The sequence below is a fragment of the Struthio camelus genome, chromosome 17 (genome assembly GCF_040807025.1).
Source record: "Struthio camelus isolate bStrCam1 chromosome 17, bStrCam1.hap1, whole genome shotgun sequence".
NCBI classification, from domain to species: domain Eukaryota; kingdom Metazoa; phylum Chordata; class Aves; order Struthioniformes; family Struthionidae; genus Struthio; species Struthio camelus.
The window spans coordinates 16,069,116-17,094,444 of NC_090958.1; the positions used below are offsets into that span (position 1 = coordinate 16,069,116).

Consider the following 1,025,329-nt stretch of genomic DNA (forward strand, 5'->3'; position numbering starts at 1 on the left):
GAGCGCGAGGCTGAAACAGAGAAATTGCAATTTCGGAAAGTGGCTTTTCGGTACCCTAGGGCTTGCCTAAAGACTTTCCGAGAGTTGGGGGCTGCTGCTCTCTCAGAGCCTGGTTGAGGCTTCCTGGGGCGCTCCCGGAGCCTTTCCAGCGCTTGCGCGGAGGGGAGGGGTGCTCGTCCGACCGCCCACAGGTTTTCTAGGGCAGCAGCCCCCCCGGGCCGCGGTGGTGCTGGAGCTTGCCCCGCACCACCCGGCGAGGGGGGCGTCTGGCCCCTCACGGGGACCCTCCTGCTTCCCTTGGTGGGGAGGGAGTTGAAGGGGTCTGGGGAGGGCTGGGGCTGCCCTGAGAGGGGTGGGGGGTGTTACAGTGGGGTCGGGAGCTGCCTTAGGGTGTGCAAGGGGGGCCAGGGGGTGCGATGTGTTAAAGAGGGGGGCTGGGGCTGCCCGGGGGGGGGATGGGGTGATAAAGCAGGGTCTGGGGAGGCCTAGGAGGGCCGTGGGGTGTCCAAGGGGGGTCTGGGGCTGCCTGGGGGGGGGGGGGGGCACACAGCACATGTGGAGTTACAGTGGGGTCCGGGGCTGCTTGGGGTGGGGGGGACACGTGTGACATACAGTGTTACAGCGGGGTCCGGGGCTGCCCAGGGGGACACACGTGACACGTGGGGTTACAGCAGGGTCCGGGGCTGCCCGGGGTGGGGAGACACGCGTGAAACGCAGCGTTACAGCGGGGTCCGGGGCTGCCCGGGGTGGGGGGACACGCGTGACACGTGGGGTTACAGCAGGGTCCGGGGCTGCCGGGGGCGGCGGTTCCCTGCTGCGCCGCTGCGCGGCCGCCGGGGGGCGCTGTGGTGCCGCGGACGCGCCGGGCCCCGCGCGGGGGGCGCCGGAGGCTCGGGCCTGCTCGGGCCGGCAGCCCGCGGCGCGGCCCCGCTACCCGCGGCGGCCCGGGCCCCCCGCCTGCAGGCCCGGGGAGGAGGCCGTCGGGCAGGCTGAGCCCGCTGCGGCCTCCCCGGGGCCGGCGCGTAGCCGGGCATCGTCCGGGCGCGCGGATGTGGCACGCCGGAGCGACCCGGCCGCCCCTGCGCCCCCGTAGCGGGAGCACGAAACCCCTCCTGGGCGGCCACGGGGGGTGAAGGCGAGGCAGGCGGGCCCCACCGGCCCCGGCCCGTCGGCGACGGACCCACGGGCACGAATTCCCCGGGGAACGGCACGGCGCGCCAGGACGCGCTGCCTGCCGCGGTCCGGGGGGATCCGCAGCGTCCCCCCCGCGGCGTCGCGGCTCTGCCCCGGCCGCTGCGCCTGCTCTCGAGGAGGCGAAACAGCCTCCCCGGGGCGGCCACGAGCCCTTGGGCAACCCAGTCGGGAAAGCCATCTGCGTGCGAGCAAGATGCTCGCGCGCGTATAACCCGCTCATTAATCTCTCCCTGCGAGGGAGAGCCCGCTTCCCAGGGTGGCATGGGGAAACCGAGGCAGGGCCCGCACGCCACCGAGTCGCCGCGGCGCCTGTGGCACGCCAGCGAGATCCCCCCTCAACCAGAGAAACCTCACCGGGCCGTTAAGCCGCTTTCACCCCTCGGCGGCCCCGGCCGCTGTCAGGCTGGATCGCTGGGCCTGGCTCGCGGGGCGCGCGGCTGCGGCTGGTCGGTTAGTCACCGGCTCAGAGCCCTCTGGTTATATGTCTCCTGTGCTTCAGGCACCCTGTTAGCTGCCTGGGAAGTTTCCAATTCGTTTTAAAATGCTTCTCATAACCCCCAAGTCCTTTCCTGGCCCCTGACTCATCCTCCCTTGCCAAGTCCCTCTCCCTTTCTGCGCACGTTGTGTTCCCTGGCGACGGCACTGCCGCGGGCCTGGCCCAGCCGGTGCCTCGTGCTCGCGGGTTGGCGCAGCCACCTCCTCTGCTCTGAGCCAGGTCGCAGTCGTTTACCTTCTCCCAAGGGTTTTAATCGGCCTAAACGAGCTCGGTAATTACCCCAGCAGTCGTGTTGGTCTGCGGAGAGCCTGCTGGGTGAAACAGGTTGCGCGTCCACCTTCCGTGGCGAGCACGTGCGCCATGCTGGAGGTAGGACAGGGCTGCCCCCCACGTCCAGAGAGGGCTCGTGTCTGGGTTTGGACCCCCTCGTCCAAGCAACCTAGCAGGGAGAGACCTGGGGGTCCACCGCAGACTGCCCTGCGCTACAAGGGGGGGGAGCGGATAGTCCCACGTGGCCCTGGGCACGCGGCTGAGCGTTGTTGTCCTTTCCGGCGTGTCCCCGGGCACCAGCCCAGGGGCACCCGGGAAAGGGGCGGCTTCCCCTGCCTGCAGCCCAGGGGCTGATGTAGTACCGTCCAGCCTGGGCTGCCGCGGGAGGGGAACGGGTGCTCTCTAGCTGAAAGGCCCCCGTCACCCAGAGCGTCCCCAACTCACCCCTGTGCAAGGCGAAGCGAAGCAGGTTCCCCACAAAGAGCTCGGTGTCACCTTTACTCCCTTCTGCTGTGTGACGGAGCCTCTGCCAGCTCCTCGGAGGGATGGATCAGCAGTAACCCGGCCCAGCCCGTTTGCACCGATGGCAGAGCACATGTAGAAACGCAGCCCATGAGCTGTCTGTTCCCGTTCCCCAGCCCTGTCCCACCTGCCAGCTCCTTGGGGCACCTCTGGCCCAGCCATCTTCCCCAGGATGGGGCAGCAGGGCATGGTGAGGGGTCAACCCTCCTCAGACCCTCCTGCACTGTGATTCATATCTGCTTAATGCCTCCAGCTGTGCTCCTGCACACCCCCGAGTGCCACCAGGTGCTACCGGTGAGCAGGGTTAAACCCCAGCAGCTGTGCCAGGCTTGGCTCTGAGCTTGTGGTGTGAGTCCCAGCCTTGACATGGGCATGAGTCCTCTGTTGTTCCTCCTGCAGTGTGTGGCTGCTGTGCTTCCCCACGTCCAGGTTTCTTCCTGAGTGCATGCAGGCTGTGGATCCTGGTCCCCATGTGCAGGGAGCCCATGAGCCTACAAGAGTGGCCAAATCTGCCAGCAATGCAGGATGGTGAGTGAGGAAGAAAGCCCTGGGGCTACTGTCTTGGAAGGGAACCACTGTGTTTTGGCTTTCTGGAGACTTTTTTGCTTGTGTTGAAAGGGGAGATGGAAACCTGCTGCAGGCTTGCCCTGGTCCCCTGAGGCTGCGTGGATGTGGCACGTTCTGTCTTCCCGTGGTTGTCCCTTGTGAAGCATGACTTTAATTTTGTGCCCTCTGCTGATCAGTCCTCATCTTTGAGGTGGCCTGTTGGCCTGCTGCTGCTCTCAGTTATGTGCATGAGGTGTTGCATGGCCTCTGCACCAGGTTGCTTCTGCTTTTTTCCCTGCCAGGAAAGGACAGCTGGGTGCTGGGGCTGCTGGCAGGTCTTGCACTGCTCTCCCCTAAAGGGCCTGTCTGTGTGCACGCAGCATATTTCCGATCTGCTCCAAACTGGCTACCTGGTTCAAGGAGGTGCATCTGTGCAAACTCAACGGGGAGGTCGGTGCCAGATTCTAGCTGAGATTTGGCCCTGTTGGGCCTGAATCCCGGCTGCAGGAGAGGCTGGTGCGTGCCTAGGAGGTGGCAGCCCCGTGGTGTCACTGGCAGGCGGCATGTGCGTTTGTTGGCCCGTTTCTTGGGGCAGAGCTGCAGCACCCGGCTGGCCCAGCGCAGCCTGGCTGCCGGCTCAGCACCCCCGGAGCTGACCTGGGGATGCTGAATTGAGGGGCTGCGCCCTGGGGCCGTTCCCCTGGATCAGGCTCCTTGGAAAGCTCCAGGTATGTCTTCAGGCCAGAAGTACATCTGGCTCTCACCTGGATGCCGCTCCCGCATCACGTTGTGGTGCGGGGACTCGGGTCCCAGGTAGGTGCATGCACCTTAAAATATCCCTCCCTCTTGCTGCATGTAAGCAGGAGGTGCAACCCGTCCCTGCTTCGTAGGGTGGGTGGGATCTCTCCTGCTCAGGCCAAGGGACTTGACCTCTTTCTCAGTGCGGCACCGAGCGCAAGGCGTTTCTCCTCCCGCTGCCGCAGTGCTGGCGCGCGCGGTGCCGGCAGCCCTAGCCCTCAGCTGCCCTCTCTGTTTTGCCAGCGCAGCGGTCTGCGCAGCCGTCTGCCGGCTTGGCAGAGCACCAGCCTGCCCAAAAGGCACCTGGTATTGCACAGATCTCTTTTTTTTTTTGGCCTCCGTCCCCTTGCAGCCTGCAGGAGAAGCTGGTCGTGGGTGTCGAGACCCGCACCCAGTGCGTCACTGTCGCAGGAGGCGCGTAAGGGCTGCTGGGCTCTAACGAAGAAATCTCTTCTTCTAGGTGTGCGTTAGATGTCAAGAGTTAAACTTCATGGTGTTGGATGTCTTGTTTAAGACTGTATACTGGTAGTGAGTTTGTCGGGCCTCATCCTGCCGTGCAGTGGGATTGGGTTTGCTGCTGCTCTGTCTGAGATGCTGCATCCCTGCTGCTGCAGGCCTGGGGCTCCCGAGTTCCCGGGCCGTTGAACCCGCCACGGGAAGGCACTGCTGAACCCTGGCCTTGCGGGTAGCCTCGGGGTGAGCCAGCATGGCTTGGGGTCCCCGTTTCCCCTTCCCCTCTCGGTGCATCCTCATGCAGAGCCCAGGGAGCACAGCCGTGCGTGGCGGGTGGGCAGCCAGCGCTCCCTGCGCTCGGGGGCTCCCTGGGAGCGCTCGTTTTCTGGAGCAGGAGAAACAATTCCTAAAAAGGAGCAGTTGGATGGAAAATTGATACCAAATGGCCATATCAGTCCCTGGAGAAATAAGGTTTGATCTCTTAGCCCATGGTTCCTAGGGGTTAGGACGCAGGCCCGCAATGCTATTTTAGAGGGATTTAAAAAAAAAAAAAGTTTTATTATTTTTCCCCTTTCATAAGTTCATGATTTTCCCAGACCTGAATTGGTTTCAGATTTGATGCTGGTGGCAGAGGCCGCTGCTGCGGATGCACACAGAGCTTCCCGGGGTGTCAGGCCATGTGGCACTGACCTGCTTTTCTGGGCTTGATGTCACTGCTTGTGGCTGCGTTAAAGAAACCGCCCTCCGTGAGCCAGCTGCTTTCTCCCTTTCCCATCTGCGCTGGCCCCCGGACCAGTCCTTGTGAGAAGGTGCCACGGGCTCCGGGGTTGTAAAGAGGAGGTTTCGCCCTGTGCCCGCAGACCTCGGGGACACGGGTCCCGGCGTCCCTCCTGCCGTGCTGAGCGCAGGGCATCGTGCGTGCTGGTGCGGGCGAGCAGCGCTTTGTGCCTCAGCTTCCAGGAAAGGAATTTCCAGCAGCTGCAGATGCTTTCCCCAAAGAGCAAATTTCAAGGAATTACCCTCTCCCCGCTTGCTGGAGACTTCCTCTGCTTTTCTAAGTCAGTGTTTGGCATGGAGCCACGTCCACAGAAACCAGAACGGAGCAGATCCATGGGAATGCTGCGGGCTGGAGGTCGCCGCTGGCCGGCATCACAGTGCACAGCTCTTATCCGGAGGAGCACTAAGTGCCCCAAATTAAGGTGCTGAGCTGCTCCCTCCTAGCTCTCTCCTTGTGAACACCACATTTGCAGCATGCCAAGCGCTGTGAGGAGCAGCAAAGCCACCTTCAGTGCTAACAAAAACAAACGGCAATTAGGATTTTTTTTTTTTTTTTTGGAACGCTGGTCTGGTGCATAGCAGATCCCAGTGCTGCTAACTCAGTCCCCAGCTTCCCTCCTTGCACGCTGGAGCTGCTCCAGGTCCGGCTGTGCTGACGTCCTGGAGCTGCCCCGGTGGTGCAGGGGGTCCCCGGGGGATCGGCCCGGCTCTGGCCGGGCTCCGAGGAGGTGACCTCTCTCCCTCGGTGCCGGAGGCAGGGATCACGTTGCAGCGCTCCCGGTTTAGGCGGTGCTCGGGGCCCTGGCGGGTGCACCCGCTGAGACATACCTCTTGGATTTTCTTTGGCTCATAAATATTCCCCTGCTCTCTCTGGTGCCCCTAGCAAATAAATTATCTGAAGCTACATTTCCCCATTTCAAAGCTTTGTGAAAGAAACCAGAGGGTTTAGCAGCCTTGGCTGGCTGGAGTTGTTCACATACCATCCACCCATTTGCATTTGATCTGCTTCATCCTGTGTTAAGTAATCCTTGAAAGCCGCAGTTGGTTGTAGGCCCTCTGCATGCCTGTAAATCATCGGGGCATGTCACATGCTGTAAACGCAAGGGCATGCCAGCACCTCTCACCCCTTAATCTGATCTGAAACGTCCCCCCGCTCCAGAGAGAAACCATCCCTGTTGAATCAGAAACGCAGCTCCCAGGGCTGGGAGCGGGGCGGGCGGCCGGGTGGGAAAACGCTCGGCCCGGGAGCCGCGTTTCAGCGCGAGACTCGAGCTCGGGGTGGTATCTCGAGAGGCAGCTTCCCGACGGACGACTCAGGCGGGCTGCCCCGGCGCGGTGCTCCTGGCTCCCGCGCACCCCTTCCCCTCGCCCGGGCTGCGGTCCCGTCCGCCACTATGCGCTGGGTTTTTACGTGTGAGCTTGCGCGAGGCCGCAGTCGGACCGCAAGCTTGCTCCCCTCTGGTTACGAATCAAAGATTGTCCTTCCCCGGTCGGTATTGCTCAGCTGTGGCCTGACTTTAATTACGGAATAAGAGCCGCCAGAGCGGGCACTACGTGCACTTAATTGGCTTCCCAGGAAAAGGGCTGGTTGCGGCAGTGAAGGTTTAATGCCTCGGTGATCAATTCGCTCGGTGCCTCGCGTGCGTTAGCTCCGCCTGATGCAAGCCGCTTGCCGGGGGCTGAATTTGGCCCCCGGGATGGCGTTTGCCCCCGAGCTATGGCCTGCCATGGGACGTTTCTCCCCAGCTAATCGGGGCTTGGGTAGCGCAAAGCTCTCCTGACTGCCTGGGGATGGATTTGAGCCGCTGAGGACAAATTCCAAGCGGGAACGCTGATGCAAAGCAGATGGGACGTTTCTGGAGGTCGGAGCGAGGGAAAGGATGCTCCGCCAGGCATCCTGTGATGAAAACACGGTTATTGCTCCAGCGGCTGTCAAAAGCCTGAACTAACGAGGCGAGGTGCCCGAGGAGTGTGCAGGGATCTCATTTACCTGGTAATTAATGGAAATAGTGAAGCAAATCACCGCGTGCTCCCTTTGGAGAGTTTCAGACTGCTCTTGGGAAACTAGGCGTTTCTACATATTGAAGAATATGCCTATGAAAGGGAGCGGTAAGTGGTGCTGAGGAGCTGAAACAGGGCTGGTGCTGCAGGAGCCCCGGGTTATCCATTACCCCTTAAAAGATGCAGAAGGGGAATGAAGATGTTACAGCGATCCCAGTCATGCCCCTGCAATCCCACCTGGCTGCACATGTCCCCAGCCGACTTTTCGGGTCCAGCCTTCCTGCCATGCTACGCGGGCACCTTCGCCCCCGTGCTCAGCCTCGTCTGTTAGAGAGGCATTAACAGAGCCTCAGCTGGCTACAAGACGGGCACTTTTGCTTTCTGCTTTAGAAAAAGTGCATCCCCGCAGCAAAGCGCTGTGCCATATTTTCTTGCAAGTTAATTAAGTTGGCTCAGTTTAAATATTAAAAATGCCATTCTCTGATATTTTTCCCCTTCCAAAGAAGCGGTCCTGGAGCTCTGATACCCTGCTCTGCAGTGCTCTTGCTGAAGGCAGCACTCCGATTCAGGAATTTAAGGATGAGATACTGCTTTGGTTCCCCGTTTTACTGTTTATTCACCATATGCAAAACGGTTTTGCAAAACAAAATCTTGCACATAATTAATGTCAATCAGACCAGCTCGCAGCCGAAGAGCAGCTCCTAGGAGCGCAGGCTGAGCCGCGCTGGCTCGGGTGCATGCCGTGCGGCTGCGGGTCCCTTCTCCGACTCCTCCGCGTGCTTCTAGGCAGTAACCCCTAAATACCAAAGGTGAGTGCTTAACTCGCCTCTTCACTCACGTCCTGACTGCCGGTAGTTAGTGACCGGCTTAACCTCTGAAGCATAAGGTTTATTATCCCTTCCAAAAACTTTATCCGAATATTAACTATATTCGGAGGTATAATAATGCCAAACACCTTCTGAATCTTGCTTAAACCACGTTTCACAATATGCAAACGACCTTTCTGTCTTTTCAAAAAGCACCCTGCTTCTGCAAAATGTTTTAAACCCATTGCAACTGGATACAAATCTGTAGCCCTTCAGCTTGTGGTGCAGCCAGCGCACCTCCCTGCCCTGTGAGCTGGGCAGCCTGCGCCGGCCGAGGATCCTGCCCCCCCCTTTACCGGCCCTTTGCACGCTGAAGTTTAGCAGGTCAATAAATTGCTGTAGCAAAATCTCTCCCAGATACCCTGACAGGATAAACTGCAGAAACTCTGTCTGAGCAATTGGTGGGCTCCCTCCCTCTCTCTCTCCCCCTCCCTCCCTTTGCTATCGCTCGCATTATAATTAAGAGATAATGTCAATAGAATAAAACATTGTCTCAGGATAATGGTCTCCTGCTGCTACAGAAGTGTCAAGGCAAAGTCAAATCATTTATCAAAAACGAACGCTGAGGCAACGCTGGGATGTTTGTTTTCACAGCAAGAGGCATTAATCCTGGGACAACAATATTCCTAGGCTTTTATTTCTCCTGCGCCCCGTGATTGATGCCAATGCATCACTTTGGGAGCCGAGGGTACGGCTGAGCGATGGGCTCTCATCGCGGCATTATTGACCGCGTGAATTTTGACTCGCTGAAATACCGCGCAGTAAATTGAGGAGCAGTGGATCATGAGTGTGCGTGTTTGTTGCTGCTGTTTTTACAGCTAAATAGTGCTCGGTGCCCGCTGGCCCCTGGCTAGCTGGAGTCCGTTTCGGCACCAGCCCACGAAAGGCGCAGACGGGGGAGCGCGCACGGCCGCCGCCGGCAGCCCGAGGCCGCTGCGCCCTGGGGCCACGGCACCTCCTGGCCTGGCTTGCGAGCGGCTTTTTGGCTGTTGGTTTTAGGCATTTTTTTGAAGCTGAGTATAAAAAGCTCCAGGGCGGTGGCGGCTGCGTGTCGGCGCAGCCCCGGGACGCCGCGAGCGGGGACCGTGCCGGCACACCCGCGGCGACTGCGCGGCCTCAGCCCCCTCCCTGGGGCCGTGAGGGGCTGGCGGGTGGGAAAACCCATGCTTTCGTGTGAAGCGACACCCGCCGCAGTTACTGCTGCCTGCGGGGCTGGGGAGACGGTGCGGCCCCCTCCGATCATCCTCAGTTTGCATTAGGAGGAGTTACAATTAAAGACGTGTAAGCGGCAGTTAGGCTTGGAACGGCGTCCCGGCAGGGGGGTACGAAAAGTCCTTCCAGAAAGGCTTTTCCCCCTGGGTTTGTCCGTGGAGAGAATTACGCGTCTAGCAAGCGTTTGGGCGGCAGAGGAACACGAGTGCTTTGTGCCGTCTCCACCTGCCAAGTCTGTTTTTCCGAAGCGGCCGCTGCTACCTCGAGCCCAGAAGCTCAAGAGCTGTTGGCGCGAGCCCGTCCCCGTTCTCGGAAGCCCCCGGCCCACCGACGGCCCAGCGCGACGTGCTCTCCGCAGCCCCCCACGGTGTGCACGAGAGGCAGGAGGCGCGTGGGGTGGGGGCAAGGGGGGTCCGCAGGGGATCCCGCTCCCCTCTCTCGCGTGAGCCATGTGCCCTGGGCGCCCGCCGGGGGGGAGCCGAGCCCTCTCCTCTGCCCGCTCCGTTAGCCCTCCGTGCGTGGGTCGGAGCACGACGGCTGGGCTACGCGGCAGGACGGGCGTCCTTGGCGTTTGAACAGCTGACCCCGTGCTCGTTAGCACAAACTAATCGAGGCCCGCCAAGGTACGGCGGGGTCAGGTGGCGGCTGCCTCGCCGCCCACAGGGTCAGTTGTCGCGCGCGTGCGGAAACGCCCTTGCAAATGGCTTCCCCGTGCTCTTTAACGCCCGGCAGAATGAAACGCGCGTTCGTCGGGATTTGGGGAGTTTGTAGTGGTTTCCGTAAAGCCCCTTTGGCAGCTTGTCCTTCGGCTGAGGGCTGGGGACTGCCTGGCTGCAGCGCTTCATGGCGAGGACAAACCCCCCTCGCAGCTGGGGCGGCCGGGGGCTCTTCCCCGCCTCGGCGGCGGCGGCGCAAAACGCTGCGGATGCAGGAAGCGGCGGCTGCCTGTCGGGACCGGCCGCGTGCCTGCGGCCGGGGCGGAGGAGCCGTTTCGGGAGGAGACGGCGAGGCACGAAGCCACGCGAAGGGGCCTCGGAAAGGCGCCGCGGGCAGCGGCTCGGAGGGCGGCGAGGCCGGGCCGGCCCGCGGTGCCTGGCGGAGCGGGGACGCGCCGGGGCGGGCGGGAGAAGGGAGAGGCGCCGCAGCCCGTCGCGTCGGCGGCTCCGGCCTCGCCAGCTCTCGGGCGCCGCGCGGAGCCGGGCCGCTTCCGCCGGCCGGCGACGGGGACGAATCACAAAAAACCCTATTCTTAAACGTAGACGTCCGAATCCGTGGCTTTGGCGCTTTTGCAAGAGGATAAGAGGAGGCAGAGAAGCTGGTTCTCCAGCTGGGACTGACGCGGGGCGCTGAACGAGGCGCCGGTGACGGTCCTCGGGCTTTCGTGCAGCGCGGGGCCGGTGGGAGGGAGGGCAGGGCCGCTAACGCGGGGCCAGGCCGGGCAGCTCCAGCCCCCCGGCCCCGGGAGGGGGAGCGCTCGGCCCTGGGCTCAAGGCCGAGACTGGAGCCCGCGAGGCTCGGTGGCCCCGCGCCTGGGCGGCGAGACGCTGCCGTTACCTTACGGCAGTCAAAGCGGAGGGGAGGGGGAAAAAAAAGGTGGAAAACGTAATATGAGAAACGGCCCCGAGCCAGGCCTCTGTTGTCACTGTGAAACAGCAAGCCCCGATTCAAACGCCCCGGCGGTGACTGACCTGGGCCGCACAAAGCCGTTCACAGTGTCTCGTTTCTCCTCGCTGTTTTAACTGCTACGAGTGCAGAGACGGTTCCTTAAATGTTAACGGCGCAGGAGTTTGGAAACTTTCCCAGAGTTGCTAAGGGAGCCGTGCGGGAATACGTCTGACTCGCTCTTGCGCTTCGGTTTCCCGCTGAAGGTGCGCCACGCCGCTCCTGCCTGCTGCTCGCCAATTAAAGCGCTGAAAGAATATCGCTCTTTAAGGTTGATCGTGCTCGAATTCACCTCCCCCCCTCCATGGGCAAAGTCCAGCTTTGTTTAGGTGCCCCAAAATGATGCTGCGGGGCGGTTTCCCCGGAGGGCTGCGCTCCGGGGCGGACGTGCCGGCGTCGGCCAGCTGCGGCGCGCGGCTCCCGATGGGACCTGCCGCGCTGCAGGCAGTTTGCAAAGGGTGTTTGGAGAAAAAGGAGGGGGAAAAAAAAATTATGGGGAGAGAAGCGCTTGGGGAATGGCCCAAATGAACAGCGATGACAGCAGGAGACGCAGGGCTGTAAATTGAGACAAACTGCCCTAGAGAGCCGCAGCCCTTTTTGCAAGCGTGACGGTTCTGCAGAGCGGGTTTTTCGTGAGGGTTTGGCCGGCGGCGCTGCCTCCCTGTCCCGGAGAGCAACGCGAAGGACCAGCACTACCGCTGTGCAGCAGGCACCAGAGCATCAACCCCTCTGGCGCTGCCGGCCGTCGCTCCGGGCAGGGCTGGCTGCTGTTGGGGCGTTTGGCTGCGCCGGGTGGACAATGTCCATGTGTTCGTTGGAGGTTGCCTGCGCTGCCGTTTGGGAAGGCGCGAGCCCCCGAGGTGAGGCGTTTGGACACCCTCCAGGCGCGGCGTGCGGCTGGGAGGCCTGGGGTCTCACCAGAGCTGGGCTCTGGGGTCTCTGCATGAAAATAACCCCCAAATCAAGCTGCAAAGTGCCTGCGCAGCAAGTGGTGGTGGTGCTACGGCAGCTGCTTCTGCCTCGGGTCTCCTCTCTCTGGGCTTTCTCTCCCGCTTTTCACGTGCGGGCGGGATGAAGAAAGGAAATCACGGAGAGGCCATAATTCAGCAAAGCGTTTTGGTGCGTGCGTCAGGTTCCCCTGACTTGAGCGTGATAGGAAGGTTGCAATGATTTTAATGGGAGCTGAAAAGTGAAAAGCAGGTGCCTTGCTGCACAGGGAAAAGGATAAACGCTGCTTTGCTTAGTGAGGCTACGGTCTGATCTGTGGAGGTGCTCAACCGTTGCCCTACTTGTCCTCTCTTCGGCCCGTGCTGGTGAGGAGCGCCCAGCGAGCCAGCCGCGTGAGCCCTCGGGCTCCTGCCTCCGCGCACCGGCCGGCTGTGAGACCTCGCGTGGGCTCAAATCCCGGTCGGGTCGCTGCTGCGTCTCGTGCTGCGCCTGGCACCCGTCGCTCGGGGGCACGCGGGGGTTTTTGCGCTCCGTCCCGGTGACGGCCGATCAGCTGGGCTCTCCTTCAAGAATTTGGCACGGGAAGCGCGCGCCCCAAGCTGGAGTACGTGCTACTTTACGTTTCTGTCTGCTGGAGTTAAATTTTCCCGTACCCGAGAGAGTCTGTATTTCTGAAGCATCCTTTTCCAGAGGTGCCGAGCTAATTTGCGTGTGCTGTAGGACAGAGTTTAATCGAAGCCGAACGCGGGGCAGCTAGAGTCTTGGATACGTGTTGACTTTAAAGGTCACCAGGAGGGCCTCGGGCGGCAGGGGACCGCGAGAAGCGGTCCTGCCCCAGCGCTCGTGCAGCCGCCTGCGGCTCGGAGGCGAATTCGTGTTCGCTGCCGGCTGCATCCAGGCCTGGCCCGAGCCAACGGTAAGGAGCTCCGAGGTGCCTCCGGGCTTTGGACCAGGCCCCCTCACCTCCAAACTGCAGGGAGGAGTTGGTGGATGACCATGAAACTCCACGCCACGACGGCTTCCTCGTCCCTGATGGGGCCGGTCCCCGGAGCTCGGCGGGCTCGGAGGATCCCGGCAGTTTTCGGAGCAGTGCTGCGGTTAGCGTGCTGTTGGACTCTTCTCCGAGAAATTGCATCGCGTAAATCTGGCTAACAGCAGTCCTGCATATCGGCAAGGATGTACCTAATAAAATTAATGTACAGGAGCGAGCTGAGAACGCTTTGGGTTTTTCTTACCTGAGAAAGAGTCTGAATTTATTGGCTGTTGCTGGTTTCTCCTGGCTGGGCTGATGTTAAAACGCCGACTGCAAGCTCGGCTCAGGGTGTGTTCGGGGAAGGTAACGACCCGTTTTGGCGAGGCTCCTGTAGGTCGCGATTTCAGCGCTGGAGATGTATCGATGAGGCTCCTGGTGCTCGCCCGGCTTTTGGCCTCGGCGCAGGTCTCCGGAGCGAGAGAGGGCTCCTGGGCCTGGCGCTGCTCAGTTGTGGCACTCCGGGCTTGCAGCAGTGGGTATGCAAGCGTCACATCCAGCGTGTTGGCGAGGGGAATGAAAATCCAGCCGGGAAACGGGCACGGCTGGCGAAGCCCGCGGAGGAAACGCTCCTGCGGTTTGGGAGGCGTGCGGTTGCCGCGGGCTTTGCTAGTGAAAACACGGGCTTTTGAAAGGAGTAACAAGCATTGAACTGACATGTCCTCCTCCATCGCTTTTGACTATAAACTTGGATCCGACTCCTTCCCCTGTCTCGTTAAGAACAAGTGCTTGGCCCAAGTTGCACGGTAAATTTTGACGTTTTAAAATTGATGCCTTTTTCTGCTCATAACTTAAGCTGTCCAGTTTATCAGAGACATATGGAAAGTTTATTACGTTCTTATTGCAGATCCAGCCAAGTGAGCTGACTAATGAATGTGGATTTATTTATTTATTTTTTTAGCTAGGACTTGGCATAAAAAAACCCCTTCTAAAGGGATAGCTTTGGTCTGAGAAATAAATCACAAGAAGTCCCATCCCCTCCTCGTACTAAGCGTTCAGCTTGGCAAATCTGCAGTGCCCAATTCGGGGATGGGAGGTGAGACACGGGGAAACTGAGGTCTGCTGGAGTGTGCTTGTCATAGCTACGGTCTAGGTGCCAGGTGTGGACTTACTGCATTGTCCCAGGACAACCTCAGTGGTGTCCTCCAGTGCCCAGACGCTCTAAGACCACCACTGTTGGGGATCCGCAGGGTCTGGAGCAGCTCCCGAAAGCCAGGGCTGCTGGCGGCTGCAGCCGTGTTCCCTTGCTGCCATGGGAGATCCCCCGGAGTGCCGTGGTATGGGTGGCTCGGCTCCCCGTGCTGTCCTGCCCAGTCCAGATCACACAAATTCATAGGAAACCATCCTCCTGCAGCTGAAAACAGCTCAGGTTTTAATTCTGCCCCTTGCCGGGCAATAGGGACAAGCCCGTCCTGCAGGGCGAGCTGCAGCGTGCTTTTTGTGGGTCATGGACGCCGGCTGGATGTGAGTGTGCAAATCTGCACGCGGATTTCTGCAGGCCAGGGAGACTTTAAACTCTTTTCAGGCTGCTCCGGGAGCTCAGCCTGGTGCCAGGTATGAGCAAGTGGAAACAGCTTCATGCTGGCCGGGCTCCAAAACACGCTGCCTGGGGCACGCTGGCGTTTGCAGCGGACACAGAGCTTGGAGCAGCCTCCTCAGACCTGCGGGGAGCTCCTCGCTTGTCTGGCCGGCGCGTTGTGCATGTGCAGCAGCATCTTTCCATCTCGGGGCACTTATCTGTGAAAGTTTCCAAGCGCATTTGCAATTTTCACAAAGTATTTGCAGACTGCCGTGAAGCAAGGGCAACTTCTGACCGGTGAGTAAGGACACCCAAGAGGTGACTCTCATTTTGTTGGTTCTCATGTTGTTGTTGACCTCCTAGTTCTGTTCCAAAATGGCTTCAATTTGATTGGCAAGGACTGAGACCCTCTGAGAGTCAGACTGCTAGAGAGAGAGAGCAAAAATACCACTTTTCTTCTCTTGCATGGGCATCCCGATGAAAAAGTCGACCTGCTGGTCTTTGTCTTTTCTAGTTTGATCTTGGATCTTTTCAAGCCAGGAACGAGAAACTGGCACTTCCATGGCTCATTTGGCACTTTTAGGTTGAAGATTACCTGTTTCTGTTCTGCTGCTGCCTTTTTGCACCCTGAGGCTGCGCTGAATGAGGTGCCTGGTCCTTTCTTTCTGTGTGTCCTTAGGCTGTGTCTGGCTCTTCCGACTGTGCGTCCCCCAGCCCTTTCAGCCCAAGGTGTTGGAAGATGATTTACTGCTGCAAACTCACGTGTTCAGAAAGTTGATGCCACTGTTTTACACTTCTCGGCACAAATGGTTTCTTGTTCTTAAACATATTGCTTAAGCTTTCAGTGTTCAGACAGGCTCACGCGTTCCTTTGCAAGCTGGCTCTGCCGCTGTTCCCTTGGAGATGGGCACTTTGATGTGAAAACTCTTGGCTCTCCGTTTCTGCAAGTGCGACAGCCCAACCTCATCTCACTGACCTAGTGCATGCCTCTCTTCTCATACTGCGTCAGCAATAAGCTCCTTGTGCGTGCCGGTCTGTGCTGTGATCTTGTCCAGACTTTGCCCGGGAGCTGTCTTGCTCCTCTGCGGCTCGCAGTAGATGCTGTCGGAAATCTCCCCTCCCTTCGTCTGCGTTAACCTCCCCGTTTGATTGTGTGCATCTGCCCTTAACCTTTGGGAGATCTGGACCAGCCGCATCCTTCGAGAGCGACGGCAGCCTGCCCCGTTGCTGCTGCGGCAGGTCCATCCCCTGTCCCCTCCCAGTGGCTACCGGCCGCCTGCCACGTCCCCAGGCGGGAGCCACGTCTGTGGGGACATCGCTCGTTTGTATTGCTTAGGCCCATGCAAAGCAGCCTGAGCCTCTCCCATAGTCACCCACTGATAGCCCAATGTGGGGGCTCTGATTTTTGGGAACGATGCTTTTCCCCCTGTTTTATTGCTCCTTTCCCTTCTGTTGCTGTTTGCTCTCCTTGCTTAGCTGGAGGAGGCAGCCGAGAGCGCAGGTGCTGCGCTGGGCGAGCCTCCGCTGCTTTTCCAGGGCTCGGTGCCCAGAAGGTCCTGCCCTGCCAGCGATCTCCTCGTCATCCGAGGCCAGAGACCGCCCTGGGTCCATCTGCTTTGGGCAGGAGTCTTGTTTTTTTTGTCTCTGTGTGAGCTATGCGTTCCAGACTGGGGGTCATTTGGCTCATGAATTCAGCTGGTTCTAGCTGAAATTATTGTTGGTTTTGTACTACCTAAAATATCTGCCTGTATCTTTTCTCTGGTATTCTACTTGCAATTTATACTGCCCATTGGGATTATGACAGCAGCACTGTAGAATGCAGATTTTTGGCTTTGCTGGTTACAGTTTCACCGTCTTTCCTTGCAAAATGCTGAGGTCTGTAGGCCACCTCCCATGCTTGTCCCACTTTACAGCTGGCATTTAGTGGCCTGGTGCGTGTGTTTGCGTGTGTCTTCATCGGGTGGCCATCTCCACCCTCCCTCCTGCCCCCTTTACATCTCACACACACTGTTGTATTTCTACCATCTATAGGCAAAACCTTTCTCTGACTCACTGCTTGCTTGGTGCTTTTCCCCTCCTTGCGGTCTGCTAACTTTGGCATAATTTCTCTTGCTGTAATCGTTGCAGGGGGTACCACATGCAAAGCACTTCTCAGTAAGAGGTTTTTTTCTACAGTACACCAGGGACAAGCATCTGCTATTTTTATTTTTTTCCTCTTCTGCTCTACACTTCTGTTATTTCTGCACTCTGCTTTTGCTTGACATAAGAAGTACATCTCCCTATGGAGTTTGGCAGATCCTTTTGTCTACGCTCTGCTTCCTCCCTGTGTTTCTTTGTAGACCACGTTGACCGGCTTTGAACGCATTTGGAGGTCTTGGCAGGGCGAGAGCTTGCCTGCAAGGGGCAGGGAGCGCACAGTGAGCTGAGCAGGAATTTTACACCAAGTTACCTCTGTAGCCCTTTCTCCCTGTGGCCACATGCTCAGTGTTCACCGTGCGTGGGGTTGCTGGACTGTTCCTTATCCTTGTTCTTCATCTACAACAGATTAGTGCAGCTCTTAAAATTGGATCATCACAGCATCAGCCATCTGGTGCATTTTAACAATATAAAGGCCTATTGTTTGCTCTGCAGTCCTTGTTTTGGCAAGGTGCTTCCTCTCATGGCTTTTGAAGCACTCTTCAGATTGTGCAAGGGGCCTTCTGCTTTGCTGGCAAATGCAGGTGCGTTTGGAGCAGCCTTCGCCCCCGACAGCGGCACTGCTCTGACTTTGCTTTCCCATTCCGCCCAGTCTAATTGTCATCTGAAGCTTCCCCCAGCGATCCTACGCTGAGATGTGCCCCCATCTTTTGGCAGGAACCTGGGGATATCCCTCTGGCTGTCTCTTTGGGAGAAATATTTTAAGCTTTGGGATCTCGTACCCTTGGTGTCACGCTGAGCACAGACGCTGCAATCCTTCGGCTTTGTCTGCTGAATCCCCTCCTTTACCATCAAACCCTTCCTGAAAGTCAGGGTCTCGGTCAAAATGCAGCCCCCAAAGCGTGCCTTTTTTGGGAAGCTATCCCAAAAGGGAAGCAAGGGGTTAAGGGCAGAGCACTGCTGCCAGCTCAGGACACTGGTACGTGACAAATGCGGCTTTTGCATTTCACTCTGCAAATGAGCCCAGAGTCCTCCTGATTTAGGAGAGAGCTGTCTTCTGAACCAAAGTGACTCAGACGAATTTATTCTGTGAACCGGGAGGCTCTGTCTCGCAGGCTGCGGCAGCCGCTCGCAGGTTTAATTTGTAAATGCTGACACATGGCATTTCCTCACTGTCGCGTTGTGAAGGGCAGCACTTGCAATCTGTCACTGTCAGGACTGTCCCCGTCTCGTGCTTGTCTCTGAAATGTCTTTTGATTGGCGCTGTAAAAGTTATTGGCACATAATTTATCATTTGATATTATCAGAAGGGTTGTTTCTGCAAATATCCCCCAAATTATTCTCCAGATGATATTAGGAAGTTCTTCCCTTCACCTGTGAATATCTCTTTTTGGCTTCTGTTTGCTGCTCTGCCTGCTTCAATGCAGTCGCTACTGCGCCAAGGAGAAAAACCGCCCTTGATGCGTTGTCTCCTTCACTGAAACACCTTAATTAACAGCCACTCAAGGCTTCCTAAATGCGACACCTACCTATATATGCACGCTTTTGCAAAAGGAGAAGTTGCATTAGGGACTTCAGGACTGTGCCTTACCCTTCCTGTCTCTGGTCAGGCAGATGGGGGCAACGTTTCCCCCAGATACCAGACCCAGACATTATTCCTCTCTGGAGGAGGATTTCCCAGCCGAATCCAGTGCCCATGGATGCTCCCTGCTCTGAGGTGTTTGCTCTCTGCTGCCCAAGTGGCTCCAGTTCCTAGCGAGGCAGGAGCTCCTGAGGCTGGCAGGCAGCTCTGTCTCCCGTGGCCGGGTGTCCTGGGGCAGGCGTGTGTTTGCTCCCTGGGCTAGTCCCTCTGGTTGCGCTTGCTTTGGTCAGGAGCTGATTTCTTTAGTTCCTTCCTGTCTCATCAACTGAAGTCGTGCAATCAGCTAAAGCCCAGGGCGGCACCCTGACTCATACAGTGCAGTTTTTCTTGGAAGCTAGCTCACGGTTTTATAGTTCTGCTTTATTAGAGACATTAAACTGATTTTTGTTTTTAAATGAGCCAGTCTTCAAAGGATGCAATTCCACAGACTGGGCAAAATGATCTCCAAGACATGTTTATATCTCATGGAAAACTGTGGAAACCCCCCTTCAATTTAGAGCCTGTTACACAACTAGATAACTTCTGTTATTTTAATTGAAACTTATGATTTCTGGAGAAGAGCTACAGTAAAACACCATCTCTGGTGTCTTTGTCATCTACTCCCTTGGTTGGACATCCTAATCCTCCCTGACATAGCATTAGTTGCCATGGAAGTTACTGTGATATTTCAAATGTTGGATTACAGCTCTAGGGTCATGAATATCCAGATGGAGCAAATGAATTTATGGAAGACGAAGGACCCACTGTTGGAGAGTCATCTCAGAAAAGCAAATGCAAAATGGCTGGGAAAGGGATGGCTTCCCTGTGAGGGCTGGGCAGATGTTCCATCTCCATGCTATGCTGGGCACTTTTTCATCTCTCCATGCCTTGGTCTTCCAGGTTTCACCGTGTCCTTTCTCCAGCAGTTTCTTCTGGCTCTTTAGGTGTTGACGTCCCTGGAGTAGGGATTTGTGTGTTCGTTAGGACCTTGCACAATGAGCTCTGCTCTTAGCCCAAGGTTCTGGGAATGGGTGAACTGAGAGGGTGAAGAGGGGCTCTTAAACTGGAGATCCCAGGAGAGCTGGGCTGGACACCTCGCTGGGATAAAATCCATACCAGCCTGGTTCTTTGCTTGTTCATTCACTGAATTGGAGATATATTTTTTTGTTTTTTGGTTGAAATTTTCTGCCCAAGCCCTGTTCACGGTCTCAGGGAACTGGATGCTCGGCTCCACTGACCCTCCCAAATCTTGGCCTGTTTGGGAGAAGAGTTTCTATTGCAGCCACCTCTCCCTGTCGTCCACTTGTTGAATGCCCTAGGAAGACGTGTCTGCTCTGCTTTCTGCCTACTCCAGCAGAAAGCAGTAGGGTGATTGCTTGCACTCCAAAATGCAAGTGATTGTGAATAAGTGACTGATTCCCATCAGTAAGAGTTTAAGACTTTTTGTTGTTGTTTTCTTTTGGGGGGTTTTGGGTTTTTTTTTTGTTTTTTTTTGTTTTTTTTTTGATTGCAGAGGGATTGTGCTATCAAGAACCATGGCTCAAGTGATCACTTTCACTCTCTCTGCAGAATACCAAACCGGCATGAGCCTGGATAGGCGTCTGGGTGCTGCCTCAGCAGCAGGGGCCCCAGGTGGCTCCCTGGGGACCTGCACTTTACTGTATTTGGTGACCTCTTGGTTCTTCCTGTCTGCTAAGGAGGCAGAGCCCTGAGGTTCTCATTTGGGTACTTCCCCCTAAAAGTTCCCATTGGCAGTGCTTTGGCACAGGCGAGCTGCTCCCAGACGTGCAGGCCCCTCTGGGACCTCTCTGGCCCCCTGCCTTTAGGAAGCAGGTTGTGAACACGGGCAAAATCCCTGCCTGTGAGAAACTAGCAAAGCGTTGAGATTTCGGATTGCCGCGAGGGGGCAGCTGGATGGGTTGTCCGAATGATTGCATCCTTTGATTTATGAAAGCGAACCTCGTGGCGTTGGGCAACGTCCCGAGATGCGACTTGGTCTCTCCTCCATGGCTGCGTTTCGCTGCTCTTCCCTGAACCTGCAGGCTCAGGGAGCCGAGTCCTTTATCAGCTCCGGTACACCAGGAAATTTTGTAAGTGTCTGAGAAGACCCTGAGGCTATATAAAAGTTCAACTTGTGATTCATTTCCTTCCTATTCAGGGATAGGCTAATTTGAGCGTATGTGCTGAACATTAATTACCTTCCTTGCCATGGTTTCCTACTCAGGCATCCTCTCCCAGATGACTTTCTGCTAGCTCAGGTCCAAGGCCATAAAAGCTCCCCTATTAGGAAAGGAAATATTTTACATCAAGTTTATACTGTATGCCTGAGGTCATCAGAAGTACAGATCGAGTGGCAGAAATACACACTGTTCTCGCTCTTTCCAGCATGAAAAATGAATCAATAACTCATTGATTTAAATTAAAATGTCTTCCTTGCAAAATGCCTCTGAGCACTAGTATTTGCAGCCCTGTGTTTTGCGGCAGTGATCAGAAACCTGCTGCCCCCGTAGCGTATGCACGCGTTAACCGTTTAGGCCTGTCAGCAGGCGAGGATCCATCTCCGCTAACGGCAGGCAACCGCTGACTCCCCGAAACCGCCCGCTCCTCGCGGCTCCCGTGGAGGAACCCGGCAAGGTGGACTGCTGAAAACTGCCTCTCTTGGCACATAAATTATGTATCGAACGCCCCGCGGTCAATATATCCGACTTCTTCGTGAAGTAGCTAAGAATAAACGTGGGAATTTAGGCAGCGCTATTGGGTGGCGAGGGAGGCGAAGGTAACCGTGCGGAGCCAGCTCCGGGGGAGGCCGCGGTGGCGAATGGCCCAAGCTGGGTTTGGAGACGCGGGGTGTCGGGTACGCCACCTCCTTCGGGCTCTGCGGCCTTTCGCCACTTCTCCACTTTGCTTTTTTTTCCCCGCAGAAGAGGAATCGAGAGCTGGTCTCCCTTCGGCGGCCAGAAATCCTTTGTTCTGCCTCTTCCTTGACTTGCTGGTGGTCCGTAGACACCGTCTGTCCAAAAAGCAGGCGTGCGGGCGCTCCTGCTCCTCTCCGTAGCACGAGCTGTCTTCAGACAGAGCTTTGCTTACTTGGCACCCAGCAGGTAGCAACCTTATGCAAGGGGGATAAAGTGGATTGCTTTTCTTTGTAAAAAGGCCATAGCGAGGTCCCACAGTGTCCCTAGTCCACCCGGGCTGTCCGTTCCTCCGCCCAGGAGCAGCTCCAGCCTGGCTGTCTGCTGCTGGACGGTGCAAGGAGCTTGGATCCGGCCAGCTGAGCCTGCCCGGGGTCATTACCTCAAACCACTGGACTTGGAGGAAAAAGGAGATTGGGCGCTTGTGCTGTCTCAGGTATCCTGTGATAATATTGACTTATGTTTAGAAAAAAAAAATCTGAGTATTTCTCTACACTTAAATCTATTATTGTGAGCTAATTAAAAAGTATCTGTATTAGCAAACACGTTTATGGTCATTAGCAAACAGTCAACTAACTAATTTTAAAGATTTATGATGCTGACACCAGGTAAATTATAGTCTTTGGAGAGTTTTCTTGCAAATGATCTGAAAGTAAGGTTTGTTCTAGCCTCAGGGAAACATAAAGGGAATGCATTTAATGACCATGAATTGTATGCGTTGATAGTCTCAATAAGATATTTAATGTGTACTTGCAATTTTAGTGGTTGGAAAAGTACGATAGCCTTAATAGCAGTGTGCTGGTTGAGTGTCCTTTCTAAATGTTGGTTGATTTGCTTAGGGATCTTCTATGTCCAAGTGGCTTATTGGGCCCCAGAGGAGGATTTCCCCATCTTACCGGGTCAAAAGATTCAGTTAGGGAAAAGCAGTGATGTATCAAAACTAAGTGTGTGACTGTTGTTTTCCAGATTTGGTTATAAAAGCCTGCTAGTCTCCAACTGTGACATGTATTATGGTCGCGGTTTCACAGTTAGAATAATGTTTAGTTTGGCAATGAAAGCTTTAAATGTGCTTATAGAGGAAAAGACACTTGCTATGCTCATTATAAATTGCTTTCAAGCATTACAGTCTTTTCTACGATGAACAAACCTTTCCACCTGTGCTGAAAAATCACTAATATTGCCCCAGCCCAGCTGCTGCTTCTGGGGCTTGCTTTGCACGCACGCGGGGCGGCTTTTGCATTGCGGTATATGCAGCTCACGGTGGAGTTACGGTCCCGGGTCCTAAAATACAAGCTGCAGGAGCTTCGTTTTTGTGAACGGGGTGAGGTGGGAGCCCGGCGGGGCGATTGCCGGAGCAGCATCTCCAGGCCCTCCGCAGGCTCCTCCGGCTGCCGGTGGGCTGCTCCCCGCAGGCGCCATCCCCGCTCCTGCAGATAAACCCTTCCCTCGAACGCGAGCTGCTTTAACAAACCCTGCGCTCGGCATCCCTCTCGGAGAGACTCGGTCAAGGCTCAGCGGCTAAATCACAGCTTGGGGGAAAAATGCAAAATCCCTTTCGTACCTGTTGCCTGTGGGTGCTGGGGCAGGGAATCACAAAGCTTGTGCTACCTGGGGACAAATCGCTGGAGGGTGAAGCCCGGATTAGGGCTGGTGTTGCGGGCGCTGGGAAGGAGGCATCAGATGGGCAGCAGGAGGGAGGCTGCATCTCTTCCGGGCCTTTTCCTGTCTCTGGGATCCTACGAGGAGCTGCTGTGCCTTGGGGGGGGGGCCTGGCTGAGACGCGATCTGGGGCTCTTGGGCGAATTGTGAGTTACACATGAGCTATTCAATCCCCGATTTTGATTTCTCTAGAAAAGGCATGCATGAATAAGAGCAGCAAGGTTAATCATGAACAACTCTGGACCCAAAGAAGCTGTAGATGGTCCTAAATGACTGCAGAAAGCAATTTTCTGCACTGAGCAGTGGGACCCTGGCAGTGGTTAGTGCCCGAACGGAAATGCATCACTTACTTCATGCTATTTAAATATAAGATACTTGAGTGAGCGCACAAAATTTAGTTTGCTGTATATTCCTTCCCTCCTTTAAAGGAGCCATTATTAACACATGCAAGAGCTAGAGGTGCATACGCGGCGGGGGGGGGGATCTCTCGCCTGCTGCTAGACCTATGCAGAATATAAATGACCGCCTTTCTCCTTGGTAGCAACAGCTCTATCTGAGGGTTATCTTCCCTGCATGTTAACTGTTAATTATAGGATACATTTATATCATTAAGGTTTATCTGCAGTCCTTTCCTTCCCCCTGTTAAATTACTAATGCGTCTTGCACAGATTAATTTGTTCGACTTCCTCGCTTTTCCCCGCTGGTCCCCGGCGCGGCAGCCTGCTCCTCGCCTGTCGGAGCAGCGCCCGGGGCTTATTGCCGGCGTTAGGGGCCGAACGATGCCACCGTGAACAGAGAGCTCCCGCCGACGCTGCCTGGGCCTGGCGTGCTCGTTGCTTGCAAGAGGCATCTCCTTGCAAGTATGTCTTACAGGTAATGAACGTGGTCATGGGTGTTTCTGGGCCGTCGGGGGCTGCAGATCGCTGCGGGGGCCGCAGCTCTCATGGAAGGAGTTTGACCCCAGTGGGGTGTTCAGATATCGCAGACCCCAAAATCGCTCTTCTGGCCCCCAGGATCCTCCGAGCCCGGCGTCTCCATCCCTTCACCTCGTGTCCCGGCACTGCTGCAGCCCCCGCTGGCTTTCTCCATGCCAAAGCAAGGAAGGGCTGGTGCAGCGATGCTCTGGATATGGAAAACTTGCTGCAGCGTGGGGTGCAGGGCGAGAGGCTGCTTTTGGGCTGGGATCCAGCCCTGCGTGGGTCCACAGCGGCTCGGGAGGTGGAAAAGCTGTTGCTGAGCGACGCTGTCTCCCCCGGAGCCGGCGCGCAGCCCCTCGGCGCGCTCCCGGCTGGAGCATTGCGCTCCAGCGGCGTTCCCTCGGGGCCACTTAACCGGGCTGCCAGGCATTAATTTCTATTAAACATAAGCTGATGAGGAGCCTCAAATTGGCTTAAGCCGCACAGATTTAATGGAGTGGCTCAGGCAGGTTCGCGTGCGGCTGTTGGTGGTGAACTGTTGTTGCAAACCCCCTTTGAGGTGGCTGGTGGGTGTTCAGGTGTGCAAGCCCCGGCTCCGGTCGCTCCCGCCGCGGGACCACTCCGGCACGAGGAGGTGCTTTACGGGGCGGCGAACGTGCCTGTCGCCAGCAGGTTGTCAAATAACCCAGCCGGTCCCTGGGAAGACGCCTTGGGGGCTGCGCGGTTGAGCCCGATGTCTGCAGGGCTCCTCTCTCCCCCCCGGCTGCAATTAAACTCTCGTCAATCCGAAGCCCTTGGGGCACTGGTGAAGAGAGGGGCTGAGGGTGCCCAGGCAGCCCGGCACCTCGGGGCAGCTTCTGAGCGCTTTGCAGTTGAGCTACCCGTTAACTGGCAAAAGCCCTGGCGCAGCCTAATCCCCCCCTCCTGCAGCAAAGGAGGGAGCCGGCTCGTCCGCGCCGGCCGGGTCCCCCTCCGCCTGCGCCAGCTTCCTTTTGGTTAAAATCGACTACGATTTCCTTGCCACCACCGCCACCATCGCGTAAGCTTGTTTTTTCTGGCAGAAAGGAATACATATGCAGGTATATATATTTGAGGCCACAAAGTGCCAGCCCAATGTTATGGGGGTGCCAGTAAAACTCTAAAATTAGCTTTTCCGTTTTAACCCTCTCCCACCTGCAATAGCGAAGTCGCACTCGGCCGGTGAAGCCGGACACACGGTGCTGCCGGACACCCGGGCGGACCTGCCGCAGCGCCTCTCCCCGGCACCCTTCCCATCCGCACCGAGGTTTTCTGCGGCCATCAATGGCCTTTTGATGCCTGCGTGTTTTGAGGCACCCGATATTGGACGTATCGCAACAGGCCTCTGTTTCCCAGGGCTCCAGATGCTGGCGTGGGCTTTGGGTGCGCAGTGCGGCCGCAGCAGCAGATTCGTTACCTTCCTTTATATTTATACGGTGCCCGTTTATCCTGAACGGCAAACAAGGTTTTCCTGCATTTAGATAACTCGTCTGTGTCTCTCTGTCTCCTTCTCCTTTGCTTTCCATGAATGCTAACAGTGGATTTTTTCCGTGCTTCAGAACCTGTTTGAATAAAAAACATTAAAGGGAGCAGGTTATTTAAGAGCTGGGAGAACGGGTGGGAGAGAAGGCAGAAGGCCAGATCTGCATTTTTTGGCCATTAAGCTGCATATCATGCTTAATATAGCAGGTGATATCTTAAACCTCCCCATTAGCTCAGGGCAAGAGCCAAAAAACGGAGATACTGGTTCTCGTCAAGCCTGACTGCCTCTTGCTACGTAACTGCCTTTAAACGCGGTCTTGGAAATAGCGGGGCAGAGCTCTGCGGGTGTTTGCAGGGGCAATTACCCAAAGGGGCAGTTGCTTTTGCTTAAAAGAAATGTTTCTGTGAGAAACGCCGGTTGCAAGGCAGATGCCTCTTCTCTTTTCCTCCCTTTTTCTCTCCTCCGATGCCCGATACCCGGCCCTGCGTCCAGGGGAGGCGGCGGGCGCAGCCGGGCTCCTCCCGGATGCTGCAGGTGAAAGTCCGCTTGGGATACCTGCGGGTTTTTGAGCCCGTTTTGGGTGCGTTTGGGAGAGCGGGGAGATTTGGGAGAGCCTGGCTATCCCTGCTGGAAGGGGGCTCTGCCAGGACCGGACAGCTGCAGCGAAACTTTGCGGCATGGCCGGAGCGAAGGAACGGCGGGCGGCAGCAGTCCAACCTCCCCTCCCGACTGCAGCGGCCGCTGAAATCCTGGGGCTGCGTAGCCTCGGCCCCCGTTTGCGTTTTTCGCTATTGAAGCAGTTGTAAAAACTTCAGCACAAAAATGTTTGTATGCGTTAATAAAGTGAGTGGCGCTCTTGACGTGGCAGGCAGCCCGTTCTGCCCCGGCCCGCTCCTTCGGGGACGCGCTGACCTCGCCAGGGCCATCTGCCAGGCTCCGTTTCTTCTCCATCCCTTGAGCTGTTACAGTATGGAAAGTTCCTTCCTATAGCCAGCTTATAGCTCCTTTAAAGGCTTTGGCGTTTGGGGGCTGTCGAGCGCTCCACGGATCGGCATTTCAACACGTTTCCGACGACCGTGCTTCCAAGTGCAATTGCACCTTGGTGCCAAGGTTTTCTTAAAATATTCCCGTTTGGCACAAGCGCACGGTACGGTTTCAGAAATGTAAATGTTCCAGAGATGATGTAGACCTGACAGAAGGCCGCGAGAAGAAACCGAGCGCTCGAACCTCTACCGTTTCCATCCAAGCGGTCCTTGGTGCTTTTCCAGGCCTCGCTAATTGGAGGGAGGTGATGTTTCCTTAACGATCCCGCAGGTCTGAGCTTGGTTCCTGGCTTCTCCTCCTCGACCTTCAGCTAATCGCTTAAGCCTTCATTTGGGGAAAGCGCTTGGCCAGAGGGGTCCTCTTAAATCTAGTGCCCCAGCTCGTCTTCCTCCCCCTCCCCATTTGATAAACGGCAGGAGGGCGAGTGTGGAGGGCTCACGGTTTGCTCTGCTTCTTACCGGCCGTTTGCTGCATTCGTTGTCTAAAATCTGCAAGTTCTTTTCCCCGTCGTTCACCTGATGGAGAGTAACAAGCTTTTCCCTTCCTCGCAGCAAGTCTTTCACACCGGGGGCTGTACCTTCTGCCGTTTGCTGTAGTGGAATAGGGGCCTGGACTTTGTACCAGTCCTTTTCTAGAACTATGTATTTTATTCTTTTTTTTTAATTTTAAATTTCAAATGTTTTAAGCCAGGGAGTTAGTCTGGAGGGGGAAAAAACGCAAGGGGAAGTAAAACTCATTTGAGGGAGAGCGCTCTGTCATGGGAAAAGGCACACCATTTTCAGATACCCTGTGGCTGTTTTTCTCAAGTCTCCTTTTTTGGTAAAAAGCCTGTCATAACCTTTTGCAACTCCAACGTGTCGTTTTAAGAGGCCGGGAGCGCCGGGGCCTGGGCGTTTCGCCCCGGGCGCAGGTGGGACCCGAGCAGCCGGGGTGTCCGTGCGGCTGTTTGTGGCCGGGGGCTGGTGCTGCTTTCGGGGAGCTGGAGAGTTTTGGGGGTGCAATCCCGCGGTCTTCCGGGGCCACCGAGCACCGCGCTTGGGCTCCCCGTCACTGCTGGCACCCCGAGCCTGCCGCCGGGACCGGGGCGGCATCGGGGTTATTTTACACTCCCGCCCGGTGGGGAATATCAAGGCAAACTTTTTTTCTAGGAATTCAAAGCTGAAATGCCCTGAAAGAGCCAATTTGCCCTGATTAAAGCCAGGCGGCTGAGCGCCAGGCTGGGGCGGCCGCTGTGCCGCGCTGCGCGAGGGGGCCGGGGCCGGCAGCACGGCGCTTGGATGCTCCGTGTTGTCGCTCGTTTTGCTGTTGAGTGGTGCTGACCGCTGCTTGCGGCGTGCTCTGCAGCTTGTGTTTTTTGTACGCGGCTGCCAGCCCCGTCCTCGAAGCGGGCTTCGAAGGGCTGACGTACGCAGTGCTGAGCGCTCCAGCCGCTCTCGCCTGCCTCCATGTGACGGAGATCCCGGGGCTCGTCGGATGCTGCGGTTGGGAGTTTGGCCGGAGCAGCAGGAAAAAAAAAAAAAAAAAAGTTTGGGTGATTTAGGAGATGTTCAACAGGGCAGCTGAATGAGGAGCTGGGGGAAGTGAGAGTTAAAACTAGGGAAAGGTGGTGGCTGGACCCACCTCGGTGCTGATGCACAGAGGAGGAAAAGCCCCCGGGAGACGGACAGGAATTTCCTCCGTGTAAGCGGGAGCAGGAACCGGCCCTCTGCTTCTTAAATCATTTTATTGTGCAAGTGACCCAAAATTCAGCATCCCACCAGCTGCGGCGCGGGGAGGGACGGAGAGAGGCTTTTTGTACGGACGCATCGCGAGAGGCGATCTGTGCTCCGAGGTTACCGCTGGGGTAGGAAATTTCGGGAGGGATCCCAGTCTCCCAGATCCTGCCTGGGAATCCAGTGGTGCCAGTGTCCCGCTGCTGCAAAACGGAGCTCTGAACCGTGCCGTGCCCTGGGAACGTGCCCGGGACAAGGATGCTGGCGGCAGAGGAAAGCGGAGGCGGCCGCCCCGGGCGCTCCCCGTGCCCCGCACGCGCCCCTCTCTAACGCCTTTCCAGGTGTTTTCCAGCTGTGCGCCCTCTTCTTCCTTTCCCAAGAACACCCTGTGCCTCCCCTTTAAATCGTCATTCATTGTTTCCTATGGGCACGAATTTTATCTTTGGTTTTGCCCTTCAAGAAGACGTAATTGCTCCTGCGCTTAGCTCGGGAACCTCCTGGCCGCCAGCGCTCGCCGCTCCGGCCGAGCCGCCGCGCTCCACGTCGCTGCTGCGAGAGGCGATTTTTTGTTTTGTTTTTTGTTTTAATTTCCGGAGATTTCGGCGGCTGAGTGAGGGACGCGGGGGGCTGCCCCGGCGCATGGCTGGGACCGTCTCGTTTGCCAGCTGAAGCGAGCGGTTGGGTCGGTCCGCTGGGCAGCTTGAGAAGCGGTGGTCTCGCCCTCTGATGAGCCTGCTCATCCCCTTCTGGTTTCGAATCGCCTTAATTCCCCAGCAGCCAAGTCCCCGTATATTAGCTTAACGTGTTGCTCGTGTAGTATCTTTACTGATTAAATTAAAGGATGGTTTCTGCTGAAATTGAGATTTGATTATGCGTGTTAATCCGGTTTTTCCCCGCCAAAGGAGATGTTACAAGGAGCAGGGGAGCGTCCTTCGGTGTTGCTGCGCGAACCTGAGCAGGCAGCAGGAAAGTCTGACGAATAAAGGCAAAAAGGGAAATATTGCACGTCTTGCGTCGCGAGGGAAAAAGCAGGCATCCTCCCCCGAGAGGATGCATCCCCCTTCATACGTGTCTCAACTCTCCAACTTAACAAGATTTTGCTCGTTTAGCTCTTAAAAAAGAAAAGAAAAGAAATCTTGTTGGAAATATTTCTGCTCATGTGCTGATTTAGAAGGAAGCTCTGCTCTGGCTGCCTGGGGAAGAAACGCCAAGGCAGAGGGGGGTCGTGGCGGTGGGGACGCGGTGGCCCTGCAGCCTCCTGCCTGGCCTCGCCGGCTCCAAGCCACGGCAGCGAGCTGCTGCCGGGAGGCGCTGCCCGGGTGAGGACCGGCGTGGTCCGTGAGCGGCCCTGCCTGTGCCTCGTCCCCCCGTCGGGGCAGAGTCACAGCGAGGTGGGGGAAGCCCTTGCCAACCCCAAGAGGGTTTCTTTTCCTTGTTTCTTTTTTTTTTTTCCCCCTCTCCTCCCTAGTTTTCGGGATGGTTTTGCTCCCTGGCAGAGACTCCTGGTGGAAAAAGTAGTTTAATGCTGACATAGCGCAGCACTTTCTTAAAAGGAAATGTTTTGCACTTCAAAGACTCTACTGAAGGGATGGATTTAGAAACAAAAGACGATTTTATCTGACTGTAAATGCCGTCACCTATTTGTGGTGGGTAACCAGACTTGGGCCTCAGTTCTCACCAGGGCAGTTGTTTCTGTCTCAGGTCAGGAATGAGATAACTAGCTCGGGGGAAAGGGAAAAACAAAAAAAAACCCCAAAGCCAATATTTAGGTTGGCCTAAAAAGTTGAAACCTCTCTCTCCGCAGAGGCTGCTGACTCCCTAGGAAGCTGCTGCCCTCGGCGAGGTTGTTTTTAGAGGAAGGTGCTGATCCTGCAGGCGCAGGACGGGGCCGCGCGCCCCCGTCACCCTGTCCCGCGGCCGCCCCGCTCCTGGTCCCGCTACCCCCGTTTATCCCACTGCTGAAAGCAGGGTTTTGCCCAAATCACAGTGCTTTCCTGAGAGCTTGAGACGAGGAGCCCTGGCTTTTGCCTGCCTATGGGAAAGAAATATTATTGTTGAGCAGGAGGGGGAAAAAATCACACAAAGCCCCTCCTGGCTGCCTGTGCTGGCGGAGCTGCTTCCGAGCCGTGCCGGGGCGCCGGGAGCCGGAGGGGCGATGGCGCGGAGGGGTGAAACGGCAGCAGCGGCCGCGGGACGCTGGTGACCGAGCTCTGCCCCGAGGATCTAGGCGCTTCACCTCCCGGCGCGGGGCGGGTGATGGCTCCCGTGGCGGGGGCGCGAATTAGAGGAGGGGAAAATACCCGTTCCCAGCCTGTCTGATGGACCCCAGAACGTGCAGCCTGGGCTCAAGACGCCGGCGCCCGAACCCGCGTCCCCCCGGCGTGCCGCAACGCCGCGCGTTTAGACTTGGGAGCCTGGAGAGGCGAAGTAAGAGCCCTTTTACAGCGAATGGGAAAAGTTAAACATCTTGGTCGGCTTTACAAGCCGTCGTTAAATATTTGCTGCTGGGCTCTGACGGGTTTCCGTTCCGCCTCCCTCGCGCTGGCGGCTCTGTCCGGAGCCGAGCCCGCGCGCCGGCTCCCCCGGCTTGGCGCAGCCGCCCCGTGGAGCAGCAGCTCAGCTTTATTGATTATGGCAAAGGCGGTAAAGTTTGAATTCACCCGAGGAAGCTATCGCAGCTATAAGGGTCTGCGGCAGATTATTAATCGTTTTTGGTTCAGGCCGCGCGGCAGCTGAGCGAGCCGTCCTTGAGGCGCGTCGGGGCGCGCAGAGCTTCGCCGGCTATCGCTGCAGGAGCGCGCAAACCTCCCCTGGTTTTAAATCCCTGTTTTGTTTAAGCCAGGCAAGAGCCCAGCGCTAGACCCGCGCTCCCCTTCCCTGACGGCTCCGGCGTTGTTCCCGCGGTAGCATCGGCACCTGCGACAAAGCGAGGTGATTTCTTGCATTAGCGCAAGGCTGGAGCCCGCCCGGAGGAGGCCTGGCGGCGGGGCCGGGGGCCGGGCCGCCCCTCGAGGCCGGCGTTGGCGCCGCGGGGCCGAGCGGGCTCCGGCTTGGCCGCCGCCGCTCCTCGGCCAGCGAGGCTGCGCGAAGCCCTGGGAGCCTTGCCCCATACGATGCTTTACCTTAACGGCCTCCTTGGCTTTTACCGGAGAAATATCTGTTCTTCTCGCCGGCCTTAACTTATTTATCCATGTAGCCCGGTGGGGAGGGAAAATGCTGTTACCTTTCCCTACAGATGGAAAAGCGCAGTGTTGAGGGGCTGTTTTAGATGTCAAAAAATGTAATTTAGATCCGGCTCTGCAGCTCCTCTTCCATCTCCTTTGTTTAGTGACCTGGAACTCAGTGTTTTATTATTAGCAGCAAATTTTATACGCGCACACACACACGCACACGCGTGCATACCTAGTTCAGCGCGCGGCGGGTCTGGAGCAGCCCCCGGGCGAGAGGAGCGGGCGGGCGTCCCGCGGGCCATCCCGGGGCGCTGCAGGGACCCCGGGTCCCCGCGCGCCCTCCCCGGCCGCCGAACGCTGGCAGCGCTCGCAGCAGGGGAGGAAACTGCAGATTTACTCGAGTGTTTCACCTTGAGACGTCTTTACTTCCCTGGCGAAAGCGCCCTCGCGGGAGGCAGGTCGTGCCACCCCGGGGGCGGCCGGCGGGAGGTCTCTTCCTAGCGGGCAGCCTGAACCGGGGGGCTGAACGTCCTCCGAAACGCAGGAAAACACCATCTCGGCAAAATCCCTTTTCCTCCTTCCAAGTTGTGTTGGTTTTGATTAAAATCCTCATCAAAAGTTTCCTCTCTTTTTTTTTTTTTTAGTGCCTGAAAGGAAGCTTTTGTTCTCCTTCTGGGGCTTTTTACTTTTAAAAACTTCAGCTGAAAACATTTAATTAAAAACATCATTTTTTTTTTCCCTTCCTGTTTTGCGTATCCCAGCGGCGCTTGCAGACGCGTCAGGCCCGCCGGGCGTAGCTGGGTGTGCGACGCGGGAGTAACGCCCGGGCGCGCATCCGCGAGCGGGACGGAGCCGGGAGGCGGGCGGCAAGGGAGGGAGGGCTGCGGCGGCCGCAACCGCTTTGCAGCACGTGCCTCCGGCCTCTTCCCGCTCCGGTCCGGCGCTGGGGGGAAGGCGGGGAGCGTGGTCGAGCCCGGCACGCACGCTGCGCACGGTGACGGATGCGGGAGGGCGTTTTTGGTCAAATTTGCATTTAGAGGAAAAAGTAAGTCGTAAAGGGATCACCTCGGCCAACGGATGCGTGGCCGTGACTGAGCAGAAAAGGGCATTTAATTTCAGTCAAAGGTCTCCTCCTAGAAGACGCAGCAGGAGCGCTCTCCTGCTGCCAGGCGCCTTTGCCGCGCAGCGGTCCCGGGAGCCAGCGGGGCTTTGTCTCGCTCCAGCAGCACGCGCGGCCGTCGAGGGGGAGCTCCCGCCGGCGCCGTGCCTGAATGCTTACACGTACGTTCGGGTAGCTACAAACGGCAAGGCAGAGGCGAGATGTTCCCCGCCCTGCTGAGCGCGGAGTTTTTTATTTTCGCTCCATCGTGTCAGCTATAAATGGCTATTAGACTCCCTCCCGCAAGAGTCAACGTGCAAAATGCTTCGGCTTATACCCGATTACAGAGCGGCATCAGGGCAAGAGTTAATGCTGTGTTCGCGTATATAAGGCAAATACGTTTTTCTAGGGAGATTGTCCTCAATACGTATTTGCCTTTATGGATGCAGGGGCAGCAGCCACTGCAAGACACTGCTGATTTTCAGTCTGTGTTACATTACCCTGCAGGATAGGCATAATTGCAGTGCTGGGTAGGCTGTCACGCGGGTATTGTGGCTCTTGATTGAGGAACAATAAGCAATTTGAAAACCTGCCTGTCCTGGTAGCCCCTGGACATCGAAGACAACCAAGAGCAAACGCATCTAGGAAAAGCGCCTTGTTTCTGATGAAAGATAGCATGATTTCCTCTCGATGCTGCTGTAGGTCCGGGCAGCTCCTGCTGCTGTAACGCCTGGAGGAAGGGTTTTGCGAGACCGTGGTTCAGCAGCGCGTAGGGTGAGACCAAGCGAGATTGCGGCTCGCAGAGAAGTTGCAACCACGTGGCACGATATCCAGCTGCCCGCGCGCTCGGCCTGGGCCTGCGGCGCTCTCTTGCGCTCTCTCCTTTGATTTTCCCTATCTTAATTTTCCAAGAAAACCTTTCTTAGGCAAGCGCCGTTCCATGGACCAACGGAGCTGAGCTGGAGGTTTCCGAAAAGAGTTGCTTAACTTGTCTTTTAATTTTTACGGGATGTGGAAAATTAATGCATTGTGTCATTTTAAAAGCCCATCTGGGCTGTAACAGGCATGGGAAGAGCAGGAGCAACCGTGGAGGAATTGCCAGCTCCTACAAATTGCCGTTGGTCTGTGGTGACGGATTTGGTTTTGTTTCCTTAAACGTAGATCTCTCTTAAATTGACTTGCTTTACTGTGGCTTATGTTTTAGTTGTCTGGTTTCTTTGTCCTTTTACACCTTTTAGTGTAGAAAGGGACCAGTTATACAGCCCAGATGGGAGGAAAGCCAGGCTGAAAAACCAGGATAATTTCCCCTTTCCCTTTTGTAACGTTTGTGAAAATGATAGTACGAGCTCACGCTTTGTAAGCAAGCATCTCCGATCTGAAGGATACCAGCCCTTTTGCTGTGCATCGCTGGGATCATATTTTCATTCGTGCTGTACAGCCTCTTCCTTCCATTAGCCCCAACGTTTTTAGATATAGTTTTCACATAAATTTTGCTGTGTGGGCTTCCAAAGGGAAAAACACTTTCCGCTTTCCCTAGCGTCTGCTGTCTGCACATCTCAGGGGGCATTAGGAGTAATAGCCGGGCCTCCAGGTGTTGCTGCTAGGCGGAGGAGAGCTGCGCAGATGGACGCGCTCCCGCTAAAACGTCACCGCCAGAACGTGGCTTCTGGCAGGGCGACGGCTTGCGATCGGCGGCGACAAGCGGGAAGAGCCGGCGCGCGAGTCTGCAGTAGCTGCAGCAGCCGGGGGCGGTGGAAGCGCCTGCCTGCTCTTGAATTTGGGCAGGAGACGCGCCGAACGCCGTCGCGTTGGGCACCGACAGCTTAACTTTTCCTGGCGTTTCGTACGAAACGAGGACTCGCCATCGGGTACGTTCTCTGCCGCAGCAGTTCTCGAGCATTTTTAAAAAAAAAAAAAAAAGCAAAAACCTGCAAACAACCCCCGAACAGTCTGTTCGAGATGGAAAACTCACAACTTACTTAATATGACCTTTCTGGGTGTGGGGAGGGGGAAGAGGGATTGTGTTTTTCATAAATAGAAATCTCGTACAACCGCCGGAGGTGCAGAATGGAAGCGTCTCCTGGAGCAGCCAAAGGGGAAACGTCCTTCGCAGCCAGCGCTGGAGCCGAAGCCCGCGTCCTCCTTGGCTGCGTCTGCGACGGCGGCGGGGCTCGCGCCCAACGCGCCTTGCCCGGGATGTGCTTGTGGGTGGTGGCGCTCCAGGACGGGCATATCCCGTGCGAGACCCTCTTTTCCCGCGCGTGAAATTGGGCGAGTTCTGGCTGGCTTGGGGTTGATGCTTTCAGTGATGGACGTCTGCTTCAGGCTGCGTTTGTGGAGAGCTTGAGCCAAACCGGTCCGGGGGTTTCCGAGATAAAGGCTAGGGGAAAAACGCACGCTCAGAAACCCTGGCGACCTTCTCCGAGTGCCCCAATGCTCTTTTCTTGGCTGGCCTTGAGACCAGCAGCACGGCTTCAGGTGACCCCACGAAAAAGAGAGCAAGGCTGGAGCGAGAGCAAGGTTTCTTGCTCGCGGGCAGCTGGCCTGAGATGAGAGGTGGAGATTAGCGCTTGCAGCCAGGGCGGTCGCCGGGTTCAAGCTGTGACCTGCGGTTAGGAAGCGAGAGAGGAGAGCCGCGGGAAACCTGGGCCGAGGAGCGGCGGCCTCTTCTGCGCTTTCTGCCGCTGAGAAAAGGGAAGAAAGGCAAAAAAAAAGAGAGCATGGAAACACGCAGAAACGTCATCTATTTTCTGCAGTTTAATGAGAACGTATTTTCTTTCCCTGCCGGTTTCCCGCTTTCAGCTCAGCGGTGAAGCGCTCCTCCCTGCTAAGCCAGGTTGCACGCTGCAGCCTTTCTTCAAGCCTACGGAAAGCGGGTTTTCCCGCTCTGTGCGCCGACCTGACTGCCCCAGCCCAGGCACGAAAAGCTTGGGGATTTACCCCGAGCGCGCGCGCGCCTGGGCCTCGCAGCCCAGCCTGGCATGTTTACTGCTCTCCCGGAGGCTCCGGCCGCGTCGTGGCAAGGAGGAAGGGAGCGGGATGGGCTTTCCCGGGTGTCGCCGTGCTGCCGAAGGGGTTTCAAGGCAGCCGCGCGTCGCGTAGCCTCCCGGGACCAGAAGCGCCCCGGGGGGTGCCCGAGCGGCCCTGGCGGCTGCTGAGGAGCGAGGCTGGCCGCCTGCGCCGGCGTGCCCCTTCTCCGCCCGGCTGCGTGCGTGTCCGCGAGCGCGTGAGGTGCTTCCCATTTCGGAAACCTATCGGGCAATTAATTTCAGGGCCATTGTGCTGCCGGGGCAGCCTCTGATTTATGGCCCGGGGAACAGCTTCTGGTTCAAAGTGCACATCCGTTGTGTTAATGCGCCGTGATCTTTACCCCCGCGAGGAAACGGCAGAGAATGAGGAGATTATCGCCACCAGACCGGGCTCCTGGTATTACCATGATAAAGCCTGCACAAATTAGGCGCAGGTTGCGCATACAGAGCAGCTTCCCCTGGCCGCTGTAAAGAGCCGGCCGGTGTCTTCCCCCCGGACGGCGGCTGCGGTTCCTGCACCCAGCTGCCGCTTGCAGCCTTTTCCCTGCCTTTTTTTTTCCCCTCCCTTCCCCTTTGGTCTATTAATTGTGCTGATAAAAAGCACTTTAGGAAATGATTGCAATGGGGCAGGCGGGCTGTCGGGCTGGGACCTGCAGCCGGCGGCGGCGGGGGGGGGAAGCTTTCCCACCACGGCCCGGGCTGAGATTGCTGAAATTCCTTCCTCGCCGGGGCTTTGCTCAAGGGCAACCTGGGATGGGCGAGTTAACGGTGCTTGGAGGAGCACGAGGCTGGGAGGGAGCAGGCAGGCAGGTCGTGCCTCTGCCGCCGGGAGCGAGGAGCCCTCTGCTCTCGGGGCGTCCCGGGCTACGGCGCGTGACGGGTTGCAGCCTGGGAAGGACGAACGAGCGAAGCCCTGAATCATGTAAATATTCAGAAGTCTCATCTTCCCCCTCCCGCCCTTCCCTTTCAAAATAGTTTCTGCCTTTTTTTTTTTTACTTTAAACTTTGTATTGAATAGAAAATGCTGCATAGAAGCTTTATGGAAATGATTATTCAAAGTTTTCTACTAAGAAACAAACTCATGAAAGCCAAAAAAAAAAAAAAAGAAACAAAATTGCTAGCATTTTTCAACCTAAACATGAGGTTTTGAGACTAGCCGTTGCCTTGCTGAGAACTGGATTCAGCTGAGATAAGCCGCGGTGCCGGGGTTTCCAGGAAGCGGGTTTCGGCCCGAGATGACTGTGGCTCGGCTCTTCTGAAACAGAGTATTGACTGATTTCAGCCCACCGAATCTTCTGAGGTTTTGGCTTTTCATCTCACGTTAGGACGCGTTTGCTTTTTGAAAACACAAGCCTAAATTCCTGTTCCGCGCCGTTTTCTCAGTAAGCCCGACTGTTACCGCGTCCTGCCAAAAATGACTTGAGCAAGTCGCGAAATTGCTGCCGGGAGCCGAACGTCTCACCCTCTCGGCCGAGCCAGGTGGCCCGAGAGAAAATAAGCCCTGCTGGGAGCGTTCACCTTGGCCGAGGGGGCCTGGCGGCGCTGCCCGGCCCCCGGCTCCTCGTCCCGGGTCGAAGGCGATCGCTTTGGGCGCTAACCACCAAGCGGCCTCTGCTCCAGCTCCGGCGCCGTCGAGGCTCTGGCTCTGTCCCCGCTGCTCCGTGGACGCTCTCTCTGCCCGCGGGCAGGGGATCGGGGCCAGCAAAGGCGGCTTTGCCCCGCGCGCCCGACCGCTGCGACGCAGGCGGCTCCTTAGCGCGTCGGGAGGCCGTTCTGCCCGCGCCACCCAAACCTCAAGGCGCTTCTTCGTTCCTGCCCTCAACGGGAGGATCATCCCCCCGCTTTCATGCCTCCTCCCAATGCAGCTTCGTTGGGCCGGAGAATCTCCCGCGGCCGCCTTGTCCAAAGCACGGGGAAGTTGGCAGGCTCAGATCTCGGGTCACTTCAGCAGGATTTGGGTCGAAACCTGAACGTTCAGTGCCTTGAACACGAGGGCTCTGCGCTCTGCTGGGGTTTCTAGGTGTTATTGTAATACTAGTAATTAATACAGCGGTGTGTATAATCCTGCGCATGGAGAGCTGAAGCGTTCCCCAAAGCTTCTTTGCATCATAAAACTCCTAATCAAATACCGAATAGATCCCTGCCCTCTCCACAGCTTTAATCCTGCTTCTCTTCCAGAACTAAATGGCTTTAAATTCCTCAGCCTCTGGTGTATTCAGCTGCAGAGGCAAAAGCTTTGCCATTTTAAAATCCTCCCCTAGTGCCCGACCCAAATCTCTGCAAACACAGACTCAGTAATCCTCCCTAATTTCTCAAAGGTGCTCATGAATGCAAATTTTAGCGTGCTGGACTCCTAGATCAGAATTACAATTGATTGACTATAAAATGATAATTATACACTGAGAGCTCTGCATTGTGTAAACACCTTAAATTGATTCTCCTGCCCTGCCAATTGCAAAATTCTTTCCATCGCGTGGTGGCTCTATCTGAGATCGAAACGATTATGCCTTTTAAAAACTTTTCTACCATGTATGGGTTTTCTTGTTTAAATCCGCCAGCCAAGTGAGCCTTGCCCTCTGCGCAGGGTGGAAATTGGAGCTGCAGAAACTCTCCTGGAAAACAGCAAGTGGAAGCGGGAGTTTCTCAGAGGTATGGATGTGGGTTAAGCGCTCAGCCCGGACTTTCCGGGGCCCGTGTGTATATATGCATAAATATAAATATATAGGGATGTATGTATGCCTATCTACTCTTCGTTTAGGCAAACCGTACCCTGGCAGGGGGCTCGAGGGCTGATCTCGCGCTGGATCGCCGGAGCTGCCGGGGAGCGGGGCAGCGGCTCGGGTGCGTCTCCCGGCGCTCGGTGCAATAGCGATTTCCCCTGCAGAAACACGCTCTTCGCTTTAGACGTTTTTAGGAAAGGCTCGTTTTACGTCAGCATTCAGGCGATAAAAAAAGAATCCCACAACTGTAGCGGTGAAGGGGAAAGGTCGCCCTTTGATTTCTAGACACATCTGTATTTTCAGTCTGCTGCTTTGAATAGAAAAAATATTCACGCAGCGTGTCTTGGTACTTTAATGTTAGTTCACGTTTCACATATTCCAGGGAGGGCCTTTTCTGTGAAAGGCATAAAAAGGCGTCCCCAGACGGCCAAACCATCTGGAAAACCCAGAAACCTGGGCTTGAGCTGACTCTAAAACAAACTTCCATTTTAATCCTCCCAAGTGCCACGGTGTGATCTGAAACGGGGGGGGGAAGCATGACCGTCGCTGGCCGCTCAGCTCACCCGCCGCTCCTCCGCGCTGCCTCTGGGCGGGGGCAAGGACAGGGTTTTTTCCCCCCCCTTCTCTGCTAATAGGACGCTAATGTGGCATTCAGGAGACCACGCAGCCAAATCAATATTGCAGCAGCATCATTTATTAACACGCTTGTGAGCGATGTCGTTTAATTGATGGCTGGCCGTGGGCACGGGTGCCGGCGCGGGGGGGACCGGGGAGAGCGCCCGGGCGCCGCGGCAGACCGGGAGCCGCCGAGTTAACGCACCAAACGGCCTTCGCGACCCTGCGGCCGCGCTAATAAAAGCCCTTTCAGCCCGCCGGGCCGCCCCGTCTCAGGAGCCGGGGATGGGGAGCGGCGGCGCGGAGGGGCAACTAGCTCAACGTGGCGGGAGTCCCCCCCGCGCTAAAAGGGCTTATTTCTTTATTGCTTTGATTTTTTTGCAGGGTCTTACGGGAGAAGGACACCGCTGCGTCCAGCCGCTTCCCGCGTGACGGAGGAAGAGCGGTGGCTGCGAGCGAGAAACGAAGAGTCAGAGGGAAAGGAAATTAAAACAAGCAGAGATATAGGTAATTAAGTTTGGCTTATCTAAAATCCCCCGGTAGCTTCTGCCTGCTGCCAGGCTGGGCTGCGTCTTCTCGTTTGACTCCAGGCGCTGCGGCTCTCCGCCTCTCCCTCCCGCCGGGTTTGAATCCTTTCTTGCTGTGAAGTTGTCCCCGCTTTTAGCGGTCCCTTTTTGTCGGCCCTCGCTGTCCCCGCGAGGTCACCTCGAAATCCCCGCTCTCCCTTTTCTCCTGGTGAGAATAACCCCACGTCCCCCGCCTTTGAGCAGCGGTGAAGCCGTAGGCAGCCGCCGGCCCCCGGGAGCCCCCAGCCCGAGCTGCTCGTGTCGGGCCGTGAGCCCAAAGCCCGGGGTCGGGGCAGGTCCCGGGGCTCGGGAAGGCCACCGGTTGCGTCCTGGGCAAGTCTGGGAGGTGGGATGGGTGTTGATGGGAGAAAGGATGGTTTTTTCCCCGAAGGATGGTGTTTGCGTTTGGCAAGGAGGTGGTTGGCTTAGCTGACGTAGGTCTTGGTGAAGTTAAGCAAACGCGACAGGGCAGAGCTCGGCGTGCCGCTGTGCCCAGCTCGAGCTCGTCCTCCTTTTTGTCTTTCCCGCATAAAGGACTTGGTCTGGACTAGGAGCGCTGGTATGCTGCTTACTGGCAATGACTGCCTGCTGCAGAGTGCGCGCGTGGGACGGGAGCGGGCTGGAGGGCTGTACTTTACTATTTACTGCCTCTCCGAGCGTGCGAGCGCAACGTTGCGGCACGTGGCTGGCTCTGATACACGGCCCTGGCAGGAGCAGATTGCTCCGATTTAGCGGTTTGGCCAGCTGCAGGAGGATCCCAACCTCCACGTTATTTTTAACAACCCCCTGGTTGCCCACCAGGACGGAGCAGCCTCCGTCCCGCCCGCTGCTTCTCCGCGACTGACGCAGGAGCTCTTTCAGCCCATGGGCCCAGGGGCCTCCAGGCGGGCAGCCCTCGGCGCGGGCCGCTGGCCTGGCAAGGGGGTGGTAGGAGCTCGTCCGAAGAGGAAAGAGGAGAAAAGGGGGCCCTTAAGGAAGATGAGAACGTCGCCCACCCAGGACAGCTCGGACGGGTGGATTCTGGTTGGTCTGCCGCAGATCTGCTCTCGCCTCTCCGAAAGCGGCCGGCGCCGCGCGGGGGCCTCCCCGCGGCAGGGCCGGAGCTGGCCGAGAGGGCAGGCAGCGAGGAGACGTGGGCGGCCGTGACAGCGCCTCGGGCAGCACCCGCGTGGAGTAGACCCGGAGCTGCTCCCTGCGGGCTGAGGAGAGCGGGGTCGCCGCTCCGTCGCAGCGGGTCCGTCCCCGGCCGCTCTGCGAGCCGGCCCGGCCGCCGCGGCGCTGCGCCGACTCCTGCCGGGGCAGCGGGACGGTGTCTGCGCTTGGCGTCTGCTCGGCGAACCGGCGTGTTCTCGGAAAAGCGTTATCTCCGCGGTCAAAACGAGCTGATTTATGTACGTGTTCCTTTCATTGTTACAGCGAGCTTTAATATGCGGCTGGCCTGGCTTTCCCTTCACCTCCTTAAAATGACTCATATTTATGTGCATCTGGTGTCCTTATTTCAGACTAATGATTCATAGCTATGGTACCGCGCGGGGCGGGGGGAGAAGCGAGAAGGGCAGGCTGCGGCGGAGACCTGCCGGCGCGAGGAGGCTGGCGGGCTGAGTCAGGCGCTCCCGCGGCCCGCGCCGCCAGGCACCCGCTCGGCCGGGCACCTTCGCCTCGCGGGTTTGCTCTTTCCCCACCCGCTTATTAACCGTTGCAACACCTGCAAACATAGCTAGCGCAGCCTCGAAGGGCGTTTTCATCGCCCCGGCTGCAATATCTCGGCTCTCAGTCCCTAAGCGCGATTAGTCGCCCGAGCCCGCTCCCGGTGAAGCCGACGGCAGAGCTCCCGTTGCCCTCCGGGAAAAACCCCCTTTTGACCCCGTTTAGCGGTTTGAGCATCGGAGCGTCTTCCTGGGACGCCGTTTCGATGCCGTGGTTGTGTCGCTGCTGCCCAGGGGCCGTGGAGGGGCAGATGCCCGCCGTGACTCGTGCGCGCGCCGGCAGGGTGTGCAAAGGTTTCGGGGGGGATTATTGGCGCCGTACGCTCCCCCCCCCGGGCTCAGTCGCCGCGGTGAGCGCTTAGGGAGCTGGGCTGCTCCTGGGGAGCAGAAGTTGAGCGCGGGGGTAATTGCCTACTAAATCGCTCGGCCCGAAGAGTCGCAGAAAGGCAGCGCGCTGCCCGTGGGGTCTGCCCGGCGTGCGGAGCCGGCTCCTGCTCCGCGGGCTCCGCGGGCAGCTGTGCAGCGGGCGGGCAGCACCAACGCAGGGAGCTCTGCGCCCAGGACGCCCCCTTCGCCCGTGCTGGGGTCTGCCAGCAGAGGGAAGGGGACCCCACGCCCCGAGAAGGAGCGAGAGCCTCTAGCCGGCAGCTGTTTGGGTACGAAACGGTTTGGTGCGATAAGGAGCGGGCGGACCTGTCCTGCGACTGCCCCCCGAGCTGTGTGGCGTGCCCGGCCCGCATCTCGGCGAGGCTGGGGTCCTGCCGCCTTAGGGACGGCGCTTGTTTCGCACGGGGAGGGTGCAGCTGTGGTTGGGTTTCATCCTGCTCCTCTGAGTCTGACGCTGGATGCCGTTCACACGCAGGGCTGAGGGTTTGGGTCTGTCTCTCCCGAGCGTCTGGCGCGAGGGGATTTGCCGAAGGAGCCGCTGCGGGGCCGGAGCGGGAGCGGGAAAGCAGAGGAGGCTCCATCTGGTTCTGCGCCCCGGCCTCGGCGAGGGAGGGAGAGACCGATGTTAAGCCGGCGGAGAGCGGGTGGAACAACTGCAGAAACAAGATTCCCAAATACTCGTAATAAAATTACTTCCATGAGCAGATAATTCACATATTGCAGGAGTCAAATGCAAGGAGCTAAATGAAACCATGGCGTAAGCCCTTTGGGCTCGGTGTAGTTGCGGTAGGGATGAATTTGGCCCAGAGATTTGTGTTCAGCTGCATTGAGTTACCAGACCATCTGGCTCAGCGCGCCGTAATCCACGGCTTCTCTAAGCCCATATGGGGAAGCAATATTTTTTTCACTGTGTATGTTCTGTTTCACAGAATGTATGGCCCATACGTTAAAAATATTTGAGAACTGCCTCCTTTATTAGCAGATAATACAGAGCAACGGCACCGGAGATTTCTTCGGAGGCAGCCAAAGGAGATTTATCTCCGGGTGCTTTAGGCAGCTTTAAAACCTGATCCCGGGAAGAGCAGCACGGTCGCAAAGGGGGCGATTGGCTTCTGGCCCCCTGCCGAAGCCGGGCAGCGAGGGCTGGCGCTGCGGAGCGGAGGGGCTGGCGCCGCGCGGACCCCCCCGTGCGCCGCGTCCCCCAATGCTAACGCGCATACGATAACGACATCGCTCTCCTTTCCCTCTCTTCTCTGCCTTTGCACTGGTCTGGGGGGGCTAAATCCCGGCCCGTTTGCAACCCGCCTGCTCCCGGGAAGGGTTAGGCAGGGAGGTAGCCCGAGGTCCGGGCGGCTGCGGCACGGCGCGGGGCACCTCCAAAGGCAGGACCCGGCGTAGCCCAGCCCTGAGCCGGGGAGCCGCGCGCGGGGAGCTGCCCTTTCGCCTTGCAGCGCGCGCGGGTTCGCTGCGCTCCTGCGAGACTGCTGCGACAGCCCCGCATCCGCCGGCCCCGAAAGCCGCGGGAGCGTGCAGCCGGGTAGGAAAAGCGACGGCTGCGAGGCGAAGCCTGCTGAGATCGGGACGCCTCCTTTTCTCCATAGCCTGCAGGGGACAGGGGCGACGTCTTCAAGGAGCGGAGGCGCGGGGAGCCAGGGCTGCAGAGCCCGTTCGGACGCGGTGCCAACTTGCTCCCCTTCCCACGGGGCCGGCGCTCCCCTCCGAATTGGCGTTTTCAGCCGTCCGGCGCCCAGCCGGGGTGCTGCCTGGGCCGCGCCGCCTGCCCCAGCGCGCACGGGGCCGGCCGCGGCCGTTTTGCAGTGGGTGTCGCAGAGGATCATTCTCGGAAATGCAATAGTTCCCGACAGGGCTCCAGTAAAGACCAAGCATTTAAAAATATGTTCATGGTGTAATTTTATATCCAAAATACATGGTGGTGCACTATACAGCTTAAGTGAATGATTTCATATTACTTTGAATATATGGACAGCTTAGCTTATGAAACGTATAACTCATCCGGTGTAGGGAAAACCAATACGTCTTCCATATGGGCAACAAATCAGAGAGTATTATCCTAAGGGAAAAAAACGGCCGTGCTGTATTGAGTATTTTGACTTGGAGTAGACGCAAGTTTTCATTCCTGCTTCATGACTAAATGTCCTAAGCTGAGCAGTCACATAAAATGAGCTCACTCTTTCTCCGCGCGGCGATGCAGGCTTGCCGTAAGCTCCTCGCTCTGCAGAAGAGCTGGACCAGCCCAGCGGGCTGGGGAGGGGAGGGACGGCACGGGCCAGAAACCACGTTGGCGTGCCACCTACACCCCCCTTTAAGTCGGTCCAAGGGAAAAACGGCTCTTGGTGACTCATGGCTGGTCTCCACCGGCTGCGGCGTGGCGCGGGGCTGCAAAACCCCGCGGGCTGCACGAACCACGGCGGTCCGTGGTTTTTCATCCTTGTGCCGTGACCAAACAGCCGCCTTCTCCCGGCGGAGGACGAGGCTGAAACGACTTCGGAGGCCGCGGGTCGCGCTCGGCGCAGGAGCGGAGCCGGCTGCCGGCGGGGAGCCCGTGCATCTCGCCGGCCGGGTCAAGCTCCCGCCGGCCAGCCGGGCCCGCGGCCGGAGCTGCGAGGCCCGAGGGGCAGCGAGGGCAGCCGGGGCCGGGAGCGCGCACGTCTCCGTCGCGCCTCCCCGCTGACCTTCTCCGGTTTCGGCGTCTCGCGGAACCAGCCTTTCTCCTCCTGGTACCGGCTTGCAAATATGTCAAGCTCGGGAGATGATCTTGTTATGGGAAGATTATGCTAATGAAATGTTTCCTGAGATCAAACTCATTTTGTGTTCAAAAGCATTAAAATAAATGGCTTCTAATTGAATCTTATAAATGGTCCCCTCCTGATAATGAACTGCTATTAATTATAATTGGAGGAAGGCAGAACGTAAACACAGCGGCGGCAGCGGCGGCGGCGCGGGGGGGAGAGGCGACGGCACGCAGCGCCACGCGGAGCCCGGTCGTCCCTTCGCCCTTCCCGTGCTCCCGGGGCCGGGCCGCAGCCGGGGGGCTCGCCGGGACCCCGGGCACGTCTCCGCCACCAGGGCCCAGCTGCCTCGAGAGCCAAAGCCGTCGTGCGCCGATGGCGGTCCGCCGCGGCGGCTCCAGCGGGCGGGAAGGTTCGCTTTCCTCTAGCGTTTAAAAATCTCGCTCCTGTATTACTGCTATTATTTTTATTATCTTGTTTTTTTTTTTTTCCAAAGGCCCAGATCCCTTTCAAGCGCAGCGTTTTCTTTCCAGCAAGGGTGACCTCATCTGCTTCAAAGCCGAAAACGGGCATCTGAGCTCAACCAGAGAAAATTTACAGGAATTCATCTGTCAGCAGGGACGTTTCCATTTAATAAGTGCTCAGCTTGAAATCACATTAGCTCCTCAATTATTTATCAGCTGAAAGTGTACAACTTCTCTGCGCGGGTCTAAAAAAAGAAGCAAATGGCTTTTGTTTTTCCCTTCACCCGAGCCCGTCAGTCGAAACTCAACCTGGTCCGATTCTCACGGTTTGCAAGCGACAAAAGCCCCGCGGCGCCCAGACCCCCGGGCTCAGGCGCCTGGGAGGGGACCTGGCCTGGTGCAGCAGGGACGAGGCTGCTGCCGCTGCCGCGATAGCTGCGAGGTGGAAAACCCCCAACAACCCGACGGCAGCGGAGAGCTGGGGCGGCCCAGCTCCGCTTCCCACCTCCGCTGCCGGCGGGTGAGATCCCCCCCGGCACCTTTCTCCTGCCGCTTCCTTCTTTTTCTTCCTTCGACTTCTCTATTTAAAGCGATGCTCCCTCCGGCATGCCTGTTATCATGTGGCAGTCCAGCGCAGAGATTGTAGGTGGGAGAAGCGATCCAGGTTGGAATTTGGTTGCCTGCCAGGCTCATGCGTGAGCACATTGCGCTGGAGTCACTGCTGGCTGCAGCCGGGGAGGCCTTCGCTTTTATGTCTCATCTGCTTGAAGGGATTAACAGGGAACAATTAAATAGGCAGCAATGCAGCAATCAATAAAAGTGCACTGTTAACGATGGGAAAAGTACCACCGGAACGATATAAAACTCTACTGACTTGTGCACAGCGCTCCGTCTTCGCGCCGCGTTGGCGAGCTGGTTGGTTGGCAGAAACCATTAAAGCAGGGAAGGCTGCGCCGGAGGAGCTGCGGCTCCCCGCGGCGCGCGCTGCGCCGCTGCCTTTAGCCGCTGCGAGATCAATGAGACTGACTCACGTTTCCAGGCCAGAGCTCGGCGGCTATTAGATCACGCTAATGCTATATTTAAAAACGTGCTCATCCGTGCAGTCGGGGCAGGGGGAGCGAGGCCGGCTCCCGGGAAGGCGGATGGCGAGGATCCCTGTCCCACGGCGGCGGCAGCCCCTGCTTCTTTTCTCGGCTCCGGGAGGTTGCGGCACCAGCGCCTTTGTCCGTCTGTCCCTTTGGTCTGGGGTAAAGCCTTGCTTTATGGGGGAAGAGGGAAAGCCGCAGAAGCGACGCACGCCTTTGTCTGCAGCGCTCCGTGGCGATTCCCCCTGCTGTTTTACGGCTGGGAAAGGCAGCGCTAATGTGTTAATTAGATTTAACACCCTAGCTAGGAAAGTGGCAAATTAGCCAAACTTCCACGCTTAACCCTGCGACCGGGTTCAATTTCTGAGCGCCTGCCCCGGACGGAGCGGCGGAGGCAGGAGCCGCGCGCGAGCCGCCCCGAGGGCTGCTGCCAAGCGTCCTGCTCTGAGTTAAGCCCATCGCTTTACTCTTGATGCCTCCTAGTGCAAATCCGCGCAGGGGATGCGAGGCCAAGGGAAGCTCTGAGAGCGACCGGCCGAGCGCGGCGAGCAAGGAGGAAGGCACGTCTGAGCCCCCGCTGCCCGGGTGGCACCCGGCAAGAGACATATGTTTTAAGTAGCGACATAAAATCCTGCCGTGCCCTGAATCCGCCGCTCGCTTCAGCGCGATGTGGCGGGGACGGTAATTGTATGTTGAGTGCTCTCCGGTTGATTAAGAACATATCTATCGAAGTTTATCTACTGTAATATGTACGAGTCTCTTATTAGGTAATTGCTAAACCTCGACCACCTGCTTAACAGATCATATATGCATAAAACCCATCGCATAGCTGTTAAACCACATGGGTTTTAATTCTTCGAATCTGACCGTGAAACCCACTCGAAACTGAATTCATTCTGCGAGGCTTCAAGCGAGGCGCAGCCTTGCCGTCCCGCTGCCGCCCCGCTCCCTGCTGCGTCCTGCAGCCCGGACTCCCGATTCCTTTGCCACGGCCCTCGTTGCGGGAGCCGCGTCCCGCCGTCGCCGGGGACCCGGCACCGGTTTCCCTGAAGCTTCTCCTTCTGCTTCGGCTTTCCCTTTCCACGGCAGCGCGTTGTCCCGGGATGCAGAGGGACGGTGGCCTCGTGCCCCGCGGCCCAGGGACAGCGGGGGGAAGCGTTTCGAGGAGTCGAGAGGACTCCGCGGACAACCTGTAAAACCACACGCTGGCGTTTGCTGGTTTCTATACGAACAGCAACGAAACGCGCTGAAGACGTCATCTGGGTGTTTCGCTGCTTTCGGGGAGGGCAGAGCCCGGCCTGGGGCGCCGCCGGCGCGTGGGTCCCCGGTGGGTGACCCCGCTCCGACCCAGCGCCACGGCGGATCGCGCTCGTTCCCGGTTTGCCCTTTGTTTTCTTCTCTCTTTATTTAAATGCCCCGTGGGGGGAATCGCTGAGCGTCCTTCATTTCACTCTGCCGAACTGGTGTTGACACGCTTATTTATTAAATGAGTAAGGGTAAGGCCCTTGGAGACGCTGTTCGAACAAGGGAGAAGTCTCGCTGCTGGGATAAAAAGGGATAAATGCACGTCGGTCACAGGGAGACGTTTGACTGGAAACCCGTTTATTTCCCTCCTAGTTTTGTGAAAAACGCCGCCGACACGATTATCCACGCGACTAAGGGACAAACTGTGCCGGGAAGGCACAAAGCCTCCGTCGTTTCATCCATCTGCATCCGGTCTTGGTCTTGCTGTGCTTTGGGGGATTTCAGTGCAAGACGCTGAGCAGCTGGGCGACGGTTATTATGGGCCGCCGGAGGTGCGTGGGCTGTCGCTCTCCTTCGCTGGGCGGCGCAGGTGGGTTTGGGGCCGGAAGACGCTAGAGCTTAGGTTTGGTGTCTGAGAGCAGCTGTGGCTTTGCAGGCTGGAGGGAGACGGCCCTCCGCAGCGCTCAGCGGGGAGAAGGGGAAATGCAAAGTGATAGATCTTGCTTATTAGACCAAAAGGTGCTCCGTGCCCCAGCTAGCAGCTTGCGAGGCGGGTGGCTCGCCGGCCGGCCGGCCGGGAGGGAGGCCAGCGCGCCGCGTTGCAAGAGCTCCTCGCTGAGAAAGCGCAGTGCTGCGTCCTCTTTTCCACCGGACCAGGCAGGGTCCGGCGTGTCCTTGCAAGCGCAGGGAGAGGTGAATTTGCTTGGGCGTTCGCGCGGACGCGGAGCGCAGAAAGGAAATCTGAGGTGGGGAGAGGCCGGACCGATCCCCGTCTGCCCTCTTACCAGCCCGAACCCGGCAATGCCGCGGTTCCATCCCCGGAGCCTCTGGGCACCGCCGCCGGGCCCGCTCGCGAAGGGACTTGCTACCCGGCTTTGCTGCCCGCGCAGCCCGTGCTCAACCACGGTTTTGAATGCTTTATCAAGGGTTTTGGCTCTAAAGTCAGCATAAATCACCAAGTTGGCAGTCTCCCTCTTTCTGTCTCTCTGGTTCTTTTCTCTTCAGGATAAAACAATATGGAAAGGAAGCCTAAAAGCCAAGGGGAGGGTGAGAAGAAACAAGATCCTTTATCTAATGCATGCCTGAGCCGCTCAAAAGTTTCCTACGTCAGCATTTATGTTGCCTGGCTTTGGGTTTTTGCAAAGCTCTTGAGTCCCGAAAATGCGGTCTGACATCAAGCTGGCAATGTGCAGGCCCAAATTCTTCCCCTTGGCTTCTCTTCCAACCTTCCTGCGGACTTCAGGAGCCTTTGCGTGAGACCCACGAACGGTTTCGTGCGCACACCGACGCGGCGGAAGCAATCCGGAAGAAGAGATTAGCCTGGCTCCCGGGGGACGCGCCGCATTGCCATCTCTGGCTTTGCGCCCCGGCGTCGCCCTCCCTGGCTTTCGGCGGCGGGGGGATGAACCCCACGCAGGAGCAGCCCCTGCGGCTGGCTCTCCCCCACATCAGCTCACTGAATTAATTGCAACGTGGGCAAAAGCAGCCAGCTTGAGGCTTCTTGTGCTGCCTCGGAGGCGCCCATCGTGCTCCGACCCTACGTAGCTTCTCGACCCTTTGCAGAAGGAGCGCTAGAGGCTGCTCCGGGCAGTTCCTGCATGACCTATATATTTTGCAGCAGGCGGTTCTGTTTGTTCCTAAGCGCTGTGAAAGAAGGTTGATACGTTACATGCAAATGATTGCAAACGCAGTGTGACTTTGCACTCTGTGCAGGCTTGCACTGTGAATATGCAGAATATGGATGATTTCTGTATACAAAGTCGTGGCTGGTCCGCCCAGTGATTTACAGCACGGAGCTTATAAACTTCTTGCTAACTAGCAAGAAAAGAGAAAAATGCATTGCTATTAATAGGAAAGGAATAATATCTCTTTATCTATGCCTAAAACCATGCTGAAAGTCATAAGTGTATGCTACATTTCAGCTAAAGTAATATAGACCACTCAAAAAAGCAATATCCCTAAGCTCTGCGCTAGTTCTCGTGTTGATTTTGACATTTTTAATATCGCATCCAGACAACAGAGTCTGTCAAACGCCATGTGAAGCATTCGTTTAACTAAGCCAATTTAAAGCGTGTAACAATTATAAAGAGATGGGCGCAGATGAGTCAATTTGTCTCGAGTGTTTTCTGGCTGAACTTAATAACATTGGAGATGTGAGAGAAATTGGAAAAAAATTCACCCTCTGCGTTCAATTCTTTTGAGAAGTCGAAATACCTAATTCACTCTGGCAAATGATAAATGTTCCTCCCCTGTTCTAATTACATCTTGCCTTAGTCACAGCAGTGTCTAGTAAATCTCCTTTTGAGACTATATACATCACATACCGTACTTGCTTAAAAAAAGGGAAGAAAGGAAAAGTTCTTGATTAGATTTTTTTAAGAGTAATTCATTCCACCCATGCAGGATTTGGAATTGACTTTTCTTGCTGCTAACATGTAACACCTGTATTTCAGCCTCTTTGTATCTCTGCAAGTGAAAAATACGGGCTCCTTGGGGGGTTTGTATCTGCAAAGATAATGAATTTAATGAAGTTCTGTTGCCGCACACCTCTAACGTGCCGTCCCCTTCCTCTCTGTTACTCTTTAGTATGTCACATCCTGATGGTGCCTTCTCCATGCTGAATTTTTTCCTTTCTGCTCTACTTTGATTACTCCAAGTGGGAGTGAAGATATGGCCTGTGGAAGACTTGGGGGGAGCCCCCGTGGAGAGCCAGGGGCTTTAACAGCACAAACGGACGAGAGGGCATGTGCATGTATGTATTTTTAGCAGAGATGATTTAACCATTGGGACAAACGAGAAATGGGGTTTCATTTCCAGGTCTGGAAGACGTGATTTACTTGTAAGCAATGTCTGGGGCTCAGCACAGATGCAATGGGGTGAAACTCTTGAGTGGTACAAAAATTCAAGTGAGACGATCCCTGCTCAAACCCCCTCAGCTGCCAGGAAGCCGTCGGCCAACGGCCCCCACAAAACCTGAGCCGCAAAGCCCTGTCCGTGTGCAACCTCAGAGCCTGGTTCACCCGGGAATCTTAAGCCATTTGCAGATTTGGCTAAGAAAAAAAATCTCCCCTCTGCATTTTAAACAGATGTGCTTTTGGCTAAAATGCCCTTTAGGAAGGCAAAGGCAGTTGTCTTCCTAACCTCTTATCAGAAAATGGATGGTCTCCATTTTACTGGGATTACAGAATGTATCAGCTAACGAGCTATTTTAAAAACATCTGAGTGGTTTCATTGCTCCCAGTCTGTGGGAGGTGGGTTTGCCGAGACAGCGGCAGCTCTGTGCAGCGAGGAGCTCCACGAAAACCAGCCTTCCTCATCCCTTCCGCTTTAACAGACGGTCCGTCCTTTTTCTGCCTGAAACGTGAATCCCGGGTGCTTGTGCACGGGTGGCTGGAGCAGCCCTTGCCCTGCTGGTGTCCCCGGTGTCCCCGGGACGGTGGCCCTCGCTCCCCGCCACGAGGACCGCCGCGGAGGAGAGCCGTGGGGGAGCTTCCGGAGGAATCGTTTGCTCATGGCTGCTTCGTCCCTGTGGTTCTCATCCTTCAAATAGCAATAAAATAGGAAACAGGACTAAAAATAGATCTTTTTTTTGTTCCACAGAGAGGTCATCTTGGGGCTGGTTGGTGGCTTTGACACCGGGCTGGCGGCGTGGGATTCCCTCTCCCGCGCCACGCTCGGGCTCCCGCGGCTCCTCCAGCAGTTTCGGCTGAGGACTTGCTCTGCCCACCCACCGTCTGGCCCAGCCGGCGGGCGACACGCTGAGGGATTTCGGCAGGGGAGCGTGGCCGTGGGTGGACCGTCCCCGTCCCCGTCCAGCACTTCCGAAGCCTGCGGCGCTGTGGTTCCCGATGCGTTTTTTTGGTCTGACCTTTTTGCTGACTGCGGCCGCGAATATGAGCAACATCTCATCTCGGGCTCTGCGAAGGTGTCGTCTCGAGGCAGGCAAACTAGCGGAAAGCTGCCTTGGACGAGCTTAGGGCTGAGTGTGACAGTGTGCCGTAGGAGGTATCTCAGGCTGGTGCCCAGAAGGCCCTGGAGGGCTGGAGCCGGCGGGGAGGGAGGGAGAGGTGAAACCCGCTGGCCGGGCTGCAGGGCAGGTCGGCCGCGCTGTCGAAAGCAGGGCTTTCTGGCCCAAAGAGCAGCTCCGGCGCCCTGCGCGCGCCCTGCTCGCTCCAGGCTCGGGGCAGCGTGGGGCTTCCGCTCGCCCCACGCCGGGGCGCGTCTGCCGGGGTGCAAGCGCTGAACGGGCTCCTTTGTTTTCCTGGCAGCTCAGCGTCTTGCGATAACGCCTCCACGGAGACGCGGATGCAATTCGGCCAAAGGCCACCGCCAGCCCCGCGGCCCTCTCCCGTGGCCTTCTCATTAGGCAGCTCGGGCCTCCGGGGCAGGATGCGCTGCACTCCACGCTGTAGCTTCTTGGCTCTGTAGCTTGCCACCGGCGTGCGTCACTCCTGCTAAATATATATATGGCCTTGCTAAATATATATGGCCTCAGGAGTTATGTAATGAGAGGGCAGCTGCATGGGAGCTCTTACTGCGCGGCCCCGCCAGCTGCGGGCGAATTCGGGGTTATTGCGTTAGCCATCAGCCCCCGAGCCGCGGTGCCTGTCTTCTTCCAGTTCTTTTCCACCGCTAGAAATAGCTGGCGTTCCTCCAAGAGGGAGAAGGAAAGGCCCCTCGCTGCTGCAGCGGCGGCTCAGCGCAGCCACGAGGCGCGCGCGGACCCCGCGTGCCGTAGCCGCGTGGAAGGGTCCCGCGCCGCCCCGGCCCCGCTTCCGACACCGGCCACCTGCCCCTTGCAGCCTGAGACAGAAAAGAGGTTTAAAAATCTGCTTGGGGGGTCTGGTTTCTTAGAAACCTACTGCAAGCTTGTATCAAATAATTAGCTTTTGTATTGCACTTCCTAGGCAGCAATAAATAAATAAAGAGAGAGATAAAAATGAGCATTACATGTAAGCTGTGCTTTGGGCAATAGGCTCTTCTCGCCCCTGCTGAGGCCCCTTCCATGGGCCCCGGGGGCTTTGCAGGTGGCCCGTGATCGCGGGGTGCCCGGCAGCATGGATGGGAGCTGTCAGCTCCTTTGACACTGCTGGGGTTTCCATCCTGGGGTTGAAAGTCGGGGTTCGCCATCCCTGCAGAAGGGATGCATGGCGTGATGGGGCGAACGGGGCGATGCGAGCTGCCCATGCATCCCCTCTGTGTCACCGCCGGACACTATCGGGTTGGTTTTGGTGCCCAAACCTCGGCCCTTTGCCTTGTTCAAGGGTAGGAGGCAGGGCCAGTCTCTTGGCAGCTGAGAAATCGGTGCACGGGGAAATCCCAGACCGTGGGAGCAGCTTTGCTCGGATGCGAGGGAGAGAGGTGCCCTTGGGTCTGGTTGGGGTGCAGAGACCTGGGGGGGTTTCACCTCCTGCCGTGCAACCCCTTAGCGCCAGGCTCAGTGGGAGCTCGTATCCCCGCTGCTCGGCCGGCCAGCGATGCTCCGCGAGATCGCTGCCCTCGCGATTGCCGTTTTTCTCTTGCACCGTCCCATCTCTGCTTGGCCCAGCGCAATCCTGCATCCGTGTGACAGACAGAGAGTGTAAATGTGCCGTAGCTGCAGTTGCTGTTTGGACTGTTTATCTTGTTTGGTCTAATTATGCCAAGTCAGTCATTATAATTTTATGCTCTTTGGATTTCCATTCTTGCCCGGGGCACCGTAATTAGTGTATGGTGTGTAGCTGAACGACTCTCAGCGCAGTCGATGCAAACTTTTTAACTGTAAATCAGTGCAGTGGCCTTACAGTGTGGGGACTGATATGATAGCTGCTCTTCTAGAGCAATAAGCACTTATCTCTCGATTTATGAGGCTGAGCATTCAGCCTCGCTCATGATTTTTCTCCATGCTAACGACACAAAGATGCTGCTAAAGAATTGCAATAACCCGAGACCCTCCTCCAGTCCCACCAACCCTTTTTCCTGGGTGTTTTCTGCTCCCCGGAGGCTCAGCCGTGGTGTTACTCTCCGGGGCTCCCCAGCCTTTCCCCCCGCCGCATGGGCGCTCAGTTTGCCCTGCTGCGAAGTGATCCTGCTCAGCTGCTCTCTTGTGTGTCGCACACAATATCCCCTGTCTTCGCAGGGAAATGTGATTCACCACCTCCTTGGAAGCCTGCCCAGCTCTCTCTGAGTAGCAGGCAATTTGGATAATGATAATCTCTCCTTTAGCTCTAGCTATTAGTCGTTTTAAGCATCTTTTCTTTCTTGATATTGCTGTTGATGGTGGCAGGGGATGTCAGTGTTAAAATGGGGAGAGCGGCTCTTTGTAGCGTGGAGCCAGGTTTGAAAGTGCTGAAGTCTGGCTTTTGAAGGACAGTGGCACCTCCAGCCTTATTGTGGTGTTTACTGATGTTTAAGGAAACGCAGCATTAAATACACTGAGCTGAAAGCTACAGAAAGCTGTATCTTCAGCTCTTCCCCTCGGGCCACCTTCTCACCGAGGGGCAGGGACGTAGTCAAAGACGACTGGACTCTTCTCTGGCCTCTGCAGTTGTCCTCCCGGTTTCTTATTTATTGCTCGTTATGCTCGTGATGAGCTCAGAGCCCATCGAGACGCCGACTGGCTAGACTGCAATTGTCTTTATTTGACAGATTGCTTGGGTCAAATCGGAAGCTCCCGGGAGAGTTTCACAATCTCTTTTCCACTGGAAAATTTCATTAATTTCATTAATTCATTACAAAATAGTTAACAGAATCAGAGTCTCTGGTTTTAACCAAAGGAAATTCTCATGATAAATGTCAGGACTTTCCTTAAGTACACATCCAGGAGAAGGTTAAAGAGCAGTGAGAAACAGCCAAAACCCATTGCCTACAGCGCTGAGCGTTTCCAACTCATTCCTGGCTGATGTTCGGTTCCCACAAGGAGGTTTTTCCATCGCAGGCTGGAGTTTTTCAGCTACAGAGCCCTACATGGGCTCATGTATGTGAAATCACATTCTTCCTGGGTCGCACTCAGGTGTTTATGTGCTCAGACAGGACCCCCCCCGGTGCCAGGAGCTGTATTCACAGGGGCATAAAATGATCTTTGCATCCAAAGCCCTTCCACTCCCTCCTCTGCAGCCAGGGCAGTCATGGCCCCGAGACCCCCTTTCCGGAGAGCACCGAGTGAGCACTGTGCTGGCAAAAGAAAGTTTCAGTGCCTTTTGTGTTGGTATGTTTGCCTACTCTTGCATGGGATGCCCACTGTAGGTGTTCTCAGGTCTTCAGTTGACTGTAACCCTTATAAAGTCAAGCTGGGCCAGGGTTGTCTCCCAGGCCGTGGAGATGCCCGAGTATCGTGGTAATGAGGTTTATCAAGAGCAGTTTTTGGTTTAGTCTTGTTGAATGTGAGTTGCCACCTGTGTCAGCACTCTGCGGGGAGCTGGGGTGGCCGTAATCGCCTTGGGGCACGTGGGAGAAACAGGCCTTCATGGGTATCCTCCTTCTTGTGGGTCAAGAGGGCAGGGACCTCTCCAAGGGTTGGTCTTGCCAAATTTATGGCATAACTTCAGAGCTGATAACGTCCTGAAAATGTAGGCTATGTTTTCATGCTAGGCATTTTAGAGGATGCGCATCCTCGGCAGAGTCCTGATTCAGCAAAACTCCTCTTCAGCACACGCTGTTATTTCCAAAGAAGTCTGAAGGACTTGAACGCATGCCTCGATGTCTGTCTGACCGGGGGCTGCAGAGGGGTATCTCAAATGGGCCCTGAGCCTCAAGCCACGCGGGTGAATCCTCCCTGCCCCAGCGGCAGATGCACCCTAAGGGCAGTGCAGGATCTGCTCCGCAGAGGTCTCTCCTGGAAACTGATGATTAATTTAAAATGAGCCCTTTAATAATATCCCGTCAGCATCTCGGCTGTCTCTGCTAACGCATGCAGAGTGCAACTTTTCATCTTGACTGCAGATCCTTTCTTCTGATAGGCAGCAATTTTAAGAGCACTTCTTATTTTCTAGGTGAAACATTTTCACCTTGAAGGAAGGAGTAACGAATCAGCAGGGGCTGCCTTGCACGTCCGGAGCAGGCTCCCTGCCAGGCTCGTGGAGGCAAGGTGACAGGGCCACGGGGAGGCCCCCACCTGAAGCCACGCTGCAGCAGTCTCATGGAGGTGACATCACCACCGTCCCCCTGAGCTGCACCTTTCCCATCTCTTTTGCAACTCTGTCCATCATGTCCTGTTTGGGTGAGGAAACATCTCAGGGGCTTCCTGCAGTGGAGGACAGCAGGAGACTTGGTAGCAGGCGATCAGCCCCATCGTTTGCCTGGGGATGTGGTCCAGGTTACCTTCAATCTGTGCTTGACCTTGTCGTCCCCAACCGGGCAACCTGAGGCTCAGCTTCAACCTGCTGTGATTGCCCTGACCCCGCTGCTGCTGCAAACCCCACGGCCCCGCGTACCCCCGGGGCTGGCCCGCACCGGGGTTCCCCAGGTTAGGCCGGGGCGTGAGTTTCAACCGCAGTAGCTGCTCCTGCTGAACTCGCTGTGTGGCCACTCCGAGCTGGCACTCAGGAAGTCCAAGCGCGAATGAGCCGCGAGCGGCGATCCTGGAGGAAAGCCCTGCCCAGAGCTGTTTTCTAAAGGCGCCCGAGGAAGCCCTGCTAGCAGGCACCTAGGAGCCGCGCGTGCAGCGCGTCGGTTGGCAGCTTCCCAAAGCGGGCGGCTGGAAGCTCCCTCTTGTTGGGACTTTACGAGCCGCTTTGGGAAGCAGAGCGGGGAGATGGCCCGGGAGGAGCCGCCTGGGTTGTTCGAGCACCTCTCCTCCAGCAAGGAGGAAAGGGAAAGCGCAGGTGGACTGGAAACGTCGTGGCCCTCCTGCCAGCTCAGCTGGTCGCAGCGAGATGCACGCCCCGAGCGCTCAGCAGGGTTAAGCCAGGCCTGCCAGAGGGTGCGAAACAAAGTGCCATCACCTCGTCTTGGCTGAGAGCGCGCTTGCGGCTCAGAGCAGCCCGGCTGCGACCGGGCTGTTTGCAGAGCTGCCTGAACGGGGCTCTCAGTTTGAAGCCTTTAGCAGAGGAATAAAATGCTGGGAAGTGTTTTCTCACCATGCATGTGAAGAGCAGCCATGAGATTTTGTGCCTGGTCAATTAAATTTTCATGACTTTTTTTCAAGGCTGTCTTAAAATCATAGGGTTACCATAAACAAGGCAAGGGCTGCAGGGGAGAGAGAGCGATTTTACCTTGCTGCCAAGTCTGAAGTTCAGGGTTTTCTGCTTCATCTGCCAGGGCAGATGGACCTCCTCCCCCGAGGCAGGGCAAGAGATGGGCACCAGGGCTGGGTTTAACCTTTCTCGATGGCACGGAGCATTGCAAGGAGAAGGTCTCTGGATCGTAGCGTCTGGAGCCCCTGTGAGCATGGCTTGGTATCGCTCAGTCCCATGGCACGACACATCGATAAGGCCAATTTCTGTCTGAAACACCTCTGTAGTTTTGCGTGGCCGGAGCATTTTCCTCCTCTCCGTATTTAGCTGAGTTTAACGCCGTTCTGAGCTTTGCCGTGGTGCTATCCTTCACTCCAGCGATGGCTGCGTTTCAGGAAACTAATGAAGTGATGATTTTTCATAATTGGCCTCTCAAATCTACTGATCGCTCTTAAGGATCTAAGGTGAAAAAATGTTGTCATCCATTATTACTAGTAAGGCAGAGAAAACGGTTTGCTCCGTGGCCGGCGCAGGCACAGGGAGCGGTCTCGGTGCATTAGCAGAGTTGGGTTTTTTGAGCTTTCTCATAGATACTGTCATGATATTTACTGTCATTTGGTGCTTACTTAGGGGAGCGTGGAAGGCGTAGGCTCTCTTCAGTTGGAAGATGCACAGTCAGATTTGTTCTTGGAGATGCTTCGATCGTCAGCACCACTTCCCTTCATGCCCTCTGTGAACTGGAGGAATCGCGGGCTCGATGGGGAAGGCAGGTTTTCGTGGCCCCGAAGTAGTGGGTAATACCTTGCCTGGAGAAGGCGATAAGCAAGGAGCTGGTCTGTGGTCCAGATCTGCGCTCAGTAAAGAGGAGACAGAGGGGAGAATAGTGTATTTTTTCACAGAACAAGCTTTTACTAATGATTTTGCTGGAAATGTTGTATTTTCTCTGCTCTCCTCCAGCTTTCCCCAGTTCCTTTTTTTTGTGCCTGTTAACAAGGAGTAGGAATCAGGAGGTCCTCAGGGAGCAGGGGAAAACTTTCAAAAAATGGTCAGAATTTTCCCAGCCTAAATAATATCACCTTTAGTAGAAAAAAAAAAAAGAAAGAAAATTCCCAAAGCAGCAAAACAATGTTCCCATGAAATGTTCATTCTGGAGAAAGACCCTTTCTCCCTCCGTAACACTCAGCCGCATCGCAGGGGATGCAGGTCCGAGGGCACGTACACTGCTGCAGCTTCGCGGCTTGCTTCCTCCGGAAGGATGGTGGGATCTCACTGGCCTCCCCGGTGGCCTGTCCCCCGCGGTTTGCTGTGCTCAGACCTGCCGAGGAGGTCGTGTCTCCAGGGTGGCAGAGGACCTCGGCCCTACCCTTCGCCCTGCTGCCGGCATCCCGTCTCCCCATGCTCGGCGTCGCCCATCGCTCAGGTGTGTGCTCACCACCCACCTAGGGGCTAGGAAAGGATGGCGAGAGTGCAAAGCCCATTGCCACCGAATTTTCCATCGCGATTCTTGTCCCAGTTCCTGCAGGTGCTGAGCACTGAGCAGGTCTGCGTGCAGCCTGCACACGAGAGCTTGGGGCACGGGCTCGCCGGCATCCCCCGTAGCTGCAGAGCCGGGTACGTCGCTGCACATAGGGGAGCGTCGTCAGCCCCCGATAAACCCAGCCGAAGCCCCGGGAAGGGTGGGAATCCAGCACGTTGTGCCGTCGGACTGGGGTCGGCCAGTCGGACAGGACGCTTGTCCACGCGTGACGCGGAGGTAGGGATGTTAGGGCACGAACACGCCGAGAAATGCCAGAGGGACGGATCACACCTGAAAATATATCAAAGGAAAACGTCCCCGGGAAGTGATGAGCTGTCTGTATTTACGGTCCTCTTCCCAAGGCATCCAGAGAGGAGTCCTGCCGGCCGACATGGGGGTGACACGGGCTGCACGATCCTGACAAGCTCCCAACGGCTCGTACGAACCGTCGCTTCAAGCTGATTAAATCCGACAGGGAAAGGGTGCTTTTGGCACTTTTCCCTCCCCGGCGTAAAACAGCTGCTGAGCCTCGCCGGGGTACGCCGGGCCTGGCCGCGGGGCCTGATTTTGGATCGGGCACCCGGGTGCTATTGCAGTGGGAATAATTTGCAGGTCGGAGCCGTAGCTGAAGTGCTGGTGCCAGCCGTGCGAGACCCTCTTTGCCTCGCAGCGCGGGGACGGGCGAATGGCCGGCAAGCAGGGCAAAGGGGGAATCTGCTGCTTTTAAGACTTTGCATCTTCTTTTCTGGCTCATTTTTGGGCACCAGCGTCTTCGGGGAAGGAGGGCTTTCGGGAGCGTTGCGCTCCGGTCGCGATCTCAGTAAAAACACCGTTCGTTCCGCTGCCGCGATATGTCCCAGCCGGCTGAGAAAAGAAATCCAAGCACAAACTCTTGGGCTGCCTTGCTTTCTTCACTGATATTTCGTTTGCAGTTAAGTGCCCTTTCTGGAAAGCTGGTTTAGGGAAGAATCCGGCGCTTGCGCGGGAGCGGAGAAGTCCTGACGGCGGCTGACGTGGAGCAGCGTGGCTATTAGGAACAGAGCCTGTCTGGGGGCGACGGGGGGGGGGTGCTTGTAAAATCAAACCTGCGACTGGAGCGCTTGTGCCGCGGGTGGTGCTTTGTGAGACGGCGACGGCATTTCCGAGATAAAAGTTAGGAGGGCGGTTTTGGTGGCCGGGCACGGGCAGGGGCGGCGGGGAGGCAGGATTCAGCTCGAGCCGGCAAGGCGGATCCCAGCTTTGCACGTGGGGCCGAAAGTCGAGCGTGCCGCCGGCGAGCGCCTCGGGCGACGGGCTCAGAACGAAAGCCCCGCTCCAGCGCGGAGGTGGCTGTTGGAGCAGGGGGCACCAAACGGGGCCGGGTAAGCTGCTTGGGCGTCCGAGCTGACGCATCAGCCCTGCAGGGCTGCGCGCCCGCGGGCGTCCCTCCGCCGTCGCGGGCCAGGGCTCTGCCGGCAGCCCGGAGGCGCTCCGTGCGGGCAGCAAACGCCGGCAGAGCAACGGGGCTCGCGGGAGCCCTGGCGGCAGCGAAAAACGCCCGGAGCGAAACTCTTCCGCAGGCAGACTTGCAGGGCTCAGTCTTTGAGCTCTGGTGCCGCTCGTGCAACGTCCCAGCTTTGGACCTGTCAGGCTGCCAGCGGCCCCGGCCGCCTCCTGGACGGGCTCCCCCGTGCAAACCAGCACCGCTGAGCTCACGGGGGCAAAACGCAGCCGGCCGGACGCTCCGCATTGCCGTCGTGCCAGCGGTGCCGGCAGCGTTTCGGCTCAGCCCGAGAGGGACCCGTGTCAGAGGAAGGCAGCGGCGGCGGCGCACAAATGCGTCTCATGCCAGGCCGTGACCGGGCCGGGCTTTGCTATCGCCGCTCGGTGCCCGGTTTAGCCTGCCGCCAGCTGGGAGCCCAGCAGGACGGTTGCCAGTTGCGCTCGGTGGCGTTAAGCCGGGGAGGCGTCTCCGTCCCGGAGCTGCCTGGGAAGGACGCGGCCCCGGGGGGAGCTCCGCAGCCCTGCGAGGCGGCGGGCGATGGGCGGGAGGAGGCGGCAGGCGCGCGTCCCCTTGCCGTCTCGTTCCCCGGCTCCGGGACCGCGCTGTGCCAGGAGGCGGGTGAGGTGCCGCCGCTTCCAGCTCCTGCCAAATCTCAGCAGGCGTTACCATGCGCATCGCCTCCTGGGGCGGCTGCACCCCCCGCTCCGTGCCGCGAGGCGGGCATCTCCACGGCCGTGCCAGCCGGGAGAGGCGAGCGGGTGGGAAGCAGCCCCGCGAGGGTCCCCGAGCGCTGTCCCGGCCTGCGCTTCTCCTGCTCCGCCGCCGGCCAGGTGGGCGAAGAGAGGCGACGCCAGGCGGCTGCTGTGCATCTCCAGCCTGCGGCAGCGGGTTCCTGCTCCCTTTCTCGCAGCCAGCAGACCGGCACGGGCGTGCGAGCAGCCCCTGCTGCGCTCTGTCGCTTTGGGGATGCCTAATGGTCGTCTGGAGCCACGACGGTACTTTTATCCCACCGGACTGGGTTGCACAATTCAGGGCACCAGGGAGAAACCTTTGCACCCAGCACAGGTCCTTGTCAGAAATTGGATACGGGATCGGACTGAGTTTCCAATATAGCTCTTCCTTTCACTGCACTCCTAATTCCCAATCACTATCTCGTTTTGCAGCAAGAAATATCCCAGCCGTGCTGCCTGCGAGCGGGGAAGATGCTTGGCCCTTTCGGTGTGAGCTGGGGCCAGTGCATGTTGGCGTAGCATCGCCTTTTCCCTCCGCGACTGCACAGAGGCAGAGCAGCCAGGGGCTTTTGCATGGATGTGTGGAGCGCTGAAGTCCAAGCTCCAGCTAGCGTGGGATTGAGTGCTGCTTGGCATCGTCAGGGTGCAAAGTTTCCGGCCCGATGCAGCCAGAATTGGCTGCGTTACGAGAATTTCTGCCACCAATTCCACATTATAGTTTCTCAGGCAGTCTCCATTTTCCTAAAGGAAATATCAACAGATCCATCAAGGTTTCTAGACCTTACCAGCTCCGTATAGAAGTTTCTAAATAACAGGTGGAGAAAACTGGTTGTTCTTCCAGAGGATCTTCCATTTATGAGCTGGGGAGGAGGGTCTGATCGCAACGCAGAGTGAGTGCTACAACTTCAAAATTAAATGCAGTTGCCATAGAAATATTAATTGGGGAAAAAAAATCTGAAGATGACACTTGAGCAGAAGATGGAGCATTACGGAGAGGTGGGGACAGTGATGAAAATAGAACAGTTAAAAGGAAAATTCTTCAAAGGAAGCATCATGGAGGTGAATATTTAATGCACATCAGCAGGTCGCCACATCAGCGATGGTTTTAATTTTGTAGGGCGAAGGATGAGAAATGTGCACTGGAGGACTGAGCATCTTCCTCTCTGGTGAAGGTCACTGGGAGGTGGACAACGTGTCTCAGGATGAATCCCCCAATGCCGCCAGGTTTCTGCTCTTCCTCCAGCGGGCCAGGAGCCGGAGCTGGCTGTGGGATGGGCACCCTCCGCCGCCGCCGGCTGGCCTCGGACCCGCACCTTGCACTCGCTCGCTGGTTTGAAACCAGCTCGCAGCCCGAAAGTCAGACAAGCTACGTGACGCGCGTCCTCCTCGCAGTCTGGATTTTCCACCTCCGGGCAGAGGCTGGAAGGAGGTTCCCAGCGTAAGGCTGCGTCCAGGCCTCCTCCTCGTGGGATTGTTTGCATGGAGCTCAAGGAAAACACCGATCCTCGCCAGAAAATGCAGGGAAACCGGCTGTTTCAGGTCCCTCCGGCCCCCAAACCGTTGCTTGGCCCAGGTGCTTTGGGAACAAGGCTGAAACACCCGTAAACTGAGAGGCTGCCGCCGCGCCTGTATCTCCGATGATCTCTCTGCTTAAAAGGAGGGAGGAATACAATGAAGTCTTACTTTTCCCATGCACCACCTCCCACTGTGTTATACACTGAAGTTAATTGCAAATGAGGAGATGGAAACAGCTTATTTTGACTTCCCTTAAACACTGCTTCATTGATTCCCCCCCCTTTTTTTTTTTTCTGCCTTGAGAGGCAGGCCTGTATCTATCAGAAAATAGCAATTATTTCTGTAATTCCCTAGAATTAGTGGAATTAGTTGAATGGGTAAAATCTGAAACGAAATGCTGATTAGAAATATACTGGAGTTGGAAGCAGCAGGCGCTTTGCGGTGGAGCGGCAGGCGCTCCCCTCCATCCCCGGGGTGCGCTCGCTGTTGCTCGTACGCTCTTCTCTTCCAGCCTGGACTGTCTCCTTCAGCGCTCTTCACCGCAGCTTCAAAGGACCCTCTTTGCACGCTGCAGTCTGAAATCTCTGACATTACTAAGCCTTGATGGCAGCTGCCTAGCACTTGGTTGCGGTTTCTCAATTGGCCCCGTGGCCGCATCCGGCACTTCCCGCGCTCCCTGCGCGGTTCCCGGGCAGTTCCCGGGCCCGCGAGACATCTGCGCTGGCTAATGCTCCCGACGTCTGGCCCTCACCCAGCGCGCTTGCAATCAAAATGACAGGTCGGGAATCAGATAGCATCTTGGCAAAGTAGCTCTTAGAAACCCCTGCTTTCCTGCGGGAAAACCTGCCCAAGGACCGAGGGTCTGCCGCGCTCTTTGCATGCTCCTAGACTCTCTGCTGCTCACGTTTCAGCCGCCGGCGCAAGCAGACGCAGGGTTGAGACGTCCCCGCTGTCCGCCTTTGCCCTCGGCGGGCTGGGCCGGAAGGTGTGCAGGGTGCCCGGTTATGGTGAGACTCGTGCATATCATAAATGCAGATATTCCTCTCGTCCTCTCCTTGAGCAACTGCAGGTGTTTGCGTTCGTCTCACAGTCTCCTACCGGTGAAAGCTGCAAGTCGCCCTAACTTCCTTTTGCTCTTGCAAAGCAAGGAGGGAGCTGCGTCCCTCGGGGAGGCTGGTCCTTCTCGGCGTCAGGTGTGACCCGGAGCTTGGCGCCTCGCCCCAGGGCTGTCTGGGTGCGGATCCCAGCCTGAGCGGTGGCTGGGCGGCCGCGGGGGCGAGCGCGGCTCCTCGCCGGCGCCGGAGGGCACGGCGCAAACGGCACCTGCCCAAAGCGCCTCTGGGCGAGCTGTTTCCCGACAGGCTTCCTCGCCTTGTCCGGCTAGCTGCTCCGGCTACGTCCTCGCGTCCCCACGGGGCGATGTCTCTTTGGTTTTTCCCTCCTTTGATCTGCTCGGCTGCGGGTTTGCAACCCTCCCGACGCCGCCGGCGTGCGCCGAGCGCGGCGTTTGCAGCCCTCGCCCCCGGGGTCGGCGGGGCGCTTTCGTCCGGTGAGTTCCCTCGGAAGCCCTCGCCTTCGGTTTGCGTTTGGTGTTTTTAGCAGGCAGTTTCCTTGCTTCTAAGAAAGATGTTGTCTTAACTCCCTCTCGGAAAGCCGGCCGGCGGGAAGGCTTTGATTGCGCTGTCTCGCTCGGGAAGGACACCGGGCTCCTGCCCCGGGAGGAGGTCCCGGAGACCCTCCTTGCGCGGAGCGGCGCCGGAGCCCGAGGCCGGGCCAGCTGTGGCGGGAGGGTGGCGATGGCTGCCTCTGCCTGGCCGGGGGAAGAAAATTAAAAAGAAGTTAGAAGAAAATCGCCGGTGCTGCCAGGGTAGCCCCGAGCTGCGGCCGCGGCTGCTCCCCGTCCGTCCCCAGGCGTCCCCCGGGACGGCGCGTGCGCTGCCCCGGTTTGCAGCCTCGGTGGAGGTTATGGGGACACGGCTAAATGAGGACACGGCTAAAGACTGGCCCATCCTCCCGCTTGTAAAATGAGAGGAGAAAGAAAAAAAAAAAATCAGCTGCTTTTCTTAAATTAACCTAGGGCGAAGTGGTCCATCTCGGGCACCTTCTGCAACGCGCAGGGCACAATCCGGTTCTTCAGACGCTTGTTTCTGCCGAAGATTTGGGGCTCATGGTACTTCATTAAAAAAATAAAAATGATCCGGTGGTATTTTTAATAAGCTGCTGGTTTAACTCAATCATGAGAGCATAATTAACTTGCTGAGATGAAACAAGAGATAAACCTTTGAATTTTTTTTTTCTTGAAGGATGCTGCTGATAGATTTTGAACTTTGTATTCAATTACTTAAAAGAGAAAAGAATTAACAGGTTTCTGATGAGAAAAGCATGCTACCTCCTTCATAAAGAGAGATTTATTAAGGATAGTGAATGAGTGTACCTCAGGGCTCAATCATCTACTGTTTTTTTTCAAGGGGTGATTCAATTACTTTAAGATGTGTTGCCTAAAAGAACAAACTGGGCTCTGTTGCTTGGCAAATTAATCAAGTTCCTTTAGTGGTTTCTCTTGGTTAATAGTTTCATTTAGGCTGCCTTCTGTTTCGTGGTTTCATCCCTATCAAGAAGACTCTCAAATGAGAGAGAGTTTAAAAAAAAAAAGTGCTATTCATTTTCTGGCCTTAGTGCAGCGTAAAAGGCAGCGCGTGGAACTGCTACAGGAAAAGTTTTTCAAAAATCAGCTTGCTTTGAGGTGTTTGGGAAAGCAGCAACTGGCTGGAAGATATTAAAAAAAAAACTGTTAAGGCTAATATTTTCACCGTGCAAAAAGGCCGTTTGGATTTGTTGTCGTCTGTGAAGGTCTGCGGATTTTGTTCGTAATTACTTTGAATCGTGTACTCTGGATAGCGCAAATGGAGCCTGAAAATGTCACAAATTCTTAACACATTTTCCGCTTGAATATTCATAGCTCTGCTATTTAATACAGACGGATAAAATGCACCAGCGGAAAAGAAGCTTGCAAAACGGGTCTGTGTGTACCTTCGTAATTACAGCTTTTGGGGGAAGTTCTGCTCTTGGGCTACCCTTTTTCTTCCGTTCCTGACTAACCGGTGGAGGCGGCGAGGAGGGAATGGATACGATGCGCCTTCGGCCGCCGGTCAGCGCGGTCGTGACAGCAGATCTGCTTCCGTGTTCAGCAAATAGCATCCGAGGGGGTTAATGAATTAATTCGCTAAAGCGCGGAGGCAGTTGCAGCAGAGCTGCATGGAGAAGACCCCCTCCCATCGGGCGGCTCTGCTAGCGGCCGGGCTGTCTCAGCGGCGGCGCGGGAATGCTGCGGACGGACCTTTCCGCTGGGACGGACCTCGTCCCTGCCCCGCGGATGGGTGTAGCATGGGCAGAGCACGGTTTTGGCCCAGGTTGGGCATTTCCGGTCAAAGGGACTCGGTTCCCTGGCCGCAGGCAGGGGCAGAGCCCGCTGCAGCCCAACCCGCCGGTTTATGGGCCACCCTGAGTCATATCAAGGATCCTGGGAAAAAATTACGATCCCCATCACATCACACTGAATACATGCAGAACGCCCTTTGTTCTAAGGCGGTAACGAATAATAAATTGCTTTATGTTCTGGAATAAGGGAACGGGGACTCGAAGGTTAAGCTCCCTCGCCCGAGGGGGTCTCTGCGCGGCCGCCGAGCCCATCGCCGGGCCGTGTCTCCTGCACCTCCAGGATGACACCACCAAACGCCCTTGCGGGGCAGAGCATTTTACAGGTTGCCCCAGGCCATAGGGAAGTTGTTTGCTTCAGGGAAAATGTGCCTAATTTATGTATGGTTCAAAGGGGGATGTTTTTAAGGGGGCACGAGGGCCGGGCATCAGCCTTCCCCCGACGCTCAGCCCGGGGCTTCAAAGGCTCCTGATGGTTACGGTCCATTCGACTGAAGCTCCCCGCACGCTGTTCGCTGCTGGTTTTCTCGGTGGAAACCTAAATACTTCCACCGCCTTTGCGAAGCCGGGGAGCCCCAGGCTGGCTATCGCCGAAGTGAAAAACCGCGCCAGAGGCTGCTTCGCTCCCCGGAGAGATCCCCCCGCAGCCCTCCCGCGGGCCGGCACCTTAATGACAACGCGATTACAAGCGCCCGGCAGCCGGGCGGTCAGCCCGGGCGCGCGCGGGTGCGGGAAGGGGCCGCCGGCCCCCCGGGAGCCTGCTCCCTCCCTGCGCTGCCGGGGCCGCGCCGCCGGCGGATGCTCGTGTCACGGCTTATTACTTTGCGTTTGGGCCGGGTTCAATCAGCGATAAAGTTGAAGGGAGGGATTGTAGCTATTCCCAGAACAAGGGGTCATCTGTTTTCTTTCAGGGAATTTGGCTCTCGCTGCATCGGTTTGGAGGAACAGTGAGGCCCTTTTATCTGCCATGCGGCGGGGGAGGAAGGGCTTGCGGGACAGGGCGGGGGGGGGACGGCTGGGTTTTTTTCTTTCCCTTGTGCGATAACTCGTTTTAGACGGTCGCGTAAAACCGAAAATCTGCTTTCTAGCTTGGGAAAGCGCCCGCGAGGTGCAGCGGCGTCCGGGTACGATACGGAGCTGGTGGTTGGGACGCTTGCACCCCGGACCTCAGAAATAAGCAGGTGCAAGCCCCGCCGGCGTCGGAAATCCGGCCGTTTGCCCAGGATTATATAGACGGCCAAATTTTCCCTTTTGCCCTTTATTTTCTGTAAAGAATTTGCGAGAGCTCCTTGGCAGGCCCGGGCCAGGCGGCAGCGCGCCCCTGCCCGCCGCCGCGCACACTGCAGGTCTTGGCCTCCGCCTCCCTAACACAATTTTTTGGAGGAAAATTGGGGAACCGGCACGCCAGGGATGGGGGATATTTTTAAAGCAGCGGAGCAGCTGGCGGGCTCCGCCGAGCGATTACGCTCCAGACTCTCCGATCATCCGCAGCACCGTCGCTGGCAGAAGAGGCAGAGGGGCGTCAGCCCACCGAGACAGCCCGTTTTTTTTTCTTTCTTTATGAAAAAAGAGCCTCTAATCTTGTCCTCAGGACTCTCAGCATCTGCTTTCCCTTGCTCCCATCCTGTGTACGCAGGGCGACGCGGCGGCTCTGAACCGGCGTGGCGTTTGGCCAGGGCAACTTTTATCACGTCGGCAGAACCGCGGCTTTTCGTGCTCTTCGTCTGGGACGTCCTCAAACAATTCCCAGTTTTGTTAACGCCTTCCCGCTTAAAATTCATGCTCTCGGCCAGCAGCTACTTTTGCGCTGAGGAAAGTTGGGCAGTGGAAACGTAACCAGCTTGTGCTCACGGGTGCCGAAGCAACTGCTGCTGTTTAGGGCAGTAATGACCCCTCGATGGCTCTCGGACTGAGGGCGAGAGGAGCAACCACAAGCAGGGGGCCACTTTTTCCAAGAAGGTTTTTGTCAGCCTTTTTGAGCAACTTTACCGAAGTGTTGTGACTCGCGACCTGAGATGTCCAGCAAATATTTCCCAGATTCTTCCCTACGTACCAGAACCGGACAGGAACGAGGTGCCCGGTCTTCCAGGAGGGATACCGGCCCACCAGCAGATCCCACCAGAGCCCGCCGTGGGGCTCGGCGTCCGCTGTTTGCTCCCCTGCCCTCCCGGTGGGGCTCGCGGGCTGCATGTCCCCCGCGTTGCTCCTGCAGATACGGCTCCCGCTGCCGGTGGTGCCGGGTGCCGGGCTCTCGCCCCCGAGGACGGCGCGGTGCGCGCAGGAAGCCTTGGGCATGAGTTTCCAATGATCTCCTTAGTTTGGTGGCTCCCTCTTCGCTGGCAGGAGTTTTTCTTTATTAGCACCTATCATGGGCGATTTTGCCCTAGATCTGCCACGGGCAAGGCCGCGGCAAAGCTCTGCCAGAGATGCCGAGGACTCTGGACTCGCGGGTGAGACGGGTTCAGTCCTGGTGGCAGGTCACACCTGGAAATCCTGACCCGCCGCCACTCGCTGGCCCCGGTGCACTGCTCCTTCCTGTGGCTGGAGGCTTTCTTTGCTCTTAGTGCCTTGACGTCCTCCTCCACGGCAGGGACCCAGCGAATCCTGCCCCGCGGTATCCTTCACCGCTGGGCTCCGGTTTTGCTCCTTCCAGTTTTCTACAAGAGCCCGTTGCTTTCCCCCCTCCCCGAGCGAGGGAAGCAGTGATGTTGCTTTCCTTATCGCTGTCCTTCACCCCGAGCGGAGGACTACTGAATCGGGGACGGCACTGCCCCAAGGCGCAGCTCCATCCGGTCCCTGTCCTTAACCCCGTCGTGCGCCGCCGGCTGCTCCTGGCCTCGGGCGTTTCGGCGGCGGCGGCGGCCGCCGGGCGGCTGCGGTGACGGCAGCGTAGGGTGGTGGGCCGCAGCCCTGGGGCCCGGTTACTCCGCGGCCGTAAGAGCGGTGGGTCTGGCGGCGCAGAGCCGTGGCGGGCAGGTGAGGGGGTGCGCGGGAGCCACGGCGCCCCGCTGAAGGGCGAGGTGGAAGCACAGAGCCGTTTGCCAGGGCGGGTTTATCGCTGGAGAAACGCGGGGCTCCTCCGTGCAAAAGTAGGACGTTCGGGCAGCAGCTCGGGACATAATGGGAGATCGGTTTAATTATTGCACAGAAACGCTCAGATTGGGCAGATGTCTAACGCAGGTTTAATATAATTAAGACAACTCGTGTCTGTAAGCATGTCTGGGACTGAGCTGTGGGTTTGCTCCCAGCTGTCGCCGGGGGCTTCGAGCGCGAGCCAGACGTGCCCCGAGCTGGGCCGCGCGCCCGACCCGTCCAGGCACCCCCGTGCCCTTTCGTTTGGGTCGTAACGCCGAGGAAAACGTCTCTCCCCTGTTCCCAGCGACTTTTTCCCACGGGTGCTTTGCAGCCGTCGCCAGCCCGGCGCGGGGGGCTGCCGGGGTTCGTGCCTCGGGGCAGCCGGCGCTGGGGAGCCCCTCGCGCGGTCGGGGAGCAGCACGCGACCCGGGCTGCGGTTCGGCTGCTCCTTTTTCGCTTTGACTCGGAAAGCCCGCGCAGCGCGGAGGCGCGCGCGAGTGACACGCATCGCTGCAGGGTAATTAGAGCGGGCGCGCGCGCGCAGGCGGCCGCAGCGCTGCTGATTTCTGCATTAGCATGATAATGAATGTTCTCACTAGAAGCTTGTAATTATGTTTCCTCTTTTCCCCCCCTCCCCCTGAAAGTATAATTAATTATGAACAGAGCCAGAGTTTGACGCTAACGCCGTTTTTTTTTTTTTTTTTTAAATCCCTTTTGGTTCTGTTTCTGCCCTATTAAAAATTTATGAAGGAACCAGAGGTAAAGTCATTTTCCCAGGCAGTCGCTCCTATAAATTCGACGGGAATAATATCCAAAATAATAATAAGAGAAGAAAGCAGAGGGGCACTTTGCAGGAGGTTTTCCTGCCCTCTTCCTTAGGTGGCGTGTTGGCCAGCAGAAAGGGCAACCCCTCGCCAAGGACCGTTCCCGCGGCGGAGCTGCTTTCGGGGGGTTGCTCCAGCCCGGGCAGGCAGAGGCTTTGCGTTGCCCCACCGCTGCCTGCTGCAGCGGTAGCCCGTGCGGTGGTAGCCCGTGCGGTGGTACCCTGTGCGGTGGTGGCCGCCACGTAGCGCCGCGGTGGCACAGGGGGCTTCAGGGCCCCGCGTGCTCCCCAGCCGGCGGCGTAGCTGCGCGACAGCAGCCGGGATCCCGTGCCGCCGATGCTGGACTGTCCTCGACCGCTTTGGTCCGCTGTAGTTTTCCCGCGGGCGATTTGGACATCTCGGAGCAGAAGGTGGCAAGTTTGGTTCTCGCTGGCGCTTGTAGCCGCGTTACTTCCCGAGGGGCACAAATGCCGCGGCCTCGACGAGCCGCCGCGCGGACGAGTTTTGTGGCGCGACCCTGGCGGCCGGGGGCTGGCGAGGCTGCGGGGCCACGATGAGAGCGGCGTGATGAAATGCTCCGGGAGAAGGAAAAAAACCCCAGGCCTCATTTGTTTTAAAAGGAGAGAAAGAGAACAAGAATTTGCAGTACCTTGGGAAAGTTGTTTTATAAGCCGGAAAATCAAAAACTTTGCTGAAGGTGCTTTTCTTTTTCAACCAGCTCAAAAAGAAGAAGAGATCCTCTTCTGGCTGCTAACGCGTTAGCGTCCGCGGGAGCGCTGACGCCGCCGTGCCTCGGGCTGCACGGCCGCGGGACAAACCTCGGGGTTTTGTCCCGAAGCCGGTGTCACGGCGCGACCGCTCACGCCCGAGGCAGAGCGCTTCCTCCCACGTGTCCTGCACGCACCGGCCTTTCCTTAGGAAACCTTCGTTTCGTTGCACCCTCCTGTGGGGACAGAAGGTGGGAAAACGGGTGAAATGGGCCTGGCTGACCTGGCGGGACTGCCACCGTTTTGGTGGCGATTGCGACACGTGGCGCCGGGGGCTGAGGACGAACCGTGCGCGGGAGGCGCATCCTTTCGGCAGCCCCAGGAGCGCCCTGCCCGTGTCACGAGCTTCGCCCCCGGCGAGCTACGGCGGTTTTGTTTCCTCCTCCTCCTCTGCTGGTTGCCGCTCACACCAGCAGCCTTCCCTTTCCGTCGGTGTGAACTGCTTTTTCTTCTGAAATTGCATTTATTCTAACGAATGTCTCATGCAAACGCAGTTGCAGGTTTGCTAGAGGGAGATGCTGTTTGCAGGCAGGCTCGCACAAAGGCAGATTTATTCTCCTTCCTTTCATTCATTTGAAGCTAAAGTAATAGCTCTAACTACATCTGCCTTATAAGAAGTGCGTTACGGAGAAGAACAAGCCTGCGGTCTGCATGCCTTCCCCTCTCTGTCAGCTCCATCGGGCGCTTTCTCTCTCTCTCTCTCCCCCTTGCTCTTTTTTTGCAATAACCAAATCAGAGCCTTGTCAGTTGAAAGTTTATGCGCCCTATTTATAGCCTTCCGCCGTCTCTGAGCTTTTATGTTCCAGCATAAGTAGCTCTTTACCCTCTGCTCGTACGGAGCCGAGCGGGCGTCCGAGCAGAGCGCGCCCCTCCGTCACAGCTCCTCTGTCCCTCCCCGGGCTGCCCAGAGCCTCGGCGGCGGCTCCAGCGGCGTTCGGGCGGGCGGCCGCGCCGGGGCCGAGCTTGCCCGGCTGCGGTGGGAGAGCCTCCCCCCCCCCCCCCAAGCCCCCGACCCCCGTTTCCGAGGTGGAAGCCCGAGCGCAGCTGCAGCCTGGCAGCTACGCGGCCTCTTGCCGGTGACCACCAGCCCCGGCGCCTTCGCGGGGCCAACGTTCGACGCGCCGGTTTGCCGTCCGCGCCGTGACTTCCACCGGTAGGAAGTGTACGAGCGCTCCTCCGGAGAGCTTCAGCGGCTAATTCAGCAGTTCGCGTATTGAAGCTGGTCCTTAAGGCTCGTCTTTAAGAGGTCCTCCTAGGCGGGCGAGCCGGGCCTCGTGGGCGCCTTGTTCCCAGAGCGCGCGCGGTGGCCCCTGCGGTGGGGCTGTCTTCTCCACGAGCGGGTGTAGCTACTTTCTGAACGTGTCCGTCCCGGCCCCTAGACGTAGTTAGGGGACGAGGACGGGGTCTGGCGGAGGTGCCGGCCAGGACAGCCTCCCGCCCTCGGCCCCGGCGGGGCAGAGCAGCGGGCTGCGCAGCGGGGCCGGGCGAGAGGCAGCGGGCTCTCGCGCCGTTAGACGCGGGCGAGGCGGCTCAGCGTTTCCGACGCTGCGTCTCGCTCGCTGGAGAATCGGCCCTTCCGGTAAACGCAGCTGAGGAGCCCTCGTCGGGGCAGCGCGGCGCTGAGCGCGGGGCCAGAGCCAGAGCAAAGCACCGCGTCTCCGGGAGGCAGGGCGAGTAGCGTTTGCACGAACGCGCTGTCCCGAACTCTTCGTTTCCTCCGGCCCGGCCGGGGACGGCGCTGGCGGGGCGAAGCGGGGCGGCCTCCGCCTCTGCAGCCGGCCGGGGCCTCTGCGCCGCTTCGCTGCTGCCGCTGAGGTCTGCGGAGACAACCAGACGCAGACCGGGGGCGGCCGGGCACGGCCGGTGGCTCCTCCTCCTCCTCCTCCGCAGCGATTGCTGCTCCGGGGTCCCGTCAGGTCCCCGAAGGCCACCGTGGGAAACGGAGCGGGGGGACGGAGGCTGCGCCGCCGGGTCGGCCTCGACCCGCACCACCCTCCCTGGCCACGAAACCAGGTTTCGGGGGCTTCAAACCGAGCGCTGGGAGAGCGGTGCCGGCGGCCCCGGCGCGGACGGCCCGCGGGCCATCGTCCCGAAACGCCGCCGCGAGGCCGCTGAGGTCCGAGGCCCTTGTCGCCGGCCTGGGTGCAGCGCGGCCGGGCCGGCTCGGCGGAGGAAGAGGCAGCCGTGTTATTGCTAAGCGCGCCGCAGGTTTCTGCCGTGCCGAAGGAAGAAAGCCGGCGGCGGAGAGAGCAGCGGGAAGCTCGACCCGGCGGCTGCAAGCGGCCCGGCGACCAGTTTCGGACTCGGGCGTTTGGGGCGGCTGCGGGAAGCCCTCCGCGTTTTCTACTGTTTCACTCGTAGCCGGAAATATGATGAAAGCAGAAGTGAACGTGTTTTTTAGTTTCTCATTACAGTAAGCATCATCAATTATTCGCCCGTGAGACTCAACCACATTTCCGACTCGGAGGGAGCTGCGGAGGCTCCGCCGCGGGGGCCCGGCCGCGCGCCGGCCGGGATGGCCCGGAGGTGCCCAGCCGTCTCCGGCCGCCCCAGGTCCCCCCGCCGCCCCCCTCCCTCCCAGCAGCGCGGCCCCCCCGGCCTCCCCCGGGAGCCCTCCCGCTTTGCTGCCCTTTGGGCCCGTTACGGGAGCTATGACCTGTCCTTGTTTTCCGTCCTGAGGCTGCCAGGCAGCAGGGACTGGGAGGGAGGGTAGGCGAAATCTCCCCCCCCCCCCCTTTTTTTTTTTAATGAATCTTTTAAGTTTGGTGCCTGGACAAAAGTGTCAGACACATAAATGGATTAACAGCCACGGTTTATTAGCACGCCTTAATTCACTTCGCAGGGCTAAAGGAGAAGTTATTAGCAGATGTATGGCCAGCAATAAGCTAATTATAACCCTGTCAGATCGGAGATTTGAAGAGGTGGGTAGTTTCGCATGCGAGATAACTTTAATTGCGTGCTAAAGCTTATGAATTAATATTGATTTAATAAAGCTGTGGCAATTCGCTTCGGAGGCAAAGACCAGTGACGAATCCTGGGAGCCGCCCCAGCAGCGCGATGTCGGGGGGTCCGAGCGCCCCGCGCGCGGGACCGGGGGTGCCGGCCACGGCTGGCCGTCGGCACCCGGCTCCAGCCTCGCCGTCCCGATCCTGCCGCCCTGGCGGTGCCTAAAGCCGTGAAACGCCTCGCGCGTCTCGTGCATGCCCGAACGCCTCCGATCCTGCGGCCTGGGCAAGACCGGAGCCGGCGGCGGCCGAGCAGCCAGCGGGGTTGCTGAGCTTGGGAGCCGGGTTTCAAAGCCAGGGCGGCTCCCGTTTCGCATCTCGCTTCGTTTCCGGGAGGAATTTAGGTGAACCCAATTTCTTGCCTTTTTGCTGGGGAGCGGGGAAGTTTAACGTAGAAGCATTGCAAGGCGAGGCTGACTCCCGCGGGGATCCCGAAGCTAGGTGCAACGGTCCCCCCCCGCCCGCAAAAGCACCTTGTGAGCGCGTCAGCCTGCCAGCGGTGCAAAACCCTCGCGCTTCGGCACACAAACGCGAAGCTTTTTTGCTGCGTAACAGTGATTAGAGGGTCTGGGGAGCGCGAGGCTTTCGAGCCAAGCGCGGGCTGTGGCGCCGGGGGGGTGTGCGCTGCGGCAGCCGAGAGCGGTCGGGGCTGCGCGGCGCCCGGCGCGGCGGCGCGCTCCCGGGGAGGCCCCGCGCGGCGGGTGCTGGGGCCGCAGCGCCGCGCGGCCCGCGCGGTTCCCACGCGCACCCACCGCGGCGCTCCTGCTGCGGGGGGGGGGAAGGCGAGGGGGAGCGGCGCTTCTGCTGAACCGTCTTAACCGTCGCTCTCCCCTTCCGCTCTTTGCAGCTATTTCTCCGTCTGCTGCCCGTAAGAGACATCTTTATTTGGCACTGAAAAGGAAGCGCGCTGCGGCCCGGGGAGAGACGTTGGGGTTTTTTTGTTTCTTGTTTCTTTTCTGTCTCGCTGGGCAAGAAACTTTGCAGTCGTAGCGCAACGTCACACGCGCGCGCGCTAGCTCGGCCCCAAACGACAGGGGTTTCGCCGCCGAACGGCCCGGCGGGGACCCCGGCTTCCCCGCGGGAGCTCTCGGCGGCGATGCGCGCCCGGGCGGGTGATGCGCTGCGGGTGTCGCTGAGACGTGGCCGTCCTGGGAGGGGGCGGGCGGCGCAAGCGCTCGTGCTCCAAGGGCTCGGCGCCCAGGCCCGGCGGGGACGGCTGACGGTCCCGGGAAGGGCAGGAGAAAAGTTAGGGAAAGGGGAAGGCAGAGCGGGGTCTCCGGTGCGGGGGGTCGTTCCGGCAAGCGCTGCCGCGGTCGCACGCACCGCGGGCCGCTCGGCCCCGGGGAGCAGGGCCGCCTCGGGGGCCGTGGCTGCCGCGACGCCCAGCCGGCGCCGGAGGAGGAGGTCGCCGCGGCGGGACGGGACGGGGCAGGAAGGCGGAGGAGATCTTCGTTTCAACTGTTTTTCAGTGCCGGCGCCGTTTGCCCTAGGTGCAATCCAGCCCGGCAACGAGCCCTTTGTACCGCTCAAGTCCCACCGCGTTGCTCCCGTACCCGCGCACGCAGGAGCAAGTCGCAGCAGCTCCCGGCGGCGTTTGCCGGGTTTTTTTGGCGCTAAGCCGCCCGGCGTCGCTCGGGGCGGCGGTGCCAACCTCGGGCTGCCGGCACGGCGCGCCCCGGGGCCCCTCGGCGCTGCCGGCGGGCGCTTTTGCCGCGGCGGGCGCCCGCCGCGGGCGCTGTGCGTGCCGCGGGAAGTCAGCCCCGTTATCGTGAAAGCAGTGCCACTACGAAAAGCACGCTTTTATAAGCGAGTGGCCGCCTGGAGTGCAGGACCCCGGGCTACATGTCCACGCGTGGCCGGGCAGGACGTTCAGCGCCGCTGCAAGGCGCGCTCCACCCCAAGGGTTTTATTTAAATCCGTTTGATTTTCCCGTTGATCGAAGGTCACGGGAGCCTGAAACGCTGGCTCCTCGCTGCTGGAAAATTGATGTCTTGAGGCTTTTTGCCCCGGTCCGGGACTCGCCTTGCGTTCGTCAAGCGACGCTGGGCCCCGCGCGGACCGTGCGGCCGGCGGGGTCGGCGGAGCGACGACTTTGTCGGCGGAGCCGTCGCCCCGTTTCCCCCTTTTTGGGCCGCAGTCTCCGCGCGCCGGTTTGCGGCTGGCCGGGCAGACGTGGCCAGCGGCGGGCGACGGGCGTGACGGCGGCTGCGGGGCGCTCGGGAAGCCGCCCGCAAAGGGCGCGAGCGAATAGGGAAAAACCGGCCAAATGAACGAAGCGGCGACCTCCTGGGACGCCAGTGTAGTTGATGACACCAGTATGACCAGTGCTGCCAACATAGCCGGTGGCACTGGCTGGTGACACCAGTATAGCCAGTGACAGCAATAGAGTGGGTGGCACCAGTGGAGCAGGTGACACCAGTGTGGTTGATAGCACCAGTAGAGCCAGTGACACCAACATAGGTGTCACTAGCTGGTAACACCAACGTAACCAGTGACATGAATATAGCCGGTGGCACCAGTGTGGCTGGTGATACCAGGAGGGCCAGTGACATGAATGTAGCTGATGGCACCAGTACAGCTGCTAATGGCAATAAAACTGGTGGCACTAGTGCGGCTGGTGACACCAAAATAGATGGTGGCAGTAATGTAGCTGATGGCACCAACACAGCCAGCAACACCAGTAGAGCTGGTGACACCGGTATAGATGGTGGCACTAGCTAGTGACTCCAGTACAGGCAGTGGCACCAGTACAGATGGTGGCATTAACACTGACACCAGTATAGGCAGCAGCACCAGTACAGATGGTGGCACTAACGGTGCCACCAGTACAAGCAGTGGCACCAGTATTGTTGGTGGCACTAGCTGGTGACTCCAGTACAGTCAGTGGCACCAGTATAGATGGTGGCACTAGCTGGTGACTCCAGTACAGTCAGTGGCACCAGTATAGATGGTGGCACCAGCTGGTGACTCCAGTACAGTCAGTGGCACCAGTATAGATGGTGGCACCAGCTGGTGACTCCAGTACAGTCAGTGGCACCAGTATAGATGGTGGCACTAGCTGGTGACTCCAGTACAGTCAGTGGCACCAGTATAGATGGTGGCACTAGCTGGTGACTCCAGTACAGGCAGTGGCACCAGTATAGATGGTGGCACTAATGGTGATCCCAGTACAGGCAGTGGCACCAGTATAGATGGTGGCACTAGCTGGTGACTCCAGTACAGGCAGTGGCACCAGTATAGATGGTGGCACTAATGGTGATCCCAGTACAGGCAGTGGCACCAGTACAGGTGGTGGCACAAACACTGACACCAGTATAGGCAGCAGCAGCAGTATAGATGGTGGCACTAGCTGGTGCCACTAGTATAGACAGTGGCACCAGTATAGATGGCAGTGACGCCAGTACAGGCAGCAGCACCAGTATAGATGGTGGCACTAACAGTGCCGCCAGTATAGGTGGTGACACCAGTATAGATGGTGGCACTAACGGTGACACCAGTATAGGCGGTGACACCAGTATAGATGGTGGCACTAACGGTGACACCAGTATAGGCGGTGACACCAGTATAGATGGCACCAGCACAGGTAGCAGCACCAGCCCTGCCGAGCGCTGGGCCCCGAGACCACCGCGGACGCCCGGCCCGGAGCCGGCGGCCGGACGCCGGGTGCTCGGCGCTGCGCACGGGGGTGCGGGCGCGGCCCCTTTAAGGCGGCGGGCGGCCCCGCCCCGCCCCGCCCGGCTCGGCCCCGCCCCGCTGGCGCGCGGCGCCGCGCCCCGCCCCGCCCGGCCGGCCGGGGCGGCTGTGGGGCGGCCTGAGGGACCGCCGCCGCCCGCCGCGCCGCGCCGAGGCAGGGCAGGGCAGGGCAGGGCAGGGCGCTGCTGGCCGGGGCTGCGGCGCAGGGGCGGCCCGGCCCGGCCCGGCGCACGGCGGCGCGGTGCGGTGCGGCCGTTTCCGGGGGCGGTTGCCCCGCGGCTCTGGATTTATAAACACGGCGGCGAGGGAGGGGGCGCGCTGCCCGCCGAGCCCCCCCCCCCCCCTTCCCCGGAGCGGCCCCCGGGCCCGGCCGCGCCGCGAGAGGACGGGAGCGGAGCTGGGAAGCGGCGGCGATGGGGGAAGGCGGCCGGCGCCGCCGTTAGGTAAGGAAGGGGGGCTGCGCCGGGGCGGGGGGGGGCAGGACCCGGGGGGGGCGGGCACCGGCCACCCCTGCTCTGCGTCTCGGAGCGCCCCCAGCTCCCCTGCTCTGCACCCCATAGCGCTCCCGCCCCCCCCTCCATGCCCCCCTGCACCCCATAGCGCCCCCGGCCCCCCCCCGCTCCATACTCCTCCCTCCATGCCCCCCTGCACCCCATAGCGCCCCCGGCCCCCCCCCCGCTCCATACTCCTCCCTCCATGCCCCCCTGCACCCCATAGCGCCCCCGGCCCCCCCCACAGCTCCCCTGCTCTGCACCCCATAGCGCTCCCGCCCCCCCCTCCATGCCCCCCTGCACCCCATAGCGCCCCCGGCCCCCCCCCCGCTCCATGCCCCCCTGCACCCCATAGCGCCCCCGGCCCCCCCCCCCACTCCATGCCCCCCTGCACCCCATAGCGCCCCCGGCCCCCCCCGCTCCATGCCCCCCTGCACCCCATAGCGCCCCCGCTCCCTATAGCGCCCCCAGATCCCTTGCTCCATGTCCCCGGCCCCCCCCTTGCTCCCTATAGTGCCCCGGCTCCCCCCCCCCCCCCGCTCCATGCCTCTCCCCCCGCTCCCTATAGCGCTCCCCCCCGCTCCATGCCCCCCTGAGCCTCATAGCGCCCCCGCCCCCCCCCGCTCCATGCCCCCCGGCGCCCTATAGCGCCCCCGCCCCCCCCCGCTCCCTATAGCGCCCCCAGATCCCTTGCTCCATGTCCCCGGCCCCCCCCCTGCTCCCTATAGTGCCCCGGCTCCCCCCCCCCCCCGCTCCATGCCTCTCCCCCCGCTCCCTATAGCGCCCCCCCCCCGCTCCATGCCCCCCTGAGCCTCATAGCGCCCCTGGCTCCCCCCCCCCCCCGCTGCATGCCTCCCCCCCAGCTCCCTATAGCTTCCATGCCCCCCATAGCGCCGCCGGCCCCCCTCCCCGCGCTCTGTGCCCCATATACCCACCCGCCGGCGCTCCTTGCCCCCCATAACCCCCCCCGCCCCCCATAGCCCCCGCAGTGGGGCGAGGGCGGGGGGCGGCTCGGCCCCCGCAGTGCAACTTGTCCGCGCCGCGTCGCGGAGGTGCGTGCGCGGAGCGGCGGCGCCCTGGGCCCTCCACCTATGCGTCGTGTCTGGGTCTGTGCTGGGGGTCGGGGGGGGCGCTGCCCCCGGGGTGAGGATGCGGCGCAGGGCGCTGCTCGCCGCGCTTGCAGGCGGCCCGGGCGGGGGGCTGCGGCTGCCCCTTGCCGGGCAGGTATGCCTGCGAGCCAGCCGCTGTTACGTAAACATGAAAATGTGTGCCGGGAGCTGCTGAGCACGGAGGAAACTTTTCTTTTTTTTTTTTTTTGCTGTATTTTTCTTTTTTTTCCCCTCCCCTGAAGGGAAAGTACTCCCTGTAATTCCTTCCCCCAAATGGCTGTGAGTGATCTGCCTGGCGGGGAGCAGCAGTTGGGAGCGTGGGGGGGAGCAGTGGCTTTTGAGGGCTCTTAAGGGGGTCCGTGCGGTTTGCAGACCGGCAGGGCCCCCTCTGTCTGCGGAGTTGGGGGGATGGAGGGTGCATCTCTTTGCAAGGGCTGGTGGCACCGCTCAATGCGTTGCATTTTTGTTTTTTCCCCCTGTTCGATTCTGCTTTATTTTGCTGCTTATGCCCGACATGCATGTTTGAAGCCGGTGATTTCATGCTTATGTGAGAGCCCAGAGAAATGAATCTGTATCAAAGATGCCGTTCATCACCAAACGGGAAATCTAGCCCTAGCAAAGTCTTGCCCTGATGCCCTGAAAATGTGCAATAGGTATGTAAGGGAGAGGGCTGAGGTCCTAGCTGCAGCCGGCGGCTCCTGTACAGGGGGAGATAAGAACTACTGAGCTTACTTATCTGGAGATGCGGCGTTTAGTGGTCGATTTGTAAATATTTATGGTGGGTAAACAGGGCTAGTCTGCTGGTGTCTGCAGGCAACAAGTGCATGCTTCTCTCCCCAGCTGCAGTCTCTGGAGTGATTGCTTTTTCTGTTGATTCGTACTAATTTCCTGTTCCTTCTTCTCCCGTTGCCCTTTCTCCTGCACCCGTGCCCTGACGATGCACAAAGCGCAGGCTGCAGCGGCTGCGGGCAGCTGCCTGCCCTGTGGGCTCCTGCCAGAGCCACTGAAGCAGCAAAACTGGGCTCGGCCCTGGCCCTCCTGGGGCCTGCGCTGCCTGGGGCCAGGGGCTGCGTTGACCCGTCCTTCTCTGCGCCGCTTTGAACTGGGCGGACGTCCCTGCATGCGCGCCGTGCTGCTGGCGGCGCTGGAGGCTGGGGCTGCTCCCTGACCTCTCTGCTCTGGGTCAGCTCAAGAATTTGCCCCGGAGGACAGTGCTGCTGGAGGTGATCTGTGCAATGATTTTTTTTTTTTTTCTTCCTAACACCGCCCTTCTGCTTCATGTGCATTTATGATTTGAACTCTTTCTGTAACCTCTCCCTCGGTATCCTCCAAATGCCTGAAAAGTCCGAGGTTTTGCTGAATCCTGTAGTTTTAATCTGACTCTGGTGGATGCAATGTTGTTCCGCGTGTATCCTTGGCTGCGTGGGGTGAGTTTTGCGTTTAGCGTAGGGTTTGTATCAGCTAGGATAAGTCATTCGCATGTTTCAGTTTGCTGTGGGTTTTAGAGATAAGGGTTTGATAAAAGACTAATTCATAAAGGGAAGGAATGTGAGTTGAGACCACTGGATTAGTGTTTTTATTTCTAAGAAATTGGTGGCAAAACTCCTAGCTTTAGTGAAGTCATGCTTAATTCTCTGAATTTTATTGCTAACCCGTTTGTAGTTTTGGGACTTAGCTCAGCCTCCTGTGTGGCTGCTCGGCTCCACGGGGCACTGAAGCCATGCCTTCCACAGGGATTGTGGTAAACAATGTTTGCAGAGAGTTTTGAGACTGAGTCCCAAGATGCTGTATGGGAGGGAAGTTCTGCATGCAACAGTATTTTATAACTTTCAATTGAGTAAGTTTCAGTATGAGAGAGACTCTTGCAAGATGCGTTTAGCTTATTGAAAGCAAATGCACTCAAACCCTAGTTTGTTATTGCCAAAAGGGAAAAAGTAGAAGCTATTTTTGGTGTGAGTGGAGATGGGGCTGGCACATGTCTGGGGTAGGCAAACACTGATACTTTGTTCTTCTGGCTTTATGTGGGTGGTGGTTTCTGCTATTTCAGGGTGTGTTTCTGCCAAGCTGTAAAGCCTACCTGGTTCTGAAACCCCTCTGGAGTTCGGGGCCTGCTTCTCTGTGGAGCTCCTTAGGAGGCCCATGCAGGACCGCCTCCTGCACCGGGCTGCGTGGGTGCTGCAGAAGTGGGAGGATGCCTCTCGCTTCACACCTTTGAGTGCCAGGGAGGTGACTGGCATTTTTTTCCTGATGGGATCTGGACTGAAACCATAAACTTATTTCACACAAGCCACCAAGCAGCTGCTACTTGGCAATACCTTTCATTTGCTAATGGCTGTGGTTGGATTTGAACCAAGTTGCCTAGAATGGAGGTTGTACCAGTCCCTGGAGCCATCCTGTGCTAAATCCAAAGAGGTTTTTCGTTCAGGTCTTGTTTGTGGCTTGTAATTTGAAGATCCAGTCTGTTGAAGGCAGTTTCCTTGTGGTTGGTGAGGGAGGCATGCATGCAGTTGTGCTGACTGCTGCACGCTGGTAGAGCTACTCGTCTCATCTGCAGAGCAGCTCTCTGGGCTGTACTGGCTGGAACTGGGTCCTCAAAGATGTCTTCATGTGACATCTTGTAAAACATATGCCTCCTTGATGCCTTCTGGTGTTCCTCTTGCTGCTGGTTGTGGTTGTTAGTGACCAGGAAACCTCCCTCGACTGAAATGCAGATCTGTTTGCAGTTAGCTCGTTGTGAGAGAAGCCTGTGCAAAGTCAACCCTAACTTACCTATCTGAGATATTTAGTCATCTTCACAGCTCTTTGGGAATGAAGATAATTGTGGTCTCCCTAGCTCTTAGATGAGTTAAGGGTAGGAGAAAAGGTAAATTTTCAGAAGTAGATTTTGAGCGGCTGATTTGAGCAATTGTGAAGGGGTCTGGGTTTGAGAGGGCCTGTGCTTGGGTGCAGTACTCCCCCTACCTCACCTGATGTCTCATTCTGACCAAGTCAGTAAACACATCTGAAAATTAAGGCCAGAGAGGTTACGTCAAGTTCAATGTGTCAGAGTGAGTCTGCTGAAGAGCTGGTGAAGACGCTCTCTTTCCCCATGGGTGCTCTGTGCGCTCGGTGCAAGGCCTTGCTGCTCTCAACGGTAACGTACCGACTGCCTGCTGGGCTTGCGCCTGTGAGCAATGATCCCTGCGAACGCGGGCGGTGGGCTGTATGCAGGACTACCGGAGGATGGAAACCCAGGGCAGCGTGTGCTTGCAGGGACTGTTATCTTTGCATAGCTGCGTTTGTGTGGATTGTAACTCACTTCAGTCTTAACAGAGAGATTTCAGTGGAGAGCGGGGTCGGCTCTAATGGAACTAGAAATGATGCACAGCAGCACCCAGTCGCCTTGGTGATTAGCGTCTGAGGCTTTTGCAGCCACTTAAGGATTTGGGTGTCACGAGGTCGTGGATTCTCATCTAGGATGCTGCGACACAGGCTCCTGCATGGCTTTGGAGGGCCTTTGTTATGTATCGAAGTATCAAATACAGTGGTGGAGAATTACCATTTGTGGATGGGCTTGTGCTGGCACATTGGCGTCAAGGTCTCTGACTTACCCTGTAATGCTTGAGGCTTGGATTTTTGGGTGGTAGTAGGAAATGAAAATGCATATCAGTTAACGAACATGCCTGCAGCCGAAATGCCTCCTAAAAAAAGGAAGATTGAAAAGGGGAGCTAGAGCTCCAGAAAGAAGGGCACAGAAATGCCAAGAGCTTGCTGTAAGAGCCTGGTCCAAGTGAGGAAGAGATCTGGTAGGAGGGGGGAGGAGGGCAGGACAGAGTCAGAGGAAATGAGTGATTTGGCAGTGGTGGGAAGTGAACCCTGACCCACACATGAGGCAGTGGCAGGGCTGCACTGAGAATTGAGAAATCTGGGCTGCATCTCTAGTCCTGCTGTCCCCCCCACTTGTCACTTCCCTTCTCAGGGCCTCTAGCTCTCCCTTCCTACTATACAACTTGCCTATGTGAGCTTAAAAACTCTGGGGCGTGGGCTATCTCATACTGAAGATAGCAAGAGTGCCTGGGAAGGGGGTATTTCTGGTGAGCAGTCAGTGCAGATGCAGTGCCGCCACCTCTGCCGTCTAAGAATTGAGAAGCTTGGAGGGAGACGTCCTATTTGCCCCTCCACAACCACGTCAGGAGATGCTGATTGCTGCAGTCCTGCTTCTGATGGTGCAGGCTTGGTTGGAATCAGCTGACGTTTGGCCACCAGTTTGAATCTACCCAGGGTCGGTTCTTCCAGCTGTGCTGCAGTGGGAGCAAGCCCGGAGGCCTGGAGATGTCCAGAAAGGAGCCCTGCCTGCAGGCGAGGGATGACTGATGCTGGTGCTGGAGGAAGAGCAGTAAAGACGGAGCTGGAAGGGCAAGCACTGGCCGTGATTGCTGCTAAAGTGCTAGGACTTGGGAGCTGGGGCGCGAGGGGACGAGGAGAGGGGAAATGAAGGAAAGTAATCACCGTGGTTATGTGCCTGCTGGGTGGCACAGAGAATGCTGATAATGGTTAGTGCTCTCAAGCGCTTTATAGCGCCAGAGCACTGAACAAACATTAACGAATGTAAAGGATAGCAGTTTTGTCTAGTTACAGAGAAGGGAAGTTAACTCCAAATTAACTTTATGATCCGTGAAACTGAAGGTTATTTAAAAAAATAATAACATAAGTGGAAATGCTGAAGTTTTCCAGAGTGGCTGAGTACACTGCTTGTTGTTTAATGCCTTCCATTTTTTCACTCCCAGTCTGCTTTTTGGCTTGGGAACAAATTACAAGCAATATCAGCTTACGCTTGGATTTGAACCCACATTACTCTTAGTCAGCTGAAATATTTCCCCTTATCACCGCTCCCATAATGTTTATTTTAGAAGGGATAGCATCACTGCTTTTCTGCTAGCTGTAGGGAAGCAGCCAGTCTTTGAAGCAGCCCAGCACCTTGGAAAGAAATGATCTCAAAGCTGCTTCCATTTTTAAATAAGATACAGCTTCATTTTCCATAGAGAGTTTTATGCACGGCTGTATCCCAGAACAGTTCACAGCATTAAAAACCTAGGAGGCAGCAGATGCATGAATTGCTGACAGATTTAAAACTGTATGACAAACATAAAGCATTCAGTCATGAGCCAAGGCTGGAGGAAGGTTGGGAGGGAGGTAGCGACAGAAAGGTGGAGGTTATTTTAGGCAGGAGAAACTGTGCGGAAGAAGGCAAACTCCAGGAGGGCTGAGGACAGCATGGTAGGGGCTGGAAAGCGTGGGGAAAAATCAAGGTGTATGTGGCCTCTGACAGGTTGTTGGCGAGGGACGTTTACGCTGCCAGCAGTGAATTACTGTTTTGTGGTTGTGCTGCTGAAGGGGATGTTAGTGAGGGGAACAGTTTTGGCAATAACAGGAGCTGAGGTGCTGGGTGAGGGCTTTTCCTTAAAGGGAAAATAGGCAGGTTTAGAGGTGTCTGGAGCAGCGGGAGAGAGACTGAGCCCTGGAGATGAGAGCAGTGCTGTTGTGGGTCAGACAGCTCCCTGGAGGTATGAGACAGCAGAAGAGTGTGGCTGGTTGTGGGGGCAGAGCTGGAAGCTGGCTCAGCCTAGGCAAGGCGGGAGTAGGTCAGGGAAGCAGAGCTGTCGATTGATGCCCAAAGGGCTCCTTATGTGTGGCTGAAGCAGAAGTAACGCTGGCTACAGTTATGGAGCAGTGGTCGTGACCCTCACGTGCTGGATAGGTGGCCCTGCTGGAGGGACTGCAGCTGGCTGAGACCCGGGAGTCCAGCTGCGAGCTGGACGCCCGTCCTTGCCTTTCTGCGAGACAGGGCAGTGATGGCCGCATCCCTGGGCGGTGCGGCTTGGCCGGCGAGTTCAGCAGGGACCGGCTCGGTCTGTGAAGCCAGGACCTTCCCTTCCCCTCGAGGGGCGGGATGTGGTGAGGAGTGTGTTCCCGTCACAGGGCAGGGAGTCCTCTGTATCCGGAGCTGGTGGCAGGAGGAGGAGGAAAGGGGCTGACTCCAGCCACAGCTGCAGCAGTGAGGTTGCCCTAGGAGGAGATGTTGTGGGGCCAAAACGGTTTCTCCCTCCGGGAAGCCCTGCAAGGGTGAGTGCCGGTGCGTGGGGAGGCAGGGCGTTACGGGTATTGTCTCCGATAGCTGCAGGCCCATCTGCAGCGCTCCAAGTGCATAGGGCGAGGGAGGGAGAGCCGGCAGGATTTCCTCTCTGTGGTGCTGGCTCCTGAGTTAATAACTAACCAAGCAGCCTCTAGGTTTATCCTTTCATTGTGGAAGAGAATTATTTACATAATACCACTCAGCGTAATCTTTATTTAGCATTGTTTCTCTGGCGTAACACTGGACAGAGTGGTGGTGCCCAGAAATGCAGTTTCAGTCCAAATATGTGTGAGTTTAACTCTTATCATCTGAGTGACTGGTCTGTGCCTGCTTCACCCTGTCTGTACGGTGAGCTGGCTGTAAGCTGATGAAGTACTCCAGAGGCTCGTCTATCTGCTGTGTAATTTTGGGACCTTTACGTCTCCTAAACCCCGTTTTCTGCAAGCTCTGGGCTGGTGCACTGTGCTATAATCTGAATGCTTTTCACTAGCATCCTAAGCAGCATGGCTAAAGTTTGTCATGTGTGTGTTCAGGCAGAAGAGTGGTTTGTCTTGTGGTCGTCTTTGTGCCTTCTTTCATATAAAGATGTAGCAATATTAAAGAAATGTGTCTGCCTGTGGGTGGCAGATGAGAAGGTTTGGGAAGGTCCCTGGTGCAGGTCATCCCGTCGTCCCTGAGAAGGCCCTTTCTCCCAGAGGGGCAGGTTTCATCCTCCTTGGGGAGCATGTCAGCGTGTTAGGAATTTCCTAATTGAAAACTAGGAAGGCTTAGGTGATCTTGTAAGGAGCTGGGACCTGGTCCTCGCAGCACACTAAGGTGGAGAACTAAACCCTTGGATTTCAGTGGGATGCTGTGAGACTGAACAGGCATGTAGGATGGCACTCAAAGCCAAGCTTTCCAAAAATTTGCATGCGTCTCTAGCTGTGCAGCGCTGGCTGGAGAGTCTTTCCTCTATGCCGCTGGATGTGTAGGCTTCCAACAAGCTGTGGCAAACAGTGGAAAGTTGGCTTTCTTCTGAAAATACTTTAAAACCCTATAAAATGACTCCAACGGCTACGTTTTTATAGGACCAGGTCTCAGCTCTGTCGTACTCGCTCCCTTCTTAAATAGCTCAGTCTTTGGCCTCTGTAAGCTTCCAGCACGCTTACTTTGCAGCCCCCCTCCCTGGCCTGCAGCAGCCCCGCTTAGTACGGGGGTTATCGGCGGCAGCGTCTGGCTCAGGCAGCAGAAGCGCTTTGCAGCTCCGGGGTAAGTGTTTACTGCCGAGCTTGTGTGATCTCCCTGGCCTGATGTTGCAAGGAGCTGGTTTTGCTGAGACTGGGAGTCCACAATGATTTATGCTGGTTATGGGTTATCCAGTACGAGCGCAGTCCAGACCGACTGTTGGCATGTGACTGCCTTTCTTGTCAAACTTTGCCAGAGAGTGCGCTGCAGAGCCTGCCTCGGTTTGTCGCTGATACGGACGTTACCTGATCAAGCCTAAAACTTGCTGGAGCAAAGCTAACTTGTTAACACGCTCCTTGAACCAATTAAAACTAACTGGCAGAGTGAGTTTATATTGGAGCACTGCTGTGAGACTGCAGCGTTGCTGATCTTCTGCTAAAAGCCCTAAAGCATCTACTGGCTCGTCAAGCCCTTGCTGTTACTGCCGCGCATTTTATGGTATCATCTGGTATGTGAATGCTGGGTGCTGTCTGGTATCGGATCTGTGCTCTTGGGAAGTTTCTTTAGTCGTTTGCTTGGGGATAGTTTTCCTATATCGGAACCCTAAATAACAGTGTCTCCTCTTCTCTAGCATAAGAATGTCTCCTCTTTGGTTAAGGGAATGGCTTTTTTTTTGGTTGGAAAGATTTCTCAGTCGAGTGCAGCCTGTGTGTGTGTTTTCTTTCCCCCCCCCCAGGTACCATGTCACGTAATTCCATTCATAAACTTTTCAAGCTCCATCTTGAAAGCAGTTATGGTACGTGTGGGTTTGTATTTTATTTTTTTGTTTTTACCTTTGCCGCAGAGTTTCAAGCTCGTGCCAAAGTCTCGGCTTTGTTTCTAGGTCACCCGTCTGCCCTCTCGTTTCCCCCTCATGCAGAAGCTGGCCAGCTTGTTTTGATTTGGTGACATGTGAAGTGCTGTCCACAGACACAAACAGGCAGGCCAGGGAAATTCATGTTTCCTGAAGCCTTGTTGCTGTTGTGTGTGTGAAGCATAATTCCCAAACGTTAGACCAGAGGTGACTCAAAAATCATCAGAGAAATCAAACTGCAGCAAAGCCTGTGCTGGAGGAATCTGTGTATCCTGTGTTTTGGGAAAACTCCTTCAATTTGCAGTGGAAAAAGTCTTCAGTATTCTTATTTAAGCCTTCTGGTCTTTAATAAATGTCACTTAACATTTTGGAAAGCGCTGATGAGACAACCGTGAGAGCTTGGGAGGTTGGTTGCTGCTGCTGTGTGCAGGTCCTGGGGACGGTAGCGCTACCTTTCTTCATTCTCTCTGCCTCGTTGGTTGGGATCCTGGGCACTGTCACGACATGAGGTCCCGACGTGACGCGGGCGCCTGGGCACAGCTCGCCTGGCTGCGGGCTTGCGGCCAGAGCTGGGGAGCGCGACTCGCAGAGGGCGAAAAGCTTCGCAGATCCCTGGTTAGTGCTGGAGGGGATATAAGGAGCTGCAAAGCCCCCCGGGGACAACATCCATCACTGCAGTCCGTGTTGGTCGCTCGCTCTGAGCGAATACAAGTGGCTGTTTTATTTTGTGCTGCGAGGCAATGGAGGGTTGTATGCAACTCTGGTGTTGGGACCGTGGAGCAGTCGGCCTGCCATCAGGTAGATGCGTAGAGACACACTGTATTTATTTTTGGAGCAAATGATCCTGCTGATGGTGTTTATAGGAGGTGCCAGCCAGCCCTTTTTCTTCTTCCTATTTATTTTTTTCATTTGTAGGTTTTAGTTTTGACTTTGCTTTGCTTTCTTGACAAGGAAGTTGCTGAAATTCTTGTGTGTGTTTTTTTTGAATTTTGTTTTCCCCTTTTTGCATCTACGTGGCTTAAGATGCTGTATTTAGAGATGCGCATAAAGAGCTTTTGTGGTTTTGGTCTAAAACCAGCCAGTTGCCAGCAGTGTTCCTGAGGGCTGTGTGGTGAGGGACTGAGAAACGCTGCAGGATTTTACCTTCGTTCCACGATGCTGGAGAAAACCCAGAGAGAGAGGCAAGCGCGTACCTTAAGGCTTATGTTTTTATTGACTCTCGCGCTGTGGAAAGCTAAGGTTTAAGTTTTCCTCCGCTGAGACTGGTGTTTATGAGATCTAAACTGCTTCCGTGACTGTCGCTAAAATCTACCAGCAGCAGGTGAAAGCTGAGAAATGGGGAGTTTGGTTTGGCCAGAGCTGGTGAAATCCCGCTGCAGAGGCAGACACAAGCATGCAAGCTCCCTGGTTGCCCCTGAAGTATTCCCCCACCAGTGACGGTGTGAGTTTTGTTACCAGTTTCAATGGGGTAACGATTTTTAAGTTCCATCTCTGACTTTTTTGCGTTTTTACAATTCATTCCTTTAAATATCTGTGGATTTCTTCTCTGGAGGAGGTTTTACTCCCCACGCAGTGTATCGCTGTCCTGCATAATATAGTATTTATTGTGTTTGTCTTTTTCTGGTCGCTTTTTGTATGTGGAAGCACCTTGAGCCTTGGAAGATGGGTGCAGTCATACCCCTGGCCGCAGGCACGGGGTTGTTCCAGGAAGAGCATGTCGGTGCGTGACTCTAGCCTTGAGTGAACAGATTACCTCTTGAGGCGTTAGGCATGTTTGGCTAATGCAGACACTCCCCTTCGTTTTGATCAGGGAGTCTACAAACACTTTTTTTTTTTTTTAAACAGAGGCTGATCCCTAGGGTAAAAAAGGCTGTAGCCAGGCATAAATGAGTGTTCACACTTGCCTTTATGAACTTCTTGAGTATTTTGCTAATTTGCTCTTTATCAGGTAACTAAGGCTAAAAATTCTAGTGCAAAGGATGTGCCCAGGAACGTTGCTGATCTGGGGCCTGATCCTTCCTTTGCTCAGAGTTTTGCATAAGCTCAATAAAGATGCTTGTGCTGTCTTGCCCTAGAAGACCAGATTCAGGCCTGTTACACAAAGGCTGCAGTTTTGCCTCTCAGCCAGCAAAAGAAATGTCTAAATACAGCAGCTTCACCTTGCAGTCGTGCCAAGTCAATTTGGTGTGTATGTTGAGACGTCAGAACAATTAGTTATGGAGACAAACGGGTCTTCTCTGTATTCTCTGCTTTCGTCACACAGGCAGCTCGGAGCGTCGTGATAAGCATAAGAGTGAAATCTGTATTAAGCAACCAATTAAGGCATCTATGGGGGATGGGGGGGGAGGAAAGAAATCAGTGGCATAACATTAGCCCCCTAAGAAAGGTGGAGCTGAATTGTATCTATTAATGGATTTGAGGCTGTCTGTCAAACAAGGGTGGCTTCTTTTGCCTTTTTGACAGCGTTGAGTTGACTTTTTAGGCTCTGTTTCTGGGTTATGGAGGGGGCTTTGGTTGTAGTGCTGACTAAGGGAGTTCTCAACCCTGCTGCTCCTCACCGTGGTTCTGCCACAGTGCCTCCTGCCACAGACCTGCCTTTTCATCGGCTGGTTGAGTGAATGGCTTCACCACGTGGTCAATAGGGTTGGCAGCCCACCGAAGGTAGTACCGGTACAGAAATGAGTAGGGGGAACCAAGGGGCAGAAAGTCCCACATCAGGGGATAGTGGCTGTAACTTGGACAAGTTCCTTGAACTTCAGACCTCTGTCTTCTGAAGGAGTAAAACCACAAACCTGAATTTCTCCTCTTTCAAACTTCTAGTGTGGCAACTCGTGTGGGATCTTCACTGTGTTCCCACAGTAGCAGCGATTTCAGTCCCGCTCAGGCAGTGCTGTTAGAAGCGATGTCCTCTCCTGGTGCTAGGAAGGTCTATGACATTTGCTCCTTTTCCAGGGACTTGCCTGGGGCTGGAAATCTACTGCCTGGTTCAGAAACATTGCTAGGAGCGCTTCTCCCTGGCAGACTTGGGCTCTTCATATCACCCTCTTTGTGCCTGTTACTGCTTCATGTTAACTGCTAGTAGCTTAAGCTTGTTCCTTTAATCTTGCTTGTGCTCTCTGAGAGACCCAAGTAGTTTGTGTCTGTGCCTTTAGCCCTGTGTACGCAGGAATGAGCTGATGAACGAGAAAGTCGGTCAAATGCAATTGTTTTTGTGTTATGGTAGCTTCTGCAAGCAGCAGTAATGGCCCAGTTAGGCACTTTATGAACAGAAAATGGGGGGAGAAAATGAGAGAGTTTAAAACTGTTCTTCTGCGGGAGCTGTGAGTTGCAAATTGCTGTTTCTCTCCCACTTCTTTTTAAATCTGTTGCTCATCTCTTCTAGGAGATGTGGAAACACTTGTGCTCTGGTACATGGATGATATACATGTATTACAGAGTAGAAATGGAGAGAAATAACATTGATCGTAAATGGGCAAAGTGTAGCTAATGGCACTTGAAATATTTGTTTATTTGGGGAAATGTAGTAACTTGCCCTAGTCTTTTTCCCAAGCATGGGAACAGATGAGCAAGACTGCTGTATTTGATGTGGTGTTTGAGGAGGCAGCTTTCTGCCGATACGTTGACAGACAGGTTTTGCATTTTTAAAAGAAAACAGAGCATTTTACCATGCATGCTCAGATTATTTCCCCCTGCATAAAAAGGGAGGGGGGGGGGGGGATGATCTCATGTGCATCCCGTTTATTTCCATGTGTAAATGCATCTTTATGTGCTGTTAACCTGTTTGCTCTCTGGTGCTATTTTTAGCAGTCTTATGATCCACAGCCAAGGAGTTCTTCCAGTAAGTGTTTGTAACTAGCAAAACCTAGAGCGGGAGGGGTGTTTGCACAGCACCCGATGTGCTCCTGTGTTGCTGGGTCCTCCTCCCAGCCGTGCTGGCCTACCCGTTGTGAGCTCCTGCCTTGGGCAGGTCGGTTTTTACACAGCAGCCCCCATCCCCAGTCCCAAACAGGGAAAGCGCTGTAGAGTATTACTGCTCGGTTACTGTGACCGTGGTAACCGACTTGGTTACGTCAAACTTGATGAATTAGCCTAATTAAGCGCCGTTTCCAGACTAAGTGTCTTCCCTTAGATTTCAGAGCAGAACTTAGGTTGTCTGATCCATCACCAGCCTTCATAGCTGCTGCTGATTTGTTTCTATAGCAGGTTTATTTCCTATGCCAGTATGAGCTGGGGAGGATGGAAACTGGACTGACATCTTGGACGCTTCTCTTACTTTGAACTCTTTACTGTTCCCAACTTGTTTTATGATCCCTGAGATCCCCAGGAATTGGGGGGAGGAAGATCCAAAACTCCAGGAAAAAAACTTGCTTTGATATCCTCCTCAGGCTTGGTGAGGTGAAAGCAGATTTAAGGATGGTTTTTGCTTCTCTTCTGTTTCTGTACTGCATTGCAGGATCTGTGCCACCCCGATTCTTGCCATTAAAATCCGGTCTAATCTGTAGGCTTGAAACAAAACAGCACATCCTGGAGATGTCTGTGCATGTCTTTGGGCTTCTTTATCTTAAAGCACTAGTTAAGGGCATTCCTACTTCAGAATTTTTCTCCTGGCTTTAATTACTATGTCAGTGATTGGAGCTTCACACTGCAGCAGGGACTTAAGGAGTTCAGCCTCAATTAAAAACCATACCGTGCCAGGCAGACAGTGGCAGGCAGTGCTGCTATTCTCAAGTGTCTTCAGCAGTCCATCTGAATACCATGTGATCAATTCAGTTGAGAAATCTGAGTAGGAAGAAAGCAGTTTCTGGGATGAACCTTATGAGTGCTTCTCAAAATAGCTGAAAGCGAGGTTTTGCTCTCCACAGCCATTCTTAGTCATAGGGGTTGGTCAGAATTTTAGGTAGGTTACTAAATATTGCTAGTCTCTGATCCTCAGAAATCCTGAGTTACCTTTTTTTTTTTCCCCCTAAATGCGGTCTCTGACATGTTTGAACTTAAAGTACTTGTATTTTCATGTCCCTTTAGCTATAATCATAAGGACTGGGAACTTCCTTCCTTGCAGTTCCAAGTTTTTATTCTCATTTCAGCGAAGCTGGAATCATCACACAGTTGATGACCCCTCCGTTGCTTGTGTTTGACCCTTTGAAACCTCTTGGGCTGCCTGGCAAACAAACACGCTGTGTGTGAGGAGCGCGTGAGAGCAGCCTGAGCCATTATGTTGGTCAGTCATTGACTAGGACTCTTGTTTTTCTTCCTTTGAAGATCTGCTTAATCATTGGTGCTGCAACCCCCAACTGCGCTGGACACCTGGAAGGGGAAGCTGGCCGCTCCCTTTGAGAGAGTGTCCTAGGTGATGTGTGAGAGATGAGCATGGGGGTTTTAGAGACTCCAGTGCTGTAACCAGGTTTTACTGGAGAAGATTGTCATTGATATCCCTGGGATTTGGCATCTATGGTAAATACACTAGCCAAACTCTGTTTAAATATGTGGGTTCATGTCAGTTCATTTGCCTTGGGGAAGGGTGAAAACGTCCCATGGCTGTGGTCCTGCCATGTCATTTCTATGTGCAGTATGAAATATCGATGCTGATGAGCAAGAGATGGTGTTTGCTGAGAGCACATCTCTATAAATATAGAGGCAGTTGGATGGAAATGACTGCTTCAGACCTTGCTGATATCAGGCTTGAGAGATATGGATAAAAATTGCATGGCTAAAACTGGTCCTGTCATGCTGCTGGAGACAGGACCCATGCTGATGGGTTCAGTGTGGATGACTGAAAAGTGTGTGAAACAGCTCTGACACCTCATAGTTCTGAGTTGGTTTCCACCCCTAATACCTCTGGATGAAGCTGAATGTTCAGGAGATGTTTCTCTGCATCAATTTTGCAGTCAAATTTGCATGGAAGAAATGAGAGTTGCAGATTTTCTTCCTCCAGGAGCAGTAAGCATGTGTCAAATGCCTGTATTCTTTAAGCTTGTGGTTTGGTAAATGAGAGAAAATTGATCGTGAGCGCTAACAGGTGTTTGGGGAGAGGGATGGTCCCTGACTTTGTGGGCCTTAGTCAATGACCCTTCCTAGCCTTCATATGTTTACTGATGTGTTAGTGGAACTGAGTTTTTGAGCAAAAGTGTGCTTTGAACAGGCACCTTAAATTCACTCTCAGTTGCTCACCTAATGGGGATTTTAAGCTAGCTTTCAATGAGTGTCCCTGTCCCTGCTGCAAGTTTGGCTGGTCCACTCTCCCCTCCTGGACCTGGCCATCCATGTGATGGAGGTCTCGGCAGAGAGCAGCTTGCATTTGAGGCCTGCCATGTAATGAGTAGAAGCCACGAAAAACTTAGTTCGGAATGATGGTGATCTGGGGTAGCTTTAGAAAATCATTTTCTGCTGGTGGATATTTCCAAACTATTTCTCTGTGCTTCCCTTCATTCCCTCCCCCCCCCCCACCCCCCCCAAAACAAAAGAAGAGATGAAAGGATTCATTAGGAATTATTCACTCAGCTCTGCCGCCTGTCTGAGATCTGGCTGTCTACTTTCATCCCCTAGCTCAGGAAAGGTCAGAGGGCATCTCCCCGGGGAGGATTTGCTGTTGACTGAATTGCACTCTGTCATTATCCTCCTGGATAACGAATGCAGCGGCCTCATTGGCACTGCCTTCAGAAAAAGCACGGTCATCTGCATGTGGCCTTGAGGCAGGAGGCAAAAACTGAAGGAGAGCAGAGTGGAAAACCCCATCTTGTGGGAGAGATACAGGAGTGACACAGGCAGCCTGGCACAGCGATTAACTTGCTGCCTGGTGCTGAACAGGTCTGTAGCTGCTGCGGACCTTTGGTATCTTACTCTTCCTCAAGAGGTGGGGAGACATAGTAGTAGAGTCTAAAGGATGTGGGGTGGCTGATGGGGTGAAACTAGTTAATTTGCTCCCGTTTGTCTCAGTGGAAAATGTGGCACACTTGTGCCACGCTCTGAAATCTTTTAATGAGATATTTAAAGCAAAGGGTTTTCTGTCTTTGTTTTTAAATAGGCTTCCTAAAAGAAAAACCTGGAAATCCCTCTGAGCTAATTGGTATGTGATTTGAATTCAGTTGCTATCTTGGGTGAGCTTTTCTAGCAGCTCATTTGAAAACAACCTTTTTCACAGCATTGTGGATTGTAAGCCAATGCTAAAGGATCTTGAGGGTTGCTAGTGAGGAAGAGGGAGATGTGTTTTGTTTGATATGCTGTATCTTCTAGCCCAAGAGTCATAAAATACTTGGGCACATGAAAAAGACCTAATGGAGAGGTTCTCTCCTCTACTAGGAGAGGGATGAAAGTATTGCTAGTTGGAAACAAGTAAGAATTAGTTGTGGGTATGCGAGCCTGGTACTCTCACTGAGGAAAGTAGGTATGCCTGGAGAGAGTTTACTTTTTAAATACTGATTCCAGATGATATCCTCCACACGGCTGCCAGAAGATCAAGATGCCACAGTCTGAGAGCTTGAGGCTGCACCCTTTCATCGTATGGTTATGCATCACTGAACTGCCCAGAGGTGGCCAAACGTATCCCTGTGAAGTAAAGTTAACAAACGTGTTTGCCTAGTATGGAGCTTGAAACATTGGCCTTCATTGCCTTCAGGCTAAGTCGGTTCTCTGGAAGATGCTGTGATTAAAATTGCTGGCCCAGTTAGTTTGTGTCCTGATTACATGCTGTAGAGAGGAGGACAAGAGTTTTTGTCTCTGTTTATTTCTGTTGTCCATCTTGCAATGGCGAATTTATGAAATGGCCTTTTGTGTTACAATGCAGTGTGTGCGAGTGCATATTTAAGTGGTTAGCAAATATACCCCGTTGCTAAATTGGATCAGATCACTATCTAACAAACAGACGATGATGGTTCCCATCTGGACGTCCTGACAGTACAATACAGTACAAGAGAGGGTGGTCTTGGTGAGTTTTAAATCTTAGACCTGAAGCATGGTAATTGCTTGAAAGCACTGTGGTTCTGCCACCAGTATTAAATGATGTAAAATTATCCTGTGCTGTAATAAAACAAACAAAAATACAGCTGCCTGGAAAATACTTGTCGCTGTAACCGAGCACAAAGTGTGTGGGACTGGCAATGAATCAGTTTAATTGCTTCTCAGGGTCTGGTATTCCAGGTCCTTACTACTGCAAGAAACTCTTCTCAGAAGGATGGTCGTCTCTGGACTGTTGTCTGTCTGCAACGTGTGACCAAGGACTAGCTTGTAGCATTTATGAACTAGGAGAGAAGTAGATCTCTTTATTCAGGCAGGGCTGTATAATAAGCCTTTGGTATTCTATACTAGGCCCCAAATTTGCCTATGTTATAAATAAATATGTGGCTGCATGCTTGTGTGTGTTTCTTTTTTTAAGCAGAAGGCAACCCCTTAAGCTCTTTTTTGCAGGTCTGTTCAAGCTGGGGCATGGGGAATTCCTAAGAGGATTATCATGGTTTACTTGATACAGAACTTGAACTTGAGCAATGGCTTATCTTATCAGTGATAAAAGACATGGAAATGAAGTTTACGTAACTGAGGAGGCCTTGAACGTGGCTTTCTTTCCCTTTGGAATGACAGATCTCCCGAGCGCGTTCCCAGCTAACAATTGCAGTGTTTGTCTGACACATGCTGCTCTGGTGCTGCTGGCATTAATTTATTTCCAGTGCTCTGTTTGGAACTGTTCTCAGTGGTGCCGAAAATGGGAGAAAGGTAGGAGGGGGAGGGCTGCGGAGGCTTAGATGAGAGGTTGGATCCTGCTGCTTTACTGGAAAGCTTAGTGCCTGGGCTGGAGAGACCAGTGCAGATCACTGGTCGATCCCAAGCTTGTATGTTATGCTGAGCTTAGCAAGCCATGTAAACAGCAGCAAGGAACCATCCTATTTAGAGAACAGATATGCTGTACGAGTGCACTTTGAGCAGTGGAAGAGAGATCGGCTAAAAGTTCTAATCCTAAGTAAAAACTTGTGCCTGAGAACCAGAAGTAACCTGGAAATAGATGACCAGTCGGTATTCAGTGAATTGGAAAAAACAAGCCAGCGGGGAGGAGCAGAATAATTTCTTTGGTGGCAGCTAGTAAGTAAATGCAGACAGTGTCCGCTGCTGTACTTTAGCTCCGTTGCCTCTGATAGCTCTAACACACGGAGGAACAAAGTGTGTGCGTGTGCGCGCACGTACGCGAGCAGATGGGGAGGGAGGAGAAGGAACACCCTGACTTGCTGTTGGCCTGAGCCTTGCAGCCCGGAGCCGTGGCCGGACCCTGCGCTCCTTGGCCCCCCGGTACCGGATACGCCGGCTTGGCAGAGCCGCTGAGCGGCCGCGAGTGCGGCAGGGTCGTGGAGCGGGACAGACGGCTGCGCCGCAGCCGGGCGCGTGCCTCCCCGAGGGGCTGGCTCTCGCCGCCCCAGGGCACGTAATCCAGGGCGATCCTGTCCTGTGCTTCAGAGAGGGACATATGTGAGGCCCAGCAAGTGGATGTTCAACCAGGCGTTAGGAAGAAGAGGGGAGCTGGTGTAAATGAGCAGCAGTCCCCGCTCTCCTTGAGCTGGTGTGATGGGGACTCCTTTCGCTGCTGCCTGCGCATCGCTCCGAGGCGGTCGCTCCCTTCCGCTGTGCCAGGCAGCTTTGCATTTGCTTGCCCTGGTGTCGTACGCTGCGTTGCGCGGAAGAACTTTTATTTTTTAAGCTCTCGCTGTCGCAGATTGTGACAATGGCACAGGGGTCGAGGCAGTGCCATGCTTCCCACAGAAGGACTCGGCAGACAGTCGGAGCGTGGCAGCCTGACAGCACTTATTAGAGGTAACCTTCAGGAAATGCCACACACAACCCTCGTTGAGCTTTCTGGCTCCAGGCACAAACAGTATTTACACCGTGCTTCTTGCACTCCCCTTGAGGCTCTCGGCCTGCAGCTGCTTTTCGGTGCTCTGCCACCTGCCCCTGTGCATGGGGGGCTGGTAGCAGGCTGCTGGGCTCCTCTCGCAGCACCCTGCTGCGCTGGAGGGAGCTGCTGACCCCGGCTCTGCCCCTGTGCATGGCACAAAGGCCTCCTCTGGCCTCCTAAAAGAGGCTCTCGTGGCTGCATCCTTTCGGAGCCTTAGGTAAAGCCAGTGCTGTGTTCTCACACTTGGGTGTGCGGAGAACAAGAATCACTGAGGAGTGCAGCACATGCACAGCAGCTCTTTGAAATGTGAGGGAGTTGCACAGGGTCAGCTCTTCTGTCTAACTGAGTGAGTTGCTTGGGTATGTGCAGTTAAAAGCCAGAATCTAAGGCCTCAGGATATGAAAGTTTTACTCTTATTTTTCTTGAACGTATTTTTCTGTCCCACAGGGGAAGAAGGAAATGTGACAATTCCTTATTCTGATGGATGATGATGGTAGGCTGATTAAACAGTGGCACCTGAAGTACTTTATGGTGATAGAGCCTAGATTGCGAAGTTGGGGTTATTGCTATGCACGGCGCTAGGACATGATCCTTGCCCTGCAGAATTTGGCCCCAAGATAAGTCAGGTATTTGCTCTACTTCCGGGGAGGGGGATCAGGGTAAGCATGTGTGAAGGGTGGGATTAGATGATGTGCTCAGGTTTGGCCTATCTCTGCTGCCACCAAGACTGGTGTCTCGTGTCTTCTGTAGACCAAGAAGCAACTCTCTCAGTAGCAGCTGCCTGGAGGCTGGACACAGATTGACTCAGTCCTTTAAGCCACCCATTGCTATTGCTTATATCGTGCAGAAGTCAGTGTTTAGTTGATGGTGTGGTCCCTTCAGTGAAGGATCAGCTGTGATCCTTCACTAATGGAAGGCAGGCAGCTGCAGTATGAGAAGCAGAGCGCTCTCTGAACGCCTACCATCCTCCCACGAGCTCCCCGCTCCAGCCCTGCAGACATTTGCCAGTGCTCAGTCCTAGTGGGCTGATGCTCTGGGATGCTCCGAAACCCGTTTCGGTGTGTCCGTTTGCAGAGCGCAAAGCCTTCCCACGCTGCTACTTCATGAACGCTTATTGTGTTGGAGGGGAACCTATGGAGGGGCATTAAAATCCCACTTTATTATTGTTAGTTTCCAGTAATATTTATTTCATGAGGGGCTCTGTGTGACTCGTTGCTTGGACCCGCTCAGTGGGGAAGAGCGGGGCAGACTGCCTCAAGCTGAGGTCCCTTGGCCGCGTCAGCTCTGAATACCCTGCTCGTCTAGTGTGGATTTAATTTCCATGGTGCTGAAAGTGCTTCCCCAGTGCCCAGCTATCAATTGAAAAACAGTAGGGGGGTCAGAGGGGAGGTGATGGTGGTGGGGAATGACTTGTGGTCTCCATGGCAACCTACCAGACGATAAATGGATCAATGTGCTGTTCTGCACCATCTGAAACTCAAGCAGCGCTGGCTAAATCTGGGGGCTGCCTTTGCCTGCCAGATCCTGCTGTGGGGCCATTAGTGTGAGACAGCTCAGCATGAAAGCGTTCCTGCCAGTGCACCTCTGATAACGGGCACTTGCAGCGTTCAATACAGAGCACGCGGGATTTGGGCTTGGGTGCGTGCTGGAAAGCCACACTTGACTCTGGAGGGCCCTGCGGGGTCTTGGATGTCTTCAGGCACTGCGACACTGCTTGGGTTAGGTGCTGTTACAGGCAACCGTCCGGACCTCCAATTCCCAGAATTTGGGGAGGGTCAATAGAAAGGGCCGATTCCCTTCCACCACATCTCAAAATCCCCAGTTATGTCTGCGCAAGCACAGGAGGATTTGTGCTTCCCTTTCTGCGAGTTAAATTCTCGGGATCGTGGACAAGGCTTGTTGCAGGGTGAGGGTGAGGACCCCTGCCTTTGTTCTCACTTCTGCTTCTGGTGGCATGGGTAAGTAGACAGTCTGTCTTTTAAGCCATTGCTCTAGTGTTTTCACTGTGGCCAAACTTGATTAACAAAAGAAAGCATTGATCTTCTTTTACTAGCTTTCATAAAAATGTATATCAGTTCAAAATTCCCAATTCTCAACTTTTAAACAAGGGTCTTTCCAGTACTGAGGTCTTGCGCTCTGGAATAGCACCTGGTTCATGAATTCAACCAGAAACTCCTCTGTGTTCGCAGCCAGGGCCAGGTCCGTGTTACTAAAGCCTGCGGAAAGCGGTGGCAGTTGACTGCTGGCCGTTTCAGCCCAGCCAGGTGTGCTCAGCCGCGCTGCTTTGGTCTGTGCTTTACTCCCAGGTGTCCCCAGTGCTTTGAATCCTGCTCATCTACAGGGCTGCTTTCCTTCACTGTCAGAATTTGGTTGTGATACTGTGGATCTCTGTGGACCAGATCATGATCTGAGGCATTAATTGGCCCCTGTCACTCCTGCAGACAGATGCGTTAATGTATTTCTCTCGCAAGGGAAGGAAAACTGTTGCTTTCCATTTTACAAAGGGGCCTGGAGAGATGCGTTGCCAGCGGCTGCACCTGAGGCCTGCGACAAAGCTGGGAATATGTTACAAAGCTCTTAAGTGTCAGTCCTGTGCCCGGACTGTCATATTTGGGATGAATGTGGGTGTCTGTAGGGCTCTTCTCTCCTCGATTTCCAAATGCCGTTCAGGGTGGTCGAAGGGCCTTAGATTCCTTGATCAGGTCTGTTTGGGCAGGGACATGGGTGAGTTTTGTTTTTAACTTGTTGTGTTATGTTTGTAATTTTGTTAATACAGGCAAAGAGAGACCTGCCGCCTCTGGGGCAGAAAAATCCCTGAAGTATGCTATGAAATCATTTGTGTGTTGTGGTTCTATCTAGACGGCTCTGCCCATAACCCCTGGCATGCTCTGCAAAGCTGTTCGTGGGATGGTGGCCTGTAATTCATTCGGGCACCCATTTCAGGGCTCGGTAGTGCTGCTTATAATGGCGTGATTGTGGGCCAGACTGGCCAAATGATCTGCGCTTGTAATTCTGTGCGGTGTGTCGCTGAAAAGTCCACGAAACCTGCCGTCTCTGTTGCCTTGTGAAATTTTTTATGGGTCTCTGGACTCTGTGCTCCTAAAAATCAATAACTTGTCATGTTTTTTTCAGTAACAGCTTGGTTAAACTCTCCCTTTCTTTTGAGTTGCTGCTGTTGAAAGGCCTTGACTTGTACGCTTACCTTAGCCATGATTTTTTAATTATTATTTTTATTTTTTTTGCCTGAATTGAGCCAGGCTTTTGCACTGAGCTCTCTGTCACTGCTCCTCTTCGCCAGGATAGGTCTGGCTCAGGTTACTGCAGGAGAAACCTGGCCTGGGTGATGCCTTTTCCAGAGGCTGTTGCCTGTTTGTTTCAAGTCTCTGGGCTGGGGCTGTTACAGACCCCTGTTCTCAGGCAAACCGCAGAGCTTAGTGAGGTTGAAGCGTTTTGCATTTCTGTTCACGCATTGTGGTGCCAGCTAACAAGAGGTTAAAGGAGCTGCTGGGAGTGACTGGCAGTAGCATGAAGCCAGTTCCTGCCAGCAGAACTGTGACCCTGTAGCCCGGTAATTTGGATATGGATATGTTAATTTATTCCTGCAATTTCTAGCCTTGTCTCCGAAAGCTGAAGTGCTCCGGTGATCTTTGCTCCCTGTCAAACTCGAAAACGAAGCCTGAAGTGTACCAGGAACAGCTGTGCCCTCTGTGCTGGGTTATTATCCTTTCAGAATTTAATAACGTGACACCCCTCTTTACGGGATAGCTTGTCCTTCCCTCTAGGAACAGATCGATAGCAGACCTTGTATCTGCTATTTGGCTGTAATTGCTAGTGTCAGCTGATGTCTGGTGCTGTTTCTCCAAACAGCCCTCGGAAGTGTAGTAGGCTATGAGGAGCAAGGATTTCTTCTCCAGGCTTGTGCTGCACCGCATCTGCAAGCCTGAGACGAAGGGACTGTTTTGGAGAAGTCTCCTGGCTCCCTTCTCCTCCTGCTTGCGTTTTGTGATCCGTGGGCTGTACGTGAGGGAGGGGAAGGGAGAGAAGAAACAACCCTCCAAAGATGACGGCAGGTAACCTGCACATGAGCCCCAATGCCGTGTATAGATGACTCCAAGGAGGTTAAAGCTGACTGCTTAAGTGATGGTCTTGGCCTGCTAAGCATACTGATTTCCATGGCTTAGCTGGAGATCAAGGAAGGGCTTGTGTGGGGAGCAGCAAGAGGGCTCTCCACTGCAAGCAAGTCCTCTTGTTGCATCTTCAGAGTAACTGAATAGGGCAATTGCTGTACTTTCATGCATATAATCCCCACGATGCCTGAGGAGGAAGGAGGAAGTACTTCAAGGGCAGGTTGTATGCGCGCAGGTAGTAAAAGGGGGAGGAGGTTTACTCTAGGGCCACTTGCTCCCTGCCTGTTCCACCATCTTTCTTGCTCGAATTTTTTTTCCTCCCTGGTTGCAGGGACCTTTGCTGGGATAATTGGTTGGCTGCATAGCTGCTTTGGGAAGGAAAGCAGGTGAGAGCTGAAGGTAATCTGAGGACTAATTTTCAAGGGAGCATTACTGTTTAATGAGTGTGGGTTTGAGGTGAAGATTATGTGCATGAAAATACAGTACTTGGAAAATACGGGAATGTGGGAGCTGTAAAAAGTTTGCAGTATCTAGACCTAAAAAAATACTGTGTAAATAAATACTTCCTAGCAGTGAGGTTGGCTTGTGTAATTCTACAGGGAAGGAGAAATACAGTGATTGATGGCTGGCTCCCTCCTGCTTTATCCCTAGATGCAGAATGCCGTATAAATATGGTTGTCTCTCGGGATCATGCCCTCAAAGGAAGGTATAATATTAGCTTAGGGTATGTGTAGCTGGCTGGGATGGAATTCCAGGGGATGACATCCTTACCTCATTTAAGTCTGTGGCAAAACTGCCGTAGATGGAATCAAGGCCAGACGCTTGCTCTGAGTATTTGTTTAATCACCCGGTCTCCAGAGAATGCAGAACTGCAGGGAAATACAAGGCCTTTTCATTAAAAATACTTGATACCCGTTTTCCTAGCTGAAAGCTGCGTGCCATCCTGGGCATATTTTTGTTTATTTATAATACCTGCATTTGCAGCACTGCGCAAGTCATCTGGAGGATGGGATGAGTTCCTAAAACTCAAGGGGGAGGGAGAGTATTTGGAAACATAAAACCTGCCCTCTGCATCTGTGTGTACTTCCACAGGCCAGATCTGTGACCCACAGTTGGCCTATGCTATTTACTGCACTTCCCCCTCTCTCTTTTTTGTATTTTCATTATAATCTCTATTTTTGTACCTAATTAAACTGGGAGGTGGAGGGGAGAGCGGAACAAGGCAGATGGATATAATGGGGCTAAATCCTGCCCAGCTGTTTTCTCAGCAGCCATCTCCCTTGCAATCCCAAGGAAATAAATGCTCCTCTTGAGGGTCCTGATGGTTAATGATGATTTGAAGAGCGCACACAAACATCTCTGCAGATGCAGGCAGCCTGCGAGATTCCGGTTGTGCAGAGAGCCCTGGGACCCCGCTCCTCTTATTCAGTGTGATGATAAATCATTCATAGCCTTAGCAAATGCAATTCTCTTTCTCGCTCTGCACATAAACAGTCCGGGACCCTGAAGAAAGCCTGCATTTGTAGTCCTCTGAGAATGAGGCAAGGGCTGTGACAGCTGGGAGGATTTTAAATTAAAGATACAGGAAGGGCTCTGAGTGCATAGGTGTAAAAAACAATTCTGTACGTTTGCTTTTTGTTTTGTAGCTGGCCCGGAGTAATGAAGGGGGGGGAATAGAGAAGTGTTCCTCATGTCCTGACAAATCACAATTATTGCTGTGCTTAGCCATTCTTTGATAGGGATCTGGTTGCAAATATCGATCATGATGCCTTGCTTGCAGTCCTCTGCGGGAGACCTTTACAATTTGAGTGGTAAGGGGAGAGGAGAGTGACTGAGGTGAGGAAGTGGAGGGACTCTGCAGTCTTGATTTTAGTTGTGCAAAACACAGTTTCATGAAGGTCTCCTGTTGTTTGGTTTGTTACAGCCTGGAACTTGTGACAACTGGCTGGGTAGAGGATGAGCCTGGAGCCAGCTAATAGCTTTGAGAAGAAGCCTTGCCCAGCCCTGTCCCCACGCAGGGAAGAGCTATTTGTTTAATCACCCGCTCTCCAGAAAATGCAAAACTGCAGGGAAATGCAGCTGTATCCACCTGAGCTTACGTTCCAGAGCCAGTGTGGACATGGGTATGGGGGAGGAATGGATCCTATGTGGAGACCAAAACCCTAACGTGTGTTGCTTTGGACCTGCTTTGAACCCCTGCTCTCCAACGAAGCTGGGCAACTGGACCAGCGTGGAATTGGCCCCATCAACGTTAGCACTTTTTTTCCTTTCTGTGCTTGCAGTGTTTTAGCTGGTTGGTATTCTAGCTTTAATCCTCTGAAAACCCCAGATGGGAGGAATGCCCTTTGTGATTAAGAACTGCCAAGTCCAGCCAGCATGTGCAAGAGAGGAGAGTCATTGGGCTGGAATAATTTTTATCTCTTGCTGTTTCAAACAGAAGTCCAGCCCTCAGACTTTACTCCCTTCTGTGGCTGTGAACTAATTTGGGTTTCTGGTTATGAGTGTCATACAGTGAAGTACTACAGGGAAAGGGAAAAACACACATGCACCTACACATGCTCTAGAAATATGTCAGAGTCAAGCTTGCTGAGAAATTCAGGCCCAAGCATGACCTACTTTAAGACTGTTATAATCTGCAGGGGAATGCCCTCTGGATTAGAGCAGCTTGATCCTATCAATTTGTGCTCCGGGTTGGAGGAAGCAGTAACTGAGTTACTTATTTTCCCCTTTTACACATGAAGCGAGGGGATTTTTTTTTTGTGCTAGCAGTCAAACGTGCAACCAGAGGAGGTGTGTTTGGCAAGTACAACAACCTCGGCTCTACTTTTCCAACACTGGGCTGTCCATCTGTGCCGTGGAGCAGCAAAGCCTACCCTTCTTTGTGCCTGGTGGAGCTGGCCTGCAAAGGCTCGAGCTGCCCTGGGAGTTGGTCCTGGGCACTGGAAGATGCCTCGGCTGGTCTCTCCAGTACCCTTTAGATAAAAAGCAAATCCAGATAGCCAGATCTGAAATCTACTGCACTCTCCCAGAGATGCTTAAATAACATGTGAGAAATTCTCCAACTCAATCTCTCTTTTCCCCTCTCGTTACCAGCCATTGTTTATGTAGGAGCTAGAAGTCTATTTATTTTTCTCAACTAACAAATTACTTCCAGAGCTCAGTAAGGACGTACATGTCCCTAGCAAGAAGGAAATAAACAGGGAGGCTGTATTTAATTTCAGCATCTGCCAGGAAGGGGGAGCCTAGCGCTTGCCAGGGAAAGATTTTTGAAATAGAGGTGCACCACAGTTATTTTCAGAAAGTCTCCTGGAAAATTAAAGAAGCTGGGATGGAAATAAAGCTCACTGTGATGAAAACTCCTGGCCGAGGAGGGGTGATTAGCCTTTGATTACAGACGTAGCATTGCCTCGGGTCACTCCCGGGAGCTCACGCAGAGGCTTTTTTCACGTCTGCAGTACCTGGTGCAGCGAGAGGAGTGAGGAGCAAGGGGTGTTTGGTACACCGGTGTGAACTGTTCTGCCAGACTTCAGAGAGATGTTGGAAATGCCTCATCCGTCACTTTCAAAGGGAGAAATAAAATATTCGGATAGATTCTAAATGGAACTGCATCCATAGCACGGTGCCTATTCCACCGATGCCTTTGAGCTGTTCACTGATCTTTCTGATTGGGGTAATGCAGTGAAGAAGATACAGTATCCCCTTGAGGGGAGCAGCTTGTGAACATTACTGTTCAGTCAGCTTGAAAAGCTCTATTACAGACAGATTTAGACCAGTCTTTGTACACTGTGAGGCACAGCCTGACTTTCAGGAGTGGGCTTTGTCTGGGGGACAGGTGCACTTTGGGCTGAATTATATATACGCTTTATATATCTTGTGTATACCGTTTTCATTTGCCATCTCGGAGAGGCTCAGTGAAAGGGGCAGAGCAGATTGCGACAGGGCAGGTAAACCCTGGTGGTCCCAGGTGGTTTGTGGGTCCCAGCAGTGAGGAGTCTCTCTCCAGCAGGAACGCAGTCTTGCTTGCTCAGGCCCATCTGCTTTTGGCAGTTGTCCAAACGCTTAATGATCTGTCCTCAGCTAGGGCTGGGAAGGTGAGGGGGAAATAGATTTGCGAACAACCTCACTGATATTGATTTCTTTTTTTTTTTCTTTTTTCTCTCTTTTTCCTCCTTCCTTTCTCTGGCTTTTATATGTCCCAGCCAGGCTCCAGGCTTCTGTTTACTAGCCCAGCGTCTGTGGGTCGTGTCCATTGCTAGTAACATTGGAGCATGCTAATGGTGTGTCTGTGAGGTGTGCTGAAGGGGCAGCCCTGGCATGGCTGCGGGATTTGTTATGCGTGTGGTCAGACCCAGTTGATTATCACTGCACAAGTCCTTCGGATGCAGTTTTCAAGATGTAGAAATGCCGGCGATTGCACCTGGTGTTGGCCGCTTGTTTTGCTATCCCATGGATTTCCATGCCTTAGCATTTGAGTTTCAGTCCTCAGAGCCTGATCCTGCAGTGAGAGATACTGGGTAGTGCGCTTGGGCGGGGGGTAGTACCGGGAGGCCTTTTAATCTCCGTGTTATTGGGAACTTCTGAAGACGAGCAACGGAGGTTAGAGTCAGGAGGATAAGCCATCAGCCTTGTTGAATGTACCGTGAGAGTGCTTTCAAGGTTTTGTCTGCTTTTTCCGAGTTCTCTAATAGCTTGCACTGACCTAGAAGGGATGTCATATAGGAGTTCTTGGAACAGCGTGAATATGGAAAAGGGAGAGGATTTCCTGGAGGCATGGTACAGGTTGTTCTTGATGTCTCACAGCCACACTGGGGCGTTTGCAAATAAACCTTTCATCTCCGTTGTTGTGCACTTTATGTCAATCCCTTGAGGAATTTCAGCAGAATAGCTGGGATCGTACAACCTTCCAGCTCTTCAGTGCTTCCCTGTAGTGGACACGTCTCAGGGGTTCACTGAGTATCGTGCCCCCCAAATGTCCTTCCAACACCTTGGGCTCCTCCTGTTCTTGCTTTGCAGAAGCAGCACAGCTGAAAACAGCAGTACGTACAACAGAGTAAGTGCCTGCTGCTCACTCTGGCATGCTGTGGGGCAGGGTTACCTCAAGGAGCTTGAAGAAAACCAAGCTGTAAACCGCTTGCCTAGCAACATGAAGGAGATATCCTTAGAGATAACTAAGGAAGTGCACTGGAGGGGATGTTTCCTACCCTGGCTGTTGTAGGAGGGGCAGGACTGATCCCCATCATGCCTTGAAGTTGTCCCTCTCCTCAGCATTCAGCAGAAGTGAATACAGACGGTGGTGTTCCTTGGACACGGGCCCTCCTGTAAGGGCTTGAGCTGCTGTTTGGGGAGATCATGTTTCATAGTTGTAATTCTGGCTCAGCTCCGTTGGGGGTGGGATGGGAGAATGCCTCTGAGGCAGCTTCTCAGCTGCAACAGAAGAGCCTTGGTCACACCAGCAAAAAGAGCTTTTGGAGATGTCCTAGTGCTGGCAAGTTACCGTCCCAGAGCATGTTATCGTAGGCTTTGCAGTGCAGTCTGCCAAATCCGGCTTAGTGTGGTCGCAGCTGTTGGTTCAGCTGCCAAAAGAGAAGATGCAGAAAAGGGAGGGGAGGAAGGAAAAGTTCTGTTTGAAAAATGGCAGTGACAGCGGGAGAGCAGCTAGGGTGAGGCCTATTGATTACACGCCTATCTCGATTTCTTTTGTGCCTCTGTTCGAAGGCACAGTGTGTAGACAAAGAAACTCTATGCAGTGGTCTGAGGAGGATGGTGGTGAAACAGGGACTGGTGCAGCCTCTTGGAACTGAAGCAGCAAAGTCTGATCTGTTTGCTCTTGACCAAGCTTTACAAGAAATCCTCATTTCTTGGAGACAGCAGAACATCCCAGGTGAGACCAGCTTCCTGGAAGAGAGCTTTGCTTTCTGAGGTCTGAACTGTATAGTGAAGACAACTAGCATGTGAGTGTAATGAGTAGCTCTGAGATTTTGAGGATGTCTTTGTGCATCGCTGTGGGAATCCATAAAGGTCCTATTCATGCAGTTGGCATGAGAAAATTTAAAGGACTGTTTATGTAGGAAAGTAATCTTGCCCCCAGAAAACAAGACTGGCTCAGCAGCTGCACACAACTCAATTGTACTTCTACATGGTCTAGGATTTATCCCATGTCTAAAACGGTGCTTTTAAAGAGTCTCTCAAGCCCTGAAACGCTTCCCCCAAGCCACTTTGGCCACGTTCTTATTACCTGACTATGTGATCTTATCCTTCAGCTCTTTGCTTTCTAAATGCAGTACAGATTAGCTACATAGGAGTTGTGTTCCTTTCGGAGGTGGGCAGTGATGAACGGGAACCCTCTTGTGGATTGGGAAGCTGAGAAAGAGCATCAGGGTGGCTTACTTGCTTGGAAGCTGGGAGCCTTGTGTTCTCCTGATTTGTGTTGCCTTGCCTGATTATCCACGTCAGTGCGTTTGGATCCCAATATGCTCTTCCATACAGGTACAGTGACACCCTCCCTAATTCTGGCTGGGAGTTCTGTATACTCTTGTAATTGAACTGGAATTTGGGATCTGCAGGACTTGGCCCTTGCAGAACGCTTATCTTCTTAGAGTTGTGCAGAAGACGAGACTCTTGCAGCAGTCCTCTCCCCAGGTTGTTCTGTGGCTGTTTGCGTGTGAGAGAGCTGAGGGCTGCCTTGTCCTTGTTCCTAGAAAATGCCCCCTTTGCCCTTTTGGGAAGGAGTGAGAAGAAAGTGATGTGAACTAGAGAAAGGCTGGTGTCATAAGGGAGATTTGACAGTTGTTCTTGAACGGGCTCTCTGGCTGGAAAACCTGGGTGTCCCTGGTTGGAGGTCGTGCAGGAGAAGGACAGTTCTGGGTGTGCGTAGTCAGTGTGACCAATTGATGGAAGCAGATTGCCTTACACTCTGTGCACCTCATGCTAAAAATACCAGGGTGGCTTGGGGAGGGTATGACATGTGCTGGAAAGCCTGTGTGTGGGCAGCAAGGTATGGCAGCAGCCTGTTCCGTGGGCAGATGCTGGGGAAACATGGCACAGTCGGAGCGAGAACCCAGCGCTTGATGAGCCAGTCGTTCCAGCCTCTCAAGAGGTGCCTGCCCTGCCCCAGAAGGACTGCGCTTCCTCAGGGCGTTTGGGGTGCGTGAAGTGCTGTAGATGGTGTAGCTCCTTTCCCAGGTTCCCAGTGCAGTTTCTTACGAAGCTGGCTGTCCTCCGCTGTCACTGACCAAGTAACACGCTTGCTTTGTGTACGTGGAGTGGGAAAGCATGGCTGGGGTTGCAGTGAATGTGTGAAATGCCTATTTTCTTTGAAAAAGCCTAGGAATAGTGAAAACCTAATTAGCGTTCTCGTGAAGGCCCTTCATAGCGAGAATCCAAGATTTAAATTTGCAAGGAGGGAGTTCACCTTGTTGAAAACACCCTATTGCTGGGAAAGCGCAACCAAAGCACTTTATGCTCTGGTGGTAGAAAGAAGACACTATGTCAGGGGAGGTAGGAACTGCTCTTTGTCAGGTACTGGGACAAGGACATGGTTTCCTTCAGCATTGATTGGTGGCTGGAGTCAGTGTTCCTGTTAGTGTCTTGCGTTTCTCATAGTGAGCCATCCTCCGATGGTGCTGAGGTGGGAAGAGAAGCTGCCTCGGGATTTCTGCCTGGTGAGGAAAGGTGAGCTCTGAACATGCTGGGGTTACCCACCTGCAAGAGTACCAACTCTTGATCATCAGTGCAGAAGTTGAGTGGCAGGTTGCTTCATCTCCTTGGTTGCGTTTTGTTTGCTGTTTTGGAAGGCTTTCCTTGGAGATGATCCAATGATGAATTCCTTGTGTGAGGCAAGTGATTTCCAAAAACTTGTGACCCCTTTTTTTTTTTTTTCCCCCTCCCCTCTCTCCTTTTGTCTCTGGAAGGGAAATGTACGTGTGCTTATGTCAGCGGATAGAGATGCTTTTGGAGAAAACAAATTAATGTTTAAGACGTTGAACCTCCGGTGTACATCTAATCATTGTATTTCTGCATTTGCAGTATGTTCGGTGGATTTCATTTATCATGATGAAGTTTAGTTGAGCACAGCTCTCTTGCTGGTCTTCCAGTCCTCTGCCTGAGGCCCATATGCTCCCATTAATTTTCTGCTATTATCCACTCAGGTGTCCTGTGTGATCCAACATGCTTAATTTCATTCTATTGAGCACCAGCTCTTCCGATCTGAAGTTAGCAGTGTGATTTGCAAGCATCATAAGGAAATGAATCTTTCTTTTCTGAAGATAACTGCTTCCTGAATTTCTGTTCTATTTGTAATGCGCTAATAACCTCCAACCAGCAAATCCTGCTTAACTGGAGATCCTGTTTATGTCCCTTGGGTTTCTATTGAACTGGAGCGTTCCTTGTAATATATAGTTGTATCCAGAGCCTGCTGAGGACTGACTGTGCTTGGTGGTGCTCTCAGTGAAGGCTAGTCAGTGCGCTAGACACGTTACGACTGCATGAGGAACAGTGCGGTGTGTGGCTATAGCAAACAGTTGGAAGACATGGGTGTAAGAGGCCTTGGGAAAAAGGAAAATGACTACATTTAAATAGAATGACTACATAAATCCAGGGAATGTGGTGATGGGTGTGGTGTAAACCTCTCATGTAGAATAAAGATGACTATTATAAAGGTTAACTTTAAATGGGCCAGGTTTTGGAGCTGGCCTGCCTACAAAGCATGGCCAGGGGCAGAGCCTCTTGGCTGAGGTGGGCTGGCAGGACAGCTTTGAAAAGGCTATGCTGTGGCTTTGCAGCTGTTCGGTGCTTTTAACGTGCCGTTTCAAAGATGCAGTGCTTTGGGTCTCTGTCCCTGGTGAAGAGGCCTGGATCCCTCTCGCCTCTGAGCTGGAGCGCTCTGCAGCATCCCCGACGTCCACTCCGATCTTCAGCTGACAGCATGCAGGAGTGTCTGCATTTCTAATGCCTGGTGATGCATCACTTCCCTGATGCCTGTCAAGGAAGGTCACAGGCCAAGAAGCTGCATATGTGAGTGGCTGTGGAGGTGCCTCGCTGCCTCAGCAGCTTGGCCCACCAGGGGTGAGAAGGGCCACTCTCTGGGGTGGTGTTCCCCACCCCTTCTTCACCCCCAGCACTGGAATGAATTAGTTTTTTTGCCTTGACGCAGAGCCCGCGTTGTCTGTTTCAAGTCCTATCTTGGATATCTCACAGGACAAAGCTTTTCATCCAGCGTCGGGGATGAACCTGGGGCTTTGTTTCTTGGATGGAGGGAAGCTGGAAAGTGCAAAGGCAGCAGGAGCTGGATGCTGAAGGAGAGGGCTGTAGTGAGACCCCTTCCCTAGGTGATTAGATATGAGAGGGCTGCCACAGTCTGGCAGACCTGCTGAGAGAGTTTTGGGCTGAAGCCATTTCTCATAGCGTGGACCTCTGAGCTGGAAATGCCCAGCTATCAGGCCCTAGAGCTTGACAAAAACGTAGGGAACTTGTGGACTGAACAAATGTCTCTGGTGTCGGAGAGCTCTTGCAGAGGAGGGGAGTTTAGAAGCAAAAAAGAAACATGCACCGGCTACCGAAGAGGGCGAGGCAGAGGGAAAAATGCTGAAATGTGTCCATCTCCTACTCCGTTTCTTAGTTACTTCCAGGATTTAATGCTGATGCTCCAGAAGTGGACAAGACAGCATTTTGGTATATACTTGTTAAACCCCTCAGCCTGTGCAATGCGTTTAAAACCCAAACAATTTATGATACCTTCTGTCTGCACAGACATTTAATGGACTACTGAGACCTGGAGGTCTCTGCTTCCCTTGGGAGTCGGAAACTGCCTGCTAAGTGGTGAGCTGGGGCGTGCTTGTGTATGTTTGCATGTATGCTCGGAAGGGGAAGAGAAGTGTGGCTGAGCTCTTCCCTTTGGGTAAGACAGTCGTGTTGCTCAGGTTTGTGTATGAGTGGAGTCTATTGAGGTTGCTAACGTGGTCTACTTTCCTTTTGAATGCTTCCCTACCTAAGGATAGCTCTGTTTCCCAGAGCTAAGCATGAGTGGGCATGACAGGCCTTAAAGGAAGGCATGGTAGTAAGGTTTTCCTTTTGCCAGTACCTTCGTGGTCCTCAACTTCTTGCTGTGCCTTTGAAATGCTTCTGTGGATTCATCGACCATGGGGGGTTTGCAAGGCAGTAGGAGGAGGGGTGTGTAACAACGGACCTGAATATTTCATTAGCTAATGATGTTCTATAATTTAATTAAAAGTATCCTAGACTATGTAGGCAGCCGGAGGAATATGTCTTTGCTTCCCCTCAAGCCTACTACTGATAAGTGAATTAATCCATTTGCATTTGTTCTGTGAAGGCATGTTTCTATCAGGTTTTCAGGAAAGTCTGTTTCCTTTTAAATGGAATAAAGATAAGGCAAGACACTTGAGTCCTCTATGGGTAGAGAGTCTGTAATCCTCCATACGAGTGAAATTCCCTTTGAGGCTTTGTCTAACGTTTCAGTGGTACAGTATGTTGCTGACTACTCTTAGCCTGTTTTGCATAGTAATTATTTTGTCCCCTACAGTAATTTCTCTGTGGTGATAATGCAGTACTCTAAATACCAAACTTATGTGGTTATATATGAGTGAATGTAAAACAACTAGTCATGGTGAAAATGACTGAAATGATGAGACTTGTGTGGACAATATTATGCACGGAGTGCTAATAATATGCTATACTCTTCTTAGCATATAGTGCAAATAGCTCATGCTCTGAACATTTCATAGTCCAAGCCCTAGTAATGGTGGGTATGAACAGTGCATGTTACACTCGGAAAATCCTTTTCACAGGTGTTTTCCATTTAGTCCTTGCAGTGGCTAAGTTTTTGTTCGCTGTTTTTTTTTTACAGATGGAGAAATTGAGATCTGGAGATCTTAAGTGACATGTTCCAGGTCATGCAGGCAGATGGTATCAGAGCCAAGATTAGCCAGTGGGTGTTTCGTCGCTTCCCCTTTTGCGCTCCTGCCACTGAACATCCTTGCAGAGAGCGTAGATTAGACATCCTGAGACGCCCTAGCTCCATTTTTTTCCGTCAGACTGCGTGGCAGGGTGCACAAACGCCAATTTTGCCTTTCTCCTTCAAGGGCCAGAAAATGCTGCTTGCCACTAAAGATAGCACAGATCTAAAGGTGCGAGTTCACTTACAATGAAGAGAAGAGCCCCTTTATGGAAAAGGGCATGGTATATAATTGGACTGAGCTGTGTGTCAGCTGTTTCCTGCTTGTGTGGCATTTGATCTGCAGCAGAGATCAAGTCCTGATGACGTCGTCCATTGATGCTTTTGCTGCTGTTGTTTCTTAGGAAGTCTGTATTACTTATTCGTGTGGTTTTTAGAAGTTGTTGTCCCACAGACAACAAGAATATGTTTCCCACAGAATATGTTTGAGGGTCGTCATCTTTTAGGTTTTCTTTTTCCAAATGCTTTTGGTCTACTGGATGTCCTCTTTGCCTGTCCTCTTTTCAGAACCAAAAATTTCTGGCGTTCTTGTAGTTTGAAGAAAAAAGCTGAAAACCAACAAAAAGACTTCTGTTTTACATGCGTTTATTTCTTTGTGTGCAGGGTCTCTTACTGCTCAGTCCTAAATGGTTGAATTATTAGACTTGAAAAGCAACTGCTCTTTAGGAAGCATTCACATGTACTATAAACATGATGGATAACGAGGCAGAGCCTAATCTAATTGACACGGCTCTGTTGATGTTGTAATATGGGTTTGCGTGAAGTCTTATTTTAAGGTTATGGTTTTTATGATTTAGTGCTGGGGTAGCTGGTGACTGGTCTTGTGCAGTCACCTCCCTTCTGCTGCAGGGAGGAGTAGGGCCTAAGCCCACGTGTGGTTGTGTGAAGCTCTGTTTTCCCCGGGCCAGCAGATGCCTCAGAGAGGCTAAAGTTCCCCAGCCCAGGGATGTTTACACAGGTGCTTTTGTGGCTGTCTCACTGTTTGCGAAGAACTGCAGCCACCAATGAATGCAAGTGTTACCTATGGGGAGGCTTTAGGCACAGCTCACTGGGGTTGGCAGTGAACCAGTGCTAACCCACGGCTGCCCAGTGGCCACATCTCAGAGGTTGGTGTTTTTCTTTGGCAAGATGATCAGTAGTTAAGGCAGTGGTTTATACCTAGCTGCCTCGCTTCAGAGCCGGGCTTCGTGGCGCCCGTGACAGAGGTGAGGTGTGAAATGCCTGCAGGCGGTTTGCCTGTGGATGGGTAGTTCAGCGGTCACCCCCGCGCTGGGGGCGAGGTGTCTGCTTGCAGCATGTGGGGGCTGCTCGCTTGCCCTGGGGCGGTTTTGGCACTGGCTTTCGGGACGGCTAGTTGCCCAGAGGGGAGCTCAGGGGCTGAGGTGTTGTGGCATCCCTCCTGCTTGCTGGAGAGGGCCTGAAGGATTGGGCCTACCGATCTGCTTGAGGTGCTTCTCTAGCACCGGTGTTGTGATGTTTGGGTGCCTTGTGTTCAACCCCTGTTGTATTCATCTCCATACCAACTTCTAGACCCTTTTCTGGTAAGGAGCTGGGGCACAGAGAAGCTAATTGATTTGCATTCATGATATTTATGAGAATTATGGCTAAGCCCCCTGATCCCAGGCCTGGCTTTCCTGTCTGCTTCCTCCCCAGGGCCTCTGAGCCTCTTTCTAACCGTAAGGATGTGCAGAGCAAGCAGCTCGGTGACAGGTTGCTGGGCAGAAGCGGAGCTCTGGGCAGTGCTACCTGCAGCGTTTGCATCCCTGCTCCGAGTAGCGCTCTCCGCTCCTTCCAGCTCGCCCCCCCCGGTGAATAACTAACCAGTGCAGAACCGATGCTGGCTGGGAAGCCAAACTGGGGTTGAAAACTTTCCCATATGAAATCCTCTGGCAGTGCCAGCAGAGATGATGGCAACAAGAGACGGCTCTGCTGTGCCAAAGCACTCTTTCATCTCTTTTCAGCTCTTCCCATTAGGGGTCCTGGCTCGCAACATGTTAGATGCCTTATGCAGATGTCTTGGCTGGGAAAGAAGAAATGGCCCCTTTCCCCTCCCCAGCACAGCAGAGATAGAAGAAACCTATTGATTTGCTTGTAGTGAGAGTGAGCTGAGCCAGGCTCTGCAGTGGCTTATTGAATCTGGATTAGGGCTTTGTTACTCATTGAAATTAAAAAAAACAAAAAAAGAAAACCAAAAAAAAATGTTTAAAGTAGAGGGTTTGCCCGTGTTGGTAAGCAAACTGTTAGTTGGATGTCGTTTACCTGCTGCTTATTTCCCAAGCAAATGAGCGATGGGGACAGGCTGAGTGGTGAATAAAAGTCCTTTTTTTTCCTCATCCTTTTCAAGAAGGCTCTGTCCCGTCTCTGGAAGCAACGCAGCCCCTGGGAAGCTGCCAGACTGAGCTCTGGGGGCTACGGAGCCCTTTTCCTCTCTCCTACCGTTGCACTGGCTGGAGGCGGGAAGCCAGAGCTATCTCGTTGCAGTTGGGTGGCAGGACTGGAATGAGTCGGTGGCAGGAGTCCAGCTCTTAATGGGCAGGTGCCTCTCCTGCTGGTGGGAATCGTGGTGGGTTCGTTACTGTGAGGCAAAAGATGCCAAGGAGCAACTGCGGTATGAAGCTGAACTTCATTCCCGCCCTTCGTGTTGGTTGCTTGCCCCTTAGTGGCATGCAGGAAATCTGCCCTGCCATTTTTAGCTGCTCTATTTCACTTTTGCTGGAGGAGAAAGAGAGGAAGTGGTCTCTAGGGCTGCTAATCTGGGCTTTTTACTGAGCATTAAACTCAACCTTGAAGGCTTTTCCCTCTGGCAAGCAGGTATTTTTGAGAAAAATGAATGTAGGGAGCAGCACAGTTTGTTTACTTGGTGTTCTCCTGGAAAAGTCTTTAATCTCTGCTTTGCACTCCCATTGTTGTAGCTGTGAAAGTCTGCTGTGCGCCTCGGCACCGTGCTCCTGTCTCTGCCTGCCTCAGCCCAGACAGGTCGGTTAACGCGTGCTGAGTGATCACCGAGACGGGTGCCAGCACGGCAAACGGATGAAGAGCGTCCTGGATAGCATTCAGCGCAGGGAGATTGTCCAGAGGGCTGTAGCAGCCAGATCTGCAAATAGTGTAAATTGGCATTGAGATCCTGCTGTCTAAATGTGTTAAGTTTTAGCTTTAATTGTGTGGTGGGCATAAGTATCTGAGTGTCCCGAACCCCTCTGATCTTAAAGCTGGAAACCATGTGGTGTTCGTGGTGCAACTGCTCTGCTTTACTTCATGGGGCTGAGAGGCTGGCCAGAATTAGCGTCTTTGCTGCTCATCTAAATACTCCCCCGTAGACCATGTTGTTTTATTTTACTTGCAGGAACTAGTGTTGCCTTGTGTTACTGGAGCAAAGAACCAAGCAAACACAAATGGGTTGAAATGCTTTCTGTGTGGGGCTTGGGTGAATGGCTGGCATCTTCTCTTCTCCTCCCTTTGCTCCTGTGCGATGGAAGAAATGTTCCTTGAACTTGGGAGGGGAAAGGGTTTTTTCCCTGAATGTTTCGGTTACTTGAGAGCTGTAGAGGTCTTTAATCTTAAGGTGCAAATTGTCATTGCAGTGTTTTCCTGGGGGAAGCAGTTTGAGAGGAAATGGAGCTATAAATGAGACTTGCTGGGCTTCTAGCTGTGTGTTTTGAGCAAGTTGGTTGCGCTCTCCCTTTTTTGGCTAGAGGCCAGGCTTTCAAAGGCAGCTTGGCAGAGCTGTGCTGCGTGTTCAGGTACCCCTAACCCATGCCTGCTGATGTACTGATATGCAAGTGTGTGAACATAGTGTTGTGGCTGGTCATGTGCACATTTAACTCTGCTCGCAAGTGGTGTGCTTTTATGGATTTAAGTGCATGCTCGCATTATGCAGTTACCCACAGACTTAGAAAATCTAACCTTATAATTTTAGCAGCTGGCTCAGCTCTACTTCCGAGCAGACAGACTTGTTAAAATAAATAAATAAAAATATCAGCCCATGTTTCCTGTGCATGTCAATATTGGAATAATTTTAAATGGTGTATTTTCCCCTGGTCACTGACCTATAGTTTATTTCCATTATTGACTGCTGGGTTGCTGGCTCTTTGTATTCTGTGGTTAAGTGAACTGTAAGGCTGAAATCATTTGGCTGGGATGGTGTTGCTGGGCAGGAACTCGCATCTGGCTGACTCATATTGGGGTGAAAGTGTACCCTCTGGCAACCTGAATACTCATTTATCCTTTTTTTTTTTTTTTTTTTCCCCTCCCCATAATAAACGGGTTAAACAACATAGTGGAGTATTGATCCTGCTTTCATCTTGCTGCCCCGGGCTGTAGTAGTTACCTTTGTGCTGCATTCCTGCTGCTTACCCAGCGACAAGGTATGTGTTCATTCTCTTTTAGGACTCCCTCCCTCTCCTTGGTGTGCTCGTGTTGCTCTCCTGATTTGGAGAGGGGGGTTTACTGCTGGATGAGTTCCAGCCAACACATGTGCAACACCACCGGCGTGGGGCAGATCTTGGCAGTGTCCTTAGGTAAAAGCTTGCTCATGTGATTTGATGCTGGGAATGCCATAAGGTTGAGCTTTGTGATTTTTATCATGTTTCTGTTCCTTAAGCTCTATTTTAGGAACTGTTGGCCATAGATGGGGAAGCTGTTCCTAGAATAACTAGGCTCTGTTCTTCCAATGGCCGTAACAGATAAATCCAGGGCTTCTTGAAGACCATGCAAACCACCTTCTATCTTTATTAGTGTTTGAAAGAGTGCCATAGTTCTTGGTAGGTGTTCAGTGATTGCCTTCTCATGTTCTTCCTGATCTTCCTCGCTGCGATGGTGGACTGCTGCAGGCAGGGTGACTTGTGACTTATTAATCTAATTAAATCCACTCAAGGCTGGTATTGCTCTTCTGGGCAAGGCGCTTCCCAGAAAGAAAGGCAATGAGGTCCTGCCTGGCATTTCTGACTATTGCTGATGTCCAGATTGCCTGTGAGCAACTTGAATACAGGCTGATTCGAGATTGTGCAAACCGACCCTAGCTGCGCTGCCTGCTTTGTGTAAAAGCCCTGCAAACACGGGTGCAGAAAAACGATAAACCTGTGAAAGTGAGTCTGCTAAGCTGCCCTAACACCCAGTAAACCATCATCCCTTTATGTATCAACAGCCTAGGGCATATTATGTAGTGCTGAGGGTCTCTGGCTTCTGTAGAGCCTCCATGCTGAGCTGCACGTTGAATGGCTTATTTATTTACAGGGAAGGTGGATGGTTCACTTTTTTCTTTACCTTTAAGCTTTTGTACTTTCACTGAGCTTGTATGTCTTGCCTGTGACTGCCTTAGGCTCTTCTGTTTTTTTTGCTATGAAGTGACTTTAATACACAAATACTCGGTAATACTGTTTTCTATAATCCTTTTGTATTTCAGGCCTAATAAGGAGGTGATCTTTGGTAGGGTGACTGATTTGCTTCTCTTGCTAGTGGGCCATGGTGTGTTATAAAAGGCCTTTTGGTCTGTTGATGCTCAACTTCTCAACCAGATGCATCGATCATCTTCAAAACACAGGGAGAAGAATGGTTCTTTTTTTGGGTATTTGGCATCCAAATAAGCAGGTGTTCTGGCATGGGAGAAGAGGAATACTTGTCTCTCAGAGCACCTGTCTCTTGTCACGTGAGGATCTTGGAGGAGTTTCTGTCAAAGAGCTGGATTTAATCACTATATAATTTGTTTTTTCTGCCAGAGGATTGGTGGATAACCTAATTCCAATATTTATGGCAGGGTAGACTGGTGCAAAAGGTGAATGTTTCTGAAATGCTGCCCCAAAGTTGTCTTAGGTAGAATTAAACTCTGAAAGTAAATAATGCAGCCACTCTGCAAACCTTCGGTCTTATGAGGCAAACTGTGGGAACTCTGTCAGTCCCAGTGTTATGTGCTGCTCTCAAACAAGATCATGTCTGCTCTTACAGATGGACAGATTCTGGGTGTAATTCTTCAACCTCTCTGGTACCCGAGGTTGAAAAGTGTTGGAGACGGGATTTTCTGGTGCACAGCACTTCTGGCACCTTAGATGAAGAGCTGGCTTCCTTGTCATCATTTCGTAGGTAGGTCTCTGCAGAACTTGATGTCTTAGCTCCAGCCTGACCTCTTAATTTGGCCTTGCTGGCAGTGTGGTGTGGAGCATTTCAGAGAAGAGATGAAAAATCCTTCTAAAATCAGTCTTCTCTCACTTGAGCCCTGCCAGGTGTGCTTGCAGAAGACAAGCTGCAGAAGAAGCTGGTCCTTTGGAAGACCAGGATAACAAATCCTGTGTTTGCAACCACTAGTCAGTCTTAACTTTGTTTCTTGGCTTCCAGGCAGCGTTGATTCCAAGAATAAGGCGAATACTCTGGCCTTATCCAGGGACCTCACTGATGTCAATATGTGCCTGTCCGTTAACCTTACTGGACTTTTGGTCAGGTTTCTTTGAAGGCTAGGCATTAGAAGTAAAGAGCCAAAAGGCTGACTGGGGTCACTCCAGTCTTCGCCTTGGTGACTCGAGCAAAGACAAGGGCAGGCTGTATGAGCTGAGCCTGCCAGGGAGGTCAGCTAAGATGTGAATGAAGGCAAAGGGTTTTTGCATGGCCCTCTGTCTTGAGCTGCTTATGCCAAACATCTCGTATAGAGCTGCTGGTGGGCTCATTTGTTTATCTGCATGCCCCCAGTGCACTTTGAAAATCTCTGGGGTGCCTCAGAGGAATGAGGCACCTGAGTGTCTGTGCACAGGGTCAACACTGTAGCCGAGCACGCTTTGTTTTATTTTGTTCTTAAATAAAGGCAACTCCTGACCAGATGGAAACGTTAGCATTAGAGAGCTGTCTGCCTTTGTGTTTTAATGCTGTCTCCCTGAGCAGCTAGAGATGCATTATGAAGTCCTTTTTAAAAGGTCCTTGATAGTCAGTCTAGCTGGGGTGGCATTAGAGGGAACTTGTGTGCCTCTTTTTGGTGCTTTGTGTTGTGGAGTGCTGTGCACTTGGGGGGCCGTCTGTGAAATTCATTGCAGCTCTGGTGACATGGAAAAATCCAGATGAAAGCCTAGATTTGTTAGTTGTATATGAATAGCATTAGCTGTCCAGGAAATGTTCCATCTTGGTGTGAGAGCTCTGCTTAGCAAAGACAGAAATAACAAGCGCTGGTTTTTGCCTAGGAGTAATGTGAATTTGTTTTTTATTATAAGCCGCAGGAAAACAGTAACTCACCTAGTGTGGCCTTCTTGCAGGCCGCATGATCTTTATCACATGTCACCTACAATGCACTCTAGATATCTGCTCCTCAAATTCTCTTCTGACACCTGAAGTGTTTGGTTGGTACCCTACCAATTGTTGTCTTGCTCCTTTCCTCCCCTGTGCACGTGCTGCTTCCTCCAGGCATTTTTGGCACCACAGAGAAGGTAGAAGTAGCCTTTAAAACATAAGGGATTCCAGATGTGAACCTGCCTTGGACAGTAATGGTGATAGAGAAATGCGTAATCCACCCAGGTGTTTACATTATGGCATGGCCTCATGGTATGTGTGGATAAATACATCCCAGATTAAGTTGCTTATTTTTGTAGGTTGGCTTCCTCTCTTTCTAAACTGTGATTTGAAATCCACAACCTGGGGAGCATGCAACTGTATACCTGTTAGCTTCGTTCCCTGCTGTGGTGTCAACGTGATGGCTGGAGCTTCACATTCTTAAATGTCAGCGATTAAGTGTTAGAAGTTCCCCTCTTCCTGCTGGAGAAGGTTGGAAGAGGCCCCAGAGAGCTGTTTGCCCTAGGAAATGGAAATTGCTGGGATCCTCTATTTCTGTCGAGTCTACATGATGTCTTCACCTTGTGGCAGATAGAATAATGCTGGCGTTATCACTTCAGCCCTTTCGCTGACCAGAGAGCAAATCCTGGTCTCTCTTCTGAGGCAACGATTACCCCTGCTGCTGTGCTATACGAACACGGGCTAGCAGAGATGGCTTTGCTGGGAGGCTGGGTCTTGCTCCCTGCTGAAGGGAACTCTAGCACTGGCGTTTCCTCTAGCACTGTGCAAATCATTATGGGACTCTCTTGCACCAGAAACAGGCAAGTGGTTTGTGATTACACTTGGGGGAGGCTGCATACTAATGAAAATGAAAATTAGATATTTTTTTTTTCTTCTTCTTGGCATAAAGTTTAATTTTGAGCATCCTGAACACAAAAGCAGCGTGAGGTTGTGAGCTAGACGAAGTTTCATTTTTAGTAGAGCTAGCTGGAAAACTCATCACTTTTGCTGATTCTGGTTCTCCTTGAAGTCTTTGCAAGGGCTCTGGTTATTAGTGCTGTTGAACACACTGGCTTTGTGACAGAATTCGCAATGCATGTGGCAGTAATTTCAGTTCTCTCGTTTACCAGGTAGCATCAAAATAAAAGACACTACCTTTGGGTCTGTATCTTTTGCTAATAGAAGATCCAAATGCCCTAAGTGGGGACTAGTCTGTGCGTAAGGCTCCTTCTGTGAAGTTCTGATGCTTCAGACAGACCCTTGTGCATGGTTCTGGAGGTATTTGGAGCAAACTGTGTCAAACTCCTCTAAATTTTTAAAAATATATCTATATTTTGGGGTCTGGAGTTAATTTTGAGTCTGAAATATGGATGTCACAACCCTGTCTCCAAAACACTATGCTAAACAAGGATGTTTTTTCCAGTGTGTGCAAGTAGCTCGCAGGCATGACTGCGAGCAGCGCAGCCCTGCATTAGCAGGTTGCTGTGCTGTGGGTAGAAGAGCTCACCTTGGGGTGTTTCTGTGCTGCTGACCAGCTTTCTAGCCTCTCTCTCTTTAAAGTTTGCTTTGAAGAAGAAATGCTGGGTTGAAGGGAAGCCTTAAATAAAAAAAGATTATTATGTAACTTCAAGCCAGTGTCTATACCATTTCACACTTTTACTCCTGTCAATCATGCCTCTTTTTTTTATGTATATGAATTTACTGAGAGAGACCTTGCTGTCTAAGCCTGAGGTATCTTACCACCTACTGCAGGCTATTTTAGGGATCTGTTTGAGGTGCTGTTTCCTCCTCCTTAGCAGTGGTACTGCTTCCCTTCTGAACAGATAGGGAGTTTAGACCCCTAACTCCAGTCCTCCCCAGGAGATTGGGTAAATGCCTCCTTGTCTAAAGAGCAGGCGGAGCCGGCAGCCTGGAAGTAGTGCTGCTGTCGGAAGGAGTAGGAAGAAGGATGAGAGTAGTGGCTGGGGCGACTTCAGGGACCTGGCTTCTCCGTTCCTGGGCTTGACTCGGTGTGAAAGTTCCCCCCTCGGGCTGGTGACCCCTCTGGCCTCAGAAAGCGTCTGTTGCAAGAGCAGTTGCTTGTGTGAGACCTCACTCGCTTTGGGTGATGAGTGAAGTGCTTTGATATACGTCCCGCTCAGACTCCTCGCAGTATTATTTTTAGGTATTTCTCAGGTGGAGAAGAAAGTAACTGGCAACTGTGTGCGAGGCTGCTGCTTCAATTGGCACGCATAGTGCTAACAATGATAAGTCTGTGCATTTTTTCCTCATTGTTTGCTTGCTTCCTCCTTTCCAAGCTCCTCTGGACCTCCCTGCTTTCAGGTAGGAAAATAAAGGCATAAAACTCTAGACATGGTAAATGCCTCTATTCCAAGAGACATTTGAGGTGCCAAGGTCAGGAGAGCGTGTTGTGTTGTAGGGGCTACAGCCGTACTGAGCTGCTTCCCAAATGGACCTGCCAGTGCGTTTCCCACTCAGGTGGGGCCCAGCGCAGTTATCTGAAATAGTAGTAACATAAATTGAACGAGCAGACCGGTTAACTAAGTAATGAAGTTAGCAGGATGCCCAATTAAATTAAATTCAAAATTATGTATGGATGATGCCTTTCTAATAATTGTTGTAGGTTTGTCATTTAGGTGTAGCTCTACACTGCCCTCTTGGAAGAAGTTTCCCTGGTCTCAGATAAATGCGTGTTGGTAGCACAGAGGGACATGTTTTATGCTTTGGATGGGTTTGGTGGTTTTCTGACTCTCTTGTGAATGTTGCAGAGTTGCATTTTCTTGTTTTTATTCACATTTGGAGAGAGTTTGTCTGATTTCTCTCTCCACTTCTTAAATTCCCCCCCCCCCTTCCCCCAAAGGGTTTCTGCTGCGTTCCTGCCCTCCTAGCCAAGCCCTGGTGGCTGTAAAGAGGCAGGCAGTGCCTTTAACAGTGCCTGGGGGAAGAGTCAGGCCTTCGCTATGCTTTCTCCTTAGTCCCTTTGCAACACACATCTTGTCTTTCTATTTTCCCCTGGGTGCTGGGGAGTCACTCCTGCCGGTGTGGCAAGGCTTGCTTCATTCCTGGTTTTGTAAAGCACTTGGCGATCTTCTGGGAGAGGGCATGATAGACGTGCCCGTTACTGCGATTAGGCTCTGGGACGTGGCCTTGGACTGACAGCCGGTAACACTGGACGAGATGACTTAACCTGTCGCTTTATTTGAAAGTAATCTCTCGATTTCCATATTTCCAGACTTCTTTTAAGCAGCAGTGCTTTGAAGATGGTTGTCAGCTTCTCTCTTGAAATAAGCATTAAGCTGAGGTGGACAGACTATTTTGAAGTGAGGGAAAGCCATTGAAATTAAAGATACTTGAGAAGACACAGCCATCACAGCTGCCAAAGGAAATTCTCCTCTTGCCAGACAGCACATTAACAGCATTCCCTCTTGCTATCCTGGGCGCAGGCATGTGGTCAGGCACTTAGTGCATTTTGAAGATAGGTTGTCAAGGCCAGAGCTGTCTACGGCTTGCAATTATTGACCTTTGAGGTAATGCATCCTTAATAGAAGGATGCAAGTACATGAGAGGGAGAATTATCATAATGATCCCTTCACCCCTTTTGAAGAGGACAATTCTATTAAAGGACCAACTAAACTCCACCTAAACTGCTTCTGCCCCTCCAGGAAACGTGCACTGGCTTTTCCCAGGCCAGGAGCAGGGGCAGGGAGGAGAGGAGGGAGCCCAAACGACCCCAGAGCTCTCTTGCTGGTGTGGTAATTTGTTTTTGTTTTGTTTTTTTTTTTTTTTCTCAGCTCTGCTGTTCACTTGGCATTTGAGCTTGTGTATTAAGCCCCAGACAGGGCTTCAATGTGGTATTCAAGCTTTTCTGATACAGGGGCAAAGCTGTTGGGGGTCCCCATCTGGCAGCCTTCTTGGGGAGGGGAAGGCTGTTTGGAGTGAATCAGCATAGGCATTGCAGAGAGGCGTCTGCAGCTACAGTGAGGAATTAGGAAAGATCTGTGTCATGTTTGGGACAGTCTCCCTGGGGAAAGAAACCTCCAGGTGGCAGACATGAAGCTCTTGCACCCAGCTGGTTTTCTGCCAGCATGGCAAATGCTATATAATTGCCTTATGCTGCTTTATCAAAGATCCGTTTTTCCATTTCCTTTATCGAAGGTCCTTTGCAAACCTTTAGTCCTTGACTTGCCTCAGCACTTTCATGCCTCTGCCCCTGTGACTGAGTGGTGAGATTGGTGAGTCCTGTCACTCCATGTCTCCTAGAGTGGAAATTTGGATGGAGAAGGGTCCTGGTCAGAGCCCTTAGGAAGCCAGAGGAGTTTGGAAAACAACGAGGTCGTCGTAACTGATACTTGCATGGGTGCAGTGAGCTGAGCAGGCCTCTGAACATCTCATGCACAGTTGTTCTGAAGGGATGATGATCTTTGACAGCATGACCTGCTAATTATTAGAGCAATTGAAAGTGTTTGGTTTTTTGGTTTTTTTTTGTCCTCCCCTCTTCTTCCTGTTCCTCTTCCCTCCCCAAATCATTATCTAAGCTATTCAACCTGATGCAAACAGCTGAAAAACAGTGTTCTTCCAACACCTGTTAACTAGAAAGGAGACAGCAGGTGTCTGCAGCCTCTCAAGAGGGACTTGCTTGGATATGACCTGCTGTTTTTAACAACGAAAGTGGGAGTTGTAGAGTCAGAACAGAAGAGGTTCAGCCTCCTTTCTTTGAGGTTGTAGCATGCAGTATCCTAGGATGTAAATCTTAAGGCAACCTAAATGATTTCAGTAGTGATGAAGGGCTGTCCGCGTATCTGGTGCATCCCTGACTTAAATAGATTTGTGTCGCTGGTGAGCGTGTGCTACGGTTCTTTGACTTCTCTTCAAAACAGTTCTTCAGAACGTAAGAATGGGTCTGCAAGGAGAATCTTTTCATCCCAAGTGGCTGTTTAATGTTGGTACAGTGTCCCCAAGCATCAGAAAACAAAACCATGGGAGGGTGATATTAATTTGGTGCAGAAGTAGCTTCTGTGCTCATATCAAGCTGGGGACATCAGCTTCATTTCTCCCCCACTTCAAGATTTTCTTGTCGAGGACCACAGGAGGGATTTTCCAGAGTGCTCTGCTCTGTTAAATGAATACTTAAAAGTTGTATTGATGGTGATAATGTAGGCAGTGTAGGCTAAGACGGAGCACAAACTCTTATGAATTTCAGCTGTGGTGGAATCTTGGAAGGAAGCTGAGCAAATGGACACGGTGGAGTTTAAGTAGTGTGTCCTGAATTGCTTTCATTTGGTTCTTATTTTGTAAGCCATTGGCTGGGTTTTCTGTCCTTTCAGAAATCGGCAGCTTCTTATGAAATATGGAGCTGTTTAAAAACAGACAGCAGCTGCTCCATCCTTGCGTCAGCAAGGGCTCAGCAGAAGGAAGGGGAATGGTAGACGATTGTTTAGCTGTGATATTCTTCCCTTCATTGCTGTTGTCATATTGTGTTAACAGAAGGTCTGATCAAATATACACCAGGAAAGTAAGACTTAATGTTTCTTTGTTCTGGTGCAATTGTGCTGGAAGGGAAGGGGGAGAATGTTTGAATGAGACTTTTATTTATGTGATTCACATAGCTCGATGTTGCCTCTATCAGTAGATACGTTGTTTTGCTCTTATTTCTTAGGCTATTTGCTGTATTTTTTAACTGGGGAAAGTCTTTATTTGGTATTTGTAGAAAACCTCTGCTATGTCTGACAGAAACCTCAGTGGTGGTAAATATTTAGCAGGGAGAGCAAGCTCTGTTCACACTGACTTCCTAACTTGTTCTAAATTCTTTTTGAAAATCTCAGCCAGAGTATTTAAAAAATAAATTGAAAAATGAGGAACGTTGTTGCACAAGAACTGGAAAGAACCCAAATAGTTTGCTTACTGTTAAAATTGCGACATGACTGGAAACATTTGGTAAAGAAAAATTAATTGCCTGGTGTATTTGTGGTTTCCTGTTGAATCTCAATTTCTAGAGGAGGTTGAAAAACCCATGGATGTTTCCTCACATTACTAGATAGCATTATACCTTGTGAGTATGATGAAAGACCTTCAGCAAAGAGTAAGATACTGTGCCAGATATCCATGGCTTGATTTAAAGGGTCTCTTCCTCTTCTGAATATGACTGTTTTGTCCTTTTTAATGGGGTGGTTTGAGCAGAGAGAAACATGCAATGAAATCTGGCCGGCCCAATTTTACTTCGCTGAAAGGTGTCTGAATCTAGGTACTGTCTTTAGGTATATCCTACCTGTCCTTGAGTAAGACAGTGATAGGCATGGGGTTTATAAGTGTTATTGTGCTTAAACCATTCTGGTTGTGATCTACCAAAACTGAGGTTTTTTTCCAACCCAAAAGTCTCCTGAGGAAGGATATTCATGTGGCTGTTAGCCCCCAGATACGTCTTTTCATGAGCTTTAACGCCACCGGCAAGGTTAACTGGTAAGAGAGAAGAGAGGCAGGCAGTCATTCAGCAGACGAAGGGCTTGAATGTGGTTGAAAATCCATCTCACGTTGCTCTTGAATGACGATCCTGTCTGAGTTGCAAAGTTGGAGCTCATGAGGAGGGAATCAAAAATGAGAAATGCCAGCGTTGCTTGGAGTCTTCCTTCAGGTGCCCAGAGATCTGGGGGAGCCAATCTGGTATTATCTGGGAATTGGAGCTACCTGTTGGGAGCAGGGAACTTGTTAGGATGGAGGTACTTGCAGACCCTCACTATGGCCATTTATGCTTTGTCCTGTGCATTGCAGGACCCCAGTGGATAAATGCTGCCTCTTCTGGAAAGGCCAGAATCACAAAGCTGCTTCTGTGCAAAGTTGGGGCACCTGGCTGTGTACACGACTGTGTGCAGCAGGGGCTGTGAGGATGGGCAGGATAACGAATGCTGCGGTAGATTGCTGGAGAGCGTGGTACGTTCCCATGCCTGGAGGCTGGGGTGCGTCTTGAGAACGGCCAAGTGAAATCCTGGGCTTGAGTCATCTAGTCAGTGGTCAGATCAGACAGTCATAACTCTCCTTTGGCCCACGGTCCATGCGGCTGCATCTTCGTTTGTTGATCGTGCAGTAGACGTTTGCGTATGCAAACGCATAACTTGTGATATCATGTGGCTTAAGGTTGTGAAACCTTTGAGGCTTCCCTAGGTATTCCTGTGGGAAGGCTGGAGTTATCTGTCAAATAATTTCTGTGTGGAAATAGTTAATCTCAAACATTAGGGGTTGTTTTCCAAAGCAAAGGCAGGGAGGCCGTGGGGGGAGAGTGGTTAACCATGTGGACCGGAGACAGGCTAAAACTCATAAAGGAAGAATGCATGTAGGAGTTTATAGCTGCATATGGGTATATTGAAACTTTAATTTGAGACCATATACTAAGATCAAAATGAGCTGCTGTGCCGCTTCACCATTTTCAGGGAGCTGAAAGCAAGTTGTGGAGATGGATGTTGGCCCCACAATTGCAGGCAGTTGTTGATGTTTGCGAGCATCACCAGTTGCTTAAAATCTGCTCCTAGTGTAACTCGAGAACGGTAGAGCTTGAAAAATTTTTGTTAGCGTCACTTGAATGTCATCCAATCCTTTAGCTTTCTGAAAGTGTCCCCTGCGATTTACAACACGTTTGTTTGCTCTTGGGCCATTGGGAGTTAAATTTTCCTCTTGACTCAACTGTGGAAGCTGTCTTCATTTATCATTTCCCAGTTTAGCGCCTGTATTAAAATTATAACAAGGCTGGGGTTTATTTTTGTCTTGTGTACATTTGTCTCCTGTGTATCCTTGTATCTATTATTAGACTTGTTCTCCATTGCTAAATGGATTGGCCAAACTCTTGGGGACAAAATATTGAAGCATATGACTAGTCTGCAATATCCCTTAGCCATTCTGCCTTTGCAGTATTCATAGTGGCTGGGTTTACCCAGCGTTTGTCATAGCTTTCTTATTTTAAACACAGAGGATGCAGTGGGCAGAGCCAGTAGATATGAGATCTTAAATGGCATATCAGTTTGTAAGTGGAAGGAGGAGGTGGATATGGAGGGGAAACTCCAGTTGAGAATAAATAGAAAACAGTGGTGCATTTAGGATGCATCTGACTTGTATGCTTAGGGCGCAGCCCTGTTTTTTTTGTTTTTGGTTTTTTTGCTTTCTCTTGCTGGGATACTTCCATTTCAGACTGCAAGTAAGGGAATGCTGAATTGGAATCGTCCTCTAGACGAGGACTGGTGCAGTGGTTGGTAAGCTTATGGATTTACTGTTCCCTGAATCAAAACATAAATTGGAAACTTGCTAGGGATTTCAGCTGTGTTTCAAAATCCCTGTGGCCACCACTTCCGCTGGTCAGCGGCTGGACATGTGTCCTCAAATCTGTACCTAGCCTTTGGGCTTGTGCAAGAGTCATCTCTGTACTTCCTCAGATCTCACCCGCCTCCTGTTTCCACATCCAGCTTGAGCTAACTGGTTTTTTTGTTTTTTCTGAGGTTTGATGCATTTTGTAATTAGCTAATGAATATCTTAACTGTGTTCTTCCTTTGCAGGGTCTGTTAGATCAGGTTTGTTCATGTGGCCTCTTACATTTTCTGCAACTCTGTCCAAGTCTCAGAAGTATACTTAGGGTCCTGCACATGGTAATGGTATGCCTTTAAGAGGACTAGTTTTTGGGTGGTTTTTTTTTTTTTTAATAGCATAGGCAGTGTCTTTGGCAAGGATACAATCCAGAACTCGCTGAAACAAATGGGAGGACTCTTACTGGTATAGTACAGCTTTGGATCAGAGTCTTGATTTTGTTTTTCTTTCCTTCTAGTTTATTCCTCGAAAAGGAGAAATGAAATATATTCCCCTCCCCCCCCCCCCCCCCCCGAGTATTTTTTGCCTTTTCTTTTGAGCTGTCTCCTTACCAGGACTATTTTCTTCTTTCATGGCTATTTGCCATGGGCCAGTTTTGGGTGTGGGTAAATTTTGGTTCCGCTTTGCTGATGTGGGCTTGTTAAATACACTGGATATTTTTTGCTGCTGGGTTTCGTGATTTAGTTAAGAGGAAGCCTGTTTGGGAATGCCAGCATATGAATAGATTCCCGAATGACTCTTCTTTTTCCACCTCCTCCCTTCTTTTTGTTCTTTATCCAGCCTCCCTTAGTTCATACGTACGTGTTATGTGCTTCCTTGTTTTGCCTGTGTTTTCTGACGTCAGAACGTGTTCCTAAAGGCACAGCTTGGCCCATGCAAAGCCTTTTCTTGTCTGCAGGCTCTGCTGGTGTAGGTGCAGGTATGCCCAGGGGTAATTTTGCCTAGGACTGGGTGGATTTTAAAGAGTCTGGTGCAGGGAGCAAGGGGATGGTTTAGCAGGGACGACGCAGCTGTGGGTGCAATGGTGGTATCTTTGGGTGGGAGGATGGAGCTACGTGGTCTGTGTGTGTTCAGTGATCTGCTGTGGCCACAGAACTACTTGGCAGGTGGCAGGGAGAGCTGATCAAACAAATTTCCTTCTATTAATTGTCAGATTTTTGTTTCTGTGTTTTTTTAAAATTATTTTTATTTTATCAATTTTAAAGCATGCGTGCCCGAACAGTTTAATAAGGTATGGGAATGGCTTGATAACTTACTGGGCTTTTTTTTTTTTTTTTTTTTTTTTTTTTTTTACAAACTTCACTACCCTTTTCATGTTTTGCTTGCAGCAGAGCTGTTGTAAGTAACCAGGCAGGAATGCCCACGGCCATAACGCAGATAACATCTTATCACCCGAGTGGAGATGAAAGCAAGTGTGGTGTTCGCTGGTGTGTAGGCTGGCTGTTGGTTTGCTGGTGGGAGCTGGCTCCCTGTCCTGGTACACCTCCCAGGGCGAGCTCCTCTCTGGGACAGGAGGCACTCTTGGTCACAGCAGAGGTAGACTCCAGCTGCAGGCTTTCAGCTGTGTTCCCAGGTGCTGCCCAGCTTGAGTTGTGTGCTTTGGGAAGCTGCCTCTTGGTCCAGGCCACCTTCATGCATGCCTTTGTGTCACGGAGGAGGCATCAACTGCTTCAAGAACAACTGCAGCCCTGTCTCTGTGGGCTTTCTCCTTTGCCACCTGCCACCCCAAAATGTCTGTGGCTGTGGGACTGCTTACAGGAAGAATACTGGGAAAGTCGTTAATGTTATATGTGCTCTATGGAAAACCAGAGGTCTGTGAGCAGGTCTATGGCCTGCTAACACACGTTCTAGAGACCACTATCAGGCAATAGTTCGGGAGACTGGGATTGAAATCCTGCTCCCTGTGAAGCGAATTGAAGCTCCCGTTGATTTTTGCAAAGTTCTGGCATTGAGCCCAAACTCTTATCCAGGTCCGATCAGGAAAGTCATCATGTCCGGATCCCTTGGCATGGCTGAACGTGTGCTTGCCAGACTGCTCGCGCTACCTGAACTAATGGATCAGCCCCATTAGGAAAGCGGTAGTTAGCAGGGTTATAAATGACTGCATATGGCACTCTGTCCAGAGAGAGGAGGAGGAGGAGTACAAAGCCCTGCCTTGGAACAACAGAGGTTATAACAACAAGCTTCTGCCTTATGGTTCTACGGTGTTACCACACACTGTAGACCAGAATTGGCTTTCTAGTTTTTTTTTTTTTTTCTTGTGCTTACAGTGATTTTCTTGTTGTCAGATCCACCTTGTTTTTTATTTTGTCCTAAGCATGAATGGATCGTATTTGTGCTAGCTTCCACGGTTGCAGAGCCTGCTTCTTCCTGACACCCAGAATTTTAGGTGCCTTGGTCTTGCAGTTCGTCCGGAAGTTGTACGTGGTGGAGTCTGTTTTTGATTGGTTTTGAATTGTTAAGTGTTATGGATATTAAGGTAGAAGCTTCACTGATGGAGGAAGGAGGGGGGAGCATCCTGTAAGAGGTGCTGTTGGTTATTATTTTTTTAAATCCTTACATTTGGATTTTGAGAGGAAAAATCATTAAGTAAGGTCTTAAAGCTGAGTAAATAAGTCAGCATTGAATGTTTTAATGTCTTACAGATGCTGTGGCGTTGCAGGATTTTATTTTAAATTTAACAATGGGAGTTGGAGCGACTCCAGAGCTGTAAAGAATAGTCCCTTTAATTAAGGGTTTAAGCTGGAAGAACATATGTAGCATGATGCCATTTTAAAGTTTAAGCAGGGTTTTGCAGTTGTAACTTGTTATTCCCACATCTGTGTCTGGGGGTTGTCCTGGGGATGTTGCTTGACCTGGGAAGAAAGGTTGGTCTACATGAGAATAGCAAAGCTTCTCCAGAGTTACTAGCTCTGACCTCAGCTCTTTTTCTTTCCTGTGATTCCTGATGGCTGCTTTGAAGGCCCAACATCTTTGCAGGCGCACGCATGTGATGCGTTAGAGCCAGGAGGCAGCGTTTTCCCCAAATAGGTCTGGGAGTGGAGGGTATTTTGTAGCTGGATCCTCTTAGACATCATCTTGATAATAGCAAGTTTTGAAGGAGGCTGGGAAGCAAGGGATAGGAGACCAGGAGCAAATGCATCTGCTTAGGAAGATGTCCCTGAGACCCACTGAGACTTCACCAGAGTAGCGGAGGATGAAATTTAGCTACGCATCTGCGGTATTCAGCAAAGCAGGGCTAGACGTCATTCTTAAACAAGTCTCTAGATTTTGTTTCTCTGTAGTTTGCTGGCCTGTCACTTACTGGGGTGGAATCCAGAAAATTGGCTTTTTTTTTTTTTTTTAAATTATTCTCCTCTAGAAAAATGTAGGTGTGCCAGACATGTATCCCTGAGGTCTCATCTGACAGAGCAGCGTTAAGAGGTTTAATGGGAAAATCTTTTGCTTCTTAGCTTGTAGGACTAAGGTACGTCTGTGTCAGTTGTGGCTTTTCCCCTGCGTATGGCTTTGCCTGCTCTGCAGTAGCACAACATGCATTTAATTATCTGAGGCAACAACTGCTACTTCTGGCCAGTTTGGAGACTTTACTATAAGAACCAGCATCTGCCAGTGTTTGCCACATCCTGGTTTGTGCTAAGAGGTGGAAGACAATTGCTTGACTCTTTTCATGGGTAGTTGTTGTGAGGATTAAACTGATTCTCTGGCATAAGGAAATGCAGCGTTGTAGCAAAGACTCAAAGCCCTGAGCTTGTGAGGCACAGTAGTAAGGAACCTTCAGGGTTTGCATTTAGTGTTTCCTAGTACGTTTGTCCCCATAAAATAATTAATTGAACTGGAGCGCCGAGCAATATTATCACCTTTGCACATTAAAAAAAATCATAATCATGCTCTCCAGCTTAATGAGATTTAGAAAGGAATGTTCTTTTTTGTTTGCATTCTGGTTTTTGAGTGTTAAAGGCTCCCATGGGCCATGCGTTCAAGCCTTTTCTTGTGATCGTAGAGGCAGCAAGCTGCGTGCTTTTGAAAGGCTGGTGGTGGAGTCGCCATCGGCTGAGTGCAGAGCAAGGGCCTTCAGGTTTCCCTGAAGTTGTCAGACTCCCAACTGGATCGTGAATGCTGGCAATGTGTGCAGAGTTTACCAGCACTAACTCAGAAGTGAGCTAACTGTGTGTGGTTGTGTTTTTTTTTTTTTTTTTTTTTTTGTGGTGGCCTTGGCTCTGCTCTTCTAAATTTTCTTTTACGTTTCTATTGTTTCCTTTGCTTATTTGCGAACTGGCAGAATTTGGCATATTGCAGAGGATCTCCCAGCCCTTGAGGTGAATTTTACTCAGAGCTGCAGTGAGCCAGTACACAGCTGATTGCCTCACTGACCTCTTGCTTGGAGGAGTAAGTGGGGTTGGTGTGATGGACATGCCGTCCTTCAGGCGAAAGGGTTATGTCCTCTGTCAAAGCTTGGAAGTAGCGGAGACATTCTGGGCAGCGTAGTGTGCTTATAGAGGGCAAAACTAACTGCACGTGATCTTGGGAGCCACTGTTTTGGTAGGAATTTAATGCATTAGGCTCCTTAACTTCAGCAGTCTTTGCTATAGCATTGACTTGAATGATGTCTCGAATGTCTTTTCCTTCATCCCAGGCTTCCTCTGGTCCTCGGGCTCACTGGGGATGCATTAGTGCTTCTAACTTAATTTAATTGCAGAATGAGCCCAGGCTTTGCAGGAGCAGGACGTTTTGTGCTGTCGTATGGGCACAGGGTGTCTCAAATGCAGCTGGTTCTCCAAGACTTCCCTGCAACTCTCTGAACGAGCCCAGAAGGGACAGACGGGTTCTCCAGAGCTCACTGAGAAAGGACTTGTAAGGCGTCTTGCTTCCCTGCAGCTCTGGGAATCCAACACTGAGCCTCACAAGCGTTAGCACTGTTCTCATGTGACGGTAACGCCAGTGTTGCAAGCGCAAGTATTATTTTGCTGTCTTTTTTTTTCTCTTGAGCTAGGCTAACTTGAGAGGAGTACGTCATATGTAGCTTGCTGGAGCAAATGTAGCAGAGAAAACATACCTGCTGAGTAACAGACTGAAATAAAGCGGGAAAAACCCAAACGTCGCAGACGGTCTGTGGCAGTTGCTGCGGATGCTGTGCTGCAGCCCCTTCTGGCTGGGGTTGCGGTTCATGGTGGGAAGAAGTCAGCAAATCCATTAAAACGGAAACACTCCCGACGTGCAAAAACACAGTGCGATCCAGTGGAAGAGGAAGAGTCCCTTGAACCAGCACCGCTAGCCAACCCCAAAACGCGGGTACCGCTCTCGGTCGCTGCCACGGCATCCGCGCGCGCGGGGCCGTGTGCTAGCGTAGGAAAGAAACGGTTAAACGGGAGAGGTGGTCAGGTCGGGTTAGCCATAAGATAGCTAATATTTTAGAGGTTTTCAGAGCTCAGCTATAAAAAGGCCTAGCAGTATTTCAACTCAGCCATTGTCTGCTGGAAGCCGGCCAGCGTTGCCATGGCTGCAAGGAATTATTACTTGCTGCTGGAGCTGGAGGAAAAGCTCATACTTTTGGCTTCAAAACAGGAGGGGTGGACTTATGTAATCCACTGTGTTTATAGGCTGAGACTGGCAGGAGCATTGAGAAATAATTACAGGCTTTCCATTTCATTTCCAGCTTGGTTTTAAGACTGTGTGGCCTCCTTTATTTATTTATTTTGAAGTTGAGACAGTTGCTGCTGAAGATGCCGGAGCTTGCGTAGGTGATGCACGAGTGCTGCTAGGTAAGTGCCCCCGGGCTGGCCGGGCGGCTTTTGTTTCGGTTGCGTTTTGTCGGGAGAGCTAAACTAGGCCACAGCAGAAAAGAAGTTCCTTTGAAAAACTGGGACTTGGCCCCGCGACATAGAAACAGTGTTCAGTGTCGGAGGCTGCGAATGCACTTCTGCGGTTGCTCAGAAGTGGACAGCATTTGCTGAGGAAGATAAAATGCAAGGTTTTGTGGGTCTCCACCGCTTTCAGAGGCGATTTTATCCCTCCGAACCTTGTTGGCTTGGAGCATTTATTTTCTGAGAGGAGAGAAAGGGGGAGGGCAGCGGCAAAGAAAGGGGAGAAAAAGTTTTTGCTGAAGGTCCCGGTCTTGCACGTTGCTCTGTCGGCCGAAGACGGATTTGTCAGTGTGATCAAAGCAGTTCTGCTGAAGTCTTGCGCTCTTGAGAGGTGAATTGCAAAGTTAGCCTGTAATTAATGTGGGTTTGTTCATCCCTGAAACAGTCAGCAGATGATGCTGTAATTTGGGTTTGCCTGAAAAGCAGCACGCGCTGTATTTTGACTTGGGTCAGGGTGGTGGGAGTTTGCAGCTGCTGTTTTTGTGCTGGCTTTTGCATAAAGGGAGTTAGTGCTGGTAAACTTTGCTCGCAAAACTTGGAGATCAGACGGTTTTGCAAAAGGTCCCGGGAATGTAGTCTTTGGAAGGGATGTTGCTGGCGTGGTGGGAATTCCTTGCCCAAGAGGGATTACTGAATCGTGGTTGTGTTGTTGGAAACCCGTTGCTGAGTGAGAGGTCCGATATGCAGGATCTGGGGAGCTCTGGGCTGAGTCAGCATCGGTGCCATGAGACTTGGGGTGAACTGTTCCTCGTTCTGTTGTGTTGGTTTCTCCTTCAGTAAATGAGAATAACGTTATGACTCTGACTTTGACATTGGGTGTAAAACTCATAGGAGTGGACAAAACCTGTTTTTTTTTTTGGAGAGGATCCAAAGAAGAATGCTTTTTGATGTGCTGAAAACTTGCTGTAGCAGTTGGAAAGGTGTATGGAAGCTGTAGTGTGCTGTAACTTTAAAAAAGATGTATTTATTAATGTTGTTGTTCATTGCATGGTGACCCACAATGGGGTTGTGTTCTCAGTCCGTGCTCATCTGTTGCCTCTGACTTTGTCAGTGTGGTATGGTGTGTAAAGATTAAATATCCACGCTGCTGTAGTACAGTCCGCTTTATAGAGCGGAGCAGTCTGTTTACCGGCATATGCAATTCAACAGCTAATGCAGTATTTAGGTCCAGTTACAGTCTTATATTGACGTGTTTGGACCCTAACCAGGAATGCAGAGAAACTGTGGCACTGAGTCGCACGAGGGGTTGCCCAACGCACGCTATGGGGATGAAGTGCTTTTTCCCCACAGCGTTTCCTGCAGTTGCTGCATGCGTTCAGTAGTTAGAGCACGAATTTCAGAGTCGTGGAACGCTTCAAGTCAAGAAATGTCCCTTGAAATAACAGACTTGACTCACGTTATCAGAGATGCACATGGGTGGGTTATTCAGAATAATTCAATAATTTAATGATGCATAATACTGTTCTGACTCTTACCACAGATGCTGTTGGATTAAACTTGAGTTATATTTGTTACTACGAGGTTTTTTCTTCCTCTGGGATTTGTGCCAAGATGAACTGTATGTTCTGTTCTTAAGAGTAAGGAGTAATGTATGTGTGAATCTATAACATAAGTAATATGAGTATATAAAATGTGAGTATACAAAATTTGTGTGTCCCGTGTCTGCAGACTGCTGCACACGCATGCTCTGTGTGTGTTCAGAAATACAGTGCATTACATGTCTGGGCAAAATTAATAACGTGCTCTGCAGTTGCTGCTCACCACAGAGCCCGTGTCTGGTGGCCTGCTCCCAGGTATCTGCACGGAAGTCGCAGTCACCAGCTATGGCTTATATATGTAATTGCCATTTTGGAGTAATTACGAATTAGAGTTAGAAGTCCTTTCTGTGCTTTCAGGAGAAGTCTACCTTAACAAATATGAGAAAACAAGATAGTTGCGCTATAGCCAGGCATTTTCTGAATTGTCTGCAGACTGGTGATGTTCCCTGGGGCTAGCTGGTAGGGTGCCCGGAGGCGTTTTTGGTGCTGCGTTGAGCTCGACGTCTCGTAGAGGGGTGTGGGGATGTGCTAGAGCAGCCAAGGAGCGTGGTGGAGCTGTGGTCTGCGATTTCTGCAGGTCCTGCTTTATGGGGCCACAGGTAAGCGGGCAGTTTTGAAGCTGCGACGCTGTCAGCGGAGCTGCTGGAGTTGTACAAGCGAGGCGCTGGAAGGCAGGCCTGCTTCTTCTAATGCAATTTTTTTTTTTAAGCTAATAAAATACGCTTTCTCTCATAAATTATTTTTTTAAATGTGAAAAATGAGAAGGTGGCAAGTAGCCAATTCCCCCGCCTCCCTCTTCCCAGCTAGGATGAGGTCATTGCCTCTTAAAGTTTATACCACGCGTTGTGAGACATGGCGAGAGAAGCAAGAAGGCAACAAACGTCTCTCCCAAAGTGGCTGGGAGGAGTGAGTGGAAGTCGCTGAAATGTTAGGGAGCTGTAAGTGATGCCTAAGCAGGGCTTGCGATGGGGAAGGGGGCCCGGCTCGGCCGTCTGGGAAAGCTCTGCAGCGCACACGTCGGGGCGAGAGGGGAGAGCTCCCCTCGGTTGCCGACCCCGCTTGTGCTGTAAATCAGGAGCAGTCCCGCTCCGGGGCTGCGAGCGCGAGGCAGGAGCTGGGGCGGGTTAGACGCGGGGCCGGTGGGTGGTTAGGCCGTTTGGTCGGCTTCCAGGTGGAACAGCCATGCGTGTGAAGGGCTAGCCGTGTGCTTAGGTGAAATGTGAGCGGCGGCAATTTTGGCACTCCTCAGCTATGCTCGCTCTTGCATTGATTTACTTTTCCTTGGGAATTTCCTCAGTGCTGTTTTTGAAACAGGCTTCTTAATGGGCTTGTGAAAGTTCATGACCCAATGAAGGAGCTCTCCAAGACCTTTGTGTCCCTGGCTGAGTGGCTGTGCAGAGCAGTTGTGTGTGTGTGTGTGTGTGTGGTTTTTTTTTTTTTCCCCCTTAAAAGCCCTGCAGAACTGCTTGTGAATTCCTGAGCTATTGTTTTCTCCTTGTCTGTCTCTCCTCCTACCCCTCCCCTTCCACCCCCAGCGTTGCCCGATTTCTCTCTCCTCCGTGGTGGAAGTGATATGGAAAACAGGAGCGCCTGCCCTGTGCGGTGCTGGTGGGGCTTTTTGAGAAGTTGCAGCGCTGGAGCTTGGATTTTGAGGGCTGTTCCCATCTGCTCTCCTCCTTTCGCCTTCTGATCAGGTGCCTGGTTGTGGTGGGCCTGGTGCGTGTGCAGTTTCAAGGTGGGGGCACGACTGCATAGGTGCTGGTCTCTAACAGCTGTTTCATAGGTGCTGTAATAAGTGCTTAACTTCTGAAATTCTCTGTGAGCGTTCTTACTGCTCTGAGCCTTTGCCGTGCGTCTGATATTGGTCAGTTTGGGGTAGTGGCTTGTAAGCATGGGGCTGCTCTGCGCTGCAGGGTGCTTTGGTGGTCAGGAAGAGGCTACTTCTTGTATCTTGAACTTTGATCATCTCACCACCCCATTGTTGCTCTGGGGAAGTGCAGCAGGCTGAGTCAGTTCTGCATAATCCTGCTGTCCTTGTTGGCCCAAATGGATGTAAACAGTCAGCAAATTTATGCTCTTGTGTAGAAATCAAATCTTTGCTGCCTCAGAAAAAGAGGAATTGTGGGGTGATGAAAGGGGTGCAGATAGCTATGAGAAAGCGAGAGAGATGGATAGCCACTCTTTTTTTGAAATATCTTAGTAAAGCCCTTGGAACGCTATACTGGGTAGAAGAGTGGGTTTGCTGTGGCAGATTTGTTGCCCTGGTGTATGTGGACTGCAGGATGTTGTATGTAGCCATTCGCTCGCCTGTGCAACAGGCTGCACCAGCCGGACGTTTAGGAGGTGGGCAGCCACTCCTGTTGTGGGTTATGCAAAGTGAACCTAGTTTGAAGTTGGAAAAGGTTAACAAGTGGGAGGAGGGTGGTAGGAGGCGGTTGAGATGTCATCTGGTAACTTGGAGGTCTTTGAGCAGAGAGTAAACGCCTCAGTGGTGGATCAGCCGGCATCAGCAGCGCTTTGCAAGGAATGTAAAGTCCTGGAAGGAAGGGGTGAGACACACTTCCATTTGCTGATGCTGGGAAATAACTGTTTATTTTTTAAAAAAAGAAAAACAGTAGGTAGCTGCTCTAGATATAAATCAGTACACGCGGGCCCTAGGTGCGCCGGTGTGAGCAGCCTGCAAGCTTCCCGGGGCCGGCTTTGGTGCCACGCAGGAAGCGATGCCGCTCTGATCTTTCCCCGTGCCGAGGGCAGAAATGAAGGAGCGCGGCTGGGGGATTACGGGGGTCCAACGTGCTTCCGTCCCTTCAGGCACAAACGTAAAATTAAAACTGCTGTTACCTCACAGCTCGTCAGTTCTCTTGAAAGCGTTTCAGAACACCTTTAGTTGCAGCTGCTCAACCCCAACGACATCTTCTGCTCGCTTATGCTTTGTCTTAGAGAGGCTTAGCAGCCTCGTTGATTTTCCTGCCGGGCCGATACAATCGCGCGCTGCTAGCCTGTCTTGCCCTTGCCTCGTTCGCGGAAGGGAAGGAGCAGGGGAACCGGAGCTGATAATTCCAGTGAGCAGAACTGTTCCCCTGAGCCCTTTATAAAGAAATAAAAAGGCTCTCCTCCTCTCTGCTTCTCTTTGAGTACAAGCACTTTACCCTCTTGGATTCCCTGCAGGCTCCTCATACTGCTAAAATTGAAACATCAAGATGTCTGAGGCAGCAGGAATTACCATCAGTGTTTTGACACCTGGAGGTACAATTTCTATTAGCTTTTATATAAAAACAACACCAGTTTTGCCAACAGAGTTCTTGTTAAATAATGCATGAAGACCCCGCTCCTGACAATAGGTATTTTTCTTTCACTTTCTTGGACTCTTGGATAATGAATTAATTTTTGTGGCCACTGGAAAAAATATATATGCACTCGCACACAAATATATATGCGTACGCACACACGCTTGACTCCCGGGGACAGAGTCAATTATCCTGTTTGCTAATTAAGTGGGGACGGTGGGGAAAACAATTTAAGACTGGTCTTTTCAACGTGGCTTGGGGCTTTGTTTTGTCTTTTTGGAAGCAATAAAATGCAGTTCTGTTTTGATATTTGCTGGTAAATGAGACTGTTCTGTTACCTGTGACATAAGGCAGACCCCAGGAGGATGCTGCGTGCCCTCAAACACAGGTGAGCGCAGGGCCATAAGAAATGGAAAATGGGTAACTTGCATTTTCGCATAGATGATGCTTGGCACGAAGCATATGCTCTGAGCCCTCTTTTGGGGGAAATGAAGTGAAACAGAAGGGCACAGCATGTGGATGCAACTGTTAATAGTTAGACTCAAAGTACAGTTTTGACATTTCTAACCTAATAATTGGTGCTGCATGTGAGAGCCTGCTTATTTTCCTTTTTACCATGAGATGCTTTGACAGAGGAGTAAAGTCCCATTTTGACATTTCTGTCTTTTTAACTAAAGAGAGAGATTACAGTAAATTGGATTAAGTGAAAATCTTCTTCAGATGTTTGTGGTTTGGGCTGATTTATGGATAGATGTCATTTGAACGTCATTCTGCATTTTTTAAGCATCTGCTTGATGGTTGCTCTAATGTTGTTACTGCAAATAGTCCATACAGAGGAGGGAGTGCTAAGCAAGAAGCAGTTGCCCAAGACAGATTTAACTCTAGCGTGTGGCACAGGGACAACAAAACACTGTTCTTTTCCTGTTCCCAGCCATCTAATGCCAGATGCTGTAATGGGTGCTTGTTTTTCATTTGAGTTCCTGTTATTAAACTCATGTTACCTTCTGCTGAGAGCCATGCTCTTTTTTTTTTTTTTTTTTAATAATAAGCTTTTCTAAATTAGTATTTTTCCATCCTGGAAAGAGACGGCTTAGAGCACACATTTCTTGCCATGTACTTGCAAAATCATAGGATGCCCATTGCCCTGTCACCAGTGAGAAAATTCTTACTGGTTGCACTCGGGCAAGATCTCGCTCTCGGCTGTGTTGTGGCACAGTTCTTTAAGCCACAGCGAGTGGGTGTCACTTTTCCTGGAACCGAAATGTTCTCGTAAGCATACGCTTGTATGCTTTTCCACACATTGTAGCACAATGGCATGTGAAAGTACTTTGTCCATCTATTGATATTTCCAAAAGACAGTGTTGGGAGTTTTTCCATTAAATTAATAGAGTGAGACTTCTTAAATATTTATGTTCTTCATGGCTTCAGCTATCTGAACTGTGAAGAAGCTGCTGATGCCATTTGGAAAGCCGCATAATCTTTTGTGGGTGGTGATGTAATCACTGCTGTAATCAAATCTGCCAGTGACATCATTGACAAAGGACGCCACTGTCTGGTGCGCTGGTCAGTGCGATGAGATGAAGTCTTTGTGCAAATGGTGATGGGAAACTGGGAAGTCTGCATCCCTGAACTGTTGTTTGCATATATATATTTTTCATTTCCAACACAGCTTTGGAAAATTCTTCTAATCAACGTCAAAACAGCTTGTTTTGAGCCTTAGCATAGTGGTTTATGCATTTCAGTCATGGTCTCTGAAAGTTTATTTTTGAGTTTACTGTTGGTTTAAAGGTCTGTACCTCCACCATGAGCTTTGTAGGGTCGTTGCCTGCCAGTTTAGCCTCTTGAGCTGCCTCTCCTCTAAGCTGAGTAAAGGTAGGGCTGGCCCAAGGGAAACATGTAGCTGAGTTTGGGGGCACAAATGTGAAAATCCCCCTTAATTCTCTTGAGGGATTGGATGTCATGCTGTTTCTACATTGGTTCTTATAGGCTGGGATGGGAAGGTGCTATCCAAACCTAAATTAAAGGGGAATTACTGTCCGAAGCTAGAGCGCATCAAATTCCGACTTTTTGTGGTGAATCATCTAATGATGCTTCACGTCTTCCTTCTGAGCCAAGCCTGCCTGGTTGGATTTGCATTGTCTCTTAGCATTACTTGCTTTTCACATGTTATTATTGACACCAGGACTTTTTTGTTTCGTGCATCTTCACCCTCCCCATCACATAGCTGCGAGGAAAGTGGTGTAAAAGTGCTGTCATACATTCTCAAACACTCAATAGTACACACTACCTTCAAGTTTAAAAGAAAAGGTTTTGCTGTGCAAATGTTGGCCTGCCTTGTTTGGGATTCAAAGAGCAATTATTAAAATACTTTCAATATTATTTTCTATGATACGGTTATTTGTGGAAGATCACACTACTGAGAGAAGATAAATTTGTAATCCTGCTTAGTGGTTGATCTTACCCTCTCTAAGTACGCTATTGTTACATAAGAGACAGTGACCTGAAATCCTCTTTTTAAACCAACGGATAGGATTCCTTTCCCTTCTCTCCCTTGCACACAGTAGCATGATTTAGAATTTTTTAAATGATTTTGAGGTTAAAGGTTTTACTTTGAAATCAGGGTAGCCCCTAATAATTAACCTTTAGATTGGCGTGCTAAAGAATAGCAGTGTGGCAAGAGGTGGGTTATTTTTTTGGGCAGCGTAGATTCTGCGTCATTCTAAGTGTTAAACAGGCTTCCCTGCATGTTTTGTAGCTTGGCTTGTTTTGAGGGAGCGCTTAGTCTCTATAAAGTAGTGTTATCTGAGGTTACCTGGCACAGGTGAAGTCGAGCACCAAGAAGAGCTTGAACAGTGTTGCTCCAGAGGAGTGTTTTGACAGATGGTGGCGGGGACGGCCCTGGTGGCAGGGGAAGGAGACTCTGCCAGGTGTTACCATCACACCTTTGAATGCCAGCAGAGATAGAAGGCTTGTGAGCAGAGGGGAAGGGCTGGTCCTTGTGAGCAGCCTAAAAATTAAAAATGTGTTAAGAACTATGTGTCTGTACGAACTTATTGTTTTTAACTTCTCTCAGTAAGGCAAATAAGGAACTGGCAGTGCATTTTTTGGCATAAGCCTTGTGTTGCTGGAGTTTGAGATACTTCCCCTTCTGCTCAGTTGGCCCTTGCTTCCCATCCCTTCCAGTCACGTAGCAGCTCCAGGTTGACTTCAGGTGAGACATCTGCTTCCTGCTGGCTGAGGACAGCAGTGGAGCGCAGCAGACTTCAGGCCCTTGGTTGCTTTTTTTCTCCCCTGAGAAATGCTTTATTAAATAGCTTGGTGTTAAAAGCTCCATCTAAAGATGAGAGGTTCCTTCTGTCACCTCCACCTGTCTGTGTTTCCAGAGCAGTGCCCCCATCTCTGCTGGTCTGCACTCACCTTGGGAAGAGCCCGGGTATTTGCAAGGGAACGACAGCTCTGGGGTACCAGGAGTTTTTTGGAAACCCCAAATCTACTCTCTTTAATTTGAGGAGAACACTGGAGGTAGGGGGGTATGTGTGCGAGGGTATCTACAGTCTTCATTAGGATTTTTCCAGCCTTCACGGCCCCCGTCCTTCTGGGAGGAGAGGTGGGTTGTGTGTTCAACTGAAGTGCAAAGCCAGGAGTTCTTGTTCCCGAGAGTCGACTCCTCTGTAGGTCAGTGGAGCAAACTCTCCTCCCCGGTGCGGACTGAGACATGGGGCATGCGAGAGCTGTAACCCCGGCCTCTCTGAGCCAGGGCCTCGGCCGCACTGTCAGAAGGCTGCTGCTGCTGGATACGCTCTTGGGCTGCTCAGGAGGTTTCTCCAAGTCAAGAAACCAAAGTTGATTCCTGCCCTGTCTTGCCTTGAAAGGCTGAGCTGCGGCAGGAGGTCCCCAGCCCCTGGAGGTCGCTGGTACCAGGCAGGTTTGCGAGCGGCTGAGGTCCAGCAGCGTGGCTCGCAGCAGCTGGGAGGCGTCGGGCTGTAGGCAGTGCTCTGGAAGAGCTGTTTCGCTCCTCGCGGAGGTGAGAGCCACGTGGCTCGCTGCTCGGGCAAGAGGGAGGACAGCAGCGCGAGGATTTTCTCTCTGGTGTGGGCGAATGCGTGTTGTCTGTGATGGATTCTCGCTGCGACAGACTGCAAATGGGAACTCTCTGGGGAAATTAGCCTGCAGCTTTTGACTTTATTAAATATTCTCCCGTGCCATCCCAAAGGACCACTTTTTAGCCCTCTGCGATGTTTTGCCTGTATTTTTAACATTGCTCACATAAAACGTGACCATGTATAGTCTGTATTTACATTAAAGTCTATGTACAAATAATTATTAAATGACTGATAACGCATTCTGTTCTTCAGGTCTGTAACACGAGGATGTCGTACAGGTAGGTGTAAGAACCTCAGCTGAAGATACTGCAGACTTAGGTGTTTTAATAAATGGCTAAATCAATCATTATAAGCCATAGCTCTAGTTAATGATTGATTAAGCCTTTGTAAACTATTTGTAACTTTTAAAATGTGACCTGATGTATTTGCAGCTCCATTAGCATCTAGCTAATAAAATACACTGTGGGCCCGAAATGCTTGTTAGGTTGACAGAAATTACATTTTTGGCCTAAGATGCGTTGCAGTTTAAGTACCCTGTTACGGATTATTCCCGGTGCTTTTCAAGGCACTGAAGTGCAATCTGCTCCCTTGACACAAGCCATGGGGCTACTGGGACTTTAGTATTTCCCCAGCTCCTCTCCGGTTTGCTGGGACGCTCTGTTTACGCTGGCGTTGCTTTGGGGGGAATCCGCCGGACCCTGGGCCCGACGCTGAGCACCCCGGCAAGATGTTCTCCGCTCAGCATCCGCTGCTTCATGCTCCGTCCCCGAATGCCTCGGCCCTGGCTCTGCTCTCGACGAGGAACGAATCTCGCGTGCTCGTGTCCCTGCCCGCTCGCGCTGGCCTGCCCACGAGCCGGGAGCTGCAGCCTCCCCTCGCTCCCGTCTCGTGCCTGCGGACACCGGCCTTGGGAACGGTTCTGGCAGAGCCCCGGTGACGCTGGTAAACCGAGTTGTGTGCTAGCGCAGGACCCTACCTGCTCTTTCTTCTACGGCTCTGTGTGGGGTGTGCTGAGAGCGCTAAAATCCTCCTCGGGGGCAGGAGGGCTGTTTGGAGGCACGTGCGGTCAAATTCAAACCTGGCTGGAGTGGAGGTGAGGAGAGGAGGAAGACCCCTCTGAAGAGGAAGAGACACAGACTAACCTCTGCACCTCGGCTCCTGTCTAAATGTGTATTGTCTCCCTGGGTTTTACCTTTATTTAACCAAGCGCCAAAGTCTAAAGGTAGAACACCGCCTACAAAGTTGTAGGTGATTTTTTTAATATGCTTTTTTTTTGTCTCTGTACAGAAACATTTTTTTTTCTGAGAACTGCGCAACTTTCCATGTGCCTGAGCTAGACGGAGCTGGCTGCTGGGATGAGCTGTGTAATGGGATATCTGAATTGCAGCAGGAAGCCTGCTCCAGTTTAATCAGACCGAGTTTAGAAAGCAAATTCAGTCAAACTGGTGCAAACGCAAGCATGGAAAAACTAAAACTGCTCTACATCTGGTTGATGTCAGTTTTGCTTGGTTCAGTAACCCCTGCTGAAGGGCGTTCTTGTGGGCAAAGAGTAAAAGCGCGCACGTGCAGTTTGACTGAAATCCCTGATGCGCTGCCTCTTTCGTTGGGACTGAACTTGGTCCACAGGAAATAGATAAGTTTGGCAAGGAAGTGCTGTTTAACGTGCTCACTTTCCATCTGTCCCCTCCTCCTGCCTAGCAAGTGACTTTCTGCTCCACATGGTTGGATGATCTGCCTTGATGAATTGCATGTGTTCGAAGAGGTAATGGCGTGCTTTTCCTTGGGAGCTGGAGCTTGTAAGGCTTGGAGATGTTGTGGCGAGGCTGAGAACTTAAATGAACGCGTGGGGATTTACTGGGTGTGGGAGTGCTCTTGCCTGGTCGATGGCTGATGTAAAAAACAAAATGCTCAACAGCCTTTTCAGGGCTCAGTGCGGGGCCTGGGAGAAAGGGGAGATGATCTGGGGGAAGGCTGCGATTTAGATTTCTCTTGCAGCGCTGTCAAGCAGTGCAGCAGGCATTTGTTTACCTTGGGAATCCATCTGCAATATTTATCTGTTCGTTTCTGGAAATTTTGGACTAGTGAGTAACCAAGCGTGCTGGAGGAAACGTGGGAAGCGGGGAGAAAAGGCGGGCTGGCTCGCACGGCCTGCGCCCCGTTGTGAAGCTCCCCTGCCAGCTGTTCGGCAGCTGTTTGCATTGCCGAGACCACGGGAAATTCAACCGGGGGCTTCCTGTACTCCTGGAGCACCAAGTCCCTTTGGAATCGGGAAACCCACCACAGTGCAGTGGCAGCAGCAAGCGGCCTGAATTCCCAGGAGCGGGGGTCTCCGCAGATGAAAACGCTGTTGGTTTCCCACAGTACAGTGTTGCTTACCATTTACTTTTGTTTGGGGAAATTAAGGGACCCTGTTTCAGGCCGGGTATGTGTGACTTGGGTTCTTGCATACTTGCTTCCAGGAGGACTAAGTCTCAGAGGGTCAAAGGTGTGTAATGCATCCTGCCTCTGCTCGCTTTCACTAATCCTCTTTGCTCTCAGGGGCCTTTTGGAGAGGCGGCTTTACATAATACATAAAACTGCCACTGCAATAGCCCTATAGGAATAAAGAAGATTTTGTCCTGCCTGGTAAAAGATTAACATAGCAGTTTGCAGTTTGAGCAGTTCAGCGGTGGGAGGTAGCAGGAAGGTGAAGGAGCTCGCATTGTCCAGCTGGCTTCCGCTCTGCCGGGTTTCGCTTCCTAGCTTTCCAGCTTCCTCCAGGGACATGTTTTGGCACTGTGTTTGGCTGTCAGGTGCTTCTTGGGGACACTAAGACATGCGTGCAAAAGTCACAGAGAAGCTGAATGTTTGTTTTACCCTTTCTGACCCTTTAAATATTTTTTTTCTTGATTACCTTTGTCAACAGAGTTTATAACTTTAACCTCAGAATTAAGTCATGGTGGATGCTGATTACTTGTGAGAGGGAAAAGCAATGAATTCCCCTTTGGTTAAGAGTTTACCGTTCAAGCCCTGACCTTGTTAAAACATGTCAACTCAATAAAAACGTGAGTATTTAAAGGCAAGTGACTTCTTCCTGCCTTGAGGGGCATAATTAAGTGATTCCACACCCCTTCACCCAGACTGGTGGGAGGAGGACGGAGGAGCTCCCTGTCCTGCGTGCAGAGATAGGGTAGCAGCTTTCCGCTGGGCTCATTTTGGCTCCCACGTGGCGGCACCCATCACGTCCGCGGCGTTTGCATTTGGAGGCTCGTTATCAGGCTGTGGCAGAGCTGGGAGAGTCTGGCAGTGATTGGATCGGGAAACCCAGTATTTCACAACTGTGCGGAAAACAATATGCTCGTTTTTCGGGCCAGCAGTTCTTCGTCTTGCATCAGTTGAAATTGGGGTCAAATGTTTTGTATTAAAACAGACTCAATTTCCTGGATAAAGTATGCAACAAAATTTGCTGGGAGGGGTTATGTTAATCCATCAAAATTCCTATACCATTTAAAAATAGAGTTATCCCCTTTCTCGGGGTTTTTCCTTGTTTAAACATTCCTTCTGAGTTTATAAAGAAAACATTAGTTTTACATTAATGTCCATAGAACGGTTCAAAAGCACCTTCCAGCCCTTCATCTACTACTGGAATTTTAAGAGAAATGCAGAAATACTCTCGTGTGTACATCTTATTTCAGGTCATGCTCCCTCGTAACAGGGAGCGAGAGAGAGCCTCCTTTACAGCCCACTGCTCACGTACCATCTGCGGCAGGCAGCAACTTAGCTGCAGTTCCCAGGGTGCAGAATTCCCTCTGCAATTAATTGCAGCTCGCCCTGCCGTTAGTGCACTGGGGATCTTGTTTCCAGATGTCCCTTCCCGCGGGAGCCTGAAAGAGACTGCCTTTGCAGCAGCCCGGAGGCTGAAAGAGTGCCTGGGGTAGGGGGAAGTAGCGTGACTGTGTTTCCAATTTAAACTGGCACGTTTGTGCTTACTGAGCCGTACTCAGTACCCACGGGCGTGAATTCTTCCGAAATCGTGGCTCCAGTGCTGACCTAATCAGGAATCCCCTTCCCCAGCCAAAACCCAAAACGCGCACGTACACAAACCAACAGCACAAAGGAAAAACCCCGCTGCGCAGACGGGTTCAGAGGCTTCCCAGTGTGCAACTGCTTTACAAGTGAAGCATTATTCCCTCTTGGGTATTTTAAAAGCGCTAGGCTTTATTTTATTTTTTCCCTGAGCTCTTCACTTCTGTGCTATTTGCTCCCCTGGAGGAGTGTGTTTTCCGGTGGAGGCTGCCCTTGCACCTCACCTTCCAGGGAGCAGAATTGTGCTGGGCAGGAGCACAATTTATGTTTGTTCCGTGATGAGGGTTTGCAAAGTTGTGACGTCCACGTGGAGCCATGGTTGTATGACCGCTTGGGAGCCCCTCCATAACGTGTGGGACCGGTATTGACATCGCCCGCTGCGCACCATTAATGTGTCTCTCGCAAGCGTTTTCGGCAGAGCCTGCTGGCAGTGGCTGGGTAGAAGGTGAAAAAGAGGGGAAAGGTGGCCGGTTCGGACCCAGTGATGAAGCGGACCAGAACTTGCTCCTTGCTTGAGCACTGGAAAGGCTGTGGAGAGCTCTCCTTGGTGTGTGGCTGCCTGCACCTCACTGTCCCCGCCTTGAGTCCAGCTGCCCAGGCAGAGGGGGCAAAGTAGTGACTTGGAGACAGTATTCCCCATGTAAGCTATGCTGTGTCAACGTAGGGCAGCTCGTTCTCTTAGCAGAGACGACTTCAGATGTCATGTCTTGCTGTGGATAACTGGAGTCCATCTTAACTTGAATCTGAGGCTAGGTCAGGGTTATAAACTCGATGTACACTGGTGCTGGGAAACATCCTTAAGGAGCGCTCAGATGCCTTCTGAACGGGTTATTCTGCTGTAATTTGTTTCTGTAGCTCTGCAAAAGCAATATTTGACCTTGGGACTGGGTTCTGCTGTTACCTCTGCTAGCAGCCTTGGTGCTTTTGTCTAGGCCAGTTTTCTCTGAATTCAGTGACTGTGATGTTAGGGCTCCTGTCAGCCCCCGGGAGGAGCGTCCCAGCTGACGAGGAGTGCTTTGTGTCAGACGTTTCCCTCATGGTTTTCCTTCGTTTCCACTACGTGACTAAAGGGTTGGAGGGTGAGTAACCATATGAAACCACAGCCCTGGGCTAGGTAGATGCGGGATGACTGTTTGTGCCTGCACAACAGCAGCAATGAGTTGGGCTAACGAGTCATTTTTAGGAATAACTTGACCTTGGCAGCTGAGGTTGGTTTTTTGCCTTAGTAGTAGTAATTATTGTTAATAAATAGTTTTGAGTTCAGTCGTTGCAAAAGAAGGCAGACTGATAGCCCAGGGACCGAAACAGCATTTCCCCAGGGAACGAAGCAAAACTCTCCCCTCCCTCGGGCATGGCGGGGTAGGTAGGCTGAAGGCTTCAGGCCCTGTCTCGTTGGTGATCAAAAAGCCGTTCTGCCTCCTTGTGCTTGTGTTGCTTTGTATTTCCACATGTGCAGTATCAATAGTTGCGGTTGCTGGAATAATACTGAGATTCTTTATTCTGACTTCATGCATGCTGCTACTATTTGTGAGCTTTTGGGGCTTAATATCTCAGCCTTGCCTTTCCTACAGGCTGATCTCTTAATTTTGTAGTGGAAGCTGAAATTCCCATGGGGGGGTGTGATAGCAAAGCTTAAATATCTTGGGAAGAATACTGCCCTGCAGAGTGCAATTAGCAAGCGTGTGGGAGCGAGCGTTGTCTGGGTGTAAGGAGAATAGGTCCATTGCTTTTGCTTCTCTTCCTTAACTTGCTTTCTAAGGCCAGTGAATAGGCTTCCAGTTTGCCAATTGGAATTTGTTGCCAATCATTGTGATTTTAAAAACAAAGAAGAGCACAAGTCTCACAGTATTTAGTGATTAAAAAAGATGTTTTCTTTTTCTTTTTTTTTTTCCTCCTCTGCAAGCTCTACTTTTGCAATCCATATGTTGCGTAACTCCCAGGAGAAGTTTCTTAAAGTTCTGTTCAGGAAAGAAAAGCTAAAAAAAATGCGACTCAAACCAGAGATTTCAACCCTTTCAGTTTGGGGAGGCTTAGAGTTTCCCAGCGGAAGAGCAGACTCTTCTGGAGATGTCATATCTGTGTAGCATGGATTTTAGTTGCCTTTCAAGGACTCTTTCCAACTACTCCGCAGGCTCCCAGAGGTCTGTAAAGCACAGGCTGAAAACCGTTGTTCCAGGCCTAGGAAAGGCAAATTAAAAAGGACCCAATGGGTGTTGCAGTTTGAGCGCTTTCCTGGTAGAAAGCCGGGACTTCTGATCTTCTGGGGCTGACTCCTGGCTCTGCAGCGCATGTTGTAAGTGCGACGGAGCTTGGCATGGAAGCACCGAAATCCCGTTTGCTCACTTGTGTGGGTTCAGTTATTAAACACGGCACGAATCCCCATCTGCTTCATAAGCCTGTCTTTGGAAATGCAACCCGGAGTGCTGATCCTGCAACGTGTCCTTTGCATCTGAGCGGAGCCAGAGGGAGCGAGAGCTGGGCAGGACTCGCTCTCCGCGGGGGACTTGGCCGGCGTGGAAGGGGTGACCCTTGCATTGCGCCGGCCGCCGCTCCTGTTGGAAACGAGTTACTGGCTCAAGTGAGACAGTGGCTCGACCAGCAGAAGCCGGAGGCAGGAGTTGAGGCCTGTATGGACAGACCATTTCAGCCCTTCTAGTTAGGGCTGCCCTGTTGAGGAGTAGGGGTTTCTTATGCAGACCTGTGGCACGCCTTGGTTAAAGCCTCAGCGAGCGGACTGGCACGTACCCCGGACGGCTTCTGTGCTAGGCTTCGAGCACTGTGTACCCTTGGTAGGGATACTTGAAAAGGGGATGTATTGGAGGAGGTGGCAACGGCCTCTTCTCCTTACCTCACTGTAAATGGCCCAGCGTTTTGCAAGGTGCTACACGTTGTATGCAAATGTTGAAACTTTTTGGTGCCTCTAGAGAGGCTTTGACTTTCTGTCTTGAAGCTATTAATTACCTAGACAAGGAAAGCTGAACCTATGCAATTAGTGGCTCCTGCTGCTTGGACCTGTCTCTCCAGCTGCTCTGCTGTGAACTAATGAGCGGCTCGGTTCCCTGGGCCACCAGCGAGCTCCAACTTCACGTAGCTTTTCCTGGGGAGAAATGAAAGAAGCAGAAACGTGCAGGAGCAAATGACTGAAATTCTGTTACTAACCTGGGCTGAAAATTGACTCTATCTTCTAGTAATTACCCGGGGGATATTAGGAGAAAGGCCTTGTGGAAGGTTCAGAGCTGGTATTTGGCAGACGATTGCAAGCAATAGAGTTAGCATTACTTAAGTTACTGTCCTGCGACTGAGGTGCAGTGATGTGCTGCCTAAATATAGCTACTGCTTTGCAAACCTGAAGTAAAATAGGTTGGTGTAAAATAGCTCAAATCTGAAAGGACTCTGTTCTTCAGTGGTGGTTTATGGCACAGCTGCATAGCATCTCGTATATATATTTTGAGTACCTTAGTTTACAGGTCATTTAATTTATTTGCAGGCTTTGTTTCAGTTCCCTGGGGTAATTTTGTTCCTTTGCACACGTCTTCCTATGGAGGCATTGAACTGTGCGGTTTGTCTCAGATAGTTCAGCTTTTATGCTGGCAGTCGGTGCTCTTCAAAGATCCTTGCGTGAAGTTTAGACTCCTGGCTCGTTAGAGGATCATGAAAGAAAAGGAATAATTTAGAACATGGAGATGTTTTGTTGTCTTTGAAATTGGGAATGTGCAAAAGGAGAAAATGTTTAGTAATACAATCCGTCTCAAAGACCTTATCTTAGGAAATTCAGAAAATGCGTCTCCCTTCTCTTTCGGGATGTAAATAATCGAAAATGTCACTCCTGAGCCGGGTAATTTGTTCAACAAAGAATCTCAAGGAGATGAGCCCCTTAGCTTTCATGGCGTGCCCAAGACATCAGAGGACCTGTCTCTGCGGCAATATCAACTGAAGCGTTTGAAAATCAAATGAGCAGCATGTTCTATGCAAAATAAATAAATAAGTCTCGCCGGTGCTTTGTAAGCTCCCCTGTGTTTAAAAGCCTCGTTTACCTGGGTAGTCGGTGGTTTAGGCTAGCTTCTTAGGCTAGCAACCGCGAAGGGATGCAGTGATGATGTGGTGTTATGGTGACGGCTGTTAACATGCTGTTTAATGTACTTGGGATCGTGGCTCAAATAACCCTATGGTTTCTATGCTCATTAGTGCACATCGACAAGTCTTTTTTTTTTTTCTTAATTTAAACTTGCTTGTGTGTATTTGTTAAACTGAGATTAGTACGGCATAACAGTTATGATATTTAAGCAGATGTTTAACTTAGATGTAACTGGAGTGGAAAAGATGTCACAGAGTATGTGTAGGGAAGGGACCGGGACCAGATGTCCTAGAGACAAGCAATGAAATTGCCCTTGGGAGAAGGGAAACCCTGGGTCCAAAATTGCTGATTCAACCGATGGGATCAAAAGGGGCTGGCGTCCCTTCGTGCGTTCCTGGGGTAACACATCGCAGTTTGTGGTGGCGCGTGGAGCAGAAGCCGGTGGTCTCGCCCTGGGGAAGAGCCTGCTTTGGTGTGCACGCTTTTCCTAAGGAGGCAGAACATTTCTGAGGGCTCGTGGAGTCCTCACCTGTGTGCTTATCCCTGTTGCTTTCCAAAAAAGATAGGGATCAATAAATCTTAATGTTGTGGAGAAAAAAACCTCTGATATCTCTGTAGGGTTTGGGAGGGGGGCGAGGGAAGGATTTGTGGGTTGTCTGTGCTGGTCCCACAGGTCCTTTAAGGCCCCCATGTTGGAGCGGGGAGAGGTTCGAAGCAGCCTGGGGCTGGAGCCCTCACCCACCGTGGCAGTACTCTGTTCTCTCTTCTCTCTCATCTGTGCCTTGGCGTTTGGTTATCGCTCCTCTCCTTTCCTTCTCCAGGCTCCTGTCCTGGTTCCCTGTGCAATCCCGATGGCTGGGTGGTGGGCTTTGTTTTTTGTTTGTTTTTCCCCAATTTTCTTTTCAGGCATTTCCATTTGTCTTTGCAGATCATCTTCAGCAAAGGCCTCACGTGGTCTAATTTGTTTTCTATTTCCAGCCTACACTTAAAATAACTCCTTTATGTCATGAATGGCCTATGCGTGAATGCAAATCTCCCCTTTTTCTGTGGGTCTCTTCCTCTGTTGTATGTGCATGCGGGCAGGCTCTTTCCCTTTGCTCCTAGAGAAGCGTTTGAACTGGTTTGCAGGGCCAAAGGCTCCCTGCCACGAGGGAAGCAACGTCCTTGCGTAAGTGGGAGCAACTCTGCCCTCACGTCTCTGCTGATGGGTTTGCTGTTCAGGGGATCCATGTGTCGTCTGTCTGCTTTTCAGTTCAGACTTCTTAAACAGGAGATGCTTAAACTTTTTAAATGAGTGAGGGGGGGGAAGCAGGAGCAGGGAAGGCAAAAGGAAGGAGCACAGTATAACAGAACTTAACAAGCAGAGGCCAGCTGTGCTGGTACTGGCCATGATGCTGGGGACTGATGCTGGGGGCATGGTTGGACTGGCGCTTGTTTGAGCACTTGAATAACGTGCTGTCCCTGCAGCCAAGTAGTGATAGCTGAGTGCTCCTGCAAAGGAAAATGGCTCAGTCTAGCTCATTTGAGCATATACGTGCTCCCCTGGGAGCCTTTGTAAGGTCACTCAGCGCCTCTTTGCTGAGGGCTGGGAGGTGCTTTAACCATGTGAAATCTATTGCCAGGCTCAGCGGCCTGTGCGTCAGGACAAGAAGGGTGTCCGTGGTGGATGTCTCATCTCCTCCCAAGTAACCAGATTGTTACTGAAAGCCGGGGTCTGAGCTAGGACTGTTAAATGAAAGGAATTACAGTGCGGAGGGATTACAGTGTGTACTTTCCGTTGCCAGCAGCATTAGACTAATGTCATGTCGCCGCTCGGAACAGCCTGTCTGGGAAACCTGCGTTTCGAAATGCAGCAGAGAGTGGGGCTGGCAAAATCAAACCCTCTGACCTTGCTCCGCGCAGCGCTGCGGTGCCAAGATCTGTTCACAAATGCTGGCAAAGGTTATCTCAGGGCAGAGCTGAACACGGGTCCCATGCCCAAAATAGCTTGGAAAGATTGAAAAGGAGTAACACAAGTCACAAAGCCTCCTTCGCCGCTTTCCGCAGCGATAGGAGCAGGGTGGAGAAGTCACCTTTCGCCATGATTCGAAACCAGTTCTGCATGGAGCTGCGCCACCGTGGGAGAGTTCGTGCAGCCTGCAGGTTTCCAGCAGGGAGGTGGCAAACCAGGACGATAGACTTCAGCTCCTGAGCCCCTGCGCTTCCTCCGTGGCTTTAGGGACTGGTTGTATCTCCCTACAAGGGTAACATCCTGCGTTGGGTAGCTCTGTCGTGGTGCCATAGCACCCCTTCTTCCTCCAGATGCGCCGATATAATTGCTTGTGCGTCCGCGCTGCCAGCCAGACTAGGAAATTTATCTAGTTCAGAAGTTATCTGGCCAAAAAGAGAAGAGGGAGGAGGGTTGCTGTAAATCGAGAGACCTCAGAGTCAGTTGTGGGGATGCAGCTGGAGAGGGGGGCAAGAGCCGTGTTAAGTTGGCGTCGCTGTGCAGGGCGCGTATGAGGAGCCGTGGGGTTGGCCGTGGCGCGCAGCGGAGCGGCTCCGCGGCGCTCGAGCCCTGCTTTGCTTTTCTGCTATTCCGAAGCAGGAAGGTACCTCAGGATTGTACATTGGTAAAGGCCTTGACCACCGGGATTGAAATAACCTCTTCTCAATGCCATGGAGCTCAGGACATGCCTGGTCTTTCCTGTTGACCCTGTGCTGCTGTTTTAATTTAAAATCTTTGTACCCTACTGTGATTGAATGCTGCTAGGGATTCCTGGGCTGCAGACACCGACATTGTTTCCTTTGTTACTTTGAGTATAGCCCTAAGTTTATGGCGGACAGCCTGCTTTTCTATTGAAAGGACTTGATAGATACAGTAGATACAAATATTTGTGTATGATGTCAACTGTCTTCCAAGAAAATTTCATGCACATATTGATTAGACAAATCTATTATCATATCTGTTCTCAAACCTATTATCTGTTATCATGCTGTGCCTTTCTTAGGAGTGACACTCTGCACATTCTCATTACAACTTTAATTATTTTTATTTCCACTAGTCTTTAAAAGAAAACACGGGTAAATCTCTAACTGTTTTTGAGATCTGTTTTTGATCTAGAGATGTATGGTGCATGAATGCCGCTACAGGCAGTGGAACGGCTGTCGACAATAAATGTGCTGTTCTGCTGTGCTGTACACCCAGCCACGTGCTGGGGAGTTAGCATGGCTGGTTTGTTGGTCTCCTGGAGGTGAACACTATAACTTGGTATTAATTATACATTTTAAATGAAGGTACTCCCTAACTTATTTCAAAATGCACAGGTTGACTGGAAGATGTATATACCTCTTTTTGTTGTTTGAGGAGGAAAGTCGTCATGTCTTTGCTTAAATGCTAAATAAGACCTGGTTGTTTTTCCAAAAAACTGCATCGTTTTACACTTGTAATTAAACATCAACTTTATTGCCAGTGATCTTCAGGTAAATGAATCTTGATGCATGCTAGCAGCATTTTGTTTATTTGCTTGCCTGTCTGCAGGACACATGTAGTGTGCTGGTGCTGGCTGTTGTCTTTCAATGAGGTCTTTTGCAGTCGGTTTGTGGGCTACCTTCTAACGTTTTTTGCAGACCATCCATGGTCTTCAGACCACAAATTGAGTAATGCTGCTCTGGACTTAAGAAACAGAATATTCTGTTGATCTTATTTCAGCATGTCTTTGCTTAAAAAAAAAAAAAGTTTAAAATAAACTTGAGCAGTGTGTTTTCACTGAGATCTTTAAAACCTTTATAAAGACGGATAAGCTGGTATTTTCTGGGAGCGTCCTGTTGTTCTCACCTTTCAGATGGATGAACTAAGGCATGGGGTAATTACGGCGACTCGCCCACGTTTCTGTCATGGCAGTGGCAAGCCAAGGATCCAGCCTGGGAATCCTGCTTTCCCCTTAGGAGTGTGGTACGCCTCGGGCGGGTTTGCTCTAACTTTAAAGAGTAGCAAATGTGTTGAATGAATGATGCTAATTAAATTGTTTGCAAATCAGTTCTTTCTAGCAAAGCTCTACTTTAGATCGGTGCTTTTTGTATGGTACTGGCTGAACTGGTGTATCCCTTTGTTATTGTAAGGAGCTGGGCTCAACGATCAGCAGGCGCATGCAGGGCCTGTTTCTCAGTGCTCTCAGCTCATAGACCGTGTCCTCCTAGATGAGTGCAAGGAGATGAGGGCTTACTGTGCCCGTCTTCAGGATGGGACTCAAACCAGCTTGGCCCAGTGCTGTAGCCCTGTGTTAGCACTGGGCTGAGGCTGAGCTGGTGCATGGAGTGGGAGCTGGCAGGTGCCCAGCCAGCTGGGGTGTGGGAAGAGCACCTCTCGGTGTAGACAAGCCTGCAGGAACTTGCAGTGTCTTGCCCGGTGCTTTCATGGTGTAAATTAGGGAGAAGAGGTGATGGGGAAGTGATTTCACGCAGTAAATAGACCATGGAGCAGAGGAGCAGGGGGCCTGGGTGGAAGTGGAAAGAGGCTTTGAATTGTGGAGGTAAAGGGAAGGGGGTAATGGGCAGAAGAGAAGCATGAGGTCTCTTTATACCGCTTATAAGGTATATTTTTGGAAGTCATGTGTATGTTCCTGAGCCCCAGATTACAGACATACAGTGCAGGGTGCTCAGGATCAGTATCGGAGAGGTGTGTGTGTGGGGGGGGGGTGTAGGGCAAGTGTAATACCTGCCGTGTGCAGGAGAGCTCCTTGGAGAGCTGATGCATTTGCCCAGATGGCTGTCTTGCACCAGACACCTTTTGGCTCACTAGCAGAGACGTGATTTCAAACATCTGTCTTTACAATAAGAAATGTTTGTGTTCAGGGAAGAGCATGGTTCACAGTCTGAAGTCAGCAGGAGTCCAGCAGGTTGAGGGTCAGGTTTGCAATATGTGAGGTGCCCAGATCCCTGCTCGTGCCGTAGCTACCGAGGCTGCATGGCAAAAGCCTATGAAGAAAGAGCAGGTGGTAAATGGAGTGGGGAACGCTACACGCACCGGAAAGTGAACCGAGGTGGAGAAACGGTCTGAGACCCTACTTCCATCAGAGGCAGCCCTCCACTGCCCGTGCCGCGAAAGCTTAGTTCCACTGTTACTCCTTGCTCAGCACCGCCGGGGGGTACGGTCCTGCCTGGCTGTCTGCTCCTGCCCCAGGGCTTTGGGTGACGCAGTGAAGGGTCTAAGTCGCCTGTTGTTGTTTGCTGTGCGGAGCTGGCAGGGGTGAGGAGGGTGGAGTTGCTGAAGGCTTCAGCAGCGAGGCAGGATCCTGGGAGTCTCCCAGACAGGTGGCAATAAATGGATGCAGGAGCCTCTGTAGCTTCTTGCCCCCTCTGCAGCTCTGCTTTGCAGTCCTGGTGCTGGATTTGCCAGGAATCTCCTGCTTTCTCCTGTTTCTAATCAGAGATTGTAAATCTCCTCGTACCTAGCACTGTAATGGCTAATGCAGGTCTGTGGATGAAATATTCTTTGATGGAGACTCCAAGTAGAGGAGAGACATAGTTTTCTGGTGAGACAATGTCTGTTCCTCATCAGAATCAGTTGAGAAAAGTAGTAACCAAACAGCTTGATTTAAAAGATTTAAAGAGGCTGGCTGCACACATTCTGTTTTATTTCCATTAATCTGTTCCTATTGCTTGTGCCTCCCCTTTTGAAAACAAATAAGCAAGGGTCCTGGATGAGGAGGCATCCTAGTAGCTTTTGATGGGCGTAATCGGCTGAGCAGCGTACCTCGCTGCACCCGACCGCCACGCTGTCCCGCTGCGTCCTCAGCGAGGTGTCCCCCTCCCGCGCTGCTCTCCAGCCGGACCACCCACTGCCCTGCTGCCGGCTTGCTGGGGGCCCTGGTTCTCGCCGCAGCAGGTCGCCACCGCCTTTTCCTTTGCGTGTGGAGCAAACCTCTGTGCTCCGTTTTGGCCGGCCTGGAAAGCCCCTTACATAAAAATTGCGGTGGCATCTGCGGTGGCATCCGGCCCAGTGCCTCGGGGACCTCGTTGGCCCTGCCTTTATCCAGCCTGCCCTGTAGGTCATTCGTTAAGCTCACGCTCAGACCTTGCTGGCGACGTCCTCTTCCCTGGTTTTACAGTGTGGAAATGCCTGCGCGATACTTTGCCTGTTTACAAGCATGTGATTTTTTTGCCCTTGGCTTTCCAGAGCTATTTTTGAGGCAGTTATGCTGGTTGCTGCCCCAGTAAGGAGAACCTTTGGTAAAGCGGCCTGCGCGCGGTGAGTGAACGACGCGAGCGCCGCGCTGCTCGCACGCAGCGTGCGTCGATGCAGGACGGTGGTGTTGGGTACCGTGACTGCACCTCCAGCCCCCCAGAAACTAGGCTTCAAATCGCAAAGCTCTTCCATTGGCGTCACTTCTCAGGACAAAATTATGACCGCAGGTTTGTGGAGTTACGTGTTCACCGCTGCCCGGGGAAGTTCAGGGGATGTCTCGAGTGCTTCGGTACTGGTAGCTGGTTGCAGAGCCAAACCAAAAAGCTTTTGAACTGTTTTAAAGCTTAACACAGTGTGTCTTTGCAGTTGGTGCCGGCTTTTAAAGCTGAACTTTTGATCTGAAGGGGGGGGGGGGGGAAAAGTCGTCGTCATCCCGTTTCCTTTCGCCCAGACAGCTGTGTCAATGCACCTGTTGAGCTCTGAATGAAGCAGTTGGTTGCTGAAATCCACCCAGGGCTCGGGGCCCTCGGGCTTGGAGCGCGTGCCCGCGCATGTGCCGATTAACTCCTCGGTGGCTGCGGGCAGAGCTGGCTGCGTCCGAATCCGTTATTAGGAAAGTCCCGTCAACTTCTGCAGATCCCAGCTGGCTTTTGGAGCGCCTGCGAGCGCTGCCCACGCCTCCTCGGCGCCTGCGGGGAGGGCAGGGGCCGGGGTTACGGGGGGCAGCGTTCGCCCCCGCGTGCCCCTAGGAGCGGTCGTGGCTGGCAGCGCGTCCGCGGAGGGACTGCGTGACCGCGTGTGACAGCACCGCCCCGCAGTTCAGGGCGGGAATTGACGCTTCAGTCGCGCATCCAGTCGGAAGCGCGAGGGGAAGTGGGGTAGTCATACTGGAAGTACGAATAAGCGCCGGCAGCTCTCTGGGCGTCTCTGAATTCCCCCGCGTCTGCAGGGGCTTTCCTGCCCGGGGGTGGATGCTGCCGAGCGCCCTGAGCTCCGGCACGGGGAGACCGTCCCCCTCTGCCGGGAGGGTCGGGGCCGTTCCCGGGCGCCTTCGCGGCACGGCGTAGCAGGTAAGGTGCCGCGGCAGGAGGCGTGCGGGGCCGGGAGGGAGCCCCAGCTCCTGCGCCGCGCGGGAAGGGTCCCGCCGCCCCCGGCCCTCTGGGCCAGACCTCGCTCTGTGGTTTCCTACGTGCAGCTCTGCAAAACGTCTGTTGTATAAAGAAGCGCGGCTGACCCTTGGGAGGAGCAGGAGGATATCTGTGCGTCTCTGTCATCCTTGGGCCGTCATGGGAATTTGCTGCAAATTCCTTTTTTTGGGGGGGGGGGGGGGGATTAACCTCTTTATAAGAGGGGGAGCTCCTCAGGCTGCTTCTCTCCGGCCACTCGTTGTCCGTCTTGCAGCGTCCAGCACGCTGGGGACCGTTGCTTTGTTTTGATTTTGTTTTTGCCTGACGAACAGCGCGTGGCTGCAGGCAAACCGGCGAGGCAGGCTTGAGTCTGCTTGTAGCAGATAGCGAGTGGTTTATCAGCAAGGGCTGATCTGTGGTCTCAAGGGGAAAAAAAAAATGTCTTCCTCTTTTTTCCTTTCCCACCCCCTTTTTGGCTTTTGTACACGCCAACTGCTGTTTCAGTTGAAATTGCGTTTGCGGGGACACGCTGCGCTTCTCTCGTAGTAGCGGCCGCGGGAACGTGAGAAGAGGTTACGGGTAGCTTACAGCACCGAGCTTTTTCTGCTGCTCCTCGTACTGATGGAAGACTTTGATATCACTGCAAAGCTTGCACAAATCTGTACTTAAGTACCTCCGCTGGGGAAGAGGTGTGTGCGTGGTGCAACTTTGCATGTGATAGAAAAGAGATCATGCGGTGAGAGAAGTCAGGCGAGCTGCGTTCACGTTCGAACGAGCCAGAGGAGCTGCGGTTCTCCTTGTACAAGATCAGTTGTGGCAACATCTTCCAAATCCTGGCAGCAGTGGAAATTTATGCTTTGTATAATTATCCATTAATATGAGAATAATGGGTAATGCCTCTTAAACTGGCAGCAATAAAGGGCAGTATGTAAACATTGGTTACTTTTAGTTGAAGTCCTGACAAAGTGGAGGCTTAAATTCCTCTCCAAACAAACTACTTGAAGGATCTATAAAAATCAGCAACTTGTAAATCTCTCTGCGGGGCGAGGGGAACGCTCCCGCTTTATTGGTTTTCCTGATTTTGTTGCAGCTGCGAAAGGAATTGCAACGCGCGATAAGCCATTAAAGATGTGGGCGACGGGGGCGTTTGTGGAAATACTCTCTGGGCAAGGTGTTTTCTGTGGTGCTTGATCCTAATCAGAAGGGCCTGCCGTTGTGTTAATATTTCCATGGCGCTGGAAGCTTGTGACACACTTGAGAGGAGGCCCTGCGTGACGGTGAAGTCCAGGGGTGGTGCGGCGGCTGGAGCTCAGTGCCCAGCGTCGCCCCCAGGCCCTGAGCAGGGCTCGCATCGGATGGATGCAAAAGTCGCCCAGCATGGAAAGGAGGACACTGGAAGGGAAGAGCGTGCGTGGATGAGTGAAAGGATGCAGACAGGGAAAGGTGGCAGAGGAGGGAGAACTTGTGATAGCACCTAATGAGGAAAGCCAAATTGTCGCAGCTGGAAAAGCTCCCTGTGTGAACTGCTGGACAAGTCGGTAGCAGAGCAGGGGCCAGGCTGCTCAGCTGGGACCACTGGGCTCAAATGGGGGATTAAAGAACTGCCAGTGAGGAGGATTTTGGGGTGCAAATGGCAGTCTTGTGGTGCTCCTTGCTGGAGGGTTTGTTCCAGGCTTACTCCCTCTCCAGTGCTGCCGTTCCTTGAGTTTGAAACGGTCGGATAAATGTTTTTTCCACTGCTGGACTCAGCCTAAACATTGCTGCTCTTTTCTTTCCCTTCGCTCCACTTGTGCGTTTGGGCTTCGTGCTCGTGTTGAAGTACCAAAACCCCAGTTTGCGTCGTTGGGATCTAGGTCCCCCCCGCCCCGAAATACCCGTCTCTGAGAGACGTGGCGACGGAGGCCTTGGTCCGTGCAGTCTGCGGCCCGCGAGGCCCAAACGGGCCGCCGGCAACTTGCGGTGGGGAGCGCTTCCCAGGGCAACGCCACGCCGCACACCACTGCGGTCAGTTGGGATGGATTTGGAGTAACCTTATGTTTGGGCTTTCCTGTGACAGCAATAGTCTCTAATAAAAACTTGGCAGTGGAATTTGCCAAGTAGAAATGGGAACATTGAGAGCGGTTGGGTTTTGCTCGTTTTCTAAGGCTGTGCATTCAGATGTTAAGCAGGCCTGTGGTTGACTGAGTTTTAATCTGCTGCTTTCCTGTTTGCTTGCAGTTGTGGTGTGACGTGGAGAGCACGCGCATGATGAAGAGGAGCTCTCACCTCTCCTAATCCTTTGTGCCGGTGATTTGGGAGCAGCGAACGCCACGTCTGCTCATTCGACATGTCTGGATCTACCCAGCCCGTGACGCAGAGCTGGCGTGCGGCTGAGCCGCGCTATCCCCCTCACGCCATGTCCTATCCGGTTCAGATCGCTCGACCGCACGCGGTAAGGCGCGAGGCCCTTTCCCTGCCCGCTCGCGGGGTGGGAGCCGTGCGGTGTGCCCCTGTCGTTGGGGCAGTGGTTCAGCTGCGTTGCTCTCTGATGTGGCTGTTAACGAAAATCAGAGCGTTTCCGTGTTTGCGATACGGGATTTCATCGTTCCTCTCCCACGTGATCCTCTTCCTTTTCTCCATGTAGTGCTTACAGCCTTTCTCTCCCTTCCCAGCCTCTTCCTGCCGCTTGCGATGGTGCTGCTGGTGGACTCGGGCACGCTGTTTCTGAGCGTGGGGGCACGGGGCTTTCCCAGGGAGAACGCAGTTGGGCAGACGCAGCAAGAGCGAGCGTTGGGAGAGAAAGGGAAGTGCGGTTAACCGCACGTGTGGAGTTCAAGCCCGCTGCCTCCGTCCCTCTTGGGCCTGGCCCTTTCTTTGTCCTGAAGCAGAGAGTGCCTGGCCTCCTCTCCTGGGCGTGGGCTCGTCGTTTCCCAGCAAGCCCCGTCCCTTGCCTTCATGTCTCGGAGCTCTTGTGATTTCCGCAGGGCGGGCAGGGGGCTGCGTAAGAAACCTGCTGCTCACTTTTCAGTCGAGGGGACCAACCTGTCTCTACTTGGCGTTTCTGGCTGATGGTGGTAGTCTTGGTGAGTGAGAAGAAAATTGAGCAGCTGGGTTTTTTCCATTTCATCCTTTCCCGTGTTTTCCTCTCCCTTTCCTTTGACCTGTAGTCTTGTCTCCTGTTGGATCAAGGCATAAACTGAAATGAGTTCTTTTTTTTTAAAAAAAAAAAAAAAAAAAAAAGGTTTGGAGCACATCCTGTAGATTTAACTGCAAGAGAGCATGGCTTTTGCCGCTCAGGGCCTCCAGGAACTACCCAACATAACAGGGCACGTCTCTAGGACACATGCTTTGGACAGAGGGATGGACTCTGGCTCTGGAGCTGGGCTAGATCAGCTTTTGGACATGGGAACGATGTCTTATAAAAGCAATTTCCCTGGCAACGGTTATGCTTCCTTAGTGAAACCTGTGGGTGAAACTGTTGCCCAAATGGCACGTGAGGCAACGTTTTTGTTGAACGCGTTGGAGCTTGCAAGGGTTAATTCACCCAGGTCCTTCCTCTCCCTTCTGTATCTGTCACTCATGTCTCCGCTCATCCTGGATGTTTGAATGATTTAGGTTTAAGCCCTTAACGGAAAAAACTCTCCTTAGTGGAACAGCTCTAGTCAGCTCAAGCTGCTTATTAGGTGCTGGAGTGTGGCACATGCTTGTAAGGCTGCTCTTTGGAGCCAACTTCTTGATGAGTTAAAGCAAGGTGACCACAGCCAGGAAGGTATTTGTAATGTGAGTTAGTGCAGGGGGCGTGAGGCAACCTTGTCTCAGGGCTACGTTTCTGGTGGTGAAGCCTATTGAACTGCAAAATCCCTGTTGTGATGATGTTAGGGTTTGACTTGAAAGCCTAGAAATCCAAGAAATGCAATGAAGGGGTGAAGTTCCAGTCTGCCCACTCTGCTGGGCTTCAGCAGAGTGGCGTGTGGAGCACAACTGGTGTTTTGGAAAGGCTTTGAAATATAAACCTAAGGAGGCTGCCGGACTAGCTTTTGGCTGCATTGCCTGGCTCATGTAGGTTGCTTGGGGCTTGCATGCTTCTGCACAAAGAAACTTTTCATCCAGGATATGAGACATGCTGACCTGGTTCAGTTTACGGGAGTCTTGCTTCCATCAGTGTGAGCGTGTTTATCTGGGAGGTGGGGTAGCATGAGAGCATTTTTCTCAACAGGAAAATCTCAGTTCTTTTTGTCAGAAACTCAAACAGGATATGAGCAGGTGAGCCAGATCTGCAGTTGTTGCAGAGCCCTCATTTGAAAACAAACCAAAAAACCCTCAAAACCCAATGTGAAGAGGGATTTTGGAAGTGTGAAAATAGCTCCTGGCCTTGGGACGAGTCCTTGTGTCTTGCAAACCCGCATTGCTCCCCTCGGTGTTACAGCAGCAAACTGTACCGAACGGGGCCAATTGATCGCAAGTCGGACTGTGAGCTCTGGGTGTCTCCAGCCTGTCCTCCTCTCTGGGTAGAGTGAATACTGTTTTTATTCTGCCGTATTAATGTTGGAAGAAGTTGCTGGCATTTGCTCCTAGAAGCTATTTTTGCAGCCGCGTGTAATCTTCCAGAGTTATGTGATACCTTTTAGGTGTTTGGATGCATGAGAGGTCTAAGTTGAGATTTTAGATGGAAAGCCAAAAGGATCCTCTCTCCCCCTCGATAAGTGTGCCAGCCCCACACAAATCAAATGTGTCTCGCCTGTGCTTGAGAGGGTAGATGGAGCGTTTCTTGGAAACGTGTCCTTGCGTGATTTGCCCTGCCATGCTCAGCTGTTTGCAAACATACGTCTCTGGCTCGGCAGAGCCGTCAGCTGGAACCTTTCCACGGCTCCGCGGATCTCTGGTGGGATTGTTCGGGAGAGGAGAGCCCAACTGCTTTGAAGTTGCTGTGCTGTTTAATATTAAAGTGGTATTTGCTTGCATGTCTTGGCCAGGTCAGTTTTGTCATGGGGTGTGTTTGCACAGTGAGAGCTTGTTTGGAAGAAAGCAAGAGAGGCCAAAACCTACCCAACACAAACATGTCTTGCATCTAATTAGATTTGGATTCTGGTTTGTTGTGTTCCACGACGTCCTTTCACAAGAAGAACTGGGAATTTATTAGCCCTGGGAAGCCTTACCCTGGCTGCAGGAATTCCCACTGTGGAAATCCCCTTGGGTGTCTCTCCCTGGGAGCATGTGCAAGGCTGAGCATAGTGGAGCTATAAATGTTATTGCCATATAGATAAATAATTATAGTTCACCTGTGACGGTAGCACCCAGGGAAATGTGACACTGCAGGAATACTGAGCTCAGAAATGAACCGTGACATTTTAGGCTTGGAGACGCTTCTTTATGAAAAGTGATTTCAAGGATTGCAGCTGTTGGATTTCACAGATGAGGCAAATGAGAGCGGATGTGGCGAAGGGGCAGAGCGCAGGGGAAGCAGGCTGGGCATTTTTCTTTTCTCCCATCATACAAAACCCGAAGGAGTAGCCAACAAAATGGGGAAAAGATGCGTTTCAAAGGAACAGAAAGAAATATGCTTTGTACATATGGCCACCATCCCCCGGCAGTGAATTCAAGCAGTTCCTGTGGAGTTCAGAGGTGGTAGGGAATATCCAGTACCAGTGGGTTAAGGATTTGTAGGCCAGTTTCCCTCTTGGCTGCCTAAGCTTGAGGGAGGGATGGGAACAGATGGGTCTGATCCAAACTGAAGCTGTGCTGGGTGGAGCTGAGAGCAGGCTCTTCTGCAGGGTGGGCCAGTCCACATCTGTGTCCGGGTATCGTCCTCCGCACTGACGCACAGCTGGTACCCACAGCTGTCAGGCAGGCACTAAAGGGTGATATTTTATAGTGACCCTCCATTTAATTCCATCTAACAGGTATTAAAAAATATTACTTGTTTAAAAAAAAATAAAGAAAAAACCTAAACAACTTCCGAAAATATGTATGCATACGTACTTTGGAAGGGAAGAAGGAAGGTTGGCGAAACTGGCTCTGGTTTGTTTGACGTTTTCTAGATGAAACTGAAATCCAGGATGGGCAGGTTTTTCTTAAGAGTATTACGTGGTTCTTGACCGAACTAAAAGGGAAACGTTTTGGTTTTCCATATTAATTAGCTGTAATATTGAGGTGTTTAGCTGATTTGTCATGTCCAGAGGAAATGGAGGAATTTTGTTGAATGCTCTGTGACCTTTAGCTAAGGGTGAAAAAACACATTACTTATACTCCTAACCTTCTAATGTGTCCAAAGTTCATGCTCTCTCAAAGGAAACCTTGGCATGAAGGATATTCGTTTTCAGGCAACCTGGAGATATTTTCTGTAAACAGATCGATTTTCTCATGCAGCACACGTCCCCCTTTCCTTTTAAAGCCTCTTGATGATCAGTGTTCCCTGGGGACAGGAGGGCTGTCCTCTCTTCTTCCTCCTGGTATCTAGTTGCTTGCTGTGCCCTCCTGAATGGTCATCGTTGCCGTGTTCATGCCCTGGGGTTTCTTTGCTACAGGAGTAACGTGCCTTTGGGTGCAGGCAAAGGTGGCCAGGAGGTGGTGCCAGGGCTTGGGAGACACAAGATCTTCTAGGGCAGGGGCCCCTATACTAAAGCAGCTTGTACTTTTGAGGTGCTTTTAGAGTTTTACCTCCTAGAGGTGCTGAACAGGGTTCACGGACTGGTGAGATTAGGGATTTTTGCGGGGGTGCATGCATGTATGTATGAACTTGCTGCTCTTCAGTTGTTTGAAAGCTACCGAGGGCACTGCTGGTGCTTTTTTTTTTTTTTTTTTAATTACACAGAATGATTGAGGTTGGAAGGGACCTCTGGAGATCATCTAGTCCACCCCCCCTGCTCAAGCAGCATCCTCTAGAGCATATTTCCCAGGATCGCGTCCAGACGGGTTTTGAATATCTCCAGCGAAGGAGACTCCACAACCTCTCTGGGCAACCTGTTCCAGGGCTCAGTCACCCTCCCAGTAAAGAAGTTTTTCCTCACGTTCAGATGGAACTTCCTGTGGTTCAGTTCATGCCCGTTGCCTCTCGTCCTGTCACTGGGCACCACAGAGAAGAGACTGGTCCCATCCTCTTGTCACCCTCCCTTCAGATACTTGTACACATTGATGATATTGCTTCTCAGTCTTCTCTTCTGCAGGCTGAACAGGCCCAGCTCTCTCAGCCTTTCTTCAGAGGAGAGATGCTCCGGTCCCCTCATCATCTTCGTAGCCCTCCACTGGACTCTCTCCAGTAGTGCCATGAGCCTCCTGCTTTGTGAGCCTCCTGCGTGCTGTGCGGCCCTGTTCTCCCCAGGCTTCTGCCACGGAGGTGGAAACTTGAGCTTTTCCCCTCCTTGAACCCTGAGCTCTGGCTTTCAGACAAAGACCTTTGTGCTTCCTCCCATGCCACCTCTCCTGCCCGGGAGCAGCGACCTCTAAACCTCTGTACTTTTTTCATTACAGCTCCTCTTTTGCAAAACGGTAGTTTTGCAGGAGTCCCAGGAAGATTGCTTATTTTTTTGCCTAGCGATAAGTACTTTGTCTGTCTGTATCAACCTGGTTCTTTGTTTTACAAACTTGTGTGTTGATTTGGCGTCCTGGCCAAATGGTGGTCTGGGGGGGGAGGATTGTGTGCCTTCTCTGCTGAAACTCCTTCCAGGAGGTTGCACAGGGCAAGTTAAACCGAGTGTGTTACCCTGGAGGGTGCTGTAAGGAGGTGGGTGATCCTGAGAAGGCAGGAGCTAGCTTGTCTTCAGAGCGAAATGATCGGTGTGGCAACATGGCATCAGATAAGCCTGCAGTGGGGTAGCGCTTTGGCTTACAACTGCGAGGTGCCCTTGCTACTTGTCTTGATTTTTCTTGGAGTGGCTGTTCACGGTTTCATCTGCTGGAAGCAAAATGCTGGTTTGTGTCAGCGCTCCAGGAACTTGAACGGAAGAGTTTACAGTGCCAAATCCTAAAATCCCCCAGGCTGCAAAGAGCCTTCTTCAACCGCCTTCAGAAGTGGAAAAAGAGTCTCGCTACCACCTGTGTAGCTGAGCTGGGGGCAGTTGATATCAGAGCTTCACTTATTGAATTCTTTCTGCCAGGCTGCAGTTAATATTTTAAGGAATGACTTGAAAATGAGAACCATACCTTGGAATACCAGCTCTGATCAGGTCTCCATCACAAGAACGCAAATGATCTCTCTTGAGAAGTACCTTGAAATTTCCAGTGAAGTATTACGTGAGATCTGAGCTGTTCAGTGGTGGTGGTTTGGGGAATACTTGTTTTCTGTTCTGGGATTGGGAGAGCGTGGAAGTGAAGTAACATGGCACCTAATTCTCTGCCCTGGAGTCTCTCCCTTTTTGCCAAGGAGGAGTTGACTTACAGCAGTTGGTGTTTACAGTTTGTTTTCTTTAGGATATGGTATTTATCCAAAACAGTTTTGTTTCTTCAAGCTATTGCAAACTTCTATGGTTGCTTTTTGGACATGATTTGATGTAGGGGATACTCCTTTGCTTTTGGCTGATCTCAGTGTTGTAAATCCACAGAAGAAAACAAGTTTGCTGCACGCATGGTTTGGCAAGGGTAGAAACCCGCTAATACCTCTTTTGGAGATCTAAAGCGGTTGCCTGCCCTGCTAGCCTGGCTCTGAATGCATTGCCCAGAGCAACCCCTGCAGACAGTTGCAGTGGAAACACCTTCCCCAAGACTGGGGGCTTTTGCTAGTTGTCACTGTGATCCCATATATTCAAAATACTGAGGAAGGCAAATTCTTTGACCTAAAGCACTTGCTGTGGAGGCCAAAGGAAGAGAAGGAAGGAGCAGAAAGGGGGATGCTGAAAGGCAGCAGGGCCCTACGTGGCGCGTGGCTGCAGATAGGTTATGCGTGTTGTGCGGGGGTCGGTCAGTGGGAGATGGAGGCTGGTGGTGGGGGATGACCACGCAGAAGAGACGCAGTAATGAGCAAAATGACCTGGTGATTTAAAGGCAGAGGATTTGGTTTTGTTGTGTGAAAGGAGTATTGCTCATCCTGCACAATGAGCACCTGTGGTCAACGCTCTTGAAATAGGCCTCCATGTAGCTCTAGGAGGCAAAGTGGCAGGCTCCGGGCATTGAGCGGGGGGAGTTGGGGCCTTGCTCAAAGGCGCCTGGATGCGACTGGGGCAAAGGAACCAGCCAGAAGTCTCGTGATAGAGAGAAATTGAAAAGCAGCGCTGTAATGAATGCGTTGCTGTTGTGTGCGCACCTCTGGCTGCCCGCGAAAGGGCTCACCGCTGACTCCAGCACCAGTCACTGGTCAGATGACTGGGAAGTCAGAATAGCGGGGAGCTGCCCCCACCAAGATGTGCCGCCTTTTGCATGAATGGCGTATTCAGATGGTATAGCTAAACGCTGCTGACGGCCCCGGTTTGCTGGAGAGGGAGGGGGAGAAGGCATCGGGAAGGATGCATTACTGTGCAGCTGGTGCAGATCCTAATGGTGCTGGCAACAGCCATGGCCTCAGTGCTGGGACGGCAGGAGCAATCAGTGCCTTCCAAGAAGGGGCCACGCGCACTGTGGTCACCTCCTAAAACAAAAGGCCAAGTCAGCAGTGCTTGAGAGATTGATGGCAAAGAGTCTGGGTCAGAACAATACAGGCATTTGTCTTTTCAGCACATGTTGCATCCCCGTAGGCAAGATAAAAATGCATGTATTCAGCCAGGTTTTTATTACTGACCTTATCTCCAACAGTATAACTGATTGTGGGGTGGTTGCCGATTGTTTTGTTTTATTTTAATGTACAGTGAGCCTCTCCTTGGGTTTTGGGGAGGATGTGGGATAGACAGCAATGTGCTTTGAGAGACCCTGTTCGGATCAATAACCGCCTCCTTTTCACTTTAGCGGTGACAATTTGCAGAGGTTTTCTCTTTCCCCAAAGCAGAGAATCATTCTGGAAAAAAACCGGTTAAGTCTTGCCATGGCATAACTCCAGCCCCAGCTGCGTTTCCCCTGCCAGTGACCCGTGCCTAGCTCAGCATAGGAGAACACCTGCAGCCAGATGCCAGGGTTGTCCCTTGACTTCATGGGGAAAACCAGAAGGGAGAAGGCGAGAAGTCTGTCGTGGCACAGGAGTGGAGTGACTTATTTTAAGGCCAGATCTTGCTGTTGTTTCGCATTGCAGAAAGCTTTTGGTTCCCTCTTCTGCTCCTCCACCCTCCCGACGCAGCAGATGCCCCAAGCTGGCTGTGCCAAGAATTTGTCTTATGTAGGAAACACCTAGGTGCAGTATCTCTTTGGGTGTCTGTCTGTCTGTGTAGCAGAAGCTTGTGAGAAGCCGAGGAGGGTGTAAGCTGGTTGATGCCTGATGGACATCAGACTGTTTTTACAGTAAGGGCTGAAAAGGACTTACTTTGTGGCAGCATTATTATTTAAAAGATACAGGTGTTCAGGAATTGGGAGCAATCATGTCTTCCTCTCCTTGCTGGGCTGTAACCGTTGCCTCTCATCTATGTCTCCAGGAGCAGTTATGAGGCTTCCCATGACTTTGTGTTCTCCGCAAAGGGACGAGATGTCCATCACCGAGATGACAGTTATAGCCCGTCTTGGTGGTGGGATCTGTATGCCGGTGTATGTTGCCCTCGTGGCTCCTCTTTCCCAGGGAAGGTCAGGGCGACAGGCTGTGCGCAGCATCGGTCTAGGCTTGGCCCGTGGGCGCTCTGCGCTCCCAGGCGGGATGGAGAGGGCTCCATGTTCGTGGCTGCCCGCGGGCTGGGGCTTGTGCGGCATCTCTGGAGCGCAGCAGCTGCCTCCCAGCGACGGCACTGCTGCTGCTCCTGCTCCTCCCGGATCTCCCCCTTCCTCCTACCTGAATTGCCCTTGGAAAAAATTGTTTTCTGTGGGCAAAGGCTAAAAAGTGCATTTCTCGGTCTGATGAGTAACTGATGTGCTGCCAGCGCCAAGGGGTATCCAGGCACCAGAGAGCTTTTCCTTTCATTGCTAAAATAGGTCACGCTCGCTGCTTGAATCAAGAGATTTAAAACAAGGTTTTTCCGAGTTCTGGAGGTACCAGGCCAGGCTGGGGGCAGGGGTGTCCCCTCCTGTCTCCCGCAAAGCCGCTGGAGCGGTGGCCCTCCGCTGTGCCTTGGTGAGGGAGACCGCAGCACCCGGGAGCTGGGCCCACCTGCAAGGCTCGGCTCCTGGCTGCCGCTCTGATTGCTAGCCCAGCCTCCCGCCGAGGCCAGGGTTACGAAGAGCCGCTCAAACAGCAGCTTAGCACCCAAATTAATTGCCGCACGGTCACAGGTTTCAGGTCGGGATACGCTGCTCCGTGCTGGCTGTGTGCAGCCGTGGGCGTGGGAGGCTCGGTGCAGCCGGCTCGACCTGCTGCGTTCGGCTCCCAGGAGCGCGGGGACGGCTCCGCCGCCCCAGCCCGCGCCGTCGCGTCCCCGCCGCCGCGTTCGGCCCTTCGGACTCGCCTGTCGCCTCCGGCCGTCCCGGGTGTCTGGGGAATAGCTGGAGGTCGCGGAGGCCTGGGGCGTTCTTTGGTTCGGAGAAACGCCCGAAGACGGGTGCGGAGCACGCGGCCTGCTCGCTGCCAGCGCGGGCACCGCTCCAGGCAGAGCCGTCTGTCGGCTGCTCTGCTCTAGGTAAATAACAGCGGCCACGAGAGGGAACCTGGCCGGGGGACGGGGGGACATCGGGGACGAAGACAGGGGTGGAGCAGGGGGGTCTGGAGAGGAGAGCTGGTGGGATCTCGCTGGAGAGATGCGAGGAGCTGGCGGTGAGCGTGGGACACGCGGGGCCGTCCCGGTGAAGCGCCCGGCTCCGTCTCTGTTGGCCGGGAGTGCCGCGGTCTGCGCGGGACGCCAGCCCGGCCTCCCTCGCCCGGCAGTTCCCCCCGCAGTCCGGAGGAGTTCCCAGCATGACACACGTGCTGGTTACGAGCAGTAGGAATGGACCGAGCATTGTCCTCTAAAAATAGACAAGGAACAGTTTATAAATAGTGAACTAAACAGCGAAGCTGCAGCATTGTTTTAGGCTCGCCGTTGAGCCCGCGCCGTTATTAATCAGCCTCGTTTTCGGCCGAGCATTGGAACGCTTCAGCGGAAACAGCGCGTTGTTGAGAAATGAAAAACGCCTCACAGTATAACGCGGGGCGAGCCCGTATTAAACAGCCCCGACGTAATCCTCGGTGGAGGGGGCGAGGATCAGGCGTTCGCTCTTCGGTAAGCTGGCTCGTTTGCCCGCCCAATTCTGGGGCGGCGGGACGCGGCGGCGTCCGTGCTGCGCGCGGGCGCTCGCAGGCGAGGCGCGGGCCCGGCGGGCGCTTCCTCCAGGCGCCGGCATCTGCCGCCGCTGGAAGCCGTGGATCGAGAGGCAGCTCTTGAGCGGGTGCCACCCCGCGCTGGGGAGCCAGCTCAGCTGGCGGATGTGGTGACTGACCCCCGAGACCGCTCCTACTCGGTGTCGGTGCAAAACAAGAGTGGTGGTTTCCGGCGAAGGTGGCTTATTTTGCGCTGCAAGTCAGCGGGGAGCGCCCGGTTGCTTTCTCAGCGGAGACGTGGTAAGCGACGGGGATGGAGCCGCTGCTCAGTCGGCGCTGCAGGCGCTCGTCGGCCTGCGCCCTGGCTCTCTGCGGGCTCCTTTTCCAAGGAGGCAAAAAGCGTTGGGTGTAGGCACTTGTTTTCTTGTGCTGGGGGGAGCAGGCGGGGAGCAGTTAGCATTTCTGTTGCAAAGCTAGCTCCAGGCTTTCCTTTCCTCAGGCCTGGCTTCGGCAGGGTCTTCAGGGGCTCGTTCTAGCAGCCGTGGGAACGCGGTCTGGATGGAGCTGGTGGCAGGTGCCTTGCCTACGTGGCCACGCTCCGCTTCTGGAGCCGGGAGCGCGGGAGCAGAGCTGCCGCTGGCCGCAGCGCGGGGCTGGCCGGCTTCGGAGGCGAGCGTGGTGCGCGGCAGGTCAGGGCCCGGGCTGGTTCCAGCATCGCTTGCGAACCTCCCTCTCTTCCTCCTGCTCGGAGGTCAGGCAGCCCGGCCCCTGGCCGCTGCAAGAGGGGTGAAGGGAAATGAAGCGCACCAGCGGGCGCACGTGTTCAAAACGGAAAGTGAGAGAGGCAGAGAGGCTGTGTGGCTGCGTGCAGGTTATCCTGAGGTCAGGGGAGAGCACAGAGGATTTCACCGGAGACATGGTAGGTAAGGCAGCAGACAGAAAGCTTTCAAAAAATTTTAAAAAGGCTTCCCCCCCCCACCACCCCCCATGGGGCCCTCTGCGTTTTTGTGCTGCCGAGCGCTTTTCTGCAATATTGAATTCAGTCTCCCGGCTTTAGACAGTTTGATTATTGTATCTAAATGAGCCTGACGCACTCGGGTTATTTAGGGTCAGAGGACTTACCAGGAAGGGGAGGGAGACGGCGCTCTCAGCGCTCCAGCATCAAGTAATACCACAAAAAGACCTTGAGACTGTGAGCGCTTTCATCAGCTCCCCCTCCCAGCACCTCCAGGCGGGGAAGTGCGAATGCATCCAGCCTCCCTTGCAGGCAGCCAAGGACAGACAGCTTTATGGAAGTCTGACTAGGCCAAAGTACCTTTTCAGTCTGCTGCATGAAGAAGCGTATTTTAATGAGGCTGTTTCTGGCTCTTTAGCGTTTTGTTTAGCCAAACGTTGGCCTTGCGCTGTATTGCTGTGTCCTGGTGATGTACGACGCCGTAGGCACTCTGGGTCTGTCCATCTGCGGAGATGCTGCTGCTGCTGTTGCTGCTTCAGCCTGAAGCAGCCGCTTTTTGTGGTGTGGGGCCGGGGCTGCTCGACAGGGCCCCACTGAGGTGAGCTCTTTCAGGGCAGGTTTCTGGCCTTGCTTAGGGGCAAAAAGGCCCTCCTTGACTCGCTTTCCCTGCGAGACCCTTCCCTACCAGGATGCTCTAGCAGGTAGCAATGGGTAAGGTCTGTTGTCTTCAGTATCAAGTAAGGCCTTGACTGAACTAGGCTTGATATACAGGAGAACAGAGTATTGCATCTGACCCCTCTTGAAAGGAGAGGAGTTTGCAGCAGCCTCTTCTGACCTGGTGTGGGACGTGGAAGTCTGCCCGGAGGTCCTTGTGGCTCCAGCTGGACTGCTGGATCGCAGCATGTGTTGTGCTGAGGGCACCCCGAAATCCTCTCGTACGAGGAGCTGCAGTTCTGGTGGTGGTGTGATGTTAGCAGCAGCCGTTCACCTGTGCGCCCAGTCCCCTGCCACACAGCCCTGTGTCACTGGTACGTGTCCCTTCCAGGGACACGCCGCCCCTTTTAAGCGTAGAGTCACTTGGGCTTGGGACAGTGCAACGTGAGGCTGAACTGCCTGAGCCCTTATTCAGGAGCTAGCACAGGTGCATAGTCTGAAGCTGAATAACATAGACTTTCCTTGTCATTTTCCTAATTTTACTTAGCTGGCTCCACCCTAAGCTTCAGAGATATGGTTTGCTGATCTTGAGGTGTCTGTTCCTTGCATGCAAGGCAGGCCTTTATTTTCTCAGCACCCTTGGCCAGGGCAGTGATCCAGGATGGTGTAATGCCAGGTGGCTTTGGAAGGACAAAGAGAGTGATGCATTTCTGGGCCTGGAAGATGGAGAGTGACCTCTCTCCACTGCACTTGGATGTCAAGCTGCTCCCGGCCGCAGAGATCTGGCTGCCCTTTCCTGGCTGGGTGACTTCTAAGGTTCTCTAAGTCTGCTCCTGCCCTGGGCTTGCTGGCACGGTGCGGGTGCCTTGGGGCAAGTCTGGGGTGGCTATGCATCAGTCAGTGGTTTGCGGTAGAAGCAGAGAGGAAGATGAGCAAGGATGCGTGTGCCGGGGCTGCTGCACGGAGACGGTGATGGGAGCGCGGGGGGGGAAGGCCTCCACCTGTGCTCTGCCGTAAGGACGTTTGTGTGGTTCTCAGGGGACCGCTGCGCCGGCTGTGTTTGGACTGTACTAGCCAGTTCAGACGAAGAGGCTTTCTGACCGCTCATGAGACTGCTCCCTTGGCATCACGTGGATTAGCTTCCGTTTCCATCGGAGAGGACAGGACGGGTGCCCTGGGGACTGGCCTGAATGAAGCTTTGTTCTCGTGGCCAGCAGAGAGTCGTTGCCTAAGATCTGCCATGGAGCTGCAGCGGTGCAGGGCAGAAGAATGTAACCCCTGAGCTTGGAAGCTAACCCTTGGCATCACCTTGCATGTTCTCGAGCTTTCTAAGGCTCTAAACGGGCTAGTCCTCGCAGAAAGGAAACTCTGGCCTGTTGCCTGTTTATACTCTGCCTACCCTGTTAGAGCTGACACAGTTCCTTTCACCCAGGGTTATTTTTTGGGAAGCTGCTGTTTTATCATGAGGATGATAAGGTCTTGGAATTGAGACTTCCAAAGTGATATTTTTTGTTGTTTTGCTTTGGTTTAGTTTTTGGAAATACTCCCCTGCCTTCAGTTGAGTAAAGAAGGCTAATTTCTGTCAGCAAAAAATGAAAAAGATATTAATTTCATTCTGTGTTCTTCTTTCTTTAGTTTTTAATTTCACCACATTTACTGAATTTATGAAGTTCTGTAGGATTTCCAGAAGTCATGGTACTTCTGCGTAGGAGCAGCTGAACCATAAGGAGCATAGGAAAACTTGGCTGAAAAGGAATGAAGTCCCACTAGGAGGCAATGGGAGAAAGGGAATTGAGAGCCCTGGAGACGGTGCTCTGACACATCCACAGGTAGGAGAGGGGGCGGTTTACAAAGGACAGGAAGAGACGTAAAGAGGAGAAGAGGGAAAGGATGAGCAAAAAGTAGAACTGGGCAAAAAACCAGGAAAGCAATGGAAAGAAAAAGGAGCAGTGTGTAGCTTGGGGCTGCAGTTTATAGTTGCTGTATTTTCAATGTCTTATAGCTGCCCTTCAGCAGGTGTCAAGACTGCACTAGAAATTTTAGGTCAAGGCTGTGGACTGGATCACACTTCTGCTGCGTGCATTGGTGTCGGGGTGATTTGTGTGTCAGCCACCGGATGCCGGTCCCTCGCTTCCATCCGTGCAAGGAAGGTGCAGCTTCGCTCGCAGCAGGCTGCCTCCCAGCACGAGGCTTTAAAATGCTGCTGAACAGAAATAAGGCCTCTTCAGACGGTTGCTCGTAAACCTTCCCAGCAGATGCGTTTAAAAAACATAGCCATAGCTCGCAGTGCAATTTACTGTAGTAACTTTCTGAGCAATTAATCCACCTACGTTCTGCCTGGTCTCCCGCAGTTCCTTTGACAGTTCATCACAGGGCACAGAGATTTGTTGTTGTTGTTTTTAATTTTGTTTTTTTTTTAATCTCCTTCACTAATTTTTCAGGTTATATTTCCTTCTGGTAAAGCTGAACGCTAATATGAGCAAAGTGGAGCAGGTCAGGGAGTGTATTGGGTGATGTTTGGAAAAGCAGGAGATGGTGCTTGTCAACCTTGCAGTCAGTGCTGAAGCTGGAAAAGCTGGAGGTCTTAACCCAGGGATGATGGCATTGCACGGCGAGCTTCCCCGTCGCTTCAGGCCGCGTGATGAGGCTCTGAGCTGCAGCAAGAGTTTTCTGAAAGGAGGTAGAAAAGGAAAAGGCAAGACTCAACCGAGTGTGGGCAGGGGAAAAAGAGGAAAAACAGATGGTTCTCAGAACACGCAGGAACCTTTTTTCAAGGGCACAGCCTTCGAGCCTCCCAGACGGGTAATTCTAGTTTAAACGCCCACGGAAGGTGACAGTCCTAGTTGTGGGCCTATTGTTACATCTTCCCAGCCATTATATGTGTGTGTTGTATATAGATATCAGAAGCTGCATTGCTCGGTTCTTTTCAAACCAAGATGGGCACGCACGAACACTGGAAAGCCTGTTGTAGGCAGCAATTCTGCTTTGGTGAAGCTGGACTGTTAGAGGCAACAAGTTTCTTCACTTTGGATGTCTGTGGTTGTCCCTGTCTATAGTTGCCCTGACTGTGTATAATCTGATTTGCAACCCCACAGGGCCTCGTGCATGAGTGGATTATAGAGATGAAGCAAAAGCTGCAGCACAGGGGAGCCTTTTCTCTTGGCAATGGGGTTCACAGCAGAAGTGGAACATCTCCATGAAGCTGATTAGAGGTGGTGTCCTACAAACGCCCTCCTTATGTTCCTGCAGCCTTTCCAAAGATGCCGCTCACTTTAGCGGATAAGGTCTGAACTGGCAGGCCTGGAGGGAGAGTTTGGGGTTGACAGAGGCCCTTGATTCCTGCAGTTGCCCAAGTTCGGTTAGAAGAGAAAAAGAACAGCGCTGCTCTCTTGCTTGACGTTGAGGAGAAATGAACCTGATTCCAAGAATTAATATCCTGTGCTATTCCAGGCACAATGAGAAATAGCAGCCGGCAGACACCACCATTCCCCTTCTTCTTCCTTTCGCTATTTGGCTCTTTTCAGCTTTTGTGCAAGAGAGGCTGAACTTGGGGTAGGGGATCTGTTTTTCTTGGCTTCCCTGGACTGAGTGCTTAGAAATTCTGTTTTTCTTCCTGGCTTTCCAGAAAGCTACTATGCAAACACATTTGACGCTGTGATAGCCAAAGATGTGGAGCTTTGATATTTCCTCCTAATTCGCAGCTACAGCTGAAGGAGAACATGGGACCCAGTGCTGGAGTGGGTGTTCTGCTCTTTTACAGCTCGGGAAGGGGGTCTGTAGGTGAAGGCTGTTGCAATTTAAGCTCCCAAATCCTTTCTTTGCCTGCCAAATTCGCCTTGCTTAGGTACTCCAACTACTCTGTAGTATTGGAGCATATCAGTCTTCGTTACATCTAACCAAATAATTTCTGTTGCAGTTCTTATGGCTAAGATCCCCTCCACCCCAACTTCATGTACTTACTATTTTATTTACCAATTTTAGTCTCTGAATTTTTTGAGGGAGTTGGAGCTTTATTGTTGCAGGTGAGAACTGTTCAAAATAGACTCCTAGGTGGAACTGGTTCTTTCTAATATAAATGTCTGTCAGTGTTACCAGAGATAATCTGTGGCAGGGCTTTTTATGCCATTGCTGAAGGTCTTAGTTAATTAGGTGATTAGTCGTCTTTTCTGGTCGAGTATCTATCTGCAAATAAAAAATAGCATTTGAAATGTAGCTGCTGAAATACTGCTGCTGGAATCAGTCTGTGGCACAGAGCAGGAGGGCTTCTTATTTAATTAAATCAGGAACATACTGTACTGTACTCTCCAAGGGTCAAGGAACAAAAGGGACATACACATAATAAGGAGCAAACTATCCTTTCAAACCCCTTCAGTTCAGCCCAGGAGAGCTGTGTTTAAAGGGACACTGTCAAGATAACATTGTGATTTCTCTTCCCTCCCTTTTTTCTTCTAAACCACCGTGTAGATTATTGAAGCTGAAAGTATGCTATGACTTAATTCTCTTCTTGCGTGTTCTTATTCTTGGGTTTTAAGGCGTTACTACTCAGATGCCAAAAATGCTGTGTGCGTGCTTAGTGTCAGGATCGAGCTTGTTGATGTTGCATCCCGGGAGCCAACCCTGTGAGCAACTTGAGCAACGGGCTAGAGGCATCAGGACCAGAGAGGCTGAGCTACCATCTTAGCATGGTGCAGGATTGCTGATTTCTGGGGACCTTCTGGTGGAAAGGTGCTGAGCTGTATGGTCCAGCACCCCACGCTTCAAAGGAAGAGTATTGATACAGCTTCTTCCGAGACGTCAGGGTTCACTATTTCCTTGAAAGTCGCCACCAGCATAACAAGGTCTTCTGTGTCTCTTTCTGCAGGATGTCGCGCTCTTAGAGTACCAGCATCATTCCAGGGATTACGCGTCCCACCTCCCGCCGGGGTCCATCATGCAGCCGCAGCGGAGGAGGCCGTCCCTGCTGTCCGAGTTCCAGCCGGGCAATGAGAGGTAAAGGACGCCTGTCCCCAAGGTCCCCAGGTGCCTTTGGGCATCCTCCTGCTGGGTTAGCAAGCGTTGGCACAGTGCTGTGATGTTGAGAAGGGCTCTGGGAGACCTCTGCAATGTTATATTATGCTGTTGTTACAGGCTATGCTCCATCTCCAGGCCTGTCTTAGCTTGGTAGTGCTAATGCAAGCAACACCTTTGCCATCTGGCCTCTTCCCTTAGATCATCTATCACTTTAAAGGCATCTTGACCTCCCCAAGCTTCCCCGAAGCTACCCATGGCCATAACTGCTTGCACTGGCTTTCTGCAGTGTGGAAAATGAAGCTGTATTGTTGGTTTTGGTCTGCAGCTCCCTAGACTGAAGGGAGGAGTGAGAATAGCTCATTTCCATTATTCATCCCCACTTCCTCTTTTGCTTCTCTCTTCCTCGTTTTCATTGTTTTTGTTTCTCTTTCTGCATTCCTCTTGCAACTTTCTCTGAGCTTTTTTTCCCCCTGTCTGATCGTCTTGCAAATCTCCCTCTGTCACTGATTGCTTTTGTGCTCTCCCATGTGAGACTGTGTTTTGTGTGCGACTCGGGCAAGTGCCATGTGGCTAGAAATGCTGTAGATGCATTAACCACAGGAGCTGATCTGTTTAAAAGGCCATTACTCTCATTCTCTGTTTCGTCACAAAACACTGCTCTCTCTGTTTCACAGTTTCTCTTCTGCATTTGACGCTTAGTGGTTTTGGAAAAAGATAGCCTGGAAGTGAAATAAGAACCTTAGAACAGTAGATTTATGCAAAGCATTTTTTGATACTCCTCCCTAGTTAGGCTAAGAATAAAAGCAGTGCAGAGCCACTGAGCTCTTGCTTATGGCTAGTGAGAGATGAGGCTGATTCTCCAAAATCATAATTGTTAGGGGAGAGGAGAAAGACCTCTTAGGGCACTGGATTCATAAGGCAGCTGCAGACCAGGTGTTTTGCAGGAGACACGGACAGCAGCCTCTCTTTCTAGCGTGATGGACTCCACTTGATGCTGCGCAGAAACAGAACGGTGGGAATTTGGAGGCAGAACGCAGACTCCAAAGTGAACTGTGCCTCTGCCCTCCTGGATATGCTCTTGGGGTTGTGCACAGGCCTCTGACCCTCACATTTACAGAGGGGTAGTATCATTTCTATCAACTAATAGTCCATCACTGCCTGATACATTGCTCTGATTTCTCAGTGGCAACTTCTCCTTAGTGCAGTGCAACAAAACTAAGTTGGAAATGAATCAAACTGGAACCGTTTGTTTGAAGATTCAGCTTAATTTTGGGAAGATGGGTAAAGCGAACCTGGCCTGTGCCTGCTTTTGTTTTTCAGAGCCATAAATACACTAATTATGGTTTGCAAAATGGAGAGCCAGTTCTGCTCTCCAGTAAAATTAAGGTTTCACGGTCTGAATGTGCTATTTTAAAATTTATCTTGGTTCCTCCATATAGCTAAAAACCAGCTACAAACCTTGGTGTATGCCATACCACACACTTAATCTAGCATGGTCATCCAAGCATCTCATTTCAGCTTACCATGTTTCAAACCCTTCAAGCACTGATTATTTTTGTATTGCTAATCGCTTGAATGTGGGTAGATGCTAGCTGGGGTTACCAGGTCTAGATACACATCCAAATGGTTATCTTGAGTCTTTCAGCTCTTTCATTTTACAGCATGCCTAAACTTAAACGCTGCGTTGAAACTTTTTAAAATCAGACCCAAGTTTGCATTTCACACTTTTTTCCCTGCAGCATCTGAAGAAATGAACTTTTGTAAAAATGTTACTCAATAGCAAAGCTAAAAATACCACTTAAGTTTAGCTCAATTAGCATACTAGGATATAGATGCGTTTTAAAAAATAGAAGTAGTTGGGCATGTAGGGATGCAAGATGGGGGATATCTTTAGAAAATTTTCAACCCAGTGTAATTGTTAGTCGTTCAAACTAGGTTGAGTTGGGGTTGGGGAGGGTTTTAGTCTCTCTTGCATATACAACTCCTGTTTTCCTGCAGCTGTAAGTACTAGATTTTGAAAATTGTCCTATGGGGACTGTGCTTTCTCCTTTTCATGGTGTGAGAATCTGCTCTATAGTTGTGCCTGATGAAACCAGCTGCAGATAGAGCCCTTTGGGCACTTGGTTGCTCACTCCAGAATTTGCTGTGCGCTAAAAGGCCAAGCACCTGGAGCTTCTGGAGCAGGTCAGGTTGGTGGCCGATGTCCACCCCAGCAAACAGTTTGGGTTGTGTCTGGTGCAGAAGCAAAGCCCAGACAAGGGAGGGCGGTGAAAGGAGGCATCTCTGCAGCTGAGTCCCCTTTGGCAGGTTCACGCCGAGCGCATCTGTAAGCACTTTGGCTTTGTTCCTGGGCTCCAATTGATGGTTTTCAAGCAGAGGCAGCTGGCTCTCAGCATGAGGGGCAGGGGAGGAGGGAGCAACCAATGGCAAACAAATAATGTCTGCAAAGCAAGGATGGGGGGAATAAATAGAGGGAAGCACAGGGGTGTGCTGTGTCTGAAAGGAAGAGGCTTATCATGCATTTAACTTTGTAATATTCTGCCTGGCACAGAGCAGCAGTGGATGTGAGGCAGTTGTTTATGGATTTCTAGGCTGCTTTTCCTTCCCTTCGCCCTCTCCCCTTAAAGCAAGTATTGGTGTGGGGGGGAACCCTTCCAATTCCCCTTTGCTTCGGGTTTTCAGAAAGGAAGCAGTCTGTCTGGTGTTGGTTGCAGCGTCTGACACTCTTCCAGAATCGTTTCCCCCCTCCTACCCTCTTAAAGAAATAAATTTGTGAGTCTAGTGCAAGTGGAAGGTGCCAGACTGACAGCTCCAGAGACCGAGGGCTGCATGCGTTCCCTGAGCAGAGCCAGCCCAGATGGACAGCCCTGTCCTGCCGTGCCTCCTGGCGCGTCCAGAGCAGTCGCTCTGGCTGGAGAACGCAGTCCAGCCCTCGAACCGCTCGGCCTTGGGTGCTCCGAGTCTGTCCGTCTGGCTGCAGCGACGCTTTGCCTGCTGCTCACGCTCCTCTCCGGGGAACTGCAGGGGTTTACTTTCCCCTCTGCTGTTTCTTGGGGATTGTGTCCCTGTTTGGTTTTGCCTTCACCTCAGGCAAGTCTCAAAAGCCTCTGCATGCTGTGTTTGCACAAAGCGTTTGAGGCCTGTGGATGCTATAAATCCTATGGAAATCACTTGGGCTTACTTTGACCATCTTCCTGGGGTAGCAGCTTTAGTTCTGCAGTCTCTCCTCCTCTCCTGGCTGCTGTTTTGTTGTGGCCCCTAGGAGAAAGCCCAGTGAAAAGGGAATTAGCAGTGGAGCCTTTCCCAGTGGGGTAGGTGTTTCTAGTATGGAACAGGTGTCAGTGGCAAAAAGCTGTTGCCATCTTGAGCAGCATCCTGCTGGAAGGAACGAGGCTCTGAGATGGTTGTAAATTTTGGGTTTCCCTGAGCAGGAAGCTCTTTGAACGCCATATTCAGGCGGCTGGACTTCCCCATAGTTGTGCCTGGTGGGCCAGGCGGAATGGGGAGAAACGGTTCCTGAAGTGTTGCCTCCAGCATGGGCGCCCCTCCCTCGGGGGGACAGGCCTCCTGCTTGTCCTGCTTCCCACCCAGGGCGGCCCAGGCCTATGGGCGACACTTGGGGAGCTGCGGACTGTCCTTCCCTGAGTAAATAAACCTCGAGAGCTCTCACCACCCCTTGGGGAATGGGGTGAAAGACTTGACTTTGCTGTGCAACGATTCTGGCTTGAAAGGAGGAGGGAAAGCTTGAACCGCTCGGACTCTGCTATAGGGAAAGTTGGCTCTGTGTTTCTTTGCAGGGATGTGCTGCTTTCTTTGATGGTGTGGGTTTTTTTTTTTTTTTTTTTTTTTGGTAGCAGTCTTTTTCTTGGAAGGATCCACAGACTTCCCCATAGCTTGTTCAGTTGGCTGTGCCAACTGGACTGCAGGAGTGAGGAGAAATATTTCAGGATCTGCTGTTGGTACAAGTCGTACCATGAATGCTTGCAGAGGAATGTCCTGGCAAGGTGACAAGGATTAGGGTTTTCTCTCTTCTATGTATATTTTGATCAGCAAAAGAAATGAGAATAACGAGGTTGAGTGTTAAATGGCAGATGCCAGTGGGATGGAGTTTCTGAAAATCAAATGAGATGTTTCTTGACTCTTTCATATGTGTGATGGTTTTAGGGCAAGATTGACCCAAGAATGCTGGGGGGGATAATAGTTGCACTGGCAGAAAATGTGGCCATAATAAGTGGAATGCATGTTAACATAGTATATTATGCCTTTTTCCAGAATAAGATGAGTCACTATTTTCATAGGAGATTGTTTTACCGGTTCATGAGACCATGCTCTTTTTTGGAGTCCTTCTGCTTAGAAGTCATTAAGAGTTTGAAGAGTTCACCCAATGTTGCTCTGAGGTATGATATTTAGGATATGTTAACCAGATGCTGTGTTTTTGCAGCCATCCGAGATAGCCATGTGCAATATAGCATGAGAGCAGGCCTAATTACTGTGCTTATTGAACGTGATTAATCCTCCTGACTGAAGAGCCCAGGGAGTTGTGGGAGTTCAGAAAATCAGTGCGGTGTCTATGGCTATTGGATGTAACGTGCAGTTTTCAGTCTTAATCTGTGCTGGGCCAAATGGCACCAACTGTTCCAGAGTTAACGGCGTGGCCAATCGGATTTTATTTATGGCCTTTAATTAAGCTTCCATTTTTAAAGGTGACCCTTTTCTCAGGAGTGAGTGGTAGCGCAGCTGAAATCCTCTGCAAGCATAGCTCTCTGCATCTTTTCACATTTAAAATTATGTTCTGGGAGTTGGATTTTTTTTCCCCTGAAATGAGTGTGGGAAAACAATGACTGGAAAGGACAGTTGCTGACGCCTGGTTGCTTGGTGCCAGTGTCACATCTTGTCCGACAAGTGCCCTCTGTGTCAGCGTAAGCTATGGGCCCATCCGTGGATGGGCGCAGAGAGCGGATGAGGCTCTGCAGAGAAGAGCTGGAGGCACTGGGTTTGGTGGGAATGGGCTTGTGTGCCATGGTGGAAGGGTGTGAGGGGAAACCTAGACTTTGCTGTGATCGTGATGGAGCGATGAAAGCTCTTGAAGCAACTTTGCCATGTGTAGCCTTGAACCAGAGTTTGTTTTGGGGAGGAAAGGTGATCTTGTGATGTATGCAACAGACAGGCTGAAACGGGGGCGGAGGGGTGCTCCAGCTGCTGGGCTGGAGTGGGCTCCAGTGACTCACAACTGTCGCAAGGGTTTTCCGGTAAGGCTCCAGATTTTGAATGCCTGGAGAGGGAGGAGGTGAATGAGGAGCACACGATGGGGGCTCTGAGACCCACCAGTACTTGTTCTCCTTCTCCTGAGCGAGCCAGCGCTGTTGTGTGGTACGTTTTTTTTTTTTTTTTTTTAAAGCTTTTGCTGGTCCTGGCCATGAATAATTCAGGCCCTGCGTATTGGACTCTTAAATATGCAAGTTTTAAATAAAGCATCTGCTCTCATCTAAATTGGAGTTGGCTTGGAAGAAGCCATCCCGCCCAAGGCTGTCCTGTGCCTTCAGCTTATGCAGACTGAATCCTACCGACAGCCGCCGCTTAGGGCCGGGAGCTCTCCCTTCCTGTCGGCCTGGCCGCTCTTTCCGTGTCCTCTGTTGTTAAGTAGTGTTGTTTTTCTCCCTTGCCGAGGGGATGACAGAGGGAATATATCAGCTGCTCCCTGTACATGTTTTTCTAGCTGCCTGGTGGCAGGTTTGCTCCTGCAAACCCTCTGGTTTCTCTCTTTAACAGGTCTCAGTTGCCCAGTCTCCTACTCTGGATATCATTAGCTGTAAAAGGGTTGCTGAAACCTCAGACAAATCTTAGCGCTGGCTATAAATAATTCACTTCAACGCTAGTGTTTTTCTATAGTACTTGCTCTCGAAAGCGTTTTATTGTCTGTCTGTACCTGTGGGGGCTGGAGGTTACTTTTTTTTTTAAACTTATTTTTGGAGACAATTTACCACCAAACCATCTCAGCCAGAGAAAATAAACAGTTACACTAAGGCAATAGTTTACCTTGGTTCTGGTTCCAAGAAACAGAGAGCCAGTTTTCCACCCTAACTGTCGTGCTTGGCCCTATGTTGTAGGGAACGCTATTTGTGGATGGGAGCAAAACTTAGACAAAATGTCTCCTTAGTTGGAAAGTTACTGGGAGCCTGCTTAGAGGTGCTGTTGGTGTTGTGAACCCTTGGTGCAGAAGCCATGCCTTCGTGAAGTCGAAGGGGGTTTTGCCATGTTGGCCAAGCTGGGTTCCCCCCCTCATATATTGCAGAAAAGCCACTGTTCCTTGCCCCGTCACCTTTTGCTTCTCAGCTGATGGAGGAGTGGAGGAGAGGAAGGTTTGAGGAGCTGCGCTGCTCTGAAGGGTGGAGCGAGGTGGGTTAGTGTAGCAGGAGGGCAGGAGCACCCTTGCAAAGAAGATACAGGTGAGATCCATTCAGATCTCTTCAGGGCTACTCTTGCATCGCCTCCCTGATGGCAGCTCAGGACATCTCAGTAGGTCCCATCTTCCAGGAGATGCACGCTCTCGACTTCCTTTATACCTAACTAGCGCTCTGCCCTGTTATTTTTTTCGCCCGGTCTGTGCTCAGACAGTTCAGGTGCAGGTATCGTGCGGCAGAAGATGGTTCCCAGGTCTCTGTCCCACTGTGTGATGAACACCCTCTGAATGGAGGAACTGGAGGTGCTCTGCTCCTTGTGTGCCATCTGAGCAGCTCCTATCATCCTAACGCCCAGCCCCAGTCTGCTGAGGAAGTGGCTGTGATGAGTTAGTAACGCGGCTTTGCAGCTGGTAGTGCGCGAGTAACTTTTCAGATTAGTTATAAACCAAAGGTCTGATCTGGGGTCATCTTCATCTTCTGGACTTGGACCTGCCCAAAATGGCATGGTGAGCAGATGGCACTGCTGGACACCGGTGCAAACCCTGGGCTGGCAGCTTCAGTACCCCAGGAGCTTTCCCACACCTTTGTTTCTTTTAAGTAGTTTTGTGCTTGTGCTGAAGGATTGCAGGTGAGGACTAACCTGCCCCAGTTCATAATTAACATTGACATTTGTTTTATTTCATTTAATCCTGCGTAACTCACAATTAGAAGCATTCTTTCCCTTCAGCAAGGTAGGAATCTTTGGAGTAAAACAAACAGGTGGGAACTGTTTAGAAAATGCAGCAAAACCCCAAACAATGTAACAGATTTTTTGGAGGGGGGGCAGAGTAATTTGTAAACGTCATTGCTCTATAAAAGTCCATTGTAAAGAGCTCGCTGCAGGTGTGGATGTAAAGAGTGAAAGATGTGAAGGCTTCAAGTAAGAGTGTTTTTATTTGCAGCCAAGACAGGCTGAGCGGGTTGTATTGGGCAAAGTAATCTCGGGAGTGGCTGGAAATTCCAGTGGATAAATTTAATAGGAGCTCCAGTGGATGTGGAAACGGAAATAAAATAGCACCCTATAATGTAGCAGCTGCTTTCCTCAGCAAGGCCCCTGGCTCACTGTAAGTAACTGCCTTTATAAAACTTGAGTGTTACTCTTATCTTAAGACATGGTTTTGGAGTGTAGCGGTCACGTCTGTGCAGGGAGTTGCGTTGCGCTTGTGACAACTGCGGAGGTCTCCGGGCTGTCCTGCGTCAGTTAGCAGCTTCTTGGTAATGCAGCCTTTAAAAAAAAAAAAAAAAAAAAGTGAAAACAAATACATCAGTTTTTAATTGCCTTGGTACAGTACAGCCGTGGGTGTTGGAATATTTTAACACCTGCCCTGCTCAACAGTTGCTTATTGTTACTCGGTTTTACAGCGGAGCCCGAGCTGTCGGAGGGCGGCTGTGGGCCGGCAGAATTTGCCCAGGAGGCTGGGGCAAAGCAGCAGGAGACTCGAGAGGTGCTGTGAGATAGCGCTGGGCTTGCTGAGCACGGTTCTCTGTCGCGTGGTGTGAAAGCGTTTGCAGGTGAAGTGAGCTGTGTTTCAAGGCCAAATTGAAGAGCCCTTCTGCTCTGAAAAGTTGGCCGTGTTGGCTCCGTTCTCCGTTTCGTGTGCTCGCCGCTTGGAGGTTTGAGCGGTGAAAGTAACGCGAGGGCCTCTCCGCTCCCTCAGCCCCTTCCTGCTAGGAAGGACGGCGAGGACAAGCCAGACTCTGTTTCTGTGTGTCAGCAGCGAGCGGCTGCCCGAATTCCAGCGCCGTCCTCCTGTGCCAAACCCGCCGCAGCAGAGCTTGGCCTGCGCGCGCCTGGTTGCTGGTGTTGATGGCGGGGGGAAGAAAGGAAAAGCTGTAGCTTGCTTCCTGGAGCCCGGCGGAGGGTGCCGCGCGGGAGGGCAGAGGGCTCTGCTCTTGGCTCCGAGGTCGCGCCCGCCAAGATGGTTGTTTTTAGCCGGGTGCCTCCTCTCCTTGGACGCGCTCCAGAGCCATTGCAGCTGCTGGAGAGACTCCCACCGCCTTCGCAGGGCTCTGGATCGTTCCCTTTCTGTCCTCCTCGCCCAGCTGCTTAATGAGCTAGGTAAGACTTAACACTGGTGATCACAGTTTGTAGACTGGGGCCAAACCGCGTCCAAGACCCCCTGCCTTTTAGGCCTGCTCTTGACAAAACGCTTCCCCTCTCTTCCTCGCATCGAGCAGCTTCAAAGGCTGTTTGACTTCTCCTGGTTTGGTACCTGGGGAGGATACTTGTACCACGTGGCTCGGGAGGGCTTGGGCCATCTTGTTTAGGGGGAAAGAAAAAAAGCTATGCTTTTCTCCCAGCTTTGAATCTCCTCTGTGTGATTTTTTTCACTTGTTTGTTTTTTTTGTTTAAGAGGCACATCTGTCTGAAGTGTTAAAAACACCCTCGGAGCTGCTGCAACAAACCTTGATCCTTGGGCGTAGTAAAAGGTTTTATGTGTTTTTGTAGGATCCCTTTACAATTCCCACAGGAGAATCCTGCTAGGAAAAATACAGCCACAAAAAAGTTTTATGCTCGTTTTTTAAAACAACCCCCCCAATTTCCAGGTATTATCAACTGCATCGTGTTAGCAGGTGAAAGATATTTGAGCCCAATGGGAACAGTCAGCGGCGTTGCTGTCACGGGTCCGTGTGCCTTTCTAACTTGCCAGGGCTGTGTAACTGCCTGTGGCTGGGGTAGTTTCTTTCCTCCTCCATCTTGAGAAAATAAATCCTAACTCTCTACCACAGAGGAGTATTCATTTTTTCCTCAATATAAAATCTCATTAATAATGAATACCAAGATTATAATTATAAATAGTGATGCAGGTGCCTTTGAATAAACAGTGGTAAAACAAGGTTTCCCGTGGTCTTAGGGAGAATCTGATGGGCCAGATTTGGGAATCTTCTGAGCTTTGGCTTGTTCTGGCCAGTCTGAACGTGGGTACTTGGACGTGGGTAGAGCACAAAGCGAAAGCTCATCTCTGCAGCAGGGGTGGGTGGCTTGCGGGAGGCTCCACCGCATGACCTTGGGCGCCAAGCCTTGGTGTGGGCACAGATGCCCGCTGCATGTGGTGGGACAGGAGAGGGCAGATGGGCTTTCCAGGCAGCACAGCAACAGTGTTGAGGAGGAGGAGGATGACGACAGCAGCGTGGCCTGAAGGGATTTTTTTAGGAGGTTTGATATGGGTAGCATGAAGGGAAAATGATCTAGGCCAGGTTCTTGCACACTGCTGAGAGCACGTCCAAAATCCATGGATTACTTGGCATTTCCAGCAGCGCCAGTGAGAATGCAGCTCGGCGTGAATCCTCTTCTCCACCCACGACTTTGCTTGGCCGTTCCTAGTTGATGAGCTCTTGCAAGGAATCTTTCTGTTCCTGTGATGACTTCCCCCCTGCTGCCTGGAGCGGGGAAGACGTTTCATGTTAATTATGCAACTTTTTGCTGTTAGCCCATCTGTTTTCTGGGCAGCTGTGGCAGGCTTGTAGCTTCTCAGCAGGACGGAACCTCCTTGCTCCGCTCCTTTCCCTGATGCTGAGGGGCTGGAAAGGGGCAGCATGCCGTGTCAGTAGTGACTGAGCTGGCTACAGGGCCTTGGTGGGTGGCTGCAGTGCTGCATCTGCGTGCTGCTCCCCGTGTAATGTCCCGCTCTGCCTGTGAGCAGAATGGGCCCTGCAGGCATGCCTGCTCCGTGGTGGGTGCAGAGAGCCCCGAAGGAGCAAATGCTCCAGGAGATGGTCAGTGTGTGACAGCCAAGTTCTGGAGCTGTGGCTCCCGGGCCCATAAAGAGTTGAAATATCTTGGAGTCTTGGTGGCTGCATGGGCTCCCTTGGTGCATCCTTCTGGGGAACAGACAGAAGTTGAGAGCTCTATCCTTGAAGAGTTTGCAGTGTTTTGAGCAGTCTTAGTTCAGGGGAAAGCAGAGCTTGGTGGTTTTTTTAAAGTCTCCTTTCTCTTTGTGCTCAGGTCTCAGGAGCTGCACCTGAGGACGGAGGCGCACTCTTACCTCTCTGACCTGGCCAAGCCGTCGGACTTGGAGTTCATTGAAACGAAGAGACCACGCCTGGATCTGCTACAGGACCCGCTGATGCGGCACTCGCCTCTCCTGAGTCAAAGCCAGCAGGGCGGGACGGAGGACCTCTCAAAGGTAAGGGGAGAGCCACTCAGGCTGCTAGGAGGGTGTACGTTTTGGGATGCACTTGGCATGCTGGTGTGGAAACTGCCACTGAAGAAATCTGTGTTGATTGTGGTTCCTGATATATCAAGGCATGTGCTTTGTGTTGTTGAATGCCAGCTGCTGAGAGGTGACCTCCTTGGGCAAAGTTGGCTGCTGGTGGTTCTTTAGCATAATCTTCCCCAGGAAAACCTCCCTTGTCTTAGTCTTACGTAAGAAAGCAAATTGTTTACTTGCAGTTGTCCCCTCTTCACATATAATACATATTACAAAGAAATACCTTGCTTGCGTGCCTATATATTTGGATTTAGTTCCACGCTCTGTGGGGTAAATCATATATGGCTTTACCTTGCGTTTGGAATTATTTCGGGTTGGCAGGAAAGTCCTGCTGGACAAACAGACTGGGGGCAGCTGGCTCGAGCTGCCGATGCGAGCATCAGCCTGTGAACGCAGAGGGTTAATGCAGCTGCAAGTTGGGCTTCAGAGATTTTGTAGCCATTGTTAAATGAGCAGGAAGTTGGCATCCTTACCCAGGGGCAATGGGGATGTTTTGCTATCTTGCTGTGGGAGCTGATTTGAAGTAACATGCGGACAAGAAAGCTCTCTTGCTCGGGAGAGTCAGGATATTCCTATTCTCTTGGTGCTTGCGGCTCTTACGTGAGGTCCTGAGCGAGAAGGATATTTAAGTAGGGCAAAACAAGGGTAATTCAGATTCCAAGAGGAATGTGGCTGGATTTCCTGGAGAAAAGGGCAGCAGTGACTGCAGATTGAGAATGGCTAGTGCTAACGTAATTAGTGAGCTGGTGCTGGGAAGGGATAGAACAGCTTATTGCTAAGAGCCAAATTTGAACTTGGGGACCGTGAGAAACGCAGCAGACATATCAGCTCTCTTAGCTCTTGATAGTGTGTTGCCTTGAAAAAAAATGCCTCCTAGGTGCTGTGGCCCTTTTACCTTCCATTCTTTGCTGCTCCCTCCAAGACTCGTCTTAATGAGGTGATACCGTGACCAGCCAGGAGCCTGCTTTCCATGCCACTGAGATAAACAGCAGTGGCTCCGAACCAGAGGAGAGTACGTTCAGGGGATTCTGATGGGGGAAACAAACTACTGGCCATGTAATACACAAAAATAAAATCCTCTCTCCAAAGAGCGTGAGGAAACCAGGACAGCTTTTCTGTCTGCACATTATTTCCATCAGCAGTCCTGTTCTGCTTCTCACCAGAAAACAACGTATTGTCTCGGCTATTTGTTCCTAATAGGCAAAGGCGCTCTTGAGGCATTAGTTGCTGCGTTAGGGGCTGCATTTGCTTCTTGGACTGCGACACATTTCCAAGAATTACATGTGTTTTATGGGGCTTAAAACATTTCTTAATGAAAGAGAGAGAGAAAGCTGTGAGATACAATTCAGCAGGACAAGATTATGCTTTTAGTGGAGCCGTATGTAATTTCAGAGTCCGGAAAGAAGAAAAAAAGTGGTGTCCTTGACTGGTGGGAACATAAGTGGAGCCAGGATTAGTTGCTTGAAACTAGCTAGGGCCGCTCCCAGAGCGGGACAGCCTGAGCAGGCTGCGAGAGTGGGGTCGGTCTCATTGCTCTTCAAGTGGTGGGAGCAGAAGGCATGTCTGGGGTATGGTACCAGTGTCCTTCCAGTCAGGAGGTATGTTGTATATCTGTCTTTGCAGCCTTGGAAATTGCAGTCTCTTTTGGCTTTATCCTTGAGCAGTCACTCTCAACCTAGTCTGTAAACTGCTGTGGGCCTTGAGGTCAGGGTAAAGCCCTGGCAGCTGATGTGTGCATCTTTGAACCTCGGTGGCGCATTAGAGGGCCTCTTCTGGGTGTGATGGTCCATAGGAAATGTGGAGAACTGACACTGGTCTGTTGGCCCCAAGGTCTGGACACTTGTGTATTTGGGCCATTTACATGTGTAGAACTATCATGTTTGCCTCTGTGCTAACCCTGCAGCAGCTGAATTTGGCGCTCAGCTCTGATGGTGTAAATCACCATCTAGAATAGCTGATAAAGACCTTCTTATGAGCAGCTGCAGAAAGCTCTGTGACTGTCATCAGCTCTTCTGCGTGGCTGATGTGACCTCATGAAATGACATGTCCAGATCCATCTTTTCCTGGTTGCTAATTCCTATTCAGCACCATACCCACAGATGCTTGGCCGTCACATCTCTTCTAGTGGCACCTTGGTTCTTGTGCTTGCTCATCATATCCCACCGTTCTCAAAGGTTATTCTGCAAGCTTTTCTCCTTCTGCCAGTGCGAGAGATGGTTGCGAGCCCGAAGGCTCTGACGTGTGTCTGTGCGCTGCGCATCGATCAGTGGGAGGGCAGCGGCGCATGTGCGGTCGCAGGCAGAGTGGCCTTGTGATTAGTGCGCAGAACGAGAGAGAGATCTACTATTCCTGTCTGAGCTGCTGACTCAGTGCACGATGGAGTCATTCGGTGTTTTTATCTAGGGCAGCTCTGCAAACTGGTTGAGCTCTTCGGGTGAAATGCACCATGTGAGCCAAGTATTACTAAACACACTGGCGGTTATTTAATCAGAGTATCACAGGGGTTGTTCGCTTACCTCTTGCCCTGTGCCGTGTAGCTGCAGTCGCACTGCTTGGTGAGGAGCTCAGCTTGTGTTGTTGAAGTGCTAGAGTTGCTCTTCACGATGATTTTTACAGATCAGATAGCTCTTGCACAGTAAAGAGCTCCCCAAACTCCACAATAAAAATGATGGTTGTTTGCTTTTACACTACTGGAGTGGTGGCCTGACCGTCCCAAATGACATAAGTGTAACACAGCGGTAATGGGTGTTGCTTTTAACCAGTAGGTACCGGTTGGTTTCTGCTGGCTGCAGAGCACCAGTGGAGGCAAGATGCAGGATCAAGTCTGCGGTGCTACGAGTGTAGCACATCCCCAATAACTGCTGGTTGCATCAAGATTACCCAGCTTTGTCAGTCCAGAGAGAAGAGGAAACACCGTTCCCGCACATTTCCAACACCTTTGTTTTGGGCCCTAATCTGTGGTATGAACACAAATAAAACAATTTACATGGCCAATCCTGGTCATGGGTTCCGGGGTTTTTCCCCTTGACACCACCAGAAGGGAATTAGATCTCTTCTGTTTTTTCTTAATCGTTTCCTTATCTGTCCCTCCCAAATATGGGGTGAGCTGGACCTCCTTATCCCATTCTAGGTCACTGCAGTCACGTTTTCTAAGTGAGGCTTAATTTGTAAGGAGAAGGTGATATCTGTTAGAACAACTCATTATTGGTGGAAAAAAACAGACATACTTTTGGGCAGTGCACCCTTCAAAAGCAGCAGCTTTAAAGCTAAATCTCAGTCTAGTAAAACGTATTACCTTTCCTTAAAACCTTGCATTGCTCATATCCTTGAACACTAGCACTTCTTCTCAAGCCAAGGAACAGAAGGTTGTTTTATTGCCTGCTTTCCTCCACTTGAACAATTTTTTCCCTTGAGAGGGGTTGCCGTCATGTCCATGCAGTGCATGTATTCCTGTACTCTTGCCACTGGGTTGAACTGGGAAGGCTCAGGTGAGTTTACATCTGCCGCAGGAGAAGTGCAGTCTCCCTGTGCCAGGTGCCAGTGTGGGCTGATGCCATCTCCGGGACGGTGCTCCCTTGAGCTGGCTGAGAATAACCAGGCAAAATTAAAGCAGAACTGGTTTTTAATCATTGCAAGTGTGGATGTGAGATTCGCTGCAAGAACTGCCATGATGCAGATTTACCAGCCTGCTCTTGGCAGAGTTGATTCCAGGACCTTTGGTGGTTTCTGCTTTCCTTCTGATAAAGTCACGGACCTCCGTCACATAGTAACAGATAGGAATAGTGCAGACACGTCAGAGCAGGCTGGTAACGCATCTGGGCAGTACGCTGTCTCCCAGCCGTAGGTGTGCAAGCTGCAGCTGGTGGTGTGCGCAGTCCTGCCCCATCGGGATGGTGAGCGTCGTGTTCCTGGGCAAGCAGTAGCTACCGCTCTCCAGTGCGGGAGCTTAGTCCTTTTCCTTTCATGTCGTCTTATTCCCGTTATGATTCCACACGTTCTTTTTCCCATTTCTGAGATGGCTTTTCCACCACTTATGTGGTTTGCCGCTCTTCCTATAGGATGTGAGTCAGTAATGATCTGCATTTAGTCCCCTTGCAAAGGCTGGCTGGCTGCACTTAGGCATAGCCTATTGCTGCAGCAGGAATAAACTCACGGCGAGCCGTATAGTCTCAGGTACAGTGCTGGATGGAGACTTAGGAAACCCAAATCTTATTCCCATCTGCCACTGGCAGGCTGCTGATCGCTGGGTAAGTCGCTTCCCCTTTCTGTGTCTCAGATTTCCCCATCTGTAAAAGGGATAATGCCACTTCCCCCTTTTGTAAACTAGCTGATGGAAAAAGGCTATTAAAAAGCCGTGGGTTATTAGTGCTTGGACTCTGCTTTACGTTGTTGAAGGGTTTTAATTGCTTGCCTTTCTGCCTTAATGTTTTTATTGTGCTATAAACCAGTAACTGGAATAAGGGCAGAGAAGGTGGGGTTCTTGTAAAAGATGGCACCAAGGCTCAGAAATATATATGGCAAAATGGAAATGGCTTTGCATGTTAATGTCGCTTTAAAAGCAATTAAGTAAAAAAGAATGAATTAACACATTTAAAATACATTTTTAATGAATCATTGAAGCCAACAACCTACATGCCAAATTTCACACTGACTGCACGTTCCAGAGCCCAGCTTACAATAAACTCCTGGAAAACGGCCTGTGTGATGGAAAGGGTCTTGGCTAGCCGCTTAGCCCCGGCCCCGAGCGCGGCCTGGCTGAGCGCTGCAGACGGTTTAAAGGCCTTCCAGGAGTCCTGTTTCCTGTTGTTTCCTACTCGTTTCTCCTCCATTGTCCAGCGCGCTGGCAGTGCTGTTCCCGGTGGGCTTCCTCCGGCGTTGCTCCCTTCCTGCTGGACATGCCGGGGCTGGGAGCGGAGAGGGACACGGGGCTGGGGGCTCCCGCCGGCAGCGCTCGGCAGGGGCTGTGCCCACCTGCCCGCCGGGCTTTGCCCTCGCGCCGGCCGCGGAGGACGCTCGGAAGGGGCGTGCTGGTTGAAACCCGTTGTGCAACGGAGAGGAAGCGAGCCCGCTCCAGATGGGAGCGCAGCTAGCTGGACTGGCGGGCTGGTACAGCACCCGCCGCTTCGCTGCGCGGCTTTGTTATGGGAACATTGATCCGTTGCTGGGATTAACCTCTCAGAGTTTCCAGTGGGTTGGTCTCGCGGTTATTAATGAAACTGGCTGGAACTTGTGTTGACCTTGGCAGAGGCCCCAGTTGGCTAGGAGGTAACTGGCAAAAGCATGATCTCTAATTGAGTAATGGTGGCTGGGGGGGGGCGCGGAGTGGGGGAAACGCAGCAGCGCTTTGAACCCGGAGAGCCGCGGCGCTCCGGCAGGATGTGTAGGAGTGGAGCGTTCAGAAACTTGCTGAGCCCGGCGACCCGCGCGTGAGCTAGCGAGGAAGAGCGAGGCACCGGCGCCGTTGCGTCAGCTGGGTGGTGCGGGGCGCTGCGGGGCCCTTCCCGCCCACCCCCGGCCCGGGCTCCCTCCCGCGGAAAACGGCGTTGAGCTCCGGGGCCTCCCCGCGATTTACGGCCGCGGAACGATCGCCCAAAGTAGCTGGAAACTAAAAACGAAGCTGCGATCGTCGGCTGTGCCAGGCGCGTGTCCTCTCTTAGCCTCAGAGTCTGCGGCGTGGATGCTGCAGCTCTGCCGGGCTCTCCGTCCCCTCCAGAGGCTGCTTTTCACATGGGAAAAATAGCCCCAGGCTTGTTAGGTGGGGCTTCTGGTGAAGGTCCGCGAGCGGGCAGCTGGTGGCAGTACCCGGGCCCGGCCGCGGGCCTTTACTTCAGGAGAGGGAGCGATTCCCTCGGCTGATGTGGTTGTGACCGCGTCCCGTCTCTTGGCCGCGTTGGATCTAGTGGGGAAGGAGTAGCTGCCAGGGAGCCCTGGAGATGCTACAGGACGCCGTGGTGTTTGCGCCCGGGTAGTTGCAGCTCTTCCTCTGGAGTCGGGGCAATGCGGGGTGCCAGCGCCATGGTCCTTGTCCCAAGGGCGGCTTCCGGTGCAGCGCAGAGCCACGGCAGAGCGGACTCGAGCCGGGGGCCTGCGGAGAGAGGAGACGCTGATGTCCCCAGCGCCCTGCTACTTGCGCCGTTGGGTAGTCTGGAACTGAAGCAAGTTGTAGACCACTGCTAGTGTACGGTCTCATCCGCCCCGCAAGAGGTGAACTGCCTCAAAAGCTTTGCCATGAGAAGAGCAACTCCTGCTCTCGGGGCTCTGACGTGCATAAGGACAGCGGTGTACTTTGGAGCGCAGCCTTTGTCCGTCACCTGGCCTCTGAGCTGCTTCTCGCAGGATCAGATTTCTGTGGAAGTGGTGGCTTTAACCTCAGTGAAATGGAGAATTTTAGTGGGTACAAATATACTTACATCTTCCCTGCTTTTGTCCTCCTTCCCCTGCAGAGAACGTTTCCGGTTACCCGTCCTTGCAGCCTCCGCTGGAGGGAGGCACGCTGGCTGCTCTGGGTGCTTAATAGCCCCCAGGCTGTTGGTGCGGTTGGGTACTGAGCAGTAGAAAGTGGCACTGGGATGCAGAGTTCAACAGCTGCAGGAGGATCCTCCTGCAATGTGTTAAACATCCACCCATCTGCCAGGCGTTTGCTCATGCTGTTGACTCTGTCTGATAAAAATCTGATTATAAAATATTCTGCAGGGCGGGGGAGGGAGAGGGGACGACTTTGCATTAGGACAGCAGTGATTAAAAGCTATTTCTGGGAAAGAGAGAGATGTTGGCATTCTCTGTCATTCCAAGCATATTTAAAAGCTGAAATATTTGCATTGTTCGTGTTGTCACACTGTACAAACACTTCTGGCTGGGTTTATCTCTTCCCCTGCTTTCCCCTTTCCTCCCTCCCTCCTCAGGAGATAATTTCCAAATAGCAGGCAAGGTACGTGTGTGTGTCTCAACCCCTGCTCACTTGCACATGAACGCACATGCTCAGGAGTCTGGCTTGTGCAAGCCCTCTGTTGACTCTCATGCTACATACAGGAATTTATTTCATTGCCCGTTGCAAAGTGGCCATGTCTGGTTAGCTGCAAGGGCTTGTCAGCAGCCCGTCCCATGCAACAGCTTGGGACAGGAAGCAAAAGGAATAGAAATAGCAACAGGAATGTTGTATCTGTAATGGGATGGTCTGTCCCGTGCCCGGACTCATGCCAGTCTCATCTGAAAACCAGACCCTGTTAGGAGGTGCTGTGTAGTCCTTGCAAGACGTTCAGCTCTTCCAGCAGGCTTAAAGAGGGGTTAAAGGGAAGGAGCACCGTGGTTAGCGAGATGACTGGTTTTGTTTGATGTTCTGCTGAAGTTTCTATGGCTGAGGAATAAAACTGCAGCCTGAGAGCCTTGGGCATGGCAGTGAGAGGTCTCGTGGGCCGTGGAAGCAGGCTCCAGAGAAGCCTGGATGTAAAACCTGAGCGCGACTTCTTGGAGCTGGCTGCAGCCCTGCCCTTCCCTGCCTCCAGGCACTCCAGCCTGCAGCATTTGCACGGGTGCAGAGTCGCGGAGAGCAGGGCTCAGGCTTAGCACTGCTGGGAGCCTTTGGGGCGAATTGGTTGTGCCTCGAATGCAGGTTGTTGTTTCTCGCTTCCTTCTGCTCATTTGTGGTGATTGACATCCAAAACAACCTTTTAAATTGCCTTTCAAGCAGTAACTGTGGAGAAGGGCGGCATGTTAAGGCTGGCTGCTTCTTGGGAACCTGCTCCATCATTTACATAATTGGACTTTTCTGTTCCATTCAGTCAGTATTACAAGGCTTGCGGAGTGCGACATCTCACCTGATCTGCTTGGGGGAGAGAAAATCTCTTGGCATCATATGCCTCACCCCTGTAATTGGAAGAAATATTGCTAGTTTCCCTGCTTGCAGCAGGGCAGCATGGCAAGCTGGATGTGCTGCATGGATTCATGGTGACTTTTTTTATACCTTTGAAGTGTTTCTATGTCTATTATAGAGTAAAATGCTTTTGAAGCCTGCATTTTCTTTAACGGAAAGGGTTCCTATGTGCCCTACTGTTGTCTCCCAAAAATATCGTAGACTAGTTTGCTACTCGGCTCCACCGGTCCTTGCGGGTGGATTTGGTGTCTCAGGAGCTGGCATTGCTCTCCTGGGGATGCACTTAAAACGCGGGGTCCAGCGCAGGGCGAGGAGGGGTGTGCTAGCCACCACTGCGGTCTGCATATGGTCAATCAGAAATGGCAGTTCTGAGCAATCATAGTAAGTCACGATAAAGACCTCACGTGGCATGAATTTTAGGGAAAAGAGAAGCTGGTCTTGGCACCCAAGGCAGTGACATCCTTGCTGTTTCTTTCCCTGCTGCAGTTTCGGGCTGTTCTGGTGTTCTTCACTTCTCCTGGACTTTTGGGTGGGGATGGCTTTGTGCTGTGAAACGTGGAGCTTTGCTCCAGCTCGCTCCAGATGCGTTTGCACCCCGGGATGGGGGAAGTGATTCTTTCCAGTTATATGTGATCTGACCAGTTAGTGCAGATGACGAAGCAGCAGGAGGTTATTAGCAATTCGCAAGCACATGCGTCTTATCACAGATGTACTTGGACTGCCCTGGCCTCCCTGCTCGGTTGGTGTTCCTGTGTGTCTCCCCTTGCCAAGGGCCTTCCTGCGCAGGGTGAGGGGTTTCAGAAGGGAGCGGGGACTGATTTCCGTGTCCCCTCCGTGAGCAGACAGCACCTAGCACATCCGTGGTGCTGTAGTTTTCCATGGTTGTGAAATGCGCTAAATCCCCAGTTCTGACTCACAAAACCAAAGTCAGTGAGTTGTGACACTGATCAGATTAATTTTGCGTGCTGTGTTTTGAGGAGGAGGGTATTTCGTGTTAAATCCTTCATCCTAGCGCTGGGTGGAAAGCAGTGGAGGAGATGCAACAGCAATCGATGTTGTTTGCCCGCTGTTGCTGGAGGGGATGGCATGCGGGAGTGATTTCAGAGATGGATTTGGCAGAGAGGAGCTGCTGCGTTTTGTGCCTGTGGTGACGGGAGCTGTAATAACATACTGAACATGGCAACATCCCTAGCTCTAAAGCTCAGAAACTTCACCTCGGTGCTTCACGGAGCCTCATCCCTTAACAACACCCTCATCGTCGATAACAAGAGAGGAGCTGTCGAGTGCCAAAGGGCCAAGTTATAATCGCTCTCTGAAAACCTCCTTTCGTTTTGGACCCAAACCTGCTTTTTTAACATGAAAACTATTTGGCTGGGTTTTAGGCAGAGCACATTTGGAGAGTTTGCTGGCTTGCTCCGTGAGCAAATGCTTTGGAGCTTCGCAGTGCGTGGCGGAGGGAGCGGGGGGCGACGGCCGCTTGTGCGCGTCAGGAATGCTGGCTGCAGGCTCTGTGCGCAGCGGGGTTGTTTTAGGACAGGCTGACGGGCCTTTGGCTTGTTCTGCTGCTCTCGAAAAACGTAACGCTAATTCTTGGCACCTTTTTCCAAGAGGATGGAGAGTGAGCACGCAGAGGACTCTTCACTCCCCCTGCCTTGGACGGGAGCTTTCACCCTGCAGCAGAGCTAGCTCGTGGCAGGGGGACTGTGCCCTGTCCTACTGAGTGATCTGGTGACTCTAGAGCAGAAATCAATGGGGAGGCAGCAGTGAGGAATGAGATGATCTGTTCCGTCTCCTCATAGTCCTGACCTAGATCTAGTTACTCTTCTCTTCAGTCATCTTAGCTAAGCGGCCAATGCCAGAAGCCTCAGTTCAAACAGCAAGGTGGGCTTTTAGTGTCCTGGCATCTTGATAGAGCATCTTCTGTATGTGTGAGGGTTCAGTCCAGCTTCTGTTTGCTGCTCCCAATTCCTCCCAGCCGTGGAATAGCAGCCCCTTTAATCTTACGCCCAGCACCACATGGGGCATGTTTCCTTTGGGTGCAGGGGGAGAAAAGAGCAATGTGGTCCACCAGCTCCAAAAAGAGAGTCCAGGTGAAGGTGGACACCAAATCGAGGGTTGCCGAGTGTGTGGCATCCCTCTGCCTGCCATCCGTGGAGCACCCCAGAGCAGTTATCGCAGATCACTGCATCCCGTGCAGCATGGAAAGGCAACGGTGGAGGAGCATGCGAGAATGGCGGTGGCAGGGTAGGGAGCTCTCCTCTGTCCTCCTTGGCTGCTCCTCCTGTTAGCTGTTTATTTTTTTTCTTAGCCAAGATGACTGCAGAACAATTCATCTTTTAAGACGACTTGAACTCCCCACTTGCAGTGTCCAGAGCCTGCTGTCCCGCGACCCTTTACCCCACCTCCTCTGCCTGTACGATAACATGTCCTAGGTTTGCCTCCGAACCACCTCCCTGATTGCTGCCTGGCAAGGGACTGGGCTGATTTTTTTTCTCTTCCCTGTGCGGTTCCCCAAGGAGGAGCTTTGCTAGTTTCTGCCTTCCCAGCCCTGCTTTGGATGCAGTTCTCCCAGCGGCTGCTTAGAAAAGGAGCATTGCCTAGTGCAAATCAGGCCATCCCAGGTGGTTATGTGGCTAAATCAAGCACAGGCTTTTATTTTGGATCATTTTCCAGGTCTGCGTTATTGTCTCGTGTGCCAGCAGTTGCAGGTATGACGTGCAAATGGATAGCCCCCCAGCAGCTTGTGTGTTCCTGCCTCCGCGGTAGGGAAGGTGGCAGATGTAAACACAGGCACATCGATGCCATCTTTCGATTGCTGAAAACTACTAAAGGAATATACAGATGTGTGTATGTAAATATATAGTATGTACTGTATTTATGGCCCTCTATATATTTGGAGGGGGATTTGTAAATTATGCATCCATAAATAGTTCATGTATATAAACTTTCTCAGTTTTAAGTAATTGAATAACATGCATTTTTACGTGTGTATATATATATGCACACACACATGCGTGCATATAAGCTGTCTTGTACTTGTAAGCTGTGTTTTCAAAGGCTGCTTATAGCTGTACAGTTCAATGAGCCTGCCTTCAGCAGCCACACTAAGAAAGGCTTACAATCCTGACAAAGCTAAATATTGGTTCGAGTCGATCTGGGTGCACTTTGAGACATCACTGGTGTTGATGAATACAGCATAATCTCTGATTGGAGTGGGGAAATTTCATCATAAAGGCCCCAAAAGGGAGGTTTATTATTGCTTTCTTCCAAATGCCTCAATTTTATTAGCTTCAGTCATTCTTGGCAGGGCAGTGGAATGGGATTTTATAGTTAGCAAAGGAAAAGTAAACACAGTAATCATTTCACAGTCCTGTGCCTGCCAAACCAAGATGGAAATTCCAGCCTTGGTGGGAAGCTGCTGCTTTGCTAATAGATAATAACAAATTCACCGTGAGCTTATTCTTGCTAGATATTCTAGCTGAGATATTAGGGTTTCTTTCTTAAACATCCTGGCCTGGAAAGGGAAGGGTGCTTCACACTTTCCGTAGAAATGGACCAGCCAGAGGTTTGCAGTTTGGGTGACTCCTACAGCCATTCACAATTTGAAATGGGGCTTCTCCCCTTCATCTTCAAGAGCTGTTTTATCCGGGACTCTTGTCAGTATTTGGTCCTCTGGTCAGTAAAATAGCTTTTGTTGTGATTGCAATGCTAAGTGTGGTGCTCAAGGAATGTAACACTTGAGACTGTCATGATGGTTCCTAAACCCAGAGACCTTCCATACCTGTTGGAGGGAAGGGGGGGGAAAAAACGGTAAAAAACCATGTCTGAGTAAATCCAAAAATATCTGGTGAAGGTTTTACGGACGGGGCCCTCTCAATGCTCGGGCAATGCAGTAACCTTCAAACAGATGACATTAGCTGACTTGTTCAAATCACGGAGCCTGGCAGCGTTTTGGAGGACTGCTGAGGAGCTGCCGTGGCATTCGGCTGCGGCTCTAAGAAGCTCTATTTCTCCGTGACGGCTGGGGCTAATTCGCAGTACCCAGAGCTGGAGTTGCTCCCGAGGGGCAGTTTGGAGGCGATTGCAAGGACAGGGTTGAAAATGGAGCAAAACTGTTTTCACGCGGTTCATGTGAGTTTGCTTTTTGCATGTTTTTCTGGGCTCCTCGGGGTGGAGGGCTGGGTGGGTTGGACGGGGAGGCTCGGTGGTGGGCTCTCTGTGTCCGCCGTGGTACCGCAGCGCGTTTCCTCCTAACCCTTCCCACTCCGCTCGTGATGTGAAGAGGCCCAGCACTGCTGCCCTCCTCTGTGCCGGGTCCTCACAGAGCAGGCGGATCAGTGAAGGCAACGGCTACTCAAACACACAGCCAGTGTCGCCCCCCCCCCCCCCCCCAACGTGTCTGCACAGTTATTAGAGCAATAAAGCATTGAGCACAGCCGCCACCGGCTGTGACTGATAGTGCAGCGGACGGTGGCTTTGCACCACCCGCACTCTGCTGTCAGTGAGCGTCCCAAACCCTTCAGTGGTGGTGTGTGTTATTCAGGTGCACGCCATCCACAATGCCATGGGGCTCCCGGTGCCCCCCTACAGCCCTCCTCCAAGGCCACTGGTTTGGGCCAGGGCGCGGGGTGGCCGGCAGCTGCTGCAGGAAACGGTCCTTGCAGCATCGCAGGCACGTGTTGGGGATGTGTTTGCCAGCGTGCAGACCAGCTCTTGCTCAACGGCGCGATGCCAGGGAGAGCCAGGAGCTACACGAGGAGTCTCTATTGGTGCGTCTGAGACGGAAAATGCCACCAAAAGCTCCTGATAGTGCTTTGCTAAAAGCCATGACAAGTTATTTGAAGGGAAGGGATTTTTTTTTTTTTCCTGAGCCTGTTCATGTTGGTTAAAACTTTTTCAAAAGCATCTAAGTGACTGCGAACCTTGTGTCTTGCACTTAACGTGTTTTCCAGCGCAGCCACCTCTAGAAGTTTTCCTCAGGTTCAGATGGAACTTCCTGTGGTTCAGTTCATGCCCGTTGCCTCTCGTCCTGTCACTGGGCACCACGGAGAAGAGACTGGTCCCATCCTCTTGACACTCCCCCTTCAGATACTTGTACACATTGATGAGATCGCTTCTCAGTCTTCTCTTCTGCAGGCTGAACAGGCCCAGCTCTCGCAGCCTTTCTTCAGAGGAGAGATGCTCCGGTCCCCTCATCATCTTCGTAGCCCTCCACTGGACTCTCTCCAGTAGTGCCATGTGTGTCTTGTAGTGAGGAGCCTAGAATTGGACACAGTACTCCAGGGGAGGCCTCCCCGGGGCTGAGGAGAGGGGGAGGATCACCTCCCTCGACCTGCTGGCAACACTCTGCCTAATGCACCCCAGGATACCATTGGCCCTCCTGGCCACAAGGGCACATTGCGGGCTCGTGCTTAACTTGTTGTCCACCAGGACTCCAGGCTGGAGGATTTCCTTCCTCTAAATGGAAGTGAAATCAGCTTGAATTCCTGATGAGAAACTTACTTGTTTTTTTGCTGCTTATTTCAACTGGTGAAGTTCACAGGTCAAATTCACTAGTGATCCTTATCGGTTTCCAGGCTGTTGTGTTTGGACCTTGCAGTGTGCGTGTTGAATCTTAGAAGACGTGTGTGTGTACTGAGATGCTCTAATAGAAATAAGGACTCTAAAAAATTAAACCTTTGGGATCTTACTGGTTTTGGGGGGGAAAAAGTCTTTGGAGCGTTTCCATGAAGTCCACTTTTCTTGCAGTCCTAGAATTTCTGGTTTTTACAGATGAGAGGTGCAGAGAGAATCAAATGATTTTCCCAGCACCACTTGGTAGGTCCGTGGCAGAAGCAGAAATACATCCAAGGTTTCTCCTGACTCAATGTCCTGCTTTACTTCCTGGAGAGCATGGCTAGACTGAACCTATGCATTGAGTGACCCTAAAGATGCCAGAGCAGTGAGGCGGTGGAAGGTAGTTGGCAAGAGGAGCTGGGTAGATTAGTGTAGGAGCAATGCCTTCTGTTTTCCTCTGAAGAACCAACGCAATTTCAACAGCAGCTCTTACAAATGAGGGGGGTTCGTGCTGTGACCCAGCCAATTCTTGCCCTGTGCGCTGGCAGCGCCTCTCAGGGAGTTGGTAGTGGTCCTGGCTTGGTGAAATGCCTCTCGCGTGTCAGAGGAGACTCAGGTTGGTCCCACAGTGCAATTCAGCCACTGCTAAAACTGCCCTAGAGCCTCTTTCTGTTCCCTTTCTCCATTGATCAAGCTCCTCCTCAGCAGGCAGCTCAGCCTCCTGGATTTGGGGGGTGAAAAAAAATCTAGTCTGGGCAATTGTTGCACCCTGTCGTTGTGCAGGGGAGAACGGAGGAACAGAGCTCAGGCAGGGCAGCCTTTAGGTATATCTTATTTGCGGCACTGATTAAATAGAGCTGTCTTAATTCATTCTCTTCCACTCCCTGTAAATCTGATGCCCCTTCAAGCTAACTTCCCGATATTAATACTGTGTGCCGGTCCCGATTAACTCCCTGACAAATCCCCTCTCGACACAGCCGTCTGGGTGCTGCTGTGAATGGACCAGTGTTTGAATTTGCATGGCTGAGGAGTCCCTACTCTCTCTTCTGTGTCTTTCCTCCTCCCTGTAAATAGGAAGAAATTTAAATGTTTCTGAAGAGCGACATTTCCATTTCAAAAGCTGTTCACTCAAGTGCGTCTGGAGTGGGATTTCTCTCCCCCCCAGCTCCTTTCTGAATGGGAGCTTTAGAAGTCTCATTTCCTCTGCTTGATAACACCAGGCTGAGAAGGGCTTTTGTCTTTTCATTTCCCCTCAATTTTTTATTTTTAAATAAGTGAGTTTTTTTAGAAGCTGGCCTAGTGGATTTTCCCTCCCCTGTTCTTGTCCGTGTGCTGGAGGATGCACCTGGTGTCACCCTTTGAATTAACTGGAGCTTCCTGCACTGCGAGGCAGGCCCCGCTCGCCGGTGGGGTGGGCTCAGCCACTGGTGGCTGCAAAGCCTTGCCAGAGTCTCCCCCCGTCACCTTCCCTCGGCATGCCTGGCCTTCGCGGGAGCAAGTGGCAAGTGCCCTCTCGATTGTCCTGCTAGCACAGGTGGCAATGCTTCCGCAAGGGGAAGGAGAGCCGCATGGGACTTGCAGGGCATCTTCAAGCTCCGGAGTGTTAAACTGCTCATAAAGGCCATCCTTAACGGCTGAGCAGGGGCTGACATGTCCTTGCTTCTTTGGAAAGCAGGGAGTGTGGGAGGTGCTGAGCCCGGCTCAGGATCTGGCCCAGTATTTGCAACACATGACATTGCATTACTGTAACCATGCTGACTAGTTGCCTGCCAACTTTTTGGCTGGTGTAACTATGCCAGTTGGATGAAATATTTTTTTAATGCAATGCTTAGTGGAGGACAGATGTAAGTGGATGCAGATGCTTGACCCTTCTCTGAGAGTAAAGCGTGCTAATATAAGCGCTGTTGCACTTGTATAAGGACACTCGGTGAGTTGAGGGTTGTGCGTTAGTACAGTAAAAGGAGAGAATTTTTTCTGCAGTGGCCTCTTATTAAAGGCCTTAGCCTACTCTGTAAGCTTGGCTTATGTGGTTTGAGGTGTTTCTTAGTTGCTTGAGCACCTTGAGGGCATGACAGGTTCCTGGGGGACTGCTCTAGCATTCTCAAATGCTTGACGGGAGGGAATGTGCCTGCTGTGGTTAACGGGCGCCGTGAGGCTGTGTTCTGGCCTGGTTGGTGCGCTAGAAAGACTGGGATATTGTTTTGCTGCATGTGGCAATTGAAAGAGGAAGGGGGGTGTTGCAAAAGCAAAGTAAAATGGGGGGAGGCCCACATTTTCAGAGGCACGTAGGGAGTTAGGCATCCAAATCCTCCATAATTCAAGGCGAGGGGTGTCTCAACCAGCGATGGCTGGAAGTGCTTCTTTCCCTGGTTTTTCCCGCTCTACCCCGCTCCGAGATGTGGGCCACTGGGATGTGTTAACTGCGTTAGTCCTCTGTGGTTTGTTCAGTTTGATTCCGGGCAACTTGCCTCCTGGAGCCGCTCGGGGAGGCTTGGAGATGGACTCGACTTCCCGCACCGCCTTGTGCAAGGGAGTCCTCCAGACCGAACTGCGTTTTCCCCCCGCTGCCTAGTTTGTTATGGGTTTGCTTAAAGAAACTCCCTCACTAAGAGACGCTGGGAAAAACACGAGGGCTGGGGGGGTGGCGGGCGTGTGGGACCGCGTCCCACATTTCTGTGGAAGCCTGTGACGATTGTTCAGAGATTCCTACGAGAGCTGCCAGGAGTCGGCCAGTTCCAAAGAAAGCAAGCGTGGTTTGGAGCCTGGCGATGGCGGGCTTTGCATGCGAGCCCCAGCACAAAGCCTTGAGACAGCTCTCCGCTGGCTGACTTTTTTTCTTAACCTCTCAATAAAGCCTCGTGTATTCTTCCAGCTACTGCTGGCATTTTTTTTGTAGACAAGCTGGTAAGTCAGCAGTGCTGTAGCTAGGCCTTAAGTGCAAAACTGAGCAGCTTTAGGAAGGGCGGAGGGAAGCCTGCCTTGGGAATAAGGGGCTTTCAAATGGTAAGTGACATGTTAAGGAACCCCGAGCGGCTGCCTGGCCTTGCTGTGTTGACGGCTGCAAGGATCTGCCTTGAGCTGACGGTGCGTTTTGCATGAGGGCTTTCTGGTTGTGCCAACTGTGCCTAGAAACGCGCGCAAAGGGAGCGAGAGGGGTCAGTGCGCCGGGTGGTGGTTTCTTAGAAAACAGGACTGCGTGTTCCCGTGCTGGGAGGAACGAACGGATGGCTCGCCCATGAGGTCTCCGATTACCTTCCAAATCCCTGCGTGTGCTTCTGGACGTCAGCTCGCGCTCATCCGCCGCCTCCGGGGAGCCGGGCCGCTGGTAGCCATCCCGTCCCGCCCCAGCCAGCGCCCGTGAGCCGGGGCGCCGCGGGGTGCTAACCCGCCTGCCCTGGCCGGCTTCCAAAGCGGGTAATTAAACATTTGTCTCCCTGGATTCATGCTAAATGTAATTGGAGACGTTTTTCACGGATCGCTCCTTTTTAAGAGACGTCCAACCAAACGCGCGTTTCCCGAGTGCTTTTGTTCGCGCGGCTCCCAAGCCGCGGCGTTTTGATGGTGAGTTCAGGGCCTCTGTGAGCCCCAGGGATGCATTTATCGCTCGGGTCCTGGTTTGCGATATCCTGGTGCAGGAGTTTGACCTGCTGTTAAGACGAATCGGTGACGTGTCTGGGCCCTTTTTCATGCAAATCTTTGCCTCCCCTAACGCTGTAATTTTGTGGTCACTTTAAACCATTTTAAGCCAGCGCTTCCCAAAGACGCGAAGGGCTCCTGTGGCCATCGGCCCGCGCGCGTGCTCTGCAGTGGCTTGCGGAGGGGGGTTAGAAAGCGCTGCCCTAACTGACCACTGCATCAGGGGCAGAAGCGCTGCTCGTGAAACGAGTGGTTTTGGCTTTGCAAAGGGGAGATCAGGATTTAGGGCTGTTGCAAAGACAAGGATGCGCTTTGAAATGGTGCATTCGGTGCACCTTCAGCAGAGGGGAAGCGGTGCCCCGGGTAGCTGCAGGGCACGTGTTATTGAAAGAACATTAAAGTTGCAAATGGAAGAGTTGAAGAGCTTGCTACTTATGCTGACAACCTTAATTTGTCCCCCCCCCCCCCTTTATTTACTGAAAGCGTGGTAACCGCAGTCTTTGCTCTATATGACCCTGGGCTTCTTTCCCCCCTCTGCTGAGCGCACGGGCTGGCCTTTCGCTCCAAGTGAGCAGGTATGTTGCTATTGTGCTTTATCCTTATTGTTTGGTGGGTGGTCTCAGCCTCTATTTACTGCTCAAACCCTGAGTCCTGCATTTCTTCACAGCTCTTTTATGGCACTTGTTGCTGTTGGACTCGAGCGCTCCACGCGTGCCAATAATGTCTTCTCCAGCCCGCTGGCGAGGCCGGGGGCGCGGGAAGGAGGGCTCTGATCTCCCTTCGACAGATGGGGAGCTGGCCGAGCAGCGAGGATCAAACAGGGCGCAGCCTTCGCTTCTAAATCGTTTTCCCTAGACGGGCATCACTGTGACATACATTTATTTATTTATTTATTTGATTTGAGCAGATTTTCAGAGTTAGTGAAAGGCCCAGCACTGGCACAGAGCGCTCTGCCAGATGTATTGACTCCGCTCTATAGCTGTGGGCTGCGGAGGATGCTCAAAGTAAAGGTTTCCAGAATTTTTCTTAGCATTGCAGTAAGGCTTGTTTTTTAAGACTTGTTCTTCGAAACAGCCAAGTTGTTTTGGCTTAAATTTACGATTAAAAAAAAAAATTGCTTGAAGCAAATATTCAGCATGGAAAATTTCAGTTCAGACAGTTAAAGTTTTAGCAAATTTAGAATCAGCTGAAAATCCAGTGTTAGACTAGGACGTGTTGGGCAATATTTAATGAGAGGTGGAGCTATTAGCTCCTGTTTATAATGAGTAGATGGGTAGGTGAGAATTCATCACTCCTGTGAAGTCAGCAGGGAATGTACGAGTTCAATGCAATTATTAGCCGGTAATGGGGAAATGCAAGAAGGCAATGAAAGGCACAACATCCATTTGTCAGTATAATGCCTTAGGCTTCGGTGGGAGTTTGTCTGAGTAAGGTTTTCCAGATTTGGCCCGTTATCCTAAGCTACTTTTCAGCATATAAGCTGTGTTTGCTGCTGCTTCTGTAATATCCCGCAATCTTAAGGTCCAGAGGCAGCATCTGTTAGGTGTAAGCATGGAATGACTTCTTTGAGCACAAGCAAGTTTTGCAAGAGCAGATACTATGCTTTGGTTAGTGCATTTAACCGTAACGCTAACTGCAAAGGTTTTACCACCCTCATAAATCCGCTGGTGGGGGTGGGGAAGGAGGGTCAGCATTTGTTACTGGTTTTGCAATTAAATTGCTTCAAGCTGTCGAAACATTGGGGAAGTTTTTTGACCTACTTTCGTGCAAGCTGCAAAATTGTTGGGATATTTTCTGCCCTGGCTCTGCGGAATTCGGCTGGGTTACAGGGGAATGGAATTTCGTAGGCCTTCTCATAAAGTCGCATAGTTGGTTTTTTTTAAAAAAAAAAAAAAAAAAAAAGTCAGCTCCGTCTTCAGACAGCTCCTAAGTCTCCGGCTTGGTGGATTCCCATGAGAGCACGCACTAGTCTGCGTCCAGCGAAAGTGATTCTTTTTTTGGTTATCTGCTCTGCCTCTGCCTGCGCATGCCGTTGTGCGTGGGAACGAGGGAGGGCACGGGCCGCCCTGGGGTCCCGCGCCTCGGCCCTGCTCAGCCGCTCTCTTTAGGTTTGCTCGGCAGCGTCGGTGTTTGCGGCGCTCCGCGGGCTGGCCGTCATTACGGGCATCGCTCGCGGCCACAGCTTGCTGCTTTGAATGCCCTTCGCCTCCGGCGGGGACGTCCCCTCTCGGCGGCAGGCCGGGCTGGCGGCGCTGGCCGCGGGGCCTTGGAGCCGCTCCTGCGCCCTTCGCCGCCGATGACTTTTGGCAAGCGGCGCCGTGAGCCCTCCCAGGAATTGAGCCGCTTGCAGCAGCGTGCGCATCTTCATCCCCCTTCGACAGCTTTTTGAGTGGTTGCAGGGACGCAGGCGAGCCGAAGGGCAGAAGTATTTGAGAATTAAAACTGCATTTAGAAGATTGGGTTGCTGAAAGAGCCATTAGCGCAGCAGATGGTTGCAGACAAAAGGATTGTAATAACGCAGTGTACTTTTTCACTGTTCAGGCTCTCTGACTTTGTTCTTGCACTTCTCTCCTGGGAAACGAGACCTTAGTTTTCAGCCCCTTTGATTCCCCCCTGCCCCCCCGCCAGCATTAGTGCAGTGCTGTCATGTTTGCATTGCTGATATGCCAGAAGGAATGTTTATTTGAGTCTTTTCCAAAAAAAAAAAAAAAAAAAAAGTTTCCATTGGACTTTATTTACTTGGCCTCTTTGTTAAGATTTTTATACGCTTGTTTTTGCCTTAAAACCCAGTGGATGGGAGGGGGAGGGTGCTGGCGCTCCTGCTGATCTTCAGCGTCGCGTCTGCTTGATTTTCATCCCGAGAATGGTACGGAGGCTTAAGGAAAGCCCTCGTTCCCCTTTCTGCCCTTCCACTGAAATTGCCACGCGATTTCCCCCTGGTTTCAGGAACTGCTCTAATTCTGCCGAATTGTGCAATGCTTCTCAAGCCACACGTTCTTGGAAGCGCACGGGGAGGACAAATGTGCAGCTTTGCCCTGACAGCGCTTGGGGAGTTTTACTAGTCGCTGGAGTTTGGCTGCGTGCGGTGGCTTGGCGCTGCAGGGCCCAGCCCGTCTGCAGTACCCTTTCCAGCCGGGCGCCCTTCGGTGATCTGCCTTATCGCAAGCCCATCCATCCTTCGGTGTTGGGGGCAATTAACTTGAGCATGTCTTTGGTGCAGTAATGACCCATCCTGCCTCTTTTGGAAATCTTCTGCAGCCTGTGGGGATGAAAGATGGGCAAACGGGCAGGAACTGGAGATAACGTGTCTCTTAAAGACAGTCCCCTCCCCAGACTCCGACACGGTGCTGCTGCCCTGCAGCAACTAGAGAGAGAACAGAGTGAAAGCAGTGATTGAGGCGTCCCTAGACCTCCGTCCTGGGCTGGTGGGAACGTTGGCAATGATCTCTTTTAGGAAGGCCCGGAGACACCAGGACTTGCCTAAGAAGATGCGTAGGGCAAACGCTGCAGTGCTGCACTGCAGGTCCTAAAGGCAGGTCCAAGCACGCGTCTCTGCTCAGTGCATGCGAGCGCTGTGCAGGCACTCGCTAGGGTTTGGGAGGCTTTGAGGCTCTGTCGGGGCAGTTTTGAAGAGGTAGCTGTGCTGCCAGGGGATCGGAAAGGCCAAAACACGGTCTGCAGTGACAGGGCACTGCAGCTGCTCGCTGTCCGCGAGGGGGGCTGCGGTGCCCCCGAGGAAGGGGGCCTGTCCTCGCTGAGGTGGAGCTGCCGTGCGCAGCCGGGCCGCCGGCTCGGAGCGCCGTAGGGGCAGCGTGTGCGCGTGGCAGGGATGCTCTCCTTGCCCTAGAGTGTTTTGTAGCCCACCAACTCCAGTTAGCTCCTTGGGAGCAGCTGGAGATGGGTCAATGACAACCAAATGAGGACAACACGGTGGCCTGGGGCAGGTTCCCATGTGGCTGGGCCGGGGGCCGGAGATGCCTCGGTCTTTCCTCTCTCGCGGAAGCAGGCGCAGGTGTGTCCGAAGGCTGGGACTTGCTCTGCATGTGGTTGTGCCTGTTCTTTGGTGCTTTTCTGTTCCAGGTCATCAGGAGGCAGAGGCCGTCGGGCCTCGATGAGACAGGCCGGTTTTGCTGCCGAGAACAGTGAAGCTGATGTGTCTGACAGAAGAGAGAACAGTTATTTTTGGAGATGGGTTTTGGTTTGATTCCTGATTTTAAGCTCCCCCCCCCCCCCCCCCCCAAATCAGCTGCACATGTCTTTTAAGCCACTGCCTAACATCATGGACCAGTCTTGCCCGACCGCATTAAAGTTAGGAATAAAAGTATGTAGAAGAGAGAAAACAAACAGACAAACAAACAAAAACTCTGAAGTCTGGCCTTGCTCTTTGACAGTCTCCTTAGTAGTAATTGTTTTCTTTAACGCCAGCATCTCTCCTTTCTGCAGGAAGGCTTATGCAGTTTCTTCCTCCAACTCGTCCACCCTTGTTATACAAGTCACATAATAAGAAGGCCAGGGATAAACAGGAACTACAGTAGCTGTTAGCCATGTATAAAAACAAATCACATGGAAACAGTATAATTACTGAGAAAATATCAACTTGAGTAATGCAGTAATTGTTTTCTTCCCTCCAGCAGATTTATTCTAACTCTCCGGGCTTCGTGCTGGTTTCAAAGTCTGTGACTTGACGTTAATAAGAAGAATTTTACGTTTCACACTGCACTTGTTCAGAACCTGGATATGAGACCATGTGAACCACTGCCATTAACTGGAGTATATTTTGAATGGCTGCTTTGGAGTGCTAGGAAACAGATCACCAGCAGCACCAGCTGAAATAAAAACATCTATATACATTAGTATTCCCCCTCCCACCCCAAGGCCTTCCAAGCAGAAAGACGGACAAAAATCGAAATTGAAGGCAAAAATAATCTTTACCTCTTCCTAGCAGGATCTGGCTTCCTTTCCTGGGCGCAGCATTTGTGCTGCGAGGGTGCAGCACACACTGTTAGAGTTTTGGTCCAGAAAGCTCTGTCCTGATGGATTTCTCTGAGCAGATGCTGAGCCAGTGGCTCCCTGGCAGCTGGAGCATGCTCCGAGCACGTGCCCAGGGCTGTGCTGTCGCAGCAGGGAGGCTGATGGCGATGGGTTCTGGTTTTACATGAGCCTGCTGCTCCAAGGTGAGTTTGGGTTTCCCAGTCTTTCCTCCTGCCACCACGGGCTCTGCAGTCTTAAAGAGAGGCACCATGTCCCTCAGTGCATCTCTACCACGGGCTTGGTGGGCTCTTCTCTTTTTTGGTTTATGTAAACCTCCTTTCTTGGTGCTGCTGGGAGACTCGTTGCACAGTGATGCAGTGGACCTGCAGCATGCACCATACCCCGTGAGGGCTGGTGCCCCATGGGCTCAGCAATGAATGCTGCCAGAGGCTGGGAAGAATTGTCTACTGACAGTCCTGGGGCTTCTTGGTGCTCCTCGTGGCTTGGCCTCTAGCCTTACACAGTGCAGTCCTTGCAACTCAACTGGTTCATCCCAAAAGCCATATGTTTCATTTGTAATCTGCTGCCCCAATTTGCTCTGGGAGGCAGACAAATGCTCTTCCCAGGAGGACAGCCATGGCTGGAGCGTGGATGAAAAACTGGTGGCTTGCTGAGACTTGCCCAGTTTTCAAAGTCCACCATTTGAGTGGAATCTGGTCCTTGTAAACGTCTTTTCAAACTGACCAGGTTTTTGTGATTTATAAGAAGGATTTCTTTGTGCCTTGTATAAATCCAGGAGCTCTGCTTTCTGGACCTCAGCATTGCATGGGCAAGATTTTTTTGCCTTTGATTTTGTTTTTTCTCCCTCTTTGTGCTTGTCATTTTCTTTATCTAGAGGGATGCTTGTGAAATGACAGTGACCTGTTATTTGAGGTCTAGGGACATTGCCTCTCTCTATTGCTATAATCGTCTCATAATACAAGATGAGGATGGTTTTTAGAGGCTGTAATTCGCAGCCGTTCCCCTTACTCAGCTTTATTGCTATTTTATTTCAGATTCTGCAAAGTAAAAAGGTAAAAATATTATCAGAAACAGAGTTTCCAAAGGGTTTTATGCCAAGCAGAAGTTTAAAGATGCCCTATCTTGCATGTGGGGAGACATGAAATTGTGTCTTTGTTTCCCATCTACAGTGAGAAATCTTTCTCTTTCTCTCCTGCACTTTTGGCAGAAGATGGCTTTCTTTCCTTTAGAAAAATGTGTCCTCCTACAAACCACTGTTACTTTCTCTTCCTCTTCCTTAATCTGAACTAGATTTTATAGGCACCTAGTTTATATTTTGCTTCTTGTGGTTGTCCTGCTCCTTTCGTCTTTAAAAAAAACATCTCTTTGGAAAAGGCATTGAACTTCATCTTGGTGTTGTGGAGAACACAAAGCCTGGGCCCTGCACCTGGTTGACTCTTTGGTATTTTATGCCGGAGAAGTCTAACAAAACAGGATCTGCTCTTCAGGAGTCTCTAGAAAGCTTTGATATTCTGGTTTCCCTTCTGAATGGATGCTGGAAACAACCAGGTTACTGTCCCAGTGCTTCCCCGCTCTCATGGCTGGATGAGCCCCTTGGAGAGTGAGGAAAGATCTCGGGTTGCTCCTTTGCTTTCTCTCACTTGATGGCAACAGTGTGAAGGGTCTTGATGCATCTGGACACTCTCCAAGCTCTGGTTCCTCACTGGCTGGCTTGATGTCTCCTCTATTTCAAACAGCGTTTAGTAGGTGAGAGGAAGAGGAAAGAGGCGCTAGTGCAGGATAATAGCGCCCTAGGTCCCAGCAGACTAGGGCACAGCCACTTTGTTGAGAATTTGCCGCTCTTGCTGCCTCTTGTTCTAGCTTTGACATGAGTAGGGTTGCCCATCTCTTAGGGGGGAATGGTGCAGAGCTCACGACAGCACCGCTCACCGTGGCAGGGAGCCGCGCTTGAGGCCCGGTCTCCCCAGGCCAAAGCCACGGGCGCAGCCTTCACTGAGTGTGATCTCGCTGTGTCCCATCCTCTCCCAAAGCAGGGGTGGAGGCTGTCCCGGCCACTCTCCTTCCCGCCGAGCAGATGCTAATGAGATGCTGAACTCGAGCGGTGCGGAGGTGGCATCCGCTCCATCGCCACAAACCCTTGGCGCGAGTAACAGCGCGGCTGCCCGGAGCGACGGGCCTTGGAGGGCGGCGGGGCTCGGCCGTGTTGGTGCCCGTCGCGCCGCCTCCGCGGCCGGCAGCGGGGCCGTGAATAGCCCACCTGGCGCGGGACGCGACGGACGGACGGCGGGGCTGGCCGCCCTCCAGCCCCAGTGAGTCAGAGCAGAGGGCCGGGCGAGCAGCAGAACAATGTCGCCTTTGTCCCCAGACGCGGGGCAGCTGTAATTAAGGTAGCAAAGTTGTGTGAACTTCTTCACTTGTTTACTTTTTTGTCCCCCCGCTTCCCCTCCCCTCCAGAGCAGCTGCAGGGTGTTCGCTGCCGAGTTTGGCAGCGGTTTAAGGTTACAAACCCAGCCGCGGCTCCTCTTCCCCGCTTCGTGCCCCCTCCGGGAAAAGACATCCATCCCCTCACCAAGCAAATGAATAGATAAACTTTTAATTAAGAGGTTGGGTTGCTGCCAGATCAGCGTGGAGCGTCTCAGGTCAGGGCAGGCGGTTGGCGTGCCACGGTCGCCCCGCACCTCGCCGCGGAGCGGGGTCAGGCCGGGGCCGGCCTTTGCACCCGCGTGGCCCCGGCAGCCCTGCCCGGCCTGGCGTTTGGGGAAGTTGGGCTTTGTTTTGCCTAACGCCGAATCCAGGCCCGTCGTTGCACATCCCTCGGCGACCGTGAAAGCAGAAGTATCTGTACCAGTCCCTCTGGCTCAGACAGATCGCTTCTTGCTGCTGAAGCTTTCCTGGCTGCTTCGCGTTTTCTGCTCCGCTGCGTGCACCGACCGCCCGCGCTAATAGCTGCGCCGAGTCCCCTGTGCCAGCAGTTCCCTGTGGAGGCAGAAGGAGGTGATGTTCACCTCCCTTTGCGCCGCCTGTTGCTATCAAACCGTGTCATCCCACGGGCACCCTCCTTTCGGTGCACGAGGCTCGCGTTTCCGGGCGATGGGCTCCCGAAGGCTTTGAGAGGTGAAAGGTGGGGTGCCGGTGAGGCGCTGTTGTTCCCGGATGCTCGTGAGAGGGTGGCTTGTTGATATTAGCAAAATTAGTGCTTTGCTAGAGAAATCAAAGGGGTTGAATGTTTGCGTGTGTTTTCCCTCTGTCCCCAGCTCGTGGTAATTAAAGTTGTTCTCAGTGACGGTTGCAGAGGTTGCGCTGATCCAGCTGGCCTCTGATTTGAAGGGTCTTGCTGAACTGAGAGCTTCTTTACCTGGAATTTGCAAAAAGCTGTTTATTGTCAGTTCAGTTTATTTTTAATCTAATCTGACCTTGTCTAGCCCCATGCTCTCCCTCTTCCGAGAGGAGGTGTTGGGCATCTGTTGCTCTGAGCTCCACACAGAACAAGAGATGGAGGAGACCCTGCAGGAGGTGGGATTCCTCCCTCCTCCCTGGAGGAGGACCTCATAGCCCGTTCCCGTTGCATGCGCATTAACTCTGCTCTTCTCTCCAGCATGGTATGTTTGTGTCTGAGGGCAGCAAGTCTGTGACTACTTCATTTTTCACGGGAAGAGGCAGCTTTGAGCTGGCCGCTGAGATGCGGAGGGATGGTGTGGCCGCAAGGTCGGCCCCGGCTGTTGATGGGTTTATTGGTCCTGTAGGGATGCGGCTCGCTCCAAAGGTGGTAGGAGCCTCTGAGAGGCTTTGGCAGGAGGAGAAGCTGCTGTTGTGCCCCCGGGAGACTAAGCTGGTGCTCTCTGTGGAGATGCTGAAGGTTGCAGTGCACGGCAGTGGTGTGATTTGGCAGCTGGTACTGCTGAGCCTAGCAGGTTTTGTGAGGTGTGCGTGCATGTGTGTGTGTTAGCGGTCTGGGAGCAGGCCAGGGAGCGGTGGCAGCTCCTGTGGGAGGATGAGAGGAGGATCCACAGTCTCCTGGGAAAGAGCTGATGTGCTTTTTTGTGCTCCCCAGGACCGCGGCCTGCCTGGCAAACTGGAGCCCGTGTCTCCAGTCAGCCCTGCTCACCCCGACTCCGAGCTGGACCTGCTGCCAGCCCGGCTCTCGAAGGAGGAACTCATTCAGAACATGGATCGCGTGGACCGCGAGATCACCATGGTGGAACAGCAGATCTCCAAGCTGAAGAAGAAGCAGGTAAGAGGGCAAGCTCTGGAGGGGAGCACGCGTCCTCACTGCTGCATGCTGACTGACGCCCAGTCCTTGCCCTTGCATGTCCCCAGAGGGGAAATGGCAGTGCCTGGTGCTGCCAGTGACAGCCTGCGCCTGTGCTCCCTGTTGTGGTGAGGGCAAGCTGCTGCTCTGCCAACAGGCCCTGGCTGCTGGTTGCAGGTTGAGGGAATTTTGGAAACCTTGCATATGCGTTCTCTGGTATGTCAGAATACCTAAAAAGGGAGAAGAAAAAACCTGTCCTCAGTGATTGCCCATGGTCATGCAGAGCTGGAAACACAATCGGGGTTGCCTGGGTCCTCTATACAGCACAGCATTATCCCAACATCTTTCCTTGTTCCTTTCCAGCAATTGTCTTTCCCCAGTGCTATTGCAGCCACTCTTGTAGCATTGGGCTGTTTGAAACGTTGCTGCTGTGTGCCTGTGGCTCTGTGCGCCTGAACCTTCCTGTGCATCGGCCCCATCTCAGGGCCTTTGCGGCTCTGCAGCCCTGAGCAATGCCCAGTAAAACTCCTGCAGTCAGAAATGTGGCTAAACAGAGATATGGGTCTGATCTGCTTGATAGTGCTTTACCCCTGCACAAAAGCAACTGCCCAGCAGACAAATTGCCCGCCTTACTGTTGCTATGTATGCAATTACCATAAACCCATTAAGAGATTAGTATGACAAAACCTTGGGGGCAGTCTATGGGTTTTTTCTTAAGGGCTTTCGCTGCCTAAAGGAAATCACTTCTGTCTGTCTCTGTCTTACCGGTTCTTTTTTCCTGTGCTTGGGGCAAGTTTCTAAACTCTCCCTGATGGCTGCTAATCCCAGCCTGCCCGGGAGGGGAACGGTGGTCTCTCCGGAGGCACACGTGTCTGGAATTTATGAATGGAGCTGTGTAACTGGGCTGTCATTCTGCCTGCGAAATCAGGACTAAGCCGGTGCTCCTAGAGGACAAGCATGCGGTTGACCTTCCTCCCCATCTGCAAAAGTGGAGCAGGAAGAGAAAAATAAGTTCAGTGAGGTAGCTTGAAGCTTCTTGCATTTCCCAGACACACAAACCCCATACCTATAACTCAGCTCCTGTCCTGTGGCTGGCTCCCTAGTATCTTTTTGAATGCAAGAGTATCCCAAATCTCCTTTCATTTTTGGATTTACATTTTTGCTTTGCAGATGCTATGCTCATTCTTTCCTGCAAGACAAAGCAGTTTTATTTTCAAACTATATGGTTTAATTAATATGAAGGACCTCTTTTGTGTTGCTTTTTATCCCCAGAGGTATCAGAGTGCTTAGTGAAAGGGAGCCAAGAGAGTTGAGAAACAGCTGTGATGCTAGATGGAAGGAAGCAGTGCTGTATGCCTTTGCGGGGGGTGGGGGGGGCAGCAGGAACATCTGGAGCAATAGAAACCACAGAGGAGCCTCCTCTTCTGGTGGGGGTAACTGGGCAAAGCTCCCTTCCCCTCTCCCTCCCTAAGAACCACAGACGAAGTGCTGGTATCCTCTCACACCTGGCGATCCCACTCCTTTCACAGAGGACAGTGGTCCATATTTTCAACTCACATTTGAAGAGGGAAGTACAAAAACTGGTTGTTTCTCATTTCAGGTGAGGAGAGGCACTTCCAGAGAGGGGTGCGTGTGCCTGGCTCAGGGGCAAAGGGTTCAGCTCATGGTAGCCAAGAATATCGATAGCTGAGCTGATTTTTTACAGAGCTGATGAAGACCAGCCATTGGAGTTAACAGGGGCAGCATATGCTCGGTGCCATTAAAATCAAGCTGTCCTTCCATTAGGAAATGGTTCTTTTCTTGTTGGCTGTTTGGTTGGTTTGTTTTCTTCTGAACAAATTTCATGATTCTTCCTCCCCACAAAAATGCTCCGATTACTTGGAAGAAGGTGAAGGTGATTGTTGGCAGTTAAATCATCCCGTCCCCTCCTCTTTTTTTTTTTTTTTTCATTTTTGATAGCGACATCAATTGCTAACAAATTCCAGATCCCAAATACCACTCCAGATCCCTCACGTGCTGTGGCCTCCCTTCCCCTCCGACAAGATTCCTCCTCTCCTTCCCTGACCTGTTCCTCCAAAAAAGTTCTCACATCTGGGCCAGTGCGGTTACGCACGAGAGGAAGTGTCCGCGGGGGGAGTTCCTGTCTGAAAGGCTCGGAGAATGTTTTGTCCATCTGTGCATCTGAGCCATCAGCGCGGGAGAAGCGTGAGCGAGGGAAAACAATCAGCCTGAAACAGATACTGCTCCTCCTGGAACGAGCAGTGGAGCAGGGGAGAAATTGTACGCAGCCGTAATATCCTAATGCTTTTCCCCTCTGTCTTTGGGAGGCCTTCTCAGGGTGATTAAATACGTTTGTATGGAAAGGCTGTGCAAAAAAAAAAAACCAAAAAAACCTCTCCCTCTCTCTCTCTCTGTCTCTCTGATTGTTCCAAAAATGGCAAAGGCGGCTCTGCCTGGGCTTTGCTGGCAGGAGGGGTTGCAAAAGCAAAGTCCTCAGCAAGCTGAGAAACTTTCCCAAAATCCTGTGCACCCCTGGCAGAAGGCTGCTTTGATCCGCCATCGCCCGCTTCATTCATGTGCCATATGCGCTTAAATCTCTCATTGAGTTCCTTCTCCCCCTCTTTCTGACAAGGAAGGATAATCTTTATGCATTTATTCCTGGCACTGGTACCAGGAATCTTAACAAGAAATAAACTGCTGAGCTTCTCTTCACGGTTATATCTGAGCCTCCCTGAATCGGAGAGCTCTCTGAAGGGCTTTCTGGGAGTACAACACTCCCACCTGGTGATGGAGGTGGAGCTGCCGTGGCCCGCAGCGCTGCAGCCCTGTGGGCTGTGTCCCGCCGGGTTAAGGAGCTCTGGGTTTTCCCCTCCATCTCCGGGCTGAATTCCCCTCCGATCTTCCTCACTCTCTTTGAAAGCAGTTTCCAGAAATGGAGCTCCGTGGCTGGGCGCCCTCTCCTTCCTGTGGGCAGGACGCATGAAGCATCCTGGGGAGCACGCGATCGCTGCCTAACGCCAGGCAGCATGGGAGCCAGACGCGGCCGCTGGGAGCGGGGAGGCGGAGGGTGGAACCATCAAGGCTCGTCCTCGGTTTCCGACTGTAAAGGTCACAGTCCTGGCCTCGCTTTGGTGGCAGACCTTTAAGGAATCCATTTCGGTCACGTCTGAGAACCTTGACCTATTTTGCTTTGCTGTTTCCCACAAATCCCGAGGGTGGCCATTGCGGGCTGTACCTGCTGAGGTCAGGTTTGCCGTTCCCCGCGCTCTCTGCCCGCATCCCGGGCTGCAGCATCCAGCCCTTTAATAATTGTACAGTATTACACAGTGGAGAGTAGATTCTAATTCTCTGCTGTATTTCAGCTATAATTAGATTTTTTTTATTTCTTTTAACGAGCTGCTTTTAATGAGCCTCCACTTACTGGCAAACTTTCATTTCCTGATATGCCATCAAATCCTCTTGTCTGAAATCAATTAGAACAGACTCGACCACTTTGCAAAATTTTTGTGGGTTTCCAGAACAATGTAGCCAAGTTTCTCACATTTTTTACCCAAATATTTTCCCCAGGAGAAGTAGAGGATTGAGGTTCGTTCTTTTGAGTTTTTGGAGTTTATAATATGGCAACAGTGGTGTGTGTTGGGGGGTACCTTTGCTAAGCTGAGGGTAGTGTGCCTCTGAAGTCCCTCTGAAAGAGCAGAGAGGTACCTGGAAGCTTGAGTAAAGACTCGGACGTGCAGGGCCTTGTGAGGACTCTGCTGCAGGTTGGAGGTGGGTTGCCTGGGTCCAGCTCTGGAGAGGATCCAGTTGAACAAAGCCTCCGAGAAGTGTTTTAATTGCCAGGAAAGTTTAGTTCAGTCCAGCACTGTTTGACAATTGCTTCCCCAGGGGGACTGATGCTGTTTGCTTGTATCTGTTTTGCAACCCGTGATTTAAGCCATGGCTTCTTGAAGAACTGTGGTCCTCTTTGTGGTGGTGGGGTCTTGAGGCACCCAAGAAACAGTTGTGACTGAAGAGAGGAGCTTTTTGGGCTATTTTATCATGCAGTTAGAGCCCTCAACGTGTCATATTTGTATGGCTCTTCATGACAAATGAATTGCCACAGTGCCCAGGGGAACAATTATCCCTCACTCCAGGTGGGGATGTCAAATCCAGATGGTTTAAACTGGGGTTTGCCCAGCTGTAGTCATATGCTGCTCTCCTAGTTTTGGGCTCTTACTCAAGTGCATGGAAGCGCACTTGTGCGGAGCCCAGGTTGTCTTGCCCTCTGCCAGAGCGTGCTGCCAGCCAGGACTGCACTTAGCTGCACCCATTGCCACCCCAGCACATCAGCATGGGCTGTCCACCTTCAGGGTGGCTTTAAGCTAATGGAGGGCCTGCGATCTGGTGGTGATGCTGGCTTTCCTGTGTCCTTGGTTGCATCATGAAGCTCCCTGTGCTGCTGTCTTTCCCCGTGTGGAGCAAGATGCTTATCTGCCTCTCTGGGAAGCTGCAGTGTGAGTGGGGTCCACAGCACTGGGCTGCTTAATCCATTTAAATATATTTAATTTTGAGGTTGCAAATTATCTCAGGCTAGCCAGTAGACCTATCTAGGTGCTTAAGTGTTTTCTTGGACTGCATCCTACAGCCGAAGTGTCGTTAAGGTGAATCATCAAAGGGAACGGAGATGATCTGAAGAACTAATAGGTGCCCCCCTTCTTCTCAGACCATGAGACACTGCTGTCTCTGGGAGGAAGGTGGTGCACTCAGCTCTGATGAAAGCCGATTGCTGTCAACCACAGGTGCATTTTCACAAATGGGTTTTTATTACTAGTAAAAGAATCAATTGTTTTCTCCCTTGCTTTAGCAGGGGATATTTTAGCTGCAGCAGAAAATATAAAGTTGTGGGGTATCAGAAGCGATCAGTGAAAAATCATATGCAAATTTTGACAAATGTTCCCTCTCCTGTTTCTGTCCTTCCCTGCAGCTACTGCGTGCAGCGTGCGCCCTATGTCTTCACCAGGGAGCCACTTGCCATAGGAGGAGCTTGGAGGAATCTGTTATTTCCTCTTTCATCTGGGCAGTTCCTCAAATTCAGTAGAAGGGCTCAGATGTTTTTCTTGTCTTGCACCGGTTGGGAGAACTGGGGATGCAGGTTGTACGTAAAACAAGTCTGCAGACGGCGATGATGTTCTGAAGTGCTCTTTTAAATACGGTGATTTATAATTCATGTTTGCTGTGGCCTGAGAAGCTAGCACAGTGAGTAGGAACACATGGAAAGATTAGTGGTCTCCAAGCATGCTTACATGGACCTGCATGCCTAAAGCTGGCACACAGGTTCGCTCTGCCCGTCCCTGAAGGTGGGAAGGTTTATGCTGAGTTCCTGCAAGCTCCCTTCTGATTTTCATCTCATGAGGGGGTTGTTTGCATTCAAGTCAGTTTGGGGCTCAGCATATTTTACTGTGTCTGTGTGGCAGACACAGTAAATGGGAGATGATGGACATGTTCATTTGGGCTCCTGAGTGTTTATGCTCTAAGACAAAGCAAAGCTTTGGATGAGAACCAAGCGAAGGCCTTTGGTTGCCTGGTGTTCTGGATGGCACTGTATATTTTAGTACACAGCTGCTGGACCTCTAAGCCCAGACACCATGTAATGTGGAGCTGTGGTAATGCAATACAGTTAGAAAGCAGAAGAGACAACAGCATGCACTGCTCAGCATTGTTGTGTCTCTGAAGGCAGGACGCGCTCATGATGGCCACCTGCCCCTACTTAGTCTTCTCTAGCTGGCATTTGGATTTATGTGGTGGTTTCTGCTCAGTGCCATTTGTTCTGCGTGACAGAAGAGGAATGGGTCTCAGAGTGCCTTCCTGAGAGAGCGTGGTGGCATATGACTCAGAAGGTGGTTAATGCTGTGTGCCGAAGCCCTTGCCAGGTCCTTCTAAGCCTGCCAAGATGACCAGAGCTGCGTGAAGTGTTTATGTTGCAGGTGTTTGCAGGTGGTGTGGGGCCATCCGATGCTCGGGGCAGCTTCCCCTCAGAGCCAGTTATTCAGCATGCTGGGGTGCAGTCCTTGAGCTCTTCACAAACGTTTGCTAAGGCAAATGATATTTTGGTCGCCCACATCTGACTCCCATGCTGTCCTCCCTGGGGAGCCCTATAGCTGTTGCTTTCACTCTTACACCCTTCTGTCCCTGTCGCCTTGGCCGTGAGGGCTGCCGTGCGTCTGGTTGGGCAGGCTCCGACCAGAGACTTCTGCTTTCATGGTGTTATTGCCTCCTCTGCCGTACTTACTGTTCTTCTGCGTGGCACAGGGATGGCTGTCTCCTGCCCCAAACAGGGCTGAGGTGCACAAGTCGATTCATTGAGAACAGTCATCTGGGGCATCTCTGCCAACCGCAGCACTGAAAGATAAAACTGAAGGGCAGAGCGCAGCCTTGCTGCTCACCCCCTTGCTCTTCCATCACTTCCCCTCAGCGCCAGGCAAGGTAGCCATAGACAACCGTGCTAGGTAGTTCCCCTGAAGGATTTCCAGTAAAATCGTTATTTCTAGCCTTGAGCCCTCTCCAGCATGCCTGTTCAAGACAGGTTCTTGTCCTCTTATCCATGCCTGAAAAGCATCAGCCCACTAGCACTGGGACAGGCCATCTGGGGTAGACAGCATCGCGTCTCTGCCTGCGGGTGGTCTTACACAGCTCTCCTCCCTCTGCGGGGCCCGAACCTGCTGACATCTCGCAAGAAGTGTTCCGGGATGGCGGTTTCTGTATTGGTCACAGCACTGCGGAGAGTCTCGTGTGGCCGGGGACGGCTGCGTTTCTCTCGCTGTGACTCACTCTCTTCCTCCCCCTTTTCATTCCGCAGCAACAGTTGGAGGAAGAAGCAGCCAAACCACCAGAGCCTGAAAAACCCATCTCCCCCCCTCCTATCGAGTCCAAGCATCGCAGCTTGGTGCAGATCATCTACGACGAGAACCGGGTGAGTCTGGCAACGATGGAAATAGAAATGTGTGATTGCGCTCTGTCATACTGGGCTGGGGGTGCCCAGGCAGAGGGGGCATTTGGGAGAGAGGTAGATGGGCAATTCCCTGGGGAGGTTCCCTCACGGGGAGACTATGGGAGGTTGTGATAGATGGAGGCTCATTGGGAACGGTGGCGACAGAGGGCTAGGCTGTGAATCAAGCTCAAATGTCTCTGAGCTGGGAGAGAGCTCAGATGTTGGGGTTTGCTGTGATAAATGTTAGATTTAAAGCATTTAGGAGCTGCTTCAGAGCCTATCTGTTAAACAGTTCATTCCATCTGTTTCTTCTGGAGTGAATCGGGTCAACCTTGCCTTGAGAGATGGGCTTTGGCTTGGTGGAGTGGGCTGTGTTTTTTATTTGAGGGTGACCTTGGTAATACCTCCAATACTGGCAGGCCAGCTCTGAGCTCTCCTGGCTGCCCCTGAGCCGTGGGGCCAGAGGAGAAAGAACGTGGATTCAGCTGTGGCTGGATTTGTGGACATTTGATGCTGAAAACAGCATTAGCAAAAGTCACGCTGGCATCTTTGGCTCTGGATCTCTGCCTTGACCGCTCGTTTGTTGCACTCAGCCATTGCTTGTAATAGCAGCCTGAGGAGATGTGAATTTTACTGTGTGCTTTGGAGTGACGTTAGAAAATTGGGCCCTTTGGTAGATAATCAAGCACATTCATTTTCATTTAGGTGTTAGATAAAAAGGATGATTTTGCATAAAGTCGCTAATTACTAGTCGCTAATTATTTTGAATTGTGAGGCCTGCAGTTTCACTGGGAGCTGCAGAAATCCAGGTGTCTGACTCCTAAAAATCACATACCCTGTGCTCACAGGCAGCACAATTTTTCTGCTTTTACTTTTCCCATCTGTGCTTCTCCCTTAGCAATAGGAAACCCAGCAGTGGCACAGACTGTTGTGCAAGTGGGTGAAGACTGAGGTTGTATGTGTTTAAAGTATTAGCAAGTGCCAGCTGGTAATAGCTTTACAGACACTGGGCTTTGGAGGCAGGTGCTGAGTGTTTCTCAAAACCGGTTCTCCCTTTTGGTGAGTGCCGAGTGCCCTTTCCAGGAGTTTCTTGTGAACCTAACCAAAGTTAAGTTCAGAAAAGGAGATCTCAGATATTTTTATTTCTATTTCCTTGACCCCATCCTCCCCCCTAAACGTTCCCCTGTATTTGGTCCGGAGCACGTTATGTACAGAAGAAAAGGGTGATTGCACTGTGGCAGAGCAGGGAGAAGATCTGTGTTGTTGCGGGATCTTGCTCAGGGCTGAGCGTCTTGCTTGCTCCTTGTCCCGCTATGTCGCGCCCTGTCTCTATCTGCTCTTCTGCCCTGGCAGGGTCACTCTTTCCCTCCCCTCTCCCTGAATCTCCCCTCACCTCCCCTTTGACAAGCGTGATCTGCTCTTGAAGCTACTGCTTGAGCCAATCCCTCAGGGTTGCTGCTCTGTCCCGTGGGTCATGCTGAAGAGTATGGAGAAGCAAGTTAGGGGTTTTACATTTCTCCTTGAAAGTGAATGGTTATAATAGCTGGGAAGTCGTCATATACAGTGCTCAGCGTTGGTGGCATCCATGTGTCAATGTTCTTGATTTTGTTCCAAGTTACACTGATCTTCAAAGCCAGGTTTTAACCAGGAGCATTTTTGCTATTAACCTTCACAATAGGGTGCACTCATTCCAGGTGGGTGCTCAGCAAGCAAAGGTCACATCTGACACCAAATGTCTATATAATTTCAAATTTGGCTCTGTGTTAGTATCTGTGTGATCCCTGGGACATATAAATGATGATTCTTCCCTCTGTTCTGGTAAAGTCCCATTGAGAATAGCATGTAAGCAAGCTTGTCTGTGGGTAGAAGACTCTGAAAAAGCAATTCTTCCCTTTTGCTCAATAGAAACCATAGTAGGCTAGAGTTAAGTTCCTCCTTTGAGGAAGACATAATCTATTCATGGGCTATAGGGAGAGTCTAGAGAGACTTGCTGGCCAAGTGTGATGGCTGAAGTTGAGTGATGAAAACACTCTCTCAAGTATCAGCTCATAGAGATGCCAAATTGCAGGCTGTAGGAGGAAGGGTATGCTGAGAACTGTAGGCCGCATTGCATCTGTCATTGCTCCAGGAATAAAGGTGGGATTCAGAATGTAATTGTCCTTCTAAAGGGCATCCACAGGCTCAGCTTTCAGTCACCTCTGCTAAACATGTTTGTAACAGTGGTAGGGCCCTTATTTTCCCCCCAATTCGCAGCAGATTTGCCTCCTTAATAACCCTTATTCTTCCCCTTGGCCCGAGATACCTTGGAGCCAGGAGGAGGCTGAGAAAAACTGCCATGTTGTAGAGAAAAAAGGCATGGCAGGACTGTTGGATAAGAGCTTGAATGGAAAGTAGCTGAAGATAGGACATAAGGTTCCTTGGGTGGTTTAGTGGCAGCAGACCATCTGTGATGCACCCAAGGTCTGTCGAATGTGGGAAGGACCCCTGGTTTCTTTTGTGTTGACCTAGAGGTTAGTTGCAGCTTAACACTTAATTGACAGGTAAGTTGGTAGGAGCAAAGGGCTGCAAGCTAAATAGAGACATATTGATCAAGAGTGGGAAAGGTCACTGAGCCAAATCTGTACTCTTTTTAAGCCTTTCTGCCTCTTGTGTGTTGCAGAAAAACAATGAGTTTGAATGCCTTGAGGTTTGCTTGCAGGAAGAAAACCTGCTATAATGGCTGTGGCCCAGCCGTGCCTGCCGCTGGAGCCAGGGTTTCAGCCTGCAAGGCAGTGCACAAAGGAAGGACGAGCTTGATTTACTCGTATTATTCAGCTAGTGACTTGCTTGAGGGAGGCAGTGTGTTGTGAAAAATACAAATAAAAGGAAGATATTCAGGCCCTGGGAAGAGGCAGGACAGCAAAGCACCCCAGAAGAGTTGGCAAAGCCAGAAGTGATTTTTAAAGGGCGATATTGTGGAAGGGGGAGAAAGCCAGCGCTTGTGTGGACACCAGAGCAGGTGGGAGGCGATGCGGTTTGAGGAGGGGCGGTTGTCTGGCTCTGGTTTAATTCCCCATGAACCATGGGTCTGTGCTTCGCTAAGCATAGGGGTGTCGCTGTCCCCGTTCCCACCGTTCCTGCCAGCCCTGTGCCAGAGTTGTACACTGCATGCAGTTATACCGCAAACAAAGGAGATATCAAAAATGGTCCATGGAAGAGAGGAGGTTATGTGAGGACAGAGCAGCGAGAAACTCCGGAAAATCAAGTTAGCCAGTCATTCTGTGACCTACTTTCCTTTTGGCGATAGCTGTGGCTTTTCAGGGGTGAATGATTTCTAATTTTAGCCCATGGTTCATCAGGGAAGTCTATATGTTTTCTCACCACTGTACTGGGTATGGATGAGGGGTTGGGATGCAAGCTGGCATTGGCCTACGTCTGTTTTTTTCTAAAATTCAGGTTCTCCTCTGATACTAAACTCCATCACACTGCCTTTCCCTCTTGTGACCTACTTAACATGTATGATTTGAAAAGTTCCTCAGCATTGGAGAGAGTAATTTTGGAAAATTTGACTTGTAATTCCCCCTTGCTATACTCCGCTGGACAAGTAATTGGTTTCCAGAAAAAAAGATGACCTCCTCCCTGTGGGTATATGCTGACCACACACTCATCTTGGCTCCAGATGAGCCATGAAATTGCACCTGAACAAGTACCTTTTTTTGAGTGCATTTGCAAATAGAGTAAAAAACACCCCCACCCCCATGCCGAAATCTCAACTGTGCGTGCAAACTGTGGTGTGTAGCAAAAGGACATCCGTTTCTAGAAGGATGTCTGAGAAAGCAGCTTAGCGTTTTTGGTGTTATTTGTAGACTAAAATAAGAATAAGCAGTGGGTAGCATTTTCAAAAGCATCCGAGTCCTATTTTCAAAAGTGACTTTAGTCCCTTAAGATGCTGGTGCCAATGGACCTTGGCACAAATCGGATGGTAACAGGTGCCTCAGTTGCCGCTAGAAGTTGACAGCAATGCAAAAGTTGGTGATCTCTTAAATTAAACTGCACAAATGACCCTTAGCCTCTTCCCAGCGGCAGAGGTGCTCTCTGTTGGGTCTGGCGCCTCTACGGCGGTGGCTGTGTAGCACGGACTCCTCATGGGCTTTGATTTGCCCCTCTGGGATGCATTATTGTATCCAGCAAATTTAGTGTCTTTCCAGGTTAAATTTGCATAATCGGAGCAGCTTTTCTATATTTTTAGTAAGTTTTATTCCACTGGGCTGTCCATGGGTATCCCTTACATCCGTCCTTCCCTGAGGTTGGTTTAACATGCCTGGGCTGGAGTAAGTTTTGCTGCTTTAAATCAGAGTTTCCAGGTCCCCGCTACGCATGTGGAGGAGGGCAGCGGCTCTGAAACACTCTTTGACTCTGTTGCGTGGTGGGGCCGCGTGCGTCCAGACACAGGTCTCCGTCTTCGCTCCGGAGACGGAGCCCGTCCCCAGGTCGCGGGTTCCTGCAGGCTGAGGAGCCAGCGCGCCGGGCGAGCCGACGGCTCCCGAGAGCGCAGGCTGGAGGTGGCTGGGTAACCTGGTCCGTGAAGCAGTCTGAGCAGGTCTCCCTCTTGTTTCCACTGATGCGTAATAAAAATCCCTAGCGCCTGTTCGCGGTGGGAGGGTAGAGGATTGCACTTGGCGGGATTAGGAGGAGCAAGCTGGGCTTTGAATCCAGGTGATGTTTTTCTCAGGAGCAGCGCTCCAGCTTGGTCGGGGAAGGGCCCTGCGCAGGCAGGGGGAACCGCTCGGCCTGTGCTACGCCGCGTTCGGGACGGGAGCTAACCCGCTTTCCCGGACGGCTTACGCCTTTCCGTCGCCGGCACGTAAAGCAGCGGTGAGGCCTGAGCCGTGGCGTGGTTAAAGCTCTGCCATCCTTTAAACGAGCGCACGTCGCATCCCTCTCAAACACCGAGCTGAGGTTTTATCCGCCGGGAAGAGTTGGCGTCAGGATGCGGTGCAGCGGGGTCGAGGAGGGACCGCTGCGTGCTGCGGTCCCCGCGGCGGCTGGGCGGCCCGCGCCCTTCCCGGCTTCGCTGTCAGCTCTCCGAAAAACTGAATTTGATGCAGAGCAGCCAGGGGAAGCAAAGCAGGCAGCGATGTCTGTCTCGCTCCTGGGACCGAGCTGGTGGAAATCAATAAGATTAAATTTTAATTCGCTTGCTGTCTCAGCGCTTGTTCCCTCAAAAGGGCACAGCTATCCATCTATAAATTCAGCGTTATGCTGTGAAATTGGAATTCAAAGGGTTGTTTTGAACTTTTTCCACCCCCTGCTGCTGTTGTGTCTGTGCGGAGCGTATTGCTCAGCTATCCGTTTACCCTCATCGAGTGTGTCCATAAAGCATTAATGCCCCATCCATAAATAACGGAATAAATACATGAACGCTTTTAGCATTGCAAGGTATAACCTGGCCATTAGCTACTCAAAGGCGCGGAGTGTGACTCAGGTCCCATGATGATTTGATGTCTGTGTAACTGATTTTCTGTGAACTCCTGATTTGCATTAGAAAGGAAAGACTCGGGCCTACAAGGGCAGCGTGGAACTGGGGCATGGCAAAAATCCTTAGCTCTGAAACCCCTTTTGGCCACTAAATCTGCAGGATTTTTTCAAATTCTAGTTTAGGTAGTAGCCTAGGGGGGCAGGGAGGGCAGAGGGCATGTTTTATTCAGCTGCTGAAAGGGCCTCATTACTTTTACTTTTGTTTCTAATAACTTTTACTCTGGGTTTGTCTCATCCTGGCTTAATAATGCAGGATTTGCTTTCAAATAGTCCAAAGGAAAAATTGAAAAGGTCATAGTTAGATACGGTTAGCACTTCTGCGTAACAGCAAAAGGTTGCAGAAAGATAAAATTCAAATACCTAAAACATTGAATGACTCAGAATCCTTTAATTTTTCCTCATAACTTAAGGACTTTTTTTTTTGTCCTAACATCTATTTGAAGTGTCTGCTTCAGGCTCTGAAGTTCCCCATAAGCGCATTGAATGAGAATTTTTGTCTGAGGCAAATCCTGACCCAATAGTGCTATGTCCTATGTGCGTTTTCAGGCCCTGGGAGTAGAGGCGAGAATTGCGGTGACTCCAAGTAAGCCGGGAGAGAGGAACTTAAACTGTACGGCCTGGTTCCTGCTCCTCAGGTCGAGTGACCGAAGTTTTCCCATAGCTGCCTCAGCGATGAGGCTGCGATTTCCAGAAGACTTCTGAGCGATGGCAAAGTTTCAGCAGGCTCTGCCTCGCCTCTGTAGCACGTTACCTTTGAACTTAATGTAACTTTGGCACCACAACCTTAAAGGTGACAGAGAAGATCTGTGTGTAGACACTAGATCTGTGTGTGTGTGTGTGTGCATAGAAACACTTAAGATATAATGTGAGTTTCACCCCTCAGCTGTGGATAGCGTATGAGACAGCCGACCGCAGAAACTCGCCGAGATGACTAGCCAAAGACGGAGAGCAGAGAGCAGCCAGAGTGAGTCAGCTTGTCACGCTCTGCACAGGAAACCTGAGGATTGTTATTAACGCAGAGTGCCAACATGACCCGTTTCCCCAGTTTTCTTGCTATTTACGATTAGTCATTTGTAACCTTAGTTACACGCATCCTCTGGACTGCGGTGAGGAGTGCCTTGGAGATGGGTCTCCGTTACCACCATTGTGGTGGAAAGGTTGCTCCAGCCAAGCGTGAGGGTGTCTGTAGCTAGAGAGCGTGCTGGGACGCCTGGGTCCTTCGGGCACGGCTGAAGAACGTCTCCTACTTGACCAGGTTAGAGAGGGACCTGCCCAGCAGCTCGAAGGTGGAAGCACCTGGGGGTTTTTCTCACGTTGGCTGAGCAAGCGGATGTCACTGAGGCTGGCGCACAGCCTGCGTGGATGCATCAGGGATGTTGGGGTTCAGGGAGAGTTCGGAGCGTGGTGCGTTGGTTGGGAGCGCTGCTGTGAGCGGCCGTTCGTGCTGCTGCGGAGTGACTTCTGCCCGCTAATGCCTCGGAGGGACGAGCGTGGTGGAGCTCCCCAGCCCTTTCCGCAGAGCCCGGGCTTTTCCCTGCGCAGTGGCCCTTGCGCGAGACCGAGCTCGTTGTGCCTGGTCTGTGGGAGTGCAGCACGTTGCTGCGATGGTTTGGCTCCGGGATAGAGAGCGCTGAGATTAAAAGGGAAAAAATGGGTATTCTTGGGCCCAGGGAAGAAAACCTTTCCAGATGAAACCAGCACTGCCAGGTCACGTTCTGGTCCCAGCAGATCTTGACACAGAGGGAGCACGTAAGAAAGACTTTTATTTTTAAATCCCCCCAAACTGTTTGGCTTTCTGCCTTTTGTAGGATGTAGGGAATGTGATGTCTTGTCCAAGGCTTGTCATAATTTCTACTGACTTCAGTGACGCTTCTACATTTCTGAATTTTGTTTTAAACAAAGTCCACATCCAGCCTGCATCTTTGACTCGCAAGTCCTACAGCTCAGGCTATCGTAAGGACTTTGTGGTCCCAACTGGCCAGCAGAGGTGGTTGCCGTGGTGGCTGGTTTTCCCAGCACCACCCTGTGAGCAGCACTGCTGCCCCGTTGAGGGATTTGCTTATCTCTGTGCAGGACACGCCTGATCCCAAATAGAAACGCTTACATTCCCCAGCACGGCCGGCTCTGCCTGCTGCCTACGACATGCTATAAATAACCCTGGGAGCACAGTTCAGCTGCAGCAGCTTGGAGCTTTAGGGAGTGATGGCTGGAATCGTTCCAAGAAAATGCCGCCTCCTAATTTCAGATCCGCTTTCCCAAAATAACTTTGTGTTTCCTTCTCTTCCATTTTTAAACTTTTCTTTAAGAGGAGCCCACGTGAAATCGCAGCCTCACCCCGCTCTGTGTTCGGATGCTGCAGTGCCTCGTGGGGTTGGTTCGTCATCCCTGCCGGAGCTCGCATGACTAGGAAGCTGCTCTCCTGTCCACTTCCCCATCCCACTCATATTTTAAGTTTTTTCAGAGGGAAGAAGAGAAAAAAGAAGCGGGGGAGGGAGGAGGGTGAACGATACTGGAGTTTACTTTGGAATCCAAGTGCATTTTAGGCATGAATGGAGATTTTTGTAGTCCACAGGGAGGTTTGTGTTGTAGGCAAAGGCATCTTTATTTGCAGGGGCTCGCAGCCCCGTCCGGGGGAGCTGTCGGTGGGAGCGAGGCCCAGGGCAGCAGAGAGAGCTGGGGAGGACAGCAACCAGCATCTTTGTGCAGGCAAGTTCTGGAGGCCCTGCTGTCACAGCTGTGAGTGCATTGCTGGCCGCTGCTGTTGGAGTGCAGCAGCACAGCGATGGAGCGCGTCAGTGCAAAGCACCCGTGGCTCTGCCACGTTGCAACCCCTCGCTCTGGGGAACATGGGTGCCTTCGGACAGGCCAGGAAGCATGGGGCTGGGGCTGGCACCGTGGCGTGGCAGAAGCAGTCGTTACTAGTGCTCTCCGGCAGGCAGGAGGTGGCTGGAGCACGACTCCGCGGCTGCCGAGCTGTGTCTCTCTGGTCCGTCTGAGCAGCTCTCGCTCACGCCCCCACGTGCCCGCTGGCACCGTGTCTGTCCCGTTTGCATGGGTAGGAAGTTCTTGTGGCACGAAGCAGCATCCACCCCTCATCTGCAGGTCCCTGTGCGTGAGACCTACTGTGATACATCAACAGCTGTGGTTCAGCCACACATCTCGAGTCACCTTGTTCACCCTGCAAACACATATGAAGAAACAATGCATGATGGATGTCACCTGTTGATATGAGTTGGCCTTAAATATGTGCCCAAGGAGATGCTTCTCCCCTAGGGAGCGTCTGCGATTTGGCCATGCCTGTGCTGGTATGAAATCCTGAGCCTCTCTGCCGGAGCAAAGTGACTCTGATGTAAATGGGAGCAAAATTCAGCCTCAGGGCTTGAGTTCTGCTGCGAACGCCTCTGCTCTGTGTGCTGTAACAATATTTCAGGAATCTGCACCGAATCTGGAAAAGAGGTCATTAGCTGCTTGCTGTGGAACAGTAGAGGGACTATAAAACCAGTAGGGATCTTCATGCATCTCACTAGAAGTAATGGCTAGATTTGCTTCTTGATACATTTCCTTCCATTAAATAACAGGGATTGGAGACGCAGATGCATTGCCAACTGGAGTTGTTCAGTGACTGTAGGATGAACCCACTGGTTTATTTCAGTAGGGTCAATCAGTAAGTGTGCTCCTAATGAAGGCAATAGTAGAACTGAGCCCAAAGTGGTTGCCCCTCAGCAGGGTTGCCCACAGTCTTCAGCAAAGGTCCTGCGGTTGCAGGAGGAGCTGGAGTCTGCCTTTGCACCTGGATGATGTTAGGTTTGCCTAAATTCCAAAACCAGCCTGAATAGCTGGACCATGTTTTTTTTGGGAGCACGTTTTTCTGTGGCTAACTGTCCTTCGAGTACGAGGCTTAGTATGATGTGGGAACCCTCTAATAGGTATAATATGTCATTCTCGATTTTGCCACGCAGCTCTCACATAGGTTTGTGTGGCCTTTTAGACAGCTCATTACAGTTTGGTTATGGTCTGATAAATGCAGCAAGGAGCATCAGCAATTACAGTGTGTGTCAAGTGTTAATTGGGCAGCTTTCATGATAGAGGCATTTCTTTGTGTATGTACAAAGATATGACGTGCTCAGAATAGCTTTCCCTCCTGATCTTTCGTTCTGGAGACGTGTACATTACAGTCAGTTAATGCAAGACAAATTATGTCATTCTTCTTGATTCACCACATGTTCTGCCTGTGGTGATTTGCCTCTGGGTCGTCTCATTAAGTTGTCTAAACATGGCAAATGCAGCAGCTGAACGTATTCAAGTTTTTTTTTCCGAAGTTAATCGCATTGTACATACAGGCCTTCAGCATCATCAATTTATAACTGTAGGATCCAAGTGTGCCAGAGCATCTTTCACCAATGCTGGTGCCCAAAAGGGGCCTCTGGGGGGAAAGGCTGTCTCCAGCTTTGTCGCTGCAATCTCATATCTGCAAATAGTTGTCCCTGCAGTAAATTGGGCTGATAAATTTTCCACAGGTATGTACCAGAAAAAATTCTGACAAGCTGATGCCTCACCCTCAAGAGGAAGTGGTGGCATAGAAGTGTAGTTAGCCAAATAGCCTCTTGGCAGAGGATGATGAGCGTTTTGTGGTCACTTTAATTTGTTTGTCCTCAAGGTGCTCTGAATAGACAGCTGACTTAATTCCCCCTGAAAATCTTACCCCCTGGTTTTAATTGCTCAAGACTTCCTAATGCCACCGTGCTGATGTTCTCCAAGGTCAGCATATTTCATAGCTCTGAGACCTAAACATTAAGATCTAACTGAAAATTCTGAGCTCTGTAGCATTATGAATATTTCAAATTGGCAAGTCGCTGGGCAGATTAGCTTGTTCCCATTAATGAAGTTAGACGCACAGCAGTGGAAACATTTAATGCTTAGCGGTCTCTTTTTCAGATGGGTCCCTGTGCCAGGGTGGCTGGTTCTGTACCACCTTCGACAGGCTCTGGTTGGGTTTCTTGCCTGGGTTGTGTTTGCTACAGAATTGAGACTTTTGATTTCCCTTTATTTCCTCATGTGAAACCAAATATCATTACTTATTGATATTAATAGTTCAGGCTTAAGTTAGCCTTAAAACTTAAATCTTGTACACAAGCCTTGCAAATTTTGTGACTGAAGACAATCTTAAAAAATTCAACGATAATTTAGTAGCTGAACTGGAGTTGCACATAAAACCTCGGTCGTCAGTTGCAATGGTTTCAGCTAGAGCGCTCTATTCGACGGGGATCTGTGATGCCTGATTGGAGTGTTCCTGTAGGGGCTCAACACGATGGCAACGTATTTTTACGAGCGCTTGTGTCCTGCAGCAGTGAGGGTGCAAGGGCTCCTCCTAGAAGATGAGTACTTTGGTGCACCTGCTGGAGTTCTTCTTTCTTAGTGAATCTAGCAGGATGTCTACGTCAGTGAGTTGTTCCCTGAAGGAAGGGACGCTGCATGGAAGAGGCACTCTTTAGCAGACGTCCTATTTTACGAGCAGAGCTAGATACGTGTTTCTTATCGTTTGGGCTGCATGTTACATCCCATTGGTCTAAAGCTTTGTGAGCGCTCATGTTTTGCGGATGGGTCCTGGCACTGTGGATCACTTTTTTTCTGGTCAGATGGGGCTGATCCCTTGTTTCCAGCCATCACGTAACAGTTGAGGAGGGTTAACGTGGTGATTTTACTTGGCATGGAAGCAGAGGTGTGTGTTGGCCGGGGGAGGTGCCCTGCAGAAGGAGCGTGCAGGGCAGAGGCGCACGTCTGTCGAGGGATGCAGGAAGAGTTCAAGGAGCTGCAAGTTAGAGGGGCTCATAGATCCCACCAGCCTCCCACCTTTCTCTTGAGGGAAACCTACCTGCTGCTGGGAAGGAGGCTGGCCAGGATTAAAGCAGGAGGCATTTATCCCATCCACTCTGCAAATAACCAGGCAAATAACTTGCTTCTACTGTATCTTCTTTTTATCACACGTCACTGCCCTCTTTGGCTTTGTTCTGGGACACACGTTGCTCTCCAAAGACCCAGCTCGGGCATCAGAGCTGCCATGTGTCTCCCCACGACCCTTGCGCGTGTGTCGCAGCTTGTTGCTGGCTCACAGCCTGCGCCCGGCACAGCCGCCCAGCCGGGGCCGGACAGATGTGCAGCGCGGCCCTGTGCGACGCGTGCACGTAATGCAAGAGCAGGCCACTGGGTGGCTGCCCCGTCTGCCTAACGCGGCCGCGGCTCGGGGCTCACTCTGAACATTTCCAGGATCAAGCGTGCAAATCCCCGTCCGGGCCAGGTGGCATGCAACCAGCTTGGAGAGTGCTACAGAGGAGGCCCAGCACGGCACGGCTCTGCGGCACCCTCCTGGGCCTCGCTGTCCTCTTCTTGGGGGGGAGCAGAAGCTTAGAGAGCCCAGAGAGAGCATAATGGTGGCAGAAGGGACGTCCTGGCCAGCCTGGTCTCAGTTGTATCCCTGGTGTTAGAGCAGGGGAGGTTTCTATCATGCTTCATATATCTGGGCACAAGGTTAAAATCTGACCGTTATATGGCTCTGGCGGCTCAGGGAGAGAAACGGGGACCGTTGAAATTCAACTTTGTGCTTGGTTTATGTTTGCCAGCTGGGTGTCTGCTCCTCCGCGATCAGAGTCTGGGCCCGCCTTGGGTCCGCACGCGCAGCATGGCATTCGCTCGTTGGGGCCAGGGTCCACGTGCATGGTGCACCACCGTTCGCTCCTGGGCCGGGATGGCTGTGCCAAGGAGCGTGCTGGCAGCCGTTGCTCGGAGCGAGGGGATCCCGGGCCGCTGCTTGGCTGTTACTGATGGCAAAGTTTGCATGAGGAAAGGGTGCGCTGTGCCCCAGGAGCTCCGGAGAGGGTGGGATGGGAGCACAGCACTAGCGCGGGGGGGAACTCTGCAGGATTTAGGCTCAGCTTTGCATGGGCTTTGGTCAGTGCATGCTGGGGTTTTAGGAGGAGAACAGACCCTTCCTAACTTGCTGTCAGAAGGACACCAGGGGGAGGACTAGGGGGTAGAGCACCTAGCTGAGACTCCGTGGGCCTGACGTGTGTCTGTGCCCGTCTGTGGAGCGCACGTAATGGTTGTGACGTGTGTAAACCCCTGGGGGTCTGCTGTGCAGGAGCACCATGGCAGAACAAGGCAAAGATGCATGAATAATACAACTGCCGCTTGCACTCCGTGTGTGTGTGTGTGTAGGCAGGCGCTGGAGCAGGTACAATTTTTGGTTACCTCTGCAGTAGCATTCTTGAAGTTATACTACGAAAGGCTCTGTATCCTCATGAGCGTGTAGCAAAGGGAGTAGGTGGAAACCTGTCCCCTTGTTCTGGTGAACCACCTGGAGTGGGTTTTGCAGCCGGGCCAAGGCTCTTTAGCTGAGGCTCTGCAGCTTGGCTGCGGGCACGGTGACTCATGCATCTGGTCCCCGGGCCAAGTCTGCAAAAGTGCACGCTTGCAGATCAGGCAGTGTGTGGGTTTGCAAAGCCCCGATGAGGAACTTGCACACCTACCGTCTGCATCTGCACTTGTGCGGATGAGCTCTGGCAGGCCGGGGGCGGGTGGATCCGGCTCTCGGGAAACCCCCCGAGGCCTGGGTTCAGCGGGGGACCCCGGAGGCAAGCCGTCGGTGCGACGTGCCCGCGGGCCGGCAGTCGTCTTCTCCCTCGAGACCCTGAAAAATACGTCTCGCTGTGAGCTGGCATGAAGGTGAAAGGAGACCGATGCTCATACGTGAGAGCGGCGTGAGTGAGACCCCTGGATCTGCAGTCCCTTCCCCTCCCCACCCCAGGAGAGGGATTTTGAGCCGGTATTTGCCAAGAGCCCTGCTGGCTCGGCCGGCGTGCTGCGACCCCAGATCTCACCCTTTCCCCAGCTCTCGAGCGCTGGGATTCGGCTCCTGCTCTTGCAGCTCCAGCCGGGCTTTAGCGCTCATTGGGTTAAAGTTCTGAACGTGCTTTAAAAAGGGCTTTTCCTCCCCCTTTCGCTGTGCTTAAGCGCTACGGCGGCTTCGCTCTGCCTGCACTGCTCCTTCACCTCTATTTTTGGCAGCGGTGGATTTTCTCCCCCCACCCCACGAGTAAAATTCCCTCTTTTATTGAACGACCCCCCCTGAAAATCCATCTCGGCGGTCCCCTTTGCTGCCAGGTATTCGGCTTTATTGGATCAGCGCTGCGTCTTGGCGGCAGCCTAAAGCGATCTGGATTTATCGGGCTGTTTGTGGCCGTAATTGAAAAGCCCGGCTTTGCGAGGAAAGGCTGCTTACCGAAAATGTCATCTTTTATTTAGGCTCCTGCTGCAGCGCACCCCTGCCTTTTTTTTTTTTTTTTTTTTTTTTTTCTCCTTTCCAGGCCCGTTTAATTAGTAACCGCCGCACACGGTATGACACGTGTGCCTTTTTTTGTTTTTTGGTTTTGTTTTGTTTTTTCTAATAAGCGCTCGGCAGCGGGGCTGGGGGCAGGGAAGGGCCCTGCCGTGGCGGGGAGGGGAAGGGAGCGATCGCGAGCCGCGGAGCCAAGGGCAGCTCGAACATAACGATCACATGTTCGCGAGACGATGAATCCTAGAAAGGGCATCTGTGTGCGCGTGCCGGCCCACCCTCCTCGCCGCGCCGCCGGAGGTACCGCGCGGATCGAGCCGCTCGGCGGCGGGGGGCTGCCGGGCGGCCGAGCGGGACCCCCAGCCCGCGCCGCTGCTCCGGGGCGCTCGCCGGCGGCGGGTCGAGCTGGCGATGGCTTGAGCCGCCGGTGCTTTCCCGTGGCTCCCCGAGGGTGGGTTTAACCTTCTCGCCCGCCTCGGGGTGGGGATGGGCTTCGCGGCAGGTTGGAAGGGGTTTTTTGGCACAGGGCGGCAGCCGAGCCTGTAATCAGTGGCAGAAATAACTTTTCGTCTCCCCCCCCCCCCTTTTTCCCCCCTTTCCTCTCCGCAGAAGAAAGCCGAAGCTGCCCACCGCATACTGGAAGGACTGGGTCCCCAAGTGGAGCTGGTGAGTGTTATCTCTCGCTGCGGGGATTTGGAGGCGAGCCAGCTTCGGAGCGCTCTCGCTGCGGGAGGCGAGCGCACCGTCGGGCGTGCGCGCCTGAGCCGTGAGAAGGAAGCGCGCTGCGGGCCAGAACGTCTCGCTGGCTCGGCACCAAGGCAGGAAGCAGAGCGGCTGCGATGAGTACTGAAATGTGTGTGTACACACACACACACACGCACACACCTCCGCTGGTTGGAGCGCCTTAACCCTTCGGCTGCTCGCGCAGGATGGCACGGAGGGCCCGGGCGCAGCCCCAGCTGGGCTGCGCGTCCGCCGGCCCGCGAGCCTGGCGACGTGGCGCGCCGCCGGGCCGTTTTCCTCCCTCCCCGCCCCGGCGCGGATGCGTCTCAGAGAAGGGTGCGCAGCGGGCGCCGGGGAAGCGGCCCTGCGAGCGCGCGGCCCGAGCGCGGGTGGCTGGAGTTGCACGCGTCCTCGCGCTGCCTCCCCTCTGCACAGGGAAGCTACGGAAAAACAGGCTGAAGAAGCCGTCAAATTTCAGCTGCGCCCTCGTGCAGCAAAACCCAGCTGTATCTCAGGAGGGTGACTCCCGGGGGGAGGCTGAGTTTTGGAGAGAAGGGCTGGAAAACAGCGGTTCTCCGCCGATGCTGCAGGACAGAAGCAGCTGGAAAGATCGGAGGGAGCCGGCCGCGTGCCTGGCAGAGCATCTCTTGCCTTGCACCCTTGGCTCCCGCCGGAGGGTGGGATAGAGAGGGAGCTCTCCTGCCGAACGGGAGCGTGCCTCTCGGGCTGTCCTCGGCAGCTGCAGTTTGGGCTCGCCTTTGTGGAGCCTGGTACTAATTGCTACCCTCCCTGAGTGCCGAAGGGAGAGGTCACGGGGGAATTAGTGGTCACTGCTACTTAGTCAAGCCCACTTCCTTGTTTAGGGGAACAGGGCTCATTATTTTCCCTATGAGTCACCGAGGTCAAAGCCTTTGGTCTCTTTTTGCTCCTCAGATTGGCAGTGCCTGGGTTTGGGGCTTCCTCATCCAAAAGATGTTGCATTTCCTTTTTTTGTTTGTTTTGTTTTGTTTTTTTTCTTTAAAAAGCTATTGCCTTGCCTTGGGTGCTGAAGCTCCAGAGCCCCAGAGCAGTTTGGGAGCCGGTGTCACAGCCCAGTGCAAACCCTTCCTCTGCCCGCCCTGTCCCGCTTTGCGGAGGGAAGGGGAAACCTCTGCTGAGGACACGAGCTGCCAAACCTGGCTGTGTTCTGGCCGCGTGCATCTCGCGCGCTGTCTAATCTGTCTGCCCAGAGAGAGATGCTTCGTATTGCCCAGCCCCCCGCCACGTTATATTTGGCAAAACAGCACCCTGGAGCTGCCAACGGCCTTCTGAGTGCTACTAGGAGACAAGATTAATAGTCAGATCTCCTTCTGAGTTGGAAAGGAAGTCACTCCAGGCGCACGGTGACGCGCAGCAGCCCTGCACGAGCCGTGGCCCAGGTGTCTCTTGCAGCGAGATCAGGGTAACCTGGAGCTGGTCCCATGCAAAAGCTCTGCAGAAGTGGTGGTGGCTGTTACTGCTGTGCAGATTCGTGGATTGCTCTCACCTCCACTCAGGCTGTGGATTTCTCGCTTCTGTTTGCTCAAGAGAGCCCTGGTTACTGTGTTCAAACGGAGATGGTGACAGATACGCGGCGGCCTGATAGCAGGGCAGCTTGCCAGCTGCTGATTGTGCGAGGCGAGAGGTCACCGTGGAAATTGGTTAGTCGCTGCTAAGAGAGGCAGGAGGTTATAGCAGTGCTAGCAAATCGCAGCCTGTGATCAGGGGGAGCTGGTACAAGGTTTTCGGTGTTTATGGCAGGACAGAGTCCGGGACTGCCTTCCCTGCTGAGAGCCCGCTGGGCCGCGGCGGGTCTCGGTCTGGCTGGCGAAAGGGGGCCGAAGGGCCGCGGCAGGCTCTACCTTCTGCCGCGGTGGCGGCAAGGTCCTCTGAGGGGGTTGCGTTTCGGTGGAAGAAGAGATTTTTTCCTCCTATGCACATTGACTGGCTTATCCAGGCTGCTTTGAGCTTTAGATGGACGGTGTTTTAAGAGCAAGCCAATACAGCATAAAGAAGGACTTACCTGGAAGTTTTGGGCCTGTGTCACTGACTTCCCCTCAGGTTTGAGTTGTTGGTTGGAAATCCTAGCTCCTGACTTCCACCTCAGAAGCAGCTTGCTCGGAGCTTTTGGGCTCCGAAGTGAAACTGGAGTCCTTGGGAGTTGTGGGTCTTAAGGAAGTGACCAGCGCTGATTGTCCGTCGCCTGGTTCTCGCAGATTTGACCCTACAAGATCTGGCCCTGCGTCTTTTGTCACAGAAGGTTTGAAGGGTGCTGATTCTCTTTGCTGCAGGATGCTTGTTTTTGTGCTCCTGTGCTTTTAAATGTGCAGATTTGTACCCAAATTGCATTCCAACCTCTCTGATGGGGTTTGGGGGGGGGGGGGTGCTATTCCTCTTCCCCATGCCCTCCACAGCAGCACCAGCACCAACTGGTGCAGAACGTCCTAGTTGGCTGTGTGGTGGCAGCTGCGCTGCGCTGCCCTCCACTCGACTGGGGCTTGGCTCCCTCTCCGAGCAGCACAAATCAGCTGCCCCTTGCAAAAGGGATCCCAGCACCCGCCAGCGTTGAGCCCGGCACAGATGCAAGTGCTGCAGCGCTGGAGCAGCCAAGCTCTCATCCAGTATGTTGCTTAAGCGAGTCATCACGTTAGTACTAACCTGAGGGCTCTTCTAGGACCTTTTCCTTGTGTTAAACCCCAGGGTATGTCTGTAGCAGGAGTTTTCTCATTGTGTTGCAACAGAGCAGTTTGCCATTCAAGTAGGTGAAGCTGTTAAGCATAGGTTTAAGTCTCACTGACTTGCAGGGGCCTAGCAAAGCTAAGCAGCCGCTGAAGCACTCTGCTGAGCCAGGGCCCTCAAGACTCTGCTCCCCTCTAGATCGAGGGGGTTGGGTGCAGAGGAGGTTGTGAATTAACTTAATAATTCCACTCATTTTATCCCTGCAACATAGTGGGACTGCTTTAAAGCGACCTGCTGTTTTTCTGAGGGAGAAGTGTCATTGAGATTTGTAGTTTGAATGCTGCAGTGGCCAGGAAGCAACTGACGGCTTCCATTCTGTTTATTTTTAAAGAGATTTCACTAAATCTGAGTTTTTGTCAGTAATAGCTTGCATTACAATTTTATTTTTCTTGCATGTCGCCCCCCAGAGAAATGCATTACGTGTCTCTTACCCTGGAGAAACGCTATAAATGTTTTTCACGTGTCTCCTTACCCATCTGACCTATCAGACTTACTTTTGCTTACTCATTTAGAAAGTTATAGTTCTGTGCAGATTGTGGATAGCTCCGAGGAAGGATGATGTTTGGGAAGTCCCTGCTCTGTTGAGAATAGTTTATTTTATGATTAAGTTGCTCATGAGTTACGTTTTGTATGGTAAAACTTCTGGTAGGTAAAACTTCTCTCTTGTACTTGTTCCACCTGTGTGCAGAGCTCAAGGGATGAGACTGCTGTGGAGGTAGAAATCTCTTTGAGACATTGCTGGGGTGCAGGACTTGGCTTTGGGTACCAGATTTTCTTATTTCTGAATATCTGGGCAGCTTTTCAGTTAGTAATGCATGCAGTGGTTTGCCATTAACTCTCAGATCTGCTGGCTAAGAATTTAGGTGGCTGTTGATATCATAGGTAAGTAACAGTGGAACCGAATCAGCAGCATTTGAGCTGAATAGTGTCAGGGCATATGTGATGTCCCGGGTGCACGTGAGGCTCTCGCAACCCAGACACAAAACAAACATTCCTTCCACCCTTCTGCCAGCGGGAGTAAGGTGTTTGTGACTCATCACATTCCAGCCTGTTTGCTGTGATTTTATGAGCGCGGAGAGAAGAAAGGCACTTCTATTTATCAGTGTTTCCAGTTCCTGCAGCCCTCTTCCAAGAGCTAGTTGCTAGTCAAGGCAGCCCAACAGTTTCTCCGGTAGAGTCTTGCCAGGGTAATTGTGGATGTGACGCTCCCGAGCCACAGCTTGATTTCTTCTCTCTGTGGTGTGGACCTGTCCCGCTTGAGCTACGTGATGAGACAGATGTCTGTGTTCCACTGAGCTTTCCAAGCATGAAGTGCGCAGCCAGCTCTGAGCCTGGAGGTGGATCGGCAGACCTGAGAGGACTCCTGATAGAAATAGCCTCTGGGGAAGACACTGTTGAGAACATGCCTCCTTCTGGGGGTTTGCTCGTCCCCTCTTGCCTGCCCTGGCATTGCCAGCATGGGTGGTTAGGTATCTCCTTGCTGTCCTTGTGGGATGCTGCTGGCAGCCTTGCAGCTCGTCGTCCCCTTGCAGGGGAGCAGATGCCTCAGTGCTGCTGGTGGCCCCAGCGCCCCTTCTGGGAGGCAGCGGTTCGTCTCACCAGGTCTGTCTGCCAGGGCTTGGCTATGCTTCTATTTCATACGAGTTTGCTTGCACTGTCCCGAGAAAAGAGTGACGTGAGTCCAAGGGCAGCTGGGGCAAGGTCCCATTGACACGAGAGTGTGAAGATGCAGCGATGATGGACTGCAGAGAAGTAGGGAGAGCTGCACCTGATCCCCTTTCTGTGCAAATCCCACGCAGGTTGGCCTGATGTTGCTGTCCTGTTGTATGGCAGGGGAGAGGAGAGGCAGTGTGTTTCTTTACAGGGCCATAGGCTGTCCATGTTCAAGAGCAAGCTTCTGTGCCAAGCGCTTGTGACAGTAATGAGGAAAGCCCATGAGGGAGGTGAGCATAGCACCTTCTCCAAGCTGAATGAGAAAGGCACCCGCCTGTGTTCCCAGGTCCTGTCCTCTCCAGCCCCATTGTTAGATGACGGCGGGATGCAGATGTAAGGCACAAAGGCTAGGACAGCCTCTGTTCAGCAGATGCTTTGCCCTTTCATAAGTTTAATCTGCAGTGAAAGCGAGTGAACCTCCAGTGTAGCCTCAGCCGTGTGACTGCAGTGAGAAGATGTGCTGGTTTGTGCGTAGCTGTGTCCAGGGTGCTACCGTTGGCCAGGAACTGGCCATCACACATTCCCCCTGCCTGAGTTTGGCCACAGTACTAAAAATGTTAAATTACTCACAGCTGGTTCAGTGAAAGTGTACGGATGAACTGACGGAAAGTTGGATGGTGTTTCTGTGGTTAGACAGGAGCTGAGTTCATTGAGTGACCAGTCGATGGCTGGGCCATGGCAGGCTTTCTATTAACACAGACGCGTTCATGCCAGCTTAGCTGGTAACTAGACAAGCCTTTATGGGATTCATCCAGAACGCCCTTCCAGCCTGCTTGTGGGGACACAACCTGGTAACACGGTATATACCGTGTTTCCGCTCCAAGAGTGGTCCCAGGTTGCCTTTTGCTTTAACCTGGCCTGGCACCAGCTAAAATTATGCAGAACTTTGGATTGACTTACGATTTAAAAAAAAGACACACCCCTGTGCCAGAGCTGGTCTGACTTCTTCCTCCTTGGCTGGAGTAGCTCGGATCGTGCCTTGCACAGCAAGGTAAGAGAGGCACGATGGTTGCTTATTGGTGTTTGTGTTAAAGCAGAAACCCAGGCTGAAAATAGGTGTAGGGAGCAGCAAGGGGTGGCAAGGCTGGTTCAGATGGTGCCTTGTGAGCAGGCAGCTGGTGGAGACCTGGGAAGAAGCTAAAAGCTTGTTCTGTCGCTTCGGTCCAGCCTGGCACGTGTCCTGAGCTGAAGGAGCTGTGGGCTGCGGTGGGAGGAGGCCACCGGACCGCTGGGCTTGCAGCAGGCACGGGAGCCCGGAGAGCCGGCCCGCCTGGGTGCACAGGGCAGCCGGGCTGGGGCCGCCGTGCCGGTTCCCTCCTCCCGGCCGCATCCTGGGCCTTGGGGATCCGCGTGCTCCCTGCTGCCAGGGCAGGGGCTGAGGCGCGTTGCTGAGCTCGCGCAGCCGGCGTTCAGGCGTTCCTGCTCAGTAGCCGACGGCAGCTCTCGGCACGGCCTGAGCCGCGGCGACTTGCTCCCCGCATCCAGGGAAGGGTGGCGTTTTGGCGCACCTGGAGATTCCCTGAAAGGCCTTCATCCTGCAGGCGAGGGGTGGGGAGCCGCGCAGGCCGGGACGGCTGCAGGTGGCCAGGCGAGCGTGAGTGATCCGGGGATGGATCCAGCCCTCCTGAGGCCCCGTGGAGGGCTCTAGTGCGGTGCCTCTTCGCTGAGCGTCCAGGGAGGAGAGCAGCTCCGTAATGGATGCTCCCATCTGGATCTGGAGACAGCCAGGCTCCTCGGGCTCCGTCACAGGCATTTTGGGTGACTTTGGACAAAACCCTTGGGCTGCCGAGGGACAGAGCCATCGTTGTCCAGGTGCTGCGAGGTGCTCGGGGGCTGCAGCGATCTCCTGGGGCGAACCCACCCTGGCGTTGCTGGGAACCGCAGGGGCGCAGGCTCGTCCGCCCTGCGGCTGTCGGCGTTTGGCTCCCTCGGAAAGCTCCGGCAGGCTTTTGTCGAGTAGACATAACAATTTGCAGCACGCAGCCTGTCTCTTCCCGCTCGCCGAGCCCCCCTTTCCCCTCGTCTCCCCCGTGTCATATGTTCCAAAGCGCACTGCATTTTCAATAAGCGAATAACAACCACGTACTCCGCCGCGCAGTGTTTATATGTATTACGTAGCAAATTGCTTGCTCTGAGCCAGCTCGCTCGAGCGCTGCCTGCCCTCCCACGGGCTGAGCCGGGATGCACCGTGACTCAAGGAGCGCCGCGAGGAGCCAGCACCCTCCAGTATTAAAGCGGAGGAGTGGCGCGAGGAGCGGGGATGGGAGGCGGGTGGGCTGGGGGGGGGGGGGGGCGCGGGAGCCGGCCCCGCGTGCCTGGGCTGGCACGGCGCGCGGGCAGCCGGGAGCCCACGCTGAGGCAGCAGCGTTGCTGACGGGTTGAAGTTTCTAAATGTCAGACCGTACCATTTATGCCTTCATTTTTCTTATTTATTTCAGCCATTATACAACCAGCCTTCAGACACCAGGCAGTACCATGAAAACATTAAAATGTAAGTATGTGGCAATAAAGGCTATTTTAAATGTCAGGTTATACATTAGGCTGGAGCAGGAGAGATGCTAGCTTGCGCCCAGACCCTGTTTCCTATTCAGGTTGCCAAGAACTAGGGCGTACCCTTCCAGAGCCGCTGTTCTGCGGCTCCCGGCGCCTGCAGCAGCAAAGCCTCTCTGGGAGTCCAGCCGCCGGGAGCCGGGGCGCTAGCGGGATGCTAAAGGTGCACTTGGCTTTCTTGTGGGGGGAAGCGGGTCCTGGCTGGTCTCTTGGTGCGTTGGCAGAGAGCGTTTGCCGCAGTTGAGCGGGCTTCAGCGCGAGTTTGGAGCGCGCTTTTACGTGCAGGAGCACGTATTTGAGCCAAGGAGGGACGGGAGCCGAAGTTGCAGGGCTCAGGCAGCGAGCGCAGGCGCTCGGAGGCTCTGCGGCCAGCTGGGGAAAGCTGCCGAGCCTCCGAGACGCGCTGGGGAGGGAGCGGATAATCCACAAGCAACCATTAGGAAAAACGCTCTGCTGCTTAGCGGTGGTGGTAGGGGAAAGGCGCAGGATAACGCGAGCCCGTGTGCGCAGCGGCTGCTCACCCGCCTTCCCGCGGCCCGTCGCGCTCCTCTGGAGCGGACGCGAGGCCACGGCCAGAGCGGCGTGGTTGCAGGGATGAATTTGACTCCTCCAGAGGTGCGGGGCCTGCCCCGGGATGGATGGCCCCAGCCGGCGGCGGAGGGCTGTCGGGAGAGGGGCCAGCATGGCGCTGGGCCCCGCTCCGAGCACCGCCCTCGGGCTCGCTTCCGAGCGATGCTCGTGTCCACGGGTCTTTTGGAAGGAAATGAGATGTGAGGTGCTTTTGCTTTTGTTTATTTCGCGCGTACTGAAGTACGAAATCAACTGCCAGCTTGTGTGTGTGCAGGAAAGGTGAAGTGGAATCAAAAGTTGCAATTACAATTAGATTTTCAAGAAGCACCTCTTGACTGTCTAATAACCACTGGTTATTTCAAAGATGCTTACTGAGACTTAGCAATCCTGTAATTTATGACTTACCACCTCAATACATGATTTAATCATCAACTTGCATTTAATAACGACAGCAACTTCCTGAATGTAGAAGAAATATAATAGATAATGAGAATAGTGATAATTGTGATTATTGTTGGCAATTTTAAATAATCAAACCAGATCTGAAACTTGTATCTGGCTTGCCTGAACAGATGATTGCTCCAGGCGTGCTGCTTGGTGCTGCCTGCAGTATGTCTATTTTGGTAAGGGCTCGGTCAGCTGACAATCATCATCTTGAATAATCTATTAACAAAAGTTAATCATCTTTTGCTTTCAGCAGTATGTTAATTGATGCCGGGGGATTACAGTGAAAGAGTTAACGTTCCCTGCTCTCTCGCCCTGCTGCCGGGGCTCAGGGAGGCACGTTGCGTTACGTGCTGCTCGCGTTTAATGCCACCTGTCCCCAGAGCACGTGGGGAGGAGGAAGAGAGTCTGGTAAAATGCTCAAACCCCAGGTCGTGGCGAGCCTTTCGGTAGATGGGCAAGGCTGGGGCCGGCGCGCTGAACGCGAGGGCCGTGCATGGGTGTCCCCGGCGTGCTCCTGCAGGGTAGGGAGGCATCTCCTCCTTTTGGTGGGTCAGAGGGACGGAGAGCATTGCTGCAGGGAGGGAAAGTAAACCAAGGAATTCATGGGAAGTGGTTTCTTTTCCTGCTTCAGAGACCTCTCAGTAGCTTTCAGCTTCCAGACATTTCCTTTGTGTCTTTCCCTTTCAGCTCATGTGGTTGGTCTGCTAGGTTTCCCTTTTCCCTCCTCTAAACAGCCCCTTTTCTGACCTTCTTATTCCAGGATTTCAGTTTTAGAAATGGGTTAGGGCCTCACCAGTCCCTCCAGAGGGAGCCGGGGCAGCCCGCGGCTCCAGGAGTGCCAGCAGACGTGCCCTCGGTCGTGTCTGCACCTCTGATTGCTCGAGCTTGGCAGACCTCGCCACAAGCCTGAGGCAAGGACTTGCCGGGAGTTTGACGTTCATGTGCTTTGGCTTGGGCCTCCTGTTTTTTAAGCTCTCTGGCTATTTCCTTCAACGGACATGATGCTGCAAAGGCAGCTCTGGGTGCAGGGAGGGTGTGCGGGGCCAGGCAGACATCCGCCTTTAACACTGGCTGCTCCCCCAGCACGCTGCACTCAGGTGTGCCTTCATAGGTGCAAATAATTAAAGCAAATAAAACCAGAGCAGCGCAGTCCAACTCACCAACTCCACACATGAATACTGAAGTAGATGACAATTATATTTTTGGGAGGAGCGATAACGCCTGGCAGAGGGTCTGTGCTCCCTGGGAGAGCTTTGCAGCCCACCACTTTTGGGAAGTGTGCATGTTTTGTTGTTGGCTGAGGGGGCCAATGGTGGAGACATCATCCTGCCCAGAATTGTGTGCTGGTGGCCCAAGGAGGTACTCAGCATGTTGCACATGACTTACCCTGGCAGCAGTGGCATGTGGCAGCCGCTGTCTCTCCTGATCCCCCTCTTCTCCAGAAATGCTCCCTGGGCAGCGAAGGCGGCAACTGCAATCTGTTAGCTAGTTTCATCCTTGGAAGAATGAGTTAAAAGTAGTTCCAGGTACTTCACCCACTCTCCATTCCTCTGCCAATATTTGTGGTTTCGTGATCACATTTTCCTGTGATTTAAATGATTTCCTGTCCTTTGTTGCTGTGTGAAAGACAGGCGCAAACAAGAGGGAACTGACTGCACAGGTCAGGAGTGAAGCTGCTAATGAAATGTGAAGTGCTGTCAAAACCAGCTTCTAGGGCCTTGAGAGCAGGCATTGTTCTCCAGACCTTCACTGTTAGGCATCTGAAGGGTTATCTTAACTCCACAGTGGGCACTCCTCCCTTTTGGCTGTAGCAGTGGTGGTGATAAACTGAGGAAAGGTTGAAGCAGGCAGTCTCAGGGTTAATGTTCACTGTGATTAGTGCTGCAGAAATATGGAAAGGAAACTACACGTTTTAATGAAAAGCCTCCGTCTCCTCCTTCCAGAAACCTTGCAATTAGCTGTCTTCAGCTGGTTATTGATGCCAGCCAAGTGCATTCACAGATCTAGGTCAGCGAAAGGCCCTGAGCTCTCTGGGTTCCAGATGCTTTCTTCCTTCGACCGTGGGCCTGTCCCAGAGGTCCTGGAGTCTGAATTTTGCTTTACTACCTGTTGATGACCGTGCGGAGAAATTGATGTGATCTGTTCTCCCATCTCCTGTGTCCTGCTGCACATTACAGGACATTCAGGTGGCTGGGAGGCAGATACTAAAATCAAGACTTCAGTGGCTCTTGGAGGCAAGTATTTCAGGGTGCTTTCTCCTAGAGGAAAAGGTATTAAACTTTTGCATTTTGACCAAGTCATGCTCAGATGTTCAAATCCTACCCACAGCTTCTCCTTTGGCTGCATTTGAAGACATTTTTTCTTCTTTCCTCGCTCTTAAAATGTTTGTGCTGCCTACTGTAGACAAGCAGCTTCCAGTCTCTAGCCTGGAGTCTCTAGCCTCCTCTTTCAGTAGGAGAAGTAGTAAATGAGGTGGGCGCTTGGACAGATCAGCTGGATGCATCAAAGCACTGGAAGGACAACTACCAGGACACCACAGATTCTATTCTGCTGAGGTGTAATTGGATGCAGATTCTTCTGAACAACTTCACCATAAGCAAATTTAGCTGTGATGAATAACACCTTTGGCACGTTGCTGGAAAATAATCTATATTGTGACTCTATCCGCAAGATCTCATTGTAAGCTTGCTCTGTTGTGCTAAATATAAAATCATACACTACGGCGAGTTGATTAGATGCCTCGTACCTGGGCATGGAAGGATGTTCAGGCTGTTTCTGTTTGGGTTGTTTGTTTGTTTGTTTGTTTGTTTTTTACATTTTTCCTGGGACAGATCTTTCTTCAGTTGCACATTTGCAGGTGTCAGTGGCATGGGGATATCACAAAAGGTGGGATTCCTCGATTCCTCTACAGTGATATTCTTTGAGTTGCAACACTAGTTTTAATTCTTCCTGCTTATTTGCTTTGCTTTTCAATTGGGATGAGTCACTTATGCTAATAGAGCTGGCAAGGAAGTTACAGGGAGATTTTCTACTCTTCCTAAAATGTTACCAGTCTCTTATTTTCATGGAGTTTTATGGCCTGTCTCCTATTCAGTACAGTTAAAATTAATTTCATGCCCCAGTTCATTCCGGTGTTTGCAATTGCAAAAGCTTTTAAGTCCTATTTAACTGCCTTGCTGTGTTCTGTTACCCATCTGCTTGGGTCCATTTGGTTCACCTACGAATGCAGGCTTTGAGCAAACCTGCTTAATTTTGTATGCTACATCTGCTGCATGAGCTAAGGCACTGCTGAGTGGTTTGTGCCGAAGACATGACCTACCTTAAAATCATGTGCTGTTTGATGGGACAGTATTTGGAATACCTGCTTTGTTGGAGGAAAAGGCTCTGCCACTCTGTCACCAAGAAAGAGAGCAAGTCAATGTTGAAAAGTCCCCCTTGTTTTGATGGGGACAGCGTGGGCTTTGTCCCTAGGCTATCTTGGCACGTGCCGTCTTTCACGGTGTGAATCTCTTGGCTTTGTGACGTACTGCCAGGCTCCTTCAGGATATGTTGCAGCCCCAAAGATGACTGGAGGCCACTGGAATGATTCTGTGCAAGTTTAGGGGTCTGCAAAGTCTTCTCGTTGCTTTTTTTTAGACTTTGCTGAAATACAGCAACAAATGCAAAGGCTTCTAATTCTCCACTAGTTAAGCAGCATTGTATCTCCTCTGGGTCTCTTCATTGCAGTATTTTGACAGCTGGATGTAAAGGGACAAGAGTCACCCCTCCTACCCCACCTTCTGAGCCATTTTGCTTATTCTTCAGACTCCTGGCACCAAAGGTATTAACCTTCTTTCCTCTAAGTGTTTGAGAAATGACAAGATGTTGTTCACGTGAGCAGGATCAGTTACCTGCTGTCTGCCTGGAGAGAGATTCTCCGAGGGGCATTCATCTCTCCTTCAGTAGGTTTTTACTCAGTCGGCGATGAAAAACAACCTGGTGGGACTCTCCTTCCGCCCTTCCTCAAGCAGTCCTGTTGAGATCCCAGTTTGTGGGATTTGTGTTTGAAAGCAAAATGTGAGCTTCTGAACTTTGCAAAAGCACACAGAAGGAAAACTGAAAAACCCAGGGTAAGTGTGCGCAAGAGGCTGTTTGCTGAAACACGGAAATATTGGGGTGAAACCAAGCTGTGTTGCCTTGAAATGCTTGCAGAGGTGTCGGAGAACCAGCGTCTGAATTTGCAGTCGCAGCAAACAAATAGAGGTTTATGTGATTCTGGTTTTCTTGCACTTCTAGATCCAAGGACAGCAAAGCTGTGTGCATTGGCCGTACTTGCACATTTATGTGGCTGACTGCGGCTGGCTGATGGCTCCTCTGAGGGATGAATCTTGCTTCTGCAGAGTTGAAATCATAAGTCCAAATTCTCAGCTAGGTTTAGGGGCTTCTGAATAACTTTTTTTTTCAAATGACTCTTCCTTTTTCCAAAAAGTATAGAACAGCTTCCTTTTGAAAATCCACTAACTACAGCCTTCCAAATCACTTGTCACTTTGGAAAATTTAAGTCATCTTTTCATTACTGGCTGTTCTGTTTTTGGGTTTTAGTAGCATTGGCTTGCCTCTAAATTCATTGTACAAGCCTGACATGTAACACAAATGCTCTCCCAAACCCTGTCACGACTAGCACGTTCTCTTTCAGGTCTTTTTATTAAAGCTTGTAGACTTTTTCCTCATTAGGCATTCACCTAGCATTGCCCCGCTCGTCCCATGCGAGGTTTCTCATCTCTTTTATTCTCTATTTGCACGTGCTAGGGCAGAAGTATTACCTTGTGATGAATGACTAAATGACGGAGATGCACACTGCCCCCTTCTCCATGTTTCTCTTGCCAGTGCTGAGGCAGGCATTGGTTTTGTGTGGGCCATGCTGAAACACTTGGGCTTGCAGTATCAGGGCAGGCTATAAGGGAAAGCAAAGGCATAGGACGAGCGCCCGACTGCCATCACCAGAAGTGCTTCTGTACTCGCACTTGTATCATTTTGGTCATACGCTCACAGATGCTAAGAAGGATGGGCGTTACTTTCCAATCTGATGTTAAGAACCAGGGTTAGGGATATAACAGCTGCCCAGGGGAGTCATTTGAGCATCTCAGTGGGAACATCTTCACCAGGGGATGGCCCTGCAGGGAGCAGGACAGGCTGTGCTGGGGTCCAGCCATGATAGGCTTTGGTAACAAGGATCTCATTTTCCAAGGCGTCTCCTCCTTGGAGCACAACTGTCTCACGTTGATCGCCAGGTGGATTGTCAGCACAAACTTTTTCATGCCATTAATGGATGAATTATACTGAATTATACTGATGACGTGAGAGCTCTGAAGCTAGGAGACCTCCGAATGACTTTTTTGCCTTCACTATTGTTTCTGGGCACAAATGCCACTTGCCTGACTGTGCGTCCAAAGTTATATACCTCTGTCACTCTGTTTTCAGTGGCACTAATGGTGCTGTTGGATTAGTCCATCCCAGTGCTCAAAGGCTCTGGGATGAATTAGCTAAAGAACTTCTCCTCTTTTCTTCCCAGTAAAGTGTGTCTGAATGTTGCAAGGAAACTGCTCCAAACGGTTGGCTTTCAGGGGAATGTGACTTGCCTCAGTGTCAATAGGTTATACTGTATTCCTAGATACAGCTGTGTGCTCTGGCCATTTCAGAGCAAGGAAATGAATGAGTGGAACGATCTGTGGAAAGGATGACCTGCTCCCTGCCCTCTCTGCGGTATATCTTGTGGCCAGAGATGTAGGAAATCAGAGGCTGCCCTGAGTTGCAGCATGGTATCCTGATACTAGCCAAGCTCAGGAACAGACATACCTGGGGACATGGGAGGCAACCGTTCCTGTACACAGGAGCGCTTCTCTTTGTTACTTCTTGGTTGGCTTAACCTTGGGATGTTCTTGTTGTGCTCCATGGATCCTGTGATTTAAAGATCTCCAGTCTTGCTGGCAATGCTTTGTTTGGTTCAAGTTGCCAGGAGGCTTCTCCGTTTCTGGCCCTTGCCTGCATGATAAAATCTCACAGCACAATTGGTTTGCCAGCTGCTCACAGCCTCGTTCCCATCACTCTTTGCAGGCTTGATCCCTACTTTCTTTGTACTGGCTGTTTGATGAAAGACGTTCCTGTGTAATTAAATACCCATGATTAGTTTTGATCAAATAGCAAACTACTTTTCATCTCTTCTTGCACTGGCTCAAGGTCTTTGCAGGCAAATTTGGCCAGGTGTGCTGTGGTGCGTCGGATCTGTCTGTCCTTGGGAGCCTTATCCTGATGTTTTGGCAGCGTCTACATGTATGTACATACCAACATGGACACGCATGCGTGCGCACATATCCTTTTAAGATTGCAACCTCCAGAAGGATTCCAGCCAAGTAATTCATGTGGACCTGAGCCAAGTAACTCAAAAGTCAGAGCTACAGGTTCTCTCCTTGACTGGCTCCATTGTGAAAGCCAAAAAAACAAAAATAACCTTGTGCCAAGCCAGTTAAGGTGGAAGTGGCTGCTTTCACAGGGCTCCCTTCGCTTTGTGCGGAGTGCGAGATGTATTTTACTTAGGCGCTCAGTGGCTTGGAGATTGGCTCTGGGAACCAGGCTCAGGTGTGCCTGGCCCTTGAAGCAGGGGATTTGCCTCTCCCGAGAGGCACCGCCATCCCTGACTTGCGAACAAATGGGCCTGCTGTGCGAAGAACCCGAGAGCGCCCGCAGCCTCCATGGCAGGCGCGCCTTCTCTCGCCCTCCCGGGATGGAAGGAGATCACTGCTGGTTGAGTTCACTGGCAGCAAGAAGAGCAAACCTCGAGGCGTTGCAGAGCGGCGGGGAGGAGGACAAACCTTGGGCTCTGGCGCTTCTAGCGTCGTAAGGCGGTATCCCTTACCGCTGAGTCGAGCGTGGCTCTGAGCTGTGATTTCCAGGGCTCTGCTGTTGCCTTTATGTCCCTTGAAGAGCAGATTCCCACCTCGCTGGGCTCTGAGGCAGAAGGGCTGGAGAGGACTGTTTCTGGGGATCTCCAGCACTCCTAAAATGCAATCTCCTCTTTAGAGGAGACTGAAGCAGTTACTTAGCATTCACTGACTAGTCTTCCCCCTCTCCTCTGAAAGGAGAGCACAGCGGAAGTGTGGGAAAAGCTCCTCTGGGGATTGAAGGACTGGGATATAACTTTTGGCATGGAGAAGGTAAATGAGCATGGTGTCCTCAGCCTTGGAAAAGAGCTGCCTTTCGAGGGAACTGTTAGAAATGTATAAAACTGGGACTGTGCTAGATTAGGTGAGTGGGAAAATCATATTCCTTGTGTCATAGCAGCAGGTGCTTGGGGATATTAAATGAAATACCAGGCAGAAGCTTTAAGCCCGCCAGAAAGGAGGGCTTTTTTTTCATAAATGCATCAGTCGGCCATGGTGCCTGCCGCCGCAAGGTGGCAGGGAGGACAAAAATGTGGATGGACTCGAACAGCAAGTGAACAAACTCGCAGAAGGGAGGTCCATCAAGGGCTGTTGAACACAAAGATGTGGATACGCCATCTGGCAGCCCCAAAACCCCAGATTGCCGGAACCTGGGAGGGCTTGGTGTCTTGCTGCGTCCATCCGAGCTTTACAGTTGCTCCCTTAGCGGCTGCATGAGCATTGCCAAGGACAGGACGAGGAACTAATGCTTTGGCCCGAACCAGTATGGTGTGTGGTGCCTTGCTTCTGCAACACAGCAGTACTTAAAATCGGCCACAAGAGTCACTGTTGCTTTATCTAAAGAGCCTCTCTACCCCCAGGCTTTCTGGTTGTGAATCGCTTGATTTCTTCAAGTCACCAAGGCTGTGCAGGTCTCCACGTATCATGGTTTTCTCGTGCACCACCAAACGGCAGGTGGGGAGTTGCAAGGGTTCGGGCTCTTGATGAGGACGATGGAGGAGGGTCGGTGCGTTACAGCAGCGTCCTTGCTGACGTGCTGCTCCGCGGCGGTTGTTTCTGTGCAAGGCTCCAGCTCTAACAGCGCGCAGCCTTTACCTTCCCTGGCTGTGCCGCAGGAATTTTGCTTCACTGTTTGATTTGCCCAGGGAGCACAGCATGTGCTTCTGAGACATGTGGCCCGAATTAACCTCTCTGCAAACGGTTTCTAAGTAACAGCGGTACATGTATCAAGATAAACTGTGAAGCGTATTTATATTTACCAAGGTTGTATTAACCTTTGAAAGGTTGACCTTACGCAAAAAAAGATAAAGTGACAAAAACAGTTAGGGCATGAAGGGGCTTTGCTGTTGTTTTTAATCCTTTCACTCTTTGATTACTTCAGCCCTGGCAGTGGTAAATATGCACTTGCTTTCAAGGCATTCCTGATTTTTACAGCTGCAGAGCCATTAAGTCTTTGCCTATATTAGTATTCTCAAGGTCAGCCGTAATGCAAAACTCGAGACAACCCATCAGCTGGGTAAGAGCCTCTAATTTTCTTCATTTACTCTCCTGTCTCCTGATAAGTTTTGCGGCAGACCAGGCGGCAGCGGTGTCAAAGCCCCTGCGTTGCTCTCGGACGTTGCCCAGGCTGGCGTGTGAAAAAGAGGACCGGGCTCTCGAGTGGTTGCAGCTGAAATCACATTAGCGGACGTGAGCCCACCTCGCCCCGGGTCACCCCAGCTCCCTGCTGGAGCAGCTCGTCTGTTTTGACAGCCGTTACGCACCCTCATCGGAGTGCGTTAGTGGCTCAAGCTTCTGAGTTGCTTTTCTCCTCTGTTCATGCTGGAGGGGTGAGGAGGAGAGGCTGGAGCGGGCTGCTGCTGGGGGCGAGGGTTGTTTCTGCTTTGCACGGGCACGAAGCCGCCGCGTGGAGCGGCGTGCTGCAGAGCGATGCCCGTGGGGCGGACCTCCGCGCTGAGCAGTGACCCCCTTGGAAACTGTGGGAGTGCTTTAATAATCATGAAAGTTGCAGAGAGTATCAAATACTGGATGCTTTTTAATTTGCCTTTTGAGTATCAACCTTTCCATGCTTTTGTGTTTTTTTTCCCCCCTCACCCTGAAAGGGAGCGTGGGGTGTTGTATTAAGCTGAAAGTCCCAGCACCCCGGGAGCTGGGCATCTGAGGAGTAAGACCTGCTCGAGTCCTCGTCATTAGCATCACTGCAGCAATTTCCCAAAATCACAATTTCCCTTGGAATTTGAATAAACAAACAATTGGAACGTGTCTTTTGGGCGCAGTCTCCTGTCGGGGCTTGTTCACGCGGAACAAAAGCCGTGGAACAAACGCTGGCAGACGGGGTCCCCGGGGGGGGGACCGCTGCGGCACCGCGCGGCGCTGGAGCCGGCCGGCGAAGCTCACCGCGCGCCCCGGGAGCGGCCGTGGGGCTGCGCGAGGAGCCGGGGCTCCATCTGGAGCGCTTGGGGTGAAGAGATGTGAGCAGAGGAGAGGTTGTGGGTGGTGGAGAAGGCTGCGGAGCCGGCTGCTGCCTGAGGGCTGGCAAACGGGTGCTCGATGTGGCTGGACTGACCTTGCCCCCCCGCAGCTCCGTGCCTCAGTTTCCCTAACTTTTAAGACAAGTGAATGCTACTTCCTGGGAGATGAACGGTGAGATTTAGTTCAGCCGTTGCCTGCAAGCTGCTTTGAGGCTCTTGGATGGATGTGCCATGGGCACGGAGACAAAAAGCAGTGGGACTGTGCGATCCCGCAGGGAGAAGCCTTGGGCAGCGGTGTTTGTTAATACGTCTAGTGAGGCGGCTCTGCTCTTTGCAGCGCAGCCCGGACAGCAGCGGGTCCTTTGTAAACATACCGTGAAAAAAGAGCAAAGGCAGAAGCAGCGCTTCTGCACGGATCTTTTGTTTCCTCCCCCCCCGATCAGTGGCACGTTGATTTCTGAAATGGAATCAAGGGACGTGGTTTGATATTCAAGCTCCAGAAATCACTGCGGACCCGAGCGTTTGCACTCTGCGGGGGCGCGGAAGCCTTCAGCCCCGTCCTTGGCGCGGTTGTGAGGGCTGTCGGTGCTCCTGCTGCCTGTCGGTGGGAGGACACCGGGAGTTCGGGCAGTGTGCCACCAACGGCTCGAGCCGGGGTACGGGAAACGGCTTCCAGCCCTTAGCTGCTGGTTTCCCGTTGTAGGAGGAGTTACACGGGCCGCTCGCTCGCTCTGCCTTGGAAATCAAGGTCTGGTTTTGTATCACAGCGTTCGAGGCAAAGTCAAAGAGCGAAGATGTAACACGGCGTAGCCGGTGCTCGGGGCCTCCACGGGTATTCAGTACCTCTGGTAGCTAATTAAGAGGGGGCAGCAAAATGTTCCAAAGTCCTAATGGTACGATTTGGACTAAAAATCAAGTCCAGCATGTTTCTTCCTTAGTAACCTAAAGAGGGGCCAGGAAGCTGAGTGGGGCTGTGCGGCGCTGAAGGAGAAACGGCCTCTGCCCCGTGTCCTGTCCCTCCAGCAGCCGTGCTTGGCCTTGGAGGTGGTGGTGGTGGATGAGGACCCTGTGCCGAGGAGCTGCTGTCCCAGACAGCCCCTAGGGATTCGGGGCCAGCGCTAGGGTGGTGCCGGGGATCCCGACCGGCTCGTGGTGCCCCTGCGCAGCTCGCGGGGCCACAGGGGACGTGGGAGGGAGGGGAATGAGGAAGCAGCCTGGGTGTATTTTCATTTCGCTAAATCCTGCGAAGCTGCCCACATGAGAGAGACTGTTAAGTTCCTGATCCGTAATTACATACTGCAACTCGGGCTTTAATTGGGATAAAAGTCTTAAGGAAACTCCTTTGCCCCTGGTCTTTACCTTTCACCTAGAGGTTTTATTGCTATAAATGTTAACAACGGGAACAACTGAAGTTCAGCACTCAGGGCCGTGCAGACTCTCGGGGCTTGTGCAGCCTTCCCAGCTCCTTGCCGCTTTGGTGGTGTTTCTTTTCTGGGCGGTTAGTTCATGCCCTCTTTAAAAAGAGGGAAGAATCAGTAACCAGGAAGGAGTCCGGGCGAACGCTGGGTTGTTTGTGGTTGTAGCGGCTAGTTTCTCTCTCGAGGTCCCAATTCTGCAAGTGGCTGAACTTTCCTAGCTGGTTTGTTTGCAGCTTTGTTAGGCACGGCTCCAAGAAAGCAAGAGGTTAGGAGATATGTGCTGTAACCACTGCTGCAATCCTGCCTTCTTATCAGCTCTTTGGAGCCTGGGGGTGAATATAACCCGGTGCAAGCGCGTGTGCACTGACAGCTCCCTCGCTGCCGGCTGCTGCTCGGGGCTGCGGTGGCTGAGTTGCCTCCTGCCCTGCAGAGGTTGGGCTCAGCTGCGCAACTGGACCTTCTCTTGCAACTCCGTTGCTTTTTTGCGGAGCAAAATATAAAAATATCGAGCACCAGCCTGGCCCATTGGTAAACGCAGAGCCAACTGTCCGCACGCGGAAGGATGCGGGCGCTGTCTTTGCCTAAAGAATGAGCCTCAGCACGGGCCCTGGTTCGGCTGGCGGCCCAGGCACGCGTCTGGTCCCAACCCTGGCGTCGGGGAGCTGCGCGTGTTGCTGCAAGACAGGCCCGCGCTCGCGTCCCTGCTCGGACAGCCCGTTTCAGCCCCGAGAGCGGCTGATGCTGGTGTATTTACAGGCAGCTTAAATGGCGACGTCCCCCTGGCCACAGCTTGCAGAGGAGACGATGGCGTCCCTGGTCCGATCTCACCGTGCCGACGTCGGTTGTGCTCTTGTAACCAGCAGTTGGGGCCCACCTGCAGCCTAACGCTGAAGGGCTGAGCTTTGAGGTCGGCGCAGGGAGAAACGCAAGGCTGTGTTATGTCGCAGGTCATATAGACCGTTATATCGTGGAGGGAGCAGAGTGCCCTGTTGCGGCCCCCGCTGCCCTTGCCCGCGTGGCGTGAGATGGCCAGGCGGTGTCTGTGGGACCCCCGTTTAGTGGTGAGCCCCTAGAGAACGTTTGCAGGATTGGGAGTTCATGGATTTGGTCCTCCCGTAGCCCTGGCTTTGCCAATAGACACGAGTGAAACTTCTTGCTCTTGAGAGTTTATCTACGGTTGGTCTTTCTCTGAAGCTGGCGCAAGGTCCCTGAATAGCTATATTTACTGATCTGAAGTTGATGCAATTCCAAGTTAAGGTGGTAACTGCTTTGCTGAATCCAAAATTGTGAGTTGAGTGAGCAAGGCTTTGAATTTTAACAGGCTCATTAATTGGATCTCATCTTTTCTCCTTTTCAGAAACCAGGCAATGCGGAAAAAGTTAATTTTGTACTTTAAAAGGAGAAATCATGCTCGCAAACAGTGGGTAAGTGATTCCCCTATATCTTAATTTGAATGTACAAAGCAGAGTAATTCTTTGATGCCAGAAAGAAAAGGAAGCTTTCTAGCGCAGTCGCGCTGGTGCTCGCTGTTCTGCCCGTTGCGTTGTCGTCTTCCTCGCTGTGGCATCTCTTCTGCTAGAAGTAAGTTGGACGTGAGCGAGAGGTCCCTGATTCTGCGGCGTGCAGCAGCTCCCTCCACGCACGCCCCGTGCAAAGCAAACATGAGCTATTGGCTTAATCACAGTGGAGCCCTTCATTGATTTCAGAGAGACTATTCACAGAGTAAATGTCTATTTTGTGAGTAATTGAATGCTAAGAGAGGTGTGAAACAAACTGACTCTACTTCCGATAAATGATCTAAAGACTAATCCGACTCTTCCCAGCTGGCCGCAGAACGACGTTCTAGGAATCTGTGGTTTAAAACAAAACCAAGCCCCGACCGCTTCGGTTTGAGACACCTTTCCCTGCGAGCTTACTTGCAGCAACCTGCGACGAAATTGCTGTCAGTTATGTAAGGGGGAAAGGTGGGTTTTACTGCGAGCCTTCAAAGGCGTTTATTCTAAGCCTGCAGCAAAAAGGGGAGAAAGTTCAAGTAGGATTTACAGAACGTATAGATTTTCAGTGCTGATGGTTGCCTGCCACAGTAGCCAGCGGGAGCTGGAGGGCGAAACCTGCCGGTTGGTTCGGTTGCACAAAGAAGGGAAATGGCAGGAGCAAACGAGCGGCCCGGACCGGGAAGCACTAGGTGGATTTTGCGGCGTCTTTCTGTGGATGAACGTGAAGGATGATTCAGCTCACAACTCAGGGCTTGGTGTTTGATGTGGAAGGTGTAAATATCGGTTCCTGACTCAATGTCGCTACTCAGGGCCAGGCTCAGGCGCCAGCGTTAGTGTCCTATGCTGAAAATGTGGCAGGTTTTATTAATTTCTTTGCTGGTTTTGGACAGAACCGCTCTGGCTTGGAGGAATTGTTGGAAAAACTCTAAATAAGTGATCCTGGGAAGTGCTTCGAAGGCTCTGCCTTTAAAAGCAGCTTTCAATAAGGCTGTTTACACAGACCTTTCTGAGCCAATGATCAGATTATTTTCTTATTTATGGTGAATAAAGGCATGTTCCTTTTCTTTCCTGTGTTTTTTTTCTTTTTTTTTTTTTCCATGCTATAGCAACCCTCCAAAAGCCACAGGTCTTGCACTTGGACAGTTGTGCCTCCCGTTTGTGTTTGAATACGTTTGTTACTCAGCCTTTCTCCTGATAAAACTTCTTCCAAATTTCCAGAGAAGACTGACTGGATTACACGGGCCTTCAGCGTGACCCGGCGTGGCAGGCCAGCGTTGCTCAGGACACCCTGCCAGCCATAACTGATGACTTGTGCAATTGTGAAAAAATATCAATATTCCCTTCCTCAAAACAGAGATTGCAACGGATCATGTGGTTTTATTGGAAGCAGAAGGGAACTAAACAGGAGCTGCTTTCTGCTAGAAACGACCAGTTACTGTGCTAAATTGAGAATGAGTTGCTCTGTTGTGAATATCAAGGAGCTGGGGGGAAAAAAGTTTAATTAGGCTGCAAGAGCACGGTTCCTAAAATATGGCTTGCAGAAAAGTCATCTGTCATGCAAAATAGGTAAATTTCTGCCAGCCGGTTTATTCAGTGTCCTTGAAAGGGGGTTTTTCAGTTTAGGGAAGCATTTTGCCTATTCTACAAAATAGGCAACATACGGTTGCTGAATTTGCAAAGTGAATGCATTTGCTGATTCTGTTTGCAAAATGGGTACGCTTAGCTATTTTTCTGCCTGTTTTGTAGCAGGCACTATTTTTAGCGGAGCCCATCTATGTGCTAGCATTTCTTCCGGGTTCTTTTGCTTTTTGGTGTATCGTTGCAGCCCAGGGCCAGCTCGGAGCAGGGCAGAGGCGACGTTGCCGGTCCCCGTTCGGCCGAGAGAACAAGGTACGGGAGCTGCAGGGGCCCCCAGAGCTCGGCACCGCCTGGACACCGGTGTCATGTTCTGGTGCCCCAGCGAAGGAGGAGTTTTAGGTCTGGCAGTGAACGCTCAGCTGTTCCCGAAGGCCTGTGTCCTGCCTCTCCATGCGCAGCATGTCCCAAGTTTCTGGAAGCCGTCTCCTGCCCCCCGAAGCCCTTTCCCTCCAGCTGCAGTAACGAACCCCCGACGGAGCAGGTTCCCGCAGAGCTGGGGGTGTCCCGGGCGCGCGGTGGCCGATCCCGGAGGTGCATAGTGATCTACCTGCCGTTGAACCCAGCAGCGCAGGGGCACCCAGATGCCCTCTCGCTTTCCTCCGGCGCCTTGTGCCCTGGGAGAAGCGAGGCCGGGGAGCCCCGGAGAGCCGGCAGCGGTCACAGGCAGCGGCGATCGCTCCCCGCTCCGGCTCAGCAGCAAACACTGGGTCGCCCGCCGAGGGGTGATGCTGCAGAGCGTTGCCGAGAGCGGGAAACGGGGAGCTGGTCTGGCCGTAAAAGGTTTATCTCCATCGACCAGGAAAACTGAACAGCGGCGATGCTGCAGACCAGCGAGCTGGGTTGGGTCCGAAGCGTACCGCTTGCACGGCGTGAAGGATCCCTTTGGTGAAACCGCAGGGTGGGAAGGGGCGTTAAGTGAGCAGGCGCGAGCCGGGAGCGCTGAGCTCAGCCGCGGCGCCGTGCTCTGGCGAGGTTAGTGCTGCGAGCTGTGCTCCCCGTCTCGCTGGCAGGATCTGAGCGCGTGCCGGGAGAGCGCAGCGCAGCGTCGCTGGGGAGATCGACTGTGCGGAGCTGTTGTTGCTTTTCCTATCTAAAAAATGTTGGCTCCTTAAAAGAGGAATTCTGGATAAAACTTTCGCCAAAGGGTCCCAAAGAGACGGGGAAAAGGAAGAAATGAAGCATCCCACCTGCTGCACGACAGCCCGGTGATCGTGCCGGGCGGCTTTGCTGGGACGGTGGCAGCGCAGCTTCCAGCGCCGGCTCGGCCGCCTCGGGAAGGGCTTGTTTTCATTCCAGCGGAGAAGGAGAAAGCTCTCAAAGCCTTGAAGCTTTTCGGCAGACCTTTGCTTTCTGCTCTGCCGAGTGCCACATTGGCTGGACAGGCTCGCGGGCCGGAGCGGGCTGCGGGGCCCTGTTTGTTTTTTCCGGGAAGGCAAACTGCGTTTCCAAGCTCGGAGGGCTGGAGCTGGGCTCTTTCTCCCGGCCGCATTGCAGACCGACACGCAACACAGGCAACCGGCTGCCTCCCAGCATTGAAGCTTAATAAACTCTGTGGGGTATTTTTAGCCTCTTTCCCAAATATGACACTTTGAAAGCAAGAGGATGTAGCAGATCTTCTGGCAGGATGGGGAGTTTGTGTTTGTCATCTGGCTGAGATAGCGTTGCTTCAAGAGGGCTCAAAACACAGCATCTGTGAATCCTTGGAGCTGCCATGGTTTGTTCACGTTAGCTATTACTTCTTGCCCGCGATGCGAGATTCCGCTTGGCAGGTTTCAGGGTATTTTATTTTTGTTCTTGTTCCTTGCTTTCATCTTGCAGCATTTCCGTTAACTCTTGATGAGACCAGAGCACCTCCTGTGCATCTGCGAGGGGCAGGAAAGCCTCCGGCTCTGGGCGTGCAAGGGGGAATTACTTTATTCACAGGGATGGTGTTAGACTGCATTAACGAAAGGGTTGGAGGCGCTTTGTCGGCCTAGTGTTGTCTGAGAGCTGCCTTGAGGAGCTCCTAGGGGTCAAAGGATGTGTCCTTCTGCTTCAGTAGTTGCCAGGTCCATGATAGCTGGCCAAGATTGGAGCAAAGCCAGCATTGGGTTGCTGTGGACCTGGTTGTGCTCCGGGTGCGTGCCATGACTAACCTATTTGGTTAAGGGTAACCCAGCTGATGGGAAGCTGGGTGTTTCCATCATCTTAGTGGGTTTTGCCTCAGCCCTTTTTTTTTGGTTAATAAGCGAGAGCGAGGGTAGAGCAGAATACATCTGGGAAATCCTGCCGCTTCCGACTTCCCTCCAGCCGTAGGAAGGCAGTGGCAAGAGATGAGTTTATTTCTTTGAAATCTCGATTCGCCCTGGTTCTGCTGCAGTGACTCGGAGCGTGACTAACACGCAGTCGCCACTGCCGAGCCGCCTGGTCTTGAAACCGGCCCGGGAACTCAGAACAGTAGCACAGGCGCGAGGGGAGGGAGGCGATCTGGGGTTTGCCATTGATTATTTTGCAAAGTGACATCTGCTTTCACTTCCTAATTTGGGGCCTAGAAGGCATTTGTTTCACTCAGATTGAAACCTTAAAATCCCCGCTGGTCGCCCAGCTGCTTTCACATGAGGCTGGGAGAGCTCACCGGTGTCACTGAGGGTGTTTCGTGGCTCCCGCGGGCTCCGAGATGCTCCAAGCCGAGTAGACTGTGGCCATCGCCCTCCTCCTGCAACGGGGATCCCAGCCAGGCACCTTTCCAGGGCGTCTTCCTAGAGCACGAGGGTGGCAGGAGTAGGGAACAGCGGCTTATGCTTACGCTTGAGGCTGTCTTGAGCGATCTGCCTTGGGGGGGAGGCTGTATTTGTGTTGCAAACGATATTTTAATGTTCTGGTTACCAGGCTAATCCCATAAATCCCAGGGAGGTGCTCGGTCGCTGCATTGCTGGACGGGCAGGTACAAGGCAGGTGGATGCGCCAAGAGGAAGTCGCTCTGGGCGGCTGCCAGGGAACATGGCGACGAATCGGCCCGGCAGGTCGCTTGCAAGGCTGCGTTTCTGCAGCGCGGCGCCTTGCACGCTTGCAGAGCCGAGCTCTGGGTTTCGTTGGCAGCAGGGTGTGCCCGCCTCGCTCATGGGCTTTTTCCTGGGCAGCAGCCAACAAAAAATGGGTTTATTTTTCAGGACAGCGGAGGAGCTCTAGGGCGTCGCAGGGCTGTCGAGCTGCCGCCCACGGTGTCAGACAGCCCAGGACGGGGCTCGGCCCGGTGCCAGCTCGTCCCTGCGGGGAAGCCAGCCCCACGTGCCCAGGCGCGGAGCTGCCCGGTGGCCTGTGAGTCACATTGGCAGTGCCCATGCCACGACGTGCGCGCCCGGGCCGGTGCACGTGGCGGGAAGGGTGCTCGGCTGCACGGTCCTCGGTGAATGTCTCCCCGGTGTGGAGAGCTCGTGGCTCTTTCCAGGGGAGGTTACAGCTCTCTCTTGCTCTCCAGCGTCAGGGAAGTCAACGCGGGTGACTTCAGACCTGCCGTGGCGTTGCGGCTGGCCTGCGTGTGTGTGCATGCCCTGCTTGGACGGAGAGGAGCGGGCTCTCCTGCCTTCTCCGCTCTTCCTGTGTCCCTTCTCAAGGACATACGTGGCCTTCCAGAAGGGAAGAGAAGAAATGACTCATCAGCACTAAAGATGGAAAAGATATCCTAGCTTTTGCTCGACTGCTTTAAACCGGACAGGAGCTCAAGAGAGAGCACCGTGCTTGGAAAATCCCACACTGCGTAGGGTCCTCGAAGGGGCTTGCTCCTTCCAGGCCTCTTTTTGCGCCAGCCTGGCCTGAGCAGGGTTCAGCTGCTGAACCCACTTGTCCCTGCTGGGAAGGAGATCCAACAGCACCTTGCTGGGGAGAGCGAAGAGGAGGCAGAAAACCTTGAGTCACGGTGTGGATAGTCACTCACCTGCTCGCCAGGGCCTGGAGTTGGTGGAGGTGTCCAGGGCACCTGGGGACGGGCCAGGGCTCTTTGCATTGGGAGCAAAAGCAGTCACTGAGAGCAGGTGGCCTCCCGCCGCTCTCAGGGAGGGGGTCACATCCCACATTACTCTGAACCCCTGCACTTTCCCAGGGTCCTCATCTTGCCCGCGGGAGCAAGCCCTTGGGGTGGCAGTGGTGCTGCTGGGTGTCTGGCTCTCAGCCGCGGTGTGCCGGGACTGGCGAGCACAAGGGTTCCCTGCTGGGTGTTTCTAATACGAATCAACGGCAGAAGATTTAGGCCTGCTGGGCTGTGTAGGGAGGAGGAGATAAGCAGTAGAAATTACAGCCGCTACTGATGGAGGACTTGAAAAGCTGAAAATCCCACAAAGGGGCTGAAGGGGCTGGTTGCTAAAGAAAAAAACAGCTACCACCCTGAGAATCCCGTTTCCCCTCTGTGTCCGAAAATAAAAAAGCAATTCAGGGGCTTCCTTCTTGCGTTGCCAAAAACAGCGAAAGAAGCGGCCCACAACTCTGTAAATACTGCTGGTTTCTTCCTTCCTCTCCGGGCGCCTTTCCCTCCTCGTCCGCGGGGCATGGAGGGCTGCCAGCGCCGGCTGCTGCCACTGCTCCAGCACTCTTGCACGCCAGGCCGAGAGATGGGCCCCCAGCGGCACGTCGCCTGGGGACGGGGCTGCTTAGTTGTCCTCTCTCGGTGGTTTCCCCCGCTGGCTTCTCCTTTCCGAGGCTGGTGTGCTCATCTTTGCAGATAAAACTGGGATTTTAGCGTTGATCAGCTGTGGAGGTGCTTTCCTTTTTGTTATTATTAGTCTCTTTAGCTGCTTCATCCCTAGGAAGGGCTGACGGTGCTACGTGCCTGGGGTTGTGCTCCCGCAGTGTCCTTGTCACACTGCTCTTCTCCAGCTGGGTTTTGTTTGCGGCTGGTTCGGTTTTGGGTATCGGCTCCTGCAGCCGTGTTGCCCTGGCAGCGCTGGCTGTCCGCTTCGAGCAGGCCAGCGCCTCTCCTGCATCCGCCAGCCCCGCTGCGGGAGCTGCCGAAGCTGCTGCCCCCGCTGGCTAGGGGGGTGTCCCTGTGCTAGCTGGCATCAGAGGGCTCCAATGTACATGAATCGTTTTGTTTGAGATGTTTGGATATGATCGTAATGTGGAACATACCACGTTAGCTCTCATAATAATAATGATGATGGGGCCATGCAGGGCATGCGCTGCATACCAGCAGCGTTATTATTAATAATAATATTAAACCTGATGTTAGCGTTTGAGAGCTAATCCTTTACGGTCACGGACTCGTCGTGTCCCTCTGAGTTCAGCAGGAGGGTTCTGCACACGTTTGAAAGCTCATTCCTAGCGCCTCTGTCCGTGAGGTTGGGAGTCTGGGCATGACGTCTTTGGAGCAAACCCCTCTGTCCATCCGTGCTTGGTGCTTTGGTAACAGAGCAAGGAGCGGTGTGTTCAAGCAGCCACCAAACGCAGCAGATAGGAGAGGAGCCGGGGCCTTGCTGGAGGGCAGACGTCCGCAAGCCGGGGTGGCGTGCTGGGGAGAGCAGGGGAGTCCCCTCTGTTTTGGGCTCCTCTGCCACCTGCCCTCTCCCTGTGCATGGCCTTTCTTGTCTGTATTGGGAGCTTATCTCCCTGCCTGGGACTGGGGCTAGCTGAATTGAGCATTGTAAGCTCTGGAGGATGCTCAGGCAGAAGGTAGGAAGGACAAGCAAAGCCCCACTGGGCTGGAGTCCCTGTTTTACCAGAGATCTTGGGCCTGGAACGGGAAAGCGTGAGGAGACCTGATGGTCTGTGTTGAGAATCTACCTTTGCTTGGTCCCAGTCCCTGCAGTGCATCTGTGTCCGACTAAACCTTGCTTCTCCGAGCAATGTGACTCATGCTCAGCCTGACCTGCCATCAGGGGAAAGACCTTGAGGAGCTGCTCCTTCAAAGCTCGTCCCCTGATCTGCCTTTCTCACTTTGCCCTCTCAGGAACAGAAGTTTTGCCAGCGCTATGACCAGCTGATGGAAGCCTGGGAAAAGAAAGTGGAGCGTATCGAAAATAACCCCCGGCGCCGTGCCAAAGAGAGCAAAGTGCGGGAATACTATGAGAAGCAATTCCCAGAGATTCGGAAGCAGCGGGAACTGCAAGAGCGCATGCAGAGGTTAGAGGAGAAGCGGTAGGAAGGGGCTGAGCTGGTATTGGACAGCCTTTCTCTTTTCTTCTTTAATGTTGTGGGATTTGATTGTGGGAAGAATTGCTTGGGGTGGCTGTCGCTAGGCAGGACCCTTCTCTCCCCTTCTCTTGGAATAATTACATGGTGCGCCAACTGCAGGAGCCAGCAAACAACTTGCTGCTTTTTCCCCAGGGTGGCTCATCATAGCTCCAACAGAGGAGGAAAAATGTCGGGAATGTGGCTGCCCATCTTCCCTCTGCTCTTAATTTCCTGGCGGGCCACATCAGAGCGCATGGGCAGGTCCCTCGTTTTGGCCACCTGACCAGGATGGCACTAATTAGCCATTTACCGGTAGGCCCAAATAAAGATGTACGAGACTTGCAGATGGATTCGGTCGTGCTGATGATGTAGAATACGCTCACGTTTTGATCAGAGCACGGGCAAAGGGGAAGAACGTCTGCAAAGGTTACAGGAGTGACTACAGAAGATATGAAAGGAGTAGAGGGTCCCACAGAGAGGGATGTCCCCTGTCTCTCGCAGCCCGCTTTCCCCTCTTTAGCTCACCCTCCTTACTGAGCGGTTGAGGTCACACTGTTTCCTGCCAAGAGGAGAAGCAATTTTGTAATCTCCACCCTGCTCACTGAAAAATCCCCATCCTTCCCATTTAAGCCATAAAGATTTTGCCTGCAGACACCGGATGTGCACAGAACCAAAACCCTTGTGTCCCTCATCCATTCGTTGTGCCCTTCAAACAGCTGGAGGTGTCTGAAAAGTCCCTCATTTGCTGCTTTATTTGCTCTGTCTTAAAGGGAAGGGGAGAGATGGTACTGACAGATGTTTTAAACTTTTACCTGTTCAATGTGAAAAGTTTAAATTCCTTGGGAAATATGGCTGTTATGTTGGATGACATTGCGGGGGGATAGAGGTTGATGGATGACTTTGATTTAAATGCTCCTGCGGCGTTTGCAAACTAGATGCAACGGCACAGTGCTAATTGCTCAGTGCTAAAGCTGACATACTTATTCCATTGCCGCGGTGTGATGAGGGGAGCATGGGAAAACATGACGGAGAGCACGACTGGGTATGAAATGTCCTGCCGTTGTAGTAATCCAAGATGTGATTGTTGGCACAGGTAAGGAAGCTAGATTAGGTCCCTCTGACTGTGAGCCCTAAACGTGCAGATTTTTACGTGGGGGGTGGTGGTTTCCAGGCAGGAATGAGTCCTGTCAGAGCCCGCGGTGCTGCAGCCGGTCGTGGGTGCCGTACCCAGAGATATGGGAAATGGGACAGGGCAGTGTGGAATGAGCGTTGGGATATAAAAGTTCTGCAAGCAGCAACGAGGGGAGCGGGAACAGGGGTTGTTTGCGGCGCAGAGCCTCGTACCAACCGGAGCATCAGTGTCTGAGTGTTTCCCTGCCCTTTCCCAGCAGGGTAGGACAGAGAGGCAGCGGTCTCTCCATGTCGGCTGCGCGCAGCGAACACGAGGTGTCAGAAATTATCGACGGGCTCTCAGAACAAGAGGTGAGACTGGGTTGTCCTTTCTCCTCCTCTTCACCCCTCGCTCCTCTCATCACCAAGGAAGCCAGCAGAGCACCAGCAGGCCCCGTGGTGAAACCTCCCTATGCCAAATCCCACAAACTTCAGGCCATGTTGTAATTGGGGAGGTTACCGCGTGTGTCTAATAGCTTTCCTGGACAGGATCCAAAGCGAGGTGTTCGTTTAATACCCAGCAGCATCTTTCCGGCCACTGGAGAGATGCAAAAGAGCTGTGTGATGGTTCTGCAGCGGTGAAACACAGAGCAGAGCGCCCCAGGCGTTGGTGGCCAGCGGGTAGGATTTAATGGCGTTTGCCTGCCTGTTGGGGACGTGAAACCCCAGCTTGCTGCTGATCCTGGGTAGCACCCCACAAACGGGTTATTGCTGTTAGCTTGAACTGCAAGTGGAGGTGGGAAGCAGAGGCAGCAGGCGCCCTGGCTGACGGGCGAAGGGGTTTTTCTGTTTCGTTTTGTTTTGAATGGGCCGTGCAGCTTGACGCAGGGGAATCCTATGGAATGAATGGTTTGTCCGTGAGCCAGTTGGCCCATGTCTTCTGGGAGTGCTCCATTCATCTTGAAACATCCCCGTGACCTTGGCTTCGTTTGGATCTGGTTTCACAAGGGTTCCACTTGCTTGGCACAGCCGGCGAGCTGCAGTGAATGGATCACGCTTGGGAGGGGAGAGCAGCCATTGCCCAGCAATAGCTGGGATGTTTGCTGCCTGTGCACAGCTCTGTGCTGCTGCCCTGGGTTAGAGGGAATTTGTTGTTGCAAAATTCAGGCAACCGCACAGGGGATGTGGATCTCAGAAGGAGAGAGAAATTTCACAGCGCTGTAGAGCCTGTGGCCGAGGGGACCGTTACATCATTGCATCTGACCTCCTGCATAGCACGGGCCATTAAATTCCACCCCAGTACTCTTCTGCAAAGCCCGGAGGCACTGCTTTGCTGTTCTCAGAGGAGACCTTAAGAGCTGCCGTTCAAATATTGCGCTCTTCTGTGGAACTGGAAAAGCAGTGAGGCTAGAGCAGGGGATCGGTGCTGGAGCTGCAGGCAAGGGCTTGCTCTCCACGCCGGCGCGTTCCTGGAGAGGAGAGAGGGCTGGCTGCCCGCCGTGCTCAGGCAGGGTGTATCTGCAGTGCTCGGCACCCAGAGGCCCTGCCAGGCGACGGGAGAGGCCCTGCACGCCGCAGCTGCGAGCAGCGCTCCTGCCAGCTGCCTGTCTCCCTGCCACGGCTCTGCTAATTAAGTCTTAGTCGTTTCATTTAGGGCAGTCTGCGTTTGTCAGAGTTGATGCTCTGCTGCGAGCTCTGCCCTGACCTCCCGTGATGAGATAACACCCCCAGGGCATCCTGCGTAAGGGGCTGCTGGAGCAGAGGCGTCCTAGTGAGGATGAGGAATGTGGCCAAATGAGTTGAAGCATCCTTGTCTGTGCAAAGGGTTGTGTTTTAGAAGGAAGAGTTTGGGGCTGGGTTTGCTCCTGGATCCCCCTCTTCCCCCATGCACTGCAGAGGAGCGTGTGCTCAGTTCCCACGGGACGGCAGAGCGGTGCTGGGCAGCCGAGGCTGGGGCCTGGGCTAGCAGCTTGCTTGAGGGAGTAGACCTTTAGCGTTCTCCAAGGAACTGGCGTCTAGCTCTACATTGAAATAACAGCGTTCGAGAGCTGGACTTCCGGGATCACAGGTTGGGATTTATGTCTGACTAGTGCCACCCCAGATAACAGGGAGGGTTTGGGAGTTACGTTGCTGCTAGCAAACAGAAGAGGGGTGACCAGAGCACCCCCTCATCCCCACAGTGCGAATCTGCCTGGGGGACTGCAGGCAGCCTGGCCGTAGGGGCCGTCCCAGCGCTTGGGCAGGGAACGGCACAAGTGAAACACTGCTTTGGCTACTCTGTTGTAAATATTTAAGGAAACGCGAGTGCCTAATCTGTCCTGTCCTGGCATGCTGCCTGGGTTCTGGATGAGCTTTTGACTTAAATCAGACTCTGACTTAAATCAGAGTAAAGGCATCAGATTGTGTCTTAGGGAGTTGCCGTTACAGGAAAGGAAGGAGTCATGGCCCTGTTATGGTGATGTTTGATCTGCTCACATGGCGAGAAGGAATGGCTGGGTGGTATCCAGAGCAGCTCGTATGGCTGTCAGGAGAGAGGTGTGCGAGCTCGACTGTGAGTTGATGCTTTCGTTGACTGGCACATGGAGGAAGGTAGTTTTGTCACCACTCAGTTGATTTGGTTGTTTTATCCAGGGTTGTATGATCTCAGTGGTAGCTGAGACACTTCAGACTCAATCGAGGGAGGAAAGAGGGTGTGGATGCTGCTAGGAAATATCCTGTAACAATTTTAGGTTTCCTGTAGAGCCGAAACAGAGACAGACTTCCTCCTGGCCACCCTTCAAGAAGGCTTTGCAGGGCTGACCCACTTACCTTGCAGCCTGGTGGTCTCACCCTCCCTCAGAGGGGACTGAACCTCTGTGTGGCCATGGGTTTCTTGGTTGGAGAGGTTCTGCACTCCTGTGCCACCACTGCTTTGACTTGTGTCTCATCATGGTCAGAAGCTGGCTTCCTTAGGTCAAACGTTTTTACGTGGTATCTTAGAAGCCCTTTATTTCAAAATGAAAGATTAATTGTTTCCTGGCTGATGGCGATAGCCTCTTTCTGCATTTAATTTACAATTACTCCAGCAATAAAGCTGTCTAGTGCTTGCTTTTAAATTCTCCTGTTCCTCCGCCTGTCCTTTCCTCTCGAACATCTGTCCCTTCCAGCCTCCCGCGGGCCCGCGGTGCTGACCAGCTGTTCTCTGCTTTCCCCAAAGAACCTGGAGAAGCAGATGCGCCAGCTCGCTGTGATCCCTCCCATGCTCTATGATGCTGACCAGCAGCGCATTAAATTCATCAACATGAACGGCCTTATGGATGACCCTATGAAGGTCTACAAGGACCGACAGGTGATGAACATGTGGAGTGAACAGGAGAAGGAGACCTTTCGGGAAAAGTGAGTGCAACCTATGAACGTCTCTTTGTTTAGGCTTTGGGAATTGTGAGCTGCAGCCTATGTAATGCCTTTGGCTGGGGTCCCAGCACACTAAGCTGGTGTGTGATGGTCACAGAAAGCAACAACCCAAGGCAGGTGCTCTGAGGGAATTGCCCAAGGGCTTGTCTTGCACCCAGGGAGTGGTGTAGCAGAGTCACTGGGACAGACAGTTCATTCAAAGAGGAAAGCAGTGCTGTGACCCAGCTGCAGCTGCTGTGCTTGCTCGGGTCCTGGGCACAGGGTGATGGACCTGAACAGAAAGCTCAGGTCCTTTTACATTGTTAACTCACAGGCCCCATGGCAGATTGTAAAATACACATTATTTCAGTAGAGTGATCCTTCTTACCCAAAGTTACTTTTTTTATACTTTGGCTGTATTGGAAGCGAAGGTCGGGTTGTAGTGTTAAGAAATCAACAAGTATACCAAGGGCAAAAAAACCCCTCCTTTGGGACAGAAAAATCTTGGTCCTTCATGATGAATACTCAGATAGTTAGCGATCCGGGCTCAGCCCTGAATCCTGCGCCTCCCTCCACATGGGAGAAAAGTAATAGTTTTTCTGCTTCCACTTGACCTGTTGTATCAGCCAGTTTAAGGATAAAGCCAGTGAAACTCAGTGCTCTGTGCGCTGCTATTTTTTTTTAGATTTACGTGCCCTTTGGGCACCGTGTGTCTAGGGGGTTCTTGAGGCTGCCAACATCAAACCAACCCATTCAGACACCCTCACGTTGCGTTTTGCAGCCGCCTCTTGCTGTACCTTTCCCTCAGCACTCCGTCCTGCTGTCTGCAGGATTTGCCACCAGCTGCTGTTTCCATGGCTGCATTCCCACATCAGACACATGCAAACTCTGTCTGCGGTGTTTTCTCCTGTTTGCAAGCAGTGCTTGAAAACAGCTTTGCTGTAATGACTGAGATCAATTTGAGAATTTCCGATCCTTTCCCTGGGTACAACTCTGCTGTCAGTTAATTATGGGTCCTGGCTGAGGCTCAGATACAGACTTCCCCCTTGTCTCGTACTCCAGTGGGGACTCCAGTGCTGTTCTCACAGAGGACCAGAGCGTGCTTGGTGCCTGCATTCAGGCTTACGCTCTTATTTTTAACATGCCCTAAGCAGAACGGACACACAGAAGGCAGAGTATCACGCGTGTCTTTAAAAACAGAGCTGGAGTTCAGCTTTCAGCAGGATCAGCTTTGCTGGGACTCGCTGGAATGGACGTGAAAGAAGTGGGGTAAGGGTAGGTAAGGCCGGGCAGCGCTGTCCATCACAGCAGCACCATCATAGTCTGGACTCCAGCCGATTGTGAAAAAGCACCACGGATTACAAGCAGGCTCGCAGCCAGCACCGAGAGAGGAAAACAGGGATCAAGAGGCTTACTCGGCTCGGATTCCCTCTTGGATCAGCTCTTAACTTGGCAGTGTAGACGTAGCCAGGAACGGAGGTGCCCAGAGGAAACGGGAGGGGAAGAGGCACCTTTACCTTGCGGCTCCCAAGGTAAAGCAGAGGCTAGGCTGGAGTGTTTGCATTGTTTTTAGGTGCGGTTGGGATCAGAGCTGTGATCACAAGGTTATGGTGGTGGTCATTAGGTGTGTAATTTAGATGTTCATCTGTACCACACCAAGCTAGAAACAGTCAGGGTTACCCTCCAGGTAAACCAGGGGAGCCCTCACTCGCTCTCAGAAAGACCGCTGCTGTTTCTCTGCTGTTGAAGCCTCCTGCTTGCAGCTGAGATAAGTAATTGCCAAGAGGGACCAAAAAGGAACAAAACCAACTCTTAAGCCTTTTGTGGAGGAGAACCTTTATTGCTAATTAGCCTTAAAATGTGGTGCTCCAGACTGCAAGGCTTGCACACAAATGACGCAAAGGCTAATTACTTCGTCTTTAATGGAGGGGCCATGCCTGGCTAATGGGGCTGGAAGAATCCACGCCCAGCTCTTGCATCCTGCTGTGCCTGGTGGTTTCTGTGTCATTGCCATGGGTGATGCAAAGCTCAAGGCGTAAATACAGAAGGATTTCAGGGTTCTCGCAAAACTCAGTTGAAGCAAACATCAGTATTTGTGAGCTGTAGGGAAGGCTGCTGAGGGAGTCCTGCTGCAGTTCTTTCCCCGACCCCTCTGTGTAGAGAGCTGAGCTACGTGGTGTGCTGCAGTTTCTGGCCTGAGTTTTTCAGGTGAACCAGAGTTGTGCCCTCCACGGTCATAGCTTGTAGCCTGCCTCCTCCACAGACCCTGAAATCCCAGTGCGCCTCTGTTCAGCCCTGATCGCAGGGGCTCTCAGAGAAAACAGCTCAGTGTTGCAAGACCAACAAGCTCCAGGTTTGAACCCATTTTAGCCATCAAAACTTAACCACAAGGGAGGTTTTGGTTTGATTTGCAACTGGTCAGAATTTCAGATCTCTTTGCTGTGTGCACATTGCTAGCCTGTTCCCAGGTTGGCCGTGGTTTGCCATTAAAGAAGCAGACGTGACTGTGGTACCCTTTAATCCCACTCGGGCATCGAGGCCCTGACGCGCTGGGCATCCATCCCAACATGGCCTGGCCTGTGAAAGATTTCCACGGATTGCCATCTGCTTCATCCCCCTGCCACTGTGTTAGCGCCACTGATAACATGGCCTTGAAAAGCCAGTGCCTTGATCAGCTCTTGGTTTGTACCACGTATGACAGGAGAAGCCAGCTTCAGATCTGTGCTGCGATCCCGATATATTTGAGCAGCTGGGCTTCTTTTTTTCCCCTAGCATTTGTGGCTTCTTCTTTCTTTCACTTATTTATTTAGTCAGATGTCTTGGAGGATCTCCCTTGGGTGTCTGTGTTATATTTGGATAGTCGTGCCCTTCAAAACACTTGGTGGAAGAAAGGCTGCAGCTGCGTATGGGATAGAGACTGAAGGAGTCCCTGTAAAGCGCCAGAGCAGCCCACTCCCGCTGCAGTCCTCCAGGCTGCCCACCTCCCACGTCCTGCCCTGTCTCGCGGGTTCGCCCACGAAAGCCTTGTGCTGGCTGCCGCGGAGTTCGGGTCCCCCTGCTCCGGCAACTGGTTGCTGGGACAGGGCTCTTGCAGCGCCACCCGAAACAGAGGGTGTCCCTGCATCAAGAAGGACGTAGTGGGGTGCGTGACAACCCAACATCAAGCTGGAGTCAGGGTCGGGCCCTCCCTGAAGTCACCTTGGCATGCTGACAGCGAGTTTGGCAGCCAGGGTGGGAGAAGAGAGCTGGGCCGGCAGCCCGGAGGGAATTGCCCGCAGGGCGAGAGTCAGGCTTGAGGTATCGAGCTCTCCTCGAGCTGCCTTCCTTGCGCCTGCGCTGCAGTTTGCCTCTTTCCTGCAAACGGTTTCCCTTGGGCAAAGGGCTTCAACTCGAAGGGTGTATTGCAGTGCCGAGGAGGCTCGGCGCTGCGCGCGGCCCCGGGGAGCCATCGGAGCCGTGCACGCAGAGCAGGGCTGGCCTCTCCCCCCGGCTCCGCTCCTCGGAGCAGCGCCCGCCCTGGTGGGTGCCTCTCTGCGGAGGCTGGTGCTGAGCTCCAGCCCAGTGCGAGGGTCCTGCTCACGGAGCTCGCCGCCTGTCGGCACCGCACCCAGTGACAGTCCTGCCAGCTGGGAGCACCTTGCACCAAGAGCTTGTTGGCTTTGCAGTGCTCTCCCACCAGTTGGGGCAATGGGGTTTTTTGGAGGAGGCATTCCTCTTGCACCCAGAGATAGCTCGCTGCTCGCAGGGATGCACCGTCCCAGGCTGCCGGAGCCGCGGGAGAGTCTGCTGACAGCCTCCTTGGCGCTCAGGGCAGGAGGGAGCCTTCCTCCATGCCACTGGGGAGCTCTTGAGCAACTCTGCAACGTGACACCTCTGTGCTTCCTCGTGGGGCTTGGATTTCCGTTTCCTTCCTTTGCGGTGATCTCCAACATCCCAGCCTGGCTCGGGGTCATGCGAGGAGGCAGAGGCAGCTGCAGGCCTCCTGCGCCCACAGCCACGCTCACGTGACCGGCCGGGCGCTGTGCAGCAGAGCCGTACAGGGCACAGAGCGGTGCAGGGCGAAGGAGGGACGGGCAGCATGGAGGCCAAAGCCACGTACGTCCTCCTCTCTTAAAACACTTATCTTGCCCTTTAGGTTACAGCAAAACCACCACCCTCCCCTCTTACGGTGCCCTGCTGTTGTACTCGGCAGTGACATGTGCCACCGGATTCCAAGTCATTGATCACAATTCCTCGGGGAATGCAGCTTTTATTACCTGGCCAGTTGTTATTTCCTTTGCCAAGCCCTGTTTTCAATGCATATGGCGTTCCTGAGGCCTCAGTCTGATGTCCAACCACCTTCTCTGCCCATTCTGCCATCAGGATGGGCTGCCAGGGCTTGCGTGGTGGTGGCCATGGGACTGAGCAGGGTGGTGGATGGCTGTCAGGCACTGCTGGCCCCTCCTGCCCTCTCCCACCCTGTGACCAACCTCTGCAGGATTAGGTCCCCATTAGCCAAACTCCACTGGGCTAAATTTAAAGTTCCGGTCTTTCTGGGAAGCTGATCAGCAGAGGCATATTTTCTCAAAACCACAAGTCCCTTGAGAAGCCGGCCTCTCTGTTCCCCTCCGCTCCCAGCGCGCAGGACAAGGCAGCGCCGCTGCAGGGGGTGAGTTCGAACCCAACGCTGGCGCCACGCTAACCCTCTCCGTCCTTCTCCCACAGGTTCATGCAGCATCCGAAGAACTTTGGCCTGATCGCTTCCTTTCTGGACAGGAAGGTAAGCCTCGAGGCTCTCTCTGCGTGCCTATAACCCACCTGCCTGCTTTGTGCAATCTCTTCCTCATCTCATGATTTTTACTAGTGCTGGAGGATCCAGCAGCTCCCCAGCACCTGTGGGTGGTGTTAGCTGAGGGCCCCTGGGGGCATGGTCCAGGCACGTCCCGGCTTCCTGCAGAGACACGGGACTGAGTCAGCTCTGAAGAGGTTGGGAGCTGAGAGCCACAAGATGTGTGAATGCATCCAGCCTGGTGCGTAGGCATTTCAGCCCACCCCTTTCGCTGCCTGGGGAAGCTGCTTTCCAGCATCTTGTGCAGGCGTTTTCCATCCGCCAGCCCATCTCGTAAGGAAGGTGCTGAAATCAGGCTGTCCCTGCCGCAGAGCAGAGAGGGTGGCCTCCCCACCTAGGGCAGGGGAGCTTGAAGATGGGGTGAATCCCGGTTAGTCCAGCATTTCAGATTGCTGTTGCATGTACAGACACACATACGCACCCGTCTGAAAATCCTGAAGTCGGTCCTTCGTTTTTAGGAATAGTTTGATAGCAGGAGGGCCTGAACATACCCAGCCTGGGTGTTGCACTTTGTGGCCTTTTCCTGTTTGCTGCTAATTGAACTGATGGGAGAAGGGTTTGAAAGAGAGACCTGCAGGAACAGTGGGTCTTTGGTCCTGTTCTGAGCCAGGCCAGATAACTTTTATGGGACAGGCCACACGGGTGAACCCTGAACAGACCCAGCCTGGGAGGACAGGGAGATGGGTCTTGGGGAAGAAACGCTTGGGAGCTGCTTGTTCTCTCTGGTTCTGGGAAGTTAGTTATAGCCTTTGCCCATCCCTTGCAGTGTTTCACCAGTGTATCGCAGTGCACTTTCCAGGGGAGGTGGGCTGTGCTGTGCTCTTTCACACCACTGAGGCACAGAGAGGCGAAGGGATTTCCTCAAAGTCTGATAGGAGGGTTGGAGGAAGGATGGAGATCTTGGGCTTCCCAACCGTTCCCTTGGGTGGGTGGGCAGGCACGCAGCTAGCCCGAGTGTGGTGGTCACCTGGCTGAGCAGCTTTTGGCTCCAGAAGCTTCATCAACAGCTGGGACACAATATCTGTTCAGTTTGGGGGAACCCCTCTGCTTTGAGGGGGGTGGACCTGGTGGCCTGCAGAGGTCCCTTCCAGCCCAAATTACGCTCTCATTCTACCTGACTCAACGGGGAGGATCATTTGTAAGAGCTACTTTCCTGCCTGAAGCAGCAGGCAAACAATAGGGCAGCAGCAATCTAGCGTAACGTGCTGTAAGACACTAGGCTGTGTTCAGCCTTTCCCCGCTTGTTAAAGCTGAAAGTGGTGGGACTTGGATGATGCTCACAATCCACCCTGTGTTCCAAGCTGTAAAATGTCTTCTAATTTTATTTGTACTCGTCTGTAAATCAGGCTGTAATTATGATACAGAACACATCCATTATCTTGTTGGAGAGGGATGCAAAGTATGGCTCAATGTAATGAATTAATAGATTTTTAAATCGCATTATAAAAAAACATAGTGATCTTAGCCCTTGGAACAGATGACTGTAAGTTTTTGTGTTTGTGTGTATGTGTGTATAATCGGGGCTAGATTGGAAAGCAATCCAATTAACACTTTAAAAGTTGCAATCTGGTTTGCGAACGGTCCTGCTCTTTGCATAGGAGTGGGAGAGAGCAGCCCCGTCCACCCGCTGACCCCTCCGAGAGGGACGCCGTGGGAGAGGTCAGCAGCACCCTGTCCCTGGGCACCTGCAGGCGTCATGGGTCTCTGGGTGTATTTCTCTTTATAGAGAAACTGTAAAACTGTTTCATCTGTGAAACGTTAGCCCAAGACCGGCGTTGGGTTGCTCACAAACCCACGCTGTGTGGGGGACTTTTGCCAGGGTCTTGGCGCCACTGGGGAGCGGAGCCACGTCCCAGCCACCCTGCTCTCGTTTTCCTAACGTGGCTGACCCAGGACGGCGCTCTGCTGAGCTGGCCGTGGGGGTTTGGGTAGCAGCTCCTGAATGCAGGGAGCTCGACGTGTCTGCCTGGAAGTTGTGTGCGTTTTAGCCAGTAAACCTAGCGGCTGGAAATAACGCTAGCTGACAGGCGCGCGGCAGGTTACGTGTAGTGTAACTACAACAAAGGGTGACAGGCGGCTCTCCCTACTCTGCTTTTAGTTGCCACAGTCATCTGGGGTCAGCCCTTCCCCCTGCCCTGAGATAGCCCCTCGCTTCGCTTTGCACGCGGGGTGCGGGTGGTTCTGCTCTTCGTTCTGCGCCCCGGCTCTGGCTCGATGCACCTGCGGGAAGGGTCCCACTCCATCCCTTGGAAGAGCAGTATCCCCATGCAGGGCTTTTTATTCGGACCGTGTGCTTTGTCCCCCTCTTTCAGTGCTCAAAGCCTGCACCAGCTTGGCAAAAAGAAACAATTTTTGCTGCAGGAGATGTGATGATCTCAGGGCTGGAATATTGCTGCTAACGGTGCGAGGGACCAAAATGCTCTGTTCCCTAAGTCACCTGTGTCATTGCAGACGGTGGCGGACTGTGTCTTGTATTACTACCTGACCAAGAAAAATGAGAATTACAAGAACCTCGTAAGAAGAAACTACCGGCGGCGTGGGAAGAGCCAGGTAAGAGATGGAGAAAGAGTGCGTGGAAATGTTGTCCCTCCTGCCGACCAAGGAGTAGCAGTGATTTACACTTGCAGCTTCTGAGCAGCAGTTTATAGCTGAGCATCCCAAATGCTGCTTCCCTTTCCCCCTTCCCCGCTGCAACAGGGCTTGTGAGTTTGCTCAGTATCACTGCTCAGGACATGCTGTGTCCTGACAGTTGATGTGTGTCCGTCGTCATCCTAAACCCTGAAGTAGCTTTAAAGTCAAAAAGCCACGATGCTTGAAAATGGGGATGCGGTGGATGCGGAAAGCCTGGCTGGCTGTCCGCAGGAGTGCTGGGTCGCCTGCATGGCCTGCCCGCTGGAGGTGACCAAGGCCTTCGAGACTGCAGTTCTGTGCGAGACCTGAGCACGGCCTGTTTCTCTCTCCCCCTTCCGGAGATGGCAGCCCCAGTGGGGACGGTGCTGCCCGTGGCTGGAGGGGGGGCTGCCGCTTGGCAGAGACTGCCGATGGCACAGGTATGGGAGGAGAGTGCGGTGGGTGGGAGAGACTTCTGGGCGCTGCTGAACAGAGGTGTGCAGCGCTAGTGAAATGTCTGAGCGTATCCATGATGCTCCTGGGGGCTGGCAGATTCAGTGCTGAAGCCCGTGCCCTTTTGGAGTACCAGCAGGAGGCTGGAGAGGTACTTAGGAGACCTCGGATAACACGAGGTGCCCGGGGGTAGGTGACTGAATCACCCCTTGCTGTTGGGTGACCTAGATAGGAAGCTGTTACCATGCCAGTGTTGTTGCTGAGATTACTCAAGGTACCCAGAGAGGTCCTAGCCTCTTGGCGAAGGAGCCTTCTCCCAGCTGATGCTTTAAATGAGAGGGAGATCCCACTGCTGAATCCCCAGTTTGGTGAAGTGAAGGATTATTCACTTAAGGAGGAGAGTGAGATGACTGCAAAGGGAGTATCTCCCCAGATAACGTGGGGATAGGAATGGAAAAACTGGCCTGTCCCGTAACACCACTGACATAAGCAGTTCCTCATGCTCCATGGCCATAAAAAGCAGCACTTGGGTCTAGAGCCTGATTGGAAGGGAGATAGGTAGCCTTGCTCCAATTTGATTTCTGCAGTGTTAAGACATGAGAATAGTTAGCACATGACGAATGTCATGGACGGGGCCCAATTTTCCCTTCTTTTTTTTCAGAGACATGAGAGATGGATAAAACGCTATTAGATTATCCAGTCCCTCTCCCAGCAAACACAGGGTGGTTCCCTCCAGTACATTTTTATAGTGTTTACCATGGTCTGTTTTGTTAGATCACAGCAACTAGAACATGAGGCCACATTTGTTTCTTGTTAGCAGTGGAGACATTTAGCACAGCTAATTCTGGTTTCAATGTTAAGTTGAGCAAGTAACAAGTGTGGATGGAGGGAGAGGGGCAATCTGCTGTTCTGCTCTGCACCTTGCTGTTCCCTTAACATACCTCCGTGGCCACAGACCTGCCCGTTCCGTGCTCAGTAGATACTAGTTGTGTTCTGGTTCTTAAAAGTATCCCTAGGCACAGAATTTTCCAGGGTACTTTCCCTCGCTAATGAATCTGGTCCTGCCTGGGCAGTAGAGATCATGTGTTTAGTGTCAGCCTTTGGAAGCAGGGATTTGCTATCCTCCAGCATCGACCATAATAAAACACAGGAGTGCTTTTCCAAGTAGGGGACAGCAATATTTGTCAATTGTGAGAGACAGACTGGTGGGCTCTGAGGTGTATAGGTTCCACCTTGATGGAGCTCGACCAGGACGCTGTTGAAAGAAGAGTGGGATCCCCAGTTCTGGAGGGAGATGGGACAACGAGCGCTTCCTGTCGCTGCCAGATGCTCTGGTGTGAGATAGGCGTCCTGCAAACCCCGTGGAGACACGTGCCGCCAGGTCTGCGTTTGGTGTCGCCCTGCTGAGGTCACACTGAAGGTGGTGTGAAGCCTGGTTAACCGAAATATGTGCTGCTACGCACCAGTGCACATTATGTAGTGGCTGGGCTGCGGTCCCTGCCCAGGGGAGAGGTAACTGGGCTGCTGCATTCAGCCTACGGGGTTATGCTGGCATTCGCTCTTCCTAGCCCTGAGATGCGATGAGGATACGTTCAGATAGATGTGCTATTCAGATGAGAGTTAAGAGGCAGAGGTCTTCTGTACGAACGAATAGCGGAAGAGGGGTGCAGAACAAGAGTTGCTGGGTAAAATGCAGGCCTGGAGCAGCTCTCCCCCAACGACCGTGGGAGGTCTGGAGGCACGTGCTCCTCTCTGTGCTACGAAGCAGCTAGTGTTTCCATATGTAACTTGCATCCCTTTCCGGTGGTGCTGCATAAAGAGGCGTTTCAGAAGGCCGGGCTGGAAGGAGTCTGCTGCCTCGGTGTGCTGGCTCGGTAAGGGCATGCTTCGGAGGGGAGATGGGAGGTCTGGCAGAAGGCAGTGGGCATGGTGACCCATCTCCCTTGTGGCCCACTTGGCTCTGCCGGCGGGTGGCTGCTTTTTGTTCTCCCTCGGTGTCAGCTCTCGAGGCGGGAGGAGGCGGAGGCGCTGCTCGGGCCGCAGCTGGGCGCTCAGCCGCAGGACCGATCTTCGGGGAGCCCGGTCTCCTCGGAGCACGTGGCCGACGGGACCAGGCTGGGTGAGCAGGTGGCTGCGCCTTCCGGCATGGGAGAGGTTCGGTACGACCAGTTTGGAGGGCTGGGGTGGTGGGGGGCGTTCCTGGGTCACTGGATGGGACTTTTGCTTAGTGAGCGTCTTCGTAAACTGGTTGAATTCTGCCCGCGTCTGGGGAAGGTGTGCTCCGTTTTGGAGGTCTGGCCGGCTATGTTCACCCCTTAAATTGGTGGTTTTGGCAGAAATAAGCCAGTCTCCAAGGCTCAGCCTGCACCTTGGCCACATCTGCTCCCTGTTTGTCCCTGCTGGGTGCCTCTTTGTTGTCCCAGTTCAGCCATGTGCGGGGCCGTCTGCTGAACTGGACTGTGAGGAACTAATCCGGGCTAAAAATAGCTTCTTTTTTTCCTGGATTATTTTTAACCCCGTGCAGTTCCCTGAGCCTGGTGCCCATGTGGCCTTGCTGCGCGGCTGAGGACCGGGCCAGCGGGGTGGCCGGGAGGCGCGGGCCCGTCGTTCCCGCGCGAGGTCCAAGCCCGGGGCGACGGTGAGCGGATGGGGGCAGGCAGGCTCAGCGCGGGGACCGGCAGCGGTCCTGGCTCGCATGGGGCGAAGCAGAGGGGTCCGGGGGCTGCCGGCGAGCGCGGGGCACCTTCGGGGGGACGTCGCCCTTTGTTGCCTGCGCCGAGGTGGCCCTTCCTGCTGGGAAGGGTTAAAGTAGTCCAACTCCCCAAGTGGGATTTAACAGGTCTGGAGAAGGGGCGGGGGGCTGCTTTGCTCCTTATCGGTCGAGCGGAGCAGATGAGTTGCGATACAGATTGCATTTCAAGTGGCCCTACGCTGTTTTCTCGCCTGTTTTTCTCATGGAGAGGTTGGTGGTCTTGTTTGCTTTTGGAGGCTGCGGGGAGCTTGAGAGAGAAGTGGCGATAATTGTAAGTAGAAATAAAGCTACTCTGGTGTCAAGATTATCATTGTGGCCTACTTATTAAAAGTACATTAAAAAAATAAGAATCCCATTGCTCCTTGGCTGATGGTCCCCTGGCAAAGGATATTCCTCATAAAGCTGCTACTTACTGCTAAAAAAGCCTCCTGCCAAGAGCGGGGACTTCACATGATTGTGCTTCCAGTTTGTCAGAAAAACAAGCAGCCGCCCGTTCCAAGGCACGGCGCATGCGCCCCGGCGCGCGCGCGCCGCCTTCTCCGGGCGCCCGCCAGCGAACGGCGCCCGCCTCGCTGTGTTCGGGCTCCCGGGGCGAGGATCCTTTCTAAAATCATCCTCTGCGTTCTGGTATGAACAGCATAATTTCACCCTGAAAGGGGAGAATCAATGCTAAAAATAATAACTTCCAAGTACGTGCTTGGCCATTGAAGGGGGGAAAAAAAAAAGTTTCAATGTACGTTAATAAGCATAAATTTGCATGAGTTTATAACGAGAGCTGCGTGGCAGTGCCCCCCGTGTGTGGCTGTGTGCCTGCAGGGGCTCGTGGCGCTCTTTGGGATGTTGCACGTGGCACGTCCTGCCCCGCTCAGAGGGGGCCCCGCATGTGATACCGGCTGGTTAGCGCAGCGCGCTCAGCCCGTTCGGGCGAGCTGCTGAGCCCGGCTGGAGCGGCGTCGCCGGTGTGCTGAAACTGCTCGCGAAGGAGAGCGACTTCCTTTCGGCATCGTTATTCCGTGCGGCGTGTGGGGTTTTTAATCGGGAAGAAGTTCGCTTTGGTTGTGGAACAGCATGCCCGCGGGGCGGCGCGGGTGTAGCCCAACGGTTGTTTTCCCTGTAGCCGCGCGTGCGAATTCCCCCGGTGGCGAAGCCGCGGCGCGGGGCCGGCATCGGCGCTCGCAGGTGGAGGGAGACGGGGTCGGCCGCGGGGCCGCGGCCGGGAGGCTGGATCAGCCGCCCGGCCGCGCTGGCGATGATGATTCAGAGGCGGATGAAGTAATCGGAGCCGGTGGGAGGACGGAGCCCCGCAAGCCCGGCGCTGGCAGGCCCGCAGGATATGCTGTCATGCCGATTCCCCTCGGTGCCGCTGTCAGACGGCGCTCAGATATTCCACCGCGGAAGGACCCGGCGCTGCAAACTCCAGCGCTTTCGAGGATTCGGCCTGCAAGGGAAACTCCTACCGGAGGAGACCGGGGCGCTTAGCGTCCCACTCCCTTTCCCGGCGGGAAGCGAAGGGGCGGCGAGCGGCTCCCCGGCCGCCGCGGACCTGCCGCGGGACCCTGCCCCGGCCCAGCGCTGACGGCGGCGCTTTCCCAGGCCCACCCTCTTCCCTGCCCCCTGCCAAAAGGCGCATCGAGTCACGCGTGCCGGCGGCCGGCCCTCCCTCCCCGCGACAGCAGCCGTTCCCAGCTCCGCGCGCTGCTGCGGATAAACAACCCGGGCGCTGCCTTTATAAACCACCCGGCTGCTTTTTGCCCCGTAAACGCTGCATGCGCGCCGGCGAAGCTCGGCGCGGCTGCCGGACGGGCGCTCCCGCCGCCGCGAGCATCCGCGGCCAGGCGTGCCGGGGATGGAGCCGTGCCGGGGATGGAGCCGTGCCGGCTCGGCGCAGCGCCGCGGGCCCGCTCCCTCCCGGGGCCCCCACGGGCAGAAGGGGCCGGGGCCGGCTGCCCTCCTCTCTGCAGCGATGAGGGCTGGCGCTCAGCGAGCTGCCTTTTACAATGCAAACGTTGCGCGTCCCCGCGCTCAGTTAGCTGCAACGGTTAAGATGAACGATGAGTATTTATTTCTGGGAAACGCTCGATTTTTCATCAGCCCAGGGGCCGGTTCCTCGTTAATGACGAAGGGTTTGACAAGTCCTCTTTAAGAAGAGAGGAGATATTTGTCGTACAGGTCTGTCTAATAACGCAGCGCATCATACACAAGTGTTCCTGGATGTGACCGATAAACTCGCGAATACCAATAAATTATCCCGCCAGGCATTTAAGCGTGCGCTGACTCGAGCAACGTATTTTAAACAGTGCTTGAATTGTTTGAGGAGCGGGCACAGAGGGATGGTTGGGGCTGCCCAGCAGCCCGTCCCGGAGCTGTGCGCGTGCCTGAAAACGAGTGCCGGGAGGTTCGGCGCGGCTTCGCGTCGCGCTGCCGCGGTGCTCGGCCCGGCTGCACGGCCGTCCTGCTCTGCCCGCGCGCCGTCCTGCTCCCCGGCGTCTTCTCGCGGAGAGCAGCGGGGCTCCGGCAAACGCCGAGGGCCGCCTGGGGGCGTTCGCTTTGAGGCAGCGGCTCCTGCTCCGCTCGGAGGCTGGTGGTACGCGACTTAAAAGGAGAGCGGTTTCAACGGGGGAAAGCGGCCGTTTTTGGGAAGGGGCTGCCTCCCCCGTGCCCTTCCCAGGGCTCGGGGAGGCTTGGGCAGGGTCCGCCCAGGTCTCCCCCTTCCCCGGCCCGCTCCGCCTGGCCAGGTTTGCTCCCGCAGGGGGTCGTGTACGTTGTTGTCCTGTTGGGAAGGTGGGAGAAGCTCTTCCTGCCACAGACAGCGGTGTAGTCACAAACCTTTATGTGCCCTTTTTTTTTTTTTCTTTTTAAGCCCAAAACGCACTGCATGAGTTTAAAGAGTTGCTCTTGCTGCCGAAGCCGGGGTGGGCTGTCGTGGCCGGCGGGTCGAGCGTCAGCGTGGCCGGGGTAGGAGAGGCGGAGGCGGCGCGACGGGTGCTGGCGCTCCTCGTCCTGCCGCCCTCCGTCAGCCCCTGCGCGATGCCGCCGGGGGCCGCGGCCGGGCTCCTTCGGCCTGGGCTGCCGCTGGGCACCCCTTCCGCCGGGATGGACGCCTTGCCGCTTCCCCCTGCCACGCGAGAACCGCCTTCCCCCTCGCCCTTGAGCCCGGGCTCGCCCTTCCTCCGGCAGCAGGTTGACGGTGGTCTCCAAGCGAGCGCTCCCGGGGGCTGCAGAGCCGAGGAGGGAGGCGGGGAAGTCGGTCGGGGAGTCGCGGATCCCGGCGGGGGAATTGCGGCGGCGGCGTCCCCCCCCTCGGGCTGCCGCAGGTAACGGCAGCAGCGGTGGCGTTGGGAGCTGCGGCGTTCTGTCCGTAGCCGTGACCCGAGACCGACGGGGACCCACCAGCGGGTCGGGGCCGGAGGGAAGCACCAAGGCGGTTTGGACCGTTGCTAAGTTCTTTGCTAAAGCAGCCGCAGCCGAAAATCCCGGCGAAAGCTGGCTCTTCCGGGACGCCGGGGCTTTCCTGCTCGCCCCCCGGCGCGCGTGCGCCGAGCGTGGACGCTGGCCCCCATCCCTGGTGCAGCACGTCTGTGCGCGCGGCGTTGTTGGAGGGGGGTCACGCCGCCGCCTGGAGCTGCAGGCGGAGAGCGGTAGAGCCCGGCGGTGTGTCAGGAGTGCGGTAAAGCAGGCCGCGGAGGAGGGAAAACGCGTTGCCTGCCTGGGCCGGAGCGGGGGCTCACCGCTGCCGCTTGCAGCTGCGCCGCGCTCTTCCCCTCTGGTCGTTCTGCCTTCGCAAGCCATCGGCATCGCTGCTGAAAAACCTCAGCAGCCACCCGGAAAGGAAACGTTTCCTCTCGTGGCAAAGCCCTTGGTGATTGAAGGAGGGAGCGAACCAGCAGGGTCCTGTAAAAATCGCCCTGAAACGCTTCGGCCCTTCAACAACAGTACTGAACGCGCGGTAGCAGCGCCCAGGGCCGCCAAAAGGCTCCCGGCGCCGCAGGGGACGAGCCCGCGCTTCGGTGCCCTGGAGCAGCCCTGCTCACCCGTCGCGGGCGCCGCGGGGCGCCAGGTTCCTGTTAAATCCTCCGGGAGGCTAGGAAGCAGCTCTCCTCCCTGACGCGCTGCTTTGCCCCGGGACCCGCCGTTTGGGCGACAGCGCGGGCCGCTCCAGCCGTCTCGGCCGGGCGTTGCTGGCGCGGCGCTGGCAGCGTTTTGCGGCCTGCGGTGGCTGGAGAGCGGCTCGGCGAGCGCGCGGGGCCCTTCCAGCGCCGCGTGCCTCCTGCCGCGCTGGGGAGCGGCCAGGGCTTTTTCCATCGCTGCCGCGGGCCGGCGGCGTCTCGCAGAGGCTTCGTTGTTTACCAGCCGAGCGGCGCTGCAGCTCCAGGGCCTCCCAGCTTCGCGGGCTGCTGCCCCCCGCGCCGAACGGGGCGCCCTTAGCCTTGCTCCATACCGCGCTCTCCTCGTCAAACGTGAGCCCGGCCCTTTGATTTTTGACTCGCTCCCGCGGCACCAAGGCGAGTCGCGGGAGACGCGCCATCACAGCCGGGCGGCCGGCAGACGTTCTTCCTCCTCTCCTTGTTGTTTTGGCAGCGGCTTGTTTTGATTTGTGGTTTCTCCCATGCGCGGCGGGTGCTGCGCGCGGTCATGGGAAGCCCGGCTCGGCGGGCTGCGGGTGGCAGCAGGGGCTGAAGCCTTCCAGACAGACACATCAGAGGCTTCGGGCCCTGGGAGGCAGTTGCAGGATACGTATCTGTTTATAAGCCGTCCTCCCCGGGCTCTGCATCCAGCCCGTCTCCGAGGGGCGATGCGACCCGCGAGGTGCTGGCAGCGCTGTTGGTAGCGGCTTTGCGATACCGAGCCTCGGCGGTAAATACGTCCCCGCTTCTGCTCTGCCGCCCGTGAACGGGCTCCAGGGGGACCTCGAGGGCTTGGGCAGCCTCGGGTAGCGGCTAAAGAGGAGGCCGGCTGGGGGGGAGCGCGGAGGGGGAGGCCGGGAAAGCGGCGCTTCGCCACCGAACCGTCCGAGGCGGGTCCCCCCGGGGCCGAGCCCTTGGCGACGCAGCGACGAGGGGATGCCGCTCCCGGGCCAGCGCGACTTCGGCCTTTTGTCTTCGGCTTATCTCGGCCTTTTTTTAGTTTGGACTCCCTGATTGCACGCGGCGACCTTGGCCTGAGCCTCTTCTGTAGCCGAGCGGCCCTGGAAAACACCATAAATGCCGTTTGTCTGCAGTCACCCGCAGGAGAAGCGAGCTGCTGGGGAGGGAAGGGGGCCGCGGACCGGCGCGGCGCGCCTCTCTCCAAAGCCCCCGTCGAGGCCGAGGTGGCTGGGAGGTGGCGAGGAGCGCGAGCGCTCGCCCGCGTCGCCGCGAACCCTGGGCGATGGCCGGAAAGCCGCGGTCGCGTGAAAACCCCAACCCTGGCGGCCTGCGGGGCCCGAGGACGCGTCTGAGAGGTACCGAAAGGCGGTCGCTCTCCTTGCAGGTGGCTCCCGGCGCGGCGAGTAGGGAGCAGCGGCCTCCTGTCCGGTTTGAGGAGCGAGCGGGGTCGGTGCTTCCCGTGCTGCGTCCGAGCCCCCGGGGCGTTGCCCAAATGACGGGGATCTAGCTGATGCTGCTGCGGGGGGCCGAACGGCAGCCCACGTGCAGCCCGGCAAGGGGCTTTGGGTGGCTCTCGCGCGGCGCCGGTTCCCAGCGGGGCGCTGAGCTGGGCCGGCGCGTCCGCCAGCACACGGCGGGACCAGAGACCGGGGTGGGAACGGGCTCCCGGGGACAAACTTGCTTTCGCCCCCTGACGTTTAGCCGTCTCGGAAAGGTTGCCGATTCCCGTCTCCTTGGCCGGGAGGAGCCGGGAGCCCCGAGCGGGGCCAGGAGCGGAGAGCAGCCAGCTCCGCGTGCAGCACGGGCGCCCTTCCCGGACCGGGGCTCGTTGGGGCCGGCGTAGCTTCGCGTGCGGCTTCCCGGGGTGCCGAAGCGGCTACGCGCGGCCGAGAACGGAGCGAGCGCGTGATCCCCTGCCGCCGGGTCCCCTGCCGCAGCTCCCGCCGGCATCTCTCCGATCCCCGGAGCGGGGCGCAGCGCAGCCTGGGAGGTGTCCGGGCCAAGGGCTGCACGGCTTGTGGGTCGCGGTGCGGACGGAAATAACGGTGGCGGCGGGGAAAGGACCGGGAAGGCAGGATGGGGCCTGGACCGAGAGCAGCCAGTGGAGGAGGAGAGGGGGGGAAGATGCTCCTGGTCCCGGTGCTGGAGGAAGAGGATAATGATGATGATGATGATGATGTAGATGTAGGAGAGGCTGCCATGCGGGCTTGCAGCAGCCCGCGCAGGGAAGCGCTCTCACCAAGCAGCGCCGACCCGGCTGCTGGGTAAACTGAGGCAGCGGCGGCTGCAGCCCGCAGCGAGCCCCAGGCCGTTCCCCGGGGCGCAGCGCCGTGCTGCCTTCAGAGGGCTGGTTTTGCTGTGGATTTTGGGGGTGCTGCAAAGCAGGGCGAAGGGGACAGGGGGGAGCGTGGGAGACGGGGCGCTCGCCTGCGAGGTTAACTCCCCCCCCCGGCCCCGCCGGGCAGCGGCGGCTGTGCACGGCCCCGGGGCCGTCCCCAGCCCCCTGCCGCAGCCCGGCGCGTTTTGCCGGCGGAGGGGACGGCGAAGGCAGGGATAGTGGTTCTCTGGCGGTTTGGGAATTTGGAAAATCGCTAGCGATGCGCCGTAGGTTAAGCTCGCTCTCCTCGGAGATTAATCACGCTGGCTGTAGCCGGCACCGAGAGCCCCGGTGACGAGAACTGTGGTTTATAGATGATGATTCATCGACTCGACTTAGAGCGACCACGTTATTCCAGCAGATTGCAAAATCATAAGAGGAATGTTGTGGTTAGTTTACGGCTTAACTATGCAAATCGTCAGGAAGCCTTCAGAGCCGGAGAATGTGAGGCGCAGCGAGCCCGGGCGGCTGGGCGGCGAGCAGCGCCCGCGAGCCGGCCATGGGGCTGTCGGGGACCAGCCGCTCGCGGGAGGCCGAAGTAAGTGAGCGGGGGGGGGGTTGGGGGGGGCAGCGGAGGGCCGGCGGTGGGGGACCCGCTCCCGGCCGGGAGGGGCGATTTCGGGCTGGTTTCGCCTCGGCTTTGTCGCAAGGCGACAGGCGTTCGCCGCCGGGGCCGGGGAGGGAGAAGGCGAACGCCGAGAGCCTGCTTTCCCCCACCCTCCGCCTGCCGCGTCCCAGCGCGGCGGAGGAAGTAAACAGAGCGAGTGGGAGGAGCTGCACCTCTTCCTCGCTGGGGTTTTCTCCCAGTCAGACCCACGGCCTGTGGGGGGGGGGGGGGGTGGGATTCGTGGCTGCCGTGAGGTGCAGCGAGTTGGTCGGTTCTCAGTGAGGCAAAGGCTTTGGCACCCGGGACCTACCTCAGAGCTGGCGTCCCCTGAAAGCGACCCAGGAGCCAGAGTTTTACAGCGGCTGAAATCGCCGTGACACGGGAGCCCGCTGGAGTTGGCAGGGCGGGCGAGCAGATGCCGGCGCGGCGGCCTCTGCTCCGTCTGCCCGCGGGGCGCGCGGAGGGGCCGGGAGCCGGGGGGGGCGCCCCCGCACGCGCGCCCCGGCGAGGGGGTGCCCGGAGGGGCGCGGGCTCCTCCGGACGGGCTGGCAGCGCTCTGCTCCTCTCCGGCTAATCGGGAGCCGGTGGGAATTTAGGACAAAGGTGAGCAGATGTTTGTAATTACGGAGCAGCTCGTGCCGGAGCGCGGCGCGGCCAGCGCTCGGGGCGGCGGGGGGGGGGTGAGGCTCGCGCCCCGGGGCTCGGAGCAGGATCGGCCTCCCGCTCACACGTCCCGCCCGCGATTTGTCCCCAGGCCTTTTAAAACAAACAGGATGCGTTGGCAGCAGAAGCAAACAGCGGCGATGCTGCGGAGGAAGGGCGGTCCGGCGGTTAGGGCGCTCGACCTGGAAGGGAGGGTCGGGCGAGGAGGAGGGGAGCCCTCCTCCCCGCCGCTGCCCCGCTCCGTGGCCTTGGGCGCATCCCTTACGCTTCCCGTGCGGCCTCCTGGAGGCGTCGCGCCTTGTCCTCGCGGGGCTGAGGCCGGCGAGCAGGTCGAGCCCGCCGGGAGCTGAGCTGTCCTGCTGCTCGGCCTTTGGCTCGGCCGATGGGAGAGAGCTGACCCACCTGCTGGTCCACCTCTAACTGGGGCAGCATGAATCAGAGGGAAACATCGGCCGGTAATTTGGGAAGCATTTCCTGGCCCGTCACGCTTTGGGATGGCGTCCCGTCCCTTGAATCATCCCGAGCTGGGCCGTGGCCAGGGCTAAGAATAGCCTCCTCGTGCGCGGCGGGGGCAGCCGAGTGCCGGTGAGGGGGGGGGACGGACAGGCCGGCCCGTGGGCGCTCGCCCATCCCATGGCCTGCTCTGCGTTCCCTGAGCCCGGCTGCCGCTCCGGCTCCGGCCCCTGCCCCGGGCGGCCTGCCGGAGGCCGCCGGCGCGCTCCGCGGCGCACGCGCTGCTCTACGTCGCCGGGTGCCGTCGGGCGTCCGGCTCCGCTGCCGGCCCCTCTGAAGCTTCGGAGGTCCAGCGTGACGTATGGACGGGTCCGGCTAGCGGTGGGGGTGCCTGGTCTGTCCTCGTTTAGACCACGGGAACGTGTCCCCCCGCTTTCTCCGAGCGCTGTTTGTAGCTGAGCGGTTGCACGTCGGGACCCGGGGGTGTCCGCTCAGCCAGGGCTCTGGGCGCTCCGGACAGTCCTGCCGGCTCCAGCCCGGCCCGTACCGGGCGTTTGAGTGCGGCTCCTCCCAGGAGCTGCTGCCCGGGGGTTCGGTGGATCCCCGTGTGCCCGGGTGACGGCTCCTGGCGTTCGCCGCCGTGCAGCCGAGCCGTGGCGCGGGCCGCAGACCGTCCCCCTGCGCTTGCTAGGAGCGGAGGATCCAACGCGACGCTTGGCCAGGAGGTCTCCTTCAGACCGGAGACGCAAACGCAGCCGCTCGGTGGAGTCGGGGGTATTTTCTCTTGCTCCGGCCTTGGGGTGATGACACCGCCTGATTTACGCACGTCAGATACACACATCCTGCACAGCAGGAGAGGGCTGGGAGATGAGAGCCGCCCCGCTGCTGCCGAAGGCGCTCTGCCCACCCGAGCTTTTCCACCCCGTGAGAAGTGGTTCTTGGCATCAGGCACCCTGACGTGGCCTGGCCAGGGCAATCACTAGAGGGCATCCTTGGCTTAAAATGCTCCCTTCCGATGGGAGAAGCACGAATTTGATGTCCCGCCACGGGTTCACGGGAGCAGCCTGGGAGGAGCGGGCGGCGTGGTCGGGGCAGGGGTCCTGCCAGCCCGCCCGCCGGTGGGGTTCCTCTCCCCTGGGCGCGCGGGAGCTCGGCAGACGCCCTGCCGGGGAGGCGGGCGCCTTCAGCCGGCGCCTCCGCAGCCTTCCCGGTCTCTTCCAGCCCTGCTTTTGCAGGTTGGCGCGGGGAGCTCATTAGCATCGCTGCGATCCCAGCCTGTTACTATGGGGAAGCGCGGTGATCGCTGCTCGGGGTTACAGCCCTCGGGTTCGAACAGGCGGTGAGACGAGATGAGACGATGGTAAAACCCCTAAGAGCCCGGGCGATGCTGCCGCCGGGACCGGGACCTGCGCGGCGGCTGGCCGTTCCTGAGGGTGAGGGAACGGGACTAGCGGTTTGCTCTCGGTACCGCTGGGCAGCCGCTGGCGCCTGTGCCCAGGCATCTGCCAGCCGTCTGCCTGCCGCGCTCTCCCAGGATGGTGCTGTTGCCCCTGTTTTTAGAGGCTGGGAAGCCAAAGAGACCAACAGCCGAGTCGGGCAGGCGACCTGGGTGGGAGGTGCAGCATCCTCTGGCGTCTTCAGCACCTCCCGTCTTTCCTCCATCCCTTGTTCAGCGTGGCAGGGGAGGAGGCCGCTTGCGCCCGTCCCTGGGGATTTGGTTTTGGCGAGCTCTCTTTGGAGACTAGCGCAGCAAATCCGAGGTGGCCGCTCGCTGTCGGCCCGAGCAGGGGCAGCAGGGCCGGAGGGCGAGGGCGATGCGTGGGCAGGGGTGGCTCCGGCACCTCTCCGTGCCCGGAGGGCTGGTTTTGGCCGCCGTGGGGAGCTGGGATCTCCGGGCGCTCGCCGAGAGCGGGCAGCGTTGCAGGGCGAGGAGGCAGCCCGAAAGGACGCTGCAGAAATGCAAGGGACCCCCCCCCCCCCCCCCAAAAAAAAAACAGAGTGAAGGGACCATAGAAATACCACAAATCTAATCCGGGCTTCCCCACCCCTACCAAAACACTTCGTAAGAGAAACGACCGTGGCTTGGAAAGCCGGAGACCGGGGCAGAGCCTGCCCGGAGGGCCGCGCTCCCCCCGCGAGGCCGGCCCTGGCCCCCGCGGGTCGCAGCCGTCGCCGCGCCGCTGCTTGTCCGGGCTGAGCCCACGCTGCCGGCGCGCGTCCTGAGTCAGGAGTCAGCGGGTTCAGCGGCGCGCGCCTGGCGAATGCCCCTCGCAGCCGGCACGGGCTGGCCCGCCTCCGCGGGTTTTCGGTGCTGGCGTCGAGGGGCTCGCGCCTCCCGGGGGGGGGGGGGGAGGTCGCACGTTTACACCTGGAAAAGCCTGCTGGCTCAGGCAGGTGCCGGACGGGGCATCCTGTGCGCTCTCGAGAGCATCGCCCGGCTCCGGGCTGCGCCAGCGGCCCCCGACCGCCCCCCCCCCCCCCCCCCGGGGGGACGGCTGCAAAGGGCAGCCCGCGCCAGGAGGCAGGACGAGGTCAGAGCCGTGCCCTCTCCTTCCTGCCACCCACTCGCCCAGCGGCGCTTCCTGCCCGGCAGGTGCAGCGACCGCGGCGCGGGGGGCTCTGCCGCGGCAGAGCAGCCGGCCGCCGAGCCTTGCTGGGGCGGCCGTGCCGGCTGGGGAGCTGTGCTTCTCCCCGGCGGGTTCGGGGACGCCTACGTGCCCGAGCGGCTTCTTTAACTGCGTCCCGGCTCCGCTCGGCGGGGAAGGGGCTGTGCCGTGCCGGCGGCTCCCCCTGCGCCGGGAAGCGCCTGGCCGCCTTTCCGGAGGGCTGCCGGCGCGGCGGGCGCTGCGAAACCGGGCAGGCGGCATCGCGGCAGACGCCGGTAGCGCCAGGCGCTGGGCTGAGCAGGGTTGGTCTGCTCTGCCGATCTGCGGAGACGGCCTGTTTCTAGGCTCCTTCCCCAAGCGTTAGAGGTTTGCGGATCCTGGAAAACGTGAAGCAACTGAGCGCCTATCCGAGCTGCGCTCCCAACTATTTCCAGGCTCCCCCTCCTTCCTCCCCTCCCGCTGGTCCGGGCCCTCGCTGGCGCTGCATCCCGCGGAGTCGTTCCCGCGGGCGAGCTGGGGGTGGGAACCGATGCGCTGCTGCCACGGGTGCGTCGAGCACGTGCCAGCGCGCAGGTGCCGCCGAGGCCCGCTGACCGTGCCGGGCGCGCTGCGGGGCGCGGGTGCCGTAAAGCGCAGCGGCCTGCCCTGCCTCGCCGGCGGGCGGAAAGGCCGCGGGCTTTCAGCTGATCGCCGCGCGCCTGTTTGAAGGGCTTGCGTCGATCCGAGGTCTGAAAGAAGCAGCAGCAGCTTTCTCGTTAAAACACTCAGGAGCCCGTGTTTGACAGCTCCGTGCTTCTAATTTTAGCAGCCGCAGCGCTTTGGGGCAGAGGGTTTAGCTTGCACAGAGCGCTGCTGCGGCGTGGGAAGGCTGCGCTCGGCGGCAGCCTGGAGCTCGTGCGGCGGGGGCTGTCCCGTCCCGCGGGCTCGCCAGGCGCCGGCACAGCGCCCTGTCCTCGCCGCTGCCCGACGGCCAGGCCACGCAGCCGGGTATCAGGCTTTCTGCTGAGAAACGCGCTTTAGGACGGTTATATTCCCCCCGCTGCGGCGTTGCAGCACCGTTCCCCGAGGGGCGGTGGAAGCCCCGCTGCCCGGGCAGGGGCTAGGCGAGCCGGGCGGGCTTTGCTGGAGCGAGCAGCCCCGCGTTAGCTAGGAGCAGGACGGTTTAATCAATCATTTCCGTCTCCGATTCTGACTTCTCGCTGAAACTCCTCTTGTTCGCTGCTCACCAGAGGGAAGGGAGGTCAGGGGAACGAGGCCTCCCCAGCATCCTCCTTCCTGCAGCTGTCGAAACAAAATCCAGAAATATGATAATAACTGCGTCCCTCCCTCGCGCAACGCGATGTGTTCGGCGCGCGAGAGCGATGGCAGCGGCGTTGGGGGCGGTTGCCGCGCGCAGCCTCGGCCAAGGGGGCCCGGAGGTGTCGGCTGGGGCAGGGCGGAGAGCCGAGCGCCTGCCGTCCCGCGCCTCTTCCCTGCTCGGCGATACGGAGGCCGTCAGCTTTCCCCACGTGCTCTTGGTCGGGCCGGACGCTTGGAAAAGGATCGCGGCGTTTGTATCGCTGAGCCTTGGCGCGCCTCCGGTGCCCCGGGCTCCTTTGTCCTCCGGCAAAATGCCCCCCGCTGGGTGCAACTCAGCCCCGCTATCGCTAAGCCTTCACCCGCGGTGCACCCGGAGGTTGTTTTCACCTCTCGCCCTTTCCCCGCCAGAAGCATGAAAGCTGCTCCGAGCCCGGCGCAGCGGGGCCGGCCCGACCCGCGAGGGCTGTCCCGCCGCCGCGCTCGCTCCCCGACGGCCTCCGATCTCCCCGCGACGCTCGCGGCCCCTGCGGCCTGGGGAAGCGCCCGGCGGCCCGCAGACAGCCGCCCCGCGGCGCGAGCAGCGCTCTTCCTCTTGGCGGCCGGCCCCCAGCATTGTTTCGCTGCGTTTGTTTAGGTTGGCCCAGGTGCCGAGATCTGTCCGCCTCAACGTTGGCGTTTTTGTTTTTGTTTTTGTTTTTTTTTTTACGTTCCTTATTTTGCAGCAGCAGCAGCAAATGCCCCGTAGCAGCCAAGAAGAGAAAGATGAAAAAGAGAAAGAGAAGGAGAAGGAAGGAGAGAAGGAGGAAGACAAACAGGACACAGAAAACGACAAAGAAGAACTGACAAAGTAAGCGAATCCCTCCCCTCGGCGGTCTCCTCCACCTCCCGGGAGAGCCGTGCCGGGGCCAGGCGAGCCCGCGCTCCCTCGCCGGCCGCCGCCGGGGCCGCCCGAGCCTGGCGCAGGTCTCCCCGCGCGGGCTGCAGGCGCCCATCTCTCCTCCTCCCACGCAGAGGCCGGGGAGAGTCTGCTCTCCTGGTTATTTGTCTTCCCTACCGCTCCTAAACCTGGAAAACGACTCTCTGATGTGCTTTTTTTTTTTTTTAAACCTGATCAACCCGCAAAGCTGCTCTGGTCCTGGGGCTTGTTTTGTTGTTGCGAGAGCCTCCCGGAGTCGGAGGAGAAAATAAGAGCGCAGCCGAGCGTGGTGCTTTCACCTTTAGTGTTATTGATGTCAACATGAGAGCTTCCAGATCAAGGGATTCAACCGATTTTATAACTGCGCCTGCCTCCCCGCCTGACACAATCATAACTTAACAGGGAGCGTCGGAGCTGTGGTGGGGAAAGGTTGGCACGCGGACTGCTAGCTATCTGTAATGGGCTTAATACTTGGTTTAAAAGAACATCTGGCTTCATTATATCTAGGCTGCTAAGACATTTACCAGCAGGTCCCTTTCAGGAAGATAAATGAGGAGGAGGCAGTGATGAATTTGAATGGCCTAGTATTAAACCTGTCTCCGTCAGGTCTCTGCGTGCACTCAGCAGTGGAACTGCAGCCATCTGCAGAAAGCAAGCCCCACCACCACCACCACCACCACCACCAGCAGCCTGCTAACAGCCAGCAAAAGGGCCTGCGTGTGCAAAAAAAGTACAGACCCGCTCCCCAAAAGACCGACAAAAAACCCCAAACACAAGCAAAGAAAAAAATCGCTTGACCTGAAAATCAGGCCAAGCCCGACAGTCATTTCCTCCCTCCCTGTTTTTTGCAGGGACAAGAATGATGACACGTCCGGGGAAGACAACGACGAGAAAGAAACCGTCACCTCCAAAGGCCGCAAAACCGCCAACAGCCAGGGCCGGCGCAAAGGCCGCATCACCCGCTCAATGGCGAACGAAGCCAACAACGAGGAGGCAGCGGCTCCGCAGCAGAGCGCAGAGCTGGGTGCGTAGGCGCCGGTGCGCGGTCCGGCCTGCCGGGGCAGCGCGAGACGCGGTTGGGACAGGGCAGGCTCGGTGCCTGCTCCGCTGGCGGGTGCTGGGACGACCTGTCGCCCTGCTCCCCTCCCTGTCCCCAACTCACGAGTGAGGGTTTTCCTCCTCCGCCGCCCGGCCTGAGAAATGCCCCCTTTCCAGGGAGGCAGTGGTAAGGTTTCTCTAACCCGTTAGTTGCCCCGTGCGATGCAGCCAGACGAACCAGAGGCGTTTGTGAGCCTGGACTTTCCCAGCTGAGTGTTAATGTGTTTTAGGGCCTCAGAGAGAAAGCATTGCAGAGGACGGAAAGGAAAGACACCTATTTTAGCAGAGCGTTAGGTGGGGCCCATGCAGGGCTCGTGCTGCCGGCAAGCCCTCCCTCGCTCCTGCGCCTGGAAGTGGCGTCTCTGTGCAGGGGCTCAGGCCTCGAGCACCCTCTGTCCTGCAGCTGGGGTGCCTGGGGCTTTGCCCGTTCTCTGGCCCTCTCTGTTTTCAGTCTTGCCTGCGTGCAGGGCAGTTGCAGCGTGGGAATCAGGCTGTTCCCTTGCTCACCTGTGCACGTCGAGGGAGGTGTCGAGGAGGCAGCACTACCCCGGGCCACGTTTGCCCCTGGAGCCCCAGCTGCAGTTTGTGCTGCACTGCCTAGCTGATCGGTTTTGGGCAAACAGCAGCGTTTCCCGTGTTGCTCCCCGCCACCCCTGCTCGTCTCCCTGCTCCCAAACCACAGCAGGCAGCCGGGCTGCGGGGAGGCTGAGGGCGGTGGGAAGAGGCCAGGGGCCGCTTCAGAGGGAGAGAGGGAGGCCGGCGCCAGCCCTCGGCCGAGAGCGGCGGTCAGCAGCAGTTGTGCGAATGCAGCGACGTCTGGCCCGGGGGCGCCGGGCAGCGTGCAGGCATTCCCGGCGGCGTTGGCCGACCTGCGCCACGTGCATCTGCCTCTTGCATATGCAGCACTGGTAGTGGTTGCCCTTGGAAACTGTTCATGTATTGACTTAGAGAAGCAAACGCATCAAGGAATTTGGCCGATTTTCCTGTATTTTGCCTGTATCGAGTACAAGATTATTACTGCCCTACCTAAGGCGAGTACAAATAAAAGAAGGGTGACTCCTCTCGCTTCCCTTCGCTGCAATTTCTTGCTTATTCTATTCCATTTGCTCTAAACCACATCGAGGTGTTTTTGCCTCTCTGTTCCTCTGCCGACAAGGCACTGAAGCTTTGATTGCGAGTGCTCCGTTTCATACAAACGATATAAATAGTTCCCAGCACAACGGAGCCCTGATCTCCGTCTCAAACTTGTTAAGCAACGCTGCGTAGAAGCAGCAGATAATGCGAGGAACTTGGATAGGATTTTCTGTTTTATCCCAGTGTCTTAGGGACGTTGATAAACTTCACTGTGAGCAGGGAGAAAAGACTTTTGACAGTATTAAATTGGGAAAAGGAAATGGATTGATTCCAGTGACATATCTAAGCAATTGGTTACACTTTATGTCTCTCCAATAGTGCTTTAATTTAGGTTGGCTAGGAAAGTTATTGCATTTTAAATACCAATTGAACATTAAAAAACAACACAAAACCATATTGTGGTTTAACTGCAGCATGCTGGAACTCCCAGTAGGCATCTGTTACATAACTGCGCAACCTCAGTAAATATCATTAATCAAACCAAATAGGCCATTTCTTTGACATTTCTTTACCATACAATAACACTATCTTAAAGCTGAATTAAGGGCCTTGTGAAGCGTGTTTGGGATACTTTGTTTTAAGTAAAAAAAAACGCCAAATCCCTGAAGCTGCCCAAGGCTGGGGGAGGTCCTGAGGTATCGATTTCCCTGTGCTAGCTGAGCAGCCGCGTATTGGCCGGGTTCCCAGGGGACTGTATTTCTGATGGAGGAAGTGACCTGTGCTGACTTACAAGAGGTGACACCTGCAGTTCTGCTCAGCCAGCTGTGAAGGAGATTCCTTATCTGCCTCCCAAGTACCTAACAGGTCACGGGGCTTCAGAGCTAGATTTGTTCTCCTGCGGGGTCTCAGCTTCTCCTAAAGCTTCTTGGAGGATGCTTCCTTCTCTCCTCATCTGCATCCTTTAGCCTAACCTATCAGCCTGTTTTCCATTTTAAAAGGACACTGTCAAAACATCTCTCCTCACTGTTGAAATAATGCTTTGCCTGTTGTTTAGAGTAATAACCCGTTGGCAGCCTGAACCGGAAATCTGTTTCCTTACCGAGTTGTTTTTTGCCTCTGACTCACACCCTGGTTTGTTATTGTAGGGTTTGCTCACAAGTGCCAGACTGCCAGCAGGATTATTGCATAGCGACCGCTTTATGCAGGACCTCGATGTCCCCAGCATTGGGCGCAGGGTGGAGGAGAGCAGGGAACGTTAGGTGCTGACGCCCATCTCTTCCTCTCCGAGCGGCGTTGCTCTGGGGCCCTGCTCGGCTCGTGGATCGGCCACGTCCCGGTCACTCCTGAGCCTGAAACGTCCGAGCGCCCAGTGACGGCACCCGCTTTCCAAGGGGGCTCAATGTCAGCAAGGCTAACTTCCTTGACGGGTGCGGGTGGCAGGCCAAAACCTTAGCATCGTGGGGACCCCGTCTCTCCCCAGCGGGACGGTCCCACCTGGCACCTGCCCCCTCCAAAGCACGCAGCTGCCGTTGCCTCCCTGTTCGGTACCGGTGGTCCGTGGGCCAGAGCGCAAAATATGCTGCCTCCCTCGAGCCATCTGGCTTCGCTGCCAGACCCAAAGAAACCAAAGCAGAGGCTACGCGGGTTATTGTAGTGTGAAAGCACTGAGAGTCCTTGCTATAAGAGCCTTTCCCTGGAGAAGCCCTTTTGCCCCGTGGGCCGTTGTGTTGTGCACGAGGGGACAGGGCCTGAGACGGGGTGTCCTTACAGGACTGGCTGGGGTTGGGTCCTGCCTTCTCCTGCGCGTCTCTGACCCCGCAGCGCTTCAGCTGCTTTCCGTCCCTCGCACAACTGACTTCTCTCCTCCCTTCCCTCCCTCCCAGCTTCTCTGGAGATGAACGAAAGCTCACGCTGGACAGAAGAAGAAATGGAGACGGCTAAAAAAGGTGAGCTGCTTCTTTGCTTCTCCCATTGGCTTCTGCCGGACCCAGCCGGGGACGGGCGGCGTTGGACTGCGGGAGCTGGCGCAGGGGCGGCGGGCCCCAAGCTGCGGGGCCGGATCCTGCCTGCCTCGCTGCCAGTTTGTCCCCAGCAAGCCCCGGCTGGGAGGGCTGGGGGAGGCAAGAGGGGAGTCGGGGGTGGCGTGAGGCTTGCTCGGTCTCTCCCGGCCCTGGGAGTTGTGCCGGCACCACGGACGCTGTCTGAGCTCGTGGGTGCTGCGGCTGCAGCCTGCGTTGTGCTCCCCGAGGGCAGAGCTCGATGTGGAAAATGGGGCAGACACCTCACGAGTTGCTTTTGCAGCTTCTGGTGTATACAGCGTGAGGTTTGTGCCGCTTTGTGAAGGTTCGTACTATCTGCATGACCTGTTTCAAACCAGCTGAGAGCAGGTGCCTGCATTAATAGCTCTTGCCCCAGCGTTTTGTGGGGAGAGGCTGGTAAACCCTGGCGCTCTCCGGTGCGGGGGCAGCTGTGGCTTTCCAGTCGTCCCCTTGCGTGGGCGAGTATTGCCACTACTGCGCCAGCGCTGCGCCGAATCCGCCCTCAGACCGTGTGTTGGCGAGCGCACGAAGGCCCGGGGCTGCGGGCAGGAGCGGGGTGACTTTACATCCTGGAGCTGATTCAGAGACCTTTGCTGAGACCGTTTTTAAAAAGTGCTGAGTGTAGCACAGCCCTTCTTGCCACTTCCCCCTCCTTCGTGCGGCTCCGGTGCCAACTCTTTTACGGCTTTAATTTTTTCCAAAGTCACGTCCTGTTGATCTGCTGTCGAGTTCACATCCCCAGCCCGTGCATCCTGCTTGGATTGCTCCTTATTCTCATGGCCTGGTGAGGATTGTAAATGTGAAATTAAAATGGAAATGAGTGCCGTTTGGGGATGGCAACTGCAAACAGGCATGTTAGTGGCTTCAGCTCTGTTTGGAAAATGCACCTGCTGCAGGGATGTTGATTATATGTTCTGGAGCTCTGGCTTCCCAGGTGCCGATGGGAGTTGTGGACTTGGATTACTTTGCCTGTGAATATCCCAAAGTGTTTGGCTCACTCCCCTTTAAGCTGTTCCAACCCTCTTTTCAGCCTAGTGCCAATCTCGTGCATTGCTGAGCGTAGCTCTCTTTAGATGCAAAACTTAATAGATAGATAGACTTTAATCAAGCAAACTGGCCTGGAGCCAGGTAATGGGGTGAGCAGGTGCTGAGCAGGGGAATGCTGTTGGAGGGATCTTTTCTGAGCACTGCTTTGTTTTGGAGATCACATCTGGTTGTAAAAAGTGCCTCTTGCCATTTTATGCTGTATGCCGGAGGTGCACTTGAGGAGTCTTAAATGCAGCCGCCAAAGGGTGCGTGGAAGATGAAGTGTGGGAGCACGTAGCGGTTCTTGCTCCTGCATAAGCTGAGCCGAGACTGTTACTCCAGCCGGGGGGCCGGGAGGTTTGCCTGTGCAAAGCTGGGTTGCTGAAGTAATGTTTCCCAGTCTATTACAACCTGGGAAACTGAGATTTCTATACCAGACTTCAGCAGAGAAGCCAAATTCCCCTTTTTGCCAGGAAGCAGCCAGATTAATGCTTAGAATTGGCTCTTGGCATTTCCAGGGGCTGGCACCCTGGGGGTGTTTCCACCCTGCAGCGCTCTGAAACAGGGAAGATAACCTGGGAGACAGGCGGAGGGCTGCAGAGCCCGCTGCTGGCGCGGTGCCGGGGCAGAGCGGGTGCTCGCCCGCCCTTGCCGCCGGGAGCTCGGGGCTGGTTTGGTGGTTCAGGCTCACCGAGCCAGTGATAGCCACCCGGCTGCCCCGGCCACGCTCTTCTGCCTCTTCCCCAGTACTGGTGCCAGTCCGATCCCTTAGCGAGCTGTGTAGGGTTGCATGTAACCCCGTGTCTTTTCTGCTCCTATATATAAGAGTCAGACAGAGGCACGTTACAAGAGAAAACAGGCCCTGGGACAGTGAGATGCCAAAGTCAAACAGCCTCCCCAAGCCGTGGTCTGTAAAAGTGTGTTCAACGGCTCTCGACTAGCAGAGCTGCACGGAGAGGTTCCAAGTCAGAGAAGGCAGGACTGTGTCTATAGGGAGAGACAGTAAAGGGGAGTACCGTGTTATTAAAGTTAACTAGGGGAACGAAAACCCAGCGAGAGGAAAGTTCTTGCTTAATGACACTTTTATTATGCAATAAACTTTGATTCACTAGCCTGTCAAAATGTGCCGAGATTGGTATAATTACAGGGTAGCATGTTTTTCTGGTATTGTCTCCTTTCTCTGTGACTGTGATTACAAGTTAAAAGCAGGAGGTTTTGATTAAGTGGAGTTGCTCTGCGATTTACCCCGTCTCTTTCCCTCCACGGTGGCGGTGGGAGAGCACGAGCCGAGCAGCAGCGCCCGCTGCTCTGCCTGCCTTTGCCGCTGGGGCAGGTTGCAGAGGCTTCGCGGCAGGACAAGGCACTGCTCCAAAAAAGGCAATGTTTAGCCAGCTACTGCCTTTGGGGGAACCTGCTGGCACGAGCCCAACAGCCAGGAGTTAAAGGTAGGTTGGGAGGGAGCGTGGCGTTCCCACGCCACGGGCGAGTGCCGATCTGGAACAGCCCGGGAGGTTTATTGCCCCCGGCCCGTCTATCTGGTTTCAAAGTGGAGAGTGATACATGCCTGAGCGAGATTATATTGCAGGGCTGCCTGCGATAGCAGGGGAGCTGAACTTGATGAACCAGGAGTTTTCTGCATGGCCTTCGTTACTCTTTAAAGTCTAGTATCTGTTCTCGTCACGGCGCTGGGTTTTCCCCTCCCCGAGTCTAACGAGTGGTTTTGTACTTTGAAAAGAGGCCACATGAAAATGGCAGTTTCTTACTCACCTGAGTTCCTCCCGCGCTTTGCTCCGCTCACTTCAGAGGAAGAAGCAAAGTCCGGCTCTTCTCGCCTTTCCTCTGCGAGGCCAGGACTGAAGTAGCTGGGGAGGGCTGTTCTGCATGTTGTCCGCTCTGAAGGCACCGGATGGGGTTGGTATAACGGGGTGAGAGAAAAGGGGTCTAGTACAGGCAGCCCAGCACCACTGGGCCAGGGGTCCTCGCGGAAGGTGGTGGTACGCAAGGACGCAAGCGATCCCTCGGGGTTTTGCAGCTCCTGAGCATGCAGGGCTGGCAAAGGAGATAGCATTTATTTGCTTTCAATCGTAATAAACAGACAACCACTGAAAATAGTGTTTTTGGAAGGGGGTGAAACTCTTTGTGAAATCGTGTCAAATGCAATGACTAGTTCTGGCACGGAGAGGACCGAGAGGGGCTGGCGGGTCGGGAGCGCGCGTGCTGCTCGCATGAAGCGTTTTGACGTTTATTTCAGCATGTAAAAAGCCGATGTCAAAGAGTTAAATAAGCCATGAACACCTCTAAATAGTTCATTTTTGGTGAATGTAAAATATTTTCTTGGATGCAGAAGGTATTCTTTTGAGGGCTGATTTTCAATTCTGCCAAAAATCAGCTTAGAATGTAAGATAAATTTCGGGTTGACCCAACTATTTTTTTTCCCAGTCTCATTTTGTCCATGGAACAAAAACAACTGCTGTTTTTTTGTTTAATGTTGATTTCTTCAGCTTAACACACTACCAAACGATAGACGCCAAAGCCCGCGGCAGAAACCAGCTATCTCCCAGTGCCTTTTGAATGTAGCTGCATTTTAGCATGGCGTCTCACTGCACAAGATCATTTCAGAGCTTGAACGGGTGTGTAAACACACGCACAAGCCCTTCCAACCCTAATTTGGTTTTGCACTGTTATTTTGAACTAGCAGCTGGCTGGGCAGCGGGGGGAGGTTTATCTGTGTGGGTCTTCACATTCTTCCTCCATCGCTTCTTCCTGGCAGGACAGCCTTTGCTCTTAAAAGGAGTTGGCTGCAGCCTGGTGCATGGTAGGAGATACTGTCTCCTTGGGAAGCCTGGATTCAGCCCCTGCTCCGTGGGTTCCTCCCTTCATCTCCCTTGTGCTCCTCCCAAAGCCTTCCCCTCTTCAGCCTGAAATATTTACTGCTGTAAAAACCTGCTGGTGGTGATTAAGTGTGGGCTGGAGAAGCTGGTTTGCAGCCCGTGCCGTCTGCTGTGTGTTGTCCCTCTGCCTGGCCCTGCCAGTTTGGCAGTGGGATGGGAGGTGCCGTGGGGGTCCCCCCGCCAGGACTGTGCCCAGCCTGCGGGTATGCGCACGGTGCGGGCGTCTGCTCACTCGGAGGAAGCCACACGTTTGCCCTGAAGCTTGTGTTGAGCTTCATGGCTGCGGAGAGGCTGTAGGTGATGCGGTGAGGCACAGGCGGATGGGGCGGATTGGTGCTGCACGAGCAGAGCAGCATCCGAGGCGTGGATCGGCCACGTTTGCCCCGGAATAGGCTGTGGTCGGACGTGATCCTTTCCCAGGCATCCTGCTAATGCAGCTTCCTTGCTTTGGCCTTTTTGGCTGTGGGTCTGGATGCTGGGTTTTGCCCCTTTGTTGATACAGGTCGGCTGCAGAGTTTGGCTCCGGGCCGGGACTGACGCCCATGCTATAGCGGCTGAGTCAGCCGAGCGCTCGTGGATGGGTTTGGGGCTTTCTTGGCTCCCTGGCCAAGGTGTTTCCCAGCACACTTTGAATGCCGTCCCCCGGGATAAAGCCTGTTCGCCATCGCTGCCCGGCTTCCCGCAGTCCCTCCTCCCGACGCTGCGCTTTCTGCCACAGTTGGCTGAACGTTTCTTGTCTATGTAGGAGAAAACCGCTAGGATTTGCTTAGCGAGTGTCAGCACATGAAACACAAAAGGCCTGTCAGGGGGAACTGCTGGGTAATTACTATAATTTACAGCCTACATTTTAATTTTGAGCATTATTTTTTCAACAATAAGGGAGCAGAAATAATATCTGAACCAGGTGAGGAGAGAGAGCTGGGCTCAAGCGGGGCGGCAGCTCCCCGCGAGCGAGCTCCGCTGCGTTGTTCTGGGCCGCGAAATGGAAATCCGTGCGACCCCGGGAGGGAGGGAGGGAGGAGAGCGCACCTCTCGGAGAGCGAGCGGTGCAGGGAAGGTTTCTGCTCTCCCGAAGGCCGGGCAGCCCCAGCCCGCCCCTCGAAGGACAGGGACCCAGAGGCAAGTTACCGGCGTTAGGAGGGGGCGCGGGCTGGGGACCAGCAGTCGGGGCTCGGGGACGGACGTGTCTTTGGCAGCAGCGTGCCGGGGCTGTCGAGGTTTGCAGCGCTGGTGGCAAAGGCGGCGGGTTGGCGCAGGGGCACGGTGGCTGCATCCCCCGAAGGGGAGGATGGGAGCATCCAGCCCGCTGCCCGGAGGAAAAGGGCGATAACGCGAGAGCTGAGCCAGCCGGTGAGCCGGAGTCTGCAGCAAACGCCGTTTTTTGGCGCTGCCTCCCTCGGAGAGAGGTGGTGCGGTGGGCGTGAAAGCCATCTGGGTCCTCTGCTCGGGATCCCTCTCCGAGCAAGCGTCAAGAGCCGCTAGAGAAATCGCTGCTGCGGCCCTGGAGCGCGTTTCGCTGCCAGCGCCTTCGTCGCAGGAGGGCACCTCGGGGGCACGCTCGTCACGTCCGGCCCCCCCCCAAGGAGAGGTCCCGCCGGGGAGCAGACGAGATGCTTCCCGAAGTCGTCCTCCTGGGGAAGAGCAAGCCTTGCCGAAGGCTCGAGCGAGCCGGGCTGCCCGCGGCGGTCCCGTCGCGAGCGCCCCGGCCCGCGCCGCCGGCCCGCGGCTTTCGCTGGCGCGGTGGCGGGAGCCCCGCGCCGTCCCCCGGCTCTGCCACCCCCGTGCTCCGCCGCCCCGCAGAAGCGGCTGGCTCAGGTCCTTCGTGTCCCGGCTGTCCCGCGCGCGCGCTCGCGCCCGGCGAACCGCTCGGCGATCTGGCGGGTGGCGGAGCGCTGTCTCCCAGCGACGCCGACCGCGCTTTCAGGCTGCTGTCGGGCGCGCGGCGCGGACTCGTTAGGGCCCAGTCGTTTTCCGCGACGGGGTTCGGCGTCTCGGCCGAGCCCTGGCCGGAGCTGTCTCGGTCGCCCGTCCCGAGGGGGAGCGCGGGGGGCCAGAAGGGCTGGAGACTTGCGCTAGGCACCGTCCGGCTTTGCGGGATGAGATCACTTATTTTTTTCCCTTGTAACCTCGTTCTGCTAATCCGTGCGAGCTCCCATTAAGGGACCCTTTTATGGGCTCCCTCCACCCTCTCGGAGACCTGGGTGGAGCAGGGCAGGCCCGCTGGAGAGCCTTGGAAAGGCGCCTCGGGAAGGCTGCGGCTGCGGGGCGCCGCGGGGGCGCGCGGGAGGCTCTCGCCCGCCGCCGGGCCCCTCGCCCCCTCGCTTTCTCCCCCGCGCTCCGGAAGCCGAAGGCGCCTGAGAGCCCCTCTCGCCGCGCTGCAGCCTCCTCTTCCTCGCCGCCGCCGCCTCGGAGCTGCCCCAGCCTCGGCCCCTGCCGCCCGCCGGGGTGGGCAGGGGAGTCTGCCCCGGCCGCGGGCTCCGCTCTCTTGGGAGAGAGCGAAACCTCTCGCCTGCCCCGGGCGGCTGGGTCGCTGGGGCCGAGCCGAGGCGCCTCGGGGTGGCGGGGGACGGGCCCCGGCGGCGCTGGCGTGCGCCTCCCCGAAAGAAAAGCGCCTTTGATTCACTTCAGAGCGGAGGAAACTATTAGCCGAGCTTTGTTTTCCTGGATCGCTCCCCCTGCCGCTGACATTCAGGCGAGAGCGAGGGAGGCAGAAAGTGAGCGCGAGGGAGGGAGGAGGCGAGTGCCAAGCGGCCGCACCCCTTGTCAGCTTGGGCCCGTGCCACGCTCGGTATTAATGCTCTGTCTAGAGGTCACATTCAGCCGAAGCGAGCCCTGGGTCAGCCGGAGGAAAAGATTAGCGCTCGCTGGCTGCTCTGCCACATAGCGCCGGCCCCGGCTCGCCGGCCCTCGGCTGGCAGCGGCGAGCTGCAGCGCCGTCGCCGGCTCCCTCCCCTCGCCTCTTTCTTTTTTTCTTTCTTTTTTTTTTTTTTCTTCCTTCTTGGCAACGTCGGGCATCTCCTGAAACTGCACAGACTCCCCTGCCCCGAGCGAGGTGGTGAGGCGAGCGGGGAGGGGGGAGGAAAAAAAAAAAAAAAACCCGATATATCTACCGGCGGCTCTCGCATCCACCTTAAGGAGCGCGGCCGCTGGGGCGGCTCGGCGCGGGAGGAGCGCCCGGGATGCCGCCCGCCCGCCGGCCTCGCTGGAGGACGCGGCGCTGAGCCCGCAGCATGTGTTCCCGGCAACTTCTGGCGGCGGGGTCAGGAGGCTCCCGGCCGCGAGCCGCTCCGCAGCCTCGGCGCCCCGTCGCTGCCGCCGGCCGCCCATGGCTCTGAAACCCTCTCGCCTCCAGGATTTAAGGAACCGGCTTTGCTTTCTTCTCCGTCTCCGGCTGCTGCGAGGGAGCGAAAGCAAAATGAGCGGAGCGGGCGCGAGCGGAGCGCTGCCGGCGGCGCGTCGGAGCGGGCTGCCGTGCCCGGGGGGGCTTTGAAGCAGCGCCCCGGCGCCTGCCTGGCCCCCAGCCCGCTGCTGCATGCTCCGGGCAGGTCCCCTGCCGGCTGAAGCCCGCCGGAGAGCATGTAAGTACGGCGGCAGGGACGAGGACGGGGTTAACTCGGCGGCGGGGCGCGTTGCGTGTTTGACGGCGGACCGGCGCGGCTGCGGGGCCGTGCAGCCCGTGCCCCCACCCCAAGCCAGCGAGTGCAGCCTTCGTTCAGATCTGATAACCCCGTTAGTCATAGTTTCGGTTGCGCTCCGAAGCGATGGCCCCGGAGGGGGGCTGGGGGGCCGGGGGCTGCTGCCGCCGGTGCCCGCCGAGCCCTGCTTGCCCGCCAGCCCCGGGGCGTCTGCCGGCTGCGCCTGCCCCAAGCGTACGGATAGCTGCGGTTCGGGAAAGCAGGTGTTGTTGTCTTGATGTGTTTTGGGGTGGTTTTTTTGGTTTTTGGTTTTTTTTTTAATGGAAAGATAAGAGCGGCTGGGTTCCTCGCCTGCGGTCTGGGTGCAGCCCGGTGGCGCGGCCACCTGCAAACGCCCGGCCGGGCCGCGGCACGCTCGTCCCCGCGGGGTCCCTGCAGGCGGGCTGCCCCGGGGAGGGGGGGGGGGTGGTTCGGGGCCACAGCGTGGGGGCAGCCGGCCGAGCAGGGCGAAGGGCAGCCGGGAGTCGGCGTCGCCCGCTGCACATGGCTAGCAAAGGTCACGTTGCTCCCGGCAGCGCTGGCACCGGCGAGAAAGGGCCCCTCCGCCCCCGTCGCGGCTCTGCCGTCGGCCGTGGCGGTTCGCGCTCCCCTCCGCCGGGCGCCGACGCCGCTGCTCCGAGCGGGGGCCAGCATCGCTCGCAGCCTGCGAGGGCCGCGACAGCCCCGTCTGGCACCCTTGGTGCTCAGCCACCGCCGCGGCGGCGACGACGAGCACGCGGGGCGCGCCGGCTCGTTCGCTCGCGAAAGCGGCGGCCAGCGGCCATGCACTGGACCGTCCTGCTTGCCGCCGCAGCGCCCAGCTCCTCGCAGCAGGAGGGCTCCCGGCCCGGCGGGCTGTCGCTCGCGGCCGGACGTCCCTTTTGGAGCCGTGGCAGCGGGGCGAGGGCGGCGACGGAGGTCGTGGGTTTTGCCCGAGCGGCGCTGGGAGTTTCAGAGTTAAAGCGCAGGCTTGTTTCTTGGCTTGGTGCGGCCTTTTGTGGTGCTCAGCGCGCTGCGTGATGCCTGTGTGTTACATGCAATATGATAAGCCCTGGTGCTGGGACGGGGCAGGATCCAGGCACGGTTTGCATTTTAACCCTTACTGTGCTGGATACAGCTGGTTTCCTCCGGAGCCTGGGAAGGGGGATGGGGGCAGGGGGGTTTTACCTATCCCAAAATACGTGTTGCCATCTGTTCAATGCAAACTCACTCGTTTGCAGCTCCACAGACCCCCCCGGTCATGCCCTCCCCGCGCACATGTCCTGGCCGGAGGTGCCCCCCTCTGCCCCTGATTGCTTGAGCTCCTGCTGTGCTGAGATGAGCGTCTGTCCCCTGGGTTTTTTCTTGTTGCGTGCGTCGAAGCAGAGGCTCTCTGCACCAGGTTGTACCTCCAGACAGCGGCTTGAAGGTGACGTGTGGCAGCAGCTTGGCAGAAGGCTGGGATTGGGGCTAGGCTGGGGTGCAGTCGGTCTCTTTCTTGGCAGGCTGCTGCAGCATGAGGGGTCCCTGGGCGCGCCTTGCCAGAGCCCCTAGCTCCACAGGGTCGGGTCTGCACAGCTCTGGGACGGGGGCCGCCAGGAAGGGTTTTGGGATGGAGGAAGGAGACATCTGGGCACTCCCTGGTCTTGGTTTCCCCGGGTGATGCTTGCGGACAGAAAAACCCCTAACAAAAGAGGAAGATGCTCCGAGCAGGTTCATTCCTTGCTGGCTCTTGGAGAGCCACCTTTTGCAGCGAGGGCTGCCTGGAGCCGGCCAGACAGCGCAACCCAGCTCAGCTGTGCAGCTCCCACAACCTGGTGGGTGCTCCAGCCCCAGAGGAAGGACCAGCACTGCGGGAAGGACCAGCCCCATGCTACCCTGCCGCATCCGAAGGAGGCTGCAGGGTCAGGGAAACCCCCGGAGAGGCTGTGCTGCTCTCCAGCACGCTACCTTCTGCAAGGGCTCACAAGCCACGGGGCCAAGGATGGCCCCAGGCAGGGCAATCCAGGTCATGGGAAGGACTGCAGGCTGCCAGGTGTTATCATCCAGAAAGCCTGGACAATCCTAGCCCCAGTCACCTCCAGGACTCTGGAACAGACGGACCAGGGTGCCGGTGCACGTGTGCCCGGGCTGGTGCGTATGCGGTTGTGCCTCCCACCTTCAGCGCAGCCATCTGCCTCCCGTCTCCGGCAAATACCCTGCTCAGGCTGGCGATGGTTTGTGCTGTTCTCCAGTCTCCTGGAGTGCAGAGTTCCTCCCACCCTGGTGTCTAATACCATCAGCCCGAACGCCGGCTGCCTGTGGCACCCGGGAGAGGCACGTGTCTAATCCCCGACACCTCGCTGTGTCAGACGGGTACGGGGGCTGCATGCAGCACCATGCCGAGACACGACGGCCTAGCGATGAGATTAGGGTATTAACCTGTGGACCTGAGACCCGGATCGAGCTCCCTGCTGTGACACGTGTTGCCCGTGTGACTCTGGCAAGTCGCGTCACGTCCCTGGGCCCGGGTCCCCCTGCCGTGCAAAGGGGCACGGCAGCTGGAGGGCTGGGGGTGCCCAGACACCACTGGGGAGGCCCCTGAGGCCACAAGGTGATGGTTTGCTCCATCTTCCTCCTCAGTCCCGCTGGGTTGCCCCAGCCCTGGCAGGAGCCCTGTGCTGGGGTGGCTCTGCCTGCCTGGGATTACCAGCCCTTGGCATGATGCCTGACCTGCAAAACTGCTTTTGCTCATGAGCCTACGATTAGCGCTAATCCCCCGGCACGCCTCTTCCCAGCAGGGGAAGTTACCTGGGCTTAGCCGACTCTGTGCTGCCGTGACAGCTCAGCTCCCTTGCCCGGGCTCTTCCTTCCCATCTGCCTGGCTCCTGCCTCTCTATCCGTAACAGGAATCTGTGCTCCGATCCTCTCAACTCCCGTGTCACCCCAATTTGACCCATTACCAGGGTTCAGGAGGGTGCAAGGAGCCTTTGCTCCTTGGTAGGGATGGAGACCAGCTGCCCCAAGTTCTCGTGGGCACGGCAATGGCTCCCAGTCCCATCACAACAGGGAGGGAAGGGAGCCCCCACGTACCCCCTGCCCACCCGGAAGGGCAGGGCTGTCGGCGGCTTGTTGAGCGCTGTGGCGGCTGGATGTGTTTTGTTCCTTAGGTAGTGAGCCGAGTGCCTTTTCCCCTTGGAAAGAAAAACAGGCTGCTGTAAGTCATCCCCTGGCCTAGGAAGGCTTGCGGACGGGTGCTGGTGACCATATTGTTCCTGTGGAGTTTGGCTTGCACAAAGGGTGTTTCCCATCCTGTGCGAATAATGCTGCCCTTGTGTGAGTTTATCTGGTTTTAAAGCCTTCTCCTTTTCTCCCTCCCATGACCGCAGGTCTCCTTGAGCATGGGCGGAACTGGTCAGCCATTGCCAGGATGGTGGGCTCCAAGACCGTGTCGCAGTGCAAAAACTTCTACTTCAACTACAAGAAGAGACAGAACCTGGACGAGATCCTACAGCAGCACAAACTAAAAATGGTAAGAATCCTATCTCAGCCCACACCGGGCACCACGCTTGCGTTGTTCCCATAGCCGAGGAGGAAATCTTTCATCCTGGAGAACATACTGGTCTGAAAACACCAGGCACGGGCAGCTTGAGTGATGCAGGAAGGGGCCGTTTGTCTGTTTGGTCCCAAGAGATCTGTAGTGGGGGGCGGGGGGGGTTGCTGTGTGAGAGCATACCCCGTCCTCTGGAGCACAGCTGATACTCGGGGAGATAAAAAGGAGCAGAAAGAAGAGTGGGGTGGTTGCGTGTTAGCCAGAACGCGAGCTCAGTCCTAGCTGCGTAAATCCCTTGAAGCCAGTGAGGTTGTGCCATTTCACCGCACGGAGGGGTGAGCAGAATTGGGCCCAGCTATTCACCACGTTTCTATTGAAATCTTCAGGTGCCGTAGACCCCGCAGCAGTGCTGACACCCGAACTAAAGGCGAGGACAGCCAATTTACCCCCTCAAAAGGCAGGGTTTCCTTGCAGGGTTTTAGGACAGTGAAAGGAAAGGAGGGCTTAGCCCGAAATCATAATGCTTAAGAAGATTTGAAGGCTAATCCCAACATGGATGTCGGTTCTCTTCATGATCGCAAGCAAATGCGCTCATCTCTCTGTGCCTCAGTTTCCCTATCACAAAGGGCCGATACTGCTTCCTTTCTGGCATGAAGTGCAGGGTGTGGATAATGTGGGGCTTGTTCAGCCTTCTGGAGATAAGGCAGACTGCTACAGAGCAACTAAGGATCATAATTATTTCATTTGTAGAGTATCCTGGGGTTCCCAGTTTCTGGCTAATAGAATTCACATGGCTAAACCCCCAAGGGGTGCTTTGAAAATGCAAAGGACAATGTTCAATGCAGGAATCTCTCCAAGCAAGCTATTACAGCAAGAGTAAAAAGAAAGACAGGAAAACATTCAATGACTCACCCAGGAATTTAATATCCTAGTCAGTCTATAGGAATGAGAAAGAGAGAAGACATTGGCGATTCTTTTTTTTATTAATTCTCTATGCACAGAGACACTCCTGTGTTCCTATGTTTCACTGAATTGTTTTTAGAAACAAAGCAAACAAACTATACAAAAGAGCAAAAAAAAGTATATAAAGACTGGAATGAAACGTGCATAGAGTCCTCTGAATATAAAATGTTATAAAGATATCATTGTTCATTACTGGGGAGAATCTGAAATAAGATCATACAGCTTAGCTGGCGATGGAATCAGTGTGTATTAATTTACTCTGCTTCCTAATGTTTCAGAAATTATATCACAGAAGTGTTTTTCTGCAGAACCACATTTTTCCCTGTATCCGTCCCTCCAAGGCAGCCACTAGACTTCTCCAGTCTAATTGCTCACTCTCACTTGCAGTTTATATCGGCATCATCATTTTATTTTTTCAGCATTTGAGGCTATGGGATTTGGTTTTGTAGAAGAACAATGAATGTTCAGCTGTTATTTATTGTGCTCTATTGTTTTGTGGCAACAGCAGATGCCAGAAAGCTGAATAAAATAGAAGAACAACTGAGATTAAATTGCCATAGACCTTCCTTCCTGACTCCTAAATATATTCACAAGTGAACCAGGCCTCCTAATCTCTTCCTATACCCAGTAGTCAGCCTTGACCTCTGCAGAGTCAGCATGTGGCAAGCCAGTGTGTCATCAGGTAGTTTTGCCATGAAGTCCCCAATATATTCCCTGACCTCACCACCAGCAGCTATTGCTGATAATGTTCAAGGAAACAAATTGGCTCTGCTTTTCCTCCTCTTGCCTAATGAGAGTAAATTTAATTAGCAGATCTCATTAGTTTCCCAAATGTAGCTCCTTAATATTTTGTAGCCTCCTCTTCCTGATACATTGTGGCACAGGTTTGCAGGGTTCCCCCCCTAAGCCAGGTTTCTCTCTGCCCGGGCTGGGTTTTAGCAGCATGTGGGTGATGTGGAGGAGCCGCAGGGATCGAACCCATGTCGATAACCGGTTTAGGAAGGGAAGCAGAGCCTGGTGAGGTCCGTTGTGCCCCGAAACGCGGCAGAGTAGGGTGTGGAGCGGGATGTCCCCTTCCTTGCAGCTGGCCAGTGGGATGGCACTGGGCATTTCTGTAAGCCCTTGATGCCAAGGGACAGGCGAGGCTGTGGGCTGAGTCCTGGCCTGGCTAGAGCCTGAGGAGCTCTGAGGACAGGGGAACGGGCAAAGCAGGACTGTGCTGTCCCCAAGCATCTAGTACATTAGAAAGGAAAAGGGGTTGGTTTGCAAAGGTGTCTGGTGCTGGTCTGTGTCAGCACGCAGAGCCACGTTTCCCGTTCTCTTGAGCTGCGCAGCACTTGCAAGATACCCAGATTTTTCCCTTTCTCCAAAGGAGAGGAATCCCACTGCAGCTACAGCAGGGCCAGGTCCGCACGAACCATGGGTTCCTCGCCCTGTCCCTCTGCAAGCATGCCGCGGGATCGAGGTGTCTGCACAGCGAGCTGCACCTTGGAGAGAGCAGCCTGCTACTCCCGTGGTGGAGTCTGGCCACCCTGAGGCTTCGTTTTATCTACACTGCTGTGTGTTTTGGCTTGGATTTGCTGTTGAGCAGCTCAGATGTGTCCCAGGCATCAGCGTCACATAGCCTTGACCTTCTGCATGCTGCGCTCTGTAATCTCGGCATTTAAGGAAAGCGGGCATTTTGATACACGATGTCCTCTCAGAGCTGCTCTTTTTGTTAGCGGCTGGAGATTAGATGCTGTCTTCACCGCAGACCTCTTTGCTGGGCGATAGTCACTTTGGTCTAGTGAACGCTTGGGCTTTTTTAACTTGTGAAACTAAGATGGTTTAGTCGGATATACGTGGTCTAGCGCTGGTGGTGGCACTGCTTTGAGCAGGAGGCCTCGCGAAGCCCCTTCCAAGCAGCATTTCTGCAATTTTTTGGGTGATGCTGGATTCAGGATTCAGGTTGCAGAGCTGATGTGGGAGGAAAGCCTGGTGGTCTCCTCTTCTGGAGGATGAGCGAGTCTTGCTTGCATTTGTGCAGCACGCTTGGTCTTGGGCTGGAGGCCAAGGCCCTGCTCGCCCTGCTGGGCAGAGAGGTCCTGTCTGCGGGAGCACGGCTATCCCCTTCCTGTGGTCCCAGGGCTGCGTCTCTTCTGGCTCTAACCATGGCTTTTTAGAAATGAGGCAGTGGGGAGATCTCCCGTTTTGCTGCTGCAAGGTCCAAGGCAGAGCCTGTGAAACTCTAGCAAGGTTTGAAGGGCTAGGGACAGGCTGGCTATTTCCAGTGCCAGGCCTGGGACAGAACACAGGCATTACTTTGTTGTCCTGTGGTTAGATCCAACTCTAATATAGTCTCGAATACACATCATTATGTCATACCGCTCTGGGAGTGCCTGATCATGCTGTTAGGAAAGGCTGAGACGGATGCTGATGGGAGGTAAATATAATGACGGCTCTGTATCAGAGGCAGGGGTTGAAAGCTGTTTTGGCTCTTCCTGCTGTGTCAGGTGGTGATGGCGAGGCAAGGCCAAATTTGTCTGGACTGACGCTTCCCCTGTGGGGCAGATGGCCAGGAAGATGTCACGTACATGGGCTGTTGGCATGGCCTCCTCCCCACCTCCTCCTCCAGGAGAGACGGCACAGGCGAGCTGTGCAGGGAGGAGGCAGGATCCAGCGCCGGGAGTGGAAGGAGCGGAGGTAGGGAAAGAGCTGCTGATCCTTGCCAGGCTTGGAGTCAGCATAACGGAGCTGGCTAAAAACCAGCTGCCGCAGTAACCCAGGCGCTTGGGATGGCCGCGCGGAGGAGCGGACGTGGAGTGACACATCAAGGCTTACAGAGCAAAAGGGGCTGAGGCTTGGGTGCTTCTCCACCCGTGTGCCCTGGTGTGGTGTTTGGTGCCCTCACTGTGCACAGCATGACTCCTCGGTGGGTCTCCGTGAGACAGACTGGCACCAAATCCTGAAGTGTGGGAAGATCTTGCAAAAATACGTGATAGTAGGTAGAGAGCATAGTGTGAGGGATGAGTCCCCATGGGCTGGAATAACACAAATCGGCAATGAAGTGCCAGTTGCTAATGGTCCTGAAACCTTCCTGTGGCCTCCCTGGACACTGCTTGGGTTATAAAGAGCACATCCGTGTGATTGGAGACGCCTTGTTCCAGCCACAGCCCAAAGTGCCTCTTCCATGTCTTCCCCACGGAGCTTGAGCAGAGCCTCCCTTCTGGCTGCTTCACTTTGCCCCACATGCTGGAGAGAGGTCCTGCTTGACTGGACGCGTTTGTCCTGAAGTTGTGGTTAGGAGCCTGTCTCAGAGGTGGGCCCTCGTGTGCCGGCTGCTGTACGAAGGCAGAGCAGGAAAGGTCCCCTTTCCTCGAGAAGCTGCCAAGAACAAGAGTCTGCCGGGGGGCCAGAGCTGCAGGAACTGCATGCGGGTGAGGCTGGGGCCTGAATGTATCTCTATCTGTAGCCTAGCCCTGCTCCCTGGATTTCACCTCGTCTTGCTCAGCCGTCTCCCTTGCGTTAGGCAGTGGCACTCTGCGAGATAAAAGGGACTTGCACGGCCCCAAAGACAGCTCGGTGCTCCGCTCCGCGAGCAGCCTCCATCCCTGAGCGTGCCGAGCGCTGCTGCTTTGCTCTTCAGCAACTGCGCTAAAAGCCAAGTATGGTGTTGAGGCAGAGGCTGGTTCCCGGATAATTCCCTAGCGGAGAGCCTGCTCCTTGGTTCGACTGAGTCACAGATACGTGAGCGAGAGGCAGAGAAGTCTTTGCCATAGTAACGTAGGAGCTTTGTCATTGCATTAGCATGATGTGGAATTGCTGCTTCAGACAAAAACACGCGGTTGTTGAATCGTTGCCTTGACAAAGGTGTGAACGCTGGCAGTGCTCCGGCCGCCGCCGCGACGGCCGCCGAGGACTGGGAGAGGGGCGCGGAGGAGCCCTTCGCTCCTTGCGCTGGGTCTCCACGCATTCAAACAGCGATTTCTCAAGTGCACTTTTTCTTTTCTCCTGCCCAGTCTGATAAAAATAGATTTTGAGCAAGCAGCGTTTCCAAGCAAAAAGCAGTTGTATTTGTTTGTTTTATCTGGAAGTTTTTTAAAGGATTGAAAAGTTGGAGGGGGAGGGAAAGAATCAGCTCTTCCCAACAGCGAGATCCAAAAGCAAAGTTAACGTTTCCGCCACGGCTTTATCTTTTCATCCATGTAAATAAACGTCCTACACACGTCATTCATGTGGGGTTTGCAGAGAGAGCCGGAGATGATGGGCCTGTTCCTACTGGTAATATTTACTTAAGCAACAAGAGCAGGAAACAATAGCAAAACTGAGACTTTTACTTTAGGCCAGGGGGTTCTGGGAGGGAGCAGTTTGTGTGCGCCCACGTCCACGTGGCACGTGCCCTGGAGAGACGGGACAGTGCTGCCTGGGGGCTGTAGGCAGGATGGGGCCGGAGGGTGCTCAGCACTGCTCTGTTGGCTGCTCCACTTGCTGGGCAGCCCCGTATCTCCCAGGGGTCAGCGCTTACAAACACATCCGCCAGCGCTGGCAGCGCCTGCGGGATGCTGTCACATGCTGAGCATCCCACCGGCGGCAGCCTCCCCTGCGCGGAGGGAGTAAAGTCCTTTGGCAGCACCTGCTCTGGGATGTGGGAGAACTGATGCACTAAAGCGTTGGCTGCGATGCGCCTGGGTCATCGCCTCTGCTATCTCTGGATGAGCGTCAGGACGGGGCCACGCACGTTCGAGGAGCTGGGAGGTAGTCCCGGTAAACACGTAATGCAAACATGTAACACAGACATAAGGATCAGACGGTTGAACTGCCTGGCTGTTTCCAGCCCTGGACGTCGCTTGTCTGCGCGTCAGTGACGTCCCTCCCGCAGAGGCTTACCACAGCTTGGGGTCCCAGCTCTGCCAGGGACACCAGGTGGCCTTCGTGTCACCGTCACCGCTGAGGTCTGGGGGAGGGAGATACTGCACCCTGACTGCAGCTTGGCAGCAGTGTCCGATGGATCACGCTCCAGCCATGCCATGGAGGAGCACCACCTCTGTGGGTCTGAGCCCGTGCGCTCCGTGTGTGGGACTAGGAATGCCCAGGGCTTCCCTTGAGTCTTGTTCCTGCCCAGAAGGGCAGTCAGCAGCACAGCCGGATGCCCAGTGTGCTCCACGTCCCGCTCTGCCTCAATATTTTTGGCCTGGCGAGACTGTGCTGCAGGCTTGTTGGTCTTTTGGCAGGCGAGCCTGGTCCTGGAGACCGCTTTTAGGAGAGCTCACCTGGGGAGCTTTAGGATTCAGGAGCTGGGGGCCGTAGCAGTGTTAGCATCCCTTCTACCAGCAGCGTGTGGTGTGTTCCCCAGCAGCGCTGGTGTGAAGGCACGTGCCATGCCTTGGCACGGGGGCAAGCCTACGTGATGTTCCTTCTGACCCTTTTCTGCCTCTTCCCTAGGAGAAAGAAAGGAATGCAAAGCGGAAGAAGAAAAAGGGCACTGCCGTGCAAAATGAAGAAGCTGCCTTCCCTCCCGCAGCTGAGGATGAGGAAATGGAGGTGTCGGGGACGAGCGGCAACGAAGAGGAGATGGCTGAGGAGGCCGAAGGTGAGGGGGGCTGGGGCAGTGCTGGGGGGAACGTGCTCAGCTGTCCTGACTTTGCCCACCAGCTGTGGCTGGGTGCTCCAGGCTCTGCTCGGTGCCCTGCGGCACTGGCTCCCTTGGCCTGCGCATGTCCGTGCTCCCGAGGGGCAGCATCTGCCAAGGGTGTCTGTCACCCCAAAGAGGCACCGAGGCGATGCTGTCTTGCAGCACGAGGCGCTCATGACCTTTCAAGCGCCTCTGGATTTCACGCTCGCGAGGGCTGCCCTGGATCACTGCCCTCCTCCGGTGTCTGTCTGGAGGGATGTTTATTTTGGGAAGGTCGTGCAATGGCAGGAGCTCAGTTACCAGCTGGCCTCCACCACGGCTGCTGGATATCCGGGGGCCTCCTCAGGGTCCAGGTGGGGAGGCTGTCAGCAGCTCTCGAAGCCATGTCAGGCTCTCAAGGAACGGGGCGACCAGGATAGCACTGCCCTCCAGTGCCTTCTCCAAGGTCCATGGGCTCCTCGGCCCCTGCTTTGAGGCTGCACATAAAGGGCTCCCCTAGGTAGCGGAGGGGATGGACTTTTGTCACCTTCGTTCACTGCCGGTCCCAGGTCTCACCAGTGCAGCCACCGCGGGAAAACGGCTCTCCCGTGCGCATTGCTCCCCTCCAGCCCTTGCCCACCCAGCTGTCTCGCTTTGTCCCAGCAAAGGTGGCGCTTTGTGTGTTCCCCAGGGACTTCTTTTTCCTCACCTTGAAGAAGAGACAGCCCTTTTATTTGCGATTTCCATCAGCCCACAGTCCCCAAAGCGCTCGGCTTATCGCAGAGCCTGGCACACTTTCACACTCTTGCAAATCTCATTTTCGTGCTGTTTTCCTCTAAAGGCCTGTCCCTGCGCAGCTTGGCGGAGCCCAGGGACGCGTCGGGGTTAGATAGCAGGCGCCGTGTGGTCTAGAGGAGAGGCTATGGGGGAAGCTACTGGAGGAGAGCAAGCAGAGAGCCACCGGCCTGCCCGCGGTGCCGGCAGGGAGCGCAGCGGCACCAGCTGCCCCGGGGCTGGCGTTGGCACAGGCCTGCAGTGATGCCCCTGGGACGCAGGAGCATGCTCCTCAAGGAGGAGTAACCCATTGGGTTTGCGGAGCACCATCCCCATCCCGTCAGGGCATTGCTGACCCTCCTGCCCGAGGCAGCTGAGCTCGAGGAGGTTCTTGCTCCTCTGGGAAGCCGAAGGAGCTGCAGCCTCTAAAGTGTGAAGCTGATGCACCTTGGCAGGTTTTTTCCTCCTCATTTTCCTCTTAAGGGAGTGTTTTCCTCTCTCCCAGCCATGCCAAAGAAAGGAAACAACTTGAAAGTGACAATTTTGGCTATTTATCGCTTAGAAAGCGCGGCAGTGAGTTTGGAGAAAATGTGCATAATTTTCCAACAATAGCCCCATTTGACTTTTGTCAAAGTAATTTAATAACTTAACCAGCACTGCTAGCACCATGCTGATTCCTGGCCTTAGCACCCAGGCTAATGGGACTCGAAACTGAAAATCTTTTCAAGTCGTTGTTGAAAGTGACTCATTACAAGGCAGATTCCAGGTAAATCTTTGTGCGAGGTGATATGTGACTCAGAGACACAATGTAGAAGGTAGTTATTTTGCTTTTTGTGAGAGTGGTTGAGAGGAAACAATGTATTTTTAAGATTAAAGACAGATCGCTTGACACACTTTGAAGCTTTACGTTCCTAGAGCTCCTGTTTTCTCATTTCGTATTCATCCCGTTGGGCGGAGGGGGACTATTTCTGAAGTGGGCTATTGAGCTGAATAAACGTGTAAGCACAGGTGGAGGAAATGTCATGGGCACAGAAATGTCAGAGCAGCGTTATGCCTGAGAAGGCTGCTTGGCTCCTGGGTGACATTTGGAGATGCGTAGCGAATACCGTAGGATCAGGGGGCCGGGGGGCAGGCAGCGGGCCGGAGGGAAGGTCTTGGCATGGTTTTGGTTCTGCGATTATTTCTCTGCGTCCGGTTCTCGTGCTTGCGAACACCAGGCATGTGTGCCGCTTGCCTAGCACCCTGGTGGACGGGGCGCCTCTAGACAGCCAGACTGCCTGGCTGGTGCTGTTCACCTCTCCATCCAGGGCACACAGATCACGCTCTGCCATCCTGGGTTCAGTGTCTGCAGTGGAGCCTAAGGCTTGGTGGAACCAGGGACGAGCTGCCTTTGGAGGGTTCTCACATTAGGAGTAGCATCAGGTGTGTTGTTAAGTAAGATTTTGGCCAAACCTACTGTAAATCTGTGTCCTGTCAGTCCTGTGCCCATCCTCCTTGGGTGACTGCATCTCAGTGATTGACTGCAGGTAAATAAATGTTGGGGGAGGCTGAGATACCTCACGAGTTTGGCGCATTTTCTGGCCAAGCAAGTGGAAGGCTTTGGATGTGCTCAGCCACACAGCTCTTGGGATGCAGTACCTCTCAGTGTCACTCATTTGTGTAGCATTTGAAAGCTGTCTACGCTGCTAGGGAGAGAGAGGAAAACAGATGCATGTGAGGAAACCACTCTCTCCCTTCTTACACGAGCGTGAGAGACCTTTGTCCCGAGAGGGACCTGTTAAGATCCGACCGTGGCAGCCGAGTGATCCCCCTGGCCCATTGGTGTGTTTGCACGGGGAAGTTCTGGAGGAAAGGATCCTTTCTCCAGCCGTAGAAACAAACTCTCAGCAGCACCTTCATCTGTAACGATGCAGAGACGCTTGTGTTTTCAGCTCATTTCAAGTCCTCGTCAGATTTGCAAATGATCCTTTACATTTAATGATTAACCTATCCTGAAACACTGGCAGAGCTTTGCTTTCACTGACCCTGACCTCCTTTCCTTTTGATACTGGTGGCTTAAATAACAACAAACACAGGCAGTGTTTTGGGACGTTCCCTTGGCTGCCCCAGGGGTGGCAGAGACAGGGTCACGGCACTGTAAGTTAGCAGCATAGCAGCAATGCCGTGCTGGCATTCGAGCGGGCAGTCAGGAAGGTGCCCGGGCCATGGGAAGCAAAGCTGAGGAGCTCTGAGCTATGGGTGAGCAAAGTGAGGAGGGAGCAGTGCCTGTCCTGCTGAACACAAGTGGCAGAGCAGCCCACAGCTAGTTTTTGGTCACAGTCCTGCTTCCCCGTTGCTTGGTTTTCAGGCTTGTAGGGAATGTGGTTTTGTGTTTGGGTGGAGGTTAGCAATAGCCAGACCAGTTGTTATGTTGGGCAAGCAAAGAAAACCCCAGAGCGTCTCTTGGCTCGGTAGGCTCTGGGTGCAGGGGATCTCGGCACAGCTCTTCTGAGCCTCAGGATCGTCTCCCTTTCGGAGGAATGAGGGCGTTCTCCTCCCATGGGAGGGGGCGGAGGCAGCGATATGGGAAGTGAGAATCTCAATCTGATCCTTATTTTTATTTCTTCCCTTTTCTCAGCTGCAGTAAATAACAGCTCCGACACTGAGAGCATTCCCTCGCCAAGGCCCGAAGCCAAAGAGGGAGGCGAAAACGGGGCCAAGGCACCACCCGGGCCGGGAGGTGATTCCAGCGCAGAACCAGCAGTCAAGTTGGAAGACGCTCCCACACCCCCCGATGCTCTCCCAGCTCCCACTGCTCCTGCCACCAACCCTGCTCCTGCCAGCAGCCCTCCTGCGGAGGCAACTCCCGAGCCGGCCACCAGCGAGGAGAAAGCACAAGAGGACCTGGTGGTGGACGTGGTGAAAACGGAGGAGCCGGAGGAGAAGGAGAGTGAGGAGCCCTGCAAGGGCGAGGTGAAGAAAGAAGAGAACGAAGACAGCCAGGAGAAAGACAAAGGGAATGACAAGAAAGCGGAAAGCAGTGTCAGTGGTGGAGGGACAGCAGGGGCAGAGGGGACGCCCAAGGCCGAGAAGAAGGAGAGTCATAAAGGCAGTAAGGGCCCCGGTGTAAACCCTGATAGCGACTCCAGCGCAACCTGCAGTGCGGATGAGATGGACGACCAGGATGCTGTGGACAAGAGCAGGTAGGAAAGGTGGCAGCACGTGGTGGGTAAGTGCGTGGCCCGTGAACAAAACTCGGTCTGTTGGGTGCAGCAGTGCCCATGTACACGTTCATGAGCTCTTTCTTGGGAATATCACCAAAAAGGCATTGCTGGAGACAGGAGTCAAAGCTAGGTCTCTTGCTTGCCCGTTCCCTTAAATTTCAAAGCAGCAGGAACCAAGATGCTGTGTGGGCTGGAGGGTGCCTTCTCCATTGGCGCTGAAAACCGTCAGGCCATGTCTAGTGGGTGAGGACAGGGACCTGGATGCTCTTGCTGGCTCTGGCGTTCCCCCAGGCGAAGGGCTGTGCCCAGCTGCATCTCCACGTGGCTGCAGCCCTTTGGCCATGACTTGCAACGGGGCCATGAAGCGACAGGCAGTGTGATGTGTGCAGGTATGGGGTGCAGAACCACCGTGTCTTCTGGCCACGGGCCGTCTGGGTGGTGCAGCGGTGGGTGACGTACCCTTGGGGGCAGCTGAGTTGCACCGAGGCATAGATGGGGTTCCCAGAGTTGGGAGCAGTTTCTCTCTGAATTGATGCTGGCAGGAGAGAAGTCACTGAAGAGCTGTGTTTCCGTTGCTCCCTTGGTGGAGATGCTGCTCGGATCGGTAGAAGTGAATTATCGATGCCAGCCCTGGAAGGAGCATAAGGTGGCTCTGTGCGGCATGGGGGGCGTGAGCTCTCCCGGTGGTAAACGCCGTTGGGTCTTTGCCTGCGCTGCTGTCTTCCCGAGCCCTCGGACAGCTTCCGCAGCAGGCGGTGAAGGCCCCGGCCCTTCACGGGTAGCTCCGGGGCCAAGGAGTGGAAGCAATGGTGTTTTTGAAGGAGAAACGCCCTGTTGCCTCCCATGTCTTCCCACCACAGCCACACAGCTCTCCTTGCCCAAGAGCCTTGCAAATGGGACAAGGTTTCCTATTTTTTTAAAGAATATATATAAATACATGTCTTTGTTTTACTGTTTTCTCTAATGACTGCTGATCCATTCACGCTGGCTCTTGGGCCAGGAGGGACCTCCTGAATGCACGCTGCCACCATGTGTAGGAATGGCGGCTGTCCCACCCTGGAGCCAGACGGGAGGCTGGCATCCCGCATGGTGCATCCCTCTCGTGGGCTTGCAGGGAGCCAATTTGGCAGCAAGGCGGGTGGCACAGAGCACTGTTGACTCATTTAAAAATCAACCCCCCAAAGCGGCAGGACGAGGCGGTAGCGAGCTGTCACCGTCCATAAGGGGAGTGTTGGGTTGGGAAGGGGGCTAGCTCCTGCACTTTTGCTGCAATGAATTCGGGATCTTGTGGGTGAGTGCTGCTAACAGAGGAGTGTCCTGCGTCGTGTCCAGGTGCCCTGCAGGAGCAACCCCTCTCGCTGCCAACCTGCCAAGCAGCAGCAGTGCTGCAGATCAGGGACTGTGCAGATGCACCCTTGCCCACCATCTCCTCCTTCCCAGACGGGATAAAACCTCCCTGCAAGGGAAAGTGAGGCCAGCAGAACTGAACTCCTCAAGTTTAGCGTTAACCCAGCTGAAAGCAAGACAGCAACAGGTTTTACCAACTTCACAGCAGCAAAGGGGCAAGTTGCCTTGGGAGAACTTTTTCATCCTGGGCTCCTCGCTGAGTCAGTGTGTATCTCTCTTGCCAAACAAATACCAGCTTCCAGGAATATTAAGCATTAAACAGGCGTCCCTCTGCTCCTGGGCCACTCTGCTTATCTCATCTGGTGGCGAAACGCAGGTGATAGCAGGGCCTGACTGCATGGGAAAGGTGTAGCAAGAGAGGCCAAGCTGGCATTGCCAGGCGAAGCGGTCGGGAACTCGCAGCCAGTGCGGAGCCAAGCCCGCACGGTCGGCCCTGTGGGCCTGCTCTGCATCCCGGGAAGTGCCCGGAGAGGCAGTCTGCAGCCAGCTCAGAAGGGTCTGTGCAAGTTGGGCTCCCAGCAGGCACTTTGCACGCGCAGACTGAGCAGCTTCCCCAGCATCGCTTTGCTCCTTTTCAAAGTGATCTAACTGAAACTAGAGGCGTGTGTGCCATTGTCTGTGCTCAGACCAGGTCAAATTCACACCCTGTCTTTTCTTAGCCTGAGTTGGAATATATCTGTGGCCTTTTCTCGTGTCCTGCACACTAAATCAGTGGTTCCTCAGCTAGGCTCCCCAGTGCCTGTGTGCTGTTTGCAGTGAAAACGTTGTAGCTGAGAATGGGAAATGCAGATGAGCAGCATTGCTCAGTGAAGCAGTAAGTCTGGGACATGGCTTTCAGGCTTGGACTCATCTCCTTGCTGTGGGTCGCTGGGTCATGGTGGTTTTCTGCTTGCATGCCTTTAACCCTCTACAAAGTGATGGAACTTGAGCTAACCTAGTTACCTTGCACTTTCCACAGGCTGAGGTCTGCTTGCGCTCAGGCAGTTACTGCAGCTCAGCTGCTGCAGGGTGACTTGCGAATGCTCAGCAGAGGCGCTGAGCACGCAGCCTGTGCTGCCGAGATGCCGTGTTATCCGCCCTGTCTGGGACGGCACTGGGTGTGTGGATGCGTGGGTGATGCTCGCCCACCCTGCGCCAATAGGGTGTGGGTGCTTTTGCTGCGCTTGTAAAAGCCTCAAGCTGTCTGCAGCATCCTGCTTCCCTCTCAGAGGGGACGGAGGCTTGCTGGGTGAGGAGGTGGCAGGGGTGCAGAGCGGGCTGGAGGCGTGAGATATAGCAGCAGCTACTGCGGCTGGCATTCCTGGATCCTTCTGCGGTTTGCACTAGCAAAGACCAGGCCGAGACAAGGGGCTGCAGCCTTAACTCGTCAAAGCTGAAAAAGGCAGCTAGTTGTCTTCGGTTACATATAGAGCCTGTGCTTTAAGAAGGCTGCTGCTAGCACTGCCAGTACTGCAGTTCAGTGGGAGGTCACGCCAGATGGGAACGAATGTGTGAGGCCATGCACATTTACCCATCGCAAATTTGCAATGCAGAGAGGCAAGGAGATGCCTTCCCATAAGTAGTGCGCAGATCCACCCTCTGCCGCGCTCCCAGGGCAGTGGGTCATCCAGAGGTGCAAAGACTGCGCAGGGCCAGTGCTGAGGTTCTGCTGCAGGCCCAACTCGGGGGAACCCTCCTGGTAGCACCTCCCTCCCCCCCGAGGCCCAGCCCCTTTGCACACCCGCCGCGCTTGCAAGGAATTGAAGAGAAATTTGGACAGCATTGGATGGGTCATGTAGCAGTGTGCTGGGTCATCTGGCAATTAAACCAGTCCCACGTCTCAGTGGTGGAAGCTGAAGAGAATGTGATGGAGAATGTGAGGTCCTGGTCATCCCCAAAGCTTCATGCTGGGAAGGGATGTACCCGTACAGCTGAGGCTCATCCTGTATGCATGTGTTGACCCTGTGTATAGGGCCTTGGTGCTCGAATCCTCTTCCTTCCCCTTCCAATTCCATCGCTCAGCTTTAGGGGCTCTGGTTGTTGGGTTGGGGAGACCCCAGGTTAAAAGCGGGTGCAGCAGTTGCTGAGGGTCATTCATCCCGTTTCCTGCTGACTGCATGCAGGCAAGGCCAGTGGCTTTCAGAGCAGAGCATCCAGCACACAGTGTCGTGTCCAGGGCAAGATTTGGGGAGAAGAGGTATAATAAATTATGCAACCTACATATTGATGAATTTAATGTTGACTCTGGCTTCCTAAATGTCAGGATCGCAGAGTGCTTTGAACAACCTGAGCTAAGCCAGTCTGTCAGCCCCTCTTCTGCCTGCAGCAGGGCGAGTTCATTTCTCTCCTCCTGATGATGAGTTAGGTTCGAAGAGAGCAATTCAGATCTTAAATACTGGGTGCCTAAAATTCATCTCCTAAATCAGCATGAGCGCAGGGGGCCAGGCTCTCGGCCCAGGCGAGCAGCTCCAGCTGGAGCAGCTCCTCTGCTGTGCGCTGGCCGAGGCCCTGCTTGCTGATAAAGCTCGCTGGCCTCTGGAAAATCAGACTGTTTAGCTATGTGTCCAGCAAGACTGCTGCCGAGGAGGCGAGCACTGCTGAGCGCAGCCATGGCTGTTGAAATCTGGCCCCGTGCTGTTTCGAACCACTCATGTCGCTTCCGAAGCGCCTGTGAACGGTAGTCTGTCCCACCCCATTAGCAGCCCTTGAAGTGACATGGAGCCAGGCCAGCACTCCCAGCTTGGGCTCCCCGCTGCTGAACACCAGGACCCGTCTCAGATGGGGGGGTTGACACATTCCCCTCCTGGCAGCGCTTGTGTCTAATGCGAACTGGCAGGACAGCGAACTCTTCCCAGGCACTGGGAGCCGAGCAGGTGTGGTGCTGGCAGCCTCCGCCGGCTCCCCTGCAGCTGGAGGTCAGGTCTGCGCAGAAAAAAAACTTGGCCTTCATTTTGAAAGATTGGCATCTATGGAGCAAAATCAGAAACCAAAGTGCCTGGGGAGTGGGGGGACCCAGTTGTCAGGGTTTGGGTGCAGGGTGCTCTGCGAACGCTGGGTTTCCTCAGTTCGGGAACCCCATTGCAGCATTGCCCCAGCTCAGCATGGCTTGAAGGTCTTGGAGACCTCATCCCCTGGCCACGTATCTCAGCAGCCTTTGGGGCATTATACCCTGTCCTGTTCTTCAAGAGCCCTGTTCCTCCACGGTGAGGCTTCACTCCACCTGGGAGCCCCAGCCGGCAGAAGTCACTGCGTTTATTTGGAGGACAGCTTGGCTTAGCTGCCCCTCGCCAGCTGCGCTCTGGGAGTCGGGACGCTCCCCGATGCAGTGTCTGGGGCTGATCCGGAGCTGGGTGTCCGTCCCGACCCTGCTCTGATCCAGGGCAGCATGCGGAGCGAGGACTGGGGCAGTCCCAGTGCAGTGATATATTTATTCCCCTCACATGGCCCAGCCACGCTTGTTTATTCATCCAAGGGTGAGCATGGAATGACCTTGAAATTTATAGGCTGAAGGGAGCAATGAAATAACAGCTAAAATAAACAAATCAAGCTGTAAACCTTAAAAAACCATGAACTAGCTTCAACAAAGTGGGGAGAGAGAGAAAGCGAGGATCTCCTGGAGAGACGCAGCCCTTGGGGTCTCAGCACAGGTCCAGGAGCCAGAAACACCTAGGGTTCGACCTAAGGCCATTGCTTCCATCCCTGTCCCCTTTTGGTAAGACGCTGGCAGTGCCCGCCTGCCTTGCCGTGTGCTGGACTGGTTGGGAAGGGAAAAGTCCCTCGGCTCCAATAACGCCCTGGAGCAGCAAGTCACCCCCTGCCAGCTGCTGGAATGGCAGGGCCGTGCAGTGCAGCTGCGGGGGGGCGGAGATCCCTGCAGATGCCCCAAATCCCATTTTTTCCTGCTGGCTGCGCCATTGTAGAAAGGCCCCCATGCTCAAGGGCGGTGAGGAGCCCCCATCCCACGAGGAGAGGCAGAGATTTGGTAGCCTGGTGGCTGTCGGCAGGAGGATGAGCGCTCTCAGACACGTGGGATGAATCTGGGCTGGCGGCCTCGGCCAAGGTGCGTGTGAGACGGGCAAGCGCTGGGAGATGTGAGCTCGTGGAAAGCTGCTTATTGTTCGCAGTGTTCGCTCCCGCGTTAGCTGTGCCTCTCACTGTTTGCACGGGGGCTCGGCACAGCCATCTTCTCAGGCTCTCCCGAGCAGCTCAAACAGCGGAGGGGAAGAGTAAGCAGAGAGGACAGAGGGTTGTACTGGCTCTGTACATCAAATCCCATCAAAATCCAGCCTCTCGTCTTTCATATGGTCCAGGCACCCCAGCCACGTGCACGTGATCATTTTCCCAGGCTTCAGCACCTTGATAGAAGGCAGTCCTTGACCAGGAGCATGAGGCTGATTTTAAGTGCTGGGTGAGCACCAGGCATGATCTCCGGAGGATGGCATGATGCCCAAATGAAATCTGAACTGGGCACCCTGCTCTGTAACTCCCCCTTCCCGTTCCAGGCTCCAGTTCTCCCTTGGGTTTATTCTGGACAACAGCAGCAGCTTTGCTAGAAGTGCTTAGCGTAAGGGATAAGAAAAAGAGGAATCGAAAGCCTGTTGAGTCAGACACGTTGTCTTGCTTGAGCACAGAGTCCCAGTGGAGTTGTCTTGTCTGGAAAGCAGGAATTGAATCCCATCCCGCTCTCCGCCTCCCCTCGGCTTTGTCGCTCCATGGCAAAGTCGCACTCGCTACTGCAGTGCTCTGCAGCTAGTTCGGCGTTGTTGGTGCGTGTTGCATAGGGAACGCTCTGCGAGCGATTCCCTGGTGTGCTTGCTCTCACTGACTAGGACGACTAAGGACTCCTAGTCTCTAACCTGCCAAAGGTCAAGGTGCAGGACACCTCCCGGGGTCTGCAGTGCAGCAGGATTTACTGCTGAGCACCCTCCTGTCAAGCAAGCAACCCCATAGTGGACTCTGAAATCTGTGGTATGGTGGTTGCCATCTGAACAGACTTGGTCAGGATTGGGATAGCAACTTGCAGAGCTAGAAGCCCAAGTGGCGGCAGTGTGCTCCAGAGCCCAAGGTCTGAGCAGGGAGCAGTGGTCCAGTACGCTCTTCTTTGAGGAAGATGATGTCCTCTAGGTTCACCAACATAAAGCAGAGGAGTGCAGGGCGTGGGAGAGTGATCAGATGGAGCTCGTCCATGACATCACCCGGTTAACGTTTGTTTCGTGTTCAGGTTGCTGTCCCCCAGGCCCAGCCTGCTCAACACCGCCAGTGATGCCAGGCTGAACTCCTCGCCGCAGAAACCCCTGGACCTGAAACAGCTAAAGCAGCGTGCTGCTGCCATTCCTCCCATTGTAAGTACCTGACGAAGGAGGGCTTGGCCTGAGACCACCATGGTAATGGGTGCCCTGTGCACGCTCTTGCACTGGGCTGGGTCCTCCTGAGCAGCGTATGTGAGAGTTGGGGGATATGTTTGCCTCACAGAGTCTCCACCCTGCCTCTGTGCATTACTGTCTCCTGTACGGAGAGTGGTGTGCCTGGGTCCTGAGAGATCTGGTGGGGCCTGAGAGCCAGCAAGGTGCTTTCTGTGCACAGCAGGTTCCCAGCTGCTGGCAAGACTCTGTCAGCAATGTCTGGATGTCCCTTGGGCTTTTTTAACAGAAAGTAGTGAGAGGTCTGGACAGAAAAACCTTGTCATTGCTACATGGCTGCTACCTCCCATCACTTTAAAAAGAGATTGTGCACCTTCTCAGCCCTGTGCTTCTCTTGAGATCATGCACTCAGAGGACCTACACTGTGATCTTGGCTCTGCCTAAGTGCAGAGTAACTCTTTGTTCAGGCAATGCCTGTCACAGTGTGGCTTGGTCCAGGTGTAAAGCTCTTAGACCACAACACAAATAATAAGTCACAAAAATTGACTGAGGACCTAGGAGTTACAGTGGGTTCACTGAAAGCAACAATGTCGCACAGGAGGCATTTATGTTCTTCCTCATCGCAAAACTCGGTGGTCCCCCTTTTTGGCTATCCAGTAGCCCCATACCAAAAGAGCGTGTCTTCTCCCAGGCTGCTCATTCCTCCTGGTGCTATAGTTTGGAAGGTGACAGAAAGCACCACACTATTTTCAGGATTAAGTTCAACACCAGAGGAGGAGCATTTGCAGGGTGGGGAGGGAAGAAGTCCCTGATTTCATGTGCTGTGTTTGGAGTATTCAGGCAGGATCTGTTCCTGATGCTCTCAGTTTTCCGTGTCACAGCTTAAGATCGTCTGCTGTGATGTAACTTCTTGCAAAATCTACAAGCAATTAACTAGAGATCCGAGGTTTTAAACAAGGCAAGTGTGAGGCTCTCAGAGTGTCACCAGAACGGATCTGATACTCTTGTGGGAGCAGGAAAAATGTATTTTGTTTGGTTGGTTTTTTAACCTCCTGTGATTGGAGAGCTTCAGAGCACTGTTTGGGGTGGTAAGACTTGTGGTGATAGCGTGGGGCAGATATCTCCCAGAAGAACACCTTGATGTCTCCTTGAAGACTGCTATGGTTATCAACAGTACAGAATCACAGAAATGAATCACAGAGTCACACAGTACATGGCAAGCATCACCAATCCTCCTTCTTATTCTGCAGATTTCGGAAGGTTTCTCAGAGGGGATATTGCAGAGCGGAAGTGTGAAGCCTCAGGTGCCTCCCCATGCCTTGGCCCTCTACCAGCAGCAGATCACTAAAGCCCATGAGTCTGCCCGCGAGGACATGCCCCCAGGCAAGCTCTCGCAGTCCCAGCAGCAACAACAGCCTGAGAAGGAGCAGCAGCAGCCTAGCAGCAGTCCCAGGGGAAAGAGCAGGAGCCCAGCTGTCGGTGACAAGGAAGGTAGGGGGTGTGCGTCTCGGTGTGTATTTACCCACATAGAAATGCACGGTGTGTGCAGCTGCATGCAACCAGCAGCTTTCCTTCTCTTAGGTGGAAGTTTGCTTCAGCCCTTGAAAGCTCTTTAATAGCATCTTGAAGCAGGACCAGAGAGGCATGGCTAATTTCCCATGTTCATTAGACAGTACATCATGTCTCATTGAGCCCACAGCAAACACCGGGCTAGTGTCGAGCGCTGAGGAGGTGAAGATTGCCTTTATTAGCATCCGTACCATTCACTTGAGAGCAAAGGGACCTGGAGGGATGCCAGGGCTCTGGGTACAATGGCTCTTTTCTACCTTGCTGGCTTTTTATAAAGAATGCTTTTAATGCTCAGCAGGGACCATTATTTCATTTAAAATCAATGCTAATACTGTGACTCGGAGTCCAAAGGTTCCTGTAAAGATTCCCAGTGCTTTATCCCCAGAATAGCTCTGATGTGGTTTGGCTGCCTAACGAGCAATTCAGAGTTTCCCACCATAGAGCATCTAAAGTGTTATTAGCTTGAGCACCTGGGGATAAAGGTTAAGGAGAATCGGGAAGTTGCGATGAGGCCATCTTCTAAATGTGTTTTTACTCGGAGTGTCAGAGTTTGGTCCAGTTCAAAGTCTTTGTCCTTGCCTCTCATAGCCGGTCTGCACTTCAAACAGTCCTTGAGCAGGCTGGGGGCCTGGTCGCTTCTAGAGACTAGAGCCTGTGAACTGTCAAGTGTGAAGATGAGACACTGTCACCAATGGCACAATCGAAAGAGCAGGGAAGTCAGGCTTTGTGGGTGTGACGTCTCCGGTACTGGATCTGGCACTGGGATAGGAGTCGGGAGGCAGCTGGAAAACTCTCCTGGCTTATTCAGAGAGATGGAGGGTGAAGGAGAACACACCGGGATTGTGGTCACTGCTGGAAAATCGATGCATTGGTTCACGCTTCAGCATCCAGGATCTTAGTGGTCTGCTCTGCCGTGTCCAGGCCAAAGTATTCTTCACGTAGTGATATCCTTTTGGGTAACTGCTTGCCTTGAAAGAAAAGGAGCTTTCCACAAGCCACAGCGTTGCCGTCTGTGAAGTAAAGTCTCCAGCTGATCTTTTCCTGCTGCACTTGTATTTGCAACCCAGGCAGAGCAGTTACCTTCCAGCACTCACCCTCCAGCAGTGAGTAATCAAGTTTGATCTCTTCCTGTGCTATAATCCGATGCAGATCTGCCAGTCTTGCACAGCTCAGCTTCCTGGCGAGGTGTGTGGCACAACCAGTGCTTGAACCTGGAGCTCTTCATCCCTGGCATCTGGCCACAGGAAAGCAGGGCTGCTTGAAATCAGGCAGATTTGATTGCATTCGGTATATTGCAGGTTTTTACAGGTTGAAGCTTAACTTCTCCCTTCTGACACCTGTTGGTATCATTGTTAAATGTGAGAGTCCGGTATCCAAGTGGGTTTTATATGGCTTTGTTCTCCCCAGAGCACTAATAATACGAAGCCCTGCATTCTCTGGGCCACCTCTCCTGTCACACTTCTGTAATGCTCTGAATCTTCCATGTACTGAAACTAATTACACGTCCCAGGACTCCTGCAAGGTGTGCATTCAGATGTGGTGCCACACAGATGTGGTGGCAGAGGGGTTCAGCAGGTTGCCCAGGCTCTGGCATGGGATTTTAGCCATGGAGCAAACATCTCAGCAGGCCTTGGGCTCCAGCTGTGTGATCCCCACACCCCGTGCAGCTGAATTTGGTATGGATATGGACTCACTCAGCAGCTGAGGGCTATCCCTGCCTCCTGGCAGAGGAGATCACGGCTGTGGATTGGGGAGTTGGAGGGGAGATCGCCTGACAGTCCTGGCAAATCTGTGCGCGAAGGAAACGTGAACTCTGAGCAGAGTCTGACGACCCGATGAAGTGACAAGTGCAGGGTCCGTCCAGACTCTAGGCATCATGCTGCCGCACCACGTCTCCCCAGCGTTGTGTTAAACAAGGGAGCCTGCACAGCCTGCAGAGCCTTGAATGGAGCAGCCCCTCCGCCCCAGAGGCAGCCCGTGCCTCCTCCTAGCAAGGGCCGAGCTTCGCCAAAGCAGGTATCCCTTTCCTTCCCCGGATCAGTGAGGCCCTGCCTGATAAGAGAGCTTGAACTCCTGTAACCGCTCCAGAGATCAACATCCTTCGCACCGTTCTGGATCTGCTTCAAAGCAAAGTCTTGCACACATCCTGGCCAAGGCGTTGGCTGCCTTGCAGGCCTCTGGCTGGGTCCGTATCGGCTTGGAGGGCGGCCAGCGGAGCTCTACCTTCCTGGACACTGCGCTCCCCTCCCCTGCCTTCCACCGTGCGCGTGCTAATTGCAGTGCGGGGCTGGGCAGAGGCAGCCAGCCCTGCGCGGACCTTGCTGTCAGGCAGACGGATCCCTTTTCCCCCTGGCTGAATTCGCCGTCGGGCATATCTTTGGTTATCACTCGGCAGTTTGAAAGCCAGCGATATGTTTTGTGCTGATTTAGTTGTGTTTCATTTGGCCCTTGTAGGAGATGGGAAGCCAAGAGCATTAATTTGGATGACGGATCGTATAAACTCTGACTCCTTCGCTCCGATTCCAGGGGCTTGATAAACGGTAATAGGAACTCTCTCTTCCCCGTGTAAGTGCTATTTTATCAAAAGCTGGATGAGTTATAGCCATCCTCTAATGCGGGGGCAATTAGGAACTGGCCACATTTCAGGGACTCCAGAGGAGCACATGGGAGGGAATGGCTCCCGTGGGGAGGGGAGGAGAACACGTCTTTCCAAGAGCCATCCAGGGTGCATGTAGGCTTGGCTGACGGTGCCTTGGCTTGAAAGAGCATCTTCAGCCAGGACACCCCAGTGCCTTTTGCCCCCACGCACTGCGGGGCTGGAACGTAGCCCCCGGGGAGCAGCGCTTGGATGAAAATCGGGGAGCGCCTCCGTCCCAGCGTCCTGGTGAAGATGTGCCGGGCCTGCCTCCATCAGCTTGGAGGATGTGCTCCGATTCCCCCGTACTGGGAGGACGAAGGGATCCTTGCTGGGATTTGGCTTGGGAACTTAGTGGAGAGAGCGGCTGCTGCACCTGAAGTTCAGCCCCACCGGGCTGCAGATGTGTGTGTGCCGGAGCACCTCTGTGCGCTGATAATGGATTTCTTGTCTCACTGAAGAGGACAAGAATAATCTCTCCGCTTCTGAGTACACTGAGCATTAATAATGATAATGCAGTAAAGCCTCATTAAATTGGGCCTCTGATAATCTACTTGCCCTGTTATTAAGCTTAGCAGGATTCAGGCATCTATTTTTATCAAAAATTGATGGTTAAAGGCTGGGTTCATTCGTGATTGCTATTGTTTACTGCCCAGCTTCTAATTTCTGGTCAGTCCAGACATTACACAGGTGGGTCTGGGGGAAAAGGGCAGTGCAAAATTAAGTGTTTATCGATTAAAAGCAAATCCTCCCAAACCTGCCTGTAATCCATTCAAGAAAAGGCTGTCTCATCTGTCTGCTTAGCAGAGCATTTGTCTGAGGTTGCACTCGTGGTGGAGCAGGCGCAGGTAGAGTACCTCTTTCCCATAGAGCCCTGTGCAGAGCATGGCTAGGTTTTGGTGCTCAGGATGAGAAGGGAGCTGCTCTTTAAACATCCCAAGCAGAATTCCCCAGACGCTAGGTACTCCTTGGCCTTGCATCAGCTTTTTTATAGTCAGGGTGAACCCAATGTGGCATCCCGTAGAACCTGAGCCAGATAATTTCAGGAAGCTTTCTTGCCTCAGGCCCAGATGTCTTGCACTGGAACAAAAAGCAACCCTGCTCCCTGTGGAGGCATCCCGCCTTCGTGCAGAGCCTGTCTTGATCTTCATTTGCCTTTGACTGTGTCATAAAGCGCATTTGTCCCAGGTGTTCAGAGAACATCTGGTCACTTCAAGCACGGAGCGTTATTCCCTGGTTGTCCAACAAGCTGACGCCTTTATTTCTGGTCTCTTCCAGCAGACTGCAAATTGTTTATAAGCAGCAGCCGTCCTTTAAGAGCGGTTAAATTTTTGCGTTACGATGTGATGAGGAGATGAGCTGGTTGCCTCCATGTCCCCGCTCCCCGGCGTCCTCCTCAGTGGGAAGGGGGGCCGTGTGCCTGGGGCTCCCCCGATACCGTGTGCGGTTTGATAGCACTCAACTGAGCCATGCAGCGAAGGCAGGGCTCAGCCATGCTTGCTCCTTTGCCCTCCTGGCCTGGGTTCACAGCACAGACAGCGTGGCTGCTAGCAAGTCGGAGGCTGCCTCATCTCCCTGCGTGCTGGAGACAGATATCGGAGGGATGCCAGGGCTCGCAGCGCTGCACCCGGCTCCTAGCCTCCACACGGAGCCACAGTGACCGTGCCGGGGAGGAAGGCACTGCCGAGGAAGAGTGTGAGCAAGGGGAGCCAAGAGGAAGGCTGTTTCACCTCCATGCTTGTTTATCTCCAGTCTGTTTCCAAGCTAGGCTTGAGAGGTGATAAGCTAAATAGATGGAGAAACGTTTGCTTTAATCTCAGGGAGGGGTTTGGCAAGCTTGCTGTTAATCACCCCCTTTTCCTGCCTTGTCTCAGTCACCGATGCAGAGCAGGAGCTTTTGGGGGCAGAGGCAGCATTTCTCCGGGTGTACAGAGCGCTTTGCCTTGCCCTCAGCCCAGGAGCTGAGTGCTGCACTAATCCCAGTAACTGCTGTTGGATTTAGGTACCACTTCACTGCTCGCTGCAACATGGCGGGAGCGTTGAACACAGGCTCTCCTGGGCGGACAGGGATCTCCACAGAGGTCCCAGCTGGCAGCAAGCTTCTGAGGAGGCGATGGGGAGAGTCGCTAATGCAGACAGCTTTCCTCCCCACGGTGTTTTCAGCATCTGAGTAACATGGATGCAAACCAATGCAGGAAAATGAAAGCTTTTTCGGGGGGGGGGGGGGGGGGGGATTAGGGAATTGTGCACCCCTCTTGTGCCTGGATTAATCTGCACACAAACTACTTTGCACTTTGGTCTGACTTGCGTGCTGTCTCTTACATCAGCTCTCCCCACGTCCGCGGAGACCGCAGGTCCGTGGGCTGCCTTGGGTGCCACTTAGCAAACTCTGCCCTTTCTGTTTGCCTTGCAGAAAAACCCATGCATTTCTCGTCCATCGCAGAGGCTCAGAAGCTAAGCGCAGAGCAGACAGCCGCCTCGTGCTGGCCTCCTGTCCTGTCCTACCCTCGGGATGTGATAAAAACCTCTCCCCAGGCAGAGCCCCACTTGTTTCAGTATAACCCACCAGGCAAGTGAAAGCCATCCCTGTGCTTGGCGAGCGCACTCTGTCTGTCATGGCCTGAGGCTGAGGGCAGATGCTGCGATTGCAGCCAGCAGCACAGCTCACTCCCTTAAATCAGTGCGGCCCTTCTCTTCTTGGGTGAGAGAAGAGGCTTCAGCAGGAACCTGCTAACCCTTCTGGTTTTGCCTCATGTGGAGCAGCCTGCCTTGCTGGAGGAGGGCCACGAGGGTCTCCCAGGTCTAGTCAGGGAACGTGCTTCGTCACAGAAGGGACCCGTGGGCGCTCCCCAGGCTGCCTCGGTGCAAAGCCGCCCAGGTTTGCCCCCACCGTGCGGTGCTTCCTCAGCTGGAGGGCACAGAAGTTGGGTGCAGAGCATCCTCTAGCTGCAAGAGGGAAGAGACAGTAATTTAAACTATTCCAGGCTGCAAAGTGATGATACAGCTTGGATCCCAGTCCAGGGTTACAGCCAGCCAGTTCACCATATTCATCCCCTGCTCCTTTGCTCACTTGCCCTTTTTCGCTCTTATTGTACGTGCTGCTACTTTGTCTTCCCTTGGCCTTACTAACCCTTTGTTTCCCACACAGGACACCCCATCCCACTAAACTTGCACGAGAGTTCTCGGTCAGGGCTGCAAAGACTGACGAGCATCTCGAACCCTCCTCCCCTCATCTCCTCCACTAAGCATCCCTCTGTGCTGGAGAGACCCGTCGGGTCCATTTCCCAGGTAAGGGGGCAGAGCCAAGCCACAGAGACACTTTGCGGGGAGCTGGAGGCCACGTCCTGACTTCTCCTCTTGTGTCCCAGGGCATGCCCATTCAGCTCCATACCCCGTACAGCTCCGAGCATGCAAAGGTTCCCGTTGGCTCCATCACCATGGGCCTGCCACTGACTATGGATCCCAAGAAACTGGGTAAGAAATGGAAGCAAATGATTTCTTGCATGCTTCAAAAGCCATGGGGAGAGCGTTTGCGGGTTGCTCTTTGGCTGACCTGCCCATCCGCGATGGCTTTGAAACAACCCCAGTGCGACAGGTGGCACTGGAGCCTTGCAGGACCATGCTGGTCCCAGGAGCTGGGGGTACCTCAGTGAGACAGAGCTTTTCCCCTGCCCGAATCCAGCCTGGGCAGCAGAGCCCTTACAGGGGTTGTCTGATGGACTGCATGGTGCAGTTCAGAGGTCCCCGAAAGCCAAAGCACAGCTGAGCCGTCGAACCTGCGGCGAGGAAATGCACAGAGACAGGCTGGGGGGCATCCGGTGTCCCCTCGCTGCAAGCCCACAGCCGGCTTGTGTGATGTGATGAGGAGCTGCCCGTCGCAGCCCGAGGGAGCTGCCTGCAGCCCAGTGCGTCTTGCTCAGGGCAAAGGAGGAGCGCGGTAAAAGCCAAGGAAGTGCAGAAGGAAGCAGACCTGATAAGAGGATGAAAGGATTAGTCGGTGGGGAGAGCAGAGGTGGAGGGAGCTAAATTCGTGCAGCATAGGGAAGCGGCAACTCCGTCAGGAACACATCCCAGGCTATAAATACACTCCAGCTAAGGCCGTGATTGAAGGAAGGAAATATATTGCCGTTCTCCCAGGCTGGTAGGATAAAGAGTAAATGGCCTGAAGTGAACAAAGAAAGTGTTTAGTCTGCAGATTTGGAAGCGTTTCTTAACAGCACGAGGAGTTGGGCAAGGGACTGAGGCTGCAGGGAGGAATCCGGGCCGAACCCTGCGGCGGGACTCGTGCGAGGAGGGATCAGCGCGTGCTCCCAGGGTGGCTGTCGGGACGGCCTCCCTCTTCCCTGCCTGTTCTCCGTGGCGGTGGAGGAGGCTCTTGGCCAACAACGTGGCTCTGCGCGGAGGCGTGCTCTCCCTTCTCCTCGGCTCCCCAGGGCCGACATGGCGAGTCAGTTGTGCCGATCCTCAGTCCTGCCTCTGCCTGGAGCAGGGATGCGATGCCTGTAGGGGAGGCAGCCCCGGGCCCGCGCGGCGCTGGCCTTTCCAGGAGGCCTTTCCTTAGCGAGATCCAAGAGCCTGTTTCCCAGCGTGCACAGGTCCGGTTACAGGCAGCACCGCGTTCCTCGGCCCTTTTCAACACCAGCTCCTCTCCCGGTGCCGAGAGGCAGGTCAGAAACGCCCGCTTGGCTGGCCTCGCCGGCGGCTCTCCGGCAGTGCCCTTGCCAGGCGCGAGCCAGGAGCTGCCCTTATCGCCTGCGTTTGCATGTTCTGCCGACCGTAATGGCAGCAAGAGTCCCGACGCTGCCCATCTGCAGCGGTGAACGCGAGGGGGCCAAGGAGGTGCAAACCTCCGGCTGGGTGGGATTAAAGCCCCCAGCAGTGGCTGCAAAAATCAAGGAGAGCAGCTAAGGCTGAGAGCTTGTGGGCTGTGGCCCGCACGCCGCAACTAACTGATACGTGGTTAATGTTTTCCAGTGCCTTTTCCTGGAGTAAAGCAGGAACAACTTTCTCCTAGAAGCCAGGCCAACCAGCCGGAAAGTCTGGTTATGCAGCCGGCCCAGGAGGGCTCCATCCTGCGGGGTGAGTGCAGAGCCAGCCAGCCGGCAGCGGGAGATGGCACCCCAAGGCGGGAGGGCAGGGATGCGGCTGCTGCCAAGCATGGCAAATGCCGCCACCAGCTGCAGCTGCCCGGTAATTTCTAATTGGATTTCTGGGTTTCTGCCCGGCTGAAGGTGCCTCTTTCCCCCCACTCTCCTGATGGCCGGATTCCCAGAGGGGTGACTGGATGGGTCTGTACAATATCTCAAATGGATGCCAGGACGTTCCTAGCCCTCTCCCAGAATCAAGGTCTCAGGCATTGATGCTGGTCGGAATTTTCTGTTTTTCTGTTTAAGGGGCACCTCACAATCTGTTGCTCAAGACAGCAAAGCAAGACCTGTTTAAGTGCCATTAATTGATTTTCAGGCTATTTCACGCTATTACTGCTGCAGGTGGGCAGGGACCACATTTCATTTAAATCTAGTCCTCCCATTTTTCTTTCCCCATAGCTAAGAAGTAGAAAACAAGCGCACAAGTCTTGCTTTTAAGTGCAAATTCTGGTTTGTGAAAACCCCCGACTAATGCAGTTAGATGCAGGAAGTGCAATGGATTGGCACCGACCCAGCGCAGATAACACGCGAGTGAACTCAAACCACCCCGAGCTGCATCTCTTTGGAGATCTGCTCTGATCGTATCGGGAGAGGCTGACACAGGCTGTCCTTTCTCCTGGGCCTATAAATCTGCCCAGCCCATTCATGAAGGCAGCAGGGAGATGGTGGCCTCAGAATAACCGCAGAACGTTATTTCCGCCTTCTTGCTCCAGGCTCAGCAAGACTGGGTCCCGCGGGGGACACGGTGGGAAGGGCCATGCAAGGTATTGTGTTTAACCTGAAATCTCATGGAGGGCTTCCCCTACTTACACCTCAGCTTGCTGGAGGTCAGATTGAATCCTTCCGGCTTAGCCATGGGCACGTTCAACCCTGCAAGGTTTTGTGCTGCATGACCAATCCAGCCACCAGCTCTCTGGCGTTGTGTCTTACAGGTACTTCACTCGGCCCTGCCTCAGGAGGGAGCATCACCAAGGGAACGCCCACGTCCAGGCCCCCTCCCGAGTCGCCCATCACGTACCGAGGGTCCATCACGCATGTAAGTCCCTTGGCTCTGGCCATATTTGCTTTGGGGGTGCTGGGTGCTGCAGCTTGTGACGCTGGCTGCAGGGGCCGGGTTTGGTGGGCGCACTGTGCGTGTGCCGCAGGGGCTGAGCGGCGCGGCGCTGTGCGGCGCTGCCTTCCCGCGGAGCCGTGAGCAGCCCCTCGGAGAGCTCGGCAAAGGGGCTCTGGGCACGTGGCTGAGAGCAGGCTTGGGATATCAGGGCTGCACAACCAGGGCAGAGTGGGAGACCTCGGGGGGAAGGCAGATTTGTTCTGGGCTGCAACTGGAGCCTTTGCAAGCAGCCCCGGCTCTGTTTGGCGTGAACTCTGTCCCGACACCCAGCCCCGTCCCATTAGCTGAGCCGGCAGAAGAGCAGGGCTCAGCAGGAAGCACCATGCAGAGTTACAGCATGTCTGAAACCCCCTTTGCTTTAAGTAGCTGTCAGGAACAGAGGCGAGAGCCACTTTAAATGGCCTTGAGAAAATATTCTTGCCAGCACAGGAAAGTGAAGCGAAGAGGAGACGGGTGGAGGGTCCGGTCCAGGCGGAGGAAATGGGGAGGCTGTGAGGTGCATGTAAGGTAATGAGGTCTCCTGCCAGTGCTGAGCACACTGTGCTGTAGGTCCTGCCCAAAGGCGCTCTCGAGCAGGAAGATACTTTGGCTTTAATCTCCGCCATCCATCTTCGGAAGAGCAGCTGGCAAGCGGGCGATAGTTTTTGCGGTGTGAGTTATTGCTCATCTGGTAACAGAGTGGAGAGCATAAAAAAAAGAAAAATCTATTTCCCATGGGGATTTTATCTGGCCATCGTTCAGATATTTAAAGCCATTTGCACTCAGATTTTTGCACGCCTCCCTCAAGGAGGGTGAGCGTGTTCCCTTTGGCCCAGGGGACCTGAACCAAAGTCCTGGGTCAGAGCAAAGGCTCATCTTGCCTGGTGCCCCACGTCCAACAGCTGCCAGGAGCGGATGCTTGAGGACTGTAAATAACCCAACAGAGCAAATGCATGCTCCATCCCCCCGTGTGCCCCTCCGGCAGCTATGGCAAGCGATGGGTGAATGTGAAGTTCAGAAGATGAGCAGGGTTTGTTTAGACCCTGGTTTACACCCAACTAATTAATCCATCTAGAATTCCTTTGGCTTGGGAATGAGGTACCAGCTGTAGACCAGGCTGCCCCGCTGCTTGCAGAGAGGGCATTACCTTGGGCTGCGGCTGCCGCCTGCCTCCCTCTCCTCCCGTTGGAGAGGAGTCCCCCGTTCCTGCAGCAGCTCCCAGTACCATAGCTGATATTTGATCTCGGATTAGTCATCCAGTTCGCAGAAGGCAGATCTTGAATATATGCTCTCTGCTCTGAAGCCATCTGTCATCACTTACTTTCAAATCCCCTCTGAGCACGTCCGCGGAAGGAAGACGACTTACCTGGGGCTGGGAAAGCCGGGCTGGGAAAGCCGGGACTGGGTGTACTGCGAGTGCAAACAGCCAGAGCATGGCTCTTGCTTGGTGTCCCCTGGTGTCAGCAGCAGCCTCTCCACAGGGGACAAGAACATGCCTGCTCCGAAATCTGCCCTCTCCCACCCAGGTTAGCCCAGGGGCAGGGGCACGCGGGGAGCGCAGGCTCAGCGTAGCACCCCGACAGTAACTGGCAACTGCCTCTCGGGGCTGCACGTGGCTCTGGACAAATTGCTCTGACAGCTTCAAACCCTGCCTGTGCTCGGACAGTGGTAGGAAAGAGGGACCGGCTGCTGCTCAGTTCTGTCCCTGCTTCTGCCTGCAGCCCCAAGGCTTCCCACGAAATCAGTCCCATGGGCCGGCGGGGTTAAACGCAGTCGGTAGGTGGGTGTCAATCAAGAGCTTCCTTTTAACAGCTTCTTCTTCCCCGTACGTTCCCTGTGACGGGGTGGGGGACCGGGCCAGCCGCCACCACCCCGACAGTCCAGGCCAGTCTGCACCAACAGCCTGGAGCAGGTTGCGGTGGCAGCAGGGGTGCTAACCATCAGCGAGGTCTTCAAGGACATCCAGCTCTGGTGGTTCTGAAGAAGATTTAGGGGGGGCAGATGCCTGCGAACGCCTCAGGGGAAATCGAGGTTTCTGTTCATGTCAGTTTGTGTAAGGAGCCGGCACCTATTTTGGTTTAAAAGCTGAACTGCAGGCTTCGCTTCCCCACCTGCTTCAAGAGGTTGGTCGCGCTGAAGCCAGCCGTTGGGTGCTGGCGTGCCGCCAGCGAACAGAGCTCTTGCGCTCCCCGAAGGCCGTGCTTTCGGGAGCAGATGTGCCCTGTGTGGGCCGGGCAGCGCCGTGCCCCATGGCACCCAGCTGGGAAACAGGCTGCGGGGCCAGCAGCCCAGCGGGGAAAAACGAACGCGCGAGTACTCCTCGTCACCTCCGAGATGTCCCCAGAGGGGCACTGGGCCTGTGCCCCTAAATCTGGGAAAGAGAAGCAAGCCGGGTAGTTTATTCTGAAAAATGCAGGGAAGAAGAGGAGGAGAGAGTTGCTGTTTTGGTCTCCCCGAGGCGCAGGGTCAGCACGGCCGTCGCTGCCCGGCGCGAGAGCCGCGGCGCCCGCGTGCAGCCGAGCTGGGCTGGCCGGGCTCCTCGCCCCCCTTGAGTGCGGTGCCTGCCGTCTCCGCGCTGTCCTCACCCCCCCGCCTCTTCCCAGCAACCTTACACAAATCACGTACCTTTTTACCGCTCATCGTTATTGTCCTCATCAATAATTAAGCTGCAAATTTCTCGCTGCTGGCTCTGGCAGGAAGCGGAGGTCGGGCGCGCTCTCCCCGCCACCCGGCCTCCCTTTTGGAACAGAGTGTTCCTGTGTGCGCGAGCGCTTGCTTGCTTAATTGCTTGTGACACTGTTAAATATGGATCTTGGTGGCTTTCCAAGGGCACCCCAGCAGAAGTGCTGTACAAAGGAACCATTACCAGGATAATCGGAGAAGACAGCCCCAGCAGAGCAGAGAAAGTGAGAGAGGATGCCATGCCCAAAGGACATGTCATTTACGAGGGGAAGAAAGGCCATGTGCTCTCCTACGACGGTAAGCTTGCATCCCCTGCCTTTTTAGGACAGGCGCTGGGGGTACGCGCAGTGGTGGTTGGGATTTGGGAGCTATTTGAGGAAAGGCTGGCAAAGGGTAATGCGCAGGCCTCGCATGGTGGCTTCCAGATTCGCTTCTCTCCCTTCTCACCCCACGTCCTTCCTGCCTGCACCAGATTCCCCTCTTGCAGTTGATCTTTCCTTCGACGCTGCCTTGTGACGAGTGCAGATGGGGCCAGCCAGGGATGCGGAGGGAGGCAGTCGTGCACAGGTCTCTTCCCGTATCGGCCCCGTACGTTGGAGCCCCTCGGGGGGCTAGTGCCGACATGTTTGGCCTGCTGCATCGGAAAAGGCGTGTGTGTTTTCTGGACATTCTGGGTAACTGGTCTGCGCGCCCCTCGCGGCCGCCGTGGCCCTGGGTGCCTGGCGCAGGGCGGCTCAGCCCGGCTGTGGGGTGACGGCAGGGCCCGCCGCAGCCCAGGGCTGGACATGGTTGCAGCCCTCGGTGCCTCACTGCCTTCCTGGTTCTGCAGGGAGCCAGGTCCCTGGGTCCTGTCCGGGGCCCTGCTCGGTTGGTTTGGGGGCCGAGGAGCTGGTGAGAGTAGAGGAGCAGATGAAGAGGTATTGCCTTCACCCCAGCACGCCTGTGAGCAGCAGAGTGTCCAGAGGGGTGCGAAAGGACCCCCATGGTCAGGCTCAAGGTGGTGCCTGTGAGATGGAAGCAAGCGAGTTTGGCATACAGGTTTATTCGGATATCAGACTTTTGACGTGCAGCATCTCCCCCTGGGGCACCGTGCAGCCGGTCCCTGCAGCACAGTGCCTCGGCTTCCCTGTGGCACAGGGAATCCTGTTCCCCAGGACCTCAGGAGCCTGGCCTAACCAGGGCTGCATGGGGTGCTCAGTGTGTCCTTTCTGTGTGACCAGTGTGACAGACAGCCTTGAGCGGCCCAGGGCTGAGCAGAGCCAGGAGGAAGCAGGCAGTGTCCCGTACTGTCCCCTCCTCTTCATCAGCCGGCGGAGGTGAGCAGGCAGCACGTCCAGGCTGGAGGAGATGGAAGCGATCCCACTCACGGAGCCGTCTGCTTGCAGGGTTACAGCTGGGAGTCCAGTGCCTCCCACTGCTGGCCGCTTGTCCCAGATCTCGGAAAGGACAGTGCTGGCGCAGTGCGACGTGGATTGACCTGCATTGAAAATCGGTAATGAGTCAGCCCCTGGCTCCTCCAGACCCCGACACGATGGAGTCAGCGTGCCTCGCTTGTGGCCTTCATTATCACAAGAGTTTTGCTGCAGTATCTCTAGCTTTCGGAGGGGGCAAGGCCATTCCCTCTTCCAGCAAGGAGCCTGTGGGATGTGTTTGGCCTGTTGCTGGTTGCTATGGCCTGTTGTCCAGAGGTGCTGAGGACCCCAAAGGACCTGCCCAGCAGCCCGTCTGCATGGAGTGCAGACTGCCCTCTGCACGGTTGGCGTCACTTATTAACCAGGCTGACCCCGCTGTCTGGGCAGAGAACAGCGCAAGAAGAATGCTACCAAAGCAAACATGGGGCAAATGGCTGCAAGCAAGCCTGACCTTCTCAAGAGGGCTGTGGAAAGACCCAAAAGCTGTGTTGCAGCTCGCACCCCTGCTGTACAGTAACGCGCTTCCTCGGTTCCCGCCGAGGCTGCCTCGCCATGTTCGCAGTATCAGCATGCAGTCACCAGCTGTTACTGCCTCCTCTGCGCCTGCTCTTCGGATAGCAGCGCTGGCCATAAAAGTCTATCTGCAAGCCCTGGCGGCTTCCATTAGAGATAAGCAGATGTTCATCTCCAGTGAAGCTAGAAACGACTCCTCCGTGCTCTCCTTTTACTGTGTGCTGGGTCAGGCATCTCCAGGCTGCAGCTGCCTTTGGCTGGGAGCCTGGCTCCTCCTTGCCCAGAGTGGGGATGAAGAAGAGCTGAGTTACAGAGACCCCCCTCCTCACAGCCGCTGTCTCCCTGGGACTCTTGGCCCCAGGGCCCTGGGGCAAAAATGGCTGGATAACGGAACATGCTTTGACATGCATATGAAAAGCCATCTAGCAGAGCTATGTCACGTCTGTTCTGAGTTGAACTTAGAGATGACTAAGGACGAGATCCTAATCTCAGTTGTATCCACCCGCCTCAGCAGGTCTCTCTTAGATCGGCTGCTGTGCTGCATGCCTGTGGCCTCCCTGGGGCCGCGGTGTCCCTCGTTGTTAACCCACAGGGAGAAAATCAAAAAGGGGACGTCCTCAAAGTCCTTCCCTGGCACCTTGGCCACGGGCACTGGGTGCTCTGCGTTCACTCCATGGCTTTGTGCCCTCCAGGGTGGGACGGGGCTCAGCCAGCCCGGCCCTGCTGTGGGGCCAGTGGCTCCTCTCCAGGTGTTTGCCTTGCCTTCCACTATGTTGCACCAAAAAACGGATAGATCAGGCCTTCAGCAGGGCAGACCTCAGGCCGTCCCCCTGGCTGTGCTCACATCACCTTCAGTTTGTGGCTGGATGTCGCAGGCTGGTTATTGCACCCAGATCTGGAGGCAGAGTGGGTTCAGTCTCGCGGTGTGGGACAGCGCGCAAGCTTAGGCTGAAGACACCTCCCTCCATGCGCCTCGGTGCTGCAGGGACCTTCGGGGCCAGGGCTGAGGCCTGCTCTGGCTGTGCCTCCTGCCCGCCGCCTGGAAGCCAGCTTGTCCCCTGCCTGCCCGCATTTGCTGTCAACTCTCTCCTCGATAAAAAGTGTCGCTGCAGGAGGCTTGTGTCAGCATGTCCTTTGGGACGGTTGGCAGGATTCGTCCCGGCGAGAATGCAGAAAGAGTTCTGGGACTTGTTTGTGCAACGAGCTATTTTAATCTCCTTTGCCCAGGCTTAGAGTCGAATAAGGCTGATCTCAAAAGCGGTGCCACCAGGGGGAGAGACAGGGAAGGCTCCCAGCCAGGCGAGGGCTGGCATGGCGCTGGCCGTCCATGCGTGGAGCCAAGCGCTGAGCTGCGATTCCTCTCGAGGCGACGAAAGGAAACCTGAAGACTAAAGTCTTTCCCATTGCGTGTCACCATGCCTCCCGCTGTGGGTCCTGTCCCATGGGTGGCCGCGGCGCTTGGAGCGCTACGGCACCCCAACCCAGGCCATCCCCTGGAGAGAGCTGGCCGTCCCTGGCACGGGAGACAGGCTGGGCGCTGCCTGGCGCCTCTCAGCCTGCTTCCCACCACTCGTGTCCTTGCCTCGGGTCCAGCTTGTCCTTGAAACGATGGGCGTGTTGGCAGCGCTGCCGGAGGTGACTCACGGCTGGAGGCCCGGGAAGAGCTAGGTCTCCCCGCCCCACTGCATGCCCCGCTGGAAGAGCTGCCATAGCCGCAGGAGAGGGGCTCCGCTAACCCCAGGGCTGGCCCCTGTCTGCATCTGCCTGGAGGGAAGCTATGAGATGTGATTTGGTTCTTCTGCAAGGTATTGTGCTCCATTTTCTCCACCAGCTTCACCTGGTGTGAGGCATGGGCCTACAGGGCTAAGAGCATCCCATCCTTGAGATCCTGAATCATTGGTGGGATCCTCACAGCGAGGGACGGAGATGTCGCACCCTCCTGAGCGCTCGCTCCAGGGCTGTGCCACTGCTGAAGGAGAGCTTTCCCCAACGCCCAGCCCAAGTCTCCCCTGTTACGCCCTGATCCCATTGCTTCTTGTCCTACCCTCTGTGGACGTGGATGAAGAAGTAATTCCGTCCTCTCCATAGCAGCCTTTCACACGCTTGCTAGCATTTATCACATAATCTCAGCTGCTTCTGCAGACTAGCCAGCTCTGCTGACCATCCCCTTTCCCCAGGACAGCGCTGGGAAGGCTTCAAGTCCTGAAGTGAAAGAGTTAAAAGATTAAATAAATAAATAAAATTAAAAGACTGAAATTGTTGGTGATTATGAATTTTGGCAGGCAGAAAAAAAATTGCAAATTCTTTAGTGTCATGAGGGTGCTTAAAATAAAAGGGCTGTAATGAGATGAGATCCTGTAGCATGTGCAAGCTGAATTGTGCTAGATTGGTTATTCTCATTCCGCCTATGATTGCTAACGGCTTGTGCAAGGCAAGGGACATGTTTGTGGAGCGATTTTCTTTCTGTTTAGTCTCTCTCCTCCCGTGCGCCCTCCTCCTGCTTCCCCACGATACAAAGGGTGCCCAGGACCGTGTTCCCTTCTGCAGAAGGCTGTTTGCAGCAGATGTGCCGTGACGACAGGGTGCAGGAACATCACCCCCTTCCTGTGCCTCGGGGTGCTTGGCTGCTTCCTGAACATCGTTTGCAGATTTCTCCCACTGAATGAGTCTGAAGCAGAGGCTTGGGGACAGATCCACCTCCAGTTTCCCAGAACGTAGCCCAAACCCTTTTTGGACTGAGTGGATGCTGATTGTGAAAACTGGTAGTCAGTGTGAGGTTGTAATAATTCCATTTTATTACTGGTTTTGCAGAGGAGAATTTTTGTTCCCAGTTCTCCATGATGGAAATAATGTTTTTAACTTCTCCGTTTTGTCTAATTGTATAACGTACATTCTCTGCCCCTGAAAGAAGAGGATCAGGGCATCGGCATTTCTTGGCAGGCAAGACCAGGCCAGGGATAATGGGCAGAGGTATTTATCTCTGCAAGCCAACATCATAGCTTGGAGCTCGTTACATAAACACGGGGCATTCAGCTGGATCAGAAAGTGCCTGGTAACTTCACAGCTTGCAGCACACGATGAAGAAAATTGGACAGCAGTGGCAGGATGGATTTGGTGCGGCAGACGCAAAGGCAAGGCACAGCTTTTCAGGCCCCGGAGCAGGCTGTGCCAGGAAGCCCATCACTTAGAGAGAGCATGGCCTGGCCTGGCACAGGCAGGGTTGTGCTGGCAGAGAGGTGGGGGCTGTAACTCAGGAGAACCCGTCTGCCTTGGGTTTGCATAAGAACCTGTTTCAGGTTTGGAGGAGGCTGTGGTCCATGGCCTGCAGTGAGTCTGGTACGTGCTCCGTCAGTCTTGTTTTGATGCATGGGACTTTTCACTGTCTGTCCCAGACATGCACGCTCATTGCTGTTTCAAAGGAATTTATTTTCTCTGCTTTGCTTCACCCCCCTCTTTTGCCTGTTCTTCTCACCCAGGGAGTGTCTCAGCAAATGTTAAGACTGGACAACATCCCGAACAGTAGGTGTCTAACAGAAGTCAAAACAAACAGAAAAAATCCCCAGAATCAGAGGGCCAAGTTCAGTGGGAATGGCAGCTACTTACACCAGAGCTGAGAGCTTGCTCTGTGGTGTCTCGCTGCCTACATCTGGCCAGCAAAGGGGAGGAAGGGAGTTGGGCAGGGTGGATGCTCCTACCCAAGTAGGAGGAACAGGACTTGGAGTTTGAGGCAGGCGGGGAGGAGAGAAGACATCACATGAATTTCTTGGAAGCCGACCTTGTGCGATGTTACTTGCAAAGCCAAACAGTGGCTGTTGCTCAGATAGGATCTGATCTTTCAGCAAAATATGCAAGCAGGAATAAACGCTCTCCTTCAGCAAGTCCCAACTTTACACGCGTCTGATGTTGTTTCTCTGTGTTCCCTTTCCCAGGTGGTGTTGCTGCTTCTCAGTGTCCCAAAGATGATAGCAGGAGCTCAGGAGCTTCACATGAGACCACGGGAACCAAGCGGACCTACGATATGATGGAAGGGAGGATCAGCAGGGGCTTATCAGCCCGTGATCCGTTATCTGCCAGCATTGAAGGTGGGTCTGGGTGAAACCTTTCACCAGTGCTGTACCGGTAGCGACAGGTAGAAACCCCATCTTCTCTCGGGTCTACATTATGCATCTTCCCAACCCTTTATTCTTATTCTATTAGGATGTACCACAGGGTGCCACCCAACTACTGTTACCTACCGTTAGTTAACTACTGTGACAGTAGTTAGGCACATCGTATGGCACATCCTAACAGGACAGCATCTGAGCAGCATGGGAAAACAAAGGATACAGACTGGCCCGTTTGCCTTTGGTTTCTGACCTAGTATTCCAATTTCAGGATTACAAAAAAGGAAGCACATTTAGAAGAAGAGAAATTAAGTAATTTAGAAATTGTTATTTTTTTGTTCATTGTCCCAAGATCCTCTGGTAGCGGTGTTATTGTGTGTTCATTGTAAATGGACTTCTGCGTCACAGCCTAATGTTTCCTCTTGGATCTGCTCTAGGTCTAATGGGTCGAGCAATCCCTCCAGACCGACACAGTCCCCATAACCTAAAGGAACAGCATCACATCCGGGGCTCAATAACACAAGGTAATGCTAGCAAGCAGAACAAGGCCACAGTCAGAGGTAACGTGTGAAAATTGCTACGCCGCTGATGTTCTCACACATGTGGCCCCTCGTGTGTCAGAGTAGAGCAGGAGGAACCAAACATGGGCATGTCGGAGTCCAGCTGTAGCTCTCTGCAGCCTTGGTTGTATGGTCAGAGAGAGATTTTGAGTCTTTCTCAGTTTCTGCCTAACTCAGCTCTCACTGAAGTTGGGGTAAAATTCCCAGCCACTCACATGAAGGCAGATTTAGACTAATGCAAAATGGATCCAGAAACTGGCAGTAGATGTCAGAAGTCCTGTCACATTAGCGATGTAGCTGCTCTGTGTGCTCAGTTGGGTACCGATCCCCAAGCTCGGTGCATTAGCTAGACGTCCCATTGGCCTCAGTATCCCCATGAGGACTGTGAGCCCGGTGTCTGGCTGGAGAATCATTCCACTGCGTTGTCTTCTTGCGGGGGGTTGCAGGAATACCTCGGTCCTATGTGGAGGCCCATGAGGACTACCTCAGAAGAGAAGCCAAACAGCTCAAGAGGGAAAACACTCCACCAAGGGACTTATCTGATGCCTATAAGGTCAGGTCTCATGAGGGCCTTACTCCCCTGAAAATGAAACCAGCCCACGAAGGCCTGGTTGCCACGGTGAAAGAAGCAGGAAGATCAATCCATGAGATTCCCAGGGAGGAGCTGAGGCGAACACCGGACATCTCTCTGACCAGGCCTCTGAAAGAGGGCTCTATTACACAGGTGAGTATGGGGCAAATAGCATATTGCACGTAGCACCATGGGTGTGGTCAGTCCTTCTCTAGCTGTTGTCCTTGCACAGAGCCTGGGGGACCATTCCCAAGTTGCAAGGAGAGAAGAGAGGGCTTCTAAAGTTGCAGACATGTCACTGGTCAGAACTTAGGGTCTTCCTGGATACACATTCTCCTTTCTCATCCTTCCCCAACAGATAGATTCAAAATTCAGGAGAGGGAGCTCAGCCCCTCCTTGGCATGTTCAGAAAGCAATGCTCCATCTGTGCACGCATGCTCAAGAGGCCACGTTTGGCTCTTGTTCAAGGCCAGAGTCAATCCAGTGCCCTCGGCAATTGTGCCTCTGGATATACAGTCTTGGCCTCTGCCCTTTATGGGCAGCCCAGCAAGGCTACTATATAGGGTGAAGCATAGCATGCTGTCTCCTGTCGGGCTGCAAATATTTGGAGGGTTCCCATGGCACCTGGTAGTTGTACCTCATTTCACAGCATGTGTAGGAGAGAGGCGTGATGGGCACAGACAGCCTATGGCAGTGAGTCATCTTCGTCTTGTTGGGGCACAGCAAGGCTTGCGAAACGGGCACCCCACCCTGCTCTGCTCAGTGCAGTCCTGTTATCTCTGCTCTGATGATGGCTGTTGCCGTTTAACAAGCAAACTGATGTTGCTGTTGTACGGGCCCACTGAGCTAGGAAGCACCAAGTCCGGTGGAAAGTTGTTGGGATGTGACCACTGCATCCCCTTCTGCTCTGTGCCCCTTTGACTTCCCCTCTGCCTTGTGTCCCCAGGGTACCCCACTGAAGTATGACAGCAGCTCTTCCTCAGCGAGTACCAAAAAACATGACGTCCGGTCCATCATTGGCAGTCCTGGGAGGACTTTTCACTCTGTGCACTCGCTGGACGTCATGCAAGACCCAAGGAATCTGGAGAGAGCTTATGAAGAGAGCCTGAAAAACAGGCCAAGCCCAGTGACAAACTCAGGTGGCTCGATTGCCAGAGGGGCTCCTGTGATTGTACCTGAACCAGGAAAGCCGCACCAAAGCACCCTTGCCTACGAGGACCACCAGGCAGGGCACAGCACGGCGTTCGGCAGCCATTTGCACAGAGGGTCTCCAGTCTCCACAAGGGAATCCACGCCACGGCAACACGAAGGTACTTACAAGCCCTTTGTTTGATGCTAAGATTTATAGCGAGCTGGTGCATGGGAGGTTGCGGCAAGGTGCGCGAGAAGTCACTGTTGACCTGCATACCTGAGCAGTTCCTGTTAGGTGCCCGTCTAACCTGTTCTCTGCAGCACCCAGCCCCTTCCTGCACCCCACAGCTGCAGGCTGACTCACGGGAGCTGGGGCCACCACCTGGGACTCAGCAACCTTCCTGTGGGAGCCGCAGCAGTAGCTCCATGGCTGCACTGGAAAGGAGAATTCAGCCCTGGCTTACGAAACTGATGCTTTTTAGAAAGCATCTTCTCTGTCCTGCTGTTGATGCAGGGCACCCCAATTTCTAAAGGCAGGCAGGAAAGCAGTGCTCGATGCACTGGTTGGAGGGATTTTCGCACTCTTTTCACCAGGCTGGCGAGTATTTGCCTACTTTATGTGTTTATGCCTCCTCTGTCACCTCAGCACCCACGTGCCTCACCTCCAGGAATCCCTTCTAAGCTAGTAGATCTGGGCAGTTCAGCTGGCCTCCAGGCTGGTCTGCCTGGGCCTGGCAGGGTCCTCCAGCTCCCTTTGGTGTTGGTCATCTCCTGTCCCCAGTGCCAGAGCTGGGGCTCCTGGGGACCAGGCATATGTCTGGCCATGCTCAAGTCTGGTGATCCACAGTGCCTGGTGAGATGTGCTCAGCAGAACCAGAGCACAGACCAAAAAACTCTCTTCATAGCACCTTTGTGAGTAGGGTCAGTACAGAATCCAGTCCATAAAGCACCCTTGTCTCATGTCCTCCTGCCTCCCAGCTCTCAGGGGTTTGTAAACCTCGCTTGAGCATATTTATTTCAACAGCCCCCCCACACACACACATCTTCTCCATATCCCACCAGGACCCCAGGGTCTAGGCATTCTTAGGCAGTGTGAGGCATCACTTCTCTCCATCTCCTGCCACTCTGGTTCTCCAGCCGCCGTTGCCAGCCTCTGGCATGTCTGGAGTAGGAGGATGGCTGAGCCGTGGCTGCTGTAAATGTGGTCTCTCCCTCTTGGGGTAAGTGCCAGCAGACTGTTAGCTAGCTAGTAACTACAGCAGCCTGTGAGCACTGCTGGCCATGAGCCGGTGACAGTGCTTCAGGATGGTCTTCACCTGCAAGTCCCCATCCTAGACCAAGGTTCTTGCATGATTTGGGGGCTGCAACATGAGATGCTGCAGTCTGCCAAAAACCAAGACCAGAACATACCTCCTGTGAGAGAGATTGGACTGTGCAGCGCAGTGCTTGGCACGAGCCCTCTCCAAGCCACGAGCAGTGCAGAGCTTCTCCACAAAGCCTCCAGCACTTGCTCTTCACTGGCCAACTGCGGATTGGGCGAGCATTAGCATGGCAGTTCTCTGCCTGGACCTTGTGGTCAGCATGTCCTGTTGCTGCGGTCTCTGCTGTCTTTCTAGTTAAGTCAGTTATTCCCACCAAGAAAGGAGCTGCGTTTTGGGGAAGCTTGCCATTGCTTGGTGGCTCTTTGAGATCTGCACATATGGTGAACGTGCTGTCCTGACAGTGGGGAGGCAACACCCAGGCTGCGGGGAGGTTTCTCAAGGGAAAACTCAAATGTTTCTGTAAAGGGCCAGCAGGAAAGCAGAATCCTGCATATCTCGAGATCACGGGGCATGGGATGCAAAGGATCTGCAGAGGCCAGGGCATCTCTAAAAAGGAGTCCCTCTATTATGGGTCAAAGGTGGAAGGGAGCTTTTCCAAGTCAGTTAAACCTTCCTTCTGCCTCTGCAGTAGGCTTGAGGTTTTTGTTTTTGTTTTTTTTTTTAGCAGCCGTGCCAAGTCACTGAGGTTTGTGAAAGGAGAGGGAGTGGTGGTTCGCATAACCCATGTTGTAGCCATGGTTATTTGAAAGTCAACAACAACAGGGCTGGATTTTCCTGCGTGCGCACGAGGGGATGTAAACACCCCTGGCAGCGAGTGGGGCGAAGCCGAGCAGGGCGAGCGCGCAGAACCGGCCGGGGCAGCCGAGCCAGGGCCGGGGAATCGCCTCGCTGCCGCAGTCCGGTCTGCTGTCCATCTGCCTGTCTGCAGACATGGGGCGTTCACGCACTTACTTGGCTGATGGAAAGGAGGGGCAGGCTTGCATTTTTTTCCAAATGGTTCTGGGTTCATTTCTGTGCCATTTGGTGCAAGAGGTGCACGTCCATGCCACTTCGGGGTGGCTGTCTCCATCCGCTGCTCCCCCCAGCCCTTCTGTTAGGGACACATGAACCAGTGACACTGGTCCCAGGCCGGGTGGGAAGCGCCACCGGTGCCCAGCTCAGGCAGGCAGAGCCCCAGGAAGGCCTTGACGTTCTTCCAGCCTCCTCTCCGCCGGTTGTGAAAGAGCTGACAGCTCTGGAGGGCGGTGGGCGTTTGAACCCTCTGAACTGTATTTTGTCACCGTTGCTGGGAGTTTCTGGGGTCCCTCGTTTGGCCCTGCAGCATTAACCTCTCCGTTGCTGGCGTGGTGAGGACGCAGAGCCAGGCTCTGCCGCGGGGTGCTCGTGCAGGTCAGGACGAGCCTGTCCAGCAGATCACCCAGCACGTCACAGGTCTCTCGCTGGGCTCTCCACCAGGGAGTATTTTTGAGCTGTGAACAGCGAAACACAAACCCAAGATCAGTGAGCTTAAACTCACTGTGCCTCTGGGGTCTGGGCCACCCCTGGGAAATGCTGGGAGGTCCTAGACAGGAAGAGCTTGAAAGCTGTTGTCTTTGAAGCTAACCTAAGATCTTTGTGGAGGGCAGCCCTAAGGTGGATTAAGGGAAAAGTTTTCCTTCTGTTCCCTTCAGAAGCAAAACCTGGCATCTGGCGTGTGCTCCCCGCTGTAACGGTGCCCCGGGGGAGCAGCCGCGGGCCTGGCAGTCTGGAGGTGCGAGGTTCGCCTGCCGCTCTTTGCTGAGGAGGCCACGGAGCTTGCGTTGGTGAGGGGGCGGTGGGCTGCAGGAATCGGGAAATCCTCTCGTACGGCTCCTGGCACCGGCTGGCCTCCGTGGCTCCGCTTCCCGCTGTGCGAGAACAAGGCTGTATATTGCCTCCCAGCAGGGAAGTGGGGGGACAAATCGGTCGCTGTCTGTCCCTCTCATGCCAGCACCGTGCGGGAGAGCCGCCCCCGGGGAGTGCGTGCCGGGCCAGCACATGCCTCGCGGGAGTGACGTTTCCCGGTGCTGCTGCTAGCGAAGACGGGGTCACCCGGCGCGTTGCACCTCGTACCTCTGCCCTGTCCTCCCACTTTGGTCTCTCGGGAGGTGGCAGGCGAGGGCAGGATGTCGAAGGTCCCCTTGACGTCCGCCGGAGCCGCGGGCGCCCCTTGGGGCCACGATGCTCGACTTTTCTGACTCATTTCCCTCTGCTCGCTGCAGGGAGCATCACTGCCGGGAAGCCGGTGTCCCAGGACAGAAAGATCACCCCCACGTCACGAGAGCTCACCAACTCCAAGTCTCCGCACGCCCCAGTGGCCGAGCACCACCACCCCATCTCCCCATACGAGCACCTGCTCCGGGGCGTGAGCGGGGTCGACCTGTACCGGGGCCACATCCCGCTGGCCTTCGACCCCGCTGCCATCCCCAGGGGAATCCAACTGGAAGCAGGTACTTTCCGCAGCAGGTTATGGTGGGCTTGGGATTGCTTTTCCCGTGCTAAGCTCCAAAAGGCTGAGGTTGTGCCAGGCAAAAGCACTGCTTTCAGTTTGGCCGTGGTAGATTTGGCTTTAAGCCCTGCTTTATCCAAACCATCCCCCACAGGAGATAGTTTGGAATTTTATTGGTGTAACAGGGGATCAGTTTGGCCCTTCTCCTTAATAAGCTGTGTAATGAGGCGCAGCCAAACGTGCCGTCACGGGCTTCGCAGCGGTCTGCTTCACCCCAAGCAGCGCCAGGAGACTCGTCAAAACTAGGCTGCTTTAATTGTGGCTCACCTCCGGAGCTGTGTCTGCAGTGCTCTCCTCGCCCGGTTGCCTCTGTGTCCCAACCAAGTATCTCCAGCAGACGCTGAGCCTCTGCCAACTGTGCAGTTTTAAGGCCCTGAGACAGCAAAAAGAAAAGCCCTTCTGGCTTCCTCCGCCCCCAAGCTCGTGAAAGCTGATGTTCCCAAATGCAGAGCCTGCCAGCCGAGGGCCAGGTGGATGGGGCTTTTGCATTTGCTGAATCAGGCATCAGGTGTCTCTGAACGTGTCCCCTACTAGCATGGGCAGCCTCCACATTTCCCCCACGTCAGGCCCTGCCTGCTGTCTCCCAGAAACCAATCTCTGGTGAAACCCTCTTTGTTTCTGCATCTTTTTCTCTCCCAGCTGCTGCTTACTACCTGCCGAGGCATCTGGCTCCGAGCCCCACGTACCCCCACCTCTACCCCCCATACCTCATCAGGGGGTACCCGGACACGGCTGCCATGGAGAACCGACAGACCATCATCAACGACTACATCACCTCGCAGCAAATGCACCACAACGCCGCAGCCACGGCCATGGCGCAGCGGGCGGACATGCTGCGCGGCTTGTCGCCCCGGGAACCCTCGCTGGCTCTCAACTATGCAGCAGGTCCTCCAAGCGCGGCACTGTGTGTCGGGGGGCTGGGGGGGGCGTGGTTTGGTGGCACTTTTACATTTTGAGAGGTGGCTGGATCAGACCCAGAGGTACCAGCCTGTTGCCTGCTCCAAAGGTGTGGCTGGGTCCAAGGGCCAAGCCAGCAGCACGGAGTCACCCAGTGGCGTAGGAGTAGCACCACTTGGCAGCTTTGGGGAGGGGGACTGCTGCTCTTTTTGCTATCTTTAGTTTCTTGAGGCTCCTTGCATACAGCTCAGACATAGGGTTGCAAGTCCACCTGCATCTGAGGGGCTCCACGGCACTGGGACCCACCCCATGAGCTACCGGCAGAAGGACTCCTCTCACTCTACTCTGGCACCACAGTGATCTCACAGCCCGAGTGGGCATCTGGGGCGGCAAGCTGCTGCTGCAGAGCCCGTTGGGGAGCCAAAGCAGGCTCTGAGCCCGAGTGGCTGTGTTGGTTGGGGATCCGATAGCATTTCTGGCAGGCGTGGCATGCGCTAGCCAGATTCTGCCTCCCAAAATTCCCCCCGCAGCCTGGCTGCATTATTGATTCCTGCTTCCTGTCCCAAGCTGACAATTGGATTTGTTCTAGGCATCCAAACAGTTGTTGGATCCTCCTCCAAAAGGGGCTGTTGTTAGTTGGAGGAGAGTAATTCCTGGCTCCTCGAAGGTCTCTGGGGATGCGCAGCTCTGCAGATCCGCGCCAGCAGGGCTGCTCTGCCGGGCTGTCACGGAGCGCTGTGCACTAACTGCTTTGCCCTGCTCTTCCGCAGCCCTCGGGCCCTAGTGGGAGAGGAGCAGGACAGGCAGCAGGAGCCTCAGAAAATGAGCAGGTCAGAGCTAGGAGAAATGGCAAAAGCGGGAAAGAACAGATCAGTACAGTTGGCAGCTGGGTCATAGGCAGGATGTGGGACCAGACTGGAGTCCCATAAAACAGAATAAGAAAAGTGGAGGGAAGGGGCCAAATTGTGGAGCTGCTTCTTCCTTTTGCAGCCCTTGATGGGTATCCATCCTGCAGGGAGTAAACCCCATGGCAGGGAGAGCTTCCCAGCCTGGCCCTTCTGGCCTTTGAAGATAAAAATAAGTGCTACTGGTATTATATGTGGCTTTCTGTAAAAGAAACAGAGCTTGCGTGAGGGGTTATATGCACAAATGCGCTATGCGAGGTACGTTGCTCCTGTCTTCTCAGCGTGCAGAGCGACGGTGAGTCTGGGTCTGGCTGGCTGGGAGGAAGTGCAGCCGGTGCTGGCTGTAGCCCTCTTGCTCTGTGTGGATAGATCTTGTTGTTCCTCCTCCCCGACGAGCCACTGAAAATCAGGTCCCTTTTGGTGCGGTTGGACGGACGAAATTAAAAACGGCCTGTTTGGCGACGGAGGGGAACATATGACCTGTTACAAAGCATCTTTCGGGGTGGGGAAAAAAAAGAGGTGATTCCCTGTACTGAATTGTTTCCAGCAGCTGACACACTGTATTTGCCCGAGGAGAGTCCCCTCCCCTCACAAACAGCGACTGGGGGCTGTGCGTGTGCTGGCAGCTCTCACTCCACGCCAGAGCAGTGGGACGGGTCGACCTTCCTGAGCATCGCTACCCGCTCTGACGTGGCCAAGCTGCAGCAGCTCAATGTTGTCCTGACAGTCCTGTCACTTCTCTCCCCAGGCATCATCGACCTGTCCCAAGTGCCACACCTGCCTGTCCTCGTGCCCCCCACCCCTGGCACCTCGGCCACCTCCATGGACCGCATAACCTACATCCCTGGGCCCCCCCAGACCTTCAGCAGCCGACACAGCAGCTCCCCGCTCTCCCCAGGTAATACTGGCACCTGCCAGTCCTTTTTCCGTAGGAAAATGGTCGGGCGGGAGTCCCGTAAACTATTCAGGAATATGAGCTCAGCACGCCAGCGAAAATTAGGGAGCCCACATTCATTCATATTCATGGCTCAAACCATTGGCTCTCTCAGACCAGCTCCTTCTAGGCTGTGCTGAGTTTGCTCGTTGGAGTCTTCCTTGCTTTTCCCCCATCTCTCCTGAAACGGCAGCTAGCAAACAGTCTTGTGTAAACGGTGTTCCCAGGAGAAGGTGCCGGGATAGCTATTGCATGACTTGCTTGGGCTTTGTCACGCTGGTTTTCCTGGTCTGTCCTCCTCCAGGTGACCTTGAATGGAGCCATTGCTTATCTGCTCCACAGACGAATTGATCTGAAGAGCGGGCAGTGTACCCTGCCTGGGAATTGCTCTGCCTGCAGTCCTTTCATTGCCTTTTGGTTTGTTTTTAGGAGGCCCCACACACATGACCAAACAGTCAGGATCATCGGTGTCTGAGCGGGAACGGGATCGGGATCGTGAACGTGAGAGGGAGCGCGAGAAGTCCATCCTAGCATCCACCACTGTGGAGCATGCACCCATCTGGAGACCGGGTAGGCTGGGGAGGAGCCCAGCACAACTTGTCAGGGCCAGTGCTGGGTGGAAGTAGGGTTGGGACTGTAACCAAAAGGGCTGAAGAAGTCCTTAACTGTGTCTGCCCCCAGGTACGGAGCAGTCCAGCAGCCGTTCGTCCTCGCACTCTCACAGCCACCAGCACTCTCCTGTCTCCCCCCGCACCCATGAGACCATCCAGCAGCGCCCCAGTGTGCTCCACAACACAAGCATGAAGATCATCTCCTCAGAGAACCCCACCCCTTCCGTCCTGCGGTACGTCCCCCCAGTAAAGTCGCTGCCACTTGCCGAGACCCCTGCACTGCGGCCAGCCACGGCAGTTAGTTAATGAGCATTGGTTCATGCACCACTGAGATTGAGCAAGGGTATTTTGGCCTTCAATCTCAGGGAGGGCAGGACTGGAGCTTGCAAAAAAGTTGTGATGGGGAGAAGCCGATTTTGGTACGCCTTTCCTTGGCGTTATCTGGTGGCTTTAACTACTACACAAAAGCAGGAAGGAACGTTTGAGTGCTGTCTGTGACCAAATACAAATATTACTCCTTTTACTGAAAGTTTCCTTCTTCTGGGATTATTAAGGTCTCTGAGACTTGTTCCATGGTTTCTGTTCTCTCTGTTTGATTCATCCTGACCACAGCAAATATCCCGTGGCCAGCTATTGTGGGGCACACCTGGGTGGCAGAGGCTCAGGCTGAGCCCTTGTCACCTGCTCCAGCATGGGCCAGCTCAACGTTCAGGAGCTCTGAAAGGACCTTGGACAGACAGGGCTAATGCTTTGGCTAAACACCTGGGCTCTAGGGGATGGGTAGCAGCAGTTCCCCTTTGCCACTTGGTTCTCATGTCTTTGCCTCATTTTCTTTTGCCTCGAAGATCCTCGTCCACCACTACCACGTCGCCGATCCGCTCTGCAGGCTTCCCCTCAGCCTCCGCTCTGCGCTCCTCCATTGGCACGGTGGACAGCTATGCAGCCATGATGGACCCAGCCGTCCTACAGAAAGAGGCCTCGAGGGCCCGAGAAGCCAAGGTAGAACGTCCCCAGACTGACAACAACATATTCACCTCAAAGCTGCCCGCTGGGGCCAACCTAGAACAGTCGCCTTCGCCTATTAAAGCCATGGAGTCGAGGCCTTTACCCGCCTCTGGGCCCGGTTCTTCTCATCACTATAGCAGAGGACAGGGGAAAAGTCAGCAGCACCATCACTCTCTGGACCAGCAGCATGCAGCCTCAGGCCCCGAGCAGCACAGTAGAGAAAAGAGTCAAAGTAAACCCTTTTCAATGCAGGAACAGGAGCTCCGAGCACTCGGTAAGACCACCACGACAGCGGCCAACTTCATAGATGTGATTATCATGCGTCAAATTTCTTGCGATAAGGGGCAGCGAGAAAGAGGCTCGCTAAGTAACGACTCCACTAGTGATGGTAAGAAATTGGAAGGGAGGGGCGAGAGAGCGAATCTGTGGCCTGAAACCAATTTTACTTTATTATTTTCTTATTTTTAGTTGCACGTTTTGGCTATTGGCTTCATCAGGTCCCCAAGTGTGTTTGTTCATCTGCTTCCCGATTGTTACATTATTCCAGTCTTTTTATTTGTGTGTGTTTTAGGGATCTTCCCATCCCTCACCCTCTTTTAATTTTTTCCGTTGCCAAGTCTTGTTTTGCAAATGTCACTCAGTTCCTGGTATTGCTTTTTACGGACAATAGCAATTTGCTAATTCTGATTTCCCCATAATTAGAAAATCCCAGGCAGTCTGTAAGAAACAGTTGTGAGTAATAAATCAAATGAGCAAAGAGGAGAGCGTGATGGGGCTGCTGGCCATCAGACAGGCACATCCCTGCTCATTGTGGTGCCTTGGAGCATACAGGATCTCAAAGGGCTTTGCAGGCTGCCGAACGGTGTAGCTCTGACTGGATACCTTCACTTAGGGTCCCTAGCAGTGGATGTGGGATAAGAGGGAAATGTGGACAGGGAGGTTCAGGGACCGCTTAACACAGCCATGCTCTGCAACTATTTCCAGAGCAGACCATAGTAACCACTTGACAGCGATCCTGTGTACAACAGAGAAGTGGTGGGATAAGTTTTTCCAGAAGAGTGTGTGGGAAGGGAGTTGGATTCAGGGTCTGGGTTATTTGTGATGGGATAACTCTGGGGAGAGCTGTCTGCTTTTCCCAGAGCATTCATCCAGGCTCCCCATCAAGTGTGCAGAAGTAGCAGGTAGCCGCGGTGATTTAATGGGGCACCTTCTTCAAGTTGGAGCATCTGCCAGCATCCTGCCGCAGCCATCAGCACTGGGTATCACCACCAAATCCCTCTTACTATATATAACACAATAGGAAAGAGCATGGAAAACACATGGAAAGGGCATGGCAGTGTGGTCTGGGGGAGGAGAGCTGCTCTCCCTTGCGCTTCCTGATCCACTCATCCCGCTGCTCATTGATGTCTTTGTGCCCTTAGCCCTTCTAACAGAGGTCCAGGGCCCAGGATGTGCCTCTGACCATGGGTACATTGCCCGACTTAGCTTTTTCTGTACTTTTTTTGCTGATGTTAGTGCTTTCTCCAGCGGAACATTAACCGTGACGAGGAAGAGATGGGCTCCTCTTCTGTGATCCATGGGCTGAAGGAAAGGGTCTTGCATTCCCCAGGGCTTGCTTAATTTTTGGTGCCTGGGAGGCCGTGCCAGAGGGGGTGGCTCCCCCCAACGTGCGAGGTCGGTGTGTCAGGGCAACCACAACAAAGTCCACGCTGGGGACTGGGGCCCCTCAGACGGCGCCGTGGGTTGCATGCCAGATCCGCCTCAAATTGGCAGTTTCTAGGATTTCAGATTTAGGAGGTTAAAGGCCTGTTGAGATGAGAGTCGTAAGTGTTACCAAACTTTCTTAGCTGGAGAGAGGTGGTGTATGTCTCCCCCACCGTAGACCGTTGGACCTGGGGTTTAGGGAGTCCAGGACACCTGGGTCCTTTGCCCCTGGTCTATAGGAGCACAACCTGTCTGTGCCTCAGTTTTCTCTCTCTGCCAAAGATAGTCATGATCCATCATTCCAGCTCTGCCTGTTTTGATGCACCTTGAGGCCACACAAAGGGCTTAACAGGCAGAGAAAGGTCAAGGAGCCTTTTTGGCCCTCTGATGTCTCACTCTGGTGTCTTTGGAGCAGGATCTGGAGTCTGAAGGGCCTGGTGCCCTATTTTCAAATCACTGACGTTGGCTGCGTTGGGCTTTGGGCTTTTCTTTGTAAAGCGCTTTGAGATCTTCCTTGCAGGCCGCCTCCCCTCCTGCAGGGGATCGCTTTCCCTCCTGGCATAGCCTTGTTGCTATTTTTCCAGTGTTTCACTAGTGGAGGGAGAGGGGCCGAGCATGGGGCCAACGCGGAGGGGCTGAGTTTGGTGCACCGTGACTTGCGGCCTTCCCAGCTCCACGGGGAATGCAACGTTCTTGCTGACATCAGCAGAACGCAAAGTTGGAGGTGGCCCAGGGGTCCGCGCTCTGCAAGGGTGCGTGGGTGCTCCCATGGCTGCTGGGAGGGAGGATCCCGTTTATGCCTGTCACACGCTGCCCTGTCCTCTCCACTCCTCCGGAGCCACATCTGTTCCTCGCAGTTTCACCTGCCAGGTCTTCCTGGACCTCTTCATTCCCCTCTTTGCTGAACGTGAGACTCCTCCCGCAAGCAGCCATTGCAACCACGCTCGGGAAGAGCAAAGAGAGGCCCAGCGTAAAGGCCCTTCTTCCCCTTCCTCAGGCTTCCACGGTGGCTACAGCCCGGACCGCATCGAGGCCGTGAGTCCCGTGAGCTCGCCCAGCCTGGTCCATGAGAAGGGAGCCAAGCTGCTGCAGGACCCGGAGAAGGGACACGCAGAGCATGACCTGCGACAGAAACAGCAAGGTGAGGGTTGGCACCGTGGCAGGGATTGCCCGGCTCTCCATGCCCCGGTGCCATGTCAGGACATTGTTTGGTAGCTGAGGAAGAGGAGGCAGCTTTCGTTCCGCTCCAGCCTGTCCTTTCTGCCTCCCACAGCCTCCCTGAAGGCCTCGGCTCCTGAAGCAGCCCACCTGCAGCACCTCCGCCCGTCTGAGAGCCAGCAGCCCCCGTGTCAGCCGCTGCAGTCCAGCCAGAGCGTCAAAGGCATGAACCAGCGGGTAGTCACACTGGCCCAGCACATCAGTGTGAGTAAGGTTGCTCTCTCCTTCCTGGTGCCCTGGGGAGGAGGGTGGAGCCGTATCCAGAGCTGATGTGAAACCTTTCTGGTGGGGAGGGCTAGGAGTGGTGTTAGAGCTCTGAGCACCTGTGGTTTGGTGCACCATGCGTGTTCGGCCCGGACGGTTGCTTCCAGAACAAGCCTGTCGTGAGAGCTACGGCAGGCAGGAGGCAGAGGTTACATCCCTGCTGGCTGCAAGGACGAACCGGCCTAACCGGAGGGGAAGTGCAGCCAGTGCAGAGCATCTCCTCCTGCTTGCGCTGTCTTAGTTGAGTCCTGCAAAGCGGGAAGTGGAAACCAACTCTGGTTTTGACTTGGGGTTTTCTTCTTCTAGGAGGTCATCACCCAGGACTACACACGTCATCACCCTCAGCAGCTGAACTCCCATATCCAGACCCCAGTGTACTCCTTCCCTGGGGCCGCGTGCCCCGTACTGGACCTGCGTCGCACCCCCAGCGAGGCCTATCTCCAGCAGCAGGAGCACGCAGCAGCCTCCAGGATCTCTCCGCAGAGCGAAGGAGGCAAAAGGTGAGGGTAGTAGTGAGGGTCAAACTAAAGCGGGCCCGGACGGGGGTTTTGCTAGCCCATTGTGCAATGTGAACCCGGATAGCGCAGGGCTACCCAGGGTGAAGAGCTGGACGGTGCTGTGGGTTACCTGGCACCCAGGTCGGGCAGTGCATAGGATGGGTTGTCATTTGACTTTGCTGGATTTTTGTCCCCAGTTTGAGGCTCACATGGATCGCTTGCTTATAATGCCCAGAGCATAAAGCCGTCTTCTGATCTTGGCATTTTTGCCCTGTCTTGCCTGTCTTGCCTGCCCGATTGTCCCAGGGATGCACTCAAGACCCCTTTAGAGAGGCTGTTCGTGATCCCCTTCCCCAGGTCGCTGGTGTCTTTGGTCCCTGGCAGGTCACTGCATGGTGACCTTTCAGATCCCAGATGGTTCCAAAAAACCCAATACAGTGCATTTTCTCTTGATTCAAGAAGAGTTTTATCTCCATCCATTTTCAGTGAATCGGAAGCTTGTTAGATATATGTGCGGTGTCAACTATAATTATCCATTTCAGGCACCAGCTTTATTTTTTTTAAAGTCACTTTCAAATTACGCAAGTAACATCACAAGAAAAGTCTAACTGCTGTTGAAGTGAGTTGAAAAAAACTGAGAGTCTTTCACTGAAAGTCCTAGAATGGGGTCTATCCTCCCACCCTAAATGCAGACAGTTCAGTGAGACCCAGATATGTCCAGGAAGCAGTGGTGTCTCCAAACCTGTGATTCCCTGTCAGTAAATGTAATTATTTTTCCCAGCTCTGCATGGTCCTAGAATTGGCTTTGTAACATTAGGGAAGAGAACCCAGCCCTGGCCACCCAGAGAAGAAGAAAACTGAAAAAAGAAACCACAGACAGAACAAAGACGTAAATTCCCAGAACTCGCCGTGAGGAATTCCTCACGGACTCGACCCTGGCCGCCTCCCAGGCAGCTGGCTACATTCAGACATCAGAGGCCTTGCCAGTGTGTCCCATGGCTGTGTCGGTCCTCTCCAGGCTGGCCCCCAGCTGCATGGCTGATCCATGCAACCCCGCCAAAGAGCCCAGCAGGGCCCGCTCCTGACCCTGCAATGAGAGTGGACGGGAGGTGGCTGGATGCTGCCCTCCTGGAGCGCCGTAGCCACCTCCCATGTGTTAACAAATATGATGGAGGGTTAAGAGAGACATCTCCCCAAAAGGTTAACACCCCAGCTCTCTGAAGGGCTGCGCAGCCGCTGGCCGGGGGGTAGCAGCAGTCAGTGTCCCTGCAAACGCAGGAGAGCTCTGGTGAGTAGAGGGTCCCATGGGCTGAGCCAGAATGTCCCAGGACTTGTCCCTCCATCTTCCCTGGGTAACTATATTTGGGCCAGTTGCTAGCTGGCCCGCTGCCTGGAAATCTGGGCTGCATCTCAGTTCAGGCCTTCTCTGCACTCCTGTGGTTCAAAAAATGCCCAAGCTGCTCTGTTCCTAAGGCTTGTGTTAAAAGGCACCGTAAGCCCACAAGGGTGTGGAAGGTTTGGCTTCTTTCCTCGCTTTACAGAAAGCTATTTTAGTCCTTCCCACTCCCACCCCCCCCCCCGCCCACCCCCCGAGCTGCTGTGCAGAGACAGAGGATGTTGCAATAAACTGATTGCATCTCCCATCACCATCCACAGATCCCCGGAGCAGAGCAAAGCCTCGGCAGGGAGCGGGCCAGACAACTGTATCGAGCCCGTTTCTCCACCAGACGGCGTGGGAGAATCGGAGCACGCCAAGAACGCCACATACCCGATCCTGTACCGAGAGGGCGAGCAGCTAGACCAGAGGTAGCGCAGAGGGAGGGGGAGGTGGGAAAAATGTGAGGGTGTTCCCCCTGTCCCCACGCCACCTTGGGCCGCGGGAGGACCTGCCCCTGCCTTGCCCTGTGAAGTGTCCCCATCGCTGCCTGCCGCTCGGCATGCAGGGTATGGCCAGGCCAGCTGGGGGTTGTCTCCTTTCTATAGCTCTGATAATCCAACAACAGGGTGAGGGGCCAGCTGGCTCCCGAAACCTCCTCTCTGAGGAGCTGACCTCCAAGATCCTCCTCCTAGACGTAGCCTTGTGCTGTTTGCCCACTGCTGTGCAAGCACATCCTAGCAAATTGCCCGTCTCCCAGTGAGCCTATGCAGAAACGGAGGCGTCCTGACACTCCTGGCAGATCCCAGCACCCCCAGTCTGTCAGCTCCTATCCCTTCCCCCCAGAGTGGAGGATGGCCTGGCCCTTCTTTGGTACCTTTGGAAACATTGTTCTGTACAAACTGTCTTCTTGAATGTTTGCCTGAGTAGAAAAGATCTGCCTCTAAGGAACTGAATTTTAGATCTGAGAAGGGAATTTAGTTGGACTCATTCATTGCAAGGTAAGAACAATTAGGACAAAAGAATTTTCCTTGCAGGCAAAAGTTGTGTCGCATCCCAGATTTCTGTCTGTTTAGAGGGGTGTTTCCACAGTGTGATACATCTGAAGTAGAGCTGGGGAGAAAAGTTGGAGATCCCAAATAGCGCAGGAGCCCAGGGGCTGATTTGGGAGAGTTACGGTTAAGGTGGGATTTTGTGCGTTAGCCGTTGCAGTGGTTTCTAACAGCCTTTTGCTTTGCAGGATGGGGTCCAAGTCCCCAGGAAATAACACCCAGCCTCCAGCTTTCTTCAGCAAGCTGACTGAGAGCAACTCTGCCATGGTGAAATCCAAGAAGCAGGAGATCATCAAGAAGCTCAGCACGACCAACAAGAATGAGACGGAGTACAGTAAGGACGTGTGGGGAGGCGAGTGGGGGGCAGGAGGGGGGCAAGCCTTGAGGACACACGGAGCAAAGGAGATTTGAGAGTGGGGTGCTGCTGTAAGTTAAGGGCTAGGACTGCCACCCAGTTGTCTCCTGGTCGTGCCGTGGTTTGCTGGGAAGCGTGAGTACTGGCTGCTTTCTGCAGTGAGCCGCCTTGGTCCTGTGAGCTGTGAGCATCCAGGGGGACAATGGGAGGACTTCCCAGCTGTGTGCCTCCTTGCTCTGGGGCTGTCGGTCCAACCTGTGTGGCAGCACCAGATAACCTCAATAGGAAGGAAATAATCAGCTGAGCATGGAGGAGACTTAAAAGCAATTGATATTTTAATGAATAGCCAGCCAAGCTAAATCCTTCCTCCTTGAGATGCATCTCCCCCCAACATTACTTTAATCCCTCCATCAATATTGGTACAGCTCTGTAAAACTGACTTGTATTAGAAATTCAGCCCATTCGTTCATTAACCGCTAATAGAGAAGATAGGATCATAATTTAATTTAGCCCAGCATTATACAGTCAATACTAATTCAATTTGAATCCATCTTACAACAGCTGCATCGGATAAGAGGGAGCAAGCTGTCTCGTCTCCTGGATGATGTTACCATGAGCCAACTGTATTATTATGCCCCTTTGGGGACATGCAGCTGAACCCCATAACCTTCCACACTTTCCCTTATCAAGGGAAAACAAACAGAAATAGGAAACACCTCTTATTTTATGAGAATTTCTGTTATTCTAAGGAAAGCGATATCCAAGTCAAACAGCTCAGCTAAGAGGGAAAATATTGATTTAACGTTTCTTCTCCTCCTCGCCCTCCCCACTGCCCACAACTGCTCCCTGGATATGGAGATTTGAGTCTTTGGAAGCCCTGCAGGCAGGAGAGAGGGTTTAACTTTGCGGTACTTGTAATGCGAAAGGGCTGGAGGTGGGAGGTCAGCACTGAGCATGGAGACACTGCCCTGGGTCTTTGGGGTCTGCTTTTCTGCCCACTTCCACCTGGCAAGAAGTGGTGGCTGTGGTTCCCCAGAAGGCAAAGGCAATGATTTATGGTCCCAGCATCTGCAGACCTGCCTTAGTTCCTGGGGGATGTGGGTTGTTGCCAGCCTGGGCACTGTGATGGGGACACCAGGACCTTACCATGGCCAGCGTGACAGGTCTGCCCTTGCAGCCAGCCCATTTGCACTGCTTTCCATACTAAAGAGCTTCTTTCTTTTTTTCCAGATGTTGGGCAGCCCGGAACAGAGATTTTCAATATGCCAGCTATTACCGGAGCAGGTAACTCTCACACTGTATCTATGTCATACCTCCTTACAGAGTTCACAGCTATGTTCACAGCTATGAAGAAAAGCAGCCTCAGTAGATTTAAGACTTGTGGGGGGGGAGGGGGTGGATTTTTTTTGCAATAAGGCCTAGCATAACTGTTGCTGAGGGGCTGAAGGCCTCAGTACACACCGTAACTCCCTGATGTGGAGTTGGAGACAAGGCGACGTAATTCCTCTGAAAGCCGTGCAGGCCTCAGAGGTTGAGCAGAGGTTAAAACTCCAACAGTGATACCAACAGAAAGCCTGTCAGCAAGGGGTTGGCCAGGTCTGTCTGAGTTGGCAATCTGATACCAACAGAGAGGATTGACCTATAGCAGCGCGGTGCCTTCAGGGCGCATTAGCACCGGCAGCAGGTAAGATGCGCAGGAGGTCCACCCTCCCTGGGAGGAAAAGCCGCAGCACACGTCCTGCAGAGCAGGACCCTGTGCTGCTCAGCAGCAAGGTTCGGGGAGAGAGCACCGTGGTCTTGGCAGGACCTTGTGGCCACACAGGTAGGAAGAGGAGGCAGTGGATGGGTCACAGGGCATCAGCAAAGGGGAGCGAGGGTGGGAAACAGGCTTCCCACCACCGTGGGCTGGACGCAATGCGGAATTGCTTGTGGGAGCAAACTCAGGTAGTCACAGCATCTCCTGGCCTTGAACTGAGAGCGTTTGGGCAAACAGGTGATGGCTGAAAACAGAGGGAGGGTGTTATCTGGGGGATGGAGGGGTGGTCGGGCACAGGGGTGCTGGCAATGCATTTAGTCCTCCACGTACTTAAAGCACAGGTTGACTTTGCTTTCTCAGTAGCTGGGAGGAGGAGAAAGTGCAGCTGGTGGCTGGGTCCTTGCTCCCTTCCAGCCACATCAGTGCAGCTAGTCCTACGCAGAAGAGCTTTCTGGGCAGGATTATGTCACCCTCTGACGATATGCAGAGAGGGGGAGTTTTGTGGTGCCATTGGGGTGACAGAGGCTTTAAGCCAGGAAGCCTGGTTCTGGAGTAACAGTTTTTTGTTGGTGGTATCTGAGCACCTCTGCAGAGCCCCGTGCAGGCTCCAGGCAGCCGTGGCGTGGTTCAGTGCGGGTCCCCAACCTTAACTAGCATCAACTGCTGGCTAACACGTGGGACATTGCCCCAGGCACCAAAGAGCTGGGGTGCAGCCACCCTGCTCTCAGGGAGCTGGGAAGGGCTCGGCACAGTCGCCCAGAGCCCTGTGGGGACCATGCAGGACACTGCATTCTCTTGAGCTCGGCTACCCCCATGGCTCTCAACCCAGCAGGGAAAATGGGAGAGAGGGAGAAGCTGAAGGAAGTGATTCTGGCAAAGAGGGCTGAAAGCGGCCCCATGGCGTGAGGGGGGCACTGAGGGCTTCCTGGGCGCAGCGCAGAGATCAGCCAGGCAGGAGGACAGCGCGAGGGCTGCTGAGCTGCCACCAGCCCTGTCTATAAGACAGCAGCACCTCCTGCCAACATAGCTGCCATGTACGTTTATGGGCTGGCAGAAGCGTCCGTGTGGGCTGCTGGCATGCACATGCTGTCAGGAGACTCTTCTGCGGGGTTTCCTTGCTGCACCGCGTCTGCGTGCAGGCGGAGACGGCTGCGCTTGCCTCTGCGGCGCTGGGGACCGAACGCTGCCGGGCCCGCTGCTGCCATCCTGCGGCACGGCTGGGCCACGGGGTCCAGGGAGCCGTCCCGGGGCAGCGCCGGGGCTCGGCCGAGGCTCCCCGCAGTATTGCTGGTTGCGCCTTTCGAGGGGTCGCCCCCGAGGCTGAGGTCTGGGCCCTGTGCAGCTTACGTCCGTTGCAGCCTGGTCTTTTTCCCACCCAAACGTGTTCCCTTGTAAGTGTCGGCGGCTGCTGGAGCCACGCGGCCCAGAGCCTTTCCCCACCGAAGGCCGCTTTCCCCCACGCGATCAGGAATTAACCTTAGCGAGTCCCTGGCAGAGTTAGGTGTGGACGGGAGCAAGACAATTTGGGAGGTTCCAGTAAGAGTACAAGGAGCTGGTGGGGCGCCCCGGGTCTCCTCCCGGCTCGGCCGCTGACGTGCCTGTGGCCTTCAACACAGACCAGGAAACAGAGATGGTAGGATGGAGGTTCCCGCTTCCTGGGAAGCCGCGAGCCGCCGGAGTTTGCAGCGCCCAGAGGCAGGAGGCATGTTGTACACGCACTGTACACCTGCCTGCGGCGCTCGGCGGAAACCCAACCCAGCCGGCAGCGCAGCTTTCTCCGATGCCTTTTCGTTTAGCAGCATTAACGGCCTCCGACAGTGGGAACCCCTTCAGGCTGCTGTTTTTAAGTGATGGCTAAACTTTGCCCCAACCGAGGGAAAAGCCCCAGGGCCTGCTCTGGTTTCCGGCCGCAGCATCCGCGAGATGCGGGCGTTGCTTGGCCAGGGTGTTAGCGTGCAGGCCGTCCCGTGCAGGGTCACGTTTGTAGGATACTTTCCTGCCTTTGGTTTAAGATCCTGAGCCAAGAGCTGTGTTGGCATCGATGCTTGTGGTAGGTGTGGGAAGGCAAAGCCGGGAACGGTGTAAAACAGCTCACGTTTGGGAGAAGGAGCCAGGACAGGAGGATGCTGCTGGCCGCGACCTGGTGGTCCGTGGCCGGCGAAACGCAGCGGGGGACACCCAACCTCTTGAGAGCCTGCCCGGGTCAAAGCCCGTCCCGCTGCATTTGAGGGAAGAGCGAAGGCAAACCGTAGGGAGTTGAGTCCCGCGTGGCGTGGAGGGGGAGCCGGGGGGCACGCTGCCCCTTCCCAGGAAGACGAGGGAGCTGGGGGGCCGCCCTCACCGGCCCGCTGTTCTCGTTCGTGCCTATATTTTGCCCTTGCTTGTCTCCTGTAACCGCCGCGCTGGGAATGCCGGTCGCGTGGCTGAGCCTCTGGTCCCTGTGCGGCGCTGCACCATAACTGCATGGCTTCTGAGACTCACCCGCGCTCGGACACACGCACCGCTGCGCCTCCGCCGCCCGTTCCCCAGCCCTGGCCCTGGGGAGGGCGCCCCAGCCGGGGCCGGAGCCAGAGCCAGAGCCGGAGCGGAGGGGAGCGGGCCGGCCAGGGGGCTTGCCAAGAGCGCGAGGAGGGACGAAAGGGCTCTCCCCTCTGCCCCGGGCTGCCTGTGGTTGCCACCTCCAAGCCAAGGCCACCCCTAGGCACCTTCTTCCAAACGCGTGTTTTTGTAGGTTTTTCATAGTGCCCCCTCTTCCTTCCCTGTGTTTTCCTCCGTGAGAAGCTGGCCCAGCCTCCGGATTTTCTGCGCACCTATTTTTAATCCGGGTGCGCATCCGTACAGAGCTGCGCGCATCCCTTCCGCCCCCACCCCACGCGCGCTGCGCTTGCCCTGGTTGTGGCGTGAAGCCCCCCCCCCCCCCCCCCGTCTTGCTGCGCCTCCCCCGGGGCTCAGCAAAGACCCTTCGCCCCTCTCTCCCTCCCTCCAAGCCCCCTCCGAGCCTTTAGCCCCGGGGAACCCACGTCTGCGCGCAGCCCTCCAGAAGCAGAAGTCACGGAGTAAGTCTCATTCCTTCCCACCGTCAGCCCCTGCCAAGCCCCGGGGCGGGTTGGAGAGGGGAGGCGGAGGGGGGCCAGCCCGCGACGAGTGCATTGCAGAGCTTTAAAGAACAAGATGACAAAGTTTGTTGCTTTGCGAGAATGTGCTGACTGTTTGTTTCTTCCCTTCTCCCTTGTCTCCTTTCTCCCCTTCCCCTTCCCCGTCCCCCGTCTTTCTTCTCATTTGGCTCCCTCCCATCTCCCGTCCCCGTCTTTCCTCCCCTTCCCGTGTCTCCCAGGGCTAATCAGTTGTAGAAGCCAGTCGGTCCAAGAGAATTCCAGTACCAACATGGGGTTGGAGGCAATAATTAGGAAAGCCCTAATGGGTAAATATGACGAGCAGTGGGAAGAGCGCTCACCTCTCAGTGCCAATGCTTTTAACTCTCTGAATGCCAGTGCAAGCCTGCCCGCTGCTATGCCCATAACTCCTGCTGATGGACGAAACGAGGACGTGCGCTCCTTGCCAGGTCTGCAGCCCTCTCCACCTTCGCTTTTTCTGTGTTATTAATTCTTGGCCTTTGTATTTCCCCTTTCACGGGTGGATTTTTTTTTTCCCCCCTCCGTTTTTGTTCATTTTGGTTTTCTTCCCCCACCTCCCCCCAGCTTCGAGCTTTGTGAATCCGCTGATTAATCCTGGTCTTGTTTGATGTTAATTTAATAGTCTCGGAAGGTGCTGTTGCTTTCTCTAAACCACTGACTGTGCTCCTTTCCCCATTTGTTGTTTTTAATATCTCCTTTCCTTATCACCTCGAGAAGGTTAACGGGAAAAAAAAAACAAACCCTATCCCCAAAAGGCTAAAGCCATAAACTAAAACAGCCCCCCCTCCCCCCCCCCAAGAAAAACTGTCCATAAAAACCCCCTCCCGCTCCCAGCCCGCAGGAAAACAGGGACTCGGCAAAACTTTGGCGGGCGACAGCCCGAGGGCACGCTGGGGCCGAGGTCCGGCGCTGGGGCCGGAGCCCGGCCGCGCGTTTCCCGAAGGGCAGCTCCAGCGTAGCCGCTCCTCCGCGGCGGAGGCTGCAGGGAGCCCCCGGCGCAGGGCAGGAGCCGAGGAAGGTCCAGGCAGGGCAGGGGGACACGGGGGAGCTTTTCCCCTCCCTTGGTCCGGGGGTTTCACCCCTTAATGAAGTCGGCTCCGAGCACGACTCGAGCTGCCGGGTTCGCCGGCGTCCCCGGGGCGTGGAGGTCCCGCTGCGCCGGCGGGCAGAGGCTCTGCCGGCCGGGGGACAGACGGGGGGACAGGGCCTCGGAGCGAGAGGGAGAGCTCGAGGACGGAAAAAGCGATAGAAAAGGGGAAATCTTCAGAAACTAGAGAGCGGGCAGGCGCTCGGGGCGCAAGCGCCCGAGGGGCCCGGCTCGTCCGCGCTGCGGCCGAGCGAGCAGAGCCCGGCGGGGCTCGCGGGCCCGGCCGCCGGCGCCCCGCGGGTTTCCTCGGCTGCCGCCCCTGCGGTGCGGGAAGGCAGAGGGGCAGCCGGAGGCCGGCCGGGGAGAGGGTTTGGCCCCCGGGCCGCGCACCCGGCAAAGCGCAGGCAGGCAGGCAGGCGTGCCGTTTGGGAGGCCGGCGGCGTGGAGCGGGCGCCGGGCCCCGCCGCGCCGGCTCGCCTCCCCGCGCCGCTTCAGGCGAGGCGCTCGCTAGCTTATCGCAGGAAAGCTTTTCCCGGCTACCGCTGCTTCCCACCCGCGCTTCAGCACGGCCGGAGCGAGGCCGCCCCGCCGCGGCAGGGTGGGGGGCCGGCGAGGCCGCCCGGCCGGCCCCTTTCCGAAACTTGCTCCCCGTTGAGCTGGGATAACCTACCTAGCGGCGGGCCGGGGGTGGGGGGGGGGCCGTTTGGGCTTTAAACCTTTCGCAAGCTGGCCGAGCGTTGCCAGGGATTTTCGCTGCGAGTTGCTAAAAGACAGCCCCGGTGGCGGAGCAAGAGGCCGCGGAAGCGGGGAGCGCGTCGGGGGGCTCCGGACACCCCCCACCCCTCCGCCCCGACGGCAGCAGGGCGGCCCACGGCCCCCGGACGCGCCGTGTTGAGGTTTCCACCAGCCGTTAAAAGTCGGGTTTTTTTCGGGCTCTTAAGAGGAGCCTGGCTTGGGGGAGGCGCCGGGTCGCCCCCGCTCCCCCCCGCCACCCCCCGCGCCCCGCAGCTCCCCCGCCGGCCCCCGCGCCGCCCGGCCCCGGCCCGGCCCCGATGACGAGCGGCCGCTTCTCTTTGCAGGAGGAGGTGGGAAGCCAAAGATCGCCGCCAGGCCCAACAGCCGCAAGGCCAAGTCTCCAGCGCCGGGCCTGTCCTCCGGGGAGAGGCCGCCGTCCGTCTCCTCCGTGCACTCGGAGGGGGACTGCAACAGGCGGACGCCGCTGACCAACCGCGTCTGGGAGGACAGGCCGTCGTCCGCAGGTACCGCGGGACGTGGGCGAGGGGGCTCGTCCTGCTGTGGCTCGTCCTGCTGTCCCTGTCGGCCGCGGCCTCCCCCCCCCCCCCCCCGCCCCTGCGCAGGGGTCCCCGGGACGCACCCTGCTCGTGATGTCCCCGTCGAGCTCCAAGCCCTGGTGGCGCCCATCCCAGGGGCACCACCGCTTCGCTTTGCTTCCCTCCCGGCCCCACTGGGCCGGCGCAGCCCCATGGGGACACACGCTGTCCCCAAACTGGTCCCAACCCTCATGAGCGGGCTCGGGGGGGGGGGGGCCGCCGGGGTGGTGGATCACCCATCGGCCTTGACTCTTCCTCTCTCCGCTTCCGCCTCCCCGCGCAGGTTCGACACCGTTCCCCTACAACCCGCTGACCATGAGGCTCCCCAGCGGGGTGGTGACCGCGGCGGCGGCGGCGCCGGCCGCGTCCCTGCCGCCGGGCGCCGCCGGCAGCCAGCACCACGCCTGGGACGAGGAGCCCAAGCCCCTGCTCTGCTCCCAGTACGAGACGCTTTCGGACAGCGAGTGAGGCGGCGAGGGCGCAGACGGCGAGCGAAGCGACGGCGCGGGCGCGAGCTGCCCGGGCGGACACGGACCGCGCCGGCCCCGGCCCCGGCCCCGACCCGCCGGCTCTCACGAGCAGCGACGCGGGAGCAGAGCTTCTTTATTTTTTTTTTCCCCCCCTTCTTTTCTTTTTTTTTTTTTTTCCTTCCCCCCTTCCCAGCCAGCCAATTTGGGGGGGGGAACTGTTTATTTTTTGTATTTTTTTTTTTTTCCTCTCTCAACATCTGGAAATGTCTGACTCCTCTTCAGTCTAAAAAAAAAAAAAAGAAAAAAAGCCTTAACGAGATAAAAATCACGGGAACCCAACTTGGATCTCTTGCCGACCCCCCCGGGCTTGAGAGCGACTGTGCTGCCGCCGGGGTGGGAGGGAGAGGGCACCGGCGGCCCCAGCTCCCCGGGATGCGGCTGCCGGGTCCCGCCGGGGGCCGCGGTTTGGGTCTCAGAGGGGGCGAGTGATGAGGAGCCCCCGGGGTGAGCACGGGAGCCAGGGGAGCGCGTGCGTCCCGGGGACGGACGGACAGACGGACGGACGGACGCCCTGGCAGCGCGCCGCCGTTGCCTGCTCCCGAGGGCTCGGGTCAGGGGCTCGGGGGTGTCCAGCGCGTCCCAGCTGTGGGGCTGTGCCGCAGGGATGCAAAACCTTGAGAGGGAAAAAAAAAAAAAAAAAAAGGAGAGAGAATTTAAAAACGTTTAGAAAGAGAAATAGGATCAAAAGCCCCAGTTTGGGTTTGCCCAGCTGATGTGAGTGTTGGTAGCCCGTGGGACCTGCTGGGTGAGATGCGTGAGCCCAGGAGCGGTCTCGGCACGTGTTAAAGGTGGCTGGGAAGAACGGGCAGGGGAGGGAGGCAAAGATCCATTTCTAAAAAAATAATAATAATAGTTCCTTCAGCGAGAGAAATCCTGGGCTTAAATCGGAGTGGGAAGAGCTTTCCCCGCGGGGGGCCAGCGCTCTGCAGATGAAGGGACTTGGTTGCTTTAAGTGCATTGTTTTCTGAATGGTGAAAAAAAGGCGATTGTAAATTGTATTGGTCTACAGGGTATATTTTTGATACCTTCAGTGAATTATGTCAATATTTTACGCAAGGAAGGACTTAAACAAAACACAGTATTACATGCTGTTAAAGAGGTTCTGTTCTTACATGCGGGCTTTGATGCATTTGTCCATTGTATGGAAATGTTTAAAAAAAAAAAAAAAAGGAGAAGGCCACATTGATCCATCAGAGTCACCTGTTAGTCAGGAGAATGTATGAACGTAGTTTAAAAAAAAAGAAAAAAATCTTGCCTTGGTCGCAGGCCCCCCCCCCCCGTTACACGTACCGATCCGAATTCAGCAGGAAGCGTGTGCTGGTTGCAGACGCGCGTCCTCCAGAGAGCCCTGCAGAGCGCGCCGGGTGCGGGGGCCGCGCGGGGCAGGGCACGAGGCCAGGCTGGCAGGGAGGTCACAGGAAACGTTTCGAAAAGAAGAAAAAAAAGTTTTTATTGTATTTTTGTGATACACGCGAATGCTCTACTTTACATTGTTTTGTTTTGTTTTTTTTCATTCCATGATGTTGGATCATATCTGCAGTTACATGGTTAAAAGAACAAAATATTAGACTTTTTTTCGTTCACTTCTGCTTTCTCGCTCTGGGGGAAAAAATAGCAAAAAAAAAAAAAAATCCCAAAATGTATTAAATGCTTTGCATTCTGTACGCTAGAAGAAAAAAGACCATGGCACAGACTTTCTGCCTCTCGCGCTGCTGGGTGGACGAGCCAGCCAGCCGCAGCGGTCCAGGAGCTCCTGGCGTCGAGGAGAGTGTGGCAAAGAGAGAGGATGCCGTTGTCACATCCTCGGTGGCGATTTCTTTTCCCCCTACCATGTTCTGAGGTTGATTCTGATTTCAAAGCAAGAGAATGACGGTGTTTGTTGTTTGTTTGGGGTTTGTTTTTTTGGGTTTTTTTTGTTTTTTTTTTCTGTTTTTTACAATGTACAGGTTTTTAATGTTCATCAATGTTTGTCTTTTCTGTTGTGCTTTCTTTTTTTTTTTTTTAAGAAAAAAAACAAGAAAATGCACAAGCGATGTTGGAAGTCTTTCAGTTCCCAGGTTATTGCTGCTGGTGTCTCCGTGGCTCTGAGATGTAAAACCAACAGAGCTGATGTTTGGGTATAACGCTATTAAAGTGCTGCAGGTTCTGCTGGGAAAAGCCCAAATTCAACCTATCTTCAAAGTCGCCTCCTTAAGCTTTTCGGGGGGGGAGGGAGGGGGAAGCAAAGAATAAAGCTACCACTTGGCACGGTAGCAATGCGGTGTGCTGCTTCGGTGTCTTGAAAAGATGGCAAGAGAGATGTAGTTTTGCTAATGAAAAGTGGATGCAGTTTTTCCGGAAACAGTCACCGGACGGGCGGACCCTCTTGTGACTAGCGCTGTACAAAGCAGCAAAATCCGTTTGATCTGAGACGTGGGGAAAGGGCGAGCAGCACCCCGAGGGCGGTCCCCGTCGTTCGCGCGGCCGCAGCTCGCTTCGGCCGCGTTCGGGGAGCCCCGGCTGCGGTGCCCCCTTGTCGGGAAGCGGCGCTGATCCAGGAGAGCCGGCAGGGGCCGCGTGAGCCGGCTCTGCCTGCCGGGCGCCGTTCTCACCCCATGCCGGGGGGCTCCGCTTTTAAAAAAAAAAAAAAAAGCGCAGTGTCGCAGGAACGAAGGTGTCTGCGGGGCGGCGAACCGGTTTGGGTTCGTTGCCTTCGCTCCCTCCTGCCCTCTCCTCCGGCGCTGGCCCTGCTCGCGGGACGCGGCTGGGCACCGGACGTCGCGGGCTGGCCGGGGGAGAGCTTGCCAGACCCGCAAGTGCCAAACCTGGCGTCACCTGGTTTCCCTTTTGTTTTTTGCCTCCGGTGCATGCGGAGCGAGGAGCTGGAGGTTGCCTGTAGCTGGCCAAGGGCTCGTGAAGAGTCCTGGGATGCTCAAAGCCATGCAAATACCCAACCCAGGGCTGCTCGGCCAAGAGTTTGCACCTAAAAGAAAGTCTGCAGATGTTTGCAAGGTTGCTTTAGTCCTGTTGCGTTTTCTGGCTCGGTGCTCATCGCGGATGGGCAGATGCTACTGGCGTCTTCTAGAAGTGCTGTGTTTGCAGGCAGGGAGGGATGCTGCCGTTGCGGGGCTTCAGCAGCCTCAGGCTCTTCTGCACATCTTTTAGGTTTATCCGACGTGGGATCCACTTCAACAGGATCCCACGCTTGGGGGGAAAAAAAAAACCTCCATTTGGTAGCTCTTGTTCTTCCCCTGAGCCCGGCCACTGACCCGTTTCTCAGCTCTTTCTGCCTTGCTGCATCTCCATCCACTGACCTCCAGCCTTCCTGCTCCCCACGCGCGCCCCAGCCAAGCCCAGGTCCTCCTGCAGCCACGCGTCCCCCGGCCGTCCGCGCCGGGGACGGCTCCCGGCGTCGGCACGAGCTCCGGCCTGGAGCGGCGCGCGGGGGGCTCGCCTCCTGCCCCCGCGAGCCGATACCCAGCGCCGCGTCGCGTCCCTCAGGGGGGCCGCCGGGACGGAGCCGGCCGCGCGCCCGCCCGCTCGTCGGGGTGTCCGCCCTGCGCCCGTGCGCTGCCCGCTATGCTTTTTATTGCTCGTGCAAACGGAAGGGAGAGAAAAAAGAAAAAAAAAGGTCACGTTAAAGCCCAAGTTCAAAGTTACCAGTCGCAGCGTCGTAATTTGTACAAAGCAACAAGCAAGCAAGAGCTCATTGGACAATTTATTGTTTGAACTGTACAAGGGGGGAAAAAAATCTATCTTTTGTACAACCAAACTGTGCATAGCTGTTTTGAAGTGAGTTGTATGATAGACCGGGCTGTACATAGATCCACGAGTTGTAAATATTTACGCAGCTTGCTATAAAGGGTTGGTTTTCTTCTACTAAAGGCCAAGGTTTTGTTCACTGTTGTTTTGCTCAGCGTTGCCACTAGCGAGCCGCGCGGGCGGCAGCGTCCGAACGCTGCCTTACTGTTTAAAGAATAAAAAAGGGGGAAAAAAAAGAAAAGAAAAAGCAAACCAACCAACCAACCAAAAGCTTATTTGCCAGCGAACCACAGCTCTCTCCTCTGCCCCTTTGCGTGTCCCAGCCCAGGCGCAGCGAGGAGCGCGGCGGCGCGGGGGGCTCTGCCCGCGGCGCTCGGCGCCCCGAGCCTGCGCGCGGCCACCCGGCGACCTCGCCCGCATGGGCGCCGAAACGCGCGCGTCCTGCCGTCGACGGCAGCCGCGGTCGGTTGGCCGGGAAGGTCCCCGCGGGCAGGGGCCCGGCGATGCCAGCACGCCCCCGCGGCGAGGGGCGAGTTGGGTGGTGGTGCAGCGGGGCTCCCCCCCACCACCACCCCCCTGGGCTTTTTGCTCCAAGAGGGCTGAAATGCAGCCGGGGGGGTGGGAGGGGGGAGCTGAGGTCCGCGGGGGGCTGCGCGGCTCCTCGCTGCCCGCTTACTGCCGGCCGGTAAGGCGGCCGCGGAGTCGAGGCACGCTAGTCCTCCCCCGGCACCCGCCGCGGGCTTGCTCACGCACCCGGCCGCGCTCGGCGCTGCACGCCGGCTGCCGCCTGCGCGCGCGACTGGGAAACCTGAACGGCGTTTAACTCTGTGGGGTTTTTCTTGGGTTTTTTTTTTGTTTGTTTGTTTGTTTTAAACCACGCGGCCTTTGCAGGTAAACCCCCCCGGCCGCACCGGGCGCTGAGGCTTTGCCCCGGGCAGGGGCCACGCGGGGGTCCCGCAGCGCCGGGCCAGCCACTGTCAGAGGAGGCGTTTCTCCCCTCGCCGTATTTTTTTTTAATCCTATCCACGCTCCCTCTTTCCTGCAGCTCCCCAGAAGCCAACCGGCCCACCGTTTTTCCTGGCAACGCTGCGCGCCGGCCGGAGGCGTCCCGCTGCCGAGCCCGTATGGCTGGAGGCGTCTTCCCGCTTCCCTGCGCCCTCCTGCCGGAGGCTGTTTTTGTTGGCTTTTGGAAGGGGAAACGGAAAGCCGTTTGAACCCTCCCAAAACGGCCTCCCGGAGCCATTTTGGTGCTTTGTCCAGGCCCGGGGAGCCGTGGCAGCGCAGGAAAGCTGCTGTCCCCACCAAGGACCGTTGCAGGGCCACGCACCCTGTGGCCAGATGCCCCCAAACAAGAGGCCTTCAGGTGTCTCCAGCCTGGCAAGCTCCGGGCAGGAGCCATCCCTGGCTGATGCAGGCTGAGGACACCCCGGTCTCCTCCCTCTTGGGGCAGCAGCTGCTCTTTTAGGGAAAAGGAAAAAGAAGTTCAACCACAGCTGAAAAAAGTGTTCTGGAGATGGATAATCCTTAACAAAATATAATTAGGAAATTATTTAGGTGGCTAATTAGCTGCTTCCTAATTAACACCCACAACAGAAACCTGCTACCTATTTGCTAGCCTGAATTGCTTTAGCTGTGAGGCCCCTCCCATGGGTTTGGGCTGACTTTTGCTGGGGCCAGAAGCCTTCAGGACCCAAGTTTTCCTCCCTGTGGCCATGATATCAGTGCTCAGCTTGCCTGGGGAGGAGCTGATCTCCAGGGGGAATCTCTGGCTGGTGAGGTTCGTGCAGGGAGTGTTTTAGGACCATGCAGAGCGCCTAGCTTTTATTTTGCTGTCTTGGGGTGGCCTCATGAGAGCAAGGGGCTCGTCTGCGTTGTACTGGGTATGCATGTACGAGGACTTGGAGGAGATCTGATTTTGCAGGGCAAGCAATGAACAGGTAGAGTGGGATTCCCACCAAGGTGGTGGGGCTGAGCAGTATGAGTATGTTTAAGTACAAGTTGGACAGCTATATGGAATTTAATCCATTAAAAGGATATGAGTTGGTTTTTGCTCTTGAGGGCCTTCAGCTGCTTTTCCTGGGGCTCAGAAGTGGATTTTCACAAAGATCCTATTTTCCTCCTGAGAGGAGCAATGAGCATTTTTACCTTCCTCTGCCTTGCACAGTTATGAACTTTCAGATGTTTAAAAAAACAACACAGCAAGGATGTCCTTTGGGCTGGCTCCCCATCCTAGGGTTATTTCTGATCCTGCGTGACTTGGGCTCTCCAGTGGACATGTGCGTGTCCAAACGGCTCCTGCCTCTGCGCTGGGTAAGGATCGTTCTTGGTCCTTACCAAGATCCGGGTGGATCAACGAGACGACATCTGAAATTCATCCATGCAGAGACCTGCACGAACTAGACCTGCATCCACCAGATCCGACCATGCTCCTGCAATGACCAGGTCCCACATGTATCATATACAAGGTAGGTATCTGCTAGGTCTTAAAGATTAGTTTAAAGATCCCTGAGGCAAATAAAAGTGGTTTTGTTGAAATCCTTCTTGGAAAGGACTGCAGCTCTGAAGGCAATTAGGGTAAGTTAGTAAATAGCACGAACGGAAGCCAAATTATTCAGCCTCACCAGTGTCAGGGTTTAAATGATGACAAGGTCTGACAGCAATAGCCATAGTCAATAATTCACATTGATGCTGAAGAAACAGAAGGTGGGAAAACACTAAATTTGAGGTTAACGCTTATGATTTAATGATGGAAAACTTTAGGCCTGCTTGAGAAGCTTTTACATTAAGAGTTGAAAATGAAAATGGGACAAAAGCAGATGGTTTCTAAAAGCAGCAATGAAAAATTGATCGAAATCCAGACTTGCTCAGATTGAGGTTTGGTGGTAGATGGGGGCTTTCTGAAAAGGTGAGGGAGCATAAAAGATCATCCCTGATCTCTTTGCTCTGGACGGTGGATGTGAGGAGGAGGCGTGAGGATGTTTCAGCTGGGCTCGCGATGAGGAATTGGCATGCGGTTAGCATTAGGGGGTTGTTTTTTTCTTTGGAAAGAATTAAGGCAAGAGAAAGAAGACTGTTGGCCACGCCAGGCTGAGTTAGGAGGACAGAGAGGAAGCAGAGTGGGACCAAGGTGGCCCTTGCTGCACGCTCTTGTCTTCATGCCTTGAGCTGCGGCTTCCCCTCTGCGCCCTGCTTCCCAGGGCAGCCTGGGCCGGCGGCTCCCACCTGCCTTCAGCCAGGAAAAGCCAGTAACTGCTCCCGGGATCCTCACAGCAGGAAGCATTTTATACCCTCCTGACAATTGCAATCTTTCATTCATCAGTTCCTGTGATTTACCATGAAATTAATATGCTCTCTGATAATGGTACAGAGGGCTGAAGAGCTGGTTTGGCAGCAGAATAGACGTTCTGGACTGGCAAGTAACTTAGAGGGGAAATATAGCAGCTTTTGATGCTCGGTCTGGCTGTTACCAGCCTTAAGAGGCTGGAGGGTGCTGGGCAGAGGCCTGGGTGGGGGTTGAGCTGGTTGGTCTCAGCTTTGCGAAAGGGGCTGTGGAAGAGCTGCCTTAGGAAGAAGTTTGGGAAAGGGCATCACTGTGTGTGTGTGTTTAACAGCTGAACTAATTGTCAGGTTTATTTACTCTCTCATTTTTGGCCTCCTGTAATTACCAAAATGAATATTTGTCAGGACTCCAGGCAGCGGAGCGGTCATAAATCACACGCCACCGACTGGAAGTTGGAACGGTCGGTGGTGTCTGAAGCGACCTGAGATCAACATAAATTTTAGTGAAACAAAAATGCCGTCAGCCCTGCAGAGGGGCTGGTGGGCTGCTAAAACAGAATGCAGAAATAGGATAAAACCCTGCTTTGCAGAAATGCTCCTGAACTCAATTCCACGAGTGCCTGAGCCTCCAGCGTGGCCCATGAGTCACGGCTGCTGCTGTCCAGCAGCCGGAAAGAGGAAAAACCCGTCCATGCCGATGAGCCTGGCGAAGACCCATATTGCAAAAATGTGAAGTTGGGTTGAAAGGGAAAAAAAAAAAAAAATCTGTATGCTCTTAGCATTTTCTAGTTCTTGTTTTACAGAACAGCACCATAGTGGGGGGTTATGGTCTGTGCAGGTCTGTCCTGCTGTCTCCACTGCCCAGAGCTGGCTGGGGCGTGGGAGGTGGGGCCAGAGGAAAGCATCCCATGGGCAGAGCCTGGTCCACAGAGGGACCAACCTTGTCTTTCCAGCTGCAGGCCCAGCAAGCCCAATACAGCCACCACCAGGCAAGACTCTCGTTGGCCCTTGTGAACAGGGGACAGGCACAAATACCTGTGCAAGGCTCGCAGGCACCCGGGGAACTGGCCTGGCGCTCCAGCTCGGCCACCGATGTGGCAGGGAGGAGAGCATCGCTCCTGTGTAGGTTTGAGTCGGTGTTTCTGAAGCCTCTGGTTTGTTTGCCGTCTTTGGGAATAAGCGCAGGACTCCAGCTGTAAACGCAAGTAACCCGACGAAGCGCGGCACGCTGGTAACAGTGGTGAGCTCCAGCTGGAGACCTTGCTGCTTTGAAGTTGGATGCAATTTTAAACTCTGCAGGGTACTTTCACTTAGAAAAAGCAGCAGTTACCAGCAAAGATTGATCTTTGTCCAGAATTTGTTGCTGCCCCCTCCATACTTCTTTTCACATTCGTTAATTTGCCGTGTCTTTGATGACCAGATATGTGTCCAGCTCTGAGAAAACTGCACTATGGTGTTTGCTGGGGAGATGCCAGAGGGTGGGAAATACTGATCACACCAGCTGCAAGGCAGAGCCATGCTAAGGATGGCGTATTGCACATTGTCATTACTATTTGCCATGGCAACCCAGATGCTCCTGAGCAGGCGGAGCAGAGCCATGAAGGAAGTGAAGGCCGGGGGGGATTTGGTATGTGGCCCATTATGGGAAGCTTTCTGCCCCACCAATCGGCTCCCAATGTGCCCGCAGCCCCATCACAGCTGGCCCAAATCAACTGCCCTGCTCGCTGCTGCATTTGCAGAAAGTGTTTTCACCCAGTGATGTGGACATGTTCAGCTTCACTCAAGTTTTTTCTCCTGGGCTGAGTCAAGACAGCTGCAACCACAGAGCTGTTTCTCTGCAGCCGTGGAGCCTTGTCAGCTTTGCAAAGGTGGCCGGTGGCACTGCCCTGGTGGCCTGAGGCCGAGTGGCTGACACGCGCTCACTGCCAGGCCGGCACGCAGGTAGGAGATGCTGCGCCAGGTGAAATCGAGCTTCTAGCCAGAGCCAAACATGACCAAAGTGAGGTGGAACCTGGCATCATGTACTGCAATTTATAAACTTAAAAAAGATTTAAGAAGCTTTAGAAGCACCAGTGCTTTCAGAATGAGAGAGAATAAATTAGGAGCAGTAAAGTTTGGGAGCTAGTTCCTCTTTGGGCCAGCTCTGCCAAGACTTTCCGGGTGCTTGCCTTTGCCCCAAGGCGTGAGTTGGCTCCAAGGAGACTTGGGATAGGCACCATGCTAAATGTGTGTGATGGGGACTGATGCCCGCAAGCCAGCGGCACCTTCTTGGGCTGCTGCTGGCTCCTCTGTGCCTCTAGCTGAGGAGAAAGCATGATGGGAAGTGAAGGGACCCTGCTAAGAGCAGCTGTCACTGGGCAACAGCATGATGGGCCCTGAACCAGCCCTGGTGGCACATGGCCCCTGAAAAGGTATGGGCTCCCCTAATTTCAGTGTTCGTTTGTACATCTACATTCTGGCCTTTTGCAATCTTGACCCAGTGCTGCTGAGATCCAGGAGTGTGTCCTGCTCCTGTTTTGTTCTGTCCTCATCATGGCAAATGAAGCAGCTGCTAGAGGCCTGCCCCAAGTCTGTGCCTGCAGATGGGCACCGAGGACAGGTCTGGATCCAGACTCTAGCTGGGCCAAATTAGAGCTTTTCCCTATAGGGATGTTAATTCTGGACTTTGGGTTAAAGCCATCTCCAAATTTAATGCTTTTGGAATGGAGAAAGAGTGCCAGTCTGTTCAAGAACAGAGCTTTATACTCGGTCTCTATACCCAGATGAGATGTCACAACCATTGCAAATGGTGCTGGCTCCATAGAACTGAAACCCGTCTAACTCACTGCACTGGACCCATTTTTAAGCTACCAGGATAAATTCAGCCCTGGGGGCCACCAGAGCATCTCACTTCCATGCAGAGCAAGAAACAGCCCCTACACTGCAGCTGCCTTCTCTGGCCACTGGTGCAGAAGAAACCAAATAGCAGAGGTTGCTCTTGGGTCTTTCCGTGGGGGAGGGCAGCCTTTTTATTAGGTCCAGATGTTGCTTCTGCCCCAGGCCATGTTGGATGTGAAGCAAAATGTGTTAATGTTGGCTGGGAGCACCTTGTTGGAAACGTACTCCAAAGAACCGGGGTTTCTCGTGTGCTCCGTTCTTGGGGGCCCTTGGGGAGGTGGGACGGCTGGGAACTCAGGCAGACTGAGCAGGTCCCCCCCAGCTCAGGGGGCTGCCCTGCTGCTGAGGAGCCCTGTTGCTTTTGGTCTCTGAAAAAATCCCCCTGCTGCCTTCCCACCAGCGTGTTTGTCTTTGACCAGCCACCCGCTTCTCCAGGTCTCCTTGGTGGCCAGCTCCCCTCCGCGCGGTCCGCAGCCGACTTCTGTCGGGCTGCCACATGTGTCGGGGCAGTCAGTGCATGCTCACCAGCCCCGATGTTGTGTTTCCCTCCTGCGCCCCTTTCCTGTTGGCTTTTGTATCAAGATGTGGCAAATGGCTCACTGGAGATTGAGGGATCGCTGTGTGAGGGGCAAGGCTGCTCTCCAGATGTTATTTTTCACCATTAAGCAGTGTTTAAAAATATGTGATTTTTTTTTTCTTCTTCTCTTTCTGAGTGCACGGAGAGGAGAGACCTTTGGCAGGTTTAGGCAGCGGCAGGGGCGCTGCATGGGGAAGGGTCATCCCCAGGACGGGATGAGCCTCTGAAATGATGCTTTTGCAGAAAGTGCTGAGCTCAGCACTTTGTCAGCAGGCTGCACCAGCCTGTAGCACAATGAACACAACGGGGTCGGGCCACGATGGGTCCCTGCGCTCCGGTGCCAAGCCCGGCGGCTTGTGCAACACGCGTCTTGTTAACAATGTATGGCTGTGCCTTGCATGCGGGCTGGTGCTGCCAAAACTTTTACAGGTCCTGGCGGACTCGCAAAGGGCCCAAACTGCAAGGTTCAAGGGCAGAGCCCAAGGCAGAGCAGTGGTTAGCGAAGCCCGCCCCCCCTCCCCCCCAAGCCTTGAGTGCTCAGCCACGTCCTACTCAACCCTGTGTTTGCTTGCATTTGATCATGGGCTTGGACTGCAGCTACAGAGAGGTGGAGATGCTTAACTCCTCTCCAACTAATAGCTGGGGAGCTGTGCAGCTCTGGGCCCCACCTCCTCTGGTTTGATCTATGTTTCAGGGTGAAACCCAACACGTTCAACCAGCCAAGGATGCGCTAAGAGGCCTGGGCTGCTGCCATCCCATAATGCCTCACTGGACACTGGAAGTGCAGGTTAAAAACCCAGTCGTGTCTCAGCACTGCAGGCTCAAGGCCATCTCACTTAGTGAGACCAGGTCAATAGGTCCCTAACACTGCTGACATTGCTGCCAAGGTCAAGGAGCCCACCAGGTGGCCCCAGGGGTTGGCCATGCCCTTGCTGATAGGGCCCTGGTGCTGCGAAGTGCGTTGGAGCTCACGCTTAAGCACGCGCTCGAACCCCGTGTGCTGCTCCAAGCACTCAGCAGATGGATGGCTTGACCTTGGGACAGTCAGATCCCCATGGAAAGCTCCACCGCCCAGCCAAACTGGAGCCCTCGGGGGCCAGCGATGCCCATTCATAAAACTCCCTCCTCCGCGTCGGGCGGCTGAGCTATGTTTTCAGAGCAGCTAAAACGAATATCCTGGAAGTGCAGGCGCTTAAAAAAGTCTGTCGGAAGCAAGGCAAAAACCCATCTGTGAGTGGAAGAGGTCAGAGAAGAATACAAAGGCTTTTATTTCCTGAGGCATTTGTCAGTAAGACAAATGTGTTTGCTTAAATTTGCTGCATTTTCCTCTCTGGCCTCCCACGCAAAAGCCAAATGGACTTTCACTAGCATAAAGCAGGGTGTTGGCTTGTGTCCTTTGTAATCCAACGCTCATGGACTCAGACGCGGCAGCAGTCGGATCACTGTTTATTATCAGTAAGTGGGGCATATTTAAAGGAAATGGGCAGTTTTCAACACTACATCTATAACTAGTTTATTGCTGGCGTGTTCCTCCCTTACCCTTATTATTTATGTTGAAAATGATAAATGAGGGATTGATGGTTCTTGCTGGTTTATGAATAATCAGGTTATTTCACTGTTAAGCCCCGAGGGAGGGTAATGTTTCTACAGTCCTCCATCAAAGAGAATGCAGTTTGCAGTGTGTGTGTGTGTGTTGCCCATGTCTACCTTGCTTTGCACTTGGTGTGTTTTTGCACCCTCCCTCCCATGCAAGCATGCATTTCCACGTGCACTATCCCAGCACAGCCTCATGCCACAGCGGATTTCCCTGTCTGTGTGTCCCCTCAGCATCCTCACACAGAGCTTTGAGCGGAGGCCGCTCTCGGATGCGGTGGTGATGGGCGTCCCGCGTGGCGAGGGCTGAGCAAGGGAGTGGGCGCCAGGGCTCTGTGCTGAAGGCGCTCATAGCAGAGGACCCCGACCGCAGCAATCAACTTGGGAGAAGCACTGATCTCGTTTAGTATTTCAAGGAGCTGCAAATAGCCGCCGGAGCTGGAGATCGGCTGGTGAGACAGGAAGAGCCTCAGGGAGGTGATTTGAAAGTTTGTGTATATAGAAATGCCTAATCACCAGGCTCAGAACAGAGTCAGGAAGGGAATCTGGAGGTGGTTAACTGGAGAGCAGGAAATTTTTATGCTAGAAATGTGTTGTCTGCCTGTCTGTTTGCAGGGTGGGAAGGATGCAGCAAGAATCAAAGGCTTGGCAGGAGGAGCCTTTTCGTCCTTGTAGATGACCTTCCTGTCAGTCTTGGACACAGAGGCGTGGAACCGCCTGGATCTGGTATCATTGTTAGAAGCAGAAAATAGAGTTCATAAAACTCCCTCGTTACACCCCAAAAAGCATTTCCAGGATCTTCTATTCTATTCAAGAACAAACCATTCCCGCGTTCATTTTCCCCTCTGTGGCTTGGCACGTTGCCAGGCAAAGGGGACTAGGTGCTTTGGGAGAAGTTGTGCATGTCCAGGGCAGGTCCTTGCTCCCCTTGCATGTAACTAGACCAGGGGATGTAGAAGCAGGCAGGAGAGCAGAGTGCTAGTGTTTATCTGCCAAAAGGGCTGAGAGCTTTTGCCTTTACCGTGACCCTGGGGGCAGTCTGACGCGCTGCTGCAGCCAGAGCTGCAGCAGGCTCTAAGCGCTCTGAGGGCAACCTGAAGCTGCTGGTGAGCAGGGCTACAGCCAAACTAGACTAGCAGCTCTCTGCTGATGCTGCGGCGTGGCCAGCTCAGCCGCTGGTTATGGGCAGAGCTGGGGGCAGTTAGGGTGCCAGCAAGCCCATGTGGCCAAGCCACGGTTCTTCTGGGCCACGAGGAAACCGCAGGGGCTGCATCTGTGGTGGGAGTCCTCCCCAAAGCAATGAGCTGAAAATCAGCGCTAGATAATTCTGCTCCTGGCTGGGCAGATGCTGCAAAGAGCAGTTGGGAGCAGTGAGGGAAGCCACCTTCCCACTGCCTGGCCTGGCCCCACAGCCACCCTGAGGATGCTGGTGTCTCAGTTGCTGGGGCTCAGGTGCCCCCTAAGGCAGCAAGGAGCTCACAGAGCCCTGTTTGAACCATTTCTGGTGGGTTCAGACAGCTTGGCTGGCGCTCTGTCAGGCAATTGTGGAGCCACAGGAAAGCACAGAGCTGTGGTCAGCTGCTCTGGGGACAAAGGATGCTGGTGGCACAGCTGCTGTGATAGACTCCCATTCCCTGTCCGCTCCGCACAGATGGCCCACGGCAGTTCAGCATCCTGTGCTAGATGACGTGCAGTCTCGATGCCCTTCTGTTGTCTGTGTAGTTTGACGGGGCGTGCAACAGTCCAGGCATGCAGCTGAAGGTTTCTTCGTCTGGGCACGGATTTGTGCCACGTTTGAGGACTGTGACAAAACTTTCCTGCTGCTTGGCATCACCTAGATCTTCCAAGGACGCTTCTGTAGGTCCAGGCTGTGACATTGCCAGCTGCTGAGTGTAGGGAGCAGAGATAGAGACCTGAGGCCTTGCATGTGGTATATTCAAGCTGATGGACTGGCAGCAGAGGGAAGTTTTCCTGCTCAAGTATCAGGTAAGGTTATTTTTTTCCATCAAATCCCTCCATTGTTTGTTGGCTGTACATAACTGTGGCATGAAATCTGATACATGAGCCTGTTGTTTCCTTGCAGCTCTGCTTTGTTGAGTGCAATGGGGATCCTAGCACATGGGATTTTATTATTATGATTATTTAATCTCTGTCTGCCCATTATCAGCAACTTATTTTAGGTGAGGGTTTTGGCATTTTACACGCAGCATTCCTGCTGTCTGAAAAACCGGCCTAAGTCTTTCCTTCTGTTCATGAAGGCATCTAGTCTAAATTCAAAGTCTATCCATTATAACTTCAGCACCTTGTAATCCCTCAGAGATATGTGCAATTACTCTCTGAAACATCCCAGGAGCAGAACTAATAGCAAGCATCATCTGCTTAAATTTACAACATCCAAATGGCACAGGAAAAGCCACTAGCTTAGGGGTTAGCTCATCTGAGTGCGCTTGCCAAAACACATATTCTGCATCTAATACTGCTTCTGCTTCTGAGGGGTTAGCTGCCACCTCAGGAATCCTCTTTGGAGAGCATTCATGTTTTATGGTTTTATTTAAGTAACAGGAGTGGATGCACGTGGCCTTTATCTGGCATTTCAGTTTCAACCCTTGAGCTCATCCAGTCTGTACCTCCTCTGCCTTCCCGCTGTTACTGTGTTCAGCTTTCTCGGGTGCTTGAGCACAAGAGTGTCTCCCATGCTTCCCCCAGGAGCAGTTTGGCAGTGATTTGTGTGCCAAAGTTTGGGATTAGGACATGGGCAGCTTCACAGGCACTTCCTGTGCCTGTGCACAGGACCTAAAGCAAGTCTCTTGCATAACGAGGCTTTCCTTCTCCTTTCCGTTCCTTGGGGTTTAACAGCCATTTCTGTCCAAGCCTATTGACTTCATCCCTATAAATCCAATATGACTTTTCCATAAGGATTTGTGTCTGATTCTCCTTGTAGACATCTTAGGTCTTGGAAGACAGCTGAGAGCTCTCCTAATAGCTGGCTGGCAAGTCTAAAGCATTTATAGAGATGGCTTTAAAACAAACTTCATGGCTAGGCAAGGTTTTAGCCCTGACACAACCCATCTGCTTTTATGATTTGGAAAGCTAGAAAGTAGTAAGGATCCTGATAATACACTAGGATGTGGATACCTGGATATGAAATAAAGCGTTGCTTTGTTTCTTCCTGGAGTTTGGAGGGCATGGAAAAGCTGGGAGAGGAATTATTTAAATTGAGCACCAGGGCTTCGTAACTAGGTAGAACAAGACTGAGCAGGAAGAGAGAAATTTAGGGTGAACAACTGCTGCCAGTGAAATCTTGAACTGCATAAATGCCTCTGGAGGACACTTGAGTTTTGCGCCCTCTTACTTAAGCATTTAAACTTTCCCTGGGCATAAGTCATAGAGCAGGTTCTACAAGTAACAGCACCACCTATCTGAGTCCACAGCCTCCTGAGTAAGGAGAGTTGGTGTGAATTCCACCGATGAGGGGGGGAAACACTGAGAACATCCCATCTGGATGGGAAAATGGCACTGGACACCAAGTAAATGGATAAGGAAGGAAACTCTTGATACACTAGCATAACAGTTTGTGAATTTTATTATGATATATAAATTTTGTCTTCTTAAATTACTCTGTATGAGCTGAACAGGAAGGGACTATTGTGGAGGGGGAATATACAAAAATAAAAGGATATTGTGAACTACTGCATCACCACATATACAACAGTAAAGTACTTTACAAGCACTTAGAGAATCAGACTTACAAAAATAAAAATATGACACATCCTTATGCATTTCCACCAATACATGTTCTCTTCGCCCTTCTCTAACCTTCAAACATCTTTCAGCCCCATCTTCAGGTCACTATTCATATGGTAGGATACTCTGCTCATTTTGAATGGCCATCATGGTATCTGAGAAGGAATGAGTGTCCCGCAGGACTTATAAAATGCAATGGTTAGTGTTGTGGTTAGGGGGAGGTGTTCAGAACTGATCAATTTGTTAGTGATGGGCGTAATACTCAAGGAGCAGAGTTCATCTGGCAGTAGAAATGTGAATATCCCACACCAAGTGAGACCCACCCTTCCCTAAAAAGGACAGAGACAGCTCTGTGTGCATGTGCTTGATATACAGAGAGCCCTGCAAACCTGGGGAACGCTGACATTCACAGACTTCAGTGAGACCGAAAGACCGTGATGGAGGATGGATCGGAATTTGTTTTATCTCTAAGGAAGGCGAAGACACTCTTCTCTGCAGGAAAAAAGGCAGGTTAAAATTAAAACACCTAAATATCCTAGCTCATAGTTTTCACAGATAAAACCATTCACCTCTAGATGAGAGTCACACAGCCTCCAGTCTTCAGTTTGCTCTACAAATTCTTTTGCTCATTATCCCTCTAGTGACCTTTCCCATTTTTTTGTAAGACTCACTCAACATAAATAGTAAACAGCATTCACTTCTCTGATCAGCAGCTCACTCAAACACTGCTATCAACACCCAAACCTCATTTCATCATTCCCAGAAAGCCTGCACCCAAGGTGCAAATCTGTCTGTATTTCACATTGAGAAAAGTAGAGATGGCTTTTGGGGGGGGGGGGGAGAAAGAGTTTTGGTCAAAGTTGGTCTCTACGGCCTGTGCAAAGTATTTCTCGGATTCTGAAAGGTCAATATTTAGTCAGAGTTCCCCTTTTTGCTCCAAATGCAATGACAAGCAATACAGGCCTGTTCCACCTGTCAACAAGGAATAAGAAAAGGCAAAGGCAGACCAGACACACGCATGTTCTGTTGTATTCAGTGGCAAAACAGAAACAAAGGGGAAGAAGGGCAAAACCCTTACCTCTGAGAGAAAGACCTTCCAAAATACACTGTTTTGATGAAAAAGACAGCGTATTATAAAACAGCAACAACAACCAGAAGGCTTCTGTGACATGTTCTCGTTTCAGAAAAATAACTATTGAAGGAAAAATAATTCCTACAGGCAGAGTCTGACTTCCCCTATCAGGCTCGTAGGACTATTGAAAACAAGCACCTTAGGATCCTAAAGAGAAACTGTGTAGTCACTGTTCCCAGCTGTTCAAGGAAACTCATCTTCCTAAGCAGCATTCCTGTGTTCTAGATTTATCATTTGTATCTTTGAGAAAGTATACGTGAATGAAGAACTGTTGTTTGAGATGAAAAATGTTCCATTAAAAGAAAAACACCCCTCTAGGGGGACAAATTGTTCCCTTTAGATATACAAAACATACCACAAACAAGGCACCTCTTGGCCGCTGGGAGTGATCCTAATTGGCAACACAATTCAATTTCTGGTCTTTCAGCAAGGCACGAAAATCATCACCTTTCCCAATCGTGAGCAAGATGAACTGTGACTCTTCTAACGCTGCCTAACCTGGTCATGGGGACAGGAGCAATGGGGACAGCGGGAGGATGGAGGTGTGGGGCTGCAGGTATAAGACATGGCTGCTTCTTACTAGGCCAAGCATCAAATCCATCGTTTTGACCGAGTTATTTGTAATCACTTCCAGATCTTGGACCGGTGGTAAACTGCGATTGTGCTGTGGGGGGACAACTCCACAGTGCCGGCTCTGTCAGCCTTGCACTGTGACGGGGCCCATGTTTGAGAGCAAAGTCCCTTTCCAATGCCAGCTTTCACAGAGAAGAAAAGCAGCTTGTGATGGGCCCAAGGGAGACATTGTTTTAGAAGCTATATTTTAAAAACTCCTATAGATTTCAGGCACTTAACAATGTCACAGTTTGGATATGGCCCAGGCTGGTAGCTCACCACAGCCTGTCCATAGCTACATGGTTTAAAGGATGTTCAGCAGCCCAGAACCCCAAGCTGCAGGCTGGCTTTGTTTACCTGACATGGCAAAACAAGAAAATCTGCTTAAGCTTCATCGTGCCAGGGCAGCAAGAACTTGATGGGAAATGCTGAAGCCACGCCTGTTACACAAAATAAATACATGGCAGGGATGTCTGTGAGGGACTGATCTGTTTGGGAAAGCCCATATAGCTGGTAGATTTCTCTCCTTGAACCAAAGGGAAACAGGCCCGGGCTCAGCTAGAGCTCTTCTTGGGCAAGCCTGTCTTGACCCAAAAAACCCCCTATCTTTGTGCTTTGAGTAGGGGAATAATTCAACTGTTAATAAAAAGAAAACCTGATGTCTGGTCAGTATTAGGCATCCATGCAACTCAGAAGCAGTAGTGCTGTCCCATGGCCAGTCCATCCCTACACTTGCTCAGTGGAGGTGCCTGCAATCTAATCTGTCATCGCTGCAAGGGTCTCTTGGGTATGAGTAGTGTCCTGACAGACTTTCCTTTCTGCAGCCAAACCATTTTTGCCTGGCTCTGAGCTGCTTTCAAACCTGAGTTACAGTGTCACTCAGCCTGGAAACCTGCCCCTCTGCTATGGACACTCATGAAGATGGGGGCAGAGCACTCCAGGAGCTGTGCAACGGACCCAGGAAGGCAGACAGGGGCTTCCTCAGGTCACAAGGACAACACCGTGATGTGGCTTGCTCATCAGTACTGGGAAATAAGGGATAAGCAGCAAGATGACCTGCAAGTGTGTCACCAATCTGCATTGCACTGGGACCATGTTCACCCAAGCTTCAGCTGCCCTGAATAGCTAGACTCAGTCTCGTTTGTCTAAGCTAACTGTGCAGCGCCTGTGTTCGCTGGAGCTCTGGAGAGAAGGGCTGTTGCAGGCTGAATGACCCCCTCTTTTGAGGCAGATGGTGCTTTTCCAGGCAGATACTGCTGGTAAGTGACAGCAAAACTTGACCAATAACACGTATAATCTGCATTTCTGTGTCGCTTAAAAGAATTCTATGGTCAGTGGAAGCCTTGGAAATCTTTTGAGAGATTTCTCGCTACCAGGATCTAACTCCCAGATGAAGATACAGCGTTCATCGCTGACTTAGTGCGCAACATCTCTCTCACTACCAATGATGCTTCAACTGTTAGGATTTACTTATGTATATAAAGACCTTATAGTTACCTCTGGTAGAAAAACGGTGCTTCATTTTAAACAAGAGAGCTCTGTTTCATAAAGGTCACAGTTCTGAGCACATCTACCAATTGCCTTTTGAAACTGATGAAAAAAAAAGGTTCTTTATAAGTCACTATTGAAAATATATTTTTGTTTTAAGTTGGTCAGATCGTTTTTTAATCTCTGTGGGTTTGTGCGTCAACTGTTCTGGGCAATCAGCTATGTCTTGTTGACATAGTTAATAGGTTTTCTGACTTGGCTGCTTGGCTGTGTTTTGAAATAACTCAATCAGACGCGCAGCAAGTCAGAAACAGAGTGGAAAGTTTAGAAGAGGGAAAGCTGGAAATTCATTTCCAGAGCTGTGTAGCTATTTTCTAAGTCTGGGTTCTTATGAGAAGCATGCAAAAATTACCGGTAAGATTTTTTTGGAGACAATTCCATGCCATTTTTCAAAGGTTATATGTTTGTAGGAACCCAAGCTCTGCGACTTTTCAGTGTGCTACCAAGACGCAGAGATGCCAGGAGATGTGATTCATGACTGGGGAATGGTTTACCTTAGGATGCCTGTAGTGGCTCCTGCTCTCTCTAAGTTTCCTAATCCCGTTGCAGGGACGACTCAGCTGTTCATGAAGTACCTGTTGAATTGTTACAGCCTGGCTGATGAAGGAAATTCAGCAAAGATTTGGGCTCTTCAATAACTCAGACTCTATGCGAGACAGTTTGGATGCTCCCCCACAGTCAGCTAAGTTGTCCATGTCACAGGTATGGAAACTATTGAGTAGGGGTGAGCAATGCTGCTCATGGGCTAGCTCTACACTGGCTTCTTTAAAGCTAGCTAGCATCTCCCTGTACTACACTCCTCTGCAATGCAGCCATACCCTGAAACTCAAAAGTTTTGCAGATGCCTCAAGAGCCCTGCAGACTGGATGCTAGATAAAACAAACAGAATGGCATGCCTGGGCTGACATTACTTTCAAAAAAAAGGGCATTGGGCTCCTAAATTGCTTGGACACTTTTAGAAAAGAGCTGCACAGCTATCCTGTTTCCTTAGTCTCCCTGGCAAACTCTTTGCTAGGCTTGGTTCACAGAAGAGGTGGCTGTGGTTGTGGGTAGGCCTTTCTTTGTCACGCACACAGACTGGCAGGAGAGCGTTGCTGGCACCTGGGTGACATTCCTGCACGCTGCAGTCCCACTGTGGCACATTTCAGGTAATCTGTGGGACTAGTGACAGATAAGGTCATGACTACTCACATAACTTCCTTGGCTCTGACTATTCACACAACTTCCTTGGCTCATCTCACAGCCAAGGCTGGTAGAAGGCTGTTACCTGTAGAGGGAAATGCAAACAGCTAGTAATCAGTCTGTGCAGGACATCTCCTCCTGTGGCATGGAGGCGGTGTTCTCATCTTTCCGTACAGTCCTGTACTTCCTGGGTTGTTTTCCTCTCTGGAGCTGAGCTCTCTATTTGGGCTATTTCCCAAAGGGAAGGACCTCTGTAAACCACAAATTTCCTCTAGATACTCCTGTTGTAGTGTCTTGCTATGGTACACAAACATCTAGCTGCTAGCAAGAACACTGTGTGCGATTTTCCTTCTCTTTTTCTCGGTGACAGTCCCCATTCCTGTCATTAAGGGAGGCTGGAGATTACTGCAGCGGTGCAATATTGCAGCTACCTTCCAGATGAGCTGTTGGAGCGGCATGGAACGTATTGATACAAACAGCTGCCTCCCCTGCATTTGAACTCTGAAAGATTTGGCTGGGTGGTTGCTGGGGAGGCTGGACAGTGACTCTGCAGCTGGTCTTCTCTTTGCAGAGATCAAATCAGCTCTAAAGGCCACAGTAGGTCTTACCTACGTGCTAGAGGAGACCTACAGAGCTCACAAAGCAGCATTCTGCTGTGGGGTAATAGGGTCCTTCGTCATCTTGATTTCATCTAAATACAAATCAAAAATAGATACGCTCAGAAAAAAAAAAACCAAAAATAAAAAACAGATCGCAAATGTCAGGAATATTGCAAAACGCAGGCCAGCCTTTCACTGATCAAAACCATCCTGTGCCCTGCAAGCCTCCTCCCAGGCAGTTCAGCCTCACCCAAGATGACACATTCTCCTGCCACTAATATTCAGTTGCCATCAATGAGGGCCCAGCCAGAGACCCAGCAAAGGCCACAGTCTTCTTGAGGTCACAAGGTCGCCAGCAGCAGGGTGGATCAGAGGGTCTCACTGTAGATGACGCAGGGGCTGGTTTCCTCGCAGAGTTCCAGCTGCACACTGGAAGCAAACCAGCGTTTGGCACAGCCCAAGCTGTAGTTGAGGGTGGTCCGGTAAATGTTCTTGGCACGCTTAGGAAAAATGATGGTCGTACTCTGGAACCTCAGCGGCTTTTGGCGGGGCTCGAAAATCAGCTGGGACTTGTAGTTCCGCCAGGTGCAATTGGGGGCGGCGATGACCGTCTCGCTGTAGGTGGTGACGGTGGGGATGGGGCTGTAGAAGATGTCATCCCGGTAATGCTTCTCGGAGTCATACTTCACCTCAGAGTTGCACCTGCAGAAAACAGCAAGATATCAGGAATATGGCCTGGGCAGCAAAGGAGAAAGGATGGGCAGGAGTCTTCTCTGGAGCTGGGAACTTTTAGCACATCCTAGTGTTGGGTCTGAGTGAAGGGCTGGGTACCTGCCCCCGGGATATCTGAAGTCTGCAGACACTGCAACAGCTACAAACCCTACAACCCAAAACGACGACGTCAACAGGACTCCTCCCTTCTGGGGCAGCTTGGTAGAATCCCACCTTGCTGTGAAGCCATCTCAGCACTTCAGCAGTGCCTGTTCACAGAGGAGAAAGCCTGCTTGGCCATGCTAGGTCAGAAAGGACCTTGTTGCACAGGCTCCCAGCAACCTGCTTCTTCCTCTGGCTTCCTCCACGGGTCTCACTGGGGCTTCAGCTTGATCCTGAGAACTACACTGGAGGCAAACACCCTGTTAGCAAAGGCAGAGGCAGTGAAGCCCCTAAGCTGGCGGAAGGTCAGAGGCTGAGGAATGGATGTTCATCCATGGACTGTGCAGGAAGTGCCTGAAGTCCCAGGCACGTTCTTGACCCAGCATTGTTCCATGCATTTTTAACAGGCCCAGCGTCACAGCATCTACTTAAAATGCTGCATACCCCCGTGGAACAAAGGTCCCCTGGTTGCTGACTTGCGGTACGTCTCACCACGCTTCCTACTACTAGTGCCAGGCCTGGAGGATGACACTGCCTCAATGGCCTGGCTGAATAGACATTGTTGGTGGGCTACAGGCATGGGCTGTCACACTGGGGGCATGGGAACCTACTTCTCAACACAGCAAGGCTGCTGTTGCTCTCACAGTTCCTGCTGGCCATGCAAGCTCTGGCATGGCAGAAAAATAATGCCATAAACATGGTTGTCATGGGTGGCAGAATCATAGTATATGGGACGCTTCTTGAGCTGTTAAGGCTATGTGATTGTGTCTTTTTCTTTATACTGTCCTGCCATCAGAGCACAAAGAGAAGCCCAAGCTAGACAAAATCAAGGTGCTAAGAGGGGAAGGCAAGGCTGCTTGTTGGCACCTACAGAAAATCCAGGCAACAGTCGCATAACAGGTAAAGTCAAGAGATGCTGTGCGCCATGGCTGTCAAAAATTCAAGCCGTGGGGCCTGAGGAAGCAGCAATGCTAACAGCTATTAGAGTAAGACCCCACAAAATGTGGGTGATGTTACTGCCCTGCACGTGCTTTGCTGGCCTCCAGGAGGGATGTAGGGAAACCAGGCCGCATAAAGTGGTTTTCCTAGGATCCCTGACCAGGGGAAGGAGTAGGACTTTCACATGCTTTCTCTGCTCCCCAAACACTCCTCTGGCAATCAGCAGCCAAGGAATGTGCAGCTCCACGTAAAAAAGATTAAAAGCTGGGTGTGTGCTTGTCATTACCTTCAGCCGAGGGGGGGTTGACTAATTGTGCACTGCACGTAATCTGAGCTGCTGTAATGTATTTTGCACAGCTAGGGTGTAAGCAAGTCATTCAGCGCACATAAAACAAGACTCCGATGTAATCACCATAAAAACATGCCTGCAGGCAGTTCCTCAGCAAGCAGAGATTTACTGGGGTACATTTCCAGAGAGACGTTTTCATAGGTTGAGGGGGGTGGGAACTGCGCTTACAGTCCTCCCACCATTCCTGCCCCAAGCTGTGTGTAACTGTGCTCCATACTGTTTGCACAGCACATTCCACACCAGCAAAAGAAAGAAAGAAGAGCAGGAGACCAACATTTTCCCATGGGCCATACCCTCCAGCCCTGTAGGTCAGAACACCTCAGTTGCTGACTCGAGAGACCACCTCCTGAGGAGGAGATAATTCTGCCTCTGTGTGCTAGTCTAATGTTGGCCTCTGTTGCAAGTGCTAATAAAAACAGGTGCCAATTATAATGAAGTTGCTTCTTCTGAGGATACAAGTCAGTAGGGAACAGGACAAAGATCACCAGGTTACTCAGCGAAGGCCCTCAAGCCTACAGATGGTAATGGTTTTCTCTCATAGCTTTGGATTTGATCAGGCCTTGAAAGGAAAGCTGCCTTTTCTTACTACCGCCCCACAGTCCTTGCCTCCTTCCCTCCATCTCTGCTCCTGTCAGGGTCTTTTTAATTCAAGTATTATCCTCCCACCTGTCCTGCCTTCGCTTTCTATCAAAATAACCATGACTCCCATTCATAAACACATTTAATTTTTTGCAGAAGGAAAAGTACCAGGAAAAGGACAGAAATTCCCCCTGCCCCCCACCACCAATCCCATCTGTACCTAATTTCCTGCATGGGCTCAGGGCTGACCTCAATGCTTTCTCCAAAAAACACAGGGTACATTCGAGGCCTCATCTCTGTCATGGACGGGTTCAGGAGCAGGTAAGGCATCTGCAGGGAAGAAGAGCACAGTGAATGTTAGGATATAACAGAGGAGGCTGGCACAGTTGACAACGTGTGGTTGCCATGGGCTGAGTAGCCAGGGGCAGCACATTCAGTGTTGGCAGATGACACCAATGTCTGCAGCCTGGCTGAACTCGGCCTCCTCAGAGTCACCTGGGCACCTCAATACAGGTGACAGGTTATTTGTGCTAGGAGAACAGGTGACTAAGCAGCAAGACCTACACCATTCCACACAAGCTAAACTCACCTTGCTTGCACCCTCAGCATCATTCAGTCCCCCCTCCTAGTCCCCATCTTTCCCAGGTTTGCTGCAGGGCTCCAGGTGCTTTGGAAGGGATCTGCTCATCCCACTGAGGAAGGCATTCTTCCCCATAAAGAGCATGAAAGCCCAAAGGGGAGGACTGCTGTCAAGTTGCCAAGAAACTGCCTAAACATGGTTGGCACAGAACTGCACCATTAACCTCCATCCTCACACCGACAAGCCTTGTGTAGGCCTTATATTTAAGATGCTTCAACGTTCTGGCCACCACCTGTGGCTATTTCTATTTGCAGCCTGACTTCCAGCTCAAAGGACTGATGTGGCGCAGCAAGGTGCCTTCCAGCTCCCACCAATGCTGCCCTCCATTTCTCCCTCTGCCCAGCGTGCCAGCCCAAGGTAAGTGACTCTACCCAGATCTCCATCGCTCCACTCTGCAGTGTCTGTTCTTTGAAATCTGGCCCTTTCTTTCTTCCATTCTTGTTTCTCATAAGAATTGCAATTGTTTAGTTCTCTTTAGCCCAGATGCTGTTGCTTTCACTGTTATGAATTAAGAAGGCCTATCATGAGCTAGGTTTTTTTGGCTTGGCTTCATAGGCAAAAAAAGCAAGATTAGCTGCCTTCTAGATGTGGCTGTAGATGCAAAGTTTAGGTGCTTGAAGTTAACCCAGTTTTTAAATCTCATTTGCAATGGTTGGTACATTTGTGTGAGGTGTTACAGCCTAGCTGATGAGTGGAGCTCATCACTTGCAGTTGTCTCAGCCAAGCCCAGAACACTTTGGAACTGTCCTGTACAAAGCACTTCAAAAATAATTATTTCCTTGAACCAATCAGTGGTCAGTCCTGCTTTATCCAAAAACAAATTAAAAAAAACCTGCTTCTCCGGCTGCAGGTTCTAACAAAGACTCGCAGCGCACCAGCATGGAGAAGTGCTCTGCGCCTTATGTAACACAGAGCTAGAGCCTTAAGTCTGCTGGCTTCGAGGATGTGGTTCTACTTAAGTGAGTAGTGTATATTTATATATATACACATAGGCTAAAAATAACGTATCCCTTGGAAGGATCAAGCGGGGGATGTGGTAGATTCTCTGTTGTTAAAGTCTCCGTGCCAAAAGTGGCTGTCTTGCTCCAAGGGATGCTCTAGTTAACCAGGCACAACTGAGCGTGGGGTGAGACGCTGGGGCACCTTGTGGCCCCTGCGATGCAGGAAAGCAGCTGCAAGCCAGGACATATTAGGGAATGGAGCTGCTCCAATTCACGCCGCTGAAAACTGGATTCCAGAGACTAATTTCACCCTGAAGTTACTTACTCTGAAGAGTTGTCACAACCCTGCCTAGGGTCCTCTGCCCACCACAGAAATGAATAATCCTACTTCTCTATAGTGCAGTGTCCTTAAACATCAGTTCCCGCATACCAGGATCCTGTGTCTAGGCCCACCCCAGCAGCTAATTAAGCCTAATCCTGCCCTCCTGGAAAAGTGTCATTGTGGGTTTTGGTCCCTGCCACCATTTTTTTGTCAGCAGTGATTTGTGACCCACAGGGTCTCTCTAAAGGAGATGGCTGGCAGCCTCTAGGTAGGGTTGAAAAGGTCTCTAGGTGGTTGAAAAGGTCTCTAGGTGGCTGAAAAAGCCCTTGGAGTTTTTCCACTTTGCACCATGAATCTGTATACAATAGAACCATAGCCAATTTTCAACAGTTTCCCAGTAAGTAAGATATCTCAGGATTGACAAGCTCCATGGAAGGTAGCTGAGGATACAGAGAAATTGGCTTGTGCTTCCTCTGTGATTCACTTCTGCCTTCCCCAGCATCGTCTGGCTGGGGCATACAGGAGTGATACTGGAGCCGTGGCCCTGTTCTGCTGCCAGTGCTGGGTAAGAGGCGCCTCAGCATTCGCCCTGCCCCGCATGTCACGCAGATCCCTGTGATGCTCGCCGGATCACCCCCTTCAGCTGGTGTTAACCGGCAAAGCTTTGTTGACGCCACTCAACAGTGCCAGCTCACACTAGCTGAGGTATGGCTTTCTGGGGCGGCGTGGACTTTCTGCCTCAGGGTAAGACCAAAAATGTTATTGCTTCATCTGAATTCTCCAAGCCCTTGAATTCTGTGTCCCAAAGCCACAAAGCTGTTTAGTCTTTCCGTACTGAAATAACCTAGTATTTTACTACTGTCTTAAACTGAGTAAAAATGAGTAAAATGGTCAGCCCCCCCCCCCCTTTTTCACCAAATATTTCTGTTTCATTGTCCCAAAAAGGGCAGTATTTGCATAGATCTGTTTAAAAAAAAAAAAAAAAAAAAAGATACGTTCACCCTCATTCCCAAACACTGGCCAAAAGGCAAAGTTCATTCCTGGACTTCTTTCAACATTCCTGACAGAGACGGGCAAGGAACAGCCTTTCTGGTCATAACTAAAGCTCTTTGCTTCTGAAATGTGAGTTGTTGAGATCAGATAGGCCAGACAGTTCACAGGGGTGCAGAACTCTAGCTTTTAACAGGCTCTACCTGGCCAGAGCTCTTTCCAAAGACATCTCGTGCATGAGAAGAGAGTCATTTGGGTGCAGGAGTCAAACAGCACGTGCACATGCGTTCATGGGCTCTGCTAAGAGCAGACAAGCTGGAGTTTTGGGAGATTCACCTGCAAAGTGATACAGATTGCTTTAACTGGTGAAGGAAGAAAGGCTGGCAATGTGCCCCCTCCTGCAAGAGACTGTTTTTCCTATGTAAAAGAGCAGGAAGAGTAGGAAGTCGATCATTTCTTGAGACCTTCACTCCTCCAATTTAGCTAAGACTCACTGGGTTCACAAGTTCCTGGGAAAGACAAGGAAAAACAGAGAGACAGACACATACATGCCCCCCTCACCATGCAGGGTCATGACTGTCTGATTACACATGCTCCTTTTCCATAGGAAACTAAGCTAAAAATACAGTGCTGATTCTTTCAAAATGCTGCTTAAACAAGGCCAGCTGTAGAAAACATTTTCATATTTTGCAGTAGCCGCTTATTGCAAGCTGAAGAGGGTTTTTGCTTATTTTTTATACCCCTGTGGACATATTTGACATCAGTAAAACTCCATTTGAGAACGTGCCCTCTTTTTACACTGTGCCCACTTAAGAAAAGGTCTTGTTCAAAAGGCTCCAAGTTTTCTCTGCTTGTAGACAAGGTGAGAAAAATTACCATCTCAGTGCTCCTCCCTTTGAAAAGATCATGCCAGCTCAACAAAAGGTGTTTCCAGCTTTCCCATACGAAACATTGTATTTGCACAGGGCAGAAAGGTGGGCTTTAGTCATAACATGAAGAGCAGACCTAAAGGTATGAATAGCCTTATGGCTCTTACTGGAAAATGTCTGAATGTCCTATTTTTACAGACTAAACAGTGGAAAAGAAGAATGTCTGAAGCAATAGTCCAGCTCTAGTAATGTACAGCTAACATTACTGTGTTAACATTTCTTATGGCTGGAGGGCGAGCCTTCGCAAGAGCAACGCGCAAACATGCGGTGGTTATGACCTCCTATTGCAAAGGACTTTTGCAACTGCCATCCCAGCCACATGCCTGAATCAGAATCCTACTGAAATTGCACTCTGCCTCCCCAAGCTCCCTCAGTAATTACTTGGGTTGGACCCCAGCCAACCTAACCAGCTTCAAACTCTCAGTACAAAGCAATGCTGGCTCTTCAGTACTTGTAAAGTGGCAGCGGTGAAAAAAGTCAATAATGCACTTTATAGGTAGACACTGCAAACTGGCATCAGCTTCAGACCTGCAGGCTTGGCTTGATTAATTTAGAAAGCTGGGACAATAGCAGAGAGTGGCATGCCAAAGCCAGCGACTTCTACACCTCTCAGAGACCATTAGATTCACACTTATCTACCATGAGTAGTACCGTGAGCTGCTGCAAGGTGGGAAGTCACCTGGAATTCTGCACATGGAAGATGCAAGTAACCTACAAAGCACAGTCTAAAACAAGAGATCATCTATAAAACACAGCAGACTGCTTACCAAATAAGCAACTGAAATTACTTGCAGAGGGAAAGGGTCACTAAACAGTAAGCCCAGATTTTACAGAGCAGCGCTGGACAGTAACTTCAGATGAGGTTTTTTTTGTTTTGCCCCCAGTGCTGTTGCCCACAGTACTGAAATGCTTGCTCCTGAATCTCATCTGCAGTTGGGAAGCAAAGAACAGGGGATACAAGCTTTATAAAAGGTTTGTCTTTGGGGCTGAAATGTTATATGGTTGGCACCTGCCAAAAGCTGGCTTTTTGGCAAAAGTTTTGACACCAGCTCCTTCCAATCTGTTTCAGGACAAAAACAGAACGAAAAGGTTCTGCCTCTGTCAAAAAAAAAAGATAGGTGACTTTATTTCTTCTTTACAGGGATGGCTGAAAGAAGAGGAACGCTGGAGTGCTGAACTTGCTACAGAAAATGATGATCCCTGGCTCATTTCTAACGATCACTCCACAATCTCCAGACATTCACAAATAAGGTCAGTTCCTTTGCTGCCCTGCACCAGAGATGGGCTGGGAGCGATGCTTGTTGGACACTACAGGAGGTCTCTGATGGTGAAGAGGAAACACCCACATGTCCTTAGAGCAGGCTGCCCACAAGTGATCCTAGTTGAGGTCCTTCTATCCAAAGAACAAACCTTAAGGTGCTGAAAGGCTACAGCTAGGGTCTGACTCATCTGTCCCCAGTTGACTGGAGCTGTGTTGCTGCTCAACAAAACTGGGCAACTTCTGCCATCCTCTGCAGCTCTGTAAAAGCCACCACAAACTTCCAGTCTCTCCACAGGGAAAGGATGAGTCTGCATAGTCCATGAAGGCTGAGGGGGCAAAAGGGAATAGCTGGGAAGACACTGGAGAGATCAAAGTGAGCCCCAAATCTACACGTTAAGCCCTCAAAACAGCCAAGGCAAGGGGTGTGGAATTAAGCAGTAAACATGCTGGCATTTTTATGTCCTTTCTGGTACATAAATTGTCTCAACCAGCAAAGGGTTAAAGTATTATTAAAAAGTTGAAGTGATTTCTTGTTTGGCTGCATTTTTCCCTCTGTCTTAACTCTGATGCCTTTCAGGCATGTAAAGGCCTGGGCAGCTAAAAGTGCTGGGTTTTTTTCACATAGTACATAGATAAACACACATAAAATAGGTTGCTAAACAGGTATTCAATCTACTGCCACCAATAGCACTTCCTTTATGCTGACATAAGTATTATGTGGGGGGGGGTCTCCTTGCTCTAGGACGGACGCATGCCCTTCAGTGCCATGTCACTGCTTCACTCGTGCCAGGAGTGATGTTTCAGTGGTTAGTTCTTAGAGGGTTTTTAGACCTCAGAGTTCGGAGCAACAGCAAATCACGTCGTGGACAATAACACTTTTTTACTCCGAATAATTATTTAGAGTCAGACTTTGGGTTTTGCACTGTTAAAATGTTTTTCATTCACAGCATTTTAAAAGAAAGGAAGCAGATATATCAATTGGTAAACAAAGGTGAGGCCAAAAAGTGCCATGAAACTGGTCTGCAGTACCTTGCGTGTTCCCATAGCTTCCAAACTCCAGGCAGCAAAGCAACAAAAAAGGGACTTAAGGTAACTTGAAAAGAAAAAGAAATCCTCCCCCTCCCCCCCCCACACACAACTTTTCCCCAGAGAGCAAGAAGGGCCAGAACTGAGTGACTCCTTTTGCTATGGTAATTATGTCGAAGATGCTAAGAGGCTGTGGCATTAGTCCCTAGGGACTGTAAGGGGAAATGGTTTGCCCAAGTCTCAGGGCTACAAACAGGATACAGCTCTCCAAATTCCCAGCTTCTAACTTAGCTAGTGCGTAAGCAAATCTCTCACCACGTTTCCCTACTATAGTAACATTCAGATCCGTGAAAATGTCACTTTAATCAGCTGTTATTTACAGCTATAATGAAAGATCTGGCTGAGTTACTTGATACACATCTACATTCTCCACTTGAGCTGATAAGAAATATTTGTTTAACAGACCATTTGTTTTCCCAATATCTTCATGTATCACACATTACAAGTAATTTATACTAGAGTCAGATGAGATTTAATTTGGAAGTGATAACACTAAATGGAGACCTCAGGTAGAAAGCAGGGCTTTCTCATTTCAAAGAATTACATCCCTCCCACCTAGATGTCCCTTCTATTTCAAGTGGGAATGTATACTGTTATGTTCATTTTCCACAACGTTATGTAGGGATGCAGTAGCAGTTAAACAGCTAGAAGAAATTACCCTCACTTTTGTCACATATTCAGAGTAGATGATGTGATTCCTGTAATTGTTTCCTTGCTTGCCTTCATCGGGAATGCCCCCTGAAACAAGATTACATGCCTGCCCATCCCCAAGACTGCTGCAAAGGCAAGCACACCAGTTTGTGTGCGCACTTGTACTACTGTCTCTCTACTAATTCCATTGATAATACAGACTGATGGCAGGTGAAGCTCTGTCCATTTGCATTTCATTTTCTCAGCATTTGGGGATCCTTTGGGGCAAAAGGCACCATGCCCACAATGGATGTTATTACCATGAGATGTAGCTTTGAAATGACCAGGGAGCTGCTTGCAAACAGCTGGCGGCTGGGGTTCCTCTCCCAGCACACATTCCAACACGGCTAATCCCTGCAGAAAACCTTCTGTCGGGTCCTAGCAATCAATACTGTGGCCTCCCCTTTGCCAAGGGCCTTGTTTTATGTGCAGATCTGATACCCCCGTCCTCTGATTGCCAGGACTGAGCCATTAATCACTGCACAGAGACAGCTCCACTGGAGCAGGCCAGAACCAGGATCAGGTTGACCTGCTGAGGAACTGGAGCCTGACCTGCCCAGAAGGGATGTCTCTCATGGTTTGCAGATGAGGTGAGGCCCTCAGCCAGCTCTCTCTTCCCCCTCCTTCACTGCTGGTGTTGAGCAAAGGAGGAAGAGAGGTGGGTGTGCGTTCAGAATGGGATAGGGCTGAGTCACAGAGAAAAGCCAGGCAGGGGGTTAGGCCTACGCAAGGCAGCCAGCGCAGAGGCGAATGGCAGGTGTGCGCCAAAACCATTGCCAACCCCTGCTGGGGGAATTCCAGCAGGATCCCACCCTGGTGCTGTGGGAGCAGTTCAGAAGTGGCTCAGGATGCCAGGCAACAAACACCACCACCCACCCCCCCCCAAGGGCAGCCATGCCGCTGCGCAGGATGGGCACCTCGCTCTCCACACCCAGCCTGTGGCTTTTCCACAGTTGCTGGGACGCACGTGGGCTGGGAGAGTCAGGGCTCCTGCATTGTGTGAGGGCTAAAAGCTGGGTCAAATTGGGGGTGCTGGGCCTTTCTCCCACATGTGCTTTCATCGTAGGTGTTGGCAGATCTGGAAGTTATGGAAACCCTGGAGTCTGGAAACCCACTGATGGCCCACCCAGTCCCCACAGGATGGCCTCCCCTCCTGAAGCTCTTTCAGTGCAGGAGGAGATGCGGGCTCCATGGCATACAATTCCTCCAAGGGCTTTTCGAAGGACAGCCTGTCAGGAAGAGATGTTTTTAATGTCACCCATAAATCCAGCAGAGTTGGTACACATGTTGACCTGGACCCCGTGGTTAGGGCCATACCAGCAAAGGCTGTGCCCAGGAGCTAGGTACTCTGCTCTCCCTCTGCACTTGAGAAGAAGCTGAAATCTCCTCCCACCACACAAGACTGATTCTGGCACAACGTTGTGGTCAAGCACAGCAGCCGAATGTAAGCAGAAATCCCCTATGTGGGGACATTCATCTGACAGCGGATGCACTGGGACGTAGTCCTGCAGAAGTCAGTGCTCAGTGAGGCAGAGTGAATGCACAAATATTTAATCTTTCAAATAAAAAGGAACTTGTTGCAGTGGCAACAGTGTTGGAAGCAGACAAGTCCGCTGCTTCAGGGAAGGCATGATGAATAGTTCTGCAGATGAACATGATGCTCATCTCCTCTGGCATAAACTAGGAGCGATGCTATTGGATGCAAAGCACTCGGTGCAAAAGTAACAAGCTCAAAACATAGTCCTACTAGCTTATAAGTGTATCCCAAGGCAGCAACAGTGGGGGGGGAAAAAAAAACCCTCAGCAGGTCTAGCTCCCTTGATGTCCCATTTCATTCCCTACCCTTCTAGCAAATGCTTCTTTATGAGTATTACTAGAGAGATGCACTCCATTGTATGCATGTTCCTTTTGGCCCAGAATTACACCTAAAGCCTAAGGAATTCAATAAAACAAGTCCTGAGTGCTTAAGAATCAATTCAATCATGTTTCAAATTTAAAAGGCAGAGGTAGGTAAAAGTGACCTTTTATTTTCATTAGACTATTTGCATTTAAGCACAAAAGAATTGACAAAACCCCTACATGGGCTTTATTTGAAGAAAGTAAAAGCCAATTTCTCCTGCACTGGAAATAAAATACAAAAAATACAAAAAAAAAAAAAAGGGCCCTAAATGGTGTTGAACTTGTGGTATTTATGACTCTGGCCCTAAATTGCCTTTCATATTTTCTTGGATCCCAAAGCTGTAGCCAAATTGGCTGGTTAAATGTGAATAAATGGTGCATTGTCTTTGAAACAAAGTCTTGCTTATTAAAGAGAAAAGAGTTTACTTTTTCAGAGTCATAGTTAATCACATAAAGCAGGGGGAGCATGGATTTTACATACAAGAAAGTCTTCAATAAGGGTATACAATCTCATTTCAGTCAGTATGAGAAGAGCTATCCTAGATCAGAAAAATTTTTCAATATATTTGTAAAGTTGGAGCAAAATAGCTGACGGCAAAAGAACGCCAGTCTGAACCCAGTTGTGTTTTTGATAGGCTGGCAGCAAGGAATAGTAGGAAAAACTTCCCACAGATTTGGAAAGTTGTTTTCTTCACCTGACAGCAATTTATTGTAACCATACATACTAGATTTTTTTGGCCATTAGTGACTGAGCTTATACATGTTTTATAGTATTATAGCACAGAAGAATGCAGACTGCATTCCTGGCTCTGTCACGTTTATAAGCAAAACAAATACTAATATAATAGGCAACTAAAGAAAAAAAAAAGCAAGCCTTGGTTTGCAAATAGCTGCAATTACTGATTTGCCAATTCTGCACGCTCTGGGGAAGGACAGAGTAGTAGAGTTAAACAGGAGCACACTCAGAGATTGCATAATTGCTCACAGATCTGTTAAACAGTAAGATTAAAACTAACTAGATACTGAAATTTAGGAGTATGAAGCAAGCAGAGTTCCCATATTTTTCCTGCTTCCTTAATAACAGCAGCTGCAAGCACAATATTTGCATGGTGGAAATGAAGTGAAACTCTCTATATAGTGAAGTAGAATGAAAATTCCTATTTATTTCATTATTTTGCAGTATACAAAATGGGTCAGTTACAGAGTACAGTCCCCCACCACTCCAAATAACGCAATCAGATTGGTTTCAGTATTAGTATTTATGCAGTCTTCCATATCTACTAAGAGCGTGGAAATTTCCACAATATGAGAAATGTATGGCCCAACAGCAGGAGCCCAGTGTTACCGATGCTGTTGCAATGTGATACAGAATTTAGAAACATCTACAAAGCAAGCTCCTCTGAAATGTGTAAAATGTTCGTTTGTGATCAAAATAAGAAATATAACTGGAAAATGTTATTTTGCTTTACACATGTCATAGAAATAACTTTTTGCTGTAGCAGTCAAGCACTAAAACTCTCAGTCCTAGTAGCAGAAGAGTTGGCATGGGTTTTAGCTATGCTATTTCATCTTCAACAGCTAAAAGCTTTCTTAGGAGGAGGAGGAGTGGCGGCTGGCTCCCATGCGGAACGGGCACTGTCACAACCCCATTACAGGGCTTTGCAGCCACCTCCACTCCAGCTGTTTTCTGGTCCAGCAAGCCTTCATTGATCTTCCTCCCATATTTTGCTTTACAGATACACAGCAACAGCCTGAACCTGCTAAACCAGACACACATGGATAACTCTTTGTACACAAACAGTCCCATCCAAACGGCACGCACACCTAGGCATCTGCAGGTAAGACTCCGTATCTGGAACCTCAGTGTTAGCAGGTTTGAGATTTGATTTTCAAAATTAACACTACGCACCCTACCCACCTTACTCTGGTGAGAAGGAGAGTTGTTTGTGTGAAGGTTTTGGCATGTTTGGGAATGAAAGGGCAGTTTTCAATAACATGCTAAAATAACCTTAGAACTTGAGAAAGTAAATGAGGGTATGAGAAGTCATTGCAAAACGTCTCTACTGGGAAGAAGAAAAGTCTTGGAGTTGTCAGTGAATCCACAGGTAGTTAAATCTTTCCCATGGAAAGATTTGTGCTGCAGATAGTTTTTATTCTGTATAAAAGCCAATTAACTGTTGAATATACCTACAAATGTCTTTTATATGCATTAAAAAAATACTTGAAAGGTCCCTGGGGAAGAACTTTCATCATCCTTAATTTAAAAACCTCTCCCACCATTGCTTATGCTCTGCATTTTGTGTTTAAAAGCAGCTTTTATAACTCAGAGATGGAAATAAACAAAATAGAGCAGAATAACAGTCACAATAAATCTACCCAAATCCTACTCCACAGTCAACCACTTCACTGGCACTGCGTCAGGCTAACCAAAATCCGTAGTGCTACTGCCAGCCGCCTGAGCTTACAAACCACTGACCCTGCCCTGCTCAGCCATGCAGCAAGCACATAAGCCTTCACACAGACTCATGCCACAAAACACCGCTCCAGCAAAGAGCGGCAGCGCACAACCTTCCCCAGACCGCGTCTCCATACCAACTCCCCGGACAGACGTCTATGTCCTGCCCCGAATAACAGACTGTTTCATATCCCTAGCAGCCAGGCTCCAGCAACGTGGCTTCACGGCAAAACAAACAAACGTGGGACGAAGAAGCGCTGAGCGCGGCTGGAAGCCGGGCTGCCCTGCCTCGGTCCAGACAGATGCAGCCACAACCTGTGCCTAACGGGCTGGACAGTGTCACTGACAAGCCATTACACCCTTCCGCCCTTAAGGTAGGCACTGGAGCATGTTTCAGAGCTGGGCTTCACCCTCGCACCACTGTTGGGGTCACCCAACCCAATCGCCAACACCTCTGTGAGCGTTATCAGAAAGTCCCCGGCCGTCGCCGCAGCATCCCTCCTCGGTGCCCCAGCACGGCCGTGGGCATCCCGACACATGGGGCCACGGCAGGGCGTCGAGGGGGGGACGCAGCCGGGGGGCAGGCCCGTCCTGCGGGCGCAGGCTCCCTCCTCGCCCCCCGCGCCGGGGGGTATCTCAGCGGGGCCCCCGAGGGGACGAAGCCCAGCGCCCCAGCCCTCTGGCTCTTACCACTTTGCCGTCCTTGGCCTCTCGCCGGTGCCCCTGGGCCGGGGGGTCCGCGCCACCACTGCCCCCGGCTCGGCCCTCGCCGCTGCCGGGCGAGAGGGAGTAGAAAGGGGGGCTGGGGCTGGGGGGCAGCCCCGAATCCGGGCTGTCCAACAAGCCTTCCCGGCTCTTCTCCTTCAGGCTCTCGTCCATCCCTTGCAGCTGTAGGTGACCGACCATGTCTGGGGGGCAGCGAGGGGGCCGCAACGGGAGAAAATCCTCCACCGCCTCCCGCCGCCGAGGCCGGGAAGGGGAAAGGCGCCCCCGGGGGAGCCCCGCTGGGTGCCGATCGCCGCCACCAGCCTGCCGGGGAGGAGAGCAAGCATCAGCCGGGCCGGGCCCGCCGCCTTCCCCCCACCCGGCCCCCGCGCGCCGCCCCGGCCGCCCCCCCGCCCGTCAGGCGGCCCCCGGGGAGGGGAGGGAGGAGGGACGGGGAGGGGAGAGGAAAGGAAGAAGGGCCCGATCCCCCGCCCCAGCCCCGCGGGGCGATGCGGCCGTTTACGTGCGGCGGGAGCCCGGGGCGGCCCCGCCGGCAGGGAGCGCTGGGCGCGGCGGGGCCGAGGCGGGAGCCGGGGCCGGGCGGGCCGCGCTGCTCCACGCGTTGCCGCCGTCCGCCCGCCCGCCAGCCCGCCGCCTCCCGGCGGCCCATTTATCCTGCGAGGGTGGGAGGGGAGCCGGGGAGCGCCCTCCCCTTCCCCCGGCCCCCCAGCTCTGCCCCGGCCGCACGCTGCCTGTCCCTGCCCAGGCAGGGAGCGCGCCGCCCGCCGCCCTCGCCGGTTGCGCGCCGACGCCTGAGGCAACCTGCGCGCAGGGCCCTCACGGGCCTGTGGTTTCCGCAGGTCTGTCTGCGTTTTTCCTCAGTTCTGCCTGGTTTTTTTTTTTTTTTTCCTCCACACTTCTGATTTTTTTCCCCTCAGGTCTGGCTTGATTTTCGTCCCCCTTTCAATCCCCTCCCTCCTCTCTTCCCCCCCCCCCCGCCGCCGCCGCCCTCCACCCGGCGCCGCCAGCAGCTCTTCCCCTCAGCACGAAGGGGTTGCGGTGGCACGCGGTGGCCCGGTTGCTCATCCAGAGCCCTCCTCGGTCAGCCGAGAGCGCGGCGGCGTTGCGCGCAGGGCGGCCGGGATGGCTTCGCAGGAGGGAGCGGGCGAGCGCGGCGGCCGCGCGGGCTGACCCGCGCCCTCCGGGCTGTCCCCGCGCCTCCCCGCCTCGCGCAGACCGAAGCGCAGGCGTGTCTGTAACCCCGGCTCTGCAACCCCGGGCAGCTGGCCGCCGTGCCTTTGGGGCCTCCGGGGCAAAACGGGCGGCATCCCCCAAGCCCCACGCAGCCGCTGGCCAAGAGGAGCGGGGTGTGCCGAGGGGGAAGTCCGCGTTGACAGGGTTTCGGATCAGCAAGTGGCAGTTAAACAGGCCAGGCCTGCCGAAGCCAATATGGACATTCATTGCACAATCACTGGCTCACCTTAATGTTACCTTGCCCTCAGCCCTGGTTATGTTTTTCTCATCATGCTTTGCCTCTACATAGACTCCAGACTCTGAGAAGCACGGGGCAGGCCCACTCGTACGGCCCAGTCTAGGGGAGCTTTAGTCACTGCAAATGGGTTTCCATGGGAAGCTCTGCTTGGCCCAGCACAGAGCAGAACGGGACCGTGGCTGCTTGCACTGTGCTAATAACAGCACCGATGAACACAACATTTCTTGTGGGGACTGATTAAAACGGGAGGGGTCTGGTATTGCACCTAGTGCTGAAGGCTTTCACGCTGAGGATGGCACAAAGTACTCACAAGTAGGGTTTGATCCCGAAGGAGTCCTGGCTTCGTTCTGCTGAGGGAGTCAGGCACACCACCTGGTGCTAGGTGGACTTGCCAGCTGGGTTTTTTTAGGTTTTTTTCTTGCTCAGGTCAAAAAGAAAGGCCAAGGATGCCCCCATCCACCCTTGACTGAAACGAGGGGCCCTTCTCAGAGTAACTGCAGCGATTTGTGTGCACTGAGCTGTGCAGAAGAATGTCACTGATTTATAAATGTCAAATAGCCACCAAGCAGCCCACACAAGAACCTCAGTGAATTCCTACCTCTGACCCGCTCCTCGGCTCCCGCAGCCGCACAGGCTGGTTTAGCCCCGCACTGTAAGAGTCTCACACAGGCGACAGCTGATCGGCAAATGTCAGAGGGGACCAAAGGTCAAAATTTCCATAAATTAGGCCCTGGCTTGGCACCTATCACGCAATGGGATTCTCTAGCCAGTTAATGCTGTGAACTGCAGTCATTCAACCCAACGGTTCCCCTGCAGCCCTGTTCCCCGGCCCATCTCCTGAAGTGGTGAGATGGTAGCTGCAAGAGGAAGGAGTGTCTTCAGAGCTGCTTTCCTGCAAAAAGGAGAAGGACAAAGGACGTGGACGCTAGACGAGGGTAAGCATGGTATCCTTTCCTCCCGCAGAGATATATTTTAGCTTGGTGAGAAAATAACTGTATTTTTTCCGAATCTTGTTTTGAGAAACTACAGTTCTATTTTTCCTGAAGCTAAAGAACATCTATTGTTTAAAAGTAAATTTCAGCACGATACACATATTCAGCATGAAAGTGTGTGTTCATGGTTTAGGGTTTGCTGAGCTCTAAACAGTTGAAAAGCTAGGAACTGTTGAGCAGCCCCAAGGATTTGTAGGATATTATTGACTTCACTTATGACTGGCTAAAATACTGCTGGGTTGTGCAGGGCATGTGTGTGCACATATTATGGTGGTGGTATTATTATTCAGCTGTTAAAGTTAGCCCTGGGTAGCTCGCCCAAGATGGAGCTCTCTTGTGTAAAGCATGGGGTGGGCAGGTAATAAGAAGTGCTTCCTGTTATGAAGCTGTGATAGGAATGACTCATTCTTGAGGCAGAAGTCTTCTGGAGCCACAAGGCCCAGCTCTTGGCCAGTGAATGGCTGAATAGAAAGTCAGTGAAGAATATAGGGTGCAGACAGAGAGGTATGTGCTGGGTAGGTAGACTTAGCCCGCTTGAAATAGGCCATAAATACTGCACAGTGCCCCGCTAAAGAAAAAAAAACAGCAAGTGGGGGATTTTCGGCTGAGGCAATGTTGCTCTACTGAAATCCTCCTTAGGTCAGCAATTCCTAATTTACTGGGGATTGGTACGTTCTTGTGTCTTGGCCAGGAACAGGGGAACTGGGCCCTTGTGTGTATGGTGGGACAAGGAGGAAGGAAAAGCCTGGAGGGAAGTTTTCTGAAGCAGCTGAGTGTAGACAAACAGGTGCAAATACAGTGGTACAAGGGCAGCAGTGTCTGAAGGCATAGGCTGTGGCGCAGTGGCCTCCACTGCCAGCACTAACCCTGAAGGAATAATTCTGCTTAGCTGGGAATTTGAGTACAAAACAACAATAATCAAGGGGAAAGGGGGGCAAGCAGCAGAAAGCTAAGGAAAATGCCTACAGGACTACATCTCTTAAGATTCACTCTCAGGCAGAGGTGTATTTCTGATGATGCTGATTAAAGTGATCGTTATGAAAGTCACAGAGTTCTCACAGATTCTCCAACTTTTCTTCACTTGCTTATTTTGTTAACGAAAACAACTCCAGCCTCAGTCCTGAAATGGCTGCAGAACTGTGCTTTGCTGGGAGCTGCAGAAGCTTGGTGTTGCCCAGGACCAGAGAGACCTGCTGTGTGCCAGACAGGTGATGTTGGCGATGCTGCACATGGGGTCAGCAGCACTTCTCAGGTAATGAGCTGAGAGTCTGCTGAGGGCTGTGTGGTCTTCACAGATTTCTCAGTTGACGGCTGGGGCTTTGTCCCCGTGCTTGGATGTCCCCCTTGCTAAGTACCAAGGGACTCATGTCTCACACTGCTCTCCCCGATGGTGTTCCTGGTTTCCCCTCACAGCCTCTCCACCACCCTGGCCTTTTCTCCGCCTTCCTTCCCTCCAGATTCTGGCCAGGCTCCAATCTCTAGCACAGCTTTGATAAAATATCCACCAGCCCTTTTTGGCCGTGGATATTATGCTAGTAAGATATATCATGAACAGTTGGATCACTGGTACAAAATGGTGCAGCACAGGTGGGAACCCATGAGGGAGGGGCTATGTGGGTGATGGGGGCAGGAACCCAGACAGCCTTCCTGATGTGGACAGCCCTGCTTCTGGATAAAAGCCCTTAGCCCCTTGAATCCCCAAGGTTCAGGGTTCTAGATACTTTGGTGAATCCTCTGCCTTCTGTTACCTCGCTGTTCTCTTTGCTAGACTTGAGTGTTTTAGGAATCTGCCATCCCACAGACATGGCAGAATGTCAGCATCACGTGCTAAGTTTCTTTCCACTGCTGCCAGGCTTGAAAGGTAAATACAGTGAGGGAAGAAAGAGACAGGATACAAACACCTACATCAGGACTTTTTCTGAAGCAAGCTGGGTGGCAAAATGGGAAGAATGTTAGGAATGTCCATTCTGGTTCACCATCAAACTTGATCCTTTGGGAACACCCACAACATAACTAGTCCCAGTAAGAAAGGCTGGGGCCACAGTTGGACCTAGTTCCATTCTTTGTTCCCTTTGAAAAGGTGCCGTCTTTCCTCTCTGCAGTGTGTTCCTGACAGTCATACTGAAAGCATCAGCATCACTCAAGCTGAGGGAAATGCAACAACAGAATAGGAGCCAGGCGTATCAGGCCCACACCACCCTTGACTGGGACCTTGTGGCGTTGTTTACCTCAGCACAAAATGACCCAAAGCAAGAGGGTGTCATATTACCATTCACTGCATGGCTCCAGATGATGATACAAACAGCAGGAAGCACATTTGTAGTGCTGGACCCGGAAATCACATGCCAATAAGGATTTATTTTGCAGAGCAGCATGGCAGAGATCAAACTGAAAGATCCTTTTCCCTGACAAGCAGAGGCAATTAACCAGGAGATAAAATAATCTCCTCTCATGAAGAGACCCACTCATCTATTTTCAGGCAGCTCCCACATCAGAAACTCTTTTGTCCTGGACTCTTGAGTCTTGGCTGTCTAGTCAAATGAAGACCGAAGCCCAGAATCAAACTAACATAGGCATTTGCCTCTGAGAGATCCCTTGGGAGATAACTGGTCTCCTTGGAGCATCCTGAGGTATAGCTTTGCCAAGGTACCACGAGGGCTTGTAGCTTGTTCCTCTCTCCCATTAGCACTGCATCAGTTCTGCACTGTGGATGCTGTGCAGCTCCTTCACGTCATGGCTGCACCTGCCCAGGGCCTCTTTACCCTCATCACATAAACATTCCCTCATGGCAGTGAACTGGAACAAACTGTCTAGCAGAAAATGGGAACCAAAGCCACAAAATCTCCTTTTCTGGGGTTCAGGAGTGGTTGTTCTTGGCAATAAATCAAAGGAAGCAAATTCCCTGTGATTGTTCTGGGCTTGACATAAAGACAGTAGTAGATCTTCCAGACAAGACGTGAGACTTTGCTACTGCAAGTCAAGGAGGATGATCTGTAAAGAACATGCATAGGGTTAGGTGTGGCAAATGCTGCCTGCTCACGTTCAACTGCAGTCTGCACAGTTTGTGCCACAATCAAGGCAAAAAAAATAACTGAACACTATTACAGGGTGAGCAAAGGGTCCAAAGCCCAGGGAAATCATCATAAAGACTTTTGCTGACTTTGCTTGACTTTGAATAGGGCCCTACATGCAGACTTTTCAATGCCAATTGAGTCCTGTCGCATTTGCTGATATTGTTACATGCTTGAGTCAAAACACACCTCCCTGCCTCACTGCCCTGGCAAAGGACCTGCCCGTTATCCTGTGAAATTTCCTCTGCTTGTCTGTCAGGGCTGCTGTGCTGTAATCTTGGAGGATAATCAACAGCGAAACCATTCATAAATCACAGCTTACAGAAAAGACGCCGGTAGAGTCTTAAATTTCCAGCTTGCAAGGCCATCATTTCAACAATGACAGTCAAAGGGGAGATTATGAATTCTTTTACATGGAAAAGTTTTTCTTGGAAGAGCAGCCCTCTTTTTAGTTGCCTGTAAATACAGTCATGTGGATTTGATTTCTACATGGCCCTTCTGCCCGCTTGTGGGGAGCACTCTGCAACCCCAGTGGACCTGTTCTCACACCAAACTGGTGTGTAGAGGGACTGCAGCAGGATTTACATAAGGCCTCAAAAGCAAAGAACTAAAGCTTTGTCCAGTGCTAGCAGAAGCCAAAGGGGCTGTCAGTTTGAGAGGCAGTGGTAGGAAGTTCCATAGAACCAGTCCCCTGTTTGTTCAAGTCCACCATGGTTCTGGGTCACAGAGTGGAAAGAAAATGGGTTCCCTGTTTTATGGTGCAAGTAAAGCCCTCAGAGTTTACCCGTACTTGCACCTCATGGGGTTTAGGGCTGTATGAGTACAGTGAAGTGATTCTACAGCCAAAAATTGAATGCAGGGGGCTGGACTGAACCCCACCTACAAGAGAGGTGCCTGACTCTGATCCAGACTTAGCGTTGGCTTGCTTTGCTCATTTGGACCAAGCACCGTGTCTAGGAAGAAAGGCAGAGAGATTCTCTCCAGTTCTTGCCCTCGCTGCTGCAGATGATGACTGGCAGTGCTTGCAGCAGCATCTCTCTTCAAGCCCCGAAGAGTGAGTCTCAGCCAGGCTCCAGGCTCGTGCTCGTGGCTGCCATCAGACAGCCCATCTGGAAAGAGGCTGCACATCCAGTGCAAGTCTGGGATAGCAACCCTTTCCTGCTAACTTTAACAAGGTCTGTTTGAATAATTATTCAGACCAAGGTCTGACTCTAGCTGCTTCCATTTCCATCCACAGGGCAAAGTAGGAGAGCATTATTGGTCAAAGGTGAAATCACTTTCTTAGATCTATCCATTTTCAGAATCACTGGTGGACACCTAGGACTAGCTTACTGCTATTTTTCCAGTGGTTTGGTTTCTAAGGGTGCTGAGCACTGAGGCCACTGTACTAACAGGGAACTTGAGCCATGCCAAGCTTGAAAACTAGAAGGATGTGACTTTTAACCTGCACAGGATTTAGTGCCATCCTTGCCTGGGGCATTCTCTCTTTCTCATTATCAGGCCCTCCGAGAGAGACAGGTGAACAGACCATTTTAAAAAAAAATGGCTGATAATTGTACATATTTAGAGCTGGCTTATTACTTTAAAAAAAAAAAAAAAAAGAGAGCAAGTTAATTAGCTCAGTTAAGCTACCACATGTTGTGGAGCCTGAAGAAACCGTTCTTTTAGTTAAAGAAAAAAAACTAAAAGCAAATCCTCCTTCATGGGAGGATTTGTTTTTTTCATTTGCAAATGAAGCATCATCTCTCCTATCAGAAAATACATCTTGTAAAGCCTGATGATGAATCCTGCAAAGGGGCAGCGTCAGAGGAGTGAAAGCCTGAAGAAGACATATTGGGAACAGGAGAAGAAAGACCACGTGGAGGAATACAGGCTGCTAAGACGTCTGACATGCTTTCCATGTTAGTTTTCCCTTCAGAGTGAGAACTAGGTGGCTCTCTGCTGGCATGTTTACACTCCTTGGTTTCTAGACATGCACTGTGTTTCCTACTTCTGTTTTTCTAGCCTACTTAGTTTTGTGACAAGCAAGGGAAAAATATCACAGTGGGAAGGATGCTTCTGTTCTAAGCTGGGTCAAAGGAAAACAAGAGCATGCCAAAAACTACCCTGATTAATTCAAAAATCTTTAAAAAAAAGCAAAGTGTTTCCCAGTTTAAGACTTTATGCATTAAAAAAAAAAAAAAACAGAAGCATGGGTAACAGTGAGGATAACTCTCGCTAAGGAATGGCAATTTTTTCAGGTTTTTTTTTTTTTAAGTGATGGTTGAAAATGCAGCACCTGAGGAGAGATGTAAAGCCTCACTGAGCAGCTTAAAGATGAAATTCCTGACTCAGAAACATAGATGTTATTATAAGGACTCTCATAGTTTGTATTCCTGGCTAGCCTATGGGGTTAGTGTTGTGCCTCTTTGATTTATGATATATTATTCCCTCCTGTGATGTCTAACAGTCAATGGCACATTTCTTCTCCAGGCATCCACCGCATTTAGCTCCTTTGTAAAGCTTGGAAGGATAACCAAAGCTCTCAAATTGTCTCTTGAGGTGTGGCATGTTGAGAACAGGGGATGACACAGTGACACATGTTGAACATTGGGGGATGGCTTCATAAGCCTCTTAACTCTATTTCCTACAGCTCTAAATCAGGTATGACATGACAGAAATGATTTGTGCACCATATGGTGACTTGAGGATTGGAAGGCCATCTTCTTCCAAGAGCGGTAGCTCTCAACCTGTGACTTATGGAAGGAAACCAAGAAAAGCAAGTCTATTGTCAGCTTAAATTCACTGTACAGGAGCTGTATCACAGCTGAAAGTCCACAAATAGAAAAAAAAAGTCTGTTCCAGGGACCCCTTCACATTAAAAGTCTTTAGTTCCCATGTCTAAATTAATACCCTACTGAAAACTAGTTGCTTCCAAATCTCAATGTCTCTCTTGGTGAGAGAAGGGGAGCCAAGAACTGAGCCATCTTGAAGAATCTCGGTCCCTAGATGCTGGAGCTCAATAACTTTGTTCTTAGGCATCACTGAGCTGACAAAACAGTTTCCTTCTGTTTATCCTTATCAGCAGGCTCTTAGCAAATCCCTCACACGCAGCTCTCCCCCATCCTGGGCTATGCAAGAATAACCCTGTATCACTGGGAGTCTCCTCTGTCCCTTCTGATTTCTGTGATCAGAGACAGAGCAGACTGACCCCTGTGTCTCTGGAGCTCAGAGAGACTGACTGTACCTCCGTAGTTGCTGTCTGGCGGCAGTGTCTGGCCGTGCTGTATCCAGCTGCCTAGCAGCTGTGGCTGAAAAAACACCCCAAGGCATGAGATTCAAGCTTGGGCTAGATTGGTCAATTAAAACCCTCTGAATTTACCAAGCTGCCATCAAAGTTTTAGGAGTGGTGGATATCGAAGTGTGGTCACCTGTCCCCTGACAGCCGGACTGAGACCACTGGAGTCATCAGCTAAATTAGCTTGAATTGATGATGTGCAGATTAAAAGCTCCACAACCCAGCCCCCATTATGCATGCAGCCCCCACTTCCTTTTGTATTTCTTTAATAGAAAAATAACAGGAAAAGCAATTACTGGCCATGCAAAATATAAGCTCATATAATATTTCCTATAAGGCTTCAAGGAACTCCTTGTTAAAGCAGATAAGTTAATCTATCTTTTTGTGCAGGTCACAGTAGGTTTTCAGCTTTAAATCACCATGGTACAGTAACTAATGGCATTTACCATAGAAATGACATTGAAAAAACAATGAATCCAGGCAATTATTAGGTGTACATTTCCAGTGAAAACAACTCACATAAAGACAGTGTCAGTAACAAGGATGATTGATCATCTGTATTTTGCTCCCTTGCATTTTCTTGCCCACTTTCTTTACCATGTTGTATTAACTCTAGTGCAATTACTGTAATGAAATCTACTAGGGGACTTTTCAGCACGAGGAACTCTGGCACTGCCAGGAGGGGCTCAGCAGGGCTTTTTACCCCTGCAGGTTGAAACTGCATAGCCAGAGGAGTACGGTCCCTTCGGGTATTCAGCTTTCAGAAAGACCAAGGTAAGAGATTTTCCAGATTTTTTTTTTCTTTTTTCCATTTTGAATTCTTGATAAAATGCTGTCTGTTCCAGTCTTTGCTCAGAGCTCATTTCAAGTCAATATAAAGATTCTTGTTGATTTTAATGAGCAGTGCCTTGAACCCTAAAGCTACTAAATGATCAAAACTCCCACTGAATTGTAAATATGTAGGAGTTTTGTTTGCATTACAGATATAATCTTTGGCTGTAAGGCAGAGATGTTTGAGATTGTTTTCTGTAGTTTTTTTGTGCCTCTTTCAGATGCCCGGTAGTTTTACTGGACTGTATATAATTATAATTGTGTTTATTAGGTTAAATAATTGGCCAGATTCAATGTAAAACAGGCACAACTGAAAGCTACTGAAGTCAGTGAGTGAAATTTAGTTTCTCTCAGAATATGTTTGGTGGTGTTCAATTTCTGGCCACTGGTGTGAGAGAGCCTGTTCTCATGGTACATCTGGTCCAGTCACATGCCATAGCACCATGAGAGTAGTTCTGACACTGAGTCCACAATACAGATTTTGCAGTGGGCAGGGCAGGTCTGTGAAGTAGCGAGAAGCAAAGAAAATCAGTGCATAATAGAAAAAAATGTGCAATACACAAAGATATTTTATTTCAAGTCTACTCTGAAAAAAATCAGGGACAAGACCAAAGCTTGGAGCTCAAAGCTTCTCACTGAGTGGCATCATTTTGGACAGCCCTTGGAAAGGTGTGTCACTTGTTCTCTAGACTGCCACAGCACCCTGGGATGCTGTAAAAATAGTTGGCAGTTCCTGACTGACAGGCAGGAGACGTGTGACCCTAAATTATGATGTTTTCCTTTTCATGATGAAATGAATGCTGCCTTAGACAGAGGCTGAAATACATCTGTTTGCGGTAGAAGTGCCATTTTAGACCGTTTCTTTTGAAACTGGGGCTGGAATTGCCAGGGATCAGCAGAGCTCTGGGCTCACAAAGAGGGCACTGTCTTTGAGGAATCTTTACATAAGCCCTGCACAACCAAAGCAACAGGAGTTTGCACAGCTGCTGCTGGAAGCAAACATGTACTTTTAGCTGACCTGTGCTGATGACTTTGGGCGTTAAATCTGACGCTTTCCAGATGTATGGCCCTCTCTTGCCACAGTGCACAAACATTTGGTCCCCAGGTAAAAAGGAAAATAATAACAATAATAATAATAAAAGGGCGCTGTAAATACCGCATTGTGGTGTATATTCCAGAGCTGACATTTACAGATTCCATGGTCCAGTCCAGAGGTGAGTGGCATTATGCTGTCCTGGGAGTCGTGTTTTGAACCACATTCAGTTCAGAATCAACTAGTGTTGCATCTACCTTCAGTCTCAACATTGATTGAGCACCTTCTTCAGAGAAGGTGGCTAATTATCTAGCGCTCCTTTTACCTGCTGAGGATTGATGAGTTTTTGTGTCTGTGAGCCTAAGACCTCCAGGGAATATCCCTCAGTCTGTGCTGTGGCCCAGGAGCATTCACAAGACAAAGATACCTTCCCAAATAATCAGTATATTATGCTTTGTGCCTCATGGCAAACCAGATCCTTGAACATTGAGGCTTGGATTTACCAGTCAGGATGTGATAGGATGCTTATGAAGTATTGGCTGCAGGACAAGCAACAGGGAAAGGGCTTGCTGCTCCCTCACACCATGTCCTGGCTCTGCTGCCACAAGCTGTGCTGTAAAAGTCACTGATGACTGCACAGCCGGCCCTGGGACCAGGTTGTTCACTTGCTTCTGAGAATGAAAAGGAACCTCATCCTTGCTCCAGGCCCAGCATAAATTGTTCACTTTCCCAGGTTGGATATTTTTAACAATAGTCCCCCGCTTCCCCCCCCGCCACACAGCTCTGCAGCACTTGGGTGTTGAGATGTTCCTAGGGAGGGTGATGGAAGGGTGTGGGTTGGCTGAAGAGGATCATTTATTTTATTCCGTTTTATTTAGGTGTGATATTTATGAAGTTTCCAAAATTGGCAGCAAGAGAAAGTACAATATTCTGCTGAACTGAAGACTGTCCCAGCACAGACAGCTGCAGCCCAGCCTCTCTTCAGCCTACTCTGCCAGTTCTCTCAAGCATGGTTTAAGGACCACCTTCAATGAGAACAAAAGGTGATTTTCCCAGTGCTTGTTCCCCACGCTGCTTTATTTTCACTCTCTGCCAACTGGGTGCGAGTGGTGAGACAGGATCCAGTTCTGGCCCCCCTTGAACTGTGAGTAACTCTAGAGAAGACAATGAAGGTCAAGTTAGATCGCAGAGAGCCTACAATGCCCAAGAGATGTGTTCTTGTTATGGTGATTTGGGGCATCCAGGGAAGCAGGTACTCAAAACTGTCTGCTCTTTGATTACCTGAATCCCTCCAGCTTGGGGGATTGCCAGTTATCCTGGGAAAGGACCCTAGAAATATGGGACAGAGCAGCTGAGAGAGGGTGGTCATTTGGTGCTCATTTCTACAGGGCGTTTTAGCTACAAGGTAGTTAGTTTCTTATATTTTTCTTCCTCACCTTTCTTGTTTTCTTACTGATTGCACAGTCTTGTCGAAGGAGGGTTCTCTTCCTCCAAGTGTTATTAAGGGCAAAGTAAAATGCAGCATTTCTGTCTCAGGAATTTTTAACCTCTGTTTCTCATTCTGGCTATGAAGAGATGCTACTGTTTCCAAATTTTTCATGGAATAAAATTCCAACAAATTTTAGTTTGCAGAGGCCAAAGAGTTCTACTCTGACAGGTTTTGATCAAAAGTAAATGTTTTGCCATTCCTCACATCTACATGCATCACTTTAGTTTGTTCAATTAACTCAAAAAGCTTCCTTCAACTCCATTCAACCCTAAACGTCAGCCTCCTCTTGAATTGAATTTCTTCCCAGCAGCTCCAGGCCAGGAGCTTAATGCTCCTATTTCTCAGGGGACAGTCACTAGCTCCTATCATGTCTCACAGACCTTAGAGTCCACTTTGCATCACAGAGGATGTAATTCTCTAGGAAGCAGCCTGTAGGAAAGATGAGACATCTAAACCACAGCTCCAGTGAGGCAGCATACCTGCAGGGAAATGAGACTTTAATGGTTTATTGAACACGTTCAAACCAAAACATAGTTTTCTGATTTTGTTCCAACTGGCCCTGAAGAAAATATTGCTTCTTGACTTTTCTTAATTGAAAAAATTGTATATTTTTATTTCTTTATTCTGAGAGGAAAGAGGGTTCAAAATTGGGATGTTTTTCTCCCTGAAAATTTCAATTTTGTGAAAACTGCCTTCTTTGCTGGGCAGCCTTCCCAAAGGGAATCCCCAGCCAGCCCCAGTGCTAATATCAGTGCACAGTCTTTGGAGCTGATCCAAAGGTCATTCACGCCATTAGACATTTTTATCACAGACTTGAATAAACTTTGGACCAGGCTCTTTTGGCAGGAACATATACAGTCTGGAAACCTAAAAATAAATCCTGATTTGGAGCCATTCACAGCTTTTCAACCACCACGATGGTACATAGGTATGAGCTTGTCAGAGAGAAGGATTAGCACAATGAGGTGATTTGTCCATCTCTGTGGCTGGAATATCTTTTGGATTTGGGTGAAATAAGCAAGGAGAGATAGCATTCTGTAAGCTCAGTGTTAGGAGCTCTTTGCAAATATTTTCCCTGTGAATTGTCAGCCTCACAGGGTTCAGATGGAAGATATTGTTTCAGGAGATGATTTGGCTTTCTTTGCAAGAAGCTTTGCAGCAGTAGTACCTTCTGGAACACGCAACAGTCACCCTCTTTCCTAGGAAATGGAGACGTCCTTCCATGATGCGGTTTGTCTGCACCAGTAGTTTTGGGGGCCAAGAAGAGTGGTGGCCCAGAAGAAGGAAGAATCCGTCAAAACACAAAATATCACCACAGTGGGCTTAGTCCTTATTCTCTGGCTATTGAAGTTCAAGCTGCACAACTGGCCTTAAGCGACACTAGCACTGCCTCCGTACTGGTTTAGCCTGAGTCTGCTGCAGCCCCTGAGTTTAGGTAAGAATGCTCTGATTTATAGCTGAAAATGGGATTTTCAATGGGGCAGTTTCATCAGGGGCAAAAGCTGTACCTGAAAATATGACTGTATGACTTGACTTTGTTACTGTGGAACAGTGCATCTGCACTGTACTCTCAATTTGGCTTGTCTCAAAGCACTTGCTCAGTCTTAGTATCCAGCTGAGGCAAACAGTTGTGGCCGAGATGAGGAGAGAGGACACTGATCTCTGTACTTGCAGGAATGGAGTAGGGCTATGTTCTCACTTTGACCAGGCCATCAGGTAATTTACACGTTTCTAGAGTGGATCTGGGCTGGATGCACAGCTGTGAGAATCCAACTGGAGACACCATTAGCAGCAGGCTGCCCAAGGGAAGGAAGCATTGAAGGACTGGACATTTCTATCCCCTAAACATTTTTGCAAATCTCAGCCTAGATGCAGAAGGTTCAGCAAAGCTATGAAAAACAGTGACACCTGCTCTGGACCCTGCTGAAGCAGCCTTCTGTCCTGATTTGCATCCTGTGTTCCGAGAGGTTCACAGGAGAGTCAAAGTGAGAAGAAAACTCTGATCAAAATGAATCATAATCCTCTCATTCACCCTATCCATTCCTCTTGCTGTGCACCACATAGGGTTTGCTCTGCAAATACTGACAACAAATCTCACACTGTAATTACCATGCCTAAACCCTTTCACCTGGAGCCTGCTCCAGCTCTCTGCAATGACCTGAGTCAGCTCTGTGTGCAGAAAAAGCAAAGCATTTCCAGTGTCTCAATTCATTTCTACCACCACAAGAGTTTAATGGTGTCTGTCACTGCTTGTTGGTTAGTGAATCATTAGAGCTGAGTACAAGTCAGGTCATTTGCTGTTTCTGAGGTTTTATGAGTGGCTGCATTTTCTGCAACATTGTTTGGTTTCAAAACAAACAGTGATTCTCATTTGCACAATATATACTGAAGTCTAATTGATGCTAATTTTCATGGTCTAATGCATCTGAATATCCTTTGGCTCATTAGGAAACTGGAGGTGCAGAAAATTACAGGGATTTTGGCTCTATGGACCCTCCCCAGGGTCAACAGGTCTTTGTGGGGTTGTTCTTCTGAAAAAAGCAATTTCTATGGAGAAGGAGGGTGCTTGACATATGAGACCTGGGAGGAAACGGTGAAGAATAAGCGGTTGTATGGTGTCAGGATACGAAGGCAGGGAGAGAGAGAGAGACAAGGTGGTGAGGAGAGAGAGGAGGAAATTTGAGGCTTTTGGTCAGGAGGGCAATGGGCTTGCTAATGCCAACAATGTGTGTTCTAATTCCCCCAACGCTGGCAACAGCATCCTGCTTTAGTGACGTACAGCCACAGCAGTTGTTGGCTGTGGTCAAGCCACCAGCCAGTCCATCCCAAGGATAGCGTATTCAGCTGGTTGGTTCATTTCCTTCTGAAACATCTTTTTACATCCATCTGGATACTGGATATTTTGTTTTCTGCCTGCAACGGAACAGAAAGAGTTTGCCTCAGCCATAGCAGCCACTCTTCTTTTCAGTGGGTCTCCCATCAACTTGTTGCTGCAATTGTCCTGATTCCTAGGGCAGCTCTCACAGCGGTGGCAGTCTCTGAGGGTGTTAAGTTGTGGCAGTAATAGTGCTGGCCCTGGTGAGAATACAAATGTGTAGTTTGTTGATCCTGGACTGTGGAGCAGTACTACTGCCTGGCAGGCTATACCACAAAAGCTGGCAGGCTGTTTCCAGCGCACTCCTCTGAAAAGGGAAAGGTTGTTTGCAAATTTCTTCTTCTTTCCCTCTCTCTCCTCCAAGTCAGAGCCTGCCAGGAAGCTCTGGAGAGAAGCTCTGGTGCTCTTCTGTGCTTCTCAGGCTGCTTACAGATAGCTGTGCTCTTGCTCCGGCCCAACAAAGTTTCCCAGGTCTCTGCAGTGGATGTGGGTCACTGTAGGTTGTAGGTGAACAAACACCCTAGCATCTGAGGGCAGAAAAGGAGAAGAAATGGGGTCCTGCCTCTCTCTATCTGTGAAGGACTCCACTCCTGCCAGAAGTGAGGGTCACAGCCCCAGGGCCCTGATGAACCCTGCTCTGAATCCCACCCCAGTCAAGTGCTGTGAGGCTCTTCATGAATTGCTCACTGGCATGCAAGATCTCCAAACCAGTTTCTTCTGCCAGAAACAGAGTAGATGCCTGCTGTGTCCAGCCCATGCAGATGGATGAAGAATGAATGAGAGACAAAAATTTATTCCTCTGACCCAGCAAAAGGCATGCTCAGGGCAAGTAGCTTCCCTTTCACCTCCTCGGTAAAACATCCTGAGCTATAAAGAGAGCAGGAGGTGTCTGATCCAAACCTTCTAGTGCAAAAATCAGCCCCCAAAACTCAGCTTGTCTTGCTGGGAGCCAGACCCTGCCTGCAGAAGGCAAAGGGAAGATACTTGGCTGCTCTGCAGGCATTTGGCTAGGGCCCTCCACAGGAGGCCTGCCATGTATCTGGATGGCCCATGCAGCGTGGGCCATCAAAGGCAGGACAGGAGCAGACTGGGAGTGACATGAGAGGCCGCAAACAAATCTGCAAGCAAGTGAACATGGACTGCCAACAGGCCTTGGCCGAGGTGGGCGAGCAGAGATCTGCAAATGGGCGATCAGATCATATGTCCCAACCTTGTGGAAAGGGGGTTGGAGGTTACAAACTTCCTGACAGCTGGAATGAAATGCTGTCTGCGCAAACAGCACATCATAGTAGGTTGGTATGGCTTGTTCATACTCTATATTGATTCACTTCTAATAGCCTTCTACAGAAAGGGCTCTGATCAATTAATTGCGCTACGATCGGAGGAGAACGTACCAGGACACTGTGGCCTCTGATAATTGAGCTCTGTTGAGTTGGCCTTGAATTTGACAAACAGGCTAGTTCAAAAAGTAGGAGGCAGAGTGTCAGCTGCTCATGTTGTCATACACTGCAGGGAACATCACAAACTGGTCCCCCCTCGCCAAAGAGCTGAAGCACGTGCTGATGTGCTTAGCTAAATCAGGGCTGTGGGAGCTCAGTTGTCCTGTGGCTTACTGTAAAATACCACCATTGAAGGGCAGTAGGGAGAAATTCAGATCAAGGGGCATATCATACCTCCACCCTGCAAGATGCAGGACTGTGCAATAATTCCTATGGATGCCTTGAGAGGGAAAGCTGCAAATTTCTGCCCCTTTACCACTGATATTTCTTGAACCTATAGCACTCAACCCAGTGCCTCTGAATCAGGAAGTGCTTACATGCAGTCGTGCTAAGGTTGGGTTTTGCATCTGCCTTAGTGGGACTGTTCTCTCTGGCAGGGGGAAGCAGAAGCTGTGGAGAAGTCAGACTTCTGAGCTATGTCTGCGCTGGCACTGAGGCGCTGGATCTACCCCTTTTACAAGGAAACCTGCAAACCCTTTTGGGAGCAACATATTGTCCTAAGCACAATCATGTGTTCTGTGCATAGAGGATTTAAATGCGCGTGTGTGTGTGTGTGTGTGTGTGTGTGTTAGGGGCCAACTTTTAATCGAAACCTGGCCCTATTTCAATCTCTCTCCTCATTGTTTTGTATTCAGAGGCGTGAGCTAAGTCTGAGTGAAAATGTGCCAGGGGGCTTCGGCGGGGTTATTTACCGGCAGAATAACTATTCCAGCAATTTAGGGAGTAAACAGGCACCGCTTGATCTGTTCTTGCTCAAGGGCAACATTCATTTATGCATACTGTTTGCTCTTTGTAACATGGGTACACATATGTTCCCCTGTCCAATCAGCTACAAAAATACTGCAGACCCTTTGTGGCCCCTTGGAGGCCTGGCGCTATCTTTTCCTGGGGTGTAACTGAAATGTTTGTATCTGTGGGGGTTTGGTGTAAATTAATCACTGCTCCATTGCAAAGCTTTCTGATTTAGGCCATTTTAGGATGGGCAAATGCAGAGCACAGAGCTGCCATCTCTTCTGTGTTTCTGTGTTTCTTTGCTAGGTTTAAGGGATCTGGGTAAAGCTGGTGGACAGCTACATCATTCATACAGGGAGAACAATGTGGAGGGGATGCCCCCATGGCTGTGCAGGCACTTTACTTGTATAATCCAGGACACCTCTGTCACACCAGGCAGTGCGAGGGAAGGGAGTTCATTTGCTCCTTCCCTTCATCCTCCTCTCCACCGTGGCAGATCTATTTCTGCCTTTGGGGCAGGGAAGTCTCTGTAATTGTTTCCCTGCCAAGTTCGGAAACATGTGGAAGAATCCACGATATTCCTTGATGGGGTTCTCCACGGATACCCTACTGAAACCGCACACCTCTTGCCTGCTAAATTGCCCGTCCTTCTGCATGGACACCTCGGGGTATGTTGTCACTGCAGGAGACAAGCACGCTGCTCATAGGGGATTTAGCTAGCCTAGGGTAGCTGTGAAGACCTGGCAGTCCAGTTGCTAACATGAGGAGGTAACAGGGCCTAGAGGGCTGAGTCAGTGGCCTGGACTAGTGTCTGTATGTCTTTGCATGCAGCAGTCCTGCAAGACTTGTCCTGCGGGTCTCCATAAGGGAGCAAAGCACAGATCCAACGTGGTTAAGGTGACATAGGTTCCTACTACTCACCCAGGGGTCGTTTCCAAGTGCCTGCTCATGGTTTTTGAATTGTAGGCAGTTTCTTCATTAATTCACCCTTTGCAGCAGTAGTATCTCCAGCCCTGGTTCTGCAGTGCATTTCACAGTTTGCAGTATCAGACTTATCTGTCAGTGCTCTTGCGAAGGTGGAAAAGCCTCTCAGTGCAGAGCTGCTGCAGAGCTTTCACTCCATGCAACAACAGCATGAATTGGGGTTGGGACTGGATTGGGATGTCGGAATTTGCCTGAGATACACCCAGGGACACATCACCTGCCCCCAAGGTGCAGCCATCGAAGGGTGAAAGATAGCAGCTGTTTCATCATTCACAGAAATACTGTGATAGAAGAATATAACATATGGCTGAAACTTCAGAGGGGGATCTGTGTTGGCAACAGTTAATTGCCCTGTTTGAAAATGGTTGAAACAGAGAGGTTAATGCCCAGGGATTATGCAGGCACAGCCGTGATTTGCTATCTGCTTTGATATCTCAATTAGCAGAACTTGGGATTGGGGGGCAACTTCTTAGCTGTTTCCAGTCTTTTGGGGGAGAAAAAAGAGTTTATTTATTAGAATAGACAGGTCACAATTTAACTGAGAGGCTGTTAAAGGAATTCAGAGCCTGTGGGATTTATGACAAGGTGATGAAAGAGGAACTCTGATAGTTACCCAATAAGCTTCTTTTTTCCAAGAACATAAAGTTAAAAAAAATAAATTAAAAAATGAGATTTTTTTTTTTATGAATGGGTTCTTGTGGCGTGCAGGCTGCTAACACTATCAGCATTGTTCCTGGGGAACTCCAGGCATCTAATCAATCTTCATTCTGTAAGAAAACGTTCCAAATTATACGAAAACCACATGGCTTCTCCTGTTTGAAGGGAAAAACCTGACCTGACCCCATCTGTGCTCCAGAATGGCAAAGTCCCCATCTCAGAACTGATTCGAGCAAGCCTTGTGATCTCTTTTCATTGTTCTGGCGCTCACCAGAAGGCACTTTGTGTAAGGATGCAGTTTTCCTTAGGTAGAGAGGAGATGTTCTGGGTTTGTAGAGGGGAAGAGGGCACTGAGAGCATTGTGTTACATACCCAGGCTGCTCATGATCTTTAGCATGTAGAGATCTGAGCAGAAACGTTCCTGATCTTTGCCTGGTGTAGTGAAAGCACCATTTGCCTCGTATCAGCTAAGTCCATTTACCCCAGCTGAGAATGCGTGCTTTTATTTGAGGGCAGGATTCAGAGCGTGTTGGGTCAAGACAGACGAGCATTGCTGGCACTGGGAATGCTGGTCGTGCTGGTGGTGCTGGTGGATGCAGTCCATGCTGAGGCCAAGGCCCTAAGCCATTTTGCCTCCAGGGCAGAGGCTAGCAGATGGCACTTTATGTAAGCGCTTGCAGCCACATTGCTGCGCTGTCCATGAGCTCTATTGAATGAGTCTAGGTCAGCCCTGGCCTGTGCCAAGAGACACCAGTCACAGTGTCAGCCACTGTTGGAGAGACATCTCTTGGCTGCCTCCAATCCCAGGTTCGTTGCCCATCGAGGCAGGAAGCAACAACGAGGCCAGGCACAGCCATAGGCACAGCTTGAGGCTGCCCTTCAACACACTGCAATGCCCGAGCAAGCCTGGACCACACAGTGGTGGCTGGGTGTCCTGTGTGCCTTCAGGCCTGCTCAGGCAGCCTGGGAAGCCTGTTGTGGGAAAGAGGCAGACAGATCAAGCTGGAGGCTATGTCCAAGGCCACTCCTCAGCCCTCTTTTAAATAGCAGGAGGACAGCATTGAAGAATTTTGTGGGAGGCAAATTAGGGTTATTCTGGTACTTTCTAGATAGCTTTAGTCTCAAAAGGGGGCTAGTGAAATGAGTTGTCCAGCATCAGCCGGAAGGGCAGAGCCACAGCTTCCCGGGCCAGCACTACAGTCCTGCCTTTCTAATCATCTGCTTGAACTTGTTTTCCCTGGAGAGTCTTTGCTGCCAGTCATCCCCACAGACTCCATTTCTCTGTTAGATGCCAGCATGCTGTCTGCTCCTGTTCAAATACTGTCCTGCTTGAAGCCATCCTGTACTGGTTGCTTCCGTAGAGCTTGTTACAATCTACCTTTAGGTTGCAGGGAGTTTTTTCATCTTCAGACACTGCCTCTTCCAATGCTCTGAGGGCAATTGCTTTCCTTTGGCCTTTATACATACATATAACATGCCACAGACAGGGTGGGTATAAAATAAATATTTATTTTATATATATATAAAAATGCAGGTTCACAAGGCAAAGACAAATTTTCCTTTGAAGAAAAGGGACTTCTGCTGAAAAGATGTTCTCCTTTGAAGACTAGTAGCTTGTCTCATAAATTACCCTGCTGTTTCCTCAAGATCTTATGCAGAAGTGCAGTGCATCCTAGTCACTAGTTTCAAAGCCTAGTTCAAACCCAAGCAAACTGCAACAAGCCATCTCTGAAAAACAACTGAACTTTGACTAGCTCTAGAGATCAAAAGAAAAAAGCTGCAGAAAAGACAAATCAACAGGCTATTTAGAAATGGGCTGTAGCAACAGGATTTGGCTCCAATTTTCAAACTCCAGCAAACATGGGGGAGAATTTTAGGTCCCAGATATTGGTCTGTGAGAATGAGGAGCAACGTGTAAATGTGATCAAAGGCAGTATGATGTAGCAGAGCACTAGCCTGCAATCCCCCTGGTGGGTGGACCAGCTGGGGCTCTGGGACAGATCGCTGCGTGAAGTTCTCTGTGTCTCCAGCTGTATAATAGAGGACGCAGTACTCTCTTTTGCAGTGCACTTTAACAGCAAGCTGGATTGGTTCACTTTCTTTCTTAAGAGGATGGATGCAGCATGCCAGAATTGAAACAAGGAAAGCCAAGGCTTTAGATCTGTGGTGGTTTATCTAACTGCAGCGAAGTGCCTGCATCCTGATAGTCCCTGTCCCTCCTCCCCTTAGCCAGAGGGTGTACCAGGGCACATAAACGGGACCAGTCTGGCCATGCTGGAGATAAAGAATACCATTTGACTTTTATGAGTACTTTTTGTGTAACAGTATAAAAAGGAGGTGCCCAAAGCCTGGGTAAACACACCCTTTTGCCAATGTGAGCACGGCAGAAAGCAGACCAGTTTTGATTCCAACCCCTGAAGCAGTCCCATGTACATCCAGAATGTAATTTTTGATCCAAACAGTAATATCAGTACAGGTGAATTAAGCTCTCACTTGCAACATCATCATCAAGAGTATTAAATCAATTCTGTGCACTCTATAGTAACCTTAAAACTAATTTATTTTTTCTGAGCAAGGGAAAGTTACATGGAGTTTATTTTTGTACGTGCTGCACATAACTGCTCGGTAATTTGCATGGACATACACATAAAGTTATAAGCTGTTACATGGCGTAATGGAACAAAAATACTTGGGCTGAAATGACAGACTCTAATGAGTCTTGCCAAGAAAATTGTAGGAAAACTGCAGGATAAGCCCGCAACATCCTTCCACATGGAACAGGCTGGTTCTGAGCCCACATGCATTCGACTAGCATCTATTCTAGTCTGTAGTCCTGTGCAGCTCCATCCCTGCACCTGGCTTTCTTGCATAAAAGGTGTAAAACTTTGCATGCTTCTGTGTCTATGAAAGAAAGTAGGAGAAACAGGCTTTGCTCAGGAGCTGGCGCTATATGGAGGGAAATGAACCCGTGCTAGCCAAGGTATCTCTAAGAGTTGATTAGCCTGGAACATTAGGGCATGAAGAGAAGGATGGTAAAGTAACTAAGCCATAGAACTGGGAGTCAGAAAGATTTGGGATCTATCTCTATGGTTTTGGGGAGAAGAACAATATATATGGCAGAAGTTACAGAAGATGCTGGTAGCAGTACCTATTTTTGAGGTATTATGGCAGAAACTGTTACTGAGTTTCAACCTACTGAGGTCCTCCAAAAAGAAGACCATTTTTAGTTTTTTACAGTATAAACTCTAGTCCTATGGGCTGAAATCTGCCCTCATGTGTTTTCTTCTGTACGACCACTGTCCTTGCCTCTACGCAGTCCAGCAGCAGTTGAGGCAGTTTGCATTAGATGACCTGATGGCTGATCTTTTTCTCCTCTCAAAATGATACATGATGTATGGAAACCTCTGATGGGCCTGTGTTTATGGGATGTCACGACAACAGAGTAAAACTGGAGAGTAGCAGCACTGGGAATGACTGATTCTGGCATAGGAAAGCTGAAGGCATGCTACCACCTACTTAATGCTGCTAAAACTGTTATTTCACCTGTATTTAATCTGAGGAACTAGCTTGTTTTGGCAGCTCCTGCAGCTGTGAATGCCGCATGTCAGGGGTGTCATACCTATTTCTTGGCTTTCCTTCCCACTGTGGCCGTACCAAGATCAAGGGAAAGATGTGTGGGACCAAAGAGCAGCAGCTGATGGACAGTACTGGCAGACAGCTCTCTGTAGTGGCTGTTTAGGTAAATGCCTCAGAAAAGCTGTCCTGTTCCATTTTAGCGAGACGCAGGATCAGTAGAATGAAAGGAGCGAAACAAGGAATCTTGTGACCGATGGACTGATTGCCACTCAGCATATCACAGTCCTTTTCCTGGCACTGATCCAGGCTTTTAAAGAAGGCGACAGACTGAGGGTGGTGGCAAGGTGAATGCAGGCTATCCTAACATATGGTGAAGCTTTGGTTGTTCTCCCGATGGTCACGCTGTTGTCCCCTGGGCTGCACCAGTCATTCTTCATATGTTAGCACTTAGATGGCAAAAGAGGCAGTCTACAGAGTCCTTCAGGGAATGTTCCTCTAGAAGGACAGTAAAAAATAATAGAGAAAACAGAAGCACCTCACAAATCATTCAAACACCATCTTTAGGACCACATTTCTAGCTAGCCTCCCTTCATCAGTAACTATAGCTATACCTGCACAGATTAGAGCCCTGCATTTTAGAGAAGCAAGAGGCTCTCTGGGGTCCTCCAGCACAGCTGAGAGCCCAAAGGAGCAACTGTTGCTTTCTTTACAGGAGATGGTATTTAGGGAAATACTCTCAGGGTCTGAGTGTCCTAGTAAGCCTTAATGGCCCTGACCAGCCTCAGCTGGGACCTCTACCCACACCCTCCGCCTATGGGCCTAGCGCCTCCATTTAAGTTCAGGCCTGAGTGCTTACTCCCTGTTTGAGCTGTGTTGTAGGATACCTGTCTGCAGCTCTGTCATGCTCATGCCTTGCTATGGACCTTATTGATCTGGACCTTTGAACTGTCTTCTCAGCTTGACTTCAGACCTGCCTCATCATCATAGGCTTGCCTGATGATCTGGACTCTCAGTTGGAGCTGGCTACCAACTCCATATCTGTGCTGCTCATGTCCCTTGGGTGCTGTGGGGCTGGGCCTTGGCTGGTGAGGTCCCTGTGCTGCTGGCCTTGTTGCTGTGCTCAGCTGCTGGCTCCTTGTCTGTTAGGGAGCAGCTTGCTCTTGTTGCTCCTGGACAAGTGCTTGGAGAGAAGATTCCCCATTAGCAAGGTACTTTCTTGAGTAAATGTGGCCTTGATTGGCTCTCTCCCTGTCCTAGTAGGATTGGCTAGGACTCTGTGTGTTACAAGACTAGCCCTTTTTTGCTGCTCTCTGAATGGAGCAGCAGGTGTTTGGAGGAATCTAGCTGAGTTCTGGCCAAGTTCTGACCTTGGGTCAGGTTTGCCCTTCTCTGGACTGTCAGCTTTTTTTTTTCCCCCCCACCCCAGGAATTCCAGCATCAGACATTGTTAAAGGCCCTCGCAGTCAAAGTGCTGCACACCAACTCTCTGAAAACGAAGAGGCAAAGGTAAGTCAGGGAGATGTTGAAGATATTTTGGGTTAGATGGCTACCAAACCAGTGGCATGTGTTCTCTCATGACTGTTTCTGGGTCATATGAGTTAATTGCTTTGTCCCAGGTCAAAAGTGGGGCAGGGCAAGGCCTAGGTTGCCTGATTCCTGGTTCTTTCCTTCCTGTCCTGCAGGATATAAAAAACAGTAAAATCTTATTTATCCAAGAAGCCAGGGCTGCTCTGACAGAGCCAAGCTGGCTCTTTGAAAGAGAAAAATGCATATTTCGAACCCTTTCTGTGGAACACACATGTGAGAAAGTTCAGTAAGACATCTGTCCTGCCCTTTGCTTGTCTACCTCTAATGTGTTTTTGTTTCTTTCCAAAACAGTTAAATTTCCGGACAAAGAGAATTGGGACTTTGGTTTGAGTTTCTTGGCTCTTCTCAGCTCATGTCCTCCTGACCATTCCTTTATTCAAACAGAGGCTTTTGTATGCAGTATATGAGGTTGAACCGAGTGCAAATATTATTACAGTCTCATGTTCTGAATCGACACCAGCCAAGCCTCCCTTCTGTACTGTGCTAACAGGATTTTGTGTCCAATTGTTCCCTTTCTCCAAAGGTCTGACAGTGCCCTTCAGCATACCCATGCTAGTCCCCTGACTCCAGTCGGGCAGGACTGAGAGCAGAGCTGTTAAGACAAAAATATTGGGTTGCATTCACTCCCTGCCTGACTGGGACTAGCTGGAATCCAGGCTTCTTGTCTGGGGGAGGCAAGTGCTGGGATTCTGAGTGGCCTTGTCCATCATAAGGAATAAAGCAGTAGTCAGATCTGGGTCCTGCCTGTGGACAAGGAGGGGCAGAGTTCAGAAATAGGTCTGAAGGAAGCAGCTCCTATAGAGACAGAACTGGTAGGAAGGTGAATCTAGAAATAGCTGGAGGGATAGCATCCAAGACCAGCCTTGATAAGCTGCTAACAGACTGTTCAGTATCTCTCTCGCTCTCTACTTTCATGTGGCTTTTTTCACCATTCTGCCTTTTCATGATGCCTTCTTCTTTCAGCTGTTCCACTAATTACTTCCTTGCTTAACTTCTAAGCCTTTGATGGCTATTTTCTATTTTTCCCTTTCAGCTGTTTTGATTTTTTTTCATTCTTTCCTCTTCTCTTTGATAGGAGAAAGAGAAGGAGATGGGAAGCAGGAGAAGAGTTGTGGAGGTAGGAAGCTAAACCAGCAAGGAAGCTGGTCCCATCCCTTTGTGGAGCCATCCTGTAAAGAGAAGGGTTGTTCAATCAACTTTCCTGCAGTGACAGTGCTGCGTATTTGAGGAGACTATGGCTTGTGACAGCCTCCCTTTTTGGTGGAACATCTTGCTGGAATAAATTTTTGGTGAGTGGGGATTTTTCAGTTTTCAGGGGTATTATGCTGCCTTGACCTTTGAGAACATGTGAACTGGGATTTGAGAGTACAGGCACCAATAAAGCACTAACATATCCTGAAGTGTTGATGCTGGTGGAGGAGAGGGCAGCCATTGTGGCTGCCTCTGGGCTTTGGGAAAAAGAGCACTTTTCTCCACACCTCAGTGGAGCATGAAGTATTATGGGCCAATAATAACAATTTCCACCTAGCTGCTCATCCCCCTCTCCTTCTGTGTCTCCATTAGGCTCCATCAATGTGCCTGTTGACCTTTTTCCCTCTGCTTTGCAGTTCATGGTTCAAATGCAACCTTCAGCCTGTCCCCCTGTTTGGAGGAAGCCTTGATGCAGATGCAGCTGGGAGTTGGTCTGGCCATCCCTGGGACTTGGTCCTTCCTCTGTTTGACTCTTGGCTCCTGTGGGCTGTTTGGCAGGGCAGGGCTCTCTTAACCTTGTGCACTTTGGAATGTTTCCAGGCTCTCTGTCTTTTTCTGCCCCTTGCAGACTCAGGAGCTAATATGCACATTGCTTTAATTTGTTCTTCAAATGAAGCCCAATTATACCTGTAGGTGCCTAGCTGTTAAGTCAGTAATTTATTTTGCAGTGCTTTAGCATGTTTTCTAAATTCCTGTTTGCACAGTCCAGCAATGAACAGGGACCCCATAGCAAACCTGTAAAATAGCACTGGAAAGAATTTCCTTGAAAGAGAGGCCCAAGGTGAGCTGTACTTCCCCCCCCCTCCTGGTTCACCCATTGGGCCATAAAAGAACTTAAGAGTTGGTGCTGCTTTACAAGCTTTCCTTACTTATAGGCTCTGCCCTAATTGGTTTATGTATTGGGTAGAGATCTAGAGAGAAAGAAAAGGGGTAGAGGGGGTGACAGGATGCAACATGGGCACTCTGCCTCCCCTTTCATAATGGTACCAGTCTGGTTTGTAGGGGTTGGGGTGAGCTTAATTCAGTTGTTAAGGCATCTCTAATCTCAAAGCATCCTCACAGACCTGCTACAGGACTTAAATTCTCTGCTTGTCTGAATCACCTCCGCTTTCCCAGCCTCTTTAGTGACATTGCGTTTTGCCATGTCCATTGCCCCTCTTCTGCCCCTGATTTGGGCTACCCTGGCTCCCATAAAGCAAGTTCACATGTAGAGACAGGACATGCTTCCTTAGGGAATTTCCATGAGCGAAAGAAGAAAGAAGCCTGTGGTTCAAGGCAGGCACACTGGCTGCTGACATGACCTTGTGGTGGCAAGAAGGGACTTCATCCAGCTGCCTTTTAGCTCTCCTTGCCTCTGCAGAAAGAGAGAAGTGACAATTAATCACTGTAAAAGGCAGAAAAGGTGAGCCCATTACGACTGGAAGCCTGTTTTGCCATGACTCAAGGGACTTGCTGCACAGGTTGGACATGTGCTTTCATACTGAGGTAAACTGAGACTAGGGTCACTTAAATCAACCAGATAGCGCTGGATAATGGATTGGGAAAACTGAGTTAGGGAAAGCCAGGAGTGGTGGGCAAAAGAATAAGGGACTTGGGCTTAGAGAAGACACAGAGACACTGTATCTCATTCTGCTCCATGCTAGTAGTGCTCTGGAGCTATCAGCAGAGCTGGACAGTGTAAAAGTACTTGGAGGAATCAGAGCAGCAGCTGCCAGCAGTTCCAACAAAAACTTGTGAGTGAGGGAAGCAGCCCTGCATAGCCTAAGAGGACTGCATGAGCAGTAATGAGTTTATGCTGCAGCAGCCAAAACTTGTTTTAAACAAACCAAAAGCTGTCTAACTCCATCAGCCTTCAGAGGCAATGCATCTTGGGGCCAACTGGGACTTTTGCCTGAGGATTTATTCTTGCAGCAGTGTTTGGTTCCAGGCAATCTCATGCACAAAGCCTCACTGATCTGAAGAGATTTGCTTCTGAGGCTGCTAAAAGCAGGACCGAGGATTTTAGACAGTTTGTGCAGTAATCCTACATACCCAGCATGGACATAGCAGCAGTCCTTTGAGAGTGGCTAAACTGGAGTCCCTTCCAATGCATGTGCTTTTACGTGATCATCAGATTTGTAGTCCCCAGATATAGTAACCCTTTCTCTCATTCAGCTTTGTGTGTATGTTTCTGTGTGCATGACTTTGGAAAAACTTCAGTTTTCTATTTTAAAGTTTCCTCTGTGTTAGGACTGTCTTTCTGGCAGTGTGGTTTAGACTGGATTTCTATATTCCATGTTACTCCGCTCATTAATAAATGGTATTTACTTTATTGGCAATATTCCTCTCTTTGCTGGCTACCCGCTTACAAAGAAATCAGCTACACTAGGTTTAAAAGGAGACTCAAATAGCCTGATAGGGACTGATTTTTGTCAGATGGGATGCTCTGAAGTGAGAAGCAAATCAAAGGACACTGATGCTTTGCTGGGGAAAGGACAGGGTCACTTCTCTTGATGAGATGCTGTTTAGGACTTTCTAAGAAACAAACAAGGCTACACTTTGGGCTCTGAAATTTTGGTAGCCTCAGGCTTTTGGAAAGCTCTAGTTCATTTAGATTCTGGCATTTTCTTTTGTTTGCTTGGATTATAAAGACCTTTTTGTTCTGATCTTTGAGACCTGTTTACCATTCAGCACATGTGGTCTGCATCGCTTGCACTAAAATCTTTTGAGGACTTGGCAATCTTCTTCAGTTCTCCAATCAATGCTGGCTAGGGAACAATGGCATAAGCCCATGGAAGTCTGTTGCCCAAAATATGCTGTCCCTATTCTGATCAACTAGCAACTGCACTTGAGGTAGGGATTACTGGCTTTATTTTCAGCTGTGCTGTTGCAAATCTAGAGTCACCATGCTGAACTGAAAGCAAGTATGTTGGTATAAAACCAGAGAACAACTTTGCTAGCTGCTCTTATGTCTGCATAGAGGGTCAAGATCTGAGTTTTGCCCTCCACCTTGATTTATTGCTTCTGTGCAAAGGCAAGTGTCAACAGGAGCCAGTTCCATGGGCAGCTGCTCTCTGAAGATGTGTAAAATTGGCACAAAAGCCTGGCTCCTGTGTGATCAAACCTGGGAAAACTCCACATTGAGCTTAACTGGAATCTCCTCTTCTGTGTGAGGACCAAAGATTAGGCCTTGCAATAGCTTTTCTTTGATCTCTCAGTACTTGGGACATCCCAAGATTGCTATTTGTCTTCAGACCCTCTGTGCACAGTTGACTGGAAGGAGGTTAGGCTAATGGCAGAAATCATTGCCTTCCTGCAGCAATTCTGATTTAGCAGCCTGGAAACCTGTCAGTCACAGACACACTCACTGTTGCTGAAGGTTCCTTTTCAAATGGCTGGGAGAGGAGTATGGGAAGGCAAGGGGATTGGCCACACTGGCCAGAGCAGAGCGAGAGAATGAGGGGGAAAGCAGCAAAAGATTCCCAGTGACTGCTGGGAATCTCATGGCAACAAAGCCCTAAAGGGAGCGTTTTGAATGTGCCTTGGATCAGCCTGTGCTCCTAAAGAAGCTGTCATTTGCTGGAGATGCAAGATGCAGAGGAATCTCTGAGCTGACATGCTCTACTGAGAAGGTACTGTACTGTGGAGTTGCACCCATGTGTGCAAGGGGAGATCAAATGCCTTTTTTGTTTTTAATGATTAAATCTCAATAGCTGCATCGGCACAGCCACACAGGGCTTCTCTTCTCCTTTGCTTACATCTTTACCAGCACCACACTTGGTATGAACTTTAGAGGACAATATGCATTTCTGCACAGCTTGGCTAGAGATGATTGCTGATCTGAACCTACCCTTCTCTAAAACTTTTGACATGCCTGAAGTTCTGCCTTTGATCTGCTCCTCATTCTGTAAAGGGGTTAAAATGGCAGTAGGGATCAGATCCCTCCACCCTGAACTGGGGTTTTTGGGTCAGGTGCAGAACCTGTCACCCCTTTTTAAGGGTGGTGTGAAGTTTTCTAGAGCCCCAGGTTGGAGATGGAGAAGGCAAGAATCAGGTCCATCAGATCGTCCTGTAATGCAACATAATGTCTTTCTCTTTAGTTTCCTGGGTCATAGTATAGTGTGAGGTATACATTAGCAGTGGTCAATGTATGAAGAGTTATCCTAGATGGCCTTTGCACATATCCAGGGGCCCAGACCTCCCCTTAGGTGAGGAGCTCTGCTCACTACAGGACCCCTTTGTCAGCTGTCCAGGGCAATGAAGGCCAAGCCCTTGTCAGTGTCCTGGTAGGATCTGGCTACTGGAGCAGCTCCTATGAAGGAGGAGCAGAGGTTCTAGGAGCCCTCACTGCAAAGCAGTGGCCTTGACCCCACTGGGCAAGGGAGCTATGAAAACACAATGTGAAGCCACCCCCTCACCAGATGGCTTCCAGTTGCAAGAGCACTGCACTGAAGTATAGTCATAAAATACCTAGATGGCATTTAATTTCACTGGTGGTTTTGTGTGGCATATAGAGGCCATAGTTTAGCAAGGCACCTGCCTAAAATTAAGTGCATGGCTACATGTATCCCTGCTCTGCTTTACTAAATCAGTAAAAAGAAGTCTGGTTCTCTTCTCATCAGTTTGTTTAAGCAGCAGAGCTAAATAACTGTCTTCTGTGCTGGCTTGCTTATACCTCTCAGACTGTACTTGAAGAAGAAAAATAAAAATAAAAACTGGAGGGTGAGAGTCATGGGGGGAAAAAACATCAGTCACTTCCTCAGGAAACACCTATAACAACAGCGCTTGGAAAAAATATTTAAGAAAACCTCTCCTGTTTTGATTAAAAAGAAGAAAAGAACTCTGCTGTGACTCCACAACACTCTCCTTTTATTTATTTTTCTTGAGATGGAGTCCAATTTTTTTGTGGAGTTAAATGAGCAATAAGTAGTATTCAGACACTGACATGAAGTTATGTGTACACCTGCTGACTGCCTCATAAAGAATGAAAATACTTGTAGTTAAGAAGCAACAAGTAAACTAAAATACAGAATTAAGTTCACTAATAAGAAACCCAAGCAGTTTAAAAAAAAAAAATCTGTATTAAATCACGCAAGACTTCTGAATGACCTTTTTCATTTAATAGTGCCTGATGAAAGCAGTTCTGATTTCAGTTCTGACTTAAAAATCTGGTGTTCCTCAAGGTTTTGCCAGTCAAACTGTATTTAAAAGGAGCTTTCAGATCAAAGGGAAAGGAGTTGTGTTGCATGTCGGTGTAAATTCTTATATCTCTAAATCTAGGCAGGTTCCAGTTGGGAACGTTAGATGATTGATAGCTCCTTGAATTATTAAAAGGCATAAAATTACTGCTCTAAGACCTCAGTCAGAAACATTGGAGGTGCTCGAGTGAGTGAAGTCTTCGTTGGCGCTCAAGGCATTGAACCGAGCATGTGCAGTGCAAAAAGTTAGAAGTTGCTGCAATTTTGAATAAAGCAGCAGACTGAGAGCTGGGGTAGGTCTAGATCTTGTGGTGTTAGGGCCTGCAGGGTTTTGTCACAGTTCCTGCGGGCCTGAGTCATCCGGAGAGGCAGTAATGTGCTTCACAGCACACATGTTTCTGCGCTGCTGAGGGGACTCTTGGTGAGTACCTGCTCTTAGTGTGTCCTGATGGTGTTTATGAGGGAGCAGTGCTGCCTGCCAAGGCAAAGGGTGTCGGTGGTTTTTGAAGCAGTGCCTTTATCACTTCTGAAACTGCTGGATCACATCCTGACTTTTTATTTCTCCTGGGAAACTCTCTCTAGCTCCTTTGCTTCTCCATAGCCTCTCATGCAAAGGCTGCCATACCTGGCTCGTGGCAAAGAGGGCCTAGTGCATGACCCCGCCTGAATACTCATACATGCATGAGACCACAACCAAAGGGTTTGTGCAAACATTGTGGCTGGCATATGAGCTCATGGAGGAGGAGGAAGGCTGTTGTATGGTGTGAAGGTCTGGGATAGCCTGAAGCTCAGCGGAAGCTGGATTTGGCTTTGTGGGTGTTACTTATGTTCAGTCTGCTGGAAAAGCAACATCCTCTCATACAGACACCAGACTCTGATCTATGAGGTTGTATGGTGCTCCATGGAGTCAGCTAGAGATCCAAAGAGATGCACAACATACTTAACCCAGGCAGGGTTGAATTATTCCCTATGTTAATAGCAGAACCATGTGAAACTTTGTGTATGGCTGTAAAATCCTGGCATTTACCTCTTGAACAACAATGTGAGGCTACTGTGAGATAGCCTTGTGGCTGGCTTTCTGCCCTTGTTAAGTTGGAGAGTGTTTTGTCAGATGTCTAGCATGAACTCTGTGGAGGCCCTACTCTACCCACCTGTTGGTGTCATGAACCTCCAAACTGTCTCATCATTCATGTCTCTCTCCTCTGTGTCCTGTGAGGAAAGAGGTGTTTGTGAAATTCTGATGGATCCCATCTCACCACAAGGCTGTGACCTCCTTTGGCAGATGTATGGAAGTATCTCTTCAGAGCTTTCCTGAGATGAAGCGTGGCCTCCAGTTCTCACAGGAGCCAAACACAGGGATATGAGAGCTGTGAACTGGTCACATTTATGTGGCCACTTAGTTCTTAGCAACATTCAAACACTCCTCCTGTCCTTTTGCCTTGCTTCTCGGTAATGTGCCCCAAGGACGTTCAGACCCAAACAATCCACCACGCTCACAAGCTTATAAGCAGTGTTAAAGCTACAATTTTCTCCTGGCACATCCTCCTTGTTTAGCTTCTCCCCATGCATTTCCATTGGCATTTGGACTGCTTGTTGCTCCTACTACTTGTGGCTTTTCTACACAAGAGGCAGATCTGTGTGTCTTGGCACAGACTAGGTCTGCTTTTCCATAGGGTTGCAGGGCTTAGGGCACTTTACCCCTGGTTATGCTGCTTTGGGCAATGTTAGTCCCTTGAAGTCATCTGAGATGCCCCATGAGGCTCCGAGGCCTTTCAGAGCACAGTAATTAGCCCAAGCAAATAAATATATAAATAAAAGCACTGGAAAATATATTTATATGCCACTAAAGTTTAATAGACAGCTTCCTCCACTGCAAGTACTTATCCAGCCCTAAGGGCCAAATTCTAGAGTGTCAGGCTTGCCAGAAACAACTGTGCTTTAGCCATGGCCCCTCCCAAGAAATGCAATTTTGTTGTGCAATAGCTGCAGATGCTGCTGGTGAGTCCTGCCCTGGGGGATCTCAGGACCCATTGCCAGCATTGCTTGGCTGAACTCCATTGCACCCTGTGAGAGGGACACCTGTAACTGACTTGGTATTACATAAAAGCGTGAGGCATGGAGTCGTGAAAAGCCTGTCTTTGTTGGATGCCGCCGCTCCTTAACTGGTGGTGTTCTGCCATCTCCTTGGGTCCCCACTGGACCGAATAAGCATCTGAGACTGCAGGCAGAACCAATACTGTGCAGAGGTGCAGGCATTGCAGAGCCAGGCCCAAGGCAGCGGGAAGAGGGGCTGATACCTGCTTTCTTTTGCCACATCCAGCTAACAGAAAGCAGCTTCCACGTGTAGCACAAGTCCCTGTTTTCCCCCCCCCCCAACAAAGATCAGACCTCACACTGCTTCTGGATTTGGCCTGGGCCAGTCCATTTGGCTGACCAGGGTGGCAGTGTTTGCTCTGTAAGTAACCCCTGCAGGTGCACAGTCTGGGAACAGATGATGAGATCATTACTGCCCTTGTCTCAGTGATAAGTTCCTGCATTCTAATGGAACAGTTTGTGTCCGCAGGAGGAGCAGGCAGCCAGACTGCTAATACAGTGCAGGAATTTGCCTATTCCCTTTTCTTTTCCAGTGGATTTGTAGGTCAGCTCGTGCTGTTTTCCTTGTGATATGTTCCTTTTAATGATACAGAATTTGGTATCATCGTAAACGTGAGCCATAACATGTGACAACCCCTCTGGTCATCGTATGAAGCCTGTGGAGAGCCATAGGATGAGAACCGCACCCAGGGCTGAGGGACTGGAGCAAAAAAAAACCTGTCCTATTGTCAGAAAGGTGAAGAGGAATTGTTACTTTTCCATGGCAGGAGAAAAACGGAATCTCGTTAATGACTGGGTTTAGCCAGCATCCCCAAAACATGCTCTAAGGGTTTTAATTGATCTGAGCAGAGGGGGCTCACCTGAGAGGTTTTACTTGGTTCACTTGAGAGGTTTCTCGACTGGAATTATAACCTAGAGGCAGAAGGAGGAGCTAAGGGAGAATTTTGCTTGAATGAGAACTACAGGAGGGAGCCTTTGGTCCTGGCTGGTGAATTCCTCATGAACAGGTACCTTACAAAATTGCTAATGCCACAGTTTTTTACTGAGTCTCACAGATTTATCTCCCAGAGGAGAGCATAGTAAGACTGGTGCAGACTCTTTGGGGTCTTCTTAGGAGATGAACCTATGTCTCTGTGTTACCAAGTTTCCCTAGATCAGCTAGGCATCCCTGGTTCTTGCTAAGGGCTAATCCTACCTGAAGCAATGAGTCCAGAACAGCAGGATTGTTAAGCCTGATCCTGGCTGTTTCCCATCTGAGATGCGGTATCTGAGACCTTGGTCTGCTTGGTCCTGTGGTAAGCAGTTGCCACTAAAAACACTTTTAATTTCTCTTTTAATCTGGGGAAGTAGAACACATGAGCGAAGCAGTTAGACTGAAATGGAGAAGGTTAAGGTTCTTAAGTAAGCATTAATTCCCTTCCAGTTGTAAAGAGCCTTAGATGGCTTTCAAGATGATGGTGTTTTAGAGAAAAGTACTAGTCAAGATGAGCCGGGATGCTGCTGCCAGAATTTGACTGTTTCCTTGAAGGCATAAGACCAAGCAAAGATGAACTTTGGGATGGTGAAACCGGACAACCTAGAATAAAGCTGGAGAAGAGGAGCAGTGAGCTGGGGAAGAAGGCAGGCAAACGCAATGGGAACATAAGTTTCCATCTGGCTGCTACTGGAGACTTGGCTGAATCTGGGGAATTGTGAAGCTGAGTTCTACTCTGGATACACTGCAGGATGGGGTAAGAGCAGCCTGATGGGGACTCTTGTCTACAGCTCACATAGTACCGGGGTCAAACGGAGGGCCCTCTCAAAAGGGCAACCTGTTCTCGTTTGCTGTGTCCAGGAATTAAGCTCTATAACTGACCAAGCTTTTGGTATGTGCTCTGCTTTCATTCTAGATATTATCTTCAAGTGCTTTCAGGAAACCTTTTTATTTGTACTAATGCAGACTTGCAGTCTCAAGTTAATGTTGTCTGACTTACTACAACCAGTTTTCTCAAGCAGACTAATTTGGACTTGTGCTGGGCAGTGTAAAGTATCAGTCTTCTTAGCAATAAGTCCCGGCTGAGTTCAGAGCTGTGATATGTCTATGAACAATACGCCAGTCTCTAAAGGTTTTTCAGTCAAAAAAAAAAATGTAAGTCTCAGCAAAGGGTGAATTTGTTCTGCTTACTATGGGGTAGAAGAGAAGCGGAGAGAAGGTCTTGAATTTCAAACATGAGGCTTGGGTGTCTTTGAACTGAAACTCAGGGCCAAGAACAATATCTCAGTAACAGGATATGCAAAGTGAATTTTACAGCCTTTAACTGCTTCACAGTTAGGACAGATACTGATGAGCTGTACTCATGAGGTGTACTGTGATCTCCAAAGGCATTCTCGGTAGTGTCTCAGAGGTCCCTTCACAATGCAGCAAATACCTTATGGCTCATTTACAGGCTGTATTCATGCCTAGGGATTCTGGGAATTCATGACTCTTGGTAGCATGTGTGACATCAAAAAAAAAACATATGACAGTGGTCATGAGGATGACATGGATTTTGTGGTAGAATTAGACTCTCTGACATGTGGGTATCTTCCCCATAATGGATGACTGTGTGATCTTTGGGGCTCTGCTTGCGTGAAGTGCTACAAAATTGCAAAGTTCAACTTTGGAGCATGGCCACTCAATCAGTGAAGGGTCAGGGTCTGGTCTGCTGTCAAACAGATCAGTGATCCCAAGGAGGACCTCAGGACAAGGGCAGTCTGGAGCAATCCGGGCTCATAACTGGAGCTCAGACTCAGCCAGTGTTTCTGTGCTGAGCAAGTCTAATCTATCAAAGGGCTGTTTGAGCAGCCTGCGTTCCTGCTGCTCCTCTCTCCGCAAGGCATTTGCTTGCAGCAGTTAATGGGGGTGCTGGGACAGAGCTTTGCTTGTTCACATTTCGAAGAGCACTGCAAGGAATGAGAGAGCCGTTGGACATGTTAATCAAAGAGACCTCGTATTCAGGAGTTTGATTTATGCCTGAGCACCAGACACAGACCATGTAGGCTGGTGGCTTGACACTTAGGCTGCAGGTTGTAAAACCTCTCCCACTGATTCTGCCTTCTGCCCTTTACGGCCATGTCAGGCTGGAAGCAGCTTGTACCCATGTCCTATGTGCATCACATGAAAGAGGGTCACTCCCAGCCTATTGAAAGGAGATTATGAACTGAGAGCTGCTCTGTATCTTCTTGCTGTCTTCTCTCCTCCCGCCCACATCTGTTCACTTAACAAGAACTAGGACGCCACCAAAGAGCCCTTGTCCTGGACCAGACTTTGTAACACACCCGGAAAAAAGTGCAGTCCCTAAATCAGAGTCACTTCAGTTCAGAAAGCAGGGGGTGTTTATTCCCATCTGCCACATTTCCACACTCCAGCTAGGATCTAAAGCTGAACTAACATTTTTGTTGTCACTAGTACCTCTTTGTTGAAAGTCTGGATTTCCCATAGAAAATCCTGCACAAGAATTGCTTGCAGAATATATCCATCATGCTAGAGAGCAGAACTAAGGAACACAGTGCATCCCTGCACTGCAGCCGGCTCTCCATCTGTAGCTCATGGCATGCTGAGCAGACAAGGAAAGGCTACCAGAGTGCCCATGCTTATAATGCTCTCAGGGAAATTAGGAGCCAGCCCCAAATTCTGAGCTCCCATTACCAAGCCATCTCATTCATGAGACCTCAAAAATGCTGGCAGCTTTGATCCTTTCGAGTCCTCGCATAAAACTGGGGAAGCCAAGCTCTGACTTCAAAATCTGTCAGTCCCCAGATCTATAAACTGATCAACAAGCACTTGCATGTCATTATGCAGAGGGTCTGATGAGGGGGTGGGGTGGGAGCACATTCCTTCCTTCCCCAAAACTCATAAGTCTTGGGCCATGCCTGGAAGAGGCTGAATGCTTTGGTGCAATTGCTTCTGGTCTTTCCTTTTCTTCTGTGCATTGTAAATTATTTAGGTGACAGCATCAAAGATCAGAGAGCAGCACAGGAAAAAAATCTCAGATGAATGCTTTATACTCCTTGGGATCATCTGTCTGAAGAGCTCTGCTTTCTTTGCAGGCATAGGACTGAATTCAGCCACAAAACATCCCTGTAATAGTTTACAGCTGGGGAAACTGAGGCATGGGGCTGTTAGAACGTGACTTGGCTACAGCATTTGCAAGTTCTCTGCCAGAACTGGGAGGAGCACCCTGTCCCCTGGCAGCTCCAGTGTCTGCAGGAGCATGCTTCCTCCCTCCAGCAGCTTGCCAAAGGCTACACGAGGGAGACCCTGCTCCTACACATCCCACCTTTGCTTTATAAGATGGCAATTCTGCTTCCATGGCAACTTGCCAGTGCACAGCAAACCAGCTCCACGTTTACACCCAGCTTGCTGGCCTGTTACCCTGGCCCTGTATCTCTAGTGTAGGACATTCACCTCACCTCTCTGCAGTCCCATCCCAAAACATCACCAGCCTTTTCGACAAAATCTTGGCCCACGTACAGACGTTTTGGTGAGTTCTGATCCATCTAGGATTCTCCAAGTGGCTCTTCTTTCACTTTTTTTTGCTCACTGGAAATGGGATAGGGTAAATGCTTAGAGTTACTCTCAGGGGAGACTTTCCCCAAGCTCTGCTGGGCTTGATGCCATCCTTTCCTGGGTCAATACAGGAGTGTCACTCTCTCTGCGCACATTTTCATGCTCCAGTTGATTTATCCAGCAACCCAAAGAGGAGGGGTGACTTATTTTGTTTCTCTTCGTCTGCAGAGTAACACAGTAGGTTTAGCCAGCAATGGAGTTCAAGGTTGCTATAAATAGTTTTCTGCCTTGTCATAGGAGTTACCCATTTATTATAGTTCTCTTCCTTGTCAACAGCCCTCCTCAGAGTTGGCTGCAGCAAAAGCTTTGTGAGGCTGTTGCTGCAAAGCTCCCTTTGAAATGCCCAGAGCACCTGATCAAGCACGACTGCAGCTCCTGGACTGGGACAAGGGTGTCTGATGTCCTGAGGAGCTGTGCCTGCTCCAGCCCATCTAATTTTACTTTTATAATCCTTTGACCTGTAGCCTGTTCAATGAGTCCCTGCTCCTCGCGTGGGTGTTCTGGTGTCCTTGTTACCTCTGCAACTTAAAGGGGGTTTCTGCTTCCTCTAGGAAAGATTAGTCGGAGATCTACAAGAGGAGGGTATTATTTTTAATTGCAGGATGAGAAAAAGAGGCTCTCAGATGTGAGTTATGCCTTACAATACCCTTTCAGGAAAGATTTATGACATAAAAAGTTTGCCTCCTTTCCTAGTCTCCATCCTCTGGTCCCATTTTAAACAGGTGAAATACAGCCGCCTCTGGGTTTGAATACAGCATCCACTGAGCAGCATGCAGTAAAAGCCCCTGTCTGGTTTAAGCAGGGAGCAGCAGATGATTTTGTCTCTCTTGGAAGGTTACAGGGAGTGCAGGAAAGCTGCTGGTAGCTGGCTTGAAGGGAAGTACTAGGCTGCATGTCTTAGCTTGGACAAAGATTGCTCACGTTCAGAAAGGTGGTTTTAGGTAAACTGAGGTTCCTCACAGCACTGAGCAAGTGGTTAACTCCTGCCTGGCATCTGGTTGGTATCTTGTTATTGTTGGTTCTGGATAGGCTTTTGGGTCCAGGAGGAGCTAAGTGTCTGGTGAGTGTGATAGCATTTGATCTCTTCAGGCAAATCCTGCCTGCAGGCAGTCTGTTCTGCAAGTGTGTCTACCAGAGGGGTTTCTCTGTCGCTCAGTGGCATACAAAGCTTTCACCAAGAGCCAAGCAAGGCTCACCTGTATATTCAGTCTCATCCAGCCCTAAAAGGATAGATCTCATGCACCCCTATCATTGGTAAAGTGGGATAGGCAGCTATCGCTTAGGTACCAAAATGAGGCTTTGGGACCCTGCCACTGGCTTTATTTTCTGGCCTTTGCCAAATCACATAGTTGTCCTCCCACAGTGCCTCAGTTTCCCCACCTCTAAAATAAGGCTAAAGTGTTCCTCAGCCCTTCCCTACCACGCTGTAGAGCTATGCAAGAAAACCTGGTAGGTACTGGTTTAGATCTGGCATTATAACTCCCAGTACTGCACACCTTTAATGGTAATTCAGCCTAATAAAAGAAATCCATTTATAAGACAGCGTTATGCACGTACCATTCCTACAGTCACAAAGAAGATGGAACAAAAATGTCTAGTCTCTGAAAGGACAAGTTAAGGAAACATTTTTTTTTCTAAAGCTTTTAAAAATCATAAGCTCCTAGGAGTTTATATAGCTTGGAAAGACAAAGTCAACTTCTCTCAAATAAATGAGTTAACCTTCAGGGGACTGTAGAATGGCAGAAATTAGATATGGCAAGTGTTGGTTCTGTGTGCTGTAGGGAACAGCGCAATGCTGGCTCCGTGTCCCTTCCAAGGCCTCTTATTCAGCTCTTCTTTGGCATTCAGAGAAACCTGTCCTTTCTCCCTTTTGCTCTGTTTCACCTCCATGCTCCAACATGCCTGATCCTTCTCAGTTCTGTTCTCTGCTTGGTTTCTGCAACCTTCACATACCTGGAAACTGAGAGAGAAAATCAGGATTCTTACGTCGAACTAGCAAAGACAATTCATACAGTGCTTTCAGACTGGATAGAGATTCCTACTTTCTGGCTGGTTATTTGAGGAACTTGCTCAGAAAGGCTTGTTAGTGCATGCAGGAGCTTGTGGAATCCAAAGGGAAATGGTGGGCTGCTGGGGAGCAGGTGGGAACATAATATTCCCCGACTGATGGATTTAGTACCCGATGGAATGCCCGAAAAACTAGCATCCCTCCTACCCCTGCGCCTGTGACCTCTCACTGCATACCTGTAAAGCCTTAATTTTTGGATCCTCAAAATCAGAGGACTGTCTGCCTGGATCTGCTAACTGTGTTGTGGCTTCAGTGCTGGCTTTATCTACTTATTTAACAAGCTGCATAAAGAGCTGTAGCAGGCAGAAATAAAGCCCCTCCAAAAATACAGAAGAATAACTTTTGAGAGGTAGATTTTTAGTTGCAGCTTGAAGAAACTGGTTTTAGTTTCCATAAAAGTCTGTTCCTTCCCATCCCCCCTGCAGTCTGGAGTTTCGCCAAAGATGAACTTGTCGTGACTGCAGCTTTATCAGCCTATGAGTATGTGACCCTGCTTTCCATGAGCTTCTGGCATCACAGTTAAGATCTTGCAAGAGCAGCCACAGAGAGCACCTCTTCAAGCATGCGTATCTGCAGTCAAGCTAAGGCAAATCCAGAAACAGACAAACTGAGGAAATTGCTTTCCTCTCTCTTTAGGGTATAAAATGTTCTCTTCTTTCAAGTTAATTTGTTCTTCTATGAAAGTTCCCCTTGAAATCATTTTCCAACTATTTTGAAAGATCAAATAGATTATGTTGAAAGCTACTGTAAGATGAAGTGCCCATTTGGATTTAATAAATGCTGGTTTATAGATCTAGCCTCATTATTTCATAGGGGTAAACCTATAGAGAATGGAGGGGAGGAAAGATTTTAATGTTTCTGAAAAATTTATCCCACGAATAGTAAAAACATGCCATAGAAATACACCAGCCACAAAAATGACATCTTAAACACAGTATTTATGACTTTCTATATTTGTTTTGCATAAACTTTTCTGGTTTCTATTACACAGATTGATTTATGGAGTTTATTTGGAATAAATGTAACGCATGTTTAAATAAACAGAGTCCCAATCTGCTAAGAGCCTAGGAGCTATAAAAGCTGGGACCCTCCAAGTCCTTTTTATTGGCATATCTTTTTCCATTTAAAAAATTCGGAAAAATAAAATGAAAGTAGATGAAGAAAAGCAATTTAGGAAAATAGATCTAGCCAGGGTTTCCACAAAAATTGGTCTGAACTTTTTATTCAGTGTCTGGTTCTGTTCCTTAATGAAATGTTATTTATCCGAGTGGAAAATTTGCCACGAATATCCTTTTTCAAGGACTCGTTTGGAAGGTGTGGGGAGCTGTTGGGGGCTGGAGGGGATTGAGAACTTCTCAGAAAATGCTTTGTTTTTACTGAAATTCACATAACTTTGGAAGACGCACCAAACTAGAAACTTCTTAGTAATTTTTCCATGGGAGCATTAACAGCTTCAACCTTCAGAAGTGAAGGGATGCAAACAAGAATTCAGAGTAATTTGCCTATGAGCCATCAGTGCTTCATTTGTAAATGAGCTAATTGCATATTTTAGCAGGTTGGAGGAAAAACAGTAAAACAAGAGTTGTATTTATTGACTTATTTTTAAAGCATGTAAGCTGCATTTATCTCTGTTTTCCTCCTGTCCCCCTGTGACAAGCTTGGCATCTGCCCTGTTCCTTCCTGTAACTGGATTACTCATTTACTCTTAGTGCATTTCTAGATTGGCTAAAATAATGCCTTTTCTGTATGTTTTAGAGTGAGTTTGCAGGTCATCGCAGCACAAAGATTTTCTCAGAAACCTAACTGATGTCCTTTACATGCCCACAGCAAAGCATGGGACTTGAATTCCCAATTGGATTGATTTGGGGTATTTGCAACGCATTGCTTGCAAGTGATCTGCAGACTGGGAAGTTATTGGGTGAGTAAAATTTAGGATTTGCCTGAATTTGTTATTCAAAAAGTGCTGGCAGATTAAAACTGAAGCTTGTCAGCTTTTAAATAACTCAGAATTATGCTTTCTGGTGTGTTAGCAGAAAACACGCCTGCCGCTGCAGGATCTGGATGGCTGCAAGCGGTAAGTGTGCTTGGTCATATTCTGTTTATAACTGACTAGTGGGTCATTCTCCCAAGTGTGCCATCTTTCCAAAAAGCGTTTGATATTTATTGTTATGAGTCTGTTCTTCACAAATCATCTAGCTGTCCCTTGTAAGGAGATCCAAAGCTATAGTAAGATAGGCTGCCCTCATCTATGCTAAATGAGATGAGGAAATTTTTAGCCACCTCCCACCTACTGGCCTTACCAGTATAACCTGTATGGTCACTCCCTAACCCAGTCTGATTTAGATGTTCCACGTTAGCCTCAAAATAACCAGCAGCACATGCAAGTGGGACTGTCCAGGTGAACTCCTACCTATGGAGTTGTTCTACCTTGTCTTCAGGGACAGCAATAAGCAGCTGAAAACCGGGATATTTTTTTATCTAACCCAACATAGCCCCCTGGGCTGCAGCCTCAACATTGCCTTGGGCCTATCTGGATTAAACCAGGCTTCTTTGGAAACTAGGGTACACTGCAGGGTGTGCTCATACATGCTGTTAGTCTCACTTTGACTTCATATCTTGGTGGATTATCCACTCATGTTTAGTCCTGCCCAGCAACTCATACTATCCCCATGTGACTCCAGTGTAATCTATGTCTGTGACCCCTCTCAGCAAGCCTGCATTGATTGGGCACAAACAGTTTTCAGAGCTCTTGTTCTTGCTATGCCTTCTACCCTTGCCAAGCAGGGAGGCCTGTGCGCTAAGTAAGTGATTGCCCATAATTAGGCACCACTTGACAGAGAAATAATTGGCTGTGGCACATGAGTTCTAAGGTAGCTGGGGTGAAGAAGCATCTTTTTCAAGTTTGCTGAGCATAGAGCCATGGGGGATGGAGCTATGAAGAAGAGCATTAAGAAATACAAATCCTCTCCCACTGCGTGTGTGCACAAAGAGCTCTGATTCCCAACTGCTAATTACTGAAAGGGCACACAAATCTCTCTAGCAAGGCCTTCTACTCTTCCTTAAGCACCTGATGCTGTTCTCTGGCAGGGGAAGAGCTCTGAGCTGGCTAGGCTTGAACCGCTCTGACCCAGGGCAGATGTCCTTAGCTGTAGCAATAGTCTTCTCCCTCTCATAGGTTGCAAGTGTGGGCACTGATGGAAGTCTGTGTATGTTTTGAGCTGCCTATTCTTCAGAAGTTATTCTGTAGCATCCTCAGCTACAAAGAGCAGAGCTGATTAACTTTTCCTTGTCTTGCTTTGCCAGAGGAAAATCTGGGCTGCCTGCCTCCTTGTGTGCTGTTTATTATAGTTTACATCCTTATTCAGAATAGCTAAGGGGTAAAAAGGCACAGGTGGTGGGATATCTGCAGACTGGCAAGAGAACGCAAGAGAAGAAATGGAATGCCCTTTTTGGGGGTAGGGGTAGGTTAGATGGTTTCTACTTCTTTCTGGAGAAATGTACAGTTCTGATCCATCCCTGAACAGAAGATGAAGTGATCTGGTAGTCCCAGGTAGGTTTAAGTTTTGAGTGGCTGTTGAGTTTTTCGGTTTGGTCAGAAACATTGCAAGGGCTGTGCAACAACACTGGCTGAATGTCACGACGGGAATGGGTCCAGAACCCAGATGGAGCCCTGGATTCCCCAGGACCATGCGCTTGTGGTCCTGAAGTAGGAAGAGCAGAGTTTACATGGCCTTCTTGATGATAAGGTTTCTTGTTTCCCAAGGACATGAGTTGAGGGTTCCCTCTCTTGTACTGAATTCTCTCCTCTTTACTGTCAGTGTTCTCAAATCTCGGGGCTACTGGCAAAGGTAGGGTGATGGCTAGACTAGGCTTTGAGTCAGTGTGTGAAGCTGGTAGTAACTTAGCCTGAGATGTCTTTGACTTCCTTCCTCTGACTGTCTGCTGTTGTAAGGATAGTTTGGAGAATGCAGAGCTTGAAAGGCTGTGGTGTTTAGTATGTCCCATAGGTAAGAGCTGAGACCCAGCACTGTTTTCTTCAGGTATGGACAAAGATTTTGGAATGAGTTAGGGTCAGCAACAAGGAAAGGAAACAGTGCATGTAGTGAGGTGGTGCTTGGGATGTGGGTGTAGCACTGTTCTCCATTAATGACTGGTAATGGAAGATTTCTGAAAGCTTTCATGTGACCCTCCCAGGCTTAGATGTTGTCCCATGCTGCTGTGACAGCGGGGTCACAGGATAGCTCTGTTCTGTACAGACTTGCTCTATCCTTCCTTTCCTTTGGCACAAAGTCAGTGCACTGCTTTTGAAGAAACTCTTGATGTGTTTTCAAGGCTTTTTTTTGTATGGGCAGAGGGGATTTATGATGTTGTTTCTCTGTGGGCATCTGTAGCCAAGAGCAGAGGTTGCTCTTGGTCTCATTGCAGTAGTTCAAATAAAGTCTTGTGCAGTGCTTTTGCCAGAGGGGGATGAAGGTCACCAGTTTAAATTCAGCCCCCTTATCCGGGCTATAAAGGGCAAGAATTGCTATATATTGTCCTATACGCATAGAAATCGCCAGGCATATTGGCAAAGCTCCAAAGGTGCCCAAGAGGCCAGGAGTTAACTTCAGCATCCACAAGGACAGCGAAGGCTGGGACCATTGTCCTTCCCCAGCCATCATGGCTCCAGCAAAGTACACAGCTGCCTGGGGAGGACGGATCCCTTGAGGGGGGACAGACACACTTGTTTGTGTGGGCAGCTGACTAGCAAGACAGCAGGGCTGTTTTGAATTTGGGAAGGAATAAACAGCAAATGGGTGACCACACACACACACATAGAGGCTCACCCCACAATGCAATGTTTATAGTTCCTCTTATTCTCTCCCTGATGCTTTACTTCTCCAAATTTCCAAATTCCTTTCTCAGCTCTTTTTTTCTTTTTCTTTTTTTTCCTTTTTCTTTTTTTCCCCACCTTGTTCAGAGGCTCTGCACTTCCACGCTTTGCCCTGATGTCCTGAAGAGAAACACAGAAAATGGATCTGCTGGAAGAAAACCCCCAAAAGCAAACAAAAAATGCCTTTAGATTATTCAGACAGCACCAAATTTCACCTGTCTGCTAGGCAGTGCTTGCAGAGCAGAAGAGCCCTCTGGCACTGTTGAGTTATTTAAGGAACTGTGAACTCGAGATCGGGTTGTCCGTACAGCCTGTCTGCCAGAAACACAGAGGCAGTGTGGCTCTGACTAGTAGAGCTGATCATGTGTATTTGGTCCAAGCAGCAGTGCAGGGAAATAGCAGGGGCTGGGACAAGTCCATGTGAAGTTTTACTTGTGAAATTGATTGCCATGAGGATTCCTCTGCCAGCAGAGTGGGCAGAGTTCCCCAGCAAAGTACGCTATGGGGTACAAGCTATTGCCAGGGTAAATCCAGGGGACTGGATTCCCACTCCCTTCTCCAGCTACTAGCTGTCCCTTAGAAACCTGTTTTGCTCTCCTGGCTAGAAATAACTGTGACGTACTGTAGCATGTCAGAGCTGGCTTGTTTGTGATGGCCCCCACCCAAAGCCTACTGATATCAGAGGAATGTTTTGTAGGGATTCAGAGGGGTTTTAGCTCAGACCCAAACCTTTGCAGCTAGTTGTGTGTTGCTTTCCTGCCAGGACTCACTGACCAGCCACCCAACAGGCCTGAGAAAATCAGCATGAAGTGTCAGTCAGGGTTCAGTTCAAGTGACAGCTAAATATGCCTCTCTGGAGATGAATGAGAGCTGGCAGGCCTAAAACGCAAACGCCCTCAAACAAAGCAGGCCAGTGTCCACACCAACTGGCTTTTAAATCATACAGTAGCCTTCAGCCATTAACACTTAAAACACTATCCAGCCCTTTGAAATGTCAACTCATTTGTTAATGTTCCTGTTAATGTCCCTTCCACACACTGTTCTGAGGGTGGCCTCCTGCACTGGTCAGGTGGTGGCTGCTCTGTCCTACACAGGCAATGATGGAGAACAGTCCTGAGATGCTTTAGGAGAGACAGCGAGATCTGGTGGCAGGATGCAGAGGCCTGGCATCTCTCACCTGCTCTGCCAGGGTTGTGCTCTCTGGCTTTGAGTGAGTCACGTCTCCTTCCGCTCTGTTGAGGCTGGAAGGCTGCTCAGGGGACATGCGTAAGGGGACATGTGCATAAGCAAGAGGGGTGTAGGTTTAAAGTTTACACCAGGCTTATCTAGGCAGTGTGACACAGTGGAGGGGAGACAGTTCAAAGTGGATGTTCTCTCATCTTAACACCAAGAGCAAGAAACTCTCCAGCCCCAATTTTAGCAAAGATCCAGCTGCGAATCACAGCACATGAGGCTTACTGAACAGCTGTGAACAGAAATGCAGTGCATCTGTGAGCAAGCCTCCGTTCCACCTTGGCTGAGAATCCCCCCACCAGTTTGTGCCACTGACTCATTTTGTACAGAAAGGGAAAAAAGCCAGTAAAGGTCTTGGATCTGCCATGCTCAGGGATGTTACCCTGTCTGACAAGAACCGTTCTGGACTGAGCTGTAGGTGCAGAGCTGCACTGAGATCTTTGCAAAAGTCCAGCTCTAGGATCTCTGAGCAGCAGGGTATGCAGAGTCCATGTCTTCAACCCTGCTCTCCCACAGAGCAACTGACTTGCACCTTCCCCTTGCTGAGTTTGGAAGCCTCTTTTGCTTTCTGGATTTAAAAATGCTCTTTAGAGCTAAAAAGCCCAACTTTGTTGTCTTTTTCCTGCTCCACGGACAGACACAGTGCAAGCAGAGTGCTCATGAATTGCACCACACTTGCTGCTCACCAGCTGGCCAGGGGAGAACAGTGCCTGCTTCTGTCTGGGCTGCAGGGCTGGAAAGGTGAGGCCAGCAGCAGGAGTCAAGACAAATAGGAGCCTGTTTTTGATTTGCCATCTGACCCCTGCCAGCTCAGAGCACCCTGTCTGCAATCATGACCTAAATTAAGCCCAAATGCCATCGGTAGGGCTGTTGCTTTACCTCACAATGCAAGTGTTTCCAGGTACCTAGCCAGAGATTTATAATCCACCTCTAATTACATTCTTACTTGTGTCTGCTGTCGTGCTGGCTTGGTCTTTCTGTGGCTCATTAAGTCCAAGAGCGTGCCTGGCCCTTTGTGCTACCAGCCTGTGTGCACAGACAGCAAGTGACGCCCATGTCCAACAGCTTAGCTGCTGGAGGAAACCCGCTGTGCTGGGCTGTGTTTCTTTAGTAGTCCAAATATCACGGGAGACATTTTGCTTGTTAAATTCCTGACTGCACAGGTCTGCTGTCCACAGTGGATTCACTTGATAGAAATAGCTTTGGCAGTCACCCAACAGCAAGAACACTACTTTTCTCTTAAATGTGAAAGGAAACAAAAGCTTGGTGTTCCCTGCCCTGCCAACTGTTGCCTTTTGGACAGCAGATGATCAGCATCTTTTTCTAGCCAGGCTTAGGTGATGTGTTTTTGCTATGAAGCTGAAGATTAGATCCTTGGAAAGGCAATCTGGAATTGACTACCGGTAATTAGTGTAAATTCTTCTGCCAGGAAACAGGGTGCTGGAAGGACCAAGATGGAATAATGTGCCTCGTGACACCACGCGTGGTTATACAGTGTTAGCTATTAAAAGCATGCTCTGCTAGGGAGCATGCTCGGCCCCTTGTGAGAAGTCAGTGTTTGTCCCACAAAGCTTACGCTCAAAAAGTAAATTTTATACTTTAATTTACTTTACTTTACAAAGCCTCTCTCCAGAAATACAGGAGCAGTTTCCAAAGAAATCCAGCCAGGCAGTACGCAAAATCACTGGCTTCTCCAAGGAGCACAACTGAGTCTTCACTTGCAGCCCCCACACTGATCCCCTTCTCCCACCTCATGCCAGGTGACACTGCCATAGGAAGTGACTTAGTCTCCGACACCTTGCTGTGGGGAACGGTGAGAGCCCTAGTCAATATTAATGGAGAAGCCAGTCCAAATATAATCTCTGCTCTGTCCTTCCCTTTGTTTGTCTGTTGTTTTTCCCCCGTGCCAGGAGTTCTTCAAGTCTGTATGTTATGATTGTGACACTGGGGCAGGCAAGCCAGGCAAATTCTTTATACACACACTCACATGTTCTGAGCAAACCAGACATCCGGTATTTAGAAATAAACAGTATAAAGAGATTTGGGAAATTCAGTATTCATGCCAAGATGTTTAAGAGGCATCTTGGTTCAAGTAAAAGCCTCAACTCATTTCCATTTTAATTTTTTTCACTTTGTTTTTAACTGTTGAGTTAAAGTTACTTCAGATCAAAATGGATCACTTCAGTTTCCAGCTGATCGACACAGGTACCTTGACTTATACTTACACTTTAAGGTGCTATTTCATCCAAATATTTTCTCAGTCAATGAACAAGCATTTTACTGATGTCTTGTTAAAGAATTTCTACCCATCCCTAGTAATTGACAGGAATTAAACCTGGGAACTCTGTCTTAAACTGTTAGGTTCAACTGCCCAAGAGGAAAGACCCACCTCCACTAGCCCGTATCTGGATTAGCAGGGGCTGGAAGGAGACAGTGGCCGTTAGGGGGAGAGGTGTCAGATTCCACTGCTGTCTCATGCCTGCCTCACCAAGCAGCATTCGGAGGGCTACAGACACTGTAGGTGAGTCCAATAAATTTGGATCCAATCCAGTTTTTGTTTGCTGGTTTGCTTTAGGGTCAGCAGGCATTAAGAGTGAGGCGTATCTTGGGGTGAGACACAGTAAGCAGTCACTAAACACATGAGTACAAAACTGGTGAAATTATTTCTTTTTAGCAGTAAAGTAAACTATAGTTGTGTAGTGCATCTGTCCTGAAATGTCTGCTCAGTTGTGGGATTGCAGTTTGTCTTGGGTCATGTTGTATATTTTTGAAGAGGAATTCAGGCCAATGGTATATATTTTGTCCCATGTATACTCTAGATTTATGTAAATGGATCTGAGCAAACATGACAGATGGGAAATAGATGGATGGGGTTTTTTTTTGTGCAGGTTGGCAGTACTTTTACTTGCTAACAGCTTAAATAGCAGAGTCTGGATGATGACCAGGCATTAACACATTCCACTGTTCTGGATGTGCTTTATAAGGAGAAGGGAGCAATTACTTCAAAACCCACTCTTGTAGTAGTCAGGTTAGTATTCAGGACAACGTTACGAATCTAACTCCTAGTTCAGATTAGTTTCAGTCACCCATTTTCATTCTGCAGCCCATTTGCCAACGTGCTTGTTGTGGATCAAGACTCATTTTCCACCACATTTGTACATACAAGCTTTCTGGCCTCTCCTGCACTGTTTGTAAATAGGATTGAGTTTTTGATTCTTCAGTCATCAACATGAGAATAGTTCAGGTTCTGAGTGTGTCTAGTGTTTGTTAGGGACATTGTTTGAGGGCAATGAATACCATGTGTAGCAGTATAGCTGAACATCAGGAACTGGAAGTATTTACTCTTGTAGCCCTAGAAGACGTATCTGGCTTCTGTCAGGGAAAGAGGAGAACCTCCTCTGTCCCAACAGAGAGGTGGGCTATTGCCACTGAGACTAAGGGAAGAGGGACTCCTCACCATCTGTGATAGTTATAATTAAAGGTCAGTGGACGCCTTGAAAGAACTTAGCTCCCTGAGAACAGAGAAGTGCAGAATGACACAGTTTTTGTGACTCATTTCCATGCTGAGATCTCCCTCTGCCCTCTTTAGCCTCCTTCCAGGTCCCTGCGAAGTCAGTCTCAGAAAGTTGACACTTTTTTTTAAGAAAAAGAAAGAAGTTGAAGGTAAGGCTAGAACCCTCCAGGACCCCAGCATGGGAGTTTGATGGAAATCAGGATAGGACTCATGGAGTCACTGAACGTATGGGAGGAGAGGGGACACCATGGCAACATCCTTGCTTGCTTTTTGTCTTGGCACCTTCTTTCTATGTACTTCCTAAAGGTTCAGGCACCTCACTGGAAATCTACACTGTCAGTTTCTGGAGATGGCAATACTCTAGTACCATGTTTCATTTTCTTTCTTTCCACAACCCGAAGTCCCCAGATTTCAAAAGATGGAGAGTATAAGGGGTGAATTAAGGCATGGATGTGTCAGTCTTTGATGCGGGTGGGAGCATGCAGCTGCCCACAGACTCCAAGGTACGCAAGCTGGGGTGCCTTAGGTCCAGGCATTTGTTGGAGACAGTCCCTTGTCCCTCAGTGCTCCAAATGCCAAAGAGTAGCCATGTTTGGAGCAGGCTGTTTGCACAGCTGCAAATGGCACATGCAGGACAGACAGCTCACTGCTTATTGGGCAATATTAACTTTATTAATTGGGCACATGGTGTGCTAGGAAACATCTCCAAAAACCAGAAATGGAGGAGAGGAGCACGAAGTGGAGGTTATATGAGTCCTGGCTTGGTACATTCATTGCATGTTAAACATTGTTCTGTTGTAGGAGATGTTACTGGCAGAAATGTGTGCAGTTCCCTGCACGCTTCCAGGATATTTGAGCTGAATTCTGCCAAGCAGAACTCTTCATCCTACAAGCTTGGGTTCTTCTGTGGGCCTGTTGGCAGTTATTAAAACACAAAACCCTTCTTGCCTACAAATCCGTGTGCTTGATCTCTCCAGCCCAAATCCTACAAGTAACATGCACTTGTCCCCAGGGCAGCTTGCTCAAATAACCACAGCTCTGCCGGAAAAAGGGCTGTTTGAGCCTCAGGGAGTTGGGAGGAGAGGTTGAATTATTCCCAGCATCCAAAGACCAAGAGGTTCCTTCTTCTTCAGCAAATGTTTTCAGTTCCCACTTGGTGAATTATTGCTAGGGATTTTTTTCCCTTCAGCGTTTCCATGAATGTGGTTGAGGCTCTGATCCAGGAAATGGGGGGGGGAAAACCTCTGAAAAATGTATCGCACCATTTCAAAACTTAAGTGGAATTAATTAAATCCAAATTTCAGCAGTGTGTCCAAAGTTGAGCTAGGCTCAAGACACACTTCAGAAGGTTTGATTTCAAAACAATCCCTTTGCGCACATGCACATAATTTAGGGAGGTTTCTGTGTACCCAGTACAAGGCAGGAACAGGGAGCCTTTGGGTACCTGAGCTTAGGAGGAAAAGGCAGTATTTGCAGGCTAGCCTGGAGAAAACCTTCTGCCTGATTCAGTTTCTCCTAATCCTCTGCTCAGCAAGCTGCAGATTGGAAAAAGAGTCAGGAAATAGTGTTGTGGAAAGAAGAGCCAAACCATCTGAAATGGAGATGCTGTGGCTGGTACACTCCCAGTGCTGCTTGCCGGAGAAGTAAAAGGAGCTGAGGGACAGGAGAGAGAGCTTTTGGGATGTCTGTCTTGGCTGAAGCGAAATAGTCTGGTAGTGAGAAGGTGGGAAGATGCAGGTCTTTTCTCACCTCCACCAATGAAGTGGGGCTACGTGGGGGCTCTCTGTGCTCCCATTTCCCCATCTATTAAACTAAGACAATCTAACTTACTGCCCCAGGGAAAGCCAACATTTAAAAAAAAATGCTAGTAGGGTGGAGCTTGCTCAGATGTTTTTCAAAGCCCAAATACTAAATTCTTTTCTTATTTTCATCCATGTGTCCCAGCTAGCTGTAAGGAGGTTACACATGGGTCAGTGAGGAGCAGGACTGGCTCTTTAGAAGTAATATTTAAAAAATTCTTTCTGTCATGCCTATTCTTTTCCCCCCCACACCTTGGGGAAGAAACCAGCATCTATCATTTTCTTTTGTCTTGTAGTATTCAGCTGGGCTTCACCTTTAAGTGGGGGAGAGTTGAGAGGCAGGACTTCTTCTACAGGAAAGATTGGATCGCCTCTTTAGCCTCTGCAAATGGGAAGATTTCACTTCTAGAGCTTGGGAAAAGGGGTGGTTCTACCTCATTTCTGCCAGGCAGCAACACACTTTGCCAGTATTTTCTTGTGGATCATCTTGCCTGGGCAGCGTGCTGGGAGTGAAGGTACTGATGGGCTACAGGGACCAAAATGCCTCTCTTGCCTGAAAATTCGGGTGCATTGTGAGTTGATACTCTGCTGCAGGACATGAGAGCTGAAACATTTCTACCAGCCACTGTTTGAGACAAGAAAAGGGAGAGCGTAGATCTGTGCCATGCAACAAAGTTTTCAGGCTCTAATGTTGTCATTACAAGACCAGTTTTGTCTGTAAACATAAGTCATTGCTAGATATACTATATAGCAGCAGCGGTACTTGTGAAATACTGTGGGATTTATCAGATAAGGGTGACCCATTGCCTGAGAGGGCTGAGACGCCTAGAACCAGGCTTAAACCCTACCATTAAAGGAACTTAATTCAGGGCTCTGATTTACTTTGAGGGGACTGGGAATCTATCTTGTTGAGTTCCATAGCAACTAGACCTGTCAGTACTACGGGGGAACTGAACGATGAGATGAGTGCGTTTGTTCCAAAGACTTCCCAACCAGGTGTTACTCGTGCTATATTGCATGCGACTTCAGGCCCAGAACTGAAGTTAACACCAAAACCTGAGCCAGCTGATAACAGTGGCAGGTAAGCGCTAGCCAGGACTATGTGATGTTACCCATCCACCTTTTTCTGTCGGCTCCAGCACTGGAAACACACTGGCTGGTTCAGTAGAAGTTCAGGAGCTAAACCAATACAATGGCTATGCAAGCATTTCATCTTGTGAAACGGCTACTAACAGCCGGATTGACAGTCCAAGCTGTTGGTGGCTAATTGGCATATCAAAAATGTATTTCCTCCCACTTCCTTCTGCCTTGCGTAAGCAGTGTTGCAGGGCATGTTGCCTGATACTGCATGGCAGCAGAATTACCTGGAACAGCATGATGAAATTGCTTAGACACTTTGTTTTCAAGCTGAAGAAATTCCCTTTCTCTCAGCTCTTTCCTCTCCTTACCAACAGCTCAAGGAGATTTGACTTTGTGTTCACAGTGTAGACTTGCCTGCTGGAGCTGGGCCCAGCAACACCCTAGTATGCTGACCTGGCAGCATCTGGACCAAAACTCTGCCCAGACTGCGAGCCTCTCAGCTCAACCACTGCCACCGGCCAGGTACAAGGAAGCAAAAAGCTATTCTCAAAGGTAGAGGAGGGCTATGCCCTGTGAGGCTAGCCAGCCAGATTGCTGCCAAGGCTGTGCAGAACGCTTGCTCAGCTTTTGCCTGCCTTTCTGTGCATCTCACAAATGCTGGAAGGGCTCAATGTTTCCTAGAAAACCCTGAGCCTCTTGTCCTCTGCCTCTCTGCATCTGTTTGCTGAGGGTGCAGTTCAGCCCCTCATCTTTTCAAAGCATCCTCTCCCATCCTCCTTTTCTTTTTTGCTTCTTCTCATGAGTGCCACCTCCTTTCTCATCCTTGGAGAAGAGCATGTGCCAGGTATTACCACAGGGGCAGATGCAATATCAGCACATTGCTTTCCCTGCTGAGCTGCATCAGAAGGCTGCCATAACCACTGGCACCTTCCTATCCTAGCTCTGTGCTGGTACTGCTGAGCTCTCCTACCTTCCTGTTTCCTGTCACCTGGCCTACAGGTGTTCTGATGCATCTGCTCAGGTACCCTGTACTCTGTTTCTTTGGGAGTTTTAAATGTCTTTCTGAGGTATAAATGAAAGAGGGGAAAATATATCAGCATAAGAACACAGTAGGTTCATCTTCCTCTTTGGCTGCTCCTGGAATACTTCCACATGTGGCAAACATACCCAGAGAATGAATCTTGTGTACCCACAGGGTATAATTGTAGAGCAGTGCATGACAGATAAAGATGCCTCCTCTATTGTGCTGTTAGATTTGGGTTTTTGTTGTTGTTGCTGTTTTTTTTAATAGGAATTGGAACTTCTGCTTTTGCTGTGCCAGAGCCTACCCCACAGGCATATTCTGTTGAATATGATAAAAGCAGATGCTATACATCTTATAAAAATTAAACGTTAGGATCTTCTTTTTCCCTACTGTTCCTCTTCAGAGCAGGGAAGGTAGACAAAATCAACAGAAATTCTCATAAACATGGAAGCAGGATGGGAGAGAAACAGCTTGCAGCATGCTTGTTCTAGCAGGGCCTGAGATGAAGCAGTTCAGACCACGTATTGTGGGGCACAGGTGGCATGAGCAAGCAGGCAATACCAGTCTCTCTGGGAGGACTCTACAGCAAGGCTGCCGAACAGGTCCCTATTCCAGCTGAGCAGAATACTTCAGACCTATGCCCCCCCCCCCCCCGCCCAGTTCTGGGGTCTGGTTACCTAGCGCAGATACTCCCTGTCCTCTCTGACACTCTTTGTGCATCTCCCTGTCCTCTCTGACACTCTTTGTGCATCTTTCAGTATCATTCCCAGTATCCTCTGTTTCTCTGTGTTATAGACACATATTCTTCTATCCAGGCTTACTACTTATATAGATGAGATTCAGCCTCTATGCAGAAGGCCATATGGATATTAATCCTTACGTGATTTAAACAGGACAGCCTAGACAGTCACTCCAACATGCAGCTGAGCCTGCTGCTCATAGCAGCCTGCTTTTGGTTAAATTCTGTAATGCGAGTTGTAGACTGTTCCTCACCTGTGTCTCCCAGGCTGTAGAGCTGTGCCCACAGGGTGGGAGCAGCAGGATGGACTGGGTTTTGTGTAATGCGTCTGACCGTACTGTAATTCAGCTGGATACCCAGTGCAATCCGTGTGTATGCACCCTCCCCCAGCATCTGCATTTCTCTCACACACACACACGCATCACACTGCTTTGGGGTTTTCTAGACCACCCCCGCAATACACAGCCAGACAGAGAGAAAGGACCTCTGTAGACAGCGAAGATCCACGCAACAGGCACGGTTGCTTATGCAGTAGGCAAACATTGTGGTAAATAACACGTGTAGCATCAGTATTTTCTGATCTTGTTAGTGGGGCAATACATGTTTTCTGTAATCATTTCTCTTGTAGACAGGAACACAGGATCAACACAGGATAAAATTGTGGCTCTGGCTTTGCTTCTCTGGCTCATGAGAGCTCCACGCTCCTTCATGCCACAGCTCCGACCTGTTGCTATTTGTCATGATGGCTGCATATCTCACATTTCCCTCAGAGACATTTCGCACATGATGGATGCTGGCAGTTTTCCTTTGTCCCCTCCACACCCTTCTAACTTTTAAGAAACTTTGCAGCAAATTGTGTTTAATTTAAAAGGGATGGTTTGGGCAAGATACCTGTTTGCCAGAAAGCAAAATCAGGGACTTCTGGCATTCATTGGCTTTAAAAGGCAGGGAAATTACACAAAACTAAAATGCAGATACAGAGGATTTCCAACTACTTCCGGGGGGATGTTATTTTAGTAAATTGAACTAAATTTGTTTAGATAGATAGATTTGTTCTACTTATTCCTAGCCATAGTTCTGGATATAGCCTGAACTGGGCCACATGTTTGTTTATATACCGCCAAACAACTAGTTTTGCTTATTCAAACCTTATATTTTGTCTCTGTTCATCTGCCTTTGTTTTCTTCTCACAGGATGACTGTTTTAAGGCCTGAAGGCACTGCTAGAGCCATCTCCTGAGTCTCTGGCCTCTGCTTTTCTGCCAAGAAAGCTGCCATATCAGGGCCAGGTATTTATGTTGTACCTGGGGGGACTTGAACTGGGGGGTGGACAGGACAGGCACTTACCCCACCCGCAATTGACTTACAACAGGGCATCCAAAGAGTTGCTCGGTCTGGTTATCTGGGTGCGCAGGTAGGAGCAAGAGAGATGCTTCCCCTGAGCTGGCCTGGCCACATGATGCAGAGGAGCTGAGCAGTGCCCTAATGGCCTGGAGCTGCAAGGCGGCTTGAGCAACTCCATCTGATCAGTAGTCGTGGAACAAAAGCCAGCCCTTTCTAACACTTCAAAACAGTAGAGCTTTATTTGAACTTGAAGAAATGAGCCTTTGGCATTATGTGGGGAGAGGAGACTCTGCTTCTAGCTGCCAGTAGTACATACTTTCGAATTCAAGAAGGAGCAGCAAGGCAGATCTCATAGACGCCTGCAGGCGCGAGCCCAAAAAAATCCTGGCTTTGCCCATGGAGAGACTGAGAATTTGGATCCTCTAAAACAAGAGGCTACTTTATGAGTAGTCAGAAACTGGGCCACACACGAACCGGCTAGATGGCTGTAGCAGGGCACCACACTATTCCTCCTGCTGAGGGGGACTCTGGACATGTCAGCCTGGGCTGTACAGGCCTCTGCCCTAGCAAGCAAGAGAACACCCTAAAATGACCCCCCTCATCCATCCTCATCCATCTGCCACAGGTTTCATGTCAGCTAGCTCAACTGCCTCCAGTCACTGCATCCCCAGTGCTGGCAGAGGCAGGGGCCGGGTGAGTGTGGGCTCAATGTTTTCTGCAGGGCAGAAGTGTAGCAGTCTCTCCTCACGCCCCTCTCCATGTTTCTCTCGCCTTTCCTGGCTCCTCTGCTCCTGCTAGATCTTTCACTGGGAACTGATTGAAAGAGCCTTAATAGTTTAATCCAGATTGCCTTCTGGTTCCCCAGTGATGCAATTAATTGAAACCAGGATCTTTACCTCTCTGTTCTGCTTAAAAGTATCCCCTGGCCGTCAGGCCCTCCTGCTATGAGATCTAAAAGTCTCTGTGCAGACAGCCAGTGGGCTGTGTAACCTGATTTTCTAAGGGGGTAATCCAGCAAGACATTGATTATGCTAGTGTGGCAATCTGAGCTTCAGTCAGTCTCTCTCACAGTTGTGGGCTATTGCAGTTTAGTTTCAGGGTTTTTTTCCTCCCGCATCAAAGCTTGCACTAGCAACCTCAAATGTTTTTCCCTACAGTAATCTGCAGTGGGAGAGGCGCCTACTACCTTGCCATGACAGATTTTCTGTAGAGAATTTCTATGGATTTGCTCTCCTTGCTATAGAATTAATCATAATTAGAGATAGAAGAGAGTCAGGCCTTGTCTAGAGGGAACATGCACCGAAATATAGTGAATCCCATGTAAAAATATTATGTCTGACACAGCCAAAGTAACTCTGAGACAAAACTTGAGCTGACAAGCTCCTGAGAGCTAGGCAGCAGTTAGGGAGAAAGATGAACTAGGCACAATGGTGCCAGCCTGGGATAAAGAGAGTGAGAGCCTGTGGGACCCTGTGCCTCAGTTTACCCACCTGTTTGACAGACAAGTGAGGACTGGAGAACTGTAGGATCTCAGGGATGGAGACCTGTAGGGCTCTGATTCCTGTTACCTGTCAGAATCAGTTGTGAACAGAACAGGGAGAGGTTTTAAGGATGTAAGGATTTGGTCCTTTTGCCACAAGCTCTAACCCACACTGTCTTCCTGCCCGCACGACCCAAGGCAGCGGGAGCAGGTTGCGGTCGAGACTTCACAGATGGACTCTGAGCCAAGGTTGCAAGTCCCAGTTTGGCTGCTCTTACAAAAGGGAAGTGTGTTTTGTTTTTCCTGGGCCATTTGCATCACCACTCACTCCAGTCAGGGAGAGCTGCCAGCCCCTTCCAATGCCTGTCCACAGTGAGCTGAATAGCTCTATTTCCTTCAGCCTGTCTCTAGTCTCAAAATAGCATCCCCAGGTATGACATGAGATATTCTGCTGCCCTGCAGTCTGCTGCAGTCTCTCTTTCTGCTTAGCCCTGCTCCAGTTTATAAATAGACCTTGGAATTGGCATCTTTTGTCCTATTAAAGGTGCCATAAGGACTTGGGGATAAGAAGAGGCAAGTCTTGCTCAGGGCACTGGAGTTTGTACAGCGCTAGGATGAATCTTGGAGGGTTCCTAGGCACATCCTGGACTGGCTTCATTTCATCTAGCTACCAAACTCTCCTTGGGATTAGAGCACAGTACATCCCATAGCTGGTATTTACCTGAAGTAGGAGAGCCTATCCTCTTAGAGCCCTGGAGAATGGTGGATTTGGGCAGAATATGAAGGAGGTGTGATCACAAACCTTCCATCTCCATTTAACCAGCTCACCTTCCTGAACTGACTCTCAGCAAGTCAACTCCCTGAGCATGAGTGCATTAGCCCATTGGAATGGTGCTGTCTTGGATCCTGACTTCCCTCCAAGGCTCCCACAGCCAGAAACCACCTTTGTTGCCAAGCTAAACTTTGCCATTTTTTACAATGGGACAGGCTGCTCAGCACCTAATCAGAGATGGGCCTGTTCCCACTCAGCTATTGAGCATCCTTGCAAACACACTGGTTATGCCAACCTCCATCCTACACAGCCCTCAGCACTGCTGTCACTCCAAGCGAGCATAGGGGTGGGCTCATATTTTCCTTCTTGAAGAACCTATTCCTTCAATCCACACCCTCTTCCTATGAGAAGAGGGAAACATGTTTGCCCCATCCTTACCTTCCAAGTTGTCTTTGGACTGCTGATGCCCTGTAGAGAAAGTTGAGGGACCTCTTGAAAAGGCTGGGTTAGCAACCCAGCCCAGCCTGCTGTGGAGCTCATTTGGCTGGTTCGCCTCTTGAAGGCTCTCTAAAAGACATCTCCCCCTCCCTCCTTTGTGTTCCAGCCAAATGAGCTCCTCTGCTCTGCGTCCCTGACATTAATTTTCTGACATTAATTACCCTTTCCTGGCTTGGACTGCCCTGTTTGTGGCCAGGAAACCAAATTCACTTGTGCCTGGAACTGAAACAATGTATAATGTTGCTTTGCCACTGGAGTGAGAAGGGAAGAGAGTGTGTTTGCTTCCTTCCATGGTCAACTGGAGCAAGCAGGTGCCTCTGAGCCCTTCCTAACTCAGGGAGAGCATCTAGCAGGCTTTGCCCATTGCAACCATGGCTGCATCTGGCCGAGTGCTGAGCACCTGCCATGCCTGCTGGAGTGACTGACAGTGAAGGTAATTGGCCAGCTTTGAAACTGTGCCAGCATCTTCAGAAATGCACCAAATGACCCGGCACAAGCACGGATGAAAACAGCAGTAGGAGTAAACCCTGGAGGCAGCCTGTCTCATTTCATATGTGACTTTTCAGGCCATTATTTTAAAAATTTTCTGCCTTCCATTCACCTAGGTGCCTATGATCTTCCTGGAACCTCTGAACACCCTCACTCCAACAGCTGATGTTGCTTCCAGCAGAGAGTTTTGGGGACCCAGCATCTCACAGCATGCAACCTGTGGCAATGTGACAACCCAAGCAAGACTGCTACTCTAACAGCACCCCTGGGGATGTTCCAGGCACCAGCCACATGCCTGATGCCACCCTCCTTCCTAGAGTGACAGCATCCCCGTGCAGACCAGAGCTTTGCTGGCAAAGGTGAACGCCAGCTCTGAGCCTCCATTAAGGGAGAACAGATTTGTTGCTGGGCTTTTGGAGACTGATGCCAGCCTAAATCAAGAGAAAGAGGGTAAGTCATGGAAGGGTAGACATGGGAATGGCATTGGTCCCCCATACTTGGAGAGTTTAACTGGCCACTCACCGCTTGCAAAGCCGGTACTCCATATTAACTCCCGTGCTGTAGAATGGACAGCAAGGAAAATCCCCACTTTCCTTGGAGAGGGCAGCAACATGTCTTGCAAGGAGCATCTGTGTGGGTTTGCAATATCTTGAGCCCACTTCAAACCTAAAGGGACCCACAAGGCGAAATTATTTCTAAAATACAGCACCATCTAGTGCTGTATTGCAGCACCTCGTCACAGCCAGCTTTGCTGCCCGCCCCCCCCACCTCAGCACCCCATAGCACTGGGGGTTGGCCGCTCACCTTCCCTCCCCAGGGTAAGATTATCTACCTTTTGGAGTGAGCTTTGATTTGGTTTGTGTGTCAGATGGCAGTGTGTCGTTTGAGGGCTGCCTGAACAAGTCTCTTTGTGCCTCTGTGTACTTGCAGCGTTCCAGCAGCCTCTTGCATAATTCATAGAGAAATTCTGTCAAAACTTCATCCAAACCCCAAATCAAATGTGAAATGCAGCTGGAAACCATCTTTTCAGATCAGAGCTGTTGCAAACATCCCTTCCCCCTGCTCTACCACACCTTGTATTCCTATGGGTTAAAATGAAGGCAGGCAAAACTTCCAGTTGTGCAGTAAAGCTGGTGCTGAGTGACATGGCATGGCCAGTTATCTGAGCCATGGCTGTGACCCTGTGCAGAAAGGGTCACAGCCTGTGTAGAAGTGTAGAGGGCCATGTACTATTGCTAAGGGTCCATGAGGGGTAAAAAAGATATTATCAGCAGGTTAAAGTTCACTATTTAAAGCCCTGCATTTGCCCTGGAAAATAAACTTTGGATGGGTTGAAGATTGCTGATGTGAATTATCTCCAAAACAAGGATTAAAAGCACTGCAAACTCCATTTACCTGATGTAGAAATCATTTGACCAAGAGCAGAATTGGCTAATGATCATGGAATTAATTTCTTCTACCTTCCTACCATCCCATCATAAAAACCAATTTCAAAATACTTGTTTTTCCCCCAAAAACAATTCAGGGTTTCAGATTAAAAGTAAATTCTCTTCAAGTTATGTCCTGGATTCATGTATCTGATTAAGCTATGTAACATGGCACTAAAAGCTCCTTTAAATCAGAGCAGCCTTTAAATCACAGCGACCTTCAGCTTTTTTCTCCTTCCAAACCCAGGCACTATGAGGTGAAACCCTTGAGTTGTAGGAACCTGCAAGGGGAAACTAGTAGGGCAGGAAACACTTCCCCAAGCAGCAATGTTTAGCTCTACCATTTGCCTTAGTGTCAGCACCTTTCAAAGTTCGGCCTTGGTGATCTCCCAGTTTTCCAGCCGCAAGGGTTGCCTAGGTCCTCCTTTGAATCCTGCCACATCCTAGCACTGATCCTGTACCAAGCCTCTCATGAAGCTGTCACAGCACCTTGCAGTGGTGCTGCATGATTGACTCTTCTTGCATAGGCAGCTTTCTGCTTTTCAGGGAGAAGGAAAGTTGTGTGAAGATAGTGTACTCTGGGATAGTTTTGTCTGACGTCCCTCTAGGTTGTATTGGGGATGGAAAAGGCTTCTTTTCTAACCAATACCATAACAGGGGATGGTGAGTGAAAAAAGAGTTTCTTTCACAAACACTTGCATGATTCCCTTTCCCACTTCTATTTGACCATTCAACACAAAGAAAAAGCATTACTTCTTTGCATCGGATTTTGTTACGTCCCCTTTGCAAAAGAATGAAGCCAACACCAGCATGAAGGTATAAGAATTTGGAAGCAGAACTGCTAACTATATACAAAAGGGGACAGTTTCCTTGTGGCACCAGCAAAATCAAAACTACAAGGTTTATAGTTTGGAGCTAGCCCCAAAAGCAGTAAAAATTAAATTGTCCAATTGTCCATGAGGAACAACTTCTTTACTGGGAGGGTGACTGAGCACTGGAACAGGTTGCCCAGAGAGGTTGTGGAGTCTCCTTCACTGGAGATATTCAAAACCCGCCTGGACGTGATCCTGGGCAATGTACTTTAGATGACCCTGCTTGAGCAGGGCGGTTGGACTAGATGATCTCCAGAAGTCCCTTCCAACCTCAACTGTTCTGTGATTCTGAAATTCTGTGATTCTTTTGCTTATTGAAACACAAAAGCCAACAACATAGGAACTTGCTTTCCATGGCTCACAGCAAAGGCAAGGTTGAGAGATTCATATGAACTAGTTTCAAACATAGCAGTGCCTGAGACCCCAGGAGAGTCTCCCCTCAGAGACCCAGGCCACAGACACCAATAGTGGAGCCCTGTAAATCCAGCTGGCCAACGAATTTTGCCACAGCCGTCAGGAAACTCATTCTGTAGGTACTATGCCACATGCAGACCTCTTTGGCCTCACCTCCACATGTCAAACGAGCCTGTGTCTTGTTGACTTTCTGTGTATGCAGGAGCTGCTGCCTCACACTGGAGCAGACTGGACTCTGATCTCTCATAAAGGTAGTGTCTGCCCAGCAATATCCTGCCCTGAAGAAGAGGAGCTCCCAGGTCTTGCCAAGTGTCAAACGTGGAGAACTCATCTCATGGAGACCAGACTACACAGCAGCTTCCATGCGTGGGTGTTCCCACTAAGTCCTTCTTACAGGCAATCCGAATTCAGCTGTTCACACAGGCAGAGTTGTGGTAAGATAATATTCGAATAAAAAGTGTTTGTAGGGCATACCTCTACCTACTTCCGCTTAGTGTCATCTCAGCCATTCTTGGGTCAATGGGTGATTGTTACCTGTGTTTGCTCCTAGAACTTTTATTTTCACCTCTGCCAACCTAGTTATAAATGTCCTAGCTGAGGGGGCTTTAAATTTCCTTCATTTGCTGGGCAACAAATGTCCATACATTTCCATAGGGGTCATAAACACCCCACAGTAAGTTCTCCTAATTAGAAGACAATGTCTGTAGTTATGTTTACATTGCTATGCTTATTAGGAAGTAAAATGCTGGGTTGGTTTTGTGTTATGTGCAACCTGAGAGCAGAGATTTGTGCGCTGTTGGGGGGGGGGTTAATTGGTCTCTAAGAAATATATCTTGGGGGTTTCTTGGTTTCTGAATCAACACAGACAGAGGGTTTAGCTATTGTATGAAATTACAGATTACTTATTCCCTGTGAGCTTTCCCCAAGTTTATTCAACTCCAAAAATGCAAGCTGAGTTAGAGCAAAAAAACCGTATGGGTTCAGCAATGAGCCACCTCCTTGGTAGATAATACTAGAGATTGGGATTTAAGTTTCAGGTCAGTTAGGCAGATCTAGTAGCATGTATTTTCAAGTCAATGACCTTAGAATCAACCAAAACACAAGCTGTCTGATATCTGAGCAAAAATGTCTGCAAAAAGGAGAATGGGAGGTTTCCTGGATTTCTAGGAGGATTCCAGGATTAGTTTTCTAGAAGCATAAAAAGGGAATCCATGACGTCATCAGTTCTGGTCTTCCATATAACGCAGACTGTAGTAATCAAAATCAACTCCAGATCAAAGTCTTTTGAACAGAATATGTGTTTGAGAAAGGAGTCCAGTCTGGCTTCAGAGGTTGCCAACAGTGAAAAGTTGATCGCTACCTTAGTAAATTGTTGCAGTTGTTAGAAATTTTCACTTTACTTCTACTCTAAATTCTCACTTCAGCCCCCAGCCACCGGATTTCATTGTACTTCTTGTCTTCCAGAATAAAAGGCTACAGTCAATTTTGTTCCCCATATTGCTGCTTCAAAAGAATGCAAGATCAGTCCAGAACAACAAGAATAAGATGCAGTCTTGGAGGCTTCTGCCTGAAACCTGCTTTGTAGCCTTTTATGTCCTCTCATGGCTCTTGTCTGAACCCTTTCCATTTTATCAACATACTCGGTGAATGTTGGACCTGGGCAATGTATACCACCGACTGCATCAGTACCAGACAGAAATGTGATGGAACCGCTATGTTTGTTACCAGTGAAATTACACCATAGAATCACAGAAATGCTGGTTGGAAGGGCCATTTCTGGCGACACGCTAACTAGCTGTTGCCCTAAGGAGTGTCAGATGAGGGAAAGCTAGTGCCATGCCGTTGACACAAACGATTACCTTAACGTGACACTCTCTGGGTTTTGGCTGGAAATTGCTGTTTGGGCTGTTTTAAAATGCATCCTCCTTCACACAGGTATATGCAGACAAACACACAATCAGCCCCAGAGAGGGCAAGGGACCTTTTCCAGGTCCAGCCAGTCATTCTCCCCACACCTCTGCCTCCGGTTAGCCTGAGTCCCTCCAGCTAATGGGACATGAAGGGAGCTGCCACAAACCATCTGCCATCGTGAGTGAATCCATCCTGCTTGCCCCTTAGCTGCCTTTTGCATGTGGCTCAGTATGTTAAGCTCCTGCAGTCTAGCACTGATGAAGTCAGCTGTTGTCCCAAAATAAGGATCTTCTACTACAAAGCCTGCAAAAGACCCTAAAGGCAGACTTTAACTCCCTTTGACAATCTGGTCCTGCCTCCTTTCATTATTAGCTGCCCTTACAAATGGCTAAAAGCTGTAGCATGGAGAACCCACAGTATTACAAGGGCTCTAGGAGTCCCTGTTGCTTTAGTCACTAAAGGCACGGAGGCACAATGGTGTGCCTCTCTGAAAGAAGAGGAAAGACAGAAAGAGCCCAATTCAATGCTAACCCTTAAGCAAATAGCACGTTGACCTCGCAATTAATAAAGCAGCCCTTCTTGCTTATTTTATTCCCTGCATTTGAACTGCAGCACATTCCAGTCAAGTAAAAAGACTTCTGCTGTTTGGAGCGCGCTGGAGTCAGGTGGTGAGCATACCAACAGCCAGACAGGATACTGCGCTTCCTGTGAGAGTAAATACTGAAAGTCATGCAAAGCATCTTTCATTCTGGCTTGGCCATAACAGCTAGCTAGCACAGCCGCTGGAAAGGAAGGGACTTCAGAGAAGTCAGAGAGAGACAGAGAGATTATTCTCTTCTGGCTTAGAGACTACCTGGCATTTTAATCATATTTGAAAGCCTGTATTTTTAAAGGCTGCTCACTTCATTGGCACAACGTGCACCTACAAACCCCCATCTGCTGGAAGCTTACGGTCTCGCTCAGGGGTCTGCCACACAGGAATACAACCAGTGTGTGGATGTTCTGCCTCCCTTCAGTTTGTGGCTAAGCCTATAGCATGGGTTGTTTGAAGGAGCTCTTGGAGTTATCCCAAGTCTGTATTCAAACATAAACTAAAAGAGAAATATGCAGCTAAGAAATAGTCCAGATTTGCCTTGAGAAACTGCACCTCTGGACAGTGTCTCTTAAGGGGTCTGAGCATCATTACCTACCAGGAGAGTGACACTGGGTTAATCTTGGAGTGTTTTTTATAAAGAGGCAGTTCAGAAAATCAGCAAGGGATTGTCTAAAAGTTTCAGCAAGCCTCATACAGAGCAGAGGCAGAGCTCCTTTGGCAGAAACTCCCTTATCTATTAAGTCTTCAGAATTCACAGGGACTACCCTGAAAAGCCAAATTCCTCCCCAGAACTATATGGAAACCATTTGCTCATCATGTAAGACACCTTCCCACATTGTGTGGTTGTTGAAGTATGAATGGACCGGAACAGACGCTGATAACATCCTTATTGTTGCATTTTTACAAGCTGCATCGTTCTCAATCCAGAGGCCAGAGTGAATTGCAGCCATTCCATGCAGTTTGTTGATGTCTCCAGACAGTCACAGTGAGGATGAGTGGAGGAAAGTTGTCAGGGTCACAGCAGCCAGCTGCTTCTGCAACACGTGGTTCTGACCTTTCATCATAATGTTAAGATGTCGTATCTTATTCTATTTGGAGGCCTTTTGTTGGAGTGGGCTGGAAGGAAATCAAGGCCTGTCTGAGCATGCTTGAACTGTGTTGCAGCAAATCCTTTAATTTCCATAAACAAATGCTTCTGGAAATATAGCTTTTATTGCTGTCTTCCTTTGGTCCCCATCTGTAGAGTAGAAATGGCAGCACAGTCTGGCTCCCAGGGGTGTCTGAGGCCAGAAATATCACCACCGTGCAGGAGCAGCTCTGCTAAAACAAGCAAAAAAGGCAAATCAAATCCCAGGATCCACAGCCAGGTCCCAACAGGATTTCTGCATTGCCTTGTGCAAAGACCTTTTCAGTTTTCCAGCACGCAGTAAAAATGAGGTGGTATTATAAGAAAGGTTGCCTTTCATCCTGAAATCCTCAAAGTTCATGGTTTTCAAACAAATTTTCCTGAGCTGTTCTATTAACTATGTTTTCCTAATGGACAACTCAGTATTTTCATTTCAACTTGCAAAACAGTATTTACATCAAACTTTGTCTTGATTTTATAGACTCAAACACTATTTTTAGGGTTCTTTAATTTATTCACTGAGGCTTAAAGCCAGTGGAGTCACCTTGGTATATCAGACTTTATGGCTATTTTCATGAGAACAGCTGAAACATCAATCCAAGCTTCATAGGAAGGAAGTGGCTTTCAGTGTTGTCAGTTAATTTGTGAAAAGATACGGCAAGGATATTCTCTCCCCGTTGTGCACTTCTTCCCTAATAAAACTACAGAGCGTTCTAATACTATATTGTCTGCAAGGATTTTAGTATGTCCTCCCTCTTGTCTAGCAAGGTTTCAGGTAAAGAACCAGATATGATACCTTTTAAAAGAAAAGGCAGTAGCTTAAAAGCATTGTGATATTTTTTGGAGTATTTCCAGCTGATCTGTTGGTCTGTACTTTGACAGTCAGCTTTATTTATTGGCCATGCAGTGTTTAAAGTATTTTATTGCTTCTAGAGTGTAAGCAGAGATCTTTGGCGAAAAGGAGGCTTGGTGGGGGTGTTTTCAGGGTTGTGTCCTGCAATGTGCTCTGCCTACTGAGGTTTTCATCATAAATCCCAGTGATATAATCCCATTCCCTAGAAATATTCTGTAGATTCCAAAGTTCTTGGCCAGCACCAATTATGTCTTTCAGCATCCCAGTAAGAAGTGAATTAGCACTGCAATTTCGGCATGGGAAAATGAGATGGTAGTGGGAGACTGACTCACTCACAGTCTGAAAGGCATCAGTAAGTAACACAGTTTTCCCTGAAGTGATTCCTCCAGGAAAAAGCAATCACAAATGGGTTTTTCCTAGCCTCTTGTATGCAGTTTCTTTCTTTTGCAGTATGCTCTATTCTCAAGGATCTTCCACCTTTTCCCCCAGGAATAGACTTGCAGTGATGGTCCCAAACCCCTATATAATATGCTTGTAAGGTAGATGATTTGGCACACATCCCATGAAACATCCACAGCTGTCCCACACCTCCACTCCCCCCTCCCTGATGTCTTATCTTAGCAAACCCCTCTCTTTGCAGATCTGATCATTCTTTGGCGGTTGTTTCATTCTCTTGTCATGCCCTAATGTTTCTTCCATGGTGTCTAAGCTGAGCTGAAGATCTGGAGAAATTCATTGTCTTACATGAGTAGCTGGGCTAGTAACAAGCGTTACTGCCTCTATTCCAAAGAGTGAAGCTGGTTTTCCTTTAGCATCTATTATAATTTTCCTTTAGAATCTATTATAATTACTCCACATAGCCACATCCCTTCAAAAGATGCTTCTATGCCCTTTATCCTCTCTTCTTGAAATCACTGTGTTCAACAGCTGTTTTTCATGGGTCTAGTTCCTTAACGCATAATTATCCACCTCCCAATTTCCACTTCTTGCTCACAGTTGCCGTCCTCTCCTGCTGCAGGAAAACAACAAGCAGTTTTATACTTCACATATGCCACCTGCAAGAGAGCCATGAAACTGTACAGAGACATACAGAGATGCTGTCCTGTCAGGAATATCTGCAGAGGACAATCGTTCTTTTTCTGAGGAGACCCATCTTTATCATTCTTGCGCAATGGCTGACGTGATTAAGGATGCGGTTCGAGGTTCAAGGGGGTCTTTGGCCTTTGCCAAAGGTACCCACAGGATCTTGGATAAAGCATTTAATCCCCCTATCTCACTTCCCTTGTGAAAAGCAAAGAGGGTTTCTGTCTTCAGCACTTTTGTCTGTGGGGATAGTAAACTCTTTAGTGTAGGTATTCTGTGGAGAGGCACAGACAAGCCCTGGTTGTGTTTGGGATTGATATTACATTAGCATCTATTGGAAACATAATAAGAAATGTGACTGGTAAAAAGTCACAAAGTGCACCTTTGAATTCCATTCTTCTCCTGTTGAGGTACAAACCAAGAAATATAATCAAATATTTGGTTGAAACAGGAATAAATACATGCTTAACAATTTCTGAATCTTATTCACTCGATACAATATTGCAAATACACTTCTAAGTGTGGCAAAAACCCATGGACTAGGAGCTTTAAAATTTTTCTTATAAATTACAGTGCCATTTTAACACAAATTTATATTAATGTTGCTTTAGTGCTTCAAAAAACGACCTATCATGAAATGAAACATGTGAAATTAATCTATTCCAATTCCTTTTGCATTATTCTCTTTTACAAGCTTGAAACCTAACTTATCTGTATCTGATTGAGTGCCAATAATGATAGTCTATAAGCAAAAACTTACCCAAATTCCTGGCGTGGTTTAGTTTCAAGATAACCAAGTACAGATTTCCAGAGTGTTTCTGTAACTGATTTTGTATTTAGGATATATTTATGAGAGATTTCTGTCATATGAGAGAGGCCAGGGTCATTCAGAGTTTGGCTTTGCACCTAAATCACTGGTGTTGGTATTTACTTCCTAACCGTTTTCTTTTGGCTGTAGGAACATTATACCACGGCCTATTGACAGAGATTGGGACTTGGCAAGCATTACCACCAGACACAAGGAAATTCTCATGTCTTGATTCTGGTGGGGGGGCAGGTCTGGAAATAAATTGCATGTAGCACACATCAGGAATGTGAATCACAGTTCAGGACTATCCTGTACAAATGCAGATCAAAAAGATAATTTTTTGCCTCAAAAAAGCTTTTATTCCACGTGCTGCTTGGGAGACATTGGTGGATACAGGTAGTATGGGAAAGAAAGGGAGATCGTTTCCAATGAGAAATCTTGTCCCCACTGCACCCTAGTGATACCACAGCTATATGAGGATTATGCTGTGCCATTTGGTCCTTCCCATGGTGTTATGGATTCAGCAGTTTGGCTGGGTGATATCTACTACATCTCTGAGTGGGTGATTCTCTAACTCCTTGAAGTCTCCAGCTAAGCCAGCAGGAGCACAGCTGTTTATACTTTTACCTGCTGTTTTCTTTTCCTTCGGAGTCAAGCTTCAAATTGAAACTCGCCTGAAGAAGCAGCGGGTAATATGGGAGCCTTTCTGGTTCTGCACTTACTGGAATGGGTACAATCATTCATATTTTGCCCAAAACTCAGTGAAATTGCTGAATATTTTCTAGACAGCTGCCATGTCTAATCACACTTATTTTTGTTTAAGTTTTGATATACAGTTCCCATTTCTGGGAAGCCTTCATGCTATTTAATGGACACATTATTTAAAAAATTGTGATCATAGGCAGAAACACTGCTTGAAATTAGGCTGATTCTGAAGCAAGGTAACCCTATTTAGAGTTAATTATGACCCCTTGAGGGGAGCTGGCATAAGAAGCCCTGAGAATATTCACAAAAGTGGGATGTTAGTCCAAGGAACAGTTATTGGGCCTCAAATAAGCCCACATCTTTTTTCTTTCTTTTCTCCTTTTTTTTCTAGTTTGAGAGAAACATGTGTAATTGAATTGGCAAAGCATTCTCTCTGACATTGATTTTTACAACAACTTTACCTTTTAGACAAAGTCTCACATGTTATTGATTTGAAAATTCATTGTGAATGTTTTAAGATCTGGTTTCTGTCTGCTCTAGGGAAGAGAAAGAAAACACACAAAATAGTACAGTGTAAAATACAGGTCAGGAGTAGAACAGTGCATATGATGTTTTTCTGCTTTTAAATCCAACATTCAGCTGTATGTGTTTCCAGAGTTTGCTGTTCCTGTCAACTTATTTCTTTCTGAAACTATGGCAGCTATGACAGGGGCACAAGCTGCCTCTGGACTAAAGTGTGTGTGTGACCACGTCCACACAGAGCTCTACTCTTCACATGTTAGAAGACTCTCTCTTAAGGTGGGAAAAATAGCAAGTCTTCTTTGGAAAATGTTCTCTGGCTTTTGGTTTTAATTAGCAGTGCTCAATTACATGAAAGCATTATCACTGTATCAGTAGAAAGACCCCCACTAACTCTTGGGGGGTCTGGAGTATCACCTTGCACCAGAGGAAACCATTTCACATCCATATGGCAGCAATCTTTCCCCCCACCCCGGGACTGAAAGTGCTCAGCTGTTAGAGATGTGTTTACAATGTGTCTTTCTTGAGTGTTTGCCTAAAGCTGATATATACATTGGACAGATATTATTTAGGTGGGCATTAGGATATGGCTTACCTGAGCGCTATTCAGCAGTTCCTGAGTTTGAATCATCTATTTTCTAAACTAATGCTTCACTGTGCAGTGACTCACTCATCACTTTGCCCTTGTGATCTCAGGATGGACCACCTCAGAGACTCGACAGCCCACTCAGGGCTTCCTAAGTAACACAACCCCCTCTCCCACTCTTATTTCCTCCCTATTTATGATATTTGAGGTATTTCCTAGCTGCCTCATCTTGTAGTGTCAATCAAGGGACAACACAACTATGCAAGAATTGATCAGTGCATGTGGATACTGGAGTTGAAGGGGACACGTGGGCTTGGAGAAATCCCTTCTGGATTGCACAAGGCAATGACATGCACTGTCTGCAGGCCTCTCAGGGCCCAGGTTGTATGGTGTCTGGTACATATGTCCTAAGCTTATTCACATTCTGGAAAGCTGCCCCAGGAATGTCTACAATCTGGCATGCAGCATGTTGCAGCCGCTGTGCTTAAAGAACCCTTCAGCCAGCAAAATTCACCCCGTTTCCTTACAAAGTCCTCCCTTTCTCCGTATAGCTGCATATTCAGATGTAGTGGCCCTGGTGTCCCCTAGGGCTGGTGTTCATTCACCCTGCTTCTCCATCACAGCAAGATTGGGATGTTGGCAGGCTCTGCTTGTTGTTAGATAGTGGCTGTGCTGACTCCACTTGCATCAGCTGCAACATGCTTTGCAGTGGAAGAAAGCCCCAACGGATGGAGAATTCATCATAGTCCTATGGCAGGGATCCTTCCCTTTCTCTGCTCCCTAGGCTCCTTTGTGGAGCAGGTGAGGTGGAGACCCAGTGACCTCTACTCAGAGCTGAGAATAAGCTAGATCACATTCCCGAGCTGCCTCTTTACAAAGAGGAACTGCACTGAACTGCCTCAGGTGGTAGTGTCCATAAGAAGTACAGAGGGAAGCAACAGGGCATGGTCTGAGAAGAAAAATGCAGAGGAAAACTAAGCACTGCATCCTCTCTAATTCACTTACCTACTCAGATGCCCAGAAGCTAACCCAAGTCCAAGGGGTTGCAATGTTTTTTTAGCTGAATACTTCTTCCCATTAGGGACCAATGTAATTAATTGCCTCAGCAAAGAATGACATGTACTGCACCACATTGCTTGCAGAAGTTCCTGATGCCCAGAAGCAAAGATAATACTACATTCCCTCCATTCTCCAGCCTGTCCCCTAAGAATTCACATCAGTAACAACCCATTAGATCTCAACGCTGTTTCCAAGAAATGTGGCTAAAACAGCATTTCTTTGGAGGTAACAAAAATAAATGGGACTCAAAAGAAAAGCAGTTTACCTAGGAAACCCTGAGAGCTCCAAGCATCAGCATATCTCAGCTTTCCTGGGATTTTTTATTTTTATTCTGCATTTTCTAAATGGCATTGATTCAGTCCCTGTAGATGGGCCATGACGGCACACATCTGGTTTTATGGTTAAGGAAATAGCTGATTGAATCGATACACTCAACACAGCTGACTGGAGTAAATAAAGGAGAACTTGAAGGAAGCTTTGTTTTCCCCCAGATGGAGGAGTCCACCTTCAGGCCTGCTGCAGTTGCCTTGGTGCCAGTGGAGTAACACAAGGAGGGAGCATGGTCATCGTATGTGTTCATGAACTGAGCTCTCTTGCTCTCTGTCCATCACAACTTTGGTTTGCGAGAACATTGCTCTTAAAAAGCAGCAACCATTTTACTCCCTGATGCACTGCAGTCAGTAACAGAGAAAGCCCATGGCAGGACTCTCCGTGGAAAAGTGGGACCAGCCCATGAGGTATATTGTTTCCACCGCTGGTCTCCACAGTCACACCTTATTTACCCTGCTTGGAGCAATTGTCAAACTTGAGCCTCTTTGCTCTCACAAGCCCATGGCAAGGGAGAGGGGAAACAGTAGGAAAAGGCAACATGTCCCAGAAGAAGAGTGCTGGGGGGTTCAAACCCAGCAGGAAATCCTGCTTCAGCAAAACTCCTGCTGACCCCCAGGGCTCCAGTGCAGAGGTTGCAGGCTCCCATTTCTCTGCTCCAACCTTTTGGGCACAATGTGACTATAAAAATTCTCTGAGGGAGTATTTGGGGAAAAAAAGCCCAAATCATCTTTTACAGCGATGGAACAGCCAGAGAGCAGCACCTGAATGGTTTGTGGGAACACAGGATGAACCAGCCTGTCTGAATGATTTCCCGGGCAGGGAAATGGCTACAAGCAGCGATTTACTGCTCCCTGCATTTGTCAGGTGCATCCAAGATTGGTTCCCATAGAGGAACTGCTTGTCCATAACCATTCCAGTACATTATCTTTAGGCTGATAATTGAAGGTAGGACACAGATCTTTAAAAAAATACCTTAGTTGTATTTTTTTGTCTTTGTTCTCCTTGTTCAGACCATACACAGAATCTTTCAGGCCCCTGTTTTCTTTCAATGCCTGTATCAATCACAGCTGTGAAATTATTGTCCTAGGAATGTTTTTTCCCAGGCAGTGGGAAAGTTTTTTTCCTAGGCACCTCATTGTCACTTCATATTCTTGGGAACTACTTAAAAGCAGGATCTGTTAGCTTTATGACAAATCCCTTTATTTACATGGAGGGATGCCAGGTTTTGGTTTATCCCACTAAAACATTGTGAGCAGAGCATTTCAGGAACGAGCCTGCAAACATAAATGCTGGGGCAAGGTTTGCTCCCAGTGATCCCAAGGGCAGTTCATCTCCCAGCTCTCACTGCTGTGGCCTGGGTCATTTCCTACAGGTGCAATCTGCCCTTTACACCTTGGATTTTGTATTCTGTCCTTGCTACAGCTAGGACTAGGACAATCTTACTGTAAAACAAAGCAGAGACGAGGTAGATGTTTGTCTCATGATACATAGGCACTGTCAACCTTCCGTGACCCTGATTGAGCACAGCTGGGCCCATTTTACCTATCTGCGGGCTCTACAGAGAGGCCTCTTGGACTGTCTCTCCTGGTGAAAGCATGGGTAGTTCTAGGGCAAAGTTATAGGTCCTCGCCACACCCAGGGAAGGAGGGAGCTTCCTCATATGTATAATTACATTCCATATACAAAGAGCTTATAGAGAAATAGAGACACAACTTGGTTTGGCTATGCAGTGACCTCTCCAACTTCTGCATCAGAGGGCTTTCAGCCTGCCCTTCATTTAAAGTCTGTCTCGCTTGAAGCCCCTGGCTGCAGCCTAGCAAAGGAAGTGTTACTGCCTGCTGGAGGCTGCTGTGCTCCACCCCAAGGGCTCATGTCCTGCAGGTGCAAAGCTAAGGTGTCATGTGGGAGCTGGGTTCCTGTGTGGAAGGTGCTTGGCTGTGTGTTTTTTAAAACCTGGGATTTGAAGGATAGTTGCTTTTAAGCCCTGATTTAGAAGCTGAAGTGCTTCTTAGTGCTTAGAGGAGGACAGCTAGTTTCTAAGGCCCAGCAGAAGATGAGTTGGTATCCTGCAGCTGGCTCTGGTAAGTCCCCCTGGAACTTGTAGTCCCTGGCACTGATTGGGCTGGGCCAACCTTCTCTCAGTCTCACTAGTCCTAAGGTCTGGACTCAATCAGGCTCCATCTGTGGGCCTGTGAGAGGAAAATTGTATTCTTAAAATGCATTGAAAGCTCCACAGATAATTGATTTGATCAGTTAAGAAAATATGTGCCTGAGTAATGGGTTGTCATTCCTTCTGAAAGGAATGTCATTTCCTCCTGAAAGAGTCAGAGTTGTATGCAAACATACAGTTTGCTTTATGATGTCTGAGAAAATATGTGACTGACTTAAGGGATTTTAGTAGTAGCTCTTTCTGCCTCAGAAAACACTTGGCTCTGTTAAGTGACATAGAGTAAATGTCTGACAAAGTTGCATGGCAGAGACCAGTGCCCTTTTGGTAAGGGAAATTGCCAAAGAACGATGGATACTGTCTTTTTTATTACTTGTTCTGGGGAAGGTTAGTCTCTGCTTCCTACAGCCTATTTGCTACTGAGCATGTTCAGTGTATCTGTGTTCAGAGCATTTGGCCCAACATTTAAGAGAATCTGCTGTTAGTGGAAAATGTGTTTCTGAGTGACTCTTGAGAAGGGGCAAGGGAGGAGGTCTCCAAACTGTGCCAGTGTTTTAGTGCATGATCTGTAGCAAAGCAGGCTGCCTCTCCACATTCGATTGATTACTGTTGAATAAAGTGGACTTATAATGCCTTCCTGCCCACAAGGGTGTTGAAAAATGTAAAAAGTGTTGGTAAATTAAAGTCCTTGAATGAAAGGCTCTGGTATGTGTAATTGTAGAGTATCACGTTAAGTAGGAAGGCAAACTGTCTGGGGAGTTCCTAGCATTACATGGAGCCTAGCTTGTCTCACTTAAATAGATTTAATAAGCTCTGCTAGAATTGAAGAAAGCTTGCATTTAAACTTATTTATTTGAATTTACATAAGCATACATCAAAGAGAAAATAATCCAGGCTCTTGGTTACTTCGGTCTGTTTTTTGATAGTTAATGCTTCATCCTTTCCAGCATATCATAAAGTTCCTTTTCATGGTCTCAAAAGAACATATGGAATTGAGTGAAAGGAGCTGAGCTTGTTACTCTCTGTGACTGTCTGGAAGTTCACGGTAGAGCTCTGTCTGTGTTTCGTTGTTTTTTCCATACTCATGTTATGCTCCAGTACCCTTAGAAAGATGAAAGACAAAGCCTAACTGTATGGTGCCCCCTTACTTGGCTTTATTGTCCCTTCAGGACTAAGCAGTGATCTTGCTGAAGGCAGGGGAGAGTGACACACTAGAGATACATGAGAATGCACTGGTCAGTGCAGGACCAACTGACCGTCTTGCCCCTTTGAGCCCCAAGAGCATTTTGTGCTCTTCATGTGAATGACAGCAGAAGACATGTGCTATGTACTGAAGGAGCTGGGAGTTATTCATGGGCAAGAGATGACGTGGGCTTCCTAGTGTCCCAGGGAAGCTGGGAGCCAAAGTGATCCTGGAGCACTGTACAATCACCATCCCCAACAGCAGGAGTCTGAAGCCAGCAGCCATGTCCTTGTTGGATTTAAACTGCTGGCAAGTGGCGTGCAGCTGGAGAGCTGCGTGTTGGCCTGCCTGAATTAGGGCATTGCTCTGGGAGAGGAAGATATGGTTCCCTTCCTGACCTTTCCCTGGCTACATAGTCTCTTGAGGCCAATACTTTGACCTCCCCATGTCTCATTTTCCCTTTTGGTAAAATAGGGCTGCTCATCCTGCTCTCCTCTGCTTATGTAACACTTTATCCCTCCTGACGGAACGCATTATGCTCCAAGAGCCAATTCGTAACATAGCCAGCTTGTACATCTTGGGTGACGTGGTCTCATCCTAAAAGCCATGAAGAGCCCTTGGCAATTGCAGTCGGAACTTAAAGGCCAGTCTGTGGTCAGAAACAAGAGTGTGTTTTGTTAATACAAACTACAGCCAGCTCTGCCAGCTGTTTCCACACTTTAGCAAGTGTTTCCTACTCAAATAGAGAGAATGGCTGATGGGAACTGGACCAGAGACAGCCAATCTAGCTAATAGCGTAGTTACACCCACAGAGAAGTTGAAAAAGACACTAGATGTCTCCAATGCAGTATGTACCAAACTGCCAGATGTTTAGAATCCCTTAAGTCATCTAACAACCTTTTTCAAGGCAATGTTACTCTGGAGTATCGTGACGCTCCTGAAAAAGCATTTCTGTGAACTAATTTTAGCTTTGAATTATGAGATTTTCTCCAACAGAAGGTGTCCCTGAGGACATCAGGGTAGATTTTATTTCCAAAACGTTGCCTTTGTATATTTTCAACAGATCATCTGGATGAAGTTCTTATGGCCAGTTCAGACTGTCTGATTTATGGCAACAGCTGTTCACCTTTGTAGATGGGGAGATTCATGGAGATACAAAACACATTTATGAACGCGATATTCCACACCAAGAGTCAGGTTTTTTGCTGCTTTTTAACACAGGTGTAAATCCAGATAGGCTCCTGTGAAGTCAATGAAATTATTCCATGAAAGTCACAGAAATCAGAGTTAAAGGAAATGGCAGATCAGTTATTTCTTTCTACAGTAGACTGAATTTTAGAACCCACATCAGTTGGAGGTGATTAAGATTGAGAAATGTACCTCAGTAGGGATGGCCTGTTTCTGGTGAGTGATGGGGAAAAATGCTGATTCTTGCATAATGCCTGGGGAGCCATTTCTTCTTCATAGCTGTAAAAGATGGCAATCATGAATCTCAAAATTAGAAAGTAGAAAAATGACATAATGAGAGGGAAGATAGTTTGGATGTCCTACTCTACCTTCTGAAACAGAAAGATTAAAACATTACAAATCTAGAGTTCCTGCTGCTAAAATTGCTTGCAAAAAATTCTTAAATTTTCAGTATTCAGTGTGGAAAAATAATTGACTGTTGTAGGTTCAAAAAAAAAAAATCCTGCTTTCACAGAATTGCATCGGCACATTTTTCATCTTTAGAGCCTTTTATTATTTTATTTACTTTTTTGGCCAAAAAAGGGAACTTGAGCTTTCTCCGGGACATTTTGTTGTTTTGGTTGAGCAGATACATTTTTGCTCTAAAAATAACAAGTGTTTTGACAAAAAGAAAAGTTAAGTGCCTCCAGATCCTACACAAACTCCAACCTAAGCTGATCTTTGGGGACTTGCTTATGCTTTCTTAAGACAAAGTGTTGCTGGAGCATTGGTATCCAAATGAACAATCAAGACCATATAACTTTATTATTAACCAAATCTGCTGTATTTCACACATTCACACTCTTTTCACTTCCAACTACTCAGTCCACCTCTATGATTTCTATAAAATGCTCTCAGAGCTGAGCAGTTGAGGCCAGCTCTGATTTAAAATGCTGTGACGATTAAGTGTCATCCATACAGAACTAAATGGAATAAATAACATTATTAATTCAGTATGCAATTGTCTGGCTTGCTACAGGGAGCTCAATATTTAATATAATGTAATGGAGCTTTATTTCCAGCTACTGAATGCCTTCCCTTAAATTGCCTCTTCAGTCATCAGGCTGCAATGGCTTTGCATAATATACTGTTCCACCTGAAGTGCAGGGAGGAAATTCTCCACTAAGACTGAGGCAGAGATTAGACATGAGCAACTGTTTTGGGTCCTCAAGGGAGGCTCACTGGGCTCCAGACCATGTCAGGAGCACAGGTGTGTGTGTTTTGATGTTGATGTCATGTCATAACTGTGGTAACTCAGGGTTGATCCTGAGCTTATATAAAGTCTTTCTGCTAATAGAGTTTATTGCTGGCCAAGTGGTCCTGAGCAGAGGAGCAAGGACAGAAGGTGCCTGAACTGCCTTGACGCTAGTGTAAACTCCCAGAGGATCTGCTGGAAGTAATGCAGTTGCTCTGGATGGCTATTTTTCTGGCATAAGTACAATGTGCATTTGAAAAGTGGAGTTAAATAGAAGACCTGGGATTCTGCCCAAATGAAAATCAATGGGATGAATTCACCCTGGTACCTTTCAAGTAGTCTGAATACAAAGTAAATTGTTTGGAGCTGGCTATTGTGTGCCAGAACCTGCAGCTTTACTCATGTGAAATATTTCAGCCTAGGAAAAGGCAATCCAGGACTATTCTCTGCTTTGTCTGGTCTAGATCTTAAGCTCCTGAGAACAGGAGCTGCCTTGAAGTGCCTGATACTGGGGTGTTAATGTTAGTCCAGCCCATTCAGTGCAGCAATAATAAATAACTTTTTAAAAAAGGCTTTGCAGTAGTTTCATCTTGTTCTGTAGGTTCTCTAGGTCTGGGTGATAGGAGGTCATCTTGTATAAGGTTTTGGAGATTTGGCTCACCTGATGATGGAGTTTTATAGCTAATTTTACTACTGGTGAGTTACTGTTAGCAGAGAGCTAATCCGAATACAAGTATACGTGGAAAACACAGTCAACATCCCCTGACATACTTATGCTGGAACTTCTCATCTAATACAGAGACAGAAATAGTATTCTCCCTAGCCAATCACAATGAAGAGTTTTATGGGAGTGGTTCAAAATTAAGTCTAAACTGATGGAATAAAATTTTTTAAAATGCCAGGAAATTATTTCCAGAGTTGGCCTGGATTTGCACAGAACTAGTAATGCAAAGGTGAAGATGGCTGGAGGTACAAGCGGGAAGAGAACAGCATCTGAAGGCTTCTCAAGGAAATTATTTTCTTGAAGACAGGAGGAGAATGAGATATTGTTGCCTCAAATATCTGATGAATGAGAAAGAAAAACATGAAACTGAGAGCTGGCAAGAGAGCAAGGTCCAGTGTCAGCGGGCATTAGTCTGGTTCAAACCACTAGGCTTACTGCAGAAAAGAATTTTGCCATCAGTTATCCTGGGACCAGGCTTCAGCCTTTGAAGCAAATCAAGCTTTGACTGAATTGCCATGTCTTTGCTCTTGATCTGTATTTGTTCCTAATGTGGTCCCACTGGAGCATTATTCTTTGGCAAAGGCATTTTAAACAGCCTGGATAAGGCTCTTCATGTGGAGAAAGGAAATCTGAAATGTATAGTTCTTCCTCAGGGCCTTATTTTTGCCATAGATGATATTAGAAAGCTGCTGGTTTGGTAGCAGGAGTCAGATTGGCTCTGAAATCCCAGAAGAATCTGTAGCTTCAGTAGGATTGTGTATGATGAAGTCCTAATCAGAATACATAAGGCTATTTCAGTCTGGCCCTGGATTTTAATTCAGATGCAGAGAAGTTGAAAGGAAAACTTAAGTAAGTTCTTCTTCTGAGAAGGCATTTTTCCTTTCTACCTCAGGATTTCTAAACATGCAACATGTTACCCCGGACTTGAGAACTGTGGGGTTACACAAATGCTTGTACTGGATGCATTAGGAGATGGTGCTGGATTTTTTTTTTTCACTATTATAACTGCATGTTCATGGCAACAACATTCTTTGCATAAAGTGAAATAGTTCCTGGAGAACTGTTAGATTTTTAGTTGCACCAGAAATTGTGTTTGCTGCTGCTGTATCTCCACGTAAGCATCATTCTCTCAGAAGTAGCTATGTACTACAGGGGTCTCAAACTCAAGGAAAACCCACTCTGTAGCAGCACCAAGAGGTACAGAGTACCTCTCATCAATCAGGATTTCAATCCAGGCTGCACCTGGGAAGTGTGAGCATGATGCGGCGTTCCTTGTGTATGGCTTGTCCCTTGTAGCAACTAGATCAGATTTTGGAAAAAAATAACATCCATCATCACTGCCAACTTTCCACTACAGTGCCTCTTCTCATGTCCCCCTCTCCACTGCTGCCTGCGTTTACAGCTCCAAAATGCCGCCAGGGCCAGAATTGTTCCAGAAGTACAACGTGTTCATGTATTGCTTTGGATGGGAGAGGATAGAAAGGTGCCACATTTTTTCCTAAGTTTTGAGAGCTTTCCAGCCAGTTCTGGCTGGTTGCTGTGGTGAGGTCAAAACGTTGGCTTGACAAATTTCAGGATGTTTTGTGCCATTTCTCAATGAGTGTGATTGGTTGTTTATTTTAAAAATGTCAGCACTTCCTACAGAATGGAAACAACAAGGTTTTGTATAGGAAACATCCACATGCCTTTTCATTTTGGCCTTTTAGAAACCTTTCAGAAGTCTTCCAGCTGAAATGCAGAAAACTCCCAAGCTTGAGTATGAGTATTTGTAGATGCTTCACAACTGCTGATGGCTTTAAAAAAAAAAAAAAAAAAATTGAAAATCCTGACATCTGTGCTGGGAAGGTGCTATAGGAGATGAACATGCAGCAGCATGTTGCTACTGTTCTCCAAAAGAAGCTTAATGTCAAATTTGTCTTCCCAGCCATGAATGAGAGAATGCACTGCTTCATTTTTGCCTGTACATTATAGTAATTTTACTGTACTTGATCAGGTTAATTCATCTTGACACTGACTTTTTTTAATGTTCTTCTCGGTGGAAAAGCTACCTATTTTCTACTCTGCTGCTGTGCCTACGTTTAAGAACAGGATCATTGTATGAAGTCCTGTTCCTGTTCTGAGTTGCCTCCCAGTACTGGGATGACGGGTCTGCCATGTCCCAACCAGCCTGTGTCTATTGTAAGTGCAAAAACTTACGAAAAGTGCAAAACTTTGCCAACAGTGGAATTTTTCATTAATTTGGTGAGAGCTCTTCTGCCATTAGGGTGGCATTATAAGGCATTTGTATGCTGTTTTTGTTAGCGACCATACTAATCTCTGCGGAAAGTTCAGCTAGGGAAAATCCCAGGCCAGCTGGGCTGAAGGAGCATTTTGCACTTGTAAGGCTAAAGTCAAGGGAGGGAGCGAGCAGTGGATAAACTGGAACTAAGGCTGTGCTTTAAAGACTCTCTGACCCTCTGAAAGCTTTCAAGCCTGTTTGGTAGGGCAGGACAGTGTACCTGTAGATTTGATCCTAGCATATTCTCTCTTGGCCCTTCTGAATGAGAACAAGCGCAAGGTATTCTGGGTCTCTTGGAAAGCATCTCTGCGACATATAAGGCTCTTTAAATTAACCCCGTGCAAGCAGCCTTGTTGAAACTTCCTCCCTTAACGGTCTGTGTGTGTGACCAGCTGACTATATTGCCCCTGGGGTAGTAGAGGGTTCCTAGGCCACCTCATAAGCCACAGGAAGGAAAAGTCTGCGCCACACAGGTCCCTGGAGTCTGTTTGGTCATGTCAGCTACCTCTCTCAGGTAACAGCGAGAACAGATCACATTCCAGTGGAAATCTCTGTACAAGGAATTACTTCAGATTCCAGATGTTTGGGATTTTTCTGCATATTTTTAAAAATAAAATGTACCTTTAGGACTTGGTCAGCATAGTTATCAGTGCTGGATTTTTGTTTTTAAACTGCATCTGAAGTTCTGTGATGCCGTGTGGCTTTAGCACTACTTAGTCATTCTCAGTGATAGAGCCCAGAAGCCCAGTCATGGAGCAGGACACTGCAGCAGAGCCCAGGATAGGTGGGTGGTAAGCTCTTTGGTGCCAGGGTGTCCAGCTCCCAGCACGTCCAATTTGGCTTTGACTGAGTGCCTGAGGACTGCCCTGATATACGTGAGGGGTAAGAAACCATGTGTCCAGCTACTCGTGTTGTTTGTAAGGCTCAGGGATGGATGCACGGCCAGATGTCCAAGAGTCAAGTCAGCAGTTGCAAGGGGCTGGCCCAGTGCTATGGTTTATATGTTGCCCAAGGTGGTCTCTGGCTGTGTAAAACAGGTAGGAACAAAAACAGCACTAGACTGGGCAGGACACAAGTCCTTACCGCCTGCAGCCCCAGGGAAGTACCTACCAGTCAGAGGAGACAAACGGAATTTACAACAAACCAATCTCATAATAGGCTGGTAGCAATTTAAGCGATCTGTGTAATACTCCATTAACTAAAGGGCAGAGCCAGTACTTTCCTTCCCTCTGCCCTCAATTTGAATCATAGCCTACAGTAATGAAAAGCTTGACTCTTCTATCCCTGAAGCTGGCTGGGAGAAAGGGCTTGTGTGTATGCTTGCAAATTGAGGAACAGTGTTTTATGTGGTTCCCTGCACTTGCTGCCCTTATTACGTGGATCATTCCTCTCTGGGTTTGAGAGCATCCTTTGGGCAAAAAATCATAGCATACAAGAGATTTCTCTGGGGTGTCTGATACAGACAGCCTCATTCGTGCCTACTTCAGGTGCCAACATCTGACTCCTACCTTAGGTTGCTTTGGTAGATGCTGTGAATCCTGCCTGGTGGCCTTTCAAAAGGTGCTGAGTCATCTTGGAGAAATTTGAGGAGCATCAGAACTCAAATATCCTTTCTCTTGGTTTAGAAGATTTGCCAGTGTACAGCAGCTAAACAATTAACTTTTCCTTTCACAGGCAGGGAGCTTTAACACAAACATATTAGTGAACTTCATTCCCCGCCCAGCGTTTCTGAAATGTCCTTCATATTATGAGAAATTGGCTCTGTACATGTCCAGAAGGGCAGGGATAGCCCAGGCTCGGTCACCCTTAGCTTTGCTCATTTGCACTGGCTCCTGCATGCGCGGAGCTGGCTAGCTGAGCTGCCCACTTCACATTCCCCAAGTGCGCTTGGGCTGCGCTTGGGAACAGTGGGATCAGGAGTGACCAATTACTTTGGTGGGACTGACCTGGGGTACAAAGTGAACATCCTACAGCCCCCTCGGACCTCTTCAGCAGTACTATATTCAGCAAGACTTCTCCCCCCCCCCCCCCCCCACCAGGGGCTAGTCTGCTCTCTTCATCCACCTTCTGACCTGATCCAATATGCAGGCGCTTTAAAAAAAAAAAGAAAAAAGAAACAAAACTGAAGGTTGCTATTTTTAAACCCTGCCTTTGGCTCTCTTAGCAGCACTCTGCTTTCCTCCCTGTGATTCAAACAGTGTTCTTTTGAGAACTAGGCACCAGGGCCCTGCGGTTTCCTGGTACTTGGAACATAAAATCTCTTAATTCTTCTGTCGCAGTAAGCTTCAGAGGCTGGGGAGTGATTGATGTTTTCTGTCGCTTCATTAATAGTTACAGCACAGTAGTTTTCTAATCTTTTTGCTCCACTTTTGATTTTGACTAATTTGTCCTTCAAATTTTCTCAGCCTTCCACATCACACAAAGCAAAAGCTGTTTGCTTCAGTCCTGCCTTTTAACCTGTAGGTTGGGACCTGCAGGAGCTGGTGAGGTAGAGCCATCCAAAAGCTAGGAAGACAGGGGACCTGCCTCATGGAGCTTCCTCATGTTTGTTTTGATACGCTTGGCAAATACACTGGGGGCATGCCCCTGCATGATCTATTGCTGGGATAAATTAGGAGTAACTGCTGCAAGGGAACTGCTGCTGCTGTGTGGACCCATGGTGCAAGTGTTGCAATGCTGTCTGCAAGCACTTTGTGAAAGATAAGCTGTGCCCTAGAGAACTTGCAATCTATGCAGGCAAAGGGGAAGAGAAGTGAAGGCAGAAGTCCTGAGAGTCTCAGCCACTGTTACAGCAGGTGTGGATCATTGGTACACACCACCTCTGTGTACCTCCCATGTGGTGCTGCCCCTGCCCAGCCCCACCGCTATGCTATGGTTGTTGTCTGTGTGTGGAGGTGATGGGTGGGTCTGGAAGATATCCTATGTCCCAAGTGAAGAGCAGGTCATTAAAGTCTAGTTCACTTCCCTGCAAAGAAGGTCTGTTGAGTGCTGATGATGGCCATGCTCAGAGTTACTCAGCAATTTGAAGCAGGTAACACATCTCTCTGCACCACTTGTTTCAGGCCCTGCTGTTTGTTCCTTTTGATTCATGTAGCCTTTAAGCAGTGTGTTCCCTCTCATAGGCAAAATGAGTTTACCTCAGCTGGTAACCCACAGCGGCAATTTCCCTGGAGCCTGAGGGCTGTGTCTTACTCGCGCACAGCCAAATGGGTGGCAATCCTAATGTGCACATCTCATCCAGATAAAATATTATATCCCTACAACTTCAGCCCTTTCTGTGCTGAGGGCATGCGTGGTTGTAGGCTCCTACTGGTGGCCTGCAATGGCCCAACTAAAGTGAATCAGCGCTGGCCTCTCCTTAGGGAAAGGAGAACTACAGTCATTCTTCTGAGGGTCTCTGTTCACCGCTGTCACTGTGTGCACAGTGAGAGAGCTTATGCTGCAATCCATCTTCCCAACTTTATGTCCCTTAAAATACTACCCTTGGATCTCCCTTTTTCCAAGTCTAACTTTCTTCAGAGGCCTCTGTGGCTGAGCAAAGCTGCTTATCCAGTGGAGTGCAAGAGATTTAGTCTACCTAGCTACCAGTGCAGAGAACCTGCAGGCTCTCCGCCAGTTCTACATGCCCCTTACACACCTCCTAGTCCATAAACTCATGAGTTCTTGGACTAGGGAACCTGGATGTAAAACCTCTTTCTGCTGGTAAAGGCTCAGGGCAGAGGAACAAAGCAAATACCTGATGGTGTAAAACCTGAGCTGTCTCCTAATGACTGTGCCCTTCCCAACCACATCTCCAGAGATGAAGCTCGCCAAGACAAAGGCAGGACACTGCAGTGGGACCCGTTGGCCAAGAGGCTTGTGTATAAAGATTTGGGGGGGGGGGGGGGGGGGCAGCAGAGACAAGGGCTAGCTGTTGTCAGGCAGAGCCAACTCCTCACTAAAACACTAATCAGGCTATACTTCTGTATTGCCTTTAAACACTTGGAGAGACCTTTACCTGGAAATGTGCTGTCTTCACAGGTTAAACATCTCACTGTGCTGCTAGGACTCTCTGGCATGTTTGCAGTAATCCTGAACTCCCTGCATATTGTTTTTTCATTCAACCCAACTTTGAAAAAGGCAGACAGGCTGTAGTCTAAACACCCCAACAGTCTGTATTTGCTCTGTTCCTTACATGTTCCAGCATACTCTACTCCCCTGTGATTCTAAAACAATGAGTCTTTGTGCTTATCTTCTGCATTTGGCAAGGCAGTTTTCACCTCTTAGTTTTTGTTTCAACAGGAGGAATTGCTGTCTAACCGATCCTTTGTGGACTTCCTACCAAAACCATCCAGTGCAGCATCTGGTAAGTCATTCAGCTTTTTATAAACTCAGAGGCTCAACTACAGCTATTTATGGGTGGAAACTGGCATATCAGTAGTTTCTTTTTGGTTACAAGGGTAATGAATTCTGGTTTATGTTGTTATGACGACTCAGCCTAGGTTCTTCCAGTCCTTAATTACATTATAATGCCAGTGACTTGACTGTTGCTCTTGTTGCTCTTGTTGCCTGCCACAGCAGCTTAGCACTGTGGCTTGATGGCAAGGGAAGAATCTCAGTCACCCTTGTCTTGCTCCAAGAAACACAGGTTCTTGTTACTTATACTAAAGAATATTCGTGCCCACATGTAACAAGTGGTAGAGGACAACAGTGTGTGAGGATGTGGCTTTGAATGATCCATATGTCACTGTACTGATATATCCATTCTCACCTCTTTCATCCTCTGAAAGGTTTAAAAAGGAGTGAGACAATAGCAACATACAACTCGTTTAGAATGTCCTTGCTTAAAGTCTCTTGACTCAAGCCATCAGCAGTAGCTCATAGGTTGACTGATGCCTGCAGGATAGGGTAGTTGGGCTTCATGGCAAACTCAGCAAGTGGAAGGGATACACCATACAGTGGATCGTGGCGCAGAGAAAACTGCAGGCAAGCTCCGTGCTAGTGCAGACAGCAGGACTGATATTGCCACACCAGCGTATTTCTACCACTGCAATTATGCAGCTTTCAGACCCGGTTTGTGGTGCTACTCTGTGCTAGGTTGTTGTACCAATTTTGAGGCCAGGTCTACCTTCAGCATTTTTCACGGCACTTGTGAGCGTAGCCCAATTCCAGCGCAGGTTTAAGAGGTAAAACTTTTCACAGTTGTTTTGGTTCCTTTGAATTTGCTCTATGTATCTGCTTCCCATATCTCAAAAATTATTGTTGTGCATAGCAGAAGGTCACCTGGTAACTGGATAGACTCTCTGGAAGGGTGAAAGGGTGCCTGTGCTTGGGACTGAGCAAGCCTTGAAACTGACCTGCCTTCTTCCCCTGGGAAGTACTTCCAGGCCACTGTTGGAAGGAGGGGTTCTGGGCTTGCGCTTTTATTGACAAAGAAGGTCCCCGACCCGTTGGACTCATCTAGAACCTCTTGCGAGTGCTGAACACACCACGCGTGTTACACAAATGTTTCTTATAACTTCCAGACACTAACTCTTCTTGGTTTCCTTTGTGGTTAATGCAGCCCATCTGTAGCTTAAAAAAAAGCAATATTCTGCTCTTCGTTTTGGATATTTTGTATATTGCTGCACTCAGATGACCACTTTAAACATGTTGCGCTCTCTTTCCACCTCCTTTTCCCAAAGCCTGGAGCTCTGGAATCTCTTAACTGCTCCAAGATGTGCCTGTTTTCTCAAGGATTTTTATTTTGGGCATAAGGAGGAAGAGAAGTTGAATATAAGATGTTCAAGGGAATGAGCAAGAGGGACTGGCCTGGAGTATTTGGGACAGGCCTCTGTGAGAAACAGTGGCAGGTAGAGTACCTGCTGGGTGGTGTGTAGCAGCCCTTCCCGAGTAGACTAGTCCACGCTGTGGATAGCTAGGTGGCTTGAGGCATTTCTGACTTTGAGGGCCATGTGCTATGAGGAGACACAAGGAATTCTGAGCCAAGGAGAGCTGCCATGTTGTGCTGTGCTAAAACACCTCCAAGCGTCAGTCTGACAGCTATCTCTCCAAATTCTTCCTTGCTGCAGCCAAGTCTATATTTAACTAAATGGAGATATTTGCATGTCCAGCATTCAACCTCTTTTCCAGTGTAGCGTTCTGAGGGCACCTCATGTCTGTGAAGTCTGTTGGCAAAAGTCACAGGGCTGAAAGTTTGCAACCCAAACCTTGGTAGAGTGAGTGTCTTCTGCCTTAATTTCTTGCAGGTGCTGAACTGGGTTGAGCACAACATGATTCTGTGGTAACTCTAGCCGATGCATACAGTTTCTTGTTTTCATTCTAGTTGCTCACCCAAGGAAATCTATGGGGTTTTTTCTTTTTTCTTTTTTCTTTCTTCCTCCTTACACTGATATGGATTGATGTTAACAGATTTTGCTTGGGAGGCTTTTTTAATTCCTGGTTATGTGCCGTTTACTGCTGGGATACCTGAAGTAGCTGTTGAAGAAATGCATGAAATGGCTGTTTCAGTCAGTTGACCCTAACCTTCTAATGCTGACAAATGATTCTTGGGTTTATAATTGGCGAGAGCTAAGAATGGATAGCAAAACTGAATGGCGAAAGCAACACTGAAATGGCATCTGCAGCAGGGCCATGTCTCCCATAACAAACCAGAAGCGACTAAGTCTGGGGACGCCTGCTCCTGCAGAAACTGGTGACAGATTTTCTTGCAGACACAACTGTGGCCCTGGACACTGGTACAGGCCAGTCATGTACTGGGGTCATTCATAGCCAAGAATGGTTATTTTGGAGATCTCTCAATTTTTTGCATATCAAAACACAGCCAGAATATTTTAGAGAATCTATTCCTTTGTGCCTCAGTGAGAGAGAATTTATTTATTCAGAGGTTGGAAAAACATAGTTAACAATATGTAATCCCAAAGAATGATCATCTCTGATAGTTCACCACTAAAAAAAATTCTGCTCCCTTTTTAATAGGTCACATGCAGAATAAGCCAGAACAGCATTTAGCCTTATATACTGACACACTAACATCAAACATGAGCTGTCTCTTAAAAGCAGAATGTGGAATCATCAGAGACAAAACAAGATTCGGACATTGGCAAGCAAGAGCTCTCCATGCCTGCCTGAGCTCACATCTCCTAATTGCAACCAGAGAGCTTATTCTGTGTAAGAGTGTAAAGCTTTACCTTTTTTTTCCAAATCACAGGAATTTTTCCGAAAGAAAGGCTATTCCCTCATTATCCTTTCTTCAGAATAACCAGGCAGTTCAGAATTTCTCTGTATTTCCTTCTGTGCTTTTTTTTAACGTTGCACCATTTTGGCTCCATAGCTATCCCACTCTTGGGTTAACCCAGCAGAGATGGCCAGAACTCTGCAGTGCTCAGTTAGGCTAGGGAAGGTGGGATACACCAGCAGGGAGTTGCCTTTAACCCATGGCCCTCATCTTTGCTGTTAGCCTCTGGGCTTTGACTCTTACAGCCAAGGAAATGTGTACTGGAGTCCAGATTTAGTGTTTTGCACTTGGGACAAAACATTTCCTCTAGCTTTCACATTCCTGTATTTCTGAGTTCTGCCTAGTAGCAGAATTAGAATGAGCAAAATACCACAGGAAAGATGATGCTGAAAGAAGTATTTATTAACTGTCTTACCAGAAGCAGAATGGCAGAAAGCATATCCACTCCAGAAATATGTAGCCAAATTTAACTGAAGGTCATAAATCTGCAAAGTTGCAGCAGAGCCTCACTGACTACATGCTCAGTAAATGTGCTCTTGCCTAAGCTTCTCCTATCCCTAACGTAGGAGCATTTTTCCTTTCCAAATGCTATAATTGAAACATAACAAGGCACTAGGAAACTAAAGGCCTATGTTTTCCAAGAAGGTTAAAAATTTTTTAAGTTTCAATCTGGGAAAACCTGGATCTCGAGAGACCAAACTTTGTGTGAAGTACTTTGCACCTGAAAGTTTGGTCTCTCTTGCAGTGCTTGGAGATGGTTCTGCCAAATCACTGGCCACTCTGAGACATACGGGAGTGAGGTCTTTGTCCAAGGCTGAGCTCTCCTTGAAGTCTTTGGCAGTTTGCCCAACAACAGAGATGGCTGATTTATCAGCCTTTGATTTCAAAAAGTAGCATAAACAGCATGTCTAGTTGAAGAACATGTCATTTCCCACTGATCCGTGTGCATGCTTATCTTTAACAATGTGCTTAAAAGGCATCTTGAATGAGAACCTAAAGGAGAGCTCAGAGAATTCACTCATACAGAATAACTGTTTTTAACCTACTTTGTCAGTTCACACCGTATCATCTTAAAGAATAATAAATAAGCAGTAGAAATTCTTACAGTAACCTTTCACTATTCAGTACCAGGAGGTGAGGGGACATGTGCCTTCACAGACATCAGGTATGCCTTGATGGTGATGGGAGTGCTTTGTTTTGTTTTTAAACTTGACAGTAGCAGTGGGGGGATGAAGTTGAAATGCAATCATTCTGAGTCAAATGGTAAGGCCTAGAAAAACAGATGTGGGGTGTGTGCCGTGAGCCAAGATCAACTTCACAAAACTTAAAAATTAGCTCTACAAAAACTGGAGGGGGAGAAAAAAATGAGCCAGTCAGTGTTGTGATGGATGAGAGTGAGGAAGTAGCTCGGAACAGTCAAACGACAACAAAATCTGCAGCACAAAAATGTTAACGTTCTGGTGCCATTATTTTGTCATGGGTAGGAAATGCTTTCAGTGGTATCTGAAAGGTATTTAAATACCATCTTTCTCTGACATAAAGTGAGGGACAGAGGCTTTTATTTCTCTGAACTGCTTCTGTACTCTTCTCCAGAGCAAAATTGCCCTACTGGTTACAATCCTTGTCTCCCCTTTCCCTCTGTGGGTTTCCCCCCCCAACACACACACACCCAGCTCTTCTATTTTTCTGTCAAGAAAAACCCAAATAAAATGTTACATGTGGGTTGATTTGAGCAAAGTGAAACAGTTTTGGACCATTGAGCTAACCCCAAGATCACAAGCCAATTGAACATTGGATTATATTTGCCTGTTTTTGCTTCTGGCCTGGCTTCTGTGTCCAGGTTGTGCTTCCTGTGGTGCTACTCAGGCTGCCCTCAGGGTGCTGCTTTGCATCGTGTGTGTCACGGTATTGGGGGCACCTCATCCAAAATCAGGGCCAGTCACGGAGCTGAGAGTTTTCTTCTGAAATGGGTATTAATTCTGAGGCATCTAAGTACACACAGCAAGTGCTCAGCATTGCCTGAAAATGAAATGTCCCTGCCGATCACTAGTTTCACCCTAGTCTGCTAACTAGTCTGCTGACCCCTGAGAAAGGATTTGGAATACAGTTTTTGACAGCTATTCAAAGGGCCCAGTATTCTGTATACTACACCTCCACCATCCGAGAGTCAGAACAAATTCAGCTAGGCCCGCACAACTGTAATAAACTCTTGAGCAGGTATTGATTTCTACCTTCCTGGCTACCAGAAGACATGGTGGGATCAGTGCAAGGCAGCTTCTTGTGCTCAGGATGCCCCAGGACCTGTCTTTTTCAGGGGGTTGAGTGCTTTGGCTAGCCCTTGTCAGAGAGGAGACCTATTTCTGTCCCCTTTTTGTCTGGTTCTCACCATGCACCCATCAGGAGCATGGAGGCCTGTTCAAGAATACGACGTGTGTTGATTAATTCCTGCATGTTGCACCATGTTTTGAAGGCTTTGCTCTTTGGTTGTGCTTCAGCACAATGTTCCCATGCTACAGGACTGCTCTCATCAGCACAGAAAGGGTCACTAGCTCTATTTTCCACTCTGGCTTTTATTTCAAATTGTCCCCTGAGAGTACTCTGGGGAACAGCACCAGTTTCAACCCCTAACCAACTAGGCTGCCCATATCCAAGCAAGCACTGGTCTTCTGGCACTTTCCTGTGTAGCATCAGCATGGCTCTGGCCACCTCTCACAGCAAATTATCCTTCACTGGGCATCTCCTTCCTAGGATTAGCCAGGTTGTTACTTTCAAAACCCCATGCAAAACACAGTCTCGTTGCAGAAGACTTTCAGCTGTTGCTGAACAGCATCCAGAAACATCCCACAGCCCCTCACAGGAGAAAATGTGACTTCTCTGTAAAAGTGATCCATGGCAACTTCAGCTTCTGCATTTAAAGTTCTTCTATGTTTTGTATCCAATTCCTTGGTTGTCTTTGTTGACACTGTGGAAGAAAGCCTCCACCACTGTGCACAGGGAGAAGCCCCCAGTTTGAGTACCACATTTTCCTGGAATCTGTACTGGGCTTGCAAATATTATTCTGTGTATTTGTCTAACACATCCACTGAAAGCTCCAAGTAGCTTTTCAAGGCTTTCCACAAGCTAAACAAAGCCAAGGGTTCCCTGGCTGACAATCATCAATAATATTGAGCTGCTACTTAAACTCTGCTGTCCTTAGATGAATTGACAGCTCGTTCCTTCTGGGAAAGATAATATCTTTGCTCTAACAAGATGAGGTGCCTATTGTCTACTCACCCCTGCCTCTTATTTTTGAAGCTTTTCACAGAAGCAGTGGAAGCTGTTGATGTATCATCCTGAGTCATTGGTAGGACATGTGCTTTGGGACTCTTTTTTTTTTTTTTTTCCTGCCCTCAATGATATATTGCTCCTCTCTTATTTCTTGTTTTAATTAGATGATGTCATTATCCTACAAGGATTGTATTTGCTGGGGCAAGGGACTAGAGAGAGAAGGCATTTTCTGAGTCAAAACGTCTGAAACTTGGTGAAATTTAGACCCAGCTTGCTCTTTGCAGCTGGTCACTAGCTCCAAGAATGGTACAAAGCCAAAAAAATGACAAGCAAAAATCCCAGTTAGGGGAAATCTTCCTCCAAGTCTGGATCTGACCTTCTCCCTCTGTGAGCATAGGTGCCCTTCTGAGAAGGGCTTCATGCTCAGCTGTGGCACAATTGTTACCTTTGCGTAGGGAATCCCAAGGATTACTGGGGTACGAGGTCTTTCTGATTTCCTTGCAGGATGGGGATGTTATAAGAACCTCCTTGACCTCCTGAACATCCTCAGTCTGAAGAAAGGCAGGCACTGCCTCCCACTTTCTTACATCCGACTGGCACTAGCTCCACTCAGCTAGAGCAGCACTTCTAGGTTTGTCCAGGGAGCAAGTACCGTCATGGTAGAACGTGGTCTTAGAGAGTTTCACAGAGGCTATGGATGCAAAGCGCTTCCCAGCCTCAGCCATGAGCATGGTCGTGGTTGTTGCATCTCCTCAGCCCAGCTGAGAGAGGAGAGGTCCCTGTGCATCCCTGAGGGGATGAATCACCTCAGTAAACAGCTGCCAGGGCTTTGAAGCATCATGCTCCAGGCCAGAGGCTCAGAATGACAGTTTTGCTTCTCTCTGTGAGATTTTACCCTATAAAGAGTACTAGATAAAGCTTGGTACCTAGAAATGCTTTGGACTTCTCCATAGGCTATAAAACAGGCTGGGGAGATGCAGGACTTTTTAGTTGTCTGTCTCCAGAGGTAAAATACTCTATTCATGCAATCCTAACCTCCAGTTTTCAGGATGAAATTCCTTTTCCTTGCCAGAAGAGCAGCAGCTCCAGCCCACAGAAAGTTCATTTGCTATGCCTGTGTTGTAGGCTTGTTTTCCTCCACAGTAGCACCCGACATCTGGCTGAAAAGCATGGCAGATGAGGCCCAACAAGCTCAATAAGAAAAACTTTCTATCCTGGAATGCAAGACCAAAGAACTACATCTCTAATGGACCGTTCAGGCTCATATCTCCCTCTGAGGAGAACCATTACAAAAATATTTCCCAGATATTTGGCTGGGCATCTCACAAAACTATCCAGTTTCATGATGCTAATTTTCCCATTGTCTAGACAGTTGCAGATCCAGACAGCATTATCAGTATGAACCTGTGCACGCACACACGTGCAAATCCCGTTTTTATGCCTATGGTGTTAACAGCTATGTTGTCACCTATGTGCTGGCTAGTGGTAAACTCCACACTAGCTCCAAAGTGCCTATATAAATCTCTTGGGGTGCTCAGTCCCCCAACAGGCTCAAAAGTTGATCCAAGCAGCACCGAGTTGTGAGGATGCTCTGCAGGTTGAGCTGGAGTATCTGAGCCCCTTGCTACCTGCCTTCTCCCTGCACCCTGAAATAAAACAAACTGTGCTCAGGGTTGGAGAGCCCCGTGAGCCCAGCCTCGGCATCCCTCCTCAGGAGAGTCTCCTGCTGCAGTGGTGTGCCAAGGATGAAAATATTATTTTGAGGTTTTGCGCACTGGAAATGTTCATGGAAATACATTCTGGGGCTCCAGGCATGCAGATGAGGTCCTGCTAGTCTCTGCTGATAATAAAATGGTCTGGGGACATTTGTTCCCTCTGTCTGGCCAATAATGTGATGACCTGCACAGAGAAACAGCACGTTCTTGTTCTGCACATCAGAGGCAGTAGCACCTTCCCTAGGCTTTGGCATGATGAGTACCTAGACTTACAGCTCCTCTGTGATGCCAAGGGGCAAAAATGCAGCAGAAGCAGTAGCTGTGTTTACAAAGTAATAACTTCTGAATAAAAATACCTAGCTAGCAGTAGCACCCTTTCCTCTCATTTTTCATCCCTATCCTGCAGTGTTCTTCCCTCTCTTCCTAGGCCTCTTTCCATATGTGCATGAGTTTGCCAGTCTATTGAAGCAGGGGGTACTCCTCTACCTGCGGGGCTGTACCCACAGCCCAGGCTCTGTGCACATGTCTCTGGGGAGCAGAACAAAGTAACCTAGGTGAAATATGAAAAACTTGATTGCAGCTCTTTTCTTGCTCTTTCTGAGGACCCAGAAAAGTAAGGAAGGAGCTGTTTCTGTGCTCATGGGACTTGAATGCTGCCTAACAGCTCTTGATTGTGCGTGGGATTATCAGAGTGTATTCCTGTGATCGAGACAGCAATGTTGAGTTACTAATGAAAGCCAGGACCTGTAGTGCCAGAACAGCAAGGACTTTGGTGCTTCCCAGGTGAGGACCCCAGCTAGGCCAGGTGATGGGTTTCCAGGAGCCCCTACTGGCTCCTGAAGGTGGACAAAAGGGAAGGAACTTAAATAGTTGCAATATGGTGGGTTCATCTTCTGCCTCAGAGACATCTCTGTTACCAGAGCCTGGGAGCTGCAGGCAGAGAGAAGCTAGTGGGACCTAAGCTGAGATAATGTCCCAGAAAGCCAGTCCGTGTAGGAGCGGGGGAAGAGGGCAGTTTAGTTCAAAATCTGTGAGGCTTTGCAGTGAAAGTGCTGGGAAGGGAGGGCTGGAAAAGTTCTGTCTTCCTCCAAGACAGCTGTGGTCTGTTCCCCAGCTGGACTCTCGCTCTGTGTCTGTTCCAATCCCCATCTTCCCTCTACCAGCTGGATTTGTTTTGCAAACTCAGATCTGATCTCCTTAGTTTGCCCTGCATGTCATGCTCTGTTTTCAGGGCTTCATGTTTCCACCATATAAGCTTGACAGCAAAGCGTCCTACTTGCCCTCTTGTAACTGGAAAGGGGAGGTACTGTGGCTCTAATAAAAGCAGACAGACCCAAGATGTTTTCTAGACCAAAACATTTTGCAGAGGGCTTGTCATAACTGCAGCTTAGGTGCTGCAACTTGTATTGTGAGATTTGACATAATAAAGTCAGAAAAAGTCCATCCCACGCAAGTTTTACACCCCTGAAATGTACGCTACTCTGGAGAGAAGGCTACTCCTCCCAAAACAGTGTGTAACAGGAAGGGAGAGGGTGTTTCTGAACCTGTACTTTAGAGCAAAAGCCAAGAACTTGGTTAGATTTGACATGCCTGTTCATATTTTACTTAAATTTTTGTTCTGGGTCCATCCTCACAAACAAACTAGGCAGGGCAAGAAAGGTAGTGGAACTGGAGATAAGATAATGTAGCTCCCTAGAAACCAAATGCATGAGGTTCCTTAGCACTGACTGAAGAGCAGATCTCTTCTAGGATAAGCTGATGTGCAGAGGACACAGAGGCAAAGCAGATTCATACTTTGAGTTGTGTGTGTATTCAGGTATTCAGCCTCTCCAATAAGACCGTAATCATACACTGCAGATGCACAGAAAGTTCTTTTTAAGGCTGGTTACAATAAATTCACCTAACTTAAGCCTTCAATCTCTGTGATGCTAAGCAGAGCACCTAGGAAATGCATGTAGTTATTTTATGCTCTCTTAATAGAAGCCATGCAAACAGGTACCTAACTTCCTTGAAAGAGGTCTCTCTCTGTGGAGGAGTCTTCAAGAGACTCTGCTCTGCAGTTGTATGTTGCTGATTCATTGATAGGTACTTGCTTCAGCTTTTATACACAACAGCACTAACAGCTGCTGATGGACACACCTGAGCTGAGCACAAGCCAGCATCTAATTCTGCTTTGAGCTGTATGAATTTATGCCCAAGTAGGTCATACTGTCTTTGAACACCCTTACTCGAGAAAAGGCCTGCTCCATGCACAGAGCTGCTAAAGAAGAGCTATTGCACTTTTATCTCATGCTCTAATCTGCCTGAAACGACTCTAGCATCGTGCTGTAGGTCAGAATCACAATATCAAGCCCTGAGATTTGAGAGAGAGATGTCCTACTCTAGTCACAGCCTTCCTGCACGCTGCAGAGGATGTGGCCCTTTGGCTTCAGCGGAGTGGGAAAGAGTTATTTACCCAAGACTGGTTGTACTGGGAGGATGTGAACCTGAAAGGTGTTTGACTAACAGGTGCCCAACAAAGGTTATCAAAAAGACATGTCCAACGAAAGCAAAGGCAAGGCTTTTTTATCAGGCATGTAGAATCACTGTTGAAAGACATTGTAATAACCATTTTTAAGGCTATGAATATCCCTGAGGAAAACCCATCTTGGCAGCAGCCTGGCCTTCTGTTTCCCATCAGCTGTAGCTTTGTCTCTCTTAAAAGCCCCCTACTGCAAATGAGCAAACACCTGGCTGAGAAAAGATGAATGGAAAACATTGCTTGTGCTAGAAAGGTAATGGCAAACCCCTGTGCCAGGAGGAATAATAAACAGGAGATTATTGCTATAATTGTGCTAGTATCCAACAAGTTTTCCACCAGGCATGTAGAAGTACCTACAAAAGAGGCATTGTCTCTACTGTCACTACAAGGGAAATGGGAGAATTGAGTTGTGTCTTGTCTTGAGCCCCATACAGGAAGGACGAGACTGCGTCTGTTGAAAAAAGTTGATTAGTATCAGCAGCCTGGGGAAGGAGGGCTGAGGAGCTGCTGGGCTGTACATTCTGAGGATTAAAAGGCAGCATATCTTAGATTAAGTTTCCAACAGTCTGTCATTCATTAGCCAGACCCTTGCTCTAAAGCCTGGCCAATGGCCTGTGAATTGAACTCCAGCTTTGAGTCTGATGGGTTACAGGCATCTTGCCCAGAGCTCCAAAGTATGGGCATGGACTGCTCACCTTGCAGCCCTCCAGCATGGTGCAGATTTATCAGGTGCAGAAGTCTTTGCTGTGATGTTAGCGCAGCCCAGAAACGTGGAGGTTTTAAGAGCATTGCGCTAATCGAATGAATATGTTTTCAGGAGAGATGCAAAGTTAGGCCTATATTTGAGTGCTGTTGCAAACGTCCGACTTTGTAGATGATAAAATGTAGAAGAGATTTCTCAAGAGCAGGTTGTTGTGCAGCCTCCCCGCGATCTTTGGGTGGCATTGCTTTGTTAGGGAAAGCAGGGCAGCTTCCGGGAATTTGAATGTGCTGGCTCTAGGGACTTTACAGAAACCTCTTCTGAGACCCCAGTTCCAATCTCAACCTAACTGAAGGGATAGGGAAGGCAGAATAACCTCAACACATACAGCTGAAGGTTTTAACTCTTGCTGGTGTTCTTGAATATTTGTAGACAGAAGCATGTCTCTTTCAGCCTCTCTCCTTTCACTTCCCTGGCTGCAGATAACAAATGCGTTGATGGAAGTTTGACTGCCTGGTTCTTGGAAACCTGAGGCAGGCAGAGGACTGTTCCTCCCATGTGCTGTAGAAAAAAAGAAAGGTGGGTGGGAGGGAGGAGGAGGAGAACTATTTCCTGCAATGAAACTTGATGCTGTTTAACTTAAAAATAGCAGGAGAACAAATTCCTCTGGGACCTGCTATAAATGGGTTTGACAGTTTCCTACTCTCTGCTTCACCTCCCAGAGCTCCCATTTTTCTGGTGTCTTGGCAAGAGCCATCTTGGACGCAAATGCCATTCTTTCAACTGCAGTCCTGGGGCTGGGCAAAGAGGCTCTGCCTCATGCTGGGGGACAGCTGGGGGAAGGCTAGATGCACTGCAACAGGTAGCAAAGCCCTAGATTAACTGTTCTCTGAGTAGGGCTACCATGCAACCAGGCTTTCCTGGGCCTTTTTATCCTTGCTGGAAATCTTGTCCAGACCTCTATAAAGGTGCCCAAGATTTCCTGGCATTTGCAGAGCCAATGCCTGTCAAAGTCAGAGGCTCCAAGCTGTCATTCAGCCCTATGGCTAGTGATGTGCTCCTACTCCAAAGGACTAACAGTTCCCAGACAGCCCTGCCTGTGCTAGCTGGCCTTGGTCTTGGGACTCCTCAGGCAGCACAAGAGAAATGGCCCGAATAGCAGCCAGAGCCCCTGTCCATGCTTGCAGACCCTCATGGTGGTCTTCTAAGCTGTAAGCCAAGGCCTGCCTGTGTGGTGCTGGGAGGAGGGAGAGCTCTGGGTTCAGTTTAATCAGGCTTGAAGCATTGTGTTGTGGTCACAGCAGTCGCCTGTCACAGCAGTCGCCCTGCTCATCCTTGTTGCTGGGCTTTTGCTCTCCTCTCTCTCCCCATCTATCACCTCACTCCTTCCTGCCTCACCACCTGATGTCACTGGTGGGAGATGGTGCCACAGACCATAGCAGCCTGTCTGCCCACCTGATCACTCTCTTCTATCCAAGTCCTGTTCTCTCCCTTGCTTCACTTTCTCACTTCTGCTGTCTGCTCCCCTTCTTCACCGGCTCAGTTCTTCCAGGTCACCCACTTCCCCTTCCCCTACTAGCTCCGAGTGGGCACAGCCATGCCACATCCTTCCACTTTCAACACTTTATACTGACTGGGTAGGGCTGAAAGCAGCCAGAGAGGCAGATTTTCTTGAAGGTCCTGTTCCTCTCTGGGGAGGAGAGAATGCAGCATTAGGTGGCAGACAAGATAGCCAGAGACTGTTTAAATAATGAGCCAACAGCGTTTGTGACGGCAGCCCCAGCAAGAGTGGTGCTGCCTGCAATTCTGCCCTTGGGGTGCTACTGGACCTGATGTGGCCTGGCTCTGTGAGGGGCATTGATTAGGGCTGTGCTAACCCCCCTCTTCCACCATCAGCTGATGCTATCATGAGTCATTTCAGCTCTTGGCTACAGTCATTGCTGAAAGAGGGAACGGCTCCCACCCGGAGTGATTCACCATGCCTCATTGGCTGCCTTTAATCTGCTTCCAGTCAGATCACCTCGGGGTGGGAGTGCTGGAGCAGAGCAGTGTCAGGGCTTCCTTATGGCCTCATTGCAGAGCCACTGCCCTTTTCACTGACCTCCTTCAGACCTCCCAGGTTCAGGCTGTTAATGAGTCACTGCATTCTTATGATTATTCCCTCTTGAGTCGGTAATAAACCATTTCTGGTGAAGATCTGTGGACCATGCTGTTGGAGTAGTTTCAGAGCTTGGCTGTAACAGGACTGCACATCTCTAAGTTAGTAACCACCCTTGGTCCTCATATGAGGTTGGAGGTCACTGTGCTTCTGGAGCCAGGTAAGCTGTTAAACCCACCCTGCCAGAGCCAATAAACATTATTAGGTACTTTTCCAAAAGCAAGGGGGTTTTAGCCTATGGGTTCAGGCCAGCTTCTGCGCTGGGTAACCACACTGTGCCTCACTGTTCTTGAAATTAGCCTTGAGCTAACGCGTTGTACTTTGTGTATCCAACAGGCAGAGTGAGTTACCACAGCTCAGCTGACAAGCAGTAATTCATTAAGCCTCTGTAACTCAGTCACTACAGTCATCTTTCCAGTCTTAACAGAGCCAAATATATTCTCACTGTGATGTCACAAGAGTACAAAATTCCTCCTAAAAAAATTGTCTAATGTTGCTGAGCCCTAGTAAAGCTTCAGCTCTTTGTCATCTATCCAGGCCAACAACTTGTCTTTTAAAAGGCTGGTTCCACCTATATAGCCAGAGTTGTACCAGTTTAAGGAGAACAGACGACTCTACATGAATGCAAACGTCTGTCTTGTACAGGCATGTGATCAAATGCAGTTGAACTGGGGTTCCTCAACAAGTATCTGCCCTTCAGCTGAACCAACAGCACCATCAGTTATGTGGTCTTAACCTGCCCAGCTCCTTCACTTAGTAAGGAGCAGATGGCTGCTGAACTGATCTAAACCAGCTAGGACTCCTGCACCCTGGCTCAGAGAGTCACTGCAGGGCAATTTAAAGTGTTACTTGTATTGCAGCTGTTTTCCTCCTCTCCAGTTAAAAGTTAGTTTAACCCTTCTGCCTTGCAGATTGTTTAACTGTAGTCAGTTGACTTTGCACTGACACAGCCGGAGAGCATTCACTCAGCCCCTTCAGCCAGCTCTTTCTCATCCTGAGACACCAGCCCTTTCTGTAGCAAATATATACCGACACCTTTACCATCAGCTTTGTGTACCAGTTGAACTAACTAACCAGTGGCTTTTGAACTGAGTTTAATTAAACTGTGACAAATTTGCATTTAGAATGACCTATACGGATGTGTTGCAAGAAGCCGTGCAGAAGGCAAGCAAACCATTCTTCTGATAGAGGAAATATGTATGCTTTATGGTAGGCTGTGCTCCAACTGCATGGACGGCTTTATAGAGAAATGTGTTGGTTTTGTTGGATTTTTTTCTTTTCTTTTTCACTGGCGTGGAAGAAAAGAGAGGATAGTTTCCAACAGGGAGGATAAAACAGTACAAATTAAATCCATTCTCTGGCCAGTTTAACAATTGCAATTTCCTGCTATTCCTTGGAAGCTGTACAACCCAAGAGGGAGATATTTCAAGACCGGTGTGTCAGGGAAAGAAGCGCATGCATCTGGTTATTTTTAATGGCAGCTCTGTCCCTAATTTTCAGTGCTGGCCTTGATGAAATGCCAGCTCTGTTTCATTAACCTTTTGTCAGTATGGAAAAGAATAAAAAGTAGCTCACAACATCAGCACCTGAGACAAAGCTCCTTTTCCCAACAAGTTATTGGAGGTCCTCAGCTGTACTTAGGGCAGAGTTTTGGGAAGGAAAGGGAAAGAAGAAGGAAAAAAGAACCCTCTATGAAGGGGTTTGCGTAACAGAGCCTATACAAGTCTCATATCTGCAGTCTTCATTACCAAGAACCAAGTTTCAAGCAAGGTAACCATTTTCCCCTGCAAGCCAAGAAAAATATTGGGCTTATTTTCAGACCATTAAGAATAGTCTCTCTGAATAGCCCTGTTTTCCTTGCATCATATGGGCTGCTTAAAAAAAAAAAAAGAAAAGAAAAAGTACAATTTCACAGCCATGAAAGCTGTGACCTGCGCATGGGTTAGACTCCAACAATCAAAATCTTCACTGTGCCTTGGAAGAGCTTTTTCAGTGCCCGAGACTTAATCCACCACCACAGCCAAAGGATTAGTGCTCCAGAAGTAGAGCTGAATTTTTTGTTCCATGAGAAACATGGTGGGTTGAGGGTGGGAAGGGGGATAAAACACACAGTGGAATTTCTTCCAAGCTCTGGTTTGTCATGGTGTCAGCACTAACGAAGCAGTACAGGGCAGCTCCAGCCCCCTCCTCCTTCCATCTCCTGCTTTGCAGCTATGACCAGATCCTGCCAACCACAGCCACTGTCACAGTTACTTCGTCCTCCCTCAGCTTTTTACGGAAACATAATCCATCACTGTAAGCCCTGCTTGTGAGACAGCAGTCTGAACAATATGTTCAGTCTGGCTGGTGGCTGCTGGTTGTAGGAAGACTCTTGGTTTTGCTGAAGCTGTCGCGTAGCAAGGCACAGCTCTTGTGCTGCTTTCAGAGCCCCAGCTTCCAAGTGGTGAAAGATGGAGCTGTTTGCTCTCTGGGTTGCACCCTCAGAAGGTTTGGATTTAGCTTATCATGTGTGATCAGACTTACTGCTCTTGAAATGTCAGCAAGGAGCAGTAGAACTAGAGAAGGGAAAGCCCGTGGAGCAAGAGGGGCAGGAAAAGCCACACCAGGCAAAGTGTCTGCCCAGAAGGCCAATAGTCACCACTGGCACTGCTAATGCCTTGCTGGTGTGGGTGAGGAAGATCTCGGAGTGGGTGTCAGTGGTGGCTCTGAGGCCACGGTGCAGGGGGCCCTGTCACATGGGGGGAGAGTTTACTCTGTAAATAGGCAGGAGAGTAAAGGAGCAAGAGGAGAAGTGACTGAGAGCAGAGGCCTCTGACGCCTTTTCCAGTCAGGGTGTGCGGGGCCATGGAGTTGACTCGGTCAAGAGCCAGACTTGCTGTGTGAAGCAGCTCTGCCAGGCTCCCCGGTGCTGAGGGCCTGCTCATCAGGTCAGGCAGCTGGATGCCTGCAAGAAAGGGCTTTTCCTTTCAGGTGGCAGCTGTGACTTTTCCTTTGCTGAGGACAGAGCCCCGCTTGCTACAGTCACTTCCAGCACATAAAGTGCTGCTGATGACAGTGCAGCCACTTTGGCCCAGCACTCTGGTGTGGTACCTCCCTGGTGCTGCTGGTGGCACGATGTTGCAGCATGCATGCCAGCCAGGCTGCCAGCTGCCTGCCGCTTGCAGGAGAGCATCTCAGGGACAACAGTATGGCAGAAAGCTGAGGGAGGGCCCCAAGCTGCAGCCTGCTTTCACCCCTGGACAGAGGGCTTGTTAGAAATAAGCCAAGTATTCTTGCAAAGGAAGCGATCCAAGGCAGGGAAAAGAGAGTTACGTTAAGAATTAAAACAGGAGATGCTGGAAATACTGTTCCTACAAGCCACGATACAATCCTAGCTTCAGCTTCTGGCATGTTTCACAACTAAACACTCCCAGCCTTGCTGCAAAAAAGCAGTAGGGCTTTACTGCATACCCAGGTTGGGGTAGACTGAAAGGAATGGCTTCCATTTAAGTATAGTCAGCTCCAGAAGAGGATCTGGGATGCCCAATACTTGGCATAGAAATAAGTAACCAGTCTGATTTCTGGTACACCAGGTCTGAGAGGGTGCATGCAGAAATCTTAGGAGTCCCACCTGCTTGCACCATAGCTTGGTGCATCCAGTTCTTGTGATTTGTCTTGTCACACCAAAATGGGGAGAAGTGCAGAGCTTGGTACTAATTTAATAGAAAATCCATCAAGCAAAAGTAATTGGCTGGAAGCCTGATTTCCTTCAAACCAGAACAGTTCTTGCCCACACTGTTTAGCACATTCAAAGGCAATGCCAACACACGAAAGCCAGGAACTTGAAGCCTGTAATTTGCCTTTGCCACCTCTGCGTTACTGCGGTTGAGTGAACTTTTCTTAAGTTTCATTACGGTCTCAAACTGAGCCAGGTTCTCCAGGACATCTGCTGCAGGCAGGGATTTGGGCAAAGAGAAGGAGAGAGAGAAAGAGAGAAGCTCAATGTTTGCAGAGCCTGGGCCAGGTCTTGGGTTGAGGTCTGAGTGAACCTGGGCCATTTGGGCGGGACCCACTGAAGCTAACAGACTTTGTGTGGTTTGGAGTCAAACCTTGGCAAAACCAAGCTCAGCCTTGAAGAGCAGATCTGGCTCCACAGGCCTCGAGGACCTTTTCTGAAGCCACAGTCAGCAGCACAGTGAGGGAGACGTGGTGCAGGAAGGGACAAAGCTCCCACCTCCAGCAGCAAGACTGGCATGCAGCTATTGCTCAGGGAATGGAGAGGGGATGTAGGCCTTGGTGCAGAGAAGTGCATGTGAGGCAGGCAGCAGAGACAGGCTGGCTTTGTCAGGGCACCTGGGTTTGGAGCTGAAGCCTGTTGGCGACTCTTTGGCTTGGCTGCAGGCACAGTGGATGTAATCTCCCCATGTGATGGGCCACTAAGAGCAGCAGCTCCCAGGCTGGTCACTGAGAGAAAGCCATGGCCATTGTTCCAAGTTCTCCTCTCCCTTTGTTCTGCTCTGGTTATAGATCTCACCTCTTAACAGAGGTTAACTATGTAGAAGCCCGTAGTTTTCCGCAGAGGAGGTGTGGGATTATTTGCAGTTCTCAAGGAGATCTGTAGTTCCTTCTCAGACCCCAGAGAAAGAAGAATTTCCTGCCACTCAGCCTACACCAAGGCAGGCTCTGGTCTGGGACAGGGCTTAGTCACAAGGATGGAAAAATCTCAAAGCTGCAGTGACAGGATCTCATCAGAACTGACACATTAGGGCAGACAGAGACTTAACAGTGAATGGAGGATTATACAAACCATGTAGAGTGGTTAACACCACTCTAACTCCGTTAGAGTGTTCTTCAAGGCTCAGATGACCAGCTGCAAATGCATCCATCTAGCATGGATAGGCTGTAGGGATGTTTTTCTCATAGGCTGAGAGTAACAACGAGGATAAATCTCTGAGAAAACTGGGGCACTACATTGAAGTGGATTTTCATGAGCCTTGTGCTATTGCGTGCGTATCTCAGGTTTACTAATGATTCAAATGAAAAGCAACCAGGAGAAGTGCTTGGAGTAGGAGCTTTTCCTGTATTTATTTTGGATGCATGTCCAGTGGAAAAATATCTTCCCAAGCATTTTGCTTGGCGACGTGGCCTGTTTCATTTGGAGAACAATGGATAGTGATGATGAGTGGTGTTAGATGTGATCACTGTTCGACAGCTATTTGACTTGCCTGCAAGTCAAAGCAGCAAGTTCCATGTGACTGTGCACGTGCCAAGCAGAGGGTGAGGAGAGAGGGGCCACAGACAAGCCGCTTGGCATATTTGATCAGGTCTTCACCAAACTCTTACTGGGCACAGTGCAGATTGTTCAGGCATCACCCAGTTTTGCAGCAGTGTCTTACCATGCAAATCTTGAGTGGTTTGTTCGCTGTGCACTCTGCATTTTGATGAGTAATCAAAATTTCCACTAGACAAACACTGCCCTAAATACTGCAGAGATAGGTTTATTCTATTAGTGGAGAATTTGCCAGTAGTTGAGGTGGGGGGATACATATTTACAGGAGCAAATTGCTCCCATGGACCTTTTCCTGCTTCCCAGCTCTAATGGGGCATATGCTCAGCTGATGGTATCCTGGCACCATATTTCCCCCTGCACCACCTGCAGCCCTGCCTGTCCCTCTCCACCTCCAGGTGCAGGAAGGGTGAAGAGAGGGATGTGCACAAAACCTTCCTGTTCCTTAACTGCCTGCTCAGGCCATTAGGAGGATTAAATCAGCCAAAACCTCTTGTCTTTCTTCATTTCTGAAAAGGGAGCAGCCATCTGCCACCATTTATTCTCTCCCTTGCTAAAGGCTTTTCCAAGCAATGGCCTCTGGTCTTGGTGGCCCGAGGGATAGATCCAAAGCAACTTTGCTGAAGTCAACAGAACTACTCCCAAGGTAACTGAGAGCAGAGCAGGGGCCCCGAGAGTTTCCTAAGCTTAAACAGCCACAGCCGCAAGGCAAATAAAATAAGATTAACCAATTACAATTAAAATGAGAGAGAACTGCTTTTGACAGTAATTTTGAATTTCCCCTAAAACTACTTCCAGCTGTGATCTCTGACTCGTGCAGCATTTGCCTGAGATCTGCCCCTGGTTGTTTGTTATAACTGGTGCTTTCAAGGACACTCAGTCCTGCCTAACAGGAGATTTCCTAGGCAAAAAAAGAAAGAAGTGAAAAATGGAAGAGGAACTAGCAGAGCATCCCTGCAGTGAGGCCCAGACACGAGAGCCCTTCTAGTGAGGAGATGAAAACAGCCAGTCAATCTCCAGTGGATTATGCAGCTTCCTGCTTGTTTCAAATTCCCCCAGCCCAATAGTGCTATGTTGCTATCACGCAACCGTGAGCCCAGTCCTGGGAATATCTTAATTCAAGTCGGTGTCGAACAGATCTCTGCTCCCACAGAGAAGTTGGCTGAGCACAGACTATGCCCTCACTTTGGGAATAGAGCAAGGCCGTGTCTGCAGGATTGGAGTTATTATCATTGTTCTTATCTAGAGACGCTGAAAATTTTGTTTGTTTTGCAGCAGTGCCACACAACCAGCTTTCATCTTAAGAGCATCCAATCCTTTCGGAGTATTTAATTATTAAAAATGAGTGGGTGTTTTTGGCTCGTTCTTTGGCCTCTGCTGCCATGCTCTAGCAGAATTTCTCCAGGTGCTGTTCAAAAACAACCTTGGAGGACCAGGCCTTGAGGACTAGTGAGGGAGGAATAATGTAACTGGGTGTGTATTTTCACCCAAATGTTATCAGTAAACTGCAGTCTTCTCTCAGCTGAGATGCTGCCGCCTCTTCCCCTAAGGAGCCTGGAACTTCCCTTTGGATGGGATCAGAGAAGAACAACACTTCAGCAAATCTTCTTCTCATTTCCAAACAGTGCTCCAGGAGCATTCGTGAGATTCAAGGTTCAGCTCTTTGAGCAAGGGTCTCTATCACATTGATTAAGAGTTCAGAGGTTGCAAGAGGAGGACTTGGGGCTGAGGTGTTTGCTAGCAGATGCCTGCAGATTTCTGCATGGAATGATAAGTAAATAGCCTCCACGGCCTGCATTGTCTGTGTGTCTGCAGACACGTTCACTGCCCACGTGAGCCACCTACTTGATGCATTTCTGCCATTCTAGCGTTTCCACATTCAGTGCAGGAGGATGGATGGGCTGAGCAAGGGAACGAGGTGGGCATGAGGTGACACGTTGAACCTTCTCCATCCTGCAGTACAGCAGTATTGATTTCCTGTGCTACAAGGAAACAGGGCTGTGAGAACAGTGATTCAAGCCAGTGACTAGGAGTGTAAAAATATATATGAAGTTGCTATTTTTACTCTTCAGGCACAGGAGGTGAGAGGGAGAATATACAGCGATAAAGAGAGAGTGCAGCCTCTTAAGGCTGCATTACCCAAGTCAGATAAAGTATTAGAAAATGTCCTTTGTCATTAGTGATTTTTGAAGAATGCATTATGCTATGGACATGAGGTCCGAAAGCAATTTTGGAGACAGGAACACTGCTTGTTACCACCACCCCAGTAATACTTTCTTGATTTGGAGTGATTCAATTGGCATTCAGTGCGGTCACACCTGGGTGACTTTCAGAACTGTTTTGTGTAAGCAGCCATCTGCCCATACTCAACACAGTCTGTTGTTTCTGCACCTGCAAACACCATTGTTTCACTTTGTAAAGTGCCCATGTTTGCATAGGAATTGCTACAGCCTGTTTTTAAAAGCTTCCTGTGATGGATATTTCCCTAGGTAGCCCATCCCTGGGGTTTTCTGTTTACAAGGCTTTTCCTACAATCCTATCTAAAACGTCTCTGCTATAAATTAAACTGATTTCTTCTTGCCCATCCCAACGTTCGTTCTGGAGATCAGTCAATTACTGTCCCCTTTGCAAATACTGGAAAACCATTATCATGTTCCCCTCATTCTTCTATCTTCTAGACTAAACAAACTCATTTCCTTCCACCTTTCCTCGCGGGTCATGTTTCCAAAACCTCTTTATCATTCATTTTATTCTCTTTGTGCACATTCCAGCTTGTCTATTATCTTTCTTAAAACGTGCTACCCCAAATTGGATCCATAATTCCCACTGCGTGGATGGAGTCTCCCACTACAGGGCGACTCTCTTCTTTTCTGAGTGCTTGTCAGCTTCATGACATCCTCTTTGGAGCTGTGGCCCACAGAATTAGACAAAGCATTCCCAAAATGATTTTCTTTTTCAGCTATGCCCCTTTCGGAGATGTTCAGACCAACTCTTAGGGCACAGTTAAACATGCTCTTTCTCTTCAGCTCAGTGCCCCTCCACCGAGACTCAGTAAGGGGTTGTGCAAGCGCTCTTAGTTTGGTTTTCACAAAGCAAGTCACTGTGGCTGAAACCAAACCAAAAAAAAAAGGACATGTGTCTTAGGCTCTCTCTCTGCCTGATTTCTCCTACTTGTGGAAAAAAATAAGAGGGAGAAAAATATATCCTGGACATACAAAACAGCCCCATACCTGCCCCACAAGATCTTACAACCCTTCAAAATATTTGCTTAATCTCCCAGTATCTTGGCAAGGTACATAGGCATTAGCACTCGCAGGTGTTCTTATCCATTGATCTCAAAAATATTCTCCTCCTTGTTTTAAACATGGGGAGACTGAAGTGTGTAGAGGCTCAGTTTTCACAGGCAACAAAGATTCCCTGCTCCGTTTAAAGTCAGTGGAAAACGTGTGTTGCACGCCAACTGGAGAATTGGGCTTTAAGTGACAGGCTGAGGTCCCATTGAGAGTTAATACCACGGCCAGAAGTTAGAGCCCAGGTTTCCTGAGTCTGTCCGGAGTCTGATGAGCAGAACCGGGCTGTTTCCCACCCCTTCATATAAACACACCCAGTGTGGCAGGAGGGTTGCATCAATGCTGTAATTCCCCAGTAAAAAACACCCAGTTGTACTGAGTGTCACAGCGTGATGGAGAGGAGTCAGGGTGATCACAACTTGCTCACTAACTAGAAATCTTCTTGCCCTTCCAGTATCTGATTGCAAATTGTATAGCTGAAGAGCCTGTTAAAGAAAACAAATAGCACCTGCACCAAGCTCTGCAGTACTCCAGCAGTAAAAGATATTAATAGTTTCCAGCTCTGCGTTTTGTATGTTGGCTTGCCAAAACTCACCTGCTCTGTGTGAAAGGGGAGGCTGCTCGTTGCTGGTCTCGGAACAAAAGGCTGGTCTGTAAAAGACAAATCTGGGGGAATTTTTTAAATTCCAAAAATAGACAGGGGAAAAAATGTGCCAGCAAGATGGATCTCATTTCATTTCCCAAATCCCTCTGGTCTCTACAGTTCATTCTTTGCTCTTAGTGTTTCATACTACAGCTCATTTTAGTCGCTTTAGTGGAAAGTTTAAAATGTTTACTTAAAGGCAAAGCTTCAGCTGGCATAAACTGTCACAGCTCCCTTGGCTTTAGTTGCCATCAGCAGAGGAGCTGCCCTGTAGCATTTAAATTGCTTATTAGAAAGTGGAAAACTGAGTTGCTTGAAATTATCTCCGAAGACGAAGGGAAGGGAGTTATAAAGGAAGGGGCTGCAGTATGGATTTCAGCTGAGAAACAGTCTTTCCGCATTGACAGGTGCAAATACGGAGCGCTCACAGCGTGCGCCTCTTTTCAAATCTTTTCTCAGATCACCCTCCAAAGCAGCTGCTGTTGCCCCCCCAGCAGCCCTGAACGGCAGGTGTTGCGGTATCTGCTAGACAGAAGAAGCAGCAGGCCTTAGCAGTCCCTCACCAGACTATACGGGCTACTGAGCACCAAGTGAACAAGCCCTGGAGCCAGGTAGATTGGCCATGTCCCAGTAGCGCTCCTTTATGCCAGGTAGATGTGTCCAAAGGCACCAAGGGAGTTGTGATAAATGTTTTCCAAACTGTTGATTAATCGGGGGCTCTGACTTGGAACACCATGAACCCGCTGCTACAGCCTCCCACCCAGCCTGGAAAGTTCCTATTTCAGCCAGACGGCAGGGGTAGAGGCTCCTTCCTTACACCTGGCAAGGGCCAGTGCCACATCCAGGAGCCTTCTCACCTCCAAACTCCATCCACGCTGAACCACTTGGCAGCAGACAGTACCGTCATCACCGTCTAGCTCCCCACTCATCTCCTTGCTGCATTTCCTGCCTTGCCAGGATTGTTTTCTTTGCCTTCAGATAAACTTTGCATTGGTTCATGGCAGTGTGGTTCAGGCATAAAATTCTGTCTCAAAAGTAGCAGTGGTCCCTAATGAGCAAGTCCATCTTCTCTTGCCTTTCAGCATCTGGATTCAGCACTCTGAGGCTGCCCGTCTACTCAAGCACAGCTCAGCTCCGCACTGCTGTGCTGTCTGTCCCTGCCCTAGCGCAGCCCCTGTGATCTCATGCAGAGGGTAAAACAATACTGTCACAGTTGTCATTCAGCTCAGTGCTTTTACAGGGAACATCTGCAAGCTCTTTTTTCTGTTCAGCACGTTCTAAGGGAAAAAAAAAAAATCAGTAAAGGTGCAATGTGGTTTTCTTTGCTGGCAGACTTAACAAACATCAGCCATCTGGGCTTCCACCACTGAATGATGTTGGGTTCCTGCATTGGTTCCGCAGTTTTATCTGTCCTGACTTAAACTGAATAGCCACAACCCCGATCTCACTGATATCCAGTAAATCACATCAGCAGGACTATTCCAGATTGACACCAGCCTGACTAAGACCAGAGCAGACTGCCAAAGCCCAAAGGATGGGAATGGTTATTTTGCTAGTGCCCTGACTGGATTTGTGTCTCTGTAGGAATGTGTACACTTCCCTTTGCTTTTGCAATGGCATCAGGGTGTTGATGAACTGCAGTGCTGCTATTTATCCCTTAATCACTCCCATGATTCACATTAAAGTAACAATTTCCCATAGAAACAAACACAGGCAGAGCTGACACCACTCGACGAGCTGCCTTTATTCTGAAACATGTTCTGTACTTTTGGTTTCTAGGGTGGCAACTCTGAAGGCTGCTGCAAGTTGCCAGTCAAAGCTGAGATTTGTTGGGAGTCAGAGGAGTAAGATTCACTGGGCACTTGCTCACCCCGGTGTGGGGAGGAAGGGCTACAGCTGGGGGACCGCAGCCCACATGGGGCTGAGAACCTCTCAGCACGCTGTGATTTTAGGGGAGACGGATGCTCGGCATCGTTCAGAACAGGGTGGTTCCTGTCCCAGGCGGTTCCTGGGTGTTCCTAGGACACGTTCATCTGCCAGTGTTCTGCCAGGACACTCCCTCTGTTTGGTTTACCCATGGGCATCTCAACCTGGGCTGCTGCTCTTTGTTTTCACTTGTCTCAAGAGGTTCGACTGGGGAGAGCAATGTTAAGTGCCATCGCTGTGTCTTATCTGGGGATATTCATCCTGTTCTGTGCGTCTTATTAATTACAGGTCTCTGGGTGCCATAGCTGGGTGGAATTGCCCCTAGTTGAGTCGCTCATTTAACATAATTGACTGAATAATTAGCAGCATGGAAAAGGCAAGAGAGAGCAGGTGGATGCAGAGAGGAGGGAGGTAGAAGCACAGGGTAAAGTGCGCAGCGTCACCGTCCCAGCACCCAGGGCCTGGGAGGCTGCCGGAGGCGCCTGCTTTTCCTTGCTCTGGATTTTGCTTCATACCCTGGGAAAAGCAGGGCATGACGGAGCTTAGGGAGTGGAGCCCTGGAAAGCTTGAGTGAGGCTGGCTCCAAATAGGCAGCGTGATGCTTTTGCCATTGCATGTTTTAAGAGATTGTGTGATTTGATGTAGAGTCTGTTAGAGTTGGCTGGTAACTTGCTTACACTTTGTCTGAGTAGATAAAGTTGCTTCAGTATTATACTTCTATGCTTCCCCCTCACACACCCTTTAACTTTGCAAAGTGTGGTTTAAAAAAAAATTTTTTAAATGCAGCTTTGGCTGTGCAACCTTCCCAGGAAATGCCTATAGAAACTGTCTGCACAGGAAATATCTACAAAGGGAAGGTGGGGGAGGGAGGCGAAGCTGAACAGACCTAGATTCTTCTCTGCAGATAGGGAGACCATGTGCAACTTCTTCTCTTCCACTTCCTCCAGGGCTGTTGGCTGTCTCTTCATTTTGATTCCCAGACCCCACGCATTACAAATGTCTTTCATGAGGATTTGTCAGCCTCCCACCGTGCCAGAGTCCCGTCAAGTCTCTTCTCCTCTGAAGAAGAAACTTGTAAGGGCTCAGTAGCCATGACTGAAGCCAGACTTTCAAGCAGGGCCGGTACTCAATAAACTGCTGGGCTTTTCTGAAAGTCTGGCTGGAAGGAAAGCCTTTTTTTTTTTTTTTTCTCGTAAGCTTTGGAGTTGAACTACGACTGAAGTAGCAGAAGTAATCTAAGCAGGCTGAATATCTCTTCCCTAGAGGATTTCTTTCTTTGTCTGCCTTTATTATTGCCAGGGTCCTGATAAGCAACGTGTGCAGCTTGTGGAACCCTCTCCCATGGGACATGATGGAAGCCTCGTCATGTGGGCATTTTCAACCTAGGCTGCAGAAAAGGCTAGGAAGTAGACAGTCGAAAATGACCCTTCTCTGGCAGAAGGAGGGATGGGGCAATCAAGAGTTTCTCCAGCAGTCAGGGCTGTATTTAGGCCCTGCAGGCCCCTGCATTGGGCCTGAACACCTGAAGCTTCCAGGCACGAGGCCAGGATTTCAACTTCACCTTAAACAAGGATATTTTTGGCCCAATCAGGGAGACAGAGAAGAGCTTGTCAGCTCACAAAATGTAAGGAGAACTATACATCTGGGCAGGGAACAGGACTTGCCCCTGTTCCCCTTCCATGGCCCCTTTAGAATCAATTTTGAGTGCTCGTGTCTCAGAGGGACCCACCAGAGATGGACCAGGGCAGGAGCAGACACTATCAGAGAGGGACCAGGTACACACACACGCAGGTGCACACACCTCCACTTGAACTGGACTATTTAGCTTGAGCAAAGTCAAACTGCAGTCTTCCTTGTACCAGGATGTGGCTCTGCCCACAGCCTATGTCCTCCCAGGATGCAGAAATATCAACTAAATAGCAATGACTGAAATTATCCTTTCCCTAGAGGTCAGTGCGGGGTGACACCAGCAAGTGGCTTGTGTTTTTACAGGTAGGGCTCCGATCTCATTCCAGAAAGAGAGCTTAATTGCCTCTTGCATTTCTCCTGAATCAGGGACATCTCTTGAGCCCAGCAGCTTCAAAGACACGTCCCCCACACTCTATCATAACAACATTTAGAAACCAGTTTGAATTTCCTCCAGCTGGCCTTATGTTACAGAGATCCCTATCAGCACCCAGGAGGAAAGAATTAGCAAGAAAAGCAAGCATCTCTTTAAACTTCAGAGAAAAGAAGAACACGCAAAGAAAGCAACCATGTAAGAAACGCAGATTTAGCACAATGACGTCCAAACAATGTGCTCTTTTCCTAGGGTTGTTTGAGGTAGAAAGGAGCCTAATGAGTGGATTTTCTTGTGTGAGCTGGAGCTTTTGCATACTGATGTCAGGATTTTATCAAAGCCAGATGCACTCACACAGGTATTGTCTATCTGACCTCCCTCCTGGCCATTGGAAATGAGAAGGGCCCATCTAATCTGAGCATGAACGCAGCCAGGAGCATGAGCCTGTGGGAGCAGGGAGTCACCAGCACAGAGAAGCCAACACACATGGCATTTCAAAGGCATCTGCTTAGCCCTTCACACCAGACTCCTTTCATCCCTCCTCAGAGACTTTGTGTGACTCTCTCTTCCCCCAGAAAAGCATCGCAGTCACAGCCTTTACCCTTCTACCAGAGATCAAGCAGCTTAGGCTCACGCTAAGCAGTGGGAAAGCCTGGAACTGGCAGCTCCCTCAGTAGCAGAGAGCATCCCACACCCAAGGCCTTCCCCAAATCTCAGCCAGTCAGTTTTGTTGCGGTTGTTGCTGAGCCGCCTCCTCTTGTGTAGCTGTCCTGCACCCCAGCCCAAGCCCTGCAGCCATCCTCGGCATCTTTCCTCTGGTACGCAGATTGACTTGTTGACATGTGAACAACAACTTTTAAAGAACAGATGCCCTCCATTTCAAAGAGCAAAGACCTTCGGGCAGCTGAGGAAAACTGGCAAAGAACACAGGCTGAATTTGTTTTTGCTTTGCAGTCCCTGTGGTTCTTCACATGAAGGGAGGAGAACCCAGAGTCATGGGATGGGGCCCAGGGACCAGAGGTTGGTGCCTTTGCACGTTAGAAACCACTTCCGTTAGCAAGCCTTACAAATACAGTCTCTGTTTCTGTATTTGTGATCCCCATAGTGCTATTTTTCTGCCTTTCTTCGTACTTTCTCTTCTTCCCCATTCAGTCCCTCTGCTGACAGGCCCAGCCTGCTAACCAGTGCTCTTCAAAGGCGGGGATTATGCTATGCCATCCCTACTCATACTGTTCTTTTCTCCAGCAAATTTCCATTATGATGGAAAAAGTCTGGCAGCTGTCACCTCTGCTCTTTGATGACCTTACTGAGCTATTAAGCATTATTTGACTGTCTTCACTTGCTCTGTCTAAATGTAAACAGAGATAGAAACAAAGAAAGAAACAAAGAAAGAAAGACCAATTTGTGGTGTACTGGCCCAAACTCAGTTGGAATGGGTGACAGATTGCATCAAACCACACCAATTTACACCTTCCAAGATACTAACTTGCTCTGACAGTGAAACATTTCCCATTACGGGAACTCAATGTATTGTCTGCTTGTGAGATTAAGGGAAAATTCACAAAAATGTAATTAAAGCAAAACGTACAGATTCATGTTTCAGTTTCTAAGAGTCAAAAAAGTGGAGCATGAGCATATGTAACTTCAGAGACCAACCTGATCTTCCCCCCTTACTGAGAAGGTTCACATAGCAACAGTGAGTGGGGCTTTCTTCAATTTACTTTATCCTGTGTGTATTTAAGATAACCCTTTTTTCCAGAATTTTATTTAGCTACTCATACTACAAACACAAGGACAGATGGTCACCAGATCAAACTTAATCAGCATTCTGTACGCTGGATTTCAAGCTTAGAAATTCATCTGGTTCTAGTAAAACATAGTCTGAAACCTACCTAATGTTTAACGCAACCACAGAATTGTATTAAATTTCTAAGCCTCCCCATCCTCACAAGAGATTGAGGAGGAAACCACAGGGCGTTTTTAAAAGCAGGGGGTTGATTAGTAGTTTAATTGTAAGAGATTAAAATCTGCACTTGTTACTGGTGTAACACCGGGGGACAGCATTTTTAATGGGGGACTACAGCCCCGTCTTCTCCATTTCTTTCTTCTTGATATTTACCACAGGGCTAAATCTAGCCCTGGAGTAAGAGGATGCAGTGTCTTTTACATCCTCTTATTCATCCCAGGCTGAAGTCAATGTGTAGACCTCAGCAGGGCACCCTTGGGCAAGGCGTTTTGAACTATTTTCCGATGGCCTCTTTTCACTGCACTTCTCATCAGACTCTTCCCTTTTCTGCCTCTCACTGCTATTAGTTGTTAGGTTAGCAGGGCCAAACTCTGTGGAGTCAGTCTCCGTCCTCATGGGCTGAGATTACATAGAGGGGACAGCTGGTTGCTGGGCTGAAGCCCTGCAGATGAGAGCTCACAGCTCCGGACTTTCAGGCCTTTATCACCCCTGCCCTGTTCTAGGTTTCTGCAGAGCAACACGCCCATGAGCACACAGCTGTCCGAGTGCATTGAAAGCCATAGCAAAGCCTCCTTTGCCTTAAGTGAAAGCAAGGCTTCGCCCTATGTCCTTAAATCCTCTGTTCTTCAAGCCACTGTGGGGGGCTTCGAAACCCCCCTTCGAAAACACCCAGCTATTTTATCCGTCATTCCAGTCTGTTAGAGATGTGTATATCACTGCATCTAACTTGGCTGCCTTTATTTACATAACTGTGGCATGGAGCTGACTGGCTAGAAACCAAAAACCACTCCAAATGGCACAGAGGCGACAGCCATCTGTGTCTTTTTCACATTTGGTTTCATTGTTTTAGGACCAAATCCAACCGCTGTAACCTACAGTAACTCTAGACTTATGGAGGCTCAGAGCTTTCCGTATAGCACGATCTGTGGTTTCACTGTGGAGAAGCAAACCTGGAAAAAAAACTTGTTGGACTGGATCAGAAGTATCTTAGCTAGTGCAGCAGGAGCTGCCAGTGGTGAAAATAGCAGTCCTGGAGCATGAATGAATGGAGTGGTGTTTCATTCTGTGCACGCTAGACAATTTAAGCATAACTCGGCATGATGGTTGTGCTGGACAGTTTGCTCCTGAGATGTATTTCCATTGCCACATAATAAATAATAAATGCTCTTTATGAGATACCCATGGATGGAAGGCATCCAGTGGTTGCTAAAGGTTACTCTGATGATGTATATTCAAAGCCCTGCTGTTTTGGCATTAATTAGCACCATGTACTATTTTGCAATTTCCCAGCACAGACATATCCAGATGCCTGCTAGGAACTGGAAGTAGCATCACCTGCCCCCCACTCCCCCACCCAGACCAGACAGCACTGAGACAGTCCTTCCCTCCCATGAAACTTGTGTATCCTCATGACCCTGGAGCAGAGAGGAGACTGGCAAGGGGCAATGGGGCAGGGAGGAGACTGGCAGGGGGCATGCAGGGGCTTGGAGGCTGTGGGCTTTTTTGCATTACCAAAACAAGCCATTTCTATCAGGCCTAAGGCTGGGATCTTCATGCAGGCCTTTCTCATGGGTCCCAAAAGCCCAATGCCATTAGCTGGGAGCAATCAGAAGCTCTTGATTTGGCATGTAGGACAGTGCATTTCTGAGGTCCAGTCCTAGGGTTGCTGGCTGCAGGAAGTTGATGCCCACAAGCGCTCAGACTCCTGGAGGACTGATGGTAGCTTGTGACCCATGCACTGATTTGAACTCTTCATGTCACAACCCTGGGAAGAACTGGTGAAAACCATTCCCATATGTGTTTCCCGTTTCTTTGGGCTTGGCTGCTCTAACCTACTACAGCTGCTTCCTAAAGCAGTCCTAAGGAAAAACCATGCATAGGAGGTACTGTGGGGGCTGGAGTCTACCCTTGCTAAAGGCCAGGAGAGAAGGGGATACTTGAACTTTTCCTGCCAATTTTATCCTTCCTGCCTATTTTATCCACACATTTAGGTGTCTGAAAAGCACTTGCTACCAGCCCCCAAGCTGCAGAGATAGTTTAAGGCTGTGCCGTCTAAACTGCCAAAAGGATGCAGATATTTTCCTAGTGTATTTTTTTACTAGTGTGTTTTTTACACTTTTTACTAGTGTGTTTACTAGTGGGTTTAGGATGTATGGTGTGAAGCAGTGTCTAATGAATAGTTAGGATATGATTTAAACAGATTTGTTCCACTGATCCTTGAAACCGCAGCTCTGCCCTCAAAGTAACAGAGCACCTGCAGCTCTGCCTAATGTCACAGGCTGCCCGGCGGCAGGGAGCACGGGCGCCGTGGGGAGGCGAAGTCCTCAGGGACAGCGTGGAGCACCGATGGGGTACGCGTGCAGCCCCGCAGCCAGCCCTTCTGAGCGCCCACTGCTCGCTCGTGCCACCCACCCGCCGTGGGCCATGGCCACCACTGGAGCCTGTCGCCAGCGTCACCTACCCGCTGCCTCGAAGCCCCTCTACGCTCTCACCCTTTACCATGGCTTGTGCACGCTCTCTCTCCTGTGCCATAACAGGCAGGTTCATTTGTACCAGTTAGTTCATCTTCCTTTTTACGCCTCCGGCCTCTCTCCAGATTAATTTATTTTTTTAACTCACAAATACATTTGTTGCAAATCAGATGCCAACAGCTCCCAGCGCCAAGAAGATACAGCGCTCCTTCTGCTTGCTCTGTTTTACTGTGAACTTTATCAGTTTTTGCTTGTTTCTGTGTGACCTTTGGAGCCCGTTCAAAGTCATCTGCCTTTTGCTTTGATTTAATTTCAATCCAGTGCATGTTGCCAGCTGATTTGTTGCCTGTTTTTACACGTTGCCTGTTTTTGCAGCCAGCAAATCACCGCCTCTTCATATTGTTTAGACAGTCATCAAATCTAGGCCTGCCAGCTCTTTTTGTTAATGGACTACAAAGGCTTGGTAGCTCCAGATGATGTGAAAGGGACAAGAAAACTGCTGAATTCCAGCTAACGAGTCTTAAAGCCCAGAGCAGGGTCTGGCCTCACTGGGCAAGGCCATGTGGCCCGTGGTGTGGGTCCAAGATCAGCCTGTGCCCCTCCTGTACCATATCTTTCCGTTGATTAGCAGGGCAGTTCAGCCACCACAAGCACCAGCAGCTCCCCTCAAATTGCTGCACCACAGGTTTGGCTTGTGCTGGCTCTGGGATGGAGACCTTTTGGATCACAGGACAGGATGGGGTCCTCTCCTACTGCTGGTCCCAGTGGTGAGGCAAACTGGGATTAATGGGAGTTAGGAGCCTGGTGTCTTGTAGCTCTGGTTATTCTTGCAATGTTTGCAAGAGCCAGGGTGAACATTGGAGCCCCAGGTGAGGTGCAGAGTCTGCAAGCCACGTTCAGGCTCAGCTCCAGCACCAGGCAGCCCGCAAAGTGCTGTTTCCATGCCTGGAAGGCTCCACGTCTTTCACAGATTCCTCAAGAGAGCTATATTGAGGCCCATTTGTGGTGGAAGGCCGGAGTACTTTCTCCATGACTTCTGTATGTTTTTCTGTATGCTTCTCTGTGCTGCCTTTACAGCTCCAGGTATCCTGCTCTATGGCTCGTTTAAGACCAAGATTTCCTTTGTGGCCCAGGAGTAAAGTCCATATTTCCCTCCTATACAGAAAACGGTTGGAAGAGGAAGGCATAGCATGGTTGACCAAAACCCAGACTCATCTGGGTGTCATGGGCATCTCCCACAGCATCAGTCAGGATCTAAGGCATGTATTTATTTCCTGGAGCACAGCCATGGTGTACATAGCTTTAAACTATTCTAGCTCCATTTTCTCTGTATGGGATCCTAAATCCTTGAGAAAGACGATTAGAGATAAGTGCTCACTGGTTAGATAGGCCCGTGACAGTTTTACATAGCACAGCGAGTGCCGCAGATTTCAGCAGCGCCCCAGACACCTCCTGGGCTTTCCACAGAGATTTAACTTTCGCTCTTCCTCCTTTTGTTGGTTCCCTTCCTGTAAATCATCAGAGTGAAAACGTGTGGGTGTTCCACATGAGGTGGGGAAAACTAGTAGCAAGCCTTAAACAAGAAATTACCCATAATTAAAAAATGTTAGCGTAAACAAAAACAGCCTTTTCAAGTGCCCTCCTCCCCGGGGGCATGCCCTGCAAACACTAGGGCTGCCGGCAGAAGAAGAGTAGGAGCAGCATTTTTACAGGTGCAGGCACGGAGGTCAGCGCAAAGCCTAGTAAGGTCAGACCTTGTCCTGCAGATGTCCAGGCACTCGTTTAACCCCACAGTCGAGCATAGCCAGTGAAAGGAGTGGGGCAGTTTACAGGCTTAGCCATTTGCAGGACGAAGGCCTTATTTTGCTGTCTTGAGGCCAAGCCTGGCGGCGGACAGTCTGGCACAGGGTAGTGGACCATGCGTGGCTGAGAGGCTCTCTCCAGGAGGGCTGACGGCTCTGGACACATGGCACCCCAGAGTGCTTCTCGCCCCACTGATCCACGGCTGCAAAACTGCTGGCAGCCTATGTGTTAGCGCGGGTGCAGCTGGGGGCTGTGACCCCGGCTCATTCAGCACCGCTACGCGCTCGCTTCCCCGGGGCGGCACAGCCAAACGCTGGAGTGGTGTTAATGTTCCTCCAGGCCACCGGCGCAGCCAAAGAGGCTGCGTGGAGCTCAGGGATTAGCCCCGGTTTGGCTTCGATACGCTCCCTTGAGCTCTATCTGTGTCTCAAACGCGCAGTGTCTGCAGTTACACACCTGATCCAGACTGAAGTTAGTTTGCTTGCACAGCCGTGTTACCGAGAGCTCAGGACAAGCTCGGTAAGGTAGCGTTTGCCAAGGCTTTGCATTGTGCACTCCGAGCGACGCTGCTACAGCAGCCACGATGCCGAGTCAGCCCCCACCTCCTCCTGCCGCCCACCGTCGCACGGGCTCTGAAGCGAGGCCCCACCGTATCTCACCTGGGGGCTGCAAACCCTGGGGAAGGCAGCCGCCAGCACGTCCCGGAGACCCTCACGCAGCAGCCTGAGCCTTTTATGGCACGGTTATGCACATCTCAAACTTCTCATGAAAGGCTAAGGGAAAAGGCATCGCCAGAGCCCTGAGCTAGAAAGCAGTCTGGGAAGACCCATCTCTTGCTGTTCCAGTGCCCACATGTGGCCAAGCCCTGAATCTTTTCGTCTTTGACTTATTGCATCCAAGCGCAGGGTAAACTCCTTGCAAGGAAAGCAAGTGTCCTCTGCTGGCTGCAAGCAAAAACTGCATGCGTGTGACACCCTGGCCAGGGACAGCACTGCAGCAGGGATGTCTTATGTGGAGTTTGTTGATTTGGCTCTGTTTTAAAGATTGACAATAAAGCAAGCTTGAAATGGAGCTGCAAGCTGGCTGGTTACAGCACGCAGCATGGATGAAGGAGAGTGGTCAGGGTCTGGGTGCTGCTGGGGTGCAGGGTGCTGCAGGGCTGAGTGTAGCCCTCCTCAGTCACAGCCCCATTGCTGGGGGGACCCCATGCAGGTCCTCCCTACACAGCCCCAGGACAGGCCTGAGACGGTGGAGAGTGGAAGGCGGCAGCTGCAGGAGAGGGGCAGCAGACTGGTGGTGCCTGGATGGATCCTGCCGGAGGTGCGGGAGTGGAGGAACTGCCCAGCAGCCTGGAGCAGAGCACGTTTCCTGCAGTCCCTGCAGCCGGGTACACGAGCAGGGGCCAGAATCCAGCCCACATTTGTTCTCCGCGTTTCTGAAATAACCCCTCATAGATCAATGGGGTTTCACATCTTTCCCCATCTGTTCCTAATCTGCTCACTTGACAGATGCCAAACCACCATACCCTATATGGAAAAACACAAAACAAAATACAAAGCCTTCTATCTCCTCTGGGTTTGTTCAGAAACGTTCCCTGAAGCCTGGCTCTGCTCCTGCCCCCACCGCGCACGGAGGCGCAGGCAGTAACCTGCAAAAGGGACAGCAGCTCTGCGAGCTGCAGGGTTTTCACAGTAAAGGCCCAGAGATGGGGTGGCCAGGGCACAGACTGTCTGACGGAGCAGCTTTGCGTTTATGCAAACCTGATGACTCAGGTTGGTGATCATCTGCTGCTGGCATCCCTCTGTTGCCAAGAAGCCTGAACCAACATCTCCAGCCGTGGCTCCAGGCATCGCAGACTTGCACAGTCAGAGACAGCCTTGGCCAGGCAGGTGGGAAGCTGGGTCGGAGCAGGGCCAGAAGTAAAATCGGCACTCCCTGGACCCCCCCAAGGCTCCACACACTAGGTCCCCCAGCCTCTTCTCCCAGCATTAGCTCAAAAGTTCATCCCTGCAAAACATGGTGAGGATGTGAGCAATGGCATTTTAATGGCCCCTGTGACTACTTTATTTAAGGCTGAGACTCAGTGACTACAGCAGAGTTATTATCAGTGCCCGGACTGAACCATGTCTGATAATAAATAATATAAAATTACTTCCAGCTTCCAAAAATATCCTATCCTAAGCCTTCCCTCAACCTATCGATCAGGTTTGCAATAGCTCATACAGTAAACAGCGTTTTCAGGACGCTGCCATGTAATTCACAGCTGTATCACCAGCTCCAGAATAGTTGCCAGGTTCTTTGGAGTCCTTTGAAACCACTCACAGTACAAAGGTGGGAGCTGAGACTGACCACAAGTTTCATGTCTGCAGGTTGCTACGTGCCATTTTTGGTCTTTTCAGCAAGCTAATGGAAACCAATTCTGTATGGGCAAGGCAGAACGATGAGGTTTCACAGTTCCCCCGACTCGTTACAACAGAGAATCGCTGCTGCTCTGGAGCAGCCGAGGGCTGGCGCATCTCTCGGCGAGCACGCAGCACTCAGCTTTAGGCAGCCTCAGGTAAGAGAGGGAAGGGAGAGACTTCCTCTTTGTGTCTAATTTGCTTAATCAGTCAGTTTGAAAAGAAGTTTGAAACAATGACAGTTAAATGCTTGTGCAATTTGTCTCTTCCCCCAATAATGGGGTATTTATATGCGTTTGGATGAGCAAAAATGAAGGCTGGGGAAGATTCAACAACTTGGATAGGAAAGGGAAACTGGTAGTGTCTTGGGCTGTTAACATCTTGGCATACTCTGTGCTGTCCTGACACCACTTCCACACCAGCCCAAGCCGAATGTAATAAATGACAACGTCCTGTGCCTCCCCAGTTCAGCAAAGGTAGGATTTGGGGTGAAGGAGAGCCCCTTTGCTCACTCAGCTTGTTTTGCCAATATCCCCCAACTCCCTGAAACGTCAAGAGAAAGATCAACCGAGAGGAACATAATCTCAAAGAGAAACACAGTATTTTTTAAAATGTCCTCACAGCAGCAATCATAATAAAAATACAAACCTGAGGTTTGTAAAAGTCTAGCAATAAAACCACAGACATCTTTATGACTCCCAGACACACGGTGCTGCTCCCCGGCAGCAAGCACAAAACCCTCCCAGATGCAAGGAGCAAAACTATAACAGGGAACAGGCCTAATTGTTTTACAGCCTGCAAAAAAAAGGCCACACATGACACCAATTCACAGGTCATTACCAGTCACCATCAGGGAAGATAAAATGAAATCCCTTCATTTGGCCTCACCTAGAGAATGTGTAGCAGCTGAGCTGTGGGGAGTCAGAGTGCTGCACTTCTGCTAAAACTGTGTATTTTAGGTCCACTAAACAAGTTCAGATCTTTGTGCTGTTTCCTGACCGTTTAAACATGTTCTCTTTGCAAGCAAGACTGTAAGTATCTGTAGTTTCCTAGCTAACAGGAAGCCTGTTCTGTTCCATGGGAATAGGGATTGTCTCTCTTAAAACGTGAGGCAGGCCCTCGGGCAATGTTGCTTAGCTTCCCAGTGTGCTCTGGCAGGTTATTTAATATTTTCACATCTTAAATCTCCCATCTGCAAAATGAATCCTATCCTTTGTCCAACAAGGTTTAAAGCTCTTCAAGGTGGGCATTGCTTATGATTACGAGGGAACAGGGGATTGTGTCAGCAGAGGACTAGTGTATGAGGTGAGCTTGAGCTGGCTGAGAGAGCGTGCATGGAGCCAGCCAGTGATTCAGTGGACTGCTGAGATTCAGCAAGGCTATATGGCACAAAGTGCGGTTGGTGGAGGGCTTTCTGGACCCTTTGTGTCTGTTGTCCAACCACATCTACACCAGTGTAAAAATACTATGTGCAGAACGGGGTACCAAGTGGTGCATCACCCCCAGTAGGTAGGTGTTTCTCTAGGGCTGGAGAGTACCCTGCTGCCAGCAAAGCAGAACAGCTCCAGCAGGGCTACGTGTCTGTCTGTAAACACCTGGTTGCAATAAAGGGGATTTTCCTGTAAAACATAGGGATGTCACACAGATACAGAGAATGGAAAACTGCTGAGTCTAGGGATTGTGCCTCCTTTTATTGCAGCACAAGAGCTCCACCAAAGCCCTGATTCAGCAAAGGTCTTACAGGTATGCTTGGCCTTTTTGTATAGTTCAGCCTGTGAGTGTTTAGCCTAGCACTTTCTTATGTGCTTGATTTTACTGTCCTCAGGTACAGCAGGATTTTGAACTGTCCGCTCATTTGCCTGCACATCAGTGGAGGAGGTGGCCAAAAGCTTGCTGGCCCCAGGGCTGCTGAGCTAATGTCCTGATTCAGCTATTGACAACTGACTCTTCTTCTGTCTGCGCTGGACATGAACCCATGTGGTAGCAATGATGGGAGATTACTGAAGGGAGGAAGAAAAAAAAAAAAGAGAGAGACCAGTGTAAGCCATGCCAAGAAGTCCAGAGTGAACACAGCCTCAGCCTAGTAACGTACAGCTGTCAAGTCACATTACGGTAGGCTTCTGGATGTTGATGGCTTAACAATTCTTTGGCCCAAGGGTACATCTCCCACTGTAGAACTGCTTCTTCAAAGCCACTTTACCACCAACCTGAAGAGGAGTAATTTATAACCTTGTGTATAAATGTATATGATGAGAGCAAATGCATGGTTATAGCTACAGCACATCCAGCAGGTCTGACGGAGCAGACAAGGTTCTTTGTGTGTGTTGCTCCCTGAACGCAGAGGTCGCTGGCCTTTTTCATGATGATCTTTGATAGAATATAGTAGGCAGAGGCTGGGCGCACATACATTGACAGGTTTATACCTGTCAATGATTAGTTATATTCTTAGAGCTACCTTTTTCCTATATGTTTAAAAGCCTTAAAACCAAAATGTGGATGTCATGGATCTTGTTTTGCCCTAGAAAAAACGAGTGCTCTTCTGACTCCCAGACTATTCAAAAGCTGTCTTCTGTCTTTTGTGGACAGATTGTCCAAATTTAGCTGCTTAGTCAAAGAGCTTTTTGAAAGCTGTTTTGGCATACCCTTTCTGACTGAAATGGGAACCAAACTTGCGAGGTTCCTGGGAAAGGCCTAGCCAGGAGGACCCCATAGTACAAATGAAAGGCGGGAACTGCTTTTGCTCTTGTTAAGATACAGAATTCTGGCTAACATCCATCTCATGAATTAATGCTGAAAATAATGGATTTTCTAAGCCTTTGGTTGGTAAAGTGGAGATAAGGGAGCTGATCCAGTTAAGGTACTGAGGCCTTCCTTCTCCCAGCCAGCAACTGCAGCAATGTCTCACATTCAGGGAGTAGGTCAATTCACTTGCACATTTAATGGATGAGATAAGGGCAGCTTACAGTAAATTAGCTTTCTGGGTAATGTATGATATCAAGGATGCAAAAACCTGCCCGCCTGCTGCTGCAGGAGCTGCCTGCGTGTCCTTCCAGAGCAAGCCCAGGCATAGCTATTTGGAGATGATGCTTTGTACTAAAAACGAATGCTGATGATCCCGAGCAAATGACTGCTAAGGCAATGTGGGCCGGCATGCTGCCTTTGGGAGCTGGCTGACAACACTCTGCTCAGCACAGTTTCATCGGCGGTGAGTCTCGCTGCAGCAGAGCTGCAAGACAGATCTCTGGGTTGTGTCGCCACGCGCAGAAGCGCGTGTCCAGCTGACAGCAGCCTACTCCCTCCTTCTGCTCTTCCAGCCCCACAGGTCAGGCCAGATTAGGCCTCTCCTAGATCCTGACCTCCTTTCTCCAGTTCTGCTCCTCACAATAGACATCTGAGCCTCGGTTTCCAAGCTTGTCATCAGATGTTATTTGTGCTGCAGCAGGAGGCTTCCTCTTGCACCGGGAACCCTGCTGTCTTAAGTGTTGCGCGAACAAAGGAAAACCAACAATAACCAAGACCAGTCTCTGCCTTAAGGAGCTGACAGCATCTCCCTTATTTCTCCCAGCTTCTGTAAACAAACCCTTGCTAATGTCACTGTTTCTCAGAGGACGATAAAAGGAACTGACGCTGACTTTTCCTGCCGTTCCCGAAGCCTTCTCCTCCCTCTTCCATGCAGGGAGAAGTTTGTTAAAAATTAGATCGCATCTAATGACTGCTAATTATCTTAGAGGCTCTTGGTAAGATACAGCGAAGGGACCAAAGGCAGTGCTCAAGCACAGCCCTGCCTGAGAAACAATGGCCTGGCTGGCGCCACGGAGCAGAATTGGGCCTTGGATATTTTAGCTGATGGTTCTCAATAGGATGTCTGATAGCGAAAGTACTAAAGAAAGGTTAGTACACAAGTCTCTCTCTATTTACACACACAGTTACGTACATTCGGGTCTGAGGTTAAAAAATTTCTCTTTTGGAATGGGGAGAGATCATATCACCCTTCTTCAGGTTTTGACATTTTGGTTGAATTTCATCCCAGCTGTTCCCCACGCCCCTTTGGGAAAGACTCTGCCCTGGGAAAGCCTCGTGCACCGTTCGCCCAGGAGTGCAAACCATGCTGCCATTGAGAGACAGGACTCGGCCGGCAACCTGCAGCTCCCCGGGACAGAGGGAGCGTCGGCGTGGCGTCGCTGCCTTCTCCTGCCCAACGGGGTCAATGGGAAGCTGCTCCCGGTTCTTGTCTCAGCCACATGGATTTAACGAATAGTAACTCGTTACTATTACTCTTGTTGGCTTTTTGGGGTGGGGGGGGGGGTAATCCAGATTTAGCTCTACCTTATTGGAAACAAAACCTGGCCAGCTGTGCACACCATTATTACAGATGTTGCAGCAAAAAGAAACAGCCTCTGTGCACAGTTGAGCAGGAGAGGTGACAGGCCTCTTCTGCTTCCAGCTCTGTGGCCAGCTGCTGTCTCCTGTCCTTGTGATCTGTGCTGTTTAAAACACTAAGCAAGCAAAAGAAAGAGAGACACCTTAAAAGTAAATAGGCAGCAGGAGCCAGCAGGTGACTCTAGCACCCTGGCAAATCTCTGCCCCTGCACTCAGCAGAGCCCAGGGAGCAAACCCAGGACCATAGAAAGGGTCCTGATCACCCGAGACAGACACAGGCAGGATCACCCCTGCCCCAGCCGCTCCCTAATACCTTCCTGCCCTAGTCTCCCATTAACTAATTAGCATTGACCTTTTAAAGCATGTATGGCCCCTCTGCCAGTTTTCCCTCATCCTCTTACCTGCACCCCCCCCCTCCTTTTTCCCCAAACAGCTCCAAAGGGAGGAAGAGCATCCACATCTCCCTTTATGGGCTGTTCAGGCCCAGAGCTGGCGGGGGCCATGCCCGCTGTTGTCGGTGGCACAGGACGGTTGTGCTCCTGGGAGCCCTTCTTTCTCCCTGGGCATTAAACTGTCTGCTCAGGCTTTGTGGCCGCTTGATTTGTTTCTATATATAAACTTTGCAGATGCTTTGTGCAAGCAACGCATGGCGCATTTCCAATGCAGCCAGGCCAGCACGCGGAGGGCATCTGCGGCTACGTGGCAGGGGATCAGAGCTCTTCTCCAGCAGATCCCGAGAGAGACCGGCCAACCTGTAACTCTCCACTTAGCAACAAGGTACTGGCAATCTGTCCAGAGGATTGCATCCCATCAAATCCATGCAAATCCTCCAGTGCAAGATGCACTTTGCTCTGCAGAGCTCTGCCATATGGCTGAAGAATAAGCCATAAAGGGACATTGGTCTTTGAACTGAGGGCCAGGTCTTGGAGGTACTCAGATCTGGTGGCTGGTCCCCAGATTTTCTGACTGATCTTGCCAAATCATGGGAGTAAAGAAATGTGGATTTTTATCTCAGTTTCCCTATGGATTTTCTGTCTGACCACGGGGTGGTTGCTTAGAGCCTGACTTTGAAAAGACACATGTAGTTTGCACAGAAAGTGGCAATTACCTGAAGCACCGGTAACTACGCTGGCGCTACACCCACAGACGCGGCAGGGCCTTAGGGACCGCTGCACGCTGGTCCGGACAGGACAGCAGAGAAGCGGTCCTAAAATCACTTTTTGTGAACTGCAGTTTTGGTGGAGTGTAAAAGATGCGAGGTTTTACTCCCAGGCGCTGGCATCTCAGAGCCCTGCCTTTGCGTTTTGCTGGATGAGGGATTTGAGCGTGTGGGGGAAAAGCCCACGGCCATCTCCGAAGCCCGCGAGCTGTGACTGGGCCAGAGCTTCCTCCGGTCTCTCACTGTGCAGAGAGGTGCCACTGAGCTGTAATGAACCGTATTGCACAGCACCTCCCTTTTCAGGATTTTAAAGGGCTCAGCATCCTGCAAAACAAAGATTCCCACGTTGAGCATGAAGCAAGCAGAGCAGCTCAGCGCGTGCGGCTCAGCTGGCGAGGGACAGCAGAGGCTGCCGGAGCAGACCAGCGTGTTAGAGAATGACAAATTGGGGAAACCTTTGCGGGCTGAAACTTCTCAAGAGCTGAAAACTGGAGAGAAACCAGGGGGCACGCTGAGAAAATGCTGAGGGACTATTTCCCTTTTATTCTGAAGGCATGTGTTTTCAGCCCTTTGTTTCCAACACGTTTTCCTTACCTCGGTTACAGGGGCCTGGTTTTTTATAGGAATGTCAGATTCTAAGCCCAGTTAATAACAAGCATTTTCTTTCCAACAACACAGCTGTTTTTTTTTTTTTTTCCTTCCATCTGTGTTACGTTATTAGGGACTAATATTGAATTTAACATCCTTCTGTCGTTCCTGCTGGGATGAGTCAAATGGCAAATGCATTTCTCCTTTGGCATAGGTCCTAAGTGAATCAGCTTGTCAGACCGTTGCTTTGTCACCTATAGGGATCCTAAATTAAGAGTCCACCCTGTTATGGCACACTGTATATAATAAGCTGTTTTAATAGATATGAGATAAAACAGAAAGAAGACGACGCTGTGATGGATAGGGAGAGAGCTGGTTCTCTGGACTTTGCAAACCCGTATTTGAGTCCAACCTTGCCTGGCACAGCCACCATGCGCACTCCCTGTCAGCCAGAGCCTGCGCCCGTAAAACACCTCCTTGTTGTCTTTAGCTTGGCCAACTAACAATTTGTTTTTTGGGTTTTTTAGTATTTCCAGTTCCATTCACGTTCTTCCCTGTAAGCGATGTCGTGCTTCATTTTGGGCAGCTGTAGGTGCCCGCAGGCACGAAGGACCGCCGCTTGCTCGCACAGAACAGAATCACATTGGAGGTACATGGACCCGCCAACTCCAGCTTATTGCTGGATTTGATTTTGGGTAATAAGGCCCAAAAATGTTACCTGTGGCAGATGTATTTTTTTTTTTTAGCTGCTTGCAAAAATCAAGTTTCTATCTCCTAATTTTGAAGACCCCTGTTTTCTTTCCATTAAGTGTTTTCTTTCCATTACGAACACAGGAAAGATGCCGCATGCAAACCTGCCTGCCACCTAAATCCTATTAGGTTTTTCCTAAGTGTCCTATTCCCAGGGGCAACATCCTGGATATGGGCAAATTCCTAATTGCCCTAAGCTTACTGTACTCCTTAGCCGCGTGGGAATTGTTGTCCGCGTGCACCATTGCACACGCCGTTCGTCTGAACCTGGGTGCATCCGCCAGAAAGCCGGCTCCACGCACACGCCTGTGAGTCGAGCAGCATGTTCCTCCACCTGGCTTAACGCAAAACCCGAGATGTGCAAAGGCCCTCCAGGCACGGACGGCTGCGCACCCGGGACCGGCCCAGCCGGCACGGGCGTGTGCTCCTGCGGAGGACGGTGCACAGCGCGCACGCCCGCACCGACGCTGCGGAGACGGACGCAGGTCGCCACAACGAGACCTCCCGTAACTGTATCTGCCCCGCGGCCCGGGCGCAGCGCTGCCCGTTCCGGCGGAGCAGGCGCGCGCGTGGGGCCGTGGCGCGCGTGGGCGCGCAGCGCCGGGCGCTCCCGCGTGTCCCCCTCTCTCACCCCTGCCCCGCCCGCGCGCGGGCGCGTGCACGCGCCGCGCCAGGTGAGCGCACGCGCTCTGCCGCCCGCGAGCGCGCGGGGAAGGCGCGCGGGCGCCCCCCCACCACCACCACCACCGCGGCCGGTAGGCGGGGATACAGCCGCAGCCGCTGACCCGCGTTGCCATAGCGACGGGACAGGCTGCCGCAGCCGCACCTGCGCCTGCGCTGCCGCCCCCGGTTCCCCCCCACCACCCCGCGGTCGCTAAGCGCCGGCCCCGCTCGGGCTGGTGCCGCGGGGCGATGAGCGGCGGCGGCCGCGGCTGACCCGGCGGCCGCGAGGGAGCCGCCTCGGCAGCGCCGCGGAGGGGCGAAGCCAGGTGAGGGGCCGGCGGGTATCGTCGCCCTGTGGAGGCGGCTAACGGCCTCGTCCCGTCCCCCCACCCACCCCCCGCGGGCCGGGGGAGCGCGGGGAGGGGAGGGGAGGGGAGGGAAGGGGGCTGTGTCTGAGCCCCGGCGCCGTCTCGCCGCCGTGAGGCGGGCGCTGCCCGCCGAGGGAGAGGCCGGAGCGCGGTGTGCGGCCGCCCCGCTGCCCTCTGTCCGCGGCCCGGCCGCTGCGCCGCCGCAAAAGCGATGCCTCCGGGCAGAGGTGGGGGTGGGGGGTGGGAATAATCCCCCCCCCCCAAACCGCTGGTTTTGCCGCTCCGGCTGTGGGGTGAGGGCAGCCCGGCTGCGGAGCCTGCTGAAGCGCAGTGAGGAGCAAGGCTGGGTGCGAGGGCAGGGGCGGCTGCCTGCCGAGACCCTCCTCTCAGCATAAAAGGCTCTTTTTCTGGTCCCTAGGGCAGCAGAGGAGAGGAGGGGGACATCCTGCAGCTCGTTTTACCCCCCCCCCCCAGTTTGCTCAAGCGCGCAGTGCTGGCTCAGGGGCAAGGGCATCGCCTGGATTTCTGGCTGCGAAGGTATCGCAGCTGAGGAGAGAGGGGTGCAGCCATCCCCTCCTTCCCCAGGGTCAGTGTCTGGAAAACTCAGATGCGCCTCAGCGGGCGGTTTCGCGTAGCATCCTCCTCCATCCTCCACCTTCTCCTCGTCTTTGGTACGCTTTCAACTTCAGAAAGTGACATCTTCACTGGTAACGGCGAAGCTGCGGACGGTGGATGGATCGTAGCGTGTTGGAGAGGGTCGGGAGTGAGCTTGGGTTAAGGTTTTTCCACCTGAGGAGGGTGCCTGTCAGTTGTGGGCACGGCAGCAAGGAGAGCGCGCAGATCCTCTTCCGAAATGGAGTTTCTTGTAGCTACGCAGATGCTGTTTCCATACACTGGATCTGGGGTGGGACAGAAGGGAGGGAGGAGGGGCCCGTGCCGCCCTGGACAGCAGTGGCGTGCCTTTGAGTTTGCCATATTGAACGGTGTGAAGCGGAGGCCGTGAAGGTAAACAGAAGCACAGAAGCTGAGGCAGCCCAGAGAGAGGAATTGTCCATTTTGATCTGCATTGCAGGTGCATAAGAAACATCCAGGGTACTTGTTGGCTTTGCCTAGATGGTGAGATGGCTGTGCTTTTCACTTTTTTTTTTTTATTTTTGATGCTTTTACAGTAGAAACTATGCTCCTTTAATTTTTTTTTTTAATCAAATGGGCATGGCTATAAATACAGTGCCTTTTTCCATTTAATTTCCTTGTCTATGAATGTAATTTTGTAGAGCTGTATTATGACTGAGCCTCTGAGAGAGGCTAGACAGCATATAGACATTTATACTTAATGGTCTGTTGCTTTTTGATTTGACAGTTTAAGCAAGCGCTTTATAAATAGCTAATGAAATGCTTATAATAATGCTGATTATTTGTTTTCTTAGATTTTTTTTTTCCAAGGCTTTGGTTATGCTGAGGTTCCAACAGTAATTTCTAAAGAAGCAGCAGAGAGGGGGAGGTCATAACAAAGTATTAGCTGCTTAAGTAGAAATTAAGAATATTGGCTAAATTGATGCATAACTGATTGTTTTCATCCAATTACCGTGTTTCTGCTTACTATTCTTCCTCCATCCTCATGGGAAAGAGAAAGCGCTCATGACCAACCCAAACACTGTATGTAGTTTTGAGTCCAGCAATTGTTGCAAACCCTAAAATAGCAATCTTATTTCATTTCTTTTTTTTTTGTTTACTTCAGATTTTAGATATAAGTGCATCCTTTTAAGAATAGGCTTTCAAATACTCTTTTTTTAAATCATCTTATTAGAGTTACAGAAATTAAACTCTTCTATGTGTTCTTTTTCAAGAGGTTCTAGGTACTGAGGGCAATTCATTCACTTTTATCATGTTAGCCAATCCTTTAACAGTAGTAGCCAGAAAAAAGTCCCCCATGCTATTCCAGAATGTAGGCTGTAAAGTAAAACATTCCTGGAATATTTTATACAGTATAGCAGAGGAAATATAGTTGTAATCAACTAGTTTTCAAGTTTACTTTTGATAGCATATTGGGTTCTCATTGCTACATTTCCTTCAATACTTTTCTATGGCTTAAGAAACTGTATTTTAAAATAGCAAAATATTGAAGGATTGCTTTTATAGCCTCAAAATTTACCATGTATTACAATGCTTACTTGTGTAAGCAGAGTAACATGATGTAATTTGTATTTTTGCTCAAGTTCATTCATGTTCCACTTCATCTTTTTCATAGTAAAATTTAAAAAAAATATACGCAGCAAATTGTTCATAGTTCACCGTTTGCTGCACAGAGAACTAACACCTTCGTGTTTCTGAAGCCGTTTACTTAGGCTATTTCTTTTTTTTTTTCTGGCAAGAAACAAGTGACTATCTATATATATTTGTTCATCTCCCTTGAGATGTCTGTCAGTAACTAACAGCGTTGTTTTTTGAAGAGTGGTGACTTACTGAAAAATCACTGAATCAGATGTCTTACTGTTGATGCTTTAGGGGAAATAGGTGTGTTCTGACTAGACAAGTCCACTGCTTTCCCTTGCTTCCCTACTGCTGAAGCTAAAAAGGTTTAAAAATCAAAGTCAGAGATGAAGAAAGGACTTTAGAATGATTCTAGTGTCAAAAAAAGATACTTGTATGTATGCAGCCTTTTTCATGTCTGTTTACTGCAGTACACAGTAAAACGTTGGATATGCTTGGAGCTGCTGTGAAATGTAGAAAAGCACAGCCATAAACTAGTTTACCTTATTGCAGTTTCCACGTTTCTGTTATTGATAAGAATATAAGGCAATATGCTGATATTGTATAACCATAATCAAGACTGTCAGAACCGGTGTCTGGCAGGGCTCGTCCTGTTCCTGGAAACAATGGTACTGGCTGATGCTGCCCAGCGAGCGCCTGGGTGGAGCTGAACCGGGGAGGTCGCCCTTTGTTCCGCAGAAATCTCATAATTAGAGCTCTGGTTTCCTTTGCATCTGCAGCACAACAAAACAAACAGTCTCCTCCTCTCTTGTGCTTTCGTCTAATGCAATATCTGAAGAAGGAAATGATGATAAAGAGTGAATTTAGCTTAGTGGGAATGCTAGCACTCAGGTGGTTATTTGCTGTATCTCGCCTTCGATTCCTGCACTTGCTTGACGTGACCTGGCATTCTTTATCTACCTGGCTGTTGTATCTTCAGTGAACGCGTGGCCGATCGCAGGCTCTGATGCTTTCGTTTTTAAGTGATACCAAAATGATCTTTCCTCTGTAAGAGGCTTTCCAGCTGTGTTGGTCATTATCTTCATGTGATCAGTGAATAATTTTATCTAAGGACATTTTACTGTTCTCTACCAGCTCATTTCTTCTGGTAATGTTAACAAGTGCCATACTATAAACAGGACCAATACATTTATTTGCTACTAAAAGGCAGAGTACATAGCAAAACATTGCTGAAAACCTTTCCTGTTGTTGAGGAGCCTGTTGACTACGTTTCAAGTTCTAGAAGACCTTTTGGATTTTACTTAAAACACTAAAATACCTTGCTGCTTGTCAGTCTTAATTACTTGCCTGAGAGCCAAGATTTAAGATTGGTTATTAAAAACATCACTTGACAAAAAAACTAAAAAAAAAAAAAGTATGACATCTATCTAAACAAAATTGATACGTGCCTCTAGAAAGGCTGGAAATACAGTAGAAGACGGTAGATCCCTGTGATCTGAGTCGGGGCCCAGACAGAAGGGCCAGATGGTGCCGTATACTCCATCTTTGTGGCGTAGAGGCCTTGTGTTTAAGAAGTGCCCCTCTCTGAAACAAATCACGTGAATAATGTCACAAGTGGCAAGTTTTTTGTGTAATGAAAGTGCCTGCTTGCTTTCCTCCTGAAAATTTGATTCAAACTGTTTAGTTTTACTACCTTCTAGATATCTAGGTTGTATAAGCTAGGAGTATGGAGTACTTGGGTTGGAAATTCTATGTCTTACCAGCTTATTTAATACAAAAAAGGAAAGAAAAAGAAAAAAAAAACTTGCTTAAGGAAGGGGCTTGCACACAGGTAGTCACTACCACTATATCTCCTTCAGCAGGAGCTCGCAAAGCGGAGACGGATACTTTGTGTGTTTGACTGTAGTCACTATGCTGAAATAATAATGTAGTAGGTTGTTTATGAAACAGTATCGCAGAAAATTTTAAGGAACATGCATGCTCCTCAGCATGTTAAACTGGCCTGAAAAACAGTTGTGCTATTTGCTGTTCAAATATCTGTTCTTTGTAAACGGATTTTTTTCCTAGAAGGACAAATTTGTTTAGTCTGCTGTAAGGCTCCAGCCTGTTCCTTTTGACATGTTTCACAAATATTCTGGATAAACTCTGAAGATCATGTTTTGAATGCAGTTCTTGCAGCAGGAGCTAGAGCTCGGCTGAATGCCCAGAGCTGGCAGTGCTGCCATGGAAGCAGTTCTGCCTCTCCCACCCCCACCACCCTGGTTACTGATTTTCTAACTCTCCTTTTGGTCACAAAAGCGTTTGCACTGCTGCACAGTAAACCTATTATCTGAAAAATAATCAGTGGGAAAATGGGTTAGTTTTCAACTGGGCCAGTTTCTTGACCTAGTTCACTGTATGATCATTAGATTGTTTTAAAAAAGGTGGGTTTTTTTTTTTTTTGAAGCGTTTGACAAACCTGGCAGTAAACTCTTGCTCAGTATATGCAAATAGAAGGGATGCAACAAGCTCGTGGCTAGGCTGGATAGCGAAATCGTTGCATGTCTGTGTGGCAGCAGGTTCTCTTCCTGTTATGCAAAAAATGTCCAGTGGAGTGTCTTATGTTAAAACTGTCATGTTTTTAAGTGTTTCATTAAGTATTCAGAATTGGGAAATTTTTAAAATGACGCAAATACTATTTGTGTGAATTCCTCTTGTGATTCATGCATTACTGATCAAACAGTCTACACTTAAGCTACCATGAAGTGGTGTTCATGAGGGAATAATTGATATCTGAAAAAATCTCAGCTTCTCCATAATACTGTATCATTTCTAAGTATAAACTTGAAGTGATACTTACTATATCCTTGTACAAAAACCTTCCACTGCCGCCTTAATAGCTTAATTCCTGATTAGAGCTTTAACTAAAGCTGGAGAACTTTCTTAATGACTTTTGAAGAAATAGGATCAGGCTCATTCTTATATGTAGCACTGATTCTGTTAGTCCAGTGGTGGAACTGAGTATTAATTTTCCTTTTTCTTCCTCTTCTGACAATAGAAATTGTCTCTAGTAGAAAGAATAGCGAAAGTCTCTGCAATATTATAACTGACTTCCATCAAAGTTTTAAAGAAGACACAGAACAAAAGCTGTGTTAAAATAACCAACTGTTGTATCCTCAGAATGAAGGAGCGAATAAAATAGAAGCTCCGGATGAGTGGCTTTCCCACCAGAAAGGAGAAGAGAACCTACGCATTCCACTAAAATACAGTATAGCCTTACTCACAGGGGCCTGGAGGGTTACTGTAATAAACATTTAAAAAAAAAAAATTACATGGACCTCATTGTTAAGAGTGGGTTTTTCCGAAGTAATCAATGTTGTTTATATGACAGCAGCATCTTCTCCTTGAAGTGGATTATGCCAAAATTAAGTCATTTTCAGTGCTTTCTGCCAGAGCAAGCCTTTTCTCCTTGACAGCTACGCAGCCATATCATTGGTATACCTTGGTATGGGCACAGTTATATGGCCATGGAATGACACTGCAGAAGCACTTGCTTTTGATTTGATTCTTTAATAGTTTCTGACATGCTAGTGATCATAAACATTTCAGACGTGTCTCTGATGTTTCTCTGATCTAATAGAAGCTCAGGTTACTTCAGTCTGCTTTCCTTGTGACATTCTGGGCTTGTATGGCCTCAAGGACAGAGGAAAAATCCGTGTGAATTACTCCTGTCAATCCTTATGACTTAAGGTCGATAGTCAGACTTGCAAGATGTCAGTGATTTCTGCCCAAAGTACCAGCTTGTTTGTCTAGAGCATCTGGAGGAATTAAATCATTGCTGCCAGGAATGTGTCCCCCTTAATTGTTCTTCCTGCTCCGATACTAGTCACTATCCTAGTAACAAAAAACAACTTTTGCAGTAGTACTCAGGGATGTTCAGAGGTTAGCTGAAAAGACTCTACAGAATCTCTGACCTTAGAAAATGAAGGGGAAGTAGGGTAGAGAAACACCCAGTAAAACAGTATGAAAAAGTGTTAGAAAAGGACCCGAGAAAACAAAATTGTATCCTTCCTCAAGGAAGAGAATGACACATTTCCTCTTTCCTATCAGTAGTCTCCAGGAAAGAGAGCTAATTTTGCTTGTGTTAAAAGACACCCTAAAAGAATGTGAAAACAATTTATTGGGACGTTAGTTACATGTATAAGTCGTCTTATGCTTTAGCATAGACAGCGGAGGAAGAGGGGGACAGAATTGTTGCTATAAGATGAACTGTATACTGTTAAGGGAACACTGGATAAAGGGAAAGACATTTCGAAAGTAGTTGTGTAGGCCTGGCACATAGTCTGAAAAGCACAGCTGAAAGAAATACTGAACTAGGTAAAGTGGTTTAGTCTAATGAACAGATGAGCGAGGGAGACCATAAATCTGAAATTGTAATGGGCCACTGTTGTACTGTAGTGTTGTTATTGACGGCTATACTGTGGTTCGTTGAAGTACTAATGTATCAGGTTAGAGGGGAGGATTTAAGCAAATGTCTAAGCAGAAGAATAGCAAAGTCCTGAAGCTGTTGTGGAAACTGTAGGGTTTCTTTTATTAGGTCCTTAGGAATAAGCTGAACAAACGCTTTTGGTATGGCATAAGTCTTTGGAGGTGGAAGAGCTGATCTAAGCAAAGAACCTTTTAAGTGTCTGTCAGTTTGGCATTTTACCATTAGGGCTGCATTATTTAGAAGTGTTGGGTCCGTTCAGTGACAGTCTCTAAAACTGGGACTGACTAAAACTGAGAAGGCTCTTCCAAGAGGATTCCTTTGTCCCTAATTAGTTCTTGAAATCATATTTTATACAGCATACAAAAAGTATTCTGGCAACTTTTGTTATATTTGGGGGGGGCGGGGGGGCAGGGCAGTGGTGAGATACTGGTCAAGAGGAAGACGGTTGCCTGCCTTCATATCTTCAATGGAAGATTTGAATACGTGTTGGCAGAGAGCTAAAGTAACTTCTCAGGTGAGAGCAGTCACCTTCTCCATTTAAGAGAAGATTATTTGGTTTGTGTAATGGATCTCTGCCAAAAAAGAATGAAAATGTTAAATAAACATGGTTGGTTAGACTTCATTCCCGTAGTTTTCTTTAGGTTATGTCTTAAATCATAGATTAGCATCTCCTTCATCTTATCTTGTAATGGGGTTTAGAGATACCTGTACACAGACACCTAATGAGAGAGACCTATAGAGACACCTAATACACAGCCAGAAGATGATGCTCATCGCCTTGAACTTTTTTGAGTTCCGTCTAAATACTTAAGATCAGAAAAGGCCTGGAGCCTGTGCATCATCTGCATTGCAAGATTTGTCTGTCAAAAAAGTTAAAAATTGTTTATTGTGAGCACGTGATGTAGTTGCATTTTGGAAATTCCTGTTTCATTTTTTAATTTTCAGTTTAAGATTTTTGTTTGTTTGTTTGTTTCCTTTTTAAGGAAAAATTAGTAAGTGGAACTGTAACAAACTAGCTGTCCCCCTGCCCCCAGCGTCCAGACTGTTTTGGCTTCTTGTACTGCAGTCTGTTGTACAGTATCATTGACATGCACTTTCCTTTCTAAGGTAGGCTCCAAGAATGTTAATTTAAACTATCTCCTCCCCTTTACTGAAAGGTGAGGACTTAGGTGCAGCAGAGGTTAAAGGGTTGCACTTAATGTTCTGAGGGAATGCTCTTTAATTCATTCCGTTTGTTCCTCCCCAGTCTATATTCAAGAGAAACTGAAAATGCATTGTTTGGAGACTTGAAGTTTCATCTTTGAGCTATCTGCAGATCTACGCTTCTAGCTGTATCTAGAAATACTTTGTGATGGTGGTGATCCTGAGAAATGAGAACTAGTGTATGTTTGAGCATGGGATGCAGTGTATTTTCCAAATAAAGCTTGCAAAACTGTGCCAGCTTGGAAACCATTAGTGCTTAATACTAGTTCTACTGTAAAACAGGATACGTGTTACCATTGCAGTGGTGATCACTGACTTGTGACTGCACCTCTTAATTTTTACTATCCTTATCAAATGAAAGGACACATGCATTCCTAGTCGGAGTTTGGCCTGCTCTGCGTTTCACCACGCCTTTTGGATAAGAACCTAGCAAGCATTAAAAAAAAAAAAATCTTGCTTTGGATACAAGGGGCGGGGGGAAAACATAGTGACATAAGTGATTAGTGGTATATGCAGTTATAGTTTTCTTCCTAGCGTTGGCTTAATTTATCTGATGAAATCCAGCCAGAGAGTTTGGTTGCCTTGTCAGAGATGTTCTACTGATTCCCATGGTGAGGGAGTGAAGACTGTCCATCTGGCCTATTAAGCGCTCAGTTGATTTCTGCATTTTTGCCTCCCCCCTGCCCCACCCACGCTTTTTTCAGCATAACCTTATTCTCGGCTGTATTGTTGGCATATTCCTCCTTCTTTGGGAAAGCAGGAGATAAAAGTAACCTTAGCATAATCTTGAAACAGCTTTATAGGATTTCCTCTTTGAAACCTCCAATGGGAGACATACCCGAGAATGCATTTTAGAATTGACCCCCCTCGAGACCGTCTTTCTCATACCCTTGAGAGCAGTTGTTGGATCTGATTTATGGCTATGTATACTATGCATCAGGAAACAGGGAGTTAAGAATTGCCAAGGAGCATGGAGTAGATGTAAATCCCACTGTGACCAAAAATTCCCTTGGAACTAAGTTAAAGCATCTGTATATGAAATGCTCTTTTTACTGCCTTTTATAGTTGGTGCCGTAGTGAGAAAATGTTCATCAACTTGTATTAAAAGAAGTAGATTTTAATAGTGGTATACCTGAGAATGCAGAATTAAAGGAATGTTGTTGATTTATAATAGCTTTTTAAAATCTAAATAGATGGCTTATCTTTGTGACCATTGTCAGTGTGTGTGGCTTTAAAAAATAGTTTATATTTTTGCATAGTTTCTCAATCCTTTGATCTTTAAAAGATGTACATAAACAAGGAAATTGATTAGATGTAAAATGTTTCCAAATTCACGAAATATACAAGCTGACTGTAAGGGGCAGGGGGGGGGACAGAAAAAAGCCTTCAGCATGTTAATAATAAACACTGAACACCACTGTTTTCAGCCAGCATGCTTTAGGATGAAATACAAGATTTGGGATGGACTTCTTCAGGACGTTTTCACACAAACTCTTAACAGTTTGGCAAAGAAGTAGCATTAAGCATCTATTGAAGCTAAGCAATGTCCCCTCTTGCCGTGTCATGCAGAAGCGTTGCGAGTGCAAGCGTTCAGGAGGGAACCCATGCAGTCTAAGTGCCAGTTATGAAAGTGAACGCATTCCCTATATTTTTGTAACATTCTCTGGAATAAGTTCTCTTCTGCTTGCTTGGGGGATGTCTGTGCCTGCTTTCTAAATGAATTTTCATCATTGAGTAGGTGTACTTCTGTCCATGGTTCTGCCCCTTTACAAAGTTAAGCATAGTCTCAGAGTTCTTGGAGGTAATCTTTATTCGGGTGTTTGTGGGTATTTCCCATGTCTGACCCGGAAGGAGAATAATAGCCAAAGTAGTCCTTACATGGTGGTGCCAGTATTCTCTGTAGGGAACTGTTGAGTCCTTCATATAGCTTATTGAGTAACTCTTCAGTAAAAGCAATTATTTTGTTCAGCAAAATTTTTAGTGTAGTAAACAGTTCCAAAATTGCACACTGCTACCAGCAAAGCAAGAATAAAACCCACTGTCATAGCTGAAGAATTAGGAACAAGCTGTGCAAGCAGTATAAATAGCGTGCTGTTATAAAGGCATCCTGAACAACGGTAACGGCTTCTTTAAATAGCATACACGTACATGTTAGGACAGGTAATAATGTTTCCTGGCAGGAGTGCCGGTGGTGTCCAGACCCGGGAGTTTTCTGCTTACAGGAGCACTGTTCTGGGATGTTATACTTAGAGGTTCTTTTCCCTCCTCCAGACTCTGTTTCTGATCTTCAGAAATGGTCTGTTTAGCAAGAACCTGCTCAGCAACAGATTAAGTTAATTGGTTAGGGAGGGCTAGGTTGCTGGCCTGATTTACTATAGATCTTATCTTTTTTTTTTTTTTTTTTTTTTTAAGATCATCTTGTGTCCAATTCTGTTTTATTACCTCTAGGGGCGTAAAACAATTTGATGTTATTCTAGGAAAAGTAATATTTTCTTTTTAGGTGGCTTCTGCTTTAGTAATTGTTTGACCAGCTTTCTAGTTAGCCACTAGCTGAAAGTCTCTATGGGGGAAAAACATCCCAGAATTTTCAGCTGGGTGAAACGCAGTGTAATCCATTGGTGTCTGAGAGGCTATTCAGACTGCAGATGTGAATTTTTTTTCTTCCCTGTCCGTTGTGCTATAGGAATTTCCTTATAAGTTAGTTAGAATACAGAAACACTCAAATATTTTTAATATTGCAATAATAGCCTGGGCTGACAGTTGATGCATATTCAGTTGATCTCCATTTCATCCAGATCTCAAACTTTAGTATTGTCAGGTATACTTTCGTGTTTTCAGGTTCGGTGTAATAATAGCTGCAAAGTGAATAGTGGCTTGGAGTGTAGTCTTATTATTACCAAGTTGCATGTTTTAAGCAGATTTCATAGTAAAGCATCTTTGCGTAGTGACATCTCTGAGACGCACATTCCCCTTTATTTTTATGATGGATAGTTTTGCCTGTTCCCCGGAACACGTGCACAGATTACACAGTGTCATTTGCGCTGTGTAAGAATATGCAATGGGCAGGGCAGAATGGGGTTTGAATTGAAGGTGCTGCCCACAAGTTCTGTAAAAACGGGCTTTTTCATGATGGTATTCTGCTTCCCTTGAAGGAAAGGATAGAGGACAGCCAGGCAACAAGGCTGCCTATGTGATATATCGCAGTAAGGAAGCAGGGTATAGGAGGCTTGCAGAGGGTTTATAAGAAAGCTAGCCCTCTGATCCCTTATCCTCAGAGGAGAGTAAAAACTACTTACCCCAAAGGGGCTGCATCTAAAACCTGCAGTGTATTGATTTAATTGCTCTCACTGATTAACTTACCAGTGCTGCAGGGGAGATGCTGTTCCAGTGCGGGTAGTTTTCATTTTCTTCCTAAGCCTATAAAACTAGTTTGCCTCTGATGATTCCCCAGACTGAAGAAGAGTAACAGTGTGATCTTTAAGATGCAAGGGAGCAAGGTGAAAAATAACTAGAGGGGAATAATAGTTACAACCTCATTTTACTTTTTTTCTAACATACAGAACTAGTTTTAAAAATGCATTTATTTACAAGACTGGAGATATAAACATTTCTTACTGTTCTGTTTGTTGCTGGTGATTGTCTTTTCTACTCAAATTACAGTTGCAGGCATAAAGCTACTGTTAGTAACCATTGTGATAGTAAAGGTTTCAGAATGTTATGTGTAAGCTTGTTCTTTCACACAGCACTGTCAGTGCTTAGAGAAGTTTTTTTTAATAAAATGTATTTCTCATTATTAATCAAAAAAAAAAAATCTGTTCTGAGCCTTGGTGTTCCGTGCAGTCTAAGCTCCTGCTATGTTGAAGGAATGGGCTCTGGTGCAGGTTTTATTCTGCTGTCATATTCAGTCGATAAGAATATAATGAGCACTTAAGAAATGGGATGATTCAGTAAAGCTTCTGTCTGTCTGAAGTCAGCTTTGCAAGCAAGACTATGTCACTTTGAAAATGTAACGCAGCAAAAAATATCAATAATCTTTAAAATTAATGGTACCCGGCAGTAACTGCTATGAACTGAGTAGTCAGTCTTAAAATAATCATCTGATGCTGTGGGCTGTGAGAGAGTACAGTTGTGGTAGTTACAGAAAGTTTCTTGAGTGAATCTTTTGCCTTTGTGTGGAAAAGCAGTTATGGTTCAGACGAACCGTTATTCAGGAGTCAAAGTTGCACAAGAGCTTGCACATACACTTCAGCTTATTTAGTCAGCCCAGAAACCTCTATTTAGAGTATTTTTGGTCCATAATTTTTGCTTGTTTGGGGATGATGGTGATCTAGTTGCTTGCTAATGAACCGTTCCACTCAAAGCCCAAGTTGCCACTGTTGACCTCAAATTCTTCTTAAGCACTGAGTCAAATCTTTGACCTTCTTTATAAGTTAACCGAAAGCTCCGTTTTGCTCCTTGCATGGAAATGGATTCCTCAGTCTTAAACATTCACTTTTTTGATAATCCAATATCTATGCTTTTGTAGGGATAATTCAGTTGGAAATGATGTCAGTTAAGGTCACAAGTGAAATGAGGAAGGCTGTGTATTACCTTTTTTTTTTTTTTTCCCCAAATGTGTAATCAAGGTGTAGGAGCATTAAGAATCTCTGGGAGTAAAAAAGACTAAAATTAAAAGCAGTGCTGTATTATCTTTGGGAACAATCTAATAGCGTTAGAATTATTTGAATAATGAATACATTGAGTGGATGTCCAATTTTAAATTTGTAGAATCAAACTTTTGCCATAAAACTACATACCAAAAAGAGACTAATAGAAGACATCTAAATGGCAAGATCAACCAGTTCAGGTTGCCTGTGAGACAGTCAAGGGAGAGAATCGAGGTCTAGCTCCTGCACAGCATGTGGTCCTGTCATTACAGGCTGTAGCTGTAATGCCATTGCAGGGGGTGGTCCAGGCAACTGAGATTCCCTGCTCATTACTTAACTTCGTTTTTCCAGAACTACACGGTTTACAATACTGAAGGCTAAATTTGGCTATGACAAAGCTAATATTTACTCCTCATGCATCAGCAGTGTTTAACCCAACATGGTCACCATTTTGTCGGTCTGCTGCCTCCTTAGACGCAGAGGAACTTGGCAATCCTCTCCTTGTCACTCCCTGGAGTAGGACAGGAGGCCCTGTCCTGTGCAGTGCTCCTAGAAGAGATGTTTTTTTCTCCCAGATGTTGCCTGTGAGATTCCCATCCAATATGTGCTACTGCTTGTCACTCTGGTGTCCCCATCAACCTGCCTCTCTAGACTTTTTTTTCTGCACACCTATTTTTGTGTGCTGTCTTTATGTTCGTGAGCTGTCCGAGGAGGAAAAGGAAAAGACTGGCTTTCCAGAGCTTTGAGAAGGCTTCCCAAGCTTGACAGTTCTCTTGCTGGAGAACTTCAAAGATCAGCAGGACAGAGGTATTGAGGACATGTGTTTCTGAAAAGTTCTTTTCACACAAATCCAGCAGCCTCTGTGAAACAGCTGGAGGTAGAGGAGCAGCATGCATCCTGACTTAAGTAACATTACTCCTATTACAGCTTGCTTTGTTGTGTATGGAAAGGGGGTAATGGTCATACAGTGAAATTCAAGAACTACTAAAAGTATAGCCCGAGTGATTTAGTGCTCTGAGGCTGCGGAAGGGTGGCATACTGCGATCTTTGTTTTTTCTTGTTGGTGTACTTATTTTAGAGTGGAAAGTTCACCAGGAAGCAGTGCAATAAACAAAGTAGAGTGTCATGACAAACTTGGTGATTAGATATTACTCTGCATGGGCACCTGCTAATTTCTGTGTTTCATTGCCACAAAGCGTGGATCCTGCCACTCCAGCTAGCCAGATACTCCTTTAAATATCACAGAGAAGAGTCCCAGGGCGCAGCGTGTGCCTCTCCGTAAAGAGTATCAGGCTGTGCGGGGTCTGAGGATCTACCTTTACCCTCCCTATCAGGGGAAGGTTTACCTGGGAATCCGTATCTCCAGCTCTACTAGACGGATTCCCCCCCCACCCCTCCAGTAGTTTGGCCTGTGGTAATACTTAAAACCATTACTGCCTTATCGGGAACAGTAGTAACACTAGCAATGCAGGGATCTTTAAGGATTCCTCTCAGCAGCGTACAGTTAACCATTTCCGTCTTTATTTGAATCTGAGCACTGTAATAGTGAAGGCCCTAGTTTTATTGAACTGCTGTACAAAGAGAATCAAGCGGCGAAACGGTTTTCCTTGTACTCATAACCTGAGCAACAAAAAAAATCTATTTGTTTTCTCTTTAAATGAAACATTCTGCTTGTCCATTGTCTTACTCTGTAGTATGTCATCAGGGGCCTGGAAATTCTACCTCTGTGGGAAGCCAGTCTCCAGTGCTGTGGGGCCTTCACCAGTTATGGGACCTGTAGTGCAGCACAGCTGAGGAAACAATAGCAGCAGCACAAGTCAGAGCTTTCTTTCATGCAGGTTCTAGCGTACACATCTCAACAGAGGCACCCCATAGCAACCACGTCGGTGATCCTCGCACTGGCAGCGTTGTTGGGCTCAACTGTTCGTTAAAGGCAGATTATTTTACAGTCTCTTTGGATATGATGCATTTTAGTGCTTGCTTTCTTGTTTTTATTTAAGGGAGTTACTCATTCCTATATCCTGAGAGGTAAATGGAGAACCCTCAGCGAGGCAGAGGGACATACTAGCCCATTTCCGAGAACTCCACTTTTATCTTGTAAAAGGATTAGCGACCTAAAGCCAGTCTGAAACTAATCCTTTAAATGTGTTAACTCCAAACAAATGAGTTCCTGTGCTGCTCTGGCCTAGAGTGTAATCAGGCTTTCTATGAACTTAAAGCACTTATAGCTGAGATAGTCATGAAACAGAAAAACGTTTTACTTCTGTGGGCATTTGCCTGGTTGCATATCAGTTCTTTAATAGTAGAATAGTTGCCCTTGTTCATCCTGGTTATAGAACCAGGACATTTATATCTGCATGATAACTGACTGCGTCTGTTTACTATCAGAGTACCTGCATGTCAGGATGGCAACTTCAAATCTGGAGAACCAGTTGCACAGTGCCCAGAAGAACCTACTGTTTCTCCAGCGAGAACATGCGAACACACTAAAAGGTCTGCATGCTGAGATTCGTCGCCTGCAGCAGCACTGCACAGGTAACTTGGGAAAGGTGCCAATGCCGATAGTGCTCTGCTGATAAATATCAAAGTGCTTTATAAAGGGAGGGTACCCTTATCCCCACATCCATATAGGGAAAGCCAAGACAACAGAAAGGTTGAGGACTTGTCTGTGTTACTCACCAGATTTAGGCAGAGGTGAGGTCTTCTGAAATGCAGTGCTCAATCTCTAGCTCACACCGCATACCAAACCCAAAAGTCAGGTTTGGGAGCCATCTGAATCCTGGATCCTCTCTCTCTGAAAACCTCTAAAGAACCAATTCTTGTTTACAAGCCATGTAACTTGAGGAATTGTACGCACACAGAGTTGCCCCACTGAAGAACCACCAATATGTGAACTTAATTCTTCTTATAAGAAGGTGGTAACTGCTTCTTACTTCAGCAGTGAAACAAGCCCACCACCACAGTATATTTAGGATGACCTCATGTTACTTGAACAGAAATAATTCAGGGCACAACTTTGTAAACATTAGCAAAGATTTCCCTCCCCACCCCCCAACCAAAAAAACAACAAAACAAAAACACTATTTTCTGTCACTTGGCTGTCCTGGTTGTTTTACGGATTTGATAATCTACAGTGGATCTCCTACCCTTGCTTAAACTGGGGAGAAGAGCTGATTGTATTTTATTAATGTATGCCGTTGTAAATATGGTCACTGGATAGGGTATCTGTTGTTGTTCTAAAAAAAAAAGCAACTTAATTTTTTTTTCCCCTCAGATTTAACATATGAGTTGACTGTAAAGAGTTCAGACTTGACAGGTAAGAAAAACAGAAAAACAGTATGGCTTTTTTTTTTTTTTTTTTTTTTTAAGTGTTCGTGTTGGACTTCTTCATGTTTCAAAATGTTTGAACTTTTTCCATTACAAGTAGGTGAGAATACTTTGCACTTGGATTATTGAATTTATAAGTTCCAAAGGTGTAAGAGCAGTTTTCAGCTTTCCAAACTTATCCATATTTATGAAGTAAATGTCAAATTTTTAACCAAGGTCACAGGAAATCTTTGGAAGAGCCAGGAATAGAGTGTAGAACTGCTGACTTTTCTCCATTACTTCAACCACTAGACCATCACTTCCCTGTATGCTGTATGGGAACAGAGGGTACAAATTTTAAAGGCAGATGGACACTATTATTAAAGCTCAGCTAATACTGTAATTATACCACAGAGGTTTTAAAAAAAAAAAAAAAAAAGAGCGAGAAATTGGTTAACTACAAATTATTTCAGATGTATTATGTATCAACAGGTAAAGGATGGGAATTAAATGCTCCCTGGGAGTAGCCTCCTGAATCAGGAATAGCATGGGATGGGACATGTTGTATTGCAGATAAGATGATGTGGACAAATTCAGCAAAGCAACTTGAGCAGCTCCACATGTGCTCACCAGAATGGTACTCATTTCTTGCTTCTGCAGCGTAGCTTAGGATTTTCACATCATAGGTTTTTTCAGAGTATGTAATCTGTCAGTGTTGCCAGTGTTTTGATACTATGCCAAACTTGTACACTCCCCAGTTTGGAGGGGAGGGTGTTGGACACTTTTTAGTCAATGGCCCTCCGACTAGGGTGCTTGCTACTGGAGAAATTCAAGCTGCAGATCTCTGCTGAGTAGTAGGTTATTACAACTGAACAGCTTCTCAAAGAGAAGGTGCCAGAAATGACCCCAGCATGCCCTGTGGCCTGATGGCACAGGTGTTGAGAGGGGTCAGCATCCCTCTTCCAAATGGCCTGCAGTCACCAATGCAAGACTTTCTGGTGTATGGGGTGATGGCTCCCGTTCTTGCAAAGAAAAGGCAACCAGGCTCGGACACCTCATCCCAAGAGAGACTTCTACAGCAGCAAATTCCCAGTGAAGATGAACTCCTCTGCCACTGGAGTCAAATGTTTCAACTACCTGTGGACGGGCAGGGCTTAAGCCTCTGCGCGTCTTCCTGGCGAGCTGTTACAGCTGCTCCATCATGTGTTTTAGCCAGTCTGGTATTTGCATAGCAGGCGGGGGAGAAGCTCCTCTTAACAGCCAGAGGACTTGCAAAACAGCTCCAATTTGAGCAAGTTCAGCAAGCGCTGTTTCTGTAATCCGCGTTTCCCTAAGCATGTGGAGCGCTTCTGTCTTTACATAGTATCAAAAGCTTTCTTTTAAACTACAGTGAGTGATGCTAGCTCTTCATCTTTCTCTGTAAAAGCTGTGCTGGTACTTCTGAAGACAAAAAGTGATTTAGTGTATTTCTGGATGTTAGTCTTTGGAAGTTTTCTTAATGGCTTTAATGTCAGAAGGAACCCTATTGCACTATTTTACTTAGTGGCTAAAATTAACTTGAAACACTTCTGCTTTTGCTGTTCTTCTAGGAAATGGTAGTTCAAGAAGCGATGAGCTTAAAAGGAAGTGTGAAGAACTTGAAGCTCAGCTGAAAGTCAAAGAGGCTGAAAATAATGAGTTATTGAAAGAACTTGAACAAAAAAATGCAATGATAATGGTGCTGGAAAACACTATTAAAGAAAGAGAAAAGAAGTATTTAGAAGAGTTAAAAATGAAAAGCCATAAGCTAAATATGCTGTCGAGTGAACTAGAGCAGAGAGCAAGTACCATTGCTTATTTAACTTCTCAACTACATGCTACCAAGAAGAAGCTGATGAGTTCAAGTGGGACTTCAGAGGGGACCCCTTCTGGCAGTCCAGTGTTGTCCAACTACAAACCAGCCCCTCCCAAAGATAAACTGCCTGAGACTCCACGGCGCAGAATGAAGAAGAGCCTGTCAACACCGCTCAACCCCGAGTTTGAAGAGGCCTACAGAATAGGCTCAGATAGCCGGAAGCTGCTCTTAAGAGAGCCTGTGGATGCCATGCCTGATCCCACTCCATTTTTATTGGCCAGGGAAACTGCAGAAGTACATCTTATTAAAGAGAGGCCATTAGTTATTCCACCTATTGCTTCAGACCGTGCAGCTGGTGAATCGCACAGTCCAGCCCGAGAGAAGCCACACAAGGCCCACATTGGGGTGGCACATCGCATTCACCACGTCGCACCGTCCCAGCCTCAGCCAGAGGTGGAAACACTGGCCGTGGATCAGGTCAATGCAAGCAAAGTGGTCAGAAAGCACTCAGGGACAGACAGAACTGTTTGAGTAAAATCATTGATGAAATGCTCTATTCTGTTGCTGTTTATGCACTGTGATCCTATAGGATAATAGCACCTGCAGTAAAGTTTCTTTTGATGCCCTATGCATGCCAAACTTCTTCCAGATCCAGCACTAATAGATTATTCTCCTCTAATGAAACCCAGTATGACTGTGTTCATATGGCAAGGTATATAACTACTAAATGCTGTGGCCAAATCAGGGGTACCTGACTGCTTGCTTCTGAGCACTGCTCCATTTATTGTAACGACACGTGTGGACAAAGGCACAGGCTGCAGTTTGCATTATTAATCTATATTAGTGGGGGGGGGGGGAACCTAGAAACCTGCAGCAATATGTATTGGCTGTTACCATTTAAAGTATCGGTGGTTCTTTTGTCTTCACTGTGTATGTAACACTTCATACACAAACACTGACTTTCATGACAAAGCCTTTCTTATGGTAGCATTGAAAATAATGCAGCTGTACATACACTTTAAAAAGAAATAAGGATTTTTTTTTTTTCCTTTATGTGCTCTCAGTTGCATACTGGTCACAGTTCCTCTTTCTCAAAATTCTGAGTTCCAGGAAGCATTACTTGGTTAATCCTAAATACGTTGATTTGTGGCTTTGTTTTGGGGGGGGGGGGGGGGGGGGAGCTTCTCTTTAACGGCTAATGAGCCTCCTGGAAAGAACATGAACACTGTGTTTTGAAATGGTATGGCTCCATTATGTATTTTAGACTAATTGCACTTGTGGCACCTTCCATACTAGCTTGAGCGCCTTTCCCAGAGAATCTATAATTGGCTATCTGATATAGAAAGGGGTCTAAGCTAACTTTTTTTTTTTTTGTGAAGCAATTAATTAGTTTTGTTTCCTGCTAACTTGAGACTCATTCTGGCCATCATGAGACTACGGTGGCTTGTAACAGCTTAAGACAGTGTGCCTGGAATGTTCCTCTAAAACGTATGTATTTATTTTTAAACTTAACTTACTTAACCAAGTCACACAGGAACTAAGCTTGGCATCCTTGATTTTTAGCCTTGTGTACTAGGAAGGATTCATCTTCCATTATTTGACGTATTCTCATATGCCTTTCTAATAACCAATAGTTCCAACACCTGTTAGACCACCTGATTATTTTGTTTTTCCAGGGAAGAAAGGCATATTAAGAGCTGTGTGAGTCTGTAATTTTAGAGAAGGAGCACATTTTTTTTTTCTTAAATTCTGCTCTGCATCTCCAGCTCACCTCTGCTTTGCTCTTATCTGCAGCCTCTGAGTAGGACCAGTGAGAAACAGTGGCTCTCAAGTGCTGCTAAGCTTATGATGTGCCTTCAGAAACATGGAACAAATGATCTTTGTTAAAGCTGATGAAGGAGCCCTACCTGCCCTCTTTCCTTCCTCTTGCCACCTGTTGTCTGCCCCCTTTAAGCTTTTTCTGCAGCTGTGTGTTGGTGCCCCCTGCCCCCCCCCCCAAAAAAAAAAAAAAACCCTGAGCCTTGGATAACTGTTTGTCAGCTTTCCCAACAAAGCAACAAAGGCACTGGCAGGAGTGAAGCTAACTGTGGTACTGCTAAATTTCCTGTGCAGCATGATACCTTATAGCAGGGTTGTGCCCCATCAGTGATGGTTTGGAACATCTGCTAGCCCTAAAGCCCTGTGCACTCTCATGACTCAGTCGCTTGATAGTTTGAAGCCCAGGAAACACTCTCGTTTTGCACCTTGCTGGTTGTATAGTAGGATTTGCTTTATTAAATGGTGAGGAGGGAAAAAAGCTGTGTTCCTGGAAAATGGTTGGATTAAAAAAAAAAAAAAGTTTGTGAGTCTATGTTTTACCATTTTTAAGTGTATTGCAGTAACCAGCACTAGTTTTGACTTTTTGTTGCCATATTTTTATGGTGAGCTACTGTATGACTGAACTACCCTGCCACTTGTTCAAGGATGATGGAAGGCATCTCTTCTAAGCACAGCAGAAGTGATGCTTTGGGCAATTAAAAACACTTCTTACAGCCGTACAGGCAAACTTTAGTCTTTGTGTGTGTTTGTGTGTGTGAGAGACTTATTGCCTCTTTCCTATACGTAAACCAGCCTGGACTGTTTCTAAAAGAAAATGCAAACGATCAAAACACTTTCCTTTTCAAATGTATTTATTAATACTAATCAAGCTGTGCAACAGCTTGGTCATAATATGCCATTTTAAAGTAAATCAGGTGACTTTTTATTCCTTTGTAAAAGAACACTCCCTAACCCGAAATGCTGCATTCTTGCCTAGTTTGACATTTATTTATTCATTTATCTATTTATTTATGTATTCATGCTCCCTAAAGCATCCTGTTCCCAGCAGTGGCTTTCTGTGTGGGGAAAATCCAGTGCCTAACTTTAAACCGTCAGTCAGCATTCAGTGTGAGACAAACACCTTGAAGCACCCAGTGGGAAATGTGCTGTGTGGTGTAAAGATCAGCTTCAAAAACCAGGCCAACACCCATGGCGTTCCTTCTCAGGGAAGTGGTATACACAGGTGTCCGGAAGGTATTCTGAAAGAGCATCGAAGGAAAGGAGGACACTGAGTGAGTGCTTGGAGTACTGCATGAAACTGAAAACTAGAATTCCCAGGATAGGCCTTCAAGAGAGATGACTGTCTTAAAAGGTGGATTTCTTATGACCTTTAAACACAAACACCTGAACAACACCTGAACTTCCTTTATGTCATTAACTGGTAATAAGAACTAAAGAAAAGAGTAAGAGGATTAGGATAGCTTCCCAAGATGCTTATTTCATAGTAAATAGAAAAGAAGTAATAAATAATACAACCTCTAGAAATGAAAAAAATTAAGGGACAGAGAAAGTTAATGTAAGAAGTGATAAGCTGCATACTTGATGTATTGGCAATAACAATAAAATACTTCTTGCAAGAGGATACATACTTGTAAGAGGGAAAGGACTACCAGCTCTTGAGATAGATACAAAAATAGAAGGAAATTTAGAAAGAAGTACCTGGAGTTTGAGCCTGTGGGCTTCAATGGGAATTATCTTCAGAATGGGTAAATCGACCACAAGGACTTTGGGCTTGCTTTTTGTAAGGCAGTTGTTTTCCATGTCCCAGTCTGCTCCTTCCAGATACAGACCAGAAACAAAACATCCTGTAAAGAGAGAAATGCAGCATCATCTTGTTTAAATCAAGCTACTGAAAAAGCAGTTTGATAAGACAACGGTTGTCCTTGCAGTAGCTAGGCCTTGATACTGTAGAGTTGCAACAACACTCACTGCATTGTTTCAAACTGCAAATATAAAGAAGTATTATTTTTTTTTCTGCAGTGTTTAGGTTTTTTTTTTTTTTGATTGAGTAATGACCTGCACAATTGAAAAAAAAAAGGGGGGGGGTAAGGGGGGGGGGCTTCCAAATGAAAAAGATTCAATTGTACTACACTTTTTTTTTTTTTTTAAATGAATAAATGTTGATTTGCTTGCAGTTTCCCTCCCCACAGTGTATGACATCCCCTGGTTACTTGTCCAAGTAATAGTAAAGCTATAAGAGAGTTTCTGTTAAAAATCCTGTGGGACTTCTGGTTAGATCATGCTGACAAAAGGTGAGGGGAGGGGATAGAGTTGGTCTAGTACAATACCAAGATCTTTTGCTAGACCATCAGCAAATAAAGAATAGTCTAGGAAGGCCCTTGAACTGACTTTTTTCCAAACTGAAAGTTTAATTTTGCAAAAGCATTCAGAGAGGGGGTTTTGTTTTAGTTGTTTGGTCCCCCCCACACACACACACTCCTATTTCCGATAATCAGGGCTAGTACACAAGAGTTGCTCAGCTAGCCCTTTACCCAAAGTTTGTTATATTTAGTAATGAGCACAGGGCCAGTCCTAGAAAGTTTATAGAGACATATATTTACCCAATAAGTAAGTTAGTTAGATACATATTTGCCTTTTCTTTAAATGTAGTTAAATATATTAGTCATTGTTAAAAAAAAAAAAAAAAAGCTCTTTATAAATATGCTAGGACGAGTAATGTTCTCACTGTTAAAGAAAATAACTGTTAAAAAAACAAACAAATAAATAAATAAGCTGAAGGATAAAAAAAATTGTACTTTGTGTATAGAGCAGATGAGCAGCAAAGAGACACCTGAATCTAGCTAATTCCCAACTCTAAGTCATGTGGACTGTTAAATGCACAACCAAATACATTGTCTGTGGCAATCTAATCGAAATAATTCCACTTGTTAGACCAAGCGATTTGTTACCAAGGCATTGTGCCCACTCTTGCTCCCTCTCAGTCTCTGACCCATTACTTTTTTTTTTTTTCAAACTGTCAGAAAAAAAAAACAGCTACCTTGTCCAGATCCTTCCATGACATCTTCGGCCGTACTGTACTTTGTTACCTCGGTGTAGAGGGTGGACCGATCCAGGGGCCAGCTGTTTTTCCTGCAGGTGGCTTGAACGAGAGCTGTGAGGTAAGATTCTGGAATATGCAGGCCTGAGAGCCACATAACCTTAGGTTCGCTCTCGTTAACCTGCAATCACAAAAGACAACCTGCAGCTCCTGCTCTGTTCTCCCACCAGACCCAGTACTCAGCCTTGATGCCAAGTCTTTTAAAGACTGGCCAGTGACTGGTCTCTGTTATGCCCATAATCCTGCAATGAGTCTTTATCATTCTAGGTGGTGCCTGGCATTAGTTCAAACAAACTTATTTAAAGCAGTGTGTTTACTGACTTCTGCAATTTAGCACTGATTTGTGCAGCATATAATCCAGATCAACAAAACAAAAAGTTTTCTAGAATTTCTCACTTACCCAGCTGAAGTACTGTTGATACCTATTTCTAAAGAAAATCATCCAATTTCCAAGTGTTTTTAGTGTATCAGGGGCCAGCCGCCGCCAGATACCAGGAATCTGGCCATTAAAGAGAGCCCGAGCCACGTCATCTAGCTCACTGCTCATTCCAACTTCCCCAGCCAAGGCCTGGAAAGACAGTGAGAGTGTGAGTGCCTGACCAGGGGCCCTTAAAGCCTGACCAATTTCATCTAGTACCTGTGAGCCACTGTAGCAGTGCTCTTACTTACGCGCTGTAGTTCAGCCAATGACTTTGCCATGCGAATGATCAGTTTATTAAACCGTTCCAGTTCCTGCAACAGCACCACAGTTGTAGGGGATATGTCTATTCCAAAAACCTTTCGTATCTGGTCAAGATCAAATACTTCCGGTATCTTGTTTTCTATATCCTTAGCAACATTCCCGATATATTCGTCTCTACTAATTCCAGTACCAGATTCACCTGAAACAAAAATGGCTTAGTAAGACTAAAGCTGAATAATTTAGCCCTTCTATTACTAATTATGTAAAGAGAACTTAGCAGGATGACTCAGCTTTTGGCATCAAACTCTCTGCCCACCCCCTGCAGCACCGACATTTGCACCAGCAGATCCCGTGTGCCTCAAGCTGTGCTTCTGGGCATGCATTACTTCCCTCTGGCAAAGGTCCCTGCTGGTTTTTGGTCTCTGCTCTGAAAGACGATTAAGTCCAGGCCCAAGGGCTGGGCAGGCTGACACCTACCTGTGCTCCTGCAGAAACCCTCTTCCATGCGCCAGCCTTTGGGATCCCCAGCTAGTACCTGATTCTCCCAAGCACCGTGCGCTCAGGCAGCATTAGGGGCTGTGGCTTCCACGCCAGGACCCAGGCAGCCCTGCGCTGGCCAGGACCCAGGCAGCCCTGCGCTGGGCAGCAGCATGGTTGGTATCACAATCCGTACAGCACAGAGCTCAGCACCTCATTACTTCCTGTTTGCACAAACGAGCCAAAGTGACAAGAGAATGGTACCTGTCTGAGGCTGCAGCTCAAGGAGATGAGCCCACATATCGCGAGCTGACTGTGTATAATACCCAATCTCAGCGTTTGAATGAAGTCCAAATACCTCTGGAGTATTAGCAAGTGGCAGAGATTCTATCTCCTCTACAATACAAAAACACACTTCATCAAAACGCAATACATTAAGACACAGCTACCAGGTGAAAAGGATGCCGCAGAGACTACCATGTGCTATTCTTGTTATTGCTTGGCTTCACCTGAATAATCAAATGCTGATACTGAAACACTGTAAGGATTGAATAAACATTTCTAAGCATTAAATACACACACGTGTGTGTGTGTGTATGTATACATATATATACATACATACATATATGTATTTATGTTTACATTATATATATATAAACACATATATATACACACACACACATATCAGTTGATGTTTAAAAAAATTAGCATGCATTATAGCTGTTTAATTGGGGATTTTTTTTTTAAGAAATGTGAGCAGCTGACTGCTAAGCTCACATGCTGTTACCAAGGGCTGCTCATGCACAGCAAGTGTTATCATCAGTTATATAACACTGCAACACACACACACACACACACGCACACACACACACACGCACACACACTGGCTGACATTTCTTTCAACTGCTCATATTCAGCAATGCATGTATAAAGAGAAAATTTATACTGTAAGTAGATATGTTTTTTAAGTGCTAGGTAATGTAGCAGGAAAAATATTTCTTACCAACAAAGTCATCTTTTACAGTTCCTTCTGGAATTTTATAATCAACCTCGTCATTTTTATAAAAATGAAACACTTGGAATGTGTCAAATATGAAATCACCCAGGTACTCATCCATATAGATAGTCAGAATGCGGCGATCAAAGCTATCAATTGCACGCCCACCATACATGACCTAGAAATTAGTTAAACCAATATTAAAACACTGGCTTTTTTGGCAGCAAATACACTTAAGAAAATTGCTGAAAGGTCCAAAACAACAGCTTTGCTGTTGCAACAACTGCTTGGTATAACACTGTCTCCCTTAAGGAATACCAACCACATCTTCTCTAGCCCCCTTCTTCTCAAGGGGGAACAAGCAGGAAGTATTTGGATCCTAGTCCAACCAGCCGTGGTGATTTATGTGCAATAGGTAACTTCCTCAGGATACCAGCTCACAATTAGCTGTGATGAAGCACTGCAAAATAACAATTTCCTGTAGAATTTCATGCTGCTGCAGCTACGTTGAACTGGCTGGCTACTACACAGCACATCCGCAAGAGCTTTACATATAGCTGTTTGTACAGCTCTCACATCAGTAATATCCCAGTGCACTAACAGTACTGTGAAGTTGTGCTGCTCGGTACCTTTCATCAGAGAATCCCAAGGGCTCTCTCACTCAAGAATTTAATTAAGAACCGTAACCTTCCCTGTGGTGCAGTTTCACACAATGGCCCTATTTTGCTGAGACAATGAGATTAAGTGGCTTGCTCAGGGCTACAGAGGGGTTTCAAGACAGCCCAGGAGAGATTCTGAGCCATGATACAGCCCATGCAGAAAGGAATCTTCATTTATCCAGATTATTTTATCATCAATGTTCCTTAGTGAAATTGTAGGCACTCACCTCACCAATAAGATACTTGAGACTACTCCAGGGGATTTTCTCATCATTTTGCTGGAAAGCTTTTGTCAAGTATGTGTTGAGAATTTCCATGCAGACCTAATAAAGTTATTAGAATACGACAGATGAGAAGATTCACAAATCAGCTAGATACATCCATAGATAACAACGTTCTTGTTTGAAAACTAACAAGCATTTCTTCCTCAAATAATTAAAATTTTTAGTATAAATCCTGTTGAATATATATATATATATATGTGAGGGAAGCAAAAGTAAGAGGAAGGACTGGCAATCTGATTCATTTTTAGAGGCCTTATGGTGACCAAAAGTGACATTACAGAAGATCATGAGTCTACATGAGTCCATGGCAGCAGAAAAAAAGGGGGGCAAAATGCTAATGTGAGAAAGAATTAAAGCTGGATAGATGGTATATTTTCAAAAGTGATCTGTGCAACTCCAGAATATAAGAGCCATTAGCTTTAGCTTCTTACCTGGAAATCAGATTCATTGAAATCATAGGGTACGTTCCAGCCAATCTTGCCAAACTTCCTTCTCTCCTGAACCACAGCATGGAAAAATGCCAAGACATAGACTAATGACTTAAAGGCAGGATGTGGGCACTGGCCAATGGCTTCTGGGGGGATTTTGAAGTAGGTGGCTCTCATATTCAGTTTCAGACCGTTAGGTGGTTCTGTTACAACCTATCAAAGTAATCAGGGAAGCCATCAATTACTGAATAGCCTCAGGGATACATACTGTAAATATACCATGCTGCCTCAGTAAGTTATACAATGCAAACTTTAAAAATTTGATCAACTTTCTAAATTCATATCAACGTGGGAACTTTTCTTATGTAAAGATGGTACATTGGCCTGTTTATTTTATCAGGGTAAACATATATGTGTAAAGAGAAATTCGGTACTATTTTAGAAATAGTCATGTTACTGGACAGATGTTATTAATGTTTATCATACTCGAAGATCTAATTTACTGAAATACTATCAGCAGTCTGACTGCACATTTTGGTGAGTCATATACATCATCACAGTGAGAGGGCTATACAATCTTTAACATGACTTTATTGATCATGAAACTAAGGCAGAGCCACCTTCCTGACAATACGTTCAACATGCTATACAGCCTTTGTCCTCGTTGCTCATGGCTGGACCTAGAAAGTGGTTATTTGCAGTCTTTAATCAAAGATACACTTATGCTTTCTTCTCCCCACTGCAGCATTAAGCACTGCCAGAGGTGAATACTCTAGAGCTGTCACTGATACACTAGAGCACATATTGGGTGAATCTGTCATGCCATTGCCTTCAAATCTGTGAAATAGAATGATTATGTTTACAGGGCTCGTTCAGCACAACTGAAGTAAAGCAACCACAGAAAGAACGTTAGGACAGCATCCTAGCTTGTGCCTTCAAAATAATCAGCTCAGCTTGCTTGTGATAAATGCTGCAGCCTGAAGTAGCAGCTGGAAACCATTATCCTATTACAGTGTCTGCTCCACTGGCACTATTGCCAGGCTACGCTCGACCTCAGTTCTGCACTTCAGCATCAGGACTGACAGGACTATTTCTGTCTCAAGCTATTCCTCGCTTGTGGTGGCATTTGGGTCTAAAGAGCTTTTGTCACATCTCCAGGTTTGCTGATAAACCCCCACTCGGAAATAACTGATTCAGAGAAACACTGCTGCGCAGTTTTCCCCTAAAGGAAAAATCACCATCATATAAATAGAATGATGAAAACAGGATTTGGCTTACAAAGGCAAAAAGCTAGCTCCTACAGCCCGAGTCAGCAAGCTGTGTTCAAGCCCTGCTCCTCCCAAAGCCAGTCTGTTTTGCTGAGTAAGAGTGGCAGGACACGTCCTCCCAGCTGGGGTTCCCCACGACTCAGTACCTTTAACGACTTCTGCAGTATTCCAATGGGGAAGCCCTTGGTAGGGTCTGTCGTCAGCCAGAGGCGAAAGTCTGGATGAGGCTTCGTAATTTTCTCCAGGGCTTTCTCCAGATCAATAAGCCATCTCACCAATAGGTGACAGTTCTGCAACATTAACCACAGTCCACGAGCCACCACATTCTCCAGCATTTGCAGAGCAAGCTTAGGAGAGGAAAAGAACTGCCTGTGAGTAACTCTCCCTTTATCCTGAAAGCGAACCAATTCTGATGGGTTAGTGCAATGGATTTCTTCCTGCTAGCAAGCACACTCGGCCTTTTCATTAGTTTTAGCAGACTTAACCAGAATGCTCCTCATTAAGAGCAGACCTGCTCCATTACCACAAGAAGTTGCTCTGAAATGCTCTTTTTATTTCATTAATTCCTTTTGAAATGAAAGACATGCAAAGCATTCAACGATTTCCTGGGCTGGAAGAGGGTAGTGATCAGAGCTTTAGAGTTGGTGCTCTAAATGAAGCTAACAGGAGTTCTCCCACTGACTGAAATCACAGCAAATTCAGTCAACTGCTAAGCTTTGGAGATCCCTGCCTTAGTGTCTTTAACAAAAAGGGAAGCGGATAGGAAGGACAGAAAGAGCACCAGGATATCTTTTTGGTAGACGTGACTTCCAATCGACTCGTGTCCATAAACAGACAGACAAGGTCACTGATAAAACTCTGAAAGACTACAGAGCAACATCTTTTCAGCGCAACAATTTTTTAAGACAGACGACAAAATCATTCTGAATCCACCCTTGCCTAAACTGTAAAATCAGCCAACCAGCCAAATGCCCCCTTGCAAGTTACGGGAAAGCATTATTCCTAGGCTGGCAAATTGTATGTCAGATCTGAACCACAAAGTAACTCCATTTGGAATGGAGCAAACCTTTGGAAAGGAAATTTGGGCAGGCCTGTAATGTTGGAAACATGATTTGCAATTCACCCACTAACTTCCTGCTCACAGCATGTTTCCTGCCCTCCCATTGAAATTACCTTTTCTTGGCCTTGTCCCATGGCTAGGAATTTGAGTCTGTTCCCTCCAAAACCTGTCCTCTCAGCCAGTTTCATGAGGTCACTGGCAGGATCAGAGCCAGGACTTAAGATAAAAACAATTGGTGAGTAAGGACTGCTCTGCTCAAAGATAGCTTCAAAGCTGATCACAGGGGGCTGCACATACCTGGTAGGAAAGGAAGCACAATAAACTGTTTTGCTATTTTATACAAAAGCAGCCACTTCACATCGAAGTTCACTGCAGAATGTATATGGAAATGATACAGAGACAAACCATGCTCTATTGTTTAGACAAATTATATAATTTATATAACTGATTACAACTCCAGTTCTGTGCAAGAAACCCAAGCAGTGTGATTCTGATGTGTAACGAGAGAGTGACTTACTTCTCACTCATTGTCAGAGTAACATAGTCCGTTACTGCCCGATATACCCGGTCCACTCGGAAACACCGTAGAAGTAGGAGTTTCTGAAAGTTTGTGAGATTGCTCTGGTACTGCATGGGGAATGGCATCTGCTCCAGAGCATCTGTATCATACCACTGGTGAAAAAAGATGGGAGGCAATGCAAATTAATCATATGGATCTATCAGTGAAATTACTAGGAAAGGCAGAGAAAAGCAGTTTGATTAACTAGGGACTAAAACCAGGAGACATGAGGAGAACAAAAAGAAAGTCAATAAACTGTAAAGAAATACTCAAAGATTGTATTAAATGAATGTCAAAAATTCAACTTTTTCAGTATAAAACATTAAAGTCCAGAAACACATTCATACTTTCATTTTATGACAAGTAGTTCTCTTAAGATATGGAAAATAGCATTTCAAGCAAAAAGTATTAACAGATTGCTTATAGAAAGATTTTTTTTAAGCAAGAAGACAAGCAATGAAACTAAAGGCAGAACAAAGGAAAGTCTTTGTTTGTAACTAGGCTACAGAACTGTCTGCCACAAGAAGATCAAAGTACAATTTAGCACAAAGTAAAATGAGATCTGTTGAAATCAACAGTAAAAATCTCACTGTCTTCAACAGGACAAAGAACCTATCTAAGGCATTTGTCTGGAAAATAAAATACCTACAGTGTAACAGGGAAAATTTGGCAGGGGGCAGGAGTTGTTTTTTAAATAATAAGAGACCTCATTCTTCTTTAAATAATCCAGTATTACGCTTCGCTAACTGAGGTCAAGATGAAAAGCAGGGCCTTGACAGAAAAAGCCAGTGGTCGCATGCTTCCTACGGCATGCTGTGGCACATCGCATCATACCTGAACGTTTAATACCAGAAGAAAAACAAGGGGAGAAAACAGGATTGCAGAAAAGCACATACATTTTTCCATACATCTGGATTTTTTTCCACATCATCTGGAAGAGATTCAAACTTCTCAGGAAATAGTTCAGACAGGTGAATTAGATCTTCCCAGCCTTGATCTGGAAGCCAAGCGCACGGTTTCTTTCGTGCACTCTTCTCCAGGGAAATACTGCCTAGTCACATTCAGAAAACAGAATAAATGTTCATGTCATGAATTTTCCAATACATGGCCACACATACAGTCCCACTGCGCAGAGGGAACTACTTGGAAATTCATTTCTGGAAGCACAGTATGATTAAATTGCTATGCTGAAGAAAAGATGGCATTGCTTGCAAAAGCCAAAGTTGTATTTTTGCAACTATTTCTAAAACCATTTATACACAGTGAGAAAATCACTAAGGAGTATCTTCTGAGGTAACATCCTAATTGTCCAAAGCTAATGTGAGATTTGTCAATATGTTTAGTGAAAGGAGATTAGCCTCTTCACGGTTCGACAAAGTGAAAACAAATACAAATAGCAAAATCTGCAATTTCTGTAAATCAATATAGCTCAGCTAACTTCAGTGGGTTTCTCTAGATGCTAGCTCTTGCAGCCAATCATATCTATTCAAAATCTATCTTCAAAAGATCTTTTAGCTATAGCTGAACATAGTCATATTTTCATATATAAATATTCAAGTTACCTTTTAAAAAGAAGTCAAGTTCTTCCTGCGGAACTCTGTCATCAGCTTGTTCTATCTTGACAGTCATATTAAAAGAGAATAGTAACTTGTGCTTCTCAAACAAGCCTGCATTGAACGGACAACATTTTAAAAAAATCTGCTGCTAAAACATGTGGAACTAGAGCAAATTTTAAATCCAGATCCTGCATCTGGTCACCCTACAAAGATGAGGTTGATCAAAGACAGGGATTTGGATCAGGCCTTACAGAAGGATGGATCAACTACAAGCTGGGAGTCAAAGTGGCATCTGTGAGCAACATCCAAGGATGTGAGATCCACAGTTGTGATTTGCTACTTGTCATTGATATTGTATTATAAAAAAAAATTCTTTAACAGTTAGCTTGGTAGTAGGCATAGTTTCTTCAAACAGGAATAGCAGGGAATGAGAGTAAACCCAGAAACACTGCAGGGAACTGAACATTGTTTGGTAGATTGCTTAAAATAAACCAGCCAAAGGCACGGCCTTTAACAAGCATTTGCCCAACACAGTATCAGCCCATCACCAAACCACACCAACCTGTACAGCCATAGTTATAGATGTTGAAAGTCAATGTATCCATGATGTTTTTTAACCTCTTCAGAAGAATAGAGCTGGGCATGGATTTCCGAAGAGAGAGTCCAAAAACCTCTAAGAAGGAGACCAATGAGTACTGATACATGATGTTCACAAGTGCCATTTCAGACAAAACGAAGAATAAAATGGCTCCCCTCTTGGCAGCTGGTCTGTAGCCATCTCGAAGCTGATCAATATCCACCGCTGTCTTCTCAGCCAGATTGAGTTTTTCAGTCACCTAGTCAGACATTGGTCTTATCCACAAGTAATTACTGCACTGATCTATAGTATGTATATTATATCACAATAAACAGAGCTATGCTATTGCTAAGCATATTGAAACAACAATTGTGAACATTTAGGATTTAAAATGACTGCAGGGAACAACATGCATTAAAACCTATGAACACCAGGATGCAAGTTACTAAAGACTAGTAGTGTCCACATATTCAAATACATTTACTTTAAAAAGTACCATATTTAAGTTAGAATGCAAGTGATCTTTAATTACTGTATTAGTAAAACTTCTCCCAGAGCAAGGGAAACAGGACGCTGTGAAGAGATCCAGGCTAGTCATCCTACATGTCCCTTTATAGTCTGTGGAGAGAAAGAGACTCTGCTGAGGCATGATTTATCTTATCTGAATGCAGATATCTGAACTAAGTCAGAAGAATTATGCCCTAACAGTGCATGTCTCTCTCTCTCTGTTGACTATACAGGGAATCTGGTCAGGTAACTGAAAAAGTCTGTATTATAAACATCAAAAGTTACAGTAGATTAATCCCACTCTGTATATTTATGAAAAATAAAGGGAAGGATTTACACAGAATCATAGAAATAGTGTGGGAAGGGCCCTCAGGAGATCTCGAGTCCAACTCTCTGCCCAAAGCCAGACTATCATCACCACTAGATCAGGTCAGCTGTGGCTTTGCCCATCTAAGGCCGGAAAAATTCCAAGAATGTAGATTCTCTATCCTCTCCGAGTAACAGCTATCTTCATTTTTAATTTCAGATCTGATGCAACACAGGATAAAGGTTGTCTCAGATCTGAAAGAAATAATATCACATACTCTTTGTTTCAGAACTGTAAGCAACCGTTACTTTGGTCCTAATAAGAAGGGTTTTGCTAAGATAAGATTTGGTTCTCTGATGCAATAAAATACTGCCAAAAACTGAAAAATACAATAGGGTTGCAAATTTGGTCCACTATCATAGTGTCAAGCAAACACTTTGTAACTGTGAGTATGTCTCTTAAGACACACTTGGCACTTAGGTAAGTTGCGGTACTTGTACCGCCTATTATGGACTGATGTCCTCAAGCTAAGACTGTGACTTTTAAGGTTACAGAAAGCAAGTTCTTCAAGAATTAAGTGGGTTTTTGGTCTCCGTACAGATGGTAGATGAGCGTTTACAAGAATTCCTATACCTGACTACTCATGAGAAAACTCTCCCATTTCCTCTCAACCTGATTCCTAGCTTCAAGGATGAATGAAGATGAAGCACAATGAAAAGGAAAGAAGAGGTCCTAAGAGCAGATATCCTTCCTAAAAGCCCAGAGCTGGTACCTCAGTAGCTTTGGATTTTGTCTCCTCCAGGGTTTGCACCAAGTCCACGTTGTCCAACATGTTTCCTGTTGACGTTGCTAGTTCCCGAAGGAGAGAGTCTTCCAGGTCTTTCAGCAAGTTTCTGTTCTCACTTGTCTCCTGGATGAGATGTTCCCTCTGCTCCTCCAGTTCTCTTCTTTCAAAACCCATAATGACACTGAGCAACTGATCCTCTAGGCCTTTTAGTGTAACTACAGATACAACATGTAGACAGCATGCAATCTTTTTTAAAAACAAGGACAGCTTTTAGGCAACTCATTTCATCTTGCTCATCTTATAAAATTACAGCTGTGCAACAGAGTGACTTGGTTAATAATTATATTTTAATCCTACCAGTGCCTTCTAATGTGAGAGGTATAAGAAGAGATATTTACCTCTGTTCCAGATAAAGGGAGAGAAGTGAGAAGAACTGTGTATTAAATCAGATTCTAAGTATAAGGGAGACTAGGAATTTTTTATGGTTTTATTGTTTCAGATAAGCACCGAGGCCCTAAACTTGCACTACAGTACAATCACTAGTTTGTTACTAAAAGCATGCTTTTGCCTACCTGTATAATTGATAACCATAGCTTTGCCAAACACAGAGGGAGAATACTTCGGGTTCGCTAATTTGGTGTTCAAGTACAATCTAAAATTACTGTCATAGTCAACTTCTTTGTCACCCAGGACGATGAATGTTCGCCCCTGCGCAACTTTGATATTCTTCTCTAAGACGTTGTCTATCACAGGATCAATGTATTCATCAACATCATGGAACAAGAAAGGGCTGCCATACTTTATGGCCAGCTCTAGCTGTTTAAGGAAATCTGGGTCATTAAAAGACGCCATCTGTAAGAGAATAATGCGAAGATATGAAAACAGGACTGATATTCAATTTGCTGAAGATGATAATTTTACAATAGCTGCCAGCACTAATTCAGTTTGCTGCTTGTTAATGCAGATCTGTTTCCCCTTACAGATGACATAAAGTGCCCTAGTACAAAACAACAAAGGTGCATGTTTTTTTCTATCCGTTGAGAACAATTGCCATTTAGAGAACTATTCTTCAAAGTTCCAACTATGCTTCTAACTGTGTTAATGTCCAACATGAAAACTGTATCCTGGAGCAGAGATAAAACACAAGCTACACCGGCCTTTTGGTTACACTATTTTTGCAGGTGCTGAGGCTAGCCAAGATCCTGAGCAAAACATCACTCTCGAAGAATTGAAGGTCATATGAACAGTGATACTCAACTATCTATTTTAAGATGAAATAGTCACCACATTTTTCAATGTGTTACTGGTTCCCTGTATCTGGTAACAGATATTTATTCAGCTTTCAAAACAACCAGTAAATGAATAAAATGATGCTTTATCTTTACCCTCAGGCTATTTTTTTCTTCTTTCTTCTTAATCCAATTTAAAGCCTGTTGCTGTGGGTCAATACAAAGTGGGAAGCGGCTTGCACATGTTGTCAGGATGCCATTTTGGATGGAGAGCTCATCTGGAGGCAATCCTTGGGAAACCCACCTAGGAAGGGAATGATCAAAGATCAGGCCGGAGACAAAACTTGCTGGGAGAGCAACACATTTCATTTGTCAGTAAAAACATGCAATCCATTGAGCACTCTATTAGAAACACAAGGAAACATAAACCGCATGTGATTGTGGAACAGTCTCAAAACAGGGACTGACTCATTTTTGAGTTATTTATCACTACACCACCCAAAACACTGCTGTGGTGAGCAATCCTGCAGTAGCAGAAATATGCACTAATTGAGAATGGGTTTAATTCCAAACTCACTGAACTCAACGAAAAGACTCCTGCTGGGCTCTGGGTTGAACACATATTGTAGATTGCTCCATAGGGAAAAAAACAAAAAACAAAAAACTGTAAAAAGGCATTATATGGGTCTAGGTTCAGTGAATATCCTTGGCGTACAAAGTACAACAGTTTATTAAAACAAATATCCCCAGTTAACTGGAAGAAAAATGATTTGCCTCCGTGTTATCTTTGAGACATGAAAGCAAAATGGTCTCTCTCTGGAATGGCTGTGCACCATCACCTACAATGCCAACTTCTATCCTACCAATCCAGATCCAGACTCTCACTTCACAATTCCACATAGAGTAGTCACTGGACTTCTTGACTGGACATACCTGCTGACTTCTACCTCGTTAGTCAGGAGGCTTTCTAACCTAAAAGGTTGACTGAGAGGAATCTCTCGTGAAAGAATATCTTCTTGCCACACTTGATAGATCATTTCATTACGGAAGTCCCAGTTGAATGCTCCTTCGTAGCTCAGGAAGGCAGCACAGAGCAGACAGTCTCCAAGCAACTTCACTTTTCGTATTTTGAGTTCCTCTAATTCCTTTGTCCACCTGATAGAAAAATACGGAAGTCTTGGATCAGTCTGCACCAGAGAGGTGGAGGTTACAGGCAGAATTTCCAACTGCTTCTACTTTAGTTGCAGGTTGAGACAGACCTTCAAACTTACAATCAGTTGCTCTCTCATTATTATGATAGCCACCGACATTAGAGTTGATCTGAACCTTCTCTCTTTTCATCTGAGCTCACCTTTTTCTTCTGCATTAAAAATCGATTTTATTGTTTTTGAAGCACTAACGGATATTAACTGCTTCGCAGAAACAAACATAACAGGAAGCGATGCTTCCAAAAATGTCTCCGTTTGGTAGACTTTAAATCTGACAAATGATCCCTAAGGTCAAAAAAGTTTCTCTCTGGATCTAGACTTACCTCTTGTTCTCAGATCCCAAGCCAGAGATGAGCTTGTCAGCAGCATCTAATCTTCTCTGCATAATCTCTGCTTCTTCTTGTAACTGTTGCTTTTCTGCTATAGCCTCTTCGTATTTGCTCCCCAAAGCTTTCAGCTCATCCTGAATTGTAGCCAGCTCTGTCTGTATCTTTTCCAGTTCCCGTTTACTTAAGTAATAGTTCCGTTCTAGCCTAGCCACCTACATTATGAAGGAATCATTAAGAGTATCAGAGGAAAGAAGGGTTTTGGAGAGAAATCTTAAATTCTCAGATTTTGTTTGGCTATATCATATATTTTAAGGCACCCTAGTAATAAACAGTGTAAGCCAAAATAACCAGCGCTGTTTCTCACACAACTCTCCCCATTCCAAGCATATTCAATATGGTCTGAATCGGCAGTTCCAAAGCAGATAAATCTCCTGTACTAGGGTTTTGTACCCACTAGGTATATTAGGTACGTGAGCAGTCCTGTTGACATTGGAGGTAAGCAGGACTGTCATTCCATGACAACACGGGAGGTTGGTCCACTTAATAATAGTGAAATTGAGGCCTTAAAACTTGTTAGAGCCATCATTTAACAAATACGCTTTCTCAGTAGTCAGCTGTATATAAGAATCTTTCCTTGATAGAAAGTTTCCCACCATCTGCTGGATGTGAGATCTCCTTTGGTAATAGAGAGACGTTTCCAGTCTTTATAAAAAAGTTATTAAAAAGACCTGTGCTTAAGGCAGGGACATGGATGTTGTGTAGTACTGAGCTCTCCTCTGCCCAAACGATGCATTTTACAAGTTTGCTTTAAGCAGACACCTGCAAGCTGTGTTTCTCTGATCATGTCCCACCTGAACAGATCCTTCCCTCCTGCTTTAAGCATTGGCCCAGATGGGAACGCCTACAACAGCCTCATGACATAAATACAGTAGTTAACTGTGTACCTGCCTCACCCCTAACTTCAGTGGTTCTCCTAAACACCTCTTTTTAAGCACTTTGAAGAGGAGAAATGGGGCAGTGTATGAAATTGTCAAGTGTTATTTTTCTCATCAGGATCATGCTTCCTCCTCCTCTGAGTTCAAATCCACACACTCTACCTTCTCTCTCTTTGGCCTGATTTCTTTAGCTACATCACAGTAGCTCATCACTGCTTCCACAAACTTTAACATTCCCAGTCCTGCTCTGCTGACAACTTCCATTTCCTCAAAGGTAGTATTAAGATTCTTTAACAGAGCTAAATGAGGAAACACAAAAATATTGCAAGTGAGTTGAATTGCAGTGCAGAAATCCTCAGAGAAATACCTTTCCCCACCAGCATTATCTAAAGTGCCACTCTAGTTCTGTAGCCCTGGAGCAATGCTGTGATAACCAATATGCAACATTTGTCAGAATATTAAAGAGACTTTGACCTTAACATGAAGCTCATGGGCTTAACAATACAAGCACAATATTGCTAGTGATTTCTCAAGTTCCTTGTCCAAGAAGCGAGTGCATTCAGTTGTTCAGCATGTCTCAAGATCCTGGTTTGTTTTCTGAGCAGCAGTTAAGATGCCATTTTGTTAAAAGGGCCAAATTCTCCTCTTAATGGAATTGCTCTGGATTACACTCATGGGAGCATGAGCAAGGTTTGGCCCATAAGCTTTAGATGTAGCTTATCTTCTTTCCATTATGTGCATATCACATCTTAACTGCCACCACACAGATGAAGTCGTAATGCTGCTTTCCAAGTGGCTAAAAGCAGACAACAGTCCTGCTCAGCTGTCCTTTTTATTTCTTGCTCCCTCTAGCAGAAGTGGTTGAGACCCAAGTTAAGACATAAACTGGACGCAGTAAGTAGCAAAAAGGCCTTTGCGCTCTGAAAACCCCAGTCACCCCAACAACGTAACATCTGCAGCATTGTGGACAGTGCTGTTCCTTTGCACAAAGTGAGTTCCACATTCCCTGACAATGCTGGAAGGACTGCTGATGACACGGGAAGCCACGTTAAGAAGATGCTACATTCATTCCACGTACACAGGCCAGTAATTTACCTCGGACGGATTTCACTTGGCTCTGAGTAATTCCATCAAAATCTATCTCCATTAGGGATCGCAGGAAATTTGCCTCAGACATCATTCCTTTGGCTGTCTTCCAGTTTAATTCTTTGTACCCTCTCATTATAAGGATACATTCACAGACAGTCTGCACCTGCTTAGGGGGTTTTGCAAAAGATCTAGAGAACAGATGAAAGAGACAATGGAGGAGACAAAGCACATGATGCCAGACACAGATACTTCCTGTTAAGAGAGTCACTGCAATACAACAAGATTGTCCTACACAAAGTGAAAAAGATAACCCAGGCCAGACAAGGGAAGATTAACTAGACAAGGGATCAAGAACAGTTATTCTACTCGGACAATCTGATCAACAAGAGACTAAAGTATTTCAACTGTGGAAGGCCTAAAACGCTGAGAAAAGATATTCTTTTCTAGGCCAGTGGTGCAGCTATCCATTGGAAGGAGCAGTATGGGAAGAATCCAGAGATCTACAAGGGAAAGTAAATGCAACAAGCATGGCAGGGAAGGGAGAGCCATTGCTATTTCCAAGACAGCCAAGGACTGGATGTACCTTTACATCTGTCCCCAAATACAAGATGTATTATAAAAACTCAGAAAGAAGTAACTCAGCAAAGAAATACACTTTCATGCTATCAAAGCATCCCTGAAAAGTAAGTGTTGTATGTTCCTATTCACACAGAATAAAAAGAGAGGAGGAATGAAGGGGTTTGGACAGCCACTGCTCAGGCAAAACCCACAGCAGTTCCCAGTGAATCAGACACAGGAGAGAGAATCACGGGGAAGACACCAAACGTACAAACGGAAGAACAGTCTTGTGGGGAAGTCCTGGACTAGGGATCAGGGAATTTTGCTGTGACCTCTGCACCTGGACGACACATGTCCTGACCTTTATCCCCGCACCATGCAGGTGGGGAAGGAGAGGCTAAGTCTCAGCCCCTGCAAACAAGGGTCCCACAGTAAATTTCCAAGAGTTTACACTACTGCAGATCCAAATGAATCACCTGATCTCAGTAACATCGGATTTGTCAAGCTTCTGCAGCTCCAGTTTGGCAGCTTCTAAAATAGGCATGGCCTCAGCCAGAGCTGTCTCAGCTTCCTTCTTTTCCACGCCAATAATCTTATTCTGTTCCTCTATCTCCACAGCTTTTTCTTCAGCCATTTTTTTCTTCTCCTCAGCTAGGAATTGTAAAAATAGAACCATAAATGGGTTATTCATATTTGTATCCAGAAATTATACTAATAGATGTGTTCCTGGCTCAAAATCAGAAATTACCATCAGCTCAGTACCCTTTTGTTGTTAACTTGCCAATGTTTACAGGGCTCCTCTCATCACTTTTTGGTTAGGAACACTGTCAGTGTTCCACATAAGAGTGCACATAATCACTTTTCCTTCCATTCCTCCCCTGTGTCTTTCCTCTAACAGTCATTTACAGAATCAATAAAATCCTTTTCTGGCTAATGCTTCTTTCCCCCATTGCTCCCGACGCGTTGGGAAGGGAAGAGAAGGGCAGGAGAACATAGCAATGAGTTGGATCATCAGGATGAAGTACTGTAGGCCAAACACATTGCAAAGGTGGCAATCTGGGTAGGATATAACACCTACTCTTATAATAGGACACTGGATCAGCAGAGACAGTACAAGAAGATCATCTCTTGGAGCAGCTGGAGCTCATAAGAGGATCTCCCCACCCAACACAGATTATGTGAGCTTTGCTTACCCTGCGGGACACCTCAGTAGCTGTAAACTACTTGCCTACTGCTGTGTTTGTTGAAATTTCTTGTAACAAAGCCTCACAGGCAGCTGATTTCTCTGCTAATACAATCTTTTGTTCTGCAAGTTTCTTGTTCAGCTCAATTAGCTGTATACTGGCTTCCTTCAGTTTATCTAAGCCCCCATCCAGCCGTTTACATTGTGCTAGGTAGAAAAAAAGGGAGAAGTATTAGTGATTCATTGGTACTATCACACAGTAACAGACAATCTCACAGAAATCAGATACACTTATAGCTATACTTTGCAGCAGGGCATCCTACGTTACGAAAGGAAGATCAGTGGAACAGATTTTTCCTTTCTTAAGTCTCTCACCCAAGATGGTGTTAACGCCATCTGAGCTGCCCCATAGAGGCTCTGTGCCATAGCTCCCTTTTCATATGAGATTGTTCGTGTTTTATCCTCGTCACGTACTTCAGTGCCCATAGACACATAAATGAGAACTGTAGCCCGAGGAAGCATGTCAAACCTTGAGCTGGACTGAGCTGCTATATTCAGATCTAATCAAACTCTCCCTACGCAGAGGAGTGTCTGGTCTGAAGATTCTGGCTCAGGTTTTTTGGGGAAAAAACCTGTATTTGATACAAAGCCTGAACATTCACATCTGGCAAGGATATTGGTCCAAAGTCACAACCAGATTCCAGCACAGCATTTGAGATAGAGTTGATTTTTTTTTTTTTGGTATAATGTGGGTAATATGTGGGATTTTCACCACAAAATGTTTTTCTGTTTAAAATTTTTAAATCATGTATTAAAAAGGAAAAAATATCTACACAGCCTTACCTAAAATGAACTCATTTCTCTCCTCCAGCAATTTTGAATAAGTATGGATAAAATCAAGGTAATTCTTTGGTGTGACATAGTTGCTACGTCTCAGCTTCTGCAGAAACTTCTTGCTGAAGTCCCCTACAGATTCATGTACCATGACTATGTGCTCAATCACCAACTCCGAGCTCTCTGATGGAACACGTGGGCTAGTTCCTAAAATTGGGCAGAAGAAATAAAAAAATCCCAAGTTCTTTAAGAGTATGTCAATTATCATCTTCCTTCTTTTATGTACATCAAAGCCAAAGCAGACCAAAAAGTCTGCTTTCCAAGGCAAAAAGCAAGTCAAGGGCTCAGAAGAGAACCCAGGCACGCTGGCAGGTGTTACACCCAGGCCATACTGTCTGCAGTGTTGGGAGCTTGCATTTGAGAAAATTTTAAAATCTATTTGAGTAAGAAACTTCCATCAAACAACACCTTTTGATCATGATTTCGCATCACCAGTTTAGAGTCAAGGTAACAACCCCAATGAGAAAGCAAATCATGAGATCTACAATACCTTCAAGGTAAAGAATGTATTTCTTGAGCTATCCCAAGAGCTAAGGGGTTAAAAATACTGACATTTTACATACCGACAAAGGATTTTGCAACTGCATACAAGGCTTGGGGAGGCCAGGGCAAGAACCAGTCAATACCAGTGTTGTTGACAAGACCTTAAAATATAAGAATAATGTTATCAGAACAATTTCTTTGTAACATTAGTCCATAATCTGGAAGACAGACCTGTGCTTAACTTTTTTTGCATCAAGAATTTAAAGGACTTGTCTTAGTTGACCCCTGCTTAGCAACAAAATTTAGTACAAAATCAATACCTCCATTTTAATAGTAAATAATCCACTTTGCACCTGTCTCCTGCTAACCCCAAAGTACTGTTTAGGATGTACAGGATGCAGTAAAGAACTGTAACAAGATATCTTAATGCCTAGGCTGGGACTCCCAGAACCCTCTTTCAGGCATCTGTTGATTCCCCCAGAGCTACTTCCAGCCACCTGTTCTGGAGCAGCACCTAGCAGGCTCAGGTGCTTTTGCTCTCAGTAGGTGTCTCTCTCACACTGCCCTTTTGGTTTTGACCCTGGCTTTGGATACAAAAAAGTGTTTCCCTTACCACCATCTTAGTTTCATAATGATTTAATACCACACATTCTTCTGTAAACTACAGAAGAGAGGCTGTAGACACAGCCATCTGTTTGTACATTTCCAGTTCAATGAGAACGACCAATTGATTTCTAGCTATTCAACCGGAAAATGAACGGATCTTGTAAACGTTAATCAATAACTCCCAATGATACGTGGTAATTAATTGTGGGGAAAAAAAAAATCACACACTGCAAATCCTTAATTATGAAAGCTGCTCTGCTTAGCTTTAGTTGCTAAACATCTGTGCACATCCACCGGAGATCTTCTCTTGCCTACAAACCTGTATCTTACAGGGAAGGGACTAAGCAGTGTATATGACTGATACCTGGGAAATTCCTGCACCACGTTCTTAGGGTGTCCCCAACTGGGGACATTCCCAGGACAATATGAAGCTTGCTTGCACATTTATTTACAAAATATTGCCAGACACTCTCTTTAGCCGGGCTTATTCCAGCTTTAGTAGCTTCATCTCCAATCTGACTTAATATGGTGTCTTTTTCATCATCTGGAAAAAGGGCTGGCACCATTCCTGCAACACAAGAACAGAAGAATATTAGTGAGAACTGTGCTGACTGTTACAGAAAACCATATGGCTGGGGACAGGGCAGATCAGAAACCAGAGAGTCAGGAATTCTAACTCTAAGGTCAGCAAAAATGATTCTGGGTAGTTCTGAACCTGTTAATCTCTCTATGCTTCTTCTCCTCCTCCATGGAAAATAGAGAGGAAGTACTTACGACGGTGCGAGGGAATTTAGAGGAATAATTACGTCATTTTTGTTTGGGCTTCAACAACATATACAAAATATCACAAAAACACAAAGTGCTTTTAACTGAATGAAAGAAATGAATGAAAACCTTCATTAATGTCTACAAATAATCAATTCATATTTCTCTCAATCACATGGCATCACTGCATAAGTTATCTAATGACTGACATTAACATAATGGGAAAAGAACGTGAGAAAAATGCCAGAAGAGTATGGGAGAGATCCAGCTGCAGGAAGGAGAGAGTTTACATTTACATATGCAGACACCCAGGGAAAACTAAACCAAGGAAAGGGTGAGATCTAACACATCTGTTTTCAAATCAGACTGTGTAGGAACTTCTATGGAGAGGCTGATCACACAGTACTATTTTCATTTCATTTTCAGCTGTTGCGTACATTAAAAGATACTAAACTACAATTTTGGAAGTTCATAAGCAGTTGCTGCAGTTCAGGGGAATGCTATTCAAAAGCCAATGGAAGAAGAGGTGCGCTTGTGACTGAATGCAGTTGATGATGTTCCCAAGACGTTTCTATCAGAACGTACCTCAGTCTTGGAATAAGTCTGAGACTTCTTCATTAACCAGCGTGATTGGAGTGAACTAACCCAATAGTTTCCTAGATGCATACGAATGACCATAAGAAGGTGTCAAAAAGCTATTATCAAGGCCAAGATCATTTCAGGTAGTATTTAAAGGTATAACTTTCTTGTCCTTAAGCTGAAACTAAAGCAGCAGGGGACACAGGGTGAAACAGTAATAGCTCGACCAAGGGTGCCTTTGAGATTATAAGTCACAAGCAGATACTGATTGGCAAGTCAGGCTGCCTGTGTCACCTGAAGTTAACATGTTGTTGATGAGTTCCAGGAAACTCTCTTCTGCTACATGGGAATCTGTAAATAAGAAGATCATTGACTTGTTCTCAATACCCAGCTTCAGATACAATTTTTTCAAATCTTCTCGGAAATTATTTTCTCCATATCCTCGACTCAGGATGATCTCAAATACCTAAGGATGTAAACACAGAAGACCCAGATGGACCCAAGACACGGTAGTAAATCTGGAAATCAAATTCCATTAGATTTTGATCAAGGGTTTTGGTTTGGCTCCTTTGCCATCAATAAATTTATAATATCAAAAAAATTATGCACTACATTCTTTTTAAACAGCTACATAAGTACAACCCTGCAGGACTACGCTTCCAAAATTGCTTTGTGTTCCTTCTCCTGTTCTGTTCTCTTCCAAGCCACCAGCCCCTGTAAGAGACTGAAAGTACCTTTGGAAGAAGAACGATTCCTATCTGAAATATTACCATATCAATCACAATAAGGTTCCTCAAGAAGCGCTGGAATGCTGCTGTAATAAAAGGTAAGTAACGCAAGCAGTAGTTAGGGACTACTAGCTTTTCACCCCCAAACCCATCTTTGCTTTCTGTCCCCAGATTCAGGTACTGACAAAAAAGTTGTCCTCTTAGACCTCCCAGCAATCACCCCACCCTATTTGGCTCTTTACAGGAAAGAGGTGCCACCCTGATCTTACCTTGATTGACTTTCTCTTCCCTTCCCCCGCCACCCCAGTTTAATTCTGATACCAACATTGTTTTCTTTGTATGCTTTCACTGTGAAGGCGCAGGGTCACTAACCTCACATCCAGCTGTATATGCTGCCAGTCGCGTAAGAGACTGCTTTCCTGAGCCTCCTACCCCTATGAGCAGGGCATGGCCATGATCCATCCGTACAATGCGATGTACACGGATTAGGTGCTCCAAAGCATCATCAAAAAGAACCAAATTCATTTTAATATTAACTTCGTTATATTCCTCCAGAATCTCCTGCAGACAAAGGTGGACAAAATGTTACTAGGAGACCAGGGAAACAATAACATTACTAAAATAACAACCCATTTAGCAGCCATACTGCATAAAAGATCTCCAGGGAATATAAATCACTGGAAAGCACTGCAGAGTTTGTAGCTGATCCTTGATTTTCAGTACTGCAGAACTCAAAAGAGTAACAGTGAAAATTCTACGTCCACACAGCAGAAGAACAGACTTCCTTATGGTTTGAGCCTGCCTGTGCTAGTTCCTCATGCACAGAGACAGAATCAGGCACAATTCCAAGCTGAAGCATACTACCTGAAAGAGAGCTTTTGCTGCATCATAGTCTTGGATATCTTCATAAATACGAGGCTCTCCTTCACTCAGTGCCATTCTGAAATCTCCAAAAAGAATAGGATCCCTCATGGCCTGCTCCAACTCATCTGGGAAATTCTCTTCAATCAGGTGTTTTATATGGCCTTGTACCTTAAAGTATATGAAATGGAGTCAGGTAACTCAACAAAGCAGGTGATTCTCAATCCAGAGACAGTTAGAGGGGTGAGGATGCAAATTCTTGCTCAAATACCAACCGATTTCAAGGGGATACTGATGTCACTAGAAGGCCCAAAGATCACAATGTCCTAATATGTTCTGTGTATGATCTAAAATGATCTAATAAACAGTTCAGGAACCATTCAAGCCAGTGGACTGCAGAAGTTTAAGCCAGGAAGGGATAATCCTATTGCAAAAAATACCTAATTGTATTTTGGCATAAATACTAATCAACCTTCCTTTTCAGCATTCATATTGATGTCTTGCTGCCAAGACTTCTCACAAAATCTTGAAGGTCTGAATGAACGTAAAAATGCAGAAAAGTTGCAGTATAATTATTCTGAGTTGTGAAAATTAAGCTGGAAATGTGTCTTTTTATGTCAGAGGAGAAATTTTTAATCAGGAAAATGTGAGGCCCCTGAAATCTACCTCTTTCCATCTAAGCAAGCTGCTTACATATATGTAGACTTTGTCCAAATCCTTCCCTAATTTTCAAGGAATAAAATTGGCTTCCTTCTCTCTTTTGTTTTAAGATGTCATTTGGAGCACTTTCCAGTCTGCGCAACAGCCAAAACTGAATGCATTGGTTTAGGGCTCGGTTCTTACTCTTCTTTTTCTCCCTGTCTGACCGTATAGTCACGTTCTGACACAATCCTTTCCAAAGGAAGATACTGACTTGAGAAGGAAGCGATTTCCTGAGTTTTCACCTGCACTGCTCTCACACTTCATTTATGTCACCTCGGCTACTGCTAACCAATTTTTCCCGGACCAGTGAAGCCAGTGACACTTTTTGTTCCTCTGCAGATCTGCTCACTTACTCTTCCACAGTCACTTTATTTTGGAAAAAAAAAGAAAAAACTCCATGGACCATGTTTTAAATTAATGGAGCCACAGCGTGGTCAGACAAGTCTGTAGTCTGACTGCAGGATGTAAGTGCAACAGCTGGTAATGTTGCTGTTGTAAATTAGTTGCTCTGATAATATAGTCAGTAGCTACTAAAAATGAAAGAAATTACTCACCAATGCCTTGTCTGCTTCATTAATCAGCCTGTCATGGAAAACCCTCAGACACTCATTTCTCCAGACTCTCACCATCTGGGTGACTGTTTGGAACCTGCATTAACGTCAAAATATCAAACTGCACCAAATGAATCAATAAGATCCCTAAGGCCATGTGGTTAATAACACTGACCAAAGCCTGGACTGGCTTTCTTTTCCCCCTCTTTTTGTTCTTGTTCTCTTCATAAGAAAAAAATTATTTGTTTGCATCTTTACCTCCAGATACTGTATTTAAGAAAGAACATTTTCCCACTGTATGGTGATGGTTCAGTGAAAAGTGACCAACCGTGGCTATTTTTCATGTATCAAGCTATCTCATCTTCACCCAGATTCATCCAATATAAATGGGTGTAGGGCCACTGAAGACAATTTTTCTATTCTTACCTCTCTGGGGTTGTAAGAATAAGTCCATTATAGACCCTGGAAAGATCCCGCAGGTTGAAAATGTAATGGAATTTGGAAGGAGTAGGAGGTAGGTCACGGACAATCATTTTGTAAAGCTCCAAAGTACACGCTGTCATCCTGTCAGAGATGGTTGCTATAGACTCATTAAACATCTGCAAACGCGAGAAGGAAGAGATGTTCTCATGAGATTGCCCACAGAGAACTGAATGCTCTCAAAAATGTACTCTGCTTTACAGCTTTTAACCCTGCTTTTCATGAGGACAAACATTTTTAGAAATTCATATTAGTGTGTAGTATGAACACCCTAGAGTTAAATGTTTTCGGCAAGGTCGATCTCCCAGCCTGAGCTTGCACAGTGCTGAAGATGATATAGTCATGCTCTGTGACTGGGATTTCTACAGCACTTCCATAACAGAATAAAGAAAGTGCTCTTCTCTTGTGTAATATTGCAGTTCAGTTGCTTAGTGATGCACCTTACTGCTTTATATTAAATTTTTCACTCTCATTTAGGAAATAGTTTGCTGAATTTGGGGATTTGGTTACAGAACCATAACCAGATGGTTCATAGGCTTCAATCTATGAAAAGCACTGGTTTTACAAATTATCTTCTGGCTTGGAAGTTTACATGTTATTCTGTTATTTATCAACTCTGTGTAAACACATCTCTTGAGAAGGGAAGAGAAAAGGAAGGGTTTTCATGAGGTTCTAAACAAAAAGAGGGAAAGCTGATGAAGAGGATTTCAGGTCTTTTGATAATACGGATATAAATGTATATTTAAAAATAGCAAGCCTTTTAAGCAGCCTTTTAAATACAGTGAAATTACCTCAGTGTGGCCTTTCAAGATGGAGGCATAGATCAAATTCAGTGATTGCTCAGAAGGAAAAGGTACATTAAAAACACTGAAGAGTGAGATGAATCGAGGGTCAACCTCATTCCGACCTCCTCCAGCTTTTCCCATGGCAGCAATAAAACCCAGGTCTCGAAGAATTTTACAGGTCATCTCCTTCCCGCGGTCATACAAGAAACCTCTTTCTAGCAGCAGCTTCAACAAAGCAATGGGTTGCTGTGTGCCATACTCATCAACCTTTGTAATGCAAAACAGCCAAGATATTTAGAGCACAGTACACCAGCTTGACACTGACTGCTATAAATGGGGAAGTACTGAGCTCCATACTCAGCAGAACTTTAGAAGGTCTAAGCGACACTTTGTAAAGCTCTAGCACTGATTGAGAACATTCATGCCAATGTCTCATATGGGAAAAGTGCCTCTTCTCCAAGGTAAACCCTCCTGCCCAGCTCGTAAAGAGGAAAGGATGGCTTCTACAAAGACCAACTCCAGTCAGTCTCAGGCGACAAAGATATGATCTTAATGGCATAAAAAAATGATCCAAAATGATGTCTCCAGAAGAAGATGTTAATAACATACAGGACAAATATTGCAATAGAGAGAAATAATCCCTACTGCACACAATTTCAACTCTTCTGAAGACCCTGCCCTGAAATCGAGTTAGGCACTTGCCATGAATCTCCTTGACTTGTGATTAGTTGTACCTGTGTACGAAGGGACCACATCACTGCCAACCCACATGTTGCTGTATTACCTTCCACCTCACTGGCAGCTTACCCTTGGCATATTCATATCATCCATGAAAACAAGGAGACGTTTTCCCATAGGGGGACCATAAGTGTCTTTAGCCCGTTTCTCTACATTTGCCTCTAGGTTTCTCTGAATGTCCATTGATGTTGTACGAGAAGAGAAGTTAATTACCAGTAGCAGCTGCAGAGGACAGGAAATAGATGAGAATAGATTTTTACCTCTTTTTTTGACAAGAGCATTCTAGAAAATATTCTTCCTAATAGAATGTCAGACACACAGGAAACATTTCTCTGGTCCAGTTATTCACTTGAAATACAGATGACGAAAAAAAGTCAAATTCTTTTTCTTAGCACTTTGATAAGAATATATTTACTGTATAAAACTGAATCTCTGTGTGGTAGAACAGAACAAAATGTCTTTGATCCTGAAGGATTCTTGAATCTTTTACATGCTTTGGGTCTGAGCTTGCAGTCAGATCTCTGTATCCATCTGAGGTTTCTTCAAAGTCAGTACTTCTACCAACAGATTCAGGCTTCACAATGTAAATTTAACAAAGAGTCAAAGAATAAAAATGCAGCTTTACAAACAACACAAAACGCCTCATACGTACATTAAGGTCTTTGCTGAGATGGTTTAGGAAGTTCTGTGTAGTTGCTGTTTTAGAAGTACCCGATTCACCTACAAGAACAACTGGGCGTTTCATTTTTACCATCTGTTCTAGCAACCAAGTAGTGCGTGTTGTATCCACCGTAGGCACTGGAAAAGATCATGAATATGAGAGCAGGTTAAATTAAAATGCAGTACAGCTGAGGAATTTATATTCATAGAACAGCGCTGGATCAGACTCACAAGGTATTAACATGCAGTTGCACAAAGGTATAATAAAAAAAAAATCAATTTACTAACATTAACAGAAGGAAAATTTTAATTGTCAACCACCTCTTGTTTAAGCTTTTAGCACGGGGATCTTTTCTCCTATAGACTTATTAGAAAGGAAATTCTCCTCCATATAGGAGGGTCATGGCCCAGTTAGGCTCTGTTTAATCCCTATTTCCAGGGTATAATCAGGATTTATTTGGATCATAAGCATTTTTCTGGTACTCAACAGAGATTAATTTTGTTCTTTATGAGTAGTCTGCACTTAGGAACAACTTTCGAGATCGCACCTCTTACGTCAGTGAAGTTAACCTGTGCTTGCTGAAGTATTACTATAAAATAATATATATTAATTTGTCATTAACTATGAAAAGCACCTGTCATCATTATGGAGCGCTGGAAGTAACAACAGATAACAGCCTTAAGAATGTATTTTTTTATCTACTGAGCATTCGAATCAGTGATTTGAGACTTTTTCTAGCGTTTCTGGTAGAGGAAACTACAAATCTGTCTTCTGCTCTTCTGGCTCGTAAAAGGCATTGTTCATTCCTAACAAGCCTTAATAGCTGAAACAAGTTTTTCATTCTTTTCTCACTTCCTTATTACACAATGCTGCAAATCTCAACTCTACTCCTTCTGAACTACCATGACAAGATCATTAAAGAAATTGAATTGTGCTATCACAAGAAGCTGAACCTGGTTAGACAACCTTCATTACAGAAAGAAGATGCCTCATGCTAGGTCCCACCACTCGGTGGCAGCACATTATAAATTTAAGGTACATCCATATTATATTTTAGCTTACCTAGGATGTCAAGAAATTTCTCTTGAGGTTTATGAATATATTCAGGAACAAGTTTCATCCAAGGTATCCACCTTTTTTTAAATCCATCAAAATGAAAGTCATACAAAGTTGGTAACTGACCTGCAAAGCATTAAGCAACTGGAGACTTTCTAGGGCACCGAAATATTTCATGAGAAAATAATCTAACTGAGATGAAAATAAAAGGTAAGATTCTGGACCAAGTGGTACAAAACTGTGTTCCATTTACTTGTTATTTAACCCAGTAAGACATCAACCAGAATTTTCCTAGTCCAGCATTTAGATCATATTATCCCCTTTGAAGCATCCTGGTTTTAACTGTCTACCTCTTCAGCTTGGCATAGAAAAATATTGTTTGAGCATAGACCAGTAGTTGAGAGTCATCTAGCATCGGTGTCTTTGTGGGGTTTTCAGTGATAGTCCTTCAGAGATCACCAAACATCTTTTGCAGGCAGGATAGCTAGCTGGAAGGAAGAACAATGTTCTGCCTTCATGGAAACAAAAGCTTTATTAATATAATCAAAGGGAATCAGACTAAATTATGAGAAAAACCTACCTGGCAGCTCCCCTGGCTTAGCTAGGATGTTGTCATCATGAACAGTAGACATAGAGGAAATACGTTTAATTGTTTCATCAAACTTAATTCGTCCAGTATCAAGAAGAGCAGCACCTAGGGAGGAATACAAAGCTTCCAAGAAAAAACACTCCAGAACATCAGGGTCATCAGGATGTACCACGATTAGAGCTTCCAGCATCACAGTCAACTGCACCACCTGTTGTAAGACAAGATATGTAAACAGAATTGACATTTAAATGCGCAAAACCTCTTAATATCTTTTCAGCTGAGTGTTTAATGATCTGTTGTTCTTACAGGTGTTATCTATCTATGAGTACTGATGACAGTAGAAGAGCATTGTCAGGAACCAATTGTTTCTATTGTCTCCTGGTGCTTATCGCTAGGAAACTGACATTTCAGCGAGGACTCTACTTTTGTGTCTTATTTGGGAGGTTTTTACTCTCTCCACGGCTCAGTTTCACTTTCTAGAGAAACTTTTTCAACCATTATTCTGTATCCCTCACCATATTTAGATCTGTTTGAGGAACAATGGTCTTCAGCCTTTCTCCTTGTCTGCCATCCACAATTCCTTCTGTGATCATATCAATAAGGTAGGGCACATATTTTTGAAAAAGATGATTGAATTCAAGTCTCTCTTGCTGAGGGAAGAAAAGGACAATAATTCAGCACACAGAAACACTGAAAGCTCATTTGTGGCAGTAGTGCCTCTTATCACTAACTCATTAAACAACTGTGACAGTTCTTGCAGGCCTCACTTCTATCAAAGATAGGGTACAGTTACATGAACAAATGTGACACTGTTGTATGGACTGGGTTTTCAGCAGGTGTGGATCTACATTCATCAGGTGATGGCAACTAAGTTGTCTTACTTCATCTCTCTGTGGACTACAGTTTTTAATCTAAACGTATGCAACAAGGACCTATGCAATCTCACTGTTAACTCTTTGGAGATTAGGTTAGCTGATTTCTTAGCTCTTCATTTCTCAGAAACAAACAGAAGTTAGAAAAGCTGGGAACTCTTCCCTAGTCCTCTGCTGCAGCCCTGGTGATTAGATTTATTATTGTTCCAGACTGTAAGCAGTTAGCTGAGGTCCCTACATTTGGATCACAATTGCACTTTGTTCCCCCATAGATAACGGAAACAGACAGATACCTCTACAGAACATGGTGTTCCTTCCCAGTAAGATCCTAATAACACTCTGGAGGTGCCTGTCTTTCTGCACTGACTAGGGAGAAGGTCTAAGGCAACTACTCTCCTGACCTCCGTGCTCCAGCTAGGCGTGAATTGCTGGTATGAACGGAGGCCTTTGGATCTCACTTCTCCCTAAACTGCCAAAATTGCTGTAAACAGTGCCTATTCAGGTCCCAGCAGCTGGCTGAATGGATGTTCATATTTGTTTGCACAAAAGATACTTATTCTATAAATGGCTACAATTCATACAGATTTATACTGATTGCTTTATTTTAAAATTCAAATTTCATCTATATGAAAAGCAAGCAGTGTCATACAAAAATGAAAGATCATTAATTAATCTTGTAATTTGTTTTAAAATATCCAAATAAAAAAATAAATTAATAATGCATTAGGAAATCAATTTAGGAATTAATGATGGAGAAGGCGGATACTTAGGCTTACTGTAAGATTATACGTACTACTAATTAAACTTGGTGAAGAGCACAAACTATCCCTATGATAAATTATCCTACATCAATTTGTTGTATTTTATGTTTTTTGCAGTGTAACGCAAAACTCTGTACAAACAAGCACAGTTTGCATATATAAGTGCCACAGGCTCAATACTCTTTAATGTGAGTTAGTTTTCCTTTATGTTAATTCCTGCCTTTAATTCTAGGAATCGGCCCTTCTCCCACTGCTTTTATCCTAACAGAATACGATTCCATTACAAAAATTAAAGGTCAGCTAGCTCATATTTACATAAGTAATGGAACTCACTGACCGGGGCCTTCATGACAAATGAACTATAAGGGAATTCAGAAAATCAGACTGCCTTTACAAAGGTTTTTTACATCTGTATATAGTTCAGTATTTAATAGATACTCTGATCAAATGCAGCAATTCCCACCTCATTTCCTCTTTCCTGGGTCCACTTTTGCCAGTAAGGCTTATATTTCAGGTTTTTAGGATCTACAAAGACCATTCCACAGCGGGACACTGTGGCAGGAGATGCATACTGTAAGTCTCCAACCTACAAAATAATCATACAGGATAATCATACACTTAAACAATGACGAATAGCCACAGCAACTGCTTTTCAGACTTTGCGGACCCAGCTGTATCTAACCCTTCCTACGTACTAGCTTGCACAGTCATCGCTTACCTCAAACAACAGAGCACAGTGAGACTGAAGCCTAATCCGCTCTCCATTTGCCAATGTCAATAACTTGTTGTCATCCATCACAGAATTCATATTTTCCACCCAGAGAGCATCCACATCTCCATCAAACAGAATGTACCTGTGGACACAGAAGTCAAGTGACACAGTGACTGATTTTCTCCAATTTTACTAACATTTATTTCAGGATACAGATGTTCCATCAAAGGTATTTGTGTCCGTCCACATGTTTTGAAGCCTTCTGTGCATTCCTGATACCTGAACAGCTTCCATTCATCTCACTGAGGCTGCAAACTCACGAGAGAAGACAGACAGACCCCTAGAGACTTTCTATATATTTTACATTTGCTTTTGAAATTGTGCAGTATCAAATATGTTATGCTTTAATAACAATAATATACCAACATAACACTCAAGAGTATCTAAAAATCATCATGATGACTTCTAGATGTCTACCTTCGCTCTTTCTTGTCGGTAGGCTTGTTGATATCCCGGAAGATGTTTGACAGGACTCCATCTGTCCAGTCTCGTGTGGTAGGGTCAAGGATCCCATACAGCTCAATCACGCTCATAGCTTTAGGGTTCAATGTGTAAAGCTTTGTCAGCAATCCCAGCCTAGAGACACAGCAATAAAAGCAATATTAACATCGCTTTTCCATACCATCTCATGTTAACCTATGCAAATATTATAGTCAGCTACAGATCCTACCATGACTACACACGGCTGAATAATGTAGTCTATAGACCGTGCCATTTACAACCTGATTTCCATGTATCAAATTCTATACTCACTTGGTTTGAGCGTGGCACAAAGCATTAATGACAACTGACTTGCCACCTCCAGTAGGTCCAACCACCATTGTAGTGTGACGAGTTAACATTGTCTCATACATCTGAACTACTTTATCCACCTGAAAAATACATATTGATTCAATAGACTGCTGTCTGTAAATCATCTGTGGACCAGATCAGCAGCTGGACTATACCAGCTTAGCTCTCCTGATTTCACAGGAGCCACTCTGGAGTGCAGCAATGCAGATCCACCCTAACGTTTATGACAAAAACTCAAGCAATTAACATTTTTTTCTACCTGGACTGGTAAAACCACATAACCCCCTTCTTCCAGCACTTGCTCTACAGCATCATTGAAGTTAGGGTAGCGGACTCGAGGGCAATCCAGGCCAGGAAACAGGTCAGAGATTAGGCCAAGGAAAAGAGGTACATCTTCAAACACGAATTTAGGAAGATTCATATCTCGTAGAGCTCTCATCAGTACGACATCCTAGACAAAACATAGCAGAATCAATCTCTACCAAATAGCTAACCAATTATCTAATGTGTAGTAATTTCAAACATCTCTAAGAAGTTATTGCCTGATTACTTTAGCACAGCTTTGAACGCTTTGGGAATGGGAATGCTTTCTTGGCATCAGCTACTACTAGAAACAAAGACCATTTTACAAGGATTAGGCTGATCAATAGCTAAAGAATAATATATTGCCTTTTTCTATCCTAATAACCAATTCCAAATGAGAATGGCTGGAGTGACCCACACCACTGCTTACCTAATTTGACGTTAAAATAATCAACTGTTTCCTGAACATACCCAAGCTCCCCCTAAGATCATTATTTAATGTTGCCAACTGCAAATCTGTGCATAACTTTATCGGAGAGTTTCTTTTGGCTCTCCTCAATCTTTTAAGTAGAAATTTGAATAAGAATTTCCGTAGGCAATTGGGTATCATAACTGCCAATATGGAAATAAAAAATAGGAATAAAAGAAAACCACGATAATCAACACAGCATGAAAAACCTTCATTTACAAGTACATTGTACTTTCTGAGCTACGTAATTAACAACTGCATGGCTGCAGCACCTACGTAGCGTAACATGTTCAAAAAACTTACTTTGGCTATTTATCCAGATTCATTCACCTGGCTATTTGCATCCTGTATTTAACATCAAGACCACATATAAAATACACACCAAGGAGTAAAATACCTAATTTTCTACAGGTTTCCCTACTTTGATATGAGTTCCGATGCTAACTTACTGGTGGAGGGTGTGATGAAACTCAGCAAGAAAGAAGTGACAAGTAACACAAGTGCTCCTATTTTGCTCCTCTTTCTAAGGCACACAAACTATAGCAGACGTGCAACCGCATCCTCTTCCTAATGAAAAAGATGATCTTCCCAGGATAACTAAGTCACAAGTCTACCTCACTGAGGTCTGCTGATCCTCTTTTCAGCTCTCCAGCCATCACCAACACTGACTTGAGGGCCCGCAGTCCAAAATCATAATGATGTTGTTTAGAAAGTTGTTCTTTAGCCAGCTTGTACAGTACTGTCATCTTCTTGGCAAGGGTCTGTTTGAGAGTTAAGTTAGAGAATCGCAAGCACATAAGTCACAACTAAACACTGACCATGTATACCAAGTGTGTACATTGATAAGGAGAGCAACACAATTTTCTTACCTTTGCCATAAGGAACCCTTCAGAAAAGAGCATGATTTCACAGATTTGCTGGAGATCTGGTACAATAACAACCACAGGCCTGAACAAAGCTTTTACAGACTCAGGGAGCTCAGTCCGGCCAGCATAACCAGGATTCATAGTAATAAAAATGCCCATTCGGTTATCAAGGGTAATCTCCTGTCCTTCAAACTAAAACCATAAAGAAATGTTAGAATAACATGTAATTGGAATCAAAAGAAATAGCCCTATTTACTAAAATTAGTAATATTGGGGAACCCACTTAAGTTAAAATGTTTCAAAAATTTAGCTTTAGATATTCATCCAGATACATTCATCTGGCTATTTGTATCTTGGGTATAATCATCAAGACATTTCACACTTCTCAGCCAAATTTTCTGTCTGAGGATCCTGAAGTCTTATAAACCTCAGTAAACTAAGCCTCACAACCTACATCCAGTTAAGTTACTCCTATCCCTAATTACTATTATCCCTTTTACTGTTATAAGCTTAAGCTTACTAATATCCCTCCTTACAAATAAAGAATCTAGCAAAAGACTGAAAAAAGACTGAAAAATCAGCAAGGATTTAATATAACTGAAACTGAGACCACATATTCTGCAGTTTGAAATGTTCAGCACAAATGTGTTACAGAAGAAGCAGTCCTTTGATCTAGTGACGGGGTCTAGCCCTGAATCTTAGCCTCAAGCACTAGACCAGCTTTCACACTTACTCTTGCCTGCTAATGTTTACCTGAAATGTTTTCAGCTGATTCATTAAAGCATTTCGAATAGTCTGAATCTGAGAAGAAATGACTGAAAGTACAGACGCATCAATACGATTGAATTCGTCAAAACATCCCCATGCTCCGCACTGGGCAAGACCAGAGAAAATTTTACCAACTGCCTAAAAACCAACAACAAGAGAAAACTCTCAGCAATGAGTACATAAAAACACTCAGCATCAGCAAACTTTGGGGTATACTAAAACTCTTAACAACTAGGTAGAATCTCTGGATAAATATAGACGCAGGAGCTAGCAATCTGTCATAGGGTCTTCCAATTACTTGCCAAGTGCACATTGCCTATAGTGAGCACATCATCTAGTCATTACTCTCCCCTCTTTGAAAGTACAGATGGAATCAATTCCTTCAGTAATTTATTTAAAATAGACATTTTTTTACTATATTTCCTTATCAATTGCACAGTATCTCCAAGTGAAGTTCAGGATACGTCCATATCCTGGGCACTAATGAAGGGCAGTAGCTGTCACTTTAGCAGAGAAAACAGTATTTTAACTCTTACTCTGAAATCCATGCCTTCTCCACAGTTTGTCACTACACACAGCAAGCCCAGGGCTTTGGCCAGATCCTTGGTTGTTTCTGTTTTCCCTGTTCCTGCTGGCCCTGCTGGTGCTCCTCCCAAAAACATGGATAAAGCCTTTGGAGACAAATCAAAAAGCAAAGAAAAGCTTGGATTACATTTGTATTAGGTTGGTAACAAAACCACTAACAAATCTTTGAATATAAAAAGTCTTAAATTTTGATCTGTGAAAGTATTTCATATTATCTTTGAGGATATTGTAACAGATCCTTAGAAGGATATTATAACTTATTTCAAATATATTAATGTTCACATTGGCTCCTAGGGGGTGTAGCAAAGTGGCAATAAAATAATTATGTGATTGCAAAGAAGTGTATTTTAAAAGGGTAAAATTAGTAAAAAGTTAGTAAAAATCTCTTCGAGCATATACCTGTGTGAGCGTAAGATAAATACGATCTGTAAGTGGGGTGATCACGAGTCGTCCATTCAAACCCATATACTCATAACCATAAGAAAATGTGCCCGTGCACTGCCGCACATTCAGCTCATCCGGCTCTCGATCCCAGTAAAAACGCAGCTGGCTTTCCCATTCAAACTCCTGAGCCTGCAGAATGCTACACAAGAGAGGCTTGCTCACATGAAGTAAAAGGATGGGAATACGAATTACAGATACGGCATTTTCTATAGAGGTCGGAGGGTTTACCTGTCTCTTACAAAAGTATCAACAATGTCCCTGGCATGAACATCAATAATAAGAACAGTGTTGTATTTCTTCCTGTCATTTTTACTCAAAGGCTTTGTAATGCAGGTAACCAGGTCATCAATTTGCTGATGCATTTTTTTAGCATAAAGTTTCATTGCCTGTTTTTCTCCCTTCTTCACTTTCCGAAAGACATCTTCCACCTCCCAGGTCCACCACACCTGGTTAGCAGCCAGCACCATCATGCCTTGGTAGAGTAACATCCAATCAACTCTGTGGGAAACACATAACAGTGAGGGAGCCTGAATTACTGTTTACAAGAAGCCCTCTTTTATCCTAAGGACAAAAAAAGAGTTCTTCCTTCTATTTCTGCAGCAACTACAACATGGGCAGAACTTTAGAGAGATGCATAAAATTCTGTCAAGGTACGATATACTATTTTGAAAGCCTAGGAAGTTCAGTCATAGAAAAGCTACCTATTCCATGTGTAAAGACTAAGTGCAATTCATAATGAGAAAAAACACACTGCGCACACATTACTAAAAATGAATATTCAAGGACTTAGGAAATGACATACTATAGATAACATACTATTCTTTCTGGTCAGTTAAAATACTATACATACATGTACCCATACTCTTCCACACACAGAAAGAGAGGCTAAACTACGTATAAATGAAAAAATGAAGTCTCTATCTTTCTGTATCGCTACAGGCTCATAATACCATACAAGGCCATTTATGTTACCCTTGACACATTGATTATTTCACCTGCTTCTGTCTTCACAGTATCGAAAAATGGCTTCTTTAGTAAGGAGTCTGTTTGTTCGTCTCATTTCTGCTAGCACTGCTGTCATCCAGCTCTCCACTCTGCCTTCTGCAGCTACAGCCTGTCGGAACTCCATCACCTCCCCCTCGGCTGAAATCATGGCAGTTGCAATTTTCTCACCGCTATCACCATCCCGAAACCTCAGGGAAGCTATGTTATCATACATCTGAAATGCATCAACAAAGAAACTCACTGGCATTTGAGAAACCAAGCTTCTAAGATTTAAGCGCATCTAATCGCCATTTAATGTTGAAAGGAAATTTCCATGGACACTAAAGAGAAAGGGATCCAGCTCTAAGTAATCAAATGCAAATATTGATGTACAGCTCATAAGCTCAACTGCAGAATAAACAAGCAGATAATCTGGCCCAAATTGCATTTATTTTTTCCAGAAAATAAAAATCAAGAGCTACAAGAAGGTTATGTAATGATTGATCATTCCGGGGCATCTTGAACCTTCCTCTATTACAACTGATACCGGCCAGTGTAAGAGGCAGGAGAGACCACGGACTGGGTTTGATTTGGTTATTCAGAAGTTTCTCCAAAATGCTGCCAGAACGTTCTTTATATGCAAGAAATGTAAGTGCACCTTTACCAGCATGTACAGTATTGTCTGTTAAACTGTAAAAACATCTAAAAGCACAGGGCACTGTGGAACACGCGACATTGTACCTTTATCATGTGTTCCTGGACACAGAGTGGGTCACTGCTACCAAGGATACTAAGCAACTCCTCATCAGATATAAAGAAAAATCTTGGGAAGGCATTTCTCTTTGAATCCAAATAATCATTCAAGCTTTTCTGACATTTTTCTAGCCCATCATTTATATGATGGAGGTCTGACAGTCGATTTGGGGCTTCACAGGATTTTTTTATCATTGGTTCTTTTACAGTTTCATCCATTATCTACATAGGGAGAAAAGAAAAATACTGAAGAGTAATGGATCATACCAAATTACATTTAGCAAGCGGCAAAACACAGAAGCAGTATAAGTTCTTACAGAAGTGAATTAAAGGCATTTTAAATATGCTTTCCTATTGTTGCAGTGCTATATGAACCTAAGGAGATGGTATGCTCTCAAAGCTGAGAGCATGAAGAGGAGATACTGTCATAAGCACAAGTGTAAGCGAGACAAGCCTGCATCACAAGACATGCAAGCGTAAGCACATACTTGACTTTACTCCAGTATACAGTGGTATTCAAGTGAAAAACATGCAGAGCATTTCAGAATCACCGTATTATTTCAATTTTGCAGATGGGAAAAAGAAAAGTAAACCATATTCATACCGTGAGCATGTGTGCAGTATAGGAACAGTGCTATTTTACCAGCAAAGCCTTTTTAGCATGGACACAGGTCCTCAACCTACAGAAACACACACTGAAGCTTCGTACTATCAGGGTAAGAAAGTGTATCCAATGAAAGGAAAAGGGGATTCTGCCTGTCCAGTACTGCCAGCTAAGGATCACACCTCTGTCCAGCTTAGCTAAGTTAGGAGACGTCTTTGCGTATGGCGGAAGTGAAGTCTAACACCAGAGTTCCTGGGTTCCTAAACTCATATTCAATTCGTTATAACATACCATCATCAATGGTGTTTCAAGTAACATTTCTGAGTAGAAGCCTACAGATAACTATGAAATTGAAAGTAAAATACACTAAATCATTATTTGGATCATAAGTCAAGGGAGTTACTTGCCTTTTTAAATACTGCATCTATGCTGTCAAATTTTTTTGCTTCCTCTGGAAGTTGTGATCTTATATCTCCACCAATGAAGATGCTCTCCAGATACATCCATTTTCTCTGAACCACCATCCAGATCTAAGAAAATCAACTGTTGCCATCAAAGAAAAAAATACAACAGAAAGCCCTGATTATAAATAATAAACATTAATTATTTAGTCCAGCAATTTCCTCCCTACCTCAATTACTTCACCAATCAACGACAGAGTTTTTTCCCAGTGGTGAACAGTTGACAGGAAAGGACCCACAAATCGACTTCCTGAAATACTCTGAAGATTGACAGTATTGTCATCAAGAATCTGTACAATTTCATCCACAGATCCCAGAATAAAGCCTCGCTCCTGAGTTCCTTTGAAGTATTTTTGCACAGTGAATTTCATGTGTTCCCATGTTTCTACTATTTCCTTTACACCCTGCACGTGAGCATAAAAAGGCGAGCGTTTCAGTCTTCAAAAGGTAGAGAACTATAATCCTAGCATAAAAATAAAATCAATTACTTCAGCATACTTTTTGTTCATATTTTCTAACTCTGGTTTATAAAGAAGTGCCTATGCCGAAATAGCATGATGAAAACAGAATAACTTCTTCTTCAGATCCTTTGCTGTAGACCTAACTCGCTTATTGTAATGACAGAAATACAATCTACTGCTGCCAAAGCCAAGATAGCTAGGTTCTGTGCCATGTTGTAGCTTATTAACCAAGCTATTGATCTAGTTACCATCAGTTACATCATAGCAGGTCCCTGAAGATGACAGAATTTATTTTCCTGCCAATAAATATCTCACATAAAAATATAGACTGTTGTCATCTATGTCTTTTTAGTTTTATCATGGCTTCTAAAATTACCTTCTCAATGCTAAGCTCCTTAACAGCAGTTCCAACTATTTCATTGATAACATCTGAATGTCTGTGAAGCTCCATAGCAAACATATTCTCCAAAGTGAATGTTTCTGTTGTCATTTCAAAACTTGTTCCTGTTCTCTCCATAAGCTCTTGCCAATGCCTGTGGGTTAAACTGACATATCAAAAACTGTACGAGGCACCATGACACAGTAAAGGTGAAAATAGCTGTAATTCAATACGTAATAATGAAACCCTATTTTTACATTCTACTATTTAAATAAGAATTAGTACTTTGAATACATCAGCTATCCTACCCATCCTAGCCTGCTTATACGCTATCACACAAGTTTACTAAACAGGAGGTAAAGTTTCAAGCTGCAAGACATGGCATGCTCCCAGTACCTGAAATTAAAAGTTCTAACAAAATAAACAAAATCTCCTTGTATACAGAATAATGGATTTAAATAAATCATATCAAACCTTTCTCTTAAAGCTTCATTTTTTAAATCAAGCAACAAAGGAATGGAGTCTCGAAATGCCTTCATTTTTGCTTCCAAGTGAAAGGCCACTGGCATACTGCGGACTTGTTTGGGCAGCTTTCGAAGGGCTTTAAGAAATCCTTCGATTCCTTCCTGAAGAAACTGGACATTGAGGTTTATCCAGAGTGTCTGAGACCATTCTTCTTTAGCTGCCTGGAAGCAAAGCCATCAGGGGAAAAAAATCACATTCCCTTTTAGTTCTGATGAAAGAAATATATTTTTTTTCCACTACAATAGGATCTAGAGACCACAGTCAGGATGTGGATGCAATTGTATTAATATTTTACAAACAGAGGAAGAGACAAGTTCATGTCCAAGAGAGAGTCAGAGCCAAACACAACCAGTTGTTTAAGAAATAATCAAAAGGAAATACGAAGAACAGAAAGCACATCCATAAGAATATACTTTACAGGGGATCAGTCTGACTCTTAAAGGTAAGGTATTTTAATTTTGAAAAAATAAAACCTACTAAACAGCTATTTAAGATCAATGAAGGCCTGAGATGCCCATTGTCACCTGTACCCATAGTACGTATAAAAGTAGTCCCACTGAAATCATCAGGACTTCTTGTGCAGTAAGGTATCACCCAACAGAACCAGGATCTGTTCCTATCCGATAATAGCGTGTGCTTGGCCCACAGTTTCAGCACTGTTTGACTCCTATACCATTGTCACTAAATCTATTTCATGGTGATAGTGAATTAAAGGTCACAGCTTATTTCATGCAAAGGCTTACAAGCAGAGTTGAGAGCAATAAGAGGACAACGTAGTCTCTCCCTCAGTCTCTCTCTCCCCCATTTTCTGTGGGTATGTGCAGGCATTTAAGTGAGTGTGCCTATATATACACAGTGCAATACTTACTCTTTGTAATTTATAAATTTCGTAGATCTGCTTTAGACCTTTCATATCATTTTGGGCTTTCATTAACTCAGGGTACAACGTGATTGGCAAGTCAAAAAGTTTCTCAGCATTGCCCAATTCTTGATGACTTTTTTCCAGTTTTTCCACTTCTTTTTCAAAAACGTCCATGAGTTCCAGTCCTGGGAAAGGAGAGAAAATTTTCTAGATGAACACTCCGATGGATCATGAAGGACAAAATAAGGTAGAACTTGTATATAGTCTTTAGAAGTTATAGCACTAAAAATGTCATATCCTGGTTGATTAGTTTGTTTTTTAGTAAGGAAATCACAATTTTCCCATGTAACATAAAAACTGAAGCACTGTCCAAAGACTAATATCGTTAAGATATCACTCCACATACAGGAATCCATTTACCTCTATCAAGATCCTCCCCAACAGCGCCAGGCCCCTCTGTTGTGAATTTATGGAAGAAATCTGCTATCTCTTTACTGTAGTCCCCAACTTGTTGTCGTGTAATCTAAAGAGAACAATGTTTAAATTGTTTGCCTTTCCATTTCTAATTTTTTTCAATATTACAAATATTACCTCTGTAAATGTCCTTTTTATGCTTCCAAGGCTGTGATCAACTTCTGATGCCTCAAATAAGAGAGTCTCCCACCTTTCCCTAATCGTGTCAGCCATCTCTTGCTCTTCTTTAGCTACCTAAAACAAAACAAATAACATCTCACACAAGCAATAATGACTCCTAAGAAAATGAAGACAGCATGCTCACGTTATTAAATTTGCAAAACATAAAAACAGTATTCACGCGGCCTCAATCAGATTTAAATAAATAGAATATGTCCACCTGAAAAGGACATATTGCTCTGAGCAGGGGGGTGGGACAAGAGGATTTCCAGAGGTCCCTTCAAACCTCAGCAATTCTGTGATTCTGTAAAATGTCTTACAAGGGAAATATTTATTCATTCACATGTAAGGCCTTTGTACCTCTAGCTCAAATTACAAATGTTTTATGAGATGAGACATAACATTTACTCACTGGAATATTGTACATTGCGAGAGTTCGGTATCTCTCCTGGATATCCAAATATTTCAGTTCCACCTCGAAGGACATGTCTTTGATCTCCGCAATTGTGCCAAGGATGAATTTGAGATGTTCCAGGGAATCAGGAGGTCTCTTAAGATTCTGTGATAATCTCTGTAAAAAGCAAAAATAATTTCTAGAAGCAACATGGACAAAACAGTTCAGCAGAATTATCAGTCAAACAAAAACACAAGTAAAAAACATGAAGATTCATTTTAACCTTTAGTCATTGTGATAGACAGTATCAAAAACATCAGTAAAAAGTAAGCACACTACAGTAAGGATGTTTTTGCTGCAATAAAATAGAAGTTGTAAGCAGTAGTTTAAAGGGAACTTCAGAATTACCAGTATGAACCCTTCACCAGTACAGGAGAGAAAAAGTCCTGTTTTTTCACGTCACTGTTATCTCCTGTTTCCCAGCTACAGAGCGAGCCAGCTCATTTCTTTGATGAATGGCACACCAGAGTACACCAGCTAGTTCAGTCAACTGGGAGAGGGGTTCATATGATCAGCCACTACGCAGACCTAGCTGTATCAGACAATAAGAACTGAAAGCATCTACCTCAATCTCCTCGTGAACACTGAAGAGTTTCTCTCTTGCAGACTCATTAAGCAACTTTCCAAGTGAAATCACCCAGCCTCTAGCATTCTCCTGCACAGTGTAGGCTAAAGGTCCCAGCTGAAGCCTGATAAATCGCTCGTCTTTAATCAATGGCTGCTGAGTCACTTCTTGAGCTATCTTCATATAGAACTGCAGCTTTTCATCAAAGGTGACACAAGCAGGCTTTTTTGCAGCAAACTTCTCCATGACAATATCTTTGTCTAATTTCCACAGTAGACGATACCTCTTCCATCGGTTCAAATAATTGCTGAGATAAGCCAGGAGTTTGTGGACATTCTGAGTGATGAGAACAGCCTGCTCAATTATCAGAGGGTTCTGGGAGATGTCACTGTAAAAGCTCAAGGTGATAATTTCATCCTCTTCAACCCGCTGAGGAGGGCATTCAATACATGTGCCGTGCATCCATCGCACAAAATGCTAGTTTTCAAGACAGGGTTAAAAAATAATTACTGTGTAAAAAGAAAGATATCCATCAGATTGTTCATCATTATTCAGGAGACTAAGTAGGAAATGATGTGGCTGATTTCTCAAATCAATTATTTTTCTGGCAGCAAAATAGGAGGTTATATTTTCCCATACACTTGAGAGGAGAGTTAAATTTCATCCTAACAAAACCCTTCCATGCATTATTCAGTCTGCTTTTAAAATCACCACTAAGGGACAATATAGCATGGCACAGAGAATCAAGTACTAGATTAAGCAGGCTGGATGCTGCAGCGGAGCACAACATCAAATCTGAGAGTAGAAAGCACACTTGACCTAAATTTTTTCATTTCAGGTGACATCCGGAATCATTTCTCCATCAGTACAGGGCAAGACTGCTGCCACAACTTTTGGCTTCTTTTCTGGAAAGAAATTGATTGTAACCATACTCATTCAGGGAAATATTGCTGCATCTTTGCCAGCAAGCTAGGTAATTCCTTCAGCTGCAAACCTGCTGTCCTAGATGAATACAGCAGCTACGCCCCTCTCCTAACATTTTCCAAAATGTTGCGCTTTTGAGGAGAGCTGTAATGTAGATAAAACCACCACGTTCTTTATCCCAACAGCCTATTCATCTATAAGAAAGCAACCTCTGCAGTGCTAGCTGAAAGTTATTTCCTTCTGATGTATCCTGATTTATAGAACCAAATCATGCCCTTACACAGGCAAAACTGCTGAAGAATGACAAGCAATTTTCCCTAAATAAAAAATTGTATGAAGGTTTACGCTGATTTTTTTTCCTGTCTCATCAGTTTGTAAAATTAGCACGTTCTGTAAAATTAGAACAATGTACTGAATATTTTGATTTCAAGATAAGGCAAAATAAATCTTCCCTTTGTCACTTGGTCCCTTGCCCAAATATAAAGCAAAATTAACTCATTATGACAAAAGGCAAACTCTGGCAACAAGTAAATCTTAATCAAAAATCACCTTAGTGACTTCAACACAGTCTCGGATACATTGTAAAGTCATTTTGTCAATCTCACTGGCATTAGGTTGCAAGATTATCTCAGGAGCAGACAAAATAGTTTCTGTTTGGAACAGTGGCACATTTGCAACAATGGCAGCATTAAAAGCTTGCAAATTCCTGGGAGAGAAAAAGCAAATCATGTCAAAGATAGTTATAATCAGATACTGCCCACCATGGAAATGCCCAGCAGAGAGTTCAATTATCAGCTATGCGGTTAGATACGTAAGCAGATCCATCTGAAGTTAGTTAACACCAACTTCAGCTGGAAACCCAGAGGTGTATCTGAGAGCAGAACTGTCCCACTAAGACTGATATAATGCAAAAGCTTCTTTTGGCTGGCCAAAAGAAGCCATTAGAAGCAAGAACAGAGGATACCCTGGTGCAAAAAGACCCTGAGACTATGGTTGGCTCCAAGGCCAAGACTCTGGCACAGAAAACACACTGAAGTCAGCTGAGCATGGGCCAGATTACAAATACATGGATCATGTGCAGAAGGTATGCCTAGGAAGCTCCTATACCCCTGCAATACTCTATCGGAGATACTGTAAAAAGTCCTTGTAATATCCTGCCACAGGAACCTCCTTGGCCCCAGCTGCTACTGAACAGGTGAAGTAAAACATAGCAAACCTCTGCCCTTGTACTGACATTCCCTGCCTTACCGCAATGCATACGGCATCCAGATGCCAAGTTCTCAAGATTGTCTTCTTTGGCAAGACAAGGCCTTGATTCTAAAAACAAAGCTGGCATATGGAAACTACACACGACACAGAAAAGGTATCCTATTTCTCTCTTCTGCCAAAAGCTTATCAATATCCATTTTCTCAGAATTAGGGTTTCTTCTCTAGCCTTGTAATCAGTTCTCCAGTCTTTGCATACAAAGCCAATAAGAATATAAATCCGTCTAAAGCTCCAGATCACTGAGGTGTTAAAATAGAGTATCAGTATATATGAAATTAGATCAACAGAGCTGGAAAAACCCGAAGATGAAAGACAGAACAATCAACTTACTTCAGAATTAACTGTGTCAACACCTGATAAATCCTATTTTCCCAGTATGCATAATAGGAATATAATTTGGGAGATTTGCCACTGTTTGTGTTGGCAACCAACCCTTCCACCTTTGTTAGCAATGGTCCAATAGCAACATATTTTCTGACCATATGTTCCACATCTTTTGCTCTTTCACACTTAACATGCTCAAAAAATTCTTTCACTTCTGCAAAAGATAAAAAATAGCATTAACTGCAAAAGACATAATAGATTTGAATAATGAAATAATTAGCTCGATTTTATTTGTGAACAAGATATTGATCTTTCATAAAAATTCTTCATTAATGCTTAATTTATTAATATTTTAGCCCTCTGATTTTATATGGAATTGATTATTCCACAGCAACCATTACATGTGAAAGTAACCTCTTTAAAGCTCACAAAGCTTTGCAAGAAATTTGGTTATCAATCATTCACTCAAGTGACAGGGAGACCTGGGAGATAATGCCAGTTTCAGGTCACCTTACTACAATTTTCCTCTGAGGAAACCAGCGCAGTTCAGATGCCCTGGAAGGGTGCTGACATTCCTTGAAGGCTGCAGCCCTAAGAATGGCACTACTGCACACAAGAAGGAAGAAGAAAGCAAGGGAAAGCTAGGCAAAATAGACACCAGTCTACACAGGTAGACACAGATGATCTACTTGTATACCCTCTGTGGTTTCCCACATTGACACTGTTAGCTTTAGGGCACTGAAGCTCTGCTTGTTGCTTTGTGTGTTACACCATGAAACACTACTGTTAACTAGCTCTGAAAACTATTATAAGGGTTGATTTTAGCAACTAGAACTGCAAAGTAGCAAGCAAAGAGCAAAATAAAACATCATAGAGCTTGGTACTGAAAATACAAAATATAAAGACTTACTAGGAAGTTCATCACCATTTTTTGAAGGTGGAGACTTAAAGAGATTTGTTGATTCTATTAACAGAAGTTTGTTACTTATGTCTTCAGAATTCTTATGAATCTGATGGATAAGTGATTCAAACTTCCCGATGGCTTGGGTACATCGGATGATGAAGTCACTAATACCTTGAAATAAATCGTAACCATTTGTTATCTGTCTCTTATCAAATCTTTCACCAACACATCAGAAGTGTCACAATCAAATGTGTTAAATCTCTGACACTGAACTGATGATACTCTACAGAAAGATGGATTAGATGATTTCTCACAGGAGAGCATCCTTCCAGCTCTGTTATTTAACGTTCTATATCAATTTTCGCACTGTGCGTTAAATCTATTAAAAACATAAGAAATACTCTCCTGGAACAGACCCTGTCTAACCCTGTATTTTGTCTGTGACGGTGGCAATAGGATATACCATTTAGGCAAACACTGCTCTCTTCTGATGCAAAAAAAAAAAAAAAGAAGAATTAAAGACTTTTTTTTTTTTCAAATGAAGATTAGTAATCTAGGGCCATTTTAAAATAGCATCTCAGTTACCTAAGGAGTTCCAGTTGAGTCTCCTGTGTCCTGACTTGAATACTCTCCAGAGCTCTTGAATATGGTCATCAAGAAGCTTGGTTTCTGCTTCATTTAATGTTCCCATTAATCTGTGATAGTGGTCCAGCATGTTTTTCAGTCCATCTATGTACCTAAAGAGTGTGAGAAGCATGTCAGAAAACATAAAAATCAGGACTGTCTGGAAAAAAATGTATGAACACAGATCAAAGAGCAGATCGCTCTCATCTTTCTATTCAGACTTCTATACAAAACCAAAAAAGGACAAATTAACCATTGACTATTTATTGATTATAAATCCAGTTCATTTCCTATTGAAAACAAATGAAAAATTCCATATGGCTCCAACAGCAGCTAGATCAACTCCTCCAGGCCCAACCCAGAAAAAGACAGACTTAGTTTGAGGCACACAAATGAATCCAATGGGTGATCTTTAAAATCCAGTTGGGACTGTTATTTGCACATTTATGCGCCTAAATGCCTGTGCCAATTTAGCCAAAGTGACTGTCCTTGGCTGTACAAGAAGAAAGTGACCTTGAACGTGACCTGAAATTTGAATGGCACTAACAATTCATTGCAAAACAAATTGCTTTCTTTCCTTGTTTTTCTTGCAAGTTTTGATAGATGTTTATTTGTATAACACAGTCACAGAGAGTGAAAGATGCAGACAGCAAGAGAGAAAAGACTAGTCATGTAAAGCGGCCATTAGTAATTTTACTCATGAAAAATAAATCATTAAGAGCTCTCCTATTTTCAAAAGTTGATGACTCAGGGCCCATTCTCGTTTGGAGTGAAATAACTTGAAACCCTTCCATAAACCTGAATGGGAGGAGATACTCAGTTATGGCCTTACCTGAGGTATTTGTCTTCTTGTAATGCTACATTTCTTGCCATTTCTGGGACTGGAAACCCCATTTGTTCCATGTACTTTGTTTCACTGATAATCTCTTGGAGTCTGGGAGAAAAATTCACACTGAAATGGACAGTTTTCTCTGTGATGACAGGCTCCTCTATTACAGAGCTCTACAATACAAGGAAGGAAAAGAAGCAGAAAGGAGGGGAACACCAAATTGTTACAAAGTAAGGGAAAACGTTAACTTTTGATAAGGGACATTTGATAAGGCAGTTGGCAAAAGCCAGACAGAAGGGCTGACATTCAGAGCTTGTGGAAATGCCTTTAAAATTAAGATAGCAAACTCAGCGTTCTAGTTTCAGAAATTAAACACAATTACCTCTTCAGTGAAAGCTGACAACAAGAAACTAACCAAATTGCTAACGTTTACATACTACTGCAACTAGTTATAACAGAAAGCCCAGAGGAAGCTCATAGTCAAGCAAATGATTAATTAGAATGGGGTGCTGCAGGACCTCTGCTGGGAGCCTACCTCTACCTAACTTCAGTCCCAAATTTTGTGTAATGTCTCAAAGATGTTGCAGCAAATACCAAGGATTAATAAGTATTATAGCACATAGAAACACACAGAGAAACAACATTCGTCCATCTGCCAGGTTATTCGGCAACTGCAAAAAATGTCCTGTGAAGGACCTCACACAATTCTGAGTTCAGAACTACTGAAATCTTCCTTCCAAAAACTGTGACCTCTTTAAAACATCACTCTTAGAAAAATCTCACTGACCATCAAATTCATTTCAGTTCTTCGCCACAGAGAAGTCTGGTGTTTTACCTTCCTGCCTCTCACCTGCTCAGAAGTCTCTGCATTAGTATGTGTTGCAGCCCCAGCAGAAACAACTTTAGTCAGCAGAGTTTTTTTCAATAGTTGTGGGAGCATCTGCTCTGTCCCATCTCTCCACTGACCATACTTCTGGTCTTCGTACTCTTTCATCTTCTTGGCCACTTGAAGATATATTTGTTTTACCTAGAAAGGAAAAATCAGTAAAATTCATTGTAAAGATCAAGAGAAGAAATATTTCACTATCCTGTCTTACTATGGTTTCTAATTTGTATTAGATGAGAGGGCAAGTAAAGCCTTGTAATTAATGCAAGTGATGGAGAATTTAGACTCTTGAGTTCTGTTACGGAGTCTGTCACTGCCTATCCACAAGTCAGTGGGAAGGTCCCAATCAGCCTCTCATTTATAACACGCATCACTATGTGCAAATTCATTCTTGGAACTTCAGCTCACATTAGAGCACTTTCACATTCTCAAAATAAAGGTATGAGGAGAGAATTTCTTCCTTCACTAAACAGCAATAGAACCAACATACTTCCTTTCCACGTTCACTAGCAAGCAACTCCTCTACTTCTTGAAATCGAATAATAGTGTGTTTGATCCGATAGAAAAGGGATCGGGACCAGTATATTGCTCCAGCCACCGGAGGGTGATTCTTACACAGAGGAGGATTTTTGAGGTTCTGAAAAAAGATCTGCTTAACATTTCCAACCTAGAAGAGAATAAAATATTGCAAAGAATCACTTCACTTGCTTCTCCATGATCGGTATCTAACCAGGTATACAGCAAATCTCTGAAGCTAACTTCAGCAGCAGCAGGATAAACATAATTTGTTATTTTTTTCATGCGTCTTTTGTTTGTATTAATTGCATTACACTGAATGCTTTCCTTTCTGTATTTTGGGGAATTGCTACTGTGTGCGTTTTCTGTGAGAAGACGTTTTATTGGTAAACTCAATGTTCTTTAGAAACGCTGTCATACCAAATGCTTTCCAATATACAGATAAGTCAGAAATTATTTCTGCCTTCACTGTTGATCTCTAAGACTTTTTTGGTAGTACCAGGAACTTGTCCAGCACAAGAAAGGTCAAGGGCGTGAAAGACGAACTTTTCTCAGCAAAGAGCACTCTCATCTGCAAGTTAAAGCCACAAGCCTCGCTACATTCAAACATGCACACATAACATGCAAATATCCTTCAGCTCTACACATATACAGAGATATAGACACATGCATTTCTGCAAATTAATCACACCACTCCTCTTAAAAGCTGAGAAAAAGTGAGAACAATTGTTACGTTTATTTTTAAAAACTTGTCAGTCCTTCAGATGGTGAATGACACTATGCACGTGTTCAGACAGATACACAGATTTATGATTTTCACTAGGTAAAGAGCTTTGTCTACTCCTTAAGAAATCCTTAAATCAAATACCTCTTTACAATATTGGTCCAAAATATCATTGAACTTCATCATCATCTGCTTATTAATGGCTTCACGAGAGCGGATGTGTTTAAAGTTTAACAGCATATCAAATGCAGCTTCTGCTGACCGAAGTGTCTTAAAAGATTCGTCAACAAAGATTTTGGCCTCTTCTTCAATAACCTAAAAAAAGACAAAGGAAGAAGGCCAAGAAATCCCATCACTTGCAAAATCAAGAAAGGAAGACAAAATCAAAACACCTTTTTATAATAGTGGTCAAGCATATTTTTACTAGTCTTTGTATTATCAATTGTTAACAAACTGATGGCTTCCCAGTAAGTCACAGGAAATGAGTGTTAAGCCAGTGTATACAGGGCAGGAATGTAAGTCGCAAAAAGCATCATAACAGTTTGTGCTTTGTGGGTATCCTAGCTGAGGGGTGAAGGGCTGAATGAATCCAGAAAAGGAAGTTTTACTTCTTTGAAGAACTTGACTGAGATATGTCAGCACATGAGTACAGAGAGGTCATATTTAGCCTCTGCTCATGCTGTAGCAATTCTGCCAATGAACAGAGTGTGTTTCACCCGTTCACAAAATGAAGTATAACTAACTATAAACAAAACCAACCTGAAAACAAAATATTTCATTAAAAATTTGGCCAAATTCTTCATGTTTTCATTTCTGTATTTATTCATTTATTCTTTTATTTTGCAAAATTGTATTTTCTTTAAACAAAAAAGCTGACATTCTAAAAGGAATTTGTATATAGGAAGTACTATAAGAAAATCACAATATGTGACACTTACTGAAACTTCTTCTTTAAATTCTTTCATAACAAATTTCCACTGACGGGCACATTTGATGCTAAAAGGGTCAAAAGCCAGTTGCTCCATAGGACTAGTTAGTCCATCTACTCTTCTCAAGACATCATCAATACGCTTTGGATCACCTGTGACAGCTTTGAGTTCAGGACCAAATATATTATAAAACTCTTCAATGACCTGTTCATTGAGAAGAACATACCAGAAAGCTTTATTGGGGGGGGGGGGGTTCCTGCCATATAACGATTATCTTTCTGTTTTTATTTCCTTTAAAAAACAACAATAGCCTAGAGAATGATCAATTCTTGCTGTGATTTATGTTTCATATATTCCTATAAAAGATTCTAAGTAGCTTTATCGGAAAAAACTCTGCTCAACGCTGCAGTTGTTACACAGATAATATCTAGTTATTACTTCTTTTATTCCACTAGGGTTTTTACATACACAGTCTATAGCATCTGATGAACAACTGATGGACCATTAATATTTCTAATCACCCTGCCTTAAACGGACCTAAACATAGCATCTATCCATTCATATAAGTTATCCTGCAATTGATATGCTGATTCATATATAGTCAAATTTTATATAATACTACACTTACTATTTTATCTAAAATGATACCATTAAGCTAGCAAACTGTAAAAATGACAAATCTGTGAACCACTTGGTGCAAGTCTGTATGTTGGTAACAGCAGCATACACAGTAATGCATTCCCTCAACAAGTACCCTAAGAAGATGTAAGCACTTATTCCATCTGAAGCATAAATGCAGCTTTGTTGAAATCAAAGGCACTGTTCTGGTCTTAAGATTAAACATACATGAAAAAAAAAACCTTAAAGATTGTTGACACTTCAACAAATACAATGCAGAAGAATCTCCCCTACAAAAGAAGAAACGGTCCTTTACTTTATTACTGCCTATACTACTACCTGCAAAGTATCATACAGATCTTGACAGATTGAAGCCATATAATCTGTTTTTTCAAATAAACTTTTTCGGTCAAATTCCCAACGTCGCTCTCTTCCTGATGCTTCAATTTGGGCTCGAACAGTAAAATAAGATTTCTTCCATTCTTCAAGAGTGCTTTTGGCTTCTGTTACTTTGTTTTTCGCAGCAGTTCTATCCTCTCTGTTAACCAAATCAAAATAGTTAAGAGACCATAGATGGAAACGCTATGGCTAGAAAATGATTTCTCAATTGCATTTATTTACCCTGCTTTAGCAACTTCTAAACAAAGAAGACCTAGGCAAAACTTAAAATATAATCGCGAGGTCTTGATTTTCAGCATGACTGATTTTGAAAGAAGATATTTCAGGAGTGATTTTGACGATGTTTATGCCACTTGTGTACCACTCTAATTCTAATGCATTTATTGGTATTATTTATTCATGTCTTTTCAAGACAAAAGAGGACAAACACCCATTTCTTCAGGACTGACTCAGTAATGTATGAAAGTTATAAAATAAATTGACATTTAAGTTTTTCTAATACAATTTCAGATAGCAAAAAACATAAATCTATTTGATGAAACTGTTATCTACCGCACTTCCTGTAAAACAAAGTTTTTAACAAGTACCACCTAGCTACAGAGGAATCCAGCACTTACTTAAACAATGTACGTAAATCCACAACTTTGCACACTCTTGTTGAAATTTCCCACGCAATTCGTTCCATGAGTGGTAGCATCCTCTCATCCTTGTTGTAATGCCGTGAGATAATCCATACCATCCTCAGGGCATTCATCAGTGAAGGAATTGTATCCAAGACAACATTAAACCCAGTGCCATGTGTCAAATTCTATTAAGTATATTACAAACATTGTGAATAAGCGGTCATGCAAATACACAGATATATATTCTATAAACCAATATTTATTGGCCCAGTTCTCCATGTGGATGTTTGAACGATCTTCAGTATCTCTTAACAAGAGACATCAGCTCTAACAAGTGATAGAAGCCAGCTCAAAAATGGAGCAGAGGAATCCTTGTTTACATTAATTCAGCTACCCTATCTAATGTTCCCAAGGCTGTGATTCAACAAACTGAGATGTTCACAGCTCTGTGCTTATTTCTGCTTTCAATTGTACAATCTCAGAACAATTGTATCTCGGACAAAATAAGCACAGCTTATTTTGATTAAATATAAAAATCTAGAGTGTCTCTTTATTGCTGACAAAAAATAAAAAATAAGCAAGCTGTGATCATATCAATAGAGAAACCAAACTGAGATAACTAATGCTAAAACTTCCCAAAGTTTCCTTAGGGATACATACCTTCAAATGGCGCTCAAGAGTTGAAAGAAACCTAACGTTATCTAGAGCTTCCACGTGATGTTTTCTGAGATCAGTTAAGACATTCTGTAAACTCTCAATATGCTCAGATTCAGCTTCTTGTAGTATTGCCAAGACTTTTTTCACTGCTGGAAGCTTTATCTGCTCAGAAAGAGCACTTAAAGTAGCGTTTCTTTCACGCCAGAGATCAATTTCTGCAAGTGGACCATTACCCTACAAGTAGTGAGGAGTAAAATAAAAATTGTAAATTATCTTCATGAAAGGACTGCATTTGCTCTTTCTTTTCAATATACTGTATACTAGAAGATAGATGTGAATCAATCATGAAAAAAAAAAAACACACAGAAGAAGATCCTTGAAATCAAAAGGGTTTTACACAGGCTGAGGAACTGCTTGGGGAGTATATTCCAAAATTGGAGCTGAAGACCCTAAGCTTGTGAATGCTTACGCACTTTGTAGATGTGAAACGTCTCATCAGTTTTAATGGGTTTACACATACGCATAACTGTTTGCAGAATCGGAGCCCTACAACTGGAATTTTGTGGTTTGCAAGAGAAGACTTCCCAAGGGAAAATATCATGCTATATTTTAACAAATTTCATTGCAGTTTTTAATATTTCATGGCTATCTCACTGGTTTCAGAAGTACGAGTGCAGCTAACAAAAGTGCCTCAGCCTTTCACAGTTTCCAGTCTGGACAGGATTTGCAGTGAATTGCTTTATATTCTGTTTCCCAGACTCACTCATTCATCCATTACCTTTGTTCTCCTTTACATCAGTTAGCAAATGGGCTTTTCAACAATCAAACATGAAGACAGAATAAAAATGAACGCAAATCATTGCCAAAGATTCCTGTGGAGAACAAAGAATTATCACCGGGAGTAAAACAACATTGGTGTTAATGGGCAACATTACCTGTGGAACCTTTTTCAGTTGTTCCCCTACAGCTGTGGATATTAATTTTTGCCAGGTCACTGCATAACTTTCCAGGGTTTCAACCACTTCTGGAACTGTGGCAAGAACAGTCACTTCTCCATCTAGATTTATATCTGGTATTTCCAGTTTAATCTCTCCTATTGGAAGAAAATGCACCTAAAATTAACTATCTTGTTCCATCAGCATCGGTAAAGTAATATAGCAGAAACGGCTTACACTTTCTGTGTTGAAGATAGATAACATGCTGGCTGCTCTACCATTTGAGAATATGGCAAAACATGTCCAGTTGCTTCAAAGTTAATACAGCGCAAAAAAAGACATTTCCGGAAATAATTGAAAAGCTCTCAGTTTTCAAGCCTTAATCACCTCTCAAACTATTAAGAATCAGAGTTAGGACTTCACTGCAGATTATCAGTCTTCCTATTGCAGGTCTCCTCAATGGCGTGACACTAGCTCTTGTTAGAGAGCACATGCTAAAGAACACGTGAGACTCTAATTTGGTCTACCATTTCCTATCCTGCTATGGCCTGAGTCCCGCGGACATTGGCAAGCAATAAGGCATGTTTATCCTCTCTCCTTTCTTACTCCGGGCTGTCTGAAAGAATATGCATCACCGATTTGGCCCGTTTCCCTATACTGTCTGCTATGCTTAAGGCAATAAAAATGTTACTATCATAGTGAAGAGAAACTTTTATCAGATCTGGAGCTTCCCCAGAAACTGTATGTATTTGCTATTCTAAACAAAGCCATTCCTAGGTGAATCTCTTTCTACTGTCATGTATGTACTTTAAACAGCAGAGTGCTGGCAGAGGCAGAATACTTGCCTTCAATTTGTTGTATTGTCCGTTGAATATGGCTCAAGAATTTTTGCATGTTCATTAGGAACTCATTCCTCATTATCCTCATATTACAGTATTCCACAGGCTGTTCTTTCCTTTTTGCAAGCTCAGTCTCAGGTAAATTCTTTTTTTCAGAATCTGTGCTTTCACTATCTAGATGAAAGAAAGCTTCCTCAGCCTGCTGTTGATTATAGGAGAGAACAGGCAAAAACACCTACAATTCAAACAGGTACCATAAATTAGAGGATTCGTGCTAAAAAAAAAATCCAGTCACCTTACTAGCAATTCACTCGGAGGTGTTATAAACGTAAGTGCATCTCTCTCCATATCACCTCTTTTAGCATCAATCTCTATCTCAAGTTCTACAGGGGAATAGCTCCAATATGCTTTCACAGAAGTCTATCAGTACAAAAACAGAGGTATCTGTTGTCACATTTTTTATGTCTCTCAGACAGGGCCAAGCAATTCAATGAAATAATCCCTGTCTCCATATCTCCATAAAAATTTAGCAAACAAAAATATAAACTGAATATTAACACAAACTCCATTTTGGCAAATGAAGCTCACTCAGTAAATATTAATATTTTTTATGAACAATTCATGTGGTTAGAAGAATACTAAATAGGTTAGAAACCTATTTAGTAGGTTTCACTCACAGAAACACTCAAGGCTTCATATATAAAAACTGTAACACATTTACCTGTGAGAAGACATTCTTTAACATCAAAAGAGTGTGACCAGTCAGTACACCAAACTCTATCATTTTAGGAAGAACTTCATCAGCTTCAGTCAGGTCATTCGGTTCAATAACCGTTTCTAAACAGTATATGAAGAATTAGCATAAATCTAATTATTTGATACAGAAAGCAATCAGTAGAACAATACCATGAAGGGTTTTTTTTCCCCCCATACAAAGAAATAGTAGTTAAAACTCCAGAAATTAAACTGCATTCACAATAAACTAGGCTTGATGCAAGTCACTTCCAAAAATTAGTACCGATTTTAATAGTGCAGATGTTTTTCAAAGAGGATAAAAAAAAATTTAATCGTCATCTAATATTTTACAGCCCCGTCTTATAGTTCAGTAATGCTCTTCTGCTCAAACAAAATGGAGGCCTTGATTCAAACTCTTATTCTACAGAGAGACCAGGAAAATCTTGCACAGAACTGCCAAAAATGACCAAATGCATTACCATCATGTTCTTTTTTTGTCAAATTTCACACTTCTATAAAAACTGAAAATAACAGACACATACAAAATATTTTGTAGCCTAAAACCATGTATGTTGCTCTTTGGTGAGCCCACATAAATGTTGATGCTGCAGCCAGTCTCCTGCACTAAATTAGAGTTAACATTGACAGTTGATAGCTGGGAATAGGTGACCATTGTCACTGCTTTTAGGACAAAGTATGAACTATCAGAATAAAAATCTTTATTTCATGGGCTGCTATCATGTATTCAAATTTGAGTCAGGTCAGGAGGTGTGATATTTCAGTTGTGCTTATCACCACCTTGCGGCCTAACTTTTAGATGCAACTTTTCATCCGCAACATGCTTTACACAGTCGTAGTAACTAAACCTTCTTAATTCCTCTTAAGCAGCATGAAAGTTTCATCCCTCTTGGTAAAACGTGCAAGATAAGTAACTTTCCATGAATTTTAAATGAAAAAATACATTCCTCATTTCCTGGTTTTACTCTGAGAGTATTCCTGCCCAGCTAATTAACTTGGACATGCACTATCCTAAATCCCAGGCACTACCACCTTTTGTCAGTCTGAAGTGCTTTTTAATACAAATACTGAAAGTGCAGAGCCAGTAGTTACTGAGAACAAATACCTCTGGTGTCTCTCAGAAAGTATACGATATCACCTGACATAAATTCTTCAGGAATTTCATCAAGAGCCACATAAAAGTACACATTGTCGACTTTCTGTTTTGTTAACTGGAACAGAAAATGAAAAAGAATATGACTATCACTATTTGCTGCCACATTTCTTAACAGTAAGAACATGTTTGTCTACTGTAAGCAACAGGACAGAATCATTTTGGCTCTAAGTATATTACGTTCATATTGATGTCCAAATAAACCACTAACAAAAACTAAATGGTAAAAATCACAAAGCTAACAGTAAAATCCATCAGCTTTGGAAGGAATGTTAATTTCCAAGCTAACGGGACTAATAGTATTAGTGCTGGAAATATCAAATAAGAGAAAGGAATGCACTTAAATGCCTCCTATAATGCCTTTCTGAGAACGCGCAGGCACCTACTCCCCCGCCTGCATCTCAAGTCATGTACTAAGTTTTACTAAAAAGCCCAGACTCGATCCTGACCATCTAATTAGGTAAAAGAATAGAGGTACAAAAGCCTTTGCTCATCGTCCCTTACATGCTCCTCCCACAGTATTTTTTATCTAGCAATTATTCTAACTGCAACTTTCTTGTTGCGAGCAACTCTGGGAGTAGCTAACGTGGTATCTGAGTAACTCACTATTGCATTTCCACACTGAAAACGTAGCATTTTGCCAAGTAAATTACTTTTGCGATGTCACGTCAGTCAATGTCAAAGGCTGTGGCAGACACCGCAGACCACTGGTTTCATAAGGAAATTCCTGTTGTAAAACTTTGTTCTGTTCTGCTCTGAGTACTTGCTCTGCATTGCAGATCTTTAACTTCCTCATCATTTTTACTGAAACACTCGCATCAGAAACTCAGCATTTTCATATCCCTAAAAGAACAGAGTGAAGTACAACGGACTTACTTGAGCTACGTTTTCCATACTTTCAGTCATAAATCTTTGCTCCAGATCACTCAATCCAGACCCAATAGAGAGAGCTGATGTGTGACCTTGCACACTTATATCACCTGAAGATTCCAGAAGGGGTGTCTTGCTTTTCTGAGTCATCCCTAAGGAAAAGCGCAAGGAAATCCAATTAAAGAACAGGTATTCCATGCATTTAAGACAGATCCTTCCAACTGTCTTCTCAAAACCAATTACTAGGTATTTCTTTCTGTCTTCAGCACCATCTTTCACCAACCTGCCATCCAGTCTTGCCATTAATCATATATTTTCCCCCACACCATTGCTGAAGGATTTGATTAAAACATGCAAGTGACCTTGCTGCATTTCACAGCTAATGGGGCTTTATTTACAACCTCCTTACCAGCATTTTCTAATACAAATGATTTTTTATGATAAAATAAGTAGGTTAATGCATTTCAGCATGAAAGCACTTTGTGAAAGAAACAGTGCAAACGATTTAGGGTTTCATCATCCTGAACCGTGCTGGGGAAAAAGGCTGTAGATATGATGTGCCCAAGAAGTCAGGGTGAAGGCACTGTGACACAGAAACAACTGCATGAATTCCAAGGCCAGTCAAGGAGCACTATCCTACTCTGTTTTTCAGAAAGTGCAGTATGGCTTCTCTCTTCAGTACAGGCTTCTAGACACTTTAAAGGAGCTGAAAAAGCCCAGTCACACCTGCAACTGGAAAGTTCATGCCCCTCTGTGTGCTGATATTATCAAGCAATAATAATTCTGTCTTACTGCTTTTGAGTGTTAACTTGCAGTGTTGTAGCTGCATCCATTCAGAGGTGGGGGGGGTAGGACCGTATCATTCCTCTAGTCCACTTACACACAGGCCAGACATCATCACTTAACTTTGGCGGCCCTATCTTTTTTGCACAGTATGAACAAAATTCTTTTATGAATATAAAATGTCAGGTCCTGACCCCTTGCTTCTACAAATAACTCTTTCAGAAGGTTATGCGTTACGTGGATATTGACAGCAGAGAAGAGAACTGGGCCTCTGAGCCACAGAGAATCATTATCCTCTTCTGTCATCCTTCCTATCACTTTTCCTTTATCTTCCCACTTTTCATTAAATTCTTCTGTGCAATCATATGGCTTAAGTACTGGACCGATCTTAACTCTTTACAGGGCCCACTTTTATTCTCATTAAACTACATCAAAAAAAAAAAAGAAAAGAGCTTGCATTTCATAAGACAAGGAGAAAGAATGGCTGTTCATCCCAGTCAGTCTCTTCCTGTCAGCTTGGAAAAGATGAAAGAGGCAAACTGAGAAAAGTAACTTTCAAATGAACAGCCTGGGGCAGAAGCTCTTGGGAAAACATTAATTTGCCATTCGCGCTGCCTAGGACACCACGCACAAAATCCAATCTGCGTTCCTGGGAACAGAAGCTGTCGATGCCACCGAGCCTGCAGGAGCAGCTCTGCTCAAGGGCCGCGCCAGGGAGTCAGGCCGAGCCCCTGCGGCAGCAAGGCCTGCGACGAGCAGGGTTTGGCCACCCAAACCACCTACTTCCTTCCAACGGCGCAGGGGAGGCCGTTTCCGTCAACTCTTCGGGAAAGAGGTCATCCAGGCCCTCCTCCTCCTGCTCCTCTTCAAACTCAGACTCGTTGCCTGCGTCTGCACGCACACACGAAACGGGAGGAAAGCACGATACAGCCACTCCGCAGCGGGGATGGCACAAACCCCAGCCAGGGCACAAGGGGAGAGGAGACAGGTGGGGGGAAAAGGAGCTGGGGAGGGCCAGGCACAGCGCAACGGCAGGAAGAGGCAGAGAACAGGGTCAGGAGATGGAGATGGGGCAAATAGGAGCCCCGGGGTGCGGGGAAAGGGAGATGGGGGCAGCGGAGGGAAGGGCAGCGGGGGAAATGGCGAGGGTGAAATGGCGGGGGGGGGGGTGAAATGGCGGGTGCGGGGCCCGGCAGGGCGGTGCCGCGGGGGCCTCACCCGCCGCCTCCTCGCTGTCGGGCGGGCGCCACTCGGCCCGCAGCAGCAGCATCGCGGTGGCCGCATCGCTCTCGCCGGCCTCGTCGGTGCGGTTGAGGAAGAGCAGCACGGCCCGCGCCTCGTCGCCGTCGCCGCGGCCGAGCAGCTCCTCGAAAGGCGCCGGGTCGGTCAGCCCCAGGGCACCGAGCACTCGGTCCCGCAGCCACTGCACCCGCACGTCGTCCAGGCTCATGGCGGCAGCCCGACCGACGCCGCCCGGTGGCCACGGCAACGGCTCGGGGAGGCGCCGCGGCCCCGCCACTCCCCGGGCGCGGCCCGCCTCCCCTCAGCGCGGCGGCGGCGGCTCCGCGCGGCCCGGCCCGCCAGCGGGTCACACAGACACCACACGGCGGCGGGCTCCGCTCCCAACAGCGCAAGGAGATTTTTTTATTGGGGATTAGTACGGAACAAGCGCAGGAAGTAACCGCTGCTGTTCTTAGGGCACATCACGGCGACAGGGCAGGTTCATTTTGATATAAAAAACATACAAAAGGTCCCTTTCCACCCTCCCTCCCCCCCCCCCACACCTGTTCAGTAAAAACGCCTTTGGTTCAACAACATCAGATAAACCGAAATCACTGTAGCTCCTTACAGCCGCACATAACTAAGGCCGATTCCTCCTTCCTCATGCAAACGGTAGGCCCGCGAGCGGAAACTTTGCGTACGACCACACTGTAAAATGAGGACTCGGAATAACAGGTCCTGGACAGGGCTGGATGCTGGTACCGGAGGCCTCGCCGCCACTCCTGCCGGGCAAGGCGGCCTTCCTGCACCAGTGTTTCATTCGCTACAGGCAAAAAAAAAAGAGGGCTAATGCTCCAAATCCCCCCTTACACTCCGAAGCCACAGTGCTATTTAATATTTTTTTGGAAGGAGGGAGGAAAGACTTAAGTAATAATTCGGGGCAGAATTCAGAATAAAAAGTTTACCACTTTCGGTGCAATTTCAAATACGGCCAAAAGAAAGCACATTTTGTATTGCTATGTACAAGTTTATACTATGTACTCCTCCTGGAATAAATACTGGAAACGTACATTGCTTCTGTTGCATTGCTGAACTGCTTCCAAATTGCCTCAGATGGTAGCTTGCTTAATAAGTATGTGATTATATGAGCAGTAATGAGTATTTAATATGACGACAAGTCTGTTAGGTAACTTAAAATAATTCAAGAAAACAAACATCCTTTCAACAAGTAAATGCCTACACTGGTTTTAAAACAAGCAGTAACAACTTTTTTTTAGAATAAAATTAATTTACAACATCAGTTTATCAAGAAAAATGTACATTTTATACCTATATACTTTACAAGATGCTCCAGATCTGCTATGCACTTGCATGGGAGGTATATATTACACAATTATTTGGCTGCATTATAAGGCAATCAGTGAAAAACACTTTGTCCTACAAGAAACCAATTGTTGAGATCCAGTTACATGATTATTTGCAGACAATTCCAAACATTTCTGAAAGCAACCAAACTACACCATATCATCTTTATTAAAATGTAAAGAAATGTGCTTAAAAGAGAAAGGTGTAAACTTGTATCCTCCACCAGTGTAAAATTTGTTCTGAAATTCCACCCTGAAATGAGACAAAAACAGAACCTACATATTAATCCAAAACGACCAGTTGTCAAGGGACAGAGCTGTGCATCATAAAAGACTAAACAAGACCACTCCTAACCCTGTCACTTCGCTTTCTGTGCGGTTATTTAACCTTCCTGTCAATCACAGGCACATCTGATGTTTCCCAAAAGACCCAGACAGACAGATATTCTGCTACAAAGACCCATTCCTCACTTCTATCTCCTTTATTAATTTGTTTTAAAGTTAGTTGCAGTTAATTGTTTTGCCAATTTACAGCATAATGAGGATAGTACTCTATAAGGTGTATAGCACCACATCATGTTTTTCTATGCTATATGTTTGCCTTTCCTTATACCGTAAATTTCATGAGGTTTCAAACTAAACAGTCACTGAGTCCGCTCACAAGCGGAACTCATGCTATTAAGATTACGAGGTGATTAAAATACACAAGGGAGGGCAGCCTCATTTTAAAAAAAGCTTGGTTCACTAATACAAATGCTCTATTGACCCAAATAAATAAAATGGACTGGAGTCTTTCAGTGATAAAACCAGACCAAAATTAAAAAGATTTACCTAAGTTACTAATATCCTGTATTATGAAAAGTCAAGATACTATAAATCATTTATAGTTTGCACTAAAATCAACTCTGAATGTGGTAGAATGACGTCAGCGTGCATCATAAGCCAATATAATACTTGACATTTCTGAAAATATGCCAGAGGAATAATCAAATTGCACTAACAGACCATTTACTTAATGCGACTAGATAAATCTGTTACAGTAGTATAAGGCTATTAAATTTTACACTTCTCTTTTTTAAAAAGCACCCAATATTTTGACACAAAAATTCCTCTAAACAAGCCAGTATACCTAAACAAGGCACTTCACCTAAAGTGAAAAAATTAAAAACTGAAGAGTTAAAACTTACCAGTGAAGTCGTACAGCATGGAGAAAAGCCGAAAGCCCCTCCATGACCAAAAGAATAAAAATAGTTAGCACAGCAAAAAACGCTAGAACAGGAACTAGCAGTAAGACACCGTATGTTGTATCGACGCGAAGACCCACTCTCATCACCATTTGCCACAGAACTTCTGATAACTCTATTTAAAAAAAAAGAAAAAGTTTCCGTAATTCATTTTGTTTCTGCATACATTCACCCAGGAAGCTACTATAACCAATCTGTATTCTAGTTTAAAGAGACTTATCGGATCTGCTGAACAAAGGAATTATAAGCAAATACCCCCAAAAGAAGAAAAAAAAAAAAACACCCTTTGAAGACCACCAATGTTTGTAATACTAGGTTGGATGGATCTCTGAAAGTAGTCTTGTCCAACCCCTGCTGTACTCAAAGCAGAGCCAACCTCAAAGTTACGTCGAGGCCTACAAAGTTGCTCAGGGCTTTGTCTGGTCAAATTTCTGAGCAACTCCAAGAATGGAAATTCCACATCATCTCCAGGCCTGTCCCAATGTCCCTGATCACCCTCACCAGGAAGAATTTTTTTTCCTTGGATCTAACTGGAATTTCCTTTCAGCCCAGTATGTAGCTGGCCTTCGTGGCCACAAGGGCGCACTGCTGACTCACATGCATCTTCTCACAACAGGATCTTTTTGCAAAACTGCTTTCTAGTCAGGCAGCGCCAACCTGTAGCGCTGCACTGTTGCATGGGGTTATTTAGATATCCAGCACTCAATTTGCTGAACCTATGCAAGCGCTTTTACACTTCTTTTTTTAAATAGGTAGCACAAAACTGCCAAACAGGTTTGTCATGTGTAAGCCTTTTATGGGGATTTGAAACTACATAGGTAGTTAACTTTTTTCAAGAAATTCTTTAGAGTATGTTTCACAACAGTTTAGACTATGACACTAAAACTTTAACAAGTGCCTAGATGTTTTCCAAATTGGTCAATGAAAGATATAAAAACCTTGAATGAACTGAATCCTTGTGAATGTTGACACAATATTATGGGAGACAACACTGTGCTTAGAGAATCGCCCTCCATACAACCAGGAGCAATCAATGATAAAAGTTACTACCTTCCATACATAAATCATACAACTTCACAACTTCAGTTTGTGGATTTTCCATAGATCATGATTAGTTTAAATAGGGAATTTCTTTCTAAATTAATAAAAGGATGATTCCATGGTAGTATGATTTTAACAGGCCATCTGGCATTAACAAACAGATAGATATAAAAACTTACGTGCATGAGCAAGACTTAGCGCCCAGAGTCTCAGATATGAGGCTGTATTGGAAATGCATCCTAGACAGTACTCAATAGTATGAATTGCTTGATTCATAAAAACATCTGCAAAATTAAACTAAAATATAAAAATACACTTGTATCCACTTAAACAGTACGAGAGAATAAAAACGTTCATCTGTAAACCTTAGTATACATACAAGAACAAAAATTGTTAAAGGTTAACACATTCATTTCATGACAAGTAAAAACAAACCTGCTATGCTTTATATCCTTATTACAGAGACAACACAAAAAAATCAGATGTTACAAGTTTTCCAAATAGTTTTCTCAGTTATTTTGTAGGCAGATTAAAAATAAATACCATTTATGTTTTCAACAGGAATACAATCTCATATTTGACAAATATGAGCAGTAAAAAAATCAGCTCTAAATCCCATTCTATTGATGTCCCAAGCTTACAATGACAGTTTTTGCATCTTTAAAAATCAGGATTATTAGTAATGCTAGTGAGAGAAAAATAACTATTATTAATACTACAAACCGTAAACATAATTACCTGTTGCTAACAAAGACTTCCAAAACCATTATTGTTATTGTAAGTTCCAACACTTTGAATGAAACTACGACACATTTCATTTGAGCAACACAATTCCTGTACTTGGTATACCTAACAAGCAAAATTCAACCACTCCAGTGAAGCAAGTACTAGACATATACTGCACATTAGGCAACTGAAGCCATTTTTTGTCTTCCAGTTCACATGAAATCAGAGGGATGTGTCATGTGTAAAGGTTTGGCCAAACTATACTGCAGCAATAGCTGGGATTCATGTCTCCCAATCCCCACTGGCAACGTGCCTTCTCACAAGATCTAACTTCCAGACACATGATTTTTCTCTAGATTAAAAAACAAGATTAAAGAACAGGAAGCGGGGCAGTCTTCCTGTCCTAATTTCAAGTATCAGTAAAACCACACACACAAAAAATAATTACCCTGCTTCTTCAGTTTAAGAAAAACTATAGCCTGATCCAAATAAAGCAATCTTCCTGTTCTCTACTACAGATACGTTGTGGTTTACGGTAACAACCTGAACTAAAACACCAACCATAAAAAAAAAGTTAAAACAGCATTAAATAAAAATACATAAATTGCATTCAGTCATCAAGGTCTTCATAAAGGCTCAGCTGACATTCTCAAGACACTTCCAGGGACTCAACATACAGATTATCTTCTTTATTTTCCACCTTTAATTTGCTTCTCAGGATACATTAATTAGAGACTAAGTAAAAAAAATATTACCTCCTCTCCATCCCCATCTCTGTGCCCACTGTCTGAATGACTGCTTCCCTCTTCCACATCATTAGACCTCAGCAGAGAAAGTTCTTCTTCACTTTCTTTTCGAATTAGCTTGTAGCCACTCTGCACAAAATGGAAATACATCGTGTCTGTCTGCTCAGTGGACTTTCCAGTGTCAACTTAATGCTACAAGGTATAAATAAATTTAAAGTGGTCACAGGAAATAACACTCTCAAGGACAAAAGGACCAGAGAGCTAGAGGAGCAAAGCACTGTTATGAGTTATAGTCAAAAACTTTCCAAGTTAAGCAGAAATATTTAGTTATGGGCATTGTTCTGTATGCAAGGCACTGCTGGATTCTTCTAGACTGTTTGAAACAGAACATTTGTTTCCCCAACGCACAATCAGTTATATAAGCCATGTGAAAGGATCAGCCCCTGAAACCAGAAATTCAATAGCATACGGCAGGAAAACCGAGGATGCAAAAAGTGCACTAAAGAACATATGCTTATTCTTGCTGCAGTTCTTTCTACCTGGAACCAAATGGGAAGGAAAAGTTGCAGCTGGACCATAAACCACGTTATGGTCATAAAGCCTCCTAAGGAATAAGAGGCTATGTTTTTTAGGAAAAAAGGTAAGACAGGAATAAACGTGAGCCAGGACAAGTGGTCACTGCCAAGATTGGGAAGTAATGATCCAAAGGATACTTTCTTTTCCGTATCAACATTTTTTTAAAAAGCAAAAGTAAGGAAAACATGCAGATATCAAACTGGTGAAAAGTTTCCGACTACAACTCCAGCTCAAGTTCCAGAACTTCATTTTCAAGAACAGAAGTTAACATTAATTCATCGACAAGTAATACTGCATCAAATAAATGACGTATTGAAGCACTGAACATGAGGATCCTATTTGCTAATTTTGCCCAAGAATATTTCCACGTTATTCCCAGGATTTACTAGCATTTTCAGTAGCACTAGTCTACAAAGTGCCCAATATTGTAAATATTCACTTAACTAGTCAAATGTGCAAGGGTTTGCACGTGCTACCCTACAGTTTGTAATGAGGTTTCTCAAAGACTATTGCATGCAGTCAGAAAAACATTTGATAAACGTATTTATTTAAATAACTCCCTCATTCCCCTTCCCCCCCCCCCAAGGGAACACCATTGTCATCTAAAAAGGAGATGTATAAATGTCACTCAGTACTTACTCTGTACCTTCCAATGCCTCGGCCTTCACTGTGCAACCAATATAAATAAAGTGGTTTTCCAAAAAGCATTACAGGAACAGAAAGTAAAGCAACACTAAGTAAAAACTTCTGTAAAACAACCTGTTTGTGAGTGGGAAAGACAAAGAAAATCAGATCAGACCACCAGATCAACAGCAGAAAAAACCTTCCCATTCTCCTTTAAAGGCTTGTTTGAGCATAAGAAAAATACTACTGATTTCAATAAGAGTTAGGAATGAATTCATAGTTCAACTCAGAGTTCAACATGCACATAACTGTTACTTCATCGAGACCTTAAAGGGAGTTACTGCATCCAGCATTTTCAGGACTTGGTTAAAGTGCTAATGACAGTCAGTTTAATATGATTACTTATAGTACACAGGAGAGCATCAAAAAACTGCAAGAATATGACGCTGTTCCGTAGCCTTTATTTTAAGCTGAAATCGGTCAAATCAGTCCTAGCAAGAACTGGGAGATTTTGTTCTAGAAACAGATGTTCTCGTGAGCCACTACATGAAATTCTACAATCAGTCAAAGAGTAGAAGTATTATTTAATCATAATGTTTATTCAATTTCCCCTTAGTGTCATACATTCCCCTTCCTAGGGCGCTACACTCAGCCATCAGCTTTTCATTAACAGTAAAGTCTTATCTGCATAGGGAACACGGAGTCTTCCGAAGCTTGTTACAACACTACTAACCTGTCCACTATAAAAGACCTCTGTTTCACTCCCAGGAAATAGGAACATGTTAATAAACTGAATCAGAATGCTAGGAGCAGATGTAGAGTCCTGTGCAGAGTAAGCCAACCACTTAAAGAAGATCATAAACACAAGGTAGCCAAAGATGCACATCATGAATAGAAGTTCAGGAAGAAAAACCAAATAAATATTATACTTCTTCTTGAAATGTCTAAAAGATAAAAATGGAAAAAAACGAACGGAAAATAAGTTCCACAAAGTAGTATCTAGATAAACACAGGGCTCAAGTATTTAAGGTGTTTAAATGGTTTCAATAAAACAAAACAGCGCCTAGCACTTTTAAAGAGCAGGACTGAAATTAGAATCCAGAATGGATTCTTTCATATTCAGAGAAATTTTAATGAGATATTTCAGTGGAAATCAAGACCATTTAGCACCAAAGTGAAACAAAATCTTTTATTAATCAATGGCTTCAGATTATGTGGCTTAACACTGATCCATCTCCTTATTTACAGGAAGGAAGACCTCTCCATTACTGTTTAAGAGCAGTTTTTGTCATTACTATTATTCTGTTCTTAAAAAATTGTTCCAGTTCCTCATACCAGATTAACTATTATTCAGAAAGAGTTGACACAAATTACAGTGTTATTCTCTCAGTTTCTTGTACTTACAAGTGGTTGAAGACCCCCAATACAACTCCAAATGTCATGTGAGTCACTCCAAAAATCACAGACATTTTCATTTTGAAAGAATTTAGAAAACTGAGACGGTTGCTTGCCAAATTCCAGATCTGAAGAAGAAATAAAGACAAAATGGGCAATTCCGAAGAGCATAGTACAAGGCATAAAACAGTATCCTTTTTCTTAGTTAGAATTTAGTATCCTTTTTCTTAGGTTAGAATTCTCCTCGAATATCAAATGAAATTGAGACTTGAGAAACAAGCTTAATCTTTCTTTGACTCATTAAGGGACAAGCTCTTTTTGAAAGGAGAAAGAAGCAGCAGACATATTTGCCATAGTACGCTTGCCGTCTTAATACACAAGATCTAAATTACAGATAACTGACCATCATAAACGGATAGCTTAAAAGAATAAAACTCACTGGATCAATACCAAAGGGATAAGCTCCATTGTACACACCAGTAACATTTGGATCCAGTGTTAAAAATTGATTAGACTTCAGATCTTCAAGACTGCAGCAAAAGAAAAACACCATCAAATCTGAAATTGCTTAAACAAAGTGACAACATATATTTTCAGTTCTGCAGGATGCTACTCCCGCTTTCCTTTATAAGAAAGATTAAAGGGACTAGCTTATCTAAGGTCAGACTTTGAGAAAAGAATAAGACAATTTATTAGCACAAAAGAGGTAGCTACTAAAAATAATAACAAAAAAAAATTACAGACACTCACAATCTGGGCTTACTTTGCACTAGTGACTTGGAAAGGAAAGCGTCTAGATTTTGTTCACCATCTCCTTGAGCACAAGTTCCATTTAAAAAGCTCACAACTTGCTTTTATATAAACTTTAGCCACCCAAAGATTTTTTTTTTTCATTTGGATGAGTTTCCACTATAACTTCAAATAGGTTTTCATTGACACAGCACTCAATCTGTTCACATTTGAATCAAAGACAATATTTTTGATTCTACTATTTTAAACCACTTCCTGTTTTTGAGGTGAAATGAAACACAGCTGTAAGTATTTAAATACCAAAGGGCTATGAAACCTTGAAATGATGAGGTTACCTCATGTTGTGAAGAAATAGGTTTGACAATTCTCATAGCCTTTTTCTTTTATGCTAAAGAAAAGCTGTGCATAGATTAATGCTTGCTAGGTGATTAACTTATTTCATTTCATTCACTGCTAATAATTTTACAGCAGATGCTAATGCTGTTTGGCTGTAAGTTCCAGAAGCATTAGCTAGAACAAGTTTCTCCAAAACTAGCCTTGCGTTTCCAATTCCCTCAAAATCTTTGGCACACCTATTTTCAATAGTTACAGTAGTATAGTTGTAAAAAACACTTTAAAAGAAAAACGCAGGCTGACAGTAAATATCCTGAGCTAATCTCTAGCTGCAACTGAGTTATGTTGAGAAGACTAGTCCTCACTATATCTTCAAAAACCTCTCCTGGGAGATATAGCAATCAGAGACAAACTAAAACCATTAGCATAAAGACAAACATTAACAAAGGAGGCAGTGTACTCTTTATGAGCAAAAAAGATACTCCACAGGACACAGTCCTTTCTCTTTCTGTTAGGCTTTTATAATCTAAGTGGCTGAAAACTCCACGTAGTAACAACACGTTTGTGAGACCACAAAAAGATGTCAAACACACATGAGGAGGCTTAGAGACTGAATATATCCTAAAATTCCACCTCAAACTTAGGTACGTGTGACTTTTTCCTATCAATAAAAAGATACTGTGCCAGCTGCAGGCTTTCCAGCACCAAAAGTTATTAGCTAATATGTAACAGTAGAACGTTGCAAGAGCATGCATTCAGGGAGGAAACCAATTGTCTTCTATGTCTAACGATAGAATTCTATAAAATGTGCCAGTTGATTGAGGACATGACCCAAATGTAACTCAGAAAAGAAGCACTGATAAATAAGATATTAATCGGACCGACTGAATTAAATGCAATCAAATTCTAATAGTGGTTTTGCATGAAATTGTCTTCTCTGCAGAGCTCCCAATTTAGGATAATAAGCAATTTGATTTTTTTGTTTTTAAATAGACTGTTACTGCCTTCTTTATTTTAATTGCAGATGCATCTCTTAGCCCTTAGCCCACTAGCACCTGCTAGCTTAACAACAAGATTCAGTAGATTTAACTACGCTTACTTACTGCTCTCAATAAAAGGATAGTTAAAATAGGTAGGTGAAAGAGTTAAAACTGTTCCAGGAAATATATGTGTTTTAATGGTATAGCAAACAGAGGCTTACTACTCACCGCCAAACCTTTTGTTCAAACATTGCTGAAACATTCCATCCAGAACCAAATATATTTAACGACTTTGAAAAACAGTCATTGTAGATCAAGCCAGTGTATACAGAAAACAGACCCATCAATAAAATAACGTATCGGCCTTCGAAAAATGTTTTCATTATCTGTAAACGTTTAAAAAAGAAAGTATCATCTGCTGTGTCAACGATCATTATCTACACGTTTCTTTTAAAAAGTACATTTCTGGCCAAACAAAAACTTCTAAAACTTTAAAGTTTTTGTCATCAGTCATTAAGGAAGGCAAAGAAACCTAAGGCTAATCAAAATGGAACACAGAGCTTAGCTTTAAGCATGTGAATATGCCATTTGCAAATGGCAGTCACTAAACAGGTGCGATTCACCTCTCCACATTCATAGCTTCATGCCAAGCTTCTTAAATGCAAAGGTTGCACTGGAAAACAGAGCTAGGAATAAGAAGTATCTTCTGAAAGACAACTTTAGTTTAACTTGAACATAGAGATTTGAAGTCCCCACGCAAGTTCCCAGAATGCAAGTTGAGACTAGTACTACTGGTAGTCTTACAAAGACTACTAAGACTAAGACTAAAGTAGTCTTTGCAAGCTGCATTTCCTCCCCACGACTGGTTTTCAAGAAGGCAGTCATTTGCAGCCATGCTTAATTAAATATAATTCCAATGAGAGATGCAGGTCTTCCTGCATTCAAGCCCATACCATAATAAAATAGTTAAATCAATTTCAAACTACAACACCTTCTCAGAAACAATTAAAAAAAACAATATGTGTATACAGAAAACAGTTTAAAAAATGGTTTGAAAAATCATTTTGTCCTCAAGTCAGTCACTGCAACCACATTCTGCAAAACACACAAATCAAGAAGTAGGCCTAGCAGAAGGAAAGACAAGCCCACCAATATTAATGAATTTCTGCCAGTCTTTCATTCCAGCTTGATTATTTTAGCCCTTTCAAACGTGAATCATTTGGTAAAGACACCACATTCATCTTGAAGTAGAGTATGTCAACTTAAAACACAGGAAATCCTGTGTCCAATACTTGCATAAAGAACACCAGCTTTCAGAAACATAGTGACTATTCAGTGGAAGTTATCTTGCTGGACGGGACTAAAGCTATTTGTAATTCCTTTTACCTCATCTTGTGATCTTTGTAATCTAGGGTGATTTTCATACATTATTGTCAGGAGCGCAAAGATGAACATTAGTAGACCGTGCCCAAAGTCTCCAAACATAACAGCAAACAGGAAGGGAAAAGTGATGATGGTATAAAGAGCTGCAACAGCAAGATAACAGATTTCAGAGATATAGCACAGCAGATGATGTTGCTATCTGAATTTTGCCTAAGCAGTTCAACTGTCTTAAGCTCTCAATCACTCCAGACCAAATTTGTTCAGTTTTACAGTTTGCAAGACCTTTCACACTCTGCTAACAAGTGCGCTATAAATTTTACTCGCTTTAAATCTTGCTTATGTACATCCACTAGTAACGACAATGCGACAGCTGAGCATTAGTTGACAATTCTGAAGACAGAAAGAAGAGCCCAGAAAAAAAATCCAGTTATTTCCCTATGACGATTTTGGCTCTGTGCTGTAACTTACACTCTCCGATATAGGATGACATGATACTGTCATAGTCAAGGTAGCTACAGAAACAAATAAGGGCATTAAACTAACAGGACTATACAACAAGCTGGATTTTTTTCAAGTGACAAGCTCCACATTTAAGTAAGATCAATAACTATCACTAAAAGTTTTTTTTTATTTTTATTTTCCTAAATACCTTTTCAAGAAAAAGCATATAAAGGAACCATCTACAGCTATTATCAATATTTTTAAATGCTGAAATAGCTCAAAAAAAAAATCAAATCCCATCTTTCTGCTCAGAGTACCGTTTATACTGTTGACGAGATACTGGAATTTAAAAACAGCTACTCATAAGCAGTATGGTTGTCAACGTTTTCCCTTGGTTAGAGTCAAATTCAGCAAGGTATTTAAATAGACAACCTTCTGTCAAGGCAAGCAGCAATGGCAGTTCAGCTCACAATAGTTCAGCTGTCAGGACTAACCTGGATTAACTTCCCCATAGTTTGCAACTCCATATGCATCAACAATATTTTGGAACCCTGAGGTGAATTTGTTGGTACGTATCAAAGTTGGAGGAGTTTGTGTTGTTGGAATGGTGTTCATGAATGAAGAAACTGCAGCTCCACTTTTCCTCTAATTACAGACAGAAAAGGAATAAACATTTATATGAAAATCCAGTTGATGTGTAACCTGATCAAAGTGAAAATATTTTATCATCAACAGTTCCACTGACCCTGAAACATCCCAAAAGTAAACCTGAAGTTTAACATTTATCACTTTGTCCCTTCTTCAGAAAACAAAAAAATTACGTTAATCTGTTCCTCTGAAAAGACTGCGTACAATACTCTAGTCCTTATATTATATGAAATACTAGATGAGAACCACCAGTCAATATTCTAAAACGAAGATCTGCTACTAAAAATACCCTGTTAAAAAACAAAAAGACTGAGTGGTATTCAATGCAACTAACACAAGGAAATCAGCACCTACTACTTGATTGCAAACAGCGTTGTTGAGTTCCATCAGACTTGGGCCCCACACAGCAGTTCCTGTTCAAGGAAACTCCCCAACAACACTAAAGGTTCTGTTTATAAAGACATTGTTTCCTACGAGTCCACGGAGAATCTGCCTGTGCTTGTTTTTACCCTGTTTTAAATAATTATTTTTTTCCCCTCATCTGTATTGCTTGTTCAAGAACAAAAATGTTTTTTTAACATCAGTGCGTGTCCATCTGACTTACTGATCCTTCCTCCAGTGCATGGCGCAAGTTTTGCAGATCAGCCACTGGACACCAAACCTCAGCAATTAAACATTTATTTGTGACATCAAAACTGCACAGGTTGAGTACATGATAAATGGCTTTCATCTTCTTCACTTGGATAACCCACGTATAGATGGATTCAGATGCTTTACATAAGACTTGACGTAAGTAATCCTCAGTTTTATGCAGCACCTTTGTGCAAAACAACAAAAAAAAAATTAATTGAAAATGTAGCACAGTTCCTGTTAACCACAGGAAAAGCACGTAATATTTGTCCAGTGGTGGGACACATTTGTAGGAGGTCACACTAACCACCGCCTAAAAGAGAAGGCAACACAAGTGTCCTCAAGTTTAATAAACAGAAGCAACGTGAGACCAGAGATACGTACACAGTCAAGTTCAGATCCAAAGCTGCGTGTATTTTAGAAGCATATTAATGTGTTTAATACTGTGATATTTTAAGTGCTTTTCTGTAGTGCAATAACAGCGGCAAAGCGGAGGCTACTATAATTTACTCACAGTGTGAAGATCCTGAATACGAACGTTTAGTCCTTCAACAACTGCCGTGCGCTCCTCTGTGGTATTTGGATAGGGATAGACATGACAGTGATAGCTATAGAAATACAGAAGTTTGTATTAAACAATCAAATTACTAAAACAAAGAAAGCAGCTAACCATCCATGCCCTAGTCAAATTTGCAACACATCATCTAACAACCATGGAACAGATTCAGTTGAGAAAGTCACTGTTCTGCCTGTACTTAATAAGGACTGCAGATAAAATGACTCATGCATTTATATTTGTACATTAGGCTAGATGCAACCAAGAGGGAAAAAAAACAAGAAACAAATTTAACTTTAAAAACTTCTCTTGAAATCAACATTTCCAGGAAAGGGGAGTAGGGGGAAATAATCAAACAAGAAGAGAACCCAGGTACAAAGAAATTTAATATATTAGTCTTACTTCTTACCAGTCACATATCTTCTTAACTTTCTGGCCAATTTGTTCACCCCAATAGGACACTAAAAACACAAACCATTTAGTGGTTTCACCCTGAAAAAAGAAAAAGGTCAGTTGATGAGTTTGCTTTTAACTGACTTATACACTACACTAAAATCATATGGTAAAATAACAAATTTGAGTAATTAGAGAAAACACCATAATAGCATTAACTTTCCACCACTTTAAAGATCAAAAAATAAAATGTGCCAATACCTCTTTTTTTGCACATTGGAGAAAAACAGAAAAAGTTTTCAGGGAAAACAAAAGATTGTATTTTATCATCTCAGAAATATTAGCAACAAAAAAAGGTCTTGAAAAATTAAATGATGTTACAAATGAGAGTCAAAGCAAAATTAAAATTAATGCAAAGGACAGATGGATTAAGCAGCCATAACTGCTGTTTTATGAAGTCAATTTCATGAGTTCAGAGACAAATCTTCATGGAAGACCCACTCCATTCAATTTTTCCTTAACTACTGAATGAACAAACAAAATGACTATTAAAAGGTACAGCACTGTACAGACCTAGTTAATAAATATCCAAACAGTCATTCATGCCATGTATTTTGATCAAGGCTGCTGGTCATAAAGTCGTTACCGCTCCACAATAAAGTTCTGGACCCATCAAGCTGAACCACAAAAATGTAATTGCCACTCCTATAGTTATGAAGGGAAGGAACTACTAATTTTAAAGTCCTTGAAGTTTTCATACTTAAAATCGACTTCCCTCCAGGGGTTTCTTGCAGACCTGACCAGGGATTTTTCCAAGTCGTATGAAGAGTACTAATATTCATGCTCACTGATAAACTGATAGTTGCAACGTTTACTCACTGTATCTGGATCTTCCAGACATTGATCCAACTCTGCACATGTAAAAATAGTATATCCTTTACAGACTCTCCACAGCATTTTTTCAAATGCATCAATTTTTGCTCGGTGAACTAGCCCAGATATGAACCTACAGAAAAAGAAAAATTTGAAAAATAAGCCAAAATCCACAGGAAAAGTTAAAGCCGGAGAGTACATCATCACTAAGGATCACGTAGTCACAGTAATTTAACAACTGCATCTCTAGAGAAAGAGGCATCGCTCCAAGCTGGAACTTATCAATATATAAAATACAGACGACAGTTTCTATTTGGAAAACAGCTTGACTGTACGCCTGAGCACACAACTAGAATTACACCTGACATCAATTCTTTTTGTGGTATTAAGGTTATCAGCACATTCTTTTAGGTAAGGTACTCTCCCATTATGGCATTCTGGAGAGCAGTATGCATAGATCATTTTAAGGGCACAAAGGCAATACCATTAATAATGTTACATTTACAATTCACATATCGCTGCCAGCTGATTGGAACGCTATATGTTTATCCTAGAAAGCAGAGACTGAACAGTAGTACAACATACCTGTTTAGAGCAAGGACATGTTTTCTTTAACACGTGTGCTTTGTTTCATGAAAGTTTAGTTACAGTTCTTTTGGTGCAGTCCTCCTCGTTCCTTATCGTTTACAAAAATCCAGTTTTGTCACAAAGATACGTTTGGGCCAGACTCTAATTTAAAATGCTTTGGCTCATCTGAAATCACTGGAGCCACACTATATCCCGTCTCTTGAGGAGAGAGCCCATTGTTTACAGCAACTCACAAGCAGTTTTGAAACAGCACACCATGTTAACCTGCCATGCCTAGACTGAACCATACCTACCCCAGCTTGGCACCCAGTCTGTGCATACAGTTGTAATCCACTAAAGGCTCATTTTCCACAGATGGGAATTCTTCATAATTTGCATGTAAATGGGATTCATACTAGCAAATAAAAGAAATATCATCTTAATTAGCTTTTCCTCCTTAGGATAACAAATTAACTAAAATATTAAGGTTTTTTTTCTAAAAACAAACTAGATGATTTCAATAAAAATGCAGCATCATTTCCTGAGTGTAATTACAGAAAAGTGACTTCTTGAGATCTCAAGTGTACCACTCTCAGCAATTATAGATCCCTGTTGCAAAAGTTATATGATAAATTTCTCAACACAATTTGTGCATCAAAATAACACAAATTATTCCTTCATTAAACGATTCAACAGAGAAATCACAAAATTCCTTAGTTCAGGGCTGTATTTTGATATATATGTATGTACATATATATGTATGTATATGTATGCATGTACATAGAGCCTCGCACAAGAAATTGTCAGATTGTCAGCTAGGATCTCTAGGCGCTGAGTACAAATAATAATGAATAAGGCACAGCGCTGTAAAACTTCACACCAAATCATGCACTTAACTAGAACGTTAACAGTATACAACAGGAACGTGAAATAAGAACACAATCCTAGTCACAGAGCATAAGCAATACCTCAGCTGTTCTCCTGACAAAGGTTTGCGTGACCTCCAGCATACATGTGTATTCCATCAGTTCAAGCAGGTTTTTCCTCAACTTTTCTTTGTTTTTAGTTACTTCCCTCAATTCTGTCTCCAGTTTCTGCAATTGTTCCTAAGATATGGAGAAGAAAAATGACACAGAATCAGTTACACTGTTCTGGAAATTGGGGGAGGATTAATTATAAGCACATGTTAATTTCCCTCAGCAACAGAAAAATTTCTCGCTTTCTTAATTAACTTAAGTACCACAGATTTGATCCCTCAGTCTGCTAAAGACTGCTTTGTATTTAGTAAACTTGATCCTCCACTGACACCCATTAAATCTGCTGTTCTGATCCTAATATGCACCTGAGCTAGGTAAAATAAACTTGGAAGTAGAACTTGGGATAGTACAGGGCACGAAACACAATCGAGAGAATTACAGCAAAGCAGAGTGTCTTTCAAAATTATATTTGCATTTTACAACCTTCTACTTCTAAAGCAGCATCAGAAAAGCATTCAGAGAAATCTTAACAAAATAGCACCATATTTTGCTACGCAACCAGCATCAGAACCTGCAGAGCCTTGAGCATGTAAAACTCCCATAACCCAGGACAATTCTGGATGCAGAAAAACAGTCTTGGGCTAATCCCAAAGCAACCAACAAGGCTGAAGAGGCCTATACCTATAGAAAACAACCTGCCTGGAACAGTCTAACATGTCAATCTGTCAAAACAAAACAGATGCCCACAAAACATGCGAGTTAGCTTTGTCCTTTCACAGGGATTTTGCGTCAATACCAAATCCTCACTGCAGTCTTTGAAATAACACCGGCAGAAAGAAAAAAACCTAGACAAAAGGAAAGCAAGGGCTTTTTCTCTCCCCCCACAAGCCCCCATATATGTTAAGTCATAAATGATAATAAGTGATTAAGTTGGAAATAAATTTCCAAAATCCAGTGCTACATTTTTGGCATCTGGGGTGTCAAAAAAAATTACCTGGATTTCTAAAATATGTTTCAGTAAGGGGGCAGGAGGAGCAACATCTCCTTCAGGAAGAGGAATATCTGCCTTCTTAATTTCTTGTACTAGATATCCTGGAGTAAGAAGAAAAATAGATTTAGAAAGGAAACTGCATTGCATTATACTTCCCAGAATGCCGCATATTTGATCTTCAGCTGTTATTAAGGGTACTGAGCACACTGCAGCATCAGGCCCAGCTATTTATTTATTTATTTAGACAAAGATGCATACTGAGTCTTCAAAAAGAATACAAGAGAAAGCAGAAGAATAGCGCTCCAGAGGAAAAAAAGAGGGGCTTATAGCGTGCTAGGGATACACGCTAGGGATAGTGTGTTTTTCTCTTGGAAGTTTGCAGAAGTAAGACATCTTCAGAGTCCTCTGACTGAAATTTTCCAACCACTGTTACTTTAAGAAGCTTTCAACGTTTCATAGTATCTCTCTGTTGCAGCAAGATGCCACTTTCTGCTAATCATGCCGTCTGGCAAAAACTGACATTCTGCTCATTGATCCATGCTTAAAATAAGAAATGTTCAAACAAGGAGGCTTAAGTAACCCTGACAAAAAAATGCAACTCATGCTGGGCAATGAGATTGCTGAGATAGCTCCTGGGATGGTTTGGCATGACCGGCACATGCCTCTGACAAGAGGCTCCAATAAAGAGACTTCTTCAACAGTAACTTTTCCTAGGGTCATACAGAGTAACCTGCATCTTGGTTTTAATGCTCTGTATGCCGTTCATCTATTCTCAACTACTGCGTGAATACAATTACGAATAACATTTTGAGTTCAACATTAACAGTGTTGAGTTACGTAACGTAAAAAACAGAGCTCATCCTATAGCCAAAGGAATGCCCAGAGTAAAAGTTCCATTCTCCTAGCAGAGTTTTAAGCAGTGAATATTGAAATAGCCCCAGCTGTTTTCCAGCAACACATTGACAACTCCTCTTCAACTCTGAGCTTTAAAAAACTATATTTACGCCTACACATTGTACTGCAAAATATATTTTACAGCTTACAAAAATAAGAAACTGATTAAGTGATACACTCAAAAAAAACACACAACATATGAGTGCAGATTAAGGAATATATTTTTATGTTCTGACTCAATTCAGTGTTACAGTCAAGCAAATGACTTCTGACTCTCAAGGTCTAAACACAGAGTTTACTTGTATATTTATATGTGTATATGTTTTCATAGATAGGAAATTTTTGTAAGATTCTACAACCCTCAGACCCTACAGCACCGGGAAAAATTAAACAGAAAAAAAAGTATCTGAAACCTAGTTGCACTCAATGATGCAAAGTTTAAGAGAACTACAGATGAGAAACGGATGAGATATGAAAATAAAGCTCACCGAGTATTCTTTCCATCTCTTCACACTTCTTTACTTCATTCACAAATTTTCTTTGAAACACGCTGACGTTTGGGTTGAGCTGGAGAAGGACAACATCTTTATCAGGTATTCAAAACAACAGTCAACCCTACAGAACACAGCTGCTTCAGGGACTTCATGGTGCTAATTTTGTACCTATCCCACACAGCAACATTTGACTTAAATCCGTCTATCTCAACATGGAAGAGTTTGAAAGCTTAGAGTCTTTGCCTGTTTCAGAAAGATGCCTCTCTTCGCACAGAGAGCTCTTCGGCTAGGAAGCTATAAAGCAAACTAAAAATAAAAGATGAAAACGTCTTCAAAGAGCAAGGCTTTCCTAAAGCAGGATAATCAATGCCTTTTGCCGTTTTTACTCAGATACAAAAAAATAACCAGGTCTACTGGAGAAACCACTCCTGATCTTATTTCTGTAGCTCTGGAATAGCGCTTAACACTTCAAATTAACACACACGAGTACATTTTTGCTATCGATCTCCAGGGAACCTACTCAAGGAGTTACCTGTAAAAGGATCTTTTTTACCCCCTTTCCCCATGTCACGAGCGCGCAAGACCTCTGGCTACCTACTTAGCCGGAAGATTAGAATTATTAATGCTTTTTTTTTTTTTCGCCTTTTTTTTTTTTTTCGGCAGCAAAACGGCACGTCAGGTACCTCACCGTAACAGCCGCCGCACGAGGCCGCCCTGCGCGGCGCCGGGGGCTCTGCAGCGCGCACCCTAACGCGCGGCCGGGGCCTCGGCGCGCCGGGGCAGCGCGGCGCAACGGCGGGAGGCGGCGGCGGCGGCGCGGGGCAGCCCGGATCCCCCCCCCCTTCCCCCCCGCACCGGCTCCGTGCAGCGCTTCGGCCCCTCGGATCCCCCCCCCCACACACACACACACACCGGCCCCGCTACTCACGTCGCGGAACTCGGCCAGGCCGCGCTCGCCCACCTCGCTGAGGCACTCGTAGGCCGAGCCGCTCTGCAGGAAGAGCTGCGCCAGGCACACGGCCTCGCCGCGGAACAGCGAGCCCATGGCGGGCGGGGGCTCGGCTCGGCTCGGCTCGGCTCGGCTCAGCGCCGCCGCCGCCACTCGGCGCCCATGGCAGCCAGCTGCTTCCGGCGGCGGCCGGCCGAGCGCCGGGGAGCGCGGAGTGCCGGGCCGGGCCGGGCCGACCGTGACTGCGCGCAGGGAAAGCGGGGCGGGGCCAGAGGCCTGGTGCGCTCAGCGCACGTACCGCCTCCCGCCGCCTCGGGGCAGCGCACGGAGCTGAGGGCTCCGAGCCAAGCTGCCCGGCACAGCCCCACGGGGCTAACGAGCCCTCAGGGAGCCCACGCTGCAGGGCTCAGCCCCACGGAGCGAATGCTGCAGGGCTCAGCCCCACGGAGCTCACGAGCCCACAGGGCTCAGCCCCACGGAGCGAATGCTGCAGGGCTCAGCCCCACGGTGCTAACGAGCCCACAGGGCTCAGCCCCACGGAGCGAATGCTGCAGGGCTCAGCCCCACGGAGCTCACGAGCCCACAGGGCTCAGCCCCACGGAGCGAATGCTGCAGGGCTCAGCCCCACGGAGCTCACGAGCCCACAGGGCTCAGCCCCACAGAGCGAATGCTGCAGGGCTCAGCCCCACGGAGCTCACGAGCCCACAGGGCTCAGCCCCACGGAGCGAATGCTGCAGGGCTCAGCCCCACGGAGCTCAGCCCCACGGAGCGAATGCTGCAGGGCTCAGCCCCACGGAGCTCACGAGCCCACAGGGCTCAGCCCCACGGAGCGAATGCTGCAGGGCTCAGCCCCACGGAGCTCACGAGCCCACAGGGCTCAGCCCCACAGAGCTAATGCTGCAGGGCTCAGCCCCACGGAGCTCAGCCCCACGGAGCGAATGCTGCAGGGCTCAGCCCCACGGAGCTCACGAGCCCACAGGGCTCAGCCCCACGGAGCTAATGCTGCAGGGCTCAGCAGGCTGTAGTGTTCAGCCCCATAGTGCTAACAAGGCCATCAGCCTCAGCCCCATGAGGCTGCCAGCCCACGGCAGCAACGAGGCCAGAGAGTTCAGCCCCATGGAGCTAACGTGACCATACAGCGCAGCCCCACGAGGCTCAAGGAGGCCACCGGCCACAGCCAGGGCACTAACGCAGCCCCAGGGGTTCAGCCCCCCCCCCCCCGGTACTAAGGCAGCTGCGAGGCTCAGCCCAGGAGACCCGCCGGCTGGGCGGTAGCTGTGAACAGGGGCCGAGAGCTGGGACGGGTGCAGGCCCACAGCAGGCGAGGCAGGGGGCAGAGCAAACGCACGCTCTGCTGCTGTCCGCAGCGAGAGCAATGGAGCCGCAGCTCTGCTCCACCGCTGCGACTGAGCACGGCGAGCCCCCGGCTTGCGCGCAGATGGAAACGTGGCCTAGAGCGCGCTGGTTGTACGGCATCCAAAGGCCAATTAGTTCCACGTGCCAGAGCAACATACCCGGGGGGCTTGTCGACAGCTCCTTCAAAAGGAGCGTCCTTCCCCTCACAAGGTAACCCCAGAAAAATTGCACAGAAAACAGGACAGTGGCAGTCACAGATTCAGCATTGACCATATGGAAGCCTATCATTTGAACAGATTTAGAAAAGAAAGTAAGTTACTGAGGTGATAAGGATGAGATCTGAACCACAAAAAAAATCCCAAGAAAGCAGAACATGAGAATATTTGATCAATAAAGAAAATAAGTAGCAAATCTTTGTATCTTACAGAGCCCAGACAGATACAGGCTGCCAAAGCACAGTTAATTGGAAATGAGAATTATGCATCGATAAATAAAAACATCTGAAGCACTATCACTGTTCAGAAGAGTGGATAACCTATTCACTCTTCCAAAAATAGGTAAGAGTTGACAGGTTTACTGTGGAAACTGCCATCTTGATCTTCAACACAAGAAAAAGGTAACAAGTTCGCCAGGACAAAGGTCCTTTCATTAGGTATTCCTGGCGTTGTTACCCTCTAAGACTGGACCAGCCCAAGTGCCAAGTCATGCAGACTTCACCCTGTTAAGTCAGCTCTGCATTATGGCTGCTCCAAATGCAGTTTAGCACTTAAAATTAATTGTTACTTTTCATTTTAAATAATAAAACATTTTCTGTACATACGCGAGAGTATTCACTTTGTATATCTTTAAATGTTTATATAAAATGTCTATAAAATCCAGGAATACTCCTCCACAAATTTTACCCCAAAATTACTTACTAAAATATTAACAAAGTGGTCCTCTTTACATCAACATTTTTAAACCAAACTATTACTCCATACTTTAAGAAACCATGGGTTATTCATAATTGCTGCAAGTAAGAAGAGAAATGCCAGTGCTAGGCCCTTAGCAAGACACTGGGAATATGGTTCTCCTGGGGGGGAAAAAAAAGGAAAAAAAAAAAGGTAAGTATATAAAAGCTAGATTTTCATTTTAGACAACAGCCCAAAAGATACTGATAACAATTAAGTATGTACATAGCCTGAATAAAATGACATAATACAAACAAAGAAGATGCTTCATATAAAACTTTATGCTTTGTAGAACTTTAGTCCCCAAAGTTATGCAGGTAACAAACATGGAGAGAGGCAGTTGCCTCTATCCATACTGTTCTCAGAACAGAGTAAGTGCCTTAATGCTCTTTAAAAAAGACTGTTATTTAATCTATACAACCTCCCATGAAACATGATCCATCCAGTTTTACATAGAGGAAACTTAACAGTTAACTGACATATCAATATGGAAATTTTCACTGGAATTCATGTGGGCTGACTGAAAAATGTATACTGGGTAAGTAAGAAAAAGTCTCTCTGCACCCTCCAAGGGCAATGACATTCACTGACACAATGCTACAATTACAGTAGGAAATGGAAACAGAACAATATCATAAAGCAATATATTCTCCTTTTCTTTAGAAAGCATACTTCCCCCCAAACTCTAGAAGGGAGTAAGACTCTCTCTGACAAACAGATATTCAAAAAACTTCAAGCTAATCAACAAAGCACTCCTAGTAATTATTTTTTCATAAAAAAATTTTAAACAGACTTTCTGGATCACAATTTCTAAAACAGAAATTTCTATTCCCTATTAAAAAGCATTCTTTCAAAATAAATTCCATAAATTGAATAATGCTTCAAAGAAATATGGTCAGTACATTGCACTCTATATCGTTTATTATTTTACCTGTGTAAAACCGTGTCAATGGATAAAAAAGTTGTGGCCAGCAAACATCATTTCGATTGCAGTCAAATTCTGTATAATTAATCTGAAATCTGAAAAAAAAAAAAAGGGGGGTGGGTGGGAGTTGAAGCTATTTATTAACTGCATTACCACCAGAACACCAGCACAAGCGAAGACAAACAGCATGGAAAGGTGGCCAGGTTACAAAAATAATAAACCGCAACCTCTTGGCTAGTCTGACTTTTTTCTCTGAAACAGAGAACAAGAGCCTCCGCTCTGCTTCATTTCTATCATTCTCAGCTAGATGTTTCTTTTTGTGATGAACAAATCTTCAGACAATGGATAGTTTGGGAGCCTGACACAGCACCCTGTTTCCACTCAAGTAAACAGCACAGAAGCTTTTCTGCCAAAAAAAATACATGAAAAATTTCCAGGGTAGTTTACAGGCCTTCATGCACTCCATACTCTTGGGAGAGACTGTCCCTAACAGAAGAATTGTTTTTCGAAACATTCTAGAATGAGGCCTTCTCACTCTCTACTCCACAAGCCAAACTTGCTCTTTGATCAGAGCTATTCACATTACATTTGCTTAACGTAACATCAAGTATCAATTTTTTTTTTTTTTTTTACAAAAATTACCTTGTCAGTGGAACGGGTGGCTGAGCTGGCACTTGAATAAACTGAACAGAAGCAGTGATGGGAAGAAAGTTCAGGTTGTTTTCACAGGTAAGGCCACACTGGAATTGCCATATAACTGTTGAATAACTAAGAATATACGTAACTATTACTAGAGGGCTATACAGCCTGAACATAACCACAAGGCGACAAAATAGAATTTAGGAGGAGGTTGAGGATCTCTGGCTTTACATCATGTAGAGGGAGAACATGTAAAGGCTGAAAGTGAGGTATACAGAACAGAATCCCATAAATTTGACTGGAATTGACTTTAAAAAAAAAAAAAAAAAAAAAAAGAACAGTATTTGCAATATGAAACTTCCCTGTTTCAGGAAACAGTAAAGCATTTACCACAGCTATAAAAAAAAGCAGCCTTGCACTGGGTAAGACAGAACACAGGACTACCATGTGACAAAAAATTAAAAGATACTTCTGATGGACTGCCCTGCATATGCCTATTACCAGCAGCATTAAAGATGTTCTTTTAATACTTCACTGAAGCAAAAAGACTATCTGCTGGTCACCATTAATACACTTTTAATTTCAAATTCAGAGGGAGATAGGCAAACCTGTATTTCAACCTCTAGTTGTGTTCATTAAAGGAATTTGAGTTGCAAATATAAATAAAAGGCATATAGAAATCTGAAATAACATTTTTGTTTGTAAAATCTAATCTGCGTCTGTTGAGTAAGAAAGTCTTAAAATGAAACATTAATTTGTCAAATACAGCCCGAGACATAACTTCCTATACCTGATCTGCGCAGCAAGTATCTCTTGCTGGGGAATCCCTTGTACTGCACCCACATCAGCAAAGATTATGCGAATATTTAGATTTGCAGGAATATCTGAGCAAATGCCTTTCAAGTTTCCAGTGCTCATATTGGTATCAGAACTATATGGATCTAGACCTGTGGAGGAAAATGGACGTGAGGTATTCAGATGGAAATATTATGAAAAAAAAGATACAATATTGTCACAGTCCAGTGAAATACTGATACATGTCATACGGGACCACAGCAAAAGTGTTTTCTCTGCCTAAAACACCCATAAAGAAAAACAATACATTTTCAATAGAGAACTAAAATTTATACAGACTGACAATGAAATACAGCCTACTGTAGTATCTGTATACATACAGAGATATATACCCCTGTACGTGTACATATATAGATGGATGGATCCATACACACAAATCAATACCTTTAAGCACTTGAAATTACACTTTTGGTTTTATGTTGAAATGCTCTAATCATACTATAGTAAAGGCATATTTTAATGATTTAGACTATAAATAACAAAACAAACCTCACTTACGTATTATTTCCACCCAGTCATTTAGATCACTGGAATTTGAGTTGCCTCTCTTTCCAATGTGAGTAGCTTGTATTAATGAATTCAATTTCTCAGTTACATTTCCTCTGCAAAATGAGAATGTCAGAACACAAAGATAAACCTGCAGCCTCTACCACTCTGGCTTGCAATACTATCATATTTTAAGGTCAGTTTCCTGTGAAAGATGTTGTTGTCACTCAGCAAATATAAACTTCAACTATTGAGCTGCAGAGCTCAAAAGCAAAACGATCTACTCCAACATAATCCATACTCCAGTACAGGGAGATCTCAGTGAAACCACTGTTATAATTTTATTTAAAATAAATAAATAAATAAATAAAAAGAGCAATAGCGAGTGACAGCGAGCACCACAGAAAGCTGAAACGTATATACAAATATTTGAAAAGTATGTAACAGTGCTAATAGCGCCAATTTGTAGAGGATCGTTTAATGAGCAACAAGAGGGATACAGAGAAAAAACAATTCAACATATGTAGCTCACCTTAAAAGGCTGCAATCTTCATTAATACCAACTTCCAGCACGCATCCAGAGACTGAATCTAATCCAAACAAAACTGGTGCATAAGTTGCCGATGTACACAAACCTCTGCCAGCTATGAATTGAAAACATTTATTTGAGATTTCTTGTATCAATCTTTCAATTTCCAGCTTTCAATTTTGTGCAAAAATACCAAACATTAAAATGCAAACCACTAAGCAGTACAGTTCAAATATAGATACAAGTTCACTGAATTTAAATTCCATTTTGCAAGAAACTCACATGCCCGTTAATCTAATCAACCTAACCATTAACTGAACATTTCAGATCTTGATTATGTATGCGCTTTAAGATCTTCAGAGGTAAATTACCATAGTGAGAGACCATTCATCATGCTCTATCACAGGGCTGGTTAATTTATATCACAAACCCCAGTAAAACAGCTATGCTCATCTGAGAGAGGCGAGCTAATTCACACTGAAACTCAAAGCTTTCCAGCTACTGTAGTTTTTCCACTTGAAATCACAATTCCCTCCTGTTCTCAGCTTGGGAGGCTGTTGCCCAAAGCCCGTGTGTTTGTTTAACACTAAAACCGGTGAATTAATCCAATATTCGGGCATCTGTAAGAGCAAAGACAGCCTAATGAATTTTAAATAAAAGTGAAGTCAAGAGAACCAATTTGCATTGCAAGCTCCACCTCTGATTCACAGTGTAAGTCACTTAACAACTTCCTTACCCAAAATTCTCAACTCCAGAGACAATAGGTATTCTCTTTTGCCAAGTGTTTGGATATTTAAAATACTTCGCACTTATTCATACAGGTACATCTGGCTTACTAACCAAAATCCGAATAAAGAAATAGTTTAGAAATGCAAGAGAGATTTTGAAGTAAAATATGTACAAGAATGAGAGCGTTTCAGCATAAACTGCTGTTGAACTGTTGAAGTCACGTCAGAAGTCATTACCTGGCTGCCAAAGTTTTAGGCTGCCGAAAGTATCAGAAGCATTCAAATTTGCAGCTCTCACTGGTTTTCCAACTTGGTAACCTGAATACAGAAAGCATGAAAATCGTTTTTAATAATAAATACATAATCAGTCTCAAAGCTGACGGACAGATGTTTTCGTTGCAGCGGGAATACCCTCACTTTAAATAATCGATATCTATACAACAAAAGCCTAAGAACCAATCAACACTATTGAAATTGGTGGTTCACTAAGACACAAATTTGGGGCTAACAACATAAAGAAGTATGAAAGAAGTATAAAACAAATATCAATGCAACAGTAATTTTTTTCTTTTCACTTTTCAGAAGCAAAATAAAATACTAATACCTGGATTCCCAGACAGGTCTGTTTCATTAGTTCTATTTAAGCTTACAAACTTCACTGTGAATCTCTGTGTCAGTATTTCTGATAAAAGAAAAAAAGATTATCTAAATCAGTAAATTAGCAAAAAAGATACTGTTTAATTGTATATAGGATACAAACTTCCAGCCTTCATTAGTGGCAGAAGCTAAATAATAAAAATTAATGGAAAACTGCCCCATAAATTTACTTTCCAGAGTCCAAGGAAAATTCTGTTTTAAGAAACATTGCTGAATAAGATATTCTATCACAGAATTTCCAAGCTGAAGAATAAAAAAGTAAATCAAAAATCTGTAAAAGAAATGTCATACCTCCATCACATAAACTTCCAAGGAATACTGTGACATTTATTTCCTTTATGTTCTTGCCTTTCCAAATGAACTTATAATGTTCTGCAACGGTCACATTTTTACATGGAACATCAGTGGTAGGAGGGCTTTCTGGCAGGGAAAATAGAAATAACTGCTAATTAGAAAGCTATGTTATTAAAACTGAAGAAGAACAAATTTTTTTAAATTTAACAAAATTCTGGAAATTATAACATTCCCCTTTTTAAGAACTTATTTTAATATTTAAGACCCATCATACTAGGACAGCATGCTCTACTTACAGTGCAATCATCTAGTTGATCAATATTTTAACAATAGCCGTTCCAGAACTTCTGTAGCTAAACGTCACCTGAGGAACCCAGCACTGGGCTTCATTTCACCGGCGGATGCTCCTCTCCAAGCTCAGGACTCCTCCTACTTTCATATAATCACTCCCAGGGAGCCATCGCTGCCCCAGAAAACCACAGTAGATTGGATTCCACACCTCATCCGTACTGCGTTACCCTCTCGTTAACTGGGAACCACTATTCTACATCAAAGAACTGCTTCACCAGCTGAAAAAGGCCCTTAAAAAGGCAAGAGAGCTTCCAAAACGCAGAGGTATTCACCTGCTTACAGACGGTCTGCCCATCCCACTTACACGTTCATCGTAGAGATTTTTTAAAGCATTTTTTAAATGTCAGTGTGTTGCTATTGTTAATATTTTCTTCTCAAAAAGACTTTTAATGAAAGCTAAGGGACCTGATTTCTTGACCAACTTTAACTGAAGTTGGGCTGAACTAAATACTTTTTGCTTCGCAGTAAGCCAAACAGTTTATTTTTTGAGCATCAGCTAACGTACAAGATCCCTCCTAAGAATTACAGCAGGTGAACATCTCAGGCATCAAAATCATCCATTTCTTACGTTTTTCAGGATAGATAAGAACACACTTATCAAATGGAAGACACATACCACTTTTAGTAATGAACTTGTCTATGTCAGTGATGGTCTCATAGATCACATTTTGTTGGATGAAGTCTGAGAACAAAAAGAACAAACGCAGCAGTAATCCTGACTAACAAAAGAGACAGACGCATACTATTTCCAAATCCAAGGTCCAATCCTTGTTGTTATGAAAATGGATTAGAAAATGATTTAGAAAATGAATTTTGGTGAGAGACCCAACAGTTGATGCATTATGAAAGCATAGTTAGTTATTCTCCGAGTATAGCTGTGTGTTCAAGATACAAAGGTAGTATACATGAACAAAACTAGACAACTTACATAGGCATTCTTCATGCTGGTGTAACTACGTTATCTCAGACTCAGAAACGACACTTCAAATAATTTTGCAATGCAGAAAATAACCTCTTCTCACTAACTCTAAAAATAATGATATTGCATGCTCTTAACAGAAAAAGAGCACTGCAACAGCTTGAAAATAGGGGGAGAGAAGCTCTATTCTGTCACCTGTAGCCATACTCAATACAAGTGATCTGAAACAGATAAAGAGAAAACAAAGCCAATCCCACTGGTTCTTATATACTAAATCTTGGGTAACAGTAGTCGGAGGCTTTACAGGGACTGTTGGAAATAGGGCTAGAACATTCCCAAATGCTGAACTACAGCCCTCAGATAACAAAAGATACTATGTAGCTGCCACATCAACAGCCCCCTGGTTTGTTCCCTTTATCAGCTCTGAGAAACATTGACACATTTCTGTTAGGGCTTATGCAACATACCTCCAGCACCACTGTTTATCCTCACTTCATGTGGCAGTCCTTCCCTGTAAGATGCTAAGTGGGTAAGGCACCTGACATCAAAGTTCTGGAGGTACGCTACGGGGGCATTTCCAACACATTGTCCAGCCATAGATTGCTGCAGGTAGTTCAACAGAAATAAGTATGATGCATCTTTTCCTAGCTCTCTCTCAAAGTTTGCACTTTAAGACTATTTGTCCGTGAAACGCTGAGAGTATTTACTACAGCCATATATGACGCTGACAAAGCGAGCAATCTGTTATTATCAAAATACTTGCATCTGCAGTAAAAGAGAAATTCAGATTTAAAAAGCACAGCTTTCAAAATAATTACAGTATACAGCATGGCTTCATCCTCATTTGTCCAACTAACTGTAACCAATGACTCTTTCTAAAATGCGAAAGGAAACTGAAATACAGCCAGATGACTAACAGTCAAAAGGAAAGCAGACTACAGTGCTCAGCAGTGGTTTGCAGCAGGCAAAAAAAAAATACAACAAGCCATGAACTACTAATTGGGGTGCCAAGCTTGCCTTAATCTCTTGAAATAGTTAAAACCCCTACCTTTTGCAGGAAGGGGCAGGAGAATAAGGAAGGAAAATATTTACTTTTAATAATAGTTTTGTTAGAAAAAGGGGGCTAATTCGGCTCCAGCCTAGCTTAGCACTAGTGCCCAAAGCAGATGAAGCCTGCAGGCCGCAGGACTGAACTGTAAATGAACGCGAAAGACATTGCTGCGGACGCGACTGCAAAACCAGTTAGAATCAGCCCTCGAGGATACAGAACAGAATGAACAGAGGTAATGGTTGACCTTTGGATAAGATAAGGCACTGTGAAGCAGGAACATAGTAACTGTCCCAGGATGTAGACGTGAACCAATCAAAAGGAAAGAGACCACCAACTCAGTAAAGACAACTGGAAGTAGAATTACTCAATAATTCTTTTGTTCTGGGTGCCTCCCAGCTCAAGCTGTTATTATGTTACCGTACCACTAATAAATTCACTTAATGCAAGATTGTGCGTGACTCTGCTCAACGGAGACCTAGGGTTGGGCCATTTCATCTTTAACAAGATGACAAACCTATTTTACCAGTTCAAAATGCCAAGATGCAAAATTCATTTACAAAGATGTAAGGAGTATGATAAATGGAGAATGCGCAACAAACCATGAGGAACCAAATGCTCCTAAATATGAAGTGATTACCTGGGGGATAGTAAAATAGTCGTCGTCTTCTGTCATAACCGGATCTCCTTGTCTGTAACCAGTAAAAAGTCTTCCAGGAGATGTTTGCAAAGGGATCTTAAATGAAGGAACTCTGGGTGTAGAACTGCAGTAAGTTTAAAAATAAAACAATACTTTACTCCCTATCTCACACAAATAATTATACATTTCAAGTCCCATGTTCTCATACAGTATCACTCCATGTACATTTAAAGTTTACATCTTAAAACTCCAATTTCAAAATAACTCTCTCTATAAATAACAGTTTGATTAGCATAGCTATTCCATGTGTTCAGAAAATGTATTTTTTTCAAGACTTACACAGAGCCGTGATAAAAGTAACCAAGAAACGGTGTATTGTCAAGAGAAGACTGCACACAAAGGAAAGGAAACCAATCAGGAGTATTTTCCATTGACTTAGCAGAGCACAACTGATCAAAAGGTGGGTTTACATCCCCACCAAACACTCCAGTGAAACATGATCCAGTGAATAACTGCTTCAAGTCTGGCGTACATTCCTAAAATGGAAAAGAAAGATAATATAACAGCTGTGCTAAAAGGTTATCATAGCCACTACAGGCACAGTTACCTATAATCAAACCAACTTAAAAGAGAGAGATCATAATTCCTGTTAGGAATACTGGAAAACTCAGACAAGCCCTCCTTCAAGTCTGGAACATTTGGTACCCCTCTCTCTCTTCCTCTCCCCACCCTTCTCTCTCTCTCTCTCTCTCTCCCCCAGTAACAGGAGGAGCCTAGAAATTGTGAAAACACTTCCTCAAAGTTTAATATGAAATTAGTACCAGATCACAGCAACAACGAACATCACAAGCTCCAGCTGTCAAGTCACAAGGACAAGAGCCTAATGGCTGAAACGCCTGGTTAGGGATGATAGTTGCATTTTCTATAAAAGAATTACAAAAAAGAGAGAAAAATCAAACCTCGTGCACTGGAATCCCAGTAGACAGACCACGTGCATTACAGTTTATTCCTACTGTGCATTCCTGCTTTTTGTTAAATTCTGTTACTGATTATTCAGTTTCCCTCATTACTGCCCAAATCCCAATTTTTAATTTCTCATACGTAGAGGAAAAAAAACAGCTGGTATACAACTTTTTCCTTTAACACATGTAACTACTTACCGGATACATTTCCTATAAAGGAAGAGTTAGCATATATTTCAGCTTGAATCAGGAGATGTGCCAACATCACTGAACCACGGCAAGCTAAAACCTGAACTGCTTCAGCCACGCAGAGAGGTGCTGCACAGCAGTCAGTGGCGTTGGGCAAACACAACTGCAGGTTTCTAGTCAAGCTTACGGTCACTTTGGAAGCGTCCTGAAAAACGTCAAATAAAGTTTGACAACTTTGACAGCTTGTACTAAATTACATTTACTTATACCACACATAAGTTTCTGAAAGAGATGTTTCAGTACCACCTGTGTGGTGTCAGCATCACAATGCAGTACATATAAAATGGGATGTTTGTTGACATTGGAATGACAGAGGTCTGCACCAAGATATGTAAATAAAGTGAGGATATGAACTGTACGTGCAACTTGTTAAGGCACACACACATCATGTTACCTCAGAAACCACATGCACAACAATACTAAAGGAAAGAACATATTCAAATAAAGTGAATTTCCATTTTTATATACTATCTTCAGCTGAAGACTGGACTACAGAGTCAATAAGAGCCTCAAGGACTTGTGTGTAATGTAACTCTACAGACAATTCTAATACTTATAAACTTTCCAGAGCTCACACTGCTTAAGACCATTGCTTTTGTACTTCTTTTAGCTCCTTCTGACAGATCTGAAACAGGCTCAAATATACAGCCTCCTCTGGAGAGGACAGCAACAAGCACAGTGTCAAAGCTGCACCTCAGCAAACTCCAGCATGGACATCCACAAAAACGAACATGTCAAGGAAAAAAGACATAGGCAAGACACTGAAATTGAGTGGCTAACATATTACCATCTCGCTAGCCCTGCACTAGCCCTTAATATATGAAGTTCAATTCTTTCCCACGTTAGGGAAGAATCTGTATTTTACATACCACACCAGATGTCACATTCAAATTCCAGTCACCAGCTCTTCTACTTCCACTGCAGTTTGAATGTTGCGGTTTTCCTACAGCAAGAGGAAATAATAACGGTTTCACCGTCATTGAGGAGAGAACGAAAGATGAGGAGAAAATTTCAACTCCTCTTCTGGCTTCAAGTCGGCAGATCTTTTGGCCACCTGACATCCCACTGGAATCACCAAGCGACTGAGGGCGTAATCAGCAGACGTCCTTTGGAGTTTCTCCTTCGATAACTAACGAACCACAGCACAAATGCAACTACTGAATGTACTACTGTTTCTCCAGCAGTCTTTGGGGGAGAAAAAATGTTGAGAATTCAAACATGTTTATGTACGTGCTATTTGAAAACAAATAAATAAATGAGTGTTCTTACCTGCCTCATCCTCTCTAGGGTTTAAAATTAAAGAAAAACTAACTTCTGAAGAATTTCCAAGAAAAAGTGCATTGACCCTAGGCCCAGACATATGGATAAATGAAGGCTGAAACACTAAAAAAGGAGAAAGAAACAAGTCTTAATACACACAATAACTGGAAAAAAGCAACATTTCTAAGCCATATTCGGGTCTTACACCTGGGTGAGATTCTTTTCCTTACGCTCTCTTTCTCAGATGCAGCCATACCTTCCCACGTTTTAAAACGCAACGAAGGGCACAGAAACACCTTGCGGTTGTCCGCTACGGGGTCGTAGCCGCATCTCCCCAAGGTTCACCCCAGCTCCCCGCCCCTCAAGTTCACGTTTCGGCGAGATGCTCGGTAAACGCCCAGCAGCGCAACACTGAACACAGGAGGGGAGCGCAGCTCTGGGCGGCCCACGCGGACACCGCGCCGCGTGGGGAACAACACGCTCGCTTCTCCCGTGCGCTTCAGCTTCAGCGCTTACCCGGCGGGGGAAGGTTGGGAGGGGCCCGTCACCGCCGCCCCCAGGGTCCCCCCCGGCAGCGGCCTCCCCCGCCACCGCGCCCCGCCACCCACCGGGCCCCCGAACCCGCTGGCCGGAGCACGGAGCCGCCAGCAGCAGCAGCAGCGGCGGCAGCAGCGCCCCGAGGAGGGCGGCCACCATGGCGCCCTAGGAAGGGCCGCGCCGCCGGCCGGGCACCCGCCCGCCCGCCATCTTGCGCCATGGAAACGGCGGCGGGGCGGGGCGCGCGCGGCAGCGGGGGGCGGGGCGGGAACAAGCTCCTCCCACCCCGACCCCCCCTTACATTACACTTCTGCCCCCTCCACTAGCAGGAAGCAGCTGTAGCTGACCCTCACCTTAGAAACAGGTTTTTTCTTTTTTTGCCCCTCTCCCTCTCTCTCCTTTTTTTTTTTGTTTTTTAATTACAGGACTATCGAGGTATACTTGAAAAAAAAAGCTGCTTTTATTACAATTTGCTTTGTATAAAACATTTATAAATACAGTCCTCAAAATGGCATTCAGCAATTAAACGAGCTAATAAAGGATACGCACTTATTACAACACTTACATAGACAAAAACCTGATGCAAGCAGCAAGTCATTATAAAAAAAATTCCTGTGTACACCTTAAAAAATATATATATCATCTTTCCCTATGTAGGAAACAATTATGCCCCCTATACCTTTCAGGAGAACATCAGTTATTACCTACAGGCTAAAAGATGAAATTACGCAGTTATTTAATTTATTTATTTTTTTTTAAACTAAAGTAATGTTTGGAAGAAATAGGCAGCATGCCCTCATACTTTGACATATAAAAAGCATCAACCTAAAATTCATTAGCCTTCCTTTTAGCCTGTCAAATGCCAGAGGTAAAGCCACGTGATACTTACAAATCTCACCACAAAGTCCGCTGTCACATTACAGAGAGTTGCAGTTTCTGTTTTCTAGTTTCAAAATACAATCTTAAAGACTAGCCATCCAGTTTGCATTTGCTGAAACTATTTTAAACAAAAAGGGCCTTTTTTCTTACTCATGAATGAAAAAAGTTTTCTGTTACTAAACCTCAGCAGGAAAGTTGCTTCTATTACATGGCAATCTTATTCTAGTCAATATTTATATTCTGAAGAAAAGCTATCAAATTGAAAAAAGGCATCACAGAGACAGTACAGCCAAAGGGAATAAAAGTATGTGAAACCATGTGAAGATGCATATGCAGGAGAATCAAATTAACATCTTTCAAAAGGAAGGCGGGTTCCAAACCGTTGTGAAAATTTTGGCTTATTTTGAAAGCGATCCCGTTTCAGTCCTCAAAACTGGCAGCAAAACCCAACTGAAAGCGTAAGTCCATGAACAGCGTAATGCTAAGGCTCTGATCCTACACCCCAGAAACGGTCACGCTTACCTTTATATCAACATATGATTGGAAAGAACCAGAGCTTCCCTGTCTCTGAAAATTAACTCCGACACTTGAAACTTTGCAGTGTATAGTAGTGGATAGTAGGTCACAATACCTTCTACTTCACAAGGTCTGTATCTTAAACAAGCTGTATCTTCTGGTTCCTATCTACAACTAAGCACAGGTTACATGTTAATGCAATGATCTGTTACTTAGAGGACTGTGTAGGAAACACATGATTTAAATATTTATCCCTAAGAAACAAACAATAACACTGTATACAATTCTCTTTCATAGCCAATAAAAAAGTGCCATCAATTTCTCAGGTAAATTCCATTTCATGGAACGACTGGAGGAGGTAATGGTGTATTTACATAATTCTGTTATACAGCTAACTTCAACTTCTTCTTCTTAGCTTTCATGACAGGCGGCAATGATATTTTGAAAGCAGTCCTGAAATAACATTAAAAGAAAAGAAAAGAAAAAAAACAATTGTCAGATACATGCAACTTATTTCCAAAACCACCCGTTAAATAAGAAGAAGAAACACTTACTCGCATGTACTACAAATAGGACTGAAGTTGCAGAATACTGGAAAACAAAAGAATTGTTTGCTTTCACTGAAGGAGTTCCTTTGGAATGTAAGAAATTAGATTCTTTTAAATATTAAAAACTTACTTGACAAGCATACAGAGCAGACATAACCAATTTCAATGAGATTTCGATGACAGAAACACGCAGCTCTGTAGTCAACATGAATTGGGGGTGGAAGGACAAGCTGCGATCTCTGCTCTTGATCGGGGAGAAATACCCACTACACGAATAAAGAAAAACTATTTTATAAATTGGTAAAGTATTGCCTTGAAAATGAAAACAGTATGATTTCACATCTGCCACAGGAAAAAAAAAGGAAGTGCTCTTTCAATGACTTACCAGCAAATACTGCAGAAGGGATGGCATGTGGAGCACTTTCAAGTATATGCCACCTGTAATGTCACAAGCCTGGAAAGCAGAGAGCATAATCAGATCTTTCTTACGTTTGACGAGATTAATAGAATATTAACCTATCCACATACTGCTCAAGGCCTGCGTTTCCCAAATTCTAAACAATGTGTTGGCCAGACACGAACAAAGAACTAAGAATAGAAGTGCTGAGAAAAGTTAGAGAGGGAGCAGCTGTCCCCAGCAGGGAGCGTCCCTATTGCTGTTGCTGTTAACAAGGAAAGGAACACGGAAAGCGAAAAAGAAAGATCTGATCTCACATCCAGAGACCAATGGGAGGAGGGGTGTGTGGTTCTTATTAATCTGCATAGCTCACCTATCGCAGTCTCTGGGATACTTAAACATGTTTTAGGATTTTGTTAATCTACACACATGACTTTGTAACACTGGTTACAAAGCTCCTCCTCCTTTGAGAGCTCTGAAAAACAGCATCTCCCGTTCCACGTGGAATAATTTATATCCTGGTAAGCTCACAGTGTTTACTGTATTATTCTACATTGTGATTCTTGACCAACATAGACATAGTCAAGTGTGTCTCTGTGATATTTAGTCCTATGAAGAGGGCAACAATTTATAGCAATCACGTCAAAGGAAAACCAAACAATACAGGTTTATGTTACAATAAAAGGGCAAACAGATTTTTATGAAAAAATACATGATTAAAGGAAGAGAAAGGATCTTGCAGATGTGAAAGAACTCCTCAATGATGTCCCATAAAATGGTGCAAGAGAGGCTCCCTTTCAAGACATGGCTGCAAAAAGGAGAGCTTTAAACATGTTGATTTCTGATCAAATATCTAACAACTACTGTAAACAATAAATAGGAATAAGAAGCCTGTACCTGTTGCAGAAGACCTGAATCAGAGTCCAAGACACAGGCATCAATCAAAATACTCTGCAACCAAAAAGGGGAAACTCATGAAAAACAGAAACGCAGCTAGGACCAGTGCAACCTCAGGGTTATTGTCTTGATCTGTTTCAGCTATACAAACGCTCCATGCATGCACACATTTTTAAGCCTGCAGGCCCACCACAGACACAGGGAAGGTCTCTTACTTGAGCAGCACACGAATCCAGATTTCCAGCCTCCACTTCCTAATATATGGCAATACAAGAACTACCAGAAAAGGTATCTTATACATTATCTACAAGGATGGGAAAAAGGGTTACTGTCTGTACTTCCAGAGCAAACTTCAACTGGCCTACTAGACCTTTTATGTTCAAATGCAGTGATCTAGGTCTGTTTTTTAAACTCCTGCCTTTCACCCTAGACATGATAGGCTTCATAACCTTCAAGAAGTCTTTAACTAGACCACGATCATAAGAGAAATGAACGATTTTGTTACATCTATACATTAATAAAAGACAGTGTGTATCATATAGTAAATAAAATGCCAACTTCACCTGTTTCTGTGCTGCAAAGATCACATTCATGAAATTCATATATTGCAGTGCACTGTCTTCTGCAGCTTTTATGACCTACGTAAAGCAATTCAAACTTGTTAGTCTACATAATACAGCCGTATTTCAACACTCAAAGAAAATTGACAACAAAAACTCTTACCAGAATTCTTGATTTAATTTCTTGATTGCCTAAGCATTGAAAAGAAAGAGAAATGCATGAGCACATTATTTCTACCCCTTGTAGCTTGTCCTTGTAATTATGCAGCATGATCTAACACTTTGGTTAAAATAGATGTATGCGACTGTTTTATGTTCTCAATGGCATTAAGAGCAGCAGAAATACTTGACGAGTATCTGTGGGCTAATTCAGATCTGCTATGAAAGTGGATACCATCTCATTTGTTATCCAAAAGCAATTGGATATTGAACGGGAAAGAAATTTTAAAGCTGTTCATTACCAGCTCACTGGTTCAAATACATATCTCAAGAATAACAAGGTAATTCTCACTGATCAAAGCGATCTGAAGTGTATAGCTGATTCTAGTCCAGTTTCACCTCGCAAAACCAGCTGCACAAGTAGCACTTCTCCTGATTACAGAAGTCACAAGAGGAAGACCAAGACTGAGTAAGAAATTAAACTATCATCCCAACTCTGCAGATGGTCCCTTTGGAAGAGGATTTGCACTTCACGCAACTTTCAAGGAGTTCTTTGCAGTTTTTACTTGTCCTGAAGAGATTCCAATTTTACTGTTCACCCACATGCAACAGAAAACTAGAACAAGAACACAGACTAATCTGACCCAAAGTAATATTATAAATACTAAGTTATGTTCAGTATTTTCATTATTTCTATTTTCAAGCCCTGGGGAGCCTGGTCTGACCTCATAGCGGTCTATGCTTTGAACAGGAGCCTGGAATAGAGACCTCCCAATGTCCCTTCCAAAATAAATTACCCTATGATTCTAAAGCTGCAGAAAAAGAAAACAGCTCTACAGAAGAATGATTTGTGTTGTTAAATATCACAGTACTAAAAGTTTGTATTACAGCAGAATTTTAATTCTCCAAAGAACTGAGAGTTCTCCTAATCGATAGCTCTCTCCATTGTTTCCAACAACGGATGCTTAACCTCCTTGTTTTAGGTGTTTTACACCCAGCTGAGATAAAAATCATTTTTTTTTAATCGTTCAATATGGAAGAGGTTGAAACATCTGATGCAGAGTACTGCGGTCCTTTTGGATGCCACATCAAGAATTTTGGAAGACATTTAAAACTGGGCTCTAATTTGTGGAAGCTCATTTGTGGATTTGCGCCTTTTTAGAATTATGTTTGTTTTACTTGGAAGTTCTAAGATTTTTTCCCCCAAATTTTAAGATTCTCTTTGCTTTCTGCCTCACTTCCATAAATGCTTATTTCTAATCCACCCAGACCTAGCTCACATTGGGCAACTTGACAATCAAGACAAACCTTTACCTATTATTGCCAATGTGGGAAAGAGGGTACAGAAATATATGCATGTTTGTTTGTACGTATATATGTGTGCATACATTTTTTTCTTGTCCTTCCAATTCAAATATTTATGTATTCACTCAGAACAAGAGAAAAGGTATTACCTTTCACCTCTTTGCTCATCTTGTTAATGTCTACATTAGTTGACATTAAGGAATCAACACTCTATTCTTAGCATGCCCAAGAAGCAGACATAACATTTCCAAAAATTACCAAACCAGAAAGTAAATCCAGTACTTGTACTATGCGTTCAGCACCTTAGCTAACACACATTTTAGTAACCACAATCCACAGTTATTAGACAAATCATAGTTTTAAAAAACATCTCTGCTTTGAATATTATTATAGAACAGTAAATCCTAGAGTGAAGCATAATCAATATGATAAGAAACGGTCTTAAAAAATAGATAGAAATAATGGCTTTGAAAATTCACTCATTAAAAGGATACAACAAAGTGCTTTAGCAAGTGATCCTGCTAGCAGAGTTTCTGTTTGCTGGCCCCTCATGTCAGCTGCAATACAAGACAAGCTGCAGAAGTTACTTTATATATGAAAACAGTTGCCGAACTTGACCATAATAAATACTTCATTTGAGTTCTATTTTTGGCAAATAGGATTAGCGCAGAGACCCCAAAAGTGTCAGGTATAACCTTATCTACTTTAAACACATTAAAATTCAGAAGACCAAAATAAGGCCGCATACAAAGGAAATGCCAGCAACTCCTTGAAAGTCTCCAGTATTTTCTAATTCCGCATATTAAACCTAGAATTGTCTTTTCCTTACTTTTCGTCATGAGGTCTTTAATTTCCTCTGTAATTGCATCATTTATTGCTGTTAACAATTCGTATTTCCCATCTCTGCTGCCAGAGCAATTAGATTCTGCAAAACTACCACCATCTCCAAAGAGATCTGCAAAAGTCCAACGCTTCCCGGGATACAAGAAACGACTGAAAGAGAAGAATAAAGTATTCATGTTTTGCCAATATGCTCATAAGAAAAATAAATAAATAAACCAGTTGTAGACAGCAATACTCAGAAGTAGAGCTTTCCATAATTTTAATGCTTAAGCCATTAAAGAGACTACATAAGCCAGGCAATCTTCAAAATCACAATGGAGTAATGCCTGCATTCACTCCCTTCCTTTCAAGGCACGGTTTAAGAAAATTAGCAGACATCGTGTCTGCCCTGAGGGGCAGACCACTTGTTCCTGAGACTCACAAATAACTTGGGGTGGAGGGGCAACACAGGACTCACTAAACAGGAAAATTTCCCCACTTCTGTTGTCCTGCTCACTACACGACTCCTCACCTTCAATCTACATATATTTGTTGCTTAAGTAAAAGCCCATTTTATTTCTTTCTCACTCTGTTTTAATTAATTTCTATTTTTAAGAGAATGATAGGTTACACATTTTAAACTTGGTTTCAATAACAAACTCCAGTCCAACAAGGACTTTAGGGGAGAGCTGTAGGAAAGAGCACTTTAAAATTAAGTTTGTACACCAGTAACAAGCAACTACACCTTTCTTGCGTGTGACTCGCTATCACAGCCAGCCTGTTGGTACGGTTCATAAACAAGTGCGAATTTCCCAGGACCATCACCGCATCCAGGCATTTTGACAGGGTGAACTGCTGAAAAACAGAAGAAAAAAAAAAAGCAGATATAACACGATAATATTCAAAATTGAGTAATTTAGAAGAAATCTCTCAATTCAAATGACTGAAGACTTAAAAGAACTCGAATTTTAGGATGCTGAAGGAGATTCATTTCTTAATGGGAAGGATTTAGGGGCGGGAAAGAAGGCTCAAGCCATACAGGACACCGAGCAGGCACGTTAAGAGCAGTCTCACGCAATTATCAATTGCATCGCACAGCTCTGAAATCAGAGACCTAGCCCGTCTGCGGGCAGCTCGCAAAGAAATAAGCGCCAGACCGAAAAACGTTAATTTCCTCAGGGAGCCGCCCCGCGGGGCCGGCGGAAGCGGTACCGGTACCTCGGCTTCCCCCAGCGCCCTCTTGCCCCACCAGATCGGGTTGGTGTCAACGATGACGACCAGCAGGCTCAGCTCGTCATCTGAAAGACAGAGCACACGGCGCCGTCACGCCGGGACACGGCGGCGGCGGCGCCGCCGGCCCCGAGCCGCCCGCGCCCGCCTCACCCGCGCTCATGTCGCCGCCCGCGCCGCCTCCCCGCCGCTGCGGCGCCGCCGTGACGTGACGGCGCGCGGCGTGACGTCACGCGCAGGCCGGCCGGCCGCCGCGCCGCGGTGCGGGGGGAGCGCAGCGCAGCGCAGCGCAGCGCCGCCGCCGCCGCCGCCATGAGCACGGACGGTAACGGCGGGGCGCGGGGCGGGCGGGGCGCGGGGCGGCGCGGCCGGGGCTGACGCTGGCGCCTGCTTTTGCCTTGCAGACCTGATCGAGGCCTTCCGGGCGCAGCTGAGGGACGACCCCGACGTCGCCTCGGCCGTGGCCGCCATCCGCGCGCTGCTGGGCTTCCTCAAGCGGGACCGAGGTGGGCCCGGCTCCCCCTTCCCTCCCCTCCCGCCCCCGCCCCGGGCCGGCCAGGCCCCGGCCTGCCCTGACGGCGCGCCTCTGCCCCCACCCCCAGGCGAGACCATCCAGGGCCTGCGGAGCAGCCTGCTGGACGCCATCGCCACGCTGTCGCGGGTGGACTCCTCGGTGGCCGTGTCCTCGGGCGGGGAGCTCTTCCTGCGCTTCATCAGCCTCACCTCGCTGGAGCACTCGGTGAGGGCAGCCTCCCCCCTCGCCGCCGGCCTCCCCCCTCGCCGGCCTCACGCCCGGCTCGCTCTCTTTTCCAGGACTACTCCAAGTGCAAAGAAATCATGATCGAGCGAGGGGAGATTTTCCTCAGGAAGGTCTCCCTGTCGAGGAACAAGATCGCCAAGCTCTGCCATCCCTTCATCAGAGACGGTGCCGTAAGTAGGCCGAGGCGGCGTTGCTCTTGTGCGGGTGCCCCGCTGCTTCCAGCGGTGGCGAAGCTGGAGGGGAGTGACATTTGTTAGCATCCATTTATGACAACGTCGTCTGATGGTGGCTTTTGTGAATACACAGGCATAACGTCACCCATTGCTTTATTTTCTTAAGACTTCCCCTCCCCCTACCTCTATTTCTATGCAAAGCAGCATTACCTTGTGGCCTACTTGTAAGAGGTGCTGAGGAGTCTCAATGTGAACTCTCCATTGAAAGTATTAGATCCTCGGCCCCCTCGGCAGCATCAGGGCTGTGTAAAAACCTGCCATGTAAAGTCCAGCTCAGAGTGGTTTGCTGTCCTATAATTTGTATAATACAAATGGCGTACAGTATTATTTAAAGTTGGCGGACAGTTGTGTGAAGTAAAACCCATGACACAACAACAACAAAAGTTCTCGGAAGCTCAGCAAAAAGTAATGTGTTTTTTTTGACAGCGAATATTGACACATGCCTACTCAAGAGTGGTCCTCAGAGTGTTAGAAGCAGCTGTTGAGTCAAAGAAGCGATTCAGTGTTTATGTCACTGAATCACAGCCAGATCAAGCAGGGCAAGTACACATTAATTTTGTGTTTTATCTATCAGCCAGCATCACATCTGTCATATCTTAAGAAAAGCTAAGTTTATTTGCATCATTTTCAAGGGTAACTGTATCACTAATAATGTAACATTGTTCCAGACAAGTAAACATAAATATTGGCAATTAATTTTCTGTACTAAATAACCTCATTACACTGCTGCCTGGTTATTGGCAATTAATTTTCTGTACTAAATAACCTCATTACACTGCTACCTGGGTTTTCCTCAAAGGTTTACAAACCTTCAGTCAGTGCCGATTTACTTTTTTCCTTTTTTGACGGGAGACGATTGACTTCTGGTTGTCAGCTTCAGAAGCAGGCCAAAATAGTCAGTATAATCTTTAAGCATACAAAGTAAAATATTTAGCTAACAACGTCGTTTGAAGATGCCAGATAACGTGTGTTACTGATAGCAGGCTTTCCCTCTCCAGAGAATACAGTTGCATGCGGGACATAGCTATACGTACTCGTGTTGCTAACCAGTCTTTCACTAGCATAAAGGACGTTTAGCTAAATGAAGTACGTATGATCTATCAGGGTCACTAAAATAACTTCTAGCAATACAGCCCATGCTTTATTTCTTGTGTCTTGTTGATGGAAAAGCAGAGACAGCTTAGGTAATCAGCGATCTTAATAATGTTTCCCTGACTTATCTTTCTGTAGCTATAATTCCAGACTGCTAAAACTGACTTGACTTTGTCAGGTTTGTCATAATCTGTTTGTTTCCATTTCTACACAAGAATTTATTTTCCTTTAGGGGGAACATCACAAATCAAAACTACTGGCGAGGGAACGTGGGCAGTCATGGGTTTCACTCCTTCAGACAATATTTTTCTAGCGGTCTTTAAAGAAAGACTTTTAAGCTTCAAACATGCTGTTTTAATAGGCAAAAAATGGCAAAAGCTCTGCGCAAGTTGAACATTCCTGTGACTGTGATTCTAGATGCTGCAGTTGGGTAAGTCTGATCACTAAATCTTAACACTATTCATCCCAATTTTACTTTGACAGAGTTATATATGAGCTTTATAGAAGCTTGTTCAAAGTACAGAGATTGTTACTTAGTCTGTCACAGTCACCAAACAAGCTAAACAAGTTAAACCTTTTGGTGCCCAATTAGGAGAATATGCCTGCTATAAAACGAGTACTTGATGCTTGCATATGAGAATGAAGTCAGGCCTAAGTACAGAACTTGGGTGGGGATACACGGAAAAAGGAACTGGGGTGCTATGCAAAAAGGCTACCTTTTTTTCTAATTTGCATACAGTAAGCACTAGCATTTTTTAAACTGATTGATTGCTAAATCACTACTGCTTAGTGTATGTAAGTACAAAGTATGAGAAAGGAAAGAACTATTATAACTAAATCCCAGTTCCTACATTAGTGCAAAATGCATGTCAGAATGCCTCCAAGAGAAGAAAACATACCAGTCTGCTTACCAAGGCAGCTGTAATCCAGTGCAGAGGGTGGCTTGACTGGACAAATCTGAAAGTTTTGCGTGATGCATTAACATTTCTCCTTTTCAGAATGTTTAGCTGATGGTTTGCTTTTTAGGTCTGTATTTTCAATGAGCAAAACAGGTTGAAAGAACGTAAAGAAAAGTGGACAAGATGAGGAACATCTTATGTGTTTGGCCGAGGATATTACGAGGCAGAGTTAAACTTCACTGTGTAGTTAGCATTTTATCAAGATATTCACGTTCCTGAAACTGAGGAGTATCCCTAATCAGATCCAGCTTCTCCAAGCCTTTTCCCAATTACCAACGTCAGGTCAGGCAGAAGACATAATTATTAAATATTCCTGCTTGGGAAGCAGAGGAAGGCTCATTACAAGCATATGTAACAGTATATGTACGTGCATAGGCAGCTAGGACTAGTTCAGAAAAGTGAGCGATTGTTTGAATTACTAATTCCTGTTATGTTCAATGCGTCATTTGTCATATTGCACAGTTAAGACTTGGCTTTTCCCCCCACCCACCCCAACAGCTACATTATGGAGAAAGTGGACCTGGTGTTAGTTGGTGCTGAAGGTGTAGTTGAAAGCGGAGGAATTATTAACAAGGTAATGAGCTTATTACATTATTCTGTAAACTCTAGACTCTTAAGAGTTTCTTGGAAACGTTCAGGGTTTTTTGAAAAATATTTTCTATTTGGACGTTATCCAATAGACGTCTATTTCCTATTGGAAACATGACAACATTCTGTCACACTAGCACTGAGTCTGCATGTTGTTTTCCCTCTGTCTCTACAGATTGGCACTAATCAAATCGCTGTTTGCGCCAAAGCTCAGAACAAGCCATTTTATGTTGTAGCAGAAAGTTTCAAGTTTGTAAGACTTTTCCCTCTAAATCAGCAGGATGTCCCAGATAAGTTTAAGGTAAGAGAAATTCAGATTACTTCTTACCCAGCTAAGATAAATGCTTACATATCTATGATTTTTTTTTTTCCCTGAGAATGTCTTCATTTATCTGGATCTCTCTACTATATATAATATGCAGTTACTCTGTGTTACAGTCAAACATCTCATAATTTGTCTTAATGCTAGCATTTAGTTCCTAAAGCAGTTCTGTTGAGGCACAGGAGTAGCACTGGGGAAGAAACAGCTAAATCAAGACATTTCAGCAACTACAAATTTTACTCCATACAAAAGATAAAACAGTTGAGGCCAAGATGGCCCTAGCCTACGCTTCATTTATAGCGACTGACTTCCTTCACTGATACCAAGTACTCTGCTCAAGGCTAGCACTGCCCTTGCCCCAAGGAGGTTTTCAGCTTGCAGCTGTGTGGTAACTAATGGTCTCTGTTTCCTTCTAGTACAAAGCAGACACTCTGAAAACAAGTCAGAATCTAACAGAGGAGCATCCCTGGATTGACTACACATCACCATCGCTAATCACACTACTGTTTACAGACCTAGGTGTGCTGACTCCATCAGCTGTCAGTGATGAACTTATTAAACTCTATCTGTAACAAAGAGGGACTCAGTATACAGGGTGTATTATTACCTTCTTCAGTGACCATCACAGTTGTAAGAACTTGGAAGATGACACAAGTTATATGGACATGGTAAGACGAAATTGTGAGGACTGATGTAACTACCAGCCTTTTGATTTTTTAAGGCAAAACATTGCATATGAATGAACCACTGTTTTAAAAAAAAAAAAAAAAGTTGCTACAGCTTCTAACAGCCTAAAATAAATTATTTAAAGAGGGGTGGAATGTTTTGATAACGTACAATAAAATACCTTACTGTGTATTCAAACTCGTTCTGAGGTATGCTGTCACCTACTGATCTGGGACAGATGTGATACCTACCTGAACAGAACAAAATGAAAAAGTGCACAAAGCTCCTGCCAGTGGGAATCTGCTGTTCCTGCCATACTGTGCAAGAGCAGTGCTTTTAGCTTTGTTCTTAACTGCAGGCTTGTTTGTATTTCCCCGAGGTATTTATGGAAGCCAGGTCTCTTATAAGAGGAAATTAGAGCCGTTTTGTTCTCTGCATCATTGTTTTGTTATAAAAATACAGTTTTATTGAAATAGGCAGTGTCTTAAGACTCTGATTAGAACAAGACTGTCAATCTTCAGCCTCCAAGTCAGACACAGTTTCTGCTTTGAGCCTACTTTGGCTGCCTGTTAGTCTCTTCTCAAACTCTTCTTCGCTAATTTTGCCCTTTTTTAATCTTTTCAAGAGTCTTGTGTCGTTCAGCAGCTCCTCCATATCTTCATCTTCAATATCGGAGCCCTGTTGACAGTTGAAAAACAACAATTAAACACAACTGTAGAGCTGAACACCCAGAAATGCCCTTCCTAGTTGACTAGTACCAGTCCTTCCATTAGTTGTCATTTCCTATGTTCATTAATAATCTTATACTGTGACTCTTTTGAGAATAAATTAATACTATTGTAAAGCAAATAGAAAACATGACACAAGCATTGCTAAAGATTAAAGGTGCTCTATAAGTAGCAGAATGAGTGAATGAAGGACAGTAAGAATAGCATTAATTAGATGGTAGGCTTTTTCTAACCTTTATTCCTGCATAATATTAACAAGTGCCTAAGGTAAGTTTGGGTTTAAAGTAATCAGAAGTGCATACTCTTCTACAGAAAACAGCCTCTTTCTTCAGTTAAAAGGTAAAGTGCTCATTAGGGTATTTCCTCCATTGCTGTTCTTTGCCTGTGGATTTTACAAGCCACAGGGTTTGAATTCTCACAACGTACATTGTGCTTCCCGCCCCTCCTACCCCCCCACCCCAAGGGAGGTTTACAACCCAGATTTTACCAGGAGTATCCAAGCAGGAAATAGAACCCAATTCCCACATCAGAGACTTTATTTAATTCTGTTATAGTTGCTGAGAATTAAGAAAATAAAAAAATCAAGTTCTGTCCTTCTTGGCCCCCAGGCTGCCGGACCTCTGAGAAGCGAAACCTGGGCAACACGTGCTGACAGTGTTATTCATGAGCACCAGAGCACTGAGAACTTCCTTTTAGGGTTTAGCTTTACAGAACATCTTTAAAACTTTTTAGGCTTTGCCTATAGGGGTCCTAGAAAGTCAACGTAGACAGTCAGTGATTCTGCAGTGCACACAGCTCCTGTCAAACTAAAATCCCATTGCTTTTTGCCTACTGAAAGCATGTACCTATGCTGTTGTAATGGCATGCAGTTTAATATAATGGGCAGAGTTTACCTCTTCACGCTTCCTTTTAGCTGTTATTTTCTTTTTCTTTTCCCTTTTGGCTTTTTGCTTTGACCAGGCTTTGTTCTTTATGAATTTCTTTCTCTCTCCATTTTCCTGTCTTTCCTTTCTTTGTTGTTCTAATTGTTTTTGTCTCTGTTTTTCTCTATTTTTATCCTTAAATGGAATGGAGTCAGTATTAATAGTAACTGGAATAAAGTCTGAAAAACATTTTCCTCTTAGCTCAGGCATCTTTGGCATCTTTAGCAAGGCAAAACCTTTGGCAAGACTAGCAAAATCCAGATCTGTTAAAATAAAGATTGTAAAGTCAGTTTCTTGCTGGATAAAAAGTGAACCTAACTTAGCAAATCACAGAAAAGCATCTTGCTATATTGCTTACATTCTACACTTAATACTGGTAACAAAACACTTTTTTTTTATGCTTAAAGTCAGTTTTGGTCTCACCAGCCCCTTCTGCAAAAAACAGATCCAGGCCTTTCAAAAGAACTCTGTATTTCCCAGGGGCTTGAGAGGTGCTCATCTCATTTAATTTGCAATTAATTACTCTTTGGGGCTTTGATTTCCAAGGGAGTGTTTCAAGTCAAAAAACCAAACCAAACCAAACCAAAAAAACCCTACCAACAATGACAAAAATCCATGAAGTGTTAGCGTCCCCTTTTGTTGTAAAGGGCACATTCACCTTCCCTAAAGAGAAGTTTCACAGCCATTCAGTCACAATCAGCTGACTCTGACATTCAACATTCAACTCTGATGATGTCAAATACTGACAGCATCCACACTGCAGAAAGTGTGGAAAGAAAAGCTTTAAGAACAGGAATGAGCAGTTGTATCATCTGGACAATAACACTACGTTTTTTGCCAAATCAAACAACAGTCTTCTGCAGAACAGTGAAAGAGAACAGCCTCTGGTGAGAATTACCTTTTATTCGGAAGATCAGATTACATTCATGTTTGGCATAAGCCTGGATGTAAGACACAAATGCTTTCATCCCTCTCTCAAACACAGCTCTGTCAGCTAGGGCCATAGACTTCAGTTTTGGAAGAAGATCTAACACGTTTCTCTGTGGTTTCATTTCCTGCATGGGACACTGAGTATCAAAAAAGAAATATAAAGGTTCAGCTGAATGATTAAAAATGAATTATGAAGCTTCAAACACAGATGACTTCTCCAATTAATCTTCAGTGAGCTTTGAGGGCAGAGTATTTCCCCCCAGTCCTTTTTTAACACTTAGCTTCCTTCATTTCTCCTTACCCCCTCTTTTATTCAGCCATTTCAACACTCCCGTTCACCGCTCAGCCTTATAAACAATTGTTCTAGCCCAGCAAGAGGGCTCCCACGCTGCAGCTCAGGAGAGGCAACACCTTACTCTAACGCCTCATCAAGCTATATTCTCATTTGCAGGCCTCTAGAGGATTTATAGGATTAATCCCATTAATGCAGGATCAGATAACGGAAGCGATCCAAGCTATAAATAAACTTTTTCTGGCAGGTTTATTTTTCAGCAGTGCAGAGGGGCAGCATACCAAGTGGTGGTGCAGCAGAGGCAGTGGAAACCAGTACTGTGCTTCCACAAATGCTCAGTCTACACCCTTGGAAAAAGCATTTCCTTACCAGATTCATAACATGTTCCCGTTGGCTCAGTAGGTAAAACAGGCAGTAATTGTGTTCTAACAAGCAGTTGAATGCAATGAGATGAATAAGAAACTCTTGTCTTTTTTTAATCGTTTGCCTCTGCTAAAATCTATGTGTATGATCTTAAGCCCTATGAATTCTGATTTTAAAACTCCTGTCACTAAACTTCTGGTGAGTCTGTTTGTCTCCTTACCCTTTTCTGCTTAGGGGGAAAAGAAAAGTCTACTAACCTTTTGGTTGATTGAGAGGAAGTTAACATAAGATTCTTCCATGGGAAGCAAAAATACCAGTGCGCTGCCTACATTGCCAATCCGTGCTGTTCGACCACACCGATGCACAAAGGCGCTGAAACAACGTGACACAAGAGCTCCTTTAACAAGAGATGCTCAGTTTGCTGTTAAAGTATTAGATAGTGAAAGAGCAAGTTCTAGGAATGAAAAATCTAGAGTGCTGTGTACTTTTGACCTGAACTAGTGATTTTAACAACCAGCAGGAATCACTGAAATACAAGATATAACAGTCCCACTCTCAATTCTCAGAAATGCGTACTAAAACAAGGTGCATCTGTTTTGGGAGGGAGAGCTTAAGCAAGTTGTAGGGAGAATTATGACAGTGAAAGTTAAAATGCAAGGAAAAGCTCCTCTCATTTGAGCTTTCAGTATACCATCCTTGAACAGCTCTGCGCTTGCTTTCATCTCTGCTCTCACTCTAGTATCTCACCTCCTGTTACTTCTTTGATATTCTCATACTAACCCTTACCCTTATTGTCTCCTTTTATAAATATAAGTGGCAATAGCCGTTTTAATGGCATTAACCCATTTGACTTATGTATGTACAACACATGTAAGCACCACTTAAAGTCGTATCAGTTATAACAGAATTGCCATCTTCCAGCCTCCCCTGTTCATGCATTGTGTGTTTATTCAGACTAACTTTCAGGCACAGAGTAAACGTGTTTTCCACAGTAGTACGTTCCCAATTTGTATTTAAACAGTACAGTAACATGAACAGAAGCAGAGTAAGGGTTCTTAAGATGTGAAGTTGTACCTTGCACTGCTAGGTGGATCATACTGTAAAACCCAATGTACTTCTGGAATGTCTATGCCACGGGCCATCACATCAGTGCAAACTAAAATGCCACTAGAAAGAAGAAAAAGCATGTTTTCATTAAATTGTCGTTTAATGAGACCTATCAGTCTCTCCGTAACTGTATTCTGCAGCTACACTGGAGAATGAGGAACAAAATGTTCTAAAACATTTGTGTTCGGAAAAGAAACAACGTAGCATAAGCTGGTTACAGCTTTCACCAGATAAAAATTCCATGCAACATTATAAAAAGGAATGTGGTAGGGAATAATTCCCTATTACAAGTTCTATTTTTAATTTGCATTCGCCACAGCTGGAAAAAAATACTATAAACGTTTTATTAAAAGATTAACAAGCTGACAGTTTTGGCATGCTATTTTAAACAGCTGCTCTTCCACTCTGTTGGTAATTCTTTCTTTTTAAATATAAAAAGCTAAGATTCAGTTCCCATGCAATAAAAATGACAGCAAACAGGGTACGTTTCTCTTAACTGAACATCCTGCAAAACTGACAAGGAATACTTTTCTGCAGGTAAGACACAGCATCATGCTGCCATATTCTTGGTCACATGCTAATAAAATAGTATCTTGGGTTTCTAGTCTGGTTACCAGACAGGAGAAGGTTATGTTCACTACCATGTCCCTTCTGAGGGATACACTTACTCTGCAAAGCTAATGCGGGATTGCAGCACGTGTCAGTACAGCATGCCAACAGCAGCAGTGGGGATGAGCTTCATACTGTGTAGGTCTGACTAGCAAGCGCAATGTACACTTTAGAGGAACCCTAGCTGCAGGATAGCCTAAATCTGTGTCCCTGCATCTTTCATGCTGCTATATGGATTATCTAAACTAGGCTGGACACGGCTGCAGCCACATTTTCATTTTGTTTGTAATCATACTTTGAGTGCCTAAGCATAATTAATGTCCTTTACAAATACATTAATTTCTCTCTCATTCAATACAGTAGCACAGTTAAAAGTCATTATTTCTAATTTACATCATTTGCACTACCCTAACTTCGTAAGCAGTTAGTAGCATCTTTCTCATTAGCATAACCCCACTCTTCTGCACTTAAATGGCACAAACATATTGTCAGGTACAATTACACATCGCTTACTATTTCTACTTTTAGCTAACTTAAGTCTATTCGTATGTTCTTACCCTGGGAGCTTCCGAAACTCAGTAAAAATCTTGTTACGTTTGTGTTTCATTTTCCCATGAATGCACATTATTTTCACTTGTTTAATTAAGGATTCCAAAGCCTTCCCATAGTATTCCACACAGGCACACGTACTGTTGTGATACGGAAAGGCATAAAAGCAAAAGCTTATGTGACATTTTAAATCTGATTTAGACAGTCATGCTAACGCAGTCTGAGATCTTTCAAAAATATACGCTATTGCCTATTTTTATTTAAAATACGCACATCACTTTTGTAACTAACATATAATTGTCTACAACGCCTTACTTTAAAAATGCATATAAAATTCATACAGTCTGCTTTGTAAAGTATATTGCAATCCTGACTTGAAGCGATGATCAATCGCTTCTTAAACGTCATATTCTACATGACAGCTGTTAAAAATCAATCCCCTTGTAAAATATAAGCACTCTGGGCCAAAGACTAGCTGTGTCCTTTCTAACACGGAGCACAGTGTTGGACTTTAAGTAATAAAACACTGCACTGTTGTCACAATGAAACCCAACTGGAATTACCTGAAAAAGACCAGATGTTTTTCCTGTTTGTGTTGTCGAAGAAAATGCACCAATTGATTAAATTTTTCATCTGCTTTGCATATCTACACAATGCAAAAGAAAAACAGTTAAAAAAAAAAAAAAAAGGATCAGACCTGTTTCCCTCATTTACTGGGGCTCATTTGTGCACTGATAGAGGCCTACTGGCATAATTTATTAATACTGATCACGTGTAGCACAATACATCATACCATATAGACAAAAGGGTAATATCCTAAGTAAAAACATATACTTGAGCTCACGGTCCTCCCATCCCCAGATGCAAAATACCTGTCCTACAGTAATACCTCGGGTTTTCCTTAGCCGCTTCCCTAAAATAGCCAGATATCCCTCCCATATTCTCTCACTATAAACAAGTCAAGGAGCCACAGTGCTGCAGCTAGTTTGGGGTTATGACAATTCCTGCCTGGTCAGACAGAACAGGCAACAAAACTCATATGGCAGCCAACACCACGGTTGCTAGTTTGGACCTTCCTCCTCAGCTTGGTAACTGATTCTCAGAGAACCTGTGGGAGCTTTATACCTTTCAGACCTCTGTGTCCTCTATTCACGAGACCAAAATTGGCCAAGACTTAAAAAGTTATTGATGGGACCAGGGAAAAGCAAGAGGGCATCACAGACTATCATGAAGCACAGAGGATCGCACCATGTAATAGTTCTCCAGGCGTGTTGGAGTTTTCTGAGTGTTGCTCGCTGCCACTCCCTTCTCCTTCACCGAGATGCGGACAGGATTCCGAAGACCTGCTCTCACCAAGTTCTCCACTTCCTGAGTCTGAGTTGCTGAGAACAGCCCTGTCCGTCTCTGCTTGGGTAAAAAGTCCAGAATGGCATTTAAACTGCAAGTAAGCACACATGCAAAACATAAACGTCCCAACGTTTCCCTCAGAAAGAAGGTTAATCACTGGAACAAAGCTGATTTTACAAGTCATTTGTAGCTCAGGCTCATTCACATGAACCTTACATAAACTAATTTAAAACTTCACAAGTATTGCTAGAAATTATTATTTAAATACCTTGCTTCAAAGCCCATATCTAGAAGTCTGTCTGCTTCATCTAATACCAACACATCAAGTGACTTCACACAGCTTGCTAGATCCAGCCCATCCGCTTTTCTTCTGAAGAGATCTTCCAAGCGGCCCGGCGTAGCTACAATGATGTTTCCACTGTTTGTGATAAGGACACACAGAAATTTTGTAACTGCGTAAGCTAAGGATTCTGAGAGGGTGGCTCACACAGCTATCGCACCATAAACTTACACTCAAATTGACCGGATGTTAGCAGATAACATAAAACAATTTCAGTTTGCTACTACTAACTGTGTTCATATTTCAGTTGCTTAGACACTATGTTGACTGGAGTAAAACTCTCAGGTGAAAGCACGTAATTTGTGGTACTATATGCTTAGCAGCTATTAAAAGCAATTTTCTAAACATAATCAGCTAAAAAGAAATCCTTGGTACCTCCACGGCAAAGCCAGTGGCAAACAGGTGTATGTATTCTGCTCCAAAATTTATCCATCAGTATCACCACAAAATAGTTCTGAAAAATTATTCATCAACACAGTCTCGTTCTCATTAGAGCCTACTTTGGTACGTTTACACTAAAGGAGGCAACCAAAATATTAAGTGAAAACAGTTTTCAACTCACAACGCTATACACTGTTCTTCACCCAGACAGCACGTAAATGGTACTGATTTCACTTATGACCCCTTTCTACTGTCTCGTTACCCTCTTTTTATGGTATATCTAACCCAAGAAAAAAATCTGCAACTTCTTCAGCACATTTCCTGATATACTTAAGTAGTACCATCAAACTTCAGGGGGCCCTAACTTGAAAACTCTAAGGACTAGGAGAAAACCACAACTGAGAGGTATCAATTGAAATTACTGACAATCAACTTACCCATGTTCTTTAAACTTTTCAACATCTTCCATGGGATTCCTACCACCAATTAAAAGAATCTGGCTAAAAGAAATAAACAAAAAAAAAAACACAGAAAGATTTGGGTCATCTTTGGTTTTTGCTAGTTTATGAAATACAAAAGTCCAAAGAAAAAGAGTTGGTTGCCATGAAAAGTCTAAAGTTCACCCACCTAAATTTGGGAAAGTGTTTTGTGAAATGCGACAGCACCTCATCAATTTGAATAGCTAGCTCTCTGGTGGGTGTGATGATTATAGCTCCAACCTGCACATGAAAATCAAAAGGAGATTACGGAAAATGACAGAATAAAGATTTAGGAAAAACAGTCCCTTACAAGGTAAGTGAACATGAGTCATGTTTATGAATCTAATATCAGATAAAACACTTCCAACAAAAATATAATGAAGTATACTGAATAACAAAACATCTGTGAAAGAGGTTTTAAATCAGTCTGCAAAATACCTCTGCTCAAAGAACAGTATCTGACAATTCTTAACTGCAAGTAACAGCGCAACTGTTGTGAACACTAAAACGTATACAAAAATTAATAGATGCTAAAAAGCATCTGGCCACTGTCTCTTGTTTGCAGTACGTCATATTTAATATTTTAAAACTTTTTTCTAACAGCTCATAAGCCAGTTATGATTGTATCAAATAAAAAAGCAGTATCTAAGTGCAAAGAAAGTGCTCCGTTACATTTTTTTAATTTTAAAGAGTTGTTACTTTACGCGTATGCAATTTTACTTGTACATACTTTCACTGAAATCCTTAATCTTATCTGTATGTTCTAAAAACATATTTAAACATTCAGAACTGAAGAACTTAATCTTACCTGCATTTTCTTTAATTTTTCTTCCCGTCTGAGAAGAATTTCTAGGACGGGAATCACAAACGCTAAGGTTTTGCCGCTGCCCGTTACCTGTGAGAAGCGAAACAGAGTCGGCCCTTTCTCAGCCCCAGAAACAAGAAAAATAAGGAAACCAATGGGGGGGGAGGGGACACACTCACCGCTTCTGCAGCAACATCTTTATTACTCATAAAGAGAGGAATGGTGGCAGACTGAAAAAAAAAAAAAGAGGAAACATCACATGAATAGTTGACTTCGCTCTGGTTTATTGATTAGACGTCATATAGGTCAAGCGTTCCCCCCTCCCCCCCGGGATATCGAAGCTGTTGTGAGCATCAGCGAGCCGTGCCAGGGACAGGAAACCCAGCGCCGCCACTTCTCCAGCTGCGGCAGAGAGCGACTGCTCCGGCTGCGGAGAGCTCGAGGCTGCGGCCGCGGCGGCGCCCGTCCCGCCCCAGAGCCCTTCCTCGGGCCTCGCCTGCCCCGGGCCCCCCCGGCGCCGCCGCGCGGGGCGGACGGCCCCTCACCTGCACGGGGGTCATGTGGGCGAAGCCGAGGCCGCGCAGCGCCCGCAGCACGCCCGGGCTCAGCGCCACGGGCAGCGAGGCCCAGCTGCCTTCCGTCACCGCCTCCATCTTGGGCGGCCGCCTCAGCCGCCGCCGTCGGGCCACGCCCTCCCCGGTCCGGCCGCGGCGGGTCCGCGCGGAAACAGGCGCCGCCGCGCGCCCGTTCCGCCGCCAGCCCCACGGCGCCCCGGGTTTCGCGTGGCTTGGCGGTAGGGCTGGCCTCCTCCTTCCCCCTCTGGATGCGGCCAGAAGCGCTATTTGTACGCACCCCAACGCTGTACGGGCTTCTGCAGGTCCCAGAGGGGCCGGGCCGGGCCGGGGGAAGAGCAGCCCGGCTGCAGATTCAGGCTCCCCCACGATTTCTTCTACCTCTCAGGGTAGGAGAGCACGTGGATCAATTCCTCACATCCCAGAGGATGTTTTTCCCAGAGATACTTTAGGCAACAGCTTTGAGCGTTAACCAGTACGTTCTTTTAAGTGTCAAAGAAAAAACAAAATACAAAGTTCCTTTTCTTAAAGAACTTGTTTATTTATCGAACCTGGGTCATGTTTAGATTCACAAGCAATTTTAAATGTACATCTTTGAATTCAATTTGAGTGTTTTTTTACACAAAAATATTGGCACACAACAGTTGCAATAAGGTGTAAGAGCCACCTTTCTGAAGAACTGCTGCAAGTGTTTGCCCAAGGTTGAAAAAACTTTACCTGGAACATGAAAACCTGTAACAAATTTTAAATTAATTGTACAAAACTGTTGTGTGTTATTTGTAGAGGCTCCCCCCTGGAAAAGACCCCACCCCACCCCCAAAATGATTACAACTAATATACATCAGTCACAACATAATCCTGGCTCAGCACCCACACCAGACACTTCTTTAATTTGTAAACCCATCAGCAGATACCAAGAAAAGTAACTTTATACAAAAACAAAAATCTACATGTGCCTGAAATAAAGAGAACACACCAGTATTTAGCATTACGCTAATTATGACCAGATAATGGCAGAGACTGCCACTTAACTTAAATACAAGGGCTGCATAGCATCGCAATAAACCTCCAGAACCATTAACCCTTTGGCGTCAGGAATCCAGTTTTCCTGAGCACTAATGCACTCCGCAATAGTGCCAACAGTCTGAGCTTTGGACCTGCAAAAACCAAGGGGTTAACTACTGTTTGCCAAGACACTGCACACAATTGGCTTTGATACAAACCTGTGAAAAACTGAAAACCACATGATGAACATTTGGTAATGAGAGGAGAGAATGTGTTTTGATATCAACTATTTAATTAAAAAAGAACTTAGGAAACAAGTTGATATAATTAAGAGAGTTACTGAAGAAGTTTCCTTTAAACAGTAACTAGGTATGCATACTAGATTGGAAGTTGTCAGCTGTCTTCTATTCACTTTCAGAACAGAATTCCAATTGTTCCTCCTTGGCAGTTTATTCAAGTGAAAAAGGGATCGCTTTGATTTCATAACACCTACTGCAGGGTTAAAGATGTCAAAAACGCCAACAGTCACATTAGGGCCTTGTACCGTTTCCCTAGATAGAACTGCAAGTACTTACGAAAACAGAAAAAAACAAAGTTAGAAAAAGACATCAACATTGCCTACTACTACAGTTGAATTACAGCGTTTGCAGCTTGCTTGGACCTCGCTTAGCATACAGACTAGGCAGATTTCAGTGAAAAAAAATTATGCCAATTAAGTGATGAGATTTTAGCACAGCTTTTGCTACAGAAGATATATAAAAACATTTCATTTTAACTAGGAAGGAACATAAGCAAATAAGTTTTTACAGTTCAGTAAAGAGGGTTTAGAAACTAAATGACTTTTTTTGTGACCAAGATGTTTGGTAGACAGTGAACTGAAATCCAGGATCAGGAAAAGTATTCTTAAACAACTCTTCGGACTTCAAAAAACCTCTTCAGATAGTAGATTTGTCCCAGTGTCATGGCAACTAGTACAAGAGCTTCAAAGAATGACCAAAGGACCACTCTGCTGTTTGTGTTGTCATTAACTGTTGAAAAAAATCCAAGTAAGTGACAAAGCATTTAAAACAAACCTAAAATATACCGTATTTAGAAACATACGTGTCATTAGAACTGAAGTACTGCACATAAGCCTCACACTTAGATCACTGATAATTTCTGTTCCGCATCAGCACAAATATTCAAGGACTCTGCAGTCTTAAAGATGAGAACTGATAGCTAATGGGTTTTATTTTCCTCTATTGAATTTTGCTCTTCAAGTAACGGAAAGCTATTCAAGCAGATGTGTTAACACCAACTCCCGGACATACAAAAAGATGCTGCAGTGTATCCTGTCCATCTTCAGGAAGCCTGGACAGAAGCGTACAGCTGCCAACCAGAAGCCGCTCCCTTTTTCAAGTAGAAGTCACATTTTCAGACCTCCAAGTCAAGTGGGGAATTTGAGATTTCTAATGGTTCATCTTTGGCTCTAAAGATTCAGTCATTTCTTAAATTAGACTGCTAGCAACAAAAGAAAATCAGTCATTAACTGCATATATCCGTCAACGCAAAAAGTTCAGGGGCCACCGCTTTAACACCATGTCGTATTTTCCTATTAAAAATATTTGCCCTTTATCCTTGCTGGGCTTCCACTAATGCACCTTTTACATTAGCTCTCTCAATTGTTTTAAAAGACAAAAAAAAAAGTTGCATTTTAGAAAGTGAGGATTATGAGGTAACCACATTCTCTACTCAGAAGTAACAGTAGTTATGCTCTATTTCAACAAACTATTTAAGAGAGACTTTGACTCAATTATTAAGCCACATGCATTTCAAGGATGAAATAATAGTTCAGCCAAAGTCTACCACTGAAAATTGTATCATTACTAATGATCTTCCTGAATATGCCATTTACAAATAGCTATATACATTTACAGCAATAAAGCAAGGATTATTTTGAGTAACAATCTTCATGACAGGAGAGAGAAACCAGTTTAAAGAAGATCGCAAATGTTAACCGTGCTCTTTATCACATTGGCAGGACTATCATAACTTGTTCTAAAGGTTCTTAGTAACTTGGAATAGCTTTCAAGGACTTGAACTTAAAAACCATCATTTAAAATACCTTTGGGAGATGGGAGAAGGCGTTTAAATCAAATAAAGACACATACTTGCTCTATGTATCCTCTCACGAACTTCCATGTATTCTTGTTCATGCTTTACAGCTGTCATGGCCACTGCTAACTCGTTAATCATTTCTTCTAGCTTGTTCTGATGAGCTGCAGAATAATTTCAGAAGCATCAAAAAGTCTGTTACTGACCAAAAAAACAATTTATTAAAATGGATGAACAGTTGCACTTAATTTCCTGCCATACAGGAAGTTCTGAAAAATGTAGTCTGTACAGCTGAAAACTTCAGCCTTGCAGCAAAATTAAGTTTTGTTGTCATAGTACTGTTTTCCCTAATGAGTCTCTATGGTATCTAATGATCAGGCACACGTCTTTCTCCACATCCAACTAGAAGACAGAGGATGCCCAAGCTAGAGTCAGTACAGACCACTTATTTCCAATAGGGGCGTATGTCTCAAGAAAACAGAATATACAAACACATGAGATCAATACACACTACTACTTACTTTGCTAATATCTCCAATATGTTGCAAACAAATTATCATTACAGCTTTTACTAGTGGTTAAGCTTGCCAAAATAGAACAACTGAGAATTTAGCTTACGATCACGATGTTGGCAAACCAAGATGACTTTCTGAAGCAATATACTACGTATTGAGATCTTCCTGTTTAGTCAAGCACAGCACTCAGCAGAAACAATGCCAAATGGGTCTGGAGGAGGGCAAGAACTGGCCTCAGGTTCTGGTTTTGTCATGAAAGTAGAGGAGGAGGAAAATAAAACCAATGACAACAGAAAACTAGCTTGAGATAGCTCAGCAAATAGAAGGACCAAAGATCCAAGCTGTAGTGATCTGACTGTCAATCACAGGATCTTTTTAATACCTTCATGCTCAAAAACCTGTTCAGTTACAAAAATTATAAGTTAAGTTATATTTGAAGTTTTCTAGCACCAAGATGCAAAAAACCAACACGCAGGTTGTTGAAGGGACATACTTGACTTTGAAGCTACCTTGTAGCACAAGCTGAAAATAAAGCTATCTGAAATATTTACCTTTTGTGGAACAATCAGGAAGAGGACCAGAGAATAAAGCTGATACAAGTTACAATAACCTGAATAGTTTACTAATAGCTTACTCTCTTTCCTAATACCATAAATTTCATGGCCAACTGGTCACTGCAATATGTGCCGCTTATTAGTGAGAGAGGAGATTGCAATTGTATGGACTGTGTTAAGCCCTCTGAAAAAATACACTTAAACAAAAGTGTTTGCCTTAAAAAATTGAAAGGCATATTAATATTCTTTACAAGAGATATCATATTCAGACTTAATAAAAGATTTAACTGAGTCTCTAAAAAAACCCTCAAAAGTTAGGAATTTGTTAAATATTTCAAGAGATATCAAGCACTCACTTCGCACACAGTTACATAGTTGCTAAAATAAAAAACAAGAATTTATTGTCTTTCTAGCTACAGTTAGTGATTTCTAAATAAAATTTTACAACTTGTTAACCAATACAATCATTCATTTATTTTACAACAAATGACATGTTTCAACTTTTTCCTTTGTAACATTACGGTGAACCCATAACCTAAAAGCAGCAGTCTGTTGCCTCCAAAAGTCCTTGATTGCCCAACACCTACTTTAGCAATAGAAAGCAAACACCACCTAAAATATCTAAACGTTCCTGGATGTTCAGCGCTTTAGCTCAATTCCACCTAAAACTCCTGCTCATGTCTTCTGTTAGCCATAAGTAGTCACCTAAAGGCAAACTGTCATGGACAGTTCAAGGACCTGATCCCAAGAGCTGCTAAGTATCTAAACCTCTCAATGGAAGCTTGCAGGTGCTCAGCATAACTCAGAATCAGACCTTTTATGTAGTTTATTAAAAAGACATTCTCATGCTACAAACAGATGTTAAAGAGAAAAAGCAGACGTTAGATGTTAGTGAATAAACATATGCACAAGACAGGATGCTAATGAGCTTTCAAAAAGCAGTACACATACCATCCCAGGTATCTCCACCACCTAGAGAAAAGTGTAAGAGATGAACACAAGTACAGGACAAAAGGCTGTAGATAAAACAGTAACTTACATGGCTAAGAGAAAATTTATATATTAGCACATTTATCAAAGAGCTCAACTAATGCATGTAGTAATCTACATACCGCTGAGCAAACTAGAAATCAGAGAATGAAACTGAGGAAAAGACTAAAGGATGAAAGCATTAGTTTCTGCCGATAGCCGAGTGATCCCCTGCTGCTTTTGCATTAAGTTGTGTAATGAGGTATAAAAACATCCATATCCATTCATTTTGGCTGTGCAAGACAACAGCTAACTAGACAGGCTGAAGAAACAGGAATTCTGAGAATTCTAGTCAACTTCCAAAGTTATGCATGTAGGGAAAAGCTCCCAAGCCTGAGCTAAGTTCTTTCCAGGAGTTTTCCTCACCTTCTGTCTCCATGTCTTGCCCCTTCGGAGCTTCCCCAATATCAATAGTGAACATCACTATCTTGGGAGTCATGGTGGACATTCTGTTGCTAAAGCAAAACTTGTAAGTTCCATCCATGTGGGCAGCAAACGTGTATTTTCCACTGGACTCTCGATCGCCTTTATAAATCCCTTTATTATCAGGCCCTGTAATCTGGATGGGGAGAATAAAATATCACATATTTGATTTAAGATAGTGTTTTCATACGCATCATTTCAGTACTGCACGCATATTCTGGAGTTATCCAGTCAGACTTACCGACAGCATCTGTAAGCTGATCTCTTTAGCCTCCGTCATTTCTTCCCTCCCACAGCCCAAAAGTAGTGCTGCATTTGTCTGCCCAGGAATCTCTCTTTTTTTTTTTTAAAAGAAAAGTCTTGGTAAGAAAAGCTAAAAGCAAGCCTCTCTTACTGGCCAAGATCTGCTTTTCTTCCATACTGAAGATAAAAAGCACTGAAGAACAAGTGAACCACAACCTACCTACAGCTCTGGCTGCCAGCCAAAGTAATAACTGCAGGGAAAACCTTATCTCTGATGTTTGAAGGAAAGCAAAAAGAGTGGAAAAAAAATTCATCTGGCACGTCAATACTACTTAAGGCGTACAATTGTGTATTGTTGCAGTTGCCATCTCAGATGGGAGTCAGGGCCAGAGTACTGAGTACTCAGGGTCACTACAATCTGAGGGCTTCCACCCCAAGAGGCCACCAAATCCAGCTGCTGACATTAAAATGGGATTTCACAGCTTCCTGACTTTCATTTCTGTATCAAAGTGGTGCGTGGTTTTAAACAATTATAGTCGATCTCAGAGAAAACTCTCACGTGGCTAAGTTATACTAGTCAAACAACCACTTGGTCTTCACCAAGATGAAAGAAATTTTTATTACTCTCTTACTGATTTGATGCCTTATTGAAGACAAAAACTTAACCTACGGCTTTCAGGACGGCAATCAACCTAACTAAACAAGATAACGCTTTTGGACTCAAAAGGAGAGGCATCATTCCCAGAAAAAGCAACACCCTTCTGTAAAGAGCAACCCTGCTCGCTCGCCCCTGCGACAAAAGGTTTAATAAGGCTGTGCCGAAGGGAAGAAGGAAGAGAAATTCAAGGCAAGGGTTCTGAAAACCGAGGAAGAGGAAAAGGGCTTTCCCGCCCCAGTGCCTTCTGCTGAAAGAGCAGAAGTGGCGAGCAGTTAGTTACCCTCGAGCAACACAACGGCCAGAAGCGGCACCTCGCCCTCTCCGAAGCGGTCCAAGCCGCCGAGCGGGCCCCGACCTGAGGCGGGGAGGGAGCCCTTCTGCCCAGCAGGCGGGCGGCGGGACGGCCCCAAAACTTCGCGGGCGACTCCAACCCCGCTCGAGTCAATCCTCGCCCCGCACCTCGGCAGGGCGACCCCCTCCCGGCCCCGCTCCGAGCCGCCGGCGGCGAGGGACCAACGCGCAGACCCGGGGGCCGGGGCAGCCCCGCGACCCCCGGCCCGGCCGGCTCCGCTCTGCCCCCGCTCCCTGCTCCCCCACCGCCGGCGCGGCGGCCGGGCCCAAGGTCAGCCCGGCCCGGCCCGGCACGGCGCGGCGCCGTCCCGCCTCACCTCCACGTCGATGTCCAGGAAGCCCCCTTCCGCCACCTCGAAGATGAGCCCCATCTTGGTGCCGGACGGCACCCGCTCCAGGAAGCACTCCTCGGCGTGCGCGTCGATGCTCACGAAGTAGGCGGCGGCCGGGGCGGCCAGCGCGGCCAGCAGCGCCAGCACCGCCCGCACCGGCGACATGGCGGAGCCCAGGGGGAGGGGGCACCGAGCGGCGGGCCAGCAGGAAAAGGGGAGGGAGCACTTCCGGCTCACGCCACGCCCCTTCCGGGGCACGGGGCCGCTGCTCATAGGCCGGCACAGCCCCACTGCCACGTACGGCCAGGGCTACGGTGGCCACTGAGGGACGGCACTGAGGGACGGACCTAACTCTTGAGGCAGAGGACCGCGCGTCGCAGGAGGCGGGGCCGGCGCCAAGGAGCAACCAATGAGCGTGGAGGGGGGGTAGAGCCGCGGCCAGAGGAGGCCAATCAGCGCGAGGCGCGGAGAGAGGCCCTATCAGGAGGGAGAAGAGCGGCGCGCGGTGGTCCGCGTGGGGTGGGCTGAGGGAGGCGACGTTGCCTAGCAACCGCTGAGGTGGGGCCGGTGCGCGGCTCCTGAGGAGGAGGAGGAGGCGGCGGCGAGGCGGGCGGACGGGCGGGCCGTGCAGGCCCGGGCGGCGGCGGCGGCGGCGGCGGCGGCGGCGGCGGCGGCGGCGGCGGCGGCGGCGGCGGCGGCGGCGGCGGCGGCGGCGGCTGCAGCCCGCGAAATCCGAACCTGCTGCGTAGCTGTACGGATGGGGGGGGCGGCAACGGCCGCGAGAGTAACGGTCGAGCCGAGCGCCTGGGCTGGGACTGCTCGCAGCAAGAGAAGACAGTCAAGACACGTGGCAGGCTAGTGCATTACCCAAGAATAACAGTGCTTAGGTAGCGCTTTTTAAGCTATATTACAGGATAATAGGCCTTAAAAGCCATACGTGGTCATGCCTCAATGCTAATTTCCCTGAAAACCTTCCAGTCAGAAATGCAGAAGGTTGTGCTTGAGCTTAGGGAAGCCTGTTTTCATGACTAGCTGCTTTGGCTGTCAGCAGAAGATTTAAAGACTGAAGCACAATCTGGCTTTTCCAGTGAAATATTTATACATTTCGGTTTGCCAAGTAAGCGCCTGTTATTGTACTCCTGTACTCGGATCTTGCGTTTGTCATCAGTTTTATGACAGATGTAATGGAAATGCTTGATTTAGGTAGGTGAATTTGGCTTGTATTCAAGCTGCCAGTTGCTCGCTAGCAGAGCTGGCTCCGTTAGCGCGAGCCGCCGCTCAGCACGGGGACGTGGAGGAACAGAAAACTTCCAGCAAGGGGAACACGCACTGAGGAGTGTAGTAGGTCACTTACGTAATTCTGAATAAAGATCGACCCTGCTGAGTCACTAAAAACTGTCATTGTCTCCAACGGGTTTGGATCAGGCCGTAGCCAATCTTGAGTATGCCATGAGTATGAACTAACGCAGTGTAATTTGCTATGCTGGTTTTTCATCTCTCTCAAGATAGTTTTCTAGTTATAGTTGCAGTTATTCTTTCCACTAGCACGTTTTCTTAATTATTACCTTTTTCCTCCACATGTGTTTGTGCATAACACCGGGCAATCACTTAATATCGACTCTGGTTGTGTGAACTCTCTTCTCATCTCTAGCACAAATAAAATGATCCGTTCACAGCATATATTTCCCTGAGGTCCCGCCCGGTATTCTTCAAACGTTCTGTTGATACTGCTACTACTTTTCATGCTTTCTTAAGCTGTGTTTTCCAGGAAAAGATAACTATGCCATTATCCATCCTCAGGCTCTCTCCGGAACTTTGAGTGTTAATGCTGGGCTGCTTTATTTAGTCAATAAGATAATAATAACTAGATAAATTTTCACGGGATATCATTGATTATTTTTATTAGTTAAGTAAGGGAGTTGAATGTCAAACCCAGGGATCTGGCGACTGTTTTGCTGCCTTCTCAGCCACACAAGTCAATGAAGAGGAGTGTCAACTGCCAGCATATGAGGAAGTTCATAATTTTGTCCCTCGTGACAGAACGCCACACTGACAGCATTGCACGAGTAAGTTCATCTGAGTGTCAGAGTATCACAATGTTTCATGTCAAACTTCCCATTCACTTGCATTGCCATTTTGTGTCTGCCAAAAAGGCAGAATGAGCTCTGCGTTCAGAACACACAGCGTGTATCAGTCATTCCAGACTCCTTTTGCGACTTCGGTTTTATTTCCCCTGACTAGTTCCAAGGGTTGTTATTCATAGTATCTTGTCCAAAATTTAAGGTATTATTCTTGCACTACACAGAGTGCGTGGCAGGGCTCGGACCTAAAATAATTTCACGGCACGTTTAATTTAACTTTAAAGTCTGAAATACGTGTTGGGTGCTGTATATGTAACAGCTTTTCATACCTATCCCCTTTTGAAAGCGAGGAGAAAACGGATCTCACTTTAAACTACCCTAGATCTATTCCTAAAGGCTGCGAGAATACGACTGCTTCCAGCGCACAGCCACACCTAAAGGCACTGAAAAATGAAAGGGAAAAATACACCCGAGTTTAGCGGCAGTTCGCCGGCCAACTGCTCGGGCGCGCCGCGTCTCCGCCGATGCCCTCGGGACGGGTCGGGGCGCGGAGAGCGCAACCCCTCCGCGCCAGCGCTGCGCTGCAGAAACACCCCACGAAAATGAAAGGAGGAAAACAAAAAAACACAAAAGAAAACAAAACGCGGAGCAGCAGCGAGCTGGGCGCAGCGGAGCCCCCGGGCCGGGCCGGGCCGGGCGGCAGCGGCGGGCATGCGCGGGGCGGGCCGAGGGCGGGCGGCGAGGCGAGGCCGGGCCGAGCCCGCTCCCCTCCCTCCGCGCCGCTCCGCGCCGCCCCGCAGCGCCGCCGCCGCCGCCGCCGCCGCCGCCCGGCCGAGCCCAGCGGAGCCGCGCGCAGTTGTTGCGGGAGTTGCGGCGGGGCGGGCGGAGCGCGGCCCCTGCCGGGGGGGGCGCCGCGCCGCCGCCTATGTGGGAGCCATGGAGGGCGGCGGGGGGGCGCCGCCCGCCCTGGAAAAAAACGCGGCGGAGCTGACGGTCATGGACGTCTACGACATCGCCTCGGCCGTCGGGCAGGAGTTCGAGCGGGTCATCGACCAGCACGGCTGCGAGGCCATCGCCCGCCTCATGCCCAAGGTGGTGCGGGTGCTGGAGATCCTGGAGGTGCTGGTGAGCCGCAACCACATCAACCCCGAGATGGAGGAGCTGCGCCTGGAGCTCGACCGCCTGCGCCTGGAGAGGATGGACCGCATCGAGAAGGAGCGCAAGCACCAGAAGGTGCGGGCAGAGAGGGGCCCGGGGCCTTGGCGGGGCTGCGCGGATGCTGCTCGGCCTCGCTGAGGCTTTGGGGCTTCTTGTTGGTTGGTTTGTTTTTTTGTTTGTTTTTTTTTCTTCTTCCTTCCCTCCTGGAAGTTTCCTTCCTCCTTCCCTTTCTCCACCCCTTCCCCGGCCTCTGCGTTTCCTTCCCCTCGCTTCCCCCCGGATAAGGACTCCTGCTCCAGCCTCTCCTCTCCTGAACGGAGAGGGTAGTGCTGCTTCCCACTAGGCCAGAAAAGGTCACTGACAATGATGCGCTTTTCTCTCTGGAGCCGTGAATGATTTAGCAGTCTAGTCTTCCCGGTGGCGCGCTCACCGGGTAGGCAAGTCGTAGGAGGACCGAGTGATTTCAGGTCAGCGTTAGAGCTGAAGAGTAGGGAAGAGCGTTCTCCCAGATTCCTGCTCCCCCCTCTGACGGTAAGACGTTGTCCCTTGGCTCCATCTGGGGTGGTCGCAGTGTTCTCTGTCCCTGCTGCCCTAAATCCCATCGGTGGAGATCGTTTCCCACATCCTGTCACTTTAGCGTGACAGGACAGCAAGAGTTACTCCACTTACTGCAGTGTATGTGGCAGATGTGCTCATCAGGCTGCCCAAACAACCGATTTGAAGTTGAAAGAAATGGTTCTTCTAGCACGTGACTGTGCTAAGTCATCCCTGCTGCCTCATTCCTTTTCTACTTGCACACACAGATTCAGAGTAAAGTGGAAACAGGGAGCTTCTGGAAGAGAGACCTCAAACTTCAAGAGTTAGTTTGGATTTATTTAGGAAAGTTTCTTAGGTTTTTTTTTAAGTCAGCTAAGGGACTTCTGCGTAGCATATGAAAAATCCAGGACAATTCTTCCAACATTTTGCAAAGTACACTTAGGACAGTGTCTCTAGAAAGGATGGTGGAAAGTTTTTAATGAATAAAGCCCTGGTAAGTCTCCAGAGGATGAAATCTTTTACTGGCCCAGAGAATGCACGCAAGTACAACGTGTACGAAATCCACACCTTTATCTGTCTAGCAAACCTCATATCTAGCTTGGAGGCAAGTGGGTAGTCTGTTTTGCTGCAGGCCCTCTGCTAAAATCAATTTTGCTCTTCCTGAGCTCCAGCTCTCTGAAGGTTTTTGTGAGCATGTCACCTCTGGGGAGAACTGCAACAAGTCAGATTCTTTATCGCTGGATATATTAAAAATAAATGCTGCATGGTGAACGAGATATGGTAGCTGGGTTTGGTAGCAACACCCAGTAGGTTGGCACAAGCTAATATTCTGTGTAGATGCTCCTGCAATCCGTGCATGTGTTAAAAGGTTTCCTAAACATGTCAACTGCATAATGTTATACTTGCCGGATGTCAACTTTTCCCCTGCCAGTTAACTCGTCCATACCCTGCCAATTACCCCTTTATACTCTGCCAACTTTCCTAATAGTCACAAAGTGACTCAGGCACTGCTCAGACAATCCAGATGAATGCTGGAAACACAATTTTAACAGGGAAAATAACATGTATGCACGAATACGACACTTTTTAAATCAAGTTTTCCCCCTTGATTCCCAGCCCACTAAGGTGGTAAAAAACAGTGGTGTCAAATCCATTTGTCTTCCAGTGTGAGGGTTTGAAGACTAACTCTTTCATAGGACAGGTGCTCATAAGCAGAAAAGGTCAGAGACTGAGAAGTGTTTGGGACCCGAAAGCCTCCAAGAAACCAATCCAAACAAGCTTTTAGTGGTTTCCAGCCAGCATCAGTTTGATAGGTTTTTAGCATTCAAGAGGGTCTTGATACGGGATTCTCTTTTGCCTGTGCACCTGGCTCAGCTCTGGCTGGGGTTTCCTGAGCTGCCGGGCACCTACTGGCCCACAGATCCCCTGCCTTCTCTCTCCGATACTGTCGCTAATGAGGATTCGGAAGTTCATTTGTGCTCCACTTCCTTGGGTTCTTCAATAGCAGTAAATGGGAAAGTTTTCCTAGGCAAACTTTAGCATAATTGTGCTTTTATGGTACAGGCATATATAAAATACACAAGTTTAGATAGTTCGAGTTTGTGCATGTGTGTTCTACTTGTTTTTTTCTAATCAGTATACTTATAACAGCAACAAATGTGCTGGTTTTATTGTCTGAACCAGGTCAGCACATTATTCTAGTTACAGAATTATAGGCTGCAACATCACTGCAAACTGTCTAGATCTGTGGCGAAATAAAGCTTCCTGGCAGATTTGCATTTGTCTCAAGATAAAGTGTTTCAAGTAAAGGTAATGGTGATCCGTGAAACTTTCTGTACTTCTTAATAGTTAAGCCTGCATAGTTATAAATAACATATAAATTATTGTAAATCTGTTTCTCATATAGTGTTTTCTACAAATCTCTTAGCACGCTCAAAGGCATTATAAAATGAGAGCAACGCAATAATAAACACTAGAATGAAATGGTATTTCATTTGGACCTCAAAATCAATGGGAACATGATTTCCCATTAACAGAGCATACACTCAAAGCAGAAAGCTATCCTGTCATCTCTCAGCAGAGCTTATTTTAGCCTAGAGCTGTGCTTGGCTGTTGTTGTCTGAGTGTGTTGTTGTTAGGTAGGAAGGGGGCATGCTGGATGAATGTAGAAGTCAGCAAATGACTCAGCCCGACTCCAGTGATCCACACGCAGCTTTTTTTGTTTTAAGCACATATGTGAGATTGGAGCACAGAATGCCCCCCACTGCAGAAATATGATTGATGGCAAAGACTTTTGGAACAAATGAAGTTCTAAATATGACTGCCTTTTCTTAAGGAAGTCTTTATATTTTCTGTCCTAATTTGACCTTTACAAGGATTGGTGACAGCTGCTCTTGACACACAGTGTCCTGACAAATAGGCGCTGTTGTTTTGAACAGTTTCACTGTCGCTAACATAGATGTCACTCAAAACATTCAATATAGAACAATTTACGTAAGAAGAAGCATAATTTTGTCTTGTGTTTACCATTTGCACTAGGAGCTTTGGATTTGTTGCATAGTATCATGCACTCCTCATTATTTTACACTTGTGTTTCATAACACAAATGCAGACTAGAGATGCTACTCTGTCAAAATGGGCATGCCTAACCCTGACTGATGTGATTACAGCCTATGCTGTGATGTTTCTGGGGCATTTATAACAGCCTTTTAGGCTGCCACCTGGGATGCAGGAGGTAACTCTTGGTCCTATTTGGTTACCTTGTCTAACACAGCAGTCCCCTCAATCTGGTCCTCACAGTGAAGTGGGGAGTAAGAAACCATTCTTTGGATAACTTGCATGTCAAAGTTGTTTGCATCAGGAATTGTCTCCTTGCATATTTACATTCGGCATATAGCATAAGGAGACTTTGATATTCAATACACTTCTTGATGCTGGCCTCAGAAAAACTGAGACTACTTTGTATTTGTTAGAAGATATCATGTAATTGTTTTCTATAAGAATCCTGGGATTGTCACTAGTTTGATATGCAAATAGTCTCGTCAAAGGCTCTTAACATGTTTAAAAATATAAATGTGTTGTCCTGGTCTACCCTTTAGGAATTAGAACTGGTAGAGGATGTCTGGAGAGGGGAAGCACAGGATCTTCTTACTCAAATTGCACAGCTGCAGGAGGAGAATAAACAACTGATGACAAACTTGTCTCACAAAGACATTAATTTCACTGAAGAGGAGTTTCAGAAGCATGAAGGCAAGTTTGACGTTTCAAATTCAGTACTTACTTTTGTCATAAAAAGCAGTACTCTTATCAAAATATTTTGACTCAATATTCCAGCTTTTTTGCTCTAGATTAATGCAGGACTTTTTCTGGTTACCTGAATAGAAAAGCTCTGAGCAAATGAGACATGATAAGAGGTGGGGGCAGGAGGGAAAGAAAAGCCTGAATAGTTCTTTGTTTGTCCAAGAAGCGTCTTTAAAAGTAAATTCTAGCTTCATTTTTGGTTTATCACTTTATTTTGTTAGTTAGCAGGTTGCAAAAAACATTTTTACACCTTATGTTTTCTAATGCAAACAGAATAATCCATTCAGCGTTGTTTATTTCACATTGCTGTGCACAAAAACAAGTGCGAGTGTTGATATACTCAGGATAATTGCTTGTAAAGCAGCAACTCTTGGTGGCTTGAGAACTGGCTGGATGGCAGAGCTCAGAGGGTTGTGGTCAGTGGCGCAGAGTCTAGTTGGAGGCCTGTAGCTAGCGGTGTCCCCCAGGGGTCGGTCCTGGGTCCAGTCTTGTTCAATGTATTCATCGATGACCTGGATGAAGGCACAGAGTGCACCCTCAGCAAGTTTGCTGATGATACTAAACTGGGAGGAGTGGCTGACACACCAGAAGGCTGTGCTGCTATTCAGAGGGACCTGGACAGGCTGGAGAGGTGGGCGGAGAGGAACCTCCTGAAGTTCAACAGAGGCAAGTGCAGGGTCCTGCCCCTGGGGAGGAATAACCCCATGCACCAGTACAGGCTGGGGGTTGACCTGCTGGGAAGTAGCTCTGCCGAGAAGGACCTGGGAGTCCTGGTGGACAACAAGTTGACCATGAGCCACCATGTCCCTTGTGCCCTTGTGGCCAAGAAGGCCAATGGTATCCTGGGGTGCATTAGGCAGAGTGTTGCCAGCAGGTGGAGGGAGGTGATCCTCCCCCTCTACTCGGCTCTGGTGAGGCCACATCTGGAGGACTGTGTCCAATTCTGGGCTCCCCAGTACAAGAGAGACATGGCACTACTGGAGAGAGTCCAGTGGAGGGCTATGAAGATGAATAGGGGACTGGAGCATCTCTCCTATGAAGAAAGGCTGAGGGAGCTGGGCCTGTTCAGCCTGGAGAAGAGAAGATTGAGAGGCGATCTCATCAACGTGTACAAGTATCTGAAGGGAGGGTGTCGAGAGGATGGGACCAGACTCTTCTCCATGGTGCCCAGTGACAGGACAAGAGGCAATGGGCAGAAACTGAACCACAGGAAGTTCCATCTGAACCTGAGGAAAACATTCTTTACTGTGAGGGTGACAGAGCACTGGCACAGGTTGCCCAGAGAGGTGGTGGAGTCTCCTTCCCTGGAGATATTCAAAACCCGCCTGGATGTGATCCTGGGCAATACGCTCTAGAGGTCCCTGCTTGAGCAGGGGGGTTGGACTAGATGATCTCCAGAGGTCCCTTCCAACCTCAACCGTTCTGTGATTCTGTGAACTCGGTATTCTTTTAGCTGAGTTATACTAATTAATCCACCATATGGGGATATTGTGGGAGAACATCTTTAGAGACTGATTTTAGCTGGTTTACCTGCCTTTGGGTTTCCACACCCATATTAAGACATTTCCAGCCAGTTTAGAAGAGGTGAAGAGACATAAAATCCAGGGAGTGTGTGAATCCTAAAGAGCTGAAACAACTGATTAATTCATGGGCAGCTTCTTTCTTGAGACAGAATGAAGTTCAAGACAAATGGTTCTGATTCACAGCTGCAGGTAGATTTCACTGCAGCAACTGAAACGATTACCATCCTCATCTCTTAGCCACACCTCAGCAAGCAGCTCTTTCTCAAGAGCAGGAGCAGATGAACAGATGTATATTCGTTCCACGGGTCATAGCATGTTATTTGATTCTGCTGGCTACCAATTTCATTTCACAATATCCTACTGGGGTGTAAGCTGAGGAGTTGAAGGAATGACTGTGCAGCTTTGGGAATGAGGCAGCCTCGAGCCGAGAGATGGGGTGGACAGCTGAGAATGGAACAGCTTCATTGCAGCAGCAAAACCTTCCTGTGATTGTGAGTCAGTCTGGAAGCGGGTGGCTTTCTGAACTATTAGGGCACGGGCAGGACGCTGGTTCCCTGCTTCAAGCCACAGTGCTCCTGTTGCAGTATATTCTGATTATCAGCAAAGTCGTAACTAGGATTAAACTGAGGCTTGCAGTAGGTGGATGAAACTCGATCCAATGCTGGAGAAGTTGCACCTGCTCCCCCAGCACCGAATTCAGTCCAAAGGTTGAGTACCGCTCGCTTGCCCCGGGAGGTGTGTAATGAAATCTTTTGGAAATAAAAATCATTAAACCTCTCAAGATCACTACTTCTCTATAACAAATGCAGCTCTTCCAATTTAATAGTCAGTCTTCAAGAGGCAGCTCGACATCAGCCTACAAAGAGTCGGAATGGCAGTGATGAGTCATGGGCCATGAAGACTATGACATGTTGTCATAAAGAACCAACTTCCCCTTTGTTTTCTCCCCTCTTTTTTTCCAGTGAGTATCTAGCTCACTGCAGCTCGTTACTTTGTATTTAAGCATAGCCATACGCCTTACATTCAGCTAGCCAAGCAAATACCAGGCATGCTTTTCATGTTATTTTTACTTTGTGTCTACCCAAGTATAATAACACAAACAAAACACCTTCCAGAGATCAGATTCTGGGACCACTAATACTCATTAGTCAAAATCATTAGTTTAAGTCAAATTACATTAATTTATAGCGACCTCAACTTGGGACATATTATGTGAAACTCCCAACTGTTTTCCTTTTGGGAAATTTTGCCATTAATGAATGGGGGCAGTTTTGTCTCAGATAGTTTGTTTGGACGGGAAATGTGAAAAAGCACATAGACAGCTTTTTTCCCTCTCCATTATTTAATCTGACACACGTAGAGTCTACAGATGCAGCTTTTCAAGCCAAATACTTTTTTTTAGCTGGGCTAACTTTGACCAGCCTCCAGTTTCGATATCTCAGCATGATTTAGTATTGTGATCATGTCTCCCCTTAGTGGCTAACCCCTGGGATTAACAGCTTGCTGCTTACTCACTAGACAGTTGAGGGAGTTATTTTTAGCACAGGCAACAGAGGCCAGTGATTTGGGTGTGCAAGGCTCTGAGATTCAATCCTTGCCAATTAAGAGTCACATCAGAGTTCACAGAGCCTCACTGTACTGTAATGAAAGCATTTATGAGAGAGGTAGCTGCAATCCCATCTAAACAGGAGGGCTCTGCGGAGAGAGCGTCCACGGAGAGTCTGAGCAGAGCAAGGTTCGTGGGAAAGATGCATGTGGCAGAATACAAAATGTATAGGAGGGGTCAGATGAATCTACAGCGTTCATTAGTGCTACTCCTCCCTGAGCTCAAACCGAGCTTATTTGATGGTGCTGACTGACCAGAATATCCTAGTAAAATGCCACGAGCGAACTTGACCCAGCACGTGTCAAACAGGACAAGCAGGCTGCTGTACTGCTAATGCGAGAGGAGCTGCTGTCTCAGACAGAGCAGCTATGGTAGTACAGACAAGAAGCAGGATGGCAGCGGACGGTCGTGTGAACCTCCTGTGCTTGGCTGCTGAGGAACCTACAGTCCCCTTGCAAAAGTGGAGGCAAGCTTCTATTCTGAATATTTACATAGTGGCGGTGCCACAGACCCTGGCCTGCTGTGCTAGATGCTGTATAAACATGGTGGTAAACAGGTCCCCTAAGCATAAACATGAAGGATGCTCATTTTTAATTTTTCTTTTTCTTTTTTTAACTGCTTTCCTTTCTCTTGCTCTGTGGAACAATGCAGTGATCACAGCAGTTCACAGGAAGCTGCTGAATAGGACATGCCTAGGGAAGCCAGCTGGGTGTGCCATTTAAGATCTTGCAGATATTAGACTTTGAGTCATTTGAAGATAATTACTTTACATTTAGGGCACTTAGTGATTTCCCTCCCCTCTTTCTCAGCGCCTGGGAAAATGGAAGGAGATGATGTGACTGTTTCACAAACACTTCCCACCTTTCCTTTTCCCTCCTCCTAAAATAAGAAGGATAATGTAGTGATCTGAGCACACAATTGAAGTCTTTCATGCTCACCAAATGTTAGGGAGAAAAATGAGCACAGTGGGAGGAAAAGCAGTCAGCACTGAAATGGTACTTTATTCTTTAAATAGCACCTGCTATCTAGAGATCTCAAAGCATCTCACAAGTACTAATGAATACAGCTGTACTCACCATTCTGAGCACCTACTGGGGTGAAACTGCCAGTCTAAAATCTCACTGCAGTCCCACTATATTTCAAGGCATTTCTTTTAGTAAATCTGATGTTTTAGGCCCCAGCCTTGTGACTGGCTGCAGAAGGGTGGATCCAGGAGCCTGCAGCAGGGTTTGTGGATACAGCTGTGGTCTGTGAAGGACTGCAAGTACACGAGAACCCTAGTGATAAGGAAGCTATGGGAAGATACCAGGGCTCTATTGTGTTAGTTGGTGTGAGGGTCCTTGTCTGTATTTTTTTGTCTACCACATGGCTCTATCCAGCTATTATCCTGGCTCTCCTATCTCTTCCTGTGTCCCTGCAAGTGGGGGAACTAAGAGAGGTGTAGGGAAATGCCCAAGATCAGGGAGGTTTCAGAGCTGGGTGTAGGATTCCACCACTCCAGACTTATGTTGTGATAGGATAGTGTGACTCTCTTAAAAGAGCAAGTAGCAGTGTGTGTCACAGTGTAGCTGTCCTCCCGGTGGAATATGAGCCATTCCCATCCCAGTGAAGAATGAAAAGTATCCTGCAATGTACCAGAACCTGTGAGAGAGACTAAGAGAACCAGGCTCCAGAAATAAAGCAGGCAGGCTTATCACAGACACTGAATATGAACACTGCATCACTCCCAGGTGTTTTCAGGGGTTTGACAGGAACACATCCTCTAAACCAACTCACCAGCCATCCCCGATGACTGCTGCTTTTCCCAGCACAGGAGTTACCTGTCCTCTGCTGTACTGTAGTTCTAGGAGATTCCAAGCCCTTTTGCAAGGAGGGATCAGAGCTGTTGTTCTCCCTGTTCACGGTCATACACTTTGTACACCTGCTTGGGAACCCATGGCTGCTGCAGAAGTGCCTGTCCACCAAAGAGTTGCTACAGCCATACAATGCCTGGTCACAGCCTTTCGTCTTCAAGTCATCCCACAGGAGGTTGTGCAAAGTGATTTAATGTGATAGATTAGGACCCTCAAACTGCGTGTCTCTGTACAGCAATTATGATGAGTTAGTATAATAAATTTACCATCTCACCAAGTTAAATCTGGTCTGTTGGCAGGATATCCCAGGAGCTCTTGATTATCTCTGTAATGGCAAAGAATGGAAGAATGCTTCCTGTTTTGTGATTTATGACTTTTGCTAACGAACTGTTGATCAGACTTCAGGTTAATATAATCCCTTATCCGTCTTCAAACAGAATCAATGTTGGATTATTGGCAGTATTCCAAATATCTTCCACAAGCAAAATGCCATTTAGTATTTTTCTCTGAAATATAATGTCATTTAGTATTTTTCTCCAAAGCACAATTATTCTAAATGTGAATTATCGTATAATGGGATGGGGAAAAGGTAGCAAAACATGCAGAGAAAATACGCGACCATAATTTAGACTAAATGTCTGTTCTTGATTCAGGGATGGGGTACCCTTTAGAGGTCCTGGTTCATCACAGAATCACAGAATGAATCACAGAATGGTTTAGGTTGGAAGGGACCTCTGGAGATCATCTAGTCCAACCTCCCTGCTCAAGCAGGGACCTCTAGAGCATATTGCCCAGGATCACATCCAGACGGGTTTTGAATATCTCCAGGGAAGGAGACTCCACTACCTCTCTGGGCAACCTGTGCCAGTGCTCTGTCACCCTCACAGTGAAGAAGTTTTTCCTCAGGTTCAGATGGAACTTCCTGTGGTTCAGTTTCTGCCCGTTGCCTCTTGTCCTGTTGCTGGGCACCATGGAGAAGAGGCTGGCCTCATCCTCTTGACACTCCCCCTTCAGATACTTGTACACATTGATGAGATCGCCTCTCAATCTTCTCTTCTCCAGGCTGAACAGGCCCAGCTCTTGCAGTCTTCCACCCTTCCACCCAACTCAAAGCTGTTAGTTTGGATTCCAACATGCAATCAGTCTAACCCAGCACATCTCAGCTGGTCTGGATTTAGATGCAATTCACCACAGGGAAATGTTCAGATCTTGCCGAGGACCCAGATGGGCCTATATTTCTTACAGTTTTCACAGTGTCTTGGTCAGCTGATTCTACAAGTTATTACACAAATAACCAAACTCCCCGGCACATAATGTGAACGTTGCAGTGGATGTAAAACCACTGAGGTAGCAAGACATAGCAATATTACTTCACTGTTACAAATGCTTCTGAGGACTGTCAAGGTTTTCAAGACCTTCTGTGCAGTGACTTTGCAGGGTGGATTGTATCATCTATGTTCCCTATTATGCCTGTAATATGTCTAATAATCCCTGTAGTAACCTTGTTTTATCCAAAGCATCGGCCAACAGTCTCTTTTTGATTTCCACAGCAGGCAACTCCCAGAGCTTTTACCCAAATGTTTCTCACTGTTATTGTTCTCAGTCTCGGCAGCTCCTGCTTGTCCTCAGTTTGTTTTCTGTGTTTTTTTTAAACCAGGAATGTCAGAAAGAGAGCGGCAAGTCATGAAGAAGCTGAAGGAAGTGGTAGATAAACAGAGGGATGAAATCAGGGCGAAGGACCGGGAACTTGGACTTAAAAACGAGGATGTAGAGGCTGTAAGTGGTTCTTGCTCTTCCTATTTTCTTCTCCTTCTTTCTCACCTGTGCTTCCATATCATTCTTTCAAGTTTTAATTTAATTTAAAATTAGTAAGCAATGCCAGATTAGCAGCCCAGCATCTGAAGTGTTCTGCCTAACTGTGGAGCGTGCAAAATAATTAGGCAGTCTTCGGCGCAGCCACACACCCTCTGTTGCATTTGGAAGGACCAGAGGCACTTGGAGGGTGACTGGAAACCAGTGTGACAAGGGAAGAAGATGGGTGAAGGTCAGGTTGTTTTGTTAGTTTCCCTAAGGGCCTGATACATCCTCGCTTTCATGGAAACAGGGCAGGCAGCTTCCTCTGGCTTTATAAATTTCTCTCTGCTTTGGCAGTGAAAACTTCCTCATCACCCCAATGCTTCACCCCATGCAGAGGTCCCAACTTTGGATGAGAAGGCTACTATATATTATATACATACTTCCTGTAGAGTCTGACAGCAGAGACTCTCCACTCCTGCACGAAGGATGCAATGTGGATTACCTGTTTGCACAAGGAAATGGTAGGAGAGAGGGAGGAAAGGGCCTGAGCCGAGCCCAGTTCACTTACTTTTGCCAGCAGTGAACAGACAGTCACTGAGAGGATGGGTGACCTGGGCGACCACAGTGCAAGAGATAAGGCTGTAGTCTCAGATGAGTCACAGGCTCCACTGTGACCCTGGGAAACAAATGATGTCTTGGTTCTTTCTATGTTAGGAAGAATGATTACCCATATTTTGCTTCCCCTCCTTACAGGCCTCTTCTGGCTGCTAGTGAGAGCCAGACTTAGAGACAGTTCTTGCTCTACCCAAGGGCCTCTGGGGTGCTGTGGCGTTTCAGAGCCAATAGGTGTTGTTCATTCAATGCCTGGCAGGTCACATCTTGCATTATAAGAGCACCTAGAGGCTCAAAGCAAAGGACTTGTAATAATTGGATACTAAGGATCTCAGAGAAGCACAGAATAGTTGGGGTTGGAAGGGACCTCTGGAGATCGTCTGGTCCAACCTCCTGCTCCAGCAGGGTCAGCTTGAGCAGGACCATGTCCAGTCGGGTTTTGAATACCTCCGAGGATGGAGCCTCCACAGCCTCTCTGGGCAGTCTGCTCCAGCGCTCAACCACCTTCACAGTACAAAAGTTTTTTCTTATATTCCTATGGAATTTCCTGTCATTCAATTTGTGCCCATTGCCTCTTGTCCTGTCACTGGGCACCACTGAGAAGAGTCTCTGTCTCAGATTTCTCTGTCCTGTCTAGATACGTCTTGTTTTTATCACTTCCGCTCTGGGTTAAGATTTGATTCAGAAACCCGTAAGCTACTCTGTCCTTGAACATTGCTTTTTTGAAGCATGGTATTTGAAGTGATAGATTTGCTTTTAGCCAGATAATTCCCTGTGCTGGGGGAAAAGCGCCTCATTCTGACAGCAACTAAAGAGATTTTGGTGACTGCAACTGTAGCAGATAATTAGATATTAAAAAAATAATAATTAGGAGGGTGAAGATTTTTTCCAGGTTAAATTTAACAGGAACCTGCTACTTATTCTTTAACATATTGTTTGAGATGTAATCGCTATGGCTGAATGGATACTTAACTACTGCATCAATGTTTTGCAGCTTCAACAGCAACAGAACAGGTTAATGAAAATTAACCACGACCTGCGGCACCGGATCACCGTTGTTGAGGCGCAGGGGAAGGCGTTGATCGAGCAGAAGGTGGAGCTGGAAGCGTACTTGCAAACCAAGGAGCAGGAGATGGGCAGCCTGCGAGCAGAGCTAGGGAAACTGAGAGAAAAACTGCAGGGTGAGGACAGCCAAAATGGGGAAGAAATAAAGGTAAGAGGCACTCTAATTCTCTTTTAAACAGCCTTTCTAAGATCCTTGGGGGCCATACCAAGCATCCCTTCTTCAGATAAAAGTGGTTGATGTACATTAGAGGCAATGGTGGGACTCAAGGACATCATCTTGGGTTCATGCATAAGGTATACATGTAGACAGATGGTGACCCAGGGAACAGAGCCCTCCTTCCTAGAGGAGAGGTATCAGTTGCCCAGAAAGCGGGGTGGGAGGACAGGTCAGCAGTGGGGTGTCTGGGATAGGGAACAGCAGACCATAGTCTACTCTCCCCTGAGACTTGGCTACTCTCCGCATGTCCTGGGGAGCCTAACCTTTGAATCATGCACTAGGCTGCAGAATTCACCAGACAACAGAACAAATAATTTCTTCAAAGGAGAGCGTGCGGTTAAAAATGTCATGAGGCAATCCAAAATCTCTGCAGTAACAGCTGTTAGGTTGTATTTCAGGCAAATAATGTTTTGGTGGTGCTTTGTTAGTGTGTTTGAGATCATTTTGTTTGCACACATCGACCCCTTCCCCCAAAGTAAAGCAAACTGATCTCCTAACAGTCTGGGGTTTCCAAAAGAGAATAGCTGACAAGCAGCTTAAGCCTTGCCGAGCAGGCAAATCTGCAAGCTCTAATGGATCCCAAAGGTGCAATGCACTGTGATGGTTGTGGCATGTGAACTGTAGTAGAGAAGAAAATTGTGTCAGGAGGGGTCCCAGAGAAAATGCAGAACTCTGCAGGCAGGCAGTACCTGAGGGCAGGATGCTGCCATTCAGTGGAACATGCCTGCTTTGGCCTGAAATCCCTGCTTCGTCTCATAAACTTAAAATGCCACCTGTCCTCCTCAGGCCTCCAGACTTACATCAGGAATTAAAAATAAAAGGGCTACCCCTTTTGCTTCTATCTGAAAAACAGAGAGGGCTGCCTGCTGTCTCCCTGGGAAAGCTCTTCCTGGCTGAGCACAGGCAAGCCCAGGTTGTGCCAGTGGTTTGACTAGGAGCAGCATTTCCAAGAACCAGGGGTTGCTCAGGAATCTGTGATGTGAATGAGTCTTTTCACCTGCTCTGCTGTCCTATAGAATATGGTTATCTTTTTTTAAATCATTCCCTTTGGTACAGGAACTTTAAATGGTTTATTTTGGCTGAAAGTAGAGTCTTTAATCCTTTGGAGAAGGCTTAGCTCTTTGTGGAAAGATAACAGTTACAGAAGTTTTGCTGAGCTAACGAGTCTTCATGTGCTTTTCTGCTATCACATCATTGTTCTCTCTGACCACGTTTCCATCCATTGCCTCACTGCAGTTTTTCAGAACTGAGCAGTCGGAATTTCTTAATCCACGAATTGACAGGGAGGCTGGGATCTCAGGCTACAGAAATGAGTGAGAGTACACTTGGCCCTCATGGTGCCAGGACTGAGCTGGTCTATTGCTACCAAATTAACATATAAATATTTGTAGGCCTGCTTTAGAGGAAGCAACCTGAGCCCTATTCTTGCTTTCGCTTCCTATTAGAATTTGTGCAGTGAAGTGTTCCTAGCACAAATGTTAACAAAAAGCAAATGTTGATGCTTGCATACTCAAGTACTTGCAAGAACAGGCAAAGAGACAATTTGCAAATTGGCTTGGTGCTGAGATCAGAGTAGTAGGAATGGAAACTCAAGGGGAGCTTCCTGAGAAAAAGGGATAGCTTCTGCTCTGTTGCATCCCTTAATTCTCCTTAGGGTTCCTGCTGTTATTTTCCTTTGTGCGTACAACACTGTACTTCTGTCTTATTCAAGCAAATGTGCTGTATTTCCCCTCCTCATGCTGCTCTTAGAATAGCACAAATAGAATGAGGGGTATCATGATATGAAAGAACTCCGGGGAGCACTATCGTATAGAGCTATTTGGGTGTGCTAGGAAGAGCACCAGTACCAAGCCATTTAAGAAGCAAGGCAGTAGTGCAAATGCCTGATAAACAGAAGCAGAGAGTGAAACACCTAATTTGTTTGTAGGAGGCAGGAATATATATCAGAAAGCAGAAGCAAAGGCTGACGGGGTACCCTGGTCCCCCAAGGAATGTGACAGCCAGTGTTAACATGTCCCTGTTGAATCGGGCCCGCACTGTATTAACAATGAAAGGGATGACTTCATTGCTGCTAATGCAGCCAGGAGACCCAGCTTTGTAAATGGGGCTCTGGAGCCTAGGCCTGGAGCCAGCAAGAGTGAAAGTGTCTTCAGTGTCTGGAGAGAAAGGATGCTTTCTTTCCCCTCTCTAACTCATCGGTTTCATGGCAATGGCACCTCTTCTAATTAGAGTTGTTGCCCATTCTCTTTGCCAGGATGACGGTTAAGCAGGAATGCAGTGGCAAGCAGAAAGCTAGAAGAGCTGCATGCTCTGGAATGAACACTGCTTGTTGGCTTCGGTCGAGTGCATTTGCACTGGCTACAGGCTCCTCAGTCTTTGCTGACTTGGGCAAAATCTGGCAAAAAGTGGCTTCCTTGGGGAAAGGTGGGGGGTGGAGATAAAACCAAAAGAAGAGGCGTCAGCTCAGACCCTAACCCAGTGGGGTGGAGAGGAGGAAAGGTGTTGAGGTAAATTCCTTTGAACGTTTCGTCAGGGTGCATCTATCTTTATTTATTGTAAACTGTATAAAGAAATGCATTTGGAGTAATGGGATGAATCAGACAGAAATGGACAAGTGAACATTGCTCTGCTGTTTTGTCTTTATAAGAAAAGGACTACAGTCCCTGCTGTAGTAGTCGGTGTTGTACCAGCCTCAGCTCAGCAAAGTTTAACCTGAAACTACAATAGATCAATAGAGATCAAAACTGTTTCACAGACGTGAGCTTGGGAGAGGGTAGGATCAAGCCTGCAAAAAATGGACTCTACGAGTCTCTGTACTTAGCTCCTCACGTTTAGATGATGGAGTTCCATTGTCAATCTCTTTTGTAGAAGCTGAGCAGGGTATCTCATCCAGCGCCTCAGGGATGCAAAGCTAGAAACTGCTACTTTAAAATGCTGCACTTCTGTAAGGTCTCAGAGCAAGTCAGAATTATTGTATTTCATCTCCTTATCTCCCATGAAGAATATCTGCCTTTAGCAGAACACACCCGCTCTTGGCCTCTCCCTTTGCCTAATCCTTCTCACTTAGCAGTGAAGAGGAGACAAGGGCCAGAACTCCTGGCTCGTTGTTTTCTGTTACCACTAGCAAAAAATCACTTCAGGCCAATCAAATGAAGTCTTCTTATGTATGTAGTTTTGAGACTTGAGGTTTTGAGGCTTGCTTTTCCTAGTTCAGAGAAAATCATGACGCACCTAAAACTGCATGGTGGTTTTTGGACTGTTTATTCCAAAACCTCTTCCCAGCTCTTAGGCTAAATTCTAGTCCTCCCTGAGGCCTAGTCCTCCCTCCTCCTCTCTAGTCCTCACTGAGCTCCTGTGTTTCCTTTTCTGTGCCACTTGTCTCTGAATCTCTACAAATCTCTGTGCTATTGGAAGGACTATTTTGTTTATTTGTTTAATGTTGACAACAGGAGTTAAACCTTTAAGTCACTAAGGTATAGAAATCTTTTTATTAATGTAGAAACGGGTAGAGAGCTGTTTCTCATAAGCTGTTCCTAGGATAGGATATCTACATCCGCCTGTGCATTTCCCACTTGGAGTACCAAGAGTTTTACATGTTTAGGTGGTTGACAGTTAGCTAGAAAAGGCATACTTAAGGGTCTTTAAGGCAGTGGAATTATCTCCAGCTTGTATCTCGGCAATGTGCTACAGCAGCACAGGAGCTCCGGGACTCTCACCTCTGCCTCTCACCAGGAGGGTAAGGGGGTGGCTTGGCTGCCAGCATCTCTGATTTCATGTGCTGGCCTCCAGTCAGCCTTTGCAGAAAGCATCACATTTCAAATGTACTTTGCTGGAACAGGATGCCCTGTGTTTATTTTTATAGTTAGAAATCTTGCAGACCTCCTCAGGCTTGTAGCTGGTTTGCAGCACCTTGATTCTGAGCGCCCTTCCCAGAGACTTGTGATTTCTCATTAGCCGGTCCTCAGCTCTGTGCAGTCACATGATGTCACCGAGTGGAACAAGGCTGGAGAACCTGCATGATGCCCCTCTTCTGTGGGCCGTGCTCACGCAAGCCATATTTCCATGAGCAGTTTAGCCCAAATAGTTCTGCACAAGCACTAGGGTCTACCTGGGCGACAGGAAGCAGCCGCACAGGCCTGGGAATCCAACCATGTCCGTAGAGTGCAAGTTGTGGCTTGCTGGGAGCCACAGAAACTGGAGGTGAAAGCAAAAATTTCTCCAAACTTTCAATTAATTCTTTTCAGAGGAAAAGGAGAGATGAGGGTACACATGTATAAATGCATCATCTAGCGCTCATCTGCAATTTCCTCTACTTTGTAGCTAGATCCCTGGTACTGACATCAATGTGCATTTTTAAATACAAGCAATAAAGAGATATGACCTTAAATAGCCACTTAATATAGTTATGTCCAAAGGAGCTTTCTCTTTCTGGGAGAAATTGTCAGGGTCTTTGCCATGCAATTTGTTCATTGCTTATGTAAAAAGCTAATGTTTGATTCACCCCATTTGTTAAAAGTATACCTTCCTTAAACTGACTTATAAAAATCAGACTATACATTTTTAACTGACTTTCTGTCAGTCTGACTTCCACAGGAATTTCTCCACAAGAAAACTCGTCACCTGTAAGGCAGCTCAGGTTAGACCCTGCATTCAGGCTGCTAGAAACAATTGGTGTTTTGTTTGTTTTGTAAACCCCACCCCTACCCCCCAAATATCACTCTATGGAATATTCCTGTGAGCACAGGGCATTGGTTGCAGGTCCCAACACTGAGTTGTTCTTGCTGAGGATCTTAAACATGAAAAGCAAATTCCACCTAAATGTTTCTCCTCTTAAAATTGCTTTTTTTCTCTTAAGAGAGGATTTATTAGTACTGAAGAGGTCGGGGACTAAACTGATAAAGACTTTAAATGCCTCAGACATGCATTCACGTGATGAATTTAAAGCCAGTGTTTCACTTCCTAGACAGAACCAAACAACGATGACTGCCTCTCAGAGTCAGAAAAGATGGCAGTGGACTTAAAAGATCCAAATCGTCCAAGATTCACCTTGCAGGAGCTCCGGGATGTCCTTCATGAGCGGAATGAATTGAAATCTAAAGTGTTTTTACTTCAAGAGGAGCTTTTATATTACAAAAGGTAGGTTAGATCTCCTAGGTGCACCTGTCCTGTTGCATGTGATTCACATAGGAGCTGTACAGCAGGTCTTAGAAACAATACATGTGTTCTTAAATAGTCTCTGACCAGCTTATATTTCTGCAAAGGCTTAAAGCACAGTTTGTAAGCATAAGGGCTTCAGTTTGTGTCTAGTTCCTCAAAAACCCGGGAAGATGGTATCCTTGCCTAACTCCCAGATTCCCACTGAATCTTAGAAAGATTACAAACATGTAATATACTTGGACTTCAAAAATAAGGATTAAAGTGGGTCAAAAATTGAAATTCTAGTAATTGTATTCATTGCATTCTTCTTCATCCATTTCTCTCCTTGTCACAATGGGAGGAAAATACTAACAGGAGACTAAAGTGGATAGAAAATTTTCCCTTTGGTTTCAGTGAGCTTGGAGCAGATCTTTTGCCTCTTTTCATCTACAGTACTACCTCAGACTGGATTTTAGAATTTAAAGTGTTTCCATGGCCTAGGAGGACAATGTTAACTATCCTTTCTTTCTTTCTTTCAAGTGAGGAAACAGAAGAAGAAACTAGATCCCCTCAACCTACACCCATAATTCAATCAAAAACCTCAACTCAGCCAGAGTCTGGAATCAAACGACTGTAAGTAGCATATTCTCCAAGTGTACTGGATATAGTCTGCAAATGCTAAACATCTCTTATGAGTAGGACATTTTTTAAAGAACTTAAAAGTTAAGATAACCACATCCCTTACATATATAGGAGAGATATCAAATGTCTGCAAGTGTTTTTTAAGAAAGGAGCATGTGATAGGTTTTATGCAACAGCAGTTGACTTTGGCCATAACTTTGGCCCAGTTCTGGGCCGTCTTTCAATCTGGGGTTATTTCCTGTGATACCTTCCACTCCCTGCATGGAGCAGGGAGAAAAACAGTAGTCCACGTGCTTTTGCTTATGGACCAGATTGATGTGCCTAAGAAGCCCACTCTAATTCTAATGCTTCCTTCTTAGGTATGATATTCAGGTATGATATTCAGGCTAATTAAAAGAGCACATGTTGCCATGGTTCATTATAGCTGTTACGAGCTGATGAGCTCTTCAACACAGACACCTGATCTTCCTAGAGAATGCTATTGTCCAGGCCATACAGTCACACTTCAAAGGAAGGTGCTAACAATTGCGGTTTTATGCAGAGCACTGCTCTGCCTGTCCTAGATGCCCAAAACTGAAGTCAGTAAAGGACTTTAGGAACAGATGTTCCTGTTACTGCAGAAGCCCCAGGTCCTTCCTGCACAGGCCATAAGGTGGTAGAATGGAGCAGCAGTAGAATGTCACCACCCCTGCCAGGCCTAGGTCACGCTTGGAGGGCTTGCAAAGTGTGTTCTTCGCAAGTAAAGCAAACTGCAGATATGTAGCAGTTGGGTGTGGAGAACAAGGTTTCCCTAATACCTCGCTGTGCCTGTATCCTTGCTGACCAGTTCACTGAGCCTTTAGACCCTGGCCTTGCAGTGTGTATGCACGGTGCAACAACCTTTTGTTTGCTGAACAGCTGCCATGCTGGAGTGGATGCCAGCTTTCTTGGCTATAAAGAACCCCCCCCCCCCCTCCTCTGGTGAGGTATTCAGTGGCGCTGGGCAAACCCTAAGCTTATTGTCAGTGGTGTGCATTTACTAGTATAGGAGTTGGTTATAAAATCACAGTGTTAGCCAATCCGTTTGTCTGTTGAAACTCCTCCTTTCTATGTTTATTTATTCCAATTAAGTATCTTAACTTTATAGCCAGCCTTTGGATTTTTGTGATACTGAAAGCTTAACTTCTTAACTGAATGAATGATTTATGGCACAGTTACTTGTTTTTGCCTAAAAAGCCCTCCCATCCTTTCCCCGTGTCCATAACCTTCAGACCTTGTTTTTAATAGCAGTGGCCCTGTGAGTAAGTTCCACGGCAAGATCAGGGTTGATTCAAAAGTCCATAAAGTCAAGAGGACACTTTTGATTATATTCAGTAGACTTCATCTTTTGTCTGTGCTGCCTTCTCTTCCGAGAGATCCCTTCCTCTCAAGTGACTAGAAAATACTCTCTAAGTTTGGCTTTAAACTTTCATTCTGTAACTGTAGTATTAATAATACTTTGACTCACAAGGTCTCCACTGTAAAGCTTCTCTTCCCTTTTCTTCTAAATTTATTTTAGTGCTTTTTAAAGCTTATCCCTCTGTGTGGGGAATGGCTGGTTTCAGCTTACACATTTTGTGGTGATTGCAGTTTCCATGCTCAATTTATGAAGCGAAGGCAGCACAAAAAATGTAAATAGATGTTGTAAGAAACAGCACATGCTGGCTGACTAGGTGTTATTAGGTTCGACTCTGTCTTCTGCATATATACCTAAGCAATGCAGGGAGCCATGGCAGGAGGCACATAAGTGTTTTGGATCAGTTATCGCAGTGCTTTCTTCCTCTTAGTTAATTTGTCAGCGAAAACTTGCTAAGCCTCTGACCATTCAATCAGTGCACATTTTCAGACACCCATCTAATCTTTCTGTTTCTCAGATTCTCTGTTAAATGTATATAACTGAAAACTCACGCAGTAAAAAGTAAAGCCATGTTACTTTGACCCCTTTCAGAAAAGGCAATAGGATTTAAAGGCACTTTGGGTTATCTTTCCAAGCTGTGCATCACCTCTGGCCTCTTCTTGCTGGCATGTGGAAGCACTTACTGAACCTGCTGTTAAGAGGAGATGACTTTCTGTAGCTGCCATGCTCTGTCCCCAGGTTTCTTTCTGCTCTCTTTTCCTTTAGCCATCACATTAAATAAGGGAAGATAAAGACTTCTGCATTTTAAGTAACCTGAGGAACAATAATGGTTTTTAGGTTTGTCTTATTCTTGCAGCCTGTCTGGATGGGATTTGTCTGGTTTGGGTTTATTTGCTTTTCCCCCTCCTCTCTGTCTGTATCATGGACAATGTGATTGTAGATGGGTTACTCCTACAACCCCGGCAGTTCCCACAGCGGCTAAGAAGGGGTTGGTGGCAGGGACAGCGATATCACATCTAAAAAGACAGGAAATTTCACTCCTGGGGAAAAGAGCAAAGAACACAAGTGCAGCATCAGTTGTGTCCTGTTATAACCCCTCTCCCACCCCCTGCCACCTGCATTCCCTGCCTGCAAGGAGCTGCCTCCAGAGCTCCCTTCCATATCTAATGGTGTCAGGAAAACTTGTAATGCTGGTATCTGCATGCAGAGTGCTTTTATGAATGGAAGTAGGGTTGCCTCTCCCCCTGTTTCAGCCTTTTCCTCCTGACTAAGCAAAAAGCTGAATAGACTGCCCTCTCGAGAAGTTTTATGCTTGCCTGTATCATGTGCCCTTTTTTTCCTTGACCATGCAGTATTTCAGGGAATGAGATATAGCCTGTGCCATCTAAGATGTGCTCAGGTGATTCTGTGTTGCATCCAAATAAAGAAAGGAAAACAAGTTTCAGGAATCAACATTTTTCCTCTCCCAGGATTTGCAGATTTGGGGCTGGGGCAAATTCTAACTGGATTCTGATCTCATACTGATTTATTTCTACGTTTGTCTCTACCACATCACATGTCAGATTTTTGATGAAATTATATAACCAGGAGGCTTTACTGAGGAGGGAAAGTACCAGGATTAAAAATGCTCCTTCTGTTTTGAGCAGAAAACGCCCTTTTGTTTTCTCTTTAAGGATACATAGTTGTTTGTCACTGATGTAATGCCTGAAACAGCCATAGGTTTTCTTCCTATTCTTGCAGTCCACAAAAGCTGATGTGTCTGCCTGATTTCTGCAGTTAACTGTGTGCCACGATGCGTAAAAACAGAAGTTCTCGCTACTGCTAATGACACAACAGTATTTGCTTGTGTGGTTTTCTTTGAATCTAAGAGCAGCAGTTAGAGCAGCAATGTTGGGGAGAGCTGCATTTGCTCACAAGTGAAATGTCTGTTTTGATTGCAACTTAATCTTTAACTGACATTAGTCCACAGTTCAAAAATATATTTGGCACAAGGGAGAACCTCTGAGGAGAATCCTTAGAAAAACAGAGGGTGTTCCAGGTATGGATGAAGGTGCGTCGGCAGGCTTGTGTGGGGCTGGCTGTGCATAGAGGACCCAGCCCGCGTGCTCTCTCAACCTCTAAGTTGCATGAATTGTACAACACGCAGTAAAAGTGCTGAACTCTTATGAAGAAACAGCCTTGCTGCTAGCCAGCTAGAAAGAGTGTTTCTGCTGTAGTGTAGTTGCAAGGTTTCAAACAAGTATTTAGCTGCCTGCAGTTGGCATCTTTCTGCATGTGAAGAAATGCAGGTTCGTTTGGAAGAGATACACAGGCCCTTTAACAAAGTAGCTTGCAGAGTGGGTCATTTTGAGATTTCAACTGTGTTACGGGTTTTTAATTTGAAATTATAAATTGTGACACTTGCAAAATCTTTAACTGTAATGCTGGTCATGTCTAACCCTATTTTCTGTGCAAATATCCAGCAGCTACTGCAGAGCCCTGTTTCATATTTCTTAACATGCACCTTCATCCTTCATTTCATTATGTATGTGCCTGTTTGTTTCTTGGGAAGAAAAATGTGCACTCTGCTCTGCATTGCTAGAGGTGGTGAAATTGATGAAATTGAACCCAGATTGCAGGCTGCCTCACAATAGAAAAGTGGTATCTTTTAGAAATTCTAAAATAATGTAAACTGTTTCAATGAGTGTTTTTTTGCTAAATAAGAATTTTTCACTGAGGAGCTGTCTTGGGTGATGCAGATCCACCTCGCTCTGTAACATGTCCTGTGTGATAATTCAAAGTAACCCCATGTATCTTGTTTGCCTCTTTTCTTTTAATGGAATGCTTTTTCTTTCCCTTGCTCCAGTCTTATCTCTTCTGTGTCTGTACTTTCCTGACCAGGATCTTTACAGCCATAATGCCCATGGTAGCAGCTGGATTGATTCCAGACGATCCCACATTGCAGCCAATAAGAAGACTTGTGTCCCTTGTAGGAGTTTTTTTTTAATGTTTGGTACCGTGGTTTCCTTCTGCATGACCCCGTGTTAACATGCGCTGCTGGTTGCATTCTCATCGGCTACTTGTGGGGTCCCACAAGTGCAAAGTGCCAATCAGAATGACCAGTCAGTACGCAACTCATTGTAGTCCTCCATGCTCATCCTCAAGTGTTGACATTTTCTCGCCTTTCGTCTTAATGTTACCATGCTAAATTAATCATTACTCCTTAGAAAATTGTTTCAGTATGCAATTTTAACCAGCATCTGTTAATTTTGCTTACTAAGCCTGCCTATTTACAATTCACACCAGTGCTTTTTAAAAAAAACCATGTCAGTCTACTGACTTGTTACAAATCAGTTAGATTTACAGAATGTAATGGCTGATACATGCATTAATTCCCAGTGTTTATTATAGGCTGATGCTTCCATGTCTTACAATCTATGCACTGTAGATTTTGTCTCTAATTATGTGTTTTGGAATAGAGTATACACTCTCAATAATAAATTCTATCACCCTATTCTTGGTTACCCCTGGACATTGTAACTGTTAATGCAGGCTGTCTTTGCATTAGAACTCTGACTTCAGTCACCACTATATCTGCAGCACCAAAGCAGTGTTTGAATTTCCCTTCCTCTCCACACAGACATAATTTTTCAAACATTGTCCATAAAACTTTTCTAGGCCTAATAACAATTGTTATTGTTGCTGAAAGACTAAAAAAGCCAAACCCTTCTGCTTGGTGCAGAAATTTTACAGAAACATTTTTCTATTACTTAAAACGTGAAAAATGACTGAACTTTGATGTTTAAAACTTACTGCATAAATACAGTAGTCTTCTGTCTGGACTTCACGATATTAAGCCTGACCATGCAGGAGCAAACATCCCCAGCAGAAAGCCTCAGTGACTAGATGCTTCTCTTTTAAGTTGGAATTGGATCTGGCCCTGAAAAGAGATAGCATATGTGTGTGAATTTATAAGCTCCAGTGATGAAGGTGGTAGAAAACTACCAGACTAATTAAGTGCAAAAGACTTATTTCACTATTAAGGCTGCACACTTCAAGCCAGGAAATGCAAAAGTTCAGGTCCTGCTAGCAATGTTAGCTCTCTTGCATTGCACTTGTGTAGCTTTTTATATCACTTTCTCGTCAAGAACAGCTTATCATTAATAATCATCATGCTTACCTGCACGTATGATTGATAGGATGTTTTTTCAGGAAAGCTGCCTTAAACTTCATCTGACATTCACATACAGCCTATGTGACTAGAGACATCGAAGGCCAAACTCCCTGGTCTGCACAAGGCAGCTTGGACGGTTGGGATCATGGTACTGAGGGGAGACCTAAGGGAGTGTGGGTGGAGGAAGATTGCTGAGGAAGGTGAGGAGTGGACTTAGGGCCACATTTATGCCATGACAAATATTCTAGCTCCTATTGAAGTTGAATTCATGTATGGATAGTCTCTCACTGTAGAAGCACTTAGCAATTCCAGCCTTAGATCAGGACTGCGTTATGCTCAGTACTGTGCAAGCAAAACAATGTCTACCTCCTGAAATGCACCATTAAAACCAAAAGGGTATGCAAGCCAGTTCAAACCCTTGGTAGCTGGAACCAAAACTTTTGCATTTCTCAGCAGACTTAAACACTGCACTAACACCTCTGGTACGGAACTCGTTACAAACATCGAAAAGATGAATTTGCTTAATTAGGTAACTTCATGGTACACAAAAATTATACTAAGGATTTCTTCCAGTTGTATTTTTTAGCTGTGTTGTCAGCTGGCAATTTGTTGTTGTATTAAACGGCTGTTGGTTCATGTACGTCATTATCTTAGCGCACCCAAGCTGCGTGACAGGAAATGACGTGCACATTTGTGTGCATTTGTTTAGAGCCTCCATCCTGCAAACTCTTTTGCAATTTTGTGCATTTATTCATTTATTTATGCAGGAATAGAGCCTATGTATCAAAATTTGTACACTTGGAAAAAATTTTGAAGACTCATTTTCTTATCTTATGCATTTCCCTGCTGGCACCCTTAAGAATATTCTCTCTTTCTGCTGTAGGGTAAATTATACAGATTTAATGCTAAAGATACCACTTTACTTATGCCAAGAAACTAACTCATATTTTGTTGCTTCTTTATCTTGGGGTTGGAGGGTGGGGGAATATGCAGCATCTAAAATGATGTCTGCACCTTGTAGAGTCAACAGCACTTAGAGCTTATTTGAAGCTTCCATAGCAGAACTGCTTGAGATTGCAATGACTTCATCTCTAATAACATTTTGACATGCACTCCCATCAGGCTTCACTGCCTTGATTTTTGCAGATGCAAATGGATTTTTTTGCTCTGTGTTTTGTTGTGCCGTGTATCACGTCGGGTGTTTGAAGTGTTTTCAAGCCAGTAAACAGTCTTCTTTTTTTCCCCTCCCCTCCCTTACTCCTCTTCCCTTTCTGGAAGGTTTAGTTTCTTCTCTCGTGATAAGAAACGTATGCAGGCATCACAGAGAAACATCCACTTCCAGGATACTTTTGGCGAATGGGCAAATTCAAATAAAGATGACTCCTACACTGAACAAGGACAAGAAGCCCTGCAGCACCTGTGACTAAAACCTCAAGGTGTTCAGCTTACTGCAGTAGATCTCGACAGTCTAGTAACAAGAAGCTCCTGTAAACAAATCTGGCAGCTCATCACTTTTATTTGCCTTGCACACCTCCGTGGTTGTGTTTCAGATATACTCTTCAAAAGGCATCCCCTCACTGTTTAGTTGGTGACTGTTTGCCAGAAACAGAAGCCAAGCTATGTAATAACAGTCACTGATACCTTGGGACATCGAAGCTTCTAGATGACTTGTTTTGTGCTGAATAACAAGTCTATGGTCTTGCTCATGCATTAACTACAGTAACACAAGCTTCTTTAAACCAAAAAAAAGGAGACCTGTGCCGTTATTAGAAGATTGTTTGCAGTGTACAATATCTATTGGCAAAGACTCTCTTATCCTGTTTGTTAAAACTTTTAGTTGTTTGCTTTTTCTTAATTCTGTAAGATTTTTTTCAAGAGGGATACCACAGCTCCGTGGCAGGTCTTAGCACTGCTGTATCTTGTCAAGGTTCAGCTGGCACCTGCGTCTTGCAGAGTAACCACTTGGAAATCCACCTGATACAAACTGAGAAACTGGAGTAGCCTTGAGAGGGATAGTGAGCGTACATTTCCCTTGCTGCTTATAGTGCCTAAAGCATGAAGAAACCGATGTATGAGGTGAGCGTGCCTTGCATTTTGCCATCAGTTCTGCAGTATTAATGGAAAATGAATTGCTCGCAAAGAGGAATTCTAACTTTTTTTTTTTTTTTCCTTCTTACTAGGGTCTTCCCCCTAGAGTAGCAGACAGTCACTCTAAAGGAATTAGCTCCCCTTCCCACAGACAGGTTTTGAATAAAGTCACACTCCACTTTTCTTTCTAGATGAAGACTGCCTAACTTCAGTATGAAGAGACCTCCTCAGCTAGCTGACATGAACTGTTTTAACTGACTGACTTAGGGATGGCCCCAACTCAAACTTTTTCTCTGACTAGTCTAAACACTACTTTGGGTGGTAGAATGGATGAATTCTACATGTGCAAGCTGCTCTGCTGGTGTCAGCTGAGGTTTTGTAGCCTGCAGTTATGGGGGGCTTAATGTGCCAACAGTGCCAGCACATAAATACAACTGAGCTGTCAGAAAGTGGGTTTTAGACCTGCTTTGCAATTAAGCTTGTGAAACCCATGGGACTAGTTGAGGTCAGGCTTATAAAAACCATGACAGCAAAGCCCTGTGCAACATAGAGGCACCCAGCATCTGCACCGCGCGCTCCATAAAAGCACGCTAAGCAAGCTCTGCTCAGGCAGGAGAGAGCAGGTATAGCCACTGTTCTTCGCAAAGGAGGTGTAAGGGTCATCCTGCAGATGTGACTGTATGCTCAAGACCTGCGCCAGAGCACAGCGCTGCTGGTTAGCAGTATCTCCAGTTATGACAAGGTCCTAGGCAATTTCTGCTAATGTAGCGTAGTGCAGACAGCTGTGGGCTGCTGTTGGCATCTTAACTCCAGCAACCAGATCTGCTCTGAGAAGAGCCTGCTCTCAGAAGCAGCACTAAACAGGAGCTAGTACTCAGAAAAAGGCTCCAACTACTCCAGGTGCTAAATGTCTGAGGGTCTCCGCAAGGGCTCCTAGATGAGAGCAAGCAAAAGGGTTTAGTATAAGGTGTTTGTTTTCCGTTTTTAATTTAGGGTGGTCAAGACTATGGGTTTTGTTTTTTGTTTTTTTTTTTAAATGTTCCAGCATAGGTTATCTAACATGTATGGGCAGGGAACGATTTGTAGCCTGTCCATAGTGAAACTGTGCTAGGAAACCATTTTTGGAATGGTAGGCCAAAGGCTGCTCTGTTCCTGACTGTAACTGTGCTGTTTTGAACCTTGCACTTCAGCGTGCTCTGGGTACTTTTCAAGTATTTTCTCCCTCTCCCCAAGAGGTTACAGTCTTTTTGAATATTGGTTTCATTTACAGTCCCCAGCCAGCAGCCCATTCCCAGCAGTTCAAAGCACGGTTGGGAATACCTTAGCACATTTCCATGGGAGACCTATGCTGCACAACTAGCCTGCAACTCCAATATTAGGGAAAGCATTTACCAGCCCTCCAGATTGTCACTGCATTTCAGGGGGGAGGGGAAGGGAGGGAAGAGGTAGCCTTATATGAAAGGCATCTACATTTGAAATACTGACAGTAATGTCTGATGCTCGTATTAGGCAGGGATACTTCTGCATCTCTAAGCCTGGTTAAGTTTTGTTAACTCAGGTTGTTTTATGCTTACAGCTGCATTCAGAAAATGGCAGCATTCCTCCTTTTTTGTGAAAGGCAATTCTTAAATAGGGGGAGTCTTAATTTAATGATACGCAAGTTGCTAAGATCCCAGTTTCTTTTACAGATTGGGAGAAAAAAAAAAAAGAAGGAAACAAATACACTACATTTGTACCAGGCAGTTAAAATAAGTTAAAGCTGTTCCCTGGTTCCTGAGCATGTGTTAGTCGGTAACGCTTCTGTTCCTTAACCATGAGAAAGGTTTAACATCCCTCCTAAAAGCCACTGGACATCTCCTGAAGTGTTCTTGTATGGACATGTTGCAGTGGGAGCTAGAAACAGAAATAGATCGTTGCTGCTGTTTAAAAATCACGGTTTTATACTGGATTTGACAGAATAATCACACCATGTGAATGATGCCTGTTGAGTTTCTCCCTAGCATAGTTTACACTCATTGGGCACATTTACAAGAGATATAGTGATAGGAGACAATGCAAGAATGCAGCACATTCACAGCCTGAATAAGCACATCACTTTTCAAATCAGCTAAGAGCTATGAACTGGGATAACAGAAATACACAGACTGAACAATTTTCCCCCCCCAGCATCTAAGCTCATATATTAAAAAGGAAGTCTCCAGACCTAGTTATTAGTTCGTGTAAAGCTAGTCCCACAGGCTAGGATCCAGTGCACTATCGTTAGGTCAAATTTGCAGCCAAGTTCAGACAATGACACTAAGCAGTACCGCCTTCCCCCCATTCATCTCTGTACCCCATTACCTCAAAAATCTAAATAGTTACTCCTGACCTGCTAATTTAACTACTTCTTTTTTTTTTTTTAAAAAAGAATGCTGAGTTTATACACGCCAAGTGGCCATCAGAAAGGATGCCACATAGGAAAGAGTATGTAAAGAGCTGAAGATCAGTCATGTAGTTTCTCAATATTCAAGTAAAACCTGCTTTTAAAAAAGGGGCCAGGAGGTTGTCAGGTAAAGGGCATAACAATCCTGCATGCAAAGTGCAGGTTCATTTAAGTTTTTTTTTTTGGTTTTTTTTTCGGTTGGGCAGTAAATCATTTTAACAGTTTAATAAATATTTCTGGAAAACAAATATTTCTAGGAGACTTGCGTCCTTTGTGGAAGGCCTCCCAGTGCTGTCTACTGTTGGGGATGCAACTTAGGGGTCTGTCTTTCCCCCATTGCCTCACACAACTCTTCATGGAAATAAGGCCTCAAACTGGGCAATGTTTAGGATAGAAGTCCATATAAAAAGCAAAAGAGCCAAGTAATTTCTGCCTAAAAGAAGATGCACGAGTCACTTCTGTTGTTGTATATAACCATTTATGAAGGGCATGAATTACACAGCTCAGTCCCTACAGTGGAAAAGGCACCTTCATCTTCCTGTAGGCTTTCACCACACAAAGAAATCCTTAAACAGCAGAGAGCAGCAGACTGACACTCCTGTGTCATTCTCTAGGCCGAAACAGTCTTTCCAGGGAAAAACAACAACAAAAAAAGGGACAAGACTGAATTCCCTGCACCACAGTAGTCCTTCGGTAGAGCAAAGGTCCCTCACTGCTGCAAGCAGCTAAATATAAACTAGGCCAGCCCAGAGCACTTATTTCTGTTCAGTTCCTAGTGTAAATTAAACTAAGAGATGCAAGAACCACAGAGAGAATTAGACTAGAGTGTGAATAGTAGGGAATGCCATTCAAAGGCTGACAAAAATACAGTTTAAAATGTGTTCGGAAATCTTCTGGAGTCACCGCAGGGGCGTTAATTACTGCAGGGGTTTAAAAACAAAGGGATAGGCAGAGACACTCAAATACTTTCCTTTGGTGATTGTCCACTGTTACAGCATCTATTGATCACGAAATTAGCAGTTTTCTGACCTGTTACTACTCTGTAGTGTGCATTCTACAGGGAATGGTACTCTCCTGTGAGATATAAAAATACCTTTCTTACTACATGCTTCCCTCTCACACCTCACAGAACTAGTCAAGGATATAGTAATACTAAGGATCTCACCTGTCCCAGTGTCTTCAAGAACATAAGTCACTTCCCATCAGCTTTTGTCAGGGACCACGCTTTTAGGAAGCTTAAACTTAGTTTGCTGCTATTCCTTGTTATTTCATTGCTATTTCTTCGACAAGTGCCTTCATAAAGGGCATTTGTCTTGCAAAACGAGTGTGGACATCTGGCACATAAATAATTAAGGATGGACCCTCTCGAGAACCCTACTCCAAGCAGCCAGACAGGTGTCAAATGAGGTGTGTACTCAATTTCACTGCCATGCCAGGCATGCCAGTACATGCTGTGCATTTCTCATAGCATTCACTGGTTCAGAATATTAACAGAAATGTTTAATTTCGCCAAAGAAAAACTCAACAACAAGTATCTTAACTGTATTAGAAACAGAACGACAAAGAGCTTATAGCAGGTTATAGTTGCAGGCACAGGACAGTAACATTGCAGTTGCTTGCTCAGTGAATGCAGGTCACAGCCCTAAGCTGAAGATAACATCTGCAACTTAAACCCATCCGTGACCTCCAGAAGGACGTACACCAGCTTTATCCAGAGACCTGGATGCCTGCTGCATCCCACCTCCTCCATACCAGCTCATTTACCATGACAGCAGAGGTAGGTCCCAACCTGGACCAAAACGTGCCAGTAGTTGGAGCAGCAGGACTCAGTTCATGCTATTTTGAGAGAAAGATGGCAGTAGATAACCATACCCAAGCTTCCTATAATTACAGACAAGGGATAGGCACCTATCGATGCTTATCATCATCTCTTTGTTTCTTGGTGTCTCTTTCCCTGCTCCGGTCTCTGTCCCTGTCTTTCCTGTCTCTGTCCTTCCTCTCTCTTCCTCTGCTCCTGTCCTCCTTGGAGTCCCTCTCTCTCTCACTTTCACCCCAAGCCCAGGACCGCTCCCTTTCCGGCCATCTCTTGTCTCTGTTCCTTTCATAGTCTCGATCCCTTGTTCTCCAGTCCCTCGTTCCTTCACGAGACCAGTTTCTTTTCTCTGTTGATCCCTCTCCATAGAAATCATTTTTCATGGTTGGCAAATTGATGGGCTTTCGAAAAGGTCTGTCCCGTCCCCCAAATCGTAGCTGCCCAGATTCTTTTTTGCCTCCAAAACCACCTCCAAGCCTGCGAGGAATCCACCCTTTGAGAGTTCTTTCCAATTCAAAGTCCACAAAGATCTCATGCTGGTCAATAACCAGCCTGTTGGCATCCCTGTGGGCCTTCAACAGAGCACGTTCCTCTTTGTACTCGATAAACGCATAACCCTTGGAAAATCCTGTAACCAAGTCTCTAACCAGTCGGATCTTTCTGATGTCTCCATACCGGGAAAAAACCTCCTTCAACTTCTCTTCTGTTGTTTGAAGATTGAGCCTTGCTACAAACAGAGTGAGGTGAGGATCTCCTGTAACTCCCTTGTTGGGTACATACCGTGCCAACATAGCCCTCCATATGGCACGGTCGTGGGGCTCTTCATCTGTGCCATCAATGCTGCCGGCTTTGAGGGGGTCATACTCTTTTGCTATGGGGGCCCAGTCATTCATTGTCTAGTGAAAAAACACAAGCATTACACACAGGTTGCTGCTGCCATTCTAGAAAGAAAGCAAGCAGTGCAAGAAGTACTTTTAGCACCTCCGTACAGTGTTTTGCATACAAGAACCCCAAGGAGCTTGATAAACTTAAGTAAACTGCCAATCTAGGCAAGTCACCAGTATCCCTGCGCCCGCTGTTTGCCGCCTCCGCTCTGTTTAAGGACGCTGCGCTCCCGAATCCTCAGGCTCTGCCCGAGGTCTGCTACAAGCCGGTAGCGCGGGGCAGGCTTCAGGCCTTTCCTCCCGACCCTCTGTGGAAACCCTGTCCTGCTCCGCGCGGCCCGCTGTCTTCCCCCCCCCCCACCAACCCCGCCTCGGCGGGGCGCCGCGGGGCCCGTTGTGACCCCCCCCCCGCCTCAGCGGGGCGCCGCAGGGCCCGTTGTCTCCCCACCCCCGCCTCGGCGGGGCGCCGCGGGGCCCGTTGTGACCCCCCCCCGCCTCGGCGGGGCGCCGCAGGGCCCGTTGTCTCCCCCCCCCCCCCGCCTCGGCGGGGCGCCGCGGGGCCCGTTGTCTCCCCACCCCCCCGCCTCGGCGGGGCGCCGCGGGGCCCGTTGTCTCCCCCCCCCCCCGCCTCGGCGGGGCGCCGCGGGGCCCGTTGTGACCCCCCCCCCCCGCCTCGGCGGGGCGCCGCGGGGCCCGTTGTCTCCCCCCCCCCGCCTCGGCGGGGCGCCGCGGGGCCCGTTGTCTCCCCCCCCCCGCCTCGGCGGGGCGCCGCGGGGCCCGTTGTCTCCCCCCCCCCCCGCCTCGGCGGGGCGCCGCGGGGCCCGTTGTCTCCCCCCCCCCCGCCTCGGCGGGGCGCCGCGGGGCCCGTTGTCTCCCCACCCCCCCGCCTCGGCGGGGCGCCGCGGGGCCCGTTGTCTCCCCCCCCCCCGCCTCGGCGGGGCGCCGCGGGGCCCGTTGTGACCCCCCCCCCCCCGCCTCGGCGGGGCGCCGCGGGGCCCGTTGTGACCCCCCCCCCCCGCCTCGGCGGGGCGCCGCGGGGCCCGTTGTGACCCCCCCCCCCCGCCTCGGCGGGGCGCCGCGGGGCCCGTTGTGACCCCCCCCCCCCGCCTCGGCGGGGCGCCGCGGGGCCCGTTGTCTCCCCCCCCCCGCCTCGGCGGGGCGCCGCGGGGCCCGTTGTCTCCCCCCCCCCGCCTCGGCGGGGCGCCGCGGGGCCCGTTGTCTCCCCCCCCCCCGCCTCGGCGGGGCGCCGCGGGGCCCGTTGTCTCCCCCCCCCCCCGCCTCGGCGGGGCGCCGCGGGGCCCGTTGTGACCCCCCCCCCCCCGCCTCGGCGGGGCGCCGCGGGGCCCGTTGTCTCCCCCCCCCCCCCCGCCTCGGCGGGGCGCCGCGGGGCCCGTTGTCTCCCCCCCCCCGCCTCGGCGGGGCGCCGCGGGGCCCGTTGTCTCCCCACCCCCTGTCTCAGCGGGGCCCCCGGCCCGCGCGCGAGGCGCCGCTCACCCGCGGCGACGCGGCCGGTGCTGAGGACGGCGGCTATCTCCCCGTTGGTGGAGGACGATTCGTCAGGGCCCGGGAGGGACAGCGGGGCTCCGGCAGACGCTCACTTCAGCCCCCTCTCTCTTCCTCTTCTCCTCTCGCTCAGGCGCGGCATAGCCGCGACGCACCGCACCGCCGCTCCCGCGAGACCCGCGCGGCGCCTCACGACGGGCACCCGCGCGGCCGAACGCGCCGCTGGGGAAACGCAGATACATTTACCTCCCCCTATACCACCACCCCCCCCCCGCGGCCCCGCCCCGCCCCGCCCGGCCGGGGGCGGGAGCGGGCGCGCGGCGAGGCCGTTCGTCCCCCAGCGCCGCCGCCGCGCCCCGAGGCGGGGGGGAGCCCCCTTCCCTCCCCCTCCCCCGCCACCCCCTCAGGGAAGCGGGCAGGGCCGGACATGCCGCCGCCCCGCCGCCGCCTTCCCCATGGAAACGCCGGGGGGGCCGCGCCGCCCGCAGGCCCCGCCGCCGGCGCCGCCCCGGCCCCCGCGCCGCCCGCAGGAAGGGAGCTGGCGCCGGGCCTCGCCGGGCATGCAGCGCCGCCGGGAGGGGGGGGAGGAGGAAGAGGAGGAGGAGGAGGAGGAGGAAGGCGGCCCGGAGAGCGCCCTGGCCAAGAGCCCCTTCCAGCTGACGGCCGGCGACGTCTATGACATCTCCTACGTGGTGGGCCGCGACCTGCTGCAGCTCGGCGGCGGCCCCGCCGTGCCCGCCGCCGTGGCCCGGCTGCAGTTCCGGATCGTGAGGGTGCTGGAGATGCTGGAAGCGCTGGTGAGCCGGGGCGGCGCGGCCGAGGAGCGGCTGCGCGCCGAGCGGGACGGCCTGAGGAAGGAGGTGGAGGCGCTGAGGAAAGAGGGGCCGCGGGGCAGCGCCCAGCAGGTGGGTCCCGCTGCCCCCGCCGCAGCCCCCCGGCCGGCCCGGCCCCGCTCAGAGCCGCGCCAGCGCCCCGGGGGATACTTTTGCCACGACCCAGCGAGTCTCAGGAAAGTTTGCTTTCCGTCTTTGCAGAGCGCAACTCTTCAGGGCGGTTAGAAGTCGCAGCCGTTTCGTGCCTGCGCTGCTGTTTTACTGTAGTGACTTAAAACATGCTTTTAAGCTCAGCAACGTGTAGTGCTCACAGAGAAACCCGCACCCCCACGGGCGGATTTCTCCGAGTACCGATGCACGGTTGTGTAGCTCTGGCCACATAAAGACCATTTGTCATTTGGGCTCGCACTAAAGCTTTGTTACCCGCGTGCAGGGAAAGCTGACGCGCGCGCATGTGACTGAAAAAGCTGTTACCACAAAGGTCTTAAATTAGGAAAGGAGTATCCAGTTCTCAGTTTTCTCTGCTACAGATGATCGTTGGGTGGTTAGGCAAATTACTCAGCCTCTCTCTCATTACCAGAAAAGCAGTTAATAGCAGTTTCTTTGTAAAGCTAGATTGCAAATTGCTTGAAACAAAGACTGTTTTTAGATGTGGTCAGAGACTGTCGCAACTGGTGACAGAGTTTCTTGGCTGGGAAATGCATACACTAAGATAAAAATGAGACAAAAAGGTTACAAAATCAACTTTACAACTTACAAAAATATGAAAGCTATAATTATGTTATAATTAACTGTTTGGAAAAAAAAAAATCAAGATTGTGATGGAACTCACGCTGTTCATAAGAATTACTCTACATTTATAAAATTGATAGTTTTTACTCTAGAAATGGCCTCTTTTGACAAGTCACAAGATCATGACCACCGCTTTATTTTACAGGTCAGCCTTGGACCAGATAAAATGGTAATAGACCTCACAGATCCAGATCGGCCCCGGTTCACATTACAAGAGCTGCGAGAAGTACTGCAAGAGCGTAACCAGCTGAAAGCTCAGCTTCTTGTGGTGCAAGAGGAGCTACAGTGCTATAAGAGGTATATCATGAAGTCAGCAAAGAAATATATTTATAACATTTACTTCTTGTCTGGTAAGCTTATCAGATGAGAGTATTGCATGTTTGAGCACCTAGATTGGACTAGGCATTGTTGAGACTTAAGAGATCTCTGTGCTCCCAAGAGTATATAGAGGAGCAAAGAAAAATGGGGAACGATGAAGTTTCTGTGCAACATTAGTTTTAAAACTAAACTCCCTCCTTCTGTACAATTAACAACCTCTTCCCATTATTCTATTAGTGAAAGCCTATGTACAATTACTACAAGTCCACATACAAGCTGGATTCTCCTGCACGTGCGTTCACCTATACAATCGCAACAACTGCACGCATACTATTCTTGTGGAAAGCCTAGCTACATACCAAAGAGCATGGGGATTTCCAGCTCAGCTTTAGGCAAAGTTTACTTCCTCCTCCAGCTTGCTGCTGTATAGATGCATGTATGCTAGTTTATCTACTGTTCCTTTGCCCCCAGAGTACATACAACATTGATGTAGAAAGAATATTAAACCCTTTCACCATCATTCAGGATGAGAGCTGGGGGGTTTTTTGTTTGTTCACTTATTTATTTATTTAAAGACCACCAACAGAAAGTTGTGTAAGGTTCTTGAACTGCAGGAAAAAAAGAAAAAGGCCTTTCAGGAAAGGATCTTTCTAGAAGAGAGCAGCGTGGGGGAATCGGTTTAATCCAAAGGATGGGAGGCAGACAGGGTCTTGCTCTCAGGGCTACACATTTCTTCATCTCAATCAATAACCCACCATCTGGGTTATTGTTCACTGTGTTATATGAACACAGTTACTTATACTGTAAGCTCTTCGGGGCAAGAAATTTCTTCTTACTGTACGCACAAGATTCCTGAGCACGTGAGATTTCAATTGCGATATCTCAATAGCAACCTCTTACACACAGTAAGTCTGCCCCTTGCCCTGTCTGTAATAGTCAGGTTAAGCCAAGAAGTTAAACTTAAAGCCCAGAAGTCGGTTTACAGTCAGTCAGTTTACAGTCCTGCTCAGCAGGACTTCTCGTAACACAGCGAAGCACGTACTTCCCTACCTCAGCTCACTGCCTTTGCTATACTGCCGTTGGAATGGCTTCTTGCTTTTGATTTTCCAGCTGTGTTGCACAGCTTATTACAGGCCGAGTTAAAAATTAACAGTATGGATGTTTTTAATTTGTGCATGAATGAGTTAAGTCACAGTGCTCTGCACCTAGAGCATCAAGGCTGCTTTTCAGTTCAAGCAGTTCTATGTGGTAATTTCCTCATACAGTGTTCAGAGGGTTGAACCAAAAAAACTCTTCCTTTTAAACATGCACATAAAACCTCAATTATATTGTACAGACATGAAGAGCAGTCATGCAGGTGAAGAGGCTAATAATGAACACTGTGTTCTGAAGTGTCTTGTGTATATTCAAAATAAGTGATATGTAGCATAAGATACCCGACATTCTCACAAAGAATAGTTTGGTGAGACTGATTGGTGTTTGGGGTTTACATTTTTTTTAATCATGACTTTTGAGTAAAAATATGGTGCATATATTGGAAGTCTGCAGTGTCAACCAAACTGCTCAGAGTCTCGTTTCTCTCAGAGGAGAATCTGCCCCTTGAATTACCCATGCTGCCAGATGTCTCACCAATATCTAGATATTTGCTCATATTTTTGTTTTCAAGGTCCTGAACAATGATCCTTAGCTACTTTCAGTCCTCAGCCACAGCAGTTACAAGCTTTGATCTGTTCAGCCCTTAAGATAAATGAGGTCAGCTTAGGACAGTAAATTGGCATGCTGTGAAAACAGTGCAATATGCAAGCTAGTGAAATCTAACCCAATTCCAAGCAGAGGAAGCATCCTTCAGTGAGAATGAAGCCTTTGCCTGAAGTAGGTGGTTACAACCTTAGAGAATGTAGCAGCACCAAAGTAGCCTGGCCAAATCTACAGCTCTGGCAATTTTCTCTCTATAGGATGGAAAGAGGAACAGCCACCTCCCTTGCACAGGGCTTGGGAATCTCCCATCTGTTCCTAGTTGTGTAGTATGAGCCTCCATGGCTGTGCTAAAGGCACCACAGATCCCCACAAGCAGAACTTCACCATTTGTACCTGCACCTTACTGATATCGTTAGACTCTTGAACAAACCCAATATATACTTTCCTTTAACTTGTGTTATGACTTGGTGCTCTTTCTCTGTAGAGGAGTCAGTTTATTTTCTTAGTGTTCTCATCAAAGCATCGCCTAAGCAAAATTATCTTATACAAGAAAAATACATTACAAGCACTAGGCCAGGCCACCTCCTAACAAATATTAAACTATAGGAAAGCACGCTGACTTCACCCAACTGACTTCAGCAGAATGCAAATGGGAACTCAAGACCTTTCCTGAATTAGAGTATGAATTAAAAGAGCTCTAACTGCTGTAGCTGCTCTGTACACTTCCCTCATTTTGAAGGGCCCTCCTTCATAGCATTTTTAAGCTGTCTCCACGTAGCCTGACCTTCCTCCTGACACAGAAGACCAGTAAACATGACTGTCCTGTGAGCACCCATTCACCCAGGTCACAAGGCTGCCCGGTGAAGGGTTTAATGTCGACAACAATGCCACGCTATGCATAGAACCATGAAAAATAAATAAATCCGCCTCTTTTACCAGTGGGATCATCTCGCAGAGGAAGGACCAAACTGAGAAACTGGAAACAGAATCCAACGGCAACAGCCCTGGCACCAGTAAGGACAGTGAAGACAAGACTATCATCAAACGGCTGTAAGTATCTCGACATCTCTTCTGGCAGAATATGGGGAAAAGGTATGTTTCACACTTAGTGAAAACAGGGATGAATTTTGAACTTTGGCCCAGTTGGCTAGATGCTGTTTTCTCCTTCTCTTTCTCTGTAAAATTAAAACCTGATGGAGAAATCCATTCCTGTGCAAAAAGCACTCTTCAGGAGAGCAGTCTGCCCCCAGACAAGCAAGTCTTCACTTTTTTCCAGGAAGAATCAGCATTTTAGAACAAAACTACATGAGACTGTTGCCTTTCCTGTTAGCACATTAGGACTCTCTGCTGAAGGAACATGGCAGCTGTCCCTGGAGGTTTGTTTACATTGTATGCAAGCAGCTGTGTGCAGCGTTCACAAGCTCAGACAGTGTCCTTTAAGTTCCCAAAAATAGCAGAACACGTTGGCATGGCAGCCTCACTGCATGGTCCTTGCTCTTCCATTTGTAAGTATTGTTTCCTTTTTCTTTCCTCTTTTTTTTTTTTTCAGGTTCTCTTTTAAACATGGAAAATGAACATGAATGAGAACTTAACCACTTCTGCTCAGAAATGGCACTGTTTAAAGCGTCTAAAGGAGCTGAGAGAAGCCAAGCATTGGAAGCATCACTCCCACTGTAGAGAATAAGCAGTCTCGTAAAAATTGTTTTTGTATGGTATTCTTTCAGAATAGATTCTACTTTGCTTCTTTAGAAACCGTTTTAAGACGTTCATGCTTTTTTCATTTGTTAGATTCCTGCCAGACATTCCCCAAATGCAGAGAATAAATCTTTATACAAAGTTTTTTGTTCTCATTTAAAAGAGCATATGTACTGCCAGACATTTATCCTGTCCACCTATCAAAATACTCAGCCCAAATGATTTCACAAAATTAAGATACTTTAAGGCATATATTTATGCACTTGTGAATGGCATAAAGAGAAGCACTAGGAAGAACCCACTTCAGTCATGTGCCTGTGATCTTATGTGGAAAGTAATTCTCTCCCTTAAGCTAACAGCACTGCTTCAAGAAAGCCCCAGAGTTGGTTTTTGTTCTGGTTTTGTTCTATCTATGTGAATCTTTCTTCACATTAGATAGGCAATACATGGGCAGCAGGAGGCAGACCCTGTCATCCCCTTAAAGAGAAATGTGATTAGATTATGACAACAGAACTCACACAAACCAGGTGGCCCTTTGGGGCCAGAGGAGAGCACAGCAAGGGAAGACAAAGCTGCTGTACCCTGCTTTGCTCACATCAAGGACCGATGTCATTTCAGACACGTTCAGTCCCTCTCTTAAGTGGGGCACATGCACCAGACACTTCATTTCTGATAGTCAAAGCTCTTCTTCAGTAGAAAAGAGTTTTACTTTTCTACAAGTTCTGTTCTGTTTTTCTGTTAAGTGACACAAGCTGTGCATTAGCCTAGGTACTGAGATTTTAATCACTAGTGGAAGTATATAGGACCAACAGACAGGAGCAGAAGAGATTAGCCTGAAAAATACCAATTAGGTTTCATATCTAGAGAAGCAGAATTTCATTTCAAGAGCATAAAAGTCTGAACAGATGTAAAGAAAAGCAATGACAGGAATCAAGACTGTCATCTCATTCTCTTTGGAAATGAAGACAGTCCCTGAAGTCTTTTGATCCCCTCTCATATGCTAACAGCATAAAGAACGTAGGACACCTCACGCACATCTATGCTCAGCAGTACAATACAAATATGAATGTGGCTTTGCAGAAGGTAGAACTGCAGTCTCATTTCAGAGAGACTTTACTAGCAACTGCACATTAGCAAGGCAGCATCAAAAATACCTGACCTACGAAAGTTTACAGTTGACAGCCAGCGCACGGAAGTGCTACAGTAAGTTTGCCATCTTCAAAATATTAGTAAGCCTTGGCCATATCTCTGCAATGAGTATTTTAGAGCAGGGAAGGAGAGAGGGAAGTTAACTGTGTTTTAATATCAGAGATAATGTGTAAAAAGCAAGTAATCGTGCATCATCATCAGCCAGGACACATCTGCAAGCTGAAAAAGGAAGTTTACGCGTGTTCTTAAACCACTCAAAATAGGAGGCTAGAGGATGGAGTTATCCAGAGACATATTTTCCAAGTTCCTTTAAAGAGGGAGTGACAATTATATGCTTAAAAACACACTAATCACTCTATTAGATCTTAACAGCTTCAGCTAACAAAGTGCACAGACTAAATAGAGCTGTGTCAGAGAACCAATTTGCCAAGAGGCACAGAAGATTGTAACGTAGCTCTAAGCCACTCTTTGCAGTTAGTTGAAGGAGATGATAACAAATGCTGTAATTATTTTTAATTTACCACTGAATATGTTCTGTATCAACTGTTAGCTCTCAGCTCTTGTTTTAAAGCAGGTAGGAGAGCTACATCAGAAGAGGCTACAGCCCTCTTAGACCAACACTGCTGCCTCTGGCAAAGCCACACCAGCCTGATAGAAGCATTTTAGCCCTCAACCCAAGGGCATCTTTCCCTCTTAGGTCCTTTACACCTCACTAGAGGATTAATCCTTCCTATAAGGCACAGGGGTAAAAATCAAAAAACTAAGCTTCCATTAAATGTGTTTTGTTATATATACAGCAACTCCTAGAAAATAAGATATACATACTCGGTGCAAAATCAGTTTTATTACCATCTTCCAATGCAGTGTCACTCGATGACCAGTTAAGCTTTTCAGAGATTTTTTGTTTTGTTTTGTTTTTAATGAAATCAGGAGAGATTCTCCCTCTTTCTTGTTTACAAAATTGATGTTGAAGAACAGAGGTTTTAAACTATTTGACCTGATAGGGAACAAGCAAATGTTTAAATAAAGAACAAAAAGAAGCATTTTGATTCCAATTTTGACTTTAGGGAAGCACTCTAGTGGAACAGAATACGGTACACTGCTGTAGAGTCTGTTACTGAGACCAGAGAGAAATCAGTGCCAACTCAAATAAGTCAGCCAGAAAAGCTTACCTGTAACTCAGTACATGTAAGGCAACAGGTCTCCAGTTCATTCTTCACAAACAGTGGAAATACACAGGCTTTCTCTGCTGAGCCTGCCTTGGGTTAAATGATTAATACTAAGTGCTTAATGACTAATGATTTTCACAGCTTGTTTTCAAACTGCTAATGATCTGCAATGGAGACAGGTACTATAGCAGCCACTTCATCGATAATAAATATATTCTTTATTTTACAGAGACATTGTCTTCAAGTTTTCATTTTAAAAATACATCACTAAACCACCTCTCTTGCTGCTGGAGCATACAACCAAGATGTTGTTGCTATCTGACCTATCACATAGGCAAGCATATAAGATTGTCCTATAGAGCATTAGCTGGAACAGCAGCAGCCTTCAAGACACGAGAAGCAGAAAATATTAACAGAGCCACAGATCCCTTGCCGACACTTTCCAGCAGCAAGCGTGGCTGATGGCTCACAGCCATCTTCATCTACACACATGCCAAGCCTGCCTTGGCAAAAATTCCAACTGGTAAGAATTCATCTTTAACATAAAGGACCTCCATTGTATTGCCCGCCTATATCACAGATTTGGTTCTCCAATAGTAATGTTAAAAACATCTCCTGCAAGATGCTAAGCACTCAACTCCCATTTAAGACAGTGGGATGAGATCATGCTGGACAGACCTACAGGACCAGGCAATAAGGAATCTACTTTCTTCATTGCATGAACTCCATCATTACAGTTTGAAGTTGCATATGAAGATGACTCCCAGTTTTAGAGCCACTATGCTCTACTTCAAGCATTCACAGTAAATAAATAGTTTCTGATGTGGCTAATTAACATAGGGAGGTAATAAAATTTTTTTTGGAGAGAGCTTTTTCTTTTGCTTCTTTAAAACCCTCTAGGAGACACCTCCAAGAATCAGCCATCACCTATAAAAAGGTACCATCTCAAACTTCAGAAAATAAGTAATGTCAAAAATTGATTCTCACTGTAATGACTAAATTTTATCTTCACATTTCTAATCAGCATCAACCCAGTCTACCAAAATCCATCCGCATTTAATTTCTCTGAAGAAAGCAGCCAGTCTGACCATCCATTTCCCCCAGTGCCAGTGCATTTGAAGTTCCACGGCCAACATGAGATACCACTCTGGAAAAATTAGATCCCTACCACAAATAATTTGAGAATGATAGAAACAATAGTGTCCGTCTCAGAAGCCTGTCAGCACTGGGTTTCAAAAAGAAGTCTGACAAGTAGTCAAGCCATTGGATGTAAGAGTCAGAGTACAGAAGTACATCTGCTGTCATAAAGCTAACGCCAAGTTCATCTCCTCACAAAGTGGAGCATGAGTTTTCATTGCAAAAGCAGAAGTACAACCCAAGTGATTGAGTTTCAATCTGTGCAAGTCTCTGACTGCATGCTCAGGTGGCACTGGTTTCTCTATGCAAATATGTTCAGTTTTTAGGGAGAGTTTCCTTTTACAATATAAAAAATTTTGGCAATCTAAGATCAATTATTCAAGCCTGCCTGGAAACCTGTAGTAGGTACTTAAATACTGCAAAGCAAAAAGATAGCTTTTAAGGAGCTCAAAACACCAAAAGCAGTCCGCTAAGCTGAGGGAAGTGAGAACAGGAAAAAAAATAAATCCATTGACTCCCTGTGGAGCACTCAGTCAAAACAAACAAACAAAAAAAGGACAAATTAGTGTTTCAGCCATGGATGAGCTTCAATGGAAGCTTTGCTCCTGTCGCCATAATCGTACAACAGCTCTTCGCCTGCTTTAATGTCTCGGGAAGCTATCAGTATGAGATGAGGTACACCATCAATGTCATGAAGCTTTGTTTGACAATTGCCACATTTGCTGTGATTAATCAGTCTTCCCAGACGATTAGTTTCCTTTGTAGCATCGACACTGAAAAGAACAAGAACAGAAGGCAGGATTGCTGCATACCATGCACAAGTCACATTTGCAGACAAAAAACAAAATGCAAATCAGATAAAGAATTGGAAGTCCATGTAAGGCTTGGAAAATGAAGGAAAGAAAACATTACAGAATATTCATATGCCCAAATAGGCAGCATGTATATTGGCAGTGTAAGGGTAACAACTAAAACAATTCTGGGAGACTTATGGGTTAGCACAAAACCCAGAAAACGTAATGTCGTGGACTACACTCGACCCAAGACACTCTTGACTGTTCATAAGGAACAGGAAATCCAGATGTAGGACAACACCGGAAGGGCTCAATACCTTAAATATCCTCCCTCAAGAAAATTGCATCTAAGGTATGCTATCCACTCAGTAAGCAGGCAAAAGGATACATGACTAGCAAAAGAGCCTCTACTCCCACACGAGGCTGAGAATGCTTAAATACTACACGACTGGCTTCCAGAGATCTGGATCTCAAAGCAGAGCTGCGTGTGCTCTAGTGCCTCTCGTTGCACAAAGAGCTGTTATGGCAGCTAGACTGCATGCCAGACACCTGGAATATAGGACTCTGAGGTAATTAATATACAGACTAAGCGACCCACACTCCAGTATACAGCAACGATCAGCGATAGAGGGAGGAAGACAGTTTGAATAGTTCCAAAAGAACTGGAGTTTGGTGCAAACTAAGCAGCATGTTGGGTCGATGTCAGGTACAACAGAAAGAAGGAGACCTGGTCTAAGAAAGTTTGAGTTGAGTTTGAAACTGTTGCTCTTTCAACGAGCCTGTCCACACCATTTTTCAAACAAAACTCTTACAACTCGGGGAAAATAGTTAATTTAACAAAAGAGTGCATTTAGCCAGAGGTCCACAACAGAGCTAGAAGTCTCATCCAATCAGATGCAACTCTCCATATGGCTTGTACCAGGCCTCAGAGAACAGGACATTGAATCACCTGCTGTTCCTTTCAGCCCAGAGGTGTAGGACGCTCGTGGACATTAAAACAGTGCTCAAATAAGATTACCTAGTGCATGGATTCCATTAAGAAAGTTTAATTTTGCAAGAAAACAAAAAAAGACTCAGCAGCATTCAAAGCTTCAGTCACGCAGCTATCACACCCTTTAAAAGTTAAGGCAGGAGCAGCTTACCAGTATGTTTTGCTGAGGTACTGAAAATAGTACATATAGCAGCCTGTGGATGGGTCTTGAGCATACACAGCTTCTCGCTTTTTAGCGTCAGTGATCTCTATGAGATCCCCGTGATATTCAACCACAAATTCTCCTCGATTAAAATGTTTAGTAGCGATTACCCCTCTCCCTTTGCCATCAATGTAATCAATCTGTTGAGGTGAAAAGAAAATCAGTTGGGAAAGCAGAAAGTATTTACGTGACTGCAAATATGCTATTTACTGGGAAATGAGTATGTGACAGATTTGTCATTTAAAACACGTTATGGCATGATATTTAAGTGTGTTGCAAAGCTATAGCAGCACAATGCACAGCATTGGGGAAGAAATATAGGATGAGTTTGGGATGCAAATCTACAACTTATCAGGTATTTTGATACAAAGTTTTCCTGATACAAAGCTCTGTAATCAAAGAATACAGAATTGCATCAAAAAACACACACAGCAGAGTTATTCAATATTTTTAACCAGCAGCCACCTATTAGCTGAGGAAGTCAGTTTTTCCATTTCAGAAGCACCGTCACCATCAGTATGGCAGGATAAAAAGTGAGAGGAACAGAAGGATTGATTACAGAAATAATGCTTTTCACCCACCAGCATGCTCTTATATTCCTGCCTATCCCAGTAAAGTGGGCCACTCCTCCACTCTGAGAAAGTTCTCCTGTCATTGTCCTAGGAGCAACTTTATAACTACAGGCCACTGCTTTTTTAAGAATCACAGCCTTTTGCTCTTTCAGGAGCCATTTCTGCTTTAAATTCTAAAAGGGGTGGTCAGAGTACCCCAAAGAGTAAGTAGTTGGTCCCAATAACTAGTATTTACTAACAGTAGGAGAAGAGTCAGTACACCCCATTCATGCAGTACCATAACACAGAACCAACAGTGACTGGCTGTAAACATGCTAATAGAATTTGTGGAGAGGGAGAGGGAGAGGGAGAGGGAGAGGGAGAGGGAGAGGGAGAGGGAGAGGGAGAGGGAGAGGGAGAGGGAGAGGGAGAGGGAGAGGGAGAGGGAGAGGGAGAGGGAGAGGGAGAGGGAGAGGGAGAGGGAGAGGGAGAGGGAGAGGGAGAGGGAGAGGGAGAGGGAGAGGGAGAGGGAGAGGGAGAGGGAGAGGGAGAGGGAGAGGGAGAGGGAGAGGGAGAGGGAGAGGGAGAGGGAGAGGGAGAGGGAGAGGGAGAGGGAGAGGGCGTGTATGTGTGTGAAATATATATATATGCACACATACACACACACCTATGGGTGTTGCCATATATGAACACACCAAACAGCTCCCATATCTAACCACACTTTTAGTATCTAATGTCTTGGATTAGCTTCCAAAGGGAGCAAGTGCATCTTCTGTAGTGTAAAGACTATAAAGTGCCCCTCGATGTTTATTAGAGCACACAAGTTCGTCAGCACTAAACGCTGCCCATCCAAAAGGGAAAGAGAAAACGTGCTCCATTTTGCTGCACTTTCATCTTAGTACCAAGGAACTACAGCAGCTGCAAGACAGAGCGCTTCTACTTTCTGTTTAAACAGATTAACAGCAAGAGACTTAAACACTATAACGCTGCTTAGGTCAGTATTGCAGTTACCTTCATTCCTTCTTCTTTCCCACTTGTAATTAGTTCATCTATTTTCTTCCTCTCCTCAGTCTGCAGAAGAAACAAGACAAAAGTAAAACCACAGTATTGTGGGTTTATTTCATAGCTAAGGGGGAATGATTATCTGTTGACACTTATTTTTCCAAACCATCCCATCCTTCTAGCAGGACTAAACGGTAAAGAGACAGATTTCTTCCTAGAGATGTATAAGTAGCTGGATTACATCCTAAAAAATCTGGATGTTAATTTCAACATTTTAAGAATGCTCTTATTTTAACAATACTTCTAGTGCACATTTGTTATTTGCTTTTTGCCGGTGGAAACCATTCACAGATAGTAATACACTTTCTCAAGCGCTCAACTGACCGGCCACATTGTACATTATGCAATTGTAACAAGAAGCACTACCTGCAATTCAGATTTGCTCTTCCTGGAGCTTCTTCTAACTGGGTAATAATCTGTCACTTTTCGATTTTGTGTTCTTCCTTGTGTTCTAAGGGATAAGAAAAATAGGGAATATGCACATTTCAGGCTATTTCTGAAGTTACCCCTCTATCCTTGAGGGGTTTGCAAGAAACTTGCAACTTAGTATGTTGAAAGTTGACCAGGATGAATCAATGTTTATTATCATAATTTTTCATTCTAAGCCAAAAACTGCATCCCCCTTTTCCTCTATGCTATTTCCATTATTCCAGCACTACTCCTTTAACCACAAGAAAAAGATGCCATTGGAAACCCACTGAAGGTTACATTTCGAGTCCGATTCCTGCCAGAAGGCCCTCTGAAAGTTAGATCATGAAAGCTGCTTGACAAGGAATTCATTAATGTTAGGTTACTTTACTCTAATCACATAAGAAAAGGTATGAGCTAGGAAGCCACCAACTGTAATTAATCCAATATCCTGTTTCTGACAAGACACATTCCAATTTGTCCACAGAAAAATAGGCCTCGATGCCTCATTAATTTCCTTTTCCGTAGGCAATCATCAAGTATTTCATTTGAGATAAAACACACTAACCTTGCTTACAAGGAAAACAAAGAGTCCTCTGCAAGACAGATACAGATATTTTGGGTGATATTTTGTATTTTCATACATACTATTCTTGAGAAAACAGAAAAGTCTTTAAAATCTGTTTCCCCCATCATCACCCTTTGTTTAAAAAAAAGGGTAACAAAACAAGGTTAACATTAATTACAAGTCTGACTGTAACCCCTGAGGGCAAATTGCAGATCAAGGCCTCCTGATACAAGAGGGCACAAAGCAGAAACTTTCATGGTTCCAGAATTCACTTACTTTCTCCTTGGTCCACGTTTTGCTTTAACCATCTTTTTCTGAGCTGGCTTTGCATTGGCCTCATCAGCACATTCTGAAGGCAGAGGTGTATTCTGAGTTTCTGCAGTTTCTTGTCTTTGATCAGACGAGGGCACTGAAGAATTGCACCCACTTTCTTTATCTTTCTCGTCTTCTGGTTTCATAGCACCTTCAATTATATTGCCACCATTCTTTTTTTCTGGTGACAGGAAAATAAAGTAAGGCTCTGAACTTACGATCATCTATATCAGAGTGCTTTAAATGAATTCCAGTGGTTTCTAGTCCAAGTTTCTAGTTCTGTCAAACAGGAGAAAGAGGAAGGGAATGATGCAATTTCTTTCTGTGAGAACCCAAATAGGCTGTTATTGGACTTTTGACTAGCTATTTCTACAGTACAGCGCGTATGAAGGGAGTATGAAGAGAGTACAACAGACCGCAAGTATTCTGTCGCATTAGGTTTGCTACTAAAATTTTCCAAATCTGAACACGGACCACTTTCAGTACAGTGTTTGAGATAACAGCAGTCTGCCGCTCAGTGCCCTGGGCACGTTAAATTATAAAGCTGCCATAAATGAATCAACATTCTGCACTGAAGGAGATTGCAAGTCTGTTTGGTTCCTGCATTGTTATGGTTGCAGATGCTCTTGCAAGTGGCCAGTATCACACAGAAGAATCCACAGGACCCAAGGGGCAGGCACTAACAAAAAACAGAAAATCTACCCCACGCATATCACATTTTCTTGTTTGGGTGCGTCCTACCTTGACCTGACCACATCCTCCTTCTCAGCTGACAGACTGAGAGGCAGATGAGCATGGCTTAAAGCTAAACAAAATTTCTATTTAAAGCAAGTTACCAGGTTTAACAGTTCCACGTCCTGAGACAGATGCTTCAGTTTCACTGGGGGAATGAAGCACAGCTGCAAGGCCACAGCTACACTGTGCAATTGACTAAAATCATCCTCACTTTCTTGTCAAAACGGGGGAGCTACAGCTGCTAAACTCCCAGAAAATCTGGCACTCCCAATGCTGAGCAGGAATTAAAATACCTGCCTACTAAAAGCGTTGGCATCAAAATGACAGAATTACCGAGGGTATTAACAGCTGCACCTATAAACACAAAACAGCAATTCTTCCATCAGTTTATGGAACGTTCCCATTTCTAGTCACTACAACAAAGCAGCGGTGAAGCCTGGCAGTCCGCACCCAGTTTGAGCTCTTTTTCCTCTCTTTCTTTATTTCATCCTGAAAAATCTAAGAATCGGTTCTCCTTCCACCTCTAGCTCTGCTTCATACCTTTTTTGATTTGGCATTTCTTTAATATAAATTAGTATGAAGTAGCCAAATTATAGAATAAACCAGCTTCAACTAACAGAGCAGGCAAAAAAGACTAGCTAAACTGCCAAATACTGACCTGAAGAAGTGGAATAGTAATGGAATTCCAGGTAGATTAGAGCATATTGAGTATGTAACTGTTAGCAGTTTATATCCAGAGACACAGGACAAGCATAGCTAGACAAAAAACAGGCAAAATTGCCTGGTAAACCTGCGAGATGAGTTTGAAGAGGATGAAGACACCCTCATGTTTGTGGAGTCCCAATCTGCCAACAGAGTTGCGGGACTGGGAAAGCGAGTGGACGAAGGGAGCTCTCTGGCTTCTTTGGCTGCCTTCTCAAGTTTTCAGACTGGGGGAACAAAGCACATCACATGAGGCAAGCGAGTAGTTCAAAAATCAGTCTTACCATCTCCTTTTCTGTAGGTTTCATTTAGTGTTTTGCCCTGACATTTCACCTCGTGATACATGACAGAGTTCTCCTCTTGAAGTGGGGGGCGAGCACCAGGAGATTTGTTAGGATTCAGGTAGCTGTAGATTTTGGATTGACCGATAAACACATTTTCCTAAAACAGACCCAGAGAAGAATCAGTACATCGCACAGATGCCAGGAACCTCAAGCTGGTATCCACAACACGCTTCAAAGGCCAGGGCTTACAGCTGACTGTTCCAACGCAAAATATTGTGCTTTAATGCATCATCCTTGCTACTGTTGCTATTTCTGCTAAAATGAAAACATAACTGTGGTAAGCACTCAAAGAGAGCTTAATAATGCAAGCTCGCAGTCCAAAAGCCTTTTCATATGACACGTGGCAGGATGAGATAACCATAATTAACTACAGCTTTCATCTTGTGCTTCAGAACATGAACTCTGGTGCTAAAAAATAAACAAACAAAAACAAGTTCCTAAGGAAGAAGGTGGCCACAAGAAGTGCATGTCAAAAAAAAAAAATACAAATAACGCAGCAAAATTGCACAAGCCAAAAACGTACCTCTCATAGTCTAAGAGGTATGAGCTTACCCAAATACATTTGGGAGATGTCAGATGTTACCGTGATTAATTATATGCTTTACTGAGCAACGTACAAGCCAGGAATCAGTTGTGCACAGCCTACTTTGAGTGACACTTCATTTTGGCAACACAAACGAGGGAAGTCTAGCAGATAAACAATGCTATCTTTTTACCCACTATACCTCCCAAATAAAAATGGAAAAGTTGTTCTTGGCCAAAGAAACACGCTACAGTCTGGGCAAAAGACAGCCTCAGCCAGGAAAACAGCAAAACCCACTGGCGTGCTCAAACAACCACAGAAACCTGGGCTTGCGCGCTGGCTCAGAACGCGAGAACATCAACAGCGAATAGTATCAGATTTAGCAGAGTTTAGTGGAGTTGTGCCACCTTTGCTTTTACTGTCCTCTGCCATCTCTTAGAGTTTGGCTGCACAGCGTATGCAGGGCAGAGAGACTTCAACACCTCAGTCTCAGTGTCTAGACAAACAGATGCAACTTGGTCAGAATGAGTTTGTCTTGGCTACATTTTGATTCAGCTAAAAGCAGTTTTCAGACATTACAATCCAGTTAAAACAACAAAAATATGCAAAAACTTTTTTTAAAGCACACAAAGGTTCCTATAGGTTAAAAAAACCCAGCAAATCAAATATAGCAACTTGACTCATCAAAGAGCCCAGCCTATATACTCACACAAACACTAAAAAAAGTAAGCAAAGTACATAATAGAATACATAGCATCATTTTAATTATTAACATCATCATGAGAGCAATAAACTTAACGTTACATAAGTCATACACAAAATAAGACCAGTTAAAGGCTTAAATCTTAGCCCATAAGAAAGCTTTAGTAAAGATTAAAGTAAAACACCCTGAGAAGAAGCTAGTTGGTTTGACCCTTCCTCCCCTCCCCCCCCCAAGTATTTCTGACAGGCCTGCCACAGGCAATACTTAATAATTAAAAAAAGGAAGGGGAGGCAAGAATCAAGTACTAGGAAAACACTCTATTTTAACAAACAGAAGCAGTTAACCCTGCACTGCAAAGTTCTTGGGATTTAGCAAGCCGTTTAAATATGGGCATTTCATGGCAGGGGGAGGGATAAGACGAAGGAGAAAGGGGGGGGGGGGGGGGAAAAGACAGGAACAGTCAACTGCAGCAGTACACCAGTCAGCAAAGCCTTTTAGCTTCGAATACTCTATTGACAGGCAACTAATGGCTATTTTTTCAGCACAGCTTTCTCCCTCCTTTCCCAACGCCCTGCCTGCTGTGCAGTTGGCAGGGCTGGGACACGGCTGCCACGTCTTTGTCTGTGCCAGGCTTGAGAACCTCAAGAGCAAAGATTTTATTCGCATAACAGACCACATTAAGGGCTGCTGGGAAACCCTGGGATTTGATACAATATCGGCAGTTATTTCCCTTGGAGTTCAATTTGCATAGCGATTCTCAAGCCGCGGCCAGTTGTCTCTAGCAGGATTACGAGGACACCCAAGGCGACACGGAAGCGCTGCCGAGGCCGGAGGGCGCAGCGGCCGCAGGCCCGGGGCCCGGCTACGTGGTGACAGCGGGGCAGCTGCCACGGGGGCACACGAAAACAGCCTAACTCCTCTTAAAGTCAACCGATTTCTCAGTTATTTCGAGAACCTCAGCAACCAGGCGCCCGAGGAAGCCAGGCTCCCCAGCACAGCACGCATGCTGCCTCAGTCAAACGGCAGGAGGAAGCAGAGGGGACAGCAGGCACCAGGGAGCCGCCCGCCCCGCTCCGCCCGCCGCGGCCCGGGCAGTGCTTACCCCGCCGGCCCGGGGGCGGCCCGGGCCCTTCCTCTCGGCGCTTTCAGGGCTCGCCTCCTCCGCTCCGCCCGCCCCGGCCTTGGGCATGTTCTTCCCTAGAAGCAAGAGGGGAACGGCGGCGCCTGAGCCATGTCCAGCGCGGCCGCCGACGGTCATCGCCTGGCCGCCGCGGCCTGCGCCATGTTTAAAGGGCTCGATGCGGCAGGGCGAGCCGCCGCGGCCCAGCCCCTTCCCGGCGAGCTGCGCACACCGCGCGGGGGAGGAGTCCCGCCGGCCCCGGCGCCCCGCGCCTCCCGGGAGGAGCCTCCGCGCCCCCGGAGAGCCCCGCGCGGCCCGGCCCCCACGTGCGCCCCCGTCCTTCCCCGCACGCCGAGCGCGGCAGTCCCGACGCGCCGCCGCCGCTGCTCTTCGAGCCCTCTGCTGCCGGGCCCGCTCCACCCCGTCGCCGCCGCTCCCCGCACACCTTTCGCCATGATCGCGGCGGCGCGGCCCGGCGCGAAGGAGCCCCCCGCGGCTGGGAGCCCCCCTGGACGCCTTCCCCGAGGAGCTCCCCCACTGTAACCAACTGCTCCGCGGCGACACACCGCGCTCCCCGCCGCCACCTGATTGGTGTAACGTGGTGCCGATAACACCTTCCGCGCCCCTGATTGGCTCGCGGAGGGACACCCCCGCCCTCTCCCTGACATACGGACACCGTCGCGGCTCCCGGGAACCGTGTTTAAATGTGCGTTCCCTGGCCGCTGATTGGCCCGTGCGAAGGGCAATCGGCGCTCTGATTGGCGGCCCGGGAAGGAACGCCCTTCCCCAGCAAGCCTCGCCACGTGGGTAGGACTCCGCGCTCTGTCCCGCCGGGAGCGCTCCAGCGGTGCCCGCCGAGCGAGAGCGGACGCCCGGGAAGCAGCAGGATGTACCCCGCTCCCTTCCGATCAGGCAATGAGTCGACATCGCCTAATTCTGTCCCTTCCATACCTCCTCCCTTCTGAATCTCTTTACAGAGCACACGAATCTGCTTCTGTCTTCCCTCTCCACAGGGAAATAATATTCTCGGTCCATCTTCGACGGTTGCTATGTGAGTTACCTTACAGCACTGATCTAGGAGAACTCTTAGTTCCAGCGAGATCGTAAAACTATGCTATGCGAAATTACTGTTTTATCCAATGTCTAGCTTAAATCTCCCTGGCTGAAACTGAAATCCATTACTTCCATCCTTCTCAAAGTCCTCCTGAACAGATGATGCAGGTTCCATGGGGGACACTGAGATGCCCTAAGTGCCTAGCCAAACACCTAGAGCCAGGCCAGGCCTGTTAGCCTTCATAGCACTGAGCTAAATCCTGTAGGACTTCTGGGTGGTCTCTGTCCCACAGCCCCTACCATCCTTGCTGCCCAGATGCCCCTGAACCTCAGAGCAAGATAAATGCCTTCTCATAGTAATGTGCCTGAGTGTTCAGCTGGACTCGAGCTGGCTCTTCATGGAGTCAGCTGCACTTGTAATGCGCTTGCTTCAAAACCTTTCATGTGTAATCCTCTATTCTATAACAAGGGAAGTCAAAACATGACAAAAAACACAAAGCTCTCCCTGTCACCAGAAAAGCTCGGAACAGCCTCAGCATCAATGCCCTGTTCGGAGATCACAATAGGTCTAGTACGTATACTTCAAAATCAGGAAAGTATTATCACAAAGATGAAAGAAGCAGTGCATCTACATGGCACACACATCAATGAGATACTTCTTTGTCAGTTGAGGGTCGTTATGGAAATTATCATACGTCACCTCTTTGGTGCTCCATATTAAGCAGAACTTATATTCGGCCACCACTTATAATCAGTCTTTGTTACTATCTGTGTTAGCACATTTAAGACTTATCTAACAATAGTTACCTGCGTACACTCTAAGGCTATGGTTTCATAAGTAAGTTAACTGACCTAACATGCTGTCAGCAGTAGGGATGGTTTCCCGATCAAGGCTTATCTGGAGCCAGAAACTGCTGGTTTTCTCTTGGGCATGCATACAGCTGCATGATCAGCCAGCTTAGAGAGTTGACAACTGAAAGCTACCCCGTCGCTTAAGAACAACCACAACAGAAAAAAACACTGTCAACTTCAGTACGAAGAAGTGTGAAAACACTGTCAACGTCAGTACTAAGTGTGTGTGTGTGTGTGTGTGTGTGTGTGTGTGTGTGTGTGTGTAAAAACAAAGCAACTGGAGCTGTGCAGGCAGCCACTAGGGGGCAAAAAAAGCTACATAATTCTCATCACTAGAGCAACAAAGAAAACAACGTCATCTCTAACTGGCCTCTGCTACCAGCACGCTGCAATCACACTATGAATTAACAAACTATGCCGGCTTCTTTTCCCCTTTTTCCCCTACAAGCTCTCTTCAGGGAGCTGGGCCCGAAAAGTCAGTACCGAAATGAGGTTAAACTGTTATCACATATGAGCCTATAGTCCAAAAGATGATGCGGCTCTCTGCAACGGCCAGTCACCATGACTCAGGATACCCAGCACATGGGGAAACTGTTGGCCTACTCGCATACTCCAGAGGGAGCAGCATGACTCTTACTAGCAATAGCTATAAAACCCAGTGACCTAAATATTATCTCCCGTAGTACTGTACAAGCAGCTCCTGAGAGCACTGTACTTGAATGTTCACATTTGAAACTGTTTTGCGGGGGAAGGGAAGAAAAAATAATGAACAAGGAGCTAGATTTGCTCAGAAAGTAAAGGAAATCTTCAGAGTAAATGTCTTCAGTTCTAAATTAACCCTTCACCCAGTTAAAAAATAAATCTTATTTTTAAAGACTAGTTGCATTTGAATTCAAAAGTTCATTTTCTTTCAAATGCACCAACAAGGCATGCTTGTCAAATATTTCCAACGGAGAGCACTAGTTCTTGCTGTCATTCTGACTTATGTAGCACCTGTCATATTTGCAGGGAAATAATATCTCAAAATTTATAAAAAATATTCCCTCAAAGGATGAAATGCTGACAATCCATTTGTTTCAGATACCGTAACTCTCCATAGAAAGCAAGTAAAAATGATGCCTCAAGGGTAACTTTGGAGTGCAACATTAAGCAATATTATTTTATAAGTTATATAGTAATATGACAGTAGGGGCCACTAAGTTTACTAGATTTTAAAATACAAATATGATTACAATCAGAATGATATCTACACATGGTAAAAAGAGCATCTCTAACCAAATACTGCATTTAGTAAGATACTTAAGTTGCACACAAAATCCCAGTGAAACACTGTTTTGTGAATAATTTTGAATTTGTTAATTTTAGGTAATTAGGAAGCATCATTGCCATCAATGGGACTACTCACCTCTCCCAGTCGAGGATGACCATAACCTCTGCTTGTAGGCATGACATCTTTCCAACTCAAGACATCAGAAAAGTCATTTTCTTGCAATGATTGTTTGTATCTACATAGATACATTTAATGTCAGGTACATTGCACATGAACTGTACTTCACTGTGCCTTTTTGAAGTACTTACAAAGTCAATAGTCAGACAGTAGCTGCCATTTAAACTGTTCTCATCTCTGGCCAGAATTCTGTTATCTTCTTTTTCTCCATTTAGTGTCGGAAGCATCACTGATGAACCTGAGATTACCTAAATCAGCCTAATTAACAGTGCTCCATCTTTAAATACGTTAGCCTATATCTGACTGATTCTTTATTGGTTATTTTAATCCTTCTAAATGTGTATACTGAAAAAACGAGCAGCACTGAACATTTTAAATGCATTTCATATGACTTTCCACACATCGTTATTTGTTATGGATGCTTCAATCTTACGTTGTAGACAAAGTTTTTTAAAGAGTTATTGTCATATTCTTACATAGTCGGGAAAAAGTTTTACTGAAAGACTTTTATCAAAAATCTGTGAGTCTAAGGGACTGAAGTACCAAGATCTCCGCAAATGTAAGACTAGCTTAAGTAGCCATCAGCTTTTCAAGCTCATTTAGCTCTTCGCAGCAGAACGTTTCACATAAGCAGCTTGTAAAATATTTTCAAGGGAAAACTGATGTGCCAGCGCGTCCCCAAGGGCGCGGCATTCCCAGGCTGGGCAGCAGAGATCGCCCTCGGCACAGCTCCACTGTGTCACACTTCTTTCTCCTCCGAGGGTGCGGGAAGCTCCTGTGAGAGAAACACTGACGAGAGCCGCGGGATTGAGGGGAACAGCGGCCCCGTCCCGGTGCTCAGAGCCCCCCGTTCCTGGGTAAGGCACGACAAGGGCCACCTGGACGTGCTTTCACGGGGACGTGTCCGGGGCCCAGCTCCACAGGAACGCAGGCACCGGCGCCAACCGTGGCGGAATGGGACCGACGGAGCCGCCCGAAGGGAGACACGTTCACCAAGGGGAGCCCAGGCTGGGGAAGGCCGAAATAACATCATTTCTCCTCAGGCCAGCGGCCCAGCAGGCCGCCCGCACCCGAGGCCGCCGGCTCAGCGCCCAACGGCCGCCAACCGCCGCCAACGGCTACGGACGGCGCGCGCCACTTCGCCCTGTCACGCCGCCGGCGGCGCGCATGCGCAGGCCCTCCCCCCGCAGAAAACAAGCATGCCCACAAGCTCGGGCGCGGTGCGCCTGCGCGCTGCCCACAGGGCGCGTCACCGCCGCGGCGCCCCCGCCTCAGGCCCCCTCTTTCCCCCTCCCCCATGAGGCCTCGCGAACAGCCAGATCTCGCGAGACCGCCGCGTTGCGTCCTCGCGGCAGCCGCCATCTTAGGGGAGCCGAGATCACGTGACCGCTTGTAGCGGTTCGCCGCCGTCTTCCCCTCCCCCACCCACCGGGAACCGGGCCCAGCTCGACATGCTCGACTCCGGCCGCCGCCCTGGGGCAAGGCCGGCGCGCGGGGACGGCGCGGCGCGAAGACGCTGGAGAGGCCCGCTGGGTTCTTGCGGAGCTCCCTTCCTTTCCCCTGTCGCTGGGGGGGGGGGCGGCAGCGGAGTGGCAGGTCACGTGACGGAGGGCGAGCGCCCCGGAGCCCTCAGTGGCGGAGGCGGCGGCGGCGGGGGGGGGAGGGGCGCGAGAGCGGCGGTGGCGGCGGCAGCGGGGCACGTGATTCGAGAGGCGCGCGGGGGGGGGAGGAAAGGGAGGGAGCTGGGTCACGTGGCGGGGAGCGCGCGCCAGCGGCGGGCGGTGGCTGGCGTCACGTGGGGGTGGCGCGCGGCGGCGGGCGGGGGGAGGCGCGGCGGAGGTCACGTGGTGTAGCGCGGCGGCCGGCTCCGGCCCCCCCTCCCCTCCCCCCTCCCCTGTGAGAGGGGAGGGAGGGCAAAGATGGCGGCGGTGAGTTAGAAAGCGGCGGGCGGCGGGGCCGGCGGCGGAGACTTCCAGGAGCGGCCGCGGGAGGATCGAGCGCGAGAGAGAGTGAGTCCCGCTCCGCCCGTTCGCGGGCCTCGCCGCCGCTTAGGGGCGGTCCCTGCGCGGCGAGGCCGCCGCGGCGCCCCCGGGGGTCGCCTCCCCTCAGTCCCTGGCGGCCGCGCACCGGGAGGTGGAAGGCGGCCGCGGGCGGCGGCGGCGGCGCGGTCTCCGTGCCGGCGGAGAGCTTCCCCGCCTCCTTCGGCCGCTGGGGCGCGGGGCGGGCGGCGCAAACCGCCCCCGCCGGGGGGTCCCCGGTGGGCCGGGAGCGCCGCGGCGCGCGGGGGAGGGCGCCGCTGCCTCGGCGGAGCCGCCGCTTCGCCGCCGAGTCGGGCAAAGTTTGCGCCCGAGGCGATGCGGGGGCGGCGGAGCCGCCTCGGCGGGCGGCGAAACCCCCTGGCTGCGGGGAAGCGGGCGGCAGGGCTGTGCTGGTAACGGCTGACGAAGCCGGCGGCCCCGCGGCGGGGGGCCCGTCGCCCTCCCTCGCCTCTCCGCGCCGCTCAGGCAAAATGGCATCGGGGCCGCGGCGCTGGCCGAGCCGCTCGCCTTTGTGCGCCCCAGCCGTGGCTGGCGGGGTGGCTGCGGTCTGAAACGGGGTTCCTCCGCTGACACGCGGGGACTTGATTTACGGTGCTCGAGTGGCTTTTAAATGCTGCCGTGAAACGCAACCTTTTCGCCTTTCTCTGGGGCCTTAATGTTATTAAAGGGATCTTTAAAGAGGGGACGATCTGAAAACAAAAGTAGTGCATGGGACACAATTACGCAGCCAATTCTAGCCCAACCCGGAAGTTTATGTCGGGAACACGTGTTGGTGAGGAAGGTGGCGAGGCTGCGAGCTGCTGACCCTTTAGCTGGGGGAGCGGTGCGTTAATGCTGTGCGCCCAGCGAAGCGTACGGGGGGCCCGCAGCCCCTGCTGGGACTGACTGCCACAGCCTGAACCTCAAAGTCCAGTACCCTGTGAGTCTTATCGAGCACACCTCAAACAGAGGTTGCTAGGGTGAGTAATTGTTTAACGTAAAAATGCTCTTAACGCTCTGGAGGGGAAGAGGCCTTGTGGATTTTCTGGGTTTTTTTATTTCTAGTTGCTTCTTTATTATTTTTAACTGGCTACGTCCCATGCTTTGTTTGAGGGATATAAATCGGAAATCTTGTACTTTCTTCCGGATACTTGTAGCCTAGTTTTAAACGTTTGTGGTACCTGTTAATGTTCAGACTAATAGCTTAAAAAGTTTATTTAAAAAGTTTATTTTATTGGGTTATTTAGTATTGCGCTGTTTGTTCATGCTAGTAACATTTTTGTTTTACTTACTCTGTAGTTAAGAGTTAAATCAGTGGTAAACTGTTTGGCTTTAAAGTATGTATGTTGCATCTGGATTAAAAATTATTTACATGAAAATATGTGGATGTTTTGCAAGCCTTTTTTTCCCCCTTAAATTGAAGTTACGATAGAAAGCAAATATTTCCCCATGGTAAAAGTTGCGTAGCAGCATGGCATTCAAATTGCTTTTCTACATCTTGTTTACTGGCCTGTTGTGTTATATTTGAACGTAATCTTGATCTTTAAAAATAACATTTGAGTGGTTTATTGTCATATTCAGAGAAGTCCTTTGGTGTCAAAACTGGTTGACAGCTACTTAAAAGCTATTGAAGTAGGTAGCAGATATGATTGATGCGTTTCCTGTGTGCTGAAGTACAGCTAGAACTGGATCCAAGACCAACGCTGAGGAATGTATGTATGCACATATGTATATAGGAGTAGTGTATATATAGAGAGGGGGGTTATATATAATGCTCAAATACTGCTATTATCTCTTCTGGGTCTTTACTACTTAACAAATTTCCACCACCAGTTAATAAGTTAGCACCTCCAACCATTCACTCTGAAAGCTAATTTCAAGCCAAATCATCATATCATCTAGTCTCCTGGCATTTTAGCAACTTCTAAATGTTACATTTTTAGACTGTGCCTCCTGACTCTTGTAAATTTCATAAACAGTCATACTGCAGCTTTAGGCTAGAGCTGAATTGCATACTATCCTAAATTGTACCTCATGTCACCTTACAAGCTTTCTCTTTAGAGAGACAGTCAGTGTTTGAAAAACTGTTATGGTTTTTACTGGATTCGAATCATTCTTCACAAAAATAAAAAAATCGACTTTGTACCTTTAAATGTAGTATTAACTGCTGCTCTTAAGGCCTGTAAGCATGGGCAAGTTTGTTGATTAGCCTTTTACTCCTTGATTGGATGGCCCTTGATTGGATGGCTGTTTGGAAAGCACCAGAGAGGCTTGGGATTTTTTGGTTTGTTGTTGGGGGGGGGGGGGGGTTGTCTTTTGCAGCTAGAAGCTATGAGATGAGCAGAACCTAACTGGATATTTGGAGTCCTGTCTTGTGGGATTGGGGGCTAGCTACCCTTACATCTGTGTTGTGAGGGGCTGCAAACTGGGTTGTGAAATTCCTATCTTGATAATAGTGCGCAGCCATATAGTTCAAATGACATATGTTCCTCAGAAAGCTAGCAGGAAAAGCCCTTGTATTAAAGGAGAACAAAAGTTGCTTAGCTGCGTTATTATCTCAGGCCAAGCATTTAAAACCTAAGTTTGCAGGTTGGGCATGTTAAAGATGCCAGTTGTCTAAAGGGTTTGGCAATATCTTTATTTAGCTTGTTGTGATGTTTGGTATGGGCTAAGTTGTGATATTGGAGTTTACTGCAGTTTTAAATAAGTACTTAAAATATACACTGCTATAATGTGATACAAGAGACTTTGAAAATTGAAAGCCTTTATTTGATTTAGGATCCCATCATTAGTTTTCTTAGGAGAAATGGGGGTGGAGAGCAGGTTGCTGGACATGTTTTTTGATTCCTCTTTTTTTTTTTTTATTTTTTCCCCTCCTCCTTTCTACTAAAGCTAAAATGGAGGGGGGGGGGAAGAGAATGAGCCAGGTTGGCATGGATACATGTCATAATATTAAACATGATGTTCTGGTTTTGTTTCTTTAAATTAGCAATTATTTGCCTAATGCACAGTGGTGGTGAAACTGTCTTTTTATCAAACTTTATATTCTTTAGCAGTATGCCACCTTACAAAAATGCTTAATAAATTTTGATAGCCCTTTTTGAAGTGGCAACAGGTTGTACCTTTTCCCTTTATTAATACCAAAAAATGGCACAATTACTGTTGAAATTAGATAAAACTAAAAATATATTTATAAAACAGGTTGGTTCTTGTTCAGTGACATTGGACAGCATGGCTAAACATAGACAACCTTGTCTGCAAGATTCTGCATGCTTGGAACAGTTCTTCCACTGGTGAAATGCTCAGGGAACAGCTTGTAATATTCACAACTTATATATATATAAGTAATTTCTTTTGGAGTTTAAGATGTGGCAAACAGGTCCTTATATAGTATTGCCAAAGCTGCGCTGAAGAGCTTGATAAAGTCACTTTCACTTATGTTAACTAAGAAGCCTCCTACCTTGCAAGATTATGGAGCTGTTTTGGCTTGATAACACTTTAGGCTTGACTAGCATATGTCATCAAAAAAAAAAAAAGCCAAACAAATTAAGCTATCAAGGTGCAGCTTCTCCTCTAATGTTTCAATGTTTCTTCTCATTTTCTTTCCTTATTAAAGTGAACTAGATGGGGGGGGGGAAAGGAGGAATGCGGGGGTGGTTTTTTTGAAGTTTCAAGAAAACCTAACATTGATGCTAAGTGTTTATTAATTTTAATAAGAACTTCTAGAAGTTCAGATTCCCCTTGTTTTAGTTTAAAACAATGCAGCTTTGTTCCTAGTGTATAGAAACAAAATAAGTGACACTGATCTAAGTTTCGTTGTCCAGACTGACAGACAGACAGACAGACAAGTGAGGAGTTGTTTTTACTTTTTTGCTGGTTTTTTAGCAACTATTAATTTTTAAGATTATTAACTTGGAGTTAGTGTGAGAGGAATGCAGCTGGGGGACGTCTATGTAAAAACAGCTCTGCTAAGAAAAGGATGGTTTAAAATTAAATGTACTTATTCTGGAAGTGTAGGAATTCCTATATTAGTTTCTATCATTAGTCATTGAATGTTAACTTTGAAGTAAGCAGCTAAAAGTATTACTGCTAGGAGGTGGGTTTTTTGTTTTTTTTTTGTTTGTTTAAGTCAGTGAGTCTGTGCTCAAGGCATCCAAGCCATCATGGTCTTTAAAGGTTAAAAACTGAGAATTTAGTGTAGTCCTGGATATGTTACACTTGACTTCAAACAATTTGATAGGTTTTGGCACCATTTTATGATGTTTAAGGAAGATAAGTTTTTCTCCTAATTTCAATTTTGCTTTGAATCTCAATTTCCTAGAAAGTCCTTTTCTTGCATTACAATAGTAGACTAGAAATTATCTTTTTTTTTTTTTTTTTGGTCCTAACTCTCTTTTAAGTAAGCAGCCCCAAGCTTCTGGCTTTCCATGTCTCTATTTAATATAGCCACTTATATCTCAAGTTCTAGTCATACCTTTTAGAAATGATTTGACCAAAACTATATGCAGACTGAATAATGACACAATTGGCCTTCTCTTTTCCTTGTGTGTTTAGACATTTTTATTTGACTATGTTGAGCAGAAATGTTTATACTATGTAGAAGGGTGCCCATGTCTCCTTTCCAGTCAGTACTGTAAAGTTACAGTTGCAAAGGTGTTTCAAAGCTGCCAATTTGAGGGGAAAACTAGTGTAAGTTCCCCTTCTGTACAGAATTTCACTTGCAATGATTGCTTTGAAGTTCCTAACACCAAAAGTATAAGCTAAAGTTTGTCTGTGGATTTGGTCATCTTTCTCCTCTCACCCTTTTCTAATTAGTAAAAAATGCCATAAGCATCTAAACTAGATATGATGATCACTGTCAATTCTTTGGCCTGAGGAAAATTAAGGATTTATTACCCATGCTTAATATATATATTTTATATATAATTTATATATATATAAAAAATATATGTAGTAGCCTCCTCCCTCCCTTTTTTTTTTTGAAAAGGGAGGCTTAACCCCTCAGAAAGCTAACTGTCTGTTCTCATATCCATTTTTTATTGACCCATTCAGGGTTCTAGGAGGCAGACTAGTAGGAGGTGATAGCTGCTCCTTCAAAGGTTATGTTAATTAAATTTGCTAGGTATTTTTGTGTTTTAATTACTTCTGTACCTGGTAAAATGGTAGAAGGCCCCATTGGTTTGTAGTTTATCTGATCACCTCAGGTGTCTTTTTATTTATTTTTAAGCACAGTCTAGTTCTGACACAGCAATTCCCTCAGTAATTGTTGGTTGCATCAGTGTTCTTCTGGGCATGGACAGTCTTTGTTCACACTTAAGGTTCTGGGACAAAGTTAAGGTTACTTTTACATCCACTATTTCAGTTGTGGTGTCACCATGCCAATATTAATCTACTAAAAGAAGGTATTTCTCCATTATTGGACAGATTAAAACTAGGAAAAATAAGAACTAAGTGCCAGGCATTTTATATATTACAATAATTACCTGTTCTACCAAGTGTTCTAACGTGTTTGACCACCCAGCTGAATGTAGCTTAGCTACAACAGTAGAGAAAGATAAACAGTTGAACGCTGTTTCAGAGTCGATGCATAGATGTATCTAACGAGGGCAAAATATTTATCTACCTTGGAATAGATGTTCAGTTTTCTTATATCTAGATAGATGTTTTGTTGCCAATAAGCAGTACAGGGGGTGTGACTAAACAGGAAAATAAGGGAAATTTCTACTTGAGGTGGGTTTTAGACTATATAGGCAACAACTGAAGTGATGTGGACTTAAATTTAACACTAGTCTTAGTACTATGGCAAATTGGCTTCCTTCCTGGGAGAACAGAACACATCGTATTCCCTCTTCCTTCCTAAAACAGTTGTTGTGGGTTTTTAATACAATTTTTGCACTGTTTGGAGTAGCTTTTGAAATAAACTTTGCCTGCCCCACACATAAAGGAGCCTATGACCTGACTTTAGTGTCCTATTTAATAATGTAGTTACAAAATTGTAATAGTGCAATGTCTGTCCTTTCCCCTATGCAAAATAAAATTTCTACAACAAATGAATTATTACCTCATGAACAGCAAGCAAGAAATAAAAGCTTTTCTTAAAAGCTTTTTATCACTAACTTATTGTTACAAGATAAACGAGTTAATTGTGCATTCCTTGTTCACCATGCTTCACTGAGAAATACATATCATTAGCATAACAGTCTGCTCACTTCTGCCTTTTTATTTCTTGGAATGCTTAAAAACGTTGTATGATGAAGACTAGACGGGTCTTTTTTTCTCCCTTCTTTTAATCTGAGTGTGATAGTATTTTATGTGTGGTAAGCTATTTCATTCTTCCTGCCTCCTCCTAAATTTGGGCATAATGAAATGATTAAAAAAAAAAAAACTATAAAAATAAGGAAAAATCTACGAATGACCTAGGGCTGATCTAGAAAGTGAAACTATGTATACAAATGATCGCATTGAGTATGCTCTTAAATCCAGGAAAGGGAACTGCAAATGTGAGTGTTTGCACCAAATAAGCCAAAACTCGATGTAACGTGTATTTATGGTCTTAATTTTTTTTAGAGATGGTGGAGCCAGGACAAGATCTGTTGCTTGCTGCTTTGAGTGAGAGTGGAATCAGTCCAAATGATCTGTTTGATATTGATTCTCCAGATGTGGTTCTTGCAACTCCAGCACCAACTCCAGCTGTTCAGCAGGTCAAAACATGAACATAACTATTGCTAGAAAACATAAGAGCTTACCCTTGTTGTATGGGGGAGGTCCTTAGTAAATGCTTGAAGAATGTGGAATTCTCATAAATTCTATGCTTCCTAGTACTGAGATTAGAAGATGATTTGGTAGTTCCTCTTAAGTTTTTAATACAAAAAAGCAACCTGAAATACGCTGCTTAGGTTATATAAGCCTATATTGTCATGTATCCATACAGACTCTAATATCCTTGGAGTCTAGCTGCTTTCCTATAAAATTAGCAAAAAATGATTTTCATTTGATGTTTAATCTCCATGACAGCATTCAATATGCAAGAATGTAAAACTATCCCAAACGTAGGCTGGGAATGGTAGTATGTCAAGCAGTGATATCACAATACTAATTACATTTTCACAGCAGTTAACAAAAAGGTATTGTACAGGAAACGTCTTTGAATGTGAAGTTGGTCACTTTATGATCTTTGTTTTCAGTGAAACCTCTGTTAATGAGCACAGTTAAGACTTTACTGCTAATGTCCGTTTTGTGGGTGGATATTTAGACTTAAGTGTTTTCCTACTGAAATGAGTGCCTGATGATGCTTGCTTTTTCCTCTGCAGTCAGTGCCACTTAGTGCATTAGAACTAGGCTTGGAAACTGAGGCCGCAGCTGCTGTGAAACAAGAACCAGAGACTGTATCAACTCCAGCCTTATTAAATGTTCGGGTAAGAACTGGTATTGCAGGATTTTTATACGAGTACATCAGTAAAATGTAGCAAAGGAAGTAGGATTGTAAAATACTAGTTTTTGTCATCATCTTGGTGCTACCTGTACTTAAGGTCCTGAAAGCTTAGCATACCCATACCCATGGTTTGGTGTGATCTGTGTAACAGAAGACAAGCAACACATAGAAAAAGAGTTCACTGGACTGTTTGGAGGAGTCCAGCGTGCCTTTTATTTTCCCTGCGTGCATATCCTTGGGATGTGGAAGTCATGTGAACTTGTTTTCTATGGTCTAACTTTGTACCACCTTTCGTAGCTGCAGAGACTTCTCAGCACCACAGTGGTGCTCTAGCTGGCTCTGCTTGAACAGGGGTGTTGGACTAGATGCTCTCCAGAGGTCCCTTCCAACCTCAACCATTCTGTGGTAGTTACACTCAAAATGAGAGTATAAGGAGTAGATCCGCAGTAAAGCGGTTGTAATGAGGAACGTCTGAAAAAGGGGGAAGGTGCACGTATACTTGAAGTAATCCAAGCTATTTACTCTGACAACTCTACAGCTGGCTTGTGTGTGTAGAATTCTCTACAGCTGAGGATTTCCATACAGTAGTTGTATTTTGTGCCTAGGTGATGAATCCGTCATTCTATTTTTTATTTCCTTCTTACCTTAAAACAGAAGTTCACACAGAAATACGTGTAGCAGTGTATTGGTACAAGTTTTGAAAGACACTTCTTGCTCAGACTGTTGGACCGTAAGATAATTATTTTTACTACCTTCAGTGTCATGTGAAGACGATCCTTATTACAAGTCTCTTAAACTGGTGACTCCTAGTTGAATGACAAATAAAGCTGCCTTCTTTTAGTACCATCATAAATAAGAACAACAACTGAGGAGATTTTTAGAAGTCTTGTTTTGTTTTCTAGCAACCCCCATCTACCACAACCTTTGTGCTGAATCAAATAAATCAGCTTCCGACTTTGGGGACTACTATAGTGATGACAAAAACCACACCTGTTACAACCACAAGGCAGACTATCACTGTAGCAAAAATCATCCAGACCAGCACAACAACTCGACCCTCTGTTGCAGCACCAGCAGTACGCAATGCCTTGACCACTACACCTTCAAAGGACCAGATTCAGCTGAAAGATCTACTAAAGAATAATAGTCTTAATGAACTAATGAAACTGAAGCCACCTCCTAATATTGCCCAGCCCGTAGCAACAGCAGCAAGTGAGTTTTCTTACGTTCTTCGTAATTGCAATATTTCACATAAAAGCTGAGATAATCTCATCTGAAGATCTTTGCAGGTCTTGTTTTTCCTTGAGTTGTGGAATACCATGGTGAATTAAAACAGCCCAGACCACTTGATGTGGCCTATTTCAACTTCTCAATGGAGTTAGAAGTCAGGGTGAATTGATGCAAAATAACAGGTTTTGAAAAGTTTTCAAAACTTTTGATTGAACTGTAAGGAATGAGAATAATGACACTTTAGTGTGCAGCTGGCAATCTGCTAAAATTCATACATGAAAAATTACTGAAGTTACGGCACTTGAGTTTGAGTACCTATTTTACTTGAACTTGCATCAGATTCTATTCTACTGTATACTTCATAGGGAATTATGACTAATTACAATCCTTTTTTTTTCCTCCATTGTTGTCTTCTATCTTCCAAATTAGATTTTTAGTGCGTGCCAGTATTTTATCGTAGCGGGTTTTTGTAAAGTATCTCATTAGAAAGAAACTAGAAATCCCTATATATTTCATGGGAAGCATCAGATTTATTCTCTTACACTTAGTGTCCTAAAAGTTTGCTACTTCTATGTTACTGCTGAAAGGTGGTGTTCACTTAAATGCCACAAGTATTTTGTTACCCTGCTCCAAATCTTTACTTTGTGATACCTTTCCATGGTCTTACGTATTTTCTTGGTAGCTTAATGTCAGGGAAAATCTGCATGTATGTTTATTTTAAAATAATAAATTTGTCTGGAAAGCTATGTAAAAGAAACACTAATTTTGTCTCGTTCCAGTTGTTCTGATTTAGCAAGAGGTAACATCAGACTAGTTGAGTTTGTTTGAAAATATCTCTATTGTTACCTTGTCTGAAAGGCATGCAGGCTTCTTACAGCTTATTCCATTTTTATTGTTGCTGAAATAAGGCTTACTAGTTGTATAGATACAGTATGAGGTAGCTTGTTTTATTTCATATGCAGATAAAGTACACAAAATGAGGCTGTCTCTTAGGACTGAAACTGAAACAAGAGTATGCCTGTGTTTCATTGCTTTTTATTCTAGAGTGGTAAAATAAAAATGGAAATTGAAACCTCAACTAAAGCTGAAGGGTAAAGGAGTGAGGGAGAGAAGCCTTTATAGGACTTATCCCTTTTCTACTAAATGGAGACTGGCAGAAGCACACAAGTAGATAATCACCAAGACGCAATAACTGGTGTGGCACAACTGCAGAAATTAGTTGTGTAGTTTGTATTAAGTGAAAAGGAGATACGCAGCTTCTAGAACTGCGTTTCTAATCTGTGTACTTGTGTTTCTGAATCTCTCATCATCCTTATAAGAAACTTCACAAATACTTGCAGAAAATTCAAGGCAGAAAAGCTCATGGAAGGAAGCATGGTCTAGTCATAGAACTCGTGCAGGAGAAGTTATAATTTAAAAACACTAAGGACTTAAATTATACAACCTCTTTAAAGCAAACAGTTTGACTTGTGCAAATGTCTTAATTGTTTTTAGGATCAGATGCGTTAAGTTTAATACATGCATTGACTATCAACCTAATGGAAGCTTGAGTGCGCCTTTCAAAATCTTACACTTGTCCTTGTATACTATATCTTAGTTCTGTACTGAGCCTTATTGCCACTTGCTTCTAAATATGGGTAAGGACGGGAAACTTCTCCTCCTTGAAGAATTCCCATGTAGACTTTAAAAACAATTGAATGCAAAATGATGATTTTATTTTTTTTACAGAAGTAGTTGTAGTTTCTCCCAAGGTGGTAAATGCCACCAGACCAGGTAAGTTAATGTCTATTGAATCACCAAGCTTTCTGGTTTGCTGTTAAACTCAAAAGGCTCACAAGATGGAGAATTTCTAAATATTATGTATAGACTTGGTGGTGGTCTCTTTTCTTGGAGTATTTGAAAATGATACGCATGTATGTCAATGCAGTGGTATTGGATGGTAATTTTTATCAAAGAAATAACAGGATTTAACTCCATGCTTGCTCAGAGACTTTTTGATTAAATTTATTGATAGTGTTCTTGAAGCATCATTGTGCTACTTGATATCTCAAAACCTCTCTTCTAGCTCATTAGTAGAGAAGGATGTTAATTTGAGTCAGTGTTTCAAGGGAATTCCAGTAAAATTCAACTTTTCCTTTTTTAAAGCTGATCTAAGCAATGGGGCAGTGAAGAAGGAGGCTTCCACAAAAGAGGTAGCAAGAATATGGATAAATGACATTAAAATGAGAAGTTTTTCGCCTACTATGGTAAGAAGTACAAATGATTAATTTGCTAAATGAATGTCTTTTATTGGCCGCAGCCTCCTGTAACTAGTTTCTCTAGTTGCTCGTATATGCCTTTTGTGCTGTGGAATTGTATTGAGTACATCTATTTCAGAAAAACATTAGTTTCTGTTAGCTGAGTTCTTTATTACGTGACTAAAACTAACAGCTGTATAGAGCAGACTCCCTATGTGTTAAATAAGAATTCCAGGAAATGACCGACCTTAACAGGACCTCATTGTGTGGACAGAGGGCTGTGCTTCATTAAAGCTGGTAAACAGCTCCTTCGCTCTGTTTTAAGACTTTTTTTTTCTTCTGTTTTAAAATATCCCTATTTGTATAACTAGATATGTAGCAGTAAAGAAGCTAGGAGACTCTCTAGCATGACTGACGTTCTGGGCTGTTGGAATTAAGATGTAAATTGAGTATCTTCTTTCAATACTTCCAAATTCTAATGAAAACACATTCTGGTGCTATAAGCACTTGAGTTTCAGCAGCTTCACTCAAAGTTAAACTCAGGTTGAAGTGCATGATGACCGGTGCTCCTTAGGAGTGCTTGGCATGCGGTAGGTTTTTTCAGATGACTACTTTTTATTAAATATTGAATTAGTAATTATGAAAGATTTTGACTTGTAATGGAGAGAGTGCTTTAAATTCAGGTATTTTTATTAACCAAGACCGCAGCAAAATGCGTAACTATTAGGGTTCAGAAAATACGGGATATAACTATAGTTAACTATTCCCCTAAGCTGTGAAGTTGCTTAAGGAATGTGAAACTAAAGGAGATTTCATGGGTGTATATGAAGTTAGTTTTTTGGCTTTTGACTAGCTGTTGTGTTTTAAAGGCAATTTCTTTAAGTCTTAGTTTAGATTTAAAATGCTGTTAGAATAAAGAATAGTGTGTGTGTGTGTGTGCTTTGTTTTTTGGTTTTTTTCTTCTGCTTATGTGAGTTTGGAGCACTTGAATCCTTGTAAAAGAGATGAAGTTCCCTGACTTTTTGTGATTTTCATTTGATTGGGTGGAATTCTGTCTTTGAAGAGTTGTTCAGAGCTTAAGAAAAATGCTTCCTTTTGTAACTTTTCCCTGCCGATCACTGATTCAACTAGCGCACGCATTAAAATGTTCAAGTCTGTGCTGCTTTCCTTTCTCAGGTTAGTTTCCAGGACACGGAGTATTAACAAGGTGCTATTTGACTAATGCAAGTGTTTCTGTATTTCAGAAAGTGCCAGCAATAAAAGAGGAAGAGGAACCTGAGGAAGAAGATGAAGAAGAAATGGGCCATGCAGAAACTTATGCTGAGTATATGCCAATAAAATGTATGACAGTTTTCCTATATCACAAGACTGAAATACTTGGATAGCTGAATAGTAACAGTAGAAGAATAAATAATGTACACACCAAAATACTATAGCTTTAATAGTTGAATCAAATAAAAAAAGGACCTGAATTTGTGGCCTTGTTTTTCGCCTAGGGAATTTTTCTTCTACTGCATTTAGTCAGTTTTGGAAGCTGTGCAGATCTCTGAGTAGATAAGGAATTTGTTAGTGTATCTTTGGGCAGTGTTTGTTTCTAAAACATAATTGATGAAGCAAAACTAGGCATATACATATATATATATTTTTTTAAACCTGTACTAAGAAGCTTTATTAAGAAGGAAATTATTTTGTAAAGGAATTAAGCGGTCACTACTACACTTCAGAATCCATTTAGAGTGTTTGGGTGTGAAATTACCCAAAGCACATTCTTCCTATGCTGTTCCTAACTTATTGCTTAGATTTGCAAAATGAGTCTGACTGGGTGAGTCTTTTCCAACCATTAATTGCCATCTGCCCTTTTTTCCCCTCCCTTCTCCTTACTGTGATGGCAAAAAAAGCTGTAATCTTACCTTCCTAGTTACATTGCTGATACTGCTGTAAAGGCAGAGCAAAAAATTAGTTTTGCATGTAGTTTGTAGCTAAATGGTTGATTTTTGTCACAGATGAGATCTGCCAGCAATTAAACCATGTCTGTTCTAAATCTTTTCTCGTACTGCTCAAAAACAACACTATATAAATAGTGAGAAGAATGTTGCTTTTGTGATTCTGGCATCTTGAGGCCTCTGGTCTTTTGGGAAGGCAAGACTGAGAGCAGTTTCTCTCAAACATATGAAGTGCATGAATATATTCCTTTTTATGAAATGGACTTGTATCTAATTCATAAAAACTGGGGGAAGGTGGAGAGAGAAGAGAGAAAAAGCTAGGTTTCACAATTGTATATGTTCAGATTGAGTTATTTTGTATGTGATGCAGTGTTTCTTTGACACTCCATTTTTGAAGATGTATAATTAGGGTGAAACGTGGTTATTCCTGAGTTCAGCCTTGGCAATGGACAGCTGTAACTTGTTTTGGTAAATATTAACCTGTGCTGCAACAACAAGCACTCCTCTTTATGTTCTCATCTTTCCTCCCTTCCCTCACCCTCCTTCCCAAACAGTAAAAATTGGTCTACGTCATCCTGACCCGGTAGTGGAAACCAGCTCATTATCCAGTGTAACTCCTCCTGATGTGTGGTACCAGACATCAATATCAGAAGAAACAATTGATAATGGCTGGTTGTCAGCTTTGCAACTTGAAGCAATCACTTATGCAGCCCAGGTATGCTAGGCATTAGTGGACCTTACAAAGTAACACAGAATTTGAGAGGAAAAAATGCTGTCTGACAGGTGCAACTATGTCTATTTTATAAAGAGAAAACAAAAATGCAAAGGTTTGTGTTCCATGAAAAGGTGGCAGGTGAGCTTTGGTCTAGATAAATGTGAGGTAATACACCTAGGGAAGAATAGTCTAAATGACTTACTAATCTCAAAACTGTCATAAGACTCGGGAAAGCTATCTTGGAGTCCTTGTTTTTATTTCTCTGAAGTAACTTCATGCGCTGTCCTAGCAGCAGCCAAAAAAGCCAGTGCTGTTGGGCATCACTGGGAAAGGGAATTGAGAGCAAGATTGGGTTTTGCTGCTGTATGAAAACCTTGGTGGGCCCGCCTCTGGTATTGTGTGTGCGGTTCTAGTCTCTGCATTTCAAGGAGGAAGGTAGTGGAGTTAGGACAACTAAAATGCCTCATGAAGAGAGACCAAAGAGACTGGGACTTTGCAGGTTGGAGACAAGAAAAATGGAGGGGGACAATATCAAAGGTTTACATAATCAAGGAGGCAGTGGATTTAGCCAAATGTGGAACTGCTCATCGGATCACAAAAAAAGAGGCAAAGGGAGCCTGATGAAACTGGTAGCAATTTGGTTCGAAACTGATAAAAGAATACTCCTTTACACAGTGGGTAGTTATGTCTGGAGCTTGCTGCCACAAAAGGCTGTGGAGACTTTTATCAGTGGGTTTGAAAAAAGCGGTTGGAAAAACTCATGGGCAGCAGGGTCTGTTCATGGTTACTAAAAGGACTAGACAGGGATGTATCTTCCACAGCAATTCTGGATGCTGAAGAAAGTGAAAGGAAAGGACCATATGAAGTAGTCAGGCTCATGTGATCTCCTTAAATTACATCCTCTCTTGCTGCTGTCAGAGCATGAGTGCTTGGTGAAGTGGACACCTGGTCTCATCCAGTAGGATGTGTCATATGTTTGCCCATTTCCAACAATCCACAGTGACATGTTTTGTAGAATGAATACAAGTTTTTGTTCTTTCTCCTACAGCAACATGAAACATTCCTGCCCAATGGAGACAGAGCTGGATTCTTGATAGGTGATGGTGCTGGTGTAGGAAAAGGAAGGACCATAGCTGGAATAATCTATGAAAACTACTTGTTAGGTAGAAAAAGAGCAGTCTGGTAAGTGTGTCAGGATTTGTTAGAGCAAACAGTATAGTGACTATAGTACTTAAATTCAGTGTAATCTATCTTTAGACAAATGTTTTAGATAACTGCTTTTAAGCTTTTGCTGTAACTTGGGGTGTATGCTTTGTTTTGTATCTTCAGGTTTAGCGTGTCAAATGATCTGAAATATGATGCTGAAAGAGACTTGAGAGATATTGGAGCAAAAAACATTTTGGTTCATTCATTAAACAAGGTGTGGAAACTTTTTTCTATGTACAGTTGAGACAAAATTTTAGGTACGCTTGTGTGACAAGTTGTGCACGTTAACTGTTTTAAGAGTAAGAATGTACTAATTTTAAGAAACTTGCTGTCTGGATCTTGTTTGACAGGCCTTCTTAATCTTGTGAAGAATCACACAGTGCTTTAAGTTAGTTGTGTAAATAGGCCCCGTGTAGGATTAACTCTTAGCATGTGTTTTTTCTTTTTTTAAAACATTAGTCTTCAATACTGACACTACTGAGTAGAAAATTTTCTAGAAGTTGAAATGCACCTTGAATCTTGTAGACTTGACGTTTTTTTAATCCCACCACCTCCAGTGCATATTTTAGGTATTTAGTGTAATACTTGAATAGATTCAGCATTTATTAAAGTAGTGGTAGTGTATGAAGTTATTTTCAGATACTGCATCTGTGTGTAGTTAGCTATTAATATAAAATGCAGAGTGACTAGTGGTTGAATTCAGTGTCTGAACTTAAAGTTCACTTTAAGTTAGCGTTCTTGCTTTGTTTTAGAAACTAAGATTTCATAACGCTTCTGGAAATTGTATTTATAGTTGCTACTGTAAATGACATTTGACCTATTAGCTCTAAGTGATACATTGAAACTTAAATGTTGGTTGTATTTAACTTAAGCAAACCGTATAATTGGAGAACTTGAGTGTTAATCTTTAGAGGCCTCAGATCTAGTCTTCAATAATATATTTAAGCGCAGCCCGTAAAACCTCTTAACCAAACTCCTAGATGCCAGTTATGGCCTAGTCATGATCTAGGGCTCCAGGAGGTTTAAAGAGTACAAACCTCAACATTGAGATCACCAGCATGCCTTAATCCTATGGTAGGTAGATCTGAGGGGGGAATCTCTCTTGAATTTCTGTAATTTTTCTTATCTCATTGCAGTTCAAGTATGGAAAAATTTCTTCAAAACATAATGGAAGTGTGAAGAAGGGTGTCATTTTTGCCACCTATTCTTCTCTTATTGGTGAAAGTCAGTCTGGTGGTAAATACAAAACCCGATTAAAGCAGCTTCTTCACTGGTGTGGTGAAGACTTTGATGGAGTTGTATCCTTTGTCTTGAGTTCAGCTGATTCTAATTGAATTGTTGTTTAAGTTTACATCTTTAAAGATAGCAAATAAGAATAAAAAACCTATCATTTTCAGGTATCATTATTCATGACAGTAATGGATTGTGTGCCTGCTCTGACACTATGAGCTTTGAAAAAGTATGTTTTTCCTTAATTAAGGTTCAGATTGTATTTGACGAGTGTCATAAAGCTAAGAATCTGTGTCCTGTTGGTTCATCAAAACCAACAAAAACGGGTCTGGCTGTGTTGGAACTTCAGAATAAACTTCCAAAAGCTAGAGTTGTTTATGCTAGTGCCACAGGTATGTGCTACTTGGTTTGCATTAAATGTGTGTATGCTTTTAGTGGCATTGGTACAGACTGTGTTCTGCTCTTAGGTGCGTCTGAGCCAAGAAATATGGCATATATGAACCGTCTTGGAATATGGGGTGAAGGAACTCCATTTAGGGAATTCAGTGACTTCATTCAGGCTGTTGAAAGAAGGTAATATTTTAAAGAGCGCTAGCAAGAGCGCATATGGTTGTGATTGACTCAGTTTTCCAATTCCTTTGTCTTCACTCACTCAGTCCTCTTCAAACTCATCCTGTCATACTAAAAACTTTCTGCCTCTTTGCTTCTAAATCTAGCAGAAATTTCATTTATCTTATGTGGTGAGAGTGGGGACACTTCTCTCATTCACAGAAAATTTTGTGAACTTTAGAAGTTAGCTGGGAAAATAGCCTTCCCAAAATGTGGGTGGTGTTACAAGAGTAAAAATGTTTTGCAGATCATCACGAAAACATGCTGTATGTGCTCAGTACACTCAGTATAGTCAACATCTCACTATAAGTAGAAGCCCTTTAATGTTTATGCACTCAGCTTATGCAGCTTAACAGAAATAAGTCGTGTTCTTGGGCTTTCTGGCATAACAATTCAGTTCAGAGAAATCATGTGTTCTTTTGCTTATGCTGTGCAGGTTTGTAAGTTAGAAAGGTGCTTCACGTTTCAGAACTTGTAAAGCAAACTAAATCTGAGAGGTCAGTAGAAAATGCCACTGCTGCATTCTTTGGTAGGTGAGCATTTTAATACGTTCTGTTTTGTGAGCTTGAAGGATTTTTGAACACTTCAGAATGCTACAGTAGAGCTTAGTATACATCTTCTCGCATACTATCTCCATGATGCATGATTTTTCTAGACTGAAAGTGTAGCCTCCACTCCATTACTGAGTACGAATCAAATGAGCAAGAATGAAATTACAGGCCCAGGCTAGTGAGTAGGTTAGTTTTGCAGTTGACTTCTATGCTCTCCAGGTATTGCTAAAGGTTTGTTGCTGTTGAAGAGAACTTAGCTACCTACTAGTTTAGTTATTTTTCACTCAGCATAAATCTAAATAACTTAATACAACCTGTATCCATATTTTAAATACCCAGTGAAGTTCATAGAACTGTAACACAAGGTTTTTGTGTAGTTGGATCAACTTCATTATCAGATTACACTTTGTAAGATATTATTTCCTAATGCATGTTAGAGCACTCAGTAAAAGTACTGTTTGAGTGTTCTTCTGTGTTGGGATGTAGTTAATGCTCATGAGGCAGAGGTGTGGTTTTATGTGGAGGCTAAACGTCAAGACCACTTGATTCAGTGTGTTTAACCAAACAGCATTAATGGTTTTGAAAACACATTTCTTCACATCTGTAAGCATGCTGTTTACTTCTAAAACGCTTGTTTTTTTTAACAAGTTCTTGCTTTTGAAAATGCTAATATTGACTTAATTTGTTCCTTTATTTTAGGGGTGTTGGTGCCATGGAAATAGTTGCTATGGATATGAAACTGCGAGGAATGTACATAGCAAGACAGTTGAGTTTTTCAGGTGTAACTTTCAAAATTGACGAAGTTCTGCTTTCACAGGACTATGTTAAAATGTACAATAAATCTGTGAAACTGGTAAGAATACCTTTTTAAATTCACTTCCTATATTGAATGTGAGAAGTTGAATTTACTTGGTTTAAACTCGAACGCTCTTGAAGTTGCATGTAGTGTTGTGATCCCTGTCTCATTTCAATGTAAAACTTTCTCTGTTTAAGACTTGGGCAAGAGCTTTTTGTTTTTGTTCTGGACCATAAAAAGTTTAGTTCTGGGTATCTTGCGATGTCTGCCAGACCCACTGACTACTAGCAGTGCATCAGGGACCTCGACTGTGGTAGCCCAAGATAAAGCTGTTCACCTGCTGGTTGTATTTGACCCCTCCAGTCCTTCTGATTCTGCTTTAGGGGAAAAAAGCTGCAAACAAGCTGTAAAGCTTGACTTGGCACTGAACAGAGTGCATGCACTTCTTCGTTAGAATATTATGGTAGAGCATGTGCTTCTTGATTAAGCAGTACAGGGTGGTAATTTTATATATGCAGATCAAATCCAAAGCATCCAAGCTATGGCTTCCCCCACCCTTTTTTGTTTTATTTTCATTTATTCTCTTACTGATTATCTCTTTCATGTTATTCTTACTTGTTTTGCCCATATACTTTTCTTGAGAGCACATTCTCTTTGTACAGTACCATCGGTGTATTTAATAGAAAGTATTTATTCCCTTAGATGTAGGCTAAAATGAGCAGGATCTTTACCTGCTTAAAAAGGGCTTAAGCATGACTCAGTTTTGTTGCATATCTGCAATAATTGAAACTTATCTTTCAGGCAGGTATAACAGCAGCTTTTAAACAGCATTTCATTTTATGAGCTTACTGATTCTTTTAAGCAGTGTTCATGGCCAAAACTTACTTTACCTAATCTCCTGCAGAAGTCTGGCTTTAATGTTCTTGTCTTAAACAAGTTTAAAAGGGATAGCAAGATGCTCTTTTCAAATGGAAGGCAGTAGATTTTTTTTTTTTTCTCTTTTTGGTATCTTGCTTACACTTAATTATGGGCCGTTCTCTTTGGTTTCTTAGCCTAAGTGTATTAATGGAGAAACTAGATAATTAGAAAATACTGTGCATGTTTGCTTTGGTAGTAATGTAAATGAGAGTAATTATGTCTTTAACTTAATGAGACGTAGCTGCTGTTTTGTTTATTGTGAGCTTTGTTTGATGTATGGTGAGCTTCCCTGACTTGCAGTCCTGCAGGGCTCAAACTTTTAAACTTCATTTCTGTCTTACTTTGGACATTAAAGAATATATCTGCTTAGCCTTGAAATGCTACATGTAAAACAACTAACGTTCTCTTCTTCAGTGGGTTAGTGCCAGAGAGAGGTTTCAACAAGCAGCTGATCTTATTGATGCAGAGCAACGAATGAAGAAGTCGATGTGGGGTCAGTTTTGGTCAGCCCATCAGAGGTTTTTCAAGTACCTTTGCATAGCATCTAAAGTGAAGAGGGTAGTACAGCTAGCTCGAGAAGAAATCAAGAATGGAAAAGTAAGTTGATGAAGACCTTTATTTTTTCAAATGTAGAGTTATTAGACTTTATAACAAATATTGTCAAAGCTATTGTAGTAGCGTGCTCTTGTATTTTTTGGCATTGAAGCTATTTAATGAACAGAAATGCAGGCAAAAAATAAATGTACAAGTTAGTCTTAGTGACAGTGTCTTGTATTCGTTTGTCCTTCAGTGTGTTGTTATTGGACTACAATCAACAGGAGAAGCAAGGACATTAGAAGCTTTGGAAGAAGGTGGTGGTGAACTGAATGACTTTGTTTCTACAGCAAAGTAAGGCTTGAAGTTTCAGAACTGTCCTTTCTGGAACAGCCTTCCGAATCCAGCATAACGCGTGTGGTAGTTTGTGCTTTCACATGCAAAAGATGCACCCAGTTCTCAGGAAGCTGGATTTTCTTTGGTACCGGTGTCCTTTGCTTAAGCTTCCTGTGTATAAAATCTGATAGTACTGCTCAAGAGAACCATTGGCTAGTTCCTAGTTCTGCTTGTGCTATGTTACATGATGTTCTCAAGCATGAACAGCCTGTACTGCTCTACTAAAACTTAATGGGGAGAGGAAGACTTGTAAAATGTATGCTGGGTTTGCACCAGAATTGGTTACAACCATGACTGCTTTTTTTAATCAGATGAGCTGGATCCAACCATGAGAATACCTTGCTGAAGATTTAAGTGGCAGATTAAGTTAAAATAGTACTAAACCTTGAGCGATAAGAAAGAGGCAATAACAATAACACTAGATTAACACTTTAAATTGCTAAATATGAATTTTAACAAGTCATATGTAACAGTACTGTAAAGCAAACGTCTCCCACCACTTTTAAGAGGGTGGCAAGCACAGTAATATAGATAATTATCCAAGGTGCTTCTTCAATGGCATTCACAAGGAATAATTTTTCAGAAAAGTCAAGCTGCTAAAATGTTAGAGGTTTCTACTTTAAATAAATGCAAATTAGACTGAATAACTTTTTTTTTCCCCCTCCCCCTTTCTTAAACAGAGGAGTATTCCAGTCTCTCATTGAAAAGCACTTTCCAGCTCCTGACAGGAAGAAGCTGTTTAGCTTGTTGGGAATTGACTTGACTGCTCAAAGTAATAACAATTCACCTAGAGACAGTCCTTGCAAGGAAAATAAGATAAAGAAACGGAAAGGTAAATGTTTAAGTTAATTACACTAATGCTATAGAGAAAATGGTAGCTTTAGAACTGCCTGAAAGAGAACTCGATATTTACACATCCAAAATTTTTATAAATACCAATGTTCATGAAACAGCATGTATTATAAGTTTTAAACTTAATTACAAGCTTCTGTTAATGATTTGAAAATCAGCTGCTGAGGTGATATAATCTGCAAATTCTTTTTGTTAATTCTTTTAGGCCAAAAAATTGGGCTGATGTAGAATAGGACTTTATCCCAAAGTAACTTGCACGTATCAGCCCACTTTCTGGAAGCAGTGAAGCCCACTGCTCTTTAAGAGGCTGAGTAAAGAAAAGCCTAAACGCCGCCCCCTTCCCCTACATGTACATGCCTGATGATATCCTTTTTTCCAAAAAAAATTAGGTGATTATAAAAGCAGAAGAAAAAAACAGGTACGTGGGGAGAAGGGGCTTACTGAAGGCTTAGATTACTCATTTAACTTTTTTTTTTTAAGTTGTGCTAAAACAGTTACATTTTTGGAAGCTGAACACTTTTCTACTTAGCATGCAGTGGTAGTAATACAATTCTCAAAAGTGGGCTAGAAGGTCTAAACTAGCTTTTTATTTTTTCTTTTTCTCCTGGGGTGGTGGATCTAGGTGAAGAAATAACCAGAGAAGCCAAAAAAGCTCGTAAAACAGGTGGCCTTGCAGGTAGCAGCTCTGATGAGAGTGAAAGTGAGTCGGATGCTTCAGACAACGAAGAAAGTGACAATGAGAGCTCCAAATTTTTGAGTTCTGGAGATGATGATGACTTCAACCCATTTAGAGATGAATCCAGTGAAGATGATGAAAATGGTAAGGCAGTCTGTTCCATCAAGTATGTAACTATACTTGCAAATATTAGGCATAGAGTCTTCTCTAAGCACTTCAGTGCACCAAAAATAGAAGACTGTATATCTTAAGTAGGTAGTTGGAAGTTTAATGAGACTAGGATTATTTCTAGAATGTTTATTTGCAGCTTCTTTAAGTAGATGTTATGCACTAAAGTTCAGACTAGTCAGTTTTGTAATGAGCATAATTTTTTTTTAAAGGAAAGGATAGCTTATTATAAGTGCTTGAAGTGTTTTGAAAATATTTTATTTAGCTTCAGATCCCTGGCTAATTAGAAAAGACCATAAGAAAAATAAAGAAAAGAAAAAGAAGAAAAGTATAGACCCAGATTCTATTCAAAGTGCCTTATTAGCTTCTGGTCTTGGATCAAAACGACCTAGCTGTTTTACTTCCACTGTTGGTACCACCACGTCTAGTACCAACACATCAGGTAAGAACAAGTTTCTTTGGAGTTGCTTCACTTTCTTGGCAATTAGGCAGTGAACTCTTAAATCTTAATTTCTTTTGAATTTCAGCAAACAGTAATACAAACAGCAGCTTTGTAACAAGTCAGGATGCTGTCGAAAGGGCTCAACAAATGAAAAAAGAGCTGCTTGATAAACTGGAAAAGTTGGCTGAAGATCTTCCACCTAACACACTGGATGAGCTTATAGATGAACTTGGTGGTCCTGAAAATGTTGCAGAGGTGGGTTGATGCTCATATTTAGAGAAACTTGCTATTTTTTTTCTCAGCTGCAGCCATGTGTTACCTGCCTAGCTGCAGTAAATCAGTGTTGTCATTCTTTTCCAAGGTTATGTGTGACCAAACTATATATTAAAGAGAACTTGTTTGTTGGTCTTGAACAGTAATCTAGCAAGTATGAGAATATAGGGCTCTTACACTGAATGCCTCTGATTTAAAGAGAAACTTGAAGGTTGTATTAGAATACAGAGAAGAGCTCTGAAGAGGTGAATGTTCAGGGATCGCCGGTGATAGTTTCCCATTAGGTAAATAGGGCTAGCTTCTGTTTTTTCTTGTCTACAGCATATTGTTCCAACTAGTTGTAGTCAGTTTTAAAACTGGTGTACATGAGAGATGAAGCAGTGATAAGATGAAATAACTACTTCATCTTCTTAGGCAGCAAAAATTAACTTGTATAATTGCATTGTGAAAAGTCTGTGTCTAATAGAGTTGTAAGCTCTCTTCTTTTTATCTTTAATTAACATTCAGCTTTTCAGTTCAAGACATGGTTACTGCAGTAGCGTATAAAACTTTGATTGCTAACACTTCTGCTATGGACAGTAGTATGCTACAGTGCCACTTCTGCATAGATATGCTTTTCTTGTACTTTCCCCCGAGTTACTTCTAAGTAAGTGTTCCACATAGCAAACCATAGCATCAATCAAAAATAATCCAGGTAGTTTTATACTTAGTCAGCAATTTACTCCGACTTGCACTTTGAGGTTAATGTAGGATTCTGTTGCTTGGCAGTCTTGATCATGTAATAATTTTGGCATTGCTATAATGACTTTGTATTCCCTCTTATTTTAAAGATGACAGGCCGCAAAGGAAGAGTTGTAAGCAATGATGATGGCAGCATATCTTACGAGTCAAGATCTGAACTCGATGTGCCCGTTGAAATTCTGAACATCACAGAAAAGCAGAGGTTCATGGATGGAGATAAGGTAATTCTTAGAGGCACAGTTTAGAAGAACTTGCCAGATGACATAGTAACATGGGCCGACTGGTTAAGTTATTAGGTTGTGGCTCTACCATTATCTCACAGTGACATTTTAAATACAAATCCTACAATAGGTAGAAAGGATTTGTTATTCACTACTGAGCATTTTGTTCTTCAAACCTGTACGTTCAATAGTCCTATCTAGTATGTGGTCTCAGCCTGTTCTAAGGGTCAGGCTGTAGTTGAGGTAGGTGAGGAGGCTAACCTTCAGATTTTGAACTGCTTCTCAAGAATAATGGTAGATTTGGAGCTGATGAAAGTTTCATTTTGGTTCCAGGATGGTTTTCCTGGGTTTTTTTGTTTGTTTGTTTGCTTTCCTTGCCTGTGGTTCATTTGAGATGTGTTACCACAAGAGGGCAAATCAAGTAAATGTAGCTGTTGCATGGAACTTCTTTGGCCTGTTGTTACACTTTAGGGGAAATACTCATGTTCATGTAAGCAACTTGCACATAGTCCAAACACTTGCATTCTTTCAAGACAAATGCATTCACATACTGGAATGGCTCTATCTTCTTCCATATACAGTATTAACAATAACTTTTGTGCTCTTTCTTTGTCACTTGCTATCAGAGCAAGTCTCTTCTGTTCCTCACCTTTTCTTTCTCAAGTGCAGACCAACATCAGAGAAACTGAGAAACCTGCCCTTTGGAATGGCAGAACTGCAGCATATTGCCCTTCTCTGTTTGCACAGAAGGGTGTTGCTGAAAAGTGAAGACCGTTCCTTTTGCTGTTAGTTAGCGTTTCTAACTTTGATAAAGAGAACCATCTTTTTTTTCCCCCCCTTCCCACTACTTGAGATAGTAAGACCAAATGATAGTGATAGTATTCCAGACTGATATTAGTAGTAGTCTGGAAATTAGTGAGGTTTTTGTGTATGTGGGTGGGGGTGGGGGTGGGGAGGGTTGGTTGTTTGTTTTTGTTTTGTTTTAATGAAAAATGAAGCTTGATCTTGGGTTTAGTGCTAACTAGCAACTTTTCTCTTAATAAAAGAACATAGCCATAATCTCGGAGGCTGCCAGCTCTGGTATCTCGTTGCAAGCAGATCGTAGAGCTAAGAATCAGAGGCGGAGAGTTCATATGACTCTGGAGTTGCCATGGAGTGCAGATAGAGCAATACAGCAGTTTGGTAAATAATGTTTTTGTTGTTGTTGGGTTGTTTTTTTTTACTCTTTTTCCCCCAGCAAATTCAGTGAGACTGAACTTGGTGCTAATTCATGGAAAGTAAGATTGACTAACTAACCTCTTAAGGACCCTTCTGATCTCCTTTACCCAAGGCAGGATTAGCTGTGTCTGTAGCCATAGCTAATAGTTTCTAAAGTTTTGAAAGAAACCTAGTGAACAAAAACCTACACTGCAGCTTAACCGAATAGTTCTGTGTGTATCAAGCCTCTGTATGAAGTTGCCACAAATCTGGAGTATCTGCAGACATATTTCTATTGTGATATTTACAGCAGAAACTTTTTTCAGCAGGATTAAGTTCTAGCTATTTCTCTACTGCCCACAGTTTGAGGATGTTATGCTTTATTAGAAACGTTCAGTGAAGTGAGATTTATTTAATAAATGTGCTTCTACTTAATTATCCAGGAAGAACTCATAGATCCAACCAAGTGACTGCTCCAGAGTATGTGTTCCTAATTTCTGAGTTGGCAGGAGAGCAAAGATTTGCATCTATAGTTGCAAAAAGACTGGAGAGTTTGGTAAGACTGTTTCAAGAAATCTGATCCTTCATTTGAGAAAATACAACTTAAATTCTTCTTCCCTCTTTTTTTTTTTAATTTGATTTAACTACAAAGGTATGTCTTAACAGGGAGCCCTCACTCACGGTGATAGACGGGCGACAGAAACTCGAGACCTCAGCAGATTCAATTTTGACAACAAGGTGATGGTTCTGTTTCTGGCTGAATTAAAGTTCATGCTGTAGTGCTTATATTTCACATATGGCCTGTGGAATAAATGCTGCTTCAGTCTCCTGTGAATTGATTTACTTTTTTTTTTTTTAAATCTTTGATAGAATACCTTTTTTTTTTTTTTTGAGTTAGCCAGAGAACAATCCTGTTTTTGAAAATGGAAGCACAATTCTGTGTATACATTTATCTCTGTTTGCTAAAAATCCAAGTCCTAAGCAAATGCTATGTATCCTTTCAGTCACAATTAAAAGACTAAATTGGCAATTACAATTAGAAATTAAGACTGTGCTGTTTATATATAATGTAGTTTATAAAGGGAAAAACTAATAAGCAATTCTCCAATTTTACTGTTAAATAGTAGAGAGTAGTAGTTTGCTATGAATTAAAAGTGCTTATTAACCTATGTGTGCTTGGGGCTGAGGCGCAAACCCTAGAACACACTGTTAAAGCAACTTTCTCTTTCTTATGCAGTATGGAAGAAATGCTTTAGAGATTGTTATGAAATCCATTGTGAACTTAGACTCCCCAATGGTCTCACCACCTCCTGATTTTCCTGGAGACTTCTTTAAAGGTAAATATAACTCACTAGGTGCAATCACGACCTTTTTGATCACTCTTCGGTACGTAAAAATGCAAATAATGTTGAGGGTAGAAAATACTTTTTTTAAACCAGTTAGCTGGCTTGGGTCAGTATTCACGGGGCACCATTCCTGTGCGCAGCGCATAGATGTTGAAATGCAGGTATAAAACAAGATATTTGAACCCTCTCAATTCAAGGCAAGTTCTGCATGCTAACTATTTGAAGTGAGTTGGAGCAGTGGGAAGCCTAGATTAGTCACCTTGGCAACTGTTATCAACTAAGGGGAATACAAGAGTGTCTTCTCTCTCTGTTTGGCCAGAGTATTATATATAGTTCCTTAACTTAATTTTCCCATTATCTGTTGTAATATCCCATTCTCCTATGGGTTCATGTATAGTGCTGTTAGTAGTCAGATTCTCTGCCTGTGTGGTGTCTTTGTTTTGCAGGAGGTTTTTTTTTTTTTTCCTGTGGAAGGACAGATTACAAGATTCTATTCTGCTTATCAATATGTTAGGTAAAAATTGCAAGCGTTTAGGAGTGGTATCAGAAGTTTTAGAATTCAATCTTGAAACAAGATTGCTAAACAAGCTGTTACTTTGTAGTCTCTAACTCTTTTCTTAGATGTTCGCCAGGGATTGATCGGTGTAGGCCTGATAAATGTAGAAGACAGATCTGGAATTCTAACGCTTGATAAAGGTATCTGTTTTTTATGTATCTCTAGAATGTCTCTAAGAAAGATCACTTATCTTCTTGTAAATCATGGTAGTGGATTCCTAAACAACAGAACTGAAGTTGTAACTAATTTAAAACAAACAAACAAAAAATTGGAAAGCTTGGAATGTTTTCCTTGCTCCTGAGAGAATGAACATGAGTATTACTTTCACAACCCTTTGAAAACTGATTGAAAGCCTATTTTCATTAAATTTAACCTTTTGGTTGACCTGATATACCTTTTTTTTTTTTCTTCTTCCTCCCTTTAAGATTATAACAACATAGGAAAATTTCTGAATAGAATTCTTGGTATGGAAGTACATCAGCAAAATGCTTTATTCCAGTATTTTTCTGACACACTAAATGCAGTTATTCAAAATGCTAAAAAGAATGGAAGATATGATATGGGCATCTTAGGTGAGTAAATCAATTTCCTAGTATTCTTGTACTTAGGTAAGAGAAGAGAAGCAGAATAACTCTATCCTTTCCTTTTAAGATTTGGGCTCCGGGGATGAGAAAGTAAGGAAGGCAGACGTTAAGAAGTTTTTAACTCCAGGATACTCTACCTCTGGACATGTAGAACTGTACACAGTAAGTTGTGTGTTGCGTTTGTACTAACTAATAAACTTTTGGTTGCTGTCAAGTTCTTAAAACACTGCAGTAAGCTAAGCTTGCATCTTTTATTGAGCAAGGGGTAGGTTCCATGCCTTTCACTGAGCACTATTTTGTTCTGTTTTTTGTTGTTCTGTTTCGATAACTGTCCCGAAGTATGTTCTCACTTAAATATCCCTGTGTGGCTCTCCTCTAGATCAGTGTAGAGAGAGGAATGTCGTGGGAGGAAGCAACTAAGATCTGGGCAGAACAGACGGGACCAGATGATGGATTTTATTTATCACTGCAGGTAAGATTCTTATACACCTCTTAGACTACGTTCAGAGAATTTGTTTTAGGGCTATTTGAATAAGCTATCTCCTTTGAAAAATGTAACATAGAAATTAAAATCATTGTTCAGTTTTGTAAAATGCTTTCACTCTTATTTTAGGATTGATGCTAATTCTGTTTCCAGCTCTTAGTACAAAGCTCTTAATTCTTAACTGCTCGTAATTTTCTGACAGAACTGTGAGCCTAAACAAATAGCTTTTATTTAAACATGCATCAAGAAAGCAAATCCTTTTGTTATAAGGAGATGCTGGTGGAGGTTAGTGGTACTATCTTCTAAAGCTATCCTTATTATGATTATTTTTAGTATTTATACACATGTACCATTACTCTGTAAAGATCACAATATAGAATCACTTCAGATACTGTCAACGTGTTTACACTTAAATTTCTTGAATTTTTGTTTTCCAGATAAGAAATAACAAGAAAACTGCTATTCTAGTAAAAGAAGTGAATCCTAAAAAGAAGCTTTTTTTAGTGTACAGACCAAATACAGGGAAACAACTCAAGTTAGAAACATGTTCAGACCTGAAAAAGAAGTATAAGAAGGTAACCTTTAAAATGATGCTAATTTTAAATTTAGAAAGTGAAATTAATGTGAGGATTTTCAGGGTCTAGCAAGGGAAAGTCCAACTCCTATGTAGGATGCGCAAACGGGCTATTAGAGTAGTGATGTACAGTGTGTTCTAAGCAACGATTCTGAAGCCTTTAGCTGCTTACTACTGCTGTCTTCTGGAATACTCCGGTGGATTATCTTGTTTAGCAGCTGGTATGATACCTGACGCTTCTGTTAAAACAATCTTATGTTGTTGAATTAATGAAAACTTGACGAAGAACTCTGAGATCAGCTGGAGTACCGGAAAAGTTCCGAGATTCTGATATTGTTGTTGAGGTTCTGCTATGTTCAAGCATTCTGTTTGTCCTTAGGTGAGATTTCGTGTCAGTTAGATAGCCTGAAATTATGTATCCTTTCTCATAGTCATGACCAAAGTGTGTGTGTGTGGGGGGGGGGGGGGGGGGGGGGCGGGGAGGGGAAAGGTGTTTGGGGTTTTTTTGCTATGCAAGTCTTGATGTGTTGTTTTTTGTTATTTCTCTTCTATTCCCTGCCTGCCCCCCCCCCAAAAAAAAAAAAAAAAAAAACTTTTCCAGGTACCTTCTGAAGATGCTCTGCCACACTGGTTAGAGCAGTACAATTCTTCTGCGGATACCTGCACACATGCTTATTGGTTAGTATTTGTATACACACAGGTGCTTTAAACTGTTTATCTAAACTGTTTTAATTTATCACTTCTATCTGGTTTTTCTATAAGTTCTGTGAAATCTTGCATTTCTCACTTAAGAAAAATGAAGTCCCATGATCAGTCAAATGAGTAAGCCCATCCTTTGAGTGGAAACATTAAGCTATACACTTGCTCTTAAAGTTCTAATACGTTATGAGTTCTGATGTTTAAATTCTACTCTAGTAGAAGTATAGTGACCCAGGAGTAGCTTGTGCTTCGGTAAGTGGCTTGATCTGATCTATTTTTGTGGTAGGATAGTTCAGCTCTTATTTGAGGGAAAACAAGTTATACTTAAGCTTCACGCAGGGACTAGACGTTAAGAAACAGCTGTTCTTGCACTACCTCTTGTAAGTATCTCAAATAACTCGGCAGCTGGTGCCTTCCTTCCTGGGGAACAGCCCAACTGGTTGAAATTTTAAATTATTGCCAGAGTGAAATTTACAGATCAGATACGGATTTCTTCCGAAAACCTGAATCTCTGTTCTGTATGATTTAAACCAGTGATATCTTTGGCTTAGAGCTCTGTCTAGTCATTTTGAAGACAGGGTCCTGAGTAGGCTAACATTTCCCTAAAGCTCTCACATTAGAGAGGTATTTTGTGGCTATGGATAAAGTGCCTTCACCTTATGGTGTACTTGGAATACTCGATCTGAACTCTGTTGAATAGAGTTTAAAATGAGACTAAGTTATTTAACGTGAACTGGGTACCTTTTGCCTGCAATATTCTTCTGATTTTTTTTTTTTTCTTTTTAACCTTTCCCCTAGGAGAGGCAATTGTAAGAAGGCAGGCTTGGGGTTAGTTTGTGAAGTGGGACTCCGCTGTCGAACTTACTATGTCTTGTGTGGTTCAGTACTGAGCGTCTGGACAAAAGTAGAAGGCGTTCTAGCCTCTGTCAGTGGTACAAACGTGAAAATGCAAATAGTTCGTCTAAGAACAGAAGATGGGCAGAGGATCGTAGGTAAGTGGCTTGTCTGCTCCTTTAATTCCAGTGGGGTGGGAGGGAGTTGTAACTTAAAAGTCACTCCCTGTTAAGTCTTGTGTAGGAGACTAGGCTTACAAGAGAAACGGTTTGTCTGTGTGCATATGTTGCAGGCAGAGGGCAGGAATACAAATGTTAAAGTCTGTATTTGTAGTGCAAACATGTTTTTAGAGTCAGGTTAAAGAAGGAAGAATCTCTTTCAGCCAGGCTTTGGAATACTTGTTCTCTCAGCTCATATTCAAGTCACATTTAGCCTGTTCCAGCCAACCTACCTTTGAAACCAGAAGGACTTTGCCGTTTCTCACTTCTGGCAAAGAATAGTAAGCCCTTAAAATGCTTGCTTTCATGCTTTTTAAGCTATTGAAAGTCACATGTAGCCACTAGTCTAGAATGACTTAAAGATTATTATATCCTTCCTTGCTGCTTTTCTGCTGAAACTTTTTTTTACATATGTAGTCTTGTGATGTGTAGGGTCATGGCAGCTCCTGCTCCAGTGACCTTGTTAAGATGCTGAAACAAGGTGTTTCAGGGTCTCTTCTTCCTTGCCTATAAACTCTTGTGCTTTTCTAACTTCTGTCAAATTAGAGAAGCAACAAAATAGCCAACTTCTGGTCTTAATATGGCAGCAGGTAACCCAAGAATAAACCTGTATTTGGGAGAAAATGACGACTTCTTTCTGCTCCTTCATGACCTAAAGGATCTAATGACTTGTAAAGATAAATTTTTTTTTTTTAATTTAGAACTAGAACTTGTAGTTGTCCTTGATTAGACTTGTCACTGGAAACTGTCGCTATTGACTGTTGCATAAATTAAAAGGTAGAATTATCAGCCTGAGGTTTTAATAGGCAAATTGTTTGCGTGCTTATGAAACACAACTGATCCGTCGCTGTTTTCAGGTTTGATCATTCCTGCAAACTGTGTATCGCCCCTCGTAAACCTCCTGTCAACGTCAGACCAGTCTCAACAGCTTGCAGTACAGCAGCAGCAGATTTGGCAGCAGCATCACCCACAGAGTATCACCAATTTCAACAATGCATAAGAGGACATGCTACAGGTGTTGACTCTGGTGTTTGAGGAAAAGGCTGTAAAAGCATATCACTTGCATAAAAATCAGGGACAGATTCCAAAGAAATATAACTTTTTCAGTTCAGTTGTGTGCTCTCAAACTTTGGGAATAAAGAGATCTAAAAAGGTTGGTAGAACTGAAAGCCAGCAATTGTTTATGGTGGTGCATCTGTCTTTCCTTATGCTCTCTGTAGTGCTTCCTGTTTGCTTTTACTTTTGGCCTTTTAAGCTACAAACCCACAATTTGTTTGAAAATGCTTGAAAATCCCCAAGCAGGCTTTATTTTTATCTTGTCATACAGTGCTCAGGGTTTAACGCAGTGCATCAATGCCATTGCTGTGGGAGATATCCTTGAATGCATGTATTGAGTATATATATAGAAAATATATATTGGGTTTTTCTCTTCAATTTGTAAGTTTATAAAAGCATGAAACCTAGAGGTTGCACATCATGCATTCAGGTTCCTTCCCAGTTTCTGTTTGACAGTGCATGTCTTTGGAAACGGATATGGACGGGATAAACACACACGAGAGGAATTCAGAGAGAAACACAATCTTAGTTGTACAGCATTGGTTATTGCATTTTTATAGTGTTTATACCCAGGTGTTGCATTTTTTTCTGGTTCTCTCCTGGGGGTTATATATTTGAGTCTACCACATGTTCTTTTTGTGATAAACATCTTAAATTAAAATTAGTTCATTTTTAATGTATTAATGGTATTCCTAATGTGTACTGCAAAGATGGCTGGATGCCTGTTTTCCTTAAATTGAAGCATTTCCTTAATCCGAGGTGGTTATGGAAACTTAAGTGCAAATTCACTTCCATCTCGCATACAATCTTATATTTTTTACTTCATTAATGTAATTTAATTTGTCACTTGTAAGATGAAACCTTACTTGAGCTGTAAATTAGAGAATGGGAAACACTTGAGGGTTCCGCTGTATGTGCTGTTTCTGTTACCCAGTAACTTGAATACTGTTTAATATGTTGTAAGACATTGTAGAGTTTATCTGGAGCTGTTTAAAAGAAATTGTAATGTACAAATGTGAATAGTCACTTATCTATAATATGGGTAAGTTTTGTTTTGCCTATAATAGTAGATGTTTATAAGAAAGTGAAGGACAATGTTTGTCATTTCTTGCTTGCACAGGTTGCACTATTGAAAATTTGAGATTGTATAAACCTGTCCAAAAAACTACAAGATAACAATCTTGTAGATGTCAAATAAAAGTTATTGTACTAACAAGAAGTGGAGTCTTGTTTAGGCAATCACTATATTCCAAAAAAACTAACAAGTTTTTACAATTGGAATTCAACAGGACTTGGCATGTTCCAGTCTGTTTTAACCAGGCTTCTGTCTTGCAGTCCAAATGCTTCAACTGGTTAATGAGACAAGGAATAAACTGTGTTAAACCTTGATGCATATGTTAAGTAATGTTCACCTGACAGGCTTAGTGCAGTAATCCATTGCAGCGTGTGTCACTTCTGTAAACATTCAGTGAAACAGATTCAAGTGTCACAGAGTTTTTCCATGAGTAACTGGGACCAGAAGTTCCATGACTGCAGGCTGAAGTGAACTCCACTGCATGGATTATTTCACCTGTCGTTCAGTTAACGCTGCCTGTGCCAGCACTCCAGTGCAATAACAGCTCGGGGCCGTGGGGGAAGGAAGTCTGCTTGCTCAACTCGGCAGTCTGAAATGGTCAAGGGGCATGACTCGTCACTAGATGGAAATGCAGTTCCAGATTAAGTTGGCATGCTTGCTATTGCTGTAGCAGCTGCTATATTTCTGTATAGTACTTGTGACGCGGGTGGTAGGTGTTTTGTATCTCTTTCCCTTTTTTCCTTTTCTTCTAATAATTCTCTGGTAGTAAAGGGAGGCTCACCTGGATGCTGTATGATATCAGTAGGAGTTGATCTGTGCCATGGAAGACAGCGTGTGGGGGAGGATATGCTTGTTCAAAGCATAGAAACTTCTACCCTCTGACTGTAACGTAGTATATTGTACCTTAATCTTCAGTAAGATGGTTCTAGGAGTAGTAGACTCACAAATAATAACTTTGTAGCAAGTGGCTATCTCACTCTACATTGGTTCCTAAGTGCTCTTCTCAGCCTACTGTGCTACCTTTGGGTTGAGCAAATACTGAATGTTCTCTGTACTCGTTACCAAACCACACCTCTCTTTCAGGGGGATTGTGGCATATACTGTTCATTCAAACCCTTTAAACTTCCCAGGGACTTGGTTTCTGGACCAGGGGGTATTCTCATCATTAAAGTGAAGATCTCTAGGAGTTGTTTCTATTCTGGTATCAGTCCCCCCACTTGGTCTCCTTTGCCTGTTCTCTGCCGTTTGCTGCTGTCAATGTCTTGGCTTTGTCATTCATTTACTAACAAATCTGCATCCATGGCTCCAGAGCGCTCTAACATCTGAAAGGTTTTGATCAAAAAGTGGTTAGTCTTCATGTTTTGTTTCGAAATGACTTTTTTTTTTTTTTTTTCCTTTTAAGCCTTGACATTATAGCATTTTTGGTTCCTGGAAGGCATTAGTGCTGCTCACTTTCCATGCAAGACTTGCCAGTGCAATTTTGTTTTGATAGTAGTTTTCTTGCATTAGCTGCTGGGAGTGATGATCACTGATAAAATCTGGGGGAGGAAAGAACTAACTGTAGATAAAACTATGGACAGGATAAGGAAGAACTACTTGGTATGCTCTTAGAGCACAGCCTGTAATTCAAACATTTTTGCCCTGAGGAAAAAGGGGAGACCAACTGTCATAACTTTTCAGGCTAGGCAAGAATGATCATTGTCTCCATTTTTGTCACTTGTGGGACACTGACCTGCTTCAAACAAATCACCATCTGAAGTCAATGTAAAATTAAAAGAGGATAGAGGTCTCTGGTAACAGAGCCAAAGCTACATGTATAACGCTGGTAGTAATTTCTGTGCTACGTGAGTCCTGGAAGCATGCTATAGAATGGGAAGATACTTGTTATATATATATTTATATAAAATATATATTTTAATTAAGTTGACTTGGGAATTGAGGGGAGAGAAATTTGGGGGGTTTTTTAAGCTGTTCAAGAGTCTGAACTTTGACCTGTTAACTAGGTTCAATTCCATGCTTAAGATATGCCTGACAAGCAAATGCAGTTATAGCTTGCTTAAAAACCTACTCTGCACAGCAAGTTTTTAATTTTTTCCAATCACTGTGTGATGTTAGCAACACACCTCTCATAAGGACTGATAAGTTCCCCAAAGAAGCCTGTTGTGTCAGTGTGTAGAAGTATTTTCTTTGTAAATGAAGAAAACTCTGCAACCTGTAAACATTTGTCTATTGAATTATCAGCGGGTTTTGTATTTTTCTTTTGCATTTGGAATAAGTTTTGTTCAGATCCCATCATCATCTGTACATATATAGAAAGAATATGTATGTATATAGAGATGTTAAAGGCTACTGAATTATTGAATGTAAATAACTCTTGTTTTTCTTTGTATATTTTTTGTTGTTGTTGTTCATGACCTTCCCAAGATGTATTCCTATTTTCTCAACTTTCTAAACTGGCAGTTTGTGTGTACTTTGAAATATATATAGCATATATAAAACATCCAAGGGATGTCTGCATACATTGTAGATGTTATATGTTGTTGTCTTTTTTTTTTCAAAATTATCAATTGTCTGTCTTCCATTATTGTTTTGATGCCCTGTGTTTTTATTCTGTATTTTTAATGTATAATGCATTTTCTTGAGAAAAATTGATTCCTGATGTGTTTCGGTGACTGATACTGTTCATTGCTTAGTGCCTTTATCAGAGAGAAATAGTCAAATGTTCATATAGGTTTTTCTTTAGTCTTTTCAGTGTACTTCAGCTCTTAAGGTTAATCCCAGATAAATTAGTTTTTTGCTGCTTAAGTAATATCTCCTGCAGTGCATTTAGGGAGCATCTACAACAAGACTCCGTTACAGAGAGCAAGAGTTCTAAAATTCAAATACATTCGCAACAGTACTTGCCCGCTATCCCAAAGCGCAAAAGCATGACTGCTCTATCCATGTTAAATGTGAACTGTCTTTAAAAGTACTCTCGAAAGGTGGGTAATTTGACAGCAGAAAAGATGCAGCTGTGGTAGAAAGTTTCCTGGGAAAGCTGTGAACTTCCTGTCTTGTGTAAACGTGCAAAATGGAGGTAATGGCATTTCCTTGCCTTTGAGAAAAGGGTGCATTTTTTTTTAATTGCCAGAGGAAAGTACAAATATTTAGATCTAAGTTAGAGATGGATGAGAAATCCATTGGGTTGTCTGTCTCTCATTTAGCACTTAAAAATAAGCTGTCCATGTGTCACCCAGGCGTTGCCCTTGCCCTTTTGCTCGTGCTAGGACAGACCACGTCCCTGCGTTGGTTTCCTGGATTACGGGCTCTGCAAAATCCGTTGGCTGGAGAGTCATTGCAAGAAGCGTCCAGCTGCAAACAGCAACAACATACTTCTGGTTGTTTCCATGGTCAATGTAAGATGCCAGTGAAGGTGGGGAAACGATGGAAGCATTTGTGTCGCGTGCTGCTAGCTGCAGCGTGTGGGTCCTCACAAAAGCCCCCAGTGGAGACTGACCCGGTTGGCAGAAGCAGAGACGGACTGCAGCCACAGCCACGTGCGAGCGCGGCATGGGGCGGGGGAAACCTAGGGCTGGCGCTTAAGCCAAGAGCAGCGTTGGCCTAATTTGCCGCTTCCTTGTATGCTGAGTACGAAGAGGACAACTCTCTTTTTAAGGGGGAAAACAGAAGGGAGGGAAGAAAAAAATGGCAATACTGGTGTTTCTCAGCTGCGATTGCAACAGCTGAGGGCAAATTCCTTCTAAAAGCTCGTGCTAAATTGGATGAGTAAAAACCTAGCAATAACTTTTATGGCCTGATTTGCTTAACTATTTCTTAATTGGTTTAAAATCTTCAAGTGGACAAAATTGGAGGCTGTAATAAGCTTCCAGAATAGGAACTGAACAGGTTTAAGCTCAGGCCAAAACTAGTATAACGGATTATTGATCTCCTGTGTCATGAACGTATGGATACCGCAAGTTTTCATACAACTATACGCTACGCATGTAAGGGATGCTGACGTTTCTTTCAAGAAAAAATAATGACTTCTGTGCTGCAAGGACAGACGGAAAGTAATGCATCTGGTGCACTTAAGCAGCCCATTTGGCCAATCTGGAAATACATCCAGATTTAAACAAGGTCTTTTGTTTAAAAAAAGAGCTGCAATCCTTGAATACCTGAATGAATTTGCTTTAAGCTTTATTTTGTAATAACTAAGTTTGATTACAGTTTCTGAACTTAGTTGTGCTTAGGGCATACCTTTAATGAGACAGATTACTTGTGGAGGAGGAGTTTTCCTACATTTGGTTTGCACTGGGAAGGATAAAGAGACCTTTCTACCAACCTTTGATTACATGTATATTTATGTATCTCCTTTCAGATTTGGAGAGGACAACTTCAGTAAAATGCCAGGTTCGTTGCAGGCACGCGGTAGCTTTTTTATTTGCCAAGTCACTTGATTGGTTTTTGGTTATTTACATACAATCCCAGAGCCTGCTGAATTTTGTTTGAGGTGAGCGTTCGCTGTCCCTGCCTCCTCCGCGATCCTGCGGCGGGGCTGCCCTGCAGCCCTGCAGTAACTTTTGCTGCGAGACTACCTCCGGGCCAAGGAGCCTCTCTTTCTTTTTTAAGTAGGACTTCACCCTGAGTGCTTCTTCGGTCGACGTCTTTAATAGTCCAACGGGACAGAATTTCAAAGACGCTTAACGTTTAGGTCGAGTTGTACGTGTTCTTTTTAATTGCTAATCCTGCTGGGAAGCGTTTGCCAACCTTCGAGGCGTCGTTCTCGGCCGGCGCGGGAGCAGACAGTGCCTGCAAACGCCCGCTGCTCCCACACCGCGGGGCAGGCCTTCGAGCGCCCAGCAATAGAACACTAGTAGCACTGTTTGGAAGGACTCGTACTCACAAAAATTACAAACTGTGGAATGTGGAGAATTCTGTATTGAGGGCTTTGGGGGGGTAAAAATGTTAAATAAATTAAACTGGCTACTACTATGTTCCCCCCCCCCCCCGCTTTAATATTCTGTTGTGAAATTTAGCTACATGTTTGTATCTGGATTGCCTTTCAGCAATGTTTCTGGATGTGTTAAATATCCTCGTTGCCACTTCATCCCTAGGTTCCTTTAGACTATTAGAAGTCATATTGCAATAGTGCAAGCATCTATTAGTATTATTTCAATCAATTTACATATCTGGATCTTTAACCTCTGAAGGGATACAGTGTATTTTATGCATTAGTTAAACTGGCTTCATTGGTAGTTATGAGCAGATTAATGGCATTCTTCGAATGCTAATTGTAGGAATTTAAAACAAAGGGGGGAGCACAGTTTATAAAAATGTATCAAGAGTGGAAAGTATCATCTTCTTTGCATCCTATTGTCCAAAGAGCTAGTTTGGGACCAACAGGCTAATCTAATCCTATTTCAGTGAATCGTTTCATATTGATTTTTATTCCCATTTTCCCCAAATCTAGAGAATGGATGATGCCGAGTTCTCAGCAATAAATTAAGATGCTGAAACCTCAGAATTTTAATTCCTCATTTTCCTAGAGCAGTGATCTTTTACTTTGGTCTGTAAGAAAGACAGAAATGTTGTAAGAGGGCGATTGTTTTAAAACACGCATTTAATACACCTTAAAGAAGCCAGAGGGGCAGCCAGCGAGCGGACGCCTCCACCCTTGGAAATCCTGGCCTGGTTTGTACGTCCCTTCCTTGCGGTCCCGTCACGCGTTTACACGCTGGCAGAACTGACTGTGTCTGCTCAATGTACGAGTTGCGGCACGTGAAACAGAAAGACCTGTATCAGGTTGGTCAGAGCGGCCGTTTCCTCAGTTAACTCACAAACCAGGGTGCCGCTGATTTAATTACTCCAAGGTGGGATCTGCCCTGAAGTTACCCAGAGGGAATAAAAGCATAGATGTGAGCTGGGCCTCCCCGCCGGCCCCTGGCTGCTCCCCCCAGCCGACTCCAGTAAAACCCTGGCGCTTCCTATTTTCCCGGGAAAGCGAAGCGCGTCCTGGGGCAGCGCGCTGGCTAGGAGGGGAGGACGCCCCGGCCGGGCCCCCAACGCCTTCTCCGGGCAGCGGCCGGCAGGGAGGCCGGCGGACCCCGCTGCGGCGCATCGCCAGCGAGTTCCCGCGCCTCGGGCCGCGCTCCTGACGTCGCAGCCGGCGCTATCCTCCGCGGGGAGCGAGCGTCTGCCAGGGCCGTAAATCCTTCACGTCCGGGATGGTCCCTCCCTTTCCGCGTGTGCGCCGAGAGCCCGGAGCCCGGCGGCTGCCAGTGCCGTGGCGGCCGCGTGGCCCCGTGGCGGCCGCGGCTCAAAACTTGGCCCCAGTGATGCAGGCGGAGGAGAAGGGGTTGGCAGGCAGGGCGGCAGGCTGCTGCCGCCGCTCTTCAGGCACAAGTTAGGCGCTATTTGATCACCTGGCTGCCTGCGAGGCCGGAGGATTCCCCAGCCCCTGTGGGCATCGCTCTGCCCCGCTCCCTCCAGAGAGGTGCGATGGGCGCGACGAGGCCCCGCGTCCCCGGCCGCGCCGAGCGCGGGGACCGTCTCGCCGGTGAGCTGCGTCCGCCGGTGCCGGCTCAGCGAGGGGGCATCCTCAGGGCTCTCCTCGCTGCCTCCAGCGTCGCCCCGGGCAGGAACGGTGGCTCTGCGGACACGCGAAGCTCAGCGGGGCAGAAGGCTGTGCCCGGCCGGGGCGAGCGCCGTGCCCTGCAGCGTCCGACGGGAGGCCGCCGTGCCGTGCCGTGCAGGAAGGGGTGGCCGTGCTCTGCTCAGCGCCTCCTCGTCGCGCGGGCGCCGCAGCCTCGCCATCACCGCGATTTCGCCCCCCAGGTTTTCTCCCTTCCCCTTCCTCTCCGCTCCGCTGCCGTCTCCCCCCGCCGCTGGTTTGAAGCTCCGCATTCCTTTCCTCGCAGTCATTCCCGTTTCCCAGCCCGGCGCTTTGCTTCCAGTCTCTCCTCCACTTCCTTTGCTCCAATGACCAATAACAAAGCCACCCGGGATGCTGCCACCGGGTTTTGAAGCCGCTGTTGCGGTGAGGCTGCGGGTGACGGAGGAGGCTGCCCCCCAGGTCATTCAAGCCGGCTGCAGGCTCAGGAAGATGTCGCTGCCCGGCACTCGGACGGTTCTCCGAGAGCTGCAACCCCAACGCGTCCTTCCAGCGGCCAGCGCGGTGCTGCGGACGCCGCAGGCGCCGCGTGGCCACGTACCTCACGCGGCCGCAGCCCGGCAAGGGCAGCCGGCTGGCTGGCGGCAGCGCCCCGGCGGCGAGCACACGGCAGGCACGCCGGCCCCGGGCTCGGCTGCGATCGCTCCGCTCTCGGCCACCGAACAGGTTGAGGAGCTCGCCCACGCGGGGCCGGGATGAAAGCGCGGCTGCGAGCCTCCTCGGAGAACCGCCGGCTCCCGGCGCATCACCCGCCCCGGGCGCCCGCGCTGGGGCTGGGCCGCCCTCCTTGGCACCGCCGGGCGGGACGCGGCAGCGGGAGGACGACGGGAGCCCAGCCCCGGCGGCGAGCGGGGAGAGGCCTGCCCGGAAAACCGAAGGGATGGGCGCCTCGGGAGCGAGGGTTCGGGGAGGCCTGGGAGGAGGCTCAGTAGCTTTATCCGCCTCTTCTCAACACGCAGAACGAGGCCGCTACCTGTCCGGGCTGGTTTTCGTTGGCATCTGGCTGGTTTTGATCCCGGTGCTCGTTTGGCAAAGCGCAAAGAGGAAAAACTCTCCGGAGGGAGTTTCCAGACCTGGGCTTTGGTGGCCGAGGGCTTGGAAACTTCCCGCTTGCCGCCTGCGGTCCTCCAGCGAGACCTCCCGCCGGGGCAGGCGAGAGCGGCTGCCGCTGCCGCAGGGCTGAAGCGAGGGCGGCGTTCAGCTCTCTGCCTTGACCGGTCCCAGTCTCCTCACTCACCTTTAAAGATGCTGGGTTTTTTCTTCCCCTTCCCGTACAGGCCACCGCCGAGGCAGCACGTCCCGCGCCAAGGCGGACGGAGCCGGGAAGGAGCCAGCGGGCAGCACCGGCGCGGCGACGCCGAGCAGCCGCCGGCCCGGCGGGGCCCTTCCCTGGCAGGAGCACAACAGGCTCTGGAGGAGGAGGAGGAGGAGGAGGAAGAAAACAAGGCTGGAGGGGGGGGGTGAAAGGCGCTCCCCATAATAACACAGCATCTGGCCTGGGAGGAACCCAGCGAAATTGGGGAGTGGGACCGGGCTAGGCAAAATTTATCTGGAAGAGGTTAAGGGGAAAGCCTGCCTGGAGCAGCCAGGAGTTGTTACACCCGAAAGAAGTTATACGCTGAACTGCAGCAACGCTCCTCGAGCGGGCCGGCTGCGAGGAGAGGTTTCCCCCAGCCCCGGCGCAGGGCGGCTGCTGCGGGGTTGCTGCCGGGGGTGCTCCCCGGGGCTCCTTCCCGCTGCAGGGAGCGATCCAGGCCTTCCCGGCGTATTTGGAGGGCTGGGGAGAAAAGGCGCCAGGGAGCCATGAGGACGCAGCGTGTCTGCTGGCGGTTGGGGGTTTCTGGCGCGTTCTGGGGCAGTAAGCAGCAAGCGTCACCCGGAAAGCGGATGGAGCAGCAGCGGGACACCGGGGCTGCCAGCTTTCCCTCTGGAAGGAGAACGGCAGCGCCGCGGGAAGCCCCAGCGACCGGATGAGCTCCGCAGCCTCGCCGGGCTGCGGGGAGCAGGCGCGGAGCTACCGTCTGTGTCTTGACAGAGGCCAAACCTGCCCCCTGCTCAAGCCTTTAGGAGCTGCTTTTTCAGCCCGCGAGGGTCAGAGCCTCCTGGCTTCGTTTTGGACGATCGTTTCAGTTTTGGCACGAGAGGGCGGCTCAGGGACTTGCGGATTGAGTTGATACCCAGAAACTTGCAGGTACCTCTACTGTGTTTATGATTCTGCCTCCCGGGAAACTTGGGAATAAATATTTTAATACAAACTGATTTAAACGTAAACTCCTTCCCGCGAAAGGGACGTACTGCCGGTCTCCCTCCTCTCGCTGCTGCACGTGTCTCTGCGACAGGCGGAGGACGGCCAGGACAGCCACAAGTCACTTCATTTATTAAACTTGTCAACAGTTAATTACATTGAAATTAACACACAAACGTAACGTTTTGCACAGGTCAAAGCCATGCCAGGGGAAGCCGGTGTCTTGCTGTCCCGTCTTTCATGCTTTTCATCGTTAATTTAATCCCAGACGAGAAGGAAGACGACGAGTTTGCACTCCCCGAGTGCAGGTCTCCAAGCGTTTTGGGGCATCAGAGGTGAGAAAGTGAAACCAGCAGCGGGAACGTGGGGAATGCAAAGAAAAACAAGGGGGGAAAGGGGGGAGGCTGCAGGTCCGACACGCCGGAGAGGCAGCAGCACCTGCAAAATACAGGAGGTTTTGTGGCCGTGCCCGGAGGCACCTGTGGATGCCGGAGAGAGACAGGCTCCTCTCGCTGCCTTTCCTCCCTCGCTGAAAACCGTAACGCGCACGCATTTATTTCCAAGTTGCTTCTCACTGGAGAGGAGGCTTGGAAACGGGACAGCTGTGGTAAAATGGCTCTGCCGCAGGACGCCGGGGTCGCTCGTGACCGCGGGCTGCTATGACCATCAGTAGATGGGGTTGTGCCGTCAGGCGGCAGCGCGGAGCAGCAGCGCTGCCGGACCGCGGTTTCGCCCCGCCGCAGGGCTTGGGCGCTCGGGGCAGCACGCGCCGGGCAGCCCCTCCGAGGCAGCTCCGGGCCACGGTCGCCTTGCTAAACCGTCAGCCCCGGGCCCAAGCGCCCCGGGGGTTTTACCGCTGTGGCCACAGCCGGGTCGAAACAACCGAAGCGGATGCACGGAGCGCCCGACGGAGAGGGACAGCTCGCAGGTACCTCCTGCCCGAGGCAACTTCTGCAAAGACAGTGAGACGCAGCTAGTCAAGCCCGCTGGAGCTTGCTTCAGACGCCAAAAAGCCAGGTTTTACCCGGGTCTGGTGTCATGCATTGCCGCTGACGTAAAAATCTGGGTATTGCGGAGTTCCCGCTTTCAGCACAAATAATTTGGCCCTGCAAACTTCCCTGCCGCGTGCTAAGTCAGTTTGCTCCGGAGCGGGAAGCGTCTGCAGCAGCTCGTGCAGAAGAAGGGATGGCCTTACAGGATCGGTCCCTTAAGCCGCCCACCTCGAGATACCACTGAAGGAATACTGCGTGTTTTTAAGCCGTCATTATAAAACCGAAGCGAAACACAGGGGATCTTGTTCTCCGCAGCGCTGCTCTGAGTGCAGTTTTGTAGGGTTGGTGCAAAGCCGTGAAAAACACGGCCAGCTCTGAACCCTCCCATTTCGCACTGTCTCGGTGTTACTGTAAACAACGGCGGAGCAATGGAAAATCCCAGCGCGGCGTGCCCCCGCGCCTGCAGGACTGCGCCGGCCGGCCGGCGGCCGCACAAAGGCAGCCAGTTACACGTCCCACCCAAAAGTTAGCGGGGGGCACGGTTCGGTATTTGCAGAGCGCCAGGGTTTAGCAGTGCGATCTTTCAGGACGCTCACGAGAATTACGCCGGTAAAGCTTCGTGCACTGGTGTGAAAATACCGTTATGGAGCAGGTGACTCCACGCCGGAGGCGCCGGGGCGTCCGCGCCGGCAGGCTGCAGCGCCGCTCGGTTGCGCCAAGGGCGGTGTACGCCGTCCGGGCTTCACCACGAGCGCTGGGAACGGAGATAACGTGCAAAACCGTAACGCGGTCGCGTGTTTTACCCGGTACGGGGCATGGTTTCTAGACACTTCTTTGATGCGGTGTGCAGGTGTTAGGGTCGGAGGCTCGAAAGCCGGCTCGCTCTTCCCGCTGCGTCTCGGCTCGGCGGAGGGAATCACCCAGCCGCTCCGCGACTCGCCTCCCCCCCGGCCGGTCTCTGCCGCAGAAACGCCGCCCGCGTCCCTTCACAAAGCAGCCCAACGCGGCGGATGCTGCAGGCCTGAATTAGCGCGGCCGCTTCCAGGGAGCAGGATGGAGCCGCCTGCGCTCGGGGTCGCAGGCGCCAGCTAACGGCGATACCGCACGGCACGGGCGTATAACAGCAACGCCTGTGACTGAAGTACCCCAAACTGCCCCGATTCCAGCGGGATTTCCTGGCGAAGCGCGGGCGGGCTGGGGGGGCTCGGGCCGCGCTGCCGGCCCGGAGCGGCTACGCCGGCGTAAATCCGGAGAAACGCGGCAATTGCAGAGGCGCATTTGGATTCGCGTAGGGGATGAGCGCACCCGAGCGTCCCACCCCGAAAGGATAAACTTCGGAGAGGCGGATAAAACCGAGAAATAATTTGTTTATTTGGGGGGGGGTGAAGAGAGGGGGTACATCCCACTGCTGTTCGCAAGCAGAAAACGGGTCAGTCATGGACTAGATTTGCATTTATTTGTTAAATCCCTCCATGGCTGCAATCTGCTATTAAACCTTCAGCCTTCCAGCGAGCCGAAAGAGTAGTTTTACTAATAATAATTAAAAAAAAAAAATTGTTTTTTTTCCTTCGCGGCACCAGAAAATTTCCACTGAAGATCTGAGGGAGCGGGGGGGGAGGGTACAATCAACAGGTATTTCCCATCCAAATTGGCGGCGAGGGGAATAAATCGGAGGTGAATAGGTAATTACGGGTTTTTTTTGGGGGGGGGGGGGAGGAAGGGGCGCCTCGGCGGCGCGGAGCCTCTTCGCCGCGGACAGGGGCGCCCGCCGCCGCCGGGCGATCCCATTTCCACGAGAAGTTGAGCCAAAACTTTGCGAAGTGAATTAACCTCTCCCCCCGCCTCAACCGACACCCATCTCCCCCCACCCCCCCTCGCCCCGCCACCACCTCACCGCCCGCCCCGCGCCGCCGCCTCCGTTCCCGCCTCGGCGCCCGCGCGGCCCCTCGCGCCGCGCCGTCCCTGAGGGGAGCTCGCGCCATTGTCTGTGAGGGGATGGTCGCGGCACCCCCCGCCGCCGCGGCACCCCCCGCCGCCGCCGCTCCCGCCGCCGCCTCCGCGCCCCCGCCGCCGCGCCGAGGGGCGCGGGGCGCCGCGCCGCCGCCGGCTGCCTCGTCTCCCCTAAAGTTTTTGGATCCGCGTCTCCTCATGATGTATGGATGATATATTGCATTGTGGGTGTCAATATAACTGACGGCCATATTTGCCGGTGCTGCTACTGCTGTAAACAACCCAAAGTGTCTGGGAGACGCCGAGACGCTTCGCTGGATTTCAGGACGTTTTTCTCCTCCTGCCGCTGGCCATGTCGCTGGGAATGTCTTACAAACCCAACTTGAACGCCCACCTCCCCGGGACTCCCCTCACCCCGGGTAAGTCCGCGGCGGCAACTGGGCGGCAAGTTTGGGAGGCGTGCGGCGGGGCTCCGCCGTGCCGCGCCGCGCCGCGCCGGCAGCCGGGGCCGGCCCCGCGCTCGAGTTTTTTGTCCAGCCCGCTATGGCGGGGCAGCGGCTCCGCGCCGGCTCCGCGCCGCCATTACCAGCGCCCGCCCGCCCGCCCGGCGGCGCCGCCGCCGCCGCCGCCAGCCCGCCTCGCCTCGCCTCGCCTGGCCGCGCCGCCCCTCCGCGGGGGCGCCGCGCCCGCCGGGCCGGCTCCGCACCGCCGCCGCTACCGCCGCCGCTCCGGGGCTCCGGCCGCCGGCTTTCCTCCATGCTCGGCTCCCCGGGGCGGCTGATTGATCTGGATCAGGAATATTCCGCCGGCGCCTCAGCGAGGACCGCTGCTGGCGGGACGCCGCAAGTGCCGCTCGCGCCGCTCCGCGCCGCGCCTCCCGCGCCCCGCCGGCCCCGCTCTCCTCAGGGGCAGCGGCGGCCGCCGGCCCAGGGGCGCCCCGGCCCCGGCCCCCCTCGCCGTGCCCCCGCGCCGTCTCTCCGACCCGCCCCGCTCGCCTGGAGCCTTTTCTTTCTTTTTTTGGGGGAGAGGGGGAGGCAGGAATCGCTCTTTATTTCTTCCCAAACCCCTCTTATTATTTTTTTTCTTCCTCATTGGATCTGTAGAGAAGTCCCAACTTTCCTCTCTAAAAAAGTTTTCCTTGATGGGATTAACTTTTTTTGTTTTGTTTTGCTTTTACCCCCCCCCCCCCTTGATTTATTTCATTTCCAGCGGTAACAGGCAGTGAGGGGTTGTGCTCAGGGTGAGGTGTTGGCTGTGAGAGTGGGTCTGGGTGTCGGGGTGCATATACATCGCGCGTATACATTGGTGAAGTCCAAACAAAGCCACAGCGGCGATTGCTCCGCTCTGGGGTATTTGGAGGGGAACTCACTAATCAGTGCACCCCGGCTAGTATTGAAACAGAACCAAAATGGAGAAGTTGGTTCTGACTTAAAAAGAAAGACAAGAAAAAAGAAACCATATTCCCGTCTCCCTTTCCCACAGCTCCAGCCTGCAGGGCTGGCACCGGCCGCTCTGCAGGCAGAAATACGACTGATGTTTTGAGAAGGGAAAGTTTTGCTGTTTGGTTCAGGAGGGAGAGGGAAATTTGCCTCGGGGATTTTACAGCACTGTTTGCGGTTGTGTTCCTGGGATATGGATAGACGAAGGGGATTAAGGAGATGCACCTCTATTCTCACTACCGGGAGAGCGGCGATTGCATTTTACTGTAAGGAATTGGCACCAGCCGGTGATGGAGCTGAGGTCCCTGCACCTCCAACTCCTACGTGCAGGGCAGCTTCGATCCTGCGGGGAGCTGAGCCTGGTGGGGCTGCGCGTGGGGAAACTTGGCGTGTGCAGGGAGCTCCCTGAGCCTAAGTGCCGCTTCCCAGGGGGGCCAGGAAGCAGGAGATGTGCTAGGATTTGTGACAAAAAAGCAGAAGTGTCACCCCCCCCCCCAAAAAAAAAAAAAGCCCCAATGCATGAAGCACCGCAGGGGAAATGTTTCTCCCATGAGAACCTGTGCCTTGCTTTCTGGAACAGCTGTAAAATTGCAGGGGAAACAAAGGTAGTATTTTGTAGTGGTGCGTGGCGGGGTGGGGATTAGGTGGTACTGGGGGGGGTCCAAGTGTGGCCACGCCGAGCGGGAAGACTGCAGGATCCCGGTCGAATGCCGCTCACAAAGCAGCCGAGGGGTGAACTTCTGCCTCCGGTCCTCCTGCTGCCGTGTCTCTGTGCTTTCTAATGCTCCGGCTGCGATCGGGGTTTTAGATTCTTTCATGCAGTTTTCATCTTTCCTTTATTATTATTATTATTATTTTTTTAACATTTTGTTTTTCTTCCCCTTAATGGCAAGACAGCAGCAGTTTGCTGTCATGCTGGGACTGTCTAACTTGTGCTCTCTCCTGAGTTTAGATCACCCTCAACACCCCTAGGATCTTTTCAATGAAAAACCGTCCTCCTCAGAATCCAAAATGGGCTCTCTCTTCCCTCCCTGTCTTCTGCCATTATCCTCACGCACCAGCTCTTCCTCTAGCTAGTGGTATTGCCAGCACCGTGGCCTAAGGCCAAGGGAGTTAGACAAAGCAGTCCTTGCAGTTGCACATATCGCATTCAGAGTGATATGACTGCAAATGGCCCCCTCCTCGCTGGAGCTTAATTCTGAGTTGAAGGAGGTTGCTTCTCTATTGTGTCTAAATTAAATGCCACTGGCCAAGAGGAAAAATCCGAGGTTTGCTTCCAAACCTGGGGTGAAGGAACCCCACCCCCACCCCCCCGTCCTGCAGAGGAGAGGAAAACAGGAAATCTGTCCTTTTTGGCCTGAGATCAGCCCTGCAGAAGCCTCTCTGTGTGAATGCTGAATATTTTGGTCTCAGCTGACAGAAGGGCTCTGGCCAGCTGTGGATCTCACAGGGATTTTCCTCTGGGAGATAATGCTGCTTCTCTGCACTGCAGGGCTTCTGGTGCAGGAGAATTTGGAAAGGCAGTGTGGCAGCTCCGCTCCTGAAGCAAGCTGTGTCCTTGCTGCAGAGCTAACTCCTTTCAAGTTTAGGCTGAGAGTGGCCACTCTGCAAAATCATGTTTAAACCGCCCTCAGTGAGTGGCTTGGTGGGATGAAGCAGTTGTGGTTGATGGGTGACGATGCTGCGTTCTTGCATGGGCGCATGCTTGGGACTCAAAGGGCCTGGCCCGAACTCCTGAGAAAGGAGGGCTGCCTTAGGGGAGGAAGTAAGTAATAGCCTCTGTGGGACTGTCAGCAGATCTGGGGATGACTGTGGGTGAGGAAAATGCAGCTACTCTGCAAGTGACTCAGGATGCTGGAGGCACCCGGGTGCTGACTGCTCTGCCTTGCACCGATCTGAAAGAAGAAGAACATGTTGTCACAGCAGAATTTGGTGCCTGTGCCTCTTCCCCCTTGCCAAGGTCAGCGGGGATACCCAGCACAGAGTGAGACCTGCAGGGTTTTGTCCGAATTGTCCATAGCCTCCCTGAGGGGCCTCTGCTCTGGGAACTGGGCCTGAGTGCAGCCTCTGGGGTGGTCATTTCTAACCTGGCTGTGCTTAGGGAGCCCTGTTAAATCTCCTGCACGAGCATCTTCCCTGCATGGGAGCTGAAAAGGAGCTCTCTTAGGGAATGGCGATGCTGCCTGTGCCCTCCCGGCCTCACCAGATCCTGCCATGTCCCGGAGAAACCAGTGTTCCCCCTTCTAACAGCTACATTTTGATCTATTTTTCCTTATCTCATTTATTGTACTGAATCCTACAAAGTATTGTTTCTTCCTCAACGGCCTTGTGTTTTGTTTTGTTTTGTTTCTTTTTAACGCTGTTCCTCTGTAAGAGGGCCAGTCACGGAGCTGAGGTAAAGGACAGCATCTCCATTGACTTCAGTGGGACTAGAGAGACTTACACCAGCTACACAGCTGGCCTGTAGTTTCTTTCCCCCAGTTTTTAGGCACATTCTGGCTCTGTTGTGGATATTCACCAGCATTCCTATTTTGTTCAGAGCGCACACAGGATCTGAGAATAAAAGTTTTAAGATATGGATGCTAACATAAAGAGCTTGGCGGTTTTACTTTAGTTTTATTCTGATTGCCACAGACATGGCAGCTTTTAAGACAAACCCTGCTCCTGTAATAAAGTTCTAAATCTTTTGTATATAGGATCTGGAGAAACAAATTTCAGCAGACTGTGACAAGGGAAGGAACTGCATCGTGGCTCCACATGAACAAGTGGTGATCCGTACAACAGCTACTACTGTTGCTGAGGACCAGTAGGACTGTCAGTGCACCTGCCACGTTTTGCAGAGACTAGGATTTTCTCAGTGAAAAGAACAAGTTTTTGCTGAGAGGTGAACTGGAGAGAATTTTACTAACTGAGTCTGTAGCTTGTAAGTGGAGAGACCAATTTTCCCTCAGTCCTGGGAGATGATAGCCAGCACACTAGGCCATTCCTTACCTTATGTTACTAAGAAGGCAGTGCAGACTTGCATGAGCAAATGTCTTCCCTGTTGCCCTCTACTGAGACAGCATGTTTGATATTGTTGTCTGTACTGAGGGGTTGTTTTTTGGAGCGGGAGTAGTGATGAGAATACTGTTTCAAGGCATTGTGGAGAGCAAGGTGTTCATACATTAGCAGAGGGGGTAACTTCCAAGCAATACAGCTCATGCTTTCTCTCTTTCCCTACAGTGTAGACTGAAATTTTACTTTGTGGGTTCTTCTTTTGATCTCTTTGGATTTGTTTAAACACTTCACACAGGTGGTCTTATCACTGTCATCCGATATGACATGTAATACAGTGCTGATTCCCTGCTTACTTGAAGTCCGTGTCAAGTTAAAAATGATTTGAAAAGAAACATTCTAAGCATTTGAAAATAGTAAATTCTGAAGCATGAACTTGTTTGGCCATTTAGAAAATTGGCCTTTTTGGCTGTGTCCATACCACAGCTGTTCACTGTGGTGTAGTTTTCATGATCAGCAAATCCCTTCATCGTCCCCATCCACCATGTGCTGGTTCAATTGCAGAGTAGTTTTGGTTCATGTTAACTTGATTCCTTTTGGATAAAACTAAACCAGAAGCTCTGCTCCAGCTGTACAGCACTGATGCTCCAACTTTTAATGGGAACATAAGGGTCTGAACTGAAGATTGGACGCATTTGAACCACATCAGTGATGGGGGCACTCAGTCCAGGGGCCATGCTAACTCTAGTCTGAAGCCACACCTATCACCCCAACTACACGTGGTATAGATATACCAAATACTTTGATCTTCTGATCCATTCTGGTTGTGCCAAATAACTTACTAATGTAGAAACAACCTGTGTCATAAGCTGGAAAAGAAGAATGGTGCAGAATCCAGAAACTGTCTTTTGCTTTTCTGATTAAAAAAAAAAAAAGGCAGAGAAGGAAGGAAGAGGAGACATAAAACATGACTGTTATCCATGTGGAAAGATTAAATGGAACAACAGTACTAGAAGAAAGGCCCAGAGTACTAAAGATCAAAAGAGCAAGGCCCCTGGCTGTTATGATACAGAATACCCTAGTTCTTGAGAATGTGTGTGTGTGCGCATGCGCGTGTGCACGCACACTTTTTTTTTTTTTTAGGGGGGGAAGGAAATAGTTTTATTCAAAGAAAGGTCTGTTTCTACCATAAGGGCTGTTCTACCATAAGGGGGAAAATAAAGCTGGGTGAAAGTATAACTTTCACAGCCAGTGCTATAAGGAATGTTTTGTGCAAATGAGACCTAGGTCCATTATTTTAAACTGAAGTTTGTTGGAAGACTGGGGAGAATTGGGCTGTCAGTGTTTTAGCTCTGGGTTGGCAGCTTTTGTACAGTTCAGCGTGTTGCTTGGCTGTGCAGTGGATCTGCTTGTGCAGACGTGTGGAGTGTCCCCCGGATAGCAGGGAGTTCTTGCTGAAATTAAGCCAAAGTGTGAAGAAGGCTAAGGAATCAAATATTCTCATAATGAGCCAGACTACTACGCCTATGATTCAGGCTGTGCTCAAATACTCACCACAGAAATTGCTGTGCTAGTTTAAGATGTTACCTCCTCCTTTGCTGGAGGATACTTACCCCGCAGTGTAGCCAGCAGAGCAGCTCACATGAATGTTTCTCATGTGTTCATTGCAAAAGTTGTCCAGTTTAGGACAGAAGAAATTACATCCTCCCAGTTAAAATATTCCAGCCTGGTTGTCTCATACTGCATGCTGTCAGGAATCAAACGGCAGTCATCCGAAGCAGATGAGGAACGTTTTCAAGTTGTGTGGTAGAGGCAGTAACCTCCAGCACACAGGGCTCTGTATAAAGAGCTAATGCGTGCTACCCATCAAAATGGGAACAGCCTTCCTGTTGCAAACAACTTCAGCTTGAAGTGAGTGTAAAGTAGAGGGAGAAGCAGTGAAATTCCACAGACTATGCCATGCACCTCAAATAAAATCCTGGCTACAGGGATCTCGCCTTATGTACAGTCATGTTCATGTGTACAAAGGGTTCATAAAATGCCAGGAATTTACATACACAAGTTGTGTAGCATCTTACAAAGTACAGGGTAGGAGAGAAACATATATCTAGTGGGGCTGGTTCTTTACTCATCTAAGTTCTGCATGTGTAACTCAGTGAGCTGAGTAACTATTACTGCTTTTATTTTGCTGCTTGTGAGAGTAAAATGGGGTGAAAATTGAGCCGCATGGACGTCATGGCATCCACTTGGAGTGGATCAGGTAAGAATACCCCAGCGTTCCTGCTCCCACTGCTTCCTTGCGTGGTGCACAGGGCTCTAGTGAGCTGCCTTTCCAGTTACTTTTCCAGCAGGCAATGGCAACGGATTCAGGAATTAAAACCCAGACCAGCAAATTGGTATCGCTGCTCAGGCTTTGAGACAGTAGAGGAGGTTTGTACAGATCCATTCAGCTCCTATCAGAAATTAATGGGAAGATTTGTGGTCAGTGTGAGTTTAGGCATATAAAGCTTGATTCTAGTTCCTTTGTCTGCCAGCGCGTTAATTGGGGCTCAGGGAGACCACTGGAAGGAGGAGGTTTTGATGTAAAAATCTCATTTATTTTTATTGTATTGCTAGATCCCCAAGATTAATAAAGCATAATATTCTTTAAAAATCACTGTATTTCCCCCTCCTGTGTAGGGGAAAATGCTTTTGAGAGTCTTCTGCCTGCATACAGAATTAAGGATATTGTTGGCACAGGAATAAATGTGTTAATAAAAGGCTTTGTATACATTTAATTGGGAAAGTGGAGGGAGGAAGGTGTGTATGTTAATCTAGGTTTTAAATAACAGCAAGCACTACGACCAAATTGGGATGTAATACAGAGTCTCACTTAAGTTCAGTACCAAACACATTCCCTTTTTGATTCTGTCGATTCTTAACTGTCTTGTCTCCATTGTTATTTTAACAAGAGAAAGCAAGCCTCAATTTAGATCCCCCCACCTTTTTTTTTCTTTCTACTGAATACCTAGTCATCAAACTGATTTTCTGACTGGGTCTCAACTGCGAGACTTGCTGGCCTAATTTTTCTTAGTAACTATAATAGCAACGGCTGGTGTTCCCTTTTTTTTTTTTTTTTCCTCTTCCCCTACTCTCTCCTTTCTTTTAAATCTGAGATGTACAGGATGTGCAGACATGCAGATGTAATTTTGGGTTAATTGAGTAATAGTCATCCAAGACCCACGTGAGATTAATGTACAAAGTGACAGGTCAAAAAGCTCAAGGTCCATGACCCTCTGAGATACTAATATCCCCACAATTAATTTCATTTTCAGGATTGCATCATCTTAAATTGAGGTGAAATCAAGGATTTTTCATTTTTGTCTACCTCCAGCTGAGTTTGACTGGCACAACTTCTGACACGGGTGTGTGGAGGCTGGTACCATGGCCAAGTCAAATCCTTTTCTTTGTTCTCTGGGCCTGCTGCTGCTGATAAAGTGGTCGGCGCATGGCATTATGTCTTATTACATTTTTGATGCAGACTGCAAAGAAACGGGTAAACTCACCATGGTTACCACGATCTGTCATTTGGCAGGGCATTCCGCACTCAGCAATGGCCTCTAGTGTCTGCATCACAGCTCTGCATATATTGTGGGTAAAGTAGACAATGCAGCACCCCTGGCTGCTGAAGCGACAAAAGTCTATTGATCTGATTGCTAATTTAAATCAGTAGCGGTGCAAAAACTCCAGCAGCGGGCCCTCTTGGGTAGTTGTCCACTGAAAGTTCTTCTTGTTTGTTTTTATCATTCAGTGTTAATTCAGTCACTGCTGGGATCCAGCTCCCATGCTGAGACCAACTAGTGTCCACTGCAGTGCCTTGCGCTGGCTTTCACATCTGTGAAACTTTCTCGGTCAGCCGCTAGATTCACTGCTTTGTCTTGCCACATCACATGTCTGGGAATTTTTGTTCTTATCTAGACGGCATTCCTTGCCTTATCTTCATAAACCAAGAATGTGTCGTTGTTTAAATCAACATAATCTGCAACAATCAATAAAGTATCTGCGCTGTATGATCATTGACTGATACAGTGGTAGTGAATGATCTTGTTTTCTCTTTTGCACGAACTGCAGCTAAGGTTTGTTCAGTGGGTAAAGCAGGGTTCCTGTGCCTTGATTCTGAAGGAGTTTGGAGCTCCCAGGTCTTGTATTATGACGGACTGCTTGTAGTAACAGTTTAGGAACAAGTCTTTACAGGATGGGTCTTTTGTTTTATTGTACATGAAGAGAAATTGCTTAAGTCTTTTTCTGCTTAATTGAGGTAATTAAACCTTCCTACCTTGCAGTGCAAGGGACTCATTAATGTTTTTAAAGCATTTTGAAATCCTTGGAGGAAGATGTAGTTTGCTGTTGTGTCATGTTTGATAACTGCTGAAATTCAATCATCTAGACTTGAGATATTGACTGAGCTGTACGTACAGAAATCTTGCATTTGTTCACATATTTTGAGCTGATAACGTAATGAACTAATTGAGAAATTGAGAACGTAGCTGACAGCTCTGGTGTTCTTTCACAGCACAGGAGCTGTGCTCTACGGGTGTGTTTTGTTTTGTTTTGTTTTTTAATGTGCTTTAGCAAAGTGTGATAATTAGTTCCATGAGTAATGGAAATGCAGATTGTAGCACCATAAAATTTAGCAGGTTAATTAAAGACAAAAGAGAAACTTTGCTTATTTAAGGAGGCCTACTGATCATCCCATTTTACCATCACTAGGTTTTCACTAGTTAACTAGTTAAAATTAAGAACACGCTCTCTTCTTGTAGTGAAGATGACACCATGGTGATATCCTGTGATTAATCCTAAAGTGGAAAGAGATTTCCCAACTGAAGAGGACAGGGAATCTCTGTCCCACTGTGTTTATCAGTGCTTTTATGGTGTAACCACTAGCTTTTTGTTTCTCTCTTTTTGTCACGAGGGAAAATCGGAATGAAATCACTTGCAACTTTAAAACGAAAACAGCTTTGAGTCCCAGTGACTTTTAGCATCAATTTAATTTAATTTCAAATAAAGTCTGGTAAATAAGAACTCTTCCTCGTGTGGGAAGACAGTTGGGAATTTCAGCAAAGGAGTTTGAAAGGGGGAAGATTTTTCAGACAGCAGTCTGAAATCTGTGTCTGCTGCCTGCAGGCAAAGACAGCAGCAACAGTGGACGCAGGAGCACTTCTACTGCAAGAGCAGAAAAGAGCCGCTAAGTCTAGCGGGGTAATGCTCCCTTAGTCCTGAGTGTACAGTCCATAAACAGCAGGTCTTGCAACACTGTTGTAAAATGGGCAGCATAATCAGGCCCTCTCAGAAAAAAAAACAAAAAAACTGTTTTGATGTTTCTCAACCCCAATTTCCTATGTTGGAAAATTGGGGGGGGAAAAGCGTTTTGATTCCTCAATTTTGGAGCAGTTTTTCAGTAGATCACATTAGAGTCTGTTTCTATAACTTTCAGTTAACTTGATGCCCTGTTGATCTGAATATAATCTGAATATGATCTTTTATAACGTTAGAACATGTAACCATAGCCCAAAGTGATGTTGTTTTTCCTTTAGTTTACTTTTGCAGTACGGTCTGACTGGCTAAAAATGTTTGACATCACAGAAAGAGGAATAATGGTAGCAGCTCTTCAACTCTGATGTTTTACAATGAGCAGCAGATCTGATGTACCTCATCTGACTGTCCCCTATGAATAGTTTTGGCATCAGCTGGAAATAGTATTGAGGGTAACTTGCATTGACCATGTGATGACACTTTAAGTTGCAAAATTGCTTTCAGATAACTTGCACTGAAAAGGTAAAAATAGCACAGTACATTAGACTCATCTATGAGGAATGTATATATGCAAAAATAGGGCTCCTTAATATTTACAGTTTGTCTAGGCAGAACAACCTGTCATGTTACACTCTGTTTCACTTTTAGGCAAACAATTTGCACTGATAATGTTGCAGGCTGTGCTATTTTCAAATGTAAAGCAAACATTAGAGAAGTGTTAATTTAACTGTTCTCTTCCTACAAAGTGCGACTCTGAAACGGTATTAGTGTGCTTAGAAAGAGGTGAGAGGTCATGGCTTTAGAAAAGAAAAAAGCTATCTAGAATGTGTCCCAGTGTAACTGACTAATCCATCTCTAGATAATAACTGATTTTTTTTTTTCCTTTTCTCTTTACAGCTGGGAGTGTGCATTCCCCCTCCACAAGTATGGCAACATCTGCACAATACAGACAGCTTATAAATGACTATGGACCCCCATCCCTAGGCTATACACAAGGGATGCAGGTATAGTTCAGCTAGTTGTTTTTCTTTAATCAGATCACTGACCCTAGGTTTGCACAGTAGTATGAATTGTGCCCTGTAATCTGAGGTGTTCCCCCCTCCCACCTAGCTTTGAAATCAAACCCAAATGGCAGACTGATTCATCGCACATGTCTTGGGATCAAATTAGACTAAGCAGAGTGCTGAGTGAGATTAGTTACTAATTAACTGTTAGTCCCTTCCCTTCTGACTAATAGTGAACCATGTCTTGAGTTATGTTCTGATAATAAGGGCTGTAACATATTTTTAGATTATTTGTTAAAAAGTAATATCCTTACATCTTTAACTGTTCTCCTTGGGTAAATTTATACTTTAAAATTTACAGTCTCATGAAATGTGTGTTACAGAGATTCTTATGGGCTGCTTTCAGGAATCTAGCCGGTAAACTTTCTGTGAACCGTTTTTAACATCGTAACAGGATTCTCTTGTCATATGGGTAGCTTTCTTTTATCTGCTCCTCACTCTCTCCACCTACCCAACTCTCCCACAAAATATATACCTAAACATTATGAGAATCACAGAATGGTTGAGGTTGGAAGGGACCTTTGGAGATCATCTTGTCCAACCCCCCTGCTCAAGCAGGGTCACCTAGAGCAGCTTGCCTAGGACTCTGTCAAGACGGCTTTTGAATATCTCCGAGGATGGAGACTCCACAACCTCTCTGGGCAACTTGTTCCAGTGCTGAGTCAGCCTCACAGTAGAAAAGTTTTCCTTATGTTCAGATGGGAATTCCTGTATTTCAGTTTGTGCCCGTTCCACATCGATAAAAGCAGGAGAGTTAGATAAGTAGTTCTCAGATTGCTGTTTTTTCAGGACTGATTTAACTTCTGTTTCACTTAAGGTCCCAATCTTGCAGCCACATTCTCCCAGCTGATCCCTGTTTTCCAAGGGTGCATAGCATTGTGTCCAACTGTAGGAGCAAATGCAACAAGAAAATCATGTTTATATGATAAATTTGAAATTTTATTTTTTAATATAAAAGTGTCTTCCAGGGCAGTTTCTGGTACTTCATGAAATTCAGGTTGCTGTTTGTTTCAGTTGTTTTGTTTTTAGCAATATTTAATTGAGATTACTGTACTTCCAACTACAGGGTACCAGCAGCAGTCAAGTACCACAGAGCAAATATGCAGAACTTCTAGCTATCATAGAAGAATTAGGAAAAGAGATTAGACCCACATATGCTGGGAGTAAAAGTGCGATGGAGAGGCTAAAACGAGGTAATGTCTACAATTATTTTTTAAAAAGTGTCCCATGCTCTTTTTGCATAAACTGCTTATTTACTGTTTCATGACAACTGTTTCCTTTAAAAGGAGACAGCTGTCTTGAGCCGGTTATTAAGCTAGGCGTATTAACAAGCAACTGAATCTCTGGGATACTCTACTCGTGCTGTGTTTGATAGCTAAACCAATGAATTAATGTATTTCATGTGCACAAAGGGAGTTTCAGTTAATAATTCAAACCTTATTTGGATCCCCTTACGGTGTCTGTCGGACACATTCTGTCAGGCTCCTGGTGACTGACTTACCCCTTCAGTTCCCTCTTCTGCTCAGACTCTAAAATATACAGCCAAGCATTGTTTACTTCCTCTCGTAAACATCACCCTTCTACTTGACCCAAGAGTCTCTACTGAAGTGTATTTTGCTTAAAGAAATTTTAGGTTGTGCTAAATCACACTAAGGCCGGTGGTGAGAAGAGCTGGGGAAAAAAAAAAAAAAAGAGATGTAGTCAGTGAAAGCTGTACAGAGACTGAGACTTCAAGCGTACGTATTCCTCCTCTCTCTGGAGTGTCCAGCTGCTTAGGCTCCGTTACCTGTTGTCAAGTGGACATTGTTAGGAGTCCACTAATCAGGGTCTAACAGTGTGTTAGGCCTAGCTGATGAGGCCTCTTTAGCTTTGCTTAGTCAGCTAAAAGGGGACACGTAATTGCCCTTTCCTTGCAGTGTAAAAGAAACCCCCACATACTCTACTGCTGACATCAGCTTGACATTGTCCTCCGCAGGGGACATGTGAGGGATATTTCTGAAGGAGCAGTGGGACATTCCATCGCTCTAGCTCCTGAAATGACCCTGAAAGGCCATCGACAACAGTTGTGCTGGCTGTTCTGTCCTCTGCCAACATGACATAGTTACCTTTTCTTCCCTTTCCTTGGTCCTTGTGCTGAGTTTGGCTCATGCATTCAACCCTGAATGGGAATCTTACTGCAACAGACTAACTTCACCACCTTGCGAATCCTCTTTACATCTACCCAAGACTACAGCGCTGTGTTTAAGGCTCAGCCATTATGGGAGAGTAATATATCTGCCATGATGTGCAATAAAATGACTAGTAGCTGTTCTGGGAAAGGATGCAATAAAGTCTGCTGATGAGTGGTAAGTGGAATCTGGCCCAGCTAAAATCAATGTTGCTGGAGTCTCTCTTTATTGCATCGCCTGAGTCAGTATTAATAGATCATGAATGGCAATAGGCTAATGGGGACAGCCTGAGAGACACTGCGAGAGAGGCAGACTGTTCTCTTTGCTGAACAGTTCAGTTCGGTGAGGGACAGTTGTTTTGCTATTCCTTGCAGTATTTAGTTTGTTTGCTAATGTGGTTTAAGATTCAATGCTGCAACTGTGACTGGCATGCAAATGTTGCAAAAAATTCAAACTAAATACCTTTTGCTGCCATCTTTTGGTCACAGACATATCCCTCTATCCATTTTGGGAGCCTTATGGCTGAAGGAGCATATGCAAGTGTGAGAGAAGGACTGACTGAGGGTACCCATGTGCCTGCAGCCTCCGTAGCTGTGTGAAGGTTCTTCCCGAATAAAGTCTCTGTCCCCAGCTCCACTTGCTCCTAAGGACAGAGGCTACTCACCTCTAAAACTGGCCAAATTCCCAGTGTTCTCCATAATTCAGGGTAGCTTGCTGCATAACCTGGGCATCCTGCCACCAAATCCAGGTCTAATGTGCTGCTTTGAGTATGCATCTCTGCATCCCATAACTGCAGGCTTTACCTGCTGTGTCAATTTAACCCTCTGCAAAGCCTTGGACCAATAGAGTGCCAGGTCACTGCTCCTTGGGTGTAAAGGCTGTTGCTCTGATTTGGGCTAGCCGCCTTCTAGAGACAGAATCCGTTATCTCTAAATAGAGATTAACGTTGCTCTGTTGCCTTACTCTGATTTCTGAGAATTATCCCAAGGTACTCATTTAGGCTTTTAGAGCTTGCTAAAGTGACTCCCCAAATTACTTAATGTCTTCTTTTGCCCCACTGTAGCAAAATAACTGACAGGTAGGCAAGATGATTTTTTTTCTCTGGTTAAACCTCTGATTTAAAATAGGCCTGCACTGCTGCACTTTAAGATGTACCTGTCACTGCAGACCTACAAAGCTTATAACGCTCTGGTTCCTGGTTTGATCCCTTTTCAATTTATAATGACAGTTTGGCAAAGTAAACTTTTTTAGCAGAGGTTACTGTTTGGGAAGGATGTGTCAGGGGAAAAGTCTCCTTTTTCTGAAGTATGCTGTGATAGCTTTGGTAACACAGAACAGAAATACATAAACGTTTCTGTGAATTGCCATTGCAAGAGTCACCTGAATGAGATGATTTAAAAAATGTCCAATTCTTTTGCAGGCATTATTCATGCTAGAGGACTAGTTCGGGAATGCTTGGCTGAGACTGAACGAAACGCAAGATCCTAGCCCACTAATTCAGTGACAAGATTTTCCATCTCTCAATGAAGAAAAAGTAATACTTATTTCTTTGACTCTTGAAACATTCAGATGAATTCCTTTATTTTGAATGTTTTACCTTTCTGTTTTTGCCCTTACAAAAGTGTATAGTTAAGAATGAGAAAACAAGGATTTTTCAACTTACTGAGGGTTTGCATTTTGTAAAGACATTAAAACTCCCCAAAATGTTTCTAAAACATGACAATTGAATTGCATGCAGAGGAATGCTCTCTCTCACCCAGGCTCTATTTCAGTTCTCTTCTTATCCAGCCACAGTCTCGTTCTGTTTTTCTTTTGACTATATTCACTTAACCCCAAACTGTCAATCTTTCAAAGTTTGACATAAACTCTAAGGATTTTTTTAATAAATGCAGAATAGCATGCTGTACCTAGTAGTCTGCTATGTCACAATTTGTCATACAGCATAGACCCTGCTTAGAAATAACCTCCCCCTCCTCTTACTTTTCCTTTTTTGTTTGTTTTGCATAAACATTTGCATGACTGTTAGTGCTTTGAAGTCCATTTAAAGTGCATGAGTTATACGGAAAATAGGGAAACCTATTAAATAATAACAAGGTCCCAGAAAGCTAATTTCTACATTAAGGCTGGAGGTTTCAGTTTTAAGTTTGCCAAAAAAGAAAATTCTAGATAAATTACTAAAACTGTTATTTGCATCTTTGTATGTATTTATTACTTGATGTAATAAAGCTTATTTTCATTAACAGTTTGTATTAAAACTATGTACAGTCACTTTAATCAAATTCATAACTTTGTGTGCAACAGAACTCTCAATAGATAGAGGTTTAACCTTCATGTAGGAGGCTCAAGTTCAAGAACAGCTTAGAGAATGGGACTGCAGAGTGCTGGAGACTTTCCATCCATGGCACAGTACTGATGCAGTCATCTCTGCAGGAAGGAGGTACAGTTGCTAGGTAGTCTCCATTGCTTTTAAAATACACGCTACAGCTTTGGTTGTGAAAGCTCTCTCCCTTCATTGTTGAAGGTCAGAATTCAGTGGCAGCTTGTGACATTTTTGTCCAGAAATTAAAGAAAACGTTCTGGTTAGGCAATTAGACTTCTTCACAGTATTAAAATGGAAAAGTATACTTCACTACTGGCTCCCAACTAACAGTAATAAAGGAAAAGTAGATGTAGGTATTTGCTTAAAACGGGAAACTTTCAAAATGAGTGAAGATACTGAAATGCACAAACTTAACCGCAGCATAGTACATAGTAAAAGGATTGTCGATGTACCGCATACAATCAAATCTAAATCCTAAAGAAGATGAGGTGATCTAGGATAGCTGATACATATGGAACTACAGATACTTGAAGATAATGGAACATGAAGAGAAAAGAGTTATTTGCGTCATAGCTTGGATGCACAGGACTCCGTTGCTTGTAGCTTCCAACATGTGCTTTTCAGCATTTTTTTTTTTTTTTTTATCTGTAATGATCTAATTCTGCATTTGAGCTGGAAGAAAATAGCTGACCAACCATCACTTGCAGGAGCAACCCATCCCCTCCCCCCATGTTCATCACTGCTCTAGGTAAGATCTGTAAAGCTCCTGCTTAAATTTCATTCAGAATTGAGTGGGACAAGAACATTTACGCAGGCAGTTCAGCTGAAAGATCTGAAGGGGGCAGCCAGCGACTGGTGACTTTTCTATCAGCATGTCTGTTTACACCATCACAAGTGGTATCACAAAGCAACTTTTTTTTGGGTCTCATCTAAGCTAGTTCACTGTTTATACAGGATTTTGATGTCAGTAGAGGCATTGCTCGAGTAGCGATGGAAAGTTATAACTTCTTGGGGGTGCTCTTATGTATCGGAACTCCTAAGAAACAGCATAAGGAATCATACCAGATAGAGAGATCAAGTTGTCTTTTTGTCTCTGTTAACAATAGCGGAAAGTTTATCACCCCTTTTCAACAATGATCGGATTATCATCTTTTGAAGTTGGCAGCAAAACTGATTACCGAACGTAATGAGATGATGGCAGACAGAAGAAGGAATACATGACTGCCTGTAATACTTCAGTTTTACAGTAATAGCGGGTCACTACTCAGTATTTTCATTTGTGCTTAAGAAGCCATACAACCTCTGTCAGTTAGAAAACTGCGTTTAGGTATAACGACATACTCTTTTCCCTCACCCAATTAGGACAAGTCAGTATTTCACATGTTTATTTGCCATCTGATTGTTGCATCTCTTTAAAATGCTTTTTCCTTTCTAGGTTTTCCCTTGCTCTTCTTTTCTTTTCTTGCTTCTTCTTCTCTGCTGCTTTCTTCTCTTTAAAAACATCACTGTCTTCACCTTTATAGAAGAGGTCAACCTTTTCCTGCAGGATTTCTCTGGCTATCTTTCGGTTCTGCTCTACTGATCTTGTTTGATGGCACTGAAAAAATACAGTAGGACATTTTTATTGCGACCTTAACTGTTTATTCTTCTGTTTTCCCTTTTACTCTCTCTATTGCACCTGAACAAGGATTGTAAGATCAGATCCTAATTAGAAACTTTTCAAATAATTTTGGGGGCAAATTACATCTGAATTGCCTGCCCATTTTTCCTGAAGTTTGTTATTATTTCTGAAACAGCAGATTAGGGGATGATTTAAGTAACTACAATTACTTGCTTTAAACAAGTTCTTGAAAAGAGCTCATTTCTCTCCTTTTTTCTCCCCTGCCACTACAGTAAAAAGTCCCCCCAAGATTCCTCCCCCAACCAAGAGAACCCACAACCAAGTGCTCCCCAATTTTTTTTGCAGCCAGACAACATATTCTGGAGAGGCTGACTAATAATCAGCTGTTACTGTAACTTGGCAGGCTGACTTTTGCATTAATCTTTAATTCTGTCAGCAAACACAACTGCTTCCGTATTACCTTGGAAAGTGGCTTCAGATTTAACTTAGCTGTGTCTTCCCCTTGTTACAATAAGGAACTAAAGATTAATTTCAAAGGTAAGTTTTAGTGCATGGTACATAGGCAAGAGTAATGCTTAAGAATAATATGCAAAATGACTCTGATCACCTCGTTAAGGAAGACATCGTAAGACCTCACAAGGGGGTAGGAATGCAAAAGCTATCGCTGAAAGGATAAGAAGATACATTATTACTGAAAACTACAAAATAGTAGTGTTTGTTTGCCAAAGCCTAACCCCAAGATCAGCTTAGCCCCAAATTTAAGTAATATTAACCAACGCTGTTTCTTGATGAGGTTCTTTACAACGCCTATCAATAAACTCTTCCTTCCTGACTCTTGCACTGAGAGTATTCTTAACTATAAAAGATGGCTTGGAAGACATAATGCACTTTGTGACTTAATGAAATAAAATATAATTACCTTAACGACAATCCCAGTTGGAATATGCTTCAAGACAACGCAGTTGCTTGTCTTATTAGTGGCTTGACCTCCTGGGCCATCACCTCTTACAAACTGTTCTTTTAATTCTGCCTCATTTAGTGCAAGGAGATTGGAAGAGTTCTTTCCTGCTGCCTGGAATAGGGGCAGCCTGGTCAGGGAAAATTGTTGCTTCCTCAACATCCATGGCCTCCAAGATGCTGTACTTGCTTCCTTCAATAAGAATGTAGAATGAAATAAACTTGAAGCATTCATACAGAATTGAGGAGACAGCTTCCCCTGGAAAACTGAAATAGAAGGAGGAAATGGAGTTTACCATCAGAATCCTTGTTTTAAGATTATCTAGGTGTGATCACACACCTTGTGTGATACTTCAATATTCACATTTTTTCTCAAGGGTATTAAAACTAGCTTCATAAGCATTTCCCTTGAAATATTTACCATTCCAAATGGAATTTCAGTTCTAATTGCAACCTGATTTCTTAAAATAGTCAAGAAAGGGATCTGGAAAACGGTAAATAAATTAAGTCAGTGCTCCTACCAACGTTTGGAAAAAGGCTTTTTGCAAACAGCTGCACACAGTGTAAAACTGAACTTTGGAATTCCATGGTTCCAAGAAAGGATAAAATTGTTCATATTGTTCTTGTAACCTGACCTTTAAAGCACAGTGAAAAAGGGCAGAAATTGTAGACGTTGGTCTATAGTTTTCAATAAGGGTGAGATTTTACTCATTTTAATAATGCGTCAGAATTTTGCTCTACATGCCTTTACTGCTACTGTACTCTACTTGGGCCCAGGTTCTGCCTTGCTGAAAATGGTACCCACAGTTCACCTGTCTATACACGTTTTAACCGCATCAAGGGAGGACAGGTGAGGGAGCAAGAATCCTTATCAGAGGTTTTCTTATACTAACAGCGCTCAGAACTACTGAAAGAAGCCTGCTGGAAGAAGCCAGAAAGTTTACATAGTGCAACTATACGCCGATTGTTTCTCAGCTTCCCGCGCACACTGGCTTACAGTCATGGAAGTCTGCAAATGGAAGGTGGAGAAAAAGAACAAGACTGTAGAACATTTCTGTCCCAATGCTATGGATATCAGAAGTCATATCTGGCAAAACAGAGCTTGAGTAGTTTAAACAAGTCAGATTACCAAGATGGATTTTTACCTGTAAAGACCAGGTATGACTGCTTGGTCAAGACAATTGACTGATGGTGCACAGCAGAACCTTGCCTGGTATGTATATTTGGCAGTTATAGATTGATTCATGATTTCATGTTCTGAGATTCCTTTTTTTAATGCTAGGCTAGCACAGAAAAGGCAACCCTTACCTAAACAGATACCGTAATTTAGACGTGTCTTTTGACCTTGTTCCGTTAAAGTGGTGTTCTCCAATTTTTGAAGTCAGACTATACTGTGTGTTGGATTTAGTGAGTGATCCAATATAGCAAATATGGTCAACTCCATTTCAAATCAGAAGCGTTTTTCTAGGTTGATCCTGTCCACAAGTTTGCCCATCCTTTTCCACTCCCGTAACTTTCTATATAGTCAGTGAAGCAACTTTGGGGGAGGACAAAGATCAGTGAGAAAGCAGACCACCAGTTTCTCCAACTACTGCTTCGTAAGGTGATTTTTTTTTCCAGGTCAAGTTTTAAATAGTAACATAGGCAGAGAAGCATACATTGCATTTTACCACCTCACGGATAAAAAACAATGTCAGGTTCTACTGCTGAGAAAGGGCACTTTTCAATAAATTAGGTAAACAATTAATAGATGGTTTTATGCTTGAAATATTTTATTTGATACAGAAGAAAATACTTCAGCATGTGAACAAGTGGCACTTAGCCATAAATAGCCATACAAGTTAAGCCTAAGTGATGAAAAGAATATAACTTTAAGAAAGCTTTTATTTTAAGTCAGGACAGCCACTTGGTGGCACTAGAAGATAGCAACAACGTTTTGCTGAAAAAAACAGGTAGGAAGAGTTAGCAGAACTAGCTTTGAAGCGTGCCTTTCCTCAACAGCAGGCTTAATGCTATTCAGGCACCGCCCGTTTAAAGTGGCCCTTTTTGTAACCAAGACTGACAAGCGTTTGAGCTGTCTCATCTTAATACATAGGGTAAAAATTCATGTTCTCCGTAAGCCTATTTCTGCTACTTGATACTATAGTTGTAAAACACGATGAGGCCCAGAAGATACCTAGAACAAAGAGGTTTCCTCAAGATTTCGGCACAAAAAGATCTCCGAGAAGCACATGGCTTAGCGCAGAAAAGACCTAAAGACGATCACGCCTTAATTCTAAGAGAGCTTTACTTACGAAGGCTTTAACACGGACTGAGCGAGGCACGTTCGTGTGGATAACATCCCATCTTTAAACGCAGTTACACAGATGACTGCTCGGTCCCACACGCCCCGCGGCGCCCCCGCCCCGCCGGGCTGAATGACAACCTCGCCTCGCCCCGGCGGCGGCAGCCCGACCCCGGGCCGGCCGGGGCAGCGGGGAGGGCAGCTCGCAACCGGCACCGGCACCGGCACCGGCACCGGCACCCCCGCGCCGCCACCTCTTACCTCAGGCGACTCCGGGCAAGCGCCGCGCGAGCGTCACTACCACCTCCTGCGCCTGCGCGGCGCAGACAGCCCCACCCCCTTACTTCAGAGCATGCGCACCTCAGGAGGGGGCGGCGACCACACGAAGCCTTAGCTTACAGTCAAGATAATTGGTCCCCGACAGGCCAATCGCTGCCTAAGGGGCGGGCTTACGCACGCGTGGTCGGCTCTACCAATCAGGCTCTGGGAAGCCGTCCGGCGCGTAGCCGCACCAGCCAATCCCCTCGCGACGACGTACGCACCTTTCCACCTAGCCAATCAGAGCGTAAGGCGCGGCCACGCGCGCGGCCAAGACGGCCAATCACCTAACGAAACCCCGTCTTGGGTGCCCTCTACCCTACCACGTTCGAATCCTGGCTGCCAATCGCGGGGAAGGAGGCGGGGGGGGGGGGGAAGGCCGCGCTTGTTTACCGCCTAACGGCCGCCGCAGGAAGCAGCCCTCGTCCCGCCGCGGACGCCTCCTCGTGGGCTCCCGGAAATGCGGGTAGGAACCGGGCGAGCCCCGAGACAGCTCGCGGCGCGGGGGCGGGGGCGGGCGGTGCCACTGCACTTGGCCGCGTCCCAGCGCCCCGGGGCCGCCTTCACCGCGCCGCCCTCTTTCGCGCCCCCCCTTTCCCTGATGAGTGGCGGGCCTGCCGGCCAATCGGGGACGGTGACGCTGTCAACATTCCGGAGCGCGAGGAGCAGCTGCCCAATGCCAGTGTGGAGGCGGAGCGTAGGGGGGTGAGGGGGCGGGCAGAGGAGGAGCGACTGTGGGGGGTGCAGGGTTTGGGGGGGCGAGTTCTGGGGAGAGGGGCACTGAGAGGGGGTCAGGGCTGTGGAGGGGGCGAGTTCTGGGGAGAGGGGCCGGGGGGGGTCAGGGCTGTGGAGGGGGCGAGTTCTGGGGAGAGGGGCCGGGGGGGGGTCAGGGCTGTGGAGGGGGCGAGTTCTGGGGAGAGGGACCCGGGGGGGGGTCAGGGCTGTGGAGGGGGCGAGTTCTGGGGAGAGGGACCCGGGGGGGGGTCAGGGCTGTGGAGGGGGTGAGTTCTGGGGAGAGGGGCCGGGGTGGGGTCAGGGCTGTGGAGGGGGCGAGTTCTGGGGAGAGGGGCCCGGGGGGGGGGGGTCAGGGCTGTGGAGGGGGCGAGTTCTGGGGAGAGGGGCTGGGGGGGGGGTCAGGGCTGTGAAGGAGGTCGGTCACTTATAGGGAGAGGGAACCTGAGGGGGGTCAGAGATTGTTGAGGGGAAATCCACTAAGGTGACCGTGACATTACAGCCCAGAGGACCGTGTCCCGTGGCAGGGCCCCCTGAGGAGCCTGGTGAATGGGGACCTGGCACGGCACAGTGTCATGTTGAAGCAGGGGTCTGAGGTGCCCATGTCACTGCTTAGTAGTGAGCTAGGAATAAAAAGAAGCAGTGATGGGATCTCGCCCAGAGCCACAGCCTCCAGGTCTTCGCTGGCCCCAGGTGTTTGCATTTAAAAGCAGCACTAGTACCTGTGAGTTCCAATACCTAATAGCTTGGATTTTTAATTCAACTTTTATGTAAGGACTCGAGAGTTATAAAAAATGTATGTTCTGTGCTATGGAAACAACAGATGACAGCTTATCTCTTCCCCAATGCTGTTACAGCTCACTTAATACTTTTTTTTTTTTTAAAGCTGTGAACAGGCTTCTTCTGATGAGGTTATGAAACGAGTCTGTGTCATGGTTAAGTCCCACCCTGCTGCTCTGCTGCTGAGATAGGCCACCCATGATTTCATCCTGGGGCGTAGTGGGTGACTGATCTAACCCCCACCACATCCATCCAGCTGCATCTGAGGCACTTGCTGTTTCTGCTTATGAGACACTTCACCGGACAGATGAACTTAAAGTTTTCCAGACTCTTGACCACTAGAAAAGAAAGAAAGCTTTCTTCTTTCAATTTGTCTCAAGGAAGTCTATCAAAGGGGGATATGTGTATCTGTGATAAACTCCTTCCAGCTCTTGCTTTTTGAGTCCTGTCCAGAGGAGATAGGCTCCAGTAAAAAAGCTATTTGGCTACAGTAGTAAAATCAGATCGTGTCTATTAGTTTCCTTCCAGTGGAAATCAGTTTTTATACTTCCAAAACTGCCTGTACAAGAAATATATCAAAGAGCTATATACTTACAAATAATGAAAACATAAATCTGCAAAAGGCAGTGGCATGTCCTTGTAAGGCCTGTAAAGAAGAATGGCCATGCAGTAAAGGTATTGGCCTGCTGTAAGGTAGTAGGGATTTAGCCTTAGCTTTCTCACAGACTACTAGGATAACGTGACTTAATATCTCTTTTTGTTCTCCATCCGTGAAATGATTATAAGGTTTTTCTTCAGTGTTGGAATATAGGATAAATTTGCTAGGGCAGAGAAGATGCTGAAATAAGCACTACAGAAAAACTGATTAATCAATGTATCTTGTGGTTTTCCTTAATGAAAGCAAGGAAGCTGGGAGCATGTTGCAGTCTCTCTACAGCAGTTCTTATAACCTGCTGTTTTGAGGGCCTAAAGACCTTAGTGCAGTTCTTTCATATATATTTATTTATTTATGCTTGTTTGCAGTCAACCAGCTCCTGTTTTTTAACTACTGTGGGATTTAAATTTGACTACATTTTATTGTTAATTAGTAAGGAATCTGTCTCAAAACAGTTTTAATGCCTTTTGAATTAATGCTGTACAGTAATAATAAAACAAGTATTCTGTGAAAAAAGTAAGACAAATCACACAAGCAAATAACTGTAGCGGAAGAATTGGTCAGCAGCGGTCTAACTCAGTATTTCTCAAAAATTTCTTTCTTTCATTTTTGTTTGTTTTTTTTTTAATTTTTGTTTCTTGTAGCCAAGGTGTAGATCCCCGTTCCGGAGATTTAACTATATTGACAATGGGCCTTTTTTTTCTTAATTATGTTTCATGGAAGTCTGAGAAACAGTCTGTGGCGCCCCAAATTAAAGAACCACTGCTCTGCCTGGAATGTTTTGGGTTGAGATGCTGCTTTTAGCCCAGTCTAACTGTCATGGGCAGCTAGGAATCTCTTTTTAAAGTGTAGGTGTCCCAGCAAGTACAAGGCTGGCTAAAAAACTGTTTGCAAGCATAGCACAGGCAAGAATAAGAGATTGTTTTTGGAGTGCCAGCATTTTCGGAGTGGTTTGGCTGAAATAACTGTCTCTTTAATCATATTTGATTTCTTCAGACAACAAAACCAAATGGCTTGTTGAAAAGAGAGAGTTATACTTCTTTATATTTGCAGGATAACATCATACTTGGACATAAGATATGGAAAACTGTGACTTGCTGAATGCTGTACAAGAAATCCCTTCAACTTCTGCAGACTCTGATGTCAGAAATACCCACAGCTCTGCCTGTAACTTGAATTCTAACAGGTGATACGCTAAAGGAAGTCCTAAAAAAATTTTTACATTTATTTTGTTTTGCGTATATAGTATACTTTTACAGTAACGTTATTACTAAGATGAAATCATCTGAAGTATATTTTAGGTTTTTTTTTTACAATTGCAGGTATAACTTAATGCTTAATGTGACAATGAGATAAAAGTCTTACTGAAAGAAGTGTCATATCTTCCTTAAAAATGTCCATTGCCTTGCATCTCTTGAAACGAGGAGAAAAAAAAATATTGACTTGGAGAGGTTACAAGAGGTTGTTCTTTGGAAAGATCGTACGCTACGTTAAGTCATTTGTAGAGAACAGTGGCTCAGGAAAACTGAGTTGTTTTTCTCTTTGATGCCCAAGATATTCTCGGTGAATAAGAAAGGTAAATGTGGGTTAATGGCCTAAGTGACAGCTCGGGAGAGGTTCTCTTGACTGACCTATCAAGATAAAAATTACACATCACTTATTACACGTAATTTCTCGGACGGAGGCAGTAGTCTCAGACTTCGTAAGGCATTGTTATACAGAAGCTTATATCTGTAAGCTTCTGATCTCAACGTATGAAGGAGAATATAGATTTGATGAGAAGCTGCACTTATTGACATGTGTGTTAGTGAACAATAATATTTGTGCCGCTTACGCTCTCTTCTTGGAAAGCTATTGTGTTTTAGTAATATGTGAGTAAGATGCATTTACATGTTGCACTCGTGATGCGCTCGGGGGATTTTGTGACATTTAATTGAAAATATTCTTATCAATGTATCGGTTACGTTTTTCCAGCATGATGAGAGTCACAGTATAAATTAAGCGTGTAATTTTTTTATACTAGTAGTATGTTGTTTTGGCTACTGTGTTGGACATCTGACACAATAAATAATTGAGATGTTTTTCCTCATGTTTCAGTAGAAGTCCCTCACCCAATCCCAATGGAGTTTCTGGTTACTCAGGGAATACCAGGTCCTCATTAACACCTGGTTCTGTTGGAGTACTTGCCTCCTTTATGCAAGATATCCAGAACATTGGAAGTACTGACTCCGAAACTGTGAAGGACTGTGAGGTATTTGATGCTAGGGCTAATTTAAAAAAAAAAATTGTATTTATGGATCAGTCTTGCATTTTGGGAAACAAGTCTAGGGATGGTATAGTTTAGCAGTATTGCTCTTTATTCTTATTGTTGAAACAAATTATTTTACAATGGTATGAACTGGTCACTTAGATGGATTTTTGTTGTAATCTTACCTTAGATTTTTATATATGAGTGTATTACAATTACAATATTGACCTGAATGTCTTTTCAAGGTTACTGGTGTTTAAAACATTTGCAGAAATTTTGAATTGAAAATTTTTAAACCTCTACAATCACAACACTTCAAACTGAAGTCTTGCAGCAGTGATATAAAAACAGAGTTGGAACTTAGAAAAGCTATCCTAGAAGTTAGAAGCATTGCTTTCCTGAAAATAGCTGTTTCAGCTGCATCATTTAGTTATTCTGTTTGTAGAGAAGTGTAGATGATTGTTTTGCTTTCAGATTAAAAACTACGCACAGATTCGTTATTTAGGTATGTTGAGCTAGTTCTCTCAAGTCCTTGGTTTTTTTTTTTTTAAACTTTTATGTTTGCCCTTTTTTGTTTTCAATTCTATCATTATTTTTCTCTTCATAAAGAATATCAAGTTTCCACACTGCGGGTTTGTTTCTGCAAAATTGTTAAGCTTTCTGGCTGTGGTCCAACGAAATGTCTCTTGACAGATGCTTCTTCTGGTGCTTGTGAACAGCTCCAAGAAAAGAATATAAATGTCTATGTCTAGGCACGTGTTTTGTGTCCTGTTCTTGAATTATCAGGCTCTATAAACGCTGGTATAAAAGTAGTTTGTAAAATTTGGACTTTACCACACACTAAGAACATTATATATTTGTTCTTCTATTATCTTTTTGTTTTCACTAAATAGTTATGCATCTTGACCTTTGGCTAGACTGTTGAATGGAAGGACTTCTGCATTAAAGGAAATGAATGACTGGACATAGGGACATTTAATTTCCAGTTTTAAAATGTTTTATTGAACTGGAATCAAGATGGAATCAGCCTTTCCAATATCTGACTATATTTTTCTTCCAGCTGTTCCTGCTTTTAACTTACTTGCTTCATTCTTAGTATAGTTGTCGTCTTTCACTTTTTTTTTTTTTAACCAAACTTAAGCTGTAAAGATGTATTGTCTTTTTATCTAGAAGGATCTTTTTTCAATTAATGTGTCTATAGCGGTTTGTTTCCTTTGAGTGATGTAATAGGAGTCTGCATATATACTACATGTATAGGGTGGATAACCAGAGTGCAGTTATTAAAATTTGTATTACATTAACACCTAAAGATAAGAACTTTTAGTCTAGTTACACAATGATTATTTGGTAAGAGATGCAATACGATTGTGCCTTAATTATTTTATTTTATGGTTTTAATAGACGAGGTGGCTGCAGTTATTCAGACTGGTAGAAAAACAATGCCAGGAACAAATAGTTGCCCAGCAAGAGCAGTTCCACCATCAAATTCAAGTAAGTAATTATTTGTTCATGTAGGTAGATTAAGCTTAGTGGCTTTTAAATTTTCTTTCTCCCCTCCCTCCCCCCCCTTTTTTTTTCCCACCCCCCTGCCAAAGAATACAGTATGGTCTCTGACACTGCTGTATTTTTCTGTAAGTATGTTGGGACTGATAATTCTTCCAATAGGCAGTTAGTTAATGGGAGTGGATGATTGGACTGCTGACTTGCAGGATGCGTATTTCTGATAGCCTTGGCTAATTAATGAAGTAACTGATAGGAAGCACTTCAGAAGTGATGATTCTTGAATTTTATTTCAGTTCTGTTCTGATTTCACAAATGTTTGGTTCAGAACGCCCACACAGTAATTGGATTTGAAGTACAAGCTGTTTTGTTTTAACTGCTAGAACGTTTCAATTCTAATTTTGAGACAATGTAGTCTTCTCTTCATCAGAAAACATTATATAACTTGTAATTCCCTTAGATAGATAGTATGTAGCATAGGAAAACATTCATGTTGGTAGCTGAACATCTGTTTTAACCTTTAGTTGAACAATCTCCCTTTCTAAGAATAAAAAATTACTCAAATGTGAATAATCAAATTTTTTGAACCATATTTATCCATTAAAACAGAACAAAATAAATGTATATATGTATATGAAAGATGGTAATTCTATAAATATATAATTTAATATCTTCATCATTTTGGTTGCTGTTTTTTCCCTTCCCTTTCCTGATGCCCTCTACACTAGTAGTAATCAACAGTTCCTGAATTGAATTAACAAGAGGTACTGTCCTTTTCTTTTATCCTATCTCCTGTTTCTTCCCCACCCCCACTTTTTTCCCCCTTCCTGTCCTGTTATTTTTGTCCCACCAGTATTTCCTTACCCTTGTATTTCCTGTCTCATACTGTAGTGGTTTGATTTACTTGTTGCTAATGATAGCCTGACTAATCCGTTGTGTTGACTTTGCCAGTTTTGTCTTTATTAATAGGAAAGGCTACCTCTGGAAGAGCTGAGTTTGTGGTATCAGGAGGGACTTACTAACTGCATGACTTGTCACACTAAATAGAAAATCAGTGGCCTTAACTTTCTTCCAGTTGTATTAATGCATTAGATTAAATAGATGGAGCCGTTCCAAACTTAAGCTGGTGCACCAGTGAACTAGTGGAAACATTGAAATACAGAGATTTCAACACACTTTTATCCTAAAAAGACAAAACGAATGACCTACTACCTGGGGTAGAAAAGCAGGATGCTCTTTCAGCGCTGACATGACTCTGAGATAAGATTTGCTCTATGCTGTGTTTCAAGACCAGCTGTGCTCATGAAAATACATCTTCGTCCTTATCGGATCAAGGATCAAAAGGCCTAGAGCTTATGTTGGAATCACAGTGGGGCCAGTCCTCAGCTTATGTGAACTATACACTAAAAGGAAACTGCACTAATGACAAACTGTCACCAGCTATGGATCCTCTCCAAGATAAAATATTATTTGAGATAATAAAAACAAAAATAGCTACCTATAGACCCAAAACTTCACACAAATCTTCATATTGAGTCTAACTTTCCCTGTTTTTCTTCTTCTCTTGGAATTATTTGTGACTATGCAAGGAGACATAAAAGTGCTACTTAATTGGAATACGAACTTTCACCTTTCCCACACAAGGTACTAATGACAAAGATTAAATGTCAGCAGAGAATCTGATCAGTTTGTTTTTCTTCAGTTCTGTTTCTTCCCTTTTGTTCTGTGTTCTCTATCTTCCCTGGCAGAATGGAATCATAGAATTAAATCACAAGTAGTTATTGCAGTCACGATTGAAATCATTAGCACACCAGAAAACTTGAAATTATGGTGGAAACTTCATCCTTGAATCTTTGTGCATAGAAAACTGAGAAGAAAGTCAGTTGTTAACTTTATTGAAAGTTAGTAAAATACAGGAGGCTTGATTCTGAGTAGTGTTACATTTAGTTCCTTCTGAAATTAAGGCGCCCCCCCCCCCCTTTTTTTAAATTACATACTTCCAGAGAAAAAATGATTTTGTTTTTTTTGTATTCAATTTGCCCCTTCTACTTGATTGATAGTCATACATGAGTAACGGACTATAGTGCTATGAAAAAATAATAGTAGAGTCCCATGCTCCTAAAATTATTGAATTTTGAGTTTTTTTTTTCCAGGAGGAATTAGTATTGAATGTATTCTTGAAAGCAACTAAATCCTTTGGTCTTGCAGTGTGTAATACAAGTTTCATGCACGTGCAGAGTTCAGTAATCTCAGTACAACTCCGCAGAAGCACAGATCTCTGGCCAAAATATGTGGCTGCGGACATTAACAAGAAATCTTTTCATAGCCCTTGACAAAAGCATCAGTTTTTCTTGGGGCTGCTTCAGGATACCAGTATGCAACTATAAACCGTTTAAAAATACTGTTTGCCTAATATACTGAAATACCTCTTACTGCAGACTTAAAAAATTAAATAACCTGTTAAATCTCTTCGGGTGGTCCAGTTACAGGTTTGTCCTGCTCTATCAGATATCAAAACAATCAAAAGATAAACCTTTTGATTGCTCATAAATCATATGAGCTGCCTAATAAATTATTATCTAAATCAGATATTTTAAAGTCATATTTTATGCAAATAATCTTACAGAGGTACATTATTCCTATTAGTGTAATAGAGTAATAGTATATACTTCCATTAAAGCATCCTTCCAATCTTAGGAAATTTATATCCAAGTTTTTATTCTTTCAGACCTAAATTTAGCAAAAGATCTTTGTCCACTTTTAGTGACATCCTTAGATAATTTATATTTCAGCAGTTGGCTTGTAAAATGTTATAATTCTGAAGGCATGTAGCTAATACACACATGCATGTTTTTACGTTAAGAAATGGCTACAGAGACCGGTAATTCACTGCTTGGAGTTGAGACTCGTTACCATGCACCTTTTACTGTTATGCACAGTATGCATTTATTTACTTTATGCATGAGATGTCTACATATTGAAAAATTGGAGTTATTTCAAATAAGTATTCTAATTCTGTCACTAGTAACATGAATGGAAGGTGGATCAAAATATAAATATGATTTGTAGCATGATCTCGTATGAATTTTGCCTCTTTTTTTTTTTTTCTTTAGCTGATTCAGAATGAGATAAGACAGTTAGTGAAACTGCAGACCAGCAATTGGGGTGCCGGCAAGAGCAGAAGTTTGCCTGCTAAACTTACAGACGCTTTTTCTTCGTTAGAAAGTCAAATGGGGTTGCGTTCTGAAATCTTTGAAGAAAATGAGTGCATTGTCAATCAGCTTAAATCTAATGAAGCAGAAAGTCAGCCAAATGCATCTGCTTTGCATCAGGAATGTTCTGCAAGTGATGTTTCAGTGAGTAGTGGGTATGATACCCTTTCTGCTTCCAAACTGAACCCTAACAAATCTACCGACATTAGCAAGTGCACAGACTACATGGAGAAAACTTCACAAGGACAGGGTGATGCAGCAGTATTGCAGAGAGATGCAGTCGTAGCCAGTGTTCAAAATAAAAGAGAACTTTTACTGAAAAAAACAGAGGAAAACTGTCCATCGGGAAGGAATGATGTTTTAGTTTTTCCTGCTGAATTTGAACATAAGGTTAATGAAGCTCAATGTGGAAAAACGAACAGGTAAGTGATAAACTTTATATAAATATGATAGACAGTCCCCATTCAGTAAGCAAATGTTGGTACCTATAAACACATAGGAATTAAATGAAACCTCTTGAATGTAAAAAATGCATTTATCTACTAAGCAGCATAATGTATTTGATTAGCTTGACATTTCTGCATGATGCATATTTTACTTTGGCAGTATTTATGTCTTGTAGGTACGTTGGAAAAATACAATGGCTTACTTCTTACTGTAAAAATGAGCTAAGATACAGTTTGCATATAGTGTTTTATCTGTGCACCAGAATTTTAGGTGCCGATCATCAATTTTCAATGACTGATATTTTGCTATTGTGTTCAACTAGCCTTTCCTACTAGCTTATATGCGTGCATTACAATAATAAATTGTATCAAGCAACAAACGCAAAATGTGCCCCCTTCTTCCCTGCCCCGTATCCAGTAACGTGGAACTACCAGAACTTAAGATTGGCCAGCTACTTTGGCTGGTCTATGAGCAATAACATTCACCAAATACTTCTCTAGTTGCACAGAATTTAACAATGTACTTTGCTCTCTCTGTCAAACTGAATTGTGAAGGCAGGGGCTTCATATGGCCATGGGCAGTATCAGAGGTCACGCGGGCAGCATGTTGCCTGTGAGTTCCTGATAGTAGTTTGCAGAGAAAAACCTTCTCTCCGTAGAAGAACGGAGGATTGTGATAATGAACTTGCATTTTGCTAGTACGTTAATAAAACACAGAACCAACTTCCATTAGAGGAATGGAATTGGAAATGCGTCATCTCAGAGCGCAGGGCAGACCATGACCCCATTGGTATGCCTAGTCTCTTCCTTCTTTCTGTTGGGATTTATTCCAGTATTCAGTTCATGTTTTACCATTGCATGAGTTCAGTAGCTGCAGTTCATGGAGAACTTACTAGGTGGGGTATTTATGTTCTGACTTGGTTTTTGTGTTTCTGATCAATGTCTGCTTGAGTTGCCCAAAAAGCAGGTGTCTGGCTAAAAATATGGTGCTCTTTGTTATGATTTGTTATAATAAGAGAACTATTTTGATTATGGGTGCAGATGATCAGCAACTTTCCTTTAAGTGTGTGTTTTGTTTGTTTTTTTGGGGTTGTGTGTGTATGTGAAAAATCCCAGCCCTAAAATCAGTTTAGTATCCGTTATTTCTCATTATTTCTCAAAAAAATGCACAAAGGCAGTGGAATTTTAATATGTATGTTTCATATTGAAGACTAAATTGAGTTCAGGGTTGTTGTTGTTGTAAAGGGGAATACAAATATATACTGTTCTTGTCTATGTTTCTTGCCATATAGTAAATCTTTAACATCATGGGCACAGAAGTTGAAACAAAACCAACCAAAAAGAATAAATACGGAAGAAGTACATGTGAAGTCGATGCAAGGAAATGAGCAAGCAAAGAAATTAACGCTTGAGAATGTAAGTTTTTTCTATTCTTGCAATTGGTATTTTTCCAGAGATATATTTATGTTCTGATTTAGCATATGCTTTCACGCTTAGCTTTAAGCATTTGAGTAGTTCTGTGCTAATTTGTATGTTTAACGTGAAACTTCCAAGTGGGCAGAGTTTACTTCTTGGATCATTCTGTATTTACTCACATAGCTATTTTGGTTTGTTTTACTCTTTGCCTTAACTTGCATCAATGGTGCAAATCCTTTCCGTAAAGAGATAATAGTCCCATTCCCAACTGAAACTTCAACTCACAATAATTTATTGTGCCATATCTTTTTTTTTTTTTTTTAAGGATCTTATGTTTTCCAAACGTTTGTCTTTCATTTCAGCTGGTAATCTCTCTTTTGGTACACAAGACTCAGTGGAAGGTGCTAAATTCTTTGTGAGTTGAGGCATTTGCCACTTGTGCAAGACAAACAGTGTTCTTCCAGATTTTTTTTTTTAAGTGGTAGGGATTTTTTCGTGTTCTGCTTTGCTTTGGGTTTTTTTTTAGTGTTCCTAGCAAGGCTCGATGCTAAAAATCCCAAAATGATTATTTTTTCTTTTTTATATTGTTTATGTAAGAGTAAGAAATTATTTTAGGCCTGTGTATGATTTGGCTAAATTGAACTACTCCAAGTCCCATTTATAGCCTTGGTTATGAAAAACAAGGAACCGCAATAATAGAAGTTTGGGAGATCTAATGGACTGTTTAGAACCGTTTGTGGTAATGCGTATTGCTGTGACTGGTGCACAGTTCATGCTTTAGCTCAGAATGCTTCTTTCAACAAGAATTTTGGTTTTGATTTTTGCAACATATTATTGATTTAATAATTCCATCCCAATGTCTACAAATTTGATTATACTGAGGAGAGAGGTGTAATCACATGTAATATTGTCAGCCCTAAGGGGCAGTATGCAGCATGGTTACATGAAGGCTAATCATACAGTCTCATCATACATGTTACTGTGAAATTTTAAAATTATTTTTATTATACTAATCATACACTTTTCTCTTTATTTTTAAGGAAGAAATTCCTAAAACCTGTGTTAATGGCTCCACCTATAAGAGCCATTAGGATGAGCCAATAGGAGATTAAACGACTATGAATTACTTGATTAAAGGCATGACATGTTTTCTTTGCTGTGGTCACTTTGGGGGTGATCCAGAAGGGTTAAGAGTAGTGTATCTGAGAGATTTGGTCTCTCTTGTCTCCTTCTATTGTCAGTGGAACCGAGGTTTCTCAAAGGGGATATTCCAGATGAGGAGTCTAATGTAGCTGCTGTGGATTGTCTCTTTTCTCCCTTGGCTACAGGAGGGTGCTTAAGGTGATTAGTCCCAGAAACTCAGATTCAGCTGATGCCCCTTCATTTTCCTTTTTTTCTCCTTACGTAAAGGAGAATACATAAAAACGTTAAGGGGGACAAAAATCGCCCTGAGGTGAGACTATACTTCAATCAATAATCTGAGAGGTTTTAACTTTAAAAATTTTTTTACATACTTTTGTTAATTCAATGACTCCCATCTTTTTGCAGTTATCAGCTGTATTAGGCTGTATGAATTTGCCTAGTAGCAAAGGCGCTTAAAGACTGTTAAGCTGCTGTACCTGAACAAAAAGCCCTAAGTCTGGCAGAGGAGAGCAGTTTGAGGTGACAGTTTTGAAGCTAGCTGTCCTTATTCAGTTGTCCCCGTATCTCCCCGTTGCATCAATGACACTTCTTCCTTTGATTAAGGAAGAGAATTGTAACAAATCGTAAATAATATGCAATGTTTTTCCCTGTGGTGTTCTCAACCTTTTTGAAGGTGTCTCTATAATTACTTGGAGGAGGTTGCTTAGAAAGTTTGGAGTGATGAGAATGGGGGGTATGTGGCATCTTTCAAAGCTGAGTTGATTGACAGTGTTTATCTCCTGATTCATGGTAGGTGGAGTCGTAACAGCTGAATATAAGACATTCTGGTCTTAGGATGAGGAAGGAGGGTAACGCTTTATTCTTAAATCATCCTTGCGTATGCTTACATCTCTTAAGGAGCAAGAAAGTTTAGATGACTGTCCCAGGAAAAGTGTCCGTTTTTGTAACGCTTCATCTTAAAAATGTTCCCCAAGTGGACTGGTGTGTGAATTGGAAAATGCCGGTATTTTCCAATTATGTGGCTTACCTTGGTTCCGCTTTTGGCTGCAATTGCCCTGAATATGGATTGCATATGTCTAGATCATGCTGTATAATTAGATTTAATCTCTTTATTTAAGAAGGCTAATAACATTTACATGCAATTTTTTCTAATTGTACCCTTGACAGTTTTTTTTCCTTGCTTTGCAATTTGTCCCTTAAATCTATTTTTTCCTTTGTTATTTTAGACAAATCGTACTGCTGCTGCTTTGCCATCTTACACTTTTTACCTCAATCAACCAAATGAAAGTCCGAGTTCGGTAGTGTCTGAAGCTTCAGGTATACTTAATTACTTGTACTTCAATCTCCTTTTCTTTTGAATTCTGTTTTTAGAGCTCTTACTATAATGCACCTCCAGTAATTTTGAGGAGGTTAGGGAACTTGTTTTGAGCACTAGCAAGCTGTTAAACTTTAAATAGTGTAATTCTGGTCAAATTGATGATAGCTCCTGTGCATCGCTGCTGGCAGACGTGGGACATATGGCGACTTTTTTCTTGAACACGTCACAGCTGTACTTTGTGTTTAAAACTGTGTTTCATAACATAACTATTACTAACATCACAATGGGGATCTTTTCAAATATTAGCATCATTGGTCCAGTAATGAGAGGACTGCATGGAAATGGAGGCAGAATTCCTGTAAGCCAAGGGCATGATTTCACACAACTGGGACAAAAGTATCAACAGAACAGAATAATGGAGTCTTTTTTTATTACTTTTATCTTTATTTGTATGTATATATTTTTTATTTTTAGATAGAGCCAAACAACTAATTCCCATATTTTGATCATAACACAGTGGAGCATTTTTAGTAACAAACAGGAGCAGAGATGCAGCTCTACAAATTACACGTGTTTTTCTGCTTCATTACAACTTGGTTGAGAGAGGGACACATAAGAAATGGCAGTGGGAGTGGGGCTGTTTGCCTTTCCCCCCGTGTCATCTCTCTCAGTCCTGCTAGTCTGTCTTTTGCATGCTGGCAAGTCTTTTTGACTACCAAACCAAAGAGTTGGTAATGTCAGGTGGCTGTTTGGGATTATTCTGTGGGCAGTATGAATGGTCAGCGCTCTACTGAAATCAGTAGAAGTATGACAATTTGTGGTAAATGGGAATTTGACCTTTGACACCAACGAGTAAATAAATTTCCCTAGTTTTTAGATTTGGTTAATGATGCTGTATGATGCAATGCTAATTTATATCCCTAGTGCTTTGCATGAAGTTTTTTTTTTTTTTAACTTCTGCTAACAAGTACTTTAGTAAGATTTGTAAGGAATAGTTACAAATAATGAATACCACATTACTTAATAAAGTAGAATGAGGCTGCCAGAATAACATCTTATTAATGGATTTTGGGGTTCCTGTTTCATAGCTGTAAGCTTGAAACTTGTAATATATATATATTTTTCAATGTCTCTTCTCATCAGGACTTTCATACTGGAAACTAGATGAAAAGGAGATGTATCACTCTTTACCTGAGAACTTCAGAAATGAATTCACTGACATTTTCTCCACAAAAGTATCACCAGATCAGGTAAAGTTAAGACAGCTTTAAAAACATGTATAATAGTAGTTTGTCGTTTTTGCTCTTTTCTACCATGGCAAGACTCAGTCCTTCAGAAGTGAACTTTCTGTGGAAAAATCTTTTGTTAGCGTATTTTCTTATAGTCTGTTCTTTCATTATTCTTTTACCCCAGCTAACTTCACTTGGAATTCAGTGTCTGTCTTTTGTCATTTAAAGGAAAGTTTGTGTGTATATGTTTGTGTAAGAGAGAGAGGGAAAGAGACTAGTGTATTAAAGGTATATATGCCTCATTAAAGATCCTTTTAAAAATTGAGTTCATTGAATGAAGCCTTTTTCTGCTCTAAACCGTTTTGTTAGGTAAAAGTTGCTTATCTATCCTGGGTAAGGAGGACTGTATTCAGGAAAAATAATATAGCACTTTTGTCTGTTTCAGTTGCCTTCTGCTGATGAAGTAAAGCCGTCATCATTGAAGGATATTTATCATAAAAGGCAAAAGGAAAACAAGCAGTTGCCGGACTGGAATTTTATGTCATCTTCACAGTCAAGTCACCCACCAGAGGTAACTTCAATTTATCTCATATCTCAGTTTGAAGGTGTGATAGGTCACAGGCTGGTTTCACATTAATCAGCCCCTGCTGCCACCTCCAGTGTTAGGCTGGAACAGCACTGTGTGTGGCTGTGTGATGCACCAGGTTGGGAAGCGATCCAGCTGAAAAGAACCTATAAGGATGTCCTGGGAAAACGAGCACCTTTACAGCACGGCCTTGGGGATGGTGCAGGAACAAACCTACTGATGCTGAGGCTGCAGCTGATGAACTGCATGTGGGCCTGCAGTTAAGATAAATGGGGTTTTCTCGCTTCTTTCCCACAAGGCAAATTCCTTCCACCCCTCAGACGTAAGAGGCTCAGGTTGTGGAAATGCTCTTTATAGTATCTGTTTCTTATTATAACTATTTCCATGATACGCCTGTCAGCTTTTTCTTGTATAAAATAAGATAGTCACATAGCCATCTACTTAGGTAAGTTATTCATGAAGTGATCAATGACTGTACGAAAGTTGTTGTTTTAAGCTGCCCACAGATGTCACAGTTCTTCTATATACGCGGCTGAAATTTCTAAGGCTTTCTAGACAGCTATGGTTGTTAGATATGTTTTTTGTTCTTAATGGAGACTCAGAAACCTGAGTTGCAAACATTGAGAATGCGTGTCATCCTCTGAGCTGTTGCAGTTTCCATCAGTTGCGCTCTTGCTTGTTACTACCAAATAATTGTAGTAATATCCAGTATAATTCCTGCAACGTATTATTATACAGAGTACTAATAAATGGAGTTATCTGAAGATATAAAATCAAATGTTTAAATCACAACTTCTTAGCATTCTAACTTATTTCCTAGATCTTGACGTTGGACCCAACCCTGCATATGAAACCAGGACAGCAGAATCCAGGACACTATTTTTTCAATATTCCTGAAGAGACAGCTCCTTTTTCTCCAGACTCTATGGCAGAGCCCAGAGTTTCAAGTCATTGTGACACAGACTCTTTTTCACAGACAAGCAATTCATCTCACCTAGGTGATTCTCCAGAATATCCTGCCAGCAGTAGACCTGTGCATTTGGACCCCTGGAAAAGTCACCCATTTCAAAATGAAAACAAGACCAGCTGTCCTTTTCCAATGGTGTATGCTGATGCTAGTAATGATATTTTAGTCAACACTGAAGAGGAAGAAACATTGACTCTAACTCCATCTTCTGTTACTCATTGTGCTGACAACAGTGTACCAGGATATAGTCTTTCAGTGGCATCTTTTGAAGACCCTGTGATATTATCCAAGTAAGACTTTTATTTGTTTTAATTTTTTTTTAAAACTGTAGCATTGGTCCTTTCATGAAAGAAGTGAAACTTAAAAATACTAGTAAAATTAACAGAATATGGGAGTTCTGTGAGCTCAGAACATTGCAGGGTGGGTTCCCCCCCTCCCCTCCCGAAGGATAAGTGGTTTGTAGACAGAACAGTCTTTTTCTGTTTTTGTAAATGAGGGTTACAAAGAGATGAAACGTCTTTCTTGGGACCATACTGTTTGATCTATGAGACAGCATTTGAGCTCTGTCTCCTTGTCCCCCAAGGTCAGAGCCTTAACTGGAAGGCAAAGCAATTTTCTATGTATTCATGCTTTGGTTACTTACCTTTATACATTAGTATAAAAATACATGCTTATTCCATAGGGTGTATGAAGGAGTTAATTTTGGCAGTGAATTTCAAAGTTCTATAGCGTATGTAAGTTTTCCTGCGTAGGGTCAAATGGTAAGCAACAAGTTACTTTACTTAGGAAAAGCAGACGTTCCCCACTGTCTGTTGTAGCTCTCCTGATTTGCACAGGGACAAGCAGACCTGGCGCATATTCCACGTCTGGTGGCTTATGTAGCGGTCATGGTTTCAAGAAAGTTCAATTTGTGAGTTTTCCTATTTTAATTTTATATACATATTTTCTAGTGCATAGCAAGGGGAGGAAAGAGTGGGGAGAGAGAGTAAATAAAGCTTTGTGTTCTTGATGTAAATACCTATATGCAAGCCTGAGGGGGCTGTCACCACTGCCTTAAATGACAAAGCTTTCTTTGCTTTACTTTGAATTGGACCACAACCAAGCGCTGTTAAGAGTTTTAGTACAGAGTTTATCATATATAATGCATACAGCTGGCAGTGCATGGTCATGTGGATAGCTGGATTTTTTTTCTTCTTAATTTAAAAACAGGATTAGGCAGAACTTGAGGGAAAAGCATGCTCGACACATAGCTGATCTACGAGCTTACTATGATGCCGAGATACATAGCTTAAAACAACAGCTAGAGGCAAGCCATAAAAATGCTTCCGCTGAAGATTTGAAGAAAATCAATCAAAATCTTACTGACAGGTACTCTTTGTCCTTGTTTGTCCTCTCTCTCTGTTGCATAATGTTTTTCCTAGCTTAAAAAACTACATGCGTTTGTTTAGGATGTCTTGAAGTTTATTTCACTCTTCAGTTCTGAAGACTTCTTGCGTCTGTTGAGCATTAGTTTAAAATTATTGTTAGGCAGCAAGCGTGATGTTTGGACAGAAGGTTTTGTGCCTTGTTTGACTTTACTGCTGCTGAAAGCAGTAGAAGTTTTGCTCAAGAAACGCTGGCAGGCTGAGCTAGAGCAAAGCAATTTGTAATGGAGGTGTCTACATGGAAAGGCTGTGCTTGCCTGTCGTGCTGGTGAACATCATCCCTCTTTATTGTTCCTGTCAACGCTACAGATAATACAGGAGCTGTGTTGGATTTATTAGCCGCTCGATAAAACTGACTTCTTTGATACTTTTGCCAGTCAGTGCTCTTTATCCAGATATCACCAGTGGAGGCTGTGTGCCTCACCTCTGGTCTGCTGGATATAAGTTGAATGTTTGCCATGTATAGAGGTTCAGCGTGAGATATACAGGTGCATATATATCTCTATATATTTTAATATCGTTATTGCCAGTCAAAGCACATATTATCAATTTTGTCAGATGTTTTAACTATCTAAATTTATGTTCTTCAGAATACTTGGAACAGTGTGTGGGTAACTGGGACTCTTTTGTACTCATCTCCTAGCACTAGTGGGTCCTGTCTATTAAAAGTGTCTTCTGAGCAGTCATCATTTCAGTTACAAGTAGCTTGCGATATGATTTCAGTCATTAATTATCACATAGCATCATCAATTAGCTGAAGTGGAGCTCTGCCCTGGTGCGTCTCAGCTGCTTTTGGTTCTGGAGCTCCTGTGCTCTGAGCCAGCGGCGCCTCTGTCGGCCGCTTGCGGGCCGCGAGCACCAGCGCCCTCGCGGACGCTTAGCGCTCGCTGCGGAGCCTGAAGACTATGGGAAGGCGTCACAGGCTGGGCCCCTCCGGTTAGTGGAGGTGCTTGAGGCAGGAGAGCTCCGTTCCCCCCAGGCGCGAGCGGGGATGACACGGCGCTATCACCTCCCGGGCCTGAGGTAAAGAGCGAGTGATGACTCTAAAACCCTTGGACGCTGCTGGGCTGAATGCCGTAGGAAAGCCAACGAGAAAATACGGCTGTAGTCAGAGCAGTGTTCACAAAGCGGCCCGCAATCAAGCCGTGACGTATTGAATAGCAGCAGCTTATTACCACAGGGTAGAGCGCGCTGCACGCGCTGGAACGAGGCGGGGGGAAAAGACGGGACGTGTCGTTATGTATAGGCGCAAGGTGGGGGATTTAAGGTTGCATGAGTATAAGAGCAAGGTAATTTATAATCATGGAAAAGTTTGGTGCTCCTTTTGATGAGTAGCAGGTGTCAGATTTGGAGTCCAGACTAAAAAATATCCTGGTAAGTTATGTGTTCTTGAGTTGTAGTTTTGCTACATGGCAGCTCTTGTTCTCCTCTGTTGCGTGCTATCGATATAAGATGGTGACTGCCCGCTTGCTTCCCCACGTGGGTGCTGCTTGTCTGTATTTTCTCAGTGTCTATTTTTAATATAATTGGATTGCTTCTTTTTTCTTTTTTGAGAGAGGGACAAGAGGCTATAGACTGCAGACTTATTTAAAAAATTCAGGATTTTTTTTTTGAACTTTATCTTTTAAATAGGTGTGACCAGTTAGATGCAGCTCTGAATGAAGCAAGTGCTCGCATGAGAGCTCTTGAAAATAAGAATAATATGCTAGAAAAGCAAGTGGTAAGTATATATTGTTGGTGACATACATTAATTAAAGGTGCCTATTAGCTAAAATGGTAAGAGAATGCACCTGTTACTTGTTATTCTAATCTAGATCTTTCTTTCCTCTGTTTTGTTTTCAACCTTTCTTCTTAATGCATGGTATCAGCCCAGATGTTACACAGGTGACTTTCCTAGCTGTGTTTCTTAGACTCCCTACTTGAGTTTTGGCTAAGAATCGTCAATTTTGTGTAAAAACAACCGTATATACACAGATTGCCTTTCCAGGTTATTGAGGACCAAACAAAGTTCAATGGTAAAATATTTATGCTGTGTTTCTGACGTCTCCCTTTAGAACAAAATCAAATAAGTAAAACAGCTAGTGGACAAAGGAAAGGAAAAACATCTTTGTTACTTCCTTTTGGGTTTCTTATTCCATCTGTGCGATATTAGCAAATCTCATGCACACAGAGGGGGGAAAAAAATTCTTTCTGCATGTATTTCTATAGTCTTTCTAGCTAGGTCAGACCAGCTCTTTGATGACTGTATAGTTGTGGTTTTTGGTCAAAGAACAGGACCTTTCTTCCTCCTCTTCCCCCCCCCCCCCCAAAAAAAAAAAAAAATGGATCTAGGAGTTGGGATTCAGCTGACATAACTGTAGCTGTCTGGGAACTGCCACCTGGTTTTAGCCAGCTGTCAAGATTCCTGCTGTAGCTGAAGGAAAGAAAGTTAGACAACTGGACGAAGCAATTCACCTTTTTTTTTTTTTTTTTTTTTTTACAAAAACATGTTTCTGTCTTGGGAAGCAAGACAGTCAGCTGGGATTAGAGGCCTAACTTGTAGATATTTTAAGTCATATAAAATGAGCATCGTTTTGTGGGTCTTCAGTCTTTGTTTTACGTCTTTATAGAAATGAGCAAAACAATCTTTCCTACTTGTAGCTCATGTACAGATGTACCCCTGTTTTCCATTTAGGGGTTTTTTAGATTATGCCTTGTACTGAAATCAAAAATCTAACGGATAAGCATTAAAATGAGTGGTGTCTTTCTTCTGCAGACAGAGTGGAGGGAACGCTTTTGTGCGGTCAGTAGTACTTCCAAAGTTTTGCAAGAACGTATTGAAGAAATGCGCACAAGTAATAAAGAGAAGGATAACACTATCAGTCGACTAAAATCAAGGCTTAAAGATCTAGAGGAAGCATTTGAAAAAGCTTACAAGTTGTCTGATAATAAAGATACAAAGCTAAAGGAAGAAAATAAAATGTTTCAGAATGTAAGTAAGAAAATAGGCAATAATGTTTACTGTTGCACATTATGAACTCAGCAAGTCTTTGATGTTTTGGCAAACCGCTCAGTTTACCACTGTAAAATCTTAATGGGCATCTAAGAAGAGAAACATGCATTTGACTTTAGTAGTAGCGATCCTACAAACCTAATAGACATTTTAAAACTTGTCTAAGGCAGCAAGTATGTACTTTGGTCACTGGTAAAGAACTCATTGTGTGTTGTTAGAGCTACATATGATAACACTTGTGGTAGCTCATTTCAGGTATTTTATTATTCTTTAAGCTGTTAGCTCATTTTCCTTTTAGAGGTATTACAGGAAACAATTTGCTTATAGTTTTCAAGTCCAGATGGCCAGCTAGGTGGTGGTTTGCAACTGCAGAGGGACGAGTCTCTGTCTACTCAGTTTCTGCTGTCTCCAGCAGTTAATGCCTTTGTGGTATCTTATTAGCTTACTGTCTGTGTATCTGGAGGCGCAGCACCTTCAGGGTTAAATTCAGAACAAGGTTTCTTTCTCTCTTTGTCTTTTAAGCTTAGTGGGGATAGACTGAATTTCTCTTTAATAACTCATTACAACTTGGCCGCACGGTACAAATTGTACGTATTATTTCAGGCTGAATCAAAGGGATTGTGCCCTCTGATTCTTCAGCAATAGCTTTATAGTATATTGAAATGGATTTGTCTTGGCAAAATAGCTATTAGCTAGAAAAGCTATTAGATGCTTAACTCTTCTTTTCTTTCTTTCTTTTTTAACAATTGAAATTTCAGAAGTACTTAAATATTGGCTAAAGTGTAAAGTCAGCTTTAAAGTCAATGAGGAATTTCACTAGTTCTTTCAGCTCCTTCAGTTCCTTTAGAGATAAATCATTTGAAAATTAGAAGTAGGATGTGTAAGTAGTTCTATCTGCTTTTGTTCCTCCTATAGTTCTTTCTGATTAGAACAACTAGAGATTAAGAAATAACGTTGAAATTTTTTTCTAGAAAAATCAAATACACTCTATATCCTCATAGTGCTTATGCAAACATTAGACAAGCAAGCAAGATAATTTTACTTGCAAAAGTCAACAAAAATTTCAATTCTATTTACTTTTATTTTTAGCTTTTAGGAGAATATGACTCCCTTGGAAAAGAACATGAAAGAGTAAAGGTAGGTAATACACTAGTTAATGTTATATGGAAACTTTTTTTTCTTTTTGTAAAATCTTTATTACATAACTTCTGTAAGAATATCCAGCTATCTAACTATAAATGAGGAGACAGAACAAGCTGTTCTTTATCATCTGTTTTTGAAGGCCAACATGTTCCATGCAAATATCTCTGAGCTAATATGTGCCATAGAATTGACTGAATTAACTTATCTATTTAGGAAAAGATCAGATGGAGAGATTCATATTTATTTTAACTGATAACTTCTTACTGTGTCTTCAGAGCTCTAGAAAGGAGAGAAGAGGGAGTTTAGAATATATCAGAGAATATCTTCTTTTGTTAATGATATTCCAGTCATGGTCAGCAAAAGTACTGCAAAGCCAAAGAACTTTAATGGAATTTCCTTTCAAATAGGAGGACATAGTTTATGTATTATTTTCAGAATTGATGTAGAGTTATGCATTTTTATATATTTATGAAGTTTTTGAACTTGTTACTTTTTTTCCTTGTGTATTTTGTAGGATACATTAAATGCAACTGAAAACAAATTGCTTGATGCAAACACCCAGATTTCTGATTTGAAAAGGTAATTCTGAAACGGTCTAAAATGTTTTAAATTTTAACACTATGAAATATAGGCTATGGCATAGGTAACATGTACTGCTAGGTCATGAGATGGTAGTCTATCTTACAATTTTAATTGCCTCTTTTAAACATCTTATGTTGCTTTGTGTTACTTTGCAGACATTTTAAGAATCTTAGGAAATGTGATTTTTACTTCCTTGATCACAGCCGCTTCCAATGGGATGTAATTTAGACTGTCGCTCAGCTAGTCCAGCCAGTCCTCTGCTCAAGCTTTTACTACTGCAGTTGCCTCCTCAGGAGCTCCCATCTTCAGCTAACCTGTTCTGGTTTTCAGCAGCGAGGGTGCTGACAGGGGTTTGCTGTTTAAGATTATGGTTCCTAGGCATGAATAAAGGACAGAAAGGTGTTCCATGTATACAGCAGGAATATTTTTTTCCTGTGTATGTCCCTTTTGCTGCTTGGATCTCAACTCTGGTTGGGAGAACAGAAATCTATTGAGCTTATACCCCCTGAGTAGGCTCTAGGAGGGACATGTGTGACCATCAAGGGATTTAGGGCTATGAACATGTCTTCCCATTTGAGATTTCTCAGCCACTCTTTGTCAAGGCTGTTAAACAGTGCATTTGTTCAGAGAAGTCTAGAGAGGTGGGAGGTGAGGACTTAGTTTTGAGAGGGCTCCAGAGCAGGCATCATGAGCTGATGTCCCACATCATTCAACTTCCTCTGAGTTTCTTTTGTGGTTATGTGCTGTTATTGTTTTATTTTCTATGTTTATATGAGCAGCTGGCGCTCAGATATCCAAAGTTAAAAAGACCAAGAGGAATAGATATGCCTTTTTTCTTCATGCATAATTTTCCATGATTTTTCTAGAAACGTGCCTACCAGTTTCACCTTAGAATCCATTCAAAAGGTCATTACCACCAAGCGTAGTCTTACCAACTTGTGCGTAGTCTTCAGCCAAAACCATAAGAACAAATGTGATGCTCTTACAAATGTTACAGTTCTCTTCTTTGCTGTTCAGGTCATCTGATTTTTTTAAAGAAAAAGAATAGAAAGAATATAAAGAAGGAGTAGAAGGAAGTCAAAATCCAACACTCGTCCTACAATCTTTGTTGGTACTGTTGAGGAAATGAAGATACTGTGAAGAACAGTTCAGTCTAGTATTTCTCTTACTGTTTTTATTGTTCCCACCTGTTTGTGGATGCTGCTAGGTAGGGGCCATTCCAGGCTAGGGGAATTTTTCCTACTGCAAAAACCTGTATTCTATTAAGGGATCCTCCAAGCAGGAAATGCATAAGATTGTGTTGCATTACCAAGGGCTGGTTCACTGAAGATGTGTACTGCAGTATATGGGAGGGAGCAAAGCACATGAAGAGCCTGAGCAGCAGATTGGTCGTGGAGTTACCAAAGTAACACACAGGAGAATAAGCCACACATTAAAATTTGAGTGGGGGATAAATGCATTGTTTCAAGGGGAAAAACAGATGTTTTTTCTTCCTTTTTTCCAACCCCCTCTGCACTGAATGCTTTCATCTACAGCAGTATCTCCTGGTGCGTCTTTTAGCTCTTGGTTTAATTTAGGTAACCTAGCTCAAATATATAAATATGTATTTATAAATAGATGATGAAAATGTAGCGGTTACTCTTGTTCTTGTCTTGTTCTTCTCCTGCTTTACCCAGGATATATGAATAAAAATGAGCAAAACGTATTTTAATACTCTAAGAGTACTCTTATGTTTCTGTAATGTCTTTTAAATTGTCCTTTTTTTGTTGTTGTTGTTGCTTTCACATTAGAACAATTTCAAAACTTGAAGCTCAACTTAAGCAGGTAGAACATGAAAATATGTTGAAACTTCGTCATATTACTGAAAGTCGTTTAAGAACCTCTTGTGCCAAGTAAGTGAATATTCCAACAATGTGAAAGCAGGTTATGTGTTTTAAGAAAACTTTTAATGTGTTTTGGCTAAAAAAGGGTAAAGAGAGTGTGAATCCGTAGGCTAAACTGGATTAGAGACACATGATGTAATGCAGACACTTCACATGCCGAGTAATTATTGAAAAATCAAATACTATATGGGTGATCTGGCAAACTCTTATCTCTGTAGTCTTCAACCTGAGCATTTATTATGTATTGGTTACTCAACTGTATAAGGATTTCCATGCTCCCCAAAGATCTAAGGAATAAAATCTAATAGTCCAATTAGACGTTAAAGGTTTTCTTTGTGCCCTTATGCCTTTGATTTTGGAGGCTAATTATTACTTTTTGTGTTTCTAAATATAGTTTGTACAGGTATGCTGAGAGTAGTGTAGAAGCTGAATTAAAATACATACTCTCGTTTGGATTGTGAATTTATGTTAATCAGAAGTTGGCCTGTGTTCTGTTTTGCTCCCTTCGTTTTTTATAAAGATCTGAAAAACTTTGTCTCTGTCTGAGGTGATGTTGATGTCTTTTTCTTTGTTTTTTAGTATTTAAAAACAAAAATATCTCTCAATTCCGAACTGATACTGGAAAAGCACAAAATGATAATGTAATGTGTTTTGGGGAATGTCTGTTTGCATATGTTGAACAATATATGCAAATTTTGTTTAATTTTTAATGATTATTATGAGCCAAGTAATTTACATATTAATAAATGTCAGAGATGTTTTTCTACTTAGAGCTCTTTTAATATTTATGAACAGGGTGTCTCAACAACAAAGGGTAAAAAAGGAAGACTTAAATGCTGTGGTTCATGTTCATTGGGGAGAACCCAATGTAAGAACCTCCATGGATTTGGAAGCTAGTTTGTCCCTATCTGATCTTGGTGGCTCAAAGAAGCCTCATTCCAGTTGAATGCACGGCAGGGTAAATTTACAGAGCAACGGTTATGGTTCATAGTTTGTATAAGCAAGAGCTTTTTTTTTTTTTTTTTTCCCTTAAATATCTACTTTATAGTGAATAAAAATTTGTATTTTTAATACTTATATGATGACCTTGATTAGTCAATGTTTATCACTTTCTCAGATTGTCAGCAGTGGTGTTTTGGAAGGGGGGCGTTGTTTGTTTTTAAGCAACTGATAAATTGTGTCAAAAGGAAAGTCGGGGTCAGATGCTTTGAACTAGTGGAGGTGTCAGTAGCAAACTTGTGTTTTTTCTTTTTTAATTGAGAAATAAATGTTACGCAGATCTGGGTCCCAAGTAAGCAACGTTTTAATTTACAGGGAGATTTGTGTGGTGCTCTGACAATACTGCCTAATTAAGACTGAAACTTCAACATCGGAAAATTTTTTTTTTTCTTTAGGAACTTGTTTTTAAAAGCAGCTATTTTTCCGTAGAATTTACAATTTGGTTGTAAATTCTATGTTGTTATCGTTTCCGCTTAACTTGAATAAATAATCATATTTTCATAAATTAAACAAAATCAAAGCTTTTCATAATTCTGAAGTTTTTCATTCCCATAGCAAGCTGGCAACTCCTGATGTCAGCAGGCGGAAGTGGTTGATACCGGGAGCGGAGTATTCAATCTTCACTGGCCAGCCTTTGGAAATCCAGGAAAGCCCCAAAGATAACAGACTAGAAGAAACCTATATTCCTTCTAGGTGAGCTGGTTTCCTTCAATCTCCACCATGATTAAAGTGGAATATAGCTAAAAATTTCATCAAAAATTGACTAGATTCGTATTTCTAGATTTTGTCCATGTAGTTGTTTTAAATAGAGTTCTAAAAAAAATTTCTCAGATTTTCATAGGATTTTCATCTCTTAAAAACAAGACAGTTGTCTTCCTTTGCTAACATATGAAGCAAGCAGCGGTGCTGTAGCCTTCAGGACCTTTCCTGAAATACCAGAAAGCTTGAACTGCGTCTTGTACCATTGCCTTCATGTACTCTGACATGTTTGTGTCCGTTTCCCCTCAGACTTGGGATGTGGAAGTGCTCTGTTGTATTCAACTGTTGGGGTTGGCTGCAGCTTTTTGCTGGTCTGAAGCTTCAGTTGTTTAGGGTGTTATTTCCTCAGCAGATTTCTTTTCTTCCTCAGAAGTTTTTGAGCCTCTGTCAGCGTGTTTTTAGGCTCTAAGAGTGTGCTTTAATTACTTAGAAAATGTCAAATTGCCAAATTTAACTATTACCGTTCAACTTTAGATTCTTGTTTTGGCCTGTAACACAGTCCTCTGAGGTTCTTGGATGAAATTAAAAAGCACCTTGAAGTTCCTATTTTGGCAACAAACTATACAGCTCTGAATAAATTTCTCTGTGTTTTTGTCTGTTGAGATAGCCCAATTAAAATAGAAAAGCTTGATCCTCTTTTTTTCTTTTTTCCACATTATATAAGGCACCATTCTCCTCCTGAAAAGGACCCTTCACAAGACTCTTCAGGCACAACAGAGAAGAAGGAAAACGAGATGCCAGAAACACCAATAATTAAAGCCTTTAAAGAACTTGAAGAAGGAAAAGCATTTAAAGATTGGGGTACACAGACAGATAAAGAAGACACATCAGCTAGTAAATTTTATTTTTATGTTCCTGAACTTGTTTTTAGTGGCTTTTCATTTGCATGTCTCTTGGTTTTGTTATCTCCAGGATAAAAGTTGGTCAGGCTCATGGGATGAGATAAAAATAGTCTCTAGCATGCAAACTTCTGGAGTTTTCCTAAGCAAATTCTAAATGATACAGCCAAGTGACTTGTTTAAAATCGAGGGAATGCAAAGGCCTAACAGCAACCTCAAGCTAGTCTGTCCTTTCTCTGAGAATATTTTAGTATTTATAAACATTAATGGAGTAACTAAGAGTTCTGGTTGGCTGTAATTCCACTTCAGTTTTGTTCTCATAGTGTAATACCAGAATGTTTATTATGAAAGCTGGCATCTATACTGTGGGACTGCACAGAGCTGTGCTAATAATGGGGATTTAGGAAGGCTTGTGAGTAGAAAACCTTGAGTCTTCCCTAAATGCTTGTGGTTTTGGTTCAGGCAGGTATTCCAACCACCTCTTCCAAAAAAATATTTTTGTTCTGCTTTCTACTGTCTTGTCAAATTAGTCTTATTTAGCATTACTTCTCCCATGCATGCTCCAAAGCATACTTTTTCATAAGGTGGTTTAACTATCTGTTTTATGAATATAATGAACAGGAAGTGAGATTTTAAGCAACACAAATAACACAAATATATTGACACGAGGCAGACTAAGTGCTGTCTGTACAGTAAAAGCTGAGTACAGGAGAATATTTGAGTTTTAGTATCAAAAAGGATACCATTATTATTATTATTTTTTAATTAGAAACATCCATTCGACGTCAAATTGTTGGGTTTGATGAAACTTCTTTTGTTGCTAATCGGTCCCCAGAGAAAGCTAAAGAACAGCAGAGACCAAAACGGTACAGCTCCCCTTGTGGCCAGAGGTCATCCTCTCTTCCTCCTTCAAACAGGAAATCAAATACTCCAAGTAAGTGCTTTTCTGATGTTTGGTTTGTGTTAAAACTCAAAAAATGCAAGCAAAGGTATTTAAGTAATGGTAGGCTGCTCTAGAGGAAAGAAACATTAAAAATAGGACTCTGCGTTATTCTAATAGAAAATCTGAAAAAAAGGCTTGCCTGTAAATCATAGAAAATGTGAAAGTTGTACAAGCTTATCTTCATTTTTCTCTGTGGTGATGCACTTTCATATAATTTAAATAAACGCATAGCTTTTGAAAAGTATTATTTTAAGACCTAAACAGTTGGTCCCCTGAGTGGGCAAAATCTTAGGTACTTAAATGTACTTTGACTTTCACAGCAACACGAGAGATAATGTTGGCCCCAGTGTCTGTGACATACAGCCCAAAACGATCTCCAAAAGAGAACCTCTCTCCTGGATTTAGTCATTTGCTTAGCAAAAATGAAAACACAGTGACGAGGTATGGATTTTGTGAATACAATTGTGTTCTGGTAATTCTAACAACAGTGTGTTTGTACAGGCTTAATGCTGTTACTGCTGTTTCTTGTTCCTTTTTAAAAAGTCTTAGAAAATGTGAGTCATGCAAAGATTTCTATATATAAAGCTAGATTTATTTTCTGAAATGTGACAAGAAAAATCTAGAACAATTTCCCTTATTTAGCATTCACGAAGATGAAATGTTGGGTTTATTATTACGTACATTGGCACAATATTGACCAGTGACAAAGTAGTTATGGAAGAATTGTTCTGTGGAGTATTTCCAGAGCTACAAGCAGCTTATCCGGAAATATAAATACAAAATGAAAGTATCTACCTAGCATGTCATTTATAAATCTACAGGGAAAAAATGTTTTAAAAAAAAAAATTAATTTTTTAGTAAATGACCTAGTTCCTATAGTTTATATGGGTATCTTTGTTTGGCAAGGCTGGTAGTTTTGGTGACCAGGCTCAGTTAAAGTGTAGGACATGCATGAAGAGGAAGAAATGTTTAGCGTCAGTCTGATGGCTCTTGTGGGTGACTAGGTAGGAGCTCGGTGTGTTTGGGAGTGAGGGTTTGGCATCCTTCTGAAAGGAAGTCATGTGAATTCAGTGTGCTCAGATAAGAGGATATCAAGGTGTGGAACTATTAACGGTATGTAGAAGACTCGATTTCTGTGGGGTGTAAGTTGTTTAAAAACAATTTGCTTATTTAACCATAAAGATGAAAAGACAGAAAATACTGCTTCAGATGATAAATTATTTTTAGTGAGTAATTGTCGTGTGCTTCCTGTTACTTTGTAGATTTGATATCCTTCTGAATGACCTGGAAACTGCTCCAACATCTACTTTACAGCATAGCAATCCAAGAAAAAGGCTCCAGTTTATCTCACAAGATGATGTAGAAGGTAATCTATCAAAGTGGGGGAAACTGTACTATTTGAAATTTATAAAACATAATTTAATCCCCCAACAGAAACATTTTCTCTTACTATAATTTCTTCCCAGTTGGTAACAGTTGTTCAAATAGAAAGTGGACAGTTTATGGCATAAGCTTCTAAAAATCCTCTACCTACTGTATAGCCTTTGTCCTATTATACTATTTGTCTATTATAATACTGGAGATAGAGAAGTCCCACTTGTACAGTATTTTTTTATGTATATGTGTGTGTGCAGAAACACAGTAGAACAACACAAATAATTCAATTGAGGAAGAAGGACAATATGTTTTCTGATGCTTAACTCGATTATAATGCATATCTTGCTAGGATCTGTATTAAGATGTATGCGCTCAGTCATGCTAATAGAGTTCTATTACTAAGCATTGCATTACAAATAGCAAAGAGTAAATATAATAAAGCTAGTTGTTTCCGATTTTTTTTTAATGATTGAATTAAATATTTTCTCACTCTTTTTAATTTTTGTCACAATATTCTGTTTTTGTTTTATATTAATGTATTTATTTAGACTAGTGTTTTCATGACAACTAGTCTACATGGAGACATTTTGAAGTCTTGTACCAGTAAAAGTACTTATTAATTAGTACATTATAGTAGTCTGATTGTTAACCAAAAATATGTTGTTTTGTAAAGATCACTCAAAAGATGACCCATACAAATGTTTTGCATTCTTCCATGAAATTTGCCTAAGGCGAGCTAATGAGGCTTTGCTGCTACTCGCTACCTTCAGTTTACACTTACGTACATCCAAGATCACATCGCTTTTCTTGTTGTTGGTTTCTTTTTCTGTCCTATGCAATAATGTTATAGAGAATTACAAAATAAATGAAAAGAGCCCTATTTTGTTGATAGGGAGGCATCATTCAGGTATCAGACAGAGCCCTTGTGCTGAATCCCTCAATAATGGAACGAAGAAAACGACAGCTTGGGACGAGAGGAGCAGAGCACAGAAACGGGAGCCAACGCTTTCGCCTTGTGAGGGAGACTTCAAGTACACAGCAAGGATTAAGACTCTGGCTGAAACGGAGAGACTTTTTGATGAGCTCACTCAGGAAAAGCAACAGGCAACGATTATTTTTATTTTAAAGTTGTGGCTAAATATAGTGTTTGTCTGAGAGGTGAGGGATGTAGCGGTATACGTACGTGACGCGTGGCTGAAGTTCATGCATAATTTCCAGTGTTGCCCTGGGAGAGCCCCGCTGTCTCCCTGCTCTGCTTCTGATACTCCAGTCCTTTCTTGTCCCTAACTCCGGTAAAGGAGAATCACCTAACGTAAACACAGTGTGGGTGGAAGGGTCGGAGTGAGTTTCCTTTCTTCCTTACCAGACAGTGTTTTAAATCAACCTTTCAAGCAAGAAAGGTTAGTGCACTAAACTATTCTGACAACTAAGACAGTGTGCTCTCTTCAAAATGATCCTTGAGATGGTCAGCTTCTGTATGTCTGTTTTTGCATCAGTTGTGTATGGAATAGTATTATGGTAACAAAAGTTGTTGTCCGAGAACGATGCTGGATGCGTATTTGTAATGCATATGTGATAACTTGCCTCTCCCCCTGTAAGATTAAAGGTTGGAAAGGCTTACGTTGGCTCTTGAAACTATCGTTTACAGCTGAAGTATTTTCTGTTATTAGATTGAGGCTGCATTGAGTCGAATACCTTGTTCTGGGGGAAGAATGACCTTGCAAGCAAGATTAAATCAGGTGAAAAAACTTCTGCATATAACTGTTCTCTTCGGTTGCTCTTCTAGTGTTTGAGAATATATAGTTTAGATGACAGTTTTACTATAAAATAAGGCATGATTACTGTGAGAGGTTTTTCCATACCATTGAGCAGTGCTCCTGAACTGGGCCGAATTTTGAATCCGTATGTAAGGTGATCTCTAGACGTTATTAAAAGATAATGGGGAAGTTCCTGCAAATTAATTATAAAGCAGAATCACTATGTATAAAGGTATAAGGACAATCTAAATGACCGTAATTCGGGAAAGAACAGAATAACTAGCCCTGCAAACACTTGTGCTTTTTTTTCCCCTACAAACAAAATCTTTTATTTTATATATATGTATGTATATGTAAGTAGAAACTTGTACATTCTTCATAAGACTATATTTTCATTGTTTGTACACGGGAGCAGTTTTTCAGAATTACCACAGGAATAATCTGTCCTTGTGGTAACACCGAGAGGTATATAAGGGCAATGCATTAAGAAAGTGTCAGCGACTGTGACATAGATCCCTGAAGCTCCATAGAGGACATGGTGCTGTAGAACAGAGGAGTTTGGTTGGTTGGGATTTGTTTTTGTCTACTTGAAAGCATAAAGAAAACAGAAAGGCGAAAATAAGTATCATAGGTGCAATATGGGAGAGCATCTTCTTGGGAAAGCTCTGCAGATTCTTATAATAAACACAAATGGCTCAAAGCTGTGTTTTAGATGTCTCTGAGAAGCCTGCAACTTCAGCTTTCCACAATTGTAATCCCAGGGCCCTCTATCAACTGTTTTAGAGGGAAAAGTACTTTCTAGTGAATTAATATTGCCATTCACAAACCGCTCAGCTGTTCCCTAAATGTGTCTCCCAGAGTATCAACCTGTCCCAAACCTTGCCAAGTTTGTCAAGGTTCATATTTCTCATGGGGGGGGGGAAAAAAACACTGAAACGGTTTTGGTGGGTTTTTTGTCTGTTTTTAGGACGGACTCTCAGTGGGGATAGTGAGGGGAATCAAAAAACATGAATACACACACATACATAAAAAGAATATGAGAAACGTGCAGGACTGACTCTATGTTATGGCTGCTAATAGAATGCTAATAATGTATCAGAAACAATGCTGTTGAAAATAAGAATAATATAGGAATAAAATAAAGTTTATTCATTATAAAATGATTATTTTTTTCCTCCCTCCTCTTCTACTGTTTTCCCTAGGAAGCCCTGGAAGATCGCTTGGAAAAGATTAATAGAGATTTGGGATCAATACGCATGACTCTGAAAAGATTTCATGTTTTACGTACCTCTGCAAATCTCTGAGAATTGTGTCTTGAATTTAGATACGCTTTTGTTTGCACTAATGTATAATTATGCACTCAGTAAATGCAAGTTGTTTTGTATTTTTATAAACCCTGAAGAGTAGTTTTACAACCATGTTACCCTTTACACGCAGCAATATTTTGTACTTCAAACAACCACCTATATTTTAAACATATTTTTGTTACACTTGAGGAATGGATCTGTTTATCCTGTATTTTAATATTTTTTTAAAATATTATTTTTAAATAGTTAGATTCAATTTATAATAACAATAAGCAACTAAAAGGCAGCTTGTTTTCAGAAAATGAAATGATCATGTTATCCTTCAGCACTTCATTTTCCTCACCAATTTTATAAACATCCGTGGTATGTTGTAAATAGTAGTTAATAGGAAATTTTGAACTTTTCTATTATGCAGAAGGCAACATGAATCACCTGTGTTAAAGATAACTACCAGTTTATGCTAAATGCTTGTAATTTAAACCATGTGACATGGATATTTTTCATTGTGACACTTTAAATACATATCTGCAAACTGGATGCTATTTAAGTAACTTTCTGTATAAATGTATCATTGGACTGAAGAAAATAAATACATTTTTGTAAAAAAAAAAAAAAAAAAAAAAAAAAAAAAGACAACCTTTTTCTCTGTACTGTAAGGTGAGACTAGAACAGAGCCAAATGGATTCAAGGGTAAATATTTTAGGGTTAAAATATATTAATTACCTAAAAATGCTGTGCTATTCCATATTTTATTTTCCTTCAGAATATCAATTTCGGTAAAAAACCTCAGTTTATCAACCAGGTGGAACATATTCAGCACCTCTGACTTGAAAATAGCTCTTCAGCATTTTGGGGAAGATGTTGCTCTTTTGCTGCATGATACTGAAAAATGGAAGACTTGCAACAGGGAAGGGTCGGGGGTGTTGCGTTTTTTTTCATCTGTCCCACCCTGCAGCAGAGGCTTCTTACGTAAGTCCTGAGCATGAAAACTTTCTCTGTTTTTCCTCGCTGTCTCTCTTGGTCTTTTCTCTGTTGCCTTCGTTTGTTATTTGCCTTTTAAAATTCTGTTTGGAGTAATTAAAAAATAATTATCTTTATAATCACTCCTCAGAAAATCAATCTCCCCCACCTCCTGCCACGTTTCCCCTTGGGGAATCACTGTACTCTGGCAAACGCACAGTTTCATGTTTCTGCTTTGGCTTTGATAAATTTCCCCAGTTGTCTCTGTCCCAAGAACACAAAGGAGATCTGCACCAGGAAAAGCAGTTCGATGAGCGACTCGTGGAGAATAAGACCTGACATAGCCGTGTGTTTCGTGCCCGCCGCAGGAGGCGCGTGGCGTACGGGGTGGCAGCGGGAGAAGGCTGAGCACCGTTTCACTGCGGCCTCGGGGAGCGGTGTGTAATTCGGCAGTCCCTTTTGTTGCGCTTCTGCTTCAGCGATTTCGGAGGATGTTGATTTGTAAGGAGTGCTTTTCGCTTGTTTTTAGTAACTAGGAGTGATATTTTCATTATGTCAGGCTGGCTGCAAATTGGTATATGCTTTGCTAGTTTCGTTGCCACTGGCTATGTTAGTAAAATATTGCTCTAAATGATTGGGCCCCCCGACAGTTGCAGGGAGTAATGTTTTGGTACAGTAAGTACCAGGATTCTTGGGGCAGACAGTAGCCATCCTGTCTCCCAGTGAACTTCTGGACTCCAGCTGACACTCCAGGACTGTAACTACTTAACCAAAGTTACTTTTTAAAGCTTGCTAGTTTGGTTTTAGAGGCCTGTCAGTGTTCCCATTGCAGTTATGAGCTTCGAACCCGAACCCAAGCTGCGTTCATGCACGTATGTGATTTTCTTCATCAATGATATATATTTGCTAGTTGGCACATTGCTGAATTACTGTCCGACATTGATATTTGAGTTTGTATATTTAATATTAAACAAGCATTTAATTAGATTCTTTCCTGCTGCCCAAGAACAGTAATAGGTTCTGGGATATTACATCAGTGATAATGTAGGTTTTAATCATATTGTGTGTTTCGAATTCTGTCCTTGTTCAAGATGTTTAGCCACCAGTGATGTGATTATTTTGCAGTGGAAAGGCCAGAATAGCTGTCATAAGGGAAGCTGCTGAAGGTCGGATTCTAAAATTAGAGCGCTGTGTTTTAAGACATCTGGTGAAGAACTGTCCTACCTGCACGGGCTCTTGGGTTCTGTGCAGCCACCTCGGCCCTGGCGCCGCTTTCGCTACGAGATCGGAGCTGAGGAGAAGTCGGGGATGTTACTTGCTCTTTTTCCAGGCTTTCACCCAGGCTATATTTTAGGATAACAGAGAAGATAAATTATTCAAATATCCTTCCAGGCTACACCCCTAAGCATCCAATTTTCGTGACGTTTTATATTCTTATTTGTAGTTTTTTATTGACAATGGGTTCAGAAAAAACAATCTTTGGCTTCCAAGTGCTGCTCTCTATTTGGGTGAAGAGGTTTTCCCACCATTGTGAATTAATAGCAGGTACAATTTAGCACTTTCAAATGTATCATTCAGCCACGGGCGTTGTTCCAAGGAATCCGGCATCAGAAAACCTAACGTGGGTCCAGATGCCTTAACATCCTCGCCTGCTAGTGGCCTTGTTTTCTTTCATCAGCGTTACAGCAAAAGCAAAAAAACTTCCTGCAGCAAGCAGGGAAATCAGTTCAGCTATTTCACTGCCTTTCCTTATAACTTTCCTTTATCTCTACCCTGTTCTTTGCTGCTGTTCCTATTCTTGTTTTTTTTTTTTTTGGTTACATCCAGAAAACTGAATTGTGAGTCAGAACTTATGTTCTAACCAGCAGCCCTCCTGCCTCTGCTGGAGCTCTTGAGGCTATTAGGCTATTTCTGTAAGTGTTGCTCTTAGTAAACTTCTATAATAGAAAAAATAAGCAGCTGGCTTGGGTGACCCGTGCGGTATGGTGCCTCTGGCCTCGTTCTTCAGAGGGGCAGCGGCTCTGCAGTTCCAGATTAAATCAGTGGGAGGCCTGAACGGCCAGTGCTTCTGAAAAGCAGACCTGGAGCCTCAAGAAACGGGGCTGCTCGCGATGAGTGTTTTCTTTGGAAAATGTGGCCGCTGTTGCTGTGCGCTTTGGACAACGTCTTACTAGGTTTTTGGTCCCTCCTCCCCTCCCCCTAATAAGCCCTTTTAAAGTTGTTTCCCTCAGCACAGGCAAATCACCTTGTTCTGTGTTTGGGGACAAATAAGAGCTCCTAGAACAGCAGATGCTTGTGCTTTTTTGGAGCAGCGCTGCGGTTACGTTCCCCTTCTCCCAGCCACCTGTGCGTTTATCACCTTGCCAGATCGACCTGCTTTTGCCCCTGTCAGGGGCTCAGGCTGCCCTCGCCAGCTGCTCCCGGGCATCGTTTCTCTCTAATAACAAACCTTACCTCTCTTTCAACTCTGAGGTGCAACTGGCAGCATATAAAGTCTTTATTTGTCTCCATCTCTTACAAAAGAAAAAGCCAGACTTTCTTTCTTTGCCTCACAAAAGGTTCCACTAGCGTTTAACCTCTGCTAGGCTCCTCGCTCTAAAAGGAGGCTGGGAGTCACGGTGGCAGCGCGGGTGGCTTTCACGATAAGTTGCTTTTGGGGGTCCCGACGGCTCTGGGGGGAAGCGCCCGGCGCAGGAGCAGGGAGGGGAGCGGGGCCGGGGGAGACGCGTGGGCGACCTCGAGGAAGAGGCCGAAGAGCTTGAGCTTGACAGCAGCTGTGCTGCGCGCTGGGGCCGCTTACCAGTTTCGGGGCGGAGAAGCGGTCGAGCGATGCACGGAAAAGAAAAAGGAGGGGGGGGGGGACGGGGGGGAGATACCGACAAATCTTTAACGCTCGCTGCAGCGATTTTTGCTGCTCCTCTCCCGAGGCTGCCGAGCGAGGCGACCGTCGCACCCTTAGGGCTGTGGCCGAGCGGTTGCGGAGGGCGAAGGCGCGGGAGCAGCGGCGCTGGCGGCAGCCGCCGCCGGGGGCGGCTCCGGGCTGCGCGGGGCGCCCCCCCCCCCCCCCCCCCGCGGCTCGCTGCGCGGCGGCGCGGGCTCGGCCGGCAGGCGGCGCCGCCGGGCCGCGGCGTGCGGGGCGCCGGCCGGCGCGGGGAGGAAGCGGCGGCTCCCGCGGCGGCGGTCACGGAGCGGAGCGGCGGCGGCGGCGCGGGCGGGCGGTGAAGGTGCCGGGGCGGCCGGCGGCGGCCAGGCCAGGCCGGGCCGGGCCAGGGCAGGGCGGTGCGCGGCACCGGGCCCCTCCGCTGCCCCTTCCCCTGCGCCGAGCCGCGGCCGCGCCGGCGGGCGAGGAGCTGCCGCCGCCCGGCCCAGCCCGGCCCGGCCGCGGATTATGCCGGGGAGCGGCGGCGTGTCGGCGGCGGCGGGAGCAGCCGGTGCGTGGCCGGGCCGGGCCGGGGGGCGAGGGCAGCTGCCCGCGGTGGGGGGCGGCCCCGGGAGGGGGGGGGGAGCGGGCGGGAGCGGCCCCCCCCGGGCCGAGGGGGGCTCCTGCGGGGAAAGTTTCGCCCGCGGAGGGGGAAACGTCGCCCGCGTCGCCTCGCGCTGGGCGGGCTCCGGCCACCGCAGCCCCGGCCGCGCCGAGCCTCGGCGTGAATTATCTCCCGAAAAACGCGAGATGTTTATAATCTTGCATTTGAAATAGCCTATAGGTATATTAACGTGGCTCGTTGTTTGCATGTTGCTGTTATTATCTCCCCCCGGGCTGGCGGGTTGCAGAAAGCACCTTTCCCCGCAGCGGGCGAGGGGCGTTGGGGGGCCGAGCGGGGCCCCCACGGCAGCCGCGGTGAGAGCTGCGGCCGGCCTCGGCCCGCGCCAGCCCTCCAGCGGCGGGGGCGCCTCTAGGTGGAAGAAACCCACAACCAGGGGTGGGGGGAAAAAAACCTAAGGAGCTTTTGGGCTGAGCGAGCCCCCTCTGCGGTCTTGGGCGGTCTGCCAAGCTCCTGCCCTGGCGTCTCCCCTCGGGCCGGGGGAGGAGGAGGTTTTACTCCTGGAAAGGAGCAGGGATGCTGCTCCCCTCTGGACTGCTGCACCTCGCTCCCTAGGGAGCGTTGGGCCTGGTGTCCCTTCTGGCCTCCATCCCTTGACGAAAAGGGGCTCAACTTCGGCGCCCTCATGAAATCTGGATTCGGTTCCTGAGCTCTCCGGAGCTCGGGCACATGCCGTGCCAGCAGGCTACAGCGTGAACGATTTCAGCTGCTTTGCTGAGCCGCACGAGGGTTAATATCGCTTCCTTCGCCTCCTCCCCAGCCCCTCTCGCTTCCCTGGGGAGGCAGAAGCCCAGAGGAGCGCACGGCTCGAGCATCCCTAACGGAGCCAGGAGTGACCGACCCCCGGCTCCTGGACCGGAGTAGCGCCCCGCTCAGCGGGCCACGGCGCCTGCCCCGTCCCATCGCGTTTCGTGTTAAACGTCGTGACTGAGGCAAAGTTTTTTTTTAAGTCACGCGTTTTTTTTTTTTTTTTTTAAAGAAAAGGCCCTTCCTTTGTTAATTCTTGCTCTGAGATGAAAACTCCTGTCCTCTGCGCTCCTGGAAGCGGCTAAAGGGGTAACGCGACGCCAGAAGACGTCCTCCGTCTATAAAGACGTTCTCCGCCTGCGCTCAGCCCTGCGCGTGCGAGTAGTTCAGTGGACAGCGGTAACGGATAAATCCTTCACCGGTCTCAGGACATCAGGGCGTAGCAGGTGGTTCGACCTCACGTTGAAATACCTGTGGTTTGTAGGACTCCCTGTCCCCCTCTTGCACGCTAATCCCCTTTCCGCGCCCGAACTTCTCACTTGGGCTGTGTTTTTACCACCTAGATTGTTTCTGTCGCGCCTGCGTTGTGCTCCCGCGTGCGCCGTGCGTTGCCGGCCGGCCGGTGGCTCGGACGGGTAACCGGCTCGCGGGCTCGGCCCCGCGTCGCTCGCCCGCCGAGACGCCCCCTCGGGACGCAGAAAGCAGAGGAGGGCGAAGGGCGCAGGAGCGGGTGCCGGCTCGTCCCGGCGCGCCGAGGGGGGCGAGAGGCGGCGGGGCTGCGGGTGCATCTCGCAGCGCGTCTCGGTTTCGCGGAGCGGGCTTCTGGCGGGCTGTTAGCTGCCGTTAATCACGTTTAAGTTTCTGTCACTGACTTCTAATTAAAAGCATGGTTGATACCCCTTTAATGAACGTACGGATGTTGAGCCATCTTCACGCATAAAAATGCTTTTTAATTCCCTTACTATTCCCTTTACGGCCCTTAGATGCTTTTGTTACCATTTACACAGCATACAGTAGCAGCCGTTTATCTTCTTACAACTTTTTTTTTTTCTTCCTTTTTCTCTCCGTGTTCAGGAAACAGCAATGGTTTGAGTAAACAATTCCCTGGTCTCCTTTAACAACAATTTTTAAGTAACTTGGCAAAAAGGGACATAAGTGATGTCTAAATAGCGTGCTCGGAGGCTCTTCTGGCTGCCGGTAGCCCTTAGCCTGCCGCAACCCTGCTAAAGTCAGTGCTCGTTCCCCGCTCTGACGGGAGGTGGTGAGGAAAGCGAGAGGCCTTGAGGCGTGACTTCTGGTTGGGGTGAATTTGGCCAGGAGCTTTCCTCCAAACGATGGTTTCTTCTAAAACGTCCTTTCTATTGTGGGGTTGCTTCTGACGGTGTGTTTCAGTGCGTTTGTCGCTTGTTGTGCATCTAACAGCCAAAGCGTTTATTGTGATTTACCAGCTGGCACGTGGGAGTTTTATCTAACTTCTCATTTTACTTGACGGCAACCGGTTTGGAAAGACCTTGTCCTGTTTTTTTTTTTTTTTTTTTTAAATTCTCAAAAGTTGCTTCTTTGCAACTTCTTTAAATTCTCAGAAGTTGCACCTGGAAGTGTGGGGGGGTTGAATTGAAACGAGTAGAGGCCCTTTGTATTCAGAGTCCGTTACCGCTTCAGCGAGCAGGCGAAACAGAGCATCCCATTCTTCAAGTAAACTAATTTTAAGAAGGATCCTCCAATTAGTCTGAAACAGCATTAATTCCCCCCCACCCTAAATCCTGTCGTCCGGTGGCCGCGTTGGCAGCCTGGCTGCAAAGCTTCGGAGGACGGCGAAGGCGGCTGGGGCTTGCTCCTGGGCGCTGCCTGCTTCCCGCCGTTCTTGCGTGTTCCCGGGGATGATCGGTTCTAGGGCCAGCGCGATCCGTTGAGAAACACTTTTTTGACATGATGTTTTTCTTTTAGGCTTCCTCTTATATGAGGGACGTGCATGATTTGGAGTAGGGGGAAGGAATGAACAATTTCTTCTTTTTCTTTTTTTATTTTCTTGGGGCGGGAAAGCAACTTAAGAAAAATACACTTTTCTTAATAGCTGGTTTCTCTAAATTGTGAAGATATCTTCTAATTTAATTTTAAAGCTTGCTTATATAGGGTATGATGCAATTAAATTTTCTCTTTATCCCCAAATTAGTAAGCTATGTCTAAATTTAATTCTGAGCCCGAAAGCATCGTGTAAACAAAAATGTTCTGTAGTTTCCACTGTGAATGGAAGTGGAGTAATTAACGTAGAGGAGGGAGAAATAAATAAAACATATTCTTATTTTTAACTTTTATTTCCTGGGTTTTGGAGGAAACCCAAATGCCACCGCATTGTACTGGGGCAGAAAAATCCAAGTTTGAACTCATCTGCGAACTCAAAGGGAATCTGACTCTTCTAATTACAGTGTCTAAGCCAAGAGTCCTACAAAATTTTAAGTGAACAACAAATATAATGAATGATGTTTAGATGTTCTTAATAACATCAGAATAACAAAACAAATTAGCATTGAGCTAGCTCGGAACCAGCCCCACCAGGGGAGTTTTAATGACTCGAGTGCTTGATCAATGCCCAACGCTCCTGAAGGCGTACTTCCGTATTTCCTTGTAGGCAAGATGTCTTGCAGGTGCGGAAAATGTCTGTTTCTTTTTTAAAGATGACTGTGGGGATCCTGGGGGGTCTCTCGAGAGATGGCAGCGTCTGGAGACGGAGCTTTTCTCGGCGCCTTGCAACCCTCCTGGGTATGTTTTAAACAGGGTGAAACTTCAAGGGGGAGAGGAAATAGGAGGTCGCCTATGGAAGCGGAGATAAATGGTTGCTGAACATATGTGGTACAGGGAGCTATGGGATTTACTATGAAAGAGCAGGAAGAAATCCATTAAGTGTAGGGTAAAACCTGCTCTGGAGAACCTGGGAACGTCTGAGGAGATCTCTGCAAGGAGGAGGACCTGGCTTCCTAATGAAATACTATTTAGGAGATGAAGTTTGGTGCCTCTTGCTGCATCGCCTGAGCGCACCCTTCTGCATGCAAGGGATAGTAACAGGGAATGCTGGGTAATTGCCATTAACTTCTGTTTGGTGGCTGCCACAGCCCGGGACGATGAACGGCTTGCAAAGCTGCTGGACCTCGCAGAGGGCTCTTGAGTTCAGAAACGAACGTGCCGGGGCCGTTGCTCCTGCGAGTCCCTTGCGCGATGGCTTGCACTGGCTCCTGGCTCTGCAGCGGTGATGCCGGAGAGGGCAGGAACAGAAAGCAAATACTTCTGCTGATTAGGAAATAGGCTGGGCAGAACATAGTTGCCTGAGCAGGAATATGGGGAGCCTGAGCAGCAGTTGGGTCTTCTCATAACCGCTTGCAGTAAAAGCTCCTCTTTGTTTAGCTTCTTTCTTGGTTGGTGCTTGAGGACTCCAAACTGGCTTTTTCTTCTGGCTTCTAAGCAGTCTCCAGAGAATCTTGCTCGGGCAGATTGGAAGAGCTGCAACATCCAGAAATGGGAGTCCTTGTGGACCTCAAGTTTTTCCACAAAGAGAAAAGTCCCAGAGGCTAGTTCTTGGGTAACGTGGAGTCTGCCCAGATTTACCGTCTGGGCTCGGCCCTGTTTGGACGGCCGCGCTCAGTGAATGCCGTGACGTTATAAGCAGGAAGCTTAAAACCCTCCTCAGCAGGAAAGGAATTGAGCTTAGGTAGCTTGGAGAGACTCCCTCAATGTGGTGAGGAAAAACAGGTCACCGCTAACCCTTTCTGTTCCTTTAAGCAGCTGTTTCCTGTTGGGAACCAGTTAGTGGCATTTCTACTAGTTTTAATTTTTTTTTTTTTTAATCAGTTCTTCTCGCCTGGTGTGGGGCGGGGGAAGACCTGGACGATCTAGTAATGCGACAGGTTGTAACTGGCTAGAAAGGTGCATCTGACCATCGCAGTACCGCCAGGAGGGAACGGCGAACGAACAGCTGAAAGCTTCGTAATTCATGTCGTGGCTGCGGTCCATGTAGTGGATAGGGAAGTCGACTGTGATTTGTTTGGATTGCCGGTGCTTACATAACTATCGCTTAGCTTCGGGACACTAGTTCAAGCAAATTAGCTGACTTAACCCGTGGAGCAATGACCTCAAAAGGTGTTTCTCTTTAGCAGCGTGATAACCGACGTGGGAGGTGGGAATGTGAAATAACATCAGCCTGTGGAGCGCTCTGTCGTATCTGAGCCTTTCAGTGGCAAGGCCTTGTTATCGCCAGTCCCGGGGAAGTTTGATATTTGCGTGACTGTTAACTTTAGATGTGTAGTAAGGCCGTAATTCCATTAAGTGCTTTAAAGGGTGATGGCAGGATTTCAGGCTTTTATAGTACAGCCATGGTAAACTATAGTTCGGCTTCTGCTGCGTCTCTTGGACTGGTTAGTCATAAGGAATCTCATTCAGGACTTAGTGAATCACGCTGGGACTTTTTTTAGACGATTTGAGTTGGAGTCGGAGAGTTTTGCCGTTGCGGGGAACCCTGCAGGGCTGTGGGCATCTCAAGAGGTAAAAAAATAGTGCTGTGCTGCCATCAGTTGTTAGACGTTTGGAATGAACAGAGAAACAATTTTTATGAATGTATTTATATATACATAGACGTGGTGTAATTATGTCTTATATACGTCAGAAGACAATACAATAGATATAAATGTGACTGCAATTTGTTTTCAAATCAGTACTGTAATTTAGGTAACTTCCTTCTTGAGGTAGAAACACTGCAGAATCATTTTCTCTGTGTGGGTGGTTTACCTACCTTAATGCTACTTTTCTTTTCTTTTCTTTTTTTTTTGAGAAGGAAATAGACATTTTATATTTATCATATTAGATGAAATTGAAATCTAAATATTTACATCTTTTTCCTGGATCTGAGGTTGAGAACCAATTGTAGGCGTTCCCAAGCTGTTTAGTTGTCTCCTTCACTGAGTAGGTTGATTTCCTTTGGGTGGTGGAGAGATGGTGCCTCATATTTCTTTTTATTATTCTCTCGTCAGTCTCTGCAGCTGGAAGCGCTTCCCTCTGTGGGCTGCTTGACCTGGCATTATATTCAGAGGGTGTTGTAGCCTAAACATGCCGCAAGCTGAGCGGCGTTATCTCCTGCAGAGCGCAGAGTTAGCTGCAAACTGTGAAAGCGGAGGGGGAGTCCGGGAGACGAGTATGTAAATAACTCGGGGATAACTTGTGAAAGAGAACAGAAGGGGAGGAAAAAAAAGGCCTCTTGTTCGCTTTTTCCCCATCGTCCTCGTCCCTTCTCTAGCGCTCTCCATGGCTGACGTTCAGTGCTCTCCACAAACGAAGGTGGAAGATCATTTCTGTTTTAAGCAAGGGTAAACCAGTAGCAAGCATATGAAATGTTGCAGGTCACAAGTCAGTAGAAGAGACAGTAGAAGAACTAGAGTTTTTTGCCCCCAATTTTCTTCTGTCTTTCTGTCCACACCCAGCCTCCTGGGCTGGGCTAGTGGGCGTGGTTAGTCTTGTAAGTGACCCTGTTTCCAGGTGGGCTGCTGTTTTTTGGGCATGTCTGGTACTGGTGCTTTTAGGCCTTCAATCCTGCCTGTTGTGTAGGTCCACCAAAGCCAACAGGTGAATGTGAGAAGAGCAAACAGCTTGTTCCCCCCCCCCCCCCCCCTTGTTTTTAAGCATTGTTCACGCAGGCTCTCAGGTTCCGTTATTTGTCTAATCCTGGATTGTAAAGTATTGTTGAAAATTTAACCTCTACAGATGGTAAACGTCTTACAGTGAATATCCTCAGAAATGCATTTAGCATGGATGCAATGTGTCCTTTGTCTGTTTTGGGACTATTAACTATTGCTGTTAGAGGGAAGTGCATATTTGGGCAAGCCTACTTGAAGCATTAACCTTTTTAGTATAGCTTGTGTGTGTTGCTCTGGCTTCCTAGTTTTAATCTGTCTAATCGTTTCATTTAGAAGAGCAAGAGATGGTTTGACTTGCCTCGCTGAGGATGCGCGCTTTTGATGCTTCTGCTTGACAGTCTGCTCAGACAAATGCTAGTATTGGAAATACAGCATCAAGAAAAATCTTGATAGTAAAACTTTTCTTCTTTAGAGTTAGTGTCTTTAAACTGACTTTTAATAGCAGAAATTATTCATGCAAAACTGTAAGAAAAACTGCTCACTGAATTTTGTAGGTACTTTTCCTTCTGTGCCTGGTCATCTTCAGTGGACCTCATCAGGACAAGGGCCAGGTCTGATGCATCACAGCTGTAAAAACATCTGGGCTGTCTAGGCAGAGAAGATATAGGGGAAAGCCTTCTCCTGTTCTCCTCCTTGGTAATATAGCCCCAGCAGAAAACGAGTTCAAGAGGAGATTTCATTGTCTAATGGAGCATCTGTAATATTAAAGGTAGATATGTTAAAGAACCCCCCCCCCACACACACACACCTTCTCTTGCTTAGCCTATATGTCTTTTTGTTAACAACAGTTGTGTTTTTCTCCTTGTTAGCAAAGTAGAACTGAAAAACGAGATTAGAATGTTTTTTCTTAAGCATCGTTACCAAAATCATCAGCTAAACTGTACTGAGAGACTGCTTTTATTCCTGGTGCTTTACAGGCAGAGTATAACTTGACCTCCCCGTCTTCCTAAATCAAGTCTACAGCAGCAGCAGCTAGGAGAGCCACCTTCTGATTATAAACAGGTTTGGAGTCACCAAACAATAACCTTGGAGTCCCACGATGTCAGTTTTACAACTGTTTCTGGGAATTGCATTTTTATTATTCCTACCAAGTGCTCTGCAGAGGTCTCCTGCCGTGAATTTGTAGATGTCAGTCTTCCCTGCGCAGTTCAGCTAACTTGCTCGGTTTTCTTTTATTATTATTATTTTGGGGGGCCGGGGTGCGTTAGTGGGAAGGAATTCGTGCCATGTAATTATTTGTGTCCAAGCTCAGGTTTACGTTGCCATAATGTCTTATTTGTAGAAGCTGTGGTTAAACAACATAAATGCCAGTAAGATTATTATTATTATTTTTTCTTTGATAGGAGATTCGGGTTTCATATTGTGGATGGAAACTTGGTTGCTGTTTATTAGGACTTGTAGCAGAGGTGTTACTTGAACAAAGCTCTACTGCAACTAGCTATAGAGCTAGGTAGTAGGTAAAATATTTCTAGCAGATATTTCGGCAAGGAAGAACTACTTTCTTATGTGATTAAAACTGCAATGTAAATCTTACTGGAGTTTGCCTTTAGGGACAGTTGTAAAGCAAATTCCCTAAAGGCCTGAAACTCCTCTAATAAGGGTCAACAGGACAGGCTCCTAAATTATGAATGTAAGCTGTGACATCTCCTGGAGAGGGGAAATGTATCTGATCTGATCCCTAGGTTTATCCCGCTTGAAAAAGGACGAGGCTTGTGTTTCTCCACGGTGCAATTAAGGGTTGGATAAACCCTAACGTACACGGGGAAGGCAGTGGAAGAGGCTGATACCACGATGAACTGCTTGGGTTGGAAACGATTTCTGAATTGTGGGGGCTGGACCGTGCGCTCGGGGCACACGGAGGCTTCCTGGTGTTGCACCCTGGTTTTGAAGACTTTAATTTTTCTTCTTTTGCAGAGAGGGCTTTATTTATTTATTTATATTTTTCGCATTAAATTGCTCTGCGGAGGGGATGGCTGCCGTGGGCTAGGCGATCGTCTCGGGGAGGCAGAGGGCACAGCCTGGTGCTCGTTTAAGCTTAATCCTTCCCGTCGGTATGGCTGCAGCTGCCCCGAACGCCCGGCTGGGATAACTTGAGCAATCACTAAAGGCAGCGTAAACACAGCCAGGCGCTGCAGCGCCCGGGGCTTCGCGTTGCCGTTATCATAAGGTATTCCATCTGGAGGTGGCAAAAACAGCCCTCGCAGGGTTTCTTTATCTCAAGGTTGGCAACGAGCACAGAATATGAGTGACATATTTCCATTTGACTCATGTGCTGTCAAAATGGTGACATCCTTGAGTCGCGTTAAAAATGAGGCCTTGTAGTTGAATTGGCACAACGTTCTGGTAAGCGTGGAGCAGGTGTTGCTGCTTCTTGTTTTGTCCTTGCTAAGAAAATTACCGTTATTGTTGTTATTTTCCTTCCTTGAGATAGGATGAAATTGTTTAATGTTATCCCTTATGTTCTGGGTTAGAAATAAATAACAGGAGAGCCTGATCCAGGTGGAATGCTGGATGTTAAAGACGTTCAAATAACCTGCTTTACCACTATTAAAAACCCTTTTAAAAAAAAAAAAAGTTAGTGCCCAGTAGCCAGATGGTTGGAAAAGAACACCCCACGATCAATGAGGCAATATGTAAATATTTTCAATCATTAGCTCGGTACTGCTGTGTTGACACTGAAATTCAAAGTGCTATTCCATTGGGCTCCTCATTGATCAGCAGATGAGCTCTGATAAAGCAGGGGATAAAAGCACAATGCTGAGCATCATTATGGATTGTGGGGTCTGTTGACAAGGACGGGCTTCCATCAAGGTCTAAAAATGGATTTCAAACCCTCTTTAAGCATGTAACCGAGCCACGAACAGTATTTCTTCCCTGGCTGTCGAGTATGGATTAAATGGCTTATTACTTTCTTTTTTTGAGCTGTTTTATTTAAGGTGGAATAGCATAATTGACTATCTTTTCTGTTTTAATTACCGCGTTTATATTGGAAGGAGTAAGGTGGAAGCTGATGTAGTGTTAGCTGCTTGAAATATACCTAGCCAGAAATGACAGGAGACTAATATAAATCAAATTGTTGAATTACAGTAGATTTTTGGAAAAAAAGATTCTCCTAAAAGCAGGCTGTAGAGATCCTCTCTGGTTCTCTTAGAAATCTTCACAGGAGTAATACAATTCTCATGCATAAAATATGAAGTTTCTTCAGCAAACACAAGTGCTGAACCCATAGAGAGGCTTTTTTTTTCCTTTTTCTTTTTCTTTTTTTTTCTTCTTTTTGTCCTCCCCTCTGGTGCTTTCTCTCATGAAAAACCTCCTGGGTTATACCTCTCACAGAAGGTAGCTTGAAATCTGACTTTAAATAAATGCTTATGAAAGCTACTTTCTAATGTCTGAATCACCTCCAAACTCCCACGGCAGTGGGGAGCAGCTGCTGTCGGTCGCGGTACCTGGGAGCCCACCGCTGAGACGGGAGGTTGTCCTCTGCTGTGGCAGGTGAGGTGTCCTCGCGGTTGTGTGCAACAGGTTGCCCTTGTCAGTGCGTGGTGTCAAACGTGAACTTGTCTCGCCTTTACTGAGAGCAACCTGAGGCTCATAAAACCTTGCCAGGCTGCGTGTAGAGCGGATTTATCTTTTTGATGTGTTCTCCTGCAGCCTAATCAGAACAGCAGGTTGAAACGCTTCGCACCCCGGTCTCCTATTTTACTTAATAGTGACCCCTAGGAGGGGGAAGGAGGGAGACCGTTTGGCAAATAAAAAGCTCTTTCTAGGTGTAGCAAAGTCCAAGACAGTCCTGGAAGGGGTCTCCATTCTCTAGCCTAGGCGGAAGATCTGCTTCCGTGCTTAAACGAGGTGACAAGTTTATATGGAAAGACAGTGGTGGCTGATGTCCTCCTATTAATGCCTATCCCCTGGTGGGGAGAAACCGGGTGATCTTAATTATGTAAAACAGGTGAAATAGGTGGTTCCCCCCCACTCAACTGTAGCTTCACTGCTGAGGTTTACTTAACCACGTTGCTGTGAGCAGGCTGAAAGAGAGGCCCAGCATTCAGGGCCGTGAGCCCCCCTGCCCTCCTGGACTTGCTCTTTGTCTCACTGGAGCTCGCCTGGTAGCTTCGGCTTTCCTCTGAATTTCGTGTAGGTTTTGCATCCTTTCCTGCGAAGCTGCCAGCAGCCCAGGCAGCTTTCTGGAAGCCTTTTGTTGTTTGCGTTCTCTCCCCGCCCTTTGGATCGGGCTGTTACGGTAAGGCCAGGACCCTGTGCTCCTCAGGGAATGTAACCTCAGCAGCTCTGCCGAGGGTCCAAATGCTGCAAATATCAGATAGGAAAATCTGTCTAGGTGCCCTTCTGAGCTGCTTATGTTTTCTCGTTAACTGCTGCATTTATCTTGCTTGTTGATTAATTCCCTCTGCTTCCTGGCACATACTGGAGCCTGTTCCTCTGATTACTGACTTCTTCAGGATTTTGGATTTATTTATTTCTCTCTTGTTTGTTTTTGAGATGCTTGCTTATCTCCTTATTGTTTTAAGGTGAGAATGGAAAATACCATCACTTCAGGGTGAAGGACTCCTGTGAGTATCCATGGTCGGAAGCTGATGGACCGCAGCTGACGTTTGTTAGGGCTTAGTATTTATTAATGCAGATTGCGCAAAAGCAGTAGACTGAGCTAAAACAACTGTAGTGTTTGCTAGGAACAATTTCGCTAGTTCATTTATTCCTGCAAAATTGTGCTGTCAGCGTCTCTGACTCTGCAGAAACAGCATGAGAACATCGCTTCCTCCTGCCTTTGCCCTGGCCTGGCAGCAGCATGGGACGGGACAGCCCCCTTTGTTCCCTGGCCTGGGGTGGCAGCTGGGGATGCCCCAGGGGGCTGCTGCCACTCCATGGCAGGGGGCTGATGGGCCCTCAGAGAAGAGGACATCCCTTCCTGGGCAGAGAACTACGCTAGGGACTCAGAGGTCTCCATAGGGGAAACTTTTGTACCAGGGAGAAGGCTAAGGATTATAGCACAACTACACATCTAAAGGCAGCCTCCGAGGTTGGGAGCAGTTGTGAGCTGCTGCGGATGGGGTTGGAGAGGGGAACAAGCCTTCTTCCTCCTGCCTGACCTTGATGAAGGGACTTCCCTCCCTCCTCTTCTTCCTGCTCTTCCACCTTCTCTTTGCCTTGGACGAGGAGCCAGGATGTTTTCTGCAGCAGGAGCTGCCTTGCGTGAGTCTGTAGCGTTTAGGGTTCCAGTCTGGGGCGTGATGTGGCGTGTTCTGGTCTGCAGTAGTCGCCGAGCGTTGTTTGTTCAGGTAGTGGCAAGGTGAGACCTCTGCCCGTCCCACCAACGCAGAGCGTCTTTGTGGTGACGGGGACAGTACCCCTTCAGAGGAAGGCCTGATAGCGAAAGCGCAACATATCAGTTAAGCAGACAGGCCTTGAGAAGCCAGCAGACAGCATCTTATAATTAATCTGCTTCCATGGAAAGATAAATGCCAGTTCTATTAGTGTAATATAATGTTTTCAACAGTTGTGCTAAAAATGAGCCACTTGCCACCTGCTGAGCGGCACCTCATCCTCCTTGCAAAATGTATTTGTATGTGAATCTGTCTACTAAGAGCTACGGTCCGCTGCCATCTGCCTCCCGTGATGTGCGGTAGCGGTGCTCCCAAGCCGAATTTGATCTTTGCGTGGGTTTGGGTTTTGAGTGGTTCTGAACGGTCTCAGCTCTCAGAGACTTCCTGAGCAGAGCAACTCACCTGAGGGCCCTTGGAGGAAGGGAGAAAGTGAGTAACGATGTTTTTTTGCGAGTGGCACAGAGAATAAAAATGTTCTTGAAACCTTTTGGGAGCTGTTGCGTTAACTTGCGTTTCTAAGCGTCCTTTTTGTTTTTTCCTCCTGATAAAGTTTGCTTTGGACAAACGCACCCCTTATTTAACAGTACTGCAGTCTCTGCGTTTCAGCAGTACAAATATAAAACAGGAGTGGTTTTAACTGCGTGTGCTAGTACTACTTATCAAGAGAGGTAGCTAAAATGGAGGCAGGGTTAATTTCATGTTATTAATCTAAGAGGGATTTAAAACTAACTATTTTCAATTATTTTTAGGTCTCAGAACAGATTGCCGATTCAAAATTGAAGTGAAGAAAATCGTCAGTGTGGCCTATGCAAATGGCAACGAGTTTTAAAAAGTACCGTACTAAAATGGGCGTAGCATCAAGGTGAATTGTGTATGATGAGCCGAAGCTTTATCAATGTTATAGTGTCCTAGACTACAATAATTATCTTACTTTCGCTGCTTACTGTGGGGAAAATGCTGATGTTTACAGTTTTCCAAAGGCCGTACTTTCAGTTTCTGTTGTTCAGAGATGCTTTTGCTTTTAATCGCTTTTGGTTTCGGTACGGTTGGCAAGGGTATAAAGAACTCTTATTTTTCTAGCTGGAATTATTGTTTCAGACTCATTGTCGCTGAAAACAGGAAGGCTTGTCATCTTTTCCCAGCCTACAAAAAAGGAACAACCTAGCCCTGAAACAAAAAAACAAACAAACAAAAAAAACCCAAAAAAGAGAGTAAAGCAGGTAGGAAGATAAAGTTGCTTCTCCTGAAAACTGGGGAGGTTTGTGTCTGCTCTTCCAGTTTTTCATAGCCTCTTGGTGAGACTTTCAGCACGGCCTCCGCAGTGGGGACAGGCGCGTACTGAAACGTCGAGCCCCACGCATCCGCGTCCTGCTCCTTCGAGGACCGCCTCCCGCTGCGCAAAGCCAGCGAGCTGCAGCGGGGCTCTGGGCCGGCTCAAACTCCGGTTTCAGTGATTTAAGCGCGTGCTTTGGTGGATGCTCCTTTTGGGAGGCTGTTGTCTGGCGTGTCCTGCAGGTGCGTACGTTTGTCTCCCTTGCAAAAACAAATTTAGAGCGGACGTGGGCAAATCTTGATACCGTTAATAAGGAACGAGTTGTTGCGTGACGTTAGTCAGACTGAGTCTTGATATAGTTTTAGAGCCCAATATACATCTAAACAACGTAGATGCAATGAATTTTTTTTTTCTTTTTAGAAAGGTTGTGTGTGCAAATTCTTGTTTATTGGCAGATCAGTACGCTAGAATGGTTAAAATGACCAGTGAGGCTGAACTCTGAAAGCATGTAAATTAAATGCAAAGCAAGATTAAATTTATATTTAAATAAACTGCCATCATACAGGTTTGAATAGGTGATTTAGGGGAAGAAAATCCTCTGGGCTTTAAACCAAGCCATCGTGTATGCTAATAGGGAGAGAAACGCTTTTTCCCCCCCCCCCCTTTGAGGAAAACAATCGTCAAAAATTCTCAGGATTTAATGGATTACTCTCTGCCTCGGTGCACAGAGACCTGATACATTCTTGACATCAAGTTTGTATCTCCCAAGTCTTCTCCGCTACCAAACGTTTCCTCTGTTGGTTTCAAGACGTAATTTTAAGAGCTGTATTCGATAACAGGAAAGTAAACAAATATCCTGCTCGGTCACGCAGCGTTACTCACCTGAGGTCACGCGCTGCCGTCACCCGAAGGGGCCCGGGCGCAACGCGGCGGCAGGTCGGCAGGCAGCGCTCGCCGCGTCCGAAGCGCCCGAGAAAATCCAGCGGGAGGAGAAAAAACCCGGGAGGACATGGATGCGCTTTGGGACGGTCGTGGACAGGCCCCCGCGGTTTCTAACCTGGACTTACCCGTTTCTCAGAGCCCCGTCGCAGAAGGCGCCGAGGCGGGTTGAGCGCCTCGCCGCCCGGCGCTGGCACGGCCGAAGGGGCGTTCGGGCTCCGCGCGCCCGGCTCCGCTGTGAATCGGCCGGTGTGCCGGTTCGGCACGTTTGTGGGCTGAATGTATTTTTTAAGCTGTCTGGCTGCTTGCTCTTGGCGAGGTTGGCGCTCGGGCTTCCTTCGGGATGGATCTGACCTGCTCCGGCTTTTTTTTGTTGTTGTCACGTTGTGTTTTGGTTGCCCGCGGGGTGACCGCGGCGCCGCGGCCCGGCCCGAGCCGCCTGAGGGGAAGCGGGCGGCCGACACGTGAGGGGGCAAACGGGGCCGCGGCTTCTCGGCTCCCCGTGCCGTGTGGGAAGGAGCGGGCGCTGCCGTGCCCTCCGCGCCTGGCGGCGGCGATGGCCGCGGGCCGCCACGCGGCTTCGCCTCCCCGCCGCCGTCGTCCTCGGCGAGGGCCGCCGCGTCGCCTTCCCTCCGCGCCGTGCGGGAGCAGCCGTGGCGTTGGTGTCGCAGCTCGGCTCCCGCCCCGCGGACGTGGGATCCCGCCCCGTCGCTGGGGAGCTGTTTGGAAGACTGCCACTATGTGGCTTTTTAAAAAAATTATTATTATTATTTGTGTGTGTGGAGTGAGGTCCGTGGTGATGTTTCCATGGAGGAGATCACTCACCACCGTACTGAAGCGGACAATGCCGTAGGGGGAAGTTGGGACGATATCGTGCGGAGAGAGCACGCGAGGGGTCAGTTTTTTAGTTTTTGGGGGTTTTTTTTCTTTTTTTTTTTTCTTTTCCCTTCTAAATTTCCATGAGTTTGAGATGACGATGACTCATGGCTTGGAACGCGCTTCAAATCCCCGAGGTGCTCGTTGCCGCCTACCATCACGTATTGAATTTCTGACATACCGGAGGGATGTCTGCAGAGAAACTCTGATGTGCAATTATAAAACGTTGTAGCTGTATGTTGTTTGCATAGGAGCCATTAGCATGGTATAACCGTGGCAATAACGCAGCTTTCTTCTGGCTGCTGATTTCCCCCGGGCACGGCAGTTAAGCAACTGTGCTTTATCTTTCCCCAGGATGTTGACACATGTGGACCGACAGTGACATCCTTCTCCAGCAATGCTGTCTTCGCTCCCTCCTGCGCTCAGGAGCATCTAGAGAGATTTTTTGCAGAAGGTAGGTCCCGGCAGTGCAGCCGGATGGCTGTCCTTTCTTTTATATTGCAAAAAAAACCCCCTATTTGAATGTTACTAGGGAGAGCAGTAATGAGTCAGATGGCTACTAGTGGCTGCTGGTGAGAGAGGGGATTAACCTTAGCTTGGCTCCCACTTGAATAGACACTCGGGGAAACTCTGTAAAATGGAGCCTGGAAGGACGGTGCTCTGAGTCGCCTTTGAGAGGGGCTTGGCAGTCGCAGGACGTGTTGGCTTGGACTGTGTAGACATGTATTGGGAACAGACCTCTTTCTAAGGAAAACCCATGCTCCCCACCTTCCGTTTTGGCTTTGTCAGCATCCTTGTTTGAAATCTTCTTGAGTAAACGAATTAAAAAGGAAACTCCCATGCAGGGCGCGCACCTAGTATAAACTTCTTGTGTATATTTAAGTTTTGTGCGGGTCTCTTTCCCTCCTGAAAAAATTTCAGTGACCCTGTATGCATTTAATTTGTGCTGAAATAAACAGCGTGCAGCCTCTGGTACTACCATCAAATTGCTGTCAATATCTACCTTTTTTACCCCCCCGCCCCCCATCCCTTCCAAACTTTTAATTTGCTTTAATCTTCCAAGAGGATTGACAGGCAGAACTCTCCCAGCAAAGAGTGTAAACTGGGAAACTGAGTACTTGTTTTGTTTTTAACAAGTAAACTTTAAGAGATCTTATGCTTTTTATGAATATGTGGTTACCTGCTGTTCCCTTATGCTGTAACCTCCGGAGTGTCCCTTAAAGGTTTCCTCTGAATCTTTGCAGCTCTCATTAAACCTCGTTTGTTTGCTTTTTAGTGCTAAATCTGTCTACAATATTAGTGACTGAGCAGTTTTTCAATAGATGTGGAGTCAACCTTTAGATGGTTCCTGACTGGTAGTTTTGACCTCAGTTGCATCTTCTTGTCTTCTTCCAGTGCGTTCCTCACCGCTTTTTTTTTTTCTTCTACCAAAAGGGTGTGTTTAACCCTTAACTCCACCATGTGTTTCCCTTTGCAGTGATACTGTGGTATAACAACCTTCCATTTCTGCTGCTGGGTGCTAAAACACAAAATTCCTGGCTTTTGCTTTAAGAGCACTGAATTGCTGGGAAGAGCAGAGGAAGTAAATGAGTTGGGATCTGAGACTGTTCACATGCAAGACTAAAAGGTGTTTTCACTTTCTCTGGATGTATGCTTTAGAGTCACGGCAGTTATACTGAAACCACAGAGTGACTGACACCAGCTTTGTATTAACATGCAACATCTTTACCAGAAATCCTTGAAAATTACCGGTCGTTTGAATACCTTAAATACCGCCTGTCAGGGGTGTGGCTCCCAGTAAAATCATCACCATTTGCTTTGTTGATTGCCTTCCTGAAGCCTCGCTCTCCAGGATCGGTGGAGCCCTGGGCCAGTCCCAGCACTGCAGTGTGTCCCCCTGCGGGACGCCCGGGACACCCGATTGCCTCCGAGAGAGCCCCGCAGCTTCTCCCCTGCCTGCTGCAGTCTGCGAGGGAACTGGGGACAGGTATCCCTGGGAACAACTGCTGCTGTCAGCAGCTTTGACAGAGGAGTTAATGCTCTTAGAGGCACTAATTGCCATGTGAACTTGTGCTCTTGTGCTGAGGGAGAGCAGGGATGTCCCAAGAGCTTTGCTTCCCTCGCCTTAGAGCGCTCTGTGTCCCTTTGCTCCCCTTTAGGCTGCTGTGGAGAGTGCGTCTCTCTGAACTGGTGGTAAGAGCAAAGAAGAAATACAATCCTTAGCATGTTCGGGGTTCGCTTTGCCTTGAGGCAATGGCTCTACTCATTTCACTTACCTGAAGGATTTAATACTCTGCAGGGCTGAATTCCTTTATAAGGAAGGTGCCCAAGTGATCATTAAGTCTCTGGGCAGGTAGGGAAAAACGCCTTCTGTCGCAGCGAAATGAAACCATGCAGCTTGCGTCACTAGAGAGCAAGTAATGTCCCTGAATTGGCAGGTAAGGTACGTAGGGAGGAAAAATGGGTTTTCAACCTTGTCAGGGAATGCAGCGTTCATGAAAACAAAGGGCTGAAAAGCACTGCCCAGAGCAAGGGAGAATGCTGTAGGTGCTGGGTAATTTCCCCCTCTGTTCTCCCAGCTTCCCTGCGCAGCCCTTTTGTGGGTCAGACCCTGAGGCTATGAATCCTGGCTGCTGGACAGAGCAAAACGATGGAGGAGCATCCCCTGGAAATCATACTTGAAAGTATTTTGCATGGAATTATTATAAAATCTAGCAAAGTGCCCTGGATTCCTGGCACAAGCAGGACAGCAGAGCAGAATGTGAAAGGGGTGTGTGTGAGTGCGCGCACATGTGTGCGTGCTCTGTAAGTGCCTGTGATGCTCCTAGCCCGGCTGTGGGAGCTCAGCGCGAAGCCAGCTCAGGAAGCAGTGCGATGGGGAGGTGGGGGATGCCGCTGCAGAGTGAGGAGAGCTCTGTCCCTCAGCATCCTTACTCCTGGCTTTCCAGGGGCACTGTGCTGCCTTCTTGCCTTTCCTCCTGCCCTATATCACCGGAGCCTGGGAAGGATGGGGAGTGAATGCCCCTCTCTGTAAGAAGAGGCAGAGATTGACATTGGGCAGGAGGTTAATAGACAGGAGAGGAGAAAGTAGAGAGGAGGCAAAGGCAGCTGGAGTTACAGCGTGCCTTCGTTGAGGTTGGGGCAGGTTGGGGGCAGAGGTCTGGGGGCTCTGGGGAAGTGGTGTCCCCCCCGGCAAGCAGTCCATGCACAGCACAACTGGCTCCTTCTCATGTCCTCCTACCTTCCCCTCTCTTGCCTGCAGCACCTGCCCTTTGGCCTGGGCTCTGTGTGTGGTGGTTTGTGTTGTGGGATTTGTGTGTGTGTTTGTTTTTATTTTTCCCCCCTTCCCAACCTCTCTGCGCTCTGATTTGTGTAATGCAACATGCCTTTCCCCTTTCAGAGCCCGATGCGCTTTTACGTGAAAGTAAACTGAGGCTGAATCTAACATTTTCTGTGCCCTGCACATGTCAGGCGGCTTACTGTGTGACCCCAACATGACACCTGTAGCCCCTTTTAAAGGAGTGAGTTTAAGGGAAAAGACTGATTGCATGCAGTCTGTTTTCATGTTGGAGCCTTCATAGACTATACTGCAAAACACCCTACGGTGAGCTAGATGGAGGTGATAACACTTCAGAGAGCTGGGTGATGGCTGCTTTTGTGCTGGTGAGGAGAGGAACCCTGTCTGGCAGCACAATTGTGGCGTTCCCCTATCTCGGTCTGCAGAGGTTGTGCATGAGGATGGCAGCGGTGCTGCACCAGCAGGTAGGGAGGAGGAGGAGGAGCTGCTAATAGGGGGAATGGGGGTCTCTCGCGGGTGGGAGATAGTTATGGCTAAAGTGAGTTAGATCTGACAGTCTAGGACATAAATGTTTGGGAACACACTCTTAAAGTCTTAAAGACTCTCTTAAAGGATTGTCTCTTGTGTGGTCTGACACCTTGAAACTTCTAGTGGAGATATGGACAGGCTTTTCTTTGGTTATTTTCCTTGTTTTTACAGTAGAAATACTAGGCACGAGGACCTGTTTGGACATATGTGTTTAACTGGGAGGAAAGAGCTGATGACACTGGTGTGGTTGTAACCACAAACTAACTGACAGTTTCCTGCTGCTAGTAACTTTCTATAGATATAAACCTCCTTCGTTTGTGTTTGTCTGTCTGTGCTGCTCAAATATCTGAGGAAGATTCCGCTGTTTCTAGGGTCCTTGTTTTTGACAAAGTCTTTGTAGTTGTTTGGGGGATGGTAGTAGAGAGATCATTACAGAACTAATAAGAAGTCTGGAGTAGTGAAGTGCAGAAGTCTATTTAATGGTCTCATATAACTTAAAAGCCAAGAAGCAGCCCCATTTAATGTGTGTCAGACTGGTTGTGCAATTAAATTTGCATGTACAAAGCTCTGTTTCTGGAGGGGTAGGTTAAAATCACATGAACCTACCTATGTGTTTGAGACCTTTTCATCTTGTATTTCCGTGGGATCATTACTTGCTTTTAAATCTCCTTTCCGTCCCCTTTTCCCCTGCCCTTCTCCCCTGTGATGTGTAAAATATGACGGCTGCAAAAATGAGAATCCTTCTTTGCCTGCTGTTCCCATTCCAGCTGGAAAACTTGGACAGATCCTTCCCTTGTGGTTTGTGATACTGTAAATAAAGGCTTGGGAGGTCACACGTTTTCCATTTCAAGTTATTTTGATTCCAGTGCTGGAATGGGGGGGGGGGGGGGAGAGGGAGGAGGGAAATTAAAAAAAGCAAAACCCCAAACTGTTCTGTGTTTTGTGGGAAAAACAACTCATTAATACTAAGGGAAAACAATGGAAAAAAAGGGCCTTCACAAAGACTATCTTTGACCAAAGTCGAGACTTGGAGAATCAGGGTCAAAATCTGCAAAGGTATCTTCTCTTGAAGTTTTACAAGAAAAATTATCTGAAAACTGATGGCTCTGAACACAGAGCTCCTGTGATCCGGTGCTCTTTCTGGATGCTTCTGAGAAATTTGTTATCTTTAAAAGTGTACTGACATCATTCTATAAAGGTATTGGTGAGTAGTTTTACCTATGTTCATAATGAGTGGACTGTATGAATACAGTTACTCATTTGTTTAAATGCCAGTTAAGTGGGTCTTTAAGCATGCATTTGAAGAAATTGTGGTCCTAGGTCTCACCGGCCGTGATGCATCTTTTGGTTCAGCTAGACTAAGTCTCTGCTTATGGTCCAGAACGGTACCTACTGGTCCAGGGCATGATGGGTAGAAAATATTTAATATACACCTGCTCCAGATGATGATGTAGTTCTGCCTTCCGAAAGTCAGCACAGAACGGCGGTGTGTTCAGGCGGCTGCTTCTGTTGCTGTTCGAGGCTGGCCTCCTGCATCTGGCAGGTTTGGTCTCCTCAGCTCTGTTCCTTTCCATGGTGGTGTTCAAGGCTTTGAATATTTGCAGAAAATACCACTTGGGTTTAAACTTCTATTTCATGTTTTTACTTCAATCCTGTTTTGGATTTACTAAGAAACAAGAGCTCAGAACAAGGTCCATTGGGCTTTATTACAGGCTGATGATACGCAGAGTATGATTGATACTGGCTTACTATGGAGAAATTAACAGTTACCGGCAACTCTGTCTCACTTATTTTCGTTCGACTTTTGAAGAGGCCTTTTCCTGGTAAAGACTTTCTTGTTCTTTTTTATCGAAACAGGATATAAAATGTGAATATAATTTGTCACTACAGAGCTCACACTGTACCTTGACACTGCAGAAGTATTTTGTTTTCCATAAACCATTATATTTATAAATGTACAGCAGGAACAGAAGAGACACACTCCACCATCTAGATGTTAATCTCTGCGCAGGATAGTCTTTAGATTCAATAACTTCTCTAACCTGATCTTCTTTTGTGTTTTTTTTTTTCTTTAATGGGCACATGACATATGGACATAAAAAATAATGGCCCAGTTTCACCCCTGCTGTAGCTCATTGACGTCATTAAAGCTACAGCAGGGATGACTTGGCCCAGATTCTTTAAAAATAAGACCTGATGAACAACCCCTCGTGGAAAAGCTCTATAGAGAAGGTTGTCCTGAGCATAGAAGCAGATGCTAGGTAATTCACTGCGACATTCAATAAAAATTCCCATTGGTTCCATTCCTGGGAAATAGGGGTAGGAGGACTTTCTGAAGGGGGCAGCAAGATGTGTGCTTGCAGACTCATTTTTACAGTACCTGAAGAGTGCTATGGAAAGGGACAATTAATCAAGGGAGAGAAGGCCACCTAAAGAGAGGCAGTTCAGGGTGGGTGTGCTTAGCAGTCCTGACTTGCCTAGGAGTCCTCGGAGACCTTTCCTGGCTTTGTATGTTGGTGAGCCGAAAGATGGAAACCATGGTAGAAAGGGTAATGTGATAATTCTTCTAAACAAGTGATCTGTGGAAAGCTGTTGCCTTCAGCAGATTTTGTTGGAAGATGGTTGCATCTCTCTTGTCCCCTACAAGCCAAGTTCTCCTTTCTGTTCACTGCTGCCCAGAACTGGTGTTTGCTGCCCATGTCAAAATATTGGCAAATGAGGGTTAGCTGTCTGAAAACGGCTACTTACTTTTTCCCAGCGTTAAGGGGCAGTCTCAGGTTCAGTATCTCAGGGTAGATCTAAAGTACAGTTGTTCTTGCTGGCCCTGTTTCCCTCTTGATAACTTGCCCTAGAAAGAGAAGAAGTTACAGGCAATATGGATGAAAGAGGGTGATAAAAACCGTGGCAAAAATAGTAGTCAAGCTTGACTTAAAACGTTCAGTTCAAACTAAAGTAAAATGTACTTTCTGAATCTGCGCAAACTGAAAACAAGAGACAAATGCAAAAAGTTCTTAAAAGCTGTTGACTGTTTTCCAGCTACTAAAATAAGGGGGTATAGCGATTCATGGATGGCAGTTCTGAAAATCTTCAAACTCATTTACAACGTGAGTGTTTCACTTGAAGTTATTCATAACTGTGAGAGGAAACAGTATTTAAGAACGGTCAGAGGCCCAAAGCCATATCGATAATGGGTGACTGCTTGATCGCTGTTTGCAGCACTGATATTCGTTGCAGAGGGCATCTCTGTAACTCACTGAGCTGGATTCTTGGCTCTTGGGTGATGACAACTGTATCCGGCCAAGGCAGGTTCTCTTGCAGTTAGGAAAAATAATTATCTGATTTCTTGGACTATGCCATGCTCTTCTGGTCCACTGACTATAACTGCAAGAACACGCAGTTCCCGAGAAGGAAAATGCTTACTGTGTTTTTGGTGAGATAACTTTAGTGTGAATGTGTGACAGCTGAAGCTAACTTGAGGGAGGGAGGGAAGGACACTTTTGTCTGCTTTTGTCTGCATGTTCATTTTATGGGAATTTTAAGTAGGAAAGTTTTTTTGCAGTCTAAAGCCAGAAGAGTGTCAAAGTGACATTGACTAGTATAAATAGTGAAGGGAGAATTAGATTTTTAAAATATATTCAATCTTTTGATTAACCATCCAAAACTCTGCTGGTAAAACAGAGAAAGAAATCTGGGCTTAACCTGATAAATGTCCTTCTAACTGTGCAGGTGTCAGAAAAAGCTAGAACTTAATTCACGATATCTAGAGAGACCGTGTAGCAGCTGGCAGCAGCCTTGTAAGGAAGAGCTCTAACGTCAGCAGAGGTAAAGGAGGAAAAAGGTACCTGAAAGGTTACTGAAGGTAACTCTGCCTTAAGGACTTTTGGAAGCCAAAGATGTTTGGTGTAATGCAGATAAGAATGATGCTGACTTTTTTTTTTTTTTAATTGCATAGAATAGGACCTTATCTGAGGGACCTAGTGTACTTTGAGATTTTCTTCCCTTGTATTGTCTTCCTTCACCTACTTCAAGCTCCCCTATGTTATGTCAGTAGACCTATTTAGGGCTTCATATAACTTTCAGTGAGGCCAAAAGCAAAACTTAATAGATTTCAATAGAACCAGCCCTAGAACTTTGGATAGTTGGAACTGCCACCACCTCTCTCTGTCCAATCTGATGAGCAGCGTGGGTTGAACGTGTGAGCCTGTGTGAGCTAACAAATGGTCGGTTACTGGAGACAAGGGTTGAAGTTCAGACTGAGTAAGAGAATTTATGAAAATCCTTAAGTTATATCTTTTGAACTGACCCATAGCAGTTAATTTTCCAGAAGCCGATTATTACCTTTTAAGGAGTCTTAGTGGCATACCAGGCCCCTGATGTAGCAATGGGTAACTTTTGGAGTATGTGGTAGAGAGATCCTTGTCTTTCTAGTCAGACGTGTGTTTCCTTCTGCTCAAAACACAATTTTCAGGAAGATGAAAAATTGTTAACGGGCCGAAGCAAACACATACGTGCTCATATACAAAACACATACACTCCTCTAAAGCAATGCCAGTTTCCTCTTTGCAGCCTGAAGGGAGCGTGTCTCATGCGGCCCTCCGAGGCAGTGCTGGGAAATTTAGTGCTGTATCCAAGTGTGTTTGGTGTCCTTTGAAACATTGGTATGTGGATGAACGTGTCGCCCAGCTCTCCCTGGGGTGCGTGCAGATTGTCTGGGAGAGGATCTCAGGTGGGTCCTAGCACTGAAGGTGTTTTGACTGGTGTAGCTGAACGCTGGCTGCTTTTAACTGCACATCAGTTGTAAAGCTTCAGATGGAAACTGTGCCGGTTCTTAGGAAGGCAGCACATTCGGCAGTCCCAGCTGGTGCTAATCTCTGGGCTCGGGCTTGCGGGCTCTGAGTAGAGAGAAAGATGCACCAGCACATGTGTTGACAGATTTTTCTTTTACTCGTTTTATTTAAGAAGAATAGTGAATTAAAATCAGTATGCAGATCAGGAGTGCTCTGAGTATCTAGAGAAAATCCTTTGACTGCACCCTATTTGCATCATCCCAGCAGTTGTGTTTATTTTAAAAAAAGGTGGAGGAGAGGGACGCAAATACCATATTTATTCAGATTAGAAAGAAATTTGGGGAAGGAGTTCTGGAGAAAGGGGAATGGCTCAGTGGTAGAGGAGAGCTTTCAATTTGTTTGATTGGAAGTTTTAATCTATTCTGGATGCTTTAACTCTCGAGAGCAATAGGCCTCGCTTACTAAGTGCTTAGGTTCCACTGGATGCTTTAAGTCCTGTAGAGGCTTGTAGGGTTTCCGTATGTTCTTAAGAGCTGATGGAGAGGAACAAAGAACGAGGCGAGGGAAACTTTCTGACGGCACTATTTCTGCTTGTAAGAGAACTGTCTAGGAAAATAACCTTGAAATTAATTTGAGCTATTTCCATGATCAACGAGTCTAGTTTGTCTGCTAATTCCGTGTACAGCTAGAATGCAATCTACCAGTGAAAGTTTGGTGGTGGTGTGTTGGTGTTTTTTTTCTTCCTAAGGTTTATTTTGATGGATTATGTTTCTAGGTAACTGTTGAAGGTTATTTCTGGAAAATGCTGCCAGAATATTAATTAACATGTGACTAGACCAAGGCAGAGTCCCTTTTGACAATTTGACTGCTTCTCTGTTCCCTCAAAGAGGGGCAGTTACTGCTCTCCTCCCTGCCCACACTGGGCCTGGAAATAACCGTGCTAATAGCAGAAATGTCACAGCAGGAATGATGTGCTAGATATGCCCAATGTCATTTATCTAAATGAGCTGTGGTCTTGGATTTAGCATGCTGTTTCATAGCTAAGAGGCACATGAATTAGATTATTGTTGGAAAAAAATAGAGGGGTGCTGATATAAATACTTCTGTGAGAAGTTTAACAAAGCATTAGTAAGTCTTTTTATACTTACACACAGCAGCGGTCAAAGTACTATCCTGGAAGAGATGCTTTCCACATGATACTAACTCCTATCATTAAAAAGGCATGAATCAGATTAAGAAACATAGGGTTTTTTATTTGCCTCTGAGTCTTCAGATGTCACTTCAAGCTTTAATGAGCAGCTGTGCTGGCACGTAGTTACAGCTTGAAATGGAAGCGGAGGACGTGGGCAAGGATGCTCCTGCCCGAGCGCCTTGGGGACTGCCCCTGCCTTGGCGCTTGTGGACGTTGCCGCCCCACCGGTACTCGCCTCTCAAGGGTTACCGAGCTGATGGTGGCCAACGGTGTTGCTGTGGTTCGTGTGGCTGGGGAAACGTTCAGCAGAAGGGCGGTAGCTTGGACCGTGGAGGAAGGTGCTCAAGAACATGCCTGGCTGCTCTTGAAACTCTTGCATGGGAGAGTCCAGCCTTAGCAGGGGTATGACAAGTCTTGTGACTTTGAAAGTTGGCAGCTGACTGTGTTGGCCCGAAGGTCTCTTAGGCAGTCGTGTGATACCACGCTTTCAGGTAGACTTTTTAATACTGCTTTCTCTCACTTCTGACTGTTTCTTCTGCATGTGGAATAAAATTCTCGAGTCACTTCTCTGCTCCAAGCCAGCCTGCGGGGTGCGCATCCCCGCCGCTGCGGCCACCCTACGCGGTTCCTGGGGCTCGGGGCAGCAGCGGAGTACTGAGGGGGTCAGGAGGTGCCCCCGAGGGAGGTGCGGAAACGGACTCGCCCAGATGAATGCCTGGGAGCTTTTCACGTGCTATGCTTAACGTGCAAAATGTCACTTGGAATATTTGGTTTTGTTCTTTTCGTGTCAGAGGCAGTGACCTGCCGTGTTCTCTCTCGCTGCGTTTTGAGAATGTGGATACATAATGTTGGCCTTGTGCCAGCGGTTTTGTCGCGAGGAGCCACGCGGAGCAAGGCACTGGGGCGTCCCTGTGCAAGGACGTGGGGGCAGAGCACGACGACTCTGCAGGGTGTGAGCTTCTGATCGCTTGGGAGGGCACGGATCGTCCCACCGCTTTGACAGTGCTCAATGCTTACGTATCTGTGCTGACGGCCGCCTTCCGCAGTTCGCGCTCGGGGACAAAGGCATATTCTCCAAACAGGATGTCAGGAAGTTCAGGAGGTAGCGGTATGATCCCAGGCTACTGCTGCTGGAAAAGCTGCCTTGCTTTTATATCTGCCCTTGTTCTGTGCTGGCAAAATTTATGTTTAATTTTGCAGTATGCTCAGTGCAGTACCTGCTGTCTCTAGACAGCTGTATTTAATCTTACTGTTATCACCATGACTGTTGGTGAGTGATAAAGACCAAGTTGAAGAGGACTTAGATCCAGGTACTTGGGAACTGGGCAAGGCTTTGGTTTGGGTTTTTCTCTTGTAAGAGAGAGAGCTGAAACAGTGCATGGATCCGCTTCCTTAAAGACCTAATGTATACTTATATTGACTGCCTGGGCTTTGTGAAATCATAATGGAAGAAAGCGGCAAAGCCATCTGGCTAAGACAACAGTGGGAAGTGGGGAGGGGAAGCTAATGGTTGCCTCTCTATGCATCAAAATAGCTTCCTGTGTCCTTCCCTTTCCTGCTCTTTTCAATATAAGCTGGCCTATATCATGAATGAACGTGCCAACACAGCAGTACGGTTGCTTTCATGAGCCTCACGGGCAGATCCTGTGGCGCATAACTCTTTATAAAAAAGAAAAAGTAAAGTGGCATGGTAGGGACATGCCACCTGCAGATTTGCTGCCAAACCTGCAGTTGTCTGTAGCTCTCACGTGTGTTGCGCCCCAGCGAAGACATGTTGCTGTGCCAGTGTGGCATGATCTCTGCTGGTGCCATCCAGCAGTGGCCTTCCTCTCCCAGAAAAGCAGGACTTAGGCAACCTGCCTTACATGAGCAGTCTCGCAAGTCTCCGTGCCATGCTAATTTAAGGGAAGGCAGCCAGCAGTTCTCTAGCTCCTTTCACAAAGGCCATCACGAGCTCTGACCGTGCCACCCACCAGCTTTCCTTGCCAGCAAAATCTGCCTCTTTCCCTCTACCGTATCAGAGTCGGGCATAAAAGCGGAGCCAGGGTGACTGCCGGCTGCCCGCTGACGTTGGCAGCCTCGAGCCGGAGCGACTGAGAGTGCCGAGGTGTCGCCTGGGCTGCTCCGAGCTGACCCCGGCGCTAATGGGCGCTGCTCCCTGACGCAAAAGCAGACGAGAAACTCTAGCCAAGGGCTAAGCTACAGCAAGCGGCACTCTCACAAGTTAAGCTGATTGCAGATCTCTCATAAATAAATCTTTCTGTATTAATATATAAATGCTTGCAATGGTTGCTTTATTATAGAGCGCGGGAGCTTTCAGAAAGAAAAATTTCCCGAATGAGCCATTTGTGCAGTCTCTGTTGACTTTTAAAGACCAGTGTCATTAATTGAATTCTGCCTCTTCCATTAGAGTGGAGTGTGCACTCCTTCGCTTGCGTGTTCGGTTGATGCACTTGAAAGACTGTGCGAAGGTATAAAATATTCACAGCTGCTTGCATCGCCTCTGTGGCGGTTGGCTCACTGGGTTGATTTTGGGGGTAGTGGGCAGCCTCTCAGTGCAACTTTATTATACATCAAAGTGGTGTTGGGTCTTGGAGATGAGGAAGGTTTCCCTGCTGAGGTGGATGAGGTAGTTGTTGGCTGTAGAGGCCTGGCCAGGTGTCTGTTGCGGACTTCTGTTTGCTTGTTTGTTTTCCTGCAAAATGTATTTAAAATACATGGTCTGTGCGTCGCGAGGAGCTGGATTCTTCTCATTTCTCCAGGGAATGATACTTTTTTGCAGACTTATCTCACCTAATCCAAAGCATTGCAAACGTAATAATTAAGATTTGTTCTCGCTGCTTAATTTCTGCATTTGATAGGTGGGGAGACAATAGCTTGTTCTTTGAGATTGTGTTTTGTCTTTTGAAGATAATTTTGCTGGTTTTACATAAATACAGTATTACAGTCGTCCCTTTTTAGCCACTGATTAGAGGGTCCTTTGTGAAGTGTTGTCTGTTCCTGACATAATTTAATTAACATGGAACCAGTAAAATTCCTATGGAAACAAAACAAGAGCAAATTTAATATCCGATGAAAGTGTATTCGGGGCTATGAAAGTAAACGCAAAACTAATTTCTTAATGGGACCACTAGAAGAACAAAAAAAATCTGCAGAGACATGGTTATAAGCCTCAGCTAGAAATGTATGTTTGTGGATATAATTAAACTTTAGTTAATAACATATTGTCCTCAGTCTTGGCAAAGAACTATATTTGGGCTGTAGCTAAGTGCCCAAAGCATTTTTACTAGATTAACTTCTCCGTACAACAGGGTCTGGAGCTTTCAAAGCACTTACAGATCTTGGGTGGCTGGCTTGCATTTCAGCTCATTCCTCACATAGCTCTGGGAGCATGACAAGCCCTTTCCTTCAGAAGGGTGATGGGGAAATGGGCTTCTGTCCCTGCCGCTGACCCGCCGCGGAGGAGCGGGCGAGCTGGGGAGGCAGCCTTCAACAGCAACGCATGGGGAAGGTGCAGTGAGAAGGTGATGCTTCACGATTTGCTTTTTGCATTGCAAATCCTGTTTCATAAGTAATTTGTTTCCACTGATACGTTAAATGATTTATTATCTCTGAGAGCTTTTTTTTTTTTTCCACCCCGGAAAAAAACAAAGAAGATCACAGTGCTTTTTTAAAGCTCTGCGCTGTGCATTATGTGATTAAGTTGTAATTTCGAAGTGACGCATTTGCACATACAATTTTCAAGACCATCTTTGGTTTCGGGGATCATAAATGACGGTTCCAGCAGTAATGAAGTGCTGTGGTACTTAATATGCTTCTATCATTGTGTGTATCTTTTGTTTAAATTATTAAATCACGGTGGCTATGACTATAATAACATGCTTGTTTTATGGCTTAGAACAGGAGGAAATAATTTTATTTAGTTGGCATAATGTAATTGTAACATGCCTCTGGCGCTGAGTGAAAGGGGGAGGTGGTGCAGGTGGCTGGCAAGGCAGTGTTGTTCCTTAGATGATTTTGTGCAGCAAATTCCGCTGCCATGGAGTGGCAGCATATTTGTTGTTAATGGAATGACTTGTGAGCAAACATTGGGATGTTTATGATGACGAGGAAGGCACTAGCAAAATTCAGGCTGTAAAATCCCACTCGTTATGGGTAGCAATGTGTGTCGTTGACTCAGTCAGGTGCATCTCGGGGGAGGAGGAGTAGATCTGAGATGCTGCTGCCAGAGTCGTGATGGGCAAAGCTCTTAACTTTGCGCCTCGGAAGACCGTTTGCAGGAAGAGCAGCTGTCTGCTTTGGGGCCTTTATGAGGCAAAGTGTCGGTGAAGGACTTTGAGATCCTCTCATGCAATACTTTAAAAATAAAGTGTTTATTTCCCTTTTTGAAGGTAAAAGATGCATGATGGTTTCTTGAATGGGGATGACTGCACCTATTCAAATATAATTTGATAAGTGAAGTATGAAGGCCCTGTGAATGACCTTCTGTAAAATACAAAAGTGTCTGAACCATTTGTGCTTTACATCTTGCTGCACAACGTCGTATTTCCCGTTCATGCCGTTTGTTAAAGTAGTCCCCTGCGCCTTGTTGTTTTGGGGTTGGTAATGGATAGCTAAGTGCTGCGTGCTGAAAGGAAAATGTCTGTATGGATAGAAGTGGTGTGTGCTTTTCTCTGCATAAACCATCTTGTGGGTGTGGGGGAGAAGGCCTTCTGGTTTCCTCTCCTGTTTGCTGCTGGGTGCTGAAACGTGTTAGTGCCTCTGGGTCCAGTTTGTTGAGACATCCCTTTTCCCTGGTGACATCTGGTGTTTCAAAGGCCACGAGGCAGACTGTGGTTCCTCCCCAACTGAATCAAGAGGGTTTTACAAGCTATAAAACTTCTCTTGAGAGCTCAAGGGAGTGACCGGCTTGTAAGTGTGGATGAAGTGGTTTTTCTCTTCTGATTTGGAGCCGAGTCTATCCCGAATATCTGTTTGACACTTTTGATGGCCAGCATGTCGACAGGAGTTTTTTTTCCCCTTCAGGCTGCATTGCGTCCAAGCCCCTGCGTTTGCTGCAGCTGGCTGAGGCTTTGCTAGGACTCCCCTGAGGACTGGGTGTAGGAAGCGATAAAACTTTATTGGAGTTAGTTCCTTTAGTCTGTGCAAACTTTTTTATGAGGAATCAGCTTGCGTGTATGGAGGATGGTGGAACAAATTGTGCCAGTCTCTCTGCGGCTGGGCTCTGCTTCGGCAGAACGCACCTTGTTCCCTGCCTGAGCAGCACTTTGCCCAGCCGGGGCGGCCGCTCCTGCCTCGCGGCCTCCTCCCCGGGGACCGGCCAGCGCGGAGGCTCATCCGACTCCTGCATTTCTCTGCTCGACCCAGCTAGAAAGCAAACTGGCTGCCTGAGAGAGACGGTCTCTGTGGTGGGACATTGGCCAAGCAGGCCATCGGGAGCTGGCAGAGAGCAGCTTGGGCAGGTAGGAGCCCTCGGGAGCTCTCGGAAATTGGAGAGGAATCCTATTTTTTTTTGGGATGCACCAAGAGCAGGTGATTCGGTAGGGGAATACCTGGCACGGCATGATGGCAGCCTCCCCAGCTGCCATAAAGGGATGCCTTTACCGGGAGCCTTTGGACCTGTTCTTGTTAGAATAAATAAAACTAAAATAAATAAATCTTGTTAGTATAAATAAAGCTAAATTAATGTTTACCTTGGGCCTCAATGCACCTTATAGGTTCAACATTTCTTCCTCTTTCCCTCTGCAGACCATTAACGGAGGTAGAGGGGACCATCGGTGCGTGCCAGCAGCAGGGAGGCCCTTAGCAACTTGCTCCCAAAAATGAAATAAATATTTTCAGGCTCTGAATTTCCATTTTACTTTTTCCCTCATGGCGAAGAATTACTGTTGAGCTGGTAGCCCAGTTCCTGTTGGGAAGCGCTGTATGGAGAAAGGATTTGTTGAGGGAGATCTGTGACAAATTCCTTGATAAGTGTGGATTTATTTATTTATTTATTATTTATAACTAAGAGCCCATTAGTACCAGGAAATAATTCTGTTCTAGCAGTACTTCATTGAATGGAAGCTTGCTAGTCTGTTTCTGGGTGGTGGCTATTTTATTTTTTATTTATTTATTTTTAAACGGAGGTTAGTGCAGCTCTTCCAGGTAGTTTAAAGAACAGCTTGGTGAAGTTCATTTCAGTGCTTGAATTATGATTTTTCACTTACTGTAGCCAGTTCTAGGACTCTCTTTCCCCTCAGGCTTTTTAGAAGGTTTGTTGACAAACTGCCTCCTAAAAACCCCAAGAAAAAAACCCAAGAGCTCCTTTGCATGCTGCCCGCCTGCTGTGTCTGTCTCGTAGATACCGTTAGGGAAATTCAGCGGTGATTTTTGCATAGGATACTAAAATCAGAGTGGCAAAACTACCCTGTCAAGCGTACTGGTTGGGTTGCTGCCCACCGCTCTTGCTGCACCAAGGAGCAGTCGGAAATCGTCAGCGTGAAACTTCCCTCGCCAAGGAAGTAACAAAAAAAGTTAACAGGGGCTTCGCATCCGTTATGTGAACTGAGGATTGCTACTTCTGCCTTGAATGCTAACCTAATAACAGTACTACTATATTTAAACAAACTCTCAAATTTGCCCCATGGTAGCAGTTGAGAGAGCAAGTACCTGCTTGGTTCAAAATATCTTTCGTGTGCTGAAAAGAAAGGGTAGGGCGTTCTCAGTTATCTCCACCCTAAAGTCTTTTGAGGTGGCGTTTCTGCAGGATGGCTAGTGCACACGGCCAAAACCTCTTCTGGTGACAGAGTGGGAGGAAGGCTACGTGTTTGGCGTCTTCCCTCTTTTCCCCTGCCTCGTCCTCCGGTTAAAGCCTGTCGGGGCTAGAGCGGACAGAGCTCCCCAGGTGCAGAGGATCCCACCGATTCTCCATGTTGCTAACACCAATTTTAGCTACGCTCAGCCCGATTCATGCCAATACTCACCCGCTTGCCTTTGCATGTTTGGTAGCCGTCATTGGGTGGCGCGAGTCTCGCGTGTGCGTGGCTCCTCCTTGGGTGCCGCGGGCTGCAGCGGCTCATGTCCCCGTGCCAGGAGCAGGGTCTGCGTGGGTCGGGCTGGGGGACCGCGTCTCTGCGGAGCTGCTCCGCTGTGCGTGTGGCAGCTGGATGGGAACATGGGCAAGAGATCCGTAATCCCACTCTCCTGCTTTTCGTTGAAGGGGAGGAATGGCTCTGCACTGCCTGCTACGTTCTCTTGTGCGCTTTCGCTGCGATAGGACTCCCGGTCCGATTTCTCAAGGCAGAGAATTGACGTGAGTCCAAATGCACTTGACAACAGTCTCTCCGCTGTCAGAACCTCTCCTCTGCCTGTGATGAAAACAAAGCTCCTGAATAACACTCCTCTCCTTCCTTCCTATGGCTCTTAAGAATAGGAAGACTCAGCATCCCAGAGTTGTTCTGGAGAGGAAATTTCTTACAGCATTCAAAACATTTGTTCATTTTCCATTTAAAAACTTGACGGAGCAGTGCATTCAAGACAAGATAGCCACAGAAAAATGATTTGGATTTATGCTTTCTTTAATTGGACCACATAAGATTTTATTTACTGATGGTGTCCGAGGGGAGCTGTCAGAATATTGCAGAAAGAGTGAACGTGTCCATTGCGGTAATGTGCTTTTGATAAATGCATTATGGCATAGTTATGAAGTCGGGAAGAAGCCTTAATTACTGTTATGAAGCCATTAGAGTCTAAAGCAGCAATCTGAGCTCTTGTTGCAATTGTGTTTTATATTTCTTCACTGACAACTTGAGCACAAAAGATATGCTTGTTTTAGAGGGTAGTTTCTCCCTTTTATTTCCTTTGCCTTTTTAGAGTGACACAGGGGTGTGACAGCAGGTAGTTGGATACGATAGCAGTGACCTCCATGGAAAAATAAAAAAAAAAATGTAACCTTTCCACCAAGCACATACTGCTCCCATTGGCAGCGAAACCAATGCCTTATGATCCACAAAGTATTTTTCCTGTCACCCGTACCCATATAGAGTAAGAAACTGCTGAACTAGATTTACCCATCTGAAAAATGGGAGAGAGAAGGCACTGTTATTCTCCAGGACTACTTCTGGGGCTAGGGATGGACAAAAACTGGTCTTAACAATTTTTTTTCCTATGAAAATTGTTTGGGAGATCGGTCTGTGTCATAACCCACACATGGGATCAACCAATTGTCCGTCCATAGAGGCTTCTGCTTTCTGTGACAGCTATTCCTGTCAACGTAGCAAGGAGCCTGCGTTATCTTGCTCAGTGCCCTCTTGACAGTAAAGCACAAGCTGAATTATTTGGAACTAACTATTCTACCAAAAACGTGTGCAGAGAAGGCATTTAGATTTTGGATTTTTATTATCTTTTTATTTTTAAACCCTATACAGAGAAAGATTGTTTAATGCTTAATTGCCTGTTGTCAGTGCTTTGTAGATGTTCTGTGGCTCTTTGATAGCGCATTATTTATAGCAGATGCTACTTCAATCAAGTAAACTGTTATCCTTCATGATACCAGCATCTTAAACTAAAGAACAAAACTAACAAAAATGTATTTGTAAATCAGAGACTAATCAAGCATAACTTAGCTTGAAGGTATTGTTTGCTCAGTCCTTAGACAGATACTGTGATGCTTTGTTAAATGGAGTATTTCTTTAGTGACACGAAGGCTAAGTTAATACTATTATGAGAAAGGAGAAATGAACCTAACTTGTTACTGGCTTTCTAAAGCTGATTGCTTAAAATGACGGCAGAAGTGATGTGGTAGTGCTGGTACTTTTCCCTGCCGCTTTGGGAAGCGCCTGGTTGGAAGAGGGCCCCATCAGCTGCCAACTGCCTTGCGCCATTTCCTTTGCTCGTTGTGATTCAGGCTGGACTCGCTTGTCCTCGGTTCGGTCTCTGACTCTTGGCCGCTTCTAGAAAGCAGAGCTGCCTTTGTTCATAAGCTCCTGGTTAGGAAAACCACCGGTGGAAAGAGTCCTGTTCCAAAAATAGGCATATTCCTGGCATACTGCACCTCCGAGTAAAGCTGAGCTGGGAGGATGGTGGCCTCCATGTGTTGCGTTGTGGGGTGCCCGAGCCTGAGCCGTGTCGTTTATTACAGAGAGTATTAGGTTCAGCCTCCTCTGTCTGACAGTCGGAGAGATAATTTTAGAAATATCAATTTACACTCAATGCACTGGAGCAGTTTTGTCCTTTTGCAAAAGTGTGTTTATCTTTGCTGAGGGACAAGCTCTAATACAATGTACAAAGACTGTCACCTTAGCCTGTGTTTCTGGTTTGATTCAGTTATAAGTAAGAAAAGAAACTTAACTGTTCCAAGGCAGTGTGAGTGGCTTTTTTTCTTTTTCTTTTTTTTCTTTTTTCCTTTCTGTGTGTGGCTTTCAGCATATTGAGCTGGGGAAGGTGATGATGATAAATAGTACAGCCTTGTTCCCAAAACTGTTGGGTAAGATCTCTCACTGCAGCATCTGAAGCATGACTTGAAATATTCTGAACTGTTATAACAACATCTCTGGTGTCATTTTTCTTCTTTTCCCAAAGTCTTTCCCTTCCCCCTATTCCTGAGCAGAAAACACTAATTAGCAGCAAGCTTCAGGTGTCAGCGGATGTGCAGGGCTCTTGAATCATGCAGCAGATCGTGAGTGCTGAGACAGTCTCGTTCCCTGCAGACAGTAATATTAATTCTGGGAGTGCACTGGCAGTGCTGCTGCATTTTTCATTGTGTTGGTTTATTTCCAACTTAAAACACTTCCAGTTTTGACCTCTGCCCGGATAGATTTGTTGTAGGCTTTGGTGTTCTAAAATTTGGGTTGGTTTTGTAAAGTTGGGCACGTGGCATTAACGTGCACAGAAGGGTACCACATCTCTCTAGAGCAACGCTCCAGATTAACGCGAAGCGCTGCTGCTCACAAGGAGACGGGCTAAGTATTTTTCCCTCTCCGGAGCGCTCTACTCTGAGTAGCTTTACAACTACAATTGATACATCTTCGCTTGGTTGTCTAATGCATGTTATTTTCTGTTTGTTTTAAATCTGTGAGGAGTTTAGGCCAGCAATTTAAACGAAATTTTTTGCAATGGTAAGCTTGAAGTTACATAAATCGCTTAACGGGAAGCTCTAAAGAAGCACTTGAAGAGTCCACAGAAATTTAACCAAATGGCTCTGCCGCTGTCTGCGTCCGCTCCTGGCCGGGCAGAGCTCTGCTGGGCTGTCGTTTCTCCAGCCAGCCTCACTCGTGCTTGGCAGAGAGCAGAGGTGTCGCTTCCCAGCTCAGGGCAAGCGTCGGCGTAGCCCGTTCTAAACGGCTTCGTTTGTTTTTGCCGCGTTTCAAGCTGATTGACTATCCAGTGCTGTCCCGTGGTTTTCTGCTCTGCTAAGTTTTTCGCCGGGAGGTGCCCAGCATTACCGCAGTAGCATTGCGGAATCCGTGTTTCCGCAGGCAGGTTCGAGAGCGGGTGCGTGTCCAGCAGGGCGCTCGGCGCGTCCCTCTCGCGGCGAGGTGGATCTCCACCCCCTTGGGTGCCTGGGATTCCGGCCCGTGCGTTGGTGCCCTTCACGCGGTGACCGGAGAATCAGTGCATGACCTGCAAGTAGAGATGGGGTGGTGGGAAAATGTTATCAGCCCTCAGCTAATGAACAGTCGAGGCTTTCTTGAGCGTTAAAACGCAGGTTTGAGGCGTTTTGGGTGCGGGACGCCCCAGGTCTCGCCCTTGGCTGTGGCCCAGTGCAGCGTGTGCCACCATGGGGTGTGACGCACTGGCAGCTCCGTCCCCTGCAGGGCTCTGCGGGAAGGATTTCACCCCGGCTCGTGCACGGTAGCAGATCCTGAAACCAACCTTTTGTCTTCGGGCATTTGGGGTAAACGCCAACAGAAAACGGCACAGAGGACAAAAAGTAAATTGGCCTTCTAAAATCCTTTCAGCTTCGAGTATTACAGATATAATTGGAATCACAGGCAAGGATTATTATCTTATAAGTGCCTTTCTAGTCTGTTCTGCTTTTGTAACCTTTCTTTTTCATCCGTCACGCTGTCTCGTCGCGTTGTTTCTCCTTGCGGCCTGGCGTCTCCGCCGTCACGTCCCGTTGCTGCCTTACGTTTCGCGCCGCGTCGCTGTGCTTTTCCCTCTGTTTGCGTCAGAGCTCAGTCTCCCTTCGGCTCCGCGCTGGCGTTCCTGCGAAGCCCCCGGCATTCAGACAAATGGGGAGTTCTTGCCGCTGCAAGGAAATGAAAAGGCTCCCTCTGCATGCGCTCCTTCCCCCGGCTGCCTGTGCATCTTCCCCCTCTGATGCCCTCTCAATAGGGTTTGTAAAATTGCCTCGGCAATGGAAAGCCGAAGCTTTGTGTGATTGCTCCCTTCAGGTGCCGTCGGGGAAAGCGGAGGCCCTGCGAGCTGGGGCACGGAGGAGCTCCGGGGTGGGAAACAGCGCTGTCGAGCAGGAGCCGCGTGGGGATGTCGGAGGAAGGAAGGCACCGCTTTCCTGCGAAACCCGGTCGCTGGCTCTGTCAGCGGTCTTTAATGTGCCGTTCTCGGCCAACGGGCTGCTCTTGTAAATGCACCAGGATATTTGCTTTGAGGGGTTGTATCTCCTTACCCAGGCTTTTTTTTGAATGCTGGGGACCCCTTGAGTAGGAGGGGGATATGCCAGTCGGCCCCTGTAAGGCTGCCCGAGCTCGATGGTAAGCCCTTCCCCATCTCCAGGCCTGGCGGTCTCAGGGAGCGGAGGGGACCCACGAGAGGGGCCATCCAGCACGCAGGGACGGTGCGTCCCCACAAAGGCCTTTTGCTGAGGATCCTGCTGTTTCCCTGGCTGCAGGTCACTGCCGCGTGCAGGACAGCGCCTGGGACGTGCGCGCTCCATAGTGCCTTTCTAGATTCTTTGTTCATAAGCGACTTGTGTCAGGTGGTGGTGAATATGAAGGATGCTCAGCAACCCCAAAACTGGGGTCCAAAGCATGGTGGCTTGGGCACCCAGAAAAGAATGGTAGCTTGTGTTGGTTTTGTCGTCGTTGTTTGTTTTTTTTCTTTTAAGTACTCTGAAATGCTCTCATTGTTTCTTAGCTGGCTTCTTGGATGTAATTGGGAAGTTGAGCCCTGCCCAAGGGAAATCGATGGTGTGTTTGAACTCCCTGTTGCTTTAGGAGAATGCGAGCGTGTTTATTTTATTTAAAGAATTGGTACATAATCAGTCTTAAAGTTAACTGACTGCCTGTTGACTTGTCACCCTGTGAATGAAAACACATTGCTTGTAATTTGTTTGACATTATTCTGTCCTGTTGTCAGGCTTCTAATTACGTTTAGAACACAACCCAGATGTCTGTCTGTCTCCTCTGCCTCATTATTGTTGTTATTTATCTTTTTTTTTAATATGGAAGAAAATATTTCTCTGAGGTGATGGAAGTCTGTCTGCTCCTCTGTCTTTTCAAAACCGATTAATAGATGGTTGTAGGGTTTTTTTGTCTTCTAAAAACTGGGCTCCTTTTAGCAGATTAACAGACCTCAATTCGGGCATCCACAATTGCTAGTGCTGTGCAACCTTGGAGCTGATTCTTTCTGTGCTTTAGGGGTATTGAAACATATCTGTATCTACATTAAAATGTTTCTCTAGATACTGCTTTCACAAAATGCTCACTTTCCCCACCTTATTTATTTTTAAAGAAGAGATAAATTGCTTGTGCTTTTAGAAGATTAAAATATTAATGTGTTTAAATATAACAGTGGAAGAGGAGAGATGGAGAAAGGGTTGCCCTTTCAAAATGTGCACAAATGAACAATCTTTTATTGAATCTATTGAATAAGTGTGTAATATGCCTTGCCAACATTGGCTTTTGATAATTAGCTTAGGAAAACTCAAGCTGCTCAATGGGAGGTTTTATTGCTGAAAACCTGTTCTGTAACTTGAATTTTCCTAGAGCCACAAGCTTTTAAGCGGTAGAAACACAATTTTCCAATAGCATACTGGATCACCAAGGTACTAAGTCCCTGTCTTCCAAAAGCATTAAGCCACTTAAAACATCCAAAGGCTGCTACTTTTTTAATGGGACTCTTGAGCGCTTTACCTCCGATCCCCTTGGAGGAGGCTGTGCTGGGGCTGAGCAAGCCCCGTTCCCCTCTTTGGCAGCTCCGTTTTAGCTGAGCTAAGTTCGCAAAGCAGTGCGGGCGTGGGGAAACTGTGCTCAGGGATAAGAAACTTGACTCTCTTGGTCCCTGCTGACTTGATTTGTTTTGGTGTTGATCATCATCTTTCCTAGCTCCAAGTTGTGTAAGATTACTATTAAACGCTGTTTCTTCTGGCAAAAACAGTCTGATCTGGCTGGCTCCAGCAGGGGAACAGATTTTTCTGTTCTGCAAAGCTTTGATCGAACAGAGTTCGTTGTAGGGAAGAAGGCGAAAGTATAGGAAGGACTCAGTGGGTCATCATAGGAAGGAACAACCGGAGAGTGAGAATAAAGGGAATAAAGCACTCGTTCAATACAAGCAATATTTGTGACATTTTGGTATAGAGACTGCAAATTAGTATGTGGTCCCTGCCATTAAATACAAATATGTTCCTCGCTTCCCCCATGCAGCTTGGCCGATGGGATTTGAAATGAAAGGCAAATTGTGCAAACAAACGCCCTGCAACACTTCTGCCGTAGCTGGGAGCGAGCGGCCTCTCGTCTTGCCTTTGTCATTCTGTGTGGGTGTCATGGTGCTTTCTGATCTGCTGCTGCTACTTGTGGTCTTGGCGTCTGTCCGAGACTTGCCACCCGCAGTGGGAGCCGCTCGCGACTGTTGCAGCGTCGTTTCCCCCATCCACGGTCAAGCTGCGCAAGGGAGCCCGCTGCTAGGGACGGCAATGAAACCCAGGGTTCATGTGACGTGAAAGCTGCTACCCTCAGGGGACAAAACCAATGGGCAGAGACAGGCTCGAATAAAGCACCCCCAGGGTTTCCATAGCACGTGGTTCATGGCACTCGTAGCTGCTCAAGAGGCTGGAGGGAAGGAAGGGCATTGTCCCTCTGAGTTCCTCTCCAGTCCCTTCAGTTAAAGGGGAGATGGGCATCTTTGCCTCTGGGCATCTGGGTCCAAGCCTTGCTGCCTTCTAAATCAAGGGTCTATTGGCCTCGGCTGCCTTTGAAGATCTTGGTCTTTATAGGAACTGACAAACAAGAATTAATTGATGACTCACCAGCACAATAATGTCAGAAATGATAGTTTTATTTTGCTGCTCCAGCACGTTCTGCAACTTGCAACTATTTTTTGTGTGTTTTTAGCCTGAAGAGAGGTTATTGTGTCAATGTAAAGCAAAGGATGAAAATTGAGCGTACGTGCCTTCAGAAGAGAAGTGTCTGAGATGCAGCACGATGTTCCAGGTGGACTGGCTTGCTTTGTGTAAAGGAAGGGAGTGGGGCAATGTGAACAGCTTGGTGTGAGAAGCTAGTTTTGGTCTGAATAGTTGATGGAACAGAGTCTCCATAGAGTTGGAGGGGTGTGGCTTTTACTCTTGATTTTGTTTCTTCTTCTTTCTTGTCTACTAAAGCTCGACTTAGCGCAAACAGCGCTGTGCTACCTACGTGCATTTGTAGTTTCAAGTTCAGTAAAATTATCTGCATGCATGTTTACAGGTTTGGGGTTTAAAGTGAGAGGTTAGTGTTTGGACTATGATGAAAAAATCTTTGAAACAGTAATGGGGCAATAATGCAGTATGCCAATTACAGAAAAGAATATGCAATGGAAGAAGAAAAAATACTAGTTGATAATTGAGCTAATAAGGTAAGGAATTAAGAGAACATAAATTTCCTGAGTCGTCTTTGTCTTTAATAGTTACTGTGTTGACTAGGCATGACTTTCAGTGGAGATGCTTTTTTTCATAATGAGAAGCTTCCCTAATTTATTATGGGATTTATTTGCAGAAATCATGCATTTTCCCAGCCTTCAACTAGAGCCAAAAAGGAGGCAGAAGTGTAAATAGGGTGATGTAGCAGGGAAGCATGAATCATACTCTCTTCATGTTTCTCTTTGAGTATATTAGCAGTGTAGGATGAAAGAGGCATTGCTCCTCTCTGTACATCACACGTTTCAGGGGTCACTCCTCATCTGTGCTTGCTTTGTTGTGGGCGATTTATCTCTTGTGACAATGCATTAAGTGTCTAACCTCTCTGGATGGTTATGGGCTTTTTTCTTTTTCCTTTGCTGTAGTTTGACATTTCCCCTCCTTATAGCCATACTTCCTCATTGTTCCACAGTAAACTTGGATATTAATTATGTGGTATTCAGCCTCTCCCCTGCCCTCTTCCTCTCCTGCTGTGACAAGAATAGCTGTTTGATTATTTTTGGTAAGAATCTTACCTTTGCTACTGCAGCCTTCCGAGAGGGGAAGGGAAGGGAAAAAAGCTTTTGGAGAAATGTCGACTTCATTTAAATATATAATACACTTGCTCAGGCTTTCTCTTTTGTACTTGCTATATAATTTCCTTTCTGTCAATAACTCTGACTAATGCTGAGATCTTTCTCTGTTTGAGCTCTGCTATTTATGAATAGAGCAAGCCTTATCTGAAGACTTGTGAATGCCTACAAGTATCAGGCAAGTTTGGATGAACGGTGTACATAAATAGCAAATAGTTGAAGTACTGGGTCTTAGGAATAAAAACTGGCAAGAGCTGACCCTACTGAATACTTGATGAAGCAAATGGCTTTGCTTCTTGTCAGCTTTCTGGTTCATGGCCCTGCTTAGGGTGGAGATATAACTCTGGAAGTTGCAGAACTTGACACTGAGAATTAAGTTCTGCTCGGCATTCGGAAGTGTTTTGCTTTTCCTGAATCCTGCTCATCTTACCAGGCTGAAGAGGTGCTTTCAGACGGGGTAATGTTTTAAAATGATACTGAGGACAGCTGTACTGTAATGATGATTTATTTCACTTTATAACCAGTGAGTTATCCTCCTGCTGCCCTGCTTTCTCCTCTACAACAGGCTGATTTTTCAGGAGTAATCTGGGGTGCACTCACCTTTGAAGAGCTTGTAGAGCTGGCTCTGTCTTTGCCACAATTGTCCCTAATGCTCTTCCTCCTCTTATTCCGGCCCTCCAATGTGTATTGCTCAGCCAGATGTTTGCATCACCCTTCATGGTGCTCTGTATCCCAGCTATGAAGGAGAAAACAGGAGTGCTTGTTAACGTACATAGTGCTTCTCTGGAAGTGGTCTGCTACCTCCCCATCCTTGCCAGGAAGGAAGAGGGCAAAGCCGTGCTTACACTGTTGCACGATAAACAATTCTGCTTGAAGAACTTCCCAATCCTTCAATGAAAAGATCCTGGGAGTACGATGGTTTTGCTTATTTAATTACTGTAACTATATAGTGTATTTGGGGGAACATTTTAAGTGTCCCTGGCATAAGGGATTGAGTAAACTCATTTTTGGTCCTGCTTGTAACAGCTCCTGGATCTCCCTGGCCCTACCAGAGGAGAGTAAGCCATTTGAAACATCTTGAAAGAAGAGCGGAGAGGGAGCCATTTTAGAAGTTGCCCCGCTGAGGTCAGGCCAATTCAGCGTAGGTGTGGTGGTAATGTTGAAGCTGTCATTTTCTGCTGGATGTCTGGGACTTCGGTTAGCATGGAAGATTTGATGCACTGATCTCATTGCAGAATAAATATAGAAGTGCCCCTAGCTGTGTTTCCAGGAGGCAGCTAACACACATGTGATCTCTCTGTAGCATTTCAGTGGTGATAAGGTGTTTGTGGCTCTTTCTGTGACACAGCTCGGTAAGTCCAGCGGCAGCCCTTGCCTCTACGGGGCTTGCCTGGCTGACTTGCACAGCATCTGCAAGAGCTGCCTTTTGACTTTGCTGCAGAAAGTGGTATGTAGCGAGCGCTGCAAAAACACGTGATTTGTGAATTAAACACAAACCCTCACCCTGCAATCTTGTGGGACTCTCTGCCTCTTCAGTTTCTGTCTTATTTGGCCATCCCTGTACCAGCCACCTGCTTCCCATCAAGGATGAAGGCCAAAACATTCACTTCATTTTTCTGTTTTGTTTTCATCAAAGCCTTTTGTTTTCTACTTTCACATCCCAGTGCCTTGTGTAGGTAAATCTATCCACTCCCTAGGAGAAGGGAAACACGCTCCTGACTTGCACAGGGAGTCCGACATGGGTCTACAGTACTGCCAAGGCGATTCAAGCCTGGTTGTGGAACAACAGCAGCTCAACCCACTCAGGCAAGTGAGTGCTGTTCTCATGCAGGTAGGGATCGTGGTGCAATAAACATATATTTCAGCATGGTATTTCTGATACTGACATGAACGAGTACTGCTACCTTATTAATGCTGACCTTTTCCCTGTCCAATGAGACATTCAGCTGCAGCACCCACTGAAAAGGTTCAGGAGAACGGTGTCCTGACACCTGTTGTCAAAAATGGCCCCTTTTCCTGCTGCAAACAGTCTTCTGTGATGGTTTCCAAATGGCAACTCTAAGTATGTAAAGATGCATGTGTTTTCTGTGATCACAGCTGCTGCTCTTGACCTATCTGCCAGAAATTCTGGTCTTCAGACACGGCTTGCTTCCGCCCGATGTCTGTCTCCCTCCTCTGTCGGAAACAAACATTTTAACACAGCTTTGCTTAATGCAAAAGAACAACTCACTCCTTTTTAAGGACATGTTCCAGAGCACGAATGAGTCTGAGGACAGGCTGAATCTCCTGTCAAATAGGTGTTTGAATTTGGACAACTGTATAAATCATTTGTCACTGTGGAAAATCTCTTCTGCTGCTGCGTAAAAATTCCTTAAGCAAGCATGCCTGGGCAATGCCAAATCCGGTTAACGTAGAACGAAGCTTCTTGGATTCCCTGCCCTCCCTGCTCAAAAGAAACCTAAGTCCATGCTTCATGTTTAATTTGAGATGAGTGTTGCTCTAGGACAAGGGCTTTCTGGGCAGTGAAATTACTATTGGTAAAGGAAGAAGAACAGCCGTTCATTTTACTAGTTAAACAAGGCCGAGGGGGGACCAAAAGAACAAAATGCAAACTTCTGTACGAACTGCTTTAAAAATACCTGCCTCTCACCTCTGCTAAAAGGGGCCCATAACCGAATTACGGAGGGCCTGGATCCTGCAGAGTCGGGAGTCCTTCCACGTCACGGCCTCCTTGCTGCCAAGGGGATTGCTCCCAAGATGCCCTCTAATTCGGTTAAAGCGCTCTTCCGGGAAGAGCGAGGCAGCCTTGGGGGCTCTGCGAGCAGGACGAAGCCCTCCTCGTCCTCTTGCGCCTCTCTCCTCCTCGGGACCCACTTCACCTTGCCGACGAAACGGCTGCCTCTTTGTCACCAGGCCAACGTTGGGGGCCTCGCGGGCTTTTCCTCCCCGCGGTTAAACTCTCGGATGCGCACTCCGGCGTGCGTGGGTCGGGAGGCGGTATTGCCTGCCGTGGGAAAGCGTCCGATCTTGGTGGGGCTTTCTGCCGGTTGGGCCGTGCCTCGATGGGACGCGGGGACAGAGACGCAGGAGGGCCACGCTGGCTCGCGGTCAGCGCCTTGGACCCGCGCGGAGCTTCCTGCGAGCTGCGGTCGGCGCCGTCTGGTTCGCTCTGTGATTCAGGATGTGCACGCTCTTTTTTTTTTTCCTTTTTCTTTTTTTTTTTTTTTTTTTTTTTAAGCATTGTTGAAACCGTCAAGTAACGACTTCCTAAATTCCTTGCGCCCCGCGGCTCCTCCCCCAGAGGAGAAGCGAGGCCCTTCCGCCCTGCCAGGATGCGGCTGACGCTGCCGTCGCCACCTTGTCATCGCGTTTGTGCGTTCAGACCGAGTTCTTGATGGTTAAGAAGGTTCAAAAAAATCCCCGAGGTGTTAATGAGCTAACGTGGTAACTGTTTGGGGCCTTTGTTGCTCCGCTTTGTTACGCGGACAGACCTGGCTCGAGCGCTGCATGAAAATTGTGTTGTTAGTAATTACTGGTAATTTCTCGTCCGGAAGGCTCCGGTTTGCGGGAGCGCTCAACTCCGCTGGCCTCTGCGGCGCCGCCGTGCCGGCTGCGGGCGCCGCGCTCCTCGGGTGCCTCCCGCAGCGCCCGTTCGCCGTGGGGCGCGCCGGGCGTCCCTCCTCTTTCCGCCCGAACGCCGCCACGGCCCCGTCCTCCTCCAGGACGCCGGCGGGATGAGCCGGCACCCGGCGGCGCTTCCCATTTTCTTGTCTTCCCAAAGAGAAGTTGTAATTTTGTATTTTATTTTATTTTTAAACGTGGTGCGTGGTGACGCAGTGGGTTTTTTTGTCAGCTGGCAAAGCTAAGGATTAGTCACGAGGACTTGGTTTGTGTGTTTGTGTTTTTTGTTTGTGTTTTAAGTAACTGGTAGAAAGAGGGGCAAAAAAAAAAAAAAAGCTGCTCATTTAAAAAAAAAAAAAATTGGAAAAAAGTCCTCCTAAAACCCAACTTTTCAAAGAGCGCTTCAGCGCGGCTGCGTTGGTGCCGCACGTGGAGCACCGCCTGGCTCCTCTGTCTTGAATTTCTGTTTTAGCGTTAAATTAGGCACGCCTCCGACGGTTTTTGAATCGTACGTGGAAACAGAGGTGCCCTTACCTGGTACAGCTGAGGGGACGGGAGTAAAGGGAGCTGCTGCTTGCTTGTTGAGTTTGGGAATTAATTTTTCCCTCGGTTCGATGCCGAGTTTGCTCGCTAAAGAGCAGCTTTAGAGTAGAAATGTTTTGTTAGCGAGGCGGGCTCCTAAAACCTTCCCCTACTCTTTCAGTTTGGTTTGTGGCATCCTGATTATTTCTGCTTCTACCCCAGCTTCTCTCTCAGCTCCTTTCCTTTCACCTTCCCGGGTGTCTGAGCGGAAGGAGCCGCTGTCCGGACCCGGCAGATGAAGGAAGCCTTGCCGCGCGTGGGCACGGAGGAGGCCGGCGTGGTGGTCCGGGCCGCCGTGGGACCTTGGCCCCGGTGCCCGCGCCGTATTGCCCCCACTCGGGAAAGGCAGCTGCGGCATCACGTTTTCAGCTGGCTCTGGCAAAGAGTTGTTTTGAAATATGCCTGAGAATAAGTAGCTTTTTTTTTTTTCTTTCTTCTCTCCCACACACACATCATGCAGGGCCAAATAGGGTTGTAGTAAGTTTGTCTAAATTTCAGGCTTGCTCTGGTTTAAGGTGGAATTGCAATAACCAGCTGTTCTCGGCAGAAGCGGGCTGTCCCGCCGCGGGTGGGGGCTCGGCGGCGCGGGCGCTGGGGCCGCGTGTCACCGTCCTTTGGTGGCTTTTTGTTCGGGAGGGTAGCTAAAGCGAAAGGGCAAATGGCTTGCTGCCGAGGCAGCAGGCTCGCGGTCCGGGTTGGGTTTGCATCTCTAGCCTGGTTTGGAGTGTTGTTTTTATTGGCAAAAGAAACGCTTGTGCTCTTTTGGCGCGCTCTGCCGCTGTGCCCTTCAGCGCGTCCCCTCGGGACGGGGAGGAGCGCGTGGGGTTCGGCGCTGTGGCAGTGCCTGGCCCTTTCCTCCGAGGCTCAAACTGCGCGTGAAGTGCAAAACCTTTAAATGCCAAAACATTGGCAGAGTGACACTGAAGTTTCTTGTTGTCCGGATAAGTAATGCGAGATTTGCTCTGATTGCAAAATACTAGTTCCTGGCTGGTTACTTTATGTAAACCCTGACTTTTTTTTTGTTTTTTTTTTTCTTTTATGAATTGATTTCCCCTCCTCCCCCCGCCCCCCACCTTTGCAAGCGATATTTAACAGCGCATGGAAAATGTGACTGACCCTTAAAGGTCAGGCTCTAGTCTACCATTCGGCTTTTATTATCCTGCTTGTCAGAGAACACAACATATTTGCTCTATCTCCTGTCCAGATCAGCTTTTTGTCTGTGTTTATTTTAGTATTTTCCATGTGTGAATTTTTAATAGGATTTTTTTAATATGGTGGCAGTAAAACTGTTCTCAGAATGTAATTTACTGTATTTTATAGCTTCTGCTGCTCTTTTTTCAGTTTCTTGCTAATGATGTTATTGACTGGCGCGTGGAATTTTTATACCGTTGAAAGGAAAGGTTGAGCTCTTACAAAGATCTTTTACAAAGACTCTCTTACAATAATAAACACACAGAGGCAGCAGTTACCAGAGCTCATTATTAAGTAGCTGTAAAAGCTCTAACCAGATAAACCATTTAATGTATTGACTTGTTAGTGTCTTTAGCTGTGCATTTGATGAAGTGGTAGATAGAGTATATATTTAGAAGCTAATTCTAGGGGGAAAAAAAAAATCTGTCAGACCAAGGCATCTTTCAAGACCCAAAAAGTGGTTGTGTTTTTTTTTTTTTTCCTAAACAGCGAGTCATGTGCTATATATGAAAGATGTTAGTGGTAAAGCTTTGGCTTACTAAAGGGAAAAACGGGGGCAATCGGCTTGTCGCATCGCGCCCGTAGTAGGCGAGCAGGATGCACCCGTTGCACTCTCGCCCGCGTAGTTCCCCGTTCGACGACTGGCGTGATTCGCAGAACCACGGCCGCGGAGCCGAGAGGAGAGCGACGATGCAGCGGCGTGAGCTGCGCCCGCTAGCCTGCATGTGTCTCGCGCGCGCCTGGAGCAAGCCTCGTCAAATTGAGGTGGGCTGCTTGAGCGCAACGGCTGGGCTCTAAGGACTGCAGACAGCTTCGCCTCGGGTCACGGTAAGCAAGTTTGTTTTTTAATTGCGTGAAGCCGTTGTTCATGGAGGGGATTTCTGCACAGTGCGGTTGTTCGAACTGCCAACGAGCCCAAGCCAAACATCACTGACCTTTTGGACAACGGTTATGGCCAGATTTGCTCCCAAACTTTATGGAATTTGGCTTGGATTTTAATTCTGGCTTTTGGAGAAAGGCGCTGCAGTGTGTAGTCAGTTGAGTTTATCACCGGACAAGCTCTGAATGGTATTCCCCTCTCTGGAGAGGATTTGGAGGTGCATCAGGCATCTCACGGAACGATTCAGTTTGTTACAAAGAGCCTCCCTCCATGCGTGTTCGCGTCTCTCCTGGAAGAGCTGGCTTGCTTTCTGCCAAGCACTGGAATCTGACTAGTTTTCCAGAAAAAGAGCAGAGCATCCTGAATTATTTAAAAGCCATTGCTTAGCTTTTTTCTTTTGTTGTTGTTGCACAGAATCGCTTCTGTGGAATAAGCAAGTGTGTAACGGAACATGTTTGAACTCCTTTTTGCTGGCTTCTTAACTTACAACTGCAAATGTTTGCTTTTATTGTGGGTTGTTTTCTTTTCTCCTCGCTGGAGGGGTGCTCTTTGACCAAAAGAGTCAATCGTTTCTCTTGCACATTCCAGTATTTATTCCTTAATTGATCCTGCTAATGAGGAAAATGTATGTTCTGGAAGGCTTTACCTGACCTAAGAAAAAGTTAAGAAAGGTCCTTTATATATATCCTATATAATGCATTTATATAATGATGCATTAACAGCAAGAACATCCCTGTAAGTAACAGGGAAGAAAGTTGCTTGTAATACAAGTTTGTCCTCTGAAATGTCCCCGCTGGGTAAGTACAGTTATTCCCATCAGACAGCCCGAGGGACTGAAACCTGGACAAAATTAATGACGTGCCGAAGAAAACATGTCATAGCTCTTAATAGCCAAGACTTCAAAACCCAGAACTCCTTGAACTTTGATCTGATGTTTTCTAAAGAGCAGAATTGTCCTTTCTGCCGCTGTAATGTGCTTTTCTGCTGAATGTTCTGGCTGGTCAGTGCTTGCGTTAGACATGTTGGTGGCATAGCCACGTGGGTCCAATAAAGCTTTGCTGACCTCCGTTTGGCACCACTGTTGCTTCTGAACGCCTGATCTTCTGGAGAGCTGGAGAGGATCTTGCACGTGTATACTTTTTCCCTCTAGAATTGCTTATTTCACCATGTGTGTGGTGGTTTTTTTTATCTTGTCAGCTTTTTGAGGTTTTTCTCTTTCCCACTCTGGTTTCTATGGAAATGTCACGGGCTTGGGTAGTGTGTAGTAACCCTCATGACTGCAGCACAGTCACCCTCTATATTGCCTAGCTCGTGCTAATTTTGTGCCTGAATCACCCTTCAGGAAAGGAGGGGGGGGGGGAATGATATTAGCATGTATAGTGTCTAAAGCCACAGTAACTAGGAGTGCCAGTTACAGAAATCTCAAGCCCAAGCCGATGCCTTCCCCATCCCTGCAAGGTAAGAAGATAAAGCCAGAACCCACCAGAAGCTGATGCTGCCAGGCAGGCTTTGAGGTGAAGCACGTGGCCAGGAGGCCAGGTGCATGGAACATGCTGGTGATGGCACCAGGGATGGGACTGCTGGGGAGAGGGACTCCCATGTCCCATCCTTGGAAGGACATTTCTGTCAAATGAAAGGCCCTGTCTCTGCCACCTTTTGCAGAAGAACAGGCGCATGCTGAAACACCTAAGGGAGCTGAGAGTGTTCCCAGCCCTGTGCACAAAGCTAAACGCATTTTACAATAAAAACTGCTGACGCTTCCTTCAGCTCTCCTTAGTTCAAGGCAAAGTGCTCTCTTCTGCAGAATGTCTTGACATTGAAAACGCCAGCCTGGGCAGCAGAGTTCTTAACTCTGCAGATAGGATTGGTGATGTCAACAAATCATACAGGAGAAAAAACACATCACTTGGCATTCCTGCAGACCATCAACTTGCCATTCACAGAAAAAGTATTCGGTATCCACTGACTGATTGTTGTGGGTGTCGAACAAGGCTTTTAATCTAGAAGTACTATCAAGCACCTTAACAGCTGAAGAACTGTGAGTGAGCTGCCCTTGCTGCTGCCACGGCTTTGTGCGCGCTCATCTGACCTACTGCCTTAGAGAGCTGCTTCCAAAGAGCTGCTTAGTGCAGACTGCAGATATTGTAGTAGTGTACTTAAGTGTAAGGACTGAACTGTAAGAGTATATATGCATTTAGTTAATTAACCCCTTTCATTTTGAGTACAACTTTAGGTGTTAATTTAAGCGTTGGTCCTAGGGCACCTCAAACCATAAATAGGAGGGCTGGGTGGGATTTCCTTTTGTGCAAATCGTGTGCTTTGTGGTTTACTCTAATCTGCTCTTCACGCTCTTTAGCCTTCTGCCTAGACGCTCCCATTGCCCTTGGTCTGGCACTGTTTCTGAAACACGAGGTGTTGGGCCTCTTGGGGTGGAACATGCTAGAGGAACACAGAAAATCATCCTCCTTTCTACCCTTACAATCTGACCTCGTGCTGCACCAGAGCATGTTGGTTTGGGTGAAGAGAGTGATAGAACCTCTCCCAGGAGGGTTTCTGTAGCCATTCGCAAGAGTATTTATCACAGGGGGAGTGAATAAAACCAGAGGTATTGGCATGCTTTTGCCATGTCGTTTTAGCAAGACGTTTTCTCCAATAAATGTGACAGTCTAAATCAGGGTTTCCAGAGAGGCTAAAGGAATTTGGCCTTGAGTCCCAGAGGAGTTCAGTGCTGGGAAATGTTTGAGAGGCTGGTACTGTTCAGTTCTCTTGAAAATCTCCGGGGTGATTGCCAGGGGGGAGAAGCAGCAGAAAATTACTGCCTTCTCCTTTGGATATGGTCAAATCATAACTGTTTGGTTAATCTGATTATCTCAGTTTCACCTGGGATGATAGATAGGATAGAAGCTGTGGCCCGTTTACTTTGCTCCTTTTGTGCTAATGGAGCAGATGACCTTATGTTGAAAGTCTGAAAATTTTTGCAAGACCAAATAACATGGAGAGGAAAGCCTAGCTCTCTCTATTTTCCTGTATCAGGCCTTGAAAATTCAATCATTATTCTATGACAGAGTGTAGTTATCCTGTCTGTCAGCATGAAACTGGAAAATACTTTCAGCTCAAAATAAACTCCACGAGGAGAATAGTTTCCGTGGTGTCCGTTGTCGAGGGGAAAGCTACTGGCTTTAGTCCTAAATAAAGATTGTAGCCCACTTTGGTGCTTTGAGAGACAGTAGTGCTTGTCCTAAATTTGACTTTGATTAGCTTTGATTTGATTAGCTTAACAAGTCTCGCTCTTCTCCGCAGCCCTTTTAATGCAAACCACTGACCATTGCTACTGCTGTGAGCTGAACTTGTGAGATGGACTGTGCCAGGCCCAGAGCCTCTGGGACAAACCGAGCACGGCTGGCCTGGGTGGCCAGAGGTCCGGTGGGGTGGTCCAGAGATGCTTACCAGGTGCTTCAAAGGAAATCCGTGAAATAGAGGGGAAAAAAGTGGGGAAAGGAGGGTGGCAGAGCTGCTAACTCCGGCTAGAAAAGGTTGCTCAGAAAAGGTATTTCAGGACGGGCTTTGGGTATCAGCCCCTCCGCCCCACTCTCCATAGCTGTGTGATGTCAACTTGTCTCTGCCACCGAGTCACTTTACCCTTCGCTGTCACCTCTTGCACTGTGAACCTAGTGCAAATGACAGACTGGATTAAAGAAAATCCCATGCGCTTGTCTCTTTTTACATGCTCTTGCTTTCTGCCTTTCTCTGTCCTCCAACAGCGAAAGTCAATGAAGCGAGTTTCGCATCAGCTTCTTAGTGGTGCTTTCACTCCCTATAAGAGGGTTTAGTCCTAAAGCAGCTATTTTCAGTTGTACAAAATGGAAGATGGAAAACTTTCCAAAACGTAAGCCATCGGTTAGTTGTCAAGCTGCTTTCAAAGCTTGCCTTCATCCTTTTTTTCTTTTTAGCCCTGCTGGAAAAAAATGCATTAACCTATGTTTGAGAAAGCAATGATTAGGTTTGGATGCAGTTAGTTTATTTATTTTGTAAATAGGAGATACTTGCAACATTGTATTTATCAGTAAACATAATCAAAACAACCAGCCCTCTGAAAAACGCTTGCTCCTGCTCTCCCTCCTGACAGGGCTACTGGGATCTTGTTGGTGAATTCGCAGGAGGTGGTGGCTATCCCCTTAGCTTTGGTTTTCTCTCCCAGTTTCAGTAACCAGTTAGGATCAGCTGCGTAACTTATTTTTCATTCATTTTTGGAGTAGCAATTCTGGTTAGTTTGGAACTTGAAAGTCTTCTCCTGCTTTAGTTAATTATGGCTATTATGCTCCATTGTCATTGTTGTCACTCAAAGTATTTTTGAACGTTTAGGGTGCAAAGTGACTGCATAACAATAAAAGTCCTCAGCGAGGCTCCGTGAGTCATCCTGACTGATTTTAGTGACAACACTAAGTTTTTACAACTGTTGACTTGTGCGAGCCCTGTGGTTACCGGTGGCGAGTGTGCACCGTATGAGCACTCATCTTCTGCAGAAAAGCAGCCAGGGAAGTGGTCAGGACTGCTTATTTTATGTTGACCTCGCGCTTTCCAAAAAGCATAATTTCAAATTACCCTTCTCTGCCCTTTCTTGCCACCTTTTCCTCTTTGCTTTGGTTTTGCAAGGAATTGCCTCCAACGGAGGTCAGAGGTGGGGGCGAGGTCCGTACCTGCTGTAGGCTGTGGCAGCCGCGTGGATTCCAGGGGAGCTGTTGGTCTGCGCGAGGTGAAGGTCCCGCTTCGGGTCTGGAGTTCTGCCCTTGCCCAGATAACGATGCTCTAATTCCCTTTGCTTCTAGCTATCGTGTGCCTTGTTATCCCTCAAGCAGGATTCCCTTCCCAGTAGGATACAGAGCTTTTTATCGCATGTTATGTTGAGATGTAAGCCTGCCCTTAGCTGCCTGGGGTTTGGGAGGAGCTTCCTGTATGGGCAGGTATGATATAACTACCTGTTTGTGTGAATTTGGGGCACCCTTTGAAGCATCTGGTGCTAGCTGCCATCAGGCAGAGCCAGATGAGATGGATCTTGGGGCTGATGCACAATGACAATTTTTTTTTTTTCCCCCTAATCTCCCTCTAGTATTTCTTTTTCGTCCCACCCTGGCTTGGTGCCCTGCTTGCAGCTGGGTGTGTTATGAATGTGCCTGTAAGAAATGTTAGTGTTATAAGCAATTGACTTCCAGAATTTGAAAACTTCATAGTGCCTTGCTGAAGAGAGCCAGAGGAGGACAAACAGTAGTAAATCACACAGATGAAGCCATAAGTCATCAATTTATGATGAGCTTGGCTTGTATCTTAATTGCATGGTAAAATTAAAAACATCTATGGCACAGCTGAGCAACTATGACAGTATTTTAGAAATGGTGTATGTATTAAAAAAATTAATAGGGTGTCACTGTAAGTATGCATTGTTCATGCTGCCATTGCTTATGCTTTGCTTTTCTTTCTTGTAATTAGCAAGACTGGTATTTTTAGGATAGCTTTGCAGCTTGTCTATTTTCTGCCAAGTTGGCTAAAAACTTGGTCTCAAGTGACACGAGGAATAGTCTCTTGGAAACCGATGCCATATATATCCTGAACTTTCCTTTCTACTGATGTCTGGTTTTGTTCCTTAAAATTGCAACACCAGGAGCTGGGCTAAAGGTGTCCCCTTTATTTAAGTCTGTGCACGAGGCTGCTATGTGCTTAAATACACTTGGATAGTCTTTGCAGATAAGGCTATCAGGCTGGAATGTTTTTGTTTGCTTTAGCTTTTGGGTGGTATTAGCCTTAGTTGTAACCTCTTTCAGTTTCCGTTATCTTTTAAACAGGCTTCCTCGAGCTCAGATCCTGCAGTGCGATCCGTGCAGATGGATTCCGTCATCGTCTGCATGGTTTCCTTACAGAGTTGAGGTCTTAGGTCGCAGTAATGAGAGCTGACACCATGCACGGGTCTGCCGCTGTCCCAGTCTCGTGCGGGGCCGTCCTCACACTGGTGAGATGAGGGCTGCCGCTGTAGCCGCTGAACCCCAGCAGTGAGGTCCACGTACTGAGCCTCCTTAGAGAGGCAGCGTCCCTGCAGTTAACATTGGGCTGGGGCATTAAGTACTTGAAGATACCACAGCATTTTCTTTTCTGCCTGGGATATGGGGGAAAAAATAAAAACAATCCCAGTTTCTAGAAACAGCTTGGCAATGCTGAGCCTAGCAATGTGACACAACCATAGAAGGACTGGGATTGCTTTACTCTTCCCCTGCTTAAGTTCCAGTAGCTTCTTCTCAACAGTGGTTATCTCTAAAGCAGAAAGTCAGTGTATCTCATGGGCAAATCTAGTTGTGACCCCGAAGAGCCTGGTCTAGCTCAGCATTGCTGAGTAAAATCTCCTTCCCCATGCTGTGAGCCCAGTCGTTGGACTATAAAATAAAAAAAAAAAAAAAAAAACCAAACAAACGAACAGCGCTGAATCTTTCTTGCTGGACTCATGATTTTTTTGGGGGTTGCCCTTTTCTCTCCTGATGTGTCTCCTGTCTGTTTTCATGATGCAGCTGGGTATACATCTCTCTAAAGGTGTTGAGGGTGGTGTTGCCAGTGCTCTGCTGTGTGTATGGTGACATGGACCTGTCACTGCTGTCCTGTTTTAGCTCTGGCAACGTGGCAGTTATCTCACAGGCAACAGGGCCCACTCTGAGGCTTGTGGACCATTGGGGCAGGTTGAACGTGTCCTTGCTGTCAAAAACCACCACCCAGAGCAATGCTTCTCAGTGTGTTATATCCGTGAAGATCGTATTTAATCTGAAAAGTCAGGGTTATAATGGGTACTGAACCCCATGGTGAATGTAGAAATCGCTGTATGTCTGCTTCTGAGCTCTATCTCCAGTTCCAGGCAGCTTGGGCTACGAGGAGTTGTCGGGTAGTCCGTCAGTGGAAAGGGTGTCAGGAAAAGGCAGCGTTTGTGTGCTCTTCCAGATGATGTCCAGCTTATGGAAGAGCCTTTCCTGATGCGTGTGGGCAGACCCCAGGGGTTTCCTGCAGGACTCTTGCACCAGTTGACTGTACCTGTTACTGTAATTAGCATTGCTGGGGATGATATATTCAAAATACTACCCAGAACTGTTAAAAGGCCAATACAGTGTTTATGTTACCGATTTCTGAAGTTTGACTTTGCTGAAATTCTGGATTTTAGTTTACTGATATAGCAAAAATAAGAGCAAATCTGAGGGAAAACAGAAATTGAACTTTTTAGGCTAATGAAGCTATATTGTGTTTGACAGATGTGTAGCTAATCTGCTGAAGAAGGGAGAGGGTTGACTTTTAATGAGAAGTTATTAGATGCTGAATAGCTGTTAAATTGCTATATTAATAAAATGGGCAATCTTCTCCAGCTTGTCTCCTGAAAGTATTCTATTAATTGAGAACCCCTTTAATCCCTTCTTTTAAAAATTAATTAACATTTTGGAAAACACTTCTGAATCAAGTCACTACAGTCACAGAGATTACATTGGAGTTATATCTTGATTGTTTCCTTTATATGCGTTAGCTGCAATTTACAGACTCTGTTGATAATACCAACTTCATATATAAGAGCTTAAGACTTTTAAGAACAGGTTTAATGCGCTGACTTTTTTTGTCATGGTGTTCTCAATTGCCAGCAAATAGAAAAATAGAAATGAGATGAAAAGCTCAGTCTGGTGCCTGGAGCGAGAGCTTGTATATTGCTTTCAATTCCAGCTACTGATTTCTGATTTGACTATGCGCAAGCATTTGGATTGTTTTGCCCAAAATACACTGGGAACTTAAGGGTTCCTCAGACACTTGTGTTACCTGTCTGTAAAACGTAAGTAACTTTTATCCCTGGGTATACTTGTCCTCTCATGTCTTTATTCCTCTCTTTGTGCCATGTCATGATCAAAGTTGAAGTGTTCAAGCTCTTTGGCTCCTCTATCTGGAAGGTGCTATTAAAGCTTTCCGGAGGTGCCAAAACTTCCAGCTTCTGGTGGTTTTGAACTTCCGTGTGTCTTTTCCAGAGGATTTTAGATCCTGTGAGTTGGCAGTGGGCAAGGAGGGTGAGCAGTGAGGGAAGGGAGCTGGCAAAGCTGCAGCAGACGGGTCACTTGTATGTGAGTGGTGTCTCTGCTGGAGGCCGGGCGGCTCTGGTACCATCCGTCAGGGCCAGCATACACGTGCAGTCTTAACCTTGCAATCTAAGATTCGGAATCAGGTCACTGTTTACAAAGCAGATTTATGTCAGATGTAAATACAGCTGTAACGCCCTTTAACAAAGGACATGTGTGGCTCTCGCAAAGGCCGTGCCCTGCTCCTGCTCTCTGATACACTGACACCTGGAGCCACCTTAGCGAGAGCAAAGATGTTCTCAAGGCATGAAACGATGGCCAAGACCCGGGAGAGAATCATGAGGCAGATGAGGATGAGGAGCTGCAGAAGTCGGATAGGGCGGCCCTATGAGCGCGCCTGCTCCGCGTGGATTGGCCTTGCTTGGGGAAGGGTTCTCACCGCTTTTACGGGCAGAGCGGATGTGCACGGTGCAGCGAGGCCTGCAGAGTCCCCGAAACCTCAACTGGTCCAATTTGATGCTGACTGCTTTGTGCTTTGCCCCCTTGGCAGGGTGAGGCTGCAACAAGGCTTTCTTTCCTGTAGTCTTAGTACTAAGTTAGAGCTTGGATTTTTGAAACAAATGGGAGTGGGGAGATGCCATGGAGAGGAATTCAGAAGCTAAACAACCAGAATAAAAGGCTAAAACATGAGGTAGAAATTGCTCCTGAGTTTTGTCCTGTGGATTTGACAGCTGGAAAGTTAGACTCTTCTTTGATTCCCAAGATACTAAGGCCAGTGTTGTGCTCTGAACACAACATAATTACACCTGATACTATTGTGGTATGAGCTCAGGGATTGTGCTTCTTTAAAGAGAAGCTCTTGAAGCTTTTTAGAGCTTTGCTGTGGCTGCTGGCCCTGCCTGTGTGCCAGTGGTGGAGGCCTGGGGTGTGCGCAGCAAACCTGCTGATTCTTGGAGAAATCAAGTAACTGTGATACTTTCCAGGAATTACTCTACTTTCCACAGAAATCACTAATGGATACAAAGGCAGTGGTAATAGGCAATAAAATTTATTTTACGTTTTTAGCCTACAGCTGGCTGTGTTTCTGCGTTATTGGTAAGTGGTATACGGGCGTTGCTTTGTTAATTATTCCAGTTATCAGTGAAACTTGATTTACCCGAGCTTTCCCACTCCCTTTGTTTAAAAAAAAGACTTTGGGGCCAAAGCTGAAGAAGGGAGGTGGCAGGTCCTGAGCCAGCGCCGTCATTAGCTCTGTTCTGGATGTTGGCCCAGATCGCTTATCTCTCTGTACCTCAGTTTCCCCCACAAATGAGGGCTAATGATAACCGCCCTAGCTCCAGAGGCCACGGCAAAGCTTTCTGAAGGTATCGAGCCCTGCGAGGTCCTTGCAGGGAGTACAGCTGGGCACCTGCCGAGCTTGATTGCTGTTGGATGTTTGGAGCAGCCCCTCTCCGCTCCGTGCGTGCGTCCTGACGTTGGGCGACTCGGTCGAACGGCGTTATTTCCTCTTTTCTCGCCAGAACCTACCTTGGGGCCTGCGTGCTCCTCCTTCAACAGCGCTCTGGGTCCTCGGCTTGAGGTGAACCCCTAATTTTCCCTTTCCCCCTGTCCTTCCCTTTTGGAGTACTCGGGGAAAGCCCGCTGGCGACTTGGCACGCAGCAGCTCGCCGGGCACTTGCCCGGGGCGCCCGGCTGCCCGCCGGCTGCCGCGACGTGACCCGAAAGAGGCTTCGGACCGACGGTATCCCAACTGACTGGAGGTGCCAAGGTGTCTTTAGAGGGTGCTGTTTTCTTTTCTGATCGTATCACATTTTGATTTACAACTAATTTGATTGCTGCAAACTGATGTAAATAATAATTGAATTGCATGGCAAGAGAAGGAAACAAATGGGAGGCTGTATAGCCGGCCCTAAGGTCAATCTAGAGAAGGATTTGTAAGTCTTATGCGGAAACACGCTGTATTTTGTGTATTTAACTTCTGTATGAGCTTTTTTTGAACTCGGAGGTGCAGCTGGCTTCCCTCCTGGGAGTGGCAGTGTCACTCTGTGCAGTGTCATCAGCCTTCTCGAGTCCAAATCTGTCTCTGCACCTGGGCATTTTATTGTGATCGACTTTACTGCAGGTGTCCTCTGCCTTGAGGTTCATGACGGTTTCTCTGTGTTGTGGGAAATCAGAAGATGGATGGCTCTGGCAGTGGAGAGATACCAGGGCTGCTGAGAAAGTGCTTGGTACGTGCAGAAATGGAATTGAAGAGGTGATTTGAAAAAAAAAAAAACAAAAAACCAAACCCAGAACTACCAAGGAGATGGAAGCAAATGACATACGTGATTTTGTTTTTTAACGAGTGTTTTAAATGATTTGCAGTTATTTGTTGTGGAGGCTTTTTAAATTCCCTGTCTAGGGTCTGCTTGCAATTGAACGTATAGTTATAATTTGACTTTTATTTTCCCTTCCAGTACCCTGTGACACTGCCTCCTGTGTTTTCTATCTTTGGTCTCTCCAGTTTGTATCTAACCGCAAAGGGCGCGTTCAGTTTGCCTCCTGCATTGTGCCTATAAAACAGTGTGTCTACTTCTGTTTCTTTGCCATGAAACCTTGGTTATTTTCACACAAATGGCACCAATCAATATTGTTTTTCCCAAGTTTCTGGCTAAACTAATGCATCAGGATTTTATGGGAGTTTGGGGCAAAGTTTTGCTGGCAATGCTTCATGCAGATTCTGGTTTAACTCCACCCTGTAAAATCAGAAGGTTTGGATTGTCTGGAGGGAGGAATTGCCTCTGCGTTGCACCTCTGCCTCCCTCTGTTCGTGCTCTGGGAGGTGAACGTGGTCTGGTGGATTCATCCATGTGCCTTTCCCTCTCCTGAGTCCTGGATTCGGTTTCCAGCTCCGACTGTATTTTAAGTGATCATAGCACGTCCTGGGTGTTGGGGCTGTTGTCCTGCTTCTGTTTACTGCTTTCCTGCAGCCTGTCTCTGCCAGGGGTGGGAAGTACAATTAGCACTTTTTCTTCAGTGTACTTTGACCTTCATCCGTGTTATGGCCCTGGTGGAAGGGGTTAGGGCTAGCGCGAGGTGAGCGGACACTCGCTTTCCAGAGTTAAAATCCCGTCCGCCCTGGGGAGACGGAGCTTGCAAACAACCAGCCTAGGTGAGTCCGCAGGGTTTTCCCGGGGCGGCGGGAGCTGGGGCGATGCCGATGGGCTCTCGGCGTTTAGCGCTGTCTCCGGCTGAGGAGCTGTGGGCAAGGTGGCCGCCCGGCCGCTGGCCCTGGCCAGGCGGGGTGCCGGCCGCGCTGCGGGCAGGAGCGCAGGGAAGCGTTGCCAGCCAGCGCAGCTCTAGGAATGAGTCACCGTGCTGTTAGAGGGAGCATTAGCACCAGGATTTGTTCTTTGTCATTATGCGAACTCTGTGGGAAATTTGGCCTGGATGTATACGGCTCCTGGATGCGTAATGGAAAATAACCGTGTCGGCATTGGGGTTAGCGAGAAGGGCCGCTTAGGCTGGACTTGGGTCTTAATAGTTAGATCGATAGTTTTTTGTGTAGTTCTTAAGAGAAGCTGCCCTCTCTGAGCACTTTAAAACTGCTTCCGCCTCAGTTGTTTTGCAAATGCCCTTTCTCTGAGATGAAGTTCGAGACAGATGTTAGCCTCCTTCAAGGGGGCCTATCTTCTGCTTCCAGAAGCTCTCTCCCAATCCTCCTGTGACCGAGAGGCATCTCTTTCAGTAGCACGCAGAAAGGTTTCTCAGCTGGGTCACGACTGCTGGCTGCTGCGTTGGAAGAGCTACTGCTCCATCGAGCTCCTCCCGATAGCGTGCAGTGGGGTTTTGTCTTCCTGGGAGACACGGCCTCAGGCCCTGGAGAAACCTCTGAAGCCCTGGTTTGGGGAGGAGGGTGCAGCTGTGGCCTCAGTGCAGAGCCTGGAGCTGGGGGAGGGCAGGCCTGGCCGGGGCAAAGCAAAGGGCCCGGCCCCGTGGCCACCCCAAGCCGCTGGAGTTAGCCGGCCCCTCGCGAGGAACAGACTGGTCCGTGGCCCGTGAACCAGGGGACTATTGAGGTGGTTTAAAGAGCAGCTCTGTGAGAACACAAGCTTTGCTTTTCTTCAGTGGTCTAAAAGTTGAGGGATAAGCCACAGGAATTGCCCAGCCTGGGGGGGAATTCAGTGCAAGCTCCAAGACCACTTGGTGTGTGCTTCTGCGTTCGTGCACGGGGGACTGCTGCGGAAATGCAGCTCTTCTGTTATCCAGACCAAAGGAGAAACTTCACCAGCCTGTCATGTACTTCAGTTTGGCCTCCCCTGCCTCAGCTTGCAATCTGCTCAGCTGCAAATATCCTGGAAAGCTATAAATCACGTAGGCGTCATTAGGGGCTGGGGGTGCCACGGTGTGGTTGGCATTGGGAATGATTCGCAGAAGCGGTGAGAGCTGATGGCTTAGAAACGCTCCATCACTCTGCATGTGGGATGCAGAGCTGTGGAGGGAAAGAGAGAACGCCAGCCCCAAAATGTGCTGAATAATGAACTGAAAGTGGTTATTGATTATCCGTGCACTTTCATTACCCTGCTGCAATCTAGGAGCAGCTAGCAATTCTTTTTTCTTTAAAAAAAAAACAAAAAAACCCACCACTTTCAGAGGCACTTATGAAATATTTAGTGTAATTATTTCCAAGATCAAAACTCCAAAGAAATTATGCAGCCACAGAAACCTTGTTAATCTGTTGGTGTTACGGATGAAAGAAGCAACAGAGGTATTAAACGTTTATCACTCTTGTGCAAAATGGCCTCTTACTTTCAATCTCCGTCACGACGTTATTCATCAACCTTCACTGCCGTGTTTCTCTCTTAGGTTTTTGCTTCCTGTGCGTGATTTTAAGGTGCTGTTATAAGCTCCTCTGGAGTAGGACTTCTTTTCTCTATCCCTATTTTGCCTTTAGGCAAGGCAAATCTCAGCCTAATGAAACCAGTGTGAAATATTGCGGTGCTGTAACACTGACTCTGCAACCGTGCAGAGTTGCCCTTTATGAAATAGTCTTTTTAAATCAGCTATGAATGTTCTTTCCCTTTTTCGCATGATATTTGCATAAGTGAGGTAGTAAAATGTTATTTCCATCTAGGCTGTAACTACTGAAAAACGGGAGTAGCTGTTGATGTCTCAGTTTGATAGGAGTTACTAAGGAAGCAATCCGGAGTCTGGCCAGAGCTGACTTGAATGCCAAAGCAGCAAATGCACATTATATGCCTCAAAAAACAGGTTTAGTGGATCTGCAAGCGTTTGGAGGACAGGATAAGAATTCAAAATAACCTTGAGGAAATAGTCTGAAATGGGCTATAATTTGGTAAAGAGGAGTGCAAAGGCTCATGAGTAAACTATAAAATGAGGAATGGCTGCTGTGATGGAGGTGCGGTAAAGGCTGCAATGGGTTTCCGACTGAGCGGCAATCACTGGCCTTATCCTGTTGGCAAACGTTGTACGGGGGCGCTTGTTTTTCATATGGCACTCTTGTCCATATAATTTTTTTTTTTCATATAAATTTATCCTTCTCCTTTCTTCTGGCTGCTATGGCTCAGCACCGCTCTTAGAGATGTGGATCGGTGGGAGAAAGGGTGAAGGAGAAATAAGGGTTAATGGCAGGCTGGGAAACGTGAGCGAGAGAGATTGAAAGAATTAGAGTTGCTTAATCCAGAGGAAAGCCAGGGAGAGAGACACTGTGCACATCTTCCAATGTGAAAAATGCTATTGCAGAAGAGCCGTTAATGCACCATTCGCTGCCTCTCCTGAGATAAGGACAAGAAGAGATAGGCTTAAATTGTAGCGAGAGTCATTTCAGTTAGACAGCAAAAGCCGTCTACCTCTGTAAACAATCTGGAGGCTGCGAGATTCCTTGTGTTTTCAGCTTTGAGCGTATCTCTTTATTCCCAAACATAAAAAAAAAAGAGAAATAGTTTCCTGAGCAGCTTTAAACCAGAAGGCCATCTGTTTTCAAAGCAAGCCTGAGCTGGTGGGTCTGGGCCAGGTTTGCTCTCAGCTGTGGCCTGAAGACCTGCGGGGTGACTTGGTCGCCGGCTGCTCTCAGAGCCCTGCACCCTCAGCAGCGGTGGTGGGTGTTTCGAGGGAAAACCCTGACTGGGGAAAGGTAATTTGTTGTTTGCATACTTAGTGACCAGTAAGACTAGAGAGTAGGAACTCTTGTAACTTCCTGCTCTTGTCATTGATTTAAAATGGAAAGAATATAGAGTGTAGGATAGTTTTAATGTAGTTCCCCATGCAACTAGTGGGGAGAGGGGGACTGTTGTATGCACACGCATACGTATGTGTGTGTATATATATATATATATAAAATTTCTACTTGTTTTCAGCATGTAATGCGGAGAGATTTGGGCTAAGAGCAAGCTGTTAAAAGCAGGGTCTGCCCAGTTTTCTCTTGCTCGGCCTGAGCAGGGAAGCCGGGCTCTGCAGCCAGGCCACAGGGCGCTCGGCTGGGTTTTGTGACTGCTCGGTTTGTGCAGAACACAGCGACTACTTGGAAACTTTTAACCTTTAATTTTGGATGGATTCTTTTTAATAACCAGCTTTATCCTCAGCATCAGCAGAAGGATTAGAGCCTGGTTTTTCTTTCCCTCAGAACTTGTCTGATTTCACTGTGCATATTAACTCTTTTAATGGCTCTCTTTATTAGTTCATTATTGCATAACCTCCAGGCATGGCATGACTTGACACATTAATTTTCTAGGCAGAGTTCAGCTGATGGACTTCACCTGCTCCCCTTGAAGTTAGCATGTCATAGAGGGGGCTCTCTGTTTTGCACGGTAGCAAATGATTTATAAATGATTTTATAAAGCAGACGAAAGAGACTGAAGTTTTCCAAATGTTTCTCCAAATGTTAATAGGAATGGAAAGCATGAAGAAACAGTGCAATGCTCTGGAATAATTAAGGAAAAATGTTGTGTGTGTGGTGTGGTTTTTATTTTATTTTATTCTTTTTCTTCAAGCCAGTATTTGGCTGCCCAGTGAACGATAACAAGATTTAATAGCTGCAGTGTAGCTATATTGCCTTTGGATGGGTTCCATCCTTCTGTTGTAATAAATGTCTGCTTTACAATGAGCTCTTAAATTCTATAAGTGACGTCAAATTGTATCTAATAATGGAAAAAAGATTAAGTACTGTAAACCCGACTCACTCGCTCCCTGTGCCTTTCTCCTCGAGCAGTGTTTTGTCCTCAGCCCGTTGCACCGCGCTCTGCATTTGCGATACCTTTGTGAGTTTGCCCTGAGGCTTGCACCGGAGGAAAAGCATTTTCCATGCAAGCTCGCATTTTCTTCCTCCTCTTTCCCTCCCTCCTGAGCTTCCTCTGTTACTGCCAGTGGTGTGAGCTGTAGCCAGACACGGCGAAGGCGGGCGGCTGGGGAGCTCCCCCAGCTCAGCTGGCCAACTCGGCCGTGCACTGCAGCGACCTGGGCGCCTGGAGCCACGTGCAGTGGTGTTGCAACGTGAGCAAACGCTCACTAGTTTCCGATTCATGGTCAGATGTGATAGAAACCCGATCTTGAAACTGGGCTGTGTAAGCATAAAAACTTTAATTTTAAAAAGATGTGGCAGATTCGATGTATGGTTAAGATGTATGGTTACAGAGAGAGCCGCTTACTGACACAGCACCCTTTAAACAGTAATGGTGCGAGCTGTACGTTTTTAACATGCTTTAAATCTTTCCCTTGACTTTTCAAGGCATCAGTGGTATTTTTATCTGCTTAATTATCGGTCAGCAGATATGACTGACATTACACTCAAAGCTCTCTCTCACATGCGTGCTAAATAGCTGAGAAGATGGAGTGACATGCTTCTTAAAATCAGGAGTTTTCAGGTTTTAGTAACACGGGGTGTTATGGTGAATAATTGTAGCCACAAAGTTACTGAATAGAAATTCGGGGGGGTTTTAAACTTTTCATGTGAACGTTACCTGGAAAACATCCCATTGCCTATGCAGGAGAAATCACTTTTGGGCGAGGGGAGAAGGGAATGGTCAAATACAAGCACTCAGTATTCATATGCTTGGAAAACCCTCATAAATTGTGTTTTTCCCCTTGTCCTTTATGTAGTCGTTCATGCAATCGGAGGAGACGGTGTTGCTCCAGCCCATACTGCGCTGAGCGGCACGTGCTGATGAAGAACCTCTCCCGAGAGGTAGGGACGCTGTGGACAAAACCAAATGGGAGCCGCTCTGGAAGGCGAAGCTTGGGGGGATGCCGGCTGGCAGCCTGGGCTCGTCTGGAGCTGGGGTTGACCGTTTGGTGCTGGATAAGAGAGCTGCAGCCACGGCAGGGGCAGGCTGTGAAGGGGCTGAGGGTGAGCATGAAGAGCTGTTTTTCATGGTATAGGAGGAGCTGCTGGCAAAGAGGTAGCAAGAAGAGGTGATATGATGCAAGAGACGGATTGGGGGAGTGGTCTTTGCAGCAGTGATGCTCTGGGTGGGTAAGGCAGAGCAAGATTGCGTTTGGGCCAGGAAGGAGGATGCCGCATTAATCAAGATGTGAGCATCAAAGCTGCCTGTGGAAAAAGTGCTGACTCTGGCTCCTAGGAATCTGTTTTATGTTTACGCTGCCTCTTCCAATGGCACAAATAAATCAGAGCGCTGTATGTATGCAGCACTAGCAGCCTTGGGAGGCCACTGCATTCCCTCTGAGGAGCTCAGCAGGGCAGGGGAGGTGGCTGGGCCGTTGAGCCCGGCCGTTGCGTTGCGTCCCGGAGGCCCGAGCGTTCTGGAATGGTTGGGACTGGTGCTAACAGCTTTCAAACAGCTCTTTCTCCAAGGAAGCATCTGTTGGGGGGGGGGGAGGGGGCAAAGGAGATGTAAAGAGCCCAGAGAAAGCCTTTAGGTAGGTAGATGGGGTCTCTAGGTAATGTCTTTGCTACTCCTTTTATTGTTAAGGGCTTGGCTTGGATTTCTTAGTTGTTTTTGTTAATTATCTTTCATTTCACAGCTATGTGGAGATATTCCAAGGAAAATTGTTCAGTAGGTAAGCGGTGGGTATAGATCTGCAGCTCATTAGTATGGTCTTTTGTAGAGGAGACTTCTCTCAACTTGAGAAAGCAGCAGAGCCCCAAGTAGGCGGTGGTCGATGAGAATCGGGAGCGCAGTCCTGGGGCTGGTGCCTGCCTCTGCCGTTGGCCGCTGCGTGACTGCTCGTGATCGGTTTTTCTTTCCTGGGGCAAGTCTTTTTACTTTCTAATAGTGTCAAATGAACCTCCTGCATGAGGCTAGGAGAAGCTAATTACAATTGCTGTCTGCTTCTAGGGCTTTATTTCTCCCCTATTGAATTTGTGAAATAGCGGCCCTGACACGAGGTGCATAGTTGCTTCAGTGGTTTAGCTCATTTTAGTCCTAAAAAGCATCTATGTTCAGCAGCCTGCACACAGAGAATGTGAGCTGATCAAAAATTAGTTGTTGAGGTGATGGCTGGGAGAGTTGTAACAGCACAGCTGGGAACAGAGCAATAACGGAGCTTTTATAGCCTGAATCTACCGCTGTGACTGGTTTTCTTGCACTGGACCCAACTGACATGCAGAGGAGCCAGGATTTTTGCTGTAACGACCAGCTCCCGTTCTCTTCAGGGCCAGCCTCTCAAGGCTGGCCAGGGTTTAACCTCTGGGACTCCAATAACACAGTTCAAATACCCTTGATACATTAATGACATTAATTACATTATGCCAGTTGTCCTCAGTCCTTTGCCACCTCGTTTCGTAGCAGGGATACTGACCCTGATGCTCCCAAAGTGCCTGCCCTAAACACCAAGTTCATGGGCTGAGTTTGATATTTTGCTGGGTCTCTTGATCTGTTCACTTCTGCCGATCTGGATAGTCTCCCCCCTTTAAAAAAGGGCACTTCTTTAAGAAGTTTATCATTGCTGTGAAGGAAACTGTTACGATCGGAACGAAATGCAGCAAACTGTGCATTAGCCTTCAGACAGCCTGAAACAATAGCTCAGAGGTGGACCTGACTCATCTCAGCAGGATATTGACTCTGGAGCCTAATTACGATGCTTTGAGAACCTGATTTTAAAGTAATTGAGGCATAAAAATATGTGCCTGGCTTTCACAGTTACTACAGCTCTACGTATAAATTGAATAAGAGTCTGTACAAATGTGCCACTTGGCTATAGCAGGAATAGCAGCAAATCTGAAAAAGCCCTGCGTCACTATCGCTTCTCTCTGGCTGCGAGAAGCGGAGAGTAAGTCCAGGTGTGCGAGCTGCTGTGGGTTTTCACCAGTCCTGCTTTGCTGCAGCGACCACCAGGGTTTGGCAAACCTTGCAAAAGGTCCAGCTTGATGCTCTGAGGCTGGGCAGCCAAAATCCATCCTGCTGTCAAAACGCCGGCCTCTTGCAACCCCTGGCACCTTCCGCATCCCCGCTCAAACGTCTTTGGCTGTTTGTAACAGGAGAGACCTTGCAATGGGCTGGATGAGGGTAAGTGCTGGGAACGCAACCGATGTCTTGACACCCTTTCTCCAAAGCTATGTTGTCTCTCCCTTGCTTCCAGAAGGGCTTTCTCTTCTCTCCGTAGCTGGCATCATATCTGCAGTGTTTGCTCTCTTTGGTGTTTGGCAATACAGTAAGCAATCTGGGTGAGCTTTGATTTTTCTGTAAAGTCTCAGGACTTGTAAAGGTGTCACTGACCTCGAAGCGAGGCGTTTGAAAGCGTGACTCCCTGTTGACATGGTGCTCCCCAAGCCCTGAATCCAGTTAGTACCCATACTTGTCTCTCCTGGTTTGCCATTAACCTGGGCCCCTCTGCCCTGACAAGGGCTAGGGCAGGTTATTTTCAGGTCAGAGGAGCCCTGGCTGCAAATTTAACGAGCTGCCTTTTTTAAATCAGACTAACTTTAAAAAAAAAAAAAGAAAGAAAAGGAAAAAAAAAAAAAAAGAGAGAGAGAGAGAGACGGGGAAACAAATCAAACCAGGTTGTTTGTACTCTCCGTTGTTGCCTCCCTCAGGGCAGGCTGCCGATCCTGGGTGCCTTGTCCGGCTCGCCCCCTCCGGCCAAGGTTCCCATTGCTTAGGGTGTTCCCAGGGATGCTTTGTGCCCTACCTTTTGGGAACAGGAGCTGCTGGGGGCAGCAGCTGCGGGATTTGGGGAGCGTAGCTGGCCAATGGGCGCGTCTTCAGGGCCTGCTGCTGCGCAGAGACCAGCAGGCTGAACCAAAACCCTGATTTTAAACCCTGGCCTCAAAGAAGTAGAAACCTGAAGGGGAACTCTGCAGAGAAACCTCAAGTCTTGTAAAAGCCAAGCGGGAAGCTAGACCAGTCACCATTACTGCGAGCAGACGTGCTCCTCGAGCGCGGTTAAACTGGTGCTGCAGCCGTCGGTGCCGGCTGCTGTGGCCAAAACGGTGCTGGTGATGGCAGTGGTGTTTTAGTCTACAACACAATAAACTCACTTGCGTCTTGGCTGTCTGAATTATTACCTTCATGGCACTTCATTATAAACACATTTTTTTCATCTTGGTACTGATTTCCTGCCGTTTTATTGCCTTTAAGCTTCTATTTTTATTTTACTCATCTCTCACTATCGATTGAAATATCCTGTTTTTAGCAAGCAGCCAAGGCAGACGTGACTGACGGCCCCGCGGTGGGAGTGATCCTGCTTTAGATCATTTGGGGGCGGAGGGGTGGAAGCTTTTAAATCTAATTTTCAAAGATCGCTGAAGTATAACAAACTGCTCAAGACCTGCCGCCGAGTCTCCCGCTGCCACCAGCCCCGAGAGGTGGGATCCCGGCACCACACAATGCCACTCCATGGCCTGTGTTTGGGATCCATCCCACAGCGATTGTTGTTGTTCTTTGCCATGGCGCTAATTAAAAACCATCTAATGAGATTATCCCCACCTGTTCTGGAGGATTAGTTTGATGGAAGAAATCTTGCATGTGTATGTGTGCGCACGCTTTGCACATAGACCCAGAAGCGCCGGGAAGGGCAGGCGTCCCAGAACGGTGCTCTCCAGCGTTTGCCCTGTCAAAGGTTTTTTTTTTTTAATTTTTTTTTCCATTTTATTTTTTCTTCCCCCCAGAGGTGGCTCTGGCAGCAATTAAATGAATTTGAAAATAAATTGTTTAGATGATGCAGCCCTAGACAGATAGCTCTTCCAGTCCAGGATGGAGCAACTCTACAGCCAAACCAGAAGCACGGCCAGCAAGCGGCAGCGAGCTAACAAAACCCCTGCCGGGGTGCGGAGCAGCGAGCGGAGGCATCGCGAGGCCGGGAGGGTGCAGACCCTGCAACGGGATGGGGTCACCTGTGCCCCTGCAGGAATGAACTCTGCCTTGGCACGATGGGGCAAGTCTGGCATAGGCAAGGATGTTGCACTGCCTGGGAAGTAGCGTGCTTTGTGGGCAGGTGCGAAGGCAGTAGACCTAGGTTATAATGCTGGTTTTTGTCCCTGGTTACTCTGTGACAGTGAATCTTATTTAGTTATTTATTTAGTGACCTCTCTAAACCTTGTAGAAGGCCAGTGAAGTGCCACGCTGATGCAAAGTGATAATGGGGCCTACTGATGGCGGTGGCGGGGTTTCTCGGTTCTCAGATGTCAGCATAGTCCACCAAATCAGCTGGTTGGTTTTATTCTGCAATGTGTTGTCTTTGTTATTTTTCCCTGAAGTGTAGGCTTTTATGTCTGTTTTGGCTTTAGTGGCTGCATCTGAAGAGTGCCAGTAAGCAGGGACAGCAAAAAGGAGAGATTTGGGGATGAAAAGGGGCCAGGCTTGCGCTTTACACGCTGGGAAAGCAGCCCTCAAGTGACGATGTTGTACTGGGGCTGGTTTCCCTGACAGCAGACAGCTTCACTCCTTGTGACCTCCCTTCCTTGTTTTCTTACGTTTCCCTTCCTTATGTTATTTCAGCACCTTTATCCGCAGCCTGTGGGGAGCCTTAAGGATATTTGAAAAGTTACTGTTTTAATCCTGAGCGTAGTAAGTGCTGGTTTTTTTAAGTAATAATTTTCTTAAGATTGCCTTGTGGCTGGGTACGATGGGGCATTTTCTGTTGCAGTTTGATCTTTGGCTGTATTCTTATGCAATGGGAGCGTAAAAATGAGTCTGGCGTTAACCTCAGAAATTCGTCTGTAGACTTCTTTGGAGGTGAAAGAGAGCGGATCCCAACAAGACAGTAATTCAGAGTAAAGCAGGGAAGAAAAATACATTTCCGCAGACCTCATTGTTAGAATCCAATTGACGCTCTTCCTCGTAGTGTTACTGAGAGCTGAGGAAGTCTAATTACTGCCTTTTCTCTCAGCTGAACAAACATGCGAAGATAAAATCTGATACCTTTGAGTGGATGCATCTCTGGTGCATTGCTGACACTGGAGAGGGACGCTATTGTCAAGCAACAAAAGGTCTTCCTATTCATTTTGAGCTTCTGTCGCATCTCTCCCATGGAGATGCTGTTGCATATGAAAGCCTGATTGATATGGTGGCAAAGGTCAGGAGGGTAATAGCTTTCATGGTATCCCCTGAAGCAAATCGCAATTCTTCTAAAAGATTCTGTTCAATTTGATACCAAGCGTCTGGTAACGCTGTGAAGAAGTGATTCTTCTCTCTCCTATTAAACTTATTGCTGTTACCAAAAATTAATGTTTTCTTGATAGATGATCTCCAAGAAGAACAGAAAATAACTGCTTTTCTCTCTCCCTTTCTCTCACTTTCTTCCAGGGATCCTCAATGCATTTGCTTACCATTATTTAAGGAGCCTTTACTAGAAGTTTTTGGATTGTGTTTCTGAGCGGACAAAAGATTTTGTGTTCAAAATGCTCATAAAGGAATATCGTATTCCTCTTCCGATGAGCGTGGAAGAGTATCGCATTGCCCAGCTGTACATGATACAGGTCAGTAACGTTTCAGTCCATCATGTGGATGAGTGCAGGCTCACGTAGGGCTTCATGTGGAAGAGTGAAGTATTGCTGAAGAACCAGATATTTTAAATCTGAGATTTTCTGAGAGGACTTATCTGGGAAATAACGCCTTATGGACAGGGCGTCCATCCCTAGGAAGGGAAGCACTGAGCCCAAGCGTGTGGACACCTAGCCAGGATGTGGGGCTTACCCAGCCGCTGCTTCCTAGTTGGGCTGTGGTAACTCCTCACACCAGCCCCAGCTGCAAAGCAAATGCTCTTGCTCTTCTGCTGGGAGGAAACAGTCTAGTATAAATTTAAGAAGGTAAACCAAAGATGTAAACTTGAATTAAAAAAAAATCTAGATGTAATACTTCTTTGCTTATGTAGTGCTATAAAACAGATGCTGATCAGTTTATGTGTAGAACTTAGTGCTCAGAAGCCTATTTAAAATAATCTGATGGGAATTTTTTTAATTCCACATCTTCAGTAAAGGGTTGATTAAAATGTTGGTTTTGTAACTCAAATTCCGTGCCCATCTTTTTCCAGTGTTTGAAATCCAGACAGAAGCTTTTTTAAAAGGAAATGAATCTGAAGTGTTATTTCATTGTCCTACACTTTAAATGAAATATAAGATGGCCCTAATCCAGCAAAGCACAAGACTAATATTGAGTTTGTAGTACAAGTCCATTTCCTTTGGTGAGACAAAGCAATGCTAGCAAAGTCACCTTTGGTTTAAGGTCTAAAATGAATTATAAATAAAATTGAGGAAAAAATAACAAACCAAAAAAGCCACAATACCCCCGCCGCCTTTTTCCCCACGTTTCGGCTGTGTTCCTTTTAAGGGTTTGTACACTTGGACTCGACTGTTAAAACGGTGTATACTGAATATTTTCCAGGAATAACAATGGAATTCCTTTTTCTCGCACAAATATAAAATATGCATCATCTTTGTGTGTTTAACCTAAATGCTAGCATAAATTAGTAAACATGTTTCTCAGGAGGCTTCATTTCTGTGTAGCTTTTCTTGAAGCTGTAGCTGTTTTGAATATTATTGTAATTATTTTGTCACAACTTTTTCTTCCAAATGTGGCTTAGCTGCTTTAAATAAAGAGCTGGCTGCTGGAAGCTGCATATGAGCTCTGCAGACCTTGCTGGTGAGCAGAAAAGCATCCAGGAGAACGATCCAGTTGAGAAGGGAGCACCCACCTGCTTTAACGGGGGACAGATTGTTAATTGGGGAGCATCTGCATGAGCCCTGCTGCCACACGTCATATTTGACTGCAGAGGACTTGGTCCATGGGCTGTATTTGCTGTTTGCTTCCAGATGTTCAAATACCTATTTTTAGCTAATTAACGCAGAGCACTGGGTTCCATTTTATTCACTCGGCAGTGATTTTAGCCGTATCTTAATGTAAAGGACTAGATGATCCCTTAGGGTTTAATGCAAGGGGAGATTTACTGGCTCAGCAAACTACTGAAGAGAAACTACCCCTCCGAGTCGGTTCAGCCCTGCTTTGTGTCTGCCCTAATTTTCTGGTGCACTGATCCGCAGCAGAGTAAGGCTTCCTCCAGGCTGGGTGTGCTGGGAGGCGATGCCGAGCCTGGTCTCCGATGCTCCTCCACTTAACCTGGGAGTAAGCTGGCAATGCTGGATTTCTCCAATGTCCAGGTAGTCTAAGGAGGGGCATTGCAGCTCAGGGACTTTGCTCCTGTATGTGTATAAGCAGTCCGAGAGGGAAAACCAGGCGTGCTTTAGCTTGAAAATACTTGTCTTTGCTCAAAGGTATTTAAACAAACAACTTGGGATAGAACATAGGGTTAATATTCTGTTTGTTAGTGTTTGATAGGGATCTGCTTCAACTCCTGCTGAAATTGGTGGAAAGATTCCCGCTGACTTCAATGGGAGTTTTTCCTAGACCGTGTTATCAAATGTCCTTTTTCTTCAGCTTGATTTGAAAGTACAGGTTTTGTCTTTGAGGCAGAAGCTGGAGCGAAGCAGTCGGGAGCATGACGTCTGTTCTTTTCAAAGAATGAGAAGATGCTTCATGTTTGTCTTTAATTATTTTTCCTCTCGAACGTGTAGGGAGGCCACAGGAGAAGCAAGCTCTGTACATTGAGCCTGCTTAGAGGAACTGCAAGCTGAGATGTCTGTATAAAACAGCAATGTTGAGACGTTTCTTAGAAATCTTTAAATCATTCTGTTCCACATGTTTCAGCCAAAGTAGCTCCCGGGAGAGATATTCTTAAGAGCAAGAGGTCCATTTCAGAGACATTTGTTGCGTGCAGCATGGTGCGATTATTGCTAGAGATGCTAATCAGCCCAGTCCAGTCCTGTAAGAGGCAGTTTTCCAGCAGTGTAAAAGGGGATGTGGCGTATGCACCGCAAGGGGTTCAGAGAGTCTTACGCACGTACTTGCAGTTGGTCATTTGTTTAACTTCAAGCTCATGGGTAAAACTCCTGTTCAACTCCGAGCCAGTTGGTATAAAGCTGCTCTTCAAGAGCAAACAAATCATTGTCCCAGATCTGTGGGTCCTCCAAACTAGAAATTCTCCAAAAGGAGCTTCTCACCTGGGCAGGGAAGCGATTGCCCTACGCAGTTGCTTTAGAGATGTTTTCTGCAGTAGTAGTAGTACCCCAAAGCCATGTGAGCGTGGATTTTCAGCCTGGAGCCATAGTATTAGTGATCTCTTTTTCAAAGATGTTTCCGTTGGGGTTTCTGTCTTTGTAGTGGAAGGTCCTCCTCACCTCACCATGAGAGAACAGCCCCTCTTCGTGTTAAAGACTTATCAAATCTGATGGAAATTTTGGTTATAAGCAAAGGAGGCTTCCTCTGAGCCAAGACAGGCTGCACTCATATTTACCGTGTTCACTTGATGGGAGAATAAAAAATGTGCAGTATATGATCCAGCATCTCTGTTCTTATTTCTCTGTGCCAGTAGGCAGGCAAGACAGGCAGTAAATCATTGCATGCATGCCTGAGTTGCTCTAATTCCTCTAATGCTTAAAGTTCCCTAGGCCGGGTCCTCGCTGGTGTCCAGAGCTCTGAAAACTGAGGTGAACGGGCTGCTGCTTTTCTTTTGGTGAGGGCAAGGGGGAGAGGAGAAGAGCAAGTCTCTGCAGTATTGCTTTCTGCTAGCTTCTGAAATATTATCTACAGAGACAGTGGTTTCAGTACTTTAAGCAGCACTTAGATTCTTCCATAAATAAGTTAATTTTACATTACAGCAAAGGACTTAATGTACCTTTGACTTGCTTGCAGCCTAGCAGATCTGAACAAAATTGTTTTTCTCTATTAAATTTTAGACCATCAGTATCGGTATTTCCATGGGAAACCTCTCGTGTAGTTTTGTCAACATGTTTGGATCAGGAGTCCTTGCTGCATTAGCCGCAGAGCAGTTTGGTCTCAGCTCTTCCGCATGCATGAGAATTTTTTTCATCATTGTTGCATTTTTCTCTTTTTCGCTACCCAAATTAAAACATACTGATTTTTATATCTGGACTCAGAATCAGCAATCTTCCTTTCTGTTGTGATCTGCTTTTGTTCTAGCGTGTAAAATGGAATCAGGCAAAATGTTTCAAGGCAGAGAAATCCTTCTCTGTATCTCTTTTCTAGGCAATAGTTTTGTAGGGTAACTTGTATATTGGTTTCAGAGGCTCGTTTGATTTCAGTTCACCTGTTCACTAATATTCGCTCTTTGAAATGAGTCGCTTCTATTTCAGCGCAATTACAGGAAGGATTAGTTTGTTCACTATAAATAACTGCTCCTGGCTACTATCACCACTAATCTGGTAGATGGTAGAGGTTTGTATTGCATGCTGCTGACGCTTTACTTTTTTTTTTTCTTCTTAAAACCTGTGTGTACACACACACGCGCACGCGCCTGTCCTGCTACCACGGGTTAGAGAGCTCTAGATAAACTTGCTCTTGAAGCTCGAGGATGGGTAGGGTTGAGCAGCATGTCACAGGAGGCTGGGAGAGCTGCTGTCCCATCTGGGAAAACTGCAGCCTCCTACCCTAACACGAGCGGAAAGCACTGGCAGTGGAGACGTGAAATGAGTTTCCTGAAGCGCAGACCACTTTGAGGGGACAGTTGTAAGCATCCATAGAGATTTTCCTAAGGAAAAACCTAAGGGCTGTCTCATGGATGTCTTCTCTGACTTTTTCCATCACATCAAAACCATGTGCAATTTGTGTGTCTCTGCAAGGCCTTTGAAGCCTATCAGGCACAAAGGATAGGACCATTCTGTTTTTCTTCTGTGATACTTAAAATAGAAGTTATTAAATGGTCTCTTAATTCTTCCTCTCCAGGTGTCTTGCATATTTGTATCTCAACAGCTATCCTTTCCTGTAACACTTGTCCTTTTCTTGTGCATTTACAAACTTACCTTTACTGATATGCCTCTCCCTTACTCTCCAGAACAACAGACATTTTAATATTAAGTCTCTTTGGCGCATAGAAGCTTGTGTTCCAAGATTTGAATGCATTTGTCAGAAAGATCAGAGTGTTACTAGACAGGGGTCAGTCCATTCGTCGGCACAATACCGCTCATTACTGCAGTCCCATACGCCGTGGGATTTGGAGGGACCGTTGCCCTTCCAACCCTTACATAAGACAAGAGAATTCCTCCTGTTATTAAATCTTATTTTTAAATCAGTGTGCATAGCTTACTTTCTCTGTTGTAAATAACTTTGGTCCCTTTTTGCTCCAAGCAGTTTTCGCTGTGTACTTGTGACCTTCCTCAGAAGACAGTGCTTTAAAAATATTCTTCTGGACCTAGGGATTGCCTTTTGAGGATGAGGGTTATTTTAAGACGCTACATCATCCTTGTAAACTAATAACGGTAATACTTTGTCATGCAGCGCTTCGAGGGTCCACGCTTGGAAGGACTCTGGCCTCTATTTGTGGCAATCTGCTAAAGATTGACCCGTCTTCTGCTAAGCACCGTATGCTGAACACAGGCAGCATCCTGGGAGCTGAGGACTCTTCTTATCTTTTAACATGAGCCTCTCTTCTACAGTCCCTCAGGGCTTTCCATTCATTGCCTCCTCTGAAAAATCAGAGCGCGTTTCCAAGCACTTGTAGCACGCTGTGCTCCCCTGGCCTGACTGCTGGCCGAGTACAGCAGTCACTTCCCTCCCTGCCCAAGGAGTGCGATTTGTCAGTCATCTTTCTTGGCCTTCCTACCCGTGTGCTAGCCTGTTTTTTTTCCTCTTGTGTAGCTCTTGGGTAGAGCCTTTGAGAGTAGACTTCCAAAATGTGCTTTGTGGTGGTAATTCTGGATGCCGTGTCCTAATATCTTGGTGCAAGAGTCGTGTCCCTTAAATCGTTGGCTACACTTGGCGCTTGCCAGCAGGCTCAGCAGATGGTGTAAGATTGATTGAGTGGGGGAAAACAAACTAACCCCTCCTCTCTGGATCCTGAAGAATGGGATGGCTGATTATTTTTGTTTCATTTGCAGATGCCTTGGCCATCTGGGCAGACAGACATGTGTGCTTTAATTTTCAAAGCAGGTGCCATGCTGCTGACTGCTCCAGAGACCCTGGAAGATGCACAAGTCTCCTGAGAGCAAAACCCTCGTCTGAGGGTTTTCAGGCTGCTTCTATGCTGCAGCATTCAAAACCTGTGACTTCTAAGTTTTCTCTTCCTCCCCTGTTTTTTATAACCTTTCCTTCGTGGTCACAAGTGCTAGCATCCTTCTGAAAGAGGAGACTGAGATGCTCACAGTTGCTTCGCTTTGGGAGCGAGGGAGGTACAGTCGGTGTTACCAGACTTGCAGTCGAGTTTGCAGGATTTGACAGTGACATCCATATGGGTTAGCATTTTGGAAAACCTTACAGAAATAGCAGGCATACCTCTTTTGCATTTTACTTTTTTTGTTTCTTGTTTTGTAGTCATTATCTTAGAACAGTTCTTGTCCTGGCTCTTAATCTATACCTGGCAAGAGAGGTTTAATTATACAGTAATGAGCTATGTTGTCTTAAGATCTCCCTCTCTCTCTCTCATATTAAAACAAAACTGAATGAAATTAAGATAATTAAGAAATTGTATTACAATACAAATAAGATTTTAAACCTCAGATTTGCACTAGTTTTAATACAGGATGCAGCACCTGCCAGTCTTACTGTGCTTGCGGCTGTCAAAAAATCTTTTTTTTTTTCCCTCCTCCTTCTTTTTTTAATTCTTTCGAAAGAAAACGTCTGACCAGTATAGCTCTGGACAAAATCTTGACTATTGATCTGGATTTGGTCCTCAGGGTTCGTAGGCTCAAAGAGAAGTAATGAATTGGCTTGAGGTATTAGGGAAATTGTGGGATTTCCTTAGGCCAGTCCTCCGGGATTTTAGTGGATAGCCTGTTGTTAGTGAACAGTTGCAGTTGGTTCCTAAAATGTAAGGGGTGTAGTCAGAGGATCAGACTTGATCCAAAACACCTTGAATTGAAATATCATCCCTGACTCACAGTATAATAACAGGCAACTTGCTTTACCTCCCTCTGCATTAGGGCAGTAATCCTCACGGCCAGTGTCTGTGGAATAGTTAATATGTGAAAAATCCATTTAAAGGCAGAGAGGGAAGGAAACACTCTTATTAAAGTAGGATGAAATACTGAGCTGGAAGTGTAGCAGACATTTTGAAAGATGGAGCATGTGGCGTAAACAAGTTTGAGGTATCTCCATAATAAAGTGATTCCTAATTCCTGTGCCTCTGGCACATGGAGCTGCAGCTCCGCTGGAGTGCGGCTGGGCGTCCTCGTAAGGCAGAGTGATTAATGAGCGGCCATCAGAATGGTCCTCTTAAAGCTGTACATTATTTATAGTCCTACACAATTGATTGTCCCCAAAATAACCTGGTATTGTACAAACAACTTCATTAATATCTAGCCTCGGCTCTAAAAAATGCAGCACATACGATGGTTGTACAAATGAATGCCGCGCATCTTTCCACTCTGTCTTGAGAGAGTGCGCTGCTGACAAACTGTCCTGCCTTAAATATTTTTATTTTATTTTATTTTTTTAGAATGCATCTTACAGGGACAGCCAAAGCAGCTAAGAGCGATGGCGCTGCAGACGAGGCGCAGGCAACCGGTGCCACGCGGGGGTGGCGAGGGTGAGAGCGGTCCCTTGGTCAGGGCAGCGCCTGCTGTGCCGCCAGCTTTGTGCTGCTCCTGCTGCCTGGGAGTCTTGCAGGATTTGGGGCTGGAAACCCAGAGAAAGGAGGTTCTTGCGTGCCGTTTCACACGTTCCAGGGTCCCGGTTCTTTGGTCTGTCTTGTGCTTTTCGGCTTGTATAAAATTTGCATCTGAAGAGGCCGGTGTCTGAAACAGCAAGTGTCCTTGGTGTGGGCGGTTTTTCCTAACATATTAACAGAGGACTAATGCCTGAGCTTGTGCATTCTCCGTTTTCTCCCCAGTGAACCTCTGCCACAGCCTCCGCCAGTCCTGCTCCCCGGCACACAGATACAAACCTGGGCTGGCAGCAAACTCCTACGATGCTTCTGTGCACCAGTCCTTAGATACAGTCTCAGCATTACGAAACTTAAGTTGCTGAAGCCAAACACCAGGCCAGAGCTAGGATTTTGGGAGTAATGCAAGGTTTCAGAGGCTTAAACTCTTTCCTGAAGTGGCTGCAGGGGATGGACGGAGAGTTGCTATTTTGTGCATGTTGAATTTCCAAGTTGCTTCTTGGAGGCGATGCCGTCTGCCCCCGAAGAGAGGGGCTGCTGGGGTGGCCAGCGCCGCCGGCACGGCTGCAGCCGGCCTTTGCCCAGGTGGCCTGGCGCAGCGAGGCGAGAGCTGCGGCCACCGCCTCCAGACAGCTCGCAGGGGCATGAAGGGGTGGCAGGAGCAGGACCGGGGTCTCCTCCAGGTGGACGGACCTGCCGTCAGCGTAAGCATTATGCAGCAATGTAGCGATTGAAGCACAGGACACAAGGCCAGTAACTCCTGTGTGGTAGTCCCAGTTTCTTGGTGAATTTGAGGGAAGAGCCCCCTCGTATCCCTGGTGCGGGTAGGGGGTTGATAAACCGATGGCGGTTACCGGCCGAGCTGGGAGGGCCCTGGGGAGAGCTGGGCTCTCCGCAGCGCGAGAGCGCTGTCACCACCAAGGCAGGTGCTAATTGCTTCACAGTTTCTCTCAAAAATCTTCACCCTAATGAGGTAGTGCGGCTGGATATGTCCCCTTTGAAACCAAGGTTAAGGAGAAAAGGTATCTGGCTCTGCCGGTGGCTCTCCGTACTCGTAGAGCTGTCCTACGTGGCCGTCAGCTGCAGCAGCCTGAGAAACAGCGGAGTCCTTTTGCGGCGTTGCGGCCGGGTCTCTGCCTGCCGGGGGCCTTGCCCCCGCTCGCTTTCCGACCCGCTCTCGTGTGGGCAGTGCCGGGGCCTGGGGTGGTGCCGGCGGGGATGGAGGCCCTGCCTGGTGCCCCGCCAAGCATCAGACCTGCAGAGAGGGTTTTTAAAGCGGCTGTTCTTTTGCCTTTATTAATAAAGCCGTTCACGAGCAACAGATTTCTTTGCCCTCTGCCCAGCCTTTCAGGTCATTCGCAAGCGCGCGGTGGGGTGGGGTGGAAGGCGAAGGGCTGTTGTTAGGCCTCGTGTTCTGATTGCTGTCTGGTTGGCTCAAATTAACCTTCCTTTGCTAAATAAGCATTGACACTAGCCCTTGGTGTATTATTACCTTTTTTTTTTTTTTTTTTTTTTAAACAGCTCTAATTGCATTACGATAACTTTGCGTCACGCGTGAAGGATGCATGTTAGAGCGTGAAGGGCACCCGGAAACCTCGACTGTGGGCACCATGGTTACTGGTGACATCACTTGCTTTGCTATTAGCAATAACGATTTGTGTGCGGCGCTGAAGCCCGACTGAAGACGGCCTGCACTAAGCCCGGTGGATTGCTGATGCAGTCCCATTGCCATGGAAACGGATGTTGCAGCTTAAAGTTGCCTGCATCCCTAATGCACATGGCGTAAGCAAAAACACGGTCTTAGGGTGTCCACAACTTCTAAAAGGACACGGATAGGGTTACTGGAGACAACGGAAATCCCATTGCAGTTGAACTTGGTTTACTGTTTAGGGAGTGACAAGTTAAATGTGCGTGATGAGGTATAGTAGGCTTTGTATTTGAGTAGTAAGAACAAAGCTTAGAAGTGCCTAGCTGTCCTCCGGCGATGTTGTTGTTGAAGGACTGTCAGTCCCATTTGATGTGGATTGTTTTTGATCTGTGTTTTACACAGTGCAGGCTCAAAAGTACTATTAAAACCCATCCCTTTAGGGCAGCAGGGCTCCTAACTCCTGCCTGCCTTTAAGATTGTCTTTCTGATATAACCGTTAAGCCTGTGCTCAACTTCTGTGACACAGGATTCGGGAGCTCACGTACCTTCCTTGTTTGAGGGCTGCTAGGTGTCTATGGGCTGTTTTGTTGCCTTCTGGTGAAACTGCTACTGAAGCCTGAAGAAGAAGGTTGCCTATGGTTAAAATGCTGAAATGGGGCTTGAAGGATCTGGGTTCAAACCTAGCCCCACCAGCAGCTCCATGTCTTCAGATTTCTTTCTCCCTCTCTAAAATGGTGCTTCCTTGCTGAGGCTGGGTCTCTGATGTGTTGAGAGGCGCTCAGTTCAGAAGCCTGACTGACAGCCAAAAGTTATGTGTACTTCCCTATTTTAGCAATCTAATGCATTAGTAACAATATGGGTGTGTGTTTTTTTTTTTTAATTTAATTCCTATAACTTCCTGTTTGCTCTTAGAGCGCATTGCGTGCTGATCAAATTATGTTAGTTTTGATCTGATCAAGAGTTCTGCTTCTTGGCTTCTGTAAGAGTGGAGTAGGGACCATCTCCTCCGCTCCTTTCCTTTCTCACACTAAAGCTTTCTCCTCAGATATCAGCCTAATTACGTTGATAAAATTTTAATTGGGTATTTCAGGTCCTTGATGGCATGCACACTTGGAAAAAAAAATCTGGTTTGAGATGCGTGACACAACTATACTTTTAGGGTAAAATGACATTTTGTTTTCATAGCTGAAGACCTGATTTTTGAGTACCTGCAGTAAACACTGGCCGTGGTGCCTGGTCTATCAGCTAATCTGTATCAGCAGGCAGAAGGTTGGTGGTGGTGAAAGCAAATTACTCGTAATGAATTAGATGTCAGTTCAAATGATCAAAAAGGAGTAGTTAACAAAACACAGAGCTGAGTCATACCACAGCAAGAGGCAGCTGAAGATAGAAAGGATACACCCATGTGCACGCACACAGTCACTGTCTAAGTTATCCATGTACAAAAATCCTGTGCTGGAAAAATATGTTAAAAATAAACCGTTCCATTAGTTTCGGGACCTTTAGGTATTTTCCAGTATCTCTGTTGTTGGCCTTCCGGTTTTAGGTGCTATTTAGTTCCGGCTTGCAGCAACTCTGGCTGAAACTGTGCTTCTGTTGCCATGCTTTTTTATTTGTGGTGGTTAAGTGCTAGCATCGCCACAATAAGCCCAGACGCATGGCTGAGGCTGACAGGCTGCGTTGCTTATGATCTCTCCCAGCCTTTCTGTAAAAGGTTATTGAGCGCCCATCTATCAATGATGAGAAAAGAGACAATTTTTAAGCATGGAAGTTGGGAGGGGAAAGAGGATTTCATTTCCTACCAAAACCTAGCGTTTGGCTTGTGAACCTAACTGCGGAATAATGAGGGGGGAAAAATGTGGGTCGGGATTTTGCCTGGAGTTTCTGCTGGGGACAGGGGGGAGAAGAATGGTGTAAAACAGATATGCTTCATGTTACGCACGTGCAATGTTTCAGGTGATTTGAGAGGTACAAATCTCACATCAGCCGTGGACTAACTGGCACTTGTGAGCACGTCCTGCGTCTGCTCTTACCCGGCGCCCTGCGGGGAGGAGATGGTGACGGCTGGCGGGCAGCTGCCCGAAGCACAGCCAGGAGGCAACTGGGGATGGGGAGAGGGTGACACTTTGCAAAATTGGTTAGAAGACTGAAATCGCCATCAGCCTACACGGTGCCCAACCAGACGCCGCTGGGAGTATTGCTCCCCTAATAACACACTGATGAAGCTGACCACAAGTAGCTTATTCCTCCCACACCCTAAACCCCTACGTTTTATTTCTCAGCCCTTTGCGTTTTAGGAACCTTTGTACTTCCTTTCTGAAACCGAACAGAAAAGAAAGCAGGTCTGATTAGTGAAACCAGGTCTTAGAAGCTGTCCAAAAATGGCAGGAATCATCCATCCTAAGTAACTTCAGGTATTTTGTTGTCTGGTGGGCTGTGTGAGGCAATTTGGGCTTTCAGTGGCTCCCAAAGGACAGGTCGGTTTCTGGGGTCTTAATTGGCCCTTGTGGTATCCGTAGCATCCAAAACAAAAAAGCCGTAATTGGCCATGGAGAATGTTTTCTCGGCCTCCCTTGTCACAACAGCGGGAGCAAGTATGTTAGCAGGATCCTCTGGGAAAATGTGCTGACAGGTTCTTGTTCAGCGGATTCATAGATGCCTCTCTTTGCTATGGTTGTCAATGGAAGCCATCTACCAGCTGTAAATTTCTTACATCCATATCTGTTTCTAAATGGGATTAAAAAACTCCAAGACATAAGTGTTATTTTAATGAATTCTCCCAGAAGACTTTGTCTGGACTATCAAACTATCCCATTGCCAAATGGGAGCTGGAGCATTGTGGAGAAAAAGAAATCTTCTGGTTATTGTTCTCAGACAATGATTTTTGTCCTCATTATTTACGGACAATAGATCTACCAAGCATAGTGCTGTCAGTCTTCATAATTTAAACAATCTCAAGTCATTACTCTCAGGTGGCATTGAAGTAGGCCACTGTTACTGCATAAATATATTGCAGTGATGCACCAAGAAAATTTACTGCGCAACTAAAGCATGTCAGCCCCTTGAAATCACTCTCTCATGTATTTAGATGGAGAGATTGAAGTGTAGCAAACAAGACTAGAGCTATAATCTATTTTAAAAAGGTAGAACCATGCCTGGATCGCCTGTTATCACCATGCAACCTACCCTATTTTTACCGTTCTCTGCAATACAATTGCTTTGCTCAAAGTAGTAGATGACAATACAAAAAACTTAAAGGGAAACTAAACCACTGAACCATTTGCAGCTGCACCGTGGACTTTGCAGACCTTTTGTATGTATGGACTGGAGTCCATATGCAGCATGTACTTTCCTCTGGGAATGAAACACAAGGAGGAAGATAGTGCTCGTGTAGGATAATACTCTTCTCAGTATTCTTCTGGGTCATATTGCAAAATAACTGGAAATGCAGTAACATTATGTTTGCTGATTGCCAAAAAAGGCCTTCTGTTGAGGTCATGCTCAGCTGATGGCATACCACAGAAGTTGTCTCAATTCAGCTCCTATTAATGGAGGATGATGGTGCCTTTCTAGATCCAGCTATGCCTTGCAGTGCTTTAAAGAGAGTAGGTGCAAAGGGTTGGCATTGGCACGCCCTGCAGGCTGTGCATCCTCATGCCCCAGCGTGTGCCCTTGCCGTGTAACAACTGGGGAACTGCGTGGTTGTTTTCAGCCAGATTTTCAGAGATCAGGATAAGTTCAAGCATTCAGCCTTGTGCAGATTTAAACCTGATTGGCAATAGCCTTCTTTCTCCTTGTTCCCCTTTCATGCACCTCTTAGGAGTTGACTGGTGGATGCCCAGTGATCTGTGGACCGCAAACTTTAAACCGTTTTCTTCTGTAGTTGCAAATTTCAGCGTGGCTGTCCATTACTGCATGTTGCCTATTGAACATTGAACCTGCGAGTGCAGATACAGCTTGGACTCTCAGGTGTGGCCTGCAGAAACTTATTGGATCTAAGTCACTTTGTAAACCCAGAATAACTGAAGTTTGGTGAAGAGCTTTCGGTGATTGGGAGAAGTGTGATTAGCGTTTGTTTTAGTTCACCAAAAAGACTATGTTTACGGGAGTTCCTGATGCTGAGAACTGGCCTATCAGACTAGGATGGAAACACAGCTAGCCTTCCTTGCAGAAGTCTGCCTTTGCCCTGATCAGAGCAGATCGGGAAAGATGGGATGCGTGCAGGGTTTGGCACTGTCACCCTGTTGTTCAGAAAGAGAAGAACGTGAACCTTCTCCTCGTGGAGATGCTGGACCTCCATAACCTGAGGAGGTGCACAGTGCTCTAGCAGCTGCTGCAATCCAAGTTTTTCTAATAATGAAACCACCAGTTGGTGCTGGAAATACTGCAGTTTGCTGCCCATTATCTGACACTCCCTCTTTTAAGCAAGCAAGCAAAGCACTACCTGGACTGCTGGCCTGGCGTGGGGCTGAGGGAGCGGTACAGTGGCTCTCTGAGGCTCGTGTGACTGCTTTACATCACTCAGGCAAATTCGCAGCAGAGCTGGGAAAAGAAGTCACTTTAAAAATAAAGATCCAGAATTCTCCAGTCTGGCAAACGAGCATCCTGAATACCAAAGTCTAGAGGCAAAAAAGTAAACCAAAACTGTAAAGGCGAGTTTAATTTCCAGAGCCTGTTGGCTTCTGTGTTTCTCCCACGGATACAATGAGGCATATCCTAGCTGTCTTGCTTATCCAGCATTATACGTTCTCATTCTGTAAGAAGCTACTGTGAATGCATAGTTCCTTTAGCTATACTGAGCCTCTTCAAATTGTGGGGGTTCTGTTGCCAGCAACGATAATTTCTTTTCTGAGCTGTACACCACTAGAAAAACCTAAAGTTTTCCTTTACTTACCTGGTCCCATTCAGCTCTGCCAGGACAGTTTGCTGAGCTCAGGCTTTGCGAGGTGAGCTTGGGCTTTTGCTGCTAGTGAGGTGCCTTTCTCACTGGGAGAGGGGATGGAAAACCTGAGAGCTGATGGACCTGTCTGCTAGCAGAAGGCTTTGTTTACAGCCGTTTGTCTCCTGTTGTGAAGGGCGGGTGATAAATGGGGTTAGGCTAGCCCCAGGTTTAAGTGACATTCATGGGAATTATGCCTTCTATGATTGTTGTGGTGAGGTCATGTGTTGTGTCCCATGCTATGCTGCTGTGCCAAGAGATTTATTTTAATAGAAGCCTTTAAGTAACTGGCATTCTTGCTAATCATGGTGCATCTGCTTCTCTGGGTTCCCTGTTATGAGTAATTTAATGCTATTACTTTAGCTAGAAGGGATCTGTGTCACCATCTGTCCTGGAAAGCTATTGATGGGGCTGTGCAGAACATCGAGTGTCATCGGCAGGGGAGAGAGAGTTCTAAAGGGATGACTGGATTTCCTGTTGTAATACAATATAAGACGGTTTACTGTGATTACAGCTTAGATAACTTGCATATAAAGGCCGTTAGCTACTCTTTGATTTTGATGAGGACCGTTCCTCAGACGTTTATACAGGGAGAAGATGTTCTTATCAGCTAGTACTGACTAGTAACAACACAGCTAACGTGCTAAAGAAAAGCTCTCCTTTTGTAGGGGCATGGGCCTATGCAAGCTGAAACCTGAAAGGCTGACCCTAAAATGCCTGCCCATCTGCCACTCCCAGCAATCAGATATCCTTTGGAGAGGACTTGCCAGACACTTTTCAAGCCAAATGTTTTCCTAATGAATGGTTATTTTTTAATTGTTGTTTACAGACCGCTTCCCTGTAACAAGCCCTCTCCATGCTCTCGCTGAGTCACAATGGACGTGAAGAGGCTATATGGTTGAAAAGCAAATTGCTCTTCACTTCCGAAAGTGGTGTACTTTCACAGTACCACTTATGCACAGAGTATCATCCTGGTCTGTCAAGTGTGTGTTGCTGATGTCTTTGTTTTTTTGTCTGAGAAATGTATTTACTTTTTGTTTTTATGACCGGTCAGTAGTTGTACAGTTTGCCCTCTCACCTGACCTGTTGAGTCCTTCCTGACCTTCCTGTGACTGGTGTGGCCTCTCTGCAGGCCAACTGGTAAGTGTGAGAGCGTTCAGGGCCGTGAAGGGGCTTTATGTGGGTTTCTTGGGGAGGAGGGGGTTTCTTTGATTGTACCGTTCTTCCCAGCAATAAGTCACGTGTTGCTTTGAGTACGAGTTGGCTTGACTCAAAATCCTGGCTCAAAACAGCTGGAAAGATTGTACGAGATACAAATTTTACAGCTCTGCTTTTTGTCATGCAGAGGCACAGCTCTCACTTCACAATAATCTAAGAAAATGATCTTGCTATACCTTACGGTATCTTATGCAGATAAGTGACAAGCAGGAAGAACGTATAGGGCCCAAACTTGCTCAAGGTTTGCAGCTGTGTGCTGGGGTCGGTCATCCAGAAAGCCTGAAGGAGGAAGCGTGCACTGCATCTACATGGGCTTTGTGGTCTGGTGCAGCTGCTGAGAAGTCAATAAAATAACCAGAACTCTGCCCTGGGATGCAGACTGACTTCCTCAAAGAGCCTCAGTTAACTTGCGTCTTTCCCTTCTTCCTTCCCCCTCCCAAGTGTTGGGATGGTAACATCGTACCACCCGTCGCATCTCCGGCAATCAGACGGCTCTATCTGAAAAGCTAGCTCAGTGCTAGCGTTATCAGGGTGTGCAGAAAAGCTGCTTATGGAAGTATTCATGTAAAGCAAAAATTGGCGTTGTTGCAGGTTCAGCTGCGTTCTAGCCCTACGATGAGAACCAGGAGCGCTTCATCCCCAAAGATGAGCAGTGTTAATGAGGGCACGGATGGTAAGAGGTCTGCTCTGGGGGCGGAGGGACTTGGCATACGCGTGCAGCCGGTTTGCCCTGACTCGAATCTTCCCCTCGGAGAGAAGTTGTAGCGCAGAGACCTGCAGAGCCTGTGTGATCGTGCTTCGAGTGCTGGCCTTTCAGCTTCTCAAATGGAACAAATTGGGGAAAAAAACTGCTGCCTCCCAGAGAGCTGTCGGGGGAAGGCAAGACAGAAGATGCTATTCCGGACATAGTTCAGTGGTAGCTGTGAAAGAAAGTATATGAAACTGCATGCTGTTATCAAGGAGAAAGCCTAAAGGGCTTTTTCTTTCCGTGCCATGTCAACCATGGCTATAAAAGCAGGTTAAATCTTCAGTGTTGTGATGTCCCGATGCGATACAAATGTTTGTTATGATTCTACACATGATAGTTTGGCACAAAGATTATCCATATTTCCTTTGCTTATGATTTCCCTGTGCTTCTGCCATATAATAAAAATCTAGATCTCCATAATTTGTATCAACTGTTCAGCCCAGATGCCGTGCTGTTATTCTCTCTGACACATTTGCTGTGCCTGCTGAGTTACTGCCTTTTCTGAGACCTTTGAATTAACCAGATTTTTGGGTCATCAAGATTATTTAACGTTATTGTCATAAATATTTGTACAGGACTTGGCCAATGCTTATACAAGAACTGAAAGACAGTAATTCGTTTTAAGAGCATGTGTGTTTTAATGAACTGCCAGCTGAATGTTTGATATAAACTTTTTAAAAAGTGCTTTTCTTTTACTATAGTATTACAATTTGTGGGATGAGAGAAAAACTGAATATTTAGATTTGTCAGTTGTTTAGTTTTGTCCGTTACAGCTGTTTAAACTTAAAATCACTTGAGAGTTGTTTAGAAGAAAACAGCCCGCTTTTTAAATAGTTGTGTTGCTTATCATCCTGTCCTCAAAAGAGAAGCTGATCTCTTGCATCTTATTAATCACTTTCTGTTAAACTGCATTTTCTTTGGCACTGTTTGTATGCAAAAAAAAAAGAAAAAGTTGTTATTGCATTACTTTTTGCAGTTGATTCTTGCAATAGTTTCCAGTTTGTTCTTAATTGTCAAAGTATCGTCTCCTCAAACACAAGGACAAAACACTAACAACATGAATATATTGTTTGGAAATGGTGAATGTTATACATCATCGTATCTGCTGAAACATGTTAGAAATGAACAAATATTTAGTTTGTCTCTAGCTCTTAGAAGCACAGTTTTTTATTTATTTTTTTTTAAAGGAACTTTTGCCAGGTTTCTCAATGAGGGACAATGCTACAAATAAGCCAAAATATGGACGCTGCCAGAGGGTGCTGTGTGCGCTCTGGCAAATGTGGGTTATTTCTTCTAAATATCTTAATTAGCAGAGCATAGTCTTCAAGCTGTTCTTGGAGAGTTGCTGCTCTGCCAGACCACAAGCAATGAGCCCCCAAATACTGTGATTTTAGGTCCTAAAATACAATCTTTAGGACTGTGGTGTTTCAGTGAGTGTGAATGTGATCCTTCGTGCTGATATTATACCACAAGAACGTGCCACGTGTCACAAACTCCCCTTCGCCGTGACAGTTGCCGTTGTGAAAGGTTTTTGTGCTGTTGGGTTGTGCAGAGCGATGTGTAGCCTGTTGCGGGAGCAGGAATTGAGGTGTTGGCAGCTCTCTGTTTAAACCGTCTCTTAGTTTTAGAGGTGTCCGGCTACAGAATTTTACTTTGGCAGATCTCTAACAAGTCATGTCTGTGTTCCCGTGGTGGCCACGTGAGCCTCTAAGTCTCTCCCAGTTCTAATCTCTAGGTTTGGTAATCTTAATGCCAGGGTGCTGCTACAGTTCTGCACGGCGCTAACGGGTCATATAAAATTATACTCAACAGAAATCCTAGAAACCATTTCCAGTGTTCACATGCTTCAAGACCTTGGTAAATACCATGCACTGGAAGGATTAACTGTGGTGATATGTCTTCCCTTTCAGAAAAAGAGCAGAGAAGAGACATGTGGGGAAGGCAGTGGAGTGGAGATCCTGGAGAACAGGCCCTACATGGACGGCCCAGGAGGCAACGGGCAGTACACTCACAAAGTGTACCACATTGGTATGCACATACCCAGCTGGTTTCGGTCCATATTGCCCAAGGCAGCGTTGCGAGTCGAAGAGGAATCGTGGAACGCGTATCCTTACACGAGGACAAGGTAACGCTTGTCACAACATCCAGAAGTCTTTTTCTACTTCAGAGGGAGGATTTGGTGTCACTTTGTGTGACAGTGACATCTCTTACATCTCCAGTAATATCCTTTAGAGCGATTGCGGGGCCAAGTCCTAAAATTCTTACCAGTGCTTAAATCTCAGGAGCACGCGCATTGCCTGAGCTGCCTGTGCAAGTCCTTCAGAACTTGTAGCTGGTTGGTCCAAGATAGGAGCTGTTTTGCTGATCAGAGCGTGGGAAATCTTGAATAGGTTTTTATTTAGTCTTGTATCCTGCCCTGCGTGTTCTACTTAATGTTGCAGGTATGTGCTAGCTCGGTGAAGCTAGATTTAAATGTGCATGGTGATGGGAAGGTTGTTATTTTGGACACTGTCAAGTAAAACAGGATTCATTTGTTCTAGGTGGGAAAGTGTGGGGAGAGAAAAATCTTTAAAAGTATAAAACGTAGAAAGTTTTCTGGTGCTTCTGTTCTGGGGACTTTTTTACTGTCGTTTAGGCTCCATGGAGCTCTCTGGGATCTCCTTGTTTCAGCTGATTTCATTTGGGAGGACTTCAGATACACTGGAATAAACAGCCTGGGATCTTCCTATCCGCCCATTACTTTGGTTTAGAACATTTGCCATGTTCCATGCTTCCAAGTCTGATGTTGCTGTCGTCTTTCAAAACAAAAAGGCTATAATGAATGTGTTGGTTTTATCAGAAATCTGGAAAAGTTTCATAGTTTTATTTTTACTGGTCTCTGCTAGGAGCATTACTTGGGGACAGGGCAGGGAGTGTGTGTCTGTGTATGGGCAATTGCTCATGATTGCAAATAACGGAGCTGTCTGATTTTCATGTGATCAAAGCCCACTTTCTGCCCGTTTTCTCCATCCTCTTGAAATGCCCACAAGGCACTAAGCTAGGCAGGAAATTTGGCCCTGCGCGGAGTCAGGCTGTAGTTTATTCTCCTGCAGATTCTTGGCAAGAACTCAACTTTGCTCCTGGTTGAGGTGCGTTTCCTGTGTTAGTACCTGTGTCCTACCTGTAAGGATAACGTAACTTGTTAATACAGCAGACCTGAAAGCTATCTCCTTGCTGAAAACCGCTCCTCTACAAGCAGTGTGTCCTGGTAGTCGTCTCCTGGAGGAGATGATGTCAGACAGAGTTGCAGGTTTTTTTTGTCAGTGTCTCTGCAAATTGAGACTATTTGCTTCTCCCCTCGGGCTTTCTCCTGCCAGTGCTTGTTGTGGCTGGCTGAGTAGTTGTTTCTGGGCCTGCGTGGGTGCCCGATCTCCAGTAACTGCGCTGGGCGCGTTGGCTCCGTCTCTCCTGTGCTCTGTGTAGCGCCCTGTGAGGAGCACGCTCCTTCATTGCGGCATGCGTGAGGTTTTCCTGAAACAGAGCTATTCCACTGAAGCCACGTGTCCAAGGCAAACTGCTGCCTTAAGAAGTTATTAAGGAAATCTCAATCTCTCTTTTGTAATCTGTACAGGTGGTATTTTAAATCTATCTGAAGTAAAACATGAGCAAAGGCTGGCTTGGATTTGATTTCATACATCCTAGGAAGCATTTTCTCTCCTTGCTGAGCCTAGCAGGATTTACTCTAAGCTGCACTGTTCTCTGTTTCAGGTATACGTGTCCTTTTGTGGAGAAGTTCTCTATTGATATTGAGACGTACTACAAAACTGACCCAGGAGAGCACGTCAACGTGTTCAACCTTTCCCCTGCGGAGAAAAGACAGACCGTTCTCGGTGAATAGCCCTTTTCCTTTAGCTTGTTTTCCTTTCTTCTGCTTTTTGTTTGCCATGTAAAGGATTTTTCGTGATTTGTCCTATATCTTCCCCCCGCATTAGTGGACAGGCTGCTGGGTGAGGTACAAACTTTGCATTAAAAAAAAAAAAAAAAGTATGGTGAGGAGATGCGAGTTCTCTTCTAGGCTTGATGTAAATCACACGGCATTTCTAGAGAATCATTTCAATCCTGTCTGTAAAATGGAGCTGATGTTTTCCTGTCTCCTTCATGTGGTGCTGTGAGGAATAAGACGTCTAATGATTTTGGGAGTAATAAAGTGCAGCAAATATTGAAGAGGAAAACACTTGTTGTTTTATACTGCTTTATTACCGTATAGCTGCTTTGTGTATATGAAAACATCATTCCCGTCTACACTTCCGAAACATGAGGGTGTATTTCATTTTTGCTTCTCATCCTTCTAGTATCACTGTCATGCAGGTTAACACTTCAGCTTTGCAGCCGCCTTTGGGAGAGCAGGTGAAGGAGCCTTATATACTTAAGGATTGAACAGGGGAAAGGCAAAAGAGAACATCTTGTAAAAAGGCAGCCAGTGTCACGGTGCCTCTTGTGTCTTGCTGTCCCTCGCGACCCATGCCGGTGGTGTTTGCAGGAGACCCCCCCTGGGGGGCTGGGAGTGCCTGCAGTTATCGTCCCACAGAATTAAAGCATCACTTGCTCATGAAACTGCTGGGACTCGACTATTATTTGAGCTCAGTCTGACTCCTCGTAGCAGCAGAAACGAGAGCTTGCCATGCCCAGGAGCTATGGAGAAGGACACCTAGCGGCTGCTTTACCTCTTTAAGCTCTGTTGACGTGCTGCATAACAAGGGACACGCGATGCGGTTTTACTAGAGCGTTACTTGGCTTAAACTTCTTTATTTTGAACTTCAATTGACTGTCCTCATTGCTGTATCTGTTTGATCAGGCTTTCAGTACTCAACCGGCTCACCCTTAACTAGGCTTGAGGCAGGCTGCCTCCATCGAAACAGCTGCTGTTTCTTGGGCAGTGAGATACTGTCCTTCAGTCCAAATGCTAGATGTTTCTGCTGCGTCTTGGGGGCAGGTTGCAGATCTTTAAAAGGTATTCATTCATTCTGCTCCCCTTGCATTTTCCGCTTCTCCGTTGCCAAATTGTTAATTAGGACAATTTGGGACTCATACTACAGAGGATAGAAAATTTAACATGTCAACTGCAACAAACAGTACCATGTGATGAGTTACCAGTAACCTCCCTTGATGTACTCCAAAGATAAGGTGTTCAGTGGGTTGTATCTTTTCCATTACAGTACTAAAAAGCAGCAGATGTATTTTAACTGTCTCAGATTAGGCAGAGCTGTAGTACTGCGAGTGATAGTAGAACAGCTGAAAGATGGGATGTGCAAAAGATCTTTGTGGAGCTGGAAAGACGGAGCGCGCAGATGTGCCCGGGTGCTGTGGACCTGCTGTCACCATGAGCAAAAATTTCTGTTTGGAGCAAAGCGTCTTTTTGCTGGAGTCATGTGTGCAAGTTCCCCTGGCAGAGCTGATCTCTGCCTAGGAGCAATATGTAAACAATTTAAATATCAGTTGTCTAAGTGTAAGTAAAAAGAAAGTAAATTACTGTAACGTTTCTGGTACGCACTTAAATAGAAACAACTTCTGAAAAATGGTAATTTCTTCCTTGTTCAGGTAAAGGAAGTGTTTAACTGTTTCTGTTCTCTTTTTGTAGACCCTATTGATATTGTTAAAGATCCTATCCCTCCACATGAATACAAAGCCGAGGAGGATCCAAAGCTATATAAATCAGTGAAGACTAAAAGAGGCCCCCTCTCGGAAGACTGGATTGAAGAATACAAGAACAACCCTGGGAAATACCCAATCATGTGTGCATATAAACTTTGTAAAGTCGAGTTCAGATACTGGGGGATGCAGTCCAAAATCGAGCGGTTTATCCATGATGTTGGTGAGCATTGGTAGTTTTGCAAAGTTCACTGTCAACTCCTTAATGTTGTTTCTGAATTGAAACATGCAGGTGAGGTATGTGCAATGTAACGTATCACAAGACACATCTATAAAGAGATTTTTGGGCCAGACTGCCCTGTCATGCGCAGAGCTATGGATCAGTTCAGAAAAAACATGTTATTCTATCGTTTGTAATCACAGTAGGTGTGAATCTGTGTGTAGCTGCTGAAAGGTTTTCAAGTCCTGTGTATGCAAGATCGTACATTTTCTTTTTTTAGATAAGGATTTGTCTGTTGAAAATTTAGGCAGTTATTTTTCAAAATTGACCACTTTTCTTTATTTTGGACAAAATCCTCAAGGGCTACTCAAAGAAATGAGCTACACCTACAGGTCCCCCTTCTAAAGGGTTCAGGAAAGGGCTCTTGGAGAGTTGCCGGTCTCCACCTGCCTTGCGGCAGGGCGGGTGGGTGCTCGTGTGGCCATACATCTCTGACCTCCCAGTTGCAGTGTCCGGGGGTCCGCACCCCACTGTGCTTGTAACCCACTGTGGGTCAGTGACCGTTCTCAGTCATGAGTTAATGTGCCACTTTGGTTGATGCGTTATTCTTAGGTAGGTGCTTTTAAGAAGGTAGCTATTGTTTGTGTCCCGGGAGTAACTAAGTGGAGGCTGTGCAAGTCAGAACAGTGGGAGCAGTGCTGGCAGCAATTTGTTCTTTGCAGAAAATCTATAACACAACTGCTATAGTTTCTGAGCCTTGCCGCAGGAGACACAATCTGTAGCCAGGTGGAAAACTTAGGGAATGCTTCTTTAAATCATTCCCATCTCAAAAAACGTAGATCTACAGCTGTCCTCGGACACAGACGCGATGAAGAGGGGGCCAACTTGTCGTATGTGTGAAGGTTGCTGGCTAGTTTCTGTACACAGTAGATTCCCCTACGTGACCTCTACGGCTGTCCCTGTCTGTATGCAAAGCTGCTGTGAAGTGTATGATGCTAGAGTAAGTAAATGGTTTTATAGCTCTCTTCAGCTGTATTGTGCTCCCGAGAGCTAATGTGGAAAACACTGATAGAGCAGTGGAGCAAGGCATGCACCGTTCTCTGAAGAGTCACGGCTTGCACTCTTAGAGCTCCTTTGGTTTTACTTTGCCTACAGATGGAGGTTGGTACCTGCTACAGACTCCATTACAAGTGGCTGTCTGCAATAAACTCCCTCGGCGTTTTGGTGACATGGGTTAATTCAGTGTATACTGCAAAACATGGGGGCAGAATAACAACTCCATTGTATCTGTTAAATGAAAAGGAAGCATGTGACTCTTCCAGTTGTTCAGAGGTGTTTGGCATAGATTAAACTGCGGTCCCTTAGAAATGTTTCTTTTGTATTTCATAAAAGATTGCCTGCCATTTTCCTCTTTTAAGGGCTTTGCAGAGAGCTGAGCCAGTTCATTGTCTGCCTTTCAAAAGCCTTTCCACCCTGTTTTAATGATGGCAAATAATGTCTTTCAATGTGGTTAAGATGCATAAAATCAGAAAAGTCTTTAAGGAGAGACAAAGTTGAGTGACTGAGGAGCGAAAGCAAAAACTTCAGCTATCTGCAGAAGATGCATAGCTTTGCCTTGCAGCGGGATAGCCGTGGGCAAGCTGCCAGGGGGTGAAAAAGTGTCAGAGCCCATGCACAAAAGACAATTGGGTGTGAGTATGCTTAAGTTGGATGTGGGCTACGACGTGGCTGACCAGGCTTATAGGCTGCTCTCCGTTTTGTCTGTGCATTGTAAAACGAGCTGGTGGACCCAGGTGCCGCAGATGTTCTTGTCTGCCAGCCCCTCTGAGGTATTTCTGGCCTCGTTCCTCTGTGCCCAGCCTCGGCAAAGCTGTTTTTTGGGCATTCGGCTCTCTGTGCGCAGGGCTGTCAAGCCAGCAAGAATACCGAGGCGTGATCCAAGAGCAGGATCCAAACTCTGCCCGAGGTGGGAGCAGGCCTTCACTGGGGCACACGAAAATTGGAGACTGGCTTGAAAGAAGAAAACTTCTGAGTTAAGTGATGGATGGATTGTAATATGTGGAAAGGCTACTGAGTGCGGAGGGAGTAACTCTGGGGGATGGTGTTGAAATGTTCTCCATCTCTTACTGAGCATAGCAGCCATTTTTTCTGATGACTAATTGGACAGTTACTCAGTGCTTTGACAGCCTGAGACACAGACTGAAACTGTGGGCTATTAGTCTACTTGGCTGTAATATTTGTATGCTTTTTTACTCCTTTTCCATAGAATTTAAGTTTAATTGGACTGGCACTGCATAATGTTCTGCTCCCACTCGCTTCCTAATCATGCACGTGGGCTGTGACTCTTTTGTTGTTAAACAAACGGGTTGACTGTGTATAGGTTATTGATTATATACTGTGGCAATGTGTGTTCCCGTCCTGATAACTGGAGCTTTGCCTAAGCCGATGCATCTTAGGGTAAATATGCCCAAATTGTTGCACAGGGTTGAAGCGGAATCCTTTTGGAAAGCTCTGTAGCCCAACTTTTGCTTCACTTAAGTACTTTAATGAGAAAGTTCATCCAGCCGGCGCTGTCCCTTGGGGCCTGCATGTACGGTTTTGTCTTTTCCAGCCTGGGCAGATTGCAGTCAGCGTGATGTGACCATGACCACGCGCTTTGCGTTGTGAGTGGTCTGAGCAGCGGAAAGGAGGGGAGCAAGCAGGCATAACTGCAGGCTATGTATGATCAGATGCCTTCAGACAACTAGGACTGTACAGACAAGGCTGTGGGATCTACTGTGACTGTCAAGGAAATAGTGTCGCACAAGGAAAATCAGACGTCCTTTGTCTGCTGCCAGGCAATTGTGTGTTATAAAACGCTTTGCGATGTTGCCACTGGGTACATAAAGTGACTTTTCGGATACCTGTAGATTATGTGGATAGTTGAGTGGGGTTTGGGGCTTTGTTCTTCTTCTTCTTTTTTTTCTTTTTTTTTGCATTGAGTTTCTGACACAGTTACTATTTTTATTTCAAATCAAAAGACAAATGCAGAACTGTAGACAAAAGCTTTTCCAATGCAGCTAGAGAGTCCGCCCAGTCCTGGCTTGCCTCATGCTCGTTTGCGCTTCCTTCTGTGAGCTCTGAGTACAACTCCCCAATCTGCAGGCAAAGCACTTAAAAAAGTCGACGCTTGGAGGATTGAACCCATCTTTGCGGCGGAGTTGTTGAGATGATGAGTTGAAAGGCGAGTGATTTAAATGTTTGCACCCTGCTGGACTCTTTGCAGATGATCTTTCTGCACAGCGCAGTAGGAAATGTTGCAATTAAATCAAGATAAAAATGATGGGTACTTCTGAGCTCAGTCTGCATGTGTGCATATGTGCATGTGTGGTTTTGTTTGTTTTTTAAACCAAAGCGCTGTGCTTGCTAGAGAAATAATAAAATCTGGTTAACTTCTAATATTATTGAAATCAGCTGGTACCCACCTCCTTATAAAAATCCCATTCCTGTAATTTTTGCTGACTTCAGTGCGTGGCTTGCCTGCTCAGACCGTGGTGTTATTCCCCGAGTCCGGAGGAGAAGGCTCGGATGAGCATGGCACGCGCTGGGCGGAGCGGAAAACAAACTGCACAATCTGCCCGATTCTCCTGTGCCGTCGGTTCTCTCTTCCCAGCCCAGAGACCTCTCTGGGAGACCCTCCGCTACCCTGCGGTCCTTTCCCCTTGCTGGTGGTGGTTGCTCCGCGGGGGCAGAAGGGAGCGCAGCCCGCAGCGGGACGGGACGCAGGAGCGCTGTGTTGCCGCGGCCTCGCCTCCGCCGGAGGTTGGCTCCGGCCCGGAGCAGCGTGGCCGACACGAAGCCGTCCGCAGCCCGGCCTTCCCGGCCAGCTCCCGCTCCCCGGCAGCGCCCCAGGGCCGCAAGGCAAACCGCCCCACGGGCTGGAGGCGGCCCCGAGGCACCGCTTGAAAGCTCGGAGTGGGTTCGCGTGCGGGGACAGGGGCCTGATTAAAAAGAGAGATGTCCCCAGCTACCCTCCGATTCCCACGTCTGCTCCATCCCCTCCTTCTCACTTTCCAAGTAAAAAGCTTGTTTTCTCTCTGACGTTTGGAGAAAAACGTTCTGGGACTTGAATCCCCGCTGGGCATGGGAGGAAGCCATCCCCGGACAGGCGAGGCGGCGCTCGTTCCCGGCCGGGCCACGGATTCGCGTAGCGGCGTGGGGGCCCCGGCGAGCCCTCCGGCCCCTGTGCCCTAGGGGTGTATTCGGTGCTGAGTGTACCAGCTGGGGCTGCTCGAGTTTTCCATCACTAGCAGTCGAGGTTCTTCCTGCAGGCCGTGACTGTTATTTTTTCGCTCCTTGTGTACCTGGACAGCCTCGTTCCCTTCCGGGTTTTCTCCCCGTGCTTGAGTGAGCTGCAGCACAGCTGACGCATCCCGGGTGAAGGCCGGAGGCTGGGAAAAATGATTTCTGTTTTTTTGACTTCAAAACTGATCTGGAGGGAGAGAGGCAGAGCAACCACGAAGCCCCATAACGACATCTTATTTTCAAAAGAATAAGGCTATAAGGCAGGGGGACTTGGGGTCTCGGGCGCAGCCGCTGTGTTCAAGCGAGGTGGCGCGGGCGATTTCTGTGAGCCAAGGGAAGAAGTGAAAGAAGGCACAGGGGAACTTCGGAGGCTGGCTTGTTTTCCGCAAGTGGTTTTCTTTGTTCCTTATGATGTTAGTTCCTTAAAACAGAGAGATGCGTAGTCAGTGGCATCTACGCCCTTGCAGAGAGGATTTTGGAGGGGCGGAAGAGCTGGCGCGTTGGCGCGCCAGGGACTGGGTGCAGAGGCCATGGCGCTTGCCAGGCTGCTGCGTCCCGGGACCGGAGCGGCGGAGGCAGCCGGAGAGTGAGAGCCCCGGGGGCTCCGTCCCCATCGCTGCGTCTGCTCACGGTCTGCTTTCAAGCAAGGTGGAAGTGGACGTGACGGAGCTTGAAGGATGGCTGTGGTGGTGCAGACGGAGTTATGGCAAGGGAAACGCTTTCTTGGCTTCGGAGGTGGATGTGACGAGAGTTTAATCCTCGTTTTTAAGCTCTGCTGAATGTCAATCGTGACAGGAGGTGAAGAGGCTAAAACATTCTCCTGCGGTTCTGCAAAAAGTAATCAGGTGGGGGAAATAACTCTGAATCTCTGCTGAGGCTGAACAGAATGAAGTTGCTGAGGACCCTCCTTCTGCCCCAGAAGGTCATAGCCTGCTGGCTCAAACGTGCGTCTGTTATGTGGAGCTCCTTTTTGAAAGTCAGGCAGAGAAATACGTAAAAAATTGATAGATTGAATCTTACTGTGCAAATGAAATTCGGGTTGAGCTGATCCGTCGTGTTGGCGACTGATCTCAATGCTTGTTTCCTCCTGACAAGATGATTTTTTTGTGGTGGCCGGTGCATGCATTGTGGCATTAGAGACTAAACAAACGTGCAGAGCAGCAGAAAAATGGCCAGGCCTAGAAGTTAAAAAATAAGTATACATATACATACATACAGTACCTGCCTGCTTTGGAGTGCAGGATGTTTCTGCTCCAAGCTTAGGGGTAGAAAGTTGTGGCTCTGTAATCCCAATAACACCAATTCTCACTGCTGCTTTTGGCATGTCCTTCAACCCAGCTCTGCCTCAATTTTCCCATAATTACAGGGGGAGCAATAATCATTGATTTTTCATAAGGGCTCCTGGGAATTAGCTTGTCAATATTTGCAGAAGCTTTTAAAAGCACCGTTACTGCTCTGTGCTCATATCAGTAATAAATAGCTGTTTGGAGTCTTGACCTGCCATGAGCTTTTCAGCGGTATTGTTGGTTGAAAATCCTGAGTGATTATCCTGTTTTAAAGTCTTAGTCGTATGACGATGGTAGCCAACACAAGAGTTAAAAACTGTTGGAAGAAAGTTTCTGTTGCCCGGTCACAAGCACTGTGTGTGTTGATATTTCAGATGGTTCTTCCTTTTGGAGATGTGACATTTTGAAATTGTATTTTAAATTGGCTTTACCCACTTCATTTTTCTCATGCAGCAGAAGGGGGCTGTATCTGTAAAATAGAGAATCTTCCTTCCCATCCCATTATCTCAGAAGCTTGTGTTTGTGAGACTGTTTTACTGATAAATAGAAACCGGCTGCAGGTTTCCAGGGGAAGGAGAGGTTTTGGTCATCCTAGCCCTGCCAGTGTGGGATGTGCTCCTGCCACGTCAGCAGCCTGTGGTGGCTGTGCAGTGTTCAGGAAGGAACCACTTGAAACTCTTCTAGATAAAAGAAAGTAGGGTTTGGGGGTCTTTTTTGCTTGTTTTCTTGTTTGTTTTGCTGGCAATGTACTTCACTTTGAAGGCTGGATTTAAATGTTACAACTTCCCACAACTTCAAGGGAGTTGGGACATTTGGGCTCTGCTCCTGGCTCCTTCTCGATGGAGCAGGCAATCGCAAAACAAAACCCTGGGTTTGAAATTAGGAAGTCGCTCCCCCAGTTGAAAGCAGCTGCAGAATAATTTTGGTGCATGGTTGGTTAGCAAGAACTGAAGGGAGGCGATACATGAAGTGGTGACCAGTTTGCCGTCCCAACAGTTGCTACATGAAAGTCCTTTATTGCAGACTACAGCACGGTGTCATTAACTCCACTGAACTCGATGCCACCATATCTTGAGGTTTAGGGGGTGGGAACACATCTCTCTCTGAAGTTTTGTAGCATTGGTGACAGGGGCATTCTGGCTTTGCAGGCTTGCGGAAGGTCATGGTCCGTGCCCATCGGCAGGCCTGGTGCTGGCAGGATGAGTGGTACGGGCTCACCATTGAGGATATCCGGCAGCTGGAGAAGGAGGCGCAGTTGATGCTGGCTCAGAAGATGGCCCAGTTCTGCGGTGAAAATGATTCTGAGCAGCACGGAACCAAAGACACTCCTGGAGAGAAGGATGTTGAAGTTGACACTGTTTCGCCTGTTGACGCAGAGGATGTTGCTAGTAACAGTGAAACAGCATCTGGGAGATCACTCACCAAGCAGTGGTCCACTTCTTCCAAGTCCTCACGATCTTCAAAAAGAGGAGGTAAGATGGTACACTGATGACTTGCTCCTCTGTGAACTGTGTGGAGATTGTGCTTTTGGGAGGTATGAGCATGTCTCCTGCTAATGGCTGTCCCCTCTGGGACAATGTATGTTGCTCCAGTGAGTCCCTTTTAACGTTCGTAAAAGAGGCCTTCTCCGCTGGTGTTGCAGGCTGAGTCTTCTCAGATGACCTGTTGTGGGTTTGGGAATGTTTCTAGTTGTCCCATAAGTGTAACTCTGAGTGACAAGTGGCAGATTTCTTGCCAATCTCAAAAGCAGAGAAATTATTTAAAAAAAAAATACTTGAAGAGCAGGAAGCAGCTAGGAAGCAGTACTGGGTGGCAGAAGAGCACAAGCAAGGCAGGTGCTGCAGTGCAGCTTGCGCAGCTCAGCACCACCGTCAGCTCCTGGGGGACAAGGGGAGATTGCCACACTCTGGAGTGGTGTAGCTGGGGGCTGCTGCCCTTCGCTGGTGGCGGTGACGTGGCTGGGGGCTGCTGCCCCTCGCTGGTGGCGGTGACGTGGCTGGGGGCTGCTGCCCTTCGCTGGTGGCGGTGACGTGGCTGGGGGCTGCTGCCCTTCGCTGGTGGCGGTGACGTGGCTGGGGGCTGCTGCCCTTTGCTGGTGGCGGTGACGTGGCTGGGGGCTGCTGCCCTTCGCTGGTGGCGGTGACGTGGCTGGGGGCTGCTGCCCTTCGCTGGTGGCGGTGACGTGGCTGGGGGCTGCTGCCCTTCGCCGGTGGTGGTGACGTGGCTGGGGGCTGCTGCCCTTTGCTGGTGGTGGTGACGTGGCTGGGGGCTGCTGCCCTTCGCTGGTGGCGGTGACGTGGCTGGGGGCTGCTGCCCTTCGCTGGTGGCGGTGACGTGGCTGGGGGCTGCTGCCCTTCGCCGGTGGTGGTGACGTGGCTGGGGGCTGCTGCCCTTTGCTGGTGGCGGTGACGTGGCTGGGGGCTGCTGCCCTTCGCTGGTGGCGGTGACGTGGCTGGGGGCTGCTGCCCTTCGCTGGTGGCGGTGACGTGGCTGGGGGCTGCTGCCCTTCGCTGGTGGCGGTGACGTGGCTGGGGGCTGCTGCCCTTCGCTGGTGGCGGTGACGTGGCTGGGGGCTGCTGCCCTTCGCTGGTGGCGGTGACGTGGCTGGGGGCTGCTGCCCTTCGCCGGTGGCAACGCACTGCAGCTCTGCAGGCACGATGCCTCGCAGGCCGAGGCTCCGTGGGACCTCGGGGGGCATTTATGTTCCCTTCTAAATACCACTCAGCCAGGAGCGTTTGGCTGTTAAAGCCCCTGTGGGTACTCTCTAAGGACTGAGCTTTGAGTCCTGAATTTTGTCCTTCACCTTTGCCTAGTCAGTCAGCTTTTGTGCTGTGTTAAACTTATTTCCTTGGGCTGTTCTATACGAAAGGGTTTGAATTCTCAGAGAGCTGCGGAAAGAGGGCTTGAGCCCTCAGCAACTCCTTCGCCTTTTTGTCAAACACAGCTGATAACTCTCACAGCAAGAGGGCAAAATCTTGATTTTTCTGGAAACCCCCAGGGACATCCTTTCCTCCAGCGGCAGTGGAAGGGAGATGCGGGTGAGTGAAGCTTAGCCATCCCTCATACGTACAAAAGATTGCGAGTTGACTCGCCGTTTTTTATTTACCGCTCCATCACTGATTTCATCCCAGGGTGAACGAGATGCGAACAGTGGTTTTACTTTGCGATGATTCAGTGGAGTGAGCCCCAGGGAAGAGCCTACTAGTCGCTTCATAAATCGTTACATAAATATGAAAGCGCTGACTACCTGGCTTGCTCTAGGATTTTATAGCGGCGTGCCCATCCTTTGTTACGCTCTTTGCCGTGACCTCCCTCTTCCAGCACTGAGGCGTTCGTTGGAAGCTGCGGTTTTCCGACCTTTCAGGATTTTACTTGGAGGTTTTCTCTTGTAGCAAAGCCTGAGTTTCTTTTAAACTGCAGATTGTCTCAGCTTTTAGAGGAAAAAAACTAATGAAATGAATTGTGATGTGCTGGGAAGTACGTCACACAGATATTTTAATCCTCCTTCGTGCTGGCTTTAAGAAATGGCAGCACATTAGCATATGGCAGCAAGGAGGGCTGCCTGGACCGACCGCTGCCGCCGATTGCGAAAAGCAGCCCCGTCTCCAGAAGAGCTCGGTCTTTTCTATACCATCTGAGCGAGACCTCTGGTGATAACAGGACCCTTGTCACCCTCCCATATGTTATTATATGCTCTATTTTTAGCAGCTATTATGCGAGTGCCTTGACGTCACTGCAGCGTGCCGGAGCTCTGCTCCGCCAGCCCCCTCGCTCGCCGCTCCCCCGGGGCGGGCGGTGGTGGCTGGGGGCTGCCGAGCCCACGCAAAGCCGCAGTTAGGTGACTCCGCGCAGGGTCACCGTATAGTCTTTCCACACGCCAATGCCAAATTAGAATTAGAAGCGTTTGACCTTACATACTTAACACTGTTACAGCACTACTATGAAGCGGCTTGTACAGCCATCATAGTAACCAGAGCCTCTCAGTGCCTTTATATATGCTAAATGAGAATTTGTCAGGCTCCTCGGGTTTTTGTCGTGTTAGGTGGCTGCGGTGAGCGTTTTGTGTGTGCTCCTGCCTGCGACAGCAGTCCCAAAGAGGGGAGAGAGCACCTCTCTCGCTGGTCCTTGGGCAGCGTTGGCCGCAGCAGCCTGTTTGCCTGTGACAAGTTCAGCCAAGAAGAGTTGAGGCTGGATCACTGCTGAATTGTAGCTGGAAAAACTAATGCCGTAAAACACTTATATGGCACAGGAAACTGTGGAGCAGGAAACGAGAGGGAGCAAGGAGGGCTGAGATGAGGAGGCAAGCAGGAACCAAAGGGCTTTGTTGGGCGTTTTCCTTGCTCCATCAGGACAGCTGCTCTGACAGCTCCCCTACAAAGCAGGGCAGAGCATGTTGTTTAAATCATTCAAGTTTAAAGTTTAAATAGATCTCTAATCCAATTTGTGTGGAAGCAATTTCCTTCCAGAAAACAGATTATTTCTGTCCAGGCTGCTCTGCTTAGTTACCCACCCGAAAGTTGGTGAAGCTGAGGCATGGCTTGTGTGCTGATTAGAGGCGCAGAGAAAGCCTCCAATCAGCCTGCTTCCTTTCTAATTGCAAACTTTAAAACCCAGCTGACTTTGCACGTCCTACTAACAATTATAAATAGCTGCCATTCAAAATAGCATAAGAGTGATACAAACAGCTTGCTTTAATGTAGCATCTTGCTGGCAGGTTATAACAACAGTAAACAAACAGAATCTCTAAAGCAGTACACTGACATCACACCAGCATCATCGGGGTTTTATGTTTTAATATTGCAGCAGTGAATTTTTCATAGCGAACACACGACTCTTCCTCCAGCAAAGATCATGTTGGGAACTCTCTGTCTTGTCGATTTAGCGTATCGCATAGGGCTTTTCTGTTTTTTCCAGCAAGTCCCTCACGCCATAGCATCTCTGAGTGGAGGATGCAGAGCATTGCCAGAGACTCGGATGACAGCTCAGACGACGAATTCTTCGATGCACATGGTATGTGGAACCTGAACCACCGATGTTTGTTTTCTGAAGCGGTGGGGAAAGAGGAAGGAAAGCGTGGGGCGGGGTGGGGAAGACTTCTTGCTTTGTCTGAAATCTGCTCCTTTCTAACGGAGGTACGTGCAGCATCAGTGCAGCTCCTTCAGGCATTCCCAGCATCTCCCAGCAGACTGTTAGATTTAACGCAGCAACGTTTGGGGCTCAGTGTAATCTGTTTGAAGTGATCTTGAACAATCTTCACGTTTGGAGCTGTATTTTATTTGGTGCAAATGAGCGTGGGTAAAATTGATCAATGCTAACTGAACTGTGGGTGTGTCTGAATCTTTCTGATTCAGTATAACTGTTTTTTTTTTTTTTTAAGATCAGTAAAAGGCATGATGAATTATCCTGTTTGGGCCTCGAGAGACCCAAGTTTGCCTTTATTAACTCCTTATTCTCCTGTTCCAAGAAATATGATAGTGAATGCAACGAGGTACTTCAGGTGCCAAAATTCATCAGTGTGGATTGCAGAATTCCCAAAGTATTTTGACTGTTTGTACTAGGCGAAAGCCCTGTTATTATTTCTGTGCATGCCTGTGTGAAGATGCTTTGTTTGACTGCACTCGTTTGGTATATTGTACTCGATGTGTATTTAAGCCTGGAAGGCTTTGTCTCCACTGATGACAGATGGACTCTTCTCTCTGCTTGTAATGCTCATCTAGCCTAGTTGCCCAAGATATACTGATGAAGTTGGTGACCTTTCTGTGAAATGAAGTTGTTAAAGATCATGCCCCAGTTTTGTAAAGCCGAATTTCACTGATGTTCAGCTGAACTGCAGTTCGGTCTCAAGAAACCGATAGTTTCGCGTTCCAGGAGAGTTCTTGTGTCAAGTATTCAGGCGCACGTCCCAAATTCCCGGGGAGCGAGAGCGTGCCAGTGGCATGCTGTTGTAGGGTAGTGACTTGCACAGCAGTGGAGTAAGTGGCTGCTGTGCGTGCAAGTCAAGGTGATAAACGTACCTCTTGCCCAGAAAGAGAAGGACCAACTTGCTTTAACCGTCTCTGTTTATTAACTTAGGTAGCATCTGCAAAAACCGTACGTAAAGGATTTATTGTAGCAATATACATACAAGAAAAGAGGAGTGAGTCATCGAAATGGCTTCGTTGCTATCCACCCTCTGTCCTGCCTTTTTAACTACTCGGGAATAAAAATAGAGATAGAGACATTTCCCATTGGGATCTAGGCCCCTGGGGAATCCCTGAAGTGCTCCTAAGAGGCCAGGGAAGGAGAGGTAACAAAAATGAGCCTTGTGCCACGGTTGGTATCTGCATCTCTGTAGCAGTGCTTGGAGGAGCTGGCTAATAAAATCATACTACAAAAAAAGCAAAAAGCAGCTCCTCTTCTGCTGGCACAGAACGTGTCTCCGTTTACGTACAGATTGTGCTCTGCAATCTGTCTGTACGTAGGATTGTGCCTAATCCGAGGGGGTTTGGGCTTGGGAATTGAAGCCTTGCTGGGTGCTGTTCGGCACGGGCAGCCCTCGGGAAGGGCTCGGCGGTGCCCCGCAGGCAGCGCCTGCCTGCTCGGGCTCCGCCAGCACGGACCGGGCGCCGCGGGCGGCTCCTCGGGCCGGGGAGGCTCGCGGAGCCGGCGCGGCCCCGGCTGCGCGACGGTGCTGGGCAGGGCTCACAAGCGTTCCCCGCGGACCCGCGCAGCCCCTCGCAGCGCGGTGGACGTAAGCGGAGCCCCGAAAACTTTCTTGCCTGAGGCTTCCCACCCTTCCCTTCTCTGGCACGCTCTGGGAAAGACGGTGACAAATACAGTAACATCTATCCTGTAATAAATACAAATAACAGGAGCAGTATCCCGTTCTGTGAGTGCTTACGCAGCAATAAGGGCTATAATTAAACCTCTCAAGGAATGAAGCTTAATATTTAGATTAAGTTGCTGGAGGAGCTTTGAACGCGATCTCCCTCTTAGCTCTCCACCCGCGTGCTTTCGCCTTGCTCTGACCACGTAGCTCCGTGCTCCCTCGTGCAGGGAAATGGGAATTTGCTCACGTTTTTTCCATAGTTGAAAAATGAAATAGCATGTTGACACAACGCTCTCCAGGCTGCTGTCTTTTATGGTCAAAGTGTTAATAGAAACTCCTAAAAATAAACAGCCTCTGCTTGGCTCTGTACGGTCCTCTGTACATACAGTTTTTTTGAGCTATTGCTCAGATTTGCTAAAAAGAATAACACATTTCAAAATCTTGTTGTCGCTGATCCTATGCTGCTTCCCACTAATTATTTTATTAGTAACTATATGGCAACAAGAAAGAGGGAATCCTAGTCCCTGACTCTGAAGATTACAGCTTTTAGATCTTCGAGACATCTGAAATTGCTGTTATTATGATGTTTATAACTCATTATTAAATTTCCAAAGCGCTAAATTTTCAGGAAAAAAATACTAGGCATAGAACAGTAAATTAATTAGAAACCAATTAACCTCCATGACAACAAAAGATACATCCTCAAAATAAAAAATGAAAAAAGCAACAACCCAAACCGACGACACTCTTTCGAGGCTCGAATTGCCGTGATTTGGTTTCCTGGGGGTTGGAACGGGAGCTCCAGGGCTCTGTTCCTTTGCCAAGGCTCTGCCGTGGTTGAACATTTCCCGCGTTGGGGTGGCCGTAGGCTGCAGGGTGCTCGCGCTTGGTGCACGCCTTCCCCCGACCGCTGCCCGCTCTGAGGACCTGCGGTTTGACGCATGCGTTTTGGGGCCTGTTCTCAGCTCCACGCTCGCCTTGGGAGAGCCCGGACATGTCCGATAACCTAGTGAGATATCATGGGGGCACCAGTTCCTTTTCTGTTTCCTTTTCGTTAATCTTCTTGGAATATAATAATTTGGGGGCCCCTTGTTCTTTGTGAAACGTGGCTGATGTTAGCCAGCAGGTTCAGAAGATGTCGGGGTAGGCAGGAAGCGAGAGCTGTGCTCAGAGTGAGCAAGTCTCATCTCTGAAGGAAACCGGCCTAAAGATAGCCTGGAGACTTCACGTTTCCTTTATTACTCGTGGGTTTTTTTTTTAGGTAGCTGGTCCTGTTAACAATAGCGATCCTTATCGCCGCTTCCCCCCGGAGACCTCGCGCAGCCTTCAGGCACGTCTGGGAGGATACCGGTGGCATGTGCTGGTTTTTCCCACCTCCCTCCTGGAGCCCACGGGTGCTTCAGCATCACAGAGCAGGGCTACAAAGTAGTGCCAGGCAGAAAGCCTGGCGAGAAAAAAGTCAAACTAGCTACTCAAAATGGTAGCATAAAAATCCATGCTGTTTTTTTTTTTAATTTTCCCCTCCACGTCTTAGGAGTTGTGTTTGTTAACAACCTGCTGATTTACTTTTTTTAAAATGCGCTTAGATTTCTGTACGGCAAAAACTGTAGTCTCATGCTTTATGAACACTTGGCTGGCTTAAGTCGTAATAAGATTACAGAGAATTATGAGGCCTTACTTTTATTTATGATTCTGTTCTGTGCTCTTATCTGTATACATATTTGTATGTGTGTGACTCTAAAAAAAAAAAAAAATCTGTTTTTTAAAGAGGACTTGTCTGACAATGAGGAAATGTTCCCGAAAGAAATAACCAAATGGAGTTCCAATGATCTGATGGATAAAATTGAAACCCCTGAATGCGATGATGTCCAGGGTAAATTTTTTTTTTTTTGTAAGTAAAAACTGCATGTGGCATTTTACAGTCTTTCCTTGTAATTGTTACAGCCACATTCTGAAAAAGGGAAAACTTATTATCTTCATCTCACAAAAGGAAAAGCTGAGACGGAGCATAAAAATAACTGTCCAGCGCTGCAGAAAGAGAGCTGCCCAGTGGGAGCTGGGAAGGGGAAGCTCTCGATTCCTCTTTATTTTCCACTTTGGTTCAGCTCCTTCCTGTGACAAACAGGATTCTCCGCTATAATGATGAAATATTCCAGCTTAGGCTTGAATTACTTGAATTTCTCCCAACTCTTCTTTACTCTCGCTCCTTCCTTTGTTCTCACCTGTGTCTGCCTCGGTTTTATTTTCTGCTCACCTTTGTGGTATTTTGAAAGGAAGCAGACTCCTCAACCAGAGAGCGATTCATGTAGCCGCGCGGTGGAAGATGACACTTAGGCTTCCTGCAACAAAGTAGATCTGCGTAGGCGCAGACGCACGAGCACATCAGACCTCTGCTCCCGCGGCACAGCTCGAGCAGTTCCTTTTATTTTCCCGCAAACTGAGGATATCGGACAGTTGGGCCCGGGTATCCCATTGTTGCCATGTTTTAAAAAACGCGAGGATACGGGCTCACTGTAATGAGAGACGAGCTTGCTAATGCCCTCGTCTTACTGAGGTTATGAGACCTTGCTGGAAAGAAGCGAGCCTGCATTGCCCAGGCTTCCACAGTGGGCAGGGAGGGGGGCGCAGAGGGCGATTTTATGGAAATAATTAAGGTGATCTGGGGCTGAGAGGCATTGGCACCAGCAATGCCCTCGTGAGAGATTGTCCTTGCCGACCAGCGGCTCACACCGCTGACGTTTTAACCCTCTGTGCTTCCAGGTGACTTGTATCACGAGACGTCGGCAGAGTACCACGTCGCCTCCAGCGTGGAGCGGCTCAGCATCATCGAGGTAAGCGCTCCGGCGCCGAGCTGCCCGCTCGCTGGGACGCGCGGCTCCCCGTGCTGCCGGGGGCTTAACGTCGGTGCGTGTCGTTTGGAGGTATGCAATGTATTTCGTGGCTAGGTTTAAGGGATTGTTTCACCTGTCTTGCGAACACTGGATAGAAACCGTGCTCTGCAGCGTGCAGGCCTTGTCGGGTCTCCCCCGCTCCTGCGGGGAGAGTGGCCGCTGCACGGAGCGGCCTGGCTGACGCTGACCGACGCGGGCTGCGGGCGCCGTGTTGCTGCAGAGCCGGTGTGCGGGCTGGGGGGGGGGGGTCCAAGGGGCACGGCTCCGCTGCAGCCCCCTTGCAGAGCTGCTCAGGGCCCTGCTCAGCAGCCAGCTTTCGCACAGCCCGTGCTAGAACAGAGCGGGTGCTCTGCATACAAAGCCCTGGCTTTCCAGCCTTTGAACATACAGTGTCCTAGTGAGACGAGACGTCTCGGAGTGGCTGCAGTCATCCTGCCTGTGGGCGTCTGCCCATCCCTGCTGCCTAGATGACTTCCCTGCTTGCAAGGTGCCTGCTGAACTGCCTAAGTGATGTCATGGCATATCAAAGACCATGAGCATCGCTTTAACATGCCAGGCTATGAGATGATGCTGGTTTGGCTTTTGCTGTGTCAACAGTGAACTTGAGGGCTGCGGGGACAGTGGGTGGCTGGCAATGGGAACCGTTCTAGTCACCTGCAAGCCATCTGCCCAGCACATGTAAACTGGCTGCAAGCCCAAGCTGTGAGGTTTCCCTGGAGCCTGAAGTGGTGCAGAGAGCTTGTGCCCCTCTTCAGTGGGCCCTCCAAACTCAGCTGCCTCCCTCATCTAGCTTTACTTTAGGGAAAAAAACAGGCTTAAAGGTAAGATGAAAGAGCCTCTCACTTGTAGTTGTTCACAAATAAAGTCTACTACAGTAGTATGAAACTGCTGACTAACCATGCAGGGCTTTTCAGGTTAAAAGCCTCCACCATGGAAACGTAGTTGCAGAAATGGGTGTCCCAGGTGACGCCAGACCTTGTAGGAATGTCCTAAATGGGCACCTCCGCCCTGGACTCCTCAGCAGTTGCATGCCTGTTCCCCCGCTCCCTTTAGGAGAAGAGGTTAATGAACTGGAAGGGAAAGGAGCCACCAAATGACTGCTGAGAAACAGCCAGATGACCTGAGCTTGGTGACTCATGTTATTCTCCAAATGAGCACATAAAACATTTGCCCGAAAGTAAAAGCAGTACCCAGATGCTGGGAAGGCTCCTCCCGTGCCTCCAGCCACGGGCTGTCAGGCAAAGTCCGCCTTGCAGGCACTGTAAACTTCAACCAGAGAAGGTTTAAAGAGCAGGTGTTAATACGGTGTCGCAGTACTAAATAATTAAATGCCATTCTTATGCAGGAGGTCTGGGAAATTTTTATGACAGAGAGTTGGGTGTGAATCTTAATACCTCTGCTGGGCTGTGCATCAGCACACACTTTAACATTTTCAGGTAATAACGTTAGCTGTTAGGTGGCTAACGTGCACCTGGACATGCTTCCCTCCTGCCAGCCTGTTTGTCAGCGGCTCAACCACTGCTCCAAAGACAGCAGGTGACTCAAGATGCTAAAATGAGAATTTCCAGAAGAAAAATCCTTTTGCCCCCCCCCACCTCTGTACACTCTCAACTGGCTACCGCAGTGCCTCTGTCCTGGGGACTGCCTGCCTTTGAGGAAGGAGCCTGGCTGCTCTCAAATGTCTCCATTAGCCCACAGGGACGGGAGAGATCAGTACCTGCTTTCAGAGATCGTGAAGGTGTTGGGGGGCAGTGAACCCACATAGGAGCTATGAATGCTGAAAGCTCATATAGTGGATTGCTACTAAAAATAGTTACTGCTCTGTTGTTTTAGAACATGCAACCAGCACAAAGGGGTGCTCTTGTACCTGCCCCTGGGGCAGCATGGTCGGGCTCACAGCTGTTTTGGGAGGGCACTTAATGTTAACCCGCCTCAGAGTTCAGATACAATTCCCTCCCTTCCCCAAAATGTCTGTTAAAGCAAAGAATTTATTTAATACAACAAGCAAAGGATCTGGACAGCCAAGATAAAAACCATTACCCTGTTCTTTCAGCAGTCCCCCAGCCAGATGTTGGCCACTCCTTGGGTGACAGAGGGGACTTGAAGGTTTTTCTCTTCTGGTTCCTCTTTTACAATGCTTTAGGCAAATCTGAAGTCTTAAACTTATTTATAACTTCTCACTCAGTCAAGCAGATGCAATGACTGATGTCCTCCTACAACTTTTTTCCCCAGTAACTTGCCACTTGCTGACCTATCTGCCTTTGTTTGTTAGTTTTGCTAAACATGTGGTTTACTGTCAGCTGCCGCAGCTGAGCACAGAAGCCCAACAGAAAGCAATACCTGTTTTTCGTTTCTTCATTTTCCAACCTAATACGCACACGTACTGTCTCTACCGCTGCCATGTTTTACCTAGGTATGTTTTTTGGAAATTTTTTTCTGCCTTTCAGCATTGCTTCTACTTTGGACATTCGATTACATTAAGGCTTAACTTTCCCATGGGAAGACTCTTTCTTGAGTTTTAAGCGGACTGCTTTCACCCCGTTAGGTCTCTTCCAGGGCAGTCACAACCATTGCAGTTGTGTGTGTGTGTGTGTGTGCTTGCACGTATGTGCATGCACGTGGGTAGGATGTGGGGCCTGGAAGATGGAGTTGGGTTCTCTGCTGTTGCATCCAGGGGAGTCTAACAACCACTTCCATAATTTAAGCCAGTGCCATCTTCAAGACGTTTTGGTTTCTTGCCCGCGGGCCTGGAGAGGTTATTCCAAAACCTCATACATCCTGTGCTTAGAAACCTCATTTTCAGCCTATGTTTATTCAGGATCAGTTTAGGCTCTTTTGTGCTTGTGCCTGCATGGTCCTTTGGCTTAAGTGTCCCTCTTCCTTCCTTAGCTATCCTTTCTTATCCGGCTGTGTTTGAGAGCTGATGTTTCGTCCTCCTGCAGCTTTGCTGAGCAAATCAAACTGAACTGTTTCAGTCTCTCTCCCAGAAGTCTCCTTGCTCCCCGCTCCTCTGTGGGCCTGCTCACATTGAAGTCATCTTTGCTGTGTGTGGCTGGCCCAGCCTGAACGCAGCCCTCTGGATGAGGCTGGCCGGGGCTTTGTTTCATGGTTAATACTGTGTCTATGCCTCTGCTGGAAATGTTTTGCCTGATAGATTATAGGATTGCAGTTTGCCTTTTTTCTGACTGGACTTGGTGTGGACAGCGTGAATATTGTAGGTACCACTGTGAGTTTGGGGTGGGGTGGGGTATCCAAATCTATCCATTTGTGCAAAATGCACTTGGGACAGATATAATGTCTTTCCTTAGCAAAATAAGCATTTCTATTTTACTGTGCTTCATTCCCACCTAGGATGAATCAGTGCAGCCATTAATGCAGCCAAGTAAAATCCACGTCCTCCTCTTGGTCCTCCATGGAGGCAACATCCTAGACTCAGGAAGTGGTGATCAGAGCTCTAAACAAGGGGATGTCAACACCATCACAACAGTGTTTGACACGGTGATGAGGGTACATTACCCAGCTGCTCTTGGACACATTGCCATCAAGCTAGTCCCTTGCCCAGCCATCTGCTCTGAAGCCTTTTCGCTGGTGTCCAGGTAAGTTGCCGCCACCTTGTCAGAGAGACATGCAAAAATTTTACTGTTTTTTTCCATCCACGAGATGTTCTGCGTGTCGTATCGAGAGCTATGACTACACTTTGTGAATGCACTTATTAATAAACTAGTGAGGCATTCAATCTCGATTTCATACTTAGTTGTAGTGAATACAGTAATCATGCAGCAAGACTTCTGTGATTGATTTATTCTAATTAATCCAATAAATACTAAGGCTTTAATTTCTTGTCTAAGGGTTGTTCTATCAATGTAAGTATGTTATTGAAGATTTATGTTTGATGGGAGGGAAAGATTTATTAAGCTCTCACCCATGCACAATGGAATAAAGGGCCTTTTTATCTTGAGGCTTTTTTTAACGATCCGCAATACTGACTGTACTGTCTGCGAATGGTTTTTGCCACCCTGCACATTAGGCTCAGTCTTTCCAATCTCTTGTGCCCTGTGCAGCCTCAGCCCATACAGTTATGATGAAGGCTGCCTGTCCAACAGCCAGGACCACATCCCGCTCGCAGCGCTCCCTCTGCTAGCCACGTCGTCCCCGCAGTACCAGGAAGCAGTGGCCACAGTGATCGTCAGGGCCAACCAGGCCTACAGCGAGTTCATCCGATCCCAGGAGGGCACATCATTCAACGGCCAGGTGAGCCTGCAGCTGTTTTTAGCCACAATGAAAGGAAGAGCGAGTGAAGCAATTTCCTCCTGAAGCTCTTCTTTCATTAATCTCTTGGAAGGATGGAAACATGACAGTGTTGGGCTGCAATAAGGAAGTGTCGTGCTTCCCTTTCTCTCTGAGAGAGAGAGACAGAGAGACAGAGACAGAGAGAGATTATTGCTTATGCTCTGTCTTGAACCTTTGGGATTCAAAGCAAAGCCTGAGCTCGTGTTCAGAAATGAAGCTACAAAGCTGTGAAGCTAATCAATTTTCAGCACAACACACCTTTCCAAATTAGGAGCGCTACCTCTGTTACTGAATGTGCTCTCTAGTCCAATGGCAAACCAAGGCTGTTTAAGCATTCCCGTCTTTGAAGGACCTCCAGCAGTTAGCACTGGAGTTGTCACAGAAGTGGGCTGATCTTTGAGACAACACAGCTGCTGGGCCCCCAAAACACGACACCTCTGTGAGCAGAATGACTCTGTAGCGCAGCAGGGTTTGACCTCTCAGGCTAGCTGTGCATGTGCACTGCTGCAGTGTGATTTACCCATCCGGGGTTTGTTCCCAGCCAGCACTGCACCCAGGGTCCCAAACTCCTTAAACAGCTCTTTAGTACTCAGGGGTCTCCGTGCTTTATTGTGCCTACCTGCTGAATACCCTTGGAGGCAGGACAGCATTGTCTTCTCCCCGCAGCAGCAGGGAACAGAAGCAGCGGGAAACAGGGAAGCTTTTCTTAAGCCATACAGAAAGTTGGCAAGGAGGGAATCAAGCTCGTGTCTTGGGACTTGGGTTAGGCCCATAGTCAGTGCTCTGTATTGCTTTTACTTCTCTCCATTTGGCTGGTGGGGACAGCTAGAACACATTAGCTGTGTTCGCTAGGGAGAGTCTGCAGGGTATGAGTGGATGTTCATTGACAGAACAGTTCTGCTGATAAAAAACAGGCATCCTGTTGCCCCGCCTTTCCTAGTTATAGTGCAGCACTCCTTTAATTGTCATCCCTATTTTTTCTCCTCCCCTGCTTCTGTTGCCTCTTTCAGGTTTGCTTGGTAGGGGACTGTGTTGGAGGCATTCTGGGATTTGATGCCTTATGCTACAGCAATCAAACTGTGTCCGAGAGCCAGAACAGCAGCCGGCGAGGAAGCGTTGTGAGCGTCCAGGTAACGTTGGCTCCCGGTGTCTACTCGCAATAGGTCTGTCAGCCACGGCACCACCTCCCTAGCCCCTGATTTTAGTAAGGATCTTTTTGTGAAAGAGCAAAGACTGTTTTCCTAATTGAGGCCAGCACGTGTGTCTTAGTACACACGTGTCTCAGGGCTTGGGGGGCTTTGCTCTGAACTGAGGTGCTTCACTGCCCATCATCTCAGGCAGCCCCAAGGAAGGGTTAGTGAGGGAAGAGATTTCAGTCGTTGGGATCTCTTCATGCTCTGTGGCTCATCTGTGAGATGGGTCCAGTAGATCACGTTAAGGGTGTGCACGCACACCATTCAGAAGTGTCTGCTCTGAGGTACTGCATAGCCTGCAGCTGGATCTTGGGGCAAACGGGGAAACAAGTTGCTGGAAGGAGGAGGCTATAATGTGGTTGTATTCCTGATTCAGCTGTGAAAGGGATAAATCCATATATTTCAAACCCTAGGATACTGATCTCCTGTCTCCTGGAATAACAGTGAACAATAGCTATTGTTCCAGTGGCTCTAATCTGGAAGCCAGCAGGCACCTCAGCAGGAGCAACATTGATATTCCTCGTAGCAACGGAGAAGATCCAAAGAAGCAACTGCCACGAAAAAGGAGTGATTCATCAACCTATGAACTGGACACAATAAAGCAGCATCAGGCCTTTCTTTCAAGGTAAGATTTCAAAGGAACAGAGCCACCAATATTCTGGGGATAAGAGGGATGTACCTGTGAAACTCAAGTGTTACTTTGTCATCCTGTGACAAGCAAGGTGGAGTAAAGTGTTAAGTTAGATTAGAGGGGTATAGATTTCAGTGTGTGTGTTGTGTATATATAAAAAAAAAAAAAAGTTAATCGCAACCTGGCGCAGTGGCAATGAAAGAAACCAGCTGCTCCGCACCAGTATTACAGCGGAAAGAAACGGCCCTTCATCCTGTTGCATGACAGATGAGGCACTCAGATGGCTGCTTTTTTGCTGTGCTGCTCTTGCAGGATGGAGGACATAAAGCAAATATGTAAATAGTGTGGGTAAAGGCAGTGAAGCAGAATTGAGAAAGGTGCCCACGAGCGGAGTATCCTTTAATTTTGGCCTAGTTCAAGTGTGAGATTGGATTGCAGTGCCCTTTTCCATGTCACATGAGTAGGTCCCTGCTGCCAGGATAATGGGGTGCTCCGGAGGAGGCATCCTCAACCCTGGTTGGTTGATTCAGGGAGCAGCCTTCAACTGCAGATGAGGATTGTTCCATCTGTGGTGCCTTACATGACTTCTCTGGCAAAGAAACCAGAGTTCCCTGTATGAAGCAGGGTCATGGGATTGCATTCTGCCTCCTGCCAGGGCTGCTCCCTCGCACCAAGATCATGTTTCAAATTTGCTATTCAGTACTGAAGCTCTCAGTGTCACATTGCTAAGCTTCTTCAAATGGACTTTCAGAAAACGTATCTGTTAACATAACAAACAGATGAAATTTTCATAGCAGTCTTTCCGTTGCTGCTGATTGTTCAGGGATTACTTCTGTAAGCCTGGAGGCTTTTCCTGACTGCATCGTTTTCCTCAGCCTGGGGAACTGGACAGTCCATATGCTTTTCTCCTGTTGGCCCAGAGGAATTGCAACATCATCTTAACTCCTTTTCCCCCCAACTCCCAAGTACTGGGGAGCAAAGTCCCACCCAGCAAACCCCGTTATCTGCATTACAGCTGTGTCCAAGGCTGTTGCTTTTGCCCTGTGCTGAGCGAAGGCCTGATGTGCGTGCACCTCTCCTTTGCTGCCTGCAGTCACTGCTGCGGCACAGGGATTCACGTTGTCCTCCCTTGTCACGGGCCCTTTTGCAAAGATTCATAGGAGAGAGAAAGTATCGAAGTGAATGTCGTTGGTGCGCAGAGATGCTATATTCAGAAAGACAGCCGCGTTTACAAAAAACACAATAAGCTTCTCGGCTATTTCCAGCAGGTGACTAAAACGCAATCAGTCTTGTGTTCATCCCTTATCCAAACAGCCTCCTGTATGACAGGAGAAAATACTTGTTGCACGAGTGTGCTTTCTCCTCCTTGTTCTTGAACTCGGGGCACAGATTGAGCTCAGGGAAGTGGGCCAGCATCTGACTGTGGTTTTACATATAGTTTAGGATAAGCAATGGCCTGGCATGGCTACGGGACCTCACAGTGCAGTCCCTCTTTTCAGATAGCTCTGTCCTGGTGCCTCCAGCTCCATCTCCGAAGGAACGTCCCTGCTCCCAGCATGAAGCGCTTGCAGGGAGCCTGGCAAGGGCTGTCGGTGTTCAGTGCATTGATGGATTGGTTTACCTTCGCTCCTTTGGGGTTTTCATATGCACAGCTCAAGAGCAAGATCCCCTCAGGGAAGGGGCAGGCTTCGGGCTGCGGGAGCGCTCCTTGCGTCAGTGTCCCTCGTTTCGGGCGCGGGGCTTCACCCTGTCCCCGCCGGCAGGGCAGCGGGACATCGCACCCGGACCGGTCCCTGTGCCTCGTGCTGGCAGCAGTCGCTGCTAGGCTGCACAGTCACCAGCAGAGCACCCCGCTGGGGTCTCTGTCACAAAGTAATGGTCGTTCTCCCGTATGAAACCCAAGCCTTGACGTGACACGGCTTCACGCAGGAGATTGGCAGGACGGAGCCAGGTTTCGCTGACGGGCACAGCAAACTGGCAGCTTGGCAGACGGAGGCCTTTCTGTCCGTGCCTTTTGCAGATTTCGACTTGTGCCAAAGACGCTCATTTTTATTCATGTATCAGACCTACCGCTTCTCTGGGATAAGGCCCAGCAAGCCGGAGCAGCATCTGGAGATTATAATCACACGTTTATTTTTAAATTCAGTCCTTCTGCACAACTACATTATTTCTGGCTGTGCTGTACTTGTATTATTGTAAATGAGTTGATTTGCTTCTGAAATCCATAAGCTCTTGTTTAATTAATGCACACAGTACATCTGCTGCTTTTTAAAGGGAGAACAGGGCACTGTAGGCTGCTTGGAGCATGACTGATTCAGAGTTCCCCTTGGCTCTCATTTCTTCGGATTGCTAAAAAGACTATCAAGTACCCAGTAAAATGAGAGAAGCTGTCCAAATGGCTTAGCAGGAGAAGTGTTCTCGTTCTCTCCCGCTCCCCACCGAGGAACACCGCGGGAAGAAGGCCGGAGCGTACAAAAACCATGCAACCATCCTGCCATAACACATCTGCTCTCAGGAGAGCCTGTCATTTTGTGTTCATTTGAATCAAACTGCTGTTGTGCAGCCTGCGTTCTGCAAAACTGAACTTGTTCCTCAGTAACTTCAGCTTCGTTGTGTGCAAGGAATACAACGCGTTGCAGTCTTGACAGCTAAAACCCTGTTAGCTTCATTGAAGGTGGCTTGTTTTTAAATGTGCTCTGGCATTGCGCATCTGGGCAGGGCGATCCCAGGGAGACTCGTTCCCGTCGCAGAAAGGGGAGCGTACTCATTTTAGCTGCCGCTTGCTGGAACCTGCCATTCCCTTCACTTTTGACTTCGCTGTTTTGACTTTGTGATATGTATGTCTGGCATAAGGAAGCTTGTTGTTTTTTTGTGGTGGGTAACCAGAGAGAATAATATGTGCATGTACATGCATATGTCTCGAGAGAATATATGATAGCGCAGCATGCTGAGAAGGTTTTATTAGAATCCGTTTGGATGGCAGCAGCAGAGGTGCTGTCTCTGGGATAATGCGTTATTTACCAAAACAGGAAAATTAACTCCAACTGAAACCCATTTTTCTTCTTCCCAATCATGTGAGCATTTGCAGCCGTTCATTTTTGGAACGGCTATCCCAGAGGCAGAGCGTGTGCAAGCACAACTGCTCCAGCGCTGCCGGTGGCAGAGAGCGATGGCCCTACATCCATGCGGGCAGCAGCGCTGGGATGTCGCAGCCTGCCTGGCAGCCGGGGCACCGCTTTCAGAGCGGCCTCGCTGAGCAAGGGCTATTGCGTGCGGAGCTGTGGCAAGCGTTGGTGGCCACCTCGGACTTTGTCTTAGGGCTGCAGAGTTGGGGGGAGACTCTTGCATTTGCATCATCTCTGACTCCAGGCCACTAAAACTTTCATCCACCCAAACTGCTGTGAAATCTGTTTATCCCCCGGTTTGCAGAACGCATTCAGATGCTTTTTTGAGTCCTTTAAAACACCCCATTAGTCACTCCTGGTACTTCATCTGAAACTCTCCGGTTGTAATTGTAACGAAGTTAACCCGGCAGGGCTGCAGCCTCAATCTGTAGGACCCGGAGGGCAAGAGATACTGCAGCTCCTCGCTTTTGGGTGGTAACAGAGGAATCTCGGACAACTCCTTTCTGAGCCAGGATACTGCGGTATTACATATGGCTCATCTCCTTGTGCAACCCCAGATCCAGACCACAAAGCAGCACGGCTTCCCGGCAGGACTTGGGGGCTCCTGCCTTCCCGGCCTTCTCCAAGAGCTCCTCTTTCTACTCCCACAATGTCTGAGGGGACATTTGACTTTAAATCTGTATTTTAAATCTGTATTTTAAACCTGTATATCGCCCAACTTGCGCTGCATGCAGGTTGAATTTTTCCAGGAGATTTGATGCCTGAAAGGGGGGAAAAAAGCTAGAGACATTTTGTATCATTATTATTATTATTATTTAACTGCAACTACCTGCATATGCTGGGCTGGTTGAGAGGCAGTAGAATGGTAATAGCTTGGCACATGCGGCCTCATGGGCAAAAGAGAGGTGGGAGTGTCCTGGGTGCATGATGAACACAATTTATGACGTGGTCACCGAGTTCATTACCCCAAATTCCCCTTCCCAGCATGTGCGGTATACATGCATGGAAAATATGGTGTAAACTTGGTGCACAAGGATATTAGAAACTCTCTTGCAGATTTTGATCTTTCTTTCTCTCTTTCCCTTCCCGTTTTCTTTTTTTTTCTTTTCTTTCTTAATCCTGTAACATTTGTCCAACTACTTCCATGAGGAAGAAATGGGTAAGCACAGCTTTCTGTAACATTTGAGAATAAGGTGATGAAAGGAACTCAAATGTGACAACCAGAGAGCATAGCAGTAATATGTGTAATGAAATAAATCACTGCAAATCTGCTTTTTTCTCCCTGATGTTGTAGTAATTTTAGTTTGCTGGGGGCTTTTTTTTAGCTTGCAAATGACTGTTATACTACCAGCAACCCACGTTTTGACTCCTCAAAAAAACACTTTGAGGAGATAGGAGGAGTGTGTAAATGAACCCACTTGGAGCTTAAATTTTTATGGTCTAAATTATGCCAATGAAACGGAGGGACAGTTTGCTGGCTAGTAAAACTACAGTGCAGAGGCATGGTGGATTGATTGGCACAGTTCCTTCACTAAAGTGATAGAAATTATCCTCACTGTCAATCACTTACCCAGGCTTCAATGAAGAAAAAACATACTGAAGGCAGTTTTGACTTTCTTCCTGCTTTTGTCCCAGTTTACATTCCAGTGTTCTGAGAAACGACCCGGGATCCAGGCGATCTAGTAGCTCCACGATGTTGGACGGAGGAAATATTGGAAAGTTTGAATTTGAGATCACGGACTTCTTCCTCTTTGGTTCTCCCCTGGGGTTGGTTCTTGCGTTGCGAAAAACTGTCATCCCAGCTCTTGACAGTAAGTTCTGCTGTAAAGCGCTGTGCTCACTGAGTGGATGGTTTAAGCGCTTCTTGCTACAAATCCAGTAATCTGATGAGACAAACTGTAACTGCAGGTGAAACCAAGTAGGTATATATAATATATACTGCACCATAAGGAAGCAGAGCGCTGGCTGCTCTAGCCAATGCTGATTAAACAATCTATTTGTGATTTATTTCCAAACATTAAAAATAAACATTCAAAAAACTGCTCAATAAATAAATAAATATTGTACCAATAAATTTTTTCAGTTGACTGAACTGGAATATGAGAAAGGTAATTAATCTTTGGTGCTTTCTTTTCTTTTTTTTTTCTTTTCTTTTCTTTTTTTTTTTTTAAGCCTGCAGTAGTCTGTTTCACGGAAATATTAATGATAATCTAACAAATAACCCTGTGATGCTGGAAAATCTCTAATTTTTTTTCTCTCCACCTCTTCCTTCAGTCTTTCAGCTGAGACCAGCTTGTCAGCAAGTCTATAACCTGTTCCACCCCGCGGATCCGTCTGCCTCCCGCCTCGAGCCTCTGTTGGAGAGGAAGTTCTACCTGTTGCCACCTTTTAATGTTCCCCGCTACCAGAGGTTCCCGCTGGGTGACGGCAATTCTGCTGTTCTGGGTAAGTCCCTTGGGGTCCATATTAGCTGCCAAAAGGGTTATAGCCACCCTTTACATGAAAGTGCCAAAGCAATTGGGAATGACAAGAAAGAGAATTGGCCCTGTAATGCTAGCTTTGTTCCCGATTTATCAGACAAGTAGTTTTCTTCCAACAAAATTGGTGCCCTGTGACCCAGTTTCCCCCTTGTTTGTCACGCAAAGGCCATCAGCCTCTGAGCGTCACCGTGCAGTGACCTCTCTGCAAAGGTCCCCATTTTACACCCTAGCCAGTGCTTGTAGCTGGGGCTATTCTGTAGTAATGAATCGTGATCAACTTGGCTGAGTTTTAGGAGCTTGATGTTTTGGGGGCCAGTAAAGACTGGAAGGAGCAGAGTCAACAGTGAGGTCATGAGATGATTTACTTGGTTGCACCATGTGCTTTTTGGTGGAACCAGGCAAAAGACTGGCTGCTGCAGTTTGCTGGGCTGGTGACAGTGCCTTGCCCTTACCAGCTTGCCAAGGAGATGCTCTGTTTTCCTAGGAAAGATTTCTCTGCCATCAGTGGCCTCTTCACTTGCTCTGCCCCAATTGCAGTAGTAGCAAAGTCTAAAATGGCTGTGTGCATGCCCTTTTGTCTTACTGGGTTGCATTGAAACAACTGTGTCCTGACCATGTCCTGCCTCAGCTCCCATTACATCAATGCTCTTGCAGCTGATCTAATAAAATAAGTTGTATTTCCTACCATCTTCACCTCACTTCTGTGCCTAGACTCTCATGGTCTGTTGCCATTTCAGTGCAGGCTCTCATTGCAAGGAGCTTTCAGGGAAGCTCACCGCTGTGCAGAATTAAATGAAATTTGACCTTTGTGCTTCACCTAAAGCTTTGGTTCCCTGCAGGGTCAAGGCTTTGGGGCAGAAAGAACAATTGCACCGTAATTTTTTCTGTGTTAGAGGTTGTCAGTCAAAGGCTAGGAGTCACTGCCATAAAACTGGGTTTACAGCACACAAGAAATTCAAGCTGGCAAACCAGAGTAGCATATCAAAGCCACCAGCTACCAAGGCTGTTTTTTCAAAGCTCTGGTAACTTTCCATTTGTTGAATGTTTGAATCATGCAGGACTCAATGAAGAGGAATGTATATCTAGAGAGGAATAATTCTGGTGCTGTGCATCGCTTTAAAATTGAAAATGCAAAGCGGTGGTCTCCTCCTGGTGTTTCTGTACCTTTAAATACTGTATTTTAATTGCTGAACCTGGAGGTCTGATTTGTTAAATGGGCATGAACTAAAACCCATGTTTAATAAAGCAAACGGAATACTTTCTGCACTCTCCCCACTCACTCTTCAGATTTCACAAAGATTTTGCCACAACGCTTTTTTAAAATGGATCCACCCACAATTACATTTGTACCAAGTCCAGTTAAGCTGAGAAAAGCTCAGGGAATCTATAGCAACTTGAAAAGCAGTTTGCTGCTTGGGTGTATTTTAAGTATCAGCTGCAAGTGGCTTCTTAGAAAAATCATAAATATCTTACCTTCTTCCTCTTAAATCCATTTAAAATCCTCTGTTCCCATTGAAGCCTGAGGCAAAAACCCCATTGACATTGAGAAACCTGCATTCTGGTTATTGTTCTGTGCAACAGCAGGGATCTTATTCGTTTACTGTGCCTCCCTGGACCTTTGTTAAGTTGGCTGTGTCTGAGTTTGGAGAGACACTTGCGATATAATGGAGAGGAGTTAAACAGCAATTAACTAACAAGATATGTAGAGTGATTCCAAAACTCTCTCCGGGTTTGTTATTAGAGGACATGCTGCTCTGCTGTGATGAATAAAGCTGACAAAAAAGCAGCTTTAAATTCTCTTCTCATGTAAGACAAAGCCTCTTCATTTGCTTATCGTAAAGTAACAGGCTATTCCTTTCCATTAGAATCAAAATTTCAATGTTGTGATTTACACGTTACCCTGAAGGACTGTTCAGACCATGATTTGCAAATCCAGTCCTGACACTAGAGCGTGCACTGTAGGGCCCTCCAGGAACCTTAATTGCTCCTGTAATTAAGGTATGTGATTTGGTGATCACGTAAAATTCAGGTGCTCAATTATAATTAGTTATATACAAAACCCGTGGCACTGCTTGTGCATGTTTCCTCTTGCAGATAGCTAGCTTTTCAAGCCCATAGTTCAGAAGGCTTCTGAGACCCTTTTTCTTTTCTTTTCTTTTCTTTTTTTAACCTTCTCCATTTTCCCATCTGTACCAAGTGTTGAGTCCCCGTTTCATTACAGCCAACTTGCGGAGTGAAATCAAATTCACATCCCTGCTCACTCCTGTGCTTTGCAGCGTGTAGGCTGTGAGTCTGACTCAAGTAAATCTCCCCTCAGAGTACACTTCTGTCCTCGTAGTAAAAAGATTTCCCTGGATCTGCCGGGTATTTATGGATCTGGCTCGTTTGGAGAAGCCGGTTAAGAGGAGCTCCTCCTCTTTTGTTGTTGAAATGCCATCCTTGGGCTTTCCTCTGCTGCCAGTTAAAATCTCACTGGTGTGGGTCTATTTGGAAAGTCACCCAGGTTTGTTTCTTCTCCTCTATTTGAAGGTTGCCCTTTCACAGAAGACCCTGATCCATAGTTGAAGTGCTCGGTTGTAACTGTTTGTATGTTAACACTTTGTGGCCACATGTCTGTTGTTCCTTGTCCTTCTGTTTTTCTTCCCCATCTGCTTCTAGTTGAGACAATCCAGAACAATCCCATCCTGCTCATGGAAAGCAGCCCTTTGGGTGCTCTCCAGCACCAGGACAGCTTCATGGAAACAAGTATCCCTGTTCCCGTTCTGAATTGGCAAGATGTTTCCAATAAAAGTGCTGGTTTTGCTGAGTGTGTGTAACCTACACTTTTGTATTGTCTGTGGTGTTGGGTACTTGGGGTGCTTTTTGGAGATCGCTCTGTTGCCTCCTGGAGCTGAAATCTTCACGCTGTGTCTCAGGCTGTGCCACACGAAATGACTGCCCAGCTCTGGGCGACTGCCGCGAAAAACGGCGAGCGGCAGTTGCGAGCGGTCGCCCTTCCCGGTGCTACGCTGAAGGGGAGCCTGGAGCCGCGTGCCTTCTGGGGTGGCCTGTAGCAGGGAGCAGAGTTTGTCTCTTTGAGTATTTTCTGTTGGGACACTTCTTGTGGCTCTGCTGAGTACAGCGAATGAGGCGTTCAGCCCCCGAGGTGGCTTTTTTAAATTAATTTCTCAATTTCTGCCTTAAAAGCAAAGTTTGATGTATTTGGCTTACTTTATTTTCCGTCATAAATGCTGCATGGCCTTATTCTGGTTGTGGCTGGTGCTACATCTGCAATTTTAATGAGACTTTTGACTTTTAGTTTGTTCCTCACACTGTGTCTTACTTGTGCCTTCTTGCCCTTTTTTCAGTATTTTGTATTGAGAGCTTGTTTCTGCTGCTTTTTATTTTTATTTTTTTTTTAACAAGCTGACCCTTGCTGTTTCTGAGCAGTCCAGTGTGTTATGTGGTCATACAAAATGGTAACATTGCTGATGACACCAGACAGTCTCTCCTTCTGTCTTTTGAAGATGTTAGCTGATTTTTAGGTATGCTGTTGCCACCTTGCTGGTGTTACGATGTTCTGAAAGGAAGCGGAGGGAAAGGATCTGGCACTATTAATTAGTTGCTTTGGAGGTCGCTGATGAAATGCCATTTAGCTGTCATCTGGTATTTCCTGCTGCCCGGACAGTGCTTTCAGAAGCTTCTCTGCTCTCTGCCCTGTGTTTCAAGAGCACAGCGTGGCCAAGCAGTGCTGGGTTCGACTGCAGCAAGTGCTGAATCCCAGTTCAACCATTGGCCTGAGGGAGATTTGCAGAATCATAAAAACTTATGGACAATCGAAAGCTGTGTCGCTCTTGAGCTCAGGGTAGCAACTCCAGTGCGCTCAGCGCTGGTCAGGGTCTCCAGTGCGCGCAAGGTCTGGCCTGCGCTGAGCACCTGGCTGGCTATTTTATTTTATTATTTTATTTCATTTTATTTCATTTTATTTATTTATTTACTTATGAACGTCACATATTTTTGACTGCTTTCGGTACTCCCTGCTTCAGTGCCGCAGCTCAACCCGCACATAGCACATATTGGAATCTGCCATTCAGATACCCCAAGGACTTAACTCGGTGCCAGCAGTACCTTAGGAGAACAGCCCCGAGCCATTCGGTTAGTGGGAAACAATGAGCAAGAACATTGACAAACGAGTCGGTGAATGAAAAGGCGCAGCATTGAATTGGGTAGTCGAGATCCCTAGCGAGGCCAAAAAAAAGCAATTTTGCTCCTGTGCCCGCTTTTCTGGAAGTGCAGTAAAACCTCGGTTCCTCGCACGGCCCTGAGCGGTGCGTGCCGGGAGGAGGGCTGATCGGGGTGCTGCTCTAGCCGGGTCTCCCGGTTCTGAAGCTTCCTTGTTCTCATAAAGTCTGCCCTCAAAAAAGGTACCGAGTACACCTTTGAAAGGCAGAAAACGTGACCGCGCTGGAGCAGCAACTCTTGCAGGTGCTCAGGTCAACCCATGCCGCCGCGGCAGCATCTAAGGGCGAGGATGGTGCTGCACGCGGGGCTGGGTGCGAAGCGTGCGTGGAGTTCAGGAGAAGAGGCTGCGTCAGGCTTTTTCCCATGAGGGAGTCCCGTCCTAGGGCCTGACCCGTAAGTCGCTGTCGCCGCAGCTCTGCGGATCCGGGAAGCTCAGCTGCAGCGGCAGCCGTGCGCAGGAGAGGCTCGCTGTCCTTGCTTCCCCCCCTGCCTCTTCCTGGCCGTTATTGCTCTTCAAAACTGGCCTGTCTTGAGGACAGAGGCTGCGGTGGTTGAAAAAAGAGAGCTATTTCGGCATTTCTGGAAATGTGAAAGCAACACGAGTGGGCTGGAGCGCAGGAGCGCTGCTGTCAGCCTGCGCCTCAGCCCCGGCAGAGCAGGCTCCTGCCACCGGCGCGGGCAGCATCGAGCTGAACGGTGTAGTAACACCAGAACGGAGTGAAAATTGCTCCCAGGGCTGCTGCGCTTTGTGCTTCACACCCATCATGTTCAAAAGTCCAGTGTCAGGCCTGGAAAAGGGAGACTGACTAAACAGAGCAAGCCCAAAACACTACTATTTTCCAATATTTCCCTCCAGCTCCTTCCTACTTCAAGGCACAGCTGGTTTATTTTTGAGGAGGAGGAAGAAGCTCAGGCTTAGCTGGTAGGTGTTAGCTAACCCCGAAGAGAGCTCGGTGTTTTTGCTAGCACGGACAAAGCCAGACCTTTCCCTGCCTCTGACTGAACGCAGGGGCAGCTGACGGGGCACCAGCTCGCCTTGAATTTCCTCCTCTTGCTCAGGCGGATGCTTTCTGCGGTAAGAAAGCGGTGCTGGCTCGGTGAGGTTGGCTGGGCTGTGGCTGCTGGTAGCAGCCCTGACAGCCAGCCGCTCCGTGCAAGGCGAAAAAGGAGGAAAGCGCTGAGAAAGCGATGCTGGCGATGGCCTTTCAGGCACAACGTGGGCGGTGCGTGAAGCTCGTCATCAGGTCAGGCTCCTGCTAGGCCTCGGGTCCTGCAGTCTGCAGAGCTTTTGCACGGAGCAGCTTGTGGCCTTGTTTTCCCTGCGGAGAACAGATCTCTTTTACCGACGGTTATCTGCGCGTTCTCCGCTCCGTAGGTGCGCTTTGCCCGCGGTGCAGCGCGGTTGTGCGGGCGCAGACACCGCTGCTGCGAGCGCAGAGATCGGAGGAAGCAAATCAGGAGCCCCAAGCAAAAAGATCAATGATAAAACAAACCCGTTGCCAGAACAACTCCCTGTGTTAACCACATACTGGGATCAAATCCAGGGACATTTAAAGTGGCTGGAATAGGTGGCGGGTGTGGTGCGTGGGAGTAACGTACTTGCGTTCCCCGTGGCATGGGCTGCCCACGCGGGCACAGACCTTTGCCCTGTCTGAAACGCGAAAAAAGTTCAGGTGCTGCCGCTCAGGTGCAGCAGAGATGGGCAACGGGCAGTGACAGTAACTAGCTTTGCTCGTGCACGGTACTGTCCCACCGTGCCGCCCGCTGTGAAGTCCTCGTAGGAGATCCTTGGCCGTGCAGGAGCTTGGGACACGCTGGAGACATTTAGTTGGGCCTTGCAGCAGCCACGGGCAGGTAGATGCTCTTTCCACCCGCTGCAGGGAGAAAACTGAAGCGTAGAGCTCTTATTTTGACTTCCAGCATCTCTTGGTTTGCCAGTCCTGAGCATTTTTAGGTCCATTTCTCTCTAATACTCATAGAAAATCCACATGAGCGTGCTCAGCACCAAACTCCTTTTTTTCAGCAGCCCTTCTTTTAGTTTAACGAGTGTTGGTTGTATCCGTTAGCAATAAAACACAAGTTTAAATTTAGTCCCTGCCAGGCATGAAAATGTTTTCTTGATATTTTTGTATTAGCACTTTCCCCCTTGGAGATGTTGATTTAAGAAGTCTAATAAACGTTTCAAGAAAACATATCTGCTTTTGTAGGGTTATGTTGTTCCCCTTCCCTTGATTATTTTGTCTCAATGTGAATGTATAAAGCTGTATATATTCACATTTGTACGTATGACACATGCTTCTGCTATTGCTGCTTGAATAAGCCTGCCTTGATTTTTGTTTGGGGTTTTGGATGTGTTTTTTGAGCTAATTATTTTGCTTTTCTCAATCAAAGACTGCTCTTGCAGCCACATGTCTCTTTGCCTGCTGTGGTGTTGGCTTTCTTTTCAAAGCAGAGCTCCAATGAAACGTTTTTCATTCCAATCACTTTCGTGCCTCCTCTTCCTCCTCCTCTCGAGTTCATCTTGCCCAGCCTCTGTCTGTCGGTCTAATATTTTGATTTCCCTGTTTCAACTTTGTAGCAGATGTTGTTCAGTCTCATGGTGCCGTCTTCATGGAAAGCGCGTCCCTGTCCACCCCCATGTCCGCCCCTCAGTTCAGGGGCTTCCGGCGAGCCAGTGAGATCAGCATTGCCAGCCAGGTCTCAGGAATGGCAGACAGTTACACTGCTTCCAACATAGCCAACAGTAAGTGTTTCCCCTCTCCGACGCTGCCGCCTCGGCGCCACGCACCAAGCCGTCCCGCTCCGGGACAGATCCACCCGGCTTCTGTCCGTCTGTCTGTCTGTCTGTCTGGGGTTTTGTTTTCAGTCGAGAGCGAGAAGGTGGAACTAGTCCGCCTTAGCCCGGTTTTGTCCTGGCCGGCGTTATCGTATCCTTCGGAGGAACGGATGTCTTTGGATGTGACACGGGGGCCATCACGCTGCTGTGCACGTTGGACTCTGCCGGGGATTATGGGTGTAAATTTGTTCCAATAGTTAAAAAAAAAAAAGGGTTTTTTTGGACTGATCAGGCTCAGCGCCGCGTTTGGCTGCTGGGTTTGGCTCAGGTTAATCCGGAGGGATGTTTGTGCGCTGCCTGCGGTAGGAGACTGGGAGCTGGCAGGGACGTGCCCTGCTAGATTAGCCACGCAGGCCGTGGTATGCGGCTCGATGCAGATCGTTTAAGTGTGACCCACAACAACGGGGGTGAATAAGCCCTTCCGTGATACTGAGAAGGACAAGCAGAGCTTTGGGTTATTACATTAGAAATTCAGCCCTTCTGTAGCTGGCAGAGCAGCTCAGAGAGTCGGCCAAGTTACGACCCCGATGCCAGAGCTGAGTGGTGAGTAAAAGGGCTTTTGTGTTTTGTGGAGACCTAAATAACCTCCCCAGCTAATACAGCGGGGAGCAGCAGCCTTCGTTAGCGGTTCGGCGTGTTCCTCGTTTCAGCCGAGGTGCGAGATTAACAGCGTGTTGTCCTTGGGGACCTCAGATACAGACATTGGACAGAAAGAGGCTGAAAAACAAATTTTAAAAAGCAAAGAAGCTTTCAGCCCGACCTTTGTCCGCTCAGGTGGTGACGATTCAGGGCTGCGAACCGCTCCGTTCATAATGGGTTCCTGGGGCAGACGGGAGCGTCCCGAAAGCCCTCGGACGGAGGCCGCGGCGGGCCGTAGCGCCCCGGCCCGTTTGGGGCGACGGCCTGCAGCAGGACCGCGCCTCCCGCCCTGGGACAAACGAGCTTTTCCTTCCCCGCGCAGATCGTGGCGCTGGCGGCGCGATCCCAGCGCCCGGGCTCACGTCTCTCCGGGATAAGGTGGCTTGCCAACTGCTTCCTAATCGTGAGCCTGCCTCGGGAAGGAGGCTCCTGGGAGAGGAGGTGTCCGTTCTGTGCCGCTCGCGCACCCGGCCGGGCAGGGAGGTCCGCTCGGCCCTTCTCTGCCTTGCGCGCAGCCGTCTCAGCTGTTTGGCCGCTTCCCCGCGCTCCCTCTACTACTTTGACTTCGCTTCGGCGTAGCTTGTTCCTGCGTGCGCGTCACGGCAATCGAAACCCGTCTCCGACGCGAGAGGAGGAGACGGCCCTCGGCGGCCGCCGTTGCGGTTGCACCCCGCGGAGCTGCTCGGCCGCCAGAGGCCCGGTCGGGCGCGGGACGCGGACGAGGGCGGTCGGTGCCCTCGGCCTAGCTCCTTCCGCCCCGGCCGCAAGGGCGGTCGCGGTCCCTCCCTTCGCGTCCCAAGCGCTGCCCCGTGCTCCGAGCCCTGGCTCTGGCTTCGTGGCTGTCGGGCTCAGCTTTGTTCAGGCGGCGGCATCGGAAAGCCGCGGTGCTGAGGGCCGGATGCGGTCAGCGCTTCTCCCATCGGAGGAAACCAGAAGGCTGCTGCAGAACAGCAGTTTCCTCCTAGGAGCTCTCCCTAATGCCCCCCTTTCTTGCACTGTGAATTTCCGGAGGCTGAAGCTGATGTTGCCTTTGGCGCACGTGTGCCATAATAATGTGTGATTTCTGCTTTGTTTTTCATATTTTATTTTTCTTTTTAGAAACCAAATGCCACCTTAATCATTGCAGAGGGTTTAGCCTTCTGGCCCAACTTGCCCTCCCTCACAAATCCCCTACCCAGACCTCGTCCAAGAGACGTAGGCAGCATAAGCATGAAATCCCTCCGGGTCACTTAGGAAGAAAGCCGAAAGGGCCACCGAGCCGGGATCCAGGCCGTGCTCTTCGGATACCTGACCTGGACGCCAAGAAAGGTATTCTGGAGAGACGTGCTCCGCTCCAACCTCCTCTCTCATTCGATAGTCACCGACCTTCACAACAAATCTGCGCGCTTTCTCCTTTCACTGAGGCGCTTGCAATTTCCGATCACACTTTTTTAACGACAATCACACTTTTTTAACAAGTATTTCTGTCACTTTGCTCCAAAGATCAGCCTTAACACTGCTAACAGCGGGCAAGAGTAGGATTTCTTCCAGGCAGCGCTGCGGGCACATTGCGTTTGCCATCACCACTCTCGTACTGTCCTTTGAGCATGGAAGAGCGAATCCTGGCTGCTTCGTTCCAAAACCGCTCAAGCTGGGGAATTGCATGAGAAATGAAATGTCGGGACATGACTAGGAACTGGCAGTTTGGACCGCAGGGGTCAGACAGAAACGGCTGTGAGGAGGGTCCGAGCGCTTCGGAAAAGCCATGCTGATGCAGCAACACCCTCCTCCGCCTGCCCGCTGCTCGCCGGGAACGCGAGAGCCGTTCGGATGCGGGAGCCTGCGCCCCGGGCATGGCCGGGCCGGCGGGGGCGCGTGGGGGGAGCCATGCCGTAACTCTCCGCGCTTGGCTGCGGTTGTGCCGGCGGGAGCTTTGTGCAGGTCTCTGGAAGGAGCTGGTGGGTGCGTGTCTTCAGCGCATCGTCTGCGCTCGGCACCAGCCAGCTTTCCCTTCGCAAGAGGGTTTTGTTGGATTGTGCCTTACACCTGGCAGCTCTCCTGGAAGTCCCTAAAAAGGGAGAATTGTCGCACAACACCAAGCTCGAGAAAAGGCCTTGTCAAAGCCCCAGCTCGGAGCGTGCATGCACCCGCGGCCCCTCCTCTTGCTGTCTTGACTTGCCTCATCTCCTCTTTCCACGGCTGCTTCTCCAGGCCGGCGCGTGCGGGCGTTGAGGGCTCCTCGCTGCTGGGAAAGCGGCCCGAGGCGTCGGGGTCGGAGGCTGTGGGCGCTCGTCGCTGCCGGACCGGAGAGCGTGTGTGCATGGGCAGGGTTTGGGGGAGCGCTGAAGCGTGGTGAGAAGCTGGCTGTAACTTTGCCCACCCAAATCCCAGGCTGTTTTTCAGCCCCCGGTGCAGACTGCTGGGGCCCCGGAGGCTTTTCTTGCCGCGCTCGCGGCGAGGCCGAGCCGACGTCTCGGGGACGGCGGGGCAGCGCCAACCCCAGCAGCGCGCCCAGGGCACCCTGCCTGGCGGCTCAGGTGCCTCGTAACGTCACACGTGGGCTCCCAGGATTCAGATCCTGTACGGTGCGGCCAACACCTGGATGCCAAAGAGTTGTTATTCCTTGGTGAAAGTCAAAGGAGGCGGCGGTGGGGGCTGGAGCTGGTCTGGGCACCTCCCGCAGCTCCAGGGAGAGGCGTTTCCATCCTGTTCGGCATGTGGATGCCCAGGGTCGCGGTGCGAGCCTTGGGCTCCTTCCCTGGGCTCTGGATTAACGGCCAGTTAATACCTGCCCTCTGGCGCCTTGCTGTCTGCTTAAATAAAGGTGCTGGGGCTGGTGCCGCTGCATGTTCCTCACTGGGTCCGAGCCAGCACTGAGCCCTGGCTCCGCTCTGTCCTGTCTTACCAGCCGGGGAGCAGCTTCCCAGCGCGCCTGGAGCGAGGAGCCAGTGCCTTGAAGTGCCATTCGTGACCGAGGCGGCACGGGCAGGCGAGCCCTCTTTGAACAAGTCTTTTTCTTCTAGTTGCTGCCAAATGGTGGGGAACCAAGAGGATCGACTACGCTCTTTACTGTCCCGACGCTCTGACGGCTTTTCCGACGGTCGCCTTGCCGCACCTCTTCCACGCGAGCTACTGGGAGTCCACAGACGTCGTCTCCTTCCTGCTGAGACAGGTACAGCCATCCCCTATATCCCTTGGGCCGTGTTTCTGCTGACAGTTATTTTGGGCTCTTTGCTTCTCCCCTCCGCTGCGCCTTCTGTAACTCTTTTTGACGCTCTGAGATGAAAAAAGTCCCCTTTGCTGCAGCAGATCCGTTTCTTTCTTTCCCCTTCTCACCTGTGTTTTTAAGAGTTGTGCCCACGCAATGTTCACCAGCACACGCGTCGCACCCAGTTAGCTCGGCTCTGGGTTTCGCCACCCGAACAGGCTCGGGACGGTCTCGGCAAGGAGCCTCGGAGCGAACGCAGGGCCGTCTCCTCCCGGCGAAACCCAGCGGCCCTGCTTCCTGCGTGCGCGTTTGGGTCTCAAGCCTGAAACTCGAGGAAAACTTCTTAGCCTATAAATACAAATAGCAGCAAATGTAATAAAACCAAAGGAGAAGCTCTGTGTGAATTTGACATGAGCTGATAGGTAGCGTTCGCTCCGTTTTGGCCTTCCAAGTACTGCTGAAAACCGCCGAGGTGCGCGGCAGGAACCTGGGCCGAGCGCGCTGCCTGGAGCCTCGCCGTGCCCCTGGGGCGAGGGCAGCGCGCGGTGCTGGCGCCTGGCGCTTCCGGCTCTAGCAACCCAAATTTGGCCCGAGATTTAAATTTGCTTTTTAAAATCTCTTTTTCCTAAGCGAATGTGTTTTTTTTTCTTTCCCCCTCCTTGAGTTCCTTGGGGCGGCGGGGCAGGAGTTTGCCTCACGGGGTATGAAGCCCCCAAGGAACAGTGCTTGGCGCATGGGAGAGGAAGGACGGAGCCAAAAGCAGCCCTCTTTGGGGAAGGTGTTGCCCACGTGGGCTGACGCGCTGCCGGCGAGGACGAAGCCCCAGCGGCGCTCAGCGCCGCAGCTCTCAGCACGGCGCTGGCTTTGCTTTGCGTTAGCTCGGCTGTTAAGCCCTCCCCGCTCTCTCCCGGCCTGCTCAACTGCAGCGCTCAATTATTTATGACTCTGCTGGCAAATTTCCTCTCAGCGCTGTCTCCCAAATTGTTTGGGAACCATAAACAACGGAGATGTCGGCGCTGGTGGCAGCAGAGCAGTAGCGACAATCCCAGTGTGACCCTTCCTCCCCTGGTGAGGCGGCCCCGTGCTTGCTGCTGGGAAACCACAGCCTGCACCGAACTCTGCTGGACGGGGTCGAAATGAGAGAAGGGGACCCGGGCCCGCGCGCCTGAGAGGGACCAGCGATGGCACAGCAGCTCCAGCGCAAAACGCCCTACCCTAGAAACAGCACAACCGATTACTCGGGGTTCGGCACAAACCTCGCGGCGCCGGCGGCTCGAGGTGCCTCTCCGGCCGCTCGCGGCCGCCTCGCCCCCGCCCGGCACGTCTCTCTACTCCTCTCTGCCTTGACATCGGGATTTCTCACCTGGAGGACTGTGTCCAGTTCTGGGCTCCCCAGTGCAAGAGAGACATGGCACTCCTGGAGAGAGTCCAGCGGAGGGCTACCAAGATGATTAGAGGGCTGGAGCACCTCTCCTAGGAAGAAAGACTGCGAGAGCTGGGCCTGTTCAGCCTGGAGAAGAGAAGACTGAGAGGCGATCTCATCAATGTGTACAAGTATCTGAAGGGGGAGTGTCAAGAGGACGAGGCCAGTCTCTTCTCCGTGGTGCCCAGCAACAGGACAAGAGGCAACGGGCAGAAACTGAACCACAGGCAGTTCCATCTGAACCTGAGAAAAAACTTCTTCACTGGGAGGGTGACAGAGCATTGGAACAGGTTGCCCAGAGAGGTAGTGGAGTCTCCTTCCCTGGAGATATTCAAAACCTGTCTGGATGTGATCCTGGGCAATATGCTCTAGGTGACCCTGCTTGAGCAGGGAGGTTGGACTAGATGATCTCCAGAGGTCCCTTCCAACCTCAACCATTCTGTGATTCTGTGATTCTCTCATTCCCTTTCCTTTTGCTGCCCTTCCAGAGCATCGTGCCACTTCTTCCCCTAATAAGGACTTGCTTCTCGTCCCCTTTGGAAAGCCATCTCCAGACATAAGCGTAAAAGAAAGTCGTTGAATAGTTTTAGCCTCCGAAGAACAAATGTTGTTAAAGCAAGTCTAAATAGGCCTCAAAATAGAGTCACGATTTAAGTCATTTTCAGTAAAATCTGCTGTTCTGTTGCCTTTGAGTTTCCCCGAAATCCCTCCCCAGGAAATGCGGCCTCCCCGGGGTCCTCCTGCCCTTTCGCTGGCGGAGGAGCAGCTTCAGCTCACTGCGGTCCGGGGCAGCGGGACTGCCGCAGACTGCCCAGAGTATGGTCAAATGCTTGTAAAATAGCCCCCGTTTAAGAGCATCCTTAACTTTTTGAAGGGCTGGGGCGGCGTGGGCAGAAGGACGGGTCCTGCGCCCATCCCTGACGTGCGGAGGGGTCTGTCGTCCCGCAGGTGATGCGGCACGAGAGCAACAGCGTCCTGGAGCTGGACGGGAAGGAGGTGTCCGTCTTCACCCCCTCCAAGCCCCGCGAGAAGTGGCTCCGCAAGAGGACGCACGTGAAGCTGCGGGTGAGGGTGCTTCAGGGCTGCCTCCGCGGCTGGCGGGAGGGCTGTCGAGTGGCGGGGTCGGGCTGCGAGAGGGCCAGCGGAGAAGGCAGCCGGCGCAGGATGGCCGCGGCTGCCCTGCGTCGCGCAGTCGTGCCGAGGCAAGGGGTCGCGTCTCGTGGCTGGTGTATATTAATGACTATATCCCACCCGTATAACTGCGACAGAGACACCTGAAGGGTCTGTGCCAGCAAGGTCTCCTCTTGGCGTCAAGTCTCTGTGAAATACAGAAAGCGTTGGCTGTTGGTCAGGGAAAATGAACAAGCTTCTTCCAAAGTCCAAAAGCATAAGTTCCCCGTTCAGCAAGTGCCCTTCACTCCCAGGACATGACTCTGATTCCCGAAAGGGGCAATTCCGTGCTAGAGCTAAAACAGTGTCAGCAGATTTCTGCTGGCAACTGTGTTGCCTCCTAAATCCAAAGTATATGTCAATGGCAGTATCAGAATTGCTCATACAAACCGCTGTTTAAATTTGCTCTTCAGGTATGTATGGTCAAATCCCCCATTTCTGTGGGGCACAGACGCTCACTGCTGTTACGGGTCAAAACCTCTTTCTTTTCTAAAGCCGTGTGACTGTGGGTCCCAGAGGAACTCACGCTCCGGTTTGTCCAGCTGTGTTTGCGGCTGTGCTGTGAGGCTGTCCATCGCTGCAGACTTGTGGGACTGTCATTTGTTCTTCCTTTTTTCTTCTTTCCATCTTTGACTTGTGCAGAACGTCACAGCCAACCACAGGATAAACGACACCATCGCTAATGAAGACGGTCCCCAGACCTTAACTGGAAGGTTTATGTACGGTCCGTTAGATATGGTCACGCTCACAGGGGAAAAGGTACTGTCTGCGCTGGGGGAAATGCACCGCGGGGGGAAAACAGTCCTGAGGGACAGGGGCAGTGTTAGTTGATGCTCCCTTGGTGCCTGCCCGGGTTTGGCACCCTTGTGTCCTTGCCAGGCTCCCCTGCTCACACACGGGTGGTGCCTTCTCCCAGGACTGGCTGTGGATGGGACGGTTTTTCAGAGCTGAGGTCGGTTTTCATCCCAGCAGCGGGATGTTGAGGCACTTCTCAGATTAGGTCTGCAAAGCGCAGGTGGAAGTAGGACCCAGCCCTGCTGCTGGCCAAAGGGACTTGGGTAGAAGGTCCAGGCACTTGGCCTATTCTAGTCGTCTGTGTCACCTTTGATGCTGCTGTTGACCCAGCGTCGCTGTCTTCCCAGGTGGACATTCACATCATGACCCAGCCGCCGTCCGGAGAGTGGGTTTACTTTGACACCGAGATCAGCAACAGCAGTGGCAGGATTTCTTACGTCATCCCTGAGGGCAGGCGCTTGGGCATTGGCGTGTACCCTGTCAAGATGGTGGTCAGGTGAGGTAGCTTGTGCGTGGCAGGGTCTGCAGGAGGACACAAAGTGCTTGAAATAAGCCATGTGATTGCATGATACGAAATCATACAGCTATTGCCAATGAAGGAAAGAAGGATGTGATTGAGAAAGTGATTGTCTGCAGAATATAGTCCCTCCTTATGTGGCAGCTCAGACCCTCGGGTGTGTTTAGAGTCTGATTTGCCAGCAACGGGACAAAGCCTTGTTTACTCTACAGCTATAAGAGGAGAATCCACGTTTGACTCTGACTCCTGCCTCACCAACAGCATGGTAATTGATTTCCCACTGCAGGGCAGGCCTTCTGCACCCCAGATGTATGGCCTTGCTGTCATCTGCAAAACTGCACAACTAGGAATATTTTAAAGACCATAAGCTCGTCCTTGAGGGACAGAACTTTGTTCTCACGGTAATTCACAGCCCAGGGCTCCAGCTCGGCTACAATTGCTGGCGTTCGGCTCTGGAAGGAGGAGGAGAGGAGCATCTTTTCAGTGGCAAATCTAGCAATGTCTTCTTGAGGGTATTTTTTTGAACCACTGAAATGCACTGAAGCCAGGGCTCCAAAGTACTACTCCCAGCCCCGCGTTAACACACATGGCATTTCCGCAGCACCCATCACTGCTGTAGCTGAGGGTGGCGTAACCAGCAGAGGCTTGAGGCCAGATTTGGGGTCCTGCATTGGGCTTTGCGCTACCTTCCAAAAGAGCCTCCATGTCTTGAAGCTTTTAAATATCCGTGTCCCTTTCAGGGGTGACCACACATACGCAGACAGCTACATCACGGTTCTGCCAAAGGGGACGGAGTTTGTGGTGTTCAGCATCGACGGCTCCTTTGCAGCCAGCGTGTCCATCATGGGCAGCGACCCCAAAGTCCGCGCCGGAGCGGTCGACGTTGTAAGGTCAGCGGCAGGGGCTGAGGCCGATGGTTTGTTTTGACGGCGGTGTTGCTGTAGGTCTGTAATCCAGGAGGTTGTGGCTTTCCTTTTAGGCACTGGCAAGACCTCGGCTACCTCATTATCTACGTCACGGGCCGCCCCGACATGCAGAAGCAGAGGGTGGTAGCGTGGTTAGCACAGCACAACTTCCCCCACGGGATCGTCTCGTTCTGCGACGGGCTCGTTCACGACCCACTGCGGCACAAGGCCAACTTCCTGAAATCCCTCATCACAGACGTAAGCCTGGGTCTACTGAAATACGATCGTGGCGTGGGTTCAGATTGCTGCTCGTCTGATTGCCCCTGTCAGCACCAGTCTCTTGGCAGCGATGCGACCCGCAGTGGAAGATTAATCTCTGTTCATTTTATTTTCATCCTTTTATTGCTCTATAGAAGTGCCTACGCTCTTAAATTGTGCCTTCTCCGCTCTGCGCTGTCCCATTTCATCACTGGTCCTTCCAACACCAAATGCTTAATAAAACAGAGGGAGCGGTGCCTCCCCCTCCCCACGCATCCACTTTTTAACACCTCCTTGGTGGATTTGGGGCTGCCCGTGGTGTGACCAGCAGGTCCGAGGTGCCATAGGGAGGGCACGGGGCTGTCGAGGGGAACGGCCTTGCACCACCTAGCCTCGACGGGAGGCTCCACAGAGCACCTTCCCAAGCCTTCAGCCCCAGGGAGGCTTTATTTTATCTGGAGCTTTTCTGAGGCTCTGGGCTGAAGGACGTTAAGACCTCGCCGGGGTTGAACTTTTCTCTGCCTGGCTAGTGAAATCACTGCCAGTGTCCGGAGCGCTGTGCCCTGCCTCGAGCAGCCGGGAAGCCCCTCGGTAACTCTCCTGGACTCCGTCATTTTGGCCCAAGTCGCAGAGGGGGCGGCAGCTGTCTCTGACTTGCTGTGCTGGGAGCTGGGCTGGCCGCTCGCCCTTGCCCTCCGGCAGGATGCGTTTGTGACCAGGGCCAGAAATTTCCCTTTCATCTTCCTGGCCTGCCTGCGGCTCGGGGGCAAAACGGGCTGGTCTTCGTTTCACGAAGGAGCCGCCTTTGCTCTCTGCTCAGAGGGGAGGCAGACGCATCCCTAAAGGGCTGTATGTTGGCTGCCTGTCCCTTCTCCCTCTGCCCCGCGGAGTTAGGCAGCGATATCGCGTGCCGCAGCATGGCCAGGAAGGGGAGCGCTCCACGCAGACCACTGCTGCGCGGGGGCTTGCAAAACACTCCTCTGCCCCAGGGACAAGGAGGCAGCGGAGCGTGTGCCGTCCCTGCGCCCCACAGACCTCCCGGAAAGGCCTTTGTTCAGCGCGTGCTTTCGTATTGCTGTTGCTTGTCTTGTTCTGCCCTGTAAACATCCCTGGCTCTGTTAATTAGCGCTTTGCTCAGCGGTGCGTTATCCAGCTGGGAACTTACATAAGTTATTGACCTGAGATTCCCGCAAAGGCTATAATAAAAAGAAAAAAAAAAAGAAGGAAAAAAAAAAGCCCCGCCTGTTGAGCAGCGCAGAGCGCCCATATGTTCTGACCACGTGTTGCTTTCTCTCCCCGCAGCTCCACATGAAGATCCACGCGGCATATGGCTCGACTAAGGACATCTCTGTGTACAGCTCCATCAGCCTCCCGCCCACGCACATCTACATCGTTGGCCGACCCACCAAGAAGCTGCAGAGCCAGTGTCAGGTAGGAAACGGCCTGTCTGAGCCCTCCTGCACGGTCAGAAAAGCCCAGGGCCTCCCCTGGGAGGGCAGTGGGAGTTTGTCCTGGCCACTTTGGAACTGGTGACCGACCTTGTGTTTGCAAAGAGGACAGGGACTCTACCAGGATCCACCTCGCTGGTCAGAGCAGCTCTGTGACTTGTACGTCACCGCGTACAAGCCGAAGCGTTTGGTTGCCAGCGTCTATCAGGGAAGGGTGTGCAGTCCCTCTAACGCCTGTCCGCTGTCTTGCAGTTCATCACGGAGGGGTACGCGGCCCACCTGGCGCAGCTCGAGTACAACCACCGCTCCCGCCCCGCCAAGAACACCACGCGCATGGCGCTGCGGAAAGGCAGCTTCGGGCTGCCCAGCCAGACCGAGTTCCTGCGCAAGAGGAATCACCTGCTGCGGACCATCTCCTCCCAGCCGCCGGGCGCCAGCGGCAGCGCCGGCCATCGCCCCGAGCGCACCCAGAGCCAGTCCGACAGCGACAAGGAGAGGGACAGGGAACGCAGCCAAAGAAGCATGAGCATCGCCACGGGGTGCTGGGGCCGGAGCGCAGCGTCCCGGCTGGAGTCTGGCCTCTTGGGGCAGAAATAGCCAGGCCAGAGCCAGCGACTGTCAGCTGTAGCAACTGGAGGAGAAAACAAAAGGAAGAGGGACGAGGCCAGCGTTACGGGCTGGAAGGGTAAATATGGTGCTACTCTAATAACATCATGGTATTCTGGGAGGAGATGGGATGCTTCCCACGCAGAACATGCAGGCCTTGCAGCGGGAGCGTCGGGTTTGTGCAGCAGGAGCCCAAGGAAGAGCTGGAAATTAGGGGGGAAAAGTCTCCAGGTCAAGATCGCGCGCTCTCCTGCCTCCTTCTCTTATCCAGGTTTAGTGACTGTAAATACGTGCCTCCTCGCCTTGTTAGCCATCGCTCCGATACGCGTGACCGAGTGCTGTCCTCAGAGCCGCAGGAACAGGGGATGAGGCTGGGGGAACTTGTTCGTGGTTGCCCCAGGAGTCAGACTGAGGTGCTCTGCCGGTGCTGGTGCCGGCGCGGGGTGGGGTGGGGATGGGGTTCGATAAGCGTGCGGTTTCCCGGCACAGACAGCCCCAAGCGAGGGGTGAGTCAGGGGCTGTGCCAGGCAGAGCAACCAAGAGCTTTACCCTGTACAAAGAGCTTCAAGTTCAGCCACTTTCTCGAGGAGCATGTGCAGTGGCAAAGCATAAAGATATATCGATGCTGTTGGTAGGGGCAGAACGTCAGCAGGTTCACGCCCAAGAAAGTGGGGTCGTTATTGTTATTACTGTTACTTTTTTAAAGAGACCTTTTAGAAGCCGATGGAATTTAATGCATTGACCTATTAAAAGAAGAATACAAGCTATTTTGTTTGAGCTGTTACAAACCTCAGACGTTTAATTTACTGTCTGTTAAAGTCTCCAAATATTATTGCTATATATCATTTCCAAAAGTAATCACCATATAGTTGCAAGCAGCTGAAGGCACTCGGCAGCTAGATCGCATTACAGTTCCCATCCAGATGCAGGGTCTGACTCTCTCAACACTCACCTCTGAGACGTTTTCTTCTTCCCAGGTTGTCTGCAAGTTCGGTAGCAGCTTTCATGGGAATTAGACTCGCTTCTTTTACCTGTAGTTACTGAACTGTAAAACCTCATTGTTTTTTGCACTGATAATTTTTAGAATGGAAACCTATTACCATCTCATGTAGCTACACCTAACTGTTTGTACTGCATGACAGTGAAATACTGCTAAGCCAGGGTGTGTATATGTATACATATTATATATATATATATATACACACTTGTCCATATATATGTAGTATATATATACACATACATATATATATTTTCTGTGCAGAAGTTTTTCCAGCAGTAAGGAGACCGTAAGGAAGTGCGCCAGCAAAGTCGGGCAAGCTTAAGAAAAGGCCATATCTTAATTTTCCTGGTGTGTCGGCAGCGACTGTGCCCGAGCTGACGGTTGGCGTGCCGCGGGGCCGGCGCGCGGGGCCAGGCGCTCGCTGCTTTCCAGCCCCCCCCGTCGACGCCGGCGCTTGTCCGGCGCGCGGTGCGGGAGCCGAGAGCCGGCGGTGGCCGAGGGCCCGCTCTCGCGCCCAGCTCCCGGGGCGCGGGGCCGTCCGCCCTGGCGGGCCGGGGGGCCATTTACTGACTCCAGTCGGCCTCTTCACATGAAGATTTTATAGTCCCACCGAGCTCCCTGACTTAGTGCTTTCCTCCGCCGCAGTACCCTGTCTTTGTATCACTTTCTACTTACGAGGATCTTATTTATAATAACAAAGATTTTTTAGACTGGCTGCTTCGTTTTATTAACCGTTTCGATATGAAGCGCAGGACGGCCGCACTGAGACACGCAGCACTGTGAACACTGCTCTGCTAAGCGGCTCTGGGCCACGGTAGGCAAGTCTAGCTCCTGAGACGTCACAGAGAGGTTTCACGCGTCCGGGGAGCCGGAGGGGCCGAGCCGACGAGGGGAGGGCGCCCAGCGCGCGGCCGCGTCCCAGCCGGCGGGCGTTTGAGCCCGGCCGCACGCGCGGGGCGTCTCCCAGGCCTGGCAGCCCGACTGCCAACTGCTTAGCCGCTTCTCTCTGAGAATTATGCGATTCCAGAATGTACCTGAGGATTTTCATTACTGCAGACTGACTTCCCTTTCTGCCGACTCAGCTTAGCTCTCTCTGAACGTGCAGCCAGAGCTTTCTGGGTTTAAAAGCAGTGTGAATTGTCCCAGCTGTCTGCTAGTCGAATGCTGTATCGAGCAGTTGCCATCTGAGTAGGAAGCCAAGCCACAATCCGTCCCGTGAGTCACCGAACCACATCACAAAATAATTTCTGCAAATTTGGATATGGCCTTTGCAAAATTCAACTTTCCTCTGAAAGAAGAGTCCACAACCAAGGCATGGTCTGTACGTTTTCCCATGCTGATGAGATGGGTGTTCACATTTTCTTATGTGTAGATAGTGTAAAACAGAGGCGAATGTAAATGTTCAACATAAAAAGTGGATATATAAAGTTGAAAGTTATTTATTTATGTAGAGGAAAAAATGTCTGGAGGGACTGGAACCTTCAGGGTTTATTAATATTTAAAAATGTAGCTTTTTTGTTTCAGGCATTATGTACAAAGCAATTATTTTATGGACCAAGTTTGATGTAACTGTCACTGAATGCAGAAGTGCAATATTACTCTCACCTCTCCATCACTCCATGTTCAAGCAGATACGAACCAGTCAGCCTGACAATCATAGCACCTCCGTCCTCATCCTCTGTTGAGCTTCTCGAAGCTTCCCCAGGTCCCTTCTTTGCCCCCCATCTGTTGCCATGGTACGGATCCGACACGGAGAAGCAATCGTAGAGCAGGACCTTATTGCTGCAATAATACCAGATGACGTGGGTGTAGCCACCAGGAAAAGTGCCAGCGAGTTTTCTCCACCTATTCGGTCCATCCCAGTCTACGTCAGTCTATCTTCAGCCACCCCCATCTGGCACTCATCTCTCTGAAGCAAAGATCCACGTACTACTCACTCAAAGAACAATAGCAATAGTTTAACTCTCTGTGTTTATAACCTGTTTGTTCTGACGTGTTTGGGAGAGCAATGCATGTGAACCGATGCCTTTCCAGGTGGGCGGAGGAGGATGCGTTCGGATGCAGCGAGGGCAAGACGAATGTATACTCCATCCTTACTAAAGGGGCGCTGTCAGGTTAAAAGACCTACGTTATCTTTGTTACAAATAACTTGTTTGCTTTGAACCGAAAGACTATTAAAAGTTTCTTGTACTGCTCCCGATGGCTGTTGTCTGGGCAGGCAGCAGGGCGCCCGCTGCGGCGGCGCTGGTTCTGCGCAGCCCGCGGCACCGCACCGCACCGGCTCCGCTGGGGTTTCCTTTTTTCTTTTTATTGTTTCCATGGGAATCAAACTCTTCTGTAGAGCTCAGATTTTTTTTTTTTATATTAAAAAAAGCTGCTTTTTATATTGAAGCATTGGGCCAGGCTTCTTACCTGACACTGGTCCTTTAAAGCCTTTTTGGGGGGGGGGGGGAAGGGAAAAGGGACCGCGTGCATCCACGTCACGTTTGCCTGGTTTTGCTCGCTCGCTCAGTCAGATGAGGCAAAATTCCGATACCAAAAACGCTTCTTACCGTGTCCGAGGCAGGAGCGCAGCGCAGGCGCCAGGCAGCGGGTGCCTCCCGCCCGGCCGGCGGCCGCCGCCTCCCGCGGCAGCCCCGTCTCCGGGGATCGCCGCCGTCTGCCGCGTCTGCTCTCAGCGCGAGAAGCCTTTCGGTCCCTTTCTGCCCTCAGCACCCTCTGCCTCTTGGTAGCCTCAACTGTCAGTTTTATATTCAACGACGTTAGTTCTATTTTATTTATAAAAAAAAAATCGCTGTGGAGGTCCCAGAGGGGCGGAGGGCGCTGCCGGCGGGCATGCCCGCGGGCGCCGGGCCGAGCAGCAGCCGCGCTCGCGCGCGACCAACCTCCTGTGCGGCTTCCTTCTCCTCCTCACTGGTAGCGCCCCGTCCCCGCGCCTGGTGTGCTTTGTGTGTACAGTGTCGTTGTGCGTGACACCGATTAAAGAAATGGGAAGGCTCCTCTCTGTCTGCTTATTTGGGAGACGCCAGAAAGTCACAGAACCCCAGATGTGAGCGGGAGCCAGTTTAATGGAGTTAAAGCAAGCACCAGATGCTGGAGACCCTCCAGGCAGCTCGGTCCTGCAGGGCCTTTAACCACCACTTTTTTTTTTTATTTTCTGGATTTATGGATTTTTGCAATGGGGGGGAAGCAACAGCCATTTGCTTCACAGCTGCCATGGCCAGAGGCCCCCCACGAAGGCCGCCGGGGAAGGGGCACAGGGTGCGTGCGCGGGAAGGTCCGGCGAGGCCGGGCTGCCGCGCGGCGGGACCCGCCTGCCCTGGCGCTGCGCGGCGGGCCAGCGCGCCCGGCACCGCGGGAGGACGCTGCCCAAGGGCTGACCAAAGCTCGCGCCGGTGTGTGCCCCCGGTCCTGGGGGGGCTCAGCGGGAGAGGGCGCATGGCGCCCTAGGCACAGCTGCCGCTCTCTGAACAGCGCGGGTGAGCGCGTGCAGGCCCGTGAGCCGACCATCCCAAAAAGCAGCCGGCGGAGGCCAGGGCAGAGGCAGGCGCAGCCAGGCAGGCTGTGGAGGGCAGACACGGCAGCCAGCGCGGCGTGTCACCCCTGCCCCGGCACGCATCCTGCCGCGGGGTGGGCTCCTGAGCCCTGGCGCGGAGGGAGGGGGGGGAGCCGCCCTTTACCAGGAGAGGAACCATTAAAGTCTCTCCTCCCCGTCAGTCACTTACGGAGCGGATGGAGGCTGCCCGCAGGAGAGCGTCCCCGTGCGCCGCTGCCGGCGCGCATCCAGCTCATCGGCGCGGAGGAGAACGGCAGTGTCACACGTGGGCCGGCCGCCCGCAGGCAGGACAGGCCCACGGGCATGGCCGGGGCCGGCGCCGTCACTGCAGCATCCCTGTCCGCACCTGAAAGGCCAGCCCGTCCCCGCGGGTGGCCTGCTGCAAAGGGACAGAGAGAGAGAGAGAGAGAGACACGCTGGCACGCAGCCGGCGCTGCTGTTGCGAGGCCGAAGGACGCCGGCACCCGCGGGGCTCGGCTCCTCCAGCAGAGCCGCCCGGGTGCCGCGGGGCCCCCCGAGAGCAGGAGCGGGCCCTGGGGCGCTGCAGCCCCGTGGCTTTGCCCCCTGCCCCGCCGCCAACGCGCCCCTTGCCCCCGCTACCTTGTTGATCTCCTTGTGTCTCTCTTTGCTGACGATTTCTTCCAGCACTTCGCCGTCTCCCTTAATGAGCCTGGAAGAGACACGCAGGGCACCGAGGGCTCGCGCGAGCGCCGGCTGCGCCGCCTCCCCGCTGCGGACGGCGCCAGCCCCGCGCCTGCCCCAGCTCAGGCACCGTCCAGCTGCGGGGGCCGGAAAATGAAATCGAGCAAACCAGCCCGCCGGCGAGCCGCTGGGGTGCCGGGCTGGCGTGCTGAGGTCACACTGGGCAACCTCACTGGCCACCCGCTCCCTGAAGCTGTACTATGGGCGTAATATTTTTTTTTTTTGGCCAACCCAAGCTTCGCTAGCACCCTAGGCTTGTCTGGTGGGCGGCTGCTGGGATTAACGCCAGTGCTGCTGTGCAGAAAACACCCACAATAACAGCGTCTCCCAGCACGCTGCGGGGGCTTTGCTGGCAAGGGCAGCTCACCAAAGCCTGCAAAAAAATCCCACCCTTTTTTAACTGAGTTCAGGTCTGGTCCTGGCCGCAGAGCTACTCAGAAACGGGCCAACTTTGGCCCAAAAGGCAGCCCGACCGGAGAGCACCTCGCTGCAGCAAATCCCCAGCAGTGCCGGAGGTGGCTCGCACCTCCGAGACAAACGGGAATTTAGTTGCCCGCATGCCGTGCCTCCCGGGGAAGAGCCCTTCACTGCACCCCCCCGCCCCGGCCCTGCAGGCTGCCTGCTATTTTAAGCCTGGACTTGTCATACGCAATTCCCTGCAGCATGATGGTTTCCCCTTGCCGGGGAGATGCAGGTTATTAAAAACTGGGTCATGGCTCTTCAGCAGCTAAACGAACTTCAGTGTGACCGGCTGTAACCCCAAGGGAGGTGGCCACCCCCGCCTCACTCGCACGCAGGGCTCCCCGGGGCCGAGGGTGCGGGCAGCCCCCCCCGGACCAGCGGCGTTCGGGGCTGAAAGCCAAGCACGTGGAGCCGCAGGGCAGGGAGGTGTCCGGCGCCTCTCCGCTTCGCCCCCCCCCCCCCGGTTGCTGTCGGAGTCCCAAGCTGTCCCTACGCCCAGTGGCGCTAATGCACACCGCAAGCACTTGGTGCTGCGCTAGAGGCCCTCAGCACCTGGCGGGATCGGGCCACCGCCGGACACATGGTAGCAACTTCGCCCTGCCTGTAAACCTCAGCCCTTCGCAGCTCTCCTAAGCAAAGCCAAAGAGATCGTTTTATACCACCTCTCAGCTTTCTGGACCACTCTGGCCTGCTGAGTATCGGCATTTCTCCTTCCCACCAATGAGAACAAGAGCCAAGGGCGGACGGCCCAGAGCTCCTGCGGGGGGTGACGGCTCCCGGGTGGGGGCTGGCCAGGCGCCGGGTGCCTGCGCATCGCCCAGCTCCCTGCCGAGGCCAGCCTGCCGTGGCCGCGCGCCCCTGCCCTCCAGCCTGCCCACAAGCTGCTGGAAACCGCGGCTACGCTCCTGGAGTCAACAGGGTGCCTGTTTTCGTCCAGAGCACGGAGACCTTCGCGGTGGTAAGCGCCGGGGGAGAGGCCAGCCAGCGCAGAGCTCCCTGCACGGCGTCCCAGCACGGCTCGAGGATTCGGTGCCAAAGATGCTGCTTCCTGGTAGCTTACGCTAGGTCTGACGGACGGGACCTGCGAGGGGCGGGCTCAGGCCCTCCCTGCCGAAGGAGACCCGGCTCCGTGCGTGGTGCTGTGGACCTGCATCCTCCAGGACCCCCCCACCCAATGCAGATGGGGACGGACAAGCTGCCGCCGTGCAGGCGATGATGATCTCTGCTCCAGGGGACCGTACCTGGTTCTGCCCGTTTCGGGATCCACGACTCGCCTGATGACACTCTGCCTCGCGTCCCATTCTTCCTTCGTCATTGGCTTCATAGCCTGGATTCGGGATTTTTGCTCGTCTGTCAAAACTGGAACGCGTCAGTTAGTAAGAGCCTCGCCAGCTCCTGCCCGAGGGGCACAGCGCCGCGTCCAACCGCCCCACGCGTGGCCCTGGTTCCCCGGCGGTGCTCGCAGAGCCGCAATCCACCACGCAGAGCGACGTCAGCTCCATGTCGTTAGAGGCAGCACCGGCTCTGCCAGGCTGTCACTGCCAACCATGTCCTTTCACGTGGCCTCTTTGTTCCCAGCTCACATTTATAAACTCGATCTAAACCTTTCAAAAATTAACCTGTGACTGTGGCGCCTCATGTTCACTCAGTGCGCCGGAAGAAGGCCAAGGTATGTAGGAGGGAGGAGAGTCGGGGTTTCCCTCCGTGTGCAGCCCTGCTACCCCTGGACACCTCACGCGGACCCCCGTAAGCGGCGACGCACGCGGGGCTTTCCCCAGCGCGAGGCTTTTCTGCCCCAGCCTAAGCAGTAGGGAAACGGGGCGTTACCTGGCCCAGAGTCCACCAGCGCCTCCTTCTGCCACTGCTCCAGTGAGGGGCCGGGCACCGCTTCCCCCGTGGCTCGCTCTTCCTTAGCCCCCTCCTTCGATTTCTTCTTCACTTTCTTTTTTCTCCTTTTCTTCTTCCTCTTTTTGTCTTTCTGTTTCACTTGCTTCTTTTTGCTGTGTCGCTTCTTCTTTGGTTTGGCGTCACTGTCGCTGGAGTCGTCAGAAGAGGAGCTGGAGGACGTCGAAGACGAGGAGGAGCTGGAGGAGGAAGATGTTGTCCCAGAAGAAGACGTACTCGCCTTCCTCTTCTTTTTGGCCTTTCCGTCCTTCTTCTTCTCTGCAATGCCCGAGAAGAGTTTGAGCGGAGCAGCAGCGGCCCTGCAGCCGCGGAGACGCTGCTCACCCTCCGTGTGTCACACTGCCCCTCTCTCCCAGCCTGGTTTCCCTCTTGCTTGAGTAACGAAGCCCCCTAAACGCCCGGGCAAAGCCACCCGGTGCTGAGAAGGCACCGAGTTAGCTGAAAGCAGGGATCCTCTCTCTCGCCCGGCCGGGGCCCTCGCTGGACACCTGCCCCGGGCGACGCGGGGGACAGGGCGGCCTCGGCAGCCCCTACCTTCCCGAGACCCGGCGCTCCGCGTCCTGGCGGGAGAGCGGCTGCCCCGGGGCGAGTCCCGGCCGCTTCGTCTCCTTTTCTTCTCCTTCTTCTCCCGTCTGCTCCGAGAACTGCTCCGGCTCCTGCTCGGGGATCGCTTCCGGCCCCGGCTGCGAGCCATGGCGCCGCCGCCGCCCCTGCGGGGACAGGCCGCGCGTCTGCCGTCGGCCCCAGGCGCGGCCCCCCGAGCCCCCCGCGACGCCCTGCCGCCGCCGAGCGCGGGGTCGGTCGCTCCCCCGTTACTTGAGAGCGGGCGCTAGCCCAGACGGAGGAAGGAGGTGTTAATACCCCGCTGCGCTTCTGGGAAGGGGGTTATGTGTGAAACGGGCGTCGTCGGGCCGCAGGCGGCGGGGTGTAGGCGCTCGCTCGTCCAAGAACGCCCCGGCACCGGCCTCGCTCCCGAGCGGGGCGGCTACGCTCTGAGGCGGGCCAGAGGGTCGTTTCCGAACGGCAACTTCAACCAGGAAAAAAACCAAAAAGAATAATAATAACAAAGGAAAACAAACGGTGAAGGGGGTGCCGTGAGGCGTCTGGGAAGGAGCCGCTCGGCCAACGGCAGGCTTGGCGAGGCAGCGCGCCGCCCGCCCGGCTCGCAGCTGGGCTGCCGCCTTCGGTCAGGCTTCAGGTCGCGGTCGCGGTCGCGGTTCCTCCCCGCCCCCACCGCGCGCGGGCCCTTTAAGAGCCCCTCCCCAGCGTGCGCGGGCCCTTTAAGAGCCCCGCCCCCGCCTCCGGGCCCGCCCCGGGCCGTGGCCCCAGCGCGCATGCGCGCCCCGTTCCCGCCCGGTGTGCTGGGGGGGGCGCAGGTAGGGGAGACTCACCGCGGCCGCGGCCGGCAGCCGCCTCGGGGACGGCCGCTGCCTCCGCGCTGGCCTCCCCGCTTCCGGCCGCCGTGCGGGCAGCAGGAGCCGCGCGCGTTGGTTCCGGGGCGGAGCGGGGGCCCGGCCGGGCGGCGGCGGGAGGAGCTGCGATGGGAAGGGGGCTCCCCGGCTGCACGGAGGTGCCGCCGCTGCGGCGAGGCCTCGGGGTAAACGGTTGGTGCGCAGCTCCGCCTCGCGCCTCTTCCGCCTCGAAGGAAGCCGGAGGGCTCGGACTGCCTTGAACGTGCCCCCCCCCCCCCCCCCCCTTACCGGGGACCGTGACTTTGCTTGTAAGGCGCGAATGAGTTTAGCCTGAGACTAACTGCGCTTAAGGGCGTGTTAAGCGGTATCCCAGTCTTACAAAGAGGGAAACTTAAGGGCGAGTTGTGAGGTGAGGGAATAAGTGAGCAGGGGGTGGGAATACAGGCCGGTGCCCCGACCTCCTGGTTCCCCCTTTAAAGGACAAGGGGGAGATGCTGGTGTTGCCCCCGGGCTGGGCCTGGGGAGCCGTTTGTAGCTGGCCTCTGCCGCACCCAGGTGCGGCGCAAAAGAAGGCTTAGGGTGGTATTTCTCTTTAACGTAATTTTCTTGACCTCGTTCAGATGCAAATAGGAAACGCTGGCATTTTCTGCTGAAGGAAATCAAGGCTTCGTGATTGCTTTTGCTATGGGAAGCAGGAGGGGGAAAAAAAAAGCCCTTTGGTGCTGACTGTGGGGTTCAGTGCACAAATATAATGGACATTTCCCTTCCCAAGATGCAATTTTAATGAGTTTTGCAAATGAAAAGCTAATCAGCACTGTATGCTAATGGCATCTCCAGCCAAAATTACAGCACATCTGCTGGGAAGGCTTAAGATCAGTGCTCTTTGTGGTAATTATACTGGCACTGCTCACATTCAGCCTTTCAAAATCATTGATTATGCTAAGTCCATACACTGTAATTATTGGAGTTGAATAAATGAGTGAAAAGAGCCCCCTAAAAATGCAGTGGAGTATGTGTATATCAAATACACGCAATTAACTCTCTACAGAGCCAAATGCAGAAGCCAAATTAAAAAATATCTGGCATCTTTCATTTGTTTTGTAGATGAGAGAGTTTTCCATCTGAAGCTCTCGTTTCAGGCTCTCAACTAGCTAGTGGTGGGACAGAGAGAACCTGTGACCCTCGTAATGCATTAGTCACCAAGGCATCTCAGTGCCAAGTTAAGGAGTTGCTTGCCTGTTGTGCCCAGGCTGAGATGGTTAATTTATATTCCCACCTGTTCCTGTACCTAAAGGAGGGGGATTAACCATTTGGGCTAAGATTGTACGCTCTTGCCTTCCCCTGGAAAGTTTTGCTATGTTACGTAAGAGGCAGCTCCCAGAGCTTTGTCTCTAAAGCTGATTTCTGCTTGTTCAGCTGATGTTCACAGTATCTTTGAAAGGGAAACATCTGCTCCCGAAGAGCCGGTAGAGTCCTTGAGAGATGCTCTCAACCACCCTATGGGATCATCTCTTTATATTGCTCCTGACAAATATTTCTAAGCCTGGATTAGATAAAGCTCCAGCAACCTCATTGCCGTCTAGCAACAAAAGGCTCTTCCCTTTCATCTGGAAGAGAACAGGAGTCCATGCAAATAGCAGAGGAGCGGTAAGTGTAGAACTTTATTGTATGATTCTTTTCCATTTACAGGGGGACCCACAATGCTGCTCTTGGCACAGAGGTCTTCACAAAGGCCAAGCAGCTTTGGTCTTTCTTGCATACCTGAATGTATTTACACAACCTCTGCAGTGAATCAAAGCGCTAAGGTTTTTTACATCTTCCAAACATTCCTCCAGTGCCCAAGGCTGAGTGCGAGCCCAGGCTAGCCCAAGTACGAGCTCTTCACCTGCCAAGCAGCTGGCTTCCCTAACCCCAGCGGGATTGGTTGTTGTGTTGTTTTTCCAGGTGACAGCTACTTGTTACATGGCTGATGCATCCATCAGAGAGTCCCTTCACGTGGTCTGAGAGGTCAGAAAGCAACTTTAGCCAGCTCAGTCTTAAGAAATCATGCCCTACCATCTGCTACCACAAAGAACAGAGATTCACAGTCTCAGGCATATCATCTTCAAGGGTGTCTGTGAACCCATCTCCAAACCCCTCTGCTTCCACCAGGTCGGGTTTCTTGTTGCACATGGGACAAAGCTGGTTGCGGATGGCAGATGATCTCATCCAAATAATGAGGTTCCAGCGTTCCCCGGAGGCAATGGGAAGTGCCCCGTGGATGTGTCCTCCTCGGTGTAACAGCCCCTCGGTTCCCACGTGTTCGATCTCTATGTACTTTGGCACAGGGGTGGGATCCTGGAACAAAGGGAGGCAGATACAGCATTTCACCAGAAGGTCGTTGGCAGGACAGTGCTCAAACAGTTGCAGCTTTCACTTGCCACCTTTTCACCCGCAGCACTCAGCAAGTGAAATGGAGAAGACTCACTGCAGCTCTGAAATGCAGTCACTTCTGCGGTGACTTGGCAGCAGTTCAGTACAACTGTTTGCAAGTAAGACGCAGACAGTGCTAGGTCCAGAGGGGATTTAAACACAGAGTTTCAGTCAAAAAAGCTGTTTTACTGGTGTATCGGTGTTATTACCCCTCTCTTGCCAGGATTCCCCTGGGAATAGGGGCCACAGATTTAAATGACTTCTGTTTCTCTCTCTGCACCTCCCTGCTCATTATTTTAGCGTGGAAAGATGGGTTGGTTTGTTTCACTCCAGTTTCTGCTGTGATAGCTGTCTATATCTTCTCTTTGAATTGGCTGCAACTAGGTTAACTATTGAGAACTCTTTCTGTAGCAGAAAAGGCTTATGTATAACCTCTGTATTTAAAAAAGGGGGGGGGGGAAGGGCAGAGTGGTTTTGACTGTCAGAAGTGAATAATTGGGGGGAGGGGTGTTTGTTTGTGGTTTGGTTTTATTTTGGTTTTTTTTTTTTTATACATTAGCCAGAAGTTGACAAACATTTCCTCCTGGCAGCTCCCTAGTCATTCTACCTATGGGTTTCTCTAGACAGAAGTCTAAACTACAGTCGAAGAAAAATCTAATTTTTCTATTCTAAGAGTTCTAATTAATAACACTGCTTTCAGCATAGCTACTCGCAGCTTCCTGAAACACAATTACTGGTTTGAAACTGGGGAGGGTGGCAGAGAATAGGATAAGGGTGCAAATTAGGAAGATGCTCAGTACCTGGCGGAATTCCCCAAAGTACAAGTTGCCTTCTGTGAAGTCTTTTCCCAGTGAAACATTTAAAGTGACTTCTGCATTGTCATAGTGAGAGCTCAAATCCAGATCTTCATGTAGTGAGTACTTGACCACAAACGCTTTGTGGCTGTCCAGACAGGCACCCCCCAAGTCAGGATAAAGCAGTGCCGTTATGGGCCGCAGGTATTTTTCACGCAGGGGTGTGATGAAAGTTTCATCCATCCCAAGCTCATTTAGCAAAACCTGTCCCAAAGAGAGAGGAGAGGAGAACAGCTGACCAGCAACTGGGTCACATCTGCTGCTTCACCAGAGCTGCTGCAGAGCTGTGTCTTATTCTTCAACTCTGCTACTTGCTCAGATTAAAAAATGAAGAGCAAAGGCTCCAGCTACATACAAAGGAAAGAGGGTCAAGGTGGGAAGTGATGGTGAACAGACAGTAAGTTCAAAAGTTGAGTGTTCATTTTAAAAGGGTATTGCTTAAGTATAAGGTGCTCTTTGCTCCGAGATAATCAGCCCCCATCCCCTTCCCCTGCTTTGCCCTGTCCTTTTGTCTCTGGACAAGTAGCACACATTCCCTCAGCCCTTTCACTTGGAAGGAGGCTATACTCAAATTATGCCCATTTTGGAGGGGGAAGGCATGAGAAGCAAGGAGGTAATCAGCATCTGCTCATGAACACTCCCCCGGAAGAAGAACAAGAGCCAGCGAGGCCTACCCCATAGTTATTCATAGTGTTGGGCCTGCCTTTAGGCATCTCTGACTGCTCAAAGTTCTCCAGCTCATCAACGAAGGCTTGGCAGAACTCCTCTGTGAACACTGGCAGTCGATAGATCCTCTTATCTGTCAGGAGAAGGGAGACGCTGCTCAGTGCAGAGAACAACAGAAAAGAGGTACTTGGCGGCCACGCGGTCTAGCTAGGTGGTGCTAGCATCAGTGAGGACGCAGCACCCACGCATTTCACCTTGTGCTTGGGCTGCTCAAAGGACTGGCACCATTCCTGGGACAGGCTCTGGGATAAATCTGTTGTACATACTGGCCCTTTGCTTCCTGGCTTCCCCATCCAGTTGAAGACCTGGCACTGATTTAAATGCCTGCTGTAGCTGCCAAGGAAATGCCTCAAGAGGGTCCATAAGCTCTGGAGGGAGGAGACTGCATCAACAGTTCATTCCAGGCAGTCCGAATCCAGCCTCACAGGTGACTGGGAGTCAAGGTCGTTTGGGGGGGGGGGGGGTCACTTGCCCAGTGTGAACCTTCTGGGAGGGCCATGTTTTGTGTGCGGCCTTTCAGGGTAGGGCCCCAAAGGTCTGTATGGGGGGAGAAGGAGGCTCAGTATTAAGGATATAGGAGCTGAGATGAAGACCACGTGAAAAGGCTGTGTGCCTGGCAACCACTCCTTGGACAGATAACCACTGGGAGCCCCGAACATAACACAGCATTATTTTTTTCTTCCCTGCCCCCTCATTGTCTTGAGAAAAGGAGGCAACTTTGCAGCAGCTTCCCCTCTACATTTTGATAGTGTTTCTTGTAGGGAAACAGCTTCATGGATGCCACCAGGGAATCAGAAAACCAAGATCTCTTTTTTAAAGAGACTGAAATCTAGACTGAAAATATTCCAGCTCTGAATAACCAAAGGGGATTGACTGAAACAGTAAAGCACTAGGGGAGGGGAAAACCAAGCCCCCAGGCTAATGAGGTTCCTTCAGCAGGATTCCTTGTGAGCTCGTGGTACAACCAAAATCTCAGCCCTGCTGCAGGTAGATGTCTCTGGTGAGACATCAGCAGACTGGGGCTGGAAAAGCAGAAAACAGGATCTCATCCCGAGTGTAGCTGCTGCACACTACTGCCTCTCCAGAGGCTCTCATCAGGCAGAAAAAAACATCCTGCTTGTTTTGGTTGCGTATCAGAACTCAGATATTGAAGACAGGGCTCGAAAAAACAGCTGTCATCACTGAAGTTGCAGTGTCACACTGGGAGTTCATTGCTGCTGATGGGTTGTTTCCTTTACCTGAGAAGGACTCAGTGTAGCGCAGGAGGCCTTCGAGATGAGCATCTGGTGATGTGCAGTAGCTCACGATTTCTAGAAACTCTGGGGCCAGGAATGAATCCTTGCATCAAGGGGAGGATGATTTAAAAAAAAAAAAAAAACAAAAAACGGAGAAACAGTTAGCTCATGCAGGCTTTTACAGCCCAACAAGGAAACAGACTTCCAGACAGCCATGGGAAACTATGTAGAGTCTAGGGACCAAGGCTGATAGCCACACTTGGGTTATTTATATGACAGGAAATGCAGAATGTTATTTATTTTCCTTGGTGGGTGGTTGCTTGCTTGTGTTCATGGGTGTTTCTAAGTATAACTGGCCAGATTTATCCTTGGCATGATGGGAGAGGAGCCTGGCTCGCGTTTTGGACACATAGCAGGTAAGCGCAAAGTCATTCTTAATAGTTAGCATTTTGTCATGGCTTAGGCACAACAGAGTGATTAGGCTCTGCTGTGACCGCTTCCCCACGAGACTGTGACAGACAACAGCAGAACTTGCTACTAGAGCACCACGGAACACTAAGTCTGTGAGAACTTGTTTGCACGCTACTGCTGATCTGTAGTAATATCCAACTGGGGAAGCCTTTGGTCTTGCAAACATAAGCAAATTGAAATTCAGCGCAGCCCACAACAAAGAGGGCTAGCTTGCATTCGTCTGGGGTCTATACATGCAAGCAGCTTGCTGCCACCCCTCAGCTGATACCCAGGAACTTGTCTATGTTAAGCCCCTAAGTGCTGACTTCTGTTGGCTGTTCCTGAGACTCCACTCACTGTGTTTGCTGCAGTGATGCTTTAGGCCTAAATTACCAATCGTATTCTGAGCCCAGTACTGGGTGCTGGGGCAGCTTTAATAAATAATTACCCTCATCTGGCTGTAAACCAGGCAGAATCTTGCCTGGCAAATATGCTAGGCTGTGACAGTCACTTTACTTTTAAATCAGTCCAGCTCCAGAACTGTGCAGGAGCCTGAGGAGAAGAGGGCTTCCTATTGCAAAAAATGAACTCAAGCAATTCCTTGGGTGCAAAACAGATTCCAAACATACTGTCTACCTGCAGAACATACACTTCTGGGTGCTTTGGTTTGTAACACTGTGAAATGATGGCTTTCCGTTCCGCTGACTGATGAATTAACTGTTTTCTTCTCTGCACTTCTGCCTCGACCTGGAATGAACAACAGGGCATCTTGTTAGACAAGCAAAGGCTGGCTGCATCTAAAACAATTCCAGGAACTTGCTCATTGATTTTAAACCAGTTATTTTTTCAGGGCACCTCCAGGAGACAGAGCTTGTGTGCTTTTGCTTTTCTGTGGTCAAGACAAGTGTAATAAAGCTGTGCAAAGTCAAATGCCTAAGAGGGATTTAAAACACATTACCATCAAGGATGTGTTAAAAAATGACCCTGAAGTCTTTCCACGGATGTGTCAAGTGGAGCTGTGAGGTTTCAACCCTTTCAAGCCTTCTGACCCCTCATGAATTGCCAGCTTATGCTTTTATAGGAGTCTGGCTTATGTTCTGGCAATATAATCATTGTCCAAAATGAAGACACTTGCTAGGAGGGAGAAAGGACTGGTCATGAAGGGATTACTATTAAGTGTTGTGGGAACAGACTACTCTGTCATTTCAGAGGAGACAGCTGTAGTAACAGTTGATTCACACAGTTCTTCCTATTTAATAAACCCACGTGAATTAGTTTTAACATTCCATAGCAAAAAAAAAAAAGGGGGGGGGGAGTGAAACTGGAGCTGGTTCCGTGTCAGATCTCTGTCCCGGGCCTGGAAAGCCAGGCTGCTGAGTAGCGCAGCCCTTCCTTGTTGGGGTGCCCTGGGGAAGAGTTCCTGCTGCACGCCTGAGGCAGTGCCGCCTTCCTTGGCGGACCTTATCTGAACTCTGTAGGATCCCTGGGTGAAAGATGCCATGTCAAGGAACTCTTTAAGTAGTTCACAAAAGGGGGGGATAGGAGAAGAACTAGAAGACAGCTGGGAGCCACATGACTAAAACCAGTTAGGGGGTGGTGCAGGAGTCCGTTATCATAACGTGCTGAATTGCAGCATTTACTTTCAGCGCGTCGTCAGCCAATCGGTTCCTGACAACATCCAGCCCTGGCTTCAGGTGCCAGCGTGGAATTTTTGTCTTTGGTCTCCAACACACGCTTTGTATCAGGAAGAAGCAGGGGGAGGCACTCGGAGACAAACCAGGGAAGCGTGTTTCAGTTCTGCCTGGCCCAGCGCCTGCCTCTGGCTCTGGCAAGTCACCTTGGCTCTCTTCAGCCGTCATGTAAACGACCGGCCCCCAAATGCCGGGGACCCCTCCCCTACAGACAGGGGGATCTGCTTAGAAGGAAACCTGGCTGGGATGCTCACTTTTCAGCTCCCAGGAAGCAGGCAGCTCCTCTCCCCTCCTCAGAGCTGGTGAACTGCGATTCACTGAGGTAAAACCCCCTGAGACCCGAGGGCCCGGCCGGCCCCGCAGGCGGGCGTCGCCAAAACTGACTTTACCTCTCCCAGCACTGCTTGAAAGTCCTCGTCGCTCCTGCAGCCGCGCTCCCTCAGCGCCTGTAACAAACACTCGCTGTCACGAGCCGCCTCCGGGCTCACGAACGTGCGCGTGTAAAAACGACGCCATTTCAGGGCGTTTCTAGTCTGGGCTCTGCGCCCGGCTCTGAGGTACCGGGCGGCGGCCCGCGCGCCGCCCCTCGCCCCGCCGCGCCTCCCGCCGCCGTTACCCGCCCGTGGTCGCGGCGCAGCTGCCGCTCGTCCCGGTACCGGACGTGCAGCCCGTAGCGCCCCACGAAGACGTTGTCCGAGAAGAAGCAGGCGCAGGCCAGGAACGGGCGGGCCGCGGACATGTTTCCCGCCGGACGCCAGCGGCACGCGCGGCCCCGGTCCAGCCGCGGAACGGCTCCGCCCGGGAGCGCTGCGCGCCGCTTCCGGCCGCGCCGGGGCGAGCAAGGGGGCGTCGGCAAATTCCTGACTGCGAGAATAAACGAGGGGGCTCGCAACTTGCCTCTTTTCTCCCATTTTTATGCTTTTTTGTTTGTTTTTCTGGGAATTTCAAAGGCGTCACCAACCCAGGGCCTGCAGCGATCGCGGCTCACTCTCTGCAGGGCAGGAGAAAAATCGCTGCCCCGCAGCGTTCGCCTGCCCCGATGCGCGGCGAAGCAAAGGAAGCCTGAGGGCCTCCGGTGCCTGCCGGCCCCGCGGGGCTGACGGGGCACCGAAGCGGACGGGGACCTCCACGGCGAGGACAGCGGCGGAGCCACGGGCACCCCACGGGAGAACCCGCCCGGTGCGGCGCCGGCCGCGCGGGGTTATTTGCAGACGGTCCCTGAGGGCTACGGCCACGCCCCCTGCCCGCGCGTCATCCGGCGCCGTGGCCCCGCCTGCCGGGTCTGGGCTCGGGCGCGCGCGGGCGGCGGTTGGGCGCGCGCGAGCGGCCGTTGGGCGGGCGGGGGGCGGGGACGTGCGGCGGCGGGTGCAGCCCGGCCCCGGTCCCGGCCCTGGTCCCGGCCCATGCTGGCCATGGACTCGGCGCTGCAGGTGGCCGAGGAGGAGGTGGTGGCGGCCGAGTCGTGCGGCCCCAGCAGCAAGTTCGAGGACATCTACCGCCTGCTGGCCGAGGGCTGCTTCCCGCCCAGCTTCTGCTCCATCAAGAGGAAGAACCTCAAGCGCTATGCCCAGAAATTCGTCATCGACGGTGGGGGCCCGCGTGTGGCGGCCCAGCAGCCCGGCCGGGGCCTGCCGCGAGGGCCCAGCGGGTGGAGAGGGTGCAGGGAGAGGGCGGACATGCGTGGGGATAGGGAGCCCCGACACGGGGGCAGAGGTGTGAGGGGACGGGGACACCGCGCTCACCCCTGACGTGACAGCAGGTGTCTGTGGGGACAGGGACCTTCTCTCTCCTCCCCCCCCCCCCCACAAGGAGGCCTCTCCACCCTCTGCAGAGGGGGAGCCCTGGGAGGTACCTTTGCTGGTACCAGCTGCCTCCCTCCGGCCCTGTTCGTGCCTTTGGTGCACAGCCTGGAGGTCGCAGTGAGCTGGAGTAACACCAGTGCACAGCAAGGTAGGCCGTAACTGGCCTCTGGAGACCAGGGTGGCCTTGTTTTACCAGACGGTTTTGCTCAGCCCTGGGTGCAGGTAAGAGGTTCTTGGGTTTCTTTGGGGATAATTCCCTTTTAGCTGCTTCTCCAAAGGTACTGCAGAAGCTCCCAAGGCAACAGTCCTACTTCATTGTCTCTCACCTGTTTTTCCTACTGTGGAAAATGGCCCCTTACCTCACTCTGGATAGCTCAAAAGCCTGTGAGAGCGTGTTGTTTTAGATAAACTTCTGCAGAGTGGCTTGAGCCCAGTGGCGTGCTGTGGAGCAATGGCTCGGTTGATAACTCTCTCACCTCTGCAGGTGGCTGCCTCTACTATGTTGGACCCAAGAAGGAAGAAAAGCGCGAGGTGATTGTGGATCCCGAACGGAGGCGGCAAGTCTTTTTGGAAAGCCATTTCACTGAAATTGGGAACCACCTGGGCCAGAAGAAGACCGTGCACAGGATTCAGAGCCGGTACTACTGGCTGGGGATTGTGAAGGATGTTGTGGACTGGGTAAGTTTACAGCATTGACAGTGTCAATGTCAGAAGCATTTCCCGGGATGTTCAGGCAGGAGTCCCAAATGAGCAGCTAAAAGAGCCCTAATGCAGGGATGATGTCGTTTCTAGTGCCTGTTGCTTTGAAGCCACGCACTAAGTAACTCTGCAGGTGAAACTGTTGGAACGGCCTGAGGCAGCTGGATAGATTGGATGTCTTTCCCCTGAGCGTCAGGAAACCTGCACAGGTAGGCCTCCTCATGCAGGGCAGGCTTGGCCGGCATGGGAGCGTGGGATTGTTTCAGATGAGCGTGGTTGGGTCTAGCTTTGGCCACGCTGGATTCCTGCCAGAATTGAGCCAACTTTCCTAGACTGTTGTAGTGGGAGGAGGAGCTCGGTGTTTCCACCAGCTCTCTTTGGCTGCTTCTGCCTCACCTGTTGTATTGCCAAAGGTCCCCTGCAGCAGGGCTCTGTGGCACAGCGTGGTTTGAAGATGGGGGGGGTTACACTGCATGGTCCGAGCAGCTCTTGCCCCTCCAGTATCCCAGGGCTGATGATTTTCTAGCTAGTAGCAGAAGTGTGTTGTTTGCTCCTCATGCATGTCACTTTACGCTTTGTAAAACTATTCTTTGTCGTGTTCTTACTTGCGTCGTTTGGTCACACTTCCCAATTTTTGTCTTCAATAAACTTCGCCTTTGTACTTCTTCTTTTTGTGCTAAGGTTGTTAAGATAATCAGTAAGTTCAGTCCCAGAACTTAGCCTTCAGGGTCTAGTAATGGCTGCTCTTTAACCTCTTAATCTCTTTTGTGATATTTCTCCTCATGTGACTTGTTCTCCTTCCTTTAGATAATTTAGCCTTTCCCAGAGCTCTGTTACTAATTCCCCTTGGCTCCAGCCTGAGTGTTTAAATACACTAAATGTTTGCCAAAAAGCAGGATGAGAAATGTCTTAGCTCTAGGCCACAATGAGAAAATTGGTTATTGTGTCTGAGAAAGCCGTCAGGTGAGGTTGAGCTGTGTCAGCCTATTGCATTTTGTCCCATTTCTTCCATTTCCCTCTGTTCTTTTTGGGTACAGGGAAGGGGCCCAGGTGTACTGCCCCACTCATCTATTCATAACCCATACAGACTGAATCTGTTAGAATTTGTCAGCGTATTTTAAAGTCTTTTAATATGATCTTTGTTTTTCCCGTTCCAGATCAAAACGTGTGAAACGTGCCAAAACGCAGAGCACAACAAGAATGTATCACGGAAAGCAAGGCCTGTCAAAGTGGAATCACCCTGGGAAGTGCTGGGATTAGACATTCACGGTGAGGGTTTGCAGCTGACAAACAGGCTCTTCAAGGCTTCCACACCAGCCGTCAGGAAGCGTGGCAGACACAAAGCAGCCTGTGAGCGAAAGCTGCCTACGTCTGTGACGAGGAAGCACCCGAGGCCCTAGCAGCCTACTGAGGTGCAACCTGATCCATGTGATTGGCTCCGCTTCCTCTCTACGACCTGTGAGCGTGCGTTGCTTCCCAGAATTGGGACTGATGGGTGTATTTTTGCTGACAAATGTCACGGAAATGTACCGGCCAAATGACATTGCAGAGCAGGATTGTGGTCATTTTCCTTTTTGCAGTGATCGTTTTGCTGGGCTGGGTTATTACCTTCCTCATTTTGGTGATATTACAGCATTGTATTGATTTTTCTTGATTGTTTATGCAGGACCTTTTCCTGAGACAAGCCAGAGCAATACGCATGTCCTCACTGTGACCGACTACTTCACTAAGTGGATTGAAGCTGTTCCTCTGCAGAAGAAAGATCCTCCAGCCGTGGCTAAAGCCCTGGCTACAGTTTTTTACAGGTGGGGTCTTTTGTCGCTGGTTACGTTGTACCTCTGCAGAAAGACAGGGAGCTTGGGACATGTGTTGCAGAAATACTCCACGTCCATAAGATGGTTCCCTGCAAGAGCAGGAACTCTCCCTTCTACAGGCAAGCCTATGCCTTCTCAGTTGCTCTTCACGAAGTATCTGGGAAGAACGTGTTACCCTCTTGTTTTTAAGGGTGGAGAGAAAGACGCGGAAATAGTTCTCTCAGTAGCTCCAAAGCCAAGAGAGTTGATGCCCGAGTTCTACACAGAAGCTTTAAACCGTCCCCTGATCCCTCCCAGAAAGTTTTTATTTTGCACTCACGGGGTGCATGGCACCACTGAACATTGTCGAAAGTGCATATGGTCAATAGAGATTTGCATTGAGAGCAAGACGCTCGGCTTGTTTCTCCTGCTGTCTTATCGTTCCAAAGCAAACAGGCTTGGCTATTTTGGAACAGGTGGAGCCAGCAAACCCCTCTCTGCTCAGGCGGGGCTGGGGTCATGCCTGCTTCTTTAGCACTGAGCTCCCTTGGTCCCTGCCCTTTTTCATCCCCTTTCTCATGAGGCATGAACTCCTCTGGCCCTGCCCTGAGGCTGATGGAGTAAAGCTGATTGTGTGTCCTCCCCTTCTTGTTCAGGTTTGGAGCGTCCAAGAACATTTACGCCAGTCAGAGCTGGGACTTCTGTGAGGATGTAAGTCAGCTGGATGGTCCAAGGAAAAACCACAGGGCTTTGAGCGTTTTCTTGTGGGCAGCGGGTCCCAAAGGCAGGGCCACAGCACGCCGTGCGTGGGGTGCTAGAATCTGACGCTGCCTTCTCCCTGCCCCAGCCCTGTCGCAAGCAGTAGATGACTTGCCAATGCTTTCACCATGTTAGGGATTTGGAAGCTGTGGTTCTGTTGTGCAAGTCCTCCAGCCACACCTCCAGAGCAGCCTTCCTGCTCTGAAGGAAAGGGTCCTGTGAGATGATATCTGTGAGCTTCCTGCCCTACTCTGGGATTAGCCCAGTTTCCCAGCACTGTGGAAAGCCTCAAACACAGAAACAGGTGTTGCAAAACTTTTTGTCAGGCTCTGACATTCCTGGGGAGCTTGGTGTACCCCAAGACCTTCCTCCCACTCCTGTAGCATTCTCAGGCCTTCAGCAGGATTTCTGCTCGGTGTGTTTCATTAAAAGAAGTGTTGCGGCCCCTCGCTGCAACCACATGGCTTAAAGAAGGTGACTGAATAGCCTGCTGATTACCTGCCTACTTAACATCATTCAAGTATCTGTAGTAGAAAGACACGAGAGTTCTGGTTCTGACGTGGTGTTTCTAGCTGTCCCTGATGCATCAGTGCCAGAGACACTTAGAAGTACACAGGCGATGGGCCGCAAACCTGTTCCATAAGTGCTGCTCTTCACAGTAGCTGTCAGGCTGCCAGTGCATCTCACTGCTGAGCAGCATCCCCTGGGCCTGGGGCAGGGCCGCTCTCATCCTGTGGAGGCTGTTAGCTGACTGCTGCCATGGCGCAAACCCACCTTATTCTTCGGTGAGCATAACCCCCTGCCTTTGCAGGTCAGCCGGCATTTATGTGAGCGCTGGAACATCTCACAGATCCTCACCCCTGCAGACCCTGCAGACTGCACAGGCCTGGATGACCGCGGTGCCGAGGTGCTCAAATCCTCCATCTGCAATGTGGTGAACGAGAAGCCCAGTGAATGGGATGCCCACCTCGATCCCATGCTGTTCGACTTCCGCACTTCGGTCAACTCCGTCACGAAGTACACCCCCTTCTTCCTCATGTTCAACCGATATGTGTGCCTGTCATCTGAGGTAACCTTTTGATAAAGGAGAGTCATGTAGGAGGTTTGTCACTGGCAGACTTACTAAGTAACACCCAAATATCTGTACCTTGCAGGTGGATTTTGTCAAGGACTCTAAAGAGCAGGGGGCGGGCTCCGGTAAGGCAGACAGCCTCCCGCCATTCACAGCTGCAGTTCAGGAGCAGCAGAACGCGGTGAAAGAAATTGTAAGTCTGGCACTGCCTTGAAATCATTTTGCAGGCCTCTGAGCTTCCCACAGGGTCCCTTGCAGCAGGCTGTGTAAGAGCCACACAGGAGGGATTTGACCATGCAAGTATCATGTGAAAGCACGTGCCTGCTCCCGCACGCAGAGACAGCCCTTGGCCCCATCTGTCCGGATGGAGCGGGGCCATCTCGCAGGTGTCTCTCCTGCCACCGGACGTGGAAGGAGGCTGATGGGCTCTACCCGCTGTGTGGAAGTGGAGGGTGGCAGGGAGGCCCCGCGCTGCGAACGCCTGAGGTGCACACCTGGCTCGGAAAGAGCGAGGCGGAAGCCAGTGAAGCAGTGCCTGAGACTCCGACCTGGCTTGAGAGGAGAGGTGGGCGGTGGCACGTTGATACATGCCAAGGGCAGCAAGAGTATAGCCTGACCCTCTCCAGAGCTGAGCTGGCACCACAAGGTTCCCTGGGGAACTGGGGGTGCTGCAGCTCAGAGTTGGGTGAGGAAACACCAGGTATTAGCTTACCCTGTCAAGGCTAGTGAGAGCTGTGTCCCAGCCTGCCCAGAACTCTGCCTTGTAATCTGCATCTCAAATCAGTCCTTTATTAGGCAGGGACAAAAAAACCCTTGGGGACCTACCATGAAATAAGGACTGTTAATTGTAACCCTGCTGCAAAATGGGAGGAGGGAGGCTGGGGCTACCGAGAAGACTAGCAGCCTTGTGGTATAGTGCCGGATTCAGGAAGCAAGACCAGCAGCGTTCAGTTCCTGACTGTGCCTCTAATGTGCTGGGTGACCTTGGGCAAATTATTTTCTCTCTGTATCTTGGTTTCCTGACTTGAAAAATGACCTTGATGTCCCTTGTAAAGTGCTTGGAGATCTGTGTGCTAAAAAGTGCTAGACAAGGCTCAGGTGCCTTTGTTTGCTCAGTCACTTTGACTCACGTAGGGTTATGTGGTGCTTCCTGATCCCACCTGGACTTTCGTAGTAAAACTGGGTGGGAGAGAGGAGGCCTGGGAGCATGTGGGATCTATTCCCAGCTTTTCCTTTTGGCAGCTCGGGCTCACTATCTCAGTTTCCCCTTTTGCTAAATGGAGATACGTGTGGTGAGACAGAGCAGCAAGAACTCTGGGCAAAGCCGAAGCAACCTGTCCTGTCCGTACGGGCTCCTCTGGCATCTGGGTCTGTCACTCGCCTGCTGACAGGCCGCAGCCAGGGCAGGAGCAGGAGCTGTAGTTAACAAGAGCAGTTAAAAGTTTCCCCTGGCCCAGTGTTACTCCAGCCTGGATTCCCTTCTGCCCTCTACTGATGGAGAATTAATGGGTCCTCTGAGCACAGACATGAAACCATGTTTTCTTAATGTAAGGTCTCATGCGTTCTTGGTGGGAACGGGGAGGAGGAGGACCTTGTCTAGTCCCTCCTCTGCCGCAAGGTGGAAGCAGCTGCACTGGCAGTCATTGGCACAATGTTTTATGAAGCTCGGCTACCCTGTAGCTCTGTTACCACGAGGGCTCTCGGTCGCTGAGCTCACGTGAGACAGGAGCGAGCTAATTTTTAAGCAACGTCTCAAGGCCCATGCTGAGCAATCTGCTTTACAGGTGATTGCCAACATGACCACAGCTTACAAGCAGGAGCGGAAGAGCGTGAAAAGGAAAAGCCGAGGCCTCCCCTCTCTTCCATTCAAAGTGGAAGACAACGTGTTTGGGAGCAACGCTGCCGCTTCCCTGAAGAGGCTGAAGAAGGGCCAGTTTGTGTCATTTCAGATCGAGACAGTCCTGCCGCCTGAGCAGAGCATGTCCGGGGTGAAGAAAACCAGTTAGCCTCTGAGGTTTCTTCAGGGGATCCTGTTGGGCTGGTGACAGTAGCATGGACTGTTCCCAAGGTTTGTGGCTCGGCTGTGTGGGAGTCCAGGGCACAGATTGCCTGCTCTGTCCTGGGGAGAAAGGAAGGGGGAGGTTCAGCCGAGGGCATCTGTTCAGTCCCTTCCTGGTCCAGATTTGCCCTTGCACCAACGTAGAGAAGTGGCATCATCCTCATTTATGCTTTGGCAGCAAGAGACCGAGTCTTGCCAGAAGCTCTGCCTTGAATATAACTTGGATCCTGCCCCTTTGGGAGTCATTGCATTAGAGCCCGTGGGGTGAGCTGGCTGCGATTAAAAACCAGAAACTAGACCCGGATGAGCCAGCTTGCAATGTGTTTGCTACAGCTTAGAACTGTCCGCTCCACTGTCTGCCCAAACTGGGAAGAGCCACGCCAGCATCCCGTGTGGATGCGAGGGTGGCTTGAAGTGAGCTTTCGCTGTTTTAAGCGCTGGTTAGCAGAAATAAGATCCAGGAAAGAAAGTAAACGTGTTTTGTGTTTATGCAGGCAGAGGGAAACAATTTTTCCAATTTAGTATTGCCATTCTGGTCTCTCCTGAAATGGAGCGAGCTCTAGGAATCCTGCACTTGCCTGTTCCTGTGCCAGTGGGAATTATGCAGAGTCTACAGGGTATATGTAAGCGCGGAAGCCCTGAATACCGCAGGAGTGCCACCGGCCAGCCCAAGCGTCGTCTTTGTAGCGTATCAGGGCACGCGCATCAAACGGGAAGGGACTCCGCACTGGCATCCGCCCTGAGGTCGCGAGGGCTCGCTCGCGCTTGGCGAGGAAAATACTTACAAGCTGGATTTCTTGCAACCGGATCCGTCAGTGTACCCTCTGGTTTTGGGGGTTAATTTAAAATCCCATCACGCCACTGCCCTGTCTGTTTTGAAGCTAACTCATGTTTTGTATTTTCCCGTTCGCTGGAGTGCTGTAGAAATAAACTGGAAGCGTTGCAGCGTTTATCTGTGCAAAAGCTTTCTCGGGGGAGGGGATGCGCCGGGGCGGGATTCAGCTACGCGGCCGCGTCCCGGGCTGCGGTGACCCCGCGCCCGCTCTGGGCCGGGCACCGGGCGGGAGGAGCCGCCGCGGGGGGGCGGTGGCGGCTCCGGGCGGGCGCGGCCGCGCTGCGGCGCCGCGGGGGGGCGGGGCCGGCGGCTGCCGAGGGGGCGGGGCGTCCTAAGGACCCGCCCCCCCGCCGACCTTGTCCCCGGGAGGCGCCGCAGCGGGCCGGGCCGGGCGGGAGCGGAGCGGCCCCGCGGCGGCAGGTAAGGGCCGGGCCGGGCCGGGCCGGGCCGGGCGGGGGCGGCCGCGGCCTCGCGGGAGGAGCCGGCTCCTACGCGGCTCGTTTCCGAGCGCGCCGCCGCCTCGGGGGCCCGCGGCCGTCACGGTCGCGCGTGGGGCGCCCGCAGGTCCGCCCGCTCTAATCTGCTGTATAATGCCGTGCGCGGCGGAGCGCGGCGCTGCCCTACCCGCGGCGGCGGCGGCCGTCCCCGTAGCCGCAGGGCGGGCAGAGCCGGTGCGGAGCGGGGTTGGGGCGCGGCGTCCTCGTCCCGTTTTCCTCCGCGGAAACCAGGCTGACGCGTAAAAGGAGCCGCGCGTGGGCCGGCCCGCGTCCCACGGGCGAGACCAGCCCCTGCAGGTCCGCGGAGGAGCCCGGTGACCGGGAACCCGGCGGAACCGCGTCCTCGACGGCTGGGACGCGCCGTGCAGCCCGCCCAGGCCCGGGTCCCGCTCCCGCTCAGCGGGGGGGACCCTCGCCCCGCCAGGCCGCCGCCCTGCGCCCCTCAAACCCCTCCGGCGCCTGCGCCCCGCGCCGGCCCCCCGACCTGCTGCGATGGCGCCCGCCGCCTGCCCCACGCGCCAGGCGACACCCCGATTCCCGGCTCCCTTGGGGCCCGGATAAGCCCGGCCGCTCGGCAGCTGGGGCACCTCGGGGCCGGCTGCAGGCTGGCGGCGAGCCCTGGCTGCCAACGCCTCCTCCTCCTCCTCCTCATCCTCCTCTTCCCTGGGTCCAGATCCAAGAGATGGCGGCAGGCAGCACCCCCAGAGCCTGGCCCACCCCGGGGAGCGAGGGGATGAAACCAGGCAGCGCGCCGGCCGCGCGGCGCGGGGTTCCCTTTGCCGACGAGCCCGCCGGCGAGCGGGGACGATCCCCCGCGCCAAGAGGCCGTCGCGCGAGGAGCGGCGGCCGCCTGCCGCTCGCGGGTCGAGAGGTCGATGCGGGAATTGGCGTCCGCCCTCGCGGACGGACCTCGGCCGCCGCCTCTCGCTCCCTGGCAGAAGCAGGGAGGCAGCCGGAGTTTGATCGGCCACGTCCGCGCGGCACCCGGCTCCGGAGGTTTCTGCTCACCTCCTTTTCCTCTTCTTCTTCCCTCCCGCTCCAGGAGCGACGGACATGACAGCACCGTCCCCGTGCTAGGGGCGTCCCGGCTGCGTCCCGGCCCCCCACCCCGCGCCCGGCAGCCAGCATGCGGGCCTGGAAGGCGGTGGCCGGCACGCTGGCGCTGAGCGGGGCCGACGTGGCGGTGACCACGCTGCTCTACGCCCATGGCCGCGGCGGCCGGGCCCTGCTGGAGGACCTGCGGCACTTCAACGTCTTCAACTCGCTGCTGGACGTCTGGGGCGGCTGCCTCTACCGCGGCTGCGTGCTGCTGGGCGCCGCCATCGGGGTGGCCACCAACACGGCCTACGGCCCCCGGCGCCTGCGGGCCTCGCGGGCCTTCATCGCCGTCGTCTGCCTCCTCATGGGCATCTACATGCTGGTGAAGCTGCTGCTCTACGCCGAGGTGCGGAGGACCATCAGGGACCCCTGGTTCTGGGGGCTCTTTGCCTGGACCTACGTGGCGCTGGCGGCCACCTTGGGCCTGTGGCAGCTGCTGGCCTCGGTGACGTCCTCCCGCGAGGCCCTCGGCTCCGAGTCGCGTGCCGAGGAGAGCTGCGAGGGCGGCTCGCCGCGGGAGAAGCGCGAGGAGGCGGCGGGTCCCACCATCCACAAGCTGCTGGCGTACACCAAGCCGGACGCCTTCTTCCTGGGGGTCGCCTCCTTCTTCCTCCTCGTGGCCGCCCTGGGTGAGCGACGGGGCCGCAGGGAAGGCCGTGCGCTCCGCCGCTCGCCGGCGGGGACGCTGAGCCGTGGCCGGGGCGCCCCGGCGCTGCTCTTGTGGCTCTGCTGGGTGGCAGGTGCTGCGTGGGCCGGGGGCAAAAACGCAGTGGGGGGAAATGCAGTGGGAGGCTGCACTGGAAAGATGCCGCGGGGGCCAAAAATGCAGTGGGAGGCTGCACTGGAAAGATGCCGCGGGGGCCAAAAATGCAGTGGGAGGCTGCACTGGAAAGATGCCGCGGGGGCCAAAAATGCAGTGGGAGGCTGCACTGGAAAGATGCCGCGGGGGCCAAAAATGCAGTGGGAGGCTGCACTGGAAAGATGCCGCGGGGGCCAAAAATGCAGTGGGAGGCTGCACTGGAAAGATGCCGCGGGGGCCAAAAATGCAGTGGGAGGCTGCACTGGAAAGATGCCGCGGGGGCCAAAAATGCAGTGGGAGGCTGCACTGGAAAGATGCCGCGGGGGCCAAAAATGCAGTGGGAGGCTGCACTGGAAAGATGCCGCGGGGGCGAAAGGGCCGTGGAAAGTGAAACGTGTCTGCGCGCTGCTGAGGGCTGGGCCTCCCGGGGCGGCCGGCCCGTAACCCTCGTCCTGTGCTCGGCCGCAGGAGAGACCTTCCTGCCCTACTACACGGGGGTGGCCATCGACGGCATCGTGGTGCAGAAGAGCATGGACCGCTTCTCCACCGCCGTGCTCGTCATGTCGCTGCTCGCCGTCGGCAGGTAATCGCGGGGGGCCGCTCTCGGCCCCGGTCCGGAGGAGGGCGGGCTTCTCCCGCAGGAGCTCGCGGCGCCGCTGGGCGGCCCGCGCCGGCTCCGTCTCGCCCGCGGCCGCTCCGGCCAAGCCCAGGGATCGCTGTGATTCCCCCGCGCCGACGGTCGCGGAGCAGAGGCCGCCGCGAGGCTGTTTCCACGCTCGAGGAGGGAGAGGCATTGCCTAAAAGCGATGCTTTTAGCGGCCTCTCCGCCTCGCCCTGGCCGAGGATCGAAGCGGCCGACCGAGGGGGTTTGGGAGGTTGTCCGGGCCGGTCCCCGCGCGTGGCCGGCGTTCGGACGGGGCGATGTCGCTGAGGAGCGGGTTTCGTGTCCATTGCTCTATAACGTTTCTTATCTGCAATTAGCTCATTTGCCGCAGGTATCCGGGGCGGCGTTTTTACGCTCATATTTGCCAGACTGAACCTTCGCCTTCGCAACTGCCTCTTCAGGTCGCTGGTGGCCCAGGAGATGAGCTTCTTCGACGAGAATCGCACAGGTTGGTCCCTCTTCCTCCGCGAGTGTGCCCCGACCCCTGCGCCGTGGGAAGCCTCTGTGTTCCCTCCACCCCAGCGTGAAACCCGCCGACCTGGTTAAGAAGGGGCCACCCAAGCCGCTAGCTTGTCCTGGGCACCCGGTAGTTTTTCCCCTTGCTTTACCCGACCAGCGAGTAGCAGACTGGGGCCAGCTGGAGGTGGCATCTGGATGCCAAAAAACCCTCGGGGGGGCTTTTAAACACGAGTGTCCAGCGGGGCGAGACGCAGCGGATCCCGCAGAGCGAGCGACCCGCCGTCCGGCGAGCCCAGGCTGAAGCATTCGTCGCTGCGCAGCCCGAAGTTTCCCCCTTCGGGCACGTCCCTCGGGTGCCCGCCGCCCGGCCGCTCTCCGCCTCGGCTCCGGGCGGGCAGAGCCTCCCGGCCGCGCGGCTCGGCTTTGAGCCCAGCCCGCTGCGACTTTTCCCACGTTTCCTTTCTTCTTGGCGGTATTTTTAGTTTTGAGGCTGTTGCCGTATTTAGCGCTCGCTGGTGCCCCGGTAGCCAAGGACAGCGGGGATGTTCTTTAGAGCGGGATGCGGGTGAGCCTGGGCTGACAGCTTGGGGAGAAGCATGGGAATTCGGGCTGGCGGGACTCGGACGTGCGCCAGGTGTGTAGAAATTCGAGGTGTTTGGACGTTCAGCTCCACCAAGGGACGTCGCAGGAGCTTTGGCCCTTAGGAGCCGTCTGCCAGAGCACGCCCGTGTCCCCAGGGCCACTTTGGCTGCCCGGCACGCATCTGAAAACACACCACCGTCCCCGAAGCTGCCTAGTGCTCCGGGGTTAGCTGTGCCGGACGCGTTTCTGTGCAGGGCCAGCGTGGAAAGGTGCCCGCTGCTCCGGCAGTCCCAGGCTCTCCCGCTATCCCGCGGCCAATGGGATACCCGGGATGCAGCTGGTACCATCAGACGTGTTTCTTGTCCCTTGTGCATGCAGCAGTTGGGTTTTTTGCTTTGCATCTGCAGCAGCAGGGCCAGCCCCTTGGAGCTGGAGCTCTGAGGTGCCCTGCAAAGCACCAGCGAGGGGCTGGTGGTGCGGGGGGAGCCGGACGGGCCGGCGGCCTGGCTCGCAGCAGGGGACACAGCTCGGCCAAGACTTGCTGCGGTGACAGCTCCACGCTCTCCCCTTCCCCGACCCCTCCTTCCCGCAGGGGATGTCATCTCCCGCCTGACGTCGGACACCACCATCGTGAGCGACCTGGTGTCCCAGAACATCAACATCTTCCTGCGCAACGTGGTGAAGGCCACGGGGGTGATCATCTTCATGTTCAGCCTCTCCTGGAAGCTCTCGCTCGTCACCTTCATGGGCTTCCCCATCATCATGCTGGTGTCCGACGTGTACGGCAAGTACTACAAGGTAGGCGAGAGTGGCTGGTGGGGGCCGCGAAGCCGGGCTCTCGCCATCGCGGCTGTTGCGCGGGGCCTTGGCATTGCGTTGCCCCTCCGTGGCCCGTGCTCTGGCCTTGCTTCGTGCCCAGGAGCCGAAGCATCTGGGGCGAGATGGAAGAGGCAGCTCGACTGGCCGCGGCACGCGATGGTTTGCCCCGGCTCTGCCCCAGCCTTGGCTGAGCCCCCTCTCCCTCCCCTCGGCTCCCCGCAGAAGCTCTCCAAGGAGGTTCAGAGCGCCCTGGCCAAGGCCAACAACACGGCCGAGGAGACCATCTCGGCCATGAAGACTGTGCGCAGCTTTGCGAACGAGGAGGCCGAGGCCGACGTGTACTGGCAGAAGCTGCAGCAGGTGTACAAGCTCAACCGGAGGGAGGCCCTGGCCTACACCTACTATGTGTGGTCCAGCGGGGTAGGTGGCCTTTCTCCTCCTCTCCCTGGCTCTCCACGCGTCAAAACTAGTCTCCGCTCGCCGGAAGGGCGCTGTTGCGTGGTGTCACTGCGCCGTCTGTCTCCTGCTGTGAACAGGGACGTAGCCGCTAGGCGCTCAAGGTTGCGGAAAGCCCCGCGCGCCACGCTGCGTGCTCGCGCCGGCTCCTCCTCGGCCGCGTCGGCCAGGAAGCTGGTGCGATTCTGCTCGGGAGCTGCCCGCCTGGGGGTGGCGGCGGGGAGGCTGCTGGGTTTCTTTGCAAAGTGCTGGTTCATCGCTCCAGAGCAGGTGGTTTGGGACCACTCCTGCAGCAGGTTAGGCTGCGCAAAGCCTTCACGCGAGGCTCCCCTTAGCCCTGCGCCTCCAAGGATCTAAGTACCTTCTGTTGAAAGGCTTGGGACTTAGGACATCCTCGCACAACCGTGGGAGACTCGTGGGTTGCCAAGTTTGGAAGCAAAATTAGAGCTTTTCTAACATTTTTCCTGAGCTTCCAGCGAAGGCAGCAGTGTGAACTGGGTCAGAGCGGATCCAGCTGAGTCAAAGGAGTCACAAACCGTCAGAACCGGCGCCTGTGGGGTTTGTGCAAAGAGAAGCTGACGGATTTAGCGCCGCCCTAGTAGAGTCCTCCTCGGAGGAGCTGCAGGATCTGGAGGTCAGATCTTGGCAGGGGAACAGAGGAGGGACTTTTTCCCGGTATTTCTGCCTGCGTGAATTTACAGCCTTTGCCACCAGCTCTGAAAGGTGGTCGAGCAGGGACTGGCCCGGGCTCCTGCGTTCATGTAGCCCCCGCTGCCAGCAGCCCGCGGGACAGACGTCACATGCGGCACTAAGGCATCGCCGCTTTTCTGAGCGCACCGGGAGCAGGCAACAGTCCGGGCTGAATAACGGCACGGGCTGTTATTTGTTATATAAGGGCTGCTCCATCTTCTTGTCAGAGTAGGTGGAAACCCCCCCACGCACACGCTGATCTCGAGCAGCCGCTGAGGTGTTTCGGGAGCTTGTATGCACAAGGAGGACCTTGCACATTAACGCTTGGTTTGTTTCTGTTTTCCAGATTAAAATGTGTCACGTTTGCACAAGACGCGCTTTATTTTAGTGATGAGGTGACTGCGTGCTGTGGATAATATGAGTATAGATTATTACCCTTAAGGATGTTAGTCCCTTAGACGTTCTTACTTCAGGTTAGTTCTTCTCCACGGCTGTTGCTCCACTGGACTTTTGGTTGAAGGATCCCAGTCCAACTCCTTAAATCGGCCCCTGCATCTGAGTTGTTTTTCCTCATTAATATCGGTGCTCGCTGCTAGGGCTGTTGCACGAGTACGTTCAGTTGTCCTCACTGACACTTTGGGTCTTTGCTTGCTTCCAGCTGACGCTCCTTGTGGTCCAAGTGAGCATCCTCTACTACGGGGGACACCTGGTGATCTCGGGGCAAATGACAAGTGGAAACCTGATATCCTTCATCATTTATGAGTTTGTCTTGGGAGACTGCATGGAGGTGAGTCCGGCGTATCCCTCCAGGCTACCTTGTATTGCCATGCTATTTGCCTTGTAGATCATCCCAGCCTGAGCAGGCTGGCCCCGCTGACGGGGAGTCCCGGCGTTCAGGCGTGTTTCCCGGCACGGGAATACAGGGGCTGCGAGGCTGCCCGTTACATCTCAGCGTTCATTAAAAGCTTAATTGTATTGCCTTTTTTCTTTTCCAGCAATTAGCCCCCAGCTGTTAATTTGGCAGTGCGTTAGCGGGACAGGGTTGTGGGTGGACGGTAGAGCCCACCCAGGGTTGCTTTCGTCTTGCAAAGGCGTAAGTTTGGCTAATCGAGGCAGAAGCTGGATCGAGTCCAGGTTTTCTCACAGCCGAGCGTGGTTTCGGGGGCGCTCCAGCCTTCGTGCGGTGGCAGAGCCGAGCCGGAGGCAGCCCGCCTGGCGCTCGCCATCTGTTCAGATGGCTGCAGGCTCCGGTGGCGTTTCCAGGCTGTGGGTTTGGTGCGTGTTTTGTTCGGTTTGGGGTTTTGGGTTTTTTTTCCTCTCCTGGTGGGCTGGGCAGTTGCAATATAAAGCTGTTCTGCACCTCTGAGCTCAATGCTGAAATGAGTTGACGTGTGATGGGGGGTTTAGTCCAACAGGGCTGGTGCCAGGGCACAGCAGTTGCAGCTGAGAAGGCAGAGCGGTAAATGCAGCAGGGCTATAACCCTGCGGGGAGCAGCCGTACCAGCTGCCAAATGGTTGCCTAAAAGGTCCAACCCAAAACCTCCTGCTCTGCAGCTGCAACGCGTGCGCTAGGGAGCGAGCTGGGTCTCGGAGGCTGGTGTGACGCGCTGCTGTACGCAGTCTCGGTCTGACCATTGGGTGATCTGGGCACTGCTGGCCTTGAGCAAAGAGACGAGGGTGGTGGATCAAAATCAAAGTTTGGGTCACGTGTCTCCTGCACACCTCTTCTCTTCTTCCCAATCCATCTGTTCCCTCTAGCCGTTCCTCCTTGTGCGTACCCGTGCGCACAACCCCTCCAGCTGCTCTCTCCCCCCACAGCACGCCCCATCCATCTCCGCACGTCCCTATGTGACCTGGCGAGGGGGAAGAGCTTTCTTTCGCGGTGCCTGATCACTACAGGCAATGTCTGAGGAGGGACGTGGGAGCATTTCAGCCGTTCTCCTTGCGAGTGGCTCCGACGGCCGTTCCTGTCACCGTTGCCTCTTCCCTTCCAGTCCGTCGGCTCCGTCTACAGCGGGCTGATGCAGGGAGTAGGAGCTGCCGAGAAGGTGTTCGAGTTCATCGATCGCCAGCCGACGATGGTCAACGACGGCACCCTGGCCCCGGACCACGTGGACGGGCAGGTGGAGTTCAGAAACGTCACCTTCTCCTACCGCACTCGCTCTGCGACCCAGGTGCTTCAGGTGAGCGCTGCCGGGCAGCGCTGTGGCCGGGCTCTCCCGTGGGAAACGCTTGCCACCTCGGGGGAGATGCGTGAAGGCAGGTTTGGCAGCACGCTGGAGAACAGACTAAAAGGAGCAGCGGGTGTTTAGGGCCTTACAAGGAAGGAGATTTATGCATAAACCCCTTGTTCCCGGCTAAGGCATTAAACACACCAGCGTGGCGCAGGGCTTCGTGCCAAGCCGTCGGGGCTGTTTCCCTGCGGGAGAGACTGGGTCATGGGCAGGGTGAGAGAGCAAAGCAGTTAGGTTGCAATTTTTGGAGGTCCCTGCTCTCCAAGCAGGTGGATTTGAAGCAATTTTGGCAGCTTCTTGCTTCCTCGGAAGAGCTGGGGAGGGAAGGAAACAGCCCTAGGGGGGTTTCGGTGGCTGCGTCTCGGCTACATCTCTTAGGCAGCGCCCGAGCCACTTCCCCGCAGGACCCATCCAGGGGAGGCCAGCTCCTGAGCGTGCTGCCGTGTCCCCGTTGCAGAACGTGTCCTTCACCCTGCACCCTGGCCAAGTGACGGCGCTGGTGGGCCCTTCAGGGAGCGGGAAGAGCTCCTGCGTCAACATCCTGGAGAACTTCTACCCGCTGCAAGACGGGCAGGTGCTGCTGGACGGGCACCCCATCGCCACGTATGACCACAAGTACCTGCACTCCGTGGTACGAGCGACCGCGTCACGCCTTCTAGCTAGCGCCTGCTGCGCGCGGAGGGGTGGGCTCCTCGCAGGGACGGGTGGTAGCGTCGCAGGTTGCTTTGGGTGTGAGCTGGCAACTCCTGAAGTGTCCAGGGAGCCGGAGGCTGGAGCTGGGGCAAGAAACGAGTGCAGATAACCTGAGGGGGCAGAAGGGAACGGGATGAAGTTTGGTTTCATGGGGAGGGGGAGCTTTTTCGAAAACAAGAACAAGGTTTTGTTTTGTATTTTTTGGCTAGCCCACTAAAAATGCGTTTTTGGTTGTTGGATGAATTATAGTCTAAATTGGATTTGAAAAAAGCGTTCTGCATTCCTCCAGCACTTTCTACCTTTGTGTTTTAAAGTAGCTCCCAGACGCTGGGCAGTTAAAGCTCCCCGTATCCCCGGCAGCAGCTGGAGCACCGGAGGGGCTCGGGGCTTTGCCCGGGAGTAGGGCCCCGGCCCTCGGGCTCATCTCCCGTGCGGATAACTGCCCTCTTTGTTCGCCCCACGCAGTAACCGGCCTCGGGAGTCAGCCGGGAACCCAAACAGCCGCCGAGAGCCTGGCCTGGAAAGCCCAGCTCTGCGGCTCATTGACATTCCCTTCCCATAGGCAGTGGAAATCAAAAGACAGACGCGTCTTTCAGTTTAGAAAGCCTGGTGTGGTGTTGGGAGCGTGGGGAGAAGTCAATTAAAATAGGAGCATATCGCACTGTCTCTCCTGTTCTGAGTGATAAATTGGAGGGTTTAATTTATTTCAGTATGTAGAAACGTTTAAAAAAAAGGAGGTTAAATTCACGAGCGAGCAGCAATGGCTCTAAAGGCCAGACACGGAGGCTGTTGCTCCGTGGACTTGGAGCAACCGTAGCTTCCTACTTTCTGAATTAACCGATGTAGGAGGGCTCATTCGTGGGGCCCAAGCATGATGCAAAGCAGGCAAGAGCCTGAGTGAGGGTCTCCCGGCCTGCCTCGTCCCAGTACCCAGGGCTGGTTTCCCATACTGGGATGGGCAGACCGTGCTGGGAAGGGCCGGGAGCCAGGTGGCTGTGGGGGAGCCTGTCCTGGCATCTCCTCGGCTGCCACCCACCCGCTGTCCCCTCCCTCTCCGCAGATCTCCCTGGTGAGCCAGGAGCCGGTACTGTTCGCCCGCTCTATCGCGGACAACATCTCCTACGGCTTAACGTCCGCCTCCTTCGAGTCGGTGGTGCAGGCCGCCCAGAAGGCCAACGCGCACGCCTTCATCACTGAGCTGCAGGACGGCTACCACACAGGTACCAAAAACCCGCTGCCGTGCCGCGGGGCCGGCGTCCCGACCCCGGAGAGACAGCGGCCACACAGGTCGGGCAGGAGTGGCTTTACGGAGCCGGCTGTTGCCCTGCCAGCACCGAGGGTTCGAGGTTGGGGTGATCTCCAAAGGCTCAGGGACTTCTCGGCATCATCCCCACCAGCAGCAGTCCCCGTGTCCTGGGGCAACCGCGTAGACTTGCTGCTGGAGGGAAGGACTGAAGCTTCAGGGGTGTTAAACCACCCTCCCAAATGAAGCAAAAGTGTTCGCCCAATCTTTGCTTCCAAGAGTGACGCTGCGGCGGCACTGTTGGCTGGGAGCTGGATTCGATGGCAGCTCTTGATTTCGTTTTGACCCTTTCCTCTCTCTTTCGATCCAACAGAGGCAGGTGAAAAAGGAGCGCAGCTGTCCGGGGGCCAGAAGCAGAGAGTGGCTATTGCCAGGGCCCTGATCCGAAACCCCCCCATCCTCATCCTGGACGAAGCCACGAGCGCGCTGGACGCCGAGAGCGAGCATGCGGTGAGTTGGTGACTCCGTTGTTTGGGCCGAGGAGGCAAATTGGGTTTGGAGGAAAGGCTGTAGCTTCAGTTTCCAGCCCGCAGACAAGCGGGGTCTCAATGTGGTGCAATCGGCATAGGGAAGGTTGGCCTAAGACGCTCATTCCTGAACACGAACCACTTCCAACCTTGCCCTGTAGCCACCGAGGAGGGAACAATCCTGTGCAGGGCAGTCCGGAAGCTCGGGGCTGGCGCCGCAGGCTGGGAGGCGGATGGAGGCTCTGCCTGCGCTGGGCTCCGGGCTGCGTCCCGCCGGTACGGGCTGCAGCTTCGTCCGGGGCGCTTTGGTAAGGTGTGACGCCTGCGCTGCGTATTTCCAAACCTCGTTCTTCAGCGTCAAAGGTGGCAATGAAAACATCTTCTATAGTGTAGCCTACGTCTCCCCCAGGGTTACGTCCTTGGGGCGAGCACCCCTCGCAGCACCCTTGGGGCCAGAGCGGGTAACACACCCTGATGTACAACAGAGAAAGGAAAGAAATCAGCATTATGGGGAAATCATCCTTCTTGCTACACGGGCAGGTTGAAGCCTTTACAAACTGGCCCCTGGTATTTCTGAAGAGCTGCAATTAGCCCCTGGAGCCCAGCTGATCACCGGGACAGCCAGGCCGTCCTGGGGCAGCGCGAACGCCCACGGGCTTTGCTCCGTCCCCAGCCCCGTGTGTTGTTTCTGATGCCAGCCAGGAGCTGTTTTCAGCTATGTGGTGTCAGTTTGGCACCTGCTTGGTGGGCAGCTGCCTGCCTTAATGCCTTAGCCCCACTCGCAGGCTCTTTGGCTGGAAAACAGCTCTCTCTGCTTTGCCTTGATACCAGCCAGGTAATAGCCCCGCTTTTCTGAGCAGCTGCATTTACTAGGCATTGGCTTCCTACGGTCTGTGCAGCAGGGCTGCAAATTCGGGGCCCTGCTCGGACAAGAACTCGGCTTGCGGGATCAGACCCCCTCCTTTAACACCCCAAACCATTCCTGGCAGAGCATGCGTACAAACAGCATTCGTAGGCTGTCTTTTGCTGAGTTGAGGCAGTCTTTAGCGCTGCACAGTAAGAGCCGGGAGCTGGGATTGACCTGCTGGCGCTGTTAATGCTACAGGGAGCAGCGCTCCTGCACCCGCGGCATACCCAGGCGCGAGCAAGCCTCCCCTTCGGAGGTTCCTTAACGCGGAGCCGCTCTTCTCTGCTGCCAGCGACGCTCGCGCACTAACGTCTTTTCCTTCCGCGCAGATCCAGCAGGCGATTTACGGCGACTTGCAGAACCACACCGTGCTTGTCATAGCTCACAGACTGAGCACAGTGGAGAAGGCACACAACATCGTTGTGCTGGACAAGGGCCGCGTGGTGCAGCAGGGCTCGCACAAGGAGCTCATGGAAGAAGGAGGCCTTTACTGCAAGCTGGTGCAGAGACAGATCCTGGGGCTCGAGGCAGGCGGCGCGGACAGCCGCCAGCCCACAGCCCGGGGCGATTTGAGGAAGGCGCCTGGCGGGCTGGAGGAAGAGTTCAGGATAGACCGTTCCCTTGCGGCCGTGGCACCAGACGATTATAACACCACGGCTCACAAGTGAGAGCGGCAAGGGCCGGCGGTCGAGACGCTTGCTGGGACGCCGAGGCAGGAGGCGGCTTGCCGATGGGCTCGCGCGCCGCAGAGCGAGGCCCGTTTGCTCATCGCGCGCGCCCCCGCGTGCACCGCGCACACATGCACCCACAAACACACTATCGAGCTTCCCGCGTACGGTCCAGCGGGCAGATGCCTGCTGCTTAAACAGGGAACCAGATTTATTCGAGGCAGTTGGGTCTTTAGCAATTCCCAGCGTTTCTGCTGGGTTTCTTTTCTTACGATCAGTAATTCCTCTTGTCTGGGACTTTTCTCCCACTGATATGCATGTGTAACTGCTCTTAACTGTTATGGATGTTAAATGCATGCACGGAGGGGAAGATTGAAAACCCCTTCAGGAATTTCAGGAGGTGGCTTTTGTGGCTGGATAGGAGAGCAGTGACTATTAAACAGGGTCCTGCTCCTGCTGTCAGTCTGTGGGGCCAATCCAAAGCCTGCCGAAGTCCGCAGGAAACTCCCTTCGGCTTCGGTGGAAACCGGATCGCTCCCCTGGTGCAGAACGCCAGGCGAGCGTTGCACTGAGTGCCTGCAGGCTCAGGCCCACAACCATTGCTGCTGAGCTTGTATCATAGAGTGACCATCCTTGCTGGGATGAGCCAGGGGACTGGGAGGCAGATGCTGCTTTCAGATTTGCTCTTGGTGCTCGGTGGGTGTTTGTTTTTGTTTTAGGGATGAAAAGTTTAACCATAATGGCATTAGTGGGTTTGGGTTGTTTTTTTTTTTTTTTAATTAATTTATCTCTGTGTGCATTGTGCAATGTCTGTCTGGCTCCAGCATCCACTGAAAGTTAGTCTGTTATTTCAGTGTTTTTTAACTTACAACCCTGGTGCTGGTTTGAAAAACTTTATTAAAAACAGGCATAATACTAAAAGACAGCACTTTATAAATCCCACCAAAAGCTTCATTCAGTTCCAGGCAATGCTAGCGACTTCACTGCATGGAAAATCCACACAGTCACTTACTTTGAAGTCACATTTCAGCTGCCTGAACTTTAAAATGTGTTTCTTTGAATATTATTTATTAACTTATTTTTAGTAAGAGGGGAGGAAAGAAATATGTTGTTCCTAGTCTTTTTGGGATAATGGCTCTGGCTTAGTCGTGTTACCCTGCCATAGACTGGTGAAGAGACCTGTGCAGCCAGGCAGGTGCTATTGAAAAATACAGGGAAGATTGATTTGGACTGTGCGCAGTTGAGAAACAACTTCAAGCACTTTAGCTCTCATGTTTTCTGATATTTGAATGCTGCTGTGTTTTACTTTTGGGTAGTTTTGTTGTTGGCAATGTTTTGTTTTTGTTCAGTGACATTTTACAAACACTTTAGTGTCCTTGAGGAGGGATGCTCTCAAAATAAAATACTACCTCTGCCACTCAACAGCTGAGCCAGTCTAGCAGGGGGTGTTTCTTGCACTCAGAACATCAGGGTTTTCAAGGTAATGTTCAGCTGAGATGATGGATGAATATAGCTGCATAGTGCGCGCGTTCTGGCTCCCTTGCGGGGGAAGGACGAGATGTGGTACCTGCAGAGAATTAGGCATGCAAACAATTTCAGCATCTGATAATGGCTGTGAACCACAGCAGGAGGTATAACCAGTTTAAGAACTTGTTTTCATCCCGGATCCCATCTGGTAGTCAGTGTCATACAAAAGGACAGGCAATCTAATCCGTTCTCAGAGCACAGCGCTTCGTGACTGCAGTCTTTTAGCTGCTTGCTTTTGTGATATGATAAACATCTGTGCCTTGGAAGAACGAGAGCTCTCTATCTTCCTGCGCGTAGGAAACCTCTGTCGCCCTCTGAACGCTCACCTAAGCCGTTCCTCAGTTAGTTCAGCACTTAAGCAGACATCCCGGTACATTCCTGCTTGATGAGAGTTTGCACTGCGGGTACGAGGAGGTTTGGGGTTCCACCCAGCGCTGCAGGGCACGTGGTTACTTCTGCACTCATAGCAGTAGCTGGGAGCAGAGTGGGGCCAGCGGTTCATAAAAGTAGAATTAATTTCTGCTTAATAGAATAACTGTAGAGGGCGGAAGATAACCTGGGAACCAGGAAGTACTGTTAGGACCGTGCTCATTAGTAGGAGAGGATGCTAGAAAAGAGCTAGTGCTCTTCCCCAAGTGCGCTGCCTGAAGGGGAATCGGAGGATACAAACTGGTTAGTTTTATTGCAGAGACTGCACTCCACGTCAGGAAGGGAGCCCTGCTTCCCAAGCCCGTTGTGATAATCCCATCTTTGTACTCCCAGCTGAGATCCAAAAAGCTTCAACGGAGATGGCACGTTGGAAACTGCAGATTGTCTCTGTCTCTGCTAGTGGCGGCAGTCCAGCGCTGTAACAGGGCCTGGCTTTGTTCCTTGCCACAGGTGCTGAATCCGCTCTTGCGCATCCAAATAACTCAAGGCTACTTTTTTGCTGAGCCGTACGTCTCATGGCTTGTCCAAGTCCTTTTATTGTGCTGTCAGAGTGCGATGACTGGATCTGCCTGCCTGCTAAAGCTGGGAGGCTTTCCTTGTGGCCTGGAAGCATGGTGGGAACGCCATGCCCTGCCTGGGATCCGGTAGTACTAAGCTAATGCAGACTTTCTTAGCCCAGTATCCAAACCCGTACAAACACTGCAAACGTACAGAAAATCCTGCTTTTCAAAATCATTCAGACTACGACTGCTCTTTATGCTGGGATTCCCCTACCTCCAGGGATGCTGCTTTAGTTAGCATCCCAATGCACTCCATAGCCACTTGCTCAGCATTTTATTTATGTACACCACCACTTCACTTTGTTTTCACGGGGACTGTCGTGACAGGTCCGTCCGAAAGCCCTCTTTTCAGACCTCTCACTCTCTCTTACACAGCCTGTATCTCTCAAGGGAGCCTAAGAAAACTTGGGTGGGGATTGTTTGACTGAATTCATAAGGGCTTCCTTGGAAAACTGTAGCTAAATAAATTAGAGCATGAGTACAAATAGATATTCTGTGCTAAGTCTCCGTGTGAGCACTTGCTCCTCTAAGGGTATGCCTGCGATGTGAAATCCCTGGTGCAGGGTCAGCAATGCCTGGTAGCTAGCCGCCCTGGCAGGGAAGATGAGTTTTAACTTGGTGTAGCAATGGGGATTCCTTCAGCGCTGGAATACGAGCTGCCTCCTGCAGCTAGTCCCCATCCGCTGGGCCTCGCTGCCTGCGTACAGTCACTGTCTGTATTTCAAGCTATTCTCTCCTGGAGAGAAAGCCACTGTTGCCTCTGAAACCCTAAACCGTAGCATTTTGTGGCTGTGGATTTGCCCAGAGGTGAGGTTTACGTGGGAACACAAACAAGATGTGTTCAGGCGTTTCTCAATTACATGATGCAGAGAAAAAGTTTCTTCTCAGAGAAGAGGCTTTTCTCTGCAGGGAACTCGGAGGGGTTTATCTGAAGCCTTAACTCATGGAGCATGGTTTGCAGACTGTCACCGCAGAGCTGGAAGCAATTAGGCATTTGAAAGCACAAGTGATGACAAAGGTCGACTGTATACCCTATCACATGTTGTTTCTTCCGCTATTATCAGCCCTAACCATTCCCTGTAATAGGTATAACCATAGCTTTATTTGATTTAAACACTGGAGAATCCTATCCAAGATGAAGTTCAAGAATAGATCCTTCAGTCTTAGCCGTTCCCCAAGGACCTGTTTACCCCTGTACCTTTGCACAGACGAGGTATGTGGCTGCCTGGCTGACCCAGTAAATGGGTAACAGAAAAAGCACAGCTGTGTTTATTCCAACAACTTGTCTCCTGGTGCACCAGGCTCTGCCTCGGAAAGCAGTTGTGTTCATTTCAGTGGTTGGGCTTTCTAGGCCTACGACGGGACTGGAAATACCGCAAGCAAACACACAGTGTTTCCAGTTCGGGTTCAAAGATGCATCTCAGTCTGGTGAGGAAAAACAGCACCTGTTTTTTCTGTTCCAGCTTCACTGTGAACTTAAGGCAAAGAAGGGTATATGCAGGTATATAAATCTCATCTTCTTCTGCGGCCCCCTGAAAGAAAGAAGTACCGACAATCAATTCTTGCTCTCTCAAACAGCAGTGGGACCGCTGTTTCTCTCCCAAAATGCTGAATATGCAGGTCACTTTCATACATGAAGGAATGTAGATTACGAAGTCTGACTAGAAGTGTGGACTTTGATGAATACGTAGAAGGAAATTAAAGTGCTGATAAGCCTGAAAACTTCTCTGTCCATTGAGCAATCAGACTAATAAGGGTTAATAAACTCCACATATTAGACTTGCAAATTCAGTCTCTACGTAACCAACCAGTTTTTCCAGGAAAAGAAAAGTTGTTGTTGTGAAGGTGACTTGCAAAATATGTCTAAATCTAATAAATATGCATTGGTACAGTGCTGTTGACCTTAAAAGGATATGAGATGACAGAAGGAAATCCAGGATCAGGTTTAAAAATAATAAAATCTAACATCAGGCTGGATGCCAGTTCTCGCCAAGACTGAAGCCTGACCCTTTATTTGCCATGCCATGGTTTCCACTGTAATCCTCCCAATTTTTTTTGCTCTGTTTCTCCTCTGACACGAAATCTTGAGTTCTCTGCTCTGCCTACTTACAGTTCTAATGTTCGTGAATACTGTCACCTTTCAAAGGGATTTTAGCAAAGATAGATAGGAACCAAGGCTTGGTAGCTGACAAATAGCCTGTAGCATTGCACTGTTTGATAATCCCTGTAGCTGAAAAATCCTAGTATATCTGCTGTCCTTCATATTCTGTCCAAGTGATGTGCTGTCACAAAACCTTTATCGTTCCTGAAGACTGCTGAATGGAAATGCACCTTCCTACTTGTCCAAGTGCGTTATGTAATTACACAAAAGCAATTGACCCCCTCCCTTGTCTCTCAACCTCAACTGCTCTTCCAGCCAAACTTAAGAACTCACATATAGATGCGCTAAAGTACTAAAAAAATGACTATTTACTACAGATACTGCTTTCCAACACCTCAAACGTATCTACATAGGGAGAAATGGTATTTTCAATGGGGGTTGTACTTGAGCACAAACGAGTTATGTTCTCCCCGTACGTTTTCTGAGGACTCCATTGTTCTGCATTGCGTGACTTCTAACTTTACCATAAATGACCATTAAGTAATTCAAATAGGCTATGCCTTGACGTCTAAAGCAGTGAACTTCCATGTACTCCATGCAACATAAACAAAAATTAGTCATAGAAGATCACCTTAGAAGGTCACTGTAATTTAGAACAATCTTCCCTGACAGGATACTGACAATGTAATAATACTGTAGTTGCCCTTCACCGGAGATACTCGTCCAGGGTATGTCTACAAACGTTTTTCAGCATGCACTATTCCTCCCCACCCTCAGTGTGGGTCTGAGCAGTTATTATTATTCCTCGTTGTAAGCAGAAGACGCTATGGCTGAGGGAAGCCGAGAACTGCACTCAGGATCACAGAGAAAGGCCGTGGTAAAACTAGATTTACAACATCAAGCTGAGTCAGACTCTTCTGAACCACACTCCCCTCCAACCAATTACCTAGCTAGGCTATAAAGTTCAAATGACTAATGTCCTTGAAAAGAAAGGATTTCTCTTAATCCCTCAGCTAATTTCTCTTTTTCTATATATGTGTGTGTATATATATGTGTACATGTACGTAGAGAAAGAGAGAGAGAGAGACAGGTGTGTGTGCGCTTGTATTAACAACGTGTTTTAACAGAAGGGTGTAACTCTCTCTTTTTGATGGGAATGAGCAAATATGGTATTTGATATTGTGCTGGTATGGCGACTTTGTGCTGGTTTTAAGTAACAAGGTCACACTGTAGCGGCCATGGAAACCCACGTCACTCAGCTGAAAGCAGAGAGACGAGCGCTGCCAAGGGGTACAGCTGCTTCCTCGTCTCTGCTTCGAGCAGAGCACCCCACGCGAGGAGGAGCTCAGAACATACCACAGCAATATGCAGGTACATTGACAGAGGAGTGGTCACACGCCCGTATCACTAATCACTGCCTCCCCACCCGGAGCAAGCTCAGCTTCCGGGTGCACAAACTTCTCTCGCTTACCTGCCTCTGAATACGCTCAGTTCGCGACCTGTTTGTATTTGAACAGTACACTAAAGAGCCAGAAGGCCAGGAAGTCCTCCACTAGCAGTGCCATGTTGGCTGTCTTTACCTCGGTAATAACTACAGAGGGGGTTTTGGGAGACGAGCGGAATGAAAAGCTGAGTTTACTTATTGGAGAAAAGAACAAACATAGGTGTTATCTTTGCATTCAGTTCTGCCAGGAAGTACTGGGTCACTTCCTGAATGTGACGTCATTACATTTTAATAGCATTACATCAGAGATAGATTGATTCAGTTTACTATATTGATTTTGTTTTCCAGTTAGGTAAAAAATGTCAGAAACAAAGAACAACGGCCACACGGCCATTCCTCACCCTGTCCCTTTGGCTCCCGTGCTTATTCTGGTTCTCTCTCTCTCCTGTTACACACATAGAGACAAGAGCACCCACGCTCCTTCAGCTACAAAAGCACACCAGGTAGGTGGTGCATACCTGGAGAGGCATACAATCTAGGATTTGTTGACATAATTAGTTATTTCCAGGCATTATTTTATCTATCAGCTATGGTAACGTCAGCAGCAACTGGAGAGCTATGGCTCCAAAGTGTTACCACAGAACGCTAATATATTAAAGTGTTGGTGATATGTATTTAGCACATGTACTAAATGGATATATATCAAAAGAACAAAAATGAGCTCTGATGTTTTAATCGATGCTTCTGAATCTAAAGCTCAGGACTTTTGCTACATTATCTTGCAAAACAGTTTGTTTCAATTCACCATAAAATACATCTTTGACTGAAAAATCATGTCTTGACCTTCACTCTTGAAGAGGAAAGTACTTAAAAGTGGCAGAAAGTCCCAACGCTCAAGCTTGGCAAGATACAATTTTTAGCTATTTTTAACCTAAATAGGTATTCAGCCTAGGCTCGAGAACAATAACGCAATCACTCTTCGGCGACCTACTGCGGCCAAGCCCTAACCTGGTGAGGAAGTATGAATGAAACAACGCTGCTGATTTTCCTTCCTAATTTACAGCTGTGCTATCGTAAACGAAAGGAGAACAAAAATGCCCGCAGTAACTTCAGCCTGCGGCGTGGTTACCGGTGGTGGCTGGGGCGGGTGCGGCAGCTCCGAGTTCAACTCCCCGCGTCCTTCAGGGCAGAGGACGCGGACTCCTCAGCTCTCCGTGCCAGCCCGAGGTTTGCTTAATAAAAGCAGGGCATCAAGCCCTGCACGGCAACAATGAAATGAGGGCATCGAGCCCCAAACATCCCTGTGGGCCTTTTAATCCCACCGCTGCTCCTACAGCAGCCTTCCCAGGGCACGGCCAGGGCCTGGCCAGCGGCAGGCGTCGCGCGAGCGAGGCGCGGGCAGCACACGCTCTGCCGCGGGGCTCCAGCCGCCGCCACCACCCGCTGCCACCCAGGCCTGGCAGCGTTAGGAGAAGCCCCCAGGCCTCCTTCGGCGGGGCAGCCGGGCCCATCGCAACCCAAACGCCGCTGCCTCCCCCCGGCCGAGCCGAGGCCTCGCGGGCCGCCGGCCGTTGGGGCCTGCACCCAAAATGGCGGCCGCCGGCCGGGCCCCTCAGCCACCCCCTCCACCCCTCACCACGGCGTGAAGGCGCCCCCCCCGCCTACCCCCTCATGGTACCTTCCGCCACCACATTCCCCTCACGCACCCCCCCGCCCCGCGCCGCCGCGCCCCCTTGGTACGCCCCGCGCCCCGCCCTCTGACCGGCTGCCGCCCCGCCCCCCCAGCAGGGGGCGCCGAGGGCGGCGCCCACCCTGGGCCGGGGCGAAACTTCCGGTCGGCGGCGGCGGCGGGAGCGGGAGCGGGAGCGGGAGCGGGAGGGGGGAGCCGCGGCGGCGGGATGGCGCTGGACGCGCGGTGCCTGGAGGGGCTGAGCCTACAGGAGCTCAGCGCGCTGCTGGACGACGAGGGGCGGCTGCAGGAGATGGCCCGCGAGATGGAGGAGGTGAGGGGCGGCGGCGGTGGCGGGGCCCGGGCCTACCCCCCCCCCCTCCCCGCGGCGGGGCTACCCCTGGGCCCGGCCGGGCTGGTCCGTCGTCGTCCGTCCGTCCGTCCGTCCCCCCCCCCCCCCCCGGGCCGCTCTCCCGTCCCTCGGGGGGGGGGGGCCGTGTCTGTGGGCGCCTCAGCACTGCTAAAAGAGGAGGGGGGAGCGGGGACGGTTTGCAATGCTGAAAACGCCCGGTTCGTGCTAAAAATCGGAGGCGCTGAGGGGCCCGGAGGTGGTATCAGTTTTTCCCATTAATGCAGCCCTTGTTCTGCGCCGCGGCCGGGCTGGAGCCGCGTTTTGCGCCGGTGAAGCCGGTCCTGTTTGTGGTCTCAGCCCCAGGGCAGCCTTAATTCAAAACAATATGAAAGAGATTTCTGTGTGCCCGGCTTGGTATGCGGAGCACAGGGACGACTGTCACCCTTTTGTGTGTGTGTTTGCTTGTTCTTACTTATTTGAAACATCTCTGTCGGTGTGTTAGACTCCCAGCCGTGCACTTGAATCTACACTTATTAAAACAAAATAGGAGCCTGTTCTCTTCCTGCTGCTTGCAGTTGTCTTCTGCTGGTTTTTATTCATTCCCCGTATGCCAGGGAACAGTGTGTATTGTAGTTTCGGTATGAGACTGTTCCAGGTTTACATGACCACAAATGTCCCTAAAAGACTAAATATGTAGTCTGCTAATAGCATAAGATAAAACCACTTATATGAACATTTCAAAAGGAAAAAAGAACAGGCTGTATTTCTCTGGCACTTGTAGTTATTGTTTGGTATTCTTTTACAGCTAGAGGATAAAAGCCTCGGGGGAAAAAAAGCGTCAATATATTCTTGAGAAAGAACCTTAGTTTATTAAGTAAAATCGATTTTAATTGCTTTACATGAATCTATGACGCTTGCCCTTTTGGTGCTCTCAAGGAATCCTTCTGGATCATCTCAGACCAAATTGTTAAAGTATTACAGATAAAGAGGCCCTTTAAAGGTTGAGGTTCAGATAATAAGGTGTCCTAGGGAAGTTACTTGTTGCATTATGCAACATCTATGTTTTGTACTATGTGTAAATAGATTTGGGAGACAATATCAGATATGGTAACTTTTCCATGTGAGTTTATACTTTAAGAACTTAAATAGTTGAAGAAACAGTTACTGCTCTAATAAGGACAATATATAACATCTCTGAGACTGCAAGGAGTTACTAGAGGGCAGGAGTAGCCTTCTAAAGCAAGACTAAATATTTAAGGGAAATCAATAGGTAATAATGGCTTAGCTTTGAAAAGGTATAAGTAAGTGCAGCATTGCTGATCTGGCAAGGTGTGTCAGTTGATGACTTGGTTCAGCGGGGTTTCTCTCTCTCTCTCTCACTCTTTTATTTTTGTTATTTTTTTTTGTAAACACATAGGTCTATATAGGTCAAAAAGTGGTCGCTAGTGCCACTATAGGTCACTATAGTGGCACTGCAGGTCAAAAGTGGCTGGAAACCTGTATGACCTTAGCAGAAAAGATTCTCTCTCATTGTAGAACTAGAGTGTATTCTCAATCTGACCCTCTGGTTTTCCTCTTCAGTTGGCAGCAGAAGGCTTTGAAATTGTAGAGTAAGGTTCTCCAGGCCTGAGGGAATATTTTGTGGTGTTTGGAAAGTGTGGCTAGGTTCGAAGGTATTCCAGCTGTGTGGAAATACAGCTATGCTACTGTCTGGTATAATCCTTTTTTATTGTGTGCAGAGGCTTTTACTAGAATCTGTTCAACTAGAAATATATTTACCCACTTGGAGTTGACCATGCTCAAATACGTCTTCCTCATTCTGGTTTTGCCCTCACTGGGTTGTTTACTTTGACTGTTTTGCGCTGCTAGGTCTTGAGTTTGGACTGTGAAGTAAGTGGCAGGGAGAGGGGGAGAAACCACGGTGACTTTACTGGTAGTTAGGTAGCTATTTCGTTGTCTGTCAGTCCATATGTATCTAGGTTGGAGGATTAGTCCAAAGTCCCTGAAATTAATGAATTTATTGTGGGATGCTGATTAATCATGATTCCTGAGTCACTTCTCTGAGGTCACTTTTATTTTCAGCAAAATTGACTAAAGCTGATTATTCTGTAATTGAAAAAACCTTTGTTCCCCTTGTAGCAAGGGAAACCCTGCTCAAAAAACAATGTTTCATTTACAGAGAGGAGGATTTGGAAAACCACTTGGCTTTGTTGTTAATAGCTAAAAATAGGCAGCTTCCAGCCTTAAAGGGAATGTATTCCTGTGCTGCGTTTGAGAAGGCTTTGTATATGCTGTTGAGGGGTGTGTGTGTGTGTGTATATATGTGTGTGTGTGTGTGTGTGTATGGTGCATGTATGTTACACTGTAATAGACAGTGTCCTTCATGCTGTAACCCCAGGTATGTGAAAATGTGGCATCAAAGAGCTAAACTACTTTTTCTGTCTGTAAGGCTGTTTTGAAGCCTCTAGGCTTTTAGAGCTTGAACAACAAACATCTTGTCTGTTAGAAAGAGGAAGGAAGCCAATTGTCTGCTGCTGCTAGTCTTTTAAAATTGAGGAGTTATTTTGATAATCCTTTGAGGTTAATCCCTGTAGTACATCTACAGTAGTCATCTTCGTGAAACAAAAGTACATTGTTTATAAAAGTCAATCTCAGTGTGATAATTCAAAAGGGCAGATAAGAGTATTCGTGACCTCACACTGGTGGTAGATCAATGAATTTCTCTTGTGAGAATGAGTTTTCCCTTGGTATATGTGTTGGAACGTCACTTTAGCAACAGTGAAACGTTGTGCTATTGCCTCTGAAGTTCTGTTGCCAACAATTGTTTGCTCTTCAAGACCTTAACTGCATGAAATCAAGAGAATGTATTGCCTTCCTCTCATTCCAGGATTTGAAAGTACACTGGCAAGCACAGAAGGGGTTTTCAAGTGCAGTCCTTCTCTCAAAAACTGTTTGAAAAGAATGGGCAGTGCAGAAAGTCCAAGCTGAAACTATGTGAATGCATGCCCAGATTTCTTGGATTCCTAATCTTGTCCTAAAACCACACTGTGTAAGTGGTCATGTTCTTGTTTGCCAAACATGAAATTTAGTTACAAAGTTAGGAATTAGGCTTGGTGACAACTGTCGAATTTTCCTCTTCAGTTAAGCATTAAATGAGTAACTGGCCCGTATCTAACGGGCGCAAGTTGCTGTGCTGTATGGCTCTTTCCCCTAATGTAAACATTTAGGAATCGCAACTTACCTTTTAATTTTTATTTTGTAACTTTTAAAACTAGTACTTATGAAGTACTCAGAAGACCTAAGTTTAGAAAATCTAATTACTTTGGAATATGTGTTAACATCTATTACCAAACATGTGCTGTTAGAGGGTTTATTACCATTCACCAGTACTTGATGAAAAACACTTAAACCTTCTTCTGCAAGAAATCTTTATTCTCCTTTGCACCTGTTAGCTCCTGTTTCAAGGGTTAATTTTTCACTCCAAATGCGCATACTATGGCTGCATATTTTATTCCTAATTTACAAGTATGTAATGTAAGTGAAAGAGAGAATGTGAGAATGATGAAGGCTCGAGGAAGAGCAGAGAAGCCTAGAACTGCCATGTGGATTGTGCTATATATAAAGCAATTAAAATGGTGCAGTTTAAAACTTTTTTTTTATTTATAGCTACTTAAGGGACCTTTTCATGAAAGCGCTGATAGACTACTTGCTGTAGTGCTTGCCAAAGCAAGCTCATAATTATAGCAGCATTTGATGGACTTTGTGGGTAGCTGGGATTAGTGTCATTCAGACTGAAACTCGGGAGGCATCTGATCTGGAATTGTTCTTTTGGGAGCAGATGCTTTTAGGTGAACAGCAGCAGAGCGTCTCAGAAACATTTTGCACAAATCATTCTTGCTGGATAGCTACTGTAAACTATTATTTTGGAATACATGATAAAGCGATAAAAACTGCTATGTTTTAACTTTATCCAGCATTTTTCTTCCTTTTAGAAGCGGGATGAAACAAAACTGCAGTTCACGAAAGCAGTAGGATCTAAATTCCCTGAAGCAGTTGCTGCTGCCTGTGCTTTTCTTGGAAGTGCTTATTTAATCAATCCTTGAGTAAAACTCTTCGTGCTTCTTTTAACGAGATCCATTCTTTAATCATCTTAAATTTTGAAGTGCCGCACAAGCTATGAATTTTGTCTTCATTAACCTGTGTGTGACTGTGCCTTCATGTCCTTGCCACGTACGCAGTTTGGTTTCAGAGTGGTCTACTCAGTATTAAGCGATCCTCCTGTATTAAAATCCGTCTATAAGCAGCTCAGTATCGTTGCCCTGTTTGCCCTATTCATAATTCATAGGGAAAGCTTAGCAGCTTAAAAAACAGTGTATGTACTCTGTAAGATCATCCTGTCTCGTGTGTCTCATGGTTCTGACTAGTACTTTTCATCTCTTTTCAGAGTAAGGTTTCCTGCCTGTTGAAGTGCTCATGACCTTAATAGTCTTGTTGGCAGTTCTGCTAAAGAGCTGTGTACTGTTTGCTTATATCTGTTGGTAACTTTTTTTCCCCACTGTAGTGCCATTAGGCAGGTGAACATCTGATGCTATCGCAGTTCCCCACTAATACAAATTTTTGTCACACAACACGTCTGACAACAGAATAACTCATATCGGATTTACTCTTTGCTTACTTGGTTGTTGCTGAGGGATTGCTATTGCCTTGGGCTCATGACAAGCTGTGAATGGATGCTGCATTATGCTGCGTTGATAATCTTAATGGACTAGTCATGCTGTACTGTATCTTTGACCCCTGGGTGATTTTGTAATTGTTTTTTTGATTGTAAATGAGTCAGCAATTTTTGAAAATTTCTTTCTTTTAGGGCCTTTTAGGCTAACTTAACAGCATTTGCTTTTCTGATTCCTTGACTTAACCTCTAAATGCAGTGGAACAATTGCGGAAAAGCTTATTCCTCTGACTTCACCTCGGTGCCAGAGATTACTCCGGTTTGTAGAATTGCGACTGCGTTCAAGGTGGATTGCTTTGGTATTATTATTTACTCTTTTGGTTACAAAAGAGAACTTACTGACTCCACAAAGTTCAAACTTTCAATGAAATGAAACATTTAAATGTCCTGAATAGATTTTCCCCAGCTTCTTTTTTTTTTTTTTTCTTTTTCTTGAAAGCCTCTCTGTCTTTAGTGTCGCTTGTGTTTGAGGGACTTGTTTTTCACTTGCCTTTTGAGTACAATTCGGTATGAATTTCTCATCTGTTCACCTGCCCATTTCTAGAAGAAGTTTGACACAGTGAATAATACTGGAAGTGAAGACTTGAAGAGTAACTTTTCATTTGATCAGTAAATGTCAATTTGTTCAATTCGGTCGAAAGATATACCCTTCTTAGAAGTGCTAGAATATGGAAGAAGTTGAGTCATTAAGTTATGTGTTCTAATTTCAAGCAGTGTAACTTAATGTGCAATTGAGAATGCTTTTATTTTCTTATTATTATTAAAACATTTTAAAGACTTTCAGCTAAGTTTAGAACAATCAGTAATTGCTAGATATCAGACACTTGGTGCAGGAAAGGATGTCATTCTGCATTAGATGCAAATAGCTTGCCTATTGTCTGCAATCGCGCCAGGTACATCTGATTTTCCAAATGCTGTTATAATATTTATTTTTTCCTTATTTCTGCAAGACAGGTACATCCTGTTAAGCTGATGTTTCTTCATCTTTGCACATGCATAATGATTTAGAAGTCAAAGTTCTTCAGAAAATCTTTGTGGAAGTTAGGCGTTTGTTTCCTCCTTCGCCTCCATAGCCCTGCTGAGGGACGCGATGGTACTTGAGTCGGGAGAGTTCAGTTTTGCGCCCAGGACTGAACACTAGGTTAAAAGTAGAGGTCCTGGCACGGTCGCGTCTCCGTGGTCGCTTCTCCAAAACATGCTTTTCTATTTGTCTGACTATGTAATACAGTTACTTAAGGTTTTTTCCTATTATGTAAATCAACTGACTGAAGAATATGTGAGTCAGTTGCTAGAAGATGGGAAGATGATTAAATATGGATCTAAGCATTCCCTTATACTGAAGGAATATTTCTTATTCACTCAAGCGATGAAATACTGCCTAGAGTTTGGAAAGTCCTGTTAATCAAGCTAAAGCTGTTGAACTGTGAAGCCCAGTGCAGTGACCGAAGCTTTGTCTGGCGTCAAAGACGGAGCTTCTGTTGTTTAAGAAGTAGTTTCCCAGTCTCTTCTTACTTCAGGAAGTCTTTTCTGTTATTCTGCCTGTTTTCCCCAAGTTCTTTTGTCTCTTCCTCATTATATATGATTTGAGTTAAACATTCCTTTTCCTCTTGGGTTTTGTACTCATGAAATGTTTATAGACTTGTGTATCCTTCATTCCACTGGCTTTTTTTCCTCTCTAGAGAGAAGTTGGTAACGTGTTCTTCATCCTGAAGAAAAATCAAAGTCCACTCATAAAACTGGTCTTCCCAGGCTGACTGGGCAACTACTTTGAAATGAGAAAGTCAACTTTACAAGCACGGAAAATGTGATCACCAGATAAAATTGCAAGTTGCTTGAAGAAAGTAGTTTTCTCATTAAAATGGTGAAGGAGGAGAGGCATCAGAAACTATTATTATTTTTTGCACCCAATCTTTGGCCGGTAGTTCAGAAGATAAATAGTTCACAAAAAGTTGTGGTGATGGCAGGTAGTCTGGTTAGAAGCTGGGGTGCTAGAAACTAAGCTATTAAATAGTGTGTATTTTAGTTCCATTAATTGTTAGGAAAAATGTAGAATAAGGGGGACTACAGCTTTCTAAAAGTACAGTCTAACAGTGTTAGGTCACATAAGAACAAATAAGTGGAAGCAACCGGTTTAATTTAAATTATTTTGTGTTGGATTCAAAAATGAGAAGAGAGGATTTTCTTTTTGTTCTTGGGAAGTATTCAAGTGGAACACAAGCAGAGGGTTGAAAGCTTGTTTAGGCTTGATGTGAGAATCTTGGGAAGACAAAACAATATTGCAAATACAATTTGTCCCATTTGTACAATTTGAAAGATAATTTTATTTCAATCGGTGTAGAATTTAGGACTCAGCGTTATCCCTGACTTGCTGGTTTTCTAACTGCTTTAGCCAAAGCAGGGCCAAAGAGTACAATTTTGGCCCCAGATACTGCCCCCTCAGATACCAAGAATGTGTTTGGGTAATACTGAGCCAGATTTGAAGTTTGCAGATGAAAGTATTGTGTATAAATATTTCAAAAGGCAATAACTGCTTTTGAAGGTGCTGTTGCTACACTTGGAAAATATTTTCCACCTGGTGCACCTAGTCTTGTGCTCAGGCTGCTGCGAACACCTGAGTTGTGATCGTGGCCTTTTCTGGGGCTTTCAATGACTCATGGAGGTTTCTGCCTTTCCTTTGTGCGAAGGGTGGCTCCCCTATATCTAAGCATGAATCTGAAAGGAAGAAAGCGCTGTACTGTTCGTGTGTGCAGTGAAACTGTCCTTAAGTAAGACCTGTTATATCTGAACAGTGATCATGGGCAAGGACAGGGCGTGTTAATGTAGAAGGTCACAAAAAGTATATAAAATCTTTCATTGAATTTGAAGGCAATTTAATAGAATCAATCTGTCACACCATGGAAAAATCAACCCGTGTGTTGATTCAGGCTAAAAATCTGAGATCAGCTCTCTTGCGTCTTTCTCCTGTTGATGTCTGAATCTTTCAATGACTCTAGTGACATCCAGGGCAGATTTCCTCAAGCGTTCAGCTTTTCCAAAGTTCACGAAGACTGTCTAGATAAAATTGTGTGCGTGTGTATGAGCAAACTCAGTCTTGCCTGCAACAATATGAGACTTGTCTATGTCTCTTGCCTATGAGACTTGTCATTTGTTCCTTAAGAACGATGTCTTCAGGCCAGGATATGCTGAACAGAAAGATTAAAATGAAAAGCAGGCTTTTGGCATTAATCCAGGACTGATTTAACATAATTTAGGAAGAATATTCTGGAGAAGGAACCACAGTGATACATTCCTTGATATATTTTTTTGTTGTTGTTGTTTGCGTTTTAGTAAAATAAGAGGATATTCTTTTGCAGTCTGGCATCTTGTTGTAGGAATTCAAAGATTTTTAGGAACAAGAGTTGCTGTATCTGTTAGTACTCATCATGATGTGGGGGAGGAACGGTTAGGACAGTGCATGAGGAAGGGATGAAGAAGCATCTAGGTTAAATAATGGGTAAAATTGGATGCAGAACGTGTTGAAGTAGCAGAGCGTGAATGTAAAACTGCAAGTTCACAAAGCTGTGATTTAACCAGCTGGTCAGATCTCATGTACACTAGTGACAGGGATTAGAAGAAAATCAGGTGACACAAACTGCACTCCTCTTCCACTTAGCAGAAATGTGTAAATGAGCATCCAGAGACCGCAAGGTAGCCACTACCATATTGACAAGATTGAACGTGCTGCTTGCAGATAGATCCCCATAGCAGGAGCTCTGCTTTGAAGTGGTAAAAGCTGTTCTACCTGCAGAATCGTTCACCGATTCCTCTGTCCCTTGTGAAAGGAGAAGAGGGTCTGGTGGACCCTTTCCCACAACACAAACTCTTCAAATATTTGGAATAAAAACTATTTTAATTTCTAGCTTGGGGAAGAAAAAACTAGTTAATGAGCTCTGTCTGCTGCATATGGAAAAAGTTGCACAGGACAGTGACATCAGATCAGTACTTACTCCTGTCCCAGAAGTGGTTGATTCATGAGTGTCCGTATCTGAAAGGAGAGGTCCATATTCTCAGTGCAATTGCTCCGGAAGGTTTTTTCCTGTGTTGGTTGTAGGTCTAGTACAGGAGTCCTGGCGTTTCCAGAGATCCTTTTGTTTCTTTTGTTTCTTCAGAAGTTTTGAAATTCTTGTATTGTCCGCATAATGATTAATCTTGCTTAGGCTTATCAGTGACATTTCGCACACCTTTCTTTTGCAGGCCCAAAATGTTCAGCACAGCAAGGACATGACTCTTGCCAGCAACCGCAGTCTGGCAGAAGGCAATCTTTTGTACCAGCCAAAGTTGGAGTCTTTGAAAGCAAATTTGACTCAAAAATATCAAGAGCTGCAAGTTCTTTTTGAAGCGTACCAGATAAAGAAAACAAAACTAGGTAACGTCTTCTGTTGATGATTCTTACTTGCTGTTTTCTGAGTAAATATAAATCTGTTAGACACTCGTTTGTCTTCTGTGTCTTGTTCTTAGCTATGTGAATTAGGGTACAAAATGAACTGTCATTCTCAAGTAGTTCTGAAATAGATCATGCTTCTGCTGATGCATTAAGTACGTTTTACACTTAGAGAGAATTCATGGTATGTGTTACTATTACTGATGTACGTACCTGGGGATGTGCATTACCTAGTTATTGCTGACCTCCTGTTCTCTAAGTGGTCAAACTCGTCTTATGTAACGAGCGAAATCTAGCTTGAATTGTCAATGATTACTCATAAACGTAATCTCGCATCTAACTTTTTCATTTCATACTGAGTTACGAAGTATTGTATGTCTTACACTGCACCTGCTGAAGTACTTTGGTTTTTCACTATTATAATATTTAATTATAATTATATTTCAGCTTTAGCACTGGGACAATATTGCTGAAATTCTTGAAAGATATATTTTCTCATGGTAAATGTCCCTGTCTAGAGCAATGGAGTATGCTGACTGTATGTATGTGTTTTAGAAGACTTTTTATGCTTGCTGAAGCTGTGTAGCTTCAGTTGGCAAGTCACTTATAGCCAGCTGTCGTTTACCGTTCTTCCCATGCCGTTACAGACAGCCAATCCAGTAATGCTTCCCTGGAGACACTGCTAGCGCTCCTTCAGACAGAGGGGGCTAAGATTGAGGAAGACACAGAGGTAATGACAGTACGCTTCAGTTGTGCAACATTTACCCTTACCAGAGACTCTGAATGTACATAGCTGCAGTATGCTGCTGAACATGTAATAGACTGAAGGGATACTTTAAAGAATATGGTCTGGTCTTTTCTTTGAACTTCAGTCAACAGTCACTTGATTTCAGTGAGAATTTTTTCGAGTAATTTTTAGTCAGATACTCTTTGAAGTTTAAAAAATAAAAGGCTGTTTGAAAACAGAAAAGAAAGCCAAACCCTCTTAGTTCCTTTGCATTGCCTTCAAACTAATAGCATATAAATGTGGTAATCTTTTTAATGTTTGCCTGGTGTGTGTATATATATAAATCTACTACAAATGTCAATTAGTCACGTCATGAAAAAGCGTCTGCCTATGCTGGGTTGTAAGAAGAGAGGGCTGCCTTTGCCACGGTTCCAGTGGAATATTCCATGATGATTTCAACATAGCTGTCTGGATGCCTGTGGTCACCCGTCACTGTGATACAGGTGCTTGAAGGGTGGTTTGCTTTTAGACTAGTGGACATGTTTAGTTTTGTTTGCTGATTCGCTTGTAGGACGTTCTCTAACTGCATAGCTTGTTAGCATCAGGAAAAAAAAAATACTTGTCAGCCCTGAGTTTGTCATCACAAAAAGATACTTTCAGGACAAGGTGGATTTCATTATTATATGTATGGTCACCTATCTTAATTCCTAAAATATCATTTACCCAAAGCTTTGCTTTGCCACAAGTAAGGGTGAGTATTACAACCTGGCTTAGCAATAATCTGCCTCTCTGCGCCGAGGCTTGCAGGGTTCTAAATGTTTGTTGGCATTATAAGCAGTACTGAATTGTAATTCAGCTTAGCTGGTGATTGGGAAAGCTGTTCAACTTGATTCGTTCCTGTCTCTGAGCAGGGAAATGTCCAGAGGCAGATTCAGACGTTCTTACTGCTGCTCTGTCAGCAAAAAATTTAAGCAGAAAATGATATTTAACTCACAGTGCTTCTGAGAAATTACTAATTCAAAATTCTGCTTGGAATTCTGAATATGTTGTCCTCTGTATCCAAGCTGGAAAATCACAAGCAAAATCATGCTATTTTAGGATATGAGCCATTTAGATTCCCTTGGAGTGTGTTGCTTTCTAAGAGATTGTTCAATGTTTGACAGAACATGGCAGAAAAGTTTCTCGATGGCGAAATACCACTGGATTCCTTCATTGATGAGTACCAGAGCAAGCGTAAACTGGCTCACCTGCGGCGTGTAAAAATTGAGAAGCTCCAAGAGATGGTGCTGAAGGGACAGAGACTTCCACAGGTTCAGCCGCAGGCTCAGCCAAGAGCACCTGAGACAACACCAGCACCTCAAGCTTCCTACACTTCGGATGCAAACACTCCTCCTTCAGTGATGCCCCGACGAATACCACCCCCTCCACCTTCGTCAGTCCCAGCAGGACGCTTTCCTACTCCTTTTACTGCAGCCATGAGTTCAGGACCAGCTGTTTCTTATCCAGGTGCTCCATACCCTCCTCTCCCACCTCGAGTAGGAGTTCAGCCTGCGAGTCAAATGCCACAGCCAGGATACCCGTCTCAGTTTGTACCACAGTATCCTCCAGCTCTTCCCCAAAGACCACCTCGCCTTCCGCCGCATCCTGGCTTTATCCTCCAGTGAATGTTTTGGTGCGCCTAACTTGTGTATTGGTGCTTATATTTCCTTTTTCTCCCCCTGTCAGAGACTTAATATGTAGGCAATGGAAGGCCTCTGTTTTTTGCACAATGGAATGCAAAATCTAAGCTGTGGCACGGAGGTTTGAAATTGCATTCAGTAAATGTGATCGTTTTTGTTTTCAGATATCAGTGACAACAGTTTTGCTTTTTTTTTTTTTTCTAGGAAGGTGATAGGGGCTAAATTTTGTAAATTCAACAAATTGTGAAACAGCGTACAGTGAATTGACTCTGCATTATAAATATCTCTTTGAATTCTTTAGTGATGGTAAAATAGAATAAAATTCTCTTGTGATGTATTCCCATCACAGCCGGCTCTGTGTGTGGCAAATTGGGAGCTCTTTGTGTCTCTAAAGAATTCTCTATCGGTGCCAGTATTTGGATGGTAACAGCCATATCTGGATACTGGGATTAGAGTTGCAGTGGGGCTCATCAGTGTCCTTTGCGGTGTGCCCCGGCAGCTGCCTTGGTGGCAAGGTGCACAACCTTTTCTGAGCTCATTGAGCAGACGCTGTTGTCAGAAGACGTTTTATGGTTTTTAAGCAGTAGAAGTTACAAGAGTTTAATTCCTGCATTTCAGTTGTTACCTTGGACTTTTCGTAGTAAAAGTACACATTCTTCCTTTTCATAAATAGCTTGATAGCCTGAAAGTCCTGGTCTCTTAAAATTAAGCTAAACTGTTTATAGTGCCAGTTTAGAATTTTATAGAAATTTTACCAGGCATTTTTATGTCCTTGCCTATTATGACTGTTTCTTATGTTTTTTTTCTTCTCCACACCTTGGATATAGAAGTGATTTTTTTTTTTCTTTTTTTAAAGAAAACACAGGTGCTTAGTTTTTGATATCATATGATTCCAGGAATCTAGGCAGGGTATTTTCTTATTCAAATACAGGGTTTTCATATCGTTTAATTGCCCACTTGAAGCTCCACAATTTCATTTTATCCTTCAAATGCCATCTCTTGTTTGGAAGAACTATTTTTAACTTCCCCATTTCCTCTAGGTTTGCAGTGTTTGGCACACTTATCTATCTAGAATTTGCAATTAACATTTCTCTGCAAGCAGTCAGAACAGAGTATTTTTTTGAACTCCATGGTGGATGTTTGCATCTTAATCCAATTTTGACTTTTTATGCCACTGGAGGGGGAGATTTTTTAGGGGAGTTCAGATTTCATTATCAGTGTGACTCTTGAAGTCTAAGGTGCAGACACATGCTGGAATTGTAATCCAGCGTTGAGGGGAGGCAAACCTTAGCACTTGCTGCTTGCTCAGAGTATGTCTATAAATTCATTATCAGTTTCTCACATCCACAACCAACTTTTGCCTTTCAACTAATTGACACAGTCCACACACAATCCATAATCTGTCATACTCTCTGCGTTATTTCAAAACACTTTCTTATCACTGTCCTGGAATGCACTATGTTATTTGGAAGTCTCTACTACAAACGGCTTCAGTCAGAACAGATCTGATTTTTTTTATTATTATTATTTATTTATTTTTCTCTGCATAAAACCCTTGATTGTCCCTTAATCATTCCCTCTGGAGTGTGGTGGTTGCTAGCAAATACTAATCTGAAATTAATCTCATAACAGGAAGCTCCCTCTTCTGAAAATAGGGTTATTTGGCTTGTTTTGCCTTCTGAAGTCAAAGGGCAGAAGGTTGGTCAGCGTTACTGGCGCCTGAACCAATTCCCCACTGTAGGACTGGAAAGTTTCTATAGATGGGGGGGGTTGTGAAACAATGTGCGTTGCATTTGTTTGCAAAGCGTGTTTTTTCTGTAATCTAGTGATGGTACAGGATGTGTGTTTTTAAAATAGTGTAATATCTTTTCTTGGTATTATTTTCTCATTGAGGCTTAGTATAAGCATGGTTAATTATTAATTGTTTCAAAATTTTGCTGTGCTATTAGTGCTGGTATTTGGATGGCAACTGTTGTATCTGAATGCTAAACAAATCTGCTGTAGAAATGGTTTGTCTTGGAAATAATAAAAGTGGGTGGGCCTGCAAGGGTGGTGATGAAGTTCCTAAGTCTGTTCTTGGAGCCTGCTACACAAACTCAGACACTCTCAAATTAGTTTTGCTAACATTTAGTAAAAGCAACCAGGTATATTTTACACTTATCAAGTGCCAACTTTTTTTCTGAGGATTGGAAAAAAAAAAACAACCTCAGAAGTGATGGAGGTGATAGATAAGTGTATTGTGAATTTGCACTGCATTTTATGTATCTAACTCTATTGGTATTAGTAGTCCAAAAATATTTTTACTACTTGTTAAATTTTCTGTCTTTTGGTAACTTTTGTGATAACATGACCATTCAGGGATATTTTATCTAAAAACAAACTCTTGTGCAAACTAAATACAGACAAAGCTAATGCAATGTTTCTGTCTGAAAGCAAAACAATGCATTATTGCATATGCATGTGGCTGATGTGCCTTAGGATCACTACTTGTGATTGTACTATTAGGATATTAGCATTTTTATCATTTGAATGGCCATTGCCTAACTCTAATTTCAGGGCTCTTCAAGAGCACTTCCTTTTACAAAAATGTCACCCTTACACTTTAGAATAAACAAAGGCAGTATCTGCTATTTGTAAGCTTATAGTTGCCTTCACTGATTGATTAGTTGGAACATAGGTAGTGTAACTAATGTGATGTTTCAGTTATAGCAATCTCATAACTGAAATCCAGCTGCTCATGGGAAATGTTTTGCCATTAATTGTGTGTATGTGCGCACAAACTGATATGTAAATAGATACTTGACTGCTGGTGATGTCTAAGGGTGAAGGAGCGAGAGGACTGTGGAAAGGTGTTTAAATCCTTTCAGAAGCAAATGTTATAAGACACTAATCTGAATAAGCAGGGCAAGAGAGGTGTCAGTGTTTTAGACCCGTTGCCCCCGGCAGCTTCTCCTGTTTTGTTACAGCTAATAAGTTAAATTCTGCTATGGCTAACGTGTTTAGAATCATACTAATTTGCACTGTTTATAAGATAGTGAGATTAAAATGCCATAGGCAAGCTGAAACTTGAGAGCAGGTGGCTCAAATATGCTTGCCAAAATATATATTATTATGTTGTCTTAAGGATTTTTAATTTCTGCTGCGAATAGCACGTACTTCCCCAAAGCGATTAGAGCGGAGAAAAATCTTTAAAACACTAAGTGAACGCCGAGTTCAGACGCAGACGTGTAACATGGTGGTAGTGTTGAAAAAGCTCTCTTTGGACGGCGTTACTTTTGCCAATCTTTT

General features: G+C 48.4%; 23 protein-coding genes and 4 long non-coding RNA genes across 122 annotated transcripts in view; 13 read left to right on the forward strand and 14 right to left on the reverse strand.

Moving 5' to 3' along the window:
- The first annotated feature begins 76,200 nt into the window (after nucleotides 1-76,200).
- Nucleotides 76,201-367,298, forward strand: NCOR2 (nuclear receptor corepressor 2). 40 transcript variants are annotated; one of them, XM_068911819.1, is made up of 49 exons: nucleotides 76,406-76,490; nucleotides 115,021-115,107; nucleotides 158,768-158,981; nucleotides 175,232-175,359; nucleotides 185,767-185,947; nucleotides 212,137-212,316; nucleotides 219,170-219,283; nucleotides 233,757-233,813; nucleotides 240,779-240,831; nucleotides 254,071-254,137; nucleotides 261,765-261,952; nucleotides 263,377-263,470; nucleotides 266,295-266,473; nucleotides 271,175-271,229; nucleotides 273,750-273,848; nucleotides 289,926-290,050; nucleotides 290,971-291,143; nucleotides 294,175-294,237; nucleotides 305,269-305,411; nucleotides 311,817-311,964; nucleotides 315,377-315,941; nucleotides 322,570-322,690; nucleotides 323,959-324,199; nucleotides 329,326-329,481; nucleotides 330,061-330,200; nucleotides 330,281-330,386; nucleotides 331,887-331,991; nucleotides 332,773-332,886; nucleotides 332,992-333,095; nucleotides 335,981-336,131; nucleotides 341,689-341,841; nucleotides 342,300-342,386; nucleotides 342,869-343,146; nucleotides 343,940-344,303; nucleotides 347,687-347,914; nucleotides 348,613-348,858; nucleotides 350,524-350,673; nucleotides 351,139-351,279; nucleotides 351,391-351,553; nucleotides 352,166-352,713; nucleotides 355,027-355,170; nucleotides 355,303-355,451; nucleotides 355,818-356,011; nucleotides 357,665-357,814; nucleotides 358,624-358,769; nucleotides 360,021-360,074; nucleotides 363,881-364,108; nucleotides 365,847-366,026; nucleotides 366,382-367,298. In XM_068911819.1, exons 3-49 carry the CDS (start codon nucleotides 158,877-158,879, stop codon nucleotides 366,564-366,566), a joined length of 7,743 nt encoding a protein of 2,580 aa, XP_068767920.1. In that variant the 5' UTR covers nucleotides 76,406-76,490; nucleotides 115,021-115,107; nucleotides 158,768-158,876; the 3' UTR covers nucleotides 366,567-367,298. The 40 variants fall into 40 exon arrangements, with proteins under 40 accessions (XP_068767935.1, XP_068767957.1, XP_068767956.1 ...); XM_068911824.1 differs by having other exon boundaries at nucleotides 263,380-263,470; XM_068911830.1 differs by having other exon boundaries at nucleotides 261,765-261,937.
- A 14,962-nt stretch (nucleotides 367,299-382,260) lies between these two features.
- On the reverse strand, nucleotides 382,261-402,855 carry RFLNA (refilin A). Its single transcript, XM_068911658.1, has 4 exons — nucleotides 402,694-402,855; nucleotides 402,156-402,494; nucleotides 390,473-390,582; nucleotides 382,261-388,214 (listed from the first exon to the last, which is right to left on the reverse strand). The coding sequence occupies exons 1-4, from the start codon at nucleotides 402,838-402,840 to the stop codon at nucleotides 387,881-387,883; spliced, it is 930 nt and encodes a 309-aa protein (XP_068767759.1). The 5' UTR covers nucleotides 402,841-402,855; the 3' UTR covers nucleotides 382,261-387,880.
- LOC138061435 (uncharacterized) lies at nucleotides 400,760-526,950 on the forward strand. The gene is made up of 16 exons (XR_011135187.1): nucleotides 400,760-400,848; nucleotides 401,663-401,839; nucleotides 404,479-404,597; nucleotides 405,767-405,906; nucleotides 411,714-411,776; nucleotides 413,745-413,909; nucleotides 415,559-415,790; nucleotides 443,271-443,361; nucleotides 456,899-456,993; nucleotides 460,404-460,737; nucleotides 463,203-463,434; nucleotides 485,631-485,694; nucleotides 520,720-520,907; nucleotides 522,575-522,861; nucleotides 524,780-525,006; nucleotides 525,756-526,950. It is a non-coding gene; the product is annotated as an uncharacterized lncRNA (long non-coding RNA).
- Nucleotides 526,951-528,481: 1,531 nt separating this feature from the next.
- Nucleotides 528,482-548,875, forward strand: CCDC92 (coiled-coil domain containing 92). Of its 4 annotated transcripts, none has more exons than XM_068911666.1 (4): nucleotides 528,482-528,615; nucleotides 543,574-543,720; nucleotides 544,460-544,501; nucleotides 546,081-548,875. In XM_068911666.1, exons 2-4 carry the CDS (start codon nucleotides 543,591-543,593, stop codon nucleotides 546,854-546,856), a joined length of 948 nt encoding a protein of 315 aa, XP_068767767.1. In that variant the 5' UTR covers nucleotides 528,482-528,615; nucleotides 543,574-543,590; the 3' UTR covers nucleotides 546,857-548,875. The 4 variants fall into 4 exon arrangements, with proteins under 4 accessions (XP_068767767.1, XP_009664934.1, XP_068767769.1 ...); XM_009666639.2 differs by lacking the exon at nucleotides 528,482-528,615 and adding an exon at nucleotides 529,213-529,328; XM_068911668.1 differs by lacking the exon at nucleotides 528,482-528,615 and adding an exon at nucleotides 529,624-529,729.
- Nucleotides 548,876-548,976: 101 nt separating this feature from the next.
- Nucleotides 548,977-608,717, reverse strand: DNAH10 (dynein axonemal heavy chain 10). The gene is made up of 79 exons (XM_068911659.1): nucleotides 608,486-608,717; nucleotides 608,051-608,158; nucleotides 606,491-606,636; nucleotides 605,567-605,672; nucleotides 604,430-604,545; nucleotides 603,715-603,943; nucleotides 602,870-603,027; nucleotides 601,938-602,168; nucleotides 601,272-601,462; nucleotides 600,595-600,793; nucleotides 599,647-599,841; nucleotides 598,853-599,023; nucleotides 597,959-598,135; nucleotides 597,433-597,609; nucleotides 596,586-596,755; nucleotides 595,715-595,866; nucleotides 595,136-595,300; nucleotides 594,232-594,439; nucleotides 593,184-593,340; nucleotides 591,711-592,187; nucleotides 591,104-591,262; nucleotides 590,650-590,766; nucleotides 590,479-590,581; nucleotides 590,065-590,243; nucleotides 589,146-589,357; nucleotides 588,669-588,825; nucleotides 588,002-588,235; nucleotides 587,778-587,900; nucleotides 586,755-586,988; nucleotides 586,025-586,248; nucleotides 585,258-585,527; nucleotides 584,985-585,168; nucleotides 584,537-584,671; nucleotides 583,986-584,138; nucleotides 583,236-583,424; nucleotides 582,981-583,127; nucleotides 581,854-582,045; nucleotides 581,556-581,674; nucleotides 581,220-581,378; nucleotides 580,749-580,884; nucleotides 580,494-580,616; nucleotides 578,913-579,047; nucleotides 578,389-578,605; nucleotides 577,815-577,934; nucleotides 576,744-576,889; nucleotides 576,161-576,313; nucleotides 575,360-575,620; nucleotides 574,515-574,687; nucleotides 574,092-574,185; nucleotides 572,839-573,006; nucleotides 572,347-572,535; nucleotides 571,541-571,712; nucleotides 570,267-570,470; nucleotides 569,377-569,457; nucleotides 568,763-568,960; nucleotides 567,965-568,126; nucleotides 567,213-567,387; nucleotides 566,185-566,366; nucleotides 565,252-565,388; nucleotides 564,149-564,366; nucleotides 563,551-563,772; nucleotides 562,774-562,921; nucleotides 561,961-562,240; nucleotides 561,374-561,603; nucleotides 559,773-560,046; nucleotides 559,217-559,321; nucleotides 558,551-558,705; nucleotides 557,613-557,767; nucleotides 557,209-557,392; nucleotides 556,182-556,382; nucleotides 554,771-554,980; nucleotides 554,283-554,378; nucleotides 553,403-553,574; nucleotides 552,664-552,795; nucleotides 551,910-552,121; nucleotides 551,641-551,808; nucleotides 551,181-551,361; nucleotides 549,842-549,987; nucleotides 548,977-549,381 (listed from the first exon to the last, which is right to left on the reverse strand). The coding sequence occupies exons 1-79, from the start codon at nucleotides 608,715-608,717 to the stop codon at nucleotides 549,235-549,237; spliced, it is 13,917 nt and encodes a 4,638-aa protein (XP_068767760.1). The 3' UTR covers nucleotides 548,977-549,234.
- A 162-nt stretch (nucleotides 608,718-608,879) lies between these two features.
- ATP6V0A2 (ATPase H+ transporting V0 subunit a2) lies at nucleotides 608,880-628,327 on the reverse strand. 2 transcript variants are annotated; one of them, XM_068911660.1, is made up of 20 exons: nucleotides 628,043-628,327; nucleotides 627,109-627,187; nucleotides 625,730-625,827; nucleotides 624,727-624,864; nucleotides 624,073-624,173; nucleotides 623,198-623,324; nucleotides 622,335-622,417; nucleotides 621,884-621,977; nucleotides 621,344-621,556; nucleotides 620,586-620,736; nucleotides 619,654-619,793; nucleotides 618,496-618,653; nucleotides 616,644-616,734; nucleotides 616,214-616,332; nucleotides 615,543-615,753; nucleotides 614,825-614,944; nucleotides 613,619-613,738; nucleotides 612,317-612,434; nucleotides 611,040-611,211; nucleotides 608,880-610,105 (listed from the first exon to the last, which is right to left on the reverse strand). In XM_068911660.1, exons 1-20 carry the CDS (start codon nucleotides 628,157-628,159, stop codon nucleotides 610,003-610,005), a joined length of 2,553 nt encoding a protein of 850 aa, XP_068767761.1. In that variant the 5' UTR covers nucleotides 628,160-628,327; the 3' UTR covers nucleotides 608,880-610,002. The 2 variants fall into 2 exon arrangements, with proteins under 2 accessions (XP_068767761.1, XP_068767762.1); XM_068911661.1 differs by having other exon boundaries at nucleotides 628,076-628,262.
- A 1,474-nt stretch (nucleotides 628,328-629,801) lies between these two features.
- TCTN2 (tectonic family member 2) lies at nucleotides 629,802-641,685 on the reverse strand. Of its 3 annotated transcripts, none has more exons than XM_068911663.1 (18): nucleotides 641,520-641,685; nucleotides 640,921-641,034; nucleotides 640,521-640,594; nucleotides 639,601-639,796; nucleotides 639,262-639,362; nucleotides 638,780-638,976; nucleotides 638,441-638,564; nucleotides 637,220-637,355; nucleotides 636,450-636,515; nucleotides 635,480-635,608; nucleotides 635,136-635,213; nucleotides 634,769-634,849; nucleotides 633,807-633,918; nucleotides 633,287-633,390; nucleotides 632,724-632,880; nucleotides 631,937-632,062; nucleotides 631,301-631,389; nucleotides 629,802-630,491 (listed from the first exon to the last, which is right to left on the reverse strand). In XM_068911663.1, exons 1-18 carry the CDS (start codon nucleotides 641,605-641,607, stop codon nucleotides 630,376-630,378), a joined length of 2,088 nt encoding a protein of 695 aa, XP_068767764.1. In that variant the 5' UTR covers nucleotides 641,608-641,685; the 3' UTR covers nucleotides 629,802-630,375. The 3 variants fall into 3 exon arrangements, with proteins under 3 accessions (XP_068767764.1, XP_068767763.1, XP_068767765.1); XM_068911662.1 differs by having other exon boundaries at nucleotides 635,133-635,213; nucleotides 641,520-641,677; XM_068911664.1 differs by lacking the exon at nucleotides 641,520-641,685 and adding an exon at nucleotides 641,117-641,366 and having other exon boundaries at nucleotides 635,133-635,213.
- A 199-nt stretch (nucleotides 641,686-641,884) lies between these two features.
- On the reverse strand, nucleotides 641,885-649,026 carry GTF2H3 (general transcription factor IIH subunit 3). Of its 2 annotated transcripts, none has more exons than XM_068910929.1 (13): nucleotides 648,915-649,026; nucleotides 648,750-648,829; nucleotides 648,277-648,386; nucleotides 647,539-647,702; nucleotides 647,204-647,266; nucleotides 646,859-646,888; nucleotides 645,409-645,437; nucleotides 645,249-645,323; nucleotides 644,686-644,739; nucleotides 643,777-643,845; nucleotides 643,522-643,657; nucleotides 643,398-643,434; nucleotides 641,885-643,296 (listed from the first exon to the last, which is right to left on the reverse strand). In XM_068910929.1, the coding sequence occupies exons 1-13, from the start codon at nucleotides 648,922-648,924 to the stop codon at nucleotides 643,227-643,229; spliced, it is 927 nt and encodes a 308-aa protein (XP_068767030.1). In that variant the 5' UTR covers nucleotides 648,925-649,026; the 3' UTR covers nucleotides 641,885-643,226. The 2 variants fall into 2 exon arrangements, with proteins under 2 accessions (XP_068767030.1, XP_068767031.1); XM_068910930.1 differs by having other exon boundaries at nucleotides 648,277-648,383; nucleotides 648,915-648,975.
- On the forward strand, nucleotides 648,962-653,857 carry EIF2B1 (eukaryotic translation initiation factor 2B subunit alpha). Its single transcript, XM_068910931.1, has 9 exons — nucleotides 648,962-649,086; nucleotides 649,166-649,267; nucleotides 649,364-649,500; nucleotides 649,575-649,691; nucleotides 650,181-650,293; nucleotides 651,208-651,276; nucleotides 652,304-652,379; nucleotides 652,569-652,694; nucleotides 653,132-653,857. The coding sequence occupies exons 1-9, from the start codon at nucleotides 649,074-649,076 to the stop codon at nucleotides 653,285-653,287; spliced, it is 909 nt and encodes a 302-aa protein (XP_068767032.1). The 5' UTR covers nucleotides 648,962-649,073; the 3' UTR covers nucleotides 653,288-653,857.
- On the reverse strand, nucleotides 653,822-662,948 carry DDX55 (DEAD-box helicase 55). Of its 2 annotated transcripts, XM_068910927.1 has the most exons (14): nucleotides 662,780-662,948; nucleotides 662,414-662,464; nucleotides 662,238-662,324; nucleotides 661,578-661,669; nucleotides 661,388-661,450; nucleotides 660,498-660,647; nucleotides 660,131-660,320; nucleotides 659,446-659,528; nucleotides 658,891-659,022; nucleotides 657,692-657,784; nucleotides 656,875-656,989; nucleotides 655,931-656,099; nucleotides 655,003-655,295; nucleotides 653,822-654,059 (listed from the first exon to the last, which is right to left on the reverse strand). In XM_068910927.1, the coding sequence occupies exons 1-14, from the start codon at nucleotides 662,885-662,887 to the stop codon at nucleotides 653,892-653,894; spliced, it is 1,794 nt and encodes a 597-aa protein (XP_068767028.1). In that variant the 5' UTR covers nucleotides 662,888-662,948; the 3' UTR covers nucleotides 653,822-653,891. The 2 variants fall into 2 exon arrangements, with proteins under 2 accessions (XP_068767028.1, XP_068767029.1); XM_068910928.1 differs by lacking the exon at nucleotides 658,891-659,022 and having other exon boundaries at nucleotides 662,780-662,926.
- A 374-nt stretch (nucleotides 662,949-663,322) lies between these two features.
- Nucleotides 663,323-670,302, reverse strand: TMED2 (transmembrane p24 trafficking protein 2). The gene is made up of 4 exons (XM_068910880.1): nucleotides 669,996-670,302; nucleotides 668,370-668,562; nucleotides 665,962-666,069; nucleotides 663,323-664,839 (listed from the first exon to the last, which is right to left on the reverse strand). The coding sequence occupies exons 1-4, from the start codon at nucleotides 670,281-670,283 to the stop codon at nucleotides 664,715-664,717; spliced, it is 714 nt and encodes a 237-aa protein (XP_068766981.1). The 5' UTR covers nucleotides 670,284-670,302; the 3' UTR covers nucleotides 663,323-664,714.
- A 2,614-nt stretch (nucleotides 670,303-672,916) lies between these two features.
- RILPL1 (Rab interacting lysosomal protein like 1) lies at nucleotides 672,917-701,823 on the forward strand. 3 transcript variants are annotated; one of them, XM_009666625.2, is made up of 8 exons: nucleotides 672,942-673,324; nucleotides 676,885-677,035; nucleotides 683,726-683,844; nucleotides 685,472-685,690; nucleotides 690,723-690,895; nucleotides 691,436-691,528; nucleotides 695,793-695,880; nucleotides 698,344-698,432. In XM_009666625.2, exons 1-8 carry the CDS (start codon nucleotides 673,028-673,030, stop codon nucleotides 698,347-698,349), a joined length of 1,146 nt encoding a protein of 381 aa, XP_009664920.2. In that variant the 5' UTR covers nucleotides 672,942-673,027; the 3' UTR covers nucleotides 698,350-698,432. The 3 variants fall into 3 exon arrangements, with proteins under 3 accessions (XP_068767033.1, XP_009664920.2, XP_009664921.2); XM_068910932.1 differs by lacking the exon at nucleotides 695,793-695,880 and having other exon boundaries at nucleotides 672,917-673,324; nucleotides 698,344-701,823; XM_009666626.2 differs by lacking the exon at nucleotides 698,344-698,432 and having other exon boundaries at nucleotides 672,943-673,324; nucleotides 694,653-695,880.
- On the reverse strand, nucleotides 678,319-698,335 carry LOC104138818 (uncharacterized). The gene is made up of 3 exons (XR_011135027.1): nucleotides 698,080-698,335; nucleotides 696,705-696,831; nucleotides 678,319-682,393 (listed from the first exon to the last, which is right to left on the reverse strand). It is a non-coding gene; the product is annotated as an uncharacterized lncRNA (long non-coding RNA).
- A 1,230-nt stretch (nucleotides 701,824-703,053) lies between the features above and the next one.
- SNRNP35 (small nuclear ribonucleoprotein U11/U12 subunit 35) lies at nucleotides 703,054-706,065 on the reverse strand. Its single transcript, XM_068910933.1, has 2 exons — nucleotides 705,767-706,065; nucleotides 703,054-704,284 (listed from the first exon to the last, which is right to left on the reverse strand). The coding sequence occupies exon 2, from the start codon at nucleotides 704,279-704,281 to the stop codon at nucleotides 703,484-703,486; it is 798 nt and encodes a 265-aa protein (XP_068767034.1). The 5' UTR covers nucleotides 704,282-704,284; nucleotides 705,767-706,065; the 3' UTR covers nucleotides 703,054-703,483.
- A 222-nt stretch (nucleotides 706,066-706,287) lies between these two features.
- Nucleotides 706,288-711,255, forward strand: RILPL2 (Rab interacting lysosomal protein like 2). The gene is made up of 4 exons (XM_068910935.1): nucleotides 706,288-706,680; nucleotides 707,546-707,697; nucleotides 710,356-710,466; nucleotides 710,966-711,255. Exons 1-4 carry the CDS (start codon nucleotides 706,336-706,338, stop codon nucleotides 710,988-710,990), a joined length of 633 nt encoding a protein of 210 aa, XP_068767036.1. The 5' UTR covers nucleotides 706,288-706,335; the 3' UTR covers nucleotides 710,991-711,255.
- Nucleotides 711,256-713,624: 2,369 nt separating this feature from the next.
- Nucleotides 713,625-724,252, reverse strand: KMT5A (lysine methyltransferase 5A). The gene is made up of 8 exons (XM_068910934.1): nucleotides 724,027-724,252; nucleotides 723,564-723,658; nucleotides 721,176-721,332; nucleotides 719,419-719,635; nucleotides 718,533-718,617; nucleotides 718,116-718,175; nucleotides 716,503-716,693; nucleotides 713,625-715,339 (listed from the first exon to the last, which is right to left on the reverse strand). Exons 1-8 carry the CDS (start codon nucleotides 724,247-724,249, stop codon nucleotides 715,129-715,131), a joined length of 1,239 nt encoding a protein of 412 aa, XP_068767035.1. The 5' UTR covers nucleotides 724,250-724,252; the 3' UTR covers nucleotides 713,625-715,128.
- A 4,458-nt stretch (nucleotides 724,253-728,710) lies between these two features.
- On the forward strand, nucleotides 728,711-760,888 carry SBNO1 (strawberry notch homolog 1). 2 transcript variants are annotated; one of them, XM_068911264.1, is made up of 32 exons: nucleotides 728,711-728,942; nucleotides 735,519-735,652; nucleotides 736,262-736,366; nucleotides 737,286-737,595; nucleotides 739,759-739,859; nucleotides 741,095-741,191; nucleotides 742,348-742,508; nucleotides 743,557-743,690; nucleotides 743,838-743,928; nucleotides 744,851-745,012; nucleotides 745,201-745,336; nucleotides 745,412-745,517; nucleotides 746,804-746,957; nucleotides 748,233-748,415; nucleotides 748,609-748,706; nucleotides 749,429-749,580; nucleotides 750,223-750,420; nucleotides 750,710-750,886; nucleotides 750,972-751,141; nucleotides 751,990-752,121; nucleotides 753,168-753,303; nucleotides 753,762-753,874; nucleotides 753,985-754,056; nucleotides 754,556-754,655; nucleotides 755,286-755,360; nucleotides 755,646-755,792; nucleotides 755,872-755,966; nucleotides 756,184-756,276; nucleotides 756,726-756,863; nucleotides 757,464-757,540; nucleotides 758,360-758,553; nucleotides 759,471-760,888. In XM_068911264.1, exons 2-32 carry the CDS (start codon nucleotides 735,521-735,523, stop codon nucleotides 759,611-759,613), a joined length of 4,182 nt encoding a protein of 1,393 aa, XP_068767365.1. In that variant the 5' UTR covers nucleotides 728,711-728,942; nucleotides 735,519-735,520; the 3' UTR covers nucleotides 759,614-760,888. The 2 variants fall into 2 exon arrangements, with proteins under 2 accessions (XP_068767365.1, XP_068767366.1); XM_068911265.1 differs by lacking the exon at nucleotides 728,711-728,942 and adding an exon at nucleotides 729,640-729,931.
- An 11,717-nt stretch (nucleotides 760,889-772,605) lies between these two features.
- On the forward strand, nucleotides 772,606-787,779 carry CDK2AP1 (cyclin dependent kinase 2 associated protein 1). The gene is made up of 4 exons (XM_068911322.1): nucleotides 772,606-772,999; nucleotides 783,203-783,309; nucleotides 784,436-784,562; nucleotides 786,958-787,779. The coding sequence occupies exons 1-4, from the start codon at nucleotides 772,933-772,935 to the stop codon at nucleotides 787,023-787,025; spliced, it is 369 nt and encodes a 122-aa protein (XP_068767423.1). The 5' UTR covers nucleotides 772,606-772,932; the 3' UTR covers nucleotides 787,026-787,779.
- MTRFR (mitochondrial translation release factor in rescue) lies at nucleotides 787,721-793,624 on the reverse strand. 3 transcript variants are annotated; one of them, XM_068911321.1, is made up of 3 exons: nucleotides 793,431-793,624; nucleotides 790,398-790,702; nucleotides 787,721-789,454 (listed from the first exon to the last, which is right to left on the reverse strand). In XM_068911321.1, the coding sequence occupies exons 2-3, from the start codon at nucleotides 790,668-790,670 to the stop codon at nucleotides 789,242-789,244; spliced, it is 486 nt and encodes a 161-aa protein (XP_068767422.1). In that variant the 5' UTR covers nucleotides 790,671-790,702; nucleotides 793,431-793,624; the 3' UTR covers nucleotides 787,721-789,241. The 3 variants fall into 3 exon arrangements, with proteins under 3 accessions (XP_068767422.1, XP_068767421.1, XP_009664915.1); XM_068911320.1 differs by lacking the exon at nucleotides 793,431-793,624 and adding an exon at nucleotides 792,981-793,063; XM_009666620.2 differs by lacking the exon at nucleotides 793,431-793,624 and adding an exon at nucleotides 792,730-792,963.
- On the forward strand, nucleotides 793,338-825,945 carry MPHOSPH9 (M-phase phosphoprotein 9). 16 transcript variants are annotated; one of them, XM_068911314.1, is made up of 25 exons: nucleotides 793,379-793,503; nucleotides 796,258-796,390; nucleotides 797,305-797,455; nucleotides 798,854-798,943; nucleotides 800,542-800,596; nucleotides 802,066-802,586; nucleotides 803,903-804,026; nucleotides 806,396-806,486; nucleotides 807,631-807,737; nucleotides 808,162-808,287; nucleotides 809,123-809,559; nucleotides 810,479-810,637; nucleotides 812,326-812,413; nucleotides 813,449-813,664; nucleotides 814,775-814,822; nucleotides 815,343-815,407; nucleotides 817,201-817,302; nucleotides 818,848-818,985; nucleotides 819,716-819,885; nucleotides 820,660-820,824; nucleotides 821,154-821,274; nucleotides 822,096-822,199; nucleotides 823,103-823,314; nucleotides 823,881-823,949; nucleotides 825,170-825,875. In XM_068911314.1, exons 6-25 carry the CDS (start codon nucleotides 802,183-802,185, stop codon nucleotides 825,269-825,271), a joined length of 3,048 nt encoding a protein of 1,015 aa, XP_068767415.1. In that variant the 5' UTR covers nucleotides 793,379-793,503; nucleotides 796,258-796,390; nucleotides 797,305-797,455; nucleotides 798,854-798,943; nucleotides 800,542-800,596; nucleotides 802,066-802,182; the 3' UTR covers nucleotides 825,272-825,875. The 16 variants fall into 16 exon arrangements, 15 of the variants coding, with proteins under 15 accessions (XP_068767407.1, XP_068767410.1, XP_068767411.1 ...); XM_068911313.1 differs by having other exon boundaries at nucleotides 793,388-793,503; nucleotides 797,302-797,455; nucleotides 799,904-800,596; XM_068911311.1 differs by lacking the exon at nucleotides 800,542-800,596 and adding an exon at nucleotides 796,527-796,780 and having other exon boundaries at nucleotides 793,400-793,503; nucleotides 797,302-797,455.
- On the reverse strand, nucleotides 819,880-829,278 carry LOC138061407 (uncharacterized). Its single transcript, XR_011135134.1, has 3 exons — nucleotides 829,035-829,278; nucleotides 827,459-827,577; nucleotides 819,880-820,797 (listed from the first exon to the last, which is right to left on the reverse strand). It is a non-coding gene; the product is annotated as an uncharacterized lncRNA (long non-coding RNA).
- Nucleotides 829,279-829,551: 273 nt separating this feature from the next.
- Nucleotides 829,552-967,844, forward strand: PITPNM2 (phosphatidylinositol transfer protein membrane associated 2). Of its 27 annotated transcripts, XM_068911327.1 has the most exons (30): nucleotides 829,552-829,665; nucleotides 844,983-845,082; nucleotides 892,285-892,369; nucleotides 893,251-893,394; nucleotides 897,081-897,149; nucleotides 897,888-898,060; nucleotides 915,714-915,928; nucleotides 917,551-917,672; nucleotides 919,421-919,654; nucleotides 926,370-926,693; nucleotides 930,136-930,231; nucleotides 933,798-933,920; nucleotides 934,790-934,860; nucleotides 938,272-938,516; nucleotides 938,982-939,171; nucleotides 940,221-940,340; nucleotides 940,817-941,028; nucleotides 945,795-945,970; nucleotides 946,434-946,604; nucleotides 949,298-949,447; nucleotides 953,439-953,603; nucleotides 955,434-955,643; nucleotides 957,338-957,486; nucleotides 959,894-960,010; nucleotides 960,758-960,874; nucleotides 961,258-961,406; nucleotides 962,168-962,317; nucleotides 962,407-962,590; nucleotides 963,893-964,021; nucleotides 964,291-967,844. In XM_068911327.1, the coding sequence occupies exons 6-30, from the start codon at nucleotides 897,983-897,985 to the stop codon at nucleotides 964,633-964,635; spliced, it is 4,242 nt and encodes a 1,413-aa protein (XP_068767428.1). In that variant the 5' UTR covers nucleotides 829,552-829,665; nucleotides 844,983-845,082; nucleotides 892,285-892,369; nucleotides 893,251-893,394; nucleotides 897,081-897,149; nucleotides 897,888-897,982; the 3' UTR covers nucleotides 964,636-967,844. The 27 variants fall into 27 exon arrangements, with proteins under 27 accessions (XP_068767428.1, XP_068767425.1, XP_068767432.1 ...); XM_068911324.1 differs by lacking the exon at nucleotides 893,251-893,394; XM_068911326.1 differs by lacking the exons at nucleotides 829,552-829,665; nucleotides 893,251-893,394 and adding an exon at nucleotides 830,756-830,969.
- Nucleotides 967,845-968,694: 850 nt separating this feature from the next.
- On the reverse strand, nucleotides 968,695-973,748 carry ARL6IP4 (ARF like GTPase 6 interacting protein 4). Of its 2 annotated transcripts, XM_068911351.1 has the most exons (7): nucleotides 973,661-973,727; nucleotides 973,131-973,296; nucleotides 972,804-972,979; nucleotides 972,192-972,527; nucleotides 971,606-971,723; nucleotides 969,801-969,870; nucleotides 968,695-969,579 (listed from the first exon to the last, which is right to left on the reverse strand). In XM_068911351.1, exons 3-7 carry the CDS (start codon nucleotides 972,961-972,963, stop codon nucleotides 969,523-969,525), a joined length of 741 nt encoding a protein of 246 aa, XP_068767452.1. In that variant the 5' UTR covers nucleotides 972,964-972,979; nucleotides 973,131-973,296; nucleotides 973,661-973,727; the 3' UTR covers nucleotides 968,695-969,522. The 2 variants fall into 2 exon arrangements, with proteins under 2 accessions (XP_068767452.1, XP_068767453.1); XM_068911352.1 differs by lacking the exon at nucleotides 973,131-973,296 and having other exon boundaries at nucleotides 973,661-973,748.
- A 29-nt stretch (nucleotides 973,749-973,777) lies between these two features.
- On the forward strand, nucleotides 973,778-975,680 carry LOC138061411 (uncharacterized). Its single transcript, XR_011135138.1, has 2 exons — nucleotides 973,778-973,989; nucleotides 975,098-975,680. It is a non-coding gene; the product is annotated as an uncharacterized lncRNA (long non-coding RNA).
- On the reverse strand, nucleotides 975,329-981,897 carry OGFOD2 (2-oxoglutarate and iron dependent oxygenase domain containing 2). The gene is made up of 7 exons (XM_068911350.1): nucleotides 981,666-981,897; nucleotides 981,439-981,495; nucleotides 979,995-980,105; nucleotides 978,912-979,011; nucleotides 977,622-977,746; nucleotides 976,894-977,151; nucleotides 975,329-976,018 (listed from the first exon to the last, which is right to left on the reverse strand). The coding sequence occupies exons 1-7, from the start codon at nucleotides 981,786-981,788 to the stop codon at nucleotides 975,743-975,745; spliced, it is 1,050 nt and encodes a 349-aa protein (XP_068767451.1). The 5' UTR covers nucleotides 981,789-981,897; the 3' UTR covers nucleotides 975,329-975,742.
- An 8,519-nt stretch (nucleotides 981,898-990,416) lies between these two features.
- Nucleotides 990,417-1,003,826, forward strand: ABCB9 (ATP binding cassette subfamily B member 9). Of its 2 annotated transcripts, none has more exons than XM_068911141.1 (12): nucleotides 990,417-990,488; nucleotides 991,608-992,292; nucleotides 992,931-993,045; nucleotides 993,444-993,574; nucleotides 994,760-994,965; nucleotides 995,209-995,406; nucleotides 996,791-996,919; nucleotides 998,127-998,315; nucleotides 998,824-998,997; nucleotides 1,000,120-1,000,279; nucleotides 1,000,676-1,000,812; nucleotides 1,002,066-1,003,826. In XM_068911141.1, exons 2-12 carry the CDS (start codon nucleotides 991,692-991,694, stop codon nucleotides 1,002,402-1,002,404), a joined length of 2,379 nt encoding a protein of 792 aa, XP_068767242.1. In that variant the 5' UTR covers nucleotides 990,417-990,488; nucleotides 991,608-991,691; the 3' UTR covers nucleotides 1,002,405-1,003,826. The 2 variants fall into 2 exon arrangements, with proteins under 2 accessions (XP_068767242.1, XP_068767243.1); XM_068911142.1 differs by having other exon boundaries at nucleotides 993,528-993,574.
- Nucleotides 1,003,827-1,010,292: 6,466 nt separating this feature from the next.
- Nucleotides 1,010,293-1,025,329, forward strand: part of VPS37B (VPS37B subunit of ESCRT-I) — a 15,661-nt gene continuing 624 nt past the window's right edge. Inside the window, exons 1-4 of the mRNA XM_068911107.1 lie at nucleotides 1,010,293-1,010,468; nucleotides 1,019,449-1,019,620; nucleotides 1,020,283-1,020,365; nucleotides 1,021,526-1,025,329. The exon at nucleotides 1,021,526-1,025,329 is cut by the window's right edge and continues 624 nt beyond it. Coding sequence (XP_068767208.1) covers nucleotides 1,010,364-1,010,468; nucleotides 1,019,449-1,019,620; nucleotides 1,020,283-1,020,365; nucleotides 1,021,526-1,022,026 — 861 coding nt within the window. The 5' untranslated portion in view covers nucleotides 1,010,293-1,010,363 and the 3' untranslated portion in view covers nucleotides 1,022,027-1,025,329. The remainder of the gene's footprint in view (nucleotides 1,010,469-1,019,448; nucleotides 1,019,621-1,020,282; nucleotides 1,020,366-1,021,525) is intronic.

Coding starts and splice junctions, on each gene's coding strand:
- NCOR2 (XM_068911817.1), top strand. CDS start 158,877: ATGTCTGGATCTACCCAGCCCGTGACGCAGAGCTGGCGTGCGGCTGAG. Junction 311,965..315,376: donor GATGGCTGAGGAGGCCGAAG/GTGAGGGGGGCT, acceptor CCCTTTTCTCAG/CTGCAGTAAATAACAGCTCC. Junction 336,132..341,688: donor CCATGTGCTCTCCTACGACG/GTAAGCTTGCAT, acceptor TCCCTTTCCCAG/GTGGTGTTGCTGCTTCTCAG.
- RFLNA (XM_068911658.1), bottom strand. CDS start 402,840: ATGGGCCGCCGGGAGGCGGCGGGCTGGCGGGCGGGCGGACGGCGGCAA. Junction 402,495..402,693: donor GCCCCGGGCTCCCGCCGCAC/GTAAACGGCCGC, acceptor CCTCCCCGGCAG/GCTGGTGGCGGCGATCGGCA. Junction 390,583..402,155: donor AGGCCAAGGACGGCAAAGTG/GTAAGAGCCAGA, acceptor TCTTCCCTGCAG/ATGCCTTACCTGCTCCTGAA.
- CCDC92 (XM_009666639.2), top strand. CDS start 529,265: ATGCGCCTCAGCGGGCGGTTTCGCGTAGCATCCTCCTCCATCCTCCAC. Junction 529,329..543,573: donor CCACCTTCTCCTCGTCTTTG/GTACGCTTTCAA, acceptor GTTTACTATCAG/AGTACCTGCATGTCAGGATG. Junction 543,721..544,459: donor CCTGCAGCAGCACTGCACAG/GTAACTTGGGAA, acceptor TTTTCCCCTCAG/ATTTAACATATGAGTTGACT.
- DNAH10 (XM_068911659.1), bottom strand. CDS start 608,717: ATGAGCCTGGACGACGTGCGGGTGCAGTGGCTGCGGGACCGAGTGCTC. Junction 608,159..608,485: donor CGACAGCGAGGAGGCGGCGG/GTGAGGCCCCCG, acceptor GTGTGCGTGCAG/ACGCAGGCAACGAGTCTGAG. Junction 577,935..578,388: donor TAAGCCAGGGGAGCTGCCAG/GTAGGTTTTTCT, acceptor AATGCTTTGCAG/GTCAGTTACCAACTTTGTAT.
- ATP6V0A2 (XM_068911660.1), bottom strand. CDS start 628,159: ATGGGCTCGCTGTTCCGCGGCGAGGCCGTGTGCCTGGCGCAGCTCTTC. Junction 621,557..621,883: donor GTATTCAGGATCTTCACACT/GTGAGTAAATTA, acceptor TTTTGCACAAAG/GTGCTGCATAAAACTGAGGA. Junction 620,737..621,343: donor ATGCACTGGAGGAAGGATCA/GTAAGTCAGATG, acceptor GTCTGTAATTAG/AGGAAAAGTGGAGCTGCAGT.
- TCTN2 (XM_068911662.1), bottom strand. CDS start 641,607: ATGGTGGCCGCCCTCCTCGGGGCGCTGCTGCCGCCGCTGCTGCTGCTG. Junction 640,595..640,920: donor CCCTAGAGAGGATGAGGCAG/GTAAGAACACTC, acceptor CTCTTGCTGTAG/GAAAACCGCAACATTCAAAC. Junction 634,850..635,132: donor CCTGTCTGGGAATCCAGGTA/TTAGTATTTTAT, acceptor TTCTGTATTCAG/GTTACCAAGTTGGAAAACCA.
- GTF2H3 (XM_068910929.1), bottom strand. Junction 648,387..648,749: donor GGGCGCTGGGGGAAGCCGAG/GTACCGGTACCG, acceptor TCTGTTTTTCAG/CAGTTCACCCTGTCAAAATG. Junction 645,438..646,858: donor GATGAGCAAAGAGGTGAAAG/GTAATACCTTTT, acceptor TTCAATGCTTAG/GCAATCAAGAAATTAAATCA.
- EIF2B1 (XM_068910931.1), top strand. Junction 649,268..649,363: donor CTTCCTCAAGCGGGACCGAG/GTGGGCCCGGCT, acceptor CCCCACCCCCAG/GCGAGACCATCCAGGGCCTG. Junction 649,692..650,180: donor CCTTCATCAGAGACGGTGCC/GTAAGTAGGCCG, acceptor TTTTTTTGACAG/CGAATATTGACACATGCCTA.
- DDX55 (XM_068910927.1), bottom strand. CDS start 662,887: ATGGAGGCGGTGACGGAAGGCAGCTGGGCCTCGCTGCCCGTGGCGCTG. Junction 661,670..662,237: donor AAAAATTAAAGAAAATGCAG/GTAAGATTAAGT, acceptor TTTCATGTGCAG/GTTGGAGCTATAATCATCAC. Junction 655,296..655,930: donor TCTGATCTTCCGAATAAAAG/GTAATTCTCACC, acceptor TTATTTTAACAG/ATCTGGATTTTGCTAGTCTT.
- TMED2 (XM_068910880.1), bottom strand. CDS start 670,283: ATGAGCAGCGGCCCCGTGCCCCGGAAGGGGCGTGGCGTGAGCCGGAAG. Junction 666,070..668,369: donor GCAAGACATGGAGACAGAAG/GTGAGGAAAACT, acceptor ATTATTCTGCAG/CTCATCAGAACAAGCTAGAA. Junction 664,840..665,961: donor TGAGAGGATACATAGAGCAA/GTATGTGTCTTT, acceptor TTTTTTCAACAG/TTAATGACAACACAAACAGC.
- RILPL1 (XM_068910932.1), top strand. CDS start 673,028: ATGGAGGGCGGCGGGGGGGCGCCGCCCGCCCTGGAAAAAAACGCGGCG. Junction 690,896..691,435: donor GAGCTTTTATATTACAAAAG/GTAGGTTAGATC, acceptor CTTTCTTTCAAG/TGAGGAAACAGAAGAAGAAA. Junction 691,529..698,343: donor GAGTCTGGAATCAAACGACT/GTAAGTAGCATA, acceptor CCTTTCTGGAAG/GTTTAGTTTCTTCTCTCGTG.
- SNRNP35 (XM_068910933.1), bottom strand. CDS start 704,281: ATGAATGACTGGGCCCCCATAGCAAAAGAGTATGACCCCCTCAAAGCC.
- RILPL2 (XM_068910935.1), top strand. CDS start 706,336: ATGCAGCGCCGCCGGGAGGGGGGGGAGGAGGAAGAGGAGGAGGAGGAG. Junction 707,698..710,355: donor GAGCTACAGTGCTATAAGAG/GTATATCATGAA, acceptor CTCTTTTACCAG/TGGGATCATCTCGCAGAGGA. Junction 710,467..710,965: donor AAGACTATCATCAAACGGCT/GTAAGTATCTCG, acceptor TTTTTTTTTCAG/GTTCTCTTTTAAACATGGAA.
- KMT5A (XM_068910934.1), bottom strand. CDS start 724,249: ATGTCAGGGAGAGGGCGGGGGTGTCCCTCCGCGAGCCAATCAGGGGCG. Junction 721,333..723,563: donor GCCGCCCCCGGGCCGGCGGG/GTAAGCACTGCC, acceptor GGTCTGTTTTAG/GAAAATGTGTTTATCGGTCA. Junction 718,176..718,532: donor AGAGCAAATCTGAATTGCAG/GTAGTGCTTCTT, acceptor TTTCTTCTGCAG/ACTGAGGAGAGGAAGAAAAT.
- SBNO1 (XM_068911264.1), top strand. CDS start 735,521: ATGGTGGAGCCAGGACAAGATCTGTTGCTTGCTGCTTTGAGTGAGAGT. Junction 743,691..743,837: donor GGTAGAAAAAGAGCAGTCTG/GTAAGTGTGTCA, acceptor TTGTATCTTCAG/GTTTAGCGTGTCAAATGATC. Junction 757,541..758,359: donor ACCTGCACACATGCTTATTG/GTTAGTATTTGT, acceptor CCTTTCCCCTAG/GAGAGGCAATTGTAAGAAGG.
- CDK2AP1 (XM_068911322.1), top strand. CDS start 772,933: ATGTCGCTGGGAATGTCTTACAAACCCAACTTGAACGCCCACCTCCCC. Junction 783,310..784,435: donor GCTATACACAAGGGATGCAG/GTATAGTTCAGC, acceptor TTCCAACTACAG/GGTACCAGCAGCAGTCAAGT. Junction 784,563..786,957: donor GATGGAGAGGCTAAAACGAG/GTAATGTCTACA, acceptor ATTCTTTTGCAG/GCATTATTCATGCTAGAGGA.
- MTRFR (XM_068911321.1), bottom strand. CDS start 790,670: ATGAATGCTTCAAGTTTATTTCATTCTACATTCTTATTGAAGGAAGCA. Junction 789,455..790,397: donor CAACTGGGATTGTCGTTAAG/GTAATTATATTT, acceptor GTATTTTTTCAG/TGCCATCAAACAAGATCAGT.
- MPHOSPH9 (XM_068911306.1), top strand. CDS start 796,284: ATGGAAAACTGTGACTTGCTGAATGCTGTACAAGAAATCCCTTCAACT. Junction 817,303..818,847: donor TTAAGAACCTCTTGTGCCAA/GTAAGTGAATAT, acceptor TCATTCCCATAG/CAAGCTGGCAACTCCTGATG. Junction 818,986..819,715: donor GAAACCTATATTCCTTCTAG/GTGAGCTGGTTT, acceptor ACATTATATAAG/GCACCATTCTCCTCCTGAAA.
- PITPNM2 (XM_068911327.1), top strand. CDS start 897,983: ATGCTCATAAAGGAATATCGTATTCCTCTTCCGATGAGCGTGGAAGAG. Junction 949,448..953,438: donor AAGTGCTGGTTTTGCTGAGT/GTGTGTAACCTA, acceptor TCAACTTTGTAG/CAGATGTTGTTCAGTCTCAT. Junction 957,487..959,893: donor TCTCCTTCCTGCTGAGACAG/GTACAGCCATCC, acceptor GTCGTCCCGCAG/GTGATGCGGCACGAGAGCAA.
- ARL6IP4 (XM_068911352.1), bottom strand. CDS start 972,963: ATGGCTCGCAGCCGGGGCCGGAAGCGATCCCCGAGCAGGAGCCGGAGC. Junction 971,724..972,191: donor GCTGGTGGACTCTGGGCCAG/GTAACGCCCCGT, acceptor GACGCGTTCCAG/TTTTGACAGACGAGCAAAAA. Junction 969,871..971,605: donor CCCGAAACGGGCAGAACCAG/GTACGGTCCCCT, acceptor TGTCTCTTCCAG/GCTCATTAAGGGAGACGGCG.
- OGFOD2 (XM_068911350.1), bottom strand. CDS start 981,788: ATGTCCGCGGCCCGCCCGTTCCTGGCCTGCGCCTGCTTCTTCTCGGAC. Junction 981,496..981,665: donor TGCGCCGCGACCACGGGCGG/GTAACGGCGGCG, acceptor TGTTTGTTACAG/GCGCTGAGGGAGCGCGGCTG. Junction 979,012..979,994: donor CAGAAGTGTATGTTCTGCAG/GTAGACAGTATG, acceptor CCTTGATGCAAG/GATTCATTCCTGGCCCCAGA.
- ABCB9 (XM_068911141.1), top strand. CDS start 991,692: ATGCGGGCCTGGAAGGCGGTGGCCGGCACGCTGGCGCTGAGCGGGGCC. Junction 992,293..992,930: donor CCTCCTCGTGGCCGCCCTGG/GTGAGCGACGGG, acceptor GCTCGGCCGCAG/GAGAGACCTTCCTGCCCTAC. Junction 998,998..1,000,119: donor ACAAGTACCTGCACTCCGTG/GTACGAGCGACC, acceptor CCCTCTCCGCAG/ATCTCCCTGGTGAGCCAGGA.